Source organism: Lissotriton vulgaris, chromosome 1_2, assembly GCF_964263255.1.
Source record: "Lissotriton vulgaris chromosome 1_2, aLisVul1.2, whole genome shotgun sequence".
Lineage (NCBI taxonomy): Eukaryota > Metazoa > Chordata > Amphibia > Caudata > Salamandridae > Lissotriton > Lissotriton vulgaris.
In genome coordinates this window covers 233,222,778-234,376,210 of record NC_141686.1, presented here as the reverse complement: position 1 = coordinate 234,376,210, position 1,153,433 = coordinate 233,222,778, and the positions used below count along the sequence as shown (strand labels likewise).

Genomic DNA, 1,153,433 nt, shown 5'->3' with positions numbered 1-1,153,433 from the left:
TGCAGTGTAGGGCCAGCAGTGTTCTTGTTAAGAAAGGTAAATGCAAATTGAATTGCTCAAGCAGCATATAGATTTCAATACAATGTGCTGAGGTACAATGCACATTACACAACAGCGCATGTATAGTCAACATTTTTTTCACATTAAGATTAGTAGAGAGTTGATTATTGCTAGCCGAAGAGAGTGGCAGGAATGTAATCAACTTTCTAACATTCCTTCAAAAGAGAGGCAATTATATTAGTATGTTATTATTAGTGTCATGGTCTGAACTAAGATCCTTACGACATGTGGATCGAACTTCAGCACTTGTATATTGAAACTAGGCAGGGCCTGGGTCCGCGATAGAGCTATCTAGGTTTGTTCCAGCGACATGGCATGCCATATGGTATGCTAGTTCTAGGACACCCCCGCGCCGCACGGCCACCAGCTGCTGCGTGTGCCTCCCTGCCTAACTGCCTCGCTGCCCGGCTGCCGCCGCGTGACCCCGCCCCCTCCTTTGAGCGGCGTGGTCCGTGCTCGCCGCTTCTCACCCTCGTGTCATCGTTGTTAGAATTGTTGTAAATTGTTTAATTTTTTCTTCTGTATTGCCTGTTTTGCTGTTTGCTGTTTGCTGTCAGTAGCTGCCCTCCGTCTTCCCTCCCCGCTCCCCGCTTCCCGCCACCGCCGCTAACCCCGCCCCTTTTTTCCTTCTGTACCCTCCCCGCTCCCGCCTCCCAGCTGCTCCGCCCCCCGCGCACTTGCCCATATATGGCGACCGTGCGACGCAGGTGAGTGTGACCTAGTTCTAGGACACCCCCGCGCCGCACGGCCACCAGCTGCTGCGTGTGCCTCCCTGCCTAACTGCCTCGCTGCCCGGCTGCCGCCGCGTGACCACGCCCCCTCCTTCGAGCGGCGTGGTCCGTGCTCACCGCTTCTCACCCTCGTGTCATCGTTGTTAGAATTGTTGTAAATTGTTTAATTTTTTCTTCTGTATTGCCTGTATTGCCTGTTTTGCTGTTTGCTGTTTGCTGTCAGTAGCTGCCCTCCGTCTTCCCTCCCCGCTTCCCGCCACCGCCGCTAACCCCGCCCCTTTTTTCCTTCAGTACCCTCCCCGCTCCCGCCTCCCAGCTGCTCCGCCCCCCCGCGCACTTCGCCATATATGGCGACCGTGCGAACACGCAGCGGTCACGCGCAGCTGGAGCGCCGATTGTGCGCCGAAGGCGCGCCAAAGGTAAGCCCATCTGCGCCCGTCCGCGACCAGACCGCGCCCAGCTCCAGGACCCCTGGCCCACGAGGACCCCGGCCGACCCGCCTGACGTACACCGCCGCCACCCTCATCGCACTCAACACCGGCCGATTCCCAGGATGCTACCGAGCCACCCCACGTCGCTCCCACGGACCCTTCAGCTGTCACGCCTGCAAGTTCACCTGCATCCGGACCTGCCGGCCACAAGCACCTGGCAAGCCGAACACCAGCAGCAACCACCTCAAGTGCATCCTCCTCAACACCCGCTCCGTCCACAGACACGCCATCGAACTCTGGAACCTCCTAGACACCACAGCCCCGGACGTTGCCTTCCTCACGGAGACCTGGATGAACGCCTCTTCAGCGCCCGACATCGCCATCGCCATCCCTGAGGGCTACAAGATCACCCGGAGGGACCGCACCGCCAACCAGATGGGAGGAGGCATCGCCATCATCCACAGGAACACCATCCGTATCACGACCAGCACCGACAACTCCCTAACCACCGCCGAACACCTGCACTTCCAGATCCACACCGACTCGAAGACCACCCTCAGAGGCACCCTGATCTACCGACCCCCGGGACCACGCACCCAATTCAGCGAGGACATCGCCGACTTCGTCAGCCCGCATGCCCTCCCCTCCGCTGACTACATCCTCCTGGGGGACCTCAACTTCCACCTGGAGAACAACAACGACCGCAACACCAGCACCCTGCTCGACAACCTCGCCAATCTTGGACTCAAGCAGCTGGTGTCCACCCCCACCCACCTCGCCGGACACACACTCAACGCCGTCTTCTCATCCAGCACAGACATCGCCTTCAGCCACGCCACAGAACTTCACTGGACGGACCACAGCTGTGTCCACTTCACCTTCAAAAGAATGACGATCCACCACCAACAGCAACAGGTTGCCCGTAGAAGCTGGAACAAGATCACAGCCGACCAGCTCGCCGCCTCCCTGAGCCAGCACCCTCCTGCCAGCTCAGCGAACCCCAGCCAGGCCGCCGACAACCTCACGAAGTGGATCAGCAACTGCGCGGACGAACTCGCCCCTCTGAGGACCCCGCCCAGCAGACCCGGCAGCAAGAAGGCCCCATGGTTCACCGACGAACTCAAGAGCTCCAAGAAGAACTGCCGAGCCCTCGAGAAAGTCTGGAGAAGGGAACCAACACCGGACAACATGACCACCCTCAAGCTCGCCACCCGGAAGCACCACCAACTGATCCGCACCGCCAAGAAAACTGCATTCAAGGACCGGCTGGACAACAACGCACACAACTGCAAGGAACTCTTCAACATCGTGAAAGAGCTCTCCAACCCCAGCGCAGGAAACAACGACATCACCCCATCGCAAGACCTCTGCAACTCCCTCGCCTCCTACTTCCACAACAAGATCGCAGACATACACAACAGCTTCAGCATTCATCCGACGCACGCCACGACCACAGCAACGCCTCCCACCACCACCCTCCGCGCCTGGACTCCGATCGGCACCGAAGACACCGTCCGCATGATGAACTCCGTCCACTCCGGATCTCCGACCGACCCCTGCCCTCACCACGTCTTCAACAAGGCAGACGCTGTCATCGCACCCCACCTGCGGGACATTATCAACACCTCCTTCGACACCGCCACCTTCCCTGAGAGCTGGAAGCACGCCGAACTCAGCGCTCTTCTCAAGAAACCCACAGCGGACCCCACCGAACTCAAGAATTACCGCCCCATCTCGCTCCTCCCGTTTCCAGCCAAAGTCATCGAGAAGACCGTCAACAAGCAGCTGGCCGCCTTCTTCGAGACAAATGGATCCCTCGACCCCTCACAGTCTGGCTTCCGAGCCAACCACAGCACCGAGACCGCCCTCATCGCTGCCACCGACGACATCAGAGCCCTGATGGACAACGGAGACACAGCGGCCCTCATCCTCCTAGACCTCTCCGCGGCATTCGACACGGTCTGCCACCGCACCCTAGTGCAGCGCCTCAGCAACGTCAGAATCCAGGAGAAGGCACTGGAATGGATCATCTCCTTCCTCGACGGAAGGACACAGAGAGTCTGCCTACCACCGTACAAGTCAAAGGCCACCAAAGTCATCTGCGGCGTCCCTCAAGGATCCTCGCTGAGCCCCACCCTCTTCAACGTCTACATGAGCCCCCTCGCGGCCATCGCACGCCAACACAACCTCAACATAATCTCCTACGCCGACGACACCCAGCTGATCCTCTCCCTGACCAACGACCCCGCCGCCGCCAGAGCCAATCTGCACGAAGGGATGAAAGATGTAGCCGAGTGGATGACGACCAGCCGCCTGAAACTGAACTCAGACAAGACGAAGGTCCTCACCCTGGGCCCCTCGCCCTCCGCCTGGGACGACTCCTGGTGGCCCCCCGCCCTGGGCACCGCACCCAAACCGACAGACCACGCACGCAACCTGGGCTTCATCCTGGACTCCTCCCTCTCCATGACCAGGCAAGTCAACGCCGTCTCCTCGGCGTGCTTCAACATCCTACGCATGCTACGGAAGATCTTCTGGTGGATCCCCACCGAGACCAGGAAGACCGTCACCCAGGCCCTCGTCACCAGCCGACTGGACTACGGCAACGCCCTCTACGCCGGTACCACCGCCAAGCTCCAGAAGAGACTCCAGCGGATCCAGAACGCCTCAGCCAGACTCATCCTCGACATCCCACGAAACAGCCACATCTCCGGACACCTGAGAGACCTGCATTGGCTCCCCGTCAACAAAAGAATCACCTTCCGTCTCCTCACCCACGCACACAAAGCCCTTCACGACCAAGGCCCGAGCTACCTCAACAACCGAATCAACTTCTACGCTCCCAAACGCCACCTCCGATCAGCCAGCCACGCCCTCGCCGCCGTCCCCCGCATCCGAAGAGCGACAACAGGAGGAAGGTCCTTCTCCTACCTGGCCGCCAAGACCTGGAACTCCCTCCCGACCGACCTGCGCCTGACCCAAGACCACCTCTCCTTCAGGAAGAAGCTGAAGACCTGGCTGTTCGAGCAGGAACGGCACCCCCCCCAAGCGCCTTGAGACCCTACGGGTAAGTAGTGCGCTCTATAAATGTCTTTGATTGATTGATTGAGATGGTACCATATGAGTGTGGACAAACACAAACAAGCTTGCCTTTGGTGCTCCTTTGGTGAGCCTGTGGCATACCTGCTGTGTGGGCTCTCACACTAAATCACTTTAAATCTCCCTTATTGGCTTAACACATGGAAACTAGAGGTTGGCCAGAAAGTGCAAGTGCCCTCCCCAGAACTGGTAAATGATAGTAAAAAGAGAAAAAAGACTGTCATATTTTGAAGACGCTAAAGTGTGGTGTGCAGTGTAGGAAGGATGACCAGTAACCTGGGGCCCGATTCACAGAGAGAACTTAAGACTCAATCCTAAACTTACTACTATTTTGGTATTAACAGAATGCACTTACTACTTTTCGCATTCACAGAATTAACTTACTACTTTTGGTATTCACAGAAGTTAGGATTTTGTCTTAAGAAAAACTTAAGACAAAATCCTAACTTCTGTAATACCAAAAGAGTGAACAGTTCTCCCTCCCACAAATCAGAAGCAAAAGGGCTAGAACTCCCTGTCACCCCAGAGGAGATTAGTGATGCCATATCGCGCATGGCGGCAGGTAAGACACCAGGACCAGACGGACTCCCACAGGAGTTCTATGCATCTTACGGGACACGCTGATTCCCCACCTTCTAGAGATGTATCAAGAGGCAAAGGAGTGAGGTTCATTTTGTCCCGAAATGGACATGGCCACTATCCTGATTATTCCTAAGTTGCAGGCCCCCTTGAGGCACTGTCCTGATTACCGTCCCAACTTACTTATCGATTCGGAGCTTAAAATATTTCCTTCGGTCATAGCCAATCTTAAACGACCACACCTGGCCAAACTGGTCCACCCGACCAGTGTGGATTTATGTCCTCCAGGGGGACTTGGCACTGCCTCTGACACCTCCACCTGGCCTTAGGGAACCAGCACCAATTGACCCCCTATTTGTCCCTCCTTCTCGTGGAATTCGAGAATGCTTTTTGGAGAAGTGTGGCTCAGGGGTTAGGGTCGGCAGACCTGGAGCTTGAGTTCGGCCCGGGACCAGGGTTCAATTCCCCGCCTCGGCGGTTCTTGGGCTCAAAAATTCCACGGACTTGTTAATTCTCGCTCCGGTGCCTTCTCAACTCATGGGTTCACACTCTGCGACTCTGGGCAATAGCTTGCTTAATCTCCACAACGGCCCCTCGCGGTGGGATGCCTGGCTTTCACCTTGTGGATACCCTGCCAGGGTTATCTCACAGAGGAATACCAGGACGGGTTCCCTAAGCATGCGCTGAGATGCCCCAGGGTAAGTCATGCGCTATATAAGTTTCATTCATTCATTTCTTTCGACTCGGTGGATTGGCAATATTTGGAAGCGATCTTGGTGGAGATGGGTTTTGGAGCCCCCTTCTGTGGCATCGTTAAGTCACTTTACAGTAAGCCCAGGGCCCAGGTGCTGGTTAATGGGGCCCTGTTGAACCCCTTCCCCAATCAACAGAGGCACGAGGCACGGGTGCCCCCTCTCACTCGTTTTATTCGCGTTGGCGATGGAATCCCTCGCCTGTCTTGTACGGGCTGGGAATGGCCCGGATTAGAGGAAGACAAAATCAACCTTTATGCTGACAATGTTCTGTTATTTTAAGCAGATCCGGCCCAACCGGAACACCGCTGTCTCCAGGCCCTGAGTCTTTTTGAACAGGATTCTGGTCTTCGGCTGAACTCGACTAAATCCGTTTTGGTCCCTTTACATCTCTAAAGAGAATGCTTTGACTGGCAGTTGTCGATACCTCTTTGGCGACAGTCCTTCAAGTTTCTGGGCATCTGGGTTGCCATCCTCCCCGACTGTGCCTGGTTGCTTAATGTCACTCCATTAGTGAAAAAGGCCTGGGCTGAACTCCTCAGATGGCAATCACTACTGCTCAACTTTATGGGCAGAAAACACCTTTTTAAAATGATGATTCTACCCCGATTTCTCTATATGCTCCAAAACACGCACCTCTCCTTCTCAAGTTCGTGGTTCCGGGAACTAGACGGCATGGCCACCAAGTTTCTATTGGGAGTCGGAGGCCTCGGTTGGCCCTCACCCAGTGCCGGATTCCACCCTTTGATGGCAGCTTGGGGATGACAAACCTCTATCTTTATTATCTAGCAACCCAGCTCCTTACCATGCATGATTGGATTAACGGTGGCGGGTCGTACCCGGCATATCGCCTGGAACTGCACACCCTGGGCCTGTCCAACATCCAAGGGATGTTGTATGGGAATCCTCAGCTCCCAAACTTTTACTGAGGTCACCCACGGGGTACTTTTGGCATGGCGGGCTTCCCTGCACCACACCAAATCGTCAAATAAACTGACTCAGCATAACCCACTGTGGTGCGGCACTTGGCTCAGAGAAGTTCCCAAGCTCTCTGGCTTTTGAACGTGGGATCTCATTGGCATATCCCTGCTGGGAGACATCCAGAGTGGGAACCACATGACACTTTCAATGAATTGCAAACCGGTTACTCCCTACACGCTTCCCAGTTCTATCGATGTCTAAAGATACGGAAGGCTCTTCAATCTCTCATTGTAGATGGCTCCTCTCTGCCCGCCCGAAGCCCAGACCATGACGGGTAACCTAGGGAAGGGGGTTCTCCTGTATCTACAGATCCCTTATCAATTACACCGCCAACACACTATTACACCTCAGGGACAGGTGGGAGGGTTGGCTCGGGTCTCTGGATTACGCTGATTGGAGAGATACAATGATGGCCCCCAAGACAGTCACAGCCTCAGCAAGGATCCGCCTAGTCCAAATATATTATCTCCACACAGTCTATCTTACACAACTGCGTCTCCAGTGTGCAGGACTGCGACCCGATGCTTCCTGTCCTCGTTGTAGCCACCCACAAGCTGACTTTTACCACAAGGTATGGCTCTGCTCTGTAATTGTGCTCTACTGGGAGTCCGTAACTGGGGAACTCACAGAGGTTCTGGGCTGGGAGGTTCCCCCTAACCCACTGAATGTCCAGCTGGGTGTCACCAAGGGGATGGTGGGCTCTAGAGCTGAAAAACGTTTTTTGAACACAGCACTGATGGTGGCAAAAAGAGACATTGCGGCCAACTGGTTGAGCTCAACAGCCCCCACCATGGCACGTTGGCGCAGAGGGGTGGATTGGTGTGCCACTCAGGAGCGACCCTTATACGAGGTAAGAAGTTGCCTGAAGAAATTTCGTAGAATGTGGGGCAGATGGGTTAGGATGGTAAAAGATTGATACTCTCAATGACCGCCCGAGGACTGGAATGGGTGCGGTACATTTTTTACCTTTGCTTTGTCTATCAATTCCTGTATACTGATGTAATGTCCACCTGTATGTGACTTACACTTCCACGTGCGCACGTAGCTGGTATTGGTATGCTATGTTTTGTTATTTTTGTCGATCTTCTGCAAAAATCAATACATTTCGCTATCAAAAAATATAAAAGCAGATGTTTTATTTAAATGCCACTCCAATCCTTTAAAGATAGAGGTCAGGCATTCCTCTCTTGTCTTCAATCTGGTCACAAGTCCTACATTTTCTGGCCAGCACTGGAATTAACAAAATGTGAGTCGGAACTATGGGGCATATTACCAACAACTAGCGATAATTATCGCTAAAAAGGCTTAGCACCAATTTTTCTATCGCCAAGCATCGCCGGATTTTATCGCTGAGATAACGTGCTATCAGAAACGTTTATCTCAAAAGCGATAAAATTCCCGGCGATAGCGGCGAAATCTGTGAATATCGCTGAGAATACAGAGATATTCACTCATCATCGCTAACACGGTCTTAGCCATTATATCCACCTCCAATTGGATATAATGGGTAAGAACTGGTCTGAGCAGGCATTCGTTTTTGAAGATATTCGCGCTTAGCACAAATATTTCCATCGCTACGCCTTATGTTGGTAATGGGCGATAGCGATGTTAGCGACTGCTTTCAGTCGCTAACAGGTTTGGTACGCCCACTTTGCATGTCATTAGCGATAAATATCGCTGACATGCAAAGCGGGCCCTAAACCGCTCGCTATCGCTACAAGCGGTCACTAGCTGCTGTTAGCGACAGCTTGCTAATAGGGCGATAGAATTATTGCCCCTTAGCGGCCGAAAATTGCCTATCGCCACCTTGATAATATGCCCCTATAATTTTAAGATATGCTCTTGTTATAGCCTTTTACAAGCTGACTGCTGCAATTGGAGATAGCCTGAAAGTTAGGGCAAAAGCTAATAAAGCTAACAAACCGGGATTGTTTGACCATCATTGCATACAGGGGAATCCATAAACTTTAACTAGCCATACAAGCTCAACCCAGGAATAGGGAAGAGTTGAAAGTCCTGCGGCTATTTTATAAACGTACATTAGATCTAAGGAAAACCTATTTATGGGAGAAGGCATGGGAAGATCTGGAGCAGGAAGCATATTGAGGGATTGGACCCTGTTTTGGAAAATAATAAACCAGTCGTTCCTCAGGCACACCTCTGCCCCGGCAATAGTGACGTCTGCATTCAGCCGATTGGCTAGCCCATTATAGTGAGATTGTCAATCCAGAAAACATAATTGTGGAATTTATTAGTGACAAGATTTTCTTGCATGATCCTCCCTTCTTAACCTCGATGTCTGCTGGCAAAGTTAGCCTGGCCTCAGGGAAATGTGCAACTGGGTCCCGGATGCTTATAAGTCATACCCTATGCTTTGGGGGAACCCATATTAACCCAAAAGTAGTAAGTTCATTCTGTGAATGCCAAAAGTAGTAAGCGCATTCTGTGAATACCAAAATAGTAATAAGTTTAGGATTGAGTCTTAAGTTCATTCTGTGAATCGGGCCCTGGCTTTCCTCATCGACTCCTCAGTTAAGCTGCTAGGCAGGATACTGCTGCAGAGACTTGAGACCTGGGCAGAGTATAATAACATTCTGACGGATTGACAACATGGCTTTAGATGCGAGGTTGGCACGCTAGAACAATGTATTAACCTAAATTTGATTATGAATAAGTATACGATAGCAAAAAAGGGCTGCCTATACCTAGGTTTCGCCGATCTAAGCAGGTCTTTTGATAATGTCAGCCATTCTAAGTTGTGAAAGGTATTGGCAGGTTTGGGTGCCCCATTAGATATAACATCCTTGATTTCACAAATATATAGATATCTGACTGCCCGTGTTCGCTATGGTGTCAATGGAGAATGTGCCCCTGGTTTTAGGATCACGAGAGGTATCCAAAAGGGATGCATTCTCGCACCACCTCTGTTCTCTTTATATATTACTAGCAGCCCATCCCGACGTTGTCCGGGTATGAATTGCTGCCGGCCAGTAGTATATTGTTTTGTAGGATTTTGAGAGCATTTCTTATCTGTGACAGGCCTGTGAAATGCTCCGATTCACAATGCACTGCTGATGCACTTAAGAGTGCGCGTTCAGTAGTGTGTGAACTCGAGTTTAACTACTTTATTTTTCCTTGCACTATTATATAGCGTGAACTCGACAACCTGGCATGAGCACAATTTACATTACAGAAGAACACATTAATTTGTGGTAGGCACGGGGAGACAAAGCAATTTGCCTGGAATCACAGGATGTTGACCTGATGCCGAGATTCAAACGTAGCTCCCCAGCTCTAAAGTTCGCAATTCTAGAACTTGTGGTGGGAGGTGTGTCTAAAAGTGTATGCCGGTGCTGGCCATCAAAGAGAGAGACCTGTGCATTTTTCAAATCGGTGGTGAAAAAATATGAGTATATTGCTGGAGATGTGGGCCGCTGTGCCACCAATGTACTTACCGGGGGAGGGTAAAAACCCATTATTCCGCAACTTTCTTTCCGCAGACCATCACTCCGCATACTTTCATTATGAAAGTACCATGACTCCGCAATGCCATTATAACGCATGGCATTACATTTTATATGCTTTCACCATGCATACATTTACAACGAAATTCGTTGTAAATGCATGAATGGTAAAAGCATGTTTTTTTTTAATGTTCGGATAAGGTAAGTATAGGTATAGGGGTATATGTTTTGGGGTACTGAGGTATATGTTTTGGGGTGTTTGGGTATTTAAGGGTTCAGATATAGTTTTGGTTATGGGGTACAGGGGCAGTTTTAGCGTTTAGGGATAGGTATGGATTTTGAGGTACAGGCGTATTTTTAGGGTTTAGGGCTAGGTTAGGGTTTTGGGGTATAGGGGTATTTTTAGGGTTCAAGGTTAGTTTTGGGTTTTGGGGTACATGGGTATTTTAAGGGTTCAGGTCTAGGTTTGGGTTTTGGGGTACAGGGGTATTTTTAGGGTTCAGGGCTAGGTTTGGGTTTTTGGGTACAGGGGTATTTTAGGGTTCTGGGTAGGTTTGGGTTTTGGGGTACAGGGTTATTTTTATGGTTCAGGGCTAGGTTTGGGTTTTGGGGTGCAGGGGTATTTTTAGGGTTCAGGGGTAGGTTTGGGTTTAGGGTACAGGGGTATTTTGAGGGTTCAGGGCTAGGTTTGGGTTTTGGGATACAGGGGTATTTTTAGGATTTAGGTATAGGTTTGGGGTACAGGGTATATTTATAGGGTTAAGATGGGTTAGTGTTTAAGGGTGTTGGGGTATTTTAAGGAGTAAGGGTGGGTTTTGATTATGGGGTGCAGGAGTATTTAAAGGGAGCAGGATGAACACCCGGAGCTGGAATGTACAGAACCTAGGAAGAAAAAACAATGAAATATTTGACACAAAGCGCGCCGCGCACCCGCCCACACCCACAGCACACGATATGAGACAGGGCATGAAGAGCGGAATGTATAAACAACAGTTGATGGACAGAATGCAGAACAATGTCACACATTCACCCCAATATAGAGATCTGGGCTTAAATCCATCATTTTGTTTGCACTCCATACCACCTCAGCCTTTACCCTGTGCCTCATGGGAACATTCCAGGCCAAACTACCAAGCCATGTCTTTCCTGGAACAGACTCAAGCACCCTAGGACCAATTTCTGGCTATCAACCCTTTTCAACCAGGATAGCTTGACTCCAGTGGTGTGGAGAGCACGGGACTCACGTCTGAGCATACCCATCCCATTCGGGGTGACAAATGCAAAAACAACAGTTGATGGACAGAATGCAGAACAATGTCATACATTCACCCCAGTACAGAGATCTGGGCCTAAATCCATCGTTTTTTGCACTCCACACCACCCCAGTTCAGACATGCCCATATGTAAATCAGCCTTGACCCTTTGCCTCATGGGAACAGTCCAGCCCGAAGGGCGGAACGTACCACACGCCCCCAGCATTTGTCACGCCCCCCCAGCACAAGCCCACAGCACAACGCAGACACGCCCACAAGGGACTACTTTGTTGGCACAGTTCTTTTACTTTTTAAATGTATATGGTGGGCGTCTGCATAGCCTATGTCCTTCTGCTGCAACTGCCCTTTCCAACGCTGTATTGGGTGTTTTGATTGGTGCTGTGGTTCCTGAGATTACCCGCCTCAAAGGTTTTTGGCTCTCTCTTTATTATATTAGTATGGACTGGGCGGGTACATTTCTACAACAAATAGCTGGTGAACCCTCCATAATAGGAAAACGTTTAGGGGCATATTAACAAGCGGCAGCGATAATTATTGCTGACCACTGTTAACGAGAGGAAATGTATCGCCGGCTATCGCTGGGGATAATCTCCATGTTAGCGTTGTATTAACCACGCTTAACCGCATGGAGTTAAAAATTCCAGCGATAGTGGGGATTATTGCTGTTTCAATGGAATATCGCTGGTTTTCCAGTGATATTCCATTGAAAATGGTGATAACTTTGTTGATAAGGCCGGTGGTTTTAGCCACATAATCCACCCCCCATTACAGGTATGCCTAAGTTAGGAATTTAGCAGACGTTAAATTCCTGAGTTAAGCCCCTGTTAGTGATATAAATCGCAACACTAACGTTGACGGGGCCTCGTTGTTAATATCCCGAAGCCCCGTTAGTGATAGTATTCGCAGACACGCCTACCACACGCCTACCTTGCATCTCATTAGCGATGCGAGCAGTGGTGGCTGGTGAAATTTGAAAGTGGTGGGCGCAATTACTGTACTGTGGCGAACGAGTGAGCCGGGACCACCTACAAGGGGTTCCTCGAGAAAATTTTGAAAAAAGAGTGGGCAAAGGGTGCATTCTCAAGCAAATTTGAGAAAGAGGTGGCTTGGCATACATCTCTGTGAGTAACCAGACAGTTTCTTTGCACTTGCACAGATACATCACTCTCCCTGCATTCACACAGGCACACTGCTCAACCTGCACTCACACAGACATTACTCACCCTTCGCTGCACTGCACTCAATAGGTTTCATTTATTATAGCCTGTATAGGCCTGACATTGCCTGGTAACAGACTACAGTAAATACCATTAACTTAAAGCAAATCCATATCGTCACAGGTGAAGGTTTGATTCCTTTATATTAGGTTGGACTCAGAACGCCATTATGTTACTAATGTGGGTCTCTGTTTCACTACCTGAAGTCGCCCATAGGTCGGTGCTCTCATCTTAGCTCATTGTGTATTTTATTCCTAGCGCCTAGCTTACCTGATCCATGGGTCTTCGATTCCATACTTTAACCAATAACAAGCAAGTGGTCTTCACCCATATCAGAGGCAAACTGTCATTGGCAGATAGTTTCCAAAATACCTTCTGGAAAACCAAGGGATGGATGGACAAAACGGACTCCATCTTAACTGGTCTAAAGTAGCGACTTTGATGTTTGGCAGCAGAATTTATAGAGTAGTGATTACTGGCCCGATGCCATCGGCTCTAGCGCACACTTGGTACAGATGGTAAAGAACTTCCGGATGCCGTCCTGCAGCTAAAACATCAGGAAGCGACTTTTGCCCTGGGTAAGAGATTTATAAATTAACACAACTGCAGGAAGAAGAATGCTCTGGCAGAAGGCATTGCCATGCATATTTTCAACAAGTAATGCTCACCAATGCTTCTTTGAAGAAGCTCGTGCAGTCTTGCTAAGTCTAATAAATCCTGATAATATAAACACTATAAGCGCAAAATCCCCTCTTGCCATTAGTAAATCACCTGCATATAATCCATACTAATATAATAAAGAGAGAGCCAAAAACCTTTGAGGCGGGTAATCTCAGGAACCACAGCACCAATCACAACACCCAATACAGTGTTGGAAAGGGCAGTTGCAGCAGAAGGACATAGGCCATGCAGACGCCCACCATATACATTTAAAAAGTAAAAGAACCGTGCCAGCAAAGTAGTCCCTTGTGGGCGTGTCTGCGTTGTGCTGTGGGCTTGTGCTGGGGGGGCGTGACAAATGCTGGGGGCGTGTGGTACGTTCCGCCCTTCGGGCTGTACTGTTCCCATGAGGCACAGGGTGGAGGCTGGTTTGCATATGGCCATGTCTGAACTGGGGTGTTGTGGAGTGCAAAAAAACGATGGATTTAGGCCCAGATCTCTGTATTGGGGTGAATGTATGACATTGTTCTGCATTCTGTCCATCAACTGTTGTTTTTGCATTTGTCACCCCGAATGGGATGGGTATGCTCAGACGTGAGTCCCATGCGCTCCACACCCCTAGAGTTAAGCTATCCTGACTGAAGACGGCCGATAACCAGAAATTAGTCCTAGGATGATTGAGTCCGGTCCAGGAAAGACATGGCTTGGCAGTTCAGTCTGGAATGTTCCCATGTGGCACAGGGTCAAGGCAGAGGTGGTGTGGAGTGCAAAAGAAATGATGGATTTAGGCACAGTTCTCTGTATTGCGGTGAATGTATGACATTGTTCTGCATTCTGTCCATTAACTGTTGTTTATACATTCCGCCCTTCGTGCCATGTCTGTACATTCCAGCTCCGGGTGTTCACCCTGCTATTTTTAAATACCCCTGCACCCCATAATCAAAACCCACCCTTACTCCTTAAAATACCCCAACACCCTTAAACACTAACCCATCTTAACCCTATAAATATACCCTGTACCCCAAAACCCAAACCTATACCTAAATCCTAAAAATACGCATGTACCCCAAAAACCAAACCTACCCCTGAACCCTAAAATACCCCTGTACCCCAAAACCCAAACCTACCCCTGAACCCTTAAAATACCCCTGTACCCCAAAACCCAAACCTACCCCTGAACCCTAAAAATACCCCTGCACCCCAAAACCCAAACCTAGCCCTGAACCATAAAAATAACCCTGTACCCCAAAACCCAAACCTACCCCTAAACCCTAAAATACTCTGTACCCTAAACCCAAACCTAACCCTGAACCCTATAAATACCCCTGTACCCCAAAACCCAAGCCTAGCCCTGAACCCTTAAAATACCCCTGTACCCCAAAATCCAAAACTACCCCTGAACCCTAAAAATACCCCTATACCCCAAAACCCAAACCTAGCCCTGAACCCTAAAAATACGCCTGTACCCCAAAACCCATACCTATCATCACGTTGCATCACGTTGCATCACGTTGCATCACGTTGTAAAGCCCTGCGCCATGAGGAGGCGTTCCAGTGCGGGGGGGGGGTTCCTGCGCAGGATCGCCTCCTAAAAGTGGCTGAGTGAAATCTACAAGATTTCACTCTGTCACTTCGGGGCCCATGCTGCGTCAAAACCCTGCGCCTGCTTGAAGCAAGCGTAAGGATTGACGCAGCATTAACAGCATAGGACCCCCCAGAGCATTGCTGGAGCTGCGTCGAGCGTGCGACCCAACTCCAGCAATGCGCCGCCTTTACGGCACAGATGCGTGACACATTTGTGCCGTTTTTGCCCCATGGTGCGCCTCATTGTAAATTCGGCGCATCATGGGTGGCGGAGGCATGTCGCACAATAAGTGGCGCATCATTGCTGATATGCAGGGATGCGTCACTTATTGTAAATCTGTCCCTTACTACTTTTGGCATTCACAGAATGAATTTACTACTTTTGGTATTCACAGAAGTTAGGATTTTGTCTTAAATCTGTCTTGAGTCTGTCTTAAGACAAACATAAGACAAAATCCTAACTTCTGTGAATACCAAAAGTAGTAAGTGCATTCTGTGAATACCAAATAGTAGTAAGTTTAGGATTAAGTCTTAAATTCATTCTGTGAATCGGGCCCTAAGATTTCTCACACTTGTAGCCTACACATATCATAAAAAGAAACACTGGTTACTAGACGTTATTGCCACCAACGCGTTTCTGGTTTAAGTCTTCCTCAAGGTGTTCTGACCAGTGGTATACTAAGGGATATCAGTTATGTTGGTTTTCAGTGTCTATATTCTTGACTTTCTATCTTCTTCTGACCAGGACGAATAATTCAGTCAAAGGAACTCTTCATAAAGATAGGTACGTATTTTTATCTATGAAATCCGATTAAATAAAAGCGAGGGACGTAAATATTTGTTTGAATAATATTCTTCAATGATTAAACATGAGGAATATATAATGGTCATTCCACATTGAGTAGCTCATAGCTATGTTTAGAATCTCTCACATAGGCTATAATTGGTTCCAAACTATTCTTGTAGTGTGAGGTCACTGGTTGAACAGTCACTCATGTCACCGGATTCCAAACAGGAAAGGATGATGCCTGTCTTTCACAAAATATGGTGGTGCCAATCACGCTGCCTCAGAATATTCTGAGTAGTCCCGGTCCCGGTGCGGGCTGTGTGGGCGTGTGGAGTGAGCGCCATCAGAAATCCGGCGGTCAGGGAGCGGTCAAAGGATCTGACTAGTAAATCGGGATCCGCTGCAAACACGGGTGCCCACGGTGCCCACACCGGGAATACTCAGCAGATCGCTTGACCCTGTTTTAATCCCATCCCACCTGAACGGGGCTCTGTTCGCGCATCCTTCCCACGACTTGCCGAGTTTACTTCGAGGTTACACCACTACACCGGTGACTTCCTCTTCCTCCCATTATTCTTCCTCCCGCATTAGGCCACCTTGTTCTTCACAAGACACACAGTACTAGACCCCCATCCTCCCCTGAACCTTGGATTCTTCCTGGCCACTAAGAGGCCCCATCACTCGGCCTTTTCCCTCTTTTTGACTCCCTTGGATCACCCCCCACCACAGGATTCTTCTGGTTCCCGTCTCCACCAGAACGGGATCTGTTTCTGGACCAGAACGCACCCTCACTTCCATTATTCAGCAACCCGGTCCTGATGAAGATCCTAAATCAATAGGATCGACCCGCACTGCAGCGCAACTCATGGCGCATTACCTGCTTTGGTTCCCAAACTAACTACTATTACTCATTCATCAAGGAGGAACCTACAATCTGTATATATTGTGTTAAAAAAAGTCTTTGTCTGCGCTGATCGCTGTTTTTTCACCCTTATGTCACTCGCGCTGTCACTGTTTGTCTCACTATCACGTAGTGCACAAAGCCCCCTTGGATTGCCACCGCATTACTTGCCATAAGTACTGTTCACTATGTTACTTTCTTTGATTGTTTTGCCAATACTGCCTTTCAAATATATGATGCTATATGCACTTTCAAAAACCAAAACATTGTGAGTCTCTCTTTTCTTGTCCAGATCCTTTGTAATGTGTTGCACATGCAAATATATCTGCTGTCCAATTGAATCCCATTGAGATGTTGTTGCCTTATACTTTTGAAAATTGCTGGAGGCAAGGAACGCGGCAGCAGGTGCTTTTAAAACGAGAATATACTTGAAAACGGATGCCCCCACCCCAAGTGAGTGCCCGGTGCAGTGGCACCGATTGCACCGCGCTAGAGCCGGCCCTGTGTAGGGTCATAACCATTTACAAGCTGTGGCAGTGGTGGTAGCAGCAAAGTGGAGCACTACAATGCTTTTCCCCTGTGGTGGCAGCAGCACGGTGTAGATTCATAACCAGTGTGAGCTGTGCCAGTGGAGGCAGCCGCAAGGGTGCAGAACTATTACTTGTATGAGATGAGCCTGTGGAGGCAGCAGCAGGGTGTAGTGAAATAATCTGCGTTAGATGAACCTGTGGGGTCAGCAACAGTGATCCACAACTGTGACCTGTATGAGATTGCCCTGTGGAGGCAGCAGCAAGGGTACAGTGCTATATCCTGTATGATACAACAGCATGCGTGTTTTTTAATAATTAGAAAGTAATGCCGAATTCACGTCAGCTTAAATTAGCATGAGTAGGCCGCAGCCATCTTGCATTTTTGTGAGGGGCATAAGGAAGCAGTCAAGCTGCTACCTTGGACACTAGTCAAAAAGATTTACCAATCTACTAGTCTTATGGAAAAGGTATTCAAGATATTTTTGTGTATTTACTCATTATTTGAAATGTCCATTGTATTTCTGTGTTACATTATGATTCATAATATTTCCTTTATTTGCTATGCATACCTCAATTTATTAATATGCAGCAGAAAGTAGATGTCTCCAAAACTATGTTATATATTACAATATTGATTGGCTCACTCGAATGATACATTGTTAGTCCGACCTTACTAAGTCACATCTCATTACCAGATATGTGTGTAGCTTCTATGTCTAACACCCCACAAAACATGCTGTTTATGGGAGATTCGCCAGGTCTTTTTGATCTGGGCCCAGGGCTCTTAAAGATCTGGCCCGTTTTATAAAGTTCTCTGTTTGTTTGCACATTGGAGGAAGGATCATCTCAGAATACTGGGATTTAGACGAATAACCTGCTGTCTCTTCCAACGATTTAGCTATTTTCATTGTGTTTAACTTGCTTATGTAATCTATCCATGCCTCAGGTGGGATAGAGACAACCCAAGAGTTCTTTGTCCAACAGTTTAGAGCAACTATTCTCTAAAACTGCCTTGTGTATTTTCTTAAAGCGGCTTGATGTAATTTGTGCTAAATGTCATCATATTCCTACCCCTTTTGAGCGATTCAGTGTAGTTTTCATTTTTCCTTAAGTCCATAATCTCTTCTTCCAAGTTATAGATTACTAGCAGCCCGTCCCGACGTTGTCCGGGTATGAATTGCTGCCGGCCAGTAGTATATTGTTTCGTAGAATTTCATTTTGAGAGCATTTCTTATCTGTGACAGGCCTGTGAAACGCTCCGATTCACAGTGCACTGCTGATGCACTTAAGAGTGCGCGTTCAGTAGTGTGTGAACTCGAGTTTCCCTACTTTATTTTCCTTGTAATATTATATAGCGCAAACTCGACAACATGGCATGAGCACAATTTACATTACAGAAGAACACATTGATTTGTGGTAGGCAAGGGGAGACAAAGCGATTTGCCTGGAATCACAGGATGTTGAGCTGATCCCGAGATTCTAACGTAGCTCCCCATCTCTAAAGTTCGCAATTCTAGAACGTGTGGTGGGAGGTGTGTCTAAAAGTGTATGTCGGTGCTGGGCATCAATGAGAGAGACCTGTGCATTTTTCCAATTGGTGGTGAAAAAATATGAGTATGTTGCTGGAGATGTGGGCCGCCGTGGCACCAATTTACTTACGGGGGGGGGTAAACACCCATTATTCCACAAATTTCTTTCCGCATACCATCACTCTGCATACTTTCATTACGAAAGTACCATGACTCCGCAATGCCATTATAACGTATGGTATTACATTTTATATGCTTTTACCACGCATACATTTACAACGAAATTCGTTGTAAATGCATGAATGGTAAAAGCATGCTTTTAAAAAATGTTTGGATAAGGCAAGTATGGGTATAGGAGTATATGTTTTGGGGTACTGAGGTATATGTTTTGGGGTGTTTGGGTATTTTAATAGTTCAGATATAGTTTTGGGTTATGGGGTACAGGGGTATTTTTAGGGTTCAGGGGTAAGTTTGGGTTTTGGGATACAGGGGTATTTTAAGGTTGTAAATGTAAATGTAAATGTACATGCATTTATATAGCGCAAATCGCCGCATCGCAGGCATCTATGCGCTTGCTTAGGGAACCCTTCCTGGTATTCCCCTGTGAGATACCCGGGCAGGGTATCCACAAGGTGAAAGCCAGGCATCCCGCCGCGAGGGGCCGTTGTGGAGATTAAGCAAGCTATTGCCCAGAGTCGCAGAGTGTGAACCCGTGAGTCGAGTAGGCACTGGAGCAAGAATTATCGAGTCCGTGGAATTATTGAGCCCAACCCCCGTCGGGGCGGGGAATTGAACCCTGGTCCAGGGCCGATCTCAGCTTCCGGGTCTGCCGCCTCTAACCCCTGAGCCACACTTCTCCACTAAGTTCTGGGCTAGGTTTTGGTTTTAGGGTACAGGGGTATTTTTAGGGTTCAGGGGTAGGTTTGGGTTTTGGGGTACAGTGGTATTTTAGGGTTCAGGGGTAGGTTTGGGTTTTGGGGTACAGGGGTATTTTTAGAGTTCAGGGGTATGTTTGGGTTTTGAGGTACAGGGGTATTTATAGGGTTCAGGGCTAGGTTTTGGTTTTGGGGTACAGGGGTATTTTTAGGGTTTAGGGATAGGTTTGGGGTTTGAGGTACAGGTATATTTATAGGGTTAAGATGGGTTAGTGTTTAAGGGTGTTGGGTATTTTATAGAGTAAGGGTGGGTTATGATTATGGGGTGCAGGGGTATTTAAAGTAGGGGTGGGCGGAATTGGCGCGAACTTGGTACAATAAATCCGCAATATTTCGTTCTGTCACATTTCCAATTATTAAAACAGAAACCTCATATATTCAAGGTAAAATAACAAGTATTTCTACATGCTAAAATGCATATACAGCCTTATTCATGAAGGCTAAATCGGCTCGCAAAGGGCCGGATTCTGAGAATCCGGCCCTTTGCGAGTGCGATTTTTGCTTTTGGGATTCAGCATCCCAAAAGCAAAAATCGCTAATTGCGATGTCGCAAATGTGCGAGGAAATGACATTTAAGGAATCTCTATTTGAGATTCCTTAAATGCTATTCAACATCCTATTTCAATTTGCGATTTCGCTATTTCTAGGCGCAATTTACCGCGAGGTCTGACCTCGCGGTAAATTGCGAAAACTCAGAAAAATGCGTTTAAATGCATTTTTCTGAGTTGCATGTTACACACACACATGTCCTTTGGACATGTGTGTGTGCAACACCTGTGTCACAGATCATTTGAGGGGTGCTACAGGGTGTCCTGTGGACACCCCTGGCACCCTTCAAATCGCAATCTTATTTGCGATTAGCTAATTGCTAATCGCAAATAAGGAATACTCCCCATTCATTCCTATGGGCCTTTTGGCCCATAGGAATGAATGGCGAGTTATTCCTTATTTGCGATTAGCAATTTGCTAATCGCAAATAAGGAATCAGTAGGAATCGCATTTTATTATGCGATTCCTACATGATTACCGTTTTGCGAGTCCTTAATAGCGAATCGTTATGATTCGCTATTAGGGGCTCGCAAAACGGCCCCTTCATGAATAAGGCTGATAGTCATTTCACAAAAGTGAAATTAGCTTCCAGCAAGCAGTGAGAGAGGTAATGATTTTGAGATCAAGCCCCTGCAAACGATTATGGGACGAGATTAGCAGTGGGAAGTGAATATTATAGTATCCAAATAATTCTACAAAGAGCTGCAGTTCACCTTGTTCTCCCCAGTTGTCCCCAAGAGGCAAATGCAATAGCATTTAAAATATTATACATCAAGCTGCAGTTCACCTCATGGTCCCTAGATGTCCCTGATGAGGGAAATGCAATAGCATTTAAAATATTACACACCAAGCTGCAGTTCACCTCATGTCCCTAGATGTCCCTGATGATGCAAATGCAATAGCATTTAAAATATTATATATCAAGCTGCAGTTCACCTCGCCGTCCCTAGATGCCCCTGATGAGGCAAATGCAATCGCATTTAAAATATTATACATCAAGCTGCAGTTCACCTTGTCGTCCCAAGATGTCCCTGATGAGTAAAATTCTAAAACATTGAAACCCTTTCATGAATGCTAAAAATTATGCTAAGCTTATCCCATAATGCTTTGCAGGGCCTTTTAGTTGTATTTTTGCCCATAACTGTGCTTGGGGTGGTTCTAAGAGAATGGGACCACCACTGAATTACTATTTAAAGGGAGCAGGAATGTATAGAACCTGGGAAGAAAAAACAACACTCGTGACGGAATGCCCCCAGCGATTGTCATGCCCCCAGCACACACCCACAGCACAATGCAGACATGCCCACAAGGAACTACTTTGCTGGCATGGTTCTTTTACATTTTAAATGTATATAGTGGGCGTCTGCATAGCCTATGTCCTTCTGCTGCAACTGCCCTTTCCAACGCTGTATTGGGTGTTATGATTGGTGCTGTGGTTCCCGAGTTTACCTGGCAAAAAGGTGCAAGTTCTCTCTTTATAATAGTAGTATAGATTGCAGGATTTTTTTGCACTTGAGCCCGTTATTATTTTCCATCTGCAGCATCTTTCATATAATTTTTTTAATTTTTTTGTGTTTTTGTTGAACTATCTATTTCCTTTGTTACTTTCTATATACAATTCTCATACTCTGTTACGAGATGATCCTCAGCAAACTATCAGGCCCAAACTTGCTAAAGCCATCTTAATGAAATGTTTTATGTTAGTGGTGTTCCAATGCAATTGTTCATGTGTTGGGCCAACATCACTCTGACCATATCGAGTCTCAAAGGACCATTCAGAGGATTGTTCCTGCCAGGGATCAAAGGTAACTTGAAGAACTGCTTGCTCACTGTGTGTAAAATGTAACAACTTTACTCCTGATATTAAATTGAATAATTCATGGTTTGAGATTCTATAGTCTATTGTTGAGATGCCTGTGATGCGTCTTCTAGTGGGTCTGGCAGGTATTTTTGACTCAACTCTTCCATTAATTATGCTGCCACCTATGATTAGTAGGAACGCACGTAGTTGTTTGCCTCGTTTGTAAGATCAGGTTTACAATTTCTTGCAAAGAGTTATTCAGGGATAGTGCACATTTCTTCTAGGTAGGCCTAGGTGGAATTTCAATTTTACCAGAGTAATCTGAGTATTTTTTGTAATTCCGTATTACTCGTTGATGCGGAACGGGACTACCAATAATAACACGATTGCACCCACTCACGTAATTAAGAGTAATTTGAGCCTGTGGAGGCTTTATGTAATGTAGACAGAGCGCTCAGCATAATAACAAAGAGGGTTCACTGTGAGACATTCTTTAATCACTGTCCCTTAAAGCGTGGCTCTTATCTGAAAGCACGTTGGAACTAGGGCCGCTGATATGTGGGGGCTGGAGAGGCCAGGCACCCCACAATCATAATGCCGATTGCGGCACTCGCACTTTAGCTTTAAACATCTGAAGCTAAAGCGCGTGTGCCGCGATTGCTTTAAAAGTAAGGAAATAGAAAATGTGCATTTTTCCTATTTCCTTACTTTTGAAACAATCGCGGCACCTGCCTAGCTTCAGATGTTTATAGCTTAAAAGCGAGTACCGCAATTGTAACTAAAATAAACAAATAGGGGGGAAAATGACAGCCACATATTTTTTTTCTTATGTTAGTTTACTTTTGTAATAATGGTGGCGTGTGTGCACTATTGAAACAGAAGTTAAAAAATAGTGAAGAAAAAAAAAAGCACGGAATCAATTGTCCCGTTTCTATGCTACCCTCAGAGGGAGAGGCTGTGGTTCAGGGGTTAGAGCTGCTGACTCAGGAGCTTGGGGACCAGTGTTGAGCCTCAGCATCGGCTCAACAATGGTAAATATTAGTGGCTCAGCAATTGTAATTATTAGCAAATCATGGTTCTTTCAATAATAAATAAATAAACAGGGATCTCTTAGGGCAAGAGGAGAGAGACAAAAAAAAATAACTAAGAGGCATATTATCAACGGCCAGCAATAATTATCGCTGGCCGTGCTTAGCGATAATTTTGTTATCGCAGGCAATGTCTGGAATTTACTGCCCTATTTAGCACATTATTAACAACGTGTTTCTCCAAGGATAAAAATTCCAGACAGAGTGAGGTTATCACCCTTTTGCAGGGAGCATCGCTGGTTTTCCAGCGATGTTCCCTGTGAAACGGTGATAACCTTGCTGATACGACCCAAAGGGTCGTATCAGCATAATCCACCCCAATGTTGGGGATAGGTAAGTCTGCATTTTAGCAGACGTTAGATTTGGAGAAAACAGAGGTTTTCTCCAAAATCTAACGTGTGCTAAAATGCTGGGGCAGCCTTGTAAATATTGTGATGTTAACATCAGCGATATTTGCACGGTAGTCCATCCGGGGGGACGCCCAGTGACACCCACTTTGCATCTCATTAGAGATGCAAAGGGGGGCGTTGGGAAAAAAGGGTGCTAACATGCGATTATGCATGTTAGCACCCTCTTGTAAATAGGGTGATAGTTTTATCTCCACTTTTTTGGCTTGATAAAGCCCTTGTAAATATGCCCCTTAATCTCCCTATGCCTATCCAAAAATAAATGTGTCCGCCTGCAGTCGTAACTGATGTTCTTCTTGGAAAGTGCTTCAATACCATTGGGTGGAGCTCGCTGACCTTCAATAGCCAGATGGGAAGAAACGGTACTGTGTGATGGCCAACTAATATGTTCTCAGAGTAAAACCGTCGGAAAGAGAACTAAACACACAAAGGAAGGACTTTGACAGAAATGTACCAATAAGAAGCCAGCATTTCTGAATGTCATAATTAGTAACCAATAGCAATCAGTGGGCTTGCCAAATCCCACAGAACAGATATAACAGGTCGATCTAAGCTTGACCTAAAAATGGTGAAATTTAGGGGCAGAGTTACAAGCCCCTTGCGCCACCGGTGTGTCACTTTTTGTGATGCACGGTGGCCCATTTTACTGCTCCATATTTACAAGGACAAGAAAAGCCCCCCTGCGTGACTTTTCCTTTCCTTGTAAATATGGCCCCTTTGCACGCAGTACTTTGCGTGAAAGGGTTGTTCCATGGGTGTTGCTGTGGGTGTTCCCACGCAACACCCATGGAACCAGACACATTTCCAGATTTACCAGGAATTGTAAATCTGGAAAAAATGTGTGTGAATGCTTTGCCTCACATGGGGAGGCGTAGGGAGGCGCAACGAGGAGAAATGTATTAATTTCTTCTAGTTTTCTTTTCCTCTTTCCATGTGTGCTGCATTCTGCAATAATAACAGATGTGTATTCTACTTTTGTCACAGAAAACGAAACATCCAAACGTTCATATATCAGCAAGTACTTCAAGCATGTTGGTATTCCTAATAGTTTGTATATGGACTGCGACATTTGTATTGCAAAGGCTATGACAGTCTCCTTTCAGCAGTGTCTGGTAATTGTGTTCAGAGCGACGCCTGGAAAAGATAGTGCACATCTATTGCCGGCACATCAATATTTTCTAACATTTAGCACAAACTAGTGCCTTTGCCACATGATTTAGACCGTTTAATTTCATGATTGCTGCACAGCGTGGTTATTTCATGTACTTTAATGTGGGACAGAGGGGAATAGTATTAGATATTCAGTCTAGTGCCCGGGCATAGGTTATGGTGTTTAAAAGAGACAAGGGCGTCCTGTATGTATTACCCGTTTTATGTGGCTGACTGGCTGGGATGCCATCGGTCATATTGATATTAAAACCACATAAAATCCAAGTTCGAGGGCATACTGTCAGGGTTGCTCTTAAACCGGCTGGCGAGCCACAGTATCCATAAGTAGATGGACTGCCACAATGTTAGGAAACCGAGACGAAATGCGAGCGTTTCCATTGCAGGGAAACCAAAACGAAATGCGAGCGTTTACTATTGCAGGGAAAACGGGTATTAAAGGATCAACTGCGTTAAGCGCGGAGTTTACAGAAAGCAGTTAGGCTCGGTAAATATGTACAGCAAGTCCGACTTACTTTTTAGGCTAATGCCTACAGTCCCAAGGTCCTCCCAGCATGGCGAATCCTCGTTCGTGTCCTTCCGCATCTCGCAGTCGCGGGATCCGGGAGTTAAAGGGGAGGACCCGGAAGTAAAAGAAGTATGCTGCGCAAATTAGTATTGATTTGATAAACTTAGTTGGGATTGTATTATCCTTACTTAGAGTGTTTAATGAGCATGGAAGGGTTGGCCGTGTGGGTTTTTTTACCAGCTAAGAAAAAATCGGCAGTTAGATACAGCGAGAGTATTTGTGCTGAAACTGACGCTCCTAGAGGTGTGTGGATGGGCTCGGTAAGACGGGCGCCATTTGTAAGTGGTGGAATACCACACCAAACAAAGTGTAAAATATGGACAGTTCTTCGGTATGTTGCATTTGGGGTAATTTTGTTGGTATGATGGGCATGCAAAACTTCCCCAATTTATTTTGATTAATAAGTGTAACAAGGGTGTATCATTATCAATAATATTGTTTGTGCTGGGGAGATTGGTTAAGAAGAGTATAATCATCGGCTCGGTAGAGCGGACGCCATTTGTGAGAGGTGAGAAGAAGGAAAGACAACCGTAAAATTTTTTGGACAACTGGTATGCTGCGAGATTTAAATATGCTCATGGAGTCATATATTTGTTTGGAATGGCCAGAGAGGTGATTTGTACCGAGACACTGGGTGTGCTGTCATAAATGGATTTTATTTCCATCAAGTGTCTAGAGGTGATGTCCTACCCTTAAAAATTGGATGCTAGAATTAAGGTGCACAATTCTTTGAACATTAATATATTATACCATTATGCAGGTGCATCTGCCTAGAAAAAATGAAGAAAGGGAAAACATGGTCACGCAGAATGACAACTGCAAGAAAAAACAAGGGATATACCCCCGGATGTCTATATGTATTGTGTCTCATGTGTGAGTGGTAAAATCCATGCTGTTATTTCAGTGTCTCACATATGCCTAGAAGTAAGGGGATGTTATAGTCTATGGATCGTTTCCATTTATGCAATCCCATATTTATGCAGCCCCTTGTGTGTGGTCAAGAGAGTGGGATGTCACCCTCCCAGAACACAACATTGGGTCCATTACAGCCAGTGATGCCACTCATATTCTTGGTTGAGTCCCTTTGTTACAGTTTCCATTCCGATGATTAGTGAACTCTCTTCTCGACGGAGCATCTGTTCCAAATCTCCACCTCGTTTGGGAGTTTTCAGTTTTTTTAAACCAACAAACGTGAAATTCAGATTGTTTTTGTGATGGTGAAGAAAATGATCTACAAGGGACTGTCTGGTGTCCGTGCCATGGATATTTCGGTAATGTTCCTGTATCCGGACTTTCAAAGGTCTTTTCGAGCTGCCAATGTAATGTTGTCCACACGGGCATGTTATTAGATAGATGACATAGGTGCTTTCACAGTTAATGAGATCTCTGATCCTGTATTTGGTGCCATTGATTGAGACCTCTTTGGTTCTGGATTTCCCCAGTTTACAGATCGAGCAGTTCATGCAGGTGTAGAAGCCTATAGTCTGCGGTGGAAATATTCTTGGTTTTGGTTGAATATCAAGAAAGGATGGACAAATCATATCTCTTAGATTTTTACTTCGTGAGAAGCCCATTTGAGGTTTATCTTGTAGTGTGTCGGACAGAGTTGGATTGTCTTTCAACAGATACCAGTGTTTTTGTAAGGCCTTACGTATATGTTGTTGCCCACTATTGTATTCAGTTGTAAAACGAATGGTTTGTTTTTTCTCTTGTGGTTGGTTGTTGTGCAATAAGCTCTGTCAGTCAGATGTTTTGAATTTAGTGACTGCTTTGGCAAGTTGTTTCTCTTTGTAACCTCTTTGTATTAGACGCTCAGTTATGTTCGCTGAATGAGTTTCATATTCTTCCACAGAGCTACAGTTCAAGCGCGCCCGTCTGAATTCCCCTCCTGGGATGTTGGTGATGGTGTGGGCAGGGTGGCTGCTGGTGGCATGTAAGATGGAATTTGCAGACGTTGGTTTTCTGTACATTTTGGTGTGGAGTTGATGCTCTGAGATGTAGATAGTCAAGTCTAGGAATTCGATTTCTGTTTTGGAGATGTTATAAGTAATTTCGATACCCCATTGGTTAGGTGACATGGACTTGATAAATGATCTTAGTTTGTCCTCAGTTCCTTGTCCTAATCCTCATCCTAATGATCTGGCAAGGAACTGAGGACAAACTAAGATCATTTATCTGAATTTCACGTTTGTTGGTTTAAAAAAACTGAAAACTCCCAAACGAGGTGGAGATTTGGAACAGATGCTCCGTCGAGAAGAGAGTTCACTAATCATCGGAATGGAAACTGTAACAAAGGGACTCAACCAAGAATATGAGTGGCATCACTGGCTGTAATGGACCCAATGTTGTGTTCTGGGAGGGTGACATCCCACTCTCTTGACCACACACAAGGGGCTGCATAAATATGGGATTGCATAAATGGAAACGATCCATAGACTATAACATCCCCTTACTTCTAGGCATATGTGAGACACTGAAATAACAGCATGGATTTTACCACTCACACATGAGACACAATACATATAGACATCCGGGGGTATATCCCTTGTTTTTTCTTGCAGTTGTCATTCTGCGTGACCATGTTTTCCCTTTCTTCATTTTTTCTAGGCAGATGCACCTGCATAATGGTATAATATATTAATGTTCAAAGAATTGTGCACCTTAATTCTAGCATCCAATTTTTAAGGGTAGGACATCACCTCTAGACACTTGATGGAAATAAAATCCATTTATGACAGCACACCCAGTGTCTCGGTACAAATCACCTCTCTGGCCATTCCAAACAAATATATGACTCCATGAGCATATTTAAATCTCGCAGCATACCAGTTGTCCAAAAAATTTTACGGTTGTCTTTCCTTCTTCTCACCTCTCACAAATGGCGTCCGCTCTACCGAGCCGATGATTATACTCTTCTTAACCAATCTCCCCAGCACAAACAATATTATTGATAATGATACACCCTTGTTACACTTATTAATCAAAATAAATTGGGGAAGTTTTGCATGCCCATCATACCAACAAAATTACCCCAAATGCAACATACCGAAGAACTGTCCATATTTTACACTTTGTTTGGTGTGGTATTCCACCACTTACAAATGGCGCCCGTCTTACCGAGCCCATCCACACACCTCTAGGAGCGTCAGTTTCAGCACAAATACTCTCGCTGTATCTAACTGCCGATTTTTTCTTAGCTGGTAAAAAAACCCACACGGCCAACCCTTCCATGCTCATTAAACACTCTAAGTAAGGATAATACAATCCCAACTAAGTTTATCAAATCAATACTAATTTGCGCAGCATACTTCTTTTACTTCCGGGTCCTCCCCTTTAACTCCCGGATCCCGCGACTGCGAGATGCGGAAGGACACGAACGAGGATTCGCCATGCTGGGAGGACCTTGGGACTGTAGGCATTAGCCTAAAAAGTAAGTCGGACTTGCTGTACATATTTACCGAGCCTAACTGCTTTCTGTAAACTCCGCGCTTAACGCAGTTGATCCTTTAATACCCGTTTTCCCTGCAATAGTAAACGCTCGCATTTCGTTTTGGTTTCCCTGCAATGGAAACGCTCGCATTTCGTCTCGGTTTCCTAACATTGTGGCAGTCCATCTACTTATGGATACTGTGGCTCGCCAGCCGGTTTAAGAGCAACCCTGACAGTATGCCCTCGAACTTGGATTTTATGTGGTTTTAACATCAATATGACCGATGGCATCCCAGCCAGTCAGCCACATAAAACGGGTAATACATACAGGACGCCCTTGTCTCTTTTAAACACCATAACCTATGCCCGGGCACTAGACTGAATATCTAATACTATTCCCCTCTGTCCCACATTAAAGTACATGAAATAACCACGCTGTGCAGCAATCATGAAATTAAACGGTCTAAATCATGTGGCAAAGGCACTAGTTTGTGCTAAATGTTAGAAAATATTGATGTGCCGGCAATAGATGTGCACTATCTTTTCCAGGCGTCGCTCTGAACACAATTACCAGACACTGCTGAAAGGAGACTGTCATAGCCTTTGCAATACAAATGTCGCAGTCCATATACAAACTATTAGGAATACCAACATGCTTGAAGTACTTGCTGATATATGAACGTTTGGATGTTTCGTTTTCTGTGACAAAAGTAGAATACACATCTGTTATTATTGTCAATAGGGCAGACTAACTTCATGTATTGATAGCATGAATCTGGACATCTCAGTTGCAATTCTGTTTCCTTTTTGACTCCACATAGTGAGAATCTGCCTGACATTACGTCCTATCTAAACATGTTGTACATATGCTTGGATGTCAACACAATTGCATTCATGAAGTGCTTTGTTTAAATCAACAGGAAATGTTTTATCACTGAAGAATTGTAATTTTATATCACGGATAACGCACATACTTCTGTAACAGGAATTTTCGACGTGAATTAACTCATCTAGGTATTATGATTGTATTTTATTGACTGCACTGTCATTTGCCTGTCCTTCAACTTTCCTTTGTCTTAACACCTTGGGATTCTTTGTTTGACCATCTGAACTTAGTGACTTTCCTCTTTACACTCCCATTCACGTTTATCTAAATCCTGCGGTGGGTTTGTACATCAATACTTGATAACGCACTCAAGCGGCTCTTGCCTGATATTTGTTTTGCGGTTTTTTCGAACTCTTCTGATCACTCCACTGAACTAAGGCACCATCATTTTCTGGGCACAGAAACTAATTTCTTAAGGTTTTTAGCACTGAAGAATCAACCTAAGCACTTCCACACACTCGGTGTCCTCTCTGGTTTCTCTTGGGGTCATTTGCTTGCAGTTCACTCGAGTTTTAAAACTTTCTTTTACTCCTTTCAACAGCCTTGAGAAAGCCCCGGCGCAAATCGCCAAGAGGGGGCGAAACACGTGTCGGCTGTCCTCATCGTATGAATTAAAATAAAGTAATTTTTCTACAAACAGAAAGATTTTTGTCCTTCATATCAAGAGCTGAAAAAACGGATATTAATCCTGGCAAACAAATTCAATCTTACGTGGAGATCACACTCACAACTTCCTAAAACTGATTGTTTTATGTACAGGAAGGGTTCACTTAATGCACATAAACAATCATTGAAACAATTAAGCTTTTTTACTTCTATGTGTACTAATGCAGCCGACATAGAAGTTGAAAAACGGCATTTCAGATTGTTTTTGTGCAGGAAGGGAACCCTTCCTGCTCAAAAACAATCTCCCCACCACGCAGGCATCCTTGCACCACAAGGGTGCCTGCGCCGGCGCATGGCAGCAGTTTGTGCCTTAGCGCAGGGAGAAGCACAGAGATGCAACATATTGTTGTAAATATGTCGTATCCCTGTGCATTGAAAGTGACTCCGTGCGGCGCAGCCAAATGGCATGTGTTCCACACTGAGTCACTTTCTTGTAAATCTGCCCCAAAGACCCTAAGCAGAAAGCGCAGAAGCAAACAATTCTGCCGCAATACTCCAGGGCCCACAAAGTACATACAACAGATGGTCCTGGGGCACAAGCGCCATAGGATAGACCTGAACAAACATAACAGCCATGTTATAATTTTTTTTGTGTGCAGTTTTATATACTCGACCCGAAGGTATTGGAACGCTTTACATGAGCCCAGGTTCCGTTTCCACATTCAGGCATGGGCAGATTAGGGGGCAGATTTATGTTGCCTGGTGCATCTCTGCAAATCAGCAAGTTTATCCTTACGCCACCCATGATGCGCCGCATTTACAATGCGATGCACCATGGCGCAGGAATAAACAGATGCGTGTCGCATCTAGGGCGTGAAATTGGCGCAGTGCTGAAGTTTTGTTGCATGCGGCACACAACTCCAGCACTTTTCCAACTTGCCCTATCTGTAACGTTGTGCGTCAAGCCTTACGCCTGCTTCAAGCGCAGTCCTGCCAAGCGTCACGCAACAGGTGTGACACTCACGCACGTCAGTGCGGTGATCCGCATCACCTCACTGAAATGCATTGTCACGCATTTTTGCCACCAGTGCCAGGCACGCTCCTGTGCCAGGGCTCTCTGCTGCTCGACTCGTGCTGCTTCTGCTGAGCCCCGGCCCGAGTTCCTAAATAGTTAATAACCATCTGCTCTCAGCCTCTGTGGAGTGGCTGAGAGCGCGGCTACAATGTATCTGAATTCTACCCAGGGCTGTCTGCCGTGTTCGGCGCCGGGCGGCTCGGGCTTATCACACACACAGTGACACTGCAGGGGGAGGGCGGGAGGGGCTGCCCTCTCAGCAGAGTATACTGCTGCTGTCAATCACCGACGTGGCACCATGGGGGCCGGGATAATAATCCGGATGTGCCGTCACATCCGGACTCTGAGGAAGTAGGCAGAAAGTGGCGGGGGAATCGTAATGCAGGCTGGAGACTCGGACTCTCTCTTTACACTGCAATTCAAAATTTGTAAACATACGTGACAAGAATTTTCAATTCTATTAAGGACAAGGAGGCGAGGATTATGCTTATCTCATTTCTTTATAATGAAATGCACAGCAGCCAATTATGTTAACAAAAAACTACATTACCCATGAACACCAGGGTATGACCATAGAGTACACAGTATAAAAGGTCACAATGTTAGTCCTTCCTCCTCTTTCTTTGTCGAGGAACAGTTCAAATTAAACAAGGAAGTCCAACGTAGATCATCAGGAACAGAAGAAGGAACGCCAGAGATGTCCAAAGAACTGGAAAAACAGGCATTAGAAGAATGCGGGATCTCCAAACCAGGGAAAACTGGAACGTAGGCAGAAGATACCGGCACAACTCTACTTCGGGTCAGAGCCTGAAAAGAGACATATAGCCGTAATACACATATATCTAGTGCAATAAAGAAGAATCCAAATAAGGGGGGGAAAAGAAAACAAGGGATGTGAAAAACATTTCAACATCATCAATAAAGAATACAGCACATTATAATGCAAAATCAACAACAATGGGTGGGATAATCCGCGCCTCCTTGTCCTTAATAGAATTGAAAATTCTTGTCACGTATGTTTGCAAATTTTGAATTCTATGTCAGGACAGGAGGCTCCGATTATGCTTGTTAAAAGCTGATTCACCACCACAGAAGCAATATGATCAAGTGGTTTAAAATAGAAAGTTTTAAAAACAGAATCTGAAGACCAATCCGCGGCCTTCATAATGTCAACAAGAGTGACCCCCATGGAGAAAGCTTTAGAAGCCATCGCCCCACGTGCAGAATGTGCACCAAACACAGAAACATCAATGCCAGCCTCTGACATGAGCCATCTTACCCAGCGCGCTAGAGTAGCCGGGGTTACAGGGCGAAAAGGCTTCTGCAAAGCAAGTAACAATTGACCCTGCATATCTGAGCGTAAAGAAGCAGTACTTACTTAATAATCCTTGAGGCACTGCACAACGCAAAGGTTGGGATGAGTGGGAAAGGATGGGTAAGCAATGAAAGCAGTATTAGATTTAGTACGTCTGGAAAGACGAAATGTAACACCCTCAGATGTAAAGCTGCGACCCGCAAGGTCCAATGCTCGAACATCAGACACTCTTTTGCAAGAGACAAGACACAACAACATAGTCAATTTTGCTGATAGTTGTTTGCGGGACAGCAAAGAGTTAGAGGGCCAAGCTTCCAAAAACCGTAAAACGATGGAAACATCCCATAAAGAGATATATTTTGGCGTCTGCGGTTTTGTGAGACGGATACCCTTAAGTAACTTGGAAATGAAAGGGTGCTCACCAGCAGGCTTGCCATCAATCGGGATATGTCCTGCCGAGATAGCGGAACGAAAATTGTTGACCGTCCTATAGGCCAAACCTGATGAAGCGAGTGAAGCAAGGAAATTAATAATCAAGGCGACATCTGCCGAAGTGGGATCAACTTGCCGTTGAACACACCAATCACACCAACGCTTCCAAGCTCCTTTGTATCTCTTGTGAGTATTGGGTGACCAGGCCTCACTAATGAATCTGGAAGCGTCGCTAGAAATGCCTGGGATTGACCAGCGTTCCCCGAACTCCGCCACGCCTGCAACTGGAGAGTTCCTGACAGAATCAGGGGATGCGGATCTTCTAGAGGATCCAGCAATAGATTCCACTTCTGGGGAAGAAGGATTGGAACCTCGCAACACATCTCCAGGAGAACCGGGAACCACGCTTGAGCTCTCTAGAACGGAGGTATCAGAATAGGATCTGCTTGAAACCGCTTGGTGCAAGCCAGAACCCTGGGGATCATCATGAATGGGGGAAACGCATAGCACAGAGCCGTCGGCCAGGCCTGAAGAAAGGCATCCGTGGCTTGGGCTAGGGGATCCGGCCTCCAGCTAAAAAAACGCGGAAGTTGTATGTTGAGGTGAGAGGCAAACAGGTCAAGGTGACACTGGCCCCAACTCCGAAGAAGGGAACGGAATACGCGAGGGTGAAGTCTCCAGTCGCTGAAATCCCGAAGATGTTTTGAGTGCCAATCCGCAATCAGATTGTTGCGACCGGGAAGATACTCTGCAATAACAGTGATCTTCTGTTGCAGGCAATAATGCCAGAAATCTTTGGCTATTTCCGCAAACACCTTGGAACGAGTCCCTCCCAGCTTGTTGACATAGCGGACTGCTGACACGTTGTTCATTCGGAGAAGTATGCAGCAGGTGGACTGTTGGGGAGTAAAGCACTTGATCGCAAAGGAACCCGCCAGGAGTTCCAGGCAAGTGATGTGGAGAGATAATTCTTGAGGAGACCAACGACCCCCCGTCGAGACTGGCCCGCACCATGCTCCCCAACCCCAGCGACTGGCATCGGACTCTATCACCAGTTCCGGCGCTGCACCGAAGAGGGCTCGACCATTCCAGGCCTCCATGTGGTCTAGCCACCACTGCATCTCCCACCTCACCTCCTCGGAAAGAGGAATCTGATCTGAATATTTGAGGACTTTCTGGAGATGACGAATCTTGAGCCGACGATCTCAATGACACAGTCTGTCTGGAAATAACGGAAGATAACTCCCTCTTGATATATCGAATTTTTTGGTTGGGTAAAAGAAGTTGGCAAGCAATGGAGTCGATCCTGAAACCCAGAAAATCTATGGTTTGGGACAGCGTCAAAACTGATTTCGGTATGTTGATCAGAAAAACCTAAAGATTGCAATAGGTCGATGGACCACTCCAGATGAGTTAGGAGCTTGCGAAGGCAATCAGCCAAAATCAGAATGTCGTCCAAGTAAATAATTAGACGCACACCTCGAGCTCGGAGATGCTCCATGACCGGCCTCAGAAGCTTCGTGAAGCACCAGGGTGCCGACGAGAGGCCGAATGGGAGAACCTGATACTCGTACCAAATTCCCTTCCAAAGGAACTGGAGGAAACGACGATGGGGACCGTAGACCGGAATCGACAGATATGCATCTTTGAGATCCAGTCGAACCATCCAATCCCCCTCGCGAAGAAGATCCCGCAACAGATGGATTCCCTCCATCTTGAAGTGTCGGTAAACAATCCCTCCGTTGAAGTCTTTCAGGTTGAGAACAAGGCGTGAACCGCCCCCTTTCTTCTCGACCAGAAATACTGTGCTGACGAACCCCTCTGGATGACGGACCGTGGGAAGAATCGCCCTTTTTTTGAGGAGAACGGTGATCTCCTCGGAAATGAAATACTGATCCTGAAGGGAGAAACGGAAAGGTGGGCCAGATGCTGGGGCTGGAAAACTCTATCTTGAAACCTTGAACAGTTTCCAGCACCCATGCATCGCTGGAGATCAAGCGCCAATTTTGGAGAAAAAAACTGCACTCTGCTCCCCAAAACCACATCGCATGCAGGGATCAGGCTCCTCTATGTCGCCCGGCCCTTGCAAAAACCGGACGCATGGCGCGTCGCAGTGAAGACTGCGCCTTGTCCAATCCGCTGGCCGCGGAAACAAACTTTGTTAATTCTTTTAAGAATGGGTGGCCAAACAAAAGGCCCTGCGCCTCTGGACCCAATCCAGATGTAGAGAGCTCAGCCAACTTGGGGTCTAACTTTAATAGAATAGACCGGCGTCTCTCGCAAGATAACGCACAATTGGTATTGCCCAATTGGCATATCGTCCTCTGTGCCCATTCAATTAATTCATCGGGATCCACGAGAGCCGATGCCTCCTTGGCGAGGAAACCAAGATCTAACATTTTGGTCAATGGACCCAACATATCTAGTAGCTTGTCTCGACAAGCAAGCCAAGACCCTTTTTGGGGTCCTTCGCATATTTCTCTAAAGAGGTAACCATTGTTGGATCGACTTCCGGCGTCTCAGCTAAATGGTCTGCAAGATCTGGCCTCGGACATTCCGAACGAAGCCTGGCCCGTGCATCCTTATCAAAAGGCTGACGTACGTGCGCCTGGACATACGCACCGACCGCCGGTGAAGGCAACCATGAGGAAGAGTGCGGGTGAATTATATCCACAGGCTCAAATGACAGAATAGGGGGATGCTCTGGAGCATCAACAAAATGCTCCTTGCACACTCTTTTCCTTGGCGGCGGGCCATCGTGATCAGAAAGGCAGAAGTGTGAGCGTCATCGGAATCAGTGTTTTGATGAGAGGAGGAGAAACTCACCGAAGGTTTTGAAGTGTCTTTTGCCAAAGACTTGGCTAATTTTTGAAAATCCGACCTGTGAGGATTCATTGGCGATTTGGTGGATGATTTTTTTAGAGGCAGGTAACCAACCCTGCTGTTGGGCATATTTATTTAAATGGCGTTTTAGTGGGTTAATTGCGCGAACTAGCGCTTTGTTCACTGACTGTTGAACACCCTTGTCCAGCTCCTCTACTAAATCATGTTCTAATGAACCAGAATCCTCCTCCTCATAATAGTAGTCATCATCTTCCTCATTATAATAATCCTCCATGGTACACAAAGTGTACAGTAATGCCCACAAGATGACTAGGGTAATATTAATGCCAAAGGCAATATTCAGGGGGAGTGCGTGGACCCCACAGCAAGCCTGCAGTACAGGAACAAACCTGACTCAGAAGACAATTATAATGTGGAGGGAGAAAGGCCTGCTGCACCAAAGAGACACACTCTAGGCAATGCCTATGCTTCAAAACTCCTGCCCCAGCTCTCTGTAAGCCAAAGCGCCACACAGGGTTAAAAGTTCCAGTCAGGCTGTGGGCGTAGACGTCAGGGACGACATTCACTCAACCGGCGTCATTCGAGCCAGAAATCACCAGTGCGCATGCGCGACACGGGATGCCTGCTGTCAACAAAACGACTCAGGAGCGCTCGCGCTCCCCGCACGAGTCGCTAACCCCTGCTCCCGCTCCACGTCAAGTACAAGACACGGGCAGCAAGCGCCCTGTCATAAGGGAGGCGAACACGCGCTCCCGGTCGGAACTGCAGCAGAAAAACGGCAACGGACCCTAAAAGATCAACCGGAGCCTGAGAAACGCCTAAAGACGTGACATGCAGCGCAATGAAGGCGCGAAGCATACAGCAAGTAAGCGCAAGTACAATAATCAATACAGTAACCATGTAAATGCAAGAAAACACAGTTAACAATGAAAAAGCACTTAACTGGCTGCGGAGCAGCAAAGAAAGAGGAGGAAGGACTAACATTGTGACCTTTTATACTGTGTACTCTATGGTCATACCCTGGTGTTCATGGGTAATGTAGTTTTTTGTTAACATAATTGGCTGCTGTGCATTTCATTATAAAGAAATGAGATAAGCATAATCGGAGCCTCCTGTCCTGACATCGAATTATGAAAATGTCGCACATAGCAATTATCTAAAACCATGGCAGCTGTGCCCTTAGCCAACCCAAGGCCAGAGAGAATTTCGAAAGGCATCCACCTCAGAAAGTCGGCAAAAACGGGGAGAGCGGTAGTATCCCGTCTTTTTCCCACCCTTCTTAGAGGCAACCGGGAAAAGGCTGGATGAACGGCGGAAGCTTTTGAAATTTACCTCCAGCTCTAGTCTACTGCAAGGATGCCGACGTCTTAGTTTTCACTACGCCAAGGTGCATTTTACACCTCCTCCGTTACCTGGTTATCTCAGGGATGTTGCTGGGGTGAAACACTGACTGCCACAACACTCCCCAGAATCAATTCAAAATCCAGATAAGTTGTTTCAATAGTATGTTTGTTAGAGTGGTAAGCTTTTCTAATATACAATTGCAGGAATATCCGTGTGCTCCTCTCCCCAACCCCTTCAGTACTCGCTAATATCAGCTGTATTTAATGTGTTGCCTATTCTGAGCGGGCCGTCATTGTTACAAGGCGTAATGCAATGGTTTCTAATGAATAACTTCTGACATCTGTAGCACTGCAGGCAGGACGCCTAACTGTATGCGCCTTTCCTGCCAAATATGGTTCTTGTTTTCAAATGAAGAGCCTCCGTTTTCATGACTTCTGCGCTTAAAAGCGCCTGCTGCAGAATTCCTTGTATGTCCAGCAGGGTTCAGGCAACAATAGGAATGTTAGGAGAACGCTGATGATCAATGTTCCTGCTGGAGAGATATGGGAGTTTTAAGTTGCAGTTTCTGTTAACAGGGGTAATATTCCTGCTACAAAGAATGTGTACCATGCAGCTCAAACAAGTGTATTTATGGGGATAGCTCAGTGGGTTACTGTTTGTGTCACAGCGATCTCTTTACCTGCAGTTCTTGAGTTACAATCCTAATATGGTAACTATGAACTGTCATTAAAGCGCTGCATGCATACTGCAGAATATAGGTTAGAAAGTTATGTTTTTCATCAGTCTTTCATTAGTCTTTCATTATCCTAAGGTCTTGGGGGCAGTAGTCTGTTTAGAAGCAGAGCGCCTCGCACATTCACACATGTGGCAAGACCCTACATTCGTTCTAAAGTGTGTCTGCAGCCTGGGTGTCCACCTGGTGCGTGAGAGAGTCGCGATAGGGTGGAGGGAGTGACCCAGACACAGGGAGGGCTAGAGATTCTTGGGGGCACTGATGCAGGTGCTTAGACGCCAAGCTCCTCATGCATTCATACTTAAGTTACCTTCAATTTTTGATGCTTTGCACCAGTTTCAAGATCTTCTTAGAGTTTCTCCTTGCTCAAATGGGTTTAATTTCGGATATTTATATATTTCCCTCGTCTTCATTGTTTGATTTTGATCATGCGAAAGTGTCACTCATAGACGTTGAAATGTCACTCAAAATTGCACTGAAATTATGAACATGTCACACATGGCAATTTGAAACCTTGGCAGCTATGCAAGCAGGCGCAGGGGTTTGACGCCTCAGCGTTGGTAAAGCGACTCAGTGAACTGAGTCACTTTTCAGGGGCGTTCCTGCGCCGGAACGCCACCCCCTTACCCCCCATGGAAAAACCCACATGAAACCTGACGCAGGTTTCATGTGGCGCAGGGCTTTACAACGTGACACATCATGTAATAACCCCGCACCATGGTGCATCTTTTGCGCCGCCGCTGCGTCGTGACGCAACGGCGGCGTAAAAGAGGCGCAAGGGGCTTGTATATCTGCCCCTAAGTGATTTGTCAGAATCACAGCATGTGGACGAGCTCAATACGAAAAAAGAAGCTGGATTAAACATGTTCACTTTTACCAGAACCAAGGGCCTCATTTATGAAAGCCTTGCGCAAAGAGGCGCAAGGGGCTTGTATATCTGCCCCTAAGTGATTTGTCAGAATCACAGCATGTGGACGAGCTCAATACGAAAATAGAAGCTGGATTAAACATGTTCACTTTTACCAGAACCAAGGGCCTCATTAATGCAATCCTTGCGCTACTGGTGCGTCACTTTTTCCCATGTTGAAAGTGACGCACCGGCAGCGTAAGGCCTTCATAACTAAGGCCCCATGAGTACCAGCCCAGAACGACAATAAACTACGATGGAAATAAGCGCGTGCACGACAACGTACAAGTTGTGAGCCTATCACGAATACAAAATTTTCTAGCTTTCGCGACAAGAATTTTAGATTCTATTAAGGACACGGAGGCGTGACCACGATGAAGCAGCGGCCGGCGCTGCGGGCAGCAAAGGGGTAAGCCTAATAGCGCAACACGCGCTCTTGACAAGCAATCTAGGGACACGGAGTGAAGCTCCGATATCGAGGGGAGGGGGGGAAGCAGGCGTGACGCGGGCAGCGTTCACAGCACACCGGAGATAGAATGCGGGGGGGGGGGGAAGCGGGCAAAGCGCCGCACCGGGGATGCAACCCGGAGGCTGACAGCGACCTGAGCCCTCCGTGAGGAGGGGGAGCGCCACAGTGAGACAAAGCATACAAAGCAAGCAATATCAATAAGTTATGCAATACAGTTATGAATAGGCACACTAAGCATACGCCAGAGGCGAAAATACATTCAGTCAAAGCATATAAGGATAGGGAGCACTTATCTGGGCTGCGGAGCAGCAAAGAAAGAGGAGGCCAGATTAGTGTCTCTATTCCTTATATGCTTATGATTGGCTAATGTTACTGGAGGCGTGGTTCAAAGCCTCATGGGAAATGTTGTTTTTCTTTACTGTCATTGTAATTTCATTGGCTGCTGTTTGTGCAGTAAAGAAATAGAGAAAGCATAATCAGAAGCCTCCGGTCCTGCCATAGAATCTATTTTGGACAAATCAAACGGATCCCTGCCATGCAGGGAACCTTCAAAAATTTCTCTCTAAATATATATGTGAGCTTCATCACTATCACACGAAGTACAGTGACGGCAAGCTACAAAATGAGAGGGAAACTAAGCCATTTTGATATCGAACTGTAGTCGATGAAGGGTACAAACTGAACTTATATCGCTCTGATATTGCGGTTGTTTAATTGCACCTTATTAAAAAAATCCATACATATAATAAATTAAGGTAACATTGATAAGATATGATTTATTCTTAAAGAATGTATGTATTCAGATGACATTTAAACGTTCTTCCTTCGCAAAGGTTTCTGGTCATGCAAATTTCTAAGAGGATTGTGGTTCCTGCAGACGTAATTTCCTGCACAGATATCCTTATAAGGGAACTTTGTTTCATTGGCTGCATAAATGGCGGCCCTTCTCTTTTCGAATTGTTTTGTTACTTGGCTCTGCAGAAAGGATTCATGTCTGTTCCGAGTGTCCAGTGCGTTATACGCGCAATCTCTCTCACCTGTTGACAAATATGTCAATTTATTTGTGCTTTCTGGCTTCGAGGGTGGTGCGACCCTATCACGAACCTCAAGTTTCCAAACTACAATTAAATATATATTCTCATCATAATTAAAATCGTCATGAATGTGGATGATTTCTTCATCTACTCCTTTGTTTGAAAAATGAGCACAACAGGCTGTAGACTTGTGTTAGAAGCGTGAGGGTGCAGTACCTCAGCTCGTTACTAGATGTCCCTGTAGTCAGTTGCAAAATGTACAGCCCGCAGCGTGAGGTCACTGTGGAGTCATACAAGGTTTTCAATTTCAATTTATTTTATTTGTTTGATTAATTAAAATCTTACAAAAGTTCCAAGATTGTGATCAAATATAAAAGATTAAAAGCACATATATGATTGATACCATATCTTAAATATGCTAACTCATACTTAATATTATGCAATACACAAAAGAGCAGATTTACAATAACTAGCGCATCCCTGCATATCAGCAGGGATGCCCCAGTTATTGTGCGCCATGCCTCTGCCACCATGGATGCGCCGCATTTACAATGCGGCGCACCATGAGGCAATATCGGTACAATGCTTCGCATCTGTGCCGTAAAAGCGGTGCATTGCTGGAGTTGAATCGCAAGCGCGATGCAGCTCCAGCAATGCTCTGGGGGGCCCTATTCTTACAATGCTGCGTCAATCCTTACGCCTGCTTCAAGAAGGCGCAGGGGTTTGACGCAGCATGGGCCCAAAAATGACTGAGTGAAATCGTGTAGATTTCTCTCGGCCACTTTTAGGAGGCGTTCCTGCACCGGAACGCCCCCCCTGCGTAGGAACGCCTCCTTCTGGCACAGGGCTTTAAAATGTGACGCATCTCCCAGACGTAAGTACCCCGTACCATGGCGCATCTTTGTGCTGCCGCTGCGTCACAAAAGTGACGAAACTGCGGCGTAAAAGGGGCACAAGGGGCTTGTAAATCTGGCCAATATATTTAAAATACAGTAGATAAGGATTTCAGTTTATACTCCTCTAATTTTTTTCCACCCTCCAAAACAATTGTACAAATGCAGAATTCATAGATATTTCATCAGAGCCTAGACATACTATCAAAGCTTGCCTACATGTTCTTACTCCACGATCGTTAAATAGTCTCTTAAGTATAATTTTCCTTTTGTTTTCTAATTCAGGGCAAAGACACAGTAAATGTATAATATTCTCTTGTCCCGATTCACATAACCTACACTGGGTATCCTCTTCTGATTTCTTCCTTGGAGGTAAACGACATAAACCCAGCAGTAAGCCAAATTGTGCTTTCATAAAGATATGGGGGCATATTAGCAACGTTTAGCGATATTTACCGCTAACGATGCTTAGCAAAGAATTTTTTAACGCTAAGCATCGCCGGAAATTATCGCAGAGATAACTTGCTATTAGCAAGGTTTATCTCAGTAGTGATGAAAATCCTCGCTCTAACTGCCAATTGAGAGATTATCGCTGGAAAACCAACGATAATCTCTCAAAGTTTGGTGTTAGCTTGATAATAGGGGCTCACAAACTTAGCCATGATATCCACCTTCCATAGGATATCATGGCTAAGTCAGGAAAATACCAGGTGTAAAAAAAGCAGTGCTAACCGCGGTTAGCACTGCTTTTTTTTATCACTAACAGGGTTAGCAAAATCCTTGATAATAGGAGAAATGTCGCTTAACAACATTTCTCCTATTATTTTTCTCTGGAACGCCCCCTTTGCATCTCATTAGAGGTGCAAGGGGAAGCGTAGAGAAAAAGGGTGCTAACATGCGAATTTGCGTGTTAGCACCCTGTTGCTAATAGGGAGATAATTTTATCTCCACTTTCTTGGCTTTTAAAGCCAAAAAAGCGGAGATAAATCCCTTGATAATATGCCCGGTGGTGTTTTTTTAATGACCTTGATGTTTCTAAATATTCTTGAACTTTTTTTTCTTAAATCCTATTATTATGGGCCATGCTTGTTTTCTTTTTACAAATATATCTTTATCTTTTATCAGCGATAGATGATTAGTTAATTTGTTGATTGTTTTTTGAAAACTTTCCTGAGTAAATGTAGTTTCCCAGATAGGCATTACGGCAAATTCTTCTATCGCTGCATTTAAATAAGTCCAGGCCTGCAGTTTTCTATTATCATTTACTTCATGCCCTAGTAGCTGGGACATTTGATTTTCTTGATCGTTTCTTATTCGGTTCAACACTTGGAGAACTTGTCCTTTCCTCACAATTAACTGGTTGTTTAACCCAAATTCCATCCTCACTTGTGCTTGTGACGCATTATTAGGCAAACAAAAAAGGGTTTTATAAGTTCTTGCAACCGCATTATTAATAATCACTGCATCTTTCCCATTTAGTACCTCACTCCCGTATGTCAGAGTAGGTAGCAGTTTTGCTGAAATCACCTTTAAGAAGGACCGATAAGACAAGTTCACTTATTGATTTCTGTAGGATCCTAAATGCTGCTACCAAAGCATTTGCTTTTCTGTAAATATCCTTTTTTTTGTGGGAGGACGTTTCCATTGTCATTAAATATAACACCAAGGGCCTGATTTACAGAACTAACTTAAGACAAAATCCTAAACTTACTACCATTTTAGTATTCACAGAAGGCACTTACTCATTTTGGTATTCACAGAAGACACTTACTAATTTTGGTATTCACATATTGACAGAAGTTAGGACTCCTAACTTTAGGACTCCTAAATACCTGGGGCCTCATTTATGAAAAGTGACGCATCGCTTCAAGAAAACAGCGATGCGTCACTTTTCATTGCTCCCTCCTTGCGACACCAATGATGCGTCATATTTACAGTATGACGCATCATTGTGCAAGGAGTTACAGATACGTCAGTATTTCTGACGTATCTGTATGGCGCAAAAGTTACGCAATCCTAGAGTGTGTCACAAAAGTGACGCAACTCCAGCAATGCGTCCTGTCACATGGGGCAAGCCCCATGTGAAAGGGCCTGTGTCAGTCTTACGCCTGCTGTGAGGCAGGCATAAGATATTGACGCTTTTGCGTCCTAGAAGTGATGCAGTGAAATCTCATAGATTTCACTGTGTCACTTCTACGACCCTTTCTTGCGTCTGATAGAATTCACTTTTCGATGCCCCACCCATCTCTATTTACATATGTGAGTTAGCATCATGTGTCTAACTGATGACATATATATATATATACACGTTTCTGCATTGCTCCTGCACCTTACATGATTATTCATTTATATGTGTGATGATATTAGTTCTCTTAGCTTAGCTCGTGTGCCTCCATTTTGTGTATCACCCAGAGTCTGCGAGTCGCACTCGCTCATCCACCCCTCCCGTAGGAATAGGAAATTTCACTAATGCAGCAGTTTTCGTTTCTCGGCTAACTGTGGCCGAAACTAACAAGTCTCTTATCAGTAATGTTCTCTTACACCAGAGACGCTGAGGCTTAGCTCCGCGGCCTTGGGCAAAGATAGCAATGTTTCCCTTGCAGGTGCAGATGCCTTCTGTATGAGGACATTGTTCCTCTGTCTGGGTTTCAGTAATTTTCCAGAAGGGGCGTACCCCAATGTACTGTACCACATTATAATGTATTGCTGTGATGATATGAGTCAGTCCTCTCGGCGCACTCTTAGGGGTGAGGTCGGACAGGGCCCTCTCATATGAGAGTTTGTGGCCTAATAAATTTACTCTGTTTATTCTTCTCCACTGTCCGGCTGACTTTTTACTGAGTTACTATAGGTGAGTGTGGTAAGTCACTCGGGTGGATTTGAGCCACGCTTATCAGATGGCGCCCGAATAGGGGCCCCGCGATAAAGATCTTTCTCACCCGTAGGGGGGTAGCAGAAGACCGGGGACCCGCTGGTCGGCACGGTGGGTCCGGGTACCCATCTGATGCCGAGCTTGGTTCTCGCAGCGCTGCCCCACCCTGCTGATCGGGAGAGGTCTCGGTTCGGATCTTATGCCGGGGTCCAGAAGGCGGAACCTGGAGCTGACCGTGTTGGTCCTGGCAGCCGGAGGTGGAGAACGGTAGAGGCCGGTACCACGTACGGAAGGTGAGTGGTCCACCTGTGATTGTTTGAGGAGCTGGAGTGCTCCGGGAGACTAGGGTGTCTCCAATGGTTTGAGGAGCCGGTGTGCTCCTGGGGCTAGTGTGCTCCGGGGAACTCAGAGTGCGAGTAGGCACTCTGACAGACTTAACGAGGTTGGGAGAATATTTGTGTATATTGTTTGTAGTAATCCGACCGGGTGGTACCGTGGTGAAGGCGTGGCTCATTACGGGTAGACTCCGGAACTTACCCTGAACTCCTAGAGTGGTGGTTCAGTGGAGGTGAGTCCTGGGTCTCCTGTGGTAAAGTGCGCAGTAACCCATAGTGCCGCTCGGGTGGCGGATGTGTTCTCCATCCTCAGAACAGTTAGTGTACAGTTTGGTCTGCGGTAGGGTCCAGGTTCCCCAGGACTTGGTCGACGGGCCTTGTCCCATTTGGTAACACGTGTTTGGAAAGAATTATATGTGTAGGATGTGTATGTGTGTGTATGGTTCCCCAATGTATATTGTATGTGTGTGAACGAGCTCGGACTAGTGATAAAAGGTGACGAATTTTATGAGGAAGTGTTTTATTTTACATCGGAGTAGAGATGCCGTGTTTCAGTAAGTTACGATGTTTTGGGTGTTGTTGTGTATCAGACTCTAGATTGGCTGAGAGCCAACCTGCACCTCTAGAGGGCACCCCAAACTTTGATATGGACGTCAAACACGGGTTGCCCCCGATCCTGTTTGGCACTTTATGGCACTGATATACCGCTGATAATGTGGATTTGCAATGGCCCTTGACCGGTTCATTCGAGGCAGCTAAATTGGATTATTTGCAAGATAAATTATTTGCTAAGCGTAGTCGTCAAAGTATGTTCGATTCTTTAAGAGTGTGGCAGAAGGAAGTTAGGGAACGCAAGTTGAGAGGGCGGCTCTTAAAAAGTCAGCACAGACAATGGCGCAGAAAGCGAGAGAACACACAAAGAATGAGAATGAGCAACGTTTGGAACGCGCAGATAGGCTTTGCAGGTTGAAAGAAAATAAAAGTTATGTAGTACGTGAAGATGAACAGGATGAGATGGAAGACATATTGAATACTCGACCCCTTCCTCCCTATACCCCGCAGTCATTGTATCCCACCCTACCAGCTCCCGCCCCTACTAGTGGGGTTTCGGATTCACAAGCGAGTGCCCCGCACCAGCCTGGCGCAGCGATTTCTGCCTCCCCATCATCGTTGACACCCCTCGTTTCTTTACTCCCGGCCAGTTCGCCCACTCCCTCCCAATTTTCTCTAGCACTCCCTACCGTTTCTGCTAGCACTACCCCTAGTCAGGAGATGTTAACGCCGAGTAGAGGCGCAGGCAGCGTACTGTTTTCGCAGGTACGAAAATTGCTTACGCGTTCTACGGTTGGTTTGGATGAGAAAAGTGTAGTGGCCAACCAGGCCTGTCAGTGGGCTAGGAATAAAATTTATTCGTTTGAAGACATTTGGTCCACAATGAAAGATCTTGAGCCTTTGATTCAGCAGCACGCTTTGTGGCACATGTCAAATGTATTAATATCATTATGGGAGCAGGGGTATGGAGGTGTGGCTACAGCGACTTTATGAGATATACAAAGTGGAGCCTACAGAACTAATACTGGGGTGAAGGAGGTGTTGCGCAGTCTGCGTGCCATATTACAGTACAGAAATGAATTGCCCTCTGCAGGTATACCCCATTTTCCAGGTATACATCCAATGCGTGAAGTGCACCCTATCTTTCATCCCGAGATACCCGAGATGGTAGATCCGGTCACGAATGCTGTCACCAGGAACAGGGTAGATGCACATTTCCAGGAGCAATGGGTATATACACCATGGAAGAGAAGTGAGGTATTGGCCGTAAAGGCCCAGTTGCCAGATTCTAGAAAGAACCCAACTGCATATTATAAAGAGCTGACGGAAGCCGCGTCTTCCACAGTAATGACTTTGGCTGATATTGAACTGTTTTTCGGGCTTCTGGTCCCAGTCGATGTGTGGCGGCAGGTGAAGGGTACAGATCATTCGGAGGAATTAGGTGGTACGTGGCAGGAGTTGCAGGATTTGGACAAAGAACGTAAGCCAGGGGAGAAGCCAAAAGCTGAGATTCTGGCGTTACCGGGGCGAATTATTAAGTATATGCACACCCTCATTCCCCCGAAAAAGGTGGACTGGGACAAGTTGACTACTTGTAAGCAGAAAAAGGATGAGGCAGTCTCGGATTTCTTTACGAGGTTTGAGGAGACGTTTATGGATTTCAGTGGACAGGATGTGTCACAGGATGGAGGGTTGCGACTCTTTGTTAATAGGTTTGTAATGAACTTATTACCAGAGATTTCGGCAAGGTTGCAAGCGTCGGAGAGTACGTGGACGACGTCCTCTCCCTCCGGCATTCTCAGTATGGCTCAGTATTACGAACACAGAGAAAATGACAGTAAGGACAAGCAGGAAAAGAAGGCTAAGGATTTGAAGACGAGGGTTTTGTTGCAGCAAGTGTTTAGGGGTCGAGGAAGAGGTGCTTCGCCTGGGGCTTCGGGACGAGGAGGAGGCGGCTATAGGAGAGGTGACAATAGAGAGAGACTGGGACCGAATCAGTGTGTGAAATGTAAGCAAGAGGGGCATTGGTGGAGAGATTGTCCTCTGTTTCAGTCGAATGCCGGTCATGGCTGAGGACGAGGAAGAGGTGATCCCGGGAGACAGACTGTACGGTCAGATGGGGGCGGGAGGCCAGGAGGAAATTATTTTGACAATAGTGCAGACAGACAACACTTACAAAGGGGTGGTGGCCAGTATTACAATGATGACTATTCTATGGACGATTTGACAGGATTCTCCCATAACTAGGACAGCGTAGGACAGAGCGAGGGTCCAGTGTCTGTGGAAGTTGATCAAAAGGGACCCTATGTCAAGGCGGACTTATTGGGGTCTCAACAGAAATTTCTAGTAGATACGGGTGCAATGAAAAGTTCAGTGGCTCATTCTCAGGTCCCAGGGGCGGCTCTGTCTGGCAAGAACAATATCTCTGTGGGTTTTTCAGGTACCCCGTGATTAGCCCCATTTCCAAACCACTTACCCTTACGATTGGCCCTTTCACTGTTGATTCACCTTTTTTGCTGACTTCAAATTGTGGAGAAAATTTACTGGGTTTAGACTTGTTGAAGAGGTTGCATGCTACCATTTATTGTTCTCCGGGCGGCGTGTATCTCACGCTGGGCCCTACTGTCGCCCGCCCACTACAATGTTTCTCTAAAGATGACCCACTACCACCCGAATTCAGAGGAATACCCGACAGTTTATGGGCTACCAATGATACAGATGTGGGTAAGATGGACATTGCCCCTGTGACGATAAAGGTTAAGATGGGAGCGAAACTACCCAGGATACCACAGTATAGAATACCTAGGGAGGGAGAGAAAGCCCTGTTACATATTATACAAGATTTGATTCACTCAGGAGTAGTGGAGGAGACAGACTCGAACATATGTAACAGCCCCATACTGCCGATCCTTAAAAGGCGGTCGCCTGATGCTGCAGATAATACTCCTGACGTCTACAGGTTTGTGATTGATTTGCACCATGTGAATAAAGTAGTGGAGCCTCAATATCCGGTGGTGTCGGACATCACTACAATATTGACAATGATTCCCCCATCCGCCAAATATTTTTCTGTTCTGGACTTGAAGAATGCTTTCTTCAGTATTCCAGTACATGAAGACAGCCGTTACCTCTTTGGATTCTCATTGGCTGGCCGAAGTTTTAGGTTTAAGAGAATTCCCCAAGGTTACACAGAGAGCCCGAGTATATATAGTCAAGCACTGAAGGCACAATTGGACGAATTGGAACTTCCACCTGGCCACGTTATGTTGCAGTACGTGGATGATATCCTGATAGCATCGGACGATGAGGAAGGTTGTCGGGATGCTACGATCAAATTGCTGCATCATTTGGCCAAGAGGGGACATAAGGTGTCCCTTCCAAAATTCCAATATTGTCGAACGGAGGTCATTTACTTAGGTCACCTCCTTTTGAAAGTGGGGAGGAGATTGACGCCAAAGCGCATAAAAGCGATAACTAATATGAATGTACCTAACACGCAGCGAGAGGTGCGCGCATTCTTGGGCATAACATCGTATTGTCGCCAGTGGATAACTAACTATGCATTACTAACAAAACCCCTATTGTATCTGACTACTAAAGAAGTGCGCGAACCCTTACCCTGGACCCCTGCATGTCAGGAAGCTTTCGAGTCACTGAAAACTGCTTTATGTTCTGCACCCGTTCTGGGAACACGTGATTACCAGAAGCCTTTTGTGCTTTATGTACACGAGGCGAAAGGTTGCGCGTTGTCTGTTCTAACACAGTGTTTCGGAGGGAAGCAGAGACCCTGTGCTTACTTCTCTGCGATGCTCGACAATGTGGCAAGAGCGCTGCCGAGCTGTCTGAGGGCCACGGCGGCTGCTGCGGTCTCCATAAGACAATCGGCGGGGCTCATATTGGGTTCAGATCTCACAGTGATGGTACCGCATGCTGTGGACATTTTGCTAAATAGAACACAGACGCAGCATTTAACTAGTGCTCGTCTCACCGGTTATGAGATGACCCTCTTTGCACCTCATGTTACGATAAAAAGGTGTGCCACTCTGAACCCTGCCACGTTGTTACCTATCCCAACAGATGCAAAAGATGATGACATACATAACTGTTTGTTTCGGACAGAGGAGGAGACGAAAGGGAGAGTGTATCTGACGGACAAGCCCTTAGATGATCCGGATGGGGAGTTGTACGTAGATGGGTCTTGTTTCAAGCTTGCAGATGGTACATCGACGGCACCATATGCAATTACGACATTACAGACAGTAGTAGAGACTTCTAGAATACCTTACAATTCGGACCAGGCTGCAGAAATTATAGCTTTACTGAGAGCATGTGAACTGAGTGAAGGACTGGACGTGAACATTTATACCGACAGTCAATACGCCTTTGGCGTGGCTCATAATTATGGGCGACTGTGGGCAGAACGAGGATTTTTGACTTCACATGGATAACGTATACAGCATGGTCCATTGATATTACGATTGTTAACAGCATTGACGTTACCTAGGCGACTGGCTGTGATAAAGTGCAGTGCACATAAGACAATAGTGGACGATGTGGGACGAGGCAATGTCTTTGCAGACCAAACAGCAAAAGAGACTGCTCGGACAAAACTACCCGAACGTTTGTAGCAGGACCCGCTCGATCGGTACCAGATGTTAATATGTTTGCAGATACAGTACAGAGTGTAAAAAATATACAGGAAAAGGCAAATGAGGAAGAGTTGAGGGCTTGGAAAGATGGTGAGGGGAGGCTGGATTCTGATGGGTGTTGGACAGATGTGACTGACAACACCTCCTTCTTTTCCTTTTGAGGTGATACAGATGGATTATATAGAAATGGAACGCATAAATAATTTGAAGTATGTCCTTGTAGTCGTATGCTCTTTTAGTAGATGGGTGGAGGCATATCCCACTAAGGACTGCACAGCCATTTCTACAGCTAAAATGTTGATTAAGGAGTACTTTTCGCGCTTCGGATTGCCTAGGGTGATCTGGAGTGATAACGGTACATCCTTTAATGCTGAGCTCATCAAACATATATGCGAGGGTTTGAAAATATCACAGAAGTTTCACGCGGCCTTACATCCCCAGGCCACGGGTTTAGTGGAAAGATTTAACGGCACGCTCAAATTGAAAATGGCAAAAATACAGGAGAGTACAGGACTCCGTTGGCCAGATGCCCTTCCCTTAGCTTTGCTTTCTACCAGAGTTACTGTTAATTCCAGAATGGGTGTCTCCCCACATGAGGTAGTTTTTGGCCGTCCGGCCAATGTGTGGGGGGTACCACGGCCGAAATGTTTCTCCCATGTTGAGTACCCACTGTTGATAGACTACTTGTATGCTTTGACTAAAGATCTTCGTTCTATTCATCAACAGGTAGCAGACACCCTGAAGCAGTTGCCGGAGGGGCCTGGCCACAAGATCCAGCCAGGTGATTACGTTGTTGTCAAAAGATATCAGCGGAAATCCTGCCTGGAGCCCCGCTGGTCTGAGCCGCGCTTGGTTTTGCTGACGACACGTACCGCACTTCGAGTGGAGGGCAGGAAGGCGTGGACCCATGCGTCGCATGTCAAGAAGGTCCCCCTGCCGTTACCCTATGACAAATGGGTAAAGGAAGGCGTTGCTGATGAGGAACATGAGCAAATACCCAGCTACATTCCTTTTTCTGATGCCTCACTGAGGGGAGAGGAGCAAAGTGAAAAGTCAAATGAAAAGTCACATGCAGAACAAAGTGCACCAAGACGAAGAAGAGAAAAACTAACTAGCTCCAATACTCCCGTTGATACTAGTGACAAGGCATTAACGGGTCCAGGTCTTGCTACAGATACACCCGTTTTGTTCACTGACCCTGAAGTGCGAGGGAGCACTCGCTATAATCTGCTGCCCCGAAAAAAAAAGTAAAGGTGTAAGGGACTGAACACTGGAAGAAGGGCTTAGTGGACATTCTGTTGAAAAAGAAGATTTAGTGTTAGGGATGGACTTGTAAGAGCCCTGGTGTTTAGCTGAAGATTTTGTTTTATGAGACTATAGAGTGGTGTGGGGGCCCAGATTAAGTGCTCCTCTGTTACAACTGCTGTGTGTCAAGCGACGTGGGATTAAGGTATGGACGGTAAAAGCCTGCCTGTGAGGCTTTAACGGACACAGGGAGAAGATCCCTTTTTAGGGTTGAAGAACCCCTCTGGCCGGTTTTAGGACTGTCTGGGACTATTTTTCCAGTGTATCTTTCCTTTTCCTTTTTTAAAATTTTTTGTATATTTTTGCATTTTTAATATGCACCCTTTTGGCCGTCCCATTCCCGACGAGGAGCAGCCCTTTGCGGCTCCTCGGAGACCTGAGCCTGCTTCCCCCTGGTTGGCCCTTTCCCGAAATGGGAAAATAGTGTTTATCATAATAGTGCTTATTGCCTTCCTTGTGACTCTTGGTATATTGTTTTTCCTGGATAAGGCTTATCCTGTACATGTGTTTGCACCCACACCTTCTGCTATTCCTGAACATAATATGATAACGGTGGATTATGGTGAACGAATTCTTAGACGAGGTTACAAAGAAAATGTGTTTATTAAGACTTTGCATCATTCTCATGCCACTTACAATGTCACTGACTGTTGGGTTTGTGGGCTTTTGCCTTCTGCTGCTTACAAGAAGGATAGATTTTTAGCGCTTCCATTGACACCTGTGAATAGTTGCGTGGGATGGTATACTCTGATAGGTCTTGTAAAATATTTTCAACAGCCAGATTTCCTGACTCCTAGACTGCAAGACAGGGGATCGACAATGACAATACGAGTTCGCCCTATGCCCCCCTCTTCCCTTGGACGGCTATATACTGATGGACGTTTTGATCAGACATTCATAGAAACATGTGAGAAAAAGGTGGGACTCCAAATGATACTGACAAAGTTAGAGAAAGTTTTTTACGGTTGAATTCCTCCCTGTCCTACAGATATCCACCGAAAGGGAACGGTACTGCCAAGTCTTTAATACCCTTGGCTGTAGTGGGTCCGTCACCATTTTTTTGTATAGAGGGAACGGGCCCCATTAAGGTTGGCAATAGTTCTTGTAACGTAACAGCCTCGATACGTTTACCCCTTAGTCCATCTTTGGTTACTCCCCCCAGCATTTACTTTGTGTGCGGAGATAATGGGTACTTATGGTTGCCCGAAGGTTGGGGGGGGTATGCTACCTAGCATATATGATTCCACCCGTGTATGTGGCACCTTCTGACTATCACAAGACTCATCGTAGGTTTCCCAGTTCACCAGAACAGCGTAAAAGGAGGGAACTTCAGGTCGATGACGTAGACCAGACAGACACTTCTCTACAACAATGGACTGATTTTTCCAAGGGTCTCTTGCCTTTTTGGGGTCCGATATTTAATAGTAGGGCCATTCGACGACTGTCCAGGGTGATGGAGAAGGTATTACTTACTGAAGCAGACATTGCGACTAATATGTCTGTTGAGATTCAGGCTATGAGATTATTCACGATTCAGAACAGGATGGTGCTTGACGTCATCCTTGCAGATTGGGGTGGGGCCTGTCGCGTCATCGGGACGTCTTGTTGCGTGTATATTCCAGACTCCGCCCCGACGGTTAACTTGGCAGTGCAGAAACTTCACAGATTAGCGACTGAACTTCATCAGGATAACGGGACATGGTCACTGAAAGGGTGGCTCTGGGGTGTTTTCTCCTCTTGGGGTTGGAAAATATTAATGGGTTTAGTTGGTGTGGTGAGTGTATTACTGACTTGTTGCCTATGTGTCTACTGCCTTCCCCCATGTTGCTCAATGTGTGCTACGAATTTGCGACACCCCAAAAAGGTGTCTGGTCAATATCCTGCCTCCACTGCTATCGAACTCCCTGATGTTCGTTGGATGATGCTCATTGAAGATGACATTTTTGAATAAGTATGATGCCCTGCCCCTAGAATGGCTATAAAGGCGCCACCTTTTGGCAAATAAATGCTACTCTACAGTTAGCTAATGATGCTAAAAGGAGGGTCTGATAGAATTCACTTTTCGATGCCCCAGCCATCTCTATTTACATATGTGAGTTAGCATCATGTGTCTAACTGATGACATATATATATATACACGTTTCTGCATTGCTCCTGCACCTTACATGATTATTCATTTATATGTGTGATGATATTAGTTCTCTTATCTTAGCTCGTGTGCCTCCATTTTGTGTATCACCCAGAGCCTGCGAGTCGCACTAGCTCATCCACCCCTCCCGTAGGAATAGGAAATTTCACTAATGCAGCAGTTTTCGTTTCTCGGCTAACTGTGGCCGAAACTAACAAGTCTCTTATCAGTAATGTTCTCATACACCAGAGACGCTGAGGCTTAGCTCCGCGGCCTTGGGCAAAGATAGCAATGTATCCCTTGCAGGTGCAGATGCCTTCTGTATGAGGACATTGTTCCTCTGTCTGGGTTTCAGTAATTTTCCAGAAGGGGTGTACCCCAATGTACTGTACCACATTATAATGTATTGCTGTGATGATATGAGTCAGTCCTCTCGGTGCACTCTTAGGGGTGAGGTCGGACAGGGCCCTCTCATATGAGAGTTTGTGGCCTAATAAATTTACTCTGTTTATTCTTCTCCACTGTCCGGCTGACTTATTACTGAGTTACTATAGGTGAGTGTGGTAAGTCACTCGGGTGGATTTGAGCCACGCTTATCACATCAATACGCCCCCCTTGCATACATTATACATGGCGCAGGTATAATGTGACGCAGGGGCTTACAAAGTGACACATCTACCTAGATGCGTCAGTTTGTAAATATGGAGCAACAAGGCGCATTTTTTACGCCACTAGTGCGTCATAAAAAGTGACGCACTGGCGGCGTAAAAGTGACGCACAGCCTCACAAATGCGGCCCATTCTGTGAATACTAAAAGTCTTAAAAATTGTTTTTTTCTCAGTTTAGGAGTAGTAAAGTTAGGAGTACTAACTTTAGGACTCCTAAACTGAGAAAAATCCTAACTTTAAGACTTTTGGTATACACAGAAGGCATTTAGGAGTCCTAAAGTTAGGTGTCCTAACTTTACTACTCCTAAACTGAGCAAAATCCAATTTTTAACACCATCGCTGCTGCTGATATCCCCCTCCTGTGCTGGACCATAATGTTAATGGGTGAGGTCATGACGAGCTCAGCTCGTCATGAGTGCAGCTCCACTTTGCCTCATGACGAGCTGAGCTCGTCATGAGCATGGAAGGGGTTAAGACTTTTGGTATTCACAGAAGGCATTTAGGAGTCCTAAAGTTAGGTGTCCTAGCTTTACTACTCCTAAACTGAGAAAAATCCAGGGGCATATTATCAAGGCGGGCAAAATGAAATTATCCTCACTTTAGCGGCCGTTTTCAGCCGCCAAGCGGCGATAATTTCATCGCCCTATTAGCAAGCTGTCTTTAACAGCAGTTAGCGACAGCTTGTAGGCGATAGCGAGTGGTTTGGGGCCCGCTTTGCATGTCAACGATATTTATTGCTAATGACATGCAAAGTGGGCGTACCCAACCTGTTAGCGACTGAAAGCAGTCGCTAACATCGCTATCGCCAATTACCAACACAGGCGAAGCGATGGAAATATTCGCCCTAAGCGCGAATATCTCCAAAAACTAACACCTGCTCAGACCAGTTCTTAGCCATTATATCCAATGGGAGGTGGATATAATGGCTAAGACCCTGTTAGCGATAATGCGTGAATATCGCTGTATTCTCAGCGATATTCATGCATTTTGCCGCTATCGCCGGGAATTTTATCGCTTTTGAGATAAGCGTTGCTAATAGCACGTTATCTCGGTGATAAAATCCGGTGATGCGCGGCGATAAAAAAATAGCCGATAAACCTACTTAGCGATAAATATCGCTATTTGTTGGTAATATGCCCCTTTATCCCATATATTATGGGATTGCAGTGTAGAGACAGCAGTGTTCTTGTTAAGAAAGGTAAATGTAAATTGAATTGCTCAAGCAGCATATAGATTTCAATACAATGTGCTGAGGTACAATGCACATTACACAACAGGGCATGTATAGTCAACATTTTATTAACTTGGGGCCCGATTCACAGAACTAACTTAAGACAAAATCCTAAACTTACTACTTTTGGTATTCACAGAAGTTAGGATTTTGTCTTAAGTTTGTCTTAAGTCTGTCTTGATACTATTTCTCCCAGCACCCTATGGGAAACCGGTAAGGCCACCATCCGAGGCTTTGCCAAGGGCTAGCTCAAACTTAAGCATCAGAAGCAGGACTCCCAACTCACACTTCTGGAGGCACAGGCTGTCCTATTTGGAACTCAGCCCCCGGAGGAGAGATCAAAGGTCCAGGACATGAGACTGGCATTTCTGAGAGACAAGATTAAATGAACCTTCCTAGAAGAGGCCACATTGCTTTGGAGGTTCTCTGTGGCACGTGTATATGGATGGGCAGACAAAAACGGGAAACTTCTCCATCTTCTTGCCACTTACCGGATGGCTAACCATATCAACCCCCAGGTACTCTGTGTAAATGGAGTGCTCCATTGAGCTACCATCGCAATGGCCAGTGCTTCGCCACTTATTATGCTACCCTTTACTCCGCACAACCCCCCACTCTCTTACTCCCGGAGCTCCTCCAGAGTGAACAGTTCTCCCTCCCACCACTCACTGAGTCAGAAGCAAAAGGGCTAGAACTCCCTGTCACCCCGGAGGAGATTAGTGACGCCATATCGCGCATGGCGGCAGGTAAGACACCGGGACCAGACAGATTACCACAGGAGTTCTACGCATCCTACGGGACACGCCGATTCCCCACCTTCTAGAGATGTATCAAGAGGCAAAGGGGTGAGGTTCATTTTGTCCCGAAATGGACATGGCCACTATCATGATTATTCCTATGTTGCAGGCCCCCTCGAGGCACTGTCCTGATTACCGTCCCAACTTACTTATTAATTCGGAGCTCAAAATATTTCCTTCGGTCATAGCCTATCTTATACGACCACACCTGGCAAAACTGGTCCATCCGACCAGTGTGGATATATGTCCTCCAGGGGGACTCGGCACTGCCTCTGACACCTCCACCTGGCCTTAGGGAACCAGCACCAATTGACCCCCTATTTGTCTCTCCTTCTCGTGGACTTCGAGAATGCTTTCGACTCGTGGATTGGCAATATTTGGAAGCGATCTTGGAGGAGATGGGTTTTGGAGCCCCCTTCTGTGGCATGGTTAAGTCACTTTACAGTAAGCCCAGGGCATGGCCACCAAGTTTCTATTGGGGGTCGGAGGCCTCGGTTGTCCCTCACCCAGTGCCGGATTCCACCCTTTGATGGCAGCTTGGGGATGACAAACCTCTATCTTTATTATCTTGCAACCCAGCTCCTTACCATGCACGATTGGTTTATCGGTGGCGGGTCCTACCGCTTGGAACTGCACACCCTGGGCCTGCGGTGCGTCCATTAGGGGCGTTGGGGCGTTGCCCCACTAACCATGGACGACCGCACGCTGCAGGAAGTAGTAAATACTATAGGCTTCAAAAATAATGTATTCGCGCTTCACTAAGCGCACTCGCAGTACTGTTTGCGGCAGAGAGCCAGCGGGACAAGCCCGACAGATTCGGAATCACGGAAGACAGTGGGGGCGGGGCTGCGGCAATGAGTGACAGCGCAGCCATAGGTAGCGCAGCAGGCACTGTGTGTGTGTGCGCATTTAAGGCTAGTCATTTTTTTGACTGGCCCACGCATGCGCACACCCAGTAGTACCTTCCCCCCTCCTCCTTCCCTACAGCACGCAAACAGGCATGGACCCGGCTCTCCCGGGTCTCATAATGGGCAGTATTTGCCCTGCTCTTTAGCCAATCCTGGCACAGTGGCGCTGGTAATGCTGCGCCAGGATTGTATGCACGTCACCGCGCCTGGCGTGCCAAAGCAACACACGACGAGGAGTAAGAGAGTCACGAGGAGAGGAGAGTGTGTAGTACTCTGTCATCATGTATGTGCGTACCCTCCTCGTGAGTCGTGTGTGCCTGCTGCAGTACTGTCTCCACACAGTCAGTCGAGACTGTCGAGTGAGTCACGTCACCGTCACGTCACCTCCTAAAAAGTACGTTTTATTTAGAGTACAGTACAACAATAGTCCAGTACAGAAAGTCCAGAAGTGTGTCGGTGTGCGTGGTGTATCGTGTGTCACTCGCTCACAGTACTACTAGTCTGGCCTAGACAAGGGTATATGTGGGCTCTGATTACAAGAAGCCTCTCTGTGGGGCTCCACAGCTCCAGGCATGGGCACGCGCGGCATGGATAACTGAAAGCATTCTGCAAGCCATAATCTGCGGTGCCCTGTCCGGGCCGGCCAATATAGCACCGCTCCTGCCCGGCTGGCACACCAGCCGCCGCTCAATGGCCCAGCGTGTAGTCTGGCCTCGGCTCTTCTGTCTCAGACAGTTCAAACACACCCTGTGGCCAAATCTCGCTCCGAAATTCTAATACCCCGGTCCCAGCGCTTAATAACCCTCTGCCACCCATGTGTGAGAAACAGGATAGAACCCACGTGCAAAGGGCAGCAGCCACCGGCATTATTCAAAACGTGCCCACACACCGCGCGCGGACTTACACAGCACAACACACACACTTATACGAGCGGCGCTGCGCACTTACACAAGGAAAGATGGTTTACAAGCGAGGTAAGTGGGGTACTCCTGGCGACCGGTGATAGGACTCACATTATTTCTGCATTTAGTGGATTTCATTCCTCCATGGGTGTGAATCTTTATTTTAATCATTCCACACATCAGCGAACTCTGGCTTCTCAGAGAACAGCATGCTGCATTTTGGAGCAGGGGCCAATAACACAAATCCCCTTTTGATCGGACCGAGGTGGGCATCATTGCAATATAAAATGCTCCTTGGCCTGAAAGTCTACAAAGATTCATCGGTATACACAGTGACAGAGTAAGAACCCGGCAAACAGCAACTGAATCGTCAAGAGCAGCATTATACAGGGCCACTGCTATCATGTAATTATGCGGCCGCGTCGTTTGTGTTAGTAGCTCAGAATCCCTGGCATGAACACAGGCGAGGCTGACGGGCGGCCACAGGCTGTAACCAAAGCGAGACTGCATGTGCCACGACGTGACGTTGACCATGGCAAGTAGTTAAACTTTACACGTAGTGTTCTGTTATGAAGAAAAAGTTTCAAATAACCACGACCAAACCTAATTATACAGCCCTAATAGCCTGGAGACAGTCGTTTTTCTTCTGCCCTGTGAGCCATCCTTATGCAGTGATTACTAAGGGGAAGGGCATTTCATGCAAGAGACAAGAGTCAGTCTGGAGCAGAAATAAAGGGCTCTTAACCCAACTAGCCATGGAACACGAAGTGCTCAGCTGTAGGCGACCACTGTGGATTTTTATTTTACTGAATATTACATGTTAGTGAGTAAAAGATGCACTTTTTGTTTTCCCCGGCTGAAAGGGTTGCTTTAATCAGTTATGTCTTCTTGTTTGAAGCAGCCCTTTGTTGTTTTTTCCTATCCAAATAGAGCAAGATTACATCATAAGGCTGTGCTCATTTTACCATGCCTGACAGCCACATTATTAACCCCTTATCCGAGGCAAGTTATCACGGTAAAATTGTGAAAGTTATTTTATGTGCTGTTTTTATTGATACTGTTAGATTACTAGTACTTTGACAGACCGACATCATCTGTGCACCTGAAACAAAAAGTAATTACACAGTTTGCAAATGGTTGTTTGATTTTAAACAGCGGGGTCACCAGTGCTGTTAGTTGTTACCACCTCCTCCTTTTTAGGTTTCGGCTGCAAAAAGCTGCGCAAGCAGCTTTTGCAGGAGAAATCTATTGAGTTACAGTATGTGGCTCTGGAATCCGCCCTCTGTTTAATTGGCTAGCTCCATAAATGGAGGCTAGCCATTGGAACAGAGAGGCGTCCGTCATGGCCGGACCAGATTCGGGGGCGTTCCCGAGAATTTTTGGCTTTTGGCTACGTCATGCTACGTCAGCCAAAATCCGGGAACACCCCCGAATCTGGTCCGGCCGGGCCGTGCTTGCTGCTGTCCTGCCTTCCTCCGTGTCCCTCCTCCCGCCGTCCCCCCTCCCCTCGCTGTCCTGTGCACGTTTCCCACCGTCCGTGTCCTCTCCCGCCCCCCTCGTCCTCTCCCGCCCCCCTCCCGCCGTCCGTGTCCTCTTCCGCTGTTCATATCCTCTCCCGCCCCCCTCCCGCCGTCCGTGTCCTCTCTTGCCGTTCGTGTCCTCCCCCGCCCCCCTCCCGCCGTCTGTGTCCTCTCCCCCCCCCCCTGTGCCCTGTGTATAGCGCCGCCTGCTCGTGCTGCGTTTTATATATTAGCTGCTGCATAGCTCCTTGAAGCCAGGGGGACACATCCACTACTTAATGTCTCTGGGCGCCACCGAAAACGATGCCGAGATCAGGGGACCTGCCTCGCGGCCCACATTCTCTTCCCTCAACAGCCCGTCAATGCTTCTTTTTCTTCTTAACAAAATATGCTTCTTGTTCAAAACAGCATATTTCTATGTCAGTTCTTTACATCTTTGTACGTCTGTGGGAACCGAGAAATGATAGAAATTGGCACAGCAGTCTATCGTTTATTCTTTGTACCATGAGTTGGGGAAATCGTTCCCCAAATGGCTAAAATCCACATTGGCATTACAATAGAAAAATCAGACCTCTTATTGCAGAAACTGTCCTTTTTTAATCAACAGAATGTGTCTGTAATCACCCAGCCTGAGACACTTTACATTTACAGAAAAATATTATCTGAAGACTGCGTGGTTTATTTTGCAATTGTTTCCAGCGCTACGGGAGGACTGATGTTAATACAGTATTTAAATTCAGCCCCCAGCCTAGAGTGACAATGAACGGCACCCAGGGGTGGCTGTGAGATAAGAGCTTCACCGCCACCAACAGGATCCTGCTTTTTAAGTAGCTGTTTGCAGCTGGAGGAAATTGGGTTTTGGGTATTAACAGCCTTTCGTTGAAGGAAAGAATATACGTAAAAAAAGATGAATAAATGCAATAACTGAAATGGAAAAAAGAAGGCAGGAATATAGACAGCGCAAGACAAAGGCATAGAATTTTCATTAGAAGATAGAAGCGGCAGGATGCCGACGGACATAGTTCAGTGGGTTTAAGTGCCTGCTACAGAAACTTGAGTTCAAGCTGCAAGTCGCAGGTTCGAATCCGAGCGTAGCAGAGCAAGCCCTTCTGTTGTTCTCAAAGATGCTAGAACCATTATTTACCGTGCAGCAAGCACTGTGTAAAAATGTTATTATTGTAAGAAACAAAATCATGATTGTGAAAGCAGAAGTGAGTTAGCAATTATAATGTTCCTCCTTTCGCCCCCACACACAGTACTCAGAGCCTCTGTACAGTGGAACTGGTTTATTCCGTAATTACAGCAACTGCAACAACTTAGAGCGCCGAGCGTCTGTCTAGCAAGAGCTCCGGTCGCTAACTGCCGACCGAGCCTTTCGCGCCCTTCTAATCAGCCTCCTGCGCATGCGCGCCAGTTCCGCTCTCGCCTACAGCGTGACGCATCATCGCGTTCACGCTCGTAGACTAGAGCGCAACTCCACATATCTCCCCCTTTTATATCAAAGAAGGATACACTTTTAGTCCATTAAATTAATGTCCACTCATATCAAAGTCTCTGTATCTTGAAGGCAAAGTGACTGTTCGGCCCATGCGGGTGCACCTTACCGGTATGCTCTCTTCAGCTTCTTTCTCTCCACGAAACTTCTCACTGTCCACTATCTGCCCCTCACTGGCAGGGGTATGGTCTCTGCTTGTTGATTCTGTGGTTTGTGTTTCTCCTTCTCCACCTTCCGCTCCATCTTCAAAGTGTGCACTCCTGTTTTCCCTTCCGAGAGGCATGTCTTCTCCGGCCCCGATGGGCATCTCCTCCTCTGACTTGGGCCACATTACAATCTTGTTGACTCGAGCCATGCGGTCTTGGGACCACACCTTGCCGTCACTGAGGAGAGCAGCTCTGCCTCGCACTTCTTTGACTTGTAAGGGTTGGCTATACTTGCTCTCTCCTTTCTTTTGCAGTGTGGGCAACCTGACCTTGACCCATTCTCCTTCTTCTAGCTCTGTGTCCTTAGTGTTACGCCGTCGGTTGTAATGGGCTGCGTATATCCTTTGGGCCTTATCAAGGTTGTGCTGAACTACCGCCGGTGACCACTTGCTGGTTATGGTTTTTTCTCTCCATACAACGTTGTCCCGGGTGAACGGGAGTCGGCCTCTCAACACTTGGAAGCGGCTGTACCCCACCACCGTGGGGGTGATCCTATACGCCCATAGCATGCTTTGAACTTCGGTCTCCCAGTCTTTTCCTTGTGAAATTGCCGCCTGTATGCAGCCCATTAGCACACGGTTGAACCGCTCCACTTGGCCGTTACATGCCGGGTGGTAGATTGCTGTGTGTTTCGACTCAATCCCATTTCTCTTCATGAATCGTGCCCATTTGTCGGAGACAAACTGGGGACCGTTGTCACTAAGTATGGTTTTAGGAATTCCTTCCCTTAGGAACAACGATGTCAAGAACTTCAGCACCGTTTCCGTATCCATTGATTCTTGTATGTCGACTTCCGGCCATTTCGAATATTTGTCCACAACTACACATAAGAATTTGTTCACTCCTCTATTATCAAGCACAGGTCCAAGTAGATCAATAGCTAGGTTTTCCCAAGGGTTTTGAGGGTTCTCGAACTTTCCTAACGCTGGTCTGAGAGGTCGGAGTATCTTGTCCGCTCCCTGGCATTGTTCACATTCTCTCACTTGCCTTTCTATTTGGACATCCATGCCGGGCCACCAATACATTAGTTTTACTCGCGCTTTGGTCTTTACAATTCCCAAATGTCCTTCATGCAGCTGGTTCAATAACTTTGGTATCAGGGCTTCCGGTGGGACTACTCTTTCTCCTCTGTATAGAAAGACCCCTGAATCACTCAGAGACAGTTCTTCTCTTATTTCGTAGTACTTCCTCACTCCCACTGTGAGCCTCCTTTTGTCTGGCCATCCTGAAGTGAGGTGTCGTTTAACTTCTGATTTCTCCGCATCTTGTTCATAGGCCGCCGCCCATTCTTGTCTGCTAACGGTCATTTCATTGTCATCCATGCTTGCCACCATCTCCTCTTTGTCCTGGGCACTATCCGGAGCCTCCTCCATGGCTGATGCCCTGCTGAGGTAGTCGGCTACCCTGTTCTGAGTTCCTGGTAGGTATTCAACATCATACGTGTAGTCTAATAGCTTGAGTGTCATTTTTGCTATGCGTGGAGTCGCCGTGTCGTGACCCGATGACGTCAGGACTTTGACCAGGGGTTTGTGATCAGTTTGGAGCTTGAATCTGGTGCCCCAGATGAACTGCCGGAACTTGCCCATTGCCCAGGTGACCGCCAACATTTCTTTTTCAATGACGCTGTATCTTTGTTCTGTCGGGGAGAGAGCACGTGACGCGAAACTGATGGTTTCTACGGATCCATTCTCCCTCTCCTGTGCTAACACTGCACCCAAGCCTTTGCCGCTTGCGTCTGTCGTCAAGATGGTGATGCCTGAGGGGACATAACCTTGCAATGGGATCGCTTCGCTGATGCAGTTCTTTACTGTTTCAAATTCGCTTTGTGCTTCCTTGTCCCACTCAAACTTCGCCTTGTCTCTGATGAGCTGTCGCATCCTATATGTTTTGGTGGCAAAGTGTCTCACAAATTTACTGTAGTACTCGGCCATTCCGAGGAATGACCGTACCTCTTCTTTAGAACTCGGGGCCTTGGCTTCTTTGATAGCTCTCACGTTCTGTTCCTTTGGAGATATGCCATGTGTGCCAATCTCGTGTCCCAAGTACGTGACGGAGGACATCCCTATTTTGCATTTGCTCCATTCTGCCGTTAGCCCTTTGTCTTGTAACACTTCAAGGACTCTGGTTAGCTTACTGTCATGATCTCCCTTGGTGGAACCCATCACCAGTATGTCATCCTGGAAATACTGTACTCCTGGTATGTCCTTGAACAACCGATGCATCAATTTTTGAAAGACCGCCGCTGCTGATGCTAGACCAAAGGGCATGCGGCGGAATTGATAACACCCAAAGGGTGTGATGAAGGAAGTGTACTTTCTACTAGTCGGATGCAAATCGATTTGGTGATACGCTGATGTGAGATCAATGGTGGAGAAATGACTGATACCTTTGGTTCTCGTAAGCATCTCCTCGATTCTAGGCAGGGGAAACTTCTCTACGATGAGGCATTTGTTGAGTTCGCGGAGGTCCACGCAGAGACGAACCTTCCCGTTGGGTTTCTTGACTACAACTAGGGGGGACAACCACTCCGAGCTGTCCACCGGTTCTATGATGCCTTGTTCTTCCAATCTTTGGAGTTCCCGTTGCACTGCTTCGCTGGTGGATATCGGGATGTCCCTGACTTTGTGAGTCACTGGTATAGCCCCCTCCTTGAGTGCCATTTTGTGAACAAACTTGTCTAGTTTCCCTACTGTTCCTCCGAACCCTTTGGGGTATGCTGATTTCCATTCTTCACCGTTGGTAATGGGCCATTCGTCCGTTAACAGGATTTGCTCTTTGCCCCCAGGATTTAGCACAATACCTAGGTCTCCTGCGTCCCTCCATCCGAGTACCGAAGGACCTTTCTCTGCTACATACAATGTGCAGGTGGCTGATCTCCCTCTGAACTCGAACTTGAAGTCTCGACATCCCACCAAGGGAATGGCGTTCTCGGTGTATGAGACTGCCCGGATGTCCGGCGGCCGCAGATCAGGCCCTACCACGGGTGCGAAACCTTCGTCCCATATGGATCTTTGCACAATCGTCCAAGGGGAGCCTGAATCAACTGCTACATGTACTTTCACTCCTCCGATGAGCATGTCCGTGCGAGGCTTGTCCCTGCGTTTTCCTGCCACATCCAGTACTTGATCCTCAATACACAGTACCATTTCACCATCCTCCTGATCGTCTTCCTCGCTGGGTTCCAATGTGGCTGATTCCACGCACTTGACCGTGGACTTCTTTCCCTTCTTGCGTCATACTTTTTCAAAATGGCCGACCAGGCCGCAGAACGCGCATCTGGCGCGAAACGCTGGGCATCGTTTGTCCTGAGCTGAGTGCGCTGCGCTGCCACATCTATAACATGAGAATTTGCTTTCCGCAGCGGGGCGCCCCGTTTGTTTACCTGTCCATTTAGTTTCCCGCCTCTGTTCTCCATATGAGCTTTTTTGTTTGTTGGCGGCTGAGGCCTCGTCGATCTTGCTAACCATTTGCTTCTGAGTGCTTTCTCGTTTGGCCGCGTCCGCGCAGCGTTTCGACATCTCAGCCTTTTTTACCATGGCTATGACTTCCTTGAGTGATGTTTCATTTTGTGCCCATAGTTTGTCCTGGACCGATCTGTTAGTGGTGTGCATAACTATCTGGTCTTTTATGTACTCGTCCTGCAGTGCCCCATATTGACACGTGATGGCCAGGCGTCTCAGTGCGGCCACATAGTCGTCTATGGATTCACCAGATTCCTGCTTCCTTTGCTGGAAATTGTAACGGTCAATGGAAATACACACTGCTGGGCGGTAGTGGTTGTCTAGGTCTTCTAATGCATTTTTGAAAACATCTGTCTCTGTTGCACCCCGTTCTTTGGGCACGATGTTTGCGAATACCCTCACCCCTTCCGGACCTAGATTGTGGAGCAGCAATCTCTTTTTCCTTGCTGGGGTGTATTCTTCTCCATTTTCGTCCTCTAGAGCTTCTATGTAGTTCCTGAAGTACTCCCTCCAATCCTCCCATTTCATCTGAGGTTCCCCTGGTCTGGGTAGGAATGGGATGGGGGCCATCAGGGCTGAGGACTGGTTTGCCATCTTGGCTTCGCCCCTGGGAGCTTCTGCTTGGGCTCTGGGGTTGTTGGACACACTGGACGCTCCTGCACTCTCTGCCGTGTCTCCTTGACTTCTGGGACTCCCTGGAGTGTTATCCCCTATACCTTGTGTGGGGTTGGTGGATTGTGTCCCCTCCTCTGGCTGTGGGGTGGTGCCCTTGGTTGCCAGCGTGCTGGGTTTTAAGCTCCTTGTCCCTGGGACAGCACTGACCTGAACTTTGTTTGGGGTGTGTCTCCTGCCGAGTGGAGAAGTTGCGCTGCTGCCACGCTCTAAGCTTCTGCTTCTTGCTGCTTGCTGCTCTGTTCTCAGGGCCTGTAGCCTCGCTGGTTCTAGGCTCAGTGCCCTGTTCGACTGTGCTTGGACGATGGGTGCTTCCCAGCCTCGTCGCCAATATAATGTTCCTCCTTTCGCCCCCACACACAGTACTCAGAGCCTCTGTACAGTGGAACTGGTTTATTCCGTAATTACAGCAACTGCAACAACTTAGAGCGCCGAGCGTCTGTCTAGCAAGAGCTCCGGTTGCTAACTGCCGACCGAGCCTTTCGCGCCCTTCTAATCAGCCTCCTGCGCATGCGCGCCAGTTCCGCTCTCGCCTACAGCGTGACGCGTCATCGCGTTCACGCTCGTAGACTAGAGCGCAACTCCACAGCAATAGGACAAAGTGAGGAGTGGAGGGTAAAAAAAGAAGACATTAACTTAGCGGGAAAGACAAGAAATAAAACTAAAGCAAGTATTAGAAAATAGCATTGGCTAACCCATTGAGTCTCGCCTTTGTGACCTTTTCGCTTGGCCAAGGTTTTTAGCAAAATGTTTTTTGATGAGGCTGGACATCATCCGCAAAACAACAAAAAAAGAAATAACATACGGACATGACGCATGCGTACACATCATGTAAGTTATCAAATGGGAAAAGCAGCACACGAGGGAGAGAGCAAGTGGGGAGTGTAGCAAAATGAAGTATTGGGGCTGGTATTTGAAGGCAGAAGCAGTACACCAGAGAGCTGGAAAATACACCCACTCAAAGTGGGATTAAAGACAGAGAAAAAAGTAGTTCCCTAAAAGGGAGCAGTGGAAGGGATACAACACAGCCAATGAAAAGAGAGGTAAAGACGCTATGCTCCCAGCAAGTGGCAACAACAAGAAGAGTAAGGCAAGCAGTCAAATTAGAAGCAAGTAAATAAAATGTCTTTGGCGGTATTGGGTTTCCCATGGAATGGAAAGAACGACGAGCGCCCGCTTCCGGCCGCCGGTTCCAAATGTTTCTGGCGGGCGGGGGGAGTTCCTCGGGTCAGACTCCTCGCCTTTCATACCCCCCTCCAACTGCAGGTCATAGCGCCCCCTGGCCATGAGGAGAAGCATGACACCCCCTGGGCATCAAGGAAGAGGGGGCACCGGGGCGGGAGAGCAAACTAAACCAGAAACATATTCTGCGGTCGCGTAGGAATCTCTCTTTAGACTCCTTTAAGCAAAGCAGGCTAATAAAAAAGTCTTCAAAAGCCAAATGTTAAATGGAAGAGGCGGCGTGGAAACTGGGGTGGATTCGAAGGGGTTTTTTCCTGCCATTCCTTTAGCACATTTTAATCTAGGGGAGTCGTTGCGCACAATATGCACTCTCTGTCCTGGAGGGCTCCTGGTTCAAATTTACTCGGAATTGTGTGCAATCCAGCTGAGGCCCTTGCTGTGTAGTTGGGGAGAGAATGCACGTACAATTTACTAATGCATTTTTAAGCTATTACATTCTTTATTGGCTAAAGACAAGAGAGTATATACCAAGTTTGTTACAAGTGTACATTTCAAAGCAAGCAATAAAACAATAGTTATAACCACACGCTGCTAATCTAAAGAGTGTAGATAAATTACTATACCGTCGTCTACATCACAAAGACAGTAATAAAGTGATGCACAGCAAGGCTGACCAATCTGAAGCGACAGAACGGATTGTGACTGAAATAGTCACATTGCATTCTGGGCATGTTCCATTCATTCCTTTCAGGGCGCATTTCGTTCATTCAATTCAGACAGCATTCTATTCATTGCACTCTGGGCGCATTCCATTAGCTTTTTTTCTGGGCGCATTCCATTCATTCCTTTCTAGGTGCATTCCATTCTGCATGCATCCCATTCGTTCAATCTAGGGGGATATTCCAATCATTGCATTCCAGGCGTATTCCATTCAGGGAGGATTCTATTCATTCCATTCAGGGAGAATTCTGTTAATTCAATTCTGGGCCTGTTCCATTCATTCCATTCTGGACGCATCCCATCATTCCTTTCTGGGTGCACGCAATTTATTCCTTTATGGGTACATTTTATTTAATTCTTTCTGGCCACTTTCCAATCTGACCGCATTCCATTCTGGGCGCATTCTATTCATTCCATTCTCTGCGCATTCCATTCATTCCATTCTGTGCACATTCCATTCATCCCATTCTGTGCACATTCCATTCATTCCACCCTGTGCACATTCCGTTCATCCCATTCTGTGCGCATTCCATTCGTTCCATTATGGGTGTATTCCATTCGATTCTTGTTTCTTTTATTACACACAGTAACCAACCATATGCAAATCCAGCTTGGCCCGCCCCAGAAGCGCAGCAGACCTACACAAACTGCATGGCAGCCTGCACACTGTTTGAAAATGCACGCTACTCAAATGCATCTAACCTCAGTGGGCCTAAGTAGATAAGTGAAGTCTGAGTACCCCAATAGTGAGCAGAAGACCCCCATTTAGGCACACTCATACTAAGTAGGATGACTCACATACACAGCAAATGTGATGGAAGGAAATGTTTGACGCAGGATGGACCTCTGGAAATATATATACACACACTTACATACCCACGGATGGCACATTCAATTCCATTATTTTAGCACAAACTGGACAACACATATTTTTGAATAAGGACGCGTCAGATCCTTCCTGGCCAGTGAAATGATTTTTTCACTTCGGTAGGCGCAATGACAGATCGTGACAACCGATTATTTGTATGAGCCAGTCGCATGTTCCTTATAGTGGTGAGTGGGCACTGGAGAGGGACCCAAGCCATTGGTCTAAAAATTGCAAAAGGCTTTAAATCTGGTCCTGGATTTGACTGGAAGTCACTGAATTGTTTTTATGGTGGGTTTTGGCTGCATCTGTTTTATTCTTATTCAGTTTGCCTGATTTTTTGTATTTATTGTAACACTTCGAGTTATCTGTGTAACACTTTGTGGTATTGTAACAGAGGTAGTTTCTTGCCTTCCAGATAGACATACGACTATAGTTGATTGTGTGCTTTTGGAAATATTTAGTTGCTGAATGAATAAGTACAAGGTGAAGAAAGAAATGACCACCTAGTGTGACTCTAAGTTTCTACACTCTATCTAGGCGTATGATGATCTCAAAAGAACGTTTAAATATTCGAGATGTGCTATATTACCCCCTGGCTGTGCTTGCTTCCCTGCCCCCTGGCTGTGCTTGCTTCCCTGCCCCCTGGCTGTGCTTGCTTCCGTGCCCCCTGGCTGTGCTTGCTTCCCAGCCCCCTGGCTGTGCTTGCTTCACGGCCCCCTGGCTGTGCTTGCTTCCCGGCCCCCTGGCTTTGCTTGCTTCCTGGCCCCCTGGCTGTGCTTGCTTCCCGGCCCCCTGGCTGTGCTTGCTTCCCTGCCCCCTGGCTGTGCTTGCTTCCCTGCCCCCTGGCTGTGCTTTCTTCCCTTCCCCCTGGCTGTGCTTACTCTCCTGAGTGTGTGTGTGGCTCTGGGTGGGTGTCTGTGGCTCTGGGTGTGTGTGTGTGTGGCTGGCTCTGGGTGTGTGGTAGTAATTGCTGTCTGCTGAGCTCGTCCATAGGGTACAATAGGTCTCACATTGCGAGAGATTAAGCTAATGGCAATGTAAATGACAAAACCAACACATAAATACAAATTTTGTCATTTACAATGCCAATAGCTCAAACTTTTCCAAAGGCGAAACCATTGCATTGTAAATGCTTGTTTTCCTTTTCTCGATGCATACCTTATTTTGTGCATGGTGGCAGAGCCTCATGGGCTACCGTTGCTTTCTTTGCAGATAGCTGTGAGTTTCTGTGGTGAGTGGAGCTTCCCTCATGAAAGCTGACGCCAAGTTGCTATGAGTTGGTCAGCTGTGGTGCCGTCCACATCAAAGCAGCCAGGATGATGTGATGGAGTATGGCGGTCCGTTGTGATTGTGGCTGCACTTCAATGTTGGAGTCCACGGGTTGCGCTGTGTGGGGCGTGCTGTGCGAAAAGCAGGGCTCTCATGTGGAAAGAAGCAAAAAGGGTGATTGGCTCCACTTGGGCATACATTTATTGTTTTTGCTATTGGTTCTTAGCCTGCTTTTTATGGGTAAACAAGTTATTTATGCCTATTGGAGAAGTTACCCTGAGTCCTGTGTGGTTTGTACAAGAAATTAGCACGATTACATTGCTTGATTTTGCTCATAAGAAACTGTCACTCATCGTTGTTGAAATGTTACTCATAATTACACTGAAATTATGAAAATGTCACACATACCAATCTGAAACCTTGGCAGCTATGGTAACGAGCTGCAAGCCACTGACTGCACACAGGTGTCACAGGCGCGCGCCCAAAACCCTGCCCTAGGCGAGTTTCAGAATAGCATTAAAAATGTGTGACAATACATTTCAGTGCGGTGTTGCGGAACACCACGCTGAAATGCGTAAGAGTCACGTCTTATGCGTGCTACTTGACAGGACTGGTTTTTCGCTTAAGTATGCATTTGCCACATCTGCCACATAATCCATCGTCTTCTGCATAATCTTTAGATTGTAATAAAAAAAGGTTAATTTCTATCTCAAAGGGTTCAAAAGTTACTAAAGACGCAGCAACACGTGCTGCCCCTCAGTGGAAGGCCCTCTGTAAAGCTTGATTGGTCACCATTCTAATGCTTATTGCTATATTTTTGTTTTAAACCGGTGCTAATGGGGGTCAAGCAATGCCCAGGAAGTGTAAAGATGACAAAAACATGCAGTATTACGATCGTAAAATGTGCCACATTAATCCACATCATTTGCGTTTTCTTGCCGCAAAATGTGGTCCTTCCCTGCCGCATAATTCCCGTGGCCCTGATTATACATTGTGTCACAGGCTTTTTAGGGGGACCAGGGGCATAGCTGCCTTTCGTGTAGCGACAGGCGGCCTATGCCCTGATAGTTGTTCACTTTTACTGCCCACTTGCAGCCAAATGGGTAGTTTTCCTTGCTTGCACCAGGACCATTGGCACCATTGCTAATGGCGTCATGCAGCGTGTCTCTATTTTTTAGACACCACATGCATATTTGTTGCTGTCCTCTCCACTGCTTTGAGGGAGTAGGGTCCTCAGACATGCTCCCTCCTTGTGTGCTGCTTTCGCGTCCACGTAAGTTTTTCGCACTTAAGTTGCTTGCTTCTGGTTACAAGCAGCTTCACCTAAAAGCGGCTTTGGAATTTGTAAGTGAACTTCCTGACTGTGAGTGCGTACAGAGGAGGATATTTAGGTTTAGCGTTGGGCCTGGGACCGGTTGGTTAACTGTTCTGCCTTAAATGGTTCTAAAAATCGTAATGAGCTCTTGAAGGCATTAAGGAATGGCGTGGCAAATGCATCGTGCGTCACGTACATTGACTGGGCTATATGCGTTTTGGGGCTGGGCCGAGTCAGAGTCAAGCTTATATGTCAGGCATGACTCCCTACTTTGGTTTCCTATGCGGTCTGAGACTGAGGCCTGGGGACGGAAGTGAGTCCGAGGGTGGCACGGGGTCGGGGAGCACTAGAATGGATAGATTAGGTCCTGGATGTGTCTGGCAGGTCGCCGGTCCAAGAATGGAATGGAGGCTGTGGTTACCATGGATGGACTGGAGGTCAGAGTTCAGATCCTCTCAGTGAGGGCAGGGTATATTTGAGAACCTGGTTTTGAACGCGATTTCGGTGGAAGACAGTCTTTGGAATTTATGTTGGAACTTATCATGGCTCCACATCGAAAACAAGTGAGGGCAACTGCAACCTCTGATAGAGTGCTACTAGATTTGGATGACATATATTGGGCAGACGCCCTTTAAAGGGAGCGTGTATTACGCAAGTATTAGAAGATAAAGTATCGTACAAATTGGAGATTTGCCTTGAGAAAGCCCATAGGGTGTGAAACGCGCGGCGGCTGTCAAGAACTGTGTTTTAAAAAGAAATAAAGTTTGGATTTTGGATACACTACGTGATTCCTTTGGACAAAGAAATCGGGTCTATGCGTGCTTACAGCAAATGATTGAAAGAGACTTTTTGTGATGTGCAATGATGTTTTTGTATCGTATATTTGAGAACATCACAGACATGCATTGCAGATTCTGGGAGCATCTCTCCCACACGGTGTTTTGGAAGACCTCGCCCGAATGTTCTCCTTTCGTATTCCACCAGTCCCACGTACATGGATGAGAACAGGTTATAATTAGGGCTCCCGGTTTTATGGTATTTATTTTTTTAACATTTCCGTCTGTATTTATCCATATTTATCCATATTTATTTTTATGTCATTTTATCTGTATATATCTGTATTTATTTTTGTCGCAAGCAAAAAAAGACGTTGCAGCAAGTATTTTTCCACCTTTATTTAAATAGACAGTGCAAATGGTTGTTATAGGTTTAGCTATATGTATATATGCGCCAAATATGTTTCATGCAACATCCATCCAAAAACTTTTCTGTTAGATCAAAACAGGAACTCACATATGAGAAATGGGAGTGGTGTCACAGAGATTACCTGCGATAATATTAGTGATCTGATGCTGTGTTACAATATTGAAAACACTGTCACTAGCCATTTTTATTCTATGTAAACACATTTAGAATTTAGACAAGTGTACCTGGGTACTTTCAGTGACCTGGCCAAAGACAGCAGCAAGCTCTCATTTCAGAAAAAATAAAGGCCCTTGCATTAGTCCTGCCAAGCTCTATTTCCCTCACAATCCTGAAGCATGAAGCCATAAAATATCCAACAACAGCCACGTAAGTGGGCAGCTTTTGATTCACATTTTTTTTAAACTAAGTCCTTCGCTAATGCAAAACCCTTTTTCCATAAGTTAACTAGTTTCTGCTTTGAAGACATTGGGCTTGTATCACTTCCCTTATTTTACTTTATACTGCCCCGTAGCATTTGAACAATTTACTTTAAAGCTGTAATCCCACACAGGTAGCTGCAGCCACAGTTCTTCCTCACACAATCAATCAATCAATCAGTGACACTTATAAAGCGCGCTACATACCCGTAGGGTCTCAAGGCGCTGGGGGGGGGGGGGATGCCGCTACTGCTCGAACAGCCAGGTCTTCAGCTTCTTCCTGAAGGAGAGGTGGTCTTGGGTCAGGCGCAGGTCGGGAGGGAGGGAGTTCCAGGTCTTGGCGGCCAGGTAGGAGAAGGACCTTCCTCCTGTAGTCGCTCTTCGGATGCGGGGGACGGCGGCGAGGGCGTGGTTGGCTGATCGGAGGTGGCGTTTGGGAGCGTAGAAGTTGACTCGGCTGTTGAGGTAGCTCGGGCCTTGGTCGTGTAGGGCTTTGTGTGCGTGGGTGAGGAGGCGGAAGGTGATTCTTTTGTTGACAGTGGAGAAAATAAACAATTTAACTTGAAAAGTGGAGAAAATAAACAATTTAACTTGAAAAGGGGCTTACAGATATGCCCCAGCTGTCTCTGTCTCTCAGGAATGTTTATTCATGCTTCACCAAGTCACGGAGGAACGTTTCAATTTAAGGCCTGAAAGTGAATGCAACCTAATTTTCTTAATGTGTTTATTCTGCTGGTACATCTGACCTCTTTGGGTCACACATTTCTGCCAGTCTTAGCTCCAAGTATTCACGCTGCTAACAACGCCCCCACCTCCTCAAATGTTAACACCTGTAGTAGTGCAAACAGTGAAATACAGGTCCAACCCCCACCCTTTGATTAACCTGTGACCTAAAACTCACTGGGGTGCAGGCTCAGCGCTGGAGATGTCAAAGGAACCGCAGAAGGAATTTCCCGTGCCTAGCAGAGAGTGATTAATGGCCCAGCAGGTGCTAATGAGGGCAGTCATAAACGGCAATCAGGAAGAGGGTTTGGCAGGCAACCCTGGCTGGAGCAGGGATTGCCAAACAATTCTCGGGCTCAGAGAATCTAATTTGGTTGTATTTTTCCGCTTCTATTTATAAATACAGACGGGAAAAAAATATTTTTCCGTCTGTATTTATATGTATAAATCCGTATAAACGGAAAACCGGGAGCCTTATTTATAATGTAAGGCAGCTTCCTATGAAGCTCTGTTTGATAATGGCCTCCATTTATGTGCAACCCGGCTCTATTAAAGTTATTTTTAAACACACGTAAAGGGCGGAGTTCGGTGACCCGCAGCATCAACAAACATACATCATTGTCTACCTACCATACAAGGCCTCTTATAAAGTTTGCCATGATGAATTCTGTGGTGAGATGGTGGTGCTCTCCTTATTGGTCTCTTTGAGGGTCTCTTCGTTCACGAAGACTCTCACATGCCTGTTTCTTCGCTTTCACAAAGGACATTTCACTCACTGGTGATACGTGCGGCTTCCAGTATCTACAGCTCTTTCATCTTCAACTCAACATGCGAACGTGGAAGTGGATGTGTTTGTCTTGGTTTTAAAATAGGGTTAGGGAGACTAGATTTCTCTGGTTGTTTGTGGGGGTGAGGGTGCTGGTTATCATTGAGTTCAAATGATTTTTCCAATCTTAAAAAGGCAACTTGTAGCACTTGTAGGTAGCACTGGGCAATGTTGAGGTCTGCACTAAGACTGGTTTCACTTCAGGAAGACTGATTTTTACACTTAGAAGGTTGCAGATTTATCTGCCCAGCTCCTCCTTTTCCCCATGCCCATCCTGGCTAGACTTAAGTCTGGAAGGGACTGTTAACGTGTTAATATGCAGAGTTGGTATTAAGATTTGTTTCTTTGCTTATCTGAGTCTTTAGAAATGTTTTTTGAACGGTTTACAAGAGCTCGCCTTTAATCTCTGTATCTTGTCCATCTATGCTAGATGGGACAGGAAATCTTGCAAACAGTTTCGTTCCTGCGCTTTAGGTTGGGAATTTTCTGAGCAGTGTACCTACTTGGAAACACTACCTACGTAACAACCTGCATGTCTGTTGCTTTTCGCTAGGCTACAAATCTGCAGTGTATTGAGTGTTGGCTAGATATTTATTTGTGCCTATGCCAATGCTGCCAACTGGGGATTGTCCTGAACCTTGGATGAATAATTAATAGCTAAAATATTTTGTTACTTTTTACTGCACAGCCTTTTAACTGCAGGGCATCGACGGGAAGGAAGGTTACCGTTAAACCTGTAGAAAAGCAATTGGCCTCATTAAGAGACCTGCATTGAATTCTCAGTTTCCCACTCACTGTTCAGGCAGTTGGGGCAAGTTAACTTTCTGCCACGTCCTAGGCATAGTTCCCAACATCTATTGGCCCTTAGTTGCATTGCCCTGATCCCTTCAGAACAGCCCTGGTCTTGGGGTGTAGGGCGGGTTCATGCTTTCTCATATACTGTGTGGAGTCATGCTGTCTCATATATAGTCCTGTGACAGGAGACATGCTCTCACATATTTTACCCATGCATTCGCACCCTCTTCTCGCCTGACGGTCCTTCTTCCTGAAGGACTGCGAGTGCGCACCCCCCCTTCTCACGAGTGTGTCTCAAGCCTCGGGCCCGCACCCTCCCTGATTCGGTCACAGACCAGCGCCCGGGCCGTTTTTCTCCTAAGCGCTGTAGGAGTCTGTTATGAAGCTCTGTGGTTATACTGAATAAGCAGCTACCTATGTTATATGACAGCTCTCTAATAATGTAATACCTGCACTTTCACAATTGCTTTATTAACCTTCCTTCTTACTCAAATCTGCTTGAAAATGCACAATTTTTCCACTATTTTTTCAAAATTTTCCCCCCGAACCCTCCTTGGGGGTATGGGCTCACTCGCTACGCTCGCTCGCTACGGTGCAGTATGATTATCAGTTTCCGCCCCACCACTTTCAAATGTCACCAGCCGCCACTGCATCCAAGGGATGTTGTATGGGAATCCTCAGCTCCCAAACGTTTGCTGAGGTCACCCACGGGGTACTTTTGGCAAGGCGGGCTACCCTGCACCACACCAAATGGTCAAATAAACTGACCCAGCATACCCCACTGTGGTGCGGCACTTGGCTCCGAGAAGTTGCCAACCTCTCTGGCTTTTGAACGTGGAATCTCTTTGGCATATCCCTGCTGGGAGACATCCAGAGTGGGAACCACATGACACTTTCAAGGAATTGCAAACCTGTTACTCCCTACACGCTTCCCAGTTCTATCGACATCTAAAGATACGGAAGGCTCTTCAATCTCTCATTGTAGATGGCTCCTCTCTGCCCACCAGAAGCCCAGACCATGGCGGGTAACCTAGGGAAGGGGGGGATCTCCTGTATCTACAGATCCCTTATCAATAACACCCCCAACACACTATCACACCTCAGGGACAGGTGGGGGGTTGGCTCGGGTCTCTAGATGACGCTGATTGGAGAGATGAAATGATGGCCCCCAAGACAGTCACAGCCTCAGCAAGGATCCGCCTAGTCCAAATATATTATCTTCACACAGTCTATCTTACACAACTGCGTCTCCAGTGTGTAGGACTGCGACCCAATGCTTCCTGTCCTCGTTGTAGCCACCCACAAGCTGACTTTTACCACAAGGTATGGCTCTGCTTTGTAATTGTGCTCTACTGGGAGTCCGTAACTGGGGAACTCACAGAGGTTCTGGGCTGGGAGGTTCCCCCTAACCCGCTGAATGTCCTTCTGGGTGTCACCAAGGGGATGGTCGGCTCTAGAGCTGAAAAACGTTTTTTGAACACAGCACTGATGGTGGCAAAAAGAGACATTGCGGCCAACTGGTTGAGCTCAACAGCCCCCACCATGGCACGTTGGCGCAGAGGGGTGGATTGGTGTGCCACTCAGGAGCAACCCTTATACGAGGCAAGAGGTTGCATGAAGAAATTTCGTGGAATGTGGGGCAGATGGGTTAGGATGGTAAAAGATTGATACTCTCAATGACCGCCCGAGGACTGGAATGGGTGCGGTATACCTTTGCTTTGTCTATCAATTCCTGTATACTGATGTAATGTCCACCTGTATGAGACTTACACTTCCACGTGCGCACGTAGCTGGTATTGGTATGCTATGTTTTGTTATTTTTGACGATCTTCTGCAAAAATCAATACATTTCGTTATCAAAAAAAATAAAAACAGGTGTTCTAGTTAAATGCCACTCCAATCCTTTAAAGATAGAGGTCAGGCATTCCTATCTTGTCTTCAATCTGGTCACAAGTCCTTCATTTTCTGGCCAGCACTGGAATTAACAAAATTTGAGTCGGAACTATGGGGCATATTACCAACAACTAGCGATAATTATCGCTAAATAGGCTTAGCGCCAATTTTTTTATCGCCAAGCATTGCCGGATTTTATCGCTGAGATAACGTGCTATCAGCAACGTTTATCTCAAAAGTGATAAAATTCCCGGCGATAGCGGCGAAATCCGTGAATATCGCTGAGAATACAGAGATATTCACTCATTATCGCTAACACGGTCTTAGCCATTATATCCACCTCCCATTGGATATGATGGGTAAGAACTGGTCTGAGCAGGCGTTAGTTATTGAAGATATTCGCGCTTAGCACAAATATTTCCATCGCTACGCCTTATGTTGGTAATCGGCGATAGCGATGTTAGCGACTACTTTCAGTCGCTAACAGGTTTGGTACGCCCACTTAGCATGTCATTAGCAATAAATATCGCTGACATGCAAAGTGGGCCCTAAACCGCTCGCTATCACTACAAGCTGTCACTAGCTGCTGTTAGCGACAGCTTGCTAATAGGGCGATAGAATTATTGCCGCTTAGCGGCCGAAAACAGCCACTAAAGCGGCGAAAATTGCCTATCGCCCCCTTGATAATATGCCCCTATAATTTTAAGATATGCTCTTCTTATAGCCTTCTATAAGCTGACTGCTGCAATTGGAGATAGTTGCAAAAAACACAGTTGATGGACAGAATGTAGAACAATGTCATACATTCACCCCAGTACAAGTATCTGGGCCTAAATCCATTGTTTTTTTGCACTCCACACCACCCTGGGTTAGACACTGGCTATATGCAAATCAGCTCTGACCCTGTGCCTCATGGGAACAGTCCAGTCTGAATTTCCAAGCCATGTCTTTCCCAGACCGGAATCCAGCATCCAAGGACCGGTTTCTGGCTATCAGCTTTCATTCAGCCTGGATAGCTTGACTCCAGTGGTGCAGAGAGCCTGGGGCTCACGTCTGAGCATACCCAGCCCACTCGGGGTGAAAATTGCAAAAAACACAGTTGATGGACAGAATGTAGAACAATGTCATACATTCACCCCAGTACAAGGATCTGGGCCTAAATCCATCTTTTTTTTGCACTCCACACCACCCTGGGTTAGACACTGGCTATATGCAAATCAGCTCTGACCCTGTGCCTCATGGGAACAGTCCAGTCCGAACTACCAAGCCATGTCTTTCCCAGACCGGAATCAAGCATCCAAGGACCGGTTTCTGCCTATCAGCCTTCATTCAGCCTGGATAGCTTGACTCCAGTGGTGCGGAGAGCCTGGGGCTCACATCTGAGCATACCCCTTTTGTACCGCAATTAGAGATAGCCTGAAAGTTAGGGCTAAAGCTAATAAAGTTAACAAACCAGGGATGGTTTGACCATCATTGCATACAGGGGAAGCCATACAAGCTAAACCCAGGAATAGGGAAGAGTTGAAAGGCCTGCGGCTATTTTATAAACGTACATTAGATCTAAGGAAAACCTATTTATGGGAGAAGGCATGGGAAGATCTGGAGCAGGAAGCATATTGAGGATGGGGCAGTGAGATAAATAACGGTGATGGATCAAGCCCTGATCTTTGGACTGGGTAAGAGTGGTCTGCTCAATTCAGACACTCTGTTCATCACCACCCCCCTTTTGTAAATCGATTTTGGCCACTATAGGTGTGGCAGGGTATACTCAGACATGAGTCCCTTTCTCACTGCTCCATCAGGATTCAAGCAAGCCGGGCCGAAGACGGCTGAAATGCCAGAAACCGGTCCCCGGTAGCTTGTCTCCTTTCTGGTAAAGAATTGGCTTGGTAGTTTAGTCTGCCCTGTTCCCATGATGCACTGGGCCAGGGACAGACTGATTTGCATATAGCCAGGTTCTGAGCTGGGATGGGGCAGTGAGATAAATAACGGTGATGGATCAAGCCCTGATCTTTGGACTGGGTAAGAGTGGTCTGCTCAATTCAGACACTCTGTTCATCACCACCCCCTTTTGTAAATCGATTTTGGCCACTATAGGTGTGGCAGGGTATACTCAGACATGAGTCCCTTTCTCACTGCTCCATCAGGATTCAAGCAAGCCGGGCCGAAGACGGCTGAAATGCCAGAAACCGGTCCCCGGTAGCTTGTCTCCTTTCTGGTAAAGAATTGGCTTGGTAGTTTAGTCTGCCCTGTTCCCATGATGCACTGGGCCAGGGACAGACTGATTTGCATATAGCCAGGTTCTGAGCTGGGATGGGGCAGTGAGATAAATAACGGTGATGGATCAAGCCCTGATCTTTGGACTGGGTAAGAGTGGTCTGCTCAATTCAGACACTCTGTTCATCACCACCCCCTTTTGTAAATCGATTTTGGCCACTATAGGTGTGGCAGGGTATACTCAGATATGAGTCCCTTTCTCACTGCTCCATCAGGATTCAAGCAAGCCGGGCCAAAGACGGCTGAAATGCCAGAAACCGGTCCCCGGTAGCTTGTCTCCTTTCTGGTAAAGAATTGGCTTGGTAGTTTAGTCTGCCCTGTTCCCATGATGCACTGGGCCAGGGACAGACTGATTTGCATATAGCCAGGTTCTGAGCTGGGATGGGGCAGTGAGATAAATAACGGTGATGGATCAAGCCCTGATCTTTGGACTGGGTAAGAGTGGTCTGCTCAATTCAGACATTCTGTTCATCACCACCCCCTTTTGTAAATCGATTTTGGCCACTATAGGTGTGGCAGGGTATACTCAGACATGAGTCCCTTTCTCACTGCTCCATCAGGATTCAAGCAAGCCGGGCCGAAGACGGCTGAAATGCCAGAAACCGGTCCCCGGTAGCTTGTCTCCTTTCTGGTAAAGAATTGGCTTGGTAGTTTAGTCTGCCCTGTTCCCATGATGCACTGGGCCAGGGACAGACTGATTTGCATATAGCCAGGTTCTGAGCTGGGATGGGGCAGTGAGATAAATAACGGTGATGGATCAAGCCCTGATCTTTGGACTGGGTAAGAGTGGTCTGCTCAATTCAGACACTCTGTTCATCACCACCCCCTTTTGTAAATCGGTTTCTGCCTATCAGCCTTCATTCAGCCTGGATAGCTTGACTCCAGTGATGCGGAGAGCCTGGGGCTCACATCTGAGCATACCCCTTTTGTACCGCAATTAGAGATAGCCTGAAAGGTAGGGCTAAAGCTAATAAAGTTAACAAACCGGGATGGTTTGACCATCATTGCATACAGGGGAATCCATAAACTTTAACTAGCCATACAAGCTAAACCCAAAAATAGGGTTTAGAGTTGAAAGGCCTGCGGCTATTTTATAAACGTACATTAGATCTAAGGAAACCCTATTTATGGGAGAAGGCATGGGAAGATCTGGAGCAGGAAGCATATTGAGGGATTGGACCCTGTTTTGGAAAACAATAAGCCAGTCGTTCCTCAGGCACACCTCTGCCCCGGCAATAGTGACGTCTGCATTCAGCCGATTGGCTAGCCCATTATAGTGAGATTGTCAATCCAGAAAACATAATTGTGGAATTTATTAGTGACAAGATTTTCTTGCATGATCCTCCCTTCTTAACCTCGATGCCTGCTGGCCTCAGGGAAATGTGCAACTGGGTCCCGGTAGATGCTTATAAGTCATACCCTATGCTTTGGGGGAACCCATATTAACCCAAAAGTAGTGAGTTCATTCTTTGAAGGCCAAAAGTAGTAATTGCTTTCTGTGAATACCAAAATAGTAGTAAGTTTAGGATTGAGTCTTAAGTTCATTCTGTGAATCGGGCCCAGGCTTTCCTCACCGACTCCTCAGTTAAGCTGGCAGAGTATAATAACATTCTTACGGATTGACAACATGGCTTTAGATGCGAGGTTGGCACGCTAGAACAATGTATTAACCTAAATTTGATTATGAATAAATATACAATAGCAAAAAAGGGCTGCCTATACCTATGTTTCACCGATCTAAGCAGGTCTTTTGATATTGTCAGCCATTCTAAGTTGTGAAAGGTATTGGCAGATTTGGGTGCCCCATTAGATATAACATCCTTGATTTCACAAATATATAGATATCTGACTGCCGGTGTTCGCTATGGTGTCAATGGAGTATGTGCCCCTGGTTTTAGGATCACGAGAGGTATCCAAAAGGGATGCGTTCTCGCACCACCTCTGTTCTCTTTCTATATTACTGGGGCGGATGCATTTCTACAACAAATAGCTGCTGAACCCTCCATAATAGGAAAACGCTTAGGGGCATATTAACAAGCGGCAGCGATAATTATCTCTGACCACTGTTAGTGAGAGGAAATCTATCGCCGGCTATCGCTGGGGATAATCTCTATGTTAGCGTTGTATTAACGACGCTTAAGCGCATGGAGATAAAAATTCCAGCGATAGTGTGGATTATTGCTGTTTCAATGGAATATCGCTGGTTTTCCAGCGATATTCCATTGAAAATGGTACTTTGTTGATATGGCTGGTGGTTTTAGCCACATAATCCACCCCCCATTACAGGTATGCCTAAGTCAGGAATTTAGCGGACGTTAAATTCCTGAGTTAAGCCCCTGTTAGCGATATAAATTGCAACACTAACGTTGACGGGGCCTCGTTGTTAATATCGCGAAGTCCCGTTAGTGATAGTATTCCCAGACACGCCTACCACATGCCTACCTTGCATCTCATCAGAGATGCGAGCAGTGGTGGCTGGTGACATTTGAAAGTGGTGGGGCGCAATTACTGTACTGTGCGCGAGCGAGCTGGAACCACCTACAAGGGGTTCCTCGAGAACATTTTGAAAAAAGAGTGGGCAAATGGTGCATTCTCAAGCAAATTTGAGAAAGAGGTGGCTTGACAAACATCTCTGTGAGTAACCAGACAAGTCTCTTTGCACTTGCACAGATACATCACTCTCCCTGCATTCACACAGGCACACTGCTCAACCTGCACTCACACACACTTTACTCACACGCTGTACTGCACTCAATAGGTTTCATTTATTATATCCTGTCTAGGCCTGACATTGCGTGGTAACAGACTACAGTAAATACCATTAACTTAAAGTCCATCCATATCGTCACAGGTGCAGGTTTGATTCCTTTATATTAGGTTGGACTCAGAACGCCATTATGCTACTAATGTGGGTCTCTGTTTCACTACCTGAAGTCGCCCATAGGTCGGTGCTCTCATCTTAGCTCATTGTGTATTTTATTCCTAGCGCCTAGCTTACCTGATCCATGGGTCTTCGATTCCATACTTAGACCAATAACAAGCAAGTGGTCTTACCCCATATAAGAGGCAAACTGTCATTGGCAGATAGTTTCCAAAATACCTTCTGGAAAACCAAGGGATGGATGGACAAAACGGACTCCATCTTAACTGGTCTAAAGTAGCGACTTTGATGTTTGGCAGCAGCCAGAATTCATAGAGTAGTGATTACTGGCCCGATGCCATCGGCTCTAGCGCACACTTGGTACAGATGGTAAAGAACGTCCGGATGCCGATCTGCAGCTAAAACATCAGGAAGCGACTTTTACCCTGAGTAAGAGATTTATAAATTAACACAACTGCAGGAAGAAGAATGCTCTGGCAGAAGGCATTGCCATGCATATTTTCAACAAGTAATGCTCACCAATGCTTCTTTGATGAAGCCCGTGCAGTCATACCATGAGGTCGCTGAGGAGCATCTCTACTTTAAATCTCTCCTCGTCTAGCAAAGACCAACATTTCGTAAAGATATTCAACAATCAGAGACAATGTTTGCCCTGTTCAGGGTTCACCTGCCTTAGGCAGTTGAAATGCCACCCGGCTCACTACCCCTCCCTACCCACAGCGCAGCCAGCCCATCATGTCTGACAGCCTAGGTTGGACACACACAATCCCATTGCTACCGTAATTGCCGTTGGCTGAAGCAAGAAGCGAGGCACTGCTAACAGGTAATTGGATGCAGTTACTTCTGAGCCACAACACGACAGTCGCATTATATTTCTAACACGGCGGCTGTGACAAACAACACTTCTCGCTCAAGGAGGTCTTTGCGCCTTCATCGCTGATTCGCCCCCCTCAGTCCCGGGACCCGTCCGAGCCTAGCGCTGCGCGCATCATCTCCAGTGAGGCATGTTACAGCAAGGAAGCTGTAAATCTTTTGCTCTGATTAATCTACCGCAGTCGTGGCTCACGCGAGGAGAGGTGGTGGAATTAGCCCCCTCCTGCTGCAGCGCCAGGATTGGCTTCGAGCACAGGTTGCTCTTCGCCCACAGCACGCCCATTAGGAGCCCAAAGGCTCCTAATGGGCCTTCATTTTTCAAATAAAAATGCATGGAACTCAGATCTAAAAATTGTAAATATGATATTCTCTAGAACAAAGGAAGCAATCTTTACATTTGCAGGAAAAATTGGGTTAAACCCATATCTGAAATTCTACAATTCTACAAAAGTAAATTCATTAGTTGTTTCAAGTATAAGGGCTGCCTTGCGGGGGTCGTCAACAACAAAAGCACCTCAAATAATGGAGAATAATGGGCCAAATTATCAAGCAAAGGCGATACATTATCGCCGCTTTGATCGGCAGGAAACTGCAGCTAAAGCGGCGATAATGGGCTTGATAATATGCCCTTGTTAAATCCCATAGAAGCCGAGGTTAACACCAGAACCTGAGATTCTATGGGAATTCATAATGGCATATTATCAAGCCCATTATCGCCGCTTTAGCTGCAGTTTCCTGCCGATAAAAGCGGCAATAATGTGTCACCCTTTCTTGATAATATGGCTCCATGTGCCCAATGGTATTCAGAGCTATTTATCGATTGTAACCAGTACACTAGGCTTGTGTTGTGCACTTTACATTTTATTGTTGCAGTGTCACAGATGGGGTTGTGGACAAATAACTTACCAACTTACCAAACTGCACAGGCAGTGATAAGTGTGTACAGCCAACTCAACATTTTGGGGCATATTACCAAGCAGGGTGATAGGCAAATATCGCCGCATTAGCGGTCGTTTTCGGACGCTAAGCTATCGCCCTATTAACAAGCTGTCGCTAACAGCAGTTAGCGACAGCTTGTAGGCGATAGTGAGCGGTTTGGGGCCCGCTTTGCATGTCAGCGATTTTTATCGCTAATAACATGCAAAGTGTGCGTACCCAACCCGTTAGCGACTGACAGCACTAACCCACCACATGGCACCAAACCTCAGGATATTGACCATAACACTATAATTAATCCTAGGTGGCCTAATCCATCATTTTGTGTTTTCTCCTAGTGGCACCACCTCACCACACTGCCCTCGATCCTAGGCATATTTATGAAAACTTTGAAATGCATCTTGGGCATGCATACAGCCCTGCACTGCATCTTAGGGGCAATACCGCACAACCTCAGCACACAAATGCCAGGGTCACTTACCTCTCAAGCACCACCCTGCGAATATTGATCTGCAATTGAATACTAACCTTCCACAGCACACTGCATTTTAGGGAAACCATGCACTCCACACCAGCCACAATCAAGGCAAGCATTGACGTGATCGAGCCAACAAAAAGTACTGATGTACACTCACATCTGATATAATGACTTACGTTCAGCCCTTCTTCAAGTAGAGATCATATGACTTTCCAGGGGGGCAGCAGCTAAGAGCCCACAGAGCTATCCAGCCTGTCACCTTCCTTCTTTATTCTTATATTGGGGAGCTGGCCTAAGGGCTAGGGGGGTCGACCTAGAATCTGGGGAACCAGGTTTAAGTCTCGGCAATGACGCTGAGCATCCTGTGATTCTGGGCAAATCACTTAGGGGCATATTACCAAGCCCTTTATCGCCACGTTATTGGCACTTTTCTGCCGATAAGGCGGCGATATTTGCATCGCCCTATTATCAAGGCAGCGATAAGTCAATTAACGTGGCTTAAAAGCCACGTTAATTGACTTAACGCAGCCTTGATAATAGGGCCCTTTCATGATCAACTCATCGTGAAAGGGGGCATGTAGTGGGTGTTGCGGTGGCCGTTCCACCGCAACACCCATTCACTTCGACGCTGCCACCTATTATCAAGAGAGGCGATAATAGGTGGCAGCGCCGAATTTAAGGACAGGAAAGACCTATTCTTAAGGTGGCGAAATGCTTCATTTCTCCTCGTTTTTGCTTTTTCCATGTGTGCTGCCTTGTGCAGAACAGATGGAAAAAATAAAATGCCACGGTTTCTTTATGTACAGGAAGGTACATAAACAAACATCTTTTTAAAAATGCCAATTTGTAACTTACATGTGTGCTGGATAAAGCAGCACACATGTAAGTTACAAAATGGCATTTAAGCTTTGTTTATGTGCAGGAAGTAACACCTTCCTGTACATAAATAAACCTTCCCTGCCTGCGCTGGCGTTAAGTTGTAAAACGTATCGCCATCGCAGGGGGAAACGCTAGACTGCACCAAAGCCATGGTAATATGGTGCAGCCTAGCATTTCCGAAGTGGCGAAGAGTGGCGTCCAAGGCGGCTAACACCTCTCTTCGCCACTTTGTTGGTAATATGCCCCTTAATCTCCCCGTGCCTAACAAAAATGAATGTGTCCTGATGTAACGCAACTGGTGCTATGTAAAGCGCTCTGATACCCGATACCGGGTCAAGTACGTGTTATATAAAACTCTAATAAAATCCATACTCTATACTACTATTATAAAGAGAGAACTTGCACCTTTTTGCCAGGTAAACTCTGGAACCACAGCACCAATCATAACACCCAATACAGCGTTGGAAAGGGCAGTTGCAGCAGAAGGACATAGGCTATGCAGACGCCCACTATATACATTTAAAATGTAAAAGAACCATGCCAGCAAAGTAGTCCCTTGTGGGTGTGTCTGCATTGTGCTGTGGGTGTGTGCTGGGGGCGTGACAATCGCTGGGGGCATTCCGTCACGAGTGTTGTTTTTTCTTCCCAGGTTCTATACATTCCTGCTCCCTTTAAATAGTAATTCAGTGGTGGTCCCATTCTCTTAGAACCACCCCAAGCACAGTTATGGGCAAACATACAACTAAAAGGCCCTGCAAAGCATTATGGGATAAGCTTAGCATACTTTTTAGCATTCATGAAAGGGTTTCAATGTTTTTGAATTTTACTAATCAGGGACATCTTGGGACGACGAGGTGAACTGCAGCTTGATGTATAATATTTTAAATGCGATTGTATTTGCCTCATCAGGGACATCTAGGGACGGCGAGGTGAACTGCAGCTTGATATATAATATTTTAAATGCTATTGCATTTGCATCATCAGGGACATCTAGACATGAGGTGAACTGCAGCTTGATGTGTAATATTTTAAATGCTATTGCATTTCCCTCATCAGGGACATCTAGTGACCATGAGGTGAACTGCAGCTTGATGTATAATATTTTAAATGCTATTGCATTTGCCTCTTGGGGACAACTGGGGAGAACAAGGTGAACTGCAGCTCTTTGTAGAATTATTTGGATACTATAATATTCACTTCCCACTGCTAATCTCGTCCCATAATCGTTTGCAGGGGCTTGATCTCAAAATCATCACCTCTCTCACTGCTTGCTGGAAGCTAATTTCACTTTTGTGAAATTACTATATGCATTTTAGCATGTAGAAATACTTGTTATTTTACCTTGAATATATGAGGTTTCTGTTTTAATAATTGGAAATGTGACAGAACGAAATATTGCGGATTTATTGTACCAAGTTCGCGCCAATTCCGCCCACCCCTACTTTAAATACCCCTGCACCCCATAATCATAACCCACCCTTACTCTATAAAATACCCCAACACCCTTAAACACTAACCCATCTTAACCCTATAAATATACCCTGCACCCCAAACCCCAAACCTATCCCTAAACCCTAAAAATACCCCTGTACCCCAAAACCAAAACCTAGCCCTGAACCCTATAAATACCCCTGTACCTCAAAACCCAAACATACCCCTGAACTCTAAAAATACCCCTGTACCCCAAAACCCAAACCTACCCCTGAACCCTAAAATACCACTGTACCTCAAAACCCAAACCTAGCCCATAACCCTTAAAATACCCCTGTACCCCAAAACCCAAACCTTCCCCTGAACCCTAAAAATACCCCTGTACCCTAAAACCAAAACCTAGCCCAGAACTTAGTGGAGAAGTGTGGCTCAGGGGTTAGAGGCGGCAGACCCGGAAGCTGAGTTCGGCCCTGACCAGGGTTCAATTCCCCGCCCCGACGGGGGTTGGGCTCAATAATTCCACGGACTCGATAATTCTCGCTCCGGTGCCTACTCGACTCACGGGTTCACAATCTGCGACTCTGGGCAATAGCTTGCTTAATCTCCACAACGGCTCCTCGCGGCGGGATGCCTGGCTTTCACCTTGTGGATACCCTGCCCGGGTATCTCACAGGGGAATACCAGGACGGGTTCCCTAAGCAAGCGCATAGATGCCTGCGATGTGGGCGATTTGCGCTATATAAATGCTTGTACATTTACATTTACATTTACAACCTTAAAATACCCCTGTATCCCAAAACCCAAACTTACCCCTGAACCCTAAAAATACCCCTATACCCCAAAACCCAAACCTAGCCCTGAACCCTAAATATACCCCTGTACCCCATAACCCAAAACTATATCTGAACTATTAAAATACCCAAACACCCCAAAACATATACCTCAGTACCCCAAAACATATACTCCTATACCCATACTTGCCTTATCCAAACATTTTTTAAAAGCATGCTTTTACCATTCATGCATTTACAACGAATTTCGTTGTAAATGTATGCGTGGTAAAAGCATATAAAATGTAATACCATGCGTTATAATGGCATTGCGGTGTCATGGTACTTTCGTAATGAAAGTATGCAGAGTGATGGTATGCGGAAAGAAATTTGCGGAATAATGGGTGTTTACCCTCCCCCGTAAGTACATTGGTGCCACGGCGGCCCACATCTCCAGCAACATACTGATATTTTTTCACCACCAATTGGAAAAATGCACCGGTCTCTCTCGTTGATGCCCAGCACCAACATACACTTTTAGACACACCTCCCACCACACGTTCTAGAATTGCGAACTTTAGAGATGGGGAGCTACGTTAGAATCTCGGGATTAGCTCAACATCCTGTGATTCCAGGCAAATCGCTTTGTCTCCCCGTGCCTACCACAAATCAATGTGTTCTTCTGTAATGTAAATTGTGCTCATGCCATGTTGTTGAGTTTGCGCTATATAATATTACAAGGAAAATAAAGTAGGGAAACTCGAGTTCACACACTACTGAACGTGCACTCTTAAGTGCATCAGCAGTGCACTGTGAATCGGAGCGTTTCACAGGCCTGTCACAGATAAGAAATGGAATCAAAATGAAATTCTACGAAACAATATACTACTGGCCGGCAGCAATTCATACCCGGACAACGTCGGGACGGGCTGCTAGTCCATACTAATATAATAAAGAGAGAGCCCAAACCTTTGAGGCGGGTAATCTCAGGAACCACAGCACCAATCACAACACCCAATACAGCGTTGGAAAGGGCAGTTGCAGCAGAAGGACATAGGCTATGCAGACGCCCACCATATACATTTAAAAAGTTAAAGAACCGTGACAGCAAAGTAGTCCCTTGTGGGCGTGTCTGCGTTGTGCTGTGGGGGCGTGACAATTGCTGGGGCATGTGGTATGTTCCACCCTTTGGGCTGGTCTGTTCCCATGAAGCACAGGGTCAAGGCTGATTTGCATATGGCCATGTCTGTACTGGGGTGGTGTGGAATGCAAAACAACGATGGATTTAGGGCCAGATCTCTGTACTGGGGTGAATGTATGACATTGTTCTGCATTCTGTCCATCAACTGTTGTTTTTGCATTTGTCACCCCGAGTGGTATGGGTATGCTGAGACGTGAGTGCCATGCTCTCCACGCCACTAGAGTCAAGCTATCCTAATTTAAAACGGTTGATAGCCAGAAATTGGTTCTAGCATGTATTGGGGAGAACGTATGAGATTGTTCAGCAGTCTGTCCATCATCTGTTGTTTATACAATCTGCACTTCATGCCATGTCTCATATAACGTGCTGGGGGTGTTGGCGGCTGCGGGGCGCGCGTCGTGCCAAATATTTCATTGTTTTTTTTTCCCAGGTTCTGCACATTCCAGCTCCGGGTGTTCACCCTGCTCCCTTTAAATACCTCTGCACCCCATAATCAAAACCCACCCTTACTCCTTTAAATACCCCAACACCCTTAAACACTAACCCATCGTAACCCTATAAATATACCCTGTACCCCAAAACCCAAACCTATACCTAAATCCTAAAAATACCCCTGTACCCCAAAAACCGAACCTACCCCTGAACCCAAAAATACCTCTGTACCCCAAAACCCAAACCTAGCCCGAACCCTTAAAATACCACTGTACCCCAAAACCCAAACCTACCCCTGAACCCTAAAAATACCCCTGAACCCCAAAACCCAAAACTAGCCCTGAACCATAAAAATAACCCTGTACCTCAAAACGCAAACCTACCCCTGAACCCTAAAATATCCCTGTACCCCAAAACCCAAACCTAGCCCTGAACCCTAAAAATACCCCTGTACCCCAAAACTCAAACCTAGCCCTGAACCCTTAAAATACCCCTGTACCCCAAAGCCCAAAACTACCCCTGAACCTTAAAAATACCCCTATACCCCAAAACCCAAACCTAGCCCTGAACCCTAAAAATACGCCTGTACCCCAAAACCAATACCTATCCCTAAACGCTAAAACTACCCCTGTACTCCATAACCCAAAACTATATCTGAACCCTTAAAATACATAAACACCCCAAAACATATACCTCAGTACCCCAAAACATATACCCCTATACCTATACTTACCTTATCCGAACATTTAAAAAAAACATGCTTTTACCATTCATGCATTTACAACGTATTTCATTGTAAATGTATGCATGGTAAAAGCATATAACATGTAATGCCATGCGTTAAAATGGCCTTGCGGAGTCATGGTACTTTCATAATGAAAGTATGCGGAGTGATGGTCTGCGGAAAGAAAGTTGCAGAATAATGGGTGTTTACCCTCCCCCGGTAAGTGCATTGGTGGCACGGCGGCCCACATCTCCAGCAACATACTCATATTTTTTCAACACCGATTTGAAAAATGCACAGGTCTCTCTCATTGATGGCCAGCACCGACATACACTTTTAGACACACCTCCCGCCACAAGTTCTAAAATTGCGAACTTTAGAACTGGGGAGCTACGTTTGAATCTCGGCATCAGGTCAACATCCTGTGATTCCAGGCAAATTGCTTTGTCTCCCCGTGCCTACCACAAATTATTGTGTTCTTCTGTAATGTAAATTGTGCTCATGCCACATTGTCGAGTTCGCGCTATATAATATTGCAAGGAAAACTAAAGTAAGGAAACTCGAGTTCACACACTACTGAACGCGCACTCTTAAGTGCATCAGCAGTGCACTGTGAATCGGAGCGTTTCACAGGCCTGTCACAGATAATAAATGTTATCAAAACGAAGTCCTACAAAACAATATACTACTGGCCGACAGCAATTCATACCCGGACAACGTCGGGACGGGCTGCTATTATATAATATTTTAAATGCTATTGCATTTGCATCATCAGGGACATCTAGGGACATGAGGTGAACTGCAGCTTGATGTGTAATATTTTAAATGCTATTGCATTTGCCTCATCAGGGACATCTAGGGACCATGAGGTGAACTGCAGCTTGATGTATAATATTATATGCATTTTAGCATGTAGAAATACTGGTTATTTTACCTTGAATATATGAGGTTTCTGTTTTAATAATTGAAAATCTGATGGAACGAAATATTGCGGATTTATTGTACCAAGTACGCGCCAATTCTGCCCACCCCTACTTTAAATACCCCTGCACCCCATAATCATAACCCACCATTACTCTATAAAATACCCCAACACCCTTAAACACTAACCCATCTTAACCCTATAAATATACCCTGTACCCCAAAACCCAAACCTATCCCTAAACCCTAAAAATACCCCTGTACCCCAAAACCAAAACCTAGCCCTGAACCCTATAAATACCCCTGTACCTCAAAACGCAAACATACCCCTGAACCCTAAAAATACCCCTGTACCCCAAAACCCAAACCTACCCCTGAACCCTAAAATACCCCTGTACCCCAAAACCCAAACCTAGCCCATAACCCTTAAAATACCCCTGTACCCCAAAACCCAAACCTACCCCTGAACCCTAAAAATACCCCTGTACCCCAAAACCCAAACCTAAACCAGAACCCTAAAATACCCCTGTATCCCAAAACCCAAACCTAGCCCTGAACCCTAAAAATACCCCTGTACCCCAAAACCCAAACCTAGCCCTGAACCCCTAAAATACCCCTGTACCCCAAAACCCAAACCTACCCCTGGACCCTAAAAATACCCCTATACCCCAAAACCCAAACCTAGCCCTGAATCCTAAAAATACCCCTGTACCCCAGAACCCAAAACTATATCCGAACCCTTAAAATACCCAAACAACCCAAAACATATACCTCATTACCCCAAAACATATACCCCTATACCCATACTTGCCTTATCCAAACATTTTTAAAAAACCATGCTTTTATCATTCATGCATTTACAGCGAATTTCGTTGTAAATGTATGCGTCCTAAAAGCATATAAAATGTAATGCCACGCGTTATAATGGCATTGCGGAGTCATGGTACTTCCGTAATGAAAGTGTGCGGAGTGATCGCATGCAGAAAGAAAGTTGCGGAATAATGGGTGTTTACCCTCCCCCGTAAGTACATTGGTGGCACGGCCCACATCTCCAGCAACATACTCATATTTTTTCACCACCGATTGGAAAAATGCACAGGTCTCTCTCATTGATGCCCAGCACCGACATACACTTTTAGACACACCTCCCACCACAAGTTCTAGAATTACGAACTTTAGAGATGGGGAGCTACGTTCGAATCTCGGCATCAGCTCAACATCCTGTGATTCCAGACAAATTGATTCGTCTCCCCGTGCCTACCACAAATGAACGTGTTCTTCTGTAATGTAAATTGTGCTCATGCCATGTTGTCGAGTTCGCGCTATATAATATTGAAAGGAAAATAAAGTAGGGAAACTCGAGTTCACACACTACTGAACGCGCACTCTTAAGTGCATCAGCAGTGCACTGTGAATCGGAGCATTTCACAGGCCTGTCACAGATAAGAAATGCTATCAAAACAAAATCCTACGAAACAATATACTACTGGCTGGCAGCAATTCATACCCGGACAACGTCGGGACGGGCTGCTAGTCTATACTACTATTATAAAGGAAGAACTTTGAACCTTTGAGGCGGGTAAACTCAGGAACCACAGCACCAATCACAACACCCAATACAGCGTTGGAAAGGGCAGTTGCAGCAGAAGGACATAGGCTATGCAGACGCACACCATATACATTTAAAAGGTAAAAGAACCGTGCCAGCAAAGTAGTCCCTTGTGGGCGTGTCTGCGTTGTGCTGTGGGGGCGTGACAAATGGGGGGGGGCATGTGGTATGTTCCACCCTTTGGGCTGGTCTGTTCCCATGAGGCACAGGGTCAAGGCTGATTTGCATATGGCCATGTCTGAACTGGGGTGGTGTGGAGTGCAAAACAACAATGGATTTAGGGCCAGATCTCTGTACTGGGGTGAATGTATGACATTGTTCTGCATTCTGTCCATCAACTGTTGTTTTTGCATTTGTCACCCCGAGTGGGATGGGTATGCTCAGACGTGAGTGCCATGCTCTTCTCGCCACTAGAGTCAAGCTATCCTAATTGAAAACGGTTGATAGCCAGAAATTGGTCCTAGCACGTGTGAGTAAGCTCCAGGAAAGACATGGCTTAGCAGTTCAAAGGGCCTAGAATGTTTCTCTTAGGTACAGGGTCATGGCTGAGGAGGAGTGGAGTGCAAAAAAAATGATGGATTTTGGCCCAGATCTCTGTATTGGGGTGAACGTATGAGATTGGTCTGCATTCTGTCCATCATCTGTTGTTTAAACAATCTGCACTTCATGCCATGTCTCATATACCGTGATGGGGGTGTGGGCGGCTGCGGGGCGGGCGTCGTGTCAAATATTTCATTGTTTTTTCTTCCCAGGTTCTGCACATTCCAGCTCCGGCTGTTCACCCTGCTCCCTTTAAATACCTCTGCACCCCATAATCAAAACCCACCCGTACTCCTTTAAATACCCCAACACCCTTAAACACTAACCCATCGTAACTGGAGTCAAACTATCTTGGCTGAAGTTTGCCGATAGTCAGAAATTGGTCTTAGGAGGCTTGCGTCTGGTCAAGAAAAGACATGGTTTAGCAGTTTAGCCTGGACTGTTCCCATGAGGCACACGGTCAAGGCTGAGGTGGTGTGGAGTGCAAAAAAAATGATGGATTTAGGTCCAGATCTCTGTATTGGGGTGAATATATGACATTGTTCTGCATTCTGTCCATCAACTCTTGTTTATACATTTCGCCCTTCATGCCATGTCTCATATCGTGTGGGTGGGTGGGTGAATGAGGGGCGCACGTTGTGTCAAATATTTCATTGTTTTTTTTCCCAGGTTTTGTACATTCCAGCTCCGGGTGTTGACCCTGCTCCCTTTAAATACCCCTGCACTCCGTGATCAAAACCCACCCTTACTCCTTAAAGTACCCCAACACCCTTAAACACTAACCCATCTTAACCCTATAAATATACCCTGTACCCCAAATACCAAACCTATACCTACATCCTAAAAATACCCCTGTACCCCAAAAACCAAACCTACTTCTGAACCCTAAAATACCCCTGTACCCCAAAACCCATACCTAGCCCTGAACCCTTAAAATACCCCTGTACCCCAAAACCCAAACCTACCCCTGAACCCTAAAAATACCCCTGCACCTCAAAACACAAACCTAGCCCTGAACCATAAAAATAACCCTGTACCCCAAAACCCAAACCTACCCCATAACCCTAAAATACCCCTGTACCCCGAAACCCAAACCTAGCCCTGAACCCTAAAAAAACCCTGTACCCCAAAACCCAAACCTAGCCCTGAACCCTTAAAATACCCCTGTACCCCAAAACCCAACACTACCCCTGAACCCTAAAAATACGCCTGTACCCCAAAACCCATACCTATCCCTAAACGCTAAAACTACCCCTGTACCCCATAACCCACAACTATATCTGAACCCTTAAAATACCCAAACACCCCAAAACATATACCTCAGTACCCCAAAACATATACCCATATACCAATACTTACCTTATCCGAACATTACAAAAAAACATGCTTTTACCATTCATGCATTTACAACGAATTTCGTTGTAAATGTATGCGTGTTAAAAGCATATAAAATGTAATGCCATGCGTTATAATGGCATTGCGGAGTCATGGTACTTTCATAATGAAAGTATGCGGAGTGATGGTCTGCGGAAAGAAAGTTGCGGAATAATGGGTGTTTACCCTCCCCCGGTAAGTACATTGGTGGCACGGCGGCCCACATCTCTAGCACCATACTCATATTTTTTCACCACCGATTTGAAAAATGCACAGGTCTCTCTCATTGATGGCCAGCACCGACATATACTTTTAGACACACCTACCGCCACAAGTTCTAGAATTGCAAACTTTAGAGCTGGGGAGCTACGTTCGAATCTCGTCATCAGGTCAACATCCTGTGATTCCAGGCAAATTGTTTTGTCTCCCCGTGCCTACCACAAATTAATGTGTTCTTCTGTAATGTAAATTGAGCTCATGCCATGTTGTCGAGTTCGCGCTATATAATATTGCAAGGGAAAATAAAGTAAGGAAACTCGAGTTCACACACTACTGAATGCACACTCTTAAGTGCATCAGCAGTGCACTGTGAATCGGAGCGTTTCACAGGCCTGTCACAGATAAGAAATGCTATCAAAACAAAACCCTACAAAACAATATACTACTGGCCGGCAGTAATTCATACCCGGACAACGTCGGGACGGGCTGCTAGTAATATAATAAAGAGAGAGCCAAAAACCTTTGAGGCGGGTAATCTCAGGAACCACAGCACCAATCACAACACCCAATACAGCGTTGGAAAGGGCTGTTGCAGCAGAAGGACATAGGCTATGCAGACGCCCACCATATACATTTAAAAAGTAAAAGAACCGTGCCAGCAAAGTAGTCCCTTGTGGGCGTGTCTGCGTTGTGCTGTGGGCTTGTGCTGGGGGGCGTGACAAATGTTGGGGGCGTGTGGTACGTTCCGCCCTTCGGGCTGGACTGTTCCCATGAGGCACAGGGTCAAGGCTGATTTGCATATGGCCATGTCTGAACTGGGGTGGTGTGGAGTGCAAAAAAACGATGGATTTAGGCCCAGATCTCTGTACTGGGGTGAATGTATGACATTGTTCTGAATTCTATCCATCAACTGTTGTTTTTGCATTTGTCACCCCGAGTGGGATGGAGATGGGTATGCTCAGACGTGAGTCCCATGCTCTCCACACCACTGGAGTCAAGCGATCTTGGCTGAAGACGGCTGATAGCCAGTAATTCGTCCTAGGATGTGTGAGTCCGGTCTAGGAAAGACATGGCTTGGCAGTTCAGCCTGGAAAGTTCCCATGAGGCACAGGGTCAAGGCTGAGGTGGTGTGGAGTGCAAAAAAAATGATGGATTTAAGCCCAGATCTTTGTATTGGGGTGAATGTATGACATTGTTCTCCATTCAGTCCATCAACTGTTGTTTATATATTCCGCCCTTCATGCCCTGTCTCATATCGTGTGCTGGGTGTGTGGGCGGGTGCGGGGCGCGCGTTGTGTCAAATATTTCATTGTTTTTTCTTCCCAGGTTCTGTACATTCCAGCTCCGGGTGTTCACCCTGCTCCCTTTAAATACCCCTGCACCCCATAATCAAAACCCACCCTCACTCCTTAAAATACCCCAACACCCTTAAACACTAACCCATCTTAACCCTATAAATATACCCTGTACCCCAAAACCCAAACCTATACCTAAATCCTAAAAATACCCCTGTACCCGAAAAACCAAACCTACCCCTGAACCCTAAAATACCCCTGTACCCCAAAACCCAAACCTAGCCCTGAACCCTTAAAATACCCCTGTACTCTAAAAGCCAAACCTACCCCTGAACCCTAAAAATACCCCTGCACCCCAAAACCCAAACCTAGCCCTGAACCATAAAAATAACCCTGTACCCCAAAACCCAAACCTACCCCTGAACCCTAAAATACCCCTGTACCCCAAAACCCAAACCTAGCCCTGAACCCTAAAAATACCCCTGTACCCTAAAATCCAAGCCTAGCCCTGAACCCGTAAAATACCCCTGTACCCCAAAACTACCCCTGAACCCTAAAAATACCCCTATACCCCAAAACCCAAACCTAGCCCTGATCCCTAAAATACGCCTGTACCTCACAACCCATACCTATTCCTAACACTAAAACTACCCCTGTGCCCCATAACCCAAAACTATATCTGAACCCTTAAAATACCCAAACACCCCCAAAACATATACCTCAGTACCCCAAAACATATACCCCTATACCTATACTTACCTTATCCGAACATTAAAAAAAACATGCTTTTACCATTCATGCATTTACAACGAATTTCGTTGTAAATGTATCCGTGTTAAAAGCATATAAAATGTAATGCCATGCCTTATAATGGCATTGCGGAGTCATGGTACTTTCATAATGAAAGTATGCGGAGTGATGGTCTGCGGAAAGAAAGTTGCAGAATAATGGGTGTTTATCCTCCCCCGGTAAGTACATTGGTGGCACGGCGGCCCACATCTCCAGCACCATACTCATATTTTTTCACCACTGATTTGAAAAATGCACAGGTCTCTCTCATTGATGGCCAGCACCGACATACACTTTTAGACATACCTCCCGCCACAAGTTCTAGAATTGCGAACTTTAGAGCTGGGGAGCTACGTTCGATTCTCGGCATCAGGTCAACATCCTGTGATTCCAGGCAAATTGCTTTGTCTCCCCGTGCCTACCACAAATTAATGTGTTCTTCTGTAATGTAAATTGTGCTCATGCCATGTTGTCGAGTTCGCGCTATATAATATTGCAAGGGAAAATAAAGTAAGGAAACTCGAGTTCACACACTACTGAATGCGCACTCTTAAGTGCATCAGCAGTACACTGGAATCAGGGCGTTTAACAGGCCTGTCACAGATAAGAAATGCTATCAAAACAAAACCCTACAAAACAATATACTACTGGCCGGCAGCAATTCATACCCGGACAACGTCGGGACGGGCTGCTAGTATATACTGAAAGAAAGCAAAGGTTACAGGGACATACAGCCTGATTCATTAAAGGTAATTGCCCTCGCAAAGGGCCAGATTCTGAGAATCCGGCCCTTTGCGAGTGCGATTTTTGCATTTGGGATTCATCATCCCAAATGTAAAAATCAGTAATAGCGAATTCGCAAATTTGCGAGGAATTACATTTAAGGAATCTCTATTTGAGATTCCTTAAATGCAATTCATCATCCATTTTCAAATTGCGAAATCGCAATTTCAGGCGCTATTTACCGCGAGGTCAAACCTCGTGGTAAATAGCGAAAACTCAGAAAATGCTTTTAAAAGCATTTTTCTGAGTTGCATGTTGCACACACACATGTCCTTTGGACATGTGTGTGTGCAACACCTGTTCAAATTAGCATTTAAGGGGTGCTACAGGGTGTCCTATGGACACCCCTGGCACCCTTTAAATCGCTTTCTTATTTGCGATTAGCTAATTGCTAATCGCAAATAAGGAATACTCCCCATTCATTCCTATGGGCCTTTTGGCCCATAGGAATGAATGGGGAGTAATTCCTTATTTGCGATTAGCAATTTGCTAATCGCAAATAAGGAATCTGTAGGAATCGCAAAAAATGTTGCTATTCCTACATGAATACCGTTTTGCGAGTCTGGAATAGCGATTCCTTATGATTCGCTATTTCAGACTCGCAAACCTCCCATTGATGAATCGGGCTGATAATAGCTAGGCTCGGATTTCACTCGTTCAAAACCAGTAAAATTCATCCGTTATAGTTAGCTAAGCTAACTATAACTTGTGTCCCCACAATGCACTGCTTAAGACCTTGCATTTTAAATCAATGATGACATGATCAGTGACATCACTGATGATATCTCAAATGACATCCCTGAGGACATCATCCAGTGACTGTGAATGTTTTAAAAACAAAGTTTATCAGTGTTAAACATGTGTATCCAGTGCTGAACCAGTGGGTGTATAAGTGTCTGTATTGATGTTTCAGTGGCTGTGAGTGAATAGGTGTCTCAGTGAATGTATGGGCGAGTGGCTGGTTGTGTGAATGTCAGTTTCAATCAGTCATTTGGTGCCTACGTTGCTGTATGGGTGTGGGAGTTGGTACATGAGTAGCTGTATTGAAGAATGATTGGCTGTCAGAGTACCTTTATGGTTGCCTGAGTGTCTGTGTGAGTGGGTGAGGGGGTGTGTAACTGCCTGTATGGATGAGTGAGTGGGTGAGTCAGTGGCTGTATGGGTTAGTGACTGCATGTGTGAGGGGCTGATTGGGTCAGTGAGTGTGTGGATGGCTGTGTGGTGAGTAAGTGGATGTATCAGTGGTATATGTGAGAGTAACTCGGTATATGAAAGGCAGTGTAGGTGAGTGATGGGGTATATGTGTCTGTATGCGTGAGTGGCTGTATAGGTGTGTGTGTGCTTGAGTGACTGTATAGGTGAATGAGTATGTGTTAACCCCCTCCAGCTTATGACGAGCTGAGCTCGTCATGCAGTACAGTGCTCCTGTGCTCATGACCAGCTGAGCTCGTCATGAACAATGGGATTTAAGGGACACCCAGTACCGGGGGGTAATTGCTATAGCATTGAAGGTGTTAATATCTGTATGAGTAAGTGAGTGGGTGTGTGTGTATCTGTATGGGTGAGTAAGTGACTGTTTGATTGTATGGGTGAATGACTAGGTGCTTAAGTAGCTCTATGGCTCACTGACTCAGTTTGTTAGTAACTGTATAGGTGTACTAGCAGCCCGTCCCGACGTTGTCCTGGTATGAATTGCGTTGTCCGGGTATGAATTGCTGCCGGCCAGTAGTATATTGTTTCGTAGGATTTAATTTATCTGTGACAGGCCTGTGAAACGCTCTGATTCACAGTTCACTGCTGATGCACTTAAGAGTGCGCGTTCAGTAGTGTGTGAACTCGAGTTTCCCTACTTTATTTTCCTTGCAATATTATATAGCGCGAACTCGACAACATGGCATGAGCACAATTTACATTACAGAAGAACACATTGATTTGTGGTAGGCACGGGGAAAGAAAGCGATTTGCCTGGAATCAGAGGATGTGAGCTGATGCCGAGATTCAAACGTAGCTCCCCATCTCTAAAGTTCGCAATTCTAGAACTTGTGGTGGGAGGTGTGTCTAAAAGTGTATGTCGGTGCTGGGCATCAATGAGAGAGATCTGTGCATTTTTCCAATTGGTGGTGAAAAAATATGAGTATGTTGCTGGAGATGTGGGCCGCCATCCCACCAATGTACTTACGGGGGAGGGTAAACACCCATTATTCCGCAAATTTCTTTCCGCATACTATCACTCTGCATACTTTCATTACGAAAGTACCATGACTCCGCAATGCCATTATAACGCATGGCATTACATTTTATATGCTTTTACCACGCATACATTTACAACGAAATTCGTTGTAAATGCATGAATAGTAAAAGCATGCTTTTAAAAAATGTTTGGATAAGGCAAGTATGGGTATAGGAGTATATGTTTTGGGGTACTGAGGTATATGTTTTGGGGTGTTTGGGTATTTTAATAGTTCAGATATAGTTTTGGGTTATGGGGTACAGGGGTATTTTTAGGGTTCAGGGCTAGGTTTGGGTTTTGGGGTATAGGGGTATTTTTAGGGTTCAGGGGTAGGTTTGGGTTTTGGGGTACAGGGGTATTTTAAGGGTTCAGGGCTAGGTTTGGGTTTTGGGGTACTAGGGTATTTTTAGGGTTCAGGGCTAGGTTTGGGTTTTGGGATACAGGGGTATTTTAAGGTTCTCGGCTAGGTTTGGGTTTTGGGGTACAGGGGTATTTTTAGGGTTCAGGGGTAGGTTTGGGTATTGGGGTACAGGGGTATTTTTAGAGTTCAGGGGTATGTTTGGGTTTTGAGGTACAGGGGTATTTATAGGGTTCAGGGCTAGGTTTTGGTTTTTGGGTACAGGGGTATTTTTAGGGTTTAGGGATAGATTTGGGTTTTGGGGTACAGGGGTATTTTAAGGGGTATGGGCTAGGTTTGGGTTTTGGGGTACAGTGGTATTTTAGGGTTCAGGGGTAGGTTTGGGCTTTGGGGTACAGGGGTATTTTTAGAGTTCAGGGGTATGTTTGGGTTTTGAGGTACAGGGGTATTTATAGGGTTCAGGGCTAGGTTTTGGTTTTCGGGTACAGGGGTATATTTAGGGTTTAGGGATAGGTTTGGGTTTTGGGGTACAGGGTATATTTATAGGGTTAAGATGGGTTAGTGTTTAAGGGTGTTGGGGTATTTTATCGAGTAAGGGTGGGTTATGATTATGGGGTGCAGGGGTATTTAAAGTAGGGGTGGGTGGAATTGGCGCGAACTTGGTACAATAAATCCGCAATATTTCGTTCTGTCACATTTCCAATTATTAAAACAGAAACCTCATATATTCAAGGTAAAATAACAAGTATTTCTACATGCTAAAATGCATATAGTCATTTCACAAAAGTGAAATTAGCTTCCAGCAAGCAGTGAGAGAGGTGATGATTTTGAGATCAAGCCCCTGCAAAGGATTATGGGACGAGATTAGCAGTGGGAAGTGAATATTATAGTATCCAAATAATTCTACAAAGAGCTGCAATTCACCTTGTTCTCCCCAGTTGTCCCCAAGAGGCAAATGCAATAGCATTTAAAATATTATACATCAAGCTGCAGTTCACCTCATGGTCCCTAGATGTCCCTGATGATGCAAATGCAATAGCATTTAAAATATTATATATCAAGCTGCAGTTCACCTCGCCGTCCCTAGATGTCCCTGATGAGTAAAATTCTAAAACATTGAAACCCTTTCATGAATGCTAAAAATTATGCTAAGCTTATCCCATAATGCTTTGCAGGGCCTTTTAGTTGTATTTTTGCCCATAACTGTGCTTGGGGTGGTTCTAAGAGAATGGGACCACCACTGAATTACTATTTAAAGGGAGCAGGAATGTATAGAACCTGGAAAGAAAAAACAACACTCATGACGGAATGCCCCTAGCGATTGTCACGCCCCCAGCACACACCCCCAGCACAATGCAGACACGCCCACAAGGGACTACTATGATGGCACAAATCTTTTACATTTTAAATGTATATGGTGGGCGTCTGCATAGCCTATGTCCTTCTGCTGCAACTGCCCTTTCCAGCGCTGTATTGGGTGTTGTGATTGGTGCTGTGGTTCCCGAGTTTACCTGGCCAAAAGGTGCAAGTTCTCTCTTTATAATAGTAGTATAGATGAGTGGACCTGTGAGCAGATCTATGAATCAGTGAGCGAGTTTGTAAGTACTGGCATGGGTCTGTGAATGGGGTTGTAAATGCTTGAATGGGAGTCAGTATATAGAAGGTTCTATGGCTCCTAAGATCCATCAGGAGCAAAGTGGACTTCATCCCCCAGTAGTGCACCAGGAGCTGTGTTTGCAGAGTGGTGGAGAAAGGGGGCATGTCCTCCAAAGAGCTCTTATCATACCTGCTGAGTGGGACGTACTGGTACTGGAGGCACCAGGAGGGGTAGTTGGCCCCCAAGGACATCCGATTTACGTCCCTGGGATGCCAAATACCTGGGCCCAGCATTTTAAACATTGCTATTTTTTTAAGTAATGGGTAGGGGCTGTGCTGCCCCCTCCTGGTACGATTTTGGCTCTGGGGACCCCATGCACCAGGGCCCAGCCTGTAAAGTGGGTGTCCTGGTCCCACCTAGGGCACCCACTGTCTTTGATGGGGAATCCTGTGGTCCTTGCTGGCTCCCCATGTCATGTTGGAGCCCACATTGCTTTTGCACAAAGGGAGCTGCTAACATGCAGCTCCCTGTGTATAAAAGCAAATTGTGCTCTGCTTTGAGGAAGCAGGAGCAGAATACTCTTGACTGCTCAAAGCGGAGCACTGTTTGCTATGTATGCTCTTGCCAGCGATAGAAAACTGCAATGTACCATGGGTGAGCACCCTGGAACATTGCTTGAGCCGGCTCTGGGGGTGGCAGTCCCCAGGGCCATCTAGGGCTCCTTTCTTCAAATTTGCCCCAGGCCTAGCGGGCCCCTCCGCATTATCACGTTATTAACCCCACGGTGGTGGCCATCCTCGTGGCTGCTGGGGAGGCCATATTGGCCTCCCCCGCATTGATTTCAATCAATAGCCCCTGGGAGGTGGCGGTCCCAGGGCTACAGGGAGGCTGTGGGGGCCCCAGCATCAGTTAACATATGTTTTACCCGGGGAAGTGGGGGTCCTTGGGCCGGAGGGGTGCAGCATGGGCACCCCGCCTTATTATAAAAACTGCCCACGGGACTTGGCCCACCCGAGGCTAATTACTAACAAAGAGCAGGAGTCTGCGCTTCTTTTTTTTTTTTTATTTTTTAGCGGGATTCGCCGATCCAGAGCGACTCCTGCTAAAAAGATTAAAAATAGGCTTTTTACCCCTGAAGATCCCTGAGAATCTGCCCCTTTGCGACCGGTTTTTAGCTTGATGCATCTGGCTGTTAGTTCTCAGCACAAGATCTCGGTGGGGTTGTGGGGTTGCGGATCCTCGTGTCCCCAGTTATATGTCTGAAACACCTTTAAGTAACTCCGCAACTACTAAGCAGATTTACACCAAAACACGAAAAGCACTTCCTTGGACCAACATCTGCCATCCTGCCAAATTTGGTGTAATTCTGTTCAGCAGTTGGACTGTAGCTTTGTCCAAAGGTTCTATGGGAATTAACATGAGGAAAACGCAGTTTTAAGCAACCCCTGGTTCTCAGCCCCCGCATGACGGATCACCATGAAACTTTCAAGACAGCAGCTAAAGTGAGAGTCACATCATTTTAGAAAATTTTGTGAAGATTATTAAACAACACCAAAGTTATTGGCAAATGAAGAAAATGCTCTTCTTATGGAAACTAGGTCCTAACTATAACTACCTTCTGGCGACCGACAGTAGGTAATATAACATCACAGAAACGTTTCAAAGCAAAATGGGTGTTTGGGTGACTCGCCTGTGATCTTTGGGCAGTGTTTACACAGGGTTTTACCTCTTATTTGGCACATACGTACTTTTTTGGGGTATTAGACTTGTCTTCTTCCCTTGACAAATGCCCAAATATGTGCCCGGGAGAGGTAAAGCTCACTTGCCAAGTTCTGAAGACGATGGAGGAAAGAGCGACATGGGGTTGTCCTCCATGGCAGGCTCCATTTGAAGTCACCACCAGCAAACCCTGCTCTGCTCATGGCCTGGTTCTCACTTTTATGTTAACTGTGTGACTGAATAAGTGTCATACCTCTAAACTAGGCCTATCACATCATAATTTCAGTCTTTTTTCAAACACAATCAAAAGCAAGCAACAGCAAGTATTCCTGCCCCTCTTATCACACAAGATGGATTCCTGCTACTGAAAGTGCCAGCACTCACTGGAAGCGTTAGGACCAGTGCATCGGGTACAGGTCCAGGTACTCAAGCTGCAGGTCCTGCAAGGACTTCCTCGGGGCAGGCTCCACATCCTCGGGGTGGTGCTTGGTGTTCCAGAGCTTTGAGGTCACAAACAGCTCTTGATGGCCTGAGGGAGGAAGGAAGAAGAATGGGGTAAAATGGAATAAGGGTATGGAAGCAAAGAAGACAAGTGATTGATTTGATTTGATTTGATTTTATGTTTTCTTAAGCGCGCAGCTACCCTGGGGCATCCCGGCGCTGAAAAAGACTACGGAACTGAGGAAAGGAAGGGTCAGGAGGTGCACTCAGGGGAACAGTAAAGTTTTTAGGCGTTTCCTAAACCTGAGGTAGTTGTGTTCTTGCCTCAGGGAAAGGGGGAGGGCGTTCCACAATCTAGGAGCATTATAGGAGAACAGGCGACCGCCTGATCTGGCTTTCCTGATTCTGGGGACATTGGCGAGGGAAAGAGAGTTGGACCTCAGATGGCGACTCGGCTGTTGTTGAGTCACCAGTGTCCTGAGTATGGGAGGGCCCTCATTGTGCAGAATTCTGTGGGTGATGCACAGGGTCTTAAAATCGACCCTCTCCTTCACTGGCAGCCAGTGCAGACTTCTGAGAGCTGGTTTAGCTGAGTTCCTCGTTGAAATTCCTGTGAGGATTCTCGCCGCTGCGTTCTGAGCGCATTGAAGTCTATGGGTCACCGATGCTGGTGCTCCCAGATACAGGACGTTTCCGTAGTCCAGTCTGGAGTTTACGAGCCCCTGCAGCAAGAGTTTCCTGGACTGGAGTGGTAGTAGATGTAAGATCTTCCGAGCCATCTTTATCAGGCCGAAGCAAGTTCCCGCCGTTTTTCTCGCCTGAGTTTTGAAGCTTAGATCCTGATCAAGCCAAATTCCTAAGCTCTTGACTTCGGACTTGGGGATGGGTGGTGTTCCCATGCACGGAGGCCAGGGAAGCGAAGTAGGAATTTTGTTGGAGGTCCCTAAAAGGAGAATTTCCGATTTTTCCCCGTTTAATTTTAGTCTTGATTCGCACATCCATTGATGCACCCCCTCTAGACAGCTGCTCAGGTTGGACAGGGCATTGTCCGCCTGGTTAAGGGAGACGATCAGCTGGGTGTCATCAGCATACATTATTGATTTAATGCCATACGGCTTTACAACATCCTCAAGGGGAGCCATGTAGGCGTTAAAGAGTGTGGGGCTCAGGGAAGATCCCTGAGGCACACCACACCCAAGAGGCTGAGCAGAGGAGACGGAGTACCCGTCCGCTACTTGGAAGGACCTGTTTCTGAGAAAGGATGATATCCAGGCCAGGGCGGAGTCGGCCACTCCCATTAGGCCAAGGCGCTGGACAAGGGTTGCATGGTCCACCGTGTCGAAGGCGGCACTCAGGTCGAGGAGGATCACTGCCACTGATCCTCCTGCGTCCAGTATGCCTCTGGCTTCCTCGACAACGGCTAACAAAGCGGTGTCAGTCCCCTGTCCTGGTCTAAAGCCTGTCTGGGACATGCGAAGAAGATGGTTGGTCTCTAAAAAATCCGAAAGTTGCCGATTTGCTACTCGTTCGGCTATTTTACTCATAGCTGGAAGCAACGAGATTGGTCTGAAATTGGAGGGGTCTGAGGGGTCCAAGTGTGGTTTCTTTATGAGGGCCTTGACCGTGGCTTTTTTCCAGTTCTCCGGGACTATACCGTTTTCAAAGGAAGCATTGATCAGTTTAGTAAATAGGGGAGCAATAGTGGAAGCAACTAGCTTCAATTTACTAATTGGGGCTGGGTCTGCTGGGGAGCCACTTTTGACTTTCTGTAAAACGTTGAGAAACGTTTCGATGGAGATTTGGGAGAAAGAGGTTAGTCTCGGGGTGTCTTGGAGAGGGGGGGGCCTGGTAGTGCTTGGATTGTCAATGGGGTTGGAAGGGAGGTTAGGATTTTGGTAATTTTTGCCGAGAAGAACTCTGCCATTTTATTGCAATTTGCACCGTCCACGTCAGGGGGGGATGGAGGGTCTTCTATAGGTCTCTCTCGCGGAGTTAGAGGCTGAGGCTATTTTCTCCTCAAAGAAGTTGGCCTGTGCAGTTTTTAATGCGTTTTTGTACAGTCTAATGTGGGTTCTATAGTCGCTTTTGTCGTTTGTATTCCAGTTTTTTCTCCAACGACGTTCGAGCTTTTTTCCCTTTCTTCCTAATTCGCGAAGTTCCTCTCTGAACCATGGCAGTTTGGACGATTTCCTACTGGATGGGAGAGTTTTAAGAGGTAAGACTGAGTCGAGGGAGTCTTTTATCCAGTTGTGAAGTTGGATTTCAGCTGACGAGGGGTTAGGGTCCACTGAGGGGGTCGTAGCCGTCAGGGCTTGCTCCCACAAGGTTGTGTCCAGTTTTTTCCAGGGCCGAGAAGGGGCTCGGGGGAGGGGAATGTCAGGCAATTTGCCTGGAAGTAGCAGTTTAAAAGGTACCAGGAAATGGTCTGACCAGGGGAGGGGAAGAGGAGTTTGTACAGTAAGGGTGGAGAGGTTAGAAAAGATTGGGTCAAGTAGTCGACCTTTCGTATGGGTGGGTTCTTTGTTAAGGAGGTGAAGATTGAGGGAAGCCAGATCGGTTTTTAGGTCAGTTGCAAGTTTGTTGCTTTGATCGTTGAAGTGGAGATTTAAGTCTCCAAGGATTGTAAAATTAGGGGTCACACAGGCCCGAGAGGAGATGGCGTCTGTGAGTGAATCTATGAAACCCCCTACCTGTCCCGGAGGGCGGTAGATTAGGGCACCAGAGAGTGTCGTAGATGGTGGCAGGTGAAGGGAGAACAGAACGTTTTCACTATCCAGAATGGGGCTATCTTTAAGTTGGCATGAGAGATTATCCCGGTAGATGATCGCAATCCCTCCACCAATACCCTTCGGTCTATTTAGAGATTTGATAAGGTATCCGGGGGGGAGTGCTTGAATGATGTCTGGATCTGTGCTAGGGGAAAGCCACGTTTCTGTTAAAAACAGAGCGTCTAAGCCAAGCTCTGCTAGTAGTAAGTGGATTTCTGTCTGGTGCTTTGGGAGTGACCTACAATTCAGCAGGGCCATTTCGAGATGTGCCGGTTCGGGTTGGGGGGATGGGGATAACCTGTATTCACAGTTTGGGCAGCCCAAAGGGTCGGTTTCTGGCAAGATAGTTTCCTTACATCTAGTGGTCGCTGATTCCCTGAGCTGGTACAGGGTGTCGATTGAATAAATTAATCTAGGGCAGTTGGAACTAGCCTGGGGTCTAGGCTCTGGGCTCGGTCTGGCGCGGACGGGCGCAGACGGGCTTACCTTAGGCGCGCCTTCGGCGCGCAATCGTCGCGCCCGCTGCGCTCGTCCGCTGCGCTTCCTGGCGAGGCACATGGTTTATAGTCAGAGGAGGAGTGGTCAAGGGGGCGTGGCCGCCTGAGGTGGGCGTGTCTCTAGTCGCGCCTCGCCCTCGAGAATGGCGGTGGGAGTGACAAGCGTTGCAGCGAGGAGCTCGCTGTTCGTGAAATTGCTAAGTGCAAATGAAGGTGATGGTTTTAAAAATACAGAGTATCACACACAAGCGTTTTAAAAAATAAGATTTTTGTTCAATCTCTCCCGGCTTCCGCCTCAGGAGTCTCGTCGGTCTTAGTGTCGCGCTTTCCAGCTGCGCGCACTATTTATAGTGTGGTCAAGGGGGCGTGGCCGCCTGAGGTGGGCGTGTCTCTAGTCGCGCCTCGCCCTCGAGAATGGCGGTGGGAGTGACAAGCGTTGCAGCGAGGAGCTCGCTGTTCGTGAAATTGCTAAGTGCAAATGAAGGTGATGGTTTTAAAAATACAGAGTATCACACACAAGCGTTTTAAAAAATAAGATTTTTGTTCAATCTCTCTGAGGAAGCAGAGGGTTTAAAACACTGGAAAGAGGCGAAGACACTTGATGGCTCATTACTACGGGGCCTGCAGTAAAATGATATTGTAAATATGACGCCTCATTGGTGTTGCAAGGAAGGCGCACTGAGAAGTGGCGCATCGCTGCTTTCACGCAGCAATACGCCACTTCTCGTAAATGAGGCCCGTGTGTTTTGCCTCTTTCTTTCCTTTTTCCCTCACACAAATTTCACAAGTGTTTTAAATCTAGTAAAACGTGAGTTGTGAAAACAACTCAAGAGTGTAATAATTCCACAAAAATTGTAATCCCAATTGATGCGCAGACTTCCATTTGTTGCCTTATCGGGAGTCCCGCAGGATTCAGAATAACTCATGAGTAAGAACTGAGAATACAGAGAACAGAAGCAAGAAACAAAGTGGGTAAGAAGCTGAAACGTACAAACATTGAGGAGTCAAGAACACTTCCATGCTCATTTCAGGCACTTACCTCCAAACGAATTTAGCTGATGTGTGCCCAGAGAAACCTCAAAGAAGCAGGTTATCCGACACAACTTGTCATTAGAGTCAGAAATGAGTAAGAACAGAAGAGAAGTAAGGAGTCATAGAAGACAAGTGAGGAAACTGTGTAAAGAAAATAATGGCGAGAAGCAATAACACAGAAGAATGTGAGGGAAGACACAGGAGAGGTGAGAAATCAAAGAAGACAAGTGAAGAAACAGAGTTAAGATAAAATATGGAGATAAGCAAGGACACAGGAGAATGTGAGGAAAGACAGAGGAGAGGTGAGGAAACATAGAAGATAAGTGAAGAAACAGAGTTAAGAAAAAATATGGAGAGAAGCAAGGACACAGGAGAATGTGAGGAAAGACAGAGGAGAGGTGAGGAAACATAGAAGATAAGTGAAGAAACAGAGTTAAGAAAAAATATAGAGAGAAGCGGGAACAGCAGAATGTGAGGGAAGACAGAGGAGAGGTGAGGAATTATAGAGGACACATGGGGAAACAGTTAAGAAAATAATGGAGAAAAGCAAGAACACTGCAAAATGTGAGGAAAGAGGGGAGAGGTGAGTTAAAAGAACCCAACGAAGGTAACAAAGGTAAGAAAACAAACAATTAACATTTAGCTACAATACTTAGTACAAAAACAGAAGAGAAGTGAGTACACAGAAAAGAGAACTGAGGAAACAGAAGAGACGTCGGCTTTCAGAGGGGCAGGAGAAGACAGGGAAGCATACTGAAGAGAAGTGAAACAAGCATTTGCAATGCAATAGTTCTCACATTTACGAGAGTTTGAGCTATTGGCATTGTAAATGACAATGATTTCATTTATGTGTTTTGAAAACCTGCAAGCGGTGCGTAAACATGCACTTTAAAGTGGTTGCTAATGAGAAGCAGAGCTGTCAGTGACTGTGCCTCTTTCACTGCCAGCCTTTCTTCTCGTAAGCAAGGACTATAAGTACAAGGTGGGTGTTTACAATGCCAATGTAAATGTAAATGTAGTGCTTTTTTATATAGCACACGTATCACTCCCAAAGGGGTCCCAAGGCACTGTGCACATACCGCTGTGGAACCCTTCCTGGCCTTTCCCTGTGAAGTGCCCACTCCTGGGCACCCCCAAGGTGAAGCCAGGCATACTAACGCTGTTGGGGCCGTTGTGGTGATTAAGCAAGGTATTGCCCAGAGTTGCAGAGTGGGACCCATGATTAGAATAGGCACCGAGGCGAGAATATCAGGTCCGGGGAAATTGAGCCCAAGACCCACCGAGGCAGGAATTGAACCCTGGCCCGGGTCAGACCTCTGCATCAGGGTCTGACGCTCTAACCATTGAGCCACACTTCTCCACAGCAGATACCAATACCAATGGCACATACTCTCGCAAATTTGAGACCTATTGCATTGCAAATGTGTCTTACTCCTGTTGCTGGTTCTTCTGCAGGACCCCAATATCTGTCCTGGTTCTTATCTCTTTCCTGCTCCTACGGGAGGATTTAGGATCACCATTTCCCTTCATTTCTATTGGGCTATCAAGATTTTCAAGTTTGTCGATACTTTTTTCTACCCCTTTGTGGGGTTATGTCTTCTATTTGGCACCCTCTAATGGAGGCATTTAGCCGCTTTTATGTATACTTTTGCCTGAGTAGGGTGACAGTGGCTACAGAAAGGTGTTGCCTTTTCTTCAAACAATTTGAAGCAGACTCATGAGATTTCATTGACAGATGTTCTACTACTGCCTGTCTCTAAGCAGTCCCTTTAAATAATATGTATGCCCTAATCAGATATTGTAACACTGCGGAAACATAGAGACAAGTTTATCTTCATTTCAAAAATCCCCTGCCTTCTCCGATCTGCAATGCTAACAGAAAAATGGAACCCTCAGAATCCTGAAGCAAATCAAGCCTATCCGAGGTTCACTTTGGAGTTCCATTCAAAATGGATTTGATTTTCTTAATTGATCTTAAGGCAAATAGAGATAAAAGTGAATAGTTGCACATAATTATATTAGGTTTATTGGGGGATTTGTAATGCAGTACTTTCCACCACATGGAGTCCACATAGCACTTAAAATGTATTTTTTATTTGAATGCAACTTTCTTGACCCTGCTCACAGTTTAACATGAACTTAATTTGTTAAAAAAAATAATAAGTCCCAGGGCTATCTTTAAAATGTAATTTCCACCTGCACTGCCCATTGCCATGGTCAGCACTGCCAACTACAGTAACACCACAACTACTACAGTTGCAAAGGTACCTTAAGAGCATATTAGAATCTCCCACCTACCAATGTGTTTAAATGACTTCAAGAGATAAACACCCGCAAACCCCGCCCACCTCATGACTTTGTTGATGACTCACTCGCATTGATTAAAAAAATTCTTGCAAAATGTTGATATCATTATTTCATCTATACTACTATTATAAAGGAAGAACTTTGAACCTTTGAGGCGGGTAAACTCAGGAACCACAGCACCAATCACAACACCCAATACAGCGTTGGAAAGGGCAGTTGCAGCAGAAGGACATAGGCTATGCAGACGCACACCATATACATTTAAAAGGTAAAAGAACCGTGCCAGCAAAGTAGTCCCTTGTGGGTGTGTCTGCGTTGTGCTGTGGGGGCGTGACAAATGGGGGGGGGCATGTGGTATGTTCCACCCTTTGGGCTGGTCTGTTCCCATGAGGCACAGGGTCAAGGCTGATTTGCATATGGCCATGTCTGACCTGGGGTGGTGTGGAGTGCAAAACAACAATGGATTTAGGGCCAGATCTCTGTACTGGGGTGAATGTATGACATTGTTCTGCATTCTGTCCATCAACTGTTGTTTTTGCATTTGTCACCCCGAGTGGGATGGGTATGCTCAGACGTGAGTGCCATGCTCTTCTCGCCACTAGAGTCAAGCTATCCTAATTGAAAACGGTTGATAGCCAGAAATTGGTCCTAGCACGTGTGAGTCAGCTCCAGGAAAGACATGGCTTAGCAGTTCAAAGGGCCTAGAATGTTTCTCTTAGGTACAGGGTCATGGCTGAGGAGGAGTGGAGTGCAAAAAAATGATGGATTTTGGCCCAGATCTCTGTATTGGGGTGAACGTATGAGATTGGTCTGCATTCTGTCCATCATCTGTTGTTTAAACAATCTGCACTTCATGCCATGTCTCATATACCGTGCTGGGGGTGTGGGCGGCTGCGGGGCGGGCGTCGTGTCAAATATTTCATTGTTTTTTCTTCCCAGGTTCTGCACATTCCAGCTCCGGCTGTTCACCCTGCTCCCTTTAAATACCTCTGCACCCCATAATCAAAACCCACCCTTACTCCTTTAAATACCCCAACACCCTTAAACACTAACCCATCGTAACTGGAGTCAAACTATCTTGGCTGAAGTTTGCCGATAGTCAGAAATTGGTCTTAGGAGGCTTGCGTCTGGTCAAGAAAAGACATGGTTTAGCAGTTTAGCCTGGACTGTTCCCATGAGGCACACGGTCAAGGCTGAGGTGGTGTGGAGTGCAAAAGAAAATGATGGATTTAGGTCCAGATCTCTGTATTGGGGTGAATATATGACATTGTTCTGCATTCTGTCCATCAACTGTTGTTTATACATTTCGCCCTTCATGCCATGTCTCATATCGTGTGGGTGGGTGGGTGAATGAGGGGCGCACGTTGTGTCAAATATTTCATTGTTTTTTTTCCCAGGTTTTGTACATTCCAGCTCCGGGTGTTGACCCTGCTCCCTTTAAATACCCCTGCACTCCGTGATCAAAACCCACCCTTACTCCTTAAAGTACCCCAACACCCTTAAACACTAACCCATCTTAACCCTATAAATATACCCTGTACCCCAAATACCAAACCTATACCTACATCCTAAAAATACCCCTGTACCCCAAAAACCAAACCTACTTCTGAACCCTAAAATACCCCTGTACCCCAAAACCCATACCTAGCCCTGAACCCTTAAAATACCCCTGTACCCCAAAACCCAAACCTACCCCTGAACCCTAAAAATACCCCTGCACCTCAAAACACAAACCTAGCCCTGAACCATAAAAATAACCCTGTACCCCAAAACCCAAACCTACCCCATAACCCTAAAATACCCCTGTACCCCGAAACCCAAACCTAGCCCTGAACCCTAAAAAAACCCTGTACCCCAAAACCCAAACCTAGCCCTGAACCCTTAAAATACCCCTGTACCCCAAAACCCAACACTACCCCTGAACCCTAAAAATACGCCTGTACCCCAAAACCCATACCTATCCCTAAACGCTAAAACTACCCCTGTACCCCATAACCCACAACTATATCTGAACCCTTAAAATACCCAAACACCCCAAAACATATACCTCAGTACCCCAAAACATATACCCATATACCAATACTTACCTTATCCGAACATTACAAAAAAACATGCTTTTACCATTCATGCATTTACAACGAATTTCGTTGTAAATGTATGCGTGTTAAAAGCATATAAAATGTAATGCCATGCGTTATAATGGCATTGCGGAGTCATGGTACTTTCATAATGAAAGTATGCGGAGTGATGGTCTGCGGAAAGAAAGTTGCGGAATAATGGGTGTTTACCCTCCCCCGGTAAGTACATTGGTGGCACGGCGGCCCACATCTCTAGCACCATACTCATATTTTTTCACCACCGATTTGAAAAATGCACAGGTCTCTCTCATTGATGGCCAGCACCGACATATACTTTTAGACACACCTACCGCCACAAGTTCTAGAATTGCAAACTTTAGAGCTGGGGAGCTACGTTCGAATCTCGTCATCAGGTCAACATCCTGTGATTCCAGGCAAATTGCTTTGTCTCCCCGTGCCTACCACAAATTAATGTGTTCTTCTGTAATGTAAATTGAGCTCATGCCATGTTGTCGAGTTCGCGCTATATAATATTGCAAGGGAAAATAAAGTAAGGAAACTCGAGTTCACACACTACTGAATGCACACTCTTAAGTGCATCAGCAGTGCACTGTGAATCGGAGCGTTTCACAGGCCTGTCACAGATAAGAAATGCTATCAAAACAAAACCCTACAAAACAATATACTACTGGCCGGCAGTAATTCATACCCGGACAACGTCGGGACGGGCTGCTAGTATTAAATAAACACAAATTTTCAAACAGAAGGTTTTCTGTTCATGAATTATGTGTAAAAGGCATCAAAAGAAACTACTTTAAACATACACGGCTCTAAGCTGTTCTTACACGCTGGGCTCCTGAAACGCTAAGTGTGCGCATGCTTGTTAATTAAACATTTATAAAATCACCGGAATGCTTATCATAAAAGCAAACAACTGACACGCACTGCTACCCCGACAGCAGACCAGTCAGTAGAAATGTCCATAATGTATATAACCATCAATCAGTCACTTGTAAAGCGCACTACATACCCGTGAGGGTCTCAAGGTGCTGCTGGGGGGCGGGGGGGCACCAATGGTCGAACAGCCTGGTCTTTAGTAGCATTCTGAAGGTCAGCAGGTCTTGGGTCTGTCGTAGGCTGAGTGTGAGGGTGTTCCATATCTTGGTGGCGAGGTGGGAGAAGGATCTCCCACCGATGGTTGTTCTTCGGGTGCGCGGGACGGTGGCGAGTGCAAGGTCGGTGGAGCGGAGCTGGCAGTTGGGGATGTAGAAGGAAAGTTGTCTGTTGAGTTAGACTGGGCCGGTCTTGTGGAGCGTCTTGTGTGGGTGCATGAGGAGCTTGAAGGAAATCCTTTTGTTGATGGGGAGCCAGTGCAGGTTTCTCAGGTGGGGGTGATATGACCATGGCGTGGTACATTGAGGATCAGTCGTCAGAGGCGTTTTGGATGTGTTGCAGTCGTTTGATGAGCTTGGTTGGGGCTCCCGCTTAGAGGGCGTTTCCGTAGTCAAGTCTGCTGCTGACGAGGCCTGGCCTGGGTGACTGTCCTTCTTGTATCTGTCAGGATTCACCTGTAGATCTTGCGGAGCATGCGGAGGGCGTTGAAGCAGGAGGAGGAGACGGCATTGACTTGCTTGGTCATTGAGAGAGTTGAGTTGAGGATGATTCCCGGGTTGCGTGCGTGGTCGGTGGGTGTCGGGGCTGCCCCCAGTGCCATCGGCCACCAGGAGTCGTTCCAGGCTGAAGGGTTTGAGCCGAGGATGAGGACCTCTGTCTTGTCCGAGTTCAGCTTCAGATGGCTGGTCTTCATCCAGTCGGCAACGGCCGTCATTCCTTTGTGGTGGTTGGCTTTGGCGGTGATGGGGTCCTTGGTGAGGGAGAGGATCAGTTGAGTGTCGTTGGCGTAGGAGATTATATTGAGGTCGTGCTGTCGGGCGACGTGTGCGAGCGGGGCCATGTAAATGTTGAACAGCGCTGGGCTAAGGGAGGATCCATGGGGAACGCCGCAGATGATCTCGGAGGCTTCGGATCGGAATGCGGAGGCGGACACTCTGGGTTCTCCCAGAGAGGAAGGAGGTGGTCATTCCAGGGCCTTGTCTTGGATCCCTGTGCCGTGTAGGCCTGAGCATAGTGTGCGGTGGCAGACTGTGTCGAAGGTGGCGGAGAGGTCCATGAGGATGAGGGATGCGGTCTAACTTGCTTATCGTGGCTGCTGTTGCTCCCATTTTTACTTTACATGGACAGCTATAACTTTCATTATATCGAACATGGTCATCATGTGCCTAGAGACAGAATGTGCACTAGTGCACACAATGTAACTTCGTGCATACAAGCAGCATGAATCTGTATTCAATTACAAATTGAAACGTGCAGAAGTGAAAGCAAGCAGCAGCCTGTGCAAGCCACCTAGCACATCACAGATGTCAGAAATTATTTGAAAATCTCATTAGCTCCTGTGGATTATTTACCTTGCAGCCTCAACTGCCCCTCTTCAATCACCTTGTTGCAGCACCACTTCCAAGCCAATGAATAGAACTGATGTGTTGCAGACCTTGCGCGAGCACACCAGTACCTGTTTTTCAGTTGATTGCGCATAGCCACCTTACACACAAATTACTATTGTGCTGCCAAAGTTTGAAAGCTCTGTGCATGTCCAGCCCTGGGGGCACTCATCTGGCACACTAAACGAACAAGTCAAACTAGATCACATCCTGCATAGAGAAATCACATGCATACCTCTCACACTAGGATGCACCAATTCACTAGAGCTGCACCCACCAACGCTCAAATGTGAAGCAGTTTTTAACACGATGGGAGAGCTTCTGAAAATGATAAAGAATAAATTACAGTAATGCCATTCCTAGGTTAGAGTAGTATGTAATAGCAGCAGTGAAAGACAAGAACATTCCGATAAAGCTGCCTGTGGAGGCTTTATGTAATGTAGACAGCGTGCTCAGCATAATAACAAAAAAAGGTCACTGTGCGACATTCTTTAATCATTGCCCCTTAAAGCATGGCTCTGATCCAGTAGAACTCTCCAACAATACTCATCTCACTTAACCCGGGAGCAACTTACTTCTACTCATCGGTGGGGCCCATAACACTGCGAGTTACACACATTTCACACACCACACTACTCCTGAATCAGTGAAAAAAAGGTGAGCTGCTGGTTAGCGGGGTACCTAAGTTCTATACTGTGTACATTATATACATTTTATGGATTTCAACTAATGCTAACCTGTTACCTGGGAAACCATACATCAGGGTACTCCACTTTTTGGCCAATGGATCAATCTAGTAGAAGTTAGTTGAAGGAGATTAAGACCAGTTCAATCATAGTAATCCTATAACTTTAGCATTTATTTTGTCATGACATTTCATTAAATAAAATAAAACCAGACTCGAGTTTAGATTTAAATTGATTTTATATACTTCATTTAAGAAAGGAACTTTTAAAGTTTTATTTAGACAAGCAACATTAAAGCAATTTATTTAGTACATGTTAAAGAAACTGAAATTTAGAAAAATATATTACCCATCTGTTATGTTTCAAAACTGTCTCTCTATTCTCCTCAATGCCTCCCTTCCAAAATAAAAACGCTGCATTCGATCATCTTCTTTGCTCCATCAAAAGTTAAAGTCCAAAGATTTTCAAAGTCTCTAGCACCATAAAATTGTTTAAACCTACAGCATGTCGTGGTGCAAAATAAAATCCGTGGAGCAAGCTTTTTTCACCCTTTCGAACAAGCTCTTTTATACCCTTTTTCTCTAACTATCTAACTTAAAATTGAAACTTTTGGGGTCCACAGTTCATTCTGGTTGGTTAGAGGGGTGGTGATGATCACCTCATTCAATCCTCGTTCAAACCAGTTTGCATTTGAGCAAAGTCATCTTCATAATATTCTCATGACATTCATCTCCGATTTGTGCTTGTCATCCTCCTTTTGTAACACAATTTGATATTTTTCTTCATCACTGTTCCTTTCACACGGTTTTAGATGCAGGCATCCTTTGGCACACTTCCGCGCCCTAGGCCAAACTGACCTTGACATCACTCGCTTCGTGTACAGGCCATTCTTTTTACTCTGTTTTCACAACGCGCATGCGTGGAGGGCTTTTCTTTCAAACTGATGTCAACGTTTGTAATATAAGCCATTTTCCACAGACAGGCCGCGTAGGCCTCAATGAGAACTAATGCGAAAACTAACATAACAGAAATTAGATTTAGAATTATAGCCCTTATGTTTACCTCCCACCATTCTAATATTCCCAGTTAGTTATTACCTAGCATAAGCAACACAGATAACGTCATTTTACTTACCAAATTCATTTTCTTTTTTCTTTCCACAACATATGTTTACACTAATTAAAGCACAAATATACACTTATTTGATTAAACGTATATTATTATAGCAATATGTTAGTATGACTCTTTTACAATTGTTAATATATTATTTTCCTAAAAAGCAATAAGTTTCCCACGTCTAATGTAAAATGTCTAGGTGCATTTTGTTGATTAGTTTACATGCTTCACACTGTTATGTACAGGAAGGGTTCCCTTCCTGCACATAAACAATCATTGAAACAATGACGTTTTTCAACTTCTATGTGTGCTAATGCAGCACAAATAGAAGGTGAAAAACGGCATTTCAGATTGTTTTTGTGCAGGAAGGGAACCCTCCCTGAACAAAAACAATCTCCCCACCACGCAGGCATCCTTGCACCATGGTGCAAGGGTGCCTGCGCCAGCGCATGGCAGCAGTTTGTGTGGCTGCGCAGGGAGAAGTACAGAGATGCCACATATTGTTGTAAATATGTTGTATCCCTGTGCATTGAAAGTGACTCCGTGCGGCACAGCCAAATGGCATGTGTTCCGCACCGAGTCACTTTAATGTAAATCTGCCCCAAAGTCCCTAAGCAGAAAGCGCAGAAGCAAACAATTCTGCCGCAATATTCCTGGGCCCACAAAGTACATACAACAGATGATTTTGCAGCGCAAGCGCCATAGGATAGACCTGAACAAACATAACAGAGCCACGTTATAGTTGTTAAATGGCAGGACTATGTGAGAACAGAAGCACCCTTCAGCAGTACACCCCAGTATAAGAATTGGAGTGAGAGAAAACATCTACACCTTTGGCATTACCAATCTATTTGAAACACAGGTAAAACTGATCCCTGCATACCTAAATCTTCCAAAAATTACTCTTTACACCGCCTTCTTCTCTATTACACTAAATACAGTAACATAAAAACAGTAGTAACAAAGTTGAATTATGCCATTACTGTATCTATGCAGAGATAGAAGAAGGTTACAAACAGAGCTTGTACCACTCTGAGATTATTGTTGTTTAAATGCACTTTTGTAAACATTCTTAAATATAATAAATAAACAAATGAAGGAAACAATAATATTATATAATTTTTTCTTAAAGAACATATGTATTCAGACGAGAATAAAACCGTCGTTGTCCCTTCGCAAAGGATTCTGGTCATGGAAATTTCTTAGAGGATTGTGGGGGCATATTATCAAGAAATGGCGTTTACATTATCGCTGCTTTAGAGGCAGAAAACTGCCGCTAAAACGGCGATAATGGGCTTGATAATATGCTCTTAAGAATTCCAATAGAAGCCCATGTTCTGGTGTCAACATGGGCTTCTATTGGAATACTCTACGGCATATTATCAAGCCCATTATCGCCAATTTAGCGGCAGTTTTCTGCCGCTAAAATATCGATAATTTTAATGCTGTGCTTGATAATATGCCCCGTGGTTCCTGCAGACCTGGGGGCCTATTAACAAGCGTATAATCGCATGTTAGCATTCTTTTTCCCGACGCCTCCCTTTGCATCTCTAATGAGATGCAAAGTGGACGTCACCTGGCATACCCCAAAGGACTACCTTGTAAAATATCGCTGATGTTCACTTCACAATATTTTCAAGGCCGCCCACAGGATTTTAGCAGATGTTAGATTTTGGCAAAAACTGCGGTCAGCTAAAATCTTGACTTATGCAAAAACAAGTTAGGCCCAGATCTCTGTACTGGGGTGAATGTATGACATTCTTCTGCGTTCTGTCCATCAACTGTTGTTTTTGCAAAATCTTGACTTAGCTATCCCTAACATAGGGGTGGACTATTCTGATATAACCACAGGGAACGTATCAGCAAGGTTATTGCCATTTTGCAGGGAACATCGCTGGAAAAGCAGCAATGTTCTCTGCAAAATGTCGATTTCCCCGCGATTGCAGGAATTTTTATTGCCTTGAAGAAACGTGTTGAAAATAACACGATATCTCCGCTATTAAAACCTGCGATAGCTGGCGTTAAAAAAATGAGCATTAAGCGCGCTTTGCGATAGTTATCGCAAAGCGTTGCTAATATGTCCTGTAATTTCCTGCATGGATGTGCTATAAGGGATCCTAGGGGCATATTACTAAGAAAGGGCGATACATTATCGCCTCTTTTATCGGCAGGAAACTGCTGATAAAGCGGCGATAATGGGCTTTATAATATGCTCTATGCAATTCCAATCGAAGCCCATGTTAGATGGCTTCCATACAAGATAGATTGAGTGAAAGAAAGAGATAATCACAACAAATTTTACTATTTCATTTACCAAATGCTATTATATAGGCAGACAGTTATTAACTAAGGGCCCAATTCACATAATGAATTTAAGACTCAATCCTAAACTTACTACTATTTTGGTATTCACAGAATGCACTTAGAGGCAGATTTACAAGCCCCGTGCACCTGTTTTACGCCGCCGTTGCGTCACTTTTGTGACGCAGCGGCGGCGCAAAACATGCGCTATAGTGCGGGGTATTTACAACGTGACGCATCTGGGAGATGCATCACGTTGTAAAGCCCTGCGCCATGAGGAGGCGTTCCAGTGCAGGGGGGGGGGGGCGTTCCTGCGCAGGATCGCCTCCTAAAAGTGGCTGAGTGAAATCTACAAGATTTCACTCTGTCACTTCGGGGCCCATGCTGCGTCAAAAACCTGCGCCTGCTTGAAGCAAGCGTAAGGATTGACGCAGCATTAACAGCATAGGACCCCCCAGAGCATTGCTGGAGCTGCGTCGAGCGTGCGACCCAACTCCAGCAATGCGCCGCCTTTACAGCACAGATGCGTGACACATTTGTGCCGTTTTTGCCCCATGGTGCGCCTCATTGTAAATTCGGCGCATCATGGGTGGCAGAGGCATGGCGCACAATAAGTGGCGCATCCCTGCTGATATGCAGGGATGCGTCACTTATTGTAAATCTGTCCCTTACTACTTTTGGCATTCACAGAATGAACTTACTACTGTTGGTATTCACAGAAGTTAGGATTTTGTCTTAAATCTGTCTTGAGTCTGTCTTAAGACAAACATAAGACAAAATCCTAACTTCTGTGAATACCAAAAGTAGTAAGTTCATTCTGTGAATGCCAAAAGTAATAAGTGCATTATGTGAATACCAAATAGTAGTAAGTTTAGGATTAAGTCTTAAATTCATTCTGCGGGCCCTAAGATTTCTCACACTTGTAGCCTACACATATCATAAAAAGAAACACTGGTTACTAGACGTTATTGCCACTAACGCGTTTCTGGTTTAAGTCTTCCTCAATGTGTTCTGGCCAGTGGTATACTAAGGGATATCAGTTATGTTGGATTTCAGTGTCTATATTCTTGACTTTCTATCTTCTTCTGACCAGGACGAAAAATTCAGTCAAAGGAACTCTTCATAAAGATAGGTACGTATTTTTATCTATGAAATCCGATTAAATAAAAGCGAGGGACGTAAATATTTGTTTGAATAATATTCTTCAATGATTAAACATGAGGAATATATAAAGGTCATTCCACATTGAGTAGCTCATAGCTATGTTTAGAATCTCTCCCATAGGCTCTAATTGGTTCCAAACTATTCTTGTAGTGTGAGGTCACTGGTTGAACAGTCACCCGTGTCACCGGATTCCAAACAGGAAAGGATGATGTCTGTCTTTCATAAAATATGGTGGTGCCAATCACGCTGCCTCAGAATATTCTGAGTAGTCCCGGTCCCGGTGCGGGCTGTGTGGGCGTGTGGAGTGAGCGCCATCAGAAATCCGGCGGTCAGGGAGCAGTCAAAGGATCTGACTAGTGAATCGGGATCCGCTGCAAACACGGGTGCCCACGGTGCCCAAACCGGGAATACTCAGCAGATCGCTTGACCCTGTTTTAATCCCATCCCACCTGAACGGGGCTCTGTTCGCACATCCTTCCCACGACTTGCCGAGTTTACTTCGAGGTTACACCACTACACCGGTGACCTCCTCTTCCTCCCATTATTCTTCCTCCCGCATTAGGCCACCTTGTTCTTCACAAGACACACAGTACTAGACCCCCATCCTCCCCTGAACCTTGGATTCTTCCTGGCCACTAAGAGGCCCCATCACTCGGCCTTTTCCCTCTTTTTGACTCCCTTGGATCACCCCCCACCACAGGATCCTTCTGGTTCCCGTCTCCACCAGAACGGGGATCTGTTTCTGGACCAGAACGCACCCTCACTTCCATTATTCAGCAACCCGGTCCTAATGAAGATCCTAAATCAATTGGATCGAAACGCCGTCGACCCGCACTGCAGCGCAACTCATGGCGCATTACCTGCTTTGGTTCCCAAACTAACTACTATTACTCATTCATCAGGGAGGAACCTACAATCTGTATATATTGTGTTAAAAAAAATGTCTTTGTCTGCGCTGATTGCTGTTTTTTCACCCTTATGTCACTCGCGCTGTCACTGTTTGTCTCACTATCACGTAGTGCACAAAGCCCCCTTGGATTGCCACCGCATTACTTGCCATAAGTACTGTTCACTATTTTACTTTCTTTGATTGCTTAGCCAATACTGCCTTTCAAATATATGATGCTATATGCACTTTCAAAAACCAAAACATTGTGAGTCTCTCTTTTCTTGTCCAGATCCTTTGTAATATGTTGCACATGCAAATATATCTGCTGTCCAATTGAATCCCATTGAGATATTGTTGCCTTATACTTTTGAAAATTGCTGGAGGCAAGGAACGCGGCAGCAGGTGCTTTTAAACCGAGAATATACTTGAAAACGGATGCCCCCACCCCAAGTCAGTGCCTGGTGCAGTGGCACCGATTGCACCGCGCTAGAGCCGGCCCTGTGTAGGGTCATAACCATTTACAAGCTGTGGCAGTGGTGGTAGAGCAAAGTGGAGCACTAAAATGCTATTCCCCTGCGGTGGCAGCAGCACGGTGTAGATTCATAACCAGTGTGAGCTGTGGCAGTGGAGGCAGCAGCAAGGGGGCAGATCTATTACTTGTATGAGATGACTCTGTGGAAGCAGCAGCAGGGTGCAGTGAAATAATCTGCGTTGGATGAACCTGTGGGGTCAGCAACAGTGATCCACGACTGTGACCTGTATGAGATTGCCCTGTGGAGGCAGCAGCAAGGGTACAGTGCTATATCCTGTATGATACAACAGCGTGCGTATTTTTTAATAATTAGAAAGTAATGCCGAATTCACGTCAGCTTAAATTAGCATGAGTAGGCCGCAGCCATCTTGCATTTTTGTGAGGGGCATAAGGAAGCAGTCAAGCTGCTACCTTGGACACTAGTAAAAAGATTTACCAATCGACTAGTCTTATGGAAAAGTTATTCAAGATATTTGTGTGTATTTACTCATTATTTGAAATGTCCATTGTATTTCTGTGTTACATTATGATTCATAATATTTCCTTTATTTGCTATGCATACCTCAATTTATTAATATGCAGTAGAAGGTAGATGTCTCCAAAACTATGTTATATATTACAATATTGATTGGCTCACTCGAATGATACATTGTTAGTCCGACCTTACTAAGTCACATCTCATTACCAGATATGTGTGCAGCTTCTATGTCTAACACCCCACAAAACGTGCTGTTTATGGGAGATTCGCCAGGTCTTTTTGATCTGGGCCCAGGGCTCTTAAAGATCTGGCCCGTTTTATAAAGTTCTCTGTTTGTTTGCACGTTGGAGGCGAGATCATCTCAGAATACTGGGATTTAGACGAATAACCTGCTGTTTCTTCCAACGATTTAGCTATTTTCATTGTGTTTAACTTGCTTATGTAATCTATCCATGCCTCAGGTGGGATAAAGAGAACCAGAGAGATCTTTGTCCAACAGTTTAGAGCAACTATTCTCTAAAACTGCCTTGTGTATTTTCTTAAAGCGGCTTGTTGTAATTTGTGCTAAATGTCATCATATTCCTACCCCTTTTGAGCGATTCAGTGTAGTTTTCATTTTTCCTTAAATCCATAATCTCTTCTTCCAAGTTATAGATTATTGCAGGATTTTTTTGCGCTTGAGCTTGTTATTATTTTCCATCTGCAGCATCTTTCATATAATTTGTTTTATCTTTTTTCGTGTTTTTGTTGAACTATCTATTTCCTTTGTTACTTTCTATATACAGTTCTCCTTCTCTGTTACGAGATGATCCTCAGCAAACTATCAGGCCCTGTTGGAACTGGGGTCACCAGCTCCCCGAGGGTAGCATGGCACGAGCGGGTAGGCATCCGAAAGCTTATGTGTAAAGCGACCATACAGCACACGCAACCTCTGAGACAGAAAACTGGGCACGCAATGAGTGACGCCACTCCAGTGAGTATGTATAAAAATTAAATAACTTTTATATATAGAGCAGAGTCAGGGTATTCAAGAATTCACAGTATTATTACCTTATTAGCCTTCCTTTCAAATACATGTATTTCAACACTTGGCAATAAATACTAGGTGAATAAATAATAAATATAAGATAAATACTGAATATTAGATAATATCAAATGTAGATAACCACAGGCCTGACCGTAGCCTTGCTTCTTGTCAATACCTGTAAGGAATACATCACAAAAGGCAACTAAATGACATTACATCATATTAGATCTATAGGCATTTTACCCACTTCTCACCAAGCAAGGGTGAGTGTTTTACAGGAGAAAACATGTAAATAAATAACTGTAGGCTTCCAGTAAATGTAGCACTAAGTGGGAGAAAAACATTTCATTAAGAATAAACATCCCCTTGTGCAGGATTCGCCATTTTAAGAATCACTCCCAGCAAGAGTAAGCATTTCCTAGATTAGGGCTACACATTTCCTTAGTTATAATACATTTTAGTAGACCAGATAGAATATTCTCCTTAAGCAGATGAAGAACTTCCTATGAAGCCAACGTAAAACATGTCATCCAGATTCAGACCAGCTTTATGGAAATTAATAACAGATCCCTATGTAGGGCTAAACATTTCAACAGATAAGCATGAGCATCCTGGGCTTGGCTTACATCTTTAAAACCTTTCCTTATGTAAATAGAAACATCTCCTTTTTCAGGAGCACGAATATCCCATTAGGTCAGAATAAAACATTCCACTGGGAATCAGGCAGGGATAATAAAATTCCCTTACTCAGGAGCCAACAGGGCATTAAGCTGGCTGATTCAGCAGAGGTGGTCATTCCCTTGACCACATTAACCATTTACCCCAGGAGATATCCGTTGGCTTTCATAAACAGGTCAGTAACTTGAATAAACATTTCCATTTTAGTTGTTAAACAAACATTCTATCAGGTAAGTACCCCATAAAAAGGCACAACACTTCCTGAGCAAGAATAGGCATCCCCTTAGGTAAACATCCCATTAGGTTAGAGTAAAGGGAGCAATTCACCAATGCAACACATACAATAAAGGCATAGCCTTTCATTACTTCCTAATCAGCATTTCATTTTACACTGGTAGGCAATGCATCAACATTTCTTCCAGGAAGTAACCACTTCTCTAAGCAGAAGTAAACATTTAATAACAGGTAAACCATGCATAAGGCCTAGGCTGAGTAGGACACTAGGCGAAATATGGATAATCCCTGAGTTTGGGCCTAGCCCTTGCTAATACTCTTCATCCTGGTACTGTAGGCATACTATTCCATCCTCTAATCAGGGGTTATCCTTTTATGAATTGAGGCCTATAAACTGTGGGCCTTGGGACCTCTAAAACAGTCCAATACCAGGGTAAACACCCCCTTAATCTAGTAGGGACCTTTCATTAGGAATTATCCTGTTCGCAGGTGACAACAACATTTCATGTAGAGCCATTCATATTCTCAATAGCAATAACTTATTTCAATAAAGGTTAAAACATTCAAGTAGCAGAAGTAACCATTTCCTTAATCAGGAATAAACAGGTCATTAGAACCCAGGCCCCATTAGCAATTTTGCGCAGCAAGCTTCTCGAATGGGCAGGGCCTGTAATAAGGTTTTCCTAGCTCCTGCAGCTTAAAAATAACAGCCCCTTATGTAGGACTAAACATTTAATTTACCCAGAATAACATTCTCCTCAAGCAGGGATCAACCTTCCATTAATTGTATCTAAACCCTGTGCCTAAGAACCAGTAAAACAATGGCACATGAGCAGGAATTCTCAGGTTGGAACAAAACCTTTCGTTAGACAGGCACAATTAACCAATTCCTTGCTCTGCAGTTCTTGACGCAGGGATAAAACATTTCAGTATTCAAGAGTATCCCTGTTGGTAGGTAGAAGTTAGAACACTGGGGCAGGAGTGCAAAACATTTCATTAGGCATGGATAAATCAATGAACCCACAGGAGGATTTCTCCTTGTGAAACTCAGTCCCTGCCGAGAAGCAATCTGACTGAAGTAATTCCACAGCTAGGGACTACTTCCTCCTCAGTCCAGTCACGAAATGAGCAATTTTGGGGTTTCTTATCCTGTCATTAAGGGCTATTGCCCATGTCAAAAAAGGGGGGCCTTCTATAAATAATTAGGACCCACGGGGCTCATTGACAGTGTTCCCAGTCTCACAGGTTCTCAGGGCCAGCAGGTAAGCGCTTGAAGGGGCATCACAGCGCTCTTCAAAAGGGCCTAGCGCCAGGGGTTTCATGGCGCTGGGCTCAGTCAGCAGGTCACGAATGGCAGTGCTTCTTTGGGGGCGACAGCGCTTAAAGGCACAACAGCCGTCTCAGGCAGAGTCAGCGCTCATCAGGGCAAAAGCGCTTCAGGCAGGAATAGCGCCCAGGAGCTTTGTGGCGCTTTAAGAGTATAGCGCTTCAGGGCCCAACAGTCTGCAGGACATAAGCGCTTCTCAAGGAGGCACAGCTCTTCAGCATGTGATCGGAGGGATAGCACCTGGGACACAGCGTTCTGTCCAGTTCCGCAAGCTGAAGTAAATTAGCCAGTTCAAATGATGCAGGACAGCACTTCAGGCAGTCATGGCGCTTCAGGGTTCTAGCGCTTCTGCAGGCAGTTACAGTGCTTGAGCCTCAGGCAATTCAGTCAGGATAGCAGTTCAGGAGGCTAGCGCTACGCAGAGATAGCGCTTAGCATTCACTTCAGTGGGGCACTTTCCTCAGGACAGGTAGTGCAGGGTGCTAGCGCCAGGGAATAAGAGCGCTTAGCCAGCAGACAGTTTATATTAGTTGGAGTCAGATCAGCAGGTTCCACAGGACAGTTCACACAACAGTGGCAATCCAGAAAAGGGGATTCCAGGTGGCGTCAGGGAGCGCAGGGAGTGTTACAGCGCCAATACCTGGTTGATTTCTCAAACGTCCTGTGGTGATTTGGTTTCTTCTTGGCGCTTTATATTTCTTGCGCCCTTGTAAATTGCAGTCTCTGGGTTCCTTGAAGGGGGGGGGGGGGGTTGGAGATGATGGCTGGTATCAAGTCTCCTCAGCCAGTTCCCTTCAAGCAGACCTGGGGTTCCCCTTCCGCCGGGCCAGGTCAGGGGGGCAAATTCAAGATACCTCAACACTTGATAGGCAGCACCTAGGCTCTGTCTCTACCAGTGTCATAGGTCCCTGTCTAGGCCCCACTGCCTAATGCTCCTGGGTAGGTTCTCCCCCAGGTCTGCGCTCCCTCAGTCTGACAGGAAAGTTTTCCTCCCTTTCCTTATTTAGTCCCAGTTGACAGTTGGCAGTGGCAGTTGGTGCCACCTCACCTGTTCCAGAAGGTTCCAGGAGGTTCTAGTAGGTTCCACCATTATGGCTATGGACAGGCTGGCAGGCTAGTATGGATACATTGTTTGGAGGGTTCTAGCCAGCTCCTGACCACTAGAATGCGCCCACAAAGACCGCGCTGCAGTAGCAGGGGTCAGTGGCAGCCATGTTAGGGAAAGAGAGCACCTGCACCTTAACATTAGTTTAACATTACACAGGGCTTTCTCCATTACACAAGGCCTATACACTTTTGATACTATGGGGGACATCCTAAATTAAGGGAATAAAAAGCGAAAAATTCTGGGGAAAGGGCCAAGTCCTACAGGCCCAAACTTGCTATAGCCATCTTATTGAAATGTTTTATGTTAGTGGTGTTCCAATGCAATTGTCCATGTGTTGGGCCAACATCACTCTGACCATATCGAGTCTCAAAGGACCATTCAGAGGATTGTTCCAGCAAGGGCTCAAAGGTAACTTGGAGAACTGCTTGCTCACTGTGTGTAAAATGTAACAACTTTACTCCTGATATTACATTGAATAATTCATGGTTTGAGATTCCATAGTCTATTGTTGAGATGCCTGTGATGCGTCTTCTAGTGGGTCTGGCAGGTATTTTTGACTCAACTCTTCCATTAATTATGCTGCCACCTATGATTAGTAGGAACGTAGTTGTTTGCCTCGTTTGTCAGATCAGGTTTACAATTTCTTGCAAAGAGTTATTCAGGGATAGTGCACATTTCTTCCAGGTAGGCCTAGGTGGAATTTCAATTTTACCAGAGTAATCTGAGTATTTTTTGTAATTCCGTATTACTCGTTGATGCGGAACGGGACTACCAATAATAACACGATTGCACCCCCTCACGTAATTAAGAGTAATTTGAGCCTGTGGAGGCTTTATGTAATGTAGACAGAGCGCTCAACATAATAACAAAGAGGGTTCACTGTGAGACATTCTTTAATCACTGTCCCTTAAAGCGTGGCTCTTATCTGAAAGCACGGTGGAACTAGGGCCGCTGATATGTGGGGGCTGGAGAGGCCAGGCACCCCACAATCATAATGCCGATTGCGGCACTCGCACTTTAGCTTTAAACATCTGAAGCTAAAGCGTGTGTGCCGCGATTGCTTCAAAAATAAGGAAATAGAAAATGTGCATTTTTCCTATTTCCTTACTTTTGAAACAATCGCGGCACCTGCACTTTAGCTTCAGATGTTTATAGCTTAAAAGCGAGTACCGCAATTGTAACTAAAATAAACAAATAGGAGGGAAAATGACAGCCACATATTTTTTTTCTTATGTTTGTTTACTTTTGTAATAATGGTGGGGTGCGTTCCCCATTGAAACAGAAGTTAAAAAATAGTGAAGAAAAAAAAAAGCACAGAATCAATTGTCCCGTTTCTATGCTACCCTCAGAGGGAGAGGCTGTGGTTCAGGGGTTAGAGCTGCTGACTCGGGAGCTTGGGGACCAGTGTTGAGCCTCAGCATCGGCTCAACAATGGTAAATATTAGTGACTCAGCAATTGTAATTATTGGCAAATCATGGTTCTTTCAATAATAAATAAATAAACAGGGATCCCTTAGGGCAAGAGGAGAGAGACAAAAAAAAATAACTAAGAGGCATATTATCAACGGCCAGCAATAATTATCGATGGCCGTGCTTAGCGATAATTTTGTTATCGCAGGCAATGTCTGGAATTTACTGTTAGCACATTATTAACAACGTGTTTCTCCTAGGATAAAAATTCCAGAGATAGTGAGGTTATCACCCTTTTGCAGGGAACATCGCTGGTTTTCCAGCGATGTTCCCTGCGAAACGGTGATAACAATGCTGATACGACCCACAGGGTCGTATCAGCATAATCCACCCCAAAGTTGGGGATAGGTAAGTCTGCATTTTAGCAGACGTTAGATTTGGAGAAAACAGAGGTTTTCTCCAAAATCTAACGTGTGCTAAAATGCTGGGGCAGCCTTGTAAATATTGTGATGTTAACATCAGCGATATTTGCACGGAAGTCCATCCGGGGGGACGCCCAGTGACGCCCACTTTGCATCTCATTAGAGATGCAAAGGGAGGCGTTGGGAAAAAAGGGTGCTAACATGCGATTATGCATGTTAGCACCCTCTTGTAAATAGGGTGATAGTTTTATCTCCACTTTTTTGGCTTGATAAAGCCCTTGTAAATATGCCCCTTAATCTCCCTATGCCTATCCAAAAATAAATGTGTCCGCCTGCAGTCGTAACTGATGTTCTTCTTGGAAAGTGCTTCATTACCATTGGGTGGAGCTCGCTGACCTTCAATAGCCAGATGGGAAGAAACGGTACTGTGTGATGGCCAACTAATATGTTCTCAGAGTAAAACCGTCAGAAAGAGAACTAAACACACAAAGGAAGGACTTTGACAGAAATGTACCAACAAGAAGCCAGCATTTCTGAATGTCATAATTAGTAACCAATAGCAATCAGTGGGCTTGCCAAATCCCACAGAACAGATATAACAGGTCGATCTAAGCTTGACCTAAAAATGGTGAAATTTAGGGGCAGAGTTACAAGCCCCTTGCGCCACCGGTGTGTCACTTTTTGTGATGCACGGTGGCCCATTTTACTGCTCCATATTTACAAGGACAAGAAAAGCCCCCCTGCGTGACTTTTCCTTTCCTTGTAAATATGGCCCCTTTGCACGCAGTACTTTGCGTGAAAGGGTTGTTCCATGGGTGTTGCTGTGGGTGTTCCCACGCAACACCCATGGAACCAGACACATTTCCAGATTTACCAGGAATTGTAAATCTGGAAAAAATGTGTGTGAATGCTTTGCCTCACATGGGGAGGCGTAGGGAGGCGCAACGAGGAGAAATGTATTAATTTCTTCTAGTTTTCTTTTCCTCTTTCCATGTGTGCTGCATTCTGCAGCACACATAAAAAGAGGAAATCACCTCTAATATTGTTTTATGTACAGGAAGGGTTCACTTAATGCACATAAACAATCATTGAAACAATGAAGCTTTTATACTTCTATGTGTACTAATGCAGCACATATAGAAGTTGTAAAACAGCATTTCAGATTGTTTTTGTGCAGGAAGGGAACCCTTCCTGCTCAAAAACAATCTCCCCACCACGCAGGCATCCTTGCACCATGGTGCAAGGGTGCCTGCGCCGGCGCATGGCAGCAGTTTGTGCCTTAGCGCAGGGAGAAGCACAGAGATGCAACATATTGTTGTAAATATGTCGTATCCCTGTGCCTTGAAAGTGACTCCGTGCGGCGCAGCCAAATGGCATGTGTTCCACACTGAGTCACTTTCTTGTAAATCTGCCCCAAAGACCCTAAGCAGAAAGCGCAGAAGCAAACAATTCTGCCGCAATACTCCAGGGCCCACAAAGTACATACAACAGATGGTCCTGGGGCACAAGCGCCATAGGATAGACCTGAACAAACATAACAGCCATGTTATAATTTTTTTTGTGTGCAGTTTTATATACTCGACCCGAAGGTATTGGAACGCTTTACATGAGCCCAGGTTCCGTTTCCACATTCAGGCATGGGCAGATTAGGGGGCAGATTTATGTTGCCTGGTGCATCTCTGCAAATCAGAAAGTTTATCCTTACGCCACCCATGATGCGCCGCATTTACAATGCGATGCACCATGGCGCAGGAATAAACAGATGCGTGTCGCATCTAGGGCGTGAAATTGGCGCAGTGCTGAAGTTTTGTTGCATGCGGCACACAACTCCAGCACTTTTCCAACTTGCCCTATCTGTAACGTTGTGCGTCAAGCCTTACGCCTGCTTCAAGCGCAGTCCTGCCAAGCGTCACGCAACAGGTGTGACACTCACGCACGTCAGTGCGGTGATCCGCATCACCGCACTGAAATGCATTGTCACGCATTTTTGCCACCAGTGCCAGGCACGCTCCTGTGCCAGGGCTCTCTGCTGCTCGACTCGTGCTGCTTCTGCTGAGCCCCGGCCCGAGTTCCTAAATAGTTAATAACCATCTGCTCTCAGCCTCTGTGGAGTGGCTGAGAGCGCGGCTACAATGTATCTGAATTCTACCCAGGGCTGTCTGCCGTGTTCGGCGCCGGGCGGCTCGGGCTTATCACACACACAGTGACACTGCAGGGGGAGGGCGGGAGGGGCTGCCCTCTCAGCAGAGTATACTGCTGCTGTCAATCACCGACGTGGCACCATGGGGGCCGGGATAATAATCCGGATGTGCCGTCACATCCGGACTCTGAGGAAGTAGGCAGAAAGTGGCGGGGGAATCGTAATGCAGGCTGGAGACTCGGACTCTCTCTTTACACTGCAATTCAAAATTTGCAAACATACGTGACAAGAATTTTCAATTCTATTAAGGACAAGGAGGCGAGGATTATGCTTTCTCATTTCTTTATAATGAAATGCACAGCAGCCAATTATGTTAACAAAAAACTACATTACCCATGAACACCAGGGTATGACCATAGAGTACACAGTATAAAAGGTCACAATGTTAGTCCTTCCTCCTCTTTCTTTGTCGAGGAACAGTTCAAATTAAACAAGGAAGTCCAACGTAGATCATCAGGAACAGAAGAAGGAACGCCAGAGATGTCCAAAGAACTGGAAAAACAGGCATTAGAAGAATGCGGGATCTCCAAACCAGGGAAAACTGGAACGTAGGCAGAAGATACCGGCACAACTCTACTTCGGGTCAGAGCCTGAAAAGAGACATATAGCCGTAATACACATATATCTAGTGCAATAAAGAAGAATCCAAATAAGGGGGGGAAAAGAAAACAAGGGATGTGAAAAACATTTCAACATCATCAATAAAGAATACAGCACATTATAATGCAAAATCAACAACAATGGGTGGGATAATCCGCGCCTCCTTGTCCTTAATAGAATTGAAAATTCTTGTCACGTATGTTTGCAAATTTTGAATTCTATGTCAGGACAGGAGGCTCCGATTATGCTTGTTAAAAGCTGATTCACCACCACAGAAGCAATATGATCAAGTGGTTTAAAATAGAAAGTTTTAAAAACAGAATCTGAAGACCAATCCGCGGCCTTCATAATGTCAACAAGAGTGACCCCCATGGAGAAAGCTTTAGAAGCCATCGCCCCACGTGCAGAATGTGCACCAAACACAGAAACATCAATGCCAGCCTCTGACATGAGCCATCTTACCCAGCGCGCTAGAGTAGCCGGGGTTACAGGGCGAAAAGGCTTCTGCAAAGCAAGTAACAATTGACCCTGCATATCTGAGCGTAAAGAAGCAGTACTTACTTAATAATCCTTGAGGCACTGCACAACGCAAAGGTTGGGATGAGTGGGAAAGGATGGGTAAGCAATGAAAGCAGTATTAGATTTAGTACGTCTGGAAAGACGAAATGTAACACCCTCAGATGTAAAGCTGCGACCCGCAAGGTCCAATGCTCGAACATCAGACACTCTTTTGCAAGAGACAAGACACAACAACATAGTCAATTTTGCTGATAGTTGTTTGCGGGACAGCAAAGAGTTAGAGGGCCAAGCCTCCAAAAACCGTAAAACGATGGAAACATCCCATAAAGAGATATATTTTGGCGTCTGCGGTTTTGTGAGACGGATACCCTTAAGTAACTTGGAAATGAAAGGGTGCTCACCAGCAGGCTTGCCATCAATCGGGATATGTCCTGCCGAGATAGCGGAACGAAAATTGTTGACCGTCCTATAGGCCAAACCTGATGAAGCGAGTGAAGCAAGGAAATTAATAATCAAGGCGACATCTGCCAAAGTGGGATCAACTTGCCGTTGAACACACCAATCACACCAACGCTTCCAAGCTCCTTTGTATCTCTTGTGAGTATTGGGTGACCAGGCCTCACTAATGAATCTGGAAGCATCGCTAGAAATGCCTGGGATTGACCAGCGTTCCCCGAACTCCGCCACGCCTGCAACTGGAGAGTTCCTGACAGAATCAGGGGATGCAGATCTTCTAGAGGATCCAGCAATAGATTCCACTTCTGGGGAAGAAGGATTGGAACCTCGCAACACATCTCCAGGAGAACCGGGAACCACGCTTGAGCTCTCTAGAACGGAGGTATCAGAATAAGATCTGCTTGAAACCGCTTGGTGCAAGCCAGAACCCTGGGGATCATCATGAATGGGGGAAACGCATAGCACAGAGCCGTCGGCCAGGCCTGAAGAAAGGCATCCGTGGCTTGGGCTAGGGGATCCGGCCTCCCGCTAAAAAAACGCGGAAGTTGTATGTTGAGGCGAGAGGCAAACAGGTCAAGGTGACACTGGCCCCAACTCCGAAGAAGGGAACGGAATACGCGAGGGTGAAGTCTCCAGTCGCTGAAATCCCGAAGATGTTTTGAGTGCCAATCCGCAATCAGATTGTTGCGACCGGGAAGATACTCTGCAATAACAGTGATCTTCTGTTGCAGGCAATAATGCCAGAAATCTTTGGCTATTTCCGCAAACACCTTGGAACGAGTCCCTCCCAGCTTGTTGACATAGCGGACTGCTGACACGTTGTCCATTCGGAGAAGTATGCAGCAGGTGGACTGTTGGGGAGTAAAGCACTTGATCGCAAAGGAACCCGCCAGGAGTTCCAGGCAAGTGATGTGGAGAGATAATTCTTGAGGAGACCAACGACCCCCCGTCGAGACTGGCCCGCACCATGCTCCCCAACCCCAGCGACTGGCATCGGACTCTATCACCAGTTCCGGCGCTGCACCGAAGAGGGCTCGACCATTCCAGGCCTCCATGTGGTCTAGCCACCACTGCATCTCCCACCTCACCTCCTCGGAAAGAGGATTCTGATCTGAATATTTGAGGACTTTCTGGAGATGACGAATCTTGAGCCGTTGCATTGCTCTGTAATGCAGAGGACCCGGAAAGATCGCCTGAATGGAGGATGCCAGCAGACCTACTACACGTGCCAACGATCTCAATGACACAGTCTGTCTGGAAATAACGGAAGATAACTCCCTCTTGATATATCGAATTTTTTGGTTGGGTAAAAGAAGTTGGCAAGCAATGGAGTCGATCTTGAAACCCAGAAAATCTATGGTTTGGGACAGCGTCAAAACTGATTTCGGTATGTTGATCAGAAAAACCTAAAGATTGCAATAGGCCGTTGGACCACTCCAGATGAGTTAGGAGCTTGCGAAGGCAATCAGCCAAAATCAGAATGTCGTCCAAGTAAATAATTAGACGCACACCTCGAGCTCGGAGATGCTCCATGACCGGCCTCAGAAGCTTCGTGAAGCACCAGGGTGCCGACGAGAGGCCGAATGGGAGAACCTGATACTCGTACCAAATTCCCTTCCAAAGGAACTGGAGGAAACGACGATGGGGATCGTAGACCGGAATCGACAGATATGCATCTTTGAGATCCAGTCGAACCATCCAATCCCCCTCGCGAAGAAGATCCCGCAACAGATGGATTCCCTCCATCTTGAAGTGTCGGTAAACAATCCCTCCGTTGAAGTCTTTCAGGTTGAGAACAAGGCGTGAACCGCCACCTTTCTTCTCGACCAGAAATACTGTGCTGACGAACCCCTCTGGATGACGGACCGTGGGAAGAATCGCCCTTTTTTTGAGGAGAACGGTGATCTCCTCGGAAATGAAATCCTGATCCTGAAGGGAGAAACGGAAAGGTGGGCCAGATGCTGGGGCTGGAAAACTCTATCTTGAAACCTTGAACAGTTTCCAGCACCCATGCATCGCTGGAGATCAAGCGCCAATTTTGGAGAAAAAAACTGCACTCTGCTCCCCAAAACCACATCGCATGCAGGGATCAGGCTCCTCTATGTCGCCCGGCCCTTGCAAAAACCGGACGCATGGCGCGTCGCAGTGAAGACTGCGCCTTGTCCAATCCGCTGGCCGCGGAAACAAACTTTGTTAATTCTTTTAAGAATGGGTGGCCAAACAAAAGGCCCTGCGCCTCTGGACCCAATCCAGATGTAGAGAGCTCAGCCAACTTGGGGTCTAACTTTAATAGAATAGACCGGCGTCTCTCGCAAGATAACGCACAATTGGTATTGCCCAATTGGCATATCGTCCTCTGTGCCCATTCGATTAATTCATCGGGATCCACGAGAGCCGATGCCTCCTTGGCGAGGAAACCAAGATCTAACATTTTGGTCAATGGACCCAACATATCTAGTAGCTTGTCTCGACAAGCACGCTAAGACCCTTTTTGGGGTCCTTCGCATATTTCTCTAAAGAGGTAACCATTGTTGGATCGACTTCCGGCGTCTCAGCTAAATGGTCTGCAAGATCTGGCCTCGGACATTCCGAACGAAGCCTGGCCCGTGCATCCTTATCAAAAGGCTGACGTACGTGCGCCTGGACATACGCAGCGACCACCGGTGAAGGCAACCATGAGGAAGAGTGCGGGTGAATTATATCCACAGGCTCAAATGACAGAATAGGGGGATGCTCTGGAGCATCAACAAAATGCTCCTTGCACACTCTTTTCCTTGGCGGCGGGCCATCGTGATCAGAAAGGCAGAAGTGTGAGCGTCATCGGAATCAGTGTTTTGATGAGAGGAGGAGAAACTCACCGAAGGTTTTGAAGTGTCTTTTGCCAAAGACTTGGCTAATTTTTGAAAATCCGACCTGTGAGGATTCATTGGCGATTTGGTGGATGATTTTTTTAGAGGCAGGTAACCAACCCTGCTGTTGGGCATATTTATTTAAATGGCGTTTTAGTGGGTTAATTGCGCGAACTAGCGCTTTGTTCACTGACTGTTGAACACCCTTGTCCAGCTCCTCTACTAAATCATGTTCTAATGAACCAGAATCCTCCTCCTCATAATAGTAGTCATCATCTTCCTCATTATAATAATCCTCCATGGTACACAAAGTGTACAGTAATGCCCACAAGATGACTAGGGTAATATTAATGCCAAAGGCAATATTCAGGGGGAGTGCGTGGACCCCACAGCAAGCCTGCAGTACAGGAACAAACCTGACTCAGAAGACAATTATAATGTGGAGGGAGAAAGGCCTGCTGCACCAAAGAGACACACTCTAGGCAATGCCTATGCTTCAAAACTCCTGCCCCAGCTCTCTGTAAGCCAAAGCGTCACACGGGGTTAAAAGTTCCAGTCAGGCTGTGGGCGTAGACGTCAGGGACGACATTCACTCAACCGGCGTCACTCGAGCCAGAAATCACCAGTGCGCATGCGCGACACGGGATGCCTGCTGTCAACAAAACGACTCAGGAGCGCTCGCGCTCCCCGCACGAGTCGCTAACCCCTGCTCCCGCTCCACGTCAAGTACAAGACACGGGCAGCAAGCGCCCTGTCATAAGGGAGGCGAACATGCGCTCCCGGTCGGAACTGCAGCAGAAAAACGGCAACGGACCCTAAAAGATCAACCGGTGCCTGAGAAACGCCTAAAGACGTGACATGCAGCGCAATGAAGGCGCGAAGCATACAGCAAGTAAGCGCAAGTACAATAATCAATACAGTAACCATGTAAATGCAAGTAAACACAGTTAACAATGAAAAAGCACTTAACTGGCTGCGGAGCAGCAAAGAAAGAGGAGGAAGGACTAACATTGTGACCTTTTATACTGTGTACTCTATGGTCATACCCTGGTGTTCATGGGTAATGTAGTTTTTTGTTAACATAATTGGCTGCTGTGCATTTCATTATAAAGAAATGAGATAAGCATAATCGGAGCCTCCTGTCCTGACATAGAATTATGAAAATGTCGCACATAGCAATTATCTAAAACCATGGCAGCTGTGCCCTTAGCCAACCCAAGGCCAGAGAGAATTTCGAAAGGCATCCACCTCAGAAAGTCGGCAAAAACGGGGAGAGCGGTAGTATCCCGTCTTTTTCCCACCCTTCTTAGAGGCAACCGGGAAAAGGCTGGATGAACGGCGGAAGCTTTTGAAATTTACCTCCAGCTCTAGTCTACAGCAAGGATGCCGACGTCTTAGTTTTCACTACGCCAAGGTGCATTTTACACCTCCTCCGTTACCTGGTTATCTCAGGGATGTTGCTGGGGTGAAACACTGACTGCCACAACACTCCCCAGAATCAATTCAAAATCCAGATAAGTTGTTTCAATAGTATGTTTGTTAGAGTGGTAAGCTTTTCTAATATACAATTGCAGGAATATCCGTGTGCTCCTCTCCCCAACCCCTTCAGTACTCGCTAATATCAGCTGTATTTAATGTGTTGCCTATTCTGAGCGGGCCGTCATTGTTACAAGGCGTAATGCAATGGTTTCTAATGAATAACTTCTGGCATCTGTAGCACTGCAGGCAGGACGCCTAACTGTATGCGCCTTTCCTGCCAAATATGGTTCTTGTTTTCAAATGAAGAGCCTCCGTTTTCATGACTTCTGCGCTTAAAAGCGCCTGCTGCAGAATTCCTTGTATGTCCAGCAGGGTTCAGGCAACAATAGGAATGTTAGGAGAACGCTGATGATCAATGTTCCTGCTGGAGAGATATGGGAGTTTTAAGTTGCAGTTTCTGTTAACAGGGGTAATATGCCTGCTACAAAGAATGTGTACCATGCATCTCAAACAAGTGTATTTATGGGGATAGCTCAGTGGGTTACTGTTTTTGTCACAGCGATCTCTTTACCTGCAGTTCTTGAGTTACAATCCTAATATGGTAACTATGAACTGTCATTAATGCGCTGCATGCATACTGCAGAATATAGGTTAGAAAGTTATGTTTTTCATCAGTCTTTCATTAGTCTTTCATTATCCTAAGGTCTTGGGGGCAGTAGTCTGTTTAGAAGCAGAGCGCCTCGCACATTCACACATGTGGCAAGACCCTACATTCGTTCTAAAGTGTGTCTGCAGCCTGGGTGTCCACCTGGTGCGTGAGAGAGTCGCGATAGGGTGGAGGGAGTGACCCAGACACAGGGAGGGCTAGAGATTCTTGGGGGCACTGATGCAGGTGCTTAGACGCCAAGCTCCTCATGCATTCATACTTAAGTTACCTTCAATTTTTGATGCTTTGCACCAGTTTGAAGATCTTCTTAGAGTTTCTCCTTGCTCAAATGGGTTTAATTTCGGATATTTATATATTTCCCTCGTCTTCATTGTTTGATTTTGATCATGCGAAAGTGTCACTGATAGACGTTGAAATGTCACTCAAAATTGCACTGAAATTATGAACATGTCACACATGGCAATTTGAAACCTTGGCAGCTATGCAAGCAGGCGCAGGGGTTTGACGCCTCAGCGTTGATAAAGCGACTCAGTGAACTGAGTCACTTTTCAGGGGCGTTCCTGCGCCGGAACGCCACCCCCCTACCCCCCATGGAAATACCCACATGAAACCTGACGCAGGTTTCATGTGGCGCAGGGCTTTACAACGTGACACATCATGTAATAACCCCGCACCATGGTGCATCTTTTGCGCCGCCGCTGCGTCGTGACGCAACGGCGGCGTAAAAGAGGAGCAAGGGGCTTGTATATCTGCCCCTAAGTGATTTGTCAGAATCACAGCATGTGGACGAGCTCAATACGAAAAAAGAAGCTGGATTAAACATGTTCACTTTTACCAGAACCAAGGGCCTCATTTATGAAAGCCTTGCGCAAAGAGGCGCAAGGGGCTTGTATATCTGCCCCTAAGTGATTTGTCAGAATCACAGCACGTGGACGAGCTCAATACGAAAAAAGAAGCTGGATTATACATGTTCACTTTTACCAGAACCAAGGGCCTCATTAATGAAAGCCTTGCGCTACTGGTGCGTCACTTTTTCCCATGTTGAAAGTGAGGCACCGGCGGCGTAAGGCCTTCATAGCTTAGGCCCCATGAGTGCCAGCCCAGACCGGCAATAAACTACGATGGAAATTAAAGCGTGCACTGCAACGTACACGTTGTGAGCCTATCACGAATCTATTTTTGATAAATCAAACGGATCCCTGCCGTGCAGGAAACCTTCAAAAATTTCTCTCTAAATATATATGTGAGCTTCATCACTATCACACGAAGTACAGTAACAGAAAGCTACAAAATGAGAGAGAAACTAAGCCATTTTAATAGAACTATAGTCGAAGAAGGGTACAAACGGAACTTATATCACTCTGATATTGTGGTCGTTTAATTGCACCTTATTAAAAAAAATCCATACATATAATAAATTAAGGTAACATTGATAAGATATGATTTATTCTTAAGGAATGTATGTATTCAGATGACATTTAAACGTTCTTCCTTCGCAAAGGTTTCTGGTCATGCAAATTTCTAAGAGGATTGTGGGTCCTGCAGACGTAATTTCCTGCACAGATATCCTTATAAGGGAACTTTGTTTCATTGGCTGCATAAATGGCGGCCCTTCTCTTTTCGAATTGTTTTGTTACTTGGCTCTGCAGAAAGGATTCATGTCTGTTCCGAGTGTCCAGTGCGTGACACGCGCAATCTCTCTCTCCTGTTGACTAATATGTCAATTTATTTGTGCTTTCTGGCTTCGAGGGTGGTGCGACCCTATCACGAACCTCAAGTTTCCAAACTACAATTAAATATATATTCTCATCATAATTAAAATCGTCATGAATGTGGATGATTTCTTCATCTACTCCTTTGTTTGAAAAATGAGCACAACAGGCTGTAGACTTGTGTTAGAAGCGTGAGGGTGCAGTACCTCAGCTCGTTACTAGATGTCCCTGTAGTCAGTTGCAAAATGTACAGCCCGCAGCGTGAGGTCACTGTGGAGTCATACAAGGTTTTCAATTTCAATTTATTTTATTTGTTTGATTAATTAAAATCTTACAAAAGTTCCAAGATTGTGATCAAATATAAAAGATTAAAAGCACATATATGATTGATACCATATCTTAAATATGCTAACTCATACTTAATATTATGCAGTACACAAAAGAGCAGATTTACAATAACTAGCGCATCCCTGCATATCAGCAGGGATGCCCCAGTTATTGTGCGCCATGCCTCTGCCACCATGGATGCGCCGCATTTACAATGCGGCGCACCATGAGGCAATATCGGTACAATGCTTCGCATCTGTGCCGTAAAAGCGGTGCATTGCTGGAGTTGAATCGCAAGCGCGATGCAGCTCCAGCAATGCTCTGGGGGGCCCTATTCTTACAATGCTGCGTCAATCCTTACGCCTGCTTCAAGAAGGCGCAGGGGTTTGACGCAGCATGGGCCCAAAAATGACTGAGTGAAATCGTGTAAATTTCTCTCGGCCACTTTTAGGAGGCGTTCCTGCACCGGGACGCCCCCCCTGCGTAGGAACACCTCCTTCTGGCACAGGGCTTTAAAATGTGATGCATCTCCCAGACGTAAGTACCCCGTACCATGGCGCATCTTTGTGCTGCCGCTGCGTCACAAAAGTGACGAAACTGCGGCGTAAAAGGGGCACAAGGGGCTTGTAAATCTGGCCCAATATATTTAAAATACAGTAGATAAGGATTTCAGTTTATACTCCTCTAATTTTTTTCCACCCTCCAAAACAATTGTACAAATGCAGAATTCATAGATATTTCATCAGAGCCTAGACATACTATCAAAGCTTGCCTACATGTTCTTACTCCACGATCGTTAAATAGTCTCTTAAGTATAATTTTCCTTTTGTTTTCTAATTCAGGGCAAAGACACAGTAAATGTATAATATTCTCTTGTCCCGATTCACATAACCTACACTGGGTATCCTCTTCTGATTTCTTCCTTGGAGGTAAACGACATAAACCCAGCAGTAAGCCAAATTGTGCTTTCATAAAGATATGGGGGCATATTAGCAACGTTTAGCGATATTTACCGCTAACGATGCTTAGCAAAGAATTTTTTAACGCTAAGCATCGCCGGAAATTATCGCAGAGATAACTTGCTATTAGCAAGGTTTATCTCAGTAGTGATGAAAATCCTCGCTCTAACTGCCAATTGAGAGATTATCGCTGGAAAACCAACGATAATCTCTCAAAGTTTGGTGTTAGCTTGATAATAGGGGCTCACAAACTTAGCCATGATATCCACCTTCCATAGGATATCATGGCTAAGTCAGGAAAATACCGGGTGTAAAAAAAGCAGTGCTAACCGCGGTTAGCACTGCTTTTTTTTATCACTAACAGGGTTAGCAAAATCCTTGATAATAGGAGAAATGTCGCTTAACAACATTTCTCCTATTATTTTTCTCTGGAACGCCCCCTTTGCATCTCATTAGAGGTGCAAGGGGAAGCGTAGAGAAAAAGGGTGCTAACATGCGAATTTGCGTGTTAGCACCCTGTTGCTAATAGGGAGATAATTTTATCTCCACTTTCTTGGCTTTTAAAGCCAAAAAAGTGGAGATAAATCCCTTGATAATATGCCCGGTGGTGTTTTTTTAATGACCTTGATGTTTCTAAATATTCTTGAACTTTTTTTTCTTAAATCCTATTATTATGGGCCATGCTTGTTTTCTTTTTACAAATATGTCTTTATCTTTTATCAGCGATAGATGATTAGTTAATTTGTTGATTGTTTTTTGAAAACTTTCCTGAGTAAATGTAGTTTCCCAGATAGGCATTACTGCAAATTCTTCAATCGCTGCATTTAAATAAGTCCAGGCCTGCAGTTTTCTATTATCATTTACTTCATGCCCTAGTAGCTGGGACATTTGATTTTCTTGATCGTTTCTTATTCGGTTCAACACTTGGAGAACTTGTCCTTTCCTCACAATTAACTGGTTGTTTAACCCAAATTCCATCCTCACTTGTGCTTGTGACGCATTATTAGGCAAACAAAAAAGGGTTTTATAAGTTCTTGCAACCGCATTATTAATAATCACTGCATCTTTCCCATTTAGTACCTCACTCCCGTATGTCAGAGTAGGTAGCAGTTTTGCTGAAATCACCTTTAAGAAGGACCGATAAGACAAGTTCACTTATTGATTTCTGTAGGATCCTAAATGCTGCTACCAAAGCATTTGCTTTTCTGTAAATATCCTTTTTTTTGTGGGAGGACGTTTCCATTGTCATTAAATATAACACCAAGGGCCTGATTTACAGAACTAACTTAAGACAAAATCCTAAACTTACTACCATTTTGGTATTCACAGAAGGCACTTACTCATTTTGGTATTCACAGAAGACACTTACTAATTTTGGTATTCACATATTGACAGAAGTTAGGACTCCTGACTTTAGGACTCCTAAATACCTGGGGCCTCATTTATGAAAAGTGACGCATCGCTTCAAGAAAACAGCGATGCGTCACTTTTCATTGCTCCCTCCTTGCGACACCAATGATGCGTCATATTTACAGTATGACGCATCATTGTGCAAGGAGTTACAGATACGTCAGTATTTCTGACGTATCTGTATGGCGCAAAAGTTACGCAATCCTAGAGTGTGTCACAAAAGTGACGCAACTCCAGCAATGCGTCCTGTCACATGGGGCAAGCCCCATGTGAAAGGGCCTGTGTCAGTCTTACGCCTGCTGTGAGGCAGGCATAAGATATTGACGCTTTTGCGTCCTAGAAGTGATGCAGTGAAATCTCATAGATTTCACTGTGTCACTTCTACGACCCTTTCTTGCGTCTGATAGAATTCACTTTTCGATGCCCCACCCATCTCTATTTACATATGTGAGTTAGCATCATGTGTCTAACTGATGACATATATATATATATACACGTTTCTGCATTGCTCCTGCACCTTACATGATTATTCATTTATATGTGTGATGATATTAGTTCTCTTAGCTTAGCTCGTGTGCCTCCATTTTGTGTATCACCCAGAGTCTGCGAGTCGCACTCGCTCATCCACCCCTCCCGTAGGAATAGGAAATTTCACTAATGCAGCAGTTTTCGTTTCTCGGCTAACTGTGGCCGAAACTAACAAGTCTCTTATCAGTAATGTTCTCTTACACCAGAGACGCTGAGGCTTAGCTCCGCGGCCTTGGGCAAAGATAGCAATGTTTCCCTTGCAGGTGCAGATGCCTTCTGTATGAGGACATTGTTCCTCTGTCTGGGTTTCAGTAATTTTCCAGAAGGGGCGTACCCCAATGTACTGTACCACATTATAATGTATTGCTGTGATGATATGAGTCAGTCCTCTCGGCGCACTCTTAGGGGTGAGGTCGGACAGGGCCCTCTCATATGAGAGTTTGTGGCCTAATAAATTTACTCTGTTTATTCTTCTCCACTGTCCGGCTGACTTTTTACTGAGTTACTATAGGTGAGTGTGGTAAGTCACTCGGGTGGATTTGAGCCACGCTTATCAGATGGCGCCCGAATAGGGACCCCGCGATAAAGATCTTTCTCACCCGTAGGGGGGTAGCAGAAGACCGGGGACCCGCTGGTCGGCACGGTGGGTCCGGGTACCCATCTGATGCCGAGCTTGGTTCTCGCAGCGCTGCCCCACCCTGCTGATCGGGAGAGGTCTCGGTTCGGATCTTATGCCGGGGTCCAGAAGGCGGAACCTGGAGCTGACCGTGTTGGTCCTGGCAGCCGGAGGTGGAGAACGGTAGAGGCCGGTACCACGTACGGAAGGTGAGTGGTCCACCTGTGATTGTTTGAGGAGCTGGAGTGCTGCGGGAGACTAGGGTGTCTCCAATGGTTTGAGGAGCCGGTGTGCTCCTGGGGCTAGTGTGCTCCGGGGAACTCAGAGTGCGAGTAGGCGCTCTGACAGACTTAACGAGGTTGGGAGAATATTTGTGTATATTGTTTGTAGTAATCCGACCGGGTGGTACCGTGGTGAAGGCGTGGCTCATTACGGGTAGACTCCGGAACTTACCCTGAACTCCTAGAGTGGTGGTTCAGTGGAGGTGAGTCCTGGGTCTCCTGTGGTAAAGTGCGCAGTAACCCATAGTGCCGCTCGGGTGGCGGATGTGTTCTCCATCCTCAGAACAGTTAGTGTACAGTTTGGTCTGCGGTAGGGTCCAGGTTCCCCAGGACTTGGTCGACGGGCCTTGTCCCATTTGGTAACACGTGTTTGGAAAGAATTATATGTGTAGGATGTGTATGTGTGTGTATGGTTCCCCAATGTATATTGTATGTGTGTGAACGAGCTCGGACTAGTGATAAAAGGTGACGAATTTTATGAGGAAGTGTTTTATTTTACATCGGAGTAGAGATGCCGTGTTTCAGTAAGTTACGATGTTTTGGGTGTTGTTGTGTATCAGACTCTAGATTGGCTGAGAGCCAACCTGCACCTCTAGAGGGCACCCCAAACTTTGATATGTACGTCAAACACGGGTTGCCCCCGATCCTGTTTGGCACTTTATGGTACTGATATACCGCTGATAATGTGGATTTGCAATGGCCCTTGACCGGTTCATTCGAGGCAGCTAAATTGGATTATTTGCAAGATAAATTATTTGCTAAGCGTAGTCGTCAAAGTATGTTCGATTCTTTAAGAGTGTGGCAGAAGGAAGTTAGGGAACGCAAGTTGAGAGGGCGGCTCTTAAAAAGTCAGCACAGACAATGGCGCAGAAAGCGAGAGAACACACAAAGAATGAGAATGAGCAACGTTTGGAACGCGCAGATAGGCTTTGCAGGTTGAAAGAAAATAAAAGTTATGTAGTACGTGAAGATGAACAGGATGAGATGGAAGACATATTGAATACTCGACCCCTTCCTCCCTATACCCCGCAGTCATTGTATCCCACCCTACCAGCTCCCGCCCCTACTAGTGGGGTTTCGGATTCACAAGCGAGTGCCCCGCACCAGCCTGGCGCAGCGATTTCTGCCTCCCCATCATCGTTGACACCCCTCGTTTCTTAACTCCCGGCCAGTTCGCCCACTCCCTCCCAATTTTCTCTAGCACTCCCTACCGTTTCTGCTAGCACTACCCCTAGTCAGGAGATGTTAACGCCGAGTAGAGGCGCAGGCAGCGGACTGTTTTCGCAGGTACGAAAATTGCTTACGCGTTCTACGGTTGGTTTGGATGAGAAAAGTGTAGTGGCCAACCAGGCCTGTCAGTGGGCTAGGAATAAAATTTATTCGTTTGAAGACATTTGGTCCACAATGAAAGATCTTGAGCCTTTGATTCAGCAGCACGCTTTGTGGCACATGTCAAATGTATTAATATCATTATGGGAGCAGGGGTATGGAGGTGTGGCTCCAGCGACTTTACGAGATATACAAAGTGGAGCCTACAGAACTAATACTGGGGTGAAGGAGGTGTTGCGCAGTCTGCGTGCCATATTACAGTACAGAAATGAATTGCCCTCTGCAGGTATACCCCATTTTCCAGGTATACATCCAATGCGTGAAGTGCACCCTATCTTTCATCCCGAGATACCCGAGATGGTAGATCCGGTCACGAATGCTGTCACCAGGAACAGGGTAGATGCACATTTCCAGGAGCAATGGGTATATACACCATGGAAGAGAAGTGAGGTATTGGCCGTAAAGGCCCAGTTGCCAGATTCTAGAAAGAACCCAACTGCATATTATAAAGAGCTGACGGAAGCCGCGTCTTCCACAGTAATGACTTTGGCTGATATTGAACTGTTTTTCGGGCTTCTGGTCCCAGTCGATGTGTGGCGGCAGGTGAAGGGTACAGATCATTCGGAGGAATTAGGTGGTACGTGGCAGGAGTTGCAGGATTTGGACAAAGAACGTAAGCCAGGGGAGAAGCCAAAAGCTGAGATTCTGGCGTTACCGGGGCGAATTATTAAGTATATGCACACCCTCATTCCCCCGAAAAAGGTGGACTGGGACAAGTTGACTACTTGTAAGCAGAAAAAGGATGAGGCAGTCTCGGATTTCTTTACGAGGTTTGAGGAGACGTTTATGGATTTCAGTGGACAGGATGTGTCACAGGATGGAGGGTTGCGACTCTTTGTTAATAGGTTTGTAATGAACTTATTACCAGAGATTTCGGCAAGGTTGCAAGCGTCGGAGAGTACGTGGACGACGTCCTCTCCCTCCGGCATTCTCAGTATGGCTCAGTATTACGAACACAGAGAAAATGACAGTAAGGACAAGCAGGAAAAGAAGGCTAAGGATTTGAAGACGAGGGTTTTGTTGCAGCAAGTGTTTAGGGGTCGAGGAAGAGGTGCTTCGCCTGGGGCTTCGGGACGAGGAGGAGGCGGCTATAGGAGAGGTGACAATAGAGAGAGACTGGGACCGAATCAGTGTGCGAAATGTAAGCAAGAGGGGCATTGGTGGAGAGATTGTCCTCTGTTTCAGTCGAATGCCGGTCATGGCCGAGGACGAGGAAGAGGTGATCCCGGGAGACAGACTGTACGGTCAGATGGGGGCGGGAGGCCAGGAGGAAATTATTTTGACAATAGTGCAGACAGACAACACTTACAAAGGGGTGGTGGCCAGTATTACAATGATGACTATTCTATGGACGATTTGACAGGATTCTCCCATAACTAGGACAGCGTAGGACTGAGCGAGGGTCCAGTGTCTGTGGAAGTTGATCAAAAGGGACCCTATGTCAAGGCGGACTTATTGGGGTCTCAACAGAAATTTCTAGTAGATACGGGTGCAATGAAAAGTTCAGTGGCTCATTCTCAGGTCCCAGGGGCGGCTCTGTCTGGCAAGAACAATATCTCTGTGGGTTTTTCAGGTACCCCGTGATTAGCCCCATTTCCAAACCACTTACCCTTACGATTGGCCCTTTCACTGTTGATTCACCTTTTTTGCTGACTTCAAATTGTGGAGAAAATTTACTGGGTTTAGACTTGTTGAAGAGGTTGCATGCTACCATTTATTGTTCTCCGGACGGCGTGTATCTCACGCTGGGCCCTACTGTCGCCCGCCCACTACAATGTTTCTCTAAAGATGACCCACTACCACCCGAATTCAGAGTTTATGGGCTACCAATGATACAGATGTGGGTAAGATGGACATTGCCCCTGTGACGATAAAGGTTAAGATGGGAGCGAAACTACCCAGGATACCACAGTATAGAATACCTAGGGAGGGAGAGAAAGCCCTGTTACATATTATACAAGATTTGATTCACTCAGGAGTAGTGGAGGAGACAGACTCGAACATATGTAACAGCCCCATACTGCCGATCCTTAAAAGGCGGTCGCCTGATGCTGCAGATAATACTCCTGACGTCTACAGGTTTGTGATTGATTTGCACCATGTGAATAAAGTAGTGGAGCCTCAATATCCGGTGGTGTCGGACATCACTACAATATTGACAATGATTCCCCCATCCGCCAAATATTTTTCTGTTCTGGACTTGAAGAATGCTTTCTTCAGTATTCCAGTACATGAAGACAGCCGTTACCTCTTTGGATTCTCATTGGCTGGCCGAAGTTTTAGGTTTAAGAGAATTCCCCAAGGTTACACAGAGAGCCCGAGTATATATAGTCAAGCACTGAAGGCACAATTGGACGAATTGGAACTTCCACCTGGCCACGTTATGTTGCAGTACGTGGATGATATCCTGATAGCATCGGACGATGAGGAAGGTTGTCGGGATGCTACGATCAAATTGCTGCATCATTTGGCCAAGAGGGGACATAAGGTGTCCCTTCCAAAATTCCAATATTGTCGAACGGAGGTCATTTACTTAGGTCACCTCCTTTTGAAAGTGGGGAGGAGATTGACGCCAAAGCGCATAAAAGCGATAACTAATATGAATGTACCTAACACGCAGCGAGAGGTGCGCGCATTCTTGGGCATAACATCGTATTGTCGCCAGTGGATAACTAACTATGCATTACTAACAAAACCCCTATTGTATCTGACTACTAAAGAAGTGCGCGAACCCTTACCCTGGACCCCTGCATGTCAGGAAGCTTTCGAGTCACTGAAAACTGCTTTATGTTCTGCACCCGTTCTGGGAACACGTGATTACCAGAAGCCTTTTGTGCTTTATGTACACGAGGCGAAAGGTTGCGCGTTGTCTGTCCTAACACAGTGTTTCGGAGGGAAGCAGAGACCCTGTGCTTACTTCTCTGCGATGCTCGACAATGTGGCAAGAGCGCTGCCGAGCTGTCTGAGGGCCACGGCGGCTGCTGCGGTCTCCATAAGACAATCGGCGGGGCTCATATTGGGTTCAGATCTCACAGTGATGGTACCGCATGCTGTGGACATTTTGCTAAATAGAACACAGACGCAGCATTTAACTAGTGCTCGTCTCACCGGTTATGAGATGACCCTCTTTGCACCTCATGTTACGATAAAAAGGTGTGCCACTCTGAACCCTGCCACGTTGTTACCTATCCCAACAGATGCAAAAGATGATGACATACATAACTGTTTGTTTCGGACAGAGGAGGAGACAAAAGGGAGAGTGTATCTGACGGACAAGCCCTTAGATGATCCGGATGGGGAGTTGTACGTAGATGGGTCTTGTTTCAAGCTTGCAGATGGTACATCGACGGCACCATATGCAATTACGACATTACAGACAGTAGTAGAGACTTCTAGAATACCTTACAATTCGGACCAGGCTGCAGAAATTATAGCTTTACTGAGAGCATGTGAACTGAGTGAAGGACTGGACGTGAACATTTATACCGACAGTCAATACGCCTTTGGCGTGGCTCATAATTATGGGCGGCTGTGGGCAGAACGAGGATTTTTGACTTCACATGGACAACGTATACAGCATGGTCCATTGATATTACGATTGTTAACAGCATTGACGTTACCTAGGCGACTGGCTGTGATAAAGTGCAGTGCACATAAGACAATAGTGGACGATGTGGGACGAGGCAATGTCTTTGCAGACCAAACAGCAAAAGAGACTGCTCGGACAAAACTACCCGAACGTTTGTAGCAGGACCAGCTAGATGGGTACCAGACGTTAATATGTTTGCAGATACAGTACAGAGTGTAAAAAATATACAGGAAAAGGCAAATGAGGAAGAGTTGAGGGCTTGGAAAGATGGTGAGGGGAGGCTGGATTCTGATGGGTGTTGGACAGATGTGACTGACAACACCTCCTTCTTTTCCTTTTGAGGTGATACAGATGGATTATATAGAAATGGAACGCATAAATAATTTGAAGTATGTCCTTGTAGTCGTATGCTCTTTTAGTAGATGAGTGGAGGCATATCCCACTAAGGACTGCACAGCCATTTCTACAGCTAAAATGTTGATTAAGGAGTACTTTTCGAGCTTCGGATTGCCTAGGGTGATCTGGAGTGATAACGGTACATCCTTTAATGCTGAGCTCATCAAACATATATGCGAGGGTTTGAAAATATCACAGAAGTTTCACGTGGCCTTACATCCCCAGGCCACGGGTTTAGTGGAAAGATTTAACGGCACGCTCAAATTGAAAATGGCAAAAATACAGGAGAGTACAGGACTCCGTTGGCCAGATGCCCTTCCCTTAGCTTTGCTTTCTACCAGAGTTACTGTTAATTCCAGAATGGGTGTCTCCCCACATGAGGTAGTTTTTGGCCGTCCGGCCAATGTGTGGGGGGTACCACGGCCGAAATGTTTCTCCCATGTTGAGTACCCACTGTTGATAGACTACTTGTATGCTTTGACTAAAGATCTTCGTTCTATTCATCAACAGGTAGCAGACACCCTGAAGCAGTTGCCGGAGGGGCCTGGCCACAAGATCCAGCCAGGTGATTACGTTGTTGTCAAAAGATATCAGCGGAAATCCTGCCTGGAGCCCCGCTGGTCTGAGCCGCGCTTGGTTTTGCTGACGACACGTACCGCACTTCGAGTGGAGGGCAGGAAGGCGTGGACCCATGCGTCGCATGTCAAGAAGGTCCCCCTGCCGTTACCCTATGACAAATGGGTAAAGGAAGGCGTTGCTGACGAGGAACATGAGCAAATACCCAGCTACATTCCTTTTTCTAATGCCTCACTGAGGGGAGAGGAGCAAAGTGAAAAGTCAAATGAAAAGTCACATGCAGAACAAAGTGCACCAAGACGAAGAAGAGAAAAACTAACTAGCTCCGATACTCCCGTTGATACTAGTGACAAGGCATTAACGGGTCCAGCTCTTGCTACAGATACACCCGTTTTGTTCACTGACCCTGAAGTGCGAGGGAGCACTCGCTATAATCTGCTGCCCCGAAAAAAAAAGTAAAGGTGTAAGGGACTGAGCACTGGAAGAAGGGCTTAGTGGACATTCTGTTGAAAAAGAAGATTTAGTGTTAGGGATGGACTTGTAAGAGCCCTGGTGTTTAGCTGAAGATTTTGTTTTATGAGACTATAGAGTGGTGTGGGGGCCCAGATTAAGTGCTCCTCTGTTACAACTGCTGTGTGTCAAGCGACGTGGGATTAAGGTATGGACGGTAAAAGCCTGCCTGTGAGGCTTTAACGGACACAGGGAGAAGATCCCTTTTTAGGGTTGAAGAACCCCTCTGGCCGGTTTTAGGACTGTCTGGGACTATTTTTCTAGTGTATCTTTCCTTTTCCTTTTTTAAAATTTTTTGTATATTTTTGCATTTTTAATATGCACCCTTTTGGCTGTCCCATTCCCGACGAGGAGCAGCCCTTTGCGGCTCCTCGGAGACCTGAGCCTGCTTCCCCCTGGTTGGCCCTTTCCCGAAATGGGAAAATAGTGTTTATCATAATAGTGCTTATTGCCTTCCTTGTGACTCTTGGTATATTGTTTTTCCTGGATAAGGCTTATCCTGTACATGTGTTTGCACCCACACCTTCTGCTATTCCTGAACATAATATGATAACGGTGGATTATGGTGAACGAATTCTTAGACGAGGTTACAAAGAAAATGTGTTTATTAAGACTTTGCATCATTCTCATGCCACTTACAATGTCACTGACTGTTGGGTTTGTGGGCTTTTGCCTTCTGCTGCTTACAAGAAGGATAGATTTTTAGCGCTTCCATTGACACCTGTGAATAGTTGCGTGGGATGGTATACTCTGATAGGTCTTGTAAAATATTTTCAACAGCCAGATTTCCTGACTCCTAGACTGCAAGACAGGGGATCGACAATGACAATACGAGTTCGCCCTATGCCCCCCTCTTCCCTTGGACGGCTATATACTGATGGACGTTTTGATCAGACATTCATAGAGACATGTGAGAAAAAGGTGGGACGTTTTCTGACTCCAAATGATACTGACAAAGTTAGAGAAAGTTTTTTACGGTTGAATTCCTCCCTGTCCTACAGATATCCACCGAAAGGGAACGGTACTGCCAAGTCTTTAATACCCTTGGCTGTAGTGGGTCCGTCACCATTTTTTTGTATAGAGGGAACGGGCCCCATTAAGGTTGGCAATAGTTCTTGTAACGTAACAGCCTCGATATGTTTACCCCTTAGTCCATCTTTGGTTACTCCCCCCAGCATTTACTTTGTGTGCGGAGATAATGGGTACTTATGGTTGCCCGAAGGTTGGGGGGGGTATGCTACCTAGCATATATGATTCCACCCGTGTATGTGGCACCTTCTGACTATCACAAGACTCATCGTAGGTTTCCCAGTTCACCAGAACAGCGTAAAAGGAGGGAACTTCAGGTCGATGACGTAGACCAGACAGACACTTCTCTACAACAATGGACTGATTTTTCCAAGGGTCTCTTGCCTTTTTGGGGTCCGATATTTAATAGTAGGGCCATTCGACGACTGTCCAGGGTGATGGAGAAGGTATTACTTACTGAAGCAGACATTGCGACTAATATGTCTGTTGAGATTCAGGCTATGAGATTATTCACGATTCAGAACAGGATGGTGCTTGACGTCATCCTTGCAGATTGGGGTGGGGCCTGTCGCGTCATCGGGACGTCTTGTTGCGTGTATATTCCAGACTCCGCCCCGACGGTTAACTTGGCAGTGCAGAAACTTCACAGATTAGCGACTGAACTTCATCAGGATAACGGGACATGGTCACTGAAAGGGTGGCTCTGGGGTGTTTTCTCCTCTTGGGGTTGGAAAATATTAATGGGTTTAGTTGGTGTGGTGAGTGTATTACTGACTTGTTGCCTATGTGTCTACTGCCTTCCCCCATGTTGCTCAATGTGTGCTACGAATTTGCGACACCCCAAAAAGGTGTCTGGTCAATATCCTGCCTTCACTGCTATCGAACTCCCTGATGTTCGTTGGATGATGCTCATTGAAGATGACATTTTTGAATAAGTATGATGCCCTGCCCCTAGAATGGCTATAAAGGCGCCACCTTTTGGCAAATAAATGCTACGCTACAGTTAGCTAATGAGGCTAAAAGGAGGGTCTGATAGAATTCACTTTTCGATGCCCCAGCCATCTCTATTTACATATGTGAGTTAGCATCATGTGTCTAACTGATGACATATATATATATATACACGTTTCTGCATTGCTCCTGCACCTTACATGATTATTCATTTATATGTGTGATGATATTAGTTCTCTTAGCTTAGCTCGTGTGCCTCCATTTTGTGTATCACCCAGAGCCTGCGAGTCGCACTCGCTCATCCACCCCTCCCGTAGGAATAGGAAATTTCACTAATGCAGCAGTTTTCGTTTCTCGGCTAACTGTGGCCGAAACTAACAAGTCTCTTATCAGTAATGTTCTCATACACCAGAGACGCTGAGGCTTAGCTCCGCGGCCTTGGGCAAAGATAGCAATGTATCCCTTGCAGGTGCAGATGCCTTCTGTATGAGGACATTGTTCCTCTGTCTGGGTTTCAGTAATTTTCCAGAAGGGGTGTACCCCAATGTACTGTACCACATTATAATGTATTGCTGTGATGATATGAGTCAGTCCTCTCGGTGCACTCTTAGGGGTGAGGTCGGACAGGGCCCTCTCATATGAGAGTTTGTGGCCTAATAAATTTACTCTGTTTATTCTTCTCCACTGTCCGGCTGACTTTTTACTGAGTTACTATAGGTGAGTGTGGTAAGTCACTCGGGTGGATTTGAGCCACGCTTATCACATCAATACGCCCCCCTTGCATACATTATACATGGCGCAGGTATAATGTGACGCAGGGGCTTACAAAGTGACACATCTACCTAGATGCGTCAGTTTGTAAATATGGAGCAACAAGGCGCATTTTTTACGCCACTAGTGCGTCATAAAAAGTGACGCACTGGCGGCGTAAAAGTGACGCACAGCCTCACAAATGCGGCCCATTCTATGAATACTAAAAGTCTTAAAAATTGTTTTTTTCTCAGTTTAGGAGTAGTAAAGTTAGGAGTACTAACTTTAGGACTCCTAAACTGAGAAAAATCCTAACTTTAAGACTTTTGGTATACACAGAAGGCATTTAGGAGTCCTAAAGTTAGGTGTCCTAACTTTACTACTCCTAAACTGAGCAAAATCCAATTTTTAACACCATCGCTGCTGCTGATATCCCCCTCCTGTGCTGGACCATAATGTTAATGGGTGTGGTCATGACGAGCTCAGCTCGTCATGAGTGCAGCTCCACTTTGCCTCATGACGAGCTGAGCTCGTCATGAGCATGGAAGGGGTTAAGACTTTTGGTATTCACAGAAGGCATTTAGGAGTCCTAAAGTTAGGTGTCCTAGCTTTACTACTCCTAAACTGAGAAAAATCCAGGGGCATATTATCAAGGCGGGCAAAATGAAATTATCCTCACTTTAGCGGCCGTTTTCAGCCGCCAAGCGGCGATAATTTCATCGCCCTATTAGCAAGCTGTCTTTAACAGCAGTTAGCGACAGCTTGTAGGCGATAGCGAGTGGTTTGGGGCCCGCTTTGCATGTCAACGATATTTATTGCTAATGACATGCAAAGTGGGCGTACCCAACCTGTTAGCGACTGAAAGCAGTCGCTAACATCGCTATCGCCAATTACCAACACAGGCGAAGCGATGGAAATATTCGCCCTAAGCGCGAATATCTCCAAAAACTAACACCTGCTCAGACCAGTTCTTAGCCATTATATCCAATGGGAGGTGGATATAATGGCTAAGACCCTGTTAGCGATAATGCGTGAATATCGCTGTATTCTCAGCGATATTCATGCATTTTGCCGCTATCGCCGGGAATTTTATCGCTTTTGAGATAAGCGTTGCTAATAGCACGTTATCTCAGTGATAAAATCCGGTGATGCGCGGCGATAAAAAAATAGCCGATAAACCTACTTAGCGATAAATATCGCTATTTGTTGGTAATATGCCCCTTTATCCCATATATTATGGGATTGCAGTGTAGGGACAGCAGTGTTCTTGTTAAGAAAGGTAAATGTAAATTGAATTGCTCAAGCAGCATATAGATTTCAATACAATGTGCTGAGGTACAATGCACATTACACAACAGGGCATGTATAGTCAACATTTTATTAACTTGGGGCCCGATTCACAGAACTAACTTAAGACAAAATCCTAAACTTACTACTTTTGGTATTCACAGAAGTTAGGATTTTGTCTTAAGTTTGTCTTAAGTCTGTCTTGATACTATTTCTCCCAGCACCCTATGGGAAACCGGTAAGGCCACCATCCGAGGCTTTGCCAAGGGCTAGCTCAAACTTAAGCATCAGAAGCAGGACTCCCAACTCACACTTCTGGAGGCACAGGCTGTCCTATTTGGAACTCAGCCCCCGGAGGAGAGATCAAAGGTCCAGGACAGGAGACTGGCATTTCTGAGAGACAAGATTAAATGAACCTTCCTAGAAGAGGCCAAATTGCTTTGGAGGTTCTCTGTGGCACGTGTATATGGATGGGCAGACAAAAACGGGAAACTTCTCCATCTTCTTGCCACTTACCGGATGGCTAACCATATCAACCCCCAGGTACTCTGTGTAAATGGAGTGCTCCATTGAGCTACCATCGCAGTGGCCAGTGCTTCGCCACCTATTATGCTACCCTTAACTCCGCACAACCCCCCACTCTCTCACTCCCGGAGCTCCTCCAGAGTGAACAGTTCTCCCTGCCACCACTCACTGAGTCAGAAGCAAAAGGGCTAGAACTCCCTGTCACCCCGGAGGAGATTAGTGACGCCATATCGCGCATGGCGGCAGGTAAGACACCGGGACCAGACAGACTACCAGAGGAGTTCTACGCATCCTACGGGACACACCGATTCCCCACCTTCTAGAGATGTATCAAGAGGCAAAGGGGTGAGGTTCATTTTGTCCCGAAATGGACATGGCCACTATCATGATTATTCCTAAGTTGCAGGCCCCCTCGAGGCACTGTCCTGATTACCGTCCCAACTTACTTATTAATTCGGAGCTCAAAACATTTCCTTCGGTCATAGCCAATCTTATACGACCACACCTGGCCAAACTGGTCCACCCGACCAGTGTGGATTTATGTCCTCCAGGGGGACTTGGCACTGCCTCTGACAACTCCACCTGGCCTTAGGGAACCAGCACCAATTGACCCCCTATTTGTCTCTCCTTCTCATGGACTTCGAGAATGCTTTCGACTCGGTGGATTGGCAATATTTGGAAGCGATCTTGGAGGAGATGGGTTTTGGAGCCCCCTTCTGTGGCATGGTTAAGTCACTTTACAGTAAGCCCAGGGCATGGCCACAAAGTTTCTATTGGGAGTCGGAGGCCTCGGTTGGCCCTCACCCAGTGCCGGATTCCACCCTTTGATGGCAGCTTGGGGATGACAAACCTCTATCTTTATTATCTTGCAACCCAGCTCCTTACCATGCACAATTGGTTTAACGGTGGCGGGTCGTACCCGGCATACCGCTTGGAACTGCACACCCTGGGCCTGTCCACAATCCAAGGGATGTTGTATGGGAATCCTCAGCTCCCAAACATTTTCTGAGGTCACCCACGGGGTACTTTTGGCATGGCGGGCTTCCCTGCACCACACCAAATGGTCAAATAAACTGACCCAGCATACCCCATTGTGGTGCGACACTTGGCTCCGAGAAGTTGCCAACCTCTCTGGCTTTTGAAAGTGGGATATCATTGGCATATCCTTGCTGGGAGACATCCAGAGTGGGAACCACATGACACTTTCAAGGAATTGCAAACCTGTTACTCCCTACACGCTTCCCAGTTCTATCGATATCTAAACATACGGAAGGCTCTTCAATCCCACATTGTAGATGGCTCCTCCCTGCCCACCAGACGCCCAGACCATGGCGGGTAACCTAGGGAAGGGGGGGATCTCCTGTATCTACAGATCCCTTATCAATAACACCCCGAACACACTATCACACCTCAGGGACAGGTGGGGGGGTTGTCTCGGGTCTCTAGATGACGCTGATTAGAGAGATGAAATGATGGCCCCCAAGACAGTCACAGCCTCAGCAAGGATCCGCCTAGTCCAAATACATTATCTCCACACAGTCTATCTTACACAACTGCGTCTCCAGTGTGTAGGACTGCGACCCAATGCTTCCTGTCCTCGTTGTAGCCACCCACAAGCTGACTTTTACCACAAGGTATGGCTCTGCTTTGTAATTGTGCTCTACTGGGAGTCCGTAACTGGGGAACTCACAGAGGTTCTGGGCTGGGAGGTTCCCCCTAACCCGCTGAATGTCCTGCTGGGTGTCACCAAGGGGATGGTCGGCTCTAGAGCAGAAAAACGTTTTTTGAACACAGCACTGATGGTGGCAAAAAGAGACATTGCGGCCTACTGGTTGAGCTCAACAGCCCCCACCATGGCACGTTGGCGCAGAGGGGTGGATTGGTGTGCCACTCAGGAGCGACCCTTATACGAGGCAAGAGGTTGCATGAAGAAATTTCGTAGAATGTGGGGCAGATGGGTTAGGATGGTAAAAGATTGATACTCTCAATGACCGCCCGAGGACTGGAATGGGTGCGGTATATTTTTTACCTTTGCTTTGTCTATCAATTCCTGTATACTGATGTAATGTCCACCTGTATGAGACTTACACTTCCACGTGCGCACGTAGCTGGTATTGGTATGCTATGTTTTGTTATTTTTGTCGATCTTCTGCAAAAATCAATACATTTCGTTATCAAAAAAAATATAAACAGGTGTTTTAGTTAAATGCCACTCCAATCCTTTAAAGATAGAGGTCAGGCATTCCTCTCTTGTCTTCAATCTGGTCACAAGTCCTACATTTTCTGGCCAGCACTGGAATTAACAAAATTTGAGTCGGAACTATGGGGCATATTACCAACAACTAGCGATAATTATCGCTAAATAGGCTTAGCGCCAATTTTTTTATCGCCAAGCATTGCCGGATTTTATCACTGAGATAACGTGCTATCAGCAACGTTTATCTCAAAAGTGATAAAATTCCCGGCGATAGCGGCGAAATCCGTGAATATCGCTGAGAATACAGAGATATTCACTCATTATCGCTAACACGGTCTTAGCCATTATATCCACCTCCCATTGGATATGATGGGTAAGAACTGGTCTGAGCAGGCGTTAGTTATTGAAGATATTCGCACTTAGCACGAATATTTCCATCGCTACGCCTTATGTTGGTAATCGGCGATAGCCATGTTAGCGACTGCTTTCAGTCGCTAACAGGTTTGGTACGCCCACTTAGCATGTCATTAGCAATAAATATCGCTGACATGCAAAGCGGGCCCTAAACCGCTCGCTATCACTACAAGCTGTCACTAGCTGCTGTTAGCGACAGCTTGCTAATAGGGCGATAGAATTATTGCCGCTTAGCGGCCGAAAACGGCGAAAATTGCCTATCGCCCCCTTGATAATATGCCCCTATAATTTTAAAATATGCTCTTCTTAAAGCCTTCTATAAGCTGACTGCTGCAATTGGAGATAGTTGCAAAAAACACAGTTGATGGACAGAATGTAGAACAATGTCATACATTCACCCCAGTACAAGTATCTGGGCCTAAATCCATCGTTTTTTTGCATTCCACACCACCCTGGGTTAGACACTGGCTATATGCAAATCAGCTTTGACCCTGTGCCTCATGGGAACAGTCCAGTCCGAACTACCAAGCCATGTCTTTCCCAGACCACAATCAAGCATCCAAGAATCAGTTTCTGGCTATCAGTCTTCATTCAGCCTGGATAGCTTGACTCCAGTGGTGCGGAGAGCCTGGGGCTTACGTCTGAGCATACCCAGCCCACTCGGGGTGAAAATTGCAAAAAACACAGTTGATGGACAGAATGTAGAACAATGTCATACATTCACCCCAGTACAAGGATCTGGGCCTAAATCCATCGTTTTTTTGCACTCCACACCACCCTGCTTTAGACACTGGCTATATGCAAATCAGCTCTGACCCTGTGCCTCATGGGAACAGTCCAGTCCAAAGTACCAAGCCATGTCTTTCCCAGACCGGAATCAAGCATCCAAGGACCGGTTTCTGGCTATCAGCCTTCATTCAGCCTGGATAGCTTGACTCCAGTGGTGCGGAGAGCCTGGGGCTCACGTCTGAGCATACCCCTTTTGTACCGCAATTGGAGATAGCCTGAAAGTTAGGGCTAAAGCTAATAAAGTTAACAAACCGGGATGGTTTGACCATTATTGCATACAGGGGAATCCATAAACTTTAACTAGCCATACAAGCTAAACCCAGGAATAGGGAAGAGTTGAAAGGCCTGCGGCTATTTTATAAACGTACATTAGATCTAAGGAAAACCTATTTATGGGAGAAGGCATGGGAAGATCTGGAGCAGGAAGCATATTGAGGGATTGGACCCTGTTTTGGAAAACAATAAACCAGTCGTTCCTCAGGCACACCTCTGCCCCGGCAATAGTGACGTCTGCATTCAGCCGATTGGCTAGCCCATTATAGTGAGATTGTCAATCCAGAAAACATAATTGTGGAATTTATTAGTGACAAGATTTTCTTGCATGATCCTCCCTTCTTAACCTCGATGCCTGCGGACAAAGTTAGCCTGGCCTCAGGGAAATGTGCAACTGGGTCCCGGTAGATGCTTATAAGTCATACCCTATGCTTTGGGGGAACCCATATTAACCCAAAAGTAGTAAGTTCATTCTGTGAAGGCCAAAAGTAGTAAGTGCATTCTGTGAATACCAAAATAGTAGTAAGTTTAGGATTGAGTCTTAAGTTCATTCTGTGAATCGGGCCCTGGCTTTCCTCACCGACTCCTCAGTTAAGCTGGCAGAGTATAATAACATTCTTACGGATTGACAACATGGCTTTAGATGCGAGGTTGGCACGCTAGAACAATGTATTAACCTAAATTTGATTATGAATAAATATACAATAGCAAAAAAGGGCTGGCCTATACCTATGTTTCACCGATCTAAGCAGGTCTTTTGATATTGTCAGCCATTCTAAGTTGTGAAAGGTATTGGCAGATTTGGGTGCCCCATTAGATATAACATCCTTGATTTCACAAATATATAGATATCTGACTGCCGGTGTTCGCTATGGTGTCAATGGAGTATGTGCCCCTGGTTTTAGGATCACGAGAGGTATCCAAAAGGGATGTGTTCTCGCACCACCTCTGTTCTCTTTCTATATTACTGGGGCGGATGCATTTCTACAACAAATAGCTGCTGAACCCTCCATAATAGGAAAACGCTTAGGGGCATATTAACAAGCGGCAGCGATAATTATCTCTGACCACTGTTAGTGAGAGGAAATCTATCGCCGGCTATCGCTGGGGATAATCTCTATGTTAGCGTTGTATTAACGACGCTTAAGCGCATGGAGATAAAAATTCCAGCGATAGTGTGGATTATTGCTGTTTCAATGGAATATCGCTGGTTTTCCAGCGATATTCCATTACAAATGGTGATAACTTTGTTGATATGGCTGGTGGTTTTAGCCACATAATCCACCCCCCATTACAGGTATGCCTAAGTCAGGAATTTAGCGGACGTTAAATTCCTGAGTTAAGCCCCTGTTAGCGATATAAATCTCAACACTAACGTTGACGGGGCCTCGTTGTTAAAAATTGCGAAGTCCATGTTAGTGATAGTATTCCCAGACACGCCTACCACATGCCTATCTTGCATCTCATCAGAGATGCGAGCAGTGGTGGCTGGTGACATTTGAAAGTGGTGAGGCGCAATTACTGTACTCTGGCGCGCGAGCGAGCTGGATCCACCTACAAGGGGTTCCTCGAGAACATTTTGAAAAAAGAGTGGGCAAATGGTGCATTCTCAAGCAAATTTGAGAAAGAGGTGGCTTGACAAACATCTCTGTGAGTAACCAGACAAGTCTCTTTGCACTTGCACAGATACATCACTCTCCCTGCATTCACACAGGCACACTGCTCAAACTGCACTCACACAGACATTACTCACCCTTCGCTGCACTGCACTCAATAGGTTTCATTTCTTATATCCTGTCTAGGCCTGACATTGCCTGGTAACAGACTACAGTAAATACCATTAACTTAAAGTCCATCCATATCGTCACCGGTGCAGGTTTGATTCCTTTATATTAGGTTGGACTCAGAACGCCATTATGCTACTAATGTGGGTCTCTGTTTCACTACCTGAAGTCACCCATAGGTCGCTGCTCTCATCTTAGCTCATTGTGTATTTTATTCCTCGCGCCTAGCTTACCTGATCCATGGGTCTTCGATTCCATACTTAGACCAATAACAAGCAAGTGGTCTTCACCCATATAAGAGGCAAACTGTCATTGGCAGATAGTTTCCAAAATACCTTCTGGAAAACCAAGGGATGGATGGACAAAACAGACTCCATCTTAACTGGTCTAAAGTAGCGACTTTGATGTTTGGCAGCAGCCAGAATTCATAGAGTAGTGATTACTGGCCCGATGCCATCGGCTCTAGCGCACACTTGGCACAGATGGTAAAGAACTTCCGGATGCCGATCTGCAGCTAAAACATCAGGAAGCGACTTTTGCCCTGCGTAAGAGATTTATAAATTAACACAACTGCAGGAAGAAGAATGCTCCGGCCGAAGGCATTGCCATGCATATTTTCAACAAGTAATGCTCACCAATGCTTCTTTGAAGAAGCTCGTGCAGTCATACCATGAGGTCTCTGAGGAGCATCTCTACTTTTAGCATTCTACTTTAAATCTCTCCTCGTCTAGCAAAGACCAACATTTCGTAAAGATGTTCAACAATCAGAGACAATGTTTGCCCTGTTCAGGGTTCACCCGCCTTAGGCAGTTGAAATGCAACCCGGCTCACTACCCCTCCCCACCCACAGCGCAGCCAGCCCATCATGTCTGACAGCCTAGGTTGGACACACACAATCCCATTGCTACCGTAATTGCCATTGGCTGAAGCAAGAAGCGAGGCACTGCTAACAGGTAATTGGATGCAGTTACTTCTGAGCCACAACACGACAGTCGCATTATATTTCTAACACGGCGGCTGTGACAAACAACACTTCTCGCTCAAGGAGGTCTTTGAGCCTTCATCGCTGATTCGCCCCCCTCAGTCCCGGGACCTGACCGAGCCTAGCGCTGCGCGCATCATCTTCAGTGAGTCATGTTACAGCAAGGAAGCTGTAAATCTTTTGCTCTGATTAATCTACCGCAGTCGTGGCTCGCGCGGGGAAGGTGGTGGAATTAGCCCCCTCCTGCTGCAGCGCCAGGATTGGCTTCGAGCACAGGTTGCTCTTCGCCCACAGCACGCCCATTAGGAGCCCAAAGGCTCCTAATGGGCATGCGCAAAAAAGCGCAAACACAAGTGGGCATGGGTAAAAAATTCACCCTCCGTCCCCACTCATGCGCACTTGTGTTGCTGACTGTTTCCCTGGTGATATCATGTCAATCAACATGATGCCAGATGGCCCACCCCTTCAGACTCTGAAGGGGGTGGGCGGTCTGACGTCATGCTGACTGACATGATTGTCAGTTCTCCCGCCTCGGTGTCTTTGAACTTAAGTAGTTCAGAAACGTCAAGGAAGCTGCGGGCGGCTGCGGGCGGGGGGCTACGCCCTAGCCTTCGCCTAGCCTTGCATCATGCAAGGCTAGGCGATAATAAATCTGGTCGCTAAACGTTGAAAACCAATTCTATTTCAGGACCGGAGGCTTCAGATTATGCTTCTCCATCTTTATTGAAGCTCACAGCAGCCAATGAAAATGCTTGCTTTTCATAGTAAAACGTTAAACAACTACACATCCCATCATGACTAGCCCAAAGGCACGCCCCCCTAGTCCATAAGAGGCCTCTGCCTGCCGCCATCTTCCTCTTTCTTTGCTGCTAACAGCAAGAGCTAAGTGCACATTGTTTACTCCCTCTAGCTGTTAGCAACGATTGCACATGTCAATGTGAATAATGTTTATGTTAACTGATTGAATTTTAATAAGTGTACCCATTATACTATGCTTAAAGCGCATGTTGGTCTACCGAGTTACCTACTTGTGGGGTGATCGGTACTTCAGGGAGGGTGTTGTGCATTTTCGCTAGCGTCGCGGCGTCTAGCGTGTTCCGATTCATTCCTCAAAGTGGCTTGGTTACGCCTAGTGGCGTGAGGTAGCGGCGGTCGTTGACCGGGAGCAGACGGGCACCGTGTTTCACATTCAGGGCCTTTGTCCCGGCTTGTTTCCCCGTAGGCGCGTCTCGCGCATGCGCATCGGCATCCCTCATAGGCCGATGACGCGTGTAGGGTCCGGGTGGCTCTCGGCCGCGGCTTGCGTCCAAACGCGCTGAATTTGGGCTCCTTTCTAGTAGGATTTCAGTCGCGTTTGGGCTGCACGTCACGGCGCGAATCCCAAACTGTCAAACACAGCGATTTTTTACACGGAGAGTTGCCGGTGGCCCCTCTGCTCTGATAAACGCCTGTGAAGGTTGTAAAATATTGAGGCCAGTGATTAGAGTGCGCACACGCTCTGTGGACAGTATTTTGGCCTGGGTCTTTGGCCCCTTGTGACTACAGCTTTGCTGAGGGGGTTTGTACTTTGTGGAATCCAGTGTGCTTGCAAGGCTAACCCCCCCCCTTGACCCTCCTGGTGGCTGAACAGTGCTTTGGCATTTCTTCATTGACGTGCAGGACCAACCACCCCTGAAATGTCGCAGTGGGGTCAGTACAATGAAGAATATGCGGAGGAGGAGGTTTATGACGGACAGCAGGAGGCTGTCCTTGAGGACAATTTAGTCATTGCATTGGACGCATCTGTGCAGTCGTCCGTCAATAGGGCTATGGAGACCACGGTCCCACAAACAGTGCAGCAAGCCCTAGCCACAGCCCTTCGCCCAATCCGGAAACAATTGGAGGGCTTTGCCAAGAGGCATGGCTATACCAAACCGCAAAAGAAGAGAGCGGAAGCTTCCACTTCCAGTCAACAGGCTGTTGACACTGCCACATGGCCTCATGCACAGGCCCTTGCTACCCTACCGGACACAGTGGATCATTCCTATTTTAGCGCCAAGGCCAAGTCCAAGCGCAAGGTCCATACAGATACTGACACGGACACGGACGCTACCACAGGCACAGATACCGACACATCGGAAGAGCAGCCTCCTCCGAAGAAGGTGCAGGTGGAGATGGTCCAGGTGCATACTCCTTTCACATTCGATCCTACGGAGATCATACACCCCAGGTCACAGGACTGGGTGCCGCCTCAGGCGGTGACGGCATACATACACGACAATCTGAGAAAGAGCTTCCCGAGGGAAGTCAGGAACCGCCTTAAATCAGATTGCCCTCGCCCGGACATCCCAGACAAAGTGGCGGAGACCCCAGAGATCGACGCAAGCCTCTTGACCTTCCTTCGGAAGTTCTCTAAAGACCCCAAACGAGGTTTGGATAGGGCATGGTCAGGCTGCCAGGACAAGATGTTGGACACAATCGGTCCTCTGGCGAAGATCTTAGAGATGGCTCTAGCGGCCAAGGAGAGTTCCACTCCTGTGGACCCGGATGTATTGGCTGGCTGTACCCAGCGTGCCATATGCTTGCTGGGCAACGCCAACTGCGCCATTTCGTCAGAGAGGAGGAAATCCCTGCTCATGAAAATGGACAGTAACTTGACCGAGCTAGCGGACGCTGAGCCGGGACCCCTAGCAGCGGGCCAACTATTTGGAGACAAGTTTGTCAAAGACGTGTCCAAATATGTAGGGACATTTACGGCGCTGGACAAGGCGCAGTCAGGCATCAAGAGAGCTCTCAGTCAGAGAGTTTTTAACAGGGCCGGACGAGGCGGGGGCCGCTCGTCGGGCCGTGAAGGTCAGCAAGGTTCCTAAAGAGGCGACTTTGGCAGGGGCAAAAATGAATACGACTCCACCCACGGTGGAACCTTCTACCCCTCCCGCAGGAGGTTTGACAGGAGCCGTTACCACTCCAATAACAACAGGGGGACCTTCAAGCATCAGCAGAACGCAGGTGAGAGTAACAGAGTTTACACTTCTTCCTTTGGGGGGAAGAACTCGGCACTGCCTAGAACAGTGGCGGGCACTGACACAAGACGCATGGGTGCTACAAACTGTGCAGGGTTTCCGCTTGGAGTTCTATTCTCATCCCGTTCAGTCGGGGCTCCCGGCGGATCTCCATTTTTCCCAACAAGATCTCAGTTTTATAGACGAAGAGATCTCAGAATTGCTGCAGAAGCGCGCGATAGCACCGGTCTGTCAAGGTCCTCGCGGTTTCTGCAGCAATATCTTTGTTCTACAAAAGAAGGGAGGCGGAAACAGATTAGTTTTGAACCTCAGGGATTTCAACCAGTTTATAACGTACAATCATTTCAAGATGGAGGGCATCCATCTTTTGACGGATCTACTGCAGGTGGGAGACTGGATGGTCTGACTGGACTTGAAAGACGCTTATCTGTCTGTGCCGATATTTCCCCCGCATCGCAGATATCTCCAATTTCGGTGGAAAGGCCAGTGGTACGAATATTTGGTTCTGCCTTTCGGGCTCTCCTCGGCACCTTGGTGCTTCACCAAGGTGATGAAACCAGTGGTGGCATACCTCAGGGAACGAGGTATTCGCCTCATAATCTATCTGGACGACATCCTGATAGTGGATCAGTGTTGTCAAGCGCTCTTGCGACACCTTACTCTGACGACAACGTTGCTTCAAAACCTGGGCTTTGTAGTCAACACCAGGAAATCAGTCATGGTACCCACTCAGGTGATAGACTTCCTGGGTTTCACGATCGATTCCAGGATAGCACAGCTAAGCCTCCCGAAGGACAAGCTGAAAGACCTGAAGAAGGAGATCAGGAGACTGTTGAACAGTCAGACAGTTTCGCTCAGGGCGATTGCGAGAGTGGTAGGAGTTTTGGCATCATCGGTGCAAGCGATATTCCCGGGCCCTCTGCATTACAGGGCTCTTCAACAGCTGAAGATCAGACACCTACGGAAGGGTCTGTCGTACTCGGACAACATTCCCCTCACAGAAGAGGTGAGGACAGAAATGCAATGGTGGCTAGGTCATGTAGACGCCTGGAACGGTCGAGCAATCTTCGGCTCTCTTCCAGAGGTAACAATAGAGTCGGACGCCAGCCGTTGGGGCTGGGGGGCTCGCTGCGGAGATATCTCTACAGGTGGCAGATGGTCTCCGGACGAGCTTTCGCTTCACATAAATTGTCTCGAACTGCTCGCGGGATTGTTCGCAGTGCGGACGTTGTCCCCGAGGCAGACATCTTGTTGTATCCTCCTGCGTTTGGACAATGTGTCAGCGGTGAGATACATCAACAAGTTGGGTGGCACGAGGTCGTCAATGCTTGTGCAGATAGCCAAGGACTTTTGGCATTACTGTCTAGAGAATCAGATATCAGTAATAGCAGAATACCTACCGGGCCAGTCCAATCAGGTGGCGGACTGGAACTCGAGATACCTCAGGGACTACAGCGACTGGAAGTTGCTCCCGAAGGTGTTCCAATGGCTGCAGGAAATTTGGGGTCCGTTCGAGACGGACTTGTTTGCATCCAGACTAACATATCAGGTACCCAGATTCTTCAGCTGGAGACCGGATCCCGTGGCTCTGGCAACGGATGCATTTCTCCAGAATTGGTCGGAAGGGACGCAGTATGCTTTCCCACCTTTCCTGCTGATCCCGAGGGCAATGTCTCAGGTGATCAAGCAACGGGCGGAAGTAGTGATGGTGACGCCTTGGTGGACGTCACAGTCATGGTTCCCCAAACTGATGCAGTGGAGTTGCGACCGCCCCAGACTCCTCCCGGAATCGGCGACGATATTGCTGGGCCCTCATCAGGAACAGCATCCCTTGGTAATGGAAGGCAGGCTCCAGCTGATGGCTTGGAGGCTTTCAGGGAACAGTGGCAGCTGCCAGGCCTTTCGAGCAGGACTTGTGATTTCATCAAGCAGGCCTGGGCACCATCCACGCGGAAGCGATACTCCTCGGCCTGGAAGAACTGGATGGGTTGGTGCATGGAACGACATCTGGATCCCGTGGGGGCAGACTTATCCCACGTGCTGAATTTCTTAACGGACAAGGCTTCCGAGGGTTTGGCCTATAGGTCGGTCAATAATTTTAGGTCAGCCATCTCAGCAGGCCACGCTCGGCTGGATGGTAAGCCAATAGGCATGCATCCACTAGTATGCAAATTGCTTAAGGGAATTAGGGTGGCTAACCCACCGAAGCCAAATACACTGGGTTGTGGGACGTGTCTCTGGTTTTGGAGCTCTTTAACAAATGGCCGGTTAACTCGCTTTTATCCAGAAAACGGTTGTCAGCTAAGTTAGCCATGCTACTCTGCCTCTCGGCATGCAGGAGGTCATCGGACGTACGTGCGCTGGAAATTACAGGTAGAGTATTTACTCCAGAAGGGGTTTCTTTTTCCATTTCAGGACGCACAAAGACATTATCTCGTCATATTTCTTATAATGCTTTTCATGAGAACGATAAGTTATGTGTTGTAAAATGTTTGAAAACCTATGAGGAATGTACAGTGGCTAATAGACCGCAGGGCTGTTCTCAGTTGTTGATTGCCATTCAGAAACCATTTAAAGCGGTGGCAGCTGCCACCATTGCCAGATGGCTTCGTTATATTATGGAAGAAGCAGGTGTAGATATCACCATTTTCGGTGCTCACTCAGTCAGAGGAGCCATGGCATCTAAATCATTTATGTTGGGTTCCAGCATACAAGATATCATGCGTAGCGCAGATTGGTCATCAGAATCGACCTTCAAGACGTACTATTATAAGCCGGTGGGGGATATTACCTCTGTTGTTTTTAGTAAGCGTTAAACATGCATAATCTGAAGCCTCCGGTCCTGAAATAGAATCACAAATTTGCTAGCATTCGCGACAAGAATTTGCAATTCTATTAAGGACACGGAGGCGAGGATTATCCCACCCGGCATGTTATGTATAAATGCTTGCCCACCCTATGTTTATGGTGGTTACGGTCTTATATCCTTTATTGCAGGGCCAGATAAGAAGAGTGACTGAAAGTCGACGACTGCAAGGATAATACGACCGAATAAGTTATTTTCTTCCACGTTGGAGGAGTTACCAAGTTATCTAAGTTGTTGGAGCTGTTCGCCTTCAAGAAAGAGGAAGATGGCGGCAGGCAGAGGCCTCTTATGGACTAGGGGGGCGTGCCTTTGGGCTAGTCATGATGGGATGTGTAGTTGTTTAACGTTTTACTATGAAAAGCAAGCATTTTCATTGGCTGCTGTGACCTTCAATAAAGATGGAGAAGCATAATCCTCGCCTCCGTGTCCTTAATAGAATTGCAAATTCTTGTCGCGAATGCTAGCAAATTTGTGACTCTAAGTGGCATTGTTGATACGGCGATAAAATTATCGCCGCTTAGCGTCCGAAAACGGACGCTACAGCGGCGTTAATGTATTTATTAATACATTTAATTACCTTGTTAATATGCCCCTTAGTATCGACCCTTTTGTAAGCCGCCGATGCGGTATTGTTATCGTGGACTGCTAACTGCCTACAATCTTTGATCGAAAATGATAATACATTTATGGAGCAAAATGGATATTAAACTAAACCTAACAAAATCCTTCTTAATGGTTTGTGGTACAGGTAATTTGAAGAAGAGAATCCACTGATTAAAATGGCACACACTAGCAGAAGTTGATAGCTTTTCATACCTGGGCCTTCATTTTTCAAATACAAATGCATGAAACTCAGATCTAAAAATTGTAAATATGATATTCTCTAGAACATAGGAATCAATCTTTACATTTGCAGGAAAAATTGGGTTAAACTCATACCTGAAATTCTACAATTCTACAATTATACAAAAGTAAATTCATTAGTTGTTTCAACTATAAGGGCTGCCTTGTGGGGGTTGTCAACAACAAAAGCACTTCAAATAATGGAGAATAATGGACCATATTATCAAGCAAAGGCGATACATTATCGCCGCTTTGATCGGCAGGAAACTGCAGCTAAAGCGGCGATAATGGGCTTGATAATATGCCCTTGTTAAATCCCATAGAAGCCCAGGTTAACACCAGAACCTGGGCTTCTATGGGATTTCACAAGGGCATATTATCAAGTCCATTATCGCCACTTTAGCGGCAGTTTCCTGCCGATAAAAGCAGCAATAATGTGTCGCCCTTTCTTGATAATATGGCCCCATGTGCCCAATGGTATTCAGAGCTATTTATCGATTGTAACCAGTACACTAGGCTTGTGTTGTGCACTTTACATTTTATTGTTGCAGTGCCACAGATGGGGTTGTGGACAAATAACTTACCAACTTAACAAACTGCACAGGCAGTGATAAATGTGTACAGTCAACTCAACATTTTGGGCATATTACCAAGGAGGGTGAAAGGCAAATATCGCCGCATTAGCGGGCGTTTTCGGCCGCTAAGCTATCGCCCTCTTAACAAGCTGTCGCTAACAGCAGTTAGCGACAGCTTGTAGGCGATAGAGAGCGGTTTGGGGCCCGCTTTGCATGTCAGCGATATTTATCGCTAATAACATGCAAAGTGGGCGTACCCAACCCGTTAGCGACTGACAGCAGTCGCTAACGTCGCTATCGCCTATTAGCAAGGCAGGCGTAGCGTTGGAAATATTCGCGCTAAGAGCGAATATCTCCAAATACTAACACCTGCCCAGACCAGTTCTTAGCCAAGTTATCCAATGGGAGGTGGATAACATGGCTAAGAGCATTTTGTCGCTAATGCGTGAATATCGCTGTATTCACAGCGATATTCACGCATTTCGCTGTTATCGCCTGGATTTTTATCGCTTTTGAGGTAAACCTTGTTAATAGCAAGTTATCTCAGCGATAAAAACCGGTGATGCGTGGCGATACAAATATTGCCGCTAACCCTACTTAGCGATAATTATCGCTATTTGTTGGTAATATGCCCCCTTTATTCTTTTTGGTAACTTTTATCAGGATATTAGAAAAAGTTTTTAAAAACCATTATTTATTGCTAATGGTTTGATTTGTTTAAGGATGCATTTAACTTTTTATAAAATCTAATTACAATAGAAGTTTGCTTTGCAGACTCTGGATATATTTCATATGCATTAAAACGAAGGAAAACATATACTCATCTAGAAATGCAACAGTATGAGACTAATTAACTGCATATATCTATCCAGTAAATTGCGATCATAAAGTATTTATGACAAGCTGTATGGCTGCTTTTAAAGAATAATCTGACATACTTGTCGGTTCACTTCTGTTAGTGATTTAGAATGTATTGGCCCCTTGATTTTTATTTGTAAGATGTTATTTGTATCTTTAATGAATTTTCACATCCGAATAAAGATTAATTGAATTGAATTGAAGTGAGTCAGAACTCACCCACATTTCACGGTGCAAAGGGGCTGCTGATTTGCACAGATTTTCCGTCAGTTCTGCCTTTGTAGCCAACAGCACACATAAAAGGCAACTACAATTCCCAGAATGCAATATGGTATTGCGTACAAAAGCCAGGAGAGGGTGAAAGTATTCTAATTCAAAATGGCACTCAGACATTATTTGGCTAGAAACAGCAGCCGATCACAGTCCGCATGCCTGGCCATGATATGATGCAGTTTCAGTACAGAAGCCAGGTTCTGACAATGCAGTGCAAAGCATACGTTGCACACTTTGGAACAGAGGCATATGACAAGCAAATTACATACAATGCAGCTATTGTAAGGGCATTTCTAGAGCCTCACATCACACAAACTGGGATAGGTTGTGAAATATATTTCCTTATACAGGAACACTCGTGATTAAGTGTCATTCACGTTGTTCCATATATGGCATTAATATTTCTCAAATAAGCTGGGGAAAAACATGGAGATGTCACATATAAGCATCTGAAAAGTTACCAGCTGTGCACCAGAGAGGGCATGGCATTCATGGGGTACTAAGCCACCATGTTAAGTTTACTTATATGGACACTAACAATTCACATGGCACCTCATCCCAGGGGCACTAACCCACCACATGGCACATCATCATGGCACTAACCCACCACATGGTACCTCATCCTAGGGGCACTAACACACCACATGGCACCTCATCCTAGGGGCACAAACCCACCACATGGCACCTCATCCTAGGGGCACTAACCCACCACATGGCACCTAATCCCAGGGGCACAAACCCACCACATGGCACCTCATCCTAGGGGCACAAACCCACCACATGGCACCTCATCCTAGGGGCACAAACCCACCACATGGCACCTCAACCTAGGGGCACTAACCCACCACATGGCACCTCATTCCAGGGGCACAACGTTCGGATTCATTTGGAGAAACCCTCGGCTCTAAACAACCGCGCAGTCATTGTGAGCGCCGGCTAGGATGAGAAACCCCGGCCTGCTGTAGTTTTGAAAATAGACCGGGCACCAAGAGCCTGGGCAATACATGAACAAGCATTTCCGTCCAGCCACAAGTTCAATTAGTCCAGCACTTTTGTTACAACACCATACCACTTCTCAAGGGAGTTCATTTTCCGTTCACCCAAGAACTTTTTTGGTCCTGAGGAGAGCCCCGCAATCAGGGGGCTCGAAACGCGTCGACCCTGAGTGGCCCTGTGTCAATAAAATGGATAGTAGGACTGTGTTAGGATAGCAAAAATTGATTTCTGACTGTATTTTTCTATTACAGAGTCACAGTAGAATACTAAGTAGGATACATAAATTGTACGTTGAAACATTTGTTTTTGGCAAAGGGTCATTTTGTATTGTTATTTGCTTCTATTATTGCATGTTTGAATGTTGAGTGATTGTGACTAGTCAATTGTGTGGAGTGTATGTGTTGTAAATATGTAAAGTGAATATATCTATATCTATACTACTATTATAAAGAGAGAACTTGCACCTTTTGGCCAGGTAAACTCGGGAACCACAGCACCAATCACAACACCCAATACAGCGTTGGAAAGGGCAGTTGCAGCAGAAGGACATAGGCTATGCAGACGCCCACCATATACATTTAAAATGTAAAAGAACCGTGCCAGCAAAGTAGTCCCTGGTGGGCGTGTCTGCATTGTGCTGTGGGTGTGTGCTGGGGGCGTGACAATCGCTGGGGGCATTCCGTCACGAGTGTTGTTTTTTTTTCCCAGGTTCTATACATTCCTGCTCCCTTTAAATAGTAATTCAGTGGTGGTCCCATTCTCTTAGAACCACCCCAAGCACAGTTATGGGCAAAAATACAACTAAAAGGCCCTGCAAAGCATTATGGGATAAGCTTAGCATAATTTTTAGCATTCATGAAAGGGTTTCAATGTTTTTCAATTTTACTGATCAGGGACATCTTGGGACGACGAGGTGAACTGCAGCTTGATGTATAATATTTTTAAATGCGATTGCATTTGCCTCATAAGGGACATCTAGGGACGGCGAGGTGAACTGCAGCTTGATATATAATATTTTAAATGCTATTGCATTTGCATCATCAGGGACATTTAGGGACATGAGGTGAACTGTAGCTTGATGTGTCATATTTTAAATGCTATTGCATTTGCCTCATCAGGGACATCTAGGGACCATGAGGTGAACTGCAGCTTGATGTATAATATTTTAAATGCTATTGCATTTGCCTCTCGGGGACAACTGGGCAGAACGAGGTGAACTGCAGCTCTTTGTAGAATTATTTGGATACTATAATATTCACTTCCCACTGCTAATCTCGTCCCATAATGGTTTGCAGGGGCTTGATCTCAAAATCATCACCTCTCTCACTGCTTTCTGGAAGCTAATTTCACTTTTGTGAAATGACTATATGCATTTAGAATGTAGAAATACTTGTTATTTTACCTTGAATATATGAGGTTTCTGTTTTAATAATTGGAAATCTGACAGAACGAAATATTGCGGATTTATTGTATAAAGTTTGCGCCAATTCCGCCTACCCCTACTTTAAATACCCCTGCACCCCATAATCATAACCCACCTTTACTCTATAAAATACCCCAACACCCTTAAACACTAACCCATCTTAACCCTATAAATATACCCTGTCCCCCAAAACCCAAACCTATCCCTAAACCCTAAAAATACCCCTGTACCCCAAAACCAAAACCTAGCCCTGAATCCTATAAATACCCCTATACCTCAAAACCCAAACATACCCCTGAACTCTAAAAATACCCCTGTACCCCAAAACCCAAACCTACCCCTAAACCCTAAAAACCCCCTGTGCCCCAAAACCCAAAACTAGCCCATAACCCTTAAAATACCCCTGTACCCCAAAACCAAAACCTACCCCTGAACCCTAAAAATACCCCTGTACCCCAAAACCCAAACCTAGCCCAGAACCTTAAAATACCCCTGTATCCCAGAACCCAAACCTAGCCCTGAACCCTAAAAATACCCCTGTACCCCAAAACCCAAACCTAGCCCTGAACCATTAAAATACCCCTGTACCCCAAAACCCAAACCTACCCCTGAACCCTAAAAATACCCCTATACCCCAAAACCCAAACCTAGCCCTGAACCCTAAAAATACCCCTGTACCCCATAACCCATAACTATATCTGAACCATTAAAATACCCAAACACCCCAAAACATATGCCTCAGTACCCCAAAACATATACCCCATACCCATACTTGCCTTATCGAAACATTTTCAAAAAACATGCTTTTACCATTCATGCATTTACAACGAATTTCGTTGAAAATGTATGCGTGGTAAAAGCATATAAAATGTAATGCCATGCGTTATAATGGCATTGCGGAGTCATGGTACTTTCGTAATGAAAGTATGCAGAGTGATGGTATGCGGAAAGAAATTTGCGGAATAATGGGTGTTTACCCTTTCCGTAAGTACATTGGTGGCACGGCGGCCTACATCTCCAGCAACATACTCATATTTTTTCACCACCAATTGGAAAAATGCACAGGTCTCTCTCATTGATGCCCAGCACCGACATACACTTTTAGACACACCTTCCACCACAAGTTCTAGAATTGCGAACTTTAGAGATGGGGAGCTACGTTAGAATCTCGGCATCAGCTCAACATCCTGTGATTCCAGGCAAATCGCTTTGTCTCCCCGTGCCTACCACAAATCAATGTGTTCTTCTGTAATGTAAATTGTGCTCATGCCATGTTGGCGAGTTCGCGCTATATAATATTGCAAGGAAAATAAAGTAGGGAAACTCGAGTTCACACACTCCTGAACGCGCACTCTTAAGTGCATCAGCAATGCACTGTGAATCGGAGCGTTTCACAGGCCTGTCACAGATAAGAAATGGTATCAAAATGAAATCCTATGAAACAATATACTACTGGCCGGCAGCAATTCATACCCGGACAACGTCGGGACGGGATGCTAGTCTATACTACTATTATAAAGAGAGAACTTGCACCTTTTGGCCAGGTAAACTCGGGAACCACAGCTCCAATCACAACACCCAATACAGCGTTGGAAAGGGCAGTTGCAGCAGAAGGACAGAGAAACAGCGGCCCTCATCCTCCTCGACCTCTCCGCGGCCTTCGACACTGTCTGCCATCGTACCCTAGTACAACGCCTCAGCAACGTCGGAGTCCAGGAGAAGGCACTGGAGTGGATCATCTCCTTCCTCGCCGGAAGAACACAGAGAGTCCGCCTCCCCCCGTTCAGATCTGAAGCCACCGAAGTCATCTGCGGCGCCCCTCAAGGCTGCTCGCTCAGTCCAACCCTCTTCAACATCTACATAAGCCCCCTCGCAGACATCGCACGCCAGCACAACCTCAACATCATCTCCTACGCCGATGACACCCAGCTGATCCTCTCCCTTACCAACGACCCCGCCACCGCCAGAGCCAACCTTCACGAGGGGATGAAAGAGGTAGCCGAATGGATGAAGAACAGCCGCCTGAAACTGAACTCAGATAAGACGGAAGTCCTCATCCTGGGATCCTCACCAGCCGCTTGGGACGACTCCTGGTGGCCTCCCGCCCTAGGCTGTGCACCCAAACCAACAGACCACGCACGCAACCTGGGCTTCATCCTGGACTCCTCCCTCTCCATGACCAGACAAGTCAACGCCGTCTCCTCGTCGTGCTTCAACATCCTGCGCATGCTACGTAAGATCTTCCGGTGGATCCCCACCGAGACCAGGAAGACGGTCACCCAGGCCCTTGTCACCAGCCGTCTGGACTACGGCAACACCCTCTACGCCGGAACCACCGCCAAACTCCAGAAGAGACTCCAGCGGATCCAGAACGCCTCAGCATGACTCATCCTGGACATCCCCCGTCGCAGCCACATCTCCGGACACCTGAGAGATCTGCATTGGCTCCCGATCAACAAGAGAATCACCTTCCGTCTCCTCACCCACGCACACAAAGCCCTACACAGTCAAGGCCCAGGATACCTCAACAGCCGCCTCAACTTCTACGCTCCCAAACGCCAGCTTCGTTCGACCAGCCACGCCCTCGCCGCCGTCCCCCGCATCCGTAGAGCCACCACAGGGGGACGGTCCTTCTCCTACCTCGCCAAGACATGGAACTCCCTCCCCACCCTCCTCCGCCTGACCCAGGACCACCTCGCCTTCAGGAAGCAACTCAAGACCTGGTTGTTCGAGCAGTAGCAGACCCCCCCCCCCCCAGCGCTTTGAGACCCTCTGGGTAAGTAGTGCGCTATAGAAATACGATGATTGATTGATTGATGCAGACGCCCACCATATACATTCAAAATGTAAAAGAACCGTGCCAGCAAAGTAGTCCCTTGTGGGCGTGTCTGCATTGTGCTGTGGGTGTGTGCTGGGGGCGTGACAATCGCTGGGAGCATTCCGTCACGAGTGTTGTTTTTTCTTCCCAGGTTCTATACATTCCTGCTCCCTTTAAATAGTAATTCAGTGGTGGTCCCATTCTCTTAGAACCACCCCAAGCACAGTTATGGGCAAAAATACAACTAAAAGGCCCTGCAAAGCATTATGGGATAAGCTTAGCATAATTTTTAGCATTCATGAAAGGGTTTCAATGTTTTTGAATTTTACTCATCAGGGACATCTTGGGACGATGAGGTGAACTGCAGCTTGATGTATAATATTTTAAATGCGATTGCATTTGCCTCATCAGGGACATCTAGGGACGGCGAGGTGAACTGCAGCTTGATCTATACTACTATTATAAAGAGAGAACTTGCACCTTTTGGCCAGGTAAACTCGGGAACCACAGCACCAATCACAACACCCAATACAGCGTTGGAAAGGGCAGTTGCAGCAGAAGGACATAGGCTATGCAGACGCCCACCATATACATTTAAAATGTAAAAGAACCATGCCAGCAAAGTAGTTCCTTGTGGGCGTGTCTGCATTGTGCTGTGGGTGTGTGCTGGGGGCGTGACAATCGCTGGGGGCATTCCGTCACAGTGTTGGGATTCGCCGATCCAGAGCGACTCCTGCTGAAAAGTTTAAAAATAGGCTTTTTACCCATGAAAAACCCTGAGAATCTGCCCTTTTGCGACTGGTTTTTAGCTTGATGCATCTGGCTGTTAGTTCCACAGAGTCACAAGATAGCTGCCAACACTTCCTGGTTTGAAGTGTTGGCAGCCAATTAGATCTCAGCACAAGATCTCGGTGGGGTTGCGGATCCTCGTGTCCCCAGTTGTATGTCTAAAACACCTTTAAATAACTCCGCAACTACTAAGCAGATTTACACCAAAACACGAAAAGCACTTCCTTGGACCAACATCTGCCTTCCTGCCAAATTTGGTGTAATTCTGTTCAGCGGTTGGACTGTAGCCGTGTCCAAAGGTTCTATGGGAATTAATATGAGGAAAACGCAGTTTTAAGCAATCCCTGATTCTCAGCCCCCGCATGACGGATCACCCTGAAACTTTCAAGACAGCAGCTAAAGTGAGAGTCACATCATAATTTTCAGAAAATTTCGTGAAGATTATTAAACAACACCAAAGTTATTGGCAAATGAAGAAAATGCTCTTCTTATGGAAACTAGGTCCTAACTATAACTACCTTCTGGCGGCCGACAGTAGGTAATATAACATCACAGAAACGTTTCAAAGCAAAATGGGTGTTTGGGTGACTCGCCTGTGATCTTTGGGCAGTGTTTTACCTCTTATTTGGCACATACGTACTTTTTTGGGGTATTAGACTTGTCTTCTTCCCTTGACAAATGCCCAAATATGTGCCCGGGAGAGGTAAAGCTCACTTGCCAAGTTCTGAAGACGATGGAGGAAAGAGCGACATGGGGTTGTCCTCCATGGCAGGCTCCATTTGAAGTCACTACCAGCAAACCCTGCTCTGCTCATGGCCTGGTTCTCACTTTCATGTTAATTGTGTGACTGAATAAGTGTAATACCTCTAAACTAGGCCTATCACATCATAATATCAGTCTTTTTGCAAACACAATCAAAAGCAAGCAACAGCCAGTGTTCCTGCCCCTCTTATCACACCAGATGGATTCCTGCTACTGAAAGTGTCAGCACTCACTGGAAGCGTTAGGGCCAGTCCATCAGGTACAGGTCCAGGTATTCAAGCATATATTTACAACAAGGGGTGGTGAGGGACAGAGTCTCAGAATTAAGCAGAAAGCTCTCACCCAGTCAAGAGATCAGGGCTAGATCCAACACCGTTTTTTAGCTCACTGCACCATCCCAGTTTCAGAATCTGGCTGTATGCAAATTAGTCTGTTCCTGTCCCAGTCCATGATGGGAATAGGTCAAACCAAACTACAAAAGCCAATTCTTACACTGGGAAGGAAACAAGCTCCCGGGGACCGGTTTCTGGCATTACAGCCGTCTTCGGCCCAGTTTGCTTGAATCCTGATGGTGCAATGAGCAAGGGTCTCACATCTGAGAATACCCTTCCACGCTTAGGGTGGACAAAAATATTTACAACAAGGGGTGGTGAGGGACAGAGTCTCTGAATTAAGCAGAAAGCTCTCACCCAGTCAAGAGATCAGGGCTAGATCCAACACCGTTTTTTAGCTCACTGCACCATCCCAGTTTCAGAACCTGGCTGTATGCAAATTAGTCTGTTCCTGTCCCAGTGCATGATGGGAACAGGGCAAACCAAACTACAAAAGCCAATTCTTACACTGGGAAGAATTGGCTTGGTAGTTTAGTCTGCCCTGTTCCCATGATGCACTGGGCCAGGGACAGACTGATTTGCATATAGCCAGGTTCTGAGCTGGGATGGGGCAGTGAGATAAATAACGGTGATGGATCAAGCCCTGATCTTTGGACTGGGTAAGAGTGGTCTGTTACTCAGACACTCTGTTCATCACCACCCCCTTTTCTAAATCGTTTTTGGCCACTATAGGTGTGGCAGGGTATGCTCAGACATGAGTCCCTTTCTCACTGCTCCATCAGGATTCAAGCAAACCGGGCCGAAGAAGGCTGAAATGCCCGAAACTGGTCCCCGGTAGCTTGTCTCCTTTCTGGTGAAGAATTGGCTTGGTAGTTTAGTCTGCCCTGTTCCCATGATGCACTGGGCCAGGGACAGACTGATTTGCATATAGCCAGGTTCTGAGCTGGGATTGGGCAGTGAGATAAATAACGGTGATGGATCAAGCCCTGATCTTTGGACTGGGTAAGAGTGGTCTGTTTAACTCAGACACTCTGTTCATCACCACCCCCTTTTCTAAATCATCAGGTACTCAAGCTGCAGGTCCTGCAAGGCCTTCCTCAGGGCGGGCTCCACATCCTCGGGGTGGTGCTTGGTGTTCCAGAGCTTGGAGGTCACAAACAGCTCTTGATGGCCTGAGGAAGGAAGGAAGGAAGAAGAATGGGGTAAGACTGAAGAAGGGTATGGAAGCAAAGAAGACAAGTGAGAAAACAGAGGGTTTAAAACACTGGAAAGAGGCGAAGACACTTGAGGGCTCATTACTACGGGCCTGCAGTAAAATGATATTGTAAAAATGACGACTCATTGGTGTTGCAAGGAAGGCGCACTGAGAAGTGGCTCATCACTGCTTTCACGCAGCAATACGCCACTTGAAATGAGGCACGTGTGTTTTGCCTCTTTCTTTCCTTTTTCCCTCACACAAATTTCACAAGTGTTTTAAGTCTGGTAAAACGTGAGTTGTGAAAACAACTCAAGAGTGTAATAATTCCACAAAAATTGTAATCCCAATTGATGCGCAGACTTCCATTCGTTGCCTTATCGGGAGTCCCGCAGGATTCAGAATAACTCAGGAGTAAGAACTGAGAATACAGAGAACAGAAGCAAGAAACAAAGTGGGTAAGAGGCTGAAACGTACAAACATTGAGGAGTCAAGAACACTTCCATGCTCATTTCAGGCACTTACCTCCAAACGAATTTAGCTGATGTGTGCCCAGAGAAACCCCAAAGAAGCAGGTTATCCGACACAACTTGTCATTAGAGTCAGAAATGAGTAAGAACAGAAGAGAAGTGAGGAGTCATAGAAGACAAGTGAGGAAACTGTGTAAAGAAAGTAATGTCGAGAAGCAATAACACAGAAGAATGTGAGGGAAGACACAGGAGAGGTGAGAAATCATAGAAGACAAATGAAGAAATAGATTTAAGAAAAAATATGGAGATAAGCAAGGACGCAGGAGAATGTGAGGAAAGACAGAGGAGAGGTGAGGAAACATAGAAGATAAGTGAAGAAACAGAGTTAAGAAAAAATATAGAGAGAAGCGGGAACAGCAGAATGTGAGGGAAGGCAGAGTAGAGGAATTATAGAGGACACGTGGGGAAACAGTCAAGAAAATAATGGAGAAAAGCAAGAACACTGCAAAATGTGAGAAAAGAGGGGAGAGGTGAGTTAACAGAACCCAACAGAGGTAACAAAGGTAAGAAAACAAACAATTAACATTTAGCTACAATACTTAGTACAAAAACAGAAGAGAAGTGAGTACACAGAAAAGAGAACTGAGGAAACAGAAGAGATGTCGGCTTTCAGAGGGGCAGGAGAAGACAGGGAAGCAAACTGAAGAGAAGTGAAACAAGCATTTGCAATGCAATAGTTCTCACATTTACGAGAGTTTGAGCTATTGGCATTGTAAATGACAATGCTTTCATTTATGTGTTTGGAAAACCTGCAAGCGGTGCGTAAACATGCACTTTATAGTGGTTGCTAATGAGAAGCAGAGCTGTCAGTTACTGTGCCTCTTTTACTGCCAGCTTTCTTCTCGTAAGCAAGGACTATAAGTACAAGGTGGGTGTTTACAATGCCAATGTAAATGTAGTGCTTTTTTATATAGCACACGTATGACTCCCAAAGGGGTCTCAAGGCACTGTGCACATAGCGCTGTGGAACCCTTCCTGGCCTTTCCCTGTGATGTGCCCACTCCTGGGCACCCCCAAGGTGAAGCCAGGCATACTAACGCTGTTGGGGCCGTTGTGGTGATTAAGCAAGGTATTGCCCAGAGTTGCAGAGTGGGACCCATGATTAGAATAGGCACCGAGGCGAGAATATCAGGTCTGGGGAAATTGAGCCCAAGACCCACCGAGGCAGGAATTGAACCCTGGCCTGGGTCAGCCCTCTGTATCAGGGTCTGCCGCTCTAACCATTGAGCCACACTTCTCCACAGCAGATACCAATACCAATGGCACATACTCTCGCAAATTTGAGACCTATTGCATTGCAAATGCGTCTTACTTCTGTTGCTGGTTCTTCAGCAGGACCCCAATATCTGTCCTGGTTCTTTTCTCTTTCCTGCTCCTACGGGAGAATTTAGGATCACCATTTCCCTTCATTTCTATTGGGCTATCAAGATTTTCAAGTTTGTCGATACTTTTTTCTCCCCCTTTGTGGGGTTATGTCTTCTATTTGGCACCCTCTAATGGAGGCATTTAGCCGCTTTTATGTATACTTTTGCCTGAGTAGGGTGACAGTGGCTACAGAAAGGTGTCGTCTTTTCTTCAAACAATTTGAAGCAGACTCATGAGATTTCATTGACAGATTTTCTACTACTGCCTGTCTCTAAGCAGTCCCTTTAAATAATATGTATGCCCTAATCAGATATTGTAACACTGCGGAAACATAGAGACAAGTTTATCTTCATGGAAGCCTCATAATCCTGAAGCAAATCAAGCCTATCCGAGGTTCACTTTGGAGTTCCATTCAAAATGGATTTGATTTTCTTAATTGATCTTAAGGCAAATAGAGATAAAAGTGAATAATTGCACATAATTATATTAGGTTTATTGGGGGATTTGAAATGCAGTACTTTCCACCACATGGAGTCCACATAGCACTTAAAATGTATTTTTTATTTGAATGCAACTTTCTTGACCCTGCTCACACTTTAACATGTACTTAATTTGTTTAAAAAAATATTAAGTCCCAGGGCTATCTTTCGAATGTAATTTCCACCTGAACTGCCCATTGCCATGGTCATCATACAAAAACAATAGTCTCTAACCTTTCTTTTGACAAGAACCAGATTAATCAGGTACTTAGTTAGACTTTCACCTATTCAAAGGGCCTGTATATCAGAATTAGCCCGATCCACTTAATGTCAATTTTATCCACAGAGAAACAAAGCAGAAAAAACAACAGCAAAATATTCAAAAAGACATAGGGCAGTTTTAATTCACTTCATTGTATGTCTGTCTCATAACAAACATTTGTGGTTGCCCAAAAGAAGGCGTGCAAAAGAATAGAATTTCTAAAGTGCTTAATAGAAAGAGGTAGGAAAACAACAGTGAGGAGAGTGATATTTACAAAATCATGTGTATAAGCAGTACATTTGTACAAATTAATTCATTAGGTCCTGGTGTGTATTTTGCAATTCTGAACACAGTTTATCTCAATTGGAGACTTTGCTTCCAAAGTCAATGTTGCACACACAAATTTTATATATACAACAACATCCAGGACAAATTAAAGCGTCGACGTTTCGACTCGTCTGGTGGCCTAGAGGTGATTTAAACCGTGGCCGTGCGAGTCTTCATCGGGACTACAGATTTGGGCAACCAGAAAAGCAGCACGGGGCCCTAAAACATAATAAATATATGTATCAAGCTGTTGCTTTTAAGAAAATGCGGTCACTGTGGTGTCGCATATGTCCATAGGTAAGGATTTGCACTTACCAACTGGAAGTAGGAGGAGCACACTTGGGCTCTTGGCTCTGTTCCAATGGTAATTTAATTGCCATGGTCAGCACTGCCAACTACAGTAACACCACAACTACTACAGTTGCAAAGGTACCTTAAGATCATATTAGAATCTCCCTCCTACCAATGTGTTTAAATTACTTCAAGAGATAAACACCCGCAAACCCCGCCCACCTCATGACTTTGTTGATGACTCACTCGCATTGATTAAAAGACTTCTTGCAAAATGTTGATATCATTATTTCATATTAAATAAACAAACATTTTCAAACAGAAGGTTTTGTGTCCATGAATTATGTGTAAACGGCATCACAAGAAACTACTTTAAACATATACGGCTCTAAGCTGTGCTTACACGCTGGGCCCCTGAAACGCTAAGTCTGCACATGCTTGTTAATTAAACATTTCTAAAATCACCGGAATGTTTATCATAAAAGCAAACAACTGACACGCACTGCTACCCTGACAGCAGACCAGTCAGTAGAAATGTCCATAATGTATATAACCATCAATCAGTCACTTGTAAAGCGCACCACATACCTGTGAGGGTCTCAAGGTGCTGCTGGGGGGGGGGAGGACACCAATGGTCGAACAGCCTGGTCTTTAGTAGCATTCTGAAGGTCAGCAGGTCTTGGGTCTGTCGTAGGCTGAGTGTGAGGGTGTTCCATGTCTTGGTGGCGAGGTGGGAGAAGGATCTCCCACCGGTGGTTGTTCTTCGGGTGCGCGGGACGGTGGCGAGTGCAAGGTCGGCGGAGCGAAGCTGGCAGTTGGGGATGTAGAAGGAAAGTTGTCTGTTGAGGTAGACTGGGCCGGTCTTGTGGAGTGCCTTGTGTGCGTGCATGAGGAGCTTGAAGAAAATCCTTTTGTTGACGGGGAGCCAGTGCAGGTTTCTCAGGTGGGGGGGTGATATGACCACGGCGTGGTACATCGAGGATCAGTCGTCAGAGGCGTTTTGGATGCGTTGCAGTTGTTTGATGAGCTTTGTTGGGGCTCCCGCTTAGAGGGCGTTTCCGTAGTCAAGTCTGCTGCTGACGAGGCCTGGCCTGGGTGACTGTCCTTCTTGTATCTGTCAGGATTCACCTGTAGATTTTGCGGAGCATGCGGAGGGCGTTGAAGCAGGAGGAGGAGACGGCGTTGACTTGCTTGGTCATTGAGAGAGTTGAGTCGAGGATGATTCCCAGTTTGCATGCGTGGTCGGTGGGTGTCGGGGCTGCCCCCAGTGCCATCGGCCACCAGGAGTCGTTCCAGGCTGAAGGGTTTGAGCCGAGGATGAGGACCTCTGTCTTGTCCGAGTTCAGCTTCAGATGGCTGGTCTTCATCCAGTCGGCAACGGCCGTCATTCCTTTGTGGTGGTTGGCTTTGGCGGTGATGGGGTCCTTGGTGAGGGAGAGGATCAGTTGAGTGTCGTTGGCGTAGGAGATTATATTGAGGTCGTGCTGTCGGGCGACGTGTGCGAGCGGGGCCATGTAAATGTTGAACAGCGCTGGGCTAAGGGAGGATCCCTTGGGAACGCCGCAGATGATCTTGGAGGCTTCGGATCGGAATGGGGAGGCGGACACTCTGGGTTCTGCCGGAGAGGAAGGAGGTGGTCCATTCCAGGGCCTTGTCTTTGATCCCTGTGGCGTGGAGGCGTGCGCATAGTGTGCGGTGGCAGACGGTGACGAAGGTGGCGGAGAGGTCCATGAGGATGAGGGTTGCGGTCTAACTTGCTTATCGTGGCTGCTGATGCTCCCATTTTTACTTTACATGAACAGCTATAACTTTCTTTATATCGAACATGGTCATCAAGTGCACACAATGTAACTAAGTGCATACAAGCAGCACAAATCTGTGTTCAATTACAAATTGAAACGTGCAGAAGTGAAAGCAAGCAGCAGCCTGGGCAAGCCAACTAGCACATCACAGATGTCAGAAATTATTTGTAAAGCTCATTAGCTCCTGTGGTTTATTTACCTTGCAGCCTCAACTGGCCCTCTTCAATCACCTTGTTGCAGCACCACTTCCAAGCCAATGAATAGAACTGATGGGTTGCGGACCTTGCACGAGCACACCAGTACCTGTTTTTCAGTTGATTGCGCATAGCCACCTTATACACAAATTACTATTGTGCTGCCAAAGTTTGAAAGCTCTGTGCATGTCCAGCCCTGGGGGCACTCATCTGGCACACTAAACGAACACGTCAAACTAGATCACACCCTGCATAGAGAAATCGCATGCATACCTCTCACACCAGGATGCACCAATTCACTAGAGCTGCACCCACCAACGCTCAAATGAGAAGCAGTTTTTAACATAATGGGAGAGCTTCTGAAAATGATAAAGAATAAATTACAGTAATGCCATTCCTAGGTTAGAGTTAAAGAACACAAATTTTGAAGCATGTTCAGTAGTATGTAATAGCAGCTATGAAAGACAAGGGGCCCGATTCACAGAACTAACTTAAGACAAAATCCTAAACTTGCCACTTTTGGTATTCACAGAAGTAAGGATGTTGTCTTAAGTTTGTCTTAAGACAGACTTAAGACAAAATCCTAACTTAAGTCTATCTTAAGTCTGTCTTAAGACTGTCTTAAGTCTGTCTTAAGTTAGTTCTGTGAATTGGACCCAAGAACATTCCGATAAAGCTGCCTGTGGAGGCTTTATGTGATGTAGACAGAGTGCTCAGGATAATAACAAAAAAGGGTCACTGTGGACCATTCTTTAATCAATGCCCCTTAAAGTGTGTCTCTGATCCAGGGGAACTCTCCAACATCTCACTTAACCCGGGAGCAACTTACTTCTACTCATCGGTGGGGCCCATAACACTGCGAGTTACACAAATTTCACACACCACACTACTCCTGAATCAGTGAAAAAAAAGGTGAGCTGCTGGTTAGCGGGGTACCTAAGTTCTATACTGTGACCATTACTTACATTTTATAGATTTCAACTAATGCTAACCTGTTACCTGGGAAACCATACATTAAGGTACTCCACTTTTTGGCCAAAGGATCAATCTAGTAGAAGTTAGTTGAAGGAGATTAAGACCAGTTCATAGTGTAGTAATCTCCTTCTTATGTAATGAATGTCCCTGGCTTTGATGCTCTTGCTCTTGCTATGTGATGTCATTTAAAATGTTGAGGAGGTTTGTGCTTGAAGTGAGAGCAGTTAGAGAAGATGGGCTGAGCAGCCAGGAGGCCGCTCCTGGTGGGGCATATATTAAGAACTTACATTAAGACTACATTGGAACTTACTAAGCTGTAACTTAAGGAATAAACTACAAGTACAAGAGCTGTCTACTAGACTTCTTTATCTCTACATTGGCGACGATTTAAAAGGAGAAGAACTTACGCTTGGAGAAAAAAAATAGAACATTTGCCAGCTACTGGAACTGGAACTGAAGGTACTTATATTACTAAAGACATTGAACTATTTAAACTATCTAGCACCCGCCCCACCAGTGACCCTGACAACGGTCGCCCTAAATAATTCTATGTGCTAGATCCACTTGTGTGTGAGACCGTAAAATGTATCTGCAAAGAGCTCTGTAATTACCTGCATCTTAAATGCACCGAACAGTTGGAGACAGACATCAGACATCAGTGATTGTAACAAGTCACAGAATGGGTGCTGCGCAAAGTGATTTTCAAAGTACAGTAAGGCTTTCCTTTTCTTACATGGATATTACAAGAAGCTCCTTGTATGCTGCGCTGAGAGAGTATTCAGAGAGAGCATTCACATATTGCTGCACAGAGAGAGAGAGAACTTTCATACAAATATGTTGCTATTCATTAGTAAAAGTGTTATTTCCAGCAGATAGCGCTTTCAGGATTCACTTTTCTTGTGTTACACGTACCAGCTGTCATCCCTGTTGAGCAGTAATCAAGAATATGTAACTTTCTATTTTGGAAGGCACACAGGTCGATCAGGTTGATCTACAAAAGAATTAACATTAAAAAAAAACTATTTGAATTAAATACGGCTCCTTCACCCAACCTGGCTCGTCGGAGTGTGTTTCTGCATGCTGTAACGGTATGGAAGTTATCTCCAAGGTTTAACTGCGTTGTTTTCTTTCAACTGATCCCTATCAATCCTTGGGAAAAGTTCGTTACTCTGGAGCTCTTTACCGTGCAGACTCAAACTGATTATGATGACGCTGTGGAACTTTCTTGCGGAGTTAGCGATTGTGCTCCATGCGTCATCAGGGATACGAGCCGGTGATTCTTCTTCGACATGTCAGCACGTCATCTCAACGTGCGTGAGGGAAACATAAAGTTCAGAGGTCAAGGGTCCTCTGTTTGTCTCTCGTGAGCACTACCTGTCTGGAGCTGACTGGGAATCTACGCAGTTTCGGGTGAAGTGAGTGTTTTCACGCCTAACACAGTTTTAAGCCAGGTTTCTGTCAATGAGACTGCTTCTCGAGGCGTCACTTCACACAAAGCTTTTAATAAATCTGACTCATCAAGACATTTCACCCTTCATGGAACATTCACGGAACACTTCTATTACATTTCTTTCTGGTTCCTTGTAAAGCATTTTAGGAATGTTTACGGAGCAATTTCAACGAGTTCAGATTTGGTTTATCCTGCGTTATGAAATATTACTATGCTGTGCAAGACTGCCATCTAGTGGTCTTTTTCACATTTCACTTTTCACTTTCCAGTGTTTCAGTTGAAGGATTTATTTTTTATTATTCAAGAACGTTTTTTGAGTTTGTCAGTGTACAGTTTTCAGCTTTATTATTATTACAAGTACAGTTTTACCTTGCATGAGGGTGGGCCTTATGCTGGGTAAGTATTGTTTCTAATTTTACGTAGTTGTTGTTTCCTTACATAGGGAGGTAGATTCACGTTTATAGTAATTTACAGGGAGAGGATGGATTATTATAGTGTGTGTAGTTGAGGGAATGTGATATTTCCTGGAATTTATTTTCCCCTGCAAATGTGTGCAAGAGTGGGCATTCCTTGTCCCTGGTAGGTGAACGGAATGTTACAGTGAACGGAATGCTACAGTGTAGGCAGTAGAGAGGATGTGATATTCTCTGGTCCTGCGATTTATTTTCCTGCAAATGTGTGCAAGAGTGGGCATTCCTTGTCCCTGGTAGGTGAACCGAATGTTACAGTATTGGCAGTAGAGGTGATGTGATATTCTCTGGTCCTGCGATTTATTACAATGTGTGCAGTAGAGGACATATGGTATTCCTTGGTCCTACTATTTGTTTAAGTTTACGACTTCTATATTAATATTTTGTTATTTACATTGCTATTACTATATTTACCATTTAACATTTATTTATTATTATTGTTATTACATAGGGTAGGCTATTTTATTACTTACAGTACTATTATTATATTTACTATGCCATTATTGTCATCATTATTACATGGAGAAAGATGTTTTACTGTTTATTACTTACATTATTATTACTATTGCATTGTATTTATTATTAGTACATAAGCAAGGATAATTTTTATTACTTACATTTCTCATTATTGCTTTACTTTTACATTATTATTATTACTACATAAGTAGATTTGCTTATATTATTATGGTGTTCTTTTATATGTACTTCTGGAATGTTTATCTTCTCTTCCTATGTTATACTATTTCGTTTTGTTAAATATTATAAAGGGGAAGATGTGTAGTAATCTCCTTCTTATGTAATGAATGTCCCTGGCTTTGATGCTCTTGCTATGTGATGTCATTTAGAATGTTGAGGAGGTTTGTGCTTGAAGTGAGAGCAGTTAGAGAAGATGGGCTGAGCAGCCAGGAGGCCGCTCCTGGTGGGGCATATATTAAGAACTTACATTAAGACTACATTGGAACTTACTAAGCTGTAACTTAAGGAATACACTACAAGTACAAGAGCTGTCTACTAGACTTCTTTATCTCTACACATAGTAATCCTATAACTTTAGCATTTGTTCCGTCATGACATGTCATAAAATAAAATAAAACAAGACTCGAGTTTAGATTTAAATTGATTTTATCTACTTAATTTAAGAAAGGAACTTTTAAAGTTTTATTTAGACAAGCAACATTAAAGCAATTTATTTAGTACATGTTAAAGAAAATTAAATTTAGAAAAACATATTACCCATCTGTAATGTGAAAATAACAGAGTCGCACAGGTTCCCAAACTGTCTCTCTATTCTCCTCAATGCCTCCCTTCCAAAATAAAAACGCTGCATTCAATCATCTTCTTTGCTCCATCAAAAGTTAAAGTCCAAACATTTTCAAAGTCTCTACCACCATAAAATTGTTCAAACCGACAGCATGCCGTGGTGCAAAATAAAATCTGTGGAGCAAGCTTTTTTTCACCCTTTCGAACAAGCTCTTTTATACCCTTTTTCTCTAACTATCTAACTTAAAATTGAAACTTTTAGGGTCCACAGTTCATTCTGGTTGGTCCATTAGAGGGGTGGTGATGATCACCTCATTCAATCCTCGTTAAAACTAGTTTGCATTTGAGCAAAGTCATCTTCATAATATTCTCATGACATTCATCTCCGATTTGTGCTTGTCATCCTCCTTTTGTAACAACAATTTGATATTTTTCTTCATCACTGTTCCTTTCACACGGTTTTAGATGCAGGCATCCTTTGGCACACTTCCGCGCCCTAGGCCAAACTGACCTTGACATCACTCGCTTCGTGTACAGGCCATTCTTTTTACTCTGTTTTCACAACGCGCATGCGTGAAGGCCTTTTCTTTCAAACTGATGTCAACGTTTGTAATATCAGCCATTTTCCACAGACAGGCCGCGTAGGCCTCAATGAGAACTAATGCGAAAACAAACATAACAGAAATTAGATTTAGAATTATAGCCCTTATGTTTACCTCCCACCATTCTAATATTCCCAGTTAGTTATTACCTAGCATAAGCAACACAGATAGCGTCATTTTACTTACCAAATGCATTTTCTTTTTTCTTGCCACAACATATGTTTACACTACTTAAAGCACAAATATTCACTTATTTGATTAAACGTATTGTTAAAAGTAGAGATGTACTGAAGAAACAGGAAACACAATTACAGGCCGATAAGTTTGATTGCCACTATACAAAAAGTGGTGGGGAAGATGGTGGTCAACAAACTTATGGATTGGGTAGACGAGAATAATGCCCTCTCCCCCTATCAGGCAGGATTTAGGCGGGCAACCAGCACGGTAGATCAAATATTTCGATTTACCATGTTACGGTGGGGGACTGTACTCCTTGGCGAAGGCAGCCTATATGTCGCGTTTGTAGACTTGAGGGCTGCCTTCGACCTGGTGCCAAGGAGCAAGCTATGGGCAGTTCTGAAAAAGATAGGGGTCCCACTTGAGTTGCTTACTCTAATAATGCGTCTCCACGAAAGTAACTTTGCCAAAGTCCAGTGGGGGAGTAACGGGGAATCTACCGTTAATTTTCCTGTTGAGCGGGGTGTACGGCAGGGATGCGCAATGGCACCCCTGCTATTCTCCCTTTTTATTAATGGTATTGTGGACAGGATGCTGGATGCAAGTGTGGATGCACCCTCGCTAGCGGGCATCAGGGTCCCGATCCTGATGTTTGCTGACGACACACTAATCGTGTCCAAAACCCCGGCAGGACTCCAGCGCACCCTGAACATATTTGACATGTTTTGCAGGGAACATGGTCTCGAAGTCAATGTTAGCAAAACAAAGCTGATGGTTTTTGGTCAAAGGCGCCGATCCCAACCAAGGGTATCTCTGAATAACATCGAGCTTGAGGTAGTAAATGCTTTTACTTACCTAGGGGTAGAGATATCAATCAAGCCAGGTTGGTCACGACACATTGAGAAAGCGGTACTGAGACACCAGCAGATTTCAGGGGCGCTCCGGGTAGAACAAGTAAAATCAAAAACTAGGCCTATAAAACCGGTCCTCATGGTCTACGATGCTATAGCCTTGGGTGCAGCCCTTTATGGGGTTTTGAGAGGCTCCCTACCCTACAAATATCAGAGAATAGGTTTTTGAGGGGAATAACGAGTCTCCCCCAGAGTACGCCATTAATACCACTTGGCCTGGAATTAGGAAGGAGATTGGTTAGTGACCGTGCCTGATTAAGGCCTATCCTTTATTGGAGACGGCTTTGGACGACCCCAGAGATCCGACACTATGCTGATGGGTTTTTAGCCCTAGTTAAATCGGATACATTTCACAAAATAACATGGTTGAAGACGCTCAGGGTTGTTCTTGCTGAGCTCGGTCTCTCTAACCTTTGAGAAAATCCTTCTGGGGAAGTATTCCCAAGTAAAAAAACTATTAAGTCCATATATTGGGATTATATAGAACACAAGCTCTGGAGGAGTACACATGCAGAAACAATGGGGGGTAGATTTATGGAAATCAAAACGAGACCTGCACTGGAACAGTATTGGGACAGTATAACTGTCCCGACAGATAGGAAGTTATTTTTCCAGTTAAGGTCAGGTTCTCTCCCCTTGAGGTCATTGACGGGTAGGTGGAGGAGTAGTAATAGCACGTGTTGCCCGGTATGTGGTGCCCCCAATGAAAGCATTACCCACTTTCTATTCTTGTGTGAAGCCTATGCAAACCCAAGGAAAGTATGGTTGGCCCCAGTTTGTAGAAACCTTGGGGTATTAAGTGGTGTTGAGGGGTTGAGAATTATTTGTACCTCCACCGAAATGCCTATTGTGTTGGGAACAGCAAAATACTTGGGGTGGGCATGGTCTATTAGGCGGAGGGCTCTACCATCCAATATGTACTAAATTTTATAATAATTACAAAAACTCTTTTTGTCAAAGCTTGCACAACTTCTTACGGAATATGAATTTTAATTGTAATGTATTTTAAAATGTATGAATTTTAAAATGTATGTTTTGTGCTTTTATGAGTGTACAACTCGAATAAAGCTTTTTCAATCAACAGGACACAGCTGGTAAAAGTATTACTCATTTATTGGCCATCCACTCTCCTCACTGGAGAACACCTCAACATTCTACAATGAGCTTCAGGAGGGGAGAACCCAACAGGGGTCAGGGAGAAGGGGTGAACGGAATGTACCAAGGCGGGTTGTAACACATCTCCCTTCCTTATAATGAGTACCCACAAAGCGTACCATCAGGTACGGGTTCACAACAAACTGGTCGGCTCCCCAAGGGGGAATAACAGGTGTTCCTAGGAAGAAAAGGGTTATGGCTGCACTTTTACAATGTTGTCAAAACTCCACCATTGACCATTTTCAAACTGTACAACATTTTTTAATACTTTGACAATCCTGCTGGGGGAGTAGAACTTGCTGATGTCAGTTCCCAATTTAGTGTTCCTTCTGGCTTGCGCCATGTCCCCCACTTCCCACCTTTGAACCTTCACACCATGTGTCATGATCCACTAACCCATGCCCTCTTTGCCCATGCCCCCTTGGCGCAGTGGCAAGGAGATGTTTGCCCCTTCTAAAAACCCGCCCCTGTCCCGTGCAGCCAGCACGCCAAAGTATAGGTAAAGTGTGTTAGTGCAGAAACATTTGTATCACTGTATTTGTATCACTGTATTCAGTATTCATGAGTAGACAATGACCTGGTTCATCATTCTTATTTCAGGAAACTTGAGTAATCGTATCATGTATTTCTGGAATAGAATAAATGCTACAAATAAACGTTGTTTTTCAAGCTTTGTTGTAATGGTTCGCTCTGCTTTGGTGATCGGAATATCAAGGAAGGTCTGCTGTTAAGGCGGGGCTGTTGACGCACACGCACGCAGGTAAACGGTGCGCGATGCGTCCTCTTCACCCGGGCGTGGCTCTACTATAAAAAGCCACACCCAGGACTTCTCGATGCTTCGTCTTCCGCTACGCTCCAAAGAAGAACTCACCTGACCAACTCTCTGATCCTGGACGACTGCAGCCACGCGGAAAAGCTTCTGAAGGTCTTCTGATTTCCGCTTGGAGTTCAACGCGCATCCCTGCAAAAGAAAAAGAAAAGCTAAGTGAAAATCTTTTCTACTTTTAATTTAAGGCGCCCAACGCAAGCAAGCAGCAAACATTTAAAAGACTCGAACTTACCTGGCAATATCGCAGTGACTTTTGAAGCGTTCAGGAAGAGGACATTTGACATCCTGAAAGAAAGTAATCAAAGCTTTGAGAAGAATATCAAAGTATTTTGGTGATTGAAAAAACTTTAGTTTGAATGTCGTGTTTTGCAAATTGTATTTTCCTGTGTAATATTATTCTCATCTAGGAGGTGAAGGCGAGAAGGGATTTCACAGAGTTGTATAAGTAAGTGATATTTACCAAGAGAGGGTGAGAGTTAGAGAGTAGAGTTAGAGGAGAATTAAAAGGGAAAGAAAGTAACTTATTTATGCATGATTGTTTTCCTAGGAGAAAGAACAGATTTCTCCTTTTGAAAATTCTACTCTTCAACTTCAAGAATTCACATCCCTTCACTCCTCAACGACGACACGGACGCGACGCCCAGATACTCATTGTCGCAGGTAGGCCTTTTACCAGTTTAGAAAGAAGACTGTTTAAGGAAATGCAAGAAATAGGCGAGTGTTGGAAATAAGAACTTCAGTTACATAAGTTTCTTTGTTGCCTCGCAGGTCGACAACCCAGGAACCAGGTAGCGTCCATATCCGGCCCTCCTCCCTATTTTCTATTTAATTACCTAGGTGTTTTACTATAAGTCACTAGGTGTTGCCTAGGAATTTGGGAAGTCGGTCCATAACGTCTCTGCGAAATCCAGCTACAAGCAACTTACAGGTAAGATTGCTTGTGGTCTTGACAGAAGACGAAGCCCACGTTAATTATTTCGCCCAGACGTTATGGATGCTGCTGATCAGATTTCTCTGCAAGCCACGCCAACATGTTAACTGCTATACAAGAAGAAAGTGTAGCCCTTCGTAGGGATGTTACGATGATTCAGCGTAATATACAAACCGGACCCAGTACCTGGAGTTTTTCCCCTAGTCAGAAATCAGTCTTGAAACCAGCTACTTTTCAACCGGGGTTTCAAACCCTACATTCAAGTACTGATTCTTCTACAACCCCAACTCAGATTCAGGTAGTGACACCTGTGCCTGTACCTTTAGCATCTCCAGAAAGATTTTATGGGGATAATAGCAAGTTTTCCATCTTTATGAATCAATGTCAGCTGCATTTCATCGCAAAGCCAATTGCGTTTCCGGACGATTCTTCCAAGATAGCGTTTATTCTATCCTATTTAGGTGGTGATGCAGCTCAATGGTCAGTGCCTATAGTTGAGCGAAATGACCCAATTCTGTATGATCTCAGACGATTTAAGAACACCATGAGAAAGTTGTTTGCCAAACATGTTTTCGTTCAATCTGCTGACCATGAACTCTTACATTTAAAACAGGGCTCTTCCGATCTTTTACATTATATATCACAGTTTAACAAACTAGTGATTGAAGCACGTTGGCCAGAAGATAAGCGAGTGTCAATCTTTTATAAAGGGCTAAAGGATGAGCTTAAAGACATGGTCACACAAATCCTGGATCCACCAGAGGATATAGAGGATTTCATAGACTTGGTAGTAAAATTGAACCATCGGTTGTCTGAACGAAGAGGGGAGAAAGGTAAATCAGACCACAATAAAGTGTTTTCTTTCAAGGACCGAATCAGTAGTGTAAAATCTGACTCTTTACCTAAGTTAGATTTTGGAGAACCTATGCAGATAGGAACTATCAAAGGACCATTAAGTAAGGAAGAAAAGGACAAAAGGAGAAAACTTAATCAGTGTCTTTACTGTGGAAAGTCTGGGCATTTCGTTAAAGAGTGTCCAGTTCGTCCAACTAAACCTAAAATCAAAAACTCTGAGGTAGGTCTAGTTCAGCAGTCGGAAAACTAGTTAGCTCGGCTAATCAAGAGGTCAGATTGTCGAGTATGTTATCTAGCTTGGCCTCCGTCACTCCTGTAATTACATCCCATCATCTTAGTATAAAAATATCCTTACAGTCTGTACTAAATAAAGCCAAGGTTTGGACGGTTGACGCTTTAATTGATTCAGGAGCTACGGGGAATTTTATTGATACCTGTTTCCTGAAGGACTTAAAATTCAAGACTGAGTCAAAAGAAAACCCCGAAGTAGTTAAAGCCGTGGATGGGAAAGAGTTATCATCTGGGCTAATTCACTTCAATACGGAAATGCTCTTGATGACTTGTTTAAACAAACATGAAGAAAAAATCACTTTTGATGTAATTGATGCCTCCCAATTTCGTTTAATCTTAGGCATACCTTGGTTGATCAAACATAACCCAAAGATTGACTGGGTTAAAAAGACAGTGTTATTTGATTCCGAATTTTGTCAATCCTCTTGCTGGTTATCCTCACAATCTGGATGGGTGGTTCAAGGTAGTAATTTCCCTTTGAACTCAAAAAGCATTCTGTTATTGGAAGGAGTTCCAAAAGAGTACGCAGATCTATGCGATGTGTTCGACAAAAAAAAGGCTAATACCTTACCACCTCATCGGGATTTTGATTGTCGAATAGACCTAGTGCCTGGAGCTACTCTACCTTGTAGTAGGATTTATGCTCTCACCGAGAAGGAAAATGAGCATTTGAGAGAATATTTGGATGAATATTTGGCCAATGGTTTTATTCGCCATTCAAAATCTCCAGTGTCATCCCCCCTCTTTTTTATTCCTAAAAAGGGGGGAGAGTTGCAAACCTGTATTGACTATCGAGCCTTGAACAATGTCACAATCAAAAATCGGTATCCTCTTCCATTGATTCCCACTCTTTTTGACCAACTGAAGGATGCCACAATTTATACGAAATTGGACTTACGAGTTGCCTACCACTTGGTGAGAGTACGGAGTGGTGATGAATGGAAAACAGCCTTTCGTACTAACTTTGGTTTATATGAGTACCAGGTTATGCCATTCGGACTCTGTAATGCACCTGCAGCATTCCAATTTTTTATAAATGAAGTATTGCGAGAATATTTGGACGTTTGCTGTATAGTATATATTGATGATATACTCATCTATTCAAAAGATACCACGGAACATGTAAAACAAGTAAGAGCTGTTCTTCGAAAACTACTTGACAATTCCTTATACATTAAACTCGAGAAGAGTACTTTCCATACCACTCGAGTAGAATTTCTAGGATATATCTTAAGCCCCAATGGAATCGAAATGGATCCAAAGAAAATCCAAGCAGTTCTGGACTGGTCTAGTCCCTCCTCAGTAAAACAAGTTCAGAGTTTTCTAGGATTTGCAAATTTTTATAGACGGTTCATTTGTAATTTTTCGCACATGATCACTCCAATAACTAAACTGTTAAGAAAGAACGTTAAGTTCGAATGGAATAAGGAAGCTGAAGAGGCCTTTCAAGATCTTAAGAAACAATTTACCACAGCACCAGTGTTAATGCATCCAGATCCTTCCCAACCCTTCATAGTAGAAGCGGATGCTTCTCAACTTGCTATAGGAGGTATTTTATCTCAAAGGCATAAGGAAACCGGACAGATGCATCCTATTGCATTTTATTCGAGAAAATTAACTCAAACCGAGCAAAATTATGCCATAGCGGACAAGGAATTGCTAGCCATAAAAGCAGTTTTCGAAGAATGGCGTCATTATTTGTTAGGGGCTAGGCACCCTGTGACAATTTATACTGATCATAGAAATTTGCAATTCTTGCATTCTGTAAAAGCCTTAACTGCCAGACAACTAAGATGGACATTGTTTTTTAACGATTACAATTTCATAATTACTTATCGACCCGGAAAAGAAAATTTGAAAGCTGATGCTTTGTCTCGCATAGGAATTTCTGAAGATAAAGATAGCATCCTAGGAGAAGTTCAACCAGTGTTATCTGAATGTTGTTTTAAAATAGGTGTGATTGTATCTGAAGTGATCAATGACATAAAAGAAAAGATACAAGAAAAGACGCTGAAAGAATGGCAGGATTTGTATCCTCTGTTACAAATTAAGGACAATTTTTTGTACATGAACGACCAAATGTTTGTACCCACACAAGAGTTGCAGGGAAAAGTGATGCAAGCACATCATGACACTTTGATGTCGGCTCATCCAGGAGTTGCAAAGACTTGTCAGTTGATTAAAAGAAAATTTTGGTGGCCTACTTTGTTAAATGATGTTAAATCTTACGTTGAAACCTGTGAAATTTGTTCACAAAATAAAACACTACATCAGGCTCCCAGTGGTCTTCTACTTCCCCTCCCAATTCCACCTCAGCCTTGGCACACAGTATCACTTGATTTCATTGTGGAACTCCCTAAAACTAAGGAAGGTTATACTACCATTCTAACTGTAGTAGATCATTTTACTCGCATGGCTCATTTTGTCCCATTAAAGAAAATACCTTCAGCCAGAGAGTTAACTTACGTTTTCTCTAACGAAATTATTCGCTTGCACGGCATTCCTTCAGTAATCATTTCTGACAGAGGCCCTCAGTTCATATCGCATTTTTGGCAAAACTTAGGAAAAACTTTAGGCATGGAAATACGTACTTCTTCTGGTTATCATCCCCAAACGGATGGCTTAACAGAAAGAACTAATCAAACTATCGAACAATTTTTACGTTGTGCGTTAGTAGAAGAAGAAAGAGAATGGTCAGATATACTTTGGGTACTAGAGTTTGCCTATAATAATATGGACAATTCCTCTACTACTTTTTCGCCCTTTTTTAGTACTTATGGATTCCACCCCAGAAACATTCCCGATTCTGTAATCATTCCATCTGATATGCCATCCTTAGAAGATGATATCAAGAAGATAAATCACACTCAAGAATTGGCTCAGTATCATTTAGCACAAGCAAAAGAAAAGCAGAAGGAAAATTCAGATTTGCACAGAAAACCCCCACCTAAATATTCAATAGGAGATAAAGTATGGTTATCTACAAAAAATTTAAAGATAAGAACTTGCAAAAAATTTCGTCCCAAGTTTATCGGACCATTTTCTATCGAAAAAATAATAAATCCAGTCAGTGTAAGATTAAGTCTACCAAATCAGTATAAATTTCATCCGGTGTTTCATGTGTCACTAATCAAACCTTGTGATCCAAGAACAAGATTTAAGGACAAACCCGCAAGCATTCAGGTAGATGGTGTCCCTGAATTTGAGGTTCAAAAGATTGTAGATTCAAAAAGAGTTCAAGGAAAATTGTTTTATCTAGTTCATTGGAAGGGCTATGGTCCAGAAGAACGAACATGGGAACCTTTAACACATTTGCAGAATGCTCCTAAATGTTTGAAACGTTTTCATCTGCAAAATCCCACTAAACCTAGACCTGTTCCTCAGATTTTGGGAGGGCTCTTGAGAGGGGAGTACTGTCATGATCCACTAACCCATGCCCTCTTTGCCCATGCCCCCTTGGCGCAGTGGCAAGGAGATGTTTGCCCCTTCTAAAAACCCGCCCCTGTCCCGTGCAGCCAGCATGCCAAAGTATAGGTAAAGTGTGTTAGTGCAGAAACATTTGTATCACTGTATTTGTATCACTGTATTCAGTATTCATGAGTAGACAATGACCTGGTTCATCATTCTTATTTCAGGAAACTTGAGTAATCGTATCATGTATTTCTGGAATAGAATAAATGCTACAAATAAACGTTGTTTTTCAAGCTCTGTTGTAATGGTTCGCTCTGCTTTGGTGATCGGAATATCAAGGAAGGTCTGCTGTTAAGGCGGGGCTGTTGACGCACACGCACGCAGGTAAACGGTGCGCGATGCGTCCTCTTCACCCGGGCGTGGCTCTACTATAAAAAGCCACACCCAGGACTTCTCGATGCTTCGTCTTCCGCTACGCTCCAAAGAAGAACTCACCTGACCAACTCTCTGATCCTGGACGACTGCAGCCACGCGGAAAAGCTTCTGAAGGTCTTCTGATTTCCGCTTGGAGTTCAACGCGCATCCCTGCAAAAGAAAAAGAAAAGCTAAGTGAAAATCTTTTCTACTTTTAATTTAAGGCGCCCAACGCAAGCAAGCAGCAAACATTTAAAAGACTCGAACTTACCTGGCAATATCGCAGTGACTTTTGAAGCGTTCAGGAAGAGGACATTTGACATCCTGAAAGAAAGTAATCAAAGCTTTGAGAAGAATATCAAAGTATTTTGGTGATTGAAAAAACTTTAGTTTGAATGTCGTGTTTTGCAAATTGTATTTTTCTGTGTAATATTATTCTCATCTAGGAGGTGAAGGCGAGAAGGGATTTCACAGAGTTGTATAAGTAAGTGATATTTACCAAGAGAGGGTGAGAGTTAGAGAGTAGAGTTAGAGGAGAATTAAAAGGGAAAGAAAGTAACTTATTTATGCATGATTGTTTTCCTAGGAGAAAGAACAGATTTCTCCTTTTGAAAATTCTACTCTTCAACTTCAAGAATTCACATCCCTTCACTCCTCAACGACGACACGGACGCGACGCCCAGATACTCATTGTCGCAGGTAGGCCTTTTACCAGTTTAGAAAGAAGACTGTTTAAGGAAATGCAAGAAATAGGCGAGTGTTGGAAATAAGAACTTCAGTTACATAAGTTTCTTTGTTGCCTCGCAGGTCGACAACCCAGGAACCAGGTAGCGTCCATATCCGGCCCTCCTCCCTATTTTCTATTTAATTACCTAGGTGTTTTACTATAAGTCACTAGGTGTTGCCTAGGAATTTGGGAAGTCGGTCCATAACGTCTCTGCGAAATCCAGCTACAAGCAACTTACAGGTAAGATTGCTTGTGGTCTTGACACCATGTTTCTTATCGTACCACTGTTTGTACTTAGTTTGATGTTGTTTGACTTTCTCTCCTGCCTCCTCCCAATCTACATCCCTGACATCGCCCCCATTTAACCAACTGGGGTTAAACTTGGTACTAGGCTCCCTCCCACATAAAGACACAAAAGGAGAGACCCCAGTTATTCTATTGGGCGAAGTGTGATAAGCCCACAGACATTCCCTCAAACAATTCTCAACATCTTGTCCATTTACAGTAGCCAGCTGGATATTCTCTTTGATGACCCTATTAGCTCTCTCCACCATGCCATTTGCTTTGGGGCAATAAAGGGCTGTGGTTTCATGTCTGATGCCTGAAATTTCCAGAAAACTTTGCATTTCCTCGGAGGTGAATTGTACCCCATTGTCGGTAACTAATGTGGAGGGTATACCTTCTTCACAAAACACTTCTTTGAGAAATTGGATTACTGATCTGGTGTTGATGTTGTGCACAAATTTTTGCTTTACCCAGTGTGAAGTATAGTCAATCAGATCCAACATGAACCTTTTTTGCACACCTAGATTTTGCATAGGTCCAATGATGTCTAATGCCAACTTGCTCCATGGCTTGGTTGGAACACCTACTGGAGAAAGTGGAGACTTGTGTATTATTTTCGACTTGTCACTTTTAGCGCATGCCCCACACTCTTTCACAGCTTCCTCCGTCATGGTGTCCATTTTGGGAAACCAAAAATGTGTTCTTACTCTAGCTTTTGTGGCACTTCGCCCAAGGTGACCTTCGTGCGCCAAGTCTATGACTCTCTTCCGTAATTCTCTGGGCGGAATTACTGTTATTTCGGTACACTTTTCCTCCAATGACACTCAATTCATTCCGGACTTCCCAAAACTCTTCTAGTTCTGCTTCAACGTCTTTTTTTTGTTAGGCCATCCTTTCTTGACTTGCTCCATTAACACCTTAAGTTCTTTATCTTCCTTCATACTGTCTTCCCACTCTTTCTCTGTGATGGCAGGAAAATCCACCATCATTATTGGGCTGTCCAGAGCCTCCTCAGGTTCTTCCTCCTCTGGTAAAGGTGATCTCGAGAGAAAATCTGCAATTGTATTTTCCTTGCCCGGCACGTGTTCGATCTTGAAATTAAAATGTTCTAATCCCAGAATCCACCTGCTGATGCGTGGGGTGCAATTTTCCAGACCTTTCACCGTAAATATATACGTGAGAGGCTTGTGGTCTGTCCGTATCGTGAACCTCAAACCCCATAGAAAAAATTTGAAAGGCCTGACCGCCCAAAAACACGCCAGGGCTTCTCGTTCGATTACAGAGTAGTTTTTCTCCGGTGGAGAAAGGCTCCTCGACGCATAGGCAATGACCTTTTCCTCACTACCATCCTTCTGGACTAGGGTGGCACCCAATCCATAGTTTGATGCATCTGTTGCGAGAATGTTTTTTTTAGTTGGTTCAAACGTACCAAGCGCTGGGGAGTTGATTAGATCCTCCTTTAGAGGGTTAGCAACAGCTTCTTGCTCCTCACTCCACACAAATTCCTTGTCTTTTTTCAACATCTCTCTCATGGGCTCGCACTTTGTTGCAAAATTGTCCACGTACTTAGACATGTACTCCATGAGTCCTAAAAAGGATTTGAGTTCCTCTTTGTTACGTGGACTTGGAGCCTCCTTCACTGCACGAATTAAACTTCCCTTTGGTCTGAATCCTTGTTCTGTGATGGAATGGCCCAGATATTCGACTTGTTGCACTTTTATTCTGCACTTTTCCTTTTTGACTGTTAGACCTGCATCCATGAGTTTTTTAAAGACTTGCCTTAGCACATTATCGTGTTCTTCTGAATCTTTTCCATATACCAAGATGTCATCTTGGAAACACATAGTGTGTTCTATGCCTTCGAGGATCTTCTGCATGACTCTTTGGAAAATGGCCGCCGCTGAGGCAAGGCCAAACGGCATCCTTTTAAACATAAAAGCTCCGAACGGCGTAATGAACGCTGTGAGTGGCCTTGAGTCCTGATGCAATTCGATCTGGTGGTACGCCATGGATAGATCTATTACACTGAAGTATTTTGCAGGGCCCATGGTGCTTAGCATCTCATTTATGACTGGCAAAGGGTGTCTCTCAACCCAGATACAGTCATTTAAACTGCGCAAATCCACACAGAGGCGGATGCCTTCACCGTTGGATTTGGTTGCGAGAACAATAGGGGCCAACCACTCAGAGCAGCCAATGGGTTGAATAATGTCCAAGTCACACAACTTGCGCAGTTCATTTTCTAGAGGCTCTTTCAGTTTAAGGGGCACGGTGCGCAGGCCATGCACCACAGGTTTGGCATTGTGCTTTAGTTTAATCCTATGTTGGAAATTGTGCAGACATCCTAGCTCCTCTTTGAAAAGCTGTTTGAATTCTTCACAGATCTTTTCGCTTCCCGGAAACTTTTCTGTAAGCAAGACTTGTTCCGCACTATTAGGGTCCAGTATGATTCCCAACTCCTTTTGATGAACCCATCCCAAAAGGTTTGAACCAGACTGGACTACATATATTGTCCCATAGGTTTTCCTATCTTTGAATTGCAGCTGCACATCCTTCATCCCCAGCAGGGGTATATTGCCCTTATTGTATCCTGAAGGGGAGATATCAGGATTTTTTAGATCACTAATCTTATTTTCCCCCATGGACACATAGTCATCCTTATTAATCAAGGTGAACGGAGAACAGGAATCTGCAAACATTTCAATACGTTCATCATTAACTAATACATCGCATTTTGGATAAATGGAATTCACGGTGTCATCAACATCCTTTACCTGCAAAATAAACTTTTCCATTTTCTGTTCAATACATTTTACTTCTTTATTTGCACCCCTTTCAGTACCTCTTTCGTTATCTCTTGAGTGTAACTCTCCATCACGGCACACTCCGGCAAAATGCTCCCTCCTATTGCATTTCTTACAAGTGACATACCTGGCTGGGGATTGGAAATAGGTGGCAAAATGGTTGTTACTGCCACACCGGCAACACTTAGGACCCTTCTCTCTGTGCTCTACCTTGGTACTGGTATTTTCTTTAAACCTCATCTCGTACACATCTAATCTCTCCTCTGCATCACTTATGGTAGCCACTACCTCCCCTTCTGGTTTCATTTCTTTAACACACCTTGCTGTGTGTTCTACTGACTTGGCTATTTCAATAGCTTCTTTTAGCCCTGGATTCTTAGCTAATAGTTTCTCCTGGATGCGTGGATTATTAGTGCACCTCACCAATTGATCTCTTATTAGGGAATCAGTGAGATCCTCAAACTCACATAGCTGTGTCAGTCCCCACAAAACTGCGATATAATTCTGTACTGACTCCTGTTTCCCTTGACATCTTTTAAAGAATTTATGGCGCTCCAGGACCACGTTGATTCTATCCCCAAAATGTTTCTCTAACTTTTCCATGGTCTGCACAAACACATCAACTTCCCCCACAGCATTTTCATCCCGCTCTGGTACAGGTAGGTTCTCATATACTTTACCCCCTTGCACACCCAGATTATGGAGTAGGATATGTTGTTTCCTTACAGAGTTGAACCTTTGTCCCCCAATTGCTATAAGGTAAGACTCAAAAAGCTTCACCCATTTCTTCCAGCTTATCTCGGGTTCCCCTATGTCATTTAGAAAGGGCGGGGGTTGGTTCATGCTTGCTGCTGCCATAGTGGACCAGGAATTTTGACCAAGGACAGCACCACAAAAGGGGGAAAAATATAACCTAGGAAAAGAATACCCCCAGCATGCAAAAACAACTGAGAGCAGGCACTCTTCTCTTTCCTCAATACTCACTGTCCCTCATAAAATATGACCAACACATGAACAGTAAACCACTGCGAAGGAAAGAAAAGTTAGAATGTTTGGGTGAGTTCACCAACTATTTGAGCACCAACAGTCAAACACTTTGCAAGCGGTGCGGAGCACCAACAGTCAGACGCTTTGCAAACGGTGCGCAGCTCTTACTAATGTTCCCTTTCCTTGTGACCCCGCTCTCCGCTGACTTCTGTGGAGATCCTTGTAAAAAAAATGAGCTAGTGGGAGACAACTGCTTCTTCTCTAAATTTCCCAGCGTGAACTTGCTTCCGGATGCAGACGCTGTCAACAAGGTTAGACTGGAAGGAATCCGGGCCTTTACACTTGGTGCGCCGGCACTGCTCCCCCGGCGGAAACCAGGCACACGGACACTCTCCTCAGAGCGCGATCTGAGGAAACAACGCAGGCGCCGTCAAGAGACACCGCCAAGCCCCGGATGTAGTCGGCCTCCAGGGACACTGACAGGGATGGGCGGGCTGGAGCTTCCGAAGCGTCGCTATGCCCAGACACTGCTTTCTCAGGCACAAATTCCTCTCACAAGCGCCACAGTCGTGAGGTACAAACCTCGTCCGTAGTCGGCCTCCAGGGACACTGACAGGGATGGGCGGTTCTAAGCTTCCGAAGCGCCGCTATGCCCAGACAACGCTCTCTCCGGCAACAAGTTTCTCTCACGAGCGCCACAGTCTTTAGATACAAGCTTCGTAAGCGACTTGGTCAAGAACAGAACGTCCTTACATGAACCCCTGCTGACGACGCTGTACCGGTCACAACAAGTAGATCTCTCTCACTACGCTGCCACTCTGCTCACGCCGGTCCTCAGCAACAGCAAGGTACGTGTAAATAACAGGGGGAATATTCCACGTCAGGATGCACACGTTCCACTCAGAATGGGTAGGCTTCTTAAGAGACACACCATACGCTCTCCTTCAGTCTCTTCTGTTTCACTAAACTGCACTCCCACAGTGACCACTAGTAGCTCATATGAAAGACAGCTACGTTTTAGACTGCTCCATTGCGATCCTGACTCCTGCTTTAAATCTTGAACGCCAGACTAGAAAAATTTCCTTACTTCAAAGTCCTTGTATGTTTCTGTGTGGAGAGAGCACACAAAGGGGAGATGGCCACTACTGCCCCCTGCACAGTTCCGTCGCCAGTGTTAAAAGTAGAGATGTACTGAAGAAACAGCACACAGCTGGTAAAAGTATTACTCATTTATTGGCCATCCACTCTCCTCACTGGAGAACACCTCAACATTCTACAATGAGCTTCAGGACGGGAGAACCCAACAGGGGTCAGGGAGAAGGGGTGAACGGAATGTACCAAGGCGGGTTGTAACACGTATATTATTATAGCTCTATGTTAGTATGACTCTTTTACAATTGTTAATATATTATTTTCGCAAACAGCAATTAGTTTCCCACGTGTAATGTGAAATGTCTAGGTGCATTTTGTTGATTAGTTTACATGCTTCACACTGTTATGTACAGGAAGGGTTCCCTTCCTGCACATAAACAATCATTGAAACAATGACGTTTTATAACTTCTATGTGTGCTAATGCAGCACAAATAGAAGGTGAAAACGGCATTTCAGATTGTTTTTGTGAAGAAAGGGAACCCGTCCTGCTCAAAACCAATCTCCCGACCACGCAGGCATCCTTGCACCATGGTGCAAGGGTGCCTGCGCCGGTGCATGGCAGCAGTTTGTGCGCCAGCGCAGGGAGAAGTACAGAGATGAGAAATATTGTTGTAAATATGTCGTATCCCTGTGCTTTGAAAGTGACTCCGTGCGGCGCAGCCAAATGGCATGTGTTCCACACTGAATCGCTTTAATGGAAATCTGCCCCAAAGTCCCTAAGCAGAAAGCGCAGAAGCAAACAATTCTGCCGCAATATTCCAGGGCCCACAAAGTACATACAACGGATGATTTTGCAGCGCAAGCGCCATAGGATAGACCTGAACAAACATAACAGAGCCACGTTATAGTTGTTAAATGGCAGGACTATGTGAGAACAGAAGCACCCTTCAGCAGTACACCCCAGTATAAGAATTGGAGTGAGAGAAAACATCTACATCTTTGGCATTACCAATCTATTTGAAACACAGGTAAAACTGATCCCTGCGTACCTGAAATCTTCCAAAAATTACTCTTTACACCGCCTTCTTCTCTATTACACTAAATACAGTAACATAAAAACAGGAGCAACAAAGCTGAATTATGCCATTACTGTATCTATGCAGACATAGAAGAAGGTTACAAACAGAACTTGTACCTCTCTGAGATTATGGTTGTTTAAATGCACTTTTGTAAACATTCTTAAATATAATAAATAAACAAATGAAGGAAACAATAATATTATATAATTTTTTCTTAAAGAACATATGTATTCAGACGAGAATAAAACTGTTGTTGTTCCTTCGCAAAGGATTCTGGTCATGGAAATTTCTTAGAGGATTGTGGGGGCATATTATCAAGAAACGGCGTTAAAATTATCGCTGCTTTAGAGGCAGAAAACTGCCGCTAAAGCGGAGATAATGGGCTTGATAATATGCTCTTAAGAATTCCAATAGAAGCCCATGTTCTGGTGTCAACATGGGCTTCTATTGGAATTCTTTACGGCATATTATCAAGCCCATTATCGCCAATTTAGCGGCAGTTTTCTGCCGCTAAAATGGCGATAATTTTAATGCTGTGCTTGATAATAGCCCCGTGGTTCCTGCAGACCTGGGGGCCTATTAACAAGCGTATAATCGCATGTTAGCATTCTTTTTCCCGACGCCTCCCTTTGCATCTCTAATGAGATGCAAAGTGGACATCACCTGGCATACCCCAAAGGACTACCTTGTAAAATATCGCTGATGTTCACTTCACAATATTTTCGAGGCAGCCCACAGGATTTTAGCAGATGTTAGATTTTGGCAAAAACTGCGTTTTTTGCCAAAATCTAAGTCAGCTAAAATCTTGACGTATGCAAAAACAAGTTAGGCCCAGATCTCTGTACTGGGGTGAATGTATGACATTCTTCTGCTTTCTGTCCATCAACTGTTGTTTTTGCAAAATCTTGACTTAGTTATCCCTAACATAGGGGTGGATTATTCTGATATAACCACAGGGAACGTATCAGCAAGGTTATTGCCATTTTGCAGGGAACATCGCTGGAAAGCCAGCAATGTTCTCTGCAAAATGTCGATTTCCCAGCGATTGCAGGAATTTTGATTGCCTTGAAGAAACATGTTGCAAATAACACGATATCTCCGCTATTAAAATTTGCGATAGCTGGCGTTAAAAAAATGAGCATTAAGCGCGCTTTGTGATAGTTATCGCAAAGCGTTGCTAATATGTCCTGTAATTTTCAGCATGGATGTGCTATAAGGGATCCTAGGGGCATATTACCAAGAAAGGGCGATACATTATCGCCTCTTTTATCGGCAGGAAACTGCTGATAAAGCGTCGATAATGGGCTTTATAATATGCTCTATGCCATTCCAATCGAAGCCCATGTTAGATGGCTTCCATACAAGATAGATTGAGTGCAAGGAAGAGATAATCACAACAAATGTTACTATTTCATTTACCAAATGCTATTATATAGGCAGACAGTTATTAACTAAGGGCCCAATTCACATAATGAATTTAAGACTCAATCCTAAACTTACTACTATTTTGGTATTCACAGAATGTACTTAGAGGCAGATTTACAAGCCCCTTGCACCTGTTTTACACTGCCGTTGCGTCACTTTTGTGAGGCTGCGGCGCAAAACATGCGCCATAGTGCGGGGTATTTACAACGTGACGCATCTGGGAGATGCATCACGTTGTAAAGCCCTGCGCCATGAGGAGGCGTTCCAGTGCGGGGGGGGGGCGTTCCTGCGCAGGATCGCCTCCTAAAAGTGGCTGAGTGAAATCTACAAGATTTCACTCTGTCACTTCGGGGCCCATGCTGCGTCAAAACCCTGCGCTTGCTTGAAGCAAGCGTAAGGATGGATGCAGCATTAACAGCATAGGACCCCCCAGAGCATTGCTGGAGCTACGTCGCGCTTGCGACCCAACTCCAGCAATGCGCCGCCTTTACGGCACAGATGCGTGACGCATCTGTGCCGATTTTGCCCCATGGTGCGCCGCATTGTAAATTTGGCGCACCATGGGTGGCGGAGGCATGGCGCACAATAAGTGGCGCATCCCTGCTGATATGCAGGGATGCGTCACTTATTGTAAATCTGTCCCTTACTACTTTTGGCATTCACAGAATGAACTTACTACTTTTGGTATTCACAGAAGTTAGGATTTTGTCTTAAATCTGTCTTGAGTCTGTCTTAAGACAAACATAAGACAAAATCCTAACTTCTGTGAATACCAAAAGTAGTAAGTTCATTCTGTGAATACCAAAAGTAGTAAGTGCATTCTGTGAATGCCAAAAGTAGTAAGTGCATTCTGTGAATACTAAATAGTAGTAAGTTTAGGATTAAGTCTTAAATTCATTCTGTGAATCGGGCCCTAAGATTTCTCACACTTGTATTTATTTATTTATTTATTTAAGTAGCTTATACAGCGCGCAGCTACCCCCGGAGGGGTGTCCCGGCGCTAAAACAGGAACTCAGGGAAAAAGGAGTGGATCAAGCTGATTACAAGACTGGAGTCATAATCTGGAGAACAGCCAGGTTTTTAATTTACTACGGAAGATAGATTCAGACGGGCAGAGCCTGAGGTCGAGTGGGAGGCAGTTCCATAGTTTAGCAGTAATTACGCTGAACCCTCTGCCGCCCATTCTGGAACGTCGAAAGCGAGGTGCAATCAAGAGGCGTAGGTTGTTAGATCTCAGTGCTCTAACAGATTGAGAAATTGTCACTCGCTTTTTCAGGTATCCAGGCCCAGGGGGAGGTAGGGAAAGATCTTTTTAATCATGCGCAGCTTCGCAAAGCAGGCAGAGGTGACCTTGTTAATTTGCGCTTTGCAAGATAGTGAGTCATCGAATTGAAAGCCCAGGTTACGTGCTGATTGGACAGGGGTGGGCGCAGGGTTAAGTACTGTGGGCCACCACAGGCTGGGGGATATTGGAGTTTTCTGGTTAAAAAACAGGACTTCTGTCTTGTCAGCATTAAGTCTTAGGTGGTTGTTGGTCATCCAGGCACAGATGTTGTCCAGACATTGGCGGAAGTTGGCAAAGGTGGAGTCCGAGTGGTCTCTAAAAGAGAATATCACCTGAGTATCATCAGCGTAAGAGACCACTCTGACTCCACAAGACTCCACCACTGCGGCCAAGGGTGCGAGATAAACGTTAAAAAACAGAGGGCTCAGGGCAGAGCACACTCACGGATAGTCTCAGCTACTTCCAGAAGAGCAGTTTCAGTGCTGAAACCTGCTCTGAAGCCGGATTGGGAGTCGTGTAGTAAGGAGTTATTTTCTAGATATTCTGTTAGTTGCAGCTGCACGGCCTTTTCCAGAATTTTTGCGGGTTTGGGGAGGAGGGAGATGGGGCGGTAATTGGAAAATTTTGTCGGATCGGCATCAGGCTTTTTCAGAATGGGGACCAGCAGCGCTTCCTTCCACGTAGTTGGAAAGATGCCATGATAGAGGGAGGCATTCCAAATAGAAAGAAAGGGACTAGTGAGGGGGCTAGGTCACCCATGGTTTTGGCAGGGATTGAGTCCGAAGGAGAGCCAGATCTGCACTGGGTGAATAACCTGAGTGCGGTCTCAAGAGTCAGCTCGTTATAAGACTGCAAGGAGGCGGATTCCGGGGCCATCACAGGGGGGGCCAGGGGAGATGCCTCAGTAGGAAATGAGGTTCTAATTTTATCAATTTTTTCGAGGAAATAGTCCGACAGTCCATCGCATAGTGCCTGGCTAGAGGGGTTCTGCGCAGCCCTAGCGTGGGGATTTACAAATTCTTTGACAATATTAAAAAGGGTTTTAGAGGAGTTCTTAGCGTTGGAGATTTGTAATGAGAAGTAGTCTCTCATAGTAGCTTTTTTTTGTTTAAGAAATTTTTTCAGAGCGGTTAGCTTTAGATTCAGGGTCATAGTTCTGCCGCCACTTGCGTTCAAGTAGTTTGCAGCGGCTTTTTTCCTCACGGAGGGTTGGAGAGAACCAAGGGGCAGAGGGGCGTGTTCCAGCAGAGGTGATGGGTTTGAGAGGGGCGACGGAATCAATGGCAAGGAGCAATGCAGAATTGAGTCTAGACACATTTTCATCAATGTCGCTAGACAGAGGATCCGGCTGATAGTTGAATAAGGGGTCTAAGGTAGCACAGGTAACTTTATGCTACTTTCTTCCCAGCTCTCTCCTGAGGACAGTAGGGGTGGGTCTCGAACTTAGCTCTAGGTTAAAAGGGACAAGATGATGATCAGACCAGGTAAGAGGGAGGGAAAGACTGTGATATTTGAGAAATTAGCAAAGATTAGGTCAAGTGTATGCCCAGCTGTGTGTGTAGGGCCCTTGAGTAACTGAAGCAAGTTCAGGCTCTGCATCGTTTCTAGCAGATTGTTAGCTTTCGAGCAGAGAGAGTTGTCCACGTGGAGGTTGAAATCTCCTAGCACCAAAAAATGTTGGTGCTTGAGGGAGAGATCAGCCATCAGGTGGGTAAATGCCGTTAGAGAGAGAGTTGAGGCAGTAGGAGGGTTATAGACTAGTGTACCCGCCAATACTACTGCCGTGGTATCCGAGATAGTGAAGTACATAGCTTCAATCATCCCGATATTCGTCAGTTTGGTGATAGACAGATTGAGGTGGGATTTTAGGATAATGGCAAGACCACCTCCTAATTTTCCCTCTTCACGATTGATGCCCTTTAAGAGGTAACCCGGAAGAGTAGCAAGGTGGATATCGGGAGTAGAGGTATCTCTAAGCCAGGACTCGGTAAGGAACAGGATATCCCAGGCGTCCGAGATAATTGACGTCCAGATCTCGTTGGAATGGCGGGGCAAAGAACGGCAGTTAATCAGACCTGCTTTCAGCGTCAGAGGGTGGGACGGGCGATTCGGCAGGCTGAGGCAGGGAGAGGGGCGAAGGCTCCAGGGCGGGAGCGTAAAATTACATTGAAGGCAGTGGAAAGGGGCATCCTCCAAGTGACCGGGACTACAGCGTGTAGTGGACGGGCAAGTAGTGGGTTTAAAAAGGAGGAACTGGGATATGGTCCAGCACGTGCGACCAGAGACAGCCCGACAACCAGGGGGACTGGCCCTAGGCACGGGCCAGGCGCGGACGGGCGCAGACGGGCTTGCCTTAGGCGCTCCCGCTGCGCTCGTCCGCTGCGCTTGCGTGGGAAGCACATTTAGAGAGAGAGGGGGTGGGCGTGGCCTGATGGGTGGGCGTGGCATCGCGTTTCAACAGCGATGGCGGCCGTGTGATTTTTTCCCACTGAGCAGCGCTAAGATCCGCTGTTAGTGAGGTGCCTGCTAGGCGGTGGTGACAGAGAAAAGCTCTGGGTAAGGTGTACAAAGTTTAAAAACAAGTTTCAACACAAATCAAACAGTTTTAAAAATACGAGTAAGAGCACCTCCGGCTTCCGCCTCAGAGGTCTGGAGTTTCCAATGAACGCGGTATCAGTCAGCGCTTTTCATAGGCTTGGGGGTGGGCGTGGCCTGACGGGTGGGAGTGGCCTCGCGTTTCAGCAGCGATGGCGGCCGTGTGATTTTTTCCCACAGAGCAGCGCTAAGATCCGCTGTTAGTGAGGTGCCTGCTAGGTGGTGGTGACAGAGAAAAGCTCTGGGTAAGGTGCACAAAGTTAAAAAACAAGTTTCAACACAAATCATAAAAAGCCTACACATATCATAAAAATAAACACTGGTTACTAGACGTTATTGCCACCAATGCGTTTCTGGTTTAAGTCTTCCTCAAGGTGTTCTGACCAGTGGTATACTAAGGGATATCAGTTATGTTGGATTTCAGTGTCTATATTCTTGACTTTCTATCTTCTTCTGACCAGGACGAATCATTCAGTCAAAGGAACTCTTCATAAAGATAGGTACGTATTTTTATCTATGAAATCCGATTAAATAAAAGTGAGGGACGTAAATATTTGTTTGAATAATATTCTTCAATGATTAAACATGAGGAATATATAATGGTCATTCCACATTGAGTAGCTCATAGCTATGTTTAGAATCTCTCCCATAGGCTATAATTGGTTCCAAACTATTCTTGTAGTGTGAGGTCACTGGTTGAACAGTCACTCGTGTCACCGGATTCCAAACAGGAAAGGATGATGTCTGTCTTTCACAAAATATGGTGGTGCCAATCACGCTGCCTCAGAATATTCTGAGTAGTCCCGGTCCCGGTGCGGGCTGTGTGGGCGTGTGGAGTGAGCGCCATCAGAAATCCGGCGGTCAGGGTGCGGTCAAAGGATCTGACTAGTAAATCGGGATCCGCTGCAAACACGGGTGCCCACGGTGCCCAAACCGGGACTACTCAGCAGATCGCTTGACCCTGTTTTAATCCCATCCCACCTGAACGGGGCTCTGTTCGCGCATCCTTCCCACGACTTGCCGAGTTTACTTCGAGGTTACACCACTACACCGGCGACCTCCTCTTCCTCCCATTATTCTTCCTCCCGCATTAGGCCACCTTGTTCTTCACAAGACACACAGTACTAGACCCCCATCCTCCCCTGAACCTTGGATTCTTCCTGGCCACTAAGAGGCCCCATCACTCGGCATTTTCCCTCTTTTTGACTCCCTTGGATCACCCCCCACCACAGGATCCTTCCGGTTCCCGTCCCCACCAGAACGGGGATCTGTTTCTGGACCAGAACGCACCCCTACTTCCATTATTCAGCAACCCGGTCCTGATGAAGATTCTAAATCAATTGGATCGAAACGCCGTCGACCCGCACTGCAGCGCAACTCATGGCGCATTACCTGCTTTGGTTCCCAAACTAACTACTATTACTCATTCATCAAAGAGGAACCTACAATCTGTATATATTGTGTTAAAAAAAATGTCTTTGTCTGCGCTGATTGCTGTTTTTTCACCCTTATGTCACTCGCGCTGTCACTGTTTGTCTCACTATCACGTACTGCACAAAGCCCCCTTGGATTGCCACCGCATTACTTGCCATAAGTACTGTTCACTATTTTACTTTCTTTGATTGCTTTGCCAATACTGCCTTTCAAATATATAATGCTATATGCACTTTCAAAAACCAAAACATTGTGAGTCTCTCTTTTCTTGTCCAGATCCTTTGTAATGTGTTGCACATGCAAATATATCTGCTGTCCAATTGAATCCCATTGAGATATTGTTGCCTTATACTTTTGAAAATTTCTGGAGGCAAGGAACGCAGCAGCAGGTGCTTTTAAAACGAGAATATACTTGAAAACGGATGCCCCCACCCCAAGTCAGTGCCCGGTGCAGTGGCATCGATTGCACTGCGCTAGAGCCGGCCCTGGGTAGGGTCATAACCATTTACAAGCTGTGGTAGTGGTGGTAGCAGCAAAGTGGAGCACTAAAATGCTATTCCCCTGTGGAGGCAGCAGCACGGTGTAGATTCATAACCAGTGTGAGCTGTGGCAGTGGAGGCAGCAGCTAGGGTGCAGAACTATTACTTGTATGAGATGCCCCTGTGGAGGCAGCAGCAGGGTGTAGTGAAATAATCTGCGTTGGATGACCTTGTGGGGTCAGCAACAGTGATCCACAACTGTGACCTGCATGAGATTGCCCTGTGGAGGCAGCAGCAAGGGTACAGTGCTATATCCTGTATGATACAACAGCGTGCGTATTTTTTAATAATTAGAAAGTAATGCCGAATTCACGTCAGCTTAAATTAGCATGAGTAGGCCGCAGCCATCTTGCATTTTTGTGAGGGGCATAAGGAAGCAGTCAAGCTGCTACCTTGGACACTAGTCAAAAAGATTTACCAATCTACTAGTCTTATGGAAAAGTTATTCAAGATATTTTTGTGTATTTACTCATTATTTGAAATGTCCATTGTATTTCTGTGTTACATTATGATTCATAATATTTCCTTTATTTGCTATGCATACCTCAATTTATTAATATGCAGCAGAAAGTAGATGTCTCCAAAACTAGGTTATATATTACAATATTGCTTGGCTCACTCGAATGATACATTGTTAGTCCGACCTTACTAAGTCACATCTCATTACCAGATATGTGCAGCTTCTATGTCTAAAACCCCACAAAAGATGCTGTTTATGGGAGATTCGCCAGGTCTTTTTGATCTCCGCCCTGGGCTCTTAAAGATCTGGCCCGTTTTATAAAGTTCTCTGTTTGTTTGCACGTTGGATGCAAGATCATCTCAGAATACTGGGATTTAGAAGAATAACCTGCTGTTTCTTCCAACGATTTAGCTATTTTCATTGTGTTTAACTTGCTTATGTAATCTATCCATGCCTCGGGTGGGATAGAGACAACCCAAGAGTTCTTTGTCCAACAGTTTAGAGCAACTATTCTCTAAAACTGCCTTGTGTATTTTCTTAAAGCGGCTTGATGTAATTTGTGCTAAATATCATCATATTCCTACCCCTTTTGAGCGATTCAGTGTAGTTTTCATTTTTCCTTAAATCCATAATCTCTTCTTCCAAGTTATAGATTATTGCAGGATTTTTTTGCGCTTGAGCTTGTTATTATTTTCCATCTGCAGCATCTTTCATATAATTTTTTTAATCTTTTTTCGTGTTTTTGTTGAACATTTCCTTTGTTACTTTCTATATACAGTTCTCATTCTCTGTTACGAGATGATCCTCAGCAAACTATCAGGCCCTGTTGGAACTGGGGTCACCAGCTCCCCGAGGGTAGCATGGCACGAGCGGGTAGGCATCCGAAAGCTTATGTGTAAAGCGACCATACAGCACACGCAACCTCTGAGACAGAAAACTGGGCACGCAATGAGTGACGCCACTCCAGTGAGTATGTATAAAAATTAAATAACTTTTATATATAGAGCAGAGTCAGGGTATTCAAGAATTCACAGTATTATTACCTTATTAGCGTTCCTTTCAAATACATGTATTTCAACACTTGGCAATAAATACTAGGTGAATAAATAATAAATATAAGATAAATACTGAATATTAGATAATATCAAATGTAGATAACCACAGGGTACACAGACAAAATATCGATTTTTAAATATCGATATACAAAAATATCGAAGTTTAAATATCGATGGGACAAAATATCGAAGGTAAGTAATATCGACAGTCTTAATATCGATATTAGTATGATATCAGTAATATCGAAGTTTTAAATATCGATGTCAATAATATCGAAATAAATAACTTCGATGTTACTAATATCAATTTTTAAATAAATTGAGTGTATATTATATTGTATTTATTATGTTTTATTATTTATTTTTAATGTAATTTAATTAAATATTGTCTTTTACTTCTGTAGCGGGTTGTGGGTTTATAGGGGAATAGGGTGGGAAGTAATTTAATTATGTTAAATAAATTATTAATTAGTAGGAATTATTGATTAATTAATTGAGAAATAACTTTTAATTAATTTTAATTAATTGATTAATTGATAAATATGTTCTGTAGCGGGTTATGGGTTTATAGGGGCATAGGGTGGGAAGTAATTTAATAATAATTAATTATTAATATATGTTTGTACATATTTTAATTAATAATTAATTGGTAATTAATTTATATTAATTAGTTAATTATTCAATATAATTTTGTACATATTTATAATTATTAATTAGTTGGTAATTAATTAATATTAATTATTTAATTACATTAATTATAGTAATTGTTTTATATTTAATTTTTTGTTATTTTTAATTAATTAATTGGGAAAAAAATATTAATTATTAAATTAAATTAATTACAGCTAATGTGCTAATATATTTACTTTATTGTTATTGTTAATTAATAATTAATTGGTAATTAAATAATATTAATTAATTTTGGGTAAAGGAGTATTTTTAGGGTTCAGGGTCAGTTTTCAGTTTTTGGGTAAAGGGGTATTTTTAGGGTTCAGGGTCAGTTTTCAGTTTTTGGGTAAAGGGGTATTTTTAGGGTTCTGGGTCAGTTTTCAGTTTTTGGGTAAAGGGGTATTTTTAGGGTTCAGGGTTAGTTTTCAGTTTTTGGGTAAAGGGGTATTTTTAGGGTTCAGGGTCAGTTTTGGGTTTTTGGGGTACAGGGATATTTTTAGGGTTCAGGGTCAGTTTTGGGTTTTTGGGGTACAGGCGTACAGGGTAAAAACAAAAAAATATTACATTAATTCAAATAAATAACATTAAAAAAAAATTACATTAAATTATTAAGTGTTTTATTTATTTTAAATGTATATGTATTAGTTTTAATTTTGTTTTAATATTTTTATTTAATATTTGTAAAATTATATGTATTTTAAAATTATTTTTACATTATTATTAATACATTTAAAAAACAATATTTTTGATTCTGATATTTTTGTACTACGATATTATTTTTTCGATATTTTTGTACTTACCTTTATGAAGATAGGATTCCGATATTTTTGATGTCGATATTTTTGCTCCGATATTTTTGTATTTCGATATTCTGTCTGTCGATATTATGTCAGACATTCAACCACAGGCCTGACCGTAGCCTTGCTTCTTGTCAACACCTGTAAGGAATACATCACAAAAGGCAACTAAATGACATTACATCATATTAGATCTGTAGGCATTTTACCCACTTCTCACCAAGCAAGGGTGAGTGTTTTACAGTAGAAAACATGTAAATAAATAACTGTAGGCTTCCAGTAAATGTAGCACTAAGTGGGAGAAAAACATTTCATTAAGAATAAACATCCCCTTGTGCAGGATTAGCCATTTTAAGAATCACTCCCAGCAAGACTAAGCATTTCCTAGATTAGGGCTACACATTTCCTTAGTTATAATATATTTTAGTAGACCAGAAAGAATATTCTCCTTAAGCAGATGAAGAACTTCCTATGAAGCCAACGTAAAACATGTCATCCAGATTCAGACCAGCTTTATGGAAATTAATAACAGATCCCTATGTAGGGCTAAACATTTCAACAGATAAGCATGAGCATCCTGGGCTTGGCTTACGTCTTTAAAACCTTTCCTTATGTAAATAGAAACATCTCCTTTTTCAGGAGCACGAATATCCCATTAGGTCAGAATAAAACATTCCACTGGGAATCAGGCAGGGATAATAAAATTCCCTTACTCAGGAGCCAACAGGGCATTAAGCTGGCTGATTCAGCAGAGGCAGTCATTCCCTTGACCACATTAACCGTTTACCCCAGGGGATATCCGTTGGCTTTCATAAACAGGTCAGTAACTTGAATAAACATTTCCATTTTAGTTGTTAAACAAACATTCTATCAGGTAAGTACCCCATAAAAAGGCACAACACTTCCTGAGCAAGAATAGGCATCCCCTTGGTAAACATCCCATTAGGTTAGAGTAAAGGGAGCAATTCACCAATGCAACACATACAATAAAGGCATAGCCTTTCATTACTTCCTAATCAGCATTTCATTTTACACTGGTAGGCAATGCATCAACATTTCTTCCAGGAAGTAACCACTTCTCTAAGCAGAAGTAAACATTAAATAACAGGTAAACCATGCATAAGGCCTAGTCTGAGTAGGACACTAGGCGAAATATGGATAATCCCTGGGTTTGGGCCTAGCCCTTGCTAATACTCTTCATCCTGGTACTGTAGGCATTCTATTACATCCTCTAATCAGGGGTTATCCTTTTATGAATTGAGGCCTATAAACTGTGGGCCTTGGGACCTCTAAAACAGTCCAATACCAGGGTAAACACCCCCTTAATCTAGTAGGGACCTTTCATGAGGAATTATCCTGTTCGCAGGTGATAACAACATTTCATGTAGAGCCATTCATATTCTCAATAGCAATAACTTATTTCAATAAAGGTTAAAACATTCAAGTAGCAGAAGTAACCATTTCCTTAATCAGGAATAAACAGGTCATTAGAACCCAGGCCCCATTAGCAATTTTGCGCAGCAAGCTTCTCGAATCGGCAGGGCCTGTAATAAGATTTTCCTAGCTCCTGCAGCTTAAAAATAACAGCCCCTTATGTAGGACTAAACATTTCATTTACCCAGAATAACATTCTCCTCAAGCAGGGATCAACCTTCCATTAATTGTATCTAAACCCTGTGCCTAAGAACCAGTAAAACAAGGGCACATGAGCAGGAATTCTCAGGTTGGAACAAAACCTTTTGTTAGACAGGCACAATTAACCAATTCCTTGCTCTGCAGTTCTTGACGCAGGGATAAAACATTTCAGTATTCAAGAGTATCCCTGTTGGTAGGTAGAAGTTAGAACACTGGGGCAGGAGTGCAAAACATTTCATTAGGCATGGATAAATCAATGAACCCGCAGGAGGATTTCTCCTTGTGAAACTCAGTCCCTGCCGAGAAGCAATCTGACTGAAGTAATTCCACAGCTAGGGACTACTTCCTCCTCAGTCCAGTCACGAAATGAGCAATTTTGGGGTTTCTTATCCTGTCATTAAGGGCTATTGCCCATGTCAAAAAAGGGGGGCCTTCTATAAATAATTAGGACCCACGGGGCTCATTGACAGTGTTCCCAGTCTCACAGGTTCTCAGGGCCAGCAGGTAAGCGCTTGAAGGGGCATCACAGCGCTCTTCAAAAGGGCCTAGCGCCAGGGGTTTCATGGCGCTGGGCTCAGTCAGCAGGTCACGAATGGCAGTGCTTCTTTGGGGGCGACAGCGCTTGAAGGCACAACAGCCGTCTCAGGCAGAGTCAGCGCTCATCAGGGCAAAAGCGCTTCAGGCAGGAATAGCGCCCAGGAGCTTTGTGGCGCTTTAAGAGTATAGCGCTTCAGGGCCCAACAGTCTGCAGGACATAAGCGCTTCTCAAGGAGGCACAGCTCTTCAGCAGGTGATCGGAGGGATAGCGCCTGGGACACAGCGCTCTGTCCAGTTCAGCAAGCTGAAGTAAATTAGCCAGTTCAAATGATGCAGGACAGCACTTCAGGCAGTCATGGCGCTTCAGGGTTCTAGCGCTTCTGCAGGCAGTTACAGTGCTTGAGCCTCAGGCAATTCAGTCAGGCTAGAAGTTCAGGAGGCTAGCGCTACGCAGAGATAGCGCTTAGCATTCACTTCAGTGGGGCACTTTCCTCAGGACAGGTAGTGCAGGGTGCTAGCGCCAGGGAATAAGAGCGCTTAGCCAGCAGACAGTTTATATTAGTTGGAGTCAGATCAGCAGGTTCCACAGGACAGTTCACACAACAGTGGCAATCCAGAAAAGGGGATTCCAGGTGGCGTCAGGGAGCGCAGGGAGTGTTACAGCGCCAATACCTGGTTGATTTCTCAAACGTCCTGTGGTGATTTGGTTTCTTCTTGGCGCTTTATATTTCTTGCGCCCTTGTAAATTGCAGTCTCTGGGTTCCTTGAAGGGGGGGGGGGTTGGAGATGATGGCTGGTATCAAGTCTCCTCAGCCAGTTCCCTTCAAGCAGACCTGGGGTTCCCCTTCCGCCGGGCCAGGTCAGGGGGGCAAATTCAAGATACCTCAACACTTGATAGGCAGCACCTAGGCTCTGTCTCTACCAGTGTCATAGGTCCCTGTCTAGGCCCCACTGCCTAATGCTCCTGGGTAGGTTCTCCCCCAGGTCTGCGCTCCCTCAGTCTGACAGGAAAGTTTTCCTCCCTTTCCTTATTTAGTCCCAGTTGACAGTTGGCAGTGGCAGTTGGTGCCACCTCACCTGTTCCAGAAGGTTCCAGGAGGTTCTAGTAGGTTCCACCATTATGGCTATGGACAGGCTGGCAGGCTAGTATGGATACATTGTTTGGAGGGTTCTAGCCAGCTCCTGACCACTAGAATGCGCCCACAAAGACCGCGCTGCAGTAGCAGGGGTCAGTGGCAGCCATGTTAGGGAAAGAGAGCACCTGCACCTTAACATTAGTTTAACATTACACAGGGCTTTCTCCATTACACAAGGCCTATACACTTTTGATACTATGGGGGACATCCTAAATTAAGGGAATAAAAAGCGAAAAATTCTGGGGAAAGGGCCAAGTCCTACAGGCCCAAACTTGCTATAGCCATCTTATTGAAATGTTTTATGTTAGTGGTGTTCCAATGCAATTGTCCATGTGTTGGGCCAACATCACTCTGACCATATCGAGTCTCAAAGGACCATTCAGAGGATTGTTCCAGCAAGGGCTCAAAGGTAACTTGGAGAACTGCTTGCTCACTGTGTGTAAAATGTAACAACTTTACTCCTGATATTACATTGAATCATTCATGGTTTGAGATTCCATAGTCTATTGTTGAGATGCCTGTGATGCGTCTTCTAGTGGGTCTGGCAGGTATTTTTGACTCAACTCTTCCATTAATTATGCTGCCACCTATGATTAGTAGGAACATAGTTGTTTGCCTCGTTTGTCAGATCAGGTTTACAATTTCTTGCAAAGAGTTATTCAGGGATAGTGCACATTTCTTCTAGGTAGGCCTAGGTGGAACTTCAATTTTACCAGAGTAATCTGAGTATTTTTTGTAATTCCGTATTCCTCGTTGATGCGGAACGGGACTACCAATAATAACACGATTGCACCCCCTCACGTAATTAAGAGTAATTTGAGCCTGTGGAGGCTTTATGTAATGTAGACAGAGCGCTCAACATAATAACAAAGAGGGTTCACTGTGAGACATTCTTTAATCACTGTCCCTTAAAGCGTGGCTCTTATCTGAAAGCACGTTGGAACTAGGGCCGCTGATATGTGGGGGCTGGAGAGGCCAGGCACCCCACAATCATAATGCCGATTGCGGCACTCGCACTTTAGCTTTAAACATCTGAAGCTAAAGCGCGTGTGCCGCGATTGCTTCAAAAATAAGGAAATAGAAAATGTGCATTTTTCCAATTTCCTTACTTTTGAAACAATCGCGGCACCTGCACTTTAGCTTCAGATGTTTATAGCTTAAAAGCGAGTACCGCAATTGTAACTAAAATAAACAAATAGGAGGGAAAATGACAGCCACATATTTTTTTTCTTATGTTTGTTTACTTTTGTAATAATGGTGGGGTGCGTTCCCCATTGAAACAGAAGTTAAAAAATATTGAAGAAAAAAAAAAGCACGGAATCAATTGTCCCGTTTCTATGCTACCCTCAGAGGGAGAGGCTGTGGTTCAGGGGTTAGAGCTGCTGACTCAGGAGCTTGGGGACCAGTGTTGAGCCTCAGCATCGGCTCAACAATGGTAAATATTAGTGGCTCAGCAATTGTAATTATTGGCAAATCATGGTTCTTTCAATAATAAATAAATAAACAGGGATCCCTTAGGGCAAGAGGAGAGAGACAAAAAAAAATAACTAAGAGGCATATTATCAACGGCCAGCAATAATTATCCCTGGCCGTGCTTAGCGATAATTTTGTTATCGCAGGCAATGTCTGGAATTTACTGTTAGCACATTATTAACAACGTGTTTCTCCTAGGATAAAAATTCCAGAGATAGTGAGGTTATCACCCTTTTGCAGGGAACATCGCTGGTTTTCCAGCGATGTTCCCTGCGAAACGGTGATAACAATGCTGATACGACCCACAGGGTCGTATCAGCATAATCCACCCCAAAGTTGGGGATAGGTAAGTCTGCATTTTAGCAGACGTTAGATTTGGAGAAAACAGAGGTTTTCTCCAAAATCTAACGTGTGCTAAAATGCTGGGGCAGCCTTGTAAATATTGTGATGTTAACATCAGCGATATTTGCACGGAAGTCCATCCGGGGGGACGCCCAGTGACGCCCACTTTGCATCTCATTAGAGATGCAAAGGGAGGCGTTGGGAAAAAAGGGTGCTAACATGCGATTATGCATGTTAGCACCCTCTTGTAAATAGGGTGATAGTTTTATCTCCACTTTTTTGGCTTGATAAAGCCCTTGTAAATATGCCCCTTAATCTCCCTATGCCTATCCAAAAATAAATGTGTCCGCCTGCAGTCGTAACTGATGTTCTTCTTGGAAAGTGCTTCAATACCATTGGGTGGAGCTCGCTGACCTTCAATAGCCAGATGGGAAGAAACGGTACTGTGTGATGGCCAACTAATATGTTCTCAGAGTAAAACCGTCGGAAAGAGAACTAAACACACAAAGGAAGGACTTTGACAGAAATGTACCAATAAGAAGCCAGCATTTCTGAATGTCATAATTAGTAACCAATAGCAATCAGTGGGCTTGCCAAATCCCACAGAACAGATATAACAGGTCGATCTAAGCTTGACCTAAAAATGGTGAAATTTAGGGGCAGAGTTACAAGCCCCTTGCGCCACCGGTGTGTCACTTTTTGTGATGCACGGTGGCCCATTTTACTGCTCCATATTTACAAGGACAAGAAAAGCCCCCCTGCGTGACTTTTCCTTTCCTTGTAAATATGGCCCCTTTGCACGCAGTACTTTGCGTGAAAGGGTTGTTCCATGGGTGTTGCTGTGGGTGTTCCCACGCAACACCCATGGAACCAGACACATTTCCAGATTTACCAGGAATTGTAAATCTGGAAAAAATGTGTGTGAATGCTTTGCCTCGCATGGGGAGGCGTAGGGAGGCGCAGCGAGGAGAGATGTATAGATTTCTTCTAGTTCTCTTTTCCTCTTTCCGTGTGTGCTGCATTCTGCAGCACACATAAAAAGAGGAAATCACCCTCTACTGATTGTTTTATGTACAGGAAGGGTTCACTTAATGCACATAAACAATCATTGAAACAATGAAGCTTTTATACTTCTATGTGTACTAATGCAGCACATATAGAAGTTGTAAAACAGCATTTCAGATTGTTTTTGTGCAGGAAGGGAACCCTTCCTGCTCAAAAACAATCTCCCCACCACGCAGGCATCCTTGCACCATGGTGCAAGGGTGCCTGCGCCGGCGCATGGCAGCAGTTCGTGCCTTAGCGCAGGGAGAAGCACAGAGATGCAACATATTGTTGTAAATATGTCGTATCCCTGTGCCTTGAAAGTGACTCCGTGCGGCGCAGCCAAATGGCATGTGTTCCACACTGAGTCACTTTCTTGTAAATCTGCCCCAAAGACCCTAAGCAGAAAGCGCAGAAGCAAACAATTCTGCCGCAATACTCCAGGGCCCACAAAGTACATACAACAGATGGTCCTGGGGCACAAGCGCCATAGGATAGACCTGAACAAACATAACAGCCATGTTATAATTTTTTTTGTGTGCAGTTTTATATACTCGACCCGAAGGTATTGGAACGCTTTACATGAGCCCAGGTTCCGTTTCCACATTCAGGCATGGGCAGATTAGGGGGCAGATTTATGTTGCCTGGTGCATCTCTGCAAATCAGCAAGTTTATCCTTACGCCACCCATGATGCGCCGCATTTACAATGCGATGCACCATGGCGCAGGAATAAACAGATGCGTGTCGCATCTAGGGCGTGAAATTGGCGCAGTGCTGAAGTTTTGTTGCATGCGACACACAACTCCAGCACTTTTCCAACTTGCCCTATCTGTAACGTTGTGCGTCAAGCCTTACGCCTGTTTCAAGCGCAGTCCTGCCAAGCGTCACGCAACAGGTGTGACACTCACGCACGTCAGTGCGGTGATCCGCATCACCGCACTGAAATGCATTGTCACGCATTTTTGCCACCAGTGCCAGGCACGCTCCTGTGCCAGGGCTCTCTGCTGCTCGACTCGTGCTGCTTCTGCTGAGCCCCGGCCCGAGTTCCTAAATAGTTAATAACCATCTGCTCTCAGCCTCTGTGGAGTGGCTGAGAGCTCGGCTACAATGTATCTGAATTCTACCCAGGGCTGTCTGCCGTGTTCGGCGCCGGGCGGCTCGGGCTTATCACACACACAGTGACACTGCAGGGGGAGGGCGGGAGGGGCTGCCCTCTCAGCAGAGTATACTGCTGCTGTCAATCACCGACGTGGCACCATGGGGGCCGGGATAATAATCCGGATGTGCCGGAAAGTGCAGAAAGTGGCGGGGGAATCGTAATGCAGGCTGGAGACTCGGACTCTCTCTTTACACTGCAATTCAAAATTTGCAAACATACGTGACAAGAATTTTCAATTCTATTAAGGACAAGGAGGCGAGGATTATGCTTTCTCATTTCTTTATAATGAAATGCACAGCAGCCAATTATGTTAACAAAAAACTACATTACCCATGAACACCAGGGTATGACCATAGAGTACACAGTATAAAAGGTCACAATGTTAGTCCTTCCTCCTCTTTCTTTGTCGAGGAACAGTTCAAATTAAACAAGGAAGTCCAACGTAGATCATCAGGAACAGAAGAAGGAACGCCAGAGATGTCCAAAGAACTGGAAAAACAGGCATTAGAAGAATGCGGGATCTCCAAACCAGGGAAAACTGGAACGTAGGCAGAAGATACCGGCACAACTCTACTTCGGGTCAGAGCCTGAAAAGAGACACATAGCCGTAATACACATATATCTAGTGCAATAAAGAAGAATCCAAATAAGGGGGGGGAAAAGAAAACAAGGGATGTGAAAAACATTTCAACATCATCAATAAAGAATACAGCACATTATAATGCAAAATCAACAACAACGGGTGGGATAATCCTCGCCTCCGTGTCCTTAATAGAATTGAAAATTCTTGTCACGTATGTTTGCAAATTTTGAATTCTATGTCAGGACAGGAGGCTCCGATTATGCTTGTTAAAAGCTGATTCACCACCACAGAAGCAATATGATCAAGTGGTTTAAAATAGAAAGTTTTAAAAACAGAATCTGAAGACCAATCCGCGGCCTTCATAATGTCAACAAGAGTGACCCCCATGGAGAAAGCTTTAGAAGCCATCGCCCCACGTGCAGAATGTGCACCAAACACAGAAACATCAATGCCAGCCTCTGACATGAGCCATCTTACCCAGCGCGCTAGAGTAGCCGGGGTTACAGGGCGAAAAGGCTTCTGCAAAGCAAGTAACAATTGACCCTGCATATCTGAGCGTAAAGAAGCAGTACTTACTTAATAATCCTTGAGGCACTGCACAACGCAAAGGTTGGGATGAGTGGGAAAGGATGGGTAAGCAATGAAAGCAGTATTAGATTTAGTACGTCTGGAAAGACGAAATGTAACACCCTCAGATGTAAAGCTGCGACCCGCAAGGTCCAATGCGCGAACATCAGACACTCTTTTGCAAGAGACAAGACACAACAACATAGTCAATTTTGCTGATAGTTGTTTGCGGGACAGCAAAGAGTTAGAGGGCCAAGCCTCCAAAAACCGTAAAACGATGGAAACATCCCATAAAGAGATATATTTTGGCGTCTGCGGTTTTGTGAGACGGATACCCTTAAGTAACTTGGAAATGAAAGGGTGCTCACCAGCAGGCTTGCCATCAATCGGGATATGTCCTGCCGAGATAGCGGAACGAAAATTGTTGACCGTCCTATAGGCCAAACCTGATGAAGCGAGTGAAGCAAGGAAATTAATAATCAAGGCGACATCTGCCAAAGTGGGATCAACTTGCCGTTGAACACACCAATCACACCAACGCTTCCAAGCTCCTTTGTATCTCTTGTGAGTATTGGGTGACCAGGCCTCACTAATGAATCTGGAAGCATCGCTAGAAATGCCTGGGATTGACCAGCGTTCCCCGAACTCCGCCACGCCTGCAACTGGAGAGTTCCTGACAGAATCAGGGGATGCAGATCTTCTAGAGGATCCAGCAATAGATTCCACTTCTGGGGAAGAAGGATTGGAACCTCGCAACACATCTCCAGGAGAACCGGGAACCACGCTTGAGCTCTCTAGAACGGAGGTATCAGAATAAGATCTGCTTGAAACCGCTTGGTGCAAGCCAGAACCCTGGGGATCATCATGAATGGGGGAAACGCATAGCACAGAGCCGTCGGCCAGGCCTGAAGAAAGGCATCCGTGGCTTGGGCTAGGGGATCCGGCCTCCCGCTAAAAAAACGCGGAAGTTGTATGTTGAGGCGAGAGGCAAACAGGTCAAGGTGACACTGGCCCCAACTCCGAAGAAGGGAACGGAATACGCGAGGGTGAAGTCTCCAGTCGCTGAAATCCCGAAGATGTTTTGAGTGCCAATCCGCAATCAGATTGTTGCGACCGGGAAGATACTCTGCAATAACAGTGATCTTCTGTTGCAGGCAATAATGCCAGAAATCTTTGGCTATTTCCGCAAACACCTTGGAACGAGTCCCTCCCAGCTTGTTGACATAGCGGACTGCTGACACGTTGTCCATTCGGAGAAGTATGCAGCAGGTGGACTGTTGGGGAGTAAAGCACTTGATCGCAAAGGAACCCGCCAGGAGTTCCAGGCAAGTGATGTGGAGAGATAATTCTTGAGGAGACCAACGACCCCCCGTCGAGACTGGCCCGCACCATGCTCCCCAACCCCAGCGACTGGCATCGGACTCTATCACCAGTTCCGGCGCTGCACCGAAGAGGGCTCGACCATTCCAGGCCTCCATGTGGTCTAGCCACCACTGCATCTCCCACATCACCTCCTCGGAAAGAAGATTCTGATCTGAATATTTGAGGACTTTCTGGAGATGACGAATCTTGAGCCGTTGCATTGCTCTGTAATGCAGAGGACCCGGAAAGATCGCCTGAATGGAGGATGCCAGCAGACCTACTACACGTGCCAACGATCTCAATGACACAGTCTGTCTGGAAATAACGGAAGATAACTCCCTCTTGATATATCGAATTTTTTGGTTGGGTAAAAGAAGTTGGCAAGCAATGGAGTCGATCTTGAAACCCAGAAAATCTATGGTTTGGGACAGCGTCAAAACTGATTTCGGTATGTTGATCAGAAAAACCTAAAGATTGCAATAGGCCGTTGGACCACTCCAGATGAGTTAGGAGCTTGCGAAGGCAATCAGCCAAAATCAGAATGTCGTCCAAGTAAATAATTAGACGCACACCTCGAGCTCGGAGATGCTCCATGACCGGCCTCAGAAGCTTCGTGAAGCACCAGGGTGCCGACGAGAGGCCGAATGGGAGAACCTGATACTCGTACCAAATTCCCTTCCAAAGGAACTGGAGGAAACGACAATGGGGATCGTAGACCGGAATCGACAGATATGCATCTTTGAGATCCAGTCGAACCATCCAATCCCCCTCGCGAAGAAGATCCCGCAACAGATGGATTCCCTCCATCTTGAAGTGTCGGTAAACAATCCCTCCGTTGAAGTCTTTCAGGTTGAGAACAAGGCGTGAACCGCCCCCTTTCTTCTCAACCAGAAATACTGTGCTGACGAACCCCTCTGGATGACGGACCGTGGGAAGAATCGCCCTTTTTTTGAGGAGAACGGTGATCTCCTCGGAAATGAAATCCTGATCCTGAAGGGAGAAACGGAAAGGTGGGCCAGATGCTGGGGCTGGAAAACTCTATCTTGAAACCTTGAACAGTTTCCAGCACCCATGCATCGCTGGAGATCAAGCGCCAATTTTGGAGAAAAAAACTGCACTCTGCTCCCCAAAACCACATCGCATGCAGGGATCAGGCTCCTCTATGTCGCCCGGCCCTTGCAAAAACCGGACGCATGGCGCGTCGCAGTGAAGACTGCGCCTTGTCCAATCCGCTGGCCGCGGAAACAAACTTTGTTAATTCTTTTAAGAATGGGTGGCCAAACAAAAGGTCCTGCGCCTCTGGACCCAATCCAGATGTAGAGAGCTCAGCCAACTTGGGGTCTAACTTTAATAGAATAGACCGGCGTCTCTCGCAAGATAACGCACAATTGGTATTGCCCAATTGGCATATCGTCCTCTGTGCCCATTCGATTAATTCATCGGGATCCACGAGAGCCGATGCCTCCTTGGCGAGGAAACCAAGATCTAACATTTTGGTCAATGGACCCAACATATCTAGTAGCTTGTCTCGACAAGCACGCCAAGACCCTTTTTGGGGTCCTTCGCATATTTCTCTAAAGAGGTAACCATTGTTGGATCGACTTCCGGCGTCTCAGCTAAATGGTCTGCAAGATCTGGCCTCGGACATTCCGAACGAAGCCTGGCCCGTGCATCCTTATCAAAAGGCTGACGTACGTGCGCCTGGACATACGCAGCGACCACCGGTGAAGGCAACCATGAGGAAGAGTGCGGGTGAATTATATCCACAGGCTCAAATGACAGAATAGGGGGATGCTCTGGAGCATCAACAAAATGCTCCTTGCACACTCTTTTCCTTGGCGGCGGGCCATCGTGATCAGAAAGGCAGAAGTGTGAGCGTCATCGGAATCAGTGTTTTGATGAGAGGAGGAGAAACTCACCGAAGGTTTTGAAGTGTCTTTTGCCAAAGACTTGGCTAATTTTTGAAAATCCGACCTGTGAGGATTCATTGGCGATTTGGTGGATGATTTTTTAGAGGCAGGTAACCAACCCTGCTGTTGGGCATATTTATTTAAATGGCGTTTTAGTGGGTTAATTGCGCGAACTAGCGCTTTGTTCACTGACTGTTGAACACCCTTGTCCAGCTCCTCTACTAAATCATGTTCTAATGAACCAGAATCCTCCTCCTCATAATAGTAGTCATCATCTTCCTCATTATAATAATCCTCCATGGTACACAAAGTGTACAGTAATGCCCACAAGATGACTAGGGTAATATTAATGCCAAAGGCAATATTCAGGGGGAGTGCGTGGACCCCACAGCAAGCCTGCAGTACAGGAACAAACCTGACTCAGAAGACAATTATAATGTGGAGGGAGAAAGGCCTGCTGCACCAAAGAGACACACTCTAGGCAATGCCTATGCTTCAAAACACCTGCCCCAGCTCTCTGTAAGCCAAAGCGTCACACGGGGTTAAAAGTTCCAGTCAGGCTGTGGGCGTAGACGTCAGGGACGACATTCACTCAACCGGCGTCACTCGAGCCAGAAATCACCAGTGCGCATGCGCGACACGGGATGCCTGCTGTCAACAAAACGACTCAGGAGCGCTCGCGCTCCCCGCACGAGTCGCTAACCCCTGCTCCCGCTCCACGTCAAGTACAAGACACGGGCAGCAAGCGCCCTGTCATAAGGGAGGCGAACATGCGCTCCCGGTCGGAACTGCAGCAGAAAAACGGCAACGGACCCTAAAAGATCAACCGGTGCCTGAGAAACGCCTAAAGACGTGACATGCAGCGCAATGAAGGCGCGAAGCATACAGCAAGTAAGCGCAAGTACAATAATCAATACAGTAACCATGTAAATGCAAGTAAACACAGTTAACAATGAAAAAGCACTTAACTGGCTGCGGAGCAGCAAAGAAAGAGGAGGAAGGACTAACATTGTGACCTTTTATACTGTGTACTCTATGGTCATACCCTGGTGTTCATGGGTAATGTAGTTTTTTGTTAACATAATTGGCTGCTGTGCATTTCATTATAAAGAAATGAGATAAGCATAATCGGAGCCTCCTGTCCTGACATAGAATTATGAAAATGTCGCACATAGCAATTATCTAAAACCATGGCAGCTGTGCCCTTAGCCAACCCAAGGCCAGAGAGAATTTCGAAAGGCATCCACCTCAGAAAGTCGGCAAAAACGGGGAGAGCGGTAGTATCCCGTCTTTTTCCCACCCTTCTTAGAGGCAACCGGGAAAAGGCTGGATGAACGGCGGAAGCTTTTGAAATTTACCTCCAGCTCTAGTCTACAGCAAGGATGCCGACGTCTTAGTTTTCACTACGCCAAGGTGCATTTTACACCTCCTCCGTTACCTGGTTATCTCAGGGATGTTGCTGGGGTGAAACACTGACTGCCACAACACTCCCCAGAATCAATTCAAAATCCAGATAAGTTGTTTCAATAGTATGTTTGTTAGAGTGGTAAGCTTTTCTAATATACAATTGCAGGAATATCCGTGTGCTCCTCTCCCCAACCCCTTCAGTACTCGCTAATATCAGCTGTATTTAATGTGTTGCCTATTCTGAGCGGGCCGTCATTGTTACAAGGCGTAATGCAATGGTTTCTAATGAATAACTTCTGGCATCTGTAGCACTGCAGGCAGGACGCCTAACTGTATGCGCCTTTCCTGCCAAATATGGTTCTTGTTTTCAAATGAAGAGCCTCCGTTTTCATGACTTCTGCGCTTAAAAGCGCCTGCTGCAGAATTCCTTGTATGTCCAGCAGGGTTCAGGCAACAATAGGAATGTTAGGAGAACGCTGATGATCAATGTTCCTGCTGGAGAGATATGGGAGTTTTAAGTTGCAGTTTCTGTTAACAGGGGTAATATGCCTGCTACAAAGAATGTGTACCATGCATCTCAAACAAGTGTATTTATGGGGATAGCTCAGTGGGTTACTGTTTTTGTCACAGCGATCTCTTTACCTGCAGTTCTTGAGTTACAATCCTAATATGGTAACTATGAACTGTCATTAATGCGCTGCATGCATACTGCAGAATATAGGTTAGAAAGTTATGTTTTTCATCAGTCTTTCATTAGTCTTTCATTATCCTAAGGTCTTGGGGGCAGTAGTCTGTTTAGAAGCAGAGCGCCTCGCACATTCACACATGTGGCAAGACCCTACATTCGTTCTAAAGTGTGTCTGCAGCCTGGGTGTCCACCTGGTGCGTGAGAGAGTCGCGATAGGGTGGAGGGAGTGACCCAGACACAGGGAGGGCTAGAGATTCTTGGGGGCACTGATGCAGGTGCTTAGACGCCAAGCTCCTCATGCATTCATACTTAAGTTACCTTCAATTTTTGATGCTTTGCACCAGTTTGAAGATCTTCTTAGAGTTTCTCCTTGCTCAAATGGGTTTAATTTCGGATATTTATATATTTCCCTCGTCTTCATTGTTTGATTTTGATCATGCGAAAGTGTCACTCATAGACGTTGAAATGTCACTCAAAATTGCACTGAAATTATGAACATGTCACACATGGCAATTTGAAACCTTGGCAGCTATGCAAGCAGGCGCAGGGGTTTGACGCCTCAGCGTTGATAAAGCGACTCAGTGAACTGAGTCACTTTTCAGGGGCGTTCCTGCGCCGGAACGCCACCCCCCTACCCCCCATGGAAATACCCACATGAAACCTGACGCAGGTTTCATGTGGCGCAGGGCTTTACAACGTGACACATCATGTAATAACCCCGCACCATGGTGCATCTTTTGCGCCGCCGCTGCGTCGTGACGCAACGGCGGCGTAAAAGAGGAGCAAGGGGCTTGTATATCTGCCCCTAAGTGATTTGTCAGAATCACAGCATGTGGACGAGCTCAATACGAAAAAAGAAGCTGGATTAAACATGTTCACTTTTACCAGAACCAAGGGCCTCATTTATGAAAGCCTTGCGCAAAGAGGCGCAAGGGGCTTGTATATCTGCCCCTAAGTGATTTGTCAGAATCACAGCACGTGGACGAGCTCAATACGAAAAAAGAAGCTGGATTATACATGTTCACTTTTACCAGAACCAAGGGCCTCATTAATGAAAGCCTTGCGCTACTGGTGCGCCACTTTTTCCCATGTTGAAAGTGAGGCACCGGCGGCGTAAGGCCTTCATAGCTTAGGCCCCATGAGTGCCAGCCCAGACCGGCAATAAACTACGATGGAAATTAAAGCGTGCACTGCAACGTACACGTTGTGAGCCTATCACGAATCTATTTTTGATAAATCAAACGGATCCCTGCCGTGCAGGAAACCTTCAAAAATTTCTCTCTAAATATAAATGTGAGCTTCATCACTATCACACGAAGTACAGTAACAGAAAGCTACAAAATGAGAGGGAAACTAAGCCATTTTAATAAAAGTATAGTCGAAGAAGGGTACAAACGGAACTTATATCACTCTGATATTGTGGTCGTTTAATTGCACCTTATTAAAAAAATCCATACATATAATAAATTAAGGTAACATTGATAAGATATGATTTATTCTTAAGGAATGTATGTATTCAGATGACATTTAAACGTTCTTCCTTCGCAAAGGTTTCTGGTCATGCAAATTTCTAAGAGGATTGTGGGTCCTGCAGACGTAATTTCCTGCACAGATATCCTTATAAGGGAACTTTGTTTCATTGGCTGCATAAATGGCGGCCCTTCTCTTTTCGAATTGTTTTGTTACTTGGCTCTGCAGAAAGGATTCATGTCTGTTCCGAGTGTCCAGTGCGTGACACGCGCAATCTCTCTCTCCTGTTGACTAATATGTCAATTTATTTGTGCTTTCTGGCTTCGAGGGTGGTGCGACCCTATCACGAACCTCAAGTTTCCAAACTACAATTAAATATATATTCTCATCATAATTAAAATCGTCATGAATGTGGATGATTTCTTCATCTACTCCTTTGTTTGAAAAATGAGCACAACAGACTGTAGACTTGTGTTAGAAGCGTGAGGGTGCAGTACCTCAGCTCGTTACTAGATGTCCCTGTAGTCAGTTGCAAAATGTACAGCCCGCAGCGTGAGGTCACTGTGGAGTCATACAAGGTTTTCAATTTCAATTTATTTTATTTGTTTGATTAATTAAAATCTTACAAAAGTTCCAAGATTGTGATCAAATATAAAAGATTAAAAGCACATATATGATTGATACCATATCTTAAATATGCTAACTCATACTTAATATTATGCAGTACACAAAAGAGCAGATTTACAATAACTAGCGCATCCCTGCATATCAGCAGGGATGCCCCAGTTATTGTGCGCCATGCCTCTGCCACCATGGATGCGCCGCATTTACAATGCGGCGCACCATGAGGCAATATCGGTACAATGCTTCGCATCTGTGCCGTAAAAGCGGTGCATTGCTGGAGTTGAATCGCAAGCGCGATGCAGCTCCAGCAATGCTCTGGGGGGCCCTATTCTTACAATGCTGCGTCAATCCTTACGCCTGCTTCAAGAAGGCGCAGGGGTTTGACGCAGCATGGGCCCAAAAATGACTGAGTGAAATCGTGTAAATTTCTCTCGGCCACTTTTAGGAGGCGTTCCTGCACCGGGACGCCCCCCCTGCGTAGGAACACCTCCTTCTGGCACAGGGCTTTAAAATGTGATGCATCTCCCAGACGTAAGTACCCCGTACCATGGCGCATCTTTGTGCTGCCGCTGCGTCACAAAAGTGACGAAACTGCGGCGTAAAAGGGGCACAAGGGGCTTGTAAATCTGGCCCAATATATTTAAAATACAGTAGATAAGGATTTCAGTTTATACTCCTCTAATTTTTTTCCACCCTCCAAAACAATTGTACAAATGCAGAATTCATAGATATTTCATCAGAGCCTAGACATACTATCAAAGCTTGCCTACATGTTCTTACTCCACGATCGTTAAATAGTCTCTTAAGTATAATTTTCCTTTTGTTTTCTAATTCAGGGCAAAGACACAGTAAATGTATAATATTCTCTTGTCCCGATTCACATAACCTACACTGGGTATCCTCTTCTGATTTCTTCCTTGGAGGTAAACGACATAAACCCAGCAGTAAGCCAAATTGTGCTTTCATAAAGATATGGGGGCATATTAGCAACGTTTAGCGATATTTACCGCTAACGATGCTTAGCAAAGAATTTTTTAACGCTAAGCATCGCCGGAAATTATCGCAGAGATAACTTGCTATTAGCAAGGTTTATCTCAGTAGTGATGAAAATCCTCGCTCTAACTGCCAATTGAGAGATTATCGCTGGAAAACCAACGATAATCTCTCAAAGTTTGGTGTTAGCTTGATAATAGGGGCTCACAAACTTAGCCATGATATCCACCTTCCATAGGATATCATGGCTAAGTCAGGAAAATACCGGGTGTAAAAAAAGCAGTGCTAACCGCGGTTAGCACTGCTTTTTTTTATCACTAACAGGGTTAGCAAAATCCTTGATAATAGGAGAAATGTCGCTTAACAACATTTCTCCTATTATTTTTCTCTGGAACGCCCCCTTTGCATCTCATTAGAGGTGCAAGGGGAAGCGTAGAGAAAAAGGGTGCTAACATGCGAATTTGCGTGTTAGCACCCTGTTGCTAATAGGGAGATAATTTTATCTCCACTTTCTTGGCTTTTAAAGCCAAAAAAGTGGAGATAAATCCCTTGATAATATGCCCGGTGGTGTTTTTTTAATGACCTTGATGTTTCTAAATATTCTTGAACTTTTTTTTCTTAAATCCTATTATTATGGGCCATGCTTGTTTTCTTTTTACAAATATGTCTTTATCTTTTATCAGCGATAGATGATTAGTTAATTTGTTGATTGTTTTTTGAAAACTTTCCTGAGTAAATGTAGTTTCCCAGATAGGCATTACTGCAAATTCTTCTATCGCTGCATTTAAATAAGTCCAGGCCTGCAGTTTTCTATTATCATTTACTTCATGCCCTAGTAGCTGGGACATTTGATTTTCTTGATCGTTTCTTATTCGGTTCAACACTTGGAGAACTTGTCCTTTCCTCACAATTAACTGGTTGTTTAACCCAAATTCCATCCTCACTTGTGCTTGTGACGCATTATTAGGCAAACAAAAAAGGGTTTTATAAGTTCTTGCAACCGCATTATTAATAATCACTGCATCTTTCCCATTTAGTACCTCACTCCCGTATGTCAGAGTAGGTAGCAGTTTTGCTGAAATCACCTTTAAGAAGGACCGATAAGACAAGTTCACTTATTGATTTCTGTAGGATCCTAAATGCTGCTACCAAAGCATTTGCTTTTCTGTAAATATCCTTTTTTTTGTGGGAGGACGTTTCCATTGTCATTAAATATAACACCAAGGGCCTGATTTACAGAACTAACTTAAGACAAAATCCTAAACTTACTACCATTTTGGTATTCACAGAAGGCACTTACTCATTTTGGTATTCACAGAAGACACTTACTAATTTTGGTATTCACATATTGACAGAAGTTAGGACTCCTGACTTTAGGACTCCTAAATACCTGGGGCCTCATTTATGAAAAGTGACGCATCGCTTCAAGAAAACAGCGATGCGTCACTTTTCATTGCTCCCTCCTTGCGACACCAATGATGCGTCATATTTACAGTATGACGCATCATTGTGCAAGGAGTTACAGATACGTCAGTATTTCTGACGTATCTGTATGGCGCAAAAGTTACGCAATCCTAGAGTGTGTCACAAAAGTGACGCAACTCCAGCAATGCGTCCTGTCACATGGGGCAAGCCCCATGTGAAAGGGCCTGTGTCAGTCTTACGCCTGCTGTGAGGCAGGCATAAGATATTGACGCTTTTGCGTCCTAGAAGTGATGCAGTGAAATCTCATAGATTTCACTGTGTCACTTCTACGACCCTTTCTTGCGTCTGATAGAATTCACTTTTCGATGCCCCACCCATCTCTATTTACATATGTGAGTTAGCATCATGTGTCTAACTGATGACATATATATATATATATACACGTTTCTGCATTGCTCCTGCACCTTACATGATTATTCATTTATATGTGTGATGATATTAGTTCTCTTAGCTTAGCTCGTGTGCCTCCATTTTGTGTATCACCCAGAGTCTGCGAGTCGCACTCGCTCATCCACCCCTCCCGTAGGAATAGGAAATTTCACTAATGCAGCAGTTTTCGTTTCTCGGCTAACTGTGGCCGAAACTAACAAGTCTCTTATCAGTAATGTTCTCTTACACCAGAGACGCTGAGGCTTAGCTCCGCGGCCTTGGGCAAAGATAACAATGTTTCCCTTGCAGGTGCAGATGCCTTCTGTATGAGGACATTGTTCCTCTGTCTGGGTTTCAGTAATTTTCCAGAAGGGGCGTACCCCAATGTACTGTACCACATTATAATGTATTGCTGTGATGATATGAGTCAGTCCTCTCGGCGCACTCTTAGGGGTGAGGTCGGACAGGGCCCTCTCATATGAGAGTTTGTGGCCTAATAAATTTACTCTGTTTATTCTTCTCCACTGTCCGGCTGACTTTTTACTGAGTTACTATAGGTGAGTGTGGTAAGTCACTCGGGTGGATTTGAGCCACGCTTATCAGATGGCGCCCGAATAGGGACCCCGCGATAAAGATCTTTCTCACCCGTAGGGGGGTAGCAGAAGACCGGGGACCCGCTGGTCGGCACGGTGGGTCCGGGTACCCATCTGATGCCGAGCTTGGTTCTCGCAGCGCTGCCCCACCCTGCTGATCGGGAGAGGTCTCGGTTCGGATCTTATGCCGGGGTCCAGAAGGCGGAACCTGGAGCTGACCGTGTTGGTCCTGGCAGCCGGAGGTGGAGAACGGTAGAGGCCGGTACCACGTACGGAAGGTGAGTGGTCCACCTGTGATTGTTTGAGGAGCTGGAGTGCTGCGGGAGACTAGGGTGTCTCCAATGGTTTGAGGAGCCGGTGTGCTCCTGGGGCTAGTGTGCTCCGGGGAACTCAGAGTGCGAGTAGGCGCTCTGACAGACTTAACGAGGTTGGGAGAATATTTGTGTATATTGTTTGTAGTAATCCGACCGGGTGGTACCGTGGTGAAGGCGTGGCTCATTACGGGTAGACTCCGGAACTTACCCTGAACTCCTAGAGTGGTGGTTCAGTGGAGGTGAGTCCTGGGTCTCCTGTGGTAAAGTGCGCAGTAACCCATAGTGCCGCTCGGGTGGCGGATGTGTTCTCCATCCTCAGAACAGTTAGTGTACAGTTTGGTCTGCGGTAGGGTCCAGGTTCCCCAGGACTTGGTCGACGGGCCTTGTCCCATTTGGTAACACGTGTTTGGAAAGAATTATATGTGTAGGATGTGTATGTGTGTGTATGGTTCCCCAATGTATATTGTATGTGTGTGAACGAGCTCGGACTAGTGATAAAAGGTGACGAATTTTATGAGGAAGTGTTTTATTTTACATCGGAGTAGAGATGCCGTGTTTCAGTAAGTTACGATGTTTTGGGTGTTGTTGTGTATCAGACTCTAGATTGGCTGAGAGCCAACCTGCACCTCTAGAGGGCACCCCAAACTTTGATATGTACGTCAAACACGGGTTGCCCCCGATCCTGTTTGGCACTTTATGGTACTGATATACCGCTGATAATGTGGATTTGCAATGGCCCTTGACCGGTTCATTCGAGGCAGCTAAATTGGATTATTTGCAAGATAAATTATTTGCTAAGCGTAGTCGTCAAAGTATGTTCGATTCTTTAAGAGTGTGGCAGAAGGAAGTTAGGGAACGCAAGTTGAGAGGGCGGCTCTTAAAAAGTCAGCACAGACAATGGCGCAGAAAGCGAGAGAACACACAAAGAATGAGAATGAGCAACGTTTGGAACGCGCAGATAGGCTTTGCAGGTTGAAAGAAAATAAAAGTTATGTAGTACGTGAAGATGAACAGGATGAGATGGAAGACATATTGAATACTCGACCCCTTCCTCCCTATACCCCGCAGTCATTGTATCCCACCCTACCAGCTCCCGCCCCTACTAGTGGGGTTTCGGATTCACAAGCGAGTGCCCCGCACCAGCCTGGCGCAGCGATTTCTGCCTCCCCATCATCGTTGACACCCCTCGTTTCTTAACTCCCGGCCAGTTCGCCCACTCCCTCCCAATTTTCTCTAGCACTCCCTACCGTTTCTGCTAGCACTACCCCTAGTCAGGAGATGTTAACGCCGAGTAGAGGCGCAGGCAGCGGACTGTTTTCGCAGGTACGAAAATTGCTTACGCGTTCTACGGTTGGTTTGGATGAGAAAAGTGTAGTGGCCAACCAGGCCTGTCAGTGGGCTAGGAATAAAATTTATTCGTTTGAAGACATTTGGTCCACAATGAAAGATCTTGAGCCTTTGATTCAGCAGCACGCTTTGTGGCACATGTCAAATGTATTAATATCATTATGGGAGCAGGGGTATGGAGGTGTGGCTCCAGCGACTTTACGAGATATACAAAGTGGAGCCTACAGAACTAATACTGGGGTGAAGGAGGTGTTGCGCAGTCTGCGTGCCATATTACAGTACAGAAATGAATTGCCCTCTGCAGGTATACCCCATTTTCCAGGTATACATCCAATGCGTGAAGTGCACCCTATCTTTCATCCCGAGATACCCGAGATGGTAGATCCGGTCACGAATGCTGTCACCAGGAACAGGGTAGATGCACATTTCCAGGAGCAATGGGTATATACACCATGGAAGAGAAGTGAGGTATTGGCCGTAAAGGCCCAGTTGCCAGATTCTAGAAAGAACCCAACTGCATATTATAAAGAGCTGACGGAAGCCGCGTCTTCCACAGTAATGACTTTGGCTGATATTGAACTGTTTTTCGGGCTTCTGGTCCCAGTCGATGTGTGGCGGCAGGTGAAGGGTACAGATCATTCGGAGGAATTAGGTGGTACGTGGCAGGAGTTGCAGGATTTGGACAAAGAACGTAAGCCAGGGGAGAAGCCAAAAGCTGAGATTCTGGCGTTACCGGGGCGAATTATTAAGTATATGCACACCCTCATTCCCCCGAAAAAGGTGGACTGGGACAAGTTGACTACTTGTAAGCAGAAAAAGGATGAGGCAGTCTCGGATTTCTTTACGAGGTTTGAGGAGACGTTTATGGATTTCAGTGGACAGGATGTGTCACAGGATGGAGGGTTGCGACTCTTTGTTAATAGGTTTGTAATGAACTTATTACCAGAGATTTCGGCAAGGTTGCAAGCGTCGGAGAGTACGTGGACGACGTCCTCTCCCTCCGGCATTCTCAGTATGGCTCAGTATTACGAACACAGAGAAAATGACAGTAAGGACAAGCAGGAAAAGAAGGCTAAGGATTTGAAGACGAGGGTTTTGTTGCAGCAAGTGTTTAGGGGTCGAGGAAGAGGTGCTTCGCCTGGGGCTTCGGGACGAGGAGGAGGCGGCTATAGGAGAGGTGACAATAGAGAGAGACTGGGACCGAATCAGTGTGCGAAATGTAAGCAAGAGGGGCATTGGTGGAGAGATTGTCCTCTGTTTCAGTCGAATGCCGGTCATGGCCGAGGACGAGGAAGAGGTGATCCCGGGAGACAGACTGTACGGTCAGATGGGGGCGGGAGGCCAGGAGGAAATTATTTTGACAATAGTGCAGACAGACAACACTTACAAAGGGGTGGTGGCCAGTATTACAATGATGACTATTCTATGGACGATTTGACAGGATTCTCCCATAACTAGGACAGCGTAGGACAGAGCGAGGGTCCAGTGTCTGTGGAAGTTGATCAAAAGGGACCCTATGTCAAGGCGGACTTATTGGGGTCTCAACAGAAATTTCTAGTAGATACGGGTGCAATGAAAAGTTCAGTGGCTCATTCTCAGGTCCCAGGGGCGGCTCTGTCTGGCAAGAACAATATCTCTGTGGGTTTTTCAGGTACCCCGTGATTAGCCCCATTTCCAAACCACTTACCCTTACGATTGGCCCTTTCACTGTTGATTCACCTTTTTTGCTGACTTCAAATTGTGGAGAAAATTTACTGGGTTTAGACTTGTTGAAGAGGTTGCATGCTACCATTTATTGTTCTCCGGACGGCGTGTATCTCACGCTGGGCCCTACTGTCGCCCGCCCACTACAATGTTTCTCTAAAGATGACCCACTACCACCCGAATTCAGAGTTTATGGGCTACCAATGATACAGATGTGGGTAAGATGGACATTGCCCCTGTGACGATAAAGGTTAAGATGGGAGCGAAACTACCCAGGATACCACAGTATAGAATACCTAGGGAGGGAGAGAAAGCCCTGTTACATATTATACAAGATTTGATTCACTCAGGAGTAGTGGAGGAGACAGACTCGAACATATGTAACAGCCCCATACTGCCGATCCTTAAAAGGCGGTCGCCTGATGCTGCAGATAATACTCCTGACGTCTACAGGTTTGTGATTGATTTGCACCATGTGAATAAAGTAGTGGAGCCTCAATATCCGGTGGTGTCGGACATCACTACAATATTGACAATGATTCCCCCATCCGCCAAATATTTTTCTGTTCTGGACTTGAAGAATGCTTTCTTCAGTATTCCAGTACATGAAGACAGCCGTTACCTCTTTGGATTCTCATTGGCTGGCCGAAGTTTTAGGTTTAAGAGAATTCCCCAAGGTTACACAGAGAGCCCGAGTATATATAGTCAAGCACTGAAGGCACAATTGGACGAATTGGAACTTCCACCTGGCCACGTTATGTTGCAGTACGTGGATGATATCCTGATAGCATCGGACGATGAGGAAGGTTGTCGGGATGCTACGATCAAATTGCTGCATCATTTGGCCAAGAGGGGACATAAGGTGTCCCTTCCAAAATTCCAATATTTTTTTTTTTTTTTTTAAATTTTTGAAAACCTTTATTGGTGCATCCACAGAAATACAAATACGGGCCCACAACCCTGAGGCCGGCCACGAAAACTGGTTAAGCACAGGTGCAAGCAATACGAAGACGCAATAGCACGGCAATATCGATAAGCAAGTAGTCATCAGTTACACTGGAAAGTACTGGCCATCACGCCTAAGGAGCATTGCAGGTTAATTTTAAATTTTTTAAAATATAAAACTCAATGAAGGATAGGTGCAAAGGAGATCCGAGTCCGTACATTAGTTCCATATGAGTAGGCAGCAGGAATAATAGCAGCGATTACATGAAACACCCCTTCAGAGTGGCAATACAGTAGAAAAACATATCGGACAATAGGAACCACGCTCGTGCCACTCCCAGCGCCGCCCACTCCCAACCATCCTCTAACACAGACCCAGAAAGGAAAACAGTGTGAGAAAGCGCAGAAATGTAGGAATAAGGCCCATAGAAATCAAAAAGAAAAATAAAATCTACCCCCCCACCCTACACCAATGCGGAGGCTACGGCCTACCCCCCCCGACAATGTGCCTGTCGCCCCATAAAGAACCCGAAAGGCAGTTCAAGGAAAAGAAGAGAAGAAAGGAGAAAAGGAGAAAAAATAATAAAAAGTTACTTCGAATTATAGAGAGTGAGAATAGACCGTTCTAATCTGCGACTCTCAAAAACTACAAATAAAGCGGGAGGAGGAGCCATTCCAAACATTCCCAGCCCCACGTCAAGAACACAATCCCCACACAATGTGCGATTATTAAGAAGCAAACACTAACACAAAAGCAATCGGGGAAGGACATTATAACGTGTGCGACTAAAACCAATGTGTGCTACCCCTAATCCCGGTCCAACCAGCTAAGCAACCGGCAGCACAAGAAAAACCTAGCCCTGACCCGACCTCGGACAGATCTCAAAATGAAGCGCATGAAGAAGGCCCGCCCCCAGCAAGACAAAGAACCAAAATGGCCGCATGGCGAGGGAGAGTAAAACAGTCACACAAAACGACAATTGAACGTCACCCAGAAATCCTTTGTCCATCGCAATAAAGTTCCGCGGGTCATCGGGGAAATGTGGGGTCTCCGGAGCGCCGGATAAAGGCAACAATGAGAAATCCGCCGGGGGGGCCAGCTGTTGCGAGTCACGGGCATGAGGCAGCAACATTGTTGCAAGTGGCAGTGCAACAAGTCCCGGAGACAAGGGAAACAAAGTCTCACAGGTTAATTCACTGGTCGGCCGGTGGCAAGCGTCCGTAGAGGCAAAGGCGACCACGTCTCCCCCGCCAGGAAAGAAAGGCGCTGCCTCCCCCGTAGGCTCAGATGAGGATAGATCCAGAGGTGGCTGGCCCTCCACAGTACGATCCCTCCGTAGATCAGACGCCATTGTGTCAAGGCACTCACCCAGCGCTCGGAAACCCACACGCATTTCCGTCCTAAGTTCAGTGAGGACGGCCAGGATAGATCCGTATGAGAGCGGCGGCTGGGGCCTCTCGCGGTCATGTTCCCGGAGTGGAACGAGCAAACTGGCCCCCAGTGCTCGGTGGGCGACGTATCCAGTAGACAGGGACGTGTGTTCGCCCCCAGTCTCCGAGGCAATGAAGCCCATCCTGATGATCGAGACACAGAGCAAGGTGGAAGGCGAGAGCAGCGCAAACTGTCCACAGCATAGGGCTGCAAGCCCGTAGGATCGATAAAGGTTGTGCTGTATAAACTGAGGATTGCAGCGCCGCAAGCCGCCTCACCGATCCATGGGAGCAGGCATCCAACACAGTCCCAACATGGCCGTGTGTTCCGTCTTCTCGCCGCCCACCTCAAACAAAGACGCGTAGCTTGCCAGGCGTCTTGAGGGGTAATGGATCGCAGGGCGCCGATCACAGCGTTCCACAGCAGGCAGTGCTATCAAGAGCCCGACTTGAAAGGAAGCAGCCACCCCCTCAGCGGCAACGGATCACGGGCAGGACGGCCGCTCCTCAGCCTCCCAGGCTCGGGGACGGTCGGCGGCGCGGTCCCAGGGCCAGGGCTCAAAGTTGCCGGTCAATTATCTTCGGCCGCCGGGTGAACTGAGAGGCGCGGGAACGATGACACAAGTCGGCACAACGTTGCGCTCATTCCGCCGCCAAGTAGAACAGGATAGGGTTCAGGATACCGGTGCGGAGGAAAGGTAGCTGCCGGAGCCGGGAGCCTACACGTCTTCACCAGTCGCCATCTTGGCTCCTCCTCCCAAAATTCCAATATTGTCGAACGGAGGTCATTTACTTAGGTCACCTCCTTTTGAAAGTGGGGAGGAGATTGACGCCAAAGCGCATAAAAGCGATAACTAATATGAATGTACCTAACACGCAGCGAGAGGTGCGCGCATTCTTGGGCATAACATCGTATTGTCGCCAGTGGATAACTAACTATGCATTACTAACAAAACCCCTATTGTATCTGACTACTAAAGAAGTGCGCGAACCCTTACCCTGGACCCCTGCATGTCAGGAAGCTTTCGAGTCACTGAAAACTGCTTTATGTTCTGCACCCGTTCTGGGAACACGTGATTACCAGAAGCCTTTTGTGCTTTATGTACACGAGGCGAAAGGTTGCGCGTTGTCTGTCCTAACACAGTGTTTCGGAGGGAAGCAGAGACCCTGTGCTTACTTCTCTGCGATGCTCGACAATGTGGCAAGAGCGCTGCCGAGCTGTCTGAGGGCCACGGCGGCTGCTGCGGTCTCCATAAGACAATCGGCGGGGCTCATATTGGGTTCAGATCTCACAGTGATGGTACCGCATGCTGTGGACATTTTGCTAAATAGAACACAGACGCAGCATTTAACTAGTGCTCGTCTCACCGGTTATGAGATGACCCTCTTTGCACCTCATGTTACGATAAAAAGGTGTGCCACTCTGAACCCTGCCACGTTGTTACCTATCCCAACAGATGCAAAAGATGATGACATACATAACTGTTTGTTTCGGACAGAGGAGGAGACAAAAGGGAGAGTGTATCTGACGGACAAGCCCTTAGATGATCCGGATGGGGAGTTGTACGTAGATGGGTCTTGTTTCAAGCTTGCAGATGGTACATCGACGGCACCATATGCAATTACGACATTACAGACAGTAGTAGAGACTTCTAGAATACCTTACAATTCGGACCAGGCTGCAGAAATTATAGCTTTACTGAGAGCATGTGAACTGAGTGAAGGACTGGACGTGAACATTTATACCGACAGTCAATACGCCTTTGGCGTGGCTCATAATTATGGGCGGCTGTGGGCAGAACGAGGATTTTTGACTTCACATGGACAACGTATACAGCATGGTCCATTGATATTACGATTGTTAACAGCATTGACGTTACCTAGGCGACTGGCTGTGATAAAGTGCAGTGCACATAAGACAATAGTGGACGATGTGGGACGAGGCAATGTCTTTGCAGACCAAACAGCAAAAGAGACTGCTCGGACAAAACTACCCGAACGTTTGTAGCAGGACCAGCTAGATGGGTACCAGACGTTAATATGTTTGCAGATACAGTACAGAGTGTAAAAAATATACAGGAAAAGGCAAATGAGGAAGAGTTGAGGGCTTGGAAAGATGGTGAGGGGAGGCTGGATTCTGATGGGTGTTGGACAGATGTGACTGACAACACCTCCTTCTTTTCCTTTTGAGGTGATACAGATGGATTATATAGAAATGGAACGCATAAATAATTTGAAGTATGTCCTTGTAGTCGTATGCTCTTTTAGTAGATGGGTGGAGGCATATCCCACTAAGGACTGCACAGCCATTTCTACAGCTAAAATGTTGATTAAGGAGTACTTTTCGAGCTTCGGATTGCCTAGGGTGATCTGGAGTGATAACGGTACATCCTTTAATGCTGAGCTCATCAAACATATATGCGAGGGTTTGAAAATATCACAGAAGTTTCACGCGGCCTTACATCCCCAGGCCACGGGTTTAGTGGAAAGATTTAACGGCACGCTCAAATTGAAAATGGCAAAAATACAGGAGAGTACAGGACTCCGTTGGCCAGATGCCCTTCCCTTAGCTTTGCTTTCTACCAGAGTTACTGTTAATTCCAGAATGGGTGTCTCCCCACATGAGGTAGTTTTTGGCCGTCCGGCCAATATGTGGGGGGTACCACGGCCGAAATGTTTCTCCCATGTTGAGTACCCACTGTTGATAGACTACTTGTATGCTTTGACTAAAGATCTTCGTTCTATTCATCAACAGGTAGCAGACACCCTGAAGCAGTTGCCGGAGGGGCCTGGCCACAAGATCCAGCCAGGTGATTACGTTGTTGTCAAAAGATATCAGCGGAAATCCTGCCTGGAGCCCCGCTGGTCTGAGCCGCGCTTGGTTTTGCTGACGACACGTACCGCACTTCGAGTGGAGGGCAGGAAGGCGTGGACCCATGCGTCGCATGTCAAGAAGGTCCCCCTGCCGTTACCCTATGACAAATGGGTAAAGGAAGGCGTTGCTGACGAGGAACATGAGCAAATACCCAGCTACATTCCTTTTTCTAATGCCTCACTGAGGGGAGAGGAGCAAAGTGAAAAGTCAAATGAAAAGTCACATGCAGAACAAAGTGCACCAAGACGAAGAAGAGAAAAACTAACTAGCTCCGATACTCCCGTTGATACTAGTGACAAGGCATTAACGGGTCCAGCTCTTGCTACAGATACACCCGTTTTGTTCACTGACCCTGAAGTGCGAGGGAGCACTCGCTATAATCTGCTGCCCCGAAAAAAAAAGTAAAGGTGTAAGGGACTGAGCACTGGAAGAAGGGCTTAGTGGACATTCTGTTGAAAAAGAAGATTTAGTGTTAGGGATGGACTTGTAAGAGCCCTGGTGTTTAGCTGAAGATTTTGTTTTATGAGACTATAGAGTGGTGTGGGGGCCCAGATTAAGTGCTCCTCTGTTACAACTGCTGTGTGTCAAGCGACGTGGGATTAAGGTATGGACGGTAAAAGCCTGCCTGTGAGGCTTTAACGGACACAGGGAGAAGATCCCTTTTTAGGGTTGAAGAACCCCTCTGGCCGGTTTTAGGACTGTCTGGGACTATTTTTCTAGTGTATCTTTCCTTTTCCTTTTTTAAAATTTTTTGTATATTTTTGCATTTTTAATATGCACCCTTTTGGCTGTCCCATTCCCGACGAGGAGCAGCCCTTTGCGGCTCCTCGGAGACCTGAGCCTGCTTCCCCCTGGTTGGCCCTTTCCCGAAATGGGAAAATAGTGTTTATCATAATAGTGCTTATTGCCTTCCTTGTGACTCTTGGTATATTGTTTTTCCTGGATAAGGCTTATCCTGTACATGTGTTTGCACCCACACCTTCTGCTATTCCTGAACATAATATGATAACGGTGGATTATGGTGAACGAATTCTTAGACGAGGTTACAAAGAAAATGTGTTTATTAAGACTTTGCATCATTCTCATGCCACTTACAATGTCACTGACTGTTGGGTTTGTGGGCTTTTGCCTTCTGCTGCTTACAAGAAGGATAGATTTTTAGCGCTTCCATTGACACCTGTGAATAGTTGCGTGGGATGGTATACTCTGATAGGTCTTGTAAAATATTTTCAACAGCCAGATTTCCTGACTCCTAGACTGCAAGACAGGGGATCGACAATGACAATACGAGTTCGCCCTATGCCCCCCTCTTCCCTTGGACGGCTATATACTGATGGACGTTTTGATCAGACATTCATAGAGACATGTGAGAAAAAGGTGGGACGTTTTCTGACTCCAAATGATACTGACAAAGTTAGAGAAAGTTTTTTACGGTTGAATTCCTCCCTGTCCTACAGATATCCACCGAAAGGGAACGGTACTGCCAAGTCTTTAATACCCTTGGCTGTAGTGGGTCCGTCACCATTTTTTTGTATAGAGGGAACGGGCCCCATTAAGGTTGGCAATAGTTCTTGTAACGTAACAGCCTCGATATGTTTACCCCTTAGTCCATCTTTGGTTACTCCCCCCAGCATTTACTTTGTGTGCGGAGATAATGGGTACTTATGGTTGCCCGAAGGTTGGGGGGGGTATGCTACCTAGCATATATGATTCCACCCGTGTATGTGGCACCTTCTGACTATCACAAGACTCATCGTAGGTTTCCCAGTTCACCAGAACAGCGTAAAAGGAGGGAACTTCAGGTCGATGACGTAGACCAGACAGACACTTCTCTACAACAATGGACTGATTTTTCCAAGGGTCTCTTGCCTTTTTGGGGTCCGATATTTAATAGTAGGGCCATTCGATGACTGTCCAGGGTGATGGAGAAGGTATTACTTACTGAAGCAGACATTGCGACTAATATGTCTGTTGAGATTCAGGCTATGAGATTATTCACGATTCAGAACAGGATGGTGCTTGACGTCATCCTTGCAGATTGGGGTGGGGCCTGTCGCGTCATCGGGACGTCTTGTTGCGTGTATATTCCAGACTCCGCCCCGACGGTTAACTTGGCAGTGCAGAAACTTCACAGATTAGCGACTGAACTTCATCAGGATAACGGGACATGGTCACTGAAAGGGTGGCTCTGGGGTGTTTTCTCCTCTTGGGGTTGGAAAATATTAATGGGTTTAGTTGGTGTGGTGAGTGTATTACTGACTTGTTGCCTATGTGTCTACTGCCTTCCCCCATGTTGCTCAATGTGTGCTACGAATTTGCGACACCCCAAAAAGGTGTCTGGTCAATATCCTGCCTTCACTGCTATCGAACTCCCTGATGTTCGTTGGATGATGCTCATTGAAGATGACATTTTTGAATAAGTATGATGCCCTGCCCCTAGAATGGCTATAAAGGCGCCACCTTTTGGCAAATAAATGCTACGCTACAGTTAGCTAATGAGGCTAAAAGGAGGGTCTGATAGAATTCACTTTTCGATGCCCCAGCCATCTCTATTTACATATGTGAGTTAGCATCATGTGTCTAACTGATGACATATATATATATATACACGTTTCTGCATTGCTCCTGCACCTTACATGATTATTCATTTATATGTGTGATGATATTAGTTCTCTTAGCTTAGCTCGTGTGCCTCCATTTTGTGTATCACCCAGAGCCTGCGAGTCGCACTCGCTCATCCACCCCTCCCGTAGGAATAGGAAATTTCACTAATGCAGCAGTTTTCGTTTCTCGGCTAACTGTGGCCGAAACTAACAAGTCTCTTATCAGTAATGTTCTCATACACCAGAGACGCTGAGGCTTAGCTCCGCGGCCTTGGGCAAAGATAGCAATGTATCCCTTGCAGGTGCAGATGCCTTCTGTATGAGGACATTGTTCCTCTGTCTGGGTTTCAGTAATTTTCCAGAAGGGGTGTACCCCAATGTACTGTACCACATTATAATGTATTGCTGTGATGATATGAGTCAGTCCTCTCGGTGCACTCTTAGGGGTGAGGTCGGACAGGGCCCTCTCATATGAGAGTTTGTGGCCTAATAAATTTACTCTGTTTATTCTTCTCCACTGTCCGGCTGACTTTTTACTGAGTTACTATAGGTGAGTGTGGTAAGTCACTCGGGTGGATTTGAGCCACGCTTATCACATCAATACGCCCCCCTTGCATACATTATACATGGCGCAGGTATAATGTGACGCAGGGGCTTACAAAGTGACACATCTACCTAGATGCGTCAGTTTGTAAATATGGAGCAACAAGGCGCATTTTTTACGCCACTAGTGCGTCATAAAAAGTGACGCACTGGCGGCGTAAAAGTGACGCACAGCCTCACAAATGCGGCCCATTCTATGAATACTAAAAGTCTTAAAAATTGTTTTTTTCTCAGTTTAGGAGTAGTAAAGTTAGGAGTACTAACTTTAGGACTCCTAAACTGAGAAAAATCCTAACTTTAAGACTTTTGGTATACACAGAAGGCATTTAGGAGTCCTAAAGTTAGGTGTCCTAACTTTACTACTCCTAAACTGAGCAAAATCCAATTTTTAACACCATCGCTGCTGCTGATATCCCCCTCCTGTGCTGGACCATAATGTTAATGGGTGTGGTCATGACGAGCTCAGCTCGTCATGAGTGCAGCTCCACTTTGCCTCATGACGAGCTGAGCTCGTCATGAGCATGGAAGGGGTTAAGACTTTTGGTATTCACAGAAGGCATTTAGGAGTCCTAAAGTTAGGTGTCCTAGCTTTACTACTCCTAAACTGAGAAAAATCCAGGGGCATATTATCAAGGCGGGCAAAATGAAATTATCCTCACTTTAGCGGCCGTTTTCAGCCGCCAAGCGGCGATAATTTCATCGCCCTATTAGCAAGCTGTCTTTAACAGCAGTTAGCGACAGCTTGTAGGCGATAGCGAGTGGTTTGGGGCCCGCTTTGCATGTCAACGATATTTATTGCTAATGACATGCAAAGTGGGCGTACCCAACCTGTTAGCGACTGAAAGCAGTCGCTAACATCGCTATCGCCAATTACCAACACAGGCGAAGCGATGGAAATATTCGCCCTAAGCGCGAATATCTCCAAAAACTAACACCTGCTCAGACCAGTTCTTAGCCATTATATCCAATGGGAGGTGGATATAATGGCTAAGACCCTGTTAGCGATAATGCGTGAATATCGCTGTATTCTCAGCGATATTCATGCATTTTGCCGCTATCGCCGGGAATTTTATCGCTTTTGAGATAAGCGTTGCTAATAGCACGTTATCTCAGTGATAAAATCCGGTGATGCGCGGCGATAAAAAAATAGCCGATAAACCTACTTAGCGATAAATATCGCTATTTGTTGGTAATATGCCCCTTTATCCCATATATTATGGGATTGCAGTGTAGGGACAGCAGTGTTCTTGTTAAGAAAGGTAAATGTAAATTGAATTGCTCAAGCAGCATATAGATTTCAATACAATGTGCTGAGGTACAATGCACATTACACAACAGGGCATGTATAGTCAACATTTTATTAACTTGGGGCCCGATTCACAGAACTAACTTAAGACAAAATCCTAAACTTACTACTTTTGGTATTCACAGAAGTTAGGATTTTGTCTTAAGTTTATCTTAAGTCTGTCTTGATACTATTTCTCCCAGCACCCTATGGGAAACCGGTAAGGCCACCATCCGAGGCTTTGCCAAGGGCTAGCTCAAACTTAAGCATCAGAAGCAGGACTCCCAACTCACACTTCTGGAGGCACAGGCTGTCCTATTTGGAACTCAGCCCCCGGAGGAGAGATCAAAGGTCCAGGACAGGAGACTGGCATTTCTGAGAGACAAGATTAAATGAACCTTCCTAGAAGAGGCCAAATTGCTTTGGAGGTTCTCTGTGGCACGTGTATATGGATGGGCAGACAAAAACGGGAAACTTCTCCATCTTCTTGCCACTTACCGGATGGCTAACCATATCAACCCCCAGGTACTCTGTGTAAATGGAGTGCTCCATTGAGCTACCATCGCAGTGGCCAGTGCTTCGCCACCTATTATGCTACCCTTAACTCCGCACAACCCCCCACTCTCTCACTCCCGGAGCTCCTCCAGAGTGAACAGTTCTCCCTGCCACCACTCACTGAGTCAGAAGCAAAAGGGCTAGAACTCCCTGTCACCCCGGAGGAGATTAGTGACGCCATATCGCGCATGGCGGCAGGTAAGACACCGGGACCAGACAGACTACCAGAGGAGTTCTACGCATCCTACGGGACACACCGATTCCCCACCTTCTAGAGATGTATCAAGAGGCAAAGGGGTGAGGTTCATTTTGTCCCGAAATGGACATGGCCACTATCATGATTATTCCTAAGTTGCAGGCCCCCTCGAGGCACTGTCCTGATTACCGTCCCAACTTACTTATTAATTCGGAGCTCAAAACATTTCCTTCGGTCATAGCCAATCTTATACGACCACACCTGGCCAAACTGGTCCACCCGACCAGTGTGGATTTATGTCCTCCAGGGGGACTTGGCACTGCCTCTGACAACTCCACCTGGCCTTAGGGAACCAGCACCAATTGACCCCCTATTTGTCTCTCCTTCTCATGGACTTCGAGAATGCTTTCGACTCGGTGGATTGGCAATATTTGGAAGCGATCTTGGAGGAGATGGGTTTTGGAGCCCCCTTCTGTGGCATGGTTAAGTCACTTTACAGTAAGCCCAGGGCATGGCCACAAAGTTTCTATTGGGAGTCGGAGGCCTCGGTTGGCCCTCACCCAGTGCCGGATTCCACCCTTTGATGGCAGCTTGGGGATGACAAACCTCTATCTTTATTATCTTGCAACCCAGCTCCTTACCATGCACAATTGGTTTAACGGTGGCGGGTCGTACCCGGCATACCGCTTGGAACTGCACACCCTGGGCCTGTCCACAATCCAAGGGATGTTGTATGGGAATCCTCAGCTCCCAAACATTTTCTGAGGTCACCCACGGGGTACTTTTGGCATGGCGGGCTTCCCTGCACCACACCAAATGGTCAAATAAACTGACCCAGCATACCCCATTGTGGTGCGACACTTGGCTCCGAGAAGTTGCCAACCTCTCTGGCTTTTGAAAGTGGGATATCATTGGCATATCCTTGCTGGGAGACATCCAGAGTGGGAACCACATGACACTTTCAAGGAATTGCAAACCTGTTACTCCCTACACGCTTCCCAGTTCTATCGATATCTAAACATACGGAAGGCTCTTCAATCCCACATTGTAGATGGCTCCTCCCTGCCCACCAGACGCCCAGACCATGGCGGGTAACCTAGGGAAGGGGGGGATCTCCTGTATCTACAGATCCCTTATCAATAACACCCCGAACACACTATCACACCTCAGGGACAGGTGGGGGGGTTGTCTCGGGTCTCTAGATGACGCTGATTAGAGAGATGAAATGATCGCCCCCAAGACAGTCACAGCCTCAGCAAGGATCCGCCTAGTCCAAATACATTATCTCCACACAGTCTATCTTACACAACTGCGTCTCCAGTGTGTAGGACTGTGACCCAATGCTTCCTGTCCTCGTTGTAGCCACCCACAAGCTGACTTTTACCACAAGGTATGGCTCTGCTTTGTAATTGTGCTCTACTGGGAGTCTGTAACTGGGGAACTCACAGAGGTTCTGGGCTGGGAGGTTCCCCCTAACCCGCTGAATGTCCTGCTGGGTGTCACCACGGGGATGGTCGGCTCTAGAGCTGAAAAACGTTTTTTGAACACAGCACTGCTGGTGGCAAAAAGAGACATTGCGGCCAACTGGTTGAGCTCAACAGCCCCCACCATGGCACGTTGGCGCAGAGAGGTGGATTGGTGTGCCACTCAGGAGCGACCCTTACACGAGGCAAGAGGTTGCATGAAGAAATTTCGTAGAATGTGGGGCAGATGGGTTAGGATGGTAAAAGATTGATACTCTCAATGACCGCCCGAGGACTGGAATGGGTGCGGTATATTTTTTACCTTTGCTTTGTCTATCAATTCCTGTATACTGATGTAATGTCTACCTGTATGTGACTTACACTTCCACGTGCGCACGTAGCTGGTATTGGTATGCTATGTTTTGTTATTTTTGTCGATCTTCTGCAAAAATCAATACATTTCGTTATCAAAAAAAAATAAAAGCAGGTGTTTTAGTTAAATGCCACTCCAATCCTTTAAAGATAGAGGTCAGGCATTCCTCTCTTGTCTTCAATCTGGTCACAAGTCCTACATTCTCTGGCCAGCACTGGAATTAACAAAATTTGAGTCGGAACTATAGGGCATATTACCAACAACTAGCGATAATTATCGCTAAATAGGCTTAGCGCCAATTTTTTTATCGCCAAGCATTGCCGGATTTTATCGCTGAGATAATGTGCTATCAGCAACGTTTATCTCAAAAGCGATAAAATTCCCGGCGATAGCGGCGAAATCCGTGAATATCTCTGAGAATACAGAGATATTCACTCATTATCGCTAACACGGTCTTAGCCATTATATCCACCTCCCATTGGATATAATTGGTAAGAACTGGTCTGAGCAGGCGTTAGTTATTGAAGATATTCGCGCTTAGCACGAATATTTCCATCGCTACGCCTTATGTTGGTAATCGGCGATAGCGATGTTAGCGACTGCTTTCAGTCGCTAACAGGTTTGGTATGCCCACTTTGCATGTCATTAGCGATAAATATTGCTGACATGCAAAGCGGGCCCCAAACCACTCCTCTAGCGCTACAAGCTGTCACTAGCTGCTGTTAGCGACAGCTTGCTAATAGGGCGATAGAATTATTGCCGCTTAGCAGCCGAAAACGGCCGCTAAAACGGCAAAAATTGCCTATCGCCCCCTTGATAATATGCCCCTATAATTTTAAGATATGCTCTTCTTATAGCCTTCTATAAGCTGACTGCTGCAATTGGAGATAGCCTGAAAGTTAGGGCTAAAGCTAATAAAGCTAACAAACCGGGATGGTTTGACCATCATTGCATACAGGGGAATCCATAAACTTTAACTAGCCATACAAGCTAAACCCAGGAATAGGGAAGAGTTAAAAGGCCTGCGGCTATTTTAAAAATGTACATTAGATCTAAGGAAGACCTATTCATGGGAGAAGGCATGGGAAGATCTGGAGCAGGAAGCATATTGAGGGATTGGACCCTGTTTTGGAAAACAATAAACCAGTCGTTCCTCAGGCACACCTCTGCCCCGGCAATAGTGACGTGTGCATTCAGCCGATTTGCTAGCCCATTATAGTGAGATTGTCAATCCAGAAAACATAATTGTGGAATTTATTAGTGACAAGATTTTCTTGCATGATCCTCCCTTCTTAACCTCGATGTCTGCTGGCAAAGTTAGCCTGGCCTCAGAGAAATGTGCAACTGGGTCCCGGTAGATGCTTATAAGTCATACCCTCAGCTTTGGGGGAACCCATAATAACCCAAAAGTAGTAAGTGCATTCTGTGAATACCAAAATAGTAGTAAGTTTAGGATTGAGTCTTAAGTTCATTCTGTGAATCGGGCCCTGGCTTTCCTCATCGACTCCTCAGTTAAGCTGCTAGGCAGGATACTGCTGCAGAGACTTGAGACCTTGGCAGAGTATAATAACATTCTTACGGATTGACAAAATGGCTTTAGATGCGAGGTTGACATGCTAGAACAATGTATTAACCTAAATTTGATTATGAATAAATATACAATAGCAAAAAAGGGCTGCCTATACCTATGTTTCGCCGATCTAAGCAGGTCTTTTGATATTGTCAGCCATTCTAAGTTGTGAAAGGTATTGGCAGATTTGGGTCCCACATTAGATATAACATCCTTGATTTCACAAATATATAGATATCTGACTGCCCGTGTTCGCTATCGTGTCAATGGAGAATGTGCCCCTGGTTTTAGGATCGCGAGAGGTATCCAAAAGGGATGCGTTCTCGCACCACCTCTGTTCTCTTTATATATTACTGGGGCGGATGCATTTCTACAACAAATAGCTGCTGAACCCTCCATTTTTTTTTTTTTTTTTTAGACCAACGGTCCCAGATTTTATTTAATTTCACAAAACAAAACGTAGAACAAGCCAATAGATCATACAATGTCATATAAACGACAATCATTACTCATTCGGTAACATTTTCGACATTACGGTCGTATATAGGTGAAAATAAACAGTAGCCAGGGAAGATGCATTAGTCCGCAATTCTCAGTCTCAGGAATAATCTTAGGTTGCAGTGCCTGCAGCGTATGTCACTGCAGAAGGGCCAAAGTGTTCATGGTAGTCAACAGCAGTTGTTCCAGGCTGTGTTCCCTGGGTGGCACGGACGATGTCAGAGACAGGAATCACATCCCACATTACCATATGGGATACAGGGCTATAGTCGTGTGATCATGGCAGTATTTAATAAACATTGAATAAAAGTTAAATGGAACGGGAGAGATCAGCATCATCATGAACACAGCAGAAACAACGCCAACCGCCAATCAAGAAAAAAAAAGGGGAATAAAGGAAGTAGAAGGGAAAACACATCAACAACAATCGGACTAGTGTTTGCGTGTACAGCAGTGTATCAGTGACACTAATGTTTTATGTAACGCTGTATGTGGACAGTGTGGGGACGGGAATGGTCGTGGATTGAGGATCGCTGCGGCCATGTGGCGGTAGGGGGGAATAATAGCAAGCAGACTTTGTCGGGCATTACCCCAGCGGCTGGGGGGGAGGGGGGAGAGGCATGTCGGGGCGGGGGGGAAACAACAGGGGGGGGGGGGAAGAGGTCTGACTCCAGAGATGTAAGGGTGACGGGTCTATCACCGCTCCGTAACTAAGCGTTCATGTGATACCAGCCTGGATACAAGCCTGATGGTATGCAGTCAGAGTAGTGTCCCACTCTTGGGCAATTGGGTACATTTGAAGTCCCGCCGTCTCCTCTCTGTGTAATGTTACGCTCTCTGCGTTAGCCCAGTTGGCAAATGAGCGACGCCAGTCCACCGGTCTCGGGGGGCACTATTTTTCCAGCATTTTGTGTTGAGCCGCTTGGCTGTTATGAGCCCCAGGTCCCAGAAACGTGCCTGCAGTTTGGTCTGCTTGGTCCTCTTGTAAAGCCCCAGTAGGCATGCCTCCCACGTTTTAGGAAGAGTGTCGCTCGTGGCTGCCGCTAATGTGTCAGTAACCGCCGACCAATACATGGTAAGGTGAGGGCAACTCCAGAGTGCGTGTAGCAGATCCGAGTTCAGGAGTCCGCACCTAGGGCACGCTGAAGAGGCAAGGCCGAAGTAGCGATTTAGTTTGTCCGGGGACAAATACGCGCAATGTATTATGTAATATTGGATGATCTTAAATCTCGCATTACGAGGAATGTTCCTTGCGCCAGCCAGCACTGCGGCCCATTGTTTGTCCGACCATTCACTACCCCGGTCGGCCGTCCACTTCTCTCTCAGTCGTTGGGAGGAGAACTGAGTATGATGGTGCAGCGCCTGTGCCAGCCAGTGCACCAGATGGGAACCATCGCCCATCACATGCAGGTACTGTATTAACATATGTGTGGTCGGCTCCTGAGTCAGATCGCCCCATGTCTCTGTCAGCACTCGGAGAAGCTTAGCGTGTGCCAGGAACTGCCCCGCTGGCAGATCTGTGTCGGCGGTCAGAGTCTCAAAGGACAGTAGCTCCCCATCACTATATAAGTCACCCAGACTGTCCAAGTCTGCCGCAGTCCAACTGCGTAGCACGGGTGGGGACATCACGCCACTCCCCCAGGGGGTCCCCAGCAGCGGCAGGTTCGGGGCATACGGCACCGTGCCTTTAGTAAGTCTGAGGCTTCGCACAAAGCACTGTCTTGCGACAGCTAAGTAGTTCTGGTCGGGAGGCCGGCCCCGCGTCAGGGGGTGGAAGAGCGTTAGCACCTGAGTCAGGGTCAGGGTAGTGTCTTCCGTGGCCGTGTCCATCAGGTTCCTGCCGCCAAGCCAATAGGCAACCCACTGCAGCTGGGCCGCTAGGTAATATAGCTCCTGATTGGGAACCGCCAGGCCTCCAAATTCCATATTATTATTATTAAAGGGGTTTGTAAAGCGCCTGGTGACGCCTCCCGGCGTGTCCCCGCGCTGTGGAGAGAGAGTTTTAGGAGGGGGAGACAGAGATACAGACAACTATAGAGTGAATAGATAGGTTTTCAGCAATTTTCTGAAAGATGCCTCGTTTATTTCTAGTCTGATATTCGTGGGAAGGGTGTTCCACTTCTTGGCTGCAAGAGTGCGGAAGGACCTACCTCCCATTCTAGCTCTTTTTGGGAGCGATGTTTTAAGCAAGCCCATTCCCTTAGATCTAAGAGATCTGTTGGGCTCATACAGTAATGCCAGATCGGACAGGTAGGAGGGGGCTTTTTGGTGAATAATCCTGTGGCACCAGAGGAGTGCTTTGAATAGTATCCTCTTGCTAATAGGCAGCCAGTGGAGGGTGGCCAGGGAAAGTCTGGAGGGAGCTCTGCGGGGAAGTCTTAGCACTAAGCGGGCTGCTGAGTTTTGCAAGGCTTGCAATCTTCTGATGTTTTTTTCGGACGTGCCCAGCAGCAGCACGTTACCATAATCTATACGGGAGGTGATAAGTGCCTGAGTCATGGTGCGCCTGGAGTTCAGCGGGAGCAAGTCCAGGGTACGATTGAGGGTTTTCTTGACTTCAAAGCACTTGCCTACTGTTTTTTTGACATGGCTGTCAAAGGAGAGCTTGTTGTCTATCCAGACACCCAAGTTCTTAGCTTCCTGATTGGGAGTAGGTAAGGGTCCCAGACAGGTAGGCCACCAATCTTTAGTCCATTTTGTGTCTTTTCCTCCTATTATAAGTACCTCAGTTTTTGTGCCATTTAATTTGAGGCAGTGTTCAGTCATCCAGGCAGCAAGCTTGCACATGCAGGATTTAAAATTGTCGGCCTCGGAGGAGGGAGCTTGGGACAGGGAGATTAGAAGTTGAGTATCGTCGGCGTAAGAGACAAGCTCTACGCCGAACGATTGTACCACCTCAGCCAACGGTGCCATGTACAGGTTAAACAGGGTGGGACTCAGGGCAGAGCCCTGGGGAACCCCCTGTTCTAGCGTCATGCTGTCCGAGAGAAAAGTCCCTCTTTGGACCTGAAAACTCCTGTTGGTGAGAAAGGCCTTCAGCCATCCCAGCGCCTCTTTGGTGACCCCCGCTCTGTTTAGACACTGTAGCAAGATGGAATGTGCTACAGTGTCAAACGCCTATAAATGGAGGGGTTTTGTCCTACGGGTCCTGGCTGGACAACGTACGTTAATAAAGAAGAAAAAGTGCCAGGGCTCGAATTTGTACCACCGAAGCTTATTTATTCAGCTGGTGTGAACCTTCCTTTCATTATTTCAAGAAGGTGTGCATTTGTCAATATTTCAACATTTCAAAGCATATTTACATTTTTGTGCAATCTACAGAGGACGAAACATTCCTTTTGCTGTGGATACAATATAAACAACATTTCATATATTACAAATACTTTCGATATATTCAAACAAAAACAAATAAGGAGAAATTTGAGAATGGTTACACTTTCACTCTTTCATATAAAACAAATATTAAATCATGTACACCTAAACTTATTCGGGTGCATTTGTTTTTAAATGCATTGCCCTATGCTATTATGCGCCTCTTTAGAACAGCCAAATAGCCGACGCGTTTCCAAACCCTTCTTTTAGTCAATAGGGTTCTTCCTCAGGGCTGGGCTGTTGTACCTGTGGTGTAAAGTTAAGGGACATTTAGTATCTCCTTTTCCCTAAGCTCTTTAATTTACTTAATGTACAGGCAAAACCTTTGAAAGATTTTTACCTTGTCTCACGATATTGTTGACTGCTGTTTTCAAAAGCGGGGCATCAGGTAAACTTGAATTTTCACCATTGCCTAAATAGGGTTAAAGGTTGGCGAATATTGTAAGTATATGGGGTTCTGACACTTATTAGCACATTTGGTGTCTAAGTTTGTGGTGCGCTGACACTTACTTGTTTTCACTGAGGTCCAGCATGATGACAGCCATGGTCTTGCCCTCATCAGCTCCTTCCCGCAGAGTTTCAGTCGCTCTCAAGAGAGCTGTCTCAGTAGAGAAGTTCGATCTGAAGCCCGACTGCGATATATGGAAAGCATTCTGGGCTTCGAGATGGCCATAAGTTGTACATTGGCTACATTCTCTGCTAGTTTTGCTAGATAGGGTAGCAGGGAGATTGGGCGTAGGTTCTCCAGTATGTCCTGACTCATATTGGGCTTTTTTTTGATGGGGAGCACTATGGCTTGTTTCCATTCTGTGGGTAAACAGGCAGTGGAAAAAATATTTGAAGCATATGTCTAAAATGGGGCTCTAAGACCGAGATAGTCGCAGCCAAGATTTTAGGTGGCGCAGGATCTCGTGGAGAGCCGGATTTGATGCTTTTGCACATTTTTGCCAGTGTTTCAGCGGGAGGAACAGAGAATACACATAAACAGGATTGTGTACGTATCTGGTCTTCATTCTCTGTGAATTCAATGCCAGGTTTTATATTGCTAGAGAAGTTGGCATATATATTTATGATTTTACCTGAGAAATACTTAGCAATTTTATTGCAGGTTTCCACTGAGTCATTCTGGGAGGTGGAATTGGAGTCGATTATTGAGATTTCCTTGTAAATCTGAAAGAGCTCCTTGGAGGAGTTTTCTGCTTCCAGGATCCGGTTGTTATAGTGAGATGCCTTGGACAAGCGTATCTTTTTATTATACTCTTTTTGCGCTGCTTTATACTGGGCTTTGATTTCAGGGCAATATTTGTGACGCCATTCTCTTTCGAGCTTTTTACAGCAGTTTTGAGGATCTGGAGCTCCTGACTGAACCATTGGGCCGTTTTTTTAGTTCTCATGGCGTTGGTTACAGTACGAATCGGAGCTGTGATGTCGAGAGCCTTTGTGATGCAGTTTTGAAGGTGTTTGTATGCTGTCTCACAATCGGATCCTCTAGGAGGCCCTGCATCCTGAACAATTTTTATGAAGGAGTCTGCCGAGAAATTTTTCCATTTCCTGCGTTTATATCACTGTGAGCTTTGTTTGTGATGCTCAGTCCTATCTAGTTGGAGTTGTATGGGGATAATGAAATGATCAGACCATGGTATTGGCTGGGGAGGTAGGGTCTGAACTCCCTTCCAGTTCCCAAATACTGGGTCCAATAAATGTCCTAGTTGGTGTGACGGATCGTTATTTTTTTTAATTCTAGTTGTAGGGAGAGTAACTCAGACTTAATGTCTGTCGCCTCCTTATCGAGGGGATCGTCAAAATGGACATTTAAGTCTCCTAGCACTAATACTCGAGTTTTCCTAAGTGCTAGATGGGTCAAGGCTTCCATGAGAGTAGGAGTGAAATCATAGAGCCTTCCAGGGGGACGGTACACGAGGATACCTGAAATAGAGTGGTTGGGTCCAGTATTGATGGTGAAAGAGCCAGCTTCACTATGGTCAACCGAGATAGGAGAGAGGGTGCATTCTAGAGGGGCTTTAATAGCAATGGCAATGCCACCACCTCTGCCATCATTCCTATCCAGTCTGGAGAGGGAGTATCCGGGAGGTAGGGCCTGAATGATATCGGGGTCTGAGTATTCGTCCAGCCATGTTTCCGTGAGAAACAGGATTTTGATGTCATCATCTTCGAGTAAATGAAAAATTTCTATACGGTGTTTTCGAAGAGATCTGCAGTTAAGCAGGGCTGCTTTTATTGTGTTTATCGTACTGGTAGTAGTTGCATGATTGTCCGGGACAAATGTGCATATGGTACAGGTTTTTAGCGATAGAGCATTCATAGAGTGTTTGCAGCATGAGGGAGTGTTAGGCTGGATATCCAGCAGTTCCTGTCTGCCATACCTTATGATGGTTGGTGTCGGAGAGCCAGGGTTTATGGCCCCGCGCCCCGCCTGGCCGCGGACGGGCGCAGACGGGCTTGACTTTGGCTCGACTTCGGCGCACTTCCGGCGCGCCCGCTGCACGCGTCCGCTGCGCGGTCGCTGACCAACGCACATTTATAGTGTAGGGAGGGGTCGCTAGAGCGCTGACCTGTGATCCCTGAGCCCGGAAGTGCAAGGCTCCTCCTCACCCTCCGCATCAAACGCCCATGATTGGACACGGCGGACCTGGGCGGGAGTGGGCGGAAACAAACAGCCTGAAAGTGTGGTGCAGAGATACAGGTACAATCAGGAAAAACACTGAACGTTTTTAAAATAGCCTTAATCGCTACATTAAAACAGAAACGCTATAATAACAGCGCGAGCAGTGTAACTGACAGAAAAGCCGTAGCCGCGTAAAGGGTCCTCAACGCCACCCGGGGGCGCCCTTTATTCCAAATCAGGCGCCTGGTGAGGGCTTCCAATCCCTTGAATATACGCGTCGGCACATACACCGGAAGGTTAGCATAAAAGTAGAGGAGCCTGGGGAGCATTATCATCTTTGTCAACGCTACTCGGGCCGGCACATTCAGTGGGAGGGAGTTCCAGAACATGACCTGGGCCGATAACTAGGAGATGGCTCTCACGAGGTTTCCCTCCAGGAGATCAACGGGGTCCCGATATATGAGGATCCCTAAGTACCGGAAGACCGTCGGGTGCCACCGAAGCTCCTCGCCCATCATTCGCACTTCACATTGTGGCATAGCTTCACTGAACGCATAGAACCCTGATTTTGACCAGTTGACACGGAGCCCCGACATATCCCCGAACACCCGAAAGATGTCTGTGAGTGCCGCAGGTATGCAGGTGAGGTCCCTGACATATAACAGCAAGTCATCGGCATATGGAGACACAGAGTGTGTCCCATCTGCCAGTGGGATGCCCCAGGTGGCTCCGGAGGTCCGGAGCAGTGCTGCCAACGGCTCCATCACAAGCGCGAATATCAGGGGAGAGAGGGGACATCCCTGTCTGGTGCCTCTCCCGATCCTTATTCTGTCAGAAAATAGCCGCCCGGTCCGGACTCGCACCTCGGGCGCTTGGTACAGGAGCTCCACCATCTGGATATAGGCGTTGCCCAGCTCATACTTTTCGAGCACCTGGAGCAGAAAGGGCCATTCCACCGAATCAAACGCCTTTTCCAGGTCGAGTATTATACAACCTGAGCACGGCCAGTTGGAGACCGCGTAGCGTTGGACTCTAAAGAAGCGACGTATGTTGTAAGACGTGCTGCGGGTGGGCACAAAGCCGTTCTGGTATGAGTGCACTAGTGTGGGAACTAGGGGCGCAAGCCTCCGAGCCAACGTCTCCGCCAAGATCTTGTAGTCTGTATTAAGGAGCGCTAACGGTCTGTACGATCCCAACTCGCACGCTTCCCTGCCTGGTTTCAGCAGGGAGATCACATTGGCTTCGTTCAGAGACGCCGGAGGTTCAGCATCTTCAAATGCCACCTTGTACACTCTTAACAGTTCCGGTATTAATAACAATGAATAGGCCTTTTAAAACTCGGCCGGGAGCCCGTCCGGGCCCGGCGCCTTGCCATTAGAGAGGGAAAAAATCACCTCTCGCAGCTCCTCACTAGTGAGATCCGCTCCCAGCTCCGCCTGTTGGGTGTGAGTGGCCGCAGGTAGCTGCAGTGTCGCTAGGTAGTCTGCAATCTCCAGCTCAGTGGCTCTCAGCCGTGAGCTGTACAAGGACCTGTAATGTGCTGTGAACGCCTCATGTATCAGTTTTTGGGTGAAGACTTCAGCGCTCTGAGTCGTACGGATCGACAGCACCGACGCCGATTTAGTATCCTGACGTATCAGCCATGATAGGAGTCTGCCTGGCTTGTCACCTGTGTTGTGGGTGCGTGCAGAGTGTGCCGCAAAATTAAGGTTCTTCAGCCTCTCCATCAAAAGGGCGTGATCTGCCCTGGCAGTAATCAACTGGGAGTCATCTCCCTCTACCGCTTCCCTCTCTTTGTCTAGTAAGGTCGCCTCCGCTTTCGTTAGATCCCGCTCCACCTGACCCCGCAGGCCTGCCTGCACACCGAGACAGCCCCCTCGGGTCACTGTCTTAAAGGCGTCCCACTCAATTTTCGGGGACGAGGCAGAGTCACCATTGTCCTCAAAGTATTGTATTATCCTCCTGGACATCTCCTCTTGGAATGGCGTATCGAGTAAGAGATCCAGCTGCAGGCGCCATGTGGGCACAGGCGGGCGTGGGCATTTCCACCCGTAATCCAAAGTGTGTGGGTTGTGATCAGAGTGTGTCCGCCCCAGGTAATCTGTTTCTGTCACGTGAAGAACAAGTCACGGGACATCATATATCTGTCTAATCTGACGTGCAATGAGTGGGCCCCAGAGAAGTAGGAGTATACCCGAGTGTTAGGGTTCCTGACTCGCCAAGCATCCTGCAGGTTCCACTGTGTCGCCCAATCAAGAAGGGCCCTGGAGGTTGCTTGGGCTGGGGCGACAACCACCGGAGGAGACGAGCGATCGAGGGAGACATCTAATACGCTGTTATAATCGCCGCCCAATAACAGTGGCACGTCAGACCAAGGTGCAATCACCGTCGACAGTATCGCCAGGAACCTCCCCTGTTCGACATTTGGCGCGTAGATGGAGGCTATAACTATCTGTTGCCCGTCCAGTCTGCCCTGTATGAATACATAACGCCCCTCTGTGTCTATGTTGCTATGTGTCAGTGCAAATGGAACCCCCGGTCGTACCCAGATCAAACGCTGAGAAGCCTGTGGCATATACCTGCCCCGTCCATCTATGGCGAAGTGTGGCGACCTCTGCGGCTGCCAGGTGGGTCTCTTGCAACAATGCGATCTGTACTTGATGTCTTCTAAGATAGGAGTACACCAGATATCGACGTGAGGGTGTGTGCATGCCCCTGACATTCCAGGTACAAAATCTAACCGTAGTCATCACATTTTCCACAACTCCCAATTACCCTAACACCCCCCCCAATCTCCAGCCCACCCCGGCCACACAAGCACAACAGCAGAAACCAATGACCAGGATTTCAGCCCGCCACCCCACACAGATACAGGGACATAAACTTTGACATGTCAGTGCCGACACTAGTCTCAAAAAGAATACTAACAGAACCATAATGCCAAAAGGGCAACAACAAAACGAGTCGTCGCCCAAACGCTCTAGTGAGCTCAATTAATCTGTGAGTTCAATGGGGGGGTGACAGAGTATGCAAAACAAGCAGTGTGTAATAGTTCACCAGGCTAAGAGAGCTGTGGTGTCTCCCCTCCACGGGCTGCGAGCCTGGGAAGAAAATACAACACTCGTGACGGAATGCCCCCAGAGATTGTCACGCCCCCAGCAGACACCCACAGCATAATGCAGACACACCCACAAGGGACTACTTTGCTGGCACGGTTCTTTTACATTTTAAATGTATATGGTGGGCGTCTGCATAGCCTATGCCCTTCTGCTGCAACTGCCCTTTCCAACACTGTATTGGGTGTTGTGATTGGTGCTGTGGTTCCCGAGTTTACCTGGCCAAAAGGTGCAAGTTCTCTCTTTATAATAGTAGTATAGATATATTCACTTTACATATTTACAACACATACACTCCACACAATTGACTAGTCACAATCACTCAACATTCAAACATGCAATAATGGTGGCTTAGTACCCCATGAATGCCATGCACTCTCTGGTGCACAGCTGGCAACTTTTCAGATGCTTATATGTGACATCTCCATGTTTTTGGCCAGCTTATTTGAGTAAAATTAATGCCATATATGGAACAACGTGAATGACACTTCATCACGAGTGTTTTAATATAAGGACATATATTTCACAACCTAACCCAGTTTGTGTGATGTGAGGCTCTAGAAATGCCCTTACAATAGCTGCATTGTGGGTAATTTGCTTGTCATATGCCTCTGTTCCAAAGTGTGGAGCGTATGCTTTGCACTGCATTGTCAGAACCTGGCTTCTGTACTGAAACTGCATCACATCATGGCCAGGCATGCGGACTGTGATAGGCCGCTGTTTCTAGCCAAATAATGTCTGAGTGCCATTTTGAATTTGAATACTTTCACCCTCTCCTGGCTTTTGTACGCAATACCATATTGCATTCTGGGAATTGTAGTTACCTTTTTTTGTAGTCACCAATCACAACACCCAATACAGCGTTGGAAAGGGCAGTTGCAGCAGAAGGACATAGGTTATGCAGACGCCCACTATATACATTTAAAATGTAAAAGAACCGTGCCAGCAAAGTAGTCCCTTGTGGGCGTGTCTGCATTGTGCTGTGGGTGTGTGCTGGGGGCATGACAATCACTGGGGGCATTCCGTCACGAGTGTTGTTTTTTCTTCCCAGGTTCTATACATTCCTGCTCTCTTTAAATAGTAATTCAGTGGTGGTCCCATTCTCTTAGAACCAACCCAAGCACAGTTATGGGCAGAAATACAACTAAAAGGCCCTGCAAAGCATTATGGGATAAGCTTAGCATAATCTTTAGCATTCATGAAAGGGTTTCAATGTTTTTGAATTTTACTCATCAGGAACATCTTGGGACGACGAGGTGAACTGCAGCTTGATGCATAATATTTTAAATGCGATTGCATTTGCCTCATTAGGGACATCTAGGGACGGCGAGGTGAACTGCAGCTTGATATATAATATTTTAAATGCTATTGCATTTGCCTCATCAGGGACATCGAAGGACCATGAGGTGAACTGCAGCTTGATGTGTAATATTTTAAATGCTATTGCATTTGCCTCTTGGGGACAACTGGGGAGAACGAGGTGAACTGCAGCTCTTTGTAGAATTATTTGGATACTATGATATTCACTTCCCACTGCTAATCTCGTCCCATAATGGTTTGCAGGGGCTTGATCTCAAAATCATCACCTCTCTCACTGCTTGCTGGAAGCTAATTTCACTTTTGTGAAATGACTATATGCATTTTAGCATGTAGAAATACTTGTTATTTTACCTTGAATATATGAGGTTTCTGTTTTAATAATTGGAAATCTGACGGAACGAAATATTGCGGATTTATTGTACCAAGTTCGCGTCTTTATCCGCCTGGTGGTCATGCCCACATACCTCAGATGGCAGGGGCAAGTTTTGGACACCTTAGCGAGTGCCCATTAAGGTATATGATAGAGTTCTGTGGTCCTGACGAATGCTGAGCCGATCTTTGGCTCTCAAGCAGAAACATGTTGACCATCCTTGTTTTCTTGTCACTTCAGTAAGGACTTGTTGGTTCAAACTAACCCAACCAATCACTAGTCCTTTAATTTGCACTGTTTTTACTAGAGTTAGAGCTACCCTCTTAATAAAATTATTGTGTGATGAGTAGCCCATGCTCTTTTTAAAGCACTTCTTTATCACCACTTCATTTTTTCAACCTTTTTGGACCCAATGAAGACAATTGGCTACCGACCTTCACAGGCGGTGCCTGAGGGTTCTTTTTCTTCACTGAGCACATGCACCTAATTCCTTTACTATATTTCTGTTTCTTTAGACGGTGGTAATTTCCTTCCTGTCTATTGACATCAATTGGTTCTAAGTCTTGTTCTTTGTTATTCAACTTACTTTGACACTCTTCTGTTGATTTTTATACATTTTGGAAGGGGTAAAATAGTGGTCTTAATTATACCCTTACTCTCTTGTTGTTTCATATAAAAACTCTCTCATTGATGGCCAGCACCGACATACACTTTTAGACACACCTCCCACCACAGGTTCTAGAATTACGAACTTTAGAGATGGGGAGCTACGTTCGAATCTCGGCATCAGCTCAACATCCTGTGATTCCAGACAAATCGCTTTGTCTCCCCGTGCCTACCACAAATGAATGTGTTCTTCTGTAATGTAAATTGTGCTCATGCCATGTTGTCGAGTTCGCGCTATATAATATTGCAAGGAAAATAAAGTAGGGAAACTCGAGTTCACACACTACTGAACGCGCATTCTTAAGTGCATCAGCAGTGCACTGTGAATCGGAGCATTTCACATGCCTGTCACAGATAATAAATGCTATCAAAACGAAATCCTACGAAACAATATACTACTGGCCGGCAGCAATTCATACCGGACAAGGTCGGGACGGGCTGCTAGTGTTTTCATAAATTGATTGCTCTTTTGTATATTTTCATATGCACCTTTAAAAAGTTTGCTTAAAAGAAAAACTAAGATTGACGAGTGAACTAAATAAATAAATAAACTAGTGACGTTAGAAATAAACGGACTCCTTATGTTTTATTCGTATAGGGGTCACCAAAAAAGTTTGTAAGGTAATTCCAGTATTGGTACTAGTGTTGTTTCTTTCTTCACAAACCCACCACATGGCACCTCATCCCAGGGGCCCTAACCCACCACATGGAACCTCCTCCCAGGGGCCCTAACCCACCACATGGCACCTCATCCTAGGGGCATAAACCCACCACATGGCACCTCATTCTAGGGGCACTAACCCACCACATGGCACCTCATCCCAGGGGCACAAACCCACCACATGGCACCTCATGCTAGGGGCACTAACCCACCACATGGCACATCATCCCAGGGGCACTAACCCACCACATGGCACCAAACCTCAGGACATTGACCATAACACTGTCATGAATCCTAGGTGGACTAATCCATCATTTTGTGTTTTCTATTAGTGGCACAACCTCACCACACTGCCCTCCATGCTAGGCATATTTATGAAAACTTTGAAATGCATCTTGGGCATGCATACAGCCCTGCCCTGCATCTTAGGGGCAATACCGCACAACCTCAGGACACAAATGCCAGGGTCACTTACCTCTCAAGCACCACCCTGCGAACATTGATTTGCAATTGAATACTAACCTTCCACAGCACACTGCATTTTAGGGAAACCATGCACTCCACACCAGCCACAATCAAGGCAAGCATTGACATGATCAAGCCAACAAAAAGTACTGATGTACACTCACATCTGATATAATGACTTACATTCAGCCCTTCTTCAAGTAGAGATCATATGACTTTCCAGGGGGGCAGCAGCTAAGAGCCCACAGAGCTATCCAGCCTGTCACCTTCCTTCTTTATTCTTATATTGGGGAGCTGGTCTAACGGCTAGGGGGGTCGACCTAGAATCTGGAGAACCAGGTTTAAGTCTCGGCAATGACGCTGAGCATCCTGTGATTCTGGGCAAATCACTTGGGGCATATTACCAAGCCCTTTATCGCCACGTTACTGGCACTTTTCGGCCGATAAGGCGGGGATATTTGCATCGCCCTATTATCAAGGCAGCGATAAGTCAATTAACGTGGCTTAAAAGCCACGTTAATTGACTTAACGCTGTCTTGGTAATAGGGCCCCTTTCATGATAAACTCATCGTGAAAGGGGAAGTGTAGTTGGTGTTGCGGTGGGCGTTCCACCGCAACAGCCATTCACTTCGACGCTGCCACCTATTATCAAGAGAGGCGATAATAGGTGGCAGCGCTGAATTTAAGAACAGGAAAGACCTGTTCTTAAGGTGGCGAAACGAGGAGAAATGCTTCATTTTTCCTCGTTTTTTGCTTTTTCCATGTGTGCTGCCTTGTGCAGAACAGATGGAAAAAATAAAATGCCAAGGTTTCTTTATGTACAGGAAGGTGTCCCTTTCTGTACATAAACAAACCTCTTTTTAAAAATGCCAATTTGTAACTTACATGTGTGCTGGATAAAGCAGCACACATGTAAGTTACAAAATGGCATTTAAGCTTTGTTTATGTGTAGGAAGGAACACCTTCCTTTACATAAACAACCCTTCCCTGCCTGCGCTGGCGTTAAGTTGTAAAACGTATCGCCATCGCAGGGGGAAACGCTAGGCTGCACCATATCCTTGGTAATACGGTGCAGCCTAGCAATTCCGAAGTGGCGAAGAGAAGCGTCCAAAGCGGCTAACACCTCTCTTCGCCACTTTGTTGGTAATATGTCCCTTAATCTCCCTGCGGTACAAAAGGGGGTGGTGATGGACGGAGCATCTGAATCAATCAAACACTCACACCCAGTCAAAAGATCTGGATTTAATCCATCACTGTTCTTTAGCCCACTCTGCCACCCCAGTTCAGACATGGCTATATGCAAATCAGTCTGACCCTGTGCCTCATGGGAACAGTCCAGCCCGAACTCCCAAGCCATGTCTTCCCTGGACCGAGCTTCCGAGGACCGATTTCTGGCATTCCAGCCGTCTTCAGCCCGGCTTGCTTGAATCCAGAGGCAAAGTGAGCAAGGGACTCACGTCTGAGCATACCCTACCACACTTATGGTGGCCAAAAGCGGTACAAAAGGGGGTGGTGATGGACGGAGCATCTGAATCAATCAAACACTCACACCCAGTCAAAAGATCTGGGTTTAATCCATCACCGTTCTTTAGCCCACTCTGCCACCCCAGTTCAGACATGGCTCTATGCAAATCAATCTGACCCTGTGCCTCATGGGAACAGTCCAGCCTGAACTGCCAAGCCATGTCTTCCCTGGACCGGAAACAAGCTTCCGAGGACTGGTTTCTGGCATTCCAGCCGGGATGTACCATGTTACTCCGCATACTGTTACAACTACCTACCGTTACAACGCGACCATCACAACGCATACCATTACAACGCATAGCGCTTTGAGGTGCTGGATAGTGGTAAGTATAATTTACTATTCTAACTCCAGTCCCCGTGGACCCTAGGGAAGGTGTTGGATAGTAAATTATACTTATTCCCTATCCTAGAGCGCCCCCCAGCGCAATGCGTTGTAATGGTATGCGTTGTAAAAGTCGCGTTGTAACGGTAGTGCGTTGTAACAAATGCGTTGTAACAGGTGTATACCTTCCAGCCGTCTTCAGCCCGGCTTGCTTGAATCCAGTGGAAAAGTGAGCAAGGTACTCATGTCTGAGCATAGCGGAAGCTTGTAACCGGTCCTCGGAAGCTTGTTTCCAGTGATAGAAAACTGCAATGTCCCATGGGTGAGCACCCTGAAACATTGCTTGAGCCGGCTCTGGGGGTGGCAGTACCCAGGGCCATCTAGGGCTCCTTTCTTCAAATTTGCCCCAGGCCTAGCAGGCCCCTCGGCATTATTACATTACTAGCAGCCCGTCCCGACGTTGTCCGGGTATGAATTGCTGCCGGCCAGTAGTATATTGTTTTGTAGGATTTCATTTTGATAGCATTTCTTATCTGTGACAGGCCTATGAAACACTCCGATTCACAGTGCACTGCTGATGCACTTAAGAGTGCGCGTTCAGTAGTATGTGAACTCGAGTTTCCCTACTTTATTTTCCTTGCAATATTATATAGCGCGAACTCGACAACATGGCATGAGCAAAATTTACATTACAGAAGAACACATTGATTTGTGGTAGGCACGGGGAGACAAAGCGATTTGCCTGGAATCACAGGATGTTGAGCTGATGCCCTGATTCTAACGTAGCTCCCCATCTCTAAAGTTCACAATTCTAGAACTTGTGGTGGGAGGTGTGTCTAAAAGTGTATGTCGGTGCTGGGCATTAATGAGAGAGACCTGTGCATTTTTCCAATTGGTGGTGAAAAAATATGAGTATGTTGCTGGAGATGTGGGCCGCCGAGCCACCAATGTACTTACGGGGGAGGGTAAACACCCATTATTCCGCATACCATCACTCTGCATACTTTCATTACGAAAGTACCATGACTCCGCAATGCCATTATAACGCATGGCATTACATTGTATATGCTTTTACCACGCATACATTTACAACGAAATTCGTTGTAAATGCATGAATGGTAAAAGCATGTTTTTTAAAAATGTTTGGATAAGGCAAGTATGGGTATAGGTATATATATTTTGGGGTACTGAGGTATATGTTTTGGGGTGTTTGGGTATTTTAATGGTTCAGATATAGTTTTGGGTCATGGGGTACAGGGGTATTTTTAGGGTTCAGGGCTAGGTTTGGGTTTTGGGGTATAGGGGTATTTTTAGGGTTATGGGGTAGGTTTGGGTTTTGGGGTAGAGGGGTATTTTAAGGGTTCAGGGCTAAGTTTGGGTTTTGGGGTACAGGGGTATTTTTAGGGTTCAGGGCTAGGTTTGGGTTTTGGGATACAGGGGTATTTTAGGGTTCTGGGCTAAGTTTGGGTTTTGGGGTACAGGGGCATTTTTAGGGTTCAGGGGTAGGTTTGGGTTTTGGGGTACAGGGGTATTTTAAGGGTTATGGGCTAGGTTTGGGTTTTGGGGTGCAGGGGTATTTTAGGGTTCAGGGGTAGTTTTGGGTTTTGGGGTACAGGGGTATTTTTAGGGTTCAGGGGTATGTTTGGGTTTTGAGGTACAGGGGTATTTATAGGGTTCAGGGCTAGGTTTTGGTTTTGGGGTACAGGGGTATTTTTGGGGTTTAGGGATAGGTTTGGGTTTTGGGGTACAGGGTAGATTTATAGGGTTACGATGGGTTAGTGTTTAAGGGTGTTGGGGTATTTTATAGAGTAAGGGTGGGTTATGATTATGGGGTGCAGGGGTATTTAAAGAAGGGGTGGGCGGAATTGGTGCGAACTTGGTACAATAAATCCGCAATATTTCGTTCCGTCAGATTTCCAATTATTAAAACAGAAACCTCCTATATTCAAGGTAAAAGAACAAGTATTTCTACATGCTAAAATGCATTTAGTCATTTCACAAAAGTAAAATTAGCTTCCAGCAAGCAGTGAGAGAGGTGATGATTTTGAGATCAAGCCCCTGCAAACCATTATGGGACGAGATTAGCAGTGGGAAGTGAATATTATAGTATCCAAATAATTCTACAAAGAGCTGCAGTTCACCTTGTTCTCCCCAGTTGTCCCCTAGAGGCAAATGCAATAGCATTTAAAATATTATACATCGGAGGAGGAGCCAAGCCAGCATCCGAAATGGCCGCATAGCCGCTCGGCTCCGCGAGCCCTCTCTCCCTGCACGCCCATCCTGCTGTTCGTTCTGAACTACAAAGGTATATTTGGATAATGGAAGGGGAGCGTTCACTTACCACCTGCTCCTGAGACTCCTGTGTGATGTGAAACCGGAGAATTTCCCAACCATTGCCCAGCGGCCCATGCGGTGACGAAGTCGGGGTGTCGATTGCAGCGGGCGGCCGGTGGCGACTGCAACCACAGCGGCCGCCTCTGGTGGTGTGGAGTCGGTTGGAGGGTGCCGTTGTCTTGGAGTGCCGCTGAAGGCAACAACAGCCAAGTTTCTTGTTGAAGAGCCTTGGGGGCCTGAGAGGCATACTGGAGTCGAGGGGGGTGCGTGGCTCCTGGACCCCTCTTCGGGCTCCGTGCCCGGACATAACCAAGGGTCGCCCCCGAGACAGGCGGGCTGCCCCCAGGGAGTGGTAGGGTCTTTTGTTTAGCCTTTTGGTGACTCTCCCTGGGGAACCTGCCTCATAACTTTGTGTTCCGGGCGTACATTTAGCGGCATCCTGTGCTGGGGCCGGTCCCCACAGTGAGGTGCAGAGGGACGGGGCCGAACTGACGAAGATGGCAGCTGACACCTCTCATCACGGTCCATGTCCCGATCGGACGGCTGCCGTAGGCACGGAGATGGGATGCTGGCGGCGCACAATGGAGCCCACACCCAAAGATGTCCTGGCCGTCCTAACGGATCTACGCGAGTCCCTGCTTTGCAATGTCTGTGACCTGGATCGAAAAATGGCCGCCATTGCTGTTTCACCGCCCTGTGAGGACGTAGTCCGATTTCAATGGAGCGCCTCTGTGCCTGTTTCTACTTCCTTGGGGAGGACTCTGGACCTGCCTGGATTTTGGGAACTGTCGAGAGACCTGGTTGCTTCGTCCTCCCTGGACAGTGCGGATGTACACGTGAGTGCCTCTTTGGGACACATGCCTAACCTGAGCTTAGAGACGCGCTGCTGTTTTCCTTTTCAGACTGCCTCAACAACACCGCGGCATTCGTTGGACAGTGATAATTCCTCTTCATGGCTGGTATTACTGTGCTTGGACTTTGTGGCACCCGCGGGCGTGATATTACCGCCCTTGGACTTCAGCTACGCACGACTGGATGGACTCGAGCTATTAAACCCTTTTTTGGTATTATTCTGGCCTGATTTGCTTGGATCCTCCAGATCCTTCAAAAAGTACTGTATTTCGATTGACGAGGGATCATTGGGTGGTTCCGTTGCTAGACGAGGCCAGGGGTGATGCATTTTGGGTTTCGGTGGCCCTCACGTTAACTGACGGTGCTTTGGGTGTGTTTGTATTGGGGTTGTATTTTTGATGTGCTTGGTACTTGACATTCTCCGCGATACTCCATTTTGCCTTTGGACTTCCTCCACGTGCAGGGGTGATGGGCGGGGCCGGGTGGCGACTTCGAGGGCCCTCCTCCATCTATGATTCTTGTCTTTCTCTTTCTCTTCTTTAAATTTCGGGTTCCATAAGGGCGACAGGCACGTGGCTGGGGGGGGTAGGCCTTGGCCTTCCGCGGGTTTGCAGGGTGGGGGTAGAGGGGTGGGGTTTGTCCGTTCTTTGTTTCCATGGCCCTTTAGTCTTCGTCTTTTTCTATAGTGTCGTCTTCATTCGTGGTTCCTGTAACGTGTACTGCTTTGAGGGGTGGGGTTGGGGTTTGCTCTCCACCGGATTTGTGCCAATGTCTCTCCTGATATGTGTGCCGTAACCCCACTACTTCGTTGGTATTTATATTAATTGTGGATATCCTGATTTACGTGCTGTGTTGTAGGACCACGTGTGATTGTATGGCACTTTTTCAGTTCCCTATATTTAAAATGAACCTCTGTAATCCTGACTTCGGATCTGACCGTATGCCCATGTGTTGTCTCCTGATATACATATCGTTCCGGCTTTTGAACTGCTCTGAATCTTCGTATTGATTGCTACATTTTTACCTTGTTTTGCGGCCGGCCGAGAAGGTTGTAGGCCCGTACCTGTATTTGATTGCAAGACGAATAAAGGTTCACCAAAAAAAATATATATAAATTATACATCAAGCTGCAGTTCACCTCATGGTCCCTAGATGTCCCTGATGAGGCAAATGCAATAGCATTTAAAATATTACACATCAAGCTGCAGTTCACCTCATGTCCATAGATGGCCCTGATGATGCAAATGCAATAGCATTTAAAATATTATATATCAAGCTGCAGTTCACCTCGCCGTCCCTAGATGTCCCTGATGAGGCAAATGCAATAGCATTTAAAATATTATATATCAAGCTGCAGTTCAACTCGTCGTCCCAAGATGTCCCTGATGAGTAAAATTCAAAAACATTGAAACCCTTTCATGAATGCTAAAAATTATGCTAAGCTTATCCCATAATGCTTTGCAGGGCCTTTTAGTTGTATTTTTGCCCATAACTGTGCTTGGGGTGGTTCTAAGAGAATGGGACCTCCACTGAATTACTATTTAAAGGGAGCAGGAATGTATAGAACCTGGGAAGAAAAAACAACACTCATGACGGAATGGCCCCAGCGATTGTCATGCCCCGAGCACACACCCACAGCACAATGCAGACACGCCCACAAGGGACTACTTTGCAGGCACGGTTCTTTTACATTTTAAATGTATATGGTGGGCGTCTGCATAGCCTATGTCCTTCTGCTGCAACTGCCCTTTCCAACGCTGTATTGGGTGTTGTGATTGGTGCTGTGGTTCCCGAGTTTACCTGGCCAAAAGGTGCAAGTTCTCTCTTTATAATAGTAGTATAGATTAACCCCACGGAGGCAACCATCCTCGTGGCTGCTGGGGAGGCCATATTGGCCTCCCCCGCATTGATTTCAATCAATATCCCCTGGGAGGTGGCAGTCCCAGGGCTACGGGTAGGCTGTGTGGGCCCCCGCATCAGTTAACACATGTATTCCCCGGGGAAGTGGGGGTCCCTGGGCCGGAGGGGTGCAGCATGGGCACCCCGCCTTATCACGGGACTTGGCCCACCCGAGGCTAATTACTAACGAAGAGCAGGAGTCTGCACTTCTTTTTTTTTTTTTTTACATTTTCAGCGGGATTCTCCGATCCAGAGCGACTCCGGCTGAAAAGTTTAAAAATAGGCTTTTTACCCCTGAAGAACCCTGAGAATCTACCCTTTTGCGACCGGTTTTTAGCTTGATGCATCTGGCTGTTAGTTCCACCGAGTCACAAGATAGCTGCCAACACTTCCTGATATGAAGTGTTGGCAGCCAATTAGATCTCAGCACAAGATCTCGGTGGGGTTGCGGATCCTCGTGTCCCCAGTTGTATGTCTGAAACACCTTTAAATAACTCTGCAACTACTAAGCAGATTTACACCAAAACACGAAAAGCAGTTCCTTGGACCAACATCTGCCTTCCTTCCAAATTTGGTGAAATTCTGTTCAGCGGTTGGACTGTAGCCGTGTCCAAAGGTTCTACGGGAATTAATATGAGGAAAACGCAGTTTTAAGCAACCCCTGATTCTCAGCCCCCGCATGACGGATCACCCTGAAACTTTCAAGACAGCAGCTACAGTGAGAGTCACATCATTTTAGAAAATTTTGTGAAGATTATTAAACAACACCAAAGTTATTGGCAAATGAAGAAAATGCTCTTCTTATGGAAACTAGGTCCTAACTATAACTACCTTCTGGCGACCGACAGTAGGTAATATAACATCACAGAAACGTTTCAAAGCAAAATGGGTGTTTGGGTGACTTGCCTGTGATCTTTGGGCAGTGTTTACACAGGGTTTTACCTCTTATTTGGCACATACGTACTTTTTTGGGGTATTAGACTTGTCTTCTTCCCTTGACAAATGCCCAAATATGTGCCCGGGAGAGGTAAAGCTCACTTGCCAAGTTCTGAAGACGATGGAGGAAAGAGCGACATGGGGTTGTCCTCCATGGCAGGCTCCATTTGAAGTCACCACCAGCAAACCCTGCTCTGCTCATGGCCTGGTTCTCACTTTCATGTTAACTGTGTGACTGAATAAGTGTAATACCTCTAAACTAGGCCCATCACATCATAATTTCAGTCTTTTTGCAAACACAATCAAAAGCAAGCAACAGCAATTGTTCCTGCCCCTCTTATCACACAAGATGGATTCCTGCTACTGAAAGTGCCATCACTCACTGGAAGCGTTAGGGCCAGTCCATCAGGTACAGGTCCAGGTACTCAAGCTGCAGGTCCTGCAAGGACTTCCTGTGGGCGGGCTCCACATCCTCGGGGTGGTGCTTGGTGTTCCAGAGCTTGGAGGTCACAAACAGCTCTTGATGGCTTGAGGAAGGAAGGAAGAAGAATGGGGTCAAATGGAATAAGGGTATGGAAGCAAAGAAGACAAGTGAGGAAGCAGAGGGTTTAAAACACTGGAAAGAGGCGAAGACACTTGAGGGCTCATTACTATGGGGCCTGCAGTAAAATGATATAGTAAATATGACGCCTCATTGGTGTTGCAAGGAAGGCGCACTGAGAAGTGGCGCATCGCTGCTTTCACGCAGCAATACGCCACTTCTCGTAAATGAGGCCCGTGTGTTTTGCCTCTTTCTTTCCTTTTTCCCTCACACAAATTTCAGAAGTGTTTTAAATCTGGTAAAACGTGAGTTGTGAAAACAACTCAAGAGTGTAATAATTCCACAAAAATTGTAATCCCAATTGATGCGCAGACTTCCATTTGTTGCCTTATCGGGAGTTCCGCAGGATTCAGAATAACTCAGGAGTAAGAACTGAGAATACAGAGAACAGAAGCAAGAAACAAAGTGGGTAAGAGGCTGAAACGTACAAACATTGAGGAGTCAAGAACACTTCCATGCTCATTTCAGGCACTTACCTCCAAACGAATTTAGCTGATGTGTGCCCAGAGAAACCCCAAAGAAGCAGGTTCTCCGACACAACCTGTCATTAGAGTCAGAAATGAGTAAGAACAGAAGAGAAGTGAGGAGTCATAGAAGACAAGTGAGGAAACTGTGTAAAGAAAATAATGGCGAGAAGCAATAACACAGAAGAATGTGAGGGAAGACACAGGAGAGGTGAGAAATCATAGAAGACAAGTGAAGAAACAGAGTTAAGAAAAAATATGGAGGGAGATGAGCAAGGACACAGGAGAATGTGAGGAAAGACAGAGGAGAGGTGAGGAAACATAGAAAATAAGTGAAAAAACAGAGTTAAGAAAAAATATGGAGAGAAGCAAGGACACAGGAGAATGTGAGGAAAGACAGAGGAGAGGTGAGGATACATAGAAGAAAAGTGAAGAAAAGAGTTAAGAAAAAATATAGAGAGAAGCGGGAACAGCAGAATGTGAGGGAAGACAGAGTAGAGGAATTATAGAGGACACATGGGGAAACAGTTAAGAAAATAATGGAGAAAAGCAAGAACACTGCAAAATGTGAGGAAAGAGGGGAGAGGTGAGTTAACAGAACCCAACGGAGGTAACAAAGGTAAGAAAACAAACAATTAACATTTAGCTACAATACTTAGTACAAAAACAGAAGAGAAGTGAGTACACAGAAAAGAGAACTGAGGAAACAGAAGAGATGTCGGCTTTCAGAGGGGCAGGAGAAGACAGGGAAGCAAACTGAAGAGAAGTGAAACAAGCATTTGCAATGCAATAGTTCTCACATTTACGAGAGTTTGAGCTATTGGCATTGTAAATGACAATGCTTTCATTTATGTGTTTGGAAAACCTGCAAGCGGTGCGTAAACATGCACTTTATAGTGGTAGCCAATGAGAGGCAGAGCTGTCAGTTACTGTGCCTCTTTTACTGCCAGCCTTTCTTCTCGTAAGCAAGGACTATAAGTACAAGGTGGGTGTTTACAATGCCAATGTAAATTTAGTGCTTTTTTTATATAGCACACGTATCACTCCCAAAGGGGTCTCAAGGCACTGTGCACATACTGCTGTGGAACCCTTCCTGGCCTTTCCCTGTGAAGTGCCCACTCCTGGGCACCTCCAAGGTGAAGCCAATGGCACATAGTGCATTGCAAATGCGTCTTACTCCTGTTGCTGGTTCTTCTGCAGGACCCCAATATCTGTCCTGGTTCTTTTCTCTTTCCTGCTCCTACGGGAGAGTTTAGGATCACCATTTCCCTTCATTTCTATTGGGCTATCAAGATTCTCAAGTTTGTCGATACGTTTTTTCTCCCCATTTGTGGGGTTATGCCTTCTATTTGGCACCCTCTAATGGAGACATTTAGCCGCTTTTATGTATACTTTTGCCTGAGTAGGGTGACAGTGGCTACAGAAAGCTGTCGGGTTTTCTTTAAACAATTTGAAGCAGACTCATGAGATGTCATACTAGCTAGTCATTGACAGATGTTTTACTACTGCCAGTCTCTAAGCAGTCCCTTTAAATAATATGTATGCCCTAATCAGATATTGTAACACTGCGGAAACATAGAGACAAGTTTATCTTAACTTCAAAAATCCCCTGCCTTCTCCGATCTGCAATGCTAACAGAAAAAGGAAGCCTCATAATCCTGAAGCAAATCAAGCCTATCTGAGGTTCACTTTGGAGTTCCATTCAAAATGGATTTGATTTTCTTAATTGATCTTAAGGCAAATAGCGATAAAAGTGAATAATTGCACATAATCATATTAGGCTTATTGGGGGATTTGCAATGCAGTACTTTCCACCACATGGAGTCCACATAGCACTTAAAATGTATTTTGTATTTGAATGCAACTTTCTTGACCCTGCTCACAGTTTAACATGTACTTAATTTGTTTAAAAAAATAATAAGTCCCAGGGCTATCTTTAGAATGTAATTTCCACCTGCACTGCCCATTGCCATGGTCAGCACTGCCAAAAACAGTAACACCACAACTACTAACCATCACACTACTACAGTTGCAAAGGTACCTTAAGAGCATATTAGAATCTCCCTCCTACCAATGTATTTAAATTACTTCAAGAGATAAACACCCGTAAACCCCGCCCACCTCATAACTTTGTTGATGACTCACTCGCATTGATGAAAAGAATTCTTGCAAAATGTTGATATCATTATTTCATATTAAATAAACAAAAATGTTCAAACAGAAGGTTTTGTGTCCATGAATTACGTGTAAAAGGCATCACAAGAAACTACTTTAAACATATGTAGTGTAGTTCCTATTTTCCCAATAGGCCCTGCGCATTGGAATAACATAAACAGTAGTATCGACGTAGAAGTGCGGATCTTCCAGGCCTCTACTGACTATGCTAAACTTAATTGGGTTTGTTACCAACTAGCTCAGAGGTCACTGGAAACTTTCTTGACTGAATAGGAAGAGATCAGCTTCCCTGGTACAGACAAGAAGGGATTCAGTTTTCCAACAACCGTACAACATGACAACTTTGCTCCTCAGATAAGAGTCAATCTCTTGAGTCGTGTGAACAATAGACAGTTATTTTACTCAGTCAGTTGTTGTGCAGATTACTTTCACAATATGTAGAGAATAGAGAGACGGGCGTTTTCAATAAAAGGTATTATTTATTGAACAGTCTTTCTTCTCGTACAAGAGAAATGAATTGCCACAATTGCAAGACTTGTTATTATAAAAAGTACGTACAGTAAGATGAGTATTGCGAAATAATACTGTAAAAGCATTGATATGGTTTCTTAGCCATACAATGGTTTAAAATGAATAAAACATATATACATTCATATATACATTAGGCTAAAATGCTCAACTGGTGCTTCTAACTACGCCTACCCCAGTGTACCTGACCTAAGCCTAATACTTGGGAGGGGAGTAAGTAAGTAGCTTAAAGTTAAGTTGGTTTTGCCAAGGTTTGCTTCAAGAATTCTCTCTAAGGGTTTAGTCAACACCACACCTCTGGAATAGAATTCTGGAGGTCTGGTATCTCCTGCAGGGAACTCGATATCCCAGTCACTCGCAAGAGTAGGCTGGAAACGCCGGAGCTGGATTTCTCAGCAAGAGAAAAGACAGCGTCTCTCTCAGCGCGTCGAGGAGGAGGAGGAGGGGCAGCGACAGTGGGCAGCTTGTATCTGCTGGGCTCTTGCAGGGGACGGCTGTTCAGCTCCTGTGTTCACTACACCATTGTTCGCTCGTTAGCAGCGATAGCAGTAGCGATAGTGTCAGCATTAGCTTGACAGCGATAGCTTCAGCATAACAGCAGCAGCATTTGCTTAAGGCAACATTGGTAATATTCATACCTGAAAGGTGCCTGGTTTGACGTAAGTTTTTGGACATAAGACGTCAATAAAGATGTCACTAGGAAGTGATCGTCTATCAGTGCTCATTAGAGTTCTATTACTAATCAAAACATAGCAAGCGGGGCTTTCCCAGGTTGCTGAGTTTTTATCTTGTTGAAGAACTCGGAGTGTTAATCTAGGAATCTTAGATAGTAACTTCTGCTATGTCATTGCACTAATGAGCTGCAAAGGAAGTTGCAGAGGAAGCGATTCTGAAATGTGGCTCTGTTCGTGTGAGGCCAGAGACGAGTTTCTGAATATTGCATTTAATCGGTTATGGTAATATAGGGGAACAAATGGATTTATAGCCGTATAGGGGCATAAGGTCACAGTATCGATCAGGTCCTAGATTAGAACGCGACACTCACTCCACGAATTTATGTCCATCAAATTACTAAAACTAGAGCAATAAGATGCATGTGTAACATTGCCCACCCCAAAATACATATATGCATTTGAAATAGGCGTATTTGTAATACGTGAAAATATAGGTACTGTACGTTTTTGAAGCATAGAAATCATTCAAATTATAGCATATGCAATCAATGAACGATTTTGCAAAAAGAATTACACATGAAATATCTCTGAATACAGAAAAGAAGGGCGAGATAATTTCATCACATATAAATGCATTTCAGTAAAATGTGCTAGAGGTTGGTTGAAAGTTATTATGTCTCTAGATTTACCTAAATAGAAGTCGGAGCTTCTGTTCTCTATGAATAGGTCTACTTTAAGCAAAGAATTTTCGTGCCAAAAAAAGGTGAATATCTTTTAAAAAGTGTTCAATTCAAAAGAATTCTTGTAGAACGGGGGAATAGAGTTCCAACGCTTTTAGCAGTTTTTGTTGTTCAAAACTGAAGGCCGAATTCAGAGTTCATGGGAACGCTGTGTGTCGGAATGCTTTTCTAACGTTATTGTTTCTGTTCGGGTGAGAACATCATATCAGACAGGCTCTCAAAGAATTGGTCTACAAAATCAGGTGACAGTTCGACCAAATTCGATAGTGCTGTAACTTGGCAGGTGTGAGAATGATTGCTGTCATCAAAGGCTGGATCAGCAATGTTCACAGAAGGTCGTACCTGGGTGATGTTGCTTTTGTCACTCGCTCCACTGTTACCACCTAGTCGTAGTACAGGAGTCTCAACGAATGCCGTCATCAGGATTGGTAGCCGCTGGGGACAATACAATGCGTAAGCCGTTATAGGACTGAGCAAAGTATCGATATCCATTGGTACTGCTGATGGAAGTGCAAGACAGGTGTCCAACACGCACTTATCTCCGCATAGCATACATCGTAGCACAGGTAAGATGCAGTTTTGCCATATCGGTCTGAATGAATGAAAGGAACCAGGTCATGTTAAATCTCTCAGCCTGGCCAATCTAAGGACTCTAGTTATTCTGTCCCGGTAGCGGATTGCTAGGATTGTTTCTTCCATTCCCATAGGAGTCATGTCTGAGCTTCGGCTTGCCATATCGAAGCAGGAGGGTCAAAAATAAAATGCCTGCTACAAGTCCCAAAAATAGGCGTATGCCGCCAAAGACTGAATGGACAAAATTGGGAACGATTCCCAGAATTGCTTGAAATGGTGTTAGCAGTCCCGTAAAAATCGTCTTAAATATGCCTGGGATGCCTGTGGCACTAGACATGTTAAGGAGTTGGCTAAGCATTTCTACGAAATGCACGGGGCACTTTGTTGATAAAAGGTCATGAACCTCCGTAGCTGTCCTTGCAACTAGGAGATCATACGTCTCTTTTGATGACGTGATGGGCACTGTTGTCTGCAAAAGCACAGACTTCATTTTGCTTAAAGTATCAATTCGTATAGAAGAGAAATTCAGACAAGGCCAGATGTGAGTCTCTATGTCTCCAGGGCCGCTCGGAAACAATGCTTGCATACAGCATTTGACCATGGAAGTTACGCTTACGAGATACGCTTTCCCTGGCAAAAGGCCACAACATCTGTGATCCGCTCTTAGAATGTAACTCCCATTTGCGAGTTGCATAAAGAAAGGCTCTATCTGCGTTGCAGGTGTGACAAGCTGGTGGCATGAAAGGTTGTTAGAATTACCTTCACAGGCTCCGTGTAAATTAATACCCTGGCACAAAAGTATACCGCCTAGTGAATGTTTACAGTTTTCACCACTAAGAAATACATTTTTGTCGCTGTCACTATAGCATGAATGTGTGTATGGTAATTTCCATGCTGACTTAACATATCCTTTACCTAATCGTTCATACTGGCCAGTAGGTATGTATTCAAGGCACTTTTTAAATCGGAAAGTTGTTATCGGAATTGTGATAATCCCGTGTATTATCCATTCAATGATAGGACTTTCTGACATTGTCAAAGGTAATCTCTCAAGTTTTTCGATGCTCAGGATTGTATAGTCTGCTCCTTTCTGTGCCAAGCTGATTTGTTTATCAGTAAGGTTAAAGATAGAAAATAATGACATTGTGTTGATTAAACGCCAAGGCACATAGCCTGAACGAAGATTTTGCAGCGTCCAGCCTAATTGTACAATAGAACGTAATTGCTACTGGCCAAGCTGTAACATTAGCAAGTCTCTGTCTATTATATCAAAGGCAGATGATACAATATTGTCCAACGAATATATTCTGGAGGACAGAGTCATTAACCCATTGTCCACTACAGAAAGTGATTTTTCCAAATTAATACGATCAATTTCTCGTATTTTTTCAGCTGTTTCAATTTGTGTGACTTTCCAAGCCTCGTTGTGTACCGCATAGATACTGGTTGCTATGAAACGCTTTTTACGCTGTTTGCGTGGTCCCATAATAAAATCGCGCAAATCAGCACCTCTTTAAGTAAAGACAAGTGTTGCTTAATTTCAGCCAGTGTGGATGATCCTAGCCATTCAAGGCAGAGTTTCCCTACACTGTATGTTGTTACTATCCCTGGATGTTGTCTCTGGGAGTATCTAGGGTCTTGTCTGGTCATTTTTAACCCCTGTTTTTTTTTCAGGAATCTATCTTGACAGTTGTTTGTGTCAGTAGGCCAGATTAACCACTTTTTCCAATCAGGATGTGTTCTGTTTAAATGTAAAATTTTAGTTACGTCTATCTCAATATCTGTTGTTGAATTCTCAGGTATTGGCTTTGGAATAGACGGTTTGTTAAGGTCTTTAATCTTAGCTAGGCCAAGACAGGATGTTTGGTGAATTGTGTCATTTAAAAACATCATTTGTTCTGGTATCATGCAGGTTCTGAATAATGCTTCTAGGCCTTGTACCTGCCAATCTTTCGTACCCCAGATGGTTTTTGTTTCAATGTTATTTTTCCAATAATCAAAACCAAATGTCATAATTTTTTCATAAAATGCTTCTGAATATATCAATTTAGTGTTTGTCAGCATTGTTTTCAATCCTGTTTTATCTAACAGTTTGTAATAAAACGTTTCTGCATCACTGGTGTTAAACCCTGAGAAGTACTTGAATTTCTCAAAGAATGTTTTAGAACTGCTTTTATGTTGGTGTAGCACAATGTTCCCATTGGTTATACTTAAAAACATTTCTAGGCTGTGCAGATTTATGCAAGTAATGGTCACCATAATGTGTGAAGCAGAACATCTGTTCATAACTAGACGAACCTTGTAAATAATCATGTTCTGTGAATCTAGCTGACATTTCTAAATCAGACATCATGTTATTAATACCGTCAAAGTCCCAATCATCAGCGAATGTACTAGGTTTTACAAAGTCACTTAAGGAAACCTTGAGTTGATGAGGATACTTCAGGATCTAGACCGGACCATAGATCTCATAGTCAGTTTTCTCCCATACTACCCCACCGGGTATTGGAATGGCTGTGACATTCACTGTTGACAGTTCTCTTTTCTTCACGTGGGATGATCTGTGTGGTTTGAGGAGTAAGTTGATGTTCTGACTTGCTGTGTCCATTGTATTGTAATAAACCTTCCTAAAATTAAAACTAAAATTAGGCATAGTAGGAGTATGAATACCCCTGAAATAATCCAATGCTCAATCAATGGTGCATCCAGATATACTTCTTTGATTTGTTGAAAGAGTTCTGTTGCTTTTTCTTTAAAAGTCTTTTTTGTTTCTGGCATCACTTCGGGGTTGCTTTGATCCTCGGAAAAGTTATCGAAGTCGATGAAATAGCCAGAGACAGTTCTGTCAATTGTTGGGATTGTTCTTTCAATTTGTCTTTCGGTAGCACATTCAGATGCCACATCATTGTAGACTGGTGTTTCTTGATGAACTGTTTCAATCTGTGTCTCAAGAGGCACGAGTTCCATGGCATTATTGCATAGTCCCTCTCTGTGCACTGCAGGCTGATCGAATGTGATTAGTCTTTCAGTTTGAACCTCTTGGATTGTTGCAAGTTTGGGTATTCAGTTGTTTCTTGGGAGTCCACTGGGCCTACTGATGATTATAGGCCACATGCTTGTGGTTTTACCAGGTCGATTGCTACAACTCTGTTCTTCTTTTTACCAGCAAGGGGCGGTAGTACTACTGATCTTGTTCCGTTGATAGCTAAGACAGGTGCTGCTTTTCTGTAAGAAGGCCCAAATTCCTTCTTCACCGCTATTTTTTCTTTGACTAGATCCCCAATCTTTGGAATCCAGACAGGCCTTGCTGGGGCTGTTGCTGGTGGTGCCTCGTCAGTGGTAGATGGCTGTTGCTTTAACTTTATGTTGCTTAAGGATTTTCTTGTTTCCTTCAAGTCCTGTAAAACAGCCAAACGATCTTTGATGTCAAAGTCTGTTTTCTTATCTTGTACCTCTGATACCTGACTATCTAAGTCCTGAACTCGCATTCTAGTTCCGAACAATAGTTCGTACGGGCTGAAACCTTTTAGAGAATTTCTTGGCAAAATATTAAGACTGATCTGGACACTTATTAAATGTTTGACCCACCCAGCATCCGAACCTAATACCTTCGCTGTTATAGATTGCTTTATGTCCCGGTTTTTTCTTTCTACCACACTGTTCCCTTCGGGGTGTGACAGACAAGAATACTGCAACCCAACTCCCATGCTGGCCATCGTCTCCTTATAAGCTCGAGAGCTGAAAGCAGGACCCTGGTCAGAATGGAACATGGCAATTGCGTATGTGCCGATAAAGACACGCAGATCTTTTATAACCGTTCTGGCGTCAGCCGAGCGCTGGAGGCCACATTTTTTAAGTGGATTTAGCCTCCATGAAATACAATGGGACGCGTTTCTCTTTTTTGATAGCGCGGATAGATCGCCTTATGCTTTCTATTAGGGCTTCCGACACTGCACTGGCCGGTTCTCCACTGCAATCTCTATTGCAGTCTTCACAGTTGTTTGCAAACTCATGAATACCTTCACTCATTTCCGGCCACCAGTACTCTGATTCCAATTCTCTCAGAGAGTCCCTGATTGTTTGGTGTCTCAGACCCAACCCCATATGTGCTTCCTGTGTGAGGAAGCCCCTCCGGTCCCTGTTTGGAATTACCCTATCCCCCACTCCAGGGATTCGAGCAAAAGGAACGGAGTTTGCATCGATTACGTATGCATAATTGAGTGGATAGTTCACAAGTAGTGCTGCACAATCGCCTTTTACGGACGTTTTGACTGCCAGCATGGTTTCCCCGTCTATGTATTTTTCTGCACGCTTTTTTGTGGCTACGGAAGCCGGTTTAGTTGCTTCCGCTGTGGCTGTATTAGCCATTGAATTCCCTGCAACGTGAACGCCATCACGTTGAAGACTCTGTGCGTGTATCACGTGAGTCTTTTGTAGTTCTTTCTGTAAAAGAGCTACCTGTTTCCAGAGCAATTTATGCTTTATTGTGGCACCTGTGTCATTTTTGTAATCGTTTTCAATCCAGCTCTGCAACTTATTATTGTAAGAGTTGACGCAAAAATGAGAATCGCACACGATTAGTGTCGGGAATTCACGTTCTGCATTTTCGAGCGCCATCTTTAAACATCTGATTTCAGCTCTCTGAGCCGAACAGTACTTTACTGATTCAGTTTTTGTTATTTTCGGTCTGAATTTACCGCTCAGCCAGCGACCTTTAACAATCGCGTAGGCTGCATCGTAGGATTTGCTCTCTACGTTGAAATGCTGTACAAATCTGTCTGTATAGATTATACAGGCGTACTGTGGGAGAGGCAGAAGTTCGATTGGCAGAGGATATTCTTCTTCATATTCTAAATCATTCAGCTCTTCGAATTGCGGGGCGAAATAGTATTTCACATCTTCCGCTCCTAGAGAATCTACACACTGTATCCATTTCAGATCCAGTGACACTGTAGGCAGGTTTACTGGGCTGAATAACGCCTCGAAGGTGGATTCCGCTGTGAGGATATTAATCCTTTTGCCATGTGCTAGTTCTCGTTCATTTGCTATTGCAGTTTGCACTGCTTTCACAGACTGAATGTTTTTTCTGCTTGTGTGTACAAGTGAGATTTAATTGAAATTGGTACCTCTTCTCCCTCATTAGAGGTCAGGTACGTGAATCCGCATCTTCCTGGGATGACTCGGATTACAAGATTGCGTGTGTTGTCACGTGTATCTAATTTTGTTTTTGCTAACATGTCTATTTGCAGTGATCTCAAAATTTCTGTGTGTTTTTGAGTCCAGGTGATTTGTTTAAAATCAGGTTTGATTAGTTCGTAGAGAGGTTTAACCCTCTCCGCGAAATTTAGAATGTAAGTTCTACCGAAATTCAGAAAGCCTAGAATCGATTGTAAATTCTTCAGCGTTTTTGGAGCTTGGAGTACAGCGCACTTCTCTAAGAAGTTATCCGCTAGGCTTTTTCCTTCACTTGATAATTCGTATCCTAAAAATAATACTGTCAGATGGGCAATTCGAGACTTTTTAAAGTTGAATTTGTAACCCTCTGCTGCGAACCCAAGTATAATGGTGTTCACTCTTTTCAAGTGAGTCTCCAAGTCGTCGTCTGTGAGATAGATATCATCTACGTAAGATAATGCCTCATCATCATATATTTGTAGTAACTCTGTTACTCTAGCTGAGAATAGTCCTGGGCTGTTCTTGAACCCCTGTGGGAGCCTACAGAAATTTTTCTGAGACCCCATTACTGAGAAAGCGGTCAAGTATCTGCTTTCTGGTGCAATGTTTTGACAAAAGAAACCATTAGATATGTCTAATGTCGTTTTATATTTTTTCCTAACTATGTTGTTCATTAGTGCAGCAATATGCGAATTTTGTACTGCAAAAGTTTTGCAACATGCATTAAGGTGTCTGTAATCCAAAACTAGACGATATGAATTGTCTGGTTTGGAGACAGGAAACAAAGGATTGTTCATTTGGGAGGTGCATGTTTCAATCACCCCCTGGTATTCAAGTTGATCTAAAATCTCCCTGACTTGTTTTTTAGCTTCTTGCTTAATGGGATACTGCCTTTGGGCAGTCGGTTGACTTTTTAACTGGATTTTGTGAGGAGGAGAGTCCTCATCCCATCCTACATAGTTTTTATATAATGCCGGTGCCTGGGCTACTGCCCATTTCCTTGCATAAGTATATTTTTTGTGAATCAGAATGTGATTCGAGAAGGCAGGCATAATCATTTCTTCGCCACGAGGGCATTCCCTGACAAACTCTGGGGGCCAATATTTTTCAGCTAACAGAATATCATAGCCTTTCGAGAGTTTATCCCAAAATAGACCCCTTATTTTCCTAGTCTTATCACCCTCTATACGCAGTGTTATTTCGTATATCTTATGGGGCTCGCTAAGTCTGGTGTCGGCAGTTTCAACCTGAATGTATTCATTCGTGTCCACTGTCTCCAGATGACTCATAAAGATCTTGCGGGCTATAGTGATTTCTGCTGCACTGTCTAACATTGTCTGTGCCCACTCCCCGTTTTTCAACTGTGTCCTCAGTATTCTCGGCATGTTCGATTACTCTAATACTGGCTACCTTCTCTTTTGGAAATTGAGATTTTTTACTCTGAGCAGGTTCCTTGTCTTTGGACTTGGTGTGCTCTCCTGGGTCTGACCGTCCTCTTCTTTCTGATTTCTGCGAAAAAGATCGAGAGGGACGTGTATCAATACTTTGATATCTATCAGGTTTCTTCAAATTATCCCTATTTCTAAGGTTATATCTTTTCTCAGAGGGCTCCCTCTGGGGAGACTGGTGTTCTCGAGTCGGAGTTCTTTCCCTCCGTCGAGGAGTCCTTCCTCTGGACTGGAAAACTTTTTCCTTGGGAGTGGATTGTTTATTTCCATCCCAGCTCTTTTTAGGAGTGTTTGAATTATTTTTAATAAATAATTTTACTAACTCTCTATATGCTTTTGTTAATTCTCTTATGTTTAACTAAGAGTTCTTCTTTTGACATGTTTGCAATGTCCGGATGTGGTGTGTAGCTGGCTGGAACCAGACACGTTGCTCCTGGTCTACCTAGTGGACCGAGCCTGGTAATATGATCATTATGTTTTAGGGCGCCTTTAAACCAAAGTAAATGTTCTTGGTATTTTAATGGGATTTCAATCTCCTCGAAAGGAGCGTATTCATCCGGTGGAACTCCTACTACATAGTAGTGGAACTCGTGTGTTGCGGCTGGAAATTTTATCCATGAATAGAATACCTCTGTCTGCCGATATTCGTGTGCCTCTATCACGAAGACGACTGTGCCACCTTGTGTGGTCAGTCCATTTTCTATAAGTTTTAACGTTATAGATTTTCTTAAATGTGCCGGGATGATTATTGCACCCGGTTCAGTAGTCCCGTCGGGACCCTGCTGAGTCGCATCTAATGCATTATCAGTTCCGTTGTTTTCTACTGACATTTTATAAATGCAGGTTTTGCAGAGCAGGTCTCCAAGGAGACAAAGATTAGGTGCACAATATTTTGGAACACTGCATCCTTCAACGCTGAATAAACCAGAGCTTTACATAGGAATCTCTTCCTACTAAGGTCGGGCGGATTTTAACCTTTCACCCACTCCAGACGTCTATTGGAGTATTTACGGGAGAAAGGGGTCTGTGTGAAATATGCACGACTGAGTTACTCTAACGTCTTGCGTTAGTTTATCGCCTTACCAAACGTTTGGGCGCCATGTAGTGTAGTTCCTATTTTCCCAATAGGCCCTGCGCATTGGAATACCATAAACAGTAGTATCAACTTAGAAGTGCGGATCTTCCAGGCCTCTACTGTCTATGCTAAACTTAATTGGGTTTGTTACCAACTAGCTCAGAGGTCACTGGAAACTTTCTTGACTGAAAAGGAAGTGATCAGCTTCCCTGGTACAGACAAGAAGGGATTCAGTTTTCCAACAACCGTGCAACATGACAACTTTGCTCCTCAGATAAGAGTCAATCTCTAGAGTCGTGTGAACAATAGACAGTTATTTTACTCAGTCAGTTGTTGTGCAGATTACTTTCACAATATGTAGAGAATAGAGAGACGGGCGTTTTCAATAAAAGTTATTATTTATTGAACAGTCTTTCTTCTCGTACAAGAGAAATGAATTGCCACAATTGCAAGACTTGTTATTATAAAAAGTACGTACAGTAAGATGAGTATTTTGAAATAATACTGTAAAAGCATTGATATGGTTTCTTAGCCATACAATTGTTTAAAATGAATAAAACATATATACATTCATAAATACATTAGGCTAAAAAACTCAACTGGTGCTTCTAACTACGCCTACCCCAGTGTACCTGACCTAAGCCTAATACTTGAGAGGGGAGTAAGTAAGTAGCTTAAAGTTAAGTTGGTTTTGCCAAGGTTTGCTTCAAGAATTCTCTCTAAGGGTTTAGTCAACACCATACCTCTGGAATAGAATGCTGGAGGTCTGGTATCTCCTTCAGGGAACTCGATATCCCAGTCACTCGCAAGAGTAGGCTGGAAACGCCGGAGCTGGATTTCTCGGCAAGAGAAAAGACAGCGTCTCTCTCAGCGCGTCGAGGAGGAGGAGGAGGGGCAGCGACAGTGGGCAGCTTGCATCTGCTGGGCTCTTGCAGGGGACGGCTGTTCAGCTCCTGTGTTCACTACACCATCGTTCGCTCGTTAGCAGCAATAGCAGTAGCGATAGTGTCAGCATTAGCCTGACAGCGATAGCTTCAGCATAACAGCAGCAGCATTTGCTTAAGGCAACGTTGGTAATATTTATACCTGAAAGGTGCCTGGTTTGACGTAGGTTTTTGGACATAAGACGTCAATAAAGATGTCACTAGGAAGTGATCGTCTATCAGTGCTCATTAGAGTTCTATTACTAATCAAAACATAGTAAGCGGGGCTTTCCCAGGTTGCTGAGTTTTTATCTTGTTGAAGAACTCAGAGTGTTAATCTAGGAATCTTAGATAGTAACTTCTGCTATGTCATTGCACTAATGAGCTGCAAAGGAAGTTGCAGAGGAAGCGATTCTGAAATGTGGCTCTGTTCGTGTGAGGCCAGAGACGAGTTTCTGAATATTGCATTTGATCGGTTATGCCAATATAGGGGAACAAATGGATTTATAGCCGTATACGTGCATAAGGTCACAGTATCGATCAGGGTCCTAGATTAGAACGCGACACATACACGGCGCTAAGCTGTTCTTACACGCTGGGCCCCTGAAATGCTAAGTGTGCGCATGCTTGTTAATTAAACATTTCTAAAATCACCGGAATGCTTGTCATAAAAGCAAACAACTGACACGCACTGCTACCCCGACAGCAGACCAGTCAGTAGAAATGTCCATAATGTATATAACCATCAATCAGTTACTTGTAAAGCGCACTACATACCCGTGAGGGTCTCAAGGTGCTGCTGGGGGGGGGGGCACCAATGGTCGAACAGCATGGTCTTTAGTAGCATTCTGAAGGTCAGCAGGTCTTGGGTCTGTCGTAGGCTGAGTGTGAGGGTGTTCCATGTCTTGGTGGCGAGGTGGGAGAAGGATCTCCCACCGGTGGTTGTTCTTCGGGTGCGCGGGACGGTGGCGAGTGCAAGGTCGGCGGAGCGGAGCTGGCAGTTGGGGATGTAGAAGGAAAGTTGGGGCATATTATCAAGGGGGTTAATCTCCGCTTTTTTGGCTTTAAAAGCCAAGAAAGCGGAGATAAAATTATCTCCCTATTACCTAGCTGCCGCTAACACCAGTTAGCAACAGCTAGTAGGAGATAGCGACCATCTTTGGCCCCACTTTGCATGTCAGTGATATTTATCACTAATGAGATGCAAAGTGGGCGTGCCAAGATGTTAGCAACTGAAAACAGTCGCTAACATCGCTATCTCCTATTACCAACTTTTGGAGATATTCACGCTAAGCGGAAATATCTCCAAAAGCTAACACCTGCCCTGAGCAGTTCTTAGCCATGTTATCCAATGGGAGGTGGATAACATGGCTAAGAGCATTAGCTCGCTAATGCATGAATATCGCTGACTTTTCAGCGATATTCATGCTTTGCGGCGATTTTTACCGCATTTGCGTTAAACCTTGTTAATACCAAGGTTTATTTGCGGTAAAAATCGCCGCAGCGCCGCAGTAAATTTTTGTCTCTAACCAAGCAATAGCGATAATTATTGCTATTGCTTGGTAATATGGCCCGTTGTCTGTTGAGGTAGACTGGGCCGGTCTTGTGGAGTGCCTTGTGTGCGTGCATGAGGAGCTTGAAGAAAATCCTTTTGTTGACGGGGAGCCAGTGCAGGTTTCTCAGGTGGGGGGTGATATGACCATGGCATGGTAAATCGAGGATCAGTCGTCAGAGGCGTTTTGGATGTGTTGCAGTCTTTTGTTGAGCTTGGTTGGGGCTCCCGCTTAGAAGGCGTTTCCGTAGTCAAGTCTGCTGCTGACGAGGCCCGGCCTGGGTGACTGTCCTTCTTGTATCTGTCAGGATTCACCTGTAGATCTTGCGGAGCATGCGGAGGGCGTTGAAGCAGGAGGAGGAGACGGCGTTGACTTGCTTGGTCATTGAGAGAGTTGAGTCGAGGATGATTCCCAGGTTGCGTGCGTGGTCCGTGGGTGTCGGGGCTGCCCCCAGTGCTGTCGGCCACCAGGAGTCGTTCCAGGCTGAAGGGTTTGAGCCGAGGATGAGGACCTCTGTCTTGTTGTCTTGTCCGAGTTCAGCTTCAGATGGCTGGTCTTCATCCAGTCAGCAACGGCCGTCATTCCTTCTTGGTGGTTGGCTTTGGCGGTGATGGGGTCCTTGGTGAGGGAGAGGATCAGTTGAGTGTCGTTGGCGTAGGAGATTATATTGAGGTCGTGCTGTCGGGCGACGTGTGCGAGCGGGGCCATGTAAATGTTGAACAGCGCTGGGCTAAGGGAGGATCCCTGGGGAACGCCGCAGATGATCTCGGAGGTTTCGGATCGGAATGGGGAGGCGGACACTCTGGGTTCTTCCGGAGAGGAAGGAGGTGGTCCATTCCAGGGCCTTGTCTTGGATCCCTGTGGCGTGGAGGCGTGCACATAGTGTGCGGTGGCAGACGGTGTCGAAGGTGGCGGAGAGGTCCATGAGGATGAGGGTTGCAGTCTAACTTGCTTATCGTGGCTGCTGTTGCTCCCATTTTTACTTTACATGGACAGCTATAACTTTCTTTATATCGAACATGGTCATCATGTGCCTAGAGACAGAATGTGCACCAGTGCACACAATGTAACTAAGTGCATGCAAGCAGCACGAATCTGTGTTCAATTACAAATTGAAGCGTGCAGAAGTGAAAGCAAGCAGCAGCCTGGGCAAGCCACCTAGCACATCGCAGATGTCAGAAATTATTTGTAAAGCGCATTAGCTCCTGTGGTTTATTTACCTTGCAGCCTCAACTGGTCCTCTTCAATCACCTTGTTGCAGCACCACTTCCAAGCCAATGAATAGAACTGATGGGTTGCAGACCTTGCACGAGCACACCAGTACCTGTTTTTCAGTTGATTGCGCATAGCCACCTTACACACAAATTACTATTGTGCTGCCAAAGTTTGAAAGCTCTGTGCATGTCCAGCCCTGGGGGCACTCATCTGGCACACTAAACGAACAAGTCAAACTAGATCACACCCTGCATAGAGAAATCACATGCATACCTCTCACACCAGGATGCACCAATTCACTAGAGCTGCACCCACCAACGCTCAAATGAGAAGCAGTTTTTAACACAATGGGAGAGCTTCTGAAAATGATAAAGAATAAATTACAGTAATGCCATTCCTAGGTTAGAGTTCAAAAACACAAATTTTGAAGCATTTTCAGCAGTATGTAATAGCAGCTATGAAAGACAAGGGGCCCGATTCACAGAACTAACTTAAGAAAAAATCGTAAACTTGCTACTTTTGGTATTCACAGAAGTAAGGATTTTGTCTTAAGTTTGTCTTAAGACAGACTTAAGACAAAATCCTAACTTAAGTCTATCTTAAGTCTGTCTTAAGACTGTCTTAAGTCTGTCTTAAGTTAGTTCTGTGAATTGGGCCCAAGAACATTCCGATAGAGCTGCCTGTGGAGGCTTTATGTAATGTAGACAGCGTGCTCAGCATAATAACAAAAAAGGGTCACTGTGCGACATTCTTTAATCATTGCCCCTTAAAGCATGGCTCTGATCCAGGGGAACTCTCCAACAATACTCATCTCACTTAACCCGGGAGCAACTTACTTCTACTCATCGGTGGGGCCCATAACACTGCGAGTTACACACATTTCACACACCTCACTACTCCTGAATCAGTGAAAAAAAAGGTGAGCTGCTGGTTAGCGGGGTACCTAAGTTCTATACTGTGTACATTACTTACATTTTATAGATTTCAACTAATGCTAACCTGTTACCTGGAAAACCATACATCAAGGTACTCCACTTTTGGCCAAAGGATCAATCTAGTAGAAGTTAGTTGAAGAAGATTAAGCCCAGTTCAATCATAGTAATCCTATAACTTTAGCATTTATTCTGTCATGACATTTCATAAAATAAAATAAAACCAGACTCGAGTTTAGATTTAAATTGATTTTATCTACTTCGTTTAAGAAAGGAACTTTTAAAGTTTTATTTATACAAGCAACATTAAAGCAATTTATTTAGTACATGTTAAAGAAAATTAAATTTAGAAAAACATATTACCCATCTGTTATGTGAAAATAACAGAGTCGCACAGGTTCCCAAACTATCTCTCTATTCTCCTCAATGCCTCCCTTCCAAAATAAAAACGCTGCATTCGATCATCTTCTTTGCTCCATCAAAAGTTAAAGTCCAAACATTTTCAAAGTCTCTAGCACCATAAAATTGTTCAAACCGACAGCATGTCATGGTGCAAAATAAAATCCGTGGAGCAAGCTTTTTTCACGCTTTCGAACAAGCTCTTTTATGTCCTTTTTCTCTAACTATCTAACTTAAAATTTGAAACTTTTAGGGTCCACAGTTCATTCTGGTTGGTCTATTAGAGGGGTGGTGATGATCACCTCATTCAATCCTCGTTCAAACCAGTTTGCATTTGAGCAAAGTCATCTTCATAATATTCTCATGACATTCATCTCCGATTTGTGCTTGTCATCCTCCTTTTGTAACACAATTTGATATTTTTCTTCATCACTGTTCCTTTCACACGGTTTTAGATGCAGGCATCCTTTGGCACACTTCCGCGCCCTAGGCCAAACTGACCTTGACATCACTCGCTTCGTGTACAGGCCATTCTTTTTACTCTGTTTTCACAACGCTCACGCGTGGAGACCTTTTCTTTCAAACTGATGTCAACGTTTGTAATATCAGCCATTTTCCACAGACAGGCCGCATAGGCCTCAATGAGAACTAATGCGAAAACAAACATAACAGAAATTAGATTTAGAATTATAGCCCTTATGTTTACCTCCCACCATTCTAATATTCCCAGTTAGTTATTACCTAGCATAAGCAACACAGATAGAGTCATTTTACTTACCAAATGCATTTTCTTTTTTCTTGCCACAGCATATGTTTACACTACTTAAAGCACAAATATACACCTATTTGATTAAAAGTATATTATTATAGCTCTATGTTAGTATGACTCTTTTACAATTGTTAATATATTATTTTCGCAAAAGCAATTAGTTTCCCACGTGTAATGTGAAATGTCTAGGTGCATTTTGTTGATTAGTTTACATGCTTCACACTGTTATGTACCGGAAGGGTTCCCTTCCTGCACATAAACAATCATTGAAACAATGACGTTTTTCAACTTCTATGTGTGCTAATGCAGCACAAATAGAAGTTGAAAAACGGCATTTCAGATTGTTTTTGTGCAGGAAGAGAAGCCTCCACCCGCAGGCATCCTTGCACCATGGTGCTAGGGTGCCTGCGCCGGTGCATGGCAGAAGTTTGTGCCTCAGCGCAGGGAGAAGCACAGAGATGAGAAATATTGTTGTAAATATGTTGCGTCCCTGTGCTTTGAAAGTGACTCTGTGCGGCGCAGCCAAATGGCATGTGTTCCGCACTGAATCGCTTTAATGGAAATCTACCCCAAAGTCCCTAAGCAGAAAGCGCAGAAGCAAACAATTCTGCCACAATATTCCAGGGCCCACAAAGTACATACAACAGATGATTTTGCAGCGCAAGCGCCATAGGATAGACCTGAACAAACATAACAGAGCCACGTTATAGTTGTTAAATGGCAGGACTATGTGAGAACAGAAGCACCCTTCAGCAGTACACACCAGTATAAGAATTGGAGTGAGAGAAAACATCTACATCTTTGGCATTACCAATCTATTTGAAACACAGGTAAAACTGATCCCTGCGTACCTGAAATCTTCCAAAAATTACTCTTTACACCGCCTTCTTCTCTATTACACTAAATACAGTAACATAAAAACAGGAATAACAAAGCTGAATTATGCCATTACTGTATTCTATGCAGAGATAGAAGAAGGTTACAAACAGAACTTGTACCACTCTGAGATTATGGTTGTTTAAATGTACTTTTGTAAACATTCTTAAATATAATAAATAAACAAATGAAGGAAACAATAATATTATATAATTTTTTCTTAAAGAGCATATGTATTGAGGGGCGTGGCTAAGATGGCTGCTCGGTAGGATGTGTTCCGCGGTGGCTCACTACACCCGATCCCCCGACAGGGATTTTCACGGACCATCGCCCCCACCGAGCCAGCCACCATCGGCGGACAGGGTCCGCAATCGCCGCAGTGCAGCAGGGGCCGGTTGCGAAGCCCGGAGAAGGCGGGAGGCGCCGCGGAGCGGAGACGGACCGCTGCCGCCGCATGGCGCGAGGATAGTGCCAGAGCCTGAGTACACGGCGACCCAGGGAGGATTCCTGCAACGCTCCTGACCCCGGAGCTGAGGGGTCGGGGAAGACTGCAGCGATCGCGGAGGCAGGGGAGCGAGCCTCGGCTGCTGCAAACGGGGAGCCGGGCGGACCCGAGGCAGACTGCGGAGTGCCGGGCCCGCCGGCTTCCTAAACTACCCAAGGCCACGGCTTGGGCCTAGTCGCGGTGGGCGCGGCTTGGCCTCTTTGTCGGCCCGAGCGACTAGCACGCAGCAAGGCGAGGAGCCCCTGGGACAATAGCGACGGCCTGCAAGTGAGCTGGCGCAGAGCCGTGAGGGCGGACCCCCCCACGCATGAACTACCATAGCCCGGGTGGAAGGCTGAAAGCATCGGAAGGCGGTGGGGCCCTGGGGCTCTGGACATAGAGGACCACAGTGCATAGTAGGTGACCAAGGGACCCCCGGGGCACGGCCGAGAGCCCCCACCCACAGGCACCCAGCAAAGAACGCCCCACGAAGTGGCCCTCCCGTGGCCACATGGACGGTCATAGCCCGCAACAGCGCCTGACAACCCACGAGAGATCTACAGAAAGGGGCGACAGGGGGACAGGGGCCCCTCGGAGAAGGAGAAAGTGTGTGGACCAGAGGCTCGGCAGGCAGTGGTACTACAGGCTCGGCTTGAGGCACGGGGGCCCCTGCTGACAGGGAAGTGAGGCACGGAGAACCCGTCGGGGACACACGAGAAGACAGGCCCGGCCACAGCGGGGCCTCAAGGAAGACCCCGAGGAGCCTGTGCGTTGCAGGGGCGGAGGCCCTGGGAGGTGGAGGCCCGAGAGGCCCAGCGGACACCTGGGAGTTGCCACGTGCGCCATAGCCAGCGCTACACATCGGAGGGGGCTGCATCGCGTGGGCCTTCGGCCGAGGCACGGAGGATACAGAGGCGACCAGGGCGCGGACCGGAGGCGCTAAGTGTGCCCGGGCTGCCCCTCCATTCACCGGCCCAGGCACGCCGAAGAAGTCTGCGGTCCTGCAGGAGACTACGGCTCAACTGCGGCCCCCAGCCAAGACCGGGAACAATATGGCATCCAACAACCGCAAAGGGAACCGCAACATCTCTGACATGCTGGTCAAGGGTGACAAAACACCGGACAAGCCGGCCCCGGTGCCTCCCCCCAAGGGGAAGGACCACACAGAAGGCAAGGCCCCGGCGACCAAGGCTTTCATGGAGGCCCTCTTCACCTCCCTTAAGGAGGACATCCAGACCTTCCGGCAGGAAATGACCTGGGAATACAAAGAACTCAGGCGCGATGTCGACGATCTGGGGGAGAGAGTGGCCGCCAACGAGCTATCGGGCCAAGCCAGGAGTGAAGAAATAGAATTCCTCCGGCAGGAGATTGTCCGACTCCTCGACCAGCAGACAGACCTCCAGTCCCACACGGAGGACCTGGAGAACCGCTCCAGACGAAATAACATCCGAGTCCGGAACGTGCCACCCAAGGCGGAGGGTGACGACGTGGCAGGGTACCTACAAGCGCTCTTCCGGATGGTGTTGGGCGAAGATGATAACTTTGTGATCCGCATCAACATGGCCCACCGGGTGGGCTTGGCCCGGCGGACCCAGGGCCCTCCCCCGGATATCTTGGCCTTCCTGCTGGATTATCCCCTAAAGGAGCGCATACTAAAGGCGGCACGTCTCATACAGCCCCTTCGTTTCCAGGACCACATTGTGGAACTTTTCCAGGACCTGTTGGCGATCACCCTGCAGAAGCGGAGGTCATTTAGGGCTGCCAACTTTCCTACGCAAGGAGGGGGTGCCCTACACCTGGGGGCACCCTTTCCGTCTCATTTTTAAGTGGAACGGCGCCCTGCACCAACTGCGCTCCCTACGAGACACCTGCGCAGTACTAAACATCCCATATGAGGAACCGCAACGGGACAATGTGGACGAGGGGCGGTCTCCAGGGACTGCATCTGGCTCCCCTCAGACGACGGGGGACAGCTGGCAGAAAGTGCGACGAGGCAGGCAGCAGAAAAAGTCACTTAAGCCTAATCCCGACACAGTAGCCCAGGAACAGGCAGCAGCGATCCAAGTGGTATCCAAAGACACTGGTGCCGACTCGTGAGATGACTGCAGCGACGGTCGACATCAGCTAAGTTTGACTCCTGGTCGGGGGAGTCGGGGGGCCAAGAGCCGCCACTGCCACACACCCTTACTTTGACTCATTTACCACAGGCCTAGACTTTCAAATGATTGGCCTGGGACTATGTTCACCAGTTGGGGGGAGGAGGGGGGAGGGGGCGAATGTTGGGGGGGGAGTTGGGGTCAGGGCGGGTGTGGGGGGGGAACTCGGTGTGTTCAATACGGACTATGGCCAGGCGTCCTGGGGAGAGGTGGCTCGGGCCCACACTAGGACATGCGGAACGTTCACACACTTATGACAGTTGACAGCATTCGTATCCTCTCCCTTAATGTGAAGGGACTCAACAATCCTATCAAAAGGAGGGCAGTTCTTTCGTTCCTCGAACAATCTGGGGCGGAACTTTGTATATTACAGGAGACACACCTCTTAGCGAAAGACTGGCACCGCATGAAAGCAAGAGCCTTCCCCCATCAATTTTACTCCACAACTACAGAGAAAAAAGCAGGAGTGGCTATTCTGGTAGCCAAGCATTTTAGGGGACGGGTGGGGGGCAAGGTAGCCGAGATTAGAGGCAGACTCCTAGCGCACACGGTCCATATAGGCACATCTTCCTTCACATTGGGCTCTATCTACGCACCCAACACTAAACAGGAGGCCTTTTTTAAGGGGGCGCTATCCGAAGCGCTGTCGGGGGACATGAGGCTTGTTCTGGTGGAAGGGGACATAAACTTGGTCATGGACAACGAAGTGGATAGGTCCGGGAAGAGGTTTGGGGACACAGGGGCACTCTAGGAGTCGGGGAGGCAGTGGTTGAGAGACAGAGGTCTGGTTGACGTCTGGCGGGAAAGGCACCATACCACCCCGGGATACACTTTTTACTCGCATGTGCACAACACCTATGCTAGGATAGACCACTTTCTGGGCTCCACAGAAATGATCCCCATGATTCAAGACATCGACTTTACACCTGTGGCGCTCTCAGACCACGAAGCGGTGGTCCTCCAACTGACAGTCCCGCGCACACCTCCACACAGGGGCAAGTGGAGACTCCGGGAAAGCCTGCTCTCCCGCGAGGGGGTGGTACAACGACTGTCCCAAAGTATCGCCAGCTACCTGGACCTGAACGGCACCGGAGATGTAGCCCAGGTGACACTGTGGGGGGCGCTCAAGGCGGTCGTTAGGGGCGACATCATTGCGATTGCGGCAGCGGACAACAAGGAGCGTATGGACCGGAGGCGGGAACTAGAGACACAGGTGTTAGAGCTGGAGCGGGTTCACTGCCGGACAGGCGCCCCCCGGATCTGGTGCAAACTGAAAGCTGCCAGGGCACAACTGGCGGGTCTGGACCTGGACAGGGCTGAATATGCGGCGCTCCGCCTCCGCCACATGTACTATGTAGGGGGAGACAGGACTGGTCGCCTACTGGCTAGTAAGCTTAAGGCTAAGACTGTTCGCTCCCAAATCCCCGTTATACGCGGAGACGAAGGCGAGGAAGTTCGAGAGGACGACCGCATAGCGGAGGCATTTCGAGCCTTCTACGCACAGCTTTATGCTGCTGACCCGGACCTGGGGGAGGAGGAGGGGAGGGTCTACCTGGAGACCGTGGATGTCACCGCTCTCAATGACACGAACGCCAAGGCGTTAGATGCCCCTATCCGCCTGGAGGAAGTTATATCGGCCATTGCCCGCCTGAAACCCCTGAAGGCCCTGGGCCCGAATGGCTTCTCCGCGGCCTTTTACAAGACCTTTTGCCCTCTCTTGGTGCCGGTCCTCACGAAACTTTTTAACTCATTTGGGGGCCCGGGCTCGATCCCAAAGGAGATGCTGGAGGCAGAAGTCATAGTCCTGCCGAAGCCGGGCAAGGACCACTCGTGATGTGCAGCATATCGGCCGATATCGCTCCTCAATCTCGACCTCAAGCTCTTCGCGGGCATCCTGGCCTCCCGTCTGGGCCCCTGCCTGCCAGGCATCATCGAACCGGACCAGGCAGGCTTCGTCCCCTCCCGGCAGTGCGCAGACAACACTAAACGCATCATGCATGTCATAGACAAGGCTAACTTCAACGCCTCTGATGCGGCACTGCTATCGGTCGACGCCAAGAAGGCGTTCAACAGGGTGGATTGGAGTTTCTTGGATCACACGCTGACAAAATTCGGGGTGGGCACCCGTTTCCGCTCCTGGGTGGCAGGTTGTTATTCGTCACCAAGGGCGACGATCAAAGTCAATGGGGTAAGCTCTAAGCCATTCGAAATCCAACGGGGCACGCGGCAGGCCTGCCCGCTCTCGCCGCTCCTGTTCGCTCTTTACATTGAGCCCTTTGCCCAGCGAGTTTGGGACAATCGCTCCATCACGGGGATCAAGTTTGGGGGGTGGAACAAACGCTGAGCCTGTACGCGGACGACATTCTTGTGGCGGTGGATAGTCCGAGGGTCTCTTTACCGGCCTTCTTGGCGGAAATGGAGGCGTTTGGAGCGATGTCGGGCTTCAAAATGAATGTACAAAAGTCCGTGGTCCTCCCGCTGGGTAGCAACACCGGGCCGGCTAATAGAGAGTCACTGCACATAGGGGGTCTTGGGGTAAGCACCACAATATAGTACCTGGGGATTGACTTGACGCCAGCGACTGCCCAGACGGTCGACCTTAACTACACTAAGCTCCTGTCACGTGCCCAGGGCGACATTGCGCGGTGGAAACAATAGCCGCTCTCGTGGCTAGGACGAGTGGCCGCCATCAAAATGTCCCTTCTGCCCAAGATTCTGTACCTATTTCAGACCATCCTGGTCACTCCCCCATTGGGGATGCTGAAGAAATTGCAGGACGTCCTGAACCAATATGTGTGGGCTAACAAGAGGTCCAGGATGAGGCGCAACTTGGTCACGAGGGTAACGGCAGAGGGGTGCCTGGGCGTCCCAGGCGTGCGGCGCTATTTTCAGGCAACACAGCTCAGATACCTTCTGGAGTGGTCTAGGCCGACTTCAGAAAAGCACTGGTTATTTCAGGACAGGGCCATGGCGGGCCTGCCCCTATGGAAGGTCCCCTTTTTGGCACGGCCGGATAGATCAACGTACCTCAAGAAATCGCCTATTACCAAAACTCTCCTACAAGTGTGGAACGCAACCGCGGTCCCGAGGGGCCTGACAACTTTCCCCTCCCCTATGACACCCCTGTTAGATAATCCGGCGTTTCCCCCAGGCTGGCCTCCAGGCTCGTTCCCCCAATGGCGACAATCTGAGTGCCGCTCTGCGGGCCACCTGTTTGATACAGAGGGCTTTCTGACATGGGACATAGTGACAGCGGACTACACACTTGACAAACCGCTCCGCTACCAGTACTTCCAACTTAGACATTGGCTGACCCACGCAGACGTGGCGCCCCTGGCCAGTCGCCCGCTCACCCCATATGAGAGGTGGATTATGACCAAAAAATCGGACTCACGGTCCATCACGGAACTTTACCTAATGCTGTCCCCGCCTCCCCCCACGGAGAGATCTGCCGGACAGAAAAGGTGGGAGAAGGAGTTGGGGCGGTGAAGATCGCCTATTATTGGCACTTGACCCCGGAACGACTGCACCGCGGGAACCCGAGCAAAGACCCCAACTGCTGGAGAGGGTGTGGACAAACGGGAACCATGATACACATTTTATGGGAGTGTACCGCGGTGCGGGAATTTTGGGAGACAGTGCTTAAGGACATAGACATCCACTTTGACACCGACATTCCTCGCTTCCCTGCTTATGCGATACTGGGGCTCCCCAACAGATTGATGTTCCCACTCAAATCCATAAGGGGTAAACAGATGGGGTTGGCGATGGGGGCGGCGACCCAACACATCCTGTCACTTTGGGGGACTACAAGGAAACCCACTCACACAGGGTGGCTACATAGATTATGGTACATCATGGGGATGGAGAGGATACAGGCCTCACTCACACAGACATCGGCATCGTTTAGAGAGGTATGGCAGCCACTCATCTCCCTGCTCTCCCAAGAATTCACGGAACTCACATGCCCAAAGTATCTCAGGGTTCTGAAACTGGCGGAGGGATTCCGTGATGAGAAGACCAAAGGAGGCCACAAGGGTTAGCCAGCACCCCGTATGGACACCTCTAGGCGCTACAAGGAATACACCGAGTGGGGAGGGTGGGGGGAGGGTTGGTAGGGGACGGGAGTCGAGCACGGTTGGGGTAGGTTGGGATGGGTGGGGTTCCGGGGGGGGTTGGTGGAAAAGAGTTCCAGAGGACAGAGCGAGGTTTGTCGTCCACCATACGAGCATGCATGGACTCCTGGCAACCCCTCGTTTAACAGGTGGATGGTTCAAATGTGCGTTGCCTCTTGGGTGGGTGTTGCAGCTTTGTTCTTTTCGTTTACTGTATGTATGGTATTGCTTTGTGGAACTCAATAAAATACATTTGATCAAAAAAAAAAAAAGAACATATGTATTCAGACGAGAATAAAACCGTTGTTTTCCTTCGCAAAGGATTCTGGTCATTGAAATTTCTTAGAGGATTGTAGGGGCATATTATCAAGAAACGGCGTTAAAATTATCGCTGCTTTAGAGGCAGAAAACTGCCGCTAAAGCGGCGATAATGGGCTTGATAGTATGCTCTTAAGAATTCCAATAGAAGCCCATGTTCTGGTGTCAACATGGGCTTCTATTGGAATTCTCTACGGCATATTATCAAGCCCATTATCGCCGATTTAGCGGCAGTTTTCTGCCGCTAAAATGGCGATAATTTTAATGCTGTGCTTGATAATATGCCCCGTGGTTCCTGCAGACCTGGGGGCCTATTAACAAGCGTATGATCGCATGTTAGCATTCTTTTTCCCGACGCCTCCCTTTGATCTCTAATGAGATGCAAAGTGGACGTCACCTGGCATACCCCAAAGGACTACCTTGTAAAATATCGCTGATGTTCACTTCACAATATTTTCAAGGCAGCCCACAGGATTTTAGCAGATGTTAGATTTTGGCAAAAACTGCGGTTTTTGCCAAAATCTAAGTCAGCTAAAATCTTATGCAAAAACAAGTTATGCCCAGATCTCTGTACTGGGGTGAATGTATGACATTCTTCTGCGTTCTGTCCATCAACTGTTGTTTTTGCAAAATCTTGACTTAGTTATCCCTAACACAGGGGTGGATTATTCTGATATACCACAGGGAACGTATCAGCAAGGTTATTGCCATTTTGCAGGGAACATCACTGGAAAACCAGCAATGTTCTCTGCAAAATGTCGATTTCCCCGCGATTGCAGAGATTTTTTATTGCCTTGAAGAAACGTGTTGCAAATAACACGATATCTCCGCTATTAAAACTTGCGATAGCTGGCGTTAAAAAAATGAGCATTAAGCGCGCTTTGCGATAGTTATCGCAAAGCGTTGCTAATATGTCCTGTAATTTTCTGCATGGATGTGCTATAAGGGATCCTAGGGGCCTATTACCAAGAAAGGGCGATACATTATCGCCTCTTTTATCGGCAGGAAACTGCTGATAAAGCGGCGATAATGGGCTTTATAATATGCTCTATGCCATTCCAATCGAAGCCCATGTTAGATGGCTTCCATACAAGATAGATTGAGTGCAAGAAGGAGATAATCACAACAAATTTTACTATTTCATTTACCAAATGCTATTATATAGGCAGACAGTTATTAACTAAGGGCCCAATTCACATAATGAATTTAAGACTCAATCCTAAACTTACTACTATTTTGGTATTCACAGAATGCACTTAGAGGCAGATTTACAAGCCCCGTGCACCTGTTTTACGCCGCCGTTGCGTCACTTTTGTGACGCAGCGGCGGCGCAAAACATGCGCCATAGTTCGGGGTATTTACAACGTGACGCATCTGGGAGATGCATCACGTTGTAAAGCCCTGCGCCATGAGGAGGCGTTCCAGTGCAGGGGGGGGGGCGTTCCTGCGCAGGATCGCCTCCTAAAAGTGGCTGAGTGAAATCTACAAGATTTCACTCTGTCACTTCGGGGCCCATGCTGCGTCAAAACCCTGCGCTTGCTTGAAGCAAGCGTAAGGATTGACGCAGCATTAACAGCATAGGACCCCCCAGAGCATTGCTGGAGCTACGTCGCGCTTGCGACCCAACTCCAGCAATGCGCCGCCTTTACGGCACAGATGCGTGACGCATATGTGCCGTTTTTGCCCCATGGTGCGCCGCGTTGTAAATACGGAGCACCATGGGTGGCGGAGGCATGGCGCACAATAAGTGGCGCATCCCTGCTGATATGCAGGGATGCGTCACTTATTGTAAATCTGTCCCTTACTACTTTTGGCATTCACAGAATGAACTTACTACTTTTGGTATTCACAGAAGTTAGGATTTTGTCTTAAGTCTGTCTTAAGTCTGTCTTAAGTTTGTCTTAAGACAAACATAAGACAAAATCCTAACTTCTGTGAATACCAAAAGTAGTGAGTGCATTCTGTGAATTCCAAAATAGTAGTAAGTTTAGGATTAAGTCTTAAATTCATTCTGTGAATCGGCCCTAAGATGTCTCACACTTGTAGCCGACACATATCATAAAAAGAAACACTGGTTACTAGACGTTATTGCCACCAACGCGTTTCTGGTTTAAGTCTTCATCAACGTGTTCTGACCAGTGGTATACTAAGGGATATCAGTTATGTTGGATTTCAGTGTCTATATTCTTGACTTTCTATCTTCTTCTGACCAGGACGAATGATTTAGTCAAAGGAACTCTTCATAAAGATAGGTACGTATTTTTATCTATGAAATCCGATTAAATAAAAGCGAGGGACGTAAATATTTGTTTGAATAATATTCTTCAATGATTAAACATGAGTAATATATAATGGTCATTCCACATTGAGTAGCTCATAGCTATGTTTAGAATCTCTCACATAGGCTATAATTGGTTCCAAACTATTCTTGTAGTGTGAGGTCACTGGTTGAACAGTCACTCGTGTCACCGGATTCCAAACAGGAAAGGATGATGCCTGTCTTTCACAAAATATGGTGGTGCCAATCACGCTGCCTCAGAATATTCTAAGTAGTCCCGGTCCCGGTGCCGGGCACTGTGGGCGTGTGGAGTGAGCGCCATCAGAAATCCGGCGGTTAGGGAGCGGTCAAAGGATCTGACTAGTAAATCGGGATCTGCTGCAAACACGGGTGCCCACGGTGCCCAAACCGGGACTACTCAGCAGATCGCTTGACCCTGTTTTAATCCCATCCCACCTGAATGGGGCTCTGTTCGCGCATCCTTCCCACGACTTGCCGAGTTTACTTCGTGGTTACACCACTACACCGGCGACCTCCTCTTCCTCCCATTATTCTTCCTCCCGCATTAGGCCACCTTGTTCTTCCTAAGACACACAGTACTAGACCCCCATCCTCCCCTGAACCTTGGATTCTTCCTGGCCACTAAGAGGCCCCATCACTCGGCCTTTTCCCTCTTTTTGACTCCCTTGGATCACCCCCCACCACAGGATCCTTCCGGTTCCCGTCCCCACCAGAACGGGGATCTGTTTCTGGACCAGAACGCACCCTCACTTCCATTATTCAGCAACCCGGTCCTGATGAAGATCCTAAATCAATTGGATCGAAACGCTGTCGACCCGCACTGCAGCGCAACTCCTGCTTTGGTTCCCAAACTAACTACTATTACTCATTCATCAAGAAGGAACCTACAATCTGTATATATTGTGTTAAAAAAAATGTCTTTGTCTGCGCTGATCGCTGTTTTTTCACCCTTATGTCACACGCGCTGTCACTGTTTGTCTCACTATCACGTAGTTCACAAAGCCCCCTTGGATTGCCACCGCATTACTTGCCATAAGTACTGTTCACTATTTTACTTTCTTTGATTGCTTCGCCAATACTGCCTTTCAAATATATGATGGTATATGCACTTTCAAAAACCAAAACATTGTGAGTCTCTCTTTTCTTGTCCAGATCCTTTGTAATGTGTTGCACATGCAAATATATCTGCTGTCCAATTGAATCCCATTGAGATATTGTTGCCTTATACTTTTGAAAATTGCTGGAGGCAAGGAACGCAGCAGCAGGTGCTTTTAAAACGAGAATATACTTGAAAACGGATGCCCCCACCCCAAGTCAGTGCCCGGTGCAGTGGCATCGATTGCACCGCGCTAGAGCCGGCCCTGTGTAGGGTCATAACCATTTACAAGCTGTGGCAGTGGTGGTAGCAGCAAAGTGGAGCACTACAATGCTATTCCCCTGTGGTGGCAGCAGCACGGTGTAGATTCATAACCAGTGTGAGCTGTGCCAGTGGAGGCAGCAGCAAGGGTGCAGAACTATTACTTGTATGAGATGACCCCGTGGAGGCAGCGGCAGGGTGCAGTGAAATAATCTGCGTTGGATGAACCTTGTGAGGTCAGCAACAGTGATCCACAACTGTGACCTGTATGAGATTGCCCTGAGGAGGCAGCAGCAAGGGTACAGTGCTATATCCTGTATGATACAACAGCGTGCGTGTTTTTTAATAATTAGAAAGTAATGCCGAATTCAGGTCAGCATAAGTTAGCATGAGTAGGCCGCAGCCATCTTGCATTTTTGTGAGGGGCATAAGGAAGCAGTCGAGCTGCTACCTTGGACACTAGTCAAAAAGATTTACCAATCGACTAGTCTTATGGAAAAGTTATTCAAGATATTTTTGTGTATTTACTCATTATTTGAAATGTCCATTGTATTTCTGTGTTACATTATGATTCATAATATTTCCTTTATTTGCTATGCATACCTCAATTTATTAATATGCAGCAGAAAGTAGATGTCTCCAAAACTATGTTATATATTACAATATTGATTGGCTCACTCGAATGATACATTGTTAGTCCGACCTTACTAAGTCACATCTCATTACCAGATATGTGTGTAGCTTCTATGTCTAACACCCCACAAAACATGCTGTTTATGGGAGATGCGCCAGGTCTTTTTGATCTGGGCCCTGGGCTCTTAAAGATCTGGCCCGTTTTATAAAGTTCTCTGTTTCTTTGCACATTGGAGGAAGGATCATCTCAGAATACTGGGATTTAGACGAATAACCTGCTGTTTCTTCCAACGATTTAGCTATTTTCATTGTGTTTAACTTGCTTATGTAATCTATCCATGCCTCAGGTGGGATAGAGAGAACCCAAGAGTTCTTTGTCCAACAGTTTAGAGCAACTATTCTCTAAAACTGCCTTGTGTATTTTCTTAAAGCGGCTTGATGTAATTTGTGCTAAATGTCATCATATTTCTACCCCTTTTGAGCGATTCAGTGTAGTTTTCATTTTTCCTTAAATCCATAATCTCTTCTTCCAAGTTATAGATTATTGCAGGATTTTTTTGCACTTGAGCTTGTTATTATTTTCCATCTGCAGCATCTTTCATATAATTTTTTTAATCTTTTTTCGTGTTTTTGTTGAACTGTCTATTTCCTTTGTTACTTTCTATATACAGTTCTCATTCTCTGTTACGAGATGATCCTCAGCAAACTATCAGGCCCAAACTTGCTATAGCCATCTTATTGAAATGTTTTATGTTAGTGGTGTGCCAATGCAATTGTTCATGTGTTGGGCCATCATCACTCTGACCATATCGAGTCTCAAAGGACCATTCAGAGGATTGTTCCTGCCAGGATCAAAGGTAACTTGAAGAACTGCTTGCTCACTGTGTGTAAAATGTAAAAAATTTACTCCTGATATTACATTGAATAATTCATGGCTTGAGATTCTCCAGTCTATTGTTGAGATGCCTGTGATGCGTCTTCTAGTGGGTCTGGCAGGTATTTTTGACTCAACTCTTCCTTTAATTATGCTGCCACCTATGATTAGTAGGAACGCACGTAGTTGTTTGCCTCGTTTGTCAGCTCAGGTTTACAGTTTCTTGCAAAGAGTTATTCAGGGATAGTGCACATTTCTTCTAGGTAGGCCTCGGTGGAATTTCAATTTTACCAGAGTAATCTGAGTATTTTTTTGTAATTCCGTATTACTCGTTGATGCGGAACGGGACTACCAATAATAACACGATTGCACCCCCTCGCGTAATTAAGAGTAATTTGAGCCTGTGGAGGCTTTATGTAATGTAGACAGAGCGCTCAACTTAATAACAAAGAGGGTTCACTGTGAGACATTCTTTAATCACTGTCCCTTAAAGCGTGGCTCTTATCTGAAAGCACGGTGGAACTAGGGCCGCTGATATGTGGGGGCTGGAGAGGCCAGGCACCCCACAATCATAATGCCGATTGCGGCACTCGCACTTTAGCTTTAAACATCTGAAGCTAAAGCGCGTGTGCCCCGATTGCTTCAAAAGTAAGGAAATAGAAAATGTGCATTTTTCCTATTTCCTTACTTTTGAAACAATCGCGGCACCTGCACTTTAGCTTCAGATGTTTATAGCTTAAAAGCGAGTACCGCAATTGAAACTAAAGTAAACGAATAGGGGGAAAATGGCAGCCACATATTGTTTGTTTACTTTTGTTATAATGGTGGCGTGCGTGCCCCATTGAAACAGAAGTTAAAAAATAGTGAAGAAAAAAAAAAGCACGGAATCAATTGTCCCGTTTCTATGCTACCCTCAGAGGGAGAGGCTGTGGTTCAGGGGTTAGAGCTGCTGATTCAGGAGCTTGGGGACCAGTGTTGAGCCTCAGCATCGGCTCAACAATGGTAAATATTAGTGGCTCAGCAATTGTAATTATTAGCAAATCATGGTTCTTTCAATAATAAATAAATAAACAGGGATCTCTTAGAGCAAGAGGAGAGAGACAAAAAAATAACTAAGAGGCATATTATTAACAACGTGTTTCTCCAAGGATAAAAATTCCAGAGATAGTGAGGTTATCACCCTTTTGCAGGGAACATCGCTGGTTATCCAGCGATGTTCCCATGCTGATACGACTCACAGGGTCGTATCAGCATAATCCACCCCAATGTTGGGGATAGGTAAGTCTGCATTTTAGCAGACGTTAGATTTGGAGAAAACAGAGGTTTTCTCCAAAATCTAACGTGTGCTAAAATGCTGGGGCAGCCCTTGTAAATATTGTGATGTTAACATCAGCGATATTTGCACGGTAGTCCATCCGGGGGGACGCCCAGTGACGCCCACTTTGCATCTCATTAGAGATGCAAAGGGAGGCGTTGGGAAAAAAGGGTGCTAACATGCGATTATGCATGTTAGCACCCTCTTGTAAATAGGGTGATAGTTTTATCTCCACTGTTTTGGCTTGATAAAGCCCTTGTATATATGCCCCTTAATCTCCCTATGCCTATCCAAAAATGAATGTGTCCGCCTGCAGTCGTAACTGATGTTTTTCTTGGAAAGTGACCTTCAATAGCGAGATGGGAAGAAACTGTACTGTGTGATGGCCAACTAATATGTTCTCAAAGTGAAATCGTCGGAAAGAGAACTAAATACACAAAGAAAGGACTTTGACAGAAATGTACCAATAAGAAGCCAGCATTTCTGAATGTCATAATTAGTAACCAATAGCAATCAGTGGGCTTGCCAAATCCCACAGAACAGATATAACAGGTCAATCTAAGCTTGACCTAAAAATGGTGAAATTTAGGGGCAGAGTTACAAGCCCCTTGCGCCACCTTTGTGTCACTTTTTGTGATGCACGGTGGCCCATTTTACTGCTCCATATTTACAAGGACAAGAAAAGCCCCCCTGCGTGACTTTTCCTTTCCTTGTAAATATGACCCCTTTGCACGCAGTACTTTGCGTGAAAGGGTTGTTCCATGGGTGTTGCTGTGGGTGTTCCCACGCAACACCCATGGAACCAGACACAATTCCAGATTTACGAGGAATTGTAAATCTGGAAAAAATGTGTGTGAATGCTTTGCCTCGCATGGGGATGCGTAGGGAGGCGCAACGAGGAGAGATGTATTAATTTCTTCAAGTTTTCTTTTCCTCTTTCCATGTGTGCTGCATTCTGCAGCACACATAAAAAGAGGAAATCACCCTCTACTGATTGTTTTATGTACAGGAAGGGTTCACTTAATGCACATAAACAATCATTGAAACAATGAAGCTTTTTTACTTCTATGTGTACTAATGCAGCACATATAGAAGTTGTAAAACAGCATTTCAGATTGTTTTTGTGCAGGAAGGGTAGCCTTCCTGCTTATAAACAATCTCCCCACCACGCAGGCATCCTTGCACCATGGTGCAAGGGTGCCTGCGCCGGCGCATGGAAGCAGTTTGTGCCTCAGCGCAGGGAGAAGCACAGAGATGCGACATATTGTTGTAAATATGTCGTATCCCTGTGCCTTGAAAGTGACTCCGTGCGGTGCAGGCAAATGGCATGTGTTCCACACTGAGTCACTTTCTTGTAAATCTGCCCCAAAGTCCCTAAGCAGAAAGCGCAGAAGCAAACAATTCTGCCGCAATACTCCAGGCCCCACAAAGTACATAAGAACATACAACAGATGATCCTGGGGCACAAGCGCCATAGGATAGACCTGAACAAACATAACAGAGCCACGTTATAATTTTTTTTGTGTGCAGATTTTATATACTCGACCCGAAGGTATTGGAGCGCTTTACATGAGCCCCCCCATGGAAAAACCCACATGAAACCTGACGCATGGCTTTACAACGTGATCCTGGGGCACAAGCGCCATAGGATAGACCTGAACAAACATAACAGAGCCACGTTATAATTTTTTTTGTGTGCAGATTTTATATACTCGACCCGAAGGTATTGGAGCGCTTTACATGAGCCCCCCCATGGAAAAACCCACATGAAACCTGACGCATGGCTTTACAACGTGACACATCTTGTAAACCCCACACCATGGTGCATCTTTTGCGCCGTCTCTGCGTCATGACGCAACGGCGGCGTAGAGGCGTAAGGAACTTGTGTAAATCGAAGCTGGGTTACAACCTTCCCTTTTACCAGATCCATATGGACGAGCACAGAACGACTCAAGCACTGAGATGGATCAAACGACATGAACATCAACGTAGCATAATAATAATGCGACTATCTCACAACCTATTTATAACAAGTCATTCGGTACTCTGCCTGGCAGAGAACCTACAAAAATTGTTCTCTATATATAAGCAGCTTCATCACTGTCAAACGCAGTACAGTGACGGTGAACTACAAAAGAGAGAGAAACATAACCATTTTGACGATAGTTCACAGTCGAAGAAGGGTACGAACTCAACTTATATCACTCTGATCTTGTGGTTGTTTAATTGCACCTTATTAAAAAAATCCATACATATAATAAATGAAGGTAACCATGATAAGATATGATTTATTCTTAAAAAATGTATCTATTCAGATGACAATTAAACGTTCTTTCTTCGCAAAGGATTCTGGTCATGCAAATTTCTAAGAGGATTGTGGTTCCTGCAGACGTAATTTCCTGCACAGATATCCTTATAAGGGAACTTTGTGTGATTGGCTGCAGAAATGGCGGCCCTTCTCTTTTCGAATTGTTTTGTTACTTGGCTCTGCAGAAAGGATTCATGTCTGTTCCGAGTGTCCAGTGAGTTATACGCGCAATCTCTCTCACCTGTTGACAAATATGTAAATGTATTTGTGCCTTCTGGCTTCGAGGGTGGTGCGACCCTATCACGAACCTCAAGTTTCCAAACTACAGTTAAATATATATTCTCATCATAATTAAAATCGTCATGAATTTGGATGATTTCTTCATCTACTCCTTTGTTTGGAAAATGAGCACAAAAGGCTGTAGACTTGTGTTAGAAGCGTGAGGGTGCAGTACCTCAGCTCGTTACTAGATGTCCCTGTAGTCAGCTGCAAAATGTACAGCCTGCAGCATGAGGTCACTGTGGAGTCATACAAGGTTTTCTATTTCAATTTATTTTATTTGTTTGATTAATTAAAATCTTACAAAAGTTCCAAGATTGTAATCAAATTTAAAAGATTAAAAGCACATATATGATTGATACCATATCTTAAATATGCTAACTCAATTCAATAATAACTTTATTCGGTAGTTTTAAGAAAAACACCATAAAAGTTCACAATGAGCAAAATACAAGTATTACAAAATGTAAAATCATTAAAAAATGCGTTTGTTAAAAAGTAATTAAAACGAGCAGCAACATCTCAATTTATGTGAGCTTTTCAGTTTTAAATTAGCCTACTGTTTTCCTGTTAGCTAGCTTTCTTTCAGTTGTGCAAAGCAGCGGTATAGTTTATGCTCAAAGATTTGTACGATGACGTATACAAAATTTGAGAAAAAGTGCAATCGCTTTGGCATAATTTTCGTTTTCAAGGTACTGAAGTGCCAGGTATGCAGGACGACACTGTCGTAGGCCCCAGAATTTCAGGATGGGCAATATCCAACGTTTACGGGGTTCAGTAAAAAACTTACAAAATAACAGTGTGTGAATAGTTGTTTGTGGGGACTGCAGATCACAGGGGCACATAGAAAATGTAGATGACCAGACATTTTGCTTTGGAAATGCAACCAGTAAATGAAAGAGATCAAATCTGTAACGGGTGAGCAGCATTTTTTCATATTGTGTTAGTTTGAAGTTCAAATAGGGTTCTGCATTAAACACAGTCTGCGCTAGTAATGAGTGTTGGACAGATGGTTTGTGGATCTCCGATAGTAATCGTACCTGACCCAGATAAAGAAGACATTCCCTTTTTAAGTTCTTTTTTGGGCTTTCTTTTATCAATAGTGGATGATCAAAATACTTCCTGTAACCTAAATCTGTTAGTAGCGCTTTGACATAGGACAGCCATTTGATTTTCTTACATTGATCCAGTTTTAGGATGTCTTGGATGATCGCCCTAGTCAATTGACACTGTTCAGTAACCCATATTCTACGCCACAGCATTATTGGCTGCAATTTTATAATGTCAGTGATGTAGTCAATGCCGAACTCTGTGTGGCAGGCAAAAGTGGAACAACTTTTTGGTACCGCCAGCAGATATCTCAAAAAAGAGTTCTCAATTTTTTGTTTTGAGTCCACATTTGCAAAACCCCATATCCCCGCCCCGTATGTTGCCGTACTTATGCATTTTGAGTTATAAATTTGTAACAGTTCTTTGGGTGGTCGCTGCCCCAGTCTTTGTGAGAAGCTTTTTAGAGATGATGTCTCTCGAAGAAATGACAGTTTCTTTGCGATGACAGCTGGATTCCAGTTGAATTTTTCATCAATAACAATCCCTAAGTAGGGATAGGTTGTAGTCCTATCCACATGTTCACCCTGTACATACAGTTTCCTATTTTTTGCGTTTCTTTTCTCCCCTGCATGCATTGTGTACGTTTTTTTTACGTTTAGCTTCAGATTCAGGCTTGCCATGAAGATGGAGTATCTATTCAAAGCCTGTTGTAGTTCAATTGGCGTTTCCTGCTAAAATGACAGCATCGTCGGCATATAGGAGCGCTGGTATCTGCCGACGATCTATCAAAGGAAGATCTTTGCTGCCTTGGAGCATGGCAGCCTCCAAGCCATTCGTATAAAGGGTGAATAGAAAGGGGGCCAGTACACACCCCTGCCTGACCCCCTTTTCCACCCTAAAGGTGTCCGTGAGCTCGCCTCTCACCCCGAATCTTACCCTGCCTGGTAGAGTCATCTCTGTATTGGAGGGTTGTGGGAGTTCTCTATTCGAGTATAAGTCGGGGAGTCAGTCGTTAATATCTAACCCAGAAAGAGCATTAAACCTATTGTAGGTCGGAATATTATAAGGAGTGGCTAGCGGCAAGGCCGCCTGCCTCCATCGGTTGTCTCCATTCTCTCGATAAGAGATTTCAGAGAGATAGGGATGAATAGCAGGAGGTATGAGTGTTTGACTCTGGTGCCACTGTACCGAACCTGTTGGATAAAGAAATTTAGGATTCTGGAATGGAGTGGAAAGAAAAGAATCGGAAGGAAAGGGCTCTTTTGGGAACGCATTCATAGGGTTAGGCAAGATGTTATTGTTTGTATTTAGTAAGTGCCTGTAGAAGTAGCCCAATGGGAGAAGAGTTGTATTAAATTTCCATGTAGATGGTGGAGGAGCTTTGGCTAGTGTCTTTTCGGCCGACTGAGGATTTATAAAAGTAATCGCTACACAGTCCCCCTCGAATGTTTTCCGTAGGGGGCCTATCCAGCCTACTCTTTGAGTGTGGGAGATTTCCCCGGCGCATTCTATTGGAAAGTTACAGTTTAGACTTAACCAATGTATTATTTTGTTTTTCAGGGATGATGTAGTTTCACTCTGTTCTTGTTTGAGTGTTGGTACGTTTACCAATACGATTACGTAGGCTCCACATTCAGGGGGGAGGGTAATGCGTTTAGGGATTTGTCGTGACCTGTATGGTTGTTCATACGGTATCTTTGGCTGTTGAATGTTTGCGGCCATATGATTAGATTGTGTAGATACCTGTGATCCTTGTTGAAGTGGTACATGGGAATTCGCTAGCTGGTTAGTTGGTTGGATGTTCGTATTAGGGGTAGCAGACAAAAGTTCCAAGAATGTGATCAAATATAAAAGATTAAAAGAACATTTATGATTGATACCATATCTTAAATATGCTAACTCATACTTAATAATATGCAGTACACAAAAGAGCAGATTTACAATAACTAGCGCATTCCTGCATATCAGCAGGGATGCGCCAGTTATTGTGCGCCATGCCTCTGCCACCATGGATGCGCCACATTTGCAATGCGGCGAACCATGGGGCAATATCGGTACAATGCTTCGCATCTGTGCCGTAAAAGCGGTGCATTGCTGGAGTTGAATCGCAAGCGCGATGCAGCTCCAGCAATGCTCTGGGGGGCCCTATTCTTAGAATGCTGCGTCAATCCTTACGCCTGCTCCAAGAAGGCGCAGGGGTTTGACGCAGCATGGGCCCAAAAATGACTGAGTGAAATCGTGTAGATTTCTCTCAGCCACTTTTAGGAGGCGTTCCTGCAACGGAACGCCCCCCCTGCGTAGGAACGCCTCCTTCTGGCACAGGGCTTTAAAATGTGACGCATCTCCCAGACGTAAGTACCCCGCACCATGGTGCATCTTTGTGCTGCCGCTGCGTCACAAAAGCGACGTAACTGCGGCGTAAAAGGGGCACAAGGGGCTTGTAAATCTGCCCCAATATATTTAAAATACAGTAGATAAGGATTCCAGTTTATACTCCTCTAATTTTTTTCCACCCTCCAAAACAAATTTACAAATGCAGAATTCATAGATATTTCATCAGAGCCTAGACATACTATCAAAGCTTGCCTCCATGATCGTTAAATAGTCTCTTAAGTATAATTTTCCTTTTGTTTTCTAATTCAGGGCAAAGACACAGTAAATGTATAATATTCTCTTGTCCCGATTCACATAACCTACACTGGGTATCCTCTTCTGATTTCTTCCATGGAGGTGAATGACATAAACCCAGCAGTAAGCCAAATTGTGCTTTAATAAAGATATGTTTTTTTTTTAATGACCTTGATGTTTCTAAATATTCTTGGACTTTTTTTTCTTAAATCCTATTATTATGGGCCATGCTTGTTTTCTTTTTACAAATATATCTTTCTCTTTTATCAACGATAGATGATTAGTTAATTTGTTGATTGTTTTTTGAAAACTTTCCTGAGTAAATGTAGCTTCCCAGATAGGCATTACGGCAAATTCTTCTATCGCTGCATTTAAATAAGTCCAGGCCTGCAGTTTTCTATTATCATTTACTTCATGCCATAGTAGCTGGGACATTTGATTTTCTTGATCGTTTCTTAATCGATTCTATACTTGGTGAACTTGTCCTTTCCTCACAATTAACTGGTTGTTTAACCCAAATTCCATCCTAACTTGTGCTTGTGACGCATTATTAGGCAAACAAAAAAGGGTTTTATAAGTTCTTGCAACCGCATTATTAATAATCACAGCATCTTTCCCATTTAGTACCTCACTCCAGTATGTCAGAGTAGGTAGCAGTTTTGCTGAAATCTCCTTTAAGAAGGACCAATAAGACAAGTTCACTCATTGATTTCTGTAGGATCCTAAATGCTGCTACCAAAGCATTTGCTTTTCTGTAAATATCCTTTTTTGCGGGAGGAAGTTTCCATTGTCATTAAATATAACACCAAGGGCCTGATTTACAGAACTAACTTAAGACAAAATCCTAAACTTACTACCATTTTGGTATTCACAGAAGGCACTTACTCATTTTGGTATTCACAGAAGACACTTACTCATTTTGGTATTCACATATTCACAGAAGTTAAGACTTTTAACTTTAGGACTCCTAAATACCTGGGGCCTCATTTATGAAAAGTGACGCATCGCTGCAAGAAAACAGCGATGCGTCACTTTTCATTGCTCCCTCCTTGCGACACCAATGATGCGTCATATTTACAGTATGACGCATCATTGTGCAAGGAGTTACAGATAAGTTGGTATTTCTGATGTATCTGTATGGCACAAATCCTGGAGTGTGTCACAAAAGTGGCGCAACTCCAGCAATGCGTCCTGTCACATGGGGCAAGCCCCATGTGAAAGGGCCTGCGTCAGTCTTACGCCTGCTGTAAGGCAGGCATAAGATATTGACGCTTTTGCGTCCTAGAAGTGATGCAGTGAAATCTCATAGATTTCACTGTGTCACTTCTACGACCCTTTCTTGCGTTAATACGCCCCCCTTGCATACATTATACATGGCGCAGGTATAATGTGACGCAGGGGTTTACAAAGTGACACATCTACCTAGATGCGTCACTTTGTAAATATGGAGCAACAAGGCGCATTTTTTGCGCCTCTAGTGCGTCACAAAAAGTGACGCACCGGCGGCGTAAAAGTGACGCACAGCCTCATAAATGAGGCCCATTCTGTGAATACTGAAAGTCTTAAAAATTGTTTTTTTCTCAGTTTAGGAGTCGTAAAGTTAGGAGTCCTAACTTTAGGACTCCTAAACTGAGAAAAATCCTAACTTTAAGACTTTTGGTATACACAGAAGGCATTTAGGAGTCCTAAAGATAGGAGTCCTAACTTTACTACTCCTAAACGGAGCAAAATCCAATTTTTAACACCATCGCTGCTGCTGATATCCCCCTCCTGTGCTGGGCCATAATGTTAATGGGTGTGGTCATGACGAGCTCAGCTCGTCATGAGTGCAGCTCCACTTTGCCTCATGACGGATTGAGCTAGTCATGAGCATGGAAGGGGTTAAGACTTTCGGTATTCACAGAAGGCATTTAGGAGTCCTAAAGTTAGGTGTCCTAGCTTTACTACTCCTAAACTGAGATAAATCCAGGGGCATATTATCAAGGCGGGCAAAATGAAATTATCCTCACTTTAGCGGCTGTTTTCAATGCGTGAATATCCCTGTATTCTCAGCGATATTCACGCATTTTGCCGCTATCGCCGGGAATTTTATCGCTTTTGAGATAAGCGTTGCTAATAGCACGTTATCTCAGTGATAAAATCCGGTGATGCGCGGCGATAAAAAACATAGCCGCTAAACCTACTTAGCGATAAATATCGCTATTTGTTGGCAACATACCCCTTTATCCCATACTAGCAGCCCGTCCCGACGTTGTCCGGGTATGAATTGCTGCCGGCCAGTAGTATATTGTTTCGTAGGATTTCATTTTGATAGCATTTCTTATCTGTGACAGGCCTGTGAAACGGTCCGATTCACAGTGCACTGCTGATGCACTTAAGAGTGCGCGTTCGGGAGCCAAGATGGCGGCAGAGACGGACATGTAGTCTCCCGGCCCCCAGAGCCTTTGTTTCCTGCAGCACTATCCTGCCCTTTCTCCTGCGATAGCGCTACCGCGGGATGAAGAAGAAAGCGCGCTGTTGTTGAGGGTGTTTCTCCGGTGTCCCTGCCTGCCTGCTAGCCGGAGATATTGCCGTGCTGACCTGTCGGCTTTGTCTAGCCCTGGGACCGGAACCCGTGTCGCTGTGCACCGCCGGAGGCGGCTGGAGCTCCGTGGGCTGATCGATCTAGGGCGAAACGGGCATCCTGTGCCCAGCTGCTTGCTGTGGATAAACCTGCACTAGCCCCTTCAGTGGAACGTGAACATCAACTGATTGGGAGTTTATTCTGCGGAATCTCCTCTGTGCGACGCTGCGGTGAGCCGCGCTGTTCCCCTTTATTTTGCTCGGCGTGGATCCGGCTGCCGTGGCTCACCTCTGTGGTTGCTCCTGCCTAGAGTCGCATGGAGGGAGACTTTCACTGGCTGTCGCCCAATGTCAGCGGGCCCTGACTGTATCGGGAGATTGGACCCCAACCGCCCATTGTATATTTCGCCTACGCGCTTTTGTGAGCCCCTTGGTGGAATCAACATGGCGGCCGGCTCCTTTGGGGTGATGGTGGGTTACACCTCAGATCCTGACTGTGTCGCCCTGCGTGGACCCGAGCGAAGCGTGGATCAGTGTGCTGCGCCTCGGATTGTGGATACGAGGGACCACCAGTTTGTTTACACTTGTGCCTCTGTCCTTGCCGCACTTGCCAAACTGAGGGCAGAATGGCGTGAGCGTTCTCTGGCGCTGGGCGTCCAGCTGGATGAAGCCGCACTCGACTCGACGTGTGTACCGTCTGCCTATTTTCCTCGCTGCTCTAATCGGCCCGCACTATGCACTGGCCGAGATACAATGTTGCCGCGCGAACGCACAACGGAGCAATTGTCTGGCAGTGAAAATGCCTGCGGTTTGTTGTCCGCCTACTCCAGCGATCCTACAGTGTTTCCATTTCTGCCAGAATTTTTGGTCTCGCCTACAGCATCGATATCCCTGCTCATGGCGCCGCTGGCGCAGCGACTGGTTCTCTTGACTGCCTACGTCATGCAAGCTACGTTCTCATTTCTTTGTGTTATGCAACATCTGGCGAACCTGGGAACACCGCTCTTCTGGATTGATGGCACTACATGTGACTGGCGATGTCCGTTTTGTTTTTGGGCATCTACTCACTGCCGAGGGCGGCCATCTTACCCCTTTGTTCTGTCTGGGGCGGGACCTCCTCGGTAGCCATTTTCGGGGGGACGCTTACGGTCTGGCCAGGGCTAGGGGACCTTTCTCCACGAATTGTGTCTTATTGGCGGGTGGTGACTCGAGATGGGACGCTTCTTCAACGCGTGCTGATGCGCTATGGGATGTCTCTCCCTATTTCACTTCGTACTTGATGCTATCTAACCTTGCTATTGCATATGGGGTAGAAGGTATTTTATGGCTGGGGAGTCCGGGAGACCTGGTATTTGGTGGGCTCCTCCCCACTTTTCCTCTTTTATGGGAGTTATAGATTAGAATACTCTTTTCTTACTCTCTATATTTCAGATGTTATAATTATTCCTTTCTTTTTCTCCTCTTTCTTCCTTGTTCTATATTTCGGGTTTATTGGGCACAGACACACTGCTGGGGGGGGGGGGGGGGGGGGGTAGGCCGTAGCCTCTGCATGCGTGTAGGGTGGGGGGTTGGGGGATGGGATTTTAGTTTCCTGGTTTCAGTTTCTATGGTGCCTTGTTTTTTTCTTTGTTTTCGTTTCTCCCTCTTTATTCTATCTTGGGTCCGTCTCTGAGACAGCTGAGGGGTGGGTGGCGGTGGACACTGGTATGATGTTAGGTATGATACTCCTGCTGCACAAACTTCGAGCCGCCATGCTGCCTGGGGGGACTTGACTATTGGGTAATTTGATTACGTGGTAAAATTGTTGCTACTGTCACGTCACGCCTGCACGGACTCCGCTTTCTTAGTCTATTGTTTATGTAAAAAACCAAAATGTCGAACTTCAATAGCTGCAACAAAAATACAAAACAAACCTTCACTACTCCTGGGACACAGTATCACGATGATCTACAGTGTAACTCTTAAATGCTTGCTTATCGTAATAATGTGTTACTGTGTCGCCATATTGCTTGCTTTGGTGCTTCAAACGTATCCGTGGCCGGCCTGTGGGTTGTGGGCCCGTATTTGTTCTTTTACTAATGCACAATAAAGGTTTCCAAAAAAAAAAAAAAAAAAAAAAGAGTGCGCGTTCAGTAGTGTGTGAACTCGAGTTTCCCTACTTTAGTTTCCTTGCAATATTATATAGCGCGAACTCGACAACATGGCATGAGCACAATTTACATTACAGAAGAACACATTGATTTGTGGTAGGCACGGGGAGACAAAGTGATTTGCCTGGAATCACAGGATGATGAGCTGATGCCAAGATTCTAACGTAGCTCCCCATCTCTAAAGTTCGCAATTCTAGAACTTGTGGTGGGAGGTGTGTCTAAAAGTGTATGTCGGTGCTGAGCATCAATGAGAGAGACCTGTGCATTTTTCCAGTTGGTGGTGAAAAAATATGAGTATGTTGCTGGAGATGTGGGCCGCCGTGCCACCAATGTAATTTCTTTTCGCATACCATCACTCTGCATACTTTCATTACGAAAGTACCATGACTCCGCAATGCCATTTTAACGCATGGCATTACATTTTATATGCTTTTACCACGCATACATTTACAACGAAATTCGTTGTAAATGCATGAATGGTAAAAGCATGTTTTTTAAAAATGTTTGGATAAGGCAAGTATGGGTATAGGGGTATATGTTTTGGGGTACTGAGGTATATGTTTTGGGGTGTTTGGGTATTTTAATGGTTCAGATATAGTTTTGGGTTATGGGGTACAGGGGTATTTTTAGGGTTCAGGGCTTTGTTTGGGTTTTGGTCTATAGGGGTATTTTTAGGGTTCAGGGGTAGGTTTGGGTTTTGGGGTACAGGGGTATTTTAAGGGTTCAGGGCTAGGTTTGGGTTTTGGGATACAGGGGTATTTTAAGGTTCTGGGCTAGGTTTGGGTTTTGGGGTACAGGGGTATTTTTAGGGTTCAGTTGTAGGTTTGGGTTTTGGGGTACAGGGGTATTTTAAGGGTTATGGGCTAGGTTTGGGTTTTGGGGTACAGGGGTATTTTAGGGTTCAGGGGTAGGTTTGGGTTTTGGGGTACAGGGGTATTTTTAGAGTTCAGGGGTGTGTTTGGGTTTTGAGGTACAGGAGTATTTATAGGGTTCAGGGCTAGGTTTTGGTTTTGGAGTACAGGGATATTTTTAGGGTTTAGGGATACGTTTGGGTTTTGGGGTACAGGGTATATTTATAGGGTTAAGATGGGTAGTGTTTAAGGGTGTTGGGGTATTTTATAGAGTAAGGGTGGGTTATGATTATGGGGTGCAGGGGTATTTAAAGTAGGGGTGGGCGGAATTGGCGCGAACTTGGTACAATAAATCCGCAATATTTCGTTCCGTCAGATTTCCAATTATTAAAACAGAAACCTCATATATTCAAGGTAAAGTATTTCTACATGCTAAAATGCAGGTAGTCATTTCACAAAAGTGAAATTAGCTTCCAGCAAGCAGTGAGAGAGGTGATCATTTTGAGATCAAGCCCCTGCAAACCATTATGGGACGAGATTAGCAGTGAGAAGTGAATATTATAGTATCCAAATAATTCTACAAAGAGCTGCAGTTCACCTCGTTCTCACCAATTGTCCCCAAGAGGCAAATGCAATAGCATTTAAAATATTATACATCAAGCTGCAGTTCACCTCATGGTCCCTAGATGTCCCTGATGAGGTAAATGCAATAGCATTTAAAATATTACACATCAAGCTGCAGTTCACCTCATGTCCCTAGATGTCCCTGATGAAGCAAATGCAATAGCATTTAAAATATTATATATCAAGCTGCAGTTCACCTCTTCGTCCCAAGATGTCCCTGATGAGTAAAATTCAAAAACATTGAAACCCTTTCATGAATGCTAAAAATTATGCTAAGCTTATCCCATAATGCTTTGCAGGGCCTTTTAGTTGTATTTTTGCCCATAACTTTGCTTGGGGTGGTTCTAAGAGAATAGGACCACCACTGAATTACTATTTAAAGGGAGCAGGAATGTATAGAACCTGGGAAGAAAAAACAACACTCGTGACGGAATGCCCCCAGCGATTGCCACACCCCCAGCACACACCCACAGCACAATGCAGACACGCCTACAAGGAACTACTTTGCTGGCACGGTTCTTTTACATTTTAAATGTATATGGTGGGCGTCTGCATAGCCTATGTCCTTCTGCTGCAACTGCCCTTTCTAACGCTGTATTGCGTGTTATGATTGGTGCTGTGGTTCCCGAGTTTACCTGGCCAAAAGGTGCAAGTTCTCTCTTTATAATAGTAATATAGATAATATAGGATTGCAGTGTAGGGACAGCAGTGTTCTTGTTAAGAAAGCTAAATGTAAATTGAATTGCTCAAGCAGCATATAGATTTCAATACAATGTGCTGAGGTTACAATGAACATTACACAACAGGGCATGTATAGTAAACATTTTATTAACTTGGGGGCCGATTCACAGAACTAATGTAAGACAAAATCCTAAACTTACTACTTTTGGTATTCACAGAAGTTAGGATTTTGTCTTAAGTTTGTCTTAAGTCTGTCTTAAGACAAATTTAGGACAAAATCCTAACTTCTGTGAATACCAAAAGTACTAAGTTTAGGATTTTGTCTTAAGTTAGTTCTGCGAATCGGGCCCATTCAGATTAGTAGAAAGTTGATTATTATTAGCTGAAGAGAGTGGCAGGAATGTAAGCACCTTTCTAACATTCCTCCAAAAGAGAGGGAATTATATTAGTATGTTATTATTAGTGCTATTGTCTGAACTAAGATCCTTACGACATGTGGATCGAACTTCAGCACTTGTATATTGAAACTTGGCAGGGCCTGGGTCCGCGATAGAGCTATCTAGGTTTGTTCCAGCGACATGGCATGTAGAGCGTACCATATGAGTGCGGACAAACGCAAACAAGCTTGCCTTTCGTGCTCCTTTGGTGAGCCTGTGGCATACCCGCCGTGTGGGCTCTCACACTAAATCACTTTAAATCTCCCTTATTGGCTTGACACATGGAAACTAGAGGTTGGCCAGAAAGTGCAAGTGCCCTCCCCAGAACTGGTAAATGATAGTAAAAAGAGAAAAAAGACTGTCATATTTTGAAGATGCTAAAGTATGGTGTGCAGTGTTGGAAGGATGACCAATACCCTGGGGCACGATTCACAGAGTGAACTTAAGAATCAATCCTAAACTTACTACTATTTTGGTATTAACATAATGCAGTTACTACTTTTGGCATTCAAAGAATTAACTTACTACTTTTGGTATTCACAGAAGTTAGGATTTTGTCTTAAGACAGACTTAAGACAAAATCCTAACTTAAGTCTGTCTTAAATCTGTCTTAAGACAAACTTAAGACAAAATTTTAACTTCTGTAAACACCAAAAGTAATAAGTTCATTCTGTGAATGCCAAAATAGTAGTAAGTTTAGGATTGAGTCCTAAGTTCATTCTGTGAATCGGGCCCCTAAGCACCAACACAAGGGTGGACAGAGTAAAAATACCACAACAGAAAAGTTTAAAATATTGTTTAACGTTTCCAATGAGAGGTGTTTACCCAGGGGAACATCCTTTACAACGCAACTTTTACCACGCAGTGCCATTACGACGCAACTTTTACAACGCAAACGATTACAACGCATTGCGCTGGGGGCGCTCTAGGATAGGGAATAAGTTTAATTTACTATCCAACACCTTCCCTAGTGTCCACGGGGACTGGAGTTGGAATAGTAAATTAAACTTTTCACTATCCAGCACCCCAAAGCGCTATGCGTTGTAAAGGTTTTCGTTGTAAAAACCGCGTTGTAAAGGCATGCGTGGTAAAAGCATCCGTTGTAACGTCATACATCCATTTTCCCAGCACAAGAACTGGATTACTGAATCTGCTAGGTGTGCAAGCTGCAAGCGGAATCTAAATATAAAAGTTGGTTTATATTATCTCCAAAATATATCAAGACTTACTGCACCTGATCTCAACTGCACAACATGCTGTAAATTCAACAACCCTCCAACCCCCACATTAAAAGCAGGTGTTCACGATTCCCCAGTCCCAAGCGTTTTAGTTTGGTTTTTCTTGGTTACTCCTTGTTTGGGCGACATATGCTTCCGTTCCTGAAGTATAGGGAGGAGGGAGGGAGTTGGGTTGGGGGGTGACTGTTGTTTCAAATTGCCTTTGTTGTTTTATTAGCTTCTTACACCAGCTTGTATTTCTTATTACACTACAGGCGCATGGGTCCCAACATGGTGACATCGCACCCACCTCCTCATGTACATGCTCTAACCCACCTGCACTGGCCGCCCGCGCTGGCTGTCCTGTCCTACACCTGCGTTCCCAATGACTGACATTCATGCTGAGAAAGCGACGCTTCACATAATGTCCTGGAATGTTAAAGGCTTGCTGGACAAGGTCAAGCGCACAGCGGTCCTGCGCTATGCTCAGTATCACATGGTAGATCTGTTGTTACTCCAAGAGACACGCCTGGTAGGCCACTGTCCTTTCCCGGCCCGTTATGGCTTTTGTGGAGTTTGGCATGCCGGTTATAATCGGGGATCAGAAGGTGTGGCTTTTCTTGTGCATTGTGGTCTTCCACTCGTGGTGCGTAAAGCAACGCACGATTCAAATGTCTGCTTTGTCATCCTAGAAGGGAATCATTGGGATTAGCCTCTGAATTTGCTCACTGTATACTACCCCCTCCCTATTGACCTCCATACTACAACATCTTGCTACACATGTTGCGGCCCTATCCCTGGGGACGAATATTGTTGGGGGAGACTGTAACGCAGTAATGGACCCTGTTCTTGACACGGCTACAACGCCCTTCACCTCCAGGGCCGCTCAGTCTGCTCTTCTGTAGAACTGGGCGGCTGCTCTGGGTCTCGGAGATGCCTGAAGAGTTTGGCATCCATTGACCCGACTTTACACTTACACATCAGCCTTCCATCATAGACATGCACGACTCAACTAAGTTTTCTTGCCGGCTCTAGATTGTTGCGCTATTCAAGATATTACCATCCTCTCCAGAGGTCTGTCAGACCATCCCCGGTGGTGGTGCGGATGGGCAATATTCCTGTGTCCTCAAGACCAATATGGCAGCTGAATGCATGGTTTTGCCAAGACAAGGATTAAAGAGACCAGGTGGAAGATGAGCTCTGTCACTATTTCAATACTAACCACTGTGTCCTCTCCCAGCACCCTATGGGAAACCGGTAAGGCCACCATCCGAGGCTTTGCCAAGGGCTAGCTCAAACTTAAGCATCAGAAGCAGGACTCCCAACTCTACTTCTGGAGACACAGGCTGTCCTATTTGGAACTCAGCCCCCGGAGGAGAGATCAAAGGTCCAGGACAGGAGACTGGCATTTCTGAGAGACAAGATTAAATGAACCTCCCTAGAAGAGGCCAAATTGCTTTGGAGGTTCTCTGTGGCACATGTATATGGATGGGCAGACAAAAACGGGAAACTTCTCCATCTTCTTGCCACTTACCGGATGGCTAACCATATCAACCCCCAGGTACTCTGTGTAAATGGAGTGCTCCATTGAGCTACCAACGCAGTGGCCAGTGCTTCGCCACCTTTTATGCTACCCTTAACTCCGCACAACCCCCCACTCTCTCACTCCCGGAGCTCCTCCAGAGTGAACAGTTCTCCCTCCCACCACTCACTGAGTCAGAAGCAAAAGGGCTAGAACTCCCTGTCACCCCGGAGGAGATTAGTGACGCCATATCGCGCATGGCGGCAGGTAAGACACCGGGACCAGATGGACTACCACAGGAGTTCTATGCATCCTACGGGACACGCTGATTCCCCAGCTTCTAGAGATGTATCAAGAGGCAAAGGGGTGAGGTTCATTTTGTCCCGAAATGGACATGGCAACTATCATGATTATTTCTAAGTTGCAGGCCCCCTCGAGGCACTGTCCTGATTACCGTCCCAACTTACTTATTAATTCGGAGCTCAAAATATTTCCTTCGGTCATAGCCAATCTTATACGACCACACCTGGCCAAACTGGTCCACCCGACCAGTGTGGATTTATGTCCTCCAGGGGGACTCTGCACTGCCTCGGACACCTCCACCTGGCCTTAGGGAACCAGCACCAATTGACCCCCTATTTGTCTCTCCTGCTCGTGGACTTCGAAAATGCTTTCGACTTGGTGGATTGGCAATATTTGGAAGCGATCTTGAAGGAGATGGGTTTTGGAGCCCCCTTCTGTGGCATGGTTAAGTCACTTTATAGTAAGCCCAGGGCATGGCCACCAAGTTTCTATTGGGGGTCGGAGGCCTCGGTTGGCCCTGACCCAGTGACGGATTCCACCCTTTGATGGCAGCTTGGGGATGACAAACCTCTATCTTTATTATCTAGCAACCCAGCTCCTTACCATGCACGATTGGTTTAACGGTGGCGGGTCGTACCCGGCATACCGCTTGGACCTGCACACCCTGGGCCTGTCCAACATCCAAGGGATGTTGTATGGGAATCCTCAGCTCCCAAACGTTTGCTGAGGTCACCCACGGGGTACTTTTGGCATGGCGGGCTTCCCTGCACACACCAAATGGTCAAATAAACTGACCCAGCATACCCCACTGTAGTGCGACACTTGGCTCCGAGAAGTTGCCAACCTCTCTGGCTTTTGAACGTGGGATCTCATTGGCATATCCCTGCTGGGAGACATCCGGAGTGGGAACCACATGACACTTTCAAGGAATTGCAAACCTGTTACTCCCTACACGCTTCCCAGTTCTATCGACATCTAAAGATACGGAAGGCTCTTCAATCCCACATTGTAGATGGCTCCTCTCTGCCCACCAGAAGCCCAGACCATGACGGGTAACCTAGGGAAGGGGGGGATCTCCTGTATCTACAGATCCCTTATCAATAACACCCCCAACACACTATCACACCTCAGGGACAGGTGGTGGGTTGGCTCGGGTCTCTAGATGAAGCTGATTGGAGAGACGCAATGATGGCCCCCAAGACAGTCACAGCCTCAGCAAGGATCCGCCTAGTCCAAATATATTATCTCCACACAGTCTATCTTACACAACTGCGTCTCCAGTGTGCAGGACTGCGACCCGATGCTTCCTGTCCTCGTTGTAGCCACCCACAAGCTGACTTTTACCACAAGGTATGGCTCTGCTTTGTAATTGTGCTCTACTGGGAGTCCGTAACTGGGGAACTCACAGAGGTTCTGGGCTGGGAGGTTCCCCCTAACCCGCTGAATGTCCTGCTGGGTGTCACCAAGAAGATGGTCGGCTCTAGAGCTGAAAAACAATTTTTGAACACAGCACTGAACAGACAAGTCAACGCCGTCTCCTCATCCTGCTTCAACATTCTGCGCATGCTCAAAAAAACATTTCGTTGGATCCCCACCGAAACTAGGAAAACGGTCACCCACGCTCTGGTCACGAGCCGACTGGACTATGGAAACACCCTCTACGCCGGTACCTCCGCTAAACTCCAGAAAAAACTCCAACGAATCCAAAACGCCTCAGCCAGGATCATATTAGACATCCCGCGTAAAGAACACATCTCTGGTCACCTGAAAAACCTCCACTGGCTTCCCGTCAATAAGAGGATCACTTTCCGGCTCCTAACCCACGCACACAAAGCACTCTACGAAATCGGACCAGAATGCCTCAACACACGACTGTCCTTCTACACCCCCTCCCGCCAACTACGATCTTCCAACCAAGCCCTCGCCACTCTACCTCGCATCAACAAAACCACCATGGGAGGTAGATCCTTCTCCTACCTGGCAGCTAAAACTTGGAACTCACTTCCCACTTACCTTCGCCTTACCCAGAACCACCTAGCATTCAGAAAGCAACTTAAAACGTGGATATTTGACAAGTAATCCCCCACCCCTCCCTAAGCGCCTTGAGACCCTCTGGGTATGTAGTGCGCTATATAAATTCTCTGACTTGACTTGACTTGACTTGACACTGATGGTGGCAAAAAGAGACATTGCGGCCAACTGGTTGAGCTCAACAGCCCCCACCATGGCACGTTGGCGCAGAGGGGTGGATTGGTGTGCCACTCAGGAGCGACCCTTATACGAGGCAAGAGGTTGCATGAAGAAATTTCGTAGAATGTGGGACAGATGGGTTAGGATGGTAAAAGATTGATACTCTCAATGACCGCCCGAGGACTGGAATGGGTGCGGTATATTTTTTACCTTTGCTTTGTCTATCAATTCCTGTATACTGATGTAATGTCCACCTGTATGTGACTTACACTTCCACGTGCGCACGTAGCTGGTATTGGTATGCTATGTTTTGTTATTTTTGTCGATCTTCTGCAAAAATCAATACATTTCGTTATCAAAAAAAATAAAAACAGGTGTTTTAGTTAAATGCCACTCCAATCCTTTAAAGATAGAGGTCAGGCATTCCTCTCTTGTCTTCAATCTGGTCACAAGTCCTACATTTTCTGGCCAGCACTGGAATTAACAAAATTTGAGTCGGAACTATGGGGCATATTACCAACAACTAGCAATAATTATCGCTAAATAGGCTTAGCGCCAATTTTTTTATCGTCAAGCATTGCCGGATTTTATCGCTGAGATAATTTGCTATCAGCAACGTTTATCTCAAAAGCGATAAAATTCCCGGCGATAGCGGCAAAATCTGTGTATATCGCTGAGAATACAGAGATATTCACTCATTATCGCTAACACGGTCTTAGCCATTATATCCACCTCCCATTGGATATAATGGGTAAGAACTGGTCTGAGCAGGCGTTAGTTATTGAAGATATTCGCACTTAGCACAAATATTTCCATCGCTACGCCTTATGTTGGTAATGGGCGATAGCGATGTTAGCGACTGCTTTCAGTCGCTAACAGGTTTGGTACGCCCACTTTGCATGTCATTAGCGATAAATATCGCTGACATGCAAAGCGGGCCCTAAACCGCTCGCTATCGCTACAAGCTGTCACTAGTTGCTGTTAGCGACAGCTTGCTAATAGGGCGATAGAATGATTGCCGCTTAGCGGCCGAAAACGGCCGCTAAAGCGGCGAAAATTGCCTATCGCCCCCTTGATAATATGCCCCTATAATTTTAAGATATGCTCTTCTTATAGCCTTCTATAAGCTGACTGCTGCAATTGGAGATAGCCTGAAAGTTAGGGCTAAAGCTAATAAAGCTAACAAACCGGGATGGTTTGACCATCATTGCATACAGGGGAATCCATAAACTTTAACTAGCCATACAAGCTAAACCCAGGAATAGGGAAGAGTTGAAAGGCCTGCGGCTATTTTATTTTATAAACGTACATTAGATCTAAGGAAAACCTATTTATGGGAGAAGGCATGGGAAGATCTGGAGCAGGAAGCATATTGAGGGATTGGACCCTGTTCTCGTGGTCCCTAGATGTCCCTGATGAGGCAAATGCAATAGCATTTAAAATATTACACATCAAGCTGCAGTTCACCTCGTCGTCCCTAGATGTCCCTGATGAGGCAAATGCAATAGCATTTAAAATATTATACATCAAGCTGCAGTTCACCTTGCCGTCCCTAGATGTCCCTGATGAGTAAAATTCAAAAACTTTGAAACCCTTTCATGAATGCTAATAATGATGCTAATCCTATCCCATAATGCTTTGCAGGGCCTTTTAGTTGTATTTTTGCCCATAACTGTGCTTGGGGTGTTTCTAAGAGAATGGGACCTCCACTGAATTACTATTTAAAGGGAGCAGGAATGTATAGAACCTGGGAAGAAAAAACCTTTGAGGCGGGTAATCTCAGGAACCACAGCACCAATCACAACACCCAATACAGCGTTGGAACGGGCAGTTGCAGCAGAAGGACATAGGCTATGCAGACGCCCACCATAAACATTTAAAAGGTAAAAGAACCATGCCAGCAACGTAGTCCCTTGTGGGCATGTCTGCATTGTGCTGTGGGTGTGTGCTGGGGGCGTGACAATCGCTGGGGGCATTCCGTCACGAGTGTTGTTTTTTCTTCCCAGGTTCTATACATTTCTGCTCCCTGTGGGTCGCTGGTGCCTGACTGCTGGAGGGCTGCGCACGGCCCCCTGCATAATTGCTCCCGCACGAGGGCTGGAAGAGCGAGACCTCCGGGAGGGCCGTCCGGACTGCGGCTGTGGCACTGAATGATCTGCGGTGCTCCCATGAGACCTGGAGCTCCCGCGGCTGCCGGAGACGACCTTGGGCATACCTGTTGTGGCGGAAGAGGTGAGGGGGTGCCTGGGGCCCGGCAGTGTGTGTTCCCCCGAACCCTGCTCGCGAGCTGCTGGGGCAGCCTGGGAGGCCCCTGGGAGGAGGAGGAACTGAGCCTACTCTGGGGCCGGCCTGCCGCTTTACCCTGAATGGTCTGCGACCCTCCCTGCAGTGTGGACTGGCGCTGCCAGTCCACACTGGTGAACTCTGCTGGTGGATCATCGGGCCGTGCGGGAACGCCCCTCGGGCGGCGGACAGCCAACGGCCTGCCGCATACTTGTCCTTAGGGGCCTTAGGGGCCTGTGACCCCACTAGATCTAGCCTGCCCAGCATGGTTGTGTGGTTCCCGGGGCCGGTGGTGCAGCCAAGTGTGCTCTTTGGATTCCTGCTCCATCTTGATCGGCTGCTGGGAGTCCTCACCTTCCTTGCCACCGAAGGGGAGACTGCACCTTGGCTGGGCCGGGGGAGCGGCGGCCGCCGTGTTGGAACCCCCCTCTCCCTCTTCCCGCCCCTTGAACATCCGAGGCCTTGCCGCCTGAGCCAGAGGGCGGGTGGAACAAGGGCCGCTGTGGGGTAGTTTGTGCTGGAGCTGGGGGCTCCCGGTGCTGAGGCCTCCCTTCCGTGACGCCGAGAAGCCGGGACTCTGACCAAGACACCGAGGGGCGGCCTGTCCCCCTCGGGCACCGACGCCTGACTCGCTGGAGCCATGGGCAGGAACCGCAACACCCAGACCCCTGTCCCCTCAACTCATATGAAGAAGGACCAATTCACTAGGCCGGACCACGACTCTGGCACCAGCCCTCCCCCTGCGCAGGGAGCCACCGAGGAACATCTCTCCACCATCCTGCAGGCCATGAGCGCATCCCAAGTCTCGGTCAAAAGTAAGATTGGGGAAGTGAGGGTGGACGTGGCCCTCATTCGGCAAGATCTCCAAAATACCACGGCGCGGATAGCTGAAACGGAATCCTGTATTTCCACCGTGGAAAACGACCTGGGCACCCTCAAAACACAAGTGGCCCGCCTCCAAACACTGACATCGGAGCTCCACTGTAGGGCGGAAGATGCCGAAAATAGGGCGCGGAGGAACAACTTGCGCCTCCTGGGTTTTCCGGAGGGCGTGGAGAAGGGCCACACTGCCACCTTCCTTGAAACCTGGATCCGCTCATGGATGCCCGCAGAGAAACTTTCCCCCTGGTTCGCGGTGGAACGTGGCCACCGGTCTCTCGCTCCGAAGCCACCTCCCGGAGCCCCGGCCCATCCTATCATCCTTCGTATTTTTAACTTTAGGGACAGAGACGCAGTTCTGGGGGACGCCAGGGATTTGGGCCCGTTGCTATTCCAAAATTCCAGGATAATGATCTTCCCGGACTACTCCAGGGAAGTCCAGACTCAACGCCGGTCCTACGACGAAGTCAAGCAAAAGCTCAGGGCTCTGGGGCTCCGGTATGGTCTCCTTTTCCCGGCTCGGCTGACGGTCTTATTCCAAGAAAAGACTATTTTCTTTGATAACCCCCAGGCGGCATGCACCTGGCTCACGGAAGAGCGCCCCTCCTGCCCGGGAGGGCCCACTCCCCTGTCCGGAGGCCTCCGACACAACAGAACCGCGATGCGCCTAAGACCCAGCGGCGCCGAACCAGGTCTCGCAGGCGAGGCCACCGCCAAGGAGGGGCTCCCCACTCACCGGGGGTACAGCCTTGGCGGCCCCTACCTCCACCCACAGACAGGGACGCCTCCTCTCTCGCCTTGGCCTCCTCCTTGATCGACCTGGGGAGTGTCCCAGAGCCGGACGCCAGCCTCCGTTAGGCAAGATCGGACTCGGATCTGAATGGCAGCCCCGTGATCCACGGATCTGTTGATGGAGAGAGGGCATGATTGACGCCACTAACTATATGCCTGGTCTTTATCAGACGGGTTCCATCACGCTGGGCCCACTATAGTTGCGTCGAGCGAGGCCCTGCCGGGCTCCCATGGAGGGCCGATGAACGGTCCACCTCCTAAGGGGGGGCCCGGACTGTTATGTCTTGCTACCCTTGTTTGTGCTCCTGCCTGATTCCTAGCTCCTTCCAATCTTCTGTATCTAACGCAGGACTGAGACTGCTACACCTGGTCAACCTCACACTTACAGCTCCTTCTGTTCATAGCTGTTGGTAGTCATCCTATAATATGGAGGGGGGTCCTCCTTAGCCAAGCTCTTGACTGTTACTCTTGATCCCTACTAACCGTTTTAGTTTAGTGCATCACCTCTAGTGGGGTAGTTGGTAGTTTGGGAATTGGGGTGAAAGATGCTTCCTGTTTCGAAGTGTAGGGTGGGGGGAGCTGGGGCATGTGGGTGGGTGGAGAGTCTGTTGTCTCCCTACAGTTGGCTACTCTTAGCTGCCTATGGGCCGCTGTTTGGTTCTGTTCTGTTTGTCCGTTGTTGGTGCTGCCTACGGGTGGCTGATTGCAGCTCTCTTTCATAGCGTTATTTTGCGGGTGGGTCCACACCTGACATGCAGCTTCTTGTGTCCACTACTTCCCTTGGGTCTCCTCCACTGACGATCCAATCACCGACCCCGGGCATTCCCCTCTGCCTCTGCGCCTGAATGACTGCCCTTCCCTAGTTGGGTATGCTCCCCTGCGGTCCCCCACCCCCCCACATCTTATCCCCTCTGATGGCATACACGCTCACTAGGCCCCTCCACACTCTCCCCTGGAACATCAATGGCCTCCTAGATCGCATTAAACGCACGACCATCCTCTGTGCTGCCCATCACCACACAGCAGACGTCCTTCTTCTCCAGGAGACACATCTCTTAGGTAGACAATGTAATTTCCTAGCCCGATATGGCTTCGCTAAGGTCTGGCACTCCGGCTTTACACGAGGGTCCCGGGGGGTAGCAGTCTTACTTAGAAAGGGCCTTCCCTTCACCTTGACCATGGCCGAAACAGACCTGCAGGGCCGGTATGTGGTGCTGTCGGGTATTGTAGAGGGGTGCCCCCTAAACCTCCTGAGTCTCTACATACCCCCCACCCTCCTGTCTCCGATGTTTCAGCATCTCACGCAGGTCCTTTCCTCCCTCCCGCAGGGTCTTACGGTGGTTGGGGGAGACTTCAACGCCAACATGCAGCCCCAACGCGACACGACCGGGTCTCCATCCGTGGCCCGGATCACCTCTGCTAGTACTCTGTTGAGCTGGGCGTCGACTCTGGGACTTTGTTATGTGTGGCGGGTCTGGAACCCCCCGCACGAGTCAATAAACTCATACGTCGGCCTCCCACCATACCCACTCCCGCATCGACCTTCTTCTGCTACGGGCCACCGACTGTCAACTGGTTTCGGGTGCCGCCATTCTACCCAGGGGACTGTCCGACCACTCTCCTATCTCCCTCAGGCTTGGGTCCTTCCCGACGGGTCCACGGGCGGTCTGGTGTCTAAATGCCTAGTTCCAGCAGGACTCCGTCCTGGTGGAATCCCTCGGTCAAGAACTCAGCCACTACATCTGCACCAACGAGGGTTCAGTTCCCTCGCCGGGGACGCTGTGGGAGGCTGGCAAGGCCATGATCCACGGACTGGCCAGGGGTTTGGTCCACGCGAAACGATCGGAATAGATCACCCAACTCGCGCAGCTGGAATCCCGGGCGGCGCGGTTGGAAGCTGCGCACTCCTCTGCTGGGCACTCGGATTCCTCCACTGGCAGTGGTTTGTGAAGAGATCCGCTGGATCTCGCTGGACTCGGCCAAAATGCAGTGGTGCTCGTCGGTGGTGCGGGTCTCTGGGTGGGGGAACAAGAACGGCAAGCTCCTCCACAATTTGGTCTCTTACCCCAAAATCAACCACATTATTCCGGAGGTCCGAGCGCACGATGGCACCCTCCATGTGACTTCCACGGCCATAGCAAGAACTTTTGCACACTTATATACGTGCCTCGACCCTTGGACGAGCTGCTCACCGCCCTCTTGGACGGGGCTGGTGCCCGACTGCCTTCTCTCCCCCAAGACACTGCTGAAGCCCTGGGCCGCCCCTTTACTTTGGAGGAGGTTCAGGATGCCATTTCCCTCCTGCCCCCCGGTAAGACACCCGGCCCCGATTGGTACCCACAGGAACACTACGCTGCCTTTCGTGACAAATTTGCTCCCCGACTGCTTGACCTTTTTCGTCATGTAGCGGAGACTGGCTCCTTCTCCCCTAGCTGCACCTGGCCACGATAGTGGTTATCCTGAAGACTCAGCCGCCTTCTCTGAGCTGTGCAGACTACCTACCGATCTCGTTGATCAACACAGAGATTAAGCTCTTTGCTGCGGTCTTGGCCCAGAGGCTCCGGCCTCTCCTGCAGGAGCTGGTCTACCCCGACCAGTGCGGATTCTTGCCGGCTAGAGGTACCCGCCACAGCATCCCTCACCTCCACCTAGCCCTGGCTCACCGTGTTAGACTGACCTTCCTTTTCCTTGACTTCGAAAAGGCCTTCGACACGGTGAACTGGGATTACCTGCAGGACGTGCTGGGTGTGATGGGCTTCGGCCCCTCATTCCACCACCTCATCAAGGTCCTCTATGCCAACGCCCGAGCCCGAGTGCTTATTAATGGAGAGCTCTCCGAGGCCTTCCCGATCTGCAGGGGTACACGTCAGGGATGCCCTCTCTCGCCACTCCTGTTCGCATTGGCAATGGAGCCTGGCAGCGCTCATCCGGCGAGACCCCCTTATTCGGGGATGGACCTGGAATGAGAGCCACGTAGACAAAATAGCTCTCTATGCAGACGACGTGCTTCTCTACCTGGCAGATCCAGCGGATTTGGGCCCCAGGTGTTTGCAGGTCCTCTTGGCTTTTGAGGAGGTCTCCGGACTTCGTCTCAATGCGGCCAAGTCCACATTGGTCCCGCTGCACCCCTCCAGTGAGTCCTACGACTGATAGTCGACTATTCCCCTCAGGCGCCATTCAGTCAAGTACCTCGGGTGTGGGTGGCTCTCTTGCCGGAGCTTGAGTGGGCCCTGAACATCACGCCCTTGGTTGTCTGGATGAAGGCAGATCTTAAGATATGGCAGGTTCTCCCCCTCAAACCCTTGGGTAGGAGCGCGCTCTTTAAAATGATGGTCCTCCCCCGTTTCCTTTATCTATTGCAGAACATCACCATCACCCTCCCGCGCCCTTGGTTCCGCAAACTCGACGGGCCTTAACCCGGTTTCTTTGGGGAGGCGGGCGGACGCGTATATCCCTAGCACACAGCCGCATTCCCCCCTTGGATGGCGGTATGGGGGTGACCCACCTTCACCTTTATTTTCTTGCCACTAAACTTATCGTTATCCATGACTGGTATGCAGGCGGCTGGTCCGACCCAGTCTATCGGGTGGAACTCAACGCAATGGACTTCCCACAGGTTCAGGCACTTCTGTACGGCAGTCCGGTGCCACAGACAATGGCCCCGGTCACCAGAACAGTACTCCTGGCCTGGCGTACTGCCCTGCGACAAATGGGGTGGGACCGGAAACTCACTCAGCAGACACCACTCTGGCATGGAACCTGGTTGCGGGAGGTCTCGTCCCTGAAGGGGTTCCGAGGCTGGGACCTGATTGGAGTCTCGGTGCTCAGGATGTCTGGGTGGGGGACCATATCCGCTCATTTACAGACCTACAGCAACACCATGCCACTTTCGCTACCTACAACTACGTCACGCCCTCTACACGCATCTCTCCTCACCTGTTTCCCTTCCAGAGTTTAGCCCACTAGATGCCCAGGTGATGATGGGGGAATCTGGGCAGGGGAGGAGTGTCCCGCATCTACCGCTACCTGGTGAATAATGGCCCCGCTTCCCTAGACCGGCTCCGTGCTCGCTGGGAGGCCGGCTCCGTGCTCGCTGGGAGGGGTGGGTGGGCCCCCTGGAGGAGGCGGATTGGAGAGATGCCCAGAACCCTGACTGTGTCCTCCAATCTGTGCCTGGTGCAGATATACTACCTCCACGCGGCATACCTCACCCCGGAGCGGTTATTCCATGTCCGACTGCAACCCTCTTCAGATTGCCCGAGATGTGGCATGGCCTCTGCGGATTTCTAACATATGGTGTGGCTCTGCCTGATGATAGTGGCGTTCTGGGGGGGGGTGGAGCGGGAGCTTACACAGGCTCTGGGATGGGTGGTCCCACACGATCCATTGAGGCAGCTGCTGGGGGTCTTTGACGGTCTAGATGGTACTAGGATGGACAAACGTCTCTTGGGGACAGCAGTGGCGGTGGCCAAGAGGGACCTAGCAAGGCACTGGTCACAGACCAAGGCACCAACTGTGGGGGGGTGGAGGAGAGGGGTGGATTGGTGCAGGACCCAGGAGGAGGCCCTATTTGAAGCCCGGGGGTGCGCAGAATTATTCCACAAAATATGGGGGAAATGGTTCAATATGATACCACCATGATTTTCTGCTCTTCTTATGTTCTACGCTATGCTGCAACTGCTATGCAATGAACAGACCCTACCTGTATCTTTTATTGCCTTTGGTCTACGACGTATGTTAATTTCTGAGCTGCAAACAATGAATTTTGCTTGTTTATGCACAATCAATAAAGTTGATTATCAAAAAAAAAGAGAAGGAAATTCCACTACTATAATACATTGAATGTGGAACTGTTCATTTACACACCTTATGTTAATTAATTGCTACACTTTTGTTGTTCTGTATTGAACACATTTGTTTTGCTTGCCTTATTCTGATTTAAGTACTTACAATGGCTTCACAAGGAGGGTTGAATACTCCTTTTCCATTTTTATCACGTAAAGGGGATTCACTCATCAAGTCGCCAGACTGGAAAGTCTACTTCTTAAATTATATTGAAGTTTTGGAGGAGGAACATGATGAAGCATTTCCTCAGTCTAGGAAAAAAATGCTTCTACATGGTCTGGGTCATGAAGGTAATAGAGTGCAATATTTTTATCGCAGTGCTGCGGCGATTTTTATCGCTTAGGAACCTTGCTATTATCAAGGTTTATATCCTAAGCGATAAAAATCGGCCAAAATGCATGAATATCGCTGAAAAGTCAGCGATATTCATGCATTACCGAGCTAATGCTCTTAGCCATGTTATCCACCTACCATTGGATAACATGGCTAAGAACTGCTATGGGGCAGATGTTAGCTTTTGGAGATATTCGCGCTTAGCGCGAATATCTCCAAATGTTGGTAATAGGAGATAGCGATGTTAGCGACTGTTTCCAGTCGCTAACATCTTGGCACACCCACCTTGCATGTCATTAGTGATAAATTTCCCTGACATGCAAAGCGGGGCCCAAGATGGTCGCTATCTTCTACTAGCTGTTGCTAACTGGTGTTAGCGACAGCTAGGTAATAGGGAGATAATTTTATCTCCGCTTTCTTGGCTTTTAAAGCCAAAAAAGCGGAGATAAACCCCCTTGATAATATGCCCCTATGTTTCTTCGTTAAAAAAATGTGCCCTTAATTGTGAATTTGGTACACTTCATGATAGTTTCATCAAAGACCAATTGGTCATGCACTCTAATAATTCTTCCGTCCAAGAAAAATTATGGACCTGTGGTGTTGCTCCCCTTAATGAAATCTTTGCTATCATAAGAAAGGCAGAAATGTCAAAAAGATGTGCTAAAGTTGCTCTTAAAGACAAAGAAAAAGAAGAAGGCTTAAATGTTAATAAGGTATCTCAAGGTCATTAAAGAAAAATGATAGAACATCTTCATTTTCTAACAAGAGAAATGTTGGTGTTTCTACTAAAACTAAAATTGATAAGATTCCTAATTGCTACAGATGTGGTTACAGTGGGCATTATGCCAACGATGCAAAGTGTCCGGCTTTACAGTCTTAATGCAATTATTGCAATAAGGTTGGTCATTTTACTAAGGCTTGAAAAATAAAATTAAACAAAGAAAAGAAGACAGTCAAGTGTATTGATGAGACTGATGAGACAGCTGTCAATGATTCTGATTCGTCTAGTGATGATGGCATTCTTTGTATCATTGATTACTGGGACACTGAAGATACAGTGTCAAATGTCAACTTTAAGTCTAAATAAAAGCCCACTTGTGACATCAATGTAGGAGGTGTTCTGATTAATATAGTACCTGATTCAGGCTCTCCATACACAATCATCAAACGTGATGTATGGAATGAGTTGTTTGCTAACTCTTTAAACAAGGATTTATTACCTCTCGATATCCAAACTGTTGCCTTTACTGGTGAAAAGATTCCTATGGTCGGGTTAGTGGAGGAAGTCTTCGAATTTAAAGGCAGAAAGTGTTTGGGAAAACTCTATATTGCAGAGGAATCGTTGTTCTTTCGTGGGAGTTGCCACGTCGGAGTTCCTCCGTTGGCGAGCCTTCTTGCATCAGCTCTTGCGGAGGACTCCTGGTTCCTTTGTTAAGTGCTTACTACATTTACGTTCCTCCGTTGGCGAGCCTTCTAGCATCGGCTCATGCGGAGGACCGTTGTTTCTATAATAAAAGGGTTCTGATTGCATCTATGCCCTCCGTTGGTGAGTCTCGTTTCCGAGGTTCTTGCGGAGGACGAAATCTCGCCATAACCCTCATTGTCTTACCAGGCTTGGTAAGAGTATTCCTTTCAGTCGAGTCTGTGTCTTGTGACTCCTGTTGGGAATTATTGCAGAATACATTACCACAAGTACCTGTGAGTGATTGTCAACAGATATTCTTCGGCTCAGGTACTGTGACTACATTTGTTCTCATCAGGGTGAAGTAACCCTTTAATATCCTTATTTCTATTCAACGTATGCCATAGAATCACGGGCCTGACTAGAAGCTACATAAGACTTTCCCCTCCATCCCAGTGGAGAAGTGTGGCTCAGGGGTTAGAGGCGGCAGACCCGGAAGCTGAGATCAGTCTTGGACCAGGGTTCAATTCCCCGCCTCGGCGGGTCTTGGGCTCAAAAATTCCACGGACTTGATAATTCTCGTTCCGGTGCTTACTCGACTCACGGCCCCTCGCGACGGGATGCCTGGCTTTCACCTTGTGGATACCCTGCTGGGGTTATCTCACAGGGGAATACCAGGACGGGTTCCCAAGGCAAGCGCCTTGATGTCTTCGGGTGATACGTGCGCTATATAAATCGCAATACATTTACATTTACATTTACATTTGTTCTCATCAGGGTGAAGTAACCCTTTAATATCCTTATTTCTATTCAACGTATGCCATAGAATCACGGGCCTGACTAGAAGCTACATAAGACTTTCCCCTCCATCCCAGGTACTATACACAAGTGTTCAAAGCATACATGGTAAAGGGAAGTATAGGATATAGTGTAAGGGCTATTATCTTTGTGTGTTACAGGGGTACAGAGCTACATTCGCATCCTTATCGGGATTGGATGATAAGAGGTGTCATACCCTTATAGTACTGTGACCTTAGTTTCCTTTACAGGTATATGTTATTATTGTTGGATTGTAGTGGTTGCATATTATCTGGTTTATAAAACTCGGTACCAACGGTCTTGTTGTTTGTCTTTCAGATCTCCCTCCCCGCTGTCCCCTTTCTTTCCCGCGGTTTTGCCCTCGCTTGATCCTTCCTTAACCCATGGCTATTACAGCAATCTGGGTTTGGATAGATCAGGAGGTGGCCTTGTTTTAACATCACACTGATCCCGAGGACTGTGAGGATAACAGATGGTCCTTCAGTCCGGGGCTGGGTTGACCAAGGTGCCTTGGGTATTATTTTAAATACCAAAAATGACAACCAAGTTATGATTTTAGATGAAGAGGATAAGGAATTCTTAGATAAAATTGTAAAACAATTCCCCAAAGATTTTTCAGGAGAGGTTGGCAAATTAAATGGTTTTTCACAAAAAATTGTACTCAAGGAGGATGCCCATCCCTTTTGTCACAAAGCAAGGAATATTCCTTTAAGTGTAAAAGATGATGTAATGAAGGAATTAGATAATTTAGAAAAAAAGGTGTCATTGAGCCCATAGAGAATGCTGAGTGGTTGGCCCCATTGGTCGTCGCGAGGAAATCGGACGGACGCCTCCGTTTGTGTGTGGACTTGAGAGACCTTAACAAGAACATTTTAATTGACAAGTTTCCTAGGATTGATGAACTTTTATCGCAAACGAGTGGCATAAAATGGTTTTCGACAATTGCCTTGACGTCGGCTTACTACCAGATTCCTTTACATGACTCCAGCAAGAATCTAACCGCCTTTATCACTCCTTTTGGGTGTTATCAATTTGCCAGGATGCCTTTTGGACTGGCTTCCGCAGCCGCAGTCTTACAATGACTAATACATAAATTATTTAAGAACGTTAAAGAAGTTACCTACTTCCAGGCCGACATTCTAATTATGGGCAAAGTCAGAGAAGAGCATGATGAAACACTTATCAAAGTGGTAAGTGTACTTGAAAATAAGGACTTAACTGCTGAACTGAAAAAATGTAAATTGTGCATTAATTCTCTAACCAATTTGGGTCATGAAGTAAGCGGTTTTGGCATTTCTCCCCCAAAAAATTAATTAGTGCTATTGACAATGCTCCTGTTCCAAAATCTAAAGAAGACCTAAAGTCCTTTTTTGGCATGGTGGAGTTTTATTCAAAGTTTATAAAAAACTTTGCCAGTAAAACCTATAATCTCAGGCAACTCCTTAAGGTCAAACAAGATTTTCACTGGAATGGTGTCCTACAAGGAGATTTTGATAATATAAGAATGGAACTTTTATCAGCCCTTTTATTACATGCTTTTGATTGCACAGCCCACAGTACCATCACCACAGATGCCAGTGGGAAAGGATTAGGTGCAGTTCTATCTCAATTTAATGACAATGGGTTAGATGTAACAATTGCATTTGCATCCCGTTCCTTGACTTCTCTTGAAGAGATTAAGATACATTTTCAGTAATAGAGAAGGAGATGCTGGCCACAGTTTGGGCCATTGAAAAGTTTAGGCAGTTTGTTTGAGGCACTAAATTTACCTTGCGCACAGACCATAAACCTTTGCTTAAGATACTTACATCAGAGGGCATGTTAAAAGCCACGCCATGGTTAGCCAGAATGAGCCTTAAATTATTGGGTTACACTTACGATGTAGACTATCTACCAGGTAAGAGGAACCAGATTGCCGACTATCTGAGCAGGTCACCACTACCTTGTCAAGACGATTCTTATGATATGTATGAGAATTATGAGGTTGCCATTATACATGAGGTTAATGAGCAAATGCTAAAGGCTACTTAAAAAAGGAAATGGGATGAGGAATGTATTAAAGCCAACATTTTAAACGTTTCCAGACATGTTACCAAAGGCTGGCCCAATTAAAACTGATCTACAAGAAGATTTTATGCCATTTTGGGAAATTGAAGATGAACTGTGTATTGACGATTGCAATCATTTGTGGAGAGGAGATAGAGTAACTGTACCTGTGAATTTACGTATTAAAATCCTATCTATTAATCATGAAGGCCACTTAGGTATAACTAAATCAAAATCAAGATTTAAACTATCTTATTGGTGGCCTGGGTTAGACAAGGATATCGAAAGATTTGTCCAGCAATGTTCCATCTGTGCTAATTCTGATAAAACTCAACGTGTTTTCAAACCTACCCTATGTTTTAGGCGTATTCCTGAATATCCTTGGGAGGATCTAAGCATTGATTGGCTCAGTCCTATTGAGAATAGTCATGGCCATGTAAAATATATCCTTGTAGTTGTTGACAACTATTCTAAGTGGCCGGAGATTGAAATAAGCGATAGATGTGACTCAAAAGAAGTTGTTATATTTTTGGAAAAATTGTTCTTACGTGAGGGCATCCCTAAGTATATCTTGAGCAACAATGGTCCTCAATTTATATCTGATAATTTCCTCAAATTCCTAGAAAGGAATGGTATAGTATCTAAGAAACTCCTGTTTACCATCCTGCAGGACATGGAATTGTTGAAAGGTTTAACAGGGTTATCATGGGAAGTGTACAAGCTTTCATTAGTGCAGGAAGAAATTGGGAGAAAGAGTTATACGGCATCATTTGGGCATATAGAATCACTCCTACATGCACTAGTTATAGTCCGTTCAGGATTCTTAGGGGAAGAGAACCTTTCACAAAAAATAACACCGCTTGGAACACAAAACAAATATGTGGTAAATGGTCCCCTGCCGTTCTAAGCTACGCAAAATTCATGAGTCTTACGTTAATGATTTTGAGAAGAAACATTCCACTAGGGAGTCCGAGCTACAAGTTGGTGATTGGGTGAAAATCAAACTTGGCTCTAAAGCCAAGAAAGGTGAAAGCAAATGTTCTTCTCCCATGAAAGTGTTGGAATTATATTAAAAATCTGCTAAATTAAGTGATAACAAGGTTTGGCACCACAGCAGAATTGCAAAATGTAGAGGGATATTTTCTGTTAAGAGTTGTAAAAATGATTGTTCACCATCTATGGATTGGATGTGGGATGATGTCATGAGTTGTGAAACAAGACAAAATGCTAGTATTAAAGATTCCCTAACCAATACTTCTGCATCCTTAGAACAAGCTGCATGCAGTAATACGGACTACACGTGCAGGTAGACATGTGAAAGTCCCTGTTCGATTCTGGAGTTATCTATACTACTATTATAAAGAAAGCTTGCACCTTTTGGCCAGGTAAACTCGGGAACCACAGCACCAATCACAACACCCAATACAGCGTTGGAAAGGGCAGTTGCAGCAGAAGGACATAGGCTATGCAGACGCCCACCATATACATTTAAAATGTAAAAGAACCGTGCCAGCAAAGTAGTCCCTTGTGGGCGTGTCTGCATTGTGCTGTGGGTGTGTGCTGGAGGCGTGACAATCGCTGGGGGCATTCGGTCACGAGTGTTGTTTTTTCTTCCCAGGTTCTATACATTCCTGCTCCCTTTAAATAGTAATTCAGTGGAGGTCCCATTCTCTTAGAACCACCCCAAGCACAGTAATGGGCAAAAATACAACTAAAAGGCCCTGCAAAGCATTATGGGATAAGCTTAGCATAATTTTTAGCATTCATTAAAGGGTTTCAACGTTTTTGAATTTTACTCATCAGGGACATCTTGGGACGACGAGGTGAACTGCAGCTTGATGTATAATATTTGAAATGCTATTGCATTTGCCTCATCAGGGACATCTAGGGACCATAAGGTGAACTGCAGCTTGATGTATAATATTTTAAATGCTATTGCATTTGCCTCTTGGGGACAACTGGGGAGAACGAGGTGAACTGCAGCTCTTTGTAGAATTATTTGGATACTATAATATTCACTTCCCACTGCTAATCTCGTCCCATAATGGATTGCAGGGGCTTGATCTCAAAATCATCACCTCTCTCACTGCTTGCTGGAAGCTAATTTCACTTTTGTGAAATGACTATATGCATTTTAGCATATAGAAATACTTGTTATTTTACCTTGAATATATGAGGTTTCTGTTTTAATAATTGGAAATCTGACGGAACGAAATATTGCAGATTTATTGTACCAAGTTTGCGCCAATTCCGCCCACCCCTACTTTAAATACCCCTGCACCCCATAATCATAACCCACCCTTACTCTATAAAATACCCCAACACGCTTAAACACTAACCCATCTTAACCCTATAAATCTACCCTGTACCCAAAAACCCAAACCTATCCCTAAACCCTAAAAATACCCCTGTACCCCAAAACCAAAACCTAGCCCTGAACCCTATAAATACCGCTGTACCTCAAAACCGAAACATACCCCTGAACCCTAAAAATACCCCAGTACCCCAAAACCCAAACCTACCCCTGAAGCCTAAAATACCCCTGTACCCCAAAACCCAAACCTACCCCTGAACCCTAAAAATACCCCTGTACCCCAAAACCCAAACCTAGCCCAGAACCCTAAAATACCCCTGTACCCCAAAACCCAAACCTACCCCTGAACCCTAAAAATACCCCTATACCCCAAACCTAGCCCTGAACCCTAAAAATACCCCTGTACCCCATAACCCAAAACTATATCTGAAACAATAAAATACCCAAACACCACAAAACATATACCTCAGTACCCCAAAACATATACCCCTATACCCATACTTGCCTTATCCAAACATTTTTTAAAAACATGCTTTTCCATTCATGCATTTACAACGAAATTCATTGTAAATGTATGCGTGGTAAAAGCATATAAAATGTAATGCCATGCGTTATAATGGCATTGCGAAGTTATGGTACTTTCGTAATGAAAGTATGCAGAGTGATGGTATGCGGAAAGAAATTTGCGGAATAGTGGGTGTTTACCCTCTCCCGTAAGTACATTGGTGGCACGGCGGACCACATCTCAAGCAACATACTCATATTTTTTCACCACCAATTGGAAAAATGCACAGGTTTCTCTCATTGATGCCCAGCACAGACATACACTTTTAGTCACACCTCCCACCACAAGTTCTAGAATTGCGAACTTTAGAGATGGGCAGCTACGTTAGAATCTCGGCATCAAACAATTTGAAGCAGGCTCGTGAGATTTCATACTAGCTAGTTATTGACAGATGCTCTACTACTCCCTGTCTCTTATTCCGCAACTTTCTTTCCGCATACCATCACTCCGCATACTTTCATTACGAAAGTACCATGACTACGCAATGCCTTTATAACGTATGGCATTACATTTTATATGCTTTTACCACGCATACATTTACAACGGAATTCGTTGTAAATGCATGAATGATAAAAGCATGTTTTTTTAAAAATGTTTGGATAAGGAAAGTATGGGTATAGGGGTATATGTTTTGGGGTACTGAGGTATATGTTTTGTGGTGTTTGGGTATTTTAAGGGTTCAGATATAGTTTTGGGTTATGGGGTACAGGGGTATTTTAAGGGTTCAGGGCTAGGTTTGGGTTTTGGGGTACAGGGGTATTTTTAGGGTTCAGGGGTAGGTTTGGGTTTTGGGATACAGGGGTATTTTAGGGTTCTGGGCTAGGTTTGGGTTTTGGGGTACAGGGTTATTTTTAGGGTTCAGGGGTAGGTTTGGGATTTGGGGTACAGGGGTATTTTAAGGGTTATGGGCTAGGTTTGGGTTTTGGGGTACAGGGGTATTTTAGGGTTCAGGGGTAGGTTTGGGTTTTGGGGTACATGGGTATATTTAGGGTTCAGGGGTAGGTTTGGGTTTTGGGGTACAGGGGTATTTTTAGGGTTTAGGGATAGGTTTGGGTTTTGGGGTACAGGGTATATTTATAGGGTTAAGCTGGGTTAGTGTTTAAGGGTGTTGGGGTATTTTATAGAGTAAGGGTGTGTTATGATTATGGGGTGCTGGGGTATTTAAAGTAGGGGTGGGCGGAATCGGTGCGAACTTGGTACAATACATGCGCAATATTTCGTTCCGTCAGATTTCCAATTATTAAAACAGAAACCTCATATATTCAAGGTAAAATAACAAGTATTTCTACATGCTAAAATGCATATAGTCATTTCACAAAAGTGAAATTAGCTTCCAGCAAGCAGTGAGGGAGGTGATGATTTTGAGATCAAGCCCCTGCAAACCATTATGGGACGAGATTAGCAGTGAGAAGTGAATATTATAGTATCCAAATAATTCTACAAAGAGCTGCAGTTCATCTCGTTCTACCCAGTTGTCCCCAAGAGGCAAATGCAATAGCATTTAAAATATTATACATCAAGCTGCAGTTCACCTCATGGTCCCTAGATGTCCCTGATGAGGCAAATGCAATAGCATTTAAAATATTACACATCAAGCTGCAGTTCACCTCATGTCCCTAGATGTCCCTGATGATGCAAATGCAATAGCATTTAAAATATTATATATCAAGCTGCAGTTCACCTCGCCGTCCCTAGATGTCCCTGATGAGGCAAATGCAATCGCATTTAATATATTAATAATCAAGCTGCAGTTCACCTCATCGTCCCAAGATGTCCCTGATGAGTAAATTCAAAAACATTGAAACCCTTTAAAATTATGCTAAGCGTATCCCATAATGCTTTGCAGGGCCTTTTAGTTGTATTTTTGCCCATAACTGTGCTTGGGGTGGTTCTAAGAGAATGGGACCACCACTGAATTTCTATTTAAAGGGAGCAGGAATGTATAGAACCTGGGAAGAAAAAACAACACTCGTGACGGAATGCCCCCAGCGATTGCCACGCCCCCAGTACACACCCAAAGCACAATGCAGACACGCCCACAAGGGACTACTTTGCTGGCACGGTTCTTTTACATTTTAAATGTATATGGTGGGCGTCTGCATAGCCTATGTCCTTCTGCTGCAACTGCCCTTTCCAACGCTGTATTGGGTGTTGTGATTGGTGCTGTGGTTCCCGAGTTTACCTGGCCAAAAGGTGCAAGTTCTCTCTTTATAATAGTAGTATAGATTGATTTTATATACTTCATTTAAGAAAGGAACTTTTAAAGTTTTATTTAGACAAGCAAAATTAAAGCAATTTATTTAGTACATGTTAAAGAAACTGAAATTTAGAAAAATATATTACCCATCTGTTATGTGAAAATAACAGAGTCCCACAGGTTCCAAAACTGTCTCTCTATTCCTCTCAATGCCTCCCTTCCAAAATAAAAACTATGCATTCGATCATCTTCTTTGCTCCATCAAAAGTTAAAGTCCAAAAATTCACTAGCACCATAACATTTTTTAAACCTACAGCATGTCGTGGTGCAAAATAAAATCTGCAGAGCAAGCTTTTTTCACCCTTTCGAACAAGCTCTTTTATACCCTTTTTCTCTTACTATCTAACTTAAAATTGAAACTTTTAGGGTCCACAGTTCATTCTGATTAGTCGATTAGAGGGGTGGTGATGATCACCTCATTCAATCCTCGTTAAAACCAGTTTGCATTTGAGCAAAGTCATCTTCATAATATTCTCATGACATTCATCTCCGATTTGTGCTTGTCATCCTCCTTTTGTAACACAATTTGATATTTTTCTTCATCACTGTTCCTTTCACACGGTTTTAGATGCAGGCATCCTTTAGCACACTTCCGCGCCCTAGGCCAAACTGACCTTGACATCACTCGCTTCGTGTACAGGCCATTCTTTTTACTCTGTTTTCACAACGCGCATGCGTGGAGGCCTTTTCTTTCAAACTGATGTCAACGTTTGTAATATCAGCCATTTTCCACAGACAGGCCGCTTAGGCCTCAATGAGAACTAATGCGAAAACAAACATAACAGAAATTGGATTTAGAATTATAGCCCTTATGTTTACCTCCCACCATTCTAATATTCCCAGTTAGTTATTACCTAGCATAAGCAACACAGATAGCGTCATTTTACTTACCAAATGCATTTTCTTTTTTCTTTCCACAACATATGTTTACACTAATTAAAGCACAAATATACACTTATTTGATTAAACGTATATTATTATAGCTCTATGTTAGTATGACTCTTTTACAATTGTTAATATATTATTTTCGCAAACAGCAATTAGTTTCCCACGTGTAATGTGAAATGTCTAGGTGCATTTTGTTGATTAGTTTACATGCTTCACACTGTTATGTACAGGAAGGGTTCCCTTCCTGCACATAAACAATCATTGAAACAATGACGTTTTTCAACTTCTATGTGTGCTAATGTAGCACTAATAGAAGGTGAAAAACGGAATTTCAGATTGTTTTTGTGCAGGAAGGGAACCCTTCCTGCTCAAAAACAATCTCCCCACCACGCAGGCATCCTTGCACCATGGTGCAAGGGTGCCTGCGCCGGTGCATGGCAGCAGTTTGTGGACAGCGCGGGGAGAAGTACAGAGATGCGAAATATTGTTGTAAATATGTTGCATCCCTGTGTTTTGGAAGTGGCACCATGCAGCACAGCCAAATGGCATGTGTTCCGCACCGAGTCACTTTAATGTAAATCTGCCCCAAAGTCCCTAAGCAGAAAGCGCAGAAGCAAACAATTCTGACGCAGTATTCCAGGGCCCACAAAGTACATACAACAGATGATTTTGCAGTGCAAGCGCCAAAGGATAGACCTGAACAAACATAACAGAGCCACGTTATAGTTGTTAAATGTCAGGACTATGTGAGAACAGAAGCACCCTTCAGCAGTACACCCCAGTATAAGAATTGGAGTGAGAGAAAACATCTACATCTTTGGCATTACCAATCTATTTGAAACACAGGTAAAACTGATCCCTGCGTACCTGAAATCTTCCAAAAATTACTCTTTACACCGCCTTCTTCTCTATTACACTAAATACAGTAACATAAAAACAGGAATAACAAAGCTGAATTATGCCATTACTGTATCTATGCAGAGATAGAAGAAGGTTAAAAGGAGAACTTGTACCACTCTGAGATTATAGTTGTTTAAATGCACTTTTGTAAACATTCTTAAATATAATAAATAAACAAATGAAGGAAACAATAATATTATATAATTTTTTCTTAAAGAACATATGTATTCAGACGAGAATAAAACTGTTGTTGTTCCTTCGCAAAAGATTCTGGTCATGGAAATTTCTTAGAGGATTGTGGGGGCATATTTTCAAGAAACAGCGTTAAAATTAGCACTGCTTTAGCGGGAGAAAACTGCCCCTAAAGCGGCGATAATGGGATTGATAATATGCTCTTAAGAATTCCAATAGAAGTCCATGTTCTGGTGTCAACATGGGCTTCTATTGGAATTATCGACGGCATATTATCAAGCCCATTATCGCCGATTTAGCAGCAGTTTTCTGCCGCTAAAATGGCAATAATTTTAATGCTGTGCTTGATAATATGCCCCGTGGTTCCTGCAGACCTGGGGGCCTATTAACAAGAGCATAATCGCATGTTAGCATTCTTTTCCCCGACGCCCCCCTTTGCATCTCTAATGAATGCAAAGTGGATGTCACCTGGCGTACCCCAAAGGACTACCTTGTAAAATATAGCTGATGTTCACTTCGCGATATTTACAAGGCAGCCCACAGGATTTTAGCAGATGTTAGATTTTGGCAAAAACTGTGTTTTTTGCCAAAATCTAAGGGGCATATTATCAAGGACCGGTGTTAAAATTATCGCCATTTTATCGGCAGGAAACTGCCGATAAAACGGCGATAATCGGCTTGATAATACGCCCTTGTTAATTCCCATAGAAGCCCATGTTCTGATGTTAACATGGGCTTCTATGGGAATTAACAAGGGTGTATTATCAAGCCCATTCTCGCCATTTTATCGGCAGTTTCCAGCCGATAAAACGGAGATAATTTTAACACTGGTCCTTGATAATATGCCCCTTAGTCTGCTAATATCATGACTTAGCTATCCCTAACATAGGGGTGGATTATGCTGATATGGCCAATATGGCTAAATAGGCTTAGCAACGATTTTTTTATCGCTAAGCATCACTGGAATTTATCGCTGAGATAACGCGCTATTAACAACGTTTATCTCCAAAACGATAAATTGTCCGGCGACAGCAGCGAAATGCATGAAAATCGCTGAGAGTACAGCGATATTCATGCATTAGCGACGAAATGCTCCCATTGGATAACATGGCTAAGAACAGGTCTGGGCAGGTGTTAGTATTTGGAGATATTCGTGCTTAGCGCGAATATTTCCATCGCTACGCCTGCTTGCTAATAGGCGATATCGATGTTAGCGACTGTTTTCAGTCGCTAACAGTTTGGGTACGCCCACTTTGCATGTCATTAGCGATAAATATCGCTAAAATGCAAAGCGGGCCCCAAATCGCTCGCTCTCACCTAAAAGCTGTCGCTAACTGCTGTTAGCGACAGCTTGCTAATAGGGCGACAGAATTATCGCCGCTCAGCAGCCGAAATGGATGTAATTTGTGCTAAATGTCATCATAATCCTGCCCCTTTTGAGCGATTCAGTGTATTTTCCATTTTTCCTAAGGTTCATAATCTCTTCTTCCAAGTTATAGATTATTGCAGGATTTTTTTGCACTTGAGCCCGTTATTATTTTCCATCTGCAGCATCTTTCATATAATTTTAAAAATATTTTTTGTGTTTTTTTTAACTATCCATTACCTTTGTTACTTTCAATATACTGTTCTCATACTCTGTTACAAGATTAATGTAATTATTAGCAAATCACGGATCTTTCAATAATAAATAAATAAACAGGGATCTCTTAGGGCAAGAGGAGAGAGACAAAAAAAATAACTAAGAGGCATATTATCAACGGCCAGCAATAATTATCGCTGGCCGTGCTTAGCGATAATTTTGTTATCGCAGGCAATCTCTGGAATTTATTGCCCTGGTAGCACATTATTAACAACGTGTTTCTCCAAGGATAAAAATTCCAGCGATAGTGAGGTTATCACCGTTTTGCAGGGAACATCGCTGGTTTTCTAGCGATGTTCCCTGCGAAACGACAATAACCATGCCGATACGACCCACAGGGTCGTTTCAGCATAATCCACCCCAATGTTAGGGATAGGTAAGTCCTTGCAAATAACAAGGGGCCATATTACCAAGCAATAGCGATAATTATCGCTATTGCTTGGTTAGAGACAAAAAGTTATCGCTGACCTGCGGCGATTTTTATCACAGATAAACCTTGGTATTACCAAGGTTTATCGCAAATGCGAAAAAAAATGGCCGCAATGCATGAATATCGCTGAAAAGCGATTCCTATTACCAACGTTTGGAGATATTCGTGCAAAGCGCGAATATCTCCAAAAGCTAATACCTGCCCAGAGCAGTTCTTAGCCATGTTATCCAATGGGAGGTGGATAACATGGCTAAGAGCATTTGCTCGGTAATGCATGAATATCGCGGACTTTTCAGCGATATTCATGCATTTCGGCCGATTTTTATCGCCTAGGAGATAAACCTTGATAATATCAAGGCTCCTAAGCGATAAAAATCGTCGCTACATGGCGATAAACTTATTGCCGCTAAGCCAACCTAGCGATAATTATCGCTAGTTGTTGGTAATATGCCCCGTATTTTTAGTGGAAACAAGTGAGTGGTTACTAACAAAAAATTATAATAGGGCTGTTGGTTATTCCTGCTGTTTTTATATAACCATTTATCAGACTATTAGGTACGGTAAACCCATCATCCTTGCTTGATATTGAAGCATGCCACGATATTGTAATTTGATGACAACTCCAAGACCTAATACTTAAACAAGGAATGGAAGCTATACCTTTTATCAAGCGTATTAGTAGCGTTTTTTATGGGGGGACAGCAAGCTCACGATGGAGAGTATTCGCATATATGGCACCTTACCTGCTGTGTGAGCCAGAAAGTTAGAAGGGTTTCTATTGTATCCGTTTTCTTATTAAAATAATATGCCAATGGCTTTCAGGATAGCGTCACGTCACTAAAAAGAGATGGAAGTCGTTTGTTAAAAATTCTCCTTCCTATGGTTGATCGAGATGTATTAGATAACTATGGGTAAAAGTGGTTACCTGATATTTTTCAATGACTCGACACAGGTATAGAAATCTATGCTGCATCGGCGGTCACGTATAAATTGCCACGTGTATGCTGGGATATCGGCTAGAGGTCATGTTGAAGCAGCTGCAAATGATTAAGCAAATAAATTGTGTTTGATCCCTTCATTGCATCTAAAAAATCACGGTGGCCTATATATACTTTATGAAAGGCAAAATTACCTTATGGACTTTGGTACGCTTCTTAAATTCGTGCACATTAATAGTGACCAGGATACTGTGAAAGAACGAGCCGTAGAAGAAACTGCTGGTTCTCGTTTGTTGAGCACACTGGCTGTGGTTTATCGGTGCTGCTGCGAGTCAATAAGGGTAAAAGGCAGCGTGACTAGAAGCCTCCACTTTAACTAAACAAGCATTTACAATGCAATGGTTTCGCCTTTGGAAAAGTTAGAGCTATTGGCATTGTAAATGACAACATTTGTATTTCTGTGTTGGTTTTGAAAACAGATAAATAAATGGCATTGTCATTTACATTGCCATTAGCTTAATCTCTGCAGTCACTCTGCACTCCCTATTCACTCTGCACTCCCTTGCACTCCCTAGTCACTCTGCACTCCCTTGCATTCCCTAGTCACTCTGCACTCCCTTGCACTCCCTAGTCACTCTGCACTCCCTTGCACTCCTTAGCACTCTGCACTCCCTAGCACTCTGCACTACCTAGCACTCCCTAGCACCCCCTGGCACTCACGGGCACTCCCTGGCACTCACTGGCACTCTGCCCTCCCTGGCACTCTGCACTCCCTGGCACTCTGCACTCTGCACTCCTTAGCTCTCCCTAGTCACTCCATAGTCACTCTGCACTTAGCACTGCCTAGTCACTCTGCACTCCCTAGCACTCCCTAGCACTCCCTAGTCACTCTGCACTCCCTATCACTCCCTAGTCACTCTGCACTCTGCACTAACCACTCTGCACTCACCACTCTGCACTCTGCACTCACCACTCTGCACTCACCACTCTGCACTCACAACTCTGCACTCCCTAGTCACTCTGCACTCCCTAGTCACTCTGCACTGCCTAGTCACTCTGCACTACCTAGTCACTCGGCACTCCCTAGTCACTCTGCACTCCCTAGCACTCCCTTGCACTCCCAAGCACTCTGCACTCCCTAGTCACTCTGCAATCCCTAGTCACTCTGCACTCCCTAGCACTCCCTAGTCACTCTGCACTCCCTAGCACTCTGCAGTCACTCTGCACTCCCTAGCACTCTGCAGTCACTCTGCACTCCCTAGCACTCCCTAGCACTCTGCAGTCACTATGCACTCCCTAGCACACCCTAGCACTCTGCAGTCACTCTGCAGTCACTCTGCAGTCCCTAGTCACTCTGCAGTCACTCTGCCCTCCCTAGCACTCCCTAGTCACTCTTCACTCCCTAGCACTCCCTAGTCACACTGCAAAGTAAGCTTTAAATCACTTACACCTACAATGCACCAAAAAAAAAAACAGGTGTTGAAGCACACCTACAAGCATTCAGCAATTAGGCTGGTGAGTGAGGGTTTAATAATAATTAACCCCTCACCCCACCTGGTCTTGAGCTAGAGACCCTTAATGAACCTTGGTGAGGTAGGTAGAGAACTCTTTCTTTTGTGTTTTATTGAATTCATTTAGGGAAAACTGACGTTTCTCTCTCTCTCATGTTTATTATGGAGATAAATGAGTCCACAGTCCCATTAAGTCGACGCATACTAAAGGTATTCAACAATCCGAGGTTTTCTGCTCTGCCATCACGGATGATCTACCTCTCCTCACCACATCCGTGATGATTCGTAGGACATAAGTCTTACCACACATGATATTGATGGTAATTTATTAGAATGCACGTTAGTATTGTAATTAAGCAGCAAATAAAACACATGGACTAACGGTCTACAAGTAACACAAATAGAGTGCGAATACATCCAATCCGGAGCAATCTCAGATTTTCATCAGCGCCTAGAAGGAGCCTGTTGTCGGTTAGACGCTTTTATCCAAGAAAGATAAAATAATGAAATAGAAAATAAATACTTGCAAATTCAGGGACAGCTACTGAGTCTTCGCTCTACTGCCAACAAACAGCAAGTAGTGCCTGGCTTTTAACAAGAGAACAGGAAAATGAAACCATAAGGCGATGGGGGCAGTAGTAAAGAATACATACCAGCCTTGAAAAGGTATGTGCACTCCTGACGACCACCTGGCATGCCACAGAGGGAACGGTGCCGGTCCTTTCAGTAGTCAGCCGAACACCGGTTTAAGAACACGGCTAGTGACGTCATTCCGTTGGACATTTTCTAAAAGTGACTTGGATTTGAACGACAGAAACGCGCGCCACATTTGCACTAGAGTCTCTAGACAATACAATTAAGTACACCTAAGAACAGAAGGGTCCGGTAAAACCAGGGGAGTAGGTTCCGTTGGTGAAGCAGGTGCAGTGGCACCGGGGCTTAGAATCCTGTACTCCGGTCATTGTAGTGTTTTACAATTCAAACAGCGTGGGGCTGCATTTCCTTCATTGCATTAGAGTCAATGACACACTGGGTCATCGCCACTGAGTAAAATGCACACGAATGCGAGTCTAGACCGGACAGGAGGTGTAAACGGACCGTTTCTTCATTACAGCAACGCTCTGGAGGCAAGTCTGCGCGCCCTGTCCCTTCGCGTCAAGAGAAGCAACTTTCATCACACTAGCCTGCCAAGGAAGGGAGATTCCACTCCGAGAGGAACGAATGCGGCGAGAAATGTGCGGACAACGCCTCAGATCACTGGGATTCACAAGTTCATCTTCCAGCCTCGCCCAGAGGGGCCGGACAGTGGGACCAACATCGGTGCAGCAGTAACGGCAGCGAGGAGTGCTCGGATTATATACCAGTAATCTCAGTGCTTGAAATGGAAAAAATAAAAGGGTTTGTTTCTGAGAAGTGCCGGTAGTCTCCCTCGCAAAATCAAAGTGCCGGTACTCAGTACCTTCATTACTTCGATTCTTTCTTCCTCATCCAGTCCTCACGCAGTGAGGTTTTACCTTGTGTATCCCTTCGGGCACAGTCTCCCAATCTGTTTTCCCTTTCTGCGAGTTTAAACTCAGACCTTCCCATAATAAACAAGCGGTAAGCAGACTGGGGAGCCCAGAGGCCGGAGACACGGACAGGGGGAGGTGGGGGGGTGCGGGAACGGGCACACGGACAGTGGGAGGGGGGGGAGCACTCACCTGGACTTCTTCCGGCGGCGGTCGGCCTGGAGAAATGACCAAAAACAACCTTCGGAAAAGAAAAAAAAAACGCCCACCGCCGAGATGATGCGCACAGAGGGGCGGAGAGGGAAGAAATCGCGGGAACGCCCACGAATCTGGTCCGGCCATGACGGACAGATCTCTGTTCCAATGGCTAGCCTCCATTTATGGAGCTAGCCAATGGAACAGAGAGGCGGTGACCAAGCCACATACTGTTCTCATTAGGTTTTCACCTTCATGAAAACTGCGTGCGCAGCTTTCACTTAGGCGAAACCTAAAAGGTCAAATTAAAAGAAATAATCGGGCGGCAGCTAATACGGAGATTATTGAATCTACCTTAATGGAGCTAGGATAGCCTCCTAAAGCTTTCTTGATACGTAGGACCAGGCCGAACAGCAACAGTTTTTAGGTCTCGCGACCTATCAATGCACGCAAGCGCATTGAGCGGAGCGAGAATTCAAGTGCTCAAAATCCTCGTCAAACCAAGGGCTTCTTGCGCTGCGGTTTTCATTAAGTTCACGTGAATCACGTGACCAAACAAGCACGCGCATCAGCCTCCCTCCTTCCCTCCTAATTGCATTTTGTAATGGCCGCCAGCACATCAAAGGGCTTCGCCCAGCATGCGCTCTGCGGCTTCTCCTCCCCTAACACTTTCACTTTTACGTGCCTCTCTCCTCGCCTACACGCTCGCTCTCTTTTTGACTCTGCATTACGGTTTCATGCTCTTTGGAAACCTGCACCACCCTCCTAACTTGCTTTATCTTTCATTCACTTTAGTGGTATTTCAGTAGGCTACGCCCCAGCACACGCACGTCCTCGCCATCAATCATCAGCACCCTTACAGCCCGCGATCGATGCACTTTCACGTGCCTCTCTCCTCGCCTACACGCTCGCTCTCTTTTTGACTCTGCATTACGGCTGCTATAAAGGGATATAGTGGCGTTTGCATCCTAGATCACCCAAAATGCATTCTAAAGTAAAACAAAATAATGGAGGCGTTGCCCGCTGTGGTGTAATCAGCAGGCAGACATCGTGCTGCAGTAATCAAGCCTCCTCTGTGACGTCAGCGTGTTCTCTGTGATGTCATCAGCGGAGAGACAGACTGAACTGTGATGTCATCAGCAGTGAGCCAGTATGCACTGTGACGACACACAATGCGCAACTGTATTAGTATGTGCTCTGACGGCATTAGCAGTATGACGCAGGTCGCCTCAATGAATAAAGCAGTGAGAGTTTGTAGGCTCTTTGAAGCGGTATTAAGACATTGAACTAGGCGATTCCAGTTCCCAATAAAATAAGAATTTGATTTAAAAAACACTGACCTACACGACATCTCTGTGATGTCAGCAATGAGAAATCGTGTCCTCTATTTGAGTCTTTACTGCTCGGGTGTTAGGTATTTTACGCAGCACGTGCACAAACTAGGGCACTGAAAGGGGCCAATTCAACGCACTGCAAAGTTATGCATATTTCTGTTCATATATATCACACCCGCTGCCAGGCAACGACGATGGCCTAACCATTATGAACGCGCGTGTTCTGCACCGTGGAACAGTGTTCGTATCCCCCAAGGTTATGAATATAAAGACGAATCCGTACCAAAACCGGTGTCAAAGATCACTTGGATAGATAGAATCCCACACGAAAAGAAGACCCAGTGTTACAGGTAAGAAACATTTCATTTTCCGTATGGTCTTCCATGGCGGAATGCAAGACGCAAATGCACTTAACATGACATGTATTGAACTCATGTTACAGGTAAACAACTTTTTTTTCTAATTCCCTGAATGTCCGCCCATGGTGCAGTTGGCCTGCCCTGTCCGTGCCCTTTGTACCACACTGGGTTATAGATAATAAACATTTAGATTTCTGTCTGCGTTATACTGGCCCAAGACCTGATAATTACCAAACAGGCTAGTACAGCACAGTCCCCGAAGCCCACCCAGCGTAGCCTTTGACCCACAGACGATCTTGGGCGTGTTTAGAGGTGAGAAACAAAAAGCAAAACCTGGAACTGGTAATTCTCCTTTTAAATGCCACTTTCCTTGAGGCTTCTTTGTGAGTGTGACATGTCGTGCAGGCTCGACCAGCCCTTCTTGTCAAAGTCACTCACACATTGTAACCCGATCGCACTAATTGTGAGAGATACACAATGCTTGGGGTGGCAATAAAGGGGAGGGTTGGAGATTCGCCCATCGTCACATCTACTAGGCCACAATAAAATCAAAAGTGCCTGTGTAAAGTGTGCAGGTACAAACATCTCTCCTTGCACTGACCACGCCACAGTGCTTACTCTGTACCACTTGTGCACCCACTGCTCAGACAAAGTAATGCAGTCAGTCCTCACAAGAGAAGAAAAGGTGCCACCCTTACCCAAATGCTTGCCAGTCTGCCCAGGGAACAAGATCACAACTTGTAGGCTGTCTGTGCAGAGTTGGGAAGAGGTTGCTTCTCACAGCAGAGGTGTTTGCTCCAAGGATTATTTCTGTGCATGACTCTTAGGTTACACTAAACTTGGTTTACAAAACACTTCAGTTCTGTATTCCTGCTTTGCATTCTGGGATACGTGGTCTTGATGTTGTAATGGCATAGTCAAGAATACAGGCCAGAAAACGAAAGCAGAATCCTTGGATGGATGAGTGAGCAGCCATGGAAACCTGAGGGCCATGGCTGTGCTCTGCTGGTCTGACTCCCCAAGCAAGCCTCGAGACACAGGGAGCACAAATTAAGAAGCCAGCATTTATTTCACGCAGCCTACACCCTCCTAGAGGAAGGGGGCACTGAGCTTGACAAGAAGACAGCAACTAATGACGTCTGAAGGATGGTATACATTACATAGTACACAATGATCCGTCTAGCAAGGATACCTGGGCCCTTATTTATGAGGCCCTGCATCAGTTTTGCGCCGCCGGTGCGTCACTTCTTGTGACGCACCAGCGGCGTACAAAATGCGCCTTGTTGCGCCATATTTAAAAAGTGATGCATCTAGGTAGATGCCTCACTTTTTAAACCCATGTGCCACATTATACCTGCTTCAGGTACAATGTATGCAGAGGGGGCGTTCCCCCGCAAAAAGCCTCGTAATAGTGACGCAGTGAAATCTATGAGATTTCACTACGTCACTTTTAGGATGCTGTTGCGTCAAAATCTTGCGCCTGCCTCACAGCAGGTGTAAGACTGACGCAAGCCCTTTCACATGGGGCTTTTCCCATTTGAAAGGACGCATTGCTGGAGTTGTGTCACTTTTGTGACACACTCCAGCAATGCGTCACTTTTGCGCTTACAGATGCGTCAGAAATACTGACGTATCTGCAAGTAATTGCGACATGATGCGTCATACATTAAATATGACGCATCATTGGTGTCGCAAGGAGTGCGCAGTGAAAAGTGACGCATCGCTGTTTTCACGCAGCGATGCGTCACTTTTCATAAATGAGGCCCCTGGACATTTGCAGTCATGTCTGCGAAAGAAAATGTCTTTTAAAAAGGGGTTAATGGAGCAAGATTTATCTGGGGAGGAGGGGGCAGTGCGTTCCAGATATTTAGTGACTTTTCAGACAAAAGGTAGAGAGAGCGAAGTGCTTCTGTCATGTTGGTCTTTCAGGAGCTACGTCATGCTGGCTGCATGTGTGTGCCAAGCTGCGAAACAAACAAAGGGGCAGATTTATGTTAACTGGCGCATCCCCAGGGATGCGGCAGTTAACATGCGCCACAGTGCGCCACAGCTCCGCCAGCCATGGTGCGCCGCATTTATAATGCGGCGCACCATGGTGCAAAAACGGCACAGATGCGTGACGCATCTGTGCCGGAAATGTGTCGCATTGCTGGAGTTGCGTCGCAAGCGCGACGCAGCTCCAGCAAGGCTCGGGGGTGCCCCATTTTAACAATGCTGCGTCAAGACCTACGCCTGCTTCAAGCAGGCGCAGGCTTTTGACGCAGCATTGGCTTAAAAGTGACTGAGTGAAATCTCATAGATTTCACTCAGCCACTTTTGCGAGGCGCACCTGCCCCGGAACGCCCACCCTGCGCCGGAACGCCCACAAGCGGCGCAGGGCTTTACAACGTGACGCATCTGCCTAGATGCGTCACGTTGTAAATCGTTCGTAGGGATGCGCCACGTTTACGCCACCTTGCGTGACGCAACAGCAGCGTAAACGTGGCACAAGGGCCTCATAAATCTGCCCCAAAATGTAGCTGGGAGCATGTTATTTTGTTTCCCAGAGGACCAAGCCATGCTCCTCAGAATGACCCCCAGAAAAGTGCTAACCCTTAACTTGCAGCCCTTTGGTTCCTGCCAGGGCTCCAGCACTGACCTCAAACACATGAGCTCAGACAGGGGTCTCTTCCAAGCCTGTGCTTAGCACCGTGATTACAGAGTGCGGCAGGATGCTCTAAAAATGGCTTTTCGTGGGTGGGTTCGGAGCAGCACAGCTTTAAATCTTGGGGGCTGTAACTAGGGGCCCTGGTATCCTCAAAATAGGCGCTTTGGATGAACCACTCCGCCTACGCTCAAGAAACAGAAAAAGGCTGTTCCTGTGCATGACTCACTGGGAAACAAGATTTGAAAGAATTAACCTTTCACATATGTGTTCACGTATTGCTGTGAGCATAATCCAGGGGACACACATTGCAAAGCTTTCACAAATACCTGACGCTGTCTGAAGTTGGTAGGAGGAAATTCATTCTCTTTGACGTAAGGAGTCCTTTAGGATAAACAGATTAATAGACAAACTACTCCCTTCACCATATATCACGCAGACGTGAACCCACAAAAGATTTCCACTTATTAAGCTACCTCAATCTAGCTGGAAAGCCAGCATCCAGCCTCTTTGCCTGCATTTTCACGGCCGCACAGCACATCAAAGGGCTTCTCCCAGCGTGTGCTGTGCGGCTTCTCCTCCCCTAATTATTCATGGCTGGCCGCTGGCCGGCCGTACTTTCAGTTTCCTGGCCCACATTTGGCAGCTTCTTGCCTCCTTCTCTAGCTATTTTCAAGGGACAACTGCACCGAAGCTGCGGGTGTTGGTCTTAACCTTTGGTGAACCGGTCCTGATCCAAATCCTGGGGTTATCCAATCCTGACTGTCCATGAGCTGCACCTGATCGCCTACTGGCACTTAAGTCCTTGGAGTTCTTCCCGTCTTTTCCACTGACCCGTGGCCAGGGTTGGTCTTCGCTTTATCCTAGGTAAATATAAGTCTGTGTGGGTGTTTGTGAAGAAATGATCCTTTCCTTTTCTAAATTCTCGAATATTGCAAAGCTTAATTACATATGTTCCTTTTCTTTCCCCGTCCCTTGGTAAATGAGATTTCATGTATTACTGTCCATTAGTGTGTTCCCATTATTTCCCCACCCATAGGCAATTCTAAATTGTTTCTATATAGTATATGTTCCTTTTTTTCACCCTCCCTTTTAGGAGATAAAGCTGAATTAATAGTATGTTCCACATCTTACCTTCCCTATAATATTGAGCTAAATTTAAATCTCGAATTGCAATAAGTTCTTCTTTAAACTGCAATCTGAATTGCGAAAGTCTTTGGGTTTTGTATGTTCCTATTTCTTTACCCTCCTTTAATCAAAGTCTATGTTCTAAAATTAGCATGTTCCTTGTTTCTACCTTCCCTTTATTTTTACGTTTCTAAATAATTAGCATACTCTATCTTTTTCATAGCTATACCCTGTTGCTGATTTTAGTTATTGACAGTCTTATTGTTTTCAATTTCCTGCTCATGACATATGATGATGATGATGATGATTAGATAAAAGTTTGAACCTACTCACAGTCTGTGGTTATTTAATCTTTACAAAGGTTATAAGTGTTCTTGAGTGCCTATCTTTAAACTCAACTCCCTGATCCAATGTGTTTAGGTTCCTGGTATCTACTTTGCTAGGTTATAGATATAGGAAAGAGAGATGAAATCACAATTATACTGATAGTAGAGCGTGAATTACGTAAATAATGTTAAGGTGTGCGATTTATAAATTATGAGCCCAGTTGAGTCTTAGTAAAATTTTCTAGCTGGGTGACCTGCGTGCTCTATCACTATTACAGGGATAGGTAAATCTGCATTTTATCAGATGTTAGATTTGGAGAAAACAGAGGTTTTCTCCAAAATCTAACGTGTGCTAAAATGCTGGGGCAGCCTTGTAAATATTGCGATGTTAACATCAGCGATATTTGCACGGTAGTCCATCCGGGGTACGCCCAGTGACGCCCACTTTGCATCTCATTAGAGATGCAAAGGGAGGCATTGGGAAAAAGGGTACTAACATGCGATTATGCATGTTAGCACCCTCTTGTAAAAAGGGCGATAGTTTTATCTCCACTTTTTTGGCTTGATAAAGCTCTTGTAAATATGCCCTTTAATCTCCCTGTGCCTATCCAAAAATAAATGTGTACGCCTGCAACATAACTGATGTTCTTCTTGGAAAGTGCTTCAATACCATTGGGTGGAGCTCGCTAACCTTCAATAGCCAGATGGGAAGACACTGTACTGTGTGATGGCCAACTAATATGTTCTCAGAGTGAAATCGTCAGAAAGAGAAGTAAACACACAAAGGAGGGACTTTGACAGAAATGTACCAATAAGAAGCCTGCATTTCTGAATGTCATAATTAGTAACCAATAGCAATCAATGGGCTTGCCAAATCCCACAGAACAGATATAACAGGTCGATCTAAGCGTGACCTAAAAATAGTGAAATTGAGGGGGAGAGTTACAAGCCCCTTGCGCCACCAGTGTGTCACTTTTTGTGATGCACGGTGGCCCATTTTACTGCTCCATATTTACAAGGACAAGAAAAGCCCCCCTGCGTGACTTTTCCTTTCCTTGTAAATATGACCCCTTTGCACGCAGTACTTTGCGTGAAAGGGTTGTTCCATGGGTGTTGCTGTGGGCGTTCCCGTGCAACACTCATGGAACCAGACACATTTCCAGATTTACGAGGAATTGTAAATCTTGAAAAAATGTGTGTGAATGCTTTGCCTCACATGGGGAGGCGTAGGGAGGCGCAACGAGGAGAGATGTATTAATTTCTTCTAGTTTTCTTTTCTTCTTTCCATGTGTGCTGCATTCTGCAGCACACATAAAAAGAGGAAATCACCCTCTACTGATTGTTTTATGTACAGGAAGGGTTCACTTAATGCACATAAACAATCATTGAAACAATGAAGCTTTTTTACTTCTATGTGTACTAATGCAGCACATATAGAAGTTGTAAAACAGCATTTCAGATTGTTTTTGTGCAGGAAGGGAAGCCTTCCTGCTCAAAAACAATCTCCCCACCACGCAGGCATCCTTGCACCATGGTGCAAGGGTGCCTGCGCCGGCGCATGGAAGCAGTTTGTGCCTCAGTGCAGGGAACAGCACAGAGATGCGACATATTGTTGTAAATATGTCGTATCCCTGTGCCTTGAAAGTGACTCCGTGCGGCGCAGCCAAATGGCATGTGTTCCACACTGAGTCACTTTCTTGTAAATCTGCCCCAAAGTCCCTAAGCAGAAAGTGCAGAAACAAATAATTCTGCTGCAATACTCCAGGACCCACAAAGTACATACAACGGATGGTCCTGGGGCACAAGCGCCATAGGATAGACCTGAACAAGTGTGCAGATTTGATCATTTTTTTAGTGTGCAGATTTTATATAGCCCGAATTCGACTCGAAGGTATTGGAACGCGCCGGAGGATAAACAGATGCGTGTCGTAAATCATGAGCGCCGGAGGATAGACAAATGCGTGTCGTATATCAGTGCTGAAGTTGTATAACATGCGGCGCGCCCATGATCTGTCAGGCGATGCGCCGGTGACTAGTATAATCAAACTCTAATACTTTGATCGTATTCTTACTTTTACTATATAAGCGGATCCCTGCCGCGCAGAGAACCTACAAAAATTTCTCTCTTAGAGACCTTCATCACTATCACACGAAGTACAGTGAAGCAAGTTATCATTGAGAGGGCAAACATGCCTTGCTGTACCTAGGAAAATACGAAGAAGGGTACAAACACAACTTATATCACTCTGATTTTATTGTTGTTTATTTGCAGTTTATTAAAAAAATCCTTACATATAATAAATGAAAGTAACAATGATAACATATGATTTATATGTAAAGAATGTATGTATTCAGACGACAATAAAACGTTGCTTTTTCGCAAAGGATTCTGGTCATGCAAATTTCTAAGAGGATTGTGATTCCTGCAGACGTAATTTCCTGCACCGATATCCTATAAGGGAACTATGGGGCAGATTTATGTTAACTGGCGCATCCCGAGGGATGCGCCAGTTAACATGCGCCACAGTGCGCCACAGCTGCGCCACCCATGGTGCGCCGCATTTATGATGCGGCGCACCATGGGGCAAAAACAGCACAGATGCGTGACGCATCTGTGCCGTAAAAGTGACGCATTGCTGGAGTTGTGTCGCAAGCGCGACGCAGCTCCAGCAAGGCTCGGGGTGCCCCATCTGACCAATGCTGCGTCAAGCCTTACGCCTGCTTCAAGCAGGCGCAGGGTTTTGACGCAGCATTGGCCTAAAAGTGACTGAGTGAAATCTCACAGATTTCACTCAGCCACTTTTGCGAGGCGCACCTGCCCCGGAACGCCCACCCTGCGCCGGAACGCCCACAAGCGGCGCAGGGCTTTACAACGTGACGCATCTGCCTAGATGCGTCACGTTGTAAATCGGTCGTAGGGATGCGCCACGTTTACGCCACAGTTGCGTGACGCAAACGTGGCGCATACACAACATAAATCTGCCCCTTGGTTTGATTGGCTGCGTAAATGGCGGCCCTTCTCTTTTCGAATTGTTTTGTTACTTGGCTCTGCAGAAAGGATTCATGTCTGTTCCGAGTGTCCAGTGCGTTATACGCGCAATCTCTCTCACCTGTTAACAAATATGTCCATGTATTTGTGTCTTCTGGCTTCGAGGGTGGTGCGACCCACGAACCTCCAGTTTCCAAACTACAGTTTAATATATATTCTCATCATAATTAAAATCGTCCTGAATGTGAATGATTTTTTCATCTACTCCTTTGTTTGGAATGAGCACAACAGGCTGTAGACTTGTGTTAGAAGCGTGAGGGTGCAGTACCTCAGCTCGTTACTAGATGTCCCTGTAGTCAGCTGCAAAATGTGCAGCCCGCAGCGTGATGTCCCTGTGGAGTCATACAAGGCTTTCAATTTCAATTTATTTTATTTGTTTGATTAATTAAAATCTTACAAAAGTTCCAAGAATGTGATCCAATATAAAAGATTAAAAGAACATATATGATTGATACCAAATCTTAAATATGCTAACTCATACTTAATAATATGCAGTACACAAAAGAGCAGATTTACAATAACTAGCACATCCCTGCATATCAGCAGGGATGCACCAGTTATTGTGCGCCATGCCTCTGCCACCATGGATGCGTCGCATTTACGATGCGTGAACAGATAGTGGGTAACCCAATAAACCCTTGTAGGTATGGGCATTTACAGCGCAAGACCACTGACTCATTGTCAGTGAAATTGCTCTCCCACCCTCACAGCTCCACCATTAAGTGAGGTGCCCCTGCCCCTGCACTCTTCAGTGTTGGTGATCGAGACCCTCCTCAACCCGCAGGTTTCCCTGCGCCTCATCGCTGGTGGTCCAGTGGACCTCTGTCTCCTTTCTTTCTGCTCCTTCACTTGTTTTTCTCCCCTTTCTATCTTTCACCTTTCTGCACCTCTGCTCTTTTGCGCCTTATTTCTGCCCATTCTCCCTTTCTCTCCCTCTGCTCCTTCACTCGTTTTCACTCGTTTTTTTCCCCTTTCTATCTTTCACCTTTCTGCACCTCTGCTCTTTTGTGGCTTATTTCTGCCCATTTTCCCTTTCTCTCCCTCTGCTCCTTCACTCGTTTTCACTCGTTTTTTTACCCTTTCTATCTTTCACCTTTCTGCTCTTTTCTGCATCTCTGCTCTTTTTTCCTTATTTCTGCTTATTTACCCTTTTTTCTTTATCCCTTCTTTCCTCCCTTAACCTTTCCCCGCCGCTGCTGCCCCCGCGGCCCCTCCCCTCCAGCACGACCGGCCCAATCCAGCTCCCCTCCCCGCCTCCCAGCTGTCCAGCCCTCCCCGACCATTACTTAATGGCGGCCACTGCGCGGCCGCTGTGCGGCCACGGGCTGCGGGCGCGCCGCTGGTGCACCGAAGGCGCGTCAAAGGCAAGCACGTCTGCGACCGTCTGCGACCCGTCCGCAACTAGCACCAGGAACCCTGGACCTCCGCCCCGCCAACGCTACGACCCAGCAGCACTCCACGCACTCAACCCAGGCTGCAACAACAACTGCAAGCTAGCATCACCAGCCGACACCCATGGACCCTTCAGCTGTCATCGCTGCCGGCACACCTGCAGCACCGCCAAGAACACGGATCCAGCACAACACGCCCACAAGAACACAACCGAACCGAAGACCCTGCAATGCATCCTCCTCAACGTCCGATCCCTCTACAAACACGCAACAGAAATCTGGGACCTCCTCGACAGCACCACCCCAGACGTAGCATTCTTCACCGAAACCTGGACCAACACCACCTCGGGACCGGACATCGCCATCGCCATCCCCCAAGGATACAAGATCTCCAGGAAGGACCGCCCCATCCACCCAGGAGGAGGAATCGCCATCGTCCACAAATCCAGCCTCCGCCTGAGCACACTCCCTGACGAGTCCACAGAACTGATGGAACACCTTCACTTCAAGATACTGGCCAGCCCCACCGCCGCCCTCCGAGGAACCCTCATCTACCGACCCCCTGGACCCCGCGGACCCTTTGCCAACTCCATCACGGGCATTATCTCCCCGCAGGCCATCACATCCACCAACTACACCCTGCTGGGAGACCTCAACTTCCACCTCGACAATCAACTGGACCCCAACACCACATCCCTCCTGGACAACCTCCACAACATTGGACTCCGCCAGATCTTGACCGAGCCCACGCACTCAGCAGGACACACCCTCGACCCCCTCTTCACTACAGGAAACTCCATCACCTTCAGCCACACCACCAAACTCCCATGGATTGACCATCGTTGCGTCCACTTCACCTTCAGAACATCCACCATCCACAGACACCAGCACCTGCTTCCACAAAGAAACTGGACCAAAATCACCGATGACCAGCTCACCTCCTCACTCAACAACTCCACCCCAACCATCGCGGAAAACGACGACCCCAACCCCGCAGCCCGAACCCTGCATAGATGGATCTCGGACAGCACCAACACCATAGCCCTCCTCAAGAAAAACAATACCCGTGCCAAGAAAGCCAGATGGTTTACCACCGAACTTCGAGAGTCCAGGCGCACATGCCGCCGCCTTGAAAAGGCCTGGAGAAACACCAAATCCACAGAAGCCCACAACAACTTCAGAGCCGCCACCAACGCCCACCATCAACTCATCAGAGAAACGAGGAAAAAAGCGATTGAAGACAGAATCTCCACCCACGCACACAACAGCAAGGAACTCTTCAGCATCATCAAGGAGTTCGCCCAACCCACCAGCGAGTCTACCGACATCCCTCCCTCACAAGACCTCTGCGAAAAACTCAGCATCTTTTTCCACCACAAAATCAAGAGCATCTACGACAACTTCGACAAAGACAACCAACACACTGGACCCTCACCAACCACCCCCGACACCCGGAAACCAGCGATTGATGACTGGACAGCCCTCACCACCGAAGACACACTGAAGACAATGAAGTCAATCCACTCAGGGGCCCCCACGGACCCCTGCCCCCACCACATCTTTAACAGAGCCGCCAACACCATCGCACCCATGCTCCGCCAAACCATCAACCGTTCCCTCGCGACCGCCTCGTTCCCCGACGACTGGAAACACGCCGAGGTCAACCCCCTCCTAAAGAAACCCTCAGCGGACCCCACCGACCTCAAAAACTACAGACCCATCTCCCTGCTCCCGTTCCCAGCGAAAGTCATCGAGAAAGCCATCAACAGCCAACTCGCCACATTCATTGAAGAACACAACATCCTCGACTCCTCCCAATCCGGCTTCAGAAAAAACCACAGTACGGAAACCGCCCTCCTCGCCGCAACAGACGACATCCGCACCTTACTGGACAAAGGAGAAACAGTAGCCCTCATCCTCCTCGACCTATCAGCGGCGTTCGACACAGTCTCCCACCGCACCCTAATACACAGACTCTACGACGCAGGAATCCAGGACAAGGCCCTCGACTGGATCTGCTCCTTCCTCTCCGGCAGGACGCAGCGGGTCAGACTCCCCCCTTTCCTCTCGGACCCCACACCGATCACCTGCGGAGTCCCCCAGGGCTCCTCCCTCAGCCCGACGCTCTTCAACGTCTACATGGCTCCACTTGCCCCCATCGTCAGAACCTACGGACTCAACATCGTGTCATATGCAGACGACACCCAGCTCATCCTCTCCCTATCCAACGAGCCCAACACCGCCAGACGCAACTTTCGAGAAGGCATGGAAGCCATCGCCAAATGGATGAAAAACAGCTGCCTTCAACTAAACACCAACAAAACAGAAGTACACATCATGGGCCCAAACCCCGACGCCTGGAGCGACACCTGATGGCCCACCGCCCTCGGAAATCCGCCAACCCCCACAGACCACGCACGCAACCTGGGAATCATCCTGGACTCCGAGCTCAAAATGGACCGCCAGATCAACTCTGTCTCATCTTCCTGCTTCCACACCCTCCACCTCCTTCGTAAGACCTTCAAATGGATCCCCCTCGAACACCGAAAGACAGTCACTCACGTCCTGGTCACCAGCAGACTCGACTACGGCAACGCACTCTACGCCGGAATAAACAAAAACCTCATCCGCAAGCTACAGAACATCCAGAACGCCGCCGCAAGACTGGTCCTCAACCTGCCAAAACACTGCCACATCTCCCAGCACCTGCGCACACTCCACTGGCTCCCCGTCGAGGCGAGAATCACCTTTAAGATGCTCACCCACGCACACAAGGCCCTCCACGGCACCGGACCAGCATACCTGAACAGCCAACTCAAATTCCACGCACCCTAAAGGACCCTACGATCAGCCCAGCTTTCCTACGCCATGGTCCCTCGCACCAGAAAGACCAGATCGGGAGGCCGCTCCTTCTCCTTCCTCGCGGCCAAAGCATGGAACGCCCTTCCACTCCACCTCAGACAGACAACATCGCTCCCCATCTTCGCAAGAAACCTCAAAACCTGGCTCTTCGACAGACCCCCTCCTTGATGGAATGGAACCTGCACCACCCCTAGCGCCTTGAGACCCTTACGGGTGAGTAGTCGCGCTTTAACAAACTCCTGATTGATTGATTGATTGATTGATTTACGATGCGGCGCACCATTGGGCAAAAACTGTACAATGCTTCGCATCTGTGCCGTAAAAGCAGTGAATTGCTGGAGTTGCGTCGCAAGCGCGATGCAGCTCCAGCAATGCTCTGGGGGGCCCTATTCTTACAATGCTGCATCAATCCTTACGCCTGCTTCAAGCAGGCGCAGGGTTTTGACGCAGCATGGGCCCAAAAATGACTGAGTGAAATCGTGTAGATTTCTCTCAGCTACTTTCAGGAAGCGTTCCTGCACCGGAACGCCCCCCCCCCCCCCCACCTGCGCAGGAACACCTCCTTCGCGCCCAAACCTCCTCCCAGCGCCTCCCAGCGCCCAAACCTCCTCTCCCCAAGAACACCTGGGTTAGAAAATGGGGTAAGGCAGACATGCCATCTTTCTGCTCATCCCTAGCCAACTCCTGCCCTGACCTCTCAGGCCTCGCCGCCCCGGACCAGCTGACTACCATCGACGGCTGGCTGACCCGGGCAGGCAACGACTTTGCTCCCCTGAGACGGATCACGGTTAAGCGAGCCCATGCTGCTAACCGCTGGTTTACCCCCGACCTTAAGGAGAAGAAATTGGCCGCACGCAGAGCAGAGCGTGCATGGAGAAGAGAATACTGCCCCGCCAAAAAAACTACTTATCTTTCTGTGCTCAAGGCATATAAACAAAGCATACTTGATGCCAAGACCCTGTTCTATTCAAACAGGATACTGGCAGCAGAATCTCAATCCAAAGAGATTTTTGCCACAGTACATGAGCTTGCCTCATCCAACAGGGCCTCGGCTTCGATCCCCCCCTCCCAACCGCTCTGCGACTCACTCAACGACTTCTTCGTTGATAAGGTCGCAAAGATTAAGGCCAATATCCCCCCCTTCCCCCACCTTCATCAACACCTCCCCTCCTTCCATCACTTCCAAATTCACCTCCTTCCCCCCTCTGACCAAAGCTACACTTTTTCCCCTGCTCCAAAAGGTAAAGTCAGGCTCCCCCCTAGACTTTGCCCCTGCCCACATTCTGCGAGAAATCTTCCTACACTGTCCTACCCCTCCCCTCACACTTTTGAACGACTCACTCAACTCCGGAGTGGTCCCCACTGCCCACAAATTTGCGGCAGTCATCCCCATCCTAAAAAAACCCGGTGCCGACCCTTCATCCCCTTCTAATTACCGCCCCATCTCCCTTCTGCCTTACCTGGCCAAGGTTCTAGAGACCCATGTAACCAGCACCCTGAGTACCTACGTGGAAACCAACCACTGCCTCTCCCCCCGGCAGGCGGGCTTTCGCCCCCTTCACTCTACGGAGAAGGTAGTGATCTCAGTGATGGACAGCCTACGCGAGGGCATTGATACCAACCTTCCTCAGGCCCTCATCCTCTTAGATCTATCCGCCGCTTTTGACACGGTGGACCACTCCATCCTCCTCACCCGTGTCAAGGCGGCGGGCATAGAGGGCCTGGCCTTCGCCTGGCTCAAGTCCTTCCTGAGTGATAGGGCTCAGGCGGTCCACCTTGTTGGTTTCACTGCTGCCTCTCGTAAGGTTGCATGCGGAGTCCTCCAAGGCTCCTCACTTTCCCCTCTTTTGTTTAATTTATACATCTACCCCCTTATTTTTAAGTTACAGCAGCTTGAGGTCACGGTGTTCAATTACGCCGATGACCTCCAGCTAATCTTTAACCTTTCCCACTCTTCCTCATCCTCCTCGAACGTCCAATCCGTCATGTTGTTCATCCAGGATTGGATGAACTGCAACCACCTCAAACTCAATCCGGACAAGACGGAGTTAGTCTTGACCGGAGGTGGTTGCAGTCCTTGGTCCCCTTCCCACTGGCCCTTCTCACTTGGTGCTCCCCCGCTTCCAGTCCCCAAGGTCAAGACCCTTGGCATTTTCTTGAATCCTTCACTTTCCGTTCACTCTCAGGTCAACTCGGTTGTTTCCTCCTGTTTCTTTTCCCTCAGAATCATTAGGAAGATCTCTCGCTTTTTCTCTCTACCCGCCCTAAAAATCATAGTGATGGCCATGGTGCTCTCGCGCCTTGACTATGGGAACATCATCTATAATGGCGCTCCAGCCTATGCCATTCGCCGCCTGCAGCTAGGGTAGAACCAGGCTGCTCGCCTGATTCACGGCCTGCCCAAATACCATCGAGTCACCCCTCTATTGCAGGCCTTGCACTGGCTGCCGGTGAAAGAGCGTGCCTTGTTCAAGCTTGGCTGCACCACTTTTCAGGCTAAAATGGGCCCCGCCCCGGAATTCATCTGCTCTGCCATCACTCCTTACACGCCAGGAAGAGAGCTTCGGTCCACTCATCAGGCCCTGTTAACTATCCCCCGTTTTAGCAAGAAAAAGATTGGCGGAACGAAATTCGCAGTGCTCGCTCCTGCGTTTTGGAATTCCCTTCCGACGGAACTCCGTATGTCACCCTCCTACATCGAGTTCCGGAAAGGTCTCAAAACTCTGCTCTTCTCCCGAGCCTACAATGCTTAAACTCCCTCCGCTCCTGTCTGTCTCCTCACAATCCAAAAAGCGCCAAGAAACCGCATGGTAGAAGTGCGCTATAGAAATGTTTTTAAATTCAAAATTAAATTCAAAATTCAAATTCTGGTGCAGGGCTTTACAATGTGACGCATCTCCCAAACGTAAGTACCCCGCACCAAGGCGCATCTTTTGTGCCGCTGCTGCGTCACATAAGTGACGCAACAGCGGTGTAAAAGGGGCACAAGGGGCTTGTAAATTTGCCCCAATATATTCAAAATACAGTAGGTAAGGATTTCAATTTATACTCCTCTAATTTTTTTCACCCTCCACAAAAATGTTACAAATGCAGAATTCATCGATATATCATCAGAGCTTAGACATACTATCAAAGCTTGCCTACATGTCCTTACTCCACGATCGTTAAATAGTCTCTTCAGTATAATTTTCCTTTTGTTTTCTAATTTCAGGGCAAAGACACAGTAAATGTATAATATTCTCTTGTCCCGATTCACATAACCTACACTGGGTATCCTCTTCTGATTTCTTCCATGGAGGTAAATGACATAAATCCAGCAGTAAGCCAAATTGTGCTTTAATAAAGATATGTTTTTTTTTTAATGACCTTGATGTTTCTAAATATTGTTGGACTTTTTTTTTCTTACATTTATTGATTTTTGCCCATGCTTGTTTTCTTTTTACAAATATATCTTTATCTTTTATCAGCGATAGATGATTAGTTAATTTGTTGATTGTTTTTTGAAAACTTTCCTGAGTAAATGTAGTTTCCCAGATAGGCATTACGGCAAATTCTTCTATCGCTATATTTAAATAAGTCCAGGCCTGCAGTTTTTTAATATCATTTACTTCATGCCATAGTAGCTGGGACATTTGATTTTCTTGATCGTTTCTTATTCGGTTCTACACTTTGAGAACTTGCCCTTTCCTCACATATAACTGGTTGTTTAACCCAAATTCCAGCCTCACTTGTGCTTGTGACGCATAATTAGGCAAACAAAAAAGGGTTTTATAAGTTCTTGCAACCGCATTATTAATAATCACAGCTTCTTTCCCATTTAGTACCTCACTCCCGTATGTCAGAGTAGGTAGCAGTTTTGCTGAAATCACCTTTAAGAAGGAACGATAAGACAAGTTCACTCATTGATTTCTGTAGGATCCTAAATGCTGCTACCAAAGCATTTGCTTTGCTGTAAATATCCTTTTTTGCGGGAGGAAGTTTCCATTGTCATTTAATATAACACCAAGGGCCCGATTCACAGTACTAACTTAAGACAAAATCCTAAACTTACTACCATTTTGGTATTCACAGAAGGCACTTACTCATTTTGGTATTCACAGAAGACACTTACTCATTTCAGTATTCACAGAAGTTAGGACTCCTATCTTTAGGACTCCTAAATACCTTCTGTGAATACCGAAAGTCTTAAAAATTTGGGGGCATATTATCAAGGGGGTTTATCTCTGCTTTTTTGGCTTTAAAAGCCAAGAAAGCGGAGATAAAATGATCTCCCTATTACCTAGCTGTCGCTTACACCAGTTAGCGACAGCTAGTAGGAGATAGCGACCATCTTGGGCCCCACTTTGCATGTCAGTGATATTTATCACTAATGACATGCAAAGTGGGCGTGCCAAGATGTTAGCGACTGAAAACAGTCGCTAACATCCCTATCTCCTATTACCAACTTTTGGAGATATCCGCGCTAAGCGCGAATATCTCCAAAAGCTAACACCTGCCCTGAGCAGTTCTTAGCCATGTTATCCAATGGGAGGTGGATAACATGGCTAAGAGCATTAGCTCGGTAATGCATGAATATTGCTGACTTTTCAGCGATATTCATGCATTACGGCAATTTTTATCGCATTTGCAATAAACCTTGGTAATACCAAGGTTTATTTGCGGTAAAAATCGCCGCAGCTCAGCGGTAAATTTTTGTCTCTAACCAAGCAATAGCGATAATTATCGCTATTGCTTGGTAATATGCCCCTTGATTTTTCTCAGTTTAGGAGTAGTTAAATTAGGAGTCCTAACTTTAGGACTCCTAAACTGAGAAATGTCCTAACTTTAAGACTTTTGGTATACACAGAAGGCATTTAGGAGTCTTAAAGTTAGGAGTCCTAACTTTACTACTCCTAAACTGAGCAAAATCCAATTTTTAAGACTTTCGGTATTCACAGAAGGCATTTAGGAGTCCTAAAGTTAGGAGTCCTAACTTCTGTGAATACCGAAATGAGTAAGTGTCTTCTGTGAATACCAAAATGAGTAAATGTCTTCTGTGAATACCAAAATGAGTAAGTGCCTTCCGTCGCTAACATTAGTTAGCAACAGCTTTTAGGTGATAGCGAGCGGTTTGGGGCCCGTTTTGCATTTCAGCGATATTTATCGCTAATGACATGCACAGTGGGTGTACCCAACCTGTTAGCAACTGAAAGCAGTCGCTAACATCGCTATCGCCTATTATCAGGCGTAGCAATGGAAATATTCGCGCTAAGCGCGAATATCTCCAAAAGCTAACGCCTGCTCAGACCAGTTCTTAGCCATTATATCCAATGGGAGGTGGATATTATGGCTAAGACCCTATTGGCGTTAATGAGTGAATATCGCTGAATTCTCAGCGATATTCACGCATTTAGCCGCTATCGCCGGATATTTTATCGCTTTAGAGATAAACGTTGCTAATAGCACGTTATCTCGGCGATGAATGGCGATAAAAAAACTTGCTAAGCCCATTTAGTGATAAATACCTCTAGTTGTTGGTAATATGCTCCCCAATTCTTAAGACTTTCGGTATTCACAGAAGGCATTTAGGAGTCCTAAAGTTAGGACTCTTAACTTCTGTGAACACTGAAATGAGTAAGTGTCTTCTGTGAATACCAAAATGAGTAAGTGCCTTCTGTGAATATCAAAATGGTAGTAAGTTTAGGATTTTGTCCTAAGTTAGTTCTGTGAATCAGGCCCCAAGATATTTGTAAGATTCAACTTGCTCTAATTGGGTTTGTTCCATTGACCATTTATATTTATGTTTAAGTCTTGTATTGTTTGTAATTACCATTACTTTGGTCCTTGCATCATTTATTACATTACCATATTGTTTTCTATTGCATATGTTGATTGGTGATCGATTAACCTTTGCAAACCAATTTTAGTTTGACTTAAAAGTGTAACGTCGTCTGCATACTACAAATTGGATATTTGTTTGTCAGCAAACCTAAGGGGATATGTGTTTACTTCATACAGCACTGTTGAAAGATCTGCTAAAAAACAAGTTAAAAAGCAATGGGGCAGAACGCGCCCTTGTTATAATCCTCCAGTCATAGGTATTTCTTTTGTTAGTGTCCGTCCATCTCCAAACCTCACCCTAATCCAAGTATCAGTATGCAAAACTTGAATCAATTTTAATAATGAGGCTTGATTTTCTTGCTCTTTTAGTTTTTTCCACAAACGGTATCTATTCACACAATCGAAAGCCGATTTAAAATCCACAAAACAAAGATACAAGGGCTGTTTTGCTAAAATTGCCTTATCCATTAATACCGATAGGACTAATATTTTTGTAGTTCCTATACCTTTTATGAATCCTGTTTGATTCGGGGACAGTATCTGCTTTTCTTTTACCCAATCTGTTAAGCTTGACAGTAAGATCCCTGCGAACAATTTTGCATCAGTATCTTGCAGGGTTATTAATCGATAGTTCTCCGGCAATTGTCAATTTCCTTTCTTAAGAATAGGAGATATTAATGACCCTCTCCAGGATTTTGGAATCAACCCAGTCTGTACAACTTCGTTAAAAACCTCTGTCAGATATGCCGATCAAAAGTCTGGTTCTTCTTTATAGAGAGCAAACGGGATACCATTGGGACCTGGTGCCCATTCTTTTTGTTTCTTTATTAGTTTGGAGACTTGAGATTTTGTTATATAAATTTCAATATCACATTCTAAGTCAGTTTTTCCATCCTTATCTGCTTACCATCCTGAATATTTGCTTTTGCAGCTGGGTTTAAATGTTTTATAAGGAATGAAAACCATTCATCTTCAGTTAAGACGGATGCTACCACAGATTTGTTAGGTCTTACTAAACCATTAATCATTTTCCAAAACTCCCTTGGGTTTACTTGATTACTAGCGTAGAAGATTTTTGTCCACAAGTCCTGCCTAGCTTTGTTTTTTTCATTCCAGATAAATGTCCTCAAATTATTGTTTGTATTTTTTAATTTTGTTAGTATATCTTCATTGTTTGGAAACTTATTAACTGTTTCCTGAGTTTATTACGGGCCCGTCTAGTTTTCCTAACCGTATATGATAGGTTGATATTAATTTCCCTTTTTTCCATTTGAGTCACTTGTTTTTCCTCTACGCTAGAAGTGGAATCATATGGTTTAACTAGTTTTTGTATGAAGTTTTCCCATTGCTCAATTACAGACCTCATGGTTTTGTCATTATAACATTCTTTAACAAGTTTTTGTGCCTTTTCCTTTATGTCATCCATATTATGTGTTTTCTATATAATTTTTCTATAATTGATGGTACCCGTCTGACCTTGCATTGTCAAATACATTTGAATGCTTCAAACATGACAATTTTATATTATTATTTGCCGACTATGGTCACTATCAGGCACCTTCCTTAAATAATAGGAAATAAAGTTGTTAAAAATAATTAGTGATACTATTGTATAGTCAATTCGTGACTTAGAGTTATGTGACTGAAATGTCCATTCTGGTGGCATATCCAACGCAAATCTTCCATTTACTATTCTTAGTCCAAATGCTTCCATATCCATCACAAAGTTTCTTCCCATTGGACCTTGTGCGCCGTTTATTGAGGGATCCAACATCTGCTCAGGAATTGTCCATTGATGGTTTTGAGACTGTATAAAGTCGTCTCGTAAGAAGGGTATTGGTCGATTTAAGTTAAAGTCACCTTTTATTATAAAACTAGCAGCCAGTCCCGACGTTGTCCGGGTACGAATTGCTGCCGGCCAGTAGTATATTGTTTCGTAGGATTTCGTTTTGATAGCATTTCTTATCTGTGACAGGCCTGTGAAACGCTCCGATTCACAGTGCACTGCTGATGCACTTAAGAGTGCGCGTTCAGTAGTGTGTGAACTCGAGTTTCCCTACTTTATTTTCCTTGCAATATTATATAGCGCAAACTCGACAACATGGCATGAGCACAATTTACATTACAGAAGAACACATTCATTTGTGGTAGGCACGGGGAGACAAAGCAATTTGTCTGGAATCACAGGATGTTGAGCTGATGCCGAAATTCGAACGTAGCTCCCCATCTCTAAAGTTCGTAATTCTAGAACTTGTGGTGGGAGGTGTGTCTAAAAGTGTATCTCGGTGCTGGGCATCAATGAGAGAGACCTGTGCATTTTTCCAAACGGTGGTGAAAAAATATGAGTATGTTGCTGGAGATGTGGTCCGCCATGCCACCAATGTACTTACGGGTGAGGGTAAACACCCATTATTCCGCAACGTTCTTTCCGCATACCATCACTCCGCATACTTTCATTACGAAAGTACCATGACTCCGCAATGCCATTATAACGAGTGGCATTACATTTTATATGCTTTTACCACGCATACATTTACAACGATATTCGTTGTAAATGCATGAATGATAAAAGCATGTTTTTTTTTTTAAATGTTTGGATAAGGCAAGTATGGGTATAGGGGTATATGTTTTGGGGTACTGAGGTATATGTTTTGGGGTGTTTGGGTATTTTAAGGGTTCAGATATAGTTTTGGATTCTGGTGTACAGGGGTATTTTTAGGGTTCAGGGGTAGGTTTGGGTTTTGGGGTATAGGGGTATTTTTAGGGTTTAGGGGTAGGTTTGGGTTTTGGGGTACAGGGGTATTTTAAGGGTTCAGGGCTAGGTTTGGGTTTTGGGATACAGGGGTATTTTCAAGGTTCAGGGCTAGGTTTGGGTTTTGGGATACAGGGGTACTTTAGGGTTCTGGGCTAGTTTTGGGTTTGGGGTACAGGGGTATTTTTAGGGTTCAGGGGAAGGTTTGGGTTTTGGGTACAGGGGTATTTTAAGGGTTATGGGCTAGGTTTGGGTTTTGGGGTACAGTGGTATTTTAGGGTTCAGGGGCAGTTTTGGGTTTTGGGGTACAGGGTTTTTTTTAGGGTTCAGGGGTAGGTTTGGGTTTTGAGGTACAGGGGTATTTATAGGGTTTAGGGATAGGTTTGGGTTTTGGGGTACAGGGTATATTTATAGGGTTAAGATGGGTTAGTGTTTAAGGGTGTTGGGGTATTTTATAGAGTAAGGGTGGGTTATGATTATGGGGTGCAGGGGTATTTAAAGTAGGGGTGGGCAGAATTGGCGCGAACTTGGTACAATAAATCCGCAATATTTCGTTCCGTCAGATTTCCAATTATTAAAACAGAAACCTCATATATTCAAGGTAAAATAACAAGTATTTCTACATGCTAAAATGCATATAGTCATTTCACAAAAGTGAAATTAGCTTCAAGCAAGCAGTGAGAGAGGTGATGATTTTGAGATCAAGCCCCTGCAAAGCATTATGGGACGAGATTAGCAGTGGGAAGTGAATATTATAGTATCCAAATAATTCTACAAAGAGCTGCAGTTGCCCTCGTCGTCCCCAGTTGTCCCTGATGAGGCAAATGCAATAGCATTTAACCTTTTCGCTGCGGTGGCTATTCCGCCGCAGCGCTAACAGGGTGGGGCGGATCGCGCGGCGGCCGTATGCTGGTGACAGAACCGCTCCGTCACCAGCCGCGGTTGAGCTGTGCTCGTGACGGAGCGGTTCCGTCATGGCCCGCCCCGCTCAATAGAACGCGACGCGCAGGCGCGGCGAGCGGGCCATGACGGAACCGCTCCGTCATCAGCACAGCGCCACAGCAGCTGATGACGGAGCGGTTCCGTCATCAGCAGGGGAGGGGTTAAAATATTATACATCAAGCTGCAGTTCACCTCGTGGTCCCTAGATGTCCATGATGAGGCAAATGCAATAGCATTTAAAATATTACACATCAAGCTGCAGTTCACCTCGTCGTCCCTAGATGTCACTGATGAGGCAAATGCAACAGCATTTAAAATATTATACATCAAGCTGCAGTTCACCTCGCCGTCCCTAGATGTCCCTGATGAGGCAAATGCAATAGCATTTAAAATATTATACACTAGCAGCCCGTCCCGACGTTGTCCGGGTATGAATTGCTGCCGGCCAGTAGTATATTGTTTCGTAGGATTTCATTTTGATAGCATTTCTTATCTGTGACAGGCCTGTGAAACGCTCCGATTCACAGTGCACTGCTGATGCACTTAAGAGTGCGCGTTCAGTAGTGTGTGAACTCGAGTTTCCCTACTTCATTTTCCTTGCAATATTATATAGCGCGAACTCGACAACATGGCATGAGCACAATTTACATTACAGAAGAACACATTGATTTGTGGTAGGCACGGGGAGACAAAGCGATTTGCCTGGAATCACAGGATGTTGAGCTGATGCCGAGATTCTAACGTAGCTCCCCATCTCTAAAGTTCGCAATTCTAGAACTTGTGGTGGGAGGTGTGTCTAAAAGTGTATGTCGGTGCTGGGCATCAATGAGAGAGACCTGTGCATTTTTCCAATTGGTGGTGAAAAAATATGAGTACGTTGCTGGAGATGTGGGCCGCCGTGCCACCAATGTACTTACGGGGGAGGGTAAACACCCATTATTCCGCAAATTTCTTTCCGCATACCATCACTCTGCATACTTTCATTACGAAAGTACCATGACTCAGCAATGCCATTATAACGCATGGCATTACATTTTATATGCTTTTACCACGCATACATTTACAACGAAATTCGTTGTAAATGTATGAATGGTAAAAGCATGTTTTTTAAAAATGCTTGGATAAGGCAAGTATGGGTATAGGGGTATACGTTTTGGGGTACTTAGGTATATGTTTTGGGGTGTGTGGGTATTTTAATGGTTCAGATATAGTTTTGGGTTATGGGGTACAGGGGTATTTTTAGGGTTCAGGGCTAGGTTTGGGTTTTGGGGTATAGGGGTATTTTTAGGGTTCAGGGGTAGGTTTGGGTTTTGGGGTACAGGGGTATTTTAAGAGTTCAGGGCTAGGTTTGGGTTTTAGGGTACAAGGGTATTTTTAGGGTTCAGGGCTAGGTTTGGGTTTTGGGATACAGGGGTATTTTAAGGTTCTGGGCTACGTTTGGGTTTTGGGGTACAGGGGTATTTTTAGGGTTCAGGGGTAGGTTTGGGTTTTGGGGTACAGTGGTATTTTTAAAGTTCAGGGGTAGGTTTGGGTTTTGAGGTACAGGGGTATTAATAGGCTTCAGGGCTAGGTTTTGGTTTTGGGGTACAGGGGTATTTTTAGTGTTTAGGGATAGGTTTGGGTTTTGGGCTACAGGGTATATTTATAGGGTTAAGATGGGTTAGTGTTTAAGGGTGTTGGGGTATTTTATAGAGTAAGGGTGGGTTATGATTATGGGGTGCAGGGGTATTTAAAGTAGGGGTGGGCAAAATTGGCGCGAACTTGGTACAATAAATCCGCAATATTTCGTTCCGTCAGATTTCCAATTATTAAAACAGAAACCTCATATATTCAAGGTAAAATAACAAGTATTTCTACATGCTAAAATGCATATAGTCATTTCACAAAAGTAAAATTAGCTTCCAGCAAGCAGTGAGAGAGGTGATGATTTTAAGATCAAGCCCCTGCAAACCATTATGGGACGAGATTAGCAGTGGGAAGTGAATATTATAGTATCCAAGTAATTCTATAAAAAGCTGCAGTTCACCTCGTCGTCCCCAGTTGTCCCTGATGAGGCAAATGCAATAGCATTTAAAATATTACACATCAAGCTGCAGTTCACCTCGTCGTCCCTAGATGTCCCTGATTAGGCAAATGCAATAGCATTTAAAATATTATACATCAAGCTGCAGTTCACCTCATGGTTCCTAGATGTCCCTGATGAGGCAAATGCAATAGCATTAAAATATTACACATCAAGCCGCAGTTCACCTCGTGGTCCCAAGATGTCCCTGATGAGGCAAATGCAATAGCATTTAAAATATTATATATCAAGCTAAAGTTCACCTCGCCGTCCCTAGATGTCCCTGATGAGGGAAATGCAGTAGCATTTAAAATATTATACATCAAGCTGCAGTTCACCTCGTTGTCCCAAGATGTCCCTGATGAGTAAAATTCAAAAACATTGAAACCCTTTCATGAATGCTAAAAATTATGCTAAGCTTATTCCATAATGCTTTGCAGGGCCTTTTAGTTGTATTTTTGCCCATAACTGTGCTTGGGGTGGTTCTAAGAGAATGGAACCTCCACTGAATTACTATTTAAAGGGAGCAGGAATGTATAGAACCTGGGAAGAAAAAACAACACTCGTGATGGAATGCCCCCAGCGATTGTCACGTACCCAGCACACACCCACAGCACAATGCAGACACGCCCACAAGGGACTACTTTGCTGCCACGGTTCTTTTACATTTTAAATGTATATGGTGGGCGTCTGCATAGCCTATGTCCTTCTGCTGCAACTGCCCTTCCCAACGCTGTATTGGGTGTTGTGATTGGTGCTGTGGTTCCCGAGTTTACCTGGCCAAAAGGTGCAAGTTCTCTCTTTATAATAGTAGTATAGATATAGAAGATAATAGATATAGATCAAGCTGCAGTTCACCTCGTCGTCCCAAGATGTCCCTGATGAGTAAAATTCAAAAACATTGAAACCCTTTCATGAATGCTAAAAATTATGCTAATCTTATCTCATAATGCTTTGCAGGGCCTTTTAGTTGTTTTTTTGTCCATAACTGTGCTTGGGGTGGTTCTAAGAGAATGGGACCTCCACTGAATTTTACTATTTAAAGGGAGCAGGAATGTATAGAACCTGGGACGAAAAAAAACACTTGTGACGGAATGCCCCCAGCAATTGTCACGCCCCCAGCACACACCCACAGCACAATGCAGATACGCCCACAAGGGACTACTTTGCTGGCATGGTTCTTTTACCTTTTAAATGTATATGGTTGGCGTCTGCATAGCCGATGTCCTTCTGCTGCAACTGCCCTTTCCAACACTGTATTGGGTGTTGTGATTGGTGCTGTGGTTCCTGAGATTACCCGCCTCAAAGGTTTGGGCTCTCTCTTTATTATATTAGTATAGATATAGATCTGCAAAAGGTTCATCCATTATTTGATCCCATAAGAAACTAATAAGAGCAGCACACATATCCTTCCTTGAACTCTGGGGCATACTAGCAACAAGTAGCGATAATTATCGCAAACCGCGCTTAGCGTGATTTTTTTTATCGCCTCCGATCGCTGGATTTTATCGCGGAGATAATGCAGTATTACCGACGTTTATCTCCACGGTGATAAAAAATTCAGCAATAGCAGCGAATCCCATCTTTAACGTGAGATTTCCAGCGATAAAAATCCTATCGCTAAGGAAAATCTCGCTAATAGGCAGGTGGGGACTTAGCCGTAGAATCCACCTCCCATTGACTATTATGGCTAAGTCAGGTTTTTACCAGGTGTAAAATCCTGGCGCTAATCGCGGTTAGCGCACTTTTCTTATCGCGTCGTGGGTATTGCTAATAGGCAATAGCTGTGTTAGCGACTACTTTCAGTCGCTACCAGTTTGAGTACACCCACTTTGCATATCATTAGCGATAAATATCGCTGACATGCAAAGCGGGCCCCAAACCGGTCGCTATTGCCTGGAAGCTGTCGCTAACTGCTTTTAGAGACAGCTTGGTAATTGGGCGATAAATAAATCGCCGCTTTATCGCGAAAAAGTGCAGATAATGTGGCAATCTGGCTCTTGCTAATCTCCCCTCTCTTTTGGTAGAATATATATAATAATCACAATAAGCACTTTTAATTTTTCTCGTTCGCTTGATGTGTATTGCAGCTTTACCATTTGTAAGCTAGAGTTATTCGTAAGTAACTGCTCATGTTCAACTTTCAGGTCGATAGATTAGAATATTGATAGCCCCCCACAGGGACAACCACATTTATGATGGTTAATTGCAGGCTCAAAATATCCTTTGTATCCATGGAACATAAATGGTCCATTGCCCAAGTTTCCTGTAATATAATTTGAAAGGAATTTGATAATGTATCTATTTGGACATTATTTATCTTTTTACATAACCCATTTATGTCCCATGAGCACATCCCTATTGTTGCACTGTTCATATTCAATTCTTTTATATTGAAATGTTTTCTGTCATTGTTCCTCATTACCATGTAATGCTTTCAAAATCCATTTTTCATTAATTCCATTTGTTTTTTTAATTTGTATTTCATTAGAGGCATTTTCATCATCGTGGTCAGTTTTTCCCAGGAGATTTTTTAATATAGAGAAGACTGAGTCGTCTTTTTTTCTCTTTACCTTTTTTATTGGACTTTCGTCTTTTATGAGCGGAGTTGGATAAACCTTTGGGGATGGTTGACTAATTATTATCCCACAACTATAAAAGATTTCTTGTTCATGCATAATTCGTTCCACTATAGAAGTAGTAGCTACAGTTAACAGAGTTATTGGATGACTACATTCCGAGGTCTGAAAGAAACCTACACATTCAATATCTTCAGTTGTCACTTTTTTCTATTGTTGGAACTGATTTCAGCAAGCGAAGGATATTTCCTCTATTCAGAATGTCATGATTGCCACGTGAATCATATAATGGTTTGAGAATTATTTGGGCAGCTTTTTTTAGGAAGCAGTTCTTCTCTCTTTCTAGCCTCACAATCTTGCTGTCCTTTATATGCTACTTGTTTATCTTGACCACTTCTTACAATAACTAGCTGATCCCATTTTGTTTTATGCCCCTTATCCTCTTTTAGTTCTAACATTCCATTCGATATCAAGGAATTCTTCTTAAGTTCCCCTATCCGTTGATCTAAGTGTTGTGCGACTGGATAATCCATTTGTTGTGTCAGATTCCAGCCTAATCTTGGTGCAGTAATAAGATCGCCTTGAATTGATCTCTGAACCACCGGACCAATATGCATTGGTTCCTCCTTATGGCTACATAACGGAGGTTTAAGGGAAGTTAAGGGCCTCTTTACTTGGTCCATATTTTTAATCTGATCACTTTGAATATCTTCAGTAGACTCCTTTTTTATTACACTGTCGTTTCCTTGCAGCCTGTATTTCTCTTCTCATACTAGCGCTTTGTTTCCCTCCAGTTCTAGAGCACTAAGTATTCGGTCGGTATTATCCGATAATATAGTTGTGTTTGACGGGAGAAGTTTTTAGTCAGTGGAAAGTTTCCCAGTTTTTGTCAATATCTAATAATACTTTTCGTTCTTGTGTGGTATTTTGGCAGATTGACCTCCAATAAGTCACTTTCTTTTTTTTCTATTAATACTTTCCGTTGTTTTTTTCCTTTATTTTTTTTAACACTTTATTTATACCATTTTCCATGTTAAACATAGGTACACTCTGGTAGATTCCAATAAATAAGACAGTTCAGGTGTAGAAACAAGAAGCATTAGTACCGTATACAACAGGACATAACACATTACGCATTGTCTCCCTGCAGGTTCGAAGCATGAAAAGTACTAAACGGTATAAGCCACTGTCCCATCGTAATACATATCGCGGTTACAGCATAGTCTAAATGTCAATCAGGATTAGTGTCCATTTCATCGCAGTTCACATATATAATGCAGGTACGTCAATCATTAGCATTGCATTACTGTGCACAATATCGTCTGCAATAGCTTCTTACATAGTCTCTTAGAGATACATAAATCACATTTATATTAATAAATCCGAGTTATCGTCATGCTCAGCTCCCACTGTCCCATCTTGCGCCCCCGTACTGTTTAGGAGGTATGTTTGCACAGGGCCCCAGATATCCCTAGGCCTACTTGCCATTGGTTGTGTTTCAGCATAAACAGTGTTCTGTTCTTGGCAATATATAATATCAGTTAGCCAGTCTTTAAACTTTGGTGCTCTCCATCTCCCCCAGCGACATGCCACCCTTTGTTTCGCAAGCAACAGAGCAATGTCAAGAAATTTCCTGTGGTGTTTAGGTATCTGCAGTGTATTTCCAGGCAGCATGATGAGTGGATCCCTATCCAGCGTACCCTCTACCATTACCTGCAAAGCTGTGTGTACTTGAGTCCAATACTCCCATACCCCAGGGCATTCCCACGCCAAATGCATAAAACCTGCTCCTTCTGCCCTACATCTTTCGCATCGATCATTATCCGACAAGTGAAATCTAAGTTTTTTAACCGGCGTGTAGTAGAGCCTTTGCAGAAACCTGTAGTGAATGATCTTGAGCCTGCAGCTAGCTGAGATGTTGGCAGTGATACCACAGCAGTAGCCCCATTGTGCTTCAGAGATTCCAGTGCCTATATCTGCACTACAGCGCATGCACGCCGTACCCTCAACACCGTGGTGTTGTGTCCTAATACTACAGTAAATACTTGAGACCAGGTGTCGCCCATCTGTCGAATTCAGCATCCCGTGTAGTGGCAATACGGTCTCAGGTTCCTTTGGATATTCTGGTAAGACTTCTTTCAGCCCCTGCCTCAGACGTACATAATAGAAAATGTCCAATGGTGTGGGCTGTTCACCCTGGAATATCTATTCCCTAGTGCAAAGCTGCCCCTCTAGAAACAGATCCCCCCAAGTAGCAATCTTCACGCGCTTAAACATTGCTTGGAACCCAGTTTCCTGCAACAATACCGTTTTGGGATGATATGTCAGTGGCATGCGCGGAGAATATAGCACCGTGAGGTGTAGCATTTTTGCAATTCTCCTCCAGGCGTCAAGCGTGCATGACACCGTGGTAAACGGTGTTTCTAGGGCCTCAACAGGACCGTGTATAAGGCCGTTCAGGGGAAGGGGACGTGCCACCCAATCCTCTACTGCTAGCTGCGGCGTGGGTGCTGTCCAATGATAGGCATAATGCACCTGTGCGCTCATCTATACTAATATAATAAAGAGAGAGCCCAAACCTTTGAGGCGGGTAATCTCAGGAACCACAGCACCAATCACAATACCCAATACAGCGTTGGAAAGGGAGGTTGCAGCAGAAGGACATAGGCTATGCTGACGCCCACCATATACATTTAAAAGGTGTCCAAATAGAAGTGCGCTATAGAAGTCCAATATATAACATAACAAAGTAAAAGAACCATACCAGCAAAGTAGTCCCTTGTGGGCTTGTCTGCATTGTCCTGTGGGTGTTTGCTGGGGGGCGTGACAATCGCTAGGGGCATTCCGTCACGAGTGTTGTTTTTTCTTCCCAGGTTCTATACATTCCTGCTCCCTAGTAGTAATTCAGTGGAGGTCACATTCTCTTAGAACCACCCCAAGCACAGTTATGGGCAAAAATACAACTAAAAGGCCCTGCAAAGCATTATGGGATAAGATTAGCATAATGTTTAGCATTCATGAAAGGGTTTCAATGTTTTTGAATTTTAATCATCAGGGACATCTTGGGACGACGAGGTGAACTGCAGCTTGATGTATAATATTTTAAATGCTATTGCATTTGCCTCATCAGGGACATATAGGGACGGCGAGGTGAACTGCAGCTTGATGTGTAATATTTTAGATGCTATTGCATTTGCCTCATCAGGGACAACTGTGGACAAGAGGTGAACTGCAGCTCTTTGTAGAATTATTTGGATACTATAATATTCACTTGCCACTGCTAATCTCGTCCCATAGTGCTTTGCAGGGGCTTGATCTCAAAATCATCACCTCTCTCACTGCTTGCTGGAAGCTAATTTCACTTTTGTGAAATGACTATATGCATTTTAGCATGTAGAAATACTTGTTATTTTACCTTAAATATATGAGGTTTCTGTTCTAATAATTGGAAATCTGATGGAACAAAATATTGCGGATTTATTGTACCAAGTTCGCGCCAATTCCGCCCACCCCTACTTTAAATACCCCTGCATCCCATAATCATAACCCACCCTTACTCTATAAAATACCCCAACACCCTTAAACACTAACCCATCTTAACCCTATAAATATACCCTGTACCCCAAAACCCAAACCTATCCCTAAACCCTATAAATACCCCTGTACCTCAAAACCCAAACCTACCCCTGAACCCTAAAAATACCCCTGTACCCCAAAACCCAAACCTACCCCTGAACCCTAAAATACCACTGTACCCCAAAACCCAAACCTAGCCCAAAACCCTTAAAATACCCCTGTACCCCAAAACCCAAACATACCCCTGAACCCTAAAAATACCCCTGTGCCCCAAAACCCAATCTTAGCCCAGATCCCTAAAATACCCCTGTATCCCAAAACCCAAACCTAGCCCTGAACCCTAAAAATACCCCTGTACCCCAAAACCCAAACCTACCCCATAACCCTAAAAATACCCCTATACCCCAAAACCCAAACCTAGCCCTGAACCCTAAAAATACCCCTGTACCCCAGAACCCAAAACTATATCTGAACCCTTAAAATACCCAAACACCCCAAAACATATACCTCAGTACCCCAAAACATATACCCCTATACCCACACTTGCCATATCCAAACATTTTAAAAAAAATGCTTTTATCATTCATGCATTTACAACGAATTTCGTTGTAAATGTATGCGTGGTAAAAGCATATAAAATGTAATGCCACGCGTTATAATGGCATTGCGGAGTCATGGCACTTTCGAAATGAAAGTATGCGGAGTGATGGTATGCGGAAAGAAAGTTGCGGAATAATGGGTTTTTACCCTCCCCCGTAAGTACATTGGTGGCACGGCGGCCCACATCTCCAGCAACATACTCATATTTTTTCACCACCGATTTGAAAAATACACAGGTCTCTCTCATTGAAGGCCAGCACCGACATACACTTTTAGACACACCTCTCGCCACAAGTTCTAGAATTGCGAAATTTAGAGCTGGGGAGCTACGTTCGAATTTCGGCATCAGGTCAACATCCCGTGATTCCAGACAAATCGCTTTGTCTCCCCATGCCTACCACAAATGAATGTGTTCTTCTGTAATGTAAATTGAGTTCATGCCATGTTGTCGAGTTCGCGCTATATAATATTGCAAGGAAAATAAAGTAGGGAAACTCGAGTTCACACACTATTGAACGCGCACTCTTAAGTGCATCAGCAGTGCACTGTGAATCGGAGCATTTCACAGGCCTGTCACAGATAAGAAATGCTATCAAAACGAAATCCTACGAAACAATATACTACTGGCCAGCAGCAATTCATAACCGGACAACGTCGGGACGGGCTGCTAGTTCCATATAAAACAATGTTATTTTCATGCTACAAAACATGTAACCAATTCACAAAAACAAGCTCTAATAAATATTATCACCTCTCTCACTGCTTGCTGTATTTTAATTTTCACTTTAGAGAGATGATTGTTGCTGTGGCCTAGTCTGGTTAAATGGAAGAGCAAGAAAAGAGTAAGTGCATGCTTCTAATATGTTTAATTGTACAATGCTTGTGGGTACACAATATGTTTTTGTGACTTTTGTCTCTATGCGTCCTTTGTAGTTGTTGCGCAACAAGCAAATTGATAGGGTCTGTTCGGCCATTTGATTAAAAACACGCGCGTATTGTACACGCGCGTATTCGAATCCAATGTTGTGTATATATAAACACTTCGCTAATTTTGCAAAGTGAACCAACTTCTCCCCGCTCCCTCCACCCACTTCCTGGTCTGCCATCCTGACACCAACTGTCCATCCTAATATATGTAGACTACTGTCTCTATGCGTCCTTTTTTAATATTACAAAGTGAACCAACTCCTCCCCCCTCCCTCCACCCACTTCCCGGTCTGCCATCCTGACACCAACTGTCCATCCTAAAATATATAGACTATTGTCTCTATGCCTCCCTTGTAGTTGTTGCGCAGCAACCAAATCGATAGGGTCTGTTCGGCCTTTCGAATAAAAACAAGCGCATATTGGACACGCGTGCATTCGTAACCAACGTTGTGTATATATAAACATGCACTTAATTGAATCCAACGTTGTGTCAAAATTTCAAAGCAATCGGTGAAGAACTTTCGGAGATGTAAGATTTTGAACAAATGAACATTGACATTTTTATGTGTCTGTTCGGGCTTTTGATTAAAAACACGCGCGAATTCGACATGCGTGTATTGGAATCCAACGTTGTGTATATAAAAACATGCGCGTATTCGAATCCAACATTGTGTCAAAATTTCAAAGCAATCGGTGAAGAACTTTTGGAGATTTGCGATTTTGAACAAACAAACATTTACATTTTTATTTATATATGTAATATTAGAGTTATTTGTGAGGTTTTTGTTGAATAAATGTTGGTGAGGCAGAATGGAATTGTCCAGTGCTACTATCCTGCTCTCTCCTTATCTCTGGCACACAATTAGATAAATATTTACAATGCCACTGAAGCACTTTTACGACACCACGCAAAGCCATACGGTTTCGCATATATTTAGTTCTAAAACACAGAAGGAAAAGTATACACCCGCTTACGCCATTTGCGGAAGTAGATTTCCGAACAGGTGCGAGGCACCGGTTAAATCACCACGCTGATAGTGAATTTTGCTCCTTACTTTACCCTTGTTTACACATTTCACCCCTGTCTATCATGGCCGCTTGAACTAAATGTCCACACACTTTGTTCGTTCTTTGCACTATATTTGCTTTCACTGCATGACTAGGGACTAACGTCCGTTTTCTATATTTACTACGGACTACGGTCCGCCTTCTATATTACGTTGATCGCTTTTGCTGCTTGACTAGGGACTTTGTCCGCTTTCTATATTCACTATCAGCGTGGTGATTTAACCGGTGCCTCGCACCTGTTTGGAAATCTACTTCCGCAAATGGCGTGCAGGAGTTTTCTTTCAGTCTAACCGGTAAGCGGGTGTATACTTTTCTCTCTGTGTTTTAGAACTAAATATATGCGAAGGGTTCCTCTTGCAACTACGCTCGTACTGTCTTTTTCCACTATGTGTGCACGGCTTATTCTCGCTATAGTATCTGGTGGAGGTGTCTTTACACAACATGCTTTGAATTTTTTTCACAGACCAAGTTTTATTAATTTAATCCTTTTATATTTGTTGAATTAGTTTTCACTTTGATTCACGGTGTGACATTTAGGAGTCATATTACTATGTACCGTTTCTGAGACTTTACTATCAGAATAGATGTGAATTTGACATTTGAGTCCCTGCTATATCCTTATATGTGATTATTTAATTTGTAGAATCCAGTCCCTGATGAAGGCTATTGCATAGCCGAAATGCATTGGACGCCCTAGTAATTTTCCAGAAGGCTGGATTATTCGTTTTGAGAAAATGACTTTGGAAACAATGAATATAAAGATGTTTGAAGAAATGTAAGCTTTTTTTGAAAAATTTTGTGGAACTTTACAACCCAATTCATGGGCATTACGCTGTGACCAGGGGACGTCACTCAATTAAGGCTCACGCAGTCGACTTATAAATAGGGTGTAAGGCAATGCCTTACTCTGCGTGGAAGGGGTGTTCATGGGTGTTTTTGTGGGTGTTCTCAAAGAACACGCAGGGTTTTTGACACTGCCCCAGACTTACAACATAGCGAAAATCTGGGTCACTGCCAACCTAATGCCTTCCTAAAGCAGGCATAACAGATAGAAATGTTTTTCCTCTTTCCACGTGTGCTGCATTCTACAGCACACATTGAACGAGGACAAATCCTCTTTTGATTTTTTTTGTGTATGAAGGTGTCCCTTCCCGTATAAAAACATTCATGCCAAGAACACAAACACCCTTACACCAAGGTGCAAGGGTGCCTACATTGGCACTTTTCAGCAGTTTGTAGCCGGCAGAAATTACAGGAATGCGCTGTATCTTACAGATACAGCTCATTCCTGCCCTTTGACGTAGGGCAGAACAACTAGAAGTCTTAAGTTCAAAATATTGTAAAATATGCCCCTTAGGGGCAGATTTTCATTAACTGGTCCATTCTTGCATATCAGCTAGGATGTACCAGTTAATGTGCTTCACGGCTTCACCACCATGGATATGCCGCATTTACAATGCGGCGCACCATGGGGCAATAACGGATAGATGCGTGACGCATATGTGCTATAAAGGCGGCGCATTTATGGAGTTGCGTCGCAAGCGCGACGCAGCTCCAGCAAAGCTCCAGGCGGCCCTATCTTTACAATGCTGCGTCAATCCTCACGCCTACTTCAAGCAGGCCCAGGGTTTTGATGCAGCACGGGCTTAAAAGTGACTGAGTGAAATCTTGTAGATTTCACTCAGCCACTTTTAGGAGGCGTTCTTGCGCCGTAACGCCCCCCCCCTGTGCTGGCACGCACAAGTCCGTATATACTGTGCAGCATGCCGCCTCTTTTGCGCCGCCGCTGCGTCCTAAAAGTGATGCAACTGCGGCGTAAAAGAGGCGCAAGGGGCTTGTAAATCGGCCCCTTAGTCTGTAGAGTGCCACGCACACACGTTTGCGCCATAGTACAAAGGTGTCTATGTGAGCGTAGCATAGGTTTTGTACTTGAAGTACACCCTAACAGTACTAAATAATATGCCTAGACTCATTTTAAAATGTTCTCACAGTGGATGTGAGCAGTACAGTGTAACACACATGGAAAGTCGGAAAAGTTAGGAGAAATAAAAGCATTACTCCTTTTTAACACCTGCTTTCAAAAGGGGTTATTTATTGGTGCAAAACCCTGTCTAGTATTGTTAGTAGATAGTGTTTTGCAACAAAACCGATGGGTGGTTGCACAGGAACGCCCATGTACTCTCCATGAAGAACCCCTTTGACGCAGAGTACCGCGAATCAGCACTATGTCCTTCTTTGTGTTACTTCTAGGCAAATATCCAGCACAAAACCAGTTTTGTGCTGGAAAGTAAAAATGATTTTGAGCCAAATATTTGCAAATCTGCCCCAGAGCGTTGTGCCAAGGCACAGGACAACCCAGAGTGGTTAGCATAGGATTTTCACTTCCGGAAATCCTCCAGTTCGAGATCCTATATGAAAACTAAAGCAGAAAAGAAAGCTGCTTAACATGTGTGCTCATTCAATGTGGAGGGTTGAGTGCTTGAATAACACATTTTGATAAAATGCCTAAAGTGAATCTGAAACATTCTCTAGATGTTGCGCCATCCATATTTATTTTTGGATTACAAATATTAGCAATATATAGTTGAAATTAGCATGGGTTTTTAAATCCCATTTGTGAGCAATGGATACATGGTAGAGCAGTCAGCAAAAGCTTTGACAAAAACACCCTTTTTGATAAATTTAGAATCAGAAATAAAAAAGACCCAGAAACACTGTTGTGGTCACTGAATTTTGTTTCTGTATTTAAGAAACAGACATTGGATAAGAGAACTTCTGCTGGTTGATGCATCAGCTATGGTCCCATTGGCATTAGTAGGCCTCGCTGAATGGGTAAAAGGGGTGTCCAGCATCCCTTGGAACAGACTGTCCATCCACCTGTGGAGAAGAAGAAGAGGGAGAGGTTATTTACAGTTCACCCATCTTGGTTCCGAAATCTACAACACTCCAAACTTTCTGCATCGATGTTCTGTATGAGTAAAGGGTACTCCTGCTCCAGTTTGGCAAGGAGAAATAATTATGTATTAGAGTTATCTTGAACATCTACAATGTGCCTACGCATGCTGGAATACTCCTGCTGGTCTTTCTGAATGTCAAAAAGGTGCATATTTACTCCAAACATAGGGGTTTATTTACAAGCCCTGTTCGCCGCTGATACGTAACTTTTTACCATATTACAAGTGACGCGCCACCAGCGCAAGGGGCTTGTAAAAAAGTCCCATAGACTTAACCTACAGGAGTAAGTTTCTGACTTTTTCTTCTGGCAGTTTTGTGTACTGGACACAATGTCGCTGCTGTATGAGTGACACCAACTGTGTATTATCTGAGGTGGGTCTAGTTGAGGAGCATCGCACAAGGAGCCCACTCACCAACGATGTGGGTGCGGCAGCATGAACCGGTAAGCAGAAATGCCGGGGATGGGCAGATGCAAGGAAAGGCTTCCTCTTCTTACCTTGGAACTAAGAGGAAAATAGCCTAGAGAGCAGTAGCCCAAAAATTATCCTGCAAAACTTCTGAGGCCCACCTGCGGAACTAGAAAAAAGTAGCGCGCCATGTAGGCAGGTAGACCATTAATAGCGGCAGTCCGCTAGACCGTAGCATAATTTACCGCGGCATTTACTTCAGATTTTGCAAACCATGCATGGCCAAGCAAGGTGGCCTCGCGTGGCTTGATAAATTTGACTTTAGTGTTGCGTCGCTCTTGCGTGGCACAGGGGCGACACAACACATTGATGAATTTGCCCGGTAATATACAAGATTAAGAAAAATGTTAAAAAAGCCGGGGCTGGTCCTTCTGTGGCATGCTGGGTTTGTACAGATACTTTACCAATGAGCAAATGTATTCAATCAAAGCCAGATTATTGAGAAATATCTGAACTGAAACCCCAAATAAGGCATAAACCCAAATACTTTACATCTCACTGAAGGAGCTTATGCGGCCTTCAAGAAAATAATCAGGAGGAAATGTACAAGGAAGTGGAAGAGAGGGGTGTTAGCCTTCCTGGCTTAACACCGCTCTCCTCCACGTCTGAAACACAAGGCTGCACCATATTTACAAGGATATGGTGCAACCTTGCGCTTCCCTCTGCAATGGCGCAGGCACCCTTGCACCAGAGTGCAAGGGTATCTGTGTGCAGGGGTGGATTGTTTATGTGTAGGAGGGTGTCCCTTCCTGCACATATATAATCCTAGAAATGTCATTCTGTCACTTTCATGTGTGCTGCTTCATACAACACACATGAAAGTGACAACATTGTATTTTTTTAAAAAGTTTGTTTATGTACAGGAAGGGACGCCTTCCTGTACATAAACAATCCATGGCATTTTGCTTTTTCCATGTGTGCTGCACAAGGCAGCACACAAGGAAAAAGCAAAAACAAGAAGAAATAATGCATTTCTCCTGGTTTTGCCACCTTAAAATCAGTTTTTACCTGGTCTTAATGTTGGCACTGCCTCCGATGTATGCCACCGTTGTAGATAGTTGGCAGAGTCAAAATGAATGGGTGTTGCGGTGGAATACCCACCGCAACACCCACTGCCCACCCCTTTCACGCTAATCATAGCGTGAAAGGGTGCCTTATGTACAAGGCAGCGGTAGGCTACGTTAAGTGGCTGAACATTGCCGTGTACATTAGGCGCAGCCTCTATCGCTACCACAACGTGACTATAGGTGACATTGCGATGTACATATGCCATTCAGTTTCCAAACAAAGTTAAATATGGCAGAGACCATTTTACAATGGGAATCAAATACCATTCTTTCAACCATTCCTACCTCCCTATGCTGGATGGATGAATCCCTACAGCCAAGGTTTACACCAATTACCACAACTTATGAACCAACACATGCAAGGTGTTGAATATCCACAACAACAACAGCCTTTTTTAGGAAGAGGCCAAAATCAACCACGTGGACGAAGAAAAAATCTAACCTGGCAAGACCAACAGCGGCAAGTGATGACACGGAGTATGTCGTCAGACAAGCCCAGTACGAGCAAGAACAATCACTAATCGTAAACTTGGCAGAAGTAACCCTGTCCGAAGATCAGACAAGAGTTTTAAATAAAGATTTGGGCTTTGTTCCAACTCCGCCCCTTGACACTTTTAAACTAAAGTGCGAACTATCTGAATTTTGCAGGACCTTAAAATTGAAAGGTTTCTTTTCGGACAAAGAAAAAATACAAAATGAGGGAGATACGTCTCTAAAGAAAAAATCAAAATTCAATCCACCAAGTAGCTCAATTCCAATTGAAATACAAACTTTTGAGCAAGCCTTACTAAAGGGAGTAGACACCCTAGATCAAAAGAACAAACGACCATTTCAGAACCTGAATAAAAAAAGAACGCCAAGCATTGGAGGAGTTGCAACAAAATGAAAAAATAATAATCAAACCGGCAGACATGGGGAGGGGAGGTATTGTGATCCTGAAAAAAGAAGGATATGACCAGCAGTGCCTCACCCTTTTGGCAGACACTAAGTTCTATAACAAGATCTTGATTGACCCAACGTTGAGACTACAAAATACCATCTCCATCATGATCCATGAAGCAGTAATGAATGCTTGGATTTCTAAAAAAGAAGCAGATTTTTTAACAACTAAAGAACCCAGAACACAATTTTTCTATTCACTCCCGAAGACCCATAAAAACAAGTCCCCACCACCTGGACGCCCGATAGTGTCGGGAATAGGTTCTATATTAGAACCTCTGTCTAAATTCGCTGATGAATATCTCAAACCGTTGGTACAAAAAACTCCAACTTATTTGAAGGATACACGCGACCTCCTAACTCAAATATCAGAAAAACAATTTGATCCCAACAACATGCTATTGGTGGGTTTAGAGGTAGAGTCCCTCTACACTAGCCTTCCACAAAAAGAAACCCTACAAATGCTAGAAGACCTACTCTTCTCAGAATATTGGTCCCAAAATACCCCCAGACACTTTGTGCTCGAATGCTGTCGCTTAGCTTTGACAGAAAACTTTTTGGAATATAACAGAGACCTGTATTTGCAGAGCCATGGTACTTCCATGGGAAACGCATTTGCCCCATCAGTAGCGGGACTTTATGTCAGCCAGTTTGAGGGTCGCTATGTACTTAACAACACAAATCCCTTAGTTTCCAGTATTTTATACTGGAAACGATACATAGACGACATCCTACTGATCTGGCATATTGACAAAGATTTGAATTCATTCATTAACTGGCTGAATGGCAGAGATAAATGGCTCAAGTTCACCCACACATCAAGCAACAAACAACTGGCTTCCTAGATCTCACCATCTTCATTGACAGAGGCAAAATAGAAACAAAGACATACACCAAACCTACGGCAAAAAATAGCCTTTTGTCTTACAAAAGTTACCATCCGAAACCATTAAGGGACTATCTGCCGTACAGTCAATTTGTACGATTAAAAAGAAATTGCAGTAAAAACAGCGATTATAGGGTGCAAGCACAAGATGTGAGTCAAAAACTAAAAGCCAGAGATTACACACCAACAACAATATCATGGTGTCGGAAGAGAGCAAAACACCAGCCCGAGAATGTCTCCTTCAAACAAACATAAAAGAGCCCATTCCCGACCTAGTAACTTGTGTCATACTGCCCAGCAACCTATGAAATTCAGAAATTAGTCAAGAAGAGCTGGCGTATCCTCACTACAGGCAAATACAACTGGCCCAAACCCAGATTTGCCAACAGACGGACCAAAAACCTCAAAGACTTATTAGTGCACACTAGGCCAACAATAAAGAAAAATCCAACACAGTCAAGAAACATGAACATGACACCGTAACAGGCCATTACCCATGTGGAACTTGCCTAGTATGCAAATTGACGACCATGTCCAAATCACTACAATTAACGGAGTCACTGCATTGGACACAACGACAACACACAAATTGTAATTCTACCAACGTAGTGTATATGATCTGTTGTCCATGGGGAAAGAATTACATCGGCATGACCTGTCGAAAAATTAAAACCAGGATTGGAGAACCTAAAGGTAATATCAGACTAAAGAAAAACACAACAAAATTATGTTCCCACTTCATTGAAGCAGGTCATGATTGCGAAGATTTGAGGTGGACCGTTTTGGAAATGTTGACAGACAAGTCAGTCAACGCTGAAAAATTTGAAAAAGAACAGCGTTGGGTCAACCGCCTTCAAACACATGTCACAGGTTTAAATGATAATATACCATGGCACAAATTTGCTTAATATTCAGAACTTCCTCTTCCCCCACTCTTATACCAAAATATTCATCATATGTGGTTTGATAAGCAACCTAAACGGAGCAAAAAAGAGACCCTAAAGTTAAATGTCGATGTTGCAGAATAATTGTCCAACCTCAACCTTAAGTGTATATCAATGAGAAAATGTAAATAAATGCTAGTGGAGTGCTGTTACCAATTATGCCAAGCCTATTCAACAACGGTGATCAATAATCACGAGTACATTTTTCGAATATATTTCTCGAATACCTTTACATGAACACATTGTCTATTTAAACGACGTTTGTTAAAGTTTTCCGGACACGAACTAAATAGAGTCCTCTTTCTATGGTAACTCTTTAAATAGGAACGGGAAACGGATTTCCGGTGTCCAGGGGCAGAGTCAGCACCAGACGCGGAGATCGTTCCACACGCGGGTGAGAATGGCGTTCACTAACTACCGAAAATTGCGCTTGCCTCAAGTGGTAAGAACCAAGCCTCTCTTAACACAGGTCCTTTCATTTTACCAGCTCGGGACCAGGGAGCCCTTTTGCCCCCTGATGAAGTTGGAATCCCTGGGAAATTAGGTAAAGAAAACTTCTATAACATTATTTTAATCAAATTCAAGATTAATTTAAATCACTGTGTTGGAACAGGCTGTTTGATAAAGAAAGACAAACACGCTTAAAAAAGAGGGCAAATTACCACGAATTACTTGCCTTTATTATTTACCGTAAACCACCATTAGACCTAAGACAAACCTAAACAATAATGATTATGATCAACACAAGGCTCCCTAATGACAACTCGCTCCCGATACTTTAACAACTTCCTCGCTCCACTAACGACGGGGCGAGAGACCTAAGATAAACTTAAACAATAATGATTCTGATCAACACAAGGCTCCACAATGGTATCTTGCTTCCGATACTTTAACAACTTTCCCGCTCCATTAACAACGGGGCGAGAGACATAACTAGGATTGCAACCTTATCTCCACTATAAATATAGCCACCTGAGGTCATTACCTGACTTAGTTCAGAACATTTGGTATATCTGGTCTCATTGTGCAAGGATTTCGCAGTAACATGTAGCAATAGCCGCGATGGTCCAATATGAAACTACACCTTCGGACATAGTGTAAAATGAATACACAAATACAAATTATTCCAAATAGGAGTGTTTACAACAGTGCTGGTCTAGTACCCCCATAATTATATGTTATGTTTTTCTGTGTTTCTTTCTTCTTTTTTCTCCACTACAGGAAACTAGAACAAAATAGAAACTGGTGTTAAAAACTAACACTCTTGATTACTACACAAGTAGTGTAAGTAAATAAATGTTTTATGTGTTTTGTCTGTCCTGACGAATGCTCCGTAGACCCGGCTGGGCACAGAAGGAGCAGAAACATGTCGACGTTGCTGATGTTTTAGTATAACAAGATCAAGTAACACGATCCCAAGTTATACCCACTATTTTTAATAACAAAATCTCACCTTTTTATAGTAAAGTTTTGTTTGGTGGTTTTTGTATTTTAACAATCACCTTCACTTACTCCTGTTTTTTGGGGGTCCTCCACCTCTCTGGACACTACTACACGAACCAGAGGTTGCCTCAGGTTGAGGCAGGCATACAGCACTTTTGGACACCCAATGACTATGCCATAACGCGTATGTGGGGCGGAGAACCGATATACACCGCACAAATAACATAGCGTTTATGAGGGTGATTCAATTCAACCTACGTTCCCACTTTTGATTACTTGAATTATTTATCATAGTCATGTAGTACTAACACATCATTATGCACTTATTTTAGAAAGTGCTTCAAATGTTTTATTTTTCATCTGTGCTGAAGAGTATTCCTGGAATCTGTGGTTGACGATGACCCTGAGAATAGCTCTACTTCGGTTCACACTTCAGCCCTTGCTGAATAGTTTAAAATGCTAAACTGACATAAAATTGAAGTTAGGCCTCAGATAAACTGCGTATGCCCAAATCCCCATTATAATGTGGGGTACTTAGATCAATTTATGAACAGGGGTGGTTGCCAAGGGAACACAAGAGCATCAGTGAGATCGACTGAGAAAAACTAAACCTGGAGCACAACTCTGTAATAGCCTGGAGGGAACAAATCATAAAAGAAATTCTGACATAAAAAAATAGAGATTTAAGAAACTGCATAATTGCGAGGAGAAACCAGAAGTTAGGGGCATATTAGCAAGAACCTCATTAAAATGATCGCCGTTTTAGCGGTAGGAAACTGGTGCTAAAACGGCGATAATGGGCTTGCTAATATGCGTTATAGAATTCCAATATAAGCCCAGGTTAGATGTCCTGCACATCTAACCTGGGCTTCTATTAGAATTTTATAATCCATATTAGCATGCCCATTATCGCCTTTTTAGCGGCAGTTTCCTACAGCTAAAACAGCGAATATTTTAACGAGGTTCTTGCTAATATGCCCCTCAGTTACCTCCTGTTAGCTGTGACTTAAAAAGCGAAGTTCAGCCTGTTTTGAATAAAGATGTGAATGTCTCCATGATTCAGAGATGCTGCAGTTTCAGAATTATTGCAATGTTCTGTTGCCTTGAATAAAATGTGCAGAGATATCCAGTTAAAGGAAGGCAAGCAGACTGAAGCCAAAGGCTGAACAGAGCTTGTGTTATAATGCTCTACTTTCAGCTTGACTGAAAGCACATATTCCCTGTCCTCTTATTCTTCCTCCCCTCTTCCTTGGTACAATGCTTCCAGCATGTTCTGTACTGGAACGTTCGGTTCCTCCTCTCTTGAGTGAAGCACTGTAACTTGGCACAGCTTTCTTGTAATACACCTCCGTTTTAGCTTTTATTATATTAGTTCGCTAAACTGTAAGAGCATCATTCTTTATTTGCAAATATTCTACTATAAAAAACATCAAAGCAAATCAGCTTTCAAAGATGGCCCCTTGAAGGGTGGGGTCTGGTGCAATTGCCCACTTTGCCCATGCCTTAAAAAGTCTCTGGATCAGCCTGCGGTGGCGTGAGCAAATCGAATTACAAAGGCCCTAAATGGCACAGAGGCAAGTGTGAGACTCCTATTTTAAGTGGTGGAAGAGTGAACAGCCGTCGAGATTCTGCTGCTCCAAGGACAGGAGGAAGGAGGTCATGCGAGCAAGCAGGAGCAGTGTAAATTATTAAGGGTCTGCCTGTGCAAGCATCGAAAGCTGATTCCCAAACAGAAGACAGAATATAAACATCCTAGTGGCAATTCCAAAGCATTTTCTTTTTGTGAAAGGACACATTGCAGTTGTAATCCTTGGCACTTACTGTGCGGACATGCACATTTTGCAAAGCGGAATGGAGTCACTCACAGTCAGGTAAGCCAATGGGAGAATTGGGCTGACCCTTTGCTGCATGATGTATATTGTCGAAAGTAGAAGTGTTGAACTTGGCCATCTCTGCAGGTTCATCCTCAAACTTTTTGTCTTCACCCTCCTGTTTTCTGAACCCGATTTTTGTTGGCCTTTAGGACTTTATCAATGCTAACCAGTGCTAAAATGCGTTTCCTCACTCCCTAAACCATGGTAACATTGGTCTCTCCTAACCAGTGCTAAAATGCGTTTCCTCACTCCCTAAACCATGGTAACATTGGTCTCTCCCCAACTGGCATATTAAATTTACATGCCAGTCCCTAGTAAAGTGGACCCAGGGCTTGTGCATTAAATGCTATTAGTGGGCCTGGCGCACTGATTGTGCCACCCAATTAAGCAGCCTTTTAAACAGGGTTCAGGATTGCCATTACAGCCTGTGTGTGAAGCTTTAAACTGCCATTTCGACCTAGCAAGGTAAAACCTCTTACCAAGCCCAAACCTTCCTTTTTTAATGCATATAAATCATCCCCAGAGTGGGTCTTAAGCAACCCACAGGGCAGAGTGCAAAACATTAAAAAAGTAGGACATGTACTTCTAAGTTTTACTTGCCCTGGTAGTGAAAAACTCTTACATTTGTTTTCACAATTGCAAGGTCTTTGCTTCCATATGATAACACTGGAGTAACCTTATTATATTTAATAAGGATATCTTCCAAATGCGAACAGGTAAACACTTCATGTTTGGTGTCTTTGGAATTGTAATAAGATGTTCTGTCCTCACAATATTTGTCTTTATATTCTACTAGCAGCCCGTCCCGACGTTGTCCGGGTATGAATTGCTGCCGGCCAGTAGTATATTGTTTCGTAGGATTTCATTTTGATAGCATTTCTTATCTGTGACAGGCCTGTGAAACGCTCCGATTCACAGTGCACTGCTGATGCACTTAATAGTGCACGTTCAGTAGTGTGTGAACTCGAGTTTCCCTACGTTATTTTCCTTGCAATATTATATAGCGCGAACTCGACAACATGGCATGAGCACAATTTACAATTCAGAAGAACACATTGATTTGTGGTAGGCACGGGGAGACAAAGCGATTTGCCTGGAATCACAGGATGTTGAGCTGATGCCGAGATTCTAACGTAGCTCCCCATCTCTAAAGTTCGCAATTCTAGAACTTGTGGTGGGAGGTGTGTCTAAAAGTGTATGTCGGTGCTGGGCATCAATGAGAGAGACCTGTGCATTTTTCCAATGGGTGGTGAAAAAATATGAGTATGTTGCTGGAGATGTGGGCCGCCGTGCCACCAATGTACTTACGGGGGAGGGTAAACACCCATTATTCCGCAAATTTCTTTCCGCATACCATCACTCTGCATACTTTCATTACAAAAGTACCATGACTCTGCAATGCCATTATAACGCATGGCATTACATTTTATATGCTTTTACCACGCATACATTTACAACTAAATTCGTTGTAAATGCATGAATGGTAAAAGCATGTTTTTAAAAAATGTTTGGATAAGGCAAGTATGGGTACTGAGGTATATGTGTTGGGGTGTTTGGGTATTTTAATGGTTCAGATATAGTTTTGGGTTATGGGGTGCAGGGGTATTTTTAGGGTTCAGGGCTAGGTTTGGGTTTTGGGGTATAGGGGTATTTTTAGGGTTCAGGGGTAGGTTTGGGTTTTGGGGTACAGGGGTATTTTAAGGGTTAAGGGCTAGGTTTGGGTTTTGAGGTACAGGGGTATTTTTAGGGTTCAGGGCTAAGTTTGGGTTTTGGGATACAGGGGTATTTTAAGGTTCTGGGCTAGGTTTGGGTTTTGGGGTACAGGGGTATTTTTAGGGTTCAGGGGTAGGTTTGGGTTTTGGGGTACAGGGGTATTTTAAGGGTTATGGGCTAGGTTTGGGTTTTGGGGTACAGGGGTATTTTAGGGTTCAGGGGTAGGTTTGGGTTTTGGGGTACAGGGGTATTTTTAGGGTTTAGGGATAGGTTTGGGTTTTGGGGTACAGAGTATATTTATAGGGTTAAGATGGGTTAGTGTTTAAGGGTGTTGGGGTATTTTATAGAGTAAGGGTGGGTTATGATTATGGGGTGCAGGGGTATTTAAAGTAGGGGTGGGCAGAATTGGTGTGAACTTGGTACAATAAATCCGCACTATTTCGTTCTGCCAGATTTCCAATTATTAAAACAGAAACCTCATATATTCAAGGTAAAATAAAAAATATTTCTACATGCTAAAAGGCATATAGTCACTTCACAAAAGTGAAATTAGCTTCCAGCAAGCAGTGAGAGAGGTGATGATTTTGAGATCAAGCCCCTGCAAACCATTATGGGACGAGATTAGCAGTGGGAAGTGAATATTATAGTATCCAAATAATTCTACAAAGAGCTGCAGTTCACCTCGTTCTCCCCAGTTGTCCCCAAGAGGCAAATGCAACAGCATTTAAAATATTATACATCAAGCTGCAGTTCACCTCATGGTCCCTAGATGTCCCTGATGAGGCAAATGCAATAGCATTTAGAATATTAAACATCAAGCTGCAGTTCACCTCATGTCCCTAGATGTCCCTGATGATGCAAATGCAATAGCATTGAAAATATTATATATCAAGCTGCAGTTCACCTCGTCGTCCCTAGATGTCCCTGATGAGGCAAATGCAATAGCATTTAAAATATTATACATCAAGCTGCAGTTCACCTCGTCGTCCCAAGATGTCCCTGATGAGTAACATTCAAAAACATTGAAACCCTTTCATGAATGCTAAAAATTATGCTAGGCTTATCCCATAATGCTTTGCAGGGCCTTTTAGTTGTATTTTTGCCCATAACTGTGCTTGGGGTGGTTCTAAGAGAATGGGACCTCCAGAGAATTACTATTTAAAGGGAGCAGGAATGTATAGAACCTGGGAAGAAAAAACAACACTCGTGACAGAATGCCCCCAGCGATTGTCACGCCCCCCAGCACACACCCTCAGCACAATGCAGACACGCCCACAAGGGACTACTTTGCTGGCACGGTTCTTTTACATTTTAAATGTATATGGTGGGCGTCTGCATAGCCTATGTCCTTCTGTTGCAACTGCCCTTTCCAACGCTGTATTGGGTGTTGTGATTGGTGCTGTGGTTCCCGAGTTTACCTGGCCAAAAGGTGCAAGTTCTCTCTTTATAATAGTAGTATAGATCAGAAAACCGAGCTGGGCACAGCCCCACTTACACCTGAATGGACTGTGTCGTGCCTTCACACAAAGGACTGAAAACCCCTGTAGTTAGTCTGGAGTCAGGTCAGGGGAGGCAGGAAATATGAACACTTCAAAGGGAATCCTCTAGAAGCTGCTCCCACTTCAAAGAAGGCATTAGGTATACATATTGGATCTCAGATACCAACTCTTCACTCCACATCTGGACCTGTGGGTACTACACAAGAAGGAATGCTGTGTTGCCAGCAGCCCTACCACTATACTGCCCTGCTACTCTGCTGCCTTGCGTGCTGAGAAGGAAGATTGGACCTGTACCCTTCATTCCAGGCTGAGGTGACTCCAAGGGTCAGCCAGCTGACCTCTTGTTCTGAGATACATGAACATAACAAGCTCCAGAGGTTCATTGCAATTGACCAGTTGATCTGCTGCCAGGACCTGCAACTGCCTCAGCCCTTCTGGCCTCTGCTGGTTTGAGTTCCTGGCCCGCAAGTGGTGCACCTCAGGTCCTGGACACTAGGCGTGGCCTCAGTTGAGCACCCCTGAGGTTTTTGGGCTCTTTGAAAACGGGCCGGTTCGTGCCAAGAACTTGCAGCCCACCAATGCACATTTCTGGAGACCCCCGACTCTTTGTTTTACAGTAACATCCAACAACAGCAGCACAAGAACTGCACTTTGTGCCACGGTATCAAGAGCTTGCAGTGACTGTCAACACGAAGCTCCAGTAACAACTGTCCGCGATGCCAACAGGAACTTTGCACTATAATGAGCTGCGCGTAGTGCTTTGTGGAACTTTTTCTACTTAATCTTTAAAATTGCTTATGTCCGGTTCTACCAACTGGATTTCTGTCGTTTTGGTGTAGAATTATTTCTTACAATTTACTCAATTTTCTAAATTGGTGTGTTATTTTTCTTGCCTTGTGTTGTCACTTTATTACTGTGCTGCATAAATTATTTAGAAAATTACAAAAAACAATTTGATGGACAGAATGTAGATCAATGTCTTACATTCACCCCAGTACAGGGATCTGGGCCTAAATCCATCGTTTTTTGCACTCCACACCACCCTGGGTCAGATAATGGCTTTATGCAAATCAGCTCTGACCCTGTGCCCCAGGGGAACAGTCCAGTCCGAACTACAACAGCCATATCTTTCCCAGACCGGAATCAAGCATCATAAATTATTTACACATTGCCTCTAAGTTTGACTGCTCTGTACAAGCTACCAGAGGGTTGAGCACAGGTTAATTTGGGGTTTGCTCATGACTTCACTCAGACAAAAGGTTGTCATTACTGCATGAGTAGGATTTTACCTCCCTCAACTAATAACCTGATGTCCTTTTGGAAGCAAAATTCAAGCGACTCTACAGCAGGCCAATGAATGGAGGGCACGGACTGAAAGCCTTTGCAAATATGTTTAGCATAAATATTTTTATCAAAAAGTTAGGGGCAGATGGACAAGCCACTTTCGCCTCCTTTATGTCACTTCTTTTTACGCAACGGCAACGCAAATAATGCGGCCAATTTACAACATGCGCATGTAGGGAGATGCCTCGCGTAATTCCCTGCATCACATTATACCTGCACCAGGTATCATGTATGCAGACTAGGCGTTCCCGCGCAAAAAGTGATGTACAACTAACGCAGTGAAATTTATAACATTTCACTGCATCACTGTACGCCTTCGCTGCTTGAAAATCCCTACGCCTGCTCAGACCAGGCTTAAGGAATGACGCAAGGCTTTTTGTATGGGACTCACCTATCTGGTGTAGCGCATTGCTAGAGTTGAGCCGCTTTCATGAGCAACTCCAGCAATGCTTTACTTTTGTGCCAACAGATGCATCAATATTTCTGACGCATCTATTAATCCTTGGGGCATTGTATTGTAAATACAGCGCATCCATGGTGGCGCAAGAACATTTGGCACTGGAGCAAGAAAACTGACGCATCTATGCAGAAGCGTTAGTTCCATGTAAATCTGCCCCACAGGGTATTAGATAATAACAGTCCTAAAAAGGATCTCTGTGACAAGAGCAGTAACCTCTGGGCTATCTTCAGAAATTAAAAATCAGTGATCTACATGTTATAAGTCACACTTAGCAGCAAGAAGTTTAACATGCTACTTTAGAATAAGTCAAAATGGTGACTGAAAACATGCTTCTCCAAAAAGCATATATCACCAGAGTTATCTTATCCACATTACAGCGGAAACCTACTGGCCGGGCACACAAGGATCCCTGGAACCGGTATCCTACCCTTGTAACATACGTTAAAATGCAGCCTGTTTGTAACCAATTACTATCACATTTTTCCTTATAGCCAAATACTTTGCGGCAGAATTTTTATGGTTTACATGTTTTAACTAAATCCTCACCCCATTTCTGCTGCCACCAATCTTGGAGCATATAAATACAACTAAAATAAAATACAATGGGGCATATTATCAACAGTTGTATCGCAACATTTCCGGCACTAATCATCAGAAAATCAGCGATTTTCCTATCGCACAATTATCAAGGCGTCGCTAACATGCATTAGCGCTTGTTAGCTACCGTTTATGTAATGCTTCTCATGTTAGCGCTATACATCGCTAATGAGATGCAAAATAGGCGTTCCAACGAAAAAAGTCACAAACACGACATTGCAGTATTTACAATGCGGCCCCGGAACCCCGGAGCGATAACAAAAGTTGCAGTAACCGCTGTTATTGCCGGATTCTTACGCCTGGTAAAAACTTGACATAAGCATGTTTTGTATGGGAGGTGGATTGTCTGGTTATTTCCACACTCCCCTATTACCTAGCTTTTCATTAGCGCTGTGAAATTGTCGCTGGATTTCACACGCTAATGATGATTATCGCATTCTATCGCTGGATTGTATATCGCCTGTTAGCAAAAAAGCTGCTAATACGCAGCTAGCATGGCGATGTAATTCAGCAATAAAGGGCGATAGTAAAAAATGCGCTAAGCGTGATTTGCAATATTTATCGCGTGTGCTTGGTAATATGCTCCAATGTGTCATTTTTTCCCCTCTATTTTTTTACACCTGGTATTTTCCTGACTTAGCCATGATATCCTATGGAAGGTGGATATCATGGCTAAGTTTGTGAGCCCCTATCATCAAGCTAACGCCAACGTTCGAGAGAATATCATTGGTTTTCCAGCGATAATCTCTCATTTGGGAGTTAGCGTGAGGATTTTTATCACTTCTGAGATAAACGTTGCTAATATCAAGTTATCTCAGCGATAATTTCCAGAGATGCTTAGCGATAAAAGAATCGTTACAAAGCCTCGTTAGCGATAAATATCGCTACTCGTTGGTAATATGCCCCAATGTTAACACAGACTGGTGTCAGATTCATTAGGAAGGAGCTGATACGCAACTGTCATTGATGAAATACACAGGCTTACAGTAAATCCACAAACCATTCATTCTCGCTATGATCTGTGGGAGGAAAAGAATAGCTAATAGATTGCTGGATTGAAAACTAGTCTTTTATTGCAGAAGGCAAACAGATAAACAAGCTGCAAATTATCCCCTTCGCTGCGGGGTGTAATTACCTCGCTGTACTGGGGGGCGGGAGGGCGCGAACAGCGCCCCCATGCTCACGACGAGCTGAGGTCGTCATGAGGCACGGCGCTCCGGTGCTCATGACGAGCTGAGCTCGTCACAACTGCACCCGTTCCCGTGGAACGCTCAGCACAGCAGGGGAATTATCCCCGTGTGTGAGCGTTCCACGGCTCATGATGAGCTCAGCTTGTCATGAGCACCGGAGCGCCGTGCCTCAAGATGAGCTCATCTCGTCATGAGCATAGATGGTGTAATATGATGTGTTGAAGGGGCTTCTGATCTTCGTCAACAAAAATATCTGAGCAACAACCTTAGTACCCCAGTAAAGCAGCAATGTTTGTGTTTCCATATGCTGAACCTACACCTTTAACCAATCTGCTTATGCACTTGTAGAAAATGCTATTTGGTCCTATTCAGGCTCATGGGGAAGGATCAAGACATCTGTCTTATCTGCTGTTTATGAAGTCCCACTAGTGCGCACAGTGGTGGGGCTCTAACACTTACTGTCCTCCTCTGCTGATTTTATGGGCTCTTTGGACTTAAATGTGAATTTCTTAAAATCGCACACCATGGATATGGGTGTATTGATAAGTAAAATCAAAACTTTTTTTGTTACGGTAACAAAATAACCAATGTCACCTCTTTCCCATATTTAGGTGTTCTATTTGATGATAAATGTTCATGGTCCCCGCAAAGGAGGGCGAAGAAGAACGCTATGACATGTTCCACTGGTGCGGTACTCGATTTTACTTGAAGGCAGAGCGCCAAACCTGTGCAGGCAATGTTAAAAATGTATAAATCAAAGTGTATCGCCATCGCGAACTATGGTTCCGATATTTGGTGTTACAAAAACTGCACTGAGCTTCAAACTATGGAAAAAAATTCTAAGAAGTTTGCTCTCAGCCCCTCAATATATACCTTCGTACATAATTCAGGAAGAATTGGGTATTGCTTATGTGGCTGACCTAACTAAAATGTCCCCTTTTCTCAAATGGATTTCGATTTGGTGCAATCCGGAGTTAGTGTTCAATCAAGAGATCATTCGAGATTGTTTGGCACTAGACAGGGCTAGTGATATTTTATGGCTGAGACATGTGGGTAGCATAGCAAGGATGCTTGGCCGACCTGGCTATTTCCCTAAATGTTAACTTGGCCACTTCTCTTCCGCACCCGTGTTTTCCCCCCTCTGGAGATATCTCAGCGCCAGGATGCCTGCAAGGCGACAGCCGCGCTATACAAATGTTTTAAATAAAATAATAAAATAAATAAATAAATAATAACCCTGAGAGAATATGCCCGGGTGTGGGACAAGACCCAATTTCTCAACTTAGCATCTGCAGAAAGAGAGGCCACTGAATTATTGAAACACACTATCAGGGCTCACCAGATTTTAAAAACCTCTTACTCTATGGAGCCCTATTGGCGATAGTCATCAAGCTTCAACACCGCTTTCTCCTGACGAGATTGAGGTTTAACATCTTGCATTTTTGGGGGGATGGAGTAAGAGGATCTGGGACAATGCTCCTGCAATACTTTGCATTTTGTCCTGTTCTGCGACTACTACCTGCAGATTCGCAAGCGCTTTATTTTTCCGATCTTGAAGGACAAAGGCTTCATGCAGGTCAGACCGGCCTTAACCTATCTGCAGATGTTGAATAACCCCTGGGAAAGTATTAATATTGCTAATTTTTTAGCTGCTGCAGTGAGAGCAAGGAAAAGAAGAAAATAGTGTGGGACCATGGGTTCCGATTTTTTATTATCATAAAATTTGGTAATGAGTCTTTTTATATTATATGTATTTTACAATATTAGTTAGCTCTGGCATTTCATTTTTAATGTATAATTGATTCCTTTTTTAATATGTATTTTACATATATATTTTACCTATGATGGATTAGTGTAATATTTGGTTTTATGTGATGAATATTTTGACATACTTTTATGGTTTTGAATAACCGATTAAAGTGATTTTGACTGACTGATGAAGTAGAGGGGTATTTTCATTCACTCCATTTGTAAGTGGGTATTTTTTTTTGTGTTACACTCCATAACTGACTGTATGTGCCGAAGCGTTTCGACCTCGTTAAAATGGGACATAAACGGAAGGTCTTCCTCAGGGCATTCCCTGATTTACCAGTCGGACACTAAACATAAATTATACAGTAATCATTACATCATTGTGCAAAAAATATACATACAAATGGACTTGGGGATTTCTGAATGAGAAAATCCTTCTGCAGATAACGCAGACACAAAAAACCTTTAAATATATCCAATTTCCAATTTAAAACATTTATAGAGCGCAGCGTGCACCGTACGGTTTCTTGGCGCTAGTAGAGAGTTAGGCAACTGAGTCAAAGAAATAGAAACCTGTCGTAGAGGAGAAGGGAAGTTACACGGGGAAGGCCTGTTTGAAAAGAAACGTTTTAAGGTCTTTACGGAAAGAAAGATAATGAGTAGCAGAGCGAAGGTGATCGGGGAGGGAATTCCAGAGGGTGGGCGCTAAGGTAGAAAAGGTGGTTCCACCCCACTTTTTCCGTTTGAAACGCAGGATTTGAAGGAGAGACTTGGAGGAAGAACAAAGCTCTCTGGTGGGGACGTAATCTTTTATTAGCGAGGAAATGAAGGCGGGGGCAGTGCCTTGACGAGCCTGGAAGACCATGCAGCCGATCTTGAACAGGGAACGTTCCTTAACAGGAAGCCAGTGAAGCTCCCTGAGGAGGGGTGTGGAGTGATGATAGCGTGGAAGACCATAGACCAACCGGGCCACCTGGTTCTGGACCATCTGAAGCTTCGCAGGCTGTATGCTGGGATGCCGTTGTAAAGGGCATTGGCATAGTCCAGCCGTGATATCACCAGTGCGGCCATGATCAGCTTAAGTGCCTGGGGAGAAAAGAAACGGGAGACAGTGCGGATGGTTCGAAGGGTGAGGAAGCAAGAGGAGACTACCGAGCTAATTTGTGAATGGAGGGTGAGCTGGTTGTTCATTTTAACACCCAGTGTTTTGACCGTGGTTGAAGGAGTGGGGGAGGGGCCAAGAGTGGGGGGCCAGAAGAGAGAGTTCCAGGGACTGGAGGAACCACCGTTGAGAACCAACTCGGTTTTATCCGGGTTCAATTTAAGTTGGTTGTGGTTCATCCAGTCCCTGATGAATGTCATGGTGAACTGAAAATTAGAGACAGAGAGGGGAGAAGAGGATAGATCAAAGATGAGCTGGAGGTCATCCACATAATTGTACACGGTGACCTCTAGCTGCTGAAGAGCGAAAATAAGAGGAAAGATATAAAGATTGAATAGTAAGGGAGAAAGAGAGGAGCCCTGGGGGACACCACAGGTGACAGGGAGTGGGGTGGTTGTGAAGTCTCCTAGCCGGACCGCCTGGGTGCGGTCCCTCAGGAAGGAGGAGAGCCAAATCAGAGCTGAACCCTCAATTCCAGCCGCCTTGACACGGGACAGTAAGATGGTATGGTCCACCGTGTCAAAGGCGGCGGAGAGATCGAGGAGTACCAGCGCCTGGTATTTGTTATTATCCATGCCCTTCCTGAGGTTATCCAAGACCGAAACCACAACTGATTCGGTCGAGTGCCTGGGGCGGAAACCGGCCTGGCGAGAGGCCAGTCCCCCATTGACCTCTACGTGGGCGCTGAGTACCGCGGTGACATGGCGTTCCAGCACCTTGCCCAAATAGGGCAGCAGGGAAATGGGGCGGTAATTGGCTGAGTTGGATGGATCAGCGCCAGGTTTCTTTAAAATAGGCACTATGGTGGCTGATTTGAGCGCAGGGGTCACTACTCCCTGCGCCAGAGAGCTGTTGAGGAAAGTAATGGGGGGTTCTGGGCAAGAAGAGTAGATTTGTTGCAGGATACCTGCCGGACAGATGTCTGCCAGAGAACCCGACTTTACTTTGGGAAGTATCTCCAGGAATATTGCCTCAGTGAGGGGGGGAATGGAAGTAAGATGACTTTGAACAGTGGGAGGGGAGGGGTCAACAAAGGCGGACGAGGGGGGGGGGATGTTGGCCTTGATGGTGACGATTTTATCCAGGAAGTAAGTGTTAAGTTGATCGCATAATGACTGGGATGGAGGGATTTGGGGTGAAGCTCTGTCGGAATAGGCCAGGTCCTTCACTATACCGAAGATTTCCCTGGGTTTGTTTTCGGCTGACATAATTTTTGTTGAAAAATAGGTGGTTTTGGCGGAGAGGATTGCAGTTTTGTATTCAGCAAGTGATGTAAGATAGAGGATTTTTAGTGAGGGGCAATAATTTTTTCTCCACTGCCTCTCTGCCTGTCGGACGGTCAGTTTTAGCTTTTTTAGGTGGTCGTTGCACCATCTGTTGGAGTCCTTGGGTCGCCGGATGGAAATGCGACGCAGGGGAGCCACTGAGTCACAACCTCCAGCCAGCCAGGTATTAATAGCGTTGGCTTGGGAGTCGGATGAGAGACCAGAAAGGGTCGGAGTGGAGTTCCGAAGCAGGGAGGACAAGGAAGGAAAATCAACTCTGTTCCAATTCCGTGCCCAGGTATTTTTGGCGTGTTGGGCTTTGGATACAGGGTTGAGAGAGATGGAGAAAGAGATGAGGGCATGGTCGGACCAGGGACAAGGAGATACAGTCACCGAGGAAACTGGAAGGTTGAGGGACCAGACCTGGTCAAGTATGTGGCCGTGAGAATGAGTGGGGACAGTTATGTGCGGGACAAAGTTCAGAGAAAGAAGGGATTCTGTGAACTCTTTCGAAGCAGTGCACTCAGAAGGGTCAGAGGGCCAATAGTTAAAATCCCCTAGCACCAAGACCGAAGCGTAGTTGACCACCAGGTTGGCCAGCAGGTCTTGAAATGCCGGTAAGAACAGAGACGAAGACTGGGGTGGGCGATACATTAGAAGACAAGTAATTGGGGGGGAGAAGAAGAGGGAACGGACTACAAGGAACTCAGTGGGGGGAATGGGGGAGAAGGAAGAGTTTGAAAGTTCAGTTCAGATCGAGCGATTAACGCCACACCACCGCCAACCCTGCCCGCCGGGCGATCGGCACGTAAGGCAACGTAGGAAGGGGGGAGGGTAGCCAAGAGAACGGGGAGGGAAGAATCACAGAACCAGGTCTCGGTCAAGAGCAGTAAGTCAGGCTTCTCAGTGTCGAGTAAGACAAACAGCTCGTGATGGTGCTTGACCGCTGACCTGGTATTGAGTAAAAGGACAGATAATGACGGAGTAGGGGGGGAGGGATCAGGCGGGGAAAGGCCACGTGTGTTGTCTAACACTATAATTCATTGTTGCCATCATTTTATGTGTGTCTATTTATGTATTTTTAGGCTATATGGATTCAATTTTTTTGATGAAATGTTCTGAGAAGTCATACATTGAATATTATTAAGTAATAAATTCATACATACCAACTCAAACCCCTGAGTATCTATTCAAGTTACTCTAAAATCTACAGATAACAGGGTCTTTCTTTGCTGCACTGTGGGGGAAAATGCAGCCAGGCTAATTAATGATGCCACACAAATGAGGGGCAAATAACTGAAGTATATCACACAGTTCCTCTATTATTATCGTAAAATGTGGGCACGAGGGGCGTGACCTGGCCACAAACGAAGATGGGTGCTTGATTATAGAGCTCTGTGCGTCAGCGGGCACTGCAGGGGAGTGTTAGACCATCTGAAGTCTCGGGGGCTCAACAAAACGAGCAAATGCTGCCTCCTCCTCTACTGGTGCTTTGGCTGCAGGGCTCATTTTCACTGCCGTTCCTACACTAGCAGACGGTCTGACTTCTTGGGCCGAAGCTGCGGAGGCAGGCCTGCACGAAAGAGTGAAGCTCCGCCCTCAAGTGTGTGATGGCGGCACCTCCCAGCGCCTCACTCAGGGATGCTCCCTGCCTACAGGCTCTCCAGTCCATAGCCTGAACCCTTCCACATGATCCACAGGCACGCGGGCCCATTTGCCCAAATCTTCTGACTGGTGCAGTCTACCCCAGCTCCATAAAAGCTGTTTGGGCCAGGCCGTGCAGCATGAAAGGGGTTTGGCTATGGCTACCATTGTGAGAAGGGCCGGAGGGACCCGCCAAGGCCCATTGGGACCCACGGTGCAGTCTCACACTTCACACGGACCCCAGTGAGAGACTTGAAATCCCCTTTCCAGGAGGCACATGGGGGCCTGCATCAAATAAACACTACCCTGCCTCTCCCTGTGGGGCCCCCGCTGGCGCGCTGGCCTTTGGCTGGGTACTGGTTAGTTTATTCTCTTTTTTCCCACTGTTCTTTCGTCCTTTTTACCCCCTCTGCATTTAGCACCCCATCCCATGCTGTGATCGAGGGGTCTGCGTACTAATGCTACCGCTTCCTCCTCCTTCAAACTCCCCCCTCTTCTTTCTCTTTTCTTCTTCTGTCTTTCTCCCGCCTCACGGCCTCACCCCCTACCCAACCCCCTGTACAGGCTATCCTTCTCCTCCCCGCCCTTTCCCTTAGGGTCATAGTTGTTTTTGTTACGGCCAGTCCCACAATCTATCCTAATGACTGCAACAGCGCCTGCAGCCTCCCCCTTGCGCGCCATCTCTTGTAATGTCAACAGACTAACACACTACATAAAGCGCAAGAAGTCGCTGTACTACTTGCAATCAAAATGGGCAGACATGGCCCTTTTAAGAGAGGCATACCACTCTAGCCTAGAATCCGAGAAGCTGCGCCGGGATTGGATGGGAAGAGTGGTCCACAGCAGCTGCCGAGCGAAGGCAGAGAAAGGCTCTGGCCCCTCCAAAAATGTGGAGTTGGGGTTCTCTTCTGCTGGTCACTGCCCGTTACAGTCATCAAGTCCTGGTCCAACTCAGATGGGCGTTAGGTTTTTGCCAAGCTGACGTTTGGGGCGCAGACACTCTGCGTAGGGTCAGTGTACGTCCCTACGGGCCCTAAGCGTCTTTTTTTCCTCCAGCTCAAGCGCCTCTTCACAGAAACTGGGGCCTCCCAATACTTAATCGGGGGTGACTGGAACATAGTGCAGGACGCAGTGTTGGACCTAACCAGCCCACTGGACGTTGGCAATAACACGGACAGGGCCCTCCTAGGGGACGTTTTTTCTGACCACTGCTAGGTGGACCACTGGCATCTCTACCACCGGGCAGACTGGGAGAATGCCTTCTTATTGCCTGTACATGGCACCTAATCTAGACTGGACTACTTTCTGGATTCCCATTGGGTGGTGGCCATCACTCGGGAATCCTGGATCATGGAGGCCGCACTCTCCAAGCATGCCCCTGTCTTACTTTCCCTGAACCCAGGTCTTGCACCAATCCATACCTGATTGAGGTACTATTTTGTTCTTTTTTACTTTTAGTGCTGTGCAAACAGCAGGTGTGTGACAGGCAAAAACTTGCCCAGCAGGTCAAACAAAGGGGCATATTATCAAGGGAAACAGCGCTGCTTTTTCGGCACATAGCGCCGAAAAAGCAGCGATTTTTTTATCATTCTATTCACAAGGACACGCTAACAAGCGTTAGCGCGTGTTTTCTTGCGACTTTGCAAGTCAGCGATCAATATCGCTAATGACATGCAAAGTAGGCGTTCCTGAGCACAACATAGGAATCCTCGCTAACATGAATTTGCGATACTTACAAGCCATGCAGCAGACCCACGAAGCGATAAAAATAACGACGCTAATCCCGGTTATCACAGGAATGTAACGCCTGCTTTTTAATTGACTTAGGCATTCTGATAATGGGAGGTGGATTGCCAGGTTAGGTCCACACTCCCCTATTAGCAAACTTCTCCTTAGTGCTGTGAAATCATCACTGGATTTCGCTCGCTAATCCTGATAATTAGCCTTTATCGCTGGAATTACATCGCCTGTTAGCAAAATGTTGATAATATGTCGCTAACACGGTGATGTAATCCAGTGATAAAGTAAAACGCGCTAAGCGTGATTTGCAATAATTATTGTATCTCCTTGATAATATGCCCCTAAATTGTAAAGATTTATTATCTATGGTTAACTTTCTTGTATTTTGCCAATTCTTCTTTTCTCACTTTGCACTCATGTTTTCCTTTGTTTTGCTAATGGGTGCTGTCACACTACAATTAACACACTAACACTGTCACAGTAATATCAGTTAGTGGACAAAATACGACTAAAAGACAATCACACTGACAACGCCAAGAGCTCGGGCATTCCTGAGACCGATTGGCTTTGCCAATGCTTGCTATTTTACAGACGAGATTGTGAAATAATACCACTGCATTCAGGGCTTTAAGTAGGGGCAGGGTCACTTTGAGACAGGATTGTTTTTCTGAATGTTATGTAATTTTTTAATTCATTCAACATATGACTCCTGCGGAGGGGATATTGTGAACTGAGTCTGTGGCACACGTAAGGTGCACTCTCAAGAAAGGAGTGAGCAGCATGTTGTGATAGCACAAGGAGTGATACAAGGACTTTTCTAAATGTGGTGCTAATTGCATCTCATGATTGTGACAGAAAGGAGAGAATGTATCTTTTTGTTGGGGAGATATGCTGAGCAGCAAGGGGATCAGCCCATCCCTCCTTGTAAATTGATAATTGTATAGCGGACTACTCACCCGCAAGGGTCTCAAGGCGCTTGTACGAAAACCGCTGTGAAACCCATCCTGGCTTTCCCTGTTAGGCGTCCACTCCTGGGCACCCCGAAGGTGGAGGCCAGGCATCCTTAGCGTTGTGGGGGCCGTTGTGGAGATTAAGAAAGCTATTGCCCAGAGTTGCAGAGTGGGACTCCATGATTGGAATAGGCACCGAAGCAAGAGTTATCAGATCCGTAGAATTTTGAGCGCTAGACCCGCCGAGGCGGGGAATTGAACCCTGTACCCAGGCTAGACCTCTGCAACCGGGTCTGTCGCTCTAACCATTGGGCCACACTTCTCCATGGCAGCCAATGGGCGACAAAATGCCGTATTTTACTTCTTTAAAAACAAAACGTTTTCTCAGTGGTGGACTCTCCCTAGGCCTCCTTTGTGGCAGGCAGGTTTGCTCGCTTTGTATTGTGGTTGCAGGTAGTAGGTGTGGTGAGTGCCGGAAGGGCTGGCGCCAGTAGGTGAATGGGCGATACCAGCAAGGCAGCGGGCGGTGCATGTGAGGAAGGTGGGTGGCAGCTCCCTAAGAACGGTTTTAGCCATCTGCACTTATGTTTTACAGATTAAACACTGGGTAGAAATGGAAATTGCTAAATACATAAAACCAATTAAAAGAGCTATAAATGTATTAGCACTGGGTACATTAACATCTTACAGTCAGAAGCTCCTACTTCCTAATCCATGTGGTAGCATAACTAAGCATTTTATTTCTGACATAGACAAATATAAAAGATCAAAGCATCCCTGGTGTCATCCTAGGATCAACAAAAACACTACGGTGGAGGAGGACCTAGGGGAGGTTTATAGACCACGTTCTGGATACAATCCCCAGAGAACTTATTAACAACACTAGGTACCAGAGGGTCTCAAGAAAAAGCGCCCATGAATGTAAAGAAATTACCCAAGTCACCCGCACCACTAAATCAATGCAACGCAGGAATTTCTCAAAGGATGAGGAAATTACCCATCAGTCACCATTCGGATCCGCCCTTCATCATTTGGGATTTTGTCCGAACAACCCGTCTGAGAAAAATCAGTGCCACAAACAGAGGTCAACCCGTGGTAAGGGGGTCCCTCAGAGGCTATGGACACTAACAGTGTGGTCTACCACTCGATGATACCGAGTGGACAAAAATATGGGACTGGGGTGTGCAGTGCAAGAAAAAGTGAGTGAGAAAAGAAACCAAGACAAAAGAGTGTGTTAAAATTGGTTTAGAAAAGGCACAAGATAATATTTATTCTATGCGTGCCTTATACACCAAGATTAAAAATATGTGCGGCCTTAAGCAGTCTGATTATGTAGACTGCCTGAGGTAGGGGTGGTCGACATGTTTCTGCAATTTGGGGACTATTACGTCCTTGCATTCATCAGGACCAAAACTAAACAATTAGAGCTACTGCACAGCGTGAAAATAATAATGAGTGAAGTGAAAAAAGGTGACACAAGGAAATATAAAACAAGTGCTGACAGTCACCTGAATAATCCGAGTGCCCTTACAGTCAGTATAGATCACTTGATCTGTAAGGTGGACTGGCCTCACCCCACCTGGCAGCGCCTGTTGTTGTGAGGCACTTGCGGGAAGCATTCCCCATTTCAGTGACTTTGCCGATCAAGTGTGAAACCGGGGAATGAAAAGAAAGGCTCTGCTATTTAAAGGTAACGCAGCGAGGTGCGTGTGATTAAGGCAGCTCTTCTGTCACCTCGGAGGGCGTTTAATATATAACATTCCCTGCGAAGCGAAGTCGGAGCGATTGGAGCGGGACGCATGCACTGTCACATAGTAACATGAGCATTGCCAGTATTTGGAGGCATTAACCGCAACTCGTCCTAAACTGTGTGCTGGTTTTAACGCATTGAGGGGCACGTGAAGAAGGAGGCTTTCTATCATCACTGAAGCGGTTCAAAAGGAATTGTGCTGGCAGTAAGAAAAAAAAAAGAACTTTGTAATGACATTTTAAAGGGCGGAGGCCACGCGCTATTGGAGTCAGCAGCTCCAGGGAGTGTGGGCTGTGCAGAAAAACCCAGGAGTTTTCTTAAGTATCTCCTCTGCAGGTTGTAGGTGGACTGCGTCATCCATGTATCATTGAACCTACCCGTAGCATATAAATCTTGAAGCCCATGCAACAGGGGCACACTCCAATTGTTCCTACTGGAGGGTTGTTTGAAAACTCATGCTAGAGGTAGAAGTTTACACGGATGTAGTTTAGGCGTATTTGCTACATTTGTGCAGGAAAATAGTACTCTCCCCTACGTTTATATTTGTCTGGCAGAACTGGTACATTTTCAGCTGAGTTGTTGATCTGCTAAATCGCTTTGTGACGTATAACCATGCAAAGTGTGACTCCTCCACCCTTTTTCCTAACCAACCCAGGGGATCCCACTATCCAATGGAAAAATGTGTTTTTGAATTACGCTACTGTATGTGGGCCTAACCTTGGTTTAGAAAGGAAGGTAGCATTGTTAGCTTATTACCTAGGCGCGGAAGGAGAGGAGGTTTTAGATCACCTCCCAGACTTAGGGGCGCAGGAAGCAAGGGGTCTGAATGAGTTTGAAGTAAGTCTAAAGAAATTAGATTTGCACTACCTTCCCAAGACAAGCACAATCATGGAGAGGTACCACTTTGGGAAAATAGCACAGAAGGAAGGAGAATCCATTGAAGATTTTGTTTCTGAGTTGAGGAAATTAGCAGCCACTTGCAAGTTCGGTGAGGCGAGTGAGGAAAGAATTAGGGACCAATTTGTGTTGGCTTGCAGGATGGAGCGTGTGCGTGAAGAGTTATGGCTTAAGGATGACCCACCGTTGAGGGAGGTTCTTATCATAGCCAAACAGGTGGAACACATGTTACAGTGTGTCAAAGAGATAAAGCAAGACTCTGGTGAGAAGAGAAGCGATGACAAGACCAATGTCAGTGAAGTGGTGACCGAATGTGAGGCAGTGTCCGTGATCAAGGGCCAGAAGGTAGCGGGTAGAGAACAGAAGGAGAGCAAATTGGGGGGATCGTTCAAGGGCACCTGCTATAGGTGTGGCAAGCAGGGACACCTAGCCAACGACAAAGAGTGCCCCGCCCTCAGATTTACATGTAACAAGTGCGGTAAAAAAGGTCACTTCAAGCAATACTGTAAGAGTGGGCAAGGGGTTAGTAGACAGAGTAGAGATAGGACGAATGTAGTGTGCGACGAATTTGTGGTGCAGGTCAAAGAATTGCAGGTTCAAAGCCCCAACGACACCATGTGCGAAGAAATAGTGGTGCAGGTTGATGAAGGTCAGGTCAACAGCCCTAAAGACACCATAAAGGTAGGGGGAGTTGGTCTGGAAGCATTGTTCGATTCCTGTTCTAGGATAACTATTATCAATGCAAAAGAGTTCTCTCGAGTGTCCAAGGGAAAGATAGTCTTAAGAAAAATGGATTTGAGGCCTGGGGGTATGCTGGTCGCCCCATCTCTATGAAAGGTTTTTTCTTAGGGAAAATTGAATACAGTAACAGGACAACTGTGTCCAAAGTGTATGTGTCCACGGTGGGGGACAACATCTTGGGGTGGCAAGCACAAAAGGAGTTAGGAGTCTATCTTAATCCCAACAGTAATCCCCAGATCTTGATTCAGGAAATACAAGAAAACAAGACAGACATTGTGACAGAGTTCAAAGGAGTGTTCAGAGAGGAACTAGGATGCCTAAAAAACTACTGTCACAAGATAAAATTGAGAGAGAACGCTAAGCCAGTGGTGGCTAAAGTCAGAAAACTCCCTATTGCCATCCAAGAAGAGGTGAAATCTGAACTAGAGGAAATTGTGCAAGGCTGGAGTCATCGAACCGGTGGAAGCGACGGAATGGTTGGCACCCATCGTGGCCGCAAAGAAGAAGGATGGGTCGGTCCGGCTCTGCATCGACCTAAGGGCGTTGAACAAGGAGGTTGTGGTCGACCGATACCCTCTACCGAACATCACCCAAATGATGAGCATGCTAGAGGGAGCAAAGGTGTTTTCCACTCTCGATCTCACCTCGGCCTATTTCCAGATTGAACTACACGAAGAGTCACAGGAACTCACAGCATTTGTGACACCGATGGGCGCATACAAGTTCAAAAGGATGCCTTTCAGGCTGGTCTCGGTGGCCGCCGTTTTCCAGAGACTCATGGGCAACATCTTGAAAGGCATCCCAGGCGTCATGTGTTACCAGGATGACGTGCTTATATTTGCTAAGAACCAAAAAGAGCATGATGAGAGACTGAGATGCGTGCTAGGAAGGTTCCAGTCACAAGGACTTACAGTGAAAAAAGATAAGTGTGTGTTTGGCTGTGCAGAGTTAGATTTCCTGGGGCACAGGGTGACGACAGAAGGAATATGTCCCAAGGCCGAACTACAAAACACCATAGTAAATTTGGCACCTATCACGAGCAAGGAAGATATCAAGTCGTTCATGGGGATGTTGGAGTTCTACGGGAAATTCATAAGGAACCTGGCAGGAAGGACCTACGCCATCAGGCTGCTGTTGAAGAAAGAGACTGAGTTCAACTGGAGTCAGGAGTGCCAGAGGGAGTTCGAAGACGTAAGGAGGGCACTTGCAGAGGCCCCCAGCTTGAAGTCATACATACCCAACCGGGCGACGGTAGTTACCACCGATGCAAGTGCCAAGGGGTTGGGAGCAGTCCTCACCCAAGTAGGCAAAGACGGAGAAGAAACCATAGCGTTTGCCTCAAGGTCACTCCAGAAGTCCGAGAACAACTACTCGGTAATAGAAAAAGAGGCCCTAGCAGTATCCTGGGCGGTGGGGAAGTTGAAGTTCAGAGACTTCCTGTGGGGAACTCAGTTCACTCTTCGCACTGACCACAAGCCGTTAGTGGAAGTGTTCAGCAAGAAAGGTCTGGATGCCATCTCCAGCAGGATAAGGCGGTGGGTGGTCAGCCTCCAAGAATACACTTTCGGCGTCGAGTACGTTCCGGGAACGCGAAATCTAGCAGCAGACTGCCTGTCGAGACTCGTCAGTGAAAATGAGGCGAGGGAGAAGCAAAAGAAGATGGATGAAGAGGAGGATGAACTTCAGATAGAGAATGTCTGCACCTTCCAGAGAGCGTTGGGTGAGGAAACATGGAGAAAGGCTTTGGAAGAAGACGAGATTCTGGAGGAGGTGTGCAAAAGAATAAAAGACAGGTGAAAGAACGAAGATAAACGGGAAGAAAACCTGCGGCCATACTGGGCTGTCAAAGATGAGTTGTCCATAGTGGACGAATGCCTGTTCGGGGGGACGAGGCTTGTACCACCTGCATCGGTGAGAGACAACTTGGTCGAGATAGCTCACGAAGGGCATCTGGGCATCACCAAGACTAAACAAAGACTCAGGGAGAGCTACTGGTGGCCGAACATGGACCTTGCCACTGAAAGGAGAATTAGGGACTGCATTCCGTGCAGCAACAGTGACAAAGCCCTGAAGCAACTGACGCCCCCAATGGTATGCAGGCCGCCACCGTCAGGACCCTGGGAAGAGTTGGCGCTAGACATCGTGGGCCCATTGTCTGGAGAACTGCGATCTCCTTACATCCTGGTGCTCACGGATTTGTATTCTAGGTGGCCGGAGATGAAGTTTGTGAATGAAGTCACGACCAGGACAGTCATTGGGTTCCTGGAAGAGGTGTTCATCAGGGAAGGGCTACCCAGCAACATTCTCACGGATAATGGGGTGCAACTATGTTCGAAAGAAATGGAAGACTTCCTTGTGAAGAGAGGCATCAAACACAAGCGGTGTGCCTTGTACCACCCCGAAACCAATGGCATGGTCGAGCGATTTAACAAAATCCTCAAGGAGAGCATCCAGCTAGCCAAAGCAAGTGGTATAAGCTGGAGAGAAGAGGCGTGGAGGCGGCTAGAAGCATACAGGTTCACGCCGCACCAGACGACGGGGGTCACCCCGTTCGAGCTGCTCCGTGCAAGGATACCCAACACCAAGTTATCTCCAGGGTGGATGGAGTGGCACAAGGGATGGTCAGACCGCTCCAAAGGAGCGGAAAGCTTGAAGAAACAAGAGGAAGCCATGAGAAAAAGGAAAGAAAGATATGACCAGCTCAAGGCCACACGGGAGGCCGAATTCAAAGTAGGGGATAGCATCAAGATCAGAACCCCCACTGGAAGAGCAAATTGGTCAGGGTACAGTAGTCCTACCAAAATGACGAAACTATTCAAGAATGCCGTCAAGACTCAAGAGGGAAAGATCTGGAACCTAGGGAGAGTAGTGAGATTCCACCCACCAGGGCATGACTCCAGGAGTGAAAGGGAGGGTGAGGGTGATGCTAGGCAGAACCAAGGTCCCAACACCAAGAAGCTGTTGTCATTCCCCCACCCAGGTGGTAGGTCTAGCAGGAGAGTGACCAGACCCCCCAGGCATTTCGATCAATATATCATGATGTAGCCCCTGCTATTCTGCAATCCATGAGCCGTTCTTTCTAGCAGGATAGTGACCAGACCCTCCAGAGATTTCCACCAGTATGTATTATGTCCTCTTTGCTTTTCTGTTGTTCTTGCATTGTTCTATGTTTTCTTTCCGCAGGGGAGGGGGATGTGTGGTATCTCCCACCTGATTTGCCCCCCGGCGGCTCTGCGTGTAATGGAGCTGCTCGCGGTGACATCACTTAGAATGTCACCGCTACCAGCGTTCCAAGGCGAGCGCCGGGGAGAATGTGTGAGAGAGCTGCGGAAGCGGAGGCTGTGGCTGAGGTCGTAGAGATATCTTATCCTAAATAAATACTCTTGGTTAAACACACGTGGCGTCCTTCGTATATCCTTGACCGTCACTACAGCATCTCCCTGAACTGGTCTCAGCCCAAGAAACCGCAGAAGAAGCACCGTACTTAGAGCAGGAAGTTACCGTGATTGAAGGAACGATGTAGCGCCAGTGCTTGTCCAGAGATCCCACCTGCCTCATCTCCTCCTCTGTGAGGCTGAAGTCAAAGACCTGCAGAGACAGGAAAGGAAAACAGATTTTACTGAGGGATGGGGTGATGTCACTTCCTTGCCCACCCACCAGGAGCAGCAATGTTCACATGATCAGTGATGGGGTGATGTCACTCCCTGTGCCCACCCACCAGGAGCAGCAATGTTCACATGATCAGTGATGGGATGAGATCCCTTTTCCCAATTCCTTTGTCTCTTAATTGGGGTTATTCATATATTGTAGCCTTGTCAGTATGCCAAATACCTCCTAAAATATTTATATATGCATTGTTCTTTTGTTTTACTCATAATTTTAGATTCTACAATACTGTTTTAACCTGTCCTGAAGATGGTAGTGTAAACCAGCACTATCCGACCGAAACACCGCGTTGAAAACTTTTGTTTTGATTATTGTTTCTATATTATGTATCTGTATAACAACTAGCATCATATATTTTAATGTATACATATTCATGAATCGTGTCTGTACATTATGAATGATCGGGTACATAATGAAATATGATGTGCCATTTGTCACCTAAATTGTAGACATATAAAGGTGAAGGAAACTACATTTCGCTGCTCCCATCATGAAATAGCATGTTTTTGTAAATGAAATTGTAATTGTATTGTATTTTAACACTGTGTAAAACGAAATAATTTTGTTAAAACATCTTTCAATAAAGGAGGAGATATTTTTATATTGCTAGCAAGGCAATTTATTTTTATTTTTTTATTGTTTACATATTGGGGCACATTAGAATGAGTGTGTATGGATGAGGATAGTCCGACTAGATAAGAATACCAAAGGGAACAGTTCATTGTTACCACTTCCTGTGCTGCCCACCCACCAGGAGCAGCAGTGTTCACATGATCAGTGACGGGGTTATGTCACTTACTGTGCCCACCCACCAGGAGCAGCAGTGTTCACATGATCAGAGATGGGGTGATGTCACTTCCTGTGCCCACCCACCAGGAGCAGCAGTGTTCACATGATCAGTGACGGGGTGATGTCACTTCCTGTGCCCACCAACTAGGAGCAGCAGTGTTCACATGATCAGTGACGGGGTGATGTCACTTCCTGTGCCCACCCACCAGGAGCAGCAGTGTTCACATGATCAGTAACGGGGTGATGTCAATTCCTGTGCCCACCAACTAGGAGCAGCAGTGTTCACATGATCAGTGACGGGGTGATGTCACTTCCTGTGCCCACCCACCAGACGCAGCAGTGTTCACATGATCAGTGACGGGGTGATGTCACTTCCTGTGCCCACCAACCAGGAGCAGCAATGTTCACATGAACCTCTCTTTCAGTCGTTTAATGCTCCTTCTCAGCTCATAGGGTGGATTCCTCATCCTGATAGGCCCCCCCAAAGCCACAACCAGAGAACAGTGACTGGGTCACCTAACAAACATGTTCTCAATAATCTGCTGGAGGGCCTTGATTAATCTGTTTAGCTCCTGATCACTTACCGATCACCACCATCAGATTAGCACTGATCAATTAATGGTACCCAAGATCAAACATGCATCCGATTAATTGATGATTCCCAAAATCAAATGAGCACTCAATCAATTATTGATTCTGTCAATTATATTTGCACCTGGACAAATTTGATGTCTATAATTACATTAGCACCATAACTATTACTGGTGCCCCTATCAGATTAGCACCTGAGCAACTACTGATGGCTTGTCTTAAATATGCATCTGATTCATTACTGATGCCACAAGTAAATTGGCATCTCTTTGACAGTTCCTGATACCTACAGGATTCCGCCGACCCATCAATCACTCATGGGTGACCCACTGAGTCAAGGGTTCTACGCCGCCTGCCAGAGGCTGACTGGTCAACCTCCCTGTTCACTCTTTCAATTCTTAAACACCTCACTCCCCCATTGTATGCAGCACACAACCACCCTCACAGCTGGAACAACAGATGGAAGTCTGAGCCAAGGGGCTAAGGACAGATATTGCAGCTGCATGAGCCGCGAAGAGGTGTGGCGCCGTGGCCAGGGCGACTGACGCTGGAATCTGGGGTTCAAGGTTCAATCCCCGGCACCAGTGGCAGATTAGCCCAGCACCATTTGACTCTGGGCAATAGCTTGCTTAATCTTCCCGATGGCACCCAGTGCAGGAATGCCTTCGGGTAGCTGAGCGCTTTACAAACACTGGATTTCCATTTTACATTTTTGCATGTGTGATATGCATTAGTGTGACAGTTGTACTGGGGGGAAGCATCAAGCGACGGTGCACTCAATAAGGCAATATTGAACCCTTTCTATTAAAGCAAATATACCTCCTGAATTCTTCCAAGTGCCTGTAGATGATTCAGCTTGTGGTAGCGCTTTACAAGGAAACTGTCTTTCATTTATGTCCTCAATGGCAATGTTGTGACTTAGACTTGGGGCGTATTACATATGGGATGCACCGTCCCGGTCTGTGCCATAGTACACCCTTAGCACACTTATCATTAACCAACTAATTTTTTTTATACATTTACTATAATTAGATGAAGCAAAGCTGGCTTCAAGAGGCAAAGGAGCAGTGAACAGGGAAGAAAATGTATTAATCATTCGGCTACAGGATACAAGGACAACTAGAGGTTTAGGGAATTAGAAAGGGGGCAGAGTGTACAATTTAGGTATTTGTTCCAGAGTCCTGGACAGGGTATAAAAGGAGGTAATTAAAGGCATTCTGAGATATAGTCCCAGACCTTTTAGCGGCTGGAGATGGAAACTAGGTGGAACTAAGGGTGTGATTCTTCTAATTTGCCACAGTGAGCTAAGAACCGCTATCATGGAGTTGACTGCACGTTGCAAGACATGGGTTTAGAACCGTAGTTTTTTCTCAATCTGTTGTTATTTTAAGGTTGGTAAAAAGGTTCCTTTGCGTAGTAACACGTCTTATTAGTACACACAAGCCCCAACACAGCATTACATTTTAAATCCTGACTTTGGTCTTCTCCCAACCATGCACTCCTAATATTTGTCTACCAGAATGGACGATATGTGACTTCTTTACCTTGTAACCCTCATTGCCTTATGTAACGTTACCTTACATTGAGTTACACACATATGATTTATTGTCGCCATATAATGTGTGTGTAATTTAAAGCATGCCAACACTCTACATTGGGATAAGTACTCTTATAAAGTACATTAAACAAGTAGTGAAGGCTATTTACATAATTAATTGTGTAATAAATCATCAAACAGGATACATCTGACATTCTTACCGTGAGTTCACATCTCTTACGTACAAGGTCTGAACAAAGTCAGAAACCTGCCTCCAAATCAGAGTGTCTCTAAAGCACTTACGAAGTGATAACAAGCTGAGGGCCCGATTCACAGAACTGACTGAAGACAAATTATTAAACTTACTATCATTTTGGTATTCACAGAAGGCACTTACTCAGTTTCGTATTTACAGAAGTTAAGAGTCCTAACTTTAGGACTCCTAAATGCCTTCTGTGAATACTGAAAGTCTTAAAATTAGTATTTTTCTCAGTTTAGTAGTAGTAAAGTTAGGACTCCTAAATGTCTTCTGTGAATACCGAAAGTCTTAAAATTAGGATGTTTCTCAGTTTAGGAGTAGTCAGTCAGTCAGTCAAAACAAACTTTATTTGGTTTGTTACAACCATAAAAAGTACAATTTACCTCTTATCCTAATAAGAAAACAACAAAAACGTAACACGGCGATATCACAAAAGATATTACATCTCAATATACATATAGTTTAGCTTTCATTTTTAAAATCGGAGTATTATAACAGTTAAATTTTTAAAATCACTTATTTCATACCTATACAACAACTCCTTGATCATGCAGCAAGTACTACTGTAACCCCTAATTGTTCCGCCTTTATATGATGCTAAGGAGGAGCATTATTAGTGCTTACTCTGTGCACTTGAGAAACCCCTTGACTTTATTCATATGTTTCCCCAGAGCACAGGCTATATCTAAATTCCCCATTTCCACCAAAAGGTTAACGGCTTGCATCCTGTTCGTAATATTATAATTTTAAAAAATCGGAAATAAAAACTCCTTTAACCAAATGATAGGATGTAATGGTAAATGCACTTGCACATTTGGTACTACTTGCGATATTTTACACATTTCATTAGATTGTATGTGGCTTACATACAATCTAATGAAATGTGTAAAATATCGTAAGTAGTACCTAATGTGCAAGTGCATCTACCATTACATCCTATCATTTGGTTTCGAACCCCATTATTAGCGTAGCATGGGTTTATTCCAATTCGCATTTTTAGAACTTCCCGCCTTAAACTGTGACTTGGTAGCCGGTCCACATAGGGGAAATGTTGGTCGAGCTCCCAAGCCATTGTAATGTGGTCTTTTGTAAAAGGTACTCCCGATCATAAGTACAGGACATATCGGACCCTTGAAGCTTTAGTTCTTTCTTACCTATTATTATATGGTCTTGCAGCAAGCATGCCTTCAGATCGAGCACCCTATATGCGTTACTTATTCATGCTCTAGTCTCTTTTGCCCAGGGTAGCTCGCTAGTGGCAATTTCCTCTTTGGCCCACTGCGAGATTTTAAAAAGCTCCCCTGCTCCCAATCGCTGCCAGAAACGTACTAGGGTCATACAAGCAGTTATCGCCCAGGAGGTAATTCCCAGCTCAAGTCTTGCCGCCTGTACCATAGATGATTTAGGCAGCATGAATAAGCTTTTTAGTATATTTCCCTCCTCTCTATCCCAAGAGGTCTTACCGCTTATGTAAATAACCTCGGCTCCATACAAAAATTGTGGGGGGACCATTGCTTGGTAGGCTTTTAGGACCGGTCTATCCGACATTTCTCCATAGGTATTATTGAATCTTTTTAAGCCTTTCACAGACGCCAGCGCCCTCATTTTTATTGCTTGTAAGTGAGTATACCATTTCAGGGTACCAGAAAACCACATTCCCAAATATCTATAGTCAATTACCCTCTCAAGCAATACTGTGCCAAGGTACCACGAGAACTTCGTTTTCCTCCTTCCAAAACATACAATTTTTGTCTTCTTCATGTTTACTACAAATTTTTTGCTTGTACAATATTCTTTAAACCTATTTAATTTTCTCTGGAGGCCCATCTCCGTCTGATCCATGATCACCAAATAATCAGCATAGACGAGGCACGATATCTGGTTTCGTCCCAGTTTCGGGTTCGCCCCTCTAACCTCTCTTAATGTTTGGGGTAGGTCTGCTAAAAACAGGGAGAACAGTAGGGGGACGTGTACACACCCCTGCCTTAAACCGTTTCCAATTGGAATTCTCTACGTCAATCCTCCCTCCTTGTCCAGTATTAACTGTGCCCATTTTTCTGTGTGCAGTGCTTGGATTAGTGTTAACAGGTCAACCTGTATTTCGTAAATGTAAATGTAAATGTGTTTCGATTTATATAGCGCACTTTAACCCAGGGGCCTCAAGGCGCTTGCTTAGGGAACCCGTCCTGGTATTCCCCTGTGAGATAACCCGGCCGGGTATCCACAAGGTGAAAGCCAGGCATCCCACCGCGAGGGGCCGTAGTGGAGATTAAGCAAGCTATTGCCCAGAGTCGCAGAGTGTGACCCCGTGAGTCGAGTAGGCACCAGAGCGAGAATTGTCGACTCCGTGGAATTTTTGAGCCCGAGACCCGCCGAGGCAGGGAATCGAACCCTGGTCCACGGCCGATCTCAGCTTCTGGGTCTGCCGCCCCTAACCACTGAGCCACGCTTCTCGTACCCTACCAATGTTGACCACAGCTGCTCCCTGTCCACCAGGTCGAAAGCTGCACGGAAGTCGACGAAACAGCAGAATAAATTACCCCTCTGATCAATCGAATTCCGTGCAACGGACCGAAGAGCAAAGCAGTGGTCAACCGTTGAGTGGCCTTCTTTGAACCCCCCCTGTTCTGGGGGCACGATCTGTTTGTCATCCACCCATTCTTTTAGTAAACCTAGGATTACTTTAGAGAAAACCTTTTCACCTATGTCCAGAAGGTTTATTAGGCGGTAGTTTTTGGGGAGTTTACATCGCCTTTTTTATGTATTGGTCTGACAGCAGCCCCTTTCCAATTATCTGGGAAATTGCCAGTGTTTAAAATCCCTTGGAACATATTTGAGAAAAACTCCGCCCACCATTCTATGTTCGTTTTTATAATGATAGCTGGTAGATTATCTGGGCCTGCTGCCTGTGTTAGGTTTAACCTGTTTATTATACCTCTAATGGGGTCTGGGGAAAAGTGCACTTTTATTTCTTCCCTTATTCCAGGCCAGCCATTGGCCGTTGTTCCCTCCCTGCTTGGCCATTTACCATAGATTTCCTCCAGGTAGGTCACCCACTTGTCCTCTGGCACAGAGCAGTGCAAGGTCCCTAAGACTTTCCCTGTGCATTCCTGTATTAGCTTCCAAAAGCCTCTCACATTTTTTTCCTCTATTGCCTCCCAGTTTGTGAGAAGTAAAGTCATCTTAAATCACACAAAGATAATGTATGCAGATGTCTGACCTCATCGCTAGTAAAGTACCCCTCCGCTCTTATATAATGTAATGTAAAAGTAACTTCCAAAGCGCAACTGTTACTTTGTAGAGTGTCCTGACGCTCTGCACTAACAATGTAGGAACCGTGAAGCAAAAGACAAGTGGACCAGAATTAATTATTCAAGAAGAGCCATGTTTTCAGCATCTTCTGGAAAAGAGTGGGGGGAGTAAGGCATCTTAGATCCAGCAGGAGATTATTCCATAAGGAATGACCCAGAAAAGAAAAAGACCTGCCCCTCATTCTGGATTTACGGATCCGAGGAATTTTGGACAGAAAAAGATATGCTCAGTGCAGACTTCTAGGAGGGATATAGAACAAAGCTGATTCTCGCTTTCAGGTATCTGGGGCCTGTTCCATCCAATTCTCTATGGATGAGTAACAGAGTTTTGAATGAAATCCTTTTCCTTACAGAGAGACAGTGCAATTCTCTGAGGAAAGCGTACACATGGGTATTTAGGGGTAGCAATTATCATGCATGCAGCCGCATTCTGGACCACCTGCACTCTATTAATCAGATAATCCGGCAGGCCCAGGTATAAAGCATTACCATAATCCAGTCTAGATGTAATTAGCGCCTGGACCACCAGTTTCCTAGCTGACAAAGACAGAAAGTACAAAAACTTCCTCAGCATTCACAGTACGCCAAAACAGGTCCCTACTGCTGCATTAAAATGAGAAAGAAAGGAAAGGAAAGTTCACCATCACACTTAATGCCTAGATTTTTCAATAGCATTAGTGTGTGTACATGGAGGAGAAGCATCCTTCGGCCTGAAGGTCTGACGAGCCACTTCCAATCTTAGACCGAAAAAGAGGAACCCTGGGCCCGATTCACAGAATCAACTTAAGACTCAATCCTAAACTTACTACTATTTTGGTATTCACAGAATGCACTTACTACTTTTGGTATTCACAGAAGTTAGGATTTTGTCTTAAGTCTGTCTTAAAACAAAATCCTAACTTCTGTAAATACCAAAAGTAGTAAGTGCATTCTGTGAATACCAAAATAGTAGTAAGTTTAGGATTGAGTCTTAAGTTCATTCTGTGAATCGGGCCCTTAGTCTTTCCCACATTGCATTTCAGTTGATATAGGGAATACTGAGGCCAAACACTTTCTGATTTGTTTACCCATGGAATATTTAGTCCCTGCCCCAAGAAATAATCAGCTGGGTGTCAGCAGAAGAGACTAATTTAGCACCCAGAGTCTCCGCAAGGCATGCAAGGGGGAAAGATATTTATTATAATGGGTAAGACTCAAAGCCGAGCCCTGTGGCACTCCCACTCTAAGGCGCTGTCGTGCAGAGGGAAAAGGGGATACCATACCTCTTGACCCATATCTACAAGAAAAGAGGCCAGCCGTTACCACACTTGGCCACTAAACCCAAGGGACTCGAAGTGGAACAGAAGAGTTGAGTGGGGGATCGTATCGAACGCAGCTGACAAATCTAGCGCATCAGTACAACTTTACCACCCGCATCATGAGAACTCCTGATAAAATCGATTACCTCCACAAGTGCTGTTTCTGTGCTACAGCTGGGGCGAAAGCCAGATTCACTAGGATGTAACAAGTTAATGCTTTCTAGGTATCGAGACAGATTCTGGTTAACATGTTTTCCCAGCATTTTGAAGAGGGGCAGGAGAAGCCAAATCAGCTTATAATTAGACAGGTCTGTGACTACAGGTTGTGCTTTTTTTTAGCAGCCGAAAAACTCAAATGGGGTGGCTCTAATCAGTATGGCTGGTCCAGGGTTCTGACATTTGTTAATTAAATCTTTTGTATCAGTACTGGCATTTGCATTTTGTTTTCCTTTTTTTAGCAGCGGCAACATTTTGGTCTGCTTCCATTTCTTAGGGACAATAGCCAAAGAGACTGAGGTATTCAGGAAATGTTATGTTATACCCAATAATGTATGCAGATCTCTGACCGCAGGGCTAGTAATGTACCCTCCGCTCTTACGTTACTCCCAATAATGTATGCAGATATCTGACAGAGCCTCATGAATGTACCCATAGCCCTTCTGTTACACCCAATAATGTATTCAGATGTCTCACTGCAGGCCTAGTAAAGTACCCTCGCCTCTTACGTTACATACAATAATGTATGCAGATGTCTGACCTCCACGCTAGTAATGTACCCTGACTCTTATGTTACATCCCATAATGTATGCATATCTGACCTCAGCTCTAGTAATGTACCCCGACTCTTACGTTACACCCCATAATGTATGCATATGTCTGACTGGTAATTTACCCTCGACTCTTACGTTAGACACAATAATGCATGCAGGTGTTTTACTTTTCATGATAACCCCCCAGCTCTTACCTTACACCCATAACATATGTGGATCTCTGACCACAGGGCTTTAAGAGGGCTTGGTCTTGTGGGTGCTCAGCACCAGCAGTTCTAAAAAGCAGGTGCTGAAATGGGTCCCTATCCAGCTTTCCGTTTTTGCCATCAATCTGGGCAACAGTACCACCCATTACCGGCCTTTGATGTCACATCGAATAGACTCCTTTTTAGGTCGAGTCTGCAGGCTATGGCGACGATCTATTGTGTTTACAAAAAACTCAAGAAGTTAGGATTTTGTCTTAAGTTAGTCTTACGACGGACTTAAGACAGACTTAAGACAAACTTAAGAAAGACTTAAGAAAGACTTAAGACAGACTTAAGACAAACTTAAGACAAAACCTTAACTTCTGTGAATACCAAAAGTAGTAAGTGCATTCTGTGAATGCCAAAAGTATTAAATGCATTCTGTGAATACCAAAATAGTAGTAAGTTTAGGATTGAGGCTTAAGTTCATTCTGAGAATCGGGCCCATTATTCTGCTTGAGTTTTGTTGTTCAGGGATGTCACTAAAACATTGTCTTTTCTTCCGTCTTCTTTTTTTCAATATTGTGGTCTTTGGTCTAAAGATGCAGGGGCAGATTTACAATAACTGGTGCATCCCTGCATATCAGCAGGGATGCGCCAGTTATTGTGTGCCATGCCTCCGCCATCATGGATGCGCCGCATTTATAATGCGGCGCACCATGGGGCAAAAACGGCACAGATGTGTGATGCATCTGTGCCGTAAAAGCGGCGCATTGCTGGAGTTGCGTCGCAAGAGCGACGCAGCTCCAGCAATGCTCTCGGGGGCCCTATTCTTACAATGCTGCGTCAATCCTTACGCCTGCTTTAAACAGGCGCAGGGTTTTGATGCAGCTTGGCCGCAAAAGTGACTGAGTGAAATCTTGTAGATTTCACTCAGCCACTTTTAGGAGGCGTTCCTGCGCCGGAACGCCACCCCCCGACTCGCAGGAACGCCTCCTTTTGGCACAGGGCTTTACAAAGTTACGCATCTCCCAGATGCATCACGTTGTAAGTACCCCACACCATGGCGCATCTTTTGCGGCACCGCTGTGTCACAAAAGTGACGCAACGGCTGCGTAAAAGGGGCGCAAGGGGCTTGTAAATCTGCCCGCAGTGTTTAGTAGCATGTTTTGGTCGTATTTAGTTCTTTTATTAACTGTAGAGAATCGGGAAATATCAAAATCCGATTTTACATGTTGGCTGCATTTAATTTCACTAATAGGTAAAATGGCTTGTTTCATAAGAATCTTTCCTAATATGTACCATCATATTTACCCACAGACAGAGAATGGGTGAAATCCTTTCATACATCAGCCCCCTTTTCTTGTGAGTCAATATTGATTGTAAGTGAATTGTTAAACACCCCAGTTTTTAAACATTTAATGCAAGATGGATTGACAGGTATATGTGAAAAGATGTTGTAACCAAGCATCTGAGATAGGGATGAAAACATGACACCAGGCGTTTGGTAAACATGGAATGCAGCATCCCTTGGAATGCTGCTGAAAAGAATTTCTTCCAAGTTCAATAAAGATTGGAGTGATATTGTTTATATTTGCAGTAATTCAGCTACGTATGTGAAAAAGTTGTATGATGGTCTGTCAAAATCGATACCTGAGCTTCCCTGTAAGAGATCCTTGTCATTTGTTAGATGGTATGTTGAAATGAAGAATGCTATTAACTTTGCAGTCCTTCTGGAGCAGTAAAAATGTATTTTGACCTCATATACCCTGTGCATATGCTACCTATACAAATGCACTATCAGTGCAGAAAGCAACCAATAAATAAAATTAAATTAAAATTCCATAAACACCGGAATAACACTGTTTCTGTTGATTTTAATGGCACTGAAAAATCTGAAAAAACCCCACCAGAATTTACCAAAAATAGAAACTGAAAACAGGAAAGCCTATATATATGCAATTGTTGTGCAGCGTATTAGGGAAAATCGTAATATCCTTGAGGTTCTGAGTAGTGCTCCACATTGTATACGCTGGCACTGTGCTTAGCCATGTTAGCAGTAGTGTCTCTGTTGGCATTCAGCAGTTCCTTAACCTTCCCTTTACTCATCTCAAACCTCCTCCTACTTCTATGAAGTCCCCCAAACAAAACTTTCTAGAGCTTTCCCTCTTCTATCCCTCCACTATCTTTTTCAATAAAGCTAACACACTAACCGCTAAAAATATTTCCTCTATACTAATCCCCCGCTAATCCTGTTTGAGTTCTGGATTAGTGTGCTACCTGCCGAAAATCGCTTCAACACCTCATCACAGATAGCAATTGAAATATAAATAAACCCTTCCCTCCTCTATCACTCCATTATCCTTTTTCAATCAAAATAACAAACTCACAAGTCCACCGCTCAAATCAATTTCATACCTCCCTATACTAATTCACCACTAATCAATCCTCTTTGAGTTCCGCCCAGTTAAAAGTAATCCATTGGAACATGAGCTCTGCACAATTGTTTCTTTAATTTTGTATCTCACTGAAAGAAAGAAAGAATTTAGGGCCAGATGTAGGAAGGCCATTACCAGTCGGTAACGGCCGAAACCGGCTGTTACTGACCGGTAATAGCCTTTTCTGATGTAGGTGGTATATTTACCGATTCGGTAAATAACGAATCGGTATTTACCGATTCGGTATTTACCGAATCATCATTTACCGATTCGGTAAATGAGATGTAGGAAGCACTTTAAAGAGTGCTTTTGTGCTTTAAGGATTTGTTATTTACCACCAACTATTAGTTGGTGGTAAATAACGAATACCTGTGCGAATGCAAATCTGTGCATTTACACCTGTGCCATGTGACAGACATACATGCCCTTAGGGCATGTATGTGTGCCACATGTGCACACCAGCACTATTCAGGGGCGCAACAGGGTGTCAAAGTGACACCCTGCCACCCTTGACTCTTTCCTAATTTTACCGAATCGATATTAACCGATTCGGTAATTGACATTCATTCCTATGGGCCTCCAGATGTATTCGTGTTAAGTATGTATTCCTGAATCAGACTACATGACCTGCTATATAGTAATTGTATAGCTAATCAATCCCTGGCAGCACAGCAACTAGGATACTATACTGCATTGCTAAACACTTATAAGGTCCCAAAGGCCATTGCACTTGGAACCAAAAAATATTTAAAACGCCAAAAAATAACTATCGCAAATGCGAGACCTATTGCATTGCGAATGCTTGTTTATGCCTGCTGCAGCGATAGAGAGCCAATATTATGATATGATCGCCTGATAATAATCTAAAGGGACACGCGGCAGGAATCTGCAGCGGGACATTTGGCTCTAAATGTGACAACTATTCAGTCATCACTTGTTGAAGACTGATAAGGCTGCTTCATGGGCTTCTGATGCCCAGTATTAGCAGCTTTAGCCTTTTTCTCAAGACCACAATAAATAAAAGTAAGCATTTTACAAGAGTTTGATTAAACGTTCCTAATGGAGAATTATAGTTATTTCACTGTAGTGTTATTACTTTCATGTCCTTTTTTATGTTGTACATAAGCTCGTGCACAGTCAAGCACCATGTTTACTTTTGCACAGAGCTCAGTGTTCTGTGTTCCTTCTCAGTGGTTTCCAACTCCAGCTGAGCCAGTCCAAGTTGGGAGTTCATGGGGCCAGATTCACAGAACTAACTTAAGACAAAATCCTAAACTTACTACCATTTTGGTATTCACAGAAGGCACTTACTCAGGACTCCTAAATGCCTTCTGTGAATACCGAAGTCTTAAAGTTAGGATTTTTCTCAGTTTAAAAGTTAGGAGTCTTAACTTTAGGACTCCTAAACTGAGAAAAATCCAAACTTTAAGACTTTGGTAGTCACAGAAGGCATTTAGGAGTTCTAAAGTCAGGAATCCTAACTTCTGTGAATACAGAAATGAGTAAGTGCCATCTGTGAATACCAAAATGAGTAAGTTTCTTCTGTGAATAACAAAATGAGTAAGTGCCTTCTGTGAATACCAAAATGGTGGTAGGTTTAGGGTTTAGGATTTTGTCTTAAGTTAGTTATGTGAATCGGGCCTTGGAGGCAGAACCAGTGGGACGTGTAGGTTGCCAATTTGTGATTAACTTCCCTTGGAAATATTTTTATCTGTCTTGCAGTGGCGTTACATAGGCATCCGCAGCACCCCTCCATTCCCCAGTGGGGGGCGGGGGGGGGGGCTGAGATCCATGGGCCCCCTCAGGACAGTACCCTGGCCTGAGAGCTCCTGGTTGAGTCCGGAGAGAGCCGCTCCATATACCTTACAGGTGGGCCCCTCAAGTTTTGTTACGCTCCTGCTATCTTGCCTACTTGATGATTCTAAGTCATCCTCACATTCACAGTCTCATAATTTCAGAATTCAAGCATTTTCAATATTATTTACAAGTTCAACAAAGTAATTGTTGATACTCATTTACCTTATGCAGCTAACAACCATTGCCAAAGCCAACAGTCCTGGTTTGTTTTAGGTGTAATGTTAGTTGTTGCATTATGTATCTGGTTGCAAAAACAGAAAGAGGCAGCAAAACAACTGAGCGGCACACTATGAGAAGCATTGACTTTTAAGCCACTCCCTCAATCACATACGTCACACCACTTGAGAGACCCCCGCCCTATTTTTATCATCCCACTTAAACCCTGTCTCACCACACCTCCAGAATGTACCCCCAATAGCGTATGCTGGACTCTGATCATGTCTCTGAACAGCATGCATGGTCCATACCATGCAGTAATGATGTATGCATGGTTCTGGCCATCTCGCGTCCTGCACTGCGGGCTCTTACCTGGAGGTTCTGGCTGATCCGCGAAGGAGTCACACTCTTGGGGATGCAAACCACGCCACGCTGCACCTGCCATCTGGGCAACAGAAGAAAATGCAATAATCGAAATCTGACTGGCAAACTCTTCACCAGGCTAGAATATCTGAACTGAACACAAAGATTATGAACATTACAGAATATTCTGGATCCGTTTAGGACATTCTGAAACTAGCTCAGGCATTCTAATCCGGACCCAGCTGGAATATTCTGAAACTGACTGGTGCATTCAGGACCTACTGGAACATTCCGCAATTAACTGAAAGATTCTGAAACTAACAGGAAAATGTTACTCCTGACTAGAATTCTGCGTTGAACCTACCAGGAAACCTTTCAAATGTAGAGCAACATTCGGAATTGAATTTGTGTACAGATCTGTAGAGTGAAAAGTTGTTAATTGTAATTCTGCATGTTGCAATACATTTATTGCAGGGAATAACCTGCCTCCAAAACCCCTGCTTCAACTACAGCTAACTAGGGTGAAACCGGTCCAGGCTATATCTGGCAGATGAGCTCTAACTATAGCGAACCCAACCCTGGTTTGATTGTGTTCTGGTTCAGGGAAAGCCCATATTGGCAATTCGGGCTAGACGGTTCCCATTGGAGCAGGGTCAAGACTGATTTGCTTACTTCTGGGTCCAAACTGAGGAGGCATGGTGTGCAAAATAAGGATGAACTGGGATGCGCTCTTGAGTAATTACCAGTGTCAACGACAGTTCACTGGCACTCAAGAGAAGTCACATACGATTGGTTTCCGACTGCGTTCCTTTGAGTATAAAAGCAGGGACCCTTCAATCTGCCCAGCTTTACTCTAACGGACCCTGTGAAATGAAGAACTGCAGCTGGACAGCGAGTGGCAGATCAAATAGTAAGTACAACTGCAACTTCGAGAGGAGAATATGCAGGAAATCTGGAAGAAGTCAACAATACCAGATTAAGGGTGTCATTGAGAGGGGGTGGTACTGCAACACCAGCTGCAAATCACCAGATGTTGTGCTTCATTAATCTCAGCAGCAGGCAGAGATGGAGACTGTAGGCCAGCTTCACAGACTATGGGCCTGGTTACGTGTTTGGCAGACAGGGTTACTCCGTCAGAAACGTGATGGATATCGCGTCTGCCAAATTACACTTCCATTATATCCTACGGAATTTGTAATCCGGCAGATGGGATATCAGACACGTTTGTGATGGAGCATCCCATCCATCAACAACGTAATCGGGCCCTATATTCTGTAGTACATAAAGTAGTATCACAGTTGTAGTACTTTCTTACTACAAAGTGCAGTTCACAAACCTTGGAGAGGAATGTCCACATCTCCAGTCTTCTATATGGGGAGATCTCTGCACAAGTAAGTTCACTACTCAGGCGTCCATTGTGAGTGTCCTGTGACTTCAGATGGGCCCAATAAAAAAAGTGACCGGGCTCACCGGAATTACAAGTTCTTGGTTTTCCCGCGCAGATGTTGGTGGGTGGAAGGGTGGAAGCAGCCAAAATACTGGTGTCAAAGACCAGGACAAAACAGGCAGAAATTGCAACGGAAGCAACAATTTCCGCATGTTAATCCCCAAAACATGTTAATCCCATTATATCCTAGCCCCCGGAATTTGCAGGAGCCTCCGTGACATGTAATTCCAGGACTGATGAATATTGGAAACTTCTAAGGGCCACTCATAACGAGGGACCCGATTCACAGAACTAACTTAAGACAAAATCCTAAACTTACTACTTTTGGTATTCACAGAAGTTAGGATTTTGACTTAAGACAGACTTAAGTTAGGATTCTGTCTTCAGTCTATCTTAAGACAAAATCCTAACTTCTGTGAACATTAAAAGTAGTAAGTTTAGGATTTTGTCTTAAGTTAGTTCTGTGAATCGGGCCCGAGGGGCTTAGCAGAAAATGTGGGAGGAGCCTGGGGGAGTGGCCTGAAATGGGGAGTACTTACTAATCCACTGGAGGACTTTAAGAAGTAGTGAGGATGGGTTTGAGATCCAATATAATAATGCAAACACCTACCCACAAAGGAGTAAGCCTCTTCCTATTCATAAACTACACTTCTAAAGTTACTACAGTAAAACAGGTCACAAAGAGTAGTAAATTAACTCGAGCCCAGCCGTAGAGGAAGCCTAGCACCACACATGCCTACTGCAGCTGTAGAAAAGAATGGAGAAAGGACATTAAATTGACACCCCATAAGAAACAATCTTAAAATTATTACATTATTTCCACTATTAAAACACTCCTTGTTCATCCTTAACCGCAGTAACCCAAGATGTCTGCCATTTAACGTAAGAAAGGCAATTGGGCCGCCTGCCCCATTGGGGTAGGAGAAATCAGCCATAATGTGGCTCTGTTAGGTTAATACACCCCAGGTGACTTTGCCACTGCATCTTCTGCAGTATTAACTGCTACACCACCGACCACGAGAACTTCTGGCGGTGCTTGACAATAGTAGGTTGCGGGACCAGCGGGTAAGATCAGGGTGACAAAGCACCCACCGTAAAATCTGTTGAACCGGACTTACATGCCTACTGCGGAGTGCCTGAGGTTGCTCAGTCTCGGTAATTGTTCATTTTCACATCCTTCCATTTCCAAGGAGATTCTCAAGTGTCGCATGCGATACCCAGTCCATGCAGGAATGGGAAGATGACAGCACATGGAAGGGAGAAGTCAAGGGGAGGCACCATATTGTTTTAAAGATGACATGGTGTGGGCGTCTCCATGGAGGAGAAGCGTGCTCCAGTACTACAGTGGATCAAGACATGTTGGACTGTGGAGAATATTACAGAACCAGGTCAACTCCATGTGAGCCTGATAGTGGGGGACAGAGCTCTGGCGTCCCAGGTGAGAGCCCGGAGGTCACTGAGGAGCTTGCAGTTCAAAATCCTGGGCTTCCCAAGGGATGGAGGTGGGTCAGACCTCAAGGGTGTCTAAGAAAATGGCTGCAGTCGCAGCTGGACTTTCTGGGTGAATACTCCCTGGGACAAACTGTTTATTGCTTCCATATCCCACCGAGAAATAAGAATACACCCTTGTAGGGAAGGGGGCCATCTGAGCGTGTCTTGGAGAATGGGAATCTGAGAATGGGGAATTACCAAAGTAGAATCTGAACAGCAGGCTAAAAAAGGCTAAAAAAGAGGAAACAGTTGATTCAGTCAAGATCTTCCTATTACAGATGAATGCGTGTTACAAGGCAAGGTATTCGGGTAATTCAGCCTGCGGGTAGAAAGAATTTGAAGAAAAAGCTGACACTGGAAATTTAGCTACGTTTGTGTTGGAAAGATGGTGGCAGAGAATGACAGTGGACTATGAGAATTCAGACAGAGACCAGGAGGGTGAATGAAGGCATTAGAATAAATGATCGCTAGATTGGGAGAGTTGAATGAGGGGGGTCCTTTGCCCAGAAAATACAATAACCTATAGAATATAGAAGGTCATACGATGCCTGTGGTGGTAACCAGGTCCAGAAGGAGCACGAGGGGAGCGGTATGCAAGGATTTGAAACCACAATGGGATGAATTCTGAGGGGTGCAAAAAAACTACTGGGGGCATGTAAGGCATGGCCTTCAAGCCCTGAATTGCAGGAATATTTCACAAGTGCCTCTTACATCTACGGCATTTAAAGCTATTTGTTTGGGAAATTATGTTGCCATACTGAACAACTTAGTCCAACTTTTTTTCACAAATTTGGTCGAGTGGCAGAAGCTTCTGGACTCCAGGCACACTGGTGTTGCTTTCCCAGTGCTCTTTGTCCAAGCCATCAATGCTACATTTGTCTCAAAGTTTCCAGCAAGGCACTTGGCTCCTTGGACAGAGAGGGGACAGTTTTAGAAGAAGGCTTCTGAAGCCTGGAGGACCACACCACATTGACATCTCTGGCTACACTCCTGGTTGAAGGGAACCCACACCATGTGTATTGTACTGTAGGGGTCGTGGTTAGGTGACCACGGTGTATAAAGTGAGCACAGACACTCGCTCGCACAGTAAACATTTGTTTACTACGCATGCGACGCAACGCATGGCATTACAAAGTGGTCATTACAACGACCGTGTTGTTACATCGTATACCATTACAATGCAAGTCGTTACAATGACCTGCTGTAGGAGGCAGAAGGTGTTGGGTTTAAAATCCAACACCTTCCCTACTGTAGCACAGACTGGAATTGGAATAGTAAATTGTACTATTCCAAAATCGAGTGCCCCCGCTACAGCAAGTCGTTGTAATGACTTGCGTTGTAATGGTATGCGATGTAACAACACGTCGATGTAATGACCACGTTTCAAGGGCATGTGTTGTAAACGCATGTGATGAAACATGGCCTATTCCACTCGCACATGTGTTACAGGCACCTTGCCGTGGGTCAGTACTCACCTGAGCAGTATCTGGGCTGGAGATTTGCCATACTTTTCTGCTAGCGCTTTGACACCAGGTTCTTCAAGCAGCACGGGCTCGTTGGGGTGCTTCCAGATGCGATCTGGCGAGCCCAGTGGGCTGTATGCGGTTAGAACAATCCCACGTGCTTGGCAATGCGCCAACAGCTCGTGCTGCGCCAGGTATGGGTGGCATTCCACCTGAAGATAAATGGAAAATGTTGGTGCATTAGTCCCACTTTTTGACCCACTTCAAATCCAAAAGTAAGATAGTTACATGAAGACAGCATGGAGAAGTTTAACTTATGTGGGGGATACCCTGGGCACTTAGAAGAAGCAAGTGGGCTTGGCATAAGTCAGAAGGCTATTGGGACTGGGGTTATTTGAAGTCAATTTTGGCTGATCTGGGTCACAAATGCAAAAGCTTTGAGAGGATTTAAAGGAGACAACTGGGTATGGGGTGCCTAGCGTATGGTAGTACTAAGGTGGCGAAGGTAACACAACTTGCAGAGTTGATTAAGGCTGAGGAAGTAATGGAGCAACACATTGGGTGTTTACTGGGGGTATAAACTGCCAGCTTGGAGGCAGGAGCTGACAACTGGAACAAAAAAGGAGGCTGTACTTAATGATGCTTTTTTAGTGGGACACTTTTTGGCTGGGTCTGAGCAATCAGTGCTGAAGAGAACAAGGACCAGGCATTTCAAAGCAAAGTTACATTGTTGTGTTCTGCCTGACACACTTACCCCACTGGTTGTGAGCGGTAATTAGATACTAGGGGAGCAAGATCTATAGAAAGGTTCAGGAGCATTGTGAGCCCACCTCACCTCCATAGAGTAATGCAGAATACCGGAGTCAATATGGTGTTTATAGGGTCTTATAGCAGAAGCTCTAGAAAGAAGTTTGGACTCCGACACCTGCCAGTTGTTGTGTATATTCTACCCTAATAGAGTTATTTTTTTACCTGTATCTAATCACCTGTGCATTGTCTTTGTAAATAACTGGCCATTTTGTTTATTGTGTACAGATCTATTGGATCCTCCTGTATAAGTGTTCCTAACTCCCACCGCTTCCTTGAGTGACCCTTGTTGGATTGTACTGGCTGCTCCACAATGTCAAGTGTGCCAAGGAGGTAACAAGGTTATCCAACTGGCCTGCATTTGAACTGGGGGCAATGCTTGAAGTGGGCCGGGTCCTGCCTGTGCTCAGCACTGGCAGTTCTAAAAAGCAGGTTCTGAGACAGGTACCTATCAGGCTCTCCGTTAATAAATCTTAACTCTGCAGCAGTACCACCCTTCACTGCCTTTGATGTAACTTCAAAGAGACTCGTGATAGTACTTTCAGTCTCGTCATTTCAGACCTGAAGCATTTTCAATGTTATATACAACTAAGTCATAGTAATTGCGATTTGTCCTATTGAACAAACACCCATTGGCAAAGCCAATCATCCTGGCTTGTTGTAGGTGTAATGTTACTTGTTGTATTAAATGTCTGGATGCAATGACAGAAGCAGCTAAATACCAGTCAGGCGACACACTATGCTAAGCACAGATTTTCCGCTTACGTGTTTTTAAGCTACGCCCTTACTTACATCAGCCATGCCCCTTTGAGAGCCACCTAACCCCCACGGTTTTTTCATCCCGCTAAAAGCAATGACTGAGGGCCTCCGGCATCAGTGGTAAAAGGCAGAATGCACTTCAGCATTTTTCCGGATTGAATGATGGAGGCCCTTTTCCCTGGGTCCGGGGGAAGTCAGAGGTCACTGGGCAGCAGATATCTGACCAACCCTGGAACTCAGATAAGTTCTAATGCCTTTCATTCAATTAGAACACAATTCAATGTAAGGAGATGCAAAACCTACACCTGTAATACCTGATGTTTAACACCTCAATATGGACTACACTACAAGCCTTCTGGAAGCCGTAAGTGGCGGACTACCTCTTGATGGCGCGGCTCTGTGAGAAACAGCTCACGGGTGGCTCTTCACCTGCAGATGTTGTTATCCTGAAAGGTGCTACACTGCTGAAAATCCACTAGGACACTTTTACTTAACAATGTGAATACCTGCTTTAAAACAAGCACTGGTAATGCCAAACGGTATGGCTTAGAATGGAAAGTGCAGCTTGTTCCTGAAGAGTTTGCACACTCAATAAGTCAACAAACATGCACCTGTCACTCACTCATCTGTGCATTCCTACATCGTTTCGTTAACCTCTTGACTCACTGTAGTATTCGTTCACTTACCCATTCACAATACAATAGACACGCAAATCAACAAGACTGTGGAAGAAAAATAGAAAGAATGAAAGTAGAAAAAAAACATACCCACGCCTAAGTTTGGCAGGCAAATGAATGTAAACAAAAATACAATTAAATATGGCAGCGGGCAGCCATCTTGTAATTGTGATGTACATTGAGTATTATTGTTTTACAGCTCCAACATAGCTATCACATTTCAAAACTACACAATGGCTATCGTGGAGAGAAAAATAAAATGATATACTGTGAACAGTACTATTCCAAGATGGCCGCCCAGTTTCTAACTAGTGACTGAATAGAATGCAGCACACTGCAGATGAAATGAGCAGCAAGCAAGCAGCCCAGTAGGACTGTCTGGATGCCTGGGGGGGGGAGGCGGGGTGGGGCGTTTGGGAAAAATGCTGTTACTCAGAGGGCAACGGAGACAACAGCAGAAAAAGAGGCAATAGTTCCTTTTGTCCCATGCAGTGTGTTTATTTATAAAGGAAAAATGCCCCATGCAGTATGTTGACATGTGGAAATGCAGAATGTGAATGACACAAACAGACAGAAAAGGGCTGACCTAAAGATTCTCTATGTATACATTTGTAGAGTTGTTCATGTTTTATTTTACAAGGGCCTATAAATTGCCTCTTGTAGGCCCCCAAAGAGGGCCTAGCAAGGAGTATCACAGTGCAAGTCTTTTACTCTCAGGGTTTATCACATGAAGCAACCAATACCAAACCCCTGCTTACTAATATCATCTGTGAGGTTCCTTGTAATGAAAGGCTTACCTACATCCCATTTACACTGTTAATTAATCTTCCTTTAACTCCTTTGACGCTACTGACGGAACCGTTCCGTCACGCCCCTCGGGTGGGCTGTGCTCATGACGGAACGGTTCCGTCACAGCCCGGCCGCCGCACCTGCGCGGCGCTGATTTCGCGACTGCGCGGCGGGTTTCATTAAGCGGGCGGGCCGTGACGGAACCGTTCCGTCACAAGCACAGCTCATCCGCAAGCCGTGACGGAACGGTTCTGTCACCAGCGCAGGTGAGCCGCTCGCCCGCCCGCGAACGTTAGCGCTGCGGCGGAATAGCCGCCGCAGCGAAAGGGTTAAAGGCCTATTCACTTCAATACATGATTTTCCCAATAGCTCATTAAGGGCTTCAGCTTCTGTTGTCATTTTTTATAATATGCTAATTGCACTGACGGCCTCTGACACAATGTTTGTTAATGAACCAATCAGGACTACTGTCTTTATCACTGACTCGTCACCATAACCAGCTCAGACCTCTTGTATAGAGTGTGGGCTTTTCTGCAAAGAAGCCATTACCTCTCCATAAACTTTGCGATATACACTGGATTCCAGTTGGGGAGTCAATATGCGTGCCCTCCCAAGAGTACCCTACAAGGATTTGCACACTACAAAGCGTCAACCTCACGGCTTTGTCAACAAGATAACCAATGGTGGATCTTTTACCTTACATGGTCCTTGTGTCATAATGCCTGTCTCAGGCTTTAGCAAAGTGTAATAACAATCCACTCCGAAAAGTGTATTGACTATAACTTATGTCTTTGACAGTAACTTTTCCCAGAGAACTTATCAAGCCAATGGCCTTCACCACAGGATTGCTGCCACCCAAAAAAACAAAGTCCTACTGTATTGGGCATAAGTTTTGGCGCAGAGCAGCCATCAGTATGCAGTTACAAAATTACAAATATGTACCAAATTACTGCCCAAACAAATAATGTGCAACCGCTCCGATAACAACACAACAAGGAACCACAAAGCACACATCTATCTCCGGAATTTGTTACAAAAGTCCTGGCTTACTACTGTAATCTCACATTCCATGTAACAAAGCATGTATCTACAGGCTTTAATTTAGGATAACGGCAGCCCACTCTTGCAGGCCTGTTTGAATTAACATATGCTTTTCACAATAAATCAATCAGGCCTACTCTTTGTCATAACTTTTGATAATAAACATGTCATCCCTGTGACATCTGACATCTTATCACAGTGCAACAATCAAGCCTATAGCTTTTATTGTGCATACAAAAGCAGCCATCAGGCACAGGCTCATAATATTCCAAATATATACAAAGTTACAATTGTCAAAAAGTATACACCCCTTTGAAATGGGCTTAAGAAAAATGACTGATATTTCAAATCATCACATCCAAGTGTTTTCCAGAAGTTGATGCAACACCAAAACCCTAGACCACCATGGAAAACGTGCTGGTCCCATCCTCTTAGGATCACCCCAAGCACAGTTATTGGCAAAAAAAACAATCCCTACCAAAGGCCCTGCAAAACATTATGAGACGAGATTAGCAGTGGGCAGTGAATATTATAGTAGTATCCAATATCAAAATAATTCTACAAAGAGCTGCAGTTCAACTAGTTGTTACTAGATGTCCCTCACAGTCAAATGCAAAAGCATTGAAATTATTCTTACATCAAGCTGCAGTTCCACTAGTCGTTACTAGATGTCCCTCACGAGTCAAATGCAAAAACCTTGAAACCCTTCCATTAAGTATTTGCATTTGACTCGTGAGGGACATCTAGTAACCACCAGTTGAACTGCAGCTCTTTGGGTTATTTTAAAGCCCTTTTGTCTTTAACAAACCTCTTTCACAATAAATTGACCAGGTTTAGATCCTTTGTTGGAACTTTTAACAATAAACACAAACAATGTATGTCATCTGACATCATTTTTTTCCCAGAAAACCAATCAGGCATACAGCTTTTGTCACTGGCTTGTCAGCTAACCCAACTCAGGCCTTCTGGATCTGCGTGAGTTACCTCCAAGCAATCCTCGGGCGTACAGTCAGAAAATAATAACAGTGCACAATATTACTATTAGCAGAACAATATTCATCCCCTCCTAACAGGGTTAACAAGGGTTCCCAAAGTGCATAATCTAACCAGCAGAGTTATTGGATGGGAGAACAAACATCAAAACCCTTACCTTAAACAGAAATTTGTAAGATCAACGCAATCCAATCCCTGACTACAGATTTTACCGCAGCATAAATTCACATTAAAAGGCCAATTGACTTTAAAGTATGCTTCATGCAATAAATAAGTCAGGCCTGCTGGCTGTGCCGTAACTTTTCCCAACCTGGTTTATAGTTTTGATCAATATGGTGCAATCATAACCAACTCGGGGGCATATTAGCAACGGCCAGCCCTTCCGCCCCTGAAGACGGCTGATAGCCGGAAACGGGTCCTAGGATGCTTGATTCCGGTCCAGGAAAGACATGGCTTGGCAGTTCGGGCTGGACTGTTCCCGTAAGGAACCGTGTCAAGACTGCTTTGCATATAGTTGGGTCTGAACTGGGGTGGTAAAGTGAGCTAAAGAATGATGATGGATTCAACCCAGATCTGTGACAGCGGTGAGTGTCTGAAAACTTTCAGTGTCCATCCATCATCTCCCTGTGTTTGCATTGCGACGCCCACCACAACACTATTACAGCGTGAAAAGAGGGCTTTATTTACAAGGCAGGGGTTGAACACCACTTTGTAAACGAGGGGAAGGGTTTATCACTGGAAGCGTTTACCGCTGCCAGAACGGTGATAGAGGCATGTAAATATGCCCCAGGGTCGTTACTTGTCCTCACAGTGCAACAATAGGCAGTGCAGCCAACGGGCAAGCAACCGCCATCCTGAACCAAGAAAACACTACGAGGCAGATTTACAAGGTCTGGCGCATCTCTCCAAATCAGCAGGGATGCGGCAGAACACTTGCGACACGCAAAACCACCCGTGCAGCATCACTGATGCCACGCATTTACAATACGTAACTGTGCCCGCCTAGGGTTTGCACCCACAAAGAATAAAAAGTTAAGAATGAAGAATCTGAAAAACAGGATTGAACGTACGTGATTGGTGATACATCAAAGGGCTCATCATAAGCATTGAAAAAACATGGATCAAGAGACAATGACTCCAGCAGATTCGAAAACGAAATGTTTCAAGCACAACTAGGAATCTGTGAAAAATGGACTAATATTATTTAGGCTCATTGTGATAATGCATTGTGGGAACTATAGTTCACTTGTGGGTATCAAGTAAGGAGGGGGCGGGAAAAGTATACCTTTGGGCTAATCGGCAGTCAGATTACTCGAGGCCAATAGCAACGCAAAGTGGGTGGTTCCATAGGTGGATAAATATGCAGGTGATGGGGTAGATTTTAGTGTGGAAACCGTTAGTCAAAGGGCGAAGCTGTTCAATCGACTCGGCAGGTACGTGAATGTTTGGAACCTTTGATAAGTTAGAACAGCTAAATGAGGGGGAATTAGAGCAAAGATAAAAATTACGAATGTTAAACTACAGAGAGAAGAAGCCAGAGGCACGTTTGTTAGAAGGGACTAATTGAAATAGTGAAGGGGCGCCATTTCGTTCACGTTTGTACATGGAATGATTCTCCCCGTATCAAGGGACAGAGGGTTGGAGAGCTTGGCACAAAAGCGGTGATTTAAAAGTTAACACTCTGGGGGGTTGACAGAGGAGCAAGGAAAGGAACAAATACGCACGCACACTGCGTTTTAGGTTTTAGGAGCACAGGGAGGGGGAACCACGTATTATTATGATCATACTTCCAGAAAAAGAATGTCATCGACCGTTAGTTTACAGTGCAGAAATTACAAAGCCTGCAAGATTACATTTCCACAGTAACAAGTATGTTTATTTTACCTCATGAAAAATGTAATTTTGAGAATAGTGGAGTAATTGAGACATGTTTGATTATTTTCTAGTGACCCCCGAAGAAGGGCGCTGCGCCGCCCGAAATGCATTGGGTTTTTACAGAATAAACACTGCCTAATGATGAACCTGGCGTTAATCGTATTTATTGAATTAGTCCGGATGGACACACAATGAATATCAGAAACCTGAAAACAAAGGCCAAAAATTTGACACATGGATATTTAGAATGGAATAAGTATATATCGGATAAACAATTGGAGAAACGAGCAATGTCATGTAAATGAAGATTGGATAAAGAATGGTTTAAGTTTTGAATGCCGCAAGGGCGGTGTACAGCTGTGCATTTGGCTGGGGCAGGAACATGTCCCATTTGTATATATCACACATTTACAATACGGCATGCCGTGGTGCACGGATGGGCAGATGCGTGTCGCATCCCCTGGCGGAAAGGCAGCACATTGCGGCTTCAGCAAGGCTTGGGGGCGCCCTATGCCTAACATGCTGCGTCACTCCTTTCGCCTGCTTCAAGCAGACGCAGGGTTGTGACGCAGCATGGCCGTTACAGTGACTCTGTGAAATCTTGTAGATTTCACTGCAACGGCTGCATAAATATGTCACAAGGGGCTTGTAAATTTACCCCCAAGTCTGTGAAATCCTGCAAATGTTCACCGCCAAAAAACTCCAGGAAGTTTTATTTTCATTGTGAAAACTTGCTGAACTTCACAACCACTGGCAAGCTTCATGAACTTAAAGAGAAGTTGTGGGTATTTAGAAAATTATCAAATTTCACCAAGTGCAAAAGTTTGAAATTATGTATGTTAAAAGTATGTATTTAGGTGGCTTCCAAAACATGGTAGATGTTCTGTGCACTTTGCTTGTGAGCTGGGTAAACAGCAGATACATGTTTACTATTTGCCCGACAGCCAGCTACATAGTAATTCATACTTTTCAGCCCAATTCAAAGTGAAATTTGTGTATCTGCCTGCCCACCAGCGAAATAGTAGAGAAAAGTTACATTTAGTTATCTATTTCCACCAGCCGATTACGCAGTGACATCTATGATTCTTGGTCAGCTGACAAACAGATCGTTAAGAATATCTGCTTCTTAACTGGCGGCCGGGTAAAGACAGAAGGGCCTTATTTACAAAAAAGTAACGCAGCACGGTGCCCAAGCAATTTGGCTGCGCCGTGCCGTGTTACTTTCAGAGCACAGGATGAGTCATATTTACAACAATATGACGGATCCCTGTGCTCTCCCCTGCGCTGGCACACAATTGGATGCCATGTGCCAGCGCAGGCACCCTCGCACCATGGGGTCAGGGTGCCTGCTTTGCAGGAATGATTGTTTTTTTTGCCAGAAGGGTTACCTTCCTGTACAAATCAATCACAAGAGGTGTTTTCCTCTTTTTATGTGTGCTGCAGAATGCAAAAAACGAGGAGAAATTTAAAAAAATCCCCTCGTTGGGCCTCCTTAGGTCTCCCCTGGGGATCGTAGGATTCTAACTCATTCCCAGGTTTACAAAATGTTGTAAATCTGGGAATACAGCAGAATGCATGGGTGTTGCGTGGAAACACCCACAACACCACCAATAGCACGCTCCTTTCATGCAAAGTGCTGCGTGAAAAGGGGCCGTATTTACAAGGGAACAAAAAGCCACGCAGGGTGGCTTTATATGGCCTTGTGAATATGGAGCACCAAACTGTGTCCAAAAAAGTGGCGCACCATGGCTCCAGGGGCTAGCACAGGCACAAAGCGGCACACAGAACGAGGCACGTAAAAACATAAAACTGCAATAACTCATACAATTACACAATCAGGTGCACAATTACATATACAGTAGCGCATACAATGACACAGTCACACAACTCTATATGCATTTAGATACACATCGACACATACACAGCCTGAAGCTCACAGTTCGAGGCACCCAATGACATGAACAGAGACACAGGAATGCAGTCAGGGAAAGTCTACTGTAGACAGTCAAGCAAGCACAGTCAGACAGATTGACCAGATGCAGAGAAGTCAGGCACAGCCAGCCCACTGCCTGATTTCTGCAATGAGAGAAACAAACACACAAACTGACCCACACGCCTTTGGTTACAGTTACACAGATACCATCAAATACAGTCATGCAAACGTGTCAAGACACAGAAGTACCAGGTACATAGCTAAACACACAGAATTAGAGTTACACCCTCCAGGTTCCACAACCACAAAATTGCAGATAGGCTCACATGTTAAACACAAGCACATAATACACACCAACACCAGAGTTAAACACTGCCAAATAACGTGACACACACACACACAAAAGGCACAAGATGTAAAACGGTCCGAGAAAGTAACACAAACAAACCTTTCACAGAGGCTGTGCAGTCAAATACATTCCCACAGCCTCGGTACATAGGCACACATATGAGAATATATAGAGGTTTAGACACAATCAGGCACATAGCCACACACATACAATCTCTCTCACACACACGCATATATTCTCACACAGACACACAAAGTCAAACACGCACACACAGACACACAGACACACACACACAGTCTCTCACACAAGCATAAAGTCTCACACAGACACACAGTCACACATGCACACAGTCACACATAGACATTCTCTCTCTCAAACACACACAGAGTCACACACTGACACAGTCACACACAGTATCACACACACAGTCTCTCTTATTCACAGACACACAAACAGTCTCAAACACATAGTCTTTCTCTCTCACACACACACAGTCTCACATAACACAGTCACACATGCACACACACACAGGAACAGGTTTACAAGCACCTTGTGAAACTTTTGTGCCACTGGTGTATCACTTTTTGTGACGCAGCCACAGCTTAAACCATGCAATACGTCATGACCCATTAACACCGAGGGAGATGTGTCACCTTGTAAAGCCTTGCGCCACATTATACCTGCGTCAGGTATAATGTATGCAGTATGGGCTTTCCCATGCGGGAAAGAATCGTAGAAGTGACGCAGTGAAATCTACAAGAGTTCACTGTGTCACTTCTAGGATGGCACTCAATCAAAACCCTGCGCCTGCTTGAAGCAGGCGTAAAAAGTGACACAGTGTATTAGGAATAGGCCTCCCCATACATTGCTGGAGTTATGTCGTGCATGCAACACGACTCCAGCATTGCGTGACTTTTTGCGCCGACAGATGCGTCAAAATTTCTGAAGCATCTGTCAATTCGTATTGTAAATATGGCGCATCCATGGTGGCGCAAGGGTTTCGCACACATTTGCAAGGAAACTAACGCATCTGTACAGATGCGTCAGTTTTGAGAAAATAAGCCCCACAGTTTCTCTTTCTCACACATACACAGTCATACACACACAGCCACACACGCACACACACAGGCACACACACAGTCCCTCTCGCTCTCTCACACATACACAGACACAGACAGATACACACATATAGTCTCTCTCTCTCACACACATACAGTCTCTCTCTCACACACAGTCACGCACGCACACTGTCTCACACACAGTCCCTCTCTCTCACACACATACAGACAGACACACACACAAAGTCTGTCTCTCTCTCTCTCTCTCTCACTCACAAACAGACACAGACTCACACACACACAGAGTCAGATACACCAGGTTCGTGCTTTTTCTATGGTTCTATCATCTGACCTGCAGCACAGCTGGCTTCACGGTCGCAACGCTGATGATGTCGTCGATCTGCCGGCTGTTAAAGTTGGATGCACCAATAGCTTTCACCAGACCCTTCTCCACCAGCCTCTCCATTGCCTTCCAGGTCTCCTTGTAGTCAGTGAAGTCGTACAGCAACTTGCCATCAGCATCCCGGGGGAACTCGACGTCTCCTCGCCTGTGGCATTAACAAAAGAGAGGTGGAGTGAGCGTGGTCCAGGGAAGTACAAGCCATGGACACAGCGAGGGAATCCCACACTGACAGGGTATCTTCAAACTCTCCATGAGACACTTGCAAGAGAATGATAATGCAAAGACAAACTCACACTTTATTGGGGACCAAATAAACGTATCAGTGTCATCAGCTCCCAGTAACAGCTAACACCCAAGCACCACCCCGGATCTTCACTCTAGACACAGGGGCATATTTACAAGCCCCTTTTGTCACCGGAGTGTCACATTTTTTTGACGCTCCACTGGCATAGTGCCATTCCCCATATTTATGCAGTGGTACTAAGTCACTCTGTGTGGCTTAATGCCACCTTGTAAATATGCCCCTTACCGCAGCAGTCCGCTGCGGCAAAGGGGCGGGCAAATGGGTGTTGCTGTGGGCATTCCGCCATAACACTCATTGCTTTTTAAGGCTGCCCCAGATTTACAAATCTGAGGCAGGGCCAAGGACTAACACCAGGGAATACCTGGTTTTAGAATTGTGATACGAAGAGAAATTATTAATTTCCACTTGTTTTTCCTCTTTCTATGTGTGCTGCATTCTGCAGCACACATAGTTAGAGCAAATGGCCATGAATGATTGTTTATGTGCAGGAAGGTTTCCTTCCTGCACATAAACAATCGTCCCTGCAGCGCAGGCTCTCTTGCAACATGGCGGCAGGGTGCCTGCGTTGGAGCTAAGCAGCTTTTTTAGCCCCAGCACTAGGGGAAACCCAGCGGAGAGCCATATACTTGTAAATACGGCGCATCCCCGCGCTTTAAAAATGTTAAAAAGAGCGTGGCATTGACAAATTTGGCATAGCACCAGCCTCCGACATTTGTTTGTAAATATGCTCCACAGTTCACAGAACACATCCACACATACTGTAATAAGTTCCACAAGAAAGCAAACTTCTTCTCATGGGTCTATATCACATTTCGGAACATCATGGGCCTTATTTATGAAGGCCTTGCGCCGTCGGTGCGTCACTTTTAACATGGGAAAAAGTGACGCACCGGTGGCGCAAGGCTTTCATAAATAGGGCCCCATGTTCCTTAAAGTCTATGCTGTTATGTTCTGTTGTTCAGCATAATAAGGGAGCAAGCAGCAACCGGAAATGCTATAATTGAATGTATTTAAAAACTTGTAAAATTCTATAGCACTGTATATACTAAACATAGATAACATATTTAGGTGAAGATAAGAGCTCTTTTCAATCATGTGGGACACAAGATTGGATTTTTTTGTGATTTGATCAATGTAGCTAAGCGAAAAATGGTGTTGATTTTGGTCTGATTTGTCTGTAGAGTAGATAGAGAGTCCCCCAGATGAAGGACCAGGATGGTCCGAAACGCGTTGCGGTATATCAAAAATGCAGTAATTTGACAAATTATCATTGGCAAATAAATTATGATCAACAGATCATGGATACAATTGAAAAATGAATTTATTGCATTCCCATGAATTAATAGTGGTTGCTTACCGAGAAATGAAAAACAAGAAGAAGCAGGAACTATATAAAATCATAAGTATTTTTACACTGATTTTTAGATTGGTTTATTATCTGAATGGTGCAGCTCATTGGGAGCCCCCATAGCCAGTGCACCTTGGGGCTGTGCTCATCAGATTACAGAGAATACACTATTGAGTCATGTGATTTTAGTGGAGAACATGCCTGGAGTGAACAGCATTACTTTGATCATTGTTGCTATTATACGACCAGAAATACAAGGAGTGTAGACAAGAGGCTCGAACCTTTCATACTTCGCAAGAAACAAGAGATACTCCATACTCGCTCACCTCCCCAAGAAGCTCCATCCGTAACACATCCCTTTCACCTTAGTGGTAAACCCAATTTCATGAACCTTTTATGGTCCAGTGTTCTGCTATCTAGTGCAGTACCTGCTCCTTTGTTGTTTCTTCTGTACCTCTTTCAGCCTCTCCTGACCACACCGGCTGCTGCGGGACGTCAACTACTCTGATTGGAACTTCTAGCAAGCAATGTGTTTCCAGTCCATGACGTGGGTCAACACTGAACAGCTCTTCTCCGCTCACCTCACACAGACACTGTGCTTCTGTCGCTGCCACAACGGAGGACGCTCCTTCTCCCACCTCGATGCCAAGTCCTGGAACGCCCTCCCCTTACACATCCAAACATCATCCTCACTGACAGACTTCAGGCGGAAGCTAAAAACCAGGCTCTTCTACTGAAACTCGCAGCCCCGCACCTGGATAGCCTCATGGGTGATAAGTCAAGTCAAGTCAAGTCATAAAATTTATATAGCGCACTACATACCCAGAGGGTTTCAAGGCGCTTAGGGAGGGGAGGAGGATTATTTGTCAAATATCCACGTTTTAAGTTGCTTTCTGAACGCTAGGTGATTCTGGGTGAGGCGAAGGTAAGCGGGGAGTGAGTTCCATGTTTTGGCAGCCAGGTATGAGAAGGATCTGCCTCCCATGGTGGTTTTGTTGATGCGAGGGACAGTGGCGAATGCTTGGCTGGAAGAGCGAAGTTGGCGGGAGGGGGTGTAGAAGGACAGTCGAGAGTTGAGGCAATCTGGTCCGATGTCGTAGAGTGATTTGTGTGCGTGGGTAAGCAGTCGGAAAGTAATCCTCTTATTGACGGGTAGCCAGTGGAGGTCTTTAAGGTGACCAGAGATGTGTTCGTTCCGAGGGATGTCTAATATGAGCCTGGCTGAGGCGTTTTGGATTCGTTGTAGTTTCTTCTGGAGTTTAGCGGTGGTACCTGCGTAGAGGGTGTTTCCGTAGTCCAGTCGGCTCGTGACTAGAGCGTGGATGACTGTTTTCCTTGTTTCGGAGGGGATCCAGCGAAATGTTTTTCTGAGCATGCGAAGGATGTTAAAGCAGGAAGAGGATACGGCGTTGACTTGTCTGTTCATTGAGAGTGAAGAATCCAGGATGACGCCAAGGTTCCGTGCGTGGTCTGTCGGGATGGGTGCGTTTCCGAGGGCTTCCGGCCACCAGGAGTCGTCCCATGCAGAGGGGGATTTACCTAAGATGAGGACTTCTGTTTTGTCTGAGTTCAGTTTCAGACGGCTTTGTTTCATCCATTCGGCGACTTCTTTCATTCCTTCGTGTAGGTTAGTTTTGGCGGTGCTGGGGTCCTTGGTGAGAGATAGGATCAGTTGAGTGTCATCCGCGTAAGAGATGATGTTGAGGTTTTGTTGGCGGGCGATGGTCGCGAGGGGGCTCATGTATACGTTGAAGAGGGTGGGGCTGAGTGAGGATCCTTGTGGTACGCCGCAGATGATTTCAGAGGCCTCGGACTTGAATGGTGGAAGGCGGACTCTCTGGGTTCTTCCGGAGAGGAACGAGGTGATCCATTCCAGTGCCTTTCCTTGGATTCCGATGTTTCTGAGGCGTTGTAAAAGGGTGCTGTGGCAGACTGTGTCGAAGGCTGCAGAGAGGTCGAGGAGGATGAGGGCGACTGTTTCTCCATTGTCCAGTAGAGTTCGAATGTCGTCTGTTGCTGCGATGAGGGCGGTCTCAGTGCTGTGTTTGGCTCGGAAGCCAGATTGTGAGGGGTCGAGTGATTTGTTGGCTTCGAGGAAGGCGGCGAGCTGGTTGTTGACAGCTTTCTCGATGACTTTGGCCGGGAATGGAAGAAGCGAGATGGGGCGGTAGTTTTTGAGTTCGGTGGGGTCTGCTGTTGGTTTTTTCAGAAGGGCGGTGAGTTCAGCGTGTTTCCAGTCTTCTGGGAAGGTAGCGGAGTTGAAGGAGCAGTTGATGACGTCTCGGAGGTGCGGAGCTATGACGGAGTCTGCTTTGTTGAAGATGTGGTGAGGGCAAGGGTCTGTAGGGGATCCAGAGTGGATGGAATTCATCAGGCGGATGGTGTCCTCAGTGGAGATAAGGTTCCAGGCGTTAAGGGTGTTAACGGGGGGAAGATGGTCAGCTGATGGTAGGGTGGGTTGGCTTCCGGGTTGGTTGTCGAAGCTGTTGTGGATGTCAGCAATCTTGTTGTGGAAAAACGAAGCTAGGGAGTCGCAGAGGGTTTGAGAGGGGGTGATGTCGTTGGAGTTGGCCGAGGGGTTGGAAAATTCCTTGACGATGTTGAAAAGTTCCTTGCTGTTGTGGGCGTTGTTGTCCAATCGATCCTTGAATGCTGATTTCTTGGCTTTTCGGATCAGTTGGTGGTGAGTACGGATGGCACTTTTGAAGGCGTCCTTGTTGCTGGTGGATGGGTCTTTTTTCCAGGCCTTTTCAAGGGAGCGGCACAGTTTCTTGGACTTCTTGAGATCATCGTTGAACCATGAGGCCTTCTTGTTGCCAAGTTTGTGTTGACGTTTTTTCAGTGGTGCTAGGGTGTCGGCGGTGTTGGATAACCAAAGGGTGAGGTTGGAGGCGGCTTCGTTGGCGTTAGAAGAGAGGGCCGGGGAGGTTCGAAGGAGTGATGTGGAGATCTGGTCCGTGGTGATTTTGTTCCAGTTTCTTTGTAGAGTTGGTTGGAGGTGGATGATGCGTTTTGGCTTGTTGTAGGTGAAGTGAACGCAGCTGTGGTCAGTCCAGAGGAGATCCGTAGTGTGGCTGAAGGAGACATGGTTGCTGGAGGTGAAGATGGGGTCGAGTGTGTGACCTGCGATGTGGGTGGGGGAAGTGACCAGTTGGTTGAATCCGAGGTTGGCGAGGTTGTCCAAGAGGGTGGCGGTGTTGCGGTCGTTGATCTTCTCAAGGTGGAAGTTGAGGTCTCCCAGAAGGATGTAGTCTTTGGAGAGGAGTGCGTGTGGAGTGATGAAGTCCGTGATGTCTTCACTGAATTTTGCGCGGGGACCTGGTGGTCTGTAGAGGAGGGTGCCTCTGAGTGTGGTCTTGGGGTCGATGTGGATCTGGAAGTGAAGGTGTTCGGAGTTGGTGAGGTTGGCGTCAGAGCTGGTTGAGATGCGGATTGATTTCTTATGGACGATAGCGATTCCTCCTCCTGTATGGTCGGTGCGGTCCTTGCGTGTGATCTTATAGTCATCAGGGATAGCGATGGCGATGTCAGGGGCGGAGGAAGCGTTCATCCAAGTTTCCGTTAGGAAGGCGACGTCTGGAGAGATGGTGTCTAGTAGATTCCATAGGTCAATTGCGTGTCTGTGGATCGAGCGGGTGTTGAGGAGGATGCATTGTAGGTGGTTGGGGTCGGGAATCTGTGGTGTGGTCGTAGCGGGGATGTTGTCGGTGCCGCTGAATTTGCAGGAGAGGCAGGAGAACGGTCCATGGGTGCGTCCAGGAGCGGCTTGGACGCAGTTGGGGGCGCGACCGGGGTTAAGGGCTAGGAGGGCGGCGGCATCGTAGGTAATGCGGGGGGGCTGGGTAGTGCGAGGGGCAGGGGGTCTGGCGCTGGGCGCGATCCAGGCGCGGACGGGCGTAGACGGGCTTACCTTTGGCGCACCTTCGGCGCGGATTGGGCGCGGACGCTGCGCGTGAACGCTGCGCGCGGGAACTACTGTCATATATGGATGGTGGAGGGGGAGGGGCGAGGGCGGTTCAGCTGGGAGGCGGGTTGGGCACACGAGGGCAACAATAATAAACAAAATGGAGGCGGAGGGGGGGAGCAAAGCCGAGCGCTGCAAGGAAACGCGCTAATACAGTGAGAAAGCCAGTGAAAACAGCGCAAAATTATAATCACGTTAAAATTCAGCCAAGCGGCACACAGGCAGACAGCAGGCAATGTAACAGAGCGATTAATATGCAATGCAGCAAAAACGATACCAGGTGTCTCCAGGGGACACTGGGAAGCCGCGCTTTACAAGTACCGTATGATGATGATGATCAAACAACCTTCTCTGACCTTCACCACAGTTTACAAATTCCACCACCTGCAATTAGCAAGAGTCATTGTTTTCCTAACACTGAGATAAACAAGCCAAATCTCTGGGTCTGGTGGCTTAACAAACTAGTTAATCCACTGTAGGGGCCTGTATTCGACCGCATGTCAGATGTTCAAATTCTGGTGGGTCCACTCTGCCTTTCATCCTTCTAAGGTCGGTAAAATGAGTACCATTGAGTTGGGTAACAATAAACATCTGATATTCAGCACCAAGATACCCTTGGATGTACTTGCAATTACAAATACACATTATGTTATGTTTACAAATGCACATGATACATCTTAAAACATTTCTTGAGTTCTTTGCGTCCCCTTGTAGAGGAAACATTGCCTGTTGGTTGTCCCCACCAGAGAAGGACCACAATAAATTATTAAAAGGTTGCTCTCAGTCTGAATTCGCACAGTGACCAAAAAATACAATGGGCTAGTAGGAGGCTCAGATTATCAGCGGTAGAGACTAATTCAATAATTCTGCCCATCATCGTTTTGTTCTTCTTAGTTGACTAACAAAGGAGCTGATTCACAGAACTAACTAAAGACAAAATCCTAAACTTACTACTTTTGGTATTCACAGAAGTTAGGATTTTGTCTTAAAACAGACTTAAGACAGACATAAGACATAATTCTAACTTAAGTCTGTCTTAAGTCTGTCTTACGTCTGTCCGAAGTCTGTCTTAAGATAAAATCCTAACTTCTGTGAATACCAAAAGTAGTAAGTTTAGGATTTTGTCTTAAGTTAGTTCTGTGAATCGGGCCTAAAGTCTTTATTCATTTTCAATCTTTATTTCGACCATTCGGTCATAAAAGATACACAGTACAAATAAAATCACATGTAACTCTGTCATAAACAGATAAAACATTGAGTGCATATGTTAAAAAGGATCTTATACAGAATTAAAGACATCTTAAAAGGAGAAGCATTCCTAGGTGCTACCCAGCATTTTTAAAAAGCGATTACGCGCATACCAGACATTAGTAAAGAATTTGGAAAGTGCAAAGACAGTTGGGCCGGAAACATCGGATTTTAAAATCCTATACATTGGTGCATATTCCCTGCCACCCAAATTCTTTATCAAAGGGAGGAGCCAGTACTTTCTAGCTGCCTTGTAGGCTGGGCAGAAGAAGACCACGTGCAAGTCGTTTTCCTCTTTGTCAGCACAGACAGGACAGTGCTTTGTGGGGGGAGCCGATAACCAGGAACTTGTAAAGGACCGAAAAGGCAATGTGCCGTATCTCCATTGGAGGAACAACTTCCTAGCAAGTGTGGGATATATAGGGTCCAATGCCTTCTCAAATCTATAGAGATCCTTGCTTTGCAGGAACACAGATGATAGGGACCCCTCTGGCTGGGTAGCTTGGGCCCTTGCCCATTTGTGTTCGTGATACAAATTCGCCAAGGACCTCTTGGAGATGCTTGGTGCTACATTCACCGGCTCAGTCCACAGATCGGGGAGCCCCAGTTCCGCACAGGTAACTTGGATGTTTTTGACCCAGGGAATGCTAAGCGCCTTGGGGTGATTCAGTAATTCGACCAATTCCGCCCTGTAGTCGGCGAGATCATTGCTGCTCCATAGCCTACGCCAGAAGGCAATGGGTCTCAAGCTTATCTCGTCAGCTAGTGGTCATAGCCCTAAATCAAGCCTCAAGGGGAGGAGCGGGGTACTAGGGGGAAGTGCGGCTATCTGTCTTATGAACTTATTTTCTGTTAGTGACAGGTTCCGGCATGGCATATGGCCCCACAATTCAGCCCCGTACATAATCGCCCCCCTAGCCTGGGCCTTATATATCTGGATTAGAGCCCCCAATGGGCGGTATGACGAGCCGGTCATCATCCGGGAGATGCCCCCAGTAGTTTGCATTAGTTTAAGGTTTGCCCTACTCTGGTGGGGACCCCAGGTCATGGTTTCGTTGAGGGTCACACCAAGATATTCAAAGGTGGCTACTCTCTCAAGCCGCACGGCTCCCAGTTGTGGATTCGGGCGCTGTTTCTGGCTCGGGTTCAAAACCATGAATTTGGTTTTTGTAGCATTGATTTCTAGCCCTCTATCAAGGCAGAAAGCCACAAAGGAATCAAGTATCCTTTGTATGCCCATGGGGGTTTTAGATAGCAACAGTGTGTCGTCCGCAAACATGATTGCGGGCACCCTGCTGCCATTTAATTTGGGGGCGTCAGTATAGTCGGTGGCATTGAGATGGGCGATTACCCCATTGACGAAGAGGCAAAACAGGGTCGGCGCCAACACGCAGCCCTGTCTTACCCCTCTGCCAACGGGGAATCTGTCAGTCAGTTCCCCCGACCTCCCACACCTCACACGGGCGTAATTATTGTGGTGCAGCCTCTGCAAGATCAATAGGATATCTGGGGGTACACCCATCTCTGCCAGGACGCTCCAAAGTTTCCCCCTGGGCACCAAGTCGAAGGCTGCCCGTAAGTCCACAAAAATTGTGTACAAACTGCCGCCCTCGAACTTTGCTGTCCTCCAGTAGATCAGATTCAATCTAAAAACCTGATCCACTGTGGATACCCCCTTCCTAAATCCCGCCTGGTAGGGACTCAGGGCGCCCACCTCCTCCATCCAATCCTGAAGCCTGTTCAACAAAACCCTACCGAACAGCTTCTGTGCTACATCTATCTGACTAATCGGTCTGTAGTTGACTGGGAGGAGGGGCGAGCCCTTTTTAAAGATGGGGACCACCTCAGCCCCCAGCCAAGTACTAGGGATTTCCATCCCGCCGAGAACACTGTTGAAAAGGGCAGCAAGGTAAGGCGCCCAGACGGTGGGCTCCTGTTTAAACAAGTCCCCCGGTAACCCGTCCAGACCCGGCGCCTTCCCCGAAGCCAGACCTGAGATAGCAGCAGTAACCTCACCTAGTGTTATTGGATCCCCTTGGCAGCCCGGCCAATCCACCTCAATAGGAGCAGGGAGTTCTCCCAGCTCAGAGCTGTAAAGGGACTGAAAATGGGCCTGCCACACTCCAGGTGCTATATTGGGCTCTAGTGCCGAATGTAGACTCCCTGATCCCCCATTCACGGTCCTCCAAAACAAGCGTTGATCTTGAATCGCTAGGGCCTTAGTGAGTTCTTCCCACTGGTTTTCCTCCCATTCTACTTTAGCCTGGACGAGAAGCTTCTTATAGGCTCTCCTGCTTTGTTTAAGGCGTTCCCCTCCTATACCCTCCTTAATTACTCCAAGAAGTTCTGTTTTGGCCCGTCTACATGCTATATTGTACCACTGTGTTTTGCCTTGGGGCCTCTCCCTTGGCTTTCGTGAGCTACAAGTGAAATGAGGTGCCGCAGCTTTTATAAGTTCCTCATGGGCTTTATACAGTTTGCTCTGTGAGTCTCTATTGTTTGCCTCAAAGTCAAGGCTCCCCACGATTTCCAAGATGGGAGTAATCTCCGCATAGAGCAGAGGGAGTTTATCCTTGTTTGTAACCATGTGCTCCCACCTGATTCTTCTCCTGCTGTTATCCAGGAGAAGTGCGGGGTTGTTCCCTTCCACTTTAGATACTGAAGCTTGGGGGCCTGGATGGACAAGGACAAGCTCAAGGGCGTTGTGGTCACTGTCGGTCCTTTCCATTACCCTAAAATCCTGTATTGTCGGCCACCTCACTAGTTGGACCAAGACATAGTCCAAGTGGGACTCTCTCCCCAGTCTATTGTAAGTATTTTTACTGGGTATGTCGGATTTCGTTCGCCCGTTACAGGCTCTGAGTCCGAACCTTAGAGTGAGGGCAGTAATTTGCAGTGCTAGTGGGGTCCAGGCTTTCGGGAGTGGAGCTTCCACCAAGGGTACTGCCCACCTAGCCTCTTCTTCCGATGAGAACCCTTCCAGGAGGCCGGGGAGTGGCTCAAAATGAGAATTAAAATCCCCACCCACCACATAGTATGAATCAGTCGGCAGTTCAGATAAAAAATTCGAAAGTTCATCAATGGTTGGTGATTCCTTTGCCATTCCCATCGGCCTGGAGTAGATGTTAACCAGCAGAAGTTTAACTTTGTTTGGCCATAGTAGTGAGACCACAAGGATATCATCAGAATTAAACGGCCACCGTGTGGCCACACAGCCCAAATGAGATGCAACCCACGTCGTGAGCCCCCCTGAGGGGCGGCCTTTGCCTTCCCACCTTGCTGGGATGGAGAATGATGTATAGCCTTGGTGTCCATGATCCTCTCTGGCCCAGGTTTCCTGGAACATACATATGTCGCCAGTCTCGATGTAGTTTGCCCAGTCCGGCTCATCCAGCTTATTGGCCAATCCCGCAATGTTCCAGCAAATTAGCTTCAAATGTTCAGGGGTGTCGGTTGCCATGCCATAGGGGTTAGGGGAGATAGTTCCGGGCCCCACTCCTGTTGCAAGGCCTGGGGCAAGGGCAACAGATGGTGTAAGTGGCTCGGAGAGTCTAAGCGAACCGTTGTCCGCAAGAAAAAAGTCCTTGGCTATCCCCTCAGCTGTGGCTACATTATCAGCGGATGGGTGGGAAGATCCGCTGATGCCATAGTCGAGAGCCACTAGATCGTTCGATTGGCCAGGGGTTATGCCAGGAGCCTCGGTGGAAGGTTCAGAAAATCCGCAGGAGCCATTATCCCAGGTCACTGGCTTGTAAGCAGTAAGTCAGTCAACCCCGTCCAAGCCGTTCAAGCAGTTGAAACGATTAAAATGGAAATAGGGTGTGTCCGGCGGTTGGAAATGCGGGCGTTGTGCATAGACCTTGTGTCTACGTCTGCGTTCCACCCTTGTCCATTCATCATGCAGTGGAGCCTGGTGCATGCGAATGGGGGGGAAGAAGAAGGATACTGGGAGGGTCTGTATGGTGGAATCCAGTGATCTATTTACTCCTTCACAGATGTGCAGAACAGTGCCCGGGTCTTTAAAAGTTACCAGAATACAGTCCCCTATTATGGTTTTTCTGGTCTTCCCTAACCAAGGGGCCCTTCTCACCATAATAATCTTGTTGTTAAAATGGGATGGTAGGGGTCGGTTCCAATTAAGCCATTTGATGACCTTTTTCTTAAGGGATTGATAATCTTCATTTTCCCCTGGTCTTAGATGGGGGGCACCTGCTAAAACCACCGTTAGGCTATTGGCTTCTGGCGGGAGGTCTGGCCTCTGTGGTCTTGGGGCTGGCCGGACTGGAGAGTGTGGGGGGGCATTAACGTCTTCTTGGCATCTTCCATTAGTCTCCGCTTGAGATCTATGAGGGGCATGGTCTATTGATTGTGTAGGTCTATTAGTTTGATTGTTATGCTGTGCCTGGAGTGGGATAGCCATAAGTGGTTGCAATGGGGGGGCAGATGGCGCATTCTGGGGGGGGGCTTTATTGACATTTGTTACAGCTCCTACTTTCGGAGGGTCCCCAACAGAAGGGTGAGTTGTCACTAGCTTAGTTTGCTTACTAACTAAGGTGTTCAGGGTAGTAAGAGATGTTTCTAGTAAAGTGAGCCTAATCTCAACTTTTTTCAGACTATCGCTAATGGGCTGCAGGAGGGAGCGGAGTAAAAATTCGATACTCCCTGAGGCTGTGAGTGGAAGGATTTTGTTCGATGTATTAGCCTCTGGTTCCTTAGTGGTAACAACTATGGTGGGACTTTGAGCCTTGGGAGGTGGAATAGTAGGCACGGTCTCAATAACCTTCCCCGGTAGGAGTATATTAGTATGTTTCTTGCCAAAATCAAGGTGAGATAATTTAGATTTCCCCCGTCCCCCTATTGACTTTCTGATGCGCTTACTAGGCGGAGGCCTATGCACCTCCACCACAACATTTGGTTTTGGCTTACTCTTCTTCGCTATTTGCATAGGGGGAGTTTGGGTTACCAAGTTGACAGGAGTAACAGATAACAATAGGGGGGTTGGCTCTGCGTTCTTTCCGGGCACTCTCCCTGGGGTAGAGGGAATTTCCCTAAGTAAAAGGGGAAAGTCCTCGAGGGTCGGGGTATTTGAGCTGTTAGGGGGCGTACCTTCCTCTTGTGAAATGGGGTAAGGGATAATCTCACTCAATGGTCTGTTTTTCATGGATTCTATGGAGCGCCTGCGCTTCGCCCTACGTTTCTCTAGTGAGCTTTCCTTGCCAACATCCCCCTTAGCAGATTTGAAATAGTTGTCCAAAGTCCCTGCACTGGAGGCCCCATCCCTTGATGGAGTTTCTCGTGATGGTGGCGAGGGCATTACCTTGTTCGGGTTAGATGCTGGGATTAAGGGAAAGGGCCCGGCTCGGCCTCTTTCGGCCCCGGACGGCCACAGACGGTCCCGCCCTTGTCCCGGGCTTCTCCCGGGACGCTCCCGCTTAGCGGGTACTAACCTTCCCTTAAATAGGTAGTCCGTAAGATTGCAGGCGGGCGTGTTGTCCAGGGAGAGCGGCCAGGTGACGAGAGGCGCGGTGTGCAGGGGCTTCCGGGATTCGAAGTCCTGCCCCGCACGCTCGCAGCCCTGGACCTTCACACGCAGCAGCAATCAGCCTCCCCTGTGGCTCTGGTGCGCAGCGGGACCCGCGAAGCGGGTTCCGCAAGTTGTGATGGTGGTAGAAGGGGTCCAACAAAGTCCTCGACCCTCAGCAAACGCTCGGCAACAACTTCAAAGGTAGAAAGGTATCCCACGACGTTCAATCCACACAAGCCTTTTAAAGATTGCAGGCGGGCGTGTTGTCCAGGGAGAGCGGCCAGGTGACGAGAGGCGCGGTGTGCAGGGGCTTCTGGGATTCGAAGTCCTGCCCCGCACGCTCGCAGCCCTGGACCTTCACACGCAGCAGCAATCAGCCTCCCCTGTGGCTCTGGTGCGCAGCGGGACCCGCGAAGCGGGTTCCGCAAGTTGTGATGGTGGTAGAAGGGGTCCAACAAAGTCCTCGACCCTCAGCAAACGCTCGGCAACAACTTCAAAGGTAGAAAGGTATCCCACGACGTTCAATCCACACAAGCCTTTTAAAGATTGCAGGCGGGGCGTGTTGTCCAGGGAGAGCGGCCAGGTGACGAGAGGCGTGGTGTGCAGGGGCTTCTGGGATTCGAAGTCCTGCCCCGCACGCTCGCAGCCCTGGACCTTCACACGCAGCAGCAATCAGCCTCCCCTGTGGCTCTGGTGCGCAGCGGGACCCGCGAAGCAAGTCTTTATTACAAATGCTCTTGAAATACACATTATCTTCGCAGGCAGTTATTTTGCACTCAGTCATCTGGCCCGACGCACACTTACCACCAACGGTCATAATTCACTTTGTTCTCACTAGCGGTTTCCAAAAAACGCCCTCACATTATATTCTTATGAGCACATGTCTCTTTGCTGCACAAGTGTCTCAAGCACAAAATGGCAGTGACTTAAGGAAACTTGAAGGGCCCCCCTGCAAAGTACATGGAGGCATACCTGCCAACTCACATGGTGCCACAGTGTGACACATGATATCGGCTCCCTTCGCACGGTCTCCCGTTGAGGAGCAGATATTGCACGGTGGCAGAGAAAACAAGCTCGAAATCACTGTGAACTGTGGATTTCCACATCATTTCCGGAAGCTTTGAACTGCTGACATCCATTAAGGGGAGTGAAAACGCACCAGGACATCGGCACCAGCCTCTGGAAGCTTTTTGTCTGGTTTTGGAGGAGGGCGATAGCGGCGGGTCGGGGCAAAAGTGCCTTTTGGGTGCTCAGGTGGAACAAGGGCACACCCCTCCAAGGCCTGACCGCCTCCTCCTCACACAGTGAAAATTCTGTCTTAGGTGGCAGGTATGTTGAGGTGTCCCGTGGACCCAGATAGCAGCTGCCAGGAAAGGGGCCCCCTGCCCATGCACAGTGTTGGAGGGTGCCCACTGGAGGTCCAGACTCCCCCCCCCAGCTCTGAGAGGGTTGCGGGGGGCTAATGTAACGCCACTGCAAAATGGGCATTTCCTCAATATGCAAACTGATGTTCTACTAATGCTACTGTCATTGTGGAGAACCCACGATCTATACTGTATTACTTCTTGAATGGGAATATACCCAGGCATACTTTTAGCACCTGAAAAACTGAAGACTTACTTCTTCAAGGAGCGCTATTTCTGACCCAACAGTCTACCCTTGATCTTTCACCTATCAATGTATCTTCCTGGGAGTCATGGACTGAGTTCAGCTATCAAGCTAGGTGCAGACTGATTAAATACCAACACATATATAGACAGACAATACATATATGTACTTTTTTAAAATATATGGCCAATGCAAATACCTTGTACATTATATGAAGCTGTTTTTGTGTGTGTTAGGATGCGCGTGTGTCCTGTATAGTGCACAGTCTGTTCCAGCAGCGACTGAAGCGAAAATAAAGTGGTGGGGCAGCGGCGGTGCAAATAGGTTTTTTTAACGGACTTAGCAGCTTCTACCCCAGTTGGCTGCCTCCATGCACCTCTTTTCCAGATGTTCCGGGGCCAACACAGGCTACCAGACTCCCCAACTAATCCAGACAATGGTCTTTCTGCACCCAGATGTACCATACAGCTGAGCACAGAAATTCTAAATGTGCATGTCTGTTTGGTTGGCGTAAGACAGCCGTCAAAACAGTCATGCGCACTTACAAGAGCCTTCCACCACTCCTCCCAGTCCCTGAACTAGTGGCAAGAGAGGATTGCCTGGCCCGCCCTACTCCCTGCAGCATCGGCTGCCAATTAAAAATACAACTATAATAAAAATGTTTTATTATCATTTTATTTTTCATTCAGTGTGGCTGTAAGAAGGGGTGAACACACAACAAAAGCTTCATTTACAATTAATGGTCTTTTAAAGACATGTTAAGTATTCGGGTGCGGCTGCAATTAGATGCTCGCCAGCCCGCGAAGACGTGTCAGCCCGGGCCGACACACACGACGGGGGGCGGAGGGTCTGAAGCCCCGTGAGCCCAATGGGTGTTGCGCGCCTGCTCTAGAGTATGGGTCTGTCCAGTCTAAGAGACTCGAAGCTGAGCGACCAGCGTGCTCCCGGATGAGAGCATTGTCTCAATGCTGGCACTGTTCAGAAGCGGACGGCAACGCGTGACCCTGAAGTGTGGCTGCCACAGACGACGCCACTGAGACCCTGAAGTATGTATGGTGCCGCGTCACTATCCTGAAGAGTGCCCAAAGTGAACCACTCTTTTGTAAAGTGAATATTTAGCCCAGGTGGTCTCAAACCCGATGCATCGTACAGCACGGTGTTGGAGAGGAGCGGTGCCATGAAGAGTAACGTCCATGGCACCCAAACTTCTGACCCTCCCCCACCTCACACCTGTTCCCAGAAGAGGGCGGTGTGGGAGCCCTCGACGCTGCTACGCTACGGATCTGAACTGGATGAATGCCACACTCCCAGCCATTGCACCTCCTTTCCTCAGGAGGACGGACGTACCGGACATGCCACAGGCCTGACTGAAGCCAGCAGAGAACTAACAAGTACTCACTTGTAAGAGAACTTTTGGGACTAAAACAGTAAGACAGGGTACACAACTCTGAAAGCTAGCGGAGACTAACATTGCATCTGTGCCTGAGACCTACTACATTAAAAGTTACTTCACATGTGGGGAAGTGGAGGAGGAGGGAACCCTTACACTGGGGTAGAAAGGCCCTGAGACAGTGAAACAGTACTCACATTTTGTAGTGTGAAGTATTTAATTTTTAAGTGCATTACATTATTTTTTTTAAAAGACAAGCACTGGGTTTCGCAATCAGTTACTGTGCTGCTGTGTGGTTGGTGAGGTCTGCACTACCTCCCTGAGAAGCCTGTGACTGCTCGCCATCGCTACCACTGAGAGTGAATCGTAGAACGGGTTATACTTGGTCCAGTTTGAAGAGCCACTGCTGGATGGATCCTAGGACAACAGAGGCAAACAACCTCAGCCCCACCCCTGCCCGCCCTATACCCCCCCAAAAAAAGGCAGCAGGCAGTGTGAGATGCTACTTAGCCGGTTCCAAATTTCTCAACAGCGTAATAAGTACAGCCATTACACTTAAAAACCTAAACAGCAAAATGGCAGGGAGAGGCACAGACACCCTGCAAAAAGGATAGCGAGTTCCTGCTAAGTTACAGTGATACTTGTTAGAGAAAGAAACTGGAGGGCAGCAAAGAAACTGTAATGGGCTCCAGGGAGGTGCATCAGGGTCTGATTAGGATTGAAAATCGGCCCGGGCACACAAAAAAAAAATCGGCCCCATTTGCATAATGCCTTACCTCAAATCACTGCTTCGGCGTAATTGCATTAAAAAGAAGGAGGGGGGGGGGGCTTAAAAAATGCACTCATTAGATTACACTAGTGAAACACACCTGAAAACAAGTGAGGTCACTTCTACTGGGGCCCCCTGCCCCGCTCAGTATGTGCATACATTAATGGGCCGGCCCGAGAGACAAAGGGAGTGATACCTCTGCCTGTTGCTAAACCGGGAGTGGGGGACCGGCGGTGTTAATGGCGGGGGTGTTAATGAGCGCCCATCTGCCTGCAGAAAGGCCACTCAGCCACCCACTGGGCTGCTGGCTATATTCCAAAAATAGAGACACCCCCTAAATCGGCCCCAGACTGCTCAAAAAAGCAGCCCATAGCAGGAACTCAGACACCAGCCCCTCGGGCATTGCCCGAGTGCCCGCCTTACCAATCCGAGCCTGCCCTACACCCAGGGATGAGGTGTTGTAGACCCGGATGCTCTTGGCTCATGAGCAAAGGTTGTCTCCAGACATACTCACAACAACACAGACCTGTTCCGTTTGGTGCTACAGTTATGCCTGGTCAACCCTCCTATATATTTTTAGGATTGGGAAATAGCCAGCATTTCAAGCTATTCTTTTCTCCAGACCAGGTTCACCACATTCTAATTATTCATTAATGAAGAGAGAGTGCATTCTTCCCCTGTGTTGCTCTTTAAATCACCACCACGCTGACAGTCTTAGAGCGAGAAGCAATCGGGAAGAAAGAATAGAACACCTGAATGGTGAAAAGAAAATAAATGGTGGGAAGAAGAGTGGTGTCGCCTCACGGGAGTAACACCATGGAGGCTCTGCAGGAAGGTACTCGCCTGCCGCCTAGGTTCTCATCATTAGCGTTCACCACTCAAGAACCAAGTGTGAAGTGTAGAGGAAAGTAAACAGGTGAGGGTGCTAGGGCAACAGTACCTGCAGGTACACCGGGTTGGTGCACCGCAAGGCTGTACCCAACAAAGTGAAGAAATATGAGAAAGGTAGTGCCACCCTTCGTAAGTGAAAGTAAAAAGATGAGTTCTAGCTCGCTGGCCCTCTTAACTTTATTCCTGGCTGCGGGTAGACTCAGAATTAAAAAGCCGACATGTTTCGTTCCCACTTAGAAAAACTTACAGCAACTTCTTCAGGGCTTTTGTCTGTCACTTCGCCCTGCACCCTTTCACTGGTGTTCCTAAAAAATAAAACCAAAGAAGCACTCTCTTCATCAGTATTGGTTGGACGGCTGGCCGATTAGTTCCACAGCAAGAATCTGTGCTCAGATTTGAGCTCTTTTGTATGTACTCATTATCATATATTCAAACATTTACCGTGTCACCTACTGTGGAGGGCATACCTATACCTCCGTGTTGATAGTGTCTGTATCCCTTGTTTATATGGGATTTTTTACACAGCGAGCTGCTCCCGTCAGTCTCTGTAAAGCAATTCATTAAAAGAAAATTGTGAAAGGCGTGTCAAACTGTCAGTGTATTGTTTGAATCGCTGTTTTAAAATACAAACTGCAAGCCCTTTCTATCCAGATTATTCTTATTATACATAAATATCCATCATTTCATGTATATCCTTTTCCGGCAGCTCTACTAATTTAGCTCTTGCCACATCGAGGATGTTGTTCCTCTTTGTGTATTAGTGCTATGCCGGGGTAGCAATCATAGTTATGTGGAGAAGCAGAACTGCTTCCCTGCACCATGCAGGTACCAAAGAAAGAACTGTGAGGTCTCTGAATGGCGTAAACCCGACACCGGCCAGCACTACAGCACCCGTTGCTCCAAGCCTGAGTGGGCCAATGGTGGCAGCATGGTCCGCCAGCCCTCAAGAGAGGAAATAAATCTTGAGTTTGTCAGGAGGGGATTCCTCAATGCCACATGCAGCCTCTATATGCTACCCCCATGACACGAGTGACTCAGCTGTGAAAAACCAGATGCGTCAAGACACCTCTACACCCGTCGCCCCTGGCCCAAGTGGCAGTGGACCAAAAAACATTTGGCACCTGGCGCTGAAAAGACCCTCTGCACCCGCCGCCCCATTGCTGTCCAAAGTGGCCTGTTGGTGCTGCCTTGGACCTTGCCCCATACTCACCTTAAGTCCAGGAGATCGGTGCCGTAAGCCACTGTGAAGTACCTGTATGCAGTTTATGTCTTTCCTCCATAAGATAGCATTACCAGTTCAAACCTGTAAAATTCATAACTCGAAACGTACTTACCTTGGAATTTTGATGATCTTGGCGTCAAAAGTTATATAAAGATAAGAGTTTTTTTATAAATTGGTGAGGGTCATCCTTATTGAATCATGTGCATCATTTATTGACTATTGTGTGTATTTGCAGATGTCTAACACTCCTCTCTGATAGGCCGAAGGCTGCTTGACCACACTACCCGCTGGAAGAGTACCTTGGGATTGCTAGTTCAAGCCTCTGTCCACTTATGAGGGAATACCTGGACGCTTTGCATAGTTTTCCTCTTTGTGGTATACTATATAAAGAGCCATCAATCAGAGAGTCCCCCCCCCCAAAACCAGGTGATGAACCGAAGATAAGCATCCTTCATGATGCAAAATTTGCTGCAGAAGACAAATCTGGTGCTTATTTATATTTATGTGTTTTGGTTGGGGTGTCAGAGCACTTATGTCATATGGGACGAGTATAAAAATGTGTACATCAAGGAATGTAGGTTTTATGACTTTTTTAAGGCAGCTTAATAATTTTTAGAAAAGGAGATCATTCTCCAAATTGAGGTTTCAACATTGCAGTTTTATAGATACAATAAATGCAAAGCATTTTACACTATAAGTCCTTCACAGTCTCAGATGAAAGAAGGGAGATGGTGGGTATGCATTACAGAGTGTAGAGGTGACTAAGTGACATGAATTTTCTGTCTGGTTTTGAAAGAGGTAAACAAGGGGTTTTTCCTTATATGAATGGGTATATAATTCCAGATGTCAGAGGCGAAACTTGGAAAACTAACAGGGTGCTATATAAGGGGGGGGGGGGGCTTCCGGTTAACTTGGTTTCTAGGTGTAGATTGCTTATGCACTGAAGATGCTTTTGGCTACTTGACAATGTAACCTTCAGGTGTGCTAATCTGAATATACACTGTGCTCATAAAGAAGTTGTTTGAGTTTGCTTAATATGGACCTGATGTTAATAACCTTCTTAGTATCTGAGATCAGTCTTGTTGCAGCACTGACTGCTGCTTTTAGTGAGGGAAACATCTGTTGAGTCCCTCAAGGATCGTGGCTCAACCTAACACTCTTCAACGTCTACATGACGCCCCTCGCATACCTCTTCAGAGCCCACTGCAACATAGGGTCAGATTTACGTTTCCTGGCGCATCTCTGCAAATCAGTAGGGATGAGCCAGGAAAGATGTGTGATGCAAGTTTACCCTTGCTCCACCAAAGATGAGATGTTTCCCCTTGCGGTGCATCATGGCGCAAGGATAAACAGATGCGTGTTGCATCTGCCGGCGTAAGGTTGGCACAGTGCTGGAGTTGTGTCGCGAGCGCGACGCAACTCCAGCACTGTTCCAATGTGGCCTATCCTCAACATGGTGTGTCAAGCCTTATGCCTGCTTCAAGCAGGCGCAAGGTTTTTACGCAGCGGCGTCGGAAAAGTGACTAAGTGAAATCTTGTAGATTTCACTCAGGCACTTTTTCGAGGCGTTCCTCCAACAGAACGCCACTCCCCTGCGCTTGAACGCCCACATGAAACCTGACGCAATTTTCATGTGTCTGAAAAGTTTCAGTGCTCCGTCCATCATCTCCTTGTGTTTGCTTTGTTCACCCTAAGTTGGCAGGGTAGGCCCAGACGTGGGTGCCTTGCTCACTTTGCCACTGGATTCAAGCTAGCCTGGCTGATGACGACTGTTAGTCAGACACCGGTCCCAGGATGCTTGTTTCCGGTCCAGGGAAGACATGGCTTGGCAGTTCGGGCTGGACTGTTCCCATGAGGCACAGGGTCAGACTGATTTGCATATGGCTATGTTTGAACTAGGGTGGCGGAGTGAGCTAAAGAACGATGTTGGATTCTACCCAGATCTGTGACTGGGGGTGAGTGTCTGAAAAGTTTCAGCGCTCCGTCCATCATCTCCTTGTGTTTGCTTAAGTAAATATTAGATGACATATTTTAGGTCATCAGTCGGGATAAAATCTTTAATAGATTTATGATATTTAGATTACTATTAGCCCATTTCACGTTTATGCAGTGTCTAATTTAAGTACATTGTCTAGTTAGAAGTTGAGTCATTTGCGCTAGTTATCATTTTAGAACAGAGACTGGCCTCGTAGGGCTGTATTACACAAAAAGCGCATTTTCATTATTTGCGCCGGGCGTACCTTTTAAAAGGTGCGCTCAGTGCAAACAATGAAAACGTGCCATATTATGATGAATGCGCTGCAACCCGGGCAGACGCGAACTCACACTGCCCTCAGGGCAGCGCATGTAGGTGAAAAACTGAGTGGCTGCTTTAAAGCAGCTCCGCGTTTTCACACTGGAGGCAGCAAACCCCCTCCACTTTGAAAGGGTATTAGAGATCCCCTTGCAGGCGGGTGCAGTGAGTGAGGGAAGAGGTGTAGCGCCACGGCCAGAGTGACTGATGCGGGAATCTGGTGCTCACGGGGGCAGATTTACAAGCCCCTTGCTCCTCTATGCGCTGCCATTGCATCACTTTATGTGACGCAACGGCAGCGCAAACAATGCGCCCTATTTACAAAGTGATGCATCTAGGGAGATGCATCACAATGTAAAGCCCTGCGCCACATTATACCTGCGTCAGGTAAAATGTATGCAGGGGGGCGTTCCTACGCAGGAAAGCCTCGTGAAAATGATGCAGTAAAATCTACAAGATTTCACTGCTGTCACTTTTAGGACGCCACTGCGTCAAAACTTTACGCCTGCTCGAAGCAGGCATAAAGAATTACGCAGTGTAGTGGGAATAGGCCACAAAATGCATTGCCGGAGTTGTGTCGTTCTTGCGACACAACTCCAGCAATGCGTGACTTTTGCCTCAACGGATGCGTCAGAATTTCTGACGCATCTGTCAATCCATCCGCCATGGTGCACCGTATTGTAAATACGGCGCATCCATGGTGACGCAAGCATTTTTTAGGGTAGCGAAAGGAAAGTAATGCATTTCTATAGATGCGTCACTTTTTTGTAAATCTGCCCCACGGTTCGATCCCCGGCACCGGCGGCCGGTCTGCCCACCACCATGTGACTCTGGGCAATAGCTTGCTTAATCTTCCCGACAGCCTCCAGTGCCGGGATGCCTTCGGGCAACTGTTTGCACTTTACAAATACTGGATTTACATTTACCCGTCTGCAAGAGGATGCCTGGGGGGGGTCTATAGGAACCCCTTTACCATCTTCAGAGGGCTGGCATCAGGGGTCGCACTGACAGTACGCTACCTTTTCGGTAGCGCACTGTCAGTGCGCCCCCTGACAGCTTCTTTGCCTCTGCGTCTGTAATAGGGCACAGGGATTTCCTCATATGCTTGGTGCATGCCCTCATGCAAATGAGGGAACGCAGCCTAAAGATAGCGCTGGTGATTTATGTGGGCCAACGCTATCAGTATTACAGAAGGGGCCGAACAAGCGTCTGCGGCACCTCACATAGAAAAGGCGGGAAAGCACCATTTCTACTAAGATATGGCACATTCCAGCGCTCTCCCTGAACTGGCACACACAGTGCCGCCTAGCACCAACGTTGACACTGATGCACCATGGTGTAAGGGTTCAGGCGTTGCAGGAAGGATTGTTTATGTGCAGGTCAAAACACCCTCCTGCACAAAAACAGTTCTTAGAGTCTCTTTCCTCTTTCTACGTCGAAAGAGAAAAAAACGAGGTGAAGAAGAATTAAAGATATTTTTCCTTGTTGCGCCTCCTCTAAGTAAGCGTACCTTTTTGACGCAGTCCCATGCTTACTACTGGTAATAAATTTGGGAGTACGCCAAAATCCATAGGTGGATGAGTGGGAACACCTACCCTCCATCCATGGAACGCCTTCCCAGGGCAGAGTAAGGCAAGGCAGCGACTTGTGCTACTACAGATTTACTATGCCGCGCAAGGTGTCTATGGGTAGCATTGTAAATCTCCCTTAAAGCTTGCACTGCCCTTGCAACACACAATACAACCCTTTTGTAAATTTCGTCCTGTGTTCACATCCTGTGTGATAAGTCCCAGTACTATCGATCCTCAATTATAAACAATCTCTAATGAATACAATAAAAGAAATACTGTGCTCATCTTAAGTTTTGCCAATACCTCAAAGTGTAGTTGTATCACTAGAGCATCTTTATAGTGCGGCGCCTTGTACCAGAGGCCTCAGAGCGGTTCACCAACACTGTATGTACCAAGGTATATACACATGAGGAGTTCACCAACTCTGTCCATACCAGGGCTCAGTACCAAACACTATCTGAGAGAAGCAAGGTAGCATTGGCTACACCAAGGTACCGTACAACATGATGTTACTAGGGGCCAAATTCACAGAACTAACTTAAGACAAAATCCTAAACTTACTACTTTTGGTATTCACAGAAGTTAGGATTTTGTTTTAAGACAGACTTAAGTTAGGATTCTGTCTTCAGTCTGTCTTAAGACAAACTCCTAACTTCTGTGAATACCAAAAGTGGTAAATTTAGGATTTTGTATTAAGTTAGTTCTGTGAATCAGCCTCTAGATGTTTCAGGGCACCTAGGACTAGATATACTAAGGTTCCTAACCATATTTGTTACTAGATGCCTCAGAGAAATAAGCCTGCTCTGGGTGTACCAGGGTTCAGGTGGTACTGGCACCCCACAGTTCACTGCCACATGCCATGACTAGGAATTGCAGAGCACTGCATATTGCACTGGTCGTGGTGGCCTGTGGTACCAGAGCTTTCTGTGCAGTAAGCCTGCGTTGGCAGCACCTGCTTCTAGTACCACATGCATAGACGGCAGCCAGCACTGAAAATACCAGGCTTTAGTATTGTGTGAATGGAAAATGTATATCCGCACTAGTGTACCTTTAACCACTGTAGCCTCGTTTTCTTGCTCATGCTGTGCCGAGTAGAGCCCATCTATGAAATTCCAAGCTTCTGAAACCTCAGTTTGTGGGACGAGAAGGTGTTAACTAGTTTTCTAGTCAAAAAGTTGACATTCTTGTTACATTTGAAGGCCACCTTCTTCTTTTCTCGTCATCTCAAACATCACACCTGTGTACTCCCTTTTTCTTTATGATTTCATGGAATTCACATTACAAGTGTGTATTACAGATCCTATCTATACTACTATTATAAAGAGAGAACTTGCACCTTTTGGCCAGGTAAACTCGGGAACCACAGCACCAATCAAAACACCCAATACAGTGTTGGAAAGGGCAGTTGCAGCAGAAGGACATAGGCTATGCAGACGCCCACCATATACATTTAAAATGTAAAAGAACCGTGCCAGCAAAGTATTCCCTTGTGGGTGTGTCTGCATTGTGCTGTGGGTGTGTGCTGGGGGCGTGACAATCGCTGGGGGCATTCCGTCACGAGTGTTGTTTTTTCTTCCCAGGTTCTATACATTCCTGCTCCCTTTAAATAGTAATTCAGTGGTAGTCCCATTCTCTTAAAACCACCCCAAGCACAGTTATGGGCAAAACTACAACTAAAAGGCCCTGCAAAGCATTATGGGATAAGCTTAGCATAATTTTTAGCATTCATGAAAGGGTTTCAATGTTTTTGAATTTTACTCATCAGGGACATCTTGGGACGACGAGGTGAACTGCAGCTTGATGTATAATATTTTAAATGCGATTGCATTTGCCTCATCAGGTACATCTAGGGACGGCGAGGTGAACTGCAGCTTGATATATAATACTAGCAGCCCGTCCCGACGTTGTCCGGGTATGAATTGCTGCCGGCCAGTAGTATATTGTTTCGTAGGATTTCATTTTGATAGCATTTCTTATCCGTGACAGGCCTGTGAAACGCTCCGATTCACAGTGCACTGCTGATGCACTTAAGAGTGCACGTTCAGTAGTGTGTGAACTCGAGTTTCCCTACTTTATTTTCCTTGCAATATTATATAGCGCGAACTCGACAACATGGCATGAGCACAATTTACATTACAGAAGAACACATTGATTTGTGGTAGGCACGGGGAGACAAAGCGATTTGCCTGGAATCACAGGATGTTGAGCTGATGCCGAGGTTCTAACGTAGCTCCCCATCTCTAAAGTTCGCAATTCTAGAACTTGTGGTGGGAGGTGTGTCTAAAAGTGTATGTCGGTGCTGGGCATCAATGAGAGAGACCTGTGCATTTTTCCAATTGGTGGTGAAAAAATATGAGTATGTTGCTGGAGATGTGGGCCGCCGTGCCACCAATGTACTTAAGGGGGAGGGTAAACACCCATTATTCCGCAAATTTCTTTCCGCATACCATCACTCTGCATACTTTCATTACGAAAGTACCATGACTCTGCAATGCCATTATAACGCATGGCATTACATTTTATATGCTTTTACCACGCATACATTTACAACTAAATTCGTTGTAAATGCATGAATGGTAAAAGCATGTTTTTTAAAAATGTTTGGATAAGGCAAGAATGGGTATAGGGGTATATGTTTTGGGGTACTGGGGTATATGTTTTGGGGTGTTTGGGTATTTTAATGGTTCCGATATAGTTTTGGGTTATGGGGTACAGCGGTATTTTTAGGGTTCAGGGCTAGGTTTGGGTTTTGGGGTATAGGGGTATTTTTAGGGTTCAGGGGTAGGTTTTGGGGTACAGGGGTATTTTAAGGGTTAAGGGCTAGGTTTGGGTTTTGGGGTACAGGGGTATTTTTAGGGTTCAGGGCTAGGTTTGGGTTTTGGGATACAGGGGTATTTTAAGGTTCTGGGCTAGGTTTGGGTTTTGGGGTACAGGGGTATTTTTAGGGTTCAGGGGTAGGTTTGGGTTTGGGGTACAGGGGTATTTTAAGGGTTATGGGCTAGGTTTGGGTTTTGGGGTACAGGGGTATTTTCGGGTTCAGGGGTAGGTTTGGGTTTTGGGGTACAGGGGTATTTTTAGGGTTTAGGGATAGGTTTGGGTTTTGGGGTACAGGGTATATTTATAGGGTTAAGATGGGTTAGTGTTTAAGGGTGTTGGGGTATTTTATAGAGTAAGGGTGGGTTATGATTATGGGGTGCAGGGGTATTTAAAGTAGGGTGGGCGGAATTGGTGCGAACTTGGTACAATACATCCGCACTATTTCGTTCTGTCAGATTTCCAATTATTAAAACAGAATCCTCATATATTCAAGGTAAAATAAAAAATATTTCTACATGCTAAAAGGCATATAGTCACTTCACAAAAGTGAAATTAGCTTCCAGCAAGCAGTGAGAGAGGTGATGATTTTGAGATCAAGCCCCTGCAAACCATTATAGCAGTGGGAAGTGAATATTATAGTATCCAAATAATTCTACAAAGAGCTGCAGTTCACCTCGTTCTCCCCAGTTGTCCCCAAGAGGCAAATGCAACAGCATTTAAAATATTATACATCAAGCTGCAGTTCACCTCATGGTCCCTAGATGTCCCTGATGAGGCAAATGCAATAGCATTTAGAATATTAAACATCAAGCTGCAGTTCACCTCATGTCCCTAGATGTCCCTGATGATGCAAATGCAATAGCATTGAAAATATTATATATCAAGCTGCAGTTCACCTCGCCGTCCCTAGATGTCCCTGATGAGGCAAATGCAATAGCATTTAAAATATTATACATCAAGCTGCAGTTCACCTCGTCGTCCCAAGATGTCCCTGATGAGTAACATTCAAAAACATTGAAACCCTTTCATGAATGCTAAAAATTATGCTAGGCTTATCCCATAATGCTTTGCAGGGCCTTTTAGTTGTATTTTTGCCCATAACTGTGCTTGGGGTGGTTCTAAGAGAATGGGCCCTCCAGAGAATTACTATTTAAAGGGAGCAGGAATGTATAGAACCCGGGAAGAAAAAACAACACTCGTGACAGAATGCCCCCAGCGATTGTCACGCCCCCAGCACACACCCACAGCACAATGCAGACACGCCCACAAGGGACTACTTTGCTGGCACGGTTCTTTTACATTTTAAATGTATATGGTGGGCGTCTGCATAGCCTATGTCCTTCTGCTGCAACTGCCCTTTCCAACGCTGTATTGGGTGTTGTGATTGGTGCTGTGGTTCCCGAGTTTACCTGGCCAAAAGGTGCAAGTTCTCTCTTTATAATAGTAGTATAGATTTTAAAATGCTATTGCATTTGCATCATCAGGGACATCTAGGGACATGAGGTGAACTGCAGCTTGATGTGTAATATTTTAAATGCTATTGCATTTGCCTCATCAGGGACATCTAGGGACCATGAGGTGAACTGCAGCTTGATGTATAATATTTTAAATGCTATTGCATTTGCCTCTTGGGGACAACTGGGGAGAACGAGGTGAACTGCAGCTCTTTGTAGAATTATTTGGATACTATAATATTCACTTCCCACTGCTAATCTCGTCCCATAATGGTTTGCAGGGGCTTGATCTCAAAATCATCACCTCTCTCACTGCTTGCTGGAAGCTAATTTCACTTTTGTGAAATGACTATATACATTTTAGCATGTAGAAATACTTATTTTACCTTGAATATATGAGGTTTCTGTTTTAATAATTGGAAATCTGACGGAACGAAATATTGCGGATTTATTGTACCAAGTTCGCGCCAATTTTGCCCACCCCTACTTTAAATACCCCTGCACCCCATAATCATAACCCACCCTTACTCTATAAAATACCCCAACACCCTTAAACACTAACCCATCTTAACCCTATAAATATACCCTGTACCCCAAAACCCAAACCTATCCCTAAACCCTAAAAATACCCCTGTACCCTAAAACCAAAACCTAGCCCTGAACCCTATAAATACCCCTGTACCTCAAATCCCAAACATACCCCATAATTCTAAAAATACCCCTGTACCCCAAAACCCAAACCTACCCCTGAACCCTAAAATACCCCTGTACCCCAAAACCCAAACCTAGCCCATAACCCTTAAAATACCCCTGTACCCCAAAACCCAAACCTACCCCTGAACCCTACAAATATCCCTGTACCCCAAAACCCAAACCTAGCCCATAACCTTAAAATATCCCTGTATCCCAAAACCCAAACCTACCCCTGAACCCTACAAATATCCCTGTACCCCAAAAACCAAACCTAGCCCATAACCTTAAAATATCCCTGTATCCCAAAACCCAAACCTAGCCCTGAACCCTTAAAATACCACTGTACCCCAAAACCCAAACCTACCCCTGAACCCTAAAAATACCCCTATACCCCAAAACCCAAACCTAGCCCTGAACCCTAAAACTACCTCTGTACCCCATAACCCAAAACTATTTCTGAACTATTAAAATACCCAAACACCTCAAAACATATAACTCAGTACCCCAAAACATATACCCCTATACCCATACTTGCCTTATCCAAACATTTTTAAAAAACATGCTTTTACCATTCATGCATTTACAACAAATTTCGTTGTAAATGTATGCGTGGTAAAAGCATATAAAATGTAATGCCATGCGTTATAATGGCATTGCGGAGTCATGATACTTTCGTAATGAAAGTATGCAGAGTGATGGTATGCGGAAAGAAATTTACGGAATAATAAGTGTTTACCCTCCCCCGTAAGTACATTGGTGGCACGGCTAGCTAGTATATATATATATACTAGCAGCCCGTCCCGACGTTGTCCGGGTATGAATTGCTGCCGGACAGTAGTATAATGTTTCGTAGGATTTCATTTTGATAGCATTTCTTATCTGTGACAGGCCTGTGAAACGCTCCGATTCACAGTGCACTGCTGATGCACTTAAGAGTGCGCGTTCAGTAGTGTGTGAACTCGAGTTTCCCTACTTTATTTTCCACGCAATGTTATATAGCGCGAACTCGACAACATGGCATGAGCACAATTTACATTACAGAAGAACACATTGATTTGTGGTAGGCACGGGGAGACAAAGCGAATTGCCTGGAACTACAGGATGTTGAGCTGATGCAGAGATTCTAACGTAGCTCCCCATCTCTAAAGTTCACAATTCTAGAACTTGTGGTGGGAGGTGTGTCTAAAAGTGTATGTCGGTGCTGGGCATCAATGAGAGAGACCTGTGCATTTTTCCAATTGGTGGTGAAAAAATATGAGTATGTTGCTGGAGATGTGGGCCGCCGTGCCACCAATGTACTTACGGGGGAGGGTAAACACCCATTATTCCGCAAATTTCTTTCCGCATACCATCACTCTGCATACTCTCATTACGAAAGTACCATGACTCCGCAATGCCATTATAACGCATGGCATTACATTTTATATGCTTTTACCACGCATACATTTACAGCCAAATTCGTTGTAAATGCATGAATGGTAAAAGCATGTTTTTTAAAAATGTTTGGATAAGGCAAGTAAGGGTATAGGGGTATATGTTTTGGGGTACTGAGGTATATGTTTTGGGGTGTTTGGGTATTTTAATGGTTCAGATATAGTTTGGGGTTATGGGGTACAGGGGTATCTTTAGGGTTCAGGGCTAGGTTTGGGTTTTGGGGTATAGGGGTTTTTTTAGGGTTCAGGGGTAGGTTTGGGCTTTGGGGTACAGGGGTATTTTAAGGGTTCAGGGCTAGGTTTGGGTTTTGGGGTACAGGGGTATTGTTAGGGTTCAGGGCTAGGTTTGGGTTTTGGGATACAGGGGTATTTTAAGGTTCTGGGCTAGGTTTGGGTTTTGGGGTACAGGGGTATTTTTAGGGTTATGGGGTAGGTTTGGGTTTTAGGGTACAGTGGTATTTTAGGGTTCAGGGGTATGTTTGGGCTTTGAGGTACAGGGGTATTTTTTAGGGTTCAGGGCTAGGTTTTGGTTTTGGGGTACAGGGGTATTTTTAGGGTTTAGGGATAGGTTTGGGTTTTGGGGTACAGGGTATATTTCTAGGGTTAAGATGGGTTAGTGTTTAAGGGTGTTGGGGTATTTTATAGAGTAAGGGTGGGTTATGATTATGGGGTGCAGGGGTATTTAAAGTAGGGGTGGGCGGAATTGGCGCGAACTTGGTACAATTAATCCGCAATATTTCGTTCCGTCAGATTTCCAATTATTAAAACAGAAACCTCATATATTCAAGGTAAAATAACAAGTATTTCTACATGCTAAAATGCATATAGGCATTTCACAAAAGTGAAATTAGCTTCCAGCAAGCAGTGAGAGAGGTGATGATTTTGAGATCAATCCCCTGCAAACCATTATGGGACGAGATCAGCAGTGGGAAGTGAATATTATAGTATTCAAATATTTCTACAAAGAGCTGCAGTTCACCTCGTTCTCCCCAGTTGTCCCCAAGAGGCAAATACAATAGCATTTAAAATATTATACATCAAGCTGCAGTTCACCTCATGGTCCCTAGATGTCCCTGATGAGGCAAATGCAATAGCATTTAAAATATTATATATCAAGCTGCATTTCACCTCACCGTCCCTAGATGTCCCTGATTAGGCAAATGCAATAGCATTTAAAATATTATACATCAAGCTGCAGTTCACCTCGTCGTCCCAAGATGTCCCTGATGAGTAAAATTCAAAAAACATTGAAACCCTTTCATGAATGCTAAAAATTATGCTAAGCTTATCCCATAATGCTTTGCAGGACCGTTTAGTTGTATTTTTGCCCATAACTGTGCTTGGGGTGGTTCTAAGGGAATGGGACCTCCACCGAATTACTATTTAAAGGGAGCAGGAATGCATAGAACCTGGGAAGAAAAAACAACACTCGTGACGGAATGCCCCCAGCGATTGTCACGCCCCCAGCACACACCCACAGCACAATGCAGACACACCCACAAGGGACTACTTTGCTGGAACGGTTCTTTTACATTTTAAATGTATATGGTGGGCGTCTGCATAGCCTATGTCCTTCTGCTGCAACTACCCTTTCCAACGCTGTATTGGGTGTTGTGATTGGTGCTGTGGTTCCCGAGTTTACCTGGCCAAAAGGTGCAAGTTCTCTCTTTATAATAGTAGTATATAGTATATATATATATATATATATATATATATATATATATATATATATATATATATATATATATATATATATATATATATATATATATATGAAGCTTTTGCATCAGGAGTTCACTTATTTTACTGTTGACCTATTTGGTGGTTCACAGATAATTAACCTTTCTTAATAAACCAATTCAGAGTTTACTCAGATTTGTTTTCACAGCTAAAACCAGAAAATGAGCGAGTACTCCCAATTTACAATGTTTTCCCTGAATGCAGCGCAGCAACGGCATTTGTGGCATCGCATTACTTGAAAAGTATGGAACAGGACAGTAGCACATCTGCTAAGATCTGACATTTCTTCCACTGGTGCACTTTCTTGCTGCAGTGCATCACGCACACACCTTTGCACCATAAGGCAGAGGTGTCTGCATGAGTCTAGCATAGTTTTTGTGCTGGAAAGGTACTCCAACGTTGTGCCTGCCTCAAGGGAGTGAAATTTTGGCACAAAGATCTATCTACAAATGTAAATAAAGAGGTTTGGGCATAAAAAGTGATGGGTAGTTGCATAGGAATGCTTATGTACCACCCTTCGGATGCCCTTTGACACAAAGTAACGCTAATCGCCTCTTTGCATTATTTTAGCAATACTTTCTGGTAGGAAATGTGAATAATTTAGCAACACTTTATGCTGATTTATGTCACTTTTGATGACTTTACACCAATACAAAGATACATCTGGACCCAATGTTATCTTATTTTTAATTTTAAAATATTCTACTTTCAGATAACGGCTGAATCGAGGGAGACAAAACTCAGAGGGCTAGTTTTAATAAGAAAGTAACTCAATGCAGTTAAACCAACTAAGGGGCACTTACTGTGATGTTCCGGTGGCACACAGGGCTTTGCCATATCTACAAGGCCATTGCCTTCTAGATATGGAGTAAGCGAGGCAGCGCAAGTCGCTGGCTTGCCTTCCTCTGCGGTTAAGAGGCTGTGTATGGGTGTTGCAGGGGATGTTCCCATACAACACCCACGGACTTGGACACTGTTGCTTTTCTACTCCTGTTCTTTTCACTTGCACTTCAAAGGCACACGCACAACAATTAAGTCACCTCCAATGATTGATCTAAGGGAAAAAATACTGCAGAAAGATAGCATTCCCATATCTACTTAGGAACTGTACGTCTCTATCAATGAATAAGTTCGATCTTTTTTAACTTTAGTTGTTGGACATCAGTGACGACACCGATGTCTCCAAAAATTCACAGTAGCTTATCACTGCCACACTCAGTGCAAGTGAATCCCCTACTGTGTACTATTACAACGCATGTTTTTTACAACAGATGCTCCACTGTTCGGGAATAGTACAATCATACATTTTACCTAAGAATGTTAGTGGGAGCACTTTCTCACCACAATATAAAACTTCATAGAGAAGAATAACACTTATCCACGTATCGCGTTTTGTCGAGCATGAAACATTAAAAATAAAAATCGCATTCGTTTGAGAACGAAGTGCGGCAGACGCGAAAGGCATTGTGGGAAAGCGGATGTGGCGCTCACATCCGGCGAGCACTGCATTCTCTCCCTTGGATGAGAACATGGCGCCCCTGCTGCACCCTTGTTACTCGCAGGGTCGCGCTTCACGGCGCTCCTCAGAGCCAAGAGAGACCACAGCGCGTCGACAAGGGAGAGGGCAGGCTGGCGCAATAGAAAAGAGACAAGAGATATTAAAACAAGCATTGGCAAAGCATTGTTAATTATATATGCCAGGCTCATTGCGCTGCTGCGACTACTAATGTGCGACGCTCCCTGTGGGTCTAATGTTGGGGTTTGAAAAATGGAAGGAATATAAAAATAAATGCGCTCTTTCGTATCTAAATATATATTAAATATAGAATTCATTATTCAAAGGGTAAACGTTAATATAAACCCATATGCACAAATTGGCTTTCTTAGTGAGAAGAAGGTGTTTGCAGCGCCCATTCACATCGAGTACCCATATATATCAGACGTGTCCGTTTTGCAACCGCCTACGTGGAAAACGTTGAAAAGAAAGTTCGCTTTTACAGTTCTTGAGACGGGACACTGCCCGGAGAGCGCCGGGCGGGAGGACATCTTTTTATAAACGCTTTTCTTGAGCTGATGCGAGTCGAAACAGGCTTTGAGAAGACAAGCAGCACAAAGATGCAATACCACAGGCGGTCGCCAGATGTCCCTATCGAGGCAAGAGTAAAATAAAGCGGCAAACTCGGGCATATTATCAAGGACCGGTGTTAAAATTATCGCCGTTTCATCGACAGGAAACTGCCGATAAAACGGCGATAATGGGCTTGATAATATACCCTTGTTAATTCCCATAGAAGCCCATGTTCTGATGTTAACATGGGCTTCTATGGGAATTAACATAGCTGCCAAGGTTTCAGATTGCTATGTGTAACATTTTTATAATTTCATTGTAATTATGAGTGATATTTTAACGACTATGAGTGACACTTTATCGCGAGAAAAAATAAAGCAATTAAACTAATAGAGAAACATATAAAATATCAGAATTTACACCCATTTGAGCAACAAGAAAATTGAAGTAATTGAAATAAAGTGCGCTAACAGGGGCCTGACTGCGAAGAGCGCCAGCGAACTGCTCTGCCAATCAATGCAAACAAAAGCAAATGCTCACAGTAAGTGTAGAGATAAGATCCAGAGTGGAACCCAGCATATTATTATTATTATTATTATTATTATTTATTTTTATAAAGCGCGCAGTCACCCGGAGGTATCCCAGCGCTAAAAACCTATCTCCTAAGTACAGTGGGACAGAGGGAGGAAAAAGGAGGAAGAAGAGGACGGGGGGGGGGGGCGGAACGGAAGAGCAGGGGTAAGGGCCAAGAGTGAATCACTGTGGAAAGAGGTGGGTTTTGAGCAGTTTCCTAAAGCGGAGATATTGAGGTTCGAGGCGCAGGACTCGGGGGAGAGTGTTCCAGAGTCGTGCGGTCTGTACTGAGAAGCATTCACAACATGGTCCTATGTTGGCAGCTTAGCCCCCCATTACACCTTCCCTAACACAAACAAAGTTATCCTCCACGAAAACTGATAGCAAACTCGTCATAAACAATACAGGTGGAAACAATCCTTTAAAACATGCAGCAGTTAATTTACAACCACATGTCAAGAAGTATAAGAAATACGTGACCCTCTATAGTGAATCATAATGTGGCTACTCACGATGCCTACTACGTGAAAATGATACCAATCTCTAGACTCCTCAGTCAATCCACATGAATAGTGATAATCCCAATTGTAAAAAGCAAAAATGTAGTAATTGCTGCCTAGATTAACAAAATAGTAACTATGTCATTAAACCCGATGATACAGTTCACACACAAAAGTTTAACATCCACCCTGTCATTAAAAACAAAACGAATAAAGAAAAATTAATCAGTGCTCCATGAACAATTATTCGCCATTTGCTGTTGTATAAAGATGAGCAACAGCATTTCACTGCCTGTGGCACTAATGTCCTCTTACTGAAAAATGCACCACATTCCTGTTACATGATCACTTACATATTCGTCTCTTCTTCAAAACCCCAGCGCAACTCCTGGAAGCCCGCCTGTTCTTCTTCTGAGGCAGCGTGACTCTCCCTCAGTGACGACCGGCCCTCTCACAGCTGTTGCATAATCATGCAGCACTCTCCCTCAGAGGCCTAAAGTCGGCTGGCCTGACGAAATTCGCTGGGGGGCGGCGTGGACAATAAATCACCTCCTGGGCCTGTCCTGCTCCAGGATGAGCAGCCCTGCAGGGCAGAGGAGAGGGTCTGAGGTGCGAACAGCAGAGTGGTGTGAGCCAGCGGCCGAGCACCATGAGTCCCGTGCCCCTGGCCAGGTCCGCAAACCAGTGAGACTGAGGAAGCAGGCAAGCCTCTCCGCATAAGTCTTTACAAAATGTATTACTCCTGGCGCCCTTTGGTAGCAGGACGTCATGTCACATGCTCCTACGGCGCTACGGCAAGTCTAAGACTTGTGTCCCTCAGCGCCGAGGAAATAAAAAAAGATACATGGTAGCAGGACTGCTGGCTGAGGCTGCCGCTGTGAGACTGAGCCTGCTCGGCTGCTGGGAGCACACAAAGCCTGTGGGAGAAGTCAGTGCAGGCACTCGATCGCGCTGCCAGCTGCCACATAAGGTTGTTTTCAGGACGCTTTTTGTGACAGCAGAAACCACTGCATTATGCGTGACAATGCATTTCAGTGCGGTGATGTGGATCACCACACTGAAATGCGTTAGTGTCACGTCTGATGCGTGATGCTTGACAGGACTGAATTAACAAGGGCGTATTATCAAGACCATTTAACACCGGTCCTTGATAATATGGAGTCAGCTCTGCTCTCTATGGGGCAGAGCTATGGGGCTCGTGTAATATAAATGAACTGTCAAGGTCTGAGAGAAAGTTCTGCAGGGCCATCATGTCACTTCCTCAAGGTACCCCTATGACCCCATTAATGCTCGATTTAGGTTGTCAACCTATTGAAGATCTAGCAAAGTTCCGGCCCCTATTGCTATGGGCCCGGCTGTGGCGAGTTCCGGAGCTCGCCAAATATGCGAAAGGGCTCTCTGAAATCATGTCATTACCAGGATGGCATAGAATTAAATGGTTAAGAGACATGAAATCCCTTTTGTGTAATTTGGGCTTGAGTGAAGCCTGGGTAAATAAGACATCTCCTCCAAAGGCAACACTTAAGTCTCTTTATTGGAACTGGATTCTGACCAAACGGACTACTAATTGTTCATTGGGCAGATTAACGGAGGACTTTTTGAAATTCAAGGACTCACCAATTCGGGAACTCTACCTAGACATTATCGAGAAGCCTTTTGATAGATCCCTTTCCATTAAATTTAGAACTGGAACTCTTCCCTTGTACGCCTACGCATCTCAGTGGAAACCGCCAGCACAGACTACAGAGTTTTGCCCCTCATGTACACTCAAACAAGAGACAGTGGCACATTTTATGTTTGAGTGCCAAGAGTATGCCCGACCTAGAAGAAAATGGCTCAAGCACTTGTGCCGTATGCTTGGGACCAGGCATCACGTTGAGGCACTACGTATTTTAATGTCAGACTCTCGCCCACTGTATGCTTGCACCCTTTCAAAATTTCTATCGTGGGCCTGGTGCATCAGAAGCAAAAGGCTTAAAGAAAAGGTTTAATTCTTCTTTTAATTAAATTTATATGACATGCTTTTCCTACCTGTAAATCAAGATTTTTATAGCTTAATGTAACTAAATTGTTGAAGTTCTTTTTCACTCTTTTTAATCAAATGAATTTGTGTATTTTTACTGTACAGCTTTTATGATAATTTTTATAGAAATAAAGCCTTTTTGACTTGACTTGACTTGATAATATGCCCCATAATTCCTATATTGTCTATCGAGCCAGGACAGATATGGTGGAGCTCCGCCGGCGGTCGCTAGAGGTCGCAGAGGTGCTTAAATCCCACGAGCGCAGTACCACCGGCTGTCACTAGAGATCCCTGTCATGTCAATTATGGTTACTGCATCCTTTCTTATACTGTTAAGGGGACCTCTAGACTAGTGCCAACCTGAGGTTCTGCAGGCTTTCACATCTAGCGCTTCCTCAGCTCTGCAGGGACCTCTAGTAACAGGCTGTGGTACAGCAGCCGTCCACATCCAGTGACTCTACAGGGACCTTGGGTAACACAGCAGCCTGTGTTACTAAATACTCCCTTTCACACCGACCACTCTACAGGGACCTCTATGAACAGCCTGTAGTCCGGCGCCCTTTCCGATCTAGAGATTGTTCTACTGCACACGTGTGCTGATGACTCCAGAGACATCTACTTACATATTTTCGCATCCATGTGCTTTCGTCTGTACTGGCGCACAATTGGCTGCCTAGCACCAAAACTGGCACTTTTGCTCCATGGTGCAAGGGTACCTGTGTAGCAGGGAGGATAGTTTTTGTGCAGTAAGGGGCACCTTCCGGCACAAAAACAATCACTGATGGTGTTTCCCTCATTCTTTGAGTGCTGTAGAATGCAGTACACATAGACAGAGCAAATAACAAGGAGAAATATAGATATTTATCATGTTGCGCCACATAAACGCCTCTCCTGGTGAAACGTTGGAATCGGACGCCGTTGGAGGTTTACGAAACACTGGGAATGTTTCAGACTCCACCGGTGTTGCATGGGAACACCCCTTTTCATGCAGACTAATGCATGAAAGGGGGCCATATTTTCAAGGCCATGAAAAGCCACGCAGGGTGGCTTTGTGTGGCTGTGGAATCTACAAGCACAAAAAAAAGAATTCCAGCAACAAAGGCATCCTTACACCCTAGTGCAAGGATACCTGTGTTGGAGCTAAGCAGCCAAATGTGTCGCCAGCGCAGAGGAAAGCACAGGGATGCATCGTATTGCTATAAATACAACACATCCCTGCACTTTCCCTAATGACGCATCAGGCGAATCATGATGGCTTGCCGCGCCGCATCATATTCCAGTAAGTATATCCTAACATTTCAAGATGACTGTCCACATCTAACGATTCTTCTAATGCTGCCACAATTCTACAGCAACTAGCAAAAAACAAAAGCTTTGCAGTGGGTGGCAGCAGCAGACGGAAAGGTGGCAGAGAGAAAGAGAGAAAAAATAACACAGAGGCAGTGGGAGGGATAGCAGTGATTGGGGAGCTGAAGAAAACCCAGAAGGTAATGAGTGGGGAGAAATGGAGAGAGAGAGAAAAAATAAACCTCCTAGAAAGCCATGGTGTTCACTGGTCTCTAAAACATCACATTGCAAACATCAGGACACTTCATAAGGACCACAAACGCCCCCCAAAAAAGCACTCTCTGCACACTATGAAAAAAAAACCAAAATGCTAAACAAAACCATCTGCAAGCCTTTTAACACATTCTGACTACATAGAGGGGCAGGTTTACAAGCCACTTGCGCCTCATTTACGCTGTCGGTGCATCACTTTTGTGATGCAGCGGCGGCGCAAATCCTGCTTCATGGTGTGGGGGTACTTACAACGTGACGCATCTGGGAGATGCGTCACATTGTAAAGCCCTGCGCCACATGTAGGCGTTCCTGTGCAGGGGGGGGGGCGTTCCCGCGCAGGAACGCCTCGTAAAAGTGGCTGAGTGAAATCAACAAGATTTCACTCCGTCACTTTTAGGCCCATGCTGCGTCAAAACCCTGCGCCTGCCTGAAACAGGCGTAAGGATTAACGCAGCATTAACTAGATAGGGCCCCCAGAGCATTGCTGAAGCAGCGTCGCGCTTGCGACGCAACTCCAGCAATGCGTAACTTTTTCGGCAGAGATGCGTCACGCATCTGTGCCGTTTTTGCCCCATGGTGCGCCGCATTGTAAATGCGGAGCATCCATGATGGCGGAGCTGTGGCGCACAATAACTGGTGCATCCCTGCTGGTTTGCAGGGATGCGCCAGTTATTGTAAATAGGCCCCTGAGTGTTTTCTCCCACATGGCTGGAAAGTCTGTGGAAGGATAGAAAACTAAGATATAGCTGTCCTTGTGGGGGACAGCACCAACAGAGATGATGCATGGCAGCATCTATCAATTTTCCCTTGAAAAGACATTTTTAAACCGAAAAGGTAACATGCTTGCACAGCAAAACCCTGTTTATATATTCAAAGAGGTTGTTGCTGGATGTGAAAAGTACAACATAGCCCTAACCCACGCAAAGTCAGATCTAGTCACGTAACAGGACTTAGGTGGCTTATGGTCCAGGGCTATTGCATGATAATAATATCGTTAAAGGTAAGATGGGTCTGATTACATGTGAACATGACTACATTTAACACTATGGAACATGTATATTAGGCCTAATGTGTAGAAAAGAGGACTTTTGAAAGGTATTGCTAAGGGGCGGACTCCATATAGCCATATTTTCTGGTCAGGAACTTCATGTTATCCGACATAGTTCACATTAACATGACCGAAAAGGGAGACTTTTCCCTTCTCTGGTGCACAAGTTGTAATAATGTGTTGTATTAACTTCAGTATCTTCTGCATAAGAGAACTGTTTGCACATATTTGCAGCACCCACCCCCTTTTGTACCGCAAAACAAGAACCAGGCAGAAGTTACCACCTCCCTTCATCGCCCTATAAGACATCATTAGTGATGAAAAGTATTTAAGGTACCAGTACGTAGGCGGGGCTAGACACATGGACCAATTCGTAAGGGAAAATGCTGAAGGGCTGAAATCCACCTGCTGACCTGATTACCGCGTGAGGTATGTTGTGAAACTATACCTGGCTTAGCATAATTTGAGATTTAGTGAAATAATACAGCCATATAGTGGGTAAGTAGTATATTAGAAAATGTAGGAAGGCAATCCACCAACAAGTTAGGGATGTGTGATGAAATATGATCAGGGTTTAATTACCACTTAATTCGTTATTTATTATAATTGCCACCATTCTGGTATGCATGATATGTGTGTTCAGTGATATTGGGGAACACAGGTGATTGTCCATTTATGAGCACCTGCAGATAAAAGGTTCTCTGACAGGTGTGTCTGACTCCTAACACCCTTTGTCAAACAAAGCATAACTCACAAGACACCTGCCACTTCTCCTTTTCTCTTAAAAGGGTACATTTCTTTAAGAGGCTAAGAGATTCTACTGGGTGTGACCCCGAAATTATTGGGGTGAACATAAAATCGCGCGTAAATAGGGTTCTGAGTAACTTTTTGCCCTTCACGCAGTGCAGAGCTGCAGACAGTCACACAGCACTGCAGTGCTCACATTTGAGTAAATCTGGCTTAAAGTGGATAAACAGGGTGTTTAAAATGTATACTATACCAAAATCCTCGTGTCCCTGAGTTTAGTGAGGATTTTTATCTGATCTCTCGAATTTGAACTCTGAGGGACAGAAAACTCCATCTATCTTATTGTTGTGACCCCTACGTAACCAGGTATTTGCGCAGGGGCCACCATTTAACAGGCCACTTGTAATAAGAGACTTAGCAACGTGTAAGGACATAAAGCACCCAGATGTCCAGGTCATGTAAGAAGGATTGACACTGCTGCATCGCTAAACCTTTTTATAGAATGTATACAATATGAAGAAATAAACCGGTAGTGTCTTTATTCCTGGTTTGTTTATTTCTTTCAGTGTGAATGTATACATAGTACTGTCTCAACAATTTCCCAAATTCAAAACCAGGTATAAAAGACTAAGGGCCAGATGTAGGTAGCTAAATACTGGTCGGTAACGGCCGAAAATCGGTGATTTTACCGTTACCGACCGGTATTTAGCCTTTTCTGATGTAGGAGGCTGGTTTTAAGGATTCGGTAAAATACCGATTCCTTATTTTAAGGAATCGGTAAATTACCGAATCCTTAAAACCTATGTAGGTAGCACTCAAGCGAGTGCCTATTTGGTTTAAGGATCGTTATTTACCACCAACTACAAGTTGGCGGTAAATACCGAATACCTTTAAAAAAGCAATAATATGCTTTTTTCAAGGTGCCATGTGGCAGACATGCATGCCCTTAGGGCATGTACGTGCGCCACATGTGCACAGATGCACGATTCAGGGGTGCAACAGGGTGCCAATGTGACACCCTGCCACCCTTGAATATGCTCCCGCTATTACTGATTCGGTAAATACCGAATCGGTAAAAGTGAATGGCTTCCCATCCATTCCTATGGGCCTCCAGGCCCATAGTAATGAATGGGAAGGTATTTCTTATTACCGAATCAGTATTACCGAATTGGTAATAAGAAATATTACCAAATCGGTACATTTTCCCGATTTATTACCTACATCGTATTTACTGATTCCTAAATACCAAATCAGTAAAATTCGGTATTTAGGAATCGGTAAAATGAGATTACCTACATCTAGCCCTTAGTTGAGTCAAAACTTGAATATCCGCAATTACCACCCTGGTGTATTACTACTGACTGTCGCTAGAGGACCGCGAGCAGCCAGGCAACCAACAGTAAGGATTCTTCATAGAACATTCTCTTAGCCCCTACTTTAGCTGCACAAGTATATCAATAAATAGACTGAACTTCTATCTCTCAACTAATCCTTTCTGTTTACATGGTGTCTCAATAAACACATCACTATAAAATGTGTTTCAGGCAAAAACTATAAACCATAAAACAAGGCAAGTTTCTATAGATAAACCTTGCAATAGATACAAAGGGAAGTATCAGGCACAAGATCGCATGCTCAGCAGCTAATTATATTAACATTTTTTTATTAAACCGCAGGGTTCAGTATCCACAGATGAAGCTGCTGCCTGCTGGAATGCATCAATTTCCACAGATCACAATTTAATCAACCAGTGGCCCAGGTGAGGTGAACTCTCCTTACTGTGGACAACATTAGATTTCAAGACTATCAGGGCCTTACTACTGGGTGGAAAAATCCACTAAAGAGATGCTTGAAAGCTACAAACAGATTTAATGAAAACATTTTGTGAACAATTTCCTATCTCAGGGTAAGGGGAGGCGGGTCACAATACTGTGGTTATTAACCTACACATTATCAAATCCGCCCACCCGTAGGACGGGACACCAGTTCATCTGGTATCAACCATGAGGAAAGCTTCTCTCACTCATGGTCCCGCTTTTCGAGAAGAGCTGCACATGGGTGGATCACCCATTACCAATCATGGTGTCTCAATGGTGCCAATCAATCCCTGGCCAGGTACCAAATAGCCCTGGTCCCATTCGACCGCCTTGGCCAGCCAGCACTTGACTGTACGCACTGACTGGCAATAATACTGTTTTCTACACTCTCTGCTCATCGCCTCAGTCCTGCCATACAGGCAACGGCAGCGGGTGTCTCGCACCTCAGAGATTCACGTGTAGCCAGGACCGCAAATAACCTTTGACTCTCCCTGCTGTCCCCCCTAGACTCACACACAGGCCCTCCTTGGCCTGCCACTATTAGTGAGCTGTCCTGCCCCTCCTGGTATGCATTGCAGAGTGAGTGGGAGCAGAATGTCAGTAATTTCCTGAACCCCAATATAGAATTAACCCTAAATTTACATTAGACAGTTCAGCTCCACAAGAGACTACCCTCACCATCAATGCCAAAACTGACTTCTAGATCAGAATTGAGATTAAAAGGTTAAATACGAAGATGGCGACCGAGCAGTAGCCGATTCCTGGAGCACCGCCACGCTGAAACGAGAGCGGCTGTCCCAAGGAGGCTAACCGCCACACCGAAACTGCACCCGGCAGGGAAAGTCGGGGACATCACACCACGCGTTCTGAAGTGTGGCCAGTGGACTCGGAAAGGCGACGCAGACCCGTTGGCCCGCCCGGCCCAGACACATGATGGCGGCGCTGCCTTTTGACTACCAGCAGACCTGGGCTGAGTTGGGCAATCTGAGAGACTGGGAGGACTGATGGCAGACGCAGGTGCTGCAGGAGACGGTGATAGCACTTGCCCGACCACTGAAAGAAGGTAAGTGACTGCGCCACAAGGGCAACCCTTCGGCATAACTAAAGTCATCCCCACGTCATCCACCAGGACAAAAAAGGACACCACCATCAACGACCTCCTCACCATGAGCTCCTTAAATGAACAGGACACACAGTGAACCTGGCTTCTTCGGAGCCTGCCACCTCAGGGATGGAAGGAAAGCATATTGTGAGTGAGGAGGAACCCATAACACATAGTTTTATGGAATCCCTCTTTGGTATGTTGCGGGAAGATCTTGCGATGCTGCGGAATGAAGTATCCAAAGAGGTCAAAGAGCTATGCCAACACTTGAGCGCATTGGAGCAATGTATGGATAAGGTGGAGCAGGCCAGGGATGCAAAGAGGAAGAACTGGAGGAGTGTTGTAGGGAGATCCTGGAACTCAAAGACCGTAATGCAGACCTCAACTACAATCTGGAAGATTTGGAAAACAGGTCCAGCTGATCCAATATTTAAATAAAAGGGGTTCTGTTGCAGGCAGATGCGGCCCATCGGGAAGAATATGTCTTATGCCTGTTCCGCCACAGACTTCGAAGGAAAAGACCTCCAGCTGGACTGAACGCACAGGGCTGGCCACCCATCGCAGATGCCCGGCTCCCCGCAGGACATTAAGATCATTCGTACATATTCTTAGAAGGGAACAAGATCCGCCTTTACCAGGACTTGTCTATAATTAGATCGTAGCAACGACGCACCATGAAGCCAGTCATGGAATTTTTAAGAGACAAAGGAGTGCGTTACAAATGATGATACTCCTTTCTCTTGATCTTTGCTTGGGAAGGAGAAACTCATGTGGTGCGTACACCCCCAAGGCGGCAATGATCCTGGGGATTGAACTGGATCAATGGGACGCTCCCTAGCAACGGAGACCCAGGGGCTCCACCCGGGATCGTGGCACACGAGGGAAATCCACAACTCGGTCCCAACAACAGCTGAACAAACCTTTGGCCACGAAAGCCTTAGAGAGAGATCAGATATACTGCAAAACCAGTATCAGAGCGAGAATGTGATTACATCTAAGCTGACACGATCCTTCTAACTCAGTAATAGTCTGCACAGGGCGACACAGCGTGCCCTCTCAGCGGGATCTCCAGATACGGGGCCCGGATGACCACCCCCGCGGGACCACCGTCAACAAGATTATGAAGCAACGGTTGCGGCGGAGGCTTCGATACTCCTCAGTGACACCCCAAAACTACTGCAAGGGACTGATGACATGGACCCCTACTACATGGTAGCTAGTTTAGCATCGATTGGTGTTTTAGTTTCCCCAGTTTTTCATGTTTGTATAATTGTTCTACACTGCCGTGCTCCATTTACTGCCAGATTGTCTCAACAACCCAGGCAGTACAGGAGAGGGTCAACCACATGTTTTACCCAGAACACTTTTAGCTAATGGCAATCGTTTTAATAATGGGACCAATAGTTAGCCTCAACATGAGGGGTTTGAACTCACCAGCTAAAAGAATGGCTTTGTTGGCGCAACTCAAGATTCACGTTTTGACATATGTCTCCTGCAGGAGATGCATCTCCAAAGACAAGATTGGGGTCGAAGCGTTCTAATGGTAAATCTGGTCTGCAGGGCCAGGGAAAAAGAGTGGCCATCTTGATCGCCATGAACTTCCAGGGGCAAATTACTCAACCACACTCAGAAATAACAGATAGGATGCTATCAGTGCACATCTCATTACACGGCCACACTGTCACAGTAGCTTGCATTTACAGGCCTAATGATCATCAGGAGCCCTTTATCCGCCAAGCCATCGAGACCATAATCCCCACACCTGCGTACATATAGCAGTTGGGGGGTTAATCTGGTGCTTGATGCACCCATGGATAAGACTCCTCCAAGATTGGGGTCTGCTGGGAAAATCCCACCCCAGGGTGCTCGCTGGTTGACGGACGCAAGGCTGATTGACGTGTGGGGGACGTTGCATCTTTCCACACAATCTTACACCTTTTGCACGCTCACCAAGCTTATGCCAGAATCGACTATTTCCTTCTCTCAATGTCTCTACTCTCTGTAGTGACACACGCGGACATTGACGTAGCTTCCATCTCAGATCATGCCGCAATACAGATAGAACTGCATTTACTGACGTGCAATCAAAGCTCTAGAATGTGGCGCTTATACCCCAAACTTAGCATACAAGCCCGCAGTCAAGGAGGTAGAGAGCGCAATAGCCGACAACCTTGCTCTTAATGACACACCACACACAGGCTCTCATGAAACACAACGACATCTGACTAATGTTCGGAAACAGCTCAAAGCCCTTGAAATGGACATGGCGGAACACACCCTCCTCCGAACAAGACAGTTGTACTATGCAGGGGGCAACAAGGCTGGGAAGCTCCTGGCACATAGGCTGAGGGCACAAATGCACTTGAGATGCATATGCAGCATGGTAGGCCAGGATTAGAGAATCAAATGAGGAATGAGGACATACTAAAGGAGTTTGGTCACTTTTATGTGCATCTGCACGGGGAGGACAAGTCCCTCACCTCTGATTGCTCGTCATACGTAGCACAACCAGAGGTAAAACCACTTCCAGACTGAATGGCGGCGCAAATAGTATATGCTGACATAACAGTTCAGGAGGTGAAGGAGGCAATTGGGAGACTTAAGCTAGATAAAGCCCCAAGCCCAGATGGGTACACAGCAGCTTTATATAAGCGGTAAGTGGAACTTGTCTTCCCAGTACTGACACGGTTGTATAACTCCTTTAGCACTACAGGAACGTTCATGGAATCTATGCACGCTGCCACAATAACAGTCCTCCCGAAACCGGGAAAGGATCCTCAGCTATGCTCATCCTACAGGCATGTATCTCTGCTTAATGTGGATGCAAAACTTTCCTCAGGTATTTTGGCCCGTAGACTAGGTCAACACATGGCCGGGTTGGTGGACATGGAACAATCCGGTATTATATCGGAACAAACTTGCGGGGACAATACCAAAAGCCTCTTCCACCTGTTGGACAAGACCCAGCGGTCTAGGGTTCCGACACTGTTCCTCTCAATAGACGCAAGAAGGTTTTTAATCGTGTCCACCAGCAATTTCTCCAAACGGTTTTGCACTCATTGGGCTGGGTCCACGTTTCCAGAAATGGGTGTGGTCAAATCCACAGGTGCAGGTCAGGGCCAATAACTCCTTGTCTGCCTCATTCCCGGTCTCACGGGCAACACAACAGGGGTAACAGGGGCTTAGCGCGAATATCTCCAGAAGTTGGTAATAGGAGATAGCGATGTTAGCTACTGTTTTCAGTCGCTAACATCTTGGCACGCCCACTTTGCATGTCATTAGTGATAAATATCACTGACATGCAAAGTGGGGCCCAAGATGGTCGCTATCTCCTACTAGCTGTCGCTAACTGGCGTTAGCGACAGCTAGGTAATAGGGAGATAATTTTATCTCCGCTTTCTTGGCTTTTAAAGCCAAAAAAGCCGAGATAAACCCCCTTGATAATATGCCCCCTGGGGTTCATGCATAAAGCACCTCGATTCCACTTTTCACAAACTTACCTGCCTAATATATCAATATATCTATGCATACTGCGTCTTACATCCAATACTCAGGCTGGTACAAATCATAGAGGGGGATTTGACAACGCTTAATCAACTTCATTGGAACAGACTTGGCAATGATGTTTTTTTCTGTTGTTTCCAATCCTCTTCCCTTGTTTCATCCCCCCCTTCTTCCCTCACACTTTTTTTCTGCAGGCCAACGGATGTAGGCGACATTTGTAGTATTTTTTAAAACCAATAAAAAATTATAGAAGCCTAAATGGTTAGATACAGAATTGACAAAATGAGTATTATAGAGAAATGTGTATATTCTGCCATGAAGGCCCAGCTACAGAATCACAAATCATAACAGAAACCCTAATTAGTTAACAAAAATATCTCTAAATTCTAAGGGGCAGATTTACAAGCTCACTCGGGCCACTTTTGCGTCCCTTTTCCTATGTTAAAAAATACGGAAAAGTGGCGCAAGGGCCTTGTAAATCTGCCCCTAGTGTCGAACTCTGATAGAGAACTGACAGCATCAGGAGGAAAATGGAAAGTCGCCCCTTTCATCCTTCGAAACCATGTTTTTTTTTAGTTTTTTACATAATTCATGTATATCTATACTACTATTATAAAGAGAGAACTTGCACCTTTTGGCCAGGTAAACTCGGGAACCACAGCAACAATCACAACACCCAATACAACGTTGGAAAGGGCAGTTGCAGCAGAAGGACATAGGCTATGCAGACGCCCACCATATACATTTAAAATGTAAAAGAACCGTGCCAGCAAAGTAGTCCCTTGTGGGCGTGTCTGCATTGTGCTGTGGGTGTGTGCTGGGGACGTGACATTCGCTGGGGGCATTCCGTCACGAGTGTTGTTTTTTCTTCCCAGGTTCTATACATTCCTGCTCCCTTTAAATTGTAATTCAGTGGAGGTCCCATTCTCTTAGAACCACCCCAAGCACAGTTATAGGCAAAAATACAACTAAAAGGCCCTGCAAAGCATTATGGGATAAGCTTAGCATAATGTTTAGCATTCATGAAAGGGTTTCAATGTTTTTGAATTTTACTCATCAGGGTCATCTTGGGACGACGAGGTGAACCGCAGCTTGATGTATAATATTTGAAATGCTATTGCATTTGCCTCATCAGGAACAACTAGGGACGGCGAGGTGAACTGCAGCTTGATATATAATATTTTAAATGCTATTGCATTTGCATCATCAGGTACATCTAGGGACATGAGGTGAACTGCAGCTTGATGTGTAATATTTTAAATGCTATTGCATTTGCCTCATCAGGGACATCCAGGGACCTTAAGGTGAACTGCAGCTTGATGTATAATATTTTAAATGCTATTGCATTTGCCTCTTGGGGACAACTGGGGAGAACGATGTAAACTGCAGCTCTTTGTAGAATTATTTGGATACTATAATATTCACTTCTCACTGCTAATCTCGTCCCATAATGGTTTGCGGGGGCTTGATCTCAAAATCATCACCTCTCTCACTGCTTGCTGGAAGCTAATTTCACTTTTGAGAAATGACTATATGCATTTTAGCATGTAGAAATACTTGTTATTTTACCTTGAATATATAAGGTTTCTGTTTTAATAATTGGAAATATTGCGGATTTATTGTACCAAGTTCGTGCCAATTCCGCCCACCCCTACTTTAAATACCCCTGCACCCCATAAGCATAACCCACTCTTACTCTATAAAATACCCCAACACCTTTCAACACTAAACCATCTTAACCCTATAAATCTACCCTGTACCCCAAAACCCAAACCTATCCCTAAACCCTAAAAAAACCCCTGTACCCCAAAACCAAAACCTAGCCCTGAACCCTATAAATACCCCTGTACCTCAAAACCCAAACATACCCCTGAACCCTTAAAATACCCCTGTACCCCAAAACCCAAACCTACCCCTGAACCCTAAAAATACCCCTGTACCCCAAAACCCAAACCTAGCCCAGCACCCTAAAATACCCCTGTATCCCAAAACCCAAACCTAGCCTTGAACCCTAAAAATACCCCTGTACCCCAAAACCCAAACCTAGCCCTGAACCCTTAAAATACCCCTGTACCCCAAAACCCAAACATACCCCTGAACCCTAAAAATACCCCTATACCCCAAAACCCAAACCTAGCCCTGAACCCTAAAAATACCCCTGTATCCCATAACCCAAAACTATATCTGAACCATTAAAATACCCAAACACCCCAAAACATATACCTCAGTAGCTCAAAACATATACCCCTATACCCATACTTGCCTTATCCAAACATTTTTAAAAAACATGCTTTTACCATTCATGCATTTACAACGAATTTCGTTGTAAATGTATGCGTGGTAAAAGCATATAAAATGTAATGCCATGCGTTATAATGGCATTGCGGAGTCATGGTACTTTCGTAATGAAAGTATGCAGAGTGATGGTATGCGGAAAGAAATTTGCGGAATAATGGGTGTTTACCCTCCCCCGTAAGTACATTGGTGGCACGGCGGCCCACATCTCCAGCAACATACTCATATTTTTTCACCACCAATTGGAAAAATGCACAGGTGTCTCTCATTGATGCCCAGCACCGACATACACTTTTAGACACACCTCCCACCACAAGTTCTAGAATTGCGAACTTTAGAGATGGGCAGCTATGTTAGAATCTCGGCATCAGCTCAACATCCTGTGATTCCAGGCAAATCGCTTTGTCTCCCCGTGCCTACCACAAATCAATGTGTTCTTCTGTAATGTAAATTGTGCTCATGCCATGTTGTCAAGTTCGCGCTATATAATAATGCAAGGAAAATAAAGTAGGGAAACTCGAGTTCACACACCACTGAACACGCACTCTTAAGTGCATCAGCAGTGCACTGTGAATCGGAGCGTTTCACAGGCCTGTCACAGATAAGAAATGCTTTCAAAATGAAATCCTATGAAACAATATACTACTGGCCGGCAGCAATTCATACCCGGACAACGTCGGGACGGGCTGCTAGTGTATATATATATATATATATATTTGAAAACAATATATGCACGCGGCGGCCTGGCCGCGGAGAGGAGCTCCATCATTAACCAGTGAGGACTACAATTGCCGGTTGGTGAGGCTGAGGTCCCAAACTGTTAGGACCGGTAGCACCGCGTCCCTTGCAATTTAAGACTGCCTGCCTGTCCGTAACCTACTAAGGTAAAAATTGATTCAAAATGGACAAACATATATTGAACTTACTGCGCGCATTGAATGAAAACTGCATGTTCCACAATGCCTAAATGGAGCACACGCCAGCTGGGGGCGGGACGAAAAAGGCAATAAAAAAACTCATTTGCATCAATGCTCATGGTGATATGTGTTTTGTAATCAGCCCTGGAAGAAGAGACGGTGTGTCTTGAAACGCGTTGGCATTAAATAATGGATGGATATGAAAGGCAGCCTGCAAATTAATACCAGATGGTGGGATGATTGTCGTGTGCCCTCTCGTAGCGCTAAGGCAGTTTGAAAACAAAATATGCACGCAGCGGCCTGGCCGCGGAGAGGAGCTTCATCATTAACCAGTGAGGACTACAATTGCCGGTTGGTGAGGCTGAGGTCCCAAACGGTTAGGACCGGTAGCACAGCGTCCCTTGCATATTAATTTAATTTAAATTTAAAAAGTATTTGTTGAGCGCAACGTTCACCATGCGGTTTCTTGGCGCTATGGAGGCAAACTTTAGCAGTGACACAAACAAGACTAGAGATGACAGGGAGGGGAAGGAATTACATTGGGAAAGCTTGGGTAAAAAGAAAAGTCTTGAGCTCTTTTCGAAAGGCAGGGTAGTGAGTAGCCGAACGTAAATGGTCAGGAAGGGAGTTCCAAAAGGAGGGTGCCAAAACAGAAAAATTGGATCCACCCCATTTCTTACGTCTGTATCTGGGGACTTGTAGGAGTGATTGGGTAGATGACCGCAACTCGCGAACAGGGGTGTATTCTTTGAGTAAAGAAGAAATGAAGGCCGGAGCAGTCCCTTGGCGTGCCTGGAAGACCATGCAGCCAGTCTTAAATAAGGTTCGCTCCTTTACAGGCAGCCAGTGCAGTGCTTTCAGCAGGGGGGTGGAATGATGGAAACGAGAAAGTCCGTGGATCAATCTGGCCGCCTGGTTTTGAACCAGCTGGAGCTTCTGGAGACTGTAAGCCGGGATGCCGTTGTAGAGGGCATTGGCGTAGTCCAGGCGGGAAACAACCAGGGCGGACATGATTAACCTGAGGGCAGAAGGAGAAAAGAAACGGGAGACAGAGCGGATGGTGCGGAGAACAAGAAAGCAAGAAGATACAACAGAACTGATTTGTGAGTGGAGGTTGAGATGGTTATTAAGTTTGATACCCAGGGTTTTAACTGAGGAAGAGGGTGTGGGAGGGGGTCCCAAAGAGGAGGGCCAGAAAAGGGAGTTCCAGGGACTGGATGAACCACCTGTAAGGACCAACTCTGTTTTATCAGGATTCAACTTCAGATGATTGTGGTTCATCCAGTCCCTGATAAAAATCATAATAGACTGAAAGTTAGAAATAGAATGAGGAGAAGAGGAAAGGTTGAAGATAAGCTGGAGGTCATCTGCGTAGTTAAACACAGTGACCTCCAGCTGTTGAAGGGCAAAAATCAAAGGATAGATGTAGAGATTGAATAGGAGAGGAGAAAGGGAAGAGCCCTGAGGGACACCACAAGTGAGTTGGAGTTGAGTGGCCGAGAAATCCCCCAGCCGAACCGCCTGGGTACGGTCCCTCAGGAAGGACGCTAACCACACCAGGGCTGGGCCCTCGACCCCCGCCGCTCCGACACGGGACAGTAGGATGGTATGGTCAACCGTGTCGAAGGCGGCGGAGAGGTCGAGGAGCACCAAGGCCTGGTTGTTGTCATGGTCCATGCCCTCCCTGAGATGGTTCAGGACCGACACCACGACGGACTCGGTGGAGTGCCTAGGCCGAAAGCCCGCCTGGCTGGACGCAAGGCCACCATTTGCCTCCACATGGGCACTGAGGACTGATGTAACGTGTCGCTCTAGTACCTTGCCCAGATAGGGCAGGAGGGAAATGGGGCGGTAGTTGGCTGGGATAGAATTAAGACTGCCTGCCTGTCCATAACCTACTAAGGAAAAAATTGATTCAAAATGGACAAACATATATTGAACTTACTGAGCGCATTGAATGAAAACTGCATGTTCCACAATGCCTAAATGGAGCACACGCCAGCTGGGGGCGGGACGAAAAAGGCAATAAAAAAACTCATTTGCATCAATGCTCATGGTGATATGTGTTTTGTAATCAGCCCTGGAAGAAGAGACAGTGTGTCTTGAAATGCGTTGGCATTAAATAATGGATGGATATGAAAGGCAGCCTGCAAATTAATACCAGATGGTGGGATGATTGTCGTGTGCCCTCTCGTAGCGCTAAGGCACTTTGAAAACAACTATATATATATATATATATATATATATATATATATATATATATATATATATACTAGCAGCCCGTCCCGACATTGTCCGGGTATGAATTGCTGCCGGTCAGTAGCATATTGTTTCGTAGGATTTCATTATGATAGCATTTCTTATCTGTGACAGGCCTGTGAAACGCTCCGATTCAAAGTGCACTGCTGATGCACTTAAGAGTGCGCGTTCAGTAGTGTGTGAACTCAAGTTTCCCTACTTTATTTTCCTTGCAGTAATATATAGCGCGAACTCGACAACATGGCATGAGAACAATTTACATTACAGAAGAACACATTGATTTGTGGTAGGCACGGGGAGACAAAGTGATTTGCCTGGAATCACAGGATGATGAGCTGATGCCGAGATTCTAACGTAGCTCCCCATCTCTAAAGTTCGCAATTCTAGAACTTGTGGTGGGAGGTGTGTCTAAAAGTGTATGTCGGTGCTGGGCATCAATGAGAGAGACCTGTGAATTTTTCCAATTGGTGGTGAAAAAATATGAGTATGTTGCTGGAGATGTGGGCCGCCGTGCCACCAATGTACCCACTTGGGTTTTATCGAACCACCAGTCCCAGAAAGCATTGCTTCAGGTTTCACACCTGTGCATAATCACTGAGGGTATTTACTGGTGCCTGCAGCTGCCGTCATGTCACATGTGCTGCCACTGAAGAGGGCGTTGGCCCGAAACGCGTCTGGCAGGAAAGGGACTCTGTTCGCAGCTCGTGCCCTTGCGCTGGCATTAATTCCTACCTGTAAGTGCATTCCCACCTAGGTGGCAACCTTTTCTTCCATTTGTTAGCGGCCGGCCACGGTCGCGGGTTTGCACATCCGCGGACAAACTGCGGGTCCACGGCTGCCTCATTTGGGCAGCTTTTTGTGGTACAGGAGGTGCCTTTACTTGCGGGGTGCTTGCGGGGACATTGGCAATCCCTTTAAAACTTTTTTTGCATGCGAATGGCGGCGGCGACCCACTTGGGTTTTATCGAACCACCAGTCCCAGAAAGCATTGCTTCAGGTTTCACACCTGTGCATAATCACTGAGGGTATTTACTGGTGCCTGCAGCTGCCGTCATGTCACATGTGCTGCCACTGAAGAGGGCGTTGGCCCGAAACGCGTCTGGCAGGAAAGGGACTCTGTTCGCAGCTCGTGCCCTTGCGCTGGCATTAATTCCTACCTGTAAGTGCTTTCCCCCCTAGGTAGCAACCTTTTCTTCCATATATATATATATATATATACTAGCAGCCCGTCCCGACATTGTCCGGGTATGAATTGCTGCCGGTCAGTAGCATATTGTTTCGTAGGATTTCATTATGATAGCATTTCTTATCTGTGACAGGCCTGTGAAACGCTCCGATTCAAAGTGCACTGCTGATGCACTTAAGAGTGCGCGTTCAGTAGTGTGTGAACTCAAGTTTCCCTACTTTATTTTCCTTGCAGTAATATATAGCGCGAACTCGACAACATGGCATGAGAACAATTTACATTACAGAAGAACACATTGATTTGTGGTAGGCACGGGGAGACAAAGTGATTTGCCTGGAATCACAGGATGATGAGCTGATGCCGAGATTCTAACGTAGCTCCCCATCTCTAAAGTTCGCAATTCTAGAACTTGTGGTGGGAGGTGTGTCTAAAAGTGTATGTCGGTGCTGGGCATCAATGAGAGAGACCTGTGAATTTTTCCAATTGGTGGTGAAAAAATATGAGTATGTTGCTGGAGATGTGGGCCGCCGTGCCACCAATGTACTTACGGGGGAGGGTAAACAACCATTATTCCGCAAATTTCTTTCTGCATACCATCACTCTGCATACTTTCATTACGAAAGTACCATGACTCCGCAATGCCATTATAACGCATGGCATTACATTTTATATGCTTTTACCACGCATACATTTACAACAAAATTCGTTGTAAATGCATGAATGGTAAAAGCATGTTTTTTAAAAATGTTTGGATAAGGCAAGTATGGGTATAGGGGTATATGTTTTGGGGTACTGAGGTATATGTTTTGGGGTGTTTGGGTATTTTAATGGTTCAGATATAGTTTTGGGTTATGGGGTACAGGGGTATTTTTAGGGTTTGGGGCTAGGTTTGGGTTTTGGGGTATAGGGGTATGTTTGGGTTTTGGGGTACAGGGGTATTTTAAGGGTTCAGGGCTAGGTTTGGGTTTTGGGGTAGAGGGGTATTTTTAGGGTTCAGGGCTACGTTTGGGTTTTGGGATACAGGGGTATTTTTAGGGTTCAGGGCTAGGTTTGGGTTTTGGGGTACAGGGGTATTTTAAGGGTTCAGGGCTAGGTTTGGGTTTTGGGGTACAGGGGTATTTTAAGGGTTATGGGCTAGGTTTGGGTTTTGGGGTACAGGGGTATTTTAGGGTTCAGGGGTAGGTTTGGATTTCAGGGTACAGGGGTATTTTTAGGGTTCAGGGGTATGTTTGGGTTTTGAGGTACAGGGGTATTTATAGGGTTCAGGGCTAGGTTTTGGTTTTGGGGTACAGGGGTATTTTTAGGGTTTAGGGATAGTTTGGGTTTTGGGGTACAGGGTATATTTATAGGGTTAAAATAGGTTAGTGTTTAAGGGTGTTGGGGTATTTTATAGAGTAAGGGTGGGTTATGATTATGGGGTGCAGGGGTAGTTAAAGTAGGGGTGGGCGGAATTGGCGCGAACTTGGTACAATAAATCCGCAATATTTCGTTCCGTCAGATTTCCAATTATTAAAACAGAAACCTCATATATTCAAGGTAAAATAACAAGTATTTCTACATGCTAAAATGCATATAGTCATTTCACAAAAGTGAAATTAGCTTCCAGCAAGCAGTGAGAGAGGTGATGATTTTGAGATCAAGCCCCTGCAAACCATTATGGGACGAGATTAGCAGTGGGAAGTGAATATTATAGTATCCAAATAATTCTACAAAGACCTGCAGTTCACCTCGTTCTCCCCAGTTGTCCCCAAGAGGCAAATGCAATAGCATTTAAAATATTATACATCAAGCTGCAGTGCACCTCATGGTTCCTAGATGTCCCTGATGAGGCAAATGCAATAGCATTTAAAATATTACACATCAAGCTGCAGTTCACCTCATGTCCCTAGATGTCCCTGATGATGCAAATGCAATAGCATTTAAAATATTATATATCAAGCTGCATTTCACCTCGCCGTCCCTAGATGTCCCTGATTAGGCAAATGCAATAGCATTTAAAATATTATACATCAAGCTGCAGTTCACCTCGTCGTCCCAAGATGTCCCTGCTGAGTGAAATTCAAAAACATTGAAACCCTTTCATGAATGCTACAAATTATGCTAAGTTTATCCCATAATGCTTTGCAGAGCCTTTTAGTTGTATTTTTGCCCATAACTGTGTTTGGGGTGGTTGTAAGAGAATGTGACCTCCACTGAATTACTATTTAAAGGGAGCAGGAATGTATAGAACCTGGGAAGAAAAAACAACACTCGTGACGGAATGCCCCCAGCGATTGTCACGCCCCCAGCACACACCCACAGCACAATGCAGACACGCCCACAAGGGACTACTTTGCTGGCACGGTTCTTTTACATTTTAAATGTATATGGTGGGCGTCTGCATAGCCTATGTCCTTCTGCTGCAACTGCCCTTTCCAACGCTGTATTGGGTGTTGTGATTGGTGCTGTGGTTCCCGAGTTTACCTGGCTAAAAGGTGCAAGTTCTCTCTTTATAATAGTAGTATAGATATATATATATATACCTACACACACACATACATAACACACGCACACTTGCCAAGTCAAACCAAAGATCATGTTTTGCCTTCTTTTGGGTGTCCATGGTATAAGGTATATCTGTTTGGCGCTCTGTAGCGCTCTTTTTGTGGTATTTAAGCCAGTAATATGCCGATACACGGCGAGATTACAATTCTGACTGGCAGTGGTTACTAGCCTGAAAAGTGATTATTTCGTGTTTAGAGAGGGATATACCCTGTAAACATATGTTATTTTTCACTTATTTCTCACTTGCATTTTTGCTGTATGATTCAATGGCTGCCACGTTATACCAGCGCTTTAATGTAAACGCATCTGTTTCTAAATCTAGTCCGCTTTCACCTTCTGTGAGGGCGTATACAATAATGAGCCGTGCGCAGCATACCGCTGACACTGAGGAAGGACTCTGTCTGAAACGCGTTTGTCAATTCACTGTTGCTACAGGCGTGAATAAATCTTGCCGCCTTACCCGGAGTGCTTGAGTCTTCTTTTTTGCCAAACAGAAGGGACTGCCGAGCCTTGATATATTACGCGTCTACCAGCGCGACACAGCACCCGCCAACGAGTGCCCCGAGATTTCTGGTAGCATGGAGTCTTAGTTTACGTTTATCGGGAGCATCGCTGAAAAAGGACCAGAAGCGCGAGGAGTCAACGGACGGACGCACGGCTGATGTCATAGACGCTGGTAAGTCGCCGTTCCCGTTGTTTACACTCCCGATTGTTGCTGCCTGCATTTGCGAGGGTCCATTGAACACCTAGGCGAGTGGGTATTGGTGGCATAACCCGGGGAGGCTTCCCTGTGGTTTTCAAAAAACGCCAAGAGGCATGTGTGATGAAGAGGAACGCCGAGAAGCGGCATTGGATGTCTTTAAAAAACGCGCGCCAAACACTTCTACGGCACCGGACATTGGAGGCAGGGGGAATGTGTCACACAGTTCTCTACAAAACCTCTTTTTGAAATTAGAACGATTTAGTGAAAAAGAGATAAGAAAATGGTGGGAGGCTACCTCTCTACAAAATTATATTGACGTGGATCGAGTGCCCAGGGGGCTTCGCATATATACAGTACCCGCATATGAGAGCCCTGATCCCATGCTATTGGAGCAATGGGCTGACCTGACTGCAGCTTCCTGTAAAGCTATGCTTGATCTACTTGTCAAATTCGCTTGGAGCGATAGAGCGAAAGCAATTGATGAAATAGCCTCCCTTGAGATTGAAATTGCTAAAGAAACTGACTCAGCCAAATCAACACAATTACGGGATGACATGAAAAAACGTCTGATTAAATATGAACTTAAAATACGACAGCGTAAACAGAAGAAGTTTGAAAGAGACGAGCGTGATTATGCTCAAGGAAGAATCCTTACTTTCTCTAAAAAATTCTATGGTCCACGGAAAGCCCTTAACAAGACAAAAAATGTCGGACCGGTCGAAGAACCTGCTACATCGGAGTCCTCAGCCACTGAAGAAGAACGATCAGGCGATGAAGGACCAGCACCAAGAAGTGAAGGGAGAAAGAACCCTTTTCACTTGGAATTCGACCTCATCCGCCATACCTGGCTGAGAGGCGGCAATACCAAGCCACCCGAAAACGACGGAGAACCCGACGAGGCGGCTGGCAGAGGAAGAGGAAGGGGCAAAACTGTGGCCCAAAATATCCACAAGAAGAGAGCGAAAAAATGGTAGATTCCAGTCCCACGATTGTTAACCTGACTGATCAGGTATTAACAAAAGATGAGGAGGATACCTTACAATTAGGGCTGAGCTTTTGCCCCAACAATGGGCTGGAGTATACCCAAACTCGCATCGACCTCTTCAAACTGACCCGTAAAATTAAATTACACAAGTTCCACAAAATGAAACCCCTGACTGGCGACACGAGGAAAACAACAAAAAAGAAAACCACAGTGTCTTCTACAGATGTACTGTCCATCAAGGATCTTAATATGGTGCAAGCACTTGAGGATTTGAGAACTGAGCAATGGGATGGGGCCTCTGAAACAGACATCGGAGTGACGGGGGCACAATGTATTGAACAACAATCCCCACTAACGGATTTCAAAGCACCCTCACAGTTCAATCCCCAGATGCCGTATGATGCCATAGACACTTTCGCAGATGCCGTGTCGCAAGATCTAATGAGTTTCAGACTCTTAACTAACAAGAGGACCAACAAAAGGAATAATTTAACTACTGCACAAACGAATGCTCTTTCCAACCCGAGTAAAAACGAAGGGATTGTTGTAAAACCCTCGGACAAGGGGGGGAATGTTGTTCTACTAACTCGAGATCAGTATTGTCAGGAATCGCTGAGACAGCTTCAAGACACAAAAAATTATCAAAAAATAAACAAAGATGAATATGTGCAAAGTATTAAGGCCTATCATGATCTCTAGAATAAATGGTGCAACAAACTAATGCTAGACATGAACGAATTCCTTTTTCTTAGGAACCCTGAACCCATAACTTCCACGTTTTACCAATTGCCCAAGGTCCACAAGGATCTTCAGCATCCACAAGGGCGACCTACTGTTTCCTCTAAGGGGAGTCTTACAGAGAACTTGTCTATTTATATTGATTCTTTTCTTTCCTGCTTTGTAGTTGATTTAAAATCATATGTCAAAGACACAAAAGATTTTATTGGACAAATTGATCAGATTGTTTGGGATCCTACATATGTACTGATTACGCTAGACATTGCTAGCCTCTATACTAGTGTGCAACATGACCAGGGTATAGAGGCAGTAAAATACTTTCTGGATAAAAGATCAGCCAAATATATGGAACATGGCAGGATGTTGATAGAATGTCTGAATTTCTGTCTCAGAAATAACATCTTTCTTTTCCAGAATGATTTGTTCAGGCAAATCAGCGGGACGGCGATAGGAACTTGCTTTGCCCCCAGCTATGCGAATCTTTTCGTAGGCTGGTGGGAGGAGCAGGTTGCCCTAGCGGGTGAAAACCATTGATGGGCCAAGCACATCGTAGTCTGGCGTCGATATATCGACAACCTCTTCCTAGTGTGGAGGGGTTCCACCACACAGGCAGAGGAATTCATTGCAGATCTCAATAACAATCAGATGAATCTGAAATTTACATCTGATATAAGTAAAACGGAGGTACATTACCTTGATTTGAAGGTTTTTGTCAATAATGGGGGTCTGGAAACCGCTCTCTACAGAAAGCCGACAGCCGGCAACAGTATCCTACATGCTGGGAGTAGTCACCCCCCTAGCCGGATCCGCAGTATCCCCTATGGAGAACTGTTAAGACTGAGACGTAACTGCTCTCTGGAATCAGATTTTATCTCAGCAGCCAAGGGGTGTATTGCAAGATTTTTGACCAGAGGGTACGATCAAGCTTTGTTGGATGACACTCTTAACAAGGTGTTAAGAATCCCCAGAAAACATCTTCTTGAACAAGCCCCTAGAAGCATTGATCAGTCAGAATTGAATAGTAAATTTCGTATGATTACAACCTATTCAGATGAGGCCAATAAACTCAGACATATGCTCACAAGAAACTGGCACATATTACGTACGGATCCCATAATAGGGAATGATGTTCCAGTCAAACCTTTGCTTACGTTCAGGAAATCTAAATCAATCAAAGACAATCTTGTTCAGAGTCACCTAAAGCCGATTCAATCTAAGACCAGTGATACTCTTAAAGATATGAGGGGGTTTGTTCCTTGTGGGAAATGCCGAGCTTGCGATAATAGCAGACGCACGCTAATGTATAGTGTTCCTGGTTTAGGAAAACCCAAAACCATCAACAAATTCATCACCTGCACAACACCTTACGTAGTATACTGCCTGGTCTGCCCATGCGGACTACAATATATCGGAAGTACTATTAACAACGTGAAACTCCGAATATTGGAACATCAGCGAGCAATCACTAATAAATATGTAACCTACCCCGTGGCTCGGCACTTTGCCAAAGAACATGGCAGTAACAGAGAACTGCTACGTTATTTTGGCATTGATCATGTGCCTTTAAATCCTAGAGGGGGAGATAGATTGTTGAATCTCCGGAGATTGGAATCCAGATACATTATAGACTTGCAGACAAAGAGTCCCCTAGGGCTCAACACAGGGGAAGAACTGACAATCCATTTAGGAAGATGATCTTATGACCTTCCAATTATGTTTTCAGGGTAACCGATTTTAGATTATATCCTAAATAATTGAGGGACATAGATCTATGAACAAGAAAACTGTATTCAGTGACCTATGTATTTTGATACCATCATGAGTTGTTTCCTCAAGAGATATCTAGGACATAAGATTCTTTTATCACTATTTTCTATTCAATTGCTAACTTCCCAATTATGTCCTTATGTCTAAAATCTACAAAATAATGTGCTTCTACGATTTTCTGAGTATGTTTCTGACTATTATGAGTTTTTCAATCTGTGTATTTGATAAATTGAATTGATTATTGTGATAATCTGTAATTCGCAACATGTGAATGTATTTTATCCCTTTCCTACCTTGTTGCTTTATATGCAGTATGAATTATAATTTGATATTGGTTTATCTCCGGGAAATAACATATATTAAGATGTTATACCGGAGATGTGCCGATACACGGCTTGATCATGTTTTGCCTTCTTTTGGGTGTCCATGGTGTAAGGTATATCTGTTTGGCGCTCTGTAGCGCTCTTTTTGTGGTATTTAAGCCAGTAATATGCCGATACACGGCGAGATTACAATTCTGACTGGCAGTGGTTACTAGCCTGAAAAGTGATTATTTCGTGTTTAGAAAGGGATGTACCCTGTATACATGTTATTTTTCACTTATTCCTCACTTGCATTTTTGCTGTATGATTCAATGGCTTCCACGTTATACCAGCGCTTTAATGTAAACTCATCTGTTTCTAAATTTAGTCCGCTTTCACCTTCTGTAAGGGCGTATACAAAAATGAGCCGTGCGCAGCATACCGCTGACACTGAGGAAGGACTCTGTCTGAAACGCATTTGTCAATTCACTGTTGCTACAGGCGTGAATAAATCTTGCCGCCTTACCCGGAGTGCTTGAGTCTTCTTTTTTGCCAAACAGAAGGGACTGCCGAGCCTTGATATATATATATATATACACACATACATACTCACACACACACATACATAACACACGCACACTTGCCAAGTCAAGTCAAAGAAAGCTTTATTCGATTGCTATATCAGTCAATCAAAGGACATGGCTTTTGTAGTTCGGACTGGACTGTTCCCATGGGACACAGGGTCAGAGCTGATTTGCATATCGCCATTGTCTAACCCAGGGTGGTGTGGAGTGCAAAAAAACGATGGATTTGGGCCCAGATCTTCGGACTGGGGTGAATGTGTGACATTGATCCACATTCGGTCCATCACCTGTTTTATTTGCAAATTCCGCCCTAAGTGCGCTGGGGATGCCCAGACGTGGGTCCCAGGCACTCCACACCACTTGGAGTCAAGCTAGCCGGGCTGATGAGAGGTGTTACCTCGAAACCGGTCCGGTCCTCGGATGCTTGATTCCGTTCTGGGAAGGACATGGCTTTTGTAGTTCGGACTGGACTGTTCCCATGGGGCACAGGGTCAGAGCTGATTTGCATATCGCCATTGTCTAACCCAGGGTGGTGTGGAGTGCAAAAAAATGATGGATTTGGGCCCAGATCTTCGGACTGGGGTGAATGTGTGACATTGATCCACATTTCAGTCAATCAAAGCACAGTAAAAGATACACATAAGTCATAACATAGGATACCAAACAATCTGAAAATATTATCCACAGTTCATTATAAAATTTTGGACATAATAAAAGTATCACAAATTCCAATTTAAAAGCACCGAAATTCAAATAAGCATACATTTCCTTTGACTCAGTACTCGTTTTAAAAAGGTAACAATCCAATAAACCCTGTGCTCGTTATCCAAGAGTTGTAATACAATGAGCGCAGGTTTACATTGATGAAGCCCTAACGATTTTAAAACCGATAATATACATACACGCTTTCCTTGATTCAGCATAAAACGTACAAAATAATACCAAATGAATAGTCGATTGAGCTGAAATGTTATCACCGGGGCACCTTTGAAGTTCTTGAGCCCAACCGTTCATGTTCGGAAAGGTGACAAGTCTGAAGAACACCCCCAGCCTGAATCTAGTCAATAAAAACCGGTCGTAAACACCTGGTACAAAAGTTAAATAGGGTTGAATATTAAAAGTTGTTAAAATCAGCTGATTATGCTGAACAGTTGGTTTAACCCCTTAAGTGCTGCTGACGGCCAATGGTCGTCAGCAGCGCTACCTCCCCAGTGCTGCGCACGACCATTGAACGTCCATTCAGCACTAGATCTAATGGACAGCGCAGCACTGGGGAGAAATGTTTACACGCAGCTAAGGTGTTAATAACCTCTGGTGACATTCTAATAGTGTCCAGTAGCAAAAGGGCCTCTTTTTTTTAAAACTGTTTTCTCGTTATCGTCTGGGTTGTTCATGGATTGGTAAAATATTCTATACGACCTAGATCTTGAAAGACGTCTCAAACTTATCTTACCCATGGCATCTTCAGAGCCCCTTCTAGTGAAAGTGAAAGCTATCGAAAAGAATATCTCTATTTAGCTTTGTTTCTTCTCTGGTCCAGAGCCTATGCCATAAGAGTATAGGCTCTAGCTTAATTAAATCAGAGATGAAGGGAAGACTCAACTCAGCGTGACATAAATATGACAAAGTACTACTTGGTACAGATAAAATGTATCTTAGAAAGGAGTTTTCAGAAGCAGATCATACACCGCGGTGGAGACACACTTTGCTTTATAGATTTTAATACTCTACTAGTGGTCTCCTACCCAGTTGTCTAGCAAAAATTAGAAAAACGATCTAAAACCCTCTGAAGGCCTATTTGAGTACGGGACATCAATACTGCATCATCCATATATAGGAGAGCTGGTTATTTGAAGGAAATCTTGATTGTCTTTCAAAACAGCCTCGCCCTAACCATTAATGTAAAGATTAAAAAGAAAGGGGGTCAAGACACATCCCGGTCTGACCCCCTCCTAATTAGAAATGCGTCCGAGTGCTCACCGCCCAGACCGCAATGTACACGCGCCTTGGCATCAGTATCAAAACGTTTAAGAAAATAAATAATCTGTACATCAGCCCCCTTAACTTCTAATATCGCCCAGAGCTTACTATGCTTCACACAGTCAAAGGCTGCTGTAAGGTCCACAAACGCTAAAAGTAACCTCCCCTTCTTCGCACTCTGTTCAACCATTCTTAAACCCTCACGAAAACCATATTGTAAATCAGATAAAACCGCAGAATTCTCAGTCCAGACTTGGAGATGTTCTAATAATATTTGGCCTACTTTTTTTGTTAGAGAGTCCAGTAAGGATATTGGCCTATAACATCCAGGGTCCTGCCGATCACCCTTTTTAAAAATTGGGACAATAGCTGCTTCTACCCAAGTTGCCAAAAAAAGGGCTATGGCAGCTTGCAACAATTACGTGAGTGATAATTGGCCCCCACAGAGAAGTATTTGACTTAAATAAATCTATAGATACTCCAGCCGGGCCAGTAGCCTTACCACCCTGACTTGCAGGAAGTGCCCGGTTCACTTCAAGAGTAAACTGCAACCCTAAGCAATAATTCAGTGGATCCACATTATGTTCCCCATCACCATTATTATCTGTCACTTCCGGGCTATCCTCACCATTGTATACTTTTGAGAAATGGCTAATCCATTGATCCTCAGCTATAGTAATTTCGATAGACGGACATACTTCAGTAGTCAAAAAAGGGGCTTTAACCGCCTTCCAAAATGCCAAACTATCTTTTGCTACTGAGGCCTTATGCAATGCCTCCCTCGCCTCGTTCTTCAAACCAGTTTTCCTGTTTCTGACTGCTCGCCTAAAGTCCCCTCTAGCCTGTCTCACTCTAATTGGACATCTAGGCATCTTATGGAACTCATTTTTTAAGTTAGAATATGCCAAAGTACACCTAGAATCAAACCAACCGCGAGATTGACCCTTCCTACATTTCTTAATGAAGAGTGCCTCCCTAATTGCGTTAGATATCAAAGCAAAAGAAGACAGGATGCTATCTGGGGCAGCTGTTTCACTCAGACATGACTCAAAGGCAAGTTTACATTTGTCAACCACAGTCTTAGTTATCGCTATTGGATCTACCATCGACCAGCGCAAAGAGTAACCATTTGTTCTCCCAATTACTATATTTTCTAACATCTGATCATCTTTGTTCGACCTTATGAATGTATTTGGTGATAATACAACAGAAAGACACATGGGAAAATGATCGCTCATAGAATTATCAGCTGTGCCAAACGACTGGAGAATAAACACGTGACTATTTGATGTTAACCCCTTCCATGCTCATGACGAGCTCAGCTCGTCAGGAGGCACAGTGGAGTTGTGCTTATGACGAGCTGAGCTCGTCATGAACAATGGTATCAGCAGAGGAGGGGAAAAGTCACAGCAGCCAAGGTGTTAATATATAGTCAATAATAGAGCATAGACCCCTACCATTAACAGTACAAGACATATGGACAGGGGTTGGCCATAATTCATTTGCAAAACCCATGTCAAGACTAACAATTGCTTCATTAAACATCTCACCCAATATAGACTGCCGAAAATGGGAACTGCTTATCCCTTCTTCCCTGGGGAAGACACACGAATTATCATCAGTATTAAGACACAGAGTACAATTAAAATCACCGTACAGAATCAGCATTGTATCTTCAGCATCATATAATATTGTTATAAATATTTGCCAGAGTGATACAATGTTTTGTGTCTACATGGATTACAACCACTTGGAAATAAATGTCATCACCATACATAGTTATCTTTTTAAAATTCAGACTACTAGAAATGTACGCACATACCCCACCTTTTACCCTTCCACCTGAGCCGTCAATAGCTGGGGTATAGTAGTCCTATACCCATTCATATGAATGGCTTCGGTAGCCCATGTCTCTTGGAGACATAATATCTCAGATTTTACTATAAAATCCCACCACAAGGGGTTATCTAGCTTTGAGCATAAACCAGAGATATTCCAGGAAACGATGTTACACAGGGATATGTCGCTAGAATCAGCCACGTTGGCTGTAGCTATTTCCCGGATTAATGGATCATCACAATTTGTAAGTGTTTGGGCCAAAGTTAAGTGCTCATGTTTTTCTATTGGAGCATCCCTAAGCAGGGTAGTTATACCTACACTATCTTCCCTCGTCTCCCTCACAACTAAAGTGGGCTGACGATAATCTCTCTCAATTTTGTCCAGTCCGAGGTTACCATTTTGTTTATGGTCATGTGGGCCCCTACCTCCATAAAAACTAGACTTATAATTAGGATGAGCATGAGGACCCAACAGAAGTCAGTCTATATCTTCCAATGGGTTCAGAATGTCGTAGTGCTTATTCGCCGGGACCATATATCTAGATTGCCCAGTCCCTGGAAAACTCTCCACCACAGGTATACACCATCGAGATCTAGAAGGTTAATAGAAAAAAAAACAAGGGTAAAATATTTATACCCTTGGCATTAACAAACATATTACCTCCCCTTTCTAGAATTGACTGCACAAAGTCAGGTGAGTTAAAAGTTAAAAAGCTGAAAAAAGAGGATTGCTTATACCGGTCCTTGCACTCAAAAGATGTAGGGACTTAGGGGCATATTATCAAGAAAGGCGTTAATTATCACCGGTTTAGCGGCAGAAAACTGCAGCTAAAGAAGCGACAATGGGCTTGATAATATGCCCTGGAGAATTCCAATAGAAGCCCATGTTCACACCAGGTAATGGACTTCTATAGGAATTCTCAAGGGCATCAAGCCTATTATCGCCACTTTAGTGGCAGTTTTCTGCAGCTAAACCTGCGATAATTTTTAACGCCGTCCTTGATAATATGCCCCTAATTCCTTAAGGCGGACCAGTGCTCGGGGGCATTATGTGCTAAGGATGGAACATTGGTGAAAAAACAACCATATACAGAGTTGCTTCAGGTGGTTAATGCAGATTCCAACCCAAATTGGAACCGTCTCGCTTATTAGATCTCAGATGGTCTTGGGTATTTCTGACAGTACCTCCGTTACATGTAGAATTCCTCATGGTGCTGGATGAACCAATAACTAAATTAACAGAGTGCCCAGCTGTTTGATCTATACCAGCTATGATTGTTCTTTTGGGTCTACTAGAGGATGTCGTATTTTTGAAGATGAGTGCCCACTTTGAGCAGAAGCATTAACTAAACTAGATGGGTTATGTGTAGAATAGTCAAGTTAGATGCGTGTCCACTTGCAGAAATTCTTCCAAGGTAACCAACATCCTTGGCTTCCCTCCTGGTGGCCTACCATGGTGTGTGCCGCCCCGACACCTACCAACCATGCACGCAACCTGAGAGACATCCTGGACTCAACGCTCTGCATGACCCAGCAAGTCAACACGGTCTCCTCCTCCTGCTTCAACATCCTCCACATGCTCCGCAAGATCTACAGATGGATCCCCACCGGAACCAGAGGAACGGTCACCCAAGCAGTCGTCAGCAGCAGGCTGGACTACGGCAATGCCCTCTATGCAGGAACCACGATCACACTCCAGAAGAGACTCCAACGCATACACAACGCCTCATCCTCGGACTCCCTCGCCAGAGCCACATCACCACCATCCTGAGAAACCTGCACTGGCTCCTGGTCAACAAGAGAATCACCTTCAAGCTCCTCACCCAAGCTCACAAAGCGTTCCACAACACCGGACCAGCGTACCTCATCGAACGACAGTCCTTCTACACCCCAAACTGCCAGCTCAGTTCCGCTGACCTCACACTCGCCACCTTCCCACGCATCCGCCGAATGACCACCGGCGGAAGATCATTCTCCCACCTCGCCACCAAAACATGGAACACCCTCCCCATCCACCTGTGTCAGACCCAGGACCTGCTGACCTTCAGGAGACATCTCAAGACAAGGCTGTTCGACCTGTAGCTGCTCACCTCCTCCTTCAGCGTCTTGAGACCATCACAGGTGATTAGCACGCTCTACAAATGTCTGATTGATTGATTGTCTGTTCTCCTAATGCACATCATATCTAGGCCTTTACATGGGCAAAAGACAGATTGAACCGGTGTTTTACTAGTAACAAGCTCCTCCAGCTTAGTTAATCTGGCTTTCACTAGTGATATTTTTTGTAGTATTGGGTCCAGTAGAACTGATACCATAGTTTCTAGTCTATACCAATAATCCTCTTCTTTGCTCAGATTAGACATGCACTGACTTCCGTTTTCTCGGAAGGGGAAGAGATTCCGGAATGTACCCCATTAGAGGATTGTATCTTGGATGGTCATATGCCTGATAGCACTATATCCCTAGTGTACAAGAAATTGATTAATCATAGAGCGGACCTTTTATTGCATCTGCGGGATCAGTGGACCCGTGAAGGCCTTGAGCTTGATGACGAGGATTGGCAGTCGGCGATCTCCTCTCCGAACGAGGTCGCGATTCCAGCGTGATTGAGATTGGTTCAGCTAAAAATATTGCATAGAGTATACGTCACGGGTCCCCGTTTAGTTCGGATGGGGCTATCTGAGAAGGGTCTGTGTCGGAGGGGTTGTGGTCAACTGGGGACGTTCCTCCATATCATCTGGGAATGTCAGGAAGTGTCTGACTATTGGAGCAGAGTACATGCGGTAATGCAGGAGGTCACAGGTGTGGCTCTCTTACCAGAAGCCAGACGTTGTTTACTGAATGTCTGGGAGCCTACTGATCATAATATGGCACAAACACAGTGGGTGACTCTAGGGGCCATGATTGCCAAACGGAACATTGCACAGTTGTGGGGGTCCCAGAAGCCTCCTACGCTTGACGAGTGGGTAAAAAACATGGATTGGTGTATGTTCCGAAAAAAACAGTGTACTTGGCTCGGGGGCACCCCCGGAAATGGAACAAGATTTGGGGCCCCTGGAATAGATATAGGGGGGATATATGTGTATCGCCAGTTACCGCGGTCCTTAAGGTTCCACTTTCCCCCTGACCCCTTATTTTTATTGAGTACTTTTGATGTTCCTCTGTGCCCTCTCCCCCACCCACTATGTTGTTTATTCGTAACATTTGAAGTTATGATGCTCTACCCTCGTAAAGTCTTCGCTTTCCTATGTTTTGTATATGTCTTGCTTGTTTTCTCAATAAAAACAAATATAAAAAAAATCCTCTTCTTGAGCGCAAACTGGTGCCCCTTCTGGTACAGTTGATGCTACCGTAGGGAGTCCCTGGTTAAGGTCACTATCACTCATTCTAGGTCATGTTTTCCTCTCAATACTCGGTCTGTTTCTGGGGTCCCCGGCCCTTCCTTTTCTTAGACAGTGGTTCACTAACATTCCCCTGATTTACTTTAATTTTCCGACCTCTTGTAATTACATTGGGTCTATCAGAACTACATTCTACATCAGAGGAGATAGGAGAGGCAATTTCTGGCTCTGTATGTTGCATCAACTAGGTGTTTGAGTAGCTCTATGGGTGACTGACTCAGTATGTAAGTAACTGGGTGTATGAGTGGATGTGTGAGCAGATCTTTGAATCAGTGTGTAAATACTGGTATGGTCTGTGAATGGGTTTGTGAATGGTTGAGTGGAAGCCGGTATATAAAAGGTTCTATGGGAGTGTGAGTGGGTGCATCAGTGTTCTGTGGATGGTGTAATCAGTGATGTCAGTGATGACATTTGAGATGTTATCAGTGATGTCACTGACCATGTCATGAGTGATGTAATATGTCAGGTCATAAGCAGTGCATTGCGGGGGGCATGTGTAATAGTTAGCTCAGCTAACTATAACTGCTGAATTTCATTGGTTTTGTACAAGCGAAATCAATTGTTGTGGACAGGCCCATATGACAGCGGAAGTTTCTCCGCTCTGGTTTATGTAAATATCACAATTGTACAGTATAATTGCTATATTTTCCTTTTCCTTCTCCAAATCACGTGAGCACCCCTTTCCTTTCCACTGACTACACTTTGATAGTCTTTTGCGCCGTTTATGATCATAATTGTTTTATGAGATTGTAAATAAATGTGTAAATTTTGGTAATACCAGTACCCAGAGTGTGGCTATAATCTTTCTTTCTTCTTAGAGGCTAAACGTATTATTTTTGGGTACTGTTTTTTCCTTGCATTTAATGTGCACAAATTTATTGTCTACTTGAATATATCTCGCCCTACCTTGCTTGAATCAATATATGCAGATTTAATCGCATTATCAAATCAGAAATGATATTCATATAAGTTTTGTTTGATTTAAAGTCAAGGACCATCGTTTTTTATACTATTTCATACCCAGGTCCTTTGATTCTGTGGGCGATACCCCATTGATTTAATGTCTATTGCCAAATAGAATCACCTCTGTCTTATCAGAGTTCAATTTTAAACAGTTGTCCCCCATCCATTTGCCTACTGCTTCCATGCAGTCCTGAAAACGCCTCTCAGTCCCAAGTTCCTGCCCGGGTAGGAGAGACCAAAAAATCAGGAACCCATAGTGATGGGTCCAGAGACCTAGTTTGTATGTATGGTTACTGCATAAGTTATGTCAGTGCTTACCAAAAGAGAAAGAAAAATTTCTTTCTCGAGTCCCCTCACTTACCGGGGTTTCCCCACGGTGTATGTATGTATTTATGTTCTTATATAGCGCTCGACTTACCCTAGGGCATCTCGGCGCTTCCCTTGGGAACCCGTCCTGGCTTTTTTTCCCTGTGAGATAGCCCGTACTGGGCATCCCCAAGGTGAAAGCCAGGCATCCCGCCGCGGAGGGGCCTTTGTGGAGATTAAGCAAGCTAATGCCCAGAGTTGCAGAGTGTGAACCCGTGATTAGAGTGGGCACCGTAGCGAGAATTATCGGGTCTGTGGACAATTGGGCTCAAGCCCCTGCCGCGTCGGGAATTGAACCCTGGTCCCGGGTCTGACCTCTGCTTCAGGGTATGCCTCCTCTAACCAGTGAGCCACACTTCTCCACGGTGACATGCTTCATTATTGGGGCCATCCCAGTTCTCTACGAAAAGGGGCGTGCTGCGACTAGCGAACTACGCAGGAGCACTGTATTTCTGAAAGACTATGTGTGGTGTAAGGTGTTGTGGTGGTGGAGTGGATGTGTGATTAAAAATACTGTGCTAGTGGGCCTCAACAATTTATTCTGCTCCTAGATTGGTATATTAAAATGGGGTAACACTGCTATTTAACCTTGAATTGGGCTATATCAGTGTTCTATGGTCGACATGTTTCAAGCTCCCCAAGCTTTTCATCAGGACCATACAGGGTCCAGCCCTGTACATACCACTCCTATATTTAAATAAATAGGATTAATTCGATATATTGTCTATGCGCTGTTAATTTAAAACATGCGTGTTATACATACGATTTGTATCTTAATGACGTTTATGTATTGGTGCTTATTTGCACTTCATGGTCTCAGGCGAGGGCGGGATCACCTCGTGGAAGCATTGTTCCGTATCGGTGAAACCGCTTGGTATTACTTACTCGTTCCTCTCCCGGCAGCCATGGGTAGGAGAGACACCACAATTTGGGTGTCATCAGCATAGGTTGTAAGATCAAATCCAAAACCACTAATAAGTGGGGCCAAAGAGGAGACGTATACGTTAAATAGCGTAGGACTAAGCGAGGACCCCTGAGGGACTCCGCAAGGCAGCACAAATGGTTTGGATTGATAATCACCTAAAGACACCATTGTAATAGCCGACTTTTTCGACCCTCTTTAGAGGGAGGATGATGGAAGATGACTCCAGCCTATTACCCTTGCAGTATAGGGATTAGGACTATAAGTAGGACCTATCCATAAGGCACAGTAGTGCATTTTCGTACCCTTTTCCTTAGATCAGGGCTTATAAACTTAAGCTAGGGGATAGATATATAAGTATTAGTGATGATCCGTCCTTTTGCAAGAGTATTAGTATATCTTCTATGGAGTTATGCATATTTTGGGCCTTGTAGGCCTTAAACGGGACAGACTCCATCTTGGAATTGGAATTGGAAGCGATATTTGTAGAGCGCGGCTGTCGCTTCGGAAGAAGCATCCTGGCGCTGACTGGAAGGTGAGTGGAGGGGAAGGAATAGGCCGGGACTAGATGATATTGCGCACATACTCATCTGGTAAGCTAAAGATCCATGTTTTCAGTTGTTTCCTGAATGTATATTCCTTTGTCAGGAATCTCAGATGCTGAGGCATGGCGTTCCAAGCTTTGGAGGATAGGTAAGTGAGGGTTTTGCCCCCTTTGGTTTTTAGGTTGAACTTTCCTATTGTAAGAAGGTTGTTGTTTGAGGATCTCAGGGACCTGTGTGGATTATAGTGGAGATAACGTTTCACTAGGTACTTGGGACCAATCTGGTTGAAAGCCCTGAAAGCCACGGTTCGGATCTTGAAAAGGATCCTTTTGTGCAAAGGTAACCAGTGGAGAGTTCTCAGGGCGGCAGAGGCTGAAGATCTTCTGGGGAGTTTGAGCACTAGCCTCGCCGCCGAGTGCTGGACGCTCTGGAGTTTTTTGAGTGTGGTTTTCTTCACACCTGCCAGGAGGCCATTGCAGTAATCAATGCGCGAAAGGATTAGTGCCACTGTGACCGTCTTTCTTGCTTCAATTGGAAGGAAATCAACATTTTTTTTGAGGGACTTGATAATTCCGAAGCAGCATCCTGCGACTGACCTGACATGATGATCGAAGGACAAGTCAGTGTCAAAGGTGACTCCTAGGTTTCTTGCAGTGGTTACAGTCTTGCCCTCTGCCTGGTAGCTTGAGAGGCTTTCTAGGTCAAGTGAGGCTTTCTAGGTCAAGTGTAATGTTTTAGTTTTAAGGTGTTGTTCGCTTGGAGAGAACCGGTTCAGGCTGGCCCTTATCGAAAGACTGTATTTTTCTCCACTCCGAAGACACAACTCCAGGCCGGCCGGCTGGGAACGTGTCCTTGGTACGGGGAGGTACAAGAATTTGGTGGGCGGCAGGTTACTGGCCGTAACTTTCCATGAAGGGACAGCTTCCATATTAGCGAAAGTGTTAGGCAATGAGTCAGTCAGTCTGTAGGCGGCAGCTAGCCGTTAGCATCTATACCATTAATTGTTCTCAAGGCAGACAATCGCCATTTTGAAGTCCGAGAAAGATTCCGAAACCGAGACTCTCTGAGAAAGACTGAAGGAGAAATAGTGCGGAGTGCACAGAGACAGAGCGAGAGAGAGAGACGGTAGCTAATAGCGAGCAAGGTTCCAGTGACTTGGAGGGAAGCAGAGGAGATTGAGCATAGCGGTGCAGACGTGTACCCGTGACTGCTGAGGTGCGAGTCCAAGACGAGCCAAGACACACAGAGACGAGACGGGAACCTAGATGACTGCCGAGCCCCGACTTCATATTAACCAGGTGATCTCTGCCCTTTCCTTGTGAAGCGCGCATCCTAACCTTTACTTTTCTTTGCAGCATATATATATTGTGTAGTATTGTGTTTATTTTTATTGTAATAAAAACACCCCCAGTTCTTAGTGAACTGACATGTGCCTTGTATTCTTGTTCAATCATGGTAAACTAGTCTTCTAGTGAGATATTGTTTGCATGAACGGATGCGAATCCCGATCAGGTAAGGAGTGACTGAGTAAGTAGGGAGACAGGGAGCATTTGATGCCAAGAGCAGAAGGTACATATTGTAATTCGGAAAGCCATACCAATTTCTATTGTCGTAGTTCTATCCCGACTAGATAACAACAGACTTCATCCCTAAGTGTTCATAGGAAAGTGATCGTCGTTGGTATACGGCGTTAATGAGAGCACCTAAGGTAGATGGTGTGTAGGTCTGCCGGATTGTGGACCGTGTGTGAATGAGAGCACCGGAGGGACACGGTGTGGAGGCCTGCCAGATTGCGGGCCGTGTGTAAGTGAGAGCACCTAAGATAGAGAGGTGTGTAGGTCTGCCGGATTGCAGACCGGGTATAAGTGAGAGCACAGGGACTGCAGGCCCATGTGTGTGTGTGTGTAGGCGCGCCGGATTGCGTGTCGAGTGAACACTGATGGTGATCAGTGCATAATGGTACATAATCGGACCTGCCCTAGGGTAGACCAGTCTGGGCCTAAGTGGCCGCGAGACTAATAGGTGTGAATAGGATATTGTAGAAAACCAATGCATGTTTATTGCTACTTTCCCCCATCCTTAGGTACGTGATGTACATACATATATCCATATCCATTGTAAATACGTTCTAAGGAGGGAGTTGTTTACGTTCCGGCTGGGTTAGAGGGGCTCCTAGGAGCTGATTCCATCTGGTCCGAAAATCTGGTCGGTACATCTGGCGTCACAAACTGTTTACGAAGCCTGTGTACGCTGTATTGTTTTCATCTTGTTGGTTTGCGCTCGGCTCGTACGTATTTTCTTTGTTAATAATTGTGTATATATTTTTTGTGTGTCAAAATGTTTTCGAAAAAATCGAAATCCACTTTCAAATTGCCTATTGATATTCCCGGCTGGGAATCAACGCCTTATGAGGCTTTGGCCCGTGAGTGGGCCGATTCTACTGGTTTGAGTGAGAATTGGACTTCTTGTTTGGAGCAGGCGGAGCCCGCTGATGTGGTTTCTTGCTTGCAAAAAGCACCAGTAGTGAAGGGTGATGAGCTTCCTATTTTAGGACGCAGAGGTTGGATTGTGCTGACTGCGTACAGAGTGCTGCATGAGAGGTTCACTAAATTGCAGAAGCGTTTTGTTGATATGGAAGAAAAGTTTGTTGAAGTGCAGAATGCGCACACTCTTTTGCGATGTCAAAATAAATTGCTTGCCGACAAACTTGAGACTTATCAAACTATAGCCGAAAGGGCTGCAGTACGCATTGCGAAATATAAATACAGACACCGTCGTGGTCGTGTATCTACACGGAAAGTGCGTCTGGTCGTGGCGAAAGCCGGACTGGATTGGAACCCCGACGAGTGGGATGGTAATATCTGGGATTCGAATGATTCTGGCTCCTCGGCTGAGGAGGGTGATAAGCGCGAGTCTTCTCGCTCCGGACGTGATTGTAAATCTGCTTCTTGTGACAAAGATGACATTTCGGGCGACCGTGGTCGCTCTACCCATTCTGATGACGTGTTGCGCTCTGATTGTTCTATTAAATCTAAGGATCGGGCTTCCTCGGAGGCTCTTCCGGAGGTTTCTGCTCACCCTGTGTTTCGACGCAAATTACAACAGGCTCCTGGTATGCCAAATGGTATTCAATTGGATAGTATTGAAGATTTTACTCAACAGGAAGTTAGTGACATTTTACAAAGATTTCAACAACGGCTCGGTGAAACTTTGCTTACATGGATGGTGCGCCTTTATGAACTAGGTGCTGCCGGTATTATGCTTGATGCTGGTGATTGTTTACGTTTCTGCTCTTTGCGTTCCGATTCTACTGTACAAGATCATTTTCGGAATTATAATGGTGCTGGCCAAATTAGTTTGCTCCAGCTTGCGAATGATGGCTGTAACCATAAATACCCTACTGAATCTGATTGGCCTGTCAATGACAAGCCATGGTACGCTTTGCGCGATGCATCGCAACGTTTGAAAGAGGAAGTGATGAAAACTGCGATTTTTCTCAGTACTTCTGACAGATTGTTGGATGGTCTTTTAACATCTTCTGTGCGTAATCGCATTATCCGTTCTTCACCTGTTGCTTATAAGCAGGTTATGATGACCTTGTTGATCAATCAAACTGGCAATCCTTTGTCTATGGTGCTTGAATCTGTTCGTCAGCTTGGTGAGTTAGGTGAATGGTTTAAACCTGAGAGGCAATCTCGACCCGAGGGTCGTACCGCTGGAGATTATAAGTTCTCTAGACGTGATATGTTTCTTGCACTTTTGGCTGATGGTGTGAAAAGGGAGGACATTGACGGTGAACCTAATAATCGCTTGTGGGACATGTTTCGTAAGCGTGGTTTAGATCGGAAGGAGGGTGCCCGTCGTGTACGTAAGAATGATTGTGACCGAGGGTCCGATGGCAGTGGTGATGAGAGGCGTCGTGTGGATGCTGATCGCCGTGATGACCGGCGCTATCAACGTGATGTTTCCCCCCGCCGTGATAATACAAGGGTGAGAGAAGGAGAAAAAAACAGGGCGAGAGATGATCGTGTCTCTAATAGATGCAGAGATGAGAGGAGTTATTCCCCTGATATTAGACGACGGGAGGATCGTCACAAGCTTTCTGACCGCAATTCTCAATTCTTTGAACATGACAATAATCCATTTCGTAATAGAGATGGATATGAACAAGACGTTCTGATCCCAAAGAAAGTTGAAAATATTTATCCTGATTTGTCCTGGTTGACTGACCACGGTAAAAATGACTAGGAAATAGGTCAAGCTCCGGTACGCAGGTGGGCTCACAAAGACAATAGACCCTATGTAGATATTGAAATTTTTGGGAAACATCGTAATATCCAAAGGGCCCGAGCATTGGTAGATACTGGGGCGGAGGCCACTTTAATTCATGGTAAATCGAAAAAATTTAAAGGACAATTTTTCACAATCACTGGTTTAGGTGGTAAAGAAACCCCCGTTGTGCAAACAGCGCTTGAGATGAAAATTGGCAGAATTCCCCGTAAAGAATATTCTGTGTTAGTTGTGCCACTCCTGGAATACATAATTGGGATTGACATTTTAAAAGGAATGACTTTGCATTTGGATGATGGTTGTTATCAATTTGGAACGAAATATTACATTTCCTCCAGACCCGTATGGGTTGGTCGTTTGCGGATGCCCCCCATTAAAATTCCCCAGGCTACAAAAGTGGTTTCTCAAAAACAATATCGTATTCCTGGTGGTCATGAGGAAATTAGTGCCACAATTCAGGATTTGGTTGATGCTGGGGTTATAACTCCAATTACTTCTGCTTGGAATAATCCCGTGTGGCCTGTGCGCAAAAGTGATAATTCTTGGCGCATGACTGTTGATTATCGAGAATTGAATAAACACACTCCACGTTTAGCTGTTGCAGTGCCAGACATGGTTACTTTGATTCAAAGAATTCAGAAGCATCCAGGTACATGGTATGCGTCCATTGATATCGCTAATGCTTTCTTTTCAATCCCGATTGCCCCCGAGTGTCAAGAACAATTCAGTTTTACCTGGCATGGACGTCAAATGACGTTTAGGAGTCTTCCTCAAGGTTATGTGCATAGTCCTACGATCTGTCACCGGCTGGTGGCAGAACATTTATCTGAAGTGCCCGTACATCCCCAAATTCAAGTGTGTCACTATATTGATGACATTTTGATTCAAGGTGAGACGCAAGATCAGGTCCAGTCCCATTTAGATCAGATCCTTGACTGTTTATGTGCAAAAGGTTGGGAAATGAATGCCGAGAAATTGCAGGGCCCTTCCCAGAATGTTAAATTTTTAGGGATTAATTGGCATGAAGGTCACAGAGAAGTGATCCCGCAGGTGAGGCAGAAAATTTTATATTTTGCTGTTCCGAGGAACAGAAAAGAGGCTCAAAGCTTCATTGGCCTGTTTGGTTTTTGGCGTCAGCATATTCCCCATTTGAGTCAGATTTTAGCTCCATTGTATCGAGTCACCCGTAAAAAGAATGCGTTTGAATGGGGTGAACCACAACAAAATGCTTTTCAGTTGGCGAAAGAAGCAATTCAGTATGCCTTGGATTTGTGGCCTGTGGGCGAGGGTGATGTTGATTTGAATGTTTCTGTGGATGGTCTGTATGCCAATTGGAGTCTGTGGCAAAAGCAAGGCAGACAGAAAGTGCTGTTAGGTTTTTGGACCAAGAAGTTACCTGAGGCTGGTGAGCGTTATACACCTTTTGAAAAACAACTACTTGCATGTTATTGGGCTCTGGTGGATACCGAGCAATTGACCCTAGGTCATACTGTGATTTTAAGACCTGAAATTCCTATCATGCAGTGGGTTTTGAGTTCGCCGAAATCCCATCGAATTGGACATGCTCAAGAGGCAAGTGTGATTAAATGGAAATGGTACATTCAGGACAGAGCACGTGTTGGTCCGAAAGGTGTGGCTGTGTTGCATGAGCGAGTGGCGCAGGCGCCATCGTTTGAAACTGGAAATTATTGTTCTGTGCCTGTAGTCCAGGAATCTCCTGTCAGGTGGGGTAAGCCATTTGATGATTTGTCCGCGGAAGACAGAAAACATATGTGGTTTACAGATGGTTCAGCGAAATTCATTGGTGAGAAACGGCATTGGAAGGCAGTATCATATAACCCGATCACACAAAAATTATTGAGTACAACTGGTGATGGAAAGAGTAGTCAATATGCTGAATTATATGCAGTTTACCAAGTTTTGAAACAGGAACTACCTGGCACATGTCATATTTTCACTGATTCCTGGTCCACTGCTAATGGACTGGCGATATGGTTACCAACTTGGCATTCTCATAATTGGGAATTGCATTCGAAAGAACTGTGGGGAAAAGAATTATGGCAAGAAATTTGGGAATTACTCCCACAGAGTACTGTTACAATCTTTCATGTGGATGCTCATACCCCGATTGACTCCCTTGACAAATTCTTTCATAACATTGCAGATGAAAAGTCTAAAATTTCTGAGGCAGTGGTGGACATGCAGGATTCTGATTTGGCGGGATTGGCGAAATGGGCCCACCAAAAAGCAGGACACTTTGGAGAAAGAGCCACTAGCAGGTGGGCTTCCGATCGAGGAATTCATATTCCTTTAAATTTGATTAAAGATGTCATTCTGCATTGTCCTATCTGTCAGCATGCTAGAAAAAGAACAGTGCCTCATATTGTTAAGGGCCATTTACATCGAGGAAAAATGCCCACTCAAATTTGGCAAATTGATTATATTGGCCCGCTCCCTATGAGCAAAAATTGCCAGTATGTTTGCACAGCTGTTGATACCTATAGTGGCCTATTGGTCGCTTTCCCTTGCAAACAAGCTACCCAAGTCAATACCATTAAGACTCTTGAATTACTCATATTGTATTATGGTGTCCCATTCCAAATTCAATCTGATAATGCATCCCATTTCCGTGGAAGATTGGTGCAGGAATTCTGTGTGGAAAATAACATTGAATGGATTTTTCATATTCCATATTATCCGCAGGCCTCGGGCCTCATTGAATGCATGAATGGCTTGCTGAAAGAACAGCTGCGTAAATTGACTGATGAGCATTACAAAAACTGGAGAGACTTTTTGCTCCAGGCATTGTTGATATTAAATAACCGTCCTTAGTTGCATGCTGAATCTCCTTTAATGCGTTTGTTTCCTCCAACTGTTGATGCAAAGCCTAATTCCATGTCCAATACTGTTACGTACTGGGAAATTACCCCCGGAGCTTTGGCTCCATGCAGAGCGACCCCAGGTTCTGCAGGCTTAGACCTGCATGCTATGACTGATACACTTCTAAAAGGTAGAGACCGAATCATTGTTGAGACTGGCATTGGTGTCTGTATACCTGCCGGTAGCTTTGGACTGATTGCCCCTAGATCGGGCCTTGCCTTGAAAGGTATTCAAGTTCTCAGAGGAGTAATTGACAGCGATTATCAGGGTGAGATTAAGGTTCTTCTGCTTAATAGCAGTGAAATTGATTTATCGATCAAAAAATCTGACTGTGTTGCTCAGTTGCTGATTATGCCTGTTTTCAGTGGTGAGATTAAGAAAGGCACTGCCCCGACCTTACTAACAATACGTGGCCAAAAGGGCTTCGGATCCACCGATAATCCCGGTGCAAAAATTTGGGTGCAATCGCCTAAACATCCCCCTGAACAGGCTGAAGTTATTGCGACCGGTCATGACAACACCATTTTGGTGATGAAGCCAGGGAAAGATAGCTGGGAAGCTGTCCCAGCTGACAAATGTTATTTACGAGAATGATTAAGGCCTGTGTTTGTATTCTTTCAGATCATTCTCTGGACTGCTGCTGCAGGATGTGCCGGCGTTGGACTCCTTTTGGTCTGCTACGCCGGGACAGGAGAGGACCCGCCGACTTCAGTTGATTGGAGAACCCGAGTTCCGCGTTCCTTCGCTGCGTGGGACTCTTCGTCGAACTTTTGGATTACCCTTGCTAAACGGGTTACAAACTCCCCGCATTTGTGCCTCACTCCTATGAGGTCTGTGACTGATATCCTAGCGACCTGCTTGGTTGCTGTCCCTGCCTCCACTGAAACGTTGCGGCACATTTTCAATATTTCGAGTGCCCGACCAAATGTTATTCTGGGCGATTTTGCGGCTCACGAATTTTGCCCTTTGTGTTCTGTCCTTTCTGACTTTGCTCCCCTGATTCATTCCCAGATTACTACATATAACATTACGCAAGGTGATTTATGTTTTATTTTAACATGTGATCCCAAGGCCATTTCGGAATGTCTAAAATTGAAATTGCAAGCTGCCACTTCTTTTTCAGCTCATCAACGATTATTGTGTTTACGAAGACTTCCAAGTTCATGTATTTCCGTTAAGAACAATATGATATGTAAAAGTTTATTAGTTGTTCCTAGTTATTATCGTGCAATGTTATTGCCTACTGGATGACTTTTCTCTTGCGGGAATACCTCTTGGCCCTATATTCCCGCTAATATTTCTGGAGGTCCATGCGCTATCACTAGATTAAGTTTGTTAATGTTTTCCTCACGCCCTGGTTTCCATTCCCGTGTAATACGAGACTCTATGACATTACAGGAGGACTGTGATTCCTCCATACATCTCTACTCTAAATCTGAGTATCTTAGTTTAGCTTTTTCTATTATTGGTGTCCCGGCGTTAGCCGTTTATAATGCGAAAACAATTGGCAAGATGGCCTGCTGGATGGTTAAATCCATTAATCAGACTTCTACTGTATTATCTGATCTGTTATTAGATGCCCAGGGTGAACGTCGAGCTATTCTACAAAACCGCGCAGCGATTGATTGTCTCCTGTTAAAACATGGCCATGACTGTTCTGACTTTGAGGGTCTTTGTTGTTTTAACCTCTCTGACCATTCCTAATCGATTCAGGCCCATATTGACAAACTTCACGACTTGACTGCAGAAGTTAGACAGCATATTGATCAGGGCTGGTTTGACTGGCTCTTTAATTGGTTGCCTGACTTGCATTCTTTACGACAGATTTTAGGGGGTGTTATTATCTCTATTTGTATTTTAGTAGCTATTTGCTGTTTTATTCAGTGCATTCCTTCTTTATTACAATTTTGTAGATTTGGTAGAAAGAGTAGGTCAGTTAATTTTGTTTCTTATTATTCTTCCACTGATGTTAGTTCTATATAGGATATGGCTAATAGACTGGAGTCAAGGGTGAAGTGTAATAGCCGACTTTTTCGACCCTCTTTAGAGGGAGGATGATGGAAGATGACTCCAGCCTATTACCCTTGCAGTATAGGGATTAGGACTATAAGTAGGACCTATCCATAAGGCACAGTAGTGCATTTTCGTACCCTTTTCCTTAGATCAGGGCTTATAAACTTAAGCCTGTGATCTTTGGGCAGTGTTTACCCAGGGTTTTCCCTCTTATTTTGCACATATGTACTTTTTGGGGGTATTAGACTTGTCTTCTTCCCTTGACAAATGCCCAAATATGTGCCCGGGAGAGGTAAAGCTCACTTGCCAAGTTCTGAAGACGATGGAGGAAAAAGCGACATGGGGTTGTCCTCCATGCCAGGCTCCATTTGAAGTCACCACCAGCAAACCCTGCCCTGCTCATGGCCTGGTTCTCACTTTTATGTTAACAGTGTGCCTGGATAAGTGTGATAAATCTAAAGGCCTATCCCATCATGATTTTCAGTCTTTTTGCAAACACAATCAAAAGCAAGCGACAGCAAGTATTCCTGCCCCTCTCATCACACAAGATGGATTCCTGCTACTGAAAGTGCCAGCACTCACTGGAAGCCGTAGGGCCAGTGCATCAGGTACAGGTCCAGGTACTCAAGCTGCAGGTCCTGCAAGGACTTCCTCAGGGCGGGCTCCACATCCTCGGGGTGGTGCTTGGTGTTCCAGAGCTTGGAGGTCACAAACAGCTCCTCCCTCTTGATGGTCTGCGGGAGTAAGGAAGAAGAATGGGGTAAGACTGAAGAAGGGTATGGAAGCAAAGAAGACAAGTGAGAAAACAGAGGGTTTAAAACACTGGAAAGAGGTGATGACATTTGAGGGCTCATTACTACGAGACCTGCAGTAAAATTATGTGGTGATACTGCAGAGTGCGATATTTCCTCAGTGTGCTATTACCACATCACTATGAGTGTGGAATGTGGGATAATACGCAGTACTGACGTTTACACACCAGGGAATCGCGTGTTTTGCGTCTTTCTAGCCTTTTTCCCCCACACAAATTTCACAAGTGTTTTATCTCTGGTAAAACGTGAGTTGTGAAAACAACTCGGGAGTGTAATAATCCCACAAACATTGTAACCGAATTGACACGCAAACTTCCATTCATTGCCTTATCGGGTGTCCTGTAGGATGCAGAATAACTCAGGAGTAAGAACTGAGGAAACAGAGAACAGAAGCAAGGAACAAAGTGGGTAAGTAGCTGAAACGTACAAACATTGAGGAGTACACTTACGTGCTCATTTCAGGCACTTACCTCCAAACGAAACCAGCTGATGTGTGCCCAGAGACACCCCAAAGAAGCAGGTTATCCGACACAACTTGTCATCAGAGTCAGAAATGAGTAAGAACAGAAGACAAGTGAGGAGTCATAGAAGACAAGTGAGGAAACTGTGTAAAGAAAATAATGGCGAGAAGCAATAACACAGAAGAATGTGAGGGAAGACACAGGAGAGGTGAGAAATCATAGAAGACAAGTGAAGAAACAGAGTTAAGAAAAAATATGGAGATAAGCAAGGACACAGGAGAATGTGAGGAAAGACAGAGGAGAGGTGAGGAAACATAGAAGACAAGTCACCAAACAGAGTTAAGAAAAAATATGGAGAGAAGCAGGAACAGCAGAAAGTGAGGGAAGACAGAGGAGAGGAATCATAGGGGACAAGTGTGGAAACGGTTTAGAAAATAATGGAGAAAAGCAAGAACACAGAAAAAAGTGAGGAAAGAAGGGAGAGGTGAGTTAACAGAACTGAGGTAACAAAGGTAAGAAAAAAACAATTAACATTTAGCTAGAATACTTAGTATGAAAACAGAAGAGAAGTGGGTACACAGAAAAGCGAACTGAGGAAACAGAAGAGATGTCGGCTTTATGCAATAGGACACACATTTGCGAGAGTTTGAGCTATTGGCAATGTAAATGACAATGCTTTTTATTTATGTGTTTGGAAAACCTGCAAGCGGTGCGTAAACACGTACTTTGTACTTATAGTGGTTGCTTACGAGAAGCAAGGCTGTCAGTAACTGCGCCTCTTTAACTGTCAGCATTGCTTCTCGTAAGCAAGGACCATAAGTACAAAGTGGGTGTTTACAATGCCAATAGCTCATACCCTAACAAATGTGAGTCCTATTTCATTACAAATGCTTGTTACTCCTTGTAGCTGGTTCCTCCGCTGGCTCCCAATACCTGTCCTGTTTTTTTTTCTCTTTCCTGCTCCTACGGGAGAGTTTGGTGATCACCATTTCCCATAATTTCTATTCCGCTATCAATATTTTCAAGTTTATCAATACTTCCCCCACCCCCCCATTTGTGGGGTTATGCCTTCTATTTGGCATGGAGGCATTTTACCGCTTTTACGTATACTTTGCCTGAGTAGGGTGACAGTGGCTACAGAAAGGAGTCGCCTTTTCTTCAAACAATTTGAAGGAGACTCATTAGATTTCATTCTAGCAAGTCATTGACAGATGTTCTACTACTGCCTGTCTGTAATCAGTCCCTTTAACTTATATATATGCCCCAATCAGATAATGTAACACTGCGGGAACACAGAGACAAGTTTAAGTTAGTAAATAGGAAAGAAACAAAAGCATGTAATCAGTTTTCCCATTTCTATGCTGCCCTCAACGGGAGAGGTTGTGGTTTAGGGGTTAGAGGTGCCGACTCAGGACCTGGGTACCAGTGCTTGAGCATCCGCTCAACACGGTAATTATTAGTGGCTCAACATTAGCAAATCACAGATCTTTCAATAATAAATAAATAAACAGGGATCTCTTAGGGGAAGAGGAGAGAGACAAAACAATAACTTAATCTCCCTGTGCCTCTCCAAAAATGAATGTGTCCGTCCGTAACGTCACTGGTGTTCTTTTTGGAAAGTGCTACAATACCATCGGGTGAAGCTCGCTGACCTTCAATAGCTAGATGGGAAGAGAGGCCATCACACTGTACTGTGTGATGGCCAACTAATATGTTCTCGGAGTGAAATCGCCAGAAAGAGAACTAAACACACAAAGGAGGGACTTTGACAGAAATGTACCAATAAGAAGCCAGCATTTCTGAATGCCACAATTTGTAACCTCTAGCAATCCGTGGGTTTGCCTAATCCCACAGAACAGATATAACAGGTCGATCTAAGCTTGACCTAAAAATGGTGAAATTAAGAGACAAATTTAAATGCCCTGGGCGCCACCGGTGCACAACTTTTTGTGACGCACGGGTGGCACATTTTACTGCTCGATATGTACAAGGACAGGAAAAGCCACCCTGCATGACTTTTCCTGTCCTTGTAAATATGTGCCCTTTGCATGCAGCCCTTTGCGTGAAAGGGGTGTTACATGGGTGTTGCTAGGGGTAATCCCATGGAACAACCATGGAATCAGACACATTTCCTGATTTACGAAGAATCGTAAATCTGGAAATGTGTGTGAATGCTATGCCCTGCAAGTGGAGGTGTAGGGAGGCAAAACGAGGAGAAATTAATTAATGTCTCTTCGTTTTCCTTTCCTCTTTCTATGTGTGCCGCATTCTGCAGCACACATAGAAAGAGGTTGTTTATGTACAGGAAGGGTTCCCTTCCTGCAGATAAACAATCATTGAAACAATGACGTTTTCCAGCTTCTATGTGTGCTAATGCAGCACAAGTAGAAGTTGAAAAACAGCAGGTGCAAAGGTGCCTGCTCCGGCGCATGGCTGCAGTTTGTGCACCAGCGCAGGGAGAAGCACAGAGATGCGACATATTGTTGCTCGGGACATCTAACCTGGGGTTCTATTGGAATTCTATAACGCATATTAGCAAGCCGATTATCGTCATTTTATGGGCAGTTTCCTGCCGATAAAATGGCAATAATTTTAATGAGGTTCTTGCTAATGTGCCCCCTAGTCTTCTTGTTTGATTGGCTGCTCTTCTATTTTCGAATTGTTTTGTTACTTATATGTTCATTTATTTGTGCTTTCTGACTTCGCGGTGGTGTGACCCTACCACGTATCTAAGGGGCATATTAGCAAGGAATTGCGATATTTATCGCAAAACGCGCTTAGCGCGTTTATTGTTTTCGCTGCCTATCGCTGGATATGTTAGCGGAGAAAACATGCTATTAGCAACGTTTATCTCCATTGTGCTAATATATCCAGTGATAGTGGTGATAGTGGTGAAATGCCTGAATATAACTGGTAATCCAGCGATATTCATGCATTAACGCAAATGGGTACTTAACCCGACAATCCACCTCCCATTGAGGAAACAGGAAAGTCATATTTTAGCAGGCGTTAGATTCTAGCGATATTCGCGCTTAGCACAACTTTTTTTATCGCAAAGCCTGCGTTGCTAATAGGCAATAGCTGTTTTAGCGACTGCTTTCAGTCACTAACAGTTTGGGTAAGCCCACTTTGCATGTCATTAGCGATAAATATCGCTGACATGCAAAGCGGGCCCCAAACCAGTCGCAATCGCCTGAAAGCTGTCGCTAACTGTTGTTAGCGACAGCTTGCTGATATGGCAATACAAATGTCGCCACTTTAGCGACAAAAAGTGCCGCTAAAGTGGCGATATTACCCTTGCGTACATGCCCCTAAGTTTCCAAACTACAGTATAATATTATATTCTCATCACAATTAAAATCATCATGAATATGGAAATCAAAACATAACAGCACTTACTCTTCTCCCACACCTATAATTTCTTCATCTACTCCTTTTGTTTGGAAAATGAGCACAACAGGCTGTGCCTTGTATTAGAAGCGTGAAGGTGCTGTACTTCAGGTCATTACTAGAGGTCCCTGTAGTCAGCTGCAAAATTTGTAGAGTCAGACAAGGGTGCATATTCTCAAGGATTTAACGTAGAGTTATCGGCTCTTTATCGAAGCCAAAGTGGTGATAAATGTATCGCCCAATTCACAAGCTGGCGCTAACAGCCCATATCACAAGTTTACCTGCGATAGCAGCCACAAAAAATATCGCCACAGATGATCCCAGCAACTATCGCTAATGAGATACAGAGTTGGCGTTCCTGTGCAAAAAGTTGCAACAACACCACTCCACAACTTTCTCTTTGACCAGCCAGATCGGCAATATGAACCCAAAACAGGTGATAAGGCGCATTAGCAGCAGGAAATTGCTCTGACCTGGTGTAAAGTCTGATGACAGCCTTCACCAGAAAAGGGAGCCCAGGCCAGAGCCACACCTGAAGATCAACAGATGGCAGGGAGCCACTGATCATGCAGCTCGGAGCCCCAACAGGGCCACAACACCCACCGCCACCAACCTGCGTTACCAGGATGGCACCCATGGAAATGCACTGCTCGTTGGCAAGTCGACATAAACCGCTAGTGTATGGAGTGTAGTGGACAGTGGATGCAACCAATCACCCCAGCCAGTAAGGAAGAACGCGGAAATGTAGATTGTGGCTTCCCCCGTAAGCGTGAGCGGAGTGGGCTGGCCCAGCACACGCCAGGACCGTGGGGTGTGAATAAAAAGCACGTAGCTCTAGGCGTGGTTCTCTTCTGGAATGCCCAACGTCTCTGCCAGGGCGGTGCCTATCACCCAGCCACGAGGCTGATACCTTGAGCGGTGTTGCCTGCGATCCTGTGCGTCTGCTGCACCTCGGGCCGCTGGTCCCCGAACCTGTCTTGCCTGCCCCATGCGCACCCAGGCCTCACTGCTCACCTCCAGACACCAGTGTGTGTCAAAGAGGACCAACCACGTGCCGGTGCAAGCTCCGAGCCTGAGGCCAGCAACCCTGACAGCCTCCTCAGACCATCACGGCCTCCGGAACACAGGCCCGCAGTACTCCTTTCTCGTTGACGTACTCCACCGGCATACACAGCGGACTAGTAGGTCACACATTTGGAAATGAGTCTTGATTACACTATGGCAGAGTACATTGTTTATGGCAGAGTTTATATCACTACTAGCAGCCCGTCCCGACGTTGTCCGGGTATCAATTGCTGCTGGCCAGTAGTATATTGTTTCGTAGGATTTCATTTTGATAGCATTTCTTATCTGTGACAGGCCTGTGAAACGCTCCGATTCACAGTGCACTGCTGATGCACTTAAGAGTACGCGTTCAGTAGTGTGTGAACTCGAGTTTCCCTACTTTATTTTCTTTGCAATATTATATAGCGCAAACTCGACAACATGGCATGAGCACAATTTACATTACAGAAGAACACATTGATTTGTGGTAGGCACGGGGAGACAAAGAGATTTGCCTGGAATCACAGTATGTTGAGCTGATGCCGAGATTCTAACGTAGCTCCCCATGTGTAAAGTTCGCAATTCTAGAACTTGTGGTGGGAGGTGTGTCTAAAAGTGTATGTCGGTGCTGGGCATCAATGAGAGAGACATGTGCATTTTTCCAATTGGTGGTGAAAAAATATGAGTATGTTGCTGGAGATGTCGGCCGCCGTGCCACCAATGTACTTACGGGGGAGGGTAAACACCCATTATTCCGCAAATTTCTTTCCGCATACCATCACTCTGCATACTTTCATTACGAAAGTAACATGACTCCGCAATGCCATTATAACGCATGGCATTACATTTTATATGCTTTTACAACGCATACATTTACAGCGAAATTTGTTGTAAACGCATGAATGGTAAAAGCATGTTTTTTAAAAATGTTTGGATAAGGCAAGTATGGGTATAGGGGTATATGTTTTGGGGTACTGAGGTATATGTTTTGGGGTGTTTGAGTATTTTAATGGTTCAGATATAGCTTTGGGTTATGGGGTACAGGGGTATTTTTAGGGTTCCGGGCTAGGTTTGGGTTTTGGGGTATTGGGGTATTTTTAGGGTTCAGGGGTAGGTTTGGCTTTTGGGGTACAGGGGTATTTTAAGGGTTCAGGGCTAGGGACATCTAGGGACGGCGAGGTGAACTGCAGCTTCAATCAAATCAATCAAAGACATTTATAGAGCGCACTACTTACCCGTGGTCTCAAGGCGCTTAGGGGGGGGGTGCCGTTACTGCTCGAACAGCCAGGTCTTGAGCTTCTTCCTGAAGGAGAGGTGGTCTTGGGTCAGGCGCAGGTCGGTCGGGAGGGAGTTCCAGGTCTTGGCGGCCAGGTAGGAGAAGGACCTTCCTCCTGTTGTCGCTCTTCGGATGCGGGGGACGGCAGCGAGGGAGTGGCTGGCTGATCGGAGGTGGCGTTTGGGAGCGTAGAAGTTGATTCGGTTGTTGAGGTAGCTCGGTAGCTTGATATATAATATTTTAAATGCTATTGCATTTGCATCATCAGGGACATCTAGGGACATGAGGTGAACTGCAGCTTGATGTGTAATATTTTAAATGCTATTGCATTTGCCTCATTAGAGACATCTAGGGACCATGAGGTGAACTGCAGCTTGATGTATAATATTTTAAATGAGATTGCATTTGCCTCTTTGGGACAACTGGGGAGAACGAGGTGAACTGCAGCTCTTTGTAGAATTATTTGGATACTATAATATTCACTTCCCACTGCTAATCTCGTCCCATAATGGTTTGCAGGGGCTTGATCTCAAAATCATCACCTCTCTCACTGCTTGCTGGAAGCTAATTTCACTTTTGTGAAATGACTATATGCATTTTAGCATGTAGAAATACTTGTTATTTTACCTTGAATATATGAGGTTTCTGTTTTAATAATTGGAAATCTGACGGAACAAAATATTGCGGATTTATTGTACCAAGTTCGCGCCAATTCCGCCCACCCCTACTTTAAATACACCTGCACCCCATAATCATAACCCACCCTTACTCTATAAAATACCCCAACACCCTTAAAAACCAACCCATCTTAACCCTATGAATATACCCTGTACCCCAAAACCCAAACCTACCCCTAAACCCTAAAAATACCCCTGTACCCCAAAACCCAAACCTAGCCCATAACCCTTAAAATACCCCTGTACCCCAAAACCCAAAGCTACCCCTGAACCCTAGAAATACCCCTGTACCCCAAAACCCAAACCTAGCCCTGAACCTTTAAATACCCCTGTATCCCAAAACCCAAACCTAGCCCTGAACCCTAAAAATACCCTTGTACCCCAAAACCCAAACCTAGCCCTGAACTCTTAAAATACCCCTGTACCCCAAAAGCCAAACCTACCCCTGAACCCTAAAAATACCCCTATACCCCAAAACCCAAACCTAGCCCTGAACCCTAAAAATACCCCTGTGCCCCATAACCCAAAACTATATCTAAACCATTAAAATACTCAAACACCCCAAAACATATACCTCAGTACCCCAAAACATATACCCCTATACCCATACTTGCCTTATCCAAACATTTTAAAAAACATGCTTTTACCATTCATGCATTTACAACGAATTTCGTTGTAAATGTATGCGTGGTAAAAGCATATAAAATGTAATGCCATGTGTTATAATGGCATTGCGGAGTCATGGTACTTTCGTAATGAAAGTATGCAGAGTGATGGTATGCGGAAAGAAATGTGCGGAATAATGTTTGTTTACCCTCCCCCGTAAGTACATTGGTGGTACGGCGGCCTACATCTCCAGCAACATACTCATATTTTTTCACCACCAATTGGAAAAATGCACATGTCTCTCTCATTGATGCCCAGCACCGACATACACTTTTAGACACACCTCCCACCACAAGTTCTAGAATTGCGAACTTTAGAGATGGGAGCTACGTTAGAATCTCGGCATCAGCTCAACATCCTGTGATTCTAGGCAAATCGCTTTTTCTCCCCGTGCCTACCACAAATCAATGTGTTCTTCTGTAATGTAAATTGTGCTCATGCCATGTTGTCGAGTTCGCGCTATACAATATTGCAAGGAAAATAAAGTAGGGAAACTCGAGTTTGCACACTACTGAACGCGCACTCTTAAGTGCATCAGCAGTGCACTGTGAATCGGAGCGTTTCACAGGCCTGTCACAGATAAGAAATGCTATCAAAATGAAATCCTACGAAACAATATACTACTGGCCAGCAGCAATTTATACCCGGACAAAGTCGGGACGGGCTGCTAGTTTAAAATATTATACATCAAGCTGCAGTTCACCTCGTCGTCCCAAGATGTCCCTGATGAGTAAAATTCAAAAACATTGAAACCCTTTCATGAATGCTAAAAATTATGCTAAGCTTATCCCATAATGCTTTGCAGGGCCTTTTAGTTGTATTTTTGCCCATAACTGTGCTTGGGGTAGTTCTAAGAGAATGGGACCTCCACTGAATTACTATTTAAAGGGAGCAGGAATGTATAGAACCTGGGAAGAAAAAACAACACTCGTGACGGAATGCCCCCAGCGATTGTCACGCCCCCAGCACACACCCACAGCACAATGCAGACACGCCCACAAGGGACTACTTTGCTGGCACTGTTCTTTTACATTTTAAATGTATATGGTGGGCGTCTGCATAGCCTATGTCCTTCTGCTGCAACTGCCCTTTCCAACGCTGTATTGGGTGTTGTGATTGGTGCTGTGGTTCCCGAGTTTACCTGGCCAAAAGGTGCAAGTTCTCTCTTTATAATAGTAGTATAGATACTCCCTTCGATGTGGTGCCACCAAGTCTGTGTAAAGCATTCCAACCACACATGTGTGTGGGCCCACGCGGACTACTGCCCTCGGGACACTGTGCTCGAATAGGTCACACATTTGGGACTGAGTCTTATTTTAGCAATAGCAGAGGTCATATCATTGCACGCAAGGAGAGGTGTAAGAGGAAGACGCATGTCAGTCAGGAGGAAAAAAGGATCATCGTTACGGTGGTGATCGAACGCTACCAACAACTAGCCTGGTGTCACTAACTCTGTGCATCACGAGCCGACGACACGTAGCTGTGGGCTCCTGCTGAACGCTGCCTCCGGGCCTACACTCTGGTCAAGTAGGTCACACATTTCGTACTGGGTCTTGATTTAGCAATGGCAGAGTTCATATCATTGTACTGGCCTCATCAAAGACTGCATCCCCTCTCAGCCCCGGTGCCACTAAGTCTGTTTCCCAACATTCATGGAGACTCTCTGGTTGAACTTTGGTGGCGTCTGTGTCTATGGACTGAGGGTTGTCTTCACCTTCATGTAGCTGATACAGACTTGGTGGTAATAACAAGGCAGTATTATTCCACTCCTCAATTTGCTGCTTCCAGATGGCTTCTGCTCTATTCATCATGCCCTGGAGGACACCTTCCACTGTCCCCCACAACCCTCCGCCATATTCACCTTCGACATCGTCAAGGACCTGCTCAGTCCAAGTGGCCCTACCTCAGTGCACGGCAAGGCACCGTTCCGTGGCAGTGTGCCTGTGCCGGCAGCAGTGCATACTGGGACACTATCTCTGTGCAGCTCAAGTCAGGGACCCTGTCTGCTGAGATATTGAATGGCCTCTGAGACGATGGCAATGAGTCATCAATGCCATGTGTATGTGGCCCTGCGCTCTCTGCGGTCCACCGGGGCTCACACATCATATCGAGTCCTGACCGGCCCGGACGTCGCATCCCCGGAGGCACAAGCCACCACCGCCAGGACCACCTCCAAACGCCAACTGCCAGAGTCGAAACAGTCGTACTGGCAGATTAACGGTGTTGCTCCCACCTGACTTGGATGCCATCATTTTACTAATACCCTGTTCAGCACTCCAGGTGCTGCTAACTCAGTGCACCACAACTCATGGTCCATTTCAGATTGTGTTGTGTGCTGTGGAGAGTCCACTCAGAAATGTCACCTCAGGCAGTGTGAGAGACTTGGAATGATGATGAAGAAGATGATGCAGGTGTAATACACCATACTGCAGCTGCATCAGAAATATCCAGAAGGGACACACTACTAGACATTTTCTTCTCCTTAGCCATTTTAATAGCGTTCAGTCACTCCTTGTGTGGTATACTAACCCTGGGCATAAGCAGCAGCAGTTGTGATACTTATATCTTGATATGCTAAACAACATATAGCACTTTCACAAAAGTGAAATTGATAAAATAGTAAGCAGTGAGAGAAGTGGGGATTTTGGAATCCTCCGTAATCCAGGGGGAGTACCAAACAGATGCCTTGAAAACAAAAAGCACATTTTAACCGCTTCACTGCGGCGGCTATTCCGCCGCAGTGCTAAGGGCGGCCGAGCGGCGGGCGCATGCTGGTGACGGAACGGCCCCATCACCAGCGTCGGTTGCGCTGTGCTTATGACGGAGCTGTTCCGTCATGGCCCCACCCGCTCAATAGAACGCCCAGCGCAGGCGCGGAATCCGCACCGCGCAGGCACGTCGGGCGGGTCATGACGGAACCGCTCCGTCATCAGCACAGCGCCACCGCGGCTGATGACGGAGCGGTTCAGTCATCAGCAGGGGAGGGGTAAATGAATGATTCGTTGGTGGTCCCATCCTCTTAGGACCACCCCAAGCACAGTTATTGGCAAAAAAACATTCCCTACCAAAGGCCCCGTAAAGCATTATGGGATGGGATTAGCAGTGGGCAGTGAATATTAAGAAGTATCCAATATCAAAATAATTCTACAAAGAGCTGCAGTTCAACTGGTCGTTACTAGATGTCTATGAGGTTACCCTGTGGAGGCAACAACAAGGGTATAGGACTATAATCTATATTAGATGACCCTGTGGAGGGTACAGCAAGGGTGCAGCATCATAACCTGTATGGGTAACCCTGTGGAGGAACCGACAAGGGTATGGTACTATAACCTGCATGAGGTGACTCTTTGGAGGCAACAGCAAGGGTGCAGTACTATAATCTGTATTAGATGACCCTGTGGAGAGTACAGCAAAGGTGCAGCATCATAACATGTATGAGATGACCCTGTGGAGGCAACAAAAAGGGTGCAGCATCTTAACCTGTATCTGTAACCCTGTGGAGGCACCAATTTATTTATTTATTAATTAAACTTATTAAGCGTGCAGCAACGGCGGTGTTCCGACGTTGAGGACAGTAGAGGCATTGAACCTAGAAGTTAGTAGCCGGAGAACAGCCATGTCTTCAATTTGCATCTGAACTGAGATTCTGATTCAATCAGTCGAAGGCTTAACAGAAGGGAATTCCATAGCTTTGCAGTGACCACCGCAAAAGCTCTGCCTCCTTTTCTAGATCGAAGGAAGCGGGGGGAGCAGGAGACGAAGGTGGTTGGATCTAAGGGCTCGTGATGAATGGACTAGCATACTATAACCTGTATTAGATGACCCTGTGGAGGCTACAGGAAGGATATGATACTATAACCTGTATTATATGACCCCGTGGAGGGTACAGCAAGGGTGCAGCATCATAACCTGTATGTGTAACCTTGTGGAGGCACCAACAAGGGTACAGTACTATAACCTGTACGGGGTGACACTGTGGAGGGTACAGCAAGGGTGCAGTACTTCTGTATTAGATGACCCCACAAAGGCAGCAGCAATTGTGTCATGCTATAACCTGCAAGAGATGACCCTGCGGAGGCAACAGCAAGGGTGCAGCATGATAACCTGTCTTAGATGACCCCTAGAGGCAGCAGCAATGGTGTCATGCTATAAACAGTACAAGATGTCCCGGTGGAGCCAACAGCAAGGATACAGTACTATAATTTGTATTAGGTGATTCTGTGAAGGCAGCAGCAGGGTGTAGTGAAATAATCTGCATTACATGACCCTGTGAAGGCAGCAGCAGCAGCAATGGTACTGTCCAATTGTCTGTATCAGCTGGCCCTGGGTGCCTGAGGAGGTTGCAGGAAAGGTGTAAAATGTTTACTGGTTATGAGATTAAACTGTTGGGTCTGCGACAGTGATCCACGACTGTGACCTGTCTGAGATTGCCCTGTGGAGGCAGCAGCAAGGGTACAGTGCTATATCCTGTATGATACGACAACGTGGGTGTTTTTTAATAATTAGAAAGTAATGCCGAATTCAGGTCAGCCCAAGTTAGCATGAGTAGGCCGCAGCCATCTTGCATTTTTGTGAGGGGCATAAGAAAGCAGCTGAGTTGCTACCTCGGACACTAGTCAAAATAACTTGCCAATCTACTAGTCTTATGGAATAGGTATTCAAGATATTTTTGCGTTTTATAAAGTTCTCTGTTTGCACATCGGAGGAGGGATCGTCTCAGAATACTGGGATTTAGACGAATTACCTACTGTTCCTTCCAACAATTTACCTATTTTTATTGTGCATAACTGTGTGAAGTAATCTATCCATGCACTCCACACCACCTCAGCCTTGACCCTGTGCCTCATGGGAACATTCCAGGCCGAACTGCCAAACCATGTCTTTCCTGGACCGGACTCAAGCATCCTAGGACCAATTTCTGGCTATCAGCCGTCTTCAGCCAGGATAGGTTGACTCCAGTGGTGTGGAGAGCATGGGACTCACGTCTGAGCATACCCAAAACACTCGGGGTGACAAATGCAAAAACAACAGATGATGGACAGAATGCAGAACAATGTCATACATTCACCCCAGTACAGAGATCTGGGCCTAAATCCATCGTTTTTTTGCACTCCACACCACCCCAGTTCAGACATGGCCATATGCAAATCAGCCTTGATCCTGTGCCTCATGGGAACAGTCCAGCCCGAAGGGCGGAACGTACCACACGCCCCCAGCATTTGTCACGCCCCCCAGCACATGCACACAGCACAACGCAGACACGCACACAAGGGACTACTTTGCTGGCACGGTTCTTTTACTTTTTAAATGTATATGGTGGGCGTCTGCATAGCCTATGTCCTTCTGCTGCAACTGCCCTTTCCAACGCTGTATTGGGTGTTGTGAATGGTGCTGTGGTTCCTGAGATTACCCGCCTCAAAGGTTTTTGGCTCTCTCTTTATTATATTAGTATGGATAAATGATGCTTCCTCTGAAAATAGGGATCATTGTTTTCTATAACATGATACTGCCCAAGGTCCCTATACTATACCTGTTAGGTTCCCTTGTTTTTAGTATCAGGTGGGATAGAGACAACCCAAGAGTTCTTTGTCCAACAGTGAAGAAACTATTCTCCAAAACTGCCTAGTATATTTTCTTAAAGCGACTTGATATAATTTGTGCAAAATTTGATCATACTCCTACCAATATTGAGTGATTCAGTGAATTTTCCATTTTCCTAAGGTCCTTAATCTCTTCTTCCAAAGTTATAGATTATTGCAAGATTTCTTTGCGCTTGAGCTTGTTTCTCTCAACAGATTACTTTGCATCTGCAGCATCTTTCGTTTCAGTTTTTTAAATCTTTTTTCGTGTTTTTGTTAAACTATCCATTTCCTTTGTTACTTTCTATATACAGTTCTCATACTCTGTTCCAAGATGATCCTCCGCAAACTATCAGACCCAAACATGCTATAGCCATCCTATTGAAATGTTTTATGTTACTGGTGTTCCAATGCAATTGTCCATGTGTTGGGCCAACATCACTCTGACAATATCGAGTCTCAAAGGACCATTCAGAGGATTGTTCCTGCAAGGGCTTAAAGGTAACTTGAAGAACTGCTTGCTCACTGTGTGTAAAATGTAACAAATTTACTCCATTACAAATGCAATAGGTCTCGCTTTTTATTAAGTTAAAGCCATTTGCTTGCTATACAATACCATTAGCAAAGCAAGTGGCTTTATCAAAGGTGAGACCTATTGCATTTTCAATGCTTGCTTTGTCCTGCAAGCAGCAAAGGGTGGTTTGCATATTTGACGTCCCATTCCAGCCGAGGGCGAGCAACAGGGCAGACGTTCACAGCAAAGAACGGTTAGACAACCTACGCACACAGTAGATTGGAGCAGGACTGACTTTGGGAGGGGACAGTGAGTGAGGATCAGCCCTCAGTCACTGTTTCCGACCAGCAATCGGATGATTGACGTTCCGTTCATGACCAGGCCCGGAAGGGAATGGAAAATAGGGCAGGAAAGAAAGTAAAACTGCCCTTATTTGTGAATTCGATGAAAAAGAGACAGGCTTGCACATTGGGGCAATTTTGAACATGGGTGTTCTGCAAGGCATGAGAGATTACATGACTGATCTTGCTACAGGCAAAGTGTGTTTTAATATCATCTAAACCAACAGGAAAACTGGTACAACAGACCATAAAACAGGCCCACAGACAGCCAAAAAGGATCATATACAATGGACCAACCGAGTTCCTGGCTGGCAGTGATCGCCACCCTGAAGCTGCCCTTCTGGCTCTTGCCTGCAGTGTTGCTGAGGTTTCTGGGGCTTGAGACGATGACTGATATGTATGGCACAGCAGGTACTAAACGAAAATGATTAGGCGCCAACTGTTTTAGGCATGGGTGGCATGTTTAGCATTTAACGATACAGGATATTCCATTTGTTATGTTCAACTGATTAGCTTTGCACTTAGGGGCTGCGTTCCAATTTCTTACAGAGAAAACACGTAGAGCTCTTCCCATTCAGCTTGCCACCTGCACACTTGAGTAGCTACAATAACTGATAGTGGTATAGGGGGCTCCACCTGAAGGGCGAAGGCAGACTGTAGAGATGTCTACTTGTCTATGGCATAGACTTGTTACTTAGCTACGTGTAGAATGGGAGTGAAGGAATGTCCTATAGGGAACAGTTAGAAGAGAGCTATTGATGTGGAAGAAGCTGCTCTCTGCTGGGAAGCTGTTCAATGAATAAACTTCAAAGAAACTACAAAGTTCAAGTTCAAGTTCAGGAATTTACTACTCACCTAGAGGGTCTCAAGGCGCTTGGGGAGGGGGTTCATTATTTACAAAGAATCCTGTGAAGGCTCTTCTTTCCACATATACGTCAAAAGCACAGCACATGGGTGAGCAGTCAGGAGGCAGCATAGGGAAGGGGCCAGTGAGAGCGCTACCACCCGGGTAGGGACGATCTTGGACCGATGTACTTGCTAGTTTGCTGGCAGTAAGTATGATGATATGAAACATTGCAGAGGTCACATTGCAGAAAGTTGATTTACTGCCTGACTTCCGGCTCCTTATTCAGAGTGAGGCAGAGAAGGTGTCCTGGGACAGGAAGCCCAACTTAAAAACATAGAATTAGTTCGAGAGATGATCTGAGATTGTATCCCAAATCAAATTGATGTATTTAAGATTTTTTTTGCAGGAAATATTAAGGCATTTCAAAGGGGCACCACCTCAGAGCCCCAAAGCAGAAACCATCCCTGAATGCAAAACAGGAGTGTGGTATCGGGTTCCAAAGGCCTACATGCTCCGAAGATAACCCACGTACACCAAAAGAACTGTTGGCACGGAAACTGAAAAGTACAAAGAACAAGTTTATTAAGACCCCATGGGGTGGTGGTACATTCCTACAGCACCCTTCGGTAATGCAAGAAGTATCACACCGAACAGTGGTGTGATTCGATCTTTTATACAGTTTACAGGTAATAAAAAGATAGGCGGTACGTGGTTACAGAGGTTTATGTACATATATGGTCATTTTGGGAACACAGCCAACTCATGGGAGGGGTTACAATTCCACTGGTCAGTTTGAAGGCACATTCCTGAGGGGTGAGGGGTCAGTTGGAACTGCGCATGTACAGGCTTGACCATTACTAAAAATAGCCTGTTGCTAGGCAAAGTCGAGTGGTCAGTGGTACGGACAACGGACTAAAGGGCATGCTGACCACGAGGCCGCTCATTCTCTAAAATGGCTGCCGTACCATACAAAATGGCGTTTCCAAGTATAGTCAAGTTAAGGGGAAAACGTGTAGCACAGCTGAGCGCTAACTCGGCCATTGTCAAATTACGACAGACGACCCTTTTAGCGTTTAGCTGAAGCTACCTCATAATGGACGTAGTCAGGATGTTCATCTTCGATATCAATCAGCATGATCTGAGCTACTTCTTTATGAAGCATCATTTTGTTTTGAGCAAGAGCCCGTCTTGATGGTATGCAAGCCGATAAACACATGGAACATAAAACTGGGCCACATTGTATACACAAACATACAAAGAACAGTATCCCAACAATGATACATAAAATCGTCAGCAGTTTCCAACCCCAAGTAGTAAGTATCGACCAGAACCACCCTGAAAGAGTCCAAGTTCCATTGTCCGGGTGTATGTCAGCAGCTATTCTGTGCAACTTTGAAATGGCATCATAAACAGATGGCGAATTGTCAGGTACATATACACAGCAGCTACTTCCGATAATTCTACATGCCCCCCCACGGTCAGCTAGAACCACATCTAGAACCATACGATTTTGGAGCGTAACAATCCTAGAAATTTGGAGTTCTTCTGTTATGTTCCCCAATGCAATAGCAGTATCATTGGCTACAGCCTCAACAACACGGGTCAGCCGTCTTATTTTCCGACTATTCAATGCAGCCCCCACAAAGGAAAACAATCCCAAATTAAAATCCACATATTGCTGTAAGGCAGTGTCAGTCTGATCGATGTCATCTAGGACACAGCACGTTTAACACGATTTAGTACAAAGTCATGATAGAGGATATAGTCATTATGATACATTGGTGGGGCGATAAATACAGGGGGCAATACAAACGATACATAGCATGTACCTAACCATCCTAAAGGGAGTTGATGGTAACCTTTATTGCCACAAATAAAATACGTATTTCGAGAGGCCACAAATGATATACCGTTTGGACTATCAAATGCAAGTGTAGTGTTACATTCACTTTTCCACACCGGGATTGTGCCTTTATTACGAATGCAAAGGTCTGCCTTAGTAGTGATGACATTAATAACATGTGTACTGGACATATTAATGTTCCTTTGATTGATGTAGACACGAGGTGCAGATACATTGTCGGGCGGTATTCTTCCCACTCGAATCGAGTACCCTCAGCTCGTGGATACCCATCCCGGTCATGGTAGCAAACTTTATTCAAACGGAAGAGCACCCCCCCTTTCGTTGGCCATCGCAAGGTGAAAAGAAGAGTGTACCAGGCGTTACAGGAACCGTTATGTGAAAATGGGAGCGGGATAAGTGGGGTACCCCCTTTCTTCTGATGACCAGGCAACATCCCCTACACACCCAACAGTTGGAGGTATTTGTCATGTTATGGGTGTGATGCAGAATCTGAATAAAACTATTGTTCAAATAAGTCTGTCGGTGCCGTTCTTCATGGTAAGGCAAAGTGAAGTGAAAATTTTCGGATGGAGCCGGGGTAGTCGGCAGCAAATGTTCACGTACAGGTACCACAAGTTCTACTACCCAGGCTATCATTGCTATCACCACAATCGTCAAGATGAACAAAATGGCACCAAGAATTCTCTTATCTCGTGATGCAGCAGACGCCATAGTTCAAAGAGTTCGCAATGTCTCAAATATATCTTAAAAAGAAAAATACGGTGCTGAGCTCCGAGGTAGCCGTTGTTTTCTTCTCCGGGGTCAAGACGGGTGCGCTACTCTTGGCAGAACTGATCCCCCCCCTTGAGATTCCCGGCTTCCGTTTCACAAACCCCAGAGCGGTAACCAACCAGTCTCGAAAAACCAAAAAATCTTCTCCTTATCGTGGCCGCAGATCGTAACGCTGTCGTCCAGAAACAGTATGGTCCGGGAAGGCTCCCTCGACTTTGGCCGATGTCACAGCTGGGCTCTTTTCTTTATCCAGAATCTCCTTATAGTCAGTCAGCACGGCAGGATTCACCAGATCCGGAGAAACACGACGGCAGTGAGTCGAGTGCACCCACCGCTTTCTGTTTGTCACTCGTACAGCTGTTCGAGTAGCCAGGAGGACCTGCTCGGGGCCACGCCACCTCGGTTCCAAGCTGTTCGCCCTCTCAAACGATCTGACCATCACAAAATCTCCAGGACGGAGATTATGAGCCTCTCCAGTAGAATTGTCAGGGAGCGCTTCTCGAACCTGTTGATGAATAGAAAGCAAATCATTTGTTAATCGTGCCAAATAATCGTTCATCATTATACAAGGCACATCATGAATCAATCGCGGCTTAGGCACTCCCCATATGTTCATAGGCCTTCCAAACACCACTTCATACGGTGTGAGGCCTGTCCAAGAGTGGGGCACTGATCTAAGAGAGAGCAATGCTAGCGGTAAGGCATCCAGCCACTTCAATGACGTGGACGCCACAATCTTAGCCAGTTTCAGTTTCAACGTGGCATTGTACCGCTCGACAAGACCTGCTGACTGAGGGTGGAACACAGCATGAAACTTCTGCTGGATCCCTAACCCCTTCAATACATACTCCACAATTTTCCCAACAAAATGAGGCCCATTATCGCTCCACAAAAATTTGCAAACTCCAAAGCGGGGAAAGTACTCCTTGAGCAACACCTTAGTTGTTGTTAATGCTGTATAATGCTGTATTATCCTTCGTGGGGAAGGCCTCAACCCATTTGCTAAAAGCACACACCACCACCAGGACATACTTAAGGTTATTGCAGCGCTCAAGCTGGATGTAATCCATTTGGAGTACCTCAAATGGTGCAGAAGGTGGTACGAACCCTCCTTTCGGAGTATGGGTCCCTTTCGCAGGATTGTGTTGTAAACATATCAGACAGGTCTGCACTACTCTCTTGGCAGTATTAGCAATCTCGGGATGCTCCCAAACTCGTGATAACAATCGAGTGATCGCCAGAGCTCCCACATGCGCTAATCCGTGTGTCATCTGAACCATTGCCTGCAAGTAAGCTGCAGGCAGTTTCCATTTCTCCATGTCTTTGCTTCTCCAACAACCCTCATCATCTAACACCCCATCTGCTGCCCATGCCGCAAGTTCTGCTTCAGTCGCTGATTTTTGGATATCTAGTATCTCTGCTCTAGCATCATACCATCGCTCAGCCTGTGATTTTGTTACATACATGGGGGAGTCAGTTCGGGACATAGCAGTTTGCCTTGCTATGCTTTCTGCAAAAGCATTTCCTTGACCCACTTTATCAGTGATCTTTTATGGGCACTGCATTTGATTATCGCTACTTTCTTTGGGCAAAGCAACGCGTTTAGGAGATCACGCACTAGTTCTCCGTGCATAATGTGTACTCCATGAGAAGTCAAAAACCCGCGTTCTCTCCAGAGCAGCCCAAAATCATGTGCTACTCCGAAAGCGTACCGGCTGTCCGTGTATATGTTCACACATAGGCCGTCACTCAATTCGCATACTCTTGTCAAGGCTATCAGCTCTGCTGCCTGAGCCGATTTTTGTGGTATCCGTGCTGTTTCTACCACTGTCTTAAGTGTCGTGATGGCATATGCTGCGGAAGTCGTACCATCTGGCAGCCTTAAACACGATCCATCAACCCACAGTTCCCCATCCACATCTGGAAGTGGCATATCCTGTAAGTCGACACGACCCTTTGTCTGTTCCTCTGTGAGGAAAACACAGTCATGATGTTTTTCTTCCTGACCCTCCTCAACCGGATAGGGCAATAAAGTGGCAGGGTTCAGGGTAGCACATCTTTTCAGTGTGATATGTGGCACCAAAAGTGTGAGCTCATATCCTGTCAAACGTGCACTCGTAAGATACTGTGTCTTTGTTTGATTCAACAGGGCGTCTACTGCATGGGGAACTAACACTAGCAGTTTGTGTGATAACACTATTCCCTCACTTTGACGTATAGCTACTGCTGTTGCTGCAACTGCTCGGAAACACCCCGGTAACCCTCGTGCTACAGGATCAAGAACAGCAGAAAAATACGCACATGGTCTCTGCTTATCCCTGTGTGCCTGCACTAACACTGATAATGCACACCCATCTTTCTCATGCAAGTACAATCTGAAAATCTTTGTGTAATCTGGTGTACCTAACACGGGTGCAGAGCAAAGGGCCTGTCTCAATTGTTCAAAAGCATTCTGACATTCATCTGTCCATTCAAGGGGCATTGGTGTAGTTTTGGACAGTAACGCTAACAAAGGTTTTATAATGTGCGAAAACCCCATGATCCATTGTCTGCAAAAGGACGTTAGTCCTATGAAGGCACGTACATCCCTCTGTGTGCGGGGGACTGGTGTGTCTAAAATTGCCTGAATTCGATCCGATGTTAATGCACGCCCCTACTTAGACAAAAGATGACCGAGGTAGGTCACCTTGGGTCTACAGTATTGAAGCTTTTTCTTCGAAACCTTGTGATTGTTTTGTGCCAAAAAGGAAAGCAACGCAAGCGTACTCTCCTCACACAGTGCATAAGAGTCTGCAGCTAACAAAAGGTCATCGGCATACTGAATAAGGGCAACTCCCGATGGTAACATAAAAGAATCAAGCTGCCTTTTCAAAGCCTGGCTGTAAATACTAGGACTCTCAGTGTAACCTTGAGGAACACGACAAAATCTATACGATTTATTATTTAACGTAAAGCCAAACAAATATCTGCTATCAGGGTGGACAGGGATCGAAAAGAACGCATTTTTCAGGTCAATGACACTAATGGTCATTGCCGTTGGGGGAACCAATGTGAGCAGAGTCGTAATGTCAGACACCACCGGGTATTGGGGGACAACAATTTTGTTAATTTCCCTCAGATCAATAATAAATCGATAGACCTTGTCGTCAGTATCTTTCTTAAGAATCGGAAGAATGGGGCTGTTGCAAACATTGTAAGGAACTTCCTCCACTACTCCTGCAACGATCAAATCTTGGACAATGTGCGTCAGGGCAACTTCACCTTCTCTAGAGATCTTATACTGAGGCCCCCGTGGCAAAGGCACTCCCTCCTTTACAGTAATTCGAATTGGTGGAATAAGCATCTGTCCCACATCCGTGTCAGATGTTGCCCATAACGTGTGAGGGAGAGAGGCTAATGCTGTAATTTCTTGTACAGTGCAAAACCTATCCGCCTCGGGATAATTGTCATTCAAAATGACCCGCACTCCCTCGGGAGCGCAACGTATCGTTGCTCGAAAATATTTAAGCAAATCAATGCCCAGGATATTATCTGGTGTATAGGGTGACAACAAAAATTGGCCAAAACTGAAGAATTTATCAAGACAAAGTGCAAGAGGTTTAGGTTTTGATAATGGGCTGGGAGAGGGTGTGCCATCAAACCCTACACATGTTATCATCTCGCCAGACAGGGGAGCCCTCGGAACCAAGTTTTTTGACAAAGCGCTACGAGTAGCTCCTGTGTCGACTAAAAACTGATCAGTAGAACCCAAAATGCCCGCTGATACATATGGACCACTCTGATCTACTGGCACTTCAACTGATTCCGTACCCCATCCTACGTAGTCCTATGCATGCACATAATCCTGATGCTCCACATTCTCACCCTCTGATATCTGATACTGATTTCGCCTATCAAAAGTGTTACGTTCATCCTGGCCACGGCCCCTCTCATCATTCCTTCCTCGATCACCTCCGCTACCCCTCGCCCCCGAGGAACTTCCCCTCGACCGTCCACCTCCTCGACCACGCTGACTACGTTGCTCCCGAAGCACCGGACAATCATCAGCCCAATGGCCAAACTCCTTACAATAAGCACATTGGTCCTCCGCTATATCCGTACGCCCATACGCATTACCCCCTCCACGCCTGCCTCTCTCATTCCCTCTAGATTGCGGTCCACGAACCTGTGCCAGCATCACCTTCGTTTTCAATTCCTTCGCTTTCTTATCAACACTTTCTTTAGCCTCCAATTCCTGCCGCTCATAATACTGAGCCATAGTTAACAAAGACGCAGGGGTCGCCGTTGCCCAGGAACTTTCACTCGTTTTTAATCGTTTTGCAATTTCCGGTAGGAGATTAGCCACGTACTTATCTACAAACAAATGCCTACCCGTATCATCTGTTAACGATTGACCACTGTAATCATGAAACGCCTCATCAAAGCGTGTAAAGAAATCTGAGACCGTTTCATCTGACTTTTGTTTGCACGAAGCCAGCATGGTCCAATCGATCTTTTTAGAAGGATCGAGCGTCTTTAGTTTAATTAAAATAGCCGCCGGAAGGTCTAGAATCAAGTTACATGGCTTACATGCAGGCTCCCTATCTAAATCAGCTCGGCTTATTTCTTTCCATGTTGCCCCAAGTATTGTTTCATCATTATTTTTACGAATTAACCTCCACATATCAGGTGGAAGAATTAACCCAAAAAACAGATCTATATCAACAAGAGTCATAACACAGGACGAAATAGCCCCTTCCACCCCTTCATAAAATGCAGCCGGATTTTTCCTAAGATCAGGCAAAGAATTTTTAAGCGCCATAACATCTGCTCTATTCCAAGGCGTGTGCACCCAATTATATATAAAGTACCCCTTTGCATCCTTCGATGTTTTATCTTCATCCGTACCATCTCCCTTAGGGAGAACGTACAAAGGTGCAGCTTCACGCATAGGCATAACATGCACATTAGAATTCTTATCTGAACCCCGGAGAGAACACTCCTTAGACTGCTCAGTGGACTTCGGCCCAGGCTCCTTATTCTTTTTCTGCTCGTCCCGTAATCTGGACGTCTCGTCCCGTAGCTGGATCAGTTGCTTGAAAAACGTATCAACATCTGCAAGAACAAATACACCTTTACCGATATTCTCATGATGAACCGACACAGCCTTAGGTTCTAACGTATCCGAAAATTTACGAAATTTAGTAATAACTTCATCAGCCAAAGTAGCCAGAAAATACATCAATTCTCGTTCTGTCCATTTAGCCCTCTCAAGAAGAACGTCAGACACAGTTACAAAATTTGTATTAAATTTATGGGCCCAACTATGCAAATCCGCTGTTCTTTCCGCAGATAACCTGACACCGGACTTGTCCCCTTTTCCCGACTTATCATCTCCTTCATCGTCAGACTCTGCGGTCGGAGCCGTAGGAGGAACGTACGGAGGCGGTGATCGATCTAGTAATGAAAAATCATCAATTTCATTAGTAAGGACAGGATAAAGTGGTCGCCGAATAGGAAATTGACCCGTTGTTTGCAATTTACGTTCCCGTTCCTCCCTCTCTTTCTTTTCCTGTGCCTCTTTTTCCTCAAGCTGTAAAGCCTTATCTCGAGCAGCCTTGCGCTGCTCTTTATCTGCCAAGGCAACTTCACGTTTCATACGTTCACGCACCGCTTTCTCCCACATTCGTACACAATCAAACATATTCTGTCTAGACCTGCGCTGAAACAAACATTGCTCCACAAACTGAACCTTTCGTAAGTCAAACGACCCATGTAGTGGCCATTGCAATTCAGGATCGGTTCTAGTGTATTTATGCCATAATTTACTGTACATTATAGGGGGAAGGCCAAATTTTATGTACATTTCACGATTTGGAGTTCCTTCTGGGGGAGCCGGCTGTGCTTCCGCTAACCTAATTGAGGTACCATTTCCAAAACAGCACATCTCTCGGAGTGTGCTTAAAACAGGCATGTTCGAAAGGTATCACGAAAGCGCAATACCGCATAAACTGGCACTTACAGTACTTCACACAAAATGTGCCGCTCAGAAGAAAAAAACAAAGTTAGAGAAACATCTCTACATGCCTGCCTATGTGGAGTGCACTACACATATAATTCAAAAGTCACAAAGTCACAAATGTTAGCTAACTCAAATCATAGACACAATCATAGAACTTCAGTAAGCGTCCGGAGACTATCTTACCGATCACAAATCATAGAACTTCAGTAAGCGTCCGTAGACTATCTTGCCGATCACAAATCTTACCCAATCTCAAATATCCAGGTTCCAACTGCCAAGGTCTTTAATCGAATCAGCCAAACGGCACTTATCCAGCAACGCAGACGATCAGGAATTCAGTCGGAGACCGGCGCCACCTGGAAGGTCAGATCGGAAGGAAGGGAAGAAACACCGTGGGTGCCAAGACTCGGGTCACTCAATGGCAGCGTACGCGTCCATGGCGAGTTTCCAAACCTTCGTCACGACCTCTCCTTCGGGCATCCGAGTCGCCGATGAGTCCCTTCGTGGTCGCCAATTTGTGGTATCGGGTTCCAAAGGCCTACATGCTCCGAAGATAACCCACGTACACCAAAAGAACTGTTGGCACGGAAACTGAAAAGTACAAAGAACAAGTTTATTAAGACCCCATGGGGTGGTGGTACATTCTTACAGCACCCTTCGGTCATGCAAGAAGTATCACACCGAACAGTGGTGTGATTCGATCTTTTATACAGTTTACAGGTAATAAAAAGATAGGCGGTACGTGGTTACAGAGGTTTATGTACATATATGGTCATTTTGGGAACACAGCCAACTCATGGGAGGGGTTACAATTCCACTGGTCAGTTTGGTGGCACATTCCTGAGGGGTGACGGGTCAGTTGGAACTGCGCATGTACAGGCTTGACCATTACTAAAAATAGCCTGTTGCTAGGCAAAGTCGAGTGGTCAGTGGTACGGACAACGGACTAAAGGGCATGCTGACCACGAGGCCGCTCATTCTCTAAAATGGCTGCCGTACCATACAAAATGGCGTTTCCAAGTATAGTCAAGTTAAGGGGAAAACGTGTAGCACAGCTAAGCGCTAACTCGGCCATTGTCAAATTACGACAGGAGAGCAGCAGCTGCAGAGAATGATGTGGTGCAGTGTCACATCAGTGAGCGTCTTACCTCACCTGTGTCTTGGGGCCACTGACAGGTGGTCAATATTGCCCAATAGTGATCGTTGTATTACCCTTGAAATGCTGGGGTTAAAACCTGCCCCATGGAGTCGCATAGAGATCCCTGCAGTTGATGCTTCAGAGCACTATATCTCAACCGTCACCTCTCTGTGAAACATGCACGACACTGCAAAAACCACAGGGCCAAGAACTGGATGTCATCAGGGTCCCCCATGAAATCTGCAAACATCTACACGAAGGTCACCAGGGGTCAAATGTCTAGCATGAAGGGGACAAGATAAACACTCAGTGGTGCGAAGAGGACCTTCTGAGGTACTGAGGAGGGTCTCAAAACAATAAGTCCGCCAACAGGCTGAGATGTGTCTCTGTGCAGCACACATGCACCCCAGCAGCTACATAACATGTATTTGTAAAGCGCATGTTCACCCATAGGTCTCTTGGCTCTGAATAACAGCTGTTTATTGTTACCCAATTCAATGGTACTCATTTTATTGACCTCAGATGGACGAAAGGCTGAGTGGACCCGCCGGGGTTTGAACCTGTAACCATGAGGTTGAACACAGGCCCCTGCAGTGGATGCATTAGTCCACTGAGCCACCAAACCCAGCCAATGCTTACTTGACCTGCTGAGGTACTGAGGAAGGTCTCAAAACAATGAGTCCACCAACAGGCTGAGATGTGTCTCTGTGCAGCACACATGCACACCAAAGATCAAAGCCCCAACTACGAGGCGACCACCACCCACAGAGCCAGAGGGACCTCTCTCCTGGAATAAGTGAGATATTGTGGAGAGCGGAATGTGAGAATAGCCACAAAGGGAAGGAACACAATCCCTCCCTCTAGGATGCTGCTCCCAACTGAAGAACATTAACCTACACGGAGCCACGATAAGACACTTCTGTATTATAAAGTGTTGGAAGGTGGAATTCTAAAGTACAGAATGGCTGGAAGGCTCATCAGGGCAATTCACATGCAAAACCCAACTCAGTGTGATATGTGTCTAAGATCACAGAATTTAAGCGGGGAAGCCATGATTTATACAGGTTTTCTGGTTTCACTTTGTACAAACCAGCCTGTAAACGAGTGGTATCTATTTGTATTTCCTTATGCTAAAGCTTTAATTTTTACCTCTGTGCATTTTTTATATAGCGCGACTTGGACCTGGAAGATATTTGACCGCATTACATCAGCATCAGTGATGTTACACAAGGTCTCAGTGCTTTGTTCACAGGGATGGGGAGATGAAGTGATTTGCCCAGAATCACAGGATGTTGAGCCGAAGCCGAGACTCAATCGTGTTCCCCATTTCCAAAGTTGGCAGCTCTGGTCGTGATGCCACATCCAGGGTCCAGGGAGGGAGGCAGAAGCCACAGTAAAGCTCGGCTTGTCATGGGCGCTGAGCGAGAGCCATGCTCCAGACTCGAGCTTTCAGTGGCTTGCCCACCTCTGTGAATGATTCACTGCTCTGTGGATGCACTGCGCTCACTCTCCGGTTGCCACCTCTACAATCGTTGAAAAATGTCCTACGTCCTCTTGAAGCTCCGGTTTGCACTACTGAGGTGGTATAAGGGGCTGTGCAAAATGGCATCAGAGAAAATAGCAGACACTGATGTAGCTAGCGAAATGCCTCCGAGTATTGGCTGCCTTCTACCAGTTTCTTAATTCATTCATTCATTCTTTTGTGTTTAGATGTGCACCACTCTCAATACCTGACACTACTAGACACCTCCGGAAAGTTACAGGAAAGTAAGAGGTTGCTGACAAGACATTCAGAGAAATATATACTTGTGCACCCTGTATTTTTAATGGTAGGATTCCTATAGTTTCCTTCCTATAGCTTTAGTCATTTATAGACTTGCCACCACCAGGCACCTGGGTCTGAATGGCATGATGCCCACCGCTGAACACCAGTCTCAGTGCCAGCATCAAGCATATTTAAGCAGTCCTGGACTGTGTCTTGTAGTGCTAGGACGGAACCCAGAGATGGTGCCATCATTCCGCTTTACTCTTCAGCTTTTCAACATTTCAGATATTTTACATTATATTTAATTGTAATCGTTTACCTCCTCGACAGAAAATGAGGCGCCTAACTGGGGCAGAAAGGGCACCTGTCTCACTCTGGAGGGTCAGCAAGCTGTGACCAGGTGAAAACAGGCACCTGAATGAATTAATAACTTCAGAGGCACCATGCTGGACACGGTGGTACCTTCGCTTCCGCGGTGCAAGCTGTACCCTCAGAGTCAGGGCCCTTTTATACACAACTGGCTGAAACAACACCGCACTGCTCCAATCTGCTGTGGCCAACTGGCCATCCTCAGAGGGGCCCACAACTGCCAGTGCTAATGAGGGACGAGTGAGCTAAACTCTGGGGTGGAAGATCCCACATCTCAGGCGTCTCTTGCAGTGCACACAGCATGGCCATTCCTGGACGATGGGAGGAGACTGCCCGGATTAGAACTGGAGGGTGGAGACGGAATCTGTTTAAGTAACAAGAGCAGAAAAGTGTTGCAGAGGTAAAGGGAAAAGCATGAATACGATAGATACCCTCAAATGGAGGCCCCACCTGCCTGTACTGTGGGAACCTATCCCTCTACAGACACGAGGCAGCCAGGGGGTGTGTTCAGCGCCCAGCAGCCACTGGACCTCGCTTTCTCTGGTGATTGCCTCCCACCATCTGCTGGGGGCAGTCCACAAACACTCTCCGTTTATAGTGCCACCTCCCTTGCCGGAGCGGTGGAGCGGGGCGGGCAGATCGGGCTGAGATCTACATACATCTGGGATGCATTTTAAAAAGAAGACGCGCGGGCAACATTGTGAGCCTCTCATTTTAAGCAGAAGACACGAGGGCGCCATTACGGTTGTCCTGTGCTGTTTAAAACAAGCAGCTGTGTCTCTGAGAGAGAAAGAGAGAGAGAGAGAATGGTCTGCTCGGGGAGACAGAGGGAAGGGGAAACAAACAGAGCTTCCCCAGTAATTAAAGGCCATAGCGTATGCCTTTGGTAAAAGATCCAATTCCGGTGGGCGGGGCCAAAGGAGACCAGGTGGGAACAAGGAGGGACTAAGAAGCCTCTTTGCCAATCAGAAGCCAGCGTTTTGCATAGGAGATGACGCCAGAGAATGAGGAAGATGGGCGGGGCTTGAACTCTGCCTCCAAGAGCTTCGGAATCTGTATTGATTCCAAGAAGCCATTGTATGACGAGAGCAGCGCATGCGCACTGCTTTCGCCAGCCGAGACCTAATAAGGGGTCACTGTGCGACATTATTTATTAATTGTCCAGTAAAGCGCGGCTCTTACCTGAAAGCATGTTGGAACTAGGGCCGCTGATACATGGGGGCTGGAGGGGCCAGGCTCCCCACCATCATAACGCGGATTGCGGTATTCACACTTTAGCTTTAAATGTCTGAAGCTAAAGCGTGGGTGCCGCGATTGCCTCAAAAGCAAGGAAATAGAAAATGTGAATTTTTTTCTATTTCCTTACTTTTGAAGCAATCGCTGCACCCGCGCTTTAGCTTGAGATGTTTAAAGCTAAAGCGCGAGTACCGCGATTGAAACTAAAGTGAACAAATAGGGAAAAAAATGCCAGCCGCATATTTATTATCTTCTGTTTGATTACTTTTGTTATAATGGCGGCGCGCGAGCCCCATTGTAACAAAAGTTAGTAAATAGGGAAGGAAAAAAAAGAATGCTGCCCTCAGAGGGAGAGGTTGTGGTTCAGGGGTTAGGGCTGCCGACTCGGGAGCTGGGGACCAGTGCTTGAGCCTCAGCAACGGCTCAACAATGGTAATTATTAGTGGCTCAAAGGAGGGACTTTGACAGAAATGTACCAATAAGAAGCCAGCATTTCTGAATGCCACAATTAGTAACCAATAGCAATCTATGAGTTTACCAAATCCCACAGAACAGATATAACAGGTCGATCTAAGCACGACCTAAAAATGGTGAAATTAAGGGGAAGATATGCAAGTCCCTTGCCACTGATGCATCACTTTGTGTAACGCAAAGGTGGCACATTTTACTGCTCCATATTTACAAGGACAGTAAAAGCCACCCTGCATGACTTTTCCTTATAAATATAGCCCCTTTGCATGCAGCACTTTGCATGAAAGGAGTGTTCCACGGGTGTTGTTGTGGGTGTTCCCACGCAACACCCATGAAACCAGACACATTTTTGTTGGTTTGAATGCTGCGCCTCGCAAGGGGAGGCGTACGGCGGCGCAACGAGGAGAAATGTATTCATTTTGCCTCGCTTTCTTTTCCTCTTCTTATGAGTGCTGCATTCTGAGAAAGTCACCTCTAATGATTGCTTATGTGCAGGAAGGATTATCTTCCTGCACATAAACAATCATTGAAACAATTACGTTTTTTAACTTCTATGGGTGCTAATGCAGCACACAAAGAAGTTGAAAAACAATCTCCCCACCAGGCAGGCATCCTTGCACCATGGTGCAAGGGTGCCTGCGCCAGCGCATGGCAGCAGTTTGTGCGCCAGCCGAGGGAGAAGCAACAGAGATGCGACATATTTGTTGTAAATATGTCGCATCTCTGTGCATTGAAAGTGACTACGTGCGGCGCAGCGAAATTGCATGTGTTCCGCACTGAGAGCCCGATTCAGAGAACTAACTTAAGACAAAATCCTAAATTTACTACTTTTGGTATTCACAGAAGTTAGGATTTTGTCTTAAATTTGTTTTAAGACTGACTTAGGACAGACTTAAGACAAAATTCTAACTTAAGTCTGTCTTAAAACACACAAATTTCTGTGAATACTAAAAGTAGTAAGTTTAGGATTTTGTCTTAAGTTATTTCTGTGAATCGGGCCCTATGTCACTTTCTTGTAAATATGCCCCAAAGTCCTTAAACAAATTGCGCAGAAGCAGTCCATTCTGCCGCAATACTCCAGGGCCCACAAAGTACATACAACAGATGATGCTATAGCGCAAGCGCCATTGGATAGTCACGATCAAACATGACAGAGCGATATTTAGATTGTTATATGATGGAGCTATGCGAGAACATAAATACTCGACAGAGTAATACCCCATAACGTATAGATACAAATAGCAAGTTCGCGCTATTTATTTAAAATTAATCCTATTTCTTAAACAATTCGATCAGATTCCTGCGATGCAGAAATCTTCCAAAAATTTCTCTTACATTACCTTCTTCACTATCACACGAAGTACAGTGACAGAAAGCAAGAAAAAGAGAGCGAAAATTTGCCATTACTGTACATTTTTAAGGTCGAAGAATATTACAAACACAACTTGTATCACTCTGATATTATGGTTGTTAAAATACACCTTCGTAAACACCCTTGAATATAATAACTGAACAAATGAAGGGAACAATAATATTACATTATGCTTAAAGACTGTATGTATTCAGATGAGAATAAAACCGTTGTTATTCCTTCGCAAAGGATTCTGGTCAGGCAACTTTCTAGAAGGATTGGGGTTCCTGCAGACGTCATTTCCTGCACAGATATCCTATGAGGGACCCTAGCCTTCTTGTTTGATTGGCTGCATAAAGGGCGGCCCCCTCTCTTTTCGAATTGTTTTGTTACTTGTTTTTGCAAAAAGGATTCATGTCTGTCCCGAGAGTCCAATGCGTTTAACGCGCATTCTCTCTCACCTGTTGACAAATATGTCCATTTATTTGTGCTTTGTGGCTTCGCGGGTGGTGCGATCCACGAACCTCAAGTTTCCAAACTACAGTATGATAATATATTTTCATCATAATTAAAATCGTCATGAATGTGGAACTGAAAACATTACAGCATTTCCTCTTCTCCCGCATCAATGATTTCTTCATCTATTTTGTTTGGAAAATGAGCACAACAGGCTGCAGCCTTGCGTTAGAAGCGTGAGGGTGCAGTACCTCAGCTCGTTACTAGATGTCCCTGTAGTCAGCTGCAAAATATGGAGCCCGCAGCGTGGGGTCCCTGTACAGTCAGACAAGATGCAGTAACAACAAGTGATATTACCAAAACATAAAAGCATTAATAGTTTTTAATATTGTCTTTTTGAGATGTCATTTATACACTGTAGAAACAGTGATGCATGTTTTGCAAGTTCCATATTTGGTTTGGAGGGAGTTTTGAGCAATGTTAAGAAGCCTTTTATAATCCTAGGTTTTTGTGTGCTAAGTATCATACAGCTGTTTTTTAACTGTCCCTGTAGAGATGTAGAGTCAGGGCCAGCTTTAATACTGGTGGCATCCTTTGCGACAATGTTTGTAGCACCGTCCACCCCTCCAAAGACCACCCATGCCACGGATTCCACCCTACCACCCTTTGACAGTGCTCTTCAAGTCTCCAAAACCACTGTCTCTCAGATTCATTTAATTTTATAATACCAATCATATCAGTGTAAGGTGTCAGAGCACTTTACATCATACAAACATTGCACAGAGACAATCATACGTGTGTAAATCAGTGCATAGGAATTTGAAGTGATTACGCATAATCAGGTAAGTGTAAGAGCACTTGGGCAGATTTACAAGCACCTTGTGCCACTTTTACGCCACCGTTGCATCACTTTTGTGACGCAGCGGCAGCGCAAAGCCAGCGCCTTACTGCAGGGTATTTACAACATGGCGCATCTAGGAGATGCGTCACGTTGTAAAGCCCTGTGCCACATGTAGGCGTTCCTGCGCAGGGGGGGGGGCGTTCCGGCACAGGAACGCCTCCTAAAAGTGGCTGAGTGAAATCTACAAGATTTCACTCAGTCACTTTTAAGGCCATGCTGCATCAAAACCCTGCGCCTGCTTGAAGCAGGTGTAATGTTTGACGCAGCATGTTAGGGATAGGCCACCCCAGAGCCTTGCTTGAGCTGCGTCGCCTTTATGACTGGGGATGCAACAAGCATCTGCCCATCCACGGTGCGCCGCATTGTAATGCGGCGCATGGGTCGGCAGATGCATTGCAACTCTTCTGGCGCATCCCTGCTGATTAGCAGAGATGTGCCAGAAGTTGTAAATCTGCCTCACTATGTTTAATGACCGTTAGTCTCCAAAGCCTCCAGAGAACTGTAACAGCAGACCCTGGAGTTAAACATCAACGTTCTATAGCTCATAAGATGACATCACAACCAACACAAGAAGGTCAGCAGATTACTACAATATTTCCATCTTTCATAACAGTTGCAATAGCATAGAAGAAACGGAGCAACAAGAGAAAATAAAATGAAACATTGTAAAAAGCAACAGTATGATGGAAATAATATTAAAGGAAAGAGAAAACACAAAAGAGAAACATTTCTGACTAAACCCATTTCATTAGAGAGTAATGAAAAGCCAATAATACATCAGAAAAACTGAAAAACCCAAAATTCCAAACAATTAGGAGGACTATAAATCCATACGTTTAGGAGAAACACTTCTCCTAAAGCTCCTGCATACCAAAGGAGAATTGAATTGAACTTGGTCCAAATCACCATCCTCCCCAATACCACTCCCAAGACCCAGTTTAAGAACCACATTTTTGGCTATCTTGTAAATCCTGGAACAATTCCACCAATTATTTCCACTGACTCTTACTGCAAAACGTGTAATGGTATCCACCTTAACATGAGGACTGAACTTTGATAAACCCTTGGGCATTTTGACTGGAAGCTTGAACTTCACCCAATCGCCAACAGAAATCTTGTTAATAAAGAAATTCTTGAAATTAGTAGATGCACCAGATGTGGTATTGTTTGCACCCAAACCAGAACCAGGAGAAACAAACATAGAACAGTCCAATCCCTCAACCTTTGAGTGTAAACCCCACTTTCTCATCCATGCTGGACACAGGTCAAAAGCAGCGAATGACCTCTCTAGTATTGGGATCAATCATAAAATGAACCTCCCACCACTTACTGTGATAATCCGCAACCACTAAAGCAAATTTGTATCTGTGGGGAAGAGCATTAAAAGGCCCAACAAAATCTACAGCAAGCTTCATCCAAGGCTCAGTCGGTGGTGCCACAACTTGAACAGGAGGCTTGACAATCTTGATCACCTTATCACTCAAGCAGTAAATCACACACCCCTTGACAACTTCAACAATCTGCTTGTCCATCGAAGGCCACCAATAGACAGAGCAAATTCTTCTCTCAGTTCCGGTTTGCCCCAAGTGACCCTTGTGACCAAAGGTAATTATACGTGACCTCAAGGATACAGGAGGTACAAATTTGTCACCTCGCAAAACTAACTCTACCACCTCCAAAGTGAGTTCAACAGAAATCTTGGAAAAGGGTTGGAGTTCAGCATCTAAATTCTTCTCTTTAGGCCAACCTAAAACGATGTGTTCTTTTACTCTCTTAAGAACAGAATCAAATTGCATTGCATCAAACCATTCCTTTTCGGAAAAGCCTCCCACACAACAAACATTAACTACAGCAATCAAACATTCTCATCATCAACATAGACAGACAACTCCTCCACTGCCAGAGGAAGAGGTGATCTGGACAGAAAATTTGCCCTAGTATTTTGTTCCTCCTGGAATATGCGCAACATCAAATTTGTACTGCAAGATGGGCGTTGCCAGCAGCCGATGGAGACGGACGCGAGCTGAGAAGCTCCGTTCGCCGTCTCCCCAACCTAAGCCATCCTTATCCCTTGAGACACCGTTGAGGGCCGAGATTGGAGCTGCATGCCTTCGACACGCGGGGGCCAGAGTCAGGAGCCAGAGATAACGGAATTAACAGCACCCCCGGACTGCACGGCCAGTGGATATCTTAGCAGGCCTGACTTCAAAAGTGGACCCAGGCGTGTCGCGGGGGAGGGTATTTTTAAACCTCTTTAATGTCACTACATGCAATGGGACCCCTATTAGGTTACACATGTCTCTCGTGGAATGTAAGGGGCATGCATTCTATGGTTGGGCGCCAGAAGATACATTCCTATCTGATCCGTAGGGGAATTCAAATTGCACTCCTTCAGGAAACCCACCTCATGGCAAAGGAGCGCCGCTGGAGGGGTCAGGTTTTCTACACTGCATGCTCTGCATACGCGAGAGGGGTCCTGATATGGATAAGAGCTGCTGTCCCATTCCAATGCATAACACAAATGATTGACCCTGAGGGCAGATATGTGGTAGTACAGGGGAAGTTACATGGTAGGGACCTCACACTGAGATGTGTATATGCACCTAATTCTGATCAACCGGCCTTTTTCATATTATCACACAAACTAGTGACTGCCCTCACAGAGTCACTATTACTGGGGGGTGATTTTAATTGTATTGTGAATGTCACCCTGGATAGCTCCCACCTCCCCTTACTAATGCACCGGTGCACAAACTAGCAGAAGTGAGTCATAATTGGCAACAGAAATGGGGATTAATTGACACCTGGCGGGCCCAACACCCATTGGCCCGAGATTACTCCTTTTTCTTTGCCCTTCATGAGTTACATGTCCACCTCAATGCCTTTTTTTTGTAAAATTTTTATTTTGCATAGAACAAAAGGAAACACAAGAAAGGAGCACTGAGGTGCCGTACAGTTCCCCACGCAGGGGGAGCAATCCAAATCAAGACGATGGCATTGTCACACCGCAGAGCCAAGTCTAGTCCAGCCAAACTGGGTACCAGCAGGGAGTAAGAGCACTAGTTCAAGCAATCAACCATCGGTGCTATACATTGTAGATAAAGTACGGTCCCAAGCAAGCAGGCCCATGAGCCTGTGTAGCCAAGTCAGATGTACATACTGACACTGTTGTGCACCTCAGTAACCCAAAGAAAAATAGACAAGATAAAAAAAAGGAAAATTCAACTCCCATTCCCCCCCCCCCCCCCCCCCCCCCATGACGGTGACACACACTTACCACACTCATTCATAGGGCCGCACTAAATTTGGAAGAGGTGTAGAGATCTCAAAGATGCTGGGCACACAGCCGATGGCAAGCCTTTAGATAGGAAGGCAACCAAGGGTCCCCACACAAGCGTGAAATTCTTATAATTATCGAGGAAGATGTCAGCCATTCTTTCCAAGCTTAAAAGCTTCCACAGTCGAGCGTGCCACAGAGATATTGCTGGTGCCTCCTTACGCTTCCATGCCGCCGCTAACGTAAATTTGGCCGCCCCCAGGCATAGCCACAGAATCTTTTTGTCAGATCGTGTTTGATGTTCAAGTCCAGGATCTCGTAGACCCAACAGTACAGAGGCTATAGAGTCCTCTATAGGATATTGGAGGATATCCTTGATATGCAAGAGGATTTCCTCCCAATTGGGCCGGATCACTGGGCAGTCCCACTAGATATGGCGGAAGTCCCTTAGGAGACCACATCCTCTCCAGCATTTTTCAGAGGTCGCTGGGTAAATGAGGTGGAGCCTGGTCGGGCATAGGTACCATTGCGTGAGAGTCTTTAGATGAGCCTCCCTCAGATGGAGCAAGTGATTAAATTGGGTCATATCCCGCCAAAGCGCCGACCATTCATTATCGGTGACATCTCTTCCCACCATCTCTTCCCACTGTTCCATATAGCGTGGCCTAGGCGACATTTCAGATTTAAGCAACAATTGATAGAGGAAGGCGATAACACCCTTCATGGCAGATGTCCGCAGCAAAAAAGCTTCGAACGGCGAGGGGGGTCTCATGGCTGCCTCCAGCATCCCCGGCGATGTGGCCCAATGCAACAATTGTGCGTGCCGATACCGATCGGATTGCGGTACCTGGTAGTCCCGCATACAGTTAGCGAAAGTCAGGGGATCCGGACCATGAAACAGATGGGTCAGTGCCCTACAGCCACCTTCCCTCCAGGCGTCAAAGGCCCCCTCTCTAAGCGCTGGCGGAAAGGCCGGATTAAAATGCAAGGGTGTAAACGGAGAGGGGAATGTCGTCCACCGCTCATCAGCAGCCAAGGTATCCCAGACCTTCAATGTGGTACTCGTGGGGGTACTGATATAAGCGTTCAAGGGACGGTCCCTCTTCGGCTTCAAGGCCAGATCCCATATCGACCGGCCAGCCACACTCCGGTCCATATGCAGCCAGTGTTTTTCTGAGAGTTGCTGCAACCATTCCACCAGAACCCTCAATTGGGCTGCCTTGTAGTAAAGGTGCAGGTCCGGAAGTCTCACTCCGCCCTCCGATCTAGGCCGGCGTAATACTGCAAAGGATAGGCGAGCTCGGCCCCCCTGCCAAATAAATCGCAGTATCTGCGTCTTAAGTTGCCGAAAGTAATTGCAGTCTAGCGGAATGGGTAAGGCCTGGAATAAATACAAATATTTAGGGAGAAGGACCATCTTAATTGCGTGTATCCTGCCCAACCATGATAGGAATGTGGGTTTCCATCTCTCCAATTCAGCTCGGGTCTTCGCCAGGAGGGGTGGGAAGTTAGCCGAGAACAATTTGCCCACTGTCGGGGTCAAATGGACTCCCAGGTAAACAATTGACCCAGTAGCCCAGGTTAGAGGTGTCAGTGTCCGCACGCGATCCACGTCTGCCTGCGAGAGAGTCAGATTCAGAATATATGATTTGCTATAATTCACCTTAAATCCCGCCAATTCTTCATATTCTAGTAGGAGCTCCCTAACGCAGGGCAAGGAACATGCCGGGTCCGCTACAGAAAACAAGATGTCGTCCGCGAATAGCGTGATCTTATGTTGCTCTCCTGTAAACGGTATGCCTCGCACCCCCTCATGTTCTCTCACCGCCACTGCTAAAGGTTCAATGCTAAGCGCGAACAGCAAGGGAGAGAGGGGGCAGCCCTGTCTGGTGCCCCTCGAGTGCGGGAAGAAGGCCGACATCTGGCCATTCACAACCACCCTCGACCTGGTACTGCAGAAATTTGCCCTCACCATAGTGATAAATTTTTCAGAGAATCCAAAAGCCGACAGCGTATTAAACAGGAAGCCCCGATCCACCCGGTCAAAGTCCTTTTCCGCGTCCAGACCCACAAGCACCGCCGGGATGCGGAACCTTTCAGCTTTTTCAATTAAGTGAATCACTCTGCGGGTGTTATCGTGGGTCTGGCGTCCTTTAATAAAACCGGACTGATCAGGGTGTATGATCGCCGGCATCAAATCCTGTAATCGGCACGCCAGGATCACTGAATACAATTTAGCGTCAATGTTGAGTAGTGCTATGGGGCGAAAAGACGCACAGTGCTCTAGATCCTTCCCCGGCTTCGGCAGGACCGTGATCACCGCCTCCGCCAGAGACCCTGTAGAAGACCCGGACATTGCCATATCGTTAAAAAGAGACACTAGGAAGTCACATAACTCGGCAGCATACGCCTTATAAAAAACAGCGGTATAACCATCCGGTCCCGGTGCCTTGTGCAACTTCAAATTCTTAATGGCTGAAAGGACTTCCTCCCTAGAGATTGGCGCCTCCAACAACTCATTCCACTCCTTAGATATCTGAGGTAGTGGAAGGTCGCAGATACTCCTTTTGGGCTTCTGTTCCCAGACCATCTCCTGTGTAAAGGTCAGCATAGAAGCGTCCAAAAATGTCCGCCTTCGTTTCGTCCCGACGTTGCAGTACACCGCTGCATCTCTGATGCCTCCTATATACTCTCGCTCCCTCCTATCACGTAATTGACGCGCCAAATGCCTGCCCACCTTGTTTCCACAGGAATAGGATTGTCGCCCCAGTCTCAGGAGCGTGAGTTCGGCCCTATTGGTGTAGTGGGCCCTCAATTTCCCCCTCACCGCCGTCAATGGTCGGAGGGTCACTCTCGAGGGATTGAGCTTGTGGGCCCGTTCGAGCTCGACCACCTCAGCCTCTAGGGCCTCGCGGTCCTTCCGTCGCAGACTGTTGAGTTGCGAGTTGAGGCCTAGACACGTGCCCCTGATTGAGGCCTTAAAGGCATCCCACGTGGTCGAGAATGAGGTATCCGACGGGGGATTGAGCTCAAAGAATTCCTTAATGGCAAGCCGCAACGCTTTATTGGAGGTATCGTCCCTGATCACCGATGCCGGGAAGAACCACTTCCGCTGTCCTGTACCGGGCGACGACCAACGGAGGTTAAGCACCAGCAAGCTGTGGTCCGAAACGGATATTGGAAGAATGGCGGCATCTACGATGTCCCCGCGCAGTGATTGGCCGAGAAAAATGTAATCTAGGAGGGAGTAGGAGTGGTGTACGTGGGAGAAAAATGTGTAATCTTTTGTGGTAGGATGAAAGAATCGCCAACCATCAATCAGCCCCAGCTCCCCCACCACCTGATGCGTTGAAGTAGAGAACACTCCCGTGCCTGCCCTGTGACCCCCCGAGCTGTCCATCTCCTTATCCCACACCAAGTTAAAATCCCCCAACAGAAACAGGTTCCCCTCCGCAAAATCCCCAATCTTTTGCAATAGGCTTTGTAAATACTTATTCTGACCAGAATTGGGGAGATACACTACCACAAAGGTGCACAGCCTCCCCTGAACGAGCCCCTTGACCATCAACCAACGGCCATCCTTATCATTGCGCACCTCTACCGGTTGGAAATGAAGTGCAGCGCGGAAAAGGAGGGCCACCCCCCTATGTTTCGTGGCAGCAGAGGACCTATATATAATGGGATATGCCCTATGCCGCAAACGCAACTCATCCTTCCGTGCCAAATGAGTTTCTTGCAACCCCACAATGTCCAGCTGGGGATCAACTACATACTTCCATACCTTCTGCCTCTTCTGAGGTGAGTTCATACCCTTGACGTTCCAAGTCCCTATGCTAATCGGCATAATACAAACGAACCCCAGAACTCTCCGCTGCCACCCCATGAGTTCCCTCCCCCGTGCTCAGGAGCCCTCCATTCAGAGGCAACGTCAGTGGGCCAACCATGTTTCCCCCAATGCAACCCCAAGCCCTCCACCAGCCTGCAACAATCACGACTGCAACTCCACCCTGCCCACACCAACCCAGAGCATTCACACACAACAACATCCAACCATGTATCAGACGCCCCCCGTCGTCACCGTCATGGAACCCCCCCCACCCAGCACCCCAAACAACCCCAACTCCCGACCCTCCCCATAAAGGGAAAAACAACAGGAAGAAAAGACTCAAAACAGTAAAGTTGAAGAAAATACTCATCAGTCCCAGTAGTCCAAAGTTCGTGAAGGGCCTTCCAAACTGGAAGCCGGATAGGGGGACCAACTTGGTAACCCCCATGGCCATGGTCAGGGGTGTCTCCTCCAAAAGTACATCCATACCCCCAGACCGAAAGGCCGACGCCCCTCCAGTGCCGATCCGCCTTTAGATCAAAGGTCATGCCGCTCCGGAGCTTTGTTGTGAATCGGCCAGGGTTGCCGAGGCCACCGAAGCCACCGCAGTGCCCCTTTCCTGCAGGCTGGTATTGCGATCCGGCCGCCGCCGGTCCGGGGATGCGCCCACTCTGTGCCAGGAAGAAGAGCGGTGGCGCCTCCGAGACGGGGATGCACTCGCTCCTTGAGAAGGTGGTACGTCATCCAAGCCCAAGAGGTCCTTCGCTACTTGGAGAGAGCGAATCTGTGCCAGCCGATTTTGCCATCGGAAGATAATCCTGAAAGGATGACCCCATGAGTAGGCGATGTTGCGTTCCCGCAAGAAGGCAGTCATTGGACAGAACTCCCTCCTTTTCTGTAGCGTAGAAGCTGCTAAGTCCTGATAAAGCTGAGGGCGGTGGTCCCTGAATTGCAGTGATGTGATGGCCCTGGCTTTGCGGAGGATGCGTTCCTTCACCTGGAAATCATGTACACAGGCGAGAATGTCAGGAGGGGGGCCCCCTCCTCGCCTGGGCAACCCCACTCTATGTACTCTGTCCATCTTAATTTCCCGCACATCCTCCTCATCCAAAATCTGCAGAAACAACTCCTGAACGTAGCCACGCAGGTCGCCTGCCTCACCATCCCATGGCACTGCTCGAATGCGGATGTTGGTCCTGCGGGAACGGTTTTCCAGGTCCTCCGCGTGTGTCTGCAGGTCCAAGTTCTGTTCTGTGAGACGGATGATATCTTGCTGCAACAGGTGTACATCATTGGCCACACTCAAATCATGGTCCTCTAGGGTCGCCACCCTCTCGCCAATTCCATCCACATCTCTCCGTACGTCCTGCAGGTCGGACGCTAATTATGCGCGGAGCTCGGAAATATCTTCCTTGATGGAGGCAAAAAGCTCAGACATAAATGCCTTGGTCACAGGTGCCTCATCGTCCGGCTGCTTCGACGAGCCCCTGGGGATGCCGGTTGCTGTGAGGACTTCGAAGCGCCATCCTTCCCCCATCCTTATGGCCTGTAACAAAACCCCAGGCACGGATGGCTTACCAGTAGAATTTTACCTCACTTACGCTAACCTGCTTGCTCCCATCTCACGCGCCAATATAATGAGGCTAAGAGACTAGGCAGGTTGCCTGACTCCACTAGGGAGGCAATCATTATTCCCTTATTGAACCCATGCAAAAAACCTTGGGATAGAACGGCATATCGGTCTCTATCCATGCTCAACCTTGATTATACAATTCTGAGCAGGATACTAGCCACTCGACTGCTCCCCCACATGCCAACCCTCATACATGCCGACCAATCCAGGTTCATACCCGCTCTAAACACAGCGCTTAATATACAAGGGCTTTTACGTATATTGGAGGCGGATTCCTACAATGTGGACTCCGCTGCCATTTTTGCAATTGACATAGAGAAAGCCTTCGACAGATTAGAGTAGGAGTACCTGTTCCATGTGATGCAGTAAATGGGCTTTGGCCCTGACTTCGTGAGTTGGACGGCCCTCTTATATGCAGACTCGACCGTCAGGGTCAAGACGGGAGGGGTGATTTTGGAGGCATGCAAGGTGGGGAGGGGCATGCGGCAGGGGTGTCCCCTCTCCCCATTATTATTTGCTATGGCAATGAAGCCCCTAGCGGCACACGCTAGATCAGGGCGGGCGTACTAGGGCCTCAACGTCTATGGGCAGATCCACCATATCGCACTTTACGCAGATGATCTTTTAGTGTTCCTACCAGACTCAGGCGAAGGCTTACTGGGAGCAAAGTCCCTGCTGCGTTCCCTGAGCAGAGTGGGTGGCTTAAAAGTAAACTTGGCAAAATCATGCAAGGGCAGACTAGGTCCCCAGACCAAAGAAGGCGTGAAATGGGAGGATAGATGTTTGCCCTACTTAGGTACGCTTATCTATCACAAGCAGGAAGATATTCTTGAGGGGAACATTGGAAAGGCACTTGGGAGCCAGGGCTATCTTCAAATTCTGGGGAACCTTGCCGTTATATCAGTGGCCGGCCGGTTGGCGCTTCTTAAAATGGTGCCCCTACCGCGTTAACTATACTTCTTCAGGGCCTTGCCGATCTGGGTTCCAGCAGCCTATTTTAAACAGCTCAGAGCAATGATCACCTCATTTTTGTGGGGTAAGGGCAGGCGCAGAGTAGCCCTAGACACACCCATGAGACCCTGAGCGGAGGGAGGGCTGGGGGTCCCGGATTATGACATTTCTTACCTAGCAGCCCAGTTTCAGTGGCTCACACAGTGGGTGGCGAGGCCACCAGAAATGAGGGAGGACCCAGAGAGATGTAGGGTCCCCTAATGGAACTATCCCGCATAGTGCTACCACTCCCGCTCGGGATCACACCCCTCACCCTGGAGTTTGCCACAGCCCATAAATGCTGGAACAGGTAACTGCGAAGAACGGCTATAGGGTCCCCCCGATGCATCTGAAATTCCACTGAGGATGTGCAGGGCCCTACCACATGGGGGCAATTGGCAGAGATTGGAGACCTGGGAACAACAGGGATTAGCGACAATGGGGGACCTTTATGAGGAGGGAGCCTTGATCACATTTGACAACCTACAGGCTCGATACGACCTACCAGGATGAGATTTTCTGCAATACACTGCCCTCACGACAGCCATCAGAAAACACAGGAATATGGGCCTTACAGAGCAGCCGACTTCCATGGGGTGCCAATATGTAGTGATGGCAGTGGGCACCATAAAAGCGGTGACATGTCTCTATAGGCGTATGACACTAGAATCCCTATCCCCCATGACAGCCCTGAAGCTTGAATGGGAAACGGACATAAGGAGAGACATCCAAGATGGAGCATGTAGCGAGATTGTAGAGAGGGCCTGGAAAAGTACGAGAAACGCGAGATTTCAATTAGTGCACTTTCACATCCTCCAGAGAGCATATCTAACACCAGCCTGTTAGCATAAATATTTCCCGACCCAGCCAGCGTCCTGCCCACAGTGCGCAGCAGATGAAGCGGATTTTAAACATATGTTGCGGGACTGCCCATCTCTTGACCTCTTTTGGGCGGAGGTGACATCCTTACTGATGGATATAACTGATAGGGACTTACAACCCTCCACACTGTATCAATCAATCAATCAATCATTTCATTTGTAAAGCGCTCTACATACCCATGAGGGTCTCAAGGTGCTGATTGGGGGGGGCTGCTACTGATCGAAGAGCCAGGCCTTGAGGCATCTACTGAAGGCCAGCAGGTCCTGGGTCTGCCGGTGGTCAGTGGGGAGCGTGTTCCAGGATTTTGCGGCGAGGTAGGAGAAGGATCTGCCGCCGGCGGTGGTTTTCCAGATGCGTGGCACTGTGGCATGGGTGAGGTTGGCAGAGCGGAAACTGCGGGTGGGGGTGTAGAAGCTGAGCACCCACACATGAACTGCGCAAGGACTGGAAGATCTAGAAGGCCGCAGACAACGGAAAGGGCTTAATTCCATAGGCAATCCTGAAAACTGGGGTATGTTGCTGTGCAAGATTGTATTGCTCTTAACTGTGCTGAATTTGCGAGTTTGCTGTAAAACAGTAAAAATTATGTTTTTAAAAAAAAAGTTGTACTGCAACAACTTAGAACTCAATATTGCTATCCTCGGTGTATGCTACTTGACGATGTTACCATTTAGAATAGGGATAAGCGGCTTGTGGTTCGTTAATAACTTGAAGGACTTTCCCCAAAGAAAACACTTAAACCTTTCAACTGCCCAGCAGCAAGCCAACAACTCTCTTTCAATGACAGAGTAATTCTTCTCACTTGGCCGCAAAGCTCGAAAACAAACCCAATAGTTTGTTCCTTGCCTTGTCTTATTTGAGTAATCATGCCACCCATCCAAACTTGCATCCACCGACACAATGCACTGTAAGAGAGAATCAAAAGGTGTGAGAATCTTACACATACCTAGTTTCTCCTTAATACGAAAAAACTAATCCTGACAAACCTGATCCCACAGAAACACAACCTTCCTTTTGAGAAGCTCACACAGATGGACTGTTCTAGCTACAAAATTATTGATACATTTGGAACAGAACTCACACACACCCAGGAATGAAGAAACCTGTTCCTTTGATTTGGGAGATGGAGCATTCCGGATGGCTTCAATCAAACCTACTCTCGGTTGAATGCCTAGACCCGAAATCCGATGCCCCAGGTACTCAATGGATTCTTGCCCAAACACACATTTAAGTTTATTGGCTACAATACCTCTATCCTGTAACCTACATAGCACTTTCGAAACCTGTCTGTCATGAGAATGTTTGCACTTGCGAACGACCAAAATGTCATCTTGGAAGATGACAGTATCCTCTAAACCCTCGAGTACACTTTCCATAATGCGCTGAAAGGCTAATGCAGCGGAAGCAAGCCCAAAAAGCATTCTTCTAAACTGAAAAGTGCCAATAGGTGAAACAAATGCAGTAACATGCTTACAACTAGGGTCCAACTCCACCTGATAATCGGCGGATGAAAGATCTATTTTCGAAAAAAACTTGCAACCAGCAAATTTGGAAAGAATGTCATCAATTCGAGGAAGAGGATGAGAGTCAACCCATATCTCTTTATTGAGACTGCGCAAATCAATGCACAGCCTCAGACTTCCATTTTTCTTATGAGCCATGACAAATGGAGACAAACATAGAGAAGACTCCACAGGTTCAATAACGCCAGTCTCACACAACCTTTTAAGTTCATCAGACAGATCATCTCTCACACTGTACAGCACATTACGCAATTTGTGCTTTACTGGGGTGGCCTGATCCTTTACTTTAAAATGGTGTTTAAATTCTTTAATGCACCTCAAATTGTCAGCAAACACACTATTAACTTGTCACTCCATTCCATCAAACACTCGCGCTGCACTGTCTCATTTACAACCGACACTTGCTCCTTCGTACCTGGTCTAAGGGTCATGCCAAATGACTCTTGGTGATACCACCCCAAAATGTTGAGTCCTTTCTTCGCCACATACACCTTCCCAGAGATACACCTCTCTTTGAAAATGAAACTAGTTTAAAAAATCCCTCTGAGCTCAATTTTCCTACCCTCATAAGATACAGGGTTCCTGTCGGGAGCTTTCAAAGGTTTCTCCTGCCAAACACTATCGAACAATTCCTCCGTAATCATGGTCATGGGTGCCCCTGAATCAACGAAGAGTTGAATGGTCTTACCATCAACAATCACGTCAACAACAGGATCAACAGACTCATCAGCATCATCTTTAATAACATCAATAAGGTCCCTCATCGAACTGACCATTTCACCCACTTGTTCACCTTTGTCTTCATCATCGTGAACAGAATTGACCAGATTGCCCTTAGACATGCACATCCTAGCAAATTGCCCAAGCTTTCCACATTTGCGACACAAAGCACTTTTAGCTGGACAACCACGAGAATTTGGAAAATGTGAATGAAAACTACACTTCAGGCACACGTTCTTTTGTAGGTTAACCCTCTTCTCAGGCCTTTTAAAAGTGTTCTTGTTACCACGTGTTACACTAACTTGTTTTTCAGAGACCTCTTTGTTTTCTTTTACTGCCCCAACACTTGTTTTATCAGGTTTCAATTCTTTAGAAGCCAACTGAGCCAATTCTATGCTTTTAACAATAGCAATAGTCTCTTGCAGAGTTGGGTTTTTTAACGTCAACAACTTTTCTTGAACTTTTTTGTCACTGCAATGAACAACAATCTGATCCCTAATCAGTTGCGAAGTGAATAGTTCAACCTCACATTCAGATGCGAGAATACATAACACAGGGACATAGGATACAATACTTTCATCATTATCTTGGTGCCTAGTGAAAAATGTATGTCTCGCCACAACAAGACTACCTTCTACATCAAATTGTTTTTCCAACATGGCTACCGCTAGATCTTACTCATTGATAGGTTCCTCCTCTTCTGGAGCTTCCAAAGGTGGTAAGTGCTCTAGAACAGCTTGTCCCTCAAAACCTAGGTTGTGTTCTAGAAAAAACCTACTTCGTTCCGCACCCAATCTTATACCACCAATAGCTCCTAAGTACTTAGCGAATGCTCTATACAAAACCTTCTATTTCATGGGAGGGTCTCCTGGAAGCTGTAGAAAAGGAGGAGGGGCTTGGACACTCTGCATCTTAAATAATACAGTACAGTGAATTAAATCAGGATGTAAAATTAAGAAATGTTACATCAGACAGGACTACAAGGTGTAGGAGTTACTTGTCATCAATAATGGAAGTATAATTTGGGAGTCTTAAGTCTGGAAAAGCAGCAATTCAGAATTTAAAACAACACCATTGTTAAGGGTTCTCTTCAATAAGAATTGATTTCTACCAAAATGAACCCTTTTTGCAAGATTAGGATAATGGAAGACTGGGCAAAAAACAGCTCTTTGATGACAGTTAAAAGCTCAGTGTCAGTGTTCTGTACTAGGATTTTAACTTACAAACTTCAAGTAACAAAAGGATGTCTCTGGCAGAAGCAGTAACACACTGACCTATTTTACAATATATGTACTTTGTGATCTGCGACAACTCACAGATGAGAGCCAATTCAGTAAAGGGCTGAAAACATGGATCTACACACTCACTGATACAGCTTGCAAAGCCCTAGTATAAACGCGTAAGACTTCAGAACTCCATCTGTCAGCAGCCTGATCCATCTGGCTACGTTACACAGCGCCAAGATGCTCTTGGAGTGATAGCCGCGCTATAAAAATGTGACATTACATTACATTATTTGCTGCAGGCACATTAACCCTCTGCGCTACCTTACAAGCAGTCAAACTTCCCCTAGACAAACTCCGGTCTCTCTCCAGGAAGACGATTAATCACTGGAGTTATCTTGACATTTTAATTGATGCCTGAAAATTGCTGGAGGCAAGGAATGTGACAGCAGGTGCTTTTAAAACGAGAATACACTTGAAAACTGACGCCCCTGCCCAAGTCAGCGCCCGGTGCGGTGGCACTGAATGCACTGCCCGAGAGCCAGCCCTGTGTAGGGTCATAACCATTTACAAGTTGTGGCAGTAGTGGTGGCAGCAAAGTGGAGCACTAAAATGCTATTCCCCTGTGTTGGCAGCAGCAGAGGTATAGAGTCATAACCAGTGTGAGCTGTGCCAGTGGAGGCAGCAGCAAGGGTACAGTACTATTACTTGTATGAGATGACCCTGTGGAGGCAGCGGCAGGGTGTAGTGAAATAATCTGCATTAGATGACCCTGTGAAGGCAGCAACAGCAGCAATGGTACTGTCCAATAGTCTGTATCAGATGACCCTAGGTGCCAGTGGAGGTTGCAGGAAAGGTGTAACATTTTTTACTGATTATGAGATTAAACTGTTGGGTCTGCGACAGTGACCTGTATGAGATTGCCCTGTGGAGGCAGCAGAAACAGTACAGAGCAATATCCTGTATGCTACGACAACGTGAGTGTTTTTTATTAATTGGAAAGTAATGCCGAATTCAGGTCACCTTAACCCCTTGGCCGGGGCGGTAATTCTGCCACAGTGCTGGGGGGGAGAGGGGTCGTGCGGCGCTGCCATGCTCGTGACGGAACCACTCCGTCACGAGCCACGGGTGCGCTGTGCTCATGACGGAGTGGTTCTGTAACGGCCCCGCCCGCTCATCAATTCAGCCGTGCAAGCGCGGAATTGATGCCACGTAGGCGGGGCAGCCGCGGCGTGACGGAACCACTCCGTCATTAGCAGAGCGCACCCGTGGCTCGTGACAGAGGGGTTCCGTCATGAGCACGGAACGGGTTTAGTTAGCATGAGTAGGCCGCAGCCATCTTGCATTTTTGTGAGGGGCATTAGGAAGCAGTCAAGCTGCTACCTTGGACACTAGTCAAAAAGATTTGCCAATCCACTAGTCTTATGGAATAGGTATTCAAGATATTTGTGTGTATTTACTCATTATTTGAAATGTCCATTGTATTTCTGTGCTACATTATGATTCATAATATTTCCTTTATTTGCTATGCATACCTCAATTTATTAATATGCAGTAGAAAGTAGATGTCTCCAAAAGTATCTTATATATTACAATATTGATTGGCTCACTCTAATGATACATTGCTAGTCCGACCTTACTAAGTCACATCTCATTACCAGATATGTGTGTAGCTTCTATGTCTAACACCCCACAAAAGATGCTGTTTATGGGAGATTCGCCAGGTCTTTCTGGGCCTTTTTATAAAGTTCTCTGTTTCTTTGCACATTGGAGGAGGGATCATCTCAGAATACTGGGATTTAAAAGAATCACCTGCTGTTTCTTCCAACGATTTAGCTATTTTCATTGTGTTTAACTTGCTTGTGTAATCTATTCATGCCTCAGGTGGGATAGAGACAACCCAAGAGTTCTTTGTCCAACAGTTTGAAGAAACTATTCTCCAAAACTGCCTTGTGTATTTTCTTAAAGTGGCTTGATGTAATTTGTGCAAAATGTCATCATATTCCTACCCCTTTTGAGCGGTTTAGTGTATTTTTCATTTTACCAAAAGTCCATAATCTCTTCTTCCAAGTTATAGATTATTGCAGGGTTTTTTTGTGCTTGAGCTTGTTATTATTTTCCATCTGCAGCATCTTTCTTATAATTTTTTTTTTTTAAATTGTGTTTTCGTTGAACTATCTATTTCCTTTGTTACTTTCTATATACAGTTCTCATTCTCTGTTACGAGATGATCCTCCGCAAACTATCAGGCCCAAACTTGCTATAGCCATCTTATTGAAATGTTTTATGTTAGTGATGTTCCAATGCAATTGTCCATGTGTTGGGCCAACATCACTCTGACCATATCGAGTCTCAAAGGACCATTCAGAGGATTGTTCCTGCCAGGGATCAAAGGTAACTTGAAAAACTGCTTGTTCACCGTTTGTAAAACGTAACACCTTTACTCCCAAGATTACATTGAATAATTCATGGTTTGAGATTCTATAGTCTATTGTTGAGATGCCTGTGATGCGTCTTCTAGTGGGTCTGGCAGGTATTTTTGACTCAACTCTTCCATTAATTATGCTGCCACCGATTATTAGTAGGAACACATGTAGTTGTTTGCCTCGTTTGCAGTGCTGCCAAGTATCACGCATCAGACGTGACACTAATGCATTTCAGTGTGGTGATCCGCATCACCGCACTGAAATGCATTGTCACACATATGAATAGTGCTTCAGCAGCCTCACTGAAGTGCTACTTAAACTGTATTACAGAGTGACTTGGGCAGCAGGCAGCGAGACGCCGGTGGCGGACACGCCGTTTCCATGCAGGCTTGAGTCTTGCAGTTAAGGCTGTTGGCTCACTGTTTGATGTGCAACGATGTTTCATTGTCAGTATTTCCGTGGCGGTTCTTACAGCCTGACGTCACGGTTGTGCCCAGTGTAATTCGACGTATGGCGCCATTGGGGCAAGGGGGTGGCATCACGTCCTGCCTCTAAAGGCGGGGAGTTTCTTTTTCAAAGGAAGCGTGCCCCGGCTCGGGTTGAATTTGCCACTGCAATTATGGAGTTTGAAGCGCTGCCTGCTGTGAGTGTTCATACCTGCCAGGGTCCGGTCGCCGTTGGGAGGGAGGGGTGAGGGGGGGTGAGCAGACACCAAACCAGATTGAGTGTGAAAAAGGCCGCTTTATTGAAACAGGTGCATATTCACAAAAATACAACCCTGGCAAACGCCTTACAAAACTAGTCCTCACTAATTAAACTAATTACCTTAAAACCCCCAAACGTCAGGCCCGCCCCTAATACGTCACAATCCCCGCCCCCACCCTGCACAACATAATTACAATTCAAACAATACAAAAACCTGCATAATCATTTAAACGTCATCCCTACCCAAAAGCATAACCTCACATTCCCAAATTGCCCACCAACAACTTACGTTAACCAAAACAGTGTAACCACCCCACGAAACAACTATTTAAACTTCTCCAGCCATAGCCCCATTTTAACAAAATCCCAACAACCTTCATGTCCCTGCTGACAAAGAACCCCCAACTTCCGCCACCGAGAAAAGAGGGGGGGAAGTAAAAACACCCCTCTCTTTCTGCCCCCCAAAAACTAAACAACAGATAACCAAAGAATTTCAACCAAGAAAATTGCGAATTTTCAAGCACCTAGAAAGTACCTCTCTCAACTCCAATAAATATAAATCCATCCCAATTCTAGACAAATGAACTCCATCGCTGCGGAAAAACTCAAGAGTGTCATAACGAATGTCCTTATGGGACACCCGCCCAAAACCTAGATCCCTGCAAAAACGAGAAACCTCTAAATTTAATTTCCTACGTGCTTTATCCACTGCCCTAGGCTTAATCGCACCCCTCCAAGTTCTGCGGGGGACCAATTCGGTCCACAAAACATGACAGACGTCACGGTTGTGCCCAGTGTAATTCGACGTCTGGCGCCATTGGGGCGAGGGGGTGGCATCACGTCCTGCCTCTAAAGGCGGGGAGTTTCTTTTTCAAAGGAAGCGTGCCCCGGCTCGGGTTGAATTTGCCACTGCAATTATGGAGTTTGAAGCGCTGCCTGCTGTGAGTGTTCATACCTGCCAGGGTCCGGTCGCCATTGTGTGCTGTCTTAAGGTGAGTGACAAAATGTCTGGAGTTGCCGGGCGCCCAGTGGCTGCTCACTGTGACTTGCCTGTTCATGCCGTGGAGGCGATGGTGCTGCAAAGTGCTCCGCTCAGAGGTCACGGTACTCTTCCAGCACCACTGGCTGTGCAGCTTGCACCTAAAGCCCGGCCGGGCCGTCCATGCAGTGGGGAGGTCAATTATGGCAGAGGGCCCCAGCAGCCCAGACTAGTGTAGGAGTCGAAGAGGTGCTTCAGCTACTTGTCACTTTACATACAGTGTTTTATTTTTTGTAACAAAAAGTAATGTGGATCAAATTAAACATTTTAGTGTGTTGTCAGAGCACGTAACCTCGTTAGGGCTGGCCTGCCGCCTATTAATTGGGGAACTTTAAGTTGCCAACCCACATAAACCCCAAAGAAGAAAACGTACGCCCGACATGATATAGACTACCGATTTAAGGTGGGCACACAGACAGGCAGTGAGTTGTCAGTCGGACGGGGGGCATCACTGCGTGCTTGAAAAAAAATAATCCTAATGTTTTCACCTAATTCGGCAGACGCATGTGATGTTATCGCACCAGCTAATTCCGATAACATCCAACGTGGATTTACTATATAAGCACACATTTTTCAAAATCATAATAATCACATTAAAAACATAGGGGCATATTACCAACAACTAGCGATAATTTTTGTCTCTAACTTGTTTAGAGACAAAAATTATCGCCGCACATCGGCGATTTTTATCGCTGATAAACCTTGCTATTAGCAATGTTTATCGCAAATGCGATAAAAAACGGCCGCAATGCATGAATATCGCTGAAAAGTCAGCGATATTCATGCATTATCGAGCAAATGCTCTTAGCCATGTTATCCACCTCCCATTGGATAACATGGCTAAGAACTGCTCAGGGCAGGTGTTAGCTTTTGGAGATATTCGCGCTTAGCGCGAATATCTCCAAAAGTTGGTAATAGGAGATAGCGATGTTAGGGACTGTTTCCAGTCGCTAACATCTTGGCACGCCCACTTTGCATGTCATTAGTGATAAATATCACTGACATGCAAAGCGGGGCCCAAGATGGTCGCTATCTCCTTTTAGCTGTCACTAACTGAGAGATAAACCCCCTTGATAATATGCCCCATAATTCTTAGCCAAAACAGGAACTTTATTAAAACATATCATTCAGTGGATCTGTGGAAGCCGGACCTGCACACCTCCCACAGCAGAGGCAGGAGGAATCGACAGGCAGCAATTTTGGCATTGCGGATGCAAGAGAAATGTGGATACACAATTCATTGCTGTGCTACGTTCTGGAATCTAGGGAGCTAGTCTCGTAAAATATTTGGTCCAAGACATTACTATGGGAGCAGTGTGCCTGAGAAAGCATATGTTTTCCCTCAGATGTACAACATTTGTTAAGGGTTGGCTCAAGGGGTGGTGAAGGAGGAGCCACACCTCCTGAGAAGCCTTGTGGTCTACAACAAACCGCAGTCTCTTATTGCTCAAATGGGTGTAATTTCTGATATTTACATGTTTCCCTCCTCTTCATTGCTTGATTTTGTTTGCGACATAGTGTCACTCATATCGTTGAAATGTCACTCATAATTTCACTGAAAATATGAAAATGTCACACATAAGCTATTTGAAACCTTGGCAGCTATGCGTTTGTCAGCTCAGTTTTACAATTTTCTTGCAAAGAGTTATTCAGGGATATTGCACATTTCTTCCAGGTAGGCCTAGGTGGAATTTCAATTTTACCAGAGTAATCTGAGTATTTTTTGTAATTCCGTATTACTCGTTGATGCGGAACGGGACTACCAATAAGAACACGATTGCACCCACTCACGTAATTAAGAGTAATTTGAGCCTGTGGAGGCTTTATGTAATGTAGACAGAGCGCTCAACTTAATAACAAAGAGGGTTCACTGTGAGACATTCTTTAATCGCTGTCCCTTAAAGCGTGGCTCTTATCTGAAAGCAGGTTGGAACTAGGGCTGCTGATATGTAGGGGTCAGGCACCCCACAATCATAATGCCGATTGCAGCACTCGCACTTTAGCTTTAAACATCTGAAGCTAAAGCGCGTGTGCAGCGATTGCTTCAAAAGTAAGGAAATAGAAAATGTGCATTTTTCCTATTTCCTTACTTTTGAAGCAGTCGCGGCACCTGCCTAGCTTCAGATGTTAAAGCTAAAGCGCAAGTACCGTAATTGAAACTAAAGTAAACAAATAGGGGGAAAATGGAGGAGCCATATTTATTTTCTTCTATTTGTTTACTTTAGTTCTAATGGTGGCGTGCGTGCCCCATTGTAGCAAAAATTAGTAAAGAAAAGAAACGCAAGAATTAAACTATCCCATACATTCTCATCTTTGCATATGACACGATCAGAAGTGCGCGTTGAGTAGAATTATTCACTCTATCCTTTATTTCACGACTATTTAATTAGATTCCTGCACAACAGAAATCCTTCAAAAATTTAATTGATTATAGCCTTCATCACTATCACACAAAGTACAGTGACGAAGACATTAAATCAATACGTCTTACAAAACAGAAAACTAATGCAGATGCTTACTAACACAAATTATACCTCTCTGATATTATGGTTGTTTACATACACCTAATATAAACATCCTTATCTATAATAAATGTAGATAACAATCATTATATGACTTATTCTTAAAGAATGTATGTATTCAGACGAGAATAAAACCGTTGTTGTTCCTTCGCAAAGGGTTCCGGTCATGCAAATTTCCGTAAAGAATTGTGGTTCCTGCAGACGTAATTTCCTGTACGGATTTCCTATGAGGGACCCAAGCCTTCTTGTTTGATTGGCTGCATAAAGGGCTGCCCCCTCTCTTTTTGAATTGTTTCGTTACTTGTTTTTGCAATAAGGATTCTTGTCTGTTCCGAGTGTCCAATGTGTTTTAAGCGCATTCTCTCTCACCTTTTGACAAATATGTCCATTTCTTTTTTGCTTTGTGGCTTCGCGGGTGGTGCGACCCTACCACGAACCTCAAGTTTCCAAACTACAGTCTAATATATTCTCATCATAATTAAAATAGTCATGAATGTGGAAATCAAAACATTACAGCACTTCCTCTTCTCCCGCACCAATGATTTCTTCATCTACTCCTTTTGTTTGGAAAATGAGCACAACTGGTTGTGGACTTGTGTTAGAAGCGTTGGGTGCAGTACCTCAGCGCGTTACTAGATGTCCCTGTAGTCAGCTGCAAAATGTGCAGCCCGCAGCTTGAGGTCCATGCACAGTCAGAAAAGATGCAGTAACAAGGGATGTTACCAAAACATAAAGCATCAATTGTTTTTAATATTGTCTTTTTGAGATGTCATTTATAAACTAAAGAAGCAGTGATGCATGTTTTGCATGTTCTATATTTGGTGTAGACTATTAAAATTGCTTAAAACACCCTCTACCCTCAGTGTAGAGGGTGTTTTAAGCAATTTTAAGAAGGCTGTTATACTCCTAGGGCCTTATTTATGAAGGCCTTGCGCCGCCGGTGCGTCACTTTTAACATGGGAAAAAGTGACGCACCGGTGGCGCAAGGCCTTCATAAATAAGGCCCCTAGGTTTTTGTGTGCTAAGTATCCTACAGCTGTTTTTAACTGTCCCTGTAGAGATGCAGAGTCAGGGCCAGCTTTAACACTGGTGGGACCCTTTGCGACAATGTTTGTTGCAACATCCACCCCACCCCAGCACTGTGTAGATTCATAACTAGTGTGAGCTGTGCCAGTGGAGGCAGCAGGAAGGGTGCAGTACTATAATCTGTATTAGATGACCCTGTGGAGGGTTCAGCAATGGTGCAGCATCATAACCTGTATGAGATGACCCTGTGGAGTGAGCAGACACGTCTCCAGAGTGCTCCGCCAAGTATCCTGCGTCTGGCTGTGAAAAGACTGCCAGCGGCCCAAGGGAGCTTGCTGGAAGCCCCCACGGGTGTGCTGCAAGCTTGCAGAGCTCGACGGGGAGAGCTCTAACTATGGGTTAGGAAGCAGATCTGAACAGCGAAGAATCAGGCTCTGACCCCTGCCCCACCGGACCTCTGCTGTGGGTGTTCACGGCTGGTAGCGACTGTCCGGCGGCATGCGGTCCTCGCTGCTTGCAATCTGGGAGTGACCCAGTGGTCCCCGGTACCTGCGGAGTGACCGCGTCAACACTCGTCGGACGTTTTACGGCACATGGGCATCGCCCTCCCCAGGACCTGCAGGAGTCGGACCCCTCGAGTGCGGAGACCCCCTCCAGGCGCTCCTGCTCTCCGACTCCAGGGCATCGCCCTCCCCGGGACCAGCAGGAGTCGGACCCCTCGAGTGCAGAGACCCCCTCCCCCCGCCCGGGAGCCGCACACCATGCCCCCTCGCAGTGTAACGAGTGCCTCGTGGATACGAAACGCATTCCAGGCGCTCCTGCTCTCCGACCCCAGGGCACTTCCCTGGACCTTCCTCTTTTGGATCGTGGACAATGAACTTCTCCCAGGTTTGGGGGCGCGAGGGCCACGACCGGGTGATGGTCTTCAGCGTTGATCCAGTGGACCCGAGCCCACACGCCTCCTCTCCCTTCCTGACTTTGATTTACTTTAACTATGTACCCCCCAGACTTCTCCTGGCACTTTGGGTCATACTCACTGAGTTACTCTCATGGACTTCTTTACTTTTTTTTTTCTTGTCTCCTGGCCGTCATTTCGCTGCAGCTCTCGGCCGCTTTTTTCTCCTGACCCTGGCCCGCCATCTTGAACGTTCCCTTGGCCTTTACCCGTCTCTCTCGTTTCTCCCTTGACGATCCTCAAATGTTTCTGATTTGCCTTTTCTCCATACCCCTGTATCCCTCCCACCCTCCCTACTCCCACCCAAAACTACTATTTGTATATATATAATATGTATATAGAGATAACTCTAATCACTAGTATGTGCTGTAGAGTGTAGACAATTGTACTCTCTACCATACCTTTGTGACGCTTAGAGTGTATCCATTTGTATTGCTTCCTTGAGTGACTCTCTTCCTTGTGTGACTTTACAACTTGTACATTTGCAATTTTTTCTGCTTGTATCTTTTATGTAACGTACATAATTCTAAGTCCTTATGTATTGAAACTGGTTCTTATGTAATGCGCTCAGACACCTTCGGGTAAAGTTCGCGCTATATAAAATCGCATTAAATAAATAGGTAAATAAATAAACAAGGGTACAGTACTATAACCTGCATGAGGTGACCCTTTGGAGGCAACAGCAAGGGTGAAGAACTTCGGCATTAGATGGATCCACGGAGGCAGCTGCAATGGTGTCATGCTATAACCTGTAAGAGATGACCCCGTGGAGCCAACAGCAAGGATACAGTACTATAACCTGTATGAGATGACACTGTGGAGGCAATAGCGAGGGTGCAGTACTATAACCTATATGAGGAGACCCTGTGGAGGGTACAGCGAGGGTGCAGTACTATAAGCTGTATTAGATGATCCTTTGGAGGCAACAGCGAGGGTGCAGTACTATAATTTGTATTAGGTGATTCTGTAAAGGCAGCATCAGGGTGTAGTGAAATAATCTGCGTTAGATGAACCTGTGGGGTCTGCGACAGTGATCCACGACTGTGACCTGTATGAGATTGCCCTGTGGAGGCAGTAGCAAGGGTACAGTGCTATATCCTGTATGATACGACAACGTGGGTGTTTTTAATTAATTAGAAAGTAATGCCGAATTCACGTCAGCTTAAATTAGCATGAGTAGGCCGCAGCCATCTTCCATTTTTGTGAGGGGCATAAGGAAGCAGTCGAGCTGCTACCTTGGACACTAGTCAAAAAGACTTGCCAATCTACTAGTCTTATACAATAGGTATTCAAGATATTGTTGTGTACTTACTCATTATTTGAAATGTCCATTGTATTTCTGTGTTACATTATGATTCATAATATGTCCTTTATTTGCTGTGCATACCTCAATTTATTAATATGCAGTAATAAGTAGATGTCTCCAAAAGTATCTTATATATTACAATATTGATTGGCTCACCCGAGTGATACATTGCTAGTCCGACCCTACTAAGTCACATCTCATTACCAGACATGTGTGTAGCTTCAATGTCTAAAACCCCACAAAAGATGCTGTTTATGGGAGATGTGTCAGGTCTTTTTGATCTTAAAGACCTGGCCCCTTTTTATAAAGTTCTCTGTTTGTTTGCACATTGGAGGAAGGATCATCTCAGAATACTGGGATTTAGAAGAATCACCTGCAGTTTCTTCCATCGATTTAGCTATTTTTATTGGGCCCGATTCACAAAAGTAACTTAAGACAGAATCCTAAACTTACTACTTTTGGTATTCACAGAAGTTAGGATTTTGTCTTAAGACAGACTTAAGACAGTCTTAAGTTAGGATTCTATCTTAAGTCTGTCTGAAGACAAACTCCTAACTTCTGTGAATACCAAAAGTAGTAAGTTTAGGATTTTGTCCTAAGTTAGTTCTGTGAATCGGGCCCATTGTGTTTTAACTTGCTTATGTTGTCTATCCATGCCTCAGATGGGATAGAGAACACCCAAGAGTTCTTTGTCCAACAGTTTAGAGCAACTATTCTCCAAAACTGCCTTGTGTATTTTTTTAAAGTGGCTTGATGTCATTTGTGCCAAATTTGATCATATTACTACCCCTTGTGAGCGATTCAGTGTATTTTCCATTTTTCCTAAAGTCCATAATCTCTTCTTCCAAGTTATAGATTATTGCAGGATTTTTTTGCACTTGAGCCCGTTATTATTTTCCATCTGCAGCATCTTTCATATAATTTTTTTAATCTTTTTTGGTGTTTTTGTTGAACTATCTATTTCCTTTGTTACTTTCTATATACAGTTTTCATTCTCTGTTACGAGATGATCCTCCGCAAACTATCAGGCCCAAACTTGCTATAGCCATCTTATTGAAATGTTTTATGTTAGTGGTGTTCCAATGCAATTGTCCATGTGTTGGGCCAACATCACTCTGACCATATTGAGTCTCAAAGGACCATTCAGAGGATTGTTCCAGCCAGGGATCAAAGGTAACTTGAAGAACTGCTTGCTCACTGTGTGTAAAACGTATATTTACTCCCCATATTAAATTGATTAATTCATGGTTTTAGATTCTATAGTCTATTGTTGAGATGCCTGTGATGCGTCTTCTAGTGGGTCTAGCAGGTATTTTTGATTCAACTCTTTCATTAATTATGCTGCCACCTATGATTAGTAGGAACGCACTAAGGGGCATATTACCAAAATAAAATTATCGCTGCTTTAGCGGCAGGAAACTGCAGCTAAAGCGGAGATAATGGGCTTGATAATATGCCCTTGTGAATTCCCATAGCAGCCCAGGTTAACATCAGAACCTGGGCTACTATGGGAATTCATAGTTTCCTGCTGCTAAAGCGGCGATCATTTTATCACCGTTCTTGATAATATGCCCGTAGTTGTTTGCCTCGTTTGTCAGCTCAGTTTTACAATTTCTTGCAAAGAGTTATTCAGGGATTTTGCGCACTTCTTCTAGGTAGGCCTAGGTGTAATTTCAATTTTACCAGAGTTATCGGAGTAATTTTTGTAATTCCGTATTACGCGTTTTTGCGGAACGGGACTACCAATAATAACACGATTGCACCCACTCACGTAATTAAGAGTAAATTGAGCATGTGGAGGCTTCATGTAATGTAGACAGAGCGCTCAGCATAATAACAAAAATGGTTCACTGTGAGACATTCTTTAATCACTGACCCTTAAAGCGTGGCTCTTAGCTGAAAGCACGTTGGAACTAGGGCCGCTGATAGTGGGGGCTGGAGAGGCTAGGCACCCCACAATCATAATGCCGAATACGGCACTGACACTTTAGATTTAAACATCCAAAGCTAAAGTGCGGGTGCCGCGATTGCTTCAAAAGTAAGGAAATAGAAAATGTGCATTTTTTTTATTTCCTTACTTTTGAAGCAATTGCGGCACTTGCACTTTCGCTTCAGATGTTAAAGCTAAAGCGCGAGTACCGCAATTGAAACTAAAGTAAACAAATAGGGGAATAAATGGCAGCCACATATTTTTTTTCTTCTGTTTGTTTACTTTTGTTATAATGGTGGTGTGCGTGCCCCATTGTAACAAAAGTTAGTAAATAGGGAAGAAAAAAAAAGCATGTAATCAATTGTCCCATTTCTATGCTGCCCTCAGAGGGAGAGGTTGTGGTTAGAGATGCTGACTCGGGAGCTTGGGGACTAGTGCTTGAGCAAGTATCGGCTCAACAATGGTAATTATTAGTGGCTCAACAATTGTAATTATTAGCAAATCACGGATCTTTCAATAATAAATAAAATAAACAGGGATCTCTTAGGGGAAGAGGAGAGAGACAAAAACAATAACTTAATTTCCCTGTGCCTAACCAAAAATGAATGTGTCCATCTCCAACGTCACTGTTGTTCTTCTTAGAAAGTGCTTCTATACCATCGGGTGGAGCTCGCTGACCTTCAATAGCTAGATGGGAAGACACTGTACAGTGTGATGGCCAACTAATATGTTCTCAGAGTGAAATCGTTGGAAAGACAATTAAACACACAAAGGAGGGACTTTGACAGAAATGATCCAATAAGAAGCCAGCATTTCTGAATGCCATAATTAGTAACCAAAGCAATCCGTGGGTTTGCCCATTTTACTGCTCCATATGTACAAGGACAGGAAAAGCCACCCTGCGTGACTTTTCCTTTCCTTGTAAATATGGCCACTTAGCACGCAGTACTTTGCGTGAAGGCGTTCCCACGCAACACCCATGGAAACAGACACATTTCCAGATTTACGAGGAATCGTAAATCTTGAAAAATGCATTTGAATGCTACGCCTCGTAAGGGGAGGCCTAGGGAGGCGCAACAAGGAGAGATGTATTAATTTCTCTTCGTTTTCTTTTCCTCTTTCAATGTGTGCTTCATTCTGCAGCACACATAAAACGAGGTAATCACCTCTAATGATTGTTTTATGTACAGGAAGGGTTCCCTTCCTGCACATAAAAAATAATTGAAACAATGACGTTTTTAGGTCTCACCTAGCAGCGCGCATGCGCTGCTTAGGAAAAGACCTTTAGCCATCGCTTCAGCTTTGCTGCCAAAAAGGTGCACGCACTCCATTGCTTTGAATAGGAACGCGTGCACGTTTGGCGATTTCCTTTCAGGAGCGAGCTTTGACACCATCTGTTAGTAATTAACGGATGGTTCCTGCTCGCTCACGTAAGGAAAACAGGAGCAGGCCCCCTCCTCTCTCTCCTCCCCCTGCTGCCAGCTCGAGACGCGCGGAGCAGACAGAGATCTGCATAAGATCACACTGTTGCTTGTTGTTTGAAGTCAGCACCAGCGAGGCTTCAAGGGAGGGCCCTGTCATGTATTTGTGGCTGTTATCCGTCAGATCTTTGCACGCCAGAGTGCCCGGGCCCTGGTCAGGGTAAGGCGCAAGTAACATTACATCACACCAAAAACAGAGTCGTCAGGGCTAATGGGGCCGCAGGATTTATGGGGTCTTTAAAAACATCAGTCCTAGTTTAGTTTCGTGTCCGAAGGTTTCTCGAAATTGGGGGAGGTTTAGGCGCAGGGAGAGCAGACTGAGATCTGCATAAGGTCACTGTTGCTTGTTCAACATGTGCGAGCTCGCTTCTCCCACTCCAGCGGGCTGTTCAATCAATCAATCAATCAATCAAAGCATTTGTATAGTGCACTACTCACCCGGAGGGTCTCAAGGCGCTAGGGGAGGGGGGGTCCGCTACTGCTCGAACAGCCAGGTCTTGAGCTGCTTCCTGAAGGCGAGGTGGTCCTGGGTCAGGCGGAGGTGGGTCGGGAGGGAGTTCCATGTCTTGGCGGCGAGGTAGGAGAAGGATCTTCCCCTGTGGTGGCTCTTCGGATGCGGGGGACGGCGGCGAGGGCGTGGCCGGTCAATCGAAGCTGGCGTTTGGGAGCGTAGAAGTTGAGGCGGCTGTTGAGGTATCCTGGGCCTTGGTTGTGCAGGGCTTTGTGTGCGTGGGTGAGGAGACGGAAGGTGATTCTCTTATTGACCGGGAGCCAGTGCAGGTCTCTCAGGTGTCCGGAGATGTGGTGGTGGCGGGGGATGTCCAGGATGAGTCGTGCTGAGGCGTTCTGGATCCGCTGGAGTCTCTTCTGGAGTTTGGCAGTGGTTCTGGCGTAGAGGGAGTTGCCGTAGTCCAGTTGGCTGGTGACGAGGGCCTGGGTGACCGTCTTCCTGGTCTCGGTGGGGATCCATCGGAAGATCTTGCGTAGCATGCGTAGGATGTTGAAGCACGACGAGCAGACGGCATTGACTTGTCTGGTCATAAAGAGGGAGGAGTCCAGGATGAAGCCCAGGTTGCGTGCGTGATCTGTTGGTTTGGGTGCGCTGCCTAGGGCGGGGGGCCACCAGGAGTTGTCCCAGGCGGAGGGTGAGGATCCCAGTATGAGGACTTCAGTCTTGTCCGCGTTCAGTTTCAGGCGGCTGTCCTTCATCCATTCGGCTACCTCCTTCATCCCTTCGTGTAGGTTGGCTCTGGCGGTGGCGGGGTCGTTGGTGAGGGAGAGGATCAGCTGGGTGTCGTAGGCGTAGGAGATGATGTTGAGGTTGTGCTGGCGTGTGATGGCTGCGAGGGGGCTCATGTAGACGTTGAAGAGGGTTGGGCTGAGCGAGGAGCCTTGAGGAACGCCGCAGATGACTTTGGTAGCTTCTGATCTGAACGGGGGAAGGCAGACTCTCTGTGTCCTTCCGGCGAGGAAGGAGATGATCCACTCCAGTGCCTTCTCTTGGACTCCGACGTTGCTGAGGCGCTGTACTAGGGTACGGTGGTAGACAGTGTCGAAGGCCGCGGAGAGGTCTAGGCGGATGAGGGCCGCTGTTTCTCCGTTGTCGAGCAGGGCTCTGATGTCATCGGTTGCTGCGATCAGGGCGGTCTCGGTGCTGTGGTTGGCCCGGAAGCCAGACTGTGAGAGGTCGAGGGATCCGTTCGTCTCGAGGAAGGCGGCCAGCTGCTTGTTGACGGTCTTTTCGATGACTTTTGCGGGAAACGGGAGCAGCGAGATGGGTCGGTAGTTCTTGAGGTCGGTGGGGTCGGCTGATGGCTTCTTTAGTAGGGCGCTGAGTTCGGCGTGCTTCCAACTCTCCGGGAAGGTAGCGGTGTCGAAGGAGGTGTTGATGATGTCCCGCAGGTGGGGCGCGATGACAGCGTCGGCGTTGTTGAAGACGTGGTGAGGGCAAGGGTCGGTCGGAGATCCGGAGTGGATGGAGTTCATTGTGCGGACGGTGTCTTCGGTGCTGATCGGGGTCCAGGCGCGGAAGGTGGGGGTGGGGGGCGGTGGTTCGGTCGTGGCGTGCGTCGGAGTGCTGAAGCTGTTGTGTATGTCCGCGATCTTGTTGTGGAAGTAGGAGGCGAGGGAGTTGCAGAGGTCTTGCGAATGGGTGATGTCGTTGTTTCCGGCGTTGGGGTTAGAGAGCTCTTTAACGATGTTGAAGAGTTCGTTGCTGTTGTGTGCGTTGTTGTCCAGTCGTTCCTTGAATGCAGTTTTCTTGGTGGCGTGGATCAGTTGGTGGTGTTTTCGGGTGGCGAGCTTGAGGGCAGTCATGTTGTCCGGATTTGGGTCTCTGCGCCAGGCTTTCTCCAGGGCTCTGCAGTTCCTCTTGGAGCTCTTGAGTTCGTCGGTGAACCATGGGGCTTTCCTGCTGCCGGGTCTGGTAGGCGGGGTCCTCAGAGGGGCGAGGTCGTCTGCGCAGTCGCTGATCCACTTCGTGAGGTTGGTGGCCGCTTGGCTGGGGTTCGTTGCGCTGGTAGGTGGGTTCTTGCTCAGGGAGGTCGCGAGCTGGTCGGCAGTGATCTTGTTCCAGCTTCTGCTGTTGATTCATGGCTAACAGGATCTGAGGACTCTATATGAAGAGATAAAATGTGAGGCGTGCTTGAACACCAGAGAGCTATGGGAGGCATGGGCGGCTGCCGCTTCCCCTCTAAAAGCATTCCGGCAAGACACCGAATGAAGCGCGGCGAGGACGGAGATTTCATTTATGAAGGCAAATTCATTTCAAAGAGCACGTGTAATGGAACGAGATGTCTGCGGTGCTCGCGCGCCTTCTCTCCAAACTCGGCCCCGTCCATTTTGATTAATGTTAATGGGCTTCTGTTACTGCTACTCATAAAGGACCCCGCTCTCTACTGGAGCTGTTGTATGGAGGCTCATGGCTTTAAAGCCATGGAGTGCAGCTCCCTGCGCCCCAGTGTTGTATATGAATTAGTAGTGGGCACACTGGTGGTATAGTCAACACTGTTTTCCTTGTTTTTAGCACTGCAATGGATTTGCACTGCTTCAGGGAGCAACAATAGCCCAGTTTGGTGAGATGCGGCCAGATCAAGGTGTGCGCCTCCAGCCCCTGATTCCCTTCTGCAGCCCAGGGAGCAGTGACTGTAGCTCATCCCACGCGTCATAGGGGGGCTGTTGCCAAGGGACGGTGCTGCGCCAGGTTTAGCTTAGTGTAGTGGCAGGTACTGCACATGAACCGAAGTCGGCGGGTACCTGCTATGCTCAGCTTCATGCATTAGGAATTTGGAGGTCTTTTATTCCAGCCATGCTGGCCAGCTGCAGATCTCTCTATGTTCAGACAATTACCCTGCCTGCAAGCATAACTCTGTCATGTGCCACTCTCCGGTATCGCGAGCAGTGAGTCAGCAAGGTGAGTACCGATGCTTTGATAGGGACAGGTGCTAATCACAGCGGTTTACTTGCTCTAAGGAAGTGTTTTGAACTGACCGCTGATCACCTCTTCTATTTAGCTGCTAGACAGATATATAAGCACTACCATATGTGACACATTCTTCAGATGAAAAATGACCATTTTGTATAGTGCATAGTGCCCCAGAAAGGCCCAGCAACTGGTGCATAATTTCATTTGTTGAGCATATTAGCTTTCATGAAGCTGGCTTTACATAACAGCAACCTTGCTGTGGCAATTTCATCAGAGGTGGGCGAGACACTGAGAGCTCGAGCCAGGCTCGAGTCTGAGGCCTGGCTCGAGCGCAGCTTGAGGTCCAGGTGGAACCACCAGCCTCTAAAAAACCGAGTATTCATATAGATTCTGGCTGCTCCCATCACTGCACCCAGGATATGGTGTTATGGACACAGCTGCCGACTTGGAAACTGGTGAACCAGATTTGAGAATCAGCGTTCGCCTAACATCCTGTGATTCTAGGCAAATGGCTTAATCTACCCAATCAAAACCTTCCGGTAGAGCTCGCGCTGTATAACAACTGCAGAAAAATGAAAAGAGGTGAAAACAAAAGATTTATATTATAAAAGAGGAGAGACAAATAAATACCAGTTCACTGGCTGATTAGTAGAAAGTAAAACCAGAACCTGGAGGAACCGCAGCTTCCCCCCTTTAACAGTATGATCTTAGGCAAATATTTTATTTACCCAAAACTCCTTTTTTCATAATCATATGAAAGCAGTTTAAAGTATGTGCGTTCTCAAGTTCATAATACCAGTTGTACGGAAACCTATTGTTCTTGATTTAATATAGTAGAATGTTGCTCTGTAATAATCTAGGCCACAGAAAAGGTTCACATAATAGTTGTTTACCTCTTGGTTCACTTCCAGCGCATAAAAAATCATTGAAACAATGATGTTATTCAACTTCTATGTGTGCTAATGCAGCACTAATAGAAGGTGAAAAACGGCATTTCAGATTGTTTTTGTGCAGGAAGGGAACCCTTCCTGAACAAAAATAATCTACCCACCACGCAGGCATCTTTGCACCATGGTGCAAGGGTGCCTGCGACAGCGCATGGCAGCAGTTTGTGCGGAAGCACAGAGATGCAACAATGCTAAGAAAGGCACTTAATTAGCTTCAAGATGTATCTTTATTTTCTGTCATACGACACACCGGTTAGGAAGAGCGCTCCTGTCATCAGCTCACAATCATGGTCAGCTCAATTGTCAACCAAATGTCAGATCGCTCTCTGACGTAACGCATGCAAATGCGGGGAGTCGCGCGGCAGGGACGGGGGCATGCAGGGGACAAACGCAAACGGGGAAAGTACCAACGTAACACATCTCCTTCCGAAGGCAGCAAGACATAAAAAGGAAAAAACAGAACATGTAACTGTTATTCAAACAAGACATCCTTGTACTCTATGGGTCAGTTAACAAGGAGACATGTCGACTCAGGTAACTGGTTTCTTTCCCATTGTCATCAACTGTGTACAGTCCAACTTCAGACTGCTAGTTGTTCTCAGTTCCAGGATCATGGGTGGAGTTGCTGTCAACAATGTCTGTTTATGCCACAATGGTCTACACTAGGTCCTGTCCATCCTCTGACGTGAATAAATGAATTTCCCAGGAGGATTCGGCAAAGTCCTCTGATCCGCTGACCTCGTGCTCTCCAATAAACTCGATAGGCATCCAGTCAGCTCCTACGTTTACTTCAGGGTGTGGACATAGTCGGTGTTTGCGTGTCTTCTCACCCTCATTCTTTGACTCCTCATAGCACAACCCGCCAAGGTAATCCTTTTTGTTATCATGCACTTGTCCTCCCTTACTCGTACCTTGTTCTCCATGCAGGTCAGTGACTCCCGCCTGAAGACCCTTTTCCTTGGGATATTTCCTGGACCAGACCACACTGGGTCTGCGCCTACACATACAACTGATCTCTTCACCATCGTCATAACCTGTGTTAGGTCTAACGTCGGTCTTTTTGCTGTACTCTGTACCAGAGCCACTGGTAATTTTCTTCCCGACAAGGTCCACTCCATCCTCATGAGTTCCATCTAAGACCTGTCCTTCCTTCAATTTGGACGCGAGAATTTCGCAGGAGGATAATGCTGAGTCTTCTGTTCCACTGAACTCGTATCCTCTCCTTGACTCCATAAGCATCCAGTTCTTTCCTAGATCAAGTTTGGGGTGTGGACATTTTAGGTGTTTGCGTGTCTCCTCACCCTCATTTTCTTGCTCCTCACTATGTAACCAGTTATAGTGATCCTCTTTGTTGCAGCACTTTAGTTCATCTCGCCTCAGACCATCTTTCCCTTCCTTGTCAATGACACCAATATTTTTCTCCATTACCTTAGGCTTGGTCTCAACCCGTTCCGTAGCATGCCACTCTTCCCCATTTTTGACGTGGGCAGAATTACCACAGTCCTCCTCTATCCCAATAGGTTGTGTAGCTCTACATTGTCCCTTTTTCCTATACACTCTCTTTTCCACTCTTTCTCCTTCACTTTTTTTTATCTCAAATTCATCTCTTATATATTTTCCTTTATCTTTTCCCATGTATGTACCTTGTTTGTTTTTTAATTTATCCATTTCAGCTTTGCTTGTCCATTCAGTTCTCCTTGCAGCCCTTTTCCATCCTACATTGTCCTTAGATCGTGGTGTTCTCCCACTTAACAACTCTAAATGTGTACTTTCGTTTACAGCCAATACATTCACCCTCACCCTTCTAACGCAAGGCCTAAAGCCTGTTGTGCTCATTTTCCAAACAAAATAGATGAAGAAATCATTGGTGCGGGAGAAGAGGAAATGCTGTAATGTTTTGATTTCCACATTCATGAAGATTTTAATTATGATGAAAATATATTATTATACTGTAGTTTGGAAACTTAAGGTTCGTGGTAGGGTCGCACCACCCGCGAAGCCAGAAAGCACAAATAAATGGACATATTTGTCAACAGGTGAGAGAGATTGCGCTTAAAACGCACTGGACACTCGGAACAGACATAAATCCTTCTTGAAGAGCAAAGTACCAAAACTATTCGAAAGGAGAGGGGCAGCCAATCAAACAGGAAGGCTAGTTTCTCTTATAGGCTACTCGTGCAGGATATTAAGTCAGGAGGAACCACAATCCCCATAGAAATTTGCGAAAGAACAATAACGGTTTTATTCTCGTCTGAATACATACATTCTTTAAGAATAAATCATATATTATTGTTTCCTTCATCTATACTACTATTATAAAGAGAGAACTTGCACCTTTTGGCCAGGTAAACTCGGGAACCACAGCACCAATCACAACACCCAATACAGCGTTGGAAAGGGCAGTTGCAGCAGAAGGACATAGGCTATGCAGACGCCCACCATATACATTTAAAATGTAAAAGAACCGTGCCAGCAAAGTAGTCCCTTGTGGGCGTGTCTGCATTGTGCTGTGGGTGTCTGCTGGGGGCGTGACAATCGCAGGGGGCATTCCGTCACGAGTGTTGTTTTTTCTTCCCAGGTTCTATACATTCCTGCTCCCTTTAAATAGTAATTCAGTGGAGGTCCCATTCTCTTAGAACCACCCCAAGCACAGTTATGGGCAAAAATAAAACTAAAAGGCCCTGCAAAGCATTATGGGATAAGCTTAGCATAATTTTTAGCATTCATGAAAGGGTTTCAATGTTTTGGAATTTTACTCATCAGGAACATCTTGGGACGACGAGGTGAACTGCAGCTTGATGTATAATATTTTAAATGCCATTGCATTTGCCTCATCAGGGACATCTAGGGACGGCGAGGTGAACTGCAGCTTGATATATAATATTTTAAATGCTATTGCATTTGCCTCTTGGGGACAACTGGGGAGAATGAGGTGAACTGCAGCTCTTTGTAGAATTATTTGGATACTATAATATTCACTTCCCACTGCTAATCTCGTCCCATAATGGTTTGCAGGGGCTTGATCTCAAAATCATCACTTCTCTCACTGCTTGCTGGAAGCTAATTTCACTTTTGTGAAATGACTATATGCATTTTAGCATGTAGAAATACTTATTTTACCTTGAATATATGAGGTTTCTGTTTTAATAATTGGAAATCTGACGGAACGAAATATTGCGGATTTATTGTACCAAGTTGGCGCCAATTCCGCCCACCCCTACTTTAAATACCCCTGCACCCCATAATCATAACCCACCCTTACTCTATAAAATACCCCAACACCCTTAAACACTAACCCATCTTAACCCTATAAATATAGCCTGTACCTCAAAACCCAAACCTATCCATAAACCCTAAAAATACCCCTGTACCCCAAAACCAAAACCTAGCCCTGAACCCTATAAATACCCCTGTACCTCAAAACCCAAACATACCCCTGAACCCTAAAAATAACCCTGTACCCCATAACCCAAACCTACCCCTGAACCCTAAAATACCCCTGTACCCCAAACCCAAACCTAGCCCATAACCCTTAAAATACCCCTGTACCCCAAAACCCAAACCTACCCCTGAACCCTAAAAATACCCCTGTACCCCAAAACCCAAACCTAGCCCAGAACCGTAAAATACCACTGTATCCCAAAACCCAAACCTAGCCCTGAATCCTAAAAATACCCTTGTACCCCAAAACCCAAACCTAGCCCTGAACCCTTAAAATACCCCTGTACCCCAAAACCCAAACCTACCCCTGAACCCTAAAAATACCCCTATACCCCAAAATCCAAACCTAGCCCTGAACCCTAAAAATACCCCTGTACCCCATTACCCAAAACTATATCTGAACCATTAAAATACCCAAACACCCCAAAACATATACCTCAGTACCCCAAAACATATACCCCTATACCCATACTTGCCTTATCCAAACATTTTTAAAAAACATGCTTTTACCATTCATGCATTTACAACGAATTTCATTGTAAATGTATGTGTAGTAAAAGCATATAAAATGTAATGCCATGCGTTATAATGGCATTGCGGAGTCATGGTACTTTCGTAATGAAAGTATGCCGAGTGATGGTCTGCGGAAAGAAAGTTGCTGAATAATGGGTGTTTACCCTCCCCCGGTAAGTACATTGGTGGCACGGCGGCCCACATCTCCAGCAACATACTCATATTTTTTTCCCACCAATTGGAAAAATGCACAGGTCTCTTTCAATGATGCCCAGCACCGACATACACTTTTAGACACACCTCCCACCACAAGTTCTAGAATTGCGAACTTTAGAGATGGGGAGCTACGTTAGAATCTCGGCATCAGCTCAACATCCTGTGATTCCAGGCAAATCGCTTTGTCTCCCCGTGCCTACCACAAATCAATGTGTTCTTCTGTAATGTAATTTGTGCTCATGCCATGTTGTCGAGTTCGCGCTATATAATATTGCAAGGAAAATAAAGTAGGGAAACTCGAGTTCACACACTACTGAAAGCGCACTCTCAAGTGCATCAGCTGTGCACTGTGAATCGAAGCGTTTCACAGGCCTGTCAGAGATAAGAAATGCTATCAAAACGAAATCCTACAAAACAATACACTACTGGCCGGCAGCAATTCATACCCAGACAACGTCGGGACGGGCTGCTAGTCAATGTATAAGACGTGTTACATCAGAGAGGACTACAAGGTGTAGGAGTCACTTGTCATCAATAAGGGTAGCAGAGTTTAGTATTGTAAATCTGCAGCCAAGTATTTAAAGATTTAAGGCAGAGTTTAGCGGTCTCAGTCAAACGATACATATACACCATCAGACACACGCAGAGCAAGCAAGAAAACACGCATAAAAGATTTACCTATCCGTCGGTACCCCGGGCTTCTCTGAGCCATGGGCGGAGATAAACCCAACACGGAAGGAAGTCCTTGTGAAATGCGTGTAAACCGAAAAATGAGGTGCACCGGCAAAATTCCAGCACGTACCAGTAACGCAAACATCCTGTTACGGAGTCATGGAAAATGTAGCTTAACTGATTTAAAGATAGTATATGAATCATGTTAGTGAATCTATCCAGAAAAAAGACTTCATTTAAGAAAATTGGCTTCTCTACAGTTCCAGAAATGCAAACGTTAGTGTGAGAATGCCGCGCATTGCATAACACTCACACAAAGTCAATGATTCTGGGATTCGTAGTGTACAAAATGACGCCCAAAGTCACGTTTTGTGGCTGCTATGAGTATGCAGCTATATGAACTCAAATGTATTACTAGTCAAAACGCACCCTTTTAGTGTCTATAGTGATGAATTGTCTGCATCTATTAAAGAAGGTTAATTTCACTACCGCCACTGCTTGGAAGGCCAGTGTAGGGAGGCAACACAGCACACTAAATGGTACTAGCCGCATTGCCAACAGGGGCGTAACACAGGCCCCCGCATCCCCCGCAGTGCGGTGGGGCCCAGGGCTGCAGGGGCCCCCCTCAGCACTGTACTCACGCCATAGAGCTCCGGATTAAATCCGGTGCGGGCCCCTGTGTGCACCTTGCAGGGGGGCCCCTACAACTTTTGTTACGCCACTGATTGCCAAACATGTTGGTAATTGTAGTATCTCAGGCAGTGTACAGAATCACAGTTCCTGGCTGCTATGTACCTACAACCGTGGAATATTATATGTATTGTAAACATACCTTAGTGTGGCGTTGTGTTATTCCTTTTAGAGCGGTGCCTCACGTCCTGAGCAGTGGCCAGGTAAGGTGAGGTTCTTTACCCGCACACTACGGGTAAGTCACAATGTATTTACAATTTGATACACATCTACACTGCTATACCAATATCCTAATACATAGTTCTTTGGTGTTTGTGCTTTTTCTCACAGGTTCAATGACGTGCCTTGAAATTAAACAATTGGTGCGATAAGTTAAAATTTTACATTTTTCATTTGTATTACACACAATTTCTTTTTGTATTTTCACTTACTACGCAGTAGCTTATACTTTATATGTCCCGGGGAAGGCTAAACACTCTTTAGGTAATTTATAGCTGAAACATGTAGTCCTACCTTTTAAAACTTGACAGAAGCAGTTTATTTCTTCAAAACTGCCCTAGCACTGTTTTTAACCCTCACACTAAGAGATACATAATAAACAGATTTTTTTCTTAGTACCCAGTTTTCAAAATATTTTTTTGCTCTTTTTGTACAGCGTCTATCACTGAATAGGACACCATAGCTCATCATCTTTTGGATTTTAGTACATCCTAGGAGATCTTAAGAAACATCCCTGCGCTCCTCCCTCACAGTGAGGGGGTTGTAGCCCTCGGCTGTACTAGTGGTTACAGCCGGGAGGAAAACCCAGATGATGAAGCATGTCACCTTTTGGTGAATGATGGGACTCCGATTCCCTTATGAGGGCTTCAATTAGGTGTGTTTAGACATTGATGAGCAGCGTTGGATGCTGGTGAGCACCAAGTAATGTTATAGACTTCTAGACATATTAGTATGTATTCATAGTCATTTAGGAAAGTGTCTCTGTAGGTTGTTAAATAATTTCTTGTGGACCCTCCTCCTCTCGGTTTTTGTGGGATGGAGACAACCCAAGAGTTCTTTGTCCAACACTTTACCGCAACTTTTCTCCAGAACTGCCTTGTGTATTTTCTTAAGCGGCTTGACGTAATTGGTGCCAAATTTGATCATATCCCTACCCCTTTTAAGCGATTCAGTGTATTTTTCATTTTTCCTAAAATCATGAATTTCTGCTTCCAAGTTATAGATTATTGCAATATTTCTTTGCGCTTGAGCTTCTTTATCTCAACAGATAATTTTGCATCTGCAGCATCTTCCGTATAATTGTTTACATCTTTTTTGTGTTTTTGTTGAACTATCCATTGCCTTTGTTACTTTCAATAGACAGTTCTCATACTCTGTTACGAGATGATCCTCAGCAAACTATCAGGCCCAAACTGCTATAGCCATCTAATTGAAATGTTTTATGTTAGTGGTGTTCCAATGCAATTGTCCATTAGTTGGGCCAACATCATTATGACCATATCGAGTCTCGAAGGACCATTCAGAGGATTGTTCCAGCAAGGGCTCAAAGGTAACTTGAAGAAGTGCTTACTCACTGTGTGTAAATCGTAACAAATTTACTCCCGATATTAAATTGAATAAATCATGATTTGAGATTCTATAGTCTGTTTTTGAGATGCCTGTGATGCGTCTTCTAGTGGGTCTGGCAGGTATATCTGACTCAACTCTTCCATTAATTATGATGCTACCTATGATTAGTACGAACGCACTAGTTGTTTGTCACGTTTGTTAGCTCAGTTTTACAATTTCTTGCAAGAGTTATTCAGGCATATTGCACACTTCTTCTAGGTAGGCCTGGGTGGAATTTCAATTTTACCAGCGTAATCGGAATCATTTAGGGAATTCTGTATTACTCGTTGATGCAGAACGGGACTGCCAATGATAACATGATTATACCCACTCACGCAATTAAGAGTTATTTGGGCGGAAAATCCTACCACAAGAGATACCGCCAAGACCTGGAACACCCTCCCTACCCACATACGGCAGACCCAAGACTTACTCGCCTTCAGAAGACTCCTAAAGACCTGGCTCTTCGAGCAGTAGCAGCACCCCTCCTCCCCTCAGCGCCTTGGGACCCTCACGGGTGAGTAGCGCGCTTCACAAGTACTCTGATTTATTGATTGATTGCCGTTGAACCAAGCTCGAGCAGGGAAAGGCAGAACAATAGGTATTTTGTCACAGGGAGGTGTGACCACCTACCAGACAGGGTTTAGTGCATTGGGGCAGGGTGAGTGTGCTTGCCAGTGCCACATAGTCTGAGGGCAGGGCACACTTAGTGCCCTCCATGCATAGTCCAGTTCAAACCAGTTCGGAGAGCCATTGGCTCCTGCTGTGGTGCGGAACTGGACAAAGGACAGGGGAGTATCCGCCCCCTTGTCTGGCCAATCATTTCAACCCTTTCCTTAGGGTATTTAAGGGCTTGTCTGTGGTTGGGACACTAGATTCATCTTGGGACAAGATTCATTCCAAGACACCACTTCTTCTTCAACCATCTGGGCATTCTGGACTTCGCTGGACTTGGTTCTGAGCATCAAGGCTGCACCTGGGCAGACTCCTGCTGCTCCTGATCTCGTCACCCTGCTCGTCTGCTCCAGTGTCCGTGCCTGTGCTCCATACAGGAACATTGCAAGGCCGGGGGGCATTCAAAACAACTGAAGGAATCTCCCTTGAACTGAAGGAGTCACTTACCTGTATCTGCAGGGACCGCAACTATGCTGACCAGTCTGCTGATGCTGAGCTCCCACAGACCTCAGCATCAGCACCCATTACCCATGTTCCCACTCTGCACAAGACCTCCGTGGGGTTCCAGGTTACTTACCTCAGGTGGTTCCTTGGGTCCTTGGGCACTTCTATGTCTTCTGGGTCCAGTCTTGATATGAGTCGTGGGTCGAATAATCTGATGGTATTAGAAAGTGCAATTAAGTTACCAGCATTTCTGCTCACTGCGAAGCTACCCAAAAGAACAAGGTATAAGGTCAACACAATGGCTAGCCGCAGGCAATGGTTCCATAAAGCTTACGATATTCCATTGTGCCACCTATTTACTCCCCTTAAAGACCGTGAGCTGTGGGGTCTCCAGGTTCAACAAAATCTATTGCAGTCCTATAATAGGCTAGGATTTCGTAAACTGGGAGATTTCTACAACGGTACCATTTTCATATCATGGGAGGTATTTGCATCACATTGTTTACCTCAGAGGGGCGATCTCTGGTTAAGTTTTAGTTAGATAATTTGTTTCCTCATGAATACTACTGGAGGATGAGGGCAGCAGAGGATAACGCTGAAGCCCATTATTGCTCGGAAGAGATTGAAAATCAAGCCAGGCTAAACAATTCTATGTTTACAGTATCAAAAGAATCATCTCTCTCGGCATTACAGCTAGAAGAAGCCTGGATCACCTTTACTACATACTCCAGATTTAAAACTGTTGTCAATAATGCAATCAAACGGATCTCGCTATTGATGGATAAAACAGACTTTTCAAAGTAACATCACACATTGGCAGTGATACATTTTTACCAGACGCTGAAACCTCAATCATACTTGTCTGAACACCTCTCATTTTAAAAAAAGCATTATTTAACCCCGAAATGGAAGCAGACAAGGCCAACAAATGAATGCTGCCTTTGCGGTCACGGTGAAGAGACATTATTACATCGCATATGCATTTGTCGCTTATTACTGGAAAGTCGAAAAATTGTCCTTCGAGAGTCATTAAGGAAAGAACAAATAAGGACATGGAGAGTGGCGGTCATAAAATGCCTCGGAGGTATGTTGATCCCACTGTCCTGCAGAGCTATAAAATGTTGGAAAATTGCGGCAAAAGAACTGGCTAAAAAAAGTGATTAACATGAGTGTCCCTTAATTGCACAGTTTGCACACTTGCTAATTGCACAATTTACATATTTTAATGTTTTCTACTGAATGGTTAGCATATTTTTTGATTGTACTGATTATACCTTTTAAGATTGTTTCTCAGCCTAACTAGATGATGATTGTCTGAGGATAGGACCTAGTCGTGTTTTCCACTTTTAGCCTATACTAGCAGCCTGTCCCGACGTTGTCCGGGTATGAATTGCTGCCGGTCAGTAGTATATTGTTTTGTAGGATTTCGTTTTGATAGCATTTCTTATCTGTGACAGGCCTGTGAAACGCTCCAATTCACAGTGCACTGCTGATGCACTTAAGAGTGCGCGTTCAGTAGTGTGTGAACTCGAGTTTCCCTACTTTATTTTTCCTTGCAATATTATATAGCGCGAACTCGACAACATGGCATGAGCACAATTTACATTACAGAAGAACACATTAATTTGTGGTAGGCCCGGGGAGACAAAGCAATTTGCCTGGAATCACAGGATGTTGACCTGATGCCGAGATTCAAACGCAGGTCCCCAGCTCTAAAGTTTGCAATTCTAGAACTTGTGGCGGGAGGTGTGTCTAAAAGTGTATGTCGGTGCTGGCCATCAATGAGAGAGACCTGTGCATTTTTCAAATCGGTGGTGAAAAAATATGAGTATGTTGCTGGAGATGTGGGCCGACGTGCCACCAATGTACTTACCGGGGGAGGGTAAACACCCATTATTCCGCAACTTTTTTTCCTCAGACCATCACTCCGCATACTTTCATTATGAAAGTACCATGACTCCGCAATGCCATTAGAACGCATGGCATTACATTTTATATGCTTTTACCATGCATACATTTACAACGAAATTCGTTGTAAATGCATGAATGGTAAAAGCATGTTTTTTTTTAATGTTCGGATAAGGTAAGTATAGGTATAGGGGTATATGTTTTGGGGTACTTTTGTATATGTTTTGGGGTGTTTGGGTATTTTAAGGGTTCAGATATAGTTTTGGGTTATGGGGTACAGGGGTAGTTTTAGCGTTTAGGGATAGGTATGGGTTTTGGGGTACAGGCATATTTTTAGGGTTCAGGGCTAGGTTTGGATTTTGGGGTATAGGTGTATTTTTAGGGTTCAGGGGTAGTTTTGGGTTTTGGGGTACAGGGGTATTTTAAGGGTTCAGGGCTAGGTTTGGGTTCTGGGGTACAGTGGTATTTTTATGGTTCAGGGCTTGGTTTGAGTTTTGGGGTACAGGGGTATTTTGGGGTTCAGCTGTAGGTTTGGGTTTTGGGGTACAGGGTTATTTTTATGGTTCAGGGCTAGGTTTGGGTTTTGGGGTGCAGGGGTATTTTTAGGGTTCAGGGGTAGGTTTGGGTTTTGGGGTACAGGGGTATTTTAAGGGTTCAGGGCTAGGTTTGGGTTTTGGGGTACAGGGGTATTTTAGGGTTCAGGGGTAGGTTTGGTTTTTGGGGTACAGGGGTATTTTTAGGATTTAGGTATAGGTTTGGGTTTTGGGGTACAGGGTATATTTATAGGGTTAAGATGGTTTAGTGTTTAAGGGTGTTGGGGTATTTTAAGGAGTAAGGGTGGGTTTTGATTATGGGGTGCAGGGGTATTTAAAGGGAGCAGGGTGAACACCCGGAGCTGGAATGTACAGAACCTGGGAAGAAAAAACAATGAAATATTTGACACAATGCACCCACCCACACCCCCAGCACACGATATGAGACATGGCATGAAGGGCGGAATGTATAAACAACAGTTGATATACAGAATGCAGATCAATGTCATACATTCACACCAATACAGAGATCTGGGCCTAAATCCATCATTTATTTTGCACTCCACACCACCTCAGCCTTGACCCTGTGCCTCATGGGAACATTCCAGGCCAAACTGCCAAACGATGTTTTTCCTGGACCAGACTCAAGCATTCTAGGACTAATTTCTGGCTATCAACTGTCTTCAACCAGGATAGCTTGACTCCAGCGTGTGAAGATCATGGGACTCAAGTCTGAGCATACCCATCCCACTCGGGGTGACAAATGCAAAAACAACAGTTGATGGACAGAATGCTGAACAATGTCATACATTCACCCCAGTACAGAGATCTGGGCCTAAATCCATCGTTTTTTTGCACTCCACACCACCCCAGTTCAGACATGGCCATATGCAAATCAGCCTTGACCCTGTGCCTCATGGGAACAGACCAGCCCAAAGGGTGGAACATACCACATGCCCCCAGCATTTGTCACGCCCCCACAGCACAACGCAGACACGCCCACAAGGGACTACTTTGCTGTCACGGTTCTTTTACTTTTTAAATGTATATGGTGGGTGTCTGCATAGCCAATGTCCTTCTGCTGCAACTGCCCTTTCCAACGCTGTATTGGGTGTTGTGATTGGTACTGTGGTTCCTGAGATTACCCACCTCAAAGGTTTTTGGCTCTCTCTTTATTATATTAGTATGGATAAACGTCTTTCCAATGTACTATATATACTAGTCGTTTTCCCACTCTTTTATGATTTTTAACGAAATCAAATAAAAGTATTATTGACTTGACTAGACTCACGAATAAGTACAAAGTAATCAATGAGAGGGAAAAAAAATAATTTAAAAAGCGGCCCTAGAGTTGAATTTAAGTGGAATTGGTAATTGATATTGTTTATTACGACAGGGTTCAAATCAAAAGCTGTTACGGTCATGCTTTCAAAATTGCTCAGGAAACCAACTGCGGTTTAATATAAAGTAATTGTTGCACCAAGTGTGTGCATTTGGGAATAAGGCACTGAAGACTACGAATTTTAAGAGGATGGCCTTTTTTTTCCTGAGTTTTATATAGCACAAACTTGACCCGAAGGTATCGGGTATCAGAGCGCTTTACACAAGCACCAGTTGTGTTACATGAGGACACATTAATTTTTGTTAGGCACATGGAGATTGAGTGATTTGCCCAGAATCACAGGATGTTCATCGTCATTGCCGTGACTCGAACCCGGTTCTCCAGATTTGAGGTCGACCGCCATAGCCATTAGGCCAACTCCTCTCTTCCTTTCTTTTGAGGTGGTTGGTATATCATACCCCCCTCAGACTATACAAATGGTTTCCAGCACTTTCAAACTAAGGTTTTAGATGTAATCTGGCTGGGGCAGGCAATTAGGACACATATTCTTTGCGTGTCCCAAATTACAACATTTCTGGGAAGAGGTTCATTAGTGATTGCATGTCTGAGGCTATTTTACCTTCAACACCGCTGGCCCTTTTTGGCTTTTCTCACATAACTAGTCAGCAGTCAAAGTATAGGCAATATTTTGTCTTTGCTGCTACAGGAGTAGCCAGATCTCTGGGGTTGCAAAACTGGGGATCTCAGAAGGTGGTGGAGAAATAGGCTGAACAGAGGAACCCCATAAGCATCTGCACCTGACCTGCTATCCCTAAGTAAAATTAAATGGTGTGGAGTTATCCAGAACAGTTTGCACACTGAAAACACACACACTGCTACAGTGGGATCCCCATACAGGAATATAGTACATTTTTCTCATTAGCACAGGAGCACCACATTACACATTGGACTGTGAATTTCTACAAAGTAGATGTCCACAAATTATTCTTCAACAAGTGTATTCCTTTATTCAGTGTAGTCTTTGAAAACAAATCAGGAATATTGGGATACAGCCATCGCTTTTTTGTTCTTGTCATAAGGACTTCTTCAGGGCAAATGGAAACTTCACTATAAAGTCTCTTAGTGTCTAGGTCTTTTATCAATCAAATAAACAATGCCTCCATATTTCTGTTAAAGAACAAGCGTATTCATTGCCATATGTTGAAACAATGCACGAGTAAAGAAGTAGGTCTTATTCCCAGGGCTTTAAGTGGGATGAAAAATCTGGGGGGGTCTCGCAAGGGGCGTGGCCAATGTACTTGAGGGCGTGGCTTAAAAAAACGTAAGCTAAAAGTTTGTGCTTAGCATAGTGTGCCGCCCAATTGGTATTTTGTTGATTCTGTCACAAAACAGAGCCCGATAGAGACCCGTTTCGAGGACTCCTTAAAAAAATTGCCAGTGCTCAGACCCGGTGAGACCCGACCCACTTAAAGCCCTGCTTATTCCCAAATATGGGAAATAAGTGGTGGGGACGATCCTCACCACCCGGAGAGCAGCACTGTCTCTGGGTGATGAGAATCGTACCGACTCATTAACATTGGGAGAGACCTACTTCTTTACTCGTGCATTTATAGTCCAATGTGTAATGTGGTGCACCTGTGCTAATGTGAAAAAGATCTCAGAAGGTGCCTACAATGGCTCTCCAAGTTAGCCCGGACCTACCAATTTGAAGAGGTAGATGCAAAAAGGGTAGGGCGCTTTGGGATTTAAGATAACTTAGTAGGGCTATGCTCGGATTTCATGCTTAGAAGAAAAAAAAAGAAAAGAGGTTTTTTTTTATTTCACATCGACGTGCCTGCCTTCTAATCCTTAATTATCAAATTGTGGCAAGTTTGCAATACGTTTCGTCCCTGTGTTGGGCTTTTTAGAATGCTAGCAGTACTATACATGAATCTATTTATTGTCCTAAGAAGCTGGTCATTCCTGACACAGATGATGACGATGATTTGGGTGACACTGATGACTTAGCAGATTTCTTTCAGTTGGTTGATCCTCCTTCCCCCAAGAAAGCGAGATTGGATGCTTTTGCATCTCAGCCTGTGTTGGATACGGAGGGCAATCCTATGCTTGACCTCGCTTCTATCAGACATCCTAATTCTACAGAGTGGTTCCCCACTCCTCATGTGGGAGAGTACATCTCCTCCAAGCTCTGTCTGCCTTTGGACAAGTCTGTTTGGGCTAAACTCAAGTCTGAGTGTCCCAAACCTTCCCTTCCCTGTCATGTTACCGTTACTCCTTCTATAGATCAGCCTCTTCTTACCTTCTTCTCGAAGTTTGGCAAAGATCCTCGCAGGTGTGTGGATAAGGCCTGGTCCACTTGCCAGGACAAGCTTTTGGATGTCGTGGGTCCTTTGGCCCGGGTTTTGGATATGGCGGAGACAGCCCGCTTGGAAGGTTCGGACCTTAATCCAGAAGAAATCTCTTTGTGGCTCCAACGGTCCTTTTGCCGGTTAGGTAATGGCAATGCGGCAATCATTCATGAGCGCCGTAAGGGCCTGTTGATCAAATTGGACCCGAAATTGGCCAACTTGGCTACCCAGGATCCGGGTGTCAAGGCTGACGGACTGTTTGGTGATTCCCTTGTCAAGGATCTCAGCCGTTACGTGTCCACTTTTGCTTCCTTGGACTAGGCCCAATTTTCCTTCAAAAAAGTGTTTGCCCCTCGGGTTTTTGGCAGGGCCGGCAGAGGCAGGAACCGCTCTTCCGGCCGCAGTTATCCGAACCAAGGGTCCTGAGGCGCAGCCAATTCCGGCTATCAAGAATTCAAGCCGCAGTTTTACCCCCAAAGAGGACGTGGCTTCCAGGGCCGAGGACAGAAAGGTTTCCGTGCCAACAACAACAACATCAACAACCAAGGTGAGCCCTCCCCTCCTATCGGAGGTCGTCTAGCTCTATTTCTTCACAGGTGGCGCGCGCTCACAGCAGACCCCTGGGTCCTCAATTCTGTACAAGGCTATCTCATAGAGTTTTACTCTCAACCTTCCCAGGCTATTTTTCCTCCTCCGTTGTTTTTTTCCGCAGACGTAGCTCTGCTCGTCTCTCAAGAGATTCAAAATCTTCTCCAAAAACAAGCTATTCTTGTCGCTCCCTTCGATCCCACAGGCTTTCTAAGCTCCCTCTTTTTGGTTCGAAAAAAGAACAAAAAAGTTCGTCCAGTCATCAATCTCAAGTGGTTCAACCAGTTCGTGGTTTATCGCCACTTCAAGATGGAGACCATTCTCCATCTCAGAGATACCTTGCGCCAATCCGTTTGGATGGTCAGACTCGGTCTTCAAGATGCATATCTTTCAATTCCTATACACGAGTCCCACACAAAATATCTACAATTTCAGTGGTCCGGTGTCACTTACCGGTTTTGTTCGCTTCCTTTCGGACTTTCTTCCGCTCCTTGGTGCTTCACCAAGGTGATGAAGCCTGTGGTATCCTATCTGCGCTCCCTAGGTATTCGTCTCATCATTTATCTGGACAATATCTTGATCGATGTCGCTCAGTCTCTCCTCCTCGATCTGGGTTTCCTCATCAATTCCGGGAAATCTATGTTAGTCCCTTCTCAGAGTGTAGAGTTTCTAGGCTTCTGCGTGGACTCTTCCACCGCATCTCTTTATCTTCCAAAATCCAAGGTCTCAGCCATTCGGTCAGAGTTATGTCAAATTCTTCGCCTTTCCGAGGTGTCTCTGCGTTCTCTTGCAAGAGTCGTAGGCCTTTTGTCAGCCTCCATTCAAGCTATATTTCCCGGGCCTCTGCACTATCGAGCCCTGCAGCGCTTAAAGATTCGTCATCTTCGCCAAGGCTTGGCGTATTCAGATCTCATCCAGTTAGACCTAGAGTCCCGTCTCGAACTACAATGGTGGATAGACCATTTAAATGCGTGGAACAGGAGGACGATCTTTGCAACGGCCCCAGATCTTGTATTAGAATCAGATGCCATCCTGTCGGGTTGTGGCGCCCGATGTGGTTCAATCTGGACTGGAGGTACATGGTCTCCAGAGGAGTGGTCATTGCACATAAATTGTTTAGAGATGCCGGCAGGCTCCTTTGCAATCCGCAGTCTGGCAAAGAACAAGGCAAGTTGTTCCATTCTCCTTCGGATGGACAATGTTTCTGCGGTCCGCTACATAAACCATCTAGGTGGCACAAAGTCAAAACCTCTAGCGGAACTAGCAAAGAGTCTTTGGGAATTCTGTCTTCAACACAAACTATCTCTTCGAGCGGAATATCTTCCGGGCAGGCTCAATGCCATAGCGGATTGGCACTCTCGATACCTTCGAGATTCAAGCGATTGGAAGCTGCTTCCCTCTGTCTTTTTTCTCTCTCCCAGAAATGGGGTCCCTTTTCTATCGACCTTTTTGCTTCCCGTCTCAATTCCCAACTTCCCGTTTTCTTCATCTGGAGACCGGACCCACTTGCTCTCGCAACAGATGCCTTTCTACAGGACTGGTCCCTGCATCTCAACTGTGCGTTTCTTCCGTTCCTGATGATCAACAGGGTTTTGGCCCTAGTTCGTCGCCAGTCGACATCCTTGGTTCTCCTGGCTCCTTTCTGGCAGGCTCAAATCTGGTTCCCCCTCTCTCTTGGAGCTGGCAGTGGACTTTCCGGTGCTTCTTCCCTTCAGCGAAGAACTCCTGCTGGACCCCCAGGGTCTTCCCCACGCCATGGTTCTAGACAGATCTCTGGTTCTGTCAGCTTGGAAGATTTCCGGACTTCCTCGTCTGACGTCATCATTTCACAGGAGGCTTCAATCTTTATCAGTAGAGCTTGGGCCCCTGGCACTTCCAGAGCCTACAAGTCCGCTTAGTCTTTATGGGCAAGCTGGTGTATGGAAAGGTCTGTCAACCCTTTTTAGCTCCTTTAAGCCTCGTGGTTAATTTCCTGGCTTCCGAAGCCAGTGCCGGTAAATCCTATCACACTGTTACTCTGTACAGATCTGCTATCTCTTTGAATCATTGTCCTATTGACAATAAACCTGTAGGTTCCCATCCTTTGGTGTGTCGGCTGCTTCGTGGAGTTCGATTCTCAAAACCTCCGTTGGCAAAGTATTCCTTTTTGTGGGATGTTACTTTGGTGTTCAAATTGTTTATCTCATGGCCTGACAATGATGCTCTTTCTCTCAAAATGCTTTCAGCCAAACTTACCATGTTGTTATGTTTAATTTCAATCAAACGTGTCTCTGATGTCAAAGCTTTGGATTTGTCTTCCAAACAGTTTTCACCTTCTGGTGTTTTGTTTCAGGTTCACAGGCGTACCAAAACTAATTTACAATCTGTGTTTTATCCTTATTTTCCATCGCAACTTCAACTTTGTGTTGGACAATGTTTAAAGAGTTACGAACAGAAAACTGCTGATCTCAGGTCTTCCTCTCATTCAATTGCTCATTTCTTTTCGCAAACCCCCATCATCCTGTGTCCTCTGCCACTTTAGCCCGTTGGGAGAGGTGGATCATGTCCCTCGCGGGCATTGATGTTACTGCTTTTGGTGCTCACTCCGCCAGGGGTGCTATGGCCTCTAAAGCCTTTTGGGCAGGCTCTCGTTTGGAGGATATCCTGAAATCAGCAGATTGGTCTAATGATACTATTTTCAAAACGTTGTATTGCAAACCTGTAGTTACTGCTTCTTCTGTAGTTGTTGATATGCTTTGAACAAGCATAATAGGAGCCTCCGTTCTTGACATAAAATGTAGATTTTCCTAGTATTTATGACGGAAAGTCTTAATTTTATTAAAGACACGGAGGCGAGTATTATCCCACCTCTGCTCTACTAATTTTGTCTGTTTTTCCCACTCTTGCCACCCCAGTTCAGACATAGCTATATGCAAATCAGTCTGACCCCGTGCCTCATGGGAACAGTCCAGCCCGAACTGCCAAGCCATGTCTTCCTGGGGTGGCAGAGTGGGCTAAAGAACGGTGATGGGTTAAACCCAGATCTCTTGACTGGGTGTGAGTGTTTGATTGATTCAGATGCTCCGTCCATCACTACCCCCTTTTGTACCTCAATACCTTCGGGTGCAGTTTGTCTGACCTGCAATAGACAGAGGATAAGAGAGGCCATCACACTACTGTGTGATGGCTAACTAGCTAACTAATATGTCCTCAGAGTGAGTTCGCGAGAAAGAGAACTAAACACACAGGGGAGGGACTTTGACAGAAATGTATCATTAAGAAGCCAGCATTTCTGAATGCGACAATTAGTAACCAATGGCCCCACAAAACAGAAATATTAGGTCGATCTAAGCTCGACCTAAATATGGTGAAATAAAGTCCCTAAACAGAAAGCCAAAAATTAGCTGAAGCAAAAAAGTTCTGTTGTAATACTCCAGGGCCCACAAAGTACATACAACAGATGATCCTGCTACGCAAGAGCCATAGGATAAACCTAAATGAAGAACAAACATTACAAGACCAGATCTTAATTGTCAAATGTCAGGACTATGATAGAACAGCAGTACCCTTCAGCAGAAGACCCTGCTGAAATTACCGGAACAGCAGCATCCTTGGGCAGGAAAACCCTGTTTAACTTACCGGACACCGACACAGGGAATTGGGGTCGGACGCGAAATTCGATAGAACGAGAAAGTAAGTTAACAGTCTTTCCTTAATCACAAATAAAACAGATTTCTGCGTAGCAGAAACACTTAAAAATCAAGCATTTGCAATGCAACAGGTATCGCATTTATGAAAGTTTGAGCTATTAGCATTGTAAATGACAATGCATTTTATGTATGTTTTGGTTTTTGAAACATAAATAAAACGTATTGTCATTTACAATGCTAATAGCATAAACTTGCGTAAATGGGAGACCTGTTGCATTGCAAATGCTTGTTTAAAGTCTGACATGGCATCGGTCCTCCTCGACCTGCCTAGGATATCCCTCATTTTAAATCAACAAGAGTCAACAGAGGAGAGTTGAGAGAAATCCAGCTCTGAACTTTCAGGCAAAGAACACCAGTGAGAGAACACGAGACAGGGAGAGAAAGATGCATAAATAGGCAAGGGGTTGATGATGGGTGAGATAAAGAAGGTGGGAGAGCAAGACACATCAAAAAGGGAACAAGGGAGAAAAAGGATCAGGGCACAACAACAAGGGAAAGGGGAGCTTGAGGAGGGGGAAAGAAAGGAAGAACTTGGCGGGCAGAAAAGACAGCAGATGAAAGACTAGAAGAGAAGAGATAAAGACACAAGGGTGTAACAATACAAAAGAAGGAGCAAGAAACAGTACACACAGATGCTGGGCAACACTGAAGGTTGCAAGAGAGATCATGAAAGGGTAAGGCCTGATACTGGAGAAGAGCACTTGAAAGCCTGCACATCCATGACCACAAGAGAAAGGATGAACAAATGACAGTAGACCGGGAGGAGGAAATGTGACCGGTAGCACAAGACAGGGAAGAGAAAAAGAGAGAGGGCCCGATTCACAGAATGAACTTAAGACTCAATCCTAAACTTACTACTATTTTGATATTCACAGAATACACTTACTACTTTTGGCCTTCACAGAATGAACTTACTACTTTTAGTATTCACAGAAGTTAGGATTTTGTCTTAAGTCTGTCTTAAGACAAACTTAAGACAAAATCCTAACTTCTGCTATATTCTTTTAGTACCTAAATAAACGGTACTTATATTACCAACCTCGGAAGGATTAAAGAATAAGTAAAAAGCTTGATTCCAACGTGCGAGATGAAGGCTTCACATGACCCATCTCTTGGTGACCAGACAGTCCCCCCTTTTACTAAAAGGGTCTCTAGAGCTCCCCCAATGATATTCTAGCGCTAGCATAATTTTTAAGGAACACTGGCCCCCAGTGTGAGAGCGACAAAGAGACACTGTCAGCTGAGGCCACCAGCGGCTTCTCCCCTATTGACTGGCGCTTCTTCAGGATACTCCAAGAAGGACTGAGCGACCTGCAAGGGAATCAAAGATGGTGGGCAGCAGTGCACAAACCCACAGGATGCCCCTCACCAGCTTACCGCAAGGGCTGAAACAAAATGCAATGAACCCATATCCAAACGGAGGGATTGGAGGATTGTCACAAAGCCTCCTGCATCACTACTATAAGAAGGATAATGAATTGCTCCCCTTCCGCTGAAAAGATAACGCACCAATCCGGGGATGGGAGGGGGCACCGTGGGAATCCGCTCCAGCTCAGACAGGGGGAGGGAAAGGGGTGCGCACTGCTGCGGGCGATTAAGACCAGCCTGGAGGCAAACGAGGCCTTGCTTAGCAACACCGTCACCATGTTCTGCTGAAAGCATCAAAAAAAATTTAAATAGCGCTTCATATCGCACTAATGTTATTTCCAAGCGGTATAGGTAGTATGATAATGTTTAAAGTGTTAAAGATGCTAATTTTACTAACTTCAGAAGGATGGAATACGGAGTGGGGGGATAAATTGCAATTTGCACAGCAGCACGTTCTACAGCGAGCGTTTAACTCATGCGGCTATGAAGACTAGCATTGCACCCACTTTCTTTTTTTTTTTTTTACTTTAACACTGAGCGCAGTGTCCTTGAAGCATGCGCCGTGCTCAGTGTTAAAGTAAAAAAAAAAAACATTTGCAATGAAATTGGACTTGCATTTCCACAAGACCGATTGCATCGACAATGGGAGTAGGGAGGGCGGGAGAGAAGGCACGGACAGCGGGCACAGGAACAAAATAGTGCTCATGAAACACAAAGTAAAGGGGCCAGTAGCCATGGAAGGATACAAATGACGACATGGCCATCATAAGAAGGGACTAGCGGCCTATAATCCAATCGGAAGGCAGCATTTAAAAAGGACACAGAAATAAGCCAATTAAAAAGTGGGTAGGGTATCCCACACGTAGTCAGCTATCACTGATCACCCCCAGAGCAGCACTTGCACGATGGGTCGGGCTCGACCTAAAAACATCTCTGAAAAGACTTAAGAGAGACACGAAAAGAGTATGCAGTGAGCAAATACAGCAGGGAAGTAAGGAAACAGAAGAGGTGTGAGGAAAAAGGCAAGAAACCACCGATGTGAAAAGAATTAGGGAAGTGGGAGTTTTGCACAGTACCACTCATCTGATTGGCCACATCAGAACATGGATAAAAAATGTACAAGTACAGAGAGTCAATCAATCAATCAATCATCCCATTTATATAGCGCACTACTCACCCAGAGGGTCTCAAGGCGCTGGGGGAGGGGGGTCCGCTACTGCTCGAACAGCCAGGTCTTGAGTTGCTTCCTGAAGGCGAGGTGGTCCTGGGTCAGGCGGTGGTGGGTGGGGAGGGAGTTCCATGTCTTGGCGGCGAAGTAGGAGAAGGACCGTCCCCCTTTGGTGGCTCTTCGGATGCGGGGGACGGCGGCGAGGGCATGGCCGGTCGATCGAAGCTGGCGTTTGGGAGCGTAGAAGTTGAGGCGGCTGTTGAGGTATCCTGGGCCTTGGTTGTGTAGGGCTTTGTGTGCGTGGGTGAGGAGACGGAAGGTAATTCTCTTGTTGACCGGAAGCCAGTGCAGGTCTCTCAGGTGTCCGGAGATGAGGCTGCGACGGGGGATGTCCAGGATGAGTCGTGCTGAGGCGTTCTGGATCCGCTGGAGTCTCTTCTGGAGTTTGGCGGTGGTTCCGGCGTCGAGGGAGTTGCCGTAGTCCAGACGGCAGGTGACGAGGGCCTGGGTGACCGTCTTCCTGGTCTCGGTGGGGATCCACCGGAAGATCTTGCGTAGCATGCGCAGGATGTTGAAGCACGACGAGGAGACGGCGTTGACTTGTCTGGTCATGGAGAGGGAGGAGTCCAGGATGAAACCCAGGTTGCGTGTGTTCTCTGTTGGTTTGGGTGCGCTGCCTAGGGCGGGGGGCCACCAGGAGTCGTCCCAAGCTGCGGGTGAGGATCCCAGGATGAGGACTTCCGTCTTGTCCGAGTTCAGTTTCAGGCGGCTGTTCTTCATCCATTCGGCTACCTCTTTCATCCCTTCGTGAAGGTTGGCTCTGGCGGTGGCGGGGTCGTTGGTGAGGGAGAGGATCAGCTGGGTGTCGTCGGCGTAGGAGATGATGTTGAGGTTGTGCTGGCGTGCGATGTCTGCGAGGGGGCTCATGTAGACGTTGAAGAGGGTTGGACTGAGCGAGGAGCCTTGAGGAACGCCGCAGATGACTTCGGTGGCTTCAGATCTGAACGGAGGGAGGCGGACTCTCTGTGTCCTTCCGGCGAGGAAGGAGGTGATCCACTCCAGTGCCTTCTCCTGGACACCGACGTTGCCGAGGCGTTGTACTAGGGTACGGTGGCAGACAGTGTCGAAGGCCGCGGAGAGGTCGAGGAGGATGAGGGCCGCTGTTTCTCCGTTGTCGAGCAGCGCTCGGATGTCATCGGTGGCTGCGATCAGGGCGGTCACGGTGCTGTGGTTGGCCCGGAAGCCAGACTGCGAGGGGTCGAGGGATCCGTTCGTCTCGAGGAAGGTGGCCAGCTGTTTGTTGATGGTCTCCTCGATGACTTTTGCAGGAAACGGGAGCAGCGAGATGGGGCGGTAGTTCTTGAGGTCGGTGGGGTCGGCCGATGGCTTCTTGAGTAGGGCGCTGAGTTCGGCGTGCTTCCAGCTCTCCGGGAAGGTAGCGGTGTCGAAGGAGGTGTTGATGATGATGGATGAGGATGAGGATAATGGAAAATACTTCGTTGGTTGGGAGCAGTTTAAAAAACGCAAGGGATGTGGGAGGGAGAAGATTGTTTGTGAATGAGAAGGAGAACGGGCGTTTTTAAACGATACTCGATGCACATACATGACTATGAACTAAGGAGCAAATATAATGAAACAAAACGCATTTGTTAATATGTGAAGTACGAGGTGGGTCGAGATACACAGTGAGTGATTAAAGAGAAACATGGAGTTTTATTGCTATAAGTGATTGCTGGCTGTTGAATTAGGAGAGGGAGGGCAAGCTACTATATTAAGGAAAAACATGTATTGACAATGGGGAGAGGGAGAGGAGGGAACCGTTTGAGTTAAGATAAAAATGCTGAACAAAGAAATGTCAATGTTGGTTTCTACTTGGAGATGTAAAACAAAGCACATAGATTGGATGGTACTATATCATAAATGTTTTTTTGTTTATCCACAGTGACCCCCGAAGAAGGGCAATGTTAGCCCGAAATGCATTGGGTATTATTTAAACACTGCTTTTTACGAAACCCTGCACTAGTCGTGTTCTTTCAAGAGGCCCCGAGTGGCACAGGCAGAACATTAGAAACTTGGGAAAAGGCATATGAAGTCTTGAGGGGACTACAATGAAAAATTGCAATAAACAGAAGTGAAAAAGAACAAAAAAAGTTTAAATGAATCTAAAACGTGACAAAGCAGCGCCGAAGATGGCACATGTCGCAGTGCATTTGGTTTGGACCGGAGACATGGCCCAGTTTCCATGTTGTTAACTATATCAGTGTCTGATGGGCATGACACTGTAACTAAGTAGTACGCATCAAGGAGTACGCAAGACTAACTTGTATTTTAAAAGTGTGAACAGGTGTGCATTCCTCACACCCCCGTGCTCTCTACCTATGACCTTAGCAGCGTCAGTAACAGTAGCTCGATATTCTGACTGTTTAAGTGAGAGAGCATTGGGTAGCTCCGGTGTCGGGCCGACCTCCAGTCGGGAATCAAGATCTTTAATCTCAGCTTCGATACGTACCACATCCGCATCTCTACGTCTCCGAACGTCAGCAATAAGGGAGAACGCCTCTCCCCTTAAGACCGTCTTGAATGCTTCCCATAGGGTGACAGCCGATGCAACCGACCCCACATTCTCAGAAAAGTAGAGCTCAATAGCCTTGGCCATGAGTCCACGAGTCTTTGGGTTGCGGAAGTACCATGGGTTGATCGCGACCATGCGGTCGGTTGCCTCAATGTCAAAGTCGAAGGACACCAAGACCGGGGAATGGTCCGAAATACCCCTCGCCAGCAATCGGGCCTCAGAGACTGCGGACGCGTGGGCCGCTAGAGTCAGTACATAGTCGATTCTAGAAAGAATACCGTGTGCCCCCGAGTGGAACCAATATTGACGCTGGGTAGGATGCCTAAGCCTCCAGCAGTCAATCAGTCCCATGGTGTCCAAAAAATCGGGCAGCCAGGATTGCGAACTTCGGAGATCTCTGGATGGATGTCTGTCTAAGGTCCCCGAGCAGACCGAATTGAAGTCGCCCCCCACAATAAGTAGCCCCTCGGGTAGACCCAATATGGCGCCTCCAAGGTCTTGAAACGTGTTGTTTTGTAACCCAGGGGGGACGTAAACCGAAACCAGAACCAGGGACCGTCCCTCCCATCTCCCCGAGACAGCAACGTACCGCCCTCTCTCATCAACAACGCTAGAGTTAATCTCAAGGGGGAGAGACGCACGCACCATAATCCCCGCCTCCCGGGATCCCGAGGAGAACCCTGAATGTGCCACCATCTTGAATCCCTTCCTGTTGAGCGCCTGGCACGTATTACCCACCAAGAGTGTCTCTTGTAACAGAATAACATCAGGCATATTTCTCTTGAACAATTGTAAAACCACCCCTCTCTTAATACGGTCACCCAAACCATTAACATTCCAACACAGCACTTTTAGTTTCCTACCCCCCATCGTCAAATCGTGGGCCCTTTCCGCCCCGGGCCGGCCGCCTAGTTACACAAACAAGAATATCACAGTCTTTGAATTGCCTTGAAAAAGGGAAAGAGAAAGAAGGAAAAGAGAACACACCAACAAGCAAACCTACCCCCACCCTGCACCCCTGCATCAGACTAAAAAGCCCCCCCAACCAGCAGTGTGCCTGTCGCCCCATTAACTACACTACAAAAAGGACCCTAGAGGAGAAAGGAGATCTCACAGGCCCCCCCCACCCCCCTCCATCACGAAAGAAAGAATATACATCGTAAAGTGCAGCAATATAGCATTGGTTGTCGTCAACAGGGCCACCGTCCGACAAAGTCATGAAAGTGAGTTCTATTCCTGTTGCTCAGGGCCTCCCGATGCGCCCTCCGAGTGTTCCTCCCGTTCATCGTGTCTGTGCTGCAAAGTGTCCAACCAGTCGCTCACCACTTCAGGCAGGTAAAAAAAGAGCACGGCCATTGTGTTCAATGCGTAGTTTCGCGGGGAACATCATTGAGTACTTCATCCCAAGGTCTCTAAGACGCCTCTTCACTCCCGCGAAACTTTGGCGCTGTCGCTGAACAGCCCGAGTGAAGTCCGGGTAAAAATTGATGTCCGCATTCTGAAATTTTAGGGGCCCGTTCCGTCTCGAGGCTTGCAGGATAACGTCCCGATCTCTGAAGTTGAACAGCCGTGCTATAATGGGTCTCGGCGTGGCACCCAGTTTGGGGCGCCCCCCGGGCATTCTATGGGCCCGCTCCACTGAGAAGAAGCGACTAAGGCCCGCTGGGGCCAGATGAGTTTGCACCAAGTCCTCCACGAACAGATCAGTGGCCGATTCCTCTGCCCCCTCCGGTACTCCGGTGATTCGGACGTTCTGTCGCCTGGCACGTCCCTCAAAGTCCTCCAGTCGCCTCGAGAAGAGTTCGCTGGCGGACGTCAAGTCCCGGACCTCCGTCTGCAGGTCCGAGACATCAGTTGTGAGGCTCGCAGTTTTATTGTCCAATGTTTTGACCCATTCGTTGGTCTTGCCCAGGTCAGCTCTAATCAGATTAATTTCAATCGCCAGAGTATCAACTTTGTGCGTCAGGACCTCATGCTGTTTGTGCATCTCCGTCTTGATGCCAGCTATGGCGCTCATCACGTCCCGAAGTGTAGGGTCCGACGTGTCTGGCGATCCCTCCCGATGAGAGTCCTTCGGCCGGGTAGTCGCACTCGGTGAAGTTCTTTGCTGGGCATAGCGATCAATCTTATTAGACTGGGAAAGAGTAGTCTTCCTACTAACTCGATTCGCCGTCCTGTCTGGCTCGCCCCTGCCCGCCATGATGGAGTCGGGCAGCTGAACAAAGGGTGGTACACCAAGGCCACTCCAGGTGAGCAAAGCAATCACAAAGTAAAGCAGCCACCGATATTTTCTCAGCGACCGTTCACTCCACAACTCCGCGTGCTCCGTAGGGCCAGCGTAGAAGTCACTCACATAGCATTTCGATCATGCGTTGCGGTGTCGTCGTCACCAGCCACCACAGAGACAATAGCCCGTCCCTGGCACGGATCTTCAGCACGACGTAACTCCGTCCAGGAGTGCCGGATTTTAAATCGGACAGCGGGACCCGTCTCCGCAACCGTTCACCAACAAGAGTCCACCATCGTGGACCAGCATTTCAGACAGGATTTATGCGGAGGGTCGGAGGGTCTCCGGAGCTCCGAGCTCACGCGGCCATCTAGCTTGCCCGCGAAGCTCCTCCCCCCACACTTAAAGTCTTTAAAAGCGGATATAAATTAAGTGTGGTTGAAGGATCCCATTGAGAATAAACTCCACCCGGAGTGGATACCAATCTTGTGTAATTGCTGTAGGCTCCTGCCATGAGCTCACTTTTCAAAGATGAGGCGTGGTTTGTTTAGTTCCCTGTATCTTTGTGAAGTCCGTCATCAGTTTCCGGGATTTGTAGGAGTGATGGGAGGGTCCAGGGCCTGGGTGAAGGGCATCTCTAAATCTTTCTCCAAATCCCCCACAACGGGCCACGGTTGAGGCATCTGTGTGTGAAAAGCTTATCCCTAAGCCTCTAAGCAGCTGCGTGTTCCGTTTCTCAGTATAAGATCCCTAAATGAAAATCTCCTTTCACCGGCTATGGTGAGGCAACAGCACAGGAGGTGCAACCATGATTCGTATTTGTAGTTGCAGATTCTACAAGTTACTCCGCTTTCCTTGTGGTATCGGGTTCCCAAGGCCTACATGCTCCACGGAAATACCCACTTACACCAAAGAACTGTTGGCACGGAAACGGAAAAGTACAAAAGACAAGTTTATTAAGACCCCATGGGGTGGTGGTACATTCCTACAGCACCCTTCGGCAATGCAAGAAGTATCACACCGAACGTTGGTGTGATTCCGTCTTTTATACAATTTTACAGGTAATAAAAGGTAGGCGGTACAGGGTTACTGAGCTTTATGTACATATATGGTCATTTTTGGAGCACAGCCAACTCATGGGAGGGGTTACAACTCCACTGGTCAGTTTGGCGGAACATTCCTGAGGGGTGACTGGTCAGTTGGAACTGCGCATGCACAGGCTTGACCGTTGCTAAAAATAGCCTGTTGCTGGGCAAAGTCGAGTGGTCAGTGGTACGGACAATGGACTAAAGGGCATGCTGACCACGAGGCCGCCTATTCCCTAAAAATGGCCGCCGTAACATACAAAATGGCGTTTTCTAATATGGCCAAGTAAAGGGGAACAACGTGTAGCAAAGCTAAGCGCTAACCCGGCCCTTGTCAAATTACGACAGACGACCCTTTTAGCGTTTAGCTGAAGCTACCTCATAGTGGACGTAGTCGGCATACTCATCCTCGATATCAATTAACATTATTTGAGCTACTTCTTTATGAAGCATCATTTCATTTTGAGCAAGAGCTCGTCTGGATGGGATACAAGCTGATAAACACATGGAACATAAGGCAGGGCCACATTGTATACATAAACATACAAAGAACAGTATCCCAACAATGATACATAAAATCGTCAGCAGTTTCCAACCCCAAGCGGTAAGCATTGACCAGAACCACCCTGAAAGAGTCCAAGTGCCATTGTCCGGATGTATTTCAGCAGCTATTTTGTGGAGCTCTGAAATGGCATCATAAACAGAAGGCGAATTATCAGGCACGTAACACAACAGCTACTTCCGATGATTCTACATGCCCCCCCACGGTCAGCTAGAACCACATCTAGAACCATACGATTTTGGAGCGTAACAATTCTAGAAATCTGGAGTTCTTCCGTTATGTTCCCCAATGCAATAGCAGTATCATTGGCTACAGCCTCAACAACACGAGTCAGTTGTCGTATTTTCCGACTTTTCAAGGCAGCCCCCACAAAGGAAAACAGTCCCAAATTAAAGTCTACATACTGTTGTAAAGCAGTATCGGTCTGGTCAATATCGTCCAAGACCACAGCACGTTTAACACGATTTAGTACAAAATCATGGGAGAGTACATAATCATTATGGTACATTGGCGGGGCAATGAATACAGGGGGCAATACAAAGGTTACATAACATGTGCCTAACCATCCTAAAGGAAGCTGATGATAGCCTTTATTGCCACAGATAAAGTAAGTATTTCGAGATGCCACAAATGATATGCCATTCGGACTGTCAAATGTAAATGTAGTGTTACATTCACTTTTCCCCACCGGGATTGTACCTTTATTACGAATGCAGAGATCTGCCTTGGTAGTGATAACATTAATAACATGTGAACTGGACATATTAATGTTCCTTTGATTACTGTAAACACGGGGTGCAGACACATTATCGGGGCGGTACTCTTCCCATTCAAATCGAGTACCCTCAGCTCGTGGATACCCATCCCGGTCATGGTAACAAACTTTGTTCAAACGGAAGAGCACCCCCCCTTTCGTTGGCCATCGTAAAGTGAATAGAAGAGTGTACCAGGCATTGCAGGAGCCATTATGTGAAAATGGGAGTGGGATAAGTGGAGTGTCCCCTTTCTTCTGATGACCAGGCAACATCCCACACACCCAACAATTCGAAGTGTTCGTCATATTGTGAGTATGATGCAAAATCTGAATGAAGCTATTGTTCAAGTAAGTCTGACGGTGCCGTTCTTCATGGTAGGGCAAAGTGAAGTGAAAATGTTCAGATGGAGCCGGGGTAGTCGACAGCAAATGTTCACGTACAGGCACCACGAGTTCTACTACCCAGGCTATTACTGCTATCACCACAATTGTCAATACAAACAAGATGGCACCAAGTATTCTTTTGTCTCGTGATGCAGAAGACGCTATAGTTCAAAGAGTTCACAATGTCTCAAATGTGAATACCTAAAAAAGAAAAATACGGTGCTGAGCTCCGAGGTAGCCGTTGTTTTCTTCTCCGGGGTCAAGACGGGTGTCGCTACTCTTGGCAGAACTGATCCCCCCCCCTTGAGATTCCCGGCTTCCGTTTCACAAACCCCAGAGCGGTAACCAACCAGTTTCGAAAAACAAAAATCGTCTTCCTATCGTGGCCGCAGATCGTAACGCTGTCGTCCAGAAACAGTGTGGTCCGGGAAGGCTCCCTCGACTTCGGCCGATGTCACAGCTGGGCTCTTTTCTTTATCCAGAATCTCCTTGTAGTCGGTCAGCACAGTAGGATTCACCAGATCCGGAGAGACACGGCGGCAGTGAGTTGAGTGCACCCACCGCTTTCTGTTGGTCACTCGCACAGCTGTTCGAGTTGCCAGGAGGACTTGCTCGGGGCCACGCCACCTCGGTTCCAAGCTATTCGCCCTCTCAAACGACTTCACCATCACAAAATCGCCAGGACGAAGATTGTGAGCCTCTCCAGTAGAATTGTCAGGGAGCGCTTCTCGAACCTGTTGATGAATAGAAAGCAAATCATTTGTTAATCGTGCCAAATAATCGTTCATCATTATGCAAGGCACATCATGTATCAATCGCGGCTTAGGCACTCCCCATATGTTCATAGGCCTTCCAAACATCACTTCATACGGTGTGAGGCCTGTTCGAGAGTGGGGCACTGATCTAAGAGAGAGCAATGCTAGCGGCAAGGCATCCGGCCACTTCAATGACGTGGACACCACAATCTTAGCCAGTTTCAACTTCAACGTAGCATTGTACCGCTCGACAAGACCTGCTGACTGAGGGTGGAACACAGCATGAAACTTCTGCTGGATACCCAACCCCTTCAGTACATACTCCACAATTTTCCCAACGAAATGAGGCCCATTATCGCTCCACAAAAATTTGCAAACTCCAAATCGAGGGAAGTACTCCTTAAGCAACACCTTAGCCGTTGTCAAAGCTGTATTATCTTTCGTGGGGAAGGCCTCAACCCATTTGCTAAAGGCACACACCACCACTAAGACATACTTAAGGTTATTGCAGCGCTCAAGCTGAATGTAATCCATTTGGAGTACCTCGAATGGTGCAGAAGGTGGAACGAACCCTCCTTTCGGAGAATGAGTCCCTTTCGCAGGATTGTGCTGTAAACATATCAGACAGGTCTGCACTACTCTCTTAGCAGTATTGGCAATCTCAGGATGCTCCCAAACTCGTGTTAACAATCGAGTGATTGCAAGAGCTCCCACATGCGCTAATCCGTGTGTCATCTGAACCATCGCCTGCAAGTAAGCTGTAGGCAATTTCCATCTCTCCATGTCCTTGCTTCTCCAACAACCCTCATCATCTAGTACCCCTTCTACTGCCCATGCCGCAAGTTCTGATTCAGTCGCTGATTTTTGGATATCTAGTATCTCCGCTCTAGCATCATACCATCGCTCAGCCTGTGATTTTGTTACATACATGGGGGAGTTAGTTCGGGACATAGCTGTTTGTCTTGCTATACTATCTGCAAAAGCATTTCCTTGACCCACTTTATCAGTGATCTTTTTATGGGCACTACATTTAATTATCGCTACTTTCTTTGGACAAAGCAACGCGTTTAGGAGATCACGCACCAGTTCTCCGTGCATAATGTGTACTCCATGAGAGGTCAAAAACCCACGTTCTCTCCAGAGTAGCCCGAAATCATGCGCTACTCCGAAGGCGTACCGGCTGTCTGTGTATATGGTCACACATAGGCCAGCACTCAGTTCGCAGGCTCTTGTCAAGGCTATCAGCTCTGCTGCTTGAGCCGATTTCTGTGGTATTCTAGCTGTTTCTACCACTGTCTTAAGTGTCGTGATCGCATATGCTGCGGAAGTCATACCATCTGGCAGCCTCAAACACGATCCATCAACCCACAGTTCCCCATCCACATCTGGAAGTGGCATATCCTGTAAGTCGACACGACCCTTTGTCTGTTCCTCGGTCAGGAAAACACAATCGTGATGTTTTTCTTCCTGACCCTCCTCAACCGGATAGGGCAATAAAGTGGCAGGGTTCAGGGTAGCGCATCGTTTCAGTGTGATATGTGGCGCCAGGAGTGTAAGCTCATATCCTGTTAAGCGTGCACTTGTAAGATACTGCGTCTTTGTTTGATTTAACAGGGCATCTACTGCATGGGGAACTAGTACCAACAATTTGTGCGACAAAACTATTCCCTCACTTTGCCGTATAGCTACTGCTGTTGCTGCAACTGCTCGGAAACACCCAGGTAACCCTCGTGCTACAGGATCAAGAATAGCGGAGAAATACGCACATGGCCTCTGCTTATCCCCGTGTGCCTGCACTAACACTGATAACGCGCACCCATCTTTCTCGTGCACGTACAACGTGAAAATCTTTGTGTAATCTGGTGTACCTAGCACGGGTGCAGAGCAAAGGGCCTGTCTCAGTTGATCAAAAGCATTTTGACATTCATCTGTCCATTCGAGGGGCATTGGTGTAGTTTTGGACAGTAATGCTAACAAAGGTTTTATAATGTGCGAAAACCCCATGTCCACTGTCTACAAAAGGACGTTAATCCTATAAAGGCACGCACATCTCTCTGAGTGAGGGGGACTGGTGTATCTAAAATCGCCTGAATTCGATCTGATGTTAATGCACGCCCCTCCTTAGACAAAAGATGACCGAGGTAGGTCACCTTGGGTCTACAGTATTGAAGCTTTTTCTTTGAAACCTTATGCTTGTTCTGAGCCAAAAAGGAAAGCAAGGCAAGCGTACTCTCCTCACATTGTGCATAAGTGTCTGCAGCCAACAAAAGGTTGTCAACATATTGAATAAGGGCTACTCCAGATTGCAATTGAAAAGAATCAAGCTGTCTTTTTAAAGCCTGGCTGTAGATACTAGGACTCTCAGTGTAACCTTGAGGGACACGACAAAATCTATACGATTTATTATTTAACGTAAAGCCAAATAAATATCTGCTATCAGGATGGATGGGGATGGAAAAGAACGCATTTTTCAGGTCGATGACACTAAATGTCGTCGCCGTCGGTGGAACCAATGTGAGCAATGTCGTGATGTCAGACACCACCGGATATTGGGGAACGACAATTTTATTTATTTCTCTTAAATCAATAATAAATCGATAGACCTTGTCGTCAGTGTCTTTCTTAAGAATCGGAAGAATAGGGCTGTTGCAAACATTATAGGGAACTTCCTCCACAACTCCTGCAATGATCCAATCTTGAACAATGTGTGTCAGGGCAATTTCACCTTCCCTGGAAATCTTATACTGTGGTACACGTGGCAAAAGTACTCCCTCCTTTACAGTAATTCGAATAGGTGGAATAAGCATCTGCCCCACATCCGTATCTGAGATAGCCCCTAACGTGTGAGGGAGAGACGCTAACGCTTCACTTTCTTGTATAGTGCAGAATCTGTCTGAATCTGGATAATTGTCATTCAAAATAACTCGCACTCCCTCCGGAGCGCAACGTATCGTTGCTCGAAAATATTTAAGCAAATCAATGCCCAGAATGTTATCTGGGGTATGGGGTGACAACAAAAATTGACCAAAACTGAAAAATTTATCAAGACAAAGTGCAAGAGGCTTTGATAATGGGCTAGGAGAGGGTGAGCCATCAAACCCTATACATGTTATCACGTCGCCGGACAGGGGAGTCCTCGGAACCAAGTTTTTAGACAAAGCGCTACGCGTAGCTCCTGTGTCGACTAAAAACTGATCAGTAGAACCCAAAATGCCCGCTGATACATATGGACCTCTCTGATCTACTGGCACTTCAACTGATTCCGTACCCCATCCTACGCAGTCCTATGCATGCACATAATCCTGATGCTCCACATTCTCACCCTCCGATATCTGATACTGGTTTCGTCTATCAAATGTATTACGTTCATCCTGGCCACGGCCCCTCTCTTCAAACCTACCACGATCACTTCCGCCACCCCTCGCTCCCGAATAACTGTTCCTTGACCTTCCACCTCCTCGACCAGGCTGACTACGTTGCTCACGAAGTACCGGACAATCGTCAGCCCAATGCCCAAACTCCTTACAATAGGCACATTGGTCCTCCGCTATATCCGTACGCCCGTACGACGCATTACCCCCTCCTCTTCTGCCTCTATCATTCCCTCTAGATTGCGTTCCACGAACCTGAGCCAACATCACCTTCGTTTTCAATTCCTTCGCTTTCTTATCAACACTTTCTTTAGCCTCCAATTCCTGCCGCTCATAATACTGAGCCATAGTTAACAAAGACGCAGGGGTCGCCGTGGCCCAGGAACTTTCACTCGTCTTTAATCGTTTTGCAATCTCAGGTAGGAGGTTAGCCACATACTTATCTACAAACAAATGCCTACCCGTATCATCTGTTACCTTCTGTTTACATGAAGCCAACATAGTCCAGTCGATCTTTTTAGGAGGCACCAGAGTTTTTAATTTAGTCAAAATAGCCGTCGGGAGATCTAGAATCAAAGCACACGGTTTACATGCAGGTTCCCTTAATAAGTCAGCCTGTTCTAAGTCCTTCCAAGTAGCCCCAAAAATCGTTTGATCATTAGTTTTACGAATCAACCTCCACATATCAGGGGGAAGAATTAACCCAAAGAAGAGATCTATATCAACAAGAGTCATAACACAAGAGGAAATGGCCCCCTCCACCCCTTCATAAAACGCAGCCGGATTTTTACGAAGATCGGGCAGGGAGTTCTTTAATGCCATAACATCTGCTCTATTCCAAGGCGTATATACCCAATTATATATAAAGTACCCCTTTGCATCCTTCGATGCTTTATCGTCATCTGTACCCTCTCCCTTTGGGGGAACATACAAAGGTGCGGCTTCACGCATAGGCATAACATGCACTTTAGAATTCTTATCTGAACCCCGGAGAGGACACTCTTTGGACTCCTGCGTCGACCCCGGCACGGACTCTTTAGCATTTCCCTTTTCATCCCGCAGTCTGGTCGCCTCATCCCGCAGATGGAGTAGTCGTTTGAAAAGGTCATCAACATCTGAAAGATCAAATAAACCTTTATCCAAATTCTCACAATAGACCGACACAGCTTTGGGTTCTAAGGTCTCTGAATATTTACGAAAGCGAGTAACAACTTCCTGTGCTAAAGTATTTAGAAAACACATTAATTCTCGTTCTGACCACATTTTCCTTTCAGCTAAAACCGTTGCTACTGTTATATGAGCCATGTTTAATTTCCTAGCAAGGCTAAGCAAATCCGCGGCTCTTTCCGCAGATAACCTGACACTCGAGTTGTCCTTTCCATCCGACTTATCCCGACCTTCATCACCGGAATCCTCGGACGGAGCCGTAGGGTGGACATACGGAGGCAGAGAGCGATCTAATAATGAAAAATCATCAATTTTGTTATTAAGGACAGGATAAAGCGGACGACGAATAGGAAATTGACCGGTCGTTTGCAAATTTCGTTCCCGTGCCTCCCTCTCTTTCTTCTCCTGCGCCTCCTTTTCCTCAAGCTGTAAAGCCTTATCTCGAGCAGCCTTGCGCTGCTCTTTATCCGCCAAGGCAACCTCACGCTTCATACGCTCACGCACCGCTTTCTCCCACATTCGCACACAATCAAACATATTCTGTCTAGACCTGCGCTGAAACAAACATTGCTCCACAAACTGAACCTTCCGTAAATCAAACGACCCATGTAGTGGCCATTGCAACTCGGGATCGGTTCTGGTATATTTATGCCATAATTTACTGTACAGTATAGGGGGAAGGCCAAATTTCACATACATCTCACGATTTGGAGTTCCTTTTGGGGGAGCCGGCTGTGATTCCGCTAACCTAATTGTGGTACCATTTCCAAGACAGCACATCCCTCGGAGTGTGCTTAAAACAGGCATGTTCAAAAAGTATCACGAAAGCGTGATACCATATAAATGGCACTTACAGTACTTCACACAAATGTGCCGCTCAGAGTACAAAACAAAATTAGAGAAACATCTCTACATGCCTGCCTATGTGAAGTGCACTACACATATAATTCAGAGTTCATAAAAGTCAAAAATGTTAGCTAACTCAAATCATAGACACAATCATAGAACTTCAGTAAGCGTCCGGAGACTACCTTACCGATCACAAATCATAGAACTTCAGTAAGCGTCCGTAGACTACCTTACTGATCACAAGTCTTACCCAATTTCAAATATCCAGGTTCCAACTGCCAAGGTCTTTAATCGAATCAGCCAAACAGGCACTGCACAGCAACGCAGACGATCAGGATCTAAGTCGGAGACCGGCGCCACCTGGAAGGTCAGATCAGAAGGAAAGGAAGAAAACACCGTGGGTGCCAAGACTCGGGTCACTCAGTGGCAGCGTACGCGTCCATGGCGAGTTTCCAATCCTTCGTCACGACCTTTCCTTCGGGCATCCGAGTCACCGATGAGTCCCTTTGTGGTCGCCAATTTGTGGTATCGGGTTCCCAAGGCCTACATGCTCCACGGAAATACCCACTTACACCAAAGAACTGTTGGCACGGAAACTGAAAAGTACAAAAGACAAGTTTATTAAGACCCCATGGGGTGGTGGTACATTCCTACAGCACCCTTCGGCAATGCAAGAAGTATCACACCGAACGTTGGTGTGATTCCGTCTTTTATACAATGTTACAGGTAATAAAAGGTAGGCGGTACAGGGTTACAGAGCTTTATGCACATATATGGTCATTTTTGGAGCACAGCCAACTCATGGGAGGGGTTACAACTCCACTGGTCAGTTTGGCGGAACATTCCTGAGGGGTGACTGGTCAGTTGGAACTGCGCATGCACAGGCTTGACCGTTGCTAAAAATAGCCTGTTGCTGGGCAAAGTCGAGTGGTCAGTGGTACGGACAACAGACTAACGGGCATGCTGACCACGAGGCCGCCTATTCCCTAAAAATGGCCGCCGTAGCATACAAAATGGCGTTTTCTAATATGGCCAAGTTAAGGGGAACAACGTGTAGCAAAGCTAAGCGCTAACCCGGCCATTGTCAAATTACGACATCCTGGTTGGTCCAGCCTCGGTTGAAATGTGGTATCTGTAAAGCCAGCATTCGCATGCACATAATCTCTCTTCGAGTTTTACCTCAGTGATGGGAGCCAAGTAGGTTGAAACCGGTCTTGAGGTCCTTTAGGCCCCTTCTGGAGGAGGTCTCGCCTGGCAGTTCTGAACAGACTGCTCCCATGAGGAGCAAGGACAGTGGGTCTTCGCCAAGAGTGGCATGGTGGGTGAAAAAAAAAAACACTGGAAAGAGGCCTAGCCAGTGGCTGAGATAAATTCGAGCATTCCTGCCATCACTTTCACCTTGTTGTTCCCATGTGGAGAGAGTTGGTACTGATTTGCATACGGCAGGGCATTGACTACAGTGGCATGGTGGGTGAAAAATTATGTCCTAAGCGATTGGCAGTGATACCAAAGGGGATGATGGACGGAGCGTTTGGGCAAATCAAACACGCACCCCCAGTCAACTGATCTGGGTTTAATCCATCATCATTCTTTAGCTCACTGCACCACCCCAGTTCAGACATGGCCATATGCAAATCAGTCTGACCCTGTGCCTCATGGGAACAATCCATCCCAAACTGCCAAACCATATCTTCCCTGGACCGGAAACAAGCATCCTGGGACGGGTTTCTGACTATTCAGCCGTCAACAGCCAGGCTAGCTTGAATCCAGTGGCAAAGAAAGCAAGGGACCCACGTCTGGGCATACCCAACTTAGAGCGAACAAAGCAATACCAAATAGGCTCTCCATGCCACTGGAATCAAGCAATCCTGGATGAAGAGGGATGAAACCCCGAAACCGGTCCTAGGATGCTTGTTTCCAGTCCAAGGAGGACCTGGCCTGGGAGTTCGGGCTGGACTATTCCCATAGAGCACAGGATCAAGACTGATTTGCATATGGCTGGGTCCAAATTGGAATGGCATGGTGAGCAAAAAAACGATGGATTTAGGCCCAGATCTCTGTACTGGGGTGATTGTATGTCATTGTACTGCATTCTGTCCATCAATAGTTCTTTTTGCATTTGCCACCCCGAGTGTGATGGGTATGCTCAGACTTGAAACCCCAAAACCGGTCCTAGGATGCTTGTTTCCAGTCCAGGGAGAACCTGGCCTGGCAGTTCGGGCAGGACTGTTCCCATAGGGCACAGGGTCAAGACTGATTTGTATATGGCTGAGTCCAAACTGGAATGGCATGGTGAGCAACAAAATGATGGATTTAGGCCCAGATCTCTGTACTGGGTTGAATGTATCACATTGTTCTGCATTCTGTCCATCAACAGTTCTTTTTGCATTTGTCACCCCGAGTGGGAGAGGTATGCTCAGACATAAGTCTCGTGCTCTACATGCCACTAGAATCAAGCTATCCTGGCTGAAGAGGGGTGAAACTCTGAAACCGGTCCTAGGATGCTGGTTTCCAGTCCAGGGAGGACCTGGCCTGGCAGTTCGGGCTGGACTGTTCCCATAGGGTACAGGGTCAAAACTGATTTGCATATGGCTGGGTCCAAATTGGAATAGCATGGTGAACAAAAAAACGATGGATTAAGGCCCAGATCTCTGTACTTGGGTGAATACATGACATTGTTCTGCATTCTGTCCATCAACAGTTCTTCTTGCAAGCGATTGCCAGTGGCAGAGATTAATTCAAGCATTCCATCCATCACCCTGTTGTTGTTGCTGGTAATGCTCTGAAGGATCACTGTTGGACAAGATTAAGGTTGGTGAGTAGGGTCACATCCTTCTGGCCAGAGTGTAGTGAAATGCTAGTTTTTGAGAGATGTTTAGGACCTTCCGCAAGGTGAAGGGTTGTAGATTTGACTCTGTATTCCATGGGTAGCTATTTCATAGCTTTCAAAGCTGGCTTGAGACACTTAATTCTGTTTAAATGTCACTAAATTCTGCACCACACCACTTCATGTATCAACAGTCTAAATGCACCATCACCAGAGCTCTTGGTAACTCTACTTGATGGTTTTTCTTTAGGTATTCAGAAGACTTTTTATATCAAGGCCAGTTGAAAGTTGGCAGCTTTTACTTGGGGGCTGAAGGGGAGATTGAATCAGAGAGGATTCCAAGGTTTTTCACTTTTGGCTGGATGGTAGTGGAGGATCTCAACTTACGGCTCAATTGAAAGGGCTCTCCCTCCCGGCAATTAAGCCCTACGTTTTGGATCCGTGTACGGAGAAAGCTTTCATACAGTGGGGCATGAACTCAATATACTGCACAAATGATAATAATATACAGAACAATTACAATTCATTGTCACATGAGAGCAGAAAACAAGAGAAAGAGAGCAAAGAAAATCACAGTTATGCATTTATTTCCCCCTACTCAAAAAGCCCTTCCCACCCTACCTACCCATCCCCTGGGAGTTGGCCTCTCTCTGTTATCTTTAGTTTGGGTTTTAAATTACTTTCCACTTTATCGTTCACCCATTCTTTTCAATACATCTAGACAAGGATGCCCAGATTTTTAAGCCTTTTGTTAGGGAGCGGAGTCCCCTTCTTGCGTAAATAGCTTTTTCCAGATTGAAGTTTGCAAATAAACGAGAAAGCCATTGCTGGAACCAGGGGGATTAGGATCCAGCCAGGCGGATGCGAGACATAAGCGAAGGATCACCATACCGATAAACACAAATTCTTCTTCAGGCTTCCCCTGCATGTCCTGGCCTAACCCAAGTTCTATCAAGGTTGGAGAGAGGAAGCAGTAAACTTCTAGGGCCTCCTTAAAAAAGCTGGTATTCTCTTGTTTTAGTTTACTAAGAGCATCACAAGAGGCAAAGATATGACTTAGATCTGCCTGAAATAATGCACACTGGGGGCAGAAGGTTTCAAGGAAACCTTTCCAAGCATTTACTCCCGTTTCTTTGTGGTAGAAAAATAAATATTCATTACATGTGATCATTATTGGGGTAATAATAGTTTATGCAAAGGGATGGTGGTATAAGTGGATAGGAGAGAGGAGAATGTGTACTGTAAGGTTGCAGGGATATGGTTTTAACCCCTTCGATGCTATTGACGGAACGGTTCCGTCATGAGCGTCGGTTGGCCTGTGCTCATGACGGAACCGTTCCGTCATGAGCCCGTTGGCTCATTAGAACGTTCAGCACAGCTCAGGAATCTGCGCCGTGCGGATGAGGTTAAAGATGGTGGTTGTGATCTATGAGGTGAGGTGTGCGCAATTTGCATAAATACAATAACAGAGTAGACAGACATGCGGCTAAGACTATCCCTTATGACACAGGAGTAAAGCATGGAGAGGGTGGATGGAGGGTAAGGAGAGGTCATTTGATAGAAAGGGCGGCAAAGTGAAGGTGAATTTTTCCATGCATGGTTTTTTGAATCTAGAGAAGGCTTTTTGATGCAATGCAATCTGAGAATGTAAAACTGTACAAAGAAACAACACTGGTTGCATGGGTTAGTAATTGTACAGTTCTTCCTACCCCCATGTGGGGCACCCAAGTGCCTGTTCACATAGATAGCATGCTTCACTGAGATATGAAAAATTATGAAAACACCTACTCTGCAACAAAACCTTAAAAGGAAACTTGCACAAAGCACTTACTGATCTGGTTCGTGCTTGATCATTAGAGCATAGTGCAGGGGCATCTTTAGACAGAAAGGCTGCAAAGCTGAGCTGGCGCCATAAAGATTCAAACTTGTGACATGCAGGACACAAACACTCCTTCTTGCTGGACTTGTGAAACAGTAGTAGCAGGCACCTATCACAGGTTTGTGGGATAGCAGGAGCAAGTACTTCACATGCATTTTATGATGTTGGGAGATTGCACATTAGAGGGATGCTATGATGGTGGGAGCAGGTAAGCATAAGGGTTATATGTGGAAGCAAGTATCTAGAAGGGATGTGCGAGATGTCTGGGGCAGTTGTCTAGTAATGGTGATGCCTGGACAAGGTTTCTACATATTAAGCATGGGATGTGTAAGATATTGGGTTACTGACTGAGGGGGGTGAAATCCTACTCGAGCAGTCATCACAATCCTTGTCACGGTGAAGTCACAAGCAAACCTGAGATTAACCTGTGCTTAGCCCTCTGGTAGCTTGGCACAGAGAAGTCAAGCTTAACTTACAAGCAATGTGTACTATTTATGCATCACGTAAAACAGTAATAAAGTGGAAACCGCAAAACGAGAGGAATCCCACACCAAATTAGAAAAATGTAGTGAATTTTAGCACATAAAACAAGACCAAAATGCCAACAATCCAATCAGTAGAACTGGAGAAATGCAATTTAAAAAATGTCAGTGAATATGGCCCAAAAAGTACAAAGCACCAACTGAAGTTATCTGGTCGCGCCGGACCAGGACAAAGTTATAAGTTCAGGCTGACCACAATAGGGCCAGATACAGGGGCCCAGTCAGACCCTTTGAACAAGAGTACCTTGAATTGAAGTCATTGCACTGAGTTACGCTGGCTGGCTTTTGTCGAGAAACCGTCTACGTGAAACTTGCGAGGGGAGATCTTGCGTCAACATGCATTGTGCAGTAAAGCCAGTGACCACTGACAGGAGCTTGCGATGCAAGGTCCTGCATCATCATCGAGGAAGCCACTGGGGCAGGCGAATACTTGCATATCGAGGCAGAGGTACTAAGGTTGAGGCGTGTCACAAGGGGTCTTTGTTGGTGAGGCAATGCGTAGTCCTGCGTCGGAGCTGCAAGGTGCTGGGCTGGTTGTCAGCGTTGAGATGTGTCACGCTAGATTAAGCTTGTGGAGCTGTCGAGGCGATCCACGGTCCTGCGTCAATGACGTGTGGTGCAGAGAAGCCTGTTGTGTCCCTGTGGCTTGAGAACATGAGGTGTGGTGACTGACCCATTAAGATATAGGAATCCTGGGACACAGAAGCATGCTGGTTTCAGGCATACAGCTCACAGCAAAGAGGCCTTGGGCAGCAGAGTGGGCCAGCAGGGCAGAATTTACAGCTGGACAGACCTTCTTCCTAGCAGAGTCCACAGATCCAGATGTGATCTGAAGAGTTGGGGTCTGAGGTCTAATATTTATACCTGTGCCTACTTTGAAGTAGGAGAAACTTCCAGAGGTTTCCACCCCAGAGGTGCTTGGAATTTCCTGCCTCCCTGCCCTGACCTCAGTTTATTCTGGGTCACAATAGACTGGCATCAAACTCCTTTGTGTGTGTGCTCATGCAGAGCCTTTGTGATGTGCAAGTGTGGTAGATCCTACTCCCTCTCGTTAACTCAGAGTGGCCACCCTGCGAGCACCTATATTCCCTTTGTTTCACTGTCTGGGAGCAATACACAAAGAACAACAGCCAGCAAAATGTAGTTATGTTCCCAAGGCCAGGCTGCAGGCACCAAAATGGTTAGGACGAGAAAAATGTCAACTTTCTGAAAGTGGCATTTTCAGTATTGTGATTAACCATCCAAATTTACCATTACGGAGGGCTCTTAATTATAATTCTACAGACACCAAACTTGACATTCATACCTGCTCACAATTGAAAGATATCACTTATTCATTTAATACAGTAACTCAATGTTAACCTATGGTAGAAGTAGACCTTACAGTAGTGAAAAACTAATTTGGGAGTGTTTCACTACCAGGACATTTAAAACTTTAAAGTTCATGTCTAACTTTTCAAATGTACTCCACACTGCCCTAGGGCCCACCTTGGGGTGCGTTATATGTATTAAAAAGGAATGTTTGTCCTTTGTAAAAAGTTTATTTTGCCAGGTGGGAATAGCAGGTTAAAAACTGCATATAAAGGCTGCAATGGCAGGCCCGAGACATGTTTAAAGGGCTACTTAAGTGGGTGGCACAATCAGTGTCACATGCTTACTAGTAGCATTTTATTTAAAGAACTTGGGTACATGTAGTACCATTGTACTAGCGACTTACAAGTAAATAAAATATGCTAACTGAATGTAAGTCAATTCTACTATGTTTGAGGGAGGAAGCATAACCACTTTAGCACTGGTTAGCGCTAGTCAAGTGTGCAGTAGTAAAGGCCAACAGAAAACAGGAGGGGGAAGGCAAAAGGTTTTGGGGAGGACCCTGAAGAGAGGGGCAAGTTCAACAGGATGGAAGGATCAATTATCTACAAGAGAATTGTGAGTGGGGTGCGAGTACCGTCAATGGATGAGTAAGGCGGTGGATGTAAGGACCAACTAAAGATGTAGGCGATCAGAGGAGCTGAAATCAACAATGATCTATGTACAGAATAGGAAAGGATATCTACCAGAATTGCTTGATGGCACAGCTTCCACCACAAGTGTCTTTAAAAGAAGAAGCCAAGCAAGGGAACACATTGCTATTAGCCATCTGAACAGGAAGTGACGTCACTAGACCTTCCATCATCCACCTGCATAAGAAGTGTAATCATTGGATTTCCCATCATCCATAACGTCACTGGAAGTGACATCACTCTAGCCAGAACCTACTTAATGGCAGCCGCAGCGTGAACCTGTCACTGATGCCCCAAAGACAAGCCAATCTGCACCTGTACCACGCCCAGCACTAGAAACTCTGGTCCTCTCAGCGCTACCCTGCTGAGACCATCCACACCCTTCTTTTTTCACCAGATCTTGTGCAGATATTGAAACTCTGTACAGTTCGGCTACCCCTAAGTCACGTCATAGGGCTGCAATCCCCCAGCATATAATGAACCGTTCACTCGCTACTTATACCAGGCCCTCCAATTTTAGGAGCTTGCATTTATTATTATTTTTTTTTATTAAGGCTCTTTACGAGAAATCTTATTTCTTTCATCGTCTTATGACAAACTTTGCGATTTTCTTCTCCCTATCTCCCAATGATGACCAAGAATTCTAGACGCCTCATTTGTCCCTGACTCCCCCGCCCCCCCCTCCAATTCCCGCCGGTTCTCTTGTTCGTCAACCGTCCGGTCCGAATTCCCGCCGGACTTTAATTAATTTCCAAGAGCATTACCTTGTCACCGTTACGCTACCTCCCCTGACGTGTACTTTGTACCTTACTAATAGATCGTCTGCAGCCTTTAATTGCTGCCTCCCCCCAGGGAACGCTCTCCTGTGGCGCCCACACGAGTGGCACTCATCCCTTGTACACTTGCCTTCGCCCTCTTGAGTGCCTTCAGAGCACACTTCCAATCGTGTAACCATCGTCCTGATGATAACCTCAAGCTAACGGATGTCGAAACGCCATCAATTTTGCGGCATCCTAAGGGTCATTCATTAATAATGAAATCATGTTTTGAGATTGTAAATACTTTAGTTTGATCCACTATTTTGTTATCGCCGCCTCACGTTGTTCTCCTTATTACTTGTGTCACTGCGCCGTTTATTCACTCTAACACTTCCAGTGCACATTTGGTTGTTAGGGTTACTGCAATTTAGTTGTCCATTGTGCTCCTATATGCAAATAACAACCCTTCCACTCTTACTTGGTCTCCCATGTACCCTTTCTGTGCTTGGTGATTGATACACACATTACTCTGTCCCCTCGTATGATATACCGGTTGAGACATTGTTCTATTGTTACTATATTCGCCCGGTCTCAGCTGGGATAATGGGTTTACTCCCGTTCCTGTTTACTCAAGAATTAGAAAGCCACACAAAGGGCCAGTCATTTTCTCGCATAGCTGTCAAAACAGATTGGACCTCTCTGTCTGTCAATCCACGCAGCCTCCAATCACTGACATTTAGCTTCAGAATCCTAGCTTTTTTGTCATTAATTCCTGCTGACCTCAGTTTGTGGTTATCCAGTCTCTTCCTAGTGCCAGGAGGATGCACTCATAAATATGTATATCTATACTAATATAATAAAGAGAGAGCCAAACACCTTTGAGGCGGGTAATCTCAGGAACCACAGCACCAATCACAACACCCAATACAGCGTTGGAAAGGGCAGTTGCAGCAGACGGACATAGGCTATGCAGACGCCCACCATATACATTTAAAAAGTAAAAGAACCGTGCCAGCAAAGTAGTCCCTTGTGGGCGTGTCTGCCTTGAGCTGTGGGGGTGTGACAAATGCTGGGGGCGTGTGGTACGTTCCACCCTTCGGGCTAGACTGTTCCCATAAGGCACAGGGTGAAGGCTGATTTGCATATGGCCATGTCTGAACTGGGGTGCTGTGGAGTGCAAAAAAAAGATGGATTTAGGCCCAGATCTTTGTACTGGGGTGAATGTATGACATTGTTCTGCATTCTGATCATCAACTGTTGTTTATGCATTTGTCACCCCGAGTGGGATGGGTATGCTCAGACGTGAGTCCCATTCTCTCCACACCACTGGAGTCAAGCTATTGTGGCTGAAGATGGCTGATAGCCAGAAATTGGGCCTAGGGTGCTTGAGTCTGGTTCAGGAAAGACATGGGCTGGCAGTTTGGCTTGGAATGCTCCCATGAGGCACAGGGTCATGGCTGAGGTGGTGTGGAGTGCAAAAATAATGATGGATTTAGGTCCATATCTCTGTATTGGGGTGAATGTATGACGTTGTTCTGCATTCTGTTCGGCACCTGTTGTATTCCGTGCCATGTTTTATATCATGTGCTGGGGGTGTGGGCGGGTTTTTTCTTCCCAGGTTCTGTACATTCCAGCTCCAAGTGTTCACCCTGCTCCCTTTAAATACCCCTGCACCCCATAATCAAAACCCACCGTACTCCTTAAAATACCCCAACACCCTTAAACACTAACCCATCTTAACCCTATAAATATATCCTGTACCCCAAAACCCAAACCTATACCTAAATCCTAAATATACCCCTGTACCCCAAAAACTAAACCTACCCCTGATTCCTAAAATACCCCTGTACCCCAAAACCCAAACCTAGACCGGAACCCTTAAAATACCCCGGTACCCCAAAACCCAAACCTACCCCTGAACCCTAAAAATACCCCTGCACCCCAAAACCCAAACCTAGCCCTGAACCATAAAAATATGGCTACTCACATACCTATGCCCCAAAACCCAAACCTACCCCTGAACCCTAAAATACCCCTGTACCCCAAAACCCAAACCTAGCACTGAACCCTAAAAATACACCTGTACCCCAAAACCCAAACCTAGCCCTGAACCCTTAAAATACCCCTGTACCCCAAAACCCAAAACTACCCCTGAACCCTAAAACTACCCCTATACCCCAAAACCCAAACCTAGCCCTGAACCCTAAAAATACACCTGTACCCCAAAACCCATACCTATCCCTAAACGCTAAAACTTCCCCTGTACCCCATAACCCAAAACTATCTGAACCCTTAAAATACCCAAACACCCCAAAACATATACCTCAGTATCCCAAAACATATACCCCTATACCTATACTTACCTTATCCGAACATTAAAAAAAACATGCTTTTACCATTCATGCATTTACAACAAATGTCGTTGTAAATGTATGCGTGGTAAAAGCATATAAAATGTAATGCCATGCGTTATAATGGCATTGCGGAGTCATGGTACTTTCATAATGAAAGTATGCGCAGTGATGGTCTGCGGAAAGAAAGTTGCGGAATAATGGGTGTTTACCCTCCCCCGGTAAGTGCATTGGTGGCACGGCGGCCCACATCTCCAGCAACATACTCATATTTTTTCACCACCGATTTGAAAAATGCACAGGTCTCTCTCATTGATGGCCAGCACCGACATACACTTTTAGACACACCTCCCGCCACAAGTTCTAAAATTGCGAACTTTAGAGCTGGGGAGCTACGTTCGAATCTCGGCATCAGGTCAACATCTTGTGATTCCAGCCAAATTGCTTTGTCCCCCCTTGCCTACCACAAATTAATGTGTTCTTCTGTAATGTAAATTGTGCTCATGCCATGTTGTCGAGTTCGCGCTATATAATATTGCAAGGAAAAATAAAGTAAGGAAACTCGAGTTCACACACTACTGAATGCGCACTCTTAAGTGCATCAGCAGTGCACTGTGAATCGGAGCGTTTCACAGGCCTGTCACAGATAAGAAATGCTATCAAAATGAAATCCTAGAAAACAATATACTACTGGCCGGCAGCAATTCATACCCGGACAGCGTTGGGACGGGCTGCTAGTGCATCTATAAAACTATACATTAATAACTACTGCTGAGTTTAATAAATTAAACACTTCCTGCAGAGGTCCCTAAGTTGTGTTCACGATGCTGGTGGCTCAGCTGACCAGAAAAGCAAGGGAGTAACAACTAAACCTGAATCTTGCGACTAGATCAGAATTTGATCCTGCAGCGAGCTGGAATGATCTTCAAAACACGAGGAAAAGCTTTGAAGCACTGAGAACAGCAAAGTGTTTCTCCCACAGGAGTAAAGGCAATCACTGGTGACAGGGGAGACAAGAGCTACGGTATCCCTGTGAGGACATGAGTATACAGATCGCAACACAAGTGTCTCCAAAAAAGGGTCACAAGCATGGAGAAGAAAACAGAAGGCATTAAAAAACCTCCTTAAGATGATGAAGGGTCTTGAAGAAGGTGCATGCAGATGATATAAGTACTCCAGCGTGGCCTTACTTCATGTCCGAGCGATGTCTGGTAAAGTACTCCTGTGCTGCCTTACCTAATGCACCAGGGATATCTGCTCTTGCTTCATGTGCCAGTTCCAGGAGTTTAAGGGTCAGTCCTGTTGTGAGCCTCTGTACTGATTTACTGTGTGTGCCCTCAAGGAATGTAGTGTATCCTTGGTGTCCTGCTTCCCTGTAGGTCTTTAATGTTTCCCTGCTTGTTGGCACTTTCACCTCCAATGATCAATTTGCAGCAGGGCACAAGTCTAAAAAAGGAGTGGGGGGACGCTGTCACCGGAAGTGACATCACGGCAGGAAGTAACGTCAAAAAAGGTGGCTTGCACCATCGGGCTCATTGCCTCCCCTCGCTCACCCCTTAGATGCGATGGCATCTGAGGAGTCAGCGCGTGAGCAGCGTGCTGTGAGCTTCGATCTCCTCTCAAAGAGGCCAAAGAGTGAAGTCCAGCTGTTTGGCAGGGGGGACGGCGTCCACCCAGTAAAATAAGTGTGGGGACGCCGTCCAACCGCGTGGTACCCCGCCCTAGCCCTGCTTTGCAGTCAGCGGCTCTCATTTGTCCGGCTTCTTTCCCCTGGCAGTGTGAGTTTTGGGCCATCTCCAGGTGTTTAAGCTATTTCAGGTTGCCTTGGGATTTATTACATCACAGACACCACCCTGTTGCTCTGAGGAGCGGCTCAGAAGTACAGACGAGGAGGGCCAGTGTTCATTCACATCACAGCTTGAGGAATGACCACATCTTTAGAATACACAAGAGGTGGCAGACTGGTTCACGCGTGTGCAACCTCAATGGTTAATGAAAGAGGTGACATAGAATAACCTTTTCGGTATCACTCGGTGTTGGGTAATGCAGCGGAGCAAGCTTTTTTATCTCTTTGCCCCATTCGGCAAAGGCATCTTGTTGCTGCCAAATCTGCTCAGCAATGGAAATGTCGGAAAAAGTTACTCTAGTGATTTCATGACCCGTTGAATCTGAGTTGTTTCTGAATTCTATACCTTCCAATTTATCACTCTTAATCATTATACAGGCAGAAAGATACTTCAAATGAAGAGAGAGGCCAGCGCCTGCCACTAAATGTAGGAGAAATGAGAGTGGTAACATAGGAAATGGGGGTGATGAGAGCGAGAGAAAAGAACAGAGAGAGAGAGAGAGAAAACTTTTTAGTGAAAATTGCAGTGATAAGAATTTCTTACAGGGAAACAGGTGCCAAGAGACCACCAAACTCCAGTTAGAGAATAAGTGGGGAAAGTGTAACTCCCCCACAAAGTTCACGTTGCCTATTATGTATTGTACCTCTAGTCCTGGAAAATTTTGAGGAAAGGTAAACTTTTTTTTTTATAGTTGTAATTTTGCATTGCCAGGAAGTGCAGGACTCAAGGCAACAAATATGGCAATAAACTAAGAATGCCTCTGCAAAGGTGCGAAATAGCGGATGCTTTCTTTTTCAGTGTTGGGGACGACAGCATTAAGTACAGGTTACACTACAGTCCTCTACCAAGATCCAGCTGCCTCATCCCAGAACCACCCCTCTGGGGAGGAGGTGTCAGGAGGAGAGCACAATCCCTCTGATCCAGTAAATTATTGATTACTCATCAAAAAGCGTGAAGCTTGGATGTTGACTCAATTCTCATTTACACCTTGGCTGCTGTGACTTTTCCCCTCTTGTGCTGAACTTGCTTGAATACTATAGTTTCATGACGAGCTCAGCTCGTCATAAGCACAGCTCAACTGTGCCGCATGACGAGCTGAGCTCGTCATGAGCATCGAAAGGGTTAAATTATGATATTGCATTGAAAAAGCTGGGGTTGGCCTCCCCAAGGGGTGGCTAGCCTCCATGACCCAAAGCACTTGCCCATCCTTCCCTTGTACCCGTTCCTTACCTTTTCAGGACCAACGCTTTCTTGGAATGCTTCCCCAATCTCCGCCTCATTGCCGTAAACTGCAGCGCAGTCAATATGGCGATATCCAGTGACTAGTGAGTACTTGACTGCTTCCTTTACCTGTAAAAACACCAAGATGGACACCATGAGGGCACACATGGGCAGGAGGAATGCTGGAGGGGCAGCGGTGCACACGCAATGGAGGGCTTGGTCGGTTGGAGCAAAAGATGTACTCAAAGAAGCGTCTTTAAGGAAATTACACATCAAACAGATTGAATTTGTATTTACAGTACACACTTATAGGCCTTGAGATAAATGAGAAAGGAATTTCACCAAAAATTGACGTGTACAAGCAATTATGAAAGCGTTTTCCCCCACATCTAAAGATGATGTTAAATCCTCTCTAGATCTTTCCAAATGTGTGAAATACTTTGCTTCCAAGATCAGACAATTAGTAAAGAATTTGGTGGAATTTCTTTGGAATGAAAAACTTCAAGGATGTTTTGAAAGTATAAACAATTTCATTTGCGGAGCTGGCCAGTTACATGGCATTGACTCTAGTATTAGAAGCATAATTAGAACAGATGCCAGTGTCAAATGGTTGAGCACTGGTTCGTCCCAAACAAGCATTTGCAATGCAATAGGTCTCGCATTAGGAAAGTTTGAGCTATTGGTCTTGTAAATGACAATTTTTTTATTTATGTTTTGGTTTTGAAAATAGCTAAATTAATAGCTTTGTCATTTACAATGCCAATAGTTATAACTTTCGCAAATGTGACACCTATAGCATTTGTAATGCAACATGATTTGTATTTACGTAACTTAGATGTATTGATATTACAAATAACAATGGCTTTTAATTTTTTTAAGTAATTAATACTTAAATAAAAGTGATTGTAATTTGGTTGATAGGCTTTATTTCGGTAACAAAATACCATAAAAGCATGTACAACAACAAGTTACAATAATTATCAATACAATATAATTACACCCAAGGAATTTAAAACAGGAAAAGAACTGTTTAAAACGGTTAAAACCAGATTAAATTGACAAGGAAAGCCTTCTTGTACGAATCAACCAAGCCCTTTTTAAAAACTTTGACACAGCACAAACAATTACAGAAGATTGTAATTTATAATGGCAATAGCTTAAACTTTTGTAAAAAACTTTTGTGAAGATTATGTTCAGTGTATTTTATTGTGACGAAAATCCAAGAACAGAAGTGAAATATTAACATCGTTTTGTGACATTTGTAATAAAGTTTGAAACATTGAGAGAACATTATTGAACCAGTTGTTGTTGAATGGTTGCACAGATTGATGCTGTGATGGCGCAGTGGTGCTGAGTGATGCTGTGGTGGTGCTGAGTGATGTGGTGGTGGTGCTGAGTGGTGCTGTGGTGGTGATGATTGGTGCTGCGGTGGTGCTGTGGTGGTGCTGAGTGGTGCTGTGGTGGTGCTGAGTGATGCTGTGGTGGTGCTGAGTGATGATGTGGTGGTGCTGAGTGATGCTGTGGTGGTGCTGAGTGGTGCTGAGTGATGCTGTGGTGGTGCTGAGTGATGCTGTGGTGGTGCTGAGTGATGCTGTGGTGGTGTTGAGTGGGCGATGGGGAGAGGGAGAAAAAGGAGAGCAGGGAGAGGGAGAGGGTAGAGAGAGGGAGAGGGTAAAGAGAGAGAGAGGAGAGAGGGGGGAGAGATGAGAGAGAGAGGGGAGAGAGGAGAGAGAGACAGAGATGGGGAGAGAGGAGAGGGAAGAGAGGGAAGAGAGGGAAAGGGAGAGAGGGAAGTGAGGGAAAGAGAGGGAGAGAAAGGGAGAGAGGGTAGAGGGAGAGAGGGAGGGTAAGAAGAGGGGGAGGACGAGAGCGAGGGAGGGAGGGGAGAGAGGGGAGGGTGAGAGGGAGAGAGAGAGGAGAGCAGGCAGAGGGGGAGATGGGGAGAGGGAGAAAAAGGAGAGCAGGGGGAAGGTAACGAGGGAGAGAGGAGAGAGAGAGGGAGAGGGGGAGAGGAGGGAGGAGAGAGAGAGGGAGAGGGTGAGAGAGGAGAGAGGAGAGAGGAGAGAGGGAGAGGGAGAGGGAAGTGAGGGAAAGGGAGAGAGGTAGACGGAGAGAGGGAGAGTGAGAGAGTGAGGGGAGAGGGAAGGAGGGAGAGGAGGGGAGATAGAAGGCAGAAACTGCCTGAGAAACACAAAGAAGGAGTAAGAGAGAAAGGATGGCAGGCTTTGAGGAAGAAGAGTGCCGCAGACAGAGATCATGCGGTGAGAAACAGGAGGGGCAAAGGCAGATATGGAAGACGACGATCCACCCAGCAGGTCAAGCCGCGGAGAGGCACAGGCATAGAGCAGGCAGAGCACGGGGAGAGGAGGGGCACAGAGAGACTGAAGGGTAGTGGCAGCTAGATTGTAGGTGCTATGAAAGAAATAGATAGTGAGTCTGAAAAAGGTATGAGTGGGCCAGAGAGATTGCGAGAGTGTAGACGAGAGCAGACAATATGAATGAAAGGGAGACAACGAGAAGTCGGGGGAAAATGAATGCATGGGGCTAGCAAATGAGGGACTGGGAAGTACGTGATACAGACGAGTTAGTGGTAATAGATGGACGAGTTGAAAAAAAGAGATGGGCAAAGGCAGTACAGTGAGACACAGGGAGAACGAAAGAGAAAGAAGAGGGCATCATTGGGTAAAAGTGACAAGAGGAAGTGTAAAGTTTGAGTCCAAGAGAGGAGAGCTATACAGACAATAAAAGCATGGGTGCACAAACAGACACAGGCAAGAGATAGAATACTCTAGGAGAAATATAGCAACGAGAGATAGAGTGACAGCAATAAAGGGACTAGGAGAGTGAATGGGAAACTCGGAATTCCAATATTTTAAGGGCAGAGTAGGAAAGAGACATGCATTAGACATGCAATGTGGATGAGAAAAACGAAGATCAACGCACGAGAGGAAGAAAGCAATAAAGACACTAAGTGGAGACAATGAGAAATGATAGAGAAATGTAAGTGCACCCACGGGAGAGACTAGGTGGAGCAGGACAGACAAAGTGCGATACAGAAAAGAGACATGCATCATACAGAAGGGAAGGGGCAAAAAAAAGATAGAGACAGTAGAAAGAGATGGGCAAAAGGCAGTACAGTGAGAAAACAAAGATGAAAAAACATAGAAAAGGGTAGCAAAGAGAAAAGGAGGCTGGCAGAAGACAAACAACGGGTAAAATACAAAAAATAAAAAGTTAAAATAAAAGGAGACACGGCCTGGAGGCCGTGAAACTGAAAGTACGGCCGGCCGGCCGGCCGTGAATAATTAGGGGAGCCTTTGATGCAGCAGGGGGCGGAGCGGGAAGAGCTGCTGGCGGCACCAAGCTGTGAGTAAGATGCAGAGCGTGAAGGGGTAAAACAAACGGAAGAGGGCCTGAGTGTCGCTCAACGATAGAGGAAGAGACAAGACAAGAGACGGGTCAGAAAGAGGAAGAGTACAATGAAACCGAAAGGATGACAGAAATAGTCAAGAGAGAGCAGCGCTGGGAGGGGGGGGCTGGGCAGAAATGCGAGTCACGGCCATACTGAGACCGAAAAAAAAACAAGGCAGCGCTGGGAGGGTGGCTGGGCAGAAATGCGAGTCATGGCCTGGTGGCTGTGAAGTGTGAAGCAGTGGGCGGGGAAGCCCAGGAGCAAATGGGTCTGATGCAATTAAGCACGCTGAGGAAGCCTGTAGGGGAAATGCGCGTGCTTGTGCGGTCACGTGATTCGCGTGAACTGTTGAAAATCCGCTTGAGAGTCTTTTGAGAGCCTTGGAAGAGCCTTTGGTGAGCCTTTGGTTTAAGTAGTGGTTTAGCTGCATTAGACTCGCATATTCTTCGCATATTCATTCCTTGCGAAATGGAATAGGCGAGACCTAATAAAAAACTGGTGGATGGGAAATAACCATATCTTTTCTTCGTCGCTCTTTTACTCCTGCCAGAGAAAAATACTCTATATTTGAAAGAGAAATGTTAGCTTGTGTATGGGGTATGGAGAAATGTAGGCAATATGTGTGCTATTCAGAAATTTTGGTTTGCTCTGATTATAAGCCTGATACTAAATTTCAAGCACCCACCGGAGGTGTTAAGGCTACTCCTCTCATTATCAAGATACATGCTTGTATGCATGCATGTATGTATGTATGTATGTTTATGAATTATACAAGTATATATATTCCATGTAGGTGGGACGAGTGTCCACGGTGAATCCAAGTGACTTGGCATTCAGTGAAAGTTGGGGTTTGAAGACGTCAATGTTCATGTCATTGAGCCAAGTTTGTACTGTATCTTGTTTATTTTTCTTAGTGAATTATAGGAATTCTGCATTGGTTTGGTTGAGCTTCAGGTAGGCACTGGACATCCAGGTCTGGATAATGTGCAAGCAGTGTTGAGGCGTTGAATGTCTGAAGCAGAGGAGACTTAAGTAGAATTGTCTATCATGGCATATTGACGCATCTTGATGCAGTTACCTATGATTCGCGCAACAGGCGGTTTCATATATTGGCTAAAGATGACAGGAGACAGTATGGATCCCTTGGAGACTCCACATGTGATAATGATCTTTTGCAGTAGTGGCTGGTGAGATTTGAAAGTGGTGCGGTGTCAAAGTTCTGTACGAGTACCCGGTGGCGAGCGAGCCCCCCGAGAATGTTTTTTAAAAAGATGGGGAAAATAGTGTGTTTTTAAGCAAATTGGAGAAAACAAGAAGGTTAATAAAGGGAAAGACCAGCAGAGCCCGTATCTGGCATCCTGCTTGAGTGTCAAAGCCTGGTTTACACAGATCATTTCAAATCTGAATTTCTGTACCTAGAACTATACTGGGGTTTAGGTCCTCGTGAAACTAAAGCAGACAAATCAGGTGTGAAGAAGAGGGAAACATGTCATTGGCATAGTTCTAAAAAGCCTACCTTGTAGTTTTTTTAGTTACTTCTATAACTTGTTTTTTTGTCACTTCCCGCATATATGCCCAGCCTCACAATTGTTTTGGTCTAAGGAAGAAGGGATAAAACTCAGGATTCTAAAATCTTGAGCACAGTAGCCACTCAGCTCATCTTCAATTACAAAATGTCAAGAAAGTAATCAAACAAATGTAATACAATTTTAGCTCCGTAGAGCACAATTTCAATTTCTCTGATGAATTTTAAATTCATATTTAAGGAATTAGAATGTATGGGACTGTGCTGGAAGTGCTAAAAGTGGATTCTAATATAATCATGCAGTATATGCCCCAAGAGATAACATAGACCAATGTTTTCCCAACATCCTGGGCCTGACCACATTATTTCGGACAGCCCTCAGCACATACAATCATCACTCACCATTGAACATAGTACAGGCACATGCAGCAGATGAAGGGCCTAATGAGAGACTGATGAACTCCAGGTATTTGCAATAGAAGGTGATCTCGGTGTAATGAGAGATAAACTTTTACGCTGGGGAATATTGTCATCAAATATAGGAGTGGAAACAGTGACTGGGGCAAAGCAAAACCTCACACCTCTCACAGGCTGCGCCTGTCTACTTAACTATCGGGTACTCTCAATTTGAGAATTTCTATTTTCCTTTGTGTAACTGCATTTGCGCACTAACGTTTATTAACATTTTTATAAACAAAATGTGTATACGTAGAATACCAGCCCTTGATGTAAAACAAATACGGCTTGACCAAAAACTATTCATCCTGCATTGTATTATTGGCATTATAAAAACACAGTGCTGCTCGGTGTCATCACAGCATGGTTGCCGAATTTAAAGTACGGATACAGAAAGTGTAACCGATCCTGACATGAAATGAGTGATGCCACTTCAGTTGAGTAAACTGTTCAGATTTCTGGCCTGCTTCCACAACAAATACAGACCTAATCCGACCTTACGGCGTATTCGGTCACTGGGCAAAGAGATTGAATTGCTTCTTACATCTAATAAGGCTGACTATTTTCACTCTGTATTAACAACACCTGTATGGCGGCAGTGGCAGTGATATGATGAGGATATCTTTATACTAAAAACTTATCCTTCCTGATTTCACCGGTAGGAAGACCCGCTCCGGTTGTCATTTCTTAACGTTTACTAAATCTCTTTATGCGCCATTCCAGTTTCACTCACAGTGTGGGCACAGACGATACACACCTGCCTTTTGGTTCATGCCCACCATCGTAAGGAGTTGCTGATGTGTTTGAATGTAGCTCGCTGCATTCTCTCTTGTTCTTCTGGCCAACAACATGTTTTACTAGACAGATAGAACTTTTTATTTCCTTGAGAATAATAGAATATTTTTGAGCGCACTCTGAAAAAAATCAAATATTTTGAGGACTATTACATTTTGCCAACTGTCCACACTGGCTTTTACATTTAAGCAGTGTAATCTCAGGCCAGGCAAAGCAGCTTTTACCAATATGAAGAGATTAAAACTTCCACCCATCCTAGCCCAGGTAGAAGGGAGCAGGGCATTAGCAAAACAAAGGGTTCTTGGCAGGGCACATTAATGAGCAATCACTGAGATGTTCCTCATGCAGCGCCAAGGGAAGGCAACCCGTGTCATCAATCACCTCCACTTCCAGATACACACCGACCCCAAGACGACCCTCAGAGGCACCCTCATCTACAGACCCCGCGACCACGCACACAATTCAGCGAAGACATCGCAGACTTCATCAGCCCGCACGCCCTCGCCTCCTCTGACTACATCCTCCTAGGGGACCTCAACATTCACCTGGAAAACAACAAGGACAGCAACACCACCACCCTGCTGGACAACCTCGCCAACCTCGGACTCAAGCAACTGGTGAACACCCCCACCCACTACGCCGGCCACACGCTTGACCCCGTCTTCTGCTCCACCAAGAACATCTCCTTCAGCCACTCCACCGGACTTCACTGGACTGATCAGAGCTGCGGCCACTTCAGCTTCAGGAGAAACACGACCCACCACCACCCACAACAGATTCCTCGCCGGAGCTGGAGCAAGATCACCGCCGAGCAGCTCATCACCTCCCTCCGCCAGAACCCTCCCGCCAGCACAACGGACCCCAACGAAGCAGCCAGCAACCTCCCACAGTGGCTCACCAACTGCGCCGACGACCTCGCACCACTAAAGAACCCTCCCAGCAAGCCCAGAAGCAAGAAAGCCCCGTGGTTCACCAACGAACTCAAGGACTCCAAGAAGAACTGCCGCACCCTTGAGAAAGCCTGGCGCCACGATCAGACCTCAGACAACATGACCGCCCTCAAGCACGCCACCTGCAAGCACCACCAGCTGATCCACACCACCAAGAAGACATCATTCAAAGAACGACTGGACAACAACGCCCACGACAGCAAGGAACTCTTCAGCATCGTCAAAGAGCTCTCCAACCCCAGCGCCGGAAACAACGACATCACACCCTCGCAAGACCTCTGCGATTCCCTCGCCTCGTTCTTCCACCGCAAGATCGCCGACATACACAACAGCTTCGGTGCACCAACCACGCACCCAACCGCCGAACCAACGCCCCCTACCACCACCCTCTGCAACTGGACCCCGGTCAGCACCGAAGACACCACCTGCACGATGAACACCATCCACATGAAATGGCGGATCACCTACCGACCATTGCCCCCACCACGTCTTCAACAAGGCCGACTCCATCATCGCACCCCAACTGCGGGACATCATCAACACCTCCTTCCACACCGCCACCTTCCCGGAGAGCTGGAAGCACACCGAGCTCAGCGCCCACCTAAAGAAACCAACAGCGGACCCCACCGACCTCAAGAACTTCCGCCCCATCTCGCTCCGCCCTTTTCCTGCCAAAGTCATCAAGAAGACCGTCAACAGACAGCTCGCCACCTTCCTCGAGACGAATGGATCCCTCGACCCCTCGCAGTCCGGTTTCCGAGCCAACCACAGCACCGAGACCGCCCTGATCGCAGCCACCGATGACATCAGATCCCTGCTCGACAACGGGGAAACAGCCGCCCTCATCCTCCTGGACCTCTCCGCAGCGTTCGACACTGTCTGCCACCGCACCCTAGTACAGCGCCTCAGTATCGGAATCCAAGGGAAAGCACTAGAGTGGATCATCTCGTTCCTCACCGGAAGAACCCAGAGAGTCCGCCTCCCCCCGTTCAGTTCCGAGGCCACCGAAGTCATTTGCAGCGTAACACAAGGATGATCACTCAGCCCAACCCTCTTCAACGTCTATATGAGCCCCCTCGCAGCCATCGCACGCCAACACAACCTCAACATCCTCTCCTACGCCGACGATACCCAGCTGATCTTCTCCCTCACCAACTACCCCGCCACCGCAGCCTACACGAAGGGATGAAAGAACTCAGACAAAACGGAAGTCCTCATCCTAGGATCATCGCCCTCCGCCTGGGACGACTCCTGGGGGCCCCCTTCCCTGGGCACCACTCCCAAGCCAACGGACCACGCACGCAACCTGGGCTTCATCCTGGACTCCTTCCTCTCGATGACCAGACAAGTCAACACCGTCTCCTCCTCGTGCTTCAACACACTGCGTATGCTCCGTAAGATCTTCCTTTGGATCCCCACCGAGACCAGGAAGACCGTCACCCAGGCACTCGTCACCAGCCGACTGGACTACGGGAACACCCTCTACACCGGAATCACAGCCAAACTGCAGAAAAGACTCCAACGCATCCAGAACGCCTCCGCACAACTCGTCCTGCACATCCCCCAACACAGCCACATCTCCGCCCACCTGAGAGACCTGCACTGGCTCCCCGTCAGCAAGAGGAACACGTTCAGGCTCCTCACCCATGCACACAAGGCTCTCCACGACCTGGGCCCCAAGTACCTCAACGACCGCCTGACCTTCTACGCGCCCACCCGCCAGCTACGATCGACCAACCTCGCCCTCACCGCCGTTCCACGCATCCGCAGAGCCACCGCCGGAGGAAGATCCTTCTCCTACCTAGCAGCCAAGACTTGGAACTCCCTCCCCATCCACCTTCGGATGACCCAGGACCATCTTTCCTTCAGGAAGCACCTCAAGACCTGGCTGTTCGTACAGTAACGTACCCCTCTCCCCCAGTGCCTTGAGACCCTTCCGGGTGAGTAGCGCGCTATACAAATGTTATGATTGATTGATTGATTTCATGTGATTTACAACCCACCAGGTGACTGCTCTGCCTTCACAGAGGAATTCACTGACTTTGCTAGAGACCAATAATAACAAAGGGACAAATAGATCTTTCTTGGAGACTTTAACCTTCACCGGGGCATTTTGGAAGATTCTGTTGCAAACAGGCTTGCCTATTTTCTTTTAGGTAATGATCTCTTTCAACATAGCACAAAACCAACAAGTTCCAAGGGCTCCACACTTGAACTTATTATTTCCAAAGAAGATATGCTAACTGCTGTTGATCCTATACCAGTAAACTGGGCTGGCCACTTCCTCATCCCCTTCTCTCTGCACCTTTCTCATCCTGTAACCCTAGGCCAACCTATAAGGACTACTACCCGGTTCTGCGACACCAAAAACATCGTCTTTGACACTCTGTGCAACACAGCTATGAGGGCACTTTCAGTCTCAGACTCCTATTCTGACGTCAATGACTTGACCACCCAATGTCTCACCAGCCTTTCAATTGTGATTGATAAGGTTGCCCCACTACAAAGCAAAAAGAAAAGGCCCACTCCTTCTGTACCATGGTTTAATGAATTCCTCTATGAAAAAAGAAAGATCCTAAGACACCTGGAGAAACAATGGAGACAAGCCCCTTCCACCACTAATCTCCGTTACGCGAGACCGTGCTATCACAAACACATCTTTTGTGAAAAAGCAAATCACTTCAGAGCCCTCATTGACTCCTTCAAGAACAGACCTAAAAAACTATTTTACCTTATCAAAACTACCAGCAACTCTTCCTCAGCCACCAAATTTGACAACTCTCTCAAAAAAGCAGCAGAATTTCCACTATTCTTTAATGAAAAAGTGAAATTGCTCGTTGAGCAAGTCACTCATCCTACCCCCCTTGAGGACCCCAAATCCAAAGTCTTGTGGCAGAGCTTTGACATCATCACAGAAGATGCCCTCCTCAAAAGCATTCAGAGACCAAAACCTTCAGACCACTCCATCGATCCCATCGCTAGTGACCTTGCCTTGGACTTCTACACCTAGACGCTCCCCTGCAAGACTAGTCTGAGTAACATCTTTCCCAACCAAGGCTCCCTTTCTGCTGCTTTCAAAACAGGGCAGGCTACCCCACTTCTAAAGAAACCCCGACCATTGTGGACAGTAACAAATCCCTTGGCTTCATCCGAGACAAAGGACTCAACATATATTCCCATGTCAACACCATCTCCATAAATACACGCTACCAACGGAGCCTTCTCTGGGGGTTCGGCGTTTCATTCCTGAAAACTTTGGTCCAATCACTGGTTCTCTCCAGATTAGACTACTGCAAATCTCTCCTTTCTGCAACCCACTTTGTCCTCTAAAATCCATCCTCTACTCAGCGGCACGTTTCGTCTATGGGGCCAAAAGAAATGATCATATTACACACATACTGTTTTCTCTTAGCTGGCTTCCCATTGAAGCTAGGTCAATCTACATGACTGCCTGGATCACCCATAAAGCCATATACACTACCACACATCAGCACCTGGGCAACAAACTCAAATTATCAGGCGGTTTCAGACCTTCACGCAATGCCAAAAATGTACTACTCGAACCTCCTACTTTCAAAGGGGAAAGATTTATGGCGCAATCCTTTTCAGGTAATGCAACAAAAATTGTGGAACTCATTACATCCAATCCTTCGGACCACCGCCTCTTTACGCTCTTTCAAAAGCACTCTTTGGGGGATATTCTCAAGAACGTGTGATAATTATCGCAAAAGTATCTTAACACAACTTTTCACATCGCAGTCTATCGCGGGAAAATAATGCCATGTTAACGTTGTATTCTCAACACGGCGGTACCATGCGATAGTCTCACGATAATGCGTCAAATGACTGTGTTAAAATGAACATGATGCCTAAAAAATGCAAAACACGAACGCGAAAAAGGCAGCGATGTTCCAAACCGCTATACAAAAATCAGAGATAACCTGCGACAGACAGGCCTTCAATTCCCATTCGTCATGCGGGAAAATGCACCATAAAAGCAGAGAAAAAAAACTGTGAGATGACAATGTACGAGTACAACCTCATATCCGTGATGTAGTAGAAATGTCCACTGTCATGCATCAAATAGGCATCTCCTCACAAACAGTCACAATGTACATTGTCATGCAGTCTGTATGTAAACTTCGCAAATGCGTAAACATACATGGAACACACTGTGAAACTGCCTCTCCCCTTTACCTTGCAGAGGGACTATCAACACCTGCTGCAGAGCAGATCCTACATCAGTGAAGATGGAGAAGATCCCCAGGATAACAACTACGACAAACTCCAACGGTTAATGGACAACCTCCGCATCCCACCTCCAGTAGCAGGGCAGCCCAGCACCATCGAGGGGGAGCCCATCCCATGCACCGACCACACAGCAGGAAGCACGCACCACCACGTCTGGCTCCCAGCACCTCACCGAAGAACACTTCGCCTTCCAACGGTCTGTGTTAGAACGCCAGAAGGAGCTGGCTGAACGGGTAGGGTTCGACCTCATGGCAGCCAAGCTAGATGCCATACGTGGGTGTCTAAGTCCCATCAGGGGCCCCTTGCACTCCCTAACGGACACTCACAGTCCACCCCATGCCCTCCAACAATCTAGGGCTGGCATCCCTGGAGTCATGACTCGGAGACAACAACTTTCTAGTCATAGCGGCTACAGCGATGTCATCCGTGATTTGGGAAACATAAGGAGGGTCATGGAGAACATGGAGCAGATGCAGGTGCCAAGAATGGCTACCACAGCTGCACACGAGAACGCTGTAGATGGGATCTTCCATGCCCTGCAGTTCCTCGTCATGGGAGTGATGCCACAAGACATTCAGCAGATGAATGCTGCTGCTACTTCTACATCCACATTTCGGCCCCTGATGCTTCAGTGTCACACAGTGCTGCAGACCAAACCCCACCACACACGTGATGTCAGAGGAAGATTTTGATAATGGATAATATAATAATCACTGCCCACTGCTAATCTTGTCCCATAATTCTTTGCAAGGTCTTTGGTTGGGATTGTATTTTTGCCCGTAACTGTGCTTGGGGTGGTCCTAAGAGGGTGGGACTACCACTGAATCGTTCAGCAAGATGTGCTCTTTGTTTTCAGGGCATCTGCTTGGTTCTCTCCCTAGGTTAGGGAGGATCCAAAAATCATCACCTCTCTCACTGCGAGCTAAATTTTGATTTTCACTTCTGTGCAATGACTATATACATTTAAAGACAGAGAAACCTGTTAATTTAATGACACACCCGCCATCTATTTTCAAATTATGATATTGTTGGCACTACATGTTGCACTTACACTTGTCGGGTTGATGTGATTGTACAGAGAAATGACATGCACTCAGGGAATGTGTGTTGTAATGAATTTTTTTGCACATGCTGTGCCTGTGGTCATTTTGTACTGTCCCATGATTGCTAAGGACTGTGACAATGTGACGTGCTCATGTGAAGAAATAGTCAATGATGGTGTTCCTAAGGGCTATTCCTGCTGCAGCTGCAGTGGGATGTGGTCCACTTGCCTCATCTCCTCATCGTCCGGTGCATCTGGCACTTGTATCCATGGGGCATTGGTGCGTACACATATGTTGTGCAACACACAACATGCTACGATCATCTTGTACACAATGTCTGGGCTGTACAGGAGCCTTCCATCTATGATGTCCAGGCACCTGAAATGTGACTTCAACACGCCAAATGTGCATTCCACGATGCCCCTGGTGCGTTTGTGGGCCGCATTGTACTGCCTCTGGGCCTATGTGTTCGGGCTTGGAGGGGTGTCATCATCCAAGGGCAGAGTGCATATCCTTGAACACCTGTGACAGTGCAGAGAGACATGAGTCAATAGTTAGTTCTGCATGATGTGTTGGCGGGCTCACTGGTTCATTGGTGTGTGATATGTGTGACTTAGTGATTCCTGTTTGACATGAAGTGCTTGTAGCAAATGAGCAGCATCAATGTGTATTACGTAGCCTCACTGCTGCTCCTCCCTCCCCCCGAGCCCATCTATTAGTGTGCGCAGCACGGTCGCTTTACTTGCACTCCTACGGCACACCATTGACATGCCTGTCTGCACATGTCCACAAGCCTGACAACGACACTGTGATAGAGTGCGCTAAAGGTAACGGCCACATGTGTGCAGGCCTATGGTAAGGATAGGGCGGACACAGATGTAGAGTTCATGGCTAGCTGAACTCGCGATGCGGTTGAGGGTAGATCTTTGGCTTATGCGGCAATAACGACACACACACAACAGTTGGCATGTATGATCCCGGACCCCGAGCGGGCTTGTTCTCCTTCATTTACCCCCTCGGCCGAGCCCACACTCAGGGGGCATGCTATATTGCAACATTGTCCATTGCCGGACGGGGTGCGCCGAACCTACAACAGAGACACATGCATGAGTGACTTCCTTGGCAAGGCCAAAACTTAACCATACCATACCTAGAGCCCCTGGTTGATAAACCACACCCCTACGCTGGACTGTTGCACGCCAGTCCACTCCGCCTACACGAACAGGGGGGTACGACACAGCTCCATGTCCCCGGTCTACCTCACTGCCTGAGGTGACATGGTTGCGACCGCTGTACACATCACAATCTTATGTGGTAGGACCTGGGGCCCTCGTGCGTACATAATGTCCACACGGACACACTTATATAGTTTGTGGAACTGGCTACAGGCAGGTGCGCCCGGCCCCTTTTATTGCCAGGGCAACATGCCCAGTGATGCTGTTCTGGATGGGTGTGGAGTGAGTGTAAGCCAGCCCTCAGGGAGTGGTTGGTGCTGGCAACAACTACAACAGTGATCAGACATTCAGAAGGTCAAAGTCCAAACAGCAAGGGTCCATGACTTTAACTGCACAGAGTTAGTGACCCCGGATGCACAGTGGCCGGCACAGGCACACCGCCACGGGACGGTGACTAGCAGTAGGGCCACGAGATCTGAGCGGGTCCTCGTCGATGTCCAAGGTGAAAGTTGCAGAGTGTTTTGGGGGATAGTGGAAGGTGTTCTTCCAGGACATGATTCAGAGGGCAGAACCAAACAGAAACAGGCAATATGGAGGAGATGAATGCTACAGACTCATTCTTAACACAAAGTCAGTATAAGCTACATGATGATGAAGACAACGCCCAGGCCATATACTCAGATGCCACCAAAGTTCAACCAGAGACTGTAAATGAATTTGAGGGCACAGAGTTAGTGGCACCAGGGCTGAAAGGGGATAGTCTGCGATGAGCCCTGTACAAGGATATAAACTTTGCCATAAATAAATCAAGGCTCAGTTCCAAATGTGTGACCTACTCAACTGCAGTGTAGGCCGGAGGCAACGGTCAGCAGGAGCCCACAGCCACGTGTTGTTGGCTTGCGATGCCATAGTTAGTGGCATCAGAGCAGTTGTTGGTGGGGGCGTGGCTGAGCACGCAATGGCGGAGGATGTGCCTGGGTAGAGCTCCGTGCTGAGCTCCCCTTCCACAGGCCAATTCTCCGATTCTCTTGTCCGGAGCTGGTGCAAATTAGCAGCGGACCTGCGTGCAGGCGATATTTACAACCCTGTCGAGTTTGGGGCTGTGACACAGTTTCTGGCCGCTCCAGGCGTCGCATGGGCTGGCTGCCTCCCCTGCTGGTTCCTCCGCCCGGCGCTCACATCTACGCGAGGCCGTGGACGGACCGCAGTCACGAGGCCCTGCTGCCGAGGCCTGAGCCTGGAGGGCCCTGGGACAGACCTGAGGCGCTGTAAACGGACCCGGTGAACGGACGTCCTTCGTCCTGCTTTAGGGTAGGCTTGCCCCCGAACCTGTGCGATGACTGCCCCCCTGGGGGAGGGGGCCGCAACCTGGGCCCTGAGCCCTTTGGTTTGCCGCGGTGCAGGCCTATTTCTTGCCACCTACGAGCGGCGCCTCCCCTGTCAGGATTCCCCGGCCGCTGGTAAATCACTGACTGCCATGCGAGTCAGTGAGAGCTCGAAAACTACATTTCCCATGAGCCTTCGCGCGGCGCGCTAGAATGACGCTGTGCGACCGGAAAGGATATCATGGCGTTTTCCGATGGAAGCGTTGCCAATTATCCTGCTTGGCGAGTCGTTTTTCTGCTCGTGTTTCCTGAGATCTAGCTGGCGTTTTGTGGAGGTGGGCTGCGGTGAGCTCACGTTATCGCTATTCCGATCTGTGGATTGTTTTGGTGGGGCTTAGGAAGCGCCCGCAACGAGAACGGTTACCGGTGTTCTCTGCACCTGGATTGTGGATTACTGTGGTGAGGCTTAGGAAGCGCCCGCAACGAGAACGGTTTACCGGTGTTCTCTGCACCTGGATTGTGGATTACTGTGGTGGGGCTTAGGAAGCGCCCATATCGAGAGCGGAGAACGCTGTCTCAGGTTTTCCTAATATCGAGTGGTGTGCTTGTGTTTGAGTGCATTCCTGGGGAGCATGGTGTTCGGTTAACTGCTCCAGAACTATCTACGGGGAGCGCGAAGCTCCTGTCACTGCAGGACACCTAGGCTTAGGTGCCGCTTGTGCATTCTATGAACGTTACTTTCCTGTTTGCGCTTGCAGAGAAGAATCTGTACAGATGCTGTGTTTTGCTTTGAGCTGGGCATATTTTTTGTTACTACTTTTATACCAGGAACTTACTTGGTGAACAAACGATCTAGGGGATGTATGAATCATACTGGGGTTGACTCTTTAGCTTCCTGCGCTAACCATTTAACCTGCTAATCATACATTTCCTCGGAGGGGGAATCCTTACCAGTTATTAGGAAGATACCGGAAAGGAGTGTTATTTACTGAGTTTATGTCCTGGGCATTCTGGTTATCATCATCCCCATTTCTGGGTAGGTTTACCTACATCTTCTCTGTCCATCTGATTAAGGTTACTGAAAGGGAGTGAAACAGTGGTTTACTGATGCTTTCTTTTGTTATGTCTTATAGTAGGAAAACCAGGGGATTTAGAAGAAGCCCTTTATATCACTCCTTCGTTTCTGCACACCTGTAGGATATTGCAGGTGAGGTAAATGTGTAGTGTATTGGTTAGCTAGTTACCAGCTAAGGGTTATCTTTCCACTCATCCCATGCTTTCTATATCTACAGGTTTTCGGTTCCAGTTGCCCAGCTGTTCCCCTCCGGGCCTACCTTTTCCCCCGCTTGATCTCCTTAATAGTCTGTGACCTTGACAGCCAGACTTGGGATGATCTAGAGGTGGGCCCCTTTATAGCATCGATCCAATCCTGAGGAGCAACCACGAAAGATCTGACATCCCCGGAGGGGTGACGGCGTCCTGGGCCCTGCATCCTCCGCCCTGCTGAGGACGAGGCCCATCCCCCGGAGTTGGAGGTAGACGACGCCCGGAGCGGGAGGGATACGCTCTGCGCGGAGGTGTCTGGACGCGGCCACCAATTTCCACAACGGTCTGGCCGGGGCGGGCTGGGAGGTCCGTGCACCTGTTGGAGACTGGGGAGCGGCCGTCAGGGAACGGAGACACCTGTCTGCCAATTCACGCTCCTGTTGACAGAGGGGGCTGCTGCCGGGCTGTGTTGGAGGGTGGCGGCCGCCCTGGAAAGGAGCGCCCGCCACCCCACCCCGCTCCTGCCTCATTACTGCTTTGTGGCCTAACACGCGGCGGCACCGCCCGCACGGGTAGGCAGTGGCACTGTCCTGCGCCCCCTGGCACTCTTGACTTCAGGGCGGATCAGCCTGCCCGCGACCCGGGGAAGCCACTGACTGCGCTCCCACCGCGCAACACGTCGTATTACCCATGTCTGGTGCTGGTGGTACAGAGATAAAGGGGAAGATGGAGAAGGCGGTAAGATCCACTGACCAGGATCAGACGGCCTCCAAGCTGGACACGATGTTGGCAGCGATGGAGCGGCTGGAGGAGTCAATGCAGCTGACCCGCACATCCCTGGAAACGAAAATAGATAGTGTTGCCATAGATCTCACGCACATGAGGGCTGACCACGGGAAGCTGTCGGACCGTGCCTCCCCTCTGGAGGCCACTATGAATGACATTACACCCAAGGTCGCACAAACGGACAGGCATGTGCAGGATCTCCTCAACCGTGTGGAATTCCTAGAAGACCGCCCGGAGGATGCGGAAGGGAGGGCAAGGAGAAATAATGTGAAGAACTATCTTGTTTCTTTATTAATAAAGTTAAAGGGATATACGACCTACTACAACCGGATAGCCCTTCAGGGTTCCCCAATCCTGCTAGAGACAATCTCGATCCTCCCTACTCCCTCTTAACCCTTCCACCTATAAAACAGTTAGAGTTGGAACACCTAGCCCTAAGAGTAAAGTCAGGATCCCCGGATGATCCCATCAAACCGGAACTGTTCAGATCATTTCATGACTCTGTCCAGCAGGAAGGCTGAGAGCTGATTAATCGATCTTTACAGCAAGCCGCAGTTCCCAAATCCTGGAAACATGCCAAAGTAGTACCCCTCTTGAAGAAACCAACACTGGATCCTTCCAGGCCAGATAGTTTCCGACCTATTTCGCTGCTCCCTTATCTTGCGAAAGTGGCGGAAGCACATGTCAATTCCACTCTGACTGCCTACTTGCAGTCCAATGAGATTCTTGACGAGTCCCAGAATGGCTTCCGTGCTAATCACAGTACGGAGTCTGCCCTGTTAACAGTCACAGAACATCTAAATGTTTTTTGTAAATGTTTTTGTACTTGTATAGCGCACAGCTACCCGCAGTGGGTTTCCCGGCGCTTGTACGAATACCGCAAGGGAACCCGTCCTGGCTTTCCATGTGAAGTGTCCACTCCTGGGTACCCCCATGGTGCAGACCAGGCATCCCTCGCGTTGTGGGGGCCGTTGTGGAGACTAAGCAAGCTATTGCCCAGAGTTGCAGCGTGGGACCCTGTTAGAAAGGCGATCTCAGGGGGGGAGGCAGAGGCTGTCTGACCGACCACCCCGAGACCCACCTCTCCTTCTGGAACTGGCCGAGCGCGGTCGAGAGGCCTCCTGGCGAGGTTCCTCTTCTAGGATCGTACATGCGAGCAATCACACCACTACAGATGGACACCACACAAGATAGATTCTTAACGTCTTTATCAGCAATCAAGGCAGGTTATCTCAGCAATATATGTACAAACGGATCGAGGGATCCTTAAGATCTTAGTAACGGTGGGAAGGGGGTAGCGGGACAGTCTTGGTACTAGCCTGGTACGGGGATACCCTACGCTCAGCTCTTAATCCTCGAGCTACGGGGGTTCCTCGGGGTCGGGCCGCGGCAGCGCCAGCAGGGCTCCGGAGATGGTTCAGCGAGATCGGGCCGCGGCAGTGCCAGCAGGGCTCTCAAGGTGGTTTCAGCGAGGTCGGGCCGCGGCAGCGCCAGCAGGGCTCCGAAGATGGTTTCAGCGAGGTCGGGCCGCGGCAGCGCCAGCAGGGCTCCAAAGATGGTTTCAGCGAGGTCGGGCCGCAGCAGCGCCAGCAGGGCTCCAAAGATGGTTTCAGCGAGGTCGGGCCGCGGCAGCGCCAGCAGGGCTCCAAAGATGGTTTCAGCGTGGTCGGGCCGCGGCAGCGCCAGCAGGGCTCCAAAGATGGTTTCAGCGAGGTCGGGCCGCGGCAGCGCCAGCAGGGCTCCAAAGATGGTTTCAGGGCTCGAAGTAGGCGAGTTCTTCTCAGGGTCTCTCAACTCCGGGATACAACTACTGACCCATCCTAGAGCTGCCCCAGATATAGGTATGGAGTCCTTTGATGTCCGGACCCTCGCACCTGGGGGTCAGAGGGGCCGGGAGGAGAGTGTCCAGACACCCAGCAGGAGGGTGGAGCCATGAGTGGCGGCTCTCGTGGAGGTTGGTGGGGGTATCTTCAGGCCGAAGGACAGGGGTCGCTGTCGTCCAGGGCCTGCCATGCGGGAGGAGTGGGACCACGTCACGAGGCCGGTTCCAACAGACCCATGATCAGAATAGGCACCGAGGCGAGCATATCCAGTCAGGGGAATTAATGAGCCCGAGACCCGCCGGGGCAGGAATCGAACCCTGGTCCCTGGCCAGAGCTCTGCATCGAGGTCTGCCTGCTCTAACCATTGAGCCACACTTCTCCACAAGGGCCTCCCTGGACTTGGCGCGACCTCTATCCTGGTTCTGCTGGATTTGAGCGCGGCTTTTGACACGGTCTCCCACAAGATACTACTTGAGAGACTGTGGGAGATCGGAGTCAGGGAAATGGCCCTGGATTGGTTTGCTTCATTTCTAGCGGACCGCTCCTTCCAGGTGCACGCCCCACCGTACTCATCCAGCAAGTTGCCTCTTGAATGTGGGGTGCCCCAGGGGTCTGCGCTCAGTCCCACATTGTTTAATGTGTACGTCCGCCCCCTGGCCTTGATGGCCCGGGAACGTAAGATCCAGCTAATATCATATGAAGAAGAAGACATTCTGGCGATTTCAAGGTGGCTATCTAACAACTGTCTTCAGTTAAACGCCTCTAAAACAGAGGTACTTCTGATTGGCAATGGTACGCAGACGTGGAACGAGCATTGGTGGCCTCCTGCGCTGGGACCAGCTCCCATACCCAAGGAGTCAGCAAAAAATTTGGGGGTGTTGCTTGACAATTCACTTAACTTGGAGTCCCATGCCAAAAAAGTGGCAGGTACCTGTTACGGGCGTCTTCGCTCTCTTAAACCCATCTTGTTTTTTTTTTTAGCCTTCTACCCACCAGATTATAGTCCAGGCATTAGTTCTATCTCACCTGGATTATTGCAATGCCCTCATGTTAGGCTCTAACATGACTACAATAAACAGGATGCAAAGAGCACAGAACGCCACCGCCCGCGTTCTGTTTGCCCTACCCAAAACTTGCCACACGTCCCCCTTTCCCCGACGACTACATTGGCTTTCAATACAACAACGCATTTAATTCAAGACCCTCTGCCTCACCCACAAAATCTTGTATAGTGCTGGCCCCCAAACTCTGCAGGGACTGTGTTCTTTTTATACTCCCACGCGCGCACTCCGCTTAGCGGACCTCTCTCTAGCTCGTACTGTCAGGATTCGGAGGAGCAGAGCCGGTGGCCGCTCCTTCAGGTATTTGGCCCCTAAGCTCTGGAATTCTATCCCCCCTAAAGCTCGGGCCACTTCAAATCACCTGCAATTCCGAAAACTTATAAAAACTTGGCTGTTTGCGTCCATCTAGCACTTCCTCTGCCGTACTAGCTTCAGGCATGTCCGCAAGCGCTGGGACGCCCCTTTGCTGGGGTAGCCATGCGCTATACAAGATCACATAACATAACATAACATGTCCGCATAATAGGACTGCCGGAATGATGGGAAGGCAGGGAACCTGAGATCCACATGGAGAACTGGCTGCGGAACCTACTACCAGATGGCACACTCTCACAACACTTTGTGGTGGAGCGGGCTCACCAAGTGCCGACCGGGCCGCCCTCGGCGGAGTCCAACCCCAGACCCATGCTCATCCGTATCCTGAACTATCGTGATGCCATCTTGCGGGAATCCAGGAAGCTGCCGGAGATACGGGTTGCAAAAAACCAAGATCATGCTTTTCCCTGATTATACCATCCAGGTGCAGCGCCAGAGACATTCTTTCTTGGCGGTGAAACAACGGCTCCGCCGGATGGCCCTGAAATATTCCCTCCTTTTCCCAGCGTGCCTGCGAGTGGTGGCCCAGGACAAGACTCATTTCTTCAACACCCCTGAAGCGGTCAAGGCATGGCTGGACTCTGGTATGGGTGCGGATCCCGGCGCGGCAACATCAGCGTCGCCCTTGCGGTGCTCTCGTGGGTCCCGCCGCAGACGCAGATCCTTGCCAGCGGGGCGGCTGCGTGGGGAGACGGAGACGGGCCCCCCGGCCGATCTCGTCCACAGTGAGCAGCAGGAGGCCCTTCGGATGGTGGCGGTGATCAGCGGCTCATTGGATGCGGACACCGCCTTGGAGGCTAGCCCACGCGGATGCCCAGTGACGACGAACAAATTTACGGATTACCTGACTCACAAGTGTCGATGGAACTACCAGATGTCACTCCACAGACCGCTGATCTAATTCACTGAGGATGGAACGGAATATACGGTATGCCTCACCTGTCTCTGGGGGCCACTGATGCTGTTCTATGTCCGGCATCCAGAGAACACTTGCTGGGCACGGTCAGTTGGACTTTGACCCGAGGCTGGACCTTGTCTTTAACTGAAGTGGCTCAGTGAGTATTGTCCTGGGCGCCGAAACACTGGTAAAGCTCTGGACCAGTTTGGTGGTTGGGGAGTCGGGTGGTGGGGATGGCCCTGCCTTTGGGGGTGGGCGATGTGTCATGACCTGCTCCTGGGCGCTACCTGGCTGCGGACCACCACGCCTAGAGGGTCTTAGCACCCGGATCGGACGAGAACTTGTGGTAACTGGGCCGACTAGCATGAGACACCTGTGTGGGGGGAGGCATTCTCTACTTGCCTGTACGACGCGCCGGTGACGTTCACGCTGAGTGTTCAGCGACCCCCCCAGGACTTACAACTTCCTTAGCTCATTAGAGTGTTTGGACGGCAACATGTTCTGCTGCCGACCTTTTGGCATTGTCCCTTTGTTTTTTTGTTTATAGCATTGATTGATTTGTTTCTCCCCTTTCCCTCTTTTATGCATATTCAGGGTGTGCACGCTGACTTTCTGATGGTGACTGTGGATGTGTGGCTTAGCGGGATGCTGTGTCGGCTGTTGGTGTGGGGTGGTTGGGGGGTGATGGAGAGTTCCTGGATGCACTATGTCAGTGATTAAAATATGCAAGTGGAACGTGCGCGGCATGCACACACCGTCGCGCCGTTACCAGATTTACTTATATCTTAAACGACACCATGTGCAAGTAGCCCTCTTGCAGGAAACCCATTTGACTGGCCCTGAAACACAGACGTTGCATCGTAGATGGCGGGGGCAGTTGTATGCCACTGGATATTCGGCCTATGCGCGAGGGGCGTTGATTTGGGTCCGCCCCGGGGTCCTATTTGCACTTTCTCATTACAGGGTAGATTCGGAGGGTAGGTATGAGGTCATTCATGGCAAGCTGGATGGCCAATTGATTGTTCTTGCCTCCCTTTATGTCCCTAACACCGAGCAGGGAGACTTCTTTGCGCGGCTGTCGACAGTGCTGGCACCCTGGCATGGTGTTCCCCTGGTGCTGGGAGGCGACTATAACTGCTTTTTGGACCTTGCCCTCGACCGCTCCTAGCGCACCGGTAACTGGGGCCATGAGGGCACTCACGAATTGGGCGTTACAATGGGATTTCCACGATGCCTGGCGGAGCCGTAACCCACACACCAAGGTTTACTCTTATTACTCGGGCGCACACGCACTACATGTTAGACTGGACAGATATATGCTGACAAGTGACCTACTCCCCAATGTCACAGACACTTATTACATGGGCCGCACCCAATCTGATCACAATCCTCACATTCTAGAATTAGCCTGGGAACACCCACATCCTCCGGTACCCACCTGGAGGCTCCAACCTGATTTGCTCTTGGACGCTCCATTCCGTGACGCACTCTTGACGCGTCTTTTACAGTACTTTGAAGAAAATAATAACACTGCTTTTACCCCACAACTCGAATGGGACGCGTTTAATATTGTCACAAGGGGCCACTGTCTGGGCACACAAGCAGGTATGCAGAAACAAATAGACGGGGAGTTGAAGCGTATTGAATCTGGCCTACTGCGAGGGGAGCGGGAGGCAGTGGAGGGTGATGAGGGGCCATTATTGGCAGCCAGGGAGGCACACACGCGACTGCTTGATAGATTGAAAAATCTGAACTACGCAGCCCATTCCGCACGCACTCATCAACTAGGAGACAAACCAGGCAAACTATTGGCGTGGCTGATTAGGCAAGACGCCCGGAATACTCCGGTGACGTCAATTTGCGCTAAGCAAGGCAACACTGTGTATAGGCAGAGAGCCATCCATGACGCCTTTGTGGAACATTACAAAGACCTTTATCAGTCCCGACTGCAAGCTTCACCTGCTGATATAATGGAGTATTTATCTGCTTTACCCTTGCCCGAGATAGACGATGCGCAACGTGACGAACTAGGCGCACCGCTGACATCCGAAGAACTGAGAGTAGCCATTTTTTCCCTCTCTAACGGTAAATCCCCGGGGCCCGATGGGCTACCCGCTGAGTTTTACAAAGCTTATTCTATCATTCTGATTCCGGAACTATTGTGGATATATGAGGCGGCGATTGCCGACTCTGCACTCCCGCCCACGCTGAATGAAGCCAACTTGATTTCTCTCCCAAAGCCTGGCAGAGACGGGGCCCAGCTAGGTTCGTATCGCCCACTGGCACTCCTCAACACGGATTACAAGATCCTTGCTTCCACGCTGGCTCAACGTTTAGCTCCCCTCGTGCCTGACCTCGTCCACACTGACCAAAATGGTTTTGTACCGGCGCGTAGCACCTCGCACAACATCCGACGACTGTTTCTGGTGCAGAGTTTTGCCACAAATCGATGGCCCCATTGTCTGGTGCTCGACCTTAAGAAAGCATTCGATTCAGTAGAATGGCCTTACCTGGTGACGGTGCTGCGGAAGTAGGACTTGGGCGATGATTACATTCATATGGTGGAGCTTCTGTATCAGCGGCCCACTGTACGGGTATGCACGGGCAGGCTGTTTTCAGATCCTATCCGAGTGCGCAGGGGGACCCGGCAGGGATGCCCCCTGTCCCCTTTAATTTTCTCTCTGATGATGGAGCCTCTGGTGGCGCAATTGCGGGCTTATGGTGCGGACTGGGGCATCCCCCTGGCAGAAGCCGTGCACACAGTGTCACTGTATGCCGATGACTTATTGCTCTATATCAGGGACCTGACTCGATTCCCATTGGCGCTTACTGCTATCTTCCACACCTTCGGGGAGATATCGGGGCTCAGGGTCAATTAGGCTAAGTCTGGCGTGTACTCTTTTGATGCTGCCACACCGGAATGTGTAATTACGGTTCAGGATGAGAGGCTCGTTTGGTATTCAACCACGTTTCGTTACCTTGGGATAAATATGTACCGGGACCTCACTGAGGTGTTGGAGGGTAATTTAATACGGCAATCTCCTCCCTCCAGGCGCCGATGACTTTCTGGAAGACTCTTCCTTTGAATGTGCCCAGCTGGGTCACTTTGACGAAAATGATAGCGCTGCCCAAATTACTGTATTTCTATGCTAACCTCCCAGTCTATGTCCCCACGCGTATATTTTGCGAGCTAGAGACCTTAGTCCGGAACTTGATCTGGAACACGGGACGGCCCAGAGTGGCTCTGAAGACGCTTTATGCCTCCACTGAGGCTGCTGGTCTGGCGGTCCCCAATCAGGAGCTTTACTACCTAGCAGCGCAATTGCAGTGGGCAACCAGCTGGTTGAGTGGGAACCACCTGGAAGATACAGCCATGGACACTACTATCATGATGCTCACACAAATACACACACTGTTCCACCCTTTGGCCAAGACCCGCTGCCCAATGCAGCTGCACTTGGCGGTTGCGCACAGGTGCTATGGAAGGAGTTTGAAACTTACTAGCTCCATAAGGCCGTACGCTCCGAACCTGCCACTGTTGGGGACGCCCAGGGATGAGGGGGTGCTCACAGAAGCGTTGCTGAATAGCTGGGCGCGGGCTGGGGTGGACACTGTTGGGGACCTATTTGCTGAGGGGGCATTGGTCCCGTTTGAATCGTTGGTTGCTGTCACAGGCTTCCCGGCAGGACAGTTTCGGAAAAACACGCAACACTCATGCGCACACTGGTACAAGCCTGGGGCGACCTTTCTGATGAAATACCTATTCATTTGCTGATACAATACTTGCATGTGATGGGGACCGGGTCCCATGTGGTGCATTGGTTGGCGCAGGCCCTCCACATCCACATGCAATTTTCTTCCCAGCGTTTGCGGGACAGATGGACGGACGACAGGGGCCGGGAATTGACTGACAAGGAGTGGGTGGTGGTGTTGGCTGGCGCTACTAATATTCCACGCAATTCCCGCTTTAAAATTATCCAATTCTACATCATGCACCGTGCATACTTATCCCCGGACAAGATCAATCGCTATTTCGGACTTTCCACGTCTGCATGCTTGAGATGTGGGCTAGTAGATGCAGGCTTATTACACATGCTCTGGTCCTGCCGTTCACTGCATGCTTACTGGCAAGCGGTGTCGGCCTCCTTGGCCGCGGGAGTGGGTGGTGAACTGCAACACACATGGGAAACATGCATATTAGGTCTCTATAATCGGACGAAGCTGACCAGAGTCCCCACCAGATTTTGGGACCTTGGCTTAATAACGGCAAAAAGACTCATCACTAAACGTTGAAGGAACAGTGAACGCCCCCAGGCGGCACATTGGCGCAGCTCCTTTGATAATTGGGCGAGAGCGGAAAGCGTAGCCTTGCACAGGGAGGAGACAGCGGGACTCCGTGCATATCCCATAGCCCAGACCTGGGATGACACCCTGGCTGCTTTTCACCGGGTATGCCTCCAGCATGGAATCACTTAGGCGCAACCCCCCTCCTGACTTAACTCTCGGCCATGACGCTAGCGTCGGATGTAGTTCAGCATTGCAGTCTTACACCTGGACCCCAGCATGGAAGGCGGCTCTGTTGGTGCTAACTAGACGCACCCGCACAACCCAGCAGACAAATACGGCTCCCGCCGCACTAGAGTGGAGGCCGTTGTTACCTCTTTGCGCCCCCCCGCTGGCTCCCCTCTGCCTCGCCCCCCCTCCTCCTCCCCCCTTGGACCGCGCCGCCTGCGTGTCCCCCCCCCAGCCTGTTTACCGGGACAGTCACATCATACATCGGATATCCCACAGTAGCGATAGCACAGCACAAACACCCAGCCTTTCCTTTGTTTCTTTGCTTTTGAGCTTCCACATTTTATGACGTTATTGTTTATCATGTTCTTGTTAATAGTTCTGAAAAACGCGTATAATGTTCTGAATATTGAATAGCAAGTACACTCTTTTGGGCCTGCCCCAATGACTATATGAATGGGATCAGTTGTATTGATGCTATGGCCTGGTGGAAAACTGCATTTTCCCGAGGAACACAATAGAGTGCGCCTTTGCAGCGGAACCACCGGCTATTGATTTACATGACTAGATGAATCGCGATGCCATGTATACCCCGCACTTTTTTTTTTTTTCATATGCTCTTTAAGCCTACCGGCACCTTTGATGCAGTGGCATTGATTTCCTTTGGATGATTTTTTTTATATAACCTTTATGTGGCCCTACCATTTCATGGTTAATGGTTTTCTTTTTTTTTTAGGTATATGTGCCTTAGGCTACACACCTGATCAGTAAATGATGTACAGCAAGTAATGACATCACAGCAAACTGTTGTTGCCAACATATACCTTTGTATGATCGCGACTTTTTTGAGATGTATCTACTTTGTAATTCCTTGATATGTTGTGCAATCCTAATAAGAAATGCAATAAAAATATTCAAACAAAAAAAAATCAGAGCAGTTGTTGGTAGTGTTCGATCACCTCCATAACGATGATCCATTTTTTATCCAGACTGAACCGCATCTTCCTCTTACTCCCCTCCTTGTGCACAATGATATGAACTCGGTCATTGAAAAATCAAGATTCTGTTCCAAATGTGTGACCTACTTGACCGAAGTGTAGGCCGAAGGCAGTAGTCAGCAAGGGACCACAGACAGGAAAGGAGTGCTGGGGACCTGTGTCGCGGAGGCCAGCGATGGTCTGAGGAGGCTGCCAAGGTCGCCGGCCTCGGGATTGGAGCTTGCACTGGCACGTGGTGGGCCCTCTTTGACACACGCCGGGGTTGGCAGGTGAGCAGTGAGGCCTGGGTGCACAGGGACGGCCAAGACAGGTCTGGGGACCAGCGGCCTGGGGTGCAGCAGGCGCACAGGATTGCAGGCACCACCGCTCTATAAGCATCGCTCTCGTGGCGGAGTGAGAACGCCGCCCTGGCGATTCATTGAGCAGCAGGCTCTTATTCACGCCCCTACGCTGTCCTGGCGCATGGCGGGCCAGCCCACTCCACTCACGTTTACAGAGGGGCCATAACAAGCTCCATTTCAGCAATCTCCCCCACTGCCTGTGGTAACATGGTTGCATTCCACTGTCCACTGCACTCCAAACACCAGCAGTATATGTCGACATGGACATGTCTGCATACTGCAGTCTGCCCAGCACATCCACGCCACACTTGGCATTGTGTACATTCTTATTCATGGGTCACTTGCCTCCTTCGCACATGCCTGGTTCCCACCTCTCCCCACATTCTGCTATTGTGTGGCTGTGCCATGCCGTTGATGGCTTGTGTACATGGCTAGCCCAGGTTACCACAGTTCTGCTGTCGTGTCTGGTAGGTGGGCATGTTGTTTGGCATACTGTATGTGAGTTTGTAATGTATGCATTGCCAGAGTTGTGAGTTGCATGATAGTGGAGTTGAGGTGTGTGGTGTGTTCATTTGGTACTTACCAACGAGCAGTGCATTTCTGTAGGTGCCAGCCTCAAAGAGCTGGTTGATGATGGACTGTCGGAAGATGAAGGAATCATGCACACTGCCTGGGTAGTTGGCAATGACGACGACATTGGTGAAGAGTCCCCAACGGTCCACTATTGCCTGCACATTGATGGAATGCATGTGCTTTCTGTTGCGGTAATTGTGTGCTGTGTCGGCAGGGGGCACAAGTAGGACATGTGTGCAGTGAATTGCCCCAAACATGTGCGGGTAGAAGCCTTGCTTGGTCTCCAGCTGTTACCGAGTAGTGTAGTGGAAGAAAAGGTGCTGGGGTACCAAGCTCATAATGGCATCCAAGACATTTGTAATGAACTTTGTTAGGGCTGGCTGTGAGACTCCTCCAACACTGGCAGTTGTTGGTTGGAAGGTACCAGAGGCCAACAGGTGCAGCACAGCCAGCAGCTTTGTCTGCGGAGGGATGTAGGTTGTCCCTTGTGTTGATACTGTCAGCCTGTGGGCAATGATGGTCAGGATCCGGAGGATGGTTGTCTTTTTGAGCCTGTAGTGGGCAGTGACATCCTCTGGTGTTAAGTCTGTGAAGCTGGTGCATTTTCTGAAGATCCGCTGTCTTTGTCTGCACTGCCACTGTGGTAGTCCGGGGGATATTGGGGAGTAGGAGTGGGGGCTGGGCCTGTGGGGGGTGGCGGTGGGTGTTGTGGCCCTCTTGGGGATCTGAGCTGCATGATCGTTGGCTCCATGGCATCTGTTGTTCTTCAGGTGTGGCTCTGGGCTGGGCTCCCAATTATGGCGCAGGTTGGCGTCCAACTTAACACCAGGTAAGAGCAGGTACTAAATCCCTGCTGCTAACGCGCCTTATCGCCTGTTTTGGGATCTTATCGCCAATCTGGCTGGTCGTTGAGAATGTTCCGAAGTGGTGTTGTCAGGCTTTTTGCACTGGAACACCTACTCTGCATATCATTGGCGTTAGTAGCCGTGTTATCTGTGGCGATGTTTTTTGCAGCTGATATTGCTGGAAAACTGGTGATATCGGCTGTTAGCACCAGCTTGTGAACAGGGCGATAACTTTATCGCCACTTTGGCTGCGATAAAGTGCCGCTAACTCTGCGATAATTCCTTGAGAACATGCCTTAGTCACTCTTCTCTTTCATAGACACTTCCAGGAATAATTCAATCCAGGTCATGGCCCTGATGACCACATGGCATTCACATGAGCTCAATGTTGCCAATATGTATTCTATACTTGTTTCACTCTAATTATGCTACCTTCCATTTGTATAATCCTGGTTGTATATGTAACTTGTTAATATGTAAACTTCATCACGAATACCTTATGTAACTTGCTTCGATCCAGTGTGAAGCGCTCTGAACACCTTTGGGTAATGTCCGTGGTATATAAAATTGCTTTAAATACATAATTAATATAATAAGTAGCTCCCACAGACAATAGGGGTCCCTTAACAAGTCAGCCACGCACCACACTGTATATAAACGAGGGCGCAGTGGCTGCTTGATGGAAATAGTTCTATTTTTTCCAAGAAAGACGTCATTAGGAGCCTCAGTTAAGTCAGAGCCCACGCTGCACAGGGACAACTAAAGTCTCCCGAGAGATGGAAATTGACGCCGGTGTTTTTTTTTTCCCTTTTCCTTGAACGACGCTGAAAGAAAGCACTCCTAGTGCAATATGGCGGACTCTGAACGGACATCCACCTTCCCATAATGCTTTGCAAACATGGGAAACCCTGCTCCCCTAATAAAACAAATTCACTTATCATTAATTAGATTTTAGTTCTGTATGCTTTGTCATATATATGCAAACTTTGTTGTTGTACATCCGTGAAACGAACACATTAAGTCGCGCTAACATTCACAAGAGTCGAAATCCCACTATTAAAAGGTATACTCTACCTTCCACCACTTTTGTGTAGACATCGGAATCGATTTTCGAATTCAGGTGCACTTCGTGTGGCGCTGATGAAGAAACTTCGAATTTTTGGAACCTCTGATATAATCAGAAGTCACTCACAAGTCCCAAAAATAGAGAATAATAACAAGTGTAGAATTATAATAAGATGTAGAGACAGATTACAAACAGTTTCTGGAACCTCTGATATAATCAGAAGTCACTCACAAGTCCCAAAAATAGAGAATAATAACAAGTGTAGAATTATATTAAGACGTAGAGACAGATTACAAACAGTTTGAATACCTGATGGTTTACGGTTTCGGGTCTCCAGGACAAACGTCATGCAAATACACTTGCTGCTTCAGATACCATATGAGTGAGTGCAGATGGCACAACCCACCCACCGCACAGCCTCATGAAACCCTTTGACTGCCAAAGCGTGTGATTTCACGCAGTCTGTGGGATGCAAGAAAAAAATAAAACAACTTGTAGTAAATTCGCCTTTTCTGCCTAGTCACTCTGGCCTGGTCACTGGGTTTTGTTACCTTTTTGCTGAACCCTAATTTTGCAGACTGTAGGACCGTGTGCACTTTTTCCCTGCCAACCAGCGTAAAGTACTGTGCCCCACTTAAAACAAGATTGAATAATAATTACCATATTTAGCTTACTTTTAAGTCCATAGTTTATGGTGTATCAAGTGCACTCAGGACCTGTAAGTTAAGTCACTTGGGCCCAGATGTAGGTAACAGCAAATTACCGAATGGTAAATACCGAATTTTACCGATTCGGTATTTAATATTCGGTAATTGCTATGTAGGTAAAAAATTCGGTAAAAATACCGAATTTGTAAGATTTGGTAATTACCGACTCGGTAATTACCGAATCGGTATTTTCCATTGATTCCTATGGGCCTTGAAGCCCAAAGGATTCAATAGCAAATACCGATTTGGTAATTACCGAATCGGTAAAATTACCGATTTTACAAGGGGGACAGGGTGTCTCTTTGACACCCTGTTGCACCCCTGTTACTGGCTTGTGTGCCTTGTGACACACATATATGCCCTTAGGGCATGTCTGTGTGCCACATGGCACAGGTGTACATGCACATATGTGCATGTACACTGGAATTCGTTATTTACGATGTACTAGTATTACATGGTAAATAACGAATCGGTAATGGCATGTGGCACTGTTTCCAGTGCCACCTACATCTGTATTTACCGATTCGGTAAATTTACCGATTCGGTATTTTCCAGAATCTGTAAATTTACCGAATCGGTAAATATACAGATTCTGTAAATTAAATGCCACCTGCATGTCAATTCCCAAATACCGGTCGGTAACGGCCAAATTCGGCCGTTACTGACCCGTAATTGCGACCTACATCGGGCCCTAGGGGCTTATTTATTAGAGTCCTGCATTACTTTGCACCGCATAAAGTTGTACATAGATAAAGCAGGGCTCTCATGTAGAGTAGCTTTGTGTGGCATCATAAATTGAAATGTCGGTGAGTGGCCTCATATTCATGAGTAAGGCGGCGCAGCGCAAATCACGTCGGCTTACTCTGTGCCCTGGAGGCATTCCATGGGGACCATAGGATGTTTTCCCATGCAACACCCATAGAATTTGACGCAGCCCCAGATTTACAAAGTAATGTAAACCTAGGGAAGCGCCAGTTCTGCACACCTCCTAAGGTGAGGCGTAACGAGGAGAAATATCTGTATTTCTCCTCATATTTTCCTCTTCTTATGTGTGCTGCATTCTTAGGGTTTTTTTGTGCACGGTGGTGCTGCTTCCAGCCCAAAGAACAGGAATGCAGAATATTGCATAATTACAGTGCATTCCTGCATAGGGCAGTGCTGCCCTATGATAAAATACCACAAATAAGCTCCCTAATGTGCCACCCACTACAGTGTCAGTTTCAACATGGCATCATTGTGAGCCCTTCGGCGTTATAAAACAGACAGGAAATTAATTTCGTGTCTGCTTGGAGGAGGGTGGGATGTGAAGTCGTAGTGACAAGAGAGGTTTCAACATCTGAACAAAGGAAGCACTAGGGCAGCACATTAACACAGATTATAGCAGGGCTCAACCAAAGCAGAGCAGAATGTTTTACAGGTGTGTGCCCTAAGCAAAGTTACAAATACATAACCTGGCTCGCCCTTTCTTTAAGAAAAAGACAATGCTTAGAGCTTGTCTTCCCATGGCAGAACATTATGTATGGGCTAAAGAACTCCCAACAGTACATTATAAGGATATTGCAAGTCACCGAGGAGTTCCATGACCAGTTCATCCATAAACTCATGGAACTCTGAGGTGACTTGCAATAATTCTTATTGTGTGCGGCAGGGGTTACTTTAGCTCGTATAATACATGGTCACACCATCCTCTTTCCCGCAAATCACTTAAATGCTTGGAGTGTAGATATGTCATATGGAAGACAGACAGGTTTACAGACAACTTGGTAAATCTCGAGTAACACAAGGCAGCACAAATGTGATTTATGAAGCCATACAAGGCCACCTTCTGTGGCCTTGAGTGGCTTTAAAAATCCAGAGAAATGCAACGCAGCACACATCGCTGCATTCCATTACTCTTCCCCAGGAAGGCCTTCCTAAGACCGACGCAACTACCATGGATTTTGACACATTCTTAGATTTAACATTGATGGTAGACCTAGGAATGCACCAAAAAGATACACTTCCCCGGTGAGGTGTAACATGGAGAAATATCTATATTTCTCCTCATTAACTCCTCTTTCGATGTGTGCTGCAGCACTGAAAGTGAAAAATGCCTCCAGAGATTGTTTTTGTGCAGGAAAGTGCCCCTTCCCGTACAAAATCAAGACTGACTACAACGCCTGCATTGGCTCTAGACAGCCAAAACAGCGCCAGGATGCCCCCACAGCGCCAGGATGCCCCTTCCAAAGCGACAGGTTGCGCTTTACAAATACCCACATACAAATACAAATACAAATACAAATAAAGGCAGGAATGCACTGAATTCTTTCACATATAGCATATTCCTGCCCTTTACCCGTCACGTAGAGCAACGCAGCAAGGTGACTTGCTGAGCTGCGTGACCTTCTGATAAATATGTCCCAAGGTGTGGATGTGGTGGAATCTTTGACTGGGTTAAAGGAAAGTCCAGAAATATCAAGAAGACAGGGGTCACCTTCATCTGTAGTCAACAAGCATTGTCTATGTTAGAGGTTTCTGTGCTGCAGCAAGATCTGAAACCAGACTGGTAGTCACTGAGGTGTTGAAAGGACTGAAGTCCCCTTGGAGTTGAACATCAACTGCTTTTTCAATGATCTTGCTGATGAATGGTATGTGAGTGATTGACAGTAGTTGGTTAGGTCATCAGGGTCAAAGGGAGTTTTTGTTAGGAGTGGTGGATGTATCATGTTTCTTTTAATGGTTATATTGTGCTTGGATTTTTATTTTTTTGTTCAACTTCTTCCCTCGTTAAATTGTAATGAAGGTGCACATATCTCGTGTATGAGTGGTGTCATCAGAATTCTGTAATGGAATGGTGAGAGGAGCTGAGGAAAGATCTGGAAGGGACAGCAGCTCTGCAATGACTAGGGTTGTTTCTTTGTAGCTTGATGAGCCAAAATAATAAGAGCCAGGTTAATCAAGGCTTTGCGTCACCCTTGTGCCACGCAAGGGTTTGCAAGGGCAAAGCAAAACCTAAGTGAGATTTATCAAGCCTCGCAAAGGCCATCTTGCGAGGCCCTGCATGGCTTGATAAATCTGCAGTAATGCAAGACAGAGCAAATCGCTGCCTTGCGTTACTCTGTCCCAAGGAGACATTCCATGGGTGGAGCTAAGGTGTTCCTACACATCCACACTTGGATTTTGGAACATTCCCAGAATTTACCATTGGTGGTAGACCTGGGAATGCACCAAAAAGATACGACTCTCCAGGTTATGTCTCCTCGTTACTTCCTCTCCCTTGCACAATGACGCAAGGGTGCTGCAATGGCACTAGGCAGCCAAATGTGCGCCAGCACTAGGAAAGGACACAAATGTGCAGTATAATGTAAAATACAGCCCGTTCCTTTCCTTTTCCTTTCACGCAGCACAGAACAGCACAGAAAGGTGCATTGCTGCGATGTGCTACATGAAAAGATTATAAATAAGGGCCTATTTACCAGGGACATGTGTAATGGACCACTATAAGGTCCTGTTTGTTTAAGTAGCTTTTCTACATCTCATCTTGGACCACTATCTTCACTAAAAAATTAAAAAATATATATATAAAAAAATAACTCCTTTTTTACTTTACTTCCTCTATCCCACTCGGGCACCAACTAAAAATGTCCTCCTTCTTGCTTCAATGGATCACTCACTATCTCCCTCTTAAACAATGGAAAGGTCATTATTCAAGCTAATGACCCTTGTCTCTCTCTTTTTGACCACCTATTTCCATCTCTGCTCACCACCCCTGGTACTTCGATCCCTCCTGACTCCTCCCTCAATTCACTCTCGCTTCTCCCTAGCCACCTGGTCACCAGAAGGCAGCTCTCCCAAAAGAATCAGGCATCTCCACTGGGAGACCCACTCCCCTCCTTCAACCTGGCTTCCCCTCCTTCCAATTTCTCCATCTCCAGTGGGGATGTTACCCTCAACACACCAGCCCAGCCAATGGCCAGTACTCTCATTTGCCCCTCTGTATCATCCCAGGTTTCAGAGGGAACCTCTCACCGTACCTGGTTATTCAGCCCTCTTATCCAGTCCATTTTTCCAAAAGCCAGACTTCCCAGCTCACATAGCGACTTCTCTACCATATGCTCCCCCTTCTTATCCACCTCACCCTTCTTCCCCAGCTTCCTCGCCCTTGAACCAGAATCCTTCACAAACCCCATGCATCTCTCTTCACCCGCCCCCTCATTCCAGTAAAGCTGCTCGATGCATTACCCTCCTATGGCAACCGCTACCTTTCCCCTCCCCCTCCTCCAGCATAGAAGAACCATACACTTTTTACATTCACCCTCTGGGTCAATTGTTCTCATTGTGCTTGTCTCCGGCCTCCATACACTCACTTTAGCCAGCTCATGTGCCTTCTCCCCACCCTCTTCTCTTCATCTCCCTCGACCCCTGCATTTATTTGACTCCCTTCTATCCCTTTCCCACCTACCATCCTCCCACCACAACTCTCACCCTTCTTCTCCTCATTTAAAACTCAATACTTCTATGTTTTTAAAAATAGGCCCAAGAAATGTTCTCTCCACTAAAGCTGCACCCACACTATCTAGCAATCAACACCACTTGATGAGTCTCCCGCCCGATGAGTCTCCCGCCCCAGCATACCTTCTTCCCCCCTCCCTTCTCGCTCTCGCTCTCATTCTCACTCTCAAGTTGAGCCACCTTATTAACCTGTCAAGCAACATACTCTGCAACACAGCAATGAGGGCACTTTCAGTCTCAGACCCCAACTCTGACATCAATGACGTAACCACCCAATGTCTCACCAGCCTTTCAGTTGTGATTGATAAGGTTGCCCCACTACGAAGCAAAAAGAAAAGGCCCACTCCTTCTGCACCATGGTTTTATGAATTCCTCTATGAAGAAAAAAAGATCTTGAGACACCTGGAGAAACAATGGAGACAATCTTCTTCCACCACAAATCTCCGTTACGCGAGACCGCAGTACCACAAACACATCTTTTGTGAAAAAGCAAATCACTTCAGAGCACTCATTGACTCCTTCAAGAACGAACAGACCTAAAAAGCTATTTGACCTTATCAAAACTACCAGCAACTCTTCCTCAGCCACCAAATTTGACAACTCTCTCAAAAAAGCAGCAGAATTTCCACTATTCTTTAATGAAAAAGTGAAATTGCTCGTTGAGCAAGTCACTCATCCTACCCCCCTTGAGGACCGCAAATCCAAAGTCTTGTGGCAGAGCTTGGACATCATCACAGAAGATGCCCTCCTCAAAAGCATTCAGAGACCAAAACCTTCAAACCACTCCATCGATCCCATCCCTAGTGACACTGCCTTGGACTTCTACACCTAGACGCTCCCCTACTAGACTAGTCTGAGTAACATCTTTCTCAACCAAGGCTCCCTTTCTGCTGCTTTCAAACCAGGGCAGGCTACCCCACTTCTAAAGAAACCCTCTGCTGAAGTGAATCACCTCCATAATTTCCACTCTATCTCCAACCTCCTTTTATCTTGCTAAAATTATCTAAAGATGTGTAGCTGAGCAACTCCCCAACGCATCAAGGACAACAACCATCTTGACGAATTTCAATCTGGCTTCACTCAAGGCTACAACACTGAAACAGCCCTAACGAGTAGTGGAACTGCAGGTTGATGTAATAATGTCAATGCTTTTGCATTTGACTCTTGAGGGACGCCTAGTAACGACAAGTTGAACTGCAGCTCTTTGTAGAATTATTTTGATATTGGATATTATAATATTCACTGCCCACAGCTAATCTTGTCCCATAATGCTTTGCAGGACCTTTGGTTGGGATTGTAGTTTTGCCCATAACTGTGCTTGGGGTGGTCCTAAGAAGATGGGACTACCAACGAATCATTCAGAAAGATGTGCGCTTTGTTTTCAGGGCATCTGCTTGGAATCACCACCTCTCTCACTGCTTGCTAAATTTTGATTTTCACTTCTGTGAAATGACTATATGCATTTAAAGACAAAGATACTTGTTATTTTACCAAAAGTATATGAGGTTTCTGTTTTATTAATTGGGAGTCCGTCACCAGCTGAGATTCCATACAATCATTGACACACAGAAATGTCATTTCGAATATGTGACACCCTAAACAGCTTCTCTGTACAGAGGTGACAAACCCACCATCTATTTTCAGATTATGATATTGTTAGTACTACATGTTGCACTTACACTTGTCAGAGTGATGTGCTTGTACAGAGGAGTGACATGCACTCAGGTAATGCTGTGCCTGTGGTCATTTTGCACTGTCCCATGATTACTAAGGACTGGCACATGCTCATGTGAAGAAATTGTCAATGATGGTGTTCCTTTGGGCTATTGCTGCTGCAGCTGCAGTGGGGTGTGGTCCACCTGCCTCATCTTCCTCATCATCGTCCGGTACATCTGGCACTTGTATCCATGGGGCATTGGTGAGTACACATGTGTTGTGCAACACACAACATGCTACGATCATCTTGAATACAATGTCTGGGCTGTACAGGAGCCTTCCACCTATGATGTCCAGGCACCTGAAACGTGACTTCAACGCGCCAAATGCTCATTCCACGATGACCATGGTGCGTTGTGGACCGCATTGTACTGCCTCTGGGCCTGTGTGTTCGGGCTTGGAGGGGTGTCATCATCCAAGGGCAGAGTGTATATCCTTGATCACCTGTGACAGTGCAGAGAGACATGAGTCAATAGTTGGTTCTGCATGATGTGTTGGCAGGCTCACTGGTTCATTGGTGTGTGCTTTGTATGACTTAATGATTTATGTTAGACATGTACTGCTTGTAGCACATGTGAGGCATTAATGTGTGTTACATACCCTCACTGCTGCTCCTCCCTCCCCCGAGCCTATTTACTTGTGTGCGCAGCGCGGTTGCATCACTTGCACTCCTACGGCACACCATTGACTGCCGGCCTGTGCATGTCCACAAGCCTGACAACGAAACTGTGATGTTGTGCGCTGAAGGTGGGCGGCCACGTGTGTGTAGGCCTATGGTAAGGATAGGGCGGACACAGATGTAGAGTTCATGGCTAACTGAATTTGTGATGCTGTTGAGAGTAGACCTTTGGCTTATGCTGCGGTAATAGCGACACACACACAAATGTTGGCCTGTACGATCCCGGACCCCAAGCGGGCTTGTGCTCCATCATTTACCCCTTCTGCCTAACCCACACTCCGGGGGCTTGCTACATTGCAACATTGTCCATTGTGGGACGGGTGGCGCCGACACTACAACAGAGACACACGCATTAGTTACTTCTTTGGCAAGGCCAAAACTTAACCACGCCTAGAGTCCCGGGTTGATGAACCACACCCCTACGCTGGACTGTCGTACACCAGTCCACTCCACTTACACTTACAGGGGGGTACGACACAGCTTCATGTCCCTGGTCTACCCCACTGCCTGAGGTGACATGGTCAATGTTATGTGGTAGGGCCTGGGGCCCTCATGCATACATAATGACCACACAGACACACTTAGATAGTTTGTGGAACTGGCTACGGGCACTTGCGCCTGGCCCCTTTTATTGCCAGGGCGACATGCCCAGTGATGCCTGTGCTGGATGGGTATGAGGTGAGTATAAGCCAGCCCTCAGGGAGTGGTTGGTGCTGGCAACAACTACAACAGTGATTAGACATTCAGAAGGTCAAAGTTCAAACAGCAAGGGCCCATGACTTGAGCTGCACAGAGTTAGTGACCCCGGATGCACAGCAGCCAGCACAGGTACACCGCCACAGGACGGTTACTTGCTGTGTACTGAGGTAGGGCCACGAGAGCTGAGAGGGTCCTCATTGATGTCCATGGTGAATGTCGTGGAGAGTTTCGGGGGATAGTGGAAGGTGTTCTTCCAGGGCATGATGCAGAGGGCAGAACCAAGCAGAAACAGGCAATATGGAGGAGATTAATGATACAGACTCATTCTTAACACAAAGCCAGTATCAGCTACATGATGATGAAGACAACCCCCAGGCCATATACTCAGACGCCACCAATGTTCAACCAGAGAGTGTCCATGAATTTCTGGGCACATAATTAGTGGCACCAGAGCTGAAAGGGGATACAGTCTGCGATGAGCCCTGTACAATGATATAAACTCTGCCATAAATAAATCAAGGCTCAGTTCCAAATGTGGGACCTACTCGCCCGCAGTGTAGGCCGGAAGCAGATGTCAGCAGGGGCCCACAGCCACGTGTCGTTGACTTGCGATGCACAGAGTTAGTGGCATCAGAGCAGTTGATGTAGAGTTCGATCACCTCAATAACAATGATTAATTTTTCCTCCGGACTGAACTGCGACTTCCTCTTACTCCCCTCCTTGTGTACAATGATATGAACTCGGCCATTGAAAAATCAAGACTCAGTTCCAAATGTGTGACCTACTTGACCGAAGTGTAGGCCGATGGCAGTAGTCAGCAACGGACCATTAGCATGTGTAGTTGGAATGCTATGTACAGGGTTGGTGGGACCACATCGAGGGAGTACAGTGATATCAAACGTCCCATTAACATATGAACTCGGCCATCATGATAGCAAGACTCAGTTCCAAATGTGTGACCTACTAGACCGCAGTGTAGGTCGGAGGCAGCGGTGGAGTACGTCAACAAGAAAGGAGTGCTGGGGCCTGTGTTGCGGAGGCCAGCGATGGACTGAGAAGGCAGCCAAGATCGCGGGCCTCGGGCTAGGAGCTTGCACTGGCACGTGGTAGGCCCTCTTTGACACACGCCGGTGTCGGCAGGTAAGCAGTGAGGCATGGGTGCGCAGGGGTGGCTAAGACGGGTCTGGGAGCCAGCGGCCTGAGGTGCAGTAGGCGCACAGGATCACAGGCACCACCGCTCACGGCGTAGGTCTCGTGGCGCGTTGAGTGGCACCGCCCTGTCAGACACGTTGGCCATTACAGAAGAGAACCACGCCCAGAGCACGCCGGGCCAGCCCACTCCACTCACGCTTACAGGGGGGGGGAGAGGTGCGTAACAAGCTCCATTTCCGCAATCTCCCCCACTGCCTGGGGTAACATGGTTGCGTCCACTGTCCACTGCACTCCAAACACCAGCAGTATATGTCAACATGGACATGTCTGCATACTGCAGTCATGCCAGCACATCCATGCCACACTTGGCATTGTGTACATTCCTATTCATGGGTCACTTGCCTCCTTCACACATGCCAGGTTCTCACCTCTCATCACATTTTGCTATTGTGTGGCTGTGCCATGCCGTTGACGGCTCTTGTACATGGCTAGCCCAGGTTACCACAGTAAGTTCTGCTCTCGTGTCTGGTAGGTGGGCATGTTGTTTGGCATGTTGTATGTGAGTTTGTAACGTGTGCATTGCCAGAGTTGTGAGTTGCATGATAGTGGAGTTGGGGTGTTTAGTGTGTTTATTTAGTACTTACCAACAAGCAGTGCATTTCTGTAGGTGCCAGCCTCAAAGAGCTGGTTGATGATGGACTGTCGGAAGATGAAGGAATCATGCACACTGCCTGGGTGTTGGCGACAACATTGGTGAAGAGTCCCCGGTGGTCCACTATTGCCTTACACATTGATGGAATGCATGTGCTTTCTGTTGTGGTAATTTTGTGCTATGTCGGCAGGTGGCACAAGTAGGACATGTGTGCAGTCAATTGCCCCCAACATGTGCAGGAAGCCAGGTATTGCGTTAAAGCCTTGCTTGGTCTCCAGCTGTTCCTGCGTTTTGTGGGGGTAATAAAGGTGCTGGGGTACCAAGCTGATGATGGCATGAAAGACAGTTGTGATGAACTTTGATAGGGCTGGCTGTGAGACTCCTCCAACTCTGGCAGTTGTTTGTTGGAAGGTACCAGAGGCCAACAGGTGCAGCACAGCCAGCAGCTTTGTCTGTGGAGGGATGTTGGTTGTCCGCTGTGTTGGTACTGTCAGCCTGTGGGCAGTGATGGTCAGGATGCAGAGGATGGTTGTCCGTTTGAGCCTGTAGTGGGCAAGGACATCCTCTGGTGTTAAGTCTGTGAAGCTGGTGCGTTTTCTGAAGAGCCGCTGTCTTTGTCTGCGCTGCCTCTGTGGTAGTCCGAGGAGGGACGTTAGGCAGGAGGGGGGCTGGGCCTGCGGGTGGTGGTGGTGGGTGTTGTGGCCCTTTTGGGAATCTGAGCAGCATGATCGTTGGCTCTATGGCATGTGTTGTTCTTCAGATGTGGCTCTGGGCTGGGCTCCCTTTTATGGTGTAGGTTGGCGTCCGACTTAACACCGGGTAAGAGCCGGTGTTAAATCCCTGCTGCTAACGCGCCTTATCGCCTGTTTTGGGATCTTATCGCCGATCTGGCTGGTCGTTGAGAATGTTGCGAAGTGGTGTTGTCAGGCTTCTTGCACTGGAACGCCTACTCTGCAATATCATTGGCGTTAGTAGCCGTGTCATCTGTGGCGATGTTTTTTGCAGCTGCTATCACTGGAAAACTGGTAATATCGGCTTTTAGCACCAGCTTGTGAATAGGGCAGCGATAAGTCCTTGAGCATATGCCCCAGTAACTTTTCTCTTCCATAGGCACTTCCAGGAATAATTCAATCCAGGTCATGGCCCCGATGACCACATGGCATTCACATGAGCTCAATGTTGCCAATATGTATTCTAAACTTGTTTCACCCTAATTATGCTACCTTCCATTTGTATAATCATGGTTGTATATGTAACTTGTTAATATGTAAACTTCATCACGAATCCCTTATGTAACTTGCTTCGTTCCAGTGTGAAGCGCTCTGAACACCTTTGGGTAATGTTCGCGCTATATAAAATTGCTTTAAATACATATTTAATATAATAAGTAGCTCCCGCAGACAATAAGGGTCCCTAATCAAGTCAGCCAGTCACCACACTGAATACACACCAGGGTGCAGTACCATGGGTCGTCACTAGAGGTCCATTAACAAGTCAGCCACGCACCACACTGTACATACACGAGGGTGCAGTGGCTGCTTGATGGAAACTGTTGGTTATTTTTAGGTCTCGTAGTGTTGCAGTGCGAAGCACTGCCGCCACGAGTCTTATAGCTGCTGTCTGTGCCTCCAAGGGAGGCAGAGCTAGCTAAAGACCTGTGCACGAGCCGATTCTACTATGGGCACGAGCCGATTCAGGTCTGTGAACGCGCTTCACAGTGGAACAGCTTGTGCGCTGCAAGTAACAATTATCACAGCATAAGACCCTACTTATCACAGCATGTCAACAGGCACCCCAGGCTGCTGGAGCACTCAACTATAATTAATGTGCAGTTGATTGCTCCAGCAGCATGGGGCGCCTCTCTGCATGCTGTGATAATTATCACTTTAGGGCCTCATGCTGTGATAATTAGGGCGGCATGCTCTATTTGCAGCACTGAACATTTTCAAAGAAGGCAAAGCAGCGACATTCATTGGAGACACTCACCCTCACGCCCTTACCCCCCTCAACCCTTCACACCCCCTGACCCCTCACATCCCTCCTCACAACCCATCACTCTCACACACCCTCACTCACCCTCTCACCCTCACACACCCTCTCACCCCTCACCTTCACACCCCCTCACCCTCACACACCCTCTCACCCCCTCACCTTCACACCCCCTCACCCTCACTCACCCTCTCACCCCCGCACACCACCTCACCCTCACACCCCCCCACCCTCACACCCCTCACCCTCACACCCCTCACCCCCCTCACCCTCACTACCCCTCAACCACCCTCACACCCCCTCACCCCCTCACCCTCATCCTCACACCCCTCACCCTCACGCCCTCACCCCCTCACACCCCCTGACCCCTCACACACCTCCTCGCCTTACACACCCCCTCACTCTCACAACCCCTCACTCACCCACACACACCCTCTCACCCCCTCACCTTCACACACCCTCACCCTCACTCACCCTCTCACCCCCTCACCCTCACACCTTCACCCTCACATCCCCTCACCCTCACCCTCACACCCCTCACCCTCACACCCCTAACAAAACAACATAACAAAGCATAGCATAACAAAACAGCATAGCAAAACAAAGCATAGCATAAAACATAGCTAAACACAACAAAACATAGCATAGCTTAACAAAACACAACAAAACATAGCACAGCAAAACAAAACATAATAGCATAGCAAAACATAGCATATCAAACGCAACAAAACATAGCATAGCATAGCATAACAAAACCTAGCATAGCAAAACAAAGCATAGCATAATAAAACACAACATATAGCATAGCATAACAAAACATAGCATAACAAAGCATAGCATAGCAAAACATAGCATAGCATAGCAAAACATAGCATAGCATACCAAAATATAGCATAGCATAACAAAACATAGCATAGCATAACAAAACATACCATAACAAAACATAACATAGCAAAACAAGGCATAGCATAGCAAAACACAACAAAACATAGCAAAGCATAACAAAGCATAGCATAGCATAACAAAGCATAGCATAGCATAACAAACACAACAAAACATAGCATAGCATAACAAAACAAAGCATAGGATAGCAAAACATAGCATAGCATAATAAAACAAAGCATAATAAAATATTGCATAGCATAACAAAACATAGCATAACATAAAAAACATAGCATAACATAACAAAACATAGCATAGCAAAACAAAACACAACAACACATAGCATAACAAAACATAGCAAAACACAACAAAACATAGCATAGCATAACAAAACAAAGCATAGGCTAGCAAACCATAGCATAGCATAATAAAACAAAGCATAAGAAAACATTGCATAGCATAACATAGCATAACATAACAAAACATAGCATAGCAAAACAAAACACAACACATAGCATAACAAAACATAGCAAAACACAACAAAACATAGCATAGCTTAACAAAACACAACAAAGCATTGCAAAGCATAACAAAACAAAGCATAGGATAGCAAAAAACATAGTATAGCATAAAACAAAGCATAGAATAGCAAAACAAAACATTGCATAGCATAACAAAAAATAGCATAACATAACAAAACATAGCATAGCATAACAAAACACAACAACACACAGCATAACAAAACATAGCAAAACACAACAAAACATAGCATAGCTTAACAAAACACAACAAAACATAGCATAACAAAACAAAACATATCATAGCCTAGCAAAACAAAGCATAGCATACCAAACACAACAAAACATAGCATAGCATAACAAAACATAGCATAGCAAAACAAAGCATAACACACACAACCACACACACAACCACTCACACACAACCACGCACACACAACCACAACCACACACAACCACACACACAACTATCTATCTATCTATTGCCCTCACTATCTATCTATCGCCCTCACTCTATCTATCTCCCTCGCTCTATCTATCTGTCTATCTATCATCGATCGGCCTCACTCTATCAATCTATCTATCTTTTGCCCTCACTCTATCTATCGCCCTCACTCTATCTATCTATCGCCCTCACTCTATCTAGCTATCGCCCTCACTATCTATCTATTGCCCTCACTATCTATCTATTTCCCTCACTATCTGTCTATCACCCTCACTCTATCTATCTATCTATCGCCCTCACTCTATCGCCCTCACTCTATCTATTGCCCTCACGCTATCTATCTATCGCCCTCACTCTATCTACCTATTGGCCTCACTCTATCTATCTCCCTCACTCTATCTATCTAATCGCCCTCACTCTATCTATCTATCTATCTATCTATCTATCTATCTATCTATCTATCTATCTATCGCCTTCACTCTATCTATCGCCTTCACTCTATCTATCTATCTAATCGCCCTCACTCCATCTATCTATCAATCTATCTATCGCCCTCACTCTATCTATCGCCCTAACTCTATCTATCGCCCTCACTCTATCTATCGCCCTTACTCTATCTATCGCCCTTACTCTATCTATCTATCTATCTAATCGTCCTCACTCCATCCATCTATCTATCTATCTATCTATCTATCTATCTATCTATCTATCTATCTATCTATCTATCGCCTTCACTCTATCGCCCTCACTCTACCTATCGCCCTCACTCTATCTATCTATCTATCTATCTATCTATCTATCTATCTATCTATCTATCGCCTTCACTCTATCGCCCTCACTCTATCTATCGTCCTCACTCTATATATTGCCCTCACTTTATCTATCGCCCTCACTCTATCGCCCTCACTCTATCTATTGCCCTCACTCTATCTATCGCCCTCACTCTATCTATCGCCCTCACTCTATCTATCGCCCTCACTCTATCTATCTATCTATCGCCCTCACTCTATCTATCTTTCTATCTTTCTATCTCTCTCTCTATCGCCCTCACTCTATCTATCTATCGCCCTCCCTCTATCTATCGCCCTCACTCTATCGCCCTCACTCTATCTATCTATCTATCTATCTATCTATCTATCTATCTATCTATCTATCTATCTATCTATCTATCTATCGCCCTAACTCTATGTATCTATCTATCGCCCTAACTCTATCGCCCTTACTCAACCTATCGCCCTCACTCAACCTATCGCCCTCACTCAACCTATCGCCCTCACTCAACCTATCACCCTCACTCAACCTATCTATCTAGATACTGATCGCCATCACTCTATCTATCTAGATACTGATCGCCATCACTCTATCTATTTATCTAGATACTGATCGCCATCACTCTATCTATTTATCTAGATACTGATCGCCATCACTCTATCTATTTATCTAGATACTGATCGCCTAGATACTGATCGCCATCACCCTATTTGTCTAGCTATCTATCGCCCTCACTCTATCTATCTTTCTATCTATCTCTCTATCGCCCTCACTCTATCTATCTATCGCCCTCCCTCTATCTATCGCCCTCACTCTATCTATCGCCCTCACTCTATCTATCGCCCTCACTCTATCTATCGCCCTCACTCTATCTATCGCCCTCACTCTATCTATCTATCGCCCTCACTCTATCTAGCTATCGCCCTCACTATCTATCTATTGCCCTCACTATCTGTCTATCACCCTCACTCTATCTATCTATCGCCCTCACTTTATCGCCCTCACTCTATCTATTGCCCTCACGCTATCTATCTATCGCCCTCACTCTATCTACCTATTGGCCTCACTCTATCTATCTCCCTCACTCTATCTATCTAATCGCCCTCACTCTATCTATCTATCTATCTATCTATCGCCTTCACTCTATCTATCGCCTTCACTCTATCTATCGCCCTCACTCTATCTATCGCCCTCACTCTATCTATCGCCCTCACTCTATCTATCGCCCTCACTCTATCTATCTATCTAATCGCCCTCACTCCATCTATCTATCAATCAATCTATCGCCCTCACTCTATCTATCTATCTATATCTATCTATCTATCTTATCTATCTATCTATCGCCTTCACTCTATCGCCCTCACTCTACCTATCGCCCTCACTCTATCTATCTATCTATCTATCTATCTATCTATCTATCTATCTATTTATTGCCTTCACTCTATCGCCCTCACTCTATCTATCTATCTATCGCCTTCACTCTATCTATCGCCCTCACTCTATCTATCGCCCTCACTCTACCTATCAATGTATCTATCTATCTGTCGGCCTCACTCTATCTATCTATCGCCCTCACTCTATCTATCACCCTCACTCTATCTATCAATCTATCTATCGCCCTCACTCTATCTATCAATCTATCTATCGCCCTCACTCTATCTATCAATCTATCTATCGCCCTCACTCTATCTGTCACCCTCACTCTATCTATCGCCCTCACTCTATCTATCGCCCTCACTCTATCTATCGCCCTCACTCTATCTATTGCCCTCACTCTATCTATCGCCCTCACTCTATCTATCGCCCTCACTCTATCGCCCTCACTCTATCTATCGCCCTCACTCTATCTATCGCCCTCACTCTATCTATTGCCCTCATTCTATCTATCGCCCTCACTCTATCTATCTATCGCCCTCACTCTATCTATCTATCTATCGCCCTCACTCTATCTATCTATCTATCGCCCTCACTCTATCTATCTATCTATCTTTCGCCCTAACTCTATGTATCTATCTATCGCTTTAACTCTATCGCCCTCAATCAACCTATCGCCCTCACTCAACCTATCGCCCTCACTCAACCTATCGCCCTCACTCAACCTATCGCCCTCACTCAACCTATCACCCTCACTCAACCTATCTATCTAGATACTGATCGCCATCACTCTATCTATCTAGATACTGATCGCCATCACTCTATCTGTCTAGCTATCTATCGCCCTCACTCTATTTATCTAGATACTGATCGCCATCATTCTATCTATTTATCTAGATACTGATCGCCTAGATACTGATCGCCATCACTCTATCTGTCTAGCTATCTATCGCCCTCACTCTATCTATCGCCCTCACTCTATCTATCTATCTATCTATCTATCTATCTATCTATCTATCTATCTATCTATCTATCTATCTATCTATCTATCGCCCTAACTCTATGTATCTATCTATCGCCCTAACTCTATCGCCCTCACTCAACCTATCGCCCTCACTCAACCTATCGCCCTCACTCAACCTATCGCCCTCACTCAACCTATCACCCTCACTCAACCTATCTATCTAGATACTGATCGCCATCACTCTATCTATTTATCTAGATACTGATCGCCATCACTCTATCTATTTATCTAGATACTGATCGCCTAGATACTGATCGCCATCACCCTATCTGTCTAGCTATCTATCGCCCTCACTCTATCTATCTTTCTATCTATCTCTCTATCGCCCTCACTCTATCTATCTATCGCCCTCCCTCTATCAATCGCCCTCACTCTATCTATCGCCCTCACTCTATCTATCGCCCTCACTCTATCTATCGCCCTCACTCTATCTATCGCCCTCACTCTATCTATCGCCCTCACTCTATCTATCGCCCTCACTCTATCTATCTATCGCCCTCACTCTATCTAGCTATCGCCCTCACTATCTATCTATTGCCCTCACTATCTGTCTATCACCCTCACTCTATCTATCTATCTATCGCCCTCACTCTATCGCCCTCACTCTATCTATCTTTCTATCTATCTCTCTATCGCCCTCACTCTATCTATCGCCCTCACTCTATCTATCGCCCTCACTCTATCTATCTATCGCCCTCACTCTATCTAGCTATCGCCTTCACTATCTATCTATTGCCCTCACTATCTGTCTATCACCCTCACTCTATCTATCTATCTATCGCCCTCACTCTATCGCCCTCACTCTATCTATTGCCCTCACGCTATCTATCTATCGCCCTCACTCTATCTACCTATTGGCCTCACTCTATCTATCTCCCTCACTCTATCTATCTAATCGCCCTCACTCTATCTATCTATCTATCTATCTATCGCCTTCACTCTATCTATCGCCTTCACTCTATCTATCGCCCTCACTCTATCTATCGCCCTCACTCTATCTATCTATCTAATCGCCCTCACTCCATCTATCTATCAATCAATCTATCGCCCTCACTCTATCTATCTATATCTATCTATCTATCTTATCTATCTATCTATCGCCTTCACTCTATCGCCCTCACTCTACCTATCGCCCTCACTCTATCTATCTATCTATCTATTTATTGCCTTCACTCTATCGCCCTCACTCTATCTATCTATCTATCGCCTTCACTCTATCTATCGCCCCCACTCTATCTATCGCCCTCACTCTACCTATCAATGTATCTATCTATCTGTCGGCCTCACTCTATCTATCTATCGCCCTCACTCTATCTATCACCCTCACTCTATCTATCAATCTATCTATCGCCCTCACTCTATCTATCAATCTATCTATTGCCCTCACTCTATCTGTCACCCTCACTCTATCTATCGCCCTCACTCTATCTATCACCCTCACTCTATCTATCGCCCTCACTCTACCTATCAATGTATCTATCTATCTGTCGGCCTCACTCTATCTATCTATCGCCCTCACTCTATCTATCACCCTCACTCTATCTATCAATCTATCTATCGCCCTCACTCTATCTATCAATCTATCTATCGCCCTCACTCTATCTGTCACCCTCACTCTATCTATCGCCCTCACTCTATCTATCGCCCTCACTCTATCTATCGCCCTCACTCTATCTATTGCCCTCACTCTATCGCCCTCACTCTATCTATCGCCCTCACTCTATCTATCGCCCTCACTCTATCGCCCTCACTCTATCGCCCTCACTCTATCTATCGCCCTCACTCTATCTATCGCCCTCACTCTATCTATTGCCCTCGCTCTATCTATCGCCCTCACTCTATCTATCTATCGCCCTCACTCTATCTATCTATCTATCTTTCGCCCTAACTCTATGTATCTATCTATCGCTTTAACTCTATTGCCCTCAATCAACCTATCGCCCTCACTCAACCTATCGCCCTCACTCAACCTATCGCCCTCACTCAACCTATCGCCCTCACTCAACCTATCGCCCTCACTCAACCTATCGCCCTCACTCAACCTATCACCCTCACTCAACCTATCTATCTAGATACTGATCGCCATCACTCTATCTATCTAGATACTGATCGCCATCACTCTATCTATCTAGATACTGATCGCCATCACTCTACCTATTTATCTAGATACTGATCGCCATCATTCTATCTATTTATCTAGATACTGATCCGCCTAGATACTGATCGCCATCACTCTATCTGTCTAGCTATCTATCGCCCTCACTCTATCTATCTTTCTATCTATCTCTCTATCGCCCTCACTCTATCTATCGCCCTCACTCTATCTATCGCCCTCACTCTATCTATCGCCCTCACTCTATCTATCGCCCTCACTCTATCTATCGCCCTCACTCTATCTATCGCCCACACTCTATCTATCGCCCTCACTCTATTTATCTATCGCCCTCACTCTATCTAGCTATCGCCCTCACTATCTATCTATTGCCCTCACTATCTGTCTATCACCCTCACTCTATCTATCTATCTATCGCCCTCACTCTATCGCCCTCACTCTATCTATTGCCCTCACGCTATCTATCTATCGCCCTCACTCTATCTACCTATTGGCCTCACTCTATCTATCTCCCTCACTCTATCTATCTAATCGCCCTCACTCTATCTATCTATCTATCTATCTATCTATCGCCTTCACTCTATCTATCGCCTTCACTCTATCTATCGCCCTCACTCTATCTATCGCCCTCACTCTATCTATCGCCCTCACTCTATCTATCTATCTAATCGCCCTCACTCCATCTATCTATCAATCAATCTATCGCCCTCACTCTATCTATCGCCCTCACTCTACCTATCAATGTATCTATCTATCTGTCGGCCTCACTCTATCTATCTATCGCCCTCACTCTATCTATCACCCTCACTCTATCTATCAATCTATCTATCGCCCTCACTCTATCTATCAATCTATCTATCGCCCTCACTCTATCTATCAATCTATCTATCGCACTCACTCTGTCACCCTCACTCTATCTATCGCCCTCACTCTATCTATCGCCCTCACTCTATCTATCGCCCTCACTCTATCTATCACTCTATCTATCGCCCTCACTCTATCTATCGCCCTCACTCTATCTATCGCCCTCACTCTATCTATCGCCCTCACTCTATCTATCGCCCTCACTCTATCTATCTATCTATCGCCCTCACTCTATCTATCTATCTATCGCCCTCACTCTATCTATCTATCTATCTTTCGCCCTAACTCTATGTATCTATCTATCGCTTTAACTCTATCGCCCTCAATCAACCTATCGCCCTCACTCAACCTATCGCCCTCACTCAACCTATCGCCCTCACTCAACCTATCGCCCTCACTCAACCTATCACCCTCACTCAACCTATCTATCTAGATACTGATCGCCATCACTCTATCTATCTAGATACTGATCGCCATCACTCTATCTATCTAGATACTGATCGCCATCACTCTATCTATTTATCTAGATACTGATCGCCATCATTCTATCTATTTATCTAGATACTGATCGCCTAGATACTGATCGCCATCACTCTATCTGTCTAGCTATCTATCGCCCTCACTCTATCTATCTTTCTATCTATCTCTCTATCGCCCTCACTCTATCTGTCGCCCTCACTCTATCTGTCGCCCTCACTCTATCTATCGCCCTCACTCTATCTATCGCCCTCACTCTATCGCCCTCACTCTATCGCCCTCACTCTATCTATTGCATCACCACAGTATCACTCAGCACCACCACAGCATCACTAAGGGGCACAGCAACATCCCTATGCGCTACCACAGGATCATTGAATGCTACAGCATCACTAGTCGCCACCACAACATCACTCAGCGCCACCACAGCATCAATCTGTGCAACCATTCAACAACAACTGGGTCAAATATGTGCTCTCAATGTTTCAAGCTTTATTACAAATGTCACAAAAAGAGGTTAGTATTTGACTTCTGTTCTTGGATTTTAGTCACAATAAAATACACTGAACATATTCTTCACAAAAGTTATTTACAAAAGTTTAAGCTATTGCCATTTTAAATTACAATAACTTTTATTTAAGTATTAATTATTAAAAAAATTAAAAGCCATTGTTATTTGTAATATCAATACATCTAAGTCACGTGAATACAACACATATTCCATTACAAATGCTATAGGTGTCACAAGTTATAACTATTGGCATTGTAAATGACAAAGCTATTATTTTTGCTATTTTCAAAACCAACACATAAATAAAAAATGTGTCATTTACAATACCAATAGCTCAAACTTTCCTAACGCGAGACCTTATGCATTGAAAATGCTTGTTTTTTTTACAGGAATGGCACGGTCGTCACTAGGAGCCTCCGTTAAGTCAGAGCCCACGCTGTACAGGGACAGCTAAAGTCTCCTGCTAGATGGAAATCGACGCCGTTTTTTTGTTTTTTCCCTTTTCCTTGCACGACGCTGTAAGAAAGCACTTCCAGTGCAATATGGCGGACTATGAACAGACATCCGCCTTCCCATAATGCTTTGCAAACATGGGAAACCCTGCTCCCCTAATAAAACAAATTCACTTATCATTAATTACACTTTAGTTGCGTATGTTTTGTGTTATGTATACAAACTTTGTTCTAGATCCGTAGTCGCGCTAATATTCACAAGAGTCGAAATCACACCATTAAGAAGTATACTCAGGTCTAATTACCACTTTTATGTAGACAGCGGAATCGATTTTCGAAATCAGGTGCACTTCGTGTGGCTCTGATGAAGAAACTTCGAATTTTTGGAACCTCTGATTAACTTCAGAAGTCACTCATACGTTTCAATAATAGAGAAAGAAATCAAGAAATAAATTACAAAATGCCTCTGAGATAGAATTCGAACAGACCTTTAGTTTTCCAAACTTGCAACTGACCTTGAGATTTCATGACAGTTTAAGGAACTCCGGGACAAACGTCATGCAAATACAAATACACTTTCTGCTTCAGATACCATTTGAGTGAGTGCAGATGGCACAACCCAAAGCACAGCGTCACGAAAACCCTTTGAGACAGCCAGAGCATGTGCTTTCACGCAGTCTGTGGGATGCAAGAAATAAATCAAACAACCTGTAGTAAATTCGCCTTTTCTGTCTAGTCACTCTGGCCGGGTCACTCTGGGTTTTGTTACCTTTTTGCTGAACCCTAATTTTGCTGACTGTAGGACTTAAAACAGGATTGAATAGGTGAACTCCTAATTACCATATTTAGCTTACTTTTAAGTCCAAAGTTTATGGTGTATCAAGTGCACCCAGGGCCTGTAAGTTAAGTCACTAGGGGCTTATTTATTAGAGTCCTGCATTACTTTGCACCACATAAAGTTGTACATAGATGAAGCAGGGCTCTCATTTCAATTTATGATGCCACACAAACCTACTCTACATGTCGGTGAGTGGCCTTATATTAATGAGGAAGGCAATGCAGTGCAAATCACGTCGCCTTACTCTGTGCCCAGGAGGCATTCCATGGGGGCCATTGGATATTTTCCCACGCAACACCCATAGAATTTGACGCAGCCCCAGATTTACGAAGTAATGTAAACCTAGGGAAGCGCCAGTTCTGCACACCTCCCAAGATGAGGCGTAACGAGGAGAAATATTTGTATTTCTCCTCATATTTTCCTCTTCTTATGTGTGCTTAGGGTTTTTTTGTGCAGGATGGTGCCACTTCCAGCCCAAAAACAATCCTGCATGCAAGAGTGCCTACGTTGGCGCTAGAACGCCGAAACGGCGAAAGCGAAGAAAGAAAGAACAGAAATGCAGAATATTGCATAAATACAGTGCGTTCCTGCATAGGGCAGTGCTGCCCTATGATAACATCCCACAAATAAGCTCCCTAATGTGCCATCCACTACAGTGTCAGTTAAAACATGGCATCATTGTGAGCCCTTCGGCGTTCTAAAACAAAACGGAAATTAATTTCTTGTCAGCCTGGTGGAGGGCGGGATGTGAAGTCGTAGTGACAACAGAGGTTTCAACATCTGAACAAAGGAAGCACTAAGGCAGCACATAAACACAGATTATGGCCGGGCTTAAACAAAGCAGAGCAGAATGTTTTACAGGTGTGTGCCCTAAGCAAAGTTACAAATACATAACCTGGCTCGCCCTTTCTTTAAGAAAATGACAATGCTTAGAGCTTGTCTTCCCATGGCAGAACATTATATATGGGCTAAAGAACTCCCAACATTATAAGGATGATGCAAGTCACCGAGGAGTTCCATGACCAGTTCATCCACGATTCACGGAATGAACTTAAGACTCAATCCTAAACTTACTACTATTTTGGTATTCACAGAATGCACTTACTACTTTTGGTATTCACAGAAGTTAGGATTTTGTCTTAAGTTTGTCTTAAGGCAAACTTAAGACAAACTTAAGACAGACTTAAGTTAGGATTTTGTCTTAAGTCTGTCTTAAGTTTGTCTTAAGATAAAATCCTAACTTCTGTGAATACCAAAATAGTAGTAGTAAATAGTGTTAAACAGATAAACCCCCCTAATATCCCATTATCGTCTCTTGATCCTTTAGCTGAGCCTTTCTCTGACATGATTGAAATTGAAAGGATGTCTAAACGATCTAACGTAGTTTTTGAAAAGGAAAGTGTAGACACCGCTTTTATAGACTTCATTCCTCTGTTTGATACGGATCTTATTATAAATAGATCTGTTCTTCTCAATTGCTTTTGGGAGATTGAAAGTTTAAAATTGATCCAAACTAACAACATAGATGTAGTCTCTATTTTGAAATCTGAGGTTGGGAAGATAGCAAGGGTTAGATTTTACTCTAAAATTATAGTAAATCATATTTTACAATGGTCTGAAGGATTACAAAGTAGGGGGATTGATGTTATTCCTTTTCTCATGAGACCTCGCAACGACAGTCGTATAAATCTGCCCTCCCTCTCTGCTGAATCTGCTGGCAACACAGACTGGTCCTCAAAAACTGATGAATTAAAAATCTGTATTTCAAAAAATGAAAGGTACGTGATTTACAAAAACCCACTTCCTTGTCAAACAAATTTTGTAGAAGAAAGTCTTAAATGGAATTGGTTGCCAGGTGTTTTGTCATGCAAATCTACCCCCATCTAGGAGAGGCCGTGCCAAGGGTGGAGTTGCTTGTCTACTCTCGAATAAAATAAGATGGAATTTTGCCAATTTTTTAGACTCTGATAAATTGTTTCAGACAATAACCTTGTCAAACCTCGTCAACGACGACCCAGGAAAATCACTGGTATTGATAAATACTTATATTCCTCCAGATGCTTGTTTCAATGCTGGTTTAAAGAAGGTCTTTTCCTTCATACAGAATCTTTTAGGCTCTCAATTCCCCCCTCACATATTACAATTAGGGGATTTTAATGGTAAAATCTCTTATTGCAGCCTAGAACTGTTTAGGAATAAGCTTAAGGAGGAATCATTACATATACCACAAGCTTTATTCCCTGGTAATATTAAGACCAATAAGAGAGGAGAATTATTACTGGAGGAAACATTAGAGGCAGACTGCATTATAATAAATGGAAGGCTTCCCTCTGATATTCTGGCAAATTTTACACATAAATCTAACAATAGTAAATCAAATAATAGTGAATCTATTCTTGATTATGTGGTCGTGGGTAGTACTTCCTTTTATCTTCTGAAAAACCTGTTGGTAATTGATACTGAATTTAGTGATCATAAGGTACTTGCCACCACTGTAAATGTAAACCCTCCTGCTGTGGATACGTGGCTCATAAATAGTGAACTGGTAAATTTCGGAGTCAATTCTGGGAGATGTTACTGGAATTTTAAGGCCATTGAGGGCCTGACAAGTATTTTAGAGGCTGCTGTGGAGAATTTGGCTCTCTGGGATGGATGTGAATTAATATGTTTTTCTGACCTCTTGAACAAAGTAATTTCTATTGCAAAGAAACCCCCCCCCCTGCAAAAAATCCTAAAGCAGCCCCCAGCTGTCTTCGACATTTGAATATTGAAATAAATAAATTGGTAAGAGAGCAATACCTTGCATATACCCCTGAAAGGTATCACAGAATAGTCCTATTCAAAAGACGGAGGAATAGGAAGAAGGCTAAATTAAACTTATTAAACTGGATTAAACTTAGTGAGGCTGCTCATAATGGTCAAGCTAGGAAATTTTGGTCAATAATAGGGGAGGGCTGTGCATTAAGATCTAGATCTTTGCCAATTCCCATTGAAGAACAAATTTGGGTTGAGTATATCGAGAACTTATATGCTAGTAATGGCAGGGTCCATGAGAACAGTAGATCACAAGTGGACAACTCTCCTTACGGACCACCGTCCGAAAAGGACATTGAACAAGCCATTTAGGGCTTGCGCTCTTCTGGTGCAATGGGTCCGGATGAGCTCCCCATCTCGGTTATAAAACAACATAGTAAGATGTGGAGTAAAATTCTTTTTCCAGTTTTTAACTTCTGTTTCTCTAGTAAAGCTGTTCTCCCCTCTTGGAGGGGGAGCATATTAGTCCCCCTTTATAAGAGGGGAGTCCGTAACATGCCACAAAATTATCGTCAAATTACCCTTTTGGATGCCATAGGCAAGGTTTTTACAAAATGTATCCTTAAATTAATTAATGATTGGGTGTCTAGGGATGAAATCTTGCCCTTTGAACAGACTGGGTTCAGGCAAAATCATAGTACTCTAGACAATCTGACGGCACTGCAGGTTATAACAGAGAAATACGTCAAGATTCGTGGAGGGAGAGTCTATGGCGCCTTTATAGATTTCTCCACAGCATTTGATAAAGTAGATCGATCTTTGCTGTGGAGGAAATTATCTCATCTTGGCAGGCCGTCCACTCTCCTCGAATTAATACAAGCTTTACATTCGGATACCTGGTGCAGAGTGTTGTAAGGTGAGGAAAGGGGTCTTTCGCAAGTATTTACTACAGCTAATGGGTTAAAACAAGGCTGTTTATTGGCCCCTTTATTGTTTTCCCTTTATATAACTGATCTCCCCCATGCTCTGTCTGCAAGTGAAGGAATAGCTCCGGTGTTGGGGGGTGTTCCAATCGTTTGTTTAATGTATGCAGACGATATACTGATCCTAGACTTAACACCTAAAGGTCTAAATAATCGTCTGCACGCTCTTCATAAATATGCCGAGGCACACCACTTGAAGATAAATGTTTCAAAAAGCAAAGTAATGTGCATGACGGGTAGGGAAAAGTTGAAACATGCTAATTTCCCATGGTCGGTGGGAGGACAAAGATTGGAAGTGGTACCATCTTATGTCTTCCTTGGAAAAGTTGTTACGCGCAATTTAACTGAGAAGGCTCATATAGACAATATTACGCAGAAAACAATTATTCAAGGCAGAAGTTTAGTCTCACTTTATAAGGCTACTGGCAGAAGGCACTTTTCCATTTAGCGGGAGGTTTACCGAGCAAAAATTCCAGCATCATTACTCTATGGTACGGAAATAGATGATATAAAAACTTGGGGTTTCTTAAACTCTACGGAAGGCAAAATTCTGCGTAGTCTTACTATGGTTAATACTGAGAGCTCTATAGTCGCATTTAGACTTGAATTCGGCCTACGTAGCAGTTGGGTTCAAGGTTTAGCGGGAATAGTGCGTTGGGTTTTTAATCTTTGACAGGGGGACCCAGGCACCCTAAGATATATCATAAAAACTGAGCTGCTTGGAAACTTTAAAGAATATTCGTCAATTGTAAAACATTTTAGAAAGGCAGTTGATCTTCAACTTGACGAATCGGTTCTATTTACTTTATCTAAACATCAGTTGAAATCCATCTTGAAGTTGTCCTCTTGGGAATTAAGCTTCAGGTTGGATAGGGAATCACGTACTTTAAAAAAAATGCGTCCGTCTGGCTATTGACGCCTGCCAAATGAGAATAGCCCAACCATGGAACCTCCCTCATGGAGTACGGCGATTCTTGTTTTTACTGAGGCAGGACTTACTTCCGTTGAATTCTTTGATGTCCAGATGGTACACCTCCTCAGCTTTTTGTGATCTCTGTAATAATTCAATTCAGGATATTAATCATGTCCTTTTTGTGTGCCCGGCTCACTTTGATCGAGAAGGTTCTTGAATCGAGAGCACGCCCACACAATGTACCCTCGCTATTCATTCTTGAATTACTTGAAATTTGCCTAACCAGAAACTTTTTTCTTTTTGAGGGACAATTTTACGGCCAAGTCAAAGGAACATCCATGGGAGCGATTTTTGCTCCCAACCTGGCGATTCTGTACATGGACCATCTAGAGACTAATACCATCCTTCACACGTCTAATCCTTTCCACAATGGTATCTCCTTGTGGAAAAGATACATTGACGATATTTTCCTACTATGGAATGATTCCGCTGAAAATCTTTTAGCATTCCAACATTGGCTTAACAATAACAGTGGAGGTCTCTGCTACACTATATCCACCAGTAAAGAATCCATCCCTTTCCTTGACTTACAAATAAAACACACTGAAGGCCGCCTTACTACCACGTTGCATCGCAAGCCCACAGAGCGGAATACTTTGCTCCAATATACCAGTCATCACCCCCGGGCACTACGCGACTCCTTACCCTTTTCCCAGTTCCTCCGTATTAGGCGTATGTAGGAGAGTAGGGTCTGCAATCCCATGATCACCCAGATTTTTTGATTTTTGTTTCACTGGTTTACGACTTTCTCTGGCTGTGGGCCTGCTAATCAGACCCACAGCCTGGCTGTTCTCTTTCTAAATTACGATATGTACCCTAGGTGCATTTGCCAATTGGTACTGGGCCACCTTATCAGACCCCGTAACGCAGGGCATAGGGGTACCCAGGGCCGCCAGGGGCTGCAGCATGTATTATGCCACCCCTGGCTGGCCTCCTAAATTTGACACAACTGGCTGCATGACAGCTGGGGCGAAGTCGTGTAATCACACTTTGCTTTAGGTATAGTAGCTCTATATCTAACCATACAATGGACACCCGAGTTCCTATCAGTCACTCCTATGGCAGGCCTTAACAATCCTGAAGGCAGAGTGCGTGGGCTCGTGTGAGCTAGGTTCAGGCCCGAGCCGAGCCCGGCTGCAGCTTGCGGAATCAAGACCCAATAGCTGTTCCATGATAACGCGTACCATATCGGTAACTCCGGTATCGCGTTATCAAAGCATGTCGAGTAAGGTGTCATACGAATCGGGGTGCTGCCCTCTCACCAATTCTGGCGATGAGGTTAGCATCCCACCCTTCTAGAGGGACACGACATGTACGTAACTGTGAACCCCGGTTAAAGTTAACTGAAGCCTCAGCTCCACAAAATGGATGCTGCCACCACAGACACAAGTCTGACCTCCTGCTGCTGGGAGTCCTTCCAGCGAGGAGCACTTGGACAAAGGGTTTCCTGTCGAGGGCGCTGTTCGCACCGTCCCAGACAGGGTTTGTGTATTCTGGGTAGGTAGGGCTTTGGCGAGAAGGTGACTGCGGAGTGGCACCCCGGTGCTCACTACGCATCTGCCGGTTAGAACCAGTTCCAGGGGCGACAGCCCTGGCCTGGGGAAAGCCCGGCAGGGGAGAGGGGCGTAACTACCCCCCTTCCTGGTCCCACCCTTAGGGCAGGACCTAGTCATGTACCCACCCCTTTCTTTAGGATAAAGACCGGAGCGGGGACCCTTCCAAATTAGATCATCTTTGAATCAAGAACTACTTTCTACGAAAGGACACTCAAGACTCTTCTCAAGATTTCTCCCTTGTGGCTAAGGAGTAGTCACCCTGCATCAGCGGGCACCAACTAAGAACTCTGCGGTTTGCTGCAAGTCCTTCCTCAAGGATCCGACGGCCCAGCTCGACGAGAACCGGCTTCCCTGGCACCTCTGACCTCTACCCACGTCATCAGCTCAGCTGTGATCTGTGGGTGCGACGAGACCTCGAGGGACCGGCCATCATCAGAACCTGCACGCTCTTAAAAACCAGCACGACCATCGAGGTAACTCTCTGGTGAGTGCTCTGGGGTCCGAGAAGCCCCGACCCTGAGCCGCTCTAGCACCGAAGTGCAGTCTCCCAGCATCTCCACGATCTGCGTGGGGCCCTTCTGCTCGCTGCTCAGCACGTTGTCTGGTCACTCGCCGCTGGCTTGTGCCCTTCTGTGACGACATCCGAGAATCATCACTGCTGGTCTGGTTGCTCCAGACTGGCCCTTGCTTCCATCTTTGCGAGAAGCACCCCGGACCCCCCTGGTCCACTCAAGACGCCATCTTAGGCCCACCCCGTGGCCCTGAGATCTGCCAAGGCTTGTTGCCCCATCCTGGGCCCAGCGACGCCGACAGCATCATCCTTCGTGGGACAGCTCGCACCTCCACCGTGGTCGCCGACAACGCCTCCTGGTCCGTGAGACTGCAGAGCCTAGCGTCGCCCACTCACCTAGTCGAGGTGACGGCCAACCGGTGCCTTCCTGGTACCCTCTGACTACTGGCTAGTAGTACGAACTTGGTCCCCTCTGCTTTCAGGTTTCATCAATCTCCGATCCAGGCTTGGATCTCTACGAACTATTCAGCACTGGTCGCCGGCCAGCAACTCCTTTCTTCCGGCTCCTGGCTCGTCAGCGAAGACCCCGACGCCTGTAAGACTTGTGCAGCCGCAGCCCTCGTGGCTAGGTAACTCGGCATTTCGGTGCCTGCATAGCCTCCTTACTCCAGGGTCCCGAGTCCCTCGCTTCCGACTTGCCTTATCGGGTCCGCCCGAGACCTTAACCTTTCCGTGTCCTCGGACACTTGTTTAATTGTGCACTTGAAGTATTTGCTAAAGAGATTTGGTTTGTGCTTAGTACCCTGTCCTCATAAAGAGTACAGGGCTGTTGTGATTCTTAATAAATATCCTGTTTATTTTCATAACACTTGTGTGGTGTCCTTTCACTGGGTGTTCAAGGGGTACATGTGTGGTAAACAGCTGGCTTAACACGCCCTCTCGAGTCTTTAGCCTTAGACTGCTCGTATCCACGCTACTAGGATAGCTGGTCTATAGGTTGACTTACAACCAAACACCATAAGGGTCGTCGGAACGATACATAGCGGTCGCTAGAATAGCGAACGTTACATATCGGGCCAACTTCTCACATTGGTGAGCAGCGGTTGGGATTTGAGCTTGCTGTTGTTTTACCACACGTATCCTAAGAATATCTTGTTGAAAGATCGCACAAGTACTGTTAGTACATATAACTAAAAGCTTAAAATACTCTGAGTTCTACTGAACCAGCTGTTGTAGCTCCTCAAGGCTTAGCACACCTTGGCTACAACTCTTAGCAAGGGAACAGTAGGTAAACACATAGTGTAGGTAGGTGCATCACTTACACCACACTAGAAACAGTATGTCAGACAAAGGGGGAAACTCTGGGTCTCCCCTTGTGTCAGTTGACCCTCCACAGGTCATCCCTTCAGGATATACTGTGCTGAGCTTCAAGGAGTTGAGACGGCTGTGTCACTCCAGGAAGATTCAGCAGGGGTCTAACCCCACAACGTCCTTTCTGATTGGTCTCTTGGAGACTTATGATGCCAGGAGAGCTGAGAAACTTCGTAGCTCTTCTAATCCAGAAGGAGACATGCCTCCCCTCGAGGGAACCCGAGACGATCCTGACCTCATCCACCTCGCAACTGAGAACGAAGATGGGGAGGAAGATGAGGATGAGGATCTCTCTGGGGATGAGGCAGACAAGGGACAGGTAGAAGTCGTCAGACTTAGCAGGTCCAACTTAAGCAAACATGATAGCGGTACTGGGGGACCCCTGGGGCCACTATCAGGTCAGCTTAACATTGGGAACGGACGAGCCAGATCTCTGTCAAGAGGCTCTGGCAGATCCCTTCAAACCAATGGCTCTCACAACTCGTCTCAGAGAGGGATGACGTCCCCCCAGAGGAGAGTGTACGAAGCTAAGGAAAGGGCAGCTAATCTAAGGATTGAAAGGGAAGAACTTGCCCTGGCCAAGGAGAGGCTTGCCTTTGCAAGAGAGCAACAGTTAAGTGGGGTAGTCCCCACTGGTGGCAGCAATATACCTAGTAATAGGGAAAAGAGTTTCGATACGAAACACCTTGGTAAGATAGTGCCCCCCTTTAAACAAGGGGACGACATCCACAAATGGATTACTGCTTTGGAGAGGGCCTGCACTGTGCAGGGCGTTCCCCAGAGTCAGTGGGCAGCTATCTTGTGGCTCTCCTTTGAAGGTAAAGGAAGAGACAAGCTCCTCACCACAAGGGTGGAGGATGCTAACAATTACCAAATCTTGAAAAATACGGAGGGAGGAGCCTAGCCTGCGACCAAGATGGCCGCCTGATCCTTCGGCTCCGCCGACCCTTCCGTTCATCTCCCGAAACGCCGAAGATCCTGTTCACCATCCTGCCCGCTTGTCGGAGTCCTGGATCCGCGAAGCGCTCCTGAGTCCAGCGGTGTTCTTTTCAGCGCGATCCTGGTGGCAGAGACGGCGAGGAGTCCCGATCCCTGCTACAGTGTTGCAGCGCTGCGGCCGAGTCTTTGTTCTCCGGAGGCTGCCGTTCCTCGTTGCGGCTACAGCTGACATTGTATCAGGACGGGGTCGGCTGATTGGAATCTCTGGCCTTACTGCTTTCCTAGCTGCATCGGGCCGCCCTGTCCTGCATTCCCTGGCGCCGGACTCGATTTATCACCGTGATCGACAGGCTTCACCCTCCCCTCGGCCAGTGGACGGCTCCGGACATCTTCTTGCCATTCTAGACTGAGCCGGGAGCCATCTTGTGCTGGGCGCTCGGCGGCCATTCGGCGTGCACCTAGTGGACAGTGCTGCACTGACGCCGGGGACTGAGCGAAGGGCACCGTCTTGCTGCTGTGCTCCCGAAGCGACAACACTTGGGGACCGGCTACTGGTAAGCGGCTGAAGTGATGGCCGAAGGCTTCCAATCTCGAGGGTTGCGACGTGATCCTGAGCCCGGGGCGCGTGAGACTGCAGCTCCCTCGCCTCCTGCGGTATCCCTCAGCCTCGCGGATGTTATGCTTGCCCTGACAGACCTCCGTGGAACTATGCGTGCCATGGTCCTTGACCTTCAATGCCAACCGGAAATCTCCGTTAACGCGGAACCCTTGGATGGACATACCGCGCCCTCTGTGCTGTGCACTTCGCCACACCCGGTGCTTGTCTGTGACTGCCAACCTGCTCAGACGGACTTGATGGTGCTGGACGAGAGTGATACCGCTGCTGCCGAGCTATCCAGTATTGTTGCAGGGGTGTGTGGAGATCTCGGTCCTTGGCGGACACTGGGGACTTGTGTCTGGGCGCCTTACTTCACGATTGTTTCGGGGCTTCCTTGCGGGTCCCACTGGTCCATCCTGGAGTTGCAACTGCTGTTCTTGCTGGCTGCCCTTCACGCGTTGCGATTGTGCGTTGCCACTTTCTGGATAGACACTCACCGTCTGGTTCTGTGGCGGTGTGACTTTAGTGACTGGCATCCTGTGCTGCAGTGGACCTCACCTTTGCTTTCTTCGTCAACGGTGGCTGCTTCAGATCTGGACTCCGTCGCCTCGCTGGATCGCAGGGGACAAGGATAAGGATGCTTCTCTTTTTTGGCTGTATCCTGATGTGTGCTTTGCTGGGACTGTAACGGACATTTTGGGAGTTAAATGTTGGTCAGGTACTGGGTCGGGGTCCGGGGAAGGGTGGCCGAGGGTTACAACGCTGTTTTTTTTTTTGAACGTCTATTTGGCCCTCCTCCGGTCATATGTGTCTCCATATCCTGCTTCTCTTGCTTCTGTTCAGAGAGTCGGAGATTGAGATGGTCATTCTCACTCTCAATACTCTCTTTCCCACTTGGGGTTCTTTTGGGGCGACAGGCATGCCTATTGGGGGGGGGTGGGCCGTGGCCTTCCGCTGGTATGCAGGGTGGGGGGATGGGATGTGTTTTGTGTTTTCTCTTTGTCTCTATGGCCCCTTTCTCTTTCTTTTTCTCTTCTTCTTCTGTCTCTATTTCTTCTATATTTCTTTGTTGTCCTTGGGGTCGGGGTTCAGTGTTAGTAGGGAGCTTATTGTGTTGTAACATTCTCTGGCATAGCGTTTGGTCTTAGTTCCTTGACGGTGGCCACCTGTTTCCTGACGAACACTTTCCTCTATACGCCTCCTTCTGGGTGCTCCTTGAACGATGACGGCTATCCTGGTCGGTGATTAGCTTCGACTTCCTGTGTAGTTCTCTAAATTGTACTCGACAAAACCATAAAATTAAACCTTTTCCTATCCTGGCATTACGGTTCTATGTTCCACACGATACTTTTCGCTCAGAGACTGCTTTAACGGCGTTCTGCCCTATTGTTTTTTTTTTTCTCTTATATCCTTTTCCAATATGTCATAGCGGCCGGCCCCGAGGGGTTGTAGGCAGACGCTGTGTATTGTGCATTTAACAAATAAAGGTTTTCAAAAAAAAAAAAAATCTTGAAAAATACACTCGTTGAAGGGTTCGGCCTAACCACTGAACAGTACCGGGTGCTGTTCAGGGATACCCAGAAAACGCAGTCTCAAGATTGGTCTGATTTTGTCGATTGTGCCACTAAGGCTTTTGAGGGCTGGTTGCTGGGCAGTAAGGTTACTGATTACGAAGGATTGTATAATTTGATGATGAGAGAGCAAATTTTAAACAATTGTCAGAACCAGTTGTTGCATCAGCATCTTGTCGACTCAGATCTGACCTCTCCCCAAGAATTGGGTAAGAAGGCAGACAGATGGGTTCGTACAAGAGTTAAACAGAACCAGGGCCAGAATCAAGGTGGTCAGAAGAAAGCAGACCAGAAGGGTAAAGATTCTAAAGGGGAACAAAGTGACCAGAAGTCTTCGACAGGTCCCCAACAACCCAAAGAGGGTGGGGGTCAGGCTCCCCAAAAGAAGAAAGAAGGCCAATCCAAAAGATGGTGCCAGTACTGTAAAAGTAAATCTCACTGGTTTAGTGAGTGCACCAAGAAAGGAGGAGGGCAGACTCCTGCCACTGCAGCCCCTAAGGCACCTGTGCCCCCTAGTACAGTCAGCAGTGGTAGTGCGCCTCCCAAGGGTTTAGTAGGGTTAACCCTGGGTTCTGAGGGGCGTGACAACTTAGTTGGCACACTCACTCAGGCTGTCCTTGTCAGTACAGGGGACGCGGACGTATCCCCTGACGTAAGCCCCAATACTTTGGGCAAATACCGACAGACGCCTTTCATAAATGGAAAGATGGCTCAGGCCTATAGGGACACTTGTGCCAGCGTCACCATGGTGACGCCTGACTTTGTGGACCCTGGACAGATCATGCCAGGTACAGAATTCCTGGTGACCAATGCAAGCAATGTCACTACCAATCACAGTATGGCAATTGTAGCTTTCTCCTGGGGAGGGGTAACTGGCCAAAAGAAGGTTGTAGTTAGTCCAGACCTCCCAGTGGATTGTTTGTTGGGCAATGATTTGGAGTCGTCACAATGGTCAGAAGTGGAGCACCGGACTCACATGGAAATGTTAGGTTTGCCAGCACATGTGTTCGCTGTGACTAGGTCACAGGTCAGGAAATGCCCCACTGAACAGGTGCTGGATCCTGGAACAAAGGACCAGACACCTCCCAAGAAAAAGAGCAGTAGGGTTAAGGCTGCGCCTTCCCCCTTGCCCCAGGTCGAGGATCAAGTCTCAGAGGAGGCTGACCTACAGGAATTGAGGGAAACTGAGCCTAGGGAATTCGAACTTGATCAAGTTGAATTCTTGGGTTCGGGGGGACCCTCAAGGGAAGACCTGGGGAAGGACCAGTTAGACTGCCCTTCTCTTGAACCCCTCAGACAGCAGGCTGCTGCTGAGGCTGCTGGGAACGCCACAGGTACCCACAAGGTATACTGGGAAGATGGACTCCTGTACACTGAGTCAAGAGACCCCAAGCCTGGCATGACCAGGAGGCTGGTTGTACCCTTGTCTCAGCGTGGTTTCCTACTTACCTTGGCCCACGAGATTCCCTTAGCAGGTCACTTAGGCCAGACGAAAACGTGGGACAGGCTTGTCTCACACTTTCACTGGCCTCACATGAACGAAGATACCAAGGAGTTTTGCCGCTCCTGTGTCACTTGCCAAGCCAGTGGTAAGTCAGGTGGCACGACAAAGGCCCCCCTTATACCAATGCCTGTGGTGGGGGTGCCCTTTGAACGGGTGGGGATCGACATCGTCGGTCCCATGGAACCACCTACAGCATCAGGGCACAAGTTTATACTGGTGGTAGTGGATCATGCCACCAGGTATCCTGAAGCTGTTCCCCTTAGGACCACTACAGCACCTGTTGTGGCAAGAGCCCTAGTTGGAGTGTTCTCCAGAGTGGGCTTCCCTAAGGAGGTCGTCTCCGACAGAGGTACAAACTTTATGTCGAGCTACTTAACTGCTATGTGGAAGGAATGTGGTGTTAACTACAAGTTCACTACGCCCTATCATCCACAATGCAATGGGCTTGTTGAGAGATTCAACAGGACCCTAAAAGGGATGATTCATGGACTACCGGAAAAGCTTCGGCGTAGATGGGACGTCCTGATCCCCTGCCTCTTGTTCGCCTACAGAGAAGTCCCGCAGAAGGGGGTTGGCTACAGCCCTTTTGAACTTTTGTACGGGCATCCTGTAAGGGGACCCCTGTGTTTGGTGAAGGAAGGATGGGAGAGACCTCTCAAAAAGCCTGCAGCCAACATAGTGGACTATGTGCTCGGCCTCCGCTCGCGGATGGCTGAATACATGGAAAGAGCATCTGAAAACCTTAAGGCCAGCCAAGAACTCCAGAAAGCTTGGCATGACCAAAAGGCTGTCTTGACTGTTTACCAGCCCGGACAGAAGGTGTGGGTGTTGGAGCCAGTGGCCCCAGCAGCACTCAAGGACAAATGGTCCGGGCCCTACACCATCCTGGAGAAAAAGGGAGAGGTCACCTACTTGGTCGACCTGGGAACTCCCCGGAGCCCCCACAGGGTGCTTCATGTCAACAGGCTAAAAGCATATGTCGACAGGAAGGACATGAGTTTGCTCATGGCCCTAGATGAGGGACAGGAGGAGGAGAGTGACCCTCTCCCCGACCTGCTCACTCAGAATCCTGACGATGGATCGGTAGATGGTGTTGTCTTTTGTGGCAGCCTCTCCGAACATCAACAGAGCGACTGTAAACAGGTTCTTCAGTCGTTCAGACATATGTTTTCTCTAACACCCAGCCAGACCGATTGGTGTACCCATGAGGTTGACACTGGTGACAGCTTGCCCGTGAAGAGTAAAATCTACCGGCAGCCTGATCACGTTAGAGATTGCATCAAGAGTGAAGTGCAGAAAATGTTGGAGCTGGGAGTCATTGAGCCCTCGGATAGCCCTTGGGCTAGTCCCGTAGTTCTAGTGCCGAAACCTCACACCCAGGGTGGTAAGAGAGAGATGAGGTTTTGCGTAGACTACAGGGGTCTCAATGCAGTCACTAAGACTGACGCCCACCCAATACCAAGGGCAGACGAGCTTATCGATAGATTGGCTTCGGCCAACTACCTAAGTACGTTTGACCTGACAGCTGGGTATTGGCAAATCAGGTTAGCTGAGGACGCCAAGCCTAAAACCGCATTTTCAACCCCTGGTGGGCATTATCAGTTCGTGGTGATGCCCTTTGGTCTGAAGAATGCACCTGCCACCTTCCAACGGTTGGTGAATCAAGTCCTTACTGGGCTGGATGACTTCTGCGCGGCGTATCTTGACGATATCGCTGTCTTTAGCTCCACCTGGGAGGATCACCTGGTCCGCCTGCGGAAGACGTTAGAGGCACTGCAAGCAGCAGGTCTCACTATCAAGGCCACCAAGTGCCAGATAGGGCAGACACAGGTTGTATACCTGGGCCACCTTGTAGGTGGAGGCCAGGTTCAGCCACTGGAGAGCAAGATACAGTCAATCAGGGACTGGGCTCCTCCAACCACCCAGACTCAGGTTCGAGCTTTCTTGGGCCTGACTGGTTACTATAGGAAGTTTGTCAGGAACTATGGTTCAATTGTGACACCATTAAACGAGCTGACAAGTAAGAAAATGCCAAAAAAAGTTCAGTGGACAGCGAGCTGTCAAAAAGCATTCGATGACCTAAAGCAGGCCATGTGCACGGCGCCTATCCTCAAGAGTCCGGACTACTCCAAACCATTCATTGTCCAAACAGATGCTTCTGAGTTGGGTGTGGGAGCTGTTCTTTCTCAACTGAATTTTGATGGTCAAGACCAGCCCATTGCTTTTATAAGCAGAAGGCTGACCCCTAGAGAGAAGAATTGGTCAGCTATTGAGAGGGAGGCCTTTGCTGTGGTTTGGGCCCTGAAGAAGCTGAGGCCATACTTGTTTGGCACTCACTTCAAGATTCAGACCGACCATAAGCCCCTCTTGTGGCTAAATCAGATGAAGGGTGAAAACCCCAAACTGCTTAGGTGGTCCATTTCCCTACAGGGGATGGACTTTACAGTGGAGCATAGACCTGGTACTGATCATGGCAATGCCGATGGGCTCTCCAGATATTTCCACTTAGAACAAGAAGACTCACCTGGTCAAGGTTAGCTTATTGTTCCGACGTTTGGGGGGGGGTCATGTAGGAGAGTAGGGTCTGCAATCCCATGATCACCCAGATTTTTTGCTTTTGTTTCACTGGTTTACGACTTTCTCTGGCTGTGGGCCTGCTAATCAGACCCACAGCCTGGCTGTTCTCTTTCTAAATTACGATATGTACCCTAGGTGCATTTGCCAATTGGTACTGGGCCACCTTATCAGACCCCGTAACGCAGGGCATAGGGGTACCCAGGGCCGCCAGGGGCTGCAGCATGTATTATGCCACCCCTGGCTGGCCTCCTAAATTTGACACAACTGGCTGCATGACAGCTGGGGCGAAGTCGTGTAATCACACTTTGCTTTAGGTATAGTAGCTCTATATCTAACCATACAATGGACACCCGAGTTCCTATCAGTCACTCCTATGGCAGGCCTTAACAATCCTGAAGGCAGAGTGCGTGGGCTCGTGTGAGCTAGGTTCAGGCCCGAGCCGAGCCCGGCTGCAGCTTGCGGAATCAAGACCCAATAGCTGTTCCATGATAACGCGTACCATATCGGTAACTCCGGTATCGCGTTATCAAAGCATGTCGAGTAAGGTGTCATACGAATCGGGGTGCTGCCCTCTCACCAATTCTGGCGATGAGGTTAGCATCCCACCCTTCTAGAGGGACACGACATGTACGTAACTGTGAACCCCGGTTAAAGTTAACTGAAGCCTCAGCTCCACAAAATGGATGCTGCCACCACAGACACAAGTCTGACCTCCTGCTGCTGGGAGTCCTTCCAGCGAGGAGCACTTGGACAAAGGGTTTCCTGTCGAGGGCGCTGTTCGCACCGTCCCAGACAGGGTTTGTGTATTCTGGGTAGGTAGGGCTTTGGCGAGAAGGTGACTGCGGAGTGGCACCCCGGTGCTCACTACGCATCTGCCGGTTAGAACCAGTTCCAGGGGCGACAGCCCTGGCCTGGGGAAAGCCCGGCAGGGGAGAGGGGCGTAACTACCCCCCTTCCTGGTCCCACCCTTAGGGCAGGACCTAGTCATGTACCCACCCCTTTCTTTAGGATAAAGACCGGAGCGGGGACCCTTCCAAATTAGATCATCTTTGAATCAAGAACTACTTTCTACGAAAGGACACTCAAGACTCTTCTCAAGATTTCTCCCTTGTGGCTAAGGAGTAGTCACCCTGCATCAGCGGGCACCAACTAAGAACTCTGCGGTTTGCTGCAAGTCCTTCCTCAAGGATCCGACGGCCCAGCTCGACGAGAACCGGCTTCCCTGGCACCTCTGACCTCTACCCACGTCATCAGCTCAGCTGTGATCTGTGGGTGCGACGAGACCTCGAGGGACCGGCCATCATCAGAACCTGCACGCTCTTAAAAACCAGCACGACCATCGAGGTAACTCTCTGGTGAGTGCTCTGGGGTCCGAGAAGCCCCGACCCTGAGCCGCTCTAGCACCGAAGTGCAGTCTCCCAGCATCTCCACGATCTGCGTGGGGCCCTTCTGCTCGCTGCTCAGCACGTTGTCTGGTCACTCGCCGCTGGCTTGTGCCCTTCTGTGACGACATCCGAGAATCATCACTGCTGGTCTGGTTGCTCCAGACTGGCCCTTGCTTCCATCTTTGCGAGAAGCACCCCGGACCCCCCTGGTCCACTCAAGACGCCATCTTAGGCCCACCCCGTGGCCCTGAGATCTGCCAAGGCTTGTTGCCCCATCCTGGGCCCAGCGACGCCGACAGCATCATCCTTCGTGGGACAGCTCGCACCTCCACCGTGGTCGCCGACAACGCCTCCTGGTCCGTGAGACTGCAGAGCCTAGCGTCGCCCACTCACCTAGTCGAGGTGACGGCCAACCGGTGCCTTCCTGGTACCCTCTGACTACTGGCTAGTAGTACGAACTTGGTCCCCTCTGCTTTCAGGTTTCATCAATCTCCGATCCAGGCTTGGATCTCTACGAACTATTCAGCACTGGTCGCCGGCCAGCAACTCCTTTCTTCCGGCTCCTGGCTCGTCAGCGAAGACCCCGACGCCTGTAAGACTTGTGCAGCCGCAGCCCTCGTGGCTAGGTAACTCGGCATTTCGGTGCCTGCATAGCCTCCTTACTCTAGGGTCCCGAGTCCCTCGCTTCCGACTTGCCTTATCGGGTCCGCCCGAGACCTTAACCTTTCCGTGTCCTCGGACACTTGTTTAATTGTGCACTTGAAGTATTTGCTAAAGAGATTTGGTTTGTGCTTAGTACCCTGTCCTCATAAAGAGTACAGGGCTGTTGTGATTCTTAATAAATATCCTGTTTATTTTCATAACACTTGTGTGGTGTCCTTTCACTGGGTGTTCAAGGGGTACATGTGTGGTAAACAGCTGGCTTAACACGCCCTCTCGAGTCTTTAGCCTTAGACTGCTCGTATCCACGCTACTAGGATAGCTGGTCTATAGGTTGACTTACAACCAAACACCATAAGGGTCGTCGGAACGATACATAGCGGTCGCTAGAATAGCGAACGTTACATATCGGGCCAACTTCTCACAGCGTAAGTGTTACTTTAGGGATGATTATTTCTCTGAGGCAAAGATCCTTAGCAAAAAGCTCAGAAGTAGAGGCTACCCACGCAAATTGGTGCGAAAATCGCTCAAAAGGGCTTGGTATTGTCCAAGAGAAACCCTTTTAGAGCCAAAGCAAAAAAATGAACAGGACAAACTCATTTGTGTCACCACATTTTCACCAGTCTCCAACGCCATAAGAAAAAGTGTTTTAAAACATTGGCCAGTGCTCAATGCGGGGCAGTTGACATTAGATAAGCCCATGTTTGCCTTTAAGCGTGCAAAAAATATTAAAGATCATCTTGTAAGGGCAGCACTCCCACCACCCACACTGAAAACTACCATAAATGATGCGTGGGGGCTCCCACCACTGACAGGTCACAGTAAATGCGGAGGTTGTATTTGCTGTGATACTACAATTGAAGGAAAAACGTTTACATATGGTAACATCAAATTTGAGCGAAAGTACTTCTCTAATTGTAATTCTACAAATCTTGTGTATGCCATTTTTTGTCCGTGTGGTCTTATTTACATAGGTCAAACCAGCCAAAAAATCAAACCTCGAATTGGCCAACACCGAAGCAGAATTAAATGCAAAACAGCAAATGCACCCCTTGTGGAACACTTTATTGCCAATGGACACTGTGAGAAAGACCTCCAATGGACAGTAATCACAATTATCAAACCGCCCCCCAGGGGAGCAGACATGGCCCAACTACTAAACAAAGAAGAACTACAATGGATTCTCCGAACCAACAGTATTCGAGATCGGTTAAATCGGATTGAGGACTGGACGTCCTTGTTATAACAAGCTTTCTGATGTTTTTGTATTTCTGAAAAATGCAGATGCTCCCTTCCTGCCTTGTGTCTCTTTTTAAAAAAAAAAATAATCTGCATGTTCACTATAAATCACCACTCTAAGATGGCCGCCGAAAACACTCCCTTTCACCATTCCGACACTTGAGAGTCCTTTCACTATGTTTACCTCACTCTCAGATAAACCCGGGAAACCAGGGTTACTGAGGATCGGATTGCCATACCTGCAGCGTGGTCAGTGCACCTATACAGTAAGTACATCCCTGCCACACGTGTATCCTCTGTGAAATCACGTTATGCAATCGTGTAATTTGCAAACCGTTTTTGCCTCCCTAGGTAGCCATTGTGCTCCTTGATACATAGTATCGTTCAAGTCCCGGTTAATCACTATACCGAAGGAACTACCGATCAGGTAAAATGATACTCTCACCCTCTTAGCAGATGCACTCATCGCGCATCGGATAAGCCTTAATGTTTCTCTTATTATTCACAGACTACGTGATCAAGCATTCCCCGTTCTGCACATTCCACGGATAGCCTAACTATCTTACGAAGTATGTGCAACCCTCTTCCATTGTCTCTTACAGTAATCACCACAGTTAGCGATTATTTTTCACCCTCGCCATGTGGACACCCCCAAGCCCGTCCGTTATCCTTGAATGCTGCCTGCATGAAGTCGCGGTCACGCCTTCACCCCTCTGGCTTCATAAGCACCGGATCCGTTCGAACCTGACGTTCCCTCTGGCATACCTATCTTTACAAATTCCAAAATCACTGCGTCGATGTTTTTAACCACATTGTTTTACGCTCCATTCACTGTCGCCGCGCGCACACCAGCAACACCGCGCACTCGGTAATCCAGTCCAACCAATGCTGTCATGCATGATTACCGCCACCACGTCGCTGGTACTACTTGAATGACCTTCCTTATTACATGCCCATAGTCCACAAGAAGCGATGCATGGAATATTCTATATTCTCAAAGTCACTGCGACAACAATTTTAAACCACGCATGTTTTTAAACTTCTCCTCACGTGTCACGAACTAAATGCTTCACCAAAAAGCACTTCCACAAACTGTAACTTAAGGATCTCTGATACATGCCTGTTACTTATGTTTTTTCCTTTTCTCCCATTTTTCTCCCGAAATGTAAAAATGTTTGTTAAGTTTATGTAATGAAAAGGCTTTAAAATATTTCTCTTGTTCAAGACAACAATAATGTCATTACATGTCCTGATGATGATGCCTGTATTTCTATAGGCATCGAAACGTCGTCGACTTTTAAACCCCATATGCGATCAGTTTATGTGAAACCTAAAAATTGCAATGGAGGGGTTTTTTCAAAATTATATGTCTGCTTTACTGAGGTACAAGTACGCAGATTAATTAGTTTGCCTTACGTACATTGTTGCTTTGTTGTTGTGTTGTGTTCTATGTTAAGGGTCACGGCTGTGCCCGCTTGACATTCTCTCTAAGAAAAACTATATTTTGCATCTATTGAAAAAATAAAAATCCTGTCCGGACGGACGGAAGACATACTACTTATTAAGTATATGGTCATTTTTTCTCTGTTTATTTTCCTCATATAGGGACCACTGTTCTTTGTAATAGGCGCAAGTGGTTGAGACCCATTTGTCTCCAATTAGGCATTTCCTCTGCTAATTCTTTTTTAGATGCCATCTATAACCCCCAAATGAAATATTTTGCTATAACATTTTTAACTTTTCAAATGTTTCTTAGCTTTATATTAAAAAGTTGGAAATTTAAAGTTCTATGCAATATTTTACCCATGATTGTATGTAAATGTAAATTTCTAATTTGAATTTTATTCTTGATTGTATGTAAATGTATCTAATTGTTCAACTTTTTATGTGGATCTCATTCGAGTTCCGAAACCATAAATAAATAAACTTGAAACTTGAAAAAAACTTGAAAAATACCATTTTCCTTTTATTTATTTTTAATATGGGTTATGTGTGTGTCTATTACAGACATTTTGCAGAGAAATGTTGTGTTTATGTTTCATGGAGCATCCATAAAAAAAGTTTATTTTAGATCAAAACAAGACCTCGCATATAAGACATTGGAGGGTGTCACAGGGGTTATGTGCAGTAATATCAGCGAGTAGCTGCTGTGGTGCAATTTTGAAAACACACATCACTATCTCTGAATATTAGATGTATACACAGTCCTGACCAAAGAGGGCATGGAAGAGCTGAAACTGAATCAAATTCAAAGCTGTTTCGAACAGTGGCCCCCAAAATATGTTTGGCCCAGGGCCCCCAAAATCCTTAAGATGTCCCTGCTCATGGAAGCCATGTATCCTGATCTTTCTGGACTTATCTGCAGCCTTTGACACTTTTAATCACAACACTCTTCTTAACACATTAAATCAAAGAATGGTATTTGAAGGCACAGGGCTCAAATGGTTTGAATCATTCCTCTCGGGCAGATCTCTAAAGATCAAAACAGCAAACTGTCTCTCTACATCAAAGGCTGTGGAACAAGGAGTCCCTCAAGGCTCGATCCTAGCGCCCACCCTGTTCAATCTTTACATGGAACCGCTGGGAAATCTCCTCAATAAATCCAGAATCCACTATCACCTCTTCGCTGATGAAACCCAAATCTACCTAAAGGTGTCCTCCGCATATGACATTTCAGCAGTGGCGGCTGGTGACATTTGAAAGTGGTGTGGCGTAAACTTTGTCGTAGAGTGATGCAAGAAAACACTTACATTGAAACAAATAGACGTATAGCATGACAAAATCTTTAACAAAAACAATATGGGCAAATTTTACATAGTCGCTCATCAAGGGAAAGTGAACTTGAAACAATCCCTAGCCATATGCTGTCACAAAGCACTTTCCACCACTGCTGTAACTTTTTAGCCTAAAAGAACTTCTGTTATAATACAGATCTCTGTGGTAGGCGTAAAAGATGCCATCTTTTCACTTTCAGGCTACATACAGATTTCAGTTGTAATCTCTAAACCTGCTAACCCATGGAAATAGTAACAATAGAGACAACAACTTATTGTTAAACATGCTAGTATCCAAGATTTAGTGGTCTCCTGGGCTATTAGAAGTGTTGCACTCATGTTACGGACATCGACAGGATGAAGGTCTGAGGCAGCCCTGTCTGAATAGCACGATAAAACACTCACCAACATAAGCACGGGGATAAGCAAGAGCATTTCACCTTAAAGGGTGCATTACCATTACCCTTACACAGGGGAGAGTAGGACAAAGCCAAGCGTAAGTTTCACTCTGAGGGTCTCCTGTCCTTCGTCAGCACTCTGTTGCTCTTTAGCTAGATTTAGACTCTGGACATACCTAACATAAACGCATAAAAGGCACAACCCTGCAGGGAGGCTAATTAGCTAACTGGCTTCTGATTAGGACCCACCTCTATTCACAAAACGAAAGTACAGGGGAGAACACTGCAGATGTGTGAAAACATTTATCGAGTTGAAATATTTAGGTAAATGACAAAAAAATCTGAGTGACAGGCATGTATAGTATTTAGCACCAGAGAGCGATTTTTATAGAATTCTGCAACTACACTGGTGCCCGATTAGAGAACTTATCCTATTAAAGACAAGTTACAAAAGTCTGTGTGTGGAATAAGAAGCAGCGAAAGCAAAGCAATCTACTCCAGCCTCAGCCATCCAGAAAGTCGTGGAACATTCTTGCGTTTGCCACACAAGGCAGAAAGAACGGATGCTGTTTTTTGGCATGCAAATGACTTTAGCACTGCCTTCAAAGGCGCGTCCATGCCATGCACTTCCATGCACTTCTGAAGCATGCACAGCTGCATGCAAGGCTCCAGCAGGACGGGCCTAACAGCCTGGCCTGCACCAGACCAATCAGTCCGTGTTCCCGCTATGTAAACATTAACACTCATTGAAGTGCAGAGTGGCTTCACTCTGCACTTGAAAGAATGTTAATGTTTATAATAGCGGGAACGCACACAACGGTTAAAGAGCTAGCCTACGCACACACGGACAAAAGTCGGAGCTCGCAATACTTGGGGAGGGTTTGGGGGGGGGGGGGTCCCGCGGGGGAGTGGGGGGCGGAGACCGCCGGGGAAGTTTAAAATTGTATTATAACTCTGCTCGACTGCTTCTGGGCCGGGGTCTCGGGCTCAACAAACCGGAACAGCCGCGACGTCACTGGGCAACCTCTCTACGTGCCAGACCCAGGATTGGCTGAGGGCAAGCATACTATCTGCCCATTAGGGCTGCGGCATGAAGCAACCCTCGGTCTCTTAAGAGGTACACTAGTGCGCAAGTGCGGGCTGATCGTAAATATGATCAGCCCAACAACGAACATGCTCCATAGCAATGCCTTGACGTGTTTAGTGCCGTGCCTGCTGTCACTCAAACGCTAATTTGAGCAAGTGACGCGAGCAGCTTGTTACGCTGCAGCACAATTGTAATCAGAGATCAGTTCTTGCTGTTTTAGCTTAGAAATTGTATTTTAATACTGAATTGTTAGTGTACTGTGTAGGAAGGTACATCCTGACTATGGTTGCCCCCAACTTTTTGCCCTGTGTTTTAGCTGGTTTTGGACATAGTCGACCTGGGACCCTGCCAATCAGGACCCCAGGCCTACTGCTCTCTCTTTAAAATGGATTCCATGTACCCTAGGTGCGTTTCCAATTGGTACTGGGCCACCCTATCAGACCCTGTAACTCAGGGCATGGGTGTACCCAGGGCTGCCAGGGGCTGCAGCATGTATTATGCCACCCCTGGCTGGCCTCCTAAATTTGACACAACTGGCTGCTTGACAGCTGGGGCAAAGTCGTGTAATCACCCTTTGCTGTAGATATAGTATACCTATATCTAACCCTAAAATGGACACACAGATTCCTATCAGTCACTCCTATGGCAGGCCTTAACAATCCTGAAGGCAGAGTGCTTGGAATCGTGTGAGATGGTGCTCTGGCATGAGCTGAGCCTGTCTGCAGCTTGCGGAACCAAGACCCAATAGCTGTTCCATGATAACGCGTACCATATCGGTAACTCCGGTATCGCGTTATCAAAGCATGTCGAGTAAGGTGTCATACGAATCGGGGTGCTGCCCTCTCACCAATTCTGGCGATGAGGTTAGCATCCCACCCTTCTAGAGGGACACGACATGTACGTAACTGTGAACCCCGGTTAAAGTTAACTGAAGCCTCAGCTCCACAAAATGGATGCTGCCACCACAGACACAAGTCTGACCTCCTGCTGCTGGGAGTCCTTCCAGCGAGGAGCACTTGGACAAAGGGTTTCCTGTCGAGGGCGCTGTTCGCACCGTCCCAGACAGGGTTTGTGTATTCTGGGTAGGTAAGGCTTTGGCGAGAAGGTGACTGCGGAGTGGCACCCCGGTGCTCACTACGCATCTGCCGGTTAGAACCAGTTCCAGGGGCGACAGCCCTGGCCTGGGGAAAGCCCGGCAGGGGAGAGGGGCGTAACTACCCCCCTTCCTGGTCCCACCCTTAGGGCAGGACCTAGTCATGTACCCACCCCTTTCTTTAGGATAAAGACCGGAGCGGGGACCCTTCCAAATTAGATCATCTTTGAATCAAGAACTACTTTCTACGAAAGGACACTCAAGACTCTTCTCAAGATTTCTCCCTTGTGGCTAAGGAGTAGTCACCCTGCATCAGCGGGCACCAACTAAGAACTCTGCGGTTTGCTGCAAGTCCTTCCTCAAGGATCCGACGGCCCAGCTCGACGAGAACCGGCTTCCCTGGCACCTCTGACCTCTACCTACGTCATCAGCTCAGCTGTGATCTGTGGGTGCGACGAGACCTCGAGGGACCGGCCATCATCAGAACCTGCACGCTCTTAAAAACCAGCACGACCATCGAGGTAACTCTCTGGTGAGTGCTCTGGGGTCCGAGAAGCCCCGACCCTGAGCCGCTCTAGCACCGAAGTGCAGTCTCCCAGCATCTCCACGATCTGCGTGGGGCCCTTCTGCTCGCTGCTCAGCACGTTGTCTGGTCACTCGCCGCTGGCTTGTGCCCTTCTGTGACGACATCCGAGAATCATCACTGCTGGTCTGGTTGCTCCAGACTGGCCCTTGCTTCCATCTTTGCGAGAAGCACCCCGGACCCCCCTGGTCCACTCAAGACGCCATCTTAGGCCCACCCCGTGGCCCTGAGATCTGCCAAGGCTTGTTGCCCCATCCTGGGCCCAGCGACGCCGACAGCATCATCCTTCGTGGGACAGCTCGCACCTCCACCGTGGTCGCCGACAACGCCTCCTGGTCCGTGAGACTGCAGAGCCTAGCGTCGCCCACTCACCTAGTCGAGGTGACGGCCAACCGGTGCCTTCCTGGTACCCTCTGACTACTGGCTAGTAGTACGAACTTGGTCCCCTCTGCTTTCAGGTTTCATCAATCTCCGATTCAGGCTTGGATCTCTACGAACTATTCAGCACTGGTCGCCGGCCAGCAACTCCTTTCTTCCGGCTCCTGGCTCGTCAGCGAAGACCCCACCGCCTGTAAGACTTGTGCAGCCGCAGCCCTCGTGGCTAGGTAACTCGGCATTTCGGTGCCTGCATAGCCTCCTTACTCTAGGGTCCCGAGTCCCTCGCTTCCGACTTGCCTTATCGGGTCCGCCCGAGACCTTAACCTTTCCGTGTCCTCGGACACTTGTTTAATTGTGCACTTGAAGTATTTGCTAAAGAGATTTGGTTTGTGCTTAGTACCCTGTCCTCATAAAGAGTACAGGGCTGTTGTGATTCTTAATAAATATCCTGTTTATTTTCATAACACTTGTGTGGTGTCCTTTCACTGGGTGTTCAAGGGGTACATGTGTGGTAAACAGCTGGCTTAACACGCCCTCTCGAGTCTTTAGCCTTAGACTGCTCGTATCCACGCTACTAGGATAGCTGGTCTATAGGTTGACTTACAACCAAACACCATAAGGGTCGTCGGAACGATACATAGCGGTCGCTAGAATAGCGAACGTTACATATCGGGCCAACTTCTCACATACTGCACTTTTGTTTTAAAGACCTCGCTTTTAATAACTACTTACTAGCGCTCAGCTCCTGACGCTGACTCACACCCTTTATTGATTTTTCACTCGCTCGATACCTGCCGAGTTAGGGCAAGGCACCGAGCATTAGGGATTCCTGTGGCGGCCATCTTAGTGCGGGACAGCGCGGTGAGAGAGCGCTAGTCTCCGCCATAAAAGGAGCCCTAAACAGGGTCATTCAGAATTTGAGCAAGTGACGCGAGCAGCTTGTTACGCTGCAGCACAATTGTAATCAGAGATCAGTTTTTGCTGTTTTAGCTTAGAAATTGTATTTTAATACTGAATTGTTAGTGTACTGCACTTTTGTTTTAAAGACCTCGCTTTTAATAACTACTTACTAGCGCTCAGCTCCTGACGCTGACTCACACCCTTTATTGATTTTTCACTCGCTCAATACCTGCCGAGTTAGGGCAAGGCACCGAGCATTAGGGATTCCTGTGGCGGCCATCTTAGTGCGGGACAGCGCGGTGAGAGAGCGCTAGTCTCCGCCATAAAAGGAGCCCCAAACAGGGTCATTCAGAATTTGAGCAAGTGACGCGAGCAGCTTGTTACGCTGCAGCACAATTGTAATCAGAGATCAGTTCTTGCTGTTTTAGCTTAGAAATTGTATTTTAATACTGAATTGTTAGTGTACTGCACTTTTGTTTTAAAGACCTCGCTTTTAATAACTACTTACTAGCGCTCAGCTCCTGACGCTGACTCACACCCTTTATTGATTTTTCACTCGCTCAATACCTGCCGAGTTAGGGCAAGGCACCGAGCATTAGGGATTCCTGTGGCGGCCATCTTAGTGCGGGACAGCGCGGTGAGAGAGCGCTAGTCTCCGCCATAAAAGGAGCCCCAAACAGGGTCATTCAGAATTTGAGCAAGTGACGCGAGCAGCTTGTTACGCTGCAGCACAATTGTAATCAGAGATCAGTTCTTGCTGTTTTAGCTTAGAAATTGTATTTTAATACTGAATTGTTAGTGTACTGCACTTTTGTTTTAAAGACCTCGCTTTTAATAACTACTTACTAGCGCTCAGCTCCTGACGCTGACTCACACCCTTTATTGATTTTTCACTCGCTCGATACCTGCCGCGTTAGGGCAAGGCACCGAGCATTAGGGATTCCTGTGGCGGCCATCTTAGTGCGGGACAGCGCGGTGAGAGAGCGCTAGTCTCCGCCATAAAAGGAAACAGTTGTCCTCCGCGATAGCGGACGCGTTTTAGCGGACGCGCCTCGTCTTCGCCGGAGTCCAGCCAGAGTCAGCCCGTCTGTGCCCGTCCGGGCCAGGCCGGGACTTAGGGCTCAGAGCTCTGCCCCTCTATTACCCAGGTACGATGATGCTTACGCGCGATTTTCTAACAGCATTACGCCCTGCTAGACACGACAAATGTACAACTTTAAATCCCTTGTTCGCTGGTACACAGACCTGTCCACAATGTTCCCTTTCCCTGGCTAACTTCCAGCCTTATCCTGATATTCCGCATGGTATCCCTCACAAAACCCCCCGCCAGAAAGTTTGCTCTAACAATTTCACTTTCTATGTGGTAAATTGTCGTTCCTTACCACAACACAAACTTGATGTCTTTCATTTATTACTGGAAGAGAAGCCCAGTGCGATATTTCTTACCGAGACCTGGCTCCATGATGGCGCCGGCCCCGATGTTGCTACGGCACTCCCCACGAACTATGCTATTGTAAGGAGAGATCGCGTCGGCCAAACAGGAGGGGGCATAGCCATTATTTACAACAAAGACTTTGTATGCCATTTTGAACATGCAGACATTCCCAATTGCGAAGCAGCATCTTTTAAAATTACCCTTAGCCCCAATTTCACTTTTTCTGGTTTACTGATTTACCGACCACCAGTTTATAATCCCTCTTGGTCTGATAATTTGGTAAACTTTGTCTTACCTCACCATTTAAAAGCTCAAAACTTTACAATACTGGGGGACTTGAATCTCCACTTGGAGGATGAGAACAATACTAACTGTAAAAACCTCATTGATGATCTCTTGGCGTTGAATATGACACTGCGCAATAAGGGCCCCACCCATAAAGCAGGACATCTGCTTGACCCCATCATCTCTAATATGGAAGAACTATCTTGGCTGAACACTATCCCTATATGCTGGTCAGACCATTTTCTCATACTCTTCGCCATCTCTCTTAAACCCACTAAATCTCTTTCTACCACTTCTTCTGAATCTCTGAGGAGAAATTGGAAAAGATTAAACCTAGATGACCTTAACAGTGCATTGAACAAAGACCTCCCATGCCTTGATGGAGACATGGAAAGCATAGCTGAGGCTACACAAGCATGGCTTAGTGATGCAGTGAATGCCTGCCTCCCCCTATCCCGTTGTAAGGGAAAAGTAAACCGTCCCCCGGCCCCCTGGTTTACAGAGGCCCTCAAGAAAGAAAAATCTACTTGTAAGAACTTGGAGAGACAGTGGCAGAAGAACTAAGAGGCTCACCAAAAAGAGATCTACCGCAGGGCCAGAAACAGCTATCACTCGGCATGCATGAAAGCTAAAGCATGCTATGTAACCACGACTATAAATTCAGCGGCTAATAAATCCCAGACTCTTTTTACCTTGGTGAAGGAATTGGCTGGTGAAAACACAAGAGCGGAGGCTCCCCCTCTTAGTACCCAGCAATGTCAAGACTTGGCATCCTTCTTTACTGAAAAGATCGAGAAGATCGTCTCCAATATTAACAAAAACAGTACTACCTCTCATAATCAAGAGGACACCTCTCAATGCTTCAAAGGAAATTGTCATCTCGAAGCCTGGCCCCCCTTAACACCGGACAAAACGAGGAAACTTCTTACAACTATCAAATCGGGTTCTCCCCGTGATCCCATACCCATCAGTATTATCAGCCAATTGGAGGATTCTACCCTGACGCCCATTACGGACATACTCAATGCGTCCATGGAACAGGCTTCAGTTCCTGCTATATGGAAACACGCCATAGTCAGCCCTTTGCTGAAAAAGCCAGCCGCCGATCCTACGGTATTGGCCAATTATCGACCAATATCGTTACTTCCTGCCTTCTCCAAAATGCTGGAAAAGCACATCCATGAAGCTCTCTCCACATATGTGGAAAATAATGAACTACTTCACCCTTCTCAGTCCGGATTTAGGAGTGGGTATTCCACTGAAACTGCCCTGCTCGGAATCACGGAAAAAATTAAAGAGCTCAGAGATGATGGTCAAACGGTGGCACTGGTCTTGCTGGACCTAAGCGCAGCCTTCGACACCATCTCTCACTCCAGACTACTTTGTAGGCTGGGGGAGAGTGGTGTCGAGGGCAAGGCGTTAGAATGGATCAAATCATATCTATCCTTCCAGATTACCTCCTCTGAGGCCTGTTCGGATGTTTTCTATTCCCCGCACGGGGTACCACAGGGATCTATTCTGAGTCCCCTTTTGTTTAATTTGTACCTTCGCCCACTAGCCACCCTTGCAGAGAACTTTGGTCTTATTTTGATGACTTATGCAGACGATTCTCAGATTTTATTTTCATTATCCAAATCTGATTCGTCTGATTCTTCTGCACTTAAAACAGGCCTCCATGAAATTTACTCTTGGATGTCGGACAACCAACTTAAATTAAATGGGGAGAAAACAGAGATCCTCCTCTTAGGGAACAGTAAAAATCTCTGGAGCGATTCCCTTTGGCCAACCTCATTGGGCAAGCTCCCGACCCCTGCCACTCAAGTCAGAAATTTGGGAGTCATCATTGATGACAGCTTATCTATGGTGCAGCAAGCTAACAAAGTGGCTGGCATCTGTTTTACTATTCTCAGATGGCTACGTAAAATTGTCTGGATGTTACCATCGACCACCCAGAAGACCGTAGTCAATGCCTTAGTGACATCTCGGCTTGACTACGGCAACATCCTGTACCTGGGTGCAAATAAAGCAGTAGTAAGACGCCTACAGCTGGTGCAGAATGCTGCGGCCAGACTGCTTTGTAGAATTCCCAGATATGCCAGGATCACTAAACATCTCAGAGACCTGCACTGGCTCAGGGTCGAAAATCGGATCCGTTTTAAAACCCTGAGCTATTTGTTCCAAATTAAAGCTGGGACTGCCCCCAAATATCTTCAAGACCTTGCCAAGCCTTACCTTCCAAACCGCAATCTTCGCTCAATTACATCTGCGAAGTTTGCGGTACCAAGGTATAAACGGGCTAGAGTGGGCGGAAGATCCTTTGCATTTTTGGGCCCAACTCTGTGGAATTCACTGCCTACCCAAATACGCAAAGAAGAAAACTACAGGAGTTTCAGAAAAAGCGTGAAAACCTGGTTGTTTGATCAATAATTTTTGCCTTAGGATCTGCTCTCTCTCCAGGTGTGCCTTGTGTCTTTGCTGATTTCGGCGCCGGGAAACCCTTTGTGGGTAGCTGTGCGCCTTATAAATGCTATAAAATAAATAAAATAAATAATAATAACGCTGCCGCAGCCCCACCCCTTTCAGCGCGATGTCCCTAGTTCTACTTCTCCGACGTTAATTCCAATCATTAGTCCTGATTGGAATTATATTCGGAGAAGTTGAACAAAGAATTTGAATGGCATTAGTGGGGCAACGCCACAGCGCCCCCAATGGACGCACCGCCACTGCATTTCAGTCCTCAACACCACCCTCAACTCCATCGTTGATTAAATGTAATCTCATCAAATAATGTGAATCCCGTCAAAACAGAATTCATTCTTATGATGGAGCAAGATTTCATATGTACAGAAACTTGCTCGTATTCAATCCTCTCGAAATAACATGTAACTTCCTAACCAACATGTTTTGGGATTACTAAAACCACACTACACAACATTTCTAGTATCTAGGGAAGCTTACCTATGTGCTTTTACTAACAGTAACCCGAGTGTCCTAATATGGCTGCCAAAAACGCGGGAATATTTCTGCGCATGCGTCTACTACATCTACGTTGTGTGACGTATCTCTACTTTTGGTGGGAATTTCTTGCAGCTGCGCACTAGTGCCAAAGATGGCCGCTTCATGCTTCACATACTAATGCACATGCTGCTGCTCGAACTAAAATGTGTATGTTCTGCTTAACACAGAATAGCCACGTAAGCATTGGTTAACGCAGTTTTGTAAATCAAATGTAGATTGGTCAATAAATTAAGAGACGCACTGGTATTGGAGAAGCATTTTTGCAAAGTAAACAATTGATTAAATTACAAATTTCAATGTTAATAGACAGCGGTGATTATATGTGGCATCTAGATCCAGCATTCATAGGAAATCGCCCAGATAGAAAATACTTAGGTTTTGCACAAGAACAGAGCATTAGAGGTAGACCATACATCATGTTTTGAAAAAAGAAAAAAATGTATTTTTGCAGAAAGTTAAGAATTTTTTTTAAAAAGATAAACTCATTAAAACGAGAGAAGGAATTATTATTCCACCACAGAAAGCACCAGCATCATACATGATGATAGAAAGAGGCTACCACACTTGTGTTTGGTTAGAAAATTGGATAGAGTACACAAAAGATGATGTTATATGGTACATTTAATGGTAGAATATTGCACAATTTACAAACTTGCATGATTGAATTAGACCCCAGACCAAGATTAACGCAGTAAGAAGCTTTAGAAGAGTGGGAGACTCAGGCATTTGAACGAGACAGACGTCGGTGTGATAGGAATTTAAGGACATTTTATCCCAGATTTCCTCGAGAGACAAGAGATAAGCAGATGAAACAATGGAGACAGTCTTTGTTAGTGGAAGGATTATATCCTGTATACTCTTTACCACAGAAGAACCGACCAGAAGTAAAAGTACAGAGAAAACAAAAAATTTAATGACTAGTATTGGTGATTCAGAAGATGATTATTTTGAGGATTTATTGATGAGAAATCCACCGCCTTATTAGGAAGAAACAAATAGAGATACCCCTAGTGCTCCATTCTTAAAACCTCCCTTGGTTCCACAGATTGTACATGAGATCACTACAGAAAAGGTACTACAAGAGAAAGAAAGGGAAGCAATAAATAAACTGAGTAATGAATTAATACAGAAAATAACCCAACTGAATACAAGTCCTAAAGCTATAACAATACCAGTAACTATTGGTCCCGTTGTCCCCTTATATGGAGATAAGCAGCCTAGGCCTAAAACACCTGTTCATACTACTCCCATAGTACAATCCAGTAAAGAAAATATAATAATTGAGGACCAGGCAAGTGAGTAAGAGTCAGTGATTTCCCTGATGGATTTGCCTATAAGAGAACCAGTGGGTGACTTGATCAGGAAAGTTACTCCTGGGTGCTCAGGAGGAGTACAGGTTGAAACCTCCACAGGAACGAGGAGTGCCACTGTAGTAATACCTGAATAAATAGAAAGATGGACACGAGATACAGAAAAGCCAAAATCCCTGCCAAAAGTATTGGACCTTTTCAAATTAAGAGTAGAATTGGAAGAAATGTTAGCTGCAAATGTAGGGCTAGAGAGACGGAATTCCTTCTACGAAGAAGGTGTTATTCATATGTAGAAGCATCACTCGAAATACAAAAATATTCCATGAAAAGTTAATGAATTTGGCTTCAGAAATGGGAATTGATATACAGAAATCTAAAGTGTTACAGAAACCATATACAGCAGCATTTTCTGACAAAGATTTAGAAAACATGAATGTGTCAGGAAGACAATTGCAGATAAAAGAATTGTTGTCATTATAACAGAAATGGGGCAATTTGGATAGATGGAAAGCTAGATGGAAAAAGAAAAAAGAAGCACAAACAAATAGAACAACATCTGACTATTTATTGAAGGAACAGTAAAGGTCGAAAGGTTGTGTCCGATGAGAGAAGTCCCAGGAGGAGGTTATGTACATGTCCCATGGTCTCAACAGGATATTTTATCATTTACAAATGACTTCCCAAAGCTTAGAGAAAAACCAGTAGAATGGTACAGGCAAGTTGAAAGGTTTGTGAAAGTTTCGAAAGTACTGCTAAAAGATTTAGATGGTTTATTTGACATAGTTGTTCCTGCTGACTTATGGACTGAATGTAAAATTTCAGTAGATTGGCCTAACGATGAATACCCTAGAGATCCAAAAACAGGAGCTCCGTCAGATGATGTAATGAAGAAATATAATCAGGTAATGTTGGACTTGGCCTGTCTGGTAGGTCCGCCCCTGAAGTTTGGTGCTTAGTATATGTGTCCGGGGAATGGTGATTCCCCCTCTGAGTGTGTGTGTGTGTGGTGAGAGAGACCTGCCTCCCATAGGAATGCATGGGGAATGTATGTGGCCCTGGTAGTTCCTGATGCGTGGGGGCGTGCCGGGTCGTGTTTGGTATGTGTGCGCTCGTGAGGTTGAATGCTACAAGATGATGTATGCAGCATGTGTGTGACTAGAAGGGAAGTGCCACTTCTAGACTTTGGTGCCTGTGTGCAGTAGGTGTGCTGGTGTATGATTGGCTGAAGCCGGCTGGGCCTTCCCCACCAGGCTGGCTCCACCCCCTAGGGTGCGTCCAGTGCCCCTGGCCTGGCCAGTAGCATGGAATTCCTTATAACCAGTTCTGGCTGGTTCTCTCCCTGCCTGCCCCTTTTGGAGACAAAGGGAGCTCCTGTATAAAAGGGGGGTGGGCCCTCTTCTCTCTCTCTCTTCTCTTCTTCCTGCTTGGGACCCTGCCTGGGTCGTGCTGCTGCTTGGGCTCAGGGAAGGGCGTGCCCCCCCCTGGGCCGTGCTCTGCTCCTGAACTACAGACTCCCTGGACTTCCTATGGCTTCTGCTGTCCATGCCACTAGCCCGTGGGAGCGCTTCCCTGCGATCCTAGCGCTCTGGGGCGCTTCATCTAGGCTCCTAGCGCTCGGGAGCACTCTCTTGCTGGCCTAGCGCCTTGGAGCGCTTCATTCGTGCCCTCGCGCTGGGAGCGCTATATCTAACAAGACCGGTGCCCACCCGGCGTCTGCCTCGTGCTACCGAGGCTCTACAACCCAGCGAGTGCCTACCTCGCTTTATCCCCTCCCTGGCTGCCTTATCGAGGGAGCCGAGCCCTCATCAATTTCCCCTGTGTTTCACCGCCGCAGCCCGGGACCCCGCGTGAAGCCCGCCCCCGGGCCGCGCTCTGATTGGCTGTCGGCCCGGGCTGAGCTGATGACGTTTCCCCGGGCCGCGCTCTGATTGGCCGGCGGCCCGGGGAACTGTGCCGACGACGAGAGAAAGCCGAGCCATGCAGGGGGCAGCGGGAGCCAACTCCGCGCCCCTGCGTCCCCCCACCAGAAGTGCCGTTTCCCCCCGGGGCCCCCAGGAGCGAACGGGAGCCCCGGAGAGCGAGGAGAGACCAGCGCGTCTGGACGCCGACCGGTGAGTGCTGCAGGAGGGGAGGCGGGGCGTCGGAGCACATTGTCGGTGCTCGCCCCTCCCCTCCAGCGCGAGCACCTATGTGCGCCAAGGCCCTCGCGGCCCCCAGTGATGCCGGATCCCCCGAGGGGGACCCCGCCTGGCCATCTTTTGTCCCTGAGCCCCGAGAGGCTCCCCACATTGTCCTTTGGCCCCTTGAGCCCGGAGAGGCATCACCCCAGTCCCTTGAGGCTGAGCCCCGAGAGGCTCCCACGCATCTCTGAGCCCGAGCGGCTCCACCATTGTCCTCGAGCCCCGAGAGGCTCCATCCAAATTCCCTGGGCCCTGAGGAGGCTCCACCCCTGGCCCATTTGTTCCCGAGCCAGAGAGGCTCCACCACGTGTCCCGGACCCTGCCTGAGCCCCAAGAGGCTCCACCATTGCCCCCCCCCTGTGCCTGCAAAGCTACGACCAAGTCCCCCAGCGGCCCAGCACTTCGTGGGCCGCTGCCACGTTTAGGTTTGCCCCGGGCCCCTTGCAGCCCACTCTGGACATCGAGACTCTAAGGCGCCCCGTGCCCCAGGAAGGCCATCTGGCCTAGGGGGCGCTACTGACTATTATCAATGTGTTGCTGAGACTGATTATGTGTTGCCCTGCTGATGGGGGCCTCTGTTGTGTTATGTACCTTGCCATTCCTTCCCCCCTTTCATAACCTTGCCTTATGTATGTCTATACTGGTTAGAGTGAGTTCTATTGCTAGTCCTATGAGACCCCGGGGCGTGACGTATCCTAATGCTAAGCTCCTGGTGATTACGTGTTCTAGTCCTAGTCCGAGGTAGCTCCCAGTTGTTCTATGTTCTAGATGCTAACTCCATCATGTGCACCTTCCTGGCAGTGGTCCCTTGGCTCTGCTCTGTACCTCCTTCCCTGTAACCCCTGGCCGTGCCCCTGGCACCTTGTACAATGTGTGCCCCTATGTGCCCTGCTTAATACAAAGACTATTTTTATATATACTTTGCGTGGAGTCCCTTTTGTGGGAGGCCTGGGATGTTGCTGTTGGTGGGTGCGTGCGCAAATGCTTCACACGTCCTCCGAGATAGGCCTGACTGCCCGCGCCGCGTTACCTAGAGGGCGAGCAGGGGTCGACTTTACATAGGAGTGGTGGTCTCTGACTGGCTGTGGCGCAAGCCCTGGCCGGCCGGGGGTCCCATTTCCTACACTGGTGGCTAGCGGTGGGATCCGGACTTGTGTTTGCGCAGTACCACAACGATAACTGGCCTCCCTACAAAACTCTGCATTGTAAATGGTCGCAAAGAAAGGAGATTATTGCTTTTAAGAGGTTACTTAAATGTCTGTTCTGTGAAAAATGTATTCTGGTACGCTATGACTAGGTGGCCCTAGCTCGGGAGGGTAGATCAACTCCCTAGTGCAATGGGTTTTTCTGGATTCACCAGAAGGGTGGGATCCAGTGGTGGCAGCGTAATTGTGTTCAATGTGCATGGTCCCTGTCCCTTCCCTGGAGTAATGATACCTGTGCCACATGGGTCGGGTCAGGTTGCTGAAAATGTCTGTTCTGTGGAAATGTTTAATGATTACTAGAAATACCCGTTCTGTGGAGAGTTTTTTAAGGTTACTTAAATGTCCGTTCTGTAGAAAAATGTGGGCGTATGCACTGTGAGTTAGGTGCCCCTAGCTTGGGAGGGTAAATCATCTCCCTAGTGTAATTTGGTTTTCTGGATTCACCAGGAGGGTGGGATCCAGTGGTGGTTGTGTAATTGTGTTCAAATGTGAAGGGTCCTTGTCCCTAGAGTAATGGTACCTGTGCCCCGAGGGTCGGGTTGAGGAATCAGGGGCGGTGGAAAACTGTCTTACCAGTCTAGGGGACGGTGTGTGGATGAATGTTGAGGTGCACGGAGTAATGGAGTGTAAGTTCTCTGGGATGGGGAGCTTGCGGAATCACCAATAATCCTGTCCTTCCTTACCCCGCTGAATGTGTAAAACTGTCTTACCGGTCTAGGGGACGGTGTGTGGATGAATGGTGAGGTGCGCTGAGTAATGGAGTGTAAGTCCTCTGGGATGGGGAGCTTGCTGAAACAACGATAATCCTGTCCTTCCTTACCCCGTTGAATGTGGTTGACGCATTATGTGTTCCGTATCCCGCTGGATGCGTTTTAGGCGTCAGGTGTCGCCCTGGCTGAATTTATCTTAAGTGGTATCCCTGTTGTGTTCTAGGCGTCAGGTGTCGCCCTGGCTGAATGTATGTTAAGTTGTATCCCGGACAAGGAAGACCTGCTGGCGCGGCCGCGGCTTGCCTTGGGGAGAGCTGAACTCTGAGACTCTTCTTGTTGCGTTTTAGGCGTCAGGTGTCGCCCTGGCTGAATTTATCTTAAGTGGTATCCCTGTTGTGTTCTAGGCGTCAGGTGTCGCCCTGGCTGAATGTATGTTAAGTTGTATCCCGGACAAGGAAGACCTGCTGGCGCGGCCGCGGCTTGCCTTGGGGAGAGCTGAACACTGAGACTCCTCTTGTTGCGTTTTAGGCGTCAGGTGTCGCCCTGGCTGAATTTATCTTAAGTGGTATCCCTGTTGTGTTTTAGGCGTCAGGTGTCGCCCTGGCTGAATGTATGTTAAGTTGTATCCCGGACAAGGAAGACCTGCTGGCGCGGCCGCGGCTTGCCTTGGGGAGAGCTGAACGCTTAGTTCCCAGGTGGAAGACCAGTGGAGGGAGGAAGTCCCAAGACTGGTAGGAAAGTGTGTTCTGAGGGTGTTTCTCCTGGGAGAACGCGGAACCTCAGAAGTAGAGGTAGGGTGGGGCATTCTTGCCCGTGACCTCTGGCAAGCCTGAGGGTGCGGGCCCTAGGTGGAAGGAACAGTGGTAGTCGTGGCTACCCTGAGAAAGGGAGTGGAGAAGGGCTATTGTGGGCCCGGGGTTACCACCCCCCACTTCGGATTAGCAGGGACCAGTGGTACCTGGATGGCTTAGGGCCTGGTCCTAGTCATGGACAACTCAGGAGTACCAGGTGGGTAGCCTGGTTGGGCCTATGTCTTCATTTTTTTGTTTTGTTTTGTTTTGTTAATTTCTTTTTTTTTAACTTTTATTATTTTTAGTCTGTGTATGTCTATCGGTCCGGCGGTGCGGGCCGCGTCCAAATTCTATCGCCCTGCAGCAGGGAAGTCCATCACGGTAGTGATTGGTCTGCCCTGCGTTTGGGCTGGGAGGGGCATGTGTTGGACTTGGCCTGTCTGGTAGGTCCGCCCCTGAAGTTTGGTGCTTAGTATATGTGTCCGGGGAATGGTGATTCCCCCTCTGAGTGTGTGTGTGTGTGGTGAGAGAGACCTGCCTCCCATAGGAATGCATGGGGAATGTATGTGGCCCTGGTAGTTCCTGATGCGTGGGGGCGTGCCGGGTCGTGTTTGGTATGTGTGCGCTCGTGAGGTTGAATGCTACAAGATGATGTATGCAGCATGTGTGTGACTAGAAGGGAAGTGCCACTTCTAGACTTTGGTGCCTGTGTGCAGTAGGTGTGCTGGTGTATGATTGGCTGAAGCCGGCTGGGCCTTCCCCACCAGGCTGGCTCCACCCCCTAGGGTGCGTCCAGTGCCCCTGGCCTGGCCAGTAGCATGGAATTCCTTATAACCAGTTCTGGCTGGTTCTCTCCCTGCCTGCCCCTTTTGGAGACAAAGGGAGCTCCTGTATAAAAGGGGGGTGGGCCCTCTTCTCTCTCTCTCTTCTCTTCTTCCTGCTTGGGACCCTGCCTGGGTCGTGCTGCTGCTTGGGCTCAGGGAAGGGCGTGCCCCCCCCTGGGCCCTGCTCTGCTCCTGAACTACAGACTCCCTGGACTTCCTATGGCTTCTGCTGTCCATGCCACTAGCCCGTGGGAGCGCTTCCCTGCGATCCTAGCGCTCTGGGGCGCTTCATCTAGGCTCCTAGCGCTCGGGAGCACTCTCTTGCTGGCCTAGCGCCTTGGAGCGCTTCATTCGTGCCCTCGCGCTGGGAGCGCTATATCTAACAAGACCGGTGCCCACCCGGCGTCTGCCTCGTGCTACCGAGGCTCTACAACCCAGCGAGTGCCTACCTCGCTTTATCCCCTCCCTGGCTGCCTTATCGAGGGAGCCGAGCCCTCGTCAATTTCCCCTGTGTTTCACCGCCGCAGCCCGGGACCCCGCGTGAAGCCCGCCCCCGGGCCGCGCTCTGATTGGCTGTCGGCCCGGGCTGAGCTGATGACGTTTCCCCGGGCCGCGCTCTGATTGGCCGGCGGCCCGGGGAACTGTGCCGACGACGAGAGAAAGCCGAGCCATGCAGGGGGCAGCGGGAGCCAACTCCGCGCCCCTGCGTCCCCCCACCAGAAGTGCCGTTTCCCCCCGGGGCCCCCAGGAGCGAACGGGAGCCCCGGAGAGCGAGGAGAGACCAGCGCGTCTGGACGCCGACCGGTGAGTGCTGCAGGAGGGGAGGCGGGGCGTCGGAGCACATTGTCGGTGCTCGCCCCTCCCCTCCAGCGCGAGCACCTATGTGCGCCAAGGCCCTCGCGGCCCCCAGTGATGCCGGATCCCCCGAGGGGGACCCCGCCTGGCCATCTTTTGTCCCTGAGCCCCGAGAGGCTCCCCACATTGTCCTTTGGCCCCTTGAGCCCGGAGAGGCATCACCCCAGTCCCTTGAGGCTGAGCCCCGAGAGGCTCCCACGCATCTCTGAGCCCGAGCGGCTCCACCATTGTCCTCGAGCCCCGAGAGGCTCCATCCAAATTCCCTGGGCCCTGAGGAGGCTCCACCCCTGGCCCATTTGTTCCCGAGCCAGAGAGGCTCCACCACGTGTCCCGGACCCTGCCTGAGCCCCAAGAGGCTCCACCATTGCCCCCCCCCCTGTGCCTGCAAAGCTACGACCAAGTCCCCCAGCGGCCCAGCACTTCGTGGGCCGCTGCCACGTTTAGGTTTGCCCCGGGCCCCTTGCAGCCCACTCTGGACATCGAGACTCTAAGGCGCCCCGTGCCCCAGGAAGGCCATCTGGCCTAGGGGGCGCTACTGACTATTATCAATGTGTTGCTGAGACTGATTATGTGTTGCCCTGCTGATGGGGGCCTCTGTTGTGTTATGTACCTTGCCATTCCTTCCCCCCTTTCATAACCTTGCCTCATGTATGTCTATACTGGTTAGAGTGAGTTCTATTGCTAGTCCTATGAGACCCCGGGGCGTGACGTATCCTAATGCTAAGCTCCTGGTGATTACGTGTTCTAGTCCTAGTCCGAGGTAGCTCCCAGTTGTTCTATGTTCTAGATGCTAACTCCATCATGTGCACCTTCCTGGCAGTGGTCCCTTGGCTCTGCTCTGTACCTCCTTCCCTGTAACCCCTGGCCGTGCCCCTGGCACCTTGTACAATGTGTGCCCCTATGTGCCCTGCTTAATACAAAGACTATTTTTATATATACTTTGCGTGGAGTCCCTTTTGTGGGAGGCCTGGGATGTTGCTGTTGGTGGGTGCGTGCGCAAATGCTTCACACGTCCTCCGAGATAGGCCTGACTGCCCGCGCCGCGTTACCTAGAGGGCGAGCAGGGGTCGACTTTACATAGGAGTGGTGGTCTCTGACTGGCTGTGGCGCAAGCCCTGGCCGGCCGGGGGTCCCATTTCCTACAGGTAATAACCTACTTAAAGGGAAAAATACCCCAAAAGAAACAGATTGGACAAAAATAAATAGAACTACCCAAAATAAAGATGAATTTGTACATGCATATTATGAGCCCCAATACAGTAGGTTAGAAAACATAGATAATAAAGACATGACACATTTTTATTTATCGTTTCATGTCCGGACTAAAGCCAGAAATATCGCAAAGGATTAAAGAGCATAAATTATGCTGCCAGGCGAAGCCTATGGATGAAATTTTCAAATATGCAAAATACTGTGGGGATGAAATTGATAACAGGCGAAAGAAATTAAAAGAAAAAGTAATATGGGCTCAAGTAAAATTGGCAGGAACTCCAGAGTCACCAGGCCAATAACCAAGGAAGAGGGGGGTGTCAAGGTGAAAGTAGTGGGGGCAAACCTAGAAGCAGAATGAGCACTAGTGCCAAAGATGGCCGCTTCATGCTTCACATACTAAAGCACATGCTCCTGCTCGTACTAAAACTTATATGTTCTACTTAACTATTAATGCTATAGTTAAAATAAAGTAATGGGGTTAGAGTAGAAATAAGTGGTATACCGTGCTTGCATTAATTTATTTTTGTATTCTTATGTGTCTCTCTTTGACTTCTTTGTATTTGGGTCTGAAGGGGATCGCAAACTCCATTTTGAATCACTTGATCATGCGCAGATGACATCGAAATCCTCAAAGCTCTGACATTGAATTGATGCCAGTTCCCATTTGCGACGTTCATGGGAATCGTACCTAGTGACCTGGAGCAAGAGAAAGCACAGAACTGTATACATTATATATGAATTTAAATAATATTGCTGGGTGGAATAAAAAAGCATGGGAAAGTAAATTATGGGCGGGAGCATTGATCAACTATATCGAATAGAAATGATCTCATACAGGTATGGTGTGATGACCTCTCCTCGTCTTTCTGACCAATCAAATTATGGGAATACATAGAATTTGCAACATTAAGGGGGTGGTACACACACTGAAATTGTATAACTAAGGTAGGCTTAGTCAGTTAGATTGTCCGATTTGTCACAGACCTGTCACTGACCCAACTGATGCTGAAGGAGAATCAAGAGCAGAGGGCTAGTCGAGCACTTTGACAGAAAAATCAGGAGGTTGCTGAGGGAGAAGAATTGATCTACCCAGTTGGGATACGAGAGTAGCCGTAGAAAGGGGTGTGACGCTGGCATTGCACTTAGCGGAAATTGCCTGTCCTGCACCTTGGCATCTGATTAGCCGGGAGCCTTTCTTTTGTTCCATCCCGTGGCTAGGGTTGGTCGTCACACCATTCTAGGTAAATATAATCTATGTGGTATGTCCTTGTACCATTTTCCCTTTTTCACCCTTCGCAGGTACCAATGTTTAAAGGTATTTTCCTAATGTCCTGAGAATTTTATGCCTTAATAGTTATATTCTTACCTGCAAAATCCTTAATCTCACTGTCATGGCAACTGGCTTACAAAATATTGCATAACGTGCTTATAACTTTCCTGAGTCTGTGGTTTATTTTTCATAAAGTAAATGTTATTCTCTATTTATTTATTTGTATTTTGTAAAGCGCATGGTTACACTAGCAAGTGTGTCCCCGCGCTGATCGCTACAGTTGTTTCCAAGAGTCCATGGCATGATTGCGTGCATAGTCTTTGATCCAGTCTTAGTCTTTGGGGAAGAGGACTGTTTTCAGGTCTCTTCGAAAGTTAGACTCAGAGGGTTCCAGACGCAGTTTTTCTGGCAGCTGGTTCCATATCCTAGCGGTCATGACTCTAAAAGATTTTCCACCCATTCTAGCTGTTTTAACCTTCGGGACCTGTACTTGCCCAGTGCCGCATGATCTAAGCTGGCGGGTGGGCTCGTATCGTTTCAGAAGCCCATGCAGATACCTTGGGCCTCTACCATGAAGGATGCAATGTCCTACACATAGGGCTTTGAAAGTCACCCGTTCCCTAATCGGGAGCCAGTGAAGGGTTCTCAGTGCTTTTTTTGTTGATGCCTTTCTGGGTAATTGTAGGATTAAGCGGGCCGCTGCACTTTGTATTCGTTGTAGTCTCAAGAGGCTTTTTACGCTGGCCCCTAGATACAGTACATTTCCATAGTCCAACCTAGATGTTATTAGGGTATGGACCAGGGACTGCGTACCGTTATGGTCATAAGGTCCAGCGTTTTCCTAAGGACCCGCAATATACCAAAACAAGTGCCTGCCACTTGTTTGGTATGGTGGTCGAACGATAGGTTTTTATCTAGCCAGACCCCTAAGTTCTTTACTAGATTACTAGGTGTGGGTAGTTCACGTAGTTCTTCCAGCCACCAGGCTGAGGTCCACACTGATGGGGATTTGCCTACAAACAATACCTCCGTCTTATTCCCATTAAGCCGGAGGCAGTTGCCCCCATCCACCACTCTACCTATTATTCTAACTCCCTTGATCCTTAGATTTAGGACTTAGCACAAGTGACAATGATTTGGTAAGTCATGGTGTACAGGTATAAGTCCTAAGGTGAATAAAACTCTGATAGGCAGGAAGTTAAGTTGGATTACTGGTTCAAAGTGTGAATGTTTATGGGTCCAGGTGAGTATGATTAACTGAGCTGGTAATTCCGCACCATCACTTCTCTCTGCCTCAATCTCTCCTCCTCCTGTTCACTCATGGATGGACAATCTGAACATACTTAACAACAGACCATTAAATCAATGGGGTGTTACCCATAGAGTCAAAGGACCTGGGTATAAATCAGTTTAAGAAAAAACAGTGGTCCTCGACTATCGATCAAGAAACAAACATTACATGAAACACTTTTTGATTTAGAAAATGCAAATTAAATCAGCATGCTTTATACCTGAAAACAGGTATTATAACAAAGCACAGATTGACCCACTCAGTGAATCAATCCGCAAGATATTAGGTGAGTCTAGCACCTTGCTTCTTCATAGACATAATACTGGATATCAGATGCCCTTGGGAGATGGGAACTGATAATGTTCCATATCTTCTATACTCCACAGGTGACTCATACCCTGGAAGCTTGAATTGAATTCCCAGTTGACCAGTCCTATTGGTAATGTACCCTTCAGCATGTATTGAGACCACACCTCTGTAAATATCAATCATTGATATTCCTAATAGCAACCTCCCCTTTTACACTTTTACACTTCAGGTGTCCGATCCAGACCATTCATTGGACAACGGCCAAGCCAGCTTTCTACCCCTCCCTACCTCCCTCCCCCGTCCTGAGGAAGACCCGCCGCCGAGGCCCAAATATCCCATGAGCATCAGGGTCGAAACGTCGACGCTTTTAATACCAATGTGCCTGTACCCATAACGTCCCCTTCCTGTTCTTACCCCCCAAAACAAATTGTGCGGACAGGCACACAGCAACAGCGGAAGGTTGCCCGCTTTGTTCTATTGTAAATACCTGAATTATCTACCTAATCTTCTCCTTTCTTCTTTTTCTAAACACTTGAGCACCCTTTATCTTCTCACTGACTATACTCAATAGTCCTTGCGCCGTTTTTTGATAATTATTGTTTTATAAGCAACTGTAAATAAATATGTAAATTCTCTCGAAGTACATTTTCAGAGTGTGGTGACAATTCATTGATCGTATTGATATGCCAGGGTACTATCTCTTTTTCATTTAATGTATATAGAACCAATTGAGATAAGACATATATCTCCCTTACCCAGCTTGAGTCAAAGCATGCTGATTTAATTTGCATTTTCTAAATCAAAAAGTGTTTCATGTAATGTTTGTTTCTTGATCGATAGACGAGGACCACTGTTTTTTTTAAACATACTTAACAACAATCCTACCATTGTGGACAGTGCCAAATCCCTTGGCATCATTCGAGACAAAAGACTCAACCTACATTCCCATTTCAACACCATCGCCAAGAACGCACGCTACCAACTGCGTCTTCTCTGGGAGTTCAGCATTTCATTCCTGAGCAAGACCTGAAAACTCTGGTCCACACTGGTTCTCTCCAGATTGGACTACTGCAACTCTCTCCTTGGTGCAACCCACCTTTCCCCTCTGAAATTCTACGGCAGGACCGGACGCTCCCATTATGCAGTCTCATTTCTTTACTAAGAAATACTCAGCAGCCAATCACAATGAAGAAGAGAAAAACACAACTACAAATCCCATTAATACTCTGGGTAACCATAGAGTATATACAGTATATAAGGAACCATAGAGAATAGGCTATCCTCTTTCTTTGCTGCTCCGCAGCCAGTTAAGTGCCTTTTCTCTACTTTTACTGCATTTGCTAAACCTTATTTGAATTGTATTCATGCTAATTGTTATTCTTAGCTGGTGTTTCATTGGCATTGTGTTGCCTGCTGCTTGTGATGTTCTCGTGTGCTTTCTCCTCGCTGGCCCGACATGTGGCAGTTTTTTTCTCCGAGTTTCTGTGGTGTTTGGCCCGTGTTTTTGTGCCGCTTTGATTGGGAGCGCGTGTTCGCCTCCCTGGTATCGGGCGCTTTGTGTCTTCGCCTGTATCTTTGGTGGAGTGGGAGCCAGGGACTCGGAGGTTGCGCGTGCTGCTTGCACGCGGACCTCGTTTCTGCATTTAAGCAGGCGGCCGTTACTGCGCATGCGCGGCGGCCATTATTTTTGTTATTTTCGTGTTTCTCACGGAGTTTACACGTCGGAGCTGTGTTTTCAAGAGCTCAAGCCCACATCCTGCGCAGAAAGTCCCCGATCTCATTGAAGCTGTTCCTGAGGGATACTGCCTAGCTCGTCAAGATAGACTGAGCCGGGTGGGAGGAGGGTTAGCAATTCTTTACAAGGATCACTTTCATTGCCACACTGTCTCCATCTCCGACCCTACGGACAGCTTCCAAGCCCTATTCTTTTCCATAAAAAGTGGCCATAGTGTCCTCTTCAATGGAATCTTGGCCTACCGCCCTCCTGGTTCTCGTACCGACTTTGGACAACGGCTTCTTCATGTTCTAGAACCCTACTTTGGTCGGAAAGATTTCACGATCCTGAGTGATTTTAACTTTCATTTGGAGAAGCTTGATACTAAGGAGACTATTTCTCTGCTTGAGGACATTTCAGCATGTGGATTCGTCCAGCTGGTTAGAGGGGCTACTCACAGAGCAGGCCACACGCTCGATGGAATTTTCTCCAATGATGAGAGGCTGATAATTAAGGACTCCATCCCTCTATCATGGTCAGACTATCTGGCTGTTCCATTTGAGCTATCCTGTCCTTCCTTTCATATGTCTAAAAATACCTTAAGTAATAAGGAACTGTGCAGGAACTTCAAGAATATTACAAGCAGCTCCCTTACCCCGTGGGTACCCAATTTGCTCTCATCCTAAGGGGAAAGTGTCTCTATGGCAGTTACACAGTTTGAAAGGACTGTGACTGAGGCACTGGATGAACTTGCCCCTATCCAATTACGCCATCGAGCCAGGAAAAGGCCTTCAGCCCCTTGGTTCTCCGAACATCTTAGACTTCTTAGACAAGAAGTAAGGAGGCAGGAGCGACTATGGCATTCTGGTTGGGATCCAAAGGATAGGGAAGCCCATAAGACTATGCTGAGGAACTATAAAGGAGAAATCATAAAGGCCAAACAAGAACATTTTACGGCCCTGACAACCTCAATGTCCTCTCCTAAAGAGCTCTTCAGGGTAGTGGGCTCCCTTATTACCCTTCAAACCCCAGATCCTGTAGTGGCATCCCAAGAGCTCTGCAATAACATTGCCTCTTTTTTCCAGGCAAAAATTTTAGACATTTACTCTGCCTTGGAGCTGCAGAGATCTCGTATTACTGGGGCCCCTGCCCTGGGAGCTATGGACCTTGTCCCTGCAGAAACACCTCCTGTAGGAACCCTAGATTCTTTTCCCCCTCTCTCTCTGCAGGATCTGGACAACCTCCTTAATAAAACTAAATCTGGTTCCCCTTTGGATGTATGTCCACTTAGGATCCTCAAACAGTGCAAAGATATCTTCTTGCCCCCGTTGGTTGATATTATGAACAAAGCCATGAGAGATGGCTTTTTTCCCACCCAATGGAAAAACGCGGTGGTAAAACCCTTACTTAAAAAGGCCTCTTTGGACCCTGCGGTTCTAAAACATTTTCGGCCCATTTCACTCCTCCCGGCCCCTGCAAAGATGCTTGAAGCACATCTTAATAAGCATCTTGCTGCATATATAGAGAACTCGGATTGTCTTGATTCCTCCCAACATGGATTTAGGAGGGAGCACAGCACCGAGTCTGCCCTCACCATCATGCTGGATAACATCCGCACGCGTGTTGATGGAGGCCAGACCACCCTCCTGATCCTCCTAGATCTGACGGCGGCCTTTGATACCCTTTCTCCCTCAGTATTAACAACTCGGCTGAGGGAGGTTGGGGTTCAGGGGGCAGCCTTAGACCTACTCACTTCTTTTCTCAACCATCGAGTGCAAAGAGTGAAGTTGGGTGAGTACCTATCTCCATCCCTGCCCGTGCAATGTGGGGTCCCTCAGGGGTCGGCTTTGAGTCCGACCCTATTCAACAATTATGTGACCCCACTTGCCAGGCTAATTAGATCATATGGGATGGAGATAGTATCATACGCGGACGACACCCAGATCCTCGTCTCTCTCTCCCAATCAGGTACCCCGACTGCCTCCAATTTTAGATCCTGTATGGAGGCAGTCGGGCAATGGATGATTTACAATTCATTAAAACTGAATGGAGAGAAGACGGAGGTGTTGGTGTTTGGAGGGAAAGAGGATGTTTGGTCATCTAACTGGTAGCCAGACTCATTAGGAGCCTGCCCCACCCCCACCTCCTCTGCAAAAAATCTAGGGGTCATGATTGATCCCGCCCTCAATCTGGACAAACAGGTCAACAGAACCAGCTCTACCTGTTGGGGCATCATCCACATCCTTAGGAGGATCAGACACTATCTATCTTTGCAGGCAAGGAAACAGATTACTGTTGCCCTGATTGGCTCACAGCTGGACTATTGCAATGCGCTGTATGTGGGACTGAGTAAAAGTCTACTGCAGCGCTTGCAGGTAGTGCAGAATGCGGCTGCCAGGTTTGTCCTCGACTTCCCAAACGGGCCTCAGCCACAGCGGCTAGAAAGCTGTTACACTGGCTTCCTGTGGAGGACCGTATCCGCTTTAAGACCCTGTGCATGACCTATAGGGCATTAGCCAAAAACAGTCCCACTGGTGTAGGATCCATCTTGTCCCGCTACACTCCTGCTAGGAACCTACGCTCCTCGAGCAGACTTCTTCTGTCAGCCCCTCGATTCAGGAGAACTAAATGGGGGTGTAGGGCTTTCTCTACCCTGGCGCCCAAATGGTGGAACTCCCTTCCACTGGAATTAAGATCCCTACCCACTCTTCAGGCCTTCAGAAGGGCCCTGAAGACTCATCTCTTTGTGCAGGCTTATATGTAATGGTGACATGCCCTTGTTTATGATATACGTTGTTAGGCGCCTTGATGCCTTCGGGTTATTGTCTGCGCATTATAAATTTTATTCAAATTCAAATTATTCAAATTCTTTGCGGACCCATCTCGATGGGCGGCTGTTGGTCGCCGGAAGAGTTGAATCTCCACATAAATTGCTTGGAGCTCCTGGCGAGCTCTTTCGTTATTCGTTATTCGTTGTCTTGCACCTCACATGGCGAATTGTTGCATACTCCTCCGCATGGACAATGTCTTAGCGGTTCGGTATGTCAACAAACTGGAGGGGATAAGGTCAAGACTTCTGGCGGAGATTGCAAAAGATTTTTGGCATTTTTGTCTACAGCGCAAGATCACTGTTATTGCAGAGTATCTCCTGGGTCGCGACAATCAAATTGCCGATTGGAATTCTCGTCATCTGAGAGACTTTAGCGATTGGAGGCTCTTCCCCGGGTATTCCGGTCTCTGTCCCGGATTTGGGGACGGTGTCAGATCGATCTGTTTGCATCTCGCCTCAACGCTCAACTGCCTCAGTTTTTCAGTTGGCGTCCGGATCCGGAGACTCTGGCCACTGATGCGTTTCTCCAGGTCTGGCCTCCTCACCTCTGTTATGCGTTTCCCCCGTTTGCGATGATCCCCAGGGTCCTGGCTTGCACGAAGCATTTCCAGTCGGAGCTCATTCTGATCACTCCTCTTTGGAGGGCTCAGGCTTGGTTCTCGGTTCTTCTGGAGATGAGTTGTTCCCCAGAAGTGGAATCTGTTGTTGGACCCTCTTCTCAATCCGCACCCTCTGGTTCAATCGGGTCAACTCCTTCTGGTTGCTTGGTGAATTTAGGGGAACGCTGGCAAGTCCCAGGCCTTTCTAGAGACGCTGCACGATTTATCAGCGAAGCTTGGTCCCCCAACACACACAAACGTTATGCTTCAGCTTGGAAACGATGGTGTGATTGGTGTTCACAACGGGAGGTGGATCCCGCTTCAGCGGATGTCGCCTTGATTGTTAATTTTCTAGCCTCCATTGCTTCTTCGGGTCTGGCTTATAGGACTGTCAATAATTTTCGTTCTGCCATTTCTGCGGGCCACATTTCTATAGATGGGAAACCTGCAGGGGAAATCCTCAAATTTCTAAATTACTTAGGGGTATACAGCTGGTAAAGCCGCCTTGTCCAAAGTATGTGGCTTTATGGGACGTTTCTCTTGTTTTGCATTTTTTGGAGTCTTGGCCTTCCAACTCTTTGTTGTCTCGCAAACAACTTTCAGCAAAATTTACGATGTTGCTGTGTTAAGTATCATTCAACCGTGTCTCCGATGTTCGGGCTCTGGACCTTGCTGGTCGTTCTTTTTCTCCAGAAGGTTTTACCTTTTCTATCTCCAGGCGCACCAAATGCAATACGTCCTCTGTGACATATCCTTCTTTTCCTCATAATCCACAATTGTGTGTGGTTCAGTGCATTAAAGATTATGAGGTGAGTTCCGCTCCTTTTAGACAGTATTTAAATGGTCAGTTGTTGATTGCTCTACAGAAGCCTTTTAGGCCTGTGACGCCCTCTACGTTAGCAAGATGGGTGTGTTGGCTCATGCTGGAAGCCGGCATTGATGTTTCCATCTTTGGTGCGCATTCCGCACGGGGGGCTATGGCTTCTACAGCTTTTTCTATGGGTGTGAGTCTACATGACATCATGAAAGCCGCTGATTGGTCTTCTGACTCTGTGTTTCAAAACTTTCTATTTTAAACCTATTGTTGATATTGCTTCTGTTGTGGTGGCTCAGCTTTAAACAAGCATAATCGGAGCCTGCGGTCCTGTCATAGAATTACAAATTTGCAAACATACGTGACAAGAATTTTCAATTCTATTAAGGACACGGAGGCGAAGATTATCCCACCCATGTTATCTGCTTGCATTTCTCATGTTTGATATTTTGCTTTGTGTATAATTGACTGATGCATTGTTTTATGACGATCCTTACACTGTTTACCCTCCCTCATTGGTTTGATGTTTTGATCTTTGATGGGTATAATGTATTACGACTCTGATTTACCTTTCAGGGTCTGACCCTAAATTAAATTTCTGCTGTGTGTTCCTCCTTCTGCCTGTTGGCTGTTGTTCGTCCAAGAGGATTCTTCAGCTGCTGAGACCATCGCTTCTGTCTTTCCAGAGGCCTGTTTTCTTCATGGTGTTGTTCCTTCATCCATGGTTTCGTTTGGGACTGCAGTTTTTCTTCACTTGAACTGTTTGGTTATGGACAAAGAAAGAGGATAGACTATTCTCTATGGTTCCTTATATACTGTATATACTCTATGGTTACCCTGAGTAATCATGGGATTTGTAGTTGTGTTTTTCTCTTCTTCATTGTTATTGGCTGCTGAGTATTTCTTAGTAAAGAAATGAGATAGCATAATCTTCGCCTCCGTGTCCTTAATAGAATTGAAAATTCTTGTCACGTATGTTTGCAATTATTTAATCCATCCTACACTCAGCGGCACGTTTTGTCTATGGGGCCAAAAGAAATTATCATATTACACACATACTGTTTTCTCTTTGCTGGCTTCCCATTGAAGCTAAGTCAATCTACAAGACTGCCTGCATCACCCATAGTGCCATACACACCTCCACACATAGGTGGTACCTGGCCAACGAACTCAAATTATGACGTGGTTTCAGACCTTCACGCAAAGCCGAAAACTTACTACTTGAACCTCCTACTTTCAAAAGGGAAAGATTTATGGCACAATCCTTTTCAGGTAATGCAATAAGAATTTGGAACTCGTTATCTCCAATCCTTCGGACCACCGCCTCTTTCCGGGCTTTTAAAACCGCTTTTAAACTCTTCACTTCCAAAGACACTTCCAGGAATAATTCAATCCAGGTCATGGCCCTCGTGGCCGCATGGCATTCACATGAGCTCAATTTTGTCAACATGTATGCTATACTTGTTTCATTAGGTCTCGCCTTTTCCATTCCGAAGGAATGGGAAACGGCGAGAATTCAAGTGCTCAAAATACTCGTGAAACCACGGGTTTTTTCGTGCGGTTTTCTTCGAGTTCACGTGGCCACAAGCACGCGCTTTTGGGCCATAAACGTTCACGGCCATCTGTTCCCCAGCTCCAGCACCTCCCCTCTCTCTCCTTGCGCACACCCTTTACTTGCATTTCTCCTCCCCCTCCCCAGCCAGCTTCCCCCAGGCCGTGTTCCCTCCCACCTTTCCTCCTCTCTGTCCCGTCTTACAATCACAACTTGTTAGCTCCAGCCTCGCTTTCAATCGTGCGATTCCCGATTTAGTGTAATCAAGCAGCTACCTTTTAGCCCCAGCCCGACTTCAACCGTGCACGGGCTTTATGTTATCAGCACAACGCTCCAAGTGAAATTAAGATCGACGCATTGTAAAGAAGATCATGACTTGCAAACTATTTGCCTGGTTTGAACATGGCCACATGTCAGGAGATATGCCCAGTGTTAAAAACCAGGAAAGTGCAACAAACTGCTGTATAAGCATTAACAGAAGGTCAGTCACAGCCCCCACACAGCAGCTCACTATTTTAATATCTGGAACAGGAACGAGGTTTACTCATAGCGTTTACGTGATTTAAAGATACAATCTGCAGTTCTGTGTCTTTTAAAGGAACGTAAAACCAGTTTGAGTCCTTCCTTTATGTCTATGACTTCAGCCACATCCCTTTCATGTAAATAAATACCCAGCGAGATAAGGGCTTTAATAGTACCCTGCATGGCGCCAGTGCAGCCATTCCAGAATCCCCGCCCAACCGGGTGCAGTAGTGGGAAGAGCCATTGCAGCAGCCGTTCCGAAAGTAGAGCCGTGCACAGCCCCCTTGCCAGTTTCTGTTTGAGCTGCACTGCTTTTGAATGCTTTATCTGATGTCGTGTAGTTTAAACCGTAAAACCAGGAGAAATGCATTTCCTCTGCATAGTTCAAGGGCACTGGAATTATGCCATTTTAAAGCAGCTGTGTTTCTCGCATAATAAAGCCTGATAAACCAGCCTGATAAAACCATGTAATTCATCAGCTGTAGCACACTTTAGATTTTAACAAAAACGAATTTGCAAAGGTTAACTGTCCACCTTTCTGATGCTTGTTTTCCTCACATTCATTTGATGATGGTCTTTGTAGTAGTCGTTTCTAATTTTATCTCCCTCGTTCTTCTCAAAGATACTCTACCACCCCCACATTGTAATCACTTTCTCTCCCCTCCCACCGGGAGCCCCATTCACTCTAGCCCTCTTTCAACCTCACGCTGGCTCTTGTGTTTCCACCTCCCCTGATTGCTGCAGGCCTAACCTAGCGGCCTCTGTCTGGGGCTTCCAGTATGACAGCAGCCTTCCCCCGATGCCAGCATAGATTCTGCCACCTGGCAGGCCCATGCAACGTGCAGCCAGCGGCAAGAAAGGGGCATTTTTCGGCAGCATTCATGACGCTCTCAGTTGTCTGCAGTCAAGCCGTTGTGTGACCCAGAGCTATGCATTGTTGTCACTGTGCCAGGCCAATCTATCTCTGTGCCAGTGTGAGGGGCAGTAGGGCTTAGGGGATGTCTGCCACATTGCCATGTCAACACGAGTTATTGTGCAAAGAAGCATGGCACCCTCTGTCTCTATGCCAGGGCACATGGCATCTTGTGCCTCTATGCCAGGGCACAAGGCACAGCCACGCGCATTGTGCCCAGCTTTCATTTCCCACCAGACACTTCGTGCGCGCGCACCACCTCTGCTGGCAAAGGCATGGAGTTCACCAGGGTGCACACCCCCTCACCCCCATATGCTCGATCGCAAATCTCCCTCCCACCCTTCCTTCCATGTCCGCTTTCCTTTGAAGTTTCAGCCCGAGCTTTCACCGGCTCCTCTCCACCCCCTTCCTTTAATGGCCCACCCCTTCCTTTAATGGCCCTCCCCCAACTCAGAGCGCGCAACGCTTGTTATTTTCTATGCTTTGCTCCTTCGTTCACTTTGTCTCTCTTTCTTCCCTTCCCTCTTACACCCGTCCCCATTTACCTGGGCAATTGCCTTTATTTTCCTCACATTCATTTGATGATGGTCTCTGTAGTCATCGTTTCTAATTTTATCTCCCTCGTTCTTCTCAAAGATACTCTACCACCCCCACATTGTAATCGCTTTCTCTCCCCTCCCACCGCGAGCCCCATTCACTCTAGCCCTCTTTCCACCTCACGCTGGCTCTTGTGTTTCCACCTCCCCAGAGTGCTGCAGGCTCTGCCGTGTCTCCTCGCCTACCCCGGCCTAACCTAGAGGCCTCTGTCTGGGGCTTCCAGTATGACAGCAGCCTTCCACCGATGCCAGCATAGATTCTGCCACCTGGCAGACCCATGCAACATGCAGCCAGCTGGCAAGAAAGGGGCATTTTTCGGCAGCATTTATAACGCTCTCAGGTGTCTGCAGTCAAGCCGTTGTGTGACCCAGAGCTATGCATTGTTGTCATGGGGCCAGGCCAATCTATCTCTGTGCCAGTGTGAGGGGCAGTAGGGCTTAGGGGATGTCTGCCACATTGCCATGTCAACACGAGTCATTGTGCAAAGACGCATGGCACCCTCTGTCTCTATGCTGAACACCAAGTACTTCGCAAAATAAAAGGGATGGGTGAGGGGTTGTAGCCGTCCGGCGAGTACATCACAATCCCACAGCTCCAGGCGGTCAAGGCTGCTTTTTTGTGGTCTTGCAGGATTGATAATCATTAGTTTCCTTGTTTGGTTGTCGTATGAGAATAGGTCAACAGAGACAAGTAAACTTAGTCCTTGCGCTGCAACCGTTCCTTAAAGAATCCTGAGACGTTTGAGTCCCTTGCACGCATTGGCCATCAATATCAGTGATCTTCACCACCATTACGTATGCTTTTTTCATTTTCTCACTCCTTGATCTTATTATCAAACACGATAATGTGAAACTGATTATCACCTTATACAGAAAGGGAATACTTTGCTCAAATACCACACAAACCCTGATAAAAGGCTACCCTGTGGGTAGTTTAACAGGCCTCAACTCAGTTGCATAAACATTTTTCAGTTTTACATTATGTCTTCTTGGTTATAAATAAGGTAACAAAAATGCTTTTAACACTTTTTTTATTATAACTTTATGGCATGCCTCACAGCAGCCAAGCTGCTCTTGAACATAGCTTACATACATTGCCAAAGCCAATAGCTCTAGCAAAAACTTACCATTGCCATTATAAATTACAATCACTTTTATTTAAGTATTAATTATTTTTAAAAATTAAAAGCCATTGTTATTTGTAATATCAATACATCTAAGTCACGTCAATACAAAACATGTGGCATTACTGTAGTAGCGCGTTCTAGTGTATGCACGTCACGTAGGTCACGTGACGTGCCGCGCCCGCGCAAGGCTACGCAGGCTGCGTAAGTACTTTGGCGCGTAACCGTTAATCGGCAGTTGAGGCGCGGCGCTCTTCATGGGTAGACGTGTTCTAATAAAGAAGGTTAAACACTACCAGATTGCAGCGTCATCATTGCTGGGGAATCGATAACATTACAATGGCGACGAGGGTGGGATTCTCCATCCCTACCCCGCAGTGAACCAAGACGACAACTAAGCAAGTACCCTGAAGAGCGCGGAAGGGCCGAACAACCCTAAGCCCCCGGAGGGCGGAACGACGGAAAGTCGAGGAAGGCACACAGAGCAGTGAGCCAACGAGGTAGTGTCCATCGGTCAAGGAACGAGCTGGATACCTTGATAAAGAGCGAGGGGGCTGACACAGGTGGTCCCCAGAACCACGCATACAAAGCGGAACGAGATAGCGCGCCAGGAAGCCCCAAGGGCCAAGCGAGCCACCAGCCCACGATCAAGAGTGAAAGAATGAGTGTTCAAACAGGATATGCGACAGCGCCGGTGCAATTCCTGCCCAGGCCGGGAGAGCCGTTGATGAAGTGGGAGGATTGGAGAGAGTACATTGACAACTTCATTGGCGTGCTAGAGGACAAGAGTGAAGAGACATTCAAACCGTCGAGAAAAAAACGCATCCTGCTGTTGAACCTAGGCCCGGAAGGGTTGAGAGTGTATAAAAGCCTGGTGCCGAAGCAAAGGAACAGCACGGACGACGATGTGTACGCTCACGCAGTCGAAGACCTGAACGAACACTTTAGACCAGCGGGGTGTGTGTCCGTGGACAGGTTCAATTTTCAACAAAGAAAGCAGCGCCTAGGAGAGACCGTGGAGGAGTACGTGGCAGCGCTAAAACGGCTGGCGGCCACGTGCAAGTACGACAACTGGGAGGAGGAGTTCATAAAGGACCAAGTGGTAATGCACACCACGTGCACCTCCGTGCAAGATAAGTTGTGGGCCAGCGGAGAAACCACCCTGAAGGATGTGATGGTCATCGTCAAAAGGGCAGAGCTGGCCAAGAGGTGTGCGGATGCAACAAAGAAAGAGACGGCGTCCAGCACCATGGTAATCAAGGTAGATGAAGACGAGCCCCGTAGGGACCACTCGACGAAAAAGACAACAGAAAAGAGTGGCGCCAAGTGGAGCAGTAATGGCTGACCTCCAGGAAGGCACGCGGGAACCAACCGGAAGCCATGCTACAGGTGTGGAAACTGGACGCACGAGGCGCATGATAAAAAATGTCCGGCGTTTCGCGCCAAATGCATGTACTGTGGAATAATAGGACACTTCGAGAAGGTGTGCAGGAAGAAAGCCTCCAAGAGCGCAGTGAGATTCATCAGCCAGGACAGCGATACACTGGAAGAGACATCGGAGGAGGAGGTAGCCACGGTGCTGGGCATATACGACCAGGTACTGGGAGCGGACGGACAAGTCATGAATGTGGATGGGAAAAGATCTATGAAGCCGGTGTTGGAAATGACCATAGGAGGAATCATGATCAGTCTAATAGCCGACACCGGTTCGCCGTACACCATCGTCCAGAGGGCCGTGTGGGAGGAGAAGTTCGCACCACGACTAGGCCCGGAACTCGAGAGGTTAGACATCCGCCCAGTCACGTACAACGGGGACCGCATACCAATGGCGGGATTCCGACCACTGAATTTCGAATTCCGGGGCCGATCGGCCTGCTGCAAGCTCTACGTATCAGAAAAAGGACCCTCCGTGCTGGGGTGGTTGGACCAGGGTGACCTGGGCATCAAGTTGGATCCTGGGGGTGTGGAGCAGATCTTACTAACTGAACACGCATCGTGGCCTGACCAAGACAGATGGAGGAAGACATTCCCCAAGGTATTTGGCGGCACGGTGGGGAAACTAGAGAAATTTGCACATAGGATCATCCTGAAGGACAAGGCAGTGCCCGTGGCTCACCGGGCCAGGAACATTCCCATCGTAGTGCGAGAGGCGGTGCAAGAGGAGCTCCAAGAGCTGGAGAAGAAAGGGATCATTCAGCCCATCACATGTGCGGAATGGCTGGCGCCACTGGTGGTGGTTAAGAAGCCCAACGGAAAGGTCCGGTTGTGCCTGGACCTCAGGGAGCTTAACAAGAACATTGTAGTAGAAAGATTTCCCCTGCCAAGAATAGAGGAGATGCTGGCCAGCACCCGGGGCATCAAATGGTACTCCACCATCGATCTGACCTCCGCCTACCACCAAATTGCCCTGCATCCGGAGAGCCGCCACCTAACATCGTTTATCACCCCGTTTGGCTCTTACCAGTTTCTCCGCATGCCATTTGGGCTGGCCTCTGCAGCAGCAGTCTTCCAAAAATTGATGCACCAGCTCTTCCAAAATAGCGCGGGTGTCCAGTACTTTCAGGACGACATCCTGATAATGGGCAGAGACAAGCTGGACCATGACGCAAAACTGGGGAAGGTGCTACGGATATTGGAAGGGAAAGGTCTCACCGCGGAATGGTCAAAGTGTCGCATTGGAATGTCGTCAGTAACATATCTAGGACATGAAATAGGCGTAGAGGGAGTGACCCCCAAGGCTGAAAATGTCAAGGCGATCCGGGAGGCACCCCCTCCAATCAGCAAAGACGAAGTAAGATCATTTCTCGGCATGGCCGAGTACTATGGAAAATTTGTGCAACATTTCGCCTCCAGGACCCACCACATGAGGCAGCTTACGAGGGAAAACACCGAGTTCCGATGGTCAGGAGAGGCACAGGGTGAGTTCGATGATGTCAAGAAAGCGATCACGGAAGCCATTCCCCTTCAGGAGTATGACCCCCAAGGCAGAACGGTCTTGACCACGGATGCCAGCGACAAAGGTCTGGGAGCAGTCCTGATGCAGGACAGAGGGCAAGGACAGATGGAGACAATAAGCTTTGCCTCGCGCACGCTGTCGGACACTGAGAAAAGGTACAGTGTAATTGAGAAGGAGATGCTTGGCAGTGGTGTGGGCCACCGCGAGGTTCAGACAATTCCTGTGGGGCACACGGTTCCTACTAAGAACGGACCACAAACCTCTGCTAAAGGTGCTAACGTCAATTGGGCACGCCGAAGCCACGCCAAGAATATCAAAAATGTCGTTGAAACTACTAGAGTTCCGGTATGACGTGGAGCATGTACCAGGTAACAGGAATCGTGTGGCAGATTACCTAAGCAGAGCTGCCGCAATGGAAGCCAGTGGCGAGAACATGGCAGGAACAGAGGAATGGGTGGCACTCACAGAGGACCAGGAGGCCTCCATCAGTCTCACGGAATGGGAACAGGCATACGATGAGGATGCAGTGTTAAAGGAGGTGAAGAAGTTCGTGATGCAAGGGTGGCCTGAAAAGAGAGCACTTGGAGGGGAACTCAGACCCTACTATGAAGTCAGAGAAGAACTATCGATAGGTGACAAGGGAGTGTTTGTACACAGAGGCGAGAAGGTAATACCACCCGCTAACCTCATCAACCGGCTATTAGACACACTCCATGAGGGACACCTCGGGATCTGCAAATTGAGGCTGAGAGCCAGGCAAGACTACTGGTGGCCCGGAATGGACTTGAAGGCAGAAAGACATGTCAGGAACTGCACCAGGTGTCAAGGAGCGGATAAGACCCTCAAACTCCTCCGACCTGAGCTGGGCAAGTTTGAATTACCAAGGAACCCTTGGGAAGAACTAAGTGTAGACATCCTGGGCCCTATTCTGGACATGCAAGGAGTGCAAAAATACGTGTGTGTCATGGTAGACAGGTACTTGAAATGGCCGGAGATAATGATAGGAGAGACCATGGACACAGATGCAATTATCAAGTTCCTGGCAGACACGTTCGTGAGGGAAGGCATCCCCAAGACTGTGCTTAGCGACAACGGGCCCCAGTTTAAATCAGAGAAGTGGAACAGATTCATGAAAAGAAATGGCATAGGAGCCAAGCACACAGCCATATATCACCCAGCCGGAAACGGCTTAGTGGAACGGTTCAACAGGGTGGTAATGGGGTCAATCCAAGCTGCCATAGCTGATGACAAGGACTGGGAAGCAGAAATTTGGCATATGATCTGGGCCTACAGGATAACGCCTACCAGCACAGGATACAGCCCGTTTCAAATACTTAGAGGAAGAGAACCTTTCCGAAGGAGAAAACAGTCACCAGTGAATGGTCGCCCGCTGTAGTGCGAGCCAACCTCGAGAAAGCCCAAGCAACCTACACAAAACATTATGACCGCAGACGGAATGTACGGGACACCGGACTAGAGGAAGGAGAGTGGGTGCGAGTGAGGTTGGCCAATGCGCAGAGGAAAGGAGAGAGCAAATACAGCAAGCCCATGCAGGTGAAGGAAGTACGGGGCAGGGCGGCCCTACTGAGTGATGGTAATGTCTGGTCGCAAGACCGCATGGCGAGGTGTAACAGAATCTTGAACTGGAATCAGAGGATCACGGACTGGAATGAGGCGGAAACGGAGTTGGGGGAGCAGGAGGCTCCGGAGGGAGCACTCGAGGAGTAAGGAGAAGATGCACAAGAACTAGAGACAAGGGAACACGATCAGGAGTGGATGGCCCGAGGATGTCGGATAGAAGGAGAAGAAGGCGCGGCCGCGCAGGAGTCAGAAGGAAGCAATGAATGTGAGAACCTCAACACCCCGGTAAGACTGACCCGCAGTGGCAGGGTGGTGGTTAAACCAGCTAAATTTAGAGACTATGAACTGAACTGTGGACAATGAGAAACTGCCTCCATGTTGGGAAAAAAGGGGAGATATGTAGTAGCGCGCTCTAGTGTATGCACGTCACGTAGGTCAGGTGACGTGAAGGCTACGCAGGCTGCGTAAGTACTTTGGCGCGTAACTGTTAATCGGCAGTTGAGGCGCGGCGCTCTTCATGGGTAGACGTGTTCTAATAAAGAAGGTTAAACACTACCAGATTGCAGCGTCATCATTGCTGGGGAATCGATAACATTACAATTACAAATGCTAAAAGTGTCACATTTGCTAAAGTTAAAAGTATTGGCATTGTAAATCACAAAACATAAATATAAAATGTTATTTACAAAACCAATAGCTCCAACTTTCCTACTGCGAGACCTATTGGCAACGCCAGTGCTTGTCCTAATTATGCTACCTTCCATTTGTATAATCGTGGTGGTATATGTAACTTGTTAATATGTCAACTTCATCACAAATACCTTATGTAACTTGCTTCGATCTAGTGTAAAGCGCTGTGACACCTTTGGGTAATGTTCGCGCTATTTATTGAATTGCATTCAATAAATAATTAATAAAATAAGTAGCTCCCACAGACAATTGGGGACCCTAGTCAAGTCAGCCAGTCACCACCCTGCATAGACAGCAGAGTGCAGTACCACGGGTTGTCACTAGGAGTCCCTAATCAAGTCAGCCACGCACCACATTTATATAAACGAGGGTGCAGTGCCTGCTTGATGGAATTGGAAACCGTTAGTTATTTTTTTCCAGGAACGACGCGGTCGTCACTACAAGCCTCAGTTAAGTCAGAGCCCACGCTGTACACGGACAACTAATGTCTCCTGCTAGATGGAAACTGAGAAGCATGGTTTTTTGTTCCTTTTCCTTGAACGACGCTGTAAGAAAGCACTTCCAGTGCAATATGGCTGAATCTGAACGGACATCCGCCTGCCCATAATGCTTTGCAACATGGCAAACCCTGGTCCCCTAATAAAAAAAAAAATCACTTCGCATTAATTAGACTTTAGTTGCGTATGTTTTGTGTTATATATACAAACTTTGTTCTACATCCGTGACATGACTAATACATTGAATCGCTCTAATTTTTAAAAGATTCGAAATTACACCATCAAAAATTGTAATCAGATTACATAACCAGTCTTGTCCAGACAGCGGAATCGATTTTCGAAATTCAGTTGCACTTCGAGTGGCACTGATGAAGAAATTTCGAATTTTTGGAACTTCTGTTCAATCAGAGGTTGTTTATCGGTATAAAAAAGAGTAATAGTGGCGAATAGTGTGATGGGAATGTAAATATATCCATAAAACATACATCAACGATCTAATTACCATTTTCACTCGACCATTAAAGTACCCTCCGGGACAAATGTTATGCTAAATACGCCTTCTGCCTCAGATACCATCGGAGTTAGTGCAGATGGCCCAACCCACTCCACAGTGTCACAAAACCCTTGACGGCCTAAGCGTGTGCTTTCCCAGTCTTTGGGATGTAAGAAATAAAGAAAATAACCTGTAGTAAATTTGCCTTTTCTGCCTGGTCACTGGATTTTGTTACCTTTTTGATGAACCCTAATTTAGCAGACTGCACTTTTTCCCTGCTAACTAGCGTAAAGTACTGCGCCCTCACTTAAAACAGGATTGGATAGGTAAACTCATAATTAGGGCTCCCAGTTTTATGGTATTTGTTTTTTCTACATTTCCGTCTGTATTTATCCATATTGATTTTTTGCAATTCTTTTCGGTATTTATACACTTTTATTTTCTGTTTTCGGTATAAATGAAGCTGCAATGGGTATTTTACCACATTTATTTGACTGATAAATGCATATTCACGTTTGAATGTCCAAAAGGTTTCAGCGGTATACAGTGTAATAGTGTTATCTGAAAACACATGCATTGTAGAAAAGCATAAATAACTGTAGATCTACACTTAATTAAGCTTAATTATGAAATCCATTGTCTTTTTAATCTCCCCTACCTCTCAATCTGTACACCTACTGACTGGCATTCGTGATTGACAGTCGAAAAAAGCATCCAAAGAAAACCTATTTTCTGTATTTTTCTGTATTTAAAAATGAATACAGACAGGAAAATAAATAGTTTTCTGTCTGTATTTATCTGTAAAAATCAGTAAAAACGGAAAACTGGGAGCCCTACTCATAATTACCATATTTAGCTTACTTTTAAGTCTTAGTCTATGATGTGCCGAGCACACCCTGGGTCTGTAAGTTAAAAGTCACTAGGGCCTTATTTATGAGAGCCCTGCGTCACTTTCACACCTCATATAGTTGTACATAGATGACACAGGGCTCTCATTTCAAATTATGGTGCCATACAAAGCCACTCTGCGTGGCAGCGAGTGGCCTCATAAATAATGAGTAAGGCGACCCAGGAGGCATTCCATGGGGGCCGTTGGATGGTTTTCCCACGCAACACCCATGGAATTTGACGCTGTCCCAGATTTACGACATCATATAAATCTAGGCAAGCCTCAAATCTGCACTCCTCCCGAGGTGAGGCGTATCTGTATTTTTCCTCGGTTTTTCCTCTTTTATGTGTGCTGCATTCTTAGGATTGTTTTTGTGCGGGAAGGTTCCACTTCCAGCACAAAAACAATCCTACATGCAACAGAGGCACCCTTGCACCATGGTGGAAGAGTGCCTACGTTGGCGCTAGGCTGCCAATATGGCGCCAGTGCAGAAAGAAAGGAAAGGGATGCAATATATAGCATAAATACAGTGCATTCCGGCCCTTTTGACTTCGGTATAGGGCAGTGCTGCCCTACCCCAAAATCCCATAAATAAGCCCCCTAATCTGCCACCCACTACACTGTCAGTAACAACTTGGCATCACGCCTACCCTTTGTGTCGTGTCACAGGTGCAGCTTTTAGACCTGCATGGTGTCCGTCAAAGTAATCCTTTTTGAGAGGTAAAAATCTTCCTTTTAAATATTAATATGTTACGTTTAGGACAGGGTGCATAGTATTTTGAAGCAGGACGTGGAAATTTAAACTAAGCGCATCCTTACAGTGACTAGGCCCCAACACCTATTTCATTGAAATAAGGCTGACAGTTCCATACAGAAATACTGGAAAGCAATGACATCCATTTTTCAAACTAAGGGGCAGATCTACTATGCATTCATGCAAAGCAACACAGCAAGGCATCTTCCTGCACTGCTCTGCATGACAGGAAGAGAGTAGAAATGTTCTATACCTACTAAATTCTATGGCAGGACAGGAGGCTCAGATTATGCTTTCTCGATTTCTTTACTACAAACAGCAGCCGATAGAATACAGTAAAGAAACGAAAAACTACAACTCCCATGAGCACTTAGATAACCATAGAGAGCATATCCCTATATAAAGAACCATAGAGGGCAAGACTTCCTCTTTCTTTGCTGCTTCGCAGCCAGTTAAGTCATTTTTGCCTTCTTAATGCTTCTTATGCTTATTACATTGTTTGCATTGTATCTGCTTTATGCACGTTTGTTGCGTTTGCCTGCTTGCAGCGTGCGTTGTCTCCCGCTGCTACGCTAGCTTACTTCGGTTCTCGGCTTCTTTGTTCGCCGTTGTTGTTGCGAGAGCGCGGTGTCGCCTCTCTTTCGGCTCGGGCGCTTTCCGTGCCCTTGTCTTTGGTGGAGTGGGACTGGGGACAGGAGCGGTCGCGCGTTTCAGTCGCGCGCCGCTCTATTTCCGCATTTACCGGCAGGCGGGCGTCTGCGCATGCGCGACGGCCCTTTGTTTACATTTCCGTGTACCTCACGGATTATCTGACACGCTGACGGCGGCGTTATTCCAGCCTGTGCCCACTGCCTGCCGAGTGCTCCCCGTTTGACACCCTTCCTTCGTGAGAGTTGAGGTTCGATAATTTGTAGAGGCTTTTGCGTAGAGTGGCTTTCTGCAAGCCTGTCCCTCCACATTATATTTCATTTCTTGCGTGGGGAGTGTGTTGCTCTCCATTGTTGAGGCTTGCAAAGGGGTTTGTCACTCCCCCTGACTGGGTCACTTCGGTGTCCTCCTTGTATTTTCAGTGTGGGCTATTGTCTGTCTGTCCTTTTCAACCTCGCTATTGTTAGCATGGCTGGTTATGAGGAAGGCGACTCCTATTATTATGACGAGGAGCCTGAGGACTCCTTTGAGTACAATTTGGTTGACGCACTTGATCAAGGGGTGCAACATTCTGTGAATTCTGCGCTTGTCCGTGTCATTGGGCCATTGAAGCGTCACCTGACGGACTATGCTCAACAGCAGGGCTGGATTCCTTCTGCGTCTGCCAAGCGCTCTTCTAAGTCTCCAGGGAATCCCCACAGATCGGACTTTGTCAAATTAGCCAAATCTTTATCCAGTTCCAAGGGTTCTAAAGTGGCTGTGTCTTCTACCCCCGATACTGAGGATGCCTCATCCTCGTCCTCCTCTTCTGGTCCCTCTGCTCCTCCTGCTAAGAAGTCGAGGAAGGAGCATTTTGTTGACGCATCGGTGCATCCACCGGTGCTTACCTTTGAGCCTACCGATATCGTCCATCCGAGTTGAAAGTCCTGGCTTCCAGCTCCTGAGGTCGCAGAGTACGTCCAGGCCCATATTCGGGACTCCTTTGATCAGGAGGTACGTTCTCGCCTGCGTTCCGAGTGTCCTCGCCCGGATTTGGCGGACAAACTCGCTGAAACTCCGGAGGTAGATCCCACAATCCTTACTTACCTCAGGAAGTTCACGAAGGATCCCAAGAAGGGCATTGATAGATCCTGACGCCTATGCCAGGATAAATTGTTAGATCTCCTTGGACCACTCACTAAGATCCTGGACTTGGGGTACCAGGCACAAGGGTCTGCTTCTGGTATCGACTAAGACGAGCTGATTGGTTGGGCCCAACGGGCTATTTGTCAGTTGGGCAATGCGAATTGTGCTCTTTCTACGGAGCGTCGCCGTTCCATTCTTCTTAAAATGGACCCATGTCTGACGGAACTGGCTTCTTCGGAATCGGGGCCCCTTGCCCAGGGTCTTTTGTTCGGCCAGCCGTTCCTCAAAGAACTGACGAAGTTTGTCTCTACATTTAGCGGCCTTGACAAGGCACAGTCTCAGCTTCGCAGAGCGTTCCGCCTGGTTTTTGGCAGGGCCGGACGTTCACAGGGACGTTTGTTCGGCCGTGGTTCAGGCCAACAACGTGGCACTCAGTCCCAGCAGGGTGGAAGTCAGCAGTTCTCCTATTCCGGTTCCAAAACCAAGTTTTACCCCTCCCGCAAAGGCCGTGGACAGGCCTCTAAAGGCGGTTATGGCGGACAGCAAGGAGGACGACAAGAGTTCACAAACTCAGGTGAGCCTCATTCCTTACGATTCAGTTGTTCTGGGGGGCAGAGTGCAATATTTCCTCCCCAATTGGCGTACAATCTCCAGCGATGCTTGGGTGTTACAGACAGTTCAAGGTTACCACATAGAGTTTTATCACCCTCCCCTTCAAACTCTCGCCCCTTCTCCCCTTGTTTTTTCCCAACGAGATCAGGCCATCATCTCGGCAGAAATCGAGTCCCTTCTGAGAAAGGGGGCCATTGTTCAGACGTCTCTGCATCCTCAAGGGTTAGTCAGCAATGTGTTCCTAGTGGAGAAGAAGGGGGGAGGCTCTCGCCTAGTGCTCAATCTAAAGGAGTTCAACAACGGAGTGGTCTATCGCCACTTTAAGATGGAAGGCATCCATCTTCTCAGGGATCTCCTTCGCAAGGGTGACTGGATGGTTCGTCTAGATTTGAAGGACGCTTACTTGTCCATCCCCATCTTTCCACCTCATCGCCGTTTCCTTCAATTCCAATGGTCGGGGACGTGGTTCGAGTACACGGTTCTCCTGTTCGGTCTCTCATCCGCTCCGTGGTGCTTCACGAAGCTCCTACGACCAGTCATGGAGTCGCTAGGGGCACGCGGGGTGGGTCTGATAGTGTATCTGGACGACATTTTGTTGATGGCTCAGTGTCCGGTAATATTGCAGTCCCATCTGGCATGGACGGTCGACCCGTTGCAGTCTAGTGAATCCTCAAAAGTCTCATTTACGTCCCACTCGGTCGATCGAGTTCCTGGGTTTCCTGGTCGACTCAGTCTCTTGCCTACTGCTTTTACCCTCCCAGAAAATCAGGTCTACCAAGAGGGAGTTGAAGTTACTGTTGTCCACACAGAGTGTGTCCTTACGATCGATCGCTCGGATTGTCGGTCTGTTGGCCTCCTCCATTCAAGCGATCTTTTTGGGCCCCTTACATTATCGGGCCCTGCAATGTCTCAAAATCAAAATCAGACATTTGCAGAAAGGTCTTCGCTATTCAGATCTTGTTCCACTGTCACCGGATGCGAAGTCGGAGATGCTGTGGTGGCTCAACCACATGGAAGCATGGAACGGGAAAGCCCTGTTCGGCTCCACTCCGGATATGGTACTGGAGTCGGATGCGAGCCTTTGGGGCTGGGGAGCCCGGTGCCAGGATGTGACGACGGGCGGCCGTTGGTCGCAGGACGAACTGAGTCTTCACATCAATTGTCTGGAGCTCCTAGCGGGATCGTTTGCGATCCGCAGCCTTGCTCCTCAGGCTACCAGTTGTTGCATACTGCTCCGCATGGACAACATCTATGCGGTAAGGTATGTGAACAAACAGGGGGGTAAGAGATCGAAGCTTTTGGCCGAGATTGCAAAGGACTTCTGGCACTTCTGCCTTCAGAGGAGGATCCCTCTTATTGCAAAGTATCTTCCGGGTCGCCAGAACCAAGTGGCCGACTGGAACTCTCGCCAACTGCTGGATTTCAGCGATTGGCGGCTTCATCCCCGGGTTTTTCGGAACCTGTCTCGCCTTTGGGGTCGGCCTTGGATCGATCTGTTTGCATCTCGCCTCAATGCCCAATTGCAGAGGTTTTACAGCTGGCGTCCGGATCCGGAGGCTCTGGCCACGGATGCCTTTCTTCAAACTTGGCCCCCTCACCTTTGCTATGCGTTTCCCCAGTTCGCGATGATTCCGCGACTCCTGGCACGAGCAAAGCACTTTCAGTCGGAGATGATTCTCATTGCTCCTCTTTGGAGGGCTCAAGCATAGTTTCCGGATCTTCTGGAGAGGAGTTGCTTGACGCCGTTCCTGCTTCCACAGAAATGGAACTTGTTGTTGGATCCTCTGCTCCGCCCGCATCCTCTGGTATTGTCCGGTCAGCTCCGGCTGGTTGCGTGGCGCTTATCTGGAGACGCTTCGCGATTTATCGCTGAGGCTTGGGCCCCCAACACACGCAAGCGTTATGCATCAGCTTGGCGGCGATGGTGTGGTTGGTGTTCTGAACGAAACTTGGATCCCGCTTCAGCGGATGTTGCTTTAGTGGCTAATTTTCTTGCCTCCTTAGCTTCTTCTGGTTCTGCCTACCGGGCAGTCAATTCCTTTCGCTCCGCTGTGTCTGCGGCCACGATTTTGTTGACGGAAAACCTATTGGGGAGCATCCAATGGTTTCTAAGTTGCTTCGTGGTATTCGGCTGCTTAAAACGCCTTGTTCGAAGTATGTGGCTCTTTGGGATGTCTCCATTGTCTTACGTTTTTTGGAGTCTTGGCCTCCCAACTCTTCCTTGTCTCGCAAGCAACTTTCAGCGAAGTTGACTATGCTCCTTTGTTTAGTGTCTTGTAAACGCATTTCGGATGTCCGAGCATTAGACCTCGCAGGGAGTTCATTTTCTCCGGACGGAGTCACTTTTAGAATCTCCAGACGCACCAAAACTAACATGTCGTCTGTGTCTTGCCCGGCTTTTCCGCAGAAACCACAATTATGTGTAGTCCAATGCATAAAAGATTATGAGGTAAGTACTGCTCCTTTTCGACAAGATTTGTCTGGGCAGTTGTTGATTGCTTTGCAAAAACCCTTTCGGCCGGTAGCGCCGGCTACTCTGGCCCGTTGGGTTCGTTGGCTCATGTCTGAGGCAGGTATTAATGTCTCCATTTTCGGAGCACATTCCGCTCGGGGTGCCATGGCCTCTAAAGCTTTTACTGTTGGTGTGAGTTTGTCGGACATTATGAAGGCCGCTGATTGGTCTTCCGATACTGTGTTTAAAACCTTTTATTTCAAACCCATTGTGGATATTGCTTCTGTGGTGGTGAACCAGCTTTGAACAAGCATAATCTGAGCCTCCTGTCCTGTCATAGAATAAAAAATTTGCAAACATTCGTGACAAGAATTTTCAATTCTATTAAGGACATAGAGGCGAGGATTATCCCACCCAAATGTACTTTACTGCATGTATCATGTATTTTCTCATTATTATGACTGTATGACATGTTTTTCTTGCACTATTTCCCTACCCTTTTGTATTTTGCCTTATGGTACTGGGATGGTGCATTACGGCTCTGATTTTCTTTTAGGTTCTGACCAGAAATGAGCCTCAGCGATTTCTCCTGCATCGGTCCCGGTTTTTCAGCTTCTGGACCTGTGGAGTTCTGCCTTCTCCAGTCTCCTGTTCCTTGTTTATTTGGATGGTCGTCTGATGCTCCTTCTCCTGTTGCCTACGGATGTTTCCTCCAGGCTGTTCTGCGGTTCCACGTGAATTGACTTTTTCATTGACTTATTTATTTACTGACCAAAGAAAGAGGAAGTCTTGCCCTCTATGGTTCTTTATAAAGGGATATGCTCTCTATGGTTATCTAAGTGCTCATGGGAGTTGTAGTTTTTCGTTTCTTTACTGTATTCCTATTGGCTGCTGTTTGTAGTAAAGAAATCCAGAAAGCATAATCCTCGCCTCAGTGTCCTTAATAGAATTGAAAATTCTTGTCACGAATGTTTGCAAATTTTTAATTGTGACACATTTTGGCTCTCTCCCTGTGCTGTCGTGCACTGTGTGCTGTCTAGCACCAATACAGGCACCCTTGCATCATGGTGCACGGGTGCCTATGTTACAGGGAGGATTGTTTTTGTGGAAAAAGTCATACCTTCCTGCACAAAAGCAATCCTTTGAGGCATTTTTCTCCTTCTATGTGCTATTTTTTATTTTTATTTATTTTACGGAGTTTTATAAAGCGCAAACTTGACCCAGTATCGGGTATCAGATTGCTTTACATAGCACCAGTTGCTTTACTTGAGGACACACATTCATTGTTGTTAGGCACGGCGAGATTAAGTGATTTGCCCAGAATCACAGGATGTTCAGCGTCATTGCCGAGACTTGAACCCGGTTACCCAGATTCAAGGTCAACAGCCCTCCCCTGCGATGCAGAATGCAACACAAGTCGAAAGAGAAAATAACGATGTAAAATAGATATTTATTCGTGTTACACCTCACTTAGGAAGACATACCATTTTGAGGTAATTCCAGGTTTACTAACGAACTAATGCAGTTGGCCTCAAATCGCGCCTAGGTCCCAGTCTAGAGCGACTAGTTGACTGCGGTTGGCCCTTAATACTTTTTGGTGCTATTTTTCATTTAAAACTTGACACAATCATATCTTGGGTTCTCCTTATTAGATTGTTGTCATTTTGGTGGCATTTAATTTAATACAATTTACTCTGTTTTTCTTAATTTGTTGGAGATTTGAATTGTGTTGTGTTTTTATTTTATTACTTTCTGGTACAGCATAAATAGTTTACCATTGCCTCTGAGTTAGCCTGTCTGCTCTGAGCTATAGATACCAGGGGGTTGACCTGAGGTTAATTTAGTGACTTCTAGTAGTTCACGTGACAAGGATTGTGATTATTATTTACTTATTATTTCCTCAACTAATACTCCAATGTCTAACACAGCCATTAAAGTCTGCTTTCTCTCCATGCTCCAGACAAAATAGCCTGTTGCTGTGCCTTTACAGACAAGCTGGGTGGGGTAAGGAGCAGTAAAATAAGGAAGGTCGATGTTTTTGAGGGGTGAAGCAGCACAAAAGGGAGAGAGAGCTAGTAGAGACAACTACTCTCATGCAGGGCTGAATAAAAAGGAAAAAAGTAGTTCCATAAATGTGAGCGGTGGAATGCTACAATTCAGCCAATCGGAATGCTTGCAGAGTGGACATGCCCCAAGGGAAAACGCACGAAAAGGAAGGCAAGTCATCAGATAAAAAGCAAACAAATGAGAGTGACAATTAAGTCACCCCACTGTAAGCAATAGGGCGGCTGTAAGCCCACTGTAGGCTCACAACAGATTTTTGAAACCCAGAAAACTAGTGCTGTATGGTAGACGTGACCTAAAAATGAAAGGTATGTGGGACGGATTAATCAAACTTTCATGCAGTGCAATACACCAAGCCAACTTGCTGCGCGGTTGGGAAAGGGAAGGAATGTGCCCAGTTCAACATTATTGGGCATTCCTGTCATTTTCTAGCGCTGGTGCACTTCTGGCTATCTAGTGCCAACGTAAGCATCCTTGCATTGTGGAGCGTGGGTGATCCTAGGCATCCACTCATGGATTTTGGTTCATTCCCAGATTTACCATTAGTGGCAGACCTCTGCAGGTGAGGCATCATGAAGAGAAATATCTTTATTCTCCTTGTGTTTTCCTCTTGCATTCTGCACACGTAGAAAGAGGAAAATCCATCTCAGGATTGTTTTTGAAAACCATCCTGCCTACAACGCAAGCACCCTTGCACCATGACACAAGGGTGCCTGCGTTGGCGCTAGAAAGCCAGAAGTGCGCCAGTGCTAGGAAAGGACAAGAATGTGCCGTATAATGGTAAATACTGCGCATTCCTGCCCTTTCACGCATCGCAGCAAGGTGGCTTGTATGCATAGCGCTGAATGAAAGAATGATAAATCAGCCCCTTATTATTTAACTGCCTATAAATGAGTCCGTATGTAAAGCTACAATAATGAGAAAAGCTTTTTTTTCAATGAAAATAAATGACTGCTAAAAGGCAGCTCAGTGACAAACAGACTCCACTCACAATGTGTGTCTCTGGATTATACCAATTCCCAGGCGTGCAGCGACCTTTGTAAAATGGAAGCAGTATCCCGCCCGTCAACCTAGAAGAAATTACCAGCAATACAGTACTGCTCCTGTTTTTTACCGGTGTAGATGTATGGAGCGGGACCATAGTCACTAAGAATTTAAACTAACAAGATTTTTATATACTGCAAGCTAATTTGTGACTCCATCATTGGTTTTGACCAGATCGATTGTACAGTGTTCCTTATAATATCACACATTACACCAACGTTTTGTGCCCTATCTATTGTCGCTGATTGTACAGCTAGTTGTGGAATCTTCTAAACTCGCATTTGATCTATGATCTATTCATAGGGATCAACTCATGTAAGCTATTCTACCCCACATTCGTTATTGCCTAGAGAGACTTTACCTCCCATTACACCTCAGGGCCGGACTGGCCATAGCGAGCACCGGGCAATACCCCGGTGCGCCACACGGGTGGGGGCCGGTTTTGGGCCCCTGGGGGGCGTTTTTGTTACAGGGTTTGTTTTGCAGCATAGCTGCTAAGTCGACCCTGTACCAAAATCGGCCAAAACCGGCCCGTCAAAGAGCTCGGCGGCACCTCCAACACCCCCGAATGGGGAGGGGGGCCGCCGAGCACTTTGCCAGGGTCGGTTCTGGTTCCCAGTCCGGCCCTGTTCAGGCTGCTTTACACGAGAGCAGAGGACGGCCCGGGACCAGGGTTCGAGTCCCGGCGCGGCAGGTTTCTGGACCAGAGTCAGCGGACTCGATAATTCTCTCGCCTCGGTGCCCACTCTGATCGGCGTTCACACTCGGCAACTCTGGGCATTAGCTTGCCTCATCTTCACTAACGGCCCCACCAGACCGCCGGGGATGCCTGGTCTCACCCTGGAGATACCCATTAAGGGACCATCTCTCAGGGAAGCCAGGAAGGGTTTCGCAGCGGTCGAAGCGCCTTGGGACCCTCCGGGTAAGTAGTGCGCTATATAAATGCCTATACATACATACATACATACATACATACATATGTATCCATTTATGGAACTAAACTCTAATTAACGCGATATAGAGCCCGTTGTGCACCAATTATAAGAATCATATCTGAAATATGAGATTGACATCATTTCTACTAAAGTACAATCGATCTACTGACCCCTGACAAAGGAATCTGGGCCTACATACCCCACTCCGAAACGCGCGTCATCGCTTTCTGTAAGTTTTTAGCTTATGTATTCAAGTCATGTATTTGTGATATGTGTCAATTTGTCTAGTTATGTTTGAGAGTATGATATTGTATGGTACGATAGGAGCTGTATGGTTGATGTTGGATGAGTGCATGATTTAAATGTATTTGTGTATTTATTCTTGGGGCTCTTATATGTAATCAAGTACATGTATCATATTTGAAAAAATGAATATATAAAATATTTTTGATAAATAAAAAAAGTAATTAAAATATGAATCCTTGCCTTGTGGGACAATGTATTTTTTGATGGTCTAAGTACCACATGCGTAAAGATTGTTAGTCAAGGAGAGGTTTCATGTTGTGGTTCTATTGTACCCTGCCTTTCTCTCCTTGTATGCTAGGATTCAGGGACCTTCTTGTGTTTTGTATTCTTATACCAATACCCGGACCTTAGGGGCCTATTTATGAGAATGTCACGCATTGCAACGCAGCAAGTCAACTTGCTGCGCTGATCTGCATGACAGGGAAAGGGCAGGAATAAGCTGCACTGAAGCCAATACAGCGCATTCCTGCCTTTTCCCCTGCGCTGGCCACCTTTTGGCAGCCTAGTGCTAACGCAGGCACTCTTGCACCACGGTGCAATGGTGCCTGTGTTGCATGCAGGATTGTTTTTGTGCAGAACGGGACATCTTGCGGCACCAAAACAATCCTGAGAGCCATGTTTCTCTTTCTATGTATGCTTCAAAATGCAGAACACATAGAAAGAAGAAGCAACGAGGAGAAATTAAGATTTTTTCGCTCGCTACGCCTCACATGAGAAGGCGTATATTTTTGGTGCATTCCCAAGTCTAACAGTTCTTGTAAATCTGGGAATGCGTCAAAAACCATAGGAGTTGCGTTGGAACCCCCATGCAATGCCCATGGACTGCCTTCCAAGGGCAGAGTAAGCCAGCACATTGATTTGCGCTGCGTCTACTTTTATGGAGCCACTCATACGTAAGGTTTGCATAACTCTTCCACCACATTGTGTGGTGAAAGAGCGACACAAACCGACTCAGCAAGTCACCTTACTGCGCTGCACTGCGTGACAGAGAACGAGCAGGAAAAGGCCATAGTTAACTCAATATGCCACATTCCTGCTTTTTACCCCGGGCTGATGCCCTTTTGGCTGTTTAGTGCCAATGCAGTCACCCTTGCACCATGGTGCAAGGGTGCCTACTAAACTTGACCACGTACGCTGGGTCCAACCAGCCTCCAATATAATAGTTGTTAATGACCAACTTCTGAGCTGCTAGGTAATACAGGCAGAGGCTGGGCACACCTAGGCCTCCATCGTACGTAGCTTGTTGCCATTTGGCTAGGGCAATTTGCAGTCTAGTGGTATGCTAGAGGAATGTTTTTAGTAAGGAGTCCATCTTGTTGAACCAACTACGAGGCAAGGCTCTCGGGTAGTTCTGAAAGAGATGGAGAAATAGCTGCAAAATTATAATTTTGTATAGTGCAACCCTCCTCATCACATTAAGTGGTGGGGTCCCCCCACCCTTTCAGATCAGCGTTTGCCTTCTGAACCAACCGTGTGAAGTTAAGTTTCCATTACAAGTCTGGAAGAAGAGCAATATGGATTCCCAGGTAGTGGATACTCGGGCGCCGCACCGGATTGGATGCCTGCCATTCGATACACCTTTGAGAGGGGTGCAGCGGACCAATAACGACTTAGCGTGGTTAAGCCAGAGAGGTCTGAGGCCTCCCCATAAAGCCGAAGAATATGGAGGCAGAATGGACCGGTCTCCAATGGTGTGGACATGTATAGTAAAATGTCACCGGCATACAGGGCAATGAGATTTTCGTGGCCTTTGTCCCAGCTCCATCCCTGGCTGAACATGCGTATCACAGGGTTTGAGTCTCGCCAAGGGTTCAATAGGAAGGGTGAAAAGAAGGGGGAGAAGGAACAGCTTTGCCGCATTCCTCTACGGATGGAAAGAGTTGGTAGACCATGCCATTGATTTCTATTGCATTTGGGCCCAGATCTTTGGACTGGGATGAATGTGTGACATTGATCCACATTCGGTCCATCACCTGTTTTGTTTGCAGAAACCGGTCCGGTCCTCGGATGCTTGATTCTGTTCTGGGAAGGACATGGCTTTTGTAGTTCGGACTGGACTGTTCCCATGGGGCACAGGGTCAGAGCTGATTTGCATATCGCCATTGTCTAACCCAGGGTGGTGTGGAGTGCAAAAAAACGATGGATTTGGGCCCAGATCTTTGGACTGGGATGAATGTGTGACATTGATCCACATTCGGTCCATCACCTGTTTTGTTTGCAATTGCCGCCCTACGTGCGCTGGGGATGCTCAGACGTGGGTCCCAGGCACTCCACACCACTGGAGTCAAGCTAGCCGGGCTGATGAGAGGTGTTACCTCGAAACCGGTCCGGTCCTCGGATGCTTGATTCCGTTCTGGGAAGGACATGGCTTTTGTAGTTCGGACAGGACTGTTCCCATGGGGCACAGGGTCAGAGCTGATTTGCATATCGCCATTGTCTAACCCAGGGTGGTGTGGAGTGCAAAAAAACGATGGATTTGGGCCCAGATCTTTGGACTGGGATGAATGTGTGACATTGATCCACATTCGGTCCATCACCCGTTTTTTTTTTGCAATTGATTTCTATCCGTGCAGAAGGCTCAGAGTACAGTCATTTGACACACTCACAGAAGCAAGGGCCGAGCCCCGATATAAGAAGGACCTGGAACAGGAAAGACCAGTCCACAGTGTCAAAGGATTTTACAAAGTTGAAAAGTAACAGGGCACTGGGAGATGTTAGGTGTTGTCGGCGCACCAAAGTAACATGCACACTTATGAGACAGTGTCTCGTGCCCCTTGTCGAAATAAAGCTGCATTGGTCTGGGTGGACAAGAGTATTCAGGGCAGCTGTCAGCCTGCTGGCAAGGATTTTGGCAAATAATTAAATTTCCTCATTGATCAAAGACATAGGACGGTATGTGGTGAAGGTGTTAGGTACTGGGGCCAATTTGAGGCAGACCACAATGGTGGCCATGTCAAGTTCCGGAGGGAAGTGGCCCAGTATAGTGGCTTCATTGTAGAACGCAAATAGAAGCTGGGAGAGGATACCCCTGTATGTGTCATAGAAGTCTGTGGGGTAGCCATCTGGGCCTTGGTGTTTACCAGCTGGTAGGTCGAAGATGGCAGCCCCTATCTCAGATAACGTGATTGGCTGCCATAGCTCGCCCCATAGGGTCTGGGACACCACACCTTGGGTGGGAGAGGTAATCTAGGAGAGGGAAGGTTCTCTTAATCTCTGGTCTTGGGACAGCCACATTTAGCTGTGCACTGTGACAGGAATAGTGTGGAAGAGAGTGCCTTCAACGTTTAGGATTTTGGGGAATAACGCGGGATACCAGAGGCCTAGTGGCCAGCCAATATAATAGCTTGCCATCCTTGTAGCTTGCTCGTAACTGCTTGATGTAGAGGCACACCAAATTTGGTGCACCTCTTCTAAGATCTGTCGTATCTCAACACAGGCCACTGCGAGTTGGCAAGAGGTCTCACCCTGGGAGTCTTCCCGAAGGATCTGCCAGCAGGGTTATTTGCTGCAATCACTCTTTTTCGTTGTGTAATATAAAACCTTCGGCATAGCCTCTAATGGTGGCTTTGTATGCCGCCCATAAAGTGCCGGTTGAGTTTACCGTGCTTTGATTACATTGGAAATATGCTTGTAGCTAGTCAGCGATTGCACAAGAGCAGATTTCATCTTTGTGATGCCATGCTGTGAGAGGTCAAGTTGGGAGATGATGGGGGGCCCTGGTCCAAGGCGAAGCAATATGGGAGAGTAGTCAAAAATTCCCCTAGGGAGGATTTGGATCCTGGCGACCTGCATGTAGTCAACGTCTGGCATAAATATATGGTCAATACGTGCATGGATGTGGTGAGCAGTGGAGGTGTGCGTGTATTGTCGTTTGGCGGGGTCATGGGGTGCCATAGCCTCCATGCATCACAAAGGCCAAGCGCGTCTAATTTCCACAAATTTTACCAGGAAACGTACCACTCGTTACAGATTTTCTCGCCCTGCAATCGTTCTCACATAGAACACATTTCAATCATGCACTGTATTAGTCAGGCTTGCCCAAAACTGGACAAGGCAAGCAAATACTCAAGCTCTGGTTTGCACAACACTGGACAAGTCAATCAGGCATACAAAGGCTTGTGCAAAAATGGATAACAAAGCTTTACATATGAGATCAAGACTGTGGGTAATTTGGACAAGGTTTAAAGAGCACAAGAGCCACACTGATGGCATCATAGTGTGATACAATTTTTTTTCTTTTATTTATTGTCATTTTATTTGGAGTGTTTCTAAAATACCACCCCCCCTGCAGTGGCCTAAGCGAGTCAAATGCACCGCCTTTTAAATCCCACACAAGCAGGCCCTCGGAACAAATGCAATTTTTGTCAGTGGTATTTTGCGCATAATTTTGGATTTGACGTATTTCCCACATAATCCCTCTTCTGGTGCATAATCTGCAAATTTGAAGAAAAAAAGCTCAAACAGATCAAGTAACTAAAACTGTGCCAAGACATATTGCTACACAATGGAAGAGACTGGAAGGTTGACTGGTTATCTTCCTCTTGTTTATTGCAGTATTTGTGTGTCTGACACGTACTGATGAGGTGAAACTTTTGCCCAGATAGAGGTAATATGAGCAAAAATAATAAATAATGAGGTAACATTAACAACAATTGTGCAGCATTATGCAGCAAAATGTGCCCTTTCTCACCGTGCTGCATATTTCCAGTGGCACTGCCCCCAAGGTTACTTTTTGTAAGGCTTATTGTTCATCGTATATTATAATTTGTGTGGCAAGAGAGAGAAACGGCTGTCACTGGTCTACCATGCTGGCTTTGCCCATGACAAACACTTTTTGGGACGGGGTTGACATGGAACTCTTTATTAAATAGACAAATAATGATTTGGGCAAAAGTCATACTTGTTCTTTGATAATCTATTTCACATTAATATGTTTTATTACTGAAAGGGTGGCATGTCCCATAGTGTGGGCACTCAGGAATGCTCTGTTCAACATGCCACTAAAAGTTTATAACCTTAAAATTATGCTGTGGCAGGTTTTCATGCAATTGCTCTGATAAATATAATATAGCCTTATAACCCGCCTTAGAGGGCTTTAACCCCTTCCGTGCGGCCGCGATTTTTCCCGTGTGCGGCCGCCGGACGAACACGGGCGGGCCATGACGAACCCCAGCCGTCATCAGCACACGAGCACCGTAGTGCATGACGGCTGGGGTTCGTCACCAGCATGGAAGGGGATAAAAGGCCTTGTCCAGCGTTTACAAGGGAGAGGGACTTTAATAACCGGTATAGCCCACCTACGAAGGGCTATAAGGCTATTAGAACATTCTGCCACTAGAGGGCAGAATGTAACAAAAAAAAACAAAGCCTTATGGGAGCGTGAGGGGATTGGAATCCCCTTAGGCTCCCTGAAGCCTTTGTTCACAGCCAGAGCTGTGAACAAAAAAACATTGGAATGTTGGAGCTCCAGGCTTATACCAGCCATTTTAAGCCCGGAGCACTCCATTGTTTTCAATGGAGCTCAAAACATTCCAATTTTCTAATAAGTTCTACCTTTAGGATTTAGAGATCTTAAGGAATTAGGGAAACGCCTGGGGAGTGGAGGTTCATTTCCCAACCCATTTACATTTACATTTACATTTACATTGCTCTGAGTCAATGATGACAACCAGCATCACTGCTTCAGCTGATGGCATGGGGAATGTAAATGAAATGAAATAAATGAAATACCAGTATTTGTAAAGCGCACAGCTACCTCCGAAGTGATGTGCCGACGCTGGGGGCCCTCGGGAAGATTGAGCGAGCTATTGCCAGAGTCACATGGTGCTGGGCTAACCTGCCGCCGGTGCCGGGAATCGAACCGTGAACCCCGTGCTCCAGAGTCAGGCACCCTGGCCGCTGCGCCACACCTCTTCCGCAATAGGGATATTGTTTAGGGAGTGAAAGACCCACCCAGGGTAACAACCACAATCCCTGGCACCTTCAGCAGTCAGACATAGAAGCAGCCAAGCCCAGCGCAGAGGTAAAACGCAAACATGCAGCACAATAAACATTGGCCCCTATTTAGGGGTATTCGGCAAAGGGCAGTGGAGCAAGTCACTTTGCTCTGATAATGTGTGTTGTCTCAATGGACTTTTCCCAAGACTTGCTTGCCGTACTGGCAGCCCAGATTTATTAATGAATTCTGCTGCCTTTAGGTCACACAGGGGGACACAAGGGCAGCACAATCCATAAATCAGAATCCTGGACTGCGTGGTTCTGCGTGGCGCTGCGTGGCTTGGTAAATCTGGAGTAGCACAAGGTAGCGTTGCTCTGCCCTGGGAAGCAGTGCTATGGTTCCCTATGCACCCACCCATGGGTTCTGAAGCATTTCGGGATTTATCAATACTGGTAGACATGGGAATGCGTCAGAATGTTACACCTCTCCAAAGGAGGCTAAACAAGGGAATATATCTTTATTTCTCCGTATTTGCTTTTTTTAAGTGCTGCAAAATGAGGAAAAAGTCTAAGAGGATTGGTTTTGTGCAGGAAAGTGTCCCTTTCTGCCCATAAACAATCCTTTCTAAAACGCAGGCACCCTTTCACCACAGCGCAAGGGGGCCTGAGTTGGCGTTAGGCAGCCAATAGTGCACCAGCGCAAGCAGAGAGCAGGAATGCGCCTTATCGTGGCAGATATGGCACATTTCTGCCCTTCACGCAGCTCAAGATGCGCCCCTCTGGTCCATGGTGGCTGAGGGCGGTGTATGGTCTCCGTTCCGCAGGGGCCAGATGGAGCTGGACAGTCGCTCAGCGGAGACGCAGCACTGGCTATTATCGCTGTAAAAATTAAAATAAATCAATCCCTTCTTATACCGGTGCTGGTGTTCACCTGTTTCGTTTTTTCACTTCCCTCATAAGTGGAGTTTCCTGTCTATATCTGTCATGGATGTATGATAGTACAACACGATCTTTTAGATCGCGGTACTTTACATCGCGGATTTTACAACGCAAGTCGTTACAACGACTTGCGTTGGAGGGCGCGGATTGAGGATTATTATAATTTTTTATTCTAACACCAGTCCACGTAACAGTAGGGAAGGTGTTGGAATACAAAATTACAATATTCCTTAACCAACAGCGACATCCAGCGCAAGTCGTAGTAACGACTTGCGTTGTAATGGCAGCGTGGTAAAGGTCGTGCAGTGTAAACACCGCGTTGTAAACAACGTTTCCCTCTGCCATCAGACAGAGAGTGGATTTCCTGACACAAGCTCTGCCCTGTTCACTCTACTCTGCATGTGCTCAAATAAGAAGGGGGGGGGTCACCCTTCAAAGAGCCATTTACCTACAAAAGATTAACCGAAATGAATGACTCAGAGGTAGCCATACAACCCAAGCACCCTAGCAACTAAAAGACATACCCCTGTATCCAGTATGAAACATGGTCCATTTCGACAATTCGAAGCGGTCACTGAGGAAAATATATATTTAAACAAGGATTTATATATTTTAAGAGCAAAGAGGAGTTGTGCAATACAAAAAAAGAGTATTTTCTGCTTTTTATTAAATGCTCAAGAAAGGTGGGCTCTGAAAAGTACTGTTGCAGTGATCTTAAAATGCAACCAACTCTGTGAGCGCGTCAGCGTTATCACACAGAACGGAAATTAATTTCTTGTCAGTCTGGTGGAGGGCGGGCTGTGAAGTCGTAGTGACAGGATAGGAAGCATCAGCATCTGGACAAAGGGTCTGGCCATTTATGTATGCGCTGAAGGAGGAAGTACTAAGGCGGTCCGTAAACCCAGTTTGTGACCCGGCTCAAACAAAGCAGCACAGAATGTTTACAGGTGTGCGCCCTCAGCAAGGTCACAAATACATACCCTGGATCACCCTTTCTTCAACAAAAGGCCAATGTACTCCCTGCAGTAGATTATAAGGATATTGCAGCTCACAGTGGAGTTCCATGAGCACTTCTTTTGTAAGGCTATGGAACTCCGAGGAGTCTTGCAATATCCTTATCATGTACGGCAGGGGGTACTTTAGCCCAGATAATCGTTGCCTATAGCCGTTCCATGAGTGAAGCGCAGGCGTTCGCATGCATCCACCCATGGATTTGGGTGCATTCCCAGATTTACCAACACTGGTAAACCTTAGAATGCGTTAAAATGCTACACCTTCCCGAACGAGGCGCAACGAGGAGAAATATGTTTATTTCTCATTGTTTTTTCTTTCTGAACATACTGTATTCTGCAGTACACTTGGAAAGAGGAAAATGCCGCTAAGGATTGTTTTTATGCAGAAAGTTGTCCCTTCCTGCACAAAAACATTCATGCCTGTAACACAGGCACCCATGCTCTATGGGGCAAGGGCGCCTGCGTTGGCCTGCCTTGCGGCGTTGCATGAAGAAATGTTACATCTTGCCAAAATCTTAAGCGCAAAATTAAATACAGCAAAAAAAGCTATCCGATATTTGCTACAACAAGATATTAGAATGAGTTTGATACTAGTCAGTTTTTAAAAAAAAGGCGCAGCAGCAAAGAATGTGTAGAAACATGCAGAAAGATTCTAACTTTTCTATAACCTACCTATCTTATCATAAAAGTCTCCTTTATGCTTGTCACTGTAGAGCTGAAGAGCAGAAGAATTGAAAATAAATGTTTTGTTTTAGTTCTTTAGACAGCTACTTAAATTATGCTGTGTAAGATGACCTTCCTCTTTGCTGTGGGCTCAGGCAGCAGGCGTTATGATAGACCTCAACTGTAATAAGTCACTACAGTTGAAATGCAACATCATTTCTTTATAATAGGCGGCTGGGTGCATCACAAGTCACTGATTATAAAGTAATTAGACATGGGTTTATATACAGGGACTAGCAGCCCGTCCCGACGTTGTCCGGGTATGAATTGCTGCCGGCCAGTAGTATATTGTTTCGTAGGATTTCATTTTGATAGCATTTCTTATCTGTGACAGGCCTGTGAAACGCTCCGATTCACAGTGCACTGCTGATGCACTTAAGAGTGCGCGTTCAGTAGTGTGTGAACTCGAGTTTCTCTACTTTATTTTCCTTGCAATATTATATAGCGCGAACTCGACAACATGGCATGAGCACAATTTACATTACAGAAGAACACATTGATTTGTGGTAGGCACGGGGAGACAAAGCGATTTGCCTGGAATCACAGGATGTTGAGCTGATGCCGAGATTTTAATGTAGCTCCCCATCTCTAAAGTTCGCAATTCTAGAACTTGTGGTGGGAGGTGTGTCTAAAAGTGTATGTCGGTGCTGGGCATCAATGAGGGAGACCTGTGCATTTTTCCAATTGGTGGTGAAAAAATATGAGTATGTTGCTGGAGATGTGGGCCGCCGTGCCACCAATGTACTTACGGGGGAGGGTAAACACCCATTATTCCGCAAATTTCTTTCCGCATACCATCACTCTGCATACTTTCATTAGGAAAGTACCATGACCCCGCAATGCCATTATAACGCATGGCATTACATTTTTATGCTTTTACCAGGCATACATTTACAACTGTAAATGCATGAATGGTAAAAGCATGTTTTAAAAAATGTTTGGATAAGGCAAGTATGGGTATAGGGGTATATGTTTTGGGGTACTGAGGTATATGTTTTGGGGTGTTTGGGTATTTTAATGGTTCAGATATAGTTTTGGGGTACAGGGGTGTTTTTAGGGTTCAGGGCTAGGTTTGGGTTTTGGGGTACAGGGGTATAGGGGTATTTTAGGGTTGAGAGGTAAGTTTGGGTTTTGGGGTACAGGGGTATTTTTAGGGTTCAGGGGTATGTTTGGGTTTTGAGGTACAGGGGTATTTATAGGGTTCAGGGCTAGGTTTTGGTTTTGGGGTACAGGGGTATTTTTAGGGTTTAGGGATAGGTTTGGGTTTTGGGGTACAGGGTATATTTATAGGGTTAAGATGGGTTAGTGTTTAAGGGTGTTGGGGTATTTTATAGAGTAAGGGTGGGTTATGATTATGGGGTGCAGGGGTATTTAAAGTAGGGGTGGGCGGAATTGGCGCGAACTTGGTACAATAAATCCGCAATATTTAGTTCCGTCAGATTTCCAATTATTAAAACAGAAACCTCATATAATCAAGGTAAAATAACAAGTATTTCTACATGCTAAAATGCATATAGTCATTTCACAAAAGTGAAATTAGCTTCCAGCAAGCAGTGAGAGAGGTGATGATTTTGAGATCAAGCCCCTGCAAACCATTATGGGACGAGATTAGCAGTGGGAAGTGAATAATATAGTATCCAAATAATTCTACAAAGAGCTGCAGTTCACCTCGTTCTCCCCAGTTGTCCCCAAGAGGCAAATGCAATAGCATTTAAAATATTATACAACAAGCTGCAGTTCACCTCATGGTCCCTAGATGTCCCTGATGAGGCAAAAGCAATAGCATTTAAAATATTACACATCAAGCTGCAGTTCACCTGGCCGTCCCTAGATGTCCCTGATGAGGCAAATGCAATAGCATTTAAAATATTACACATCAAGCTGCAGTTCACCTCGTCGTCCCAAGATGTCCCCGATGAGTAAAATTCAAAAACATTGAAACCCTTTCATGAATGCTAAAAATTATGCTAAGCTTATCCCATAATGCTTTGCAGGGCCTTTTAGTTGTATTTTTGCCCATAACTGTGCTTGGGGTGGTTCTAAGAGAATGGGACCTCCACTGAATTACTATTTATAGGGAGCAGGAATGTATAGAACCTGGGAAGAAAAAACAACACTCGTGACGGAATGCCCCCAGCGATTGTCACGCCCCCAGCACACATCCACAGCACAATGCAGACACGCCCACAAGGGACTACTTTGCTGGCACGGTTCTTTTACATTTTAAATGTATATGGTGGGTGTCTGCATAGCCTATGTCCTTCTGCTGCAATTGCCCTTTCCAACGCTGTATTGGGTGTTGTGATTGGTGCTGTGGTTCCCGAGTTTACCTGGGCAAAAGGTGCAAGTTCTCTCTTTATAATAGTAGTATAGATTACAGAATCCCATGTGTTATACATTGATTCGGGTGGCTACTCAAAGGCCCTAAGCACGTTGAAGTCACGTTGAAGTCAGGACACAGAAGATCTTTTAAAGTCTTATAGTCCGGCGTAGCAGGCAAAACCAGCCATCAAAGGGCCCGCTCCAGGGTTAAATGGTCGAGGAAAAGGCAAGGGAGTGGGTCTTTAATCTATACTACTATTATAAAGAGAGAACTGTGTCCTTTGAGCCAGGTAAACTCGAAAAGTACACTACCAATCGCAACACCTAATACAGCGTTGGAAAGGGGGGGTCCAGTATATGGACATAGGCTATAAAAAAAAAAAAATTAAACGTTATTTAAAAAATAAACAATAAAAAAAAGTAGTCCCTAAGAAGTAGCGCCGGCCGTGTGTGCTAACAATGTGCGTGCTGACATCATCGGAGGACAGGAACGCGAGGAGGAGCGGACAACAGTGCGGGGAGGAGCGGAACACTTAGCTAGACTGGAGGGAATAAGGTACGTGAACCGCGGGGAAGAGCGGTTAAGTAAGGCGGACTGGAGCGGAATGGAGGACAACAGCGCATGGAGGAGCAGAGAACGTAGCAATACTGCAGCACCATGAGGTATGTGAAACACCGGGAGGAGTGGTGAAGTACGCTGGGAGGAGCGGTAAGTGAGGCGGAATGGAGCAGGATAGCGGAGTGCAGCGGGCGTGTAGACTGGCTTGGTGTAGTGGGGGGCGGTGAAGTGAGGCAGACTGGAGAGGGGGCCTGGGTTTGTGCGACTGGGAGCAAGCGGAATGGAGTGGGATAGCGGACTGCAGCGGGCGTGTAGACTGGCTTCGTGTAGTGGGGGTCGGTGAAGTGAGGCAGACTGGAGCGGGGGCCTGGGTTTGTGCGACTGGGAGCAAGCGCTGAGGTAAGGTGCACGCAAGCCTGGATTGCTGCCCCCAGCCCCCTTCTGCCCCATGCAACGCTGGGGCGGGCTGCTAGTGACATATATAACCCAGCTACGAAGGGAATTAAGGCTGTTAGAAGATTCCACCACTAGAGGGCAGAATGTTCTAACAAATAAAATAAAGACCTCACAGGACCTGAGGGGATTGAAATCCCCTTTGGGCTCTGTGAGGCCTTTGTTCACAGCAACAACTTTGAAGGACACCATGGGAATGTTGGCGATCCGGGGTTCTACCGGCCATTAGAAGCCCAGAGCACTCCATTGTTTTCAAAAGAGTTCCCAAAATTCCAATATTCTGAATAGAGTCCTACAGCATCTTAGCTACAAACGCCATATTTAGTCATAAGGCATTCCAGTGTCTTATGGTTACATTTCAGATGCAAACATAGGACTGTTGTCCTTCAATCTTCAGTATGGTCAAATCTCCCCTGAGGAAAAGTATTGTATTACTTGCAAATCACTCAGATACTGCGCACAACAATATTCATATACATCACTTAAACCAACAGGAAATCCTGCAATCACGGTAGTACCACAACAATGTGGAAAAACTTTAAAATATTTATAACATTTCTCATAAACACCATTTTAAATGTGTACTTGAGCGGTCAAAAGTTCACAAACCACTCTGAAATCTGATAAACATTTCTATACAATGGCATGTAAAATACAGCGCAAACAATATAATTTAAACATTATAAAATCAAATATCAAAAGGGAGAAACATATACGACACCAACCATACGTCTATTTTGTCCATACCACTCTGCTGAATACATTATACCCAATACATTATATACTTAAAAAATTAACATCTATTATATTGAGAAATTACAGAAGATTCTGTAAGTTAAAAGTGTCAACATGTTTTGGTGGGCTTCCAGTTTTAGCCACCTTCCTCAGGAGAAAAACAAATAATTTCACACAACATATAACACAAATTACATAAAACCTTTGGAGAAAAAATTAAATAAATATACCTAATACACATCCAATTACACATCATTTTGGTATAATTAACTATGAGACAACTGAAGTAGCTATAAGAGCTATGTAGTATAAAGTATAGATGAAAAAGGTACAGCGAGAAGGAATGGTAGATGGATGAATGGTATGATTCTGATGGCTGACTGCAATATAAGTACCATCACAGTATTGGGCAACTTGTAATAGGATGTCCCAACAGGAGTTTTACAATGTGTGGGGTTCCTTTTTTTAAAAACAAAAAGTATGTGTAATTGGATGGGTATATGGTATTATTTTAATTGTTTCTCCGCAGACTCTTGTCAGGGGTTCTACTTGTTGAGCAGGGAGTTGCGTGGTCCTTTGTGTGTCAAGGAAGCAAGTTCCCACGGCCTCCTCTTCAGACCTGATTAGGCCATACTGGAAGCAGAGCTTCTATTACTGTGTCTGGGGCTTTTCACTAGTCTAGTTCTGACGGTCACTCACCTAGTTAAAAACTGCTTATTTACAATCAAGCTTTTTCTAGATCTTCTAATCTAAAATGAAATATTCCAACAATGGTCTGCAGACTTCAATGAGTACATAAAAAAAGTACTGTAACATTACCAGTTAAATCTGCTATCCCCTGGCAATTGTTCACTCCTGCATGTGCACGAACCAGAAAGTAAACTGTCCACTACATCTATTCAGAGTACCTTTAAAATTGAGTCTTGTAAACTGAATGATTACCTTTTGGTGATTATGAACTTTCTCGATAAAGTATTTTTGGATAACGGTATATAAATTATTATTTTTGTGTATCGCGGATAAAATATGAGACTCCACAATGACACCCCTTAGGGGCATCCTACACATTGCAGCACGTTTTATCCAGGACCTGAACATATATGATCACATCACCCCCATTCCCTGCCTTCCCTTGCCATCCACCCCATCTTCAAAAACATCTGCATCGTCTACGTCTACAAAGCCATGACAACTGGCAACCCTCTTAACTTGCAGACAAGCTCACAATCTCTGGTGGTTCTCGGCACACCCGCAGCAAAGACACTACCAGACTCCCAACTAAGAAGTCCAAACAGAAAAAAACGAGACAGCAGGCCTTTTCCATCTATGCACCCAGGATCTGGAACAACATCCCGGTACCCATGAGGACTGCCTCAAAGCTGCTCCAATTTAGGAGATTAAGATAAACCTCTTTAAAGAGCACTACACCGGAGTGCATTACCCTTTCAGAACTCAGCTCCCTTTCCCTTTACTCAAAGACTTTAAGCTCGCTTTGTCATTGTTCAGGACTTTGCTGCCTTTTGGCTAGGTTCACTCTATAGAAATACTATGTACATGGTGTACAACCGTTACAACTGAACTTTTACAACGCACTACCATTACAACGCGACCATTACCACGCAAACCATTACAACGCATTGCGCTGGGGGGCGCTCTAGGATAGGGAATAAGTTTAATTTACTATCCAACACCTTCCCTAGTGTCCACGGGGACTGGAGTTGGAATAGTAAATTAAACTATTCACTATCCAGCACCCCAAACGCTATGCATTGTAATGGTATGCGTGGTAAAAACCGCGTTGTAATGGTATGCGTGGTAAAAGTATGCGTTGTAACGTCATACATCCTATGGACATACATGTGAATACAGGAGGTACGACTACCCGCTAAAAGGTCTTGGTTCGTTTGGTCATTATGGCTATCGAGTTAAAGTAAGGACAAACTATTGCAGTTTACGGGAGTAGTGCACTGGGCAGGAATTTACCTCACCCTTCATATTTTACGCCTTTCCAAAATATGCATCCCTATACCTCATGGTGTATGCAGAGCACAGTGAACCTGTTCAAAACAAATCTTTGATAGAAATATTAAAGCTAAGTTCGAAAGTTTTATAGCATAAGTAATGTTTCAGAAAATGAACCAACTACATACACTAGTCATTGTGCCTCACGATTAGGAACAATAAAGGCATACACCATATGTGAATGTAAAATTAGAATTCAGACAAAAAAGCCTACCTTCATGTTCCCGCTACACATATTTAATACAGTGCAAACATTAACCGAATGGGCATAAGAGCCCATCCTTAGGTGTTCAACAGTTTACCACTGCAGGCAAGCAGTTTTCACAAGGACAGATTGAAACGTTACACAATTTCAAGGCAATTTGGACGAGAAAAAGTTGGATGTACCATGTTACTCCGCATACTTTTACTCCGCATACCGTTACAACGCGACTTTTACAACGCATACCATTACAACGCATAGCGCTTTGGGGTGCTGGATAGTGGTAAGTATAATTTACTATTCTAACTCCAGTCCCCGTGGACCCTAGGGAAGGTGTTGGATAGTAAATTATACTTATTCCCTATCCTAGAGCGCCCCCCAGCGCAATGCGTTGTAATGGTATGCGGAGTAAAAGTCGCGTTGTAATGGTAGTGCGGAGTAAAAGATGCGTTGTAACGGGTGTATACCAAAAAAGTTCAGTGATCCAGGTATTAGCTTGCCCTAGTCTTTAAATTCTCAGTCATCTGGAGAGTATCATGTGATAGGCCCGCAACTAACATAGCCCTAGAGAGTCTCACAGTGTTTCAGGAAATATAATCAATGCCAAGTGAAAGATAAGACAGGCGTTCTAGTCTTTTTCATAGAACTAGAAAATAAGATGGCTGCCACCAGTGATGCATAGAGCAGGGATTTTAGGCATTCAGTCTGGTTATATGAACCTCGATTTATAATAGAAACCTGTATCCCGGGACGACACAGTCATTGGGGGTGTCCAGAAACATAGAGCACGATTGTGAGTTTGGCACACGGGTTAGTCTGTCATAAATGTGGTGGATATTCCGTCCACTTTCTTACAACTGCCATAGGATATAATGCACTTGTATTAATAGCCTTGCCAAGTTTCCAGGGTCCATGTGTGATGAGCTGCTCCAGTCCAGGTTTTTTCTTTGAACTCTGGGACTTGTAGGCTTGTTTACTCCATTATAAAACTGGACTACAAGTCCCAAAATTCAAAGAAAAACCCCTGGGCTCGAGCAGCACATCACACATGGCACTTCGCAGCTACATATTAAAGGGAATGGGTTGTCGGTAAAGTGATGGAATAATCCGTCCTCCAAACTCTATACTCTGTCCCGCTGTGAAGCGGCGGAGCCATCATTTGCGGAACTCCCACAGTCCAGCATGCCAGAGACGCCACCACAGTTGGATTCATGTTCCCAGGCATGTGTCGCTCTCCAGGACCGGAGGCAGCAGGGCAGCTTTGGGAGCGCATTCAGTAGTGAGAATGGTGTGGATGGCCACTGAAATGTCAGGGAGTCCAGGCCTAGCTGCCTCAGATCCCAAGTAGTGTCAGTGACTCTGGAGTTCTGCCCATCCTTGGGGTGTTTTGTTACACCCGAGTTCGTGTTGGCTGCACCTGGAAGACAACTGTGGAATGAGGGCACCAACCATGGTGAGCCCATCGGTAGCTTTACGTAGGAACTGGTAGCCCGCTACCATCTTGAGCAGGTTTCAGCAGGTGAAACGTCAAAATTAGTCACTATGACATATCTTCTCCACTGAGCTACTTCCATTCCAATGCATGAATTAATGATCTACAAAAAACATCCCTGCAGCACTGCTGTCAGTGCTCTCGGTGACATGGACCTCTCACTGTGCATCTGTCTTGACCAGGTCAGGACACTTCTCAGCAGTGCCTGTGCGTCACAATAACTTTACACGTACGTTTGTTAAAGCCCACCTTCAACCCTTGAGGCATCCTGGGTCTGAAATAACAGATGTTTATTGCTACCCAACTCAATGATCCTCATCTTATTGGCCGTGGAAGGATGAAAGGTCAGCAGACCCACTGGGATTCGAAGCTGTGACCATGAGGTCAAACCCCGACCACAGGAGTGGGTGCATTAACCCACTGATTGAGCAACCAGACCAGGAAAGGCAACACCTGCTCTGTGCATGAACTGTGGGGGACATTGAATTACTGCAAAGGGGCATGAGAAGGGCCCTTTGCAATGTACACAGAGCATTAGCTGGCAATAACTCTATTTTATCAGGAGTGCTTCCTCAGTTCCTGCTTCTCAGGTTCAGAGTGACAAGGCCTCTCAGTCTGACCTCCAAACCATGGAAACGAGTCCCGCCTCTCCAAACAGGCACTCCTTTTCGAAGAAGCTGATTGCAAAACATTGCTTCCTGCTTGCAACACTGACACCTGGCGCAGACCCCAAGCGAGCAGCATTAGAGCCGACACCCTCCACCCTCCACCCTCCACCCTGGGTCTGTGAGTCTGGTCGTGCCCGGCCTGGCTCTGTGCTGAGTCACACACACCTCGCCCCTCGTGCAAAGGAACAGTCCACATTCCTGGGCAATGAACAATGTATAGACCTGGCTCATAGGAGGGCCGGTTCCCTTTCCACCAGTGGCCCCCGTCCTGGATAAACATGGGCCACTGAGCGCTTTAGGGCTGGTCTATGACGTGAACTCATATTTAATAAGTGCAGCGTTGGACTGGTCTTTCTGGCAGTCTGGCATTGCCAGGAAGACCCGTTTGAAAAGGCCACTATGGGAGTTATTTTTATTTGGTCCCAGGGACCACGAGACCACACAGGTCCTTTTAACATGACCCACCTTACGCTGCCAAACTGCCCAGAAGGCCAGTCCAGCACTGAAGAACAGTGCTGCTACCACAACCCCTCCCACAAATAAATCTTACGTCAGCTTTGTGAATCTTCTACCTGGGGCATATATATAGCCACACGCTCTCTGCTATCAGGTGGCCCCGCATCAAACGTGTCATCTTCAGCCAGACTTATATCCGAGCGAATTTTGAATCTGCGACCTTTGACACTGCTCGCAGGCAGGTTGCCCCCCATGCCACCATACATCCGCCAGCTGCCTTGTGTCCTGCTTCCTGCAGCTGCCTGGTTCCCGCCGTCTCCCCATCCTTTCCCGCCGCTGCGTCCCTGCGGCCCGCCCCCCTTTTCCCCATTGGCCACCCTGCTCCCGCCTCCCAGCTGCTCCTCCCTTTCTTTCCCCCTCTTATGGAGGCTGCGCAGTGGCGCAGGAGCGACCTTTATCCCTGCTTGCAGGCAGGTCGCCTCCCACGCCACCACACAGCGGCCAGCTGCCTTGTGTCCTGCTTCCTGAAGCCGCCTGGTTCCCGCGTCTCCCGATCCTTTCCCGCAGCTGTGTCCCTGCGGTCCCGGGCCCCTCTGCTCCCTATTGGCGACGCCGCTCCTGCCTCCCAGCTGCTCCTCCCTCCCTTTCCCCCTCTTATGGAGGCCGCAAAGTGGCTGCGCGCAGCGGGCGCGCCGCTGGCACGCCGAAGGCAAGCCCGTCTGCGCCCGTCCGTGCCTGGACGGCGCCCAGCTCCAGAAACCCTGGACCCCGTGAACGCCACAATGTCAGACGCTGCTATGACGCCAGCACCCTCTATGCACTCAACGCTGGCCGTAACAACACCTGCTTCCAAGCTGCCAAGCTGCCCCGACACTCATCTACAGACCACCCGGACGCCGAGCACAATTCAGCAACTCCATCGCCGACCTCGCCAGCACCCACGCACTCCCCTCCACGGACTACATCCTCCTTGGGACCTGAATTTCCACCTCAAGAACAACAACGACACCAACTCCGCCACCCTGATCGACAAACTAGCCAACCTCAGCCAACTCGTCACCGCACCCATCTACGCCGCTGGCCACACGCTGGACCCCATCTTCTCCACAGGCACCCACGTCGCCTTCGACCGCAATACCGAACTCCACTGGACCGACCACCACTGCATCCATTTCACCTTCAAGAAACCAACCACGCACCACTGCACCCAACAGCTGCCTCTCTGCTGCTGGAGCAAAGTCACCAAAGACCAGCTGATCACCACCCTCGCCCAAAACCCGCCCACCGACTCCACCAACCCAGACACCGCAGCCCGCAACCTCAGACAGTGGATCGGTGACTGCGCCAACACCCTCACCCCACTCAAGAAAGCCTCCAACAACCATGCCAGCAAGAGAGCCACCTGGTTCACCGACGAGCTGCAGACCTCCAAACGCGCCTGCCGGAAACTGGAGAAGATATGGCTCCACTAACGCACTCCGGACAACCACGTAGCCCACAAGGACGCCACCCGCAGACATCACCGCCTCATCAGATTAGCCAAGAGATCCTCCTTCAAAGACAGCCTGGATAACAACGCACATGACAGCAAAGAGCTCTTCAGCATCGTAAAGGGACTCTCCAAACCCAGCACCAACGACATACCGCCCTCACAAGAACTGTGCAACTCACTAGGCCTTCTTCTTCCACCGCAAAGTCGCTGACATACATGACAGCTTCAACACCATGACCGCCCCGACTACGCCAGACCCGCCTCCCCTATGAACACCACGAGTGCTGACCTCCTGGTCCAACGTCCAAGACGACGAGACACGCAAGGTCATGAACTCCATCCACTCAGGATCTCCGTCAGACTTATGCATACACCACATATTCAACAAAGCAGACGCTGCCATCGCACCCCAACTACGGAAGGTCATCAACATCTCCTTTGAAACAGCGACATTCCTGGAAAGCTGGAAACACGCCGAAATCAACGCCGTCCTCTAGAAGCCCAAGGCGGACATCAAGAACTTCCGGCCCATCTCCCTGCTCCCTTTCCCGGCAAAGGTCATCGAGAAAATCGTCAACATGCAACTGGCCAGCCACCTGGAAGACAACAAAATCTTGGACCCGTCCCAATCCGGGTTCAGACGAAACCACAGCAACGAGACAACCCTCATCGCCGCCACAGATGACATCAGGCGCCAACTAGACAACAGCGAAACATTAGCCCTCATCCTATTGGACCCGTCAGCTGCCTTCGACACGGTCTGCCATCGCACTCTAAAGACAGGCCTCCTAGAAGCCGGAATCCAAGAGAAGGCCCTTGACTGGACCACGTCCTTTCTCTAAAGCAGAACCCAGAGCGTCCGCCTCCCGCCCTTCCGATCCGAGGCCACCAACATCATCTGCGGCGTCCCCCAGGGCTCATCCCTCAGCCCGACAATGTTCAACGTCTATATGGCCCCCCTCGCACAAGTGGCCCGACAACACGACCTCAACATCATCTCCTACGCCGATGACACCCAGCTCATCCTCTCCCTCACCAAGGACCCGCAAACCGCCAAAACCAACCTCCACGAGGGAATGAAGACTGTCGCCGACTGGATGAGGAACAGCCGTCTGAAGCTCGGACAAGACGGAGGTACTCATCCTCGGACCCACCCCCTCAGCCTGGGACGGCTCCTGGTGACCGACCACACCGGGAACAGCACCGACACCGACCGACAACGGAACCTAGGATTCATCCTCGACTCCTCCCTCTCCAAGTCTAAATAGGTCAATGCCGTCTCCACCTCCTGCTACAACAGCCTCCGCATGCTCCGCAGGATCTACAAGTGGATCCCGACCGAAACAAGAAGAAGGGTGACACAGGCCCTCGTCAGCAGCAGACTGGACTACGGCAACTCACTCTATGCAGGAATCCCAGGCAAACACCTACGACATTTACAACGCATCCAAAACGCCCCCGCCCGACTGATCGTCAACGTCCCCCGCCACAGCCACATCACCCCCCACCTGAGAGACCTACACTGGCTCCCGTCGACAAGAGGATAAAATTCAAGCTCCTCACCCACGCACACAAAGGACTCCACAACGGCAGACCAGCCTACCTGAAAAGCAGACTCAGCTTGCTTCTACATCCCGACCCGCCAGCTTAGCTCCGAAAGCTTCTCCTACCTCGCCACCAAGACCAGGAACACCCTCCCTACCCACCTACGGCAGACCCAAGACCTACTCGCCTTCAGAAGACTCCTCAAGACCTGGCTCTTCGAGCAGTAGCGGGACCCCCTCCCCTCAGCGCCTTGAGACCCTCACGGGTAAGTAGCGTGCTTTACAAGTACTCTGATTGATTGATTGAATTCTTGGGCAAAGGAAACTACAAGTCCGAGGATGCAAAGTGTTTTTTGGCGAAGCAAGAAAAAAGTTTTAAGCTGTTACTGGATGCACAGTATCTAAACACCCAGGCGCTAATGGCTGAGCCACGGATATTCCTAGGTACTACACCGTAACTGATGTTATTGGGGAGCGTTGTGACGTCAAGAAACCGTTCTGTTGACGTCATGTATTCGTTTTATTGTAGGGAACGGAATGACGTCACTTATACGAACCTTACTCAGCCAAAGATCTTCCAGCACTGCAACAGTTCTATTGTAGGGAATTAATGACGTTAATTGCACGTTCTATTGTAGAGAACGAAATGACGTCAATTGCACAAACCTTTACAAGAAATGTAAAGTAACCCTTGCTCAGCGTGGAAGTGTCAGACCCCGCCCGGGGCCCAAGTGGTGATGGGTGAGGTTGTTTGCCACGGGGGCCCTTGGGCTCGTCCTGCTGAGGCTCTGCTGATGGTCCAAGTACATCCTTTCTGCACTTACCTTTCAGTGTGTCAAGGGCTAGCAGTCAGGGCTTCTCAGAGAGGTAATGTGGGGGTTGAAACCCAGGACTCAACAATCACTCAATAGGTGCAGTAATGAAAATCCACCCTGTGACTGTCTTTTTAGAAAAAGAGAAGTATTTTAATCACAGAAACACCTAGAATTGGGCAGGTGCGACATGCCGTCAAGGTGGCAGTTGTCCTGTTTGGGTGGCGGCTGTCCCATCTGGGTGGCGGTTGTCCCGTCCGATTGGCCGCTGTCCCGTCAGGTTGGAGGCTGTCCCGTCTGGGCAGCGGTTGTCCTGTCTGGGAAGCGGTTGTCCCATCAGGGTGGCGGTTGTCCTGTCTGGGTGGCAGCTGTCCCATCAGGGTGGCGGTTGTCCCATCTGGGTAGCGGTTGTCCCATCTGGGTAGCGGCTGTCCCATCTGGGTGGCGGCTGTCCCATCTGGGTGGCGGTTGTCCCATCTGGGTGGCGGCTGTCCCATCTGAGCGGCAGTTGTCCCGTCTGCAAAGTGGTTGTTCAGTCTGTGCGGCGGTTGTCCCATCAGTGTGGCAGCTGTCCCGTCTGGGTGGCAGTTGTCCATTCTGGGTGGCAGTTGTGCCTTCTGGGTGGCAGTTGTGCCTTCTGGGTGGCAGTTGTACAGTCTGGGTGGCAGCTGTCCCGTCTGGGTGGCGGCTGTCCCATCTGCGATTATTACAAATGCACAATAGCCTGGGGTACTTGCAATGCAGCAGCAGGGGTATCCACCACACTTGTGACAGAGTATCTTCTTTAAGTTCAAATAATTTTAATAAAAGAAAAAACAAGGAGTCCATACAGAGTACACACTATAAAATGTACAATATCACATCCCAACCTTGTTGCTTAGAAATGAAGGAATTGGACGGATAATTCAAAGATGAAACATAAAAGAAAACAATGTATATTAAATGAAGCACATATGCAGTGTGAAGAATATGAAAGAAACTTATGGAACTACTAGGAAAGTCAGGGATGTTTGGTAACCTCTTGTTGACACAGCTTTGGCAAACACCTTTTGACACTATTATCAATAAATGTTGTAACAGGTGACCACAAATCAACACGTTTTGTAGCCATTTGAGGTGGGTATACAAAGGAAGTGTCCAACCTATGATTATGGCAAACATTGTACCACCAAGCTCTGCATGAAATCTTTGAGAAGTCTTTCCAATTAACAGTAATTTGTTGATAGGCAAGCGCTAGCAATACATCGATAGTTTTAACATTAAATGAGATTCCGTCCGAAATAGAAAAGAGACTATCCAAAAAGATATGAATAACAGAAAAAAGAAATGTGGTGCTATATATCAAATTAAGTGATCTTTCCGCTAAATCTATACTACTATTATAAAGAGAGAACTTGCACATTTTGGCCAGGTAAACTCGGGAACCACAGCACCAATCACAACACCCAATACAGCGTTGGAAAAGGCAGTTGCAGCAGAAGGACATAGGCTATGCAGACGCCTACCATATACATTTAAAATGTAACAGAACCGTGCCAGCAAAGTAGTCCCTTGTGGGCATGTCTGCATTGTGCTGTGGGTGTGTGCTGGGGATGTGACAATCGCTGGGGGCATTCCGTCACAAGTGTTGTTTTTTCTTCCCAGGTTCTATACATTCCTGCTCCCTTTAAATAGTAATTCAGTGGTGGTCCCATTCTCTTAGAACCACCCCATGCACAGTTATGGGCAAAAATACAACTAAAAGCCCTGCAAAGCATTATGGGATAAGCTTAGCATAATTTGTAGCATTCATGAAAGGGTTTCAATGTTTTTGAATTTTACTCATCAGGGACAACTTGGGACGACGAGGTGAACTGCAGCTTGATGTATAATATTTTAAATGCAATTGCATTTGCCTCATCAGGGACATCTAGGGACGGCGAGGTGAACTGCAGCTTGATATATAATATTTTAAATGCTATTGCATTTGCATCATCAGGGACATCTAGGGACATGAGGTGAACTGCAGCTTGATGTGTAATATTTTAAATGCTATTGCATTTGCCTCATCAGGGACATCTAGGGACCCTGAGGTGAACTGCAGCTTGATGTATAATATTTTTAATGCTATTGCATTTGCCTCTTGGGGACAACTGGGGAGAACGAGGTGAACTGCAGCTCTTTGTAGAATTATTTGGATACTATAATATTCACTTCCCACTGCTAATCTCGTCCCATAATGGTTTGCAGGGGCTTGATCTCAAATTCATCACCTCTCTCACTGCTTGCTGGAAGCTACTTCACTTTTGTGAAATGACTATACAGACCCTCCAGGATATCGCGATTTCGCGATTTGCAAAAAAATCGCGAAATCGGCAGTTTTGTAAAAATGCCGCGATTTTTACAAAACTGCCCACGAAATCCGGCACTTTCTATTGGCTCCGTGGCTCTCATCACCACGGAGCCAATAGAAAGGGTCAGGGGTCAGGTCAAAGGGTCTCTCATCCCGTGCGCCGTGCATTAGATGTGCAAGGTTTACTTTGGCAGCAGGTGCAAGTCCGAAGGACAGGATCATTCTGTGCGATGTCATCTCTTGCACTTTAAAGCAGGCCCTTCACTGTATCTGTCACTGATGCCGGCTCTGGGAATTCCGGAGCGGCTATACCCTTCCTTACGCTTACTTTGTCACTGTACAAGTAATATATAGGTCCGATTACTTGGTAACTCAATAGTGTAACTGCACGACTACAATAGAGGAATATTCCAGGGTGAAGGCGTGAATAACAGAAAGAAGTTCTTTCACCGCACGCACTCAAGGCCCTTCTGCAATCCTGGCGTTTGAAAGAAACTGACCGAGAGCTGAAACTTTTAGGGCCACTGCTAAAAGAGGGGAGCATAGAACACACCCGATAGCAGAGGCGAGGCTGGACCTAGGCCGCTTACTAACAGCGGGTTAAACACTTGGACAGGATATCTAGCTGTATGGAGCTCCCCTTCGGGGTCACGGAAGGGCAGGAGCCATCCAAACTTGCCCAACCACCTGGCACAGGGCCTCCTGGGGCCGAGCACCAGAGCGCGCTCATGGACTGACTTATCTAAAATGGGATTGAATTTGGATATGCATAATGCAGGCGAACTGGGGCGAGGCGGTGCACGACAGAGGAGAGGAGGAAGGGAGCTGTCTCTTCCTACAGCTGACACTTACATGGCGATTCAAAAGAAGCGGGATAAACTTAGGTGGAGCTGGTGGGTAGTGAGGAAACATGTGATTAGGTTGAATAGAGCACCTGTTGCAGCCCCCGCCCCCATAATTTTACGTTACGTCACTGGAAACAATGGAGCTGGGGAAGGTGGCGGGAAAAAAGGGGCATAGGCCGAAGGAAGGGAGCAGAAAAGGCAAGCATAAAGTACAAAGGAAGGAGGTCAGGGAGTAGGAAGGGGGCACTGCCATGCCCATGCTGCAGGAGTGGGCAAAACAGAGCAGGGGTAGGAGGAAGGTGAAATGGCCATGCCCATGCTGCGTGAGTGGGCAGAATAGAGATGGGTTAGAAGGAAGGTGACATGGGGCGAAGATAGTGCTGCAGGAGTGTGCAGAATAGAATAGGGGCAGTAAGGAGATGGCAACGGCATAACCACGCCTCAGGGTGGGCAGAATAGAGGTGGGAGAGGAAGAAGGTGGGAGGGGTAGGTGCAGGCCTAGAGTAGCGTGGAAAAACTGGCACAGGAGGGGACGGGGTTGCATAGGATGCCATTTTAAGACTGATGGGCACATTAGGGGAGCAAGGGAGGAGCAGTAGCGTCTGATACCGGACCCGGGTGGTGAGGCAGGGGACAAAAAAGAAAAACAAAACAAAATAAAAACACTTACCTGAAATGGCCGCCACCTCTCCCGTACCTCCAACATCTTCCTACACTCCCGGTGAGCAGCAGGAAGCACCCGCCTTCCTGGCCTCCCCATAGCCAATCACAGTGCTGCAATGCAGCGTTGTGATTGGTCTGAGCGTCATGGATGGCCGCTCATACGGGGACTGGGAGGGTTTGTATGTTCCTTACCAGGATGTGTAAAACAGCCTGGTGGGGGACATGCAAAGTGCGCAGTACGGCTTAGGGAGACCCGAGAGGGCCGGCCAAGCAGTACTGCACACTTCAGGAGTGAAAACCACTCCTGCTCCTAGTCCACCAGCCCCGTCCTTCCCTAGTGCCACTGACGTATATAGGAACAATAAAATGATAATAACAATAGTTATTATCATTTTGTTTTTCCTTTTTTTCAGTGGGCGACTTAGTGGAGGAGCCACCACTGGGGAGGAGGGCCGTAGGAAAGTAGAGCAGGTGTAGGCAAATTGAAGAAGTAGAGCGAGGGAAGATCTGGTAGTAGTATGTGGTCAAGAGGATTATGTGGTAGGATAAATGCACGCGTCAGATGTAGGTGTAAGACAGTGAGGAGTAAGGAAACAATAGGTGGGATTAAGCAACGGTAAGATTAACAAAAAGCAGGGGAAGAAGATGTAAACGGGTAGAAGGAACACTTAGGAGAAAGGTGGGAAGAGAGAAGCATCTGGAAGAGGCATGGGAACAGGTTGTTAGGAGAGGCGCGTGGATGCACGGATGGAGGGGTACAGGCAGTCAGCAGGGGACACGCAGGGACAGACGCGTAAATGTACGACGTAAGAGCAAGAAAGGGCGGGCCATCTTAAGGATTTCAGTGATCCTGGGCCAGGTGCGCAATGCCCATTGGGCTCAAAGGGCTTCAGCCCCCCCCACCCCCCTCCCGCTCCGGCGTGAGACATCTTCCTGGGCACACGCACACACTTTATGAGCTGTTGTAGGCTGGGTGATCTGGCGTCCATCTATTGCAGCCGCACCCGAATACTTCATGGATCTTTAAGACACCATTTACTTGTTATCAATGCTTTGTTTTTCACACCTTCTTAGAGCCGAGGAGCAGCGTTATACTTCATCAAGTGAAACTGCAGCAGCCTATAATTGTGAAGCACACGCTCGAGGGAAACAAATTGTCTACATTGTAAAGAAACCAAATATACATAGCTTCATGTTGTTAAATAACTAAGAAAACTAAGATATCTGTGTTTGTTGTAGGAAAAATGGCCACATAAAATGCCGCAAAATTGCCGCTAAATTTCCATATTTGTGCCGCTAAATTTCCATTTTTGTGCCGCTAAATTTGCTAATCCATGCCGCTATATCCTGGGGGGTCTGACTATATGCATTTTAGCATGTAGAAATACTTGTTATTTTACCTTGATTATATGAGGTTTCTGTTTTAATAATTGGAAATCTGACGGAGCGAAATATTGCGGAATTATTGTACTGAGTTCGCGCCAATTCCGCCCACCCCTACTTTAAATACCCCTGCACCCCATAATCATAACCCACCCTTACTCTATAAAATACCCCAACACCCTTAAACACTAACCCATCTTAACCCTATAAATATACCCTGTACCCCGAAACCCAAACCTATCCCTAAACCCTAAAAATACCCCTGTACCCCAAAACCAAAACCTAGCCCTGAACCCTATAAATACCCCTGTACCTCAAAACCCAAACATACCCCTGAACTCTAAAAATACCCCTGTACCCCAAAACCCAAACCTACCCCTGAACCCTAAAATACCCCTGTACACCAAAACTTAAACCTAGCCCATAACCCTTAAAATACCCCTGTACCCCAAAACCCAAACCTACCCCTGAACCCTAAAAATACCCCTATACCCCAAAACCCAAACCTAGCCGAGAACCTTAAAATACCCCTGTATCCCAAAACCCAAACCTAGCCCTGAACCCTAAAAATACCCCAGTACCCCAAAACCCAAACCTAGCCCTGAACTCTAAAAATACCTCTGTACCCCAAACCTACCCCTAAACCCTAAAAATACCCCTGTACCCCAAAACCAAAACCTAGCCCTGAACCCTATAAATATCCCTGTACCTAAAAACTCAAACATACCCCTGAACTCTAAAAATACCCCTGTATCCCAAAACCCAAACCTAGCCCTGAACCCTAAAAATACCCCTGTACCCCAAAACCCAAACCTACCCCTGAACCCTAAAATACCACTGTACTCCAAAACCCAAACCTAGCCCATAATCCTTAAAATACCCCTGTACCCCAAAACCCAAACCTAGCCCTGAACCCTCAAAATACCCCTGTACCCCAAAACCCAAACCTACCCCTGAACCCTAAACATACCCCTATACCCCAAAACCCAAACCTAGCCCTGAACCCTAAAAATACCCCTGTACCCCATAACCCAAAACTATATCTGAACCATTAAAATACCCAAACACCCCAAAACATATACCCCAGTACCCCAAAACATATACCCCTATACCCATACTTGCCTTATCCAAACATTTTCAAAAAACATGCTTTTACCATTCATGCATTTACAACGAATTTCGGTGTAAATGTATGCTTGGTAAAAGCATATAAAATGTAATGCCATGCGTTATAATGGCATTGCGGAGTCATGGTACTTTCGTAAGGAAAGTGTGCAGAGTGATGGTATGCGGAAAGAAATTTGCGGAATAATGAGTGTTTACCCTCCCCCGTAAGTACATTGGTGGCACGGCGGCCCACATCTCCAGCAACATGCTCATATTTTTTCACCACCAATTAGAAAAATGCACAGGTCTCCCTCATTGAAGCCCAGCACCGACATACACTTTTAGACACCTCCCACCACAAGTTCTAGAATTGCGAACTTTAGAGATGGGGAGCTACGTTAGAATCTCGGCATCAGCTCAACATCCTGTGATTCCAGGCAAATCGCTTTGTCTCCCCATGCCTACCACAAATCAATGTGTTCTTCTGTAATGTAAATTGTGCTCATGCCACGTTGTCGAGTTCGCGCTATATGATATTGCAAGGAAAATAAAGTAGGGAAACTCGAGTTCACACACTACTGAATGCGCACTCTTAAGTGCATCAGCAGTGCACTGTGAATCGGAGCGTTTCACAGGCCTGTCACAGATAAGAAGTGCTATCAAAACGAAATCCTACAAAACAATGTACTACAGCAATTCATACCCGGACAACGTCGGGACGGGCTGCTAGTTCTAAATAAGGCGCTTAATACAGTTCATTTGGAATAAGCAAATTCACAGGGATGTATTACCGGGTTTGTACAGAATGAAATCATGGAATGATAGCACTTAAAGTTCAGGCGCAGGCTCCCTATCGTGTAGCAGCACAACTTCGTAGCAGTCTGTGACCCGCAGGTCAATCCTTGGTAAAATGCTACCCATTCTTGTCTAGGGAGTTTCCCAACATACTCTGTTAGCACAGAATTCACAGATAATGTTTTTCTGGTGTAGGGAATTACCTGATGGGATGCGCACTCGGAGTTACTAAGCGCGGGTGCCCGGTGGACAGCGCAAGTGGTGAGCGGCCACTGGTAGAACTCCACCTCCTAATCCTCTCCAAGGTCAGCTGGCTGGCACAGGGATGGCTCCACAAAAACCATACATCTAAATAAGTAGGGTGCCTGTGCAGACAATTCACAGAAATACAAGGATGACTCCGTACTACACTTCCCGAGGGGTCATCCGTCGTCACTATATTCAGTGGGGGTCAGATTAAAAAGGGGAAAGCCATCCATAATGAAAGAGGATGTCTCACATACATACTAGTGTCATGCTTCATCATTGGTATCCTCTCCCCACATTGGTAACATGGCACTAACAAGGAGGACTCAACCTCTGCGAAGACTTGGCGGTAGGAGGGAAGCTTACTGGACAGGGTGGGGTCCAGAAAATCTAAAACACCTTAAAGTTCCTCGGTTGTCACCTTTATTCGTGAGGACTTTGGGCATACCTAAAAACACTTAGCTCAGCGGGTGAAGCGAGCGCAATGTCTAAAACACATCTGCTAGTCGCCAACATGTTTCTGCCCTCAAAAGGTAACCAATCTGGTCTGGAGCATTCGTCAGGGCTGAATGATCCCTATCATAAGAGCAGCTAGGTTTAATCTATCATCCTTGGTGGTGCAGAAGCATCACTAAATATCACAATCAACCAGGTGAGTCCTACCTTGATTTTTTCAAAATATTCACACGTTAATCCTAGACTTTAGGACAGGGGTCTCCAAACTTTTTAATAACGCCCCCCCCCCAACCACCCAGAAAAGCCCCAAAGTCGGTAAAAAAAAATTTGCGGGCCCCCCGATCAGAATTTTTCAAAATAATTTTATTACACTGGAAATGTTCAAATGTCTATATATCTTTAAACACTGCAGGTACGTTCTGTTACTGTTTTAAAAATTAAATCAAATACATGATTGACAATCATACTATTCTGGTCAGGCAGGCCTTACTAACACATACAAGTATCCACAGTGTGACTATTAGAAATGGGGGTGGGGTTTTGAAGAATAGTTGGAGTCCCTTCCCGTTTGACACCTTCTCCCAGCTAGGATATAAATAAAAAAAGATGTTAGTGATGGCCCATTACAGAGCAGCTTGGTGGCGTGAACATTTTTCAACTTTAAACAAAGCACTGTTAGCAGTACAATGCCTCTTTTCGCCAGAGCATTTTGCCCCTGCTGGGATCACTTGAGCCCCCTAGTTTGAAGACCCCTGCTTTGGTGGATACCAGTAGGCTGGTCAGGGAGTGGGGGGGGAAGGAGGGGGGGTGTCCTTGGTAGTCACACTTGCATCAAAAGGTTCACCACTCCAGTGAACCTAGACGTTCTCGCTCCATGCCACTGGCTCGTTTTACAACCGCCATCTTGTGCCTCGTCAGGGAAGGGGTAATCCAAAATGGATCCCTCTGGTAACAATATACCTACACACTTGCATATGTATGGAGTCCTGCTCACATGCACATTGTGTGCACATGCACTGAACATTCACATGGATCTGTCAGCACAGGATCTGGTCATGACTCCTAAGTATAAGTTGAGTAGGCCTGTAGACACTGCACCCATATCCTTGAACAGGTATAAAAGGTCTGTTCAGCTACTGATCAGTAAAAACACTGTACGCAGCCGTGCCACCATGGCCAGGGACACACAGCAGTCCTGTGCCCATACAAGGGAATGTTTGGAGCACCCCACTCTGACCTCGGAGCCAGGTTCTCGGTCTCTATGAATGTCAGGCTTAGGCCTTCTGCGCGCTCACAGGACTCCATATGTGCAGAGGCCATCATAAAGTCAGGGTATCAGATGCATCTGCAGGGTGGTCACTACGGGCACAGGTCCTTTACGATACACAGCGCCATTCCCGTTGTATTAGGATGTTATAACAAGCATTGGCAAGGCAAATAGGTCTCACTTTGGCTGAAAGCCTTTTGGCTTTGTTAATGCAAGTTCTGTCATGATTTTTTTCTCTAAAACGTGGTTAGCGGTAGCACAGCAAGGCCCTTACCAATATAAAAACATTTGGTTTAATGCAAAAATATATTTTGGCCTCAAAAAGCATACATCGCCATGGCAGTCTGTGGAACAGCCTTCCACGTGAGGGACTATCTTTTGATATCTTCTATTCCCTCGAACACCTGTAAGTTAGAATTCAGTGCAAATTAAGTTGATCGTTCAACGTCAATGTTCACTGTTAAACTTTATTCTAAAGTCACTCAGCTACTAAAAAATGAAAGCGTCGGCATTATGAGGGTGGCTTGCTTCAGGTCTCCCAACGCACCTTCTTTTTACTAAAACCACGTCCCGCTTCTCACCCTGGCGTTCAGGGTTTGCACCTAATATTGTGGATTTGCAGTTTAATTATTGTATGTTTAACTTATTTGTTGAAGTACAGACTGCCTGCACATTTTCAAAACACTAAGGTGCATCCTTTTAGCCTGGCCCTTTCAGTATTCGCTGTTAATGGTAAGCTGCAGCACGAAAGGACACCCTCATTCGCCCATTCATCTACCCCTGCGCCGGTCGACAACCCAGGGGTGGCTCCTCCACATGGGCAGAGGAGCGTTGCCCCACTGCTTTCTCACAGTGCAAGTACCAGAAACATAAAAAGGTAATTTAAATACCATTTTATGTTTCAGCTTCTCGAGCTGCGAGAAAGCAGAAGGCATGGTATGCCTGGTTGGGGGCGGGAGAGTATGCCTGGTTGGAGGCGGGCGGGCAGGCGGGTTGGGGAGGAATGGCTTGCCCACTACCGTGGGCCTTGACTGTTTGGTCTGCCCTCTGGGGCGGATCAAACCAGTCATGCGCACTCTACATTTTCTCTATGTAGGCTGCATGCAGCCTACATAGATAAAATGGCCTCCCTACCGGCGCCCGGCTGGGCGCTGTCCGCACAATTCACAATGCTGCTATTATTGTGATTGGCTTAGGGAGGGGAGGGAGCATGCATGCTTGATGCTTCCTGTTCCAGGAAACGCGGTAGCCGGTAACCAGCCAGGAGCGGAGGTGGTGTGGGACCCGGTAAGGTACATTTAAAAAAAAAAAACATTTACCCCCCCCCCCCGTGCGAACCTACACGCGCCCCATCCTACGAGTCATGCAAGCTGTGACTGCCATGACAGGGACTGAGGACTGGTGGGTTGCCCCCTCAGTGTTAGAGTGGCCCCAGGGCTGCTCTAAACATACACATGCATTAAGACTGTGTGAAGGCCCAGGATATGGACCTAGAGGTAAGTGGCAATGCTGAGGCGATAACAATATGTGCCTAGAGGTCAGAGGCAATGCTGAGGAAGATGGAAATGAGCCGAGAGGTAAGTGGCATTGCTGGGGAGAAAAGAATATGAGGCTAGAGGTAAGTCGCAATGCTGGGGAGAGAAGGATATGAGCCTAGAGGAAGGTGGCAATGCTGGGGAGAGTAGGATGTGGGCTTAGAGGTAAGTGGCAATGCTGGGAAGACAAGGATATGAGCCTAGAGGAAGGTGGCAATGCTGGGGAGAAAAGAATATGAGGCTAGAGGTAAGTCGCAATGCTGGGGAGAGAAGGGTATGAGCCTAGAGGAAGGTGGCAATGCTGGGGAGAGTATGATGTGGGCTTAGAGGTAAGTGGCAATGCTGGGGAGAGAAGGATATGAGCCTAGAGGAAGGTGGCAATTCTGCAGAGAGAAGGGTATGAGCCTAGAGGAAGGTGGCAATGCTGCAGAGAGAAGGGTATGAGCCTAGAGGTAAGTGGCATTGCTGGGGAGTGAAGGATATGAGGCTAGAGGTAAGTGGCAATGCTGGGGAGAGAAGGGTATGAGCCTAGAGCAGAAGTCTTCAAACCTTTGGATGCAGAGACCCCCCGTCAACATTTTCAGGCGTAAGGACCCCCTCCTGACAAAAATGTCTAAACCCTGTGTGGGTGACAAGAGTACCCGAGTGACTGCACGGTGAGCGATGCAACATTGTGAGAGTAGGGTAAAAGGAGTGACTGCAGGGTGAGAGGTGACCATATGAATTTGGGTTCGGCTGTAAGTGCAGAGTGGGACGAATTAATGCATGGTTAGTGATGGCCTTGTTTGAGTGAGCTACAGATTGAGCAGTGAGGGAGGGGACAGGTGAGTGAAGTGTCACATGAGTGCAGGGTGAGTAGTGTGCTCATGTGACTGCAGGGTGAGGTAAAGGCTGAACAATGCAAGCGCATTGTTAGTGTAGAGTGATCACTGTGAGTGCAGGGTGAGCGGGTGAATGTTGTGAGTGCATGGTGATCAGTGTGAGTGCATGGTGATCAGTGTGAGTGCAGGGTGAGCGAGTGAATGATGTGAGTGCATTGTGATCAGTGAGAGTGCATTGTGATCACTGTGAGTGCAGGGTGAGTGGGTGAATGTTGTGAGTGCATGGTGATCAGTGTGAGTGCATGGTGATCAGTGTGAGTGCATTGTGATCACTGTGAGTGCAGGGTGAGTGGGTGAATGTTGTGAGTGCATGGCGATCAGTGTGAGTGCATGGCGATCAGTGTGAGTGCATGGTGATCAGTGTGAGTGCATGGTGATCAGTGTGAGTGCATTGTGATTACTGTGAGTGCAGGGTGAGCGGGTGATCGGTGTGAGTGCATGGTGATCAGTAGGTGTGCATGGTGATCAGTGTGAGCGCAGGGTGAATGGTGTGAGTGCATGGTGATAAGTGTGAGTGCATTGTGATTGCTGTGAGTGCATGGTGATCAGTGTGAGTGCAGTGGGATCACTATTAGTGCATGGTGATCAGTGTGAGTGCATTGTGATCGCTGTGAGTGCAGGGTAAGAGTGAAAGTGAAGGCGAGAATGAGGAGTGAGTTGTCTGAATGCAGGGTGCATTCCCAGAAACTTGAAACGTAGGGTTTCAGATATAAGTTAAACTATTGCTATAATGGCATTAATCAGGGATCGAGGGTGGAGGAAATAAATAATGTGCTGATACAGCTCATTATTTTGATGGCCCAGAAATAAGCAGTCACCTAAAGCTGTATTTTTAGCACTTTTCTGTGAATACTTAGAAAGCAAATATAAATAGAAAGCACTTTTAATTGTGATCTAGGGATGCCTCAATGATTCATGACTGATAATTAAAGAGAACAAAGATAGAAAAGTCACATAGCTAATTAATACATACTTTTTGATTTATAACTCAATTTAGTGTCAAGAGCAGGGCTCTGCAGGATCTTTAAACAACACATAGCTTCTTTTGGCAATCTAACTTTATATTTCTTTTCATTAAATGCATTCTCACACTACAGCAGTAAGTGTAAAAATACAAATGTAAGGAATAGGCAGAGTGGGGGCCCAGCGGGTACTGGAACCATAAAAAAACTAAGCCTAGCTAACCAATTAACAAAGGCATGTAAATATGCAAATGGTCTTTAAAGACCTGTGAAAAGCTCAGGTGGAGATAAGACTCCAGACCCCTCACAGCCGAGCCGGAAGCAGCGCGAGCTGCACTGCAGCAGCCCGGGCTGAGAGACACTTTGGGGAAGCAGGGGGGCTGAAGCTATGGGCCTGGGCAGAAGAGTGAAGGGAATGCGCGACCCCCTTCCTACCACTCCACGGCCCTCCAGGGGGTCGCGCCCCACAGTTTGAAGACCCCTGGCCTAGAGGAAGGTGGCAGTGCTGAAGAGAGAAGCATATGAGCCTAGAGGAAGGTGGTAATGCTAGAGATGGGTGAATGATTTAGGTGGCAAAGCTGGAGAGAGACGGATGGGTGGCTTGGTATGGGGTCTGGTCTAAAACAATTCAGGCGAGGGCAGCCATGCTATAATCAGCAAGCCCCAGCTGTCTATTATTTAACTGTGTCAGTTCCTCTGCAATGTTGTATGGATGTGCGTGGGTGTTTGTGTGACAGTAATGCATAGCACAGGGTTCTCCAAAGTGGGTCCTGGAGGGCTGGATCCATGCCAGAATTTGAGTATAACCCCATTTATATAAATGCAGTTATCTTAAAAATCTGGCCTCGATACTCCAGGACCGACTTTGGAGAACCCTGCCCTGCCATGCGACTGTTACTGGTGTATGGTGGCGATCCATGGCTTATTGTAGTCCTCCTTGGCGTGTTGGCAGGAATGTTTGACATATGGTGTTGGCACATAGCACCTATCCCTGGCATCTCTAGCATAGCCAGCCAGAGCATTCCATGGCCGTGTCTGGCATATGACGGACACCCCGATCGTGTACTTGTGACCCTGGCACCTGAAACCATTGCTGCCTTCGCATGTCAACTCCGGAACATGTTGTCCATTCTGGCAAATGGAGATCATGGTGAGAATTGAGTACCTATTCTGGCATATGCTGGGCATCCTTCCCATATGGTAGCCCTTCCTAGCATTTTGTAACATTCCAATTATATGATGCCCATTACTAGAATCCAGTGGCCATGCGAGACACCTGGCGGCCATGTTGAGAATACCATTGTCTTCCTTAGCTTCCCGTAACTATCTGGTTATCCTATAGTAACTTGTTGCATATGGCTCTCATTGGAACCTGTTGGCCCTCCCTAGCCTATTGTACCCCTCTGTGTCCCATCCCTGGAACAAGATGCCTATAGGCCATTTGGTTCCATCTGTGGAATACTGTGGCCTTCCCTTGCATCTGAAGGCCTTCCCTAACACCTAACATCTTCTAGCAATGCTTGGCATATGATAACTTCACCTTGCAACCGATGGGTATTCATGGCACATTGGTCAATCCGTTACATTTGGAAGCCATCCTCGTCATTTGGCGTTTTCAGGATGTATTGTGGCCCTTTGTAAAATCTGGTGGCTAGCTATTCCAAGCACTTGGTAATTACCCATAGAATATGGTTGCCACCCCTAACACATTGTTATCATTTCAGTCACCTGGTTGTCTCCATCAGCATACCGCGTCCATATCTGGTAAATTAGAGGAATCCCTGACAAATGATGGTAGTGCATGGGCATGTGAGATGAACCGGGCATGTGAGATTAACCGAGCATGTGAAGCTAAAGTCGGTCACGCCAGGATGGTCATGACATGAGATGGTACACTCAAGTATCTGACGCGGCACATGGTAATATGTCAGTGTGAGGCCAAACCTGTCTGTGAGTGGCGGAAGTAGCGAGAGTACTTAGGGAAAATGAGAAGCCGGTGACAAAATTAGTTTATTTCAAAATAAGTAAACACTAACAATAGGGGAGTAAATATGATACGCTTTGTTTCAGGAAAGCTGCATTTCCTTACTAAAAATGACATGGAGGAATAGGAGAACAGAGCGGTGTAGTTTCAGAAAACGTCATGGTCTTATACGAGGCATCATAATCTTATTCATCACAAATCAAAAGCCATTTAAGGGCTAAAGTAATTCGTTTTCAGAATAAATTGGCTGATGTTTAGGGATTACATTTAGTGCACTTGAAGAATGATATTTGAGTACAAATTCACGTATTTTTGGAGGCATTCCATGCCAATTTGATGGGCTTATTTCGTTCAAGCTGGGAGAGGGGTGTGGGTGAGTTAAGTGCTGTTGTAGCCTTTACTATTGATCATGATCAGGCATTTCATTGTCAAAACCAGGCTTCTCCAACGAGTAGCTCGCGAGCGGCTGGTAGCTCTCCGTCTACCTATAAGTATCACTCCTGTGTGCAGCCTGGCCTACTAAATTAGAAGCTTTTGTTTAGCTAAATGAATATATGTATAGCAAAAATTCACAAATGTATATTCAAGATGAAAATGATGAGATATTCAGAATTCATAAGCTGATGTGTGGAAAAAAATGGTTGAATTTTCAAAATCTATTTAAAGCTGCTATTTCAATGATAAGCTAGGTAGGGTTGGGGAGACGTATTACTAATATTACTACCTTGCTGGAAGGAGAGGAAGTGCAGTTGACGTAAATAATTAATTTACTCTCTTAATTTCTATGCATGTAAGTACTTAATCCATAATAACTCAGATCGGATGAAAAAAGACAGAGTCCGTGGTGTTAGAGTTCTTAGGGGTTTTATTCCTTAGAAAGGAATGGTCATGACAAATATCTGATTCTGACCACCACAGGGGTGTCAGAAGGGATAGAGCGCGCTGCATTTTATTAACAGTTCATAGCTTATATACTTAATACATGTCATACACAATAAGGCAGGAGGCGTAACAGCTGAGAGAAGACAAGATAACAGTATACACGTGGTACCAATACGTAATCAAGAGGCGTGAACTAGAGGCGTGTGCTAGAATCGTCACAAGTAGGTGTCACCAAAGGGGTGGCACTAACAGAAATGTTGCAATGTCAGCAGAAATTGGAAGCTTGGGTGCGCGCGCAGCTGCATGACGTGTAACTGACGTGAAGCTGGAGGGTGCAGGGGGCTTGACATTCAAACTGACGGAAAGAGACAGAAGTCTGGCATGTCAGATCAACTTGTACTTTTATCATATCTGATATCTAGTGTTATAGGAACTAAGCTATCTGGGCGGAAAGGTCTCTGGGGCAGAAGCTATTCTATACTGACAGAGAGTGCGTGTATAAGCGCCTGAGTGTCTACATGAGAAGCGTGGGGGCATGGGCCTTCCATGGGGGCATGGTAACAGAGGCTATGAATTACTTGAATTTAACTGCACAAAGACAGGCCGGCCCTTTGGCTCTGCAGCTGGGAGGATGTTTACTTAAACTAGTAGGCAGGAATGCATATTCGAGGAGCAGATCAGATAATTCGAAGGTTGAAGTCAGTCTTGGCAGAAAACAGGCTGAGCTGAGCGCGAGGGGCCGCGCTGAAAGTAAGTCAGAGTTCACGGGTACAGGAGACAGCCTGGGCTGAGGCCCTCGGAGTCAGAAGCCAGAAGAGGCTCGGTGGCAGAAATTCAGGGCCTACTTTAACTAGAGCGAAAAAACAGAGAAGTACACCACAAAAAGACGTTGGCATGGCATACTTAGAAACTGACTATTTGACCCATTCAGGGTGGGTCTGAAAGAGGACATATTAACGTTGGACGCAAATGTATTTGCGTCTTCATAGCTGGTTCAGGAGGGAAGTTACATGTACTTTAAGCTTGGTACACGGAGTCGGTGGGGTACTCGATAGGGAACATAACATGACCAAAAATTTATATTTCCTCATTCCCTCCTTGTTCCCTACGGACCCTTCATGAAATCTCGATCCTCATAAATCTATCAGTTTGTTCTTGCAGCATCATCTGCTCATCTTTCTTTCTTTGGCGTTTTGAGAGGAAACTAGAATGTTCAATACAGGAGGTGGCACAAAGTCCACAAATCGCTGGCCCACACTGCAGGCACAGGCAGCAACTGAATACTATGACTAGGCCGATGCCTAGGAAGGATAGGATCTTCCATCCCCAAGCAGTTAACGTTGTCCAGAACCAACCGGACCAAGTCCAGGTGCCTGGATTCTGATGTATCAGATTTGCAATTTTATGGAGACGAGTAATAGCTTGGTATACTGATGGTGCATTTTGTGGAATGAAAACACAGCAACTTGACCCGATGACCTTACAAGCTCCACCTCGATCTGCCAAGATGACGTCAATCACGAGACGATTTTGAAGGACAACAATCCGCATAGCAGACTGTTCTTCTGTTATGTTACCTAAGGCGGAAGTAGTTTCATGTACTACTGCTTCGAGTGTTCTAGTTAACTTGCGTATCAGTTTACTATTTTGAACAGGTCCTACAAAGAAAAAGAATCCTTTATTAAAATCGGTATACTGTTCCCATGCCGTTTCTGTGTAGTCGACAAGCGGGACGTCTCTTCGGACTCTATTGCTTACTACGTTTGAATTACGATGGTAATCAGGAGGAGCTAAGAAAACAGGGGGCAGAAGGAAAGCAAGATAGCAGGTACCATCCCAATCCGGTGGTAGACTTATGTATGCGGTATGACCACAAACAAAATATGTATGTCGTCTAGCTTGAAATGAGGACCTACCCTCGTCAGTGTATTCTATTACAGTAGTGCATTTACTATGACCTAAATGTACTGAACCCTTCTTTCTAACACAGAGGTGACCGGTGACTGGTAATACTGACATGGCAGGAAGGACGGGTGCAGCTTCGGATTCAACAACAAGAACCATAAGTGTTTCTGTGTAATTGCCTAATCCATATACTTCATTTTCTAGATCAGTTCCTTCTTTAACAGATTGACCACTACTGTCAGGGTAACAGGCATAGAATAGGACTGAATTCAGGTTTCCCCAAATCCAGCCCCCTTCGGGGGTAACAGCAATCTCAGAATCTAAGTCATTAATCATTTTAAACCATGCACCGCAAGAGCCATTATGCGAGAATGGATACGGAAAAAGAGGCAGGGCTCCCTGGTATTTCTGATGGGGAGGGAGTCGGCCACATACCCAGCAATTGGTGGCATTGCTGGTCTGATGAGAGTGATGTAACATACTAATGAATGTATTGTTGCGCAGCGCGAGTCTGTAAGAAAGCTCATGTGGAGGTAATTCGCTAAAAGAATGTTCAGCAGATACATTGTAAGCAGATTGTTCACGCCTGAAAATAGGCCAATAGATAGGTAGCAGAATGCTGGCAATGATAATTAAAACACTCAGAATAAACATGATTATTAGTGTCACTATACAGTGACTACGAAGTGATTTACAATAGGCATTTTTCTTAAATCTTCTCTCTCTCTCTCTATCTCGATCTAGGAGATACATGTCAGAAACTATTTAACCGATTCACCTAGGGGAGGACTTAAACAATTAAACTGTCTGACTTGCTAGATCGGAGTTTCATACGATATTGTTCTTGGGGAGTCTTTTCTCTTTCGGTTACTGTAAAGTCTTTTGGCTGGACACAGTCTTTGGTGGGGGTGGACGAGTCTCGGTCAGGTTTCAGGTCGAAAAATTTCTTCACATGACTCGTGTGGACCCACCCCTTTCTTCCCTCGATTTTCACTGCAGTCCTGGTGGTAAGGAGAACGGTCTTCGGGGATTTCCAGCGGGGCTCCAGCGGACTTTTCCTGTCAAAATTTCGAACTAGAACAAGATCACCAGGACGGACATCGTGCGGCTTTACATCGGTGTTGTCGGGGAAGGCTGCGGCAACCTGTGAACGACATGATTGGAGTGCAGACATCAAGGAGGCAAGATAATCTGTCAACATATTACAATCAACATCAGTGATTTTCTTCGGAATGGGCGTCCCCCACATATTCGGTGGTCTGCCAAAGACCACTTCGTACGGGGATAGCCCCGATCTCGAATGGGCAACCATTCTCATGTAGAATAGTGCCACGGGCAGGGCCACTATCCAGTCGACCCCCTTTTCCTGACAGATCTTTGCAAGTCGTATTTTTAGTGTCTGATTATGCCTTTCTACCAGGCCTGCTGCTTCAGGATGTCGGACACAATGGAATTTCCACTGGTATCCTAGCAGTAAAGAAACTTCTTTCATTAATGCAGACGAGAATGGCTGACCGTTATCTGAGTACACGACACGAGGCAAACCATATCGTGGGAAAAATTCACGAACCAGCTGCTTGGCAGTGGTCGGAGCAGTGTAATCGGGAACTGGGTATGCTTCGGTCCAGCGGGACAGAGCACAGACAATTACGAGAACATATTTAAATCCTCGACAACGGTCCATCTGGATATAATCCATCTGGAGGACTTCAAAAGGGTGATCGGGAGGATGAAATCCACCTTGCTCTACAGGGACGCTTTTTCCTGGATTGAACTGACAACAGATCATGCAAGTACGCACTTTCTGTTTTGCTGCTGCTCGTAAGTGTTTATTGTTCCAAAGATTTTGTAAACTGTCTAACATCGCTTTCTCTCCTAGATGAGCTGGACTATGTGCTGTATTTATCATAACTTGAACCATTGAATCAGGGAGAAACCATGTAGATTTTCCCTTTGTCATCCAACCTTGATCTGTCTGGATCCCTCCTAGTTCAATCCATTTCTTTATTTCATCTGGGGTAGCATGTGCCTGAATATCGATAACATCTAGTGTGGGATCCCTGACTGACATACATTTGGTCGGTCCTATTGTCTTTGTCATATCAGTTGTCTGAGTGTGAGTCAGTGCTGTATGCTTTGCTGTCTGGTCTGCCAGGTCGTTACCCTGGGAAACAGAATCTGTGGCTTTAGTATGTGCTTTGCACTTCATGACTGATATTCCGGAAGGCAGATGTATTGCCTCTAATAGTGCTTGAATGAGGGGACCGTGCTGAATCTTGGCACCATGAGAGGTCAGAAAACCTCGCTCTTGCCACAGCATGCCGAAGTCGTGTACAACTCCGAACGCATAACGGGAATCAGTGTATATGTTGACATTTCTGTTTTTGGCTAGTATACAGGCTCGGGTCAGAGCAATAAGCTCTGCCGCTTGGGCGGACAGTGTATCAATACGATATGTTTCTTTGATTTCAGTTTCGGTGGTCACGGCGTACGCAGCCACTAATTCTCCTGTACTAGTTCTCATGCATGAACCGTCCACATAAAGTGTCAGGTCTGGATTTGTCAGTGGAACATCTGTTAAATCTCGTCTAGGCTTTGTTACTGCATTAATGATCTCTATGCAATCATGCGGGGCTGGATCTGTCATAACTGAGGGTAACAATGTTGCGAGATTCAATATACTGCAGCGCCTGATTTCTATGTGTGGCTGGAATAGTGTCAATTCATAACCTGTCAGTCGTGCTATAGTCAAGTGTTCAGTCTGGGTTCTGTTTAACAGAACCTCTACAGAATGTGGAACTTGTACTGTCAACTGATGACCTAAAACAATTGAATCGCTCTGTCTGATTGCTAAAGCTGTTGCTGCTACTGACTTCAAGCACGCAGGGAGTGCCTGGGCTACTGAATCCAATGTACTTGAAAAATAAGCGCAAGGCTTATGTGAGCCTGCTTGGTCTTGAGTGAGGACAGACAATGCTGTACCATCACGTTCTGTAACAAAAAGTGTAAACGGTTTGCTGTAACATGGTGTTGCTAAAACTGGTGCTTGGCATAAGGCTTTCTTTAATTCTTCAAAAGCTTGTGTGTGTTCCTGATTCCAAGGAAGGGCAGTTGAAGTCGCTGCCTCCTGTGTTGTTAACTGAATGAGTGGTTTAGCTAGAAAGGCATATTGAGGAATCCATTGTCTGCAGTACGAGGTGAGGCCTATAAAGGCCCGCACTTCCTTTTGTGTCTGAGGTTGTGGCATATTTACAATTAACTGAATGCAATCGGGAGTGAGCTGTCTCCCCACTTTGGACAGCAAGTGACCCAGGTACACAACTTGCTGAACACAGAATTGTAGCTTCGAAGGGGACACCTTGTGTCCTTTGTCAGCCAGAAAGTGTAAAACTGTCAATGATGCGTGCTCACATTCGGGCTCACTTCGTGCGGTGATCAGCAGATCATCGACGTATTGCAGTAAAGCGGTGTTAACTGGCATTTGAATACAATCTAGTTGTCTTTTCAGTGCTTGGCTATAGATGCTGGGGCTTTCTGTGAATCCTTGAGGTGCGCGGGAAAATTTGAAACTTCGTCCATTTAAACTGAATCCGAATAGATATTGGCTGTCGGGGTCAATAGGTACACTAAAGAAAGCGTTCTTAAGATCAATTACAGTAAAGAACGTTGCTTCAGAATCAATAGCAGTCAGTAAAGAAGAGATATCGGGGACCACAGGGTATTGTGGTACAATACATTTGTTCAATTCTCTTAAATCAATCACCAGCCGATATACTGGCGGTGCGTTGGGATCAGTACGTTTAAGAATAGGAATGATGGGTGAATTACAGACATTGGAGTCGGTTTCTACGACCACTCCTTGGGCAATGAGCTCTTCAATGATTTTCAGTAAAGCCACTACAGCATCGGGTGGTAACTTGTATTGCTTAATTCTCGGTAAAACAACACCTGTCTTGAGTGTAACACGGTATGGAGTGATATGCATGCAACCTACATCAGTTGGGCCTTTTGCCCACAAATAATCTGGCACATTTTTCAATCTGACATCAAATTCTCTCAAAACATAATGACCCTTGAAATCCCGCAGAAAGAGTCTAACCCCCTCCGGGGAACAGCATATTATAGCTCCTAGAGCCTTCAGAGTTTTTTTCCTAACAGATTTTCTGGACATGATTTCGTCAATAACAGGTCTGTGATACGTGATAATGGACCCACAGCCAAGGGTACTGGTTCTGATACTTCATTTACAATAGGTTGTCCTGAAAAACCAAGGGAAACATTCTGCGAGCCTGAGAGGGGTGCCCCTGGAACTTCATCATGACTGATTGTGGTGCGACTTGCCCCTGTGTCAATTAAAAACTTTCTATCTTTTCCCAATACCTGACTGTGTACATAAGGACCTTCTTGATCTACAGGAATTTCAATAAGAGGCAGGCCACCTTCCCTCTCTAGGCTGTTTCATGTATAACGGGGGTAATCTGGGTATGCAGACTGGGCATACTGGTACATCTGTTGTGAAACTTGCTGAGTCGCGGCAATGGGCTGTGGCTGTGGTACCGCTACTGTCTGTGCTGTGTGAGATGGAGCATGCATAGACTGTGTGTTCTGCATTTGCTGTTCGCTCTGTGAGGTCTGTTGATGCCCATGGTCATGTCTAGGTGGATGCGGTCTTTCTTTAGTTTTACCTGTTGCTATGTTATGTTTCAGGACGGGACATTCATGTACATAATGACCTGGCTGTTTGCAATAATTACATGTCCCTTTAACGGGAGCTGTAGAGTGACTTGTCTGAGCCCCACCTTTTCTCTGGCCCTCGGCTGGGACCGTCTGTGCTACTAACATTTTCATCTTCGTGTCTTTCATGCGTTTCTGTTCCTGATCTTGTTCTTCCCTAATTCTGTTCTGGTGATATTGTAACATTTGTAACATCTGAGATGGCGTATTTGCCTGCCAAGTACTTTCAACTTTGTACACTCTATTTTTAACTAATGGTAGAGAGTTCTCGACTAGTTTTGATACAAAAAGGTGTGGATATGACTCGCTACTGGGTTGGAGGCCACTATTAATAATGAAACATTTCTCGAATCTTGAATAAAAATCACTAGTATCTTCATCTGGTTTCTGTTTACAGGACGAGATGGCGTCCCAATCTTCCTTTCTAGTTGTCAATAATCTTGGCAGGACCTGTACTATTAAACCAGGTAATGCTTTTGTCCTATCCCCAAGGCCTAACCCTGGGACCCGTTTACTTTCTTCGTCCTCTATTTCTGCCCATGCAATCTTTGTGTCCCCCACCTCCCAATCCTTTTCCTTCAATTTCTCGTAAATGCCCGTGGGCAACAGCACCTTCAACATTTTCATGATATCATCATACGTGTAATCCCCCATTAGTAACATGTCTTTAAGCTCTCTGTGAAAACCTGCAGGGTCTTTATCATGACACGGAACTAGTTTCTTCCTTTCTAACAGTTCTAACTTAGTCAGTGGCGTGTGTACATATACACGTTTCATATGTTGATCAGCACCCATAACTGGGTGTACTTCTCGTAAGGGGTTCTGACTTTCCATGACACCCCCGCATTGCATGTGGTACATTTTCCTTTCTGGAGGCGGGGCCGGGACATATTCAGAGCTTATGAAGGTGTTGTATTTATGTCGTTGTTCTAGAATTATTTGTATTAACTTGGTACTGAAACCTCTCCATCTATCCATAAGTAGTGCTTCTAATGTTTCATGTAAGGGACCTGGATCAGAATGATGGTTTCTGAACTTGATGAGGAGGTGCTGAATCATGTATACTCCTGCTAATTTCTGTTCGTCTGGAGAGAGGTTCAGGAATGTCTGCATTAATGTATCATCATTATATATGTCTGGATTTTCGGCCCATAACACTGCTGTCCGAGCTAGTTCTTGTTCATCCATAGAATTGAGTACATGGTACCCCATTCGGTCTCGAAGCCTTTTATCAGTTTCCTGGAACTGATGTTCAGAAGAATTCGGGTTTGTTAAAGCAGAGAGAAAAACTCTCTTGTTTTCTGGACGGACGCCTTTCCTAAGGTAAGTTCCCCTACCAACGTATGCTATAGTGTCTGTAGTCTTTTCTGGTTCCCCAAGTTCTTCTTCCTCCTCGGAGGAAGCTTGTTCTTTCTCTTTCTGGTGCGCCGCTATTACTGCCTTTCTGATTTTCTTGTACATACTGGCTATGCAAGTCCCCTTGTCATGTTTTCCTTCAGCTATATTTTGGCCCCACTTATTCAGTGCGTCCATTTCACTCTGATCTGTTCCGGGTCTATCTCGTTCTCTTATTAGACAATTTACGAAAAATCTTAGTATCTGTGCTTGAATGTCAACTTTCTGTTTCTCCATGGCATCCTTGATACTGTCAGGGTCTTTCCCTGTCTGAACAAACTCATATATTCTGTCTAAACGTTCTTTCATTCCTACATAACATAGCAAGCTGTCAGTAGCAGATCTTAACCGTAGTGATGCCAGGATCATTAGATCTTCTTTACCGGGTACTGGATCATATCTACAAACGGACATGTTTTCTCTAAATGCTTCATAACGGGGAGACTTGTGCGCGAGAGGACTCTGCATGTCCCTGATATTGAGTCTGCGAGCTAATGGAGGGGTCCGAAAACCCGCGGTCGCACCTCCTGAAGCGGAGGCTTGGTCATTATCTGTCTGTGGAGTCTGTATCTGAACCTGAATTCTTCGTTTAGTGGGATCAGGTAGGCCTTGTTTCGGTAAGTCAGTTTTGAGTACGGGAAGTGGTGGAGCTGGCGGAACGGGGGAGGTCTGTCGCGGTATCGGTGGACCATGATCTGGGGGCGGAGTGCCACCCCCGGCCCTGTCAGTAGGCAGGGCACGAACAGGCAGATTGGTGTAAGCTGGTGCTACATCTTCTAGATATGAATTTAGGAATATGTCTTTAGTAGTTTTATGCATTACTTTAGTTGGCACTAATGGTGGCGGTAAGTTTTTCGGTATTTCGGATAGGGCCTCAGGTGTACCCTCGGCCGCTAGATACATACCGTTTACAAGATTATTACGGGCACGGTCTATTTGTTCTGTTTTTACTCGGATCCCTTCAGTAACTAATTCGTTTTCTTGATCTTTCTCAGATTCTTTAAGTCTGTCTTCTCTACGGAGTGCTTTCTCAGCACGCTTATGTGATTCCTTACGCCAAAATTCTATGGCGTCCTTCTGAGATTGTCTAGCTTTCTTTTTCCATAATGCTTCTTCTACCTTCATGATGCACTCGGCATCCCATGTTCCGGTAGTGGGCCATCTGTGTCTTTCGTCTAGATGCTTGGTGTAGTCGGCCCATAAGTCTAGATATAATATGGCATCTATGCCGTGTTTGTGATACATAAAATTCCCGGGAGTGTCCCTAGGGGGAATAGGAATTTCTTCCTCCAGTATCCCTTTCCTAGTTCCTATCTGTTTTAACTTGTTGAAAAACGGCATTTTGTTTGCTTATTACTGAATACTCAATCCTTACTGCTTAATGCTGGTTATAGCTAGTTTATACGGGAGACACAATGATTCACATTAAAACGATCACATTCATACCACGACATTAATCACATAAAAAGACATTTGAAACATAGATGACTACCCCCTTATACTGGATGTACTGCTCAACAGTACAGATACACTGGTGTAACAGTGCAGAAATTCGGAAGACTAGATATACTGCTAAACAGTACAGATACACTGCCTAAAAACAGTGCAGACCGGACTTGTGTACCCAAACCCGTCTAGATACGTCCCAGCAATGGTACTCACCGGGAAGCACGGAACAGAAGGCCTCGGAAAACTCGACTGGACTCGACTCGACACTTGGGAAAACTTCGGAAAACTTCGGAAAACTTCGGAAAAACCTGGTGGGCCTCTCGACACCTCGGACCTTGCTTCTTTCGGCTAGGCTCTGGTCGGGATCCTCCGCACTCCTCACCGCCTCGTCTGGGCACTGATCGCAGTCTTCGTCACCTCCGTGGGTCAGAAGGAGATGCAGGAAATCCTGCCAGTACGCGTAGGGTCCGTCTAACTGATGGCAGGGGACAGAGCTTGCAACGCACCAACCGGCGCGTGAGGTGGGGGAGGGGTCCCTGTTCGGGCGCCAAAATGACGTAAATAATTAATTTACTCTCTTAATTTCTATGCAGGTAAGTACTTAATCCATAATAACTCAGATCGGATGAAAAAAGACAGAGTCCGTGGTGTTAGAGTTCTTAGGGGTTTTATTCCTTAGAAAGGAATGGTCATGACAAATATCTGATTCTGACCACCACAGGGGTGTCAGAAGGGATAGAGCGCGCTGCATTTTATTAACAGTTCATAGCTTATATACTTAATACATGTCATACACAATAAGGCAGGAGGCGTAACAGCTGAGAGAAGACAAGATAACAGTATACACGTGGTACCAATACGTAATCAAGAGGCGTGAACTAGAGGCGTGTGCTAGAATCGTCACAAGTAGGTGTCACCAAAGGGGTGGCACTAACAGAAATGTTGCAATGTCAGCAGAAATTGGAAGCTTGGGTGCGCGCGCAGCTGCATGACGTGTAACTGACGTGAAGCTGGAGGGTGCAGGGGGCTTGACATTCAAACTGACGGAAAGAGACAGAAGTCTGGCATGTCAGATCAACTTGTACTTTTATCATATCTGATATCTAGTGTTATAGGAACTAAGCTATCTGGGCGGAAAGGTCTCTGGGGCAGAAGCTATTCTATACTGACAGAGAGTGCGTGTATAAGCGCCTGAGTGTCTACATGAGAAGCGTGGGGGCATGGGCCTTCCATGGGGGCATGGTAACAGAGGCTATGAATTACTTGAATTTAACTGCACAAAGACAGGCCGGCACTTTGGCTCTGCAGCTGGGAGGATGTTTACTTAAACTAGTAGGCAGGAATGCATATTCGAGGAGCAGATCAGATAATTCGAAGGTTGAAGTCAGTCTTGGCAGAAAACAGGCTGAGCTGAGCGCGAGGGGCCGCGCTGAAAGTAAGTCAGAGTTCACGGGTACAGGAGACAGCCTGGGCTGAGGCCCTCGGAGTCAGAAGCCAGAAGAGGCTCGGTGGCAGAAATTCAGGGCCTACTTTAACTAGAGCGAAAGAACAGAGAAGTACACCACAAAAAGACGTTGGCATGGCATACTTAGAAACGGACTATTTGACCCATTCAGGGTGGGTCTGAAAGAGGACATATTAACGTTGGACGCAAATGTATTTGCGTCTTCATAGCTGGTTCAGGAGGGAAGTTACATGTACTTTAAGCTTGGTACACGGAGTCGGTGGGGTACTCGATAGGGAACATAACATGACCAAAAATTTATATTTCCTCACAGTGATGGCTCTCATGTATTACCCACATAAAGGCGCTCCAAGTAGACAAACACTATTCACCTTACCGGTGTGACCCAGCCCAATGCACAGAGGAGATCACTGTAGGCAATCTTGCACAGGACAGAACTAATGTATCTTGTCTGGAGTGATCACTAAGACAACCTGAGTACTATTAATAGCTGAGAATGAAATTCATTGAACTTAAGTAGCTCTTATTACAGATGGGGTTGCATGCTCCTGGTCTATACTGATAGGGTTTTATGACTTATCTAAAGCCTAGCCGCAGCTCTCGTGTCTGAGTCTCTATGATTTATGATTTTTTTGGGGGCACAGTTCTGTTCTCAAAGGCAATTGAGAGTAGTCTTCCATAATAGTGCTTTTAATGCTAGAAAAGTCAAGAACAATATTATAACTCAATTCCTGTTGCCTTAGCATCTGATCAGTTCATCTCATTATGAGAGTCAAATCTCGCTGCATGGCCAACATGAGAAGAATGAATTTCAATTAAAAAAAAAAGAGTTTGCACCTTTCAATCCGACTTCCACTCCAGAACACCAGGCTCTGCTCATTTAGAAACACTGCTGATGTGGCAGGAAAACACACACACAACAGCAATGTGTATTAGAATCTACATTTCTCATACTAAAAATCCCCGCAGTTAATACAAAGAATCTTTATTAAATGTAAAACCTGTTGGTCCTGCTTTGCCACACCGATATATTGCACAAAAAATTACAGACTTCCAAAATCCGTGCACAGAACAGGAAGCACCAGCACCAGCTCCTCTGATCCTGGTGTCTCCAGCTGCTTCCTCCTCTGTCTCAATCTCATCCTTTGCTACCACTGCCTGTTCTAAAACTGGGCCACAGACTGCACTGACTCCAGATGACTAATACACAGGTTTGGCACCATGATCGCCTCTCTTTTGATTCTTTTGGCATTGACACAAGGTCTTACCGAAGCACGGCGTAACCCACCCAGGGTGTTTCTTCCATTGCACTATTCCTAATGTGCCATTTCCTGTAGAGACTGGAGGATAGTTAGGTAAATTATTAAACATCACTCACACCACTCCCCCTTCACTGCACTACACATATTTTCATACGTAACTCTCCTCAAGTCGCTGCACGCCCCAAGCAGTAGATGTTTGGGATGGCCCCAATGATGAAGCATCTCACCTAGGGGCAACCCTGGGTGAGTGAGGGGACTCAATTTCTACTGGCAGATGCGGTTTTTCCCCCAATTGGTGAATCTCCCATTTTTTCTTGGCTAGGTTCTTTTGATCCGTCATCTACGGATTCTTTTTGCTGTACTCTAGACACAGAGGAGGGTGAACCTAGCCCAATCCTCCTCCTCCCCCTATTTTTGATTTAGACTTAAGGATAGGCATTAAACTATTCCTAATTTGCTGTAGAGACTGGAGGATAGGCATTAAACTATTCCTAGTTTGCCATTTCCTGTAGAATGTAATGTAATGTAATGTAATTTGACTTATATAGCGCACAAATCACCCGAAGGTCTCAGGGCGCTTGCTTAGGGAACCCGTCCTGGTATTCCCTTGTGAGATATCCCGGCAGGGTATCCACAAGGTGAAAGCCAGGCATCCCGCCGCGAGGGGCCGTAGTGGAGATTAAGCAAGCTATTGCCCAGAGTCGCAGAGTGTGACCCCGTGAGTTGAGTAGGCACCGGCGCGAGAATTATCGAGTCCGTGGAATTTTTGAGCCCGAGACCCTGCCGCGTCGGGAATCGAACCCTGGTCCACGGCCGCTCTCAGCCTCCGGGTCTGCCGCCTCTAAGCCACACTTCTCCGTAGAGACTGGAGGATAGGCATTAAACTATTCCTAGTTTGCCATTTCCTGTAGACACTGGAGGATAGGCATTAAACTATTCCTAGTTTGCCATTTCCTGTAGACACTGGAGGATAGGCATTAAACTATTCCTAGTTTGCCATTTCCTGTAGACACTGGAGGATAGGCATTAAACTATTCCTAGTTTGCCATTTCCTGTAGACACTGGAGGATAGGCATTAAACTATTCCTAGTTTGCCATTTCCTGTAGACACTGGAGGATAGCCATTACACTATTCCTAGTTTGCCATTTCCTGTAGACACTGGAGGATAGGCATTAAACTATTCCTAGTTTGCCATTTCCTGTAGACACTGGAGGATAGGCATTAAACTATTCCTAGTTTGCCATTTCCTGTAGACACTGGAGGATAGGCATTAAACTATTCCTAGTTTGCCATTTCCTGTAGACACTGGAGGATAGGCATTAAACTATTCCTAGTTTGCCATTTCCTGTAGACACTGGAGGATAGGCATTAAACTATTCCTAGTTTGCCATTTCCTGTAGACACTGGAGGATAGGCATTAAACTATTCCTAGTTTGCCATTTCCTGTAGACACCGGAGGATAGGCATTAAACTATTCCTAGTGTGCCATTTCCTGTAGACACCGGAGGATAGGCATTAAACTATTACTAGTTTGCCATTTCCTGCAGACACCGGAGGATAGGCATTAAACTATTCCTAGTTTGCATTTCCTGTAGACACCGGAGGATAGGCATTAAACTATTCCTAGTTTGCCATTTCCTGTAGACACTGGAGGATAGGCATTAAACTATTCCTAGTTTGCCATTTCCTGTAGACACCGGAGGATAGGCATTAAACTATTCCTAGTTTGCCATTTCCTGTAGACACTGGAGGATAGGCATTAAACTATTCCTAGTGTGCCATTTCCTGTAGACACTGGAGGATAGGCATTAAACTATTCCTAGTTTGCCATTTCCTGTAGACACTGGAGGATAGGCATTAAACTATTCCTAGTTTGCCATTTCCTGTAGACACCGGAGGATAGGCATTAAACTATTCCTAGTTTGCCATTTCCTGTAGACACCGGAGGATAGGCATTAAACTATTCCTAGTTTGCCATTTCCTGTAGAGACTGGAGGATACCAGCCGGGACCATGGGGGACCAACGATAGGTCTCCAAGCGAGGGCACTCCGTTTACCAAGTAAGGCCTTGAGTAATAGCGTGAGCTGAAACGCAGAATACTTACTGACAACAGTAAGCTTACCGCAGCACTCAATCTTTGTTCCCCGTAGATCGGACACAGAGAGTGCCTCCCCCCTGAGCCCCGATTACTGCGTCGAGCATAGTGGCATTGTAAATATCGGTGTATTACTGTATTTTAACCCCCTTTTTTGCAATCTTGTAAATATGTTTAGGTAGCACTTAAATACCGCAACACGGGCGGTCATTTATCAGGACGTGGCTTTTACAGGTGATATATCGGTGTTTCACTCAGCAGAATGCCATCACAAATCGCACTCAGCGTGCCACGGACTGACTGGCCTCTTCCCAGCACCTCCCACGCATGCACGCTGTGACATAAAATCCCCGACAATACTGTCCTCGCATGCAATAGTCTTTATTGTTGCCTACCAATAATATGATTGACATACCAACCGCGCATGTATGGTTTCACATTATAGCTGTGAGATGAGCGCGACCCCAGTGTGTTTGGCATGCAAACCACTGTATCAGTGCATGCCCTTTTGCATGTTCCAATATATAGTCACATTTTAAGGCCTAATGACGATACAACTTAATACCACAACTTAAGATTGCATTTTATGTTGCTGAAAATATACAGATGTATATGTTGTTTTGTCCCCTTCTTTCCCTACAGGATTTTTTTGCTACTCTGGAGTACCAGTGAGTACACCAGCACTTATCATTTTTCTTTTCCACACACCTTTGCGCGTGTGTAGGAATTTCACATTTCACGTGGCACCTTTCACTTTGCCACTCACTTATTACCACCTTGGTCCTGAAGAAAGCCCTTACAACCACTCAAGGGGCTGAAACATGTAGACCGCTGCACATAGACAACTCGTAGGACTACTACTCCTTCAGGAGTTGCACTACACATAATTTTTAAACGATACCCTGGGCCGCCAATAATAAAATACAAAGGCAAGGATTCCCAGAGGTATTTTTAACCAAACACTCACATCACACTGTCGCACCTACACCTGCTCCGCTGTAATCAGGCGTCGTAGCACAACCAGGTGGCATTCGGCCGCCTGGTTGGGACCCCTATGATGAAGCATGACACCAACCAGGTTGGTGTGTGAGGGGTCTTTTAAAACACCAGGTGTGTCCCAGTTTCAAGCCACGAAAACAGTGACTAAAACTATCACATGGTGGGCTTGTCCACATTGTTTATTTGTATACTACATATCTGGGGATCTGGACAGGCCCTAGTTATCCTTGCTCTCTCATTGTTTCCTGGAGACTGGAGGATAGTCATTAAATACCAAATTCCAAGTCAGGTATTTGTACTTTAAATATTACTTTCTTTTGTTTGGACACATGATATTATCTAAATATTCTTCAACATGTGGCCTTGGATTTACTTTGAAGTACCCCAGAGCCCTCTGGCTAGACCCCACCTTGTTGCGGTTCCTCTGCATGAAAAATGGTCCTCCGGAGAGTACTGTCAAATTCATTGACACACTCAACCATATTACCTTCAATATTACATTCACATTTAAGTTAAGCAAGGAGGACATAGAAATTCTGGACCTGAAGGTAAGGGTGGAAGGTGGCACCATATGTACAAGCCTACATTGAAAAGAAGCAGCAGGGATTAGCGTCCTTCATTATAACAGAGACATCTCAGTAACAGTATCCCATATAGAGGGCTAAATGGCCAAACGCTTATGCAATAGAGACAGCGGATTCCATAAAGAGAAGGCCCAGGTCATCAATCGATTCAGATTGGGGTTAGTCTGATAAAACTCTGAGAAGAGCCAATCACAAAGTGGCTGCAGTAAATAGAAATTAACTTCTAATACCTAACATTAGACAAAGAGGAAAATAATGCATCCGACTAATCATCACATAGAATAATGCTTCCCATAAAATGAGGTCTATTATGTGTAAACATTGGAAAATTCTGATAAATGATCTCCTAATAGGCTTGGAGCTAAGCACTAAAGCTTCCATCACATATAAGAGAGATCATTAGGAGATGCCCTTACTCATAGTTAATTCACGAGCAACAATGGTGGGAACTGGTCGGGTAAGACTAACGTTTTCCACAAATGTGGCCTATATGGGGTCTGGAGGCATAAAACTAAAGAGCATCTGCTGCCCACGGGCAAGAAGAAATACATCAAGCAGTTTCTCACGCGCACCGCTGACTAGTACTCGGATGTTAATGCAACCCTAAATAATTAGGTAGTACCATCTTTCCTTTAAAGAAATGTATCCTAGAACACCACACAACTATAAAAAATGCTGATGTCACTTACCCAGTGGCAAGACATTTTAAGCAGAGGAACTATAATGATGTTTCTAAACTGCAGTTTTTTGGCATAGAGTACGAAGGAATATACACAGAGGAAATAGGCTTTAACAACTGAGACAGCTTGAATCCAAGTGTAGTTGAGACATGCAAACAAACTATCCTGGTGGGCTGAATAAGGATGAAGAGTTGGAGGTACATGTGGAACAATAATGCCCTAGGGTGTCTTACCCTCTCCTCGCATTTGAATAATGATTATCATGAAGTATGTTTTACAAGCTGACTTTTTGATGTATCTCATCCTTATTGCCCCGTTTTTTGTAACCACTAGCCCTATGAATCATATAGTTACATCTTATTCGTGGCTACAAATTAATGTTAAAATATATGCATCGTAGATTTCAGTATGCCTTATGATATATTCGGAATTACATGACATTTATTATCCATTTGAGTTTGTTTTGTACCTATTTCTTCTTTAGATTATTATTTATTTGGACTAAGATTTGGGATTTATCCCTTTCATAAAGGTCTATACAAGTATTACCATCTTTAATTCTTTTGTTTTTTAAACATATTTTTATTGAAATTATACAAGTTCAAATAATAGCACAATGTGATTGTATCATACATTTGCTTAATCGTCGGAAGAAAGACATAAGGCAGTATTGCAACTAATAACTCCTTAGCTTAAGGAGTTTGCCTTCCGCATCACATCTTCACACTGCTGGACCTTATTGATTGTCCTATTATATAGATAGATCTGTACAGCTTGCAAAGTTTCCAATATTTGATCCCATTTAATAAGACATCCCCATCCTTCATATATGTATTGGTCGGTTAACATGCACCAGTCCATGTACATGACCCTCTAGTTTGGAGTGGAGAAAGCTCGCTACCAATAGTCTGGCTACATTTCTCCTCATCATAGTCTGAAAACATTTATCTTCTTCATAGGCTGGCAAATTTTTTTTCCTCGTCATAGTCTTGCTACATCCCTCCTCATCAGAGTCTGGCTACATTTCTTCTCCTCAAGACAAGACTACTAAATATTTTAATGTATTTTGGTGGGGGTCGCTTTTTCCCATATGTTTAGGAAGAACAACTTCACTTTCTGTTCCAAGGGGAACACTGTGGCCTGTGCCAGATGTTCACGTACCCCTCTCCAGAATAGCTCTAGAGTAGGAAATGACCATAGGATGTGGCTCAGATCTTGCTCTGTCTTCAATCAATAATAGTCTTCTACAGTTCTACTTTTGGAAATGGGCTCAAGTGGACGTCCCAATACGCTTTGGCAATGTATAGTTCCCCTTCACTGTATCTAAAGGTACCACTTCCGCAATGTCCTGACATACTTATTCAAATGAGGTCCCACTGTTGGAAATCCGGGGTCTCATCATCAATTCTCAGTGAGGGTTCACACTCATTTACCACTCATTTACCACTGCCAGATGTGCGGCCCAGTAGAATTTATATATCTTGGGGGTCACTCCATCATAAACGCTTCATGTCGATGTTTTGAGCGTGGTGCCCGGTGGCTTCTGTCACATATGAGCAATCTGACTGCTTCTTATAGTTTCCTAAATAATGTATTCAGCAGGCCACTAGCAGTGTTTTGGAGGATGATTAAAAATGTGGGTAGTGCTATTATCGTAAACATATCTACATGACACAGCAGCTGCGTTCTCCTGCTTTTTAACTCTTTTATAACCTTGCTGGCCTCCAGCTAATACGACTCGTGTCTGAACACATCCTACTACAATTATATCAGACCACTTTGGCTCTGGTCAATGAGAAATAATACTCGAACCATAGGAGGAACCCAGATTCTAAAACCACTATGGGATCCCAGAAGTGGTAGGAATGTGTGGATGAATGATCATAACAATATATGTTTTACAAGCTGGTCTGTCATAAGCCGAAGCAGACAATCTTGCCAACTCTCTATCCAAAGCTACATTTAATTTCTGAATTTGACATTGTGCCACAGATGTTTACACTTCTTTTTATTCCCTTGATCCTTTCACATATTCTCCCGATAGATCCCCCTCAGTACTTGTTTCATGCTGTACCTTCCTTCATGAACTCTGAGATCACCTTCCCACTGTAGTCCGGGGACAACTAAGTTTCTTTGAAAGACTGTTTTTAGTTGCGGCCGCCCAACGCAGGACCCAGGTCGTGGACTTTCTTAGGGATGAAGCAGATCTCCTCAGGGAAATGTCTGAAGACCTGGCTATTTCCTTGCATTTAATTGGTGGGTTACACAGCCAGCGGATTGTGGGCATCTGCTATTCCTGTTTTTAGTGCCAGGATACCCCAGTGTGGGTGAATTTTTGTGCTACATAAATCCCAACTCAACTATATATTGTGTAGTGCTAGGAGATACCAGGTAATTCATGGCAATTCTTTCCAGGCCTTGGTCCTTTTGGACCCGTCAGCTGCCTTTGACACGGTCTATCATGCCATTCTGATCGATCGTGTCAAGGGCGCTGGCCTTCGGGGCGCTTCCCTGGCCTGGGTCTCCTCGTTTCTGGAGAATCGTCAGCAGGCCGTCCAGCTGGCCGGCTTCTCCGCTGTTGCCTGTCCTATCACTTGTGGTGTCCCCCAAGGGTCTTCTCTTTCTCCTCTTATTTTTAATTTGTACATTCTTCCTCTCACCTCTGCTGTTCAAAAACTGGACGTCACGGTATTTCATTATGCCGATGACCTCCAACTTATTTTCAACATTTCTTCTTCTCCCATTTCTGTTTCTAACTTTCAATCAGTCATGATTTTTATCAGTGACTGTATGAGTGCCAACCACCTTAAGCTCAATCCTGATAAGACCGAGTTAGTGCTTACTGGGGGAGTCTCCAGTCCCTGGTCCTCTTCTTTTTGGCCTTCTTCTCTTGGTCCTTCACCTTCCCCGTCAGTTTCTGTCAAGAGTCTTGGCATCCGAGTTAGCAGTGATCTCTCCATGCACTCTCAAGTCAGTGCGGTGGTCTCATCTTGCTTTCTCAATTTACGTACTATACGCAAAATTGCTCGTTTCTTTTCCAATGCAGCATTGAAACTAATCATGTTAGCCATGGTCGTATCACGCCTTGATTACGGAAATGCTCTGTATGTCGGTATTCCGGCGTACGAGCTTCGCCGTCTTCAATTAATTCAGAACCAGGTGGCTAGGTTAGTCTACAAATTCCCTAAACACCACCATGTCACAGTACCACTGTGTGACAAACGATTTTGGCTCCCATCACACAGTCACCTGGTAAGGAGCCGATATCACACTGTAGCAGGGAAAAGGAGCAAAAAACAACTGTAAATATATATTTACAATCTTCTCCTAATTGAAGCCTCCATGATACGTGTCTGTCAAACGGACTTCAAGAAACGAGGTCACAAAAAATCAGCCAAAATATTTATTTTTGGGGACCTCAAAATCATGAAGATGACATGTGGCAAAGATATACTGAGTCAGATATCGAGATAGGTGGAGAGCAGGAGAGAGGCTGAGGTATAAAAAAAGAGATGCAAGATAAGGAGACAGTTCACTGTCACAGGGGCTTCTTACACAGTTTGGGTCTTTGGAAATTGCCCACTTTGCCCATGCCTTAAAATGTATTTGCCGTGGTTCCTCTATGGCAGGGTTCTTCAAACTTGAGGGAGGGCTCCGCTAGGGTGTTTTCAAGTGATCCCAGGGGGGGTGCAGGGCTCTGTCCAAAAGAAGCATTGTGGTGATAAAAGTTCTTTTTTTTTTAAGCTGAAAAAAATTGACCGGCACCAAGTCGCTCTATAATGGGACATCACAAAAAATGTTTGCTATTTATTTCCTAGCTGGAAAAAAAGGTGTAAAACCTAGTGAAGGGACTCCAAAAATTCTTGAAACCTCCCATCCCCACTTCTAAAAGTTAAACTGTGGATACTTGTATGTGTTAGTAAGACCTGCCTGACCAGAATAGTATGATTGGCAATCATGCATTTGATTGCATTTTAAAACAGCAATTGAACGTAACTGCAAAGTTTAAATTATTTATTTTCCCCTTCGGTGCAGCATTAAAATGTTTGAAGACCACTGCTCTATAGCATGGGTACTCTCAAACATTTTCAAGGGGGGCGCAAGGGGAGCAAAGCGTGGTCTATGGTGTGACCGAGGGCCACACTGATGCCAGCTGAGAGTGCAAAGTGAGTGTAGGCCAGGGGAAGCAAGGCATGTATATCTAGTGGCTGTCTTTACAAATGAAGGTGTTCCTAAAGGTAAGGGCTAGTTACTTCCTTTCCCTAACAGCAATTAACCTTTAAATAAGGGTTTGCTGTATTTTAACTTTTTTTCTATGTTAGTGCTGAGTCGAGTAAACGGCAGCCCAGTGCTGCTGCTGCCCAGTGGGCCCCATATAAAGGTCAGGAGGGCCACATGCGGCCCCCGGGCCGTTCTTTGAGTATCACTGCTCTCTGGTAAGAAATCAATGTCGGCGGCCCTGCATTCAAGCTTTCCTTGAAACAATCTTGTTTGTGCTCACTTGTTCCGCTAGGCAATGCTGTTTTTTCATCTGTGGCCCTCTTGTAGTGGTGGTCTACTGTATCATGAGGCCGATTTGAACATTTTTGCCAGAGGTCATTTTGGTTTCCCGTTTGGCCCTGGAACCGTCCAGTTTTCCTTACTTGGTGTTACTCCCAACTTTTCACCTGAGGATTTTCAGCGAGAGTACTTCCGCCTACAAGGCAAGATCACTCGCAGAAAAGACTACAGTGGTGACCAGCCCACTGTGTGTTTGCAACATGACAGACAAGTCCGCATCTCTTACATTTTCTACAGACAAATCCCCAAACAGGAGTGCTTCATAATATATATACATATATTACCTACTGGCGGTCGCCAGTAGGTAGTTATAGTTAGGATAATTTTCAATGTTAAATCTCAACATTCTATTTTGAATAACTTTGGCGCCGGTTGACGAATCTGCCTGAAATTTTCAGGAAAATGGTCTCATGGCGGTCCGGTCCTTCCCTGAAAGTTTGGGGGGGATTCGTCAAGCGGGGGCCGAGATAAAAGGGGGGTCCCAAAACGCGTTTTCCCCATGTTAATTTCCATAGGGCGGTCGATTTCACTTTTAGCCCGAACGGCTGAATGGATTTCCACCAAACTTGGCAAAATTGTAGGGACTGGTAGCCCGATGTGCCTTTGCTATGTCTCAAGATATGTGCTCCAGTGGATTTTGAGTAATTTAGGTTCAAAAAAATATATATATCTATAGCCGCGCTCCCGTGCGCGCACGGGAGTGCGCTCCAGGCGCGACACGCGACTTGCGCGCAGGAAGCTGATTGGATCTCAGTTGTCTGTAAACATTCTAAACAGTGCGGAGCGGCCGCCATCTTGTGTCTCGGTAAAATCGAGACACAAGGAGTTTGAAAAAAAAAAGGGGCAAATGACCATAAGGGGGAAGAGTAGACCCCCTCTGACCCCCTAGGTTTGATGTAGGGACTAAAATAGGGTCCTGCAGGGCATTAAAAAATTTTTTTCGTTTTGCGCGGGGATAGCCGCGCTCCCGTGCGCGCACGGGAGTGCGCTCCAGGCGCGACACGCGACTTGCGCGCAGGAAGCTGATTGGATCATAAGGGGGAAGAGTAGACCCCCTCTGACCCCCTAAATCCAGGACTATATTTATGAAGGCCTTGCGCTGTTAGTTTTGCGCTTCCTGTGCGTCAATTTTTGTGACGCACCAGCGGTGTAAAAAAATGCGCATTGTTATGCAATATTTAAAAAGTGACGCATCTATCTAGATGCGTCACTTTTTAAATATAGTGCAACGAGGTACATTTTATTACACTGCTGGTGTTATGCGTCACTTTTCTGTGCGCACTCCTTATGACGTTCCAGATGTGTCATATTTAATGTATGACGAATCATGTTGCAGATACAATATGGCGCAGAGTTTTAAAAAGTGACCCATGTACCTAGATGCGTCACTTTTTAAAAATAGCGTCAGGTATAATGTATGCAGAGGGGGTGTTCTCCCGCAAAAAGCTTTGTAATAGCGACGCAGTGAAATCTTTGAGATTTCACTGCGTCAGTTTTAGGATGCTGTTGCGTCAAAATCTTGTGTCTGCTTTACAGCAGGTGTTAGACTGAGGCAAGACCTTTCATATGCTGCTTTCCCCATTTGAAAGGACACATTACTGGAGTTGCGTCACTTTTGTGACGCACTCCAGCAATGCGTTACTTGGAATGTCATAAGGAGTGCGCACAGAAAAGTGACGCATTGCACCAGTAGTGTAAAAAAATGTGTTGCGTTGCGTTATATTTAAAAAGTGAGGTATCTAGGTAGATGGGTCACTTTTTAAAATCAAGCGCCACATTATATCTGCGTGAGGTATAATGCATGCAGAGGGGGTGTTCCCCCACAAAAAGCTTTGTAATAGCGACGCAGTGAAATGTTTGAGATTTCACTGCGTCACTTTTAGGATGCTGTTGCATCCTTTAAATATAGTGCAACGAGGCACATTTTATTACACTGCTGGTGTGATGCGTCACTTTTCTGTACACAGTCCTTATGACATTCCAGATGTGTCATATTTAATGTATGACGAATCATATTGCAAGGAGTTACAGATACGTCAGTATTTCTGACATATGTGTAAACATAAAAGTGATGCGAGGCCGGCGCAAAATTTTGACGCAATAGCATCCTAAAAGTGACGCAGGGAAATCTCATAGATTTCAGTACGTTGTTATTACCAAGCTTTTTGCGAGGGATTGCCCCCTCTGCATACATTATACCTGATGCAGATACAATATGGCGCAGAGTTTTAAAAAGTGACCCATGTACCTACATGCGTCACTTTTTAAAAAATAGTGTCAGGTATAATGCATGCAGAGGGGGTGTTCCTTGCAAAAAGCTTGGTAATAATGACGCAGTGCGTCACTTTTAGGATGCAGTTGCGCCAAAATCTTGCGCCTGCTTCACAGCAAACCTTTCACATGGTGCTTTTTCCATGTGAAAGGACACATTACTGGAGTTGCGTCACTTTTGTGACGCACTCCTGCAATGCGTTACTTTTGTGTTTAGAGATATGTCAGAAATACTGACATATCTGTAACTCCTTGCGAATTGATTAGTCCTATATTAAATATGACATATGTGGAATGTCATAAGGAGTGCGTCCAGATAAGTGACGCATCGCTATTTTCACGTAGCGATGCGTCACTTTTCAGAAATGAGGCCTCCAGTTTATTCACTGTGTCATAAATTTCTTTTCTAACACTCACCTTCTTTCAGTCCTCCTACTTCACTTCCTTTCACCTCTCATACCTTTCTGTTCTTTCTTACTCATTCTCCTTTCAATTATCAATGCACTATATTTCACTTACTCTTCATTTTTTAAGATTATAGCTCTTTGATGAGAATTGGAGGTAGTTCTGAAAAGAACTTTTGGTTTTCTTCTTTTAACTGAAGAGGAACAAAAACAGGGAATAGAAACTGCTCAACAGGAGCAAAAAGAAAAGAAAAAAATTAGGGGTGGGAAGGGCAGTGATGGTTCTCTAATGCCCGAACCATGAGCAGGACACTTTGCTCCCCATAGGTGAGGAGTTGATTGCAGTATCTGCATCTGACGACCCCATGGTTGAATGCAGGTTGGATGTTTGCTACCTGCCCCTGAGATTGATCTCTTCCGGAAGAAGTTGCTCCTCCTGTTGATGTAGAGGCCCCATCTCTAGGAACCTCCTGTGCCAGAGCCCTGACACTTTCCCGGGCAAAATTCTGGGGGTGCCTGGTCTCCACATGTCGGATCATCGTAAAGTTCCCAAAAGAGTACTTTTTTTGGGGGTTACCCCGTGACAGGACCTTTTTGCAGATCCTGCACTCTACTTTTGGTGCATTCACCTTCTTCTGGTCTGCTGGGAATTTAAAGAATTTCCAAATGAAATGTCCCTTCACCTTTGGGGTAGGTGGCTCTTCATCAATGAAGTCATCTTCACTGCTGGATGATCTGGCAGCCATGATGAATCCAGGAATATGGAGCAGCAAAAAAGGCAGGTCTTTCAGTCACAAAAGTGAAAGAAGAAGTGAAGGAAATGGGTGGGGATTTCATTCATTGTAACAAAAAACTGTTAGCAACCAATGAAAAGTGTTATTTTAGGGTCACATGACCTGACGCGCTTACGATGCGCGCTCGGGTGCACTTCCGGGTGCGTTTACGCAGCGCGATCGTAGGCGCTTCCGGGGCGCACACGTGGCGCGATCGTAGGCGCTTTTGCGTGCGTTTAGGCGCCGCGCACGTATGCGCTTCCGAGGGCACGTACGTTGCGCGCCGAAGTGACGTCATCAATCTTTAATAGAAATGCATAATCATTTTCCATATTAAAAAAAACAAATTTTATTTGTATGGTACGAAATGTTTTGCATTATTATTAACTTTTCATTCATATTTTTTTTTCACGAACGACAGTTGCGCTCTGGGTGCGCTTTCAGATGAGCGCTCGGAAAAGCTTACAGGAGAGCTTAGCTGAAAGCTTCCCCGTGCGCGCACCCAGAGCGCAAAAAAAAAAAATTATAAAAAAAATGAATACTTAAAAAAAACAGGAAATTGTAAAAAAAAAAAAGGTTAGAAACTCGATATACAAAGGAATTAGCATTTAAAAAACCTATGAAATACACTGAAAAAACCATAGGTTTCACACCAGTTATAGTTAGGAATTAGCATTTAAAAAACCTTTGAAATTCACTGAAAAAACCATAGGTTTCACACCAGTTATAGTTAGGAATTAGCATTTAAAAAACCTTTGAAATTCACTGAAAAAACCATAGGTTTCACACCAGTTATAGTTAGGAATTAGCATTTAAAAAACCTATTAAATTCACTGAAAAAACCATAGGTTTCACACCAGTTATAGTTAGCTGGAAATTTTACTGATATAAAACCATTGAAATTCCCACGTTATAGTTAGTCGGACTCACTATAACTTGCGCGTGCAATGCACTGCTGATGACGTCACATATTACATCACTCATGACATGGTCAGTGACATCACTCATGACATCACTGATGACACCATCCTTGTGACAGAGTGACAGACCTCCTCTCAGTGTAAAGTAACCCTTGAGACACATATTTAAAAATAGAAACTGAAATTTTTAAAAAATGGACATACCTATATCAGTTACAACAAGCAATTCTGTACTTCCACTATCTATATACTCATCCACTCATTCACCAACAGTTCTATATAGTCACTCATACATATACTCACTCATCATATGAAGAGATACACCTATACATTCTGTTACACATCGACATTCATCCAAAAGTTACTCACACACATATTCACACGTGCAAATAAACTATTGAACAACCATTTATTTGAAAATAGAGTTATACACACACTTCCACCTTACTTCTATTGAAAATTACACATATTTATTCTCTTAAACAATCACTTATAGAAACACATACTTATTTAAACAGGAAATCTTACAATCTCTTACTCTCACATATACTCAGTTATATACATCAATATTCATATATACTAGATTAAAACATATGTAGTTACTGATAAAGACACTAGTGAGACAGTCATTCACTCACTAACAAACACATATAGACACTCATCCACCCATACAGTCCTGTACATATGCTGTCTTCAAAACACATACAAACAAAGAGTCAGTCACTCATGCATCTATGTGCTAAGTAATACCTCCACCAAACCATATAGACACTCATACTGATACTAATAAAAATATCAAATAACCCATATACATACGCATGTAGCTACTTATCAACACATGTAGCCACTTATACACAAAGTGAAACACTAATATATGTATTTAAATATTTAAACATAACTCACTAATATTTATTTTTCAGAAAGACACATATTCACTGGATGGTGTCATCAGTGATGTCATGAGTGATGTCACTGACCATGTCATGAGTGATGTAATATGTGACGTCATCAGCAGTGCATTGCACGCGCAAGTTATAGTGAGTCCGACTAACTATAACGTGGGAATTTCAATGGTTTTATATCAGTAAAATTTCCAGCTAACTATAACTGGTGTGAAACCTATGGTTTTTTCAGTGAATATATATATATATATATATATATATATATATATATATATATATATATATATATATATATATATATATATTTAAGGTACAGTTTGAATGTATCTGATTCAGTGCGAGAAAACCCCAGTACCCCAGGGACGCTCATAGTGTTTTCTTGACTAGTACCACCATGATTTACTAGGCAGGAACCCTGACTGACATAATGTCTGCGGTGACTGCTCTCCAGTGCTTAATTTGTAAAAATGTAAGTGCCTGGGCCTTCTTCAGGAGGCTACTGCAGCTTGCACCACCCATTGCCTTTGCCATTGCTACCAAGGACAGTACCAACGCAACTACTAATCATCACACTCCTACAAATGTGAAAATTCACACAATTTTAGGTCCCCAAAGGTATAAGAATGGCTTTGGCAGCACGAAAAAGGCATTTTGAATGTATATTGCATTAATAAACAACTATTTTTGCACTTGTATTTAAAATAGACAAACAGCGCAACCATGTGGCAGACCGTCATAAGTGCTGGTGTTGTAAATTAAGTGCTGGTGCCGAGCATTGGACACCACCAGCTGAAATTAGGCTCTGCTGCTCTCCTGTGAGACTTCTACCGATGATGACGTGGTTCTACCATCAGGATAACTGCTATCACCCAAATTCTAAAAAGCATGGCGGACATGAGCGATTCGTGGACGGGAAAATATGCCTGCTAACTTGATCAAAAATCTCACTGTGTGAGGATGGGGCAAGGCCTTGCAGAAGTACCTAAGAGGCCCTTTTGCCCCTACCCTGCCCCCAAACCGCCTCCTCCAAAAACAAAAAAGATTGCAGAGGCTGGTGCTGATGTGAAAATCCACCAGGTTGATGTCGAACACTTTGAGGGTGGGTGCTTCCTTAGTGATTAGGGGCCATCACAAAATATTATTTCCAACAAAACATCCACATGGAACATAGGAGCACTCACGGGTTCCAAAAACTCTTTATTCAGCCCAGTAGGCGCAAGACTGCCTTTTTCAATACTGGTTAACAAGATGAGCATCCATTTGCAAAAGCTTTTAAGTGAGCCCACATGATAGCTCGGTAGCCCACATGACATCTGCCTGGGAGCTTGACCAACACTTTCCGTATGTGGACCAGCTACCAAGTCATAACTTAAGGCGGGAAGTCCTAAAAATGAGAATCGGAATAAACCCTTGATAGGCGAATAATGGAACCCAAAATCAAATGTTAAGTTGTAATGGGTTCTGCACTTGCACTCTAGGTACTACCTGTAATATTATACACCTTCTATCAGATTGTATGTGGTTTTTAGATTTAAGGAAGGAGATTTTACGTCCGAATCTTAAAAATTATAATATTACAAATAGGATGCAAGCCGCTAAATGTTGATGGAAATGGAGAACTTAGACATAGCCTGTGCCTTGGGGAAATATATGAAAAAAAAGTTAAGGTATTCCTCAGCTGCACAGAGTAAGATCTAATAAGATAGGTCCTTGACATCAAATAAAAGTGAAACATCTAGGGCCTTATTTATGAAGGCCTTGCGCCACCGGTGCGTCACTTTTTCCCATGTTAAAAGTGACGCACCGGCGGCGCAAGGCCTTCATAAATAAGGCCCCTAGTGTTTAAAATAGCGCTGTATAATTAAGAAGATGTTGTATAGATATGAATTAAGTGTTTTTAAATTAATTGTGATAACATTTCGATTTTAAAAATGATAGTTAAGTATACGGATATTAAGATGTAATATGTCTATCGATACCGCCGTGTTATGTATTTTTTTGTTGTTTTTATTTTCCTTGTTTTAGTAAAATAAGAGGCAAATTGTACTTTTATGGTTGTAACAAACCAAATAAAGTTTGTTTTGACTGACTGACTGACTGAGTCCATTCTCTTTCAAATTGGACAATGTGTTATAGTTATCAATGAAGGGCTACGTGTTGGTCTAAAGTTGGTCAATTTTGTCTCCGCCATCACTATGTGTCTTTTGAATATACACTTACAAGCCTTCTGCCATCACTTTCACAATTGCACACTTGATTATATCGATTTTTATCCCTCCACCAGCCGTTAAACTGACTATAGGAGGCAAATACCTGTAAGAGTGGTTTGGTAACCTTCTCTTAAAATTTAACATTTAGTAATGCCACCAATTGAGTGTGCGGCGGGTCTGACAGTCATTCAACCAAAACTTTTCAGCAAAAGGCACTAGGCTGCTGTCGAACACTTTGGGGGCGGGTGCCTCTTCCGTGATTAGGGGCCATCACAAAATAATATTTCCAACAAAACATCCACACGGGACATAGGAGCACTCACAGGTTCCAAAAACTCTTTATTCAGCCCAGTAGACGCGCTACGTCAAGACCGCCTTTTTCAATACTGGTTAACAAGATGAGTATTGCTTTCAAACGCTGTATATATATATAGTGCTTACTACCCCTTGTGAGAAGTTGGCCCGATATGCAGCGTTCGCTATTCTAGCGACCGCTATGTATCGTTCCAAACGACCCTTATGGTGATTGGTTGTAAGTCAACCTATAGACCAGCTATCCTAGTAGCGTGGATACGAGCAGTCTAAGGCTAAAGACTCGAGAGGGCGCGTTAAGCCAGCTGTTTACCACACATGTACACCTTGAACACCAAGTGAAAGGACACCACACAAGTGTTATGAAAATAAACAGTATATTTATTAAGAATCACAACAGCCCTGTACTCTTTATGAGGACAGGGTACTAAGCACAAACCAAATCTCTTAGGAAAATACTTCAAGTGCACAATTAAAACAAGTGTCCGAGGACACGGAAAGTTTAAGGTCTCGGGCGGACCCGATAAGGCAAGTCGGAAGCGAGGGACTCGGGACCCTAGAGTAAAGAGGCTATGCAGGCACCGAAATGCCGAGTTACCTAGCCACGAGGGCTGCGGCTGCACAAGTCTTACAGGCGTCGGGGTCTTCGCTGACGAGCCAGGAGCCGGAAGAAAAGGAGTTGCTGGCCGGCGACCAGTGATGAATAGTTCGTAGAGATCCAAGCCTGGATCAGAGATTGATGATACCTGAAAGCAGAGGGGACCAAGTTCGTGCTACTAGCCAGTAGTCAGAGGGTACCAGGAAGGCACCGGTTGGCCGTCACCTCGACCAGGTGAGTGGGCGACGCTAGGCTCTGCAGTCTCACGGACCAGGAGGCGTTGTCGGCGACCACGGTGGAGGTGCGAGCTGTCCCACGAAGGATGATGCTGTCGGCGTCGCTGGGCCCAGGATGGGGCAACAAGCCTTGGCAGATCTCAGAGCCACGTGGTGGGCCTAAGATGGCGTCTTGAGTGGACCAGGAGGGTCCAGGGTGCTTCTCGCAAGGATGGAAGCAAGGGCTAGTCTGGAGCAACCAGACCAGCAGTGATGATTCTCGGATGTCGTCACAGAAGGGCACAAGCCAGCGGCTAGTGACCAGACAACGTGCTGAGCAGCGAGCAGAAGGGCCCCACGCAGATCGTGGAGATGCTGGGAGACTGCACTTCGGTGCTGGAGCGGCTCAGGGTCGGGGCTTCTCGGACCCCAGAGCACTCACCAGGGAATTGCTTCGATGGTCGTGCTGATTAAGAGCGTGCAGGTTCTGATGATGGCCGGTCCCTCGAGGTCTCGTCGCACCCACAGATCACAGCTGAGCTGATGACGTGGGTAGAGGTCAGAGGTGCCAGGGAAGCCGGTTCTCGTCGAGCTGGGCCGTCGGATCCTTGAGGAAGGACTTGCAGCAAACCGCAGAGTTCTTAGATGGTGCCCGCTGATGCAGGGTGACTACTCCTTAGTCACAAGGGAGAAATCTTGAGAAGAGTCTCGAAGTCCTTTCGTAGAAAGTATTCTTGATTCAAAGATGATCTAATTTGGAAGGGTCCCCGCTCCGGCCTTTATCCTAAAGGAAGGGGTGGGTACATGACTAGGTCCTGCCTTAAGGGTGGGACCAGGAAGGGGGGTAGTTACACCCCTCTCCCCTGCTGGACTTTCCCCAGGCCAGGGCTGGCGCCCCTGGAACTGGTTCTGACCGGCAGATGCGTAGTGAGCACCGGGGTGCCACTCCGCAGTCACCTTCTTGCAAAAGCCCTACCTACCCAGAATACACAAACCCTGTCTGGGACGGTGCGAACACCGCCCTCGACAGGAAACCCTTTGTCCAAGCGCTCCTCGCTGGAAGGACTCCCAGCAGCAGGAGGTCAGACTCGTGTCTGTGGTGGCAGCATCCATTTTGTGGAGCTGAGGCTTTCGTTAACTTTAACCGGAGTTCACAGTTACGTACATGTCGTGTCCCTCTAGAAGGGCGGAATGCTAACCTCGTCGCCAGGGTTGGTGAGAGGGTAGCATCCCGATTCGTATGACACCTTACTCGACATGTCTTGATAACGCGACACCGTAGTTACCGATGTGGTACGCGTTATCATGGAACAGCCATTGGGTCTTGATTCCGCAAGCTGCAATCGGGCTCGGCTCGGGCCAGAGCACAGTTCACACGAGCCCACGCACTCTGCCTTCAGGATTGTCAAGGCCTGCCATAGGAGTGACTGATAGGAACTCGGGTGTCCATTGTGTGGTTAGATATAGGGCTACTATATCTAAAGCAAAGGGTGATTACACGACTTCGCCCCAGCTGTCATGCAGCCAGTTGTGTCAAATTTAGGAGGCCAGCCAGGGGTGGCATAATACATGCTGCAGCCCCTGGCGGCCCTGGGTACACCTATGCCCTGAGTTACAGGGTCTGATAAGGTGGCCCAGTACCAATTGGTAAATGCACCTAGGGTACATCTCGTAATTTAGAAAGAGAACAGCCAGGCTGTGGGTCTGATTAGCAGGCCCACAGCCAGAGAAAGTCGTAAACCAGTGAAACAAAAGCAAAAAATCTGGGTGATCAGATGGATTGCATACCCTACTCTCCTATATGACCCCCCCCCCAAACGTCGGAACAATAAGCTAACCTTGACCAGGTGAGTCTTCTTGTTCTAAGTGGAAATATCTGGAGAGCCCATCGGCATTGCCATGATCAGTACCAGGTCTATGTTCCACTGTAAAGTCCATCCCCTGTAGGGAAATGGACCACCTAAGCAGTTTGGGGTTTTCACCCTTCATCTGATTTAGCCACAAGAGGGGCTTATGGTCGGTCTGAATCTTGAAGTGAGTGCCAAACAAGTATGGCCTCAGCTTCTTCAGGGCCCAAACCACAGCGAAGGCCTCCCTCTCAATAGCTGACCAATTCTTCTCTCTAGGGGTCAGCCTTCTGCTTATAAAAGCAATGGGCTGGTCTTGACCATCAAAATTCAGTTGAGAAAGAACAGCTCCCACACCCAACTCAGAAGCATCTGTTTGGAAATGAATGGTTTGGAGTAGTCCGGACTCTTAAGGATAGGCGCTGTGCACATGGCCTGCTTTAGGTCATCGAATGCTTTTTGACAGCTCGCTGTCCACTGAACCTTTTTTGGCATTTTCTTACTTGTCAGTTCGTTTAATGGTGTCACGATGGAACCATAGTTCCTGACAAACTTCCGGTAGTATCCAGTCAGGCCCAAGAAAGCTCGAACCTGAGTCTGGGTGGTTGGAGGAGCCCAGTCCCTGATTGACTGTATCTTGCTCTCCAGTGGCTGAACCTGGCCTCCACCTACAAGGTGGCCCAGGTATACAACCTGTGTCTGCCCTATCTGGCACTTGGTGGCCTTGATAGTGAGGCCTGCTGCTTGCAGAGCCTCTAACACTTTCCGCAGGTGGACCAGGTGATCCTCCCAGGTGGAGCTAGAGACAGCAATATCGTCTAGATACGCCGCACAGAAGTCATCCAGCCCAGTAAGGACTTGATTCACCAACCGTTGGAAGGTGGCAGGTGCATTTTTCAGACCAAAGGGCATCACCACGAACTGATAATGCCCACCAGGGGTTGAAAATGCGGTCTTAGGCTTGGCGTCCTCAGCTAACCTGATTTGCCAATACCCAGCTGTCAGGTCAAACGTACTTAAGTAGTTGGCCGAAGCCAATCTATCGATAAGCTCGTCTGCCCTTGGTATTGGGTGGGCGTCAGTCTTAGTGACTGCATTGAGACCCCTGTAGTCTACGCAGAACCTCATCTCTTTCTTACCGCCCGGGGTGTGAGGTTTCGGCACTAGAACTACGGGACTAGCCCAAGGGCTATCCGAGGGTTCAATGACTCCCAGCTCCAACATTTTCTGCACTTCACTCTTGATGCAGTCTCTAACGTGATCAGGCTGCCGGTAGATTTTACTCTTAACGGGCAAGCTGTCACCAGTGTCAACCTCATGGGTGCACCAATTGGTCTGACTGGGTGTTAGAGAAAACATATGTCTGAACGACTGAAGAACCTGTTTACAGTCGCTCTGTTGATGTTCGGAGAGGCTGCCGCAAAAGACAACACCATCTACCGATCCATCGTCAGGATTCTGAGTGAGCAGGTCGGGGAGAGGGTCACTCTCCTCCTCCTGTCCCTCATCTAGGGCCATGAGCAAACTCATGTCCTTCCTGTCGACATATGCTTTGAGCCTGTTGACATGAAGCACCCTGTGGGGGCTCCGGGGAGTTCCCAGGTTGACCAGGTAGGTGACCTCTCCCTTTTTCTCCAGGATGGTGTAGGGCCCGGACCATTTGTCCTTGAGTGCTGCTGGGGCCACTGGCTCCAACACCCACACCTTCTGCCCGGGCTGGTAAACAGTCAAGACAGCCTTTTGGTCATGCCAAGCTTTCTGGAGTTCTTGGCTGGCCTTAAGGTTTTCAGATGCCTTCTCCATGTATTCAGCCATCCGCGAGCGGAGGCCAAGCACATAGTCCACTATGTTGGCTGCAGGCTTTTTGAGAGGTCTCTCCCATCCTTCCTTCACCAAACACAGGGGTCCCCTTACAGGATGTCCGTACAAAAGTTCAAAAGGGCTGTAGCCAACCCCCTTCTGTGGGACTTCTCTGTAGGCGAACAAGAGGCAGGGGATCAGGACGTCCCATCTACGCCGAAGCTTTTCCGGTAGTCCATGAATCATCCCTTTTAGGGTCCTGTTGAATCTCTCAACAAGCCCATTGCATTGTGGATGATAGGGTGTAGTGAACTTGTAGTTGACACCACATTCCTTCCACATAGCAGTTAAGTAGCTCGACATAAAGTTTGCACCTCTGTCGGAGACGACCTCCTTAGGGAAGCCCACTCTGGAGAATACTCCAACTAGGGCTCTTGCCACAACAGGTGCTGTAGTGGTCCTAAGGGGAATAGCTTCAGGATACCTGGTGGCATGATCCACTACCACCAGTATAAACTTGTGCCCTGATGCTGTTGGTGGTTCCATGGGACCGACGATGTCGATCCCCACCCGTTCCAAGGGCACCCCCACCACAGGCATTGGTATAAGGGGAGCCTTTGTCGTGCCACCTGACTTACCACTGGCTTGGCAAGTGACACAGGAGCGGCAAAACTCCTTGGTATCTTCCTTCATATGAGGCCAGTGAAAGTGTGAGACAAGCCTGTCCCACGTCTTCGTCTGGCCTAAGTAACCTGCTAAGGGAATCTCGTGGGCCAAGGTAAGTAGGAAACCTCGCTGAGACAAGGGTACAACCAGCCTCCTGGTCATGCCAGGCTTGGGGTCTCTTGACTCAGTGTACAGGAGTCCATCTTCCCAGTATACCTTGTGGGTACCTGTGGCGTTCCCAGCAGCCTCAGCAGCAGCCTGCTGTCTGAGGGGTTCAAGAGAAGGGCAGTCTAACTGGTCCTTCCCCAGGTCTTCCCTTGAGGGTCCCCCTGAACCCAAGAATTCAACTTGATCAAGTTCGAACTCTCTAGGCTCAGTTTCCCTCAATTCCTGTAGGTCAGCCTCCTCTGAGACTTAATCCACGACCTGGGGCAAGGGGGAAGGCGCAGCCTTAACCCTACTGCTCTTTTTCTTGGGAGGTGTCTGGTCCGTTGTTCCAGGATCCAGCACCTGTTCAGTGGGGCATTTCCTGACCTGTGACCTGGTCACAGCGAACACATGTGCTGGCAAACCTAACATTTCCATGTGAGTCCGGTGCTCCACTTCTGACCATTGTGATGACTCCAAATCATTGCCCAACAAACAATCCACTGGGAGGTCTGGACTAACTACAACCTTCTTTTGGCCAGTTACCCCTCCCCAGGAGAAAGCTACAATTGCCATACTGTGATTGGTAGTGACATTGCTTGCATTGGTCACCAGGAACTCTGTACCTGGCATGATCTGTCCAGGGTCCACAAAGTTAGGCGTCACCATGGTGACGCTGGCACAAGTGTCCCTATAGGCCTGAGCCATCTTTCCATTTATGAAAGGCGTCTGTCGGTATTTGCCCAAAGTATTGGGGCTTACGTCAGGGGACACGTCCACGTCCCCTGTACTGACAAGGACAGCCTGAGTGAGTGTGCCAACTAAGTTGTCACGCCCCTCAGAACCCAGGGTTAACCCTACTAAACCCTTGGGAGGCGCACTACCACTGCTGACTGTACTAGGGGGCACAGGTGCCTTAGGGGCTGCAGTGGCAGGAGTCTGCCCTCCTCCTTTCTTGGTGCACTCACTAAACCAGTGAGATTTACTTTTGCAGTACTGGCACCATCTTTTGGATTGGCCTTCTTTCTTCTTTTGGGGAGCCTGACCCCCACCCTCTTTGGGTTGTTGGGGACCTGTCGAAGACTTCTGGTCATTTTGTTCCCCCTTAGAATCTTTACCCTTCTGGTCTGCTTTCTTCTGACCACCTTGATTCTGGCCCTGGTTCTGTTTAACTCTCGTACGAACCCATCTGTCTGCCTTCTTTCCCAATTCTTGGGGAGAGGTCAGATCCGAGTCGACAAGATGCTGATGCAACAACTGGTTCTGACAATTGTTTAAAATTTGTTCTCTCATCATCAAATTATACAATCCTTTGTAATCAGTAACCTTACTGCCCAGCAACCAGCCCTCAAAAGCCTTAGTGGCACAATCGACAAAATCAGACCAATCTTGAGACTGCGTTTTCTGGGTATCCCTGAACAGCACCCTGTACTGCTCAGTGGTTAGGCCGAACCCTTCAACGAGTGTATTTTTCAAGACTTGGTAATCGTTAGCATCCTCCACCCTTGTGGTGAGGAGCTTGTCTCTTCCTTTTCCTTCAAAGGAGAGCCACAAGATAGCTGCCCACTGACTCTGGGGAACACCCTGCACAGTGCAGGCCCTCTCCAAAGCAGTAATCCATTTGTGGATGTCGTCCCCTTGTTTAAAGGGGGGCACTATCTTCCCAAGGTGTTTCGTATCGAAACTCTTTTCCCTATTACTAGGTACATTGCTGCCACCAGTGGGGACTACCCCACTTAACTGTTGCTCTCGAGCAAAGGCAAGCCTTTCTTTGGCCAGGGCAAGTTCTTCCCTTTCGATCCTCAGATTAGCTGCCCTTTCCTTAGCTTCGTACACTCTCCTCTGAGGGGACGTCATCCCTCTTTGAGAAGAGTTGTGAGAGCCATTGGTTTGAAGGGATCTGCCAGAGCCTCTTGACAGAGATCTGGCTCGTCCATTCCCAATGTTAAGCTGACCTGACAGTAGCGCCGGGGGTCCCCCAGTACCACTATCATGTTTGCTTAAGTTGGACAGTGTTAGTCTGACGACTTCTACCTGTCCCTTATTTGCCTCATCCCCAGAGGGATCCTCATCCTCATCATCCTCCGCATCTTCGTTCTCAGTTGCGAGGTGGATGAGGTCAGGATCGTCTCTGGTTCCCTCGAGGGGAGGCATGTCTCCTTCTGGATTAGAAGAGCTGGGACGGGTCTCAGCTTTTCTGGCATCATAAGTCTCCAAGAGACCAATCAGAAAGGACGTGGTGGGGTTAGACCCCTGCTTGATCTTCCTGGAGTGACACACTTGTCTTAACTCCTTGAAGCTCAGCGCAGTATATCTTGAAGGGATGACCTGTGGAGGGTCAACTGACACAAGGGGAGACTCAGAGTTTCCTCCTTTGTCCGACATACTGTTTCTAGTGTGGTGTAAGTGATGCACCTACCTACACTATGTGTTTACCTACTGATCCCTTGCTAAGAGTTGCAGCCAAGGTGTGCTAAGCCTTGAGGAGGTGCAACAGCTGGTTCAGTAGAACTCAGAGTATTCTAAGCTTTAGTTATATGTACTAACAGTACTTATGCGATCTTTCAACAAGATATTCTTAGGATACGTGTGGTAAAACAACAGCAAGCTCAAATCCCACCGCTGCCACCAATGTGAGAAGTTGGCCCGATATGCAGCGTTCGCTATTCTAGCGACCGCTATGTATCGTTCCAAACGACCCTTATGGTGATTGGTTGTAAGTCAACCTATAGACCAGCTATCCTAGTAGCGTGGATACGAGCAGTCTAAGGCTAAAGACTCGAGAGGGCGCGTTAAGCCAGCTGTTTACCACACATGTACCCCTTGAACACCAAGTGAAAGGACACCACACAAGTGTTATGAAAATAAACAGTATATTTATTAAGAATCACAACAGCCCTGTACTCTTTATGAGGACAGGGTACTAAGCACAAACCAAATCTCTTAGGAAAATACTTCAAGTGCACAATTAAAACAAGTGTCCGAGGACACGGAAAGTTTAAGGTCTCGGGCGGACCCGATAAGGCAAGTCGGAAGCGAGGGACTCGGGACCCTAGAGTAAAGAGGCTATGCAGGCACCGAAATGCCGAGTTACCTAGCCACGAGGGCTGCGGCTGCACAAGTCTTACAGGCGTCGGGGTCTTCGCTGACGAGCCAGGAGCCGGAAGAAAAGGAGTTGCTGGCCGGCGACCAGTGATGAATAGTTCGTAGAGATCCAAGCCTGGATCAGAGATTGATGATACCTGAAAGCAGAGGGGACCAAGTTCGTGCTACTAGCCAGTAGTCAGAGGGTACCAGGAAGGCACCGGTTGGCCGTCACCTCGACCAGGTGAGTGGGCGACGCTAGGCTCTGCAGTCTCACGGACCAGGAGGCGTTGTCGGCGACCACGGTGGAGGTGCGAGCTGTCCCACGAAGGATGATGCTGTCGGCGTCGCTGGGCCCAGGATGGGGCAACAAGCCTTGGCAGATCTCAGGGCCACGTGGTGGGCCTAAGATGGCGTCTTGAGTGGACCAGGAGGGTCCAGGGTGCTTCTCGCAAGGATGGAAGCAAGGGCCAGTCTGGAGCAACCAGACCAGCAGTGATGATTCTCGGATGTCGTCACAGAAGGGCACAAGCCAGCGGCTAGTGACCAGACAACGTGCTGAGCAGCGAGCAGAAGGGCCCCACGCAGATCGTGGAGATGCTGGGAGACTGCACTTCGGTGCTGGAGCGGCTCAGGGTCGGGGCTTCTCGGACCCCAGAGCACTCACCAGGGAATTGCTTCGATGGTCGTGCTGATTAAGAGCGTGCAGGTTCTGATGATGGCCGGTCCCTCGAGGTCTCGTCGCACCCACAGATCACAGCTGAGCTGATGACGTGGGTAGAGGTCAGAGGTGCCAGGGAAGCCGGTTCTCGTCGAGCTGGGCCGTCGGATCCTTGAGGAAGGACTTGCAGCAAACCGCAGAGTTCTTAGATGGTGCCCGCTGATGCAGGGTGACTACTCCTTAGTCACAAGGGAGAAATCTTGAGAAGAGTCTCGAAGTCCTTTCGTAGAAAGTATTCTTGATTCAAAGATGATCTAATTTGGAAGGGTCCCCGCTCCGGCCTTTATCCTAAAGGAAGGGGTGGGTACATGACTAGGTCCTGCCCTAAGGGTGGGACCAGGAAGGTGGGTAGTTACACCCCTCTCCCCTGCTGGACTTTCCCCAGGCCAGGGCTGGCGCCCCTGGAACTGGTTCTGACCGGCAGATGCGTAGTGAGCACCGGGGTGCCACTCCGCAGTCACCTTCTTGCAAAAGCCCTACCTACCCAGAATACACAAACCCTGTCTGGGACGGTGCGAACACCGCCCTCGACAGGAAACCCTTTGTCCAAGCGCTCCTCGCTGGAAGGACTCCCAGCAGCAGGAGGTCAGACTCGTGTCTGTGGTGGCAGCATCCATTTTGTGGAGCTGAGGCTTTCGTTAACTTTAACCGGGGTTCACAGTTACGTACATGTCGTGTCCCTCTAGAAGGGCGGAATGCTAACCTCGTCGCCAGGGTTGGTGAGAGGGTAGCATCCCGATTCGTATGACACCTTACTCGACATGTCTTGATAACGCGACACCGTAGTTACCGATGTGGTACGCGTTATCATGGAACAGCCATTGGGTCTTGATTCCGCAAGCTGCAACCGGGCTCGGCTCGGGCCAGAGCACAGTTCACACGAGCCCACGCACTCTGCCTTCAGGATTGTCAAGGCCTGCCATAGGAGTGACTGATAGGAACTCGGGTGTCCATTGTGTGGTTAGATATAGGGCTACTATATCTAAAGCAAAGGGTGATTACACGACTTCGCCCCAGCTGTCATGCAGCCAGTTGTGTCAAATTTAGGAGGCCAGCCAGGGGTGGCATAATACATGCTGCAGCCCCTGGCGGCCCTGGGTACACCTATGCCCTGAGTTACAGGGTCTGATAAGGTGGCCCAGTACCAATTGGTAAATGCACCTAGGGTACATCTCGTAATTTAGAAAGAGAACAGCCAGGCTGTGGGTCTGATTAGCAGGCCCACAGCCAGAGAAAGTCGTAAACCAGTGAAACAAAAGCAAAAAATCTGGGTGATCATAGGATTGCAGACCCTACTCTCCTACACCCCTGACGAGACATCAAAGTGCTTTTCAGAGAGTAGCACGCTACTCTGGAACTCAAAAATGATTAGTGGTGAATTTGTATAGGGAGATATGAAATTAATTTGAGAGGTGGATATGTGAATTTGTTATTTGGATTGAAAAAGGATAGTGGAGGGATAGAAGAGGGAATGGGTTGCATTTTTTACAGTGCTTGCAACCACTGATGAGGTGTCAAAACACTTTGACGGGTAGCACTCTACTCCGGATCCCAAACAGGATTAGTGGGGAATTAGTATAGGGAAATAATAAATTGATTTTGAGTGGTGGTTATGGGAGTCTTTTAGTTGGATTGACAGGGATAGTGGAGGGATAGAGGAGGGAAGAGTCTAGAAAGTGTTTTTGGACATCAAAGCTGTAGTAGGAGGTTCGGGATAAGTAAAAGGGTTGTGGAGGCGGAAAAAGTCAGAGGGAAGCGTTTAGAAAGGCTTGTTTGAGAGATCTGAATACTAAAAGAGGTTTCAGATGATGCAAGGAGGGTTAGAGGAGGGAAGAGTCTAGAAAGGGTTATTTGGGGATCATAGTAGTAGAATGGGGTTTGGGATGAGTGAGTGATTGAGGGTAGAAGATATATGGTAATTCAATGTGTTGCAAACATGCCCCCCCGAAATAGGTGCTGCTGGGGCCTCAAAAATCTTTAAGATGACACTGGAACCTGCGGTCTTGGGGGACGCAGACACCTTGTGACGCGTAGAGCCAGGAATGTTTATGAGCGCACATTAACTCCCTAATAAGATGCTAAGACGCTGTACGGAGAGCCAACAATATTCAACAGGTCTCAATGACTCTAAAATGTAACAAAGACCACAGACCTCAGGCTGTTCGCTGATCTTTTTAGTTACAGTTTGATGCAAATAGAAGCCGTGAGAAGAGCGCGTGACAATGACTCTTTATAAGTTGGTCCTCAGCAATAATGATACAGCCACACGTCTTCCTCAAGTTAACTTCCTGAAACTAAAAAGTGAATCCTAGCTGTTTTTTAAAATGTTTATGAAATTGCACGACTTGAGACGAAGTACGTATTTTTCAGGGAAAGTGGCATTTATATCAGTCAGTGCTTTAAATGGTAAGAAATTAGAGCCGGCACTCACTAATTAGACTGGGCGGGCCTTGAGGAGCAGTTAGGGGCGTATCTGGGGGCGTGGCTATGAGCCAAACCTTGAACAATAACAACATTTTCTTGCTGTCTGTCAGAGGTTGGTGATGATGAACCATACAAAAACATTGTATAACACAACACAAATGATAAGATGAAGCATTGCTGAGAGGCTGTAGTCTTGTGGATAGTTGTAAACTGTGTCACCATGAGACACTCATTGTAACTTCCCCCTGCTTCTGGAATTAAGTGTATACAGGAGTAAGTGCCTGCTTGTCTCTTCCAGCTCTGCCACTACGTCTGGGCCTGTGACAGCGGGATAGGCCCATGCACACACATCCAAGAACACTCAAATCAGCCATTGAGGCAACCATCAAGCATTTTATTTTTTTAAATGTGGCTGTATTACAGTTTCTGTATGACACAGACAAGCCACAGAACACTCAGCCCCCAACACTTACATTTGGATTCTGTGTGTGTTGTGAGACATAGTAGGCATCAGCCACAATGTCATATGTGTAGGGCCTCATTTTTGTACGTTTGATATTGCGCGAATTTGGCCCAAGAGCATCACAGCGCTTTATAAGACAATCATAAGTTTTAGATTAAAGCATACTTTTAAAAAAACACCGGTGGTTAAGTAAGATGGACAGAATCACAGGATGATAAGCCGATGCCAGGTTTCGCAACTGGCTCCACAGTCGGCAGCTCTGACCACATCCTCAGTCTTGTTACGATGCCTAAGGGCCTTCGTTCGCGCTTTATAAGTGTTTTTATAAATAAAATAAATAAATAAATGGCATTTAGCAAGTAGCACCGAAGTAGCAACACGGCGCCGGAATACATTGGCTGTTGCTAGGGCGGGCACTCGAGCAATGGGCCAGTATCTGAGTTGCAGCTGTAGGCTGCTTTTGTGGCCGACGTGGTGGCAGAATTAGGCTGTGTCTGTGCTGCTCAGATGCGGTCATCGGCCCAGTGGGGGCCTGAACGGCTTTTCCAGAGGCAGATGGGCGTCTATTACCTCCCTTTTACTCAACGGGGTGGAGGAATCATTCCCAGTCTCTCGCTTGGCCGGCTCATTAATGTATGAAGATTGAACAGGGGGCCGGAGCAGAAGCGGCCTTACTTATACTCAGGTGTGGTTCACCATTGAACTAATCCGTGCACAAAGAGTCCTGGCAACATTTGCATTTTTTTTTTATCTGAGTGAAATTAAGAAAACATGCCTCTTTTATAGAAACCCATGTCCCTCTCCTTCTTTTCATAATACTTAAAACACTGAAGCAGAGTTTTGTGAAAAGGCACAATCCGCAAATGTGGGCCACTTTTTTTAGGAAGCCCTGGCCTATTTTTGATCCCAATCCAACCCTGGCTGTTGCCTGCAATAGCGGCACATAATCATGCTCCATCTGAAAGCCTCATTTTCAGCAGCTTTTGCATTGCATGTATTCACACTTCAGAGTCCTGCTGCTGCTAGGTGTACCTGTAATCTCCTTACCCAAGATGGACTTCCGGTGCTCAGGGAGAGAAACCTGACAAGTGCTGGTACTCAGTACCAGGGAGTCCCAGCCCAATAGAGCACTGGCAGACACTACAATTCTGGTTGGGACAGGGACAACCTGGCAACTTTTGTGCCAACACATCACAGATTGCTGGTGGCCTTGCTACTAATGAAAGAAGGTTAGCTGCTACCTATGATACGAGCTGCTATCTTTCTTCCTCGCACGTCGTTGAGAGAGACCTCTCCCACTTTCCTTGCCGAAACCCCCTGCATTGGCAGAGCCAGACAGGGGGAAGAGCCTTCTCCTACATTGCAGCCGAGACCTGAAACGAGCTCTCGATTAACATCAGATGAGCCCCCTCCCCAAACACCTTTGGCAAGGCTCTCAAAACATGGCTCTGTGACTGAATGGGACTGCAGACCCCCCCCCCCTTGCACCTGAGACCCTCACAGGTGAGTAGCGTGCTTACAATTTCTGATTGATCGATTATCTAAGGCAGCGAGAAGGTGTGACTGGAGGAAGGTCACATTGAGGATGGCCTGTACCACTGAACAGCCACTGAAGAGATGTCATTCCGCAAGAGAGCTCCAACACCAGGAGGGTTCTGCCGGAGAGAGCTGCTACTGCTTGGGTCACAAAACCACAGAGACGTCACTCAACGGCGAAGCTTTCACCACTGGGATTCCAGCTGGACGACACTGGTTCTCCAGTGGAGAGAAGCTACTGAGCTAGAAAAAGGGAGCACTCACGGAGGACAGTGGAGGCCGCCACTCACAAAGGGTGGTGGGGCGGGTGGGGGCAGCTCGAGGGGTGGGGGTGAGACAGCGAGCTCTGGGGGGGCTGTTAATAAGAATAATTTAAAATATGTACCTGATGCTACTGGCTGCCTCTTCCTGGGCCCAGGAGTCCCTGGGACAGACTCCCATCCAATCCCCGTGCTCCAGAGCAGCTAATGAATGCAGACAGGCAGGAGAAACCTAAGTGCACATGAGTGTGTTTGTTGGCCTGAGATGGCTGGTCATGGACTTAGGGAGGGAGTGCACAAGCACTCCTTCTCCCCCTCCCATGCCCCGCACCTCTGTGCACAAGCTGGTTGAGAGACGGCTAACAGAAAATAAAACTATGCTAGAGCATAGTTTTCTTTTTCCTTTGCCGGACTTTGCGCCAGGCAGTGGGACGCACCCCTCCACCATTGTGGAGGAGCCCCACCTATCCGAGGGAGTCTCTAGTAAAGAGAGGATACTGTTGAAGAGATCACCTAGGGAGTTTTACTTGCACTTCCAGTGCGCTCTGAAATATTGAGCACTATGTTTGGTTTCTATATGTGCCACACAAGTGCAGGCTATTGCTAACTGCACTGCGTCTCTGACGCTGCTCGCCCTTGCAGGCTAAGTGGATGTCTCAGTTCATGCCTTAGATGGCAGTGCTGTACCCAAGTGGTTCACATGTTGTTGATTGCCTGCTTTGGTAGCCCACCAGTGTGGCACTCCACCAGGGCACACTGGTGCCAGGCTGCTGACCTGACATCCTGAACATTTCCCATGACCCTGGCTTGCCAGGTTCCTGCACCCATTTTAACTTAATTGGGTGGGGCTCAGCAATACTGCTGAACAGGTCTGACTACAACAGTGTGTGTCAGAATATTGAAATGGGCGCCTCTCTGCTTCTCTAGCGTGTTTTTGCTCTTGGTGGGTTGTAGAATCGTGCCCCCCTCTGCTGAAGTGTCATGGTCTGCTATAGGTGCTGTAATGTTGGAACCTGGGTAGAACGGTGCCCCCCTCTAGTAAAGTATGCAAAAGGAACAATTGTTGGACAGAATGCAGAACAATGTAATACATTCCCCCCAGTAAAGAGATTTGGGTCTTAATCCATTATTTTGTTGCTCCCAATGCCATTCCAGTTTGGACCCAGTCATATGCAAATCAGTCTTCACCCTGCACTCAATGGGGACAGTTCAGCTCGAACTGGCAGGTCAGGTCCTCCCTGGACTGGAAACAAGCATCCTAGGACCAGTTTCGTAGTTTCACCCCCTCTTCAGTCAGGATAGCTTGACTCCAGTGGCATGGAGAGCACAGGACCCGGTCTACATCCCACTCGGGTTGACTAATTCAAAAAGAAACAATTGATGGACAGAATGCAGAACAATGTCATACATTCACCCCAGTACAGAGATCTGGGGCTATATCCGTGTTTTATTTGCTCACAGCATTCCAATTCTTTATGGACGAAGTGCTCAGGGGCCTTCTGGATACCATCTGTATGGTGTACATCGACGACATCCTGGTATACTCCAGTACTCTCCAGGAACATGAACAGCATGTCAAGGAAGTTCTGAGTCGTCTACAAAAACACCAGCTGTTTGCCAAACTGGAAAAGTGCCTCTTCCATGCCACAGAAGTCTCCTTCCTGGGGTACATGATCAACGCCAAGGGCTTTCAGATGGAAAGTGGGAAGGTTGAAGCCATCACGAATTGGAAAACCCCAAAAGACGTCAAATCGGTGCAGAGTTTCCTTGGCTTTGCTAACTATTATAGACGTTTCATTAAGGACTTCTCTAAAATCATCCACCCCATTTCCACTCTGTTACGGAAAAACGTTCCCTTCAAGTGGGGTGAGGAAGCCGAACAGTCTTTCTGTATTCTAAAAGACAGTTTCACCCAGGCCCCCATATTGCGACATCCCGATTCCCAACTTCCATTCATTCTGGAAACAGATGCCTCACAGTATGCTTTGGGAGGGGTGCTCTCGCAACGCCACCCTGAAACAGGACAGATCCACCTGGTGGCATTCTACTCAAAGAAACTCAGTCCCAGTGAAATCAACTATTCTATCACAGACAAAGAGTTGCTTGCCATCAAGAGAGGTTGTGAGGAATGGAGACATTACCTGCTAGGAGCACGACATACCATTGAAATCTATACAGACCATCGGAACTTGTTGTTCTTAAAAACAGCAAAGGCTCTGACTCCTATGCAATTGAGATGGACTCTCTTTTTCTCTGATTACGATTTTGTTATCAAGTATCGTCCCGGCCCTCAAAATGGGAAAGCCTATGCCCTCTCCAGGAATCAAGACACTCAAGAAACCCAGTCTGAAGTCCCCGTTGAACCATCATCAATCCTGCCTGAAAAATCCTTTCCCGAAAACACCATTGCTTTGCTCACCTCCACAGACTTTATCGAGGATATAAGAGTGGCTTTAACGGATGTCGATGTCCAAACATGGCTGCAAGAAGATCCCCAATGGCGGTCGCAAACCGACGAACTCCTATATTACCGGCAAGCCTTGTTTGTGCCGGACCCTGGGTTACAAATGCAAGTGCTCAATTGGGCACATGACTCTGTGTTAGGTGGGCATTGGGGGGTGTACAAGACTATCGCGACTATAGAGCGATCATTCTGGTGGCCTTCTTTACGAACTGATGTCAAGAAATATGTAAGGAACTGTTCAGTGTGTACCCAAGGTAAAGCAAAACACACCAGACCTACGGGGCTGCTACGTCCTATTCCAGTACCCCCTAAACCGTGGCATACGGTCTCAATGGACTTTATCGTGGAAATGCCTGTGTGTCAAGGAAAAACGACCGTACTGGTGATTGTGGATCATTTAACCAAAATGGGTCATTTTGTACCTTTGGAGGGTCTACCCACATCTGCGGAATTAGCCATGGTAATATTGCAGCATCTCATCAGGGCACATGGCATTCCGAGAGTCTTCATTACCGACAGAGGATCTCAATTCACATCCCGTTTTTGGAAAGCCCTTTGTGAATCGTTAGCTATAGATGTCAGGCTCTCTACCAGTTACCACCCGCAGACAGATGGAAAAACAGAAAGGCTCAACCAAACAATTGAGCAATATCTGCGTTGCTTCACTTTGCAAAACTCGACGGATTGGGTTACCCTCTTATGGCTAGCGGAATTCACGTACAATAACTCAGACCATTCCACGCTGGGTTGTTCCCCTTTCTTTTGCCTGCTTAGATATCATCCAAACATACTGCCATTCGATTGGCCGGTATCAACCAACCTACCTAGTATTCAAGAACATCATGCGCATTTACAGGCTGTAAGGATAGATGCGAAACGTCACCTGGCGGAAGCTCAAGCCTCGCAGAAACGCTACGCCGACAAGAAACGCACTCCAGAACCGGTCTACCAGGTGGGGGACAAGGTATGGCTTTCTACTAAAAACATTCATCTCCGGGGTATTAACAAACTCAAACCTAGATACATTGGTCCCTATAGTGTTGAGGAAGTCATCAACCCTGTGGCATTGAAATTGTCGATTCCCCAGAACTGGAGAATCCATCCTGTTTTTCACGTCTCTCTGCTCCAGCCTTGTCCTTTGGACACTAGATTACCTGTTCATCCAGCCCCTGTATTGGTGGAGGGATTGGAGGAATATGAGGTAGAAGAGTTGTTGGATTCCCGGATCCATCGGGGCAGAGTGCAGTATTTGGTTGGTTGGAAGGGATTTGGGGTTGAGGAGAGAACTTGGGAACCAGAGCAGAATCTCCACTGCCCTGAATTGGTGACACAATTTCATCTGCAGAATCCAGGGAAGCCAGGTCGACCGCCGGGTCGGCGATCCTCGAGAGGGGGTTCTGTCGCGATTACCCATAGCTGGAGAGCTAGTGTAAAGAAATACCGCTGCAGCACTACATCTCCCAGAATGCCCCGGGGCCTGGCGAATCTGTCCACGCCCTCTGAGAGCGTATAAAAACACTCTTGTCCCATCACCGGATGCTTGTCAATCCTTCCGGTTTTATCGATCGTGTTGGGAACTAGCTATTCGAGAGTCGAGGGTGCGCGGACGCTTGCCTTCCCGCTGAGGACGCCGAGAGCCGAGGGTGCGGGGACGCTTGCCTTCCCGCTGAGGACGCCGAGAGCCGAGGGTGCGCAGACGCTTGCCTTCCAGCTCAGGACGCCGAGAGCCGAGGGTGCGCGGACGCTTGCCTTCCCGCTGAGGACGCCGAGAGCCGAGGGTACGCGGACGCTTGCCTTCCCGCTGTGGACGCCAAAGAAACCTTGTTGTATCTCAGTAAGTAGAATTCAGGTACATACAGTTAGCATGGCCGTGCTATTAGAGTATAGTTTTCTACTTTATCTTCGGAACACCCCTGAGGATAGTTGTGATATTCAGATACTAAAAACATCCATCCCACCAGTAGTGATTCCAACTACGCGGTGGTCTTTTCAGAAACTTGTTTTTTCCTGTGGATCTAGCTGTGAATTAACAGCAACCCATTCGCTTGAACTTGAGTCTTTGCTAACCCAGACTTCAGGACATTCCAAGCGGTGGTTATCCGTAAGTGAACACTTGGTTATATGTCTAAATGTAACATTTATAGTCTCTGCCCATTTGTAGTGCTAACAAGTGTTCTTGTGTCTCCAGACAATTGTTGTGCCTTGAAGTCATCCGAAGTCTCAGACTAGACCTTGAGGGGTGTCTTCACAACAACCTTACCCGATCAACTATCCTTCCCCTTACCTGGAGGACTACCTGTCTCCGGTGTGTATGTCACACGGGGAGGGTCAGTGCTATCGGGTATAGGGAAGACTATCATCTCGCCGTGGTCCCCGCTAGCTGGACACTTCAGGTTAGTGGCTTGTGTATTCTTCATTGGGATTACTTGTCCGCTGCTAACCGTGACAACTGTATCATGAGGCTGATTTGAACATTTTTGCCATAGGTCATTTTGGTTTTCCGTTTGGCCCTGGCACCGTCCAGTTTTCCTTACTTGGTGTTACTCCCAACTTTTCACCTGAGGATTTTCAGCGAGAGTACTTCTGCCTACAAGGCAAGATCACTCGCAGAAAAGACTACAGTGGTGACCAGCCCACTGTGTGTTTGCAACATGACAGACCAGTCCGCATCTCTTACATTTTCTACAGACAAATCCCCAAACAGGAGTGCTTCATAATATATATATATATATATATATATATATATATATATATATTTTTTTTTTTTTTTAATGTACAGTTTGAATGTATCTGATTCAGTGCGAGAAAACCCCAGTACCCCAGGGACGCTCATAGTGTTTTCTTGACTAGTACCACCATCATGATGTACTAGGCAGGGACCCTGACTGACATAATGTCTGCAGTGACTGCTCTCCAGTGCTTAATTTGTAAAAATGTAAGTGCCTGGGCCTTCTTCAGGAGGCTACTGCAGCTTGCACCACCCATTGCCTTTGCCATTGCTACCAAGGACAGTACCAACGCAACTACTAATCATCCACACTCCTACAAATGTGAAAATTCACACAATTTTAGGTCCCCAAAGGTATAAGAATGGCTTTGGCAGCACGAAAAAGGCATTTTGAATGTACATTGCATTAATAAACAACTGTTTTTGTGCTCGTATCTAAAATAGACAAACAGCACAACCATGTGGCAGACCGTCATAAGTGCTGGTGTTGTAAATTAAGTGCCAGTCCGAGCATTGAAACCACCAGCTGAAATTAAGCTCTGCTGCTCTCCTGTGAGACTCATACCGATGATGATGTGGTTCTACCACCAGGATACCTGCTATCACCCAAATTCTAAATGGCATGGCGGACAGAAGAGATTTGTGGGCGGGAAAATATACCTGCCAACTTGATAAAAAATCTCACTTTGTGAGGATGGGGCAGGGCCTTGGAGAAGTACTTAAGAGGCCCTTTTGCCCCTACCCTGCCCCCAAACCGCCTCCTCCAAAAACAATAAAGATTGCAGAGGCTGGTGCCGATGTGAAAAGCCACTAGAGTCTGTCAAACACTTTGAGGGTGGGTGCTTCCTTAATTATTAGGGGCCATCACAAAATATTATTTCCAGCAAAACATCCACACGGAACAAAGGAGTAGTCACGGGTTCCAAAAACTCTTTATTCAGCCAAGTAGGCGCAAGACTGCTTTTTTCAATACTGGTTAACAAGATGAGTATCCGTTTGCAAAAGCTTTTAAACGAGTCCGTTCTCTTTCAAACTGGACAATGTGTCATAGTTATCAATGAAGGACTACATGTTTGTCCAGAGTTGGTTAATTTTGTGTCCGCCATCACAGTGTGTCTTTTGAATATGCAATTACAATCCTTTTGCCATCAACTTCACAATTGCACACTTGATTATGTCGATTTGTATCCCTCCCCCAGCCGTTAAACTGACTAAAGGAGGCAAATACCTGTAATTTAGTAATGTCCTAACCTTGTGTTAGCATGAGTGCCATCCATTGAGTGTGCGGCGGTTCTGACAGTCACTCAATCAAAACTTTTCACCAAAAGGCACTAGGTTGCTGTCGAACACTTTGAGGGTGGGTGCCTCCTCCGTGATTAGTGGCCATCACAAAATATTATTCCTCACAAAACATCCACACGGGACATGGGAGCACTCACAGGTTCCAAAAACTCTTTATTCAACCCAGTAGACGCGCTATGTCAAGACCGCCTTTTTCAATAAGATAAGTATCCGTTTTCAAACGCTATATATATATATATATATATATATATATATATATATATATATATATATATATATATATATAGTGCTTACTACCGCTGACGAGGTGTCAAAGTGCTTTTCAGAGCGTAGCACGCTACTCCGGAACTCAAAAATGATTAATGGTGAATTAGTATAAGGAGATATCAAATTAATTTGAGGAGTGGATATATGAGTTTGTTATTTGGATTGAAAAAGGATAGTGGAGGGATAGAAGAGGGAAGGGTTTGCATTTATATAGTGCTTGCTATCACTGATGAGGTGTGAAAACACTTTTCGACGGGTAGCACACTATTCCGGATCCTAAACAGGATTAGGGGGAATTAGTATAGGGAAATATGAAATGGATTTGAGCGGTGGTCATGGGAGTCTTTTAGTTGGATCGAAAAGGATAGAAGAGGGAATAATCTGTTTTTTGGACATCAAAGCAGTAGGAGGAGGTTCGGGATAAGTATAGGGGTTGTGGAGAAGGAAAGAGTCAGAGGGAAGGGTTTAGAAAGTCTTGTTTGGGAGATCTGAATATTAAAAGAGGTTTGAGATGATGCAAGGAGGGGTAGAGGAGGGAAGAGTCTAGAGAGGAATATTTGGGGATCATAGTAGTAGATGGGGTTTGGGATTAGTGAGAGAGTGAGGGTAGAAGATAAATGGTAATTCAAATGTGTTGCAAATTCCTCCCCCCCAATATGTGCTGCTGGGGGATTGGTGTCACTACAACGCATGCTTTTACATCGCATGCCTTTACAACGCGGTTTTTACCACGCAGTCCATTACAACGCATAATGCTTTTAGGCGCTGGATAGTGAATTATTTAATTTACTATTCCAACTCCAGTCCCCGTGGATAGCAGGGAAGGTGTTGGATAGTAAATTAAATATATTCCCTATCCTAGAGCTCCCCCCAGCGCAATGCGTTGTAATGGTTTGCGTTGTAATGGTTGCGATGTAATGGTAGTGCGTTGTAAAAAATGCGTTGTAAGTGATGTTTACCGCTGCTGGGGCCTCAAAAATCTTTAAGATGACACTGGAACCCGCGGTCTTGGGGGACGCAGACACCTTGTGACGCGTAGAGCCAGGAATGTTTATGCGCGCACATTGACTCCCTAATAAGACGCTAAGACGCTGTATGGAGAGCCAACAGGTCTCAATGACTTCAAAATGTAACAAAGACCGCAGACCTCAGGCTGTTTGCTGATCTTTTTAGTTACAGTTTGATGCAAATAGAAGCCGTGAGAAGAGCGCGTGACAATGACTCTTTATAAGTTGGTCCTCAGCAATAATGATACAGCCACACGTCTTCCTCAAGTTAACTTCCTGAAACTAAAAAGTGAATCCTAGCTGTTTTTTAAAATGTTTGTGAAATTGCACGACTGGAGACGAAGTACGAATTTTTCAGGGAAAGTGGCATTTATATCAGCCAGTGCTATAAATGGGAAAAAAGTAGAGCCGGCACTCACTAAAAAGACTGGGCGGGCCTTGAGGAGCAGTTAGGGGCGTATCTGGGGGTGGGGCTATGAGCCAAACATTGAACAATATCAACATTTGTCTGCTGTTTGTCAGAGGTTGGTGATGATGAACCATTTACACATTGTAGAACACAACACAAATGATAAGATGAAGCATTGCTGAGAGGCTGTAGTCTTGTGGATAGTTGTAAACTGTGTCACGAGACACACACTGTAACTTCCCCCCTGCTTCTGGAATTAAGTGTATACAGGAGTAAGAAGTGCCTGCTTCTCTCTTCCAGCTCTGCCACTACGTCTGTGCCTGTGACAGCGGGATAGGCCCATGCACACACATCCAAGAACACTCAAATCAGCCATTGATGCAACCATCAAGCATTTTTTTTTTTTTTAATGTGGCTGTATTACAGTTTCTGTATGACACAGACAGCCACAGAACACTCAGCCCCCAACACTTACATTTGGATTCTGTGTGTGTTGTGAGACATAGTAGGCATCAGCCACTATGTCATATGTGTAGGGCCTCATTTTTGTACGTTTGATATAGCGCGAATTTAGCCCAAGAGCACCACAGCGCTTTATAAGACAATCATAAGTTTTAGATTAAAGCATACTTTTAAAAAAACACTGGTGGTTAAGTAAGATGGACAGAATCACAGGATGATAAGCCGATGCCAGGTTTCGAAACTTGCTCCACAGTCGGCAGCTCGGACCACATCCTCAGTCTTGTTACGATGGCAATTAACAAGTAGCACCGAAGTAGCAACACAGCGCCGGAATACATTGGCTGTTGCCAGGGTCAGATTGTTAGGGCGGGCACTCGAGCAATAGGCTGGTATCGGAGTTGCAGCTGTAGTAGGGTGACCAGAATTTTAAAGCCAAAAACCGGGACATTTGTCAAAAATAGAAGAAGGACTACAATTTTACTTCAAGTGATGACAGCGCTCCTCAGCATAGAATTACAGAACAGGCAGTAAGAACATACATAAAATGCAATTTTTAAGCCCAGTAGCTTGCCTGCTAATTAAATTGCTTTCTTAAAACAACTGCTAACTATCCCTACTTTGTAAAACATAAAAACACCTCCCACCGTTTTCAGTCGACCCTCTCTAAAAACAGGGACATGAGCTAAATTTCTTGAAATTTGTTGGGACAGCTGGTTAAAAACAGGGACCGTCCTGGCAAAACGGGGACGCCTGGCCACCCTAAGCTGTAGGCTGCTTTTTTGGCCAGTGTGGTGGCAGAATTAGGCCGTGTCTGTGCTGCTCAGATGCGGCCATTGGCCCAGTGGGGGCCTGAACGGCTTTTCTAGAGGCAGATGGGCATCTGTTACCTCCCTTTTACCCAACGGGGTGGAGGAATCATTCCCAGTCTCTCGCTGGGCCGGCTCATTCATGTATGAAGATTGAGCCGGAGCAGAAGCGGCCTTACTTATATTCAGGTGTGGTTCACCATTAAACTAATCCATGCACAAAGAGTCCAGGCAACTTTTGCATTTTTTAATCTGAGTGAATTTAGGAAAACATGCAAATTTAAAGAAACCCATGTCCATCTCCTTCTTTTCTTAATACTTAAAACACTGAAGCAGAGTTTTGTGAAAAAGCACTATCCGCAAATGAGGGCTACTTTTTTTAACATGCCCTGGCCTATTTTTGATCCCAATCCAACCCTGGCTGTTGCCTGCCATAGCTGCACATAATCATGCTCCACCTGCAAAGGCTTATTTTCAGCAGCTTTTGCACTGCATGTACTCATACTTCAGAGTCCTGCTGCTGCTAGGTGACCCGTACTCTCCTTACCCAAGAAGGAGTTCCTGTGCTCAGGGAGAGAAACCTGGCAAGTGCCGGTACTTAGTACTGGGGAGGACAAGCCCATTAGAGCACTGGCAGACACTACAATTCTGGTTGGGACAGGGACAACCTGGCAAATTTTGTGCCAACACATCACAGATTGCTGGTGGTCTTGCTACTAATGAAAGAAGGTTAGCTGCTACCTATGATACGAGCTGCTATCTTTCTTCCTCGCACGTCGTTGAGAGAGACCTCTCCCGCTTTCCTTGCCGAAACCCCACGCATCGGCAGAGCCAGACAGGGGGGCGAGCCTTCTCCTACATTGCAGCAGAGACCTGAAACGAGCTCCCGATCAACATCGGATGAGCCCCTACCCAAACACCTTTGGCAAGACTCTCAAAACCTGGCTCTTTGACTGAATGGGACTGCAGACCCCCCTGCACCTGAGACCCTCACAGGTGAGTAGCGCGCTTGCAATTTCCCTGATTGATTGATTGATTATCTAAGGCAGAGAGAAGGTGTGACTGGAGGAAGGTCACATCGAGGATGGCCTGTACCACTGAACAGCCACTGAAGAGGTGTCATGCTGCAAGAGAGCTCCAACGCCAGGAGGTCTCTGCCAGAGAGAACTGCTTCTGCTTGGGTCACAAAACCACAGAGACGGCACTCAACGGCGAAGCTTTCACCACTGGGATTCCAGCAGGACGACACTGGTTCTCCAGTGCAGAGAAGCTACTGAGCTAGAAAAAGGGAGCACTCACGGAGGACAGTGGAGGCCGCCACGAACAAAGGGTGGTGGGGCGGCTGGTGGCAGCTCGGGGGTGGGGGTGAGACAGCGAGCTCTGGGGGGGGCTGTTAATAAGAATAATTTAAAATATGTACCTGATGCTGCTGGCTGCCTCTTCCTGGGCCCAGGAGTCCCTGGGACAGACTCCCATCCAATCCCCATGCTCCAGAGCAGCTAATGAATGCAGACAGGCAGGAGAAACCTAAGTGCGCATGACTGTGTTTGTCGGCCTGAGATGGCCGGTCAAACACATATGCATACTAAGGGAGGGAGTGCATAAGCACTCCTCCCCCTCCCATGCCCCGCACCTCTGTGCACAAGCTGGTTGAGAGCCGGCTAACAGAAAATAAAACTATGCTAGAGCATAGTTTTCTTTTTCCTTTGCCGGACTTTGCGCCAGGCAGTGGGACGCACCCCTCCGCCATTGTGGAGGAGCCCCACCTATCCGAGGGAGTCTCTAGTAAAGAGAGGATACTGTTGAAGAGATCACCGAGGGAGTTTTACTTGCACTTCCAGTGCGCTCTGAAATATTGAGCACTATGTTTGGTTTCTATATGTGCCACACAAGTGCAGGATATTGCTAACTGCACTGCGTCTCTGACGCTGCTCGCCCTTGCAGGCTAAGTGGATGTCTCAGTTCATGCTGTAGATGGCAGTGCTGTACCCAAGTGGTTCACATGCTGTTGATTGCCTGCTTTGGTAGCCCACCAGTGTGGCACTCCACCAGCTCACACTGGTGCCAGGCTGCTGACCTGACATCCTGAACATTTCCCATGACCCTGGCTTGCCAGGTTCCTGCACCCATTTTAACTTAATTGGGTGGGGCTCAGCAATGCTGCTGAACAGGTCTGACTACAACAGTGTGTGTCAGAATATTGAAATTGGCGCCCCGCTGCTTCTCTAGCGTGTTTTTGCTCTTGGTGGGTTGTAGAATCGTGCCCCCCTCTGCTGAAGTGTCATGGTCTGCTATAGGTGCTGTAATGTTGGAACCTGGGTAGAACGGTGCCCCCCTCTAGTGAAGTATGCAAAAGGAACAATTGTTGGACAGAATGCAGAACAATGTAATACATTCCCCCCAGTAAAGAGATTTGGGTCTTAATCCATTATTTTGTTGCTCCCAATGCCATTCCAGTTTGGACCCAGTCATATGCAAATCAGTCTTCACCCTGCACTCAATGGGGACAGTTCAGCCCGAACTGGCAGGTCAGGTCCTGCCTGGACTGGAAACAAGCATCCTAGGACCAGTTTCGTAGTTTCACCCCTCATCAGTCAGGATAGCTTGACTCCAGGGGCATGGAGAGCACAGGACCCGGTCTACGTCCCACTCGGGTTGACTAATTCAAAAAGGAACAATTGATGGACAGAATGCAGAACAATGGCATACATTCACCCCAGTACAGAGATCTGGGCCTATATCCATGTTTTATTTGATCACCATGCCATTCCAGTTTGGACCAAGCCATATGCAAATCAGTCTTCACCCTGCGCCCAATGGGGACAGTCCAGCCCAAACTTCCCAGGTGGCTTGTTTCCAGTCCAGGGAAGACATGGCTTGGCAGTTCGGGCTGGACTGTTCCCATGAGGCACAGGTTCAGGCTAATTTGCATATGGCCATGTCTGAACTGGGGTGGTGGAGTGAGCTAAGGAATGATGATGGATTCAAACCAGATTAGTTGACTGGGGGTGAGTGTTTGATTTGCTCAAGCGCTCCGTCCATCATCCCCTTTGGTACCACCCCTCTAGTGAAGTGTCACGGTCTGCTACAGGTGCTGTAATGCAGGAACCCTGGAACCTCTGCTCTGGAGATAGGGTGTGATGTATGTGTCCTGGGCAGTGACGCTCTGCTCAAAGCGGTGCTTTCAGAATTACGTCACCTCTCATTTTTACACAAACAGTGCTAACCAATAGCCAGCGGCTGGAAGGGATTCGTTTTGTGGGTACCAGCTTCCTTTTAGTGTTTGTGGGTACCAGTTTCATCCGACAAGGCTCCGACCCCCGAACACTGCACCAATGGAGTCCCCACTGATAACAAATTATTTCCTCACTCTCATTAAGAAACAGTCAACCGTCTACAGGGGAGAAGAGTGGAGTGGAGTGGAGTGGAGTGGAGTGGAGTGGAGTGGAGTGGATTGGACAGTCTCTCTGAGCAGATTCAGCTGAAACTGCCAAGCCAGGTCATCTCCGAGCCGGGTTTGCATGACTGGGGATTTACAGACAGGTTGGCACTGTGCCCACAGGACCCACGTCTGGGCATACCCCACACACGTGGAGCGTCGCACTGAAGTAAACAAAAAAGCGATGGGTGGAATGCTCCAATTAATCTCAGCCGCTGGTGGTTACTTGGGCCGCATCCCTGTCCGTTTTTTTGCCCACAATGCCACCTCGGATTAGACCCAGCCATATGCAAATCAACCTTGATTCTGCTCCAATAGGAACAATCCAGTCGAACTGCCAAGCCAGGTCCACTCCAAACCGGAGCACACACAGCCACGTGTCCTGATCATGCACTTATGAAATATTCAAATACTTTCACAGTGTGCTAAAAAAAGACAGACAATGATGGTTTCCAAAGTGTTGCGGGTTCGCCTGTGCCAAAACATTCTGGCGAAAAGAATGAAGCAATTATACAATGTAAAAAAACCACCATGTGATTTTTGTCATGTTGAAAGAAAAATATAAATGTACAACATTTATAGTAAAACTACAATAAAATACAGAGCCACAAGTTCGAAACCCAACAAAGGCACCTCAGCCTTGCACCTCTGAGATCTGCACCTGTGTGCTATTCTAGAAAGAGTCAGATTGTATTTTTCAGCAAGTATTTCTATGTTTAATGATGCAGGAGGCTGATTTACCTCTATATCCCCACCCTAGCACTTCCCAACATGGGAGACATTATTTAATAACATGCATTACACAGATTTGAACTGGCCAATCCAATTTTTCTCCAATATCAAACAAGTGAGCAGCGCAAAAAACAGTTACACAGACCGACAGATGCTAATATTCCGTTTTTTCCGCCACATTTTTGCAACGATGTACACAACCTTACACTTCCCGTGTGCAATGTGTGTATTTAGGCTTCCGAAATGAAAAAAAAACATGAAATATAATGATAACAACCCCCCCCCCCCCTCCCCGCCCCCCCTGGCTTCTCTGTATCCCAGGGCATCTCTCCTGCACCGACCGTGTGGCCTGGCAGGTGATGGTGGCACCGCGGTCACCATGGCGACCACTGCTCTCAGCCCCAGGGGCACACAATGGATGGGCGTGGAGCCCGCCTCCGCCTCTCCGTCCCCTCTTCACCCAGGTCTCTGCTTTCATCCTTCACAAGGGTCCTTTGTACTCACCGCACATCATCCCGTCCCGCGGGGTCTTTACAAGGCGCCCCCTCCCAGCTCTCTCCCCCCCCCCCTCCCCTCCGCAGAGGACGAGGGCTGCTTTTCCATTCACAAACATTCATTAAATCACAAACTCTTTCAGGTACACTCATTGCCAATTAGCGGCCCGCTCGGCACAGCTGTTCGATGAAAGGGAGCGGCGCAGCTGTGATATGTATTGAATCTAAAAATGCAGGAAGGGTCAGGAACAACCCCCCCCCTCCTCTCTCTCTCCCCCCCCCCTCATCCTCCCACCACTAATCTACACTTCTGAGGCACAGGCCGCTCTGACTCCATGTACGATAGACAGCGCCTACCGGCTCCGCTCGCAGCGCTAGCTGAAGCATGAGGGGGCTCAAGCAATCACGAGGCGATTTAAAAATATAGGGTGCACTGAAAAACAGAATAATGTATACCTACGAGGAATGAGAAAATGCCCTCTAAACGCAGCATCCCTTGCTACTCGGTAGTACTAGGCAGAAAGGGGGTCCGGCACTGATAAAGGTGTGCCACTGTATTTGAATCTACTCCTGTACCGGCGTATGTACCCGTGACATGGTAGGCAGTATGCACCAAAGTGTACCAGAGCGTGCAAGTGTACTGGAGCAGGGCAGTAAAAGATTATACACCTGAGTGTATCAGGGCGTACCACTGTACTGGAGTACGCACCAGTTTCGGATTAGACACCTGAGTGTACCAGGGTGTACCACCAGGCGCGCAACACCCATTGGGCTGAACGGGCTTCAGCCCCCCCCCCCCCCCCCTCGTCATCTTCAGCCCGGGCTGCCAAGATTCAGATGACCGCCCGACACACGTTCCTGATTCACAATGATGTAAAGTAATGAAAGTATGAAAACCCTTTCTCCAGTTTCATTTGTATTGCAGGCTCCACTTTTATTCTCGGATGCTTTAGAATCCGAGATTGTGATTTAATGACCCCTTCTAGGAGGCCCAGAACCAGCCCGAGCCAGCCGCCCCTGAAGGTTTCAGTGACCCTCCCTGCCCCCTACCTTTTGTTTTCTTTCAGCGGGGTGCCACCGGGGTGATTTCCTTGCCTGAAGCAGGGATTTCACCTAAGCACGCTTGATGTGCGGTGCAGCATGGAGTGTGAAGATGTGCACAGCAGGGAGATATGACGCCAGCAGGAATTCCATTACAAAGGAAAAGCGTCACCTGCACTGGCCATCACTTTCCCCCTGCTGTGCACATCTTCGCACTCTCTGCTCCAGGAGTCCTGTTGTGTGAGCTTGTGTTTCATGACTCACCTCTGAAGTGAGGCCCCACCTGCCCTGCGCATTGTGGACACAGCTTTTCGAGGAACACCTCAACTGATTTGTTTTATTTATTTTTATGTGCTTAAATTGTGTATTATGATGATGTAACAATTGAATTACTGCACAGTGAATGTTTAAGATTTGCAGGTATTATTGGTCTTTATTGAGATAGAGGGTAAATCGAAGATTCTTTCCTCGGGACCTGTCCTTACTTGTATCCAGTCTGTACTTGGAGCATTGCTCAATACGCAGATCTGCACGAGGAGAGGAGACACATTGCAATGGTAAATGTTAGAGGGCTGTGTTAAGAGCACCACACTTGCGTCCTGTGGGTCCTGTACGACATTCTTCATGTGACCCGGCGCTGTACGCGCAGTACATCCCAGGTTTACACGCATCAGTTTCCGACTGAACACAGTGAATAGGGGCGCACGATAGTGCTGCTCATTGCGTCCTATGGCCCCTTCATTGGTTGGAAGTGATTGTTGGGGTGGAGAGGAGCTGTGAATGTGCGTAAGCACGGATATAGCACCTAGTGGGTTTTGGCACTGGTGACAGTGCTCATGCTGGCTATGAAAGCGGCACATTGAGGTAGGGTGCATGGAAGCACCTACAGTTGGTACCTGGGGTTGCGCTGTCGCCAGATGCTGGCAACAGTGGCCCAACTTCTAATAGGAAGGCGCTACCAGCTGAGCAGAAAGCAACTCTAATTTAATGCTTGACTGGTCCGTTCTATAATCAATCCGATTTTATAATTTTAACAAATCTTGCCACTGGAGGGCGTTACTTGGTTGGAAATAACATGTTGGGCCGTGGTACCCCACAATGTTTGTGCATCAATGGATGTAGGTGCTTGGATTCGGTTTCTGCACTCCTGTGTGGGCTGTAGGGTCACATGGTGAAGTGAGAGCAGAGATCCTGCGTTGAGAATGATGGCTGTGAAGTTGTGCGATACCTAGTATGTCCTCACCTTACACCAAAAGTGTAATGGAGGTGGTGGTCAGGAGCGCGTGCTAGGCCTCAGTTCAGCTGTGTGGGCTTGGGGCAGTGATGCCTCAGATACCTGCCCCCATGTCTGCTGAGTGGGCCGGACAGTGGTACCATGGAAGGGAGGTACTTGCAAGTGATGCTGTTGCAAAGGAGATCGAAGCCTCATTTTCAGCAAGTGGCCTTGAGGCGGTGGTGCCCCTGGCATGTCCTTGCAAGAGATGAGATGCTGATGTGAAGCAGAACAAGCCCCCTTATCTGCTGAGTGGCCCGACCAGTGGCGCCACAGGTGGGGGGGGGGGGGGGGGGGGTCCGTGGGATGTTGTTTGAAGCATATGGGGCCCATTTCTAATACATCCAGTCAAGGGGTAGGTTGGCCTTATTAAAGTAGTCCGCAGTACTGTAACAACAGATGATGGTCAAATATATCTAAAAAAAACCAAAAATTATAACAGGAGGGGGGAGAGAGAGAGTCAGTGGATTCAGTCTCCCTATGCGTATAAGTAAACAAAGTGGAATCCACTCACGGTGATGATCCCTAAAGTGATGGGGAGACACACAGTGTTGTTTAAATGCCCCTCACACACCAACAGGCCCCTTGGTGTCATGCTTCATCATCGGGGCCTTCGCACCCCTCTACGGGATGCGGCGTGCTACGACAAATCAAAATATCAAATATATCTACCATGTCCTTGGTTTGGATTGGTGGTATGTGTATTGTAATCAGGTTCGTAAGTTTATTTGTGGATTTTTTGTATATTTTCAAGTTTTTCTTCGATTTACCCTCTATCTCAATAAAGACCAATAATACCTGCAAATCTTAAACATTCACTGTGCAGTAATTCAATTGTTACATCATCATAATACACAATTTAAGCACATAAAAATAAATAAAACAAATTTTGTTGCGCACAAATGCGATGCAGTGCGCGCAACAAAATTCGTTTTATTTATTTTTATGTTTACTTACCTGTATTTGGCTGTATTCCATAGTTTACTACCCCCCACCCTGCCCCTTTCCACCCCACGTCACCGCCCGGCAGCACTCCCACCACTGACCGCTACTGGTTCTTTGCAAGAATTTCCTCCATCTGAAGCCAGGCCCAATTTGTTAAGCTGATATATAACACCAGGCTTGTTCGCAGGCCATGAGTCTAGACTAGGATAATTACTTTTTCTTAGTTTCATTTCATATTTTGTTTACTAGACAATTTGGCTTGGTTGTGGTCTCATTTTGTTATTTTCTTCATTCTTTAGTATTATTTGGCCATTTGTTAAACATGTACGCCTGGAGCCTCTTGGTGCTATAGATATGAAACTGATAACAGATTCAGCTTGGTGGAAGGAATTATAGTGTGAAAATACAGGTTTTTTTGCTTTTTCCTTTATTTCAGGCGGGATAGTGGTCTGTAATGGTACGGAATAAGCTAACACCTTACACCAGAGGTCTTCAAACTTTTGTAGGTTGAGCCCCCCCATCTGAATTTATTTAGATGTCGGCCCCCCACCACTTGACAAAAAATTCCGGAAAAAAATTCTGGAACCTGGTATATCTGGCTAATAATGTTAAACACAGTAAGAGTGTTTAGAAAACTGCAGGTTTGCGCGTTAGTGTGGTGAAATGACAGAGGCTTACTACACAGTCCAAAACTACATTTTTCAAGATAAAATGTGTGCAAATTGTAACGGGTTCTCCACTTAATTCTTGCAAAGCCTCCTCAAAGAAACTTCTGTGGTCAATAAAATAAGTACCATTCAAAGACTATGCTCTCCACTGAGAAGCACTGTAGAGTTACATTTATGTCACCTCATTTATTCAGGTCGTACTTGCATGTTTCCAAAGCCTCGTTCTTGCGTTTGGCATCGCAGCATCCATGCATCCATCCACCCATCCACCCACCCATCCATCCATCCATCCATCCATCCATCATGCACCCACCCATCCACCCATACATTCATCCATCCATCATTCATCCATCCATCCATCCATCCATCATGCATCCATCCATCCCCCCATACATCCACCACCCATACATCATGCATCCATGCACCCATCCTTCCACCCATCCATCATCCATCCATGCATTCATCATGCACCCATCCATCCATCCATCCCCCCATACATCCACCAGCCATGCATCCATCCATCCATCCCCCATACATCCACATGCACCCATCCATCATGCATCCATCCATCATTCACCCATCCACCCATTATGCATCCATCCATCGCCATCCATCCACCAGCCACACATCATGCATCCATGCACCCATACATCCACCCATCCATCATCCATCCATGCATCCGTCATGCACCCACCAATCCATCCATCCATCCACCCATCATGCATTCATCCATCCATCATGCATCCATCCATCCATATATTCAATCATTCATCCATCCATCCATCCCCCCATCCACCATACACCCATCCATCATGCACTCATCCATACATCATTCATCCATCCACCCATTATGCATCCATCCATCCATCCCCCATACATCTACATGCACCCATCCATTCATCCATCATGCATCCATCCATCCATCATTCACCCATCCACCCATCATGCACCCACCCATCCATCCATCCCCCCATACATCCACCACCCACACATCATGCATCCATGCACCCATCCTTCCACCCATCCATCATCCATTCCTGCATCCATCATGCACCCATCCATCCATCATGCATCCATCCATCATGCATTCATCCATCATTCATCCATCCACCCATCATGCATCCATCCATCCCCCCATACATCCACATGCACCCATCCATCCATGCATCATGCATCATCCATCATTCACCCATCCACCCATCATGCACCCATCCATTCATCCATCCCCCCATACATCCACCAGCCACACATCATGCATCCATGCACCCATACATCCACCCATCCATCATCCATCCATGCATCCATCATGCACCCACCAATCCATCCATCCATCCACCCATCATGCATTCATACATCATTCATCCATCCACCCATCATGCATTCATCCATCATGCATCCATCCATATATTCCATCATTCATCCATCCATCCATCCTTCCATCCCCCATACACTATCCACCCATCCATCATCCATCCATGCATCCATCATGTACCCATCCATCCATCCATCAGGCATCCATCCATCCCATCACCCATACACCCACCACCAATCTCTTGGCACACAATAATGTAATGCAGAATTATACTTATTTCATGCATAATTATAGTTATTTCACAAAGCCTCGTGCTTGTGTTTTGTTTTTCATGCCGTACTTGCATGTTTTCAAAGCCTCGACCAGAGCAGGAACCTCTTGTGCATTACAATAAGTTGACACTGCAGGAACCTATTGTAAACAACGAAGGAGTGACTAAGGTGCAAAAGAAAAGTGACAAACGTGATAGGTTCAGAGGTTTATGAAATAAAGCTCCGCTGTGTGCTGCACGCGTGATCAATACTCACACGCGTGTAGCATACACAGCGGGGCAGTCTCAATGTCCCTAAGAGGGCCCGAGCGACTGTCTTCAACTGGAAGAAAGTCAGGGCGCTTGCTGGTCACCCTGTAGTGGGTGGAGGGAAAGAACCTTAATTCTTAGAAGGACCCTCACTCACCACTAGTTGGTGACATGCTTCATCATCGGGTCCCCGCTGGGGTGACCGAATGCCTCCCCAGCGTGCTATGACGCCTGATTACAGCGGAGCAGGATGTGGTGGGTGCAACAGTGCCCAAATTAGGAGGTGACTAAACGTGATAGTGCAAATGTGTATTTAACAATTAAAAAATGCAAAGGTTGTGCCCTTAGAAAGATTTTTAATAATGGCCAGCCCGCATTAGTTAAAAACAAGGTGAGCGGACTCCCCAGGTTCTTAATTAAGGAACCGGAATCCTGGATCAGAAGTAAAATTTGGTCGACATGTTTCAGCTGTTTATGTTGCGTATAGCTCAGCTTTCTTCAGGACCTATATCAAAAGTCCTCCGGTGGTGTGCGCGCGCTAAGGCGCACCCTCCCGTGAGGCTCTAAGTGTGAAAAAGACAGTCGCTGTCCATGTAGGTACACGGAGGGGAGCCGCGGGCGTGGAAAAAAACGCCGCATGAAGTCATCCCACGCTGTCGTGTCCGAAGGGGCGCAATCTGTTCCCTTAGGAAGTTCCCTTTTTCAATACACCCCTACCAGAGTGTGTAGTGTGGTGTTGATGGAATTTTTTCAGTCTTCTGACACTGTATATAACTTTTTCACACTTGGAGCCTCACGGGAGGGTGCTATATAAATGCAAACCTTTTCCCTCTTCTATCCCTGCGCTATCCTTCTCAATCCAAATAACAGACTAACATGTCCAGTGCTCAAATTACTTTCATATTTCATTATACTAATTCACCACTGATCCTCTATGGGTCCTAGAGTAGCGTGCTACTCACCGAAAAAGCGCTTTATCGCCTCATCAGGGTTAGTGAGCGTTATATAAATGCAATTATAATAGGAGCTGCGCCAGTCGAAGAGGTGAGGACTGGAACTTTGTGACAGGGATGCAATTACCAAGTTCTGTGTTTTTGCAGTATCAACAGCCTGGCAATTGACCTGTCTTTTGAAGAACAGCAAATGTAACATGATATTATCAAAATGTAAATGCTTTATTATTTCTCATGCACCCTCTGAATTCCAGCATGGTGAGCATGGGGGTGCTGCTGCACAGCATCCCACCCGCCACTACTTCCACTGCCTATACATTAAAGCACCATGCTTTAATGTCTGTGCTGCCAATAAATTAATGTTTGTTGGTGCTATAGTTTGTAACAACACTTCAAATGGACACATTGCAAAATCTCAAATTCCTTCTCTGCCTTTGCGGGGTGGACAGAGTCCCCTTTTTTGTGTGAATAATATCTGTGAACAGTCTAGGTTTTTCAGAGAGTAGCATGTTGTTCTGGGCTCTTTTGACCCAGTTTCATGGGCAATCCATTAGAAAAAAGGGTGTAATTTTGACCATCTACATAATATCGTTGTGAGACAATTTAATGTATTTGAGTGACACTTTATTGCAAGATGAACACATCCCTTGTCTGTTATATAAATGGTTCACATTACCCTCTGTTCTCCAATTGAATTCTCATAAAACTGATTGTTGTCTAGTTTCAAATGCAGAATTTGCCATTTCTTTTTCTCAGCTTGGCCTGAGCATTACCCGATCCTGATTGTCTGCCATTTTAGTCCCGCCCCCATTGATTAACATGTTAACCACGCCCCTTTGTAGGTCATGTTAGCCCCTCCCCCCGAACTTAAGACCTAGTTGCGCCACTGGCTTGGTGGGCAAAACCTCTACAAACTCAGATCCCCCTTCCAACAGGAAACATTGCACGGGACACTAGCCATGCATCCAACACAGCGTAACTGGATATTGCCACACCAACAAAAGCATCCTCCTCCAACACACAAGCAACACACGAACGTACACAGTCGCCATTCAAGAAGGTCAGATAGACCATATAATTGGGGGTCAACGAACTCACATCACTCATGACAATAAACGACACTCACAATTGCGCACCGTGGAGTCATGAACGATACTGCCTCCGATGCCTGGGGCTCCACCCTTGGGTCCTTCATCGCTGCGACTGTCTATGACTCCCTGCACCAGCTCCTACGGAGCTCACTTGCCTGATTCGGTGGGGTACTAACCGTTGCTGTAATCCCAGGTTCTGGCAATCTAGCTAAGATAAACTTGTTCTTGCTGTTAGCATTTCATACGAACACATGGAGGAGGGTCCGACTCAGCCATGTCTCTTTTTGTGGTTGCTAACCGTTTTAGTTTAGCTATTTACCTCCCCGGGAGGTGCTAGTGATTGGAATTGTTTAGGGCGACAGATGCTTCAATTTGCGAAGTATAGGGTTGGGGGGAGTTGGGGAGCGAGGGAGAGGGAGGAGACCGTTGTCTCCCAGCAGTTTATTTTTAGCCGCCTACGGGCCGCTGTGTTCTGTTCCTATTGGTAGCAAAATGGCTTTTTCTTCTTCATCAGCTGGCACACACGCCGTTACCTCCTCTACCCATGTCCCGGGGCCCCGGGGTCTGGGTGGGGCTTCATCTCCAGCCTGACACGACCCTTCACACACACCTGCATTATCTAACTCTCCTTTTCATACATGTCTCCCGCCTATAACAGACCCCTCCACATTCTCTCCTGGAATGTAAATGGCCTTCTGGACCGCATCAAACGCACCGCGGTGCTCCGCGCAGCCCACCGCCACATGCCTGCCGCCTTGCTTCTCCAGGAGACGCACCTTCTGGGTTCCTACTGTAATTTCTTAACCCATTACGGGTTCGACCGAGTCTGGCACTCTGGCTTTGCCAGAGGTTCCCGGGGGGTGGCCATTCTCCTTAGACGGGGGCTTCCCTTTACCCTGGTTACCACCAAAACCGATGCACAGGGGACGTATGTAGCCTTGTCAGGACTGATTGAGGGGAATCCAGTGAACCTTCTGTGCACCTATGTCCCCCCAGCGCTCTTGGCACCCATCCTTCGGCGCCTGACGCAGGTGATCTTCCCCAGGGCCTCACGGTCGTCGGGGGAGACTTCAACGCTGTCTTGCAGCCCTCCCAAAACGTGACGGGCGCTCCGTCTGCGCAGTGGTTGGCTTCTGCGAGGAACATTGTGAGATGGACCTCGGCTGTGGGTCTCTGCGACGTCTGGAGGGTATGGCACCCCCAAAGGAAACAATACATACACACGTCGGCGGCTCACCATACCCACTCCCGCATAGATCTTGTCCTAATGCCCCCCACAGATTGCCAACTGGTGTCAGGAGAGGATATCCTCCCTAGAGGAATTTCCGACCACTCCCCCATCTCTCTCCGCATTGGGTCCCCTATTGTGGGCCCTCGGATGGTTTGGCGACTGAACGCTTGGTTCCTGCAAGACTCCACATTGGTGGAATCCCTGGGCCAGGAACTGCGACACTACTTCTCCACCAACACGGGCTCGGTCCCTTCGCAGGGAACGCTCTGGGAGGCAGGTGAGGCGGTGGTTCGAGGGTTGGCCAGGGGACTGGTCCACGCCAAGCGCGCAGACCAGGTCGCCAAACTGGTACAATTGAAATCCCGGGTGGTACAACTGGAACATGCCCATCTGACTAATGGTCCTAGTGACTCCTCTAGGCAACTGGCGCTGGTCCAGGACGAGATTCCGCAGATATCCCTGGAGTCGGGCAAAATGCTCTTGCGCTCCTCGGTGGCAGGTATTTACGGCTGGGGGGACAAAAATGGTAAACCTCTCCATAACCTGGTGTCCTACCCCAGAGCCCACCGGATTATCCCGGAGATCCGGACGGTCGCGAGGACCCGTCAAGTGACGTCGTCAACCATCGCACAAACCTTTGCACACTACTATGCGACCTTATATGCCGCGCGCCCTCCCTGTTCCTCCCTAGCTGGACTATCGGAGGAATCCGGAACCCACTTGCCCTGTCTCTCCCGAGAGGCCGCTGATGCTCTTGGATGGCCTCCTCACCCCGGAAGAAATTCACGGGGCTATCTCCTTGCTGCACTCCGGCAAGACGCCCGGACCCAACGGGTTCCCCCAGGAGTACTACGCAATATTCCGGGACTACCTGGTTCCCCATTTGACTGAACTGTTCCACCAGGTGGTTGAGGAGGGGTCCTTTCCATCTGAATCCGATGTGGCTACCATTGTGGTCATACCATAAACACAGCCGCCCTCCCTAGAATGCTCTGACTACTGCCCAATATCGCTGATTAACACAGAAATCAAAATCTTTGCCACCGCGATAGCTCAGCAACTTCGGCCTTTGCTGCAAGACCTGGTCCACCCCGACCAGTGTGGCTTCATGCCTGCCAGGGGCACCCGCCATTGTATTCGCCGCCTCCACCTGGCGCTGGCCCACCGTCATCGCCTGTCCCCATACCTGGCGTTGCTTCTCGTGGATTTCGAGAAAGCCTTTGACACAGTGGTTTGGGGGTACCTGGGCGATGTCCTGGAGAGGATGGGATTTGGCCTTCCCTTCCGCCGCCTGATCAGGGTTCTTTATCATAGCCCTAGAGCCCGTGTACTCGTTAATGGTGAGCTGTCTGAACCATTCCCGATCCGAAGAGGCACCCGTCAGGGTTGCCCTCTCTCGACACTTTAATTTGCTCTGGTGATGGAGCCTCTGGTGTCGTTAATCCGACAGAACTCCCTTATCCAAGGTTGGGCTTGGGATCTGAGCCAGGTGGATAAAATTGCTCTATATGCGGACGATGTCCTGCTCTACCTGGCGGATCCAGAGCACTCCGGCCCCAGAGCTCTAGAGGCCCTTGCGGCGTTTGAACAGGTCTCAGGGCTTCGTCTCAACCCGACGAAATCAACCCTGGTCCCCCTACACTCCTCCCGGGCGTGTTTTGACTAGCAGGCGTTGATCCCCCTCCGGAGGCAATCCTTGAAATACCTGGGCGTGTGGGTGACCCTTCTCCCAGAACTGGAATGGGCCCTCAATATCGCCCCCCTGGTCGCTCGGATGAAGACCGACCTCAGGAACTGGCAATCCCTCCCCCTTAATCCGCTGGGCAGGAGCGCCCTTTTCAACATGATGATCCTCCCCCGCTTCCTCTACATCCTGCAGAACACCACGGTCCACCTTTCGAGTGGCTGGTTTCGGGAATTGGACAGCACACTGGTTAGAGGAGGCAGACCTGGAAGCAGAGGTCAGCCCAGGACCAGGGTTCAATTCCCGGCTCGGCGGGGTCTTGAGTCCTAAAATGTCCATGGACTCAACAATTCTCGCTCCGGTGCATACTCGATTCACAGATTCACACTCTGCGACTCTGGGCAATAGCTTGCTTAATCTCCACAACGGCCCCTCGCGACGGGATGCCTGGCTTTCAACTTGCGGATACCCTGCCGGGGTTATCTCACAGGGGAATACCAGGACGGGTTCCCTAAGCAAGCGCTTAGAAACCGCTTGGTGATTTGCGCTATATAAATTCCTGTACATTTACACTCACCCAATTCCTGTGGGGAGGTGGGCGTCCGCGAATGTCTCGGTCTCATTGCCGGGTTCCCCCCTTCAATGGAGGCATGGGAGTCACCAATCTCCACCTTTACTATTTGGCCACGAGGCTCATCGTGATCCACGACTGGTTTGCGGGCGGCTGGTCCGACCCAGCTTACTGGGTGGAACTCACTAGCTTACATTTCACACAGCTTCAAGGATTCCTCTACGGTTCCCCGGTGCCACAGGCCTTACCCCCAGTCACTAGGACAGTGCTCTTGGGTTGGCGCGCGGCCCTTAGACGTGTGAGATGGGACCGGAGGCTAACTAGACAAACACCGTTATGGCATGGCGCCTGGCTGAGGGAGGTCTCGTCCGTGGGAGGCTTCCGTCGCTGGGACCTAGTGGGGATTTCGCTCCTCTGGGCTCTGTGGGTGGGGGACCACATGCGCTCCTTCTTGGACCTACAACACAGACATGCCCTCTCCCACTCCCAGTTCTACAAATACTTACAACTCCGCCACGCACTACACACACATCTCCCTGCACCCACCACTCTCCCAGAATTCAACCCTCAGGAAGCGGAAGTAATGATGGGGGACCTGGGACGGGGGGTGTGTCCCGTATATACTGAGCCCTGGTAAACAATTGCCCTACATCCCTGGACCGGCTTAGGGAGCGTTGGGTAGGGTGGGTGGGTCCTTTAGACGACGCAGACTGGTGTGACGCCCTTAAGGCACCCAAAACCCTGACTACATCATCCAAGTTACGCCTGGTCCAACTTTACTATCTCCACGAAGCTTATCTAACCTTCCGAGCTGGCTTGAGACCCTCCTCGGCATGTGCGCCCTGCGCTTCTGCCCCGGCAGACTTCTACCATGTGGTGTGGCTGTGTCCAGCCTTAGAGCCGTTCTGGAAGGGGGTGGAGCGCGAGTTTGCGCAGGCTCTGGGGTGGGAGGTTCCCCATGACCCGAGGCACCTGCTGCTGGGGGTATTCACTGGCCTAAATGGATCTAGGGCTGACAAGCGCTTCCTGGGAACGGCCCTGGCGGTGGCGAAGCGGGACATAGCAGCCAGTTGGTCCCAGGCCACGGCCCCGACGCTGCGGAAATGGAGGAGGGGTGTGGACTGATGTGGGGTGCAGGAGGAGTCCCTCTTTGAAGCCCGGGGTTGCCCAGATTGTTCAGCAAGGTGTGGGGCAAATGGTTCGGCTTGTTGCCTTCTTGAGGGTCCGAGCCTCATTATGCATATACGTAATATGGAAGCAATTGCATCCACTCAGGGGACACTTAATATGCCAGTGTTGTTGCCAAGGTGGGGTAGGTTTTTAACATTGCGATGTGATTCGCTGCCAATGAACTTGATTGTTTCAGAAATTTCAATAAAAATTGATTATATAAAAAAAGACATATATGGTTCCACCAGGTTCAAAGGGGCACAATCTTTGATTATTGATGTGTGCTAAAGATTAAAAAAACTATAGAGCTTGACAAAAGTTCTAACCATTCATCCATTCATACATTCTGATTTTAAATGTGCAGCTGCAATTAACTGCTTTGCTACAGCAGGAATCTTTATGACTGCAAATATTTGTATCCCTTTTCTTCCTACTGTCCACCTCTTGCCACAAATGGATCAGGGTAACTATAATTCAAACAATTTTCAAGGCAGTGTTTTTTCATATAGGTAGAATGTTGATGACAATAGAAGTACATTTAACAATTGCGTCAGTCTTTTTAGGCTGACTTGACATCACAGCTGTCAGCAAGTACTATTTTTTATGATATACAAAGAGTGTGCGTATGGATCATTCACCTGGCATGTTTGGGTCAGCCGCTTCATTCACTGCTCTCAGATTAAATCAATCACAGCTTGGGTCAGCCCAGGAGAGTGTGTGTCTCTCTCAACATGTGATTGGCTATCCGCTGTGTCATTTCACTCCACCACCTAGGAAGTGGTTCAAGTGTAACGGAAGGGGGGGCATGTTATATTTGAAAAATACACTCAACCATAACATATTTTGCCACATTCTGTTTTTTTATCCACTAAATGTTTTATTTAAAAAAAACGCAATATGTTTTTTTCTTATTCTTTTCACTTCAAGGCACATTGGTTCACTTTATGATAAAACAATGAACTGCTGGGAAGTTACACTGTCATTCCTCTAATATTTCCCAGTGTAGGAAGAGTACTTTGGATTCCTTAGCAACCACATTCCACCGTTGGCCACAGGTGATATTGAGCGCCAAGCTGCACGATGCTTCAGCCATTGGGCCACTGATGAAATACTAATGCAGGCGCCCAACAGCTGTGGCAAAGCCAATAGGACAGGCTTGCAAGTGAAATGGTCAGCCAGACCTATTGCTTTTGCCTGTGCTGGCCTATTAATAGCTGAATTTATATTTACGGCAGTCAGATTTAATTGTTTGTGGATAAGCTCACTGGCAGCTTGAGCCATCCATGACAGCAGTGCAAAAGTAGCTTCACATATGTATTATAGTTGGCTTCTATGATTCATGATTAAACTGGCTCTCTTACTGTCCCTAATTTACATTTTGTACAGTGTTTTTTGAAATGCCAATAAAGATCCTTTTTTACAAAAAGTTGGTTTACAAGGGCTAGAGCGTGGGTCTCCAACCTTTTGCTTAATAAGAGCTACTTCTGTTAAACAAAAATAATTGCGAACTACTAATATTATTAGTGTTGTAATAGTCACCGCTGTAGGGAAGTTTACATTTCTGACCCCCATGTCCAAGATTATCAGCAGTAATCCCCTCAGTGCATCAGTAGGGTGCCAGCAGTAATGTAAACATAGCCAATTGGTCTCGATTTGGGACCGTATAAGTGGTTATCCATGCAACAGTTGATGTGGTTGCACCAAGGATATTATACTGCATAACTGAATACTTATAAGGTCCCAAAGGCGAGACCTATTGGCTATGCCAATGCTTGGTTTTTTTTTGCTTTTCAAGGTTGAAATAGAATGTTTCCCACGCTGGTAAGAATGTTATATTGTCCCAACAGTCTCTCAGGAGAAAGAACGCTGAACAATAAAAAGGTGATGTGAGAGTTCTCCAAGGTACACAGTCAGCAGTCTAGTGTTCCATGTTCCATAGAAGGAGGCAGGAAGAGATTGTTAAAGCAAAGTAAAGAGTCAGCAGTCTAGTGTTTCGACTCTTGATTGACGTCGAACGGGAAAGAACAAATCACGTAGAACATTCAAAGCAGAATGATTGTCAGAAATGCTCACAGCCACAATCACAGTCACAAGAGGATCGTGTGTGCATGAAGAATGCTGGAAGCCATTTGAAGGTAAACAGGAGCAGGTGTGGCGGTGGTGCTCTGCATGTGGTCCCAATGAGTGTCGAAGTATTTCAAAGTAAACACAGCGATGCGTGGAAGGTGAACTTTTGTCAGGGAAGGGCAAAGAGTCACAAGGCAGAAACAACAATAAGCATGCAGAGTCAGCGAGCAAACAGAACGAGCAGCAGGTCAAACACTATAATTTCTACCTCCTGTGCTCCAATAGCGGAAAACGAATAATCCCCACTTGAAATGCCACTAGACACTCGATCCTTTCACAGTCAAGATTCAGAAAGCGAACTTTAGAATATATGATAGACTGTGTTCCTCATTTAAAACAAAACTCGTGCTATTACCACTCAGCCAGAGAAGTATTCAAATGATAGCCAAACAGCAAACAGCTCTACATGAACGTACAATTTATAATTTGCAGGATCAAGCTTCCATTTTTCTCCAGGTGTGGTCTCCTTTCCTGGAAGCCACTGTGCATGAGGATCCTGGCCTTACTCCTCCTTCTCCTTTGATTGTTTCTCCTTCTTAATCCTATTCTTTTGAGTCCTTCCTTTCGTATTGCTCAGTTTTATATTTTCTTTCCTTACCTCTTTTTATGTAACTTTGTGTTGTGTTGCTCTGGGATTCTTGCCTATTCTTTCTTTTCTTTTTTCTCTTATTATTTTTTTTTCCCCATTCTTTTTTCCTTTCCTTCATTCTCCTTTCATCTTATATTTATTTTATAATCTTTTTATAATCATTCATCATCATTGCATTTAGGATTATGGAATATACGTTATTTTTATATTCTCATATTTATTATATTTTGTGTAGTACTTTTCTTCATCTGTACTATTTTTTACTTACCAAAGATTTTACTATGTATCATTATTTGCATCTGTACTTCTGTCTTCAAATTTCTAATAAAAAATTTCAACACAAAAGATAGCCAGAGGGTTTTGCAGGTTCCAAACAATAACGAGCATTGGCCACACGGCCATAAAAATAAACGGGCCGCGCGGCCGTGAAAGGGGACGCGTTCTGTGGTGTGGGAAAAGCGGAGCAAGGAAAGGAAGATGGCGGCGCCACGAAAGTGAAAGTAATCGCGGCTGTAAGGGTGCCCGCCAGATGGCGCCTGTGCTCGTAAGCGAGCGCCCGCACGCGTAACTGCTCACTGCTGGCCGGAGAAAGCCTTTTGGTAGCACTTCAAAAAGCCTGTTACTAAATGTCTCGCCATATCAGCGAATGCGCTGGCTCTAGCGAGACCTAAAAAGGCTTTGTCAGTTTGGAATGCCTATACGTAGGTAATACATACATGCCAGCAAAAGCTGCAGTCCCCCTGGCACAAAAGTAATCATATTAAGTCTCACGATTTATCACTCAGAAATTACATTTAAATATATGTGGAAACTGAACCACTTTTCGCCAAGCATCAGCTTAGTTTTTCTCAAAATATACACATTTTCACCTAAAAATAAACAACTGTGTCATACATATGTTAATTTAACCAAGCAAACAGTTCCCATGTAGAAGGTGACGATGCTCGGAGAGCTACTGACACATTCACACAAGCTTCTCGTTGGAGCAGCCTGGGCTAGAAGCATTCTTTTTCATTATATTAGGCAGAGATTCATGTATGTGTAATTAATCTAAACGAGAATCCTTTTCACATGTATGGCCTAGTTATTAACGCCCCACTTTTGCTGATACCGACACAAACCGATATCCAAAATTAATCAGCAATACAAGCAGTGCACAAATTTAAAAAAAACTAATTCTTAGCAGATTTCACCCGATAGTACCTGAAGAAATGTATGTAGGGAAACATTGTAAAATGTTATGTTTTTCATCTTAAAATGGGTGAAAATGTACAGAATTACCTATTCGATCTCCATTCCTATCTTTGAAATTCATAATTATGACGCAATTCCACACGTGTGTATTTAACATCCTCGGGTAATAGGATTCTAATACGTCTGATCTCATCTAAGGCGATTTCATTTTCATTTCATTTCATGAAGCTTTATTCGGTTCAAATAGATGACCATAAAAGCACATACAAAAACAACATGATAAAAATAAAATAATAAATACAGTTAATACATAATTCATAATCATCACATCAGATAAGGTGTAGTTATTTATGCTAAAAAGGCATATCTAATCAATTAACCAGAAAAACAATTATAGGCGATTTCAAAATATACCCCGAGTGGAATTTTCAAGTGCAGCAACACAAACTAAAGCAACTTAAAGTTGATTAAAACTTTATGAGCAAATAAAACCATCCAAAAGTTGGCCAGCCCATTTTTATTACCTCGGTGTGCTCAGAGTCCAGACAAGGTGATACACAACACATTGACAACGCAGGGTGTGACCTGGGCAAATGAACAGGGCAGGTTTAATTTGTGGCTTGGCATTCCCTGAGCCCTTTCTGCGGCATCCGGGTTTGGTGCAATCGGCACATTATGTGGCGAAAGCAGTAAATCTATATTTAAGCACAAAATGCTCCAGCCACAGAATTGCAACAATTCAATGATCATCATAGCTGCCCACTGTTTAATCAATAATTTATTCAAGAAATGTACACCATACTATGCGGATACCAACTACGTATCATCCTTCTCTCTCGCTCCCTGTTTCTCTTTCTCTCTCTATAGATATATGTATGTAAATATACATTCACAGAAAAATCCAACGGTTACAGTGGGGTTATACGTGAGGAATGCAGTAAGATTTTAACTTCCGTTGGAAAAAACCTCAAGAGTTGACTGAAAGGCATGGGAAATCAAAGCATTCATAGCAACACGTATCACATTTCAAATGACATAATTTTGAGAACACAGTGCATGGTAGAGTGGCGAGAGTGGAGCGGCATAGAGTGGAGTGCCGTATGGACGTAGATTACATTTTTCAGGAATGTAATAGATGGTGTGCAGATTAACGTCAGACTGCGTAAGGAGGAGCAGACATAGTAATTTGAATGTGAGGCGTAAATAATACAAGTAGATTTACGTTGTAAGTATAACTTTAGAATTTCTAATGTATGTATAGTTTAACTTGTTTTTTATAGAGAATACAAATCATTTCATCATTTCCCTAACTATAATTTATCTTTAACCTTTGTTTTTTCATTATATATATATATATATATATATATATATATATATATATATATATATATATATATATATATATATATATATATATATATCCAAAGAGCTGCTGACACAAAATCATTTCATCATTTCCCTAACTATAATTTATCTTTAACCTTTGTTTTTTCATTATATATATATATATATATATATATATATATATATATATATATATATATATATATATATATATATATATATATATATATATATATATTCCAGCCAAACAGATCGCTGTAGAACCTTACCACTTGACAAAGGCGGGCCTCGGATGGGATAGCGAATCCCAATATCATCCAACCAAACACTCTTCTCCAGTCAGGAAAAAGAAATCCGGGCCACTTGAAAGTGCAAAAGCGTATTTATTCAAGGCTTTCTCGACGCGTTTCGCAGTAGATCTGCTTTTTCACGAGACCGAAACCAACCAGGAAGTGCAAGTTATATACAATCACATGGTACAGTCACATGGTGTTCAAATTATATACATGGAAGACAGACTACCTGTAAATACACGGGCTGTGTCCAATGTAAACAAAACCTCGTTGTGCAATGCAATAGACATAATAACCAAAAATTACGGTGCAAAAGATAAGAGTTACAAAAGTTCTCATAAACCCCCGATGACCTTCTATATTGCCAAGGTTCTGGGTACCATGTTGGCAAAAAAGAAGAGTGTTTGGTTGGATATATATATATATATATATATATATATATATATATATATATATATTTAGATATACACGCACATATATGCTGAGTTATGTATAAAAAATCTATACTTCTCTTTCCATATTTTGTCATTTAATATTGTGGCCAGTGAAGTCGTAGTCGTTGCCATCGAGAATCCGGCCTCGCTATTCCAGGGACACAGCTGTACCAGTCACTATGAGCTAAAGGTCCTGGTCAAAGACCAGAACTGGGGTCCGTGGTGAACCCTCACACTGTGGTTATATTCCAATGGTGCACTTATTAAATTGCTTATTTTTCATCACTCATTTTTATGGAACTTTGTTTTCCATCTTCCTCTTATTTAGATCTGTGTTTGGTTTCCGAAATGCTTGCGGTTTTATGTGTAAGAGACATGTTCCCTTTCAATCATCTCTCAGCCACACGACTTGCTCTCGAGTGCCACAGGGGATTGCAACACTCAGCCACATTGGGTTTTATAGGTCGACCCACAGATGTTTACAAATTAGATCTGAACAGGGAAAAACCCTTTCAGCTCCGAAGGGCAGAGAGCTCCCTTCACAGTTGAAGGGGATATGGGGGGGGGGGGGGGGGGGGGGGGGGGGGGGGGGTCGGTACGTCCTCCCGAATACATATGCGTTAAACTTACAAGTATCCCAACTAGTGTCTCAGGTGTGACCACTTATAGACTGAGAAAGAGAAGAAGGGAGGATGGTTACCGAGGTTTCCACCATAGCTCCGCACTGAAGGAATTTTATATATATAAGGATATAAAAACATAATTGTTATACCCTTTGTGTCAAAATACTTTATTCGATAATTCAATATCATAAAAGACAATGATGAACAAAATACAATCAATTACACACACATATTTTAAATATATTACAAAATACAGCCAAATTTAAAAACATAAAAAATTCAAAAAACATTAAAAATGATCAGTTCACAGAGAGGTAACTCTTATGATAAGTCACTTATTTTAAAAAGACAATATGTACAAAAAAGTGCATTTTTTATATGAGTACATTTAAGCACGAAGTTTCATTATCTTATTTCTCTCCCTCGCTGCCCCTACCAAAAAACTAGCGACATGAGAAATAACCCTCGGGCTGTCTAGTAATTGCAGGTATAGGAGTGCGGGCCTCACTTGAATGAAGCCTGCCTCCCTAAGGATAGGCACAAGAAACTTCCTCCTTGCGGCTAAATAATGGCCACAGAACATTTCAAAATGCATAGTGTCCTGCATTGAAAAATTATCGCAGGAACACGGCGGTGCCTGATCAGGAGTATTCCATTCCGTGAGTTGACCCAATGTTAGATAAATCAAATTAAAACGAAAACACGTTAAAAGAAACCTATGATAAGGTCAATTCACAAAAACCAAGTAAAGTTCAGGGGGATTAGCAACCATAATAAAAGATCTAACAGTGCTTTTTCTGAGCTCCCTTTCCTCCCTTTCCAGAGACAGCATCTGTAACATATTCTCCTTCGTAAATGCTATGTCCCTACGAATTATACTTTCCGGGGAGTGAAATAGCTCAGGTCTTCCAATTTTCTGAAAACCCTGTTTGACGTAGGACAACCACTTAATTTTATTTTGGTTGTCTAAACTAAGACAATCCTTAAGAATGGCATGATTCAGGGAGAGTTCATCATTCAACCAAGTCTTCAGCCAAGTTATTAATGGGGCTACCTTCAACGTATCTGTGATAAAACCAACACCCAACTCTGAATACACTGAAAATGAAGGGGTTGACTGCGGCACCGACAAAATTGATCTCATAAATTTGTTTTCGGTGATTTGCAGGCAGTCCGTGGTACTATATCCTTCAAGAGAACGACGACCCACCACCACCAGCAACAGGCCGCCCGCAGAAGCTGGAACAAGATCACAGCAGACCAGCTCGCCACCTCCCTGAGCCAGCACCCCCCTGCCAGCTCAGCGAACCCCAGCCAGGCCGCCAACAACCTCACACAGTGGATCAGCAACTGCGCGGACGAACTCGCCCCGCTGAGGACCCCGCCCAGCAGACCCGACAGCAAGAAAGCCCCATGGTTCACCGACGAACTCAAGAGCTCCAAGAAGAACTGCCGAGCCCTCGAGAAAGTCTGGAGAAGGGACCCTACACCGGACAACAGGACCACCTTCAAGCTGGCCACCCGGAAGCACCACCAGCTGATCCGAGCCGCCAAGAAAACTGCTTTCAAGGACCGGCTGGACAACAATGCACACAACTGCAAGGAACTCGTCAATATCGTGAAAGAGCTCTCCAACCCCAGCGCAGGAAACAACAACATCACCCCATCGCAAGACCTCTGCAACTCCCTCGCCTCATACTTCCACAACAAGATCGCGGACATACACAACAGCTTCAACAACCAACCAACGCACACCAAGACCGAACAACCACCCCTCACCACCACCCTCCACGCCTGGACTCCGATCAGCACCGAAGACACCATCCGCACGATGAACTCCATCCACTCCGGATCACCGACCGACCCCTGCCCTCATCACGTCTTCAACAAGGCTGACGCTGTCATCGCACCCCACCTGCGAGACATCATCAACACATCCTTCGACACCGCCACCTTCCCTGAGAGCTGGAAGCACGCTGAACTCAGCGCGCTACTCAAGAAACCCACAGCGGACCCCACCGAACTCAAGAACTACCGCCCCATCTCGCTCCTCCCGTTTCCAGCCAAAGTCATCGAGAAGACCGTCAACAAGCAGATGGCCGCCTTCCTCGAGACGAATGGATCCCTCGACCCCTCACAGTCCGGCTTCCGAGCCAATCACAGCACCGAGACCGCCCTCATCGCCGCCACCGATGACATTCGAGCCCTGATGGACAACGGAGAAACAGCGGCCCTCATCCTCCTAGACCTCTCCGCAGCATTCGACACTGTCTGCCACCGCACCCTAGTACAGCGCCTCAGCAACGTCGGAATCCAGGACAAGGCGCTGGAATGGATCATCTCCTTCCTCGACGGAAGAACACAGAGAGTCCGTCTACCACCGTACAAGTCAGAGGCCACCGATGTCATCTGCGGCGTCCCTCAAGGATCCTCTCTGAGCCCCACCCTCTTCAACGTCTACATGAGCCCCCTCGCGGCCATCGCACGGCAACACAACCTCAACATAATCTCCTACGCCGACGACACCCAGCTGATCCTCTCCCTGACCAACGACCCCGCCGCCGCCAGAGCCAACCTACACGAAGGGATGAAAGACGTAGTCGAGTGGATGACGACCAGCCGCCTGAAGCTGAACTCGGACAAGACGGAGGTCCTCATCCTGGGCTCCTCACCCTCCGCCTGGGACGACTCCTGGTGGCCTCCCGCCCTGGGCACCGCACCCAAACCGACAGACCATGCACGCAACCTGGGCTTCATCCTGGACTCCTCCCTCTCCATGACCAGGCAAGTCAACGCCGTCTCCTCGGCGTGCTTCAACATCCTACGCATGCTACGGAAGATCTTCTGGTGGATCCCCACCGAGACCAGGAGGACCGTCACCCAGGCCCTCGTCACCAGCCGACTGGACTACGGCAACGCCCTCTACGCCGGTACCACCGCCAAGCTCCAGAAGAGACTCCAGCGGATCCAGAACGCCTCAGCCAGACTCATCCTCGACATCCCACGAACCAGCCACATCTCCGGACATCTGAGAGACCTGCACTGGCTCCCCGTCAACAAAAGAATCACCTTCCGCCTCCTCACCCACGCACACAAAGCCCTACACGACCAAGGCCCGAGCTACCTCAACAGCCGAGTCAACTTCAACGCTCCCAAACGCCACCTCCGATCAGCCAACCTCGCCCTCGCCGCCGTCCCCCGCATCCGAAGAGCGACTACAGGAGGAAGGTCCTTCTCCTACCTGGCCGCCAAGACCTGGAACTCCCTCCCGACCGACCTGCGCCTGACCCAAGACCACCTCTCCTTCAGGAAGAAGCTGAAGACATGGCTGTTCGAGCAGTAGCGGCACCCCCCCACCCCCAGCGCCTTGAGACCCTACGGGTATGTAGTGCGTTCTATAAATGTCACTGATTGATTGATTGATTAGTGGGCAGCCATACGTGGCAACTGCCAAAATCTTTGCTTTGTAGATGTTTAACAGAGCTGATATGGGCCTAGCCCCAAGTTTTTTGCTAAAAGACATGACTGCCATAGAGGTTCTAGCAAAAGCAATATTTCTTGCTTTAATCTGTGGGCCCCATTTCCCCCTCTCCTCGAAGATAATACCCAAGTACGGAAAGGTGGGGACTCTACTCAGTTCCTCATTACAACAGAAAAAAGTTTTTATATTTTTCTTTCGAGAAACTCTCCCAGCTATCATCATTTGTGATTTTTTTACATACATATACCCTTTGTGATTATATGTGGTAAATGATATGCCGATTCACGGCCTAATAGCGCTATCGTTCATATTTTAACGGTACGTTTACTGTTTTGTAATATACACTTTAAGATGGCGTCCACAATTCACTAGGGGGTTTAGTCCCTTTTTGATTGCTACTGAATAATGAAAACTTTATTAGCCTGTCACGCGTGTGGTGCCGTGAACACCGATGAAGGCTTGTAGCCGAAACGCGTCGGTTTGCTTTACATTAAAGAAGCCTGCTGAAAATGCCCCTCCAGAGTCCAGTTTTTCTTCCTGAAATATGAGGAATTTGAGCGTTATATATATATATATATCCCTCACACACTCTAGTAGTGGCATGCTTCATCATTGGGTTCGCCCTGACTCGTAAAGGTCAGGGTGGGCTCAACAGTGTTCCAGGGAGCTCTTACAAAGAATAATGACCAGGGGGCTTAAATAAAGATTACAAATCCATCAACTTGTCCAAGGTATCCCTTTATTGGTGGAGAAGATGGGGAAGGTTAAAAGTCATATATTAGTGGGTATTGAGGATTTAATGGTCCGGGGCTTACATCAGGGTAATATAATGATACCTCCCTGGGTTGTGCAGTGGACAATGTTATCCTCTACAAGCAACTAAGCAAGACGGGAGACGCAAAATGAAATAGGCGAAAAGCCGAGGTAGGACTCTTGAGGAAAGTGTGACTAAGGGACACCCACTCCCGTGATATATATCACCTTAACCCCAACAGGATAACTTGAGGGAAAGTATATCTATTGCCCCAGCATACACAATTTAGCATGCTCAACCGCTTGTTTATTGTATTGTATTGTATTGGCACTTGTATAGCGCATGGCTACCCGGGGGCATCCCAGCGCTGTAAACGTCGCTATGGCCGCAGATCTTTTAGGGGCAGAGCCAGGTCTATGTGACACATTAATCTGCCCTGGGGTCTCTATGTGCACACCCATCTGCACAGAATCCCTTTGTGAGACACTCACCTGCCCAGGGCCCCTGTGTGTACACTTAGCTGCCCAGGAGAGGCACTCACCTGCCATTTGTGTGGCATCCTCTGACTAAAGGCCCTGGGTGTGTGGCACGCGCCTGTCTAGTAGCCTTGTGTGTGGCACTCACCTGCACACACAGTCTCTGTGCACACTCACCTGCACACACGGTCTCTATGTGCACACCACTCACCTGCACACACGGTCTCTATGTGCACACCACTCACCTGCACATACGGTCTCCATGTGCACACCACTCACCTGCACATACGGTCTCCATGTGCACACCACTCACCTGAACACACGGTCTCCATGTGCACACCACTCACCTGCACACACAGTCTCTATGTGCACACTCACCTGCACACACGGTCTCTATGTGCACACTCACCTGCGCACACGGTCTCTATGTGCACACTCACCTGCGCACACGGTCTCTATGTGCACACTCACCTGCACACACGGTCTCTATGTGCACACCACTCACCTGCACACACGGTCACGGTCTCTATGTGCACACCACTCACCTGCACACACGGTCTCTATGTGCACACCACTCACCTGCACACACGGTCTCTATGTGCACACTCACCTGCGCACACGGTCTCTATGTGCACACCACTCACCTGCGCACACGGTCTCTATGTGCACACTCACCTGCGCACAAGGTCTCTATGTGCACACTCACCTGCACACACGGTCTCTATGTGCACACTCACCTGCACACACGGTCTCTATGTGCACACCACTCACCTGCACACATGGTCTCTATGTGCACACTCACCTGCACACACGGTCTCTATGTGCACACTCACCTGCGCACACGGTCTCTATGTGCACGCTCACCTGCACACACGGTCTCTATGTGCACACCACTCACCTGCACACACGGTCTCTATGTGCACACTCACCTGCACACGGTGTCTATGTGCACACCACTCACCTGCACACACGGTCTCTATGTGCACACTCACCTGCACACGGTGTCTATGTGCACACCACTCACCTGCACACACGGTCTCTATGTGCACACCACTCACCTGCACACATGGTCTCTATGTGCACAGTGCACACTCACCTGCGCACACGGTCTCTATGTGCACGCTCACCTGCACACACGGTCTCTATGTGCACACCCCTCACCTGCACACACGGTCTCTATGTGCACACCACTCACCTGCACACATGGTCTCTATGTGCACAGTGCACACTCACCTGTGCACACGGTCTCTATGTGCACGCTCACCTGCACACACGGTCTCTATGTGCACACCACTCACCTGCACACACGGTCTCTATGTGCACACTCAACCGCCCAGAGTCCCTGTGTGCACCTGCCCACGTGAGGCACTCACCTGCCCCGTAAGGCACTCGCCTGCCATATGTGTGGCATCCTCTGACTGGAGGCCGTGTGTGTGTGTGTCTCTGTCTGTCAGTCTGTCCGTCTGTCCGTCTGTCCGTCTGTCTGTCTGTCCGCCTGTCTGTCGAAGAGCCTTGCTTGCTTGCTTGTGGCACTCACCTGCCCGGGAGCGCTCTTCCAGGTGCCCAGTCCGATCAGCGGCATCTTCTGCCCGGTGTGCAGGGTTGCGCAGTCCGCCATGATGCCCACCTAGAGTCGAAGACAAGCACAGAGTCACCCGGCGCAGCAGCAACTCGTCCCCCAGGGCAGGAAACAGGAAGGATGAGGCTCGAAGCCTTCCCGGTCACCCCTGCTATCAGCCTTCCTATCCTCCCGAATCCAGCTCTGCAATACCACTTCCTGCCCACCTCCCACCCCTGCATGCTTTTCACCAGCCCACCCTCCCCACCCGCCCACCTGCTCTTCCCCGAGCCCTCTTTCTAAAGCACAGCTCAGTTCTGGGTAACTAGTTACCATGAGTGATCTCGGCACCAGGAGTAAGGAAGCTGGCCGGTTTTTGTATATACACTGAATTAACCACTAGTGATCAAAGAATACTCCCGTAAAGGGCCTTCCTTGTGGTATCTGCCTACGTCACAAGACTCCCACAATGGCATAGAAATAAAAAAAAACACTGTCTTCACACAGGAACCCTTGCATGTGCCCCCGTCTTTCTTGTCATGAAACACATTACAATGGGCCTTAGAATCCCAAGACACGTCACCTTTGCATATAATCCTCTATTACCCTCTTGGTTATCTCTGTTATACAGCTGTGGGTGACAGCACAGCACGTGGCACAAGACCCTGCACCCCCCCCCCACCCCCTGTCAAGAATGGATGTCTGCGCTTCCTGGGACCCTCGGGGGCTGATACAAGGCCCGCCCTGAACGCAGCGGATAGTCCCTAGGCTGGAACTCTCCCGCGTGGATCTCCTTGTGGCCCTTTACACTTGGTTCCCCAGCCCTGCGTGGCCTTAACTAGGACAAGCATTGGCAAAGCCAATAGGTCTTGCCTATGTAAGAGATATTGACCTTGCCAATTTGTTTTCGCCATGGTGCCCACCAGCATGGAGGCTGTTCATCATAGCTACTTTTAGTACAGTAAAGAAGAGTGGCGTGGAATGTCGTAAAGTGGAGTAGAGTGGAGTGTTATGGAGGAATATGTGAAATTTTTCCGCAAACAAATATCCCGCATACCATCACTCCGCAATTATTATTCCGCAAAGAGAAACACCCCGCAAATTATCACAACGCAAACTTTTACAACGACTATGCCTTTACCACGCATGCCATTACAACACAAAGGCATGCATGTTAAAGGTATGCTCATTGTAAAAGTTTTAAAGGTAAGTGTGAGTACCCTACCCTACCCTACACCCTAATGTAGTACCCCTGCACAACCCACCCTCGACACAGTCCTTTTCCTACAATAACACTACCCAGCAAAAAACCCCAACACTACCATAAACTACTTTTCTTCCCTACACAAACACTACAACACTACCTTAATACACTACCCCTACACAAGCCTACACTACACAAACACCACATCACTACCCTACACTATACAAACACTACCCAAAACCCTAACACACTACCCTACACTACAACAACTAGTGTCCTAGAGTGTCGTATAGTAGTGTGAACGGGGTGGAGTGGTATAGAGAGTTTTGAGAGGAGCAGAGTGTTGTAGAGTAGAGTGGTGAAAAGCAGAGTAGATTGTCGTAGAGTGGAGCGGTGTTGAGTAGTGTAAGAGGGTGGAATGGCATAGTGTCGAGAAGAGTGTTGCAGAGTCAAGTGGTGTAGAGGGAAGTGGCATAGAGTGGAGTGATAGGTCGTAGAATAAAGAGGAGTAGAGTGGCATAGAGAGAGTTGTGTAGAGCATCACAGAGTGGAGTAGTGTTGTAGAGTGGCATAGAGTGTTGTAGAATGGAGCCGAGTGTCATAGAATGGAGTATTATAGAGTGGAGTGGCCTAGAGTGAAGTGGTGTAAAGTACTGTTGGGGAAGAATTGATTGGAGTAGAGTGCACTGGCGTAAAATGCACTGGTTTTGAGTAAAGTGATGTACAGTGCATTGACATAGAGTGCAATGCAGTAGAGTGCAGAGGCGTAGAGTAGATTGTTTCAGAGTAGAGGAAGTGGCGGAGGGTGGAGTGGTTCAGGGTAGAGTGGAGAAGTGCAGGGCAGAGGTGTAGAGTAGAGTGGCGCAGACTGCAGTGGTGTACAGTGAGATGCAGTGGTGTGCAGTGGTGTAGAATAGATTAGAAGGGGTGTGGAGTGATGCAAAGTGTAGTGGCATATAGTGCAGTAGAGTGACGAAGAGTCGAGTGGTACAGAGTAGAGTGCAGTGGTGCAGAGTAGAGTGGTGCAGAGATCAGTGGCGTAGCATACAGTGGTGCAGAGTAGAATAAAAAGGAGTAGAGTGCAGTGACGTAGAGCACAATGGTGTAGAGTGGCGTAGAATGCAGTGGCATGGTCTGCAGTGGTTCAGAGTAGAGTGGTATGGAGTTCAGTGTTGGAGAGTGTAGTTTTGCAGAGTATAATGACATATAGCAGTGCACAGTAGAGCGGCGCAGAGTAGGTTGGTGCAAAGAATAGTGGCGTAGAGTACAGTGGTACAGAGTATAATAGAGTGGCGTAGAGTGTAGTGAGAGAGCGCGATAGTGAAGCATATAGTGGCGGAGAATGAAGTGGTGCAGAGTAGAGTGGCATTGAGATCAGTGGCCGAGAGTGCAGTCTTGCACAGTACAGTGGCGTAGAGTATACAGTGGCATGGAGTGGAGAGGTGCAGAGTAGAGTGGGTCAGATTACAGTGGTGCAGAGTAGACCAGAGTGGTGTAGTGTGCAGTAGTGTAGTATTGCAGAGTAGAGTATAGTGGCAAAGAGTGCAGTGGTGCAGAGTAGACCAGAGTGGTGTAGAGTAAAGTATAGTGGCAAAGAAAGAGTGCAGTGGTGCAGAGTAGTTGGCGTAGAGTACATTGGTACTCAGTAAAGTGGTGTTGAGTGCATTGGTGTAGAGTGCATTGGTTTAGAGTAGAAGGCAGTGGCGCTGAGTACAGTAGTGCAGAGCAGAGTTGTGCAGCGTAGTGTGCAGTGGCGTACGGTGGTGCACAGTGCAGTGGTGTAAGTACATTGTTTCAGAGTGGAGTGACGTGGCGTAGAATAGAGTGGTGCTGGGTAGAGAAGAGTGGCTTAAAGTAAGTGGAATGTTGCAGTGTGGAATAGAGCTGAGTGGAGTGCAGTGGCATAGAGTAGCTTGTTTCAGAGTAGAATGAAGTGGGTTAGACTGGCGTGGTGCAAGACAGAGTGCAGTGACATAGAGTAGTGGCGTAAAGTGCAGTGGTAAGGAGTGGAGTGACATAGAGTGGAGAGGCCTGGACTGGACTGGTGTATAGAGAAGCACGAAGAATGCAGTGATGCATAGTAGAGTGGGGTTGAGTTCACTGGGAATAGAGTGCAGTGGTATACAGTAGAGAGGTATACAGTAAAGTGGCGTAGAGTCTCACACCAGACATCAGCAGTGCTAAAGCGGGCCCTTGCGGTAGGCCCGATATTGTTTTAGTGGAACATATTTACCTATTCCATTGTTGACAACACAAACATCCACCAGAACACTTTTGACATAAGCAGGATGTTTAACCCCATCACTGCGGGGGTAATTCCCGCACGGCGCGGGTGGAGGGGGGCGGGGGAGGGGTGGTCCGCGGCGCCGCTGTGCTCATGACGAGCCCAGCTCGTCATGACTCACAGTGGAGCTGTGCTCTTGACGAGCTGGGCTCGTCACAGACCCGCCCACTGATTAATTCTCCCGCACAGGCGGGGAATTAACCACGCGTGGGAGGGCCGCGGCCGCTATGACGAGCTCAGCTCCACTGTGATTCATGATGAGCTGAGCTCGTCATGAGCACGGAAGGCGTTAAGGCCATTGAACAAAAAAATTATTGGGGTTCCGGACTCCTGCTTGTAGTTTTCAGGAAAGCAGCAATCTGTGTTCTCTAGGTTTTTATGACACAGTGCTACTGCACCTGTTGCACATATTGAGGATATTGCTAATTAAATGTAGTTGTGTAGACACCTGTTGACTTGCCAATGCGGGTTATTATTAGAAGGGTTTGGTACTTGGACTTGCTGACTGTAAACTGAAAGCTCGTTAGACGTTCACTAGAGGGTCATATTAAGCAAAAGCAACCAGCGCCTTGGTAGAAGAACCTCAACATGAACATTTATTTAGCACCGCCATAGAATGTCCGTGCACATCCTCCCGGCAGGCCTGTTTTACGGCTTAAGTAACAGCCTCTTAAATTGGAGCATAGGTGGGGCACGAGCGAGCTCCATGGGGACGAGCGCGCTCCATGGAAAGAGTAATCTGCATTCCTCTTGCTTTCCTATAAATGCTGTCACTTTCAAGTCACAGAAAGAAAAGTAAACACCGAGCTCCCTCAGACGGAGCCTGACATTTGACCTTTGTTCTAAAATGCACAGCAAATGGGACAAGATAAAAACCGGATATAAAGGGTTGTTTACATAAAGTGAGATCTCAGAAGGATAGAGTAAACGAGGTTTGGGCAACAGAAGGGACAGACTCAAGCTGGACAGCCTAATGCAAATAGAACCAGCAGAAAGAAAGCATGGAAATGTGAGTTACAAACCACAAAGCCAATGGTAAGCAATGGGCCTAATGCATTCCCAGGGAAGTTTTCTGAACGACTGCAAGATGTTTTCAGCAAACCAGGCAGCTGTGCTGTCTTGAAGGCTTCGACCTACAAAATGGAGGACCTTCCGAAAATTACTCCGGGACCTTCTTGTGGTCCCAGGAAACACTATCTACTCATCCTGGAGATGGTGGTTTATTGTCTAAGCTGCTGCATTTGAAGCAGGGATCTGGGTTCGAATCACAGCCTCAGCATTTGACTAAAAGTCGCATATTTCTGGCAAAATCCCTAAATCTACTCGTTCAAGAAAATGTAAATTTATGGAAAGTAGTAATTCAAATATACAAATGCACAATTCACTGATTTGCGGCTGCTAGCAGTTTATTAGCCCCCTGTCTGGGGTGTCTCTCCGAAGTGATCTACTGAAATCCTTGTAGCGATAACCTTCCCAGTGGAGGTCCTTTTGGTCAGACAAGACACATGCAAGAGTCAGAGCTGACAGCGCTCAAAGCTTGTATCTCAGGGTCTGAGGGAATTCCAGTGCTTTCTTGAGCTGGTGGTTGCAGTTGGCGCCCAACGGCACTGAGTTTTGTGGGACGGTACTTACTTTTCCTCAGCAAACTATGACCCACAGCAACCGAGACAAAAAAACACTAAAGCAGAAGAGGAGAAAGATGGAAAAACAGTGCCAAAGGTAGAAATCAGGAATGAAAAAGAACCTGAAGGAGTCCATAAAAGAGACTTAGTGATGGCTTAACCTCTTCTGTGCTGGTGACGAGCTCAGCTCGTCATGAGGCACAGTGCAGCTGCACTCATGACGAGCGAGCTCGTCACGGCCGCTGGAACGGTGCTCGCGGGGATAATTACCCCGCTGTGCTGAACGTTCTAAAAACGGGTGTGGTTGTGACGAGCTCTGCTTGTCATGAGTGCAGCTGCACTGTGCCTCCTGACGAGCCGAGCTCGTCACCAGCACAGCGGCGCCGCGAGCGACTCCTCCCCCCGCACAGCGAGGAGAAAACACCCCGCAGCGAAGGGGTTAAACAGGCATGAGGTGGAATTAAGACGACACAGCCTTGGAATTCGGCACCCTAACCTTTGACAGAACTGGCCATGAGTTTCTGAGCAAAACTTTGGGCCAAGCACTTATTGTTTAACAAATTACGCACTCTACTTCGAAGTCTGTTTTAGAGCACTGATTGCCTCAGTCTCTTCTACACCTGACTGAATTCTCAGATTTACATAACTTCATGAGACAATAATCCAGTCATTATGCACATTGCGTCATGCACCTGAACCAATCACTTATCAAGTAGAATTCACAAGCACGACCCAATCACGCATGGAATCACCACCTGGTGTCCAATCAATAGTCCCTCCTCAGTGTTTCTTACCCCAACCAGCTGGCATGTGGCTCAACATGGCACGTAACAAAATCCACTCGCAGTTTCTAGTACTGTGTAGGAACGAGGTTGCACTTTCATTTTGCCCTACAACAGCTTTGATGATTCACAGCCAGCCCCCAAGGTCCTCAAGATGGTGTCCAGGTGCCCACAGCTGCACAGGGAACCAGTTCCCTCACAATCACTCAAATAGTGGCTCACTCTTCTTTTCACCCTCCTGTCTTGTCAGAGCTTTCTGCTCACTCTTTCAATACATATCCCACCTTTCCGCTATCCCTTTCTTTATACCTCTGTCCACTCTGCCATTGCGTTCCTCTCCATCTCCCACCTTCTTTACGAACACCCTCCCATAAACCTCCAACTTTCGACTTGCCTTATACTAACTTGCTTTCCACATCCTCACATATTTCTAATAACCGTGTGACCCATTGCAAAATACGAGCATATTGGAGATAAAGGAGATACATCTTGGCAGGAGGGACACCCATAGAAACAAGCATTGAAAATGCAATAGGTCTCGCCTTTTATTAAGTTAAAGCCATTTGCTTTGCTATACAATACCATTAGCAAAGCAAATGGCTTTAACTTAATCAAAGGCGAGATCTATTGCATTTTCAATGCTTGTTATGTCGAGCGCCTCAATGCCGCCTCAGATTGTAGTTCTTACTAGGGTAATTAAGGCCCCTTGCATTCCATCTTAATATTAAGCGGCTTCCTTGAGTGGGTCCGTTGGCCATAACCTATCCTGTAAAATGGCATAAAAATGTACCCTCTCACTCTCCCTGCCAAACCTCCGCCCACATTCTGACCATGCGCAGTCTTTTCCAGCAACAAAAGTCCACAAAAACTACAAGAATTGTAATATTTAAAAAACACAGCATTCAATATTTTTCTTCTTTCGCTGACAGGATGCACTATCCCCGATGAAAGGGAACTATGCCTTAGTATGTGGAGTACCTGGAAGCTACCAAAGTTACTTTATTTTCATATGGCATCCACTCACCAAACACCCAAGTACTGAGCATAAAAGATGGTGCTTAGTTTTACCCACCTCATTGCTGTTCAAGTTATCATCCTCAGAACAGTGAGGGGGTGAATCATACAAAAAGGAATTTCAAACTGTTGTAAGCTGCCAATTTTCACCGTGTACTTGCAACTAGTCCCGCCCTTTTAGTAAAGAGCATATTGTATTCTGAGACTTTAAAGTTTCAGAAGATGTACATACATAGCATTGTAGGCTAATAATTCAGGACTAAGTGAAGGTATCGCAATTGACCTTGGGACTGATTGACCATATGACTTTGACATAACTGATGCACACAGATCTTTGCAATGGATGCATTAACCCATCAAGCTGCCTTGACAACAACGAGTAAGAAGAAAAAGAAACACTCCTCGGTCTGAAAATCAACAAGTCTCGATATCTTTAGATTTACCTACAGACTCACACTGTTCACTCCAAGGGTGACAAGAGGAATCTAGTCCTCAGCTTTTATGTAACCAATCAGCGCAGACTGCAGCCGGTGTTCTTACTGGATCACCTCAGTAGAACCAATTGTACCAAATATCTTATGACAATGTTTTTTTTTTTTAGAAAGGTCACCCTTTATGCAAAGTAGGAATTGCTATACCATATTTAGTTACACATTATAAATAGCACCGTGAACGTGCTTTACAATGGGAAGCCTTACGTGGGAGAAACATTCATTATACATATTTTTCCTCTAGGAATTGCGAAACATGTCGATGAAAAAAAATCATGCACTCCGCGATGTTATACATCTTTAAATACTTTTTTTATGCTATTTTACAATGTTACGTGTGATTCAATCTCATGAAAACATTGCGTTCCCGGCACTCTCTTTTAATACGGTTTTTAAAAATATAAATCTTTATCAGTAGCATCAGTAAATTAGTTAAAATAGAAACGACCCAAGATCAAAACGTCTACAAAGCACATGATAACAATATTCACGGACGCACAGTGCAGCAGGTGCAGTAGCACTAGGGCCCAGGGGTCTGAAGGCTCTAGTACATCCTAGTTGGTGTTTTCTTTCACTAACTAGTCTCTTCTGAAGATCTGACTGTACTATGGTCTCAACAGGGCGGCGACCTAGGCTACGAGGCTTTACTCCGACTTGAAGACACACAAGGCTCCGATAAGGTAGGTTGTGAACAGATACACCCATCGCTGCTTCCAAAAGTGAGCGCCGTTAAAAACAAGCATTGGCATAGCCAATAGGTCTCGCCTTTGGGACCTTATAAGTATTTAGTTATGCAGCACAATATCCTTGGTGCAACAACATCAACTGTTGCATGGCTAAACACTTATACTGATATGCACATGTTTTTAGGATGTCCAAAGTTACACTGGTTCTGGGGGTCGGTTATTGAAGGTATTAAAGCCATGTTCGGTTTAGATATACAGGTGAGCATAATGTTAGTATTTTTTGGAATTTTTTCGAATTATGATCTGTTTCCCCGAGATACAAGTAAGTTGTCTCTCTATCTAATTTTGCTTGCCCGTAGAGAAAATTGTAAACATTGGATTAGGAGCGACCCTCCAACATTTTTGGATTGGGTAAATTCGATTAAATATTCAGTAAAATTTGATAGGGCTACTTGGAAGAGGAAAAAAGATTTGCTTGCCATGTATGGGTTGGCTTGATAATTTGTGACGCTAGAAAACCATCAGTCCTATGATTATGCCTTTGCACAGTCTTACTTACCACTCAGGTCAGTTCCTGGGGCCATCCAGTAAGAAGATTTGAAATGACCATGTACGAAAGGCATGTGGAAAGTGCATCCATTAAGATCAGAGCCTCCCTGCTACGGGCGCTAATCACCGAACGGGGGCCCGCAGAGCGAACAAACTCTGGGTACATCTAATGGCTTATGAGGACCAAAAAAAAAGAACGAGTCTATGATAAAACTTCATTTATATATTCAAAAATATAATCATTATAGAAAGCAACATGTAATTAGTTAGATATTAAAAAATTAGCTCAAACAAGTAGTCAAATTCGTATTCTGCAAGAAGACTAAAATAAGGCCAGTCTCTGAAGGAAATCAAACCCAGGAGGAAGTATTAAACTAATAAACAGACTGATATAGAGTCTGCTCACTGAAAAGTTCCAAGAAAGCCTGGCTCATCTCCTAAATTCAGCAGACTTTATAAGGTTTCTGTAACAAAAGCCACTTGAATGTGCTACTTCTTATGATCTGACAGGGTTGTACTAGCAATGTTACTTGACATGGACCACTCAATATTCTAGTAAATAACATACTTTCAGAAACACCTACTGTGGCTGAGCTACTCATAACTAAATAAGGAAATGACATCAGGGTCGCTGTACAAACTTTTGCCCTATTCCACCTCAGCATCCTGCTTTTCATTACCTCCCACGCGTGTTTGGCTGTAGTGTACTGAATACAGCCTACACAAAGGTACAAAGAATTACATCCATATAATTACCGCCTTATCAGAGCTACAGTGTTGTCACGAAACGTATGCAACCAATTCAAGATCTGCTTTGTCATCTCGTAGGCTGTTACAGCCAAAATGCCACCCTACGTGGCTGAAACAAATCCGCTTTCTCAGACTGCATACCCATGTTCTGAAAGAACATCTCACCTCAGTTCATGTTCGTGGCATTTCTCCTATGCTTGAGAATGAAGCTGAAATTGCAGCTCTTCCAGGAATGTATCATCTGTCCTTATCTAGAGGACCTTATCTGCTAGACTACAACTGCTCTGAAGAGCCCGACGCTGCACGTAAATATGAATCGTTGCCTTTGCAAGTATATTGCTTCATTGCTCCCCAGATATTAATTAATCTTTTTTTTTTGTTAGTTTTCTTAGTTGTGTGAAGTATGCAGTTAACAGTTGGTGTCCTGGTGCTAGAGAGAAACCAGTAATTAACCCAGGTAACAAGTGCTTTAATGTTTGAACAACAATTTTTGTTCATTGTTTTCCAATGTCCAGGTTGTCCGAAATACTTCTCAGTTCGAGGAGAAAACAGTACCAGCCCTTTGGTGCCAAGAAGGCAGAGGACTGGGGTGTGGCCAGCAGCTAGCCAAGATGGCCGCATCTTGAGCAACCTCCGGTGGCTTGCAGCCTATTCCCCGTATATCTATACATTATTCAGTTTGCCGCACTGCCTTGCGGTGTAAAAGAAGCCTCATCGGTGCCCCAGAGCGATCATTTACCTAACAGATCTCTTACTCGGACCGCTTTGCGGAAAGTGTCTGGTGTAATCGTGGCCATATGATGCGGCCTAGTGAGAAGCAGATCGTCCTGCAGTGCGGTACCTGGTGTGCCGTTAAGTGTACCGAGCTGCCTCAGGGGGCTGTGTCACCAGCAGCCACGGAGGTGACTGTGTGGGGGCACGGAGATCGAGAGACCACCCAAAGCTGAGAGTGAGGAGGCGATACGGCTCTCTCCCTCGAAGTAGAGTGAACCGCAGTAAGTATGCAGCAGACTGCAGCCTGGGTTGACTGAGCCAAGTTCAGTCGAGGGCAGGAGCCGCAGTGAGATGCCAACTTGTCTGTGGAGGGGAGCGGCTGTTGCCAGAGACCCCGAGCAGCGATCCGGAGGCGGAGAATAAGCGGTGGTGCGGTCGGGGGCTGCCTTGGAGGTACCATTGCTCAGAGTGCTCGCTGCAAATCAATTCAAGGGGTACGCTCGGCCCTAGAGAATAAAATTGACATGGTCACTTCGGAAGTCACACTTATATATGCAGATCTCTGCACCATGGGTACCCGAGTCAAGGTCACTGAGGACTCTATAACTGAACTCCAGACCACCACTAAAACACTTAATTCACTTAAAGGAGCTATTACGGCCACCTTGGAGGCGAAACTTGAAGACTTTGAGGGTCACGCACGTAGGAACAATGTCAGAATCCTAGGGGTATCAAAGACAGCAGAGGGCCCGGCCACAGATCTCTTCATGAAAGATCTAATTGTGAAACAGCTTCAGCCATGTGGTCTCTCCAATTACTTCTCGGTGGAGCATGCCCATCGAGTCCCAGGGGGCCCGCCACAACCGGGGGTGCCTACGTGTACGATAGTGGTTTGGATCTTCAACTACAGAGACAGGGATGCAATATTGCAAACTGCTCGCTCTGCCCCTCCACTGAAATATGAAAATACCAAGGTCACATTTTTTTCAGACTTTGCAATTAAAGTTCAGCAGTTGAGACGTTCCTTCCTTGAGGTGAAGACGAGGCTACGTGAAAGAGAACTAAAATATGCAATGTTGTTCCCGGGCAAACTCAGGGTTGAGGAGGAGAAACAGATGTGGTTCTTTAGCTCATCTGAGGAAGCCTGGGACTGGCTAGATGGATGGCGGCAACCTGGGAACAGACGACCTAGTAACTACCATCATAAGAGAAGCAAGGAGAGACGGCGATAGGTGCTACAACAAAGCCAGAAGGCAGGAGATACCTTCCGACGTAATACCACTATCAGGATATTATATCCAGACCTGGCGGGAACCGAACGGGCTCTGGAACCCATACACGCCTTGGTAAAACTTACAGAAACTTGATCAGAGATAGCGGTCTTGGCCCCATGCAGGTCGAGTTGGCCCTCATACAATGGATCTGCTAGGGGATTAAGAGCCGGGCTGATGACTATTCCCCAGTTACTGAACCTGAGTTGTTGCTTTTGTGAAAAGATGCCAAGACAACCCAAGACTCTGTGGTGACCCGTTTGGACAGCTGCAGTGTGGTAAAAACGTTACATGCTTACCTTGGGGGACGTGGGGGGTGAACGACCTGATTGGGACATGCGCTCCTGTGTTTAGTCATGAGGGATGGGATACACAGGCGCTCTGCAATGTTGAGGTATGGGCAGTTTTGAGTCCATGCTGCAGGGAGGCAGGGAGGGGGGATGAGGGGGACTGTTATTTAAGTTGTGTTGCTGTTGGCTACATATGTTGACGACAGCAATATTGATTTATGGCAAGTGTTTCGGACAATTGGATAACATGGATTGGAATGTCTCCCAAGCAGACCGGATGGCATGTGTTGTGGGCTCCCCCGATTTTCTGCAAAATCCCACCATCTGACCAGGACAACCGACCTCCCTGTCTATATGTTACGACAGTGTAAATGCAAGATATTATGGGAACTACACAAGTTTTCTCCAGCTTTAGATTCCTCTCTTAGAATGTGAGGGGTTTAGGGGACAAAATTAAACGAGGGATAGTGCTACAACACCCAAAACAACACTCACCTGATATAGTCCTACTGTAAGAAACTCACCTGCAGGGAACGCCTATTGTGCGCTTAATAGATGGTGTTACAAGCTGGTAGAACATGCTAGCTACACTAGGTGCTCAAAAAGGGTGGGCATTATGCTGCGCAACTCCTTTAATTTACCAAATGAAATATTGCACATGACTCTCACTGGCGCTTTGTGGTGCTATCAGGACATTGGGAGGGAAGGCCGTTCCACATACTTTCCCTAAACTTCTCTATGAGCCACCATGTTGCGTCACTCAAAGATCTAGGCTCGCTCACTGTTTCTTTGTCACAGGGGGAGCTATTCATAGGGGGTGAGAACATGGTTGTTTGCCGGCAAGACTGAGAGACCTCTCTGGCAAGGTCTTGGTAGATTTTTTATCAGCAATGGGCCTCGTGGATGCTAGGAGGATGCACACTCCACTGGCCCACCAGTATACTTTTCATTCTGGTGCACACAGCAGTTTGTCGCGTCTTGATCACATGTTTGAGCTCGCAGGACGACTCCTGACATTCGGCAAGGTGTACCACCTCCCGAAGGGATCTCGGCTCATTCTTCCGCTCTGCGTAACTTATGGCAGAAGATTTGCATCCGGGAGTAATGTGATGCCACTTAGCCCATAGTATCTTAAGGTGCCGTTGATCTGAGCTGGCCTACAAGCAGCCCCTGCCCACTATTTTGAAGAGAATGAGAGCTCGGTTGAGTCAGCCAAGTCCTATGGGAAGCCTTTAAGATAGTAATAAGAGGTCAGGGAGTGTCATTTATTACGGGCCACAAATCAGAAAAAATTAAACTGACTGTGATAGAAGAATAGATCTGGGTATTAGAGTTGGAGCTGCTGTTGCCAGAAAACGAAGATGCACAGTACAGACTACAGGTCAACGAAAAACAAATACAGGAATATTTGCAAAGGAGGAAGCCAAGGCAAGACACAGGGCAACACTACACAGCTTATACGAGGTAGGGGATAGAGCAGGTAAACTTCTGCTGTGGTTAGACAAAAGGGAAGCAGCTTAGAGATGGGTATTTGAGACCACAGAGGAGGATGGCACACCAGATAGAGACAGACAGGGGGTGGCCAGTGCCTCCGCTACATACTATGAACAGCTATATACACCATTGTCACAAGCCACTGTAGATGAGGTGCGTGACTTTCTGGCCTCCTTAAACATTCCCTTGTTGGAGACAATCGTCAGACCTTATGGATAGTGAAGTGATCCAAGCCATTAGGTCGCTGAAGGCCGGGAAGGTTATGGGCACAAACGGCCTCCCAATCGAATTATATTACCAGCATCCAAGCCAGCCCCATATTTATTGAAGATGTATCCGGAGAGTCTCAAGATAGGAAATCTACCGGTAAATCAGAGACTCACCAATATTGTAGAAATACTTAAAACTGGTAAACTGCCGTAGAGTTGTGCGTCTTATAGACCGATCTTACTTTTAAATGCTGAGGTCAAGATATTAGCAAAAGTGTGGACTACCCAATTAGTTCCAGTGTTGCATAAGTTGATCAATCGGGATTCATGCCAATCAATCAATCAATCAATCAATCAATGCATTTATATAGCGCACTACTCACCCGGGGGGTCTCAAGGCGCTTGGGCAGGGGGGGTCTGCTACTGCTCGAACAGCCAGGTCTTGAGCTGCCTCCTGAAGGCAAGGTGGTCTTGGGTCAGGCGGAGGTGGGTCGGGAGGGAGTTCCAAGTCTTGGCGGCCAGGTAGGAGAAGGACCTTCCTCCTGTGGTGGCTCTTCGGATGCGGAGGACAGCGGCGAGGGCGTGGGTGGTCGATCGAAGCTGGCGTGTGGGAGTGTAGAAGTTGAGGCGGTTGTTGAGGTATCTTGGGCCTTGGTTGTGTAGGGCTTTGTGTGCGTGGGTGAGGAGACGGAAGGTGATTCTCTTGTTGACCGGGAGCCAGTGCAGGTCTCTCAGGTGTCCGGAGATGTGGCTGTGTCGGGGGATGTCGAAGATGAGTCTCGCTGAGGCGTTCTGGATCCGCTGGAGTCTCTTCTGGAATTTGGCAGTGGTTCCGGCGTAGAGGGAGTTGCCGTAGTCCAGGCGGCGGGTGACGAGGGCCTGGGTGACCGTCTTCCTGGTCTCGGTGGGGATCCACCGGAAGATCTTACGTAGCATGCGCAGGATGTTGAAGCACGACGAGGAGACGGCGTTGACTTGTCTGGTCATGGAGAGGGAGGAGTCCAGGATGAAGCCCAGGTTGCGTGCGTGGTCTGTTGGTTTGGGTGTGCTGCCCAGGGCGGGGGGCCACCAGGAGTCATCCCAGGCGCAGGGTGAAGAGCCCAGGATGAGGACTTCCGTCTTGTCTGAGTTCAGTTTCAGGCGGCTGTTCATCATCCACTCGCCTACGTCTGTCATCCCTTCGTGTAGGTTGGCTCTGGCGGTGGCGGGGTCGTTGGTGAGGGAGAGGATCAGCTGGGTGTCGTCGGCGTAAGAGATGATGTTGAGGTTGTGCTGGCGTGCAATGGCCGCAAGGGGGCCGATGTAGATATTGAAGAGGGTGGGGCTGAGCGAGGAGCCTTGAGGAACGCCGCAGATGACTTTGGTGGCTTCTGATCTGAATGGGGGAGGCGAACTCTCTGTGTCCTTCCGGCGAGGAAGTAGATGATCCATTCTAGTGCCTTCTCTTGGATTCCGACGTTGCTGAGGCGCTGCACTAGGGTGCGGTGGCAGACAGTGTCGAATGCCGCTGAGAGGTCCAGGAGGATGAGGGCCGCAGTTTCCCCGTTGTCGAGCAGGGCTCGGATGTCATTGGTGGCTGCGATGAGGGCGGTCTCGGTGCTGTGGTTGACCCGGAAGCCGGACTGCGAGATGTCAAGGGATCCGTTCGTCTCGAGGAAGGCTGCCAGCTGCTTGTTGATGGTCTTCTCGATGACTTTGGCCGGAAACGGGAGGAGCGAGATGGGGCGGTAGTTTTTGAGTTCGGTGGGGTCCGCTGATGGTTTCTTCAGTAGGGCGCCGAGTTCGGCGTGCTTCCAGCTCTCCGGGAAGGTAGCGGTGTCGAAGGAGGTGTTGATGATGTCCCGCAGGTGGGGTGCGATGACAGCGTCGGCCTTGTTGAAGACGTGGTGAAGGCAGGGGTGGATGGAGCTCATCGTGCGTCAGGTTTCTTCGGTGTTGATTGGGGTCAGGTAGGAATACCGCGCTCAACTTGAGATGGCTTCGCAGAGTGTTGGGGAGGGCAGACCACATTCAAGAGGAAGCGGTGGTAGTGTCTTTCGATGCTAGAATGGCTTTTAAAATGATAGAATGGCCCTGCCTGTTTGCTGTCCTTGAGAGACATGGGTTCGGCCCAAAATTCTTAGCTTGGATTCTGCTCTTATACACACACCGCTCCGCGCAAGTAACAGTAAATGGTGGACACTCAGTGGTTTTCAAATTACAGAGGGGCACGAGGCAAGGTTGCCCCTCTCTCCACTGATCTTTGCCTTAGTATTAGAGCTGCTGGCGGTTTGGATACACGGGGATCCATTTATTAGGACATTGAGATGGTCCGAGAACAGGGAAGATAGGATTTACCTCTAAGCAGATGACATCCTTCTTTATGTGAAGAACCCTTATTCTACACTGCAAAGGATACTCCATATTTTTGCCATGTATCAGAATTACTTGTTATACCATAAATTGGGAGAAATCGCAGATTGATATCCTTCGTGGGCTGAGAGTGAAGCTCCCCCGGTCATGTACAGCAAAATTTGTGACTGAAGGATTTCAATACTTAGGTATATACGTAACCAGAGATCCAGTGGTTATTTCAAGAGCGTAATTTAGAACCTGCCCCCTGCAACAACATTGTGAAGATGTACAGCGTTGAAGGGCACTACCCCTGTCATTGCTGGGAAAGGCTTCCCTATATAAAATGATGATGTTACCCCGCTTTTTGTATGTTCTACAAAATACAACATGCCTATATACTTACAAGCGGTAGATGCGCTAGTGCGAACTCTGCTTTGGGACAAGGGGACCCAACGGTTAGTGCTACTAAAACTGGCAAGAAGCTGGTATTATTGAGGGATTGCTCTCCGGTACTTCAGTATTTTTATTGTGCAGCGCAACTCATAGTGGTTAATCATTGGGTCCACCTCGCAAGACCGCACCAGCATATAGGATGGACAGACATAATATGCAAACCAGGGCATACCTCAGAGCCCTCTATGGGGGAAAACACGAAATGCCAAAAGTCACCCTGACCTCTGTGACCATGAGAATATGGCATATAGCGACGGCGGCACTGGGGTGGCGGGATAAGATCACACGAGCTACTCCGAGGTGGGACTCAAAACTGTTGGATCTATTAACGCATCACCAGGCTTTGATAAATGGGACCTTATTGGTATTTCGAAGATGGGCGACTTATGGGCTGACAGGGACTTAAGACCCTTTGTTGACCTTCAGAGGGACCATGACCTGGCATTGACGGAAACTTTCCGATATCTCCAGATACAACATGCATTACAGAAAGCCATTCCAAAGAAGACAGATCTTCAAGACTCCTCCCCACGGAAGATAGGTTGTTAGATGACGACCTACTGAGGAAGGCCCTATCCCTGACGTATCACAAGATACTAAACAACTCCTCTGACGTGTTGGAGAAATTATGTGATAAATGGAAGAAAGACCTAGGGCAATAGGGTGACGAGTGGTTAGAGGCGCTGGCGTCTCCCAGGGAAGTGGCTATAAGGTCCCATTTCAGATTAGTCCAGCTGAAAATATTACATAGGACATATTAATGTTAATAATATAGATATTTATAAAGCGCGAACAGCTACCTCAAACAGAGGTATCCCAGCACTATAGCAGTTGGCAGCAAAGCGAGATGAAAAGAAAAGGCTAAAGAGATATAACCAAGGCTAAAGAGTCAGGTCTTTAGGGACTTTCTGAACATTGGCTCTGATTCGATTTGGTGGATATTGTTCGGCAGGGAATTCCAGAGCTTGGTTGCCACCACTGTAAAGGATCTGCCCCCTAAGCGAGCTTTAACAAAGCGAGGTGTGTAAAGCAGGTTATGAGAGTTGGACCTTAGTGAGCGGTTTTGTTGTTAGTGGCACAGCTGGTGTTTCAGGTAACTTGGGCATTTGCCATGTATTGTCCGAAAAGCCAAAGTTAAAGCCTTAAACTTAATCATTCTTGCTACCAGCAGCCAGTGAAGCTGTTTTATATGCGGAGAGATGTGATGACGAAAAGGCACACGTCTAATCAATCTTGCAGCCGAGTTCTGTACCATCTGCAGTCTTCTGACTAGGTAAGCGGGCAGACCCAGGTATAGGCAGTTAGCATAGTCCAGCCTAGATGTCACTGTGGCATGGACAATGACTCTGCGACAGTCCTCCGGCAGTAGATGTAAAAATGTCCTCAGGCTTCTTAATTAACTGAAGCATGAGGCTGTCACCTGCCGAACTTGAGCTGTGAAAGAGAGATCTACTTCCCATTTCACTCCCAAGTTTTTTGCCATAGTTGCTGGAGTGGGTGGCTGGCCCATTTCAGCTGGCCACCAAATACCAGCTGCCGGTGGCAGAGCCTTGCCGAAGAACATCACGCCTGTCTTCTCTGCATTAAGTTTAAGTTTATTGTTGTTCATACACTGGGTGATGTCTCTCAGGCATCCCTTAAATCTTGTGAAGGAATCCACAGACTCGTCTTTAAAGGAAAAAGCCAGCTGGGTGTCGTCGGCATAAGATATTGCCTTTACTCCCCAGTTAGCTATGAGTGATAAAAGAGGGGGCATAAATACATTAAAAAGAAGTGGGCTCAAAGCCGACCCCTGTGGTACCCCACACCATAGTTGTTTGGGTTCCGACTGGTGGGGTTGCAGGGCGACCTGCTGCATACGATTTTTAAGGAAAGAATTCAGCCAGGTGAGTACCACCCCACCAATTCTAATTGCTTGGAGTCTCTGTACCACATCGTCAACCACCAAATCCTACACCAAAGGTGACGGTGGAAGATTTGTTCCTAAAGTGGATTGGATCCTACCTATCAGAGAGATATCAAGCAATCTCCCTCTCACCTTTTTAATCAAATTTTAAAGAAACATTGCAAGGAGTGTCACAGAGCTCTGTATTATGCCCCATTCTATACAATGCATACCTACCCCCCCTACACTGATTAAGTCATTTGGGTTATATTTAATTAACTATGCGGATGACACCCAATTAATAATATCACTGGATAAAGATGACCCTAACCAGCTGGATGAATTCCATGCAGGTGTAATAGAGATGGCAAACTGGCTTAATAATAACTCACTAAAATGTAATGGAAGCAAAACAGAGTTCCTATGCTGCTCCCCCACCAAGGTACCAGGCCAACTTCCAAATAATTTTTGGCAATGGACGAAAGAGACGAATCTGATTACAGCCCACTCAGTGCGAAACTTAGGAGTAAAGATCGATACTAAACTTTCTATGGTTGCTCAGGTCAATAGGACACTGGCCACTTGCCATGGACTCAGGTGAAATTTGAGAAAGATTGTACCTCTACTTTAACAGATAGCAAGAAAGTTGGTTGCACAAAGCGTAATATTAAGCATGATTGGTTACTGTAATGCCCTCCTACTGGGAATTCCGGACAATCTGCTTAAAAGACTACATAGAATACAGGTGATGGCGGCCAAACTAGCATTCAATATATAAAGGTTTGACCCTGAAAAACATACCCTAAAAGAACTCCACTGGCTACCAATAAAGGAAAGAGGTATCTTTAAGGCGAGGTGCATAGTTCACAAAGCCTTAAATGCCAAAGGGCGGAAACTCCTACAGGACAAATTAATTCACTACAAACTCGCAAGGAAGCTGAGATCTGCCTCTGCTAATCTTGTTTGTGTACCCAGGTTTAAAAAAACAGGGTAGGAGGGAAAGCTTTCTAAGTTAAGGTAGTTATGGAACAAGCTGCCCACACCCCTCAGACCTGACGAAAATCTACTCAGCTTTAGGAGGAGCCTAAAAACTTGGCATTTTCCAGAATAAATAATGTCAGAATCTGCCTCCAAGTAAATGGAGCTATACTGTTCACCAGGCGTGCAACCCCTATTGGGCTCATGGGGCTTCAGCCCGCCCCCCGCCCCCGTTGTGTGTGTCAGCCCGGGAGGAGACATCTTTGCGGGCTGGCGAGCATCTAATTGCAGCCGCACCCGAGTACTTAACAGGTCTTTAAAAGACCATTTACTTGTAAATTATGCTTTTGTTATGTGTTCACCCCTTCCTACAGCCACTGTGTCTATGGTTGGAAGAATTAGCACCCCCCCCCCCACCCCGAAATATTTTTCAGAACCCCCACCCCCCCACACCCCCCCCCGCCCCCGAAATTTGGCTCTAGTTGCCTGCCTGCTGGTCACCACTAACCTAGGATATTTTTTGCAGTTCTCTAGTGGGGCCAGGAAGCCTGCCAGGTGAACGCTGCACTTTATAAATGACTAATAATAATAATAATAATAATAATAATAATAATAATAATAATAATCAAAGAGGTGCTGTGCTTCCACTGAACTTGTGTATAGGTGCTGTGCCTCCACTGAACTCCTCATCCACTGACCTCGTCGTGTAAAGGTGCTGTGCTTCCACTGAACTCCTTGTGTACAGGTCCTGTGCTTCCACTGAACGTGTGTATAGGTGCTGTGCCTCCACTGAACTCCTCATCCACTCACCTCGTCGTGTAAAGGTGCTGTGCTTCCACTGAACTCCTCGTGTAAATGTGCTGTGCTTCCACTGAACGTGTGTTCTGGTGCTGTGCCTCCACTGAACTCGTCATCCACTGAACTTGTCGTGTAAAGGTGCTGTGCTTCCACTGAACTCCTCGTGTAAAGGTGCAGTGCTTCCACTGAACTCCTCATTTACAGGTGCTGTGCCCCCACTGAACTCCTCATCCACTGACCTCCTCACGTAAAGGTGCTGCGCTTCCATTGAACTCCTCATTTACAGGTGCTGTGCCCCCACTGCACTCCTCCTCCACTGACCTCCTCACGTAAAGGTGCTGCGCTTCCACTGAACTCCTCGTGTACAGGGGCTGTGCCTCCATTGAACTCCTCATCCACTGAGCTCCTCGTGTAAAGGTTCTGCGCTTCCACTGAACTCCTCGTGTACAGGTCATGTGCCTCCATTGAACTCCTCATCCACTGAGCTCCTCGTGTAAAAAGTGCTGTGCTTCCACTGAACTCCTTGTGTAAAGGTGCTGTGCTTCCACTGAACTCCTCATTTACAGGTGCTGTGCCCCCACTGAACTCCTCATCCACTGACCTCCTCGTGTAAAGCTTCAGTGCTTCCATTGACCTCCTCATTTACAGGTGCTGTGCCCCCACTGAACTCCTCATCCACTGACCTCCTCGTATAAAGGTGCAGTGCTCCCACTGAACTCCTCATTTACAGGTGCTGTGCCTCCACTGAACTCCTCATTCACTGAACTCCTCGTGTTAAGGCGCAGTGCTTCCACTGAACTCCTCATTTACAGGTGCTGTGCCCCCACTGAACTCCTAATCCACTGACCTCCTCGCGTAAAGGTGCTGCGCTTCCACTGAACTCCTCGTGTACAGGTGCTGTGCCTCCATTGAACCCCTCATCCACTGAGCTCCTCGTGTAAAGGTGCTGTGCTTCCACTGCACTCCTCGTATACAGGTGCTGTGCCTCCATTGAACTCCTCACCCACTGAGCTCCTCGTGTAAGGGTGTTGTGCTTCCCTAACTTCTTGTGTAAATGTGCTGTGCTTCCACTGAACGTGTGTTCAGGTGCTGTGCCTCCACTGAACTCGTCATCCACTGAACTCCTCATTCACTGAACTCCTTGTGTAAAGGTGCAGTGCTTCCACTGAACTCCTCGAGTAAAGGTGCTGTGCTTCCACTGAACTCCTCATGTACGGGTGCTGTGCCTCCACTGAACTCCTCATCCACTGACCTCCTCATGTAAAGGTGCTGTGCTTCCACTGAACTCTTCATGTACGGGTGCGGTGCCTCCACTGAACTCCTCATCCACTGAACTCCTCATGTAAAGGTGCTGGGCCTCCACTGACCTCCTCATCCACTGAACTCCTTGTGTAAAGTTGCTGTGCTTCCACTGAACTGCTCGTGTAACGGTGCTGTTCCTCCACTGAATTCCTCATCCACTGAACTTCTTGTGTAAAGGTGCTGTGCTTCCACTGAACTCTACATGTGCAGGTGCTGTGCCTCCATTGAACTCCTCATCCACTGACCTCCTTGTGTAAAGGTGTTGTGTTTCCACTGAACTTGTGTACAGGTGCTGTGCCTTCAGTGAAATCCTCATCCACTGAACTCCTCGTGTAAAGGTGCTGTGCTTCCACTGAACTCCTCATCCACTGACCTCCTCGTGTAAAGGTGCTGTGCTTCCACTGAGCTCCTCATGTACGGGTGCTGTGCCTCCACTGAACTCCTCATCCACTGAACTCCTCATGTACCGGTGCTGTGCCTCCACTGAACTCCTCATCCACTGACCTCCTCATGTAAAGGTGCTGTGCTTCCACTGAACTCCTCGAGTAAAAGTGCTGTGCTTCCACTGAACTCCTCGTGTAATGGTGCTGTGCCTCCACTGAACTCCTCATCCACTGACCTCCTCGTGTAAAGGTGCTGTTCTTCCACTGAGCTCCTCATGTACGGGTGCTGTGCCTCCACTGAACTCCTCATCCACTGAACTCCTCATGTACCGGTGCTGTGCCTCCACTGAATTCCTCATCCACTGAACTTCTTGTGTAAAGGTGCTGTGCTTCCACTGAACTCTACATGTGCAGGTGCTGTGCCTCCATTGAACTCCTCATCCACTGACCTCCTTGTGTAAAGGTGTTGTGTTTCCACTGAACTCGTGTACAGGTGCTGTGCCTTCAGTGAAAACAAAACAGGTGATGGACCGAATGTGGATCAATGTCACACATTCATCCCAGTCCAAAGATCTGGGCCCAAATCCATCGTTTTTTTGCACTCCACACCACCCCGGGTTAGACAATGGCGATATGCAAATCAGCTCTGACCCTGTGCCCCATGGGAACAGTCCAGTTCGAACTACAAAAGCCATGTCCTTCCCAGAACGGAATCAAGCATCCGAGGACCGGACCGGTTTCGAGGTAACACCTCTCATCAGCCCGGCTAGCTTGACTCCAGTGGTGTGGAGTGCCTGGGACCCACGTCTGGGCATCCCCAGCGCACAATCCTCATCCACTGAACTCCTCGTGTAATGATGCTGTGCCTCCACTGAACTCCTCATCCACTGACCTCCTCGTGTAAAGGTGCTGTGCTTCCACTGAGCTCCTCATGTACGGGTGCTGTGCCTCCACTGAACTCCTCATCCACTGAACTCCTCATGTACCGGTGCTGTGCCTCCACTGAACTCCTCATCCACTGACCTCCTCGTGTAAAGGTGCTGTGCTTCCACTGAACTCCTCGTGTAAATGTGCTGTGCTTCCACTGAACGTGTGTTCTGGTGCTGTGCCTCCACTGAACTCGTCATCCACTGAACTTGTCGTGTAAAGGTGCTGTGCTTCCACTGAACTCCTCGTGTAAAGGTGCAGTGCTTCCACTGAACTCCTCATTTACAGGTGCTGTGCCCCCACTGAACTCCTCATCCACTGACCTCCTCACGTAAAGGCGCTGTGCTTCCATTGAACTCCTCATTTACAGGTGCTGTGCCCCCACTGCACTTCTCCTCCACTGACCTCCTCACGTAAAGGTGCTGCGCTTCCACTGAACTCCTCGTGTACAGGGGCTGTGCCTCCATTGAACTCCTCATCCACTGAGCTCCTCGTGTAAAGGTTCTGCGCTTCCACTGAACTCCTCGTGTACAGGTCATGTGCCTCCATTGAACTCCTCATCCACTGAGCTCCTCGTGTAAAAAGTGCTGTGCTTCCACTGAACTCCTTGTGTAAAGGTGCTGTGCTTCCACTGAACTCCTCATTTACAGGTGCTGTGCCCCCACTGAACTCCTCATCCACTGACCTCCTCGTGTAAAGCTTCAGTGCTTCCACTGAACTCCTCATTTACAGGTGCTGTGCCCCCACTGAACTCCTCGTCCACTGACCTCCTCGTATAAAGGTGCAGTGCTCCCACTGAACTCCTCATTTACAGGTGCTGTGCCTCCACTGAACTCCTCATTCACTGAACTCCTCGTGTTAAGGCGCAGTGCTTTCACTGAACTCCTCATTTACAGGTGCTGTGCCCCCACTGAACTCCTAATCCACTGACCTCCTCGCGTAAAGGTGCTGCGCTTCCACTGAACTCCTCGTGTACAGGTGCTTTGCCTCCATTGAACTCCTCATCCACTGAGCTCCTCGTGTAAAGGTGCTGTGCTTCCACTGCACTCCTCGTATACAGGTGCTGTGCCTCCATTGAACTCCTCACCCACTGAGCTCCTCGTGTAAGGGTGTTGTGCTTCCCTAACTTCTTGTGTAAATGTGCTGTGCTTCCACTGAACGTGTGTTCAGGTGCTGTGCCTCCACTGAACTCGTCATCCACTGAACTCCTCATTCACTGAACTCCTTGTGTAAAGGTGCAGTGCTTCCACTGAGTTCCTCGAGTAAAGGTGCTGTGCTTCCACTGAACTCCTCATGTACGGGTGCTGTGCCTTCACTGAACTCCTCATCCACTGAACTCCTCGTATAAAGGTGCTGTGCTTCTACTGAACTCCTCGAGTAAAGGTGCTGTGCTTCCACTGAACTCCTCATGTACGGGTGCTGTGCCTCCACTGAACTCCTCATCCACTGACCTCCTCATGTAAAGGTGCTGTGCTTCCACTGAACTCTTCATGTACGGGTGCGGTGCCTCCACTGAACTCCTCATCCACTGAACTCCTCATGTAAAGGTGCTGGGCCTCCACTGACCTCCTCATCCACTGAACTCCTTGTGTAAAGTTGCTGTGCTTCCACTGAACTGCTCGTGTAACGGTGCTGTTCCTCCACTGAATTCCTCATCCACTGAACTTCTTGTGTAAAGGTGCTGTGCTTCCACTGAACTCTACATGTGCAGGTGCTGTGCCTCCATTGAACTCCTCATCCACTGACCTCCTTGTGTAAAGGTGTTGTGTTTCCACTGAACTTGTGTACAGGTGCTGTGCCTTCAGTGAAATCCTCATCCACTGAACTCCTCGTGTAAAGGTGCTGTGCTTCCACTGAACTCCTCATCCACTGACCTCCTCGTGTAAAGGTGCTGTGCTTCCACTGAGCTCCTCATGTACGGGTGCTGTGCCTCCACTGAACTCCTCATCCACTGAACTCCTCATGTACCGGTGCTGTGCCTCCACTGAACTCCTCATCCACTGACCTCCTCGTGTAAAGGTGCTGTGCTTCCACTGAACTCCTCGAGTAAAAGTGCTGTGCTTCCACTGAACTCCTCGTGTAATGGTGCTGTGCCTCCACTGAACTCCTCATCCACTGACCTCCTCGTGTAAAGGTGCTGTTCTTCCACTGAGCTCCTCATGTACGGGTGCTGTGCCTCCACTGAACTCCTCATCCACTGAACTCCTCATGTACCGGTGCTGTGCCTCCACTGAATTCCTCATCCACTGAACTTCTTGTGTAAAGGTGCTGTGCTTCCACTGAACTCTACATGTGCAGGTGCTGTGCCTCCATTGAACTCCTCATCCACTGACCTCCTTGTGTAAAGGTGTTGTGTTTCCACTGAACTCGTGTACAGGTGCTGTGCCTTCAGTGAAAACAAAACAGGTGATGGACCGAATGTGGATCAATGTCACACATTCATCCCAGTCCAAAGATCTGGGCCCAAATCCATCGTTTTTTTGCACTCCACACCACCCCGGGTTAGACAATGGCGATATGCAAATCAGCTCTGACCCTGTGCCCCATGGGAACAGTCCAGTTCGAACTACAAAAGCCATGTCCTTCCCAGAACGTAATCAAGCATCCGAGGACCGGACCGGTTTCGAGGTAACACCTCTCATCAGCCCGGCTAGCTTGACTCCAGTGGTGTGGAGTGCCTGGGACCCACGTCTGGGCATCCCCAGCGCACAATCCTCATCCACTGAACTCCTTGTGTAATGGTGCTGTGCCTCCACTGAACTCCTCATCCACTGACCTCCTCGTGTAAAGGTGCTGTGCTTCCACTGAGCCCCTCATGTACGGGTGCTGTGCCTCCACTGAACTCCTCATCCACTGAACTCCTCATGTACCGGTGCTGTGCCTCCACTGAACTCCTCATCCACTGACCTCCTCGTGTAAAGGTGCTGTGCTTCCACTGAACTCCTTGTGTAAATGTGCTGTGCTTCCACTGAACTTGTGTTCTGGTGCTGTGCCTCCACTGAACTCGTCATCCACTGAACTTGTCGTGTAAAGGTGCTGTGCTTCCACTGAACTCCTCGTGTAAAGGTGCTGTGCTTCCACTGAACTCCTCGTGTAAAGGTGCTGTGCCCCCACTGAACTCCTCATCCACTGACCTCCTCACGTAAAGGTGCTGCGCTTCCATTGAACTCCTCATTTACAGGTGCTGTGCCCCCACTGCACTTCTCCTCCACTGACCTCCTCACGTAAAGGTGCTGCGCTTCCACTGAACTCCTCGTGTACAGGGGCTGTGCCTCCATTGAACTCCTCATCCACTGAGCTCCTCGTGTAAAGGTTCTGCGCTTCCACTGAACTCCTCGTGTACAGGTCATGTGCCTCCATTGAACTCCTCATCCACTGAGCTCCTCGTGTAAAAAGTGCTGTGCTTCCACTGAACTCCATGTGTAAAGGTGCTGTGCTTCCACTGAACTCCTCATTTACAGGTGCTGTGCCCCCACTGAACTCCTCATCCACTGACCTCCTCGTGTAAAGCTTCAGTGCTTCCACTGAACTCCTCATTTACAGGTGCTGTGCCCCCACTGAACTCCTCGTCCACTGACCTCCTCGTATAAAGGTGCAGTGCTCCCACTGAACTCCTCATTTACAGGTGCTGTGCCTCCACTGAACTCCTCATTCACTGAACTCCTCGTGTTAAGGCGCAGTGCTTCCACTGAGCTCCTCATTTACAGGTGCTGTGCCCCCACTGAACTCCTAATCCACTGACCTCCTCGCGTAAAGGTGCTGCGCTTCCACTGAACTCCTCGTGTACAGGTGCTGTGCCTCCATTGAACTCCTCATCCACTGAGCTCCTCGTGTAAAGGTGCTGTGCTTCCACTGCACTCCTCGTATACAGGTGCTGTGCCTCCATTGAACTCCTCACCCACTGAGCTCCTCGTGTAAGGGTGTTGTGCTTCCCTAACTTCTTGTGTAAATGTGCTGTGCTTCCACTGAACGTGTGTTCAGGTGCTGTGCCACCACTGAACTCGTCATCCACTGAACTCCTCATTCACTGAACTCCTTGTGTAAAGGTGCAGTGCTTCCACTGAGTTCCTCGAGTAAAGGTGCTGTGCTTCCACTGAACTCCTCATGTACGGGTGCTGTGCCTTCACTGAACTCCTCATCCACTGAACTCCTCGTATAAAGGTGCTGTGCTTCTACTGAACTCCTCGAGTAAAGGTGCTGTGCTTCCACTGAACTCCTCATGTACGGGTGCTGTGCCTCCACTGAACTCCTCATCCACTGAACTCCTCGTGTAAAGGTGCTGGGCCTCCACTGAACTCCTCATCCACTGACCTCCTCATGTAAAGGTGCTGTGCTTCCACTGAACTCTTCAGGTACGGGTGCGGTGCCTCCACTGAACTCCTCATGTAAAGGTGCTGGGCCTCCACTGACCTCCTCATCCACTGAACTCCTTGTGTAAAGTTGCTGTGCTTCCACTGAACTGCTCGTGTAACGGTGCTGTTCCTCCACTGAATTCCTCATCCACTGAACTTCTTGTGTAAAGGTGCTGTGCTTCCACTGAACTCTACATGTGCAGGTGCTGTGCCTCCATTGAACTCCTCATCCACTGACCTCCTTGTGTAAAGGTGTTGTGTTTCCACTGAACTTGTGTACAGGTGCTGTGCCTTCAGTGAAATCCTCATCCACTGAACTCCTCGTGTAAAGGTGCTGTGCTTCCACTGAACTCATCATCCACTGACCTCCTCGTGTAAAGGTGCTGTGCTTCCACTGAGCTCCTCATGTACGGGTGCTGTGCCTCCACTGAACTCCTCATCCACTGAACTCCTCATGTACCGGTGCTGTGCCTCCACTGAACTCCTCATCCACTGACCTCCTCGTGTAAAGGTGCTGTGCTTCCACTGAACTCCTCGAGTAAAAGTGCTGTGCTTCCACTGAACTCCTCGTGTAATGGTGCTGTGCCTCCACTGAACTCCTCATCCACTGACCTCCTCGTGTAAAGGTGCTGTTCTTCCACTGAGCTCCTCATGTACGGGTGCTGTGCCTCCACTGAACTCCTCATCCACTGAACTCCTCATGTACCGGTGCTGTGCCTCCACTGAATTCCTCATCCACTGAACTTCTTGTGTAAAGGTGCTGTGCTTCCACTGAACTCTACATGTGCAGGTGCCGTGCCTCCATTGAACTCCTCATCCACTGACCTCCTTGTGTAAAGGTGTTGTGTTTCCACTGAACTCGTGTACAGGTGCTGTGCCTTCAGTGAAAACAAAACAGGTGATGGACCGAATGTGGATCAATGTCACACATTCATCCCAGTCCAAAGATCTGGGCCCAAATCCATCGTTTTTTTGCACTCCACACCACCCCGGGTTAGACAATGGCGATATGCAAATCAGCTCTGACCCTGTGCCCCATGGGAACAGTCCAGTTCGAACTACAAAAGCCATGTCCTTCCCAGAACGGAATCAAGCATCCGAGGACCGGACCGGTTTCGAGGTAACACCTCTCATCAGCCCGGCTAGCTTGACTCCAGTGGTGTGGAGTGCCTGGGACCCACGTCTGGGCATCCCCAGTGCACAATCCTCATCCACTGAACTCCTCCTGTAATGGTGCTGTGCCTCCACTGAACTCCTCATCCACTGACCTCCTCGTGTAAAGCTGCTGTGCTTCCACTGAGCTCCTCATGTACGGGTGCTGTGCCTCCACTGAACTCCTCATCCACTGAACTCCTCATGTACCGGTGTTGTGCCTCCACTGAACTCCTCATCCACTGACCTCCTCGTGTAAAGGTGCTGTGCTTCCACTGAACTCCTCATGTACGGGTGCTGTGCCTCCACTGAACTCCTCATCCACTGAACTCCTCATGTACAGGTGCTGTGCCTCCACTGAACTCCTCATCCACTGAACTCCTCATGTACAGGTGCTGTGCCTCCTCTGAACTCCTCATCCACTGAACTCCTCATGTACGGGTGCTGTGCCTCCACTGAACTCCTCATCCACTGAACTACTCATGTACAGGTGCTGTGCCTCCACTGCACTCCTCATCCACTGAACTCCTCATGTACAGGTGCTGTGCCTCCACTGAACTCCTCATCCACTGAACTCATCGTGTACAGGCGCTGTGCTTCCACCGCGCTCCTTGTGTCTAAATCTGCTCTAATTCCACTGATATCCGTGTATACAGGCACTTTACTCATACTGACCTTCTTGGGTACAGTTGCAGTGCTTCCACTGACCTCCTTATATACAGGCATTCTATCTCCACTGAGCTCATGGTGTACAGGCACTGTGCTTCCACTAACATACTTGTGTGCATGTGGTCTGCTTTCACTGAACTACCTGTATACAGGCGCTTTACATCCACTAAACTTCTCGAATAATGCTGCTGTACTTCCACTGGACTACTGGAGTACCAGTAATCCTCTTCCATTGAACTCCGGGTGAATAGGGGGGTCTGCTTCCACTGAACTACTACTATACAGGTTTATACTCATGTATATGTGCTCCGTCTCCTTTGAACTCCACTTGTGCAAGAGCTGTGCTTCCATGGCACTTCCTGTGTGCTTATGCTGTGCTTCCACTGAATCCTGGTGCACAGGTATTCTGCCTTCAATCAACTCCTGGTGTACAGGGGCTCTGCAGTCACTGAACTCCTTGGTGTACATCCCTCTGTTTAAAACGTCTGATGCTCAGGATTTCTGCTTTCCTTGGGTTTCTGGTGGACAGGCGCTGTGCTTTCTCTTAACTCCTGGTGCACAGGTGCTCTGCTTTGAACTCCTAGTATAGAGGCACTCTGTTTCCATTGACCTCCTGGTGTACTAGGGCTTTACTTTGAACTTCTTGTGTACACCGGCCCCTGCTTCGTAGTCTTGGTGTACAGAGGCTGTGCTTTGAACATATGATACAAACACAAGGAGATGATGGAAGGACCACTGAAACTTTTCAGACACTCACCCCCAGTCACAGATCTGGTTTGAATCCATCATCGTTCTTTAGCTCACTTTGCCACCCCAGTTCAGACCCAGCCATATGCAAATCAATCTTGACCCTATTCTTCATGGAAATAGTCCAGCCTGAACTGCCAAGCCAGGTCTTCCCTGGACCGGAAACAAGCATCTTGGGACAGGTTTCGGGGTAACAACCCTCATCAGCCAGGCTAGCTTGAATCCAGTGGCAAAGTCAAGACTGGGGAACAGGGTCACGCCTGATTTGCACATTGCTAGGTTCAAACTGGAATGGCATGGGGAGCAAATAAACAATGTATTTAGGTCCAGATCTCTGTACTGGGGTGAATATTTGACATTGTTCAACATTCTGTACAGCAATTGTTTTTTGCGTTTGTCAACCCGAGTGGGGGTATGCTCAGATGTGGGTAACATGCACTCCATTCCACTGGAGTCAAGCTAGCCTGGCTGATGAGAGGTGAAACTCTGAAACTGGTCCCAGGATGCGTGTTTCCAGTGCAGGGAGGACCTGGAGAGGCAGTTCGGGCTTGACTGTTCCCACTGGGTGCGGGGTCAAGACTGATTAGCAAGTGGCTGGGTTCAAACTGGAATTGCATGGGGAGCTAACAAGCATTTACAATGCAATGGTCTTGTCTTTATTAAAGTTAGAGCTATTGGCATTGCTCATGACATTATTTTTGTTTATGTTTTTGTTTTTAAAACATAAATATAAATGGCACTGCCATTTACAATGCCAATAGCATAATCTCTCGCAAATGCAAGACCTATTGCATTTGCACCCACACACACACACAGAGCCACCCAAACAGAGCCACACAGTAGTGTGGCTCACTGGTTAGAGGCGGCAGACCCGAGAGCAGAGGACGGCCCGGGACCAGGGTTCGATTCCCGGCGCGGCAGGTTTCTGGACCAGGGTCAGCGGACTCGATAATTCTCTCGCCTCGGTGCCCACTCTGATCAGCGATCACACTCGGCAACTCTGGGCATTAGCTTGCCTCATCTTCACTAACGGCCCCACCAGACCGCCGGGGATGCCTGGTCTCACCCTGGAGATACCCATTAAGGGACCATCTCTCAGGGAAGCCAGGAAGGGTTTCGCAGCGGTCGAAGCGCCTTGGGACCCTACGGGTAAGTAGTGCGCTATATAAATGCCAATACATTTACATTTACATTTACACACACAGCCACCCACACACCCAGCCACCCACACACACAGCCACCTACACAGAGCCACACACACACACAGCCACCCACACATAGAGCCACACAGACAGAGCCACACACACACAGAGCCACACACACACAGATCCACCCACACACACAGAGCCACACACACACACACACAGAGCCACACACACAGAGCCACACAGAGCCACACACAGAGCCACACACACACACACACACAGAGCCACACACAGAGCCACACACACATACACAGAGCCCCAGAGCATAATTCCAAGAGCCAGCAAAGGCTCGAAGCATAGGAACCAGGTTACACAGTATTTTTCTGCTGAGGGATTAAAGGCTAACCCAGCCCTGCCGGGTTTACAACAGGTAAACATCCTGCCTAGAAGCAGGACTATCTACAACAGGGAAATGTCGAAACAAAAGTTCAAAGCACCCCCATACAACCGAGTCCACTCCTGTCCGTGCACGAGACACAGGTCGAGTCAACGGCCTTAGGGGCTCCTCATACCAAATGACACCATAACTGATGGTTCCTGATGTAGAGAATCCTGTGCAGGACCGTGACGTCATCATCGGGCGACTGTCCTAGATGGGTCTCCATGATCTGATGACAGTGTCATCTTTTAGGCGGCAAAATATTGTTTCACACCCGCCTACGATGAAAAGGCTGCAGAAACATGGACTAGCCCTGTAGGGCCAGGTCCAACAAGCACAATCATGAAATCAATTCCGGAAAGACGACTGCGACATTTCATGTGTTTTTAATGTTGAAATGTGGGGCATCCGAATGCAGGCCTGTCTCTGCTCTCTACAATCTTGCGGGGCAGTGAAACGTTGAGACAACAAACATTATAACAGTGGTGTTAATTGTGCTTCCTTCAAGATTGCTTAAACTCCGAGGTAGAGATGGCGTGCACACCTCGTGGCATACGAAGCCCTCCCATGACGTGTCGCCGGCAGAGCAGGGTCTGGCCCGTGAGCTGTGAGGCCACAGGTGGGGATGAAGCAGTCTGCTGGCTACATTGTCAACTTCCTTCCCAGCACACTTCTGCCCCCAGTGATCAAACTGTGCTTTCCTGGGCAAAGCAATATATCTCAACTTCCCCAGTGTATATATAAGGAAGACTTGGGAACAGGTACATTGACTCAACTGAGCTCCATATGAAAATGGGCTTTTAAAATGTACAGGTAGATGGCATAAGAATCGTGCACACGTGCATGCAACCCACATTAGACCTCCGCCCACCCCAAAGCCAGTCTTTACCCAGCCCATCACTGCTCATAAAGGGTCAGACCCTTCGCCATTCCCTGAGGACACCCCTAAGTGTCTCCCGACCCTCAGATGCCCTCGCGACACTCACCTCCTCCATGCTCCCAGTGCGCTGCCTGGCATCAGCTGCCCCTCTGCCCGCTCTGAGTCCCTGGCACGGCGATCATCGAGCCATCCGAGGCCGCAAGGGTTAAAGGAATGATGCAGGCAGAGGGTTTCTTCTCATTTTTAGCTCAGATTTGCAATCCACTGGCAAGGCTGGCGGCGATGGAGAAAGTAGCGATGGAGCACAGTTCGGAGGCTGTAGCCGCGCTTCAGGGGTCCCGCCCCCCCCTGATCCCAGCGCATCGCCGCTCATTAGAGTGGGGGTGACATACATTAGAAGCAGATCATGGCGACAGCTTTAGACTCGGCGCTCACTGAAATAAATTAACACTCACTCACGCGCGCACACGCGGACGAGACAGAACATTCCATCTTTGCCACTCCGTTTCTACAAACGATACCATAAAGTATCTGTGGAGCCGGTGGGGGTGGGGGAGGAATGGCACAGGAAACAGGGCAAGGGGTGGAAAAGCGACTTTGTGTGGGTGTGCACGTGTGCATATGCAGGCAAATATGTGACAAAAAAAGCAGTGCACGCCATGACACCACCATGTTTCTCCGAGGTCCAGCAGAAATGGCTCGGAGAAACGTGCCGTCATTTTTAGACAGGGGGGGCTTGTAAAATTCCAGCCAATAGGAAGAGAGAAAGAAACTAAAAAACACACCTCGATCCAAAAAAGACAGGGCTTAAATGGAATGACAAACCTCTTCTCCAATGGCTGGCCTCCGTTTAGGAAGCCAGCCAATGGAGAAGAGGGGCGGGTTTAAGCACCATACTCTAAAACATCAAATCTCGCCAGCGAGACTGCTCAAGCGCAGCCTACGCATGCCGAGACCTAAAAAACAATGTATTTAGGCCCAGCTCTCTGTACTGGGGTGCTTGAATGACATTGTTTTGCATTCTGTCCATTAATAGTTCTTTTTGCATTTTTCACCTCGAGAGAGTGGGACAGGTATGCCCAGAAGTGGGTCCCGTGCTCTTCATGCCACTGGGGTCTAGCAATCCTGAATGATGAGGAGTGAAACCCTGAAACCAGTCCTAGGATGCTTGTTTCCAGTCCTGGGAGGACCTGCCTGGCAGTTTGGGCTGGACTGTTCCCATGAGGAATAGGGTCAAGACTGATTTGCATTTGGCTGAATTCAAACTGGAATGGCATGGGAAGCAAAAAAAACGATGGATTTATGCGCAGATCTCTGTTCTGAGGTGAATGTTTGCAATTGTTTGACATTCTGTCCATTAGTTGGTCTTTTTTTGCATTGAACATATGCTGTGCAGGAGACTCTACTTTGAAATTCTGCTGCATACCACGCTCAACTTTGAACTCCTGGTGTACGAGTTCTCTATTTTTTGACCTACTGATGTACAAGTTCTTTGCTTTGTAATCCTGGTGCTCAAGTTCTCTACTTTGAACTCCTGGTGTAAAAATTCCTGGGAAACACATTCTCTACTTTGAATTCCTGGTGTACAAGTTCTTTGCTTTGAACTCCTGGTGTACAAGTTCTCTGCTTTGAACTCCTGGTGTACAAGTTTTCTACTTTGAACACCGATGTACAAATTCTCTGCTTTGAACTCCTTATGTACAAGTTCTCTACTTTGAATGCCTGGAATACATGTTCTCTAATTTGAATGCCTGGAATACAAGTTCTCTACTTTGAACTCCTGATGCACAATTTCTCTGCTTTGAACTCCTGATGTACAAGTACTCTGCTGTGAACTCCTGGTGTACAAGTTCTCAGCTTTGAACTCCTGGTGTAAAAGTTCTCTACTTTGAACACCGATGTACAAATGCTCTGCTTTGAACTCCTAATGTACCTGTTCTCTACTCTGAATGCCTGGAATACAAGTTCTCTGCTTTGAACTCCTGGGGTACAAATTCTCTGCTTTGAACTCCTTATGTACATGTTCTCTACTCTGAATGCCTGGATAACAAGTTCTCTGCTTTGAACTCCTGATGTACAAGTAATCTGCTTTGAACTCCTGGGGTACAAGTTCTCTGCTTTGACCTCCTGATGTACAAATTTTCTGATTTGCCCTCCTAGTGTACAAGTTCTCTGCTTTGAACTGGTGTACAAGTTCTCTGCTTTGAACTGGCGTACAAGATCTCTACTTTGAATCCTGGTGTATTGGGTCTGTGTTTTGAGTACTTGACATACAGTGAGCGCTACACTAATCTTCATAGGTAACAACATAACATTGTAAAGCATCCGTGTAGTGGGTAGTCTATTTGGATTTATTCATGAATGAGAGGCTCTCTGTTAGATACCCGATGTATCAGGAGGACCTGCCTTACTTCATGTTTTAGTGCTGCATTTGAGGAATAGATCAGATTATTTTTGGATCAAAAACAGGAACAGAGAATAGTTTTGAGGAAGTAAACTAGACCCGTGAGCCACCTTCTGTCCCACAGAAATGACATAGACACTTCAGGAAGTGGCCTAGACGTGTGGCTTAATCGTGTACACTTCTCACGCTCCTGCACTACTCACTACCCCCAGCCAAGGGTCTTGTTACGAGTCAGCAAAGGTCCATGTGCAGATTTCCAGCGGTGGCGGCTGGTGATATTTGAAAGTGGTGAGGCGTAAAGGTTCAGTCTGAGTGTCCTGTGGCGAGCGAGCGGAGCGAGTAAACCCGACTGTCATGAGGAGGGGATCTGGGGGTTTTCCCCCTGAGAAAACTTTAACAACAGAGTAGGCAAATGGTGCATTTTCAAGCAAATTTGGGAAATCAAGAAGGGGAATAGAGCAATTGTGAAAGTGTAGTTATGGCATCAATAAAGAGATTTGCATGCAGCTCTTTGATGGCAGTTCACAGCTCACTGTGCTAGATTATGATTGTAAATTATGAACTGCAGTAAAAAAAAGGATCTCTTTGACAAAAGCAATATCCCACAGAGCTATGCATATAAACTGCTGTTCTGTCATCTGCATAGTAAATGTTCTTTGTAGCATAGTAGATCCCTAACACACCTGCCGCACTAATTATAGGTCAACCCATGAAAATATGCAAGCCTCACATCAGAACAGAAAGCGCCTCATGCATGCATTTTCAAGAATATCCCCATGTTTAAAATCGCACATTTAACATTAAATGCCCCCCACACCTGCCAACGCAAATGCATTTTTATGACTTTTATTTCTGGCGATCCTTTGTATTGGACTCCTTGCTAGATAGGCACAAGCCGCAAAGACTATCTCTCCACCACAACACAGGGCCTGACAGACCTGCCGCTGTACTTGACTAATACTGTCTGTCTGTCAATATAAGTCCGACCCCCTCAGGCCCTGCCACACTTGCTTCTCCAGGCCCTGCTTCAGGAGCTCTTACACAGCTGAAAGACTGTTTTTTTAGGTCGAGCCTGGGCCGCGCATGCTCTCCTCTGCGAGTCATGCATATTGAGATAGGGATTAGAAGCCCGCCCACTCTCTGCCTATATTTTTAATTGCCTTGTGTCCTTGTCCTTTATAAATGCTGGCTTCTGATTCCTTAATAGCCTTGTTAGTCCCTTCTTAGTACCAACTTGTCTTCATTTGAAACCTCACATGGTGACTGGCCCTTTGTATTTCTGTTGCGACACGGTATGTTTGATTTAGCCTGTAAGCACTATTTTCTTTAATGGGTTTTGCCCTACTGCAGGCATGACATGCTTTCCTTAAATTCAGCGCGCCATGCGCGCTTTCACTTTCAAAGCAGCCTTCATGCACATGAAAGTGTGGCATGGGGGCTTTAATAACAGCAAAAATATTTGCTATGCGATAGGTCTCGCATTTGTGAGAGCTTAAGCTGTTGGCATTTACAATGCCAACAGCTCAAACTCCACTTAGGCAGCTGAAGAGGCTCTCCCTATCCTCTCCTTTTCAACTATGAGGACAGTGGTGGCTGCCTTGAACCTGGCACGGCCTGGATTACGGGAATTTGCTCTATATCGGACTACCCGGCTCACTGCTGCACAAACTCCAGGTGGTGATGAACGATGGGGCCAGGCTGATTTTCAAACTACATAGGCGCACTTGGGCATCACTCCTACTGCAACAACTGCATTGGTTACCCATAAAGCAGAGGGCCAAATTTAAAGGCCTCTACATTACACATAAGGCCTTGTTTGGTCAAGCGCCCATTTACATCAAGGAACGCCTGGAGAAATATACCCCCCGTCGCTCGCTAAGGTCCTCCACAGAGGGCCTTCAAAAATGCCCACGATTTCACTACACTTCTAAAGGCGGTCGAGCCTTTTCAGCCCTCATGCCGCAACTCTGGAACAGACTGCCAGGTCAGCTTCGCTCTGAAAGCTGCTGCCTGCCATTCAGGAAGAAACTAAAGACTCTTTTATTCACAGAAGCCTGGGCATAATATTCCCCTTTGCGATACAACTCTCCCTGGAACTTCCATACATCTGCTCGCAGTGCTTAGAGACCTGCAGGTATTAAGCGCTCTATAAACTAAAATTAAAAATAACAATAACAACAATAACAATTATCTGCCTAACCTCTCCAAAAATGCGGCCAAAAAGCACCTGTGTTGCCTTCTTAAAGCCAGACCTGAAACACTAATTTCAGAAGTCTACCTCTGTGCAAACAAGTGTATTCTAGTTAATGACCTCATCTTCTATACCAGAAAACATGAAAGTTGGCGGAATTTCCTCTACTCCATGCTTCGAATAATGGGTACTAGGAAAACCCTGCATGGTCTCAAATTAACAGCGTTGTCCTCGCCTATCTTTAAAGCAAATGCCACCATTACCCTGTACAACAATGGTATTATCCTAATCCAAGCCTCTAATGTCCCGCTAAATCCACTGAACGCTACCCATACCCTAGTATACAGTATTTAACCAGATCACCCCTCACCACATCCGGGAGTACTCCATTCTCTCATAACTATACTCCCTCCATTGCTGATCTCGGAGCCTTTCAGTCCCCCAATGGATTGTATCAACCCAATTGACCACTGTCTCAGAAGATTGGCGGGCTTACGGGCTCACTCAACTCGCCGATTTCAAGTCTGATACAAAGTGATTCCCGAGTTGAGATGTCCCCTCAGGCCCTACTGCCTTTGCTCTCTACGGATGAACCCCCATCTATGATTCCACTGTCTATGTCACCTTCTATGTCGGAGTACAGGCAATGGTCCTCCATGGATCATGATCATGCTAACCCCCTTAACCTTTCCTTGGCCACCTCCTACTCACAGCACAATTGTCCCTCCACTCTCTTACCTTCCCCAGCCGCGCTATCCAAGTGAACTTGAACTTTGCAAGACTCTAATGACCAACTCACCCCCCCTGGAACACTTCATTACCGCCTTAGACCTTTCAGACCTGCCTCGAGGCCCCTCCCCTCTGCTGGATCTCTCAACACTACCTCTATTCTGCACCCAACACTCTGTCTTGGCGGCGCGTCTGGACAAGATATTTCTCTAATTGGACCTTCTCGCTTATGAACTTCAGGAACTTAAAGCCCTCTCAATGGAGCATCATCCCCTGCTCAGCTCTCTAATTTCCCTTGGAAAGTTGCCTACAGTCCCCGGTAGCGTTATTTCTGGCTCCACGCACCCTATCGCTAAAACCTTACCCTCCCAAACGCACCTTCCCGTCGCAGGAGAATGAAAGCCGATCTGGCGACCAATTATATGTTATGTTATGTTATGTTATAACAATGTATTATGCGCACAGCGACTCCAGCGAAGGAGCATCCCGGCGCAGAGACACTAAGCAGTCATAACGCAGCATGGAGATAATGTTGCAGAAAAGTACTAAAACAGGGAAGCTAAAATAGGAAGGTTTTTATGGCTCTACGAAACGACAGCAAGTCCTCTATCAGCCGAATTTCAACTGGGAGGGTGTTCCAGATTGATGCGGCTTTCACCCTGAAGGAACGGCCCCCCATCCTGCTGAGCCTAAATCTGGGGACAACAGCACGGGCCTGCCCTTGAGATCGAAGATTGCGGGTAGGGACATAGAAGGAAATGGAGTTGGCCAGGATCTCGGGGCCTATGCCTCTAAGGATTTTGAAGGTCAGACACAAGACCTTGAAGAGAATACGCTTCCTAACCGGGAGCCAGTGCAGGGAGCGGATGACATGAGACACCGGGCAGAACTTAGGAAGTGGTATTATCCTAATCCAAGCCTCTAATGTCAATCTAGCTAAGATGACAACATCTTCCCTACACTCAAAAAAGCAGTGACCGCTAAATCCACTGAACGCTACCCATACCCTAGTATACAGTATTTAACCAGATCACCCCTCACCACATCCGGGAGTACTCCATTCTCTCATAACTATACTCCCTCCATTGCTGATCTCGGAGCCTTTCAGTCCCCCAATTTACTCATCTCTTACTCGCTCACTCTAGACCCTGACAAGACTCCTCGTGGTCAGATTCAAGCCATTTAGGCTGGCCAGCACAGAGAACCCTCACATAACCTCAGAGTCATAAATAGTGACAACCTCAAGCGAGTGAACATCATTCAGACTCAAACCTCCCACACACTGGTATGGCTAAAATGCATACTACCTACTTTGGGCCTTTGTCTGCGTACCCCTGCTGTAGGCTGGAGAGGGTGGGATTTCTCAACATGTTCTGGAGCTGCCCGCATTTAGAGGACTACTGGTGAGGGGTGTCGACTGCCCTGGTGGCACTGTTGGACAGAGAGGTAGCCCTGACAGTTGGGGGGTTGGGTACTGGAGGGGAGGGAGGGATGTTAGGGACTTTCTTTTGGACCTTTTTTTGGACCACACTTAATGCGAAGAGGAACCGAACTATATGCTGCTCTGTATTAAGGGGAGGGAGGGAAGGTTTAACAGGGGGCTTGTTTGGATTGGAGCATATACCGGCAGCTGGCTCTGGGAAGGTCCTCAGGTTGTTACTGATTGTAATTGTAAGGTATAGTGCCTTCATCCTGTTTTCCCCACATTGCCCATGGGGCTACGTCTATGATGTTTTGTTTGCTTTTTTCTTTGAAAACTAGTGAAAAATATATTTTTTTAATGGCTAAAATACATACTACTCAATTGCAGATCAGTCAGTAAACACACCTCTTATATCTTCGACCTCATCCACGGAAACCTGCCTTAATCCCTCTTCCACCCCTATCCTAGACCTCTTAGTTCCTCCTAGCCATGACATAATTCGTCTAGACAGATCTAAGAAGCAGGGTGGTGGCCTAGCTTGTATACACCGGAAAAGACTCTCGGTCTCTCACACTGAGACCACGACGCCATCCTCCAGTGAATACCTTTGCCTCAACATTTCAAATTACCTCCTTCACAGTGTGCAAACTACATACATTCTATCACCCCCCGGGGAAAATCTCTACTTCATCGAATAAATAATGGAAATCATCTCCTGCAACGTCGACTCCTCAGTGTCCGATACCTTCCTCAGTGATTTCAAACTTCATTGCTCTAACCCCAATGACTAAGCTGTAATCTGCCTCAAATCATTCCTATTGGCTCACAAGCAGACCCAATTCTGTGTCCAGCCAACTCATAACAAAGGAGAAATTCTGGATCTCATAATCTCAAAGGGAAACACCATCACACTGGATGCCATTTCCCCTTGCGATTGGTCCGACCATTTCAGCATCTTCTTTAATAACAGGGAGGGCCCCTGAAGAGGGATCAACTGAAGAAATTAAAGCTATGGAAAAGGGATCTCAGAAATATCAATACGGCTGAACTAGCAACCCATTGTAAATATGCCTTGTTTTCACAAGTTTACATTACAGAGGTTCATGCACTCGCTAACTTCTATAACACTACTATCTCTAGTATCATGGATTCTATAGCACCACTTCAACAAAAAAAATGCCTCTACAAAAATCTCCAAACCTTGGTTCAAGGACAACCTAAACTTGGAACGACGCAACTTAAGGGCAGTTGAACAATGCTCGAGATCCAAACCCTAGCTGATCATCTACTAGTCCTTAGATTGGTAAGGAGCCCTTATAACAAAAAAATCTAGATTGCTAAGGCGGACTACTTCAGATCCCAACTTAATCAAGCCTCAAATCGTCTCAAGAAACGTATTGAAATGTTTAAACAACAACCAGTGGAACCACCCAATCGCCTTGACCCAGGAGACAGCTAACCTTCTTGAGACAAACTTGCTGCTTTCTTTACAGAGAAAACTAGACTCATCAGTACTGATCTGGAATCTAAGAAGGCCCTTTTTCCATCCTACGGGTTTGTGTCTCCTTTGACCCACATGGAGATGATCAGGCCAGTTAGTCTTAGCACCAAGAACAATGCCTCAGTGTGCAACTTTACTCCCCTCAGTGAAAGAGACATTAACAAGATTCTTCTTAGTATCAACCCTTCCAATCACTTTAGCGACCCGCTGCCACCACCCATCTTCAAAGAAATCAAGGATGTCTTCATCCCCATTTGGACAAAGATTGACAATGCTTCACTGTCTCATGGTGCAATCCCGGAATGCCTAACAAAAGCTCAGGTTTCACTCATCCTAAAAAAAACAAATGCAGATAGAGTAGATCTTAACAACTTCCGTCTTATCTCCAACATCCCCATTCTGGCTAAACTCCTAGAAAAATGTGTCCAATCGCAACTCTGCGCTCACATTAAGAATTTTCAACTCCTGGATCAACATCAATCTGGCTTTCGGAGTGGTCACATTACAGAATCGGCACTCTCTCACATTATGGATGACATTTTAAAACTGCTTGACCAAAACGAATCTTGCCTCCTAATTCTTCTTGACTTTTCTTCTGTGTTTGACACTGTTAACCACAAAAAACCTCTGATCCATTCTTGAGGACAGGATGTGCCTCTTTGGTTCGGTTCTGCAACGGTTTGCATCCCTCCTTCACCACAGATCCCAAAGAGTCAAGGTGAATCAATCTCTTTCTGAGCCCCCAACAGTTTCCATGGGGGTCCCAAAAAGGACTGCATTATCTGCCATACTCTTCAACATTTTCTTGGAACCATTAGCTAATGCACTAAACTCCTGCAATGTTCTTTTCTATATGTATGTGGATGACATGCAACTTTTCCTGAAAATCACCTCCCCTGAAAACTTCACATTACTCGAAACTCCTGCGATGAATACTCAAAACTGGCTAACTGAGAACCACCTTCTGCTTAAAACCTCCAAAACTGAATTCCTTCTCCTATCTCCTCCTAATCACACCCCCAAGATAGACCTCTGGATGAAGAACCTCACAGCCTTGAACTGCTCTCCCCACATTATTGATTCAGCCAAATCTCTCAGAATCAACCTGGACATGCACTTGAACATGAACAATCATATTAGTAAGGTGTGCAAGAGTGCTAGTCACCAGATGAGGATACTTGAGCATCTAAGACCATTCTTTCCACAAGTTGATTTCAAGCAGGTGGCCCAAGCGCTTGTTTTGCTGAGGCTAGACTATGGCAGTACTACGGTCTGTGGCCTCCCCAAATATACCTTCACCTCACTAAGGGCATCCTTGAATGCCACTGCTAGAATCATTCCGGATAGAAAAAGAAATGCTCAGGGGGTGTGGCTAGCAGCCAACCGCAATGGCTGCAGCCTAAAGGGGCTCCAACCTTCCAGGCGACGATCCTTCGGTATCCGCTGCCATCCCGACGTGAACTTAGTCTGAAATCGCAGTGGTGCATCCCAAGCCCCCCTCCAGGTGCCTTTGCAGTGGAAGAGACAGTGCTTAAGCGGAGACAGAGCAGTTAACGTTCTCCGGCTCCCAGCAATAATGTCGGCTCCCCGATGACGACGGGGACGCTCACGGATCCTGTCGGGTGCCGGAGGCTGAGACAGCAGAGCTGAGGTGCCGCGACTTGTGTGGCTACGTGATGTTGGTGGGCGCGGAACGAGTGGCGGCGAGAAACGACTGCGGGCGCGATCGGCTGTGACATCAGATGCCAGGGCGATGAAGTGGGGCCTAAACGAAGACGGAGAATGCCACGAATGCTGCGGTGATTAGAGAAGGTCCGGGTGACGGCGTACGCCTGTGGAGGTAATGGCGGGCAGTAAGAGGCACCTGCTATCGCATGTTGGTGCGGCAGCTGGGTGGGGAGTACCTGGGACCGGACCAAGCGACAAGCGCTGCGGAGGCGGCCCGGAAGGGTTATTATCCTGAGGACCGCTCGCGAGCCGGTACTGTGTTGACAGGCCCCCGATTATAAGACGGAGTCAAGTTGGGAGCTGTTCTGACCCCCCGTTGATGAGCGCTGATGCCGACGGATGTGAGACAGGAACCGCGGATATTGCAGGCGTACCCTGTTGGATGCACGAGTGCCTACGCGAGGTCCCGGCTTTGAGGCCTTAGCAGGGACGAGCGCGGCCGCGGCCGCCTGGGAGCCCTTGCCCATTGTTCCTGGCTTAACTGGACACATAGCCTCAATTGAGACTGCATACTTCTGCCTGTGTGGGATGTGGCTGAGTCGGGCATACAGAAGGACATACAATAAGTTGCCTGCTTGTGGAGACCTGGACTGTGGCATGGTGAGAGTGGTCCGGTTGCGGGCCTAGGGAAATAAGTGACCCTGCTTCTGGATCGGCATCAGGAGGACAACTGAGTGCGACAGAGGCTCCAAGCTTGTGTGTGCCGGTGATGACCCTCCCCCTTCTTGGACCCTGACACATGATACGGCTGACCCAGACGAAGCTTGAAGTGCCTGCGGCGAACAGTAATAAACAACACTGTCTACCTCGTGGTGTGGCAGCCGCAAGTGTGAACTACCACCCTCTAGCTTGAAACTTGATGTGGTGAGTGGGGACGGACGGTGACCAGGAGGGAGTGGACGACAACGAGAACTCTGGTGGGTTCCCCTAGGTGTTAGCTGGGGTTGGAACTAAGCCCGCAGCTCTCACCTGGGTCGGCAGCTGTGAGTCGGAGTGGGTCCCAGAACGGGGAGCGCTAGCGGCGGCCAGACACACTGAACTGACACCTAAAAACGGTTTTGGGGAAGGGAGTCGTGCCCTTCCTGCGACAAAGAGACAGTGCGGAGACCTCGAGGTGACGGTCACGTCTGGTCCTGATCACTCCACGTGCCCTGATGGCTGGATTGCTGACGACAGGCCACCATGGCGACAGGGGGAAGGGGCCTAAGGGGGAACCCCCAGAAACAATTAGCAACATTTTTGTGGTCAAAGTCTGGAGATAAAGGGGATTCCCCAAGATCCGAAAAAGAAAATGACGCCGCGGCTTTTGCGCAGACCCCGGAGCCTACCCTCGATGATGTCATGGCAGCTATTAGTAGAGTACGAACGTCAGTGGATTCGGTTACGGTGGAGGTCTTGCTCCTCCGGGCCGACTACTGCAAGATGGATGAGAAGGTTCAAGAACTGAAAATTGTCACCAATGCCCTGCAAAAGGACACCTCAGAATTACAAACTCAGATGCCTGACCTACAGAGGAAACAGGAGAGGATGTTGCAGCAACTTGAGGACTACGAAGGTCACGCTCGTTGTAATAATATTAGAATTATATGTGGAAGACCTTATCACGAAGCACCTCAAGCCCAAGACGCTATCCAGTTATTTTTCAATCGAGAGGGCTCATAGGGTGCCTGGAGGTAGACCAAGACCTGGAGCGCCCCCGAGACCTATTATTGCGCGGGTGTTTAACTTCCACGATAGAGACATTATCCAGCAGACGGCGTGCTCGAACCCCCCATTGAAAATAGAGAACTATGAAGTAGCGCTCTATCCTGATTTCACAGCCAAGGTTCAAGCTCAAAGACACAGATATCAAGCACTGAGGAAGGAACGACGGGACAGGGAGGTCAAATATGCAATGTTGTTTCCTGCACGTCTGAGGTTTGAATCTGACGGCAAGTCCTGGTTTTTTGATTCCCCGGAAGCAGTATGGGAATGGATGGAGGGCTGGACCACGGTGGGAAATCGGAGGAGAGATCATCGAGGCAGGCCAGGCCAACGCAGAGAAGGCCATGTAGAGACGGTCCACAGTGTCCCAACAGAAAACTCTAGCCACCTTGAAAAACAGAACTAATGGACAGGGACAGCAGGAACGGGACAACCCACGCTGAGATGCCTGGCTGAGCACGAGTAGTGGTACCAGAGGGGATCGGGGTGATGCTTTTTAATGTATGATTTGTTGACAAAGGGTTCCCAAAGTTATGATGTGAACAGGTTAATCGCTTTGATGTGTTTTGGGAGGAACGCTGTAAAAAGTGGATGGCTATAATTCCAGTTCTTATTATTTGACTGGCAGGGAAGGGAAGATGCTCTACCCCGGTTATCCTTAGCATTTTGGGGGTGGCGAGAAGCATTCTGCCGAGTTTGGGGGTGGGTAGTTTTGAATCCACGGGCAGGGAAGCAGGGAGGGGGAGGTTGGGGGCGGGGGAAAGGGAGATTGTTTCTTGGTTATTTGGTTTATGGGTGATTTGGTTGCTAAGCTGGGACGATTGAGTGACTTAACGGAGGAAAGATCGTTTATTCAATTATTGGTTTTCATGCATCCAAAATGTAAAATGGCTATACTGATTGTTGAATGACAATTGCTACATATACAGATTTACACATTCTCTTATTCAAACATAATCCGAAAGAGGGAACGAGGGGTAGCACACAGACATGGGGCAGGATAGTAAACGACTTTTGACCGTGTTGTCCTGGAATATGAATGGGATGGGTGACAAGATCAAGAGGGGCATAGTACAACAATACCTGCAGAGACATTCACCTGATGTGGTCTTATTGCAAGAAACCCATTTAGTGGGTCGCAAATCTAAGGCCCTCACTTGGTGGGGATACACACTTTTGGCACATGCGGATTATACTACGGGTTCCAGGGGTACAGCTGTATTAGTAAAAAAGACCACACCACTTATTATACACAAGACGTGGACAGACACGGGAGGCCGCTTTGCGAGGGTGGAAGCCCAGTGGGATGGGAAAGATCTTAATCTGATCTCGGTCTACCTCCCACCCGCTCTGGGCAAAACGACACTGGAGGACTTAAACAACAAATTGACGGGACTACGGGAAGGTGTGCTGATCATGGGAGGAGACTACAATATGACATTAAATGACACTATTTACCGTAGCCCACCTAAGCTCCAAGAAAAGGCTAATAACTTGTTGCCTGACTTTGTGCAGGCACTGGGTCTCGCAGACGTGGGTCGAGCACTTCATCCCACTGACACAATGTTTAACTTTTTCTCTAATGCCCACCGTAGTCTGTCACGTATTTACGGTTTCCTTACGCATCTATCCTCAGTGGGTAGCTTTGCCCAATATAAAGTGCTGCCTAGAGGGATCTTGGATCACTCCCCGGCCTGGACGGCATACACGGAATGGGAACGTCAACTGCCTGCCACGATAGTAATCAACCCCTGGCTCCTACGCATCCCCGACGTTAGAGACGAACTCCGTACGCAGACCGGGAATTATTTTATTGAAAAAGTGGGTTCAGTTGACTCACCTGAAGAACAACAACAACAACACCTCCACCCTGCTCGACAACCTTGCCAACCTCGGACTCAAGCAACTGGTGGACACCCCCACCCACCTCGCTGGCCACACCCTCGACGCCATCTTCACCGCCAGTAATCACGTTGCCTTCAACTACTTCACAGGACTACTCTGGACCGACCACAGCTGAATACATTTCACATTCAAGAAGACTACATCTCAGCACCACACGCATCGGATCCCCCGCAGATGCTGGAGCAAAGTCACCACTGACCAGCTTACCACGTCACTGAGCCAGAACCCACCTGCTGACACCAACATACCCGAAACCAACGACGCAGCTCTAAACTTTGCACAATGGATCACCAACTGCGCCGACGACTTCGCTCCACTGAAAAGCCCCAACAGCAAAATCACCTTCACAAAACCCTCATGGTTCACAGACGCCCTCAAAACCGCAAAGAGAACCTGCCGATCACTTGAAAATACCTGGCGCCAAGAAAGAACGACAGAAAACATGACAGCCTTCAAGGCAAAAATATTTACAACAAGGGGTGGTGAGGGACAGAGTCTCTGAATTAAGCAGAAAGCTCTCACCCAGTCAAGAGATCAGGGCTAGATCCAACACCGTTTTTTAGCTCACTGCATGAGTCCCTTTCTCACTGCTCCATCAGGATTCAAGCAAGCCGGGCCGAAGAAGGCTGAAATGCCAGAAACCGGTCCCCGGTAGCTTGTCTCCTTTCTGGTGAAGAATTGGCTTGGTAGTTTAGTCTGCCCTGTTCCCATGATGCACTGGGCCAGGGACAGACTGATTTGCATATAGCCAGGTTCTGAGCTGGGATGGGGCAGTGAGATAAATAACGGTGATGGATCAAGCCCTGATCTTTGGACTGGGTAAGAGTGGTCTGTTTAACTCAGACACTCTGTTCATCACCACCCCCTTTTCTAAATCGTTTTTGGCCACTATAGGTGTGGCAGGGTATACTCAGACATGAGTCCCTTTCTCACTGCTCCATCAGGATTCAAGCAAGCCGGGCCGAAGAAGGCTGAAATGCCAGAAACCGGTCCCCGGTAGCTTGTCTCCTTTCTGGTGAAGAATTGGCTTGGTAGTTTAGTCTGCCCTGTTCCCATGATGCACTGGGCCAGGGACAGACTGATTTGCATATAGCCAGGTTCTGAGCTGGGATGGGGCAGTGAGATAAATAACGGTGATGGATCAAGCCCTGATCTTTGGACTGGGTAAGAGTGGTCTGTTTAACTCAGACACTCTGTTCATCACCACCCCCTTTTCTAAATAGCCTTCAAGGCAGCCACCCGCAAATACCATCAGCAGATCCGGATCACCAAGAGAACATCGTTCAAAGAGCGACTGGACAACAACACCCACAACAGCGAGGAACTCTTCAGCATCGTCAAAGAGCTCTCCAACCCCAAAGCCAGCAACAACAACATCACCCCTTCGCAAGACCACTGCAACTCCCTCGCCACGTTCTTCCACCGCAAAATTGCAGACATACACGACAGCTTCGGACCCCAAACTCCACCCCAGGACAGCAAACCAACGACCCCCGGCATCACCAACGACTCCTGGACCCCCATCAGCATTGAAGACACCACCCACGTCATGAGCACTATCCACTCCGGCTCCCCGTCCGACCAGTGCCACTACCACATCTTCAACAAAGCCGGCACCACCATTGCACCCCACCTGCGAAACGTCATAAACAGCTCCTTCACATCAGCGACCTTCCCTGAAAGCTGGAAACACGCAGAGATCAATGCCCTCCTGAAGAAACCCTCAGCTGACCCCAAAGACCTCAAGAATTTCAGACCCATCTCGCTCCCCCCCTTCCCAGCTAAAGTCATCGAGAAGACCGTCAACAAACAGCTGACTGCATTCCTCGAGGCCAACAACTCACTCGACCCCTCCCAGTCCGAATTCCGAGCCAACCAAACACCGAGACCGCCCTCATCGCAGCCACAGACAACATCAGAACCCTAATAGACAACGGGGAAACAGCGGCCCTCATCCTCCTGGACCTCTCAGCAGCCTATGACACTGTATGCCACCGCACTCTAATACACCGCCTCAGCAACACCGGAATCCAAGGAAAGGCCCTGGAATGGATCATCTCGTTCCTCTCTGGAAGAACCCAGAGAGTTCGCCTCCCCCCCCTTCCACTCCGCGGCCACCGAGATCATCTGCGGCGTCCCTCAAGGATCCTCACTCAGCCCAAAACTCTTCAATATCTACATGAGCCCCCTCGCCACCATCGCACGAAAACACAACATCATCTCCTACGCCGATGACACCCAGCTGATACTATCCCTCACCATGGACCCAGCCACTGCCAGAACCAGGAAAGGATGAAAGAAGTAGCAGACTGGATGAAGCACAGCCGTCTCAAGCTCAACTCGGACAAGACGGAAGTCCTCATCCTCGGACATTCCCCATCTGCCTGGGACAACTCCTGGTGGCCATCGGCGCTGGGAACCGCACCAACACCCACCGACCACCCACGCAACCTGGGCTTTATCCTGGACTCCTCCCTCACGATGACCAAACAAGTCAACGCCGTCTCATCCTCATGCTGCAACACCCTTAGAATGCTCCGAAAGGTCTTCCGGTGGATCCCCACAGAAACCAGAAGAACAGTCACCCAGGCCCTAGTCATCAGCCGACTGGACTACGGGAACGCCCTATAAGCAGGAACCACCGCCAAACTTCAGACGAGGCTCCAGAGCATACAAAACGCCGCCGCACGACTCATCCTCGACATCCCTCGCCACATCCACATAACAACCCATCTGAGAAACCTCCACTGGCTCCCCGTCAACAAAAGGATCACGTTCAGAATGCTAACCCACGCACGCAAAGCGCTCCACAACATGGCCCGAGTACCTCAACAGCCGACTCTCGTTCTACACCCCCACCCACCAGCCTCGCCATCGTCCCTCGAATACGCAGAACCATCTCCGGAGGAAGATCATTCTCCTACCTGGCAGCGAAGACCTGGAACTCCCTGCCCACTCACCCACGACTGACCCCCCGTGACCATCTCAGCTTCAGGAAGCACCTCAAGACCTGGCTCTTCGAGCAGTAGCAGCCCCCCCCCCTCCCAGCGCCTTGAGACCCTCACGGGTGAGTAGTGCGCTTTATAAATGCTTTGATTGATTGATTGATTGATGCCTGTCTTTCCCTTATTATTTCCTACCCCCCAAATGTGAGGCGGTCTGATAGCCATCTGAGTCATGTTCGCGCTATATAAAACTTTATAAATAAATAAATGGGCCCCAACAGGGGCGCGCTAGCAATCACTGACCTAAGAAGAAGTATAAGGGAATTTGGTGGCCTACATTTCTAGTGGGTTGGCAGAAATACAAATACATGCTCTTGTTAGCCATCAATACAATGTTTTCTATCGGTTCTCATTTCTAAAACTTGCCTGTGCTAATATCGCACTAACATTTATTACAATTGCCTTTCATCTTTTATAGTCTATGTTGGTGTAAGAACATTTTAAATAACCGTGGTTCTCTTTTACATCTCCGAAAAATAAATGGGGGATCCTATGTAAATACATTTACCCTCCAGAGGTGGGGCATGTGCACAAAGGCTCGCTTCACTGCTCAAAGGGCAAATCTAACCCCAGGTGAGAGGGCAAACCTATTCTGCCTCAATCCAGGGGGGGTCTGATACTGTGCAGGTGCTGTGTTCAGTTTTAAAGGGCTCTGGTACGGCTTCTTCTGGTGTCAAATGTTAAATACACCTGTTAGTGGATTCACTGTGGTTGTTTTATCTCTAACAGTGGTGCAGTCATGTTCTAGCATTCAGCAGTGTGGCTGTGCTTGCCCCACTGTGAGTGAGTGAGTGTGAGCATAGGACTGACAGTACTTGCGTGTGAGAGTGAAAAAATGTGTAATTGGGACAATGAGTGAACATCTGAGTGTACATCGGAGTGCGTGAATGACAGTGTGAGTGAGAGTGTGTGAGAATGTGAGTGAGACAGTGAGAGAGCATGAGACTGAGTTAGTGTCGGTGTGACAGTATTTGAGTGACACAGTGATTGACAGCGTGAGCATTGGAGTAAACATGTGAGTGAGCACTTGAGTAAGACATGTGAGCAAGACAGTATGCAATCAAGACAGGTAGTGAACAGGTGAGAAATTGTGTGTGAGTCATGAGTGAGTGAATGAGACAGGGAAGCACATGTGTGAGCAAGTGGGTGAGACAGTACGTAAGTGAGACTGTGTGAATGAGGTAGAGTGAGTGACAGTGCGGGTAAAACAGTGTGTGAGCATGTGGCGGAGTCAATAGGGTGAGTGAGACTGCTTGAATAAGAATGTGTGTGAGCGTGTGAGTGAAGCAGGAGAGTGAAACAAAGTGTGAGACAGCATGTGCTCACGTGAGAGACAGCGATTATGTGAGCACGTGACAGTGAGCGATCATGTGAGAGTGTCACAAAGTGTGAAACAGTGTCTTAGCATGTGAGTGAGACAGCGATTATGTGAGCACGTGACAGTGAGTGAACATGTGAGTGAAAGAAAGTGTGAGACAGTATCTGAGCACGTGAGTGAGACAGTGATTATGTGCGCACGTGACTGAGTGAAGCATGAGAGTGAAACAAAGTGTGAGACAGTGTCTGAGCATGAGTGAGAGTGATTATGTGAGCACGTAACAGTGAGTGGTCATGTGAGAGTGTGTTATGTTTGTGAGTCTGCCACAGTCCCAGGCACACTGGGGTCAATTCTTGGCTTACTGAGGCACCCCGCATACAATGCTAGTGCTGGCATAGTGGTGGTACTTCTTGGCATAAGATTATGCACCCATGGTAGAATACAGACCTGGGCACACTGGAGGCAAACTCCTGGTTATATGAAGGACCTGTGGCAAGATGCTGACACTGGCCTCATGGAAACACCTTTGCATAAGGAAGGACAACCATGACTTATGGAGGGAGGGAGTGTGTGCCTAGGGTCCTCATATACTGGAGGTCATTTTTGACTTATAGGAACGGCACCAAAGGCAGAGTTGTGGCACTGGCCATTTGTAGGTAACTCTTAGTATAGGGAGGCGCCCATGACAATATGCTGGCACTGGAACACTGGAGGCAATTACTGACATATGTGGGCTCCATAGCACATTATGAAAAATTGGGGTCAACTTTTTGGGAGAATCAGGCTTCATTTGCTTGGAACACTATGAAAGTACTTAAATATTTAATTGGTGATTATCAAATGTATGTAAAAATTGTTCTTTAAAATGATATATATGACTCAATTTAAAAACAAATGTCAGTGGAATCTTTCTCACACTACTTCCTCTCCCCCAAACCATCTATAAGAAGCCGGGCTCATGCGCTTCACTGGTGGAATGGAATTTGGGTGAACTATTACACCCTACCCCTCTTAAACATCCCCAGACTCCGCAGTTAGAGTCCCAGCTTACCCACAGCCCTGATACCACCAGAGAGACCCTTTGCAAGGGGTGTGAGTTAAGCGAGACGCGGACACATCCAGTTTCATTCTACAAGAAGACCCCGCCACACGCGCGGGCAGCCTTTTCGTTTACTCCTACACGTCAGGACGCTACGCCGTAATATCACTGTGACACCCGCGGGGCACACACAGTGGTGCAACCTCTTTGCATATATTTCCCCCCTCCATGTCAAGAACCCTATGGGTGGGTCCTTTGTAAACCAACCAACACTACATCCCTCCCTTGTTCCGGATTAACAAAACCGCAAACATGGTTCAGCACATGAATAACACAACCTAACAAAAAAATTCAGTTTGCAAAACAAAATGGAGGTGACAGTTAATAGTCTGACACAAAATCCTTGAGTCATTGGGGGCTATCCCTGTGGTGGAGTGCAGGGTCACACGGTACTCCTGCAGAAATGAACAGATGGATCTATCCACATTTCTGCCATCGGCTGTCGCTATCCTGATGACTTTGGTCACAGTTCGTACAAACCTTTCCGCCTCTCCGATGGCCTGAAGCCATCTTGGATGATCCTCCTATGCTTGGTGTTGCAGGACTGAAGATATTTGACTCATTCTCAGCCCCCTGTCCAAGCAGAGTTCTCCTTTCAGCCCATGGGTAGCCATGACTTTTTCCATTTTCTGTATCACCTTCAATTCCAAGGTGGAGGCCACTTTTTTCAACTCGGGCTAGCGAGAGTAGCAATCTATTACAATGAGCAAGTGGATGCCGTCAGGGAGGTCCAAAGTCGGCACTGCCACAGGGTTGTTGGGCCTTCTATAATGACATGCACTGGTGGATCCCAGGTATTGTTTGCTTGGCAAGCAGTGCAGTCTCTTACAGCCGCTTCCACGCTTTGATCCAGCCCCTGAAACAAGACTTTGCTTCAGAGGCGGCTCTTTGTCTTCACCCTTCCCTGGTTTGCCCCATGAGCCAATTGGAATGGCTGTTGCTGGAAGCTACTGAATAGGACCAATCATGGCCCTCGAATCAGACAGCTTTCAGGGGTTACGAAGAGTCCTTGCCTCACAGGTTATAGGGCTTGTAGCGTCAGCTTGGCTTGTTCCATCCTGTGGGCTGAGTGCATCACCTTCAGTCGCTGGCCCGTACTGCTTTGATGGCCAGTTGAAGACAGTCATCTTGTTCAGAGGCTGCCACGAAATCCGACAGGGACATAGGAAATGGTGTGGACCTTTCCACCATTAAACAAACCTATGTCTCAGTGTCTTGTGCTTAGTTAGTTTCTGCTGGGGTGGCTTGCCTAGTATGCTGTGGCAGGAAGTCAGCTTGATTCTGGGTGCCTGGCCAGTATACTACGGTGAAGTTGAATTACTGCAACTGAAAGATCCATTTCTCAATCCATGGGGGTGGTTTTGACACTGATCCCTTAAAGAGGAGGATCAGCGGCTTGTGGTCTGCATGGACAATGAAAGGATGGCCATAGAGATATACGCAGAAATGGTGACACCCCCAGTGGATTCACAATTGCCCTCTCTCTATCTGTGAGTATTGCTGCACCATGGGTGCAAGGGTCCTGCTCGGATAGGCGACTGGGGCCCATTTGCTGCATCTCTGCTGTTGCGATAGCACAGCCCCCAATCTTGTGGGGCTTGCATCTACCGCCAGTTTGGGTTCTTTCTTGGGGTAAAAGTACACTATGGTAGTTGTGGCAGATAGCACATATTTTGGTTCTTAAATGCCAGTTCTTGCTCCTCGCCCCAAACCCAGGTTCTTGACACTTTTGTTAGTTCATGGGGTGGCCCTGTAAGGTCTGACAGGTTCTACATAAAGCGGACAAAAATACCATGCCCAGGAAACTTCGGACCCCCGACACCGAAGTGGGGTAGGCACTCCTGACTCTCTTGAACTTTCGCTGGGTCCGGCTTAATGCCCTTTCCTGAGAATTGATAATCAAACGAAGCTAAAGCTATGCTGCAGAAAAATGCATTATTCCCGATGTAGCATCCTGCCTTTGTCTTTGAGTCTCTGGAAAACTGTGCAGAGGCACGAGAGGTGACTAGAATATCTTCACTCACATTGAGGACACCTGGTAGGCCAGCCAGCAAATTCCTTATAATATTCTGGAATACCTCAGCAGCACTCAAGTTGCAGAAATTCAGATTGGTGTACTGTAAGTACAGTGCAGGTCGAGGATGCCGTTATAGATCTGGAGTCCAGGTGAAGGGGAATCCGGTGGTAACCTGACTTCATATCCATCTTGGAAAACCACAGTTACCCGCCAGTTGCCCTTTGATATCATCTATGGTGGGCGCTAGGTGGCATTCTCTCTTGATGGGCACATTTGGCTCCCTCCTGTCTCTGCAGATCCGCACTGCACCAGGCAGTTTAGGCTTTTTAGCGACTATGATTGGGGAGACCCAGGGAGTGGGGCCTGTGACTTTTTCGATGATGGCTGCATCTTTGAGCTGGCACAATTCCTGGTCCACCTTTGGGCGAGGTGGAATGCCACATGCCGGTGGCGGAGTGCTAGGGCTTGATTGTTTTGTCAATGTGAAGTTGAATAGTTTGGCCTTTCAGGTATTCAATGTCTTCGAACAGTGGGGAATATTCTCGCAAGAGACTGTTAATCTCACTGGCATGGAAACTAAACACAAATGGTACCAAACCAAGCACTTGGGCTGTCTGGCATCTTGCTGGGAACACACTGCATTCCAGGGAAGCATACACTTTGTCTTAAGTAGTTGCGTCTTGGTGGTCGATGTTGGTGTGAAAAACCCCAACGAGTCTAAGAGGTTTTTGGTTGCTAAAAGAGTAGTTTTTATCTTGGTGGGGCTCAATTTAGGTGGAGTCGACAGTCAATGGTAAAGGTTAGCGGCCATGAGATTGATAGAGGTCCATGTGTCGATGAAGGCAGAGACAACATGGTTCTGTGTTTTGACATGGCAATTGGAGGAGGTGTGGGCTGTGGAGCATAACGGTTTTATCGCATGTACCACATGGATGGTTTCCTCTTCATCTTTGTCCATGTCACTCCCTTCCGCTGTCTCGGAGTGTGTTTGGACGATGCGCACTTCCTTTATTGCACGGGAAGTGGATCGTTTTGGGGCAGAATGACAGATTTTAGAGAAATGATTTCGTTTCGCACAGGCCCTACAGTTTTTCCCCCCATGCAAGGCAGTCACCTTGATGGGGAAACAGCCAGCCACTCCATCAACAGGGTTAGCTAGACTGCTTGGGAGCTGGTATGTCTGTTTTTAGCCAGCGGGGCTCATGGCTAACGGCATTAACGGGCTACTCGTTGACCAGATGTGTCATAAGCGTGTCCATGCACACCGCTCGTTCTTTGGACAGTTCCTTGGACCATCCCAGGACGAGAATGTTCTTCATTGAAATGTTAGACACCTGCAGATCTTGTTCCCGCAGCTCACAGATGCACCCCCTTGTATAAATGGCAACCAGATTTCATCTTCCTCATCCGGCAGGGTGCACGTGTTAGGCAGGTCTTGCAGTCATGCGTTGAAAATGTCTACAGATTGATCTGGTTTTTGGTGTACCTCCTGAAGGTGAAAATACTCGTAGTCCAGGATTGAAAGCGGTTCAAAATGGGCAGAGATGGCATTTATGAATGCAGTATACATGCAGAGTGGCCTGGCTTCCACAACCGTTCTGGAGAGCTTATAGATGTGCAGAGAAACAGCTCCCAGCAGATTGGGACATGGACAGGGCAACACCTAAATCAGTGTGTGGCTCCTGCTGATGCAGGGCTGAGACAACGAGAGCCACTTATACTGCACCCATGCGGTCTATGAACTTGGCCACAGTCGCACTGGTTAAGCTTCCAAGTCTCTGACGTGCCATGTGCGCTACAGTGCTGCAGGGGTTCTGCCAGCAAGGCAGTGTCTGATAAGATAAGTAGCATTTATAAAGCGTATGGTTACACCACAACGGTGTGTCTGACAGGACGGGGCAAAACACAAAGAGATGATGGACAGAGAGCGCAGAAACTTTTCAGACACTCACCCCCCAGTCACAAATCTGGGTTGAATCCATCATCATTCTTTAGCTCACTTCGCCTGCTCAGTGCAGACCCAGCTATATGCAAATCAGTCTTGACCAGGGGCAGATTGGCACTGCGGGAACTCGGGCATTAGCCGAAGGGCTGGTGTCTCAGTGCCCTCTGTGAGCCGTTTTTATTTCTCCCCTTACCCAGTCCACAGAGAGTGTTCTCTGTGGACTGGGAAAGGGGAGAAAAAAAACAGCCCACAGGGGCACTGAGACAGAAGACAGAAAAAGGAAAGCAGCTTCGCTGGGCGGCCGTACAGCGATTAATAGCTGTGCCTTCTCCTTCACCCCCTGCCCTGCAAAGCATTCACGCTGAGGGTGGGCTTGGGAGGGGTGATTGTGCGCAAGAATCGGCCTCCCTGGGGGCCAGGTGTTGCTTAGGCCTTTGAGCCATTTTCACCCCGGCTCCCCTGGAGCCCACGCAGACCATAACCCTCGTATGTGCCCACTCAGTGGGTCACCAATACATACTTACTTGCCGGTCTGCATTCTGCATACATTTTCTGTCACTACTAGGAAATAATGTCAGCCAACAATAGCAGTTCTTAGTGGTGGTCATTGTTGGCCGCAGATTTATTAATATCAATAAAATTATTGATAACAATATTAATAACATACTGGTTGTGCAATCTTCATTTGCGAACTCTAGTCATCAATCATTTACATCACATTACAGATGACACCTTCATCTGGTACAGGTGTCTGTCTTTTGTGCACTTCTCAGTTCGTAAATGGCACTTGTGCACAACCAGTTCTTAATCAGTTTATTGGTGTTCCAGTGGTTGGTTGGCCACACCCTTTTGGGTGTCATGGAGGGGAGCTTCTCTGCCTGGAGTTAGGTCCCCAGCTCGCTACCATTTGCGCCCTGCCGTCCAGCCGGGTCTGGGCCGCGAGTGCCGTCTCCATCTGTCCCTCCCCTCCTTTGTGCGGCCACGTCACCCTGCCGTGCGGCATTCAAAAGTGAGTGGCCCTCCTCCTACACACCGCCCACCGGTGTGTTTGGTTAGCCAACCATTGTAGGATTTCCGCCAACGCCTTCCCCACTGTCCAGCACTGCGACTCTGCTGTTCCTCAGGTGTGGGTGGGTGGGCTTCAAACGATGTCGTTGTCGCGCCGCTCTCCCAGCTCCTTGAAGACGTTGTGCTTCTGCTGGGGAGCGGCGGTGCTTAAATCCTCTTGAGCCCCCTAGGGGGTCTCAGGTGAACCCCCTTGATTGGGGGGTTCAAAGGTAGCAAGGTTGACCATTGGTCGCCCCCAGTTGGCGCCCGGGTCACGAGGTCACTTCCTGTCGGGGTGGCTGGTGCGCACCCCGCTTCCGCTGGTTCTCGGCCGCTTCGGGGCACCCAGAACCAGTTCACCCCCACTGTTGGCACCGCGTGGGTTATGGCGCCGGCCCTCGAGCCTCCCCCCCCACGGGAGGGTGCGGCGGCCTCTGCAATAACCCTCGCATGTGCCCACTCAGTGGGTCACCAATACATACTTACTTGCCGGTCTGCATTCTGCATACATTCTCTGTCACTACTAGGAAATAATGTCAGCCAACAATAGCAGTTCTTAGTGGTGGTCATTGTTGGCCGCAGATTTATTAATATCAATAAAATTATTGATAACAATATTAATAACATACTGGTTGTGCAATCTTCATTTGCGAACTCTAGTCATCAATCATTTACATCACATTACAGATGACACCTTCATCTGGTACAGGTGTCTGTCTTTTGTGCACTTCTCAGTTCGTAAATGGCACTTGTGCACAACCAGTTCTTAATCAGTTTATTGGTGTTCCAGTGGTTGGTTGGCCACACCCTTTTGGGTGTCATGGAGGGGAGCTTCTCTGCCTGGAGTTAGGTCCCCAGCTCGCTACCATTTGCGCCCTGCCGTCCGGCCGGGTCTGGGCCGCGAGTGCCGTCTCCATCTGTTCCTCCCCTCCTTTGTGCGGCCACGTCACCCTGCCGTGCGGCATTCAAAAGTGAGTGGCCCTCCTCCTACACACCGCCCACCGGTGTGTTTGGTTAGCCAACCATTGTAGGATTTCCGCCACGCCGCAGGGAGGCTCACGTCTTTCTGCTGCTCCCCCCCTTGCCCTTGGTTCGTGGCTACCCACCTCTCTTTTTTTTTTTTTTTTTAAAGACAACCAGCGAGCGCCATTGCACCCCACAAGTTATCCCAGAACACCTCCATTCCTTTGTCGGACAGATGCACCCCATCTTGTCCATAGAGCTCTGGGCGGCCTGGGTGGATGAGGCCGTGCCGGATTGATTCCAGGCCATTGGTCGAGCAAAACTTGTGCATGGCGATATTTTACTTGCGCCTTGCATTATCTACCGCCTTGTTGGAATCAGCACCCCTCCAGTGCCTCCTGCTGATCATCTCCGACCAGACCACTGTTGTGGGACCCAGCCATGCCGCCGCTTTGGTGAGGTCCTTTTGAATGGCCTGGCCCACCGCCTTGCGGCCCAAACGTGTTAGGTCGTTCCCTCCGAGATGTACTATCAGTACATCTGGCAGCCACGCTGAGTCTGCCATAAGGCCGTCCAGGGTCGGTAGTAGCTGCTCCCATCTCATGCCGGGCCGTCCTATCCAGCGGATGTATGGCGCCTTGGGTCTGCTTTCTTTGTGCCCCACTCGCTGCCACCAGGACTCCATTCTGGACACGAATGAATGTCCCACCACCCAGACAAGCCGCGGACGTCCCCCTGTCGAGAAAATTTTTTCTATTAAGGTGGCTTGCTGCGCACCGGGTGTGGTCGAGGGAGGGCAAGAAACCCTGCCGTGCGGCATCCCAAGGCGGCTGCCCCCCCCCCCCCACTTCCCCCCGTTCTCCTTGTCCGCCCCGGGTACAAGTTGTCTGAACCGCTTCATTTGGGACCGGGATAGTGCGTCTGCAACAGAGTTCTCTGTCCCTGGCACGTGTCGGGCCTTCAGCTCCAGGTTCCCCTCCAGCTGCAATTTAACCAACTGCCACATTAGCCTCAACATGTCAGGGCATCTTGCTGCGCCTCTGTTAATGGCCTGCACTACCCCCTTGTTATCAGACCATAAGGTGAGTTTCAGGTTCCTTATCTCCTCTTTCCAGACGGTCAGAGCCACTATTATTGGGAATAGCTCGAGGAAAGTGATGTTCTTTGTGAGCCCCTGCGCATGCCACCTGTCTGGCCACTGGCTGGCACACCATCTGTTCCCCAGGACCGCCCCAAAACTCAGGCTCCCAGCTGCGTCCGTGTAGAGGGATAGCTGCTCAGCGGTCACCCAACCTTTTCTCCAGATCAGAAGACCATTAAACTCCCGCAGGAAGTCGTCCCATACTTGCAGATCCTGCCTTACACCCGCACTCAGCCGGATGTGATGGTGTTTGTGGGTAACGCCAGCTGTCACCGCGGTTAGGCGCCTGGAAAAGACCCTCGCGGGTGGGATGACCCTAGCCACAAAATTCAGTCTACCTATCACCCCTTGGATATCCCTGAGGGTGGCCTTGCTCCGGCCCCGTAATTTGGCAATTTCTTCCCTGAATTCCCGCACTTTATCTGGGGGGAGCCTGGCGGTCCCTGCCATGGAGTCCAGCTCTGTGCCCAGGAACGTTAGTCTTGTGGTTGGGCCTGTCGTTTTCTCTTTTGCTAGGGGGACCCCAAGTGCTTCTGTCAGGGCTTCGAATGCTGCCAGTGTACTAGCACATATCGTGGATCCTGCTGGGCCTGTGAACAAGAAATCATCCAGGTAGTGCAGCTTTCCGCCTCCTTGGTGCATGTCATGGAGGGCCCATTCCAAGAAGGTAGCGAATTGCTCAAAATAGGCGCAAGATATGGCACAGCCCATGGGCATGGCCTTGTCGACATACATGTCTCCCTCCCATTGGAAACCCAGGAGGTGGAAGCTGGCCGGGTGAACCGGCAGTAAGCGAAAAGCGGATTCAATGTCCGCTTTGGCCATGAGGGATCCCTTTCCTGACGCTTTGACTAGTGTGATCGCATCGTCTACTGACGCATAACCAACCGAGCATGCTTCCGGGTCAATTCCGTCGTTCACGGATGCCCCTTCGGGATATGACAAGTGGTGTATTAGCCTAAATTGACCCTTCTCCTTCTTGGGAACCACTCCCAGCGGAGAGACGACTATACCTGTATGTAGTTCTTTGGGAAGGGGGCCCTCGATTCTACCCAAGCTCTTCTCCTTCTCTATTTTTGCGCTTACCACCCGGGGGTGTTGCCTCGCTGATTGCAAGTTATTCGCTCCTTCCAGTGGCAACGGGCCTTGAAATGGGATAATGAAACCTTCCTCAAAACCTTCCACCAGTACTCTGGCGTCCGCCTTGTTCGGGTATTTGTTCGCTAGTCTGCGCAGCTGCTGCGTATTAATGGGGGACCTAGCCAGCTGGCAATGTTGAATGTCTACTAGAGCCCCGCCCCCCCTAGCCTTTGGGCTAGTGCTTCTTGTGTTTCTCTTTCTTGTCACCTTTTGATTCACGCTTGGAGCCTTTGCATGCCACCGCGGCGTGCCTCCCCCCGCAGCTTGAGCATGCGTGTTGGAATTTGCACGAGGAGCCCCATGAACAGTCCCCCGCATCGTATCTCCAGCATATTGCCTTGGTTGCGGGGGGGAGTTGGATCTCCCCGAGGAATGCTTTTGGTAAGTTTTGTTCTTCCCCTTATGGGAAGAACCCCGAAAGGACTGGTCGTATTTGCCTGTCCAGGCTCTCACTTCTTTGGCCGCAAGCATCTTATGAATGAAACCTGACACGTCTTCCTCATTCCACTCCATCTCTGGGTGCCTCTGCATCTTTAATCTAAACCCTTTATCGTATTCCAACCAGGCGTCCCCAGGGAATTGCCTCTGCGCTAAGTGTATATTAGCCTCGTATAACCATAGGTCAGCTGCGCAATGGGGGAACCTCTCCACTATGATACATGCCATGATTCTGAATGCGTCTAGCCAATTCTCGAAATTCCGCTCCTTTCTGGCCCCGCGCCTCTCTCTTTTGTCATCCTCCTTCCTGTCACATGTGGTCAGGTCGAGGCCCTCTAGCTGTATTTCCAGGAGTGAGAATATATCTATGAACTCCTTGCGCCATATCCTCTCCTTCACTGCGAGGGGAATAAGGCACGCAAGCCCAGTGGCTTTCGTCGTCAAGGAGGCAGGCCCGGGAGATGGCCTGGCGTAAAGGTCAGTGCCTAGCCCGCCCAACCCTGGGCTCCCGGACGCAGTAGTGTACCACCAACCGGGTAGCGGGGAAACCTGTTCACCTTGCGCGGACAGGCCCACCTGTTCCTGTACCCTTGTCTGCCGTGCCCACCCCGGATCAACCATATGCCATGTCATACCCCCTGTTTCCTCCGCGCGCTGTTCCCTAGGCCCCGCAGCCCCCTGCCCTGAGCCATTAAGAAAGGCCGGCGCCAGCGATTTCAAGCATTCTTTTACAATGGTACTAATATGCTCACCATTAACTGCTCTGCTGGTCGTCTCGCCCTGCTTGGCGTCATCTAGCCTCGGCGGTGGGTGCTTCTGGCGCACCTTTTTCGGGGGGTTTCTCTTGGAAGTTTTCTTCCTTGGCGTGGTCTTGGGTTTCTTGGGTGCTGACGGGCCCGCTTCCTCCTCTGCCTGGCCGTCCGGCCTATTCTCCTTCCCCTTGGCCAAGTGAGGTTGAAGCCAGTCGTCGCCGTGTATTGCCGATATTTCCCGGATCCTCTTCAACACTTCCGCCATTTCTTCTGGCTGATCCTCAGCCATGTTGCCCTCTTCCCCCTGCTTCTGCGTCAGGCCGTATGTAATGGTACCGCGTGATGCGTGTGCCTCCCGCGGGCTCTGAGCACGCTGCGCCCTTTTTCGGGTCAGCTCCGCCTGATGCGTGAGGTTTCGAGGGGGGGAGGCCGAGCGGGTGCGTCCGCGCTGTGCGGCGCGCTCTACCCACGTGGTCGGCGGGGAGGTGTGGCTCACCCCGGCGCGAGATGTTTTCTTTAGCGGGCTGCCTTCTGCGCCGCTGGGTCGTGTCGCTGGGCCCTGGCCTGGTCTCTGCGGGCTGATTTCTGCGCCGCTGGGTCGGAAAGAAATTCCGGTCTCACCTTCGAGCTTCCCTGCCCGTGGAAATCGTTTGTGAGGTGCAGCGGCTCAATGCGCGCTCTGTACGGGAAGGGCAGAGAAGCGAGAGGGCGTCGAGTCGCTTACCGCGATGGAGCTTGGCTAGGCCGCCAAGCTCGTCCTCCGTCTCTGTCGCTTCCAATCACCGGCGTTGGATTCTCCAGGAGCTGGGCGGGTAACCGGGAGGGCGCGCTGCTCTGCGGAGCCGTCCAGGGCGAAATCCGCCGACCGGGAGGGGGGGGGCAGGTTCGCCTTCCTTCTGCTTCGCTGTCCTTCGTCGTCCCTTGCAGCAGTCGGTCCTCTTCAAACGATGTCCTTCAAACGATGTCGTTGTCGCGCCGCTCTCCCAGCTCCTTGAAGACGTTGTGCTTCTGCTGGGGAGCGGCGGTGCTTAAATCCTCTTGAGCCCCCTAGGGGGTCTCAGGTGAACCCCCTTGATTGGGGGGTTCAAAGGTAGCAAGGTTGACCATTGGTCGCCCCCAGTTGGCGCCCGGGTCACGAGGTCACTTCCTGTCGGGGTGGCTGGTGCGCACCCCGCTTCCGCTGGTTCTCGGCCGCTTCGGGGCGCCCAGAACCAGTTCACCCCCACTGTTGGCACTGCGTGGGTTATGGCGCCGGCCCTCGAGCCTCCCCCCCCCTACGGGAGGGTGCGGCGGCCTCTGCAAGAAACAGTGTTTATCCTAACACAACGCCCTCAGCCCTTCACATTCAGGGTATAGTGGGCAGGAAGAATGGCTCTCACTGTTGGGGCCAGGTGATGTTTGGAACTCACGCCATCTTCACCTCAGCCTCCCCCTGGCTACCATGAATGACCCTGCAGCTGTGTATTGTGCTCCCCTGCCAGGAAATTACCCTGAGGCCGTAGAGGGCAGGGGAGGGCTGATTCATTTACTAAAAGCAGGGGCCTCACTGCTGTTCATGTGCTCCTGCGCTGGAGGGCTGAGTAGGTTAGTAATAGCAGGGGCCTCGCTGCTTTTCAGGTGCTCCTGCACTGGAGGGCTCAAATAATTTTGTAACAGAAAGGGGCCTTGCTGTTCTTTTAGTTGCTCAGCTTGTAGGCCATTGTCACCTTGGCCCTGTGTCCTTCACAAGAACAGTATCCTCCCACTTTCATTCCTTGTGTGTGCATAGGCATATATATCCTTGCAGTTGCAGAGACGGGGAATCAGGTTTGAGTCCCAGCATCTGCTCAACACCCTGTGATTCTGGGCAGATCAGTTCTTCGCCCAGGCCCTTAATTAAAAAATCGGATCTTGTGTACTGTATTTGGTGCTCATGAACAGAACTCAAATTGCCTTTGTCTTAGGCTGTATTCACGCTATATAAAACTGTCAAATGGAAAAACAACTATAAAAAATAACCATGTGTTCACGCTTTATGACTTTGCAAAGGGAACATGATAAGTAAGGAGGACACTTTATAAAAACATGTTCATATTTTTTAACACAGCTTTTCTGATGCAAAATTTTAATTTAATTCCCCTTACTGCCTCCCTGTCTGGTTTTCTTATATTGTGAAGGCTGCTCTCAAGTCATTCTGTACCTCTGCCCCGCGAATGTGGGCCACACCCCGCAAATATGGGCTATGCCCTGCGAATGTAGGACACTTTTTTTGTCAGTGCCCGGGCCAAATTGTGATCCCAATCCGACCCTTGTCTTGACCCTGTACCTCATGGGAACAGTCCAGTCCGAACTGCCAAGCCAGGCCTTCCCTGAACCGGAAACAAGCATCCTGGGACCGGTTTCTGGGTAACACGCTTTATCAGCCAGGCTCGCTTGATTCCAGTGGCAAAGTGAGTGAGGGACCACGTTCACCGTGCGAACTAGAAACACAAGGCACAGCTGACTCTGGCGGCTCAAGCATGGTTGCTGAGGCTTCAGCAGGCCAGCCGACCTAGCACAGACATGCAGGGGAGGGACCGCAGAGCCAGGGAGCTCCTCAGAGAGTATGGTAGTGCTACGGGGCTGAGGCAAAGTTGCGTAGAGCTGCTCTGAACGAGCAGGGAGGTAGCTGCAGCACACAGGGCACATCGTGCACTCTTTGTTAATAAGGTGATGTGCCCCGAGTGTGCTTTTAAATGAGACGGACACATGAAGTTTTGCTCTACAAAAATTCCATGCCTCTCGCACAGTCAACCTTTTTATTCACTCCCACACGTCAGGACACCATAGCTTGGACGCCTGAGGAGTAAACTCAGAGGTTCAACCTCTTCGCACTCAATCACCCCTCCCAGTGTCATGAACCATATGGGTGGGTCAGTTGCAGGGCACAAGTCCTAAAATAAGAAGTGGGGGGGACGCTGACGTCACGACAGGAAGTGACGTCATGAAAGGTGGCTCGCACCTTCAGACTCATTGCCTCCCCTCGCTCATCCCTTAGATGCGATTGCACCAGAGAAGGCAGCGACTGAGCAGCGTTTTGAATGAGCTCCGATCTCGCCCCAGAGAGGCCAAAGAGTGAATGTGTGGCTCCATTTGCTCCAGTTATCGAGCTCCCGGTAAAATAAGTGGGGGGACGCCGTCCACCCGCGTGGTATCCCGACTCGAGCCCTGGTCAGTTGTAAACTAACAACACTACAGGTAGGTGCTTTTTATCGCACCCAATAAAATCCTCAGGGTTCGGAATTTATAGAGTTCGATTAACTGAACCGAGTCTGAGATTTTGGAGATTAAAATGCAAATTTTGGTGCCTTGCGCAGCAAAATATGCATTTAACGAGTGCTTTAAATGGGCCGGTACTCACCGGTACTGAGTGCCGGCACTTTTATATGTTTTCCCCTTGAATGCCGGGACCTTTCCTCTGAAAAGGAGAGTACCAGTACTCATGAGAGCCCGACTTTGATGCAGTGGATGCTGCGCTTCATCCTTGGAAGCTCTTTCTGCACGGCCTGGAATGGGTCAAAGTGCTTTTCAAATATAACTGAAGCCTGGGCCAGCACAGCAGCTCGTCTTCAGTATAACACAGAGCTGCGTGTGCCTCTCTGGAGTGAAAGGTGTAGTATCACTGCAGGATGACTTTCAGAGGGGGTCGGAAGGTATCCATAAAACTCAATAGGCCCAAGTGTGGGCCACGTTGTTCAGGGCATGCAGCTTGTTAGCATGCACACTGTTTTAAACGCCCGCAAATCTTCACCCAACAACAATTTAAATGAAAGGGGTTTGCATGAAACAAAATCCCTGCCCTCTAGATTAAATGAATGCATTCATGCTTTTTTTTTTAAACTGCAGCACTAGTACTGTTTTTCCAGTGTGCCATTTATTGATAATCACTTGTTTTAGAACCATAAACGTGGGTATAAACTGTGTAAATGGTTAGACATTTTTACAATGCATCCATATTTTTTGCATAAAAGGCTTAGAAAGTTAAAAACATAGACCCGCCCCAAACTCCACCCCCAATCCACTGTTTATTTTGGTAAGTACCTGCACTTCTTTTTTCAATTTAAAGCACTGCATGTAAATGTAACGGATGGTGTATGCAGCCGTCATAGTACCTGGTAATTACCAGATGAGGTAAATTCGTCACAACTAGGAATTCCAAATCCTTGCTTGCTCAGGGTGAAAAAAATATATAGTTTGCCCCACTTGTATTCAGCACCCAACCATTTTCAGACTTTAGTATCATAACTCCCATTGTAGGTCTGAACCTATAAGCCCCAGAATGCCGAGTCCTTTTAAATGAAAATGTAGGACTGGCTGAATGTCATCACCGGCTTTACAACGGGCCGGATTCCAAGCGGCAGCATACAAGGTGTGACACCTTCCAGTCCTGACTTGTTAGCATTTTCCAAGATGGAAATTATGAGCTCACAGTACCCATACAACTAATTTATAATCCCACAATACAATGTATTCCTTACTAATAAACAAATTGTTTAAATGCATAAAATACAAAAATGCAATCATGTTAATTGTTAACATTTAAAAAAATTCTAAGACGAATGGGGTACAAATCAGAAAACGTACATCTTACTACGATCATAAATATAGATGTATATTAAGAGCTGTTTGTGCAAAAGGCGAGCTTAGTGTGTCTTGACTACCTCGCCATCAGGTGTATCAAGAACACCGAGGTGCATTCTGGGAAGAATAAATTATGCAAATACAAGATAAAGGATCATGGAGCTCATTATCAAACATGGCGCAGCTCCTCCCCTGACTCCGCTCCGCCCATCCCCACCTCCATCTCGCTTTCAATCCACCCTGCGGACCCCGCTCCGCCCCTCGGTGCATAACGCCCTCCTCGCTGCTGTGATTTTCTCCCCTCACCACCTCTTGTATTTTGTTTGCTCACAATTGTCACATTTGCCTCATGTAACGTAACGTTTGCTTTTGCAATTTGTTCACTTGGGATTTTCTCCTCATGCATCATTACTGTTCCTATTATGTAGCGCTCAGACACTTTCGGGTAAAATCCGCGCTATATAAAAATGCATAAAATAAATAAATAAAATAAAAATACTATGAACCTTGGGAGACTAAAAAAAAAAATAGGCAGGTCCCCCCTCCCGCAGAGGTCAGTGCCAGAAAGGGTCTCTCCTGAGGTCTCTCCATGGGGCTTCGAGTTAAGCAGCCTGTGTCTGCAGCGAGCGCCCCCGGGGGTCTCTCCCTCTCTCCACACCCGCCCCAGCCTCTCCCCACACTCCCGGGGCCGGGGCAGCCCCAGAACTCACTCACGTTTGAGAGTCCCTCGCCGGCTGAACCCTCTGCAGAGGAGACAAGTTTTGCTGCCTCAGAATTTCCGTTTCCGGGTTTTGCTTCTTCCGCTGCAAGGATGAAAGGCGCCAAACAGAGGCCCAGGCTCCACACACTGGGGTAGGAAGCTTTTTTTTTTTAGCACAGTACAGCACATTACTGGACTCCAAACTGGAACATATTTTTCCACCCAGGAGGCACCGACTCCTTCTAATAGGAGCCTCTCCTTCCACCAAGGAGGCACTGGCTACTACAACCAGAAGGGTCTTCTTATATCCAGGAGGCACTGACTGCTTTAACCAGGGCCTCTACTTCTAACCAGGAGGCACTGACTGCTCCAACCAGGAGCCTCTACTTCCATCCAGGAGGCACTGACTGCTCCAACCAGGAGGCACTGACTGCTCCAACCAGGGGGCACTGACTGCTCCAACCAGGAGGCACTGACTGCTCCAACCAGGAGCCTCTACTTCCAACCAGGAGCCTCTACTTCCATCCAGGAGGCTCTACTTCCATCCAGGAGGCACTCACTGCTCCAACTAGGAGCCTCTACTTCCATACAGGAGGCACTGACTGCTCCAACCAGGAGGCACTGACTGCTCCAACCAGGAGCCTCTACTTTCATCCAGGAGGCACTGACTGCTTTAACCAGGGCCTCTACTTCTAACCAGGAGGCACTGACTGCTCCAACCAGGAGCTTCTACTTCCATCCAGGAGGCACTGACTAGTCCAACCAGGAGGCACTGACTAGTCCAACCAGGAGGCACTGACTGGTCCAACCAGGAGGCACTGACTGGTCCAACCAGGAGGCACCGACTGGTCCAACCAGGAGGCACCGACTGGTCCAACCAGGAGGCACCGACTGGTCCAACCAGGAGGCACCGACTGGTCCAACCAGGAGGCATTACTTCCATCCAGGAGGCACTGACTACTTCAGCCAGGGCCCCTACTTCCAACCAGAATGCACTGACTGGTCCAACAAGGAGCCTGTACTTCCATCCAGGAGGCACTGACTCCTTTTACCAGGAGCCTCTACTTCCACCAAGGAGGCAACGACTGCTTCAACCAGGAGGCTGTACTTCCAACCAAGAGGCACTGACTGCTCCAACGAGGAGCCTCTACTTCTATCCAGGAGGCACTGACTGTTCCAACGAGGAGCCTCTACTTCTATCCAGGAGGCACTGACCGTTCCAACCAGGAGGCACTGACTGCTTTAACCAGGGCCTCTACTCCCACCCAGGAGGCACTGACTGCTTTAACCAGGGCCTCTACTTCCACCCAGGAGGCACTGACTGCTTTAACCAGGGCCTCTACTTCCAACCAGGAGGCACCGAATGGTCCTACCAGGAGGCACTGACCTCTTTAACCAGGAGCCATTACTTCCATCCAGGAGGCACCGACTACTTCAGCCAGGGCCCCTACTTCCAACCAGGATACACTGACTGGCCCAGCCAGGAGCCTCTACTTCCATCCAGGAGGCACTGACTTCCATCCAGGAGGCACTGACTGCCCCAACCAGGAGGTACTGACTGTTCCAACCAGGAGGCACTGACTGCTTTAACCAGGGCCTCTACTTCCAACCAGGTGGCACTTACTGGTCCAACCAGGTGCCTCTCCTTCCATCCAGGAGGCACTGACTGCTCCAACCAGGAGCCTCTACTTCCACCAAGGAGGCAACGAACTGCTTTAACCAAGAGGCTGTACTTCCCACTAAGAGGCACTGACTGCACCAACCAGGAGCCTCTACTTCCAACCAGGAGGCTCTGAATGCTTCAACCAGAAAGCTGTATTTCTAACCTAAAGACTCTGACTCCTCCAACCAGAGGGCACTGATTGCTCCAACCAGGGGGCACCAGCTACTCCAATCAGAAGGCTCTACTTCCATTCGGATGCACTAACTGGTCAAACCAGAAGGCACTAAGTGCTCCAAACAGGAGGAACTGACTGCTCCAACAATGAGACACTGACTGCCCCAACAATGAGACACTGGCTGCTCCAACTAGGGGGCACTGACTGCTTTAATTAGGGGGCACTGACTGCTCGAACCAGGAGGCTCTACTTCCACTCGGAAGCACTGACTGCTCCAGCAATGGGGCACTGTCTGCTCGAACCAGGGGGCACTGTCTGCTCGAACCAGGGGGCACTGTCTGCTCGAACCTGGGGGCGCTCTTTACTCAAACCTGGAGGCACTCTCTGCCCGAACCAGGGGGCACTGTCTGCTCCAAGCAGGTAGTAGAACTGTCTGCTCCAGCCAGGAGGCACTGTCTGTAGCAACCAGAGAGGCCCGCCTGCTCGAACCAGGATGCTCTGACTGCTTCAATTAGGGGGTGCTGACTACAACAGGGAGGCACTACTTTGGCGTTTTGAATTTGGGCCTTACTCCCAAGCCTTTACATTCACCCCTCCTGCTCTCTGAATTTCGGTATTTCGATTTTGTTGGCAGTATGACTTTGCACTTTACCACTGCTAGCCAGTGCTAAAGTGTATGTGCTATCTTCTTACAAAATTGTAAAGTTGGCCTACACCTGATTGCCCATATAATTTACTTATATGTCCCGAATATACGGTACTATATGTACATAGGGACTGGAAATTAAATGCTACTAGTGGGTCTGACACACTCATTGTGCCACCGACTAAATTAGCATTTCAAAACATGTCTCAGGCCTGCCATTGCATCCTGTAGTGCAGTTTTAAAGTGCCAATTTGACCTAGCAAAAAAAGCCACTTGGCAGTCCTAAACCTCCCTTTTTTCGGTCTCGTGACCTATCAATGAGCATGCGCATTGAGAGAAGCGAGACTATAGGGCTTTAAACAGACTTTAACTAACTGGCGATTTGGTGCTGTGCCCGTGCGCTTTTAGGTCAATGCGCAAGCGCATTGACCTAAAATACGCGTGCACATCATCAAATCGCCATCTGTTCCCAAGCAGCACTCCTCCCACACCTTTGAAGTGAAGCCTAGCTTCACTTCAAAGGCCCCTGCTGCTTCGCACCCTCATCGCCGCTCTCCCCGTTCGGCCCCCTCCCCTGCCCGCCGTGTCGCATTTCTCCTCCCCCCTCCCCTTCTCTGCCTTCCCTCCATCTTGTTTTTTTTTTTACCCGCTCCGCCCCCTCCCCTGCCCGCCGTGTCGCATTTCTCCTCCCCCCTCCCCTTCTCTGTCTTCCCTCCGTCTTTAAGATTCATAGCATTGGCCACAATTAGTGTCATCATTCTTCAACTCCACTGCACTCCATTATTTGCTGATGGAATTTTGAACCACTATCCGGCCAGTCCACTGAACGTAATGGAAAGACTAAGGCACCTTGTTGGATTTGGCTCCTTAGTTTTTTAAACGCGTGTAATTTTGGCTCTCCCCGCTCCGCCCCTCTCCCCTGCCCGCCGTGTCGCATTTCTCCTCCCCCTCCTCCCCAACACTGCATGTCCGAGGCTGGGAAAAAGCTGGTGTCCGCTTATACTAGTGCCATTGAATGTCGTGTCCTCAGAACAATTTTTTTTATTTAGTACATGAGCACTTCTTATAAGCAGGATTCCACATCCCACTTTTAAAACCTCAGACATAATCTCGATCACCCGCACGATCTATTGTTTTAATCAAATTAGTCCTGCACTGTTTCTGCCTATGCTCTCACTTACGGTAAGGTAGAGACTGTATAGCTTCAACAAGTCCATGTTACATTTGTAAACCCTTTATTTCATACAGTGTGTTTCGATATCGCTGCTTGTATTCCCCCCTGGCCTAATCTCGATCCCCCACACACTGTGTCATTTTTAATTAAGTTGGTCTGTGCCGTTTCTGCCTAAGCTCTCGCTTACGGTAAGGCAGAGACCTTACAGCTTCAACATGGCAGTGCTCCATTATTAAACACTATTTCATACAGTGTGTTCAGCTTCGGCACTGCTTGGATTTCATTTTATCTCCCATGGACTCCCCACACCACCTCCCACCCATTGTTGCTTAACTATGTCTCTTCCTCCCTCCAAGGGCGCTGGGAGGGACACTCCAGTAGGGTATGTTTCTAGTCGCAAAGGAGCACGGCCAACTACCACGTCCTGGTAAAGCCAGCAGCGAGGCGCCACTCCAGGCACATTCACACAGCCAGGAACTCCAAGCAGCTTTAAGTAAGCACTACACAATTCAGCTCCTGCTTTCAGCTGCAGAGACCGATGTATCAGCGCTGCTTGTATTTCACTTTATCTCCTGTGCCATCCCCAGACCACCTCACACCCATCACCGCTTGTTTAAGTACGTGTCCTCCTCCCTCCAGAGGCACTAGGACACTGCAGTAGGGTGTGTTTTCATTTGCAACAGAGCACAGCATGGTGGCTACCATGTCCTGGTAAAGCCAGCAGTGAGGACCCACTCCAAGAACATTCACAGAGCCAGGAATTCGAAGCAGCTTTAAGCAATCATTACATACCTACCGCAACTGCTGATTTCGGCTGCAGAGACAGATAAATCGGCTATGCTTGTATTTCACTTCATCTGCCATGCCGTACCCACTCCATCCACCCGCCGGTCGCTGCTTGTTTACCAATGCCATGTCTCTGATTTTAATGATACTTGCAGCATAGGACTTCAGAGAAACAAAAAAAAACACATAAAATGTGCAATCCAAGGAAATGTAGTGCAGACATAAAATCGCAGCATCCATGGCTTGTAAGAATCCGGACACAAGTGGAGCTGAAGTATTAATTAGGTTAAAATCCGCCAAGGATGCCGCGAAAGTAAAGGGAGGGGGGGGGGGGGGGAGGTTCATCTGAGCAGATATCATATGCGACTCCAGGGCAGGTTGTGATGAATAGTATTATTATTATCACATTCATTATTACCCCATTATATTGTATTATTTGTATATTATTATAGAATGTCATTCAATGCATGTATTGTTTCACGAGGAGCTCAAGGCCAGAGGAGCTGAAAGCATACTTAAATGAGATCCCAACAAAGGTATTTTTTAAGCATTATAAACACCCTTTCTGGGGGATACTCATAAGTATCTCTGGTGTGGGCAAGACCTTTCTGCTTTGCAGATTCACCGACAAGTTCTCATCAGACATCTACCCTGAGCTGTGGTAATTTCATATGAGTAGTTTCAAGCTGCAGCCAGTAAGCAGTCTGTCAGCATCTGCGTCAGTGTTTCCTCACTCGCACCCCCCTCCCTCCAGTTCATGCCTTCTAATTTCCCTCTGCAGCGCCCGTTCTTATTATTTGCATTGCCAATAGCTCTAACATTCACAATTGTGAGACTGATTGCATTGTAAATGCATCTTATTGATGGATATGTGATTACATTTTGCCATCTTCTTATTGCTTTAATGGTGTTGATTGAACTACACAAGCTTTGCTGTCCAGATAAGACAAGTGCATTTTTCTCCTCTGACAGTTATGTACTCTAGTCCATGGGTACTCAAAAACTTTCTCTCGGGGACCAAATTCACAGTGTGGTTTGTGGCCGAGGGCCGCACTAGTGGGGGAGGGGCTATAGCAAAAAAAGAAAACTGACCATAAGGTTGAACACAGGCCCCTGCAGCGGACACCATTGTCTACTGAGCCACCAGACCTGGCATGTCTATATATGTATGTGTGTGTGTGTGTGTATATATATATTACCTACTGGCGATAGCCAGTAGGTATATATAGTTAGGATTTTTTTCCTATGGGATTTTTGAAAATTCTATGTCGAATAACTTTGGCTTATGAGGACAGAATTGGCTGAAATTTTCAGGAAAATGGAACATTTTGTTCCTGAGCAGCCCCTGAAAATTTGGGGGGTTTTCGTCAAGGGGGGGCCGAGAAAAAAGGGGGGTCCCAAAACGTGTTTTTCCCATGCAATTTTCCATAGGGCGGTTGGCCTCACTTTTAGCCTGAACGGCTGAATGGATTTACACCAAACTTGGCAAAATTGTAGGGACTGGTAGCCCGATGTGCCTTTGCTATGTCTCAAGATATAGGCTCCAGTGGTTTTTACGAAAATTAACTTTGAAAAATATAAATTGGGCTACATTGGGCTATATATATGTTGGAGCCCAAATGTAGCCCAATGTAGCCCAATGTAGCCCAATGTAGCCCAAAGATGGCCACCAGAGACAAAAAACCAAATGTAGCCCAAATATCAGCCAGATGTAGCCCAACTATAGCCCAATGACAGATTGTCCCAGAGTGTTCTAAAGAACAACTAGAGTGCTAACAGTCCTACTTATTACAAAGGTATGGCACACCTGAAGCCATCTTGATTGGAATAAAGTGGTAACTCTTAAAACATTTAATTTAAAAAGGAACAAAATGAGGGGGTTCATTTTGCCATAGAAAGTATGATTAGCGAATATATGACGAAATCCCGCATACCATCAGTCCGCAAAAAAAATCCCGCATGTACTATTAGGCCGCAAATTAAAATAACGAAAACTTTTAGAACGAATATGCCTTTAGCATACACTAAACAACTAAACTACCCTAAACCCTAAAACACTACCCCCAGCATGACCCTACACTACACAAACAGTACAACACTACCCTAAACCCTAAAACACTACCCCCAGCATGACCCTACACTACACAAACACTACAACACTACCCTAAACCCTAAAACACTACCCCCAGCATGACCCTACACTACACAAACACTACAACACTACCCTAAACCCTAAAACACTACACCCCAGCATGACCCTACACTACGCAAACACTACAACACTAACCTAAATCCTAAAACACTACCCCCAGCATGACCCTACACTACGCAAACACTACAACACTACCCAAAACCCTACAACACTACACCCCAGCATGACCCTACACTACGCAAACACTACAACACTACCCTAAACCCTAAAACACTACCCCCAGCATGACCCTACACTACGCAAACACTACAACACTACCCAAAACCCTAAAACACTACACCCCAGCATGACCCTACACTACGCAAACACTACAACACTACCCTAAACCCTAAAACACTACCCCCAGCATGATCCTACACTACGCAAACACTACAACACTACCCTAAACCCTAAAACACTACCCCCAGCATGACCCTACACTACGCAAACACTACAACACTACCCTAAACCCTAAAACACTACCCCCAGCATGACCCTACACCACGCAAACACTACCCTAAACCCTAAAACACTACCCCCAGCATGACCCTACACTACGCAAACACTACAACACTACCCTAAACCCTAAAACACTACCCTCAGCATGACCCTACACTACGCAAACACTACAACACTACCCAAAACCCTAAAACACTACCCCCCAGCATGACCCTACACTACGCAAACACTACAACACTACCCAATACCCTAAAACACTACCCCCAGCATGACCCTACACTACGCAAACACTACAACACTACCCTAAATCCTAAAACACTACCCCCAGCATGACCCTACACTACGCAAACACTACAACACTACCCAAAACCCTAAAACACTACACCCCAGCATGACCCTACACTACGCAAACACTTCAACACTACCCTAAACCCTAAAACACTACCCCCAGCATGACCCTACACTACGCAAACACTACAACACTACCCTAAACCCTAAAACACTACCCCCAGCATGACCCTACACTACGCAAACACTACAACACTACCCAAAACCCTAAAACACTACCCCCCAGCATGACCCTACACTACGCAAACACTACAACACTACCCAATACCCTAAAACACTACCCCCAGCATGACCCTACACTACGCAAACACTACAACACTACCCTAAATCCTAAAACACTACCCCCAGCATGACCCTACACTACGCAAACACTACAACACTACCCAAAACCCTAAAACACTACACCCCAGCATGACCCTACACTACGCAAACACTTCAACACTACCCTAAACCCTAAAACACTACCCCCAGCATGACCCTACACTACGCAAACACTACAACACTACCCTAAACCCTAAAACACTACCCCCAGCATGACCCTACACTACGCAAACACTACAACACTACCCTAAACCCTAAAACACTACCCCCAGCATGACCCTACACTACGCAAACACTACAACACTACCCTAAACCCTAAAACACTACCCCCAGCATGACCCTACACTACACAAACACTACAACACTACCCTAAACCCTAAAACACTACCCCCAGCATGACCCTACACTACGCAAACACTACAACACTACCCAAAACCCTAAAACACTACCCCCAGCATGACCCTATACTACGCAAACACTACAACACTACCCAAAACCCTAAAACACTACCCCCCAGCATGACCCTACACTACGCAAACACTACAACACTACCCAAAACCCTAAAACACTACCCCCAGCATGACCCTACACTACGCAAACACTACAACACTACCCAAAACCCTAAAACACTACCCCCAGCATGACCCTACACTACGCAAACACTACAACACTACCCAAAACCCTAAAACACTACACCCCAGCATGACCCTACACTACGCAAACACTACAACACTACCCAAAACCCTAAAACACTACACCCCAGCATGACCCTACACTACGCAAACACTACAACACTACCCAAAACCCTAAAACACTACCCCCAGCATGACCCTACACTACGCAAACACTACAACACTACCCTGAACCCTAAAACACTACCCCCAGCATGACCCTACACTAAACAACCACCACAACTCTACACTACACCAACACAACACTACACTACACAACACTACACTACACTACACAATCACTAACCCACGAAAAAATTAACACAAACCCACTTACCTCTCTCGTCATCGTGGTTTTCACAACGCAAATGCATTTACCATACATGCCTTTAAAACGTAATTCTTTGTAAAGGCATGCGCGATAAATGCACATGCTTTTTGAAAAAATGCGGGATAATGGTATGCGAGCTCAATGACCTTGCGGGATAATGGTATGCGGACTGAAAGTCTGCGGGATAAAAAATGCGGGAAAATGGCTGCAAACCATGATTAGCAGCAGACTTCCCTGGTGAGCACTAGCTTTACTACAGTGATCCAATGAGCAACTAGAGTGCTAACATTCAGAATTTATGGCAAATGTGTGACACATCTGAATGCCTTCTTGATAGAACCAAAGTAAACAAGCATTGAAAATGCAATAGATCTCGCCCTCGTTTAAGTTAAAGCCATTCTGTTTGTAATGAGGTGGCTTTTTAGCTTTGCTTTTATTAGTGTTTTTAAAACTTTCATGTAAATAACATGCATATGTATGCATATATGTATATGTATGCATGCATTTATATTTATATAGATATGCAGATTACATATGTTTATATATGTATATTACCTACTGGCGATAGCCAGTGGGTATATATAGTTAGGATTTTTTCTCTAAAATTTCTGAAAATTCTATGTCTAATAACTTTGGCGTTTGTGGACGGAATTGGCTGAAATTTTCAGGAAAATGGCACATTTTTTTTCTGAGCAGCCCCTGAAAATTTGGTGGGGTTTCGTCAAGGGGGGCCGAGAACAAAGGGGGGTCCCAAAACGCGTTTTTCCCATTCATTTTTCCATAGGGCGGTTGGACTCACTTTTAGCTCGAACGGCTGAATAGATTTACATGAAACTTGGCAAAATTGTAGATATGGTTTGCCCGACGTGCCTTTGCTATGTCTCAATATATGTGCTCCAGTGGATTTTGAGAAATTAACGTTTAAAAAAATATATATATCTGTGACAGCGCTCCGGTTAGCGCCCCGGTTCGCGTACCTGACGCGTAACGGAACTTCACGAAGCAAATCTGATTGGCTCTCCGGTGTCTGTCAACATTCTAAACAAACCGGAGCGGCCGCCATCCTGACCCCCTAGGATTGATGAGGGGGATATTGAAGTGCCCCGCGGGGCAAAACATTTTGCGATTTTACGCCGTAGAGGCGCGTCCCGGTACGCGAACCGGGCAGCTCACCGGGCAGCTAACCGGGCAGCTAACCGGCAGCGTAGCTGTCAACATTGTAAACAGTCCGGAGCGGCCGCCATCTTGTCTCTCGGTAGGTTCGAGAGACAAGATGTGGTGAAAAAAGAAGGGGGAAATGAAGGAAAGGGGGCAAGGTAAACCCCTCCTGACCCCCTAGGATTGATGAGGGGGATATTAAAGTCCCCCGCGAATTTTCGCGGTAGAGGCGCTTCCCGGTACGCGAACCGGGCAGCTAACCGGCAGCGTAACGGGAGTCCGCCATCTTGTGTTTTTGGAGATGTCATCAGTGATGTCATCAGTGATGTCATTTGAGATGTCATCAGTGATGTCATCAGTGATGTCACTGACCATGTCATGAATGATGTAATATGTGACATCATCAGCAGTGGATTGCGGGTGCGCGATATATAGTTAGTGCAACTAACTATATATGGAATTTCATTGGTTTTTTGTCAATAAAATGTCCAGCTAACTATATATGGTCTCTAACCTATGGTTTTTTCAGTGAATATATATATATATATAATCTCCCTCCCTCTCTCTCTCTCCCCCTGTCTCCCTCCCTCTATCTCTCTCCCTCTGTCTCCCTCTCTCACTCACTGTCTGTCTCCCTCTCTCTCGCTGTCTCCCTCATCCCTCTGTATGTCTCCCTTTCTGTCTCCCTCTCTCTGTTTCTGTCTACCACCATCTCCCTCCCTTTGTCTGTCTCCCACTGTCTCCCTCCCTCCCTCTCTCTCCTTCCCTGTCTCCCACTGTCTTCCTCTGTCTGTCGCCTAACGACCAGAGCTGCCATCTAAGTCACGTAAATATAAAACATGTTGCATTCCAAATGCTATAGGTGTCACATTCGCGAAAGTTATAACTATTGGCGTTTTAAATGACAAAGCTATCAATTTAGCTATTTTAAAAACCAACAAATAAATAAATTATTTGTCATTTAAAAGACCAATAGCTCTAACTTTTCTAATGCGAGACCTATTGCATTTCCAATGCTTGTTTAATTACATGTCATTACTGAGGTAGGCCCTAAATCGCCCACAGAATAGGGTGCATTGCATTTAAATGGTAGGAAATGTTTTTAAGTTTTGCATGCCTAGGTTTTTACTACTGTGAGGCCTACTTCTCTGATAGGATAACATTGAGTTCCCTTATTACATTTAACAAGTACTAACTTTTGATCGAGAACAGGTTGAAATGTTATGTTTTTAATGAATTGTCAGTTTAAAATCCTTTTTTGCAATAAAGTGGGATTTTAAGTCACAATCCCAAAAATTCAATTTTGAGAAAGTTGGCATTTTCTTGTCCTATACATTTGTTGCCTCTAGTCTGTGTCCTGGGTCACATGACTGTGAATGTGTATTCCTCCCAGACAGCCAGACAAGGGGGGATAAGATGTTGGCAGGATGAGTGGGGCAGAGCTGTTCCTACCCAGTTACATTTCAGAAGGCTGCCTTCAGCACACAAAGGAACTTGATACCAGCCTTTTGTCACCCTAGACCACTTGAAGACTGGGCAGGGGAAGGAAGGGTATTTCCAGAATTTGATTTGGGGATAGGCTAGAAGTTTCCCCCACTTCAAAAGCTGGCATCAAGTATAAATACTGGACCTCCTGACCCACTCTTCTGTAAACTCCTGGACCTGCAGAGGACCCCCAGAAGGACTGCCTTGTACTTCAGAGGACTGCCCTGATGCTTGAGGTTTGCTTTGTCCCTAAAAGGACTGCCCCGCTTCAACCAGAGGATTGCAGTGCTTGTTGAAGCTTGTCATGTATCCAAGGACTACCAGAGTGACCCAGGGACTTGTCAGCTGGCCTCCTGTGTGAGCCCCAGGAACATAACTAAGCCTGGGTGGTAAATTCCGTGCCACTCACGGAATTTGGGTAATTTCGTGTTCCGAAGAGAACGCGGAATTGCCAAAAATTCTGCGGCTTCGCAGAATTTTTTGCTTGTTTGCTCTTTCAAAGTTCGTGTTCGGAAGATATTTTTTGTTTCGCGGAGCTTTGCGTAGCGCGACTATGTAAATTCCGTCCACCCCTAGACATAACAAGCTCCAGGGACCTTGAACCCTACACTTGGCTTCTGCCTGGAGTTAGTCATGACCCCCTCCAGCTAAAATCTGAAACTTGTGGGAGGCGTGGCCTGACAGAGCACCATGGCAGATGCCTGTTAAGTGCGCTCGGTGCGTTCCGGTCTAAAAATCCTCCATCATCCTGCCCATGCCCATGCACATCCTGACTATCAGCAGTGGACCCGTTGGAGCCAAACTAGCGTACAGTGCTTGCGTGGGTTGGCAGTGCCGCAGGGACCATGCTTACCAGTGATTCCCCAGCGAAGAGAAGAAGCCTGCAGCGTGAGAATCGGACTTTAGTGACGTCCCGGGCAAAGCCGTGGGTGGGATGACGTGTTGTGGAGCCGCGCACTGTGTTTGCTGGTTGTCTCCTTCTTGGCTGTGTCACTTACGGCCTAGGTGTAGATGTCCCTTCCGGGTGGTGAAAGGAGGTCCTCAAAGACCTGCCAGAATTCGGTGATGCAGGGATTGAGAGCGTTGGCGGGTGTCCCGCAGCAAATCTGGCCCAAACCTGCTGTATGAGGCCCAAGACTGCAAGGAGGAGTTGGGCAGGGGTTGTGGCCACCAGATCTGTGCCCGAGAAGATTGGGATGGCCCTACATGGAAGGCATCGCTGGGACGGCAGAGCATAGGAAGGAGTAGGGGCTGCGGTCTACAGATGAGCCCATGTCCTGTAGAGCTAGTCAAGTGAATTATTTGTGGCTGCAACCGGAGGCCTGGAGTGGCTGGCCTGAAGGCCCTTTGAGGTGGGCCTGACTGCACCGCCAGGGTGCGTCCTGGAACCTCTGAACTTTGGCTTGGAGCCACAGCCCGTACCTGCAAATCTGCCTGTGGAGTGGGGTTAATAATAAAGTACACCCTCAGTGTTGTCCTTGGTGTGTGCACTGCAGGCCGTAGTTCCGGTGAGCCATATCCCATTAGGGGGTCTGCGTTGTGGCTTGTTTTCAGGCTACAAAAGCCGCTGGGCTAGGCCCCAGTGCGGCTTGTGAGTGGTCAATTCCATGATCCCATGCCAGCAGAGCGTGACCCCTGGGGTGCTGCTGAGCGAGGGGGTGGACCAGTGGAGCTGGGGTGACACAGCTGTTCAGTCTGCCCTGAGAGGACCGGGGGCGTGAAACTGGCATTGCGCTGACCCGGAGGAGCCCTCCTGGAGTTGCCATGATGTAGGACAAGCCATCCGTTCAGCAGACGAAGCAGTGTACCATAGATCATTATGCAACAGGGGCACTGGTGCCACCGGTCAAGCTGAAGTGGCTGGGCAGGCTCCAGATAATGCTGCATTACTGGTGGTCATCACGCAATGCGCTCAATGCTAAGATCAGTGCAGTGGGCTCGAAGGTCTCCCTGCTCCGACAGGACTTTCAGGAAGGCAGTGGACCATAATAGGGAGGCAGAGGCCAGGGTGTCGGCGGTCGAAGACTCTGTGACAGTGCTCCAACAGAAACTTCACAAATTGACTGTGGTCAACCAGGAATTGGTTGCGCGCGTGAAAGACCCCAAAAGCAGCGCTCGTCGCAATGTGGACACAAATGGTAGAGAGAAATGTATATTCCAGGAAGTTACTATACAATAAAGAAACTTTCTCTTGATTGAAGTTTTTGGTTGGAAATGTGGTATTTGTCATGCTCACATATGCATATTTACACATATTAAGGATCTTATTATTGGTATACTTTTACTCCCAGATGTTGATTTGTGAGGGTCATTGTGGGCATGGATGTAAGTTAGCGGTGTAGTTGTCAGGATGCAACATAATAGCATTAATAACGTAGGGGAGCTTTCCCCGTAATGAGGCGTGGACATCATGTTTGGCGGAAACTGGTGTACATGCTCAAAAGGTATGTACGATTGGATGTGACGGTCTAGTTGCTTATGCAACTTCACGGATATATATCGGTAACTTTAGCTATGGCATCTTGACTCTTTCTCATCAGACGACAGAACTGGATACCCCGACTCGCTTAACCCGGACATGGGTAATTTGGGAACTCCGGTAATATGAATCATGGGGCTAAGTAGGTGAACAAACGATGCATGCAGGAGCGGTTGGCTGAAACTTAATAGGACGGATTAGGCAGGTTTAACTCAGGCTTAGGGACTTTTACATCAAACTTTTGCATAGAAAGTCAGCACATTATTAACTATCTACGTAAAGTGATGTAAACACTTTGGCTAATGCATGTGTGTAAAAAATATTTGCGTACCTAAAGAACTCTTTAGAGTATACATGTAGTATGATTAATTTTATATAATGCATCACGATAGAGAGTTTCCGTGCCACGGCGTAGTCGCCCAGATCAAACGCCTCAGTCACACTGTGTTAATGCAGTCCATTAGATGGAGTTATAACTACTGTTTTGACAACTTAGATGTCATAAAGTAACCGTGGGTAGTGAACTACGCTCCCTAGCAGAGGCTGCGGAGATTTGTTAACCACACATTACATTGAAAACACGTAATTCATGCAATAATTCCAATACATAGCAGAGTTAGCTACTGCTCCCACAACCCTTTTATTAAACAACCTTACCTTTATATGTGCCGACTCAAGATGGCTGCTTTGGTTTGAGCTCCGCTCGATTGCAGAGATCGTTTCATATTTTACAGCCGCGTCTTTCAACGCCGGAGCACTGAAGACGATGTTTCATGATTGTGTGAGGTTAGGGCGGCTTTTTGAGCCGTTTCCTCACTCTCTCCTTCTTTATGTGACCCAGCACCTTTGGAGGTGATTCTCCACACAGTAAATGCGAGCGGCCACCATTTCCTGCATGCCGCTCGCTATGCCAGACCTGCTGAGGTAAAACCAGCGTTTCTGTCATTAAACGCGCGGCAATGTTTTTTTTCTTTCTCTTTTCTCCTTTTCTTCATGGATAACAATGCAGATATGAATGCATGTCTACATGACCATTACTACAGTTAGTCTTGCCTGTTTTTTAGGCATTTTGGAGTTTTGAAGAGCCCACATTTTATGCCTAATTTATGTGAGTGCCTTATTGTTCTCCATTTTATTTCAACACCAGCAGCCCGTCCCGACGTTGTCCGGGTATGAATTGCTGTCGGCCAGTAGTATATTGTTTTGTAGGATTTCGTTTTGATAGCATTTCTGGTCTGTGACAGGCCTGTGAAACGCTCCGATTCACAGTGCACTGCTGATGCACTTAAGAGTGCGCGTTCAGTAGTGTGTGAACTCGAGTTTCCCTACTGTATTTTTCCTTGCAATATTATATAGCGCGAACTCGACAACATGGCATGAGCACAATTTACATTACAGAAGAACACATTCATTTGTGGTAGGCATGGGGAGACAAAGCGATTTGCCTGGAATCACAGGCTATTGAGCTGATGCCGAGATGCGAACGTAGCTCCACAGCTCTAAAGTTCGCAATTCTAGAACTTGTGGCGGAGGTGTGTCTAAAAGTGTATGTCGGTGTTGGCCATCAATGAGAGAGACCTGTGCATTTTTCAAATGTGTTGTGAAAAAATATGAGTATGTTGCTGGAGATGTGGGCCGCCGTGCCACCAATGTACTTACCGAGGGAGGGTAAACACCCATTATTCCGCAACTTTCTTGCCGCATACCATCACTACGCATACTTTCATTACGAAAGTACCATGGGCCCTATTCACAGAACTAACTTAAGACAAAATCCTAAACTTACTACTTTCGGTATTCACAGAAGTTAGTATTTTGTCTTAAATCGTCTTAAGACAAACTTAAGACAAAATCATAACTTCTGTGAATACCAAAAGTAGTAAGTTTAGGATTTTGTCTTAAGTTAGTTCTGTGAATCGGGCCCTTCGACTCAGCAATGCATTATAACGCATGGCATTATATTTTATATGCTTTTACCACGCATACATTTACAACGAAATTCGTTGTAAATGCATGAATGGTAAAAGCATGTTTTTTTTAATGTTTGGATAAGGTAAGTATGGGTATAGGGGTATATGTTTTGGGGTACTGAGGTATATGTTTTGGGGTGTTTGGGTATTTTAAGGGTTCAGATATAGTTTTGGGTTATGGGGTACAGGGGTAGTTTTAGGGTTTAGGGATAGGTATGGGTTTTGGGGTACAGGGGTATTTTTAGGGTTAAGGGCTAGGTTTGGGTTTTGGGCTATAGGGGTATTTTTAGCGTTCAGGGGTAGGTTTGGGTTTTGGGGTACAGGGGTATTTTAAGGGTTCATGGCTAGGTTTGGGTTTTGGGGTACAGGGGTATTTTTAGGGTTCAGGGGTAGGTTTGGGTTTTGGGGTACAGGGTTATTTTTATGGTCCAGGGCTAGGTTTGGGTTTTGGGGTACAGGGGTATTTTTTGGGTTCAGGGGTAGGTTTGGGTTTTGGGGTACAGGGGTATTTTAAGGGTTCAGGGCTAGGTTTGGGTTTTGGGGTACAGGGGTATTTTAGGGTTCATGGGTAGGTTTGGGTTTTGGGGTACATTGGTATTTTCTAGGGTTCAAAGCTAGGTTTGGGTTTTGGGGTACAGGGGTATTTTTAGGGTTCACAGGGAAGGTTTGGGTTTTGAGGTACAGGGGTATTTATAGGGTTTAGGGCTAGGTTTGGGTTTTTGGGTACAGGGGTATTTTTAGGGTTTAGGGATAGGTTTGGGTTTTTGGTTACAGGGTATATTATATGGTTAGGATGGGTTAGTGTTTAAGGGTGTTGGGGTATTTTAAGGAGTAAGGGTGTGTTATGATTATGGGGTGCAGGGGTATTTAAAGGGAGCAGGGTGGGATTAGCACACGATATGAGACATGGCATGAAGGGCGGAAAGTACCACACGTCCCCAGCATTTGTCACACCCCCAGCACACACCCACAGCACAACGCAGACACGTCCACAAGGGACTACTTTGCTGACACTGTTCTTTTACCTTTTAAATGTATATGGTGGGCGTATGCATAGCCTATGTCCTTCTGCTGCAACTGCCCTTTCCAACCCTGTATTGGGTGTTGTGATTGGTGCTGTGGTTCCTGAGATTACCCGCCTCAAGCGTTTGAGCTCTCTCTTTATTATATTAGTTTGGATTGAATCTCTCTACATACCAAGAAACATAAGGAAAGGTTTTCTGAAAACTTTGACCATTTTTTCTTGCTACTTAGGAACTATTCATTTTCTGCTGCTCCCTCATGAGTGCGCTTAAATGTCAGCTGATGTCCACATTTCATTTTTATTATAGTCTTACTGAGAGCCTTTTCTGAGGGCACAAATGTTCCTTCTTATGAGCGCTTACTTTCTATTTTTAACCAGCTCCTGTCTGCTTTAACTCTCCAATGGAGAAAGAACATTTATTCTTGTTCTCCATATGGGCAGATTGAGGTCTCCATAAAAAGTGATTTCTCGTCCTTCTCGACGTTTCATAATGACCAGTGATAATTCCTCTCATGTCAAAGCTTCTTCATCTGGTACAAAACCTAAAAGGGCTAAGATTGATCCCCCCTCGCCTATTTTGTCATCGCATAACCCTGTTCTTGATTCAATTCTTGATGAGGTGAGGGGGTTGAATTCTTTTATGTCCACTACAAAGGATAAACTCCAAAAAATTGAGGCTAAGTGGATTACAATGGAAGCAAAGATATTTGACATGGAACAACGTATTAGTGATCTACACGATGTCTCCATCAAAATTCCCATTCTGGAGCAGGAGATTCAGCGTCTTAAACTTCACTCTGAGGACCTTGAAAATCTAAATAGACGCAATAATCTTCGCCTTTGTGGCCTATCAGAAAATTTGGAGGGTCCTGACATTCTTCTTTTTCTTAAAAAATGTTTGTCAGAGCTTCTTGATCTTCCTCTAGAGCCTTGACTGAAAAACCAGCGTGCCCATCGCTTGGGTCGTCTTCAACCAATCTCTATTCGTCCTAGATGAATTATAATGCTATTTTTTGTATTCACAGATCTTATGCACGTCTTACAGGCAGCAAAGAGGAAACGCCGACTTGTTTGGGCTGGTCACACCATTTTTCTCTCTCAGAATATCTCCAATGCTACTAATGCCAGAAGAAGGGAATTTCTTGCACTTCATCCTCAGATGAGACAGTTAAATGTTCGATATGGCATTTGCATCCCTGATTGTGTAAAATTACTCATAATGGCTCCTCTCGCTGGTTTGATCATCCTGTCAAATTAAAGTCTTTCTTGCTCAGCCTCACACCAAATTCTATGGATAGTTCAACTTAACACCTTCAACTTCTCTCTCTTTTCTTTATCTAATAGATTTCCTATGGCTGTTTCTTCATCTATCTTTTAATTTTGCTCCTCTTCTGTTCCATCTGTTCTCGGTGCAGTTACGCTCCATGCTCATTTTGTTTACTCTTTCTCTTAGATCTGGATAACTTTCCTTGATCTATCTTTTCTTTTTGACAATATGTGGATTGATGCACATGCTTATTGTTGTTATTTGTTGTCATACATTCTGTTTTTTGTATTTATCTAATACGTGGTGTTTTTCTGCTTCCAGCTGTTTTGCTGAAGTGTATCATCTCTATTCATGTGCTACCCTCACTTCCCTCCATTATGTGTAATGTTGTCACGTGGAATGTTTTGGTCGTGGAAACCCTGCCAAAAGACAAAAGGTGCTATCTCATTTTACTTTTTTTTCTAATGTTCACCATACTCGTTCTTGAATTGATTATATTTTGGTTAGTAAACCCCTACTGCCATCTATTCAATCCTCTGAGATTGGATCTATTTTATTTCTGAATATGCCCCGTCTTTTCGGTTTTCGATCTTTCAATGAGTTCTCCTAAATTTGGTCGTTGGATACGTAATTATTTTTTGTTATCAGACACTGCTTTTGTAACTGAAGCTACTACTTATATTAATTCATTTTTTGCTATTAACAATCTTTCAGACACCTCCAATACTAATAATTGGGGTTCCTTTAAGGCCTGCTTCGTGCCTTTACTATTTCATACTCAGCAAAAAAGAAGAAAACCGCCAAGCATACAACTTTACTACAACAACTCAAACTGCTGGAACATAATCACTTTACTTCTAGATCTTCCTCTGTTCTCTATGAACTAATTAAGGCAAAATCTACTCTTAACAAGCTTGCCACAATTGTTGCATGTAATGTTCTTCTCAAAATTAAGTCTAAATATCACTGGGGTCAAAATAAAGCTGGTAAGCTGCTGGCCAACTACTTAAAGATTAAATCTGAACGTAAACATATTGGTCCAATTCCTAATGAATCTACAAAATTTTTAGCTTCCTCTGATGAAGATATTGAAATGAAATGAAATTAAATGAAAAGGGGTTTTGTTGAGCGCGACTGCTGCCCTAAGGCGTCCAAGCGCTAAGAAGAAGGATAGTGCCTCATGAAGCAACAGCTTTGATAAGAGTTCAGTTGGTGAAGAGGAAGGTTTTAAGCTGTTTGCGGAAGGATGACAGATTGGAATTTGATCTTAGATGTATAGGGAGTGAGTTCCACAACTTAGCAGCGTTGAACATAAAAGATCTTCCTCCTGCCCTTGACCTTTTGATCCGGGGGACTACAGCCAAAAAAGCATGAGTAGAGTGGAGTTGCCTGCTGGGGCAGTGAGGGGAAAGAAGGGTGTGGTTGACCTTGGGACCAGTTCTCCAAAAGGCTTGATGGGACACGCACAGGGCTTAAAATTTTATTCTCTCCCTAACAGGGAGCCAATGTAGGGTTCTCAGTCCAGATTCTATTGATGATCTGCGTGGGATCTGAAGCAGCGTGCGTGCAGCACAGTTCTGGACTCGCTGGAGTTTTTGCAACACATATTCTGGTGGCCCCACGTACAAGGCGTTGCTGAAGTCGAGTCGGGATTGTATTAGACCCTGTATCACGATCTGCTTAGCTTCAAAAGGAAGGACTGGGAGGATTTTTTTGAGCATCCTGATAAGCCCAAAGCAGGTTGCAGATGTTTTGGTTGCTTGGGTGTTGAGAGTTAGGGATTTGTCCAGCCAGACCCCTAGACGTTTTATATTGTCTTTCAGGGTAGGCGGTGTGCCCAAGCTGGTGGGCCAAAGGTGATCGATGGTCAGCAGCGCTGGCGCTGGGTAACCGAGTAACATAAGCTCGGTTTTGTCTCCGTTGAGCTTGAGAGAGGATGTCGTCATCCATTTCCTTACCTCCTCCATGCATGCCGCCAGATTGGTCTGTGTTAGCTCGCTGTTCTTCTGTGCAAGGGATACCACTAACTGAGTATCGACCGCGTATGTGATGATCTCAATATCATATGGGCGGACGATCTCAGCCAGCGGTTCCATGTACACATTGAACAGCGTGGGGCTCAGCGACGAGCCCTGTGGAACCCCACAGTCCAGACACCTGCTAGTGGAGGAGGAGTCTCCCTCAAAGACTTGGAAAGTCCTTCCACTCAGAAAGGATCTCAGCCAGGCCAGAGCATCCCCAGACACTCTTAAGTTGGAAAGTCGACACAGCAGAGTTTTATGGCATACCGTGTCGAATGCGGCACTCAGATCGATGAGGATAACTGCCACTAATCCTCCTCGATCCAGAATCTGCCTGCCTTCTTCCGTTACTGCTAGCAAGGCCGTTTCCGTCCCATGTTTGGGACGGAACCCTGTCTGCGAGTCATCGAGTAGGTGGTTAGACTCGAGAAATCTGGTTAGGTGGAGGTTGATATGCTTCTCCAAGATCTTACTCGCCCAAGGCAGCAGGGAAATGGGGCGGTAGTTGTTGGGGTTATTAGGGTCCAAGTTGGGCTTTTTCAGGAGTGCTCTCACCATAGCTTTCTTCCAGCTGAGTGGGACGTTACTCTTTATTAGGGAGTTATTGAGTAACTCCATAAGAGTGGGAAGAATGACTTGGCTGGCAGCAACCATGGTACGGGGTGGGGCTGGGTCACAGGGGGATCCTGACTATACTTGAAGTGACAGGATTTCCAGAGCCTCTAGGTCTAGCAGAGGGAAGTGATTCTGAGTTTTTCGAGAAGAGACCTCTACCTCCCTTGGGGGCTGGGGAGCATCTGTGTGGGGGTCTGGAATTGAGTTTGCGAATGTGACATAGATTTTATTTATTTTTCGATAAAAGAATTCAGCTAGGTCGTTGCAGTGCGCGCTGGGGTTGTCATTGGAAGCTGTGGGTGGGGGGAGCTTGGTTAGGCGCTTGACTATTTGGTAGATCTCGCTCGGTTTTGACCTAGCCCTCGTTATTTGTTCATTGTAATAAACGGATTATGACTTTTTTATTTCAAGTTTGTAAGCTTTGATGGCTTCCCTATAGATAGCTTTGTCTATGGTGGCATATTCCAGACGCCACTTCCTTTCGAGCTTCTTGCAGTGGCGCTTTTTTGTTCTGAGCTCCTCTGAATACCATGGGGCAGTAACCCGTGGCCTTTTTAGGCTGACTTCCCGAATGGGAAGTATGGAGTCAAGAGATTTCAGGATCCAGTTGTCAAAGTTCATGTTGTCTGAAGGGGGGTCCTGTACGAGAGAGGGTCTAGAGTCTGCCAGGGAGCTAGACCATTGTTCTAGTGGGAGTTTGGACCAATTCCTAATTTTTCGCAGAGACGGAGTACACCGATCGGGTTTGTAGGATGACCAGATAAGAGGAATTAAAAAGTGGTCGGTCCACGCAAGACGAATAGTGGGGGCTACCTTGAGCTCAGCGGAGTTGCTGAACACAGGGTATTGCTAATGCATTTCATGATTATTATCAATCATTATACACTGATGATACGAATCCCTCCAATCAAAATTTAAACACCCTTTTTCGGGCCTCCCTAAACCCCCTCTGCTTCCTGATGAATTTGGATTACTAGAAAGAGAGGTCACTCTTCAGGAGATAATGGAATCCATCAAATCCTTTAAAAAAATCGAAAGCACCAGGCCCTGATGGTCTTTCTGCTGAATATTTTCCCCACTTGTTCCTCTATTTTTGCTCCCAAACCTTTTGGCCCTTTTTAACTCTTTTATTTCTTATTCCAAAGCTTCTGGTTCCTTTATGGAGGTCTTGATTGTTCTTATTCCCAAACCTGATAAAGATCATTCCCCTCTGTAAAAATTATCACCCTATTTCATTAATCAATTATGACTGTAAGATATTTGCTAAAATTCATGCCTCTCACCTTGAGAATATTATCCCACTACTGATTAAGACAGATCAAGATGGTTTTGTTAAGGGCAGATTGGCTTCAGGCAATGATCGCATGTTTGCTAATGTGATCTCCTTCGGGAGGAAGTACAAATCTCCACTTGCAGCTTTGTCCTGCTTTATCCTTAGGCTTTCGATCGCATAAGCTGGCAATTCATGTTCAATATACTCCATTGGTTTGGTCCAAATTTTATTTCTTATGTTTAAGTCCTCTATTCTTTTCCTCGTGCTAGTATTTTTGTGAATAACCATTTTTCGAAATCTTTTCCGTTATATAGAGGTACACGCCAAGGTTGTTCCCTTTTGCCCTTGTTATTTGTTTCATGTCTTGAACTTTTCCTTGAGCGTATTAGAGTTGATTCACGTATTTCTGGCTTTACACATAACTGTATAGAAACTCAATTGTCAGCATACGCTGATGATATACTGGTATAGATTTCTGTTCCCAATACTTCCCTCCCTCTCTTTTTGGATGAGGTTCAGTTGTATTCCAGTATCTCAGGATAATAATTGAACTTTTCTGAAACAGAAGTCTTACCCTTGAACTCTATCTGCTATCAACATATGTTCAATAATACCAATTTTACCTGGTGTGCTACAAAAATCAAATACCTTGCATTTGGTTTTCCTCTATCTTATCTACCACCATTAATCATACATTTAATGTGCTAACAAACAAAATACGTTCACTCCTTCTCTCATGGTCCCCTCTTCATTTGTCATGGTGGGGTAGATTAGATACTACTAAAATGATTATTGTGCCGCATGTCCTTTATACATTATCCAGATCTCCCGCAGAGACCGCACCAACGGAGTTGGAGGGGGAATCGCCATCATCCACAAGGACACCCTCAGAGTCTCGACCAACACCGACGACACCCTCGCCACCGCCGAGCACATGCACTTCCAGATCCACACTGACCCCAACACGGCCCTAAGAGGAACACTCATCTACAGACCATCCGGACCCCGACCACAGTTCAGCGACACCATCGCGGACCTAGTCAGCACCCACGCCCTCGCCTCCACGGACTACATCCTCCTCGGGGACCTGAACTTTCACCTCGAGAACAACAACTACGCCAACTCCACCCGCCCTGATCGACAACCTCGCCAACCTCTGACTCAAACAGCTTGTGACGACACCCACCCATGCCGCTGGACACATGCTGGACCCCATCTTCTCCGCTAGTCCCCACGTCTCCTTCAACCACACCACCGAACCCCACTGGACCGACCACAGATGCGTCCACTTCTCCTTCAGGAAACCCACCACACATCACCGCACCCAACAGTTGCCACGCCGCTGCTGGGGCAAGGTCACCAAGGACCAACTGACCACCACCCTCGCCCCGATACCACTCGCCGACCCTACCAACCCCGACACCGCCGCTACCAACCTCAAACAGTGGATTAACGACTGCGCCAACACCCTCACCCCTCTCAAGACCTCCACAACCAACCACACCAACAAGAAAGCCGCCTGGTTCACCAAAGACCTCCAGACCTCCAAGCACACCTGTCGGAAGCTGGAGAAGATGCCTCCACGACCGAACACCAGACAGCCACACAGCCCACAAGAACGCCACCCGCAGACACCACCAACTCATCAGGACCGCCAAGAGGACCTCCTTCAAGGACCGCCTAGACAACAACGCACACAACACCTAAGAGCTCTTCAGCATCGTGAAAGAACTCTCCAACCCCAGCTCCAACACCAACGACATTCCATCATCACAAGACCTGTGCGACTCACTGGCCACCTACTTTCACCGCAAGATCACCGACATCCACGACAGCTTCAACTCCGACACCCCCGCACCCACCGCTGAGACCACCACCCCTGCAACCTCCAGCTGCACCAGTCGCCTGGTCCAATGTCAGCGACGAAGACACCATCAAAACCATGAACTCCATCCGCTCCGGATCCCCATCCGACCCTTGCCCTCACCACGTTTTCAACAAAGCCAACACAGCCATCGCGCCCCACCTACGGAAAACAATCAATATCTCCTTCGAGACAGCAATCTTCCCGGAATACTGGAAGCACGCCGAGATCAACGCCCTACTGAAGAAACCCACGGCGGACCCCAAGGACCTCAAGAACATCCGGCCCATCTCCCTGCTCCCGTTCCCGTCGAAAGTCACGGAGAAGATTGTCAACATCTAGCTAACCCGCTACCTCGAAGACAACAACGTCCTACACCCTTCCCAATCCGGTTTCCGCAGCAACCACAGCACCGAGACTGCCCTCACCGCCGCCACCGACGACATCAGGATCCTGATGGACCAAGGAGAAACAGCCGCCCTCCTCCTCCTGGACCTATCAGCAGCCTGCGACACGGTCTGCCACTGCACCCTATCAGCACGCCTCCATGACGCCGGAATTCAAGAGAAGGCCCAGGCCTGAACCACATCCTTCCTCTCCGTCAGAACCCAGAGCATCCGCCACCCACCCTTCCGCTCTAAAACCAATGAGATCATCTGCGGCGTCCCACAGGGATCCTCTCTCAGCCTGACGCTGTTCAATATCTACATGGCACCCCTCGCCCACGTAGTACGACAACATAACCTCAACAGCATCTCCTACGCCGACGACACCCAGCTGATCATAACCCTCACCGAAGACCCCCACGCCGCCAAAGCCAACCTCCACAGAGGAATGAAGGCCGTCGCCGACTGGATGAAGGTCAGCAGGCTGAAGCTGAATTCAGACAAGACTGAGGTCCTCATCCTCAGACCCACCCCATCAGCCTGTGACGACTCCTGGTAGCCCACAGCACTAGGAACAGCCCCGGTACCCACCGACCACGCACGCAACCTGAGGGTCATCCTCTCCATGACCAAGCAAGTCAACGCCGTCTCCGTGTCCTGCTTCAACACCCTCCGAATGCTCTGCAGGATCTTCAAATGGATCCCTTCTGACACGAGAAAAACCGTCACCCAGGCCCTCATCACCAGCAGACTTGACTACGGGAACGTCCTCTACTCAGGAACAACAACCAAGCTTCTGAGACGACTACAACAAATCCAGAACGCCTCTGTACGACTAATCCTGGACGTCCCCCGACGCAGCCACATCACACCCCACCTGAGAGGCCTGCACTGGATCCCGTCAACAAGAGAATCACCTTCAAAGTCCTCATCCAAGCACACAAAGCCCTTCACAACTCCGGACCAGCATACCTCAACGACCGACTTAGCTTCTACACCCCCACCCGCAGCCTCCTCTCCGCCAACCTCGCCCTCGCCACAGTTCCTCGTATCCGGAAAGCCACCGCCGGCGACACATCCTTCTCCTACCTCGCCACCAAGACATGGAACACTCTCCCTACCAACCTATGATAGACCCAGGACCTGCTGGCCTTCAGAAGACTTCTCAAGACCTGGCTCTTCGATCAGTAGCAGCCCCCCCTCCCACCTTCCCCCCCAGCGCCTTGGGACCCTCACGGGTTTGTAGTGCGCTTTAGAAATGCATTGATTGATCCATGTTACCTTTTCGGATCCCTGTTTCATATTTTTCACAGATTGATTCTATTTGGAATAACAAAAACCCCTGCATTGCACTTATGAAACCCAAACGTCCCAAAACAGAGGGTGGTGTACGTTTGCCTGATTTTAAATCCTATCATTCTGCATTTTTAGTTTGTCAATTTTTTGCCTTAAACTATGATTTTGCTGATATCTTTATCCCCCGTTGGATTGTTTTTGAGCATTTTCTATTAAAATATTTTTATTTTCGAAATACAATACATATGTCTAATTGTAGCTTCATATCAGATAATCCTATTTTAAAATACTCCCGACAATAATTATATATTATTTTTTCCGACGGTCTAGATTCATATCAATGTTTTTTGTCGTCCACTATTTGGTATAATAAATGTATCAAATATAAACGTAAATCATTTTATTACAAACACTGGAAGGAGAAGGGAATTCTTTTTATCCATCAATTAATCCAGCATCATTGTGTTATTCCCTTCCATGATTTACAATTACATTATAATTTACCTGATTCATTTTTTAATGAATATCTTTTGATAACAACTGCTTTGCAGTCTTATTTATCTTCCAAAAATTTCCCTTTAGCTTCTCCCTTACTCACTCCATCCTCGCTGCTTTATAATATCTCTCAGGAGCATAGACCTAAGGCTGCCATTATTTATAAGATGTTGTTATCACCTGTTACTGAACAACCTAAATCCCATATAGAATTACTCTGGGAAGCAGACTTCTCTTTGTCACTTTCTATCTCTTCTTGGGATAAGTTATAGCTCAAGTTATTTAAAACTTCTATTGCCGCTCGTATTACGCAATCCTTATATTTTATTTATAATAGAGCTTTTATTACCCCTGTTTGTATATCCAAGTTTTCCCCTACTTCCTCGTCCCTATGTTGGTCTTGTTCTAAATCCACTGGGACTTTAATCCATCAACTTTACGATTGTTCTAATGTATTGAAGTTTTTGCAATCTATTTGGTCTAAATGTATGAAAATATTTCAATGTAATATTCCATTATGCATACAAAATGTTTTTCTAGGTTCCTCCTCACCTGATTTTTATGTTTCTAATCATGTTTCTTCGATGTTTGATTTATTTAGTGCTCTAGCATTTTAAGTGATTCTGTCCTGTTGGAAAGATAACTCTAAAGTATCATTATTAACTTGGTGGAACTATATTTGTGATGAACACAGAATTGCTACTATCTCTCTACACATGCACCTGCATCTTAATTTCTTACTTTCTCTTAATTTCTAACTTCCTTTTATTTATTTATTTTCTTTCTCTTTTTCTCCTTCTTTTCTTCTCTCTCTCTTTCTATCCTCTTATTCTCTTTCTTTCTTTCCTCACCTCTTTTTATCTTTCTTATCTATCTAGCACAAATAGATTATCATGCTAAATGATTCATTGGGGGTCCCATCCTCCTAGGACCACCCCAAGCAAAGTTATGGGCAAAAATACAATGCCAAAGAAAGGCCCAGCAAAGCATTATGGGACGAGATTCTAGAGTGCAGTGAATATTATAGTATTAGCTCTCAGCTGAGCCTGAGAGCCTGTCCCTTGAGGAATGTTTTAATATTGGATACTATAATATCCATTGCACTCTAGAATATAGTCCTATAATGCTTGCAGGGCCTTTGGTTAGGATTGTATTTTTGCCCATAACTGTGCTTTGGGTGGTCCTAGGAGGATTGGAGCACCAACAAATCGTTCAGCACAATGTGTTTTTTGTGTTCAAGGCATCTGCTTGGCTCTCTCCCTAGGTTAGGGAGGACCCCAAAATCATCACGTCTCACACTGTCTCTCAATGCGTGCTATATTTTCATTTTTATGAGATGACTATATGCATTTTAGGATGTAAAGATAGAATTAATTATTGGTTAACTAAATGTTTTATTTGTTTTATTTTCATGAGATGACTATATGTATTTAAACATGTAAGGATAGTTATTTGAAGTTTTACTAAAGGTATGTGAGATTTCTGTTTTAATAATCTGCATTACATTGAAAACACAAGATTTCAGTTTTATTAATATGCATAACACAAAATTCATGCATAGATTCTGGAGTGAACTATTGAATCACCCACAACCCTTTGATTAAACAACTTTACCTTTACATTCTAAAAAGCATATAACCAATTCACAAGAGTGAGATATGAAAAATATCAGGCAATGAGAGAGGTGATGATTTTGCCCCCCCCCCCCACCCACCTAACCTGGGGGAGGACCAAGCAGATGCCTTGAACACAAAGAGCATATCATGCTCAACAATTGTGGTGGTCCCATCCTCCTAGGACCACCCCAAAAAAATAATGTGCTCTTTGTTTTCAAGGCATCTGTTTGGTTCGCTCCTTAGGTTAGGGAGGAGACCAAAATCATCACCTCTCTCACTGCTGGCTATATTTTTAATTTCTCTTTTGTGAGATGACTGTGCAATTTTGCATGTAAAGAGAGAGTTACTTATTGTTTTATCAAGGGTATGTGGCGTTTATGTTTTATTAATAGGGATGAGACGGAACAGAGTTGCGGAGTCATTGCGTTTATGTTCAATTCCCCACTCTTAATAAAAATAAATCCAAATGAGTCAGGCTATTTAAGAGGAGTTACTGGGTACGCAATTGTGTGATATTCCAAAATGGATTTATACTGAAGGAAAATTGATAATGTTTGTTTCCCTTCTCCTTTCTTCCTCTTCCACCTGCTCTTCTCCTTCGTTTTATTTCTACCTTCCACACTGCTCCTGTGTTTTCCTTTCCTTCCCCAAATTTTCATCCAGTACACGTCGTCAACTTCAAAACTTTATTAGAACTGTGCACATTTACTACAAGCCACCAAGGTATGTAGACTTGTTGCGTATATTGTGACGGTGTCCATTTTGGAAACATGAAGACCGATTGTGATTCTATTTAAACTATCCAGTGATAACCATCTTAGTCGTAATATTGGAAATTATGTGGATTGCTTGTTTAACCTCACACAGTACACAGGTACTACCTAATTGTCTAATGCTGATTTGAATACTTTCAGTACTGACAAAGAATTTGACCCAAACCAGCAAAAAAGGGTCTTTGGCTTAATGGCCTTAAACATATCCTGAAACAGGATATAGAGAATATTGATCCCCTACTAATACTTTCTTTTTGTTGCTTCGCAGAATTGATTGAATAGGAACTGAAGCCCCACAATGGACATCTCTCACTGGGAGTTTTCTATATTTCTGTCTAGATGGTAAGTGAATCGTACTTAACAACGTTCTTGAAAAATGGGATGATAGTCAATTAGAGAATGCAGCAGTGATCTGGACAGGGAATTACTGTGCTTTTAGTCTTTGCTCATACAAAACAATATCTGTAATATCTGGGCAAACTCTACTCACGTTGAGAATGTACTTTGTTCGAATTGTAGAATTGTGGTTTTGTAATGTTGCTTATATTTGTTCAAGCTCTTGTACACAATCCTCCCACTTTTTGTGCGCCCTTTTTGGAAGAAACGATGTACATAGATTAATAAATGTGTGTATAAATTTTATCTTTATTATATAAAATTTGAAAAATAGAAAGTTTTAAAAACTATTAACATGTATAAACTTTGGGGGGAGTTGCTTTCGTATATCTCGGCTAAGAAAAGGGAAGTGTGGGCTGAGATGGATAGGTTCAATCAATAAATCAATCATAACACTTGTATAGCGCACTACTCACCCGGAAGGGTCTCAAGGCGCTTGGGGGAAGGGGTCCGCTACTGCTCGAACAGCCAGGTCTTGAGTTGTCTCCTGAAGGTGAGGTGGTCCTGGGTCAGCCGAAGGTGGATGGGGAGGGAGTTCCATGTCTTGGCCGCCAGCCGACTAGGGTGGAGTCGGATCTGCAAGCGTTGGAGTTGGAAGTGTCGCGCGCGTCCACGCCGGAGGGGTTGCACCGTTTGCGTCTTCTTACAGATGAGTACCGGTCACTGGCCCGTGACAATACTAGATCACAGCTGCTGGACACCCAGAGTAGGATTTATGAGCATGGGGACAAGGCGGGGAAATTGATAGCTTGGTTGGAGAAGGGGGACTGGGCGTCGTGGCTGGTCCCGGTGCTTCGGTCCCCTGGTGCGGATAGAGTCACAGACCCGCAGGAAATTGTGGATGTCTTTGCTACTTATTATGAGGGGGTCAACTCGGCTGAGTGCCCGTATTCAGAGGCTGAGAATGCAGAAAGGATTAAGGACATTCCGATGCCCGCTCTTTCGGAGGAGGACAGAGGTTTTCTCGATTCTCCCCTTACCAATGATGAGGTGGCTCAGGCAATTAGGGGGGTTCGCTCTGGTAAAGTGTCCGGCCTAACGGGCTCCCGATTGTGCTATACAAAGTCAATGCGAACAAGCTGGCTCCCTTTTTAAGGGGTATGTTTTTGGAAATTAGGGAGAGGGGTCGGCTTCCCTATGGCCAGCGAGTGGCGAATATTATAGTCCTTCACAAGGAGGGCAAGCCGAAAACTGAGTGTTCGTCCTATCGGCCGATTTCTTTGTTGAATGCCAAACACAAAATCCTGGCAAAATTGTTGGCTAACCATCTGGTCAAGGTGATTACCACGCTGGTGCATCCGGACCAATCGGGCTTTATGCCCCGCCAAAACACGGCTCTTAATTTACGAAGATTTCATGAGGTCGTTGGCGGGGCGTCGCAGATACATGTAAATGTAAATGTGTTTGTATTTATATAGCGCCTTCTACCCAGAGGTCTCGTAGCGCTGTATTCATACCGCTGTGGAACCCTTCCTGGCTTTCCGGTGAGATGTCCACTCCTGGGCACCCCCAAGGTGAAGCCAGGCATCCAAGCGCTGCTGCGGCCGTTGTGGAGATTAAGCAAGCTATTGCCGAGAGTAACAGAGTGGGACCCATGATTAGACTAGGTGCCGAGGCGAGAATTATCAGGTCCGGGGAGATTGAGTCCAAGAGCCGCCGAGGCGGGAATTGAACCCTGGTCCCGGGCCAGATCTCTGCATCAGGGTCTGCCGCTCTAACGATTGAGCCACACTGCTCCGCTACATGAGCCGACGATATTGCTCTCCCTGAACGCCACCATGGCCTTTGACAGGGTGAAGTGGCCCTACCTTTTTGCTGCCCTGGGTAAATTGGGGGTGGGCCCGGAATTTATTTCTTGGGTTCGCCTCCTGTATTCAGGTCCTCTTGCCCGTGTAGTCGTTAATAACCACAGATCTGCGTATTTTGCGCTGGGGTGGGGCACCAGGCAGAGGTGTCCTCTTTCCCCTCTGCTCTTCACATTGGCGCTGGAGCAGCTGGCGGCCTGGGTTCGGTGGTATAGGTCCATTAAGGTCTCCTGTGGACGCCTGAGTGGGCGGATAAGATATCTTTATACGCTGATGATATTTTGTTGTATTTGACCTCCCCCCGGGCATCGCTTACGGCATTTTTGGACGTGTTGGAGGTGTTAGGCAGGTATTCAGGCTTTGCTATCAATTGGACTAAGTCGGTTCTGTTCGTTTTGAGTGGGGATCCCCCCAAAATTCCCCCGCATTGCCCGGTCCAGTTGGAAACTGTAGGCCAGGGGTCTCCAACCGGTCGATCGCGAGCTACCGGTAGCTCGCCGAGACCCTGTGAGTAGCTCGTTATACTTGCTGCTCAATTTAGTAACCCTTAGGTGTTGTTTGGGCTTTTTAGGCTTTTTTCAGGCTGCGATTCCCGACCTAATCCAAACCAGCAGCTCTGATTGGCTTAGAGTTAGCTGGGGCGGGTTGGGCCGAAGAGGATGACGTTCCTCTTCTACGTGGAGATCAGCCCCCTTCCTTTTCCTCCATAGCACCGCGCTGTTCATTGTTAGAATCACGAGCGCGAAAGGTGCTAGTGTGGAGCAGAAGCAGTCATGGCAGAGCAGGGTTTCGAGGTCATCCAAGCTGTATAGAACTGTCGGGACCCGCGCCATCTGCTGATTACACCAGTGCAGCCTGCCACCTTATCGATCATCAGCAGCAGGCAAGACGTGAGAGCACACCTTGGGGCCTGGATCCACAACACTCATGCGGGTAAAAGTAAATTTTACATACAACGCTAGAATACTTACAGCTTCTTTCCATGTGCGTGCACAATAAACACCTCAGTTGTGCCCTGGTTTTGCAGTTGACCTCTGGCAGTGCTACTGTACAGCACGCGAGAAAATGTCCCACAACATCTTATTCCACTACAGATGCTGCAATTTTCACAGCGCGACACCAATTAAAGTCCCTTCACATCATTAGTGCGATCTCCCAGTCAGATGGACGGACGCCTCTTCTGTGCCTGCCAGGTCTAAGGAAGCAGGTCTACAGTCGGTTATCTGTAAAGGGAGGCAGAGGCCCCGGGGTGCCCGGGGACAGACGGAATTCCTGCAGCGCAGCTGAAAGAGGCCTGCTGTACGTGCACTAGGTGTAGGGGCAAAGTCAAAGGGCACAATCTTAAATGATGAACACATTCCTGCTCACAGACAACACAGTAACATTCTAAAGTAAAATTCATTTTGTGTTGTGTTTTATAGCGTTTTACTTTCCCACTACTAGCAGTTTCTTCTCACTTAAACGAAGGACACCAATTCAAAGCTTCTCTTTTTTTTAACGTTGTGCATGAAACAGAATGACTACACATCATGCCAATGTGCACTGCATCACCGTGCACACTTTTAGAGTAACATGGCTCGTTGATGGCACCTCGTTGAGTCCTGTGACAGCTCTCATGATGCGCGCCATGCCACATCTTCAAGAAAGCATATTGACTTCGAAGCATTTTTTTCATGGTGTGCAGCTTGAAAACAGCATTAAAGTTATGAAACTGGGGACACAGTGATTGATATTCAATTCCAGACGTCTGTAAACATCCATTCCAGAGCGTCTTGATAAGTGTGCTTGAAGGAGCAAGACTGCTCTTGAAGCCCTGGTATCAGAAATGAACGGCGAGCGTGAGACTTCAGTGAAGCAATGTGAAAGCAATAATTCGCTTTTGGTGTCTGCCACCAAGTCTTTAACCGCCCCCAAATGAGTGACGCCCTACAAAGTGAAGGGGCACCCTGTGGCCTGGTGTGGTGTCATAAATCACACAGTCCTAGAGCCGGACCTGCGTTGGTTGCATTCATGCATGACCAACAAGGAATTAACAGAAAAGCCCAGCATCTGATCGCTCAGGCGTGTGATAGCTGTATGTATCGAGTCTCAAAATAACAGAGCCCTCTACATAGGTCAGGAGGTGAAAATGGGAGCCAGTAGCTCCGGTGTGTCAATCCCTGGGCTTTCAATAGTTCAGGTCTGCAATATTAGCCCATTACTCGGGCCCCCCATGGCCTCTCTTGCCCTTTGTGTACTAAAACCGGCTTTCCCAAACTCAATTAATCGGTCAGCATGGGTGGACCACATCGCCTCTGTAGTGCCTCGAGGTTACAGGAGTAGTGACTATTTCAGGCAGGCCTCCAATTAAGTTGCAAGGAGTGAGTTCACAACATATGCATACAACTGTATGCCCCCTGCCTTTCCCACCCTGGCACCACGCTTTTCATTGTGCTCAATAACTGCTTGTGTATGTGGTACAAGTTGTATTGAACGGCCAGAGCACCTGCCTTTTCAGCCTGTCACCTTTATATTTAATCGGAGAAGCAGATAAGATGGTATCTACAATGGGTTATATCACAGAGTTGACATGATTGGGTAAAAAGAGTAGTTTTTAAATTTAAACAAACTTTTCCTCACTTATAATGCCCTGACAACACTGCCAGGAGCCAGAAAAGTATGTCTGTTTATAATATGCACTTTGTATATGGCCACAATTATTAAATGTGCACCATTATTGACTATTAAACCATATGTACATGGTGGGACTGAAGCCATTTGATAGGACTGCATTTGAGAGGTCATTGGGGTGGGAATGTCCTACAGTTGAACCAGGCCCTACCCGCAGAGCTGGCCTGACAGAACCGTGAATTGGTTGTTTTTTGAGCTGTTTATGGGCCAATATTTTTGGATGGTGGGCTGTGCCAATGCTTTTTTGGCTATTTGTGGGCTGATTTAATTGGCTGGTGGGCTGGTTTTTATTGTTAATTTTTCTGATATTGCCAAACATTGTGTGCTGCAAGCACAAATAGACTAGTCTTCATACCTTGAAAAACATCTCCTACTATTCAAAATGTCTTTGGTTTACAGTTTAAAACCTAATTTGCAAATGTTGCCCACTTTTTAGCTTTTAGATTTGGCGTGGGGGGTCTCTCGGACAAATGCGCGAGTTGCTTGGGGTTTAGTAGCTCACGACAATTTTCACGAACCAGAAGTAGCTCTCACTACACAAAAGGTTGGAGACCCCTGCTGTAGGCTTTAAGTATTTAGGCATTTTTATATCTCTTGACCCTCGGGTTAGACATTCTAATAATTTGCTGCCTCCACTGGTTCGGCTTCGGCGGTATGTGGATCATTGTAAGGCGCTTCCCCTCTCCCTTCTTGGTCGGGCTGTCTTGTTCAAAATGATGGCTCTCCTGCACTTTTTGTATGCGTTTCAGAACTCTATGGATCCGGTTCCGCCATCTTATTTTAGGGAGGTTGAGTCTCTTCAGCAGCAACTTCTCTGGGAGGGGAGACCGCGTATAGCATGCGGGAAGTTGACACTGCCATGGTACGATGGGGGGATCGGCTTACCCAACATCAGGAGGTATTACTGGGCGTCACAGCTGGCGGCGGTTAACCAAGCTATTTATGGGTCACCGCTCGACCCCGGCTGTATTATGGACCGTGGTCAGGCTCCCGGGGTAGACCTCACCGGGGCGCTGTATGCTAGGCGGGGGCATTTTCCACTGGTGGGACCGACGGCGGTGGCTGTTCGGGTCTGGCATGAGGCGAACCGCTTCCTTGGTTGGGAGGGGAAGATTACACTGGCAACCCCCCTTTGGAACTCGGAACGATTGGGCAGCCTGTGGAAATCTAAAGGATTTGACAAGTGAGATCTCATTGGGATCTCCCGGGTGGGGGATCTGTGGGGGAAGGATGGCATCCTCCCCTTCGAGACCCTGCAAGAACGGTATCAGATGCACAGGAGTGAGAGGTTCCGTTATTTTCAGATTCGGCATGCGCTGCTGGCTAATATTCCCCCTGGGGAGATACCCCCAGAGGCATCTCCGTTGGAGGACAGGGTGCTCGATGGTTACCTCCCGACGAAAGCGATTTCTTTGATTTATAAGAAACTAGTCAATCATGCGGAGGATCCTTTAGTGGCCCTGAGAGATCAATGGTCGGCAGACGGATTGCTATTTGATGACGAGGACTGGAGGGAGGCGGTGGCCTCAACGTGGGTTGTGGCTGTCCCGATGAGGCTTCACCTGGTCCAGTTAAAGATTCTACATTGTAGTTATGTGACTGGCCCTCGGCTGGTGCGAATGGGTTTGGCCGATAGCGGAGAGTGCAGGAGAGGGTGTGGTGAGTCGGGAACGTTTTTTCATATTTTGTGGGAGTGCGCTCACGTTCAAGGGTATTGGTCAGCTGTTCATACCAAGGTGAGAGAGGTGTGGGATTTGATTTGGAAGCGAGGCGCTGTCTCTTGAATGTATGGGACCCAACAGATCTTAATTGGCATGGGAAGGTGTGGGCAACGCTGGCTTGTAGTATAGCGAAGCGTAATATCGCTCAGTTGTGGGGTGCGGCTCAGCCACCGACGGTTGGGAAATGGATGGATGATTTGGATTGGTGCATGTTTCAAGAGCGGGCAGTGTATGTGGCAAGGGGCAGACCCAAGAAATGGGGGAAGATCTGGGGGCCCTGGAATGCTTATAGGGGCGACATATGTACTCCCTCAACGCCAACAGATAACCCAGCAGTGTTGGAGGACCCTGATCCCAAATGTCGCTGTTATTGTTGATTTTTTCGTGTTTCAGGAGGATGTGAGCAGATTTATTGTGCAGATTGGTGACTCAGTGCAATTATTGTAAGTGTATTATTTTTATGTTTAATAAAAAGAGTTTTTAAAAAAACATGTATATACTTCCCTTTTTTGCATTTACATAATTTCTCAATTCCATCTCACAATGAATGACAGTTTGCTAAAAATTAAATTAGTAATGCAAATCATGTTTGTGTATATTGCAGCCCTGAAGAAGCTCGTACATGGACGAAACGTGTTGGCTGCGTGAGGTTTTAGGTCTTAAATTACATAATGAAAATCGAACAAAGGAATAAACAAATCAAGGACAACACCTCTCCATTCATCTTTTTGCAAATAGCATTTGGCTGTTACTTATTATTGCCTCTCCGGCGTGTGTTAAAAAATGTTTGTCGCAATAACCTGTGTTTTGTTGTGTTCCTGGAGGGGTGCGGAGGTGCATCAATGAAAGTGTTTATGCTGCGATGGCTGAAAAATATCATATTGGAGTATTCCTTGTCTCCTTGCTTCGTGGTTGAGCGGGCCCATCGGGCTCTTGTGAAAAAGCCACCACCCCCCGGGTGCCAGACCCTGAATAGTGATTGCTAAGTTGCTGAATTATTTGGACAGGGATGCTATTCTCAAATTCTCCCAGGTCAGGATAAGCGGACTCATGATTCGCACAGCATTATGATTTTCCAGATTACACTGAGCTAGTTCAGCAACAGTGCCAATCCTTTGTGGTGGCAAAGAAGGGACTACAGGAATTGAATAGCGAATACATGCTGTTATAACCTGCGTGTATGAGGGCCATATGCAAGTCACTGTCCCTGCTCTTCGATTTACCCGGGACTGTTTTTACATCGACAGAGTATCACGACCCACCTGATGTTTCCGCAGGGGCGAGAGGAAGGAGACCTTGGCACAGTAAGTTGCCACCTTCCCACTACCACCCAGCCTGCCTAATCAATAGCAAAGGCGCTGCTGGTGTGTAGGGGGAAGAGGGGAAACCAAGGGATGAGATAAGAATAGTGGACCCTTGACTCAATCAGGATAGCCAGAACACTGGAAGGAACCCCTTGGCACTACCTGGACAGATGTCACTGGGTACGACTCTCTTCTGTTAAACAGAGAATAAACCAATGAACCACAGGTACAATAACTTATGACCAACAATACCCTAGTACTATATCTATCTATGAATTACGACTACCTGTTGGCTTCCCCCTCTTCCTTTAGAATCCAATAAGCATAAACCAAAGTATGTCGCTGAAACACTCACTAAAATGAGCAAAGAAGCAATACTTCACAGAACCATCGTGATACAAAAATACCCCTCTATACTTTAGGAGAGCTTCTTTATGCGTATGAAGCGATCAGAATCGGAAACCAAATGCCTAGGGTCCCTACAAGGGAAATGCAGAGGCCATGAACAGAAATCCCCCAGCTCCGGAGAACGGAGGCGAAATACCTAAACACACAACAGACGTATACAAAAATGTTCTTGTGCCAAGCGCGTTACCGCTTGTGTTCAGGAGGGAAATGCGGGTGGGTGACTGTGCCAAACAGGCGGGGAAAAGGATGCCGGTAGAATTCCTGCAGGATTTCACTAGTCTCACGAAAAGGTCTCTGGAGCCATGTGCCGATAATACGCCCAGTGCCCGTGGGAGAAGGCAGAACGCAGGATAACCCGGAAGTGAAAAACCCAAGGCTTCCGGACAGGAGGGATACATGAAAAGGCTAGAACGTGAAGCAAGGCTTCCGTCTGAAAGCAGGGATTTCATTCCCTTTAGACTCCGCCCACTGCAAGAATGACCGTTTAAAGGGGCGAACTTGACACAGAGAAAACATTACGCCTTCGACGGCATACACCGCTCCTGTTGGAATCTGACTCCTCCTAAATTGACCAGCGGAATGCCTCAATGAAGTCCACATCGAAGCGCTAACACCGCTCTCAGTCTCAGACACAGTAGGAAGGCCCATAACATGGATTCAGGTTCGGATTGCAGTGCTGGCCCCAGATGGGTCTAGACCTTGTCCTTTGGCTCTATGCTTGGGCCATAAATCTGATCAGGTTCACAAACGTGGGACTTCCAGGCCTGACTGCCTCACTGGAATGTGTTCCTAAAGCTTCCAGAAACTCATGTATCGGGTACTCGTTACTTTACGGCTCCATTGACATGGGCTTACCCTAATGTCCCTGGGACACACCCGCCTCAACAGATAATTCTTGTTTGCTGAGGTATTGGAGTGGAGGAGGGGTTTGTTACCCATGAGTGTTTGTTGTTGTTTTTCACTTGACACAGGCACAGATACACTTCAACTCACATACCCTGGCTCTGCATGCTTTCCCTCTTGAACATACATAGCTGTACCTACTTTTGGGGATCAGACTGGCATGGTCCGAGTCATGACATGGAATTTAAAGGGTATTCTCAACAAAATCATACATGGGCAATCATGCGGCAGGCCAAGAGGCTTGAGACCAACATACTACTGCTCCAAGAAGCCTACATGATGGCTACAAAATTGCAGTGCCTGGTGCGATGTGGGCTTGATCAGATTTTCCACTCGGGTTTGTGCGGGGATCGCGGGGCACAGCAATTCTCATCTACCACAGGGTTACCTATACGCTTACTAGAATATGGACGGATCCGGGTGTGAGGTACACCCTGGTGAAAGGGATGTTGCATGGGGAGCTGCTGACATTGGCCAGTGTTTACGCCCCTCTTTCCCCTAGGCCACAAATTTGTTGACTGGCTTTTACGACTTTGGGGGGACCTGCCAGCAGGACTCTCAGTGGTGCGGGGGACTGGAATGATGTGATGGCTCCCAGGAAGGTCAGATTGCTTATGACCGGACCTGTCCAGAGCTCCAGTGATTCTAGACTACACCTTCTAATGTCCTCTTTGGGATGGACAGCAGCATGAAGGGCCTATCATCCCGTGGAGTCTGGCTATACCTTTTTCTCTGCGGTCCATGGGTCCTTCTCGAAGCTGCATTAACTCTTTCTTCCTAGCCTCTATATCTCCAGGGTCTCAGCGGTCACAATTTTGCCACAAGGTTTGTCAGACCACTATCCAGTGGCCCTCATGTTGCTTATTGGTCCCCACAAACCCCCATTTCGATGAGGTATGTCATCCTGGCTCCTATACAACCCAGCGTACAGGTCCACACTTCAATGGTCAGTTACCGAATACCTCTCCTTTAGTGCTGCAATGGCTCCCTCCCTCTGGGAGGCCCTGAAGCCCACACTACAGTGGTGGATATTAGATATTAGTTTTTGCACCGGGGAGCATCACCGTAAAACTGAGAAAGTGGCAGAACTAGAGACCCAGCTGCAAGCCTTAAAAGGCGAGGCGGCAGCAATTGCAGCAACTGCTTTTAGATGAGGCCCGAATGACTTGGCAGGCGGAACAGAATCGGATATATCAATGAGGTGACAAATGTAGTAGAGGGCTCCATCTCTTTTTTTTATATTTCTTTTTAGTAAACAAACATCAGCATGAAAACATTACAGTGGGTAAATCACATTGGCTGAGCAGTCGACAAGGGCAGGAGAAAAAGGAAACTCAAATAAATATTTCGGAACATCACAGGGAGGGGGAATCATCTGGCATTTCCACAAAGGGCGGCAAAAAATGTCTCCCCTATAGCAATTCCAAGGTCCCCAAATCTTTGACCATTTTCGAGGGCGCCCCCTTGCAACGTATGTAGTCTTCTCCCTAAAAATACTCCAATCTAGATTATTTTCCCATAATTCAAGCGAAGGGGCCCGCTCCGCACCCCGCAACTGTGCAATGTCACGTTTAGCAATCATGTATCCCAATGTGACCCATTGTGTCTGCGCACTATTTAAATCAGTAGGCTCCCATATATTGAGCAGGCATCTCCTCGCCTCCGGGGAAAGGGAGATCCCAAGCACCTCCTTAATTGTATTGTGAATGTTGTGCCAATACGCGCTTACGGAATCACACTCCCAAATGATGTGCATGAAGGTGGCAATAGAGCCACAATACCGTTTACAGAGCTCCGTGTCTGAGAGACCCCGAGAGAGATGTGGGAGCCGCAGATCACGAAGCAAATATTGTGAATCAGCCTCCGGCCTAGTAGAGGCCGAAGTATAAACGGAGCGGAAGTGCTTGGCAAATTTCTCTGCTATATACTGGGGATCCACAAGTTCCTCCCCCTCCTCTGTCTTCAACTCAGGGACAAGACGGTCAGCCAATTCCTTCTTATCAAGCCATGCTATATGTTTCCCTGCTTTATCCCCCAGATCATAGAGCCTACCCTGCTGTTCCCTACCAATAGCCTTCGCCCTGTGGGAGACAAGCGCCTTATAGTCGTGTTGTTTAAGATTAATTTGGTGGAGCCTCTCCTGCGTCACCCCTTGCGCCAATTCTCCCTCCAGTAGTTCGATTTCCGCCTCCAACTCCACCACCTCCCTCTGCTTCTCTTTCTTAGCTCCCGCTATTAGTGAGAGCACCTGTCCCCTAACAACAGTTTTGAATGCCTCCCACAGAGATATCGGTGAAGAAACAGACCCCTCATTAAGAACAAAGTATTCTTCTAACCTGACGAGGAGTTCCTTGGGGCATCGCAGATACCAAGGATTTATTGGGGCTACACGCACTACGGAGCCCCGCTGTATAATAACACTGACCCACAATGGGGAGTGGTCCAAAATCCCCCTGGTCAAATGACTGGTGATCTCCGCCACATACATAGATTGGGCTGCCGGGACAAGGCAATAGTCTAAGCATGACAGACTGTTATGTGCCCCAGAATGGAATGTGTACTGTTTCTGAATAGGGTGCCGCATCCTCTAACAATCCACTAGACCCATCGCCTCAATAAAGTCGGGTAACCAGCTAACCGCACGCCCCAGAACATGGGGGGTATCTATCCATATCTCCTGAGACAACGGCATTAAAGTCGCCTCCTATTAGCAATAGACCCTCAGGGAGAGACTGGAGGACCGATCCCAGGTCAGCTAATGTTGAGGCCTGAAGCCCAGGTGGAGCATATACAGAAAGAAGGGTGATTTGGCGACCCTCCCACCGGCCCGACACTCCGACATATCTGCCCCTTTCATCCTCCCACACCGAGGTAACAGACAGCGGGAACGAGGTACGGATCAACCCTCCCACCCCTCTCGAACCTGAAGTGAACCCCGCATGAGCGATCAATTTATATCCCATCCGATGTAAAGCCTTACATGAGTTGCCTACCAGATGGGTTTCTTGGAGTAATACTACATCCGGTGCTCGTCTCTTTAGAAACTGAAGGACTACACTTCGTTTAATCATGTCCCCTAGCCCGTTGACATTCCAACTCAATACTTTTATTTCGCTACCCCTCATCACCCACCCAGCCACATCCACCTCCCACCACTCGCTGCCATTTTGACGAATACTTGATGCTGATGTAACTTACAATCCCAACATAACTAAACATAAGCACACCCCGCAACTACCCCCTCCCTGCCGCTTTGCCCACGGGCCACAAAACTACCCGCTAAGAACTGCAGAGTGCCTGTCGCCCCAAACACTTCAAAGAAAGAGATAAACAATGGAGGAGGATCCCGCTACACCACCCCCGCCCAGCACCCCACCCTATGACAAGTGAACCCCCCCCTGAGCCCGGGTCCGATCATCCATCAGAGTTCAAGTCATTCAGAATATGTTCCGGCTCCATTCAGTAGCAGTACGATTCCCTGAAAGAGGCATACCAACAATGGATAATGAGTCTCACTCGCGTTCCAGTCCCGCCTCCTCCTCAGCACGGCCCGACGACTCCGCTTCATCTCCAGGGAGAGTGTCTAGCCAGTGTATAACAAAGGAGAGAGTAAGGGAGGTTTGCACAGTCTATGTGTGGTGGGAACTCCTGGTCCCCTAAGGTAGAGTTTAAACAACAATGGAGGAGTACCCCCTATGGGCGAAAAATACAAAGAAGAAATTCCTTCTGTATCAGGAGCTTAAGGCTCTGGTTAGCAAAAAATTGCCCCAACCCTTATACAGGACAGTAGTAGTCCTTAGAGAAGACCCCTCACTCACCAACCTGGTTGGTGACATGCTTCATCATTGGGGTCCCACCCCATAGGCCGAGTGCCCATAGGGTGTGCTGCGACACCTGGTTACAGTGGAGCGGGTTTCTTTGTTATTATATGTGCAAAGGATAACTGTGAAAAGTGTGTTAAAAAGGGCCAAGTCTACTCACACCAAGAATTTATTCTGGAGTGCTTGAGCCCTGTTAAAATATATTTGTGGCACCAGTGCCTATTTAGGAAGGTTTTGGTGCCTCGAGAAGTGTGAAAAACTTAAAAATAGCCAAGTGTGCTATGTGAGTTAGTTAAAAGTAGGTCTACATGTTTCAACCATCTGTAAAAATTTTGGGGTTTTCGTCAGGACCGTGTATCTTGAACGGGGTGGTCCACACACGCTAAGGCGCGTCCAGCCCTCGTTCAAAAACAGACCATAAATAGTGGTCTGGTGTAAAAATGTGCTTTTTCCTGGGTCAGGAGAAAAACACTTGAAGCGGTAATTAGCGCTTCATGGGCATCTAGTTGGCCAAGACGGCAAGTGTCCGTCACTTGCGGCTTCTGCTCGTCTGGCGTACAAACCTACTTGGTTTTTACTCGTTGATGCCCCGTTGGGTGCTCCAACCATGCAACATGGTTGGAGCACCCGGAGACTCTGATTGCTTCAGTCAGGAGGCACAGTCTGCTCCAGCCAGGGGCCTCAGACTGTTCTAAATCAAGAACTCTGATTTCCCCTTTCAGGAGGTACTTATAGCTTCAACCTGTGGGTACCCTCTGAATCACCTAGAGGGTTCTACCTGCTCCAACCATGCAGCACTACTTCCAGTCTCAGTCACTGACTGCTCCAAAAGAAGACGCTGACACCTCCAGTTAGGAGGCTTCACTAAGGGGGTGGCATTAACTGCACAAACGGGGAGGCACTAACCTGTCCAATGAGGGAGCACTTCCTGCTCCAACTAGAGAACAATGGGTATATTCACAAAAGAATGGCGGAGTGCGGTTTTACGCTACAATTGGTAATGCCGCAAACTACCGATCTGAAAATGCAGAAATGCACTGTATTTACAATAATACGGCACACCCTGCATTTCCCCTAGCGCTGGCGACAAATTTAGCTGCAGATCACCAATGCAGGCACCCTTGCACCATAGTGCAATGGTGCCTGCGTTGAAGGAATGATTATTCATGTACAGGAAGGTGTCCCTTCCTGCACATAAACAATCGAGGCATTTGGTGTTTTACAGCGGATTCAGCTGCGGTGCTGACAGATCCGAATTCGCACTTTTTGCATGCTTTGTCCAATGTAGATCTTGTTGCATGGACATTTAGTAGCATAGGTTACATTGCATGTATTATAATTAGGAAATTGCTTGAATTCAACGTTAGTGTTATTGATGTAATGCTAGCAACAGTCTAGTTGCACGCACACACGCATTCCTACATCCGCAGGCCAGGCGTGGCCTGCGGGGTTAAATAAAAAAAGGGCGGGCGCTCGTGCACGTCACTTCCGACTGAGACCAGGGTGTCGGCCTGAGTCACTGCGCGGAGCGTTGCCAGCCTCCGCGCTATATTGTAGGACTAATTGCAGCTAGGCGTGCCCATAGCCCTGGCACACAACATTGGCGACGAGCGGAGGGGGCCCAACCCTCGCCCGTGCATTGGTACCTATGTCGGAGCTGCCTGCTCCCTTACGCGGTGCCCACCGTGGTGCCTTGCCTGCCGTGGCATTGGTGCCCATCCTGGTCCTGCCCACCCGCCCCTGCCTCCTCACGCCTGAGCCCTGGAGGATCCTGTGGCTGTTTGCTGGACGCGGCGCCGTAGTGAGCTGCACAGGATCGAAGACGCGACAAGTTGCCATTTCTCACGCATCTCGCATGAGCCGCGGATCCCGAGGCGCCCTACCTTTGCTCACGCATTGCGAGTGAGAAGCGGGAAAACGCCCTGCCAATACTCACGCATTGCGCGTGAGATGAAAAAAACGACTAGGGGGTGTTTTCTACCGCGCCATGGAGGGAGTGGATGCCGCTACGCATCATTGAGAAGGTCCCTAACCAGTATCTCAACACCCTCACACAGACGAAGCCCGGTGGGACGATCGACGGAGCCAAGGTGAGCCGCGCAGCTGCCACGGGGTGTCGCAGACTCGGCGCAACTGGGGAGAAAATTCAGCAAGCGCACGCAATCACCACATTGGGAGCAAATGCAAAGTAGAGGAAGTCACCCACACAAAAGGCCGCCATGGCAGACGAAGACGCGCCAGCAGCCACCATTAACATTCCGTTTCAGCACGCTGCTTCTGGGGTGTTACCCCCATTCAGTGAAGCGGAGGACCCGTCCACAGCCTCACCGAGGTGGAAGATATGGCTCGAAAGACTGGAAAATTACTTTGTGGTCACGGGAGAGACAGATAAAGCAGTGCGAAGGTCACTCTTATTACACTACGCAGGGGATGAAATATTCAGACTGTTCAAACACCTGCCCTATACTGGGGCGGTGGACAATTACGATGCGGCAGTTGCTGCCCTCAACGCACATTTTGACCCACAGCTGAACTTGGACTTCGAAGTATTCAAGCTGGGACAGGCACGCCAGAGGGAAGGTGAGACGATGGACCAATTCTATGCCCGCGTCAGGGAGCTAGCCAGTTCCTGTACCGACGAGGATCAACCGAAGGCCATAAGGAGACAAATTATTCAAGGTTGTCGAGACAAGGTGCTGAGAGGATCGATTCTACGCACACCTGGAATCTCATTGGAAGATATCCTAATCCTGGCCAGATCGCACAAACTCTCAAACGTCAGGGCTACCGCCATGGAACAAGCACTACACAAACCACAATTTAAGGCAGAAACCGTCAAGACTAAGCGGGCAGACGCGGTGCGGACCCAACCGCGTGGACCACCACAGAAAGAATACCGGAGAGACCCGCCCCGGGCGCGGTGTGGATATTGTAGACACGAGCCCCACTCGGCTAAGGACTGCCCAGCCCAGGGCAAAACCTGTGCAAATTGCGGAATCCCAAACCATTTCGCAAACGTATGCCGCAGAAGGAACACGTCCAAGAACTTCAAGAAATCCCGGACGCCTACCAAAGCGGTTCGACAGCTGTCGCTGGCTGACCCACCGCCATCGAAGACAGAGAGACACCTACCCACGGTGTGTGACGACTCGGAATCTGAGGAAGAAGAGGCCTACATCGTCTCGTTTGCACAAGTGCTCAAGCAACGGCGGCGGCCGCAGCTGACGTGCATTGTGCAGATGGCGGGAAACGAAGTTAAGGCCAAAATTGATACTGGCGCCACAGTGAATGTAATGGGTCTGCAGCAGTTCAATAAACTACGCCCGCTCCCCCAGGTACTGCCATCCAAGACAAGGATATTCGCTTATGGAGCGGACACACCACTACCCCTCAAAGGGAAAATTACAATACCCATACAGGCCGACGAGACAGAGGTGATGGCGACAGTCCACATAATCAACCGAGAGGCCGACACTCTGATAAGTAGTCACACAGCAGAAGATTTGAAACTAATAGCATTTGCCAATCGCATCAGAGCACACCAAGTAGACGAACTATTGGGACGATTCCCCAAACTATTCTAGGCCTGGGCTGCATAAAATGTGAACCTATCAAACTACATATCGATAGATCGGTGTCTCCCACGGCCCTGCGTCACCATCGGATACCATTTCACCTACGGCCACTAGTGGAGAAAGAACTTGAAAAATTGGAAAGCCTGGGGGTCATCTAACAGGTCACAGGGCCCACACCGTGGGTTTCACCGATGGTCATTGTGGAAAAACCTAAGCAACCCGGCGAAATCCGCCTGTGCATCGACATGCGGCTACCAAATGCCGCGATCCGGAGGGAGAGGCACCTGACTCCCACTATGGATGATATCGTTGCTGACGTGAACGGGTCGAAGTGGTTTTCGAAGATAGATCTAAACGCCGGATACCATCAGTTACCGCTAGCGGAGGAAAGTCGATTAATTAGCACTTTTAGTACCCATCTCGGCCTCCGACGCTACAAGCGTTTAAACTTTGGCATCTCTTCAGCGGCGGAGGTGTTTCAGAACACCATCAGGGAACTCCTATCCGGCCTGCCTGGGGTAATTAATGTCAGCGATGACATTCTGATACACTCCGCCACAGCGTCAGAACATCACAAACACCTCCGGGATGTACTAAAGAGACTGAGTGCCTATGGAGCGACACTCCACAAAGAAAAGTGTCAATTCTTTCAGCCATCGATAGAATTCTTCGGCTACGTCTTTAACCAGAGGGTATCCAGGTAGACCCGAGAAAGTCCAAGGCCATCAAAGACGCCCTTGCACCGAAGTCCCCAACGGAAGTAAGAAGTTTCCCTGGCATGGCCACCTACTGTGGCCGGTTCATACCGGGCCTAGCTACGCGGAGTGAGCCACTACGAGTGCTGACCAAGACAGATGCCACCTGGCAATGGGGCCAAAAGGAAGATGAAGCATTCCAGGGAATCAAGGATGCTCTCCTGGAGAAAACCACCCTCTCATACTTTGACCCCACAAAACCCACGGAGGTAATCGTCTACGCCAGCCCGGTGGGCCTCGGCGCGGTATTGACCCAGGAGCATGAACATGGCCAGTGGACGGCGTTAGCTTTCGCCAGCAAAGCCCTAACTCCAACGGAAACCAGGTATGCCCAGATCGAGAGGGAGGCTATCGCTATTAAGTGGGCCTGTGGCCACTTCCATCTCTACCTACGAGGACATCCTTTTGTAATGGTCACCGACCACCAACCCCTGGTGTCCCTCTTCCAGGGAACTGCTCCACACCCACCACCTCGCATTGAACGATGGGTAATTCAACTACAACCATACAAGATGGAGGTGATATACCGCCCTGGGGCCAAGAATCCCGCCGATTATTTATCACGCCATCCCTCCCAACCGGAGCCAGAACCAGTGGACGACGACTGTGAGGAATACGCCCAATGGGTGGCACTCACGGCATGCCCCCAGAGCATGACAATAGAAGACATTAAGGAAGCAGCCGCCGCTGACAACATCTATCTGAGGTCCTTGCAGGCAGTTCGAGAAGGTTCGTGGGCTGACTACCTACGCCCACCCAACTCCTGGTCCGCAGAAGACAAAGAGGCACTCACGAAGATGTGGCTACTGAAGAAGGAGTACTACTGAGGGGGTCACGGCTGGTCACTCCCCAGAGCCTGAGGCACAGGGCAGTGCAACTCGCCCATGGGGGCCACCAAGGCACGACAAAGATGAAGGCACGCATGAGGGAAAAAGTGTGGTTCCCGGAGCTGGAGAACATGGTGGAGGAGTACGTGAGGAACTGCATGGCCTGCCAGTTGACAAGTGACCCTGAGAGACCTGCACCGGTGATCACCGAAGAAGCCTGCACAGCCCCCTGGACCAAGGTCAGCATTGATTTTGGGAGCTTCCCGGGGGAAGGACACACCCTAGTGGCCATCGACTCCTACTCGAAATATCTGCTAGTGGAGAAGGTCGCCTCCACGGCATTTACACACGTAGGACCAGCCTTGGAAAAAATGTTTTCCATGTTCGGGTATCCGTCTGAGATACGGAGTGACAATGGACCACCCTTCCAAGGGGCTGAATTTGCCACATTCCTCAAGAACAGGGGGATTCAACACCGTCGCATCACACCTCAATGGCCCCAGGCAAATGGGGACGTCAAGAGATTCATGCGGACCCTCAACAAAGTGTTTCGGATAGCACTGGTGGAACAGGCCGACCCCGAACAAAGACTGCACGAGTTCCTGAGGGAGTACAGGGGCACCCCTCACTGCACCACCCAAAGCAGCCGATGGAGTCTCATGTTCCAAGGGCCACGGAGAGATCTTCTTCCTAATGCCCCGGGGTGGGCACCATCCCCAGCTGCCACCGAGGAAGCACAAGAATGGAGACGACAAGGAAACCAGCGAGCCAGCCGGTGCAGGAGAGCCACCCCAAGAAGCTTAAGCTGTGGCTCACTGGTTAGAGGCGGCAGACCCGAGAGCAGAGGACGGCCCGGGACCAGGGTTCGATTCCCGGCGCGGCAGGTTTCTGGACCAGGGTCAGCGGACTCGATAATTCTCTCGCCTCGGTGCCCACTCTGATCAGCGATCACACTCGCCAACTCTGGGCATTAGCTTGCCTCATCTTCACTAACGGCCCCACCAGACCGCCGGGGATGCCTGGTCTCACCCTGGAGATACCCATTAAGGGACCATCTCTCAGGGAAGCCAGGAAGGGTTTCGCAGCGGTCGAAGCGCCTTGGGACCCTACGGGTAAGTAGTGCGCTATATAAATGCCAATACATTTACATTTACATTTAAGCTCGGGAACCCGAGTGATCATTAGGAACATACGCCCCGGGGGGGAGTTCCAAACTCGATATGAGCCGGGAATCTGGACAGTAACATCTACAAGAGGCACCATGATCACCGCCCAAAAAGGGGAGGAGGAAGTATCAAGAAATACATCCTGGTTCAAGGCCATACCACCCGAATCCAGACAATGCCCGGAGGCAGCGAAAATGAGCAACGAGCCAAACGTGGCAACGACTCCCGGAGAAGAAGATAACACACCTCCAGAGAGACAGGCGGAGGGGCCTAAATCCACGTCAGTGCCCCAGACACCGCTGGCCACGATCAGAGACACTCATTTTTTTTTTTTTTTTTTTAAATATATTTTTATTGCAGGAATTAGTAAATCGTTACAGTATCGACCAGCTTTGTATCACAAACAATATCAACGGAACAAGACCCACTGGCCCCCCACCTTCAGACCCGAACACAGCCATCCGGCCCACAACCCTGGGGTCGGGCGGCGAATTGCAGAGGGGTGTCAGTTGGATGTTTGAGCTGGTCCGGATGATTCACTGTCCGTCATCTGCTTTTCTAAACAAGCCTATAAACCCAAAAGAAAAGAGAACCCCCACCCATAAAGAACTACTAAGCAAAAGAAAACCCACCCAACCCTCCCACCAGCGCCAGGGAGCCATCTACATAGGATCTGCCTTGGGACCCACGGGGAAAGCAATAGGACCATCAGTTCAAACGTTTACCGGGACTCAGGGCGAGTCGCTTCTTCACTCTCAGAGTCGCTGGGGGCACAATAATCCCTGAGGGCCTGCACTAACGTTTCCCATTCCAACGCGGCCTCCTGCGCCTTCTCATTACGCTGCCTCCAAGCTAGTTGATATCTCAGCGCGCTCTCCCCCGCCGCCCATTTCAAAAGCTCATTGTGCCATCTGCTGCCTGTCGGACCAACCCGTGCCTTCCAGTTCCTGGTCACCTCTCGTTTAGCCAAGAGGAGCCCTAGGTCGATAAATTTACTAGTGATTTTATTTCTGGGGGTATGGGGGAACCAGTGCAGGAGCCCCACCGCCGCATCGAATGATAGGGTTCTCCCCGTCACCTCCTCCAGGGTCGTTTCCACTTCCCGCCAGTAAGATGACAGACTTGGACAGGCCCACGATCAGAGACACTCATCAAGGTGCTGAAGGTGGCAGGGCTAATGCCCGGAGATACAACCTGCGGCCCAACCCACCACCGAGTCAAATGTTGAGAGATTATGCCTATCTGCTGAGACCCTGAAGCTGTCACCAAGGGACATGCAAGTACCCAGGCACTTTTTGTTTGAACTTCATTACAATTCAGGACTGTTGTCATTTCATTGTGAAAAATTATATAGTTGGATAGGGATGTAATGCTAGCAACAGTCTAGGTGCTGCACGCACACACGCATTCCTACATCCGCAGGCAAGGCATGGCCTGCGGGGTTAAATAAAAGGAGGGCGGGCGCTCGTGCACGTCACTTCCGACTGAGACCACGGTGTCGGCCTGAGTCACTGCGCGGAGAGTTGCCAGCCTCTGCGCTATATTGTAGGCCTAATTGCAGCTAGGCGTGCCCATAGCCCTGGTACACAAAAATTGAAAGTGAATTATTTGCCCTCAATAGTGAATTTGCAAACACTGCAGTTGCCACATTAGGCATATCCAATTAGGGGTTCCAACCCCCGGTTTTCATTTAGTGTACCTGTTTGTTTTGTAGCCGGGAGTGCAGCTCTAACCAAGTGATCTTTTGTATTCTTACTGATGAGGAAGGCAAAGAGTGGACGGTCAATTTTCAGACTACCTGCATTAAGGATACAGCAGTGTTTCATAATCCATTTGCGCACTGTGTGCGAAACTGGTGAAAAAGTTGTGACACATACTAGTCGGCTTTGTGTAGACTTCGGTTTAGGAGATAACATTCCCTAGGGCAATAACAGGCTGTTTTTAATGAGGTACGTACAAGTCTGCAAGGATAGCCACTGGCTAAATGTTTGTTGGAAAGGAACAATGCCTCACGAAAATAGTCTTCCTTTAGAGCACAACTAGCAGCCCGTACCGACGTCGTCCGGGTATGAATTGCTGCCGGCCAGTAGTATATTGTTTCGTAGTATTTCATTTTGATAGCATTTCTTATCTGTGACAGGCCTGTGAAACGCTCCGATTCACAGTGCACTGCTGCTGCACTCAAGAGTGCGCGTTCAGTAGTGTGTGAACTCGAGTTTCCCTACTTTATTTTCCTTGCAATATTATATAGCGCGAACTCGACAACATGGCATGAGCACAATTTACATTACAGAAGAACACATTGATTTGTGGTAGGCACGGGGAGACAAAGCGATTTGCCTGGAATTACAGGATGTTGAGCTGATGCCTAGATTCTAACGTAGCTCCTCATCTCTAAAAGTTTGCAATTCTAGAACTTGTGGTGGGAGGTGTGTCTAAAAGTGTATGTCGGTGCTGGGCATCAATGAGAGAGACCTGTGCATTTTCCAATTGGTGGTGAAAAAATATGAGTATGTTGCTGGAGATGTGGGCCGCCGTGCCACCAATGTACTTACGGGGGAGGGTAAACACCCATTATTCCGCAAATTTCTTTCCGTATACCATCAGTCTGCATACTTTCATTACGAAAGTACCATGACTCCGCAATGCCATTATAGCGCATGGCATTACATTTTATATGCTTTTACCACGCATACATTTACATTTTGGATAAGGCAAGTATGGGTATAGGGGTATATGTTTTGGGGTACTGAGCTATATGAGGTATATGTTTTTGGGGTGTTTGGGTATTTTAATGGTTCAGATATAGTTTGGGTTATGGGGTATAGGGGTATTTTTAGGGTTCAGGGCTAGTTTTGGGTTTTGGGGTACAGGGGTATTTTAAGGGTTCAGGGCTAGGTTTGGGTTTTAGGGTACAGGGGTATTTTTAGGGTTCAGGGCTAGGTTTGAGTTTTGGGATACAGGGGTATTTTAAGGTTCTGGGCTAGGTTTGGGTTTTGGGGTACAGGGGTATTTTTAGGGTTCAGGGGTAGGTTTGGGTTTTGGGGTACAGGGGTATTTTAAGGGTTATGGGCTAGGATTGGGTTTTGGGGTACAGGGGTATTTTAGGGTTCAGGGGTAGGTTTGGGTTTTGGGGTACAGAGGTATTTTTAGAGTTCGGGGGTATGTTTGGGTTTTGAGGTACAGGGGTATTTATAGGGTTCAGGGCTAGGTTTTGGTTTTGAGGTACAGGGGTATTTTTAGGGTTTAGGGATAGGTTTGGGTTTTGGGGTACAGGGTATATTTATAGGGTTAAGATGGGTTAGTGTTTAAGGGTGTTGGGGTATTTTATAGAGTAAGGGTGGGTTATGATTATGGGGTGCAGGGGTATTTAAAGTAGGGGTGGGCGGAATTGGCGCGAACTTGGTACAATAAATCTGCAATATTTCGTTCCGTCAGATTTCCAATTATTAAAACAGAAACCTCATATATTCAAGGTAAAATAACAAGTATTTCTACATTCTAAAATGCATATAGTCATTTCACAAAAGTGAAATTAGCTTCCAGCAAGCAGTGAGAGAGGTGATGATTTTGAGATCAAGCCCCTGCAAACCATTATGGGACGAAATTAGCAGTGGGAAGTGAATATTATAGTATCCACATAATTCTACAAAGACCTGCAGTTCACCTCGTTCTCCCCAGTTGTCCCCAAGAGGCAAATGCAATAGCATTTAAAATATTATACATCAAGCTGCAGTTCACCTCATGGTCCCTAGATGTCCCTGATGAGGCAAATGCAATAGCATTTAAAATATTACACATCAAGCTGCAGTTCACCTCATGTCCCTAGATCTCCCTGATGATGCAAATGCAATAGCATTTAAAATATTATATATCAAGCTGCAGTTCACCTGGCCGTCCCTAGATGTCCCTGATGAGGCAAATGCAATCGCATTTAAAATATTATACATCAAGCTGCAGTTCACCTCGTCGTCCCAAGATGTCCCTGATGAGTAAAATTCAAAAACATTGAAACCCTTTCATGAATGCTAAAAATTATGCTAAGCTTACCCCATAATGCTTTGCAGGGCCTTTTATTTGTGTTTTTGCCCATAACTGTGCTTGGGGAAGTTCTAAGAGAATGGGACCACCACTGAATTACTATTTAAAGGGAGCAGGAATGTATAGAACCTGGGAAGAAAAAACAACACTCGTGACGGAATGCCCCCAGCGATTGTCACGCCCCCAGCACACACCCACAGCACAATGCAGACACGCCCACAAGGGACTACTTTGCTGGCATGGTTCTTTTACATTTTAAATGTATATGGTGGGCGTCTGCATAGCCTATGTCCTTCTGCTACAACTGCCCTTTCCAACGCTGTATTGGGTGTTGTGATTGGTGCTGTGGTTCCCGAGTTTACCTGGCCAAAAGGTGCAAGTTCTCTCTTTATAATAGTAGTATAGATTGCGTCTGATCTTCAAAAATTGAGAGTAGGGTAGAGAGTCACGAAGAGCACCAGGATGGTTACTTTCATACCTGAAAAGTGTATTACGCTTAGAGGGTTTCCTGTATAGACTTGTAATCAGTTCACCTTTATGATGTTGAATGGTGAGGTCAAGAAAGGAAATGGTATTTTTATCAAAAGAGAGAGTGAAATTCAAGCCCTGACAATTGTTGTTGAGCCAATGCACAAATTGTTTTGGGGAGTCCTCTGTATCATGCCAAAGATATTGTCGATGTATTGTCTCCACAAGCAAATGCCTGTGTGGAAGGGGTTACTTGCGGAGAGGATATAGGTTGTTTCTAGGAGATCCATGAATGGTATGGCCAGGTTTGGAGCGAAAACACAAGGGCTCGTATTTATTCATTGATAGTTCCCTGGGAGATGGGGGGAGGGCAGGAGTTGAAAAGAGGTTGGTAACATCCATCACCAAAATTATTTTTATGTAAGTGAGGTTACAAATATTGGAGCCCAGAAGGCGTAGAGGCGTAGGAATTCCATCTTTCCTGTAATGGCCTGTGGGGAAAAATAAACATGATCTTGCCATAATTTGCTCCTGGCTGTTGGCTGCTGCCCACTGTTCATTTTAGAAAACCTGATCTGAAGAAGGAAAGGCACTTGTTTGTTTTGCTGTCAAAGCTGTAGCAGTAATTATGCTCATTGACCTGCCTTTCCCTTTGGTTGCAGCAGGAAGCATCATGAGCTAAGAACTCAGCTGTAATAGGTTATTGCAACTGAGCCTCTAGCTGATGAATTTATTACAGGTGACTCGAAACGTCATATCGATTGTAAGAAGGATATATTATATATATATATATATATATATATATATATATATATATATATATATATATATATATATTCAGTAACATCAATGTGGAGTTAAGAATAGTGAACCCTCTGTGCACTCACTTTTCGATATTTTGGCTACAACAGTAGTGTGTCACAATATTCTTGTACTTGTTATTCCAGAGTACAACCCCCAAACCACAACTTACCACTCTTTGTTACTTTTATTTTGACTCAAAAGAGTTTAAAAGGACTGCACGCACTCTCCCACAAATACTGCCTCAACCTTGCTAAAAGCAAACAGAGTTGCAAAAGGTTATGTTTTCATGAACTCAGAGAAAAGGCGAAGCCAGTTCAATATCTGTGATTATTAACTATTTGGGGAGGGTGGGGTGGGGGGAGGGGGTGAACACGTATTATTACAAACAGACATTTTGTTTATGGCAAGGACTGTTACTAATTATTTTGATACTTAAACTGACATTCTGATGTTCATTTAGAGATTAAAAAGATATCATTTTAAATAACCAGGGGCTAGATGTAGGTAAATTAGATTTACCGATTCTAAAATACCGAATTTTAGCGATTCGGTATTTTAGAATCGGTAAATCTGATGTAGGTAATAATTCAGTATTTTTTACCGAATCGTTAAGATTTGGTATTTACCGATTCGGTAAATACCAAATCGGTATTTGCTATTGAACCCTATGGGCCATGAAGCCCATAGGATTCAATAGCAAATACTGATTCGGTATTTACCGAATCGGTAAAAATACCGAATTGCCAAGGGGGACAGGGTGTCACTTTGACACCCTGTTACACCCCTGTTTCTGGCTTGTGTGCCATGTGAGACACATACATGCCCTTAGGGCATGTATGTGTACCAATTGCACAGGTGTACATGCACATATGTGCATGTACACAAGAATTCGTTATTTACCATGCAAGTGTAAATAACGAATTCTGAAGGCCCTGTATCACTGTTAGAAGTGCTACCTACATAGGAAAATACAGATTCGGTAATTTTACCGATCGGTAAATTTACAGAATCGGTAAAATGTACCGATTCTGTAATTTTACAGAATCAGTAATTTTACCGATTCGGTAAAATTACCTATTCGGTAAAATTACCGAATCTGTAGGATTTTCAATGCCCTACATACCAATGTCAAAATATCGGTCGGAAACGGCCAAAAATCGGTATTTTCGGCCGTTTACGACCGGTATTTTGACACCTACATCGGGCCCCAGATTCTTAAATTTAGTTGGGATTCAAAATACAAAGGGGCTTATTTACAAGAAACTGTTGCATCTTTATGTGCCATCATGGATGCGCAGTATTTACAATATGGCGTACCATGGCGCAAGGATTGACAGATGCTTCAGGAATTCTGACGCATCTGACATTGCAAAAGTCACGCATTGTTTGAGTTGTGGCGCAAGCACGACACAACTCCAGCAATGCATGTGGAGGCCTATTGCTGATATACTGCGTCATCCCTCATGCCTGCTCCAAGCAAGCATAGGGTTTTGACGCAGTGGCGTCCTAGAAGTGGCGCAGTGAAATCTTGTAGATTTCACTGCGTCACTTCCACAAGGTTTTCCCATGTGGGAATGCCTACCCTGCACACATTATACCTGCTGCAGGTACAATGTGACGCAGGGATTTACAAGGTGATTCATCTCCCTATATGTGTCACATTGTAAATAGGCCACAACGTGGTACATTGTTTACACCGCATCTGAATCACAAAAAGTGGCCCAACAACGGCGAAAAAGTGTCTCAAGGAGCTTATAAATCTGTCCACCAATTTTGTCCACCTGTTTCCAACACAACACTTACATCTTTTTGAGAAAATAGTCTTGAAAGAACAACTGCCTTACACTTCACTAGTGACACATTAGCAATAGAATGTATAAGGTCCTTTATTGTAAGTTAATTGTGGCTTAACATTCAATAAAAAAATAATTTAGAAATCAGCTGACAAACGTGGTGCAACAGTCCTCCTGAATTTTTCAGATCAAGTGGATGAAGTGGAAAGGCAGTAAACATAACTCTAATAAATGCAACCACAAATTATTATGCAAAGATGTACCTTTGTTTACATTAGACATAAAAATAACATGTAAAACGCCCTGTACTGCAATTTTAAATAGGGCCTCACAGACCTTGCAAGGCTTTCCAGTACACTTATTCACATCGGGTTAATGGAGATTGTCTTTTTAAGTGCACGTTTGATACGTTGTTGGTTATAGTTACTAGGTGAGGTACAAGAGGTTTGGTTTGCTTGCTCTATACCTGGGATGGTGAAGTGGTAGCTGTGTTGCAAAAAGTGTGAGAAGAGATAGGAGCGATCTGCTTCCTAAAAGATATTGGCCACATGTATGAAGCTATTTTGCGATCGCAAACAGGGCAATTGCGAACACAAAAAAGGCTTTTCCAATTAACAAACCTCTATTTTGCAATTCAGTAACTTGTTTCCAAATCACAAAATGGATTTGCGAGTCGGGAATAGAAAGGGTAGTGTTTTGTGCTTCTCTTCGTAATACCGAATTGCAGTGGTATGCATGAACGTTTTGCGGCCAGGTACCAGTCGCAAAACATTCGCAGTTTACCATCAGATTTAATCTGATGGTAAGCCATCCGTAAATGGGAAGGGGTCCCAAAGGGACCTCTACCCCTTTAGGAATGGTGGCAAAATATTTTTAAGAGCAGGTAGTGGTCCCACGGACCCTAGTTAGATTCTATCGCTGTTCTGGAGTCTTGGGTTCGTGCCCTGTTGTCGTAGGGGAGTTGAAGGTTGGAATAGACGGAGCTGGATGTTCACTGGTGGTACTGCACTTATATGAATAAATACTGGTTTCTACCTATCTGGACTGCGAGTATTGCATAACAATTTTGGCGACGAGGATGGGATACGACGGCACCACCAAACGGATTTACGTGTGCACCTTTTTGGGTTTATTTTTTTTCTCTCTCATTTTCTTCTTCGCTTACGCTGGACATCAAGAAGTTATACATGGGTAACTACTCTCTCTCAGTTTGAAGATCCTTCCTGGAATTTACTACATCGCTTCTGTCTCCATCCCAATTGGATTTTATGGTTTTTGTGGACTTTCATTTTTCAAATTACATGTTTGCCTTTTGAACTCACCATTCCTGCTTGGATTCTTTCGCCCATGGTATTCCTGATGACGGCATGTTTCTAGAGAATATTCGGTCTTCAAAGAGTTCAGAGTGACTACATCCTCTGAACTCCTAGATCTCCAAGGATACTGGCGACCCTGCCTCTACGTTCTTCTGGATTGTCACGTTGAAGAGTTCTTAGGGCACATCTCCACGGATACGGGCACTCCTGCCTTTACGTTCTTCTCTATGGTTACTGGCATCTCCTCCCTCACGTTACATTGCGTATCAAGCAATCACGCACTATACGTGTCACCATTTTGTAGCTGTTGTCTTTGCTTAGCAACCGCCGCAATTACCTGTCGGTGGTGTCACGCTCCGTTTTCCTCCGTTATTTCATATTCTACTTTCGTTCCATATTATAAATGAAATTGAACTTTCATCATTACTACCGGTGAGCCCTCTTTTGCAGTTTTCGATTCTTTGTTTTTTTCCCCCCCATTTGGCAGAACTAAAAGAGAGAAGTTTAGACACCACTGTCTACAACATTTATATATCTATCTAATTTTTATTTTAACTATTCTATGACTCATTTTTCTGAACTGTCGACGACACAGAATTACAGCTTATCCCCTCCTCAATGTTTCTGGCCCACTGGTGGCACTCCCTGCATGCAATGGCCAGAATGGAAGGCATATTTTCTTAATTATATTGACACTTTGGATGTCAAGGGTAAAATATCTTTGGCAGAAAAGAAAGGGATTTTCTTACACTCGGTTAGTCTTGAGGGTCTCAAAGCTTATAATCAAATGACTAGAGTTGGTGGTGGTAGTGATCAAAATGTTTTTACTGCTGCAATTAATGATTTGCATCATTATTTTTCTCCCAAGGTATGCATTGGCATTCTCAGATACACATTGTTTCAGAGAAAGCAAAATACAGATGAGTCAGTGGATAGTTATGTCTCTGCTTTAAGGACACTTTCTCTTGTTTGCTAATTTGGGGGGTTACAAGAAGATTTCATTAGAGACCAAGTGGTCATGCATGTAAAAGACACTTCTATGTAAGGCAGGTTGTGGGTCAATGGCAATTCCAAATTGGAAGATATCTTAGCCATAGTAAGAAAAGCAGAAATGTCTTGTAGAAGTGCAAAAGAGGTTAAGGTAGATGATAACAGTAAACCTAACAATTGTGCTTCTGGACCTGTCGGCCGCGTTCGACACGGTGGATCATGACATCCTTCTCCACCGTGTCGGACAGGCTGGCATTCAGGGCTCAGCTCTTAGGTGGGTCGAGTCATTCCTCACAGGCAGGTCACAAGCTGTACGTTTGGGTCCCTTCACTGCGCCGAAGTCTCCTACCACCTGCGGAGTCCCCAAGGCTCCCCACTTTCCCCTTTATTATTTAACCTATACCTTCGCCCTTTAATTTGCTCTCTCCATAATTGGGATGTCACAGTCTTCAATTATGCGGATGATTTGCAGCTCGTCTTTCCACTTGATTCTCCACAGGCGGTCAACAACTTTCACGCCGTTATGACCCATATCCAACAATAGATGAATCAAAATCAATTAAAGCTCAACCCTGGAAAGACTGAGCTGCTCCTCCCTGGCTCGAGTGCTGCATACTGGGGCCCGCAGTTCTGGCCCCTTGATCTTGGTCCCCCCCCACACCAGTCAAGGCAGTTAAGAGCTTGGGGGTGACGATCGACCCGGAGCTGTCACTTAAAGCTCAAGTGGGTGCCACGGTCTCTTCGTGCATGTTCCAGTTCCGAAAGATCCGGAAGATCAGGCACCTACTTCCACATGCGGCTCTGTGCCAGGTCGTCATGTCCCTCTCGCCTCGACTTTTCTAACTCTTTCTATCACGCACTCCCGATGTCTTTTGTGTCGTCTCCAGGTCGTGCAGAATCAGGCGGCCCGTCTTATCTTTAAGATCCCTAGGTGGCAATCTGCGAAGCCCTTGCTCCGCAAGCTCCACTGGCTTCCAGTTGAGGAGAGGGCAGCCTTTAAGACGGGCTGCATGGTTTTCAAATCTCTTCACTGCCCCTGCCCCGCTTTTAACTCCCTGATCACTCTGTATCGACCTGCACGTTCCCTCCGTTCAGTTCATCATCACCTACTTGTCACTCCCAAATTCAAAACCAATAAATTTGGGGGCCGTCGTTTTTCTCTCCTTGCCCCAAAATTCTGGAACCCCCTTCCCCAGGCCATCAAGTCCAGTGGTTCCCTTTTTCAGTTCAGGAAACTTCTCAAAACTTTTCTGTTCACTCTCTCTGGGTAATCTCTCCTTGTCACTCTACACATGCTCTGTCAGCAAGCGCCAGGAAACCTCCGGGTGTCAGTGCGCTCAAAAAGTGTCATTTAACATAACATAACATAACATAACATAACAATGTTGCAGCCAAAGTGGAAAGTACAAGACCTGAAGCTAATTTAAAAAAACAAATATCTTCAAAAGAATATACTGATACCTCTGAAACAAATAAACTCAGGTGCTATAGGTGCGACAGCAGTTTACATTTAGCAAATAACAAAAGTTGTCCAGCCATTAAACAAAAATATTCAGTTTGTGGTGTAAATGGACATTTGGGGTGGCCAAGATGGCGGGGTGAGCGGACGCGTCTTCCCGCAGCTCCTCCGGCCCGACTAGGCCCGTGCCCTTTTTCGACAGCTTTTCTCCCCCCGCTGGAGTTCAGCGGCCGTGGGACGGGTGGCGGAGACCTTGGTGCGCACACCGGTGCAAAACTTTGGCCCCGAGCGCTTCTGCAGGAGCACACTCAGGGGCCGACAAGCTGGCTGCGGAGCGCCACTGAAGCGAAGTGGAGCGGATCACCGGCCGGGAGGCCTGGGTGGACCCCGGCGCCAGTGTCTGGCTGCTTGGCGCGGAGTTTGCTTGCCTACTCGCATCAGCTTGTGCCCTGTCTGGTACACCGGATGATTAGCCACCGCGAGGTGCCGAGAAGAGAGACGCCTGTTGTCTGAACATGGAGGCTCTTGGGTCTTCGGCAATAGCCTGATACACTGCGTGTGCCTAGGCCCTGTCACCAGTTTGGGACGGTGCTCAGGAGTGAGGGCCAGGTCATTCGACCCTTCTGCGTCTCGGCGGGCCCAGTGGGGACTCATTTCTGGGGCACTGACTCTCTGCACAGCCTCGGCAGTGCCATCGGACCCGGAGGGTCTGCCCGGCTACGCCCAGCCGCCATCTTAACTCCACGGCAGCGGTGACAAAGACCTCCTACGTTGCCGTCTTGGAACAATTCCTGCACCCCTGGCCCTGAGCAGAACTCTCGTCCTAGGAGATGCCACGGACCGGGTGGTCCTTGTAGTGGTCAGCGGCTTGGACTTTCGTTGGAGTGCGGGTCGACCTCCGCGGCAGAGCCTGACCGCCATTTTGTCCTCGGTGGTACAGAACGCGTAGTGGTCCTACTGCAACGGACTTTCCCCTCAGTGATGCCTTGCCCGTCGGTGGGGACTCAACGACACCGGGACCTGCTGCCAGTGGCTCGGGACCGCCTATTTGGTTGAGTGGAGTGCGGTGGTGCATAGTGCACAAATGTCGGGGAACCGGGGCGCGAAGAGAGGTGACCGCACCCTACCGGACATGCTCAGCAGGGCCCAGCAACAACGCGACAGGGCGCAACCATCCCCCAGCTCTTCCAGAACCACAGGAGAACCGGCCGGGGGTGAGCCCCCCGTCACAAGATCCTTCATGGAGGACCTGTTCAGCTCACTCAAGACTGACTTTCAGACGCTAAAGCAGGAGGTAGCCAGCGAAGTGCGAGAGGTCCGCAGAGGGGTGGAGGGCCTTGGTGAACGGATGGAAACGGTAGAGGCAGCGGCTCAGCGGAGGGACGAGGAGATTGTCCATTTACAGCAAGACGTTCTCCGCCTCAGGGAACAGCATGTCGAACTCCAGGCACACAATGAAGACCTGGAGAACAGGTCGAGACGAAATAACATTCGAGTCTGGGGTGTTCCGTCCGCAGAAGAGGGAACTGATTTGGCTGGCTACCTGAGGGACATGTTCAGGGAGATCCTGGGTGAGCTCGCGGACTTCCCGATCCGATCGATAGGGCGCATAGAGTCGGCCGACAGCGGCAGTCGACGGCGCCTCCTCCGGACATTCTGGCCTACCTCCCGGATTTCCCAGAGAAGGAACGCATAATGGCTGAGGCCCGCAAGAAACAGCCGCTGACCTTCCGTGAACGGCCTGTAGCGTTGTTTCAGGACCTGTCTGCCATCACGCTGCAGAAGTGCAGGGCCTTCAAAATCGCGACGGACTTCCTAAGAGAGAATGAAACACCGTACTCTTGGGGACATCCCTTTCTCCTAATATTCCGCTGGAATGGCGTGCTGCACCAACTGCGCTCCTTGCAGGATGTCTGTGGTGTCCTGGGCCTCACGGCCACGGAGGAGAGTGAAGCGACGCCGGGCAGGAGGCGCCCTGATCGAGGAGGACGACGGCGATCGGCGAGGCGGAGATCGACGGCTAGTGCTGGAAGGCCGGACTCACCCACCATCAGGGCAGAAATGGCCAACGCTCTGAGAGAAGCGGCCAGGGACTCGGCCGCCACGAACGGAGTCGCCATGACGGCGTAGAATCGCTCCGGGGGGAGATGGACATAGCTTCTGCAACGACAGGTTTGGGGGTTGGAGGGGGGGTCGGGGGAGAGGCGGGAAGAACGAGTGGCCGGACGTCCACTTTTTGTACTTTCCACGGACTTGTCCGTTTTGGGACATGCCTGGGACAATGGGTTGTTCGGGTATGGGTGGGGAGTTGGCCAGTTGCCACGGGTCTGTTTTGAGGGGAGTTGGGGGTTGTTCAGCGGTAGAGGGGGCACCGTCCAGTATCTTACATATTATTGCTTTGTCTTATTTTGCTTCTCCTGCGCTGCTGTCCCATGCCCCTCCCCCGCTGATTGGGCACCCGCGGCCTAGCACATACAGTCATTTGGGGATATGTCGACACTGAAAGTAGTGACCCTTAATGTTAAGGGTCTGAACAATCCGGTAAAGCGGAGGGCAATCTTATCTTTGCTGGAGGGGGCACAGGCAGACATATGCCTCCTGCAGGAGACCCATTTACTACCACGGGATTGTCACAGGATGCGCTCTAACAAGTTTCCAAGACAATTTTTCTCCTCTGCTGCATCTAAGACCGCGGGGGTGGCCATCTTGATAGCAAGTTCCTTCAGGGGGGAGGTGCTGTACAAATTCGCAGAACAGAAGGGGAGGCTGTTAGCGTATCGCCTCAGGCTGGGGGACACAACGTTCACTATTGGTTCTTTATAGAATGACCACCAGGAGCGCTTTCTCGACTCGGCGCTGGTGGACGTGACTGCCTCCCCAGACAGACATATCATTTTAGGGGGTGATTTGAATATAGTTTTTGACTCCACACTCGATAGGTCCGCGCAGCGATACCCGCAGACTGGGGAACTCTCACAGGCTGGGAAGGCTCGAATCGCTGATATGGACCTGCATGATCTTTGGCGCACCCTTCACCCCACGAGTAGGGACTATTCTTATTATGCACATGCACACCGGACTTATGCACGGTTGGACCACTTATTGGTCAGTGGACCGATGGGTGCCTCCGCTAAGGCGGCGGACATTGGGGTCCTGTCGTTGTCTGATCATGCGCCGGTCGTGGGCACATTTGCGCTTCCGCCGCCCCCCCCCCTCTCGTGGGGTGTGGCGTCTTAGAGACACCCTCCTACATAAAAAAACTGTTGTGAAACACATTGAGGAAGCGATCCAGGAATATCAGGCACACAACGATAATTCGGACACCTCACTAGCGACGCAGTGGGCGGCATTGAAGGCGGTTCTAAGGGGGGAGTTCATTTCCATCTCCTCAGCAGAAAACAGGGAGAGACAGCGTAAGAGGGAGGAGCTGACTTCCCAGGTCCGAGAATTGGAACAGGTCCATCGCCGTACCGGAGCTCCTAGGGTGTGGAAACAGCTGAAGGCTGCCAGGAAGCACTTATCGGCGTTGGACATGGATAGGGCGGAATACGCGGCGCTGCGTCTGAAACACGCGTTTTACACGGGTGGGGACAGGTGTGGCAAACTCTTGGCGAATAGGCTCCGAATAGCGCATCAGCGTAACGTGGTAAAGGAACTGCTTGGTTCTGATGGGGTGGCAGTCTCTGACGACGCGGCTGTGGCAAAGACGTTCCGTAGATTCTATGAGGCGCTTTACACGGGGAACCCCCTTCGCCGCAGGATACAGTGGACTACTTGGAGTCAGTGGCCCTTCCGGCACTGGACTCAGCACAGGCGGAACACCTCGAACACAGTATTCATGTGGAGGAGGTGATATCCGCTATAGCCAGGCTCAAACATGGGAAAGCCCCGGGCCCGGACGGTTACAGGTCCCTGTTTTATAAAACCTTTTGCCCGGTTGTAGCTCCTATTCTTACCCGCCTATTTAACTCTTTCTCCGCGCCGGGGGCCATACCACCGGACCTGTTGAGGGCAACGGTCTCAGGACCGGGCCCTCTGCGGCTCGTACAGGCCTATCTCCCTCCTGAATGTTGACCTTAAATTATACCCAGGGATTCTGGCGTCTAGATTGGCACTGCATCTACCGGGCCTGGTTGAGGCTGATCAGGCTGGTTTTGTCCCCGGCAGACAAACCTTCGATAACACCAAGAGGGTGGCGCACATCTTGGAGAAAGCCTCGCGGATCCCAGGTGAGAGGATGTTGCTGGCGGTAGATGCCGAGAAAGCATTCGATCGCGTTCACTGGCCTTATCTTGAGCAGGTGCTCCGGAAAATGGGTATTGGAGAAAAATTCTGCTCGATGGTCTTCAACTGTTACAAGTCCCCTTCGGCTACAGTTAGAGTTAATGGGTGCAGCTCCCGCAGCTTCGAGATCGAAAGGGGTACCAGGCAGGGATGCCCGCTTTCCCCCCTCCTCTTTGCTCTCTATATGGAGCCGTTTGCCCAGAGAATTCGCCAAAACCCAGATGCGATTGGGGTCAAGATGGGCCGGTATGTACATACGATCAGTCTCTATGCGGACGATGTCCTCTTGACCCTGGATGATCCAAGACGGGCCCTCCCGGCGTGTATTCAGGAACTGGACGCTTTTTCGAAAGTGGCGGGTTTTAAGATGAATATGGGCAAGTCAGTGGCCCTGGATGTGTCCCTGGCCGTGGATACAAGACAAGATTTGCAACGGCTCTTCCCCAAGCAGTGGTCGTCATCCCTGGTGCCTTACCTGGGGATTCTGCTAGCACCGACGTTGCCAGCGATGGTAATGGCCAATTATGCCTCCCTTAGTAGGAAAATCAAGGAAGAGCTGGGCCGCTGGAGTAAAGGCCTGCTGTCCTGGCTCGGCAGGATTGCAGCGGTCAAGATGACGGTCCTGCCCCAGATCTTGTATCTCTTTCGAACTTTGCCGCTCCAGCCACCTACGGGATGGATCAGACAGACGCAAGCCAACATTGCACGCTTCATCTGGCAGGGCCGCAAGCCGAGAATGAAGAGGGTTATCTCCACGCTGGCCCCTGAGGCGGGAGGCCTTGGCATCCCGGACCTCCGGAAATACTTCCAAGCGGCGCAGCTGCGCTACCTGGTAGAGTGGAGTAGGTGGGAATCCGACAAGCACTGGCTCTTTCAGGACCAGGCAGTGGCGGGGCGTCCCCTTCAGGAGGTGCCATTCTTGCGACGGATTCATCGCCCCCCCAACCTATATGCTTCCTTTGTCATGCGGGTCCCCTTGAGGGTGTGGAATACGGTCAGTGAAGTTCGTGAACTCACCACATTCCCCTCACCTTTCTCGCCGATAGTGGACAACCCTGATTTCTCCCCTGGTATGGAACCAGGCGCCTTCTCACACTGGAGGGAAGCGGGTTGCCGAGCGCTCTTCCAGGTATATGACTCTGAGGGAGTGGTCCCTTTTCAGCTCTTGAAGCAGGAGTTCCAACTGCCTGAGACAGATAGATTACGATACATGCATGTCAGGCACTGGGCGCTTCAATCTCAGGTGCGAGGCACTGCTGATCGCCAGATAACGCCGTATGAGCGGTGGTTGGTAACCCGCACCTCTGACGCTAAGCTGATTACGGACCTTTACAAATTCCTGCAACCCCCCCCGTTTCATTTTTATAACCCGGGTAGGGAACGCTGGAATAGGGAACTGGGAAGAACGCTTAGTCATAAGGAGTGGGATCAGATTGCGCATCGAGCGAGACACTCTGCATATCACACAGGTCTCACAGAAACACTCACCAAGGTGTCCACGTATTGGTATTATACCCTGGAGAGGCTACACGAAATGAATAGGCATATTGGGAAGGAGTGCTGGAGAGGATGTGGTCGGGTGGGGACTCTCACACATGTACTTTGGGACTGCCCCTTGTTAGAGAAATACTGGAAGGAGATTATTGATGAGATAGATGTTCATTTTGAGATTGAATTGCCACGCTTCCCGGCGTATGTCCTGCTGGGTCTACCGAATGGGCTGATGTACCCGCTGAAGTCCCGCAAGGGCAGGCAAATTGCGATAGCGCTGGGTTCGGCGATTCAGAATATCTTGATTCATTGGCGTACCACCACGGTCCCCTCCATCTCGGGCTGGCTACACAGGCTCTGGCATGTACTAGGTATGGAGAAATTATCGCTTATGGTGGCGGGGGACGTGGAACAATTCGACGAGTTGTGGCAACCCTTTCATGCGCTTTTAACCACAGAATTCAGAGAACTCACCTGTCCAAGGTACCTTAGACTCCTGAGACTAACACCTCCGGTGATCCCAACTGACTAGGAGAACATGGGATGGGGGCTCACGGGGTGGGGGGCGTGGTGGGAGGGCAGGACGCATTATTGCTGAGTACTGGACGGGGGGGGGGTGGGAGGGTGTTGGGGTGAGTTGGGGTGTTTGGAGGGGGGGGGTTCCGGGGGTGGTGGAGTTGGTTTCTTGCATCTCTGCCTTTCACTTTCTGATCTGCTTGATGGTGGCAACCATGCTTAGCCCTTATTATTTTGCTCATTGACTTTTTTCTTTGCAGCAGCCTTGTCCGCCATCGCGCTCTTTGATTTTTACTCTATTTTCATCTGAATGTATGTACCCCTACCCCTCATGTTCCCTTACCTCCTATGTTTTTGCCTTGATAAAATGCTTTAAACCTAAATGGACATTTGGCTAAAGTGTGCAGGAAATGCAAGAATAAGAAAGGAAAATGTGTGGAAGAAGATGTGTTGGGTGAGAGTCATTCTGAGACTAGAGATAGGGATTTTGAAAGGTCTTACAAGTTAAATATCAGAGAAGATTCTTCTATAATTTTGAAAATTGATAATAATGCTGTTAAAAAGAAACCGATCTGTGACATGATGATTGGTTTGGTTGAGATACAAATATACGCTGATTCTGGTTCTCCCTATTCCATAATAAATGAAAATGTACGGAAATCCAAATGCATAGACAAACTTGGGTCCAAGTTAAATCCTTGTGACATTAATCCTGAAGGATATTCAGGAGAGAGAATTGAGATTATTGGTTTTAGAGTGCTTGTCTTTAAGTTTAAAGACTGTGAGTGTATAGCCAAATTGTACATATCCAAACATGGACCTTCTGTTCTGGGATGGTTTTAACAAGGTAAACTTAACATCATCCTTAATCCCAACAGTCCTGACCATGTTATCGTTATTGGACAACCTAATGAGTGTAGTAATAAAATGTTAAATAAGTTTACTGAAGTATTCAAGGATAGTATTGGAGAGTTAATCAATTTTAAACATAAAATGGTTTTTAAGGACAATGCTTGTCCTAAAATATACAAAACCAGAAATATTCCCATTATGGTAAGAAATGAGGTAGAAAAAGAGCTTAATAAACTTGTGGAAAGTAACATTATAGAGAAGATTGAATCTTCTGAATGGGTGGCTCCCATTGTCCTGGCCAGACGAGCTAATGGGAATATCAGATTATGTGTTGATCTGCACCATTTTAACAATAACATTGTGGTCGATCAAATCCCCTTACCTCGCATTACTGAAATGTTGGCCATGGTTGTTAAAGCTAGAGTCTTTTCTTGTATAGATTTATCAGCTCCATATTAGCAAATCATTTTACATGTACTTTCAATTCAAGAGAATGCCTTTCGGCCTTTCGTCAGCTGCAGCTGTTTTTCAGCGCATTATGCACAATATTTTTCGTGATTGTAAAAATGCAGTGTGTTTTCAAGATGATATCCTTGTTTTTGGCAACAACAGATCTATCCATGACCAAGCACTAGAAGTAGTTCTCAAGAGACTGTCTGCTAATGGTTTGACCGTCAAGCATGCTAAATGTAAATTTGGTGTTAATTCTGTAATGTATCTCGGCCATGTGCTTTGTGAAGATGGCATTAAACCCAAACCTGATCTTGTAGAAGCTATTCAACTGGCCCCGCCCCCAAATTCTAAAGGTGATATAAGGTCATTTTTGGGTTTAACAGAGTTTTACTCCAAATACATATGGAATTCTTCTTGTAGGGTGTTTAACATCAGACAATTATTGAAAAACAAAAGTAAATTTGTATGGGATGCTGTATGTGAAAAGGAATATGTAGATGTCAAGTTAGCCATTGGAAATGCTACTGCACTTAATAGTTTTGATCCACAGAGTTCTTGCATCATCACTACTGATGCCAGTTCGAAAGGATTGGGAGCTTTTCTAGCACAAAGAATGGAAAATGGTGGTGAAGCCATAATTGCTTATGCCTCAAGGGCTTTATCTCCAACTGAGGAGAAATATTCCACAATTGAAAGGGAAACTTTAGCCTGCGTGTGGGCCCTAGAACATTTTAGAGTGTTTGTTTGGGGAAAGGAGTGTGGAATTAGAAGTCACCATAAACCTTTGGTACGTTTACTCACTTCCGATAGAATGATTAAAGCTTCTGCTAGAATAGCACGTATGTCCATGAGGTTGCAAGACTTCATTTATAGAATTGTTTATGTCCCAGGTAAAGACAATGTAACCGCATATTTCTTATCCAGACTTCCTTTACCACTCAGAGTGTGTTCAGAATTCATGGCATGATTTTCAAATTGCTTTAGTGCATGATGATGGTGTTTTGCCCATTAAGAGTGAGAATTAGTGCGCTGAGTATTTAAAAGATGGGACTTTACAAGAAGTTCAGAAAAACATTATTAAAGGTTGGCCTACCAAGAAAAATCTTACTCCTGAACTTAGGAATTTTTGTGAGGTGAGAAACAAATTATCTTTTACTGAGGGTACCATTTGGAGAGGTGATAAAGCTGTACCTCCCACTGGCATGAGACACATCATTGTCGTACATGGCCACAAAGGTCATAATGGCATTGCCAGGACTAAGCAATCAGTCAAAAAAATGTTTTGGTGGCCAGGTTTAGATATCTTTGTTGAACGTATCGTTAGAGATTGTGTAAATGTTGCCAACTCAGATAGGTTTTTGAAGACCTTAAAACCCAATATGGGAGAACACTGTGTTCCCAATGGTCCTTGGTAAAGTATTGCTATGGATATTATAGGCCCCATTGTTCCTTTCAGCAAATATATTGTGGCAGCCATTGACATAATGTAAATTAAAAAATGTAAATTGATACTTGTATAGCGCACTACTCACCCGCAAGGGTCTCCAGGCGCTTGTACGAATACCGCTGTGGAACCCATCCTGGCTTTCCCTGTGAGGCGTCCACTACTGGGCACCCCCAAGGTGGAGACCAATCATCCTTAGCCTTGTGGGGGCCGTTGTGGAGATTAAGCAAGCTATTGCCCAGAGTTGCAGAGTGGGACTCCATGATTGGAATAGGCACCGAGGCGAGACTTATCAGGTCCGTGTAATTTTTGAGCCCAAGACCCGCCGAGGCGGGGAATTTAACCCTGGTCCCGGGATAGACTTCTGCATCAGGGTCTGCTGCTCTAACCATTGAGCCACACTTCTCCACTTGAGACATATTCTCTAAGTGGCCTGTCATAAAAGTGGTTCATAGGGTAAATACCGACTCTGTCTTTTTGTTTCTAGATGACGTTTTTACTGAGGAATGACTGCCCATACGTATTATTACTGATAATGGTGTACAGTTCTTATCTAATAAGGCGAAGGAATATTTTCAAAAGACTGGTGTCATACGTTGTACTACATCTCTTTATAACCCTAGTGGGAATGGGATTTTTTAGAGTTTCAATAGAGTACTCAAAGGTGCTATACAAATGGTTGGTGTTGAAGATGACAAATGGGAGGTTCAGGTGGTAAAAATCGTGTGGAAGAATAGAACCACTCCCAATGATATGACTGATTGTGCTCCTTTTGCGATTATCAAAGGCATATTACCCAGGATGAAAATTAACCCACCTTAGTTAATATCTTCTACTAAATGTCATTTCATTTGGATAAGGTCAAGAAAAGGATTGAGAGAACACACATTGTCAAACACAAGTTTGATTTAAGAAGAGGTTCGGAGATAGATCCCATTATGTAAGTTGGTATGCTTGTAAGAGTTTAGAAACCTTGGAAAGTATCCAAAGGTGAAAGTCAGTTTATGGGTCATTTTGTTGTGAAAGAAGTTTTAAAAAATCCGGTTAGACTTTCCAGCGGTAAAAGTTTGGAATTTAAACAGAACTGCTTTGCTGAAAGGCAACAGAAAATTATATAAAGAAGTACACATTGCATCTAAGCAGGATCTTGACATTGAGAATATTTCCAAGAAAAGTTCCATTGATGTCAATAACAATGGAAAGTGATCTCAATACTAAGCGTTCTAATAATGTTGATGTTTCTTCGCCGATTGTTTCTCAGGAAAATGAAAGTATTTCTGTTCATCAGTTTTCTGCAACTAAGCGTTTACGCCAAAAACCTGTATGGTTTTCTGATTTTGTAACTTGTATTAGGAATAAGTTGTATTCATAATGTTTTTTTTTTCTTTTCTTTTCTTTTCTCTCTCTTTCGTTTAAAGGGGGAAGTTGTGTTATGTTGGTAACTATGCTATTGGCACGGACCTTATTTAGATTCTATTGATGTTCTAGAGTCTTGGGTCTGTGCCGTTTTGTCCTAGGGGAGTTGGAGGTTGGAATAGACGGAGCTGGATGTTCACTGGTGGTGCTGCACTTATATGAATAAATACTGGTTTCTACCTATCTGCACTGCGAGTTTTACATAACAGAGAACATAAGGATATAACACTATTGTTGTAGATCTTGTGTAAATTTAAGAATTGTCCCAAATAAAGTGAATAATTGGCCACTATCTTGTTTTGTTATGCTATGCGTATTTATTGTAGCGCGACACACAGCTCACTGTATGGCGCTAACAGCTTAAGAGAGGAAATAAACTCATCCAGGCACTCACAAAGATGTAATGTTAAAAAGCCATGTTGTGATAGCCTTTTTTTAAAAAAGAAAAAATGTGCTTGTTATGTTGGTAACTATGCTATTGGCACAGACCCAAGACTCTAGAACATAACTAGGGTCCGTGCCAATAGCATAATTACTTTTTACCTATCTGGACTGCGAGTATTACATAACAGCGCTATAGGAGCGATTGTAAAGAAGTAACTTGGACCAGTAGTAAGGAGCGAGAAAGGATAAGGAACTGCCACGATTTTCAGTAGTTTGAATTCTGCATGAAATAGCCAGAGCAATATCAGAGGACCTTATAGCCCTAGCTGGATGGTAGAAACAAATACGAGATGAAGATATAACAGTCCTGTCTCATACAGGGCCTTTCAGAGAGGCAAATAAACTTATAGCCGCCCGTTTTCCTGATGGGGAGCCAAGGCAAGGAGTAAAGCACCGGGCTTGTTCAAGTACCTAGAGGTAAATAGCATACCAGACAGGCTGCTGAGTTTTAGACCAGCTGAAGTCCAGGCATCAGAGAAAAGTTCATGCCTACCAGCAAGGCGTTGTCAAAATCCATGCAACTGGTTATCAGTGCCTGAATCACCTTCTTTATACAATCTAAAGGCAACCACTATGCCAAAACAAATGACTCTTATGTGGCCGTGACATGATATTTCCATTGTGACCTTATCAGTCATTCTGAAGCCCAGATGTCTCACTGCCTTTTTGGGGCGGGGAGAACTCCCAGTTCGGGGACCACCAGTTTTCTGACTAAGCTTGAGTAGCTTTACAAAAAGCATAACTTCAGTCTTCGCTCCATTCAGTTGGAGAAAACTCTGTCTCATTCACATGACCATGGCACGCATGCATCTCCTGACCAAATTACAGAACCAGATGTGTATCGTCAGCATATGAGATGATCTCAATCCCTAATGATACCACAACCTTCACAGAGGAGTGTGGGGGGAGCACATAGATGTTAAAAAGCGTAGGACTCAGGGTGGAGCTCTGAGGCACCCCGCAGATGTTATTGTGTGGAGAAGTGTGGCTCAATGGTTAGAGCTGCAGACCCTGATGCAGAGGTCCAGCCCGGGACCAGAGTTCAATTCCCGCCTTGGCAGGTCTTGGGCTCAATTTTCTCGGACCTGATAATTCTCGCCTCAGTGCCTAATCTAATCATGGGTCCCACTCTGCAACTCTGGTCAATAGCTTGCTTAATCTCCACAACGGCCCCAACAGCGCTGGGATGCCTGGCTTCACCTTGGGGGTGCCCAGGAGTGGGCATTTCACAGGGAAAAGCCAGGAAGGGTTCCACAGCGGTATGCGTACAGCACCAAGACGCCTTAGGGTATAAGTGCGCTATACAAGTACGAATTCATTTCATTTCATTCATTTCATTTCATTTCATTCATTATCAGCAGGCCTAGATTTAAAAGGGGGAGGGAGGCAACCTGGCAATGCCCATACAAGGAGTCTTTCACCCACTTTAGGGCCTGGATATGTACCTCAGTATCATTAAGGCGGTCAAATTGTACATGGACTCCACTGCCACACATGCCGGATAAAGCATTAAACAAAAAAACTGCCTGAACAATCAACAGTCACCCACCAATCCTCCCACTACTCAAGGGTTATATAAACCAAACCTTTCCATATCTGTTGCCTCTCCTGCAAGAGAGTCCGCCATCCTCACAGCTTCTATGGCTGTGCCAGCCAGAAGAGCTGCCAGGGCAACCACTGGAAAAAACAAGTATCCCTTTTTACTCACTCTGAGATTGTTGACAGGCTGCAGCAGTTGCAGCCTCTAGTGCCACTACCATAAGGATCAGTTACAATTCTCAACCCACACAGCCTGCTGCCTTACCCGACACAGCAATCGCCAGTCATTGACCGCCCACTTGCAACATGAGCACAGAACCACTGCCTCCTTCCACATGTCTGTAGCTTCATTAACAAGTAATCTCTAAAACCGCTAAGTTCCCCAGGGGATGTCTGAACTTCCAGTTGCCTTTAGAACCATGTTTGGTCCATCCTCATCAGTGCACGGTCCTGCGCAAGGACTCTTCACATAAGACCTACTCTCTGACTTCAAACCAGACTTCCACTATCAAATGTCAATAACTTTTATATAGCAACAATTCACCAAAAAGGTCTCAGGGCGCTTGGCAGAGAAACGGCAATTAACCATTGCAGGGAGCAAAAAGTGGGTGAGAGGGAGATTACTTAGGAAAGAGCCAGGTTTTCAGGCTCCTGCGGAACGCTAGATGGTTAGAGAGAGACAGCAAATGGGAAGGCAATTTATTCCATAGCTGCGGTGCCAGATAGGAGAAAGCCCTGCATCCATTTCTGGGGGTACGCGCCTTAGGTTGAACAAGAAAGGACTTTGTGCTTGAACGTAAAGTTCTAGACGGTTTATACCACGCTAATTTCTTTGCCAGGTAGGTGGGGCCTGTACCATAGAGGAGTTTGTGGGTGAGACTTAGGATTTTAAACTGACATCTTTGCCACACTGGGAGCCAGTGTAGTTTTTTTAGGCTAGGTACAGAGGCAGACCTTGGTAGTAATCCCAGTACCAACCGGCTGCCGCATTCTGTAATATTTGGAGTTTAGTAAACACATCTTCATTGATTGACATAAACATGGCATTACCATAATCTAGACGGCTGATAATAAGCCCCTGAACCAGAGGTTTTCTTGCCTCTAGAGGTAGCCATTTAAAGATTTTACGCAGTTGTTTAAGTATACCATAACATATGCCTGATATTTGGTTCACATGTGCTTTCATTGAAAGAGTGTTGTCTAGCATAATGCCCAAGTCACGTACCACTTCTTTTGGCTCTGGGCACGGACCAAGTTCGTGAGGCCACCACTCCTGGGACCAAATAGTTTTGGCTGAGCCAAACAGCAAGATTTCGGTTTTGCTATAATTAAGCTGGAGCTTGTTATCACTCATCCATCTGCTAATATGAACCATGCACTGCTTGAACCTTAGACATGTGTCCGGACACCGAGAATTGCAGGTAATTAATACCTGCGTATCATCGGCATAGGATATTGTGGAGAAGCCATAAGATTTTATGATATTGGCCAGTGGGGTCACATATAGGTTGAACAGAAGGGGGCTAAGAATCGACCCCTAAGGTACCCCCACAGTGAGAGGCCTATTTCCAGACACATGGGTGTCCATTTTGAGATAGATATAGCGGCCGGTGAGATAGTCTTCGAACCAGGCTAAGGCATTGCCCCTGACACCAATGTCCCACAGACGATGTTTCAGAATGCTGTGGGAGATGGTGTCAAAGGCCGCCAATAGATCCAACAGGATCAGAATTGGTGACTCACCTCTATCCAGGGAGAGCCGAATGTTGTCCACTATCTCAATGACTGCGGTCTCTGTACCATGTGCGGCGCGAAACCCTGACTGTGAAGGATCAAACAAAGCATGTGTCTCAATATAGGTGGTAAGTCGTTTATTCACCAGATGTTCCAGTACTTTCCCAAAGAATGGTAAAAGGGATATAGGCCTATAATTGGATAGGGTGGAAGGGTTACTGTTGGGCTTCTTGAGAATAGGCTTGACCTGGGCTAACTTCCACCTGCTAGTAATAGAGGCACTTTCAAAGGAGCGGTTATAGATGTTAGTCAACGTGCCAGCCAAAACCGGGAATATACCACTACATGTAAGAGGAGGCAATAAATCGGTAGGAGAACCTGATTTAATTCTTTTTAGGGCTTCTAATACTTCGTCCGAAGTGGTAGACTCAAGTTCAGTTAGAGACGGAGGGTGAGTAATGTCAGTGAAAGCCATGTTCTCTTGAGATACTGTGCCTGACATGGGCCTAGCCTGATTATCTACTGAGAAAGAGGAGTAGATTGACTTGATTTTGTTGTCGAAATAACAAGATAGTGAGTTTACCCACTCTGAGGTGGGACTAAAAGTGGAGCGCTCCACTAGGGGGGAAGTGAACTCCTTCAAGATTTTTACAGTTCTTTGTTTGACTTGGCCGCTTTATGTATTCTTTGAGAAAGGTAGTGTGTTTTTGCTTTCTTTATGTTTTTTAGATATTTAGAATGAATCAGTTTATATTTATCGCGGTCTTCTTGCGTTCGGTTCTTCCACCAGCGTCTTTCAGCTGTTCTACAGGTCGCTTTCTCACACTTCAGGTCTTCAGTGAACCAAGGTGAAGCAGTGCTCTTAGCCTTAACAGAGGTTTCTGGGATGATTTCATCTAGAGTGTTTTTTATAGATGTTTCCAATTGGGTTACCATAAGTTCGATGTTCTCATGGTTGTTACTGGGAGTTATGAAGTGAGACGAAAATGTCTCAAGAGTTAGTTTATGCCAAGGACGGATAACTACTATTTCTTTCTGAGTGGTTGTCCTTGACCCTAGTGGTATAGGAAATTTAAAATTTATTAAAAAATGATCGGTCCAGGTCATAGGCATAGGTAATTCACAAGTAAAATTGGCAAAGTTAGTAAAAATTAAATCTAGGGAGTGGCCAGCTTGGTGGGTGGGGCCGGTTACCCTTTGTGTAAGATCCAATGTGTCCAAAGAGGCTATGAGATTACAGGAATCTGTGTCATGCACTTGTTCTGCGTGATGATTAAAATCACCAAGCAGAATAAAATTATGTGTCATAAAAACATGGCTGGAATAAGATGCCTTACCTATTCTACACAATGCCATGCGTAAGGGTTACCTACTCATATATAGCAACCTCCCAATCAACAGAAGAGGTTGGAGACAAGTGGTGGTTTCCAAAAAATCATTATCAATTGCCATCACCAAAGTGCACAGAATAGTAGCGTGAGTCTTTACCCATGTGATACTCACCTGACCAGACTCCTCTTGCTCCCTCCTGCTAAACTATTGGATGCCCCCACAGGAGACTGCTTTCCCAGACACTCTTGAATTCATAAAACGTACAAACAGTAAGGACAGTGTCCTCTTTGCACTTTTACTAATGGAGAGTTAGGCATTTCACATAACTATTCAGGAGTATGTGAAGCAATACTATGCAGTACTGCTTCACATGCAAGTACCTTTTGGGGGGAATTGCCCCCTGGTGAGGCAGGCCTGAAGCACACCACATACATTATTCAGGATCAACTGAAGCTCTTGTCCTCTTACAACTAATCACTCACCCAACCAACTCTATTGGGAATACTCTAGATGCAATTGTAACTGATTTCAGGGTTGAGAAAAACGGATTGATTCTGTAAAATGTATTTATTTAAATTCTCCATTGAACATCGAAAACTGAGACGTCTCCCTGTTACCAAAGAGAGGAGCTCGTGCTCTTTGACTTCAGACCAGACTTCCTCTTTGTCATAAATATCTGTCTGGACTAAAATGACTCATACGTTCTTGTTGGCTACACACTTTTGCAGACAATTTGACCTAAACATGATCAGCACGAAAGGTGCACCCTACATCACTATCATATCAGGACTAAAAAGGAATCCTGGACCAGCCAACATCACTATCATATCAGGACTAAAAAGGAATCCTGGACCATCCTACATCACTATCATATCAGGACTAAAAAGGAAGCCTGGACCATCCTACATCACTATCACTATACAACTATAGACCTATTGCAAACTGACCATTACTAAGGAAACTCACTGGAAAGACCACTTGTATCCAAATGACTTAGGGGCATATGTAGGTAGGCGTTTGCGATTAGCAAAACGCCGGAATTCGCAGAATTACGGGGTTTGCGAATCGCAAACTGTGCTTTGGTATGTAGGTGCATATTAGCAAAATAAGGAATCGCAAAAATTGTGATTCCTTATTTTGCTCAAGCATTTAAGGAATCGCAATTTTGTGATTCCTTAAATGCTATGTAGGAGTGAATTATAAAATGCGATTGTGGCTTAAGGAATCGCAAAATACCACCTACTCCAAGTAGATGGTATTTTCCAATTTCCTTTCAAAATGCATTTTTTTTTTTAATTGAAAATGCCATGTGGCGCACAGACATACCCTTAGGGCATGTATGTGCGCCACATGTACTTCGAGGCACATTCCAGGGGTGCAACAGGTGTCCTTTGCACACCCTGGCACTCTTGGAATTGCGATTCTCAAATTGCGATTTTCTCATAGAAAATCGCAATTTGAGAATGTATCCCCATTCATTCCTATGGGCCTCTTAGCCCATAGGAATGAATGGGACACTCATTCCATAATTGCGATTCGCAATTTGCAAATCGCAATTAAGGAATGTTAGAGATTTGCAAAAAAATTGCGAATTATTACCTACATTCCATTTTGCTATTCTCAAATAGCTAATCCTTAAAAATCGCTATTTGTGAATCGCAAAATGGAAATTACCTACATATGCCCCTTATTACCTTCAAGAAGAAGACAATGTCTTCTTCTCAGACAAATTAACAGGTTTATGTCTGAGAAAAGGTACTGAATCTGTGCTGATTTCAGTATGGAATAACCTCAGTAACATTAGCTGCTGAGACTTTTCCAGGCCTGAGTAATTTTTTGTGTGGCATTTTACCCGTGAGCCTCTAGAACTTTTTCTGCACGAAAGGTATCCTGCTCGAGTTTGTGCCCTTTTTTCCTATACCTTGGGATTATAAAGGATCTTGTGCTTGTTGATTGACCTGAAGGGGATAGAGAAAACAGCCAAAATATAGCAAAATTGTGTTTTTTTAAATGTTATTTTATTTAAAAATGTCAAAAGTACTATACAAGACAGTGCATCTTTTTATCTAAGAATGTCACCAACAAAAGGTTTGTTGGGCTTTGGTCACCATCTTGCCTGCTTCAGGATCAAGAGGAGTTGTGAAAAAAAGGTAACCACAGTTTTCGCATTTTTTTACATGGTAGTCGATTTTTCCTTTTTTGACGTTTCTAACTACTTTCCATTTGACGTGTAAACAGATGTGAAACCCATGAGTGAACCTGGCAAGCTACACATTTAGGATAAAAAAGACAAAATTCCGAATTCTGTTGTGGAGATTGCTTGTGATTTTTTCAAAAAAACTAATTGTTGAAATGGAAAAAATAGAAATAAATCAGAAAAATAGAAAAAAGTGACACAATTTTCATCCGTAATTTTTCCCCCAACGGTTGAGTTAACAAAGTAATATACTGGTACATCCATTAGACCATTCCCATCTGCGGGATTTATAGTTTTTGTTTGTGCTTCAAAAACATGCCATACCCAGAGCCAACAACTGACTGCTGCTTAGAATGATTTTTCCATTCGCACGACTATGCTTAATTTATATAGTAAAATCTAATGAATTAAAATTGGTCATGAAGGCAGCATATGCATTTGTTAAATGTGCTTAAGATACTAAGTTTAGGAATAGAGGTTATTTGTAATACTCTGAATTTGTGGTTACACATACTAATAGATGGTACACGGGCCATTTTGCAAAATGTATTATTCCTTGGTCACTGGCTCACATTTGGATGCCAAAATCGAAGAGAAATCCATTTGCTAACAACAAATGTTATACTATTCTGTGTTCTAACACTTCTGATAAATATGTTACCCCACTTGTTTGCTTGGCCTATAGACCATGAGAGTAAAGGCCCCAATGCACAATGTGGATACATCAAATTGTCGCCATAAAAATGTACCCATCATTGTATTTGGGCCTCTGCTTGGCCACTACCTAAGGAAAAGTAGACACCCGAGAAGTAGTGATTTACTTGCATCCCATGATTTTTTCTTAACCAAAATGACCTGCAAAGCGCAAACTTTGTGCCTGATTTAGATTTTAGTGGATGGGTTTCTCCATCACAACGGTGACAAATATCCTGTCCGCCGAAATATAAATATCATAGGATATTATGGGATTTATATGTTTGCGGATGGAATATCTGTCACTGTTGCGATATAGTAACCTGTCTGCCGAAAACCCAAATCAAGCCCTTCATCTAAAATCTCAAATTTTTTCATGTTTCTGAGGGAATGTTCTGGAATACATGGGAAGCTACAAAAGTCCAACATCTCAGCATTCCCCCACTTTTCCCAATAAAAACAAAACCACATTTGTGTGGCATAGCTTTTGCCTAACATCCAATAGGCCCCAAAACACAACGTGAAGACAGCAAATTTTCACCATGAGATTGGGCCCCTGTTGGCACTGTAGGTGTGTGTGGCAGTTTGGTCCGGGCTCAGCCGTCTCTCAAGAGAAATCTAGACATTTCTCTAAACTAGACACCCAGGAGAGTCCAGGGTGGTGTGATTTGCTTGAACCTTTTCTTCCCCGGAATTCCTTGCAAACCTCAAACTTTTTCTAAAATAACACATGTTCCTTCCATTTCTGTGAGAAAAAGCTCCAGAATCCGTTGTGAGCCAGAAAATTCCTGCTACACCGTTCCTTTACTTCTCTCAATACTAATGATATAAAGATTGGTTTGCCTCTTTTTGGTGGAGTTCAATGTTTTCCCTGGTGGTCTGCTGCGCTTTCTGCTCCCCAGGTGGGATTTAGGGAGAACTGGGAGTAACCCACCCACATCTGTCCCAAAAAGGGCAGAAAGACCTTTGGGACTGTGTTGCCCTGAGAATATGCCAAGTTGACTCCTTCTAGAATTGTGCGAGTTAAGTTAGCATTTGCAGCATTTACATTCAGCCACCATTTTGTGTCTTGAAATGAAATGAAGCTTCTGTCTGGTACTCTTCTGCTTCAGCAGAAAAGCAGCCTCAATTGTTTCTTTTTATTCAAGATTGTGCTTCGTTGCACTAATGAATAGCTCATTTTGTGTTTGCATGCTTTTCCTCATATTTAGCCCCGCTCCCACTCTCTGAGAGACGGACACGGTCTGGGTAACCTTAAAGCTAAAATAGTGAGTTCTCGGTCTCAGGATGGTAGCTCATCCTTCTGTAACTACTTTGTTCATATGTGCCCAGGCTGGAAAATTCCTGTCAAGAAGTGTCTCAGAGGTGTCAGAAATGTATATCTAACTTTACCTTGTGGACGGGGTCGCTCCCTGGGCAGCTATCCTAGGAGGCTGGTCAGACTGGACTCCGCTTGTGCGAATACTAATAAAATAACTTTGGTTTGTATTCTCTACTGTCTGACCGACTCTTCATTTGTGGGGAACACTGAGAGGTGGTCGTGGTTGACCCAGGTGGCCCAATCGGGTCACTTTCTTCAGTCGTTATGGTGTGAATGCATGGCCTATGCCACGGTGGAACAGTGCCACCCCTTATGTTTTTTTAAAACATTATCCCTGGTGGACTAGTGGTCTTTCTGTCCCTGAAGGAAGAGCAACATTGGGATAAGTCCAGGGGACAGAAAGACTGTCAAGCCCTAAAAGGGTGGGGGCATGGCCTGATGCCTGGAGAGATATCATCTTGATTTTAAAATATTTGCCTTTGTGGGCTTTTTACCTCCCCCCGGGGCAGTTTGGGGTAAAACCACCTAATCTGTCTCTTGGGTCGATGGGGGAAGAAATAAAGAAATACTCTTTCCCCTCTTGCGGGATGGTGTATGGCTGCCCCACCCTTTTTCAGTACATTTTTTGCAACAAAAGACTTTGCCCTTGCGGTCTAGTGGGTCTTCTGCCTTCATCGGGGAGCAGGGTACAATTCCGAGTAGTTCCCCAAATCGACATCCTTGGCGAGGTAGAAAGACTGTTCCTTTGGGGGAGGAGGAACTTGCCCAAGGGGCCACTCCCTCCCAAAAGTAAATCCATGATGTAGAGGGTGACTCCGTGCTTGGGGTGACTTTGAAGCGGGGATCCATTAGGGAGAAGTACTCCTAGAAAGGGGATATTGTCTCCTTCCCTGCAGTAACTTTCCTGCTCTAATAGGTGCTTGGAGGGCACCAATGTGACTCTAAGCCGTCAGCGCATATAATGGCACCAACTGATTTCTGTTTCGCAGAGGTCTAGCCCGGGACCAGGGTTCAATTCCCAGCCTCAGCAGGTCTTGGGCTCAAAAATTCCACGGACCTGATAATTCTCGCCTCGGTGCCTATTCTAATCATGGGTCCCACTCTGCAACTCTGGGCAATAGCTTGCTTAATCTCCACAACGGCCCCCACAACGCTAAGGATGCCTGGTCTCCACCTTGGGGGTGCCCAGGAGTGGACGCCTCACCGGGAAAGCCAGGATGGGTTCCACAGCGGTATTCGTACAAGCGCCTTGAGACCCTTGCGGGTGAGTAGTGCGCTATTCAAGTATCAATTTTTTTACAACCTGCTGTGCCTGCTGACAGTCACATAAAGAAAAAAAACTCATGCAAACACACCAATAGGCCCGATTCCCTAAAATTGCTTTTGCTTTAATAGAAGTCAATGGGTCAAATACATTCTCATGATTATTTTTTCAAAATTTCCAATTTTGCTCTTTTAAAGTGTTGGCATGTATGCTCATGATGGAACGGAAGCTCTTTCCTCATACCGACTTTCTTTTTTGAAAGCTTGCACATCACTGGAGCATCCAATTGATATGATACCTATCCTGAAGCCTGTAGAGCGAACTCATGCTAACCCGGCACTTTGAGTGAATGGTGACTCCACCTAGATTGCTCAGCATTGGCAGTAGTTGGAGTGATCAGAAGAGATGAGCGGTCGGTGAGTAAACACCATTTTTGGAGGCAGCAGATGTGAAAGGACAGCAAGTCTGCATAAACAAATTAGTTAAAGAGTTTGAAAACTTAACACAATCATTGGCAAAACCATCTGTTCTGGCTTTTGTCCGGTAAAGTGTAGGGAGCTCATTTATGAGCCCTTGCGTCACTTTTACGTCGTTGGTGTGTCACTTTTTGTGACGCACCAGCGGAGTAAAAAATGTGCCTTGTTGCACCATATTTACAAAGTGACGCATCTAGGTAGATGTGTCACTTTGTAAAGCCCTGCGCCCCATTATACCTGCCCCAGGTATAATGTATGCAAGGGGGGCGTATTGAAGCAAGAAAGAGTCATAGACGTGACGCAGTGAAATCTGTAAGATTTCACTGCACCCATTTCTTGGACGCTAATACATCAAACTCTAACGCCTGCCTCATGGCAGGCGTAAGACTGATGCAGGCCCTACCAACATGGGACTTGCCCATGTGAAAGTACACATTGCTGGAGTTGCGTCACTTTTGTGACACACTCAAGCAATGCGTCACTTTTGCGCCTACAGATACGTCAGAAATACTGACGTATCTGTAACTCCTTGCGACATGATGCGTCATACTGTAAATATGACGCATCATTGGTGTCGTAAGGAGGGCGCAGTGAAAAGTGACGCATCGCTGTTTTCACGCAGCGATGCGTCACTTTTCATAAATGAGGCCCTAAATGTTCTGCGTAGTGCTAGTGGCACCCACCGATGCTGTTTGTCCATCGACAGGGTCACCAGGAGCATTGTTCTAAAGAAGAAAGATCCATGCTAGTCCTCTTCATGGAGGCCTTGAAGATAGTTTTGCATTACTATAGCCTGGGTCCTAACACTGACACAACAGATTTGTATTGGGTGTGTGAAAAATGCTGACAAAATACAAAAGAACGTAAACACTGGCAATATGGAGGGTATGTGAGTAATATTAAAGAGGCTCAAAAACGTCTGAAAGGAACATACCAAGTACTAATATAGAGACCAAATCCGATCACTTTATAAAAATTATTTTCCTCAATTAGTCTTCATAGTTAATTCATAAGTTTCATGAGGCTTTGATTGACACTATGTCAGTGGTCTCAGAGAACTGTCAATGATGAACCGCAAACAGGTGGTCAGTAAACGCAGGCTTCAGATCTACTTTTCTCTTATTCTGTAGAAGTTGTTTTTTCTGACTTCTTAACCACATGTACCTCCACAATGGTCCAGGTGAACTGCGAGCCTAAAAGAATTGATTCCTAAGGTTTGTATGGTTTTATCATTTGTAAAGCTTTGCTGTTGTTGCCTCCTTTGCTTTTTACCTGTTTGCAAGGTACTCCAACCCTCCTAAGGATATGTCTGTCTTGCTCCCACCCATTTCCCAGATGCAGGCCCTAGCCTGATAATTGTGCTGGGATGGTTTAAATACTTCAAACACATTGTACGTATGAGTCCAGGGTCTGTTGCTGTCGTTGCTAGATTTATATTATTGTAGTTAGTGAGATGAACTTGTAGTGCTTTACATACTTCTGCTAGTCCTTTCATGGGACCGCAACATAAAAATTGGTTGGTGCTTGAGATAACATAGAAGTTAGGATGGAAGATTCCTTTGTATGGTGGCAAATGTGCTTCCCTGCCCTGAGAGCCCCAGCTGCATAGATATCTGCTCTCCTGGTAATAATTTTTGGTTGTGGGCAGACACGTGTCACACGCATGCCCCATGTCTTTGGCCAGTCTCTTGATAATGAGGTCTTGTTGTATCGACAGGACCACACCAAGTGCTACCCTCAGAGTGGCAGACAGCAGTTCTTGTAGGTAAGTGACACAAGCATGGTGGTGACAGCATATTCGTTCTCAGTTCCATAGTGATCAACATTGTGAAAAGGCTTTTTACCTGTATCACGTTAACTCAACCAAGCCAACAGTCTCCTTTCCTTAAGAAGGGAGCTGAAGACTTGGCTTTTTTCTGCATGATTCTTTGGACCACTGTGAGTTGCCGTGTTGTGTTTTTCAGTTCCAGGTCTCTTTGCCAAAGCGCCGGGACACCCTTTGGGGTAGCCGTGCGCTATAGAAGAGACAGTACATAACTCACCCTTGGCCTAGAAGGATTGTGTGTAGCGCTGATGAACAGCTTGTGATACTTGTGTCTGCATGCTTGGACATATGTGTACGCCTGTTTTTGCAACATAACATGGAGATTTTTGGGTCCCATTTTGAAAGCACAAGGCCTGGAGAGGCAGGAGAGGTGTGACATGCAACTCCCGGACAGAAGATGTGTATTGCTGACATTCCTGGAGGCGGGTTCGGAGCACACACTGAAAGAAGGGAAGCAGACCACCCTCAGTGCAAACCAAAGGTCTTTTTGATTCCAGGAAGAGTTACTGGTTATTGCAGCCTGGACTCATTGCCAGGGAGATGGTGGGACTGATGAGGTTGGCACTGTGGACCAGGGAATCTTGATAGAGATGAAGGCTTCGGCCTTTGAACCGGGATGAGGCATAGTTCAGCAGAAGCTGACAACCAAGTGCGATCTCTGGCCTGTGTTGCATGTCAAACAGAACTGGAACCATTCCTACTGTGGCAGACTGTCCATTTGACAAATGGCAATGCAGAGGAAAGAGCACTCCGAAGGAGCTGCCTCCCATAATCCAATTCCAAATCACCTTGTCTTGAGATGTACTATAAAAGTGGGAGCACTCGGGACCCACAAGTTGTTCAGCAGCACTGTTCAGCAGGAGAGATCATCAAGATTTCTAATTGCCGAAACCAGAACTAGGGGCCACGGTCTGCCAGTCTCCCTGCTTGGTGAAGGGCCATCACTCAGACAGTAAGACCACTTGTTTTGCACCTGGAGCCCTAGCTTTCTGCCTACTTGCCTGCCAAGTTCAGTGGGATAGCACCTGGAGGCAGAGAGGCCCAATGGGGGTCCTGCAGAGTGGATGCCAGTGAGTGAAGTGTGAGACGCCCGGTCTGGATGAGACCTTTGCACAAAGTTAGCGACCCTCCCATATGCCTAGTGGGGACCCCATGAAAGTAAATGTCATAAACCTTGAGCAGAACCAACCAGCAACCCCCAGTATGCCACGTGAGGGGGGGACCATGAAGTAAGAGCCATCACCCACGTGCAGACCCAGTCAGAGACCCCCATGTGCCAGGATGGAGCCCCATGAAACTGGATTGGCGTGGCCAGGCTACGGTGAGGAACACTTATTAATTGTGAGGACTGACGCAAGCCATCCAGAGACTGAAGAAGGCCTAACACTTCATCGGGGAAAGACCATAAGAGGTCAGGGTCGGGGACCCTCCGCATCAGGAGACCTGAGCCCATGAGACATGACCGTTCCTCCCACACTTAAGCATCTGTCATCAGGTCGGTAAAGACTGTTCAAGGCTAGTAGGTCTACTGTGGACTTGCACAAACTTGAATATGACTTTTATGGCATGGGGATAGTGTGGACTGCATGTTTGAGTCACCTTCAGTGTAGAAGAAGAATAACCAGCCTAACTAGAAGTGGATGGAAGGACTCTGGGATACTGGCCAGAATGATGCTAGAGAGCCAACCTTGAGAGATTGTGGTTTTTATGTAGGGTGCTGCCTTTGTGATTTGTGTGCATATATTAAAATAGTACTTTTCTCAAAAATGCAAGTATTTAACTTGACAATCTGGAGAGGCGCATGTTTGGCAACTGTCCCATTTCTGCCCTCCTGTAAGTAGATGACGCAGTCTGATGCCCGCACACTCCGAAAGCTCTTCAGATATCCTTGGTTACCTTTGTAACCTATAAAGATGAACTCGAATTAAAAGGAGGTCTAAATAAGTTGTTTCTTATGACGTGTGGGTCTAATAGGCCTATAATCCGCAGTTTTGTTGTCAATGAAGTCTATCTGAATTACACCAAAGCCCTTCTCATACTGTGGGGAAACTTTTGATTTGGATGGTACTTGGAAGCAGCAGATTAATTCAAGAAATGATCGCTTTGTAAAGGCAATAACCAAACTTTTTGTGTTCTCATCCAACCTAGGATTGAAGCTCCTGCACTGTTTATAGAGCTAAGTGCATTTTGGTGGCAACCTATGGAGCAGTAATATGGGGGCATACTAATTATACCAAGATACAGGTGTCATAAAATATGTTCTTGAGGAGATTGCTGTCAGTTCTTGCAAGTTGTATGTCCACCCTGTTCCAGGGAGGCTTGGGGGGCGATTATTGAAGATTGTATAAGGCTACAACCACTTCTTCTGTGGCAGAGTGTAGTGTATGGACAAAACAAGAGGCACTGCTGAACAGATACTCCAGGATTGTCTCTCCCTTGACTGACCCTGCCACATGTAAAGGTATATAAAAATATGTGTGATGGAATAGAGACCACCATTCTTCGAAGTCCTGGCGACTATGGTAAGTCCTGGCAACTATGGTACGGGTTGGCAAGGCAGATGTTAGGAATCTGTAATCTGTATTTTGAAGAAGTGTGAGATACAAAGTCACTTTTATGCAGTATTCTGTTTTATCACCAGGCAAAGGCCTGCAACCACACCTATCCCAAATGATTAACAGGCACCATCAGTATTTAATAATTCATTTCAGATTAACCTACTATATCATATTGTGCCCCCCTTCCTTCCATGTTGTTTTGAGAGGTTCCTTAATCGGGAATCAAGACAATATTCCTTCTTCAGATTGGGCGAGGAAGCCAGATCTGCATGAAATATTTCTTTCATGATTGTATGTCCCCCTCATAAAGAGAGGTAGATCGGAAGTAAATCCCGGGGCGCGTCTTTGTCCTGATGACAGGCCTGGACCCTAAGAGGCCATTTTTTTAATCATGTTTACAGAATAGTAGGGAAATAGGGCCCTCACACCTCCATATTGTTTTTTTCTCATACCCGAACAACGAATATCAAAGGGGATACCATGGTGGTTCAAGGTACTTTTATTCTTAGAAGACCCAGGCTGGAACTATATTTAAAGTGCCCCCTGGAACATGGTCGAGCCCATCTTGGGGCCTCATTTATGAGAAGTGACGCATCGCTGCGTGACAGCAGCGATGCGTCACTTCTCAGTGCGCCCTCCTTGCGACATGATTGATGTGTCATATTTACTGTATGATGCTTCATGTCGCAAGGAGTTACAGATACGTCAGTATTTCCGACGTATCTGCATGGTGTAAAAGTGACGCATTGCTGGAGTGTGACACAAAAGTGACACAACTCCAGCAATGTGCTGTGGGGCAAGCACCATGTGAAAGGGTCTGTGTCAGTCTTACGCCTGCTGTGAGGCAAGCGTAAGATATTGACACATTTGCGTTCTAGAAGTGGCGCAGTGAAAGCATATAGGTTTCACTGCATCACTTCTATGACCCTTTCTTGCGTCAGAACGCCCCCCCCTACATACATTATACCTGGCGTAGGTATAATGTGGCACAGGGGTTTACAAAGTGACGCATCTACCTAGATGCGTCACTTTGTAAATATGGTGCAACAAGGCACATTTTTTAAAAGTGACGCATGGCCTCATAAATAAGGCCCTGGATGAGACCCGATAATGAAGCATGCCACTTGTAGACTGGGTAAGGGTCTAACAGAAGAAACTGCATGTTTCTACAAGAAGCAGGGTGATACTCACTCAACAGGAGTCTGTTTTGATATCTCTGGGTGTGGGGTACTTGTGAGTGTTTGAAAATTAATTAGAGAGAAGGTATCCACTATCCATATGAATTTATCTCTTACTCCTCCAGTGGGGGATTGGCTGGTGGCTGTCCAACCGGGCATTTTAACACCATCCCTGCTGATGGAATTCTCCTCCTGTGCTGGGCCCTTATTAAAATGGGTGTGGTCGTGACGGAACAATTCCGTCATCAGCACCGCCCAACCGTGACTGATGACGGAATGGTTCCGTCACAAGCATCGAAGGGGTTAAAAGTGGATCACTTATTTTGTACACCGAGCTCTAAGGCTTACATGGCATGTCTCCTCTCTTTATGACAAAGAGACTTAGGATATATATCCCTAGCCTACTCCTAAAATCATCAAATATTAACAATTTGGTTACCCCTAAATACAAAAAGAAATATCTGTGAAGGACGAAGCTTCTCCGTCCAAGCTCCAATACTTTGGAATTCCCTTTTGGGTCATTTACGACAGGAAAATAACTTTACACAGTTTAAGAAGTACATAAAAACTTGGGTGCTTATTTAAAAGAGACCTGCACTGCTGAAGCGTCCCTTTTTTAAAAAACTTTGGTGGTGCAGGCCAGATCCGGACTGGGAACAGCAAACAGCCCTGGCAGATTGATGCTTGGCTAGCCCTGGGAGCTGGGAAGGGGGAAGGGTGTGCTCGTCAGAAGCAGCGCTCCTACTTTTGTTACAGGGGGTGATATTGCAGCACTGCTGCAAAACCAGCCCCCAAAAGCAAAACCTGCCCCCATGAGTACAAAAACGGCCCCCACCTCTCCAGCCCACTGGGGAAACGCCCGGTTCCCACTACTGGCAGTCCAGCCCTGGTGCAGGCCTCTCAATCTATGAGGCCAAAGCCACCCTGCATTGCTTTGCAAGGCCTCATAGATATGGAATAAGGCAAGGCAGTGAAAAGCACTGCGTTGTCTTACTCTCTGTCAAGGAGGCGCTGTGGTGGGTGTTACCACGCAAAAGCCATGGATTATGACGCTGCTCCAGGTTTACAAAATCGAGTAGACCCAGGGCAACACTAAAACCTTACACCTCCCAGGAGCAGGCGTAATGAGAAATGTTTTCATTTCTCCTTGTTTTTTCCTCTTTATATGTGTGCTGCAGTACGCAGCACACATAGAATGCAGAAAGCGCCTCCATGGATTGTTTTTGTGCAGGAAGGCGCCGCTTACTGCAGAAAACCAATCTTGCCAACAACGCAGTCATCCTTGCACCATGGTGCAGGGGTACCTGCATTGTCGCTTGCACCAAATTGTTGGTTTTTTAGACGTGTGCATAGTGCACATTGGAGTTTTGGTTGTCATAATCAGTTTGTATGTTATACGATAAGGCTATGCTAGAACCGCACTCAGCGTAAGGCGGGGGTGATACATCCATACGCCCCTGAGATGCCTTTGGGAATGCTGACAGCGCTCCCGCAAGGTGGCGACTGGTCAAGACCGCAGTTTCGGGAGGAGGCGGGAATACAGATGGTAGGAGACTTATATGAGGATGGGGCCCTGGTGCCCTACCCGACGCTACTAGAACGGTACGACTTACCTAGGGGGGACTTCCTGCTCCACGCCGCGTTAACACAAGCGATACAGAAACACTGGAAAGAAGGCCTGACTGAACCGAAAACGACAATGGCGTGCCAATATGCCATGAGTTCTGCTGGATCCTACAAGGCATGCACCTGTCTTTACTCCAGAATGGTTAATGAGGATTTACCTCCTCTAATGACATTGAAGGGGAAGTGGGAAACAGAGATAGGAAGACCTATACCTGAGACAACTTGGGCGCAGATTGTGCGGAGGGCCCAGAAGAGCACACGCAACGCCAGATTTCAGCTGGTGTACTTTTTTTATCCTTCACCGCGCGTACCTTACGCCGGGAAGGATCCAAAAATAATTCAATGAAGACGGGGCGGCCTGTCCCAGATGTGCACTAGTTGGAGCGGAGCTGGGCCATATGCTGTGGGCGTGTTCGGCACTGGAGCTATATTGGAAGGAGGTGGGAGACACCCTGAACGCTATCACAGAACGAAGTTTGGTGTTCGACATAGCAGTAGGGGTGCTACACTGGTTCCCTCACACCCCCAAAAATAAGATTACCAGTAAATGTATAGACATGGGGCTCGTATTAGCCAAGCGAGAAATTACACGACACTGGAAGGCGGCGATAGGTCCGAATAGCATGAGATGGAGGAACAAGTTTCTCAAATGGGCTAATGGAGAGAGTTCGATCAGATTCCAAACCGCGCAGCGACAACATAACGAAAAGGCATTAGAATCAGCTCAAGCATGGGACGCCCTGGCACAAGCGTTGCGCGACTATGGTATGCAGGATGACCAGGCAGAGCAGCACCCAGGAGGCGGGGTTTCCCCATAACACGCCAGTGACATTGCATCACTTGACATACTTTCCAGCGACTCCTGCTCATCCAAATTGTCTGAGATGATACCACCTGCAATTAGAGGATGAGGACCCAGGGAGGGGGGAGGGACAAGGGATAACCTGTTAGCCACTTGGGTAAGGCACACTGAGACTAGCACATGAGGAGATTCATAGAGGGGAGGAAGAGAGGCTAGATAAGGGCTATCGAGTTAAGATTGTACGGACAATTTGCTATTGCCTCTTGGGGTTATAACAGGTTATGCGTTGGGGAATGGGTGGAAGGGGGAAAAAGAAAAGCAGATGCAAGAACTCCCTGCTGAACAGTTGCAATTGTCTTTTGTTTTTATGCTTCTAGCACTTTTCCGGTTAACGCCACCCGACCACCGGGATGTGGGTTCACTGGCTGTGTAATGTTTTGTTTAATGACCTGTGTGTAATGTTTTGTTTAATGGCCTGTGCATTGCTACTGTCGGAAGCAGGACTGGCGAACATAAAGATTGTGTACTATACAAATCTGCAATAAAAAATATTTTCAAAAAAATCCAAAATAATCGGTTTGTATGTTTTGTTTAAAGAATAACCAGATTTTATGCTGACTCAGGGCAAAACTACTGAAAAGGAGCAAGAAGCAGTCGGCCCTCATAGCATGATGATGGCTCCCCAAGGAAGAAGCAGTCAGTCAACACTGCGCAATGACAGCTCCCTCTAGAGATGTGGCCAGGCAAAACCAGCCACAGCTCGTTGCCACTGAAAAGAAGCTGCACAGGTAGGTATGAACTCCAGTTTATTCTCCACAACCACCAGTCCTCAGGTCAGGTAGCAACTCTTGCACCTGGAAAACAGACATCACACTGTAGCGATCAAATTCCAATCTACATTCCAACATGGTAATCAACAGGTGGGTAGAAGTAAAGGGATGTAAGGGTGATTTTAGTGTTAAGGGTGGGCAGCCATCAATGGAAGCAAGGGGGATTTTAGGGTTAAGAGGTGGGTAGAAGTCAATCAATCAATCAGGGGTTTATATAGCGTGCTACTCACCCATGAGGGTCTCCAGGTGCTGGGAGGAGGGGCGGCGGCTCCGGGTCAGTCGAAGAGCCAGGTCTTGAGGTCCTTCCTGAACATGTGCAGAGTCAGGGAGCGTCAGATGTTCACAGAGATCTCTTTCCAGGTTTTCGCTGTGATGTAGGAGAAAGCTCTCCCGCTGGTTCTGTTTCTGAGGTGCGGGGGACCTCTGCCAGGGCGAGGTCGGCGGATCCAAGGGTAACTATTCACAAGATGAGGAATCTGTGGCAGGGCCGGACTGGGAACGAAAACCGGCTCTGGCAAAGTGCTCGGCTGGCCACCCCCCTAACAACCGAGCTCTTTGCCTGCAAAAACGGCCCTGTAACAAAAACGGCCTCCAGGGGCCCAAAACCCGCCCCCACCCTTGCGGCCCACCGGGGCATTGCCCAGTGCCCGCAACGGCCAGTCCGGGCCTGATCTGTGGTTATAAGCATCTATCAGAAGAACAAGTTGCTTACCTTCCATAACGCTCTTTCTGGTTGATACTTTAACTTCAGATTTCTCACTGACCCTCCCTCCTCGCCAGTCTGTGGAATTTATTCTGTTGGTTCATACTGGAAAATTACAAAAGGAGATCTGCACACTGGCACAATCTGATTAGTGAAGTTCTGCTCCAAAAGGTGGAGACAGATATGATAAAGAAACTGACATTGAGGCGCTGAGATGGTAGTTATACCACGCAAAGGGGTCAGTATGTACGAGTGAAACATAATTTCAATACTGCCGCAAGAACCATTCGAGAAATAAATGTAAGAACCCTCCTTGCAGCACAAGGTTGGTATGTTTCTTTACATGTTACTAAGAGTGAGTTTGAAAATATAAAAAGATGGGGGCTAGAAAGTCTAAAACCTAAGTGCCCCCGCAAAAGGGAACTTCCACTAACACTATGTACTACCCGTCTGGTAAAAGCATGTGCAGATTTTTAAAACAGATGGGGAGACTCACTAGCAAACATGGAAATAAGTCCTTTATGGAAGAAGGTACTTTTGATTTAGAGACCCTAAAAAAAATTAAAAGATGGTTGAAGGATTGTAGGAATATAAATAGTGAACACTGGCAGGCACTTGCAGTTTGATATGAGGCCGCACGCATAAGTCACATATGCATGTTATGAAGCAGACTCCTCTGAATCTTAAGTATCAAGTTAGTCACTTGAGGACAGGGCTAGGGCTTGTTTCCATACTGCCCCACGTCCTCTGTATTTCCCCAAATTACTACTGAAACGTCGGAACCCGAAGAAGAAAGGGAGGCCATCCCCATGCGAAGCATCCCTATGCCAGTGGGTGGCATTTGGGGAGCTCTGTGAAGAGTATGTGGAGACAGGACATTGCTGGCCGCCCAGCTCCCACAAGGAGACGGGCACGGCTCTGCCAGTCCAGCGAGATCAGCAACTAGCAGTGCAACCGGGGGCGAAGCATTGGAGGATGGCGTGCGGCTCTTGGGATAAGAGACTGACTCTACCACCCCATAAGCCTGATGTATTACTCTGGCATGATCAGTCCCTGCTATATCACAAATCAATCAAGCTCACAGCCTAGCTATTACCTGGGCTAATCACAGAAACACTGAGAGTCGACTAGCTACAGCCTCAATATTGAAGACCCAGCAGCCCACGCACACACTCCTCTAGTGATGTAGCTGAGGACGAGCTTCAGTAAGTGCCTCATGATGCCCATTTTTAGGTCTAGCCTGTGACAGCACATGCACTGCATGTGTTCTCGCTTGCGAGAGATATTGTATACAAGGGGCTTGCATCCCGCCCATTGCTTAACAACCGTTGTCTTTATTGCCACTCTTAATTGCTGTCTTCTGATTGGCAAGTGTGTGCTCTGCTAATTTTGTCTTCTTTTAGCTGGAGCATGGAACAAGTACTGATTGCTTCAGCTTGATTGCTGTCCTTACGCTGATCATGCTATGACTGAGGCCCTACTTTTATTTTCTCTTCTTCCCTGTCGTCCTTATTGAACTTCCTGGCATTAGTAGCTATGTTTTTATTATGCTACACACACTTGTCATCTGCTTTTATTGTCACAACAGATGTCATCTCCTGTCAAATGTACTTTCTCTAAGACATTGAAAAAGTAATTGCTTGTTTTATGTGCTATGTTTTTTTGGCAATTGGCATGTTTATTTTATTTTTTCATGCCTGGGGAGATTAACTGATTTTTTCAGAATCACATGGATGTTGTGCCAAAACCTCACAAGAATTGGCAAAACCAGTAGATCTCACCTTTGAGATTATTGGCCCTGCCATTGACTTTTTTATTTTTTTATTTTTGGGGAACCTTTATTATTACTTCAAGCAAATACAAGCATGGGCCTACAACCACCCTGGCCGGCCGCTAGTCAAGTCGTAAGTACAGCAAATCAATGTGGGAAAATATAGCAGCCCGAAAACCGGGGTCTAACAAATGTCCAGGATGTGACTTGTATTCAAGCGTACTGGCCGAAATTCAGGATCCATGAAGGTTCTGTGGGCTGGTGGGGGTGGCGGACCGGAATAACAGGCGTGGAGGCCGTATGTAGTGGGCTATCTCGTAGCCGGTGTTTATTATTATACAAAGGTGAAACGGTATAACACAAGAAGTAGAGAGTTCCAAAGGGCTGGGATTCCGATTCCGGGGAAGGAAGTCGTCCGGGTAGGGTCTTCCAGGGACAGCCGTTGGTCTTGACGGTAGTCGGGCCAATCCTCGAGGTCTCGATAGGCTCAGCTCCCGGACGGTGGTCCTCGGAGGGGGGGAAAAGGAGAGAGAAAAGAGGGCCGTTAGCTCTGTCGGTGGATCGAAGAACAAGATCCTGTTCCTTCACCGGAGTGTTGGAGTTAGAACGACTGTGAGGAAAGGGACGGGAGGGGGTAAGAGGGACGGAGATATAGTTCGGATAGGAAATAGGGTGACGTTGGTGTCAGGACGTGCAATGATATTTATCTACAGTCGTGACAGTGCCACTCACACGTATATACAGCCTATATACAGTGTACAGTGAATCGTGAGGGGGGGAAGACTATATTATACACGTGCATATATACAGACTACTTATTTACACACTCTTAACGCCTACTATTCACACACGGGACTGGTACTCACTTGGCCCGCCGCAACTCCGTCCTTGAGTTGCGGCCGCTCTCCAGCGTCCTCCTCTGGACTCCACCAGTCCTCCGTCCAGACCTCGTCTCCTGGTTCCGGATCGTCTCTCTCTTCCGGGGGTTCTTCGCACGCCGTCTCCTGCCACGAGTCTTCCTGCTTGAACGCTGGGTTTCGGATTCTTCCGGCTTTTCTGTGATCCGCCTCCTGAAAGGGGGAGGGACTTCCGGGGTCACGAGGATGTACTTCCGTTGTGTTCCGCGTTGGGACTGGTTCCTGTAGGGAAAAAGAAAGGGGTGGAGTCCGGGTTGTTTTGGTGGTTCGGGATTGAGGTGTAGATCGAGAGGGATGACGTAACATCGGTGCGGCAGAGGCCGTGCTCTCATCACATTCCCTTCCCCTAGCTGTCTTTCTTGATCGGGTAATTTGACAAGGATATCGGGAAAGATAATCAGCGTTGGCTTGATCTGCGCCCTTCCTGTGGAGAGTCTTGAACCTGAAGGGTTGGAGGGAAAGGAACCAACGAAGGACTCTTTCGTTGTGTCCTTTGTTACGGGCCATCCATTCCAGAGGGGCATGGTCAGTGTATAGTACAAATTCTCTACCCTCTAGATAGTAACGTAGACTGTCTACCGCCCACTTGATGGCGAGGGCCTCCTTCTCAACTACGGCATAGTTCTTCTCCCGGGGAAACAATTTTCTGCTCAAAAAAAGGATGGGTCGCTCTTCGCCATTGTGGTCGCTCTGAGAGAGAACTGCTCCCAGCCCCTGCTCGGAAGCGTCAGTTTGGAGTATAAAGGGTTTTGAGTAGTCTGGGCTGATAAGAACGGGACTGGAAAGTAGGACGTCTTTTAGACGTTGGAAGGCATCCAGCAAGGAGGGGTGGGGTTGTCTCAGTGCCTCTTCGGCTTTTACAGTTTTCTTTAACAGGTCTGTGAGGGGCGCTGCGATCTGAGAAAACCGGGGAATAAAGCGTCTGTAATACCCTAAAAGGCCTAAGAAAGCCCGTAGTTCTTTCTGGGTCTGAGGAAAAGGGATGGCATGGATAGCGGCAATTTTATTGTTTTGGGGGCGGATCAATCCTTCCCCCAACAGGAAACCTAAATATTTTACCGTCTGAGCAGCCAAGGTGGTTTTCAAGGGATTGATCGTGAACCCATAAGACCCCAGAGAGTGTATTACTTTGGCTAGATGACCCAAATGCTGCTCCCAATCATCACTATAGATGATGATGTCATCCAGATAGGCACCAGCGTAAGAAACATGGGGTTTTAATACCAAATTCATGGCTCGCTGAAAGGTGGCTGGAGCGCCGTGCAGCCCGAAGGGCATCACCGTGAATTGGTACAGACCTTCAGGGGTGGAGAAAGCCGTTTTCTTCTTGTCGGCAGGACGTAAGGGAATCTGCCAATACCCTTTACAAAGGTCTAACGTGCTGATGAATTTGGCCCTACCGATACGTTCGATCATTTCATCAACCCGAGGAAGGGGATATGTATCGAAGGAGGAGATCTTGTTGATTTCACGGAAATCGATACAAAAACGAACCGATCCGTCTGGCTTGGGAACTAGTACTATCGGTGAGTTCCAATCGCTACTGGAAGGCTCGATGATCCCCATGTCAAGCATCTGGGCTACCTCCTCTCGGATAATGGGTCTACGAGCCTCAGGTAGCCGGTAAGGCCGCTGACGGACCGTTTTACCTGGTTCCGTAATGATGGCATGTTCGACTACTGAGGTGAGGCCAGGAGAGGAGGAGAAAACCTGTTGTAGGGGCCGAAGGGCGGACCTGAGCTCTTGTTTCCGTTGGTCCCCTAGTTCCGAGTCTATACAGACGTCATAGGAGAGGTCTGACTCTGGGGAGCTGGTTAGTAGGACCGGACGAGGTCCAACCCACTCTTTTAATAGATTCACATGGAAGATTTGTGTGGTTCGACGGACAGGGTCGAGCTCAATTTCATAGGTCACGGGAGTGACCTGTCTCAGGATTGGAAAGGGACCTTGCCATTGCCCTAACAGTTTGTGGTCGGAAGATGGCATTAAGAGAAGGACCAACTGGCCAGGAAGAAAGGAACGAGGTTTGGTACCCTTGTCATATTGTTGCTTTTGTTTAGCTTGGGCTACTACCAGATTCTGGCGAACAATGTCCCTTATTTGCCCCAGGTGGGTTTTGAGATTTTGTACGTACTCGGGCAGAGGTCGGGTTCGGTTGGGTTCTGCCTCCCAGGCCTCTTTGGCCATATCAAGCAGGGTCCGAGGGGGTCTACCATACAGAAGTTCATAAGGGGAAAACCCCGTACTGCTTTGAACCTTGCAGCGGATGGCAAAGAGGGCCAGGGGTAACATTTCCTCCCACCTCTTACTTTCTAGAGCCAAGAGTTTCTTCAGGGTAGTTTTCAGGGTGGCATTATAGCGCTCCACCAGACCATCCGTTTGGGGGTGGTATGCGGATGTTCTAATTTGTTTTACACCTAGTTGGGAGCACACCTGTTTCATGAGGGAGGATACAAAAGGAGTTCCCTGGTCTGTCAGGATTTCCCTGGGAAAACCAACCCGGGAAAAAATGGAAATTAGGGCTTTAGCAATATTCTGACTGGTAGGCTGACGGAGAGGGACGGCTTCAGGGAAGCGGGTCGCGTAATCTACTAGGACTAATGCATACCGACAACCGCTTCGGGAAGGGAGCAGAGGGCCTATAATATCCATCCCTACTCTGCTGAAGGGGATGTCTATCAAAGGAAGGGGTTGTAGAGGGACTCTAGGAGGGCGATACCGGCTATTCTTCTGGCAAATTGGGCAGGCTCTACAGTACTGTTTGACTTGTTGATGGATGCCTGGCCAGTAAAACTTTTCTAGGATAGCCTGACTCGTCTTTTCGTCACTGAAATGACCCCCAAGTAGATGGCTATGAGCCAGAAACAACACTTTGTCTCGGAAGGGTCCTGGAACCAATAACTGGGACGGTTGTTGGGGTCCTCCTTTTCTGTATAAGAGACCGTCCTTTTTATAGAAGTGAGGACCTACATGCTGTGGATCTTCTTGGTCCAGGGCTCTTCCCCAGGCTTCTTGTAGAATAGGGTCTTCCTGTTGAGCAGCGCGAAATTCTTGGTCGACTTCCCATGGATGTTCTTCTACTCGTACTGGAAACGCTGTGGAGTAGTTCCTTTTCTCCTTTTTCTTTTGGGTTTTTGTCTTGACGGCCCGAATGTTTTCGGTTCCGACGACAGGAGGATTGTCGGGAAAAGGAGCCTCGGACCACCACTTCTCTAGGCTAGTGGTGGTGTCCTGGAGAAGTCGAGGAAGACCAGGGTAATCGCTGCCCAAAATAACCTGTTCTGGCAGGGAAGGAATAAGTCCGACATTCAGGGTACTTCCAGGATCCAGGGAGTGTTGTACTTTGACTTCGGCTGTAGGGTACACCTTAGTGTCTCCGTGTACACACTGAATAGCCACTGTACCCGTTATAGGTCCGATTGCATGGGGTATCTCTTGAGGTCTGAGAACGCTCTGTCTGCATCCAGTGTCAGCAAGGGCAGATACCTGATGTCCATCAATTCGTACGGGTCGATGGAAAGCGGGAGGAGTTGGACCAGAAGCCAAACACACATAGTTCCGAGCCATTCCCACCTCCATCGGCTCTTCTTTTTGGGGACAAACCCGAGCAATGTGTCCGTAACCTCCACAATTGTAGCACTGGGGACCGGGCGGTGGTGGTCTGGACATCACTGGATAAGGGACTAACGGAGGAGGTTCTGATTTCTTGGTTACAAATGGCCGGGGTCCTCGGGGTTGACCATGGGGCTGAGGTCGGTGACTATGTTCTTCTTTAGGTTTCTGTAAGTCCTGGGCGCGACTGTACGCGCTGGCAATTTCAATGGCGTTCTCTAGGGTCAACCGTGCGTGCTGACGAACCCACTTTTGAGTGGCGGGATGGAGTGAAGCCAAGAATTGCTCCAAATAAATCTTTGAAAGTATTTCTTCCTTAGTGGCGGTTGCGGATTTCAACCACCGGTCTGCCAGATCTTTGATTCGAAAGGAGAGGGCTCTTGGTGTTTCCTGTGGTCCTTCCTTTGCTTGACGGAGTCGTACCCGATAGGTTTCATCATCGATACCTAACCTTTCAAGTATACACGTCTTGATGTCGGTACATTGGCCTGTTGGAAGGCTGCCTGCAGTTCACCGGTTAGTAACGGACCCAGGTAATGACCCCAGCGGTCGGCAGGCCAGGCAGCGGCTAGGGCTAACCGTTCAAAATTGGTAAAAAAGAAATCTGGATCTTCGCCCGGTACATATTTTTGGAGGACCACCGAAGGAAGGGACGCGGTGGGTCGTTGTTGGCCCAGTACATCTGTAAGCTTCTCCAGAGCCTGACCCTGAGCGGTTCCTTGCCCCTTCAAGACATCGTGCAATTGTCCGCGGTCTTCTTCGGCCGTCTTGAGGAAGAGTTCCATCATTTTCCCGAGCTGTTCTTGGGAATCTGCTAGTTTCTGCACCGCGGCCTCCATGCTTCCGGTATATCCCACTTCTGACACCACTTGTGGGCTGGTGGGGGTGGCGGACCGGAATAACAGGCGTGGAGGCCGTATGTAGTGGGCTATCTCGTAGCCGGTGTTTATTATTATACAAAGGTGAAACGGTATAACACAAGAAGTAGAGAGTTCCAAAGGGCTGGGATTCCGATTCCGGGGAAGGAAGTCGTCCGGGTAGGGTCTTCCAGGGACAGCCGTTGGTCTTGACGGTAGTCGGGCCAATCCTCGAGGTCTCGATAGGCTCAGCTCCCGGACGGTGGTCCTCGGAGGGGGGGAAAAGGAGAGAGAAAAGAGGGCCGTTAGCTCTGTCGGTGGATCGAAGAACAAGATCCTGTTCCTTCACCGGAGTGTTGGAGTTAGAACGACTGTGAGGAAAGGGACGGGAGGGGGTAAGAGGGACGGAGATATAGTTCGGATAGGAAATAGGGTGACGTTGGTGTCAGGACGTGCAATGATATTTATCTACAGTCGTGACAGTGCCACTCACACGTATATACAGCCTATATACAGTGTACAGTGAATCGTGAGGGGGGGAAGACTATATTATACACGTGCATATATACAGACTACTTATTTACACACTCTTAACGCCTACTATTCACACACGGGACTGGTACTCACTTGGCCCGCCGCAACTCCGTCCTTGAGTTGCGGCCGCTCTCCAGCGTCCTCCTCTGGACTCCACCTGTCCTCCGTCCAGACCTCGTCTCCTGGTTCCGGATCGTCTCTCTCTTCCGGGGGTTCTTCGCACGCTGTCTCCTGCCACGAGTCTTCCTGCTTGAACGCTGGGTTTCGGATTCTTCCGGCTTTTCTGTGATCCGCCTCCTGAAAGGGGGAGGGACTTCCGGGGTCACGAGGATGTACTTCCGTTGTGTTCCGCGTTGGGACTGGTTCCTGTAGGGAAAAAGAAAGGGGTGGAGTCCGGGTTGTTTTGGTGGTTCGGGATTGAGGTGTAGATCGAGAGGGATGACGTAACATCGGTGCGGCAGAGGCCGTGCTCTCATCACAGGTTCATTTTACAATAAAGAAAAAACTAAGAATCAATGTCATACGGTCATACATGTTCCTACAATAACAAGCATGAATCAGGAAACCCGCAAATAGTGCAAATACAATTGAAGTATTGGGGGTAAGATATACGAGTCAGGATAAATGTGAACACAAACCCGTTCCGTAGCAAAGCTGCACCCCACCCCTCAAAACGAAACATGAAAAACGACGACACCAAAAAGGAAGAAAGACAAAAGGGCCATAGAAACAAATAACGGACAAATTAACAAACCCCTTCCCCCTACCCCCCACCCTGCACCCCTGCAGAAGGCCATGGCCTACCACCCCCAGCAGCGTGCCTGTCGCTCTAAATAAGAGACCCGAAATATAGAAAAAGAGGAGAAAGAAGAAAAGAAGAAAAAAGTGGAGAAGGGCCCTCAATCTTGCCACCCGGCCCCCCCACCCACCCCCGCGCCCAGTAAACATCCTAGCCATGGAAAACATTAATCACCGATAGCACCGTCAATAAAATCTCTGCCGAGTGTCCCCCAAATCACCGTCAGCCATCAATAAGTCCACTGGATCCTAGACGGTATCACCCCTGGCCTTTTCTATCAGTAGTACCAACATACGTCCACTTATCAATCGGCATACAGAGCGGCGTGGAGGGTCCAAGTGATCCGGGCGGACCGGGCCGTGTTATTACTCCATGGGACTTCAGCAACCACAACCCAGCCGGATATGTATGGCGGAAATCCGTCTGTGTCGGTATCGACCCTGAACACATCTTTAAGTCCGAACACAGTCTCACCATCCAAGGAGAGAGAGTCACACCATCCGGCAAGCGCTGAGACGTCGCCGGGGCAGCCCAAGACATAGATCGGCGTTATTTCCCCAGCCGCTGATTAGATATGTGCCCCGACGAGTCACTCACATGTACTACAGGTCTGTCCAAGGCGATCTCATGAGCCGGGTCTTCCAGCGTCTCTACGAACCTAGCCAAGCTGGAGCACTCTTCACCAACATAGAGGCGGGCACGTCGGCACTTCCTTGAGATCGAACTGTGCCCGTGTGGAACGGCGGGACAACAATGGCGGCCATCCTTCTTCCCAGGTCCCGGGCATTACGGATCAGGGTGGCATGCAGGGTCGTTAGAGCAGCCAATATATCTTTGGACGTGGGCTCTTTCTCGTGCCGCCAGACCCCTGAACTCTCCCGCACGGCAGCTTTTCTATCCGGATGTGGTCTGCGTAAGCGGGTGCCAGCCGCCATCTTAGCTGATCCGGCCTCGTCCTTCTTCACCTCACCTCGAGACCGGGCCCCACACCAGGGCGCGACAGGATTCACAGCAAGGACCCAGAAAGTTAAGGCAGGCTTCCCAGGGAAGAGCCATGAAAGGGGCTAAACAAAATCTCTGCCGCTCCCCGGGAGCCGCCCGCCGCTTCCGGGGGAAGTCCTTAGTTATGCCCGGACACAATACTGGAAAGGGGGCCAAATATCATGCACTCCCCTCGATCCTGCTTTGCCACGCATCCCCACTAGATGATCCACACTCCGCTAGATGGACTGGGTCGTCACTGTCGCCATCGGCCCATCAAACCTCCGGTGCCCTCCGGCCGACTCCTCACCTCCACAAATGGCCGCTGTTGTCACAGTCGCGGCCGGCTGTTCTTCTCACTCGACACCCCGGTCCCAGCTCCGTGAGGGCCGCAAAACAGTCGGGGACATTTCTTCGGGTCTGCCGCACGTAGAAGCCTCAGGAGCAAACGGTCAGTGAAAGTTTTCCTTCGCCTACTTAAATATGCCGTTACGGCTCAGGATAGTTGCCAGGATGTATGCGCGGGGTGAGAGGGCTCACGGAGCCGAGCGTCTATGCGGTCATCTCGGTCGCTAGCTTGGCTCCTCCCACCTGCCATTGACTTTTGTTCATGCTTTACATCATGGGCATTACTGATGTTGGCAATGGTTTGGAACCATGCTGTATAGCAGCATGGCTAAAAATAATAATAAAAAAGTACTATTATACATTCTGTGCTAATAACTTCTATTGCATGTCTACAAAACATTACCAAAGCCAATACCTATCACAGGCAATGCTTGTTCTCTCGGAGAGTACCCCAACCCAGAATGGAAGAACGGCCATTGATGGCCTATGCTTCCTTACAAACTTAGTAACATTAAGAAGCAGTCCCCCAAAATTGGTGAAAGCCCTCTGATATTCTGCGAAAAGCTGCAGACTAGTTGAATGTTACATGCCCACGTGGGCGGATGTATACTGGTTGCTGCGATAGGTGGGGGCAATTGAAGGGAAACATCAATTGATAGAGAATTGAAACTGGCTATGTTAATCACTGTTAGATGATATGGCAGTACCAATGTAGAACTTTTTTATGATGTGCAATTTTGAGTAACAAATTATTTGTGTGAATTATTCATTTTTACACAGCACACGCTCGTAATAGATGAACTTATGATGTTGCACTTGAAACAACTGAAATATAGTGCTTAGAAGTATAATTATGTTGACGGGGACTCATTGTGACCCAAGTATTTATCCAGTGTTGACCACATACCCCTGGTTGCCGGTCTCCAAGGTGAGTTGCGTAGCGCTGTGTTGTCTGCGCCTCTGAGGTGTTATCCAGTTGAGCCACCCCTTGAATGTCGCCTTATCTGTCTCCTTCCATTTGGAGACCAGCATTTTAACTGCTGAGTTCAGCAGGAGGTCTAGCATATCCCTGTGCAGTTCGATGTTAAATGTATGTGTAACATTTCTTAATAAAATACTTCTAAATCAGAAAAAGAAGTATAAATAGTAACATAGGGCCCGATTCACAGAACTAACTTAAGACAAAATCCTAAATTTACTACTTTTGGTATTCACAGAAGTTAGGATTTTGTCTTAAGACAGATTTAAGACAGACTTAAGTTAGGATTCTCTCTTAAGTCTGCCTTAAGACAAAATCCTAACTTCTGTGAATACCAAAAGTAGTAAGTTTAGGATTCTGTCTTAAGTTAGATCGGTGAATCAGCCCCAGAGTCTACTCATGCCACATTTTAGTGTGAGACACTATTTTATTAGAATGGATGTCGTTTCTTTTGTTCTGCTTATCTTGATCCTGCACATTCCTCCCTCCCAGTCAGCGACTGCTGCAAGTATTCTCCGATCAGTTTCCACAGAACACAGTGTGCTATGACGCACATAGTGACACTCTTTAGAAAGCATATATCGTGAGTGAAGCTTTCCATCGTGTTCTCTATATATCATTTTGAAGGGAGTCCGCTGGAAGTTCCGATGTTGGGCGTCCGCAGGAGGGGGCAAGGAGGGGCGCTTGCCCCCCCCCCCCGAGCGACCCTTCTTGCCCCCCTGCAGACGCTCATGAAAACCGTGACTTCAAGACGGGGTTCTCACTCTCTTTCCTCTCCTTTCTTTTATTTGCTTCCCTGTGAAATGGATCCAAAAAAGAAAGACGCTTTTGCTGGAAATGTCATATTTTTCTGACATTTTAATTCCAAAGTGCAGCATTGGGAATAAAAGGCTAAAAATATGAAAAATAGATAAATAACTAAATAAAGTAAGACAGAGTGGTAGCACACTGGCCAAACGGATTTTATTCACACTAAAACACATTAGCGCCACTTTTACAGAGTTTGCCAGCGAAGCACTATTTTTGTTTTCTTGTCTTTGTTTTCCCTGGAATTGGAACTAGTGCAGCAATCCTGGAGGTACTGCAATGTGTGGATTGGAAAGCAAAATGTGTGCTGCGGCTCTGCGTCCAGGGATGTTGTCTTTTTTCCCTACTTCTTACGTTTTGTAAGGATATAAGCAATGGCCATTGAAATGGGTCCATTCAGGGCCCTGTAGTCGTGTCCTTAACTTTTCAGGCAAAAGCACTCACTGATTTCTGTATAGTGAGTGCAAAAGCATTAAGGTAACTATGTTGTTCCTGCTTACATTTCCCATGGTTTGCTAAATTTTGCATTCCCTATAAGTGTTTGCTTTTTCCAGGATGTTGTTACTTTTTTTTTTGTAGGCCGCATATTGCTCTTGTCTAGTGCGTAATTTAAATTGAGCCACATCCAGGTGTTTATAGCGGGCAACAATTGGGTTGTACTTGAAGACAGTGGGAGTTTTTGCTCAGTGGAGCAGTATGGTGTTCAGTGAGGCAGAGGATGCGGCACTATGGTCAGAGCTGCTGAATTTGGAACTAAGAATCAGGTTCAGCCTTAATAACCCGTCCACCAGACCCCTCTCCTGCGAGAGCACAATCACACGCTAGACCTTAGAAGGCTTCGCAACACCTTAGAAGTCCTGGTGTCTTCGCACCAGCAGGTGGACCCTAGCATGACAAGTGTAGGTTAACCTTCAAGGCTTGTCCACCACTATCCATACTGAAGTTCACCTCCAGTCTTGCAGGCAGGCCTATGAAGCAGCACACCCTAGAAAAACAGTCACTGAGGTCACAGTACCCTTGAGAAGGGCCAGCTCTAGGGCAGTGCAACCAATGTGACCACACCGGGTGCTGACTTTAGGTGGAAGCATCATGTTTGCAAGTATATTATGGTTTTAAAAAACGCTTGCTGCCTCCTTCCTGGCCTCCAGCAATTTTCGGCAACAATAAAAATGTCATGATGACTCTGGTGATTAATGTTCTTCCTAGAGAGAGATCAGAATTTTGTCTAGTGGAAGTTTTGACTCATGGAAAGGTAGCTCAGAGGGTTAATGTACCGGCTGCAAAGAACATGCGCCATGCAGATCATAAAGTGCACATAATGTAAATAGGTCAGTGGGCTACTGCTTTTGTCAGAGAGATCCTTTTGTTACTTGCAGTTTATAAGATAAAATCCTAACTTAGAACAGTGAGCTATTAACTGTCATCTAAGAGCTGCATACAAACTGCAAGGTATAAATTAGAGCGTTATATTCCCCCTTCCAGTCTTTGATTATCCTAATGTCCCAAAAAGTGTTCTTTTGGACAGAAATCAATTCTGATTATTAAGGAGAACCCCCAACCATGGTATTACATTTTAAATTCCGGGTATTGTGTTTCTCCAGACCAATCACTATAAAACTATATGGGCTACTAGTATGGTTGTCATGTGACTCCTACACCTTGTAGTCCTTAGTCTTATGTAACATTTTCTTTACAGTGATTTACACACAAATTGATTGTCTCTGTGTAATGTGTGTGATGTAAAGTGCTCTGACACCCTACAATGGTATGAGTGGCGCTGTAAATCAAATTAAATGCATCTGCGAGAGAGTGGTTATGGAAACTTGGGGGGCACAGTTAAAGGGCGGTAGTGAGGGAATCCATGGCAGAGGTGGTCATTGTGGGGCACTAACAGTGCTATGGCTGGCCCTGCCCTTGAGGCCATTCTGCCTCACCCATAGGTAGCTCCATTGGCCTTGTTTCAGCAGTAGTAGCTGCAACTCACCAGGGATTGGCAATGCAGGATTTGCACGCACACCAAACTAAGTTGGCAAACTTACAGTCACCCGGCTTCATTCACAAGCACCTTTAACATGTGCTGCCTGCTGTGGGGCCACTGGTATTAATTATGCAGCAAAGGATGACAACATTATGCCATAGTGTTGACTAAATTATGCATTTAAAAAAAGGCTGCAGCGTAATGCAGTATATTTTCAGATATTTTATTATTTTGACGTGTGTACACATGCTAACAGTCTCTGGAAAGATTTTGCCTTATTAGTACCAGTGTAATATACAAACGCAGCAGTGAGAAAGGTGACCAGTCAACCTTTACAATAGGCCATTCACTCCGCAGCAACACGTCACATTTTATATTAACTTTTGATATGTTTGAGCTACAAACAATTTATTAGTTCAAACGGTCAGATCATGCAGCAGATCTTGCATTATGAGGCAAATATGGCAGAGCCATAATTTTAGAGAAAACATTTGCAAACTATCATATTTTGCCATTCATGTTTGAACTGCTGTTGTGGAAAAAGGGAGTAGTGCTGATGACAGAAACTCCATGGCTCGGAGACAAATGGCTTGTGTTTCCGCATTTTATCGTATTTGGTACATTCTGTGATTAGAAGCATATCCCACTTTGTGAATATATTTTAATGTCAATAACTCATTATAACCTTAAATAATCATGTGTATCCATTGGTTGATTAAACTGGTCAGTGAAATGCCAAACAAATACTAAAAATTGGGATGTCTGCGCATTCTGGCCACACCTCTGGCTCCACCCACAGATCCAATCCTTGGGTTATTCCCGCCATTTGATTCTCCACCCACTGTTCCCCTCCTTTTTTTCCCCCACTTTGACCACTGTGCAAGACTCAGCATCCCTGGACCTGTGATGTGCCGCCGCTGCGGGCGCCGCATGTGCCACGCATTTATGGTGCCGGGCTTAGGCATGAGGGAGCTGGCCATTATTGTATCCCTAAACGTGGGCACGTTGTCAGTTTGACATTGACTACACGTAGAGGGACTCTAAGTTTCTTTTCAAAAATATAGCTAACATTTGGACATATACATTTTATTTTGTACTAGCATCCCGCCCCGACGTTGTCCGGGTATGAATTGCTGCCGGCCAGTAGTATATTGTTTCGTAGGATTTCATTTTGATAGCATTTCTTATCTGTGACAGGCCTATGAAACGCTCCGATTCACAGTGCACTGCTGATGCACTTAAGAGTGCGCGTTCAGTAATGTGTGAACTCGTGTTTCCCTACTTTATTTTCCTTGCAATATTATATAGCGCAAACTCGACAACATGGCATGAGCACAATTTACATTTCAGAAGAACACATTGATTTGTGGTAGGCACGGGGAGACAAAGAGATTTGCCTGGAATCACAGGATGTTGAGCTGATGCCGAGATTCTAACGTAGCTTCCCCTCTCTGAAGTTCGCAATTCTAGAACTTGTGGTGGGAGGTGTGTCTAAAAGTGTATGTCGGTGCTGGGCATCAATGAGAGAGACCTGTGCATTTTTCCAATTGGTGGTGAAAAAATATGAGTATGTTGCTGGAGATGTGGGCTGCCGTGCCACCAATGTACTTACGGGGGAGGGTAAACACCCATTATTCCGCAAATTTCTTTCCGCATACCATCACTCTGCATACTTTCATTACGAAAGTACCATGACTCCGCAATGCCATTATAACGCATGGCATTACATTTTATATGCTTTTACCACGCATACATTTACAACGAAATTCGGTGTAAATGCATGAATGGTAAAAGCATGTTTTTTAAAAATGTTTGGATAAGGCAAGTATGGGTATAGGGGTATATGTTTTGGGGTACTGAGGTATATGTTTTGGGGTGTTTGGGTATTTTAATGGTTCAGATATAGTTTTGGGTTATGGGGTACAGGGGTATTTTTAGGGTTCAGGGGTAGGTTTGGGTTTTGGGGTACAGGGGTATTTTAAGGGTTCAGGGCTAGGTTTGGGTTTTGGGGTACAGGGGTATTTTTAGGGTTCAGGGCTAGGTTTGGGTTTTGGGATACAGGGGTATTTTAGGGTTCTGGGCTAGGTTTGGGTTTTGAGGTACAGGGGTATTTTTAGGGTTCAGGGGTAGGTTTGGGTTTTGGGGTACAGGGGTATTTTTAAGGTTCAGGGGTATGTTTGGGTTTTGAGGTACAGGGGTATTTATAGGGTTCGGGGCTAGGTTTTGGTTTTGGGGTACAGGGGTATTTTTAGGGTTTAGGGATAGTTTTGGGTTTTGGGGTACAGGGTATATTTATAGGGTTAAGATGGGTTAGTGTTTAAGGGTGTTGGGGGATTTTATAGAGTAAGGGTGGGTTATGATTATGGGGTGCAGGGGTATTTAAGGTAGGGGTGTGCGGAATTGGCGCGAACTTGGTACAATAAATCCGCAATATTTCGTTCCGTCAGATTTCCAATTATTAAAACAGAAACCTCATATATTCAAGGTAAAATAACAAGTATTTCTACATGCTAAAATGCATATAGGCATTTCACAAAAGTGAAATTAGGTTCCAGCAAGCAGTGAGAGAGGTGATGATTTTGAGATCAAGCCCCTGCAAACCATTATGGGACGAGATTAGCAGTGGGAAGTGAACATTATAGTATACAAATAATTCTACAAAGAGCTGCAGTTCACCTCGTTCTCCCCAGTTGTCCCCAAGAGGCAAATGCAATAGCATTTAAAATATTATACATCAAGCTGCATTTTACCTTATGGTCCCTAGATGTCCCTGATGAGGCAAATGCAATAGCATTTAAAATATTACACATCAAGCTGCAGTTCACCTCGCCGTCCCTAGATGTCCCTGATGAGGAAAATGCAATAGCATTTGAAATATTACACATCAAGCTGCAGTTCACCTCCTGTCCCTAGATGTCCCTGATGATGCAAATGCAATAGCATTTAAAATATTATATATCAAGCTGCAGTTCACCTCGTCGTCCCTAGATGTCCCTGATGAGGCAAATGAAATAGCATTTAAAATATTATACATCAAGCTGCAGTTCACCTCGTCGTCCCAAGATGTCCCTGATGAGTAAAATTCCAAAACATTGAAACCCTTTCATGAATGCTAAAAATTATGCTAATCTTATCCCATAATGCTTTGCAGGGCCTTTTAGTTGTATTTTTGCCCATAACTGTGTTTGGGGTGGTTCTAAGAGAATGGGACCTCCACTGAATTACTATTTAAAGGGAGCAGGAATGTATAGAACCTGGGAAGAAAAAACAACACTCGTGACGGAATGCCCCCAGCGATTGTCACGCCCCCCAGCACACACCCACAGCACAATGCAGACACGCCCACAAGGGACTACTTTGCTGGCACAGTTCTTTTACATTTTAAATGTATATGGTGGGCGTCTGCATAGCCTATGTCCTTCTGCTGCAACTGCCCTTTCCAACGCTGTATTGGGTGTTGTGATTGGTGCCGTGGTTCCCGAGTTTACCTGGCCAAAAGGTGCAAGTTCTCTCTTTATAATAGTAGTATAGATAAATTAATTGAATGTGTGTAAAATTTTGCAATGCCCGGGGAATTTTAGTAAAGGGAGCACCCATTGGCGAATCACTAGCGTGTGTGATTGCTGCATTATTTATTATTAACTTTGACGTTGTGCTTTAACTTTGGATAAATGTTATCATGAATTCTAGCACCAAGAAGCCAATATTGGTAAATATGTGTGATACAAATAATCCCTAACATACACTGTGCATACAGTATATTTAATCTGGTGCTTTAATCATAGGCTGTTTTAAAGTATTCTGATGAAAATCGAATCGTGCTGAAGACAGCCTTGATTGGCGTTGAATCGAGGACCCGGAAGTCTGCACACCTAGCAGACAGAGATAAAGCACCTTGTCAGAAAGTTTAGCGTTTTCCCTACAGGTGGTGTTTGTTGGCCTGTGGCAGGGTCAGTCACATGTCCTGGATTCCTGGCATTTAATTGAGTCTATCCTAGTTCTGCGTCTCAGTGTTTCTTGTGCCCCACCTGGCACACATCATGTCGGAGGATGGTGATGACGTTAACATTTTGCCGCCCCCCTGGAAAGATTTCTGCGGACGCCCAGAGCATTATTGTATGAGTCTTTATTTAAGAATGTTTCATGTTGTATTTTACATCTCTGGACTGCAGTTGCTGAGGGAGCAAACAGAAGAATCCTTTAACCTTAAGAAATGGGTGAGGTCTAAGGGTTTTAACTATTATGATTTTGCCTCTGATTTGTCCATTGTTAACTAATGAATAATTGTGTCATGCTGCATTTGTCGTTTTGCTAATTGTTTATGTATAAAATGTGTATAAAAACCCCATCTTGAAGGTTTGTGGGTGACTTCTCAACTTTATCGCGAGACTCTGTCTGATTTAATTGAGACTTTTTTTTCCACTTTAGAATGCTGTCAGAACTCTTTATGAGTGACACTTAGAATCGAGAGAAATGTAATTGCTTAAATAGACATTTTTCTGATTTCTGACGCATTTTGTATCCAAATCTTCGTGACATGTATTGCATTTTTTTGTATTGCTTATCTTAAGTTTTCTGTAATCATTTTTTGAAACTTATTTCCTTTTGTTGATATTTGTAGGTGGTGGTACTAGTCTAAAGATCAACCAGAACCACGGAGCTGAATTATTGAGGTTCAGTAGATTTGTGGGGCTCGGCTCCCACTGCAACAGCCAAGGGTGGATTGTAGAATGCTGGGATGGAAATGCGTCCACTTAAGACTGTCTGGGCCAGAATCTCGATTTGTAGACAGAACAAAGGAGCGTCCCCAGCTGATTACTGGGTTAAAACACCTGCTCGAAGGGTACCTTCCCCACCCTGGGGAACAAGCTCAGAAGCTGTGAGGACTCCCTCTGTGCAGGGATTGCTGCTGACGTTCAGGAGCATTTACAAACTGTTTGCATTGGATAGAAAATAAAGTTTTAACTGAGTTAGTTACTGTTGCTAATCACTGTGTGGCAGTGCAAAAAAGAAAGAAGGAATCAAGTGAATCAAAATTGATGACTATGTATACAGTTATTCAGCAGTCTGTAAAAGGGAGAGGAAGAGGAATAGCAAAGAGAGAGGAAGAGGAATAGCAAAGAGAGAGGGAGAAAAGAATGAACATAGAGGAGGGCGATGGGTGTGGGGGCAGAATAAAGGAAGTGGAGACAGTGTCCTTCTGGGAGGTTGGTGGTTTAATTATCTGTCAATTGGTATATTAGTACATTGGAAACATAATTGTCCAAATGTGATGTCAAATGTTGCACATCCTGAAGATGCTGAATTCACCTAAAACACAGGCTGACTATTCTGAGTATTGGGACAGCCAGGGAGGCATCCCTGAAAAACCTCTGAATTCCGTTTCTCACCAATCTAGCGTTTGTCCTTGATGCTATTGGCAATTCCAGCCCTTATGACCCCCTCCTTCCCACGGGCATTTGATTTCTGGGGCACCAAAATATGTACCTGTGTATAATTGATGCTTCTTCCATATTTCTGGGGGAACAAGTTCCTCAAAGGACTTAATGGTAAGGGGAGGGGGTTCAGCAGGTGGAGGACCAGAAAGGAGAATCGTGGCCTAGCTCTGTATACTGGACTGAATTGTGTATTATTTAGCACTTATCTGATATTAAAAAGGAATTCCTTTTCCAAACAGATAGGCAAATGGCCTGGGTATTGCAGTTATCATAGCTGTTCGTTGATTGGTGAGTTCTGAGCTCATGCCTTCCTCATTGCCTCCATGAGAAGCCCGTGTCTGCTTGCTGCTCTTACAAACAAATGAAGCAAGGACTGTACTTGGTCTAATTTGCAGAGCCATAGTAGGACGGACCAAAGGACACCAGTGGCAAACAACCTTAGCCATTACAGTTTTTTTTTAGTATTTTATTTTTCCCTTCCAACCGGCAGAATCGTACAACATACAGTATAGTTCAGTAAGCATTAGCAATGTATAGTCTACAGCCATGAGACACAACGTAGGTGCTCAGCAATCGGATACAATACACAGCATACACGACATAGGACAACAATATCATAGTGCGTTGGGCGTCATATATTCCCACATCTCTGTCTTACATGCAATTTCACATCGCTATCAATACCGTATTCGTATACCAGTCTCCCAACCCAGGCCATTCGCCCGTCGGGCAGGCAGCACAAGGATAGTACATTTAGTCTACAGCGTTTTGCAGGTATTGCACAAACGGTTCCTAAAAGTCTCTGGGTCGGGACGCCACTGGTAGGACTTCCGCATAACTCTCTAGTGTTGTCTTACAATAGGTCATATCTGTCATCCATTCCTTCAATCTAGGTGGCCTCTTGCTCCCCCATTTCATTGCCACTCGCCGTTTTGCAAGGAGTAATGCCACTGCCAAGAACTTTTTGATACCCAGCAGGCAAATCGAGGGGGAGTTTGGGATGCATTCCGAGAGCATGGTGCTTAACGCAGCAGTGACTGCATGCCAGTACGGCTGTAAGACAGGGCATGACCAAGCCACGTGTATGAAGTTTGCATCCGCCGCACCGCAACGGCAGCAGGAATCAGTGTCCCGAAGTCCCAATCTGTGTAGTTTTCGTGGGGTGTAATAGATTTGATTAAGGAATTTAAAGTGTATAATGCGCAGGTTACAGTTCGATGTGAGAAGTGTGAGCTGCGTACAGCTATAGTGCCAATCTTGTTTGTCAATAGGTTCGCCCAGTGACCGCTCCCACCTAGCCTTCGCCATCGTGGGCACACCAGTCTGTTCATTTTGAGCTGCAGTGTATAGCCGAGACACTACCTTAGCTATTACAGTTGAAACCCGGTAGACCCATTGCCTTGTAGTATCCTGGATGAGGTTTGACAGGAGAAAACAACTGTTAACTTTTATGATAGACAAAATGAACAACAGACTTTCTCTAAACAAGATTGATTCATGTTTTTTTCTAAAAAGTTGAATTACTGTACACACTTTCTAAGAAAATAAATCACCATTTAACTTCTAGAAAAGAGTGCATTATCCATACGCCCTCTTAGAAGGCTGCGTTAGTCATGCACCAGCTCTTAAAAGGGAATATGCCATATACTCTCTCTGAAAGAAAGAGCATCTACAACTTCTCTAATAGAAGAAGTGTATCGCCAATTAAGGCCAAGATGTCTGCAGAGTGGCTGGATCAGTCTACTTGTTATGCACATATGTTCATCCTTATAAAGTCTTGTGGAAAAGAGTAATTTCTACGTTAGCATAAGCGGCAGCCATTTTGTCTGACGCATCCATTTTGTTTCTGTCGTATTCATTTTGTTCTCTGCTGTTCACCTTTTCACCCTGCCTGTGCCCTTAACTATTGACAGGCCTCCTTGTCCTGGTCTATCTGATGTAAGTGCTGGGAGCTGCAACTGCTGATGCACCTGGCCCCATATGTTTTGAATGATTGCTTTTTGCCACCATAAACATTCCCTACTCCCCCTCATTTCCTGACCACGTGGTCACCAATCTGCTCCTACCTGCCTGCAGCTATTCCCGTGCTTAAATTTGTTTCTTCCAGTTTTCCTGCTCATGTGATTGCATTGCAACAAACAGTATATAGGGGTGATGGTTTTTGTATTTGGAGTGCCTCCTCCCACAACACTCTAGGGTGTTGCGCAGATGTGGTCCAACTCATGAGTGTTTAATAAACTTGGTTTGTTTTACTTCACTCTTGTGCTGATCTCTCTTTTGTTAGTCTTCGGACCTGTGGAAGAGAGGGTGACCTTGCACCAGTGTGCCCACCTGGGGTACACTTCCACAGTCTGTGCTTGAGTCTTGGCGCTTTGCCCATCTACTCCTATCCGCACTATTTTTGAAGCTCGCACACTTCTACCAGGGATTGTATCTGACCTGTTTCACTTTCATGGAACTCCCCATGACCTACCTACTCAATCCCTACCTGACCTATTATCTTTCACTCAGATGATATGATTGTATTTCCCTTTTGGGAGTAACAAGCACAAGACAAAAAACATGTACAGACTGCATGCACCAATCTTGACTGAGCTAACACTGTCTGATCTTACTGGAGGGTCGACTGTTGGGCCGCTCTCCACCCAGTTCCCTTGGACATATTCTCCCTTTTCTTTGGTTCCTCAGGTCGTCGGGGTGAATCTGATCCATCATTCCCCTCCTCAGTCACATGTGGGCAGTGCCTGCATTTTCCACCAGATTTGTGGGACAAAAGCACAAACAACTCATACATTCAATTCAGTTTATTCATTAAAAAGGGAACACTGCAAAAATGTTTATCAAATGAGCATCTAATTCTAACCTCAGTCCAATATGCACCACTTTTTATGTTTTTTACACTCATGTTTGGCTTATACAGTGAGCAGATACGTGGAATCAGTCTTGCACTGGTCCAATGAGTCAGAAACAGCCAATATGTCAATGTTTTGAACAAACGTGAACCCACCTGGAAAGACAAAGGTATCCAGGCCTTTAAGCACTTGTGAAAAGATGGAAAGCGAATCTGCGTAGTTCTGGAAGAATCTTCTCCACATGGGTTGGGACCCAGAAAAATAAAAGCAAAAAGAGAAAAAGGCAGAGCTAAAGTAATAACAATAAACCATGTGGCTTTCGGAGGGGTGTATGACAAAATAGGAGCTTGGTCCGGTACAACAACATTTATGGCATGCACATCTTGCTCTAATCGGTAGGGTCACTTATCACTCTTTTTTACAGGCAAAATTGAATTGTCAAAGATGCTTTCAGTGGGTACTAAATCCTGTGTTGTATCAGGCCAGCAATAACTGGGACTCAAAAAGAAAACATACTTGTAAGGGATTTGATCAAAGGAGATAGACAAGGGGATAGTAATGTGATGAGCAACACTTATGTTAGAAAGGCCAACTGCATGAATTGTTTTGCCCAAGAAAGACAGAGTAGGAAATGTTTCTAGCCAGTATCAATATGGCATGAAATTGGCTTCCCATTAGTGACATATCGCAAGTACAGCACTTTCTGATCAACAGGGATCAAAACATATACAGAGCAGTCAGCTGTCCTTGGGCTGTCCTAATTTTTTTTATAGTCACATTTTATTGCTTTTAATAGAACCATAGACATTTGTAAAGCAGTAGAATAGAAAATTGCATCCATCCTACCCACTCTAATTCACATATCTCCCAAGGTGCCCCCAGCATTACACAGTACACTTCCTGTGATATTCATCAGTCCAGATAATTCCCACCATCTCCACCATATCTTTTGATGCTTTTCGGGACAACTCTCGCAGCATATTTCAGTTCTTCGTGCTTGGTGTACCAACCCATGACTGTCCTCCAGTCAGTAAGGGTAGGTAGGTCGGGAAAGTTCCACCTTTGGGCAATGATTGTTGCCATACCCACCAGTGCAGGTCCCCCTTGTGCCAATCACGTCCTTCAGGAGACCCAACAAAGCTGATGCAGGCAGTAATTCAATTGGTTTCTCCAACACCTCTAGAAGGATGGTGGCTATCCTTTGCCAGTATGTGGCAACGTGTGCACACTGCCACACCATATGGAAAATGTCTGTTTCCAAACACACGGAGCGGGTGTAAGTGGGTGGAGCAAGGATACCTGCATACCAAAGGCATTGTGGTGTGAAGTACGTCATATATCGATAATGCTGCCGAACCAACTGCAACCAGAAGGAGATCGTGATTTCTCTGGGGACCATACATACTTCTCTTCATTCCGAATTTGTTCCCACTGATGTCTAAAGCTCTCGAAAGTGTCAGGGGTGTTGCAGACCAATGAGCGGTATATGTGGGAGACTTTACCACTTTCCAGGTGGCCCATCAATAGCTTATGGTAGATAAAGTGAGCAACCCAGTAAACCTTTGGGGGCTTGGGTAAGTGTAGTAGGATAGGTAAAATTGCCTCCAAAGGAGTATGTTTAGCTAGAGATCTTTGATTAATCAACTAAGTTGTGAAGGATAACTTAATTATCCAGAGTAAAGTTAATTTAAAACAGCTTAAATAAACATTGATAAACTATACTAGACAGAACAATACTTTACATTAGACAAAGACAAAAAGACATGTGTATAGGCAAAAAGTGAATTTTATCAAAATTAAATCATGAAGGGAAAGATACAAGGCATTAAGAATCTGCAAAACAGGAATACAGGATAGATATACTGAAATTAATCAAACAAATCTCTGTAAAGCCTGTTAGCGGCCTATCCAAAATAAAGATTGTGTGAAAATCTTCTTTGGATCAGGTTGGAGTCGACGTTTCGGTCTTTATGGTTTACTCTCCAAGACCATCATCAGGACAGTAGTCAATTAACAGTTGTAAATCCCTTAAAATCAAAGAACTTGCACTTCGTATGGTGGAGACAGGTGATTTGTCGAGCCAAGACTGAGGTGAATCTCAGATTTCACAAGGACGTTTAATATTTCAAAGCTGAATGTGGTTGTTTAATCGGTCCGCGTCAAAAACTTGTGCGTGGAGTCACAGCGGGCTTTAAGTCGTCTCAGTTGGACGATCTGAGGGCGCGTTGTTTAAAGCAGGGAACCGAGCAATTAAGGTTCAGATAGCAGAACCTTAATTGCTCGGTTCCCTGCTTTAAACAACGCGCCCTCAGATCGACAAATCACCTGTCTCCACCATACGAAGTGCAAGTTCTTTGATTTTAAGGGATCCAAAGAAGATTTTCACACAATCTTTATTTTGGATAGGCCGCTAACAGGCTTTACAGAGATTTGTTTGATTAATTTCAGTATATCTATCCTGTATTCCTGTTTTGCAGATTCTTAATGCCTTGTATCTTTCCCTTCATGATTTAATTTTGATAAAATTCACTTTTTGCCTATACACATGTCTTTTTGTCTTTGTCTAATGTAAAGTATTGTTCTGTCTAGTATAGTTTATCAATGTTTATTTAAGCTGTTTTAAATTAACTTTACTCTGGATAATTAAGTTATCCTTCACAACTTAGTTGATTAATCAAAGATCTCTAGCTAAACATACTCCTTTGGAGGCAATTTTACCTATCCCATCAATAGCTTGGCTTCCATCAGTCTGGTAGGTGTAAGCGTTTAGTTGGTAGCTAGCCAATGCGTGCCTTAGCTGCAAATATGTATTAAATTGCATGTGCAACAGGCAAAACTGGAGTGTAGATCTTTGAATGATTTTATGTGGAAGGTACTCGAAATGTCCCCCAGAGTGGTAATCCCTATTCTACCCCTCTTCCCAAAGCCCTCCAGCCGGGCAGTCTGATACAGCCAGCAATCGTCCCAAAGGGAAGTTTGCTGCATCAGCTTTTTATCCCAACCCGTGAAACTACTGGCTGCCCGCCAGGCCAAAAGAACCATCTTCGTAACTCCCAGAGTGTACAACGGAATGGGGCCACCATATAACAGACCCAACATGTTATCGAGGACCAAAATTCCCAGTTTTAGCTGGTAGGCTGGGTCAATCCATCCCTCAGTCATCCAGTTATTAATGACTAGGAGTTTAGAAGCCCAATAGCAGAGCCTGATGTCTACGGCCTCTACTCCTCCGTCGTAGACTAATTTATGGCACTTGTCCAGTGTAATACATGGAGGTCGACCTCTCCGAAGGAAAGACCGAATCAGAGCCACCACCCTGATAAACCAAGAATTAGGTTTGTGAAATGGGGAATTCTGTAATACATACAGGAAATGGGGCAGCACTATCATTTTCACCAGGTCAACCTATCCCAATCTGCTTAGTGGGATTTTAGACTAACTCTAACGGTCTGTTCTGGTTTTGTTAAAAATAGGAGGGAGATTAAGACTGTGCATAAGGTCTGGCATTGCAGATATGTGTGTCTGTAAGTACTTAAAACGTAGGCGATGGATGGGAATAGAGATCTGCAGGTTGATGGTATCAATGTCCCCCTGTATTGGGATCAAGAGGGATTTGCCCCAATTAGCCTGATGTATGGATTTAGTTTGAGCCATACTCCCAGGTTGCCAACCAGTACAGGACTTTTCGCTTTTATCTCAATCATGTACCTGCATGATAGAGGCCCTCAGCTCGAGCTGCCGTAATGAGGCTTTATCAAGCTCAAGTTGTCTACGAAGGAGTTCTCAGCTGTCTGAGGGGCATTGCGCCTCCAGCTCGAGAATATGAGTTTCTACTTTAACTAGTTTACTATTTTTCTCTGCTGATGTGCTTAAGGTATGCTTTTGACTATGCCCCTGATCGTAGCCTTGCTGAACGACCCAGAGCATGCCAGTCGCTTCCACTCTCAGTGCCTGCAGTTGGGGCGGTACATGAATGCTTAAGATGTTGCAAGGTCTTCCCTCCAACAAGCCTTCAATTCCTACATAACAACCAAGTTGGTCTCAGAAGGTGCCCGTCACCACAAGCTAGAAGAGTTTGTGTATGAGGATGGCTACCTCCTGCTGCCCCTCGTGAAACCTGCGTGGAAAACTCTGTGTCAGCCGAATCTACAAAAGAAGGGGCAGTTAAAGCCCAGGAGGTGGGTTTCCTGCATTTATAGTATCTCAAGTGTGATTTGCTTAGCAAGGCTGACTGTGCCCTTTATGTGGACATCTTTGGAAGTTAGCCAGGGGAACCATAGGGTAGTAACATGAGTGGATGATGGCCCAGCTGGAATCCCAGGAGGGATGTGGAAGTACCTAATGTACAGGTGTGGATGTAAATACTGGCCTCAAATGTAAAGAACTAAAACCTACAAAAACTATGAACTCCATCATTTCCCCCAATCCCCCTCCCCACAATTCTACCCCAGAAGCATCTGTTGCCTCTAACCAACCCAACCAATTATTTGCAATGTAATCGGTCTCGTATTTGTGAAGGTTAGAACTATTTGCATTGTAATTTATATTGTGTTTTAACTTATGTTAGGTTTAGTGGAATGGATGTATGTTTGTAGTGGAGTTATGTGGTTTGCATTGGAATTGTTAGTTGTGTAATTGTGTGGGGTGGAATTATGTGGTATGTAGGGTATTGGTGTAGTGGAAATATTTGGCATGGGGAATAGATAGGGGTGAGAGCTATATAAAATAGATAGAAAGTAAGATTGAGAGGGATAGTTATGTTTGCATAAAGACTGCCTAGACAACAACGCACACAACAGCAAAGAGCTCTTCAACATCGTGAAGGAACTCTTCCGGCCATCTCCCTGCTCCCGGTCCCGGCGAAGGTCATCGAGAAGACCGTCAAAAAACAACTGACCCACTACCTCGAGGAGAACAGCACCTTTCTCCGAGTCCGGGTCCCACAGCAACCACAGTGCCGAAACTGACATCATCGCTGCCACCGATGGCATCAGGGCCCTGCTAGACAACGGAGAAACAGTGGCCCTCATCCTCCTGGACCTGTCAGCCGCCTTCGACACGGTCTGCCACCGCTCACTGTTACCTGCCTCCACGATGCTGGGATCCAAGAGAAGGCCCTGGACTGGACCACCTCCTTCCTCTCTGGCAGAACCCATAGCATCTGCCTCACCCTACCCCCTTTCTGCTCCAAACACCCCAAGATCGTCTGAGGCGTACCTTAGGGCTCATCCCTCAGCCCAACACTGTTTAACGTCTACATGGCACCGCTCGCCCTCATCGCCCGACTGCATGACCTTAACATCATCTCCTACGCCGACAACACCCAGCTGATCCTCTCCCTCACCAAGGACCCCCACACAGCCAACACCAACATCCACAAAGGAATGAAAGCCGTCGCCGAGTGGATGAAGAACAGCAGACAGAAGCTAAACTCAGACAAGACGGAAGTCTTCATCCTCGGATCCACCCCCTCAGCCTGGGACGACTCCTGGTGGCCGACCGCACTGGGACCAGCTCCAACACCCACCGACCATGCACGCAACCTAGGGTTCATCCTCGACTACACCCTCTTCATGATAAAGCAGGTCAACGCCGTCTCGTCCTCTTTCTTCAACACCCTCCGCATTCTCTGCAAGATCTACAAGTGGATGCCCTCCAAAACGTGAAGAACGGTCACCCAGGCCCTTGTCAGCAGCAGGCTGGACTATGGAAACGCCCTATATGCAGGAGCCTCAGCCAAACTCCTGAAACGACTTCAACGCATTCAGAACGACTCTGCACGCCTGATCCTCGACATCCCTTGCCGCAGCCACATCACACCCCACCTGAGAGACCTGCACTGGCTACCTGTCAACAAGAGGATAACCTTCAAGCTTCTCATCCACACACACAAGGCACTCCACAACACCGGACCAGCGTACCTCAACAGACGACTCAGCTTCCACACCCCCACCCACCAGCTTCACTCCACCGACCTCGCCACAGTCCCCAGCACCCAAAGAGTGACCTCCGGCAGCAGATCGTTCTCTCACCTCACCGCCAAGACCTGGAACACCATCCCCATCCCCCTACGGCAAACACAAGACTGACCTTCAAAAGACTCAAGACCTGGCTCTTCGAGCAGTAGCAGCCCCCCCACGACCCCCAGAGCCTTGAGACCCTCACCGGTAAGTAGTGCGCTTTTCAAATGCTTGATTGATTGATTATATGAAGTGGTGAATGAACTCTTTTAGAGTAGTAAAAAGAACGGGTGAGAAAGAAAGAATGAAGGGGAGAGAAGGTTATTAACACATAAAGATATTGTGCTTGTGTACAAAGAAGACACTAAAAGAAGAGGAGAGAATGTGTTTGCGGTTTGGATAATCTGAAAAGTTATGGTAAAGAAACTGTGCTGAAAGACCTGAATTGAACCAATATAAGCAATGCGGATGAGTGTGTGCATTGGAATTATGTGGATAGTAATTATATGATAGTAATGTAGGGGACTTATGTGTAGTGGTATTGTATGTTGTGGAGTGACATGTATTGTGTGGAATTATGTGCTGTGGTGCGGAATAATGTGGCATGATGTGGAATTGTGTGGTGTGTATGGAGTGTATGTGGTGTGTAGTGGAACTGTGTTGAGAAGTGGAATTTTTTGCGGTGGAATAGAATTATGTGAAGTTGAATTGTGTTGTTTGAAATTGAGCTACACGGAGTGAAAATATGTAGTTTGAAATTATGTGCCATAGTGTGGAGTGTATTTATGTGGAGTGTTATATGGCATGGAGTAGATTTATGTGAAGTGTAATTATGTTGTGTGGTATGGAATCGTGTGATGTTGAATTGTGTTGTGTGGAACTGTGCTGCATGGTGTGAAAATATATGGAGTGTAAATATGTGTTTTGGAGCTAAATTGGTATATGTGGAGTGTAAATATGTGGGGGCGTGGCTTGGATGCCGAGGAGGTAGGCAGCGTGAGCCCGGAGCTCCGCGCCCGATCCCGGATAAAATCCTGATAAAACGCACGAATTCCAACGGAAATCGAAAAATGTATTGGCTGAAGGCATCACGGAGACATCGGCGCCCTGGGTTCGCAGTCACCTGCCGTTAATCTCCAAGAAAATCGAAATTGGAAAGTACCGGCGGAACGGAAAAGCCTCGATCTAAGATGGCGGCCCGAGGCCTGAGCTGGTGACGCAGAGAACAAAGGAGACCTGCTGATCTGCACCTCTAGAGCTCTTATACCAGCGGTGATTGCTGGAACGGAAGATCGACGTCGGTTCTGTGAGGTGGCTCAAGCGACCCTCCTTCCCGCCTTGGTGAAACTACGACGGTGGAGTGGGGAAATTTCTTCAGAGCGGACCTAAAATGGCGGCAGCCCCGTGAATCGACCATTACAGTCTTTGTGTGCAAGCCGAGGTGACGGAGGCCCCATCGCCACCGCTCCGACTTAGAGGGGGCTGACCCACCCCGTAAGAGTGGCCTGCACAGTACTCTGTGCCCTAAGCTCAACCCGGATTTACAGCCTTTGCTGCCCTGGGGAACTATCCGGAACAAATGGTCCTGAACTACTGAAAGGTTGACCGGAGATTGGAAGTAGGCCGAACATTACGGACGATCGGGCTGCCGAGGCCTACGGCTGCTAGCGCCGATAGTTGGGATTCATCTTGCCCCTGACTCGACCACACCAAGATGGGGAAGACAAAGGGGAAGGGGGACGGAACGGCTGGATCTGAAACAATGGACGGAGCGGATCAAGGCCACACTGATCTCCAACGTATGCAAGACCGCATCCTAGAGGCTATCTCAGCCACGAAAGACGCCCTGCAACAGGACATTGCCCAGGTAGCGACAGGCCTGGGGCTCCTGAAAGCCGAGCATGATAAACTTAAAGATAGGGTCAAGAGCGCGGAGATAACCCTGCAGGAACTGGCTCCGGCGCACAAATCTATGGAAGGCCGGATGGAAGATGCTCTGGACCGAATAAAGGCACTGGAGAGGCGGGCGGAGGACGCTGAAAACCGGAGTAGGCGCAACAATGTCCGCCTGGTGGGCCTTCCGGAAAAAACGGAGGGCGATGATATGGTAGGCTACCTTAATCAGTGGCTCCGTACTGAAGAGGCACCGGAGGGGCTCTCCACCTTCTTCTCGCTGGAACGAGCCCACAGAGTCCCAGCCCGGCCGCCGGCCCCTGGCCTGCCCCCTCGCCCTGTGGTGATCAAACTTCTGCATTACAAGGACCGGGACTGGTTACTACAGAGAGCCAGGGAGGTAGGCCCCTTCCAGGTTGGCAACAACAAGGTTACCCTGTTCCCGGATTATACATTCGAGACACAGAAACTCAGAGCTAGCTTCCTCTTGATTAAACGAGAACTCCGTGTGGAGGGCATTAAATACTCCCTTCTTTTCCCAGCGAAACTCAGAATAGTGGTGGATAATAGCACGCTCTTCTTCACCACTTCGGCGGACGCTTGGACATGGTGGGACACTTATAAAGCCGGGACGGATGGGGCCAGATTCAGGGCGGAAGAAGCGCAACAGAAACAGCCGACCAGACAGTCGCAGCGTATTCGGAAACGTCGGCACAGGTCTGGGTAACCAACAGTGTCACAGACAGAGGAGGAACGGAGGGCAGCTCTGCAAGCGGTGGTGGATCTCTCAGGGACGGTACGGAGCCAGTCCGGAAAAGGCTCAGACTCTGAGGAACAGGTTACGGGGTCAGAAACGGACCTTTCGGAACTTGGTGGCGCCAGAGGCCCTATTGTGACACCACAAACGTCAGGAGAGATCGTTGAAGCCTGAGGGAAGTAATTTGGAGAACGGATTGGTGGACTGGTAACGGGGTGCCATGCCCGTAGATGCCATGAGTTGTTAGGCAGGAACATGGAGACTCGTGAGTGATCATGGGGGGATTGCGGGGCAGGATACGCGGGGTCAACCTTATGTAACAAACTCCTTCGGAACCAGACCGCGCCCTACTGGCCCCTAAGGTCATCAGAGTGGAGACTGCGAATCATAGTGTGCGTATTTGAGGGGGGTTTACCTAGTTGCAATAGTTTGGATGGGTTCTAATCTGGTCGAGACAGGGCCTGTCCTGGGGGGTGGGAACCAAGAGTAGTTCGGGAAACTCAGGTTGGGGTTGGCGGGGTTTGGGGATCAGTTGTTGGGAGAGGGTGGGGGAGTCAGAATTGTGTTGGCATATGCGCTTGGATGAAAACTGTCGTTGTTGTGTTCGGGAATGCAGGGGGCAATGGCTAATACGGGGGCTTTAAAATGTGTGACCTGGAACGTGCGTGGTCTGCATACCATGGTGCGTAGACACAAGATCCATGCCTACCTAACACGCAGGGGGGTACACATAGCATTTCTCCAGGAGACGCACCTCACGAAGCAGGAGGGAGTGGCGCTACAGAGAAGATGGAGGGGACAGCTGTTCAATACAACGTACTCGGGCTTTGCAAGGGGCGCCATGATATGGATACGAGCTGGGGTTCCCTTTCAGGTCACCAAACACCGGAGGGCAGATTTGTGGCTGTGGAAGGGAGACTCAGGGGACGAGTTGTGTTGTTGTGTAGCGTGTATGCTCCAAACGTAGATCTACCCGCCTTTCTGACGAAGTTCTCGGGCAAGCTGGCGAGCTACTTGACGGGCCCAATAATCATGGGAGGGGATTTTAATTCAATAGCAGACACCACATTGGATAGGTCTCACCCACCATTACATTCATCACCAGTGCATAGACTAGCAAAGCGTAGATTGGACTGGCAGGATAGTTGGGATTTGGGAGATGCTTGGAGAACATTACACCCCACTACGAGGGATTACTCATTTCATTCTAGCATACACGACCTACATGTCAGGCTGGATGTGTTCTTGTGCTCTTCTCCCATACTCCCGGCCGGCAGTGGGAAGTGCGGAATACCTGGCTCGCACATTGTCCGATCACAACCCCCTATTGTTGTCCCTGAATTGGATGGTTGATGTCTCCTGCGTTCTGACTTGGCGATTGCGACCGGATACCCTAGATGATTTATTATTTAGGGAGGCCCTGGGTGAACGAGTGACTCGTTACTTTGAGGAGAACAGTGGCACCATGTCCACCAGGGCAACGGAGTGGGATGCCTTTAAGGTAGTGGTCCGAGGACATTGCATTGGGGCCACTGCGGGTGCTCGTAAGACATTGTTGGATGATCTAGAACGTGCAGAACGGGGGCTGCAAAAATTAGAACGTGAGCGCCCGAATCATCCCGAGCTTCAGGAAGAGGTTGGTAAAGCCAAGGAAGCAGTGGCAGTGGAGTTGGAGCGACTGCGGAGCTTTGATCACAAGGTTTATCTGACCAAGGCGCATGCGGAGTGCGATAAGGCGGGGACAATGCTGGCCTGGCTTGCCAACCCGATTAGGCGCGGTAGTCCAATCTTGTCCATCAAGGTGGAAGGGGGCGGGCTTTGCCACACCCAAGCTGGGATACCTGGATAGGTTTAGGACGTACTACGAAGGACTCTATGAGAGCGGGCCGGTAGGCGGAGAGGAGGAGCTGGAAGCCTTTCTTGGGGGGCTACAGCTATTACAGTTGGAACAACCAGAGGCAGAGGAACTGGGCTGCAATATTACGATAGGAGAAATAGGGAGTGCGGTGAAGCAGATGGCTCGGAATAAAACCCCAGGGCTAGACGGTCTGCCAATAGAGTTCTATAGTAAATATCTGGAGTTCTTAGCCCCACAGTTGCAGTCGGTTTATAATGAAGTGAAATCGAGAGGGAGACTGCCTCAATCTATGTGTGAGGCTCTTATGGTCCCTCTGTTAAAACCTGTTAGGGTGAGCGGTGACCTCTCCTCGTATCGCCCACTGTCCATGTTGACAACAGATTATAAGATTCTGAGTAAAATCTTAGCTAATAGATTGCTGACCCACATGACGGGCCTGATTCATAAAGATCAATCGGGTTTTATCCCTACACAGAAAACCACGAACAACATTCGCAGGCTAACTCGACTGCTGGGCGCTCAGTTGTCGGAGGCGACGGCGCCCCTCGTGTTCTCTATAGATATTGAGAAAGCGTTCGACAGCCTGGAGTGGGACTATCTATATGGAGTGATGAGGCATTTTGGGCTGGGTGAGGGCTACATCAGTTGGACCAAAGTGTTGTACACGGTGGCCACGGCGAGAGTCCGAGTGGGCTCGCTTATCTCGGGTCAATATCAGGTGCGCCGTGGCACCAGACAGGGGTGTTCGCTGTCCCCCCTCCTGTTCGGGTTAACGATGGAACCATTCGCGGCTGAAGCCAGATCGGGGCGCTACTATAGGGGACTGGTTTATAGGGCCAGGCCGCAGGCCATTTCACTATACGCGGACGACCTTCTGATATTTTAGGCTAACACGGATGGGGAATTAGAGGGAGCGAGGCGACTCCTTGGACTTTTCGGGAGATTGTCGGGCCTAAAGGTCAACTTGGCCAAATCCTGCTTATTCCCGTTGCGACAGGGAGAGCCGCGCCCTCTCACCACTCAGGAGCTCAGATGGGAGCCTCACTGCCTACATTATTTAGGTGCTTATGTGTATCATACGGCAGCGGATATGTTGGATGGCAATATTACCCGTTGCATTAATGCACTGAAGGGGAACATGGACTTCTGGGCCACTCTACCACTCTCGATGACGGGTCGTGTCTCCTTGCTGAAGATGATAGCTCTTCCAAGGCTGCTATACTACTTCCGTACCCTACCGATATGGATAGCGAGTTCCATCTTCCGTCGCTTAAGATCGCTAGTAATAGCGTTTCTATGGGGTACAGGCAGGCGACGGATAGCGCTAGACACCCTCTTGCGGCCCAAGGATGAAGGAGGTATGGCAGTGCCTGATTTTGAGTGCTATTATTTGGCGGCACAGTTGCAATCCTTTACCCAGGAGATTGCGAGGGTATACCGAGGTCCAGAACAAGGTAGAGACGGGGTACCCCACGCCATGTGCTCGCGTACATTACCCTTCACCAAAGACTTCTCGTCAGAGACTTGTCTGTAGAGGAGCAGACATTTAGACTTTGCTGGAACCGTGCGCATCGAAGAGCGGGAATTCTGCGAATGTATGCACCGGAGATTCCGCTGGGAATGATCACGGCCCTACCTCATGGCGGGGATTGGTCGAGACTGCAGGGTTGGGAGGATGCTGGCCTACAGATGCTGGGCGACCTCTATGAGGACGGGGTATTGCTTCCGTTCCGGACTCTGCAAGACCGGTTCGATTTACCCAGGGGGGATTATCTGTTGCATGCGGCAGTGATCGGAGCCATGCAGGAGCATTGGGGCGAGGGGCTGCAGGAACCTTCCACTTCTATGGCCTGCCAATACTCGATGATGGCGGCAGGAACTTTTAAGGCGGTGACCTGCCTATATTCCCGAATGCTGCGAGAAACCCTGCAGCCACTCACTGCCCTGAAAGTTAAATGGGAACTGGACCTCCAAATGGAGATCCCCGACACCACCTGGGGTCAGCTGCATCGGGGGGCGAGGAAGAGCACGAGAAACGCCAGATTCCAACTTACACACTTTTACATTCTTCATAGGGCATACCTTACACCAGGGAAACTGAAGCAATACTTTGGAGTAGAACAGGCGGCCTGCCCTAGATGCAACACGATGGAGGCGGATCTGGGTCACATGTTATGGGATTGCCCCCAACTGAGGGATTATTGGCGAGAGATCGGAGAGGCACTGAACAACGCCACGGACAGGGAGTTGCAATATACCAAAGCGGTAGGAGTGCTGCACTGGTTTCGTCACACGCCCAAAAATAAGACGACCAGTAAGTTTATAGATATAGGGTTGATATTAGCGAAGAGGGAAATCACTAGGAATTGGAAATATAAGAGGGGGCCCGCATACAAGCGATGGTACAATGAATGTCTAAAGTGGGCGGCAAGCGAAAACACCTTGCAATACCAACTAGCTAGACGGGCTGCAGACGAGAAGGCATTAGAAAGGGCGACAGCGTGGGAGACACTAGTGCAGGCACTTCGAGATGGCACTGGAGAGGAGGAGGGCGAAAACACAGACTCTGATATGGATGACCCCACTAGCACACCGGGAGCACACTCTTAGCGAATGCTAGATTCCTCCTCGCACACACCTGAACTTACATTCTCTAGTACTCCACTATAGCACAGCCACGGGGGGGGGGGGTTCTTGGGAGTTCGGGGGGGTTGTTGATAGGGGGAGGGGGCTGGGTGAAAATTTAAAAGCGGACCACGTTATCCTAATGTTTCAGCCAACGTGAATTGGGAGAAAATGCAGAAGATGGATATATCACCGTCGCCGCCCGGCCTTCTGGATGTGGGCATACAGGCTGTGTAATGGTGTCACTCAGGCAAATATATATCACAACACTGCATTGAAATTATATTTATCGCTGTAATGTATACACAATGCTTTGGTACTGCAATAAAAACGGTGTTACAAAAAAAAAAATGTGGAGTGCAAATATGTGGCGTGAAGTGTAATTATGTAGGGCGCGATTCACAGAACTAACTTAAGACAAAATCCTAAACTTACTACTTTTGGTATTCACAGAAGTTAGGACTTTGTCTTAAATTTGTCTTAAGACAGACTTAAGACAAAATCCTAACTTAAGTCTGTCTGAAGTCTGTCTTAAAACAAACTTAAGACAAAATCCTAACTTCTGTGAATACCAAAAGTAGTAAGTTTAGGATTTTGTCTTAAATTAGTTCTGCGAATCGGGCCCTTAGTTTGGAGTGTAAATACATGTAGTGCACTTATCTGGAGTCGAATTGTGTTACGTGTAGTGTAATGAAATTATGCTGCATGGAAAGCAATTATGTGAAGTGGATTTATGTGGCATGGAGCAGAGTGGAAATTTGTAGAGTTGAATTTGATGGATTGTCATCATGTGTCATGTAATGGAATGATGTTGAGTTCAACTGTGTGGTGCAAAATTATGAGAAGTTGAAATGGTTTGTGTAGAGCAATTATGTGTTGTGGAATTGCGTGGTATTTGATTGTGTGGGGTGGTGTTGAATTATGTGGTGTTGAATGATTGTTGTCTTTGAAAGACCTGAAATGAACCAATATAATAAATGCTAGATGAGTGCCTGTGTGTGCAATGGAATTAGATGGATAGTAATGATGTGGTATTAAGTGTAGTGGACTTATGTGTTGTGGAATGGTGTGTTCAGGAGTGGTATATATTGTGTTGAATTATGTGGTGTGGTGCTGAATTATGTGGCATGATGTGGAGTTCTGTGGTATGGTTTGGATATTTGTGGTGTGTAGAGGAATTATGTGTTGTGGAGTGGAATTTTGTGTGGTGGAATGGACTTGTGTAAAGTTGAATTGTGGTCTGTGGAATGGTGTGGCACTGAGTGAAAATATGTACAGTGTTATTATGGGCAATGGTGTGGAGTGTATTTATGTGGAGTGCTATGTGGCATGAAGTAGATTTATGTTGAGTGTAAATACGTGGTGTGAAGTGTAAATATGTAGTGTGGTATGGAATTGTGTGGTGTTAAATTGTGTCTAGCGTGACATTGTGTGGAATTGTTTTGCTGTGTGTGAAATGATGTGGAGTGTATTTATGGATCACGTTGCTGAGTTCAATCTTGTGGATTGTAAATTATGGAGTTTGGAGTCTAAATATATGTAGTGGAATAATTTGTAGTTGAATTGTTTTGCTTGGAGTGTAACAGGATTATGTTGCATGGAGTGGTATTATGTGAAGTGGAATTGTGGGGCATGGAGAGGAGTGGAAATTTGTGCAGTTGAATTGCTATTATGTGGCATGTGGTGGAATGATGTAGTGTTGAATTGTGTGGTGCAGAATTATAGAAATAGTTTTTTGTAGTGGAATTAGGTGGTGTGCATGTGTGTGTTGTGGAATTGCGCAGTATTTAATTGCCTGGCTTTGTGTTTAAGTATATGTAGTTGAATGCTTGTTGTCTTTATAAGTAATAGTGCTGAGGTGGATTAAGTCAATACTTTAAATCTGAGCCAAATGGACTCCTGCTGGAGCTGCGATTTCAAAGGATTACATGCATTCTCCTGGAGACCAAGTTTCAGATCTCTCTGGCACTGGCCACACACAGCCAGGCCCTCGCACCATTTGCCACGGTAGCAGCTTCAGCTTGGCTTTGTTAGTGGGAGAGGGAACGCAGGAATAAGGTTGTGTGTAAGGATTGGGTGGAAGTGATTCTTTGAGAGTCATGTTATTGTTTAGCCAACCCGTTCAGAATTGAAAATGCCTAAAACTTGCTCAATCCTCATGGCTCAGTCCTCGTGGCTTAGTCCTCGTGGCTTAGTCCTCATGGCTCAGTCCTCAAGGTATTTTAGTTTAAAGAAGAAACAGACAGGCCTTTTTTTGTTGCATGATTCTCTTTGGCAGGGGAGCGAGGAAGGGGAGGTATGGGCTGCAAGTCTTTGCCTCTGGTCTCAGAGGGGAAAGAGTTTGTGCTGGGTAAGAATGAAAAGCTAAAATATGTGGGGTGGGGCGCAAGGAAGCTAGGATCGGGCAGTGGGAGAGTAAACTAGGAGGGTGAAGAGCAGAAACCCTCTCCTCCGATGGCAAGAGCCAGGATATCGCAGCCGGCATGTTACAGATGAAAGGCGGCAGGCGCCCAGTAGATCAAAAAGAAAATAGTGCCACAAATACACCTAAAAAACAAGGAAGAATATTTGTAAGAGGTCCAGTCTCTTGGGAGGGTCTGGAACAGCAAAAGTCGGGATAAATTAACCACATTCACCAATGCAAATCAGCCATTTACAAAGGGCATTAACAGGAGCCAACTGAAAACATGGGAGGTTCGTCCACCCCATGAACCATATACAGCAGGTTTCGAAGAGACAGCGCATGTAGCACATGAGCTGCCCAGGCTCGACCTAAAAAACAAACACTATGGGACATTAGAAGTGGACCTTCTCCTAATTGAGATTGAATGCCTAGTCTCTTGTAGAACCTTCTTCAGAGAGCTGATGTCTCTAGTCCCTGGACATCGCTGTAGCAGGACTCGGTATGATCGTGCCACTCCGTGCACGCAATCCAATTTCTGTGCTGCTCCCACCTCGGAGCTCCAATGTAAGGGTTCGTTATTGCGCTCAGACCTGGCTACTACCTCTCTGCCGTGAGCTCTTTCAGGTCCCTATTCAGGGATTCTTATTTTCACCTTGGATTCTTCAATATTTATTTATTTATTTATTTGATTTATATAGCGCACTATAACCCAGAGGTCTCTAAGCGCTTTGTCAGGGTCCGCTAGGCAATACATAGGATACATCTGGTTGCAATTTAAAGGCCACCCCACGCTTGCTGGAAAAGCACAGTTTTTAATTTCTTACAGAAGGACCTTAAATTAGTCTCATTCCGAAGTTCCAGCGGCAATTTGTTCCACATAGCTGGCAGTGTGTATGAAAAAGCACGCCCACCCACTGTGGTCAATCTACAGCGTGGCTGAACAAGAAAGACGGATTCAGCAGATCTGAGCACCCTCCCAGGTTTGTAGAGTGTCAAGCGTGATTTCAAATAGGTAGGTGCCCTGCCATGAAGGGCTTTGTGAACAATGCAGAGCCCCTTAAACATTAGCCTCTGTTTAACTGGCAACCAATGTAATTCCCGCAAGAGGGGGGATGCATGGGTATTCCTTGGCTTTTTAAAAATGAGTCTGGCGGCGTCATTCATGACAGTCTGCATTCTATTTAGGAGTTTTTGTGGTAGTCCTATGTACAACGAATTGCCATAGTCCAACCTGGCTAGAATCATCGCAGAGACCGCACTCCTCAAAGTGGAAAAAGAAAGCAACGAGGAGACTTTCCTAAGTTGTCGGAGGAGGCCGACACAACTGCCCACCACAGCTGTAACTTGCTTTTTCATGGTCAGCTTACTGTCTAGCTGGATGCCCAGGCTCTTGACCACTGCCGCCGGTTCCGGAGGCATGCCCAACTCCCCAGGCCAGAAACGATCACTCCAAGGGTTGCCAGCGAAGGTAATAGGGACGAGGCCCTTGTTCTCCTGACAGGCTTTTCTCAGGCATTTATAATGGTGCATCTGAAGGATGATTCCCCTATCTTAGTTCTGAACGAAACGCCGTCAACTTGCACATCTTGACTCCAAACTGTTTTATTTGGATTTATATGGAGCACAGGTACTGTGACTGTTCAAAATATGCAAATATTGACAAAGTCACTTTGTGTGTAAATGCCTGAGGCTTGGAAATCTGCCAATTTCCAACCTTTTATCCACTGAAATTTTGAATATAGATTTTGTTTTGTGTTTCATATTTGTGCGGTTGTTAAATAGGTAGCCTCTCCATTTGGAGATTTCTAACACAGATCTAAATATGGCTCTGATTAACAATGGTTGTGTGGTTGTTGGAGGGACTGCTGCCTCTTATAATACAATGCTCACCATTGATCCTTCTCGACTTATAGGGTTCCCTTGTCTCTTTACAAATATAGTCTATGACTGGCAGGTCATGGTCATTCAGAGATCCCATGAAGTAGCAGTTTGTGGTAATGTTCACTTTGGGAGAGTTCTCTGATTTGGTCATATGCATGTTATTCAGATCAGTGTGGGACTCTGGAGGGCAGGACACAGGAGTCTCAAATCTTTGGGGCTGGTTCTGATCAGAATTTCAAGAATCTAGGGAAAGCCTACACTGTCTATGCCCTCTTTGGGATTTCGGCCTCCGCTGCAGTTTCGGTGGCCTCTAGCTGCTGAATGACGATGGCTAATATCCTCCAACTCCGAAGCCCAAGGGGTCGTGACAGCAAAGTTCCTCTGTCGCCATGGCCCATTCCCAGGGTCCTCTAGGGTTTCGAAAAAGTGGGATTTGCTTGGAGGAGTAGCATATACTGAATGGATAATTCCCGTAACATCACTTTGACTGCATCAAATGATTTGTGCTGCTTTTGGATCAGTGTGGTGGAAGCAGGAAATATCATGATACGGGCAGACTGGAATTTGAACGTTCCGTTATTACCCGCTGCAGTACACTGTCCTGATAGTTTTGTATTTTAGTGATCAGGGGACATGGAGATGCTTCCCGCGGGGTGTGCTGGGCAAGCTCAACCACAAACCATTGCGATAGAGCACCTTCCTGGATCTAGGATTTGACCCATTTCCTCAGGAAAGTTTCAGGATTTGGGGTCTGAGATCCTCAAAAAATCTCACAAAGCGTAAGTTGTTGCGCCAGGATCTGTTCTCAGCATCCTCCACCCTGGTATCCAGCACACAGGTAGTGGATAAAAGGCTGGTCAATTTCGCCCTGAGGTCCACCACATTATCCTCCAAGGCTGATATTCTTCTCTCTGCCTCCGTCTCACTCCCAGCCACATTGCAGAGATCCTGACGAAGAAGGTTGATATCCGCTTGTAATTCTGCAATCTTAGCTTCGACTGCCTTGTGAGAGGTTTGGATTGCCTGCAAAATTGTTGCTACTTTTGTGGAATCTAGGCAACCTTCGGTCAAGGGAGTTTTGGTAGTCAATCGCAAGGGATCCGAGGAGGAGGCAGTGTATTTGTGTATTTTGGACTGGGTATGTAGCTGTGATCCTTTGTCTCTCCACATGCCAGCATGAGTGGGGCGGAAGCCCAGTTCTCAGACCTCAGCCCATTAGTCCCCCAAGGTGCCCTCAGTCACAGAAGGCAGCAGGCAGAGGTGGTGGCTCACGCTTATCTGGGTGGACCATGCTGTCCCTAGGTCCACAGGCCCACAAGGTAATGTAGATGTGGGCCCAGTCTATCTATGGCAAGGGGATTACTGCATTGGAAGCGTGGGAGTGACTTCAGCCCTAGGCAGGGTGTTCACACTGCCTAGCCTGCTTACCTCCAGAACCACAGGGTGGCAGCACGAGCAGCCAGGGCTCCCTGCCTGCACCACTAATGATGCTGTTTCAGGACTCCCACCACTGACCAGTACATCTCTGGAGCTCCTCACAGGTATATGAGGTTGTCAGCCTCTCTTACAAGCTTTAGTGACTCTGGAGCTTCTGTCTGTTGCCCATAGGTCGTGCTTCTGGAATATTCCCCTGGTTGGCCGTGCCTGCCCGTCCACAGCAGGGGCAAGCCAAGGGGCCTGAGTAATCCAGAAATATGTTGAAGGGGGGAAAGGACATACACCTCCACAGTCTACCTCCCTTGGAGTCATAAGGGGGGGCGTCATGAGCAGCCGGGGGCAATTCTCGCTGCCAGTCTCCCACAGCCCCAGGGGCTTAGCGCCTGAGTCCAAGGCCAGCAAGGCAACACTGACCCCTTCACTGTTCCCCAAGAAAAGCACGCCACAGGTGAGGGTTTCATGTCCCGGCACTGCACTCACAGCCCCTGACTTACACTGGCACCTCCCGGAAAACGGCTCCAGTGCCAATGCTTAATTTGAGCCGGTGCTTTTCGGTGCTCATCACCGGCACCTAATCCCCAGCACCGGGGTTTATAGCACCAGTTAAAGACTCATTCATTTGGAAGGCATATGATTTTCCCCAGAAACACTGGATGTTGAGTCATGCAGAGACTCAAACCAGCTCCCAAATCGGTAGCTCTAGCCATGAGGCCAAGTGCTCTCCAGAATAATAATAAGTGCCGGGGCTCTAGTCAGGAGGCAGTTTGCACCAGCACATTTCTCCTATTAGCGCTGCCTCCTGAGGAGAGCCCCGGCACTTTTTATTTTACAAATTAACCACTGGCGCTCCACCCAGGCCAGTACACTCCACTGGCATCCCACACCCCAGCTGTCGCTGCTTCCAGACAAGTCACTCATGGGCCGCGCTCACCCAGAAGACCATCAAAGGAGCTTGCACCAGAGTATCTGCTGCTGGTCCCCCGGTGAAAGTTCATGCCGCCGCCATCTTGTTCAGCTCCTTAGCTGGAGACCGGCTAGTACCAGTGATGCTGCGCCTGTGGGATAGCTGTCACGTGTGGTTCACATCTCGGACTTCAGTCAGGGTGGAGTGGGGTCCCCAAAAAGGGTAGTGGAGCCATTCGAGAGACCTCGACAGCAGGATGAGGCTGGATAACGGAGGATGTGACTGCCATCTTGGCCGCCTAGGCCACACCACAGACTGTCCTAAAATTATGGGTATCGATTCGGCGGGGAGGAGGGAAATCAAATTGTTCAGGATGTTTATGTGATTCCTGTGGTAGGTTAAAGCAATCTTGCTTCCAATGTCGTCGTGGACCACAGTTGAAACACGAGGAGCCACCACACAGAGCAAACACACCCTTTTCCTGCGAACTCTGTCTCTCTATTCTCCCCTTGCCCCTTCCTCTAAATATTGGCTGGAAGCACCGTAATGACTTCGGTTAAGATGCAGCTGTTTCTATCATATAGTCTTGTAACACAATCATGATTTGCCACAGAGAGTAATTCTCAAGAGGTTCCTCTTTTACCCACTAATACTTATTTTTCTCAAATGCCCCTGTACCTTGGCAATAACCCTTGAATGAAAGCAGCTGCTTTTGCCTCACCCGAATAGGAAACAAGGACAATTTTCAGTTGAATAAGGTAATCAGAAGGGGCATGTTTTGAACTATTATTCTTAGTCCACTCAGTTTTCACTGGACACACCTCAACAACAGCATTCAGCAGTACATCTCTATCGGGAAATAAAAGAAAATAATTCGCAGGTAGTAGCTGTGGCCCATTGGCTTTGATTAGCAGCTGGTCTTTTATTTTTCCCAGCATAATAACACACATCATTTGATTGACCTCAGTCCAGTTAAAATTATAATAAGGGCTCCCGGTTTTATGGTATTTATTATTTGACATTTCCGTCTGTATTTATCCATATTTATTTTTTGTCAACTTTATCTGTATTTATCCATATTTATTTTGGGTTTTGTGAAAAAAATAAAGCTGAAACTGGTATATTTCCACATTTATTTAATTGATAAATATGCACTCATGCTTGCCACGTTTCAGTGATATGAACACTTAAATGAAAATATGCACATTTCAGTATCAGCCTTGTGCATATCTACTGCTTTTTAAGCCTGTTTACCAAAATTCCTTTCTTTTTTAACCCCTTACCTAACAATCCACACAGCTGTTGGCCTGGAATTCATGACAGAGAGCATTTAGAATTACTCAAAAAGCACCCAATTTCCGTTTTTATCCACATTTAAAAATAAATACAGACTAGAAAATAGATGGTTTTCTGTCTGTATTTATCTGTAAAAATCAGTAAAAACGGAAAACAGGGAGCCTTAATTATAATGAGCAAACACGTTTGCAATTCTTCTCAAAATTTCTGAGCAATTTCCCATATTTTGGGGAATTATCGAGTGATATTAAGGCGGTCAAAAGGGGTGATCAGGATACACTTGCAAGGGTAAAAGCTCACTGAAATTGTCACCATCCTAACCTCTAGGTGAAGAGGCTCATCTTTCAGACTGGGGTACTCTTTCAAGCTCTCTTGCCCTTAGTACTGCATTCAGTCTCAGACTATCTCAGGAAATAGTCAAATTCCATGCCTGACCTTGCAGATCCTGCGTTTTGGATTGTTGAGGAAAATACCAAATGTATCCAAAAAATTGTGAATCGGGTGCCAGACTCTAATCTCACTCATAATTTTCAGATTACCTTCATATGAGTGGCCTCAACAGTGTTTACCGTGATTGCTTGCGCACTTCCTGCTAGTGTTCCCTTCCACCATTCCTTGGCAGTGCTACACCTTTTCCAGGCATCACCTGCGGTACATCTCCAGCGACTCCTGTCGGTATTGGAAAACTCAGGACATCCTCCTCCTTCTCTTCTATTGTTTCTAGTATATCAGTAGTCATTTGGGATAATAAATAAGTCAAAAGTGGTTCAGTGGAGGTACAAGCGCTAACTCTATCTTCAAGTGGCTAATTTGAAAGCGGAGTTCCTTGGCGGGGTCTTTACATTTCGGCACCTATGACTCCTCTCTGCATTTCATGGTTTACCCACACTAATTTTAGAAATCCACTTATTGTTCTGGACTAGGTTTATTTATAGGTTCTTTCAAACTTTCTTAAGATTATTTGAGTGCTCAATAGCAAAGTTACTTTTCTCTGGAAAGGACCATTTCCAATTTCCCATTTTCACAGATAAACTTTACCCAATTCTCTATATACTGGCATGTACTGTTATCATAGTGGCAGTACATAACATTGGCAGGAGATCCTTTAGCTGGGGTCTTATTCAATTTTGACTTTTGGACCACCATTCTCTTAGTATTTCTTCATTCACAGCCAGAAAAACATAAAGGTTGTCTGCCGCCTTATGTCACAGTTCCAACTGTGGATAGGGTGGCTAAGGAGGGTCAGAAAGGAAATACTGGGTCTAATAGCTCGTCTGGCAAGTTAGCTTGGAGGGGGGGTACCTTCACATCTGTCTGCTGGTCTCTTAGTAATCAAAAAAACGTGTTTAGCTATTTGATTTGCTACTGGGCTGGGCCACTTTTATTTTGGTGTCTGTGCCTATTTCCTGTCTCCGACCGACCCTGTCTCCATTAGGCTGCTGTTACAAAGCCCACCACCCTCCCAAAGGGTCTGATCTTCTCTGATTGCCACAGTCTGTGAGAGAAAAGACTATAGAGAAGAGAAGATACATCTGATTCAAAACTCCCAGCTCCAGCTAAGGTTCAAAAACATTTTTATGAGGACTCTCTCTGCCTCTTTTGCCTCTCTGATTTGAGCCACATTTAGTTAAATGTTTGAAACAAAATGCGGATAAGACTGAGGTTTTGTTCTTTTATCAGGGTTTACCACCGCCGTCCAATCTCTGGGGGCCTGAGGAATTGAACCCCCCTCCAACACCTGCCTAGTTCGCAAGAAATGTGAGTATTAGGTTCGATACCGATCTCTCTTTTATGGCACACATCCAACATATTTCGGCCTCATTGTTCTGGAAGTTACGATCCTCGAGGAAAGTCTTATGATTTCTGCCGGAGGTGAGCCTTAAGATCATCATACACACCCTGGTAACTTCCCAGACTATGCAAACAGCCTTTATTTTGGGCTCCTGGCATTTCTGGTACACGGGCTACAGACTGTTCAGGATGCGGCTGTAAGGCTGATCTGCCGGGTGCATTTTCGACAACACATCACATTCCCCTCATCTGAGACGGTTACATTGACTTCTGGTGGTCAAGAGGATTGAGTTCAAGGCCATGACTTTGGCCTTTAGAACCACAAGAATCCTTGGCCCCTGCTATCTCAAGCAGAGGCTCAGCCTTTATCATCAGGATCGCTTACTGAGATCTAGGCACTTGTGTCTGCTTCGGGTGCCACAATATGTCAAAGAGCATCAAGGGGGTAGGTCCTTTTCGGTCAGGGCAACTAAACTCTGGAATGCCTTGCCCCCCCATATGCGCCTGATCAAGTCAGAACATGAGTTCAGTAAGGCCTTAAAGACTCTGCTCTTTTCGCAGATGTAGAATTCTTATTCTGATTTCTGCTGTCAGTCCACATTAGCCCCGGGACACTTCCACTGAGGTACCTGTTGCGCTTTACAAATCCACATTGATGGATTGATTGATAGTACGTTTTGTTTTGTATTGAAGCAAGTCTTTTGCAATCACTTTTTTGCACTTTTACGCAACAAACTGGGATAATCAACGAGCAGTCATGCGAGTGAGATGTATTCTTCTGACCATAAATCCAGTTAGGAGAGCTACCTGCTTCTCAAAATACATTTTGTCGTATTTTATCTAAGGGAGAGGATGTGAAATGATAGCCAGAGAGGAAGACTTTGGAGCTGAGGAATCAGGTTCCAGGGCCTCCTTAAGATTTTTGAACGGACTGCCACAGACAGAGCGCATTATGCTGCATTGGTCAAGGAGCCTGTCGCCCTGACCCGTGACCCTGTTCTAGGCAGGTGGCTCCCCACACCACACAGCTCCACCTGTCTGTGCTCGTGCCACTGAACCCGCTGCTGCCGCTCTTGCCACGAGTTCAAGGCCCCCAGTAGGTATCCGTTCCACCGCTGCACCACTGTTGTATTTTGTTGTTGTGTTTTTGTTTACATTTTTGTGACTCTGCCCCACTGCTGTTAGTTTCTGCACTCTGCCTTAGTTCTCTATTGTATTGCTCTTGGTTTTGTCCCGCCGGTTTCCTGCCGTCCAGACCTCCGTCCACCTTTCCCGCCGCTCCGTCTCCTGCGGCCCCGCCGCCTCACTCGCCCATTCGTCCTCGCTCCCCGTCTCCTAGCTGATCCTCCCTCCCACCTCCCCTTTTTATGGCGGCCGTTGTGAGGATGCACCGCTGGCGCACCGAAGGAGCGCCTAAGGCAAGACCGTCTGTGCCCATCTGCACTTGGACCGCGCACAGCACCAGACCCCCTGGTCCCCACGAACACCACAACACCCGACGCCGCTACGACGCCAGCACCCTCCACGCACTCAACGAGGCCGATCACAAACCTAGCCACGGGCCACCCAGAATCAGACCCATGAACCCTTCTCCTGCCAAAACTGCAGCTACACCAGCCTCCAAACCACCACCACACCCACCGGGGTAGGTCGCAACAGCCTCCGATGTCTCCTATTCAACACCCGCTCCGCCTGCAATCACGCCATCGAACTCTGGGACCTACTCGACTCCACCTCCCTAGACTTCGCCTTCCTGACGGAGACCTGGACGAACCCCTCCTCTGCACCCGACATTGCCATAGCCATCCCTGACGGCTACAAGATCACCCGCAGGGACTGCAACAACGGAACAGGAGGAGGAATCGGCATCGTCCACAGAAACACCCTCAGAATCTCGACCAGCACCAACGACACGGTTATCACCACCGAACACCTGCACTTCTAGATCCACACCGACCCCAACACCACCCTCAAAGGAACCTTCATCTACAGACCACCCGGCCCCCGGCCTCAGTTCAGTGACTCCATCGCCGATTTCGTCAGCACGCACGCCCTTGGTCCATGGACTACATCCTCCTTGGAGACCTGAACTTCCACCTCGAGAACACCAACGACAGCAACTCCACCACCCTGCTTGCCAACCTCACCAACGTCGGACTCAAACAGTTCGTCACGCTCGACACATGCTCGACCCCATCTTCTCAGCCGGAAACCATGTCACCTTCAGCCACATTACCGAACTCCACTGGAAGGACCACTGCTGCGTCCACTTCACCATTGAGAAGCCTAGCATGCACCACCGCACACAAGGGGCCCCCCACCGCAGCTGGAGCAAAGTCACAGAAGACCAGCTAGTCACCATCCTCGCCTGAAACCCACCAACAGACACTACCGACACCGAATCGGCCGCCCTCAACCTCAGGCAATGGCTCAACGACTGCAGCAACACTCTCGCCCAATCAAGAAACCCTTGTACAGACGCACCAACAGAAAAGCCATTAGTTCACCGCCGACCTCCAGATATCCAAGCAGGCCTGCCGTAGGCTCGAGAAGAAGTGGCACCACAAACAGACACCGGACAGCAACACAGCCTACAAGAGCGGCATCCGCAGACACCACCAACTCATCCGAACCGCCAAAAGGACCTCCTTCAAAGAGAGCACTGACAACAACGCACACAACAGCAAAGAGCTCTTCGACATCGTGAAGGAACTCTCCAATCCCAGCTCCAACTTTAACGACATCCCGCCATCACAAGACCTCTGCGACTCCGTAGCCACCTTCTTCCACTGCAAGATCGCAAACATCCACAACAGCTTCACCAACCACGCCCCTCTTACAGACACAGACACCTCAGACTCACTGCGCCCCAGCCACTTCGACCCCCTGCTTTCCTGGACCCACGTCAATGAGGAAGACACCATCAAAATCATGAACACCATCCACTTCGATTCGTCATCCGACCCCTGCCCACACCACATCTTCAACAAAAAAATCTCCACCATCGCACCCCATCTACGCAAGATCATCAACAGCTTCTTTGAGACCGCCACCTTCCTGGAGAGCTAGAAGCACGCCAAGCTCAACGCCTTACTCAAGAAACCCAAAGCTGACCCCAAGGACCTCAGGAACTTCCGGCTCATCTCCCTCCAAGTCATCGAGAAGATCGTCAACAGGCAACTGACCTCCTTCCTCGAAAAGAAGAACATCCTGGACCTATCCCAATCCGGATTCTGCAGCAACTACAGCACCAAAACAGCCCTCATCGCCACCACCGATGACATCAGGGCCATGATGGACAATGGCCCTCATCCTCCTGGACCTCTAGGCCACCTTCAACACGGTCTGCCACCACAACCCCACACACGCCTCTACAACGCAGGGATCCACGACAAAGCAATGGACTCTACCACCTACCCGCCTCCCCCCATTCCACTCTAAAGACACCAAGATCATCTGCGGCGTACCCCAAGGATCGTCCCTCAGCCTGGCACTCTTCAACATCTACATGGCACCGCTCACCAACGGATGTATGTCATGACAACATGGGCTTTACACCGCGCTACCATTACAACGCATCCATCACAACGCAAGTCGTTAAAACGACTTGCGCTGTAGGCTCTGGATTTAGGAATAGTATAATTTACTATTCCAACTCCAGCCTACGTAACAGTCGGGAAGGTGTTGGAATAGTAAATCATACTATTCCTTAGTATATAGCGCCATCCAGCGCAAGTCGTTGTAACGACTTGCATTGTGATGGCTGTGTCGTAATGGTAGCGCGGTGTAAAGCCCGCGTTGTAATGGCTGTCTCCCCTCACCAACGTCGCCAGATCACAAACTCAACATCGTCTCATATGCCGACGACACCCAGGTGATCCTCTCCCTCACCAAAGCACCCACCACCGCCAAATCCAACCTCCATGAAGGAATGAAGACCATCGCCTAATGGATGACGAACAGCCGCCTAAAACTGAACTCGGACAAGACGGAGGTCCTCATCATCGGATCCACTCCCTCCGCCTTGGACGACTCATGGTGGCCGGCCGCACTGGGAGCTGCACCGACACCCACTAACCATGCACGCAACCTGGGAGTCAACCTGGACTCCGCATTGTCAATGACCCAGCAAGTGAACGCCGTCTCCTCCTCCTGCTTCAACACACTCTGCATGCTCCGTAAGATCTACAGATGGATCTCCACCGGCACCAGAAGGACAGTCACCCAGGACCTCGTCAGCAGCAGACTGGACTACGGCAACGCTCTCTACGCAGGAACCTCAGCCAAACTCCAGAAATGACTACAACACATACAGAACGCCTCTGCTAGCCTCATCCTCCACATTCCTCGCCACATCACAGCCCACCTGAAGGACCTGCACTGGCTCCCCATCAACAAGAGGATCACCTTCAAGCTCCTCACCCACGCTCACAAAGCTCTCCACAACACCGGACCAGCGTACCTCAACAAACGACTAACCTTCTACACCCTGAACCGCCAGCTCGGCTCCGCTGACTTCACCTTCGCCATCGTCCCCAGCATCCGTTGAGCAACCGCCGGCGGCAGATGGTTCTCTCGCCTCGCCGCAAAAACCTGGAACACCCTCCCCATCCGCCTGCGGCAGACCCAAGACCTGCTGGCCTTCAGGAGACTCCTCAAGACCTGGCTGTTTCAGCAGGAGCAGCACCCCCACCCTTCCCCAGCATCTTGAGACCCTCACAGGTAAGTAGTGCGCTCTACAAATGTACTGATTGATTGATTGATGGTCGGATCTTATTCCCTATAATAGGGGCAGTGCCGTAGAGATTACGATGTCCTTTCCCAACAGCCTTTCCATGGTGGACCGACCGTCATGGAAAGGCTGATTGAAAGAGACATTGGGGGCCCCTAGCTGGGCCCCCATCCCACCTCGGCCTCCGCTATGAGTCCGGGGGGGCAACTGTGGTGCCCCTCCAAACATCAATACCTTGTGTGCCAGGCACCACATGGTGCCTGGCACACAGTGCATGGATGTTTGAAAACATCCCTTTTTTCATTGCCGCTTCGAGCTGCAGCACAAGCTGCAATAGAAAAAGCCATGATTCCGGCCCCCTACACGGTGGTCGCATCATAATTTGGCAGGTGGGACCGCCAACTACTAGTCGTCGGTCCCAACCACACTGCGATGGTGGTCGAATGCTCATCCGACCTCCATTAAAATTGGGCCCCAAGTTGTAGTATGAGCTCATCATCCTGTGATTCTGGGCAAATCACTTAATCTTCATGTGCCAAAAAAAAATGAATGTGATTTTGTGTAATGCAACTGGTGCTGATGGTTTCCAATACGTTTGGGTCAAGTTCCCGCTATATAACACTGCAAAAAATGTTTTTTTAAAGTTCTTTCTCTGCTTATGAACTGGTTCCAGCCATGTTCTCCCAACCTAATAGAACTCAAAATTACAGGTGTTGATATTACATCAACCCAGTAGCACTCATTTTATGGTATGAACCTTGGAAGGATGAAAAGCAGATCTTGCAGAGATTCAAAGGGTGACCTCGAGGTTGCGTTTGACAGCAGGCACCTTGACTCCTTGTGCTACCGTACATTAGGCTATGTTTGATAAAACCGCACCTGAACTTTGTATAAAAAATAGCTTATTTTAATAGCACTATTTCACTTCAAAACTCTGTTATAGTACATGTTTATCTGAGCCAGCAATGTGAAGCAGGCACGCAACGCCAGTGAGGCTCAAAGGGCTTCAGCCCCCCCCGGTCCTGTGTGTCAGCCCAGGCTGACACAGCTTCCTGGACACTCACACAGACAGTTCTTGAGTTGCTGTGGGCTGGCTGGTCTGGCGTCTTATCGCAGTCTCACCCGGGTATTTCACAGGTCTTTAAAATATAATTTTCTTGATAACAAGGCTTTGTTGTTTATACACCCATTCCTAAATTCCCTACACCTCAACTCTGTTTATTCCTTAAAGTTGCACATTACCTTTACTGTCACTGTGTGAGAGTGGCTTTCCTGAAAAGTAACCTTAGGCTTTGTTTTTTTGCAGTTTTATACAGGTCAAATTCCACCTGAAGGTACTGAGGGACTTCGCATGAGCACCAGTTACATTATACAAGGATACATTGCTGGAAGTATTAGCCCCCCGCCCCCCTGAAATTCGGCTCTTGTTGCACCCCTAGGGTGCCGTACGCCCCTGGGTTTACAGCTATAATGTGAGTGTAAGCTCGTTCTCTTGCAAGCCAGCTCTCGAAAAACAGCTCTCTGGAGGGTAGTGAGCACAAACCTCAGTCACTCAAGGACAGGACTTTAGGTGGAATGAAAAAAACAAACTAAGGAGGGTTTCTCCAAGGGGCATGACCGACATAATTAAGGGGGTGAGCTATAAATCTATGTTTCGAATTGCGTCCCGCAACCACGTAGTTTACTGCTTCTGTCATTGCATCTAGATACATAATACAACAAGTAAAAATACACCTACAAGCCAGAACTATTGGCTTTGTCAATGGTTGTTAGTTGCCTAAGAATAGGGTGACCAGATGCCCTGGATTTGCCTGGACAGTCTTGGTTTTGAAGGACTGTCCCAGCGTCCCGACACTTTCTCCTAAAACACAGAAATGTCCCAGTTTTAAAGGGAGGGTCGGGTGAACGTGCACATTAATCACAGTGTTGTGCAGGTTCACCTTTCAGCCGCCCTCTTAGAAACAAGGGGCAGAAGTTCATTTGTGTAGACTCTCCTGTTGTGCTGCTTTGCCTCATTCAAGCAGCACAACAGGAGTTAATGAGGTGTGAATCAGGACTGCAGAACCCAGCCAGGTCGGACCCGGGAGCTCTTCACATGCAGGGGAGGGAATGTGTAAAATAAATATATATATATATATATTCACTGAAAAAACCATAGGTTATAGACCATATATAGTTAGGAATTAGCATTTACAAAACCTTGAAAATTCACTGAAAAAACATGGGTTATAGACCATATATAGTTAGGAATTAGCATTTACAAAACCTTATTTTACTCACACAAAACCATTGAAATTTCATATATAGTTAGTTGCACTAACTATCAATCTGGAAGTGTAGGTGTTCGGCGGTAGTCAGGATGTCGTCGGTGTAAGTCGTGATGCGGATGGTGTCCCTGTGGATGATGGCGATGCCTCCTCCCATCTGGTTGGCGGTGCGGTCCCTCCGGGTGATCTTGTAGCCCTCTGGGATGGCGATGGCGATGTGGGGCGCTGAAGAGGCGTTCATCCAGGTCTCCGTGAGGAAGGCAACGTCAGGAGCTGTGGTGTCGATGAGGTTCCAGAGTTCGATGGCGTGTCTGTGGACTGAGCGGGTGTTGAGCAGGATGCACTTGAGGTGGTTGCTGCTGGTGTTCGTCTTGGCGGGTGCTGGTGCGAGGCAGGTCCGGATGCAGGTGAACTTGCAGGCGGTGCAGCAGAAGGGTCCGTGGGAGCGTCTCGGGGTGGCACGGTAGCATCCCGGGACTCGTCCGTCGTTGAGTGCGATGAGGGTGGCGGCGTCGTACGTCCGGCGGGTGGGCTGGGATCTGCGGGGGCCAGGGGTCCTGGCACTGGGCGCGGTCCAGGCACAGACGGGCGCAGACGGGCTTACCTTTGGCGCACCTTCGGCGCTCAGTCGGCGCTCCCGCTGCGCGCATCCGCTGCGCGGTCGCTGAGGGGGCGTCATAAGAAGGGAGCCGGGAGGGCGGGTCAGGCGGGAGGCGGGGAGCGCGTGGTCCTATCGGCAGGCGGGGGGCGGGGTCGCGGCAAAAACCGGCGCGAAAATCCAGGCGGCCGGCCCTGCGGCGGCTGGGGCGCCGGGCTGGATCGGCGATCGAGGAGGGCGGCCCTGCAGCGGCTGGGGCGCCGGGCTGGATCGGCAGCAGGCAGGCAGGCAGCAGGTAAGAGGCAGGCAGCAGGCGGGGAGCGTGGGGGCAACCAGGCCGAGGGCACAGTGGTCGCTGCTAATCCGGGGTCGGGGTCCCCTTAAGAAGGGAGCCGGGAGGGCGGGTCAGGCGGGAGGCGGGGAGCGCGTGGTCCTATCGGCAGGCGGGGGGGCGGGGTCGCGGCAAAAACCGGCGCGAAAGTCCAGGCGGCCGGCCCTGCGGCGGCTGGGGCGCCTGGGCTGGATCGACGATCGAGGAGGGCGGCCCTGCGGCGGCTGGGGCGCCGGGCTGGATCGGCAGCAGGCAGGCAGGCAGCAGGTAAGAGGCAGGCAGCAGGCGGGGAGCGTGGGGGCAACCAGGCCGAGGGCACAGTGGTCGCTTCGGCCGCACAACGCGGGCAGGCGGAACTCAACTGGACGGCGAGTGAAACGGTAAGGGGCGCCGCACTGCAGATGAGGTGCCTCCACCTGGGGAGGCGGGAGAGGCCCGTTCGCGCCGCCTCCCCCCCCCCCCCGGGCACCCCACGCCGTCTTTCGGCGCAGCATTGTAGGATGGCCACACCACCTCGGTGCCATCCGGATCTCGGCGCGTTGCACTGCCTTCGGCCTATTCGCACATCGGTCCGCTACTGACGCCGCATCACAGGCCAACGGATTTTGTAGGCTTTTTATAGCCCACAGCCGCATAACAGGTCATGTGACTTGTTTGTAAAACTTTTCATTGGTTCATTTTACTTTTGGTTTCCTAATGATGGAAGGCTTGGTCATATGACCTAAAAATTACACTTTTCATTGGATTGAAACATTTTTTTTTCCCAAATGATGAAAGCCCCACCTTTTTTTTTCTCACTCGGCAGTCCAAAAAGGTTCCGTTAGATGACAACAGAGGGGACAGGCAACAAGAACCATCAGTCAAAAGAGGGGAGGGCAAGTTCTTCCCTACCGGGTCACGTTGGGGCTCCACCGGAAGTCATCGAATTGATAGTCTACAGTGTTTCTGGATGTTTCAGACTGAAGCTGGCGTCAGCATGAGAGCACCACCATCTCGTAGCTCCGTCGTGGCCATTCCGCAAGCAATCATGGCAGCCGCTCCCCACCGGAAGCCTGCGAGAGTCGGGGGCCCGGATGACTTTTGTAGAATCTTCAAGGCTGAGGGGACGCTTTCGAGAATGGGGCCCAAGCCCTAGCAGGCAAATGTCCGAGTTCAAATGTGTCCCAGGGCCATTTTAGTGGACCAGGCCCAAATCCGAAGAGCCGGCCGCCATTTTGAGAGTCCTGTGGCAGCCGCCTATCGCTGCACCGCAAGAGTGGGCGCAACTCAGCTGAATGGCGGATGAGGCACAGTGCCGCAAAAGCGGGCACTAAACAGCTGAATGGCGACTGAAACGCTAAAGGGTGCCCCACTGCAGCAGAGGAGCCTCCACCTGGGGAGGCGGGGGAGGCCCGTTCGCGCCGCCTCCCCCCCCCCCGGGGCGCCTCACGCCGTTTTTCGGCGCAGCATTGTAGGATGGCCAGACCAGTGCGGCAACTTACTGGACACCACCTCGGTGCCGTCCGGATCTCGGCGCGTTGTGCTGCCTTCGGCCTATTCGCACAACGGACCGCTACTGACGCCACCTCACAGGCCGACGGATTTTGCCGACTAAAAGACAGACCAAAGCAGCCCATTGTTGCTTTGAGATGGATGTTGCAGCAGGCTGCCATGTAAATAGTTGTTTAAAATGTTTTTTTTTAACGAGTTTACTTTGTTGGAGCGTTGTATATATTTATAAGTTATTAAAGTGTTATAATCCTACTACTTTGTTGGAGTGCTATATATTTTTAATGTGACACATAATTGTGAAGACTTTGATGTACAAAAAGGCATCCCTGGAATCTTCCGCTTCAGGCTCGGTCCCACACACCCTTACAGTGAGAATCCCCTCCCCAATCACAATACAGGATCGTTATCAGATAGTGGGAACGCGTGTGGTGTGACGGATCTCATGGGGCGGGGGCCTTGATCTACTGTAACTCCTTTGAAGAGGGGTGATTCTTTACAGTTGGGGCCATAAACTACATCCGCAGGGCTAGGTGATAGCCTGGGACCAGCCTGGACAATCAGACACAGAGGAAGAGGAGTGTCAGAGGGTGCGGTAGTGAATAGGGTGAAAGGGAGGTGTCGGGCGGGCACAGGGTGTGATTCTCAGGGAAGAGCAGCGCAGATGGGGGGAGGTTTATGGCCCATGCATGAGAGAGAGAGCGGGGGTGACCAGTGCGTGGGGGAGATGCTTGCGACGGTGGGGAGCCATGCTGAGGATCGGCGGCGTGCAGAGAGTGGGTCTGGTCAAGGCATCTAAAATAGCTGCCGTGCACGACAAAAGTGTGGCATTGGAAAAAAGGCAAGATGGAGCAGACAATGTTTATCAATAAGGATTAATTTATAACAATTATTTTTAACAATATATTTACTCGCAGTGACAAAATGGCAGTCAACACTTCCTGATTTCCTTCGAATCGAACGTTAACAGACGTCACGCAGCAAAAAAAAAAAACGCTCACGCGCAGCCGCTGGAAGACATGTATCAACATATATGAGCATCCTCAGCCACCCTCAGAAAACATAGGGGGTCAGGATACGTCTCCCGTACCCCCTTATACCCATTTCTCACATTGTTTTTCCTCCATCTTGTAATTTAATTAAAACGAAACACAAAATGGCGAATTCCCATTTCGCGACCCGGTTCGCGAACTGGGAAGCGCTTCTACCGCGAAAAATCAATTTTTTTTTATTTGCCCCACGGGACCCTTTAACCACATCGCTGCTGTGCATTTTCCCCTCCTGTGCTGAGTTATGTTGAATTCCATTGTTCATGACGAGCTCAGCTCGTCATCAGCACAGCTCAACCATGCATCATGACGAGCTCAGCTCGTCATGAGCATGGAAAGGGTTAATAACCCCAACATCATTCCTAGGGGGTCAAGAGGGGTCTACCTTGCCCCCTTTCATTAAATTCCCCCTTCGTTTTTCTCCTCCTCTTGTCTCTCGATCCTACCGAGAGACAAGATGGCGGCCGTTCCGGACTGTTTAGAATGTTGACAGACACCGGAGAGCCAATCAGCTTCGCTTTCCAAAGTTCCGTAACGCGAAAAGTACGCGAACCGGAGCGCTACCCGGGACGCTGTCACAGATATATCTGTTTTTTAAAACGTTAATTTCTCAAAATCCACTGGAGCACATATATTGAGACCCAGCAAAGGCACATCGGGCTAACAGTCCCTACAATTTTGCCAAGTTTTGTGCAAATCCATTCAGCCGTTCGAGCTAAAAGTGAGGCCAAACGCCCTATGGAAAAATGACTGGGAAAAACGCGTTTTGGGACCCCCCTTTTAACTCGGCCCCCCCTTGACGAAACCCCCCCAAATTTTCAGGGGCTGCTCAGAAACAAAATGTGCCATTTTCCTGAAAATTTCAGCCGAATCCGTCTACAAACGCCAAAGTTATTAGACATAGAATTTTCAAAAGTCCCATAGAGAAAAAATCCTAACTATATATATATATATATATATATATATATATATATATATATATATATAAAAATGCACGGATGGCGTGCTTCCGCCGCTTGTACAGCGGGCGTTCGACAGGGTCGCCAAGCCCTCAATATATCCAAGTCCTGGTTACCCAATCCTTGCAGGAAAAAATCAGAGTCGAAGCCCAATTCAATTTCGAGTGCTTAAAGATTTATTTTGGCAGAAAAACAACCCTACGTGTTTCGAGGTACGCCTACCTCTTGCTCACGGGTGGAGTGTCAATCACAACGCCAAACTTTTAAAGTGACACGTTCATATTTGCACATATCACGTGGTAATTAGCATGAAGACAGACTAACGTAGATACTTTGTTACTGCCACTTTACATTTTGTTACAACGTATGCCTGATAATGACATATTTAGCACATAAGAAATGCGTTATTTCATATGTTTACCAGGATGCCCCAAAATTAATTAAACATCAATATGCATTCTAACCAAAATGATGATATCTCACAATTGGCGAATGTGTTACTATTCAGATCGAGTGTCATTCAAATATCTTTGTCAACCTGACAGTAAAGAGTCCAAATATTTATGTGTAAAATACACAAAAAAAAGGTGCAATCAGGCAATTTTTGACCATAGTCAATAGTTGTGACAAAGTCTATAACGCCCCAGTGGGCATAAACAGTGTTAAATGACGTGCAGGACATGTTTAACACATTCTTCATCAAGCCCCAGTGGGCAGGCATCCATAATCTGTAACAAAAGGACAATGTGTATATTTTAGTATGTGTGTCTTCAAAAAACAATTATTTTTGTGATTTTCATTGTGCAAAACAAATAACTATATTAAAAGTTAGCAGATATTCTCAGCAGGTGGTGACAAGTGATGTTTTCAATTAAAACGCACAGTCATGTGTATCAAACGCAGGCATAGTATGCAACATCAGTCCATAGGTTGAAGGATATATTATTACATTCAATCATACAGATGTATTGCTAACTCTTCTCCGAGGTTATGACCCCCCGGTTGGATTGTGTTATACTTAATTATGTATTTGGACTCAAGTTTTCTCAAGTCAAGCCATCTGTTGCCACCCCTCTCCTTGTTTTCTACACAATCAATTACAGCAAATGTAAGCAAATTTGTCACAACTATTGACTATGGTCAAAAATTGCCTGATTGCACCTTTTTTTGTGTATTTTACACATAAATATTTGGGCTTCGACTCTGGTTTTTTCCTGCAAGGATTGTGTAACCAGGACTTGGATATATATATATATATATATATATATATATATATATATATATATATATATATATATATATATATATATATATATATATTCACTTAAAAAAACATAGGTTTCAGGCATGTTGTAGTTAGAAATTAGCATTTAAAAAACCTTATAAATTCACTGAAAAACCATAGGTTTCAGGGACATTATAGTTAGTTGGACATTTCATTCATACAAAACCATAGAAATTCCGTAGTTATAGTTAGTACAGCTAACTATAACTCGCGCCCCCGCAATGCACTGCTGATGACGTCACATATTACGTCATTCATGACATGGTCAGTAACATCACTGATGACATCTCAAATGACATCACTGATGACATCATCCAGTAACTGTGTGTTTCTTTAAATTTTACATATGTATTATATATAGGCTGTCCGGTTTTAGGTTTAAACCTAAAATGATTGATAAAACCCCACTGAAAGGGAACTAGCCCTCACCAGTGTAAACGTATAAACACTGAATAAACACCTGAATAACCACAAACTAAATGCCCTTCAAAGAAAGGAAAAGGAGAGTGAAAGAGTCATATGTTTTCTTGCTGAAGGGGCCAATACAATGTAACTTTGTTATACGAGCTAGCAGCAAGAAATTCTGTGCTAAAATTATTCTGCTTGAGTTTTGTTGTTTGAGGATGTCACTAAAATATTGTATCTTCTTCCTTTTGCTTTTTTAAGTTTTGTGGTCTTTGGTCTAAAGATGCAGGGTTTAGAAGCATGCTTTAGGTCTTATTTAAATCATTTTATAAACTGTAGAGGATCAGGAAATATCAAAATCATATTTGATATTTTGGCTGCGTTTGGTTCTTTCAGTGATAGGTCAAAGGGCTGGTTTTATAAGACTCTTTCTCAATATGCCCCATCACATTTACCCACAGAGAATGGGTAAAAACCCTTGATATATCAGCCCCCAGTTTCTAGGGAATCAGTATTGATAGTAGGTGAAGTGCCAACACCTCAGGCTGTAAACATTCAATGCAAGGTATAGGGACAAGTACATGTGAAAAGAGTGCTATCACCAAGCATCCGGGATAGTGGTAAAAGCATGACTGAATGGAAAATGCAACGTAGTATCACTTGGAATGCTGCTGCAAAAAGGTTCTTTCCAAGTTCAACAAAGATTGGAATGAAATTGTTTGTATTGGCAGTGATTCAGCTATGAATATAAAAAATGTGTGTGATGACCTGTCAAAATCGATACCAGAGCTGAAGTGCTTCCCTGTAATAAATCCTAGCCACTTGTTAGATGGTCTGCTGAAAGGATCTTTACAATCTTCAATGAAGAATGCTATTGGCTTTTTATTGAATTCTGGTGCACTGTCTTGTTATGTGCGGGAACTAAAACGCAATTATTTCTCATTTTGTGCTTTGTGTGGCATCAAAGGAAGAGTCATCCCAACTGTGTCACTTAGCTGATGGTTCTCAGTCCAAGGGGCTGTGAATGCTATATTATCCATGTGGTAACCGTTTATAGAATCTTTGCTGAGTGATGATGCCAAAGGCAAGAAATGTGAGGATCTTTGGTTGCATATTGATAGTGTTGTAAAAAAAGTACACTCTACTGCATCTTAGATTTTTACAGGAAAACATAACTCCTTGAGAGTAGGCTCGGTGACGCCTTTAGTTACTTTGGCACTGCAACATGTTCTATGTTAGAGTTCTTGCCACTTGGTAATCAAAGCAATGTTGAGGAGCAATTCAGGAACTTTTATTTTACAATGTATGAAAAATAGCTTGCAATGATGCAAAGAAATGTCCCTTCACCAACAACGGTATTTGAAGTCAATGAAACCTCAGTGTGGTACTCTGTACAAATTCTAGATCCCTTCAGTAAAGGACATTTTTCTCTGTAGTTTTAAAAGTACTGCTTAATTTTTGACCCCTTCAATACCTCTGAGGGCATAAGTGCTCAGTTCAATGCAAATGTTGCAGAACCTGCCCACAGAATCACAATCTTTAAGTGCACCAGTACGGGCATGGAAAGCTATGTCAGTGGCCAGAGTTAGCAAATTGTGTAGTGGCTGTTTTGGTGTTGCCCGTCTCAAGGGCCAATGTTGAGAAGGCATAGTCACAGAAAAAAAGTTTACATGGCAAGGAAAAAGCGAGCGCACATGACCAAAGGATGACTGAAGAAGTATTGTATGGTGTACTGTAATAAGTTTGATTTGCAAAAATGTATTTGGCCCTCATATACACTGTACGTACACTAAATATATATACCATGCATTATCAGTGTAGAAAGCAAGCAATAATAAAAGCAAAACGTTCCATAACCACGGGAAAAACACTGTTTCTGTTGTTTTTAATGGGGCAAAAATGTGTAACCACTGATAACCACTGTTTTTTAAGGCAGGTAAATCACTTGAAAACACTGGGAAAAAAACCATCAGAATTTACAAAAAAAAGAAACTGTAAACATGAAGGCCTAATTGTATGTATATATATATATATATATATATATATATATATATATATATATATATATATATATATATATATATTATTTTTTTTTCTCTCGCAATTCCCAAATCACCTCCACATTCGTTTTCAAGGAAAAACGGCACATCAGGTAGGTCCAGGCACAATTCATTTTTAATGTGCACTCTCCAAACAAAGACGACTGGGGAATTGCGAGAGAAATATAGTGTGGCGACTGAGGCCACCCACTGCACCAGCGTTGCGAGGCTGAGGATCGCTGAATGCAGTGATGTTTGGGAGATATATATATATATATATATATATATCCAAAACACCCCTTCACTTCCAAGAAGTAAGAGGCCACACGGAGGAATCCTTTGGGGAGCCTTTAATGTGGACACTGGGCATTATGCATTTCGGCGACCCTTCGCCTCGTCAGATGCCTCCACACACGAGCAGCCATTCCATCTCCACCTAAAGTGTCTCCTCCTGCTCCCTCATTGGTCGGAGAGCTCCGCCCCCTGTTGTTTGCATGCACGCCTTCTGCAGTCTTGGAATCCTGACTACATCACCCACAGTTCACCAGGGTTGGACGGCAATGCACGGGGGTAACTGTTTGATGTTAAGTTACTCGGGGAGAAAAGATGTTTGCTGTAACGGTGGCTAGTCCCGTGTGGAAATGGTGTCCCATGACTCCCTCAGGCCCCCACTGTTGTTCCAGCCTCTCTTGCATAGGCTTGGCGGGCCGCGAGTCAGGATACAATGATTCCCGGCTCCTCGCACCATGTCGAGCTGCTCTTGGCAAACAGCCCGATTCCAAGCTCCCGCAGTCCGAGGCTGGCCGGAGCTACCTAAAACCTTGGTTAAGTCCACAATTGTTACCAGCAATGCTCCGGCCTCTTAAGCGGAACGGAGCCCCTTCAACACACTACTGGCCAGCGTGTAAAACATCCAAAACACCCCTTCACTTCCAAGAAGTAAGAGGCCACACGGAGGAATCCTTTTGGGAGCCTTTAATGTGGACACTGGGCATTATGCATTTCGGCGACCCTTCGCCTTGTCAGATGCCTCCACACACGAGCAGCCATTCCATCTCCACCTAAAGTGTCTCCTCCTGCTCCCTCATTGGTCGGAGAGCTCCGCTCCCTGTTGTTTGCAAGCACGCCTTCTGTAGTCTTGGAATCCTGACTACATCACCCACAGTTCACCAGGGTTGGACGGCAATGCACGGGGGTAACTGTTTGATGTTAAGTTACTCGGGGAGAAAAGATGTTTGCTGTAACGGTGGCTAGTCCCGTGTGGGAATGGTGTCCCATGACACCCTCAGGCCCCCACTGTCGTTCCAGCCTCTCTTGCATAGGCTTGGCGGGCCGCGAGTCAGGATACAATGATTCCCTGCTCCTCGCACCATGTCGAGCTGCTCTTGGCAAACAGCCCGATTCCAAGCTCCCGCAGTCCGAGGCTGGCCGGAGCTACCAAAACCTTGGTTAAGTCCACAATTGTTACCAGCAATGCTCCGGCCTCTTAAGCGGAATGGAGCCCCTTCAACACGCTACTGGCCAGCGTGTAAAACATCCAAAACACCCCTTCACTTCCAAGAAGTAAGAGGCCACACGGAGGAATCCTTTTGGGAGCTTTTAATGTGGACACTGGGCATTATGCATTTCGGCGACCCTTCGCCCCGTCAGATGCCTCCACACACGAGCAGCCATTCCATCTCCACCTAAAGTGTCTCCTCCTACTCCCTCATTGGTCGGAGAGCTCCGCCCCCTGTTGTTTGCATGCACGCCTTCTGTAGTCTTGGAATCCTGACTACATCATCCACAGTTCACCAGGGTTGGACGGCAATGCACGGGGGTAACTGTTTGATGTTAAGTTACTCGGGGAGAAAAGATGTTTGCTGTAACGGTGGCTAGTCCCGTGTGGGAATGGTGTCCCATGACTCCCTCAAGCCCCCACTGTCGTTCCAGCCTCTCTTGCATAGGCTTGGCGGGCCGCGAGTCAGGATACAATGATTCCCGGCTCCTCGCACCATGTCGAGCTGCTCTTGGCAAACAGCCCGATTCCAAGCTCCCGCAGTCCAAGGCTGGCCGGAGCTACCAAAACCTTGGTTAAGTCCACAATCGTTACCAGCAATGCTCCGGCCTCTTAAGCGGAACGGAGCCCCTTCAACACGCTACTGGCCAGCATGTAAAACATCCAAAACACCCCTTCACTTCCAAGAAGTAAGAGGCCACACGGAGGAATCCTTTTGGTAGCCTTTAATGTGGACACTGGGCATTATGCATTATATATATATATGTATATATATATATATATATATATATATATATATATATATATATATATATATATATATATATATATATATATACAAAGGTGTATTGAAGAATGAGTGGGTGTATAAGTGTCTGGATGTTGGATTTAGTAGGTGCGTGGCTGACTGTTTAAGTAAATGATTACATGTGTCTTACTGAATGCATGGGTTAGTGACTAAACTGTGTGACTGTCTGTATCAGTCTGTCTGTTGTTGTATACGCTGCTGCATGGGTAGGTCCATAGCTACATAAGTGTCTATATGAGTTATAGATTGGTTGCCTGAGTACTTGTATGGGTACCTGAGTGTGTGTGTGTGTGTGGGTGGTTGGTAGGTGTGTGACTGTGCATATATGTTAGTGGTTGATTTACTGGGTGTATGGGTTCAGGAGTGCGTGTGGAAACAGCTGTTTGGGTGGGTCAGTGTGTGTATGGGTGTGTTGGTGAGTGAATGGATGTCTCAGTGGTACTTGTCCAAGTAACTACATATGTAAAAGGCAGTGTATGTGAGACTTGGAGTATATGAATAACTATACGTAAGAATTCTTAATTGTGAGAGTGGCTGTATGGATGAGTGTGTACTTGTATCAGTGATTGTATAAGAGAGGAAGTATGCGTTTGTTTCTGTTAGAATAAGTGATGTGTTGTGTGTATAACTGTATAGGTCAGTAAATGGAACTGTGATTGATTGTTTGCATGACTGACTAGGTGTGTGAGTAACTCTGGATGAGTGGTGGTGTGTGAGTGTCTGTATAGGTGTATGAGTGCATACGATAGTGCTGCATTGATGGCTGACTGCATGTATGAGTGATTGTATGGGTGAATGAGTGGATGTGTGTGCAGAACTAGAAATCAGTGAGTGCGTATATAGTAACTGGTATTGGTGTGTCGATGGTTTCGAAAATGGTAGTCTGTATTTTACAGTGGGTGTATCAAAGCTTATATTAGAGTGTGAGGAGGTGCATCAGATTTTCACATGGATGATGTCATCAGTGATTTTATTTGAGATGTCGACGTATACACTGTCCAGGACGCTTGGGGAACTACCGATACACACATGAGCGCTGGCCACGAGACACTAATTGTTTAAGGTTCGACAAAAAGAACAGTAGGTACCTTCCCTGTGTTGCACTGAATGGTTAGAGGGGTACACGCCGGACATATCAATGTGAATATATCAGAACAGAAATATGTAGAGATTATATGGTGGCTGACGCTAACTAGAAATTCTGTCAGAATATTAACTTTTGAGCCTGTGAAGAAACGCGTTGGCAACAAGCAATTCTGTGAATTTTAACTGAGAACTTGAATAAAGGAAATTGAAAAATCTTCAAGCAACTCTTTTGAAATTCTTACTTGTGGGAATTTTCTGTCTGAATATCTATTATCACTGTAAAATATAGCAATTTGATAAATCAAATACTTGTGTACAAACCTTGGTGCGGGTCAACTTTCTGTGATATATGTTTCAGTGGCTTTTTAGTCACTTTCAGGGGGTGTATATGGGTCACATCCTCGACCGTGTCGCACAAGGAACCACTTGCTAAATAGGCACTTACTAATAGTGAAAATCTGTGCTGGTCATTATACCTCTGACCCTTGAGCGGTTTTGTGAAATTGTCATCAGAGATGTCACTGACCATTTCATGAATGATGTAATATGTGACATCATCAGCAGTATAGTTATAGTTAGCTGAACTAACAATAACAGCGGAATTTCTACGGTTTTGTATGAGTGAAATGTCCAACTAACTATAATGTCCCTGAAACCTATGGTTTTTTCAGTGAATTTCAATGGATTTTAAACGAAAATTTCTAATTATAATGTGCCTCAATCCTATGTTTTTTCAGTGAATTTCTAAGGTTTTTTAAATGATCATTTCTAACTATAACATCCCTATTAAGTCCCCTTGAATCCTGAAGGTCCCTGGTGGCCAAGTAGCCCACCAGGTAGCTCCAGTAAGTGCCACAGAGCTGCGTTGCAGAGAGGTGTTCTGAAGCCACGCCCCTTTTTACACCACGCTGCAAATACGGCTTCGGGTGCATTGCTGCTCGGAGGAGGAAGTCCACTTGTGTCCTGAGGTCCTCAGGAAACAAGAGGACCTCATCGCCCCAAAAGCAGTGCACCAGAAGCTGCATTTGCAGAGTGGTGTAAAAAGGGCATGGCATCGCACCACCTCTGCAACGCAGCTCTGTGGCGCTTACTAGAGGTACCTGGTGGGCTAGTTGGATCCCAGGTACCCTCAGGATTCAAGGGGACTTAATCCCCCAATTTACAAAGCGCCAGAGGGTTGTGTTTGCACACTTGTAATATCAGGCCCCGCCCCCTCCCTGTACCACTGTGCAAATGCACCCCCTGGTGTGTTGTAAGTTGGGGGATTAAGTCCCCTTGAGTCCTAAGGGACCCTGGGGGGCCAACTAGCCCACCAGGTACCTCCAGTAAGTACCACAGACTTGCGTTGCAGAGACGTGTAAAAAGGGGAGTGGCCTTGGACCACCTCTCTGAAACACAGCTCTGTGACGCTTACTGGAGGTACCTAGTGGGCTAGTTGGTCCCCAGGGACCCTCAGGACTCAAGGGGACTTAAACCCCCAATTTACAACGTGCCAGGGGTGTGTTTGCACACTTGTAATATCAGGCCCCGCCTCCTCCCTGCACCACTGTGCAAACGCGCCCCCTGGCACGTTGTAAGTTGGGGGATTAAGTCCCCTTGAATCCTGAGGGTCCCTGGGGGTCAACTAGCCCACCAGGTACCTCTAGAGGCCACACCCCTTTTTACAATACTCTGTAACGCAGCTTCGTGGTGCTTACTGGAGGTACCTAGTGGGCTAGTTGGCCCCCAGGGACCATGGGATTGAAGAGGAATGAATTCCTCAACTTAAAATGCACCACAGGGCATGCTTGCACACATGTCACCTCAGGCCCTGGCCCTCCCTTCACCACTGTGCAACGCGCCTGTGGCGCATTTTAAGTTGGGGGAATAACTCCCCTTGAATCCTGAGGATCCCTAGGGTGCAACTAGCCCAACAGCTATCTCGGTTAAGCGCCACAGAGCCGCGTTGCAGAGAGGTGTAAAAAGGGGCGTGGCCTCAGAACACCTCTCTGCAACGCAGCTCCCAGGCGCATACTGGAGGTTCCTGGTGGGCTAGTTGGCTCCCAGGGACCCCCAATATTCAAGGGGAATTCGTTCCACATCTGCAAATGCACCAGGGGGCGTGTTTGCAGAGTGCTGCAAGGAGAGGGTGTGGCCTCCGGCGCGATGCTGGTCTTTTATTTTTTATTTTTTTTAAGAAGGTGGCTGTGTGGCCCCCCTTCTTTTTCTAATTTATTGGCCCTGGGGATCCCATGCCCCGGGCCTGACCCCTTTTTAAATTTTTTGTAATCTAAATTTGGAAGGGGGCCGCGTGGTCCCCCTCCCGGTGCCATAATTGACCCCGGGGACCCCATCCCCGGGGCCTGGTATTTTTTTATTTTGTATGTAATTTTTGGAGGGGGGTTGCCATTTATGGCCCTGGGACCCCATCCCCCGGGGCCTGCCTTCCCAATTTTTTTTAAATAATTGGGGGGGGCCGCGTGGCCCCCCCGGGTCATTTATGGTGCTGGGGACCCCATCCCCGGGGCTGGCCCTCTCTGTTGGGGACCTTGGGGGGTCCCCAATCCCCCCACGGTCCCGCCGGCTCCCCGTGTCCTGCGGGAGCCGGCATTGTTTTTCCTCATGGGGAGCTGCTAAGATGCAGCTCCCCATGTAGAAAAGCAATCAGCTTTGGTATTTGGAAGAGAGAGCAGGTTTCCTGCTCTCTCTTCCAAATACCAAGGCAGAGTTTGCTAAGGCAGGGCGGGAGCCACGAGGCTCCCGCCCTGCCATAGCAAACTGCAGGGTCCGGGGGTGGGCACCCTGGGACACTGCAGGAGCCGGCCCTGGGGCGTGGCGGTCCCCACGGCATGACAGGGCTCCAGGAGGGGGGCCGCGCGCCCCCCCCCCCAACAGTACGAAAGCCCCAGGGAGGTGGGGGTCCCCGGGGCTGGGGGGTCCACCACGGACCCCCCAATTATAATACTTAGAGCCCCGGGGAGGTTGCTGTTCCCGGGGCTCGAGCTCCTCCACACAGGTTTTAAAATATTTTTTTTTAAACACAAGACCCGGGGGGCGGCGGTCTCCGGGGCTTGGGGGGGCCTTTAAGCCCCCCCACCCATGTTTATTGGAAGCCCCGGGTGGCGGTCCCCGTGGCTGAGGGGGTGTGAGCCCCTCCCCCCACAAATTTTGTAATAAAGCCCCGGGGGTGGCAGTCCTCGGGGCTTGGGGGGTGCACACTTGTTTCACTGCTTTCTTGTGCCTCGGTTCTACCGAGGCACAAGATGGTAGCCAACACTTCCTGGTTTGGAGTGTTGACAGCCAATTAGCATAAAGCTTGTGCTTAGGAGGATCCGCGTCCCTAGATATATATATGTGTTTTTACTTTTGAATTTCTCATCAACTACCGAACAGATTTACACCATTTAACAAAAAGGCCTCTTTCTGAACGATGGGTTACCTCTTTGCCAAATTTGGTGTAATTCCGTTCAGCAGTTCGGGCTGTAGCCGTGTCTAAAGTTTCCTATGGAAAATTGCATGGTGAAAACATGTTTTAGGATCCCCCTTTTTGCTCGGCCCCCGCTTGCCGAATCACCCCAAAACTTTCAAGATAGGAGCGGACCAGAGCGCCCCACGAGTTTTGAAAAATTTGCGAAGATTCGTCAACCGGCACCAAAGTTATTGGAAATTTATATATATATATATACATATATATATATATATATATATATATATATATATATATATATATATATATATATATATATATATATATATATATATATATGTATGTATGTACGTATATATATATATATATGTATGTATGCATGTACGTATATATATATATATATATATATATATATTCACTGAAAAAACCATAGGTTTCACACCAGTTATAGTTAGGAATTAGCATTTAAAAAACCTATTAAATTCACTGACAAAACCAGTTATAGTTAGCTGGAAATTTTACTGACATAAAACCATTGAAATTCCCACGTTATAGTTAGTTGGACTCACTATAACTTGCGCGCCTGCAATGCACTGCTGATGACGTCACATATTACATCACTCATGACATGGTCAGTGACATCACTCATGACATCACTGATGACACCATCCTTGTGACAGAGTGACAGACCTAATTTCAGTGTAATGTAACGCTTGAAACAAATATTCAAAAATAGAAACAAACATTTTCAAAAAAATGGAGATACCCAAACCAGTAACAACAACCAATTCAGTAATTCCACCATCTATATACTCATCCACTCATTCACCAACAGTTCTATATAGTCACTCATATATATACTCACTCATCATATGTAGTGATACACCTATACATCCTGTTACACATCAGCAGTCATCCAAAAGTTACTCACACACATACTCACACATGCACATAAACTATTGAACATCCATTTATTTGCATATACATTTATACACACACTACCACCTTACTTCTAAGGAAACTTACACATACTTACTCTCTTAAACAATCACTTATAGAAACACATACTTATTTAAACAGGAACTCCTACAATCTCTCACTATATATACTATACTCACTTATATACATCAATACTCACATATACTAGATTAAAACATATGTCGTTAGTAATGAAGACACTAGTGAGACAGTCATTCACTCACTAACACACACATATACACACTCGTCCACCCATACAGTCCTGCACATATTCTGTCTTCAAAACACATACAAACAGTGAGTCAGTCACCAACCCCTGCAGCCACTTATACACAAAGAGAAACACTGATACAAACATTTAAATATTTAAACAATACTCGCTAATATATGTATTCACTAAGATACACTTAATAAGCCAGTTAACCAACCAATTTTTTTTAAAAAAAACATCCATTTACACACTTATTTAAACATTTATTCTTCCATCGACCTTTACAAATACATATATAAAACAAATTTATTTTTCAGAAAGACACACATTCACTGGATGGTGTCATCAGTGATGTCATGAGTGATGTCACTGACCATGTCATGAGTGATGTAATATGTGACGTCATCAGCAGTGCATTGCAGGCGCGCAAGTTATAGTGAGTCCAACTAACTATAACGTGGGAATTTCAATGGTTTTATGTCAGTAAAATTTCCAGCTAACTATAACTGGTTTTGTCAGTGAATTTAATAGGTTTTTTAAATGCTAATTCCTAACTATAACTGGTGTGAAACCTATGGTTTTTTCAGTGAATTTCAAAGGTTTTTTAAATGCTAATTCCTAACTATAACTGGTGTGAAACCTTTGGTTTTTTCAGTGAATTTCAAAGGTTTTTTTAATGCTAATTCCTAACTATATAAGACCTGAAAGCCCACCAGGAATCTCCAGTATGCGCCAGGGGACTGCATTGCAGAGAGGTGTAATGAAGCCACAACCCTTTTTACACCTCTCTGCAACGCAGCCCCCGTGCATGTTTGTAGAGGGGGGACTAATTCCCCTTGCATACTGGGGGTCCCTGGATCATATCTGCCCAAACACCGATATTCCGAACGATTGTAAATGACTTTTCTTGAGAAACATTTGGATTTGGATTATCATGTCCTATACTTTGGAATTTTTGAAAGACTGACTTTGAGGATGCTATAAATTACTCAAGTCTGCCCGAATTGTGTGGGTAAAATTGATACCTAGTCACTTTTAATAAGAATATACTTATGTCTCGTCTAACATTTGGAAGAAATATCTAGTTATATGACAACGGGATACCGACATAACTTGAAGGAAATAAGAACGCCCTGAAGAAGTTCTGTTGTACAGAACGAAACGTTTCGGCTGGCTGTGGTACATAAACTTAAGGAAAATAAAAGCATTTGAATATACACCAAGATTCAGCGCTTCAATAAGTACTCTAAGTGATATGATTTGATTGGACTCATTGTGAAAGTGGTGCTGTGCCAAACTTTGGAATATTCTCCACTACTCTCTACTACTTACTCTCTCCTACTCTCTACTACTCACTCTCTACTGCTCTCTACTACTCACTCTACTACTTACTCTCTACTACTCTCTACTACTCACTCTCTACTACTCTCTACTACTCACTCTACTATTCACTCTACTACTCTCTACTACTCACTCTGCTACTCTCTCTACTGCTCTCTACTACTCTCTACTACTCACTCTCTACTCTCTATTACTCACTCTCTACTCTCTACCTCTCTACCTCTCTCTTCTTCTCTCTCTACTAATCTCTACCTCTCTACCGCTACCTCTCTACCTCTCTACCTCTCTACCTCTACACCTCTACCTCTCTACCTCTCTCTACACGCACACATATAGACATATATGCATATATATATGTGCATATGCATTTATATATATGTATGTGTATGTATAAAAAAAACAACTAAACATTTTTTTTTCTAAACAGCTACTTTTAAAACTGTCATTCTTTTTTCCCATGGTACGCTCCCCGGTACGCGCACCCGTGCGCGTACCGGGCGCTCCCCCCGCGAAAATCAAAAAAAAAAAAATTTTTTTTTTTGCCTTGCGGGGCCCTTTTATGGCCCCCACATCAAACCTAGGGGGTCAGGGGGGGTCTACTCTGCCCCCTTATGTTCATTTCCCTCTTTGTTTTGGCCACCTCTTGTGTCTCGATTTTACCGAGACACAAGATGGCGGCCGCTCCGGACTGTTTAGAATGTTTACAGACACCCGAGAGCCAATCAGCTTTCCTCGCGCAAGTCGCGTGGCGCGCACGGTACGCGCACCCGTGCGCGTACCGGTGCGCTGCTATAGATATATATATTTTTTTGAACCTTAATTACTCAAAATCCACTGGAGCACATATCTTGAGACATAGCAAAGGCACATCGGGCTACCAGTCCCTACAATTTTGCCAAGTTTGGTGGAAATCCATTCAGCCGTTCGGGCTAAAAGTGAAATCGACCGCCCTATGGAAATTAACATGGGGAAAACGCGTTTTGGGACCCCCCTTTTATCTCGGCCCCCGCTTGACGAATCCCCCCCAAACTTTCAGGGAAGGACCGGACCGCCATGAGACCATTTTCCTGAAAATTTCAGGCAGATTCGTCAACCAGCGCCAAAGTTATTCAAAATAGAATGTTGAGATTTAACATTGAAAATTATCCTAACTATAACTACCTACTGGCGACCGCCAGTAGGTAATATATATATATATATATATATATATATATATCAGCAAAGTCTTCAAACCTCCACTCACAGTGGCGAAAGAAGAGACAGACCCCACGCTCTCCAGGCAAGATGTTTATTTATTCCTTGTGCCTTCCAAAATGCAACGTTTCGACTACTGACGTAGTCTTGTTCACACACCACATTGCACAAAACGGAAACTTTTTTATCTATGCAGTGAAGACACACCCTTCCGGGCCACACCTCCCAAACGTGAGTCACATGGTTGAAACACAAAAAAAGCCAAAAGCAATCCTAATTTAAAGTAACATTTCATTTTGACGCTATGTTCTTGTAACATTGTTGCATCCTGAATAAAAACAATAATGCAAGGCTATTGATGTGCTCGCATAAATCAAACAATGATTCTGTACAGGTAATTATATATACAGTAGCATGTTGCTGAATATCAAAAAATAACCGCATGAATGCGCAGATATCTTATGGGGTTTGCCTGAAAATAATAATATGCATGAATGCATTGTAAACTTCACAGACCTCCATTTAGAATATAGGATTATTGACTAACCAAGGCTTGAAACATAAATATAAAGATGCAAATCATAGCGGTGCAATGTAATTTGTTACTCTAGCATGAAACAACCAAAAATATTAACATGTAACACCAAAAACAGCACCTTTGTGTAAGAAACACACATATATACATTTTAGTCCTATATACATGTTCTCAAAAAAATATATTATTCATTTTTCTCAATATCATAAATATATATGAACTATTTACAGCAGAAATGTGTATAAAAAAGAGTGCTTAAGTAAATGTGCAGTGTAACGAAATCACCAAAAAAAAAGAACTTTCCCAAGTGTTTGTTTAAAAAACTGTGCTGTTCAGAAAACTAAGCAGACAGATCTGTTTTAAGAGATAGGACTACAAGATACCTAAAATAGGTGCTGGGATACAGGATTTCATATATATACAAACTATATACAATTCTTTAATTGTTCTCACGTTGTATCCACTATATGAATTATCTGCAGAGTGTGTGTACAGAATCTGGGTTCCTACAGGAAGTTGTGCAGGTCCTCCGTCGCATTCAACCCGTTCAGTAGTTTGCTGTCGAGTTTAATAATATACTGCGTTTCTAATCGGCGTAATAGTTTGTCACGGTCACCCCCTCGTCTCAAGGGGGCAACGGCGTCAATGACATAATAGGTAAGACATGACAGATCCCTGTTATGCCTGCTGTTAAAGTGACGCGCCACCGGGTATGCCCCGTCGTGATTGACTATGGCTCTAAGGTGCTGCAGTATTCTGACATGCACCTGTGCACCGGTACTGCCCACATAACGTAGGCCGCAGGTGCAAGTTAGGACATAAACCGCAAACTCCGTACGGCAGTTGTAATTACCTTGAATTAAAAATTCAGTATCAGAAAACGGAGTGCGGTAATGAGTGGTATTTTGTCCAAACTTGCACGCCCGACAGGAGGAACATTTGTGAAATCCCTTTCTTCCAAACCATTGATCTATCCTAGGCAATTCAGGGCTAGATTGTGCTAGCTTACTGCGCATACTGTACGCACGCCTGAATATAATTGTAGGCTTGTCAGGAGTTAGATCACGTAAAACTCCATCAGTTTTTAAGACTGCCCAATGTTTGTTTATTATGGATTTGATCTTGCGGTGCTGTCTACTGTAAGTAGTTATTAGTCTGCTGGAATTAGAGGTTGCGTCAGTATCAAGGGGTTTAGGTGACAGTAAAGAGTCCCTAGTTCTTTCACTATTCACTACTCTTCCTTAACCCCTTTACTGCTAAGGCTATTTTCCTTCTTTTATGTAATTTCCATTGAAATCAATGGAAAGTCCATGACGAGTTACCCTTGTCATTAGCGGCGAAGAGGTTAATGCAGTAGCAAGGCAGGATTTACTGTATCCTCTTGCCTCCAGTCTTGCAAGCATTGCGGATGCCCCTTCCTCAAACTTATCCTGAGTGTTGCATATTCGCTTTAGGCGCAGCAATTCGCCCAGCGGGATGCTCATGATGACATGTTTTGGGTGACCACTGCTGGCATGTAGAATACTGTTGCCAGCAGCGGATTTTCTGTGGAGGGCAGTAATGATCTGATTATTGATAACATTGATGGAGACATCAAGAAACTCAGCAGCGCTTTCACTGATATTAGAGGTATAATATATATGACGCCCTGAGACGTAATAGGACATTTAGTCCTATTTTTATGTCTGCCTGGCCCGGTCTTTCCATCAAAAAAACTGGTCACCCTACCTAAGATGGATAACCAACAACTATGGCTATGATGTGTAGAACATAGAAAAGGCTTCTGTTTTGAAATTAGACTGAAAAAACTATAACGATTCTCTTTGAAGTTACATCAAGGGCAGTGAAGGGTAGTACAGTTAAGATTGTTGTCAGCCTGAGGGTGAGGGCATAAATGTAGAGCTCGATAGGGACCCGTATCAGCACCTGCTTTTTAGGTCTTGTGGCGTTGAACAGCGCGTAAGCGCTGTCTCGCCAGAGATCGACTGTCGCTGGGTCTGCTTCCCAGGAGACAGCACCTGGCCGCGCGCATCTCGCAAAAGGCGATCGGCGCAGGCCATGCGCGCGAGAACGCGCTTGCCGTGGCTGTCTCCTGGGAAGCGCAAACATACACAGGCACACCTCCCCCTGCACGCATGCGCACACACAGAGACACACATACACAAGCGCACATACACGCACGGAGAGACTTCCCCCCCACCCCTCCGCCGTCGCACACAGAGACACACACACATGCACACATACAGGCATCCCCCCCTTCCCCGCTCACCGGCACTCCAGACTTGTGCAGCCTCCGCGGGGCTCTCCCTCGGGCATGGGAGCCCCGCGTCTCCACTGCTCCTCCAGGCACTCCGTGGGCGCGGGCTTCACAAAATGGAAGTCCCGCCCCACGATAGGTTTCGTTTTGCGTGCGCACTTCTTGTTTTTCCCGTCACCACTGCCAGGAATGTACTTTCACTCTGCCTTACGATGCAGGTGCCTGCGACGGCTCGTAGCCACAGTCTATTATATTTTGAAAAATCCACACCCCACAGTGACTACGTGAGAACAAAGTCACATATCAAATGCAGAGAGAGAAAATATTAACGATGTAGAAAGTCCGATGACTAGATAGTTGTCATTTGCTAAAAAGCATAGGCATCGAAAAGCAGAACATGTTCATTTTTTTAGAATGCGTATTTTGTCGATACATGTATGTAGCGTTCAAACCCCATTGTGGGGCACCTACATTAATTTCACAAATAAGTAACGTGCTATAAAACCGACGGAGGAAGTTCGATACAAACCATAACATCAAAAAAAATGTTATGGAGACCGATTTTCCAACAGTTATTTCTGTAGTGGAGCTAGCAGTGAAAAAACCAAAACCATGCATTGCCGATTACTATAGAGGCCACCTTCGCAGCTGTGTGGTGTGAATTTAAAAAGACGGGCAATGGGTACTATTTACTGTAAACTAGGCTTGGCCTCCTACTTAACCGAGTACAGCTGCCTTTGTTGATGCAATTAATACGAGTCTGGAACTTTGTGGTTAAATGATAGACGCAGTAATGTTTGAGGTAAACATCACCGACGTCAATTTCAGCTTCTACTAGAAGTTTCTCAGCTATTTTTTAAAGGCACTTTTTTTTAACCAATATATACGGGACTCTTAGCACAGGGAGGAATACGTCATCCTATGAGTACATACAGACACTGAGCACATGCAAATGAGCACAGACAAGGGCCCTCCTTCACAGGTAACAACTAGCATACAGGCTAGAGGCCAGAAGTACTATGAACTAGTCACAAAATACAAGTCGCAATTTGCGACCAGTATTTTTACGAAGAGTATGGTATTTTGCAAACCAGTTTGTGTACTAATAGGGCGGTTTACAAAATACAGAATCAAAGTTTGTCACAATTTGACCAATATCATGAATATTAATGAGATAAGTCGTAAATTGCGAGCCACAATGATCTGTAGACATCACACAGATGGTGCAGTCTGCAAAGGTCACCAGACCACCATGATTGTTTTTAAATAAAGCAATCATTTTTTAAACAAATGCATTGCTTTCCTTAAAGGAAAAAGAGAAGTACTTAAAAAAAAATTGTTAAAACTCATTTTTTAGGTCTCGTGGCAACCGGTCGAAAGGAAGCAGTACATCAAATATGCACACTAGTTTATTGTGCAAGGACAACAACACTGAGGGTCGCTTAACTAGTTTCCCTTGCACAATAAACTGGTGGAACACTGAGCAGCAAATGCAAATGAACCACTGCTCCTCTATGCACAGCGCATTGGCACTGTTTTGTCCATTAGTGAAGAGTGCGGAGATAAGATAAAAGGCGCTATGTGCTTTTATTAACAGTGCAGGGAGGAGTGGCCGTGTGCCTCGGTGAGTGCCACGGAAAAGACACTCATCCTCCTGAGTAAGCAACGCAGGCAAAGAAGGCGCTGAATGCCTCAGTGAGCACCACAGAGATAAAGGCACCCCTTGCGTTCAGTGAGCAGCTCAGCCAGAGAATGCAGCATTGCCCGCAATGAGCAGCACGGCAGACATCCTATGCACTCAGTGAGCTGCCTAGACAGACGTGAGTGTTTCAGTGAGCAGCAGAGCGAGGATAGGCATGTCGCTGCGTGCGCCTCAGTGAGCAGCACAGCGAGGGGAGGCTGCGTGCGCCTCAGTGAGCAGCACAGTGAGGGGAGGCCTCAGTGAGCAGCAGGAGGACCGTAAGAGGCCTTGTGCGCCGTCCCTCATTACTGGTTAGAGAGTGGCTCACTGGTTAGAGGTGGCAGACCCGAGAGCAGAGGACGGCCCGGGACCAGGGTTCGATTCCCGGCGCGGCAGGTTTCTGGACCAGGGTCAGCGGACTCGATAATTCTCTCGCCTCGGTGCCCACTCTGATCAGCGATCACACTCGGCAACTCTGGGCATTAGCTTGCCTCATCTTCACTAACGGCCCCACCAGACCGCCGGGGATGCCTGGTCTCACCCTGGAGATACCCATTAAGGGACCATCTCTCAGGGAAGCCAGGAAGGGTTTCGCAGCGGTCGAAGCGCCTTGGGACCCTACGGGTAAGTAGTGCGCTATATAAATGCCAATACATTTACATTTACATTGCGTCCCGTTGGTAAGTTAACACTTTTTTTTGGGCCTGCACTGCTGGCAAGCCTCGGGGCAGGACTCGTAACAGCACTTTTGGAAGCTCTTGTGTGATGACTGCATGCTAGACTGAATTTAAGGACAATACCTGACCCTGTCACCCTGCACCCCAGCGACCCCAGCCTGCCAGTAGGGTACCTTATCAATGTGGGATGTGCAACAAAAAAGCAGGGGTATGAGGGCGGAGTGGGAGACTGCCCAGAGTGAGATGGGCTGATTACAACAAGCTGTAGAATATACGCCTCCCTGTTCATCAGAAGTGAAATATTTTTATCCAAATATTACCAGCACAGCTATACAATTCAAAAGGCGCGTGCTTTAATTGAAATCTAAGAAAAATGAAAACAAATGAGAGTGATAGTCTGTGGGAGCAGAGGTGATTAAAAAACGTACAATTATTAAAACACATTCCTCTAGAGACAGGGAACAAGACAGATTCTTAGTGTCAACAAAACTTGAAGCATCGTTACTGTGTGAAAATGATGGGACAAGCACTGGTAACAGGCCAGAACCCGCTTTCATCAGAAGCGAGGACTCCAAGCTTTGAAGCAGACCAGCTCTACTTTTTCATTTTAAGTGGTGCCCATCCATTGGTAGGTAGTATGCCAGAACCACCCTGCCCCCTTTTACACCAAAAACAGACTTTGCTAAATATTTCATGCAACACATTGTCATACACAATGCCAAGAACTCAAACTTTAATGCTGCGAGACCTATTGCATTGCAAATGCTTGTTAGATCTACCGGTGCCGAGCACCGACAGGACCCGGCCCAGTTAAAGCCCTCCTCAAGGATCAGGAATCCATCCAAATTCAAGGAAAAAGTAACGCAACCGCTAATAAAGGGTTGGGAAAACACACGTTGCCTCAACAGAACCCGCAAAACTACAGAAACGCGAATGCTGCTAGAAGCGTGGATTGTAAAACAGCATATATATAACTCTGCTACAATCAAGACAATTAGTTCCCGGTTACACACTTTCCTGCAGGAAGAATGTGCCGGGTTCAGAATCATTCGACTGGGTTAAACCGGTCAAACCGGCCCTCGGTGTTAATACGCTGGTTACAGTATCAACAGAGGGTATAGAGGATTCGGGTTCTGGCAGAGCAGCCGTCCATAACTGGGCTGTGCTCTGTGTATACATAAGGAAGCAGCCCCCAGACACCCCGGGGCTGCAGCAGAAGTGCAGAGTCATGCTGACGTCACCGGAGACAAGTGCACGGAAGCAGGATGAGGAGCAGGGGAGGGATGCGCGGGGACGAAGATGCTGGGAGGAAGGAGAAGCCGCAGAGCTCAGGGCGGGGCCATCTTGAGAAATCAAGGAAGGTTCCACATTCTTTCATGTGTGACACCGCTTTGCTTTTTTCCCACAACGAAGTTTCCGTTTCCTTGAGGATTAGCACAGCCATGAATAACCCGGGTTTGCCGTTTCGTTTGCGAGTAAAACGTTCTTTGTTTGCCATTATAAACGGTGTTTTTTTAAAACAAAACGTAGACTGTGAGAGTGAGAAGGAACGGAAACCGAGACAAATGCGCCTTCATGCCATGAATGCAGCGTGTCAATGTGTCATGGGCCCTCGTGCACAGGAAATGATACAGCAATAACCAGAGTGCCGTGCCCCGGTGCCACTGCCGCTGCTGCACAAATGCAAGCTTGGCCCGTCTGAATTGGATGGACATGGGGCAGAGCGCCTCTCAGCAGGGTGTGTAGCGGCTGGGGCACGAGGAGACACAGACCACGTGTCTCCTATGAGCTTTGTGGGGGGCAGGAGGCTGTAGGAACACGAAGGTTTACAACAAGCTGTGGGGGTGCAGTGTGACAGACACAAGGTACACTGAGGCATTGCAGATTTGGCGCGCTTTAAGAAGCCGCCTAGTGGTTTGCTGCTGGGTTTGCATCATTTCTTTTTATAAAAATGCCATTTTCCATAGACAGCCCAAAAAGTACCTCAAAGGCAAATCCAAAAACTTTAGAGTTTGATAAATATTGTACCATTTTTCTAAATATATTTTCATTTGTCTTTGAGGTAGATTGTAGTCGGTAACAAAAACAGGATACAGTAACCACTAAACTTGAAGAGTTGCTCTGCTTCGGAGATACATTTTAGTACTCAAAGACAGCGCGGATTTATGTTTATTGTGTCCAATATACAGACCATGAATAAAGAAGTGGTCCCACGTGCACCAGACATCACAGGTAGGCTGCCAAACCAAGCCGGAACGATTTATTCTGGACCATTAAGGTACTCAACATTGGATAAAAAAGCACGACTAGAAATTCAATATGATCCAGACATGTAAAGAAACCAAAGGAGGTATGGAAAGCAAGAAGCGTTGATCATGATTACATTTAGTATGGACGGGGAAGAAAAGTGGCGAGGAGCAGAATCAGACATATTAGTCCACCGATGGAGCAGGAAAGTGGAAAAGCAGTTTTTATCATAAAACATTAAATATCCTATGACAGTTTGAACAACCTAATCATGGAGGTTTAATCATATGTATATATATTCAATGAAAAACACCAAAGGTTAAATTAATGTTATAGTAAGGTGTGATCAAAGGATCTTTTTTTTACCTCTACACAGATACGGTGCAATACCAACACATGCGTTTTGTAAACACTTACACCCATTAGCTGGACACAGGTTGTACACAATTAGGTTGAGAAGTACTATGATAGTTACTCGTCACAATGTAAACTATAAAAGAAACAAACACACTCATTGGATGATGTCATAGAACATGTCATCAGGGTTGTCCTGAGAGGTCATAAGCAGTGCATGGAAGGGGCGCAAGTTATAGTTAGCAACATATTGAAGGGGGAGGGGTCACACAGCCCCTTTCCCGGGCATTTTGGCCCCGGGGACCCCATGCCCCAAGAACCCCTTGCCCCGCGAACATATTAGAGGGAGTCACCCAGACCCCTTCCCTGGGTCAATTTGAGCCCTGGGGACCCCATCTCCCAGGGCCTGGCAACATATTGAAGGGGTAGAAAAGCACTCAGACCCTCTCCCCTGGGGACACCATCCCCAGGAAACATACTGAAAGAGAAGGGCGATATGAAGCCCCACTTCTGTGCCGATTTCGGCCCTGGCCACCCCATCACCCAGCATCATAACAAGGGGAGGGGGGGCACATAGCCCCCCCTTCCCTGACCAATTTCGGCCTTCGGGGACCCCATCCCCTAGGCCCGGCAACATATTAAAGGGAGAGTGGGACATGTGGCCCCTCCTGCTAGGGCCGATTTCAGCCTCGGGAACCACATTCCCCGGCGAAGAAAAAGTATAGTTGGAGACAGCGGGGGAGCCAGTTTAGACAAAATGAAGAGCGGCAATACATGAGTCAATGAACAATAATGATTCTTTCACATGTTTTTTTTGTAGTGCGTTGCAATCTCTTTATTTCTTATATTATTTTCACAATTTTGTATAGCCAACGCGTTTCGCCCTTGAAAGGGCTTCTTCAGGGATGTAAGTACATACAATGTAATTTGTTTTAAAAGATGGTATTAATTCAAATAAAAATAAAATGTTTTGTTCGTAAACTACTTGTGCTACTAAAGCGACCCAAGTATAGTAAAAAGAAGAGGAAGAAGCAGCCGTGAAAAGTCATGAAAGAGATGATAAAAACAGTGCCAGAGACCGTACTGAACTGAGAAAAACTCTCAATTCTAAAGAGTTCTCAAGTAAGAAGTGTTCCCCAAGTACGTTCTAGAGTGTCGCAGATTACTAAGTGCCAACCGCTTACCAAGAGAATTTGGTAAGCCTAGTTCAAGTGGTCCCCACAGCTACAGCTGACTCCCCACATCTATTGCTCCCGTCGATAGGAGCAGCTAGTAATGCTGCGGGAGTGGACTTGAGATCTGTTTTCCTGCCCGCATCATTGCAGGCAGAGAAACTGTTCTCAAGTCCACTCCCAGCGGCTGGAGCATTTTTAAAGCTCCCACCAGGTGGGAGCGGACTTGGCCTTTGCTTCTGCTTAGTGGGTGATATAAAATTGCTCCAGCTAAATGAGAGCAAACACAGGTTTTGAAACCGCCATATCCCGGGTGTGCACCCCGGGACATAGCTGCTGCTCTGGCACCTGGGGTGGACTCCCTGGGGCCATTACTGGCTTAGAAGGGAGAGCTGTGCGGCCCCCCTCCCTTAAAGGAATCAGCCCCGAGGTAGGCTCACTGTGGTTTTTCAGTCTCAGGAGAGAAGGTTGCTAGGTCCCCCCTCCCCCATTTTGTGCATTTTCAGCCTCAGGGGTGGGGTCTCTGGGCCTTTTAAGGCCAAATCGGTGCTTTAAATGGGCCGGTACTCACCAGTACTGAGTACCGTCACTTCTCAATTTTCGGCGCTTAAGTACCGGAACTTCTCTTTGTCTTAAGAGAGTACTGGTACTCATGGGGAAATGTGCCAAGCTCAGTGAAATTAGCATTTTCAAAGAGAAGTGCAACACTCACAAGGAGTGGGTCCGGTTACCATGAAGCACTCTGATCAAGTGCTAATCTCGCTTTAAAAAGGGCTAATGTCGATGCCTTCAGAAGGCATTCATTCAGTGCTGGCAAGAAGTTTGGGGGGTGATTAGTGACAGAGGCGCAACTACAGCCAGATCTGGAGGGGGAGGGGGCGAGGGTCGGCTAATTCTCCCAGCAATAGTCAGAGTGGGAGTGGAGATGCAGGGGCTCCAAGAAAGGGGGGAGAAAAAGAACAAAGCCTCGTTAGCAAGCAAATGGTCTTCTAAAGACCTGTGAAGTACTCGGGTGCGGTGTGGCTGTGTGTGTACCCAGGAGCTGTATCAGCCGGGCTCAAAAACTCGAACTTCCTGAGCCTGCCTTTCTTTGGTGAATGAAGTAAAGGTATTAAGCCTGGAGAAGGATCGTAGTGAATACCTTAGCGCCTACCGCCGCTGACTTGTTTCATTGCGCTGTAAACAACAGGACAAGTCGCCAGGGACTGAAGGCTGTGCCACATAAGCAGCGGGCGCTTAACCATTTGAGCTGCTGTCACAGTGAGCCAGTCCTCAGGCAGACGGAAGTGGTGAGCGGATTGATGGAGAGGGCAGGGATTAGCAGGTGGGGAGAGAGGGAGAGACGGGTGTGCGCGAGGTGGAGCTGCCAGGCTTTGATTCATCAGGGTCAAACAGTGCTTAATTTGTAAAACAATACGCACCAGGGCCCTGGTCAGGAGGCTACTGCAGCATGCCCTACCCATTGCCCCTGCATATGCTGCCAAGGACAGCACCAACACAATTACTAATCATCACACGCCTACAAGTGTGACATTTCAGACTATTCCAGATCCTGAAAACTACGAGAATCGCTTTGGTGGCAGGCATGAGTAATTTCTATGTATTTTGAATTAATATACAACTGTAGTTGTGCTCATCTCTAAATCAGAAAAACAGTGCCACCATGTGGAAGACTCCCATAAGTCCCGGTGCTGACAGTTAAGTGCCGAGCACTGGAAACCACCAACACAAATTAAGCACTGGGGATATAGGGCATGCTCTGTCTAGCTGGTGAATTACAGATGTACAGTTTTTAATTCATTCTTCCTGAGGGTGTGCCCGGGAAGCTGTCTTAGCCTGGGCTACCACACACGAGGGGGTGGGGCTGAAGCCCTTTGAGCTCAATGGGTGTTGTGCGCCTGCACAGTGTCCACTTAGGCTCTGTGCAGTGCATAGAACTGTACATGTATGAGCAGGGCCTGCTAACAGACATATTTTGTTACTCTCGTGAAATCGAAGAGAGGGCTTCCTGCTGGCATAGCAGAGTACAGCAGCACTTGTTTGCAACCAGACAGAGGAGGAAGGTGGCAATAGTAATGCTGTAGCACAGCAGGTGGGAATCAAGGTTTAATAATGTGGGCAGCAGCGAATGTAAGCGTCTCTAAAATACATGTACTGAAAGCCCTGTCTACGTGCTTCTATGCTTAAATAGGCCCCTGGCCGGATCCCTTTGCGCTGCCCATAGCTCCGCCCTTAGCCCCACCCCAAGCCCCGCCCCCAAGTCCACATCTCTATTTGGAGAGTACCTGCACTTATTTTTTTCCATTTAAAGCACTGGGCTAAATAAATGTTGGCGCCTGTGATGGGCTTCTGGAACCACTCGGGGAGGAGAGCCACAACTGCGAACATGAGTTAGCTTTGCCCATCAGATGTATATTGCGTATCCCCTTTTTTCATGCACCATAATTTAGTTGATGCACAAGTGATGGACTCTGTAGCCTTGGAGGGAACGTTTTAAGACAAACAAGGATAAAGCCGATCAATAATAAGAAACTGATTCAGACGGTGCACATAACCACGCATGATGTGCAGGAAGGGAGAAGATGTGGAGAGGAGCAGGATAATGGCAGATGATGCAGGGCAGGATGAAGTTGAAGCGTGAAGGTCTAAGGTCAAATCCGTCCTCCATTCAGCAGCTCTCTTCATTTCAGGGTCCAAACAAAGTGACCACAACACTCCTATCCTGTCTTCTCTCCGATGGCTTCCCAACGAGGCGAGAGCTATTTACAAAACGGCATGCATCACCCACAAAGCTTTACACTCTTCCTCCCCTCTCTATCTGGCAAATAAACTAAAATTGTCTGGAGGCTCAAGACCTTCTCAGAATGCCGAAAAGTTCCTGCTTGAGCCCCCCTCCTTAAAAAGGGAAAAATGTATGGCTCAATCGATCTCAGGTAATGCAGTGAGAATCTGGAACTCACTTCCTCCTTTGCTCCGTGCCATCACTCCATCCGGATCTTCAAAGCGAACCTCAAATCTCTTCTATTCCAAAAACACTTTCAGAACTAATTCCTTCCCTCTCAGACCCCGCCAGGAAGTTCTTTAGTCATTGTAAATTTGTTATATTTATGTATATTTTTGTCTGTACAGTCTTTGCTTGCTGTGTTTGATATTGTGTTCCTTTTGCCTGCTGTATTTTGATTCTGTGGCCTGCTATTTTTGTATGTTCCATTTTTGTAACATTTCTCTCATGTAACTTAACTGGTTCTATTGTACAGTGCTCTGACACCTTTTGGTAAAGTCCGCGCTTTATAAAAATGCATTAAATAAAATAAGGGGTTTATCGAAAATTGCTGGGAAAGAGGTATCGTTTACATTAAAAATTGCATTATTAGCACTTAAAACCCCTGACCAGGCAGTTATGAAGCACATAGAGATATGCCAGGGGTACTCTGATGAATACCAGTGGGGCATGGAGACAGAGAGGCCAAGGAGGACACATTAAAGGGACGAAGGACGGGGGTCAGTCAGCAGGATATTGGGGTTACAGACGGGAAGGTATCTAATACGGGGATACAAAAAGGTCGTACGGAGGGAGCAGGATTACATAGTCGGCGTGAGCAAACAGCTAGCCGGGAAGCGTGGAAATATGAGGAAGGTGCGACAGAGGATAACATTTAGAGATACGTGCAAATTGGGAGTTGAGGAAGACATGGAAGGACAACAAAGGGCTCGTAGAGGGGTGGGCGCCCAGGCTGGGCTGGGGGGTGCTGTAGGGGGTGAGCAGGCACTGCATGGAGGGCGCACGCGCCGCCTTGAGTTTAGTAACTCGAGAGCTCTGTCTAGTCATGGCGACGGAGCATCTGGGAAGCGCCCGGCGGGGGTGAGTCTGTCTGCTAGCACGGTGAGATGCCCGGGAGGCGAGAGGGGCGGGGAGCCGGGTGAGAAGGATGGAGGTGGAGGCAGGGGAGGCGGCCCGCAGGGAGGGAGGGCAGGCCCCGCTCGCGAGATCTGCCTCCCTATAAAGCCGAGCTCGGCCGGCTGCCCTGCCCCCGGCGACAGAACCTCCGAGAAGCAGAGACCGCGTGGAGCGCAGGAGACGAGGGTGAGTTTGTGGATGCGCGAGGGCTTAGAAGCGGGCCTCAGCCCCCCCTGAGGGAACGGCCGCCATCTCCCGCCCGCGAGGGAGGGCTCGCGCCCTACCTCAGCGCGCGGCGGCTCCTTTCAGCTGCGCCTGACTACCAGCGCGAGGGGCTCCGGGTCGTACTAACTGCGGGGGCGGTCCGGGGGTGAGGTGCACCAAGGGGAGAATGGAACTCTCTGCGCCAGGGCTTGTTCTTCCCTTCGAGCCTCCGGTACGTCCCCCCGCCTGTGCGCAGGTGGTTCAGGCCCGTGGCCTTTCGAGCGCCCTCTGACCCCGCGCGGACGGAGCGGAGCGCGAGAGCGGCAGCAACAAATACAATACAAAATCCTTATTCACAAGGATACAACCGCGTGAATGGGATTAAACTATAATTCCAAGAAGGCGCCCGTTTATGTAAACGCACGGGTGAAGTGGAGGCCAGTTTTGGTTCCTTTGTGTGTAGCCTCCCAGGAGGCCCCGTGCTCCGGCCAGGCCGGCGGCTACTTTGTTGCGGGTCGGTGAGACTTCTCTGACCGGCCTGCCCTCTGATTCTTGATTTTACGGATAGGCATTTCCAGAGTTTATCTGTGTCCAACATGGCAGTAGTAACAATCTTTTTGATGCGATGGTCCAGAGGGGCTTTTGTGGAATGAAGGTCCCTGAATTGATCATTGTGGTTTTAATTGGAGGAACGTGTCAGATCCTGTATAGCGGTGTCTGAATAGTTCTAGTTGCATTCATTGCGCTAGGCAAATGGTTTGCCAAAAATCTAGCTTTACTTTTTTGACTTTAATGGAAAACTGGGCTCTAATATGTATAACTGGCACATTGTAGGTGTTCTGCCCTTTTTTTGTGTTTTTCAGATACTTTTGCTACACTACATGCACGGATGCATTCTACTACAAAAGCAACCCAGACTGCAACTAGGGAACCTTGGGGAGTGAAACATTTTAAAAATACAGTGGTTCGTTGGACTAGCTGAAAAATGTAAACCACGAACTGTGTGCGCTACATGAAAGTAGTTCACATCCAAAGTGCTTGTATGCAAAAGGCTATTGCTAACTAGTCTCTCGTTCCAGATACACTTACTTGAAGTAATTGTACCGGTCCGTGTATCTTTCTGCAGATGGGCTATCCAACCATGGTGGTCAGCAATCAGCATGTTTGGTTATTGCGCACTTCACCTTTCACGATTTATGTGCCTCTTGCTACCTCTGTCTTTAACCCACCCGTCTGAAGTTCTGGAGAGGACGGAAGTAGTAAATTGTATCTTCTTGTGTACAGATTAGACTTCAGAACCTGCTACATCTTCTGCTCAGTTTAATTGTCAGGCTATTCTTGTACTTCATCAGCTCTTGAAATGGAAATTTTGCAGTTGGGTGCTTTTTAATGTAGTCCGTTACAATCAGCCAGTAGTTTGTTCAGCGTGCTTTGGTGATTGAACCATGGTGTATTGAAAAATTTTGCTATGCTTCATCACTGCGTACCTCCCTCTAGTATCTTATCGGTGGAGGAACATTTTGCTTGGATCTAGGTCCTGATTTACTAAAGTCGCTCAGTTCAGCGTAAAGTTGCTGCTTGAGACAGGGAGCTGGAAGTGCCTTATCTACTAAGAGGCGGCACTATTCTGCTGTCTCCAAGCACTTGATTTTAGTAAGACTGCGATGCACACCTATGCACCACAGTGCAAAGGTGTCTGCATCATGTCTAGCACACTGACTTGTACTGCTTTGGATATGTGCTGTGCAGTACACGTGCAAAACTAGACCAGTTTGGATACATAAAAATAACCTTTCTCCATTGTACACATACCTCAAAGAAGTATTGTTGCGCAAAGCCCTGTCTACTGTGGTTAGGTAGTGCTTTGAATCAAAAACCATGGGTGGCTCCCTGGGAATCCACCACCCTTGGAATGCCCCTTGATGCAAAGTAATGTAATGTGCTGCTTTGTTACTTTCAGGCAAATTTCTATCGCAAAAAAATGGTGTTAAGTAAATTTTAAGTTACTGTTGTGCTAGTTTGTTTCACGTTTGTGACCTCGTACTGAAAGCCGTTGGGTGTCAGTAGATCCAGGTGGGAACTCTTTGCTTTGACAATGCTGGTTTCAGAAAGTAAATTGAAACAGTGTCTTGTTGCTGCGTAAAGTGGTAATGATACAAATAGAAGTCTTGCACTGCTCGAGGGACATGGCAGTGAAGAAAGGGTGAAACAGGGCTCAGCGTAATGCTAGGTTATCGGGGCAGGGTGAAAGACCCTGGCAACCTTTATTCTCCATACTATTAAAAATCCTCGGCGGTGAAAGTGTAGGCTTTCAAAGCAAGAGCAGCGTGATGTTTCTTGGTGAAATGCAAGTTCCTCTGGTAACCTGTAGCTCGGTTTTCACTCATGGCTCCGAACCACCCTCCATTTCCTGTTAAGTTGTCAGCACCATAGGGTTGACGACTATCATGAACCGTCATTAAATTGCTCCGTTTTGTGACTTGGTGCTTGCTGGGACTGCAAAGTTAAGGTGGTTTCCTGGTAAAGCTTAATGAAGTTGACAAGCTCGCACTGATAACCCTCGCATGTGCCTACTCAGTGGGTCCCCGTATATACTTACTTGCCGGTCGGCATCTGCATTCCTCCCCCATCTCCACGACAATCCTAGCAAATAATGTCAGCCAACAATCTCAGTTCTTGTTGATGGTCATTGTTGGCCGCAGATTTATTAATAACAATATTGCTTATTAATAACAATATTAATAACATACTGGTTGTACAATCTTCATTTGCGAACTTTAACCATAAATCATGCACATCACATTACAGTTTACGACACCTGCCTGTGGTACAGGTGTCTGTCTCTCGTGCACCCATCAGTTCGTAAATGGCACTTTTGTACAACCAGTTCTTAATCAGTATCTTGGTGTTCCGGTAGTTGGTTGGCCACACCCCTTTTGGGTGTCATGGAGGGGAGCTTCTTTGCCTGGAGTTAGGTCCCCAGCTCGCTACCATTTGAGCCCTGCCGTCCGGCCGGGTCTGGGCCGCGAGTGCCGTCTCCGTTTTTTCCTCCCCTCCTTTGTGCGGCCACGTCACCCTGCCGTACGGCATTGAAAAGTGAGTGGCCCTCCTCCTACACACCGCCCACCGGTGTGTTTGGTTAGCCAACGATTGTAGGATTTCCGCCACGCCGCAGGGAGGCGCACGTCTTTCTGCGGCTCCCCCCTTTGCCCCTTGGTTCGTGGCTACCTACTTTCCCCTTTTTCTTGCTCCTTTTCAACGACAACCCGCAAGCGTCATTGCGCCCCACAGGTTGCCCCAGAACACCTCCATTCCTTTATCGGACAGATGCACCCCATCTTGTCCATATAGCTCTGGGCGGCCTGGGTGGATGAGGCCGTGCCGGATAGATTCCAGGCCGTTGGTTGCGCAAAACTTGTGCATGGCGGTATTTAGCTTGCGCCTTGCGTTGTCCACCGCTTTATTTGAGTCGGCACCCCTCCAGTGCCTCCTGCTGATCATCTCCGACCACACCACTGTCGTGGTCCCCAGCCACGCCGCCGCTTTGGCGATATCCCTCTGGATGGCTTGGCCCACCGCTTTGCGGCCCAACTGTGTTAGGTCGTTCCCTCCTAGATGTATGATCAGCACATCTGGCAGCCAGGCTGAGTCTGCCATGAGGCCGTCCAGGGTCGGTAGTAACTGCTCCCACTTCATGCCGGGCCGTCCGATCCAGCGGATGTACGTCGCCTTGGGTCTGCTTTGGTTGTGCCCCACTCGCCTCCACCAGGACTCCATTCTGGACACGAATGAGTGTCCCACGACCCATACCAGTTGTGGGCGTCCTCCTGTCGAGAGAAAATGCTCCATTAAGGTGGCTTTCTGCGCACCGGGTGTGGACGAGGAAAGGGGGGGGGCAATAAAACCCTGCCGTGCGGCATCCCAAGGCGGCTGCTCCCCCTCCCCCCTACTACCCCTCTTTTTTTTTTTTTTTTTTTTTTTTATATGAGATGCGGCCGTATGTAAGACTTGTATGCCCTGGACCGCCATCTGCCCACGGCCTGGATCCTGTCCTCTGGCATGCCATACTGCGATGCCGAGGTGGCCGCCCCGATCCTGAAGGAGTGCGGGGCAAATGATGTTGCCTGGAGCCCCACCTTGCTGAGGCCTTGGCGCATTATGGCCGTGAACTGGAACCTGCTCAAGTTCCTTCCATCTTGGTGTACAAAGAGGGGGCCATCCCCCGCCGGCCGAACCGCCATGTATTGCAGCAGCCAGCACACTGCGCAGCGCCCCACCTCTGGGATACAATGTAGACGAATCATCGCCCCTTTTCGAGCCCTATCCGTTTTGGATTGTCTAAGCGTGAGCTCCACCGCTTTTACCATCGGCTTGACGTCTCTTGCCTGCAAACAGCGCTGCGCCGGGCCTGACCTGTTGGGGGCCACTATTTCGCTTACCCGAAAAGCCCCAAAGAAGGCCGTGGTGAACGCGGCCCCGAAGAGTAGCCGTTCATACCTGTCTGCAATGATGCTGGTTAGGGCGCTAAGTAACTGACCCAGCTTGTCGTAATCAATGGGGCGTCTGGTGTCCTTCTTGGTCCCCTCAAGTTTTCGCCAGCCTTTCAGGGCTGCCTTCAGGTAAACAGTTGCCGTGGGGTCCTCGCCTGTGTGAAGCCTGGCAAAGTATGCAATGGCGGCCAGGTGCGCCTGTGCCCAAGACCTTGTTTTCTTGGCGTCGAACGCCCATTGCACGAATTTCTCCGCCGCTGTGCGGACCGTTGATTTGTCTCCCAGCGACACTATGCCCCCGATTCTCATGACTGTGGCCGCGTATTTTTTGTATCGCTTGTGCGCCTCAGAGGTGAGCGAGTGCCCTATTAATCTGGACAAGTCAACCCCCCCAGGTCCCACAGGTATGTTGGAAAGGGGGTCATCACCTCGTCCGCACTGGGTAGAAGTTGTTTGAACCGTGTCATCTGGGACCGGGATAGCGCGTCGGCGACCGTGTTCTCCGTCCCCGGCACGTGCCGCGCCTTCAGCTCCAGGTTCCCTTCGAGCTGCAATTTAACCAACTCTCGCATTAGCCTCAACATGCCCGGGCATTTTGCTGCGCCTCTGTTAACGGCCTGCACTACCCCTAAGTTATCCGACCACAAAGTGAGCTTTAGGTTCCTTATCTCTTTCTTCCATACCGTCAGAGCCACTACTATCGGGAATAGTTCGAGGAACGTGATGTTTTTTGTGAGCCCCTGCGCATGCCACCCGTCTGGCCACTGGCTGGCACACCATTTGTTCCCCAGGACCGCCCCAAATCCCAGGCTCCCGGCTGCGTCTGTGTATAGGGATAGTTGATCGGTTGTTACCCAACCCTCTTTCCAAATCAGCACACCATTGAAATCCTGCAGGAATTCGTCCCATACTTGTAGATCCTGCCTTACACCCGTGCTCAGCCGGATGCGGTGGTGCTTGTGGGTAACACCAGCCGTAAGCGCGGTGAGGCGCCTGGAAAAGACCCTGGCGGGCGGGATGACCCTCGCCGCAAAGTTCAGCCTGCCTATCACCCCTTGTATGTCCCTGAGGGTGGCCTTGCGCCGGCCTCTTAGTTTGGTTATTTCTTCCCTGAACTCTTGTACCTTCACCGGGGGGAGCCTGGCGGTCCCTGCCGTGGAGTCAAGCTCAATGCCCAAGAACGTCAGTCTAGTCGTTGGGCCTGTCGTCTTCTCTTTTGCTAAGGGGACTCTGAGTGTTTCGGTCAGGTCCTCGAACGCCGCCAATGTACTGGCGCACGTCGGCGATCCCGCCGGCCCTGTGAACAGGAAATCGTCCAGGTAGTGCAGCTTCCCGCCCCCTTGATGTCTGTCGTGGAGGGCCCATTCCAGGAAAGTGGCGAATTGTTCAAAATAGGCACAAGATATGGCACATCCCATGGGCATGGCCTTGTCGACGTACGTGTCCCCTTCCCATTGGAAGCCCAGCAGGTGAAAGCTGGTCGGATGTACCGGTAATAAACGAAAGGCAGATTCGATGTCCGCCTTGGCCATGAGAGCCCCCTTTCCTGACGTTTTGACTAGCGCGATAGCGTCATCCACTGACGCGTAACCCACCGAGCATGCTTCCTGGTCGATGCCATCGTTTACGGACCCCCCCTCGGGGTATGACAAGTGGTGTATCAGCCTGAATTGGCCCTTTTCTTTCTTCGGAACCACTCCTAGTGGGGAGATGACTATTCCTTGGCACACTTCTTGAGGAAGGGGGCCCTCGATTCTGCCCAAGTTCCTCTCTTTTTCTATCTTCGCGCTCACCACCCGGGGATGCTGCCTGGCTGACTGTAAGTTATTCGCTCCCGTTAATGGTAGTAAGCCTTGAAACGGGATAATGAAGCCTTCCTCAAAACCCTTGACCAGCGTCTTTGCGTCTGTTTTGTTTGGATACCTGTTTGCTAAACTGCGCAGCTGTTGTGTATTAATGGGGGACCTAGCCAGCTGGCACCGCTTAATGTCTACTAGTGTCTTGCCCCCACTGGCCTTCGGGCTAGTGCTTCTTGTGTTTCTCCTTCTTTTCGCTCTTTGCTTCCCGCTTGGAGCCTTTGCATGCTGCTGCGGCGTGTTTCCCTCCGCAGCTTGAGCACGCATGTTGGAATTTGCATGAGGAGCCCCATGAACAGTCCCCCGCATCATACCGCCAGCATATGGCCTTGGTCGCGGGGGGGGAGTTGGACCGCCTAGGGAACTGTTTCTGGTGACTTTTGTTCTTCCCCCTGTGGGACGAACTCCGAAAGGACTGGTCGTATTTCCCCGTCCAAGCTCTAACTTCTTTGGCCGCGAGCATTTTATGAATAAAGCCTGAAACGTCCTCCTCGTTCCACTCCATCTCTGGGTGCCTCTGCATCTTTAACCTAAAACCCTTATCGTATTCCAACCATGCGTCCCCGGGGAATTGCCTCTGCGCAGAATGTATGTTAGCCTCATACAGCCATAGGTCAGCCGCGCAGTGGGGGAACCTCTCTACTATGATACACGCCATGATCCTAAAAGCGTCTAGCCAATTCTCGAAGTTCCGCTCCTTTCTAGCCCCTCGCCTCTCCCTTTTCTCGTCCTCTCTCCTGTCACATGTGGTCAGGTCGAGGCCCTCTAGCTGTATTTCTAGGAGCGAGAATATATCGATGAACTCCTTGCGCCATATCCTCTCTTTCACTGCGAGAGGGATAAGGCACGCGAGCCCCGTGGCTTTCGTCGTCATCGAGGCAGGGCCGGGAGATGGTCTGGCGTACAGGTCACTGCCTAGCCCCCCCGATCCCGGGCTCCCGGACCCAGTATTATAACCCCAACCGGGTAATGGGGAAACCTGATCCCCCTGTGGGGACTGGCCCACCTGGTCCTGCACCCTTGACTGTCGGGCCCACCCCGGATCCATCATATGCCAAGTTAAGCCCCCTGCCTCGTCGGTGCGTTGTTCCCTGGGCCCCGCCGCCCCCTGCCCTGAGCTGTTCAGTAAAGACGGAGCGAGCGATTTCAAGCATTCTTTCACAATGGTACTAATATGCTCACCATTAACCGCTCTGTCGTTCGTCTCCTTTTGCTTGCTGTCGTCTGATCTCAGCGGCGGGAGCTTCTGGCGCACTTTCTTCGGGGGATTCCTCTTGGACGTCCTCTTCCTCGGCAAGGTCTTGGGCTTCTTGGGTGCTGACGGGCCTGCTTCCTCCTCCGCCTGGCCGTCCGGCCTATTCTCCTTTCCTTTGGCCAAATGGGGCTGGAGCCAATCGTCGCCGTGTACCGCCGATATCTCGCGGATCTTCTTCAGCACTTCCGCCATGTCTCCTGGCTGGTCTTCCGCCATGTTGTCCCCAAGGCCTCGGTCTAGTTTCAGCGGGCTGGCCTGCGCCGCTGGGTCGGAAGGAATTCCGGACCCGCCTTTGAACTTCTTTGCACGTGTGTGCTGTGTGTCTGAAGAAACGGCTCAATGCGCGCTTCAAGCTAGACAATGCTTACCGCGCTGGAGCTTGGCAAGGCCGCCGAGCTCGTCTTCTCTCTCCGACGCTTCGGGTTCCCGGGGAGCTGGGTGGAGAACTTGACCGGCGCGCCGCTCCGTGAGGTCGTCCTTCTGCTTCGTCCGTCCTTCGCCGCCTCCTGTTGCAGTTGGTCCTCTTCAAACGATGTCGTTGTCGCGCCGCTCTCCCAGCTCTTTCGAAGACGTTGTGATTCTGGCTGGGGAGCGGCGGTGCTTAAATCCCCTTGAGCCCCCTATGGGCTCCAGGTGAGACCCCCATTGATTGGGGGGTTCAAAGGTAGCAAGGTTAGCCATTGGTCGCCCCCCATGGGCGCCGAGGTCACAAGGTCACTTCCTGTCGGGGTGGCTGGTGCGCACCCCGTTTCCGCCCCCCCTGAGTCCCCTATGGGCTTCAGGTGAAACCCCTTTGATTGGGGGGTTCAAAGGTAGCAAGGTTGGCCATTGGTCGCCCCCCATGGGCGCCAAAGTCACAAGGTCACTTCCTGTCGGGGTGGCTGGTGCGCACCCCGCTTCCGCTGGTCCAGGCCGCTTCGGGGCACCCAGGACCAGTTCCATCCCCCTGTTGGCACAGCGTGGGTTATGGCGCCGGCCTTTGAGCCTCCCCCACCCTGCGGGTGGGTGCGGCGGCCTCTGCGAAAGCTGACCCTCAAATGCTAGTGTGTGCACAGTAAGTACTTCAAACCACCACAAGGCATTCGGCCTTCTATTAAAACGCTTCAAAGAGAAATCGCTCCTTTTAAACAATACATGCAAACACTTGATCAAAATGAGCAAACATTAAATGCCTTTAAATCCAGACGGACGTGTCTGGAGTAAATACCCTAAAACCGAGATCTGCATTTCTAAACTTACATCTCTTGAATAGAAATTTCAGCACCCGAAACAGGAACAGTAGCTGTCAAAGACGGGCTTCCTGTAAATTGAAGTGCTTTTTTTTCCTCCTGTTGTGGGGACTTTCCTTTTTGGGTTGTCTGTTGCTTGTTCATCAACAAACTTCTGGGTGCGGCAGGCTGGTGTTAACCAGGCAGCCCTTCCCTAGGGTGAAATGTTCGTAGTTCTTGGTAGCGAGGACTGCCCATGCTCATTGTTGGTTTGTCTGTATGCACCTTCTGCAGTACAAACCTAGCCAATAGGCAGTGGAGGGCTGTACAGTCCAAGGCACTCAAAGGTTCACAGGTATTGTAATTGCATTTATACAGCGCTTACTACCCCTGCAGCAGAGGTAGCTGGCCTCTGGGAGCAGGAGCGTGGTTACTGAAGTGTGATGTAGTATTCTTTAGAGGGAGTCGATAGCGTTATCCTCAACTAGAGCAAGAAGGGGCATTCCTGATGGATGCAGGGATGTTCCTGATCATTGGTGCTTTCAATTCCCCTTGCAAGGCCTAAAGCTTTCCAAATTTTGGAGCAGGCTGCTGATCCTCATGCAATTTACAAGGCAGTTCCTTAGCCCTGATGCAGTTGGGACTACTGACTTTGAACAGGTACGTGGACACACTTTGTTGGTGAAAGGCTCTTTGCCATATCCTATAGGGGAAACTGGTGCTGTGCGTGATGTCTGAAGGCAGGGCATTAAACTTGGCTCGCAACTCACCCGAGAGGTATCCCTGAGCTACAGACTGTCTCATGCAAAAGTGACTTCAGTTTGAATACAGGTGATTTCAGCATTGTCGTGAATTTGTTGTATCCAGTGCAAAGATGGACAATAACAGATATATGCTGTTTCAGTTAACTGGAGCGAAGAAAGAAATCTGCCACTGCTGGTCACTCAAATAAGGGGCACACTCAGCAATGCTGTGTCCATTTGCCATTCGTTTGTTGCAAGGAGGAAGCGTTTGAGTTCTGCTGAAGATAACTAGAGACTTTGTCTCTTTTAAACAGTTGTAGGTATTGCATCCAATTAAGTGCTTCTGTCCCTGACTGGAAGCCAGTGAAAGAATGTCTTCAGTGGGGCTGAAGCGGCTCCCAACGGAAGGCTGGCCGTGTTTTGCACTGCTTGTAATTGGGCCGTAAAAGTCTCATCGTCTGCAGCCAGTTGTGCGTTACCATAGACCAGAAGACCAGACTGCTGATTATTAGCTCCTGGACTAGCATTCTTCTGGCTGTGATGGGGAGATAAAGAACGTCTCTCCGTAGCAGAGTGCATGGTATAAAAACAGATGCCGGTAGTTGCCCTTTCATACACCATGGCTACAGATCCTTGCCAAAGTTGGCAAGACCCATGCTGTAAAGCATGAGCAAACTGGAGTGGTAGAGCCAATAGTCTAAAAGGAAAGACCTTTTGGCTTTGCCAGTGCTTGCTAGGTCTCAGAACAACCCCCCTCCTAATTCTTAGAATCTGTTTAATTCCCGCTTGTGTGGGGAAAAAAGTAAATTTGGCAAGAAATCCTATCTCAAAGAAAGCAATTGCACCCATGTCCTAGCGAAAATAAACTTGGAAGCAGATAACTTGTCCCAACAAACATCCATTTCAAAGGACAGGGAAGATAAAAAAAGCTTCTCAATCACTGCGGAAGGATGGCCGTGAAGCTGAAGCACTCAGTACTTAGACCACTCTCCAGCCAAAAGAGTAGTTGATGTTGGCACAATAAGGCAGCAAATAAGTGAGGCCCACAAATGAGCAGAGGGCGGGCTGCAAGCCCCTTGTAGACAATCTCTCGCAAGTGAGCACGCATGTGCTGTTGCAAGACTTAACTAACATTTGCAAGGCAATAGGTGTTGCATTTACTCAAGTTTAAGCTATTGGTATTGTAAATGACCATGTTCTATTTGTTTTGAAAACCACAACCTAAATAAAAGGCATTGTCATTTACATTGCCAATAGCTCAAACTTGTGTAAATGCGAGACCTTTTGCATTGCAAATGGTAGGTATCTCGGACAACGGGAGGGCAGGCGTGATTGAGGTAGAAGGCAGACAACAAGGTGTGAAAAAGGCACGGTAACTGGAGGGAGGGGGTGAAGAAGGCGGAATCAAGAAAATGGTGCTCGTTGTCTAACGCATACAGTGTAACAACCGAAGTAAGGGGGCCAGTCGCAATGGGAGGTGACGAATTAAGAGGAGGTGGTACGAAGGAGGGACCAACAAGCCTATTTAAAAATTAGAAGCCAGAATTTAGGACAGACCATAACACAAGCCAATGGCAAATATGAGCGGAAAGTAGGCAGGCTTCTATTGGCTACTCAATCGCAACAAGCCTTGCAGAGCAGCACATGCGAGCTGGCTCCAGGCTGGACCTAAAAAGGCTAGGAGTCCGAACTGCACAAAGTTGGTCAAAGTGAGAGATATTCAGGTGAATGGAAGTGATCAAGGCGAAGCGGGAAATAGACTATCAAGGAAATACAAGAAAGGCAGGACAAATGGGAGTTTGCTTGGTGGCTAATTGGAGATCATTACTTGGAAGTTGTCAAATATGATTAGTACGCCCAAAGACAAATTAATTTGAGGAGGCAATTAGATCTCGAGTTATTAGATGTGAAAGTCAAGGTCTGGTTATAAACACAATTGCTTTTTTTGGACGGTGGCGTCCTGACACTTCATCCGGATTCTGACTTGTGTAAGTGAGAACCCTTTGGCGGCTCCCTCCTCGTTGAACCACGCCTGTCTGCAACACTGCTTTTACCTCTGCAGAATTTTAACTAGATTCGTGTTGCGAGTACACCCACGGTCTCAGGCTGCAGAACTGGTTTGGGGCGGCTTCCCTTTCAAATGCGCTTTCTCAGCTACTCTCTATACATGTCCTTCATGTATTACCTAATGCTCAACACAGGGGGTGGAGGGTTAATCTCTTGCTCCTCAGAATGTACAGGATCACCGTTAGTCTAGTGGAGCAGCTGGGACCTCTGGTTCCAGTTACTACATCTCCCTTGTTGCCAGTGTCCTTAAGTGCAGGACACTGGTCTGTTCTGGAGTTTTTTTAGGTCTGGGAGTCTGGCAGGGCGCAGTGGGAGGGGCGAGGGTGTGCATTCATGATATAAGCAGGTCTGGCCTGGCATCTCTTCACCCTTCCTGCCTACACCATGTCCAGGATTCCTATAGTGATTTGTTTGTACTCTTTAGAATTCCTTCTAGTACTTCCTGATCCATGTTCAATAACCTGGCAGCCTTTTGGATGTAACAGGGCATCAGCTTGCTATTAAGTTAATGTGGCAAAGGAACTCTTGCGGTTAAATCTAGTGCTGCCTTTAAGTGTGTTCTGAAACTTGGGAGCATGTTGACTAACGTGACGCAAGATAGCACGTGTAGTTGCGTTGTGTGTAAGGGAGAGTGCAGAACTGCACCATGTTCTCCTAGTTCTGGCCGCATTGACAGCGCGGGTACCCTGGTGTCGGGGGAGGTACCAGTGTTGTGATCCTTTGGGAGTATTTAATTTGTGTGCTGCAGAATGTAGCAGAGGTGAAAAGGAGTGAAAGATTTCTCACCATTACACTGGCCACAAACAGATAATTTTGGTGCAAACCTATGTAAAGTTTTTGAAAATATGGGTTTGCATCTCAGTACATGGGTAGGGGCATGGCATAGATGGCCTAGGTGAAGCAAGGCAGTATCGCGCTATTTTAGAAATCCATGCAGAGCTGTATTTGTGTGGCTTTGTAAATCCCAAGTATTTTTTTTCCCAAAAAAGTGATATCAATTTATTTTACTCTGCATATTTTTAGATTTTTGAGGAGAATGCCTGTTTGAAATAGCACTCTAAAAAGAAATGTAATTTGGTTTTAAGCTCTGCCTTTGAGACCTCAATAGGGTCCACCCAGACTCCAAAATTCGTCCTGTATGCAAGCAAACCGCTTTCAGCGCTCTTCGTCCATTGACCAGTTCAGGCGTCAGTCACACTTTCTAATCACCACAGCATATAGTGCAGGCTGGTGGTCAGCAGGCTCCAGCCATTGGCTGTTTTACTGTGAGTATATTGATAGGGGGTTTACCCAACGTGATCGTGTGAGGATATAGTGATGGAGGAGAAAGATAGTTTATAAGTGACAGTACAATCAACCAATAGAGACCATTTGGTTGGCAAAGTTACATATTATGTACAAAACACAAGACCATAAGTTCAATTGAATTGTCAAAACCGAGCATACTCCACATTGTTCAATTAATGAAACATTGGGGCGTGAAGTTGTTCAAAAACAGGCAGTTGTCGACGTTTCGACCCTCATAAATACGCAGGTACTAGTGCTATCCTTGCAGTGGGGTCATGTGAATAAAACAGTGTGGATGGATTCACTGTCTCTGTGATTTATATTTCTTTCATTATTCATGTCCTACTTACACTGGGACCCCTTCCTTTGAGTGTTTTACTGTGAGTGGCAGACTGCTTGTGCATTTCTACTTAAGTCAGCCTAAATGCCAAGCCTCATGAGTTATTTTTTTTCAGCTGTATTTTTTTTAGCTCGAGCAATGTTGCATGTGTATGCAACCCATTCATTACCTGGCACCTTCAGACTGGACATTTTCACTTTAATACGTTGCAAATGTTTGCAGGCATTTCAATGCCAGGCTTGGCATCAGTTACTTTCCTTTATCCGGAGAGGTGCTTTTGTTTTGATGCACTTGCTTGGCTGCTTATAACCGCCTGTGCAGCCTTGCAGCCGCCTCGAAGCGCCCCCGCCCTATGGGTTCACAGGGAGCTCCCGGGTCAGGGAGGATGGGCGGCGCCTGCTCTGCAGTGCCCGCACGTCCGGTGCCACATCAGCGCCGTGCAGAGGTGCTCACCTGCTCCCTGGCACGACGGGACTCGAGTCTTCACCGCCTGCACACCGCTGCTCCTCCCCTGTGCAATCCCCGGGCTGCTGCGCCTGTTGGCTCGGCCGGATCTCTTGGCCTCTGCGTGAGGACACACAATAGCTCCTGTTTGGACTGCACGGCCGAGCGGGCGCCAAGAAGGATGTTGTTGCTGTTCAAGTGTAACATCTAAACCCAAGGCAAGCAATGAAACAGATGTTTACAGCACGGGGGAATTAAACCGCTGATGCGCGTGCCAGGCTGGAGAGCAGGTGCCCAATGCTGTCCAGGTTCGATGCAAGTGTTGCAGCGCACTTCACACTGGCGCTGGGATGGCATAGTGTGCTCTTGGAGGGGTGGGGGCTATAGACACCAGATGAGACTGGCTGCATTCAGGCTTCAAGGCTGCCATGATGTTGGGTCAGTGAGTCTGCTCTTCAGTGGACCAGACCACCTGGTGCAGCGGAGGGGTGGGCAACTGAGGAAGCAGGCTTGCTTATTTGGGCAGCTTCATGTATCATGGGGTGCCCATATTGACGCCCAGTTGTATTGCATGTTGGAGATGGGAGGTTGTCTGGTTCGAGTTCGTGTTTTCACCTGGGATCTTTGACCTCTTCTTGTATCCAGCCTCACCAGGGAGGTCGTGTTGGGACCTTTGCTGGATCCAAGGCCACTCATCTGTGAAGCGGCCGGACTGGGCACCCTGTGTTCATCATTAGGTCGGTGACTCCGCTGAGGGGCTCTCAATTCTGAGCTCTCCTGCTGAGGACCCTCTGTCGCCTTCCTTGGAGATCTCGTGATGGGAGACCATTTGTCTGTTTCTAGTGCACCTGCACGTGGGTGGTGCTCTCTGGCCATACTTGCGAGGACCTCTCTGCTACAAGTACTACTCTGTACTATTTTATTTTTTTACTTTTTACAGAGTTTTATGTAGCGCATTCGGGTATCAGAGTTTTTACAGAGCACCAATTGCGTTACATGAGGACACGTTCATTTTTGTTAGGCATGGGGAGATAAAGTGATTTGCCCAGAATCACAGGATGTTCAACGTCCTTGCCGAGACTTGAACCCAGTTCCCAGATTTGAGGTCGACCCCCCTAGCCGTTAGGCCAACTCCTCTCCCCAATAGTAATTTAGAATTTACTTTTAAACACCATTATGAAACAGTGTAGCTCCTTAAGCGGACCACTGTGCGGAGACTGAAATGGGAACCAATAACTACATCCTTGGTGGGACTAGAATTAGTCTGTAATAAAGGATGTGAAGCTGGGTAAATACACACGACTGCTTGTCTCGCCCATAAAGCCATTCACACTCACTACCTAGCAAACAAACTCAAGATATCGGGTGGCTCCGGACCTTCACGTCATGTGGATTTTTCTGCTTGAACCTTCAATTTTCAAAAGGGAAAGCCTTATGGTGCAATATTTAGTGGGTAATGCGACTAGAATTTGTAACTTGCTACCTCAAACTTAATACGTTTTCCTCCGTTCAGGATCTTCAAAACCAACCTTAAACTCTCGTCCAAAGACTTTTATCAAGAACTCTCCCTACCAGGCATACGCCCTCCAATTCTATGGCGTGACCTTGACTGTTACTTCACACTCACGAGAGCTAATGACTTTCTGCCTCAACACCATTATGTATCTGTGCAAAACCTAATCGCTAATATGTAAGTTTTTGTGAATATGTAACTTGTAAATATGCAACTCACCTTGAGCAACCATAGTTGATATATATATATTCTCACCTACCATGCAACTCTAAATTTCTTATATAACTTTATTTGCTTTATTGTAAGGCGCCCTGACACCTGGGTAAAGTATGCGCCATATAAGCGCATAAATAAAAACAAGACTGGTTTATGTTCACATTGAGTTTAAAAACAAAAAAACTTGCACTCCTCCTAATGAACTGATTACTTGGTTTTTTTGTATAACCAGATTTCATCTGTGCCATTACAGGCCGGACACGGTCTGCTTGGAATACAACTAGAACTTGTTTCCTGGCTGTGTTTCAATAGTTCAGTGACCCATCTGTAGTTGGACAGGCCAAGAAGTCTAAGGTGGGAGCCTCCTTGAGGCCTGATGGCTGGCCGAGTACCTCGTGCCCGATGACAGAGCTTAGGTGGATCTCTTCTCGGCTAGTGTTTTGAGGTTAAAAACCCGCCTCTTCTGCTAGCTGGCTGCCTGGCCCATAAGATTGGGGATGTAAGCGTCGGATTACCCAGCAATCACACTGGCACAATGTTAAAATACATTCTACAAAAAGCAGGGCACAACGGAGGGGCGTAAGAGGCAGTGGAATGGGAGAGTAATTCGGATTGGAATATTTAGTGAAACACTAGTTTGTAAAAACATTTTCTAGGACTTTCGAAACAGAGCTGAGCCCTTCCAAGTTTCCCAGTTACACAAGATATGCTGCCCCAGTCCTGAAGTTCTTTCAATTCTGGAATCTGTAGTATTAATTATAAAACAAGACTATGACCCAGAATTGAAAAGAAAGCCTGGACTAGAGTAGCATCGGGCATGGAACTAGGAAACCTGGGAGCTAGTGTTTGTCGGTGTGCATGCAAAAATCCCAGGTGAAATCCGACCGACACCTCGCTATACCAGACTGAAAGCACCTGTACCCACCTATTCATCAGAAAATAAAGGTTATTGGTTGTCGCCTCCACTGCCCAAGTTAAGCCCCTGCTACTAGGCCTCTACCCCACCTGTCCTACCTTACACCAAGAACACCCCTGTGTATGTTTGTACTGTACAAAGCGCATGTCTTCTGTTGCTCTTGTGGGCCATCTTTGGCTGTGACTCCGTAGCACTTGCTAAGCCCATAGCTGTAAAAGGGTTTGCTGGCACTGAGCACTAAGACTGAGCTGGGTGTGGTGGTAGGGGTTCCCAGACTCTTGCTTCTGCTTGCACTGTGGTGTTTTTCTTTATACCAGTAGTGTGGTGTGCTCTCGCAGTCTACAATGCAGCTGTAAGGTGGTTTCAGTCTGTTTCTCTTGAACCTAGGAAGGCTAGTATGGGGAGTTGAGGTGTTATCCCAGGTGGTCTTCCAGTGGGGAGTGCCACTATTGTGCAGGGACACTGTTTAATGTGATCTACATTCCGCTGGTTTGAGACCACGCACCAATGGTTCTCCTCAATGCAGGCTCTGAAGCCGGTGTTGGTGGTTTATGGGTAGACCTGTGGTTGTACTCTCAAAAGCCCCAGAAAGACCTCGTTTCTGATTCTCTCCTACTTCTCTTTCAGTACATAGCAAGATGTCTGCAGGCAAGGCACAGATTGGGAGACCTGCCCCTGAATTCAAGGTTACGGCAGTCCTGCCTGGCGGCGAGTTCAAAGACATCAAGCTTTCGGACTACAAAGGTAAGTGAGGTGAAAGGTTGCAAGCAGTTATCTTATCGCAGAGAGCTATTGATTGTTGAAAGTAAACCATGGTCACAGCCAAGCAATGATTTGAATGAACGAGTTGGACCATGAGCGCACCGTAGATTGCCTGTTTCTTGGTTGAGGCGAGAGAGGGGTAAGGCCATCTGATCAGTTGTCTCTGGTCATTGAGGCCCAGGGCCCAGTTTTGGTTGAGACTTTGTTCACAACTAATTACACAACAAAAGGCAATTCTTTCCTACTTGTTTGGGTAGCATGAATCTCACCCAAGTGGGCTTTTTACACTAGTAATACTTTATTTGATTTGGTTTAAATCATACAAAGAGCGGATTAACCGCTAAAAACGCATAAACACTTGCGATTTAAAATTCATGTATAAACTCACCCTGGGCTTTGTTACTGCAGAGGAGCTGCAGGAACACAGCCTACCTTGCTGTAACTGGTGACAGACGAGCAGACCAGTGCAACATTCAGGGCTTTAAGTGGGGATCGTCTCCCAGCAATCAGACCAGTCCTCCTGGGCTCTAGATCAGTGCTGCCTATTTCTTTGAACCACTTCCCACTTTTGAGTAAGACAATTTCCTGAGCCACCTAGCGTTTGGGTCATTAGGTTGACTATATATATACTTTCATGCAGTAGCACATTTTTTGCCGACAGCACATATTTCCATTGAAATGGTCCCTTACTTTGCACAGACCATTTTATAACCAACTATACTGCACACGTGTGGAAATCTGATTTTAGAATAATTACTGTTGGTGTCCCCAAGTAAAGTGTCTTCATTTGTTCTGATCGCGTTAAATATTTTAAAGGCGCCTTTATTGCCTGGACTTTAGCGACTCGCCTAACATCTGGTCACTACCACCAGTTCGAGAAGCGGTGCTCTAGATTCATGACCCTATGTTTGTCAATCACTAAATTCCCTAATGACCTTTTAAAATGCAAAATCTGTCTGCACACCAGTCCTTATTTGCGTTTTACCGCCTCATGCATTTGCTCAGTATATTTATATATTTTTTTATGCACAATAGAACTGTCAGACTCTAGCCACCTCCAGCTGTCTGGGTGAGTTGAGGTTGTCTGTGCTCATGATGGTGCACCACTGATTGCTGTGAAGGTGAGATTGGAGGTTGTGAGTCTCGGTGCAATCTGCGGGTCCCGAAGGTTGTGGTGATGCATTCACATGCCTATAGTTTCGATGTTTTAAGCCAGTGCCACGCCCCTAGTGAAATCAGCCACGCCTCTTGGAAAACATTAATAGTAGTGCTTCGACCACGCCCCTTTCAGACACCATCTTTTTCGTCTCACTTAAAGCTCTTAGAGGATTGGTCCTGAATTAGAAGTAGGCAGCGTAGGTTGCAGTGTATGAAGTGTAGATTTGTTTTTTAAACTGTAAACTACAGGTTTGGCATCCATCTAATACAAACCTAACAGGGAACCGGTTAATATAGAGCACAGAACACACCACAAGCAAGGAGGGATTGTAACTTGAAATCCCTCCCCCAGGCAGCAAAGAAATTTCAGACGTGATCAAAGCGGGTTGTTTCAGGAATTATGGGGGAGGTGCCAGAGAACAACCCTTTCTGGAACATCCATATCAGAGTGGAGATATTCATGCCACTCAGCAGCTTCAAAGCACTGTAAGATCAGACAACAAGTGTTGCGCCTCTTGCTAGTAAGCCAGGCACTTCATCAGGGCAAGAGAATATGGAGGGGGTAATGTTAGTTCTGCTCCCTGAATGAATCCATATAGCAGCACATCGCTTCTTGGTGGTCTGGCTTCTGATAAACGTACCCCCATGGAGGTCTTCTTGAGGTGTTCAGCCTGCTGAGCGCTTCTCTGATCTTGATATGGGTTACAAATAGTTTTCAGGATTACTATCTTCATCCTCTATTTAAGCTGTCGAGCACGTTCAGCTGTCACTGCTCAGAATCTGGTTGAACACAAATTCTACTTTCAGGTTTATGCATCTTACCGCAGGTCAGGCTACCTACTTTAGCGACCTTTCCGCCATAAGTTTTGATGCAGCTTTAGTGTCATGGGTCAAATCTACATGCTACTGAAGTAACCTTCCTAACTCTTTTCTTTAGACCTAGACTTGGAGCTTGCCTTTTCCAGCTACTCTGGTCTGGGATTGGATTGAGGGCTTGGATTAGCAAACCCTCACCCGCTATAGGCTTAACTTGGAAACTCTATTGTCTGTCACCAAAAAAGTCAGTGTAAATTAAGTGAGGCCCATGATACTGATTGCAAAAGCACCCACAAGAATTTCTTATCCTAATCTTTAATTCATACAGGGTATTTACGTTTGAAGGCGCTATGTAGGCTCGGAGCCAGTTCACCAGGCTCTTTTGTTTAGTTTCTTATTGGAGAAGTGCTTGTGCTTGGTCTGAGGGAAGGTTGACAAAGCTCTGGTAAATGACGATCTGGGTTCCGGGCATCAAATCATTGAAAAGTTACCTCTTGGGTAAATAGGGTAGTTTTTTGTTCTTTTTTTTTTAACGTTTACTGGTGTGTTAATTGCTATTAGTTAAAGCTGTACATTCAAATATGACCCTGCCACTTTACTATTCTTCTTCTCCTAGGTCTTGCAATATATTATAGAGTTTAAAATTACCCAAGCATTTTTAAAGTGCTGAAAAGTTGTATTTTATATTGCTCGAAGAGCTTCCTCAAGGACTCTGTTCAAGAAAAAAATAAAGCTTATCCACTAACTGTACCACAATCCGGATATTAAATGGCTGCACCTACACGTGTAGTATGCAGTGAGACTGGCCTTGCACTGTCACCCGTGGTGTGCATGAGCATGGTTACTGCCTGTGAACCATATATTTTATTTAGTAGCTTAAATGCAGCTCACTGAGCTCCACCAGCAGAATTTCCTGCGCTGTATCTCCTTTCAGAGAAGTGAGTAAATTGTTACTGCTTTTCCTGGCTCATCGATACATTTTGTGTCCCGCGTCCCAGGCATGCTCCCCTTGGCTCAAAGGACATGTGCTCGTGGCGCGGCACAGCCTGCTTGTGAAATACAAGTGACTAATACATTAATCAGCACTTGCCCTTTTCTGCGCTGCTTGAACTTCTTTCACGTCCACAAGAAGGTCCTTAAACTATCTTTCTGGTGCTGATTCAGGGAATGATTTCTTCTGTGAAGTTGTATGACTGGCCTTTAATCTCGTGTACAGGACAACTTTTTTCTCTCACCTGGACACCCCCACCCCCTCCCACCTTCACTGGCCTCCGCGCCTGCATTTCCCTACCCACTGCTGGCCACGTCGTGTGTCGCAATACCCTCCTCCTCCTAAATATTATCGTTCTGAGACTAATTCAGAAGGGTAGGAGCAGCAGCAGGTACTGGTAAGTAACGCCTTTTCTGGACGTTTTATTAAAACACCTTCCTGAGCTCCGGGGGGGTTCCCCTCCCCGCCAGGACCCCCTCTTCCGGGGCCCCCTACCTACGCTTTGCCCAGGGCCACCATGAGCCTAGAGCCGCCCCTGATCCGTCCCTACTTTGATGTTTTATGTTAAACCCATGTCATAATATCCCAGTCAGGTGGTCCCTGATCGTGTACTGGGATCCACAAAGGGCCCTCCCGGTTCGACTCTGTAAAAGTGCTTGGGACAGTTCTCTCCTCCACATTTTAGGCTCAAGTACCATTAAATGAACTCTCCCAGGGGTCTCCAACCTTTTCTGTCTTGAGAGCTACTTATGTTTTATAAAACACATTAACAGCTACTAATATTAGTGCAGTATAATGTAAATTTCTTTATATGTATATTAATCCAACCAAGCAAAATCTTTCTAATTTAATAAGCTGGGCTGCACACAGGTGAGCTCCTCAGTTAGCTCAAGAGCTACAGTAGCTCTTGCGCTACTAGTTGGAGACCCTAACCCATGTATGCATATTAAGAAAAAAAATCTGTGTGGGTCAGGCTGCAAGTTGCATGATCCTGGGTATTGTATTTAACTCCTTAGTGTTAAATTGGCTGACACTGTTCTAGTTAATCCCCCTGAACTGTGCAACTAAACACAAACCACAATAGATGCCACACCATCTTGCAACCACATCACATTTCTACCTGCAAGGCTGAGCCTGTGTAGCGATTTTAACTTTCAATTAATGCTTAACTACGGTCTCCTAGTTCACCTGGGTCCACAAATGTCTCACCACAGCACTATCTGCAAGACTCCAGCTGGACCAAATGTGGGTCCAAACTCTGGATCATGGTAGCCTTGCTTTGTGGGGGTGCAGGTTTTTCTGACCCCCAACATCTGCGTAGAGTCTTGCCTGGTATGTTAGTGGCGTCTGTGGTCTGGAAATCCTTCTGACTGTATGCGGAGGGGAACCTGAGGATGTTTAGCTCCTTACAAACCTGTACAGTGGGGTTTCCTGCCTGGGTGTCCAGGACGTGACTCGCACCGAACTCTTGAAGTTTGCCCGTTCTGATCTGCGCAGCTTACACGTTTGCTGTTATGACCACCCCGTCTATTGGAATGGAGATGAACCCTTAAAATTAAGCTGCCCCACCAGTATTGAAATCTCCATCCTGATTGATTTGACTGTTCTGCTCTTAGCGCGTGGGCTCGATGGTCCAGTGTCCCCTCCCCGCTGGTGCCCTCAAACACCCCTCCACGGACCACATCTACACCAGCATCAGAAGCGCTGCGGTTGGATGTTAGTTCCTGGTGGCTCTCAGTCTTGGGGATCTTGGGAAAAACTCCTGTATAAATTGGGGACCTTTTTAGTGTACGGTTGCTGAACTGAAGCATGAGCTTTTCAATTTCACAGCTGCCATTGAATTTTCCATCTTAAGATATTTGCACGCCTTTGGCCGCTTCCTTGCTGGAACATCCCTATGCCACAGTGGCGTGCACCAGGTGCTCGTGTGTGCTGCACTGACTCCTGGCTTGGGATGATGGCCTCCTTTCTACAACCCTCCACACGACTCCCATCCTTCAGTGGAAGCTATTGATTGACTTGGTAACTGTTTTACAATCGCTTACTGATAAGAGGCTTGGTCTTGGGGTGAAAGTCTACACCCTCTTCAGGGAGAGGCAGATGACGCGAGCTGGTGAGCCATGGGCCATCTAGTGAGAAAGTGCAGTGTTGGCTCTTGTGAAGATAACTGGTGAACTTTGGTAAATCAAGTTTCTTGATAACTTGGCGGCTTGTCTTCGAGGAGGAGTTGACTAACTTGAGCCAGGACATTGATCCCTCTGACTTTAAGACGGAGTAAGGGTTTTCCATATTTCAAGTCAGTATTGCAATCCAGTACAAAATACTGTACAGGCAACTGCTATATGTGGACTCATTCCAGGTTTGCAGTTATGGGATAAGCGGATGCATAATTCTCGCTCCGGTGCCTTCTCGACTCACGGGTTCACACTCTGCGACTCTGGGCAATAGCTTGCTTAATCTCCACATTGGCCCTTCGCGGCGGGATGCCTGGCTTTCACCTTGTGGATACCCTTCCAGGGCTATCTCACAGGGGAATACCAGGACGGGTTCCCTAAGCAAGCGCGGAGATGCCCCAGGGTAAGTCCTGCGCTATATAAGTTTCATACATTTACATTTACATGTAAAGCACATTAGCTGTGGGGGGTTCGGGTCTTGCTGTTCTGATCAGCAGTGTAGGAAACCTTGTGAACTAACTATGAATACATATTAAAAGGTAATTGGTGGTTTCCACATTTTGCATCATTTCGTCAGTTGTCCTTCCTGCATAATTGTTTTGCTGACCGTACCTGGTTTGGCCTACCGTGGGGAACCTCTATTGCTGCTCCAGTGTAACATCTATGAAACGGAGGTTTACAGCACAAGCTAATTAAACTAATGTGCTGTTGAGCCTGCCAGGCTGGAGAGAAGGTGTCCAATCCCGTCCGGGCCCTATGGAAGTGTTACAGCACACGTTGCACTCGGCTTGCATATTGTGCTCTTGGGAGAAGGGCTTGTAGACACCAGATACAATTGATGTTTCAAGCCTGTGATCATGTTGGGTCAGCGAGTCCACTCTTCAGTGGACCAGTCTATCTTGCGCAGCATGGGGGGTGGGGGGGGCGGGGTGTGAATGGGCAACCGAGGAAGCAGGCTTGCTTATTTGGGCAGCTTCATGTACCGTGGGGTGCCCATATTGACGCCCAGTTGCATTGCATGTTGGAGATGGGAGGTTGCTGGGTTCAAGTTCGTGTTTATACCTGTGGTCTTTGACCTCTTCTCAGTCGGTATTTTGTATCCAGCCTCACCAGGGAGGCGATGTTGGGACCTAAGCTGGATCCAAGGCCACTCATCTGTGAAGCGGCCTGACTGGGCACCCTGTGTTAATCATTTGGTCGGTGACTCCGCAGAGGGGATCTCCATTCTGAATTCTCCTGCTGAGGACCCTCTGTCGCTTTCCTTGGAAAGAAGGTGGTGGACAATGGGCCCCCAGTGATGGAAGACCATGTGTTTGTTCCCAGTGCACCTACACATGGACAGTGCTCTCTGGCCATTCTTGCGAGGACTTCTCTGCTACAAGTTTGGCTCTGTGCAGTGTACACTGTAGCTCCTCGTGTACCAGTGTACAGAGGACTGAAATGGGAACCAGTAACTAAATCATTGGTGTGAATAGAATGAGTCCATAATAATGGATGTGAAGCTAGTTCACTATACAAGAGTGCTCGTCTCTCCCATAAAGCCATTCACACTTCACCCCTCACTATCTTGCAAACCAACTCAAAATATCCAGTGGCTCCAGACCTTTGCGTAATGCTGAAATTCTTCTGCTTGAACCTCCAACTCTCAAAAGGGCAAGCCTTTTGGCGCAATCTTCCTCCGGTAATGCGTCTAGAATTTAGAACTTGCTACCTCCAAACCTTCACATTATCACCTCCTTTCTGGATCTGCAAAACAAACCTTAAACTCTATTCCAAAGACGTTTTATCATTAACTCCCTACCAGGCATACGCCCTTCCATGGCGTGACTTTACTGACACTCGAGAGCTATTAGGAACTTTGCCTCAACTCTGTAAATATCTGTGCAAACACTATTTTCTAATCTGTAACTTGTAATTTTCACCATGACTAACCGTAGTAGATCTTGTCACCTTCCATGCTACTATGAATTTCATTAGTTTCTTAGGTCTAATTGTAAATCGCCCACACCTCATAGCGAGTTAAGTACACGCTATATGAAAACAGTGTCTGACTTAATGAGTCCTGGCAGCAAGCACCTGGTGGATATGGACCACCATCTGCCTTACTGATGGTTCTGCTTTAACCTCTTGCTTACTTGGTTCTTCACACCAGTGGTTACTTATGACGTGAACCCCTTGAGTTGGGCTTAAACTAGAGCACGCTCGTTAAACCATGCACTTAAAAGAAAGTGACCCAGTCCTGAGCGAAGTCGGATGCGCCATGAAATTGTAGATGCTGTTTGCTAATCTGGCCTTGGTACATGCTTCGCTTCCGTATACTTGCCTTGCTCCACCCCCTGCTCCAACCAACACCATGCTAATCGATGCAGCTCTCAGTTGCACCACTGACCAAATTTATTGGCCCCTTGGAAAATGCTTGCGAGTACCCATGGCTTAAATGAATAAACGTGGCTTCAGATATTTTGAAAGCACTGATATTGGAGTCCTCTACCAGGGTCTTTATATTGAATGAGAGAAATTCAGATTGTTTGCAATTTACTTGATTGTTTATGTACTGCTGGCACCACTTCTCTTGAAGCACTATACGCAAGCTTTTTGAAGGTCCCTGGAAAGCCAGCTGCCTGACAGTCATGGGGTGGTGGAGGAAGTGGGCAATGCTTGCAAGGTTTCCTTTTTGTAGTGTTGAAAGCCTGAAACTGTACTGGACAAGTCCCTGCTCCTTGGACTCCTCAGACGCCAGGCTCCTGGTCTACCCCCGTTCCCGATTCGCCTCCCTTGGAGGTAGAGCTTTCTCCACAATCATCCCACAGATCTGCAACAAGCTGCACAACATTCGAAAGGAACACTCCCTGCTTCCTTTCAGAAAAAAACTTAAGACTCTACTCTTCCAGGAGGCTTGGAGCACACGGTAGCGTACCCTCTACTCATCACAACCAACCGCAGACCCCCTCTCACAGCGCTTGGAGACCATTTGTGATAACGCCACTTCCCCACACTTTTCTCGTTAACTCAACTGAGCCATCCAACCCCATCTCCCCTATCCCCACCACCGTCACTAATAACGTGGAACCGATCCAATCTCCTTGCCCTGAAGACCCTCTCTTCAACTCATGGACATCAACCATCACTCCCTACAATCACACTACCCCTATTACACTCAGTCGCCAAACACTCACCATTATCACATCAACTGATCGCACCAGGAGCAACAAACTCACGTAACAATCCCCTCCAGGCCAATCTGAACAGCTGGGTCTCTAACCTCATTCCTCCTGCAACTGAAATCCCCACAGGAACTCCCCACTCTACCCCTGATTATCTGAACCCTCCCTCACAATCTTCCCCTACCACCAACACAGAGCCTGTTCCCCCAACCCTTACTTCCCCCTGGTCTATGTAATTTACAACCCAGTGGTCTCGCTCACCCTTCTATAACTGCACCCTCCCCTTCTGCTGTCGCACTCCCACATACACAACCCACCTTCAACTCTAATCTCTCTGACATGCCCCAGCACTCAGACATTCTTCCTATAATTTCTCTTCCTCCTCACCTGGACGCTAGTCCCACTTCTCCCCTGAACTCCTCGAATGGGAATATTCCAAATCCGGCTCCCTGTGTCCAACCTCTCCCCTCTCCTAATCCCAGGGACCCCACAGGCCCTCCCCTCTCTACCCCTGATAATCAGAACCCTCCCTCACAATCTTCCTCTACCACCTACTCTGACCCTGTTCCCCTGACCCTTACTTCCCCACCTGTCTAACGTCCTTTCCAATCCAGTGGTCTCTTCCCCGCCACCCCCCTTCTACCACTACACACTCCCCTTCCACTGTCGCAATCCCATATTCACAACCTGACTCCACTGCTAATCTGACAATGCCCAGAACTCTGACGTCCTAACTAGAATTTCTCTCCCTCCTCACTTGGACACTAGTCCACTTCTCCTCTGAACTCCTCGAATAGGAACATTACAATTCCGGCTCCCAGTGTACAACCTCTCCTAATCCCTGGGGCTCCATACAATCCCAGACCCTTTTGTTCAAACTCCCTCCATTGACCTAAGTCATTTTTGACCCCTGCCTAAAACCTTAAACTTTTTCAGCTGAATAGCACAGCAACTGAACAGAATGGATCTGAAAATTAACTCCCTTGCTGCTGATTTCCTTTACTTGCAACAAGACTTTCTCAACAGGGCCAAGCCACTGTGCTCCCTCCCCCCGGGTTTTTTGGCTCCTACTCCACTCAATGCATCTCCGATGGCCCCACAGAGCACCCCGCGACCCTCAGTCCTTCAACGAGTCAGGCACTCAGACCCAACGGGGATAGCCAACCCTTTTCGGTACCGAAACCTGATTAGATCGAAGACTCTAACCTCTTTGAACCTGAAGTCGACCTCTTACCACATCCCTGTTATCGGCACTAACCGAATCGAGAATACTGTCCACTTGCCTAGATCCCCTGCTCAATACTCCTCTATCCACCGAACTCCCCCATCATCGAGGCTCACCGCCCTCTCTTGCATGCTCCTAAACTGCAGATCAGCAGTAAAACACACCACTGACATTGCTGAAGCTCTTCTCACTGAAGAAATTTACATCGTTTCCTCACAGAATCCTGGCTCAATGTCCACTCTACCCCCATTCTTGAAATTCTCATCCCTCCAGGGTGCAACATCAGACAAGACAGGCTGATCAAAACTGGGGGGGACTAGCCATCCTTCACAAAACTGGAATACAAATTACCAAACTTAAACCTGCAGAATTCCTATTGTTTAAATACCTCGGTGTCTAACTCGCTGCCATGAGAGCCCACCATTAAATTCCACACCATTTAGCATCCTCCTGGGGAGCGCACCCTTTTCCCCGAAGAACTAACAGACCTAATAACACGGTTCTCCGTGACGGATACTAAGGACATGTTCTTGGGTGACCTAAATATCCATTGGAACGACCTAGAAGAATCCACTGTCCTGAACCTATCCAACCTTATGGAAATGTATAACCTCCAGCAACTCTGCAATAAACCAACTCTCATCAAAGGTGCAACACTAAATGTGATCTTTGTGGGGATGTCAAGGTGAGCTCTTAACCTGTAGCATGCAGGGAGACCACTCTACTCCTTTTGCAGCAAGGTATTCCATAGGGCTGCAGTTTCAATTGGTGCAGTCTTCAGAGGTCAGGCCTTAGATATCTTTGCACAGCAAACCTCCACAGCAGGGCACTTCTTGCTTCAGTAAGTTTCAAGCAGCAGATCTGGAGGGCTCTGCCCCGCTCAGATACTTAGTCAAAATTCTCTGGGTCAACCAGCAGGTCACTCCTGACCAATGAGAGCAGGGCAACTCCTCAGTTAGGACCACATCCTGTAAGTGTGGCATTATTTTGTCCCAGAGGGCACCAATCTTCAAAATCCACAATTGCAGATTTTCCATGAGGCAAGAGCTGGCTAAACGCACCCCCTTGGATGGCTTATTTCCATGGACTCTCCCCCTACCATCTGCACATACCTTCCTTAAGCCTAGCCCTGACTGTCAAGAGTTTAAGAGTGAAACTGAAACTCAGGCCTCCCCTCGGCTGAAATGCCAGAAACCGGTCCTCGGAAGCTTGTTTCCGGTCCAGGGAAGGCGTGGCTTGGCAGTTAAGGCTGGATTGTTGCCATAAGGCACAGGATCAGACTGATTTGCATATGGCCATGTCTGAACTGGGGTGGCAGAGTGGGCTAAAGAACAGTGATGGGTTAAACCCAGATCTGTTGACTGGGTGTGAGTGTTTGATTGCTTCAGATGCTCCGTCCAACACCACCCCCTTTTGTACCATACAAATAATGGCAGCCAAGTGTCAACTTTCATGTGATGCATGATGTCTCCACTAAAGGTCATAGGAGTCATTCTCCCCACCAATGCTGTGATCAAGTTGACACCGCAATCTTATGTCATGAATAGAAGAGAATTGCTGAATGTTATGTTTTGGGTCCTTGGCTTTAGTAGCTATGCCCTTACTACAGGGTTCTTCAATCTGTGCGGCGCGCCCCCCTGGGGGGGTGTGGCGCCATCCCAGGGGGGCGCGGGCTCCACTTCGATCTTCCCTTTGTGCCCGTTTCTTTGTCTGGGTGATTCTCCCAGGAGGGGGCCAATTCACGGAGTCGACAGCGTGTGAGGCAGGGGTCTCCTCTGCTAAAAACGAAAGCAAACACACAGACACGCTTTCAGTTTCAGCAGAGGAGACCCCTTGCCTCCCACTGCAGCTGAAGCTGTCAGCTCTGTGAATTAACCCCCTCCTGGGAGAGTTAGCTCTTCCCAGAAGGGAGAGAAGGTTTCGCAGAGGTTTTGAGGCACGGGCAGGGTGGGCTCTGGTCCAGGGCCCCAGCCTTTCAAGGGGGGGTGGGAGTGAGGGGGAGTTGGGGGGGCGGGAGTCCTTCAGTTATTTTGGGAAGGGAGGGAGAGGTTGCAATCCGGGTTTGGGCCATGAATCGGGACAGTGGGCTCTGGTCTGCGGTCCTGAGGATCTTTGTGTGGGCACCCGGTGTTCAGGGATGTTGGTCTGCAGATTCGAATTTTAATCATAAAAGGTGTGAGGGAGTGGTGGTATATGGGTGGGGGGTGGATGGATGAGTGAGGGGATGGATGGTGAGTGAAGGGGTGAATGCATGGTGGGAGAGGGGATGGATGCATGAGTGGAGGGATGGATGGGAGCGGATGATGTGTGTATGGTTGGAAGGGTGGATGGATGGGTGGAGGGGTGGATGGATCAGTGAAATGGTGGATGGATCGATGGGGGGTGGATGGTGGACGAGTCGGTGGGTGGATGGATGAGAGAGGTGATGGATTGATGTATTGATGGGTGAAGGGATGAATGAATGGATGGATGAGTGAAGGGGTGGATGTGGGGATGGATGGATGGGTGATTGAGGAGGGTGGATGGACAGGGGGATGGATGGAGGAGTGAAGGGGTGGATGAGTGAAGGGGTGGATGAGTGGTCAATGGATGGATTCATGAGTGGATGAGTGGATGGATGAGTGGGTGGATGGGTGAAGGGTGGATGGAGGGATGGGTGAGGGGGGAATGGAGAGAGAGGGGGAGGATGGATGGATGAGTGATGACATGGATGAATGATTGGCAGAGTGGATGGGCAGGTGTGTGCGTGGATGGGTGAGGAGAGGAGCATGGAGATGGATGGGTCAGAGAGTGCATGCATGAGTGGGGGGGAGGGTGGAGAGCGGGATGGATGGGTGGATGGATGAGTGGGGGGTTGAGTGGGAGGACGGATGAGTGACTGGGTGGATGGATGAGTGGGTGGGTGAGAGGGTGGGTGGTTGGATGGATGAGTGGATGGATGGATGGATGAGTTGATGGATGGATGGATGGATGGGTGGCGGCGTGGATGGATGGGTGGAGGAGTGGATGGATGGGTGGAGGAGTGGATGGATGAGTGGAGAAGTGGATGGATGAGTGGAGGAATGGATGAGTGGAGGAGTGGATGGATGAGTGGAGGAGTGGATGGATGAGTGGGAGGATAGCTTGGGTGAATGGTTGGATGGATGGATGGATGGGTGGAAGAGTGGGTGGATGGATGGATGGGTGGAAGAGTGGGTGGATGGATGGGTGGAAGAGTGGGTGGATGGATGGATGGGTGGAAGAGTGGGTGGATTGGTGAGGGGATAGATTGGGTGAAGGGATGGATGGATGGGTGAGGGGGTGGATGGAGGGATGAAGAGGTGAGATGATGGATGGAAGGTGGATGGGTTTGCAAGTGGCTGAAGGGGTTTGGATGTGGATGGGGCTCAGATGGAGGGACGGAATGAATGGTGGGGGAGTTGGTGGATGACAAGGTGTACATGATGGATGGGGAGGGTTGTGATGACTTCCTTTGCTTTCTTGGTGCCATGAGAGCTGTGGTTCAGAGTGGAAGGTATTTGAATTGTTTGGCTGCTCCCTTGCCTATGTGTTACTGTTCTGTATTCTATGTGTGCTCATGTGTGGTATCTATGCATCATGCGTGTGACATTTTGCGTGACGTCCAGCTGCTACTTGAATGTGGGGCCCCCATGGGCAAGGTCGGGTTCCATGTTTTGGGTTCCGCTTGGTGAAGCACCCATGGTGTGTTCCTTATAGTGGGTTCATCACGGCGGTCCTCCCTTTGGTTCACTTGTGCATGGTGCTTTACATCCTACAATGTATTTGTTTATTTGTTGGGGAGTTTGTGAGATTGGGTTCTCAGCACTTGTGGTGTTGAAGACTAGGTACCGTTTAGAACTGGATGTGGAGCACAGCCTGAGGATGGCAGTGGCAGGGATTCACCCACAGATTGAGAGTCTAGGTGTGGCTGGGCACCGGCACACCCGTCACATTCATGTTGGTGGTGTTGTTGTTGATCTGTGTAAGGCAGGGCATCCTAGTGGGGAGAATTTGCGCACATTTTGTCTTGGAGGATTGTGTTTTGAGCTGTCTGGTACGCCGCTGTCGTTTCGTCACACCCACTCACAGGCCTGCAGTTTGCTAGGCACTCTTGTTGTGTTGAGCATTGTTTGCCGGATATGGCCTGTGGTGTGTGCGTGGCAGTCGATCATGTGGTGTGCCGGATTCCCGAGGTTTCTGTCGGGTGGTGGGGGGGCCCAACATCTGGGGGAATTCAGCTGGGGGGGCTCAACCTGGAAAAGTTTGAAGACCTCTGCCTTACTATGACTGTCTAAGATAAGGTTGAATAAGCTGTTGCCCTGTGAAGGTTCTTGTGTGCTGTTCTACTGGTCCTCGTGTCTGAAGGGTCTTGTGTGCTGCTCGAATGGTCCTCTTGTCTGTCTGAAGGGTCTTGTGTGCTGCTCTAATGGTTTTGTCTGAAGGGTCATGTGTTCTGTTCTAATGGTCCTCTTGTCTTGTCTGGAGGTTCTTGTGTGCTGCTCTAATTGTCTTGTCTGGAGGTTCTTGTGTGCTGTTCTAACGGTCCTCTTGTCTACTACAGGAAAGTACCTGGTTCTCTTCTTCTACCCTTTGGACTTCACCTTTGTTTGCCCCACGGAGATCATTGCATTCAGTGACCGCGCAGAGGAGTTCAAGAAGATCAACTGTGAGGTGATTGGCGCCTCTGTGGACTCTCACTTCTGTCACCTGGCCTGGTAAGCCCCCCCCCGACTCACCACCGCCCCACCTACAATTTCTGTCCATGCATCACTTGACAGGCTACACTTCGAAGCATGACCTAGAGCTGCTGGAAAAACCCATGAGAATGTACTGGCGCTGTAGAGTAGTCATGTGTAGGGTCTGCAAAACCTGTTCTATTAACTCTTTAATTTTATTCCATACTGTCCCATTCCCCAACTTTGCCCATGTTAAAAGGTCTTGTTCATGCTGCATGGTCTTGGAGCCATTTTTAAGTATGTGAAACATCGGTTAAACAAGATTTTGCGGTTTTATTGGAGTTGATCATAATGAATGGTGAGCCAAAGTCTAGAACTTCTGGCTGCTGCTTTGTTCAAGCCTGGAACGTTTCTTATGGGAGCGTAAGGTCCAGAGATGAACATAATGAACCCGATACACCACAGTTGCTTTGCTAAATGGTGCTAATTGAAATGTAGTAATTCACGAGCTATTCCTTTACCAACCAGGCCACATCCAGGTGACCACAAGTTTTGGCACAAATGCCAATCATTGGCTTAACTCCAGCGCAGCTGACCTTCTCTGCCAACTGGCTTACGCCCCTCGCGGTTGCCCTCTACCTGTTCCAAGCAGACCTTATCTCACTCTGTGTCCAGGCCATATTCTACCAGGGGCATTGACGGGCAGGCTGCTAGAAGCTTGAGGCCTGCGGCAAGCGCCCTCTGCAGGCCCTCTGGATGTTTCTTCTGTCAGGTACTGGAAGCAACCGTTTTTAGGTAGTAAGCGGTATAAACCCGTAATCTCTTAATGAAGAGTGGGACCATGATTCTAGTTATAAAGGTTAGCTCGATCAGTTTGGCCTAGAAAGGGCTTTTCAAATGCTTTTGTTACTGCAGGATTAGAAAATAGATCAGTGTGGCTGTAGCTAATATATTATGTAGCAAAATATCTGCTTGAATACTATCTTGTGCTTATTTTCTTGTATTGAATATGCACTAATTGAGCCCAGTGTGTTCAGTTTTCTTGTACCTGGCTTGATGCCAAAACTCATTTTGTTTCGTGTTTCAGGACCAACACCCCGCGGAAAGAAGGCGGGCTGGGCACCATGAACATCCCGCTGGCGGCCGACACCAGGCGCACCATTTCACTAGACTATGGGGTCTTGAAAGAGGATGAAGGGATCGCCTACAGGTAAGTCACTTGAACGCAGAGCACCAAAGGATAACCACTATAATCTTCAAGATCTTCTAAATTCTGGTTCATACCACTGCAGTTGCAGAAAGTGCTAACATCTGCTTCAGCATTAACATGAGCAGGCTGAAGTCCTGTCCTACCACACTGTACAGAAATCCCATCTCGCGGCTGACCTCGGGGCCCAGGAGCAAGGATTTGGCTAAAGTGCTCCTGATTGAGCAGAGGTGTTATTGGGTTTTTGGCCTGGAGGAGGTAGACTGTCTCTTCTCTGAGATTTTTAGTGAAGTAATCAGGGTGTTTTCAGATTCATTGCCCTGATGAACTCTCATGGTGCACAGACCTGGGCCTGTGGTTGGATGTGCTATGAAAACAGTAATATTCAAGTTTGTCCTGAAGTGGAGCAATGAGATTAGGCTTGCCAATCTTACGGTTTAACTGTGTCCACAAAGTATTAGTATTTGTAATATGGGTTCCATTTGCAGTACCAACACTTCTATACCTTCTATATGTGCAGTACAATGCAGGGGGCATAGAAAGTAGGAACATTGAAGAGAAACTTTTTTTAATGTGCCTACCTTGGTGGTGAATGTTTGTAGATGTAGACATACCCACAACAGTAGAGGTTAATGGCGTTCTTAATCTCCTTATTAAACATTTCTATTAACATTTGTATGTCTCTGCGTATGCAGATGGCTCCAGACTGCTTCAGCTTGCACATGGAGAACATCCAAGGGGTTGTTTATCAACTTTTTCGATCCTGCAGCTTCTAGTTACTTTAGCTCGCTTTTTTACTAGAGCTCTTATGTGGTTAGGATTCTTCTATGGTGATCTGCAATTGGTTTTATGGTGGGGATATGTGAATCTTGAGGGGCAGGACAGCAATACACATACAGTGGCACCTGTGTCGAGCCCTTCAAGCGCCCATGAATTCATAGGCTGAATCATCGCTGTTACTTAGTGTTTCATGCAGGGCTTCTGATGCAGAGATGAGATGGTCTTGTTGGTCAAATGAGCGGTGCAGTCTGATTCTGCTACTGGTCTTCCCCTTGTCTTAGTTTCTCATAGTGGGCTTGGCTTTCCTTGCTTTTTGATTAGGCTTGTGTACGGTCTTATTAATTACGGTTAGTCTGGTGTTGGAAAAGCGGCGTTTATCCATTGTCGCTGATCTTCGTACTGGTCCATACGTAGGGTGGTACAGGTTCATAAAAATGCATGGAAATTGGTTTTGGGGAGTAGCATGAGCAGAGACTGCTGAGGGTTAGTGTTAAATGGGGATGGTGGAGCACCCAGGTAGGTCCTACACTAAAGACCTGTATCGTGTTTGGTACACAGAGGTGGGTTGACACACTCCATCCCTTAGTCTGTGCAAAGGTATAGACTGTTTTGTTCACACAATTTTGGAAACTCAGTTACATTCATCAGGGTAATTTGTGCTGCAGGATGGTTCTAGCAAAGTGGGGTGTTGCGCACTCCCTGTAGAACAATCTGAACAAGACCCAAATCTCCATTGCAACGGGTGGTGGGGTACAATGTAGTCTGCATGGAGGGCATGGTTGGTTTGCTGTTGGTGGTTGATTGTCCCTATGTTTTCTTTGCAGAGGGCTCTTCATCATCGATGACAAGGGGATCCTGCGTCAGATCACCATCAACGACCTGCCCGTCGGCCGATCTGTGGACGAAACTCTACGTTTGGTGCAGGCGTTCCAACACACTGACAAGTTCGGAGAAGGTAAGCCATCTTTACAGTGACCTACAAGCCGGAGCCCTGCGGTAGTGTCTACTGCACATACAGCCTTGTGTGATCGAGTTCAGTTGCAAGGGAAATTTCCCAAGATCACAAGCTTTTCAACAGGTAGCACAGGTTCTCCACCCCCATTCATGCAGGTGAAGGGTCACGATGTAGTTGGGGTTTGTCTCTTCAGCACCTGGAACTACTGATATTAATGCTCATTGACCTTTAAAGCTCGGTTAAGTGGCTCGTTTAATTTGTACTAGATTTACTAGCAAAAGTAAGATCTGAATCTTTGATTCTTATGGAAGGCCCCTCAGTTATCCAAATTACACGGTTTAGCTTTCACTACAAAATGATATCAGACATGAATCTTTTTCTCTTTTTTTGTAGTGTTTATTTCATCATCTAAACTTAATGTCCAGTGGTCAACCAGTCCTTACAGAGTTTAATGGCCTGTGCAAGGGTCCCAGAACCTTAATGGGGACTCTGTTGTGCAAAGGGTGTTTTATAAATCTCCTTCCATCATTTAGTCCATTCGCTCATGGCGCCATGCGCGTTTCTAGAGCAGAGCACGTCTCTGCTACTTTATGCTCATTTGTGATGTGAATATTTTCCTATCTCTCCTGAGGTGGTGCAATTGTGAGCCACCAGTGTGGAGGAAGCCGCTGTGAACCTACTTTAAGTATAAAACCTGCATCGCCCCTCCACCCCCACTTACAAAAGTAGCAATATTGCAGTGAAGACAGGAATGTTCTGCCCAAATGTTCAACGTTTATAAATGCCTCCTGTAAGCCAACAAAAGGATGCATGTGACTTAGTTAGACTTCAGTGGTGCCAGCAGCGACCTGTCTTTCTCACCAGGATTGTGCAGAAGGCCTTGGAAGATACAGGGTTTAGCACGCTGAGCTAGCTTGGAGTGTGAGTACTCTTATCGGTGCCAAGCATGAATACTAAGCCTGTGCATGTCGAGGGAGAGAGGTCGAATGTGTGCATACAAAATAGCAGCGGGTTAAACAACATGGCGTGAGTTACTTGCGGAACATTAAAACAGATTGCATGAATTCACACCAGCTTCCTTTAGAGCCTGTCTTCTCCATGAGGTAGCACCTGGCCATGCTCCATTTGTGAGTCTCTTTGTGGTACGTGTGTTTCTCGTTTTCCAGATTCATCCATTGATGCCATGGTTTCTGGTCCGATCAGCGAAAATACTCTTCTGGTAAAACTCTCCCTGGTTTAAAATAAATCTGTACTTGGAATATGGGCAAATAGGTGCACGCCCCTTAATTGTGGAGTGATTCCCAGCAATTGCGTACGCGGAGGTTTCCCTTTGAGACCCATTTCATCCGGGAAACTATAGGTGTTGGATGATCAAATGATTGAATGGGTGTTCTCTGTGGTAGCAGTGCCTTGTCCTAGTGATGATCTCTGTAATGTTGAGTTTGTGTTTTGTAGTCCAAACTGCTGCCAACTGGCTGCTTCTGCAATCTTGAACCATACCATCTGTGCACACAAATTGTTAAAATCATACCATGAGTGTATTGCATGTGCAGAGTTGGCACACGTAATTCCACACAAGTTGATGACGGTGGGTATAATTATTCTGGGATGCTTCATTACCACATTCTTCCAAATTTCAGCGAAGAATGGGCAACTACCATGGAAAGGTCTTTCAACACCACTTCCTCCAATATTTGGCATGGGTGACTTTTTCCATGGACCTCTTTATCTAGGTGTACCGTGAAAAATGTGCCTTTAGTGAAGAACACTGGTGCATCATTACTGCAGATTTTGGGTGGAACCCGTTCACCTGCTTCGGAATTCCAAATCTGGATTCCTAGGATCTTACTAATCAGGTGCTTTAGTGATGTGGATGGAGTAGTCTCATTGGTGGTCTGTAGAGCATCTACTGGAGAGGGTGTGAAGGGACCATTTCCTTGCAAGTCATTCCTTTAAGGACTGTGTAGTCCACTTGTGTCAGTCATCCGTTGGATGTTTTTGCTGGACGGTTGTGGTCACTTGACACGGAGGGTCATTCCCGGTGCTGTCCTAGAGCTTTAGTTAATCGGAGGAGTACTTTAGGCTTTGTTGTGGGTAAGTGAACGGTAGAGTGATGTAGGAAGTAAGGGATCTATTTTGCTGTGATCAGGAGTTATTTGGACCAATAGGTCTCAGATGTTTTTTTAAGGCGCTCCTAATCTATTTGGACGTTCTGAGGCTGTGAGTGGACTTTCCACTACCTGGCTACTGGATTATTCAGTTTAAACTTGAAGGGGTTAATAGATGTTGGTCTGATTGGCCTAATGGGATTTTTGGCAGCTTGGCTTTTTCAATCTCTAGTTTTGTGGGATTTCTCAAACATCTTGGCTGAGTCTCGCCCAGATTTGAGATTTCTTCACTCGGTGTGCAGACAAAACCTAGATGTCTGAATCTAACGCGCTAGCTCTGAACACAACTGGGTCCTACACAATGCCACAATATGGGGAGGGGGGGGCACAACTATGCCCACGTTACCCACTGATGTGGGGTTTTGAAACCAAATTGCTTCTGTCGAGAAAATGTCTGAATTAGGAAATTGCGCTGTAGTGACCATTGTGGTACTTTCTGTATGGAACTAGGATCCAAATGGAATGTAGTGAAGTGTACTTGTAGTCTTCCGCGCTGTGAGACTGTAGAGGGTGATGTGATGGATGGATGGAAGTGGCTTCTTTGGCAAGAACTTTTAACAGTGAAGCAAACCTTTCAGTATCTCACAAATCTGGTAGTCTCAAAGTTGAAATTCCTGCTTTCAGATATGTTGTCAACAGACCAGTTTGCACCTTATAGTAGATGACCAACTGCAGAAAAAGTAAATGCCAGATGGCCTGGCATCACAATGCTCTGGAGAGCTGTTCATGCAGATTTGCAGGAAAACCCCATGCTTGGAATTGCCAGCCCACTCTTGTGGCATTTGTTGCGGAGCAGCAAAAGCTGCGAGAATGAGATGGCAAATTCTAACTTTGTGGGTGAATTTGCTTGGGTTTACAGGCAGTCGGTTTTTGCACTTTCCCAGATTTTTTAGCACCTTCTGTGAGCAGCCACAAATCCCACCTCTGTTGCCATGGCTCTGTGAATGTGGTCTTGCAACTACGTGGCTTTCTTGTGCAATTGTTGGATGCTTTCCTGTGCTCACAATGAACGTCCTCATTTTGGTAGACTGCATGGAGTCTTGCAGGGCATTTGCAAAAAGTTTAATTGCTAGTCTAAGACTGCCTAGACTAATGTGTTGTAGCCTGATCCTCCACGGTATGTGACCATGGTTCTGTGCCACTTCTCCCGCCGGGTCTTCTGTGGATGGTAACTTCTCCTGATTTCAGTCTTTGCTCATTGTCTGAAGACTGTACGGTAACAATATTCAGTGGGCTGCCCAGAGCCGGAGTATGGCGGCCATTAAATAGATCAACTGGTATAGTATGGAGTGAATGTAGCCGAAGGTGGCAGCCATATTGGGTGTTACTTTGAAGAAACCTATTCCTTAATGGCCTGAACTAAAACCCTGGTCTCTAGGATCTGAATGCTTGTTTCCAGTTGGAAGTATAGCCCAACAGGCCTTTAGATCCTACAGCAGCTTAGCTTTTAAATATGCAGTCCTGCTGCTCCTTTCATTTATGCTCCAGGCAGTAGGTAGTGTGGATTACATGTGCCCTTCAAGCCGAATATGGATCATTCTTGTTCAAGGAAAGATTCTGAAAATTTGTGCTTTGCATATTCCCCTTGCGTTGAATCTGGGTGAATGATTTTAAGAATTGAGCGCAGACTAGTTTTTTGCCGTCAAGTGAATTGTGATTGTCTTGTATATTAGGCAGCCTTGGTCCAACAGACCTTTATTAGGTAATCTACTGCTGTTAAAGATTTTACATATTCATTTAATTTCTCATTTCAGTGTGCCCAGCTGGCTGGAAACCCGGAAGTGATACCATCAAGCCAGAAGTTTCAAAAAGCAAAGATTACTTCTCCAAGCAAAAAGCATGATAAAAAGCGTGATAAATGTGATGTACTGTAACCACATAATGTCCGTCACTGTCATAGGTGTGCCGCAACAGTTTGTTGGGGAGCCATGCGGGTCTACTCAAGGCTTCTAGTCAAAGGCCTAGGTTTGTGTCTAGTTTTGATCCTAGTTTAGCCTTACAGCTGCTGTAACTTTTGTGCTTTGACATTTGATAGGACCTTGTCTAACGTGTACTGTAAATGCTGTAGCGGTCCGTACAGCACGGCCTCTGATCTACTGTTGTGTATACAAAGGGAGCAGCTATTTTATAACACTATTAAACTTGATTACAAAAATGTTTGTGTTTATTTCTGCATTGAACTATTGGGGTTGGTGTAAGCAAGTAGTTTATCCATACTAATATAGTAGTAGTAAGCTTTATTTCGATATAAAAGCAGAACATTATAACATAAAACAATTTAACAGTAAACAAGACAAAGCAACCTACATTTCATTTTTTTTTAAAAAAGCATCACATCGTATTCCACGATTAAAAAGCATTAAATAGACAAAAATAGAAGGGAACACATTATTGGATCATCAGTTGTTTCGCGGTTCTTATGTGCCAAGCCCAGCCTAGGAATTTTGCCAAACAAATGGCAAAAAAGGGTCTAGCATCTGAAAGCAATATTCTTATGGCTTCCAAATGTGAGCGAGTTCCCAGGCTCCTACAAAGAGGCTTCAACCACCTCCGTCTAGGGGCCACATAGACTCTACACTCAAACAGCAAGTGGGCAA

At 46.6% G+C, this 1,153,433-nt stretch overlaps 2 protein-coding genes and 1 long non-coding RNA gene across 4 annotated transcripts; 2 read left to right on the top strand and 1 right to left on the bottom strand.

Annotated features, from left to right (window-relative positions):
- Nucleotides 1-385,033: 385,033 nt before the first annotated feature.
- On the bottom strand, nt 385,034-941,455 carry AKR1A1 (aldo-keto reductase family 1 member A1). Its single transcript, XM_086953146.1, has 9 exons — nt 941,374-941,455; nt 875,786-875,875; nt 634,915-635,034; nt 523,366-523,517; nt 444,044-444,239; nt 433,423-433,622; nt 429,019-429,091; nt 415,291-415,377; nt 385,034-385,387 (listed from the first exon to the last, which is right to left on the bottom strand). Exons 2-9 carry the CDS (start codon nt 875,864-875,866, stop codon nt 385,322-385,324), a joined length of 975 nt encoding a protein of 324 aa, XP_086809272.1. The 5' UTR covers nt 875,867-875,875; nt 941,374-941,455; the 3' UTR covers nt 385,034-385,321.
- Nucleotides 941,448-1,049,582, top strand: LOC147736403 (uncharacterized). Its single transcript, XR_015307553.1, has 3 exons — nt 941,448-941,511; nt 970,115-970,188; nt 1,049,251-1,049,582. It is a non-coding gene; the product is annotated as an uncharacterized LOC147736403 (long non-coding RNA).
- Nucleotides 1,049,583-1,114,235: 64,653 nt separating this feature from the next.
- On the top strand, nt 1,114,236-1,152,991 carry LOC147736402 (peroxiredoxin). 2 transcript variants are annotated; one of them, XM_086953144.1, is made up of 6 exons: nt 1,114,236-1,114,407; nt 1,131,388-1,131,504; nt 1,145,612-1,145,765; nt 1,146,814-1,146,936; nt 1,148,538-1,148,668; nt 1,152,591-1,152,991. In XM_086953144.1, exons 2-6 carry the CDS (start codon nt 1,131,399-1,131,401, stop codon nt 1,152,677-1,152,679), a joined length of 603 nt encoding a protein of 200 aa, XP_086809270.1. In that variant the 5' UTR covers nt 1,114,236-1,114,407; nt 1,131,388-1,131,398; the 3' UTR covers nt 1,152,680-1,152,991. The 2 variants fall into 2 exon arrangements, with proteins under 2 accessions (XP_086809270.1, XP_086809271.1); XM_086953145.1 differs by lacking the exon at nt 1,114,236-1,114,407 and adding an exon at nt 1,128,095-1,128,333.
- The last annotated feature ends 442 nt before the right edge of the window (nt 1,152,992-1,153,433 follow it).

Bases quoted from the DNA above. Each gene is read 5' to 3' on its own strand.
- AKR1A1 (XM_086953146.1), bottom strand. From the start codon at position 875,866: ATGGCGGACTGCGCAACCCTGCACACCGGGCAGAAGATGCCGCTGATC. The intron at 444,240-523,365 runs GTGAGTGCTGGC...TTAATGCCACAG, and splicing joins CACTGGCCCTACGGCTTCCA to GCGAGGAGACGTCGAGTTCC. The intron at 385,388-415,290 runs GTAACTTCCTGC...TCTTCTCCACAG, and splicing joins ACATCGTTCCTTCAATCACG to GTGGATGGACAGTCTGTTCC.
- LOC147736402 (XM_086953144.1), top strand. From the start codon at position 1,131,399: ATGTCTGCAGGCAAGGCACAGATTGGGAGACCTGCCCCTGAATTCAAG. The intron at 1,145,766-1,146,813 runs GTAAGCCCCCCC...TTCGTGTTTCAG, and splicing joins CACTTCTGTCACCTGGCCTG to GACCAACACCCCGCGGAAAG. The intron at 1,148,669-1,152,590 runs GTAAGCCATCTT...TTCTCATTTCAG, and splicing joins CACTGACAAGTTCGGAGAAG to TGTGCCCAGCTGGCTGGAAA.